Source organism: Ovis aries, chromosome 4 (genome assembly GCF_016772045.2).
Source record: "Ovis aries strain OAR_USU_Benz2616 breed Rambouillet chromosome 4, ARS-UI_Ramb_v3.0, whole genome shotgun sequence".
Taxonomy (NCBI): Eukaryota; Metazoa; Chordata; class Mammalia; order Artiodactyla; family Bovidae; genus Ovis; species Ovis aries.
The window spans coordinates 57232324-58347695 of NC_056057.1; the positions used below are offsets into that span (position 1 = coordinate 57232324).

Here is a 1115372-nt window from a genome sequence, read left to right on the forward strand (position 1 = left end):
ATATACAATGGACAAAAGACAATCTCTTTAACAAGTGTGCTGGGAAAACTGGTCAACCACCACCAAGAATGAAACTAGAACACTTTCTAACACCATACACCAAAAAAAAAAAAAAAAAAAAACCTCAAAATGGATTAAAGATCTAAATGTAAGACCAAAAACTATAAGACTCCTAGAGGAAGACATAGGCAAAACACTCTGACATAAACCACAGCAAGATCCTCTATGACCCCACCTCCCAGAATAATGGAGGTAAAGCAAAAATAAACAAATGGGACCTAATTAAACTTAAAAACTTTTGTACAATGAAGGAAACTATAAGCAAGGCAAAAAGACAGCCTTCAGAATGGGAGAAAATAATAGCAAACGAAGCAACTGAAAAAGAATTAATCTCAAAAATATACAAGCAGCTCATGCAGCTCAATATCAGAAAAATAAATGACCCAATCAAAAAATGGGCCAAAGAACTAAACAGACATTTCTCCAAAGAAGACATACAGATGGCTAACAAACACATGAAAAGATGCTCAACACCACTCATTATCAAAGAAATGCAAATCAAAACTACAATGAGGTACCATCTCATGCCAGTCAGAATGGCTGCTATCAGAAGTCTACACACAATAAATGCTGGAGTATATGGAGAAAAGGGAACCCTCTTACACTGTTGGTGGGAATACAAATTAGTACAGTCACTGTGGAGAACAGTGTGGAGATCCCTTAAAAACTGAAAACAGAACTGCCATATGACCCAGCAATCCCATTGCTGGGCATACACACCAAGGAAACCAGAATTGAAAGAGACACATGTACCTCAGTATTCACTGCAGCACTGTTTACAATAGCTAGGACATGGAAGCAACCTAGATGTCCATCAGCAGACGAATGGATAAGAAAGATGTGGTACATAAATACAATGGAATATTACTCAGCTATCAAAAAGAATGCATTTGAGTCCGTTCTAATGAAGTGGATGAAAATGGAGCCTATTATACAGAGTGAAGAAAGTCAGAAAGAAAAACACCAATACAGTATATTAACATATATATATGGAATTTAGAAAGATGGTAATGACAACTCTATTTACGAGATAGCAAAGAGACACAGATATAAAGAAAAGACTTTTGGACTCTGTGGGAGAAGGTGAAAGTGGGATGATTTGAGAGAATAGCATTGAAACATGTATATTACCATATGTGAAACAGATGAGCAGTCCAAGTTCGATGCATAAAACAGGGCACTCAAAGCTGGTGCACTGGGACAACCCAATGGGATGTCCCAGAGGGACGTGGGAGAGGGGTTTGGGGCCAGGGAACATGTACACCCGTGGCTGTTTCATGTCAATGTATGGCAAAAACTACAACAATGTTGTAAAGTAATTAGCCTCCAATTAAAATTAATTAATTTTTAAAAATCATCCCTGATTGAGAACCACCTGACTAGATAAAAACCAAGATCCAACAATATGCTGCACATTCTTAAAGGGAAAGGATAGGGAAAGGATGCAAATACTAATAATAAGAAAACTGGTATGATTATAATATCAGACAATGCAGATTTGAAGACAAAGGGCATTGCAGAAATAGAAATAGTTCATAATGATAAAGAGAATCTACCTATTAAAAGGACATAAATGTTCATGCACCTAATAACAGAGCTTCAAAATACATGAAGTATAGATGGACAGAAACAAAGGGAAAAGAAAATCTATAGTCATATTTGGAGACTGAAACACTGCTCTTTCATTAATTGGTAGCATAACTAGATGAAGAGCAGGAAGGTTATACAAGATTTGAACAATGCATTTAACCAACTTGACCTAAATGATACTTCTAGTATTCTAGAAGTGTTCTTAGTATTCTAGAGTACATTCAACAACCACAGAGTATACATTCTTTTCAAGTGCACTTGGAATGTTTACCAAGATACACCATATGCTGGGCCAAAATATGTCTCATTAAATTACAAATGACTGCAATCAAACAAAATATTTTCTATGACAACATAAATAAATTAAAAGTCAATAATGAAAAGGCATCTACAGAAGTCTTCAAATTTTTAGAAAAATAACATACTTCTAAGTAACTGCTGGGTCAAAACCAAATCACAGGATAATTTTAAAATATTTAAAATTAAACTTTAAAGTTCTTCAAAACAGTTTGTTTTCATACCCCTCTTTCTCAGGACCAACTGGTTTTAGATAGTCCCCCCCCAAAAAAAGCTTCATTAAAATCATTCAATTGCTTTTGAATCTTTGGGCAGTCACCCTTTGTTTTTAATCTCACACCTATAGGAATGGAAAATCTAAAAAATAGTAGTAAGCGTTAAACTCACAGAGTTTTACAGAGATAGGTGTAAAATAAATACAGATTTCCATCTTTCCTTATTTTATAAGCCCAGAAATCATTTTTAGTGTAGAGGATATTAGGGTTGCAGAAAATTATGGTTATAATTAGTGTTCTGCAAGTCATGTATTTGCAACTAGGAATGATCTTATAATGCTAACTATATTGTGAAAAGGAATTATTTTAGCGTTAGATTTTGATCAAGCTAAAATTTTTAAAAAATCTATATCTAGACATGTGAGTGAAATTGCAGGGTGGGGGGGGGGGGAGAAGAAAAATCTAAAGCAACCAGTATTTTTTTAAAAGGATAGGTTATCTTCAAAGAAGCAAAAATGTATACTAATAACATTATTAAAGCAACAGCAGCAAGAAAAATCAATGGGCAATAGAATTATGAAATCAATATGCAGAAAGAAAATAATGACCAACATAGGAAGTCTACACTCAGGACTTCCCATGACAGAGTGGATAAGAATCCACGTGGCAATGCAGGGGACATGGGTTTGATCCCTGGTCCAGGAAGAGTTCACGTGGAGAAACTATGCCTGTGTATCATAATTAATGAGCCTGTGCTGTAGAGTCCAGGAACCACTGTTACTGAGCCTGCATGCTGCAACTACTGAAGCATGTTCGCCTAGAGCCTGTCCTCCTCAACAAAAGAAGTCACTACAGTGAGAAACCTGTGCACTGCAATGAAAACTCAGCAGAACCAAAACTAAATAGAATTTTTTTTTTAAGTCTACACCTAGCACAAATATCCTTCAGAAACGAACATGAAACAAAGACATTGTTAGGCAGCAACCCAATGGACGTGAATTAGAGCAGACTCCAGGAGATAGCGGACAGAGAAGCCTGGTGTGCTGTAGTCCATGGCGTCACAAAGAGTTGGGACACTGAACAACAAGGTAAAAATTTAGAGAATTTGCTACCAGTAGATCTTCAGTTAGGAATTAAGTATATTCTTTGGGCAGAAGCAAATGATACTAGTTAGAAGGTTAGCTATGCAGGAAGCAAAGAATTCCCAAGAGAACCATAAATAGATGGTAAATCTAAATGAACACTGACTATGTAAAGTAATAATAACCTGTGGTTTAAAGTATGACAGTCGCTCAGTCATGTTTGACTCTTTGTGACCCCATGGAGCCTACCAGGCTCCTTTGTCCATGGGATTCTCCAGGCAAGAATAGTGAAGTGGGTTGCCATTCCCTCTCCAAGGGTTTAAAGTATAGAGAGTATTAAAAGCATAGATAAATAACAGCATATTGATTGTATTTTCCTGTTGGAGTGTTAAAAGTACTAATTAACTTATAATTTCTAGAGTTAAAAAATACCTAACTTTCAGACTAACAGAGGAAAAACTAGAATTAAAACTTGGTGACTTTCATTAAAAAAGCAAAAAAGAGGTGAAAATAGAACATAGAATGGGCAGGATAAATAGAAGTCATGTAAGATGATAGATTTAAACCATATTTACTGTTTTAAGACTTAGAGCACAGTACATAGGAGTCTGACAGAAAAGAGTGACTTAATCACTTTGTCCTAGTGAAAGTGAAAGTCATTCAGCCATGTCGAACTCTGGAATTCTCCAGGCCAGAATACTGGAGTTGGTAGCCTTTTCCTTCTTTAGGAGATCTTCCCAACCCAGGCATTGAACCCAGGTCCCCCACCTTGCAGATGGATTCTTTACCAGCTGAGTCACCAGGGAAGCCCAAGAATACTAGAGTGGGTAGCCTAGCCCTCCTCCAGTGGATCTTCCTGACCTAGGAATTAAACAGGGGTCTCTGGCATTACAGGTGGATTCTGTACCAACTGAGCTACTAGGGAAGCTAAGAAGTCCTCTTTAGTAAGTTCCCCAAAATGGAAGTTTAAAAATGCTACTTCGTGAACACTTTAGTTATCAGAGCAGCAACAAGGCACTCTGCATCCATTCTATCTTTTTATCCTCACGATGAACTCCCTACTTGGAGGTGAGGATTGCCAGAGGGTGCTCAGTCAGTAAGTGACCAAACAGGATTCAAAACAGTTCAAACTCATCCCAACCTGAGCATACATCCCACCATGACACAATTCCTACCATATTATAAATCTAGTTTGGTCATGTTGTTTAAATATATCTTAAGCTTTTCACTGCTCAGAAGAAACAGATGGACAAACGTTTTGCAACAAACCCAACTTTTAAAAATTAAAATTCCTAAGATTCCTCTAAGTTAAATAAACAGATTTTTAAGACAAACATACCAAACTTAGCCTATAGTCATGTGCAGAGCTGCTCATATTCAAAGCAAGCATTTGCAGAGATGCTCTGCAATCCTATATTTTTCCATTTTGTGGCCCACACTGCATATGCATTTCAGTTTCTACTTGGATATCCATTTAATTCTGCCAAGAATATGCATTCATTTCTTGTTAAAAGTAGAGTTTTCATTTCTGAAATGATTTATATGGAAAGACAATGTAATTACATTAGAAGATATTTTAATTTGCAAATTCATTTCCAGCCAAGATTTGGGCAAAATAAAATCTAATTTATGCCAAAGAATATCAAACATGCTAATCAATTTTTTAAATGACTTCCCAAGAAGAAACTGGTGTTGGTTATGATTTTTTACACAGCACTGTTATCTTCCAACCATATTGCTTTTTAAAAGTATTCAATTTATTTTTATGCTCTTTCAGTAATGAGGACTGTGTTATCTATCTACCACAAAATGAGAACTTCGTTGTTCAAATGATAAAAAAGGAAGATTTTGATTGTTTTCCTTCAAGTCACTTATTTCCAGGTATGTTCACTTTTATTTCTGTCACTTTTTTCCTACTGCTTAATCCCTAGGGCCTGCTATACTAATCTGTTAATTTTATATTATTCATACTGTTCATGGAAGAATTGATGCTTTTGAACTTAGTGTTGGAGAAGATTCCTGAGAGTCCCTTGGACTCCAGGGAGATCAAACCAGTCAATCCTAAAGGAAATCAGTCCTGAATGTTCATTGCAAGGACTGATGCTGAAGATGAAACTCTAATACTTTGGCCACCTGATGTGAAGAACTGACTCATTAGAAAAGACCCTGATGCTGGGAAAGATTGAAGGCAGGAGGAGAAAGGGAAGACAGAGGATGAGATTGTTGGACGGCATTGCCGACTCAATGGACGCGAGTTTGAGCAAGCTCCGGGAGTTGGTGATGGACAGGGAAAACGGCGTGCGGCAGTCCATTGGTCGCAGAGTCGGACATGATTGAGCGAGTGAACTGAACTGACGTATTATTCAATATAATGCTGAAGTGACTATAGCTTGTCCCAAGACCATTACAAAAGAACAAGTTGTAGAAAGAAAAATCGTCACTAGAAAAGATAAATGGATGACACACTGGAGCTTAAGCTCTGTTTCTAATGGAAATTCTCATGCAGCCATGAAGAAACATGAACTGCCTCGTTAACTTTACGTCCTAGTTCTATCAGCAATTGATTTTTAATGCCTATGTTCATCATTTATAAGCTTTTGCCAGTCTTTATACACATTTACAATTAAGCTTTATACGGTGGACTAGTCACACGGTCATGCTCACTGCATCATCAGTGAGAAAAATTAAAGAATAATTCACAAAGAGGAAACAGAGCTGCTGGGCCAGTACTGTTTTGTGATGCAAATTACTAATGATTAAATGTCGAATGTGGAAGCTATAATTGCCACTGTATTTGAATTGACCTTAAAAATCACCAACATATCATGAAGATACTTTTGGAAAATCGAGGTAACATTGCTTTTTTTTTTTTTTTTCATATTTCCACAGCATCTTTCAGCCAACATTTCTGACAATACTGCAGTGAGGCCATCTGCATCACCAACATATTTGTCACGGACCGAAAGATAACAGATTTGGAAATTGTTGCACATCAAAACAAAGCAGATTACAGTGAGCCAAAAACATTAGTTTTCCAAATGGGTTTTAAAATGCCAATTCCATAGTCTCAGTAAATAATCCCTTGAGCTTTTTAGAGTTGTTTGGAATAGCTCTTTTTTTCTTTTAATAGAGCGCCATATTTTTTAAAAGTAGAAAACTAGGTTTCAAACATGCTTTTGATAGTTTGTTTATAGTTGGAAGTGGGACAAAACCGTTAAGGCTAGCTTTGCCATTACTGCAACTAAGTTAAAAATAAATATCCGGAAACCAGATTGATTTGGGAGATATTTTTGACTTTACCCCTAGAGGATAGCTAACATAGCTAACCTCTGTTGTAAGCCTTGGTATTTGTTAACTCATTGATTTCTTTCAACAATCATGTGAAGGAGGTACTGTTGTTATCAATATTTCAGGAAAGAGAATATGAGGCAGAGGGCTATGATAAATCACTAGGATCCTTCAGTAGGAAACAGAAGGGTCCCATCTAGGTGGTCTGGCTGAGAAATCTAATTTCTAACCAATGTGCTGTCTCTCTTCAATTGTTCAAATTGAGGGCAAAAAAGTTTTCTTTCCTTAAAGGCACAGAAGCACGTTTGGAGGAATTCTAGTATATGCAGGAAGTCTTGAAGAATCTTTACAATGGAGCCAATCATTAATTCAATTAGTGGATCCCGTCTGTGGGTTCTTCCCTAATAGAAGACTGAACTGCAGACTTTCAGCCTCTGACATCTAAAGTCTTGCTCAGTGCTCTACCATATATCATTTAATCCTCACAACAACTTTATAGCCTGCAATGCATTTATTATCTCAATTTAAACCCACATGATGTGGACTTTTGTGAAAATGAATGCAGAGAATACCACAAATATTCTGAAAATGCCAAGGGTTTAATATAGTTCTACACCCCTTTTATATATTTGTAAAAAGCTTTGCCATAAAAATTTGAGACCAAAAATATCAAAGTTATTCTGATAGTCTGTTCTATAATGAGTTTTCCTAACTGAAGTATAGTGGGTTTACAATATTGAGTTAGTTTCAGATGTACAGCAAAGTGAATAGGTGTGTGTATATATATATATATATATATATATATATATATATATAGAGAGAGAGAGAGAGAGAGAGAGAGAGAGATTCTTTTCCAGTATAGGATATTATATCAAATATCAAATATAGTTCCCTATGTTATACAATAAATCCTTATTGTTTATCTATTTCATATATAGTGGTGTGTATCTGTTAATCCCATACTCCTAATTTGTCCCTTCTCCATCCCTTTACCCTTTGGTAAGTTTGTGTTCTTATGCCTACAAGACTATTTCTGCTTTTTGATATTACATGCATTATTTTTTAGATTCCGCATATAAGTGATATCATGCAATATTTGTCTTTCTCTGTCTGGCTTTCTTCACTATGATAATCTCTAGTTTTTCTAACATAAATAAGTTAATACAAGAGACGTATGAGGCAATGATGTTAAAATAATGTGGAAATAATATTGGCTGTTTCATAGACTGTTTTTCTAAGTCCAAGAAATTAAAAACTGCAGAAATAGGAAAAGAAAAGAAAAAGCCCTCAGATGGGCTGGTGACCTGGCAAAACGAGCCTTTTGGGCTATATTTTAGAAAAACTACCAATGGAAAGCCTGTTCACAGAGCTCTCTCCCCAGAGAGGCGCCCCAGCCTGAGGCAGTTCTTGGCTGCTTGGCAGGTCCACTACCTCCTGTGAGTACTAAGACTGCAGCCCCATAAGCTCTGATTTCCATGTCCTCTGGCTCTATCTCAGCTAAGATTAGCCCTCACCTGATAAATTTTGTCCTTATTCCTATTCTATTGTTTTGTGTAATCTAATATTCTTTGTCGCAGATTCCAGCTACTCTGTGGAGAAGGAAAGGGCAATCCACTCTAGTATTATTGCCTAGGGAAGCCCATGGTCAGAGGAGTCTGGCGGGTTACAGTCCATGGGGTTGCAAAGACGCAGACACGACCCAAGCAACTCAGCAGGCACCAGCTACTCTGAGCTGCTTGCCTTGATGGGCCATTTTAATCCCCAGCTATGAATGAGGATATCTGGGGTGGGGGTGGGGAGGACAGTGGTGGCTGTTAGTGCTCTGGTTATCATTATGTAAGGTAGCTTAAAATGCAAAACAATAATCATAAACAATCAGATGAAAATATTTTTTAAATATTTTCAGATATTACAATTCTTTACCTTCATGTTTGCATTTTCCCACCAGATTCTAAACCTGCTGTGTGAGAGGGGAGGATATCAAAGTCACCAAGGAAAAATTTTATATAACCCATACCTTCCTACCCTTCCCTTCTGCAAGACTATGTTATGTTGAAAACTACCATTCTTAGCAGGGGAGTAAAGGGGATGAAGTATAACCTACATTTCCCTAATTCCTCAAAACTTTTAAACTCAAGAGTTTCAGGATCCTTAGGAATTTATAGATTTTTTTTGATGGCAGGGAGGACAGTTCTATGTTTAAATGTACTTATGTAACAAGCTTTCCAAAGGGTAAAAGCGTTCTGTTTTCTGTTAAATACTATCATGTAAGATGTATCAGTATATATTTTTTGCAGTAATTTTAATGATTCTTTCATATCTAGACTGATAAAGATGCTGTTAGTTTTAGAAATATCAGTTAAAGGGAAAAACACTAAAGACTCCTCCTAATTCTCTGAAGATTTCAGAGTAAAATAATTTCTATCTGGGTTTTAGTTTAAAGAAATCTTGGTTTTTTACTTTAAATATGTATGTACTTTGTCATTTTCTGTATCTCCCGAGAGACTTTTCTGTCCTGAAATCAGAAGGCATCCCTTTAGGTTGGTGGCCCTCAGGTGAATGAGAAATGCAGTTGAGATTGAAAAAATGATGAATCTGCTCAGACTATCTCCTCTTCCTTCCATCATGTCCAGCTATCTAGCTTGAAATATTCACTGTTAAAACTGCACAGCCCCATAACCAGGTTAGACAATTTGGAATTGTTGAGACTCTCTTTCATTAGTTGGCACTACTGATTTTATTAAATAAATTTAATAAATTTTACTTATTTACAATTTATACTCCACATATCTTCGACATGTTTGAGATGATCAACAGTAAAACTATATCCATTATGGAAATAAAAAGTAATTCTTCCCCTCTTTCCTACTTATCCCTCCCAATAATAAAAATGTGAAAGTTAACTTTGAATTCAACACTTGTTAAAATTATAGGAAAAACAATAAGCCAAAATAATATTTGATTATTTCCTATCAGAATATTCTGGTAACCTTAGGCAAAGGGGAAACTGGATAGGTAGGGGAAAGGTTTTGTTTAGAATTAAGAAAATGTGCCAGTTAGTAGGTTTTTGTCTCCCCTTCTAACTGTGTTATGTGATGCTGGAGCGGGCACTTTGCAAACCACTTTGCCAACTGGCTCCCTATTAAGCTCTGCCAATTATAGGTGGGTGGGTGGGTGAGTGGGTGGGTGTGTGTGTGTGTGTGTGAGAGAGAGAGAGAGAGAGAGAGAGAGAGAGAGAGAGAGAGAGAGAGAGAGGTTTTAAGTGTGTGTGTGTATGTGTGAGAGAGAGGTTTTAAGCACATCTATCTTTTCCTTGTTTTTCCAGTTCTAAGGGAGGCAGCTGCTACCTCATTTTCTCTTTTTTTGCCTTTTCAGTCACCAAATTAACTTTACACCTAATTGATAATTACTTATTTTCTGTTAAATAAATAGTCTGACTTAGTCTCATGACTAGATCTTAATGGATACAATAAGGGACACCAGGTCATGTCTCATGTCTCCTAATATGTTTATTTACATGAAGCAGCATGCCTCCTAAGATAGTCACACACTCCTCCTGAGCTCTTAATTCAACAGTCTTCCCATGAGATCAAGCTTTTGTTATATATAATGTTTCTTTTAACAAAGAAGAATGTAAAGCATTGTTTTATTCCATTTTTAATTTCTGGTAAAATTCTTATTGTTAAGATTGTCATTTGCTTCCCTTTGGATGTGTAAATGAACTGTGTTAGTCAGACCCATGACTGCATGAATTACACATGAGTAGAAAAGCTCCATTAGCTCCTCCCAAGGGCAAATTTTTCTATTCGAAATGGTAAATAAAGTGAGGATGGTGGTCCTAGAAGGTTAAAAACTAAACCCAGTTAGAAGTCTGGTTTATTTAATGCTATCAGAATATTTTTCCAAAAATTAAAGTTGGTAGAAAGACTGCTAGTTCTATACAGAAAGATATTATACTGAGAGTCAGCAATTATTTTCTGCACAAAGTTTAATTTTCAACTTTCTGACAAGCCACCATTGCCTTCTCAACATCACTGTTGTCATGGGAAAGTAACGTTCCCTTTTTCTTGCACAGATTAGTCCATTCATAATGCAGAATAACCAAGGCTCAGGGGTTTTCAGGACTATAAGGAAACATACGGCCAAGACAGTCAAAGACGACAGACAATATAAAAACCAAGATCATGAAGCAGGAAGGACCTGAATTTTGAGTTTAAATAGAAGGTAGGAGCCAAATTTACTTAGGATTACCTTAACAGAGGAGCACAGAAGACAGAGGAATAGCATATTTAAAGTACGGGAAGAAAAAACTATCAACCAAGAAATCTAAACGCAGCAAACTTTGAGAGAACTTAGATCCGCCTAACAAGAAATACTAAATAAAGTCCTTCAGACTAATAAGAAATGACTCGGGATGGTAACTTGAATCCACAGGAAGAAACAAAGAGCACCAGAAATGATAAATATGTGAATAACTATAAACAAGTATAAATATTCTTATTTTTCTTTTAATTACTCTAAGAGATAAAAGAGTGTATAAAAAATAATTATATTTTGGGTTTACTATATAAATGGATAATATATAGCACAAAAAAGAGGGAGGCTACCTTAGAGTAAAGCTGCTATTTTATCAGAATTAGGTCTGTTTTAACCTGATGTACATTGTGATAAATTTTGATGTAAAAATAATACCTAGCATAATCACTAACAAAATAACTAAAAAAAATACTTAAAAATTTAGCAGAGGAATTAAAATAATACAGTTTGACACAAAAGAAGGCTGTAGAGAAGGAACAGATAAACACAAAATGTGACTCATACAACTTAATAGAAAGAAAATTAAACAATCTGATTTAAAAATGGGCAGAGAATCTGAATTTAAATTTTTCCAAAGAAGACATACAAATGGCCAACATGTACATGAAAAGATGCTCAATATCACTAATCAGGGAAATTCAAATTGAAACCCACAATGAGATAGTACCTCATACCTGTTAGAATGGCTATCATCAAAATGACAAGAAACAACAAGTATTGGTGAAACAAAGGGAACACTCGTGCACTGTTGGTGTGATATATATTGGTGCAGCCTTATGGAAAACAGGAAGATTCTCAAAAAGTTAAAAATAGGACTACCACATATGATCCAGCAATTTCACATCTGGATATTTATCTAAAGGAAACAAAAACACTAACTTGAAAAGATACATGCACCACCATGTTCACTGCAGTATTACTTACAACAGCAGAGATATGGAAGCAACCTATGTATCCATCATAGATGAATGAACACAGGCGACGTGATACACACACGCACGGAATGTTATTTGACCATAAAAAGAAGGAAATCTTGCCATTCATAACAACTGGGATGAACCTTAAGAGCCTTATACTAAGTGCAGTAGGTCAAAGACATCTACTATATGATTTTACTTACATGTGGAACATTAGAAAAAAAATCAAACACTAAGCTCATAGCTAGAGAGAATAGGTTGATGTTGCCAGAGGTGGGATTAGAGGCAGACAAAATAAGTGAAGGGGGTCAAAAGATAAAAACTTCCAGTTATAAATTAAAAAGTCATGCTGATGTAGTGTACAACAGGGTGACTAGAATTAATAATACTGTATTGCATATCTGAAAGTTGCTGAGAGAGTAGATCTTTAAATTTCTTATTACACATACACAAAAAAATTTGTAACAATGGTGACAAATGTTAACTTACTGTGATCATTTGCAATATAATTATCAAATCATTCCACTGTACACCTGAAATTAATAAAGTGTTAAGTCAATCATATCTCAACTTTCTAACAATATGAGACATCTAGAAGATAATAGCAAAATGCAGACATTTTCAATGAAATCAATACTTGCATTAATGTGATTATACTCTAATTGAAAGGCGGATATGGTCAGACTGGATTAAAAAAGCAATTATCCAATTATATGCTGTCTATGGAGACACAATACAGAGTCCAAGGCACAACTGGTCAAAAATAAAAGGATATTAATATATCTGGAGTGGCTACATTAAGATTAATGGACTTTAAGTCAAGAAATATTACTAAAGACAGAGGGACATTTCATAATGATGAATCAACATATCATGAAAAGAAATCAGTTTTAGTCTACACCTACCAAACAAAGGACAGACAATTAAATAACTATAATTAGAGATTTTAACACCCCACTTTCAATATTGGATAGAACAACCAGGCATAAAATCAACATGGACATAGATAAATTGAACACAATTCATTTAATCTAATGTGTAAATTAGATGGTGGTAAATTAAGATGCATATAGCCACCCACATCCCATCCAACAAAGAATATATTGGGTTAGCCAAAAAGTTCATTTGAGTTTCTCCACACAACAAACCCTCACAAAACTCAAAAAACCATATAGCTAATATAATTCTTTCTGGTGAAAACAAATGCTTTCTCCCTGATTCAGGAAGTTAAGGATATCTATACTCTCATTACTTCTACTTCAATGTTGTATTGGTGATTTAGCCAACTTAATAATAAGAGAAACCAAGGTAATGTAGATTAGAAAGAAAGATAGATATAAAACTTTATTATTTGCACATGGCATCATGTTATGTGCAGAAAACCCTATAGAATCAAAAAAACTACTTAAACTAATAAATCAGTTTAGCAAGTTTTCAGGATATAAAATACACAAAATTACATTATATATCTATGAAAACAATGAACAATCTGAAAACAAAATTAACAATTTCATTCACAATAGCTTCAAAAAGAATAAAATAGTTATGAACAAACAGCAAAAGAGACATACACTTTATCTCACGAACTTTGCTGAAAGTAAAGACCTAACTGAAAGGAGAGATATAACATATTCATGGATTGGAAGACTCAATATTGTTAGGATGGCAATTCTCCCCAAATTGATCTATAGAATCAAGGTCAGCCTTATCAAAAACTCAGCAAGTTTTTTGGTAGAAATGGGTGAGTCAATACTGAACTTTATATGGAAATACAAAGAACCCAGGACAGTCAAAATTTTTGAAGAACAACAGTTAGAGACCTTACACTTTTTTTTCCCCAAAACTCCCAACTAAAGCTATAATCAAGACATTGCAATGTTGACTTAAGAATAGACATATAGATAAATGTAACAAGAGAGTCTAGAAATAAACCTTTATACTTATAGTTAATCAGTTTTCAACAAAGTGCCAAGGAATTCAATAGGAATAAGAAAGTCTTTTCAGAAAATGGTACTAAAATAACTGAATATCCATATAAAAATAAAAACCTCAGATCTTCACATTATAACATTCAGAAAAATAAAGTCAAAATGGATCACAGATCTAGAAATATGAGCTAAAAATATGAAACTTCTAGAAGAAAACAGGAAAAAATCTTCGTGATACTGAGTTAGATTTCTTAGAAATCTTTTGTGTTCAAAAAGCAACCATTAATAAAAAGTCACAAACTAATAGAATACATTTGCAAGTTATATGCCTGATATCCAGAATAGATTTAAGAAAAGAAAACCACTTAAAACTCCATCACAAGAATTCAAGTAACCCAATTTAAAAATCAGCAACAGATTTGACAAGCATTTCACTAAGAAAAATATATGAATGGCTAATAAGCCCATGAAAGGGTGCTCAATATCATTAATCATTAGTACTGTAAGTTGCTCAGTCACATCCAACTGTTTGCGACCCCACGGACTGTAGCCCACCAGTCTCCTCTGTCCATGGGATTTCCAGGCAAGAATACTGGGGTGGATTGCCATTCCCTTCTCCAGAGGATCTTCTCGACCCAGGGATCGAACCCTGGTCTCCTGCATTGCAGGAGAACTCTTTACCATTTGAGCTACAGGGAAGACCTCATTATCATTAGAGAAATACAAATTAAAATCATAGTGAGATACCATTCCAAACTCATCAGAGTGATGTAATGTAAAAGACTGTCAATATGAAGTGTTAGCAAGTATGAGAAGAATCTGGAACCCTCATACATTGCTGGTAGGAATGTAAAATGGTAAACTAGCAGTCACTTCAAAAGTTAAATATTAGCTTACTATGATTATAGTTAACTCACAACTCTCTGGGGCTTTCCTGGTGGCTCAGTCAGTAAAGAATCTGCCTGCAATGCAGGAAACTTGGGTTTGATCCCTGGATCAGGAAGATCCCCTGGAGAAGGGAATGGTGACCCACTCCAATATTTTTGCCTGCAAAATCCCATGGACAGAGGAGGTGGGTGGACTACAGTCTATGAGGTTGCAAGAGTTGGACACAATTTAGTGACTAATCCTCCACCACAACTATCTAGCAATTTCACACTTTGACAACTACCCAAGAAAATGAAAATGTATGTCCATATAAAGACTTGTACATGAATATTCATAGCAACATTAGTCATCATAGCCAAGGACTGGAAATAATCCAAATGTCCATTGGCAAGTGGAGGCATAAACAAAGACACAGAATATTTTCAACATGACAAGGATCCCTAGGTTGCCCTTCTTTAATCACACTCAATCCCCTTCCTCACTGTACCTCCCACACCATTCCCTGTCCTGCCCATGATCCCTGGCAACTACTAAGTTCTCCTCAATTTGTATAATTCTGTCATTTCAAGAATGTTGTATAATGAAATCATACAGATGGTAGCTAACCTTTTTGGATTGACTCTTTTCACTCATCGCAATGCCCTGGAGATTCATTCCAATTGTTGCATATATCAGTAATCCATTTCCTTGTTATTACTGAGTAGTATTCAAGGATATGAATTCCAGTTTCTTTAGTCATTCACCCATTGAGGAAAGTTTGATCTGTTTTTAGTTGTTGGCTATTTCAAATAAAGCTGTCATAGACATTCATTTACATGTTTTTACATGAGGACAAGTTTTTATTTTTTCTGGGATAAACACCCAAGAGTATAAACAGCTGGGTGTTAGAGTAGTTGCATGTTTACTTTAAGAAACTGTCAAACAGTTTTCCAGAGTATCTAGGAACTATCTTTTTAAAAGTTCTAGGCTAAAAAAATAAAAAATAAAAAAATAAAAGTTCTAGGCTGAGAACAAGAGCAGATCAAACCAGAAGATAAATGAGCTAAAGCCAAAGGTGACGAGGCCCTGAGTGCTGGCAACATGAATGATACACCACAGTGCTCCCCTCAAACAGTAAGTCAGGTCCCCAGACCGTGTGCTCTCCAGCAATCGCTCGGTGTCCTTCACCAAGAAAGGCGGTCATCAGAAGGCTTACAACGATGGTGACAAAATGGTTGACTTAAAACCTGACTGGGGCAAGGGCTCTATTCCCCAAAAGTAGTAGCTCTTGAGTTTTAAACTCATTCAAAAATCACCACTCAAATGTATGAGAAGAGTTTAAACATGAAGCAAATAATCCTCAATCCTCAGCTCAAAGATGGTTTACAGAATATGGAACCCTGGTGAGCAGAGAGGAAATTCAAGAATCCTTTTATCATGTCTGATCTATACCAGAAGTTGGATAGTGATTCCAGGACAAGGACACTGCTCATGGATCCTACATACCAGGAACTGATAGAGCAACACACAACAGGCCATCTGACCCGGGCTAAAACTGCAAGATCCGTAGGTCATGACTACCCTCAGTGTCTCCTCGAAGGAGATCTGGGCAGTCTGGATGAGGAGAAAGAAGCTGAGACACCTCCACCACCACCATCTTCTCCCAAAAAGGAGACCAAGCCAGAGCCAATGGAAGAAAATCTTCCAGAGAAGAAGAAGGCACTGAAGGAAAAAGAGTTGGGGAAGCATGCCTGTAAGAGAAAGAAAAAAAACTTTGACTCAGCCTTAAATAGTACAACAGAGCCAACACCAGGACCCCATCAACATGACTCACATGACCAATCAAGGAGCCAGGTACTTCACAAAGGATGGCCAGAGTGAAAGGAAATTTGTGAGAAGGCCTTTGAAGAGCAGCTAAACAAGTGAGAAGACTATCAACAGATTGCCAAACCTCACACTCAAACTGGAAGAGCCTATTCCATGGAAGGAAAGCCCAAGAATGCCGTCCATTTCTACAAGTCTCTGGCAGAGCACCAAACCCTGGACTACATAAACCCAGAACAAAGGCAATGAATATATTCAGAGAGGGGACTATCCCCAGGCCAGAAACCATCAAATGGGAACCTGAGAGACACCAAACTGTACAGCAAGGGAGCTGCCTGCTCCATCGAACTCCTGGAGTTTCAGCTGCACTCAAGGACTGCGAGAAATATATCCAGTTAGAATTGACTCTCACCCAGGGTTATCCATGGAAAGTAGCTGCCCTAAGAATCAACAAAGGACTATACAAAAGCCATGGATGTCCGCTATAAGGCACTAGACCTGGACTCCAACGGTAAGGAGGTAGCTGATAGTAACCATGGCTACATGGTGTTACAGAACCACCAACACAACAGCCTTGAAGATGTGAAGAGATAGGCCATGCCCGAGGTGCAACAGATGAGTGACCTGGCCATGTGGCTTATCTTGGAACAGATGACGAAGAACCCTGGCACTCAGCAGACACTTAGAGAATCCTGCAATACTGTGGAAGCTCTAGGAGCTGATGGAGGTGGGTCTGATTGCAAGCGGGTGATGACTCACTCATCCTCTCCTTCCCTTCACCCTCATATAGAAAAAGGAGCCAGAACTGTGGCAAGCAGCATGGAGCACAAGGGATAGACAGGGAAAGGAGAACAACTTATCTCTCTGTGTTTATATAGAAGACAGAGATTTGTACTCCAGTTATTCGTGCAGCCTCTCGGCCCTTCTAGCACTATCACTGTCTCTCTTGCTGCCCCCAGATTTCACATCTCCCACCGCGCTCCTCAGTCACTGTCCAAGCTGCTCTGCCATAGTTGGTGATTGGTGGGGTGCGGGGGGTGGCGGTGGGCAGGGAGTGAAAGCATTAGCCTCTCAGTTGTGTCCTTGACTCTTGTGACCCCATGGACTGTAGCCCACCAGGCTCCTCTGTCCAAGGAGTTCTGCAAGCAAGAATACTGGAGTGGGTAGCCATTCCCTTTTCCAAGGGATCTTCTCAACCCAAGAATCAAACCTGGGTTTCCTGCATTGCAGGCAGATTCTTTTACCATCAGAGCTACCCGCCAGGCAAAGGGGTAGGCTGTTCTTTCCAACCTCAAGTCCCAACTGTCTTCACACTATAAACTCTATGACCCCTTCACCAACAAAACCAGCCAGTCAGGCCTGGTTACACATTTAAAAAAAAAAAAAAGGGTGGGGGGAAGAAAAAGTAGTTCTGTTTATTGTTAATACCAGATAAGAGAAAGACAAAATATATCTTTGTTCAAGCTTAGGTCTTTTACAGGAAATAGGAAACCAGAAGTCTATTCAGATCTTATCATAGCTTAATTAATGAAAGAAGGTGACTGTGCAGTACTATCAAGGTTGTCTCTGGGGGGAAAAAAAGCCACTGATTAACAATAGCAACTTAAAACTTCACAACTGTTTTTAATGTTGACCTAGGAGCTCCATGTTAGTAGAGCTTTCATGGTCTACTGATGTAATATTTTGCAATGAGCAGACTCTGAGTGTTTTACTCAACATTTTGGGATTAAAATACAGGAAACATTCTTCCCATGTTCCAGAATGTAAAACCTATTTATCTTGATTTATTTTCATAAAAGAACAAGCTCTCAGAATTATAGATACATGTTCTCTTCCCCAAAACAAAATAAACCATGTCTTTGAGGCTGAAAAAGAAAACTTTCAGATTTTTGAATAATTTAGAAGATTCTAAGCCTTGAAACATAATATTCTGATCATTACTGCACAGCAAGTAATTTTGGCCCAATCTGTTCTCTTGAAATCTGAAGTCAACAGGAGATCTGTGCAAGAGACAATCACGTTCTACCAGTACAGGACCACTCTCAAGCTTAAAGCTTTTCAAAAGTTTATGAAATATTTATGCACTCTAAACTGGATTGAAAAATCTTCATGGGCATCTACCTGCGGGGAAACTATTCAGTGTTTTCTGCCTTTTCCACATACCAGCTGCCTAGAGTCCCACCCTCCCCAGTCAAGTATTTTATACTACTCTCCATACAACTGTATTCCACCACATCTGAATATCTGAATGCAGATCATAGTTTCCAAAATACCTGGTGCAGGAAGGTCCCTAGAAGTCCTGTTTATAATCACTATGCAGTCTGCAGTTCCTTTCATAAATACAAAAGTCACTTCTCATCCTTCATGACATTTCCCTTCTCATTCTATCCAGGCTGGAGCTGCTACAACATCTGTCATGTTCCTATCGGTTATGCACTATCAACACTCATTTTCCCCTGCAGCATTTTGTATTAATTCACTATTCTTATCTGGAAAATAAACATTGTATTTAAATTAGTTTTTCTAATTACTCTAGTATAATTCCTTCCTTTCCCATAATAACCTCTTATTAGTGTTGTAATACTGGCTTATAGAAGCCTTTCCTTATATTGAATAAATATAACATATATTCAGTGAGTGCCTACTATCCCACTGTGATTATCACTGGAAATTCTGTGGTGGAAAAAATGGATGAAGTTCCTACCTTAATGGAGCTTACAGCCTAATGGTAAAGACAGACATTAAACAGATCATCACACAAGTAATTACAATGCTGGCAAGCATATGAAAAAAAATGCTACAAATGTACATACAAAGGGACAAGTAGTCAGCAGGAATTGTAGACTAGCAAAAAATGATGCTTAACCTGAGATCTGATAATAATTTGGAGTTAACAGAGACAAAGGGAAGAAGTATGTCACTAGAGTGCAAAGGATTTTGGCATAGTTAGGAACTCACAGAATGTCACTGTGTCTGGAACTTAGAGCATAAAGGGGAGAAAGCTACAGAAGAAGCTGGGGCCAGGTCATGCTGAGTCTGGTAGGCTCTGAATTTTATTCAAATTGTATTTGAAATATTTTTAAGTAAGGGACTGCTATGGTCAGCCTGCACTTTAAAAGGACCACTCCTGGAAAATAAAGTAACCATTTGGCTTAGATGGTGGGGAGAACAGAAGTGGATGAAGGAGGACTATTAGGAATCTTTTATAGATGTCTAGAAGAGAAATGATGGCTTTCTTGGATAATTGGATTGGCACTGAAGAGGAAAAACACCTTAAATGTAGAACTAATGAGATGTGATTTTTAGCCAGTTCAACTAAATGACTTAGACAAGTTTAAGGTATATGATTTCTGTTTGGAAAGTTTTTTTTTTTATTTTTTTATTTACTTTTTAAATTGAAGGATAATTGCTTTACAGAATTTTGTGTTTTTCTGTCATACATCAATAAGAATCAGCCATAGGTATATCCATATCCCCTCTGGGAGATTTTTACGTATGGGCTAGAATAAAAGTTCTAGGATGATAGGTTGTTTTTTTTGTTTTTTGTGTTTTTTTTGTTTGTTTGTTTTTTGTTTTTTGCTTTTTTGGTCACTGCTGCAACCCATGCTTCCAGAGATATTCATGTTGGAGGTGTTGAACAGGCAGTGAGGTCATATGCAATTGCAGTTCAGGAGAGAGATTTGGGTTGGTATTAAAAATGTGACAATCAGCAGGATGTGGCATGGATTCTCTCAGAAGCCAGGACAATATGGAGCTCCTCTAGAGCAAGGCTGAAGAATGGGAAAGTCAAGATGGATTGTGCCCAGCTCTCTTGCTAAGAGCTCTTTGCAGCACTACATGATTGTCAAAGCATTTAATCTTTCTCATCATATTCTCTATGAGGCCCAGTCCCCTAGTATCTCCCATTACTGTCTTCAGTTTGGACCTGTCCCACAGGAATACTAAGCCCTTCATCTCTCTCTCTTCACTCCTCCTTTCAAGAGCAGTGGATGGAAGGAAATTTAGGAAAATGGGTTATATAAAATGGAACATGATGCTGAATTATTGCTGGAAGATATAGATTTAATGCTTGACCCTTTCCAGCTATCAGCTGGGCCCAAGTCAGACTGGTAGCATACATTTTTTAGCCAAGAAGTCATTTCTATGCTCTTTATAACTCAGCATACATTTCATACTTAATTTCTCCTTAATAAAATAATAGTTAATAAAATGAGATCTTTTCATAGTATGACAGCTGTTAAAGCAGCAAATTTTCTAAAAGCCAACCTGGTTAGAAACAGTTTCATTTCTAGAATTACCCAACTTATAGAACAATTAACTCAAAAGTGTAATTTTTTTATTCTATCTTCTGTGCTTAACAGAATGTAAACTGTACTAGGTAACCAGTGCAAACTGTCACCAAAATGGAGAAACCAGAAGTCACTGAGAGTTATGTTAAAAAACAAAAACAACACCCGAACACTCTGCTCTGTGTCCAGAATAATTAAACATTACTTCTTTCATAAGCAAGTTGAAATGACTTCTTTTCAAAAGAGGAGATTAAATGTACATTTTGCTTAAGATACTTTTCTCAGTGCGTGACCCTCGAAACATCTCTAGTTAATGAAGTTCATTGAAAAAATAGGGCTATCATCATAACTGATTTTATATCATTAGATGAAAAGAGTTCAAATTTTTAAATCCCTGGTCCAGGAAGATCCAAAAGGCCATGGAGCAGCTAAGCCCCCCTGCGCCACAACGATTGAGCCCGCGTGCCGCACCTACTGAAGCCTGTATGCACCTAAAGCCCGTGCTCCACAACAAGAGAAGCCACGCATGAGACGGCTGCACTGCAGTGAAGCGTGGTCCACATTCCCCACAACTTGAGAGCGCACTGGAGACCCACCACGGCCAAAATTAAAAACAAATATGTAAAAAATTGCAAGGTTTTAAAAAAAAAACCTGTTAGTCTAATGAAACTGTTGTTAGTCCAATGACATGCAAACGGGTCACTCTATAAAATGGGAATAATGATGCTGCCTCAAAGACTGCTGCGAGAAATAAATTAACATTTGGAAAGCATTCAGAACAGCCTCTGTGTTACACAGAAGCCAAATTATTTTTGGCTGCTATTGCTGCTGTGACTACTTACAGATATAGCTCCTGTTTATCCGCATTAAAGAGATCCTCAGGGTGGGGGTTATAGTTATGTTGAAATTACAGTGATTATTACAGTAGTCCCCCTAATCCTTGGGGGTAAATTCTAAGACCCCCAGAAGATATCTGAAACTGCAGACAGTACTGAACTCTCCATATATTTTTTCCTATACACATATATCTATGATAAAGTTTACCTTATAAATCAGGCACAGTAAGAGATTAATAATAATAGCTAATAGAATAATTACTACACTGTAATAATGGCTAATAGAACAATTATTATACACTGTAATAAAAGTTACATGAATGTGATCACTCTTTCAAAACATCTTGTACAAATTTAATACCTGTTCCATCTTAACAAAGCATGTAACATGCATTACGGCTGTAACATGTGGTTTGAGGTACATCAACAAAACTAGCATGAATTCCTTTTTCCTTTTTCACAAAATCACAGATAAAAGGTCTTTGCAACCTTGGTATACAATTTTTTTTCTTTTTTTTTTTTTCTTTTTACTTTATTTTACTTTTACAATACTGTATTGGTTTTGCCATACATTGACATGAATCCACCACGGGTGTACATGCATTCCCAAACGTGAACCCCCCTCCCACCTCCCTCCCCATAACATCCCTCTGGGTCATCCCCGTGCACCAGCCCCAAGCATGCTGTATCCTGCATCGGACATAGACTGGCAATGGCTAGCACATTGGACTTCTAATTTTTTTTCTTTAGTTGAAAAATTTGTATCTTTTCAATTAAAGGAACAACGTTTTCCCTTCTCTTTGGCATATTCAAGTTGCCAGCATCACTACACTTGTACATTGGGGCAGTTATTAAGTAAAATAAAGGTTACTTGAACACAAGCACTAACATATTGTAACAGTCCATCTGATAACCAAGATGGTGCTAAATGACTACTGGGCAGGATATGCTAGACAAAGGGCTGATTCACATCCCGTGTGGGATGGGGCAGGTTGATGAGAGAGAACTGTGTGCATCTTAAAATTTATGACTTGTTTATTTCTGGAGTTTCCCATGTAATATTTTTTTCATTCATCTCACATGCCATTGCAGTCATCTCACACACTAGCAAAGCAATTCTCAAAATTCTCCAAGCCAGGCTTCAACAGTATGTGAACCTTGAACTTCCATATGTTCAAGCCAGATTTAGAAAAAGCAGAGGAACCAGAGATCAAAATGCTAACATCCTCTGGATCATCAAAAAGCAAGAGAGTTCCAGAAAAACATCTATTTCTGCTTCATTGACTACTCCAAAGCCTTTGAAAACTGTGTGGATCACAAAAAAACTATGGAAAAGAGATGGGAATACCAGACCACCTGACTTTCCTTCTGAGATATCTTTATGCAGGTTAAGAAGCAACAGTCAGAACCAGACATGGAACAACAGATTGGTTCCAAATTGGGAAAAGAGTATGTCAAGGCTATATATTGTCACCCTGATTATTTAACTTATATGAAGAGTACATCATGCAAAATGCCAGGCTGGATGAAGCACAAGCTGGAATCAAGATTGCCAGGAGAAATATCAATAACCTCAGATACGCTGATGACACCACCCGTATGGCAGAAAGCAAAGAGGAACTAAAGAGCCTTTTGATGAAAATGAAAGAGGAGAGTGAAAAACGTAGCTTAAAGCTCAACATTCAGGACACTAAGATCATGGCATCTGGTCCCACCACTTCATGGGAAATAGATGGGGAAACAATGGAAACAGTGAGAGACTTGATTTTTTGGGGCTCAAAAACCACTGCAGATGGTGACTGCAGCCATAAAATTAAAAGATGCTTGCTCCTTGGAAGGAAAGTATGACCAACCTAGACAGCATATTAGAAAGCAGAGACATTCCTTTGCCAACAAAGGTCTGCCTAGTCAAAACTATGGTTTTTCCAGCAGTCATGTATGGATGTGAGAGTTGGACTAAAAAGAAAGCTGAGCGCTAAAGAATTGATGATTTTGAACTTTGGTTTTGGAGAAGACTCTTGAGAGTCTCTTGGACTGCAAGGAGATCCAACTAGTCCATCCTAAAGGAAATCAGTCCTGAATATCCATTGGAAAGACTGATGCTGAAACTCCAATACTTTGGCCACCTGATGTGAAGAACTGACTGACTGGAGAAGACCCTGATGCTGGGAAAGATTGAAGGTGGGAAGAAAAGGGGTTGACAGAGGATGAGATGCTTGGATGGCATCCCCAATTGAATGAACATGAATTTGAGCAAGCTCTGGGATTTGGTGATGGGCAGGGAAGCGTGGCATGCTGCAGTCCATGGCGTCACAAAAAGTTGGACATGACTGAGTGACTGAACTGAACTGAATATTTTTGGACCATGATTGACCATGGGTAACTAAAATCATACAAAGCAAAACTGTGGCTAAACAAGGACTACTGTATTTTCAAAAATATGTTACATCTGTTCCTAAGCAAGAATTCTATATAAAAATAAAATAATTTTTAAGACACTAGAAGAGCTACCATTCAAAAAACTTCTTTTAAAAAAACCTCTTTAAGCATATAATTGCTTTTTGGGGAATATCACTAAGAAAGTAAATTTTCCTTCCACTACCACATTCCCCTAGCAGCCATGCCAGTTTGCCCGAGACAGCCTAACTGAGAACTGTTTCCAGGAACCAGTGCTGAAAGGGAGTTCGTTGCAAGAGCTGACAAGGCCAATGACTTTGGCTAATATGCGTCTCAATTCTGAAAATCATTGATTTACTTTTTCCATTATCAGTCTATCAGCTACTTTTCCTAACAGTCAGATGCTGGTTCCCTGTCTCCTGTTCCACACTTTGTAATTTCCTACACGTACTAAGAGTTTGTCCTGACCCTCAGCCAATGTTCTCAATGCTTTGTTCCAACCACTGGAACATTGTGTTTCTCAATGCTTCCTGGAATATCAGAACAGGCCAATCACTGGATTCACCTCTGGATGGTTCTGACTCCCTCTCTCAAATCTACAATCTTTACTGAGGCCCTGTGGCAGTTTCTCTGGTCCTGCCTTCCTGTAGGCTTGTTTGGGACTGTCTGTACCTAGCATTGGGTTGACCAAAAAGTTCCATCAAGTTTTTTCATGTTTGCAAAGTTCAAATGAACTTTTTGGCCAACTCAGTATAAAAGATGATTGAGGAAATTGCTGCATACCCACAGGCTTCTTTATCTTTGAAGAGTTGTGAGTTCTCCTGAACTCTTTTCTTGCTTTCTGTTCTGTATCCTCCTCCCCCGAATGAACATTTTATAAGAAATAGAAGGAAGGATAAGCATGCTAGTGGGTAGATGGGTACCAATCATTGTGACCCATTTCAAAATTCTTTTCTCTCCTTCCTCCTACCCTATAATACAATCTGCAGCAAAAAAGGTGGGTTACTTTCCTTCTGAGCTCCCATGATGGAGTTGGGAGGGGACCTGTCCAGAGCTGACTTACCAAGCTTTTTCATTTTGGCTCTTGAGAAGGAATAAAGAAGAAAATCCAGCTTATGTGGCAAAATCCCCCAACATGCCCACCAATGGAAACACCTAGAAGCACAGCTCTTCCTGGCTTACTGCAGACACAGACCAGGACAAGTTAGAGCCACAGACACTTCCCGTATGAGCTCTACTCACTCCAAGGAGATGATCCAAACTTAAGGATTATTGGTACTTCTGAATTCACACAGACATATGGCTGTTGAGCCACGTCTCAAGAAGCAAGTGGAGGTCTTTCTTATTCTTCCATTGCCTGTTAGCCTGCAGCAGGTAAAACCCACTCCACTAGAGAGGACCTACCACTAATTTTATAAAGTGAACCAACCACTGGAACAGCATTCAGAAATAAATAGGAATGAATCACTGACATACGTGAATGAACCTTAAGATAATCATGCTGAGTGGAAGCCAGGAAACTTAAGAGCACTACTGTGTTTCTACTTACATAAAGTTCCACATAATGTAAACTAATCTACAGTGACAGGAAATACATCAGTGGTTACATGAGGATTACTTGAGGTTACTTGAGGGAGAGAATCCACAAGAAGGAAAAGGGAGAAAAGGATAACAACATGGCAAAAGGAAACTTTTGTGGGTGATGGATATCTTCATTATCCTGACTTTGGTACTGATTTCATGAGTGTATACACATGTCAAAACTTACTAAATTATAAACTTAAAATATGTACTACTTATTGCACATTAATTATATCTCAGTAAAACTTTAAAAAGTGTGCCTCCACCTCCAACTATTAATATGGTAAATCTATCACTAAATATAAAAAGCTAAATTAACTCTGTATTCATGGAAATAAATCTCATGTGGTTATGATGCATTAGTTTCATAATGTAGTATTGGATTCTGTTTGCCAATATTCTTTTTTGCATTCTCCCTCTTTTTATCTTTCATTTTATTGTAGCTATTTTATTGTCAATATTGGAAAATCCCATTATCGTAATTTCATGTGATCTAAACTACTGTTTGTTGTGTTTGCAGACTTTCACTCAAACAAACAAGAATTTGCTTTCTTGAATTTCCCTTGTGGTCCAGTGGTTAAGAACCTGCCTGACAATGCAGGGGGCATGGATTACATCCCTGGACCAGGAAGATTCCACATGCCAAGGAGCAACTAAGCCCAAGTGCCACAACTACTGAAGCCCATGTGCTCTGGAGCCCACGAGCTGCAACTACTGAGCCCACACACTTTGCTCCAGGATGGGGCTGGCTTTTATTTACTTACAACCTTGATTTCAGCTCACAGTTTTTTCTTTTGCTCTTCAGAATTTACTTCCTTGCAAACTCAGTCATTTTTAAACTATATATTCGTTGTTCAGGATCTATGTGCATTTCAGTAGGGTAGCTTTTCAGACTATCTGGCCCACAATACTGCCAAAAAGGACCCCCACTATGAGACCTCTCTTTTTTATTAAATTGGAGCTCTGTGTTACATAGAATTTGGTCAGAAAGCAATCAGGATGTGAGTAGAGGTCTCATTTACCTTTCATAGGCTATACCTTTGGACTTTTTAACTTTAGGGTTTTGTGGATAATCTTTCCACAGTTTTCTAAACTGTCGACTGTGGCCAGTGGGGACAGGAGACAAAAATAACAAATGCTTATGGTGCTCTATAGCATGTTACCAACAGTGAGAGTTGTGCATTTCTCAGTTCTATGATTCTCTTCTCTTAGCTTAGACAGCCACAGATTATTAGGCTTTGCATGTTTTATTAATCACAAACTCACTGTATCACATCCAGTGACCATAATCACTACAGCACAGAAACAACAAACCATCTCAGAAGACCACATAGTCTGGCTGGCTTTCTCACAACACAACATAACCTTTTCTTTAGCATCAGTATGATCTCAAGGAAACGTGGAATATTCCTTTGAAGTTGAACCACATGAACCAAGTCAACCTGTCACGATGATTGCAGATCAGATGTGAGAAGCAACCTAAAGGATTCACACATCAATCAAAAGTTTGCATTTCCCACCTGTGGTGGACAACCCACACCAGAAACAGGCAAAGACCAGCCCTGGTGCTTGGGATATTGGGCTATTACTAGGTACCAATATTAAGACCCATACCTGTCCTAATTTTTTTTTTTTTTTAGCCATTCTTAGTTTACATTTTATGGGAATCAAGTGGAAATTCCCACATAATTACTTTCTCTGGCTGTTGTTTTCAGGCTAGATCTCACCAAAGATAGAAAATTCCCACATGAAAAAGAAGGGACTAAACCTACAGAGTGGGCGCAGTGCTCAGCCAGTCCTGCCTTGGTGCTCAATGGCCCTGCCATCGCCCAGTCTCTCTGGTTGTTTCCGGCCCACCGTCTCACTCCTTCCTCACCTCTTCAGCTAGTGGGTCTCAAATTGTTGTCTGCATCAAGATCACAGTGGAACCTCCTAAAAACATTTTGTTTTAAAAAGTCCTGATTTCACTTAAAAACTAGTAAGTGAATCCTGAGCATATATCTAGAGAAAACCAATATTTGAAGATACATGTACACCAATGTTCACTGCAGCACTATTTATAACAGTCAAGACATGAAAGCAACCTAAATGTCCATCAACAGATAAATGGATAAAGAAGATGTGGTATATATATATATACAATGAAATATTTAGTCATTAAATCGTGTCCAACTCCTTTGTGAGCCCATGGACTGTAGCCTACCAGGCTCCTCTGTCCATGGGATTTCCCAGGCAAGAATACAGGAGTTCGTTGCCATTTCCATCTCCAGGGGATCTTCCTGAAATCAAACCTATGTCTCCTGCATTTCAGGCACATTCATTACCACTGAGCTACCTGGGAAGCCCAGTGAAATATTACTCAGCCATTAAAAAGAACAAAATAATGCCATTTGCAACAACATGGATGGACTTACTTATCATACTAAGTAAGCCAGACAAAGACAAATATCATATGATACGGATTATACGTGGAATCTAGGAAAAATGATAAAAGTGAACTTAATAATAAAACAGAAAGAGATTCATAGACATATAAAACTTGTGGCTTCTAAAAGGGAAACATAGAAGATGGGGTGAGGGAAAAATTAAGAGGTGGGGTTAATATGTATGCATATTAACGTGCATGCTCAGTTGTGCCTGACTCTTTTCAAACCCATGGACTGTAGTCTGCCAGACTCCTCTGTCAATGGGTTTTTCCAGGCAAAAATACTGGAGTGGGTTGTCATTTCCTTCTCCAAGGGCTCCTCCTGAACAAGTATCAAACCCATACCTCCAGTATCTCCTGCATTGGTAGGCGGATTCTTTACCATTGTGTGACCTGGGAAGCCTGGATTAACATATACACACAACTACATACTGATAACCAACAAGGATGTACTGTATAGCACAGGGAACTACAGTTAATATTTTGTAATAACTATAAGGGAAAAGAATCTGAAAAAGAATGTGTGTGTGTGTGTGTGTGTGTGTGTGTGTGTGTGTGTGTGTGTGTGTGGATGAGGAGGAGGAGATGGTTAGATAAGCATCATTGACTCAATGGACATGAATTTGAGCAAACTTCAGGAGAAAGCGGAGGACAGAGGAACCTGGCGGGCTCCAGTCCATGGGGCTGCAAACAGTCAGACAAGACTGGGTGAGTGACACTTTCACTTTTCACTTTCGGGCACCATCTGAGCAAACTGCCACAACTACTTTAAGGTGGGTTCTTTTATTATCTCTGCTTTATAAGTGAGGAGATTGAGGCACTAGGTATTCAATAATTTGCCCCAAATTACACAAATAGAAAATGAAATCATGATTCAAACCCTTGATGCTACCACTAGAAGGAAATAAAGCCCAGAGAAATGATGCTATTGTGTAAAACCACACAGTTGGCTAGTCCTGGAGGCGAAACCAAGACTTCAGTCTTCTGATTCCCCACGCAGGAGTCTGGGACTACCAGGGGTCATGAACAGACTTAGAAAACATTTTTAGCTGTCAGCTGGACAGAGAGACTTGCTCAGAGGGCTAGGGGTAGGAAATGTACTTGGACGGCAAAGTCAAGTACCTATGTCTTCGCCTGTAGCTGGAACGATAATTTGACTGCACGCAGAATCCTTGCCTTCTGATAAAGTGGATTAAGGCTTCTCCTCACTTCCCATCAACACCACACCAAAACTACTTCCACATGACCAGAAAGATAGTGAAGAATAAGGTACACACACAAAAATACACAGTTGGGATTGTTCAAGGACACTGTTGCCATGGGAAGATGTACCCCAGGGGTGGATAGTGCAACTGCAGAGGAATAGGAGGACTTTAAGGGGATGATTTTCTGGAATTTAGAGTTCACTAATTTAGACTTACTAAATTAGAATTCATGATAATTCTGGGAAGCCCTGAGCTAAAGGTGCTATCCCGGGATACACACATCGCAATATAAGAAGAAGATGTATTTATGTTTTTATAAGATACTATTGGAAAAGGAATGCCTAAACTATTTGTGAGAATAAAGTCTTCAAACTTCCAAATTGTTTGGAGCAGATGAAATGTTATGAGTAATAAACTTGACAGGGCTCTAAGGAGAGTTGTCTTTAGTTCCCTGTCTTTAGTTGGGGACTTTGGAGAAAATTCAGATTTCTAGGCTTTCTCTCAGGTACTGATTCCGTAGGCTGTCTGCAGGCCTGGGAGTTTCTTAAAGCACCAGCAGTTGTTTCAAATGCAATTGACTCATGCACAGTTTTAGGGAATCTCTCCTAATTATACAACCATGCATCTTACCCACTTACTATCTATTATTATACATTTACTTATTATTATCTATCATTTATTAACAGATACCTTAAGGACTTCCAGTCCTGTAATAATTGAAATCTAGGAAACCTTTCAAAAATGCCTTGTGAAATTTGCCACTACTAGTTTTTCACAAACTGGACCTTTATCCTTTAACAATTTATCATGACTGCAGTTATACCAGATTAGTAAAATCTCCTTTGCAACTGGCAGTCCCACACCCCACAGAAGTTGTAATTATGACAATGTACCTAGAACCTGAAGACTCAGCCCTGCTCTAGGCTCTCCCAACAGTCCTTAATCAGTAGAATTTAAGAAACAAATGACTGCCACTATACCTTAGGTCTGGACATCCTAAAAATGGTCCTGGTACCATGTTCCAGCCTGAGCTCCAACTCCAGTAGTAGCATCTTTGTACCCAAGTCCCAGTTCAGGGGTCTTTCCAGATTCCTTTTCAATTTCATCAGTGATTTCTGTGTGTGTGTTCTGATCCCAAGGGCCAAAACCCCACCAATGAGCCAGCAATGGGCCTTTTTTAGCTTTCTGACTTGACCTCTGACCTTCATGTACTCTCCCGAGATTTTCCCTGATGGTCCAGCTGCCTTCACGGATTACCTTCCCTCATCCTTTGAGGGAACTTCCTTCATCATCTCCCACCTTCTGCTGGGTCTATCTGCTATGGCCCTTCTCCAACCCAGTTCAAGTTCTGATTTTGACTGTGTTTCTTAAAGCCTCGGAGCTTCCCCAAATACAGTGTTTTCTGAAATAATACCTCTGGCATACTTAAGAGAAATTAAATTTCTGGTTATAATCACTCAAACAATAAACCTCTGAATCAATTTAAGAAATAAAATCCTCACATTTTGACTACAACAATAAAGAAGCAGACTCACAGACAGCAAACTAGTGGTTACCAATGGGGAGAAGGAAGCGGAGAGGGGCAATATAAGAGTAGGGGACTAAGTTTGTATTAACATATAAATTACTATGTATAAAATAGATAAGTTATAAGGATGTATTATAAATACAGAAAATAGAGCCAGTATAATAACTGTAAATGGAGTATAACCTTTAAAAATTTTGAATATTTCATACCTATAAAAAATGATATTGTACATCAACTATATTTCAATAAGAAAAACCCTCATATATTTTTAACAGGATTTAAATTTTCTGTTTTTTTGGGACAGTTCTTTGTATTTTCTTCAAGTTCATGAATAATGGATCACATTTCTTGTAAGATGTCACATCACATTTGCAGCAAACAAATGCACAGTTTCTTAAAATGGCCTCCTGTCAAATACATATGATTTCTATTTGTCTGCTGTTAATGCAATTGACTAAACACTAGATTCTACTGATTATGCTTTCCCTTGTAAGCCACTTACTTTATAGGCAGAAGCAGCTGTGTTTATGCTTCTGTGATTTGGGTTTTATTATCAAGTTTTCAGCACTCAATTCAAGAGCAATAGTCAGTCTAAGCACTCAGGCACCAGCTGGCAGTTCTTTACTGATAAAGGCAGTTTTCCATCAACACTTGTGTGTGTCATGTAGGAGATACAAAACCACCGCAAGCACAATGACTGTGCACGTGAACGGGAAGAAGAAAATACTGTTACCTCTTCAGGAAAGAACCGATCAACAGTCAAAGACCTGAATTTAACCAAGAACGGAAATACTTCCTCTCCTGACCCTCCCTCAACAAAGAACGATGAAGAGTTTTGCCTTTTAACTCAGGAATGTGGTTATAAGTATTCAGAAAGGAAGAGTTAAGACAGGCAGGCAGCCAGAGGGGGAAGGGAGAAAGGCTGACAGAAAGTAGCTACCAGGAGGATGAGGTGGGAAAAAAAAATCCCTGCAGAGAAACTGCAGGAAAAGGAGCCAAGGGAAGGATACTGCGGGGAACAGACTAACATACAGGAGAAATACTGTGGCGAGAAGCTCCATAGTCTCCAGCAGGTGTTTGTTTTCCAAACCTCTGTGACACATGACTACAGTTAGTTATTTCGACAATCTCATGAAGAAGAATATTGGATGAAGGACTGGTTTAAAACCTGGTTGACATTTATTTTTGCCTTGGGTATTGTTGATTAGATAGTTCTCCAGGGTTTCAACTCTTCTTTGGAAAGTGTTTTTTAATTGCACAAGAAGTTTCTTGGTAAAAGAAAAAAAAATTGATGACTAAAATCTAAGTTCAAGCTCTATCTCTGGTCCTTCCCACCCCAACCATTTTATAGATTTTGGTGAAAATTCTTTCATATATTTTACATACATGTATGAACTTAATGTATGTGTTTCATTCAGGTTTCCATCAGATAAACAGAACTTTTTAATGTCCATGGGATTAACAGTATAGTAATGGCCTTTCATTTTGGATAGTAGTAATTTGTGTCTTGTTTCTTTTTTTCTTGGCTATCTGGCTAGAGGTTTATCAGTGTTATATTTTCAAAGAACCAGCTTTGATTTTGTTAATTTTCTGTTAAGTTTCTATTTTCAGTTTCATTGATTTATGCTCTTATTTTTTATCATTTATTTTCTTCTTCTTGCTTTAGGTTTATATTACTATTCTTTGTCTAGTTTCTTAAGGTGGAAGCTTAGATTACTGATTATAGATCTTTCTTATCTAATATATGCATTCAAAGCTATGAAATTCCCTTTAAGCGCTGCTTTTGCTGCATTTCACAATTTGGTAAATTGTGTTTTCATTTTTATTCTGCTAAAAGAACATTTATATTTCTCTAGAGCCTTCTATAACCTACAGTATTTTTCAGAAGTGTGTTGTTTAATCTCCAAATAGTGGGGATTTTCCAGCTTTCTTTCTGTAATTAATTTTTAGTTTAATTTCATTGTGGTCTAAAAACATACTTTGCATGATTTCTATACATTCATATTTGTTGAGTTATGTTTTATCTGTATTAATTACTAGAATGTAGTCCATCTTTGAGAATGTTCCATGTGAGCTTGAGAAGAATGCATATCCTGCTGTTGTTAAATCTGATTTACAGAAATGTTCAGTTTAACTAAAAACATCTTTACTGATTTTCTGCCCACTAGAACAGTCAATTATTATTGCATCCACAGTATTTAAACTGTTTTAATTCTAAATTTTGAAGTATAATAAACAGTCAAATGGGCATGTGTATGTCCATGTTTAACAATAAAGAGCTTCCTAGTTCTTACATTCTAGAGTGGTTACCAGCTAAAACTTTCAACATGGAGCAAATATAGGAAAACCAGTTGCAAAGTAATATGGAACATCTGACTAGAGTAGACAGGTAAATGTAAGAGTATTTATGTAAGCACCTGTTTGGTAAACTTAATACAATGCTAGTCCCTCTGTTTCATAAATAAGCTTTCCCTTTGCCTTAACATGAAAGAATTTTAATTCTATATAAACTGGGAAGCCTCTTTATAATAATACAATATGAAAATAATCTTATAATTTTAGTAACTGTGATCTTTACGACCTTGATATACATGCTTTCCTAGAAAATAGTTTTCTAAAATATTTGTTTAAGTCATTTAAACAGATCATTTACCCATCCAGCACTCATGGGTAAGATGATGGCTTATCACCTAGTGTAAATAGCTGGATTTTTCCTGTAAACTCTAATTTCCTCCCAAAAGTAAATTTTCATCTTTCATTGGATCAAGATGGCAAACTTCCCTATGCCTTTCAACCTCCAGGAAAGAGAAAAAAATGTATTTCTGAAAAGAATAAATTATTAACAGCACTAGATAATAATAAAGGGATCAAAAGTTCTGAGAAATATTTGAAAAACAAAAAGTAGACAAGATCAGATCTCTGGGGGAAATATCGGAAACAAGAGCCCCAAACAAGACTCAAAGAGAAGGCTGCTATTGCAAGGGATTACTTTCAAGGAAGCTGCAAGTTCAAAGGACCCAGGAAGTAAAAGGAGGTCACTGGGCACATTTTAGGGTGGCCAAGAGGTAAGCTGGAGTTGGAACCCTGCCCCCTCCCTCACTTGCACTTGCTGAGTAGAGTGTGTCTTCTGGCTATGGGATTCTATTTTGAGTGTTTTGCTTTGTGTTTTTATTTTTTGGATGGAGGCTTGCATGGGAACTAGCTGATGAGTGATAGCTTGCTACAGGCTAAAATGGGAACTATCCCCTCTGGTCTCAGCAAGGCAAGGCAGTGCCCTGGTTTTACTGTTTTACTACTGCCTTTATGGCTTACCATCCCTCTGGGAAATAGACACCCAGAAGATAAACTATGGCACACCCTTTATAAAGCATTAGGTCTTGCCTTTCTCCTACAATTTAACAGAACACCAGATTAAAAGATGTGAGGACGGAGCACTTATTTTTTTTCACTCAATGAAAAAGTGACTGTTGTCACAGCACCTACTCTGAATGATATGAATTATTTGAAATTTATTGAGACTTGTTTTATGTTTTATGCACATAAAATAATCTATATTTTGAGCACTTATTCACATCTATATTTTGAAGTACTTGGGTGTAGTATTATTTACATGCTAATTGCTTATTTATTAAGTTAAGTATATTTCACTATTTGACAAATTGCTCTTGTCTATTGTTCCATCAATTAAGAGGAAGAGTTATTAACATTTTCCATAATTATTGCTGAATTTTTATATGGCTTTGTTAGTTTCATTTCATCTTTTTTTGGAGTCTCCAAGGTTGCTAAGTGGTAAAGAGTCCCTCTGCTAATATAGGAGACACAGGAGATGTGGATAATAATATAATAATAATATTAATATATTAATATATGTGGATTCCATGCTTGGGTCAGGAAGATCCCCTAAAAGAAGAAATGGCACCCACTTCAGTGGCTCAGAGGGTAATAATATATAATTTATAATTTCCTGTGTAAAGTCTTAGACCTAAGGATTATATAGTAAATATTAGCTAATTTCTGAATATTTGGAGATTTTCCCACAAAATTTTAAATTCAGTTCTAATTTAGTTGTATTTATTGTTGTCCCAGAAAACTAATCTAGTCACATGGACCATAGCCTTGGTCAATGAAATTGACATTCACATTTCTCATGATTCTATGTGAAGTTGCTTTGGCTAAACTAATATGTCTGGCCTCCTCAATGCCAAATCACCCACACACTTTTCCCATGACTTAAGTCTATTGATGTCACATCTGTCCAAGAATTCAGTTCAGTTTAGTTCAGTTGCTCAGACGTGTCCAGTTCTTTGCAACCCCATGAACTGCACCATGCCAGCCTTCCCTGTCCATCACCAACTCCCGGAGTTTACTCAAACTCATGTCCATTGAGCCAGTGATGCCATCCAACTATCTCATCCTCTGTCGTCCCCTTCTCCTCCCACTTTCAATCTTTCCCAGCATCATGGACTTTTCTAATGAGTCAGCTCTTCACATCAGGTGGCCAAAGTATTGGAGTTTCAGCTTCAACATCAGTCGTTCCAATGAATAGTCAGGATTGATTTCCTTTAGGATGGACTCATTGGATCTCTTTGTTGTCCAAGGGACTCTCAAGAGTCTTCTCCAACACCACAGTTCGTAAGCATCAATTTGTTTCTTGTTAATACTATCCCTACGAAGCTTTTAAAACAGCTAAAAAGGAGATCAATATCAGTATAAACTGAAGACAGTGGAGCAAAAAGATGTTAAGAATGGTGCTGCTTTAAATAATAGAGAGTTAACAATAGTTGGTTTTTGTCTCCTTTTAAACAAGCTTGCTCAGAGGACATACCAATCTAGACTGTCCCCAGTCTCTATAACTGAATCCAAAGGGGCCTATCAGTTCTAACTATTACCTTCTCTATATACATGAAGGACAGCGTTCTGTTCTCTACAGAAGAAAACTAATCCGAGCGAGGCATTTCACTAGGTTTAGGACTCACCAGTCAAGACAATGCTTAAACATCCCTGGGGGTACACTAGGGCCTTGCGTGACCTTCTACTCTCATCCAGAATACTTGGCAACCACCAAAGTGAGTTAGTCACACATGTCAGACAATTGATAGCATGCCCAGTACTATCATACCCTATTGCAATCTTATCAGTCTCAACTAGAATGAGTCCACTGACCAGAGGACAAAGTCTATTTAAGGAAAACAACAGAAGATATCAGGACCAAGATTCATTTCTTTTCAGTTTAACTAATCCCAATTTGTGCCCTTGTCATTTGGCAAATTCCTTTCTCTGATTCAAGAGCTCCTTCTAAGATAATCACAAAAATGATAAATGTACATAATCTCCCACCTCCTCCACAACAGCAATGTATTCAGTTCAGTTCAATCGCTCAGTCGTGTCCAATTCTTTGTGATCCCATGAATCACAGCATGCCAGGCCTCCCTGTCCATCACCAAATCCCGGAGTTCACTCAAACTCATGTCCATTGAGTTGGTGAGGCCATCCAGCCATCTCAATCCCTCCCAGAATCAGGGTCTTGTCCAGTGAGTCAGCTCTTCGCATGAGGTGGCCAAAGTCCTGGAGTTTCAGTTTTAGCATTAGACCTTCCAATGAACACCCAGGACTGATCTCCTTTTGAATGGACTGGTTGGATCTCCTTGCAGTCCAAGGGACTCTCAAGAGTCTTCTCCAACACCACAGCTCAAAAGCATCAGTTCTTCGGTGCTCAGCTTTCTTCACAGTCCAACTCTCACATCCATACATGACCACTGGAAAAACCATAGCCTTGACTAGATGGACCTTTGTTGGCAAAGTAATATCTCTGCTTTTGAATATACTATCTAGGTTGGTCATAACTTTCCTTCCAAGGAATAAGCGTCTTTTAATTTCATGGCTGCAATCACCATTTGCAGTGATTTTGGAGCCCAAAAAATAAAGTCTGACAGTTTCCACTGTTTCCCCATCTACTTGCCATGAAGTGATAGGACCAGATGCCATGATCTTCGTTTTCTGAATGTTGAACTTTAAGCCAACTTTTTCACTCTCCACTTTCACTTTCATCAAGAGGCTTTTTAGTTCCTCTTCAGTTTCTGCCATAAGGGTGATGTTATCTGCATATCTGAGGTTATTGATATTTCTGCTGGCAATCTTGATTTCAGCTTGTGCTTCTTCCAGCCCAGCATTTCTCATGATGTACTCTACATATAAGTTAAACAAGCAGGGTGACAATATACAGCCTTGATGTACTCCTTTTCTTATTTGGAACCAGTCTGTTGTTCCATGTCCAGTTCTAACTGTTGCTTCCTGACCTGTATATAGGTTTCTCAAGAGGCAGGTCAGGTGGTCTGGTATTCCCTTCTCTTTCAGAATTTTCTACAGTTTATTGTGATACACACAGTCAAAGGATTTGGCATAGTCAAGAAAGCAGAAATAGATGTTTTTCTGGAACTCTCTTGCTTTTTCCATGATCCAGAGGATGTTGGCCATTTGATCTCTGTTTCCTCTGCCTTTTCTAAAACCAGCTTGAACATCTGGAAGTTCATGGTTCACGTATTGCTGAAGCCTGGCTTGGAGAATTTTGAGCATTACTTTACTAGCGTGTGAGATGAGTGCAATTGTGCAGTAGTTTGAGCATTCTTTGGCATTGCCTTCCTTTGGGATTGGAATGAAAACTGACCTTTTCCAGTCCTGTGGCCACTGCTGAGTTTTCCAGTTTGGTCCACTGTAATTCTCCACATGCTTTCCCTATCTTGTTTCCATTCCTTATCAATTATCTCTTAGTGAAAAAGGAGACTAATTGGGGGAAACTATAAACATGTTGGAGAGGGAAATGGCAATCCACTCCAGTATTCTTGCCTGGAAAATCCCATGGATGAAGGAGCTTGCGGTCCACGGGGTCGCAAAGAGTCAGACACAACTAAGCGAATTCACTCACTCAGAGAGAAGCAATGCTTTGCAAGCTTGATGATCATCTGGTAAACTTGAAAGACTCTAATGATTATTTGCTAAGTTAAGAAAAAACCCAAAACACTGCATTAAACTGCTTTTTACTTATTGGCTGTCCAAAATCCAGTTTCATTTCTCACAATATATCAATTTCCTTTTAGTTCTTTTTCACATAGAATCAGCCTTTATTAAATGCACCCTCTTTGCTCTGATGAGTTCTCCAAAGAAAACTGTGCTGACTTCAGAGAGGGCATTTATTCAGCCTGTAGGGATGATTCTGTGCTCTCCACTGGAGTGCTTCCTGAGGCCATGATTGTTTATGCTCCTGCAGCTGTGGCTGTTGCTACGGGGAGCCATTCAATGTCTGCAGGGTGCAAATGACTTTCACAGGAGGATTCGTGCATTAGTTTGCCAGGGCTGCCATAACAAACTACCAGAGACTGGATGGCTTAAAGAACGGAAATTTATTCCTCACAATTCTGCTGACCAGAAGTCCAAAGTCAAGGTATCTCAGGGCTGGTTTCCTCTGAGGGCTTCGCTCCTTGGCTTGTAAATGAGTGTCTTCTCCATGTGCCCTCACATGCTCTTCCCTCTGTGTTTCTGCATCCCCAGTCTTCTCTTCTTATAAGGACACCAGTCATATTGGATTAGGACCTACATATATGATCTCATTTTACTTGAATCACCTCTTAAAGATTCTAACTCCAGGACTTTCCTGCTGGTCCACTGGTTAAGTATCTGTCTGCCAATGTAGGGGACAAGTGTTCAGCCCCTGTTCCAGGAAGATTCCACATTGCCACAAGGCAACTAAGCCTGAATGCAACAACTATTGAAGCCCGTGCGCCCTAGAGCTGGTGTTCCACAACAAGAGAAGCTACTGCAATGGGGAGCCCGGGTACCGCAACTGGAGAAAGACTGTGCACAGCAGCAAAGACTCGGTGCAGCCGTAAATAAACATAGATAAGATTCTATCTCCAAATACAGTCATATTCTGAGTTCCTGGGGTCACAAATTTCGGGGAACAAGAGACACAATTCAGCTCATGACAATAGTCTTCTCCTCTTTAGTGGGTATTCAGATAGTGAGATCTGCTACATGTTTCAAAATTGACCATGCATCAGAGAGTGGAAAGGTTTTAGAAGAGCAATGAAGTTTGCACAAGCTGAAACCCCTTCAACATGAGCACCAAAGTGAGACAGGCTGAATACAGAGCTATGAGGTAGTTTTTTAAGTTCAATATTTGGACACATACTAACTCCATACTTCTTTGTCCTTCAGGTTGGTGTTAATTATAAGGTTAGGAGAAGAGAACAGGTTAGCAAGAAAAAGCACTATTTATTGTTCTTTGCCCCCAACTTTCCTCATCTCTTGGGAGATGAAGGCCACTCCATATGGGCTCCTTCAGTTTCCCTTCCTCTCTATTCCCAAGCATTTTGTTTCTTCATGCAGCCTGTCTCACTTCCCTCCACACTCAGAGAGCACAGACCCTTCCACCTTCCCAAGGTCAACTTCACTACATGTGTCTTTGCTTCCATGGCAAGCAGAACCTCCAACGCCATTTTCCTTCGATGACTCTTTCCCATCTCCACTGTTTCTCCCTCTCCAGGGAGAGGCCATAAGTCTCTCCTTCTCAACTGGTTATTTCTTCCACTATTGTAAAAGCAAAACAAATCTAAGTTCCCTCCAGTTGTGCGCTATCCCTCCTCTTGACTGCCGGAGGTCTCAGGGTAAGCATACACTTGAATCACTGGTCACTCATCTCCCTTAGTTCTGGCTCACAGACGGGCACTGTTGGCAACATCTGTTGAAGAAGTTTCCTCCAATGGTTTGTTCTGGCCCTGCTGTCCTTGTTCTTCCCACGCCCAGCTCTTGATCCAGTCCTCTTCTTGCCCCGTGGCCTCTCAGGAGGTGATCTCATCTGTTCCTATGACTCTACTATAATCCAATGCTCAAATATTTACCAAATCAATACAATTCACCTTGACCCCAGCTCCTGACCCACCATGTCAACTTTTTTCACAGTAGTTCTACCTGGATGGTCAACAGGCATCTCTGATACAGTATAAGCAATACCAAATCATCATTTTACCCTCAGACCCACTCACTTTTTAAAACAGATAAATTGCTTTTCTTTTTTAAAGAGAGAAATGCATGGGACATCTATAGTTTAAGAGACAAGAGATATATCAACTGTGTGGATCATATGTTGAATCTGATTCAAAAAAGCTGGGAAACATTATGGTATAATCAGGGAAACTTGAACACTGAGTGATAATATTATGAACTTGATGCTAAATTTTATGTGCAATTAACAGTACTGAAGATATCTCAAAACATCATTTTGAGATGCACACTAAAATATTTATGGATGAAATTATGTGACATGTAAGATTTTTCCTTTAAATCCTCTGGCAGGAAAGGGACTGGGAGTTATAGATGAAACAAAATGAGGCATGAGTTGAAGCTGGTGATGTTTATGCAAGGAGTCATGCACATAATTATCTCTACTTTGGCATCCATTTAAAATTTCTCATCATAAAAAGGTTTTTTAAAAATCAAGTAAAGGTTAAAAAATGAAATTGTTTTAAAAATATACATCTCCTTCTCACTTCCCTAGTTTTGCTAACAAATCCTCTGTCCTTGATCTTTATCATTTTGCCATCCTTCTCCTTCCCATGACCTCAAACATATAGATCCTGTATTGAGTCCATTTGCTTTCCCTCCAAAGCATACTTTGTTTCCTTCTTGTCCTCTTTCTTCTAATCACCAGGTTCTAATCACCTGGGAGTACAGGTTCTCTTTTTTCTTTAATTTCTGATAACTTCCTGTCTCCCTATCCCTGATTTTCCTAAGAGCAGAGTTTATCCTAACCAGAATAAATATTATTTTAATCAGAATAAAATAATATTCTAATTCCACTTGTATTCCCAGAACATCCCCTAGGGCAGACTTATTTTGAGAAAATAGAGTGCTCTCTGAGAGGGCTTGCTACCTAGAATAAAGCACAAAAGGATTTCTGATCTTGGATTTGGTAGAAGTGAGATCAAGAAGGAGGTTTGGGACTTGATTTTCCATTGGTCTTTGAAACTGGAGTTACACTTTCCTAATAATTGCTCAATAAGCAGAGATAGCTGAGTGTACTAGTTAAGAGTACCCCAGCTCCAGGGCTTCAGTTCCCTCCTAAGAAAATAATTGTGCTTATGCCATAGGGTCATTATGAATATTAAATGAGATAATATGCATAAAATGCTTTAAAAAGTACCTGGCACATAGTAAGTAGTATTTTAAAGTTGGTAAGATACAATTCCTTCGGTGAGTTAGCAAATCCTTCTGTGATTAGAAACTGCCATACCTCGCAGTTTCCAGATTATATTCTCTAATTTTGATGAAACTAACCTTCACAAAATGAATAAAGAGCTTTAAAAGATGTCTGCAAAGGAAACAAAGAATAAAGATAGCCCTAATAATGTAAATACAGGTAAACAGTAAGAAAACGCAGACCTGATTCTTCTATTCCTAATATAAGCCCTTTGTAGCCATGCTGGAATGAAGAAGCAATGATGATGGAATTAAATCTGACAGGAAGTCAGCCAAAAATAAAAAGAAGCAAGAAATAACCAAGAGTACTATTTGAAATATGAAATATGAGCATATACATCCATAATTGTTACAAATGAGCCTCTACAATCTGAAACACAGAGCTGCTGTTTTGTGAGTCAACAAATGGAAGATGCATCAGAGAAGATATAGTCTCAACAGTAAATGAGACAATATTTCAGTCTTAGGCTGAAAAATGTTTTGTGGGAAAACTATGTTAGTTGGAGCTGCAACTTTAACTGGAACAATTTTCAATAGATTATTCTAGGTCACTATTACAGACAAAGTACTAAAGTTGGGTGTGAACAAAATGCTGAAGCATATAGCAATGCAATTAATTATATAAAGACAGAATATTGAAATATAGGACATTCCTAATATTAGAAAAAGATGAGCAGCTGATAGTAAATTTTTAAATTTCAAGGAGAGATTCACTGGTTATCTCATACTTAAGAGAACTACCAGATTTAAAGATGCTGAATATTTCTCTTTCCCTGAGAAAAATGTGATGACTGGTGGCAGTAAGTAATATGCTATCCATCAAATGTGTTAAAACAAATGAACACACCTAATCTGTCCTTTAAAGGTAAAATAGAGAGAGAAAGCACCAGATTTTTGAAGGAAAGTCTTTCAAAATAAATTGTACTATATAAACAGTACTTTGAAAACACATATTTGAAAATATCTCTATTACTATGCAATCTTTGGGGCAAAACCAATGAAATATATCATGGAGATGCATTTTTATGTCTGAACACTTTAAAAGCTTTGAAACATTATCATTTGTTTTAAAATCTTTCAAGTGAAGAGTTTCACTGGGTTTGAGCCCCTTTTCAAAAAAATATATTAAAATGCAAAACCATCCAACTTCATTTGCAAAAACAAGTGATAGGCATAGGGAAGGTGGCATAGTGATAGGGAACATGGAAATTTACTAGACACATTTCACTAAGTCCACTTCATTGCTAAATAGGATTAACAGTGATTTAGTAAGCATATCCAATGAAGTACTTTTTCCATTCAGATCTAGAGCTCATGTTAACTATTTTCCCAGCTAATTCACCATTAAAACCAAGTATCAAAACAAACTAAATCAGAACCAGGATTTTAAAAACAAAGAAGCATTTCAATCACACTACTCTCACTAAAAATATTAGTATCCTTATAATCACTTATAATACTTCTGAAAAGAACAGTGAGATACTTTGTACCACAAATAAATACAAAGTACCTTTTAAAAAGTTCATTTGAAATAATTTTATCATTCAAAAATTTATATAGTAACCTATTTATAACATGCATAATATACTAGTAAAGCATCTGTGTAGGTATACACATGTATGCATGAGTGTGATTTCCAATTAACTAAAATTAAATTCTATTTCCAGCAAGATATTGTAAGGAGTTCCATAGACCAACTTCTATTTCACTAGTGAAACTGGTGAAAATTATTTAAAACAACCAACCAACCATTTAAAGTCATGGGAAATGGTCTGAAGCATACACAACAAACAGAGAATTCAAAGTCCACTGAAACTTGGTAACAACAGAGACTGTGATATTTGAACCAATGTTTACTTCTCTTGGAGAAGGCAATGGCACCCCACTCCAGTACTCTTGCCTGGAAAATCCCATGGACGGAGGAGCCTGGTAGGCTGCAGTCCATGGGGTTGCTAAGAGTCGGACATGACTGAGCGACTTCACTTCCACTTTTCACACATTGGAGAAGGAAATGGCAGCCCACTCCAGTGTTCTTGCCTGGAGAATTCCAGGGACAGGGAGCCTGGTGGGCTGCCGTCTATGGGGTCACACACAGTCGGACACGACTGAAGTGATTTAGCAATAGCAGTTACTTCTCTATTATTCTCTCCCAGCTCAATGACACAAAAACTCTGCAGACTGGTGCAGACACACAGGGCTCACTCTCCCCTCAGGGCCCACCTAGAGGCCATCAGCCAAGAGAAGCCCAATGTCAACATTTCTCATCCTGCCCCCATACCTATTGCCGAGGCTAAGTGCTGAGTGAATGCAGCTGAGAGGTGGGGCCTCTCTTCTTCCATCCGTCACCCACCAGCGGGATGCAGGCTCTGCCCTAGTTATAGCATGCTAAGAATGCTGAGGCCCACATCCCCTTTGCCATGATTCATTGGTAGCTTATATATCAGAGGTTCCAAGCCAGGACAGGCAGGCTGAAGACCTGAGGCTACTTCCATTCCCTCCACTAAGCACTCAGCTCTTAGAATAAAGTATCACTCAGAGGGAAAAGCAAACTTGTCCCCACTTCCAATTTAAGTCCTGGCTCACTTAGTATACACCCAAGAGAAATGATAGCATACATCCATATAAAACCTTGACACAAATGTTTATAGCAGCTCTACTTCCAATAACTTTTGAAAGTTATGTTTTAAAAAGAATGAGAATCATGTTCCATAAATTCTGTTGCTGACAGCACACAATCAAAAGAAGTTAGAGATCACTTATTAGCTATTTTTGTTTCCATTCCAAAGCCAGGGAAAACTTAACTTTTTTAAGTTATAATTTTTGTCAGGACTATACTTGCCCACAGTTTAAGACTCAACTAGTATTACAAGATCAAAATACAGCCCCTAGTCACTCCATTTTCCCCTCCAGAGAGGCAGCCATGTTAACATTTTCTAGATGTCTTTTGGTCATTATCAACTTATATCCAACAATATATTAGTATTGTTGTTTTTTGATTTGGGGGAAGGGTTTGTTTTAGGCATCATCTATTGATTTCTCATTATTTTAAAAAAATGCAAATGTAGCTCCATTTCTTTCTCTTGTCCCACCAAACACATGTTCCCTTTCGCCTTCCCATCCTCCCAGACTCTCCAGGGGGTGTCCACATTTACTTATTAGCTGTTTATAGTTTTTGGTGGATGGATATATTTAAACTATATCCTAATTCTTGACATTTATATCACTGTCTATAAGGCAGCCTCACCTATGTAACTGTGGCTGTTTATGAACCAGCACAAGTTCTAGTGAAGAGGGGTGAAATCCCACAGATGGAACTGAAACCAGTACCAATCCCATTATATATACAAAATAAACTTTCAGTTCAGTTTAGTTCAGTTGCTTAGTTGTGTCTGACTCTTTGCGACCCCAGGAATGCAGCATGCCAGGCCTCCCTGTCCATCACCAACTCCCAGAGCTTGCTCAAACTCATGTCCATGGTGATGCCATCAAGCCATCTCATCCTCTGTCGACCCCTTCTCCTCCTGTGTTCAATCTTTCTCAGCATCATAGTCTTTTCCAATGAGTCAGTTTTTCACATCAGGTGGCCAAAGTATTGGAGTTTGAGCTTTACCATCAGTCCTTCCAATGAATACTCAGGACTAATTTCCTTTAGGATGGACTGGTTGGATCTCCTTGCAGTCCAAGGGACTCTCAAGAGTCTTCTCCAACACCACAGTTCAAAAGCATCAATTCTTCGGTGTTCAGGTTTCTTTATAGTCCAACTCTCACATCCATACATGACTACTGGAAAAACCATAGCTTTTACTAGACAGACATTTGTTGGTAAAGGAATGTCTCTGCTTTTGAATATGCTGTCTAGTTTGGTCATAGCTTTTCTTCCAAGGAGCGAGTGTCTTTAATTTCATGGCTGCAATTACCATCTGCATGATTTGGGAGCCCCCCAAAATAAAGTCTCTCACTGTTTCCATTGTTTCCCCATCATTTGCCATGAAGTGGTGGGACCAGATGCCATGATCTTAGTTTTCTGAATGTTGAGCTTTAAGTCAACTTTTTCACTCTCCTCTTTCACTTTCATCAAGAGGCTCTTTAGTTCTTCTTCACTTTCTGCCATAAGTGTGGTGTCATCTGCATATCTGAGGTTACTGATATTTCTCCCGGCAATCTTGATTTCAGCTTGTGCTTCTTCCAGCCCAGCGTTTCTCATGATGTACTCTGCATAGAAGTTAAATAAGCAGGGTGACAATATACAGCCTTGATGTACCCCTTTTCCTATTTGGAACCAGTCTGTTGTTCCATGTCCAGTTCTAACTGTTGCTTCCTGACCTGCAGGAAGGTTTCTCAAGAGGCAGGTCAGGTGGTCTGATATTCCCATCTCTTTCAGAATTTTCTACAGTTTATTGTGATCCACACAGTCAAAGGCTTTGGCTTAGTCAGTAAAGCAGAAATAGATATTTTTCTGGAACTCTCTTGCTTTTCCATGATCCAGCGGATGTTGGCAATTTGATCTCTGGCTCCTCTGCCTTTTCTAAATCCAGCTTAAGCATCTAGAAGTTCAAGGTTCACATACTGTTGAAGTCTGGCTTGGAGAATTTTGAGCATTACTTTGCTAGTGTGTGAGATGAGTGCTATTGGGCAGTAGTTTGAGCATTCTTTGGCCTTTCTTTGGGATTGGAATGAAAACTGACCTTTTCCAGTCCTGTGGCCCCTACTGAGTTTTCCAAATTTGCTGGCATATTGAGTTCTGCACTTTCACAGCATCATCTTCTAGGATTTGAAATAGCTCAGTTGGAGTTCCATCACCTCCACTAGCTTTGTTCACAGTGATGCTTTCTAAGGCCCGCTTGACTTTGCATTCTAGAATGTCTGGTTCTAGGTGAGTGATCACACCATCGTGGTCATCTGGGTCATGAAGATCTTTTTTGTATAGTTCTGTGTATTCTTGCTACCTCCTCTTAATATTTTCTGCTTCTGTTAGGTCCATACCATTTCTGTCCTTTATTGAGCTCATCTTTGCATGAAATGTTCCCTTGGTATCTCTAATTTTCTTGAAGAGATCTCCAGTCTTTCCCATTTTATACAAATAAACTTTAGATCTAGTCTAAAAACTAGGATACTTATAGTCTTCCACTCTAATTTCCTCCATTAATATCCAATCTCTTGGCCAGGCAACTATAGACCAGAGATACTGACTTGCCTAAGATCAATTCACACTTGTTATATCATTCAATACTGGGCTCTTTTTTTCCCTCTTCATCTTTTCCTTAAGTTACATGCATGGTTTGTGGACATGATTATTCTAGAGTAAAGACTGGCAACGTTTTCCTATAAAGAGCCAGAAGTAAATAATAGTTTAGGCTCTGTAATCCTAAGTTCTCTGTCTCAACTAGTCAACTGCTGTTGCAGTGTGAAAGCAGCCATAGGCAGCCTATTAATCAAAACCACAATGAGGTACCACTTCAGACCAGTCAGAATGGCTGCGATCCAAAAATCTGCAAGCAATAAATGCTGGAGAGGGTGTGGAGAAAAGGGAACCCTCTTACACTGTTGGTGGGAATGCAAACTAGTTCAGCCACTATGGAGAACAGTGTGGAGATTCCTTAAAAAATTGCAAATAGAACTACCTTATGACCCAGCAATCCCACTGCTGGGCATACACACCAAGGAAACCAGAACTGAAAGAGACACATGTACCCCAATGTTCATCGCAGCACTGTTTATAATAGCCAGGACATGGAAACAACCTAGATGTCCATCAGCAGACGAATGGATAAGAAAGCTGTGGTACATATACACAATGGAGTATTATTCAGCCGTTAAAAATAATTCATTTGGATCAGTTCTGATGAGATGGATGAAACTGGAGCCGATTATACAGAGTGAAGTAAGCCAGAAAGAAAAACACCAATACAGTATACTAACACATATATATGGAATTTAGAAAGATGGCAATGACGACCCTGTATGCAAGACAGCAAAAAAGACACAGATGTGTATAACGGACTTTTGGACTCAGAGGGAGAGGGAGAGGGTTGGATGATTTGGGAGAATGGCATTCTAACATGTATACTATCATGTAAGAATCGAATCGCCAGTCTATATCTGATGCAGGATACAGCATGCTTGGGGCTGGTGCATGGGGATGACCCAGAGAGATGTTATGGGAAGGGAGGTGGGAGGGGGGTTCATGTTTGGGAACCCATGTAAGAATTAAAGATTTTAAAATTAAAAAAATTTTTTTAAAAATTAAAAAAAAAAAACAAATGCTGAACAGACACTGGACACAGATTTTCAAACCAAAGTTTCAGTATATTTTAGTGTGAACACTGAAATTGGAATTTCATATTATTTTCATGTAAAAACTATTTGTGATAATATTCTTTCAATTTTGTTCAACCATCTCAAAATATAAAAAGCTATCTTAACTCATGGACCATATAAAAGCAGATGGTTTGACCCATGAGCCATAATTTGGTGATGTCTATCTTTGACTATGATTAAGATTTAACTTGGGAAATTTTCTGAAATAATTATTAAACTTTAGAAACATATTTATTTTCCCCAAATATCCTACTTAGGGATCATGGTGGGAGTCGGCAGAAGCTATCAAAAGCATTGCACTTGTGGTTTTCACACTTAACACCCCTCAAATCTAACTATGTACAATTAAAATTAATTCTAGCATTGCCTGAGAACATAAACACAAACAAACAAACAATCCCCCAAGCTGTTTAGTAATCTGCTTGGCAAGCTTGTAAACTGAAAATTGGATTCACTCTTCAACCGAGTGAATTTTATAGTAACTGTGATCTTGAAACCTAGAGAGTAGGGGAAGAAAAGATCATCCAGTCATTCCCAGGAGCCCAGCTAAGAAACTTTCTTCCTTTCCTCAAGTTCTGCCTTTTTTTTCTCTCCCTATCTATCTCCCTCTCTTTCTTTGATTTATTATCATTCATAACCTTTCACTTCTAATCACTGTATTATTTTCTAATACACAGATTACAACTAAGGAATAGAAAATTGGTTTAAAGAAAGTAAAAAAGTCAACCTACCAAATAATAATTTTACTTATTTACAGGTTAATTTGATTGGATTTTCAAAACTGAGCTGACACTGGACATCATCACAGCTAGGAGCCAAACCTCTCTGTTGTTTCTGTGGAGATTTCTGGCAGCTTTGTTTCTAGTTGGAAACCTTACACATTCCCATCTTTATTCAACTATCATTGGCTTTAACTGTTTGAGAAACAACATTTATCCAGTTAACATTTACCCCCCACTTTAAGTGTACACACCTAGATCTGAATACATCTTGTTAGAAGATGAAGTATGTCTTTCTGATAGTTTTGCCACAGTGATAGTGTGAGGGACGTACTGAAACCACAAAAATCTAGAAGAAAGACAATTCTAATAAGCCAGATATAACGGTTTTCTTTCTTTGCCTCAATTTTCTTTACTGTTTGGCTATTTTTAATGTGATATGAACTATGGCACCCCACTCCAGTACTCTTGCCTGGAAAATTCCATGGAGGGAGGAGCTTGGTAGGCTGCAGTCCATGGGGTCGCACAGAGTCGGACACGACTGAGCGACTTCACTTTCACCTTTCACTTTCATGCACTGGAGAAGGAAATGGCAACTCACTCCAGTGTTCTTGCCTGGAGAATCCCAGGGACGGGGGAGCCTAATGGGCTGCCGTCTATGGGGTCGCACAGAGTCGGACACGACTGAAGCGACCTAGCAGTAGCAATGAACTCCATACATTTTTAACACAAAAAGAGTAAATGCTACTCACAATAAGAAAAAAAGAAAAATATTAAAGTTGGAAGAAATTGTTACCTTCTCTAAACATAATCCAATATAGCAATAAGAAGGCAAATCACATTGATATACACTGGGATGGGGCGGGAGTCGGGTTATGATTCACATTATATTTGGTCCTAAGACATGCACGTTTATTTGGCATGAGCATACCTATACCTCTTTTCCATGGATTTATGGAAGTGTATTCGCTTTTCTGGCACCATGATCCTTTTCTATCTTTTTTCTGTTCTTTTCTCTAGCCCTTTGGGACAAATTTAGAACAGAATGTACTCTAACTACAGTGAGTCAAGGGTATAAGCAATGTAACATGAGTTAGAATGATTTTAAATGTTTACAATAATCTCTTCTATATATTGTGACCCTTTTATGAAAATGATTAATGAGATTTTATAGTTAAATGACTCCTGGGGGAGCAAATGCAAAAAACAAACAAACAAGTTTGATAGTATATGAGTTAGACTCAAGCTTCTCTAGGTTTCCAAAAAGCTAACAGGAATTTCTGAATTATGAATTTCTTCCTGAGGCAAGTCAAACTCTAACTTTAGGAATTTCTGTAAGAAAACTACAATCTTGCATTATTTCCAGTCTGAAGCCAAAATATTGTTTTGAATTTTGGCTTAAAAACTTACATAATGTTCCTAAAGTCACCAAGTATCAAGCTCAGGGATGTTGCACAAATTTATATGTAGATACATTTTAAAGTTCTCCAAGACTGGCAAAGACACAAATGGACATACAGTTAATTGAAACAGTCTCCAACTGCTCTAGAGATTTGGGAAGAAAACCCAGTGTATGAGATGTGACCATCAAATATACAAATGCCTAAGTAATAATGCCCCACATGTGTTCTCTCTCATCCCACGTGTCTGAGTCATTTGTATTTTCTTGCTCTGATGCACAGTTCACAGTTCTAATAGTGACTCATGGGAAATAAAACCATTCGATAATGGTCTAAGTCATTATTAAGAGTTTTCATATCTTTTTTTTTTAAGCAGTAAAACTTTTCAAACAAAATTATGCATGGAATCCCCAGAGTGGAGTGTTGATTTTTAAAAATAAGAGCTTTGAGTGTAGATTTTTTAAAATAAGAGCTTACCTCATAAAACACATGACTAAGCAAGACAGATTCTCTAAATTGGGGGTTACCCACCAAGGTCTCAGGGACAAATCTGGCTTGTCACCTATGTTTATACAGCCCACAAGAATGGTTTTTGCATTTTTAAGCCGGTGAAAGTGAGAGTCACTCAGTTGTGTCTGACTTTTTGTGAACCCATGGACTGTAGCCTGCCAGGCTTCTCTGTCCATGGAATTTTCCAGGCCAGAATACTGGAGTAGGTAGCTGTTCCCTTCTCCAGGGGATCTTCCCAAACCAGGGATTGAACCCAGGTCTCCTGCATTGCAGGCATATTCTTTACTACCTGAGCCACCAGGGAAGCTCTTTTTAAGCTGTTGAAAAGAATCAGAAGGAGAATAACCTCTTATGAACCATGAAAATATATGAGATTCAGATTTCAATGTCCATAAATAAAGCTTTATTGAAATACAGCCATGCTGATTTGTTTACTTACTGTGTATGGCTGCTTTCATATTACAACACAGATTTGGGTTCTTGTGACAAAGACATTATTATCACTCACAAAGACAAAAATATTTACCATCTGGCCCTTAACAGAAAATGTCTGCTCACCGCTTCTGTAAATGAGAACAATGTAGCTCACTTCCCAAAAACACGCTTTACAGTTTACTTTCCTCTTAACACGCGGGTATGTCATCTACTCTGCCAGTTGTAAATATCCCTGGGAATTGTTCATCACATCTACCTGAGGGCAAGTTTCATAAACAGTGAATTGGGTAGGTAATTTCTCAGCTCTCTGCTTCACCTTGTCAAGAACCTCAAAGAAATTAATGTGTCATTTCTGCCATCAAGGAGCTTAAAATCTAGTTCAAAAGAAAACAATCTTCTGTTCTGCACTGAGTCAAATGAGAAACAGCTCATTTCTGTGATTTTTATCAGGAAACCCTCCTACTAGGCCTGTGCTCAGAGAGCAAGTGAAAGCAAAGTCTGGAGAAAACCAGGAGGGTATTCCCATCACAGCAAGGAATTTCAAATTCAATACTGAACTCTGCTGATCTTAAGACCTTCACCTTCTGCTTAGCCTGCCCCTTTGCCCTCTTCTGTTCTTTCCCATTCTTAGATCTGCTCATTTCTAGTGCAGAGCCATCAGGTACTCCTTTTCTGCCTTACCTGCTGCTCACCTAAGCCTTCAATGTTCCATCTTTCACCCCAAGAAACTTATCAAAGTTTAGCTTTTATGTTTCCTAAACAAAGATGATTCCCTTCCTAAGAGAAACTCTGAAACCACTTGTTAAAATAATACTATTTTAAAAAAAAAAGACATTACAGCTGACAAGGGTAGAGTGGGGAGGAAAGCACCCTTGGTGAGAAAGGTTTGGAGATAGGTACAGAGTGGTAGGGAACAAGTTAAACAAGAAGAGAGATTGGATAACAGAAGTTAAAAGAAATGGGACAATCAAGCAAGATATGGCCAAAAGGCTTGGCAAAGGTAAAACTTAGCAAACAAATGGAGAATCATTGTAAGTTTTTAAATGTATGAGTAGCATGATGAAATTAGCACTTACTGAACATGGATATTGAGGCTTGATTCAGGGGACAGGTACACTTAAGACCAAGCAGTCAGATAGAAGGATGTTGTAATAACCCAGTGGAATATGGTAAGAACCTGGACTTCAGCAGGAGCAATGGGGATGAAGGGGGGAAAAATTACTATAAAGATTTTCTAGAGAAAAAAGAAATTGATGTGATATATCTTTAGGGGACGGGAGGAAGAGAAGAGGATAAAATGTGAGCCTGGATGACTTGAAAAATGGTAGACACTATCAAATATATTATCACTTTAAAAATAAATACGGAATTTATATCTTTCCTACTTTCATAAAAAGAATCCAGTCTTCTTTATAGAAAAGGCATGTACATATATACACAGGGAAATAAAATTAAGACAGAGTCTAAATTAATAGAAATAAAGGATATTGAGGATGATGTCATCCTCTGCCTAAGTACTAAATTTAGCTCTGAACTTTCTTGCAGCTGAGGCAGGTGGCTTTGCAGCTGTAACTATCTATACTATTTTCTCTAGAAACCATTACTTGTCTGGCAGTAAATTCTGGGAAAATAATCACACTGATCTTTACTGAGTAATGCAATAGATACAGTATTAGTAGTGGTTCCTTAAAAAGACACACACACACAAAGCTCTTCATATGGCCAAAGCATTGATCACCAAGGGGAGAAAATCTGTGGGCATGGTGTTAAGTCAGTTCTGTGAAGGCTTTTCTAAATGAAATGAGGCAGGTATGGATCAAATAAGGTGATACGTGAGCCTGTTCAGGACTAGGGCATGGAGCTGAGCTAGAGTGCAGAGGCAAGTCTTTCTTGTACTAGAGATACACAACCTGCACTCTGGACCAAAAAGGAGATGCTAAGACTTGATTCAGGAGTGAAGGAACGAGAGGACAAGGTGAACAGTGAAGCTAGTTGGCCACAATTCTTCAAGAACCTCAGGCCATTTCTCCATCTTCTATGGAATCTCATTAACAGAGAGCAACTAGTCCATTACTTTCACAGGATCCTCACAAAGTTAACCAAAACCACCTTTCATGGCAACAGGAAATTGTCACGGATGCCTCCTTCCCAACCTGTCCCTTGGCATAGGGTGGGAAGTGAAGGAATGCTAAGGGGGCGAGCTTGGTGGGGACTCCTGGGGAAGTCACATGCTCCACCTGGAGTCTGCAGGAAAGGAGCTGGCCCATGTGAAATCTTAAGAAAGAGGTATTTGGACTTTCCTGGTGATGCAATAAGGGATATGAATCTGCCTGCCAACGCAGGGAACGTGGGTTCAGTCCCTGGTGTGAGCAGATTCCATATGCCACTGAGCAACTAAGCCTGTACCCACAACTACTGAAGCCCGAATGCCGAGAGCCTGTTCTCTGCAACAAGAGAAGCCACCACAACGGGAACCTGCACACCACAAAGAAGAGCAGCCCCCACTTGCTTCAACTAGAGAAAGCCAACACACAGCCAGAAGACCCAGTGCAACCAGACACAAAGAAAGAAAGAATTCTAAAAGAATAGGGTATTTAATAGCAACAACTTTCCCCCTTACAGTTGTTACCATTAAAAATTTCAGAACATTTTCCTTCAATATTTTCAGAAAAACCTAGTAAATCCTAGGCTGAACACAAAATGCATGCTCTCTAATCACCCTGTCCTAACACACTGTAATTGCTTGCTCTCTTGTCTGTTTTTCCCACTGAAAAATAAATAAGTTTCAGAGGACAAGACATCGTCATCTCACTCATCACTGCATTGCCGGCACCTATCACTGTGTTCAGTACATACTATGTTGAATAATGTCGAATGAAAGCCTCCCCACGTTTTTCTCCTTTAGCTATTTGGACTATTCTTGATCCTGACTCAACTGCTTCCTGAAGCAAAGGGACTGTCTCTCATGCTGACTCAAGAGGCCTGAAGCTGTGTATTGGTAGTCATAATTATTAATTGCATAGAATTTTGTCCTATTATTTTTGAGCAGAGTTGTAACAAAAAGGGTATATAGCAAATATTCTTTTCTCTTCAATCCTCCTGATTTCCTTCTCTGTAGCTCCTCCCAAATTCACCAAAAAAATCCCTACCACCTCTTTGCCTCAGTTGTAAAGAAAATTAATGACAACATGGCATTTATTGGATGTTGACCATATTACAGCCTTTGTTCTAAACACTTCATTTAAAAAAAAGGAAAAAGAGACACAAAATAATTTTTAAAGTCGCACTCCCCCCTCGGTTCTGACAACCAAAAATGGGGGGAGGGGCAGAGAATTGACCCAAGCTGGTATGACCTAAATCAAATCCCTTATGATTATACAGTGGAAGTGAGAAATAGATTTAAGGGACTAGATCTGAAAGAGAGAGTGCCTGATGAACTATGGATGGAGGTTCATGACATTGTACAGGAGACAGGGATCAAGACCATCCCCATGGAAAAGAAATGCAAAAAAGGAAAATGGCTGTCTGGGGAGGCCTTACAAATAGCTGTGAAAAGAAGAGAGGCAAAAAGCGAAAGAGAAAAGGAAAGATATAAGCATCTGAATGCAGAGTTCCAAGGAACAGCAAGGAGACATACGAAAGCCTTCCTCAGTGATCAATGCAAAGAAATAGAGGAAAAGAACAGAATGGGAAAGACTAGAGATCTCTTCAAGAAAATTAGAGATACCAAGGGAACATTTCATGCAAAGATGGGCTCGATAAAGGACAGAAATGGTCTGGACCTAACAGAAGCAGAAGATATTAAGAAGAGATGGCAAGAATACACAGAAGAACTGTACAAAAAAGATCTTCATGACCCAGATAATCACGATGGTGTGATCACTCACCTAGAGCCAGACGTCCTGGAATGTGAAGTCAAGTGGGCCTTAGGAAGCATCCCTATGAACAAAGCTAGTGGAGGTGATGGAATTCCAGTTGAGCTATTTCAAATCCTGAAAGATGATGCTGTGAAAGTGCTGCACTCAATATGCCAGCAAATTTGGAAAACTCAGCAGTGGCCACGGGACTGGAAAATGTCAGTTTTCATTCCAATCCCAAAGGAAGGCAATGCCAAAGAATGCTCAAACTACTGCACAATTGCACTCATCTCACATACTAGTAAAGTAATGCTCAAAATTCTCCAAGCCAGGCTTCAGCAATGCATGAACTATGAACTTCCAGATGTTCAAGCTGGTTTTAGGAAAGGCAGAGGAAACAGAGATCAAATGGCCAACATCCGCTGGATCATTGAAAAAGCAACAGAGTTCCAGAAAAACATCTATTTCTGCTTTATTGGCTATGCCAAAGCCTTTGACTGTGTGGATCACAATAAACTGTGGAAAATTCTGAAAGAGATGGGAATACCAGACCACCTGACCTGCCTCTTGAGAAACCTTCCTGCAGGTCAGGAAGCAACAGTTAGAACTGGACATGGAACAACAGACTGGTTCCAAATAGGAAAAGGAGTACGTCAAGGCTGTATATTCTCACCCTGCTTATTTAACTTCTATGGAGAGTACATCATGAGAAACGCTGGGCTGGATGAAGCACAAGCTGGAATCAAGATTGCCAGGAGAAATACCAATAACCTCAGATATGCAGATGACACCACCCTTATGGCAGAAAGTGAAAAGGAACTAAAAAGCCTCTTGATGAAAGTGAAAGAGGAGAGTGAAAAAGTTGGCTTAAAGCTCAACATTCAGAAAATGAAGATCATGGCATCTGGTCCCATCAGTTCATGCGAATAGATGGGGAAACAGTGGAAACAGTGTCGGACTTTATTTTTGGGGGGCTCCAAAATCACTGCAGATGGTGACTGCAGCCATGAAATCAAAAGACGCTTACTCCTTGGAAGGAAAGTTATGACCAACCTAGATAACATAAAAAGTAGAGATATTACTTTGCCAACAAATGTCCATCTAGTCAAGGCTATGGTTTTTCCAGTGGTCACGTATGGATGTGAGAGTTGGACTGTGAAGAAAGCTGAGCGCCAAAGTATTGATGCTTTTGAACTGTGGTGTTGGAGAAGACTCTTGAGAGTCCTTTGGACTGCAAGGAGATCCAACCAGTCCATCCTAAAGGAGATCAGTCCTGGGTGTTCATTGGAAGGAATGATGCTAAAGCTGAAACTCCAATACTTTCGCCACCCCATGCGAAGAGCTGACTCCCTGGAAAAGACTCTGATGCTAGAAGGGATTGGGGGCAGGAGGAGAAGGACAACAGAGGATGAGATGGCTGGATGGCATCACCGACTCGATGAACGTGAGTCTGAGTGAACTCTGGGAGTTGATGGACAGGGAGGCCTGGCGTGCTGCAATTCATGGGGTTGGAAAGAGTCGGACATGACTGAGTGACTGAACTGAACTGAAAACCATTGAGATAGACGAATGCTCAGAAATGGATAGAGGCCAGAATTGAATGTTCCAGGCTAGTGGTTCTTAAATGCATGGCCCTTAGACTTGCAGAACCAACATCACCTGGGAACTTGTTAGAAATGCAACATTTCAGGCCCTTCTCCAGACACATGAATCAGAATCTGTATTTTGACACCATCTCCAGGTGATCCATGTGCATACTGAACGGCACTGCTCTAATCTATGCAAGGAAATGTAGGCACTTCTGAAAACTTTTAGGTATTAAGAAGTTCTAGATAGCTGAGAGAAGGGAAGACTGGCGAAGGTCTGGAGAAGCAGTGAAGAGGAGAGCAACACGATGTCAGGCAAAAATTGTCTAAGGCAGATCATTAAAGACCTCCAAAAAAAATAATGTTCAATTTTTTATTCAGTTGTTTGCTGTGCTGCGAAACAATCTCTGGTGGCTCAGACAGTAAAGAATCTGCTACAGTGCAGGAGAGCAAGGTTCAATCCCTGTGTCAGGAAGATCCCCTGGAGAAGAGAATGGCAACCCACTCCCGTATTCTTGCCTGGAAAATTTCATGGACAGAGGAGCCTGGCAGGGTACAGTCCATGGGGTGGCAAAGAGTCGGACATGACTGAGCGACTAACATTCCACCTCCTATGTCCTCTGTGTCCCCAAAGCTGCACTACTACTCTGCAATAGACAGGAGCCCTGTGTCTGTATCGAAGAAAAGCCAGCTGCTCCACATCTATGTTGATGTGGGGCAGATGGAAGAAACCAGTTGCAGAAGGCAAGACACAAGAGACAGAGCAAGAGTTCAGAGGAAGCAGAAGCTTAAAACAAGAGGAGCAGAGGCCCCCAAATCTCCAGCAATGTGTAAAGGGGCAGGGTTGCTGGTTCCAGGCATCACACTCATACTCAGTTGTGCCCAACTCTTTGTGACCCCATAGACCACAGCCCACCAGGCTCCTCTGTCCATGGGATTTCCCAGGCAAGAATACTGGAGTGATATTTGCTACTTCAGGGGATCTTCTGCACCCAGGGATCCAACCCATGTGTCCTGCATCTCCTGCACTGCAGGCAGATTCTTTACCACTGAGCCACTTGGGAAGTTGGTTTCATGTATGGAATGGGGATGATATCCATTTTCATGTTAAGGGAAGTAAGCCCCAAAGAGTAGGAAAGCAGGGCTAGGGACAGGCATCTGTAAATCTGCAAACCGTCTATATGTTCTATGGCTTGTGTGTCAAACTTGGTCACTTGTTTCTAAGATGTGTATTTCCAGAAATGAACCTTTTTCTGAGATCCCCAGTTTCATTTAATCTGTATTTATAACTAAAATTTCCATAGAATGAAAATCCTAATGTGGATATTTTAGTAATGATCTTTCTGTTAACCTCAAAATAAACAAGGCAAGAAGCAGTAGAGCAAATGACTGACATATTTGTGTGACATCTCATGCAATGAAATGCATGCAAATGGATAATGAGACCATATTCAGCATATTAGCTCTCAATAGATCAAAAGAAGTCTATTGGAGCAAACTTTAGCATGTCAATCAAAAATGTTAAAACATCAACTCAATTAAGACTATTGTATTAATTAGTTTGAACAATACATACCAACACACCAGGAGTCAACTGTTTCAAACAATCGCAAGTTAAAATTTATGTTGAAGAAAATGTTTGTTTTGAAACAATCTGCTTGATTTCCATTTTAGAAAAGTTTGGTAGTCTCTTAAAAAGTTAAACATACACTTACCATATGATCCAGCTATCCCACTCCTAAGATAACTGAAGGACTATAGCCACACCAAGACTTGTACGTGAATGTTCATAGCAGCTTTATCTGTAAGAACACCAATTAGAAAAAACTAAAAGTCCATCAACTGGAGAATGATAACCAAATCATAGATTATCTATCTAATGGAATACACTTCAGCAATAAAGAAGAAAAGAACTGTAAAAACATGAACAAATTATTTATGCTAAGTGAAAGAACACGACCAAAAGTGTGCATGTCATATTATTCTATTCATATAAAACTCTAGAAAATGCAAACTCCTATGTGGTGACAGAAAGCAGACCTGTGGTTTTCTAGGGAGGGGGCCGTGGGAAGGGAATTACAAGGGGACACTGAGAAAATTTTCAGAGTGATGGATATGTTCATTATCTTGGTTGTGCTAATGGTTTCACAAGAACACATGTACGTCAAAACTCATGAAAGTGTATACTGTAAATATATGCTGCTGCTGCTACTGCTGCTGCTAAGTCGTATCAGTCATGTCTGACTCTGTGCGACCCCACAGACGGAAGCCAACTAGGCTCCTCCGTCCCTGGGATTCTCCAGGCAAGAACACTGGAGTGGGTTGCCATGTCCTTCTCCAATGCATGAAAGTGAAAAGTGAAAGTGAAGTCGCTCAGTCGTGTCTGACTCTTGGCGACCCCATGGACTGCAGCCTACCAGGCTCCTCCATCCATGGGATTTCCCAGGCAAGAGTGCTGGAGTGGGGTGCCATTATGTCAATTAACCCTCACTAGACAGGTGAGAGTTGGACCATAAGGAAGGCTGAGTACCAAAGAATTGATGTTTTTGAGTTGTGGTGCTGGAGAAGACTCGAGAGACCCTTGGGACTGCAAGGAGGTCAGACTAGTCAATCCTAAAGGAAATCAACCCTGAATATTCATTTGAAGGACTGATGCTAAAGCTGAAGCACCAATACTTTGGTCACCTGATGCAAAGAGCCAACTCAGAGGAAAAGACCCTGATGCTGGGAAAGACTGAAGACAAAGGAGAAGGGAGTGACAGGGGAGGAAATGGTTAGAGAGATGTCACCAACTCAATAAACATGAATTTGAGCAAATTCTGGGAGATAGCGAAGGACAGAGGAGCCTGGCATGCTGTAGTCCATGGGGTCACCAAGAGTCTAACATGACTTAGTGACTGAACAGCAGCAAACCTGTGAGAAAACATCATGCCAAAAACTGTTTTTAAATGATAATCAGCCATAAATTAATCACAGAAGGAAAGAGTGCTAAACACATTGAACATTCTTCAAGCATCACAGGAATCATTCCATTTCTTCTTCAGCAGCACTGGAGCCAGGTATACTTCTCTGCGAACAGTTCAGTGCTCAGCAGGCAGGCTACTGTAGTTCGGGATGTTAAACTGCTCTCATCATGTCTCTCATATTAATTAAATCATGGTACTCGTATTGTGATTGTGATTTGGTCCACGTAAGAAAAAGTTGGCTAAAACTCAACATTCAGAAAACTAAGATCATGGCAACTGGTCCCATCACTTCATGGCAATAGATGGGGAAACAGTGGGAACAGTGGCAGACTTTATTTTTGGGGGCTCCAAAATCACTGCAGATGGTGACTGCAGCCATGAAATTAAAAGGCATTTGTCCCTTGGAAGAAAAGCTATGACCAACCTAGACAGCATATTAAAAAGCAGAGATATTATTTTGTCAACAAAGGTCCATCTAGTCAAGGCTATGGTTTTTCCAGTAGTCATAGATGGATGTGAAAGTTGGACCATAACAAAGGCTGTGTGCCAAATAAGTGATGTTTTTGCACTGTGGTGTTGGAGAAGACTCTTGAGAGTCCCTTGGACTGCAAGGCGATCCAACCAGTCAATCTTAAAGGAAATCAGTCCTGAATATTCATTTGGAAGGACTGATGTTGAAGCTGAAACTCCAACACTTTGGCCACTTGATGCAAAGAACTGACTCACTGGAGAAGACCCTGATGCTGGGAAAGATTGAAGGCAGGAGGAGGAGTCAACAGAGGATGAGATGGTTGGATGGCATCACCGACTCAATGGACATGAGTTTGAGTAAACTCCAGGAGTTGGTTGATGGACAGGGAGACCTGGCGTGCTGCAGTCCATGGGGTTACAAAGAGTCAGACATGACTGAGCGACTGAACTGAACTGAAGCTTTTTATTCAAATAGGCTTTGGAACAGAGTTGAGCTCTATGGTTGTGAGAAAACCATGGATGTAACATTCTGTTTACATAAAGAGCCAGTTGAAGGCATGCTGCACTCACTGCAGGCTTTTATCAAACAAGATAAATCTGTGAGAGCGCTTTGTCAATTATAAAATAGCAGAGAGCTGGAAATCGTTTTGGCTACTGCTTCTGCTGCTGTTGATTAATTAGGATGGTGACTGTGATTATTAATTCATTTGGTCAATACAATTAGCTAATTTATATAGAAGCCTCGAATTCCAAAGTGAACTGATGCATTAATCATAAAGTTCACATGAAACTGATAACTAAGTAAATGAGCTAAGAGTTCCACAGGCACACCCCCAAAATGAGTGTGATCAGCACTGCTTTTGCCTTCTCTAAAAGAGGTATTATATTTATACATATATACACAAGTGTGTAGAGAGGGCCTGGGTGAGCTGTGTATATATGGCAGCCCTGGGGATTATTAAAACTGTAAAGAAATGAGAAAGATTACGTACAAGCTAGGCATTTTGTGTGTCAAATAATACTCTAGTCAGTGAGTGTCATAAACAGTTAACATGAGGGCAAACAAACATCTCAAATAGTAACTCTTCTTTTACTTCTCTGCATGTTAGAGAATATCAACTTAAAGCAAAGCTACCTCACAATCTCCCATTTTACAAGTGTTTGCAGCTTCTTTTTCTGCCCCCTACATTTGACCTTCCCTGTTTCATTCCCAACCTCCTTTCTTTAATTCCCTTTGCAGGACAAAGGACAAGTTAAGTTTCTCTGCCGCGTTCTCTTCCTCGGCTTTTTCTGTTTTTTGTTTTTTTTTTTTTAATATAAATTTAGTTATTTTCAATTGGAGGTTAATTACTTTACAATATTGTATTGGTTTTGCCATACATCAACATGAATCTGCCATGGGTGTACACGTGTTCCCCATCCTGAACCCCCCTCCCATCTCCCTCCCCATACCATCCCTCTGGGTCATCCCAGTGTACCAGCCCCGAGCGTCCTGTATCATGCATCGAACCTGGACTGGTGATTCGTTTCACATATGATATTGTACATATTTCAATCCTAGGCTTTTTCTTTTTGGCAAAGATAATATATGTCAATTAGGGCCTTACACTTCTTTCACATACATTTTTTTTTTTCCGAGCAATGTCACAATGGTAAGTTTTGCTGAAATCTAGTTTTTTGTGCTCATTTTGAGCACATCATATACATAAAGATCTTCGCATGCTTACTTGCACATTCTGAAGGGTTTGAAATGAAGACAGTTTCCTACTTCTCACCTGAAGCCTTCTTTGACTTAGGCCTCTCTCTCATTTCTGAGCCTGGAGATGGTCTGGGATTATCACTCTTGAGCCCAATTTCCCTTCTCAATGCACCATATAATGGATTTTTAAAAACACAACCTCAAGAGTGCTGATTTAATTAGTAGAAGCCCATAGACCCAAATTTGTGAATCATGTAATATAATGATATAAATGTTGGTTTGCATTTTGAATAATGTGAATGTTGGTGTGGAGCAAAGAGCAAATGTCTGGGAGGTCTGGTAGCAACTGACAAGAGCCACGACACCCCCATGAACCTCATAAAAACAAGATCCCTTTACCATCAACTTGCTTGGATTAGCATTCTTTCTTTGGCCAACCATAGATACTACCTTGTCTGCTGGGACCCAACAATAGAAGGAACTATAACCCAGGTCCCAGGGGACTGGCAGGAGGCTAAAGCCTGATTCTATTAAAATAGACTGAAGACCACCCAGCTGGAGAGACTGCAGGATGCGCCTCTTACTGGGAAACCCTCCCACCCATAGGAGAAAGAATCGAAACCTATATTTTTAATGCAACATACATGGATGTGACTGTTCTTTGCTGTAAAGCACATACAAAAGATAAAACATGTGTTAATCTACATCCACCATGAATACAATCCACAAACCAATCCAAGTCTATCTGATTTTCCTAAAAAATATTTCACTAATTCCCATAACTGGTGTCCATACCAGGCCTTCCTTGGTTTTTTCATGTGCAGATTGCATAGCCGACATTTCTTAAAGGCCTGAGATGGGACAGGCACTTTACATGCACGACTGTTAATTCTAAAAGTTACATTATAACTCAAGAGTAAAGCTTTTACAAATGAGAAGTGGAGGAGAACTATTGTTTCTGCCTGCTTGGCACCCCTTTCCTTCCTCTTATAGTCCTTTGGGGCATTATTCCTACCCTACCCCACTCCCAACAACAGAGCACTGATTAACCCTCCTCCCAGGCATGTCTAGGTCAACCATGGAGCTGTAATAATGGGCTGGGGATGAGCCAATGACAACAACACAACAACCAAGATAGTTTTGTGCTGGCAACTATTTCAAATAGTTTCAATGCTTTAAGGTATTTAATCCTCACAACAGCACTATGCCATAGGTCCTAGTATTTTCACCCTTTATCAAATAAGGAGACAGAAGCACACAAAGGTTAAGGAACTTCCCTAAGGTCATAAACTAGGTTGTTTTTTTTTTTTTTTTCCTCAAAACTTAGAACTGTGGCTCTAGAAAGAGTCCTTTTCTCTTGGTGAAGAAACCAGGAAGAGGTTTCTTTCTTCCTGGAAACCAGGTTACCAGTTATCACATCCCCTACTTCATAGTGAAAACTGCTTACACCTCTTCCCCAAAGAGGAAGAGAGAATCCTGGTGGTTTTAAATCTCTAGTTTCATTTCTTGAGTTCCTGCAGTTGCCTTAGCTTGATTGTTCAGCTTTCCTTTAGCTTTGGGAGTTAATCCAGCTTACTGTACAATACCTTTCGTTTTAACACAGATTGAAGTGAGATTCAATCACTTGCCAGCAAAAGATTACTGGTTAACATCAGGAAAAGGAGGCTTAGAGAGGCTAGATGGCAGAATTGGGAACATAGCCAGGCTTTTCTGATTTGAAAGCCCTGGAGTTGGTGATGGACAGGGAGGCCTGGGGTGCTGCAATTCATGGGGTTGGAAAGAGTTGGACACGACTGAGCGACTGAACTGAACTGAACTGAACCGTGCAGTCCGCATGATCAATCCTCAGCTGGCCTGCCCGTCATGGAATCTCACCATGACTGTTCCTTCTACTCACAACTGCACAGTAAGCCTTTCTTAAACAACGCTTTCATCACTCTTCAATTTCTTTAACAGTTTTCCCCATTTCCTGATGTATCTAGTCCACACCCCTCTCCCTAGTTTCTGATGCCCTCCAAATCAAGCCTCACTTAAATTTTAATGTTCCCACCATCTCCCACCCATCAAGAACCCAGCCTAGCAATTTACACTGCTATCATTTCTTTACTCAAGTCCTTTCAAATGACTAAAATGAAACCTACTCAAGATTCAGTTCAAGTCTTGCCCTTTTCCAGGAATCATGACCATTCTAACCATTATCAATAACCTCAGATACGCAGATGATACCACCCTTATGGCAGAAAGTGAAGAGGAACTAAAAGGCCTCTTGACGAAAGTGAAAGAGGAGAGTGAAAAAGTCGGCTTAAAGCTCAGCATTCAGAAAATGAAGATCATGGCATCTGGTCCCATCACTTCATGGCAGATAGATGGGGAAACAGTGGGAACAGTGTCAGACTTTATTTTGGGGGGCTCCAAAATCACTGCAGATGGTGATCGCAGCCATGAAATTAAAAGATGCTTACTCCTTGGAAGGAAAGTTATGACCAACATAGATAGCATATTAAAAAGCAGAGACATTACTTTGCCAACAAAAGTCCATCTAGTCAAGGCTATGTTTTTTCCTGTAGTCATGTATGGATGTGAGAGTTGGACTGTGAAGAAAGCTGAGCGCCGAAGAACTGATGCTTTTGAGCTGTGGTGTTGGATAAGACTCTTGAGAGTCCCTTGGACTGCAAGGAGATCCAACCAGTCCATTCTAAAGGAGATCAGTCCTGGATGTTCATTGGAAGGACTGATGCTGAAGGTCAAACTCCAATACTTTGGCCACCTCATGTGAAGAGTTGACTCATTGAAAAAGACTCTGATGCTAGGAGGGATTGCGGGCAGGAGGAGAAGGGGACAACAGAGGATGAGATGGCTGGATCGCATCACTGACTCAATGGACGTGAGTTTGAGTGAACTCCGGGAGTTGGTGATGGACAGGGAGGCCTGGCGTGCTGTGATTCATGAGGTCGCAAAGAGTCGGACACGACTGAGCCACTGAACTGAACTGAACCATTATTAATTTCTTTAACTGAGAGCCCTGGACTATTTTGTCTGACAGAAAGTTAGTTTAACAAGGCAAGTGAGACCATTATATCCATCTTCATAACATATATACTTTTATTTCATCTGTTAGCTATTACATGAAAGTATTACTAACTGAAAGTATAAAACAGGAGTTGTAAAAAAAGAAAAGAAAAAGAAACCAAATTATAGAACTGATTCCACTTTAAGTAATAGTGAAAATGATTTCCTTTAATACTTTTATCTCTCAAGTAAATGACTCAAGTTTTATTTTCTGTTAAGTGTCAAACACACCAGGATTCAGATAAAACTCCAACTGAATGGGAAAGAACAAGGACTATGATTTTCTCCAACCATATATTTCTTAGCTGAGACGGTTGCATTTTTTGCAAGTTCAAAGCCCTTCTTTCTCTGTGTGAGGTGTTTGGCCCCCACTGATGGTTTTTAGTGAAGCTGGACTGACATTCCTGACATACCCAAGCAACTCATTCTTGACTACACTCAGGAATATTTCAATCCAATTAAGTGGAAAATCTCAAAGCTCACAGCTGCCAGGATGAACTACCATTGTTTCTAAAAATGCTATTTATATCTTCCTTCTTCTGAACCTTAGCATATATAACTTTCTGTTTAAGTAAAAACTGCTTGAGCCCTTGACTCATCAAACTTAAGATACTCCACTTATACTAGATAATGTCCCTACAAGCCTTGTTTGGTTCGTACTTGTAGTCCCACAATGTTCAGAAATGATGTTTAAAGGTAAATCAATAAAATATTTAGACAGTCTAGGAAATATTCTTATGTCTTCAGGATAAGAGGCTGACTTCTTTAATAGAACATACAAAGTGCTAATAGTAAAAGAAAATTGACAAATGTTACTTTATTGAAAAGTAAAAATATATATTCACCAAAAGACACAGTTAAGACAAAAAAAGGCAACCCACAGACTAAAAGGAGATATGGGTACACATATAATCACAGATCAATAAGAAACAAACAAGCAACCCATTTTTTAAAAATGAGCATGAGCCCTGAGCCATCTCTGCAGATAAGAGAAAATCCCAGTAAACAACATACTTGGGAAAAGTGACACATTTCACTAGCAATTAAGGAAATGCAAGTTAAAATGCAATGAGATATAACTAGTTACCTACCAAAGTAGTTAAAATTTAAGACTCAAAATAACATGTTTATAGGACTAGAATTCACACACAGCTCTGGTAGAGGCATAAACTGTAATCACCATTTTAAGAAACTTTCTGGCATCATCAATAATAGTTGAGACTATTCACGCTATGACACAGTGATCCGCTCCTAAATATATAACTCAATAGAAATACAAGTATGAAAATCCATGGAAGCATTATTCACAATAGCCAAAACCTGGTCAAAGGCCAAATGTCCATCAGCAGTAAGATGGATAAATTATATTCTATAATTAAGTACTCCATAGAAAGATAAATAAATAGATATACTTAGTAACATAGAATTTCAAACATACCATGTGAAGCAAAAGAAATGGGGGAGGGAGTTGTGTTTATATAAAGTCAAAAAATCAAACAAAACTAAAACAAAGTTAAGGACAGTGGTTACCTTTAGAAGAGAGAATTCACTGAGATGTACAGTTATAATCTGCATGTTTCAAAGTATAATGTTAAACACTTAAAAATATGTTAAGAATTATTAGCAATGGCAATTAGGAAATCAATGGATTTCTCAGAACATTTTCAATAGAGTAATTTGGCTAAAAGAGAGATTTTAAGTTTTTATATAAGGTGAAAGTGAGAAAGAAGGAGAGGCAGTTGGTAGGTTAATGTTCAAAAGATGGAAGTTACTGAGATAGGCTGGGACCTGGAACCCTTTTCTGGAGTGCCTGTACCTGGACAAAGTTCTCTTGGAGCAACAGAACAGAAGAAACTATAAGGGACTAAAAATAACTACATGCACGTGCAGTTAGTCAAAAAAGGGCCAAAACCCACTACCACTTGTGAGGTGCTGGGCACAAAAGCAGGGCACATGATGCTTACACACAGCACCACCAATGAGGTGGGCAAACCACCTAAGCCTCCCTTCCAGCTTGAGCCAACTGTCTATCCCTACCCTCAGCCCATTTAAGAACCCCCAGCCTGCCCTCCTTGGGGAGCCTGTAAGGATACCTGTCACTTGTTTTTAAGTACATAGCAATTGATACCTCTTACTGATTGCTATTGATTACAGTCCAAGGACCTGAGTCAGTAATACATTCACTAATAAGTGATCCCAATGTATGGATGTGAGAGTTGGACTGTGAAGAAAGCTGAGTGCCGAAGAATTGATGCTTTTGAGCTGTGGTGTTGGTAAGACTCTTGAGAGTCCCTTGGACTGCAAGGAGATCCAACCAGTTCATTCTAAAGGAGATCAGCCCTGGGTGTTCTTTGGAAAGACTGATGCTGAAGCTGAAACTCCAATATTTTGGCCACCTGATGCAAAGAGTTGACTCATTGGAAAAGACTCTGATACTGGGAAGGATTTGGGGGCAGGAGGAGAAGGGGATGACAGAGGATGAGATGGCTGGATGGCATCACCGACTCGATGCACATGAGTTTGAGTGAACTCCGGGAGCTGGTGATGGACAGGGAGGCCTGGCGTGCTGTGATTCATGGAGTCACAAAGAGTGAGACACGACTGAGTAACTGAACTGAACTGAACTAAACTGAATGTAAACAGTGGTAACCATATCTGTTTATGTGCACATTAAATATGCTGATTATTCCATTGTTAATTTCACTTGAGTACAAATTTTCACAAAATTGTTCTGGTTCTTATTGTTTAACCATAGTAACCATAAACTCAATAATGAACATCCATAATCCTATTCACAGAAATAAACATTTTCATTTTTGACAATATAAATGGGTAATTTTGAAGGAAAAATAATTTTGACTTCAAATAATATATCTGGCTTAAAATTTGGTTTTGAAAAAGAATATTGAAATAGAATATTGAGTTTTAATCAATGTACTTAAACTTCATCTCAAGTTGCAACAACAATCTATCTTCAGTATTCCTATTCTATTTTTCACATTCTGAGTGAGATGACTCAGCAACATCTATTGCAATTAAAAACATAATATAAATAGAGGAAATACATTCACTTATAAAAGTTAATGCAGAGGTAAAGGAACAAAACAAATTTTCATTAAAGAAAGCAATTAGTAAGAACTTCGCTGTGTTCATAAGTCTGATTTCCTCACTAGAGTTAGCTATTCAGGCTTCCATTTTGGAACTTGCTTACTTTCTTTTTATATAACATAAAGCCATTATCATTTAATTAAAACTATTCTATTAAATAGCTGACCTTTCACTTCAGAAGACTTTTGGTGCTAAATTTGATCCAAATTCCAAGTGAAAAGCACCCTCAACTGAAGGCAGCAGTATGTTTGTGAGTTTCAGAAAATCAATGAGCTGGCTCTAAACCAGCACTCTGTGCAAAAAGTTTCTCTGCCTGAGTCCGCACATCTTAGGGAATGGTACCCTTTGGGAGTGATTACTGCAACACTAATAAAGTATCTGCCCACAATGCGGGAGACCCAGGTTCAATCCTCAGGTCGGGAAGATCCCCTGGAGAAGGAAATGGCAACCCACTCCAGTACTCTTGCCTAGAAAATTCCATGGATGGAGGAGCCTGGTGGGCTACAATCCATGGGATCACAAAGAGTCGGGCACGACTGAGCAACTTCACTTTGACTGTTTTTTTGAAGCCACAAACTGGACAGTGTTAAATTCCATGGTCACAAAGCTATTCAAGAAATATTTTGAAATACTGATTAAATTTTGAATTTCACAGAATCATAATTTATGAAGTTGTTCTCCAAATGAAAGTCTATATTAAATGCATTTTGAAAATTCACCAAAAAATATAAACCTAATACGAGAACAAACCTTTTTGATTGCTATATGATTGTTAAGATTATGTCAGAGGGCTTAATCATTTTCCTAGCTATTAATACACATTGCCAGGTTTCTTCCCAAAGCGAGAGTATTGGGTTCTTTTCTGTGTGCTAGATTCTGTTTTACTTGGATATTTTTATGGAAGAGCATTTTACAGTATATTTATAATGTTACGATGAGGCCATTGCCATAATACATTAATGTATTCATCCCTCAAATACATGAAGCCAAATGGTCTGCTTCATTTTTTATCGGTCTGTCACTTGCAACCAACAACCACTAACTGATATACCACTCCACGTGTAGAACATTTCACTTCCAGAGAGTACACATGCCTTTCTATCTGGACCTGAAGCCACAAAGAAATAAAGGTGAATTAAGGTAAGACCCAGATCGAGAAGGGTGAGCAAGTAAGTATTTGGCTATGGGATTCTACTTTTCTTGTTCTACTTGCACATTTTTCCTGAAGAAACCTGTGCGGGGCAGCCTTCTACAGGCTTGCATTTCTCCAAAGATTAACAGGGCCTGATAAAGGTAGAGGCAGGATTTCACATACTCCCTCTGCTCACAGGACTGTAGGTCAGCCCAGAATGCCTGTCCTGGTAATGTGTGGATGACCTTGGATCACACTCTCCCTCTCTCAAGGAAAATACTGAGGGCTGCCACATACAAACAAGACAAGCTGTGAATCTCTCTCTAGTGTTACCAGAAGAAAGATGATGAGAAAGTCATGCTTCTACATGTTTCTGTTTTCTAATTCCATTAGATCCCAGGTCAAATATCAAAAAACCTGTGCAGAGGATGGTTCCCAGCAGGCTCCTGAGGACAAATAAAGACCAGCAGTGTAAAAGTGAAGCAGCACTTTGTTTCTCAAAGAAAGTGAGATTAGTAGCTTGCCAGAATATGGAGTGAAATGGAAATGGAATGGAAAAATACTTATTTTTAAAACAATAATGCAGAATTTAAATTTCCTATTGCAAAAATCTTGATAAGGCATTGGAAATAACCATCTTGAAAAGATGATGATTTAAAATGAACACAGTGAGTTTTCCTGGTGTAGTAAATAGAATGTCATTGTTAACTTTCTTCCATGGAACAGCTGTACAGGTGAAATGAATTTTAACAATTCCAGACTGTACCATGTATACCTACACCTTACCAAGTATACCTAGCAATTTGCATACAGCATTCATTTTCAAAGAATAAGGGGAAAATAAACTAGTAGCTAAGCAGAAGATACAGCTGCTAAATTCAATGAACTGAAGAGCTGGTGTGACTCTTTGACTTTAAGTGCATACAAAAGAGGCATTAAAAGAGTCCTATCACACAAAGATACTCAGGATGTCAAATATTTATGTTTTTTCCCTCACCGAAGCCCCAAAATTTTATGCAAAAGTTTCATTGAATTTCAGGCAAAATTTCAAAAGCATTTTGTTTTTAAAAAATAATCACCAATCTGTTCCTCCAATCTGTAAGGGAAAAAAACATAAAAACTTGTCTGAACTTTCATCTATTATCAATAATCCCTGAATCCTACAGGATATACTAAATTTGAAAAATTTCCACCCAATCCATCAAAACAGGTTGCAGGTAATAATTTATATTTACTTTTTTTTTTCTCAACTGAGTATAAACCCTATGAGGGCAGAGACTATTTGTCATGATTGTACTCAAGGCCAGACATACAGCAGGCAAGCATAGTACGTCTCTTTAGTCAATACACACATAACTGTTTACACTGAGAAAAAAAAATTACATGATTGAGGAAAAGCCTTTTTTTGTGGGCCTTAAGAAACATCACTATGAACAAAGCTGGAAGTGATGGAATTCCAATTGAGCTATTTCAAATCCTAAAAGATGATGCTGTGAACGTGCTGCACTCAATATGAAGGAGTCTTTGGGCCCAGAAAAGAAAACAATGGTCTCAAAGGCCCTTGCTGAATCATCTAACTTTGGAGAAAATAAACCCGAACTTTAGGCCCCACCCTGATGCTCCAAGCCAGTTGTATCTACTTGGAACTTATTTCCCCTGCCCAGAAACCTTCCATCCTCTACATCTGCCAAGGACTTACCCCCTGCCCAGGGGACTTATCACCCCCTGCCCAAAACCTCCCACCTCCTGTTCAACTACAAATGCCATCTCAACTAAAGAATACCCAAAACGTCCCACACAACGTTTCCCTTAACGTTTCCACAAACCTCCCCTTAAATATGAAGCCTCCCTGATCCCTCTCGCACCAGACGGTATTCTAGAGACGCCCTAGAACTCAGTCCTCTCTGGGTCCCGGGGACCCCTGGCCTAAGGCCAATATGTAGGTTACGGTGGGGGATGCTCCACCTCAACACAGAGCTCTCTTCTCATAACTCCTATTGTGACTATGGGCGACAACTCGAACTCCCAGTAGGAACCTCTGCTTGCCTTTCAATTATGGAGTCTGGCCAGTCTGTCCCAAAAGAATCCCCTCTGGCCTGTGTTCTCAAAAATCTCAAACTGCTCTTACTGAACTCAAAGCTAACCGCTTAAAACCACTCTGTATACAGATCTGGCCTTAATACCAATTAGATAATCAAGACCGCTGGCCTGAATTCGGCACATTGGACTTTAACATTCTTCAAAATCTCACTGACTTCTTTAAACGGAATGGCAAGTGGTCAGAGGTCCCATATGCCCAAGCCTTTTGGGCCCTTTGGAGCAGGCCCTCCTTATGCAAGGCCTGCTCCACCCATGAGGTCCTTATATGCACCTTGCCTCCCAAGCAAAAGGGCTCTTTTTCAACTAACTGCCAATAGCGACCTCCTACACCCCTGCAATTTAACCGCATGGAGGAGCCCCCTCCCTACCCACCACCCTGCCAACCCTCTCCTTCCCCCTCATCCAACTCACCTATTGACTCTGAAACCTCTCCTGACTCTCCCTCAAGCCCGCTACTCATCTCCCTGACCCCCCTTCCCCCTTTCCTTCCCCCCTCTGCCACATGGTCAGTATCCAACACACGTTTCCCCTGAGAGAGGTGGCAGGACCAGAGGGCCCCACCCAAGTCCATGTGCCATTTTCATTGTCAGACATGAGCCAGATAGGAGAAAAATTAGGATCATTTTCTGAAAATCCTACCAGATACCGAAAAGAATTCCTGAGGCTCTCCCAGGCCTATAACCTCATGTGGAGTGACATATATTATATCCTAAATGCCACTCTCACCCCAAATGAAAAGGACCGTATCTGGCAAGCAGCAAAAGCCCATGCCGATCACTTACATAACCAAGACTGGGATAGCCCAGTTGCTGATGAGGTGGTGCCTCAGTTAGATCCCCACTGGACTTACCAGCCCAGTGACCCGGGTATCAGGAGATTCAATCATATGATTACCTGCCTTCTAGAAGGAATGCAGAAAAATACTCATATCCATGTCAATTATGATAAAGTCAGGGAAATCACCCAAGGGGCAGACAAAAATCCAGCCTTATTCTTGGCACACCTCACAGAGGCAGTCCAGAAGTATACCAGCCAAGACTTCACCACCCCTGCTGGGTTACTCTACCTTCACGTTCAGTTCATCAGCCAGTCTGCCCCTGCTACTAGACGCGAGCTTCGACAACTAGAGAAGGGCCCTGAGACCCTCCAAAGAGACCTTCTAGAAGTAGCCTTCAAGGTGTTCAATAATAGAGAGGAGGACGCTAAGAGAGAAAAAGACCGTGAGAGAAAAGCCAAATATGCCTTTTTGGCGGCAGCAATTAAAGGAAGAGATCAGCCTGGCCCAAGTCATCCCAGACCAGGACTTAAGATCGCCCCCCACTGCCCTGAACCCTGCTTCTGATGCAGCCAGTCAGGACACTGGGCAAAGGATGCCTGAACTCGTGTCCCCCCACAAAAGCATGCCCAACCTGTGGTCAATGAGGAGACTGGAAGATGGACTGTCCCCAGGGACGCCCTAGCACCCCTGGGGAGGTCCCCATCTCCCAGACCTGGAGAGTGGAATGTCCACAGGGATGCCCTGGCACCCCTGGGGGGACCCCACTTCTCCCCAGAACCCCAGCCCAACCCTACAAAAGTTGTTCCAATAACGGGGCCTGGATTCCAGCCCCCAGCCCGTGTCCCAGACATGAGCTCAGAACTTAGGGTAGAACTTAGGGAAAAAAGACCTCTTTTATAGTAGACACTGGAGCCGCTTTCTCTCTCTTAACTTCCTGCTCTGGCCCAACTCCAAACTCAGAACTCACAATCAAGGGGGTCTCTGGAGTTCCCCTAAGGCCAAAAGTCAGCCCTCCATTACTCTGTTAATTTGGAAAATCACCCCTCATACACTCACTCCTCATAATGCCTCAGTGTCCAATGGCACTCCTTGGGAGAGATTTGTTATCCAAATTGGGGGTCTTTATTACCATACCCCTCTCAATGCAGTCTCTATATTCCGCATGCAGATAACACCTGGATTGTCCCTATCCCTAACCCCTGACCCTCCCTTGGATCTACCCATGTTAGATCCCCAAGTCTGGGACACTGACCACCCATCCATAGCCAAACATCATCCCCCAGTCCACATTACCCTAAAGGATCCCTCAACTATAATCACCCAACAACAGTACTCTCTCACCCTGGAGGCCCACAAGGGACTTAAGCCTATCACAGACCATCTTCTTCAAGCCTCTATCTTAATTCCTACCCATTCACCACACAACACCCTTATTCTGGCAGTAAGGAAGGGACCAAACTCTTGGAGACTGGTCCAGGATCCTCAAAAAATCAATGAGGCCAACACACCAACACTCCCAGTAGTCCCTAACCCTTACACCCTCCTGTCCACCATACCCCTAACTGCAACCCTCTTCACGGTATTAGATCTCAAAGACGCCTTTTGCACCATCCCCCTCCACCCCCTCTCCCAACTCCTTTTCACCTTCACCTGGCAAGACCCCAAGATTCATGTTTCCCAACAAATAACATGGACAGTTCTCCCCCAGGGGTTCAGAGACAGCCCCTACTTTTTTGGACAGGTTTTACAAAAGGACCTACAGACACTCGACCTAGCCCCAAGTCATCTCCTCCAATACGTAGATGACCTCCTCCTTTGTAGTCCAACCTGAAAACTCTGCTTCCAACATAATGCCAAACTCCTTGGGGCCCTGGGATCCTGGGGTTATCAGGTGTCTTGATCCAAGGCCCAAGTAGTACAGACAAACATCACCTACCTGGGGCTCTCCATATCCCACCAACAAAAAACCCCCAGATAGAATCCAGGCCTTGATTAACTGTCCACTTCCAAAAACAAAAAGGAAACTCCTGTCTATCCTCGGCCTCCTAAACTTTTTCCGTATCTGGATCCCTAGTTTCTCCCTCATTGCAAAGCCGCTTTATGAGACAACTAAAGGATGTCTGGATAAACCCCTCTTTAACCCCTCCTTGCTGGCTAATCCTATTCACCAGCTCACCCAGAGCCTCTTCCGACTGCCAACTCTCCACCTGCCTGATCACACCAGACCATTCTTTCTTTTTGCCCATTCCAACCAAGGACAGGCCCTGGGACTTCTATGTCAGTGGGCCAGAGACATCTGGGCTCCCAAATGTCAAAACAAATGTCAAAACAGCTTGACATGGTGACCAAGGGGTGGCCTCCCTGCATATAGGCCATGGCTGCTATCGCAGCCCTCATACCCAAAGCAAATAAACTCTCTAGGCATGCCCCTTTAACAGTCTGTTCTCCACACACCTTCCGAGACTTACTATCACATCGGGCTTTCCTCTCCCTTCCCCCTTCCAGGGTACAGGTCCTACATGACTTTCCTCGACCCTCAGCTTCATTCTCCCCCTGCTCTCCCCTTAACCCCACCAGCTTATTAACCACGGGCCTCTACAACAGACTCTCTCCTATATAGCTGCAACCTAACAGTAGATCTTACCCAGAACCCCTTCCGACATTTAACAGATCAGCCCATCCTAGACCCAGACACCCCACACTCATTCATTAATGGCAGCTCTCAAAAATCCCCACCCTTGCGGCAGGATATGCTATCATCCAGGGGGACCTTCGTCACAATCACGGGACCCAGACAATTGAAGCTTCACCTCTGCCACCTCACACCACCTCCCAACAGGCAGAACTGATAGCTCTCACCAGGGCTTTGACTCTGGCTAAAAATTGAAGGGTTAACATCCACACAGACTCCAAATATGCCTGTAACATATTTCACTCAAACATCCTAATTTGGAGAGGAAGAGGTTTCCTAACCCAAAAGGGATCCCCCATTATTAATTCAGACCTGATCCACAAACTTCTAGAGGCAGCACTCTTATCAAACAAAGCTGCCATCCTCCACTTTGATGATAGGGGACATCAAAAGGAAAGTTTCATATCAGCCTACAACAACGCTGCAGACCAGAAGGCAAAGGAGATAGCCCTGTCCCATCCCTCCCTCCAGTCCCCTGTCATCTTAGCCCTGACTCCATCTGACCCTCCCACCACCAGAGAAATCTTCTATCTACACTCATTTTTTCATCCCTCATCCAAGACACTCCAACAGTTCCTCTGTAACCATTTCCCCATATCCACTGCTGACCAACAATATTTAGATAACCTTACCCGCTCCTGTCAGACATGTCAACGTACGAATCCCAGTTCCAACCTTAAACCTACATCCTTTCCAACCCATCAAATGCGAGGCAGCCTCCCAGCACAGGATTGGCAGATAGACTTTACTCATATGCCCTGGTTCGGAGTGTCAGATACCTCCTGGTCCTTGTGGACACCTTTTGGGGATGCGTAGAAGCATTTCCCACTACAAACAAAAGAGCCCACACTGTGGCCCAAATCTTCCTCACAGAAATTATCCCCAGGTTTGGCCTGACTTCATCCCTACAGTCTGATAATGGCCCGTAATTTACGTCCAAGGTCACCCAACAACTTGTCCAATTATAGATATCCTGGAAATTTCACATTCCATATCATCCCCAGTCCTCAGGAAAGGTAGAAAGGATTAATAAATAGAATAATCAAAGAAACGTTTACCAAACTAACCCTCAAGGTATATCTGGATTGGACTAAACTTTTGCTGATTGTTCTCCTCCAAGTGTGGGCTTTGCCCAGAAAGCCCCTGGGCTCAAAGGCTGAGCCCCTTTGAGGTGATGTACAAAGGCCCATGCTCTCTCCTGGACTCCCCACTGAAACCTCCTCGCATACCAAGCTTCCTACACTCCCCTCTGCTGGCGGAACTCTGCAATGCCCTCTGGAAATTCATCAACCACAACTTGTCCGCCCCTGACCCCCAAGCCTCCTTGACCCCTTTACAAACTGGGGACATGGTCTACCTGTCTGATAATCCCCAGTGTGACCTAACCCCAAAGTGGCAGGGACCATTCAAAATCATCCTCCTTACCCCGACTGCAGCTAAACTCGAGAAGGTCACCTCCTGGGTACACCTCTGATCCTGCGCTGGCCTCCTTAACTGACCCCATCAGGTCTCCCTCACAGGACCCACCTCCTTAAAAATCACCTGGCGACAACCTCTGTCAGCCATCCAAGAAGACACTGAAAGACCTGGACTCTCTTCAACCTACAGCTGTTCCTGACCCAACTACCACAAGACCTCTGGGCCAGCACCCTGACAGGAACCTCCTTTGAAGACCTGACCACACTGGTGTCTCAACTGTGCTTCAGGGAACTTTCTACAACTTGACTCCAGACAAACTTTATTTCTTTACTTTCATTCTACATCCTAATGAACACTGTTCCTCCTCAGATTCAAGCAACCACCAACTTGGGGCCTTCTGCCCCTCACCCTGACTGGCTTCTCCCCATCTAAATATAACTGCACTCTTAATCTTAGTCTTTGCAGTAGGCCTAGTAACTGTCTCCCCTCAAAGCTCGTTACCTATCCTTTGTCTCTTCGTCGGTATCACCTACGTTGTTAGCTGTGTTCTATTCCTAGGGTGCTATTTCCTCCGCATTGCCTAACTAACAGACTCATGACTCCCCTGTTCCTTATCCTTGCTGCACTCCCCAGCCTTCTGGCTAGTTCCTGCCCCTGCTCAGACATTTATTCCTATGTTCATTCCTCATGTTATAATATGACTCCAAGACCATGCACCATGAACCTCGTGGTTGGGTGGGGGGGAGTCCAAATTCCCACTCACTGTTAAGGTACAAAAGAGAGTGAGTTTCATGAGCACCAGCTAAGCCAAATGAAAGAAACATGTTTCTATCCCATTACCCACTAGGGGTACTCAGACCGGGGCAGGGTACTAGGTAAAAATAGGGAAAAGAAACAAGAACAAGTCATAAAGAACATAATTTCCTGGTTAAAGGCAACCCCTGAGTCTTATAAACGCCTAGACCTCCTTTCCCAATTACGGCCTCTCCTAAAACCTGCCTCTGGCAACCAACACATTACCCGCCTTCTCAACTCCTTCCCAATTCTTCCAGTACATACAACACACATCCCAGTGTTGGATAAGCATGTCACTGTCTCCCTCACCACACACAGCAATTCCCTTACCCTCAGCGTGGCTGTCACAAGGCAACTGTACCTCCCCTTCCCAACAAAACACTGCACAACTCACTGGGCCAGTCTCTGACAATGTCCACTTTCAGCCTCTTCAAACCTAACCCATATCAACTACTCTAGTCCCAACTACACTGGTCTTAAAATTCCACTCCCTCCTTCTGTTCCACTTGGGTTCTCTGGAACAGCACAAATAATTGCACCAACCCGGAAATCTTCATTCTCTGCGGAACCCAAGCATATTCATGTCTACCCCTTGACCCCCCTGGACCTTGCATCTTGGTCTTCCTGACCCTAGGTCTAACATTCCTCAAAGAAAAAGAGATAGAACAAATAGTCCACTCCCCAAGGGGAACTTTCCCACAGGAAAAAACAAGCTGTCATAGCCCCCCTCCTGGTTGGGACCAGCCTAGCAGCAGCCCTAGGCACCGGGGGCCCATTTTTACCCTCGACCTCGGCCCATTTTTACAAGCTGTCCCAAGAACTTAAAGAGGATATGGAGCAGGTTAGTGGAGTCCTTCGTTTCAGTCCAAAGACAAATTAACTCATTAGCTTCTGTGGCCCTACAAAACAGATGAGCCCTGGACCTTCTCACCACGGAAAAGGGAAGGACCTGCCTTTTCTAGGAGAGGACTGCTATTTTCTAAATGAAACAGGCATAGTCCAGAGCAAAGTCAAAGAACTTAAAGACAGAATTGAACACTGCAGAAAAGAGTTACACAACCTTTACACTCCCCAAAACCTGTTCCAACTGGCCCTCGCTTGGTTGCTCCCTTTCTTGGGACCACTGGTACTTATCATTTTATTCCTCTTATTTGGACCCTGTCTCTTCAATCTCTTTCAAAGGTTTCTCCAAGAACGGATTCAGGCCATCTCTCAAGACCAGGTCAAGACCCTTCTTCTTCTCGAAAGTTTTACCCCAAGCTCAGGAAAAGGAGACCCTGGGCCCTAGGATGATCATCTGTTCCAGACCCAGAACCATTTACCCCATCCAACAGGAAGTAGCCAGAGAGATATGGTGCCCTTTTTCCCATTTTTTATGATTTCAGGGTCTGGAATAAAGGAGTCTTTGGGCCTAGAAAAGAAAACAATGGTCTCAAAGGCCCTTGCTGAATCATCTAACTTCGGAGAAAACAAAATCAAACTTTAGGTCCTGCCCTGATGCTCCAGGCCAGTTGTATCTACCTAGGACTTATTTCCCCTGCCCAGAAACCTTCCACCCCCTACATCAGCCAGGGACTTATCACCCCCTGCCCAGGGGACTTATCACCCCCTGCCCAAAACCTCCCACCCCCTGTTCAACTACAAATGCCATCTCAACTAAAGAATACCTGAAACATCCCACCTGACTAACGTTTCCCTTAACATTTCCACAAACCTCCCTTTAAATATGGAGCCTCCCTGATCACTCTTGCACTCAGCCTGGTCATTAGGCTGACTGTTGCCCCTCCTTGCCTGGATAAAGGTAACCTACCTCCGTTGAGGTTGTCTCTCCTTTTCCGCCTCGGCCCAAACTGTACCTTACACAATATGCCAGCAAATTTGGAAAACTCAGCAGTGGCCACAGGACTGGAAAAGATCAGTTTTCATTCTAATCCCAAAGAAAAGCAATGCCAAAGAATGTTCAAACTACCGCACAATTGAACTCATCTCACACACTAGCAAAGTAATGCTCAAAATTTTCCAAGCCAGGCTTCAACAATACATGAACTGTGAACTTCCTGATGTTCAAGCTGGTTTTAGGAAAGGCAGAGGAGCCAGAGATCAAATTGCCAACATCCTCTGGATCATTGAAAAGCAAGAGAGTTCCAGAAAACATCTATTTCTGCTTTATTGACAATGCCAAAGCCTTTGACTGTGTGGATCACAATAAACTGTGGAAAATTCTGAAAGAGATGGGAATATCAGACCACCTGACTGGCCTCTTGAGAAATCTGTATGCAGGTCAAGAAGCAATGGATAGAACTGGACATGGAACAACAGACTGGTTCCAAATAGGAAAAGGAGTACATCAAGGCTATATTGTCACCCTGCTTATTTAACTTATATGCAGAGTACATCATGAGGAATGCTGGGCTGGATGAAGCACAAGCTAGAATCAAGATTGCCGGGAGAAATATCAATCACCTCAGATATGCAGATGACACCACCCTTATGGCAGAAAGCAAAGAAGAACTAAAGAGCCTCTTGATGAAAGTGAAAGAGGAGAGTGAAAAAGTTGGCTTAAAGCTCGACATTCAGAAAACCAAGATCATGGCACCCAGTCCCATCACTTCATGGGAAATAGATGGGGTAACAGCGGAAACAGTGTCAGACTTTATTTTGGGGGGCTCCAAAATCACTGCAGATGGTGACTGCAGCCATGAAATTCGAAAGACACTTACTCCTTGGAAGGAAAGTTATGACCAACATAGAGAGCATATTAAAAAGCAGAGACATTACTTTGCCAACAAAGATCCATCTAGTCAAAGCTATGGTTTTTCGTACTCATGTATGGATAAGAGAGTTGGACTATAAAGAAAACTGGTTGCCAAAGAATTGATGCTTTTGAACAGCGGTGTTGGAGAAGACTTGAGAGTCCCTTAGACTGCAAGGAGATCCAACCAGTCCATCCTAAAGGAGATCAGTCCTGAGTGTTCATTGGAAGGACTGATGCTGAAGCTGAAACTCCAATACTCTGACCACCTTATGTGAAAAGCTGACTCATTTGAAAAGATCCTGATGCTGGGAAAGATTGAAAGTGGGAGGAAAAGGGGACGACAGAGGATGAGATGGTTGGATGGCATCACCAACTCAATGGACATGAGTTTGGGTGGACTCCAGGAGTTGGTGATGGACGGGGAGGCCTGGCATTCTGCAGTCCATGGGGTTGCAGAGTTGGACATGACTGAGCAACTGAACTGATATCTTGTGGAGAGGAACTATACACAAGTATTTAACATTTAGCACATACAGGGTTCATTTGAGTCAGGCCAAGTACCTAAACTGGGATTCATCCGTTGTAATTCTCAGCACTTGGCTAAGATTTGAGGGGGTCCAGAGGCAGCCTTGGAGAAGGAAATGGTAACCCACTCCAGTATTCTTGCCTAGAGAATCCCAGGGATGGGGGAGCCTGGTGGGCTGCCGTCTATGGGGTCACACAGAGTCGGACATGACTGAAGCAACTTAGCAGCAGCAGCAGCAGCAGAGGCAGCCTTTGGTGAGAAGCTGAGTGGGCAGGAGAGACCATGGATTGGAAAGAGGACTGTTCACTGGGATGAGAAGCTGTGGGTTGTGATAGACACATCCCTACCCTGATGCTTTTAGTCTAGTAGGTCCACAACACTCACTGAATATAGCTTCTAGGGACTTAAAGGATACCTGACACATCCTGTCACATTCAATATACCCCTAAAACTATTGTGTAAGACCCATTCATTCTTCAAAATTAGTCTGGTACTGTGCAGAAAGTGGCGTATAAAGCAAGATCCTCACTCTTGGGGAGCTTGTATTCTGATCATTGGTAGTTTGGTGCAGAATTGAAGAGGCCTATCCTCAAACCCGATGAAAAAACAAACAAACAAACAAAAACAAAACAAATAGCAAATAACAATCAGTGCCTGACAATTGGAAAGAATCCAAAACTCAAACCTTACACTTGGAGAAACATTATCTAAAACCAGATCAATTTGGAACTAAGGCAGAAAAAAATGCCAGAAATCAACATGCCTCTTGGGAAAACAGTACAGTGGGCTAAAGAAGGAAGACAACATTTTGAAGGGAAAAAAAACCAAAATATTACTGCTACCTTGAGGGACAAGACTGGGTACATGGCAATCTGTGATAAAAACAAAGTATGCCCCAAGAGGAATTCTTCTTCCGTACAGGCAGCGGACAGAGACTTGACCTGGGCTGAAAGAATCACACAGATCCTGTTCTTTACAAATTTCTACCAGGAAAAGAAAAGCAAAGATGGTATGAGAAAAAACATTTTAAGGATAATGTTCTTGATAGCACACACAAGCTTGACCAGATGGAGGGAAGAATAGTGAGATGAAGGCAAAGCCTGAAGCCATTGGAAGCTTGTGCATCAGATCAGAATGAGAGCCCTTCGGGGAAGACATGGAACTCAAGTCATTGGGGGCGGGGGGGCGCGGCGGAGGGCGGGGAGCATTGTGTGGATATGGAACACAATTTCAGGATAAAAGGACACAGCAGACCTGATTTAGCTGTTCAGGACTGAGTCCCCTTCCTTCCCCAGGCCCTCGGGCTTTGATGTTGATGCATGTTTATACCAACAGAGCCCCCCAAATTAAGCTGATTTAATGATAACAATGAATTTTTTAAAAGAAACTAAAACTCTTCTCATTACTGCATTTACTTGTCATAAAAATCAACCATTTTAGGACTGCTGAAGTCTGTAAAATCTAAGAAATGCTTCTTAGTCGGGCATATTTTACAAACCTATTAAAGGAAAAAATGACATCTCAACTGCATTCATGTGAAATGCTAATGCTTCATTAATGATGCTCAAATGCAATGATCACTGGGTGAACAAAACTGTGGGAAATTTTTAATCTCAACAGTCATTATTGTTTTAAGTCATTTGTTTATGGTGACTAACTGTATACTTATTATTATATAAAAGTCTATTTCTGTCGTGCAAAAAGCTGTTTTCCAATTATAAGCAATCTAATAAATGAATCTGAATAGTTTGATAATAAAGTAAGCAACCAATGATTCATTATTTATGCAACTCATTGCTTTACTGCAGTAATAAACATCACTGTTCAGAAATACTTGTAGAAGAAGTTTTTTAGACCCATGATTAATAACTTTTTCAGAAAACAGCAGGTTGACTCTACTTATAACTCAATAAAACCAAAATAAGCTGCTTTATTTACTTAATTGGAGCAAAGATCCCAGAAGCCAGGGTTTATGATTACATGATTAAAATAACTCTCCATTCCACTGCATTGTCAGAGGGTATTCATTTAATTCTGTTACTTTGAGTACATGAAACCTGTACAAAAGAACACTGTCCCTTGTTTTTCCACATTTTCTCTTCTGGAGATTGAGAAAAACTGTTCCTGGCTTTCTATAGCCCTCAGTTATTAAATCTTTAAGCTAAGGTCAGAGCTAATGCTTCAAGTACTCATTAATTCAAACTGGAATGCTTCATGTTTGGGTAGCTTCTTATTCAGTATATTATTATCGTGAGTGTGTATGGATGTATGTGTGTGTAAATAGAGTATTTTTCATGTAAGAATTAAAGACTTTAAAATTTTTTTTTAAAAAAAGAGTCTTCTCCAACCAAAAAAAAAAAAATTAAAAAATAAAAAATAAAAAGACTCATCTGATAATTGGAGGGTTGCTTAGACTCTGAAGATAAGTTTCAAGTACTGTGAAGCCATAGAAGAGGTCAACATTTACATATTAATGTAGAAAGATGTACTGTTAAGAAAGCAAATTGCAGAATATTATTATGGTATCTTCTATCTGGATTTGAGTATCACTAAAGACTATATGACTCCTCTAGGAAAAAAACACCTGCTTACACTTCCTGGAAGGATACCCTGGAAACTGCTACTGACAAGAAAACTGAAATCAGGAATAGAAAGAAGATTCATCTCTCACTGTCCATCCCAGACTCCCAAGCTCCGTTTCCTCCTGCCCCTCAGCCTGCCCGCTGTCAGTTTCCTTGACTTGCTCCTCCTATGGCACTCACACCCGAAATGCTGGCAACCCGCAGAACCTCTCCTACACTCCTTTCTCTTCTCCAGTAATGACCTCATTTAGGATGATGGCTTTCAATATCCTCAAAAACTGATGAATCTCCAGTCAAAATTCCTATGCCTTAGTTCTTTCTGGAAATCTTGAACCATACAGCACATTGGTCCCTTAATATAAGCACATAGTTGATGAATGGCATCTCAAATTTAATTTGACAAAAAAAAAATTCTTGTTTTTATCTCTGAATCTTGAATATTCAGTTTATCAAGGAGTCTTCTAGTGTTCTCTCTGAAACATCCCTTACCCATCCATTTCCCTCTATCTCTTTGACTACAGTCCACATATAAGCAACTATCACATCCCACATGAACTTCTTATAGGACTACTCTCTGCTTCTTTTCCAGTTTCCCTATAATTCATTTACCCTATGGTAGCCAGAATGATCCAAGTTGTTTTCGTTTTCCCCTTCTCTACTTAATATATGCAAATGAATTCCCATTGCTCTTAGAACAAGTTACACTGGCTAGAAAGATCTACTATTTGGGCTTTGCCTACCTCTGTGACCTCATCTCAGGTTGCTCCACCCCTTTTCCACTAAGTTCCATTACATGGCTTTATTTTGGTTCCTCAACTAGACCCAAGTGCACCCACTTTTGCACTTTTCCACTAACTGTTCCTTCTGTCCAAATCTTCTTCCCTTTAATTCTCAAATGGCTTATATTTTCCTGTAACAGAGACTGATACTCAGAAGTAGAGTGCTGCCATTATAAAAGCCTAAAATATGGTACTGGCTTAGCAGTGTGATAGCAGGAATAAAGGACACAGACACTGCAAGCGAACAAATCTTATGACTCTTGTTTTGCTGCTGCAAAACTTTTGGTTACACTATCTCCCAGGATAGGGCCTCCCAGGTGACTCAGTGGTAAAGAATCCGCCTGCCAATGCAGGAGACACAGGGGATGCAGGAGATGCAGGTTTGATCCCCAGGTTAGGAAGATCCTCTAGGGAAGGAAATGGCAAGCCACTCCAGTATTCTTGCCTGGAAAATCCAATGGATAGAGGAGCCTGGCAGGCTACAGTCCATGGGGTCCCAAAGTCAGACACGACTGAGTGAGTGAGCACGTGCATGTGCATGGACACACACACATATCTCCTGTGATAATTTGGAAGGCAAATCATATGCCTATACGTCTACATTCTAGGGAAAGAGGCTAAACAGAAAGCCAGAATATCACCATGTAGCTGCAGCTCCTTGCCACTTTTTGACAAGTTATTAGAAGAGAATGATATCAGGCCAGAACTGTCCAGTTTATAAGAGGTCTGGAGCTTGACAAGGTTGGAAAAACTTAACTTACGTATGCACTCTCAAATACCAGGAGCTAAGACTGTTTTACTCATATTCTTTTTCAAAAACCTTACATAAATCCAGAGGAATAAAGCAGTGAATCTCAACTGGGGATATTTTGCTTCCCCAGGGAACACTTAGCAATGTCTAGTGACACTTTTGGCTATGACAACTGAGACAGAGTGATACTGGCATCTCCTAGATAGAGGCCAGGGATGCTGCTAAACATCTTTGAAAGCACAGGACAGCCCTACACAATAAAGACTTTCCTAAGGCTTCTATAAGCCTCCTGGAAGAAAACACAGGAAACAAGTTCTTTGACATTGGTTTTGGCAATGATTTTGTAAATACAATTTCTAAAACACAAATGACAAAGCTAAAATAAATAATGGGACCACGTCAAACTAAAAAGTTTCCGCACAGCAAAAGAAACAACAAAATGAGGTTATCTCAGAGTGGGGTAAAATATTTGCAAACCACATATCTGATAAGGGCTTACTATCCAAAATATATAAAGAACTCATATATCCCAACAGCAGAAAAAACAACAAAACAAACAGAAAAAAAAAATTTTAATTTGAAAGATGAGCAAAGGATCTGAATAGATATTTTCCAAAGAAGACATTTAAATAACTAACAGGTCTATGAAAAGTTACTCAGTATCACTAATCTTCAGGGAAATGTAAATCAAAACTACAATGAGGTATCACCTCACACCTGTCAGAATGGCTATTATCAAAAAGATAATGCTAGGTAGGTAGAACAGGGAAAAGGAGTCCAAAATGGCGGTGGCTACAAGATAAAGAAGGGAAAAGCCCGTGAAAATGAAACAAAAGAAGGTCCGAGGACCGGAGTGAGGACCTCAGGTAAAACAAACAACACTCCTGGCTGGCCCAGTTTACACAGGACAGGCTCAGGGAGAGATAAACATATAAATAGAGGAGCCAGAGCCAGCTCTCTCTCTCTCCCCCACGCACTGGGGCGCTCTTCTCCTTGTGTCTTTAGATCGACATGCCCTCATGCCTCGAAGATGGATTTTCCTGCTATCTTCTAAATAAAATAGAGCTGTAACACTGATTTGTCTAAGAGCTACAACATGGTCTATCCAAGACCTGAGAGCTGTGACACCCCCAGGGGGCTTTAATGTCCGTCACTCCAAACCTTTGTTGTGTTGAGACAAAGAATCAAGGAACATACACTCGCGGGACAGATAAGAAGTGACAAGTGTTGATGAGGATGTGGAAGAAAGGGAAAACTTGTGCCCTGCTGGTGGGAACGTAGACTGGCACAGCCAGAATGGAAAACAGCACAGAGCGTCCTCATTAATTAAAAACAGAACTACTGTATGATTCAGCAGTCTTGCATCTGGGTTTTTATCTGAAGGAAACTGATCACTAATTCAAAAAGGTAACCATACCCCCTTGTTCACTGCAGCATTATCTACGAGTGGTAAAGAACCCGCCTGCCAATGCAGGAGACATAAGAGGTGCAGATTCAATCCCTGGGTCAGAAAGATCCCCGGGAGGAAGGCACAGCAATTCACTCCAGGATTCTTGCTGGGAGAATCCCATGGACAGAGGAGCCTAGCAGGCTACAGACCATAGTGTCACAAAGAGTCGACACAACTGAAGCAACTTAGCACACACACAAGACATGGAATCTAAGTGTTCACGGATGGATGAATGGATAAATAAAATGGTATATACACACATTATATAATGGAATATTATTCAGCCATAAAGAAGAAAATTTTGCCATTTGCAACAACATAAATGAAACTTGAAGTTTTTTATGCTAAGTGAAGTAAACCAGACAGAAAAAGATAAATACTATATGATACTATGTCATCTCACATAAATATGAACCCTATTTAAACAAAAGGACTAAATCTTATAATTTTTTTTCAGTTGAACTCCAAGTATTCCACAGGATTACTTCAGGTTCATCACAAGAGTGCCTCTCCTATAACACCAAAAGGTAGCTTCACATTCTGCAAAGCAGGCTTGGGGCAAAAGTGCAAGTACTATTTGCAACTTATCTCATGCTTAATTAATGGATAGATGCCAGAAATATGACAATGAAATAACAAGTGTAAAAATAAACATTTATTTCATGCATTTCTTTCCAAGACACTTAAAAGCGTAAAGATTTAAATATCTTCTTTCGCAGGGAATTAATATATTAAAAGGCTATGTTAGTATATTCTACTTTGAGAGTTGATATAATATACCTTTATATCAGTTCTGTATACAGGGCCTTATTTTGTTTTATAATGTGGCTTGGGCAGTGCTATCATGATGCAATAATTTCTAAATTTCTCCCACCAAATTATAATCACTAATGCGGTGCTTTTCACATCACATCTCTCATTTGCGTTAAAATGTTAGACAATAGAAGGAATATGTATTCATTTCAAATTTGTGGGGTCAGAAGCTTTTGAAAATTATGTTTATGTTTTCATGATCTTTACACTCAAACTAATAATTTTCATCTCCAATAGACTTAGTGATACCCCTCTTAATATTAAGGTACAAATGTGAGAAGGATTTAGCTGGAGGCCATAGTTTAAATCATAAATGGCTCTTTTAGTTTCTTTGCATGAATTCCACAGAAGAGCTCTAACACAATCCACTTCCTGGAAAACATAAAATTCATTTTTTTAATGTGGTTAATCTTTAGGCTTAAAAATATCCAGAATCAAAACAAGTAAAAAAGACACTAGTCAAGCTAAAGTTGCAGTTTTAAGAGCCCCAGCCCAGGAGTTCAGACATCTGGATTTTTGTTCCATGAGCTCCATTAACTGACAGGGTTGCACTCACTGTGCAGCCAAGCAGACTGTGCCCTGGAAACTCAGGAGCACCATTCATGTGGTCCAAACTTGATCATGTGAACCATGCCCCCTTAGTTTTCTCACCTGCAAAGCAAGACAACTGCAACAGGTATTTTTTAGGCTTCTCGAGTTATAGATTTGCAACCATCTTCTCCATGCATTTTCATTAATTACATACATTAGCTCTGCCCATCTTTTCAGAAAACTGCATATACCATTTGGCGATAAATTATTAATAATGTCAATACAACATTTCATCAATCTATTTCACAGGAAGTGAAGCTTGTAAAGGCACATTTTATGAAGACGGTATATGGTAGTAAATAAGTTATAGTCTACTGTTATTGATATAATAGTTTTTAACTTAAGGATTCCTATATTTCATTCTTCTATCCCAAGGTGTACAATTTTTACTACCTTAAAAACTAGTCAAGGAAATATATAGTGGTACATACATTAAAGTGAAAGTGAAAGTGAAAGTCACTCAGTCATGTCCGAGTCTTTGTGACCCCATGGACTATACAGTCCATGGAATTCTCCATGCCAGAATACTGGAGTGGGTAGCCTTTCCTTTCTCGAGAGGATCTTCTCATCCTAGGGACTGAACCCAGATCTCTTGCATTGTTCATTGGGGCAGATGCTTTACCATCTGAGCCACAAGGGAAGCCCATACATAAAAATATGAAGAGGTAATTCCAATTTCTAAATAACAGTAAGCAGAGATGATAAAGGAAAGAATTTCAGGAATAGTACACTATTACTAGTCATTTATTTACATTAAAATGTATCAGGTTAAGACTGTTCAAAGAAATAGCTTTATTAGCATCTTTTATTGCTTCTCTCTTATATCCTAAGTGAATGTAGAGAAGGTGGAAAGTAAGTGTATTTTTCCATAGTCTCTGTCTTCACATTTTATTGCCAAGGATAAACTGGAAATTAAATGTTTTTAATATTCTGATAAATATTCATTTATATGATGTTTATAGGTAGTTTCAATTTACTGAAAAGGTACTAGAGGACATGCTGAAATTCTTACAGATTTATAAAGTAAGAAAAAGGTTTTTTAAAATAAAAATGAGCCAGCAAAATCTAAATGCTATTGAAGGACCTACTACCCTCAAATCAGATCAGGAGGGTTGGCTTTGGACATGGCTTGAATTGGAAGTGAAGATAAGAAGATATAACAGAGTTAGAGAAGAAAATAGAAGATTAATCTGAAAATAAAACTGTCTTTAATAATTCTTTAGTTCTCTGAATAGAAGCCTATTGAAACACTTCAGAAAGATTTGACAAATCTTGACAAGATGAAATGTAATTGTTTCTTGCTTAAAACTTAATATTTTAACTATTTTTATAGACTGGGGATGAAAGCAGAGATTATTAGGGGCTTCTGCTTCCTATGCTAATGCATTAGTTATCTATTGCTGAGTAAAAAAATTACAATACAAAGACGCTGGCCAAGGCTGGGTTCTCACCTGATGATTCAATTAGGGAAGAATCCATCACTCATGTGGTTGTTGGAAGTATTCACTTCCTTGCAAGTTACAGGATTTATGGAAGCTGACTTGTTTAAAAACCACAGGTGGAGAGAAAAAAAGTCAGCTAGCCAGACAGATTCTACCATAACATAACATAACATAATCATTAGACTGACATTCCTACCCATTTGCTATACTCTATTGGTTAGAACCAAGTAAGCCACAGGTCCAGGAAAAGGAGGCAATTACACCAGGAAATGGAGGTCATGGGGGCCACCTTAGAGTCTTTTTGCCACAGTCTACCCTCGGGAATCAATAATTCACATCTCTTTCCTTAAAAAACTAGGAACAAAATCATCATATGACCCAGCAATACCACTTCTAGGCAGATACCTTGAGAAAACCAAAACGGAAAAAGACACATGTACCCCAGTGTTCATTGCAGCACTATTTACAATAGCTAGGACATGGAAGCAATTTAGATGTCCATCAGCAGATGAATGGATAAAGAAGCTGTGGTACATATATACACAAAGGAGTACTACTCAGCCATAAAAAGGAATGCTTTTGAGTCAGTTCTAATGAGGTGGATGAACCTAGAGCCTATTATACAGAGTGAAGTAAGTTAAAAAAACAAATATTGTATCTTAACACATATATATGGAACCTAGAAAGATTGAAGGCAAAAAGAGAAGGGAGTGGCAGAGGATCAGATGGTTAGACAGCATCACTGACTCAATGGACATGAATCTGAGCAAACTCCAAGAGATAGAGGACAGAGGGGCCTGGCGCTACAGTTCATGGGGCCGCAAAGAGTCAGACACAACTTAGTGACTGAAAAACAACAACATCTTTAGAATCCTTGTCAGAGATCTGCTTCCAGCTCTAGTCTGGGCCAGGTCTATGAACACTCCCCCATCCCAGGTTTTTCCCCTCCTAAAGAGTCCCACCTATGAAAAACAGCTGCATCTCTTTGGAGTATCAGATTAACTTAATCTGCACTCTACACTGTAAGATTCATTAATCATTTATTCACTCAACTAATGTAATTTCTGTTGCAACCTTCTCTCCTCAACCCACAGAAGTGGATTTCTCTCCAAATTAGGTTTTGGGAAATCTAGGAGGTGAAGGATAAAAACAAAGGGATCTTCACAAAGAGATGAAAACCTTGGATTTCAAAGTACATCTCTCCTGACACACAAAGCATGATTTTTCTAAGTGGTACCCTCCTCAAAAATAGGAGTTCTATATTTGAGTCTCTGGGATTAAGTTCTGTATTTGAACATCTGGGTTTTTTCCTGAGCATATGAAGATGTCTTCCCAACATACTTTGAAGATGCAGTGCTTTAATCAAGCTGATTGTAAATTATGAAAGTATAAAAACATTTTAGTATAGGAAACACTTGACATTTCAAAATAATGGCTTTTGTTAATTACTGCTTCTATAGAGTGAGAGTAAGGTCTCCAGTGGAAACTTAATATCATAGAGGAAACAGGTTTACCAGCTTGAAAATTAGTATCAACCCAATTCAGAGAGAAACAATGCATCTTACCACATACTGCACTGAGAATATGACATTCTTGAAAATCTTGGTGTGTGGAAGAAATTTCATATTTACAGCCAACATTACTGTAAAATAAGTGAAAATATTATTAATATATTATTAACATTTTTATTATTAAAACATTATAACAATAGTATTTAACTTATATGCAGAGTACATCATGAGAAACACTGGGCTGGAAGAAGCACAAGCTGGAATCAAGATTGCCGGGAGAAATATCAATAACCTCAGATATGTAGATGACACCACCCTTAGGGCAAAAAAAAGTGAAGAAGAACTAAAGAGCCTGCTGATGAAAGTGAAAGAGGAGAGTGAAAAGGTTGGCTTAAAGCTCAACCTTCAGAAAACGAAGATCATGGCATCTGGTCCCATCACTTCATGGGAAATAGATAGGGAAACAGTGTCAGACTTTATTTTTCTGGGCTCCAAAATCACTGCAGATGGTGACTGCAGCCATGAAATTAAAAGACATTTACTCCTTGGAAGAAAAGTTATGACCAACCTAGACAGCATATTAAAAAGCAGAGACATCTAGAGATGTGTAGTCAAGACTATGGTTTTTCCAGTGGTCATGTATGGATGTGAGAGTTGGACTATAAAGAAAGCTGAGTGCTGAAGCATTGATGCTTTTGAACTGTGGTGTTGGAGAAGACTCTTGAGAGTCCCTTGGACTGCAAGGAGATCCAACCAGTCCATCCTAAAGGAGATCAATCCTGGATGTTCATTGGAAGAACTGGTGTTGAAGCTGAAACTCAAATACTTTGGCCACTTGATGCGAAGAGCTGACTCATTTGAAAAGACCTTGATGCTGGGAAAGATTGAGAGCAGGAGGAGAAGGGGATGACAGAGGATGAGATGGTTGGATGGCATCACCAACTCAATAGACATGGGTTTGGGTGAACTCCGGGAATTAGTGATGGACAGAGGCCTGGCATGCTGTAGTTCATGGGGTCACAAAGAGTCGGACACGACTGAGCGACTGAACTGGATAATAGTACAGAATATTCAAAAATAGATAGGGAAATAGGTAATCCTACCATCTTAAAAAATTTACAAATTATTTTCTATGTTTCCTTTCTGTCTTCTCTACGTAATTGTATACAGCTTTAACAATAGCCTGCATTCTATTTCATGTACTTATTTTTCGCTTATTTAGGGCGTTTCTATGTTGCTATGTTCACGATCATTTCTTCTAATTGCATAGTCTAACAAGTAGGTCCACTCAATTTACCTATTAAGATATTACTGTGGGTTATTTTTTTCTTCCAATTTTTTTTCCTGTTATCGATAATACTACAAGGAACATCTTCCTCAACAAGTTTTTCCTTTTATTTTAGCTTAATTTGGTAGAATACATTCAATAAATTGACTTGCTTGTTAAAACATTACAAATCTTTTCATGGCTCTTGGTTTCTGTTACCACACTGCCTTCCCTGAGGGCTGTTATCACTTATCTTCCCACTTGCAAGGTATAAAAAATATCATTTCATTGTTTGTGCTCAATCATTTCCTTTGAGTAGAAAAATAACTTGTTCTGCCTTTTAATTTCATTCTATGATTACTAGCAACCACAAACCCATTTTTACTGTTTCCTTAATATTTCTACTTCATTTTGGAAAGAAATTTTATTTTTATTTGCCAATTATCCTGGAGTAAAACTATTTTGCTTATAACTGAATGTTCTTTTCATATGTCATCATTAGCTCTGATTACAGACAATAAAATACTTTTCTCTATCATTTCTTTGGTGGTAGTTTTTAAGAGCAATTGAATCATCAGCTAGAACTGCCAAATATAAAAATCCCTCACAACATATCTAACAATATTTTTAAACCATAATGGATGAGCACAATCAGTTCTTTATTTTAAATCACCACCTTTATTAATCTTAACAGGACTCTACAGGACTCCTCCAGAATTTCTGCTATTCCTTCAGGGCTAACTTATGCCATTATTCCATAAATGTTTCTTATAATAACACTCAGTTTTTAAAAACAATGTGAAAACCTAAGAGGTTATTTAAAAACTTCAACATCAGTGACACATTAATATAAATCAGTTCAAATCCTTATAATTTATAAGGATTATAATTTTTAAAAATACATTTAACAAACATAAAAATTACAGTTAACAGTAAATATGGCTCAGACAGTAAAGAAACTGCCTGCAATGCGGGAGATGTGGGTTCGATCCCTGGGTCAGGAAGATCCCCTGGAGAAGGGAATGGCAACCCCCTCCAGTATTCTTGCCTGGAGAATCCTATGAACAGAGGAGCCTGGCAGGCTCAGTTCACAGGGTTGCAAAGAGTTGGACATGATTGAGTGACTAACACCCTTTTTTTTTTTTTTTCATACTTTCAAACACAAATGCATCACATAGAAAAATTTATGAAAATGAAAAATAAGCATTTATGTTAGTTTCATTTGCAAGCAAGTATTATCTCCATGTCTACCTATAGGAAACATCATCACTGCAAAGTAGGAAGATGACAGATTCTAGATTCAGAAAAACTGAGTTCAAATTCTGCTCTGCCAGTTAGCAGGAACTGAGGGAATGCAAACTTGTTAATCCACATCTGTTTCTCATCTACAAAATAGAATAATATTCCTCTCCACTCAGCACAGGGAGCTTTGCATACCTTTATTTAACCCACATTTTTACAAGATTGCTTTCAGGCAGAAATTTTAGGTTCCACTTTACATGTGGATCTCTGACTTTTCTATTTAAACAATGACCTCCTCTTACATTCCAGACTTCCTTTCTCCCGTTATCCATTGTTCTCCATAGCACAGCTCACCCTCTGATACACCATTTATGTTTATGGTCTGCATTCTGCCACTAGTGGAGAGCCAGGATTTTGCTTTTTTAACTTCTGTATCTTCAGCCCTAGAAAAGTATACTCATAGATATTTGTTGAATAAATATACTGTGATACCACTCTTAAGCCAGGTTTCTTATAGCATTTTTCTCTTTTATAATTTCTTCAAAAAATTATTTTATAGGAGAAATATATTCTAATTTATGATAAATCTATTTTTCACTTGTTGTCTAATCAGTAACGAGAGAACATTTTTGACTGGGAAAACTTTAGCATTGTGCTTGAATCCCTCCTACACATATTTAAAGTGCTATTTCTTTTAAACTAGAGTGTCAAATCTATTTTTTCCAATTTATTTTAAATTGAGAATCAACATGAAATTATCAAGACATTAGATTGTGCATTCAGTAAAGTCTCTGGGCATCATGTTGAGCCCTTGGTGGAATTCTCCAAGCTGGACCTCAAAGTCTAACTCAGCTTGAATCTACAGAGCTGAGAGTCTTCACATCCAATGTACATATTATCCTGTACAAAGTTATTAAAAGAGGCAACACATTTTGGTCTTATAATTCTGTGTGGGAGAAGAGATGCAAGAAGTTTTCTCATGTGGTTGACTAGGAATGACCTCTTTGAAAACAGCTAAATCTGTCGCTTAGCTCTGCCACTTATTAGCTGTGTGACTTTATTTAATAAAGTATTTAATTCCCCCGAAGCCTCACTTTCCACATTTGTATGTGCCCTCCAAGAATGGAACCTCCAAGAATGGAAAGCCCTAGTCCTGTAGAAGGCCTGTAATCAAATTCTGCTGACCTTCAAAGTCAGATTCCCTGGGGATTCCCAGTTCCTTTGCCAGATCCCCAGGCTGGAATGCCTGACGTGACACTCTGAACCTTCACAATGTGGGAGAATTTTTTTGGTAAGTTTGTTGGTCGCCCACCCGGTGGGTATGGGGTTTGATTTCATCATGATTGTGCCCCTCCTACCTTCTCATTGCAGCTTCTTCATCTTTGGACAGGGGGTATCTTTTTGCGGTGGGTTCCAGCGTCCTTGTTCCCCAGCTGGTTGCAATTTTGCTGCTCTCACAAGAGGAGATGAACACATGTCCTTCTACTCCACCGTCTTGAACCAGAAGTCAGTTTCCTCATTTGTAAAACAGCAAATGTAAATGACAAGCTTTACCTTGTGAGGCTGTGAGGATGCAACAGAATCAGCACAGGAAGTAACTAGCACAGTGCCCTACATAGAGAAGCTCCAAAAACCACGCCCTTCCCTCTGTTCCTTTCAGACTCAAGCAGTGGAATGACTGCAGAGAACTGAGTGTGGATCCACTTTCCCTCATTACCAGCTTCTTGACTTTAGGCTCATTACATTCAATACAATCACTCTGGGCTTCCACTAACCCACCCCAGTAGTAAGTTACTGGGGTTCCTGCCAGTCTCCTAGGTCTCTTGTGAGAACTAAGTGAGATAATTTACATGCAGTGCTTAGCGTTTGGCCCCAAACATGCCTAGTGCTCAGGGAAAAAGTTTATTTTTAGTAGTAATAATAATACAAATAAAATGTAAGTATAATAAAATGATGTTGAAGAACAGTCAGAAGAGCTAATTTCTCCCTAAGCTTATAATTTTCCCCTAAACATACTTTGCGTGTCCATGCATGCTAAGTTGCTTCAGTTGTGTCTGACTCTTTGTGATCCTATGCACTGGAGTCCACCAGGCTCCTCTGTCCATGGGATCTTCCAGTCAAGAATACTGGAGTGGGTTGCTATGTCCTCCTCCAGGGGATCTTCCCTACCCAGGGATCAAACCCACATCTCTTATGTCTCCTGCATTGGCAGGGGGCTTCTTTACCACTAGCCCAACTGGGAAGCCCAAGCTTACTTTATTAGACACAAATTTAATGGAAAAGAAAAATCCGGTTCTTAACAAAAGTCTCTCATTTAATTATTTGAGAGTGATATCTTTGTTTCAGGAAATATAGAAGACTTTTCAAATTCTCAACATAGAATATACATGCCCATAGAATATACATGACCTTGACATAGAACATACAGCAGCAACAAAGCAAAAAGTAGCATAAAATATTCAGAAAAATGGTTTATGGTGATGCCTGATAGGAACTAAATAATGTGTTATGTTTTCTAGGCTGGAGTAGTTCATGGATTTTACACAATGCCATGGAAACTGCTGCTGGAAACTCATGACTATCATAAAAAGGTGCATGATACTTCTACAACGTTCACCTTACTGAAAATTCTAAGCAATAGCCCCAGGTTCACCTTTGGTATGGAGGCTATCCTTGAGGCATTTGTTAATTGCTAGATGACTTTCTTGTGGAGATTCAGGTTCTGGAGAGCAAACTGCTAAATCAAAATAGCCCTCATAGAACTGGAAGGAAAAAATGGTGTCAAAATACTTCAGGTTTTTGTGGTTTTGTTTTTGCTTTGTTGTTGTTGTTTTAAGTAGCAAGATTTTGGCTAAGTTTAAACTATAAAACAGAAGTTTTTTCTGCCCTCTTACTGATATCATCCATGTCAGGGAATCGGCCTTTAGGCTCCCTAGTGCCACTGAGAGAGAGAGAGAGTATGTGTGTGTGTTAGTCACTCAGTCATGTCTGACTCTTTGTGACCCTATGGACTGTAACTCACCAGGCTCCTCTGTCCATGGGATTTCCCCAGGCAAGAAATCAAGAATGCTAGAGTGGGTAGCTGTTCCCTTCTCCAGGGGATCTTCCTGACCCAGGGGTCGAACCCACATCTCTTAAGTCTCCTGCATTGGCAGGGAGGTTCTTTACCTTCTGAGCCACCAGGGAAGCTCCATGCCACTGACACCAGTTCAAAGACACATAAGTCAAAGCAACCTCATGAGTCTATGATGACATGTTTTATATATAGATCCCTACATGGTACAGCTCCAGACTCTCACTAGTCTAGGAGTTTGGTGGTTTGAAATGGCAGACACATCCTTTTATAGTATGCACTAGCTTACAGTTCCAGAGAAGGCAATGGCACCCCACTCCAGTACTCTTGCCTGGAAAATCCCATGGACGGAGGGCCTGGTGGGCTATGTCCATGGGGTCTCTAAGAGTCAGACATGACTGAGGGATTCCAGCTTGTGCTTCATCCAGCCAAGTGTTTTTCATGATGTACTCTGCATATAAGTTAAATAAGCAGGGTGACGATATACAGCCTTGACATACTCCTCTCCTGATTTGGAACCAGACTGCTGTTCCATGTCCAATTCTAACTGTTGCTTCTTGACATGCATACAGATTTCTTAGGAGGCAGGTAAGGTGGTCTGGTATTCCCATCTCTTTCAGAATTGTCCACAGTGTGTTGTGATCCACACAGGTAAAGGCTTTGGCATAGTCAATAAAGCAGAAGTAGATGTTTTTCTGGAACTCTCTTTCTTTTTTGATGATCCAACGGATGATGGCAATTTGATTTCTGGTTCCTCTGGCTTTTCTAAATCCACCTTGAACATCTGGAAGTTCACAGTTCATATACTGTTGAAGTCTGGCTTGGAGAATTTTGAGCATTACTTTGCTAGGGTGTAAGATGAGTGCAGTTGTGTGGTAGTTTGAGCGCTCTTTGGCATTGCTTTTCTTTGCAATTAAGACACACATTTTCTGTACGTTCCTGGATACTGTGGAAGTTTTTGTCAGTCAGTTACCTCCACCTGCCAATCAGGAGATGTGGGTTCGGTCCCAGCTCCAAATAAAGAATGATGTTCTTTAAAAATCTCTTCCTTTGGTCTAGGGTCTCCCTCTGTTCTGTGACATTGGCACAAGTCAAGGTACAGTCCGCCCTCTGAAACTGCAGTTTCCATGCCCACAGATCTACACTGTATTTACAACTATGTACATACCATTTACATTGTATTATGTAATGTAAATAATCTGGAGATGATCTGAAATATATGGGAGGATGTTCATAGATTATAAGCAAACACTATGTCATTTTATGAAAGGGATTTGAGCAGTCGAGCATTTTGGTATTGGGTGGGGGACCAGTCCCCTGTGGAAATCAAGGAAGGACTGAATAAGTTAGTCAGAAGAGAGCCTAAGGCTTTAAACTGACTCTCCCTATTGTTCCAAAGCCACAAGGAGACACATTAGAAAGAGGAGGGACCTGGATCTGGCTCAGACCTCCAGGCCCATTTCAGAAACCACCTCAGGTGGGAGACACTCAACCAATCTGTACCTCGACTTTCCCACCAAGATGATGAAATGAACCAGGATGCACTGCTGAGGGCCTTCTGACTGCTAACTTCATGTGGTTGCCTGACTTTGCTGATGCTTAAGTTCTGGGCAAGATTTCTAAGGCTTGACTCTGAAACACTTAGAGAAGCAATCATTCACTCTTTCTGAAGTCAAAAATGAATAAAATTTTCAATATCTTATTAATATCTTATTACCTTAATAAGATATCTTTTTAAATCAGATACCAGCAATGAAACAAAATAAAATTTAAAAACAAGTAAGACAAAATAAAGCATAGCAATATCCACTGCTACTGATACTTACTATTTATAATAGTTTGTGGAAGTCACCAAATCTGTATTTCTTCATTCGCCTCCATTTCTCTGAAAGACTTATATCCCATGCTCATCTTTTGGGAAAGTCTTTCATGGGTGGGGTCTTAGCCCTATCCTCATTCTCCATCCCCTTTTATGATTGCTTCTGACTTCTCTTCTACTTGCCCCATTTTAACTCTGTATTTACCATAAAGTTCAACTCCTTCTCCTCTGCTCTTCTTTCTGTATATTCACTTTCTTGGGGAAAAAAAAAAATCACACTTTATCATCTATTATCCTACATTTTCTATTGTAAAGATTTTTCCAATCCACATCCCCAGTTCAGGTTCTGCCCTGATCACTTACATCTGTCTCTAGGACAGATATTTATATATCCTGACATCATGTCATTCCAACATGACCAAAATTAAATCAATTGTTTCCTCCTTCTCCCTTTGCCAAGAAAAATCCAGGCTAGATCTCTCTAGTTCTTTCATTTTTATTAATAATACTGCTCTTCTCTCAAGCTATTAGACTCAAAAGCTTTGGTTCTTTTTTTTTTTTGTATTCTGTTGTGATTAAAGGGGAGTCAAACAACCTATGTTTAAATCTCAGCATGGCCACTTGCTGGCTTTATGACCTCAGAAAGCTATTAAACATTTCTGTGCCTTAGTTTCCTCATTTGTAAAACGGGAATGGATAACAATGAGAAGTGCAAGAAGTAAATTCTAAACATGCTAACATATTTAGCATATGCCTTAGAGCCAATGCATAAAAAAGGTAGAGATGTCTAAGTGACAGCTTAACTTTTTGAGGTATCATGAAAGGCAACCATGATCTCTGAAAAATGTCTCTTATCACTGTGAGGAATAGAAAGCCAGGTTGCAAGGAATTCTAAATCTGACCAACAGGCCAACAATTCAACAAGCAGGGTTTTTTCAGGTAAGAATATTTATTCAAATGGTAGTCAGGCCCAAGATGGTTTGGGTAATATGTTCTAAAATAATTTTGGCTAATAACTTTTTATTTAAGCATGACAATTTCCATTTTTATTGTTTTAAAATATTTCCTTCAGATATCACTGCCAATATATTCTCAGAATAACATTTGTGGAAGCCAATTATTTGCAAACATGTTGAATTTCACTGTCTGAAACAGCTTTAGTACAGATTAAAAAAATTCCTCTAAATATGTGCTACCTGATAAATTTAAATGAGCCTGTTATTCTTTCTTAAAACACGAGACCAAGAAAATTTATGGTATTTAATAAAAGTGAGGCATTCAAAATCTTCAACTAATACTTTTTAGTAATTAATGGCTTAGACAATGATTTGTCAAAATTGTCTAAACCCAATTTGGTGGTAGAAGGACTGGAAGAGACTTATTGGGGAAAATGCCTTGGGGCTAATTTCTGCTTTGTTATAGCATGTTCCACAGAGCTTTTGAAAACCAATCTTGGCTCTTAAGTACAAAAATTCCATCTTTGCTATTGAGCTCAGGATAAGTGGGTGGCTTTCTAAGGAGGAGGAGCACCACTCAGATGTTAAGAGAAGTGTGGGTTGGCAACATTAAGGGCATCATCACAGAAGAGCCTCAGATAATGCTCTCAAAGTGCACATTCAAGCACTTGGCATAGCTTTAGTTCTACCTCTCCAATATCTTTAAGAGAAAGAAAATAAGTTAATCAGAAGAGTTATTTCAGTCTGAATACGTGAATAAATGAAAATCATCTAGAGCCAAAAAAAAAAAAAAAAAAAAACCCCACAAAAAAACCAAAACCAGTGAGTGCTTGTAAAATCAACCATTTTAGTGTCTCCGCAAGAAAGACAACAGGGTTTGATGAGACTTCTTTTCACACTAAGGTTTCAAGTCATAGTGATGAGCATGCCATTTTCAGACACTGCCATGAATCAAGTTCTTCTCAGATGTTTTCCTTCCCCTGATCTAAGGCATTGAGTTTCAAATTATCACAATGAAATAAGAATCTTTTTACACATTGCCTTCTTGCCTGCAAGTCACACCATCTTACTTCTTAGTTATTCCCTTTTGCAGTCAGAAAAACAGTATTAAAAGAACCCCACATCTGCTTCTGTGATCCCCACATTAAAATTTACCTGTGTTTTAAGTTCAGGCTCATGTTTAAAAGGCTTTTCTCAAATCTTAAAAGAATGAAATTCATTATCAAGGTGATATCATTGGCAGCTCAGGCAGTAAAGACTGCCTGCAATGTGGGAGACCCAGGTTCGATCTCTGGGTCGTGAAGATCTCCTGGTGAAGGGAATGGCAGCCCACTCCAGTACTGAGAATTCCATGGACAGAGCAGCCTATGGGCTTCCCCTTCTATGGGACTGCAAAGAGTTGGACATAACTGAGTGGGTAACACTTCCATAGTTATGCTAACTGCTCCTCACTGCCCATTGAAATTGCACAACCTGGGGAACATCGCCAGAGACTCTGATGTACAGTCAGGGCATCTGAGCTTTTATAAGATCCCCAGGTAGGTCTAATGTGCAGCCCCTGTTGATAAGCACTGCTCTGGAAAATTGGTGATCTCAACACTACAAAGTTTGTATATTTATCTGCCTCATTAGGTTGTACACTCTTTGAGCAGAGCAGATAGATTAGGTTTTAGTTTCTATTTTATTCTATTCTTTGCACAGACAAATCTAACAGAATGAGGCTGCATAAATATTTAACAAAGGCCTAATGATGACACTGATCCAGTCTCACTAGCTGTGCTGAATCACAAACAAACAAACAAACAAACAAAAAAACCCTACTTTGTATTCACAGCCAAGTACTTCTTAGAATAATAATAAACAAAACTCAATGATGAAAATCATAATACACAGTTTACACTTTTCATTCCAGAAATTCAACTCTATTTTCAAAAATAATCTTATCACCACCCAAAATCAGACTCTTTGGTAAGAGAGTTAAAAATTACCAGTTGGGCCAAAGGAATATCATGGTTGGGTATCTGGTATATTTCTACTTGGTTTAGAATGTCCACCAGTTCCCTGTAATATTCAACAACGTAAAACTGGAGGGGAAAAAATCTAATACATTATCTAGCTTCAGTTCAGTGCAGTTCAGTCGCTCAGTCGTGTCCGACTCTTTGCGACTCCATGAATCGCAGCACGCCAGGCCTCCCTGTCCATCACCATCTCCTGGAGTTCACTTAGACTCAGGTCCATCGAGTCAGTGACGCCATCCAGCCGTCTCATCCTCGGTCGTCCCCCTCTCCTCCTGCCCCCAATCCCTCCCAGCATCAAATTCTAGCGTTTGATGGTCACCCTTATAATGACCTTATTTTAAGAGCAATAAGAACTTTTGGCTTCACTATCTAGTCTTAATGTGACTAGATCAGGGTTTATTCCAAGTGATATCTTTCTGATATTAATATACATAATTACTTTTCTTAAAAGAGATTGCAGCTCTTGTATTACATTTTGAGATATTATAAAGTAATTTTTCTGGTTTAAAATTGGTTTCTTCCCGGTTTAATACCTGCAGATTCTTTTGCTGTTTCCAGCTCAGTACTGCTGCATTTAAAAGGTTAACACATCCCCTAGTACAGAAATTAAAGGACCCACAACTTTTAACTCACTCAAGCTAGTCAGCTTTGCCTCCAACAACTTTTTCTAGTAGTTATCATGACACATTGTTTCCAGTTGGCTTTGTCTGGAGAATGAGTTAAAGTTTCTGCTTGGATTTGAATTCTGGCCTCACTCCTTGGAAACTGCAGGTTCTTTAACCTCTCAGCTGCCTCAGTTTCTTCATCTGTACACTAGTGAAAAATACTGCCTACCTCACATAGGTAATTGAAGAAGTTCTATCAGTGCTAATTATCATCATTGTGTCTGGTTGTCTCTGCCATCGCTTTTCATTTTTACTTGTTTAGAGGGAGTGGAGGTGAGGAACCCTACCATTTGCAACTCCATCTAGCTTACAACATAGCCACATAGGAGTAGCAGTCCATCTTTTCTAATTTGTTGACCCCTCTGATGCGGGGACTGTAATTTTGGTGTGGCCTGGTTTGCCAAAGCAAAAGTAAGGCACAGGGGAACTTCTGGCACTCATTTCCCAGAGACTATAAGTCACACACACACCCACAAACGCACATGCACACAAACTTACATGCACACCCCTTTTTGGTGGACAATGAGGAATAAATGTGAGAGCAAGCCTGAGGCTGGGAGGCCACCTGGAAAACTAGTGCAACCACCTCTTTGCATTTAGGGAACTGGGGGTGCAGTTGCAGAGACTAGTATAGAAACCAGAAAATGATGTACTTATAGCAGCCAGAATCTGAACACTACATTTTACGTTTTTGATACATCCATGTTTCTCAGGACACTGGGAAATGGGCTATAATCTCAATGATCCACAGGGCAAGGAGGGCTTTGTGGGAACTGGGACAGAGGAGCCCGGCCCAGCCTTGGCGCCTGACAGCATCTGGAACCTGGCCTTCCCACCGCAGCCCCACTAGCCCAGTGCAGTTACTTTCATCCAGGAGCACTTGCACTCACTGATCAGAGCCCTGCGTAGCGCCTGGAGAGCCGCGTTCTGCAGCTGGGACTGCCTCACCCACCGCTCCGTGCTGAAGACCAGCTAGACCAGGACTTCTGACCCCTTGGGGCTGGGCCTGAGGACAGCCAGAGCACAGAAGGCTGAGGATGCGAATGGAAGGCAGTCATTTTCACATCTCCCTCCTGAGCACCTTTATCAGCGTCACAGAGGAACCCTGAGGACCAACTCACCTGGGGAGAAGGGGAGGGGCAGACCCTGAGAAAGGATGGTGCCCCTCTAGGAGGCCACCTAGACCCAAAAGGCAGAGCCTGCGAGGCTACCCTGAATTCTTTGAACAAAAACTCTTTCCTTGAAGCACATCCGGACCAATATTTCCACTTATTGGCCTACTGGTGCCCTCTTTTCTATTAATAATGAGACAAATTATTGTTGTTTCCTTGTTAATTTTTACCTTTGCTTCTCGCTTATATTCTTGAGCTTGTGTCCAAGAACGGCTTCTCCCTCGCTCCCTGTGAGCCTCTAGATGGAGAGCACCAGTGAAAGGCTTCTGCCCACGTTGCTAAGCCACTCCCACTCCCCGCCCCCACCGCCAGAGGGCGCTGGTGGAGGACGGTAGCCCCGCCCAGACCTTTGGGAACCTCTTTGAATGGTGAGTTTGTTTTCAGCCAGAACTGCTACCGATAGACTCATGTTTGCCTGAAATTCTTCACTGTAGTTATACAGTCTTAAAATTCACCTACAAGCGCTAAGCTTTCTATTTAAGATGCAGTTGGTCTTTTTTACCCAAACTGGATGTGTTCAGTCACAGTTTTTTCTGAAAGGCTAAGACAGCCGTTTCAGAGGGAAGCTCAGGTACTGGAATCAGAGAACTTGGGTGGATAAGGGACTTGGGGAGGACAGCTCTGTCTAACACCCCAAGCAGGGATTATATTTGCTGCGGATACTATAGGCAACATAGGCACCATAGGCCTGAAGGAAACCAGGGTTCAAAGAATCACTTTCCTACTTTACCAGGCCCTGGTGGTGTTTGGGTATTTGGCATAAAAAGCCAGGGAAAGGAATCACAGGTTATGATACAAACACTAACATGTTAATTAGTTAAAGAGTTTGAGCCAAAAATAATCATTAAGCAAGTTAAGGACTTCCCTGGTGGCACAGTGGATAAGAATTGACCTGCCAATGCAGGGGACACAGCTGCCATCCCTCGTCTGGGAAGATTCCACGCCACCGACCAACTAAGCCCAAGCACTACAACTACTGAGCCTACACTCTAGAGCTAGGGAGCCACACTGCTGAGCCCACCTGCTGCACCTACAGCAAGCCTGTGGGCTTAGAGACCGTGCTCGGCAACAAGAGAAGCCACTGCAAGAAGCAGTCTGCATGAAGCAACGAAGACCCAATGCAGCCAAATATAAATAAATAACTTTTTTTAAAAGCAACTTAAGACTTTACCAAAATCTGCAAAGCAGATAGGGAAAACTTCACAATCTACAGTAAAATTTAATGACCTGTCCCCATGTACCCTTTCTGTATCTCATACACACAGTATAAATGCCTCTTGAGGTCCTTTCTACTGCATCTCACACTCCCTTAAGCTTTTCACCCCAACTCAGACAGAACAGGGCTTCTTTTGTTTTCTTAATCTATACCGTTTGATCTGTTGGAACTAAAGACAGTTCTGTTGGAACTGTCCTCTCTCATTATTTCTTGATAAACTTTTGTCTAAACTTTCAGTAAATGTGTCACAAAAAGAGAAAGGAAGACTGACTTTATTTTTTAATGAGACAAGGGAGTTGATTGATTTGTCTTCCTAATTTTCTATTTCTTCATGACTATTTGCTTTCCATGCCTTCTAAGACGCAAGACACATATTCCAACCTCCTTGTTAGCGTAAGAGCAGTTTTGTTTTTCATCTGAAGAATCACACAGTGTCTTATTTTTACACTCCAGAAAACTAGAGAGGACATGATCATCTTCAGCTCCTGAAATTAAGCAGATATATAAACATATAAGCTAAAACAGGAGACCACACTGATTTGCAGATATTTCACAAAGTTCTAGCAGAGACTGCAAATATAAAGACTTGTGGAATTACCAGTAACAATGGCCCATGGGAACAAAATAATTTTTAATTAGATTTTAAAAATACAGTTCAGAAGGAACAGACTGACACTACATGTCTCCTGACTAGGTATAGAAGACTGATCACCCTCCCTTTGAACTGAATAAGCTCAGCAACACAGGATGATCCCAGGAGAATGGCCAATAGTAGACACTCCGAAAGATCACGCCATGCTGGATGTCCTGCCATTCCAGGCAAGTGAGAACAACAGGAAGAGAAGAGGTGAGGGGTCTCAGGAGGAACCACTCCATTCCTAATTGAAACACACATCAGCTTCCTCTCTCCTCCTCTTTCAGGTGCCTCCCCCAGGGATCATTTTGGAATACAGTATCATCACTGCTCCAAATCACTTTTTACTAAGTTCGTTTTCCTCTGCCAGAATCTTCTTCCTAATTACTTAGCTTTAGAACACTTACTGTATACAACTTACAAATTTCCTTATATGTACAAGACCAGGAAAAATAGAGAAAAGCAAAGTGAACACAAGAAGAGTAGGCAGGAGGAGGAGAGGGAGAGCAGGATAAAGAAAAAGAGAATGATGGTTTCTGGCATTGCCTTTATCCTCCACTAATACATGGTGTTTGTCATCACCATGCCCAGAATACAGCACACCCGCCAGAAAGAGGAGAGAGGAGAAGTACCCTTGAAGTAGTGGCCTATTCACATAACCGCAGCTGTCATACCCTTTGGTATGTCCCACAATGTTTATCTTCAGCCACAAGCTTTCTCCTTGTTTCGTATCTCCACTTGTCTGTCTAGTAGATTATTTCCACTTGGATGTCTTACTGTCACTTCAATGTAACCATTTCTAAAATCATATTAACTGGCTTCCTTCCCAACCAGCTCCCTGTCCCTGCATTTTCATTGCTATTAATGGCACCAAAACTTTCTAAATCTCAGTCCAAATCCCCAGTGCCAACACTGATGTTCCTCCCACTTCTTACCTTTATACCATCTATGTTTCCATTTTCCTGATACTATTTCTCTCCTCCATCCCTTGCTTTCCATTCTTAGTCCTATCAACCCCTTATCATCTTATGGGTACTTGAAGTTCTAAAGATGAACAATAAAGTCACATATTTTTCTGAGCTCATCCTGAGGATATTCTGAACTGAAAGGAAAAATTACTAAAGGGAATCAATTAAAGAAGAGGTAAAGACTGTAGTAATGATAATAATAATAGTTAACATTTCTTAAGTGTCAAGTACTTCTTAAAGGTCCTTTACATGGATTAACACATTTTAGACACACAATGGAAGTCTGTGAAATGGACGCTGTTTGTACCTTCCTTAAGACTGGCAGAAAAATGCAGCAGTGTTAGTGAAATTTGTATGGTGTACTGGGAGTCAGAAGACCCTGGATTGAAGGTCTCAAAGTCATTCTTCTGAAGATTTCCCCTTGGAAATAAGATTCTACCTCATAGCTGAAATAAGTAATTTGGTATCAAAAAGAAAGGGAATCTTACAATTCTCTAAATTCTAGTCTATTCTCAAGGGTAAAGAAACAATGATTCAATCATTCAAAATATTCACTGGGCACCTACTGACTACCATTGGCGATGGATGGTTTTTGTGTCATTTCACAGACTTCTCATCTGTGTCGACTCCTCCCATGTTATGTGGGAAACTCTTCCCTAAAGCCTTACCTGCAGCAGATAAGAGGCCAGAGAAAAGAAGAGCCAAGAAAAGGTAATGAATTTTCATAGTAAGGCAGCTTGGAAACAACCGTCTTAAAAAGATAAACCAATATAATGGAGATGATTCCAGAATTGGTATTCCTGTACTGAGAGATCTTTACACAAGAGCAGGACCTTACATGTCTACATCTCAGATTTGTGGGGGCAATCCCTGTGTACTTCCTATTTCTTTAGATCATATTATGACATGCGCAAGCCCTTATTACATCTTTAGAACACTTCTTGCTCATCAGCATCCCTCCACACTGTCTCAGTGACCCACCATTAGGACCTAACTGTGGGGCCTCTTATAACTTAGCAGATCTCTAATTTGATGGCCCCCAGCAAGGCAGCACCATCTTTCTGGACACCTATTCCACTTCCTTCACACAGGAGCAGTGTTTTCCCTTAGTCTATACATCTTTCCTAGTCTAATGGCCTGTTCACAAAGATCATTATTGCCTGGAACACTCACATAAGGTCATTAAGCAAACCTGAAACTTCAAGACTTTAACTCAACTTCCTCTCCTAAATCCAACAAACATTGTTGAAGATTGCCATAGGTTTATGCTAATGTTTCACTTTCACTTACTTCCAACTAGGCCCTGGTTGTAGCCTTTGTGTTAAGCATGACACCCACAGAAAAGGGACTGTATCTTCTCTGACCCTGTGCCTACAGAGCATCTTATCACAGTAATGTTCACAGAAATTTGCTGAACTGTTGAACTGACAGCCTAACTTTTTTCTTTTGTTGTTCTTTTATTGAGTCTTCTCATCTCAATAGGGTATATATATCAGAACTAAACCCAGTTCCTTTATTTTTTACACATACTTAAAATCTTCCCTTTTTTCCTGAAAATATTGAGCCACCACTTCTGTATTCCTTCATTTCACCTTCTATCCACGTTAGAATCTCTCTTTATCTCCATCCATCCTTTTCAGAAGTGATATCACTCCTTCCTTCAACTGTAACCTGTGTGTGCTTACTCCTTGGAAGAAAAGTTATGACCAACCTAGATAGCATATTCAAAAGCAGAGACATTACTTTGCCAACTAAGGTCCATCTAGTCAAGGCTATGGTTTCTCCTGTGGTCATGTATGGATGTGAGAGTTGGACTGTGAAGAAGGCAGAGCGCCGAAGAATTGATGCTTTTGAACTGTGGTGTTGGAGAAGACTCTTGAGAGTCCCTTGGACTGCAAGGAGATCCAACCAGTCCATTCTGAAGGAGATCAGTCCTGGGATTTCTTTGGAAGGAATGATGCTAAAGCTGAAACTCCAGTACTTTGGCCACCTCATGCGAAGAGTTGACTCATTGGAAAAGACTCTGATGCTGGGAGGGATTAGGGGCAGGAGGAGAAGGGGACGACAAAGGATGAGATGGCTGGATGGCATCACTGACTCAATGGACATGAGTCTGAGTGAACTCCGGGAGTTGGTGATGGACAGGGAGGCCTGGTGTGCTGCGATTCATGGGGTCGCAAAGAGTCGGACATGAACTGAGTGTCCGAACTGAACTCAACTGAACTGTGTGTGTGTAAGTCACTCAGTCGTGTCCGATTCTCTGTCACCGCATGGACTATAGAGTCCTTGAAATTCTCCTGGCCAGAATACTGGAGTGGGTAGCCTATCCCTTCTCCAGTGGATCTTCCTGACCCAGGAATCGAACCAGGGTCTCCTGCATTGCAGGCAGATTCCTTACCAACTGAACTATCAGGGAAGCCCTTCCTTCAAGATCTATGTCACCTTCCTAGGCTCTCTCTCTCCCATCTTTTGCTGCCATTTTCCTCAGGTAGAACACAGTTGCTAATAGATTGATATCACCTTAGATCACAATCACTTTAAATATTCCCAAAAATGAATGGAGAAGTTATATTTGGGCATAGATGGTTAATGTAAACCATAGCACAGCATTAGAGTCTGTTTGACACGAAGAATTAATGATGAATCCTTCAGATAAGTTATGATTTTATATTTTCATCATATACCTTTCTAAAAATAATTTAAGGCAGCTTACTTAATATACACATAATAGATTAAAAATGAGCAGATTATTAGTTTGGTTTCATAGCTGGAAATTCCTCTGAGAATAAAATACAGGCTCTCTCCATCTTAAAAAAAAAAAGAAATACCTCCAGACACATATCCATAAAAGTCTGTATACAATTTAAGAATTTCACAGGCTTCCCCATCTCTAGCCAATGCCTTAAGGACACATGATCCCAGGTTGAGGATCTCTGCTGTAGAAGCAATCATATAAAGGAAGAAATAAAAAATCTAAGAGACCAAAATTTGGGACAATGCTGGAGAGTCAAAACCCAGGCCAACAAGCTAAACAGCTAGGAATCATGAACCACAACACTCAAAAAGGCTGAAGGTCAAGGAATGACCATTATTTTGCCCTTTGGATATCAGTTCACATAACCCATTGTCAAAGTAGAAAAGTAACCCTAAAGGCAAAGGAGCAGCAAAGTTCTCTCCCCTCCTCACCACCCTGCCCCCCACCTCTCCAAATAAAGTGTACAGTAGCCACAGGGCAACAATCACAAACCTTCTAGCAAGAGATCCTTACTGTTCCATTTAAAATCCCCTTGTACGTTCAAAGGCGTCAGCCAATTCCAGGGCAGGACGATTCTGAGGTCTTAAGGCAGGATAAGTCAAGTGGGATGAAACGAGTATTGGAAATTTAATAGCAAGGAGTTACTGGGGTTGGTGGGGAGGGAGTAGTGCAGTGGTTAAGAGCACAGATTCTAGAGCCATACTACCTGGATTTGAATCATGAATTCTCCAACAATGTGAGACCTTGGGCAAGTCACTAACCTCTGCGTGCTTCAGTTTCTTCATCCCTAAAATGGAATTAATTAAGAGGGTGTGTGCTTAGTTGCTCAGTAGTGTCCGATTCTTTGTGACCCCATGGACTGTACCCTGCCAGGCTCATCTGTCCATGGAGACTCTCCAGGCAAGAATGGTTGCTGTGCCCTCCTCCAAGGGATCATCCAATCCAGAGATCAACTCTTCCCAGCCCAGGTCTCCCACATTGCATCTGGATTCTTTACCATCTGAGTTACCAGGCAAGCCCAATTACAAGGTTACCCCATGTTATTTGAATCTGTTTGATTCCTGAGTTAAGACAGAAAGGCAGACTCAAACGTCTACCTCATGGGGCTATGATGTGGACTAAACATTGTTTATGCTTGAAAGTGAAAGTGAAGTCACTCAGTCATGTCCAACTCTTTGCGGCCCCATGGAGTGTACCAGGCTCCTCCATCCATGGGATTTTCCAGGCAAGAGTACTGGAGTGGGTTGCCATTTCCTTCTCCAGGGGATCTTCCCCGGGAGATTGAACCCGGGTCTCCTGCATTGTAGGCAGACACTTTACCATTGTTTATGCTTGGGACATACTAAATGCTATGCAAGTGTTTGTTATTCTTAGGCACTACGTTTTACCTCCTGGATGAGATCTCAGCCGGCACATATCTGTCCTCCAGTGTCTGTCCAGTGCCAGGGTGCAGGAAGAGCCTACACCAAGTCCTTTCCCAGCTGCCTCTGTCTTACTGTTATTAATTGGGTCATGCTCACTAAGTGCATCTCTGAAAGGCCACTAAATAAGACAAAAAACACATTCATCCTTTAAGCAGAAGATAAATGACAGCTTCTGAGGCAGAAGGCAGACAGGGCCCCTAGGGTTAAGCAATTGGAGATTCATTCTCTATTGACTGAAACTCCAAAGACAAGAATAGCAGGGCAATTAAGGGAGGAGGCTGGAGACTGCACAGACCACATATTTCTCTTTATGAAGTCTGGAGACCTCCCTGACCACACATGCGCAGAAAAGGCTCCTTGGAAGTGAAAGGAGAGTCATGTCAAGGGGTAGTCTACTCAGCTGCTCTTTCAGTAGGATCCATCTTGGCTAAGAGATGCACGCACACACATGGGAGGATCCTGAGGTATACCAAATATGGACTGTGAACCAGGCAAATCAAAATACTTGGCAAAAGGAAACCTGGAAGAAATACTCCATAAAAGTAATTCAAACTGCTACAAGGGTGTGACTCAGGGACTCTCAGGGAATCTGCCCTTGTGTCTATCCACATATACTGTACTCTTTGTCCTCCTAATAAATGCTTCACTTGTTTCACTACTTTTCGTCTTTGTGGGAATTCTTTTCTATAAAGCCAGAGGGCCCTTGTCACTGACCACTGGTCTAGAGGCTAGGATCTGGTGCTTTAACCACTGTGACCCAGCCCAATCTCTGGGTCCAACCCAAGCCCTGCTCCAAGCCATTGCAGGCTGATGCCACCTGAGATCAGTTCCAGATTTTTAATAGAGGGGCAAAGCAGTAAAAACCCTCTAGTCTAGAAAAAATAGGTTAAAAAAAAAAATAAAATTCCCTCTGTACTCAAACAAATGAATGGCTCAGACAGGAAGTCCCTTTGTGGGCAGGATCTATATCTATTCAGTTCACTAGCGTATAGAATGTTGCATAGGGGCTGCCTGACACAGAGGAAACACTCAACGCATGAGCGACTTAAGTCTCAGCAATTTACTTCAATACTACAATTTAAGTCACAAAGAAGTGAGTGGGAACTCCAGGCTGTCTTCCTCATTTTCCCAAGTCAGCTGACAAGAAAAGACAGTAAAGATAAACCCATCTCTCTGCTCTCCTCACCCACTGACATCTCCTCTGAGGAACATTTATGAATGGCAGAGATTCGCTTCAAACTCTTTAACCTTATCTTTTGGAAACTAACTTTGCCTTTTAAGTTTTGCTTTCAAATTTTAAATACATTTTGATAATACATTTCAAAATGCTATAGTTCATTCTTATTCTCTGCGTGTCAACCATTTTTTCTTAGTCTTCCAGCTTTAGCAATATCGTTTGCACTTTTTTTCCAGCTCTACAATAACATGCCTAAAGTTAAAGAAATCTATTTTTAATAATCCATATATATTTCTTGAGTTCAAAAGGTTTAGAACCAAAGAGTTGTTTTGAAATCCTAAAGTAGATATAGGTAGATACGTATGTATACATATACATATCTATATAGAGATATATACATGTAATTTTGATGTGGAGACACTGCATAATGAAAGATTTGATGACATGGTGCAGACGAACCAAGCAGCTTAGGCCAGCCCTATAGAACAGGGCTTCTGTGAAACAATACATAAAGCTACCAATTTCACGGGATTTATTTTACTTTCAAATCCTTAAATCAGTTAAGGAAGACCCACATACATACATTTTTAAATTGAGGTTTCTGACCTAAGTAAAAATCCATCAAAAAGCAATTTTTATACTGAAAAGGAAATAGAAATATTCTGTATTAAAATTTAGAACAGGGAACAGCAAGTCATTCTATATTTTAGGTCTGTACTGTATTCATTTAAGGTAGAGTGTAACAGATGAGAGAGAGAGAGGAAAAAAATACAAGGAAAATATAAGAAAGTGGGTAGACAAAAAATCAGTGTTCCTTGCATTCTAAAAGAACAAAAGTTGAGGGCATTCACAAGAACTACTTGAAGTCATCCCTACCTAACCTCAGAAAAATCCAACTTTTTAAAAATTATTTTTATTTTTCTAAATTCAGACTGAAGATAAACAGGCTTTACAAAATTTATAACCACTGAGTGAAAAATAAACTTTAATAACATCAATTACATTATCTAGGTGGTTTTCATTTAGGTCCCACAAAAAAATTTTCTGAATCTTTTGACAAAGAACAGCAAAAGAAGTAGTCAGTTTTCAAAAATGATGTCAACTGAAGTTCTGCCTGCTTCCCAGGTGGCTTAGCAGTAAAGAATCTGCCTGTCAATGCAGGAGATGGAGTTTCGATCCCTGGGTCAGGAAGATCCCTTGGAGTAGGAAATGGCAACCCATTCCAGTATTCTTGCCTGGAGAATCCCATGGATAGAGGAGCCTAGCAGGCTATAGTCCATGGGGTTGCAAAGAGTCAGACATGACTGGACAACTAACACACTCACTATTACACTTTCACTGTACTCTTATTGCAATGTCTGAACTCTCTTTCTACAGTCATTCTTCTGTTTCTTTTAGTATTATTATAAAGTATTTCTTCCCTCAGATTTATCAACATGATACTGTAAATAAATTGTGACCCATTCATCAAAGGAAACCATAGAGTGGCTCAAATTTATAAATTGGAGCTACATTTATTTTGATAGATAAAATTAAACATTATGTGTTTAGAAAAGGCAATTTGCAAAAGGATACATACAGTATGATCCAATTATATAAAGCTTAAAAACTTTATGTAAACTCTATATTGCTTGTGGGCATGTGTAAATGTAGCAAATAGAAAAGCATGATGAATACATAGCTTAGGGTAGTAGTTTTCCCTTGTAAAAGACATATGGGATTTACTAGCTGAAATATTTTGTTTCTTAAAAAGCTCTCTGAAGCAAATATTGCAAAATATTAACATTTATCTAAGTTGTATGAGGGAATATAGACATATCCTTCTCTAAACTCTTATTTGCTTGATGTAATTTGTAATTTTAAGGAAAAAATAAAGTAAATAAGTTATTTTCTCAAATAACTAGAGAAACAATAATAAAATATCTTCAGAGGAAAAAGGAATTCATAAAAATTAAATTTAAAAGAATGAAATAGAAAACATAAAGGAGTTAAACTGATCAATAAAATCAAACATAGCACTTTAAAAAGCTCCATAAAGTAGATAATAGCTTTGAATCTTTTGTTTAGAATAAATGAAAAAAAACAAATAAATACCATTAGTAATGAGAAAAGAGATATTTCTTAGGTTGGTGCAAAACTAATTGTGGTTTTACAGTATTGAACTTTACTGTTTGATATTGGAATACATTCTTAAATAAATGTGATTATATTATACATCATTTTAATGCACATTTCTCACTTTGCTTTTTTGCTAAGGACTTGCTGCTGCTGCTGCTAAGTCACTTCAGTCGTGTCCGACTCTGTGCAACCCCAGAGACGGCAGCCGACCAGGCTCCCCTGTCCCTGGGATTCTTCAGGCAAGGACACTGGAGTGGGTTGCCATTTCCTTCTCCAATGCATGAAAGTGAAAAATGAAAGGGAAGTTGCTCAGTCATGTCCGACTCTTCGCCACCCCATGGACTGCAGCCTACCAGGCTCCTCCATCCGTGGGATTTTCCAGGCAAGAGTACTGGAGTGGGGTGCCATTGCCTTCTCCCAAGGACTTACTACTTGCTATTTATTTTATTTTTATTTTAGACTATAGAAACCACAGTAGACAAAAAGCAAATTCCAGTGATTCTTTTATTCGAGTTCAAAATGAGTCATAAAGCAGAGCAGACAACTCACAACATCAACAACATATTTGGCCCAGGAACTGCTAACAAACGTACAGTACAGTGGTGGTTCAAGAAATTTTGCAACGGAAATGAGAATATTGAAAAGGAGCACAGTGGCCAGCAATTGGAAGTTGCCAATGACGAATTGAGAGCAATCATCGAGGCTGATCCTCTTACAACTACATAAGAAGGTGCCAAAGAACTCAATGTTGGCCATTCTAGGGTCATTCAGCATTTGAGGCAAATTGGGAAAGGTGAAAAATTTTGATAAGTGAGTGCCTCATGAGCTGACTGAAAATTTTTAAATATCACCATTTTGAAGTGCCTATTGTCTTCTCTTATTCAATAACTCAATAACAATGAACCATTTCTCTATTGGACTGTGACATGCAAAGAAAAGTGGATTTTATACAACAACCAATGATGACCAGCTCAGTGGTTGGACTAAGAAGAAGCTCCAAAGCACTTTCCAAAGCCAAATTTGCACCCAAAAATGGTGCATGGTCATTGTTTGGTGGTCTACTGCCCATCTGACCCACTATAACTTTCTGAATCCTGGCAAAATCATTATATCTGAGAAGTATGCTCAGCAAATTGATGAGGAACACAGAAAACTTCAACAGTTGCAGCTGGCATTGGTCAATGGAAAGGGCCCAATTCTCCTTCATGACAACGCCCAACCGCATGTCACACAACTGCTTCAAAAGCGGAACAAATTGAGCTATTTAGTTTTACCTCATCTGCCTTATTCACCTGACCTCTCACCAACCACCACTTTTCAAGCATCTCGACAACTTTTTGCAAGGAAAACACTGCCATAACTAGCAAGAGGCAGAAAATGCTTTCCAAGAGTTTGTTGAATCCTGAAACATGGATTTTTATGCTACAGGAATGAAGAAACTTACTTCTTGTTGGCAAAAATGTGTTGATTGTAATGGTTCCTATTTTGATTAATAAAGATGCGTTTGAGCCCAGTTATAATGATTTAAAATTCACAGTCCAAAACTGTAATTACTTTTGTACCAATCTAATACAAATAAAGAGGAGATTGTCTATATTACTAAAAAAAATACTAAATTTTCTAATATCAACTACTTTAAAAATATAGATGACATTATTTTCTCCTAAAAATACAGATTATCAAATTGAAACAGAGAGAAGAAAAAAGTGTGACTATAGCAATAACTGTAAAAATAATTGCAAGGATTTTCAAACTTCTGTCCTAAAAATAGGCTCCAATCCCAGATGGTTTTATAAGTTTTACTAAACCTATAAAAGGCAGGTAATTACTATGTTATATAAACTCTTTCAGAGCATAGAAAGCATGAAAATCTTCCCATATCATTCTATAACAACAGCCTAACTTTATATCAAAAACAAGGATGGCTCAAAAATAGAATGCTATAAATTATCTCATTTAAAAACACTGATGTAACAATCCTAAATAAAATGTTATCTAACAGAACCCAGCAGTTTGTTTTTAAAGTAACACATCAGAACTATCAGAGACATTAGTCATTCCTTTGAGTTGCTTGGTGTCTGACAAACAGTCCTTTAACTAGGGAATTCCCAATCTCCTATCAAAGAGGCTCCCCATGCTACATATGATATTTCCCAAATTCTCCCAAAGCTAAAGCAAGAGGTACATGACCCAGGCTTTGGTCATCTGGTACCACAACTCCAGACTTTGACTTGAAAGCAACTGGTATGAAGAAGCAGGGACTGTTCAGAATCCATTTGTTGGGCAATAGAGGCTCCATCCAAGCACAAAGATGATGGAGCCAAAGGAAGTATCAGCTGACCAGCTTAAGTGATAAAAATTGCAGCATTGTGCTCTGCAGTATATCTTCACTGGACCAGTTCTTTGAAATAATGTAAGGCTTTCTTCTGGATCATGCAGCCCGATTCTTCTGACTTCCCAAATATTCCTTCTCTGATTGCTTTCTACACACTACTCTCCTGCTTGACTTAGCATGAGTTGGTTTTGTTGCTTGCAACTAAAGACATGGACTAATTTGCTGACAAAGTAGAGTTTATACCAGTAATGCAAAGATAATTTAACATTAATAAATCTATCTATGTGATTCAAAGACAAATAGACTAAAAAAGAACTATCAATTTTACTGCCCAAGACTGTTTGATGACATTCAACATCTCTTACTGACTAAAAATAACACAAAATAAAATGTTATCAAGCTAGGAATAGTAAGAATTTTTCCTAATTCATAAAGCATATCTACCAGAAACAAAGAACAAATATCACACCCAATGCGAACACACTGGAAGTAACTCCACTTGATGTCATAAACAGGACAAAGATGTTTACTCTTACTAGAACTATTCAACCATGTACCAGAGATCCTGCCCAATGCAATCAGGTAATTAAATAAATGAAATAAATAATAGAAAAATGATCAAACTATCATTAGTTATAAGAAATATGTTTGCTTACCTAGAAGAGTAAGAGAAACCAAATGAAAAACTGTTAGTTTTTTAGAGGGGTTAGTAACATGTTGTGGTAGTAACACAGGCAGATGTAAAAACATCTGTAAATTTGTGATATACTAGTAATAATCAATTATTTGAATATAGTAGAAAAGCTACCATTTATTTATAATAGCAAAAGAAATATAAAATATAGAGGAAGACGCCTGTAAGACTGTTTAAAAAGTATATGAAGTATACAAAACTCAACTGAAAGACATAAAATTATATTTGAATAAATACAGAGGCCCATCTTGTTCTTGAATGGTTTTCTCCCAGGTAGTTATTATTAACTTAATTAATATAATTTTATTCAAAATCCCAACAGGATTTTCGCTGTGTATGTAACTTAAAAAGCTTATTCTAAAGTTCACTTGGAAGGAAAAAAATACTCAATCATATCCAGAAATGTTTGAAAATAAAAAGAATAAGAGAGGAACTGCCCTAACATTTATTTAAATATACTTCAGAGCCCTAATAATAAAGAATATTGAATTGGCATGGAGATATACAAACACAGATCAGTGAAACAAACTAAAGAGTCCAGAAATTGCCCTTTGGATGCTCCATGGTACTTCATTTCCACAATGGAATACTTGATGTAGCTGATGTTTAATATCTGTGTGGAAATGAAGAAATTTTCTGAACATAATATGACAACTGGATCTACCTTAGAGTGGGGAGAATTCAATCTCTTCTCCCTATCAAACATAAAATTAAATATCTAAGCACAAAAGGATTTTTTTTTAATGAGAAAATTTCAAAATCCTGGTAAGACAGACACAAATGTGTCTAAATCTTTCTAAGACAGACACAAAATGCATAAACTATCAAGAAAAAAAATCTAATAAGTTGGACAACACCAAAACAAACCTCTATATGGTATAATGTATAGTTTTTAAAAGGGGAGAGTGAAGACAGAGTATCAGAAAATACTCAATAACAGACAAGGATCTGTACTCATAATACATAAAGAGAACATACTCATAAAAAGAAAATTCCAGTTTTTCACTTGTTTCTCCATATACTTTTATATTGTTTGACTGTTTAACAAGAATTTTCTCATACATGTTTTTTAAGATTAAAAAGCTAAAAAGAAATTTTAATGTAGAAAATAGCATCACTATCCATCAAGATTGTCTATTTCAGCTTTTCTATCTAAAAATATCTCAGGTTCAAGACTTCAAAGTCTATGAAAAATACTGCTCCATCTACTCAGTTGTTTAAGTTTAAAATAATATTACTTAAAAGGGGGAAATCATGCATTATATATCTGTTCCCTGTTGCAGCACTAACAAAGACAAATAACATTGCCATAACTTCGGTCAAGATGAATTTGCAACTAGGGCTGCTATAATATTCTTAAACTAGAATTTAAAAATGCTTGATAAATGATTTGCAAATAGTAGTGCTATATCACCAAATAATTAAGGATACCAGAAATAAATTAGCGGCCTTATCCCTTCTTACTATGACTGTTTAACTACCACAGTGACAGTCTTGGTAACAAAGTCCCATAAACTCGGTGGCTCAAAATGACAGAAATTTATTCTCTTACAGTTCTGGAGGCCAGAGTCTGAAATAAAGGGAATGGGAGGATGGGTTCATTCTGGAGTTTCTGAGGGAGAATCTGGTCCATGACTCTCCTCTAGTTCTAGTAGCTGTTAAATCCTCAGTATTTTTTGTCCTGACTCGTGACTACTGCCCAGTGCCTGCCTTCTTCATATGACCTTTTCCTCTATGTCTCTCTTCTGTTTGTGTGCTTCTGGCTCAGCTCCTTTTCTGAGGATGAATTGCACATAAAGCCTTTGGAGACAACTTTTAACACTTATTAAGTGTTGTTACAGGGACTAGATCTGATAGACAGAGCGCCTGATGAACTGTGGACGGAGATTCGTGACACTGTATAGGAGACAGTGATGAAGACCATCCCCAAGAAAAAGAAATGCAAAAAGGCAAAATGGCTATCTGAGGAGGCCCTACAAATAGCTGAGAAAAGAAGAGAAGCAAAAGGCAAAGGAGAAAAGGAAAGATATACCCATTTGAATGCAGAGTTCTAAAGAATATTAAGGAGGGATAAGAAAGCCTTCCTCAGTGATCAGTGCAAAGAAATAGAAGAAAATAGTAGAATGGGAAAGACTAGAGATCTCGTCAAGAAAATTAGAGACCAAGGGAACATTTCACTCAAAGATGGGCTCAATAAAGGTATGGACCTAACAGAAGCAGAAGATATTAAGAAGAGGTGGCAAGAATACACAGAAGAACTATACAAAAAAGATCTTTACAACCCAGATAATCACAATGGTGTGATCACTCACCTAATAGCGAGACATCCTGAAATGTGAAGTCAAATGGGCCTTAGAAAGCATCACTACAAACAAAGCTAGTAGAGGTGATGGAATTCTAGTTGAGCTATTTCAAATCCTAAGTGAGGATGCTGTGAAAGTGCTGCACTCCAAATGCCAGCAAATTTGGAAAACTCAACAGTGGCCACAGCACTGGAAAACGTCAGTTTTCCAATCCCTAAGAAAGGCAATGCCAAAGAATGCTCAAACTACCGCACAATTGCACTCATCTCACACGCTACTAAAGTAATGCTCAAAATTCTCCAAGCCAGGCTTCAGCAATACGTGAACTGTGAACTTCCTGATGTTCAAGCTGGTTTTAGAAAAGGCAGAGGAACCAGAGATCAAATTGCCAACATCCTCTGGATCATCAAAAAAGCAACAGAGTTCCAGAAAAACATCTATTTCTGCTTTATTGACTATGCCAAAACCTTTGACTGTGTGGATCACAATAAACTGTGGAAAATTCTAAAACAGATGCAAATACCAAACCACCTGACCTGCCTCTTGAGAAATCTATATGACATTTAAGAAGCACCAGTTAGAATTGGACATGGAACAACAGACTGGTTCCCAATCAGGAAAGGAGTACGTCAAGGCTGTATATTGTCACCCTGCTTATTTAACTTCTATGCAGAGTACATCATGAGAAATGCTGGGCTGAAAGAAGCACAAGCTGGAATCAAGATTGCCGGGAGAAATATCAATAGTCTCAGATATGCAGATAACACCACCCTTATGGCAGAAAGTGAAGAAGAACTAAAGAGCCTCTTGATGAAAGTAAAAGAGGAGAGCGAAAAAGTTGGCTTAAAGCTCAACATTCAGAAAACCAAGATCATGGCATCTGGTCCCATCACTTCATAGATGAGGAAACAGTGGAAACAGTGACTGACTTTATTCTGGGGGGCTCCAAAGTCACTGCAGATGGTGACTGCAGCCATGAAGTTAAAAGACGCTTACTCCTTAGAAGGAAAGTTATAACCAACCTAGACAGCCTATTAAAAAGCAGAGACATTCCTTTGCCAACAAAGGTCTGTCTTGTTAAGGCTATTTTTTTTCCAGTAGTCATATTGGGCTTCCCTGGTAGCTCAGACAGTAAAGCATTTGCCGGCATGCGGGAAAGCCAGGTTCGATTCCTGGGTTAGGCAGATCCCCTGGAGAAGGAAATGGCAATCCACTCCAGCACTCTTGCCTGGAAAACTCCATGGACAGAGGACCCTGATAGGCTATAGTCCATGGGGTCGCAAAGAGTCAGATACGACTGAGTGACTTCATTTTCACTTTGTATGGGTGTGAGAGTTGGACTGTAAAGAAAGCTGATTGCTGAAGAATTGATGCTTTTGCACTATGGTGTTGGAGAAGACTCTTAAGAGTCCCTTGGACTGCAAGGGGATCCAACCAGTCCATCCTAAAGGAGATCAATTCTGAGTGTTCATTGGAAGGACTGATATTAAAGCTGAAACTCCAATACTTTGGCCACGTGATGAAAAGAACTGACTCATTGGAAAAGACCCTGACATTGGGAAAGATTGAAGACAGGAAGAGAAGCGAATTACAGAGGATGAGATCGTTGGATGGCATCGCCAACTCAATGGACATGAGTCTGAGTAAACTCCAGGAGTTAGTGATGGACAGGGAGACCTGGTGTGCTGCAGTCCATGGGGTTGCGAAGAGCAACTGAACTGAAGAGAAGTGAACTGAAGCATTGTTATCCTGGAAGCTCAGGTATGTTTGGATGAGCAAACTTGAGTTTTCTGAGTGTGATCTGAAAAGCCTAACAATGATATCAACAATAACAGCAACAACTATGAAAACAGCCTCCCTAGATTTCGTATCATTTAGGTAACTTCTCAGGGTGCCCCACCTCTACTCCATCCACTCCTGTCTGTCCTCAAAGAAAAGCATTTTTCTTTTTCCCTCCCAAGAGAGTATCTTGGGCTTTGGGTTGGACAATTTGGAACTTCCGCCACTGTGGAGAAGAATGTGAAGCCATTGACTTGAAAGCTGAGACCCATCCCCACCCCCACCCCCCGAGAGCTGGACTAGTCTGAAGGAGAAGAGCTCCTAGCTTTAAAACAGGTGTAAAGAGCTGTTAGCTCTTTAGAGCTATAGAGCTCCTAGCTTTCAACCTACCAAAGGAGACAAAAGCACTGGGGGAGCAGAAGGTGACACTTGTCCCCATTCCCATTAATGTGTCAATGCTTATAATTAAAAAGAACAAACTGTTAGGAGAGAACATTTCTATATTGATTTAAAACTGCGACCTATCACCATTTAGAACAGGCTGAAGAACTGGATTGGGGTTGATGCCAAGGATGAAGAAACAAGAACCATCTGCAGAAATGAGGCTGCCTGGCACTGCCTAGAGTCCAAGTTCAAGCTGCGGTGGATTAAATCTATAAGTTGGAAGCTGGCACTAGGACAATAAAAGACCAGTCCTATGAGAAGGGTCCATCTCATGACATAGGGCGTGTATGCGTGCATCCATACTACGTCACTCCAGTCGTGTCCAACTCTGTGAGACTCTATGGACTGTAGCCTGCCAGGCTCCTCTGTCCATAGGATTCTCCAGGCAGGAATACTGGAGTGGGCTGCCATGCCCTCCTCCAGGGGATCTTCCCGACCCAGGGGTGGAACCTGCATCTCTAGCATCCCCTGCATTGACAGGCGAGTTCTTTACCACTAAAGCCGTCTGGGAATCTTGCCCTAAAAAGTTCAGAAGAGGAATGGAGCTTGTAGGAGGTCACTTTTAAAAAATTAGAAGGATAAGTTCTTTCAATTATTAGTTTAGAGGTTATTTAGATTATTTAGAGTCTTTTCCAATATTATGCATTGATATAATGGAAACAGTGAGAGACTTTATGTTTTGGGGCTCCAAAATCATGCAGATGGTGACTGCAGCCATGAAATTAAAAGACAGTTGCTCCTTAGAAGGAAAGCTATGACCTAGAGAGCAGAGACATTACTTTGCTGACAAAGGTCTGTCTAGTCAAGGCTATGGTTTTCCCAGGAGTCAATTATGGATGTGAGAGTTGGACTATAAAGAAAGCTGAGTGCTGAAGAATAGATGCTTTTGAACTGTGGTATTGGAGAATACTCTTGAGAGTCCCTTGGATGGTAAGGAGATCCAACCAGTCAATCCTAAAAGAAATTAGTCCTGAATATCCATTGGAAGGACTGATGCTGAAGCTGAAACTCCAATACTTTGGCCACCTGACGCGGAAAACTGACTCATTAGAAAAGACCCTGATGCTGGAAAAGATTGAAGGCAGAAGGGGACGACAGAGAATGAGATTGTTGTATGGCATCACCAACTCAATGGACATGAGTTTGAGCTAGCTCCAGGAATTGGTGATGGGCAGGGAAGCCTGGCGTGCTGCAGTCCATGGGGTCGCCAAGAGTCGGACATGACTGAGTGCCTGAACTGAAACGAATAAAAAATAATGCTAATTATAGCCAAAATCACTTTGAATTGGTTAAAAAATGATATAAGTTCTTAAAATTAATAAGTGAACTAGAAACACATGCATATTTTTATCAAGAGTTAAGTATGCAGTTTGGGGTGAGAATGTGGGGTCATAAGATACACAATCACAGAAACATCTTTGTATGAAAGGATTCACTTTTGTTTTTGAAATGTAAAAACTGGCATCTTTATTATTTCTAGTCTAATCAGCATCCTCATGTGATAATGAGCTTTCGTGTAAAAGTAGTTACCATGGTGGCCAGAAACCTCCTTCTCTCTGGATGAAACATTATTAATATTTTAGACCCATTATTTTCGACTCTGTTCCTTCTGTGTGTGTCTTCCCCATTAATATTACAGCATTAAAATGATCCACAATACACTTAAACTCTTCACTCTATCAAGATGACTCAGCCACCCTGTCCTGTAAATAATAAGGTTCTGACATTTACAGATTACTCCTGTCAACTAAAAAGTGGTTAAAGTGAAAATTACCCAGTCCTGGCAGACATTCATGTGACCCAAGGTTTAGGTTTTTTCTTGGGATTTATAACCTTGACAGTTAATTTTGCAGGCCTCTTTTAGAGCCTGTCATTTAGCACAAATTGACATTTAAGTAGCTTTTTAAAGCTCTGGTATCAAAATGTTAAAACAGCCTGTTTTTTTATTTTTTTCCTATTAACATCACCTATTATTTATTATTGTAGTCAGAGAAGTGAATCATCAATTTTCCCCTTTCAACATTTTCCTAGGACTTGGAGGCAGTAGAGAAGACAGAACATCCTCAGTCAGTTTTATTTCCGTCTTCAAAGAGGAAAAATAAACCACCTAGATTAACACTAAAAACTGTACAACAACAGACACTACAAAGTGAAGACAAACCACCAACTGAGAGTTACAGCGCATTAAACAGAAAGGGTGGGCTTCCCTGGTGGCTTAGAGATAAAGCATCCGCCTGCAATGTAGGAGACCTGGGTTCAATCCCTGAGTCGGGAAGATCCCCTGGAGAAGGCAATGGCACCCCACTCCAGTACTGTTGCCTAGAAAATCCCATGGACAGAGGAGCCTGGGAGGCTGCAGTCCATGAGGTCACAAAGAGTCGGACACAACTGAGTGACTTCACTTCACCATTAAGACAAGCGATAATATATGTTGACAAGGATGGGGAGAAAAAGAATCTCTTGTGCACTGTTGGTGAGAACATAAATTGGTACAGCCAGTGTGGAAAACAGTATGGAGGCTGCTCAAAAACATTTTTAAATAACTCATATGATCTAGCAATCCCACTCTGGGGATTTACCTGAAGGAATCAAAATATTAATTCAAAAAGATATGCGTACCCTGTGTTTATAACAGCATTGTTTACAATAGCTAAAACATGACAACAACATAAGTATTCACTGATGGATGAATGGGTAAAGAAAATATGATACATATGTGAAAGCTGCTAAGTTGCTTCAGTAATGTCCAACTCTGTGCGATCCCATGGACTGCAGCCCACCAGGCTCCTCCATCCATGGGATTTTCCAGGCAATAGTACTGGAGTGGGGTGCCATTGCCTTCTCCTATATATGTGTTATTTACACGTATGGACACAATAGAATACTATTCAGCCATTAAAAAGGAGGAGTTCTTGTCACCTGTGACAACACGAGTGGACCTTGAGGCCATTAACTAAATGAGATAAGTCAGAGAAAGACAAAAACCGTATGACCATATTTATAGTGGAAACTAAAAAATAAACAAAAAACTGAAAAAAAATCACTCTGCTATATTTAAAATGGATCGCCAAAAAGGATCAACTGTATAGCACATGGAACTCTGCTCAGTGTCATGTGGCAACCTGGATAGGAGGGAAGTTTGAGGCAGAATGGGCATATGTATATGTATGGCTGAGTTCCTTCATTGTTCCTCTGTAATTATCACAACATTGTTAAGCAGCTATACCCAAATACAAAATAAAATGTCTTAAAAAATAATAAAATATAACAATAAAAATGTCCTTGTTGGAAGGGTATACATGTGTATATTTATAGGTTATATATAAGTACATAATTTATATTTTTTAAGAAAAATCAGATTGTGCTTACCAGAGGCAAGGGACGGGAGATGAGGGAACTGGATGAAAGGTGGTCAGGAAATAGAAAATTCCAGTTATGAAATAAATAAGTACTGAATGTAATGTACGCCATCATGATTGTAGTTAATAATACTATAAGGTATATATGAAAGATACCAAGAGAATAAACCCAAAAGTTCTCAACACAACGAAAAATAATTTTTTTCTTTCTTTTTTTGTATCTTTATAAGTGATGGAGGTTAACTAAATGTATATGACAATCATTTCACAATGTATGAAGTCTTTATGCTATACACCTTAAACTCATATATGAATATGTCAATTATATATCAATAAAAGAGATAAAAGGGCTAGTCCAGAATATATATGCTATAGAACAACTAGAAATACTTAGAAAAAAAATAAACAACAGGAAAATGGAAACAGAAAGTAAAAATTTAAAAAGAGAAGAGAAGGGCTGTTTAAAAGATGCTCAATCCTAATAGTCATCCAGTTCAGTTGCTCAGTTGTGTCCGACTCTTTGCGACCCCATGAATTGCAGCACGCCAGGCCTCCCTGTCCATCACCAACTACCGGAGTTCACCCAGACTCATGTCCATCGAGTCAGCGATGCCATCCAGCCATCTCATCCTCTGTCGAACCCTTCTCCTCCTACCTTCAATCCCTCCCAGCATCAGAGTCTTTTCCAATGAGTCAACTCTTCGCATGAGGTGGCCAAAGTACTAGAGTTTCAGCTTTAGCATCATTCCTTCCAAAGAAATCCCAGGGCTGGTCTCCTTCAGAATGGACTGGTTGGATCTCCTTGCAAGAAAGTCAAATTAACATAAGAAAATGCCATTCTGTGCTTGTTGAGACTGACAAAAATTTGGCAGTCTGAGAGAGGAAGGTGAACTGGTCTCTGTTCTCTTATATTCAATCTGTCACACCACTTTCCAGCCAATGGCTCCTGGCCTTAGAGGGTGGGGGCAGGCTGCGACTCTGGCCAGTCCTGATGGAGAGAGATGAACCACAGAACAGCTGGGAACCAACAGCAACAATGCTTAAAAGGAAGGGGAGACCAGACTGAGGCTTCCAGATAAAGCTTGGCATGTGGAGATCCTTGGTCCCCTGGGTGAAGGCTACTGCTCTTTCTGTCACAAGGAACTACAGAGGAGCCAGGCAGGTGTACGAATCTTCCCCATCCTCAAATATGGGAGAAAGACACCCTTTGCTAGCATTTTGCTTCCTTTAGGGAGATTGTATTTTTTTTTTATTTTTTAACTCCAGAAACAGAGTTTAGTTAACTTGAAGGGATGTGTATGTATTACAAAAGGCCACACAGCAATACCACAGAAGGACTTCAATTGCATCAGCATAGAACTCAATCTCTTTGAAAAGAAAAGGACAAGGTCTGGTTGATGAAAAGTGAGAAAGTAGAAAGGAACTCGCCACTCTCTGTCATTATATACAAAACATCATCAAGGCTTCCACTTTGGTCTTTTATCGTAAAGGGGAGGCCCCTGTATGTTTACTTTCTCATCAAGGTCATTCTTTAGAAAAATGGATCTCTTCTTGGAATCTGAAATTGCTTGAATGAAAAATATATCCACGAGGATGGGATAAGGCCACGTCATTCAATATCTCAAGCTGAGACAGGTGAGTTAATTCTTGAATGAAACAACTGTAAACTTGTATCAAATTCCACTGCTTCAATTTTAATTAACATGCTAGTTAAAAACAAGGGTATCAGAAAGATTGTGGATGGTATCTGTCTCTGATAAAGCAATAGTTAAGTGGGCAGATGAAAAACATGCGGGAGCTGCCCAACCATAGAAACTATGAAATGCTCAAGGACATTCACTACCTGTTTGTGATGTTTAAAGAGCACAATTGAAATCATCTGTTGAAAAACAGGTATGAGAACAAAATAAAGGCACTTTGATATATTTAAAATCATTTCTAAGTAATTCTTACATTAAAGGAGAAGTCACTAAAGTTACTGATAAAATCAACATCAGTGAGAGTATGGCACTTTTCCTGTATGGCAGGTAGCCAAAGCAGAAATATATGTTCTTAAGCACATTTATTAGAAAGCAAGAAAGACGGAAAATAAATGCAGTGAGGTTTCAACTCTAGCTGAAAGAAAGAGAACCAAACAAAACAAAAAATTTATGAGGGAATTTAAAAAGATATAAGCAGAAATAAATAAAAAATAGCCCACAAAGTTAAGCTTAGATTAATTAAAGTTAGTCCCTTGTAAAGCCCAATAAAATTCATAAGCCTCTGGTAATTCTGATGAGAAGAGAGAGAGAGAGAAATAACACCAGAAATAAGAATGAAAACATAGCCAAAGATAATACATGCAGAATTAACAAATTAAAAATTCAAGAGGAAAGAACTGTTTGGGACATAAAGATTATCAAGACAGTATCAGAGAAGATATAAAACTGAAGAAAGAGCCATGGGAAAAATTGAAAATATAATTTTTAAAAATCTGCCTTTTAAAACAGCAGAGGTCCCAGACCATGTTTTATGAATGATTTCTGTAAAACCTTGAAAGAGCAGATTGCTTTTTTGTTTTATTTGAATTGTTTCAGAGCATAGAAAAAATATAAAACTCCCTTCCTTGTTCTATAAGGTTAGCATAACACCAAATTGAGCAAAAATGCCAAAAATAGCCTTTTCTAAATCTTACATAAAATTATAAAAGTTAAAAAAGAATTTTAATTACAAAGCAAAACTAGCAGTATATAACAAGAAGAATATGTCATGACCAAGCAGGATGTTTCAGAGAATAAAACTGTGGTTAAACTGTTAACCAATGGTATGTGTATTAACTCCTGGTATAAATATCAATAGAAATACAGAGAAATTTTTTATGATCTTGCAATAGATGCTGACAAAGGAGCTTTAAAAATCCCAAATCTACTCCTGAAACAAATTAACTAATTCAGGAATAGGATGAGAATAGGATGCTCTGTAAGAAATTAATAAGAATTTTGCTCCCACTCTTTTAGTCTGGTTAGTTAGGAATAAAAGAACATGTCCTCCTTCTCAAGAGGACAACGGAGCTACAGTCTAGGTTCTTCCTACCTGTAGCAAGGATGGAGCTTTTGTGTTTCCAGGCTAGTAAAGGAGACATTAGCTAAATTCAAGCACTGGCTGCCCTGGAGGTATTAAGGCTGTGTGATTGGAAGATCTGGTCTCACCCTGGCACCCTGCCGTATTTAAACTAGACTATCTAAGAGATGGCAGAGAAAAGGGAGCTTTGACTTGGTGGAATTTGAAATAACAGCTTGACTGAGAACTCAAGTGAGAGGTGGTGACTTCAAGGGTGCAGGATGACCTGAGCCAACTGGTATGTAGCTGTGGCTCTGAGCTGGCTGGGATCCTGTTGCTGGAGAGACAAATCTCAAGGCCTTGGAGACACTGAGCCTGCAGGGCTGTGCGCCCTGCAGCATACCGTGCATGCTCGCGTGTGCTTGTGTACGCGTGTGTGTGTACACATCTGTATGTGGTGCTCTGGATTTGGGTTATCAGTGATCACAGTGAATATGCAATACTTACAAAGCATTTTCAAACTATGAGAACAAACAGGAGAATTTTGTCAGATGACCAAATGTAAGATCAACATATGAATGTGGCTTGTTTTTCTGCATGCCGGCATTAACAAATCTGAAGAGTAATGGGGAAAATATTCACTCACACTAATGACAAATCCTATAAAACAGCTGGGAATAAACACTACAAGACATGTGTCAACACTATGAGAAAAAAATTGTAAAACTTTATTAAAGGAAATATTTAAATGCTTGATTAAGTGAAAGGACATACTATGTTTCTGGATACACTGTTTTTCTAGTTGTATAAGAAGTGTAAATTATTTAACCTTTCTGTGCTATTGGTAAGATGGAAATGAAAATAATATTTACTTCACTGGGTTATCAGAATTAAATGAATTAATTTATGTAAAATATAATATAATCATTCAGTTCAGTTCAGTTCAGTCTCTCAGTCATGTCTGACTCTTTGCAACCCCATGAATTGCAGCATGCCAGGCCTCTCTGTCCATCACCATCTCCCGGAGTTCACTCAAACTCACATCCATCAAGTCAGTGATGCCATCTCACCCTCTGTTGCCCCCTTTTCCTCCTGCCCCCAATCCCCATTATTAATATAAATATGTCCATTCTCATATTCATCTAAAATTTCAGGCGCTTCTAAATAAAATCCCAAAGAGACTTTCATGAAGCATGAAAAGATAACCCTTATTCCTCTACATGTATATAAATGTTAAAATTATCTATGGACATTAGGAAAACTTATGATTATGATAGGTAACTTGCCATGCTGGATTTCAAAGCACACTTTGAAGAACTTCAGTAGTCAAAACCCTGTAGTATTTCATAATAGAGAACTCTTTCAAGAATAAATAATAGAATAAAATAAAGGACCTAAATGTACTCCTGTATCTGTGTATGTGGGATATGATATAAGATAAATGTAACATTTGAGATCTATGGAAAATAATTGAATATTCAAAGAATTTTGTTGGAACTAATAATCATCCATTATACTTTTATCCAACATCAAACACAAAAATAATTCCAGACATAGTCCCAATTTGAATGAGAAACCACAACTATAAAAGTTTTAAAAGAAAATATAAGAGAATGAGTGTCCAGCTTCAAGGAGGTATTGCCAAGACTGTTAATCAGGATTCAGTTGAACATAACAGAAATTCTTCTATCTGGCTTAAGCAGAAACAATTAAATATAGAGAACCTGAAACTTTGAAATGGGCTTCCCTGGTGCCTCAGATGGTAGATAACCTGCCTGCAATGCAGGAGACCCGGGTTTGATCCGTGGGTTGAGAAGACACCCTGGAGAAGGGAGTGGCAACCCACTCCAGTGTTCTTGCCTGGAGAATTCCATGGACAAAGGAGACTGGCAGGCTACAGTTCATGGGGTCACAAAGAGTCAGACACAACTGAATGACTAGGCATGCACAAAGCTTTCAAAATTATCAGAAAGGATTTGTGGAACAGGATCTAATCAGAATTTTCAAAAAGATTTCCAGGACTTTACTGCAGATCTGGCCCACAACAAAATAATCAATAACAAACTCTGCTGTGGTCAGAAAACTCCATGATCAGAAGTGGGGGAATCAAGTAACTTTTAAAACACTCCACAGATAAAGAAAATGTAGTACTTGTGTATAATGGGAAAGTACTCAGCCATTAAAAAGAATGAAATGATGCCATTTGCAGCAACATGGATGGACCTAGAGAGTGTCATACTAAGTGAAGAAAGTCCACAGAAAGTGAAATACTGTATTACTCAAATGCAAAATTTTTTAAATGATAAAAATGAACTTTTTTACAAAAGAGTAACAGACTCATACACTTGGAGAACAAACTAATAGTTACCTGGGGGAAAGGTGAGGGAGAAGGGACAGTTACAGAGTTTGGGACTCACACATACACACTGCTGTATTTTAAACGGGTAACCAGCAAGGACCTATTGTACAGCACAGGGAACTCGGTTCAATATTATGTAACAACCTAAATGGGAAAGAATTAGAAAAAAGAATAGATACATATATATGTGTAACTGAATCACTTTGCTATATACCTGAAACTACCACTATTGTTAATTGTTAACTATTGTTAATCAACTATACTCCATTAAAATAAAAAGTTTTTAAAAAACACCATTCCACTTCAATCCTTTCCATACCAGTTAACTGAATCCTTGCACCACCATCCACCTTGTTTCTTGACATTCATGAAAGTAAAAATGAGGGATTGGGGTTTCTACTACTGTTGTTTCTCTAAACCAAGTGCCCCTTCCACCATGCTCACCTATGGAAATAGCTAGAAAAGTGCAGTCACAGCCACAACTCATATCCATGTAGAACCCAAGTTTTGATGGATTTTATAAAATGTAGTCTTTTACTTTCTACCCTTCTACTTTCCCGTCTTTAGCATGAAAAGTGTTAGCCACTCAGTTGTGCCCAACTCTTGGCACCCCACAGATGACAGCCTGCCAGGCTCTGCTGTCCATGGGATTTTCCAGGCAAGGATACTAGAATGGTTTGCCATTTCCTTCTCCGGGGGATCTTCCTGAACCAGGGATCAAATCTATGTCTCCTGTATTGTAGGCGGGTTCTTCACATACTGAACTATCAGAGAAGGCATGCTACAAAAGGGCTGGAATCTCACCAAGGGGGTTTATTTACATTTCACAATAAGATAGACAGAAAAGTCAGAAACCATAAAGGAAAAGATTGAGAGACAAACTTCATAAAATTTTTATACAGCAGTAGAAGCCATGAACCAAGTACAATAAACAACAAAAGCAAAATACAGGGGGAGAACACTCGCAGCATAGAAAGCAGATGAACATCAATGTCCATAATATACAGTGATGATGGCTGCATGGCATCACGGACTCGATGGACGTGAGTCTGAGTGGACTCAGGGAGATGGTGATGGACAGGGAGGCCTGGAGTGCTGCGACTCATGGGGTCGCAAAGAGTCGGACACGACTGAGCGACTAAACTGAACTGAACTGCATCACTAAGAAAACAATGCAGTAGAAAATGAGCAAAGCATCAGAACAAGCAATGAACAGAAAAAGAAATACACAAGAGAAATAAATAAAGAAAATATTCTTAATCCAACTAGGAAAGAGTGGAATGCATATTGGAACAAGGTAATGTGATTTTATCAATTCAGTTCAGTTCAGTCGCTCAGTCATATCTGACTCTTTGCGATTCCATGAACTGCAGCACGCCAGGCCTCCCTGTCCATCACCAACTCCCGGAGGTCACTCAGACTCACATCCATCGAGTCCGTGATGCCATCCAGCCATCTCATCCTTGGTCGTCCCCTTCTCCTCCTGCCCCCAATCCCTCCCAACATCAGAGTTTTTTCCAATGAGTCAACTCTGCATGAGGTGGCCAAAGTACTGGAGTTTCAGCTTTAGCATCATTCCTTCCAAAGAAATCTCAGGGCTGATCTCCTTCAGAATGGACTGGTTGGATCTCGTTGCAGTCCAAGGGACTCTCAGGAGTCCTCTCCAACACCGCAGTTCAAAAGCATCAACTCTTCGGTGCTCAGCTTTATCAATTAGATTAGAAAAAAAATTAACTGGTAATATACACTGTTGATAGAAGTATAAATTGCTTTTTTGGAGGGCTATTTTTTAAATAATATCTGAAAAAAATTTAAATACACATGTGATTTAACTCGGAGAAGGCAATGGCACCCCACTCCAGCACTCTTGCCTGGAAAATCCCATGGACGGAGAAGCCTGGTGGGCCGCAGTCCATGGGGTCGCTAAGAGTTGGGCACGACTGAGTGACTTCCCTTTCACTTTTCACTTTCATGCATTGGAGAAGGAAATGACAACCCACTCCAGTATTCTCGCCTGGAGAATCCCAGGGACGGGGGAGCCTGGTGGGCTGCCATCTATGGGGTCACACAGAGTTGGACACAACTGAAGCGACTTAGCAGCAGCAGCAGCAGCAGCCATTTAACTGAACATTTTCACTTCTAAGAATCAGATTTAAAGAAATCTGTTTAATGAAGCATCATTTGTGTTTGTGAAAAATGTAGATAACTTAAGTGCTTTCAAAAAGAAAACATCTTAAATGACTTAAGTGTGGCCAGTATATGAAATAACAATGGATCAGTTTTTAATATCTTTATTTATTCATAGTATCCTGAAAATAGGCACAGGATTTCTGGGGCAGGGACTACTAATTACAGTAATCACACTGTTCCTCTTTGTCCGAATTCCTCCTCTTCTTGGGATGATAGAATGAGAGCCTGACAATTGTCATCCAACACACACAGGGAACTGTACTGTAGGCGAGAAGCCCCGTAAGTGTGGGGACACCTGCTTCCCCTACTTCTCTCCTGAGAAGGAAAGAAATTTTGTTCCCTGAAATAAGCAAACTCTCCTTGGGAACAAAAGGAAAGGGGGTAATGGGCTCTTTCCCTTTCAAATATAAATATAATAAATGTCTCCAGGAGGAAGACAGGACAAATATCTCTAAGTTTACAAACTTAGAGTATTTCCACAGTTTGGAGCAGATAAGTTTATTACTCTCTGGATGGGAGCAGATGTCTCTAGGTCTAAAACTGTGGAATGTGAGAAATAAATGGATCTGGGGAAATGAAGACATTCTGTAGCTTGTCAATTTCCTTTGCTAAGGAAATCAAGGCTTTGGGGTAGTCAATAAAGCAGAAGTAGATGTTTTTCTGGAACTCTCTTGCTTTTTTGATGATCCATCAGATGTTGGCAATTTGATCTCTGGTTCCTCTGCCTTTTTTTAATCCAGCTTGAACATCTGGAAGTTCACAGTTCACATACTGTTGAAGCCTGGCTTGGAGAATTTTGAGCAATATTTTGCTAGCGTGTGAGATGAGTGCAATTGTGTGGTAGTTTGAGCATTCTTTGGCATTGCCTTTCTTTGGGATTGGAATGAAAACTGACCTTTTCCAGTCCTGTGGCCACTGTTGAGTTTTTCAAATTTGCTGGCATATTGAGTGCAGCACTTTCACAGCATCATCTTTTAGGATTTGAAATAGCTCAACTGGAATTCCATCACCTCAACTAGCTTTGTTCATCATGACACTTCCTAAGGCCCACTTGACTTCATATTCCAGGATGTCTGGCTCTAGGTGAGTGATCACACCATCATGGTTATCTGGGTCATGAAGATCTCTTTTGTATAGTTCTTCTGTGTATTCTTGCCACCTCTTCTTAATACCTTCTGCTTCTGTTAGGTCCAGACCATTTCTGTCCTTTATTGTGTCCATCTTTGCTTTACACCAAAGTCTTTGACTGAGTGGATCAAACAAACTGTGGAAAATTCTGAAAGAAATGGGAATACCAGACCACCTGACCTGCCTCATGAGAAATCTGTATGCAGGTCAAGAAGCAACAGGTAGAACTGGACACGGAACAATGGAATGGTTCCAAATCAGGAGAGGAGTATGTCAAGGCTGTATGTTGTCACCCTGCTTATTTAACTTATATGCAGAATTCAATATGCAAAATGCTGTGCTAGATGAAGCACAAGCTGCAATCAAGATTGCTGGGAGAAATATCAATAACCTCAGATATGTAGATGACACTACCTTTATGGCAAAGAGCAAAGAAGAACTAAAGAGCCTCTTGATGAAAGTGAAAGGGAAGAGTGAAAAAGTTGGCTTAAAACTCAACATTCAGAAAACTAAGATCATGGCATCTGGTCCCATCACTTTATGGGAAATAGATGAGGAAGCAATGGAAACAGTAACAGACTTTATTTTGGGAGGCTCCAAAATCACTGCAGTCCATGGTGTTGCAAAGAGTCAGACACGAATGAGCGACTTCACTTTCACTTTTCACTTTCATGCACTGGAGAAGGAAATGGCAACCCACTCCAGTGTTCTTGCTTGGAGAATCTCAGGGACGGCGGAGCCTGATGGGCTGCCGTCTATGGGGGTTGCACAGAGTCAGACACGACTGAAGCGACTTAGCAGCAGCAGCAAAATCACTGCAGGTGGTGACTGCAGTCATGAAATTAAAAGACACTTGTTCCTTGGAAGAAAAGCTATGACCAACCTAGACAGCATATTAAAAAGCAGAGCCATTCCTTTGCCAACAAAGGTCCATCTTGTCAAACCTATGAATTTTCCAGTAGTCATGTATGGATGTGAGAGTTGGACTATAAAGAAAGCTGAGCACTGAAGAATTGATGCTTTTGAACTGTGGTGTTGGAGAAGACTCTTGAGAGTCCCTTGGACTGCAAGGAGATCCAAGCAGTCCATCCTAAAGGAGATCATTCCCAGGTGTTCATTGGAAGGACTGATGTTGAAGCTGAAACTCCAATACTTTGGCCACCCAATGTGAAGAACCAAGTCGTTGGTAAAGACCCTGATGTTAGGAAAGATTGAAGGAGGGTGGAGAAGGGGATGGACAGAGGATGAGATGGTTGGATGGCATAACCAACTCAATGGACATGAGTCTGAGTAAGCTCCAGGAATTGCTGATGGACAGGGAAGACTGGTGTGCTGCTGTCCATTGGGTCACAAAGAGTTGGACATGATTGAGCAGCTGAACTGAACTAGGAGGTCAAACGATGCAGAAACATAAAAAAATTCTTATCCTGACAATAAACAGATGAATAAAATGTGAACTAATTGTATTTGTACCCAGAGTAATCAATACATAGAATATTAAATGAAAAGTCAAGTACGAGGACAATGTATTAAGTAGGATCTCATCTATGTGAGATTGGTAAATCAAATCATTAACATTGTATATTGGGGAGAAACAAGACAAAAAAGGGGCTTTAGCCTTAACCATATATATTTGTTGTTGAATTTGAGTGTATAATCAGTGGTGATTTTTAAAATATCTTCTCTTCTATATTTTCCAGATTTCCTACAATAGCCATATATTAGTTTTATAATAAATGACATCTTTTTAACAGTCAAAACTAGATGTTTATTCATCACCAGTTCATTCATCTTTAAACTTCAAAACAGCCACAAGATTAATAAATTGAATGTTATTGAGTTAGTCCAAAAGGGAAATGGTGTACTATTATTGATAGAATGTGATTCTTCTCTTCTGCTGTTTATGGATGTTTGTCTCACAGTAACTTTTTAAAAATTACATTTTTTAGCAACATTTATTACATATCTATTACATACTTGGCATTTTAACTGGCCCTGATGCTATGAAAAATTACAGCTCGACCTTCCTTGAACAGCTCACAATCTATGGGTAATAGACCTGTGGTAGAATATATTGTGGTTCCCTGTGATAAACAACAACGTGTGAACTAAATGTGGTGTGGACCTTGCAAGGGAGCCTTCCTCCTGCCTGAGAGATACGGGAAAGGGTTCATGGAAAGGTGACATCCGAAATAGCTCCTGAAGAAATAGCACAGTGCTGCTGAAGGTGATTGCAACACCAGGTCATTAGATCTTTATCAACCCACTAAAGAGTGTTAAGATGCAGTGCAAGATCAATTTGCAATTTGATTTTTTAACCAAACAAAAACACAAATTTCTAACATATCAGAGATGCTTAGTCCATGACAGAGGTACTCTTAAGAGTCCCTTGGACTGCAAGGAGATCAAACCAGTCCTAAAGGAAATCAACCCTGAATATTCATGGTAAGGACTGATGCTGAAGCTGAAGCTCCAATACTTTGGCCACCTGATGCAAAAAGATGACATTGGGAAAGACTCTGATGCTGGGAAAGATGGAAGGCAAAAGGAGAAGAGAGCAGCAGAGGATGAAATGGATAGCATCACTGACTCAACAGACATGAATTTGAGCAAACTCCAGGAGAAAATGAGGGACAGGGAAGCCTGGTGCTGCAGCCCATGGGGTTGTAAAGAGTCAGGCATGACTGAGTGACTGAACAACAATAAGATGGGCACATTTGATTGAGCTGAGCAGGGTCTCTAGAACTGGTACTATTACAAGTTGGGGGAGTTGTCTAGGTGGATACAATTCTTAACTCTTAAAAAGTAAGTTGTGTAATATAAATGTTCTGGACAAAATTTAAGTAGGAAATAATTTAGGGATTAAGTTTTGAGTCTTTAGGTCCTTTGGCTCAAAGTGGAAGTTCTGGTTCCGGCAACATCCACTCTCCGTTATCCCAACAGAGGCTCAAGTGAGAGGGAGTCAGATGAGCATGAAGGTTAAGTCAGTAGATCTCACAATATGGTCCTCAGATGAGAAGCATCAGCATCTCCTCCAGATATGGTAAGAAAGGGAAATTCTCAACGCCCACTCCAGACTTACTGAATCAGAAACTCCAGAGATGGAGTCCAGCAACCTGTGTGTTAACAGGCTCTCTGGGTGATTCTGATGCATACTGCACACTCAAGTTTGAGATCCACTATACTAAGGTAAGCTCTCAGTCATTAGGGTACAATCAGGTATCAGATTTAATTTAACTAGCTATCTTTTATTCAGGGACCACTGGTGAGTAGGAAGCATGGCAGGAAGGAGGATTTAAGAGATATTTTGCTATTCTTCTCAAACACATGTATATACATAATATTTAACAGAGTGTGTTTGAATAAAAATATTCTTTTTGTTTTACAGGAAGCCCTTCAAGTGGTAGAATGGGTCTTTGTCTCTATTGCTCTCAGACTTCAGAGGATCAGTGGGGGCTCATTCTCCCAGGATGAGTCTTTACAATGACAAAGCAGATGCTCTTTGATTTGTTATGACTTCGGGAAGCCAGGAAGATGCTCCTTGCCTCAAATACATGTCCAACCAGAGGCCATGTGACTAAAAGTCTACTGTCAAAGACTCATTTTTCCCCCTTAATTAAGCATCTCCCTGAGTATCTACTCAAAATTCAAATCCCATCTGGAGCAATAATATTTCAAACTATGACCAGTCTGATTCAATCATGAATTCACTAATGACAACATTTTCTTTTGAAATGAGAGGTTCAGGAAATGTACACAGTAAAGCCCTGGCCCGCTGGGGAGGGGTATGATTCTGATAAGGGAAGAGAGGCATTAGTCATTGGAAATAAATTTCTACTTTTTTACCCACAATAGATGTAGATTCGTCAGAGCCTAATTCCAGTCTAAATTTAGATAAGCCCTCCACCCCTTCAATGCCTTAAATTCTCAGCTGTCAAAAGTCTAACAGGTTTAGGGTTTTTAAAATGGTTGATGGTCTTTGAGCATTAAATATATTAAAGAGGAAAAAAAATCCACATCAGTGTATGAGAGAGAATCATTCTGGCTAACTTCACTCATTACTCCTAATATTAGTGCCAATCTAAGACCATCTAGAGTCCTTGATGAAACCAGGGAAGTCATTTATCTGGCGCCCAAATACTATTTCCTGGTAACAGCCTGTTTCACCCCAGTGAATGAAAGGTTGATTAAATTATAACCAAACGTTAACGAATGCTCAAAGCCTTGACTTACTTTTGTGAAGACAAAACTGCAGTGGGAAGACAAGTACTGTTTCTCATTAAGGTACACACTTATATTGCTTATTTCATATATTTTGCTTTCTTCAATATTCCTACAAGATGAGGAGAAAGGATTCCCTATACTTTAGGGAAGTGGTTAATTAATAACTTAGACAGGGACTATAAACCACTTCCCCTGATGCCTAATGAAGAATAAGATGTCTCAGGATTTTCTTTCCATTCCTGGCTGCAGAGGTGCTGAAGAGATAAACAGCTAGAGCCGCTAACATAAATCATTCTCGAGGAGATACACCGTGACCTTTGGGGGAGTCATTCACACCTGTGTACCACTGAAACCCGAGGAGCTCAGAACTCTTGAGGAAAGTTATTGTGCATATGCATCTTATATATTTAATCTTGTCACCCCTTAAGAAAGGAAACAGACACAAAGAGTTAAAAATATTTTTTCCTGGATCTACATTCCCCAGCAGGGAGAAACCAAAGAAAGCCTCAATTCTGACAGTAAAGAATCTTCCTGCAATGCAGATACCCAGATTCAGTCCCTACGGAAGGGAAAGGCAACCTACTCCAGGATTCTTGCCTGGAGAATTCCATGGACAAAGGAGCCTGGAGGGCTAGAGTCCACAGGGTCACAGTCAAGACACGACAGAATGACTAACACTTCCACTTTTTCACTGTGACATCCTAGTTCTGTCTGCTCTTCAGCTTTTCCCTTTACGACAGAATTTCCTTGATGGCAAAGATACTCTTGGGCAAGAATTCTTGATTCTCCATCCCCACTTCCACACCCCAAAATCCTGAGCCTCAAAAGAAGACACTAGCATCCTCCTTGTGCTCAAGACTAAACCCTAGGAAACATCCCAGATTCATCTCTCCCTGTGCTCCACTCCTAGTCTATGAGACCAACCAAGTCCTACTTCCAATTTACACACATCGACCCAACCATTTCTCACCACCTCACTGACACATCCCTCACTTGAATCCACTTCCCTTGCTCCCCACAGTCCACTCATTACATTAGAGTTTGAATCATCTAAAATACAAATCAGATTTGTGACTACCTTACTTCAAACTCTCCCGTAACTTCTGAGTATAATTTGATTTAAAATTCCTAACATGATCTATAAAGCCATGACTAGCACTTTATCCTCCCTGTGTTCTCTATGTCTGCTCAGTTAGGACACTTTAACGTCACTGATCCTCTGGGTTTTTTGGTCCCTGAAACACACTCAGCTTCTTAACTTCTAAGAATCCTTCCTGGAAAGTCCATCACCCAGATCTTTGCACAGCAGGCACCATTGCATCATTCAAGGCCCAGCACATATGTTACCACCTCAGAAGAGAATTTTCTGAAATGCTCACCCAGCCCCTGACCCAGCCATTTTATCACCTGATTAGTATATCTTTTCTTTGGATCACTGACATGCATGACATGTTCCTACTTACTAAATATCTGTTCCTCTGCACTAGACCATAAACGCCAAGAAAACAGGAGTCTTTGTTTCACCATGGAATTCCTAGAGCCCAGAGCAGTGCCAAGCACAGAGCAAGCCTTGATATTTGTCAAATTAATGAATAGACTTTTCAGATGAAATCCACTCTATAACGGTTTCAACTTTATATGTACACTAAGAACAAAGAATTCAGCAAATATTTTTATGTGTCTATGAAGTGTCACGCACTGTTTTGGACATTTCATTGGAGTTGACTTACATTCATCTACTAAAGTTGAATAGAACATGATTTTGACTGTAATGATATGCCGGTTAACATCCCTTTTAAGTAAAGCCCCAATTGGGAGATGAGGATTGACATATTCACATAACTGTTTATAAATTAGATAACTAAAAGGACCTACTGCACAGCACAGAGAACTCTACTCAATACTCTGTAATGACCTATATGGGAAAAGAATCATAAAAAAAAAAAAAAGAGTGCGTGTATGTATATGCATAACTAATTCACTTTGCTGTATACCTGAAACTAACACACCATTGTAAATCAACTATACTACAATAAAAATTAAAAACCAGAAAAGCCCCACCTGAGGTGCATAGGCTATACCAGTCGTGACATGGGTGTTGCTACTAGGGCTTTCAAGGACATCACTAAAATGCATGGTCTTGCTATCACTTCTGGAAAAACGAACCATAGAACACCTTTCCTGAGGATGGTGGGGGAAAAGTGCCTTTGCAAGTACACAAGACTAAGGAGACAGGGTGCAAGTCCTAGGTCTGCTATTTACAACGTATGTAACTTTGAATGAGTTACTTTATCCCTCTGAAGCCCAGATATACAATTTTTAAAGATGATAGCCTTAATAACTTCACTACCTACTTCAAAGAGTTATAAACATCAGTGAAATATTGCAGCTAAGAACACTTTGCATCCTGAATGCATTTGTGGCTAAGGAGTATAGACATGCACTTGCTCACCTACACAAAAAGGATAACAATAAAGTATTAAATGATTTATAAATTATAGTTGCCACATCATCAATTAGCTCACATTCAATGCAAATGACTCTTCACTAGGAGAGTAGCTGAATCTTTCCAAACACATTTGTTTGTAATAGATTTCCCCAACACAGCTTCATTTCTGAAGTCTCTTCCTTGACCTGTCCTTGTACTTGAACCTGCTATCTAAGGAGGAGTCCCAAGCATTCAGTATGGTCATCATCAGTAGCAATGTCTCCTTCCTAAAAAGAAACAGCTCAGAACACAGACCAACCTCTAATGACTGCACTGACATACTTAGTAAACTAAAACTCCCCAAACCACTTCTTCCTGAAGCTAAATTTTAGTCACCGACGATGATACCAGTTGAGAATAACTGACGTACTGAACCCCAAGTGTGAGTGTAACAGGCAGACAGGCCAGGATCATCCACTCTGATGGAAGAGTCTATGTGGATAATTCCTAGGCCTCTCTGGACACAGCGTAGATACTCATAATCAATGACTTTCTCTACTGGCATACATTTTCCAGCTACAGATTTGATAAAAGGGAGAGGAGAAAGTGCCACTTAAAATTCTAATGATTTCTTGACAATTGTCCCTAGACAAACCCACATGATGTTTTTAATACTTTCTCTTGAATCCCTTGCCTTGGAGGCTGCTGTCTGCTGTTGCTCTGACTCTCTAGTTCAAAGTCATTTGTATTTCATCAATTATTCGGTACCTATTTCATTTGACAATTTCTTGAGGCTCCTTCTTAATTATTTTAATACTCAAGAATATAAACTAAATAAGCTTGTGTGAACATCCAGCTTAAAAAGACTTTCCACAATTTTCTCAGATGGGCAGGTTTAAGAATTTGACCATAAAAGAGCCAGAAACATTTAAGGAGGATATGACTTTGTAAGGGAAAAAATGAGAGGTAGTTCCAGTTTTGGTATCCATCAGATCTGCTTGAGACTATTACCTAAATGTTAGGACTCATCCTTTTTTCTGTATTACATGCCCAAGTCCACCCTTTGTAACCTCACTCCTTCTGAACCTTGCAAGGGTTAAACTGTAAGACTGACTTGTAAGCGACCAGAGTGTATAAGGAGATTCTTGGTGAGAGAAGAGGGTAACTTCAGAATCAAAGATCTTGGTGCCTGCTGCTGATTGCTGCCCCAGTATAGTTCTGTAGGTGGTCTCAGGGCTTGTTGGGTCTGTATCCAATCCGGAGTCTGTGTTGGGTGGCTGTTGATCTAAACATTTGTAGAAAGTCCCGATTGCTATGGAGCTCAGAATTAGACACAAACTATACGTGTGGGGTTTTGTAAGAAGGAGGACAACAAGTTTAATTAAAACTGAAGAACCACTGACCTCCATTCTCTGTTTTCACCTCGTTTCTGCACTCTTTCTAGTTTGACTCATTGCTTGCTGCAAACTCAAGCTCTGGACATTACTTATTCAAGTGTCTGATAAACATTAAGACGGAGGTAGATGACCCCTTAGTTGAAATGCACTGGGTTGAGGGCCAGAACAGGGATTTGATGAACCAGCTCTATACTTATATACGTAACCAAATTTTCAGGCTTGTTGCTAGTTAACTCCAAAATTCTCGCACAGTTGGGAAAGTTCTATAACGCAGCTTGCTTTGAAGAGTGGCCTGGGGTGGTGGGGGTGGCAAGCTGAATTCCATCATTAGCACAGTAGTAACATTATGTGGAATTGAAACCAACAAATGAGTCCATTTTTAAACACCTGCCTCCTTTAAAAAAAAAAAAAAAAAGAATTACAGGGCATTGTAGTATGGTAGTTCAGAGAAAGAATTGTGGTGATCAGCATCAACAAAATGCCATCGGTAACTCATAAGGGATTTAAACCTGACTTAAGCTGATCACCTTTGGAGAAGGAAACAACAACCCACTCCAGTATTCTTGCCTGGAGAATCCTATGGACAGAGGAACCTTGCAGCCTGCAGTCCATGGGGTCGCAAGAGTCGGACATGACTGAGTAACTTTGACTACTACTATGAAACACAACCCTCCTCTGGCCAATGTGGAATGCTTTACTAATCCCAGCCCTAAGCTCTCTTTAGCCATCTTCCCCCTGGGCACTTTCCTGGTCCCATCCTTCTCCTGAGTCTCCCCCTCTTCTCTGTACATCTTGCTGTAGTTTTTTTATCTTAGTCCAAAAGTCAGTATGCAAATTCATAGTTCCACAATACATGATAATCTTTGACCTAGTTCTTAGGAGCCTACTCAATGTAAAAACTATTTTCTCTCACTGATTTTAAATACATTACCCTAACAGACCCCTTTTACTTGCTCTTCTACTCTATTGAAGATATATACATACATACATACATACATACATATATATATATATATGCACACACACACATTTAACAAGAACTTAATGATACACTGTGCTAGCTGGCCTGTGGAGTTGTTCATGAAAAGGACTTTTCACTAAGTATCTGTGGTTTTAAACATAAGCCAATCAGAACAGGGGTTTTGTATTAGCTATCTGTATAGCTGTCTATAAATGAATTCTTGATACTGGGCAACAGACTTAGGAAAGAATGAGTCCTCAGGCCTGGCAGGTAACTATCAGGAAATTTTTAGGTGATTTTGACATTAAAGTGAGCCTTCACATGACCTGAAAATCCGGTCTCTAGAGATGAGCTATTTCATTCAAAATTCAAGAGGAAGTATATCTTTAAATTTGGTAAAAGATTTTATAGCCTGTACCCTAATTTCTGGCTTACATATAATGTACAGATGATATCGTATATTGTCACAACTGATGTTTTCCCCAAAGGTACCAGCCATATTATCAGCTAATAAAAACTGAATAATATAGATTGCAGGTATAATATAGATTATCAGTTCAGTTCAGTCGCTCAGTCATGTCCAACTCTTTGCGACCCCATGAATCACAGCACGCCAGGCCTCCCTGTCCATCACCAACTCCTGGAGTTCACCCAGACTCACATCCATTGAATCAGTGATGCCATCCAGCAATCTCATCCTCTGTCATCCCCTTCTCCTCCTGCCCCCAATCCCTCCCAGCATCAAAGTCTTTTCCAGAGTCAACTCTTCACATGAGGTGGCCAAAGTACTGGAGCTTCAGCTTTAGCATCATTCCCTCCAAAGAAAACCCAGGACTGATCTCCTTCAGAATGGACTGGTTGGATCTCTTTGCAGTCCAAGGGACTCTCAACAGTCTTCTCCAACACCACAGTTCAAAAGCATCAATTCTTCAGTGCTCAGCATTCTTCACAGTCCAACTCTCACATCCATACATGACCACTGGAAAAACCACAGCCTTGACTAGATGGACCTTAGTTGGCAAAGTAATGTCTCTGCTTTTGAATATGCTATCTAGGTTGGTCATAACTTTTCTTCCAAGGAGTAACAGTCTTTTAATTTCATGGCTGCAATCACCATCTGCAGTGATTTTGGAGCCCCAAAAAATAAAGTCTGACTCCATTTCCACTGTTTTCCTATCTATTTCCCATGAAGTGATGGGACCGGATGCCATGATCTTCATTTTCTAAATATAGATCATATATATTTATAAATGACAATGATTATCTTATAATTTAAATACTGTTCTTGTTTGCTTTAGCCAGAATTTCAAGATGTATTCCCAGATTTCCTATCCTCTAGTTATTCAATTGAACAATAATCTCAGTACCGCTGTAATAGAATTTTTAAGTTGTAAATCCTCAAATCTGCTAAGTCACGTCAGTCGTGTCCGACTCTTCGCGACCCCATGGACTGCAGCCTACTAGGCTCCTCTGCCCATGGGATTTTGCAGGCAAGAGTCCTGGAGTGGGGTGCCATTGCCTTCTCCGAATCCTCAAATCAATTGACCTTAACATATAGAGGCTATATGAGTAGACCTGACCTAATCATATCAGCCGTTTTAAAGGCAGAGTTTTTTCTGGCTGGTAGCATTGAGGCAAGAAAAACTTTCTGATGCACAATTGCTAGCCTTGAAAATGGAGAGGGCGTGGTGCAAGGACCAGAGAGCAGCCTGCAAGAGCTAAGAACCCCACAACCAACAGCCAGCAGAGTAATGGCAACCTCAGTCTCACAGCTGGGAGGAAGTGAATTCTGCCAACAACCTGATTGAGTGTATTCCTCCCTGAGCCTCCAGACAAGAACTGTTCCTCTCTTAAAACCAACGCCTTGATTTCCACCTTGTAAGACCCTAAGCAGAGAACTCAGCCAAGTTCCTGCCAGACTTTTTGTTTAATAAACGAGCGGTAGGCCACTCATGTCATGGTAAATTGTTTGATAGAAATAGATAGCTAATCCACTATTATTCTGTAAACTTACATGGCAGGCTTCTTTTATATCTTTTTCAGGCAGCTTTGTACAACATTCAATAACACATTCACATGGAGAAACAGCAAGGCCACTGGGTGACCATCAGGAAAGGTCTGTCGACTATTCTGAAGATCATGCGTTGAGCTACAAAGGGCTATAATGAGAAAATGACTCACTTGGCTTTAATAACAAGCCTAAATAGAAGAATCACCAGAACCATCTAACCAAAATGATTCGAGCAAATGTTTTTAAGATGTGACTGCATATTAGGAAGTTTTAGCAGAGATCTCTACTGAAGTTAAATGGTTAATTTTACAACAACCAATATTCCAATAAAAGTAAGAGATTGTGAAAACAAAGAGGCGGAACTATATTGGATGATTCCATGGAGACACACAAGTAGACTCATACTTATAGACCTGCAAAAGCAGATTTTAACATTCCACTACCCAGCATATCTCAACATTGCTCAGCAGTGCTTACCTTTCTCCAACTTTCTGCCTCCCTCTCCACAGAATAAATATGTATAGTTGGGGGATAAGGAAGCTGGTGATCCTCAGGGACCACAGAGATGGTGTATTAATCAGAATTCCATTGGGAAGGCAGTACCATGTTCCCTCCACTCAGAATCTGGAAATAGCTCAGTATGATTCTTCGATTAAATATTAATGAAGTGAATAAGACCCTGCAATACAAAACAGCAAAAGAAATTAAACATTTCCCCACAGGAAAGTCTACAAGTCATAAAAAATTAAAACACAAAACTAAATATTTACAAATATTATATACAAACAGGGTTGTTGATGGCTCATGCCCATGGCAAGATCACAAGTCCTTTGGGAGCTTCAAGACCTTTCAGGGATCAAGCAAACCTTGTCCTGCTCAAATGTGCACCAGAACCACCACGTGGGGGCTGGTAGGGACAGATGATAAAACAGAGACTCTCAGAACTGCCCCCCCCCCAACCCCCACCCAAGATGCTGACTCAGAAGGTCTGGGAGGTCGGAGACCTGGCTTCGGTAAATGTAATAAGTAGCCTGAAGGGATTCTGGTGGGCATCTAATCTAGACAGCTCTGGTAGAGCCAGTTTCTTCACAGTTGTTTCACAGATCTGGAGCCCTCACAGTGCAACATGCTGGCTATTGTTCTGCGGCTTATGCAGGACCTACACTGTATTTGTGAATTATTCAGGCACTTGGCAATTTTCTTTCACAGTTACAAAGGAGATCATCCTAAGCAGAACTAACTTGAGAACAAACATCAGTGAATAAAACTTTTCCCATTGCTATTTCTTTCATCCACTTATTAATTCAACAGATATTGAGAAACTATTTTACGCCAAGCACTGGAAAAGGTCCTGGAGATTTAATGATGAATAAGTAAGAAATTGGTGACACAGGCAGTAAAGAATCTGCTTACAATTCAGGAGACCTGAGTCTGATCCCTGGGTTGGGAAGAGCCGCTGGACAAGGGGATGGCAACCCACTCAGTATTCTTGCCTGGAGAATTCCATGGACAGAGGAGCTTGGCAGGCTACAGGCCACAGGGTTGCAAAGAGTTGGACACAACTCAGTGATTAACCCTTTCACTTTCAAGTAAGAAATAGCCTCTACTCTTGGGGTGTTCACAGCATAATGTCATTAGTAAGCAACATAATATATTATGGTGAATGGCAAAAGAGGAAGAATACAAGGAGTGGAAAGAGTATCCCTGGTAGCAGGAACAGCAGGTACAAAACTTAAGAGCTAAGCAGGAGGCTTAATATGGTGGGGTAGAGTAGTTTGTCTAAAGGATTGTGTCTGGTGTGTGCATGTGCACTGCAGGTATTAAGAGGAATAATGACAGATGAGATCAAAGAGAAAGTTGGGGCCAGTTTACTCCTCCTCAAAGGTAATCTTATCTTGGCAATGTATATTGATAAACAACAAAAGCCATAATCCGTGGACTGTATTCACATGAAGACAAAGCTAATAAGATTAGATACTTTTATAAGGTGTGTTTTTACGAGTCAAAATCTTCTAACAGCTTAACATTTCCTGATTCAGCAGTTCCTGTATAAATTCAGGAAGATGTGACTTTTTTCTATTTCCCATTTGCCTGATGGTTTTCAGGAAAGGTTGGTACAGCAGAAAGTGATCTAGAAAGACAAATACTGTATACTTCGACATGCTACCAATATTGTCATTCTTGTAACTCACAATATTCATAGACTCTGGAGATTATAGTCTAACTGTTCACCTAAGGCGAAAATCTCTTCCAAGTTTTACACATTCTTTTGGGAGGGAAGCATCATATAAAACCTCAATTCCCTTTGAGTGGATTGTCACAAATTTAGGAAGCCAAACTCAAATAGTTCAAAATATAGCTTTTTTAGATTGGAATGGAAATTTGAGCTATAGTTCTAGAAACAAATGACTTGGAGTGGGAAAAAAGGTAGCGGATATCATCCAGTATATACAACAGAAAGAACAGAAAATGTGAGAGTAAAAGAAGCATTTTTCAAGAAGGAAGTAACTGCAACATTCAAAGGAAGGAACGATGCTATCTGGGCCAATAAAAGTTAAATGATCCAAATAAATTAAGGCAGGCCATAGCGAAGTCTAGCCTGTGAGCTGGATGTATTTCACTTGCTCTTCCAGAGCAATTTCACTCTTGATGCTTCTCTTCCCTGCTCTGTGTTCCAGAGGCTGATATGTATGAAATGTATCTATGGGCTGTGTTGCCTTCTGGCCTCGGTCCATCCAATGGGAGACACTAGTAGATCAAAGTGAGAGAGAGAAGAGTGAGACTAGCTACATGTCCCCTTGACCATGGTGAGACTCTGTCCCTCTGCCAAAGACAACACCTCTCAGACAGATCCTACAGCTGCTTTCTCTCCCTGGGTTCCAGTAACTTCTCCTTTTTCTTGCTTCTGCGGGCCTAGAGAGGTGACATTTCTCTACTATTTTTAGTTCTATTGTGCTTCACCATTTCCTGCTAGTTTACTTTGACCTTGCCCTCTTTCCATACACCTTTGTAAGCAGTCATTTTACTAAGCTCTCCGCCATGACTTGGTTTAAGTAAGCCATTTATTTTTTGTCTGCATCCTGACCAATAAACTACCATGGACTGCATGCTTCTTACATTGAAAATGCAGAGTTAGCCTGACTGTTAAAACAGTAACTGTTATTGTTAACAGTTACATAGAAATTACAGTTCACTAAGTGTGTTTACATATATTGTCTCTTTTTTATTCTTTATTCATGACTAATAAAACTCAGACTTCACCTGCTCTACTGGAGTCATAATTATACATAATGAATGTAAATGTGAAGGTTTACTACTGAGTCCAAGTCTAAACCATATTCTTAAGAATTTCGTAGCCCAAATGTTGTATAGTCTTTTAAAGCTGAATAAATTGGAACTTCATTATATAAATTGGCTCTGTATCCTTCATTTGGGTTCCAAGTTTCTCAAATTAGCTAATACTCATTATTCAAGATTTCATTTCTACTGGAAAATTTCTAAGGGCAAATTGTCAGAAGAGGCAGCATGGTGAATCAGAATTTAATCATGCGCTGGTAGATATCTAAACCATATTTTACAATGATAATTGAATCAATTAAGAATAGAAGTCTTACAAACCAGTTGTTTGTCATACTTGGAATGGAAAGTCTGAGATTGTTAGACTTGTTGCCATATAAACTTATTCCACTGTTGCCACATAGATAGATTGAAAGTGCTAGTTGTTCAGTCATGTCTGACTCTTTGCTGCCCCATGGACTGTAGCCTGCCAGGCTCCTCTGTCCATGGAATTCTTGCAAGAAGTATTGGAGTGAGTTGCCATTTCCTTCTCTGGGGATCTTCCCAACCCAGGATCGAACCTGGACCTTCTGCACTGCAAGCAGATTCTTTACCTTCTGAACCACCAGGGAAGCCCCTATAGATAGATTAATGACCATATTAACTGTTTTCTGTCTTTTCAACCACTTATTTCTTCTGTATATGGACACAACCCAAATCTCCTTACTATATCAGTAAGCAAAATCTACAGAATCATTAAAAAATTTTAAATTCTAAAGAGAGAAGTACAAAGAGGAACTATATCTACTGATGTAATAAATCTGATAACCAACTTCATGGGGTACTTAGTTCCCAAAATAAGTAACTCCACAATGATTATACACAAAATGGAGTTAAGAGATATGCAAACTGTGACCTAATATTTGAGCAGTCTGTGCCTTCATAGTGAGGATACTGTTGTTGAAGCTCTTATGGTAAATCGAGGGAGTTTGGTCGTCTTCTTTCTAAGAGAAGGTGGATGGGACAAAGTTAGAACTTAGATTACTTTTAGAAAAGTTGGACTTTCCCCTCAGACCCTCAACCCCTATACCCAAAAAGCCAAAAAGCCTAAATCATTGAATGTCAAAAAATGAGATTTCTAACTTACAATAATCAAGACATATAATAATCACAACAATCTAAATGTCCATTGATAGATGAATGGATAAAAAATATGCGGTCTATGTATGGGCTTCCCTGGTGGCTCAGATGGTAAACAATCCGCCTGCAGTGCAGGAGACCTGGCTCCAATCCCTGGGTTGGGAAGACCCTCTAGAGGAGGGCATGGCAGCCCACTGTAGTATTCTTGTCTGGAGAATCCTTACGGACAGAGGAACCTGGCAGTCCATGGGGTCGCAAAGAGTTGGACACAACTGAGCAACTAAGCACATATATATATATATTATACACACACACACACACTCACATATACATAGTAAAATACTACTCAGCCATAAAAAAGAATGAAATAATGTCATCTGCAGCAATATGATGGGCCTGGAGATTATCATACTAAGTGAAATAAGTCAGAAAGAGAAAGACAAATAACATATGATATCATATATATGTAGAATCTAAAATATGACATAAATGAACTTATTTATAAAACAGAAACAGACTCACAGACATAGAGAACAGACCTGTTCCAATGGGGAATAAGGGGTGAATAAGGGATGGAGTGGGAGTTTGGGATTAGCAGATGCAAAGTATTATATATAGAATGGATAAATAACAAGGTCCTACTATATAACACAAGGAACTATATTCAATATCCTGTGAAAAACCACAATGGAAAAGAATATGAAAAAGAATGTATGCATATGTATAGCTGAATCACCTTGCTATACACTAGAAATAAATATTGTGTCAACTACACTTCAATAAAATAATTTTTAAATGAGATTTCTAAAATCCATGCTTACTTCTGATATATATGTATCAAATATAAAATAATCCCCCTGGAAAATTGCACACAAGACCCCATCTCCTTTCAGGAGAGAAACCATCATCATTAGAGGGTATATTCCAGATGTAAAAGAATGTAATCTAGGACTTGAATATATAACTTATAATACTCAGAACCTCAGTTTGAATAGCTTTTCCCAAATTTAGCAAGCTGCACTTATTAACACTTTGCCCAAGATAAAGCTTTTCTAACCAAGCTCCTCCAGTTTGAGATAAAGCTTTCCTAAACAAGGATGATTTGAGCTAATAGTTGTAGAAAGAAATAATTTGAGGGTGTAGAGAAGAGGTGGAGAATCATATAATAAATACACATAATATTCATGATAGAAGGAAGTAAAAGTATGAGAGTAAAAGAAATATTTGATTTTTTAATAAGGAAGTAATTGGTGACATTCAAGGCACAGCTTAGTAGGGGGTTATGTATCATACTGTCACAATGAGCAGACAGAAAGAAAACGAAGATAGTAATCACAGTCAACAAAAAGAAGAAATAAGATTTTTGTTGTTGTTTTAAGAATGGTGGTGATTTATTAAACAACAATAAACATGTAAACACACAGACATTCTATTTCTTTAAAATGCCTAGAAAAATCATTCTACAGTCTTATTACAACCATTCTCAATGCCTTCAATTTGAGGAAACAGTTTTTACCATCAATCTTTGGCAAAGATTCCTTTTCCTAAGCTTTATATTTTTATCTTATTTTATCTTGTATTTTGTCTTTTTGTTTTTGTTCTTTTAATTTTATTTTTACTTTATTTTACTTTACAATACTGTAAGAAATAAGTTTTAAAAAGGGAAAACAATCTCTATGGTGGTTGATCCATCTACCTAACACTATAAGCTGTTTCAGCAGATTTTTACTCTTAATGGATTTATCATTATAAAGTATGGTCTTAGAGACACGTACCTGCCCATGATTAAATTCCAATGACTTGGAAATTTTCCTTATGAAAAGGAAAGAATCTATTCTTGTACTACTCTGTACTCCTAGAACCTAGCAGTTAATGCCCGGTACACGGATAACCAGAGCTTGTACCTCAAGTCAATTAGTAATTCAACCAGGGTTAGAAAGGGCTCAAGACCAAGGGAAGGTGTCTTCATGTTCGAAGGGAACTGTGTATTTTCTAAGGCAAAGTAGATGAAGCCAATGGAGGGAAGAAATCGATTGTGTTAAAGAAAGACCTTGATTAAAGAGAGGATGCAAAAAAATTCTCAGTAGTGATGGTCAAAGAGGGTACATGAGCCTTCCTCACTGTTACAGGAATTGTTTCCATGCTTCCTTTCTGTACTCCCTTCAGTCTTCCTTTCCCCTCAACTTCCTAGTCCTTCCATTTCTTCTTTTCATCTTCTCTTTGCTTCATCTCACTTCTCTCTCTCTCCCATCCAGCTGTAATATAGAAGTAAAATAAAAATAATAATGTTCAGTTTTATAAAATTACATGTGTTGTGATTGTTCTTAAGCTAAAAGTAGGTGAATAGAATGTTTAATATTTATCTCTCTCTCTCTCTGTTTTGTGTGTAGCTTGAGAACAAATAGTTTTTCTTTAGATAAAAGACAACATTTAAAAGAGCTTCACCATAACCTAGACTCTTGGAAAAGAATTTGATTTTTGGTAAAGAGTGGGTGGTTTGTCACAGAAAGCATTATGATATAGTTTAAAACATAGTATCCAGGGTTAAGCAAACCAAAGTTGAAATCATATATCTACCACTTGCTAACTGTGGGATCTGAGCAAATTTCATCACCTATGAAGTGGTGCTATTATCTTCCTCTATAAGAGTGGCTCCAAGTTGTAAATGCAGGAATGGTTTTAGCCTAGTACCCAGCCCAGAGTAAATAATAATGGTAGCCACTGACATTATTAGCTGCTTTACATATCCTAATCTCTCTGAACAGATTAATTAAGGGAAGGAAATATTCTTCTAGACATTCATCTCTTTATGGCCCCAGTTTGCACTGGTAAATTTACCAATACCATCATTTTCATTATCCTTATCTAAGATAAAAAAGAGAAGAAAAGAAAAACAAAATCAACCTAGTCTCTTGCTAAAATACACAGAATTAACTACTGATTGCAGCCAACTTCCCCAAGATGCAGCAATTTTTTGAAAGTAAAAGGTGCATATGTTGATTTGACAGTTCAAGAGACAAATAAGCACATCAATTTTAACTTCCCAAGCTCACAAGCTGTTAGTCAAGATCATTGTTATGCCAATCATCTGGCATTAAATATTGTTATGATTTCTGATATCAAATCCACAGCAAAACACTTAGAGTGACAGTTCAGTGGAAAATTCCCAGTACTTTCCCTCTGTAGTCTGGGCTGGTAAGGTTTAATTAAAACAACCAAACTTCAAACTGCCTCAGAAGATTTTGTAACAAAATTGCTGGCTGGCCTTTAAGTGATAATGGTGCTTGCTACAGACCACTGCTTACTGGCACATGGGCTTGCTTAGATAGGAAAGGATTGGTCACTGATTCAGTAATAGAAGCTAAGACTTTTTATTGCCCTCATTTTTGCTTCTTTTACTGACAGCGAAAGTAGGAGATTTAAAGTTTCAGTTATTCTCATAAATAAGGCCAGTCATGGAAAAGCAAAGGGAAGGACAGATACTTTAAAGGTCAGGTATCTGAAAATCTACTGAAGCCTAAATAATGTAAAATCTTAAAGACTTTGAATTCTATTTCAAACACTAGCAGAAAAATACAGTTTGGTCTGGGCTCAGGCAAGTCACTGAACCCTCTTGCCCTACAGCTTACTCCCAAGGGTTTAGAACTGGAGGAATTAGCCAGTTGGTGCTTCAGGCCTGTTGAGTGAGTATGTAAACAGAGCACCAAGCTTCTTACTTCAGCAACAGCATGTTTTCCTGTGAGCACTCTGGAACTTTAGAGCCAGAGAAGCCTGTTAAGGCTTGAGTGTTTCCTCATTTTTTATGGCTGAGTAATATTCCATTGTATAATCCATGTGTACATATGTATGTATATATACATACATATACACACACCATAACTTCTTTATACATTTATCTGTTGATGGACACTGAAGTTGTTTCCATGTCTTGGCTATTGTAAATAACGCTGCTATGAACAGAGTCGCAGATGTCTTTTATGAGTTAGTGTTTTTCATTCCTTTGGATATACTCACCTAAGTGGAACTGCTGGATCACACAATAGTTTTTAGTTTTTTGAAGAACCTTCATATTCTTTTCCCTAGTGTCTGTGCTAATTTACAATCCCATCAACAGCACACAAGGGTTCCCTTTTCTCCATATCCATGCCAGCATTTGCTATGTCTTATCTTTTTGATAATAGACATTCTAATAGATACAAAATGATATCTATTGTGCTTTTAATTTGCATTTCCCTAATGACTAGTGACTTTTGAGCATCTTTTCATGTATCAGTTGTACATCTTAAAGAAATGTCTATTCATGTCCTTTGTCCATTTTTTAATTTAGTTATTTGTCTTTTTATGTTGAATCATATCACAAGACTTTTTTAGATATAAAATCTGGTTGGGGGCTTCCCTGGTGGCTCAGTGGTGAAGAATCGTCCCGCCAACGCAGGAGATGCAGGTTCAGTCCCTGGTCCGGGTAGATCCCACATGCCACAGAGCAGCTAAGCCTGTGCGCCACAATTACTGAACCTGTGCTTTAGGGAGTAGGAGGCACAACTACTAAGACCACGTGCCACGCCTATTGAAACCCATATGCCCTAGAGCCTGTGCTCGGCAATAAAAGAAGCCACCGCAACGAGAAGGCAGCACACCACATCTAGAGAGTAGCCCCTGCTTGCCACGACGAGAGAAAAGCCCACGCAGCAACAGAGACCCAGCACAGCCCCAAACAAACAAAATTATTTTTGAAAAGAATCTGGTTGGTTAACCATGATTTACTTGACTATTAGGTATTCCTGCACCCATATGTAAATAAGTAAATAATTGTTTTAGTACTTGCTGATCATGGACAGTTGGCTTAGAAAATATACACTAGTCAGAAAGTCCTTAATTATATATACCAAGTTAATTTAAATGTGCATTTTAAATTGTATATAGTTTGAGCCACAAAAAGACTTATAAATACTATGTCTCTCCAAACTGTCAATGTTTCTAGCCATCAAAAATGTATGAAAAAATTTTTGTACTTTGTTCACTCATTATCAAAAATATTCTGTGAGCACTCACAATAAGCCAGGCCCTCGGTTACATATTGGGAATTAAAGATGATCCAGTTCATATTATAGAGATAGTGTTATTCTTGTATTCCAAATTTTATTATTTTCGCTTATAATATTATATAATTTGATTTACCTTCTATTTTCTTAAGAACAGTAAAATAAAACCTTAACTTAAAGCTTCCATTTATTTAACCTATTTTGAATCATATCAAGTCATTTGAAATTATCACAGAGAAAGGAAACTATTGGTTTCAGTAACTCACAAGACTGAATATCTGTGTCAAAATATTCTCTTACAATAGAATTATCATCTATTTTTATATTTATGGATTAGAGAGAAAAGAAAAACCTGAAACTGATTAACTGTAAAAAAATTTCCTCTAAGTGGAGGGCACACTGGACTTATAGCATACAGTCACATTGTGGACTGACAGGGGAGTGAAGTAGGGCTGTGGTTCTTAGAAAACGTTTATGAGTTCTTTAGTAAATAAATAACCAGTTGTCATTAACATGTTCATTGCTACTATTCAGATACCCTAAGTATGATTTTCCAAATGCTTTTGAAAATAGCTTACTGGACTAAGAGACTTCATTCAAGTAAGCTGTTCATTTCCTTTGCTTTCATGATTAATGTTCATATCCAACACATTTTTCTTAATGCAAAGATAAAAATTCTGACTACAGGTCAGAATTGTCATCAATTCCAATGAATTCTGTTAATGAAATGTTTGTTTTTGTGCAGAGTACCATTCAAACCATTAATGTACAACCCAAGTAGTTCATGGCGACTTTTTTTGTTATGCAATCAAGTATATTCACAGGGATAACATGCCCTTGTTTATTTACTCTGTCCCTGTGTTTACTTGCTCATTGATTTATGAAGTGCAGCACATTGAAAAGGCTCTCTTAGTCATTATGGGAAATTACTAAGGTTCCTCTGTAGAGTATTTTTAATTATGCTGTAACAAGAGTTCAGAGAACTCAAATATGTAAACCAAAGATTAATTGTTTGTGTCCAAGTGATAACAAAAACTTAGTAAATCCAGTGCAAATTTCAATTAATTCAGAGAAAAAGAAACTCATCTAATGTTTGATGTTTGATTGATCATGTAGATCCGTGGTTGGTAGTCTTTTGGAGGTTCAAAGGTCACTTTGAGAATTTAGTGAAAGTTAAAAAAAATCCCTCTCAAAAATCTAAACCAGGTAAAGAACTTACAGTAGAGAGAAAAAAAAAAAAGTGATTTTTTCATTTATCAATCAATTATTGTATGTTATTAGATAGTAGCCTACTGCCAATGCCTTATCACTTTCTGAGCTCTAAGGGTTTCTACCAGTACATTTATTAAACAAGTTCCACCTGAACCACAAGTTCATAATTATAACTTGAAAATAAGTTCATGCCCCAGAGGCTTGCTTTACTCCTACTTTTACCTAAAAATCCCCACAATTCAATATAGAAAGTACATAAAGGTAAGGTTCCCAAGATGTCTTGTCACTGAGATAAGTATTGAGACCCTTGGGCCCTCTCAGGGTAGAACTTCTCATCCGTGATTCTCTCTGCCCTTTTAGAAGTTTGGTACTCTTCCACCATCATCAATTTTCCCCTCTCTCAATACATCCCTGAATCTGATCCACCACACCACCCCATCTTCCCTTCCAAATGCTGCTCTTGAATTCTTCAAAATTCCTCATCAGTAAACACTGTATCTTCAATGTCTTTTCTGAACATTCCTTTTCTTTGCCTTAAATGAAACCAGGTCACCTCCTAACAGCATTGCTTTCTCTTCTCAAGTAGAGGCTATTTATTTCCCTCTCACATTGCACATACAAAAGGGTTGGAAGGTAGATCATACTCCATGCTTTCCAATATAACCTCAAATCATTCCCCCTTCTTTTTTGGCTTTGAAGCTCATCCCAGCCAGCAATAATAATTGTTTTACCTTTTCAGTACTACCATCATCTTATTTCCAGTTACTTCTCTCCTTCTTTGGCAGGAATACAACAGAGATCTTAGACCAGGATCTTCCTTTTCATCACAACTTCCGTCATCATTCTTAAAGTGATGACATCATCCACACAGATCACCCATCATACATCTCAGTGTCTCAGTTTCTCAACCACCTCAATTCCAGGGGCGTTTTCTTCCACAGCATCTCAGTCAGCCATTCCTATGACCATATCGTGAGTCCTTCCATAATGTTTCAACATCCCACTTCTAGCTCCCACCTTCTATTTCTCTGAGCTCACTTATTCTATTAACAATCTCCTCCACTGCTACAATTTTCAGTCTTGACCTTCTGTCTGCTACTAACCTACCCATCTTCCATCTTCAACTATCTCTTTTGGTAATTATCAAGACTATCGGTCCCTGTATGCTCTTGCCTTTGACTGTACTGTCCTAACAAAACCATGGTTGAACCTGAATATCCACTTTTCCTGTATCTTGATGATGCAAAAGCACATCATTTAAATTCATGAACACTCATCTCAAATGGGCAGGCAACACATCCTGGAATGTCTACAGTGTTTCTTTAGTAAGCTCACTTTCCCACTCTCTAACACAATTATTTCTTATGCCCTCCCCTCTCAAAACCTCCTACCCCTCCCCTTCCCTTTTCATTCTCTCTTGATGACCTTGACTTATACTTCATGAGAAAACCTACATTATTAGATGGGAATGCCCTCATATCCTCACCTCCATATGTGAAAACTGCCTGTTTCAATACCTGTTTCTCCATTCTTCCTCATGTTGCAATAGAAGGTATGTCTCTCTGCCCTCAAAGAGGCATCTTTCACTTGGACTCCAGTTCCCATCACATCAATCTTTCAAGTTAGACAGACTGCCTTCTCGCACATCTCACAGCCTGGTGAGGATGCCTACAGGTTCATAAATCTTAAATGACAGAGGAGCACTGCTGTCTAAACTCCAACTCAAACACTACTATACTCCCTGAAGGATCTTGTCTGGCTCTAATTATGGAGCCACTCCAAGACACAATCCATGAGTACCAGTCATGTGGCAAATCAGGGATCCTTCCAGTGATTACCTTGTTTTCCCAACCCCAGGCTAGGTATCCATTTTTTTAAAGAAATGGACAGGGAGCCCAATGTCTCCTGTGACTCATGGGCTAAGGCACCAGTCTTTTCACCTTGGAAGGATATGTAAAGATTTTGACTAAACTTTACAGTTTTTTATTCTCATTTTGTAGGGAGGCAATCTGTCCATGTACTTTCTAAAGTCTTTTCAACACTTGTTACACCCAAGAATTTTAGAGTGAGTGAAGGGATTAGAGACTATTCACTTAACTTCCATTTTAAAGCCTCGGCAAAGCAAAGTGACTGCGATAAAACCATACATTAAATAGTAAAGAACACAGTATTAGCATTCTGTTCTCTTAGACAGAAGCTATTTCTACTGTGCTATTTGTGTTTGTGAGCTCCTTGAAGTAATCATACACTAGATGTATTATTACATGAACATCTGACCAAAAGAATATGAAGTAGATTTACAAATTCACATAATGGATTCTATATGGATACCAAAAAGATACCCATAATTATAGGCTGGAAATCACTCACCAGTGTGTAAAAGTAATAACATGCCTGGAGTGAACCAACTCATTAACTATGTTGTTTACTACTTCTCCTGAATAGCAATCTCTTTCAGGGCCTTATTGTGAAAGCAAACCCAATTCTAAAGAACTCTGGCCTTAGAAGCTGCCTTTAAATAGCTGGACATAAAGACAGCTATACCCTCAGTCTCCTTTGTGTTTTTAAGAAAACCCAGGGAATTATTTAAACATTAATTTTATTTTATAATTCATCAACCAATGACAAATGAAACAACTATGCACTGGGCACCTGCTATTGTCCAGAAGTGTGCTAGGGGCTGCGTTTACAGAAATACCTGTGATGTAGCCTCAGCTCTCAGTTACCCATGGTCCTACATAGAGGCACCCATAGCACATTGGCATACTGCAGCCACCTCAGAAGGTTAGCACAAGTGATTTTCTGTTAATAACAAAGTACTAAAGTTTGTGAAATATTTACTTTAAAAGATTAGAAATGGGAGCGGGGGGGCAGTCCTAAGATGGTGGAGGAATAGGACAGGGAGACCACTTTCTCCCCCACAAATTCATCAAAAGAACATTTCAACGCTGAGTAAATTCTACAAAACAACTTCTGAATTCTGGCAGAGGACATCAGGCACCCAGAAAAGCAGATCACTGTCTTCAAAAACAGGTAGGAAAAATATAAAAGACAAAAAAAGAGACAAGGGAGGGAGGGAGGGAACTCCATCCCGGGAAGGGAGTCCAATCCCGGGAAGGGAGTCTTAAAAGAGAGAAGTTTCCAAACACCAGGAAACACTCTCACTGCCGAGTCTGTGGCGAGCCTTGGAAGCACAGAGGGCAACATAACAGGGAAGAAAAATAAATAAATAATTAAAACCAACAGATTAGGAGCCCAACGGTAACTCCCCCAGCAGAGAGGCAGTGCAGATGCCTGCATCTGCCACTAGCAAGTGGGGGCTGGGCAGGGAGGCGCAGGCTGCAGTGCTTTTTAAGAATCAGGCCGGAATGCCCCGAATGTAACCAGAGTGAACTAACTTGGGCTAGCATACCAGACTGTAGGATAGCTACCACGCGGATAGCTCTAACATAAGACACCACCAGGACCGCGCACAGAACAAAGGATGGAACAGAATTAGCCAGCTGCCGACCATCCCCCACCAGGGACAGGCAGCCAGAGCCATAAGGGCTGGAAGGGGCCAATCGCAGCCCCGGAGAGACTTTACCTACCAAACTGCAAGCAGGCTTCTTTGCTAACTAAGACTTCTTGGGGTTCTGGACAGTCACCATCTGCCTGACAAGGGGCGCCAGCGGTACACCCAGAAAACTGAGCAGCTGAGAAAGGCGATAAGTCGCACTGACCGCACTCGCCAAACACCTGAGCTACTCGGTCCTGGGAAGGGCACAAAACACAGGCCCAACTGAATGTGCACCTCTGAGGGCCACTTGAGAGCTGAGCCTGAGCGGCTTAGACCGGGGAGGTACATGCAGCCTAGAGCCTGCCTCAGATGGTTCCCGGCGGAGCAACGTAGAGCCTGAGTGGTGTGCACCATGTGCAGGGGCATGCCCAGCATGGCTGAGACACTGCGAGCACACACCAGTTTTATTTGTTTGCAGCATCCCTCCCTCCCCACAGTGCAACTGAACAAGTGAGCCCCCCCCAAAAAAGTGTCCACCACCGCCCCCCTTGCGTCAGGGCAGAAATCAGACACTGAAGAGACTGGCAAACAGAAGAAGCTAAACAGAGGGAACTGCCTTGGAAGTGACCCCACACTGCCCACAACACCAGAGAAAGTCCCAGAAATATCTTTACTATTTTTACGACCATTCTCTCTCTCTTGTTTTTTGTTGTTGTTGTTGTTGATGTTGTTGTTTGATTGTTTTCTCTTTTTTCTTTTTTTTAAACTTTTTAAAAATTTTAAGTCCTCTATTTCTCCTTTAATTTTAATTTTTATAACCTACTATCACTTTTCAAAAAAAAAACCTCTATTTTTAAAGCAAACACCGTATATATATTTTTTGTGGTTGTTGTTGTTGTTTTAATAATTCTTGTGATTTTTTTTTCTTCTTCTTCTTCTTCTTTTCTTTAATATTGTTTTTTTGAAAATCCAACCCCTAGAGTTTTAATCTTTGATTTTTGGTATTTGTTGTCAATTTTGTACATTTAAAAACCCAATCTTCAATACCCAATTTTACCTGAGAGCAAGATTACTGGCTTGACCACTCTCTCCTCCTTTGGACTCTCCTTTTTCCCCACCAAGTTGTCTCTGTCTCCTCCCTCCCCCTTCTCTTCTCTACCCAGCTCTGTGAATCTCTGTGTGTTCCAGACGGTGGAGAACACTTAGGGAACTGGTTACTGGCTGGATCTGTCTCTCTCCTTTTCATTTCCCTCTTTTATCCTCCTGGCCACCTCTGTCTACTTCCTCTCTCTCCTCTTCACTGTATAACTCCGTGAACACCTCTGAGCAGTCCAGACTGAGGAGCGCACATAAGGAAGTGTCTACTGACTAGCTTGCTCTCTCCTCTTTTGATCCCACCTCATCTCATTCCAGTCACCTCTACCCCCTCCCTCTTCTCTTCTCCATGTAACTCAGTGAACCTCTCTGGGTGTCCCTCAATGTGGAGAAACTTTTCATCTTTAACCTAGATGTTTTATCATCGGTGCTGTACAGATGGAGAAGTCTTGAGGCTACTGTAAAAATAAAACTGAAAACCAGAAGCAGGAGGTTTAAGTCAAAATCCTGAGAACATCAGAGAACTCCTGAATCCTGGGAACACTAATCAACAGGAGCTCATCAAATGCCTCCATACCTACACTGAAACCAAGCACCACCCAAGGGCCAACAAGTTCCAGAGTAAGACATACCACGCAAATTCTCCAGCAACACAGGAACACACCCCTGAGCTTCAATATACAGGCAGCTCAAGTTACTCCAAAATCATAGACGTCTCATAACTCATTACTGGACACTTCATTGCACTCCAGAGAGAAGAAATCCAGCTCTACACACCAGAACTCCAACACAAGCTTCCCTAACCAAGAAACCTTGACAAGCCACTGATACAACCCCACCCACAGCGCAGAAACTCCATAATAAAGAGAACTCCACAAATTCCCAGAATACAAAAAGCCCACCACAAACTCAGTAATATAACCAAGATGAAGAGACAGAGGAATACTCAGCAGGTAAAGGAACAGGAGAAATGCCCACCAAACCAAATAAAAGAGGAAGAGATAGGGAATCTACCAGACAAAGAATTCCGAATAATGATAGTGAAAATGATCCAAAATCTTGAAATCAAAATGGAATCACAGCTAAATAGCCTGGAGATAAGGATTGAGAAGATGCAAGAAAGGTTTAACAAGGACCTAGAAGAAATAAAAAAGAGTCAATATATAATGAATAATGCAATAAATGAGATCAGAAACACTCTGGAGGCAACAAATAGTAGAATATCAGAGGCAGAAGATAGGATTAGTGAAATAGAAGATAGAATGGTAGAAATAAATGAATCAGAGAGGAAACAAGAAAAATGAATTAAAAGAAATGAGAAAAATCTCAGAGACCTCCAGGACAATATGAAATGCTCCAACATTCAAATTATAGGAGTCCCAGAAGAAGAAGACCAAAAGAAAGACCATGAGAAAATACTTGAGGAGATAATAGTTGAAAACTTCCCTAAAATGGGGAAGGAAATAATCACCTAAGTCCAAGAAACCCAGAGAGTCCCAAACAGGATAAACCCAAGGTGAAACACCCCAAGACACATATTAATCAAATTAACAAAGATCAAACACAAAGAACAAATATTAAAAGCAGCAAGGGAAAAACAACAAATAACACATAAGAGGATTCCCATAAGGATAACAAATGATCTTTCAATAGAAACCCTTCAGGCCAGAGGGAATGGCAAGACATACTTAAAGTGATGAAAGAAAATAACCTACAGCCCAGATTACTGTACCCAGCAAGGATCTCATTCAAATATGAAGGAGAAATCAAAAGCTTTACAGACAAGCAAAAGCTGAGAGAACTGAGCTCCACCAAACCAGCTCTCCAACAAATCCTAAATGATATTCTCTAGACAGGAAACACAAAAAGGGCATATAAACCCGAACCCAAAACAATAAAGTAAATGGCAATGGGATCATACTTATCAATAATTACCTTAAATGTAAATGGGTTGAATGCCCCAACCAAAAGGCAAAGACTGGCTGAATGGATACAAAAATAAGACCCTTATAAATGCTGCCTACAAGAGACCCACCTCAAAACAAGGGACACATACAGACTGAAAGTGAAGGGCTGGAAAAAGATATTCCATGCAAATAGAGACCAAAAGAAAGCAGGAGTAGCAATACTCATATCTGATAAAATAGACTTTAAAACAAAGGCTGTGAAAAGAGACAAAGAAGGCCACTACATAATGTTCAAAGGATCAATCCAAGAAGAAGATATAACAATTATAAATATATATGCACCCAACATGGGAGCACCACAATATGTAAGATAAATGCTAACAAGTATGAAAGGGTAAATTAACAATAACACAATAATAGTGGGAGACTTTCATACCCCACTCACACCTATGGACAGATCAACTAAACAGAAAATTAACAAAGAAACACAAACTTTAAATGATACAATAGACCAGTTAGACCTAATTGATATCTATAGGACATTTCACCCCAAAACAATGAATTTCACCTTTTCTCAAGTGCACACGGAACCTTCTCCAGGATAGATCACCTCCTGGGCCATAAATCTAACCTTGATAAATTCAAAAAATTGAAATCATCCCAAGCATCTTTTCTGACCATAATGCATTATGATTAGATCTCAATTACAGGAGAAAAACTATTAAAAATTCCAACATATGGAGGCTGAACAACACACTTCTGAATAACCAACAAATCACAGAAAAAATCAAAAAAGAAATCAAAATATGCATAGAAATGAATGAAAATGAAAACACAACAACCCAAAACCTGTGGGACACTATAAAAGCAGTGCTAAGAGGAAAGTTCATAGCGATACAGGCATACCTCAAGAAACAAGTAAAAAGTCAAATAAATAACCTAACTCTACACCTAAAGCAACTAGACAAGGAAGAAATGGAGAACCCCAGAATTAGTAGAAGAAAAGAAATCTTAAAAGTTAGGGCAGAAATAAATGCAAAAGAAACAAAAGAGACCATAGCAAAAATCAACAAAGCCAATAGCTGGTTCTTTGAAAGGATAAATAAAATTGACAAAACATTAGCCAGACTCATCAAGAAACAAAGGGAGAAAAATCAAATCAATAAAATTAGAAATGAAAATGGAGAGATCACAACAGACAACACAGAAATACAAAGGATCATAAGAGAATACTATTAGCAATTATATGCCAATAAAATGGACAACATGGAAGAAATGGACAAATTCTTAGAAAAGTACAACTTTCCAAAACTGAACCAGGAAGAAATAGAAAATCTTAACAGACCCATCACAAGCATGGAAATTGAAACTGTAATCAGAAATCTTCCAGCAAACAAAAGCCCAGGTCCAGACGGCTTCACAGCTGAATTCTACCAAAAATTTCGAGAAGAGCTAACACCTATCCTCCTCAAACTCTTCCAGAAAATTGCAGAGGAAGGTAAACTTCCAAACTCATTCTATGAGGCCACCATCACCCTAATACCAAAACCTGACAAAGATACTACAAAAAAAGAAAACTACAGGCCAATATCACTGATGAACATAGATGCGAAAATCCTTCACAAAATTCTAGCAATCAGAATCCAACAACACATTAAAAAGATCATACACCATGACCAAGTGGGCTTTATCCCAGGGATGCAAGGATTCTTCAATATCCACAAATCAATCAATGTAATTCACCACATTAACAAATTAAAAAATAAAAGCCATATGATCTCAATAGATGCAGAGAAAGCCTTTGACAAAAGGCTTTATTTATGATAAAAACTCTCCAGAAAGCAGGAATAGAAGGAACATACCTCAACATAATAAAAGCTATATATGACAAACCCACAGCAAACATTATCCTCAATGGTGAAAAATTGAAAGCATTTCCCCTAAAGTCAGGAACAAGACAAGGGTGACCACTTTCACCACTACTATTCAACATAGTTCTGGAAGTTTTGGCCACAGCAATCAGAGCAGAAAAAGAAATAAAAGGAATCCAAACTGGAAAAGAAGAAGTAAAACTCTCACTGTTTGCAGATGACATGATCCTCTACATAGAAAACCCTAAAGACTCCACCAGAAAATTACTAGAGCTAATCAATGAATATAGTAAAGTTGCAGGATATAAAATCAACACACAGAAATCCCTTGCATTCCTATACACTAATAATGAGAAAGTAGAAAAAGAAATTAAGGAAACAATTCCATTCACCATTGCAACGAAAAGAATAAAATACTTAGGAATATACCTACCTAAAGAAACTAAAGACCTATTTAGACAAAATTATAAAACGTTCATGGATTGGAAGAATCAATACAGTGAAAATGAGTATACTACCCAAAGCAATCTACAGATTCAATCCAATCCCTATCAAGCTACCAGCAGTATTTTTCACAGAGCTAGAACAAATAATTTCACAATTTGTATGGAAATACAAAAAAGCTCGAATAGCCAAAGCAATCTTGAGAAGAAGAATGGAACTGGAGGAATCAACCTGCCTGACTTCAGGCTCTACTACAAAGCCACAGTCATCAAGACAGGATGGTACTGGCACAAAGACAGACATATAGATCAATGGAACAAAATAGAAAGCCCAGAGATAAATCCACATACCTATGGACACCTTATCTTCGACAAAGGAGGCAAGACTATACAATGGATTAAAGACAATCTCTTTAACAAGTGGTGCTGGGAAAACTGGTCAACCACTTGTAAAAGAATGAAACTAGATCACTTTCTAACACCATAGACAAAAATTAACTCAAAATGGACTAAAGATCTAAACATAAGACCAGAAACTATAAAACTCCTAGAGGAGAACATAGGCAAAACACTCTCAGACATAAATCACTGCAGGATCCTCTATGATCCACTTCCCAGAAATACTGGAAATAAAAGCAAAAATAAACAAATGGGATCTAATTAAAATTAAAAGCTTCTGCACAACAAAGGAAACTATAAGCAAGGTGAAAAGACAGCCTTCTGAATGGGAGAAAATAATAGCAAATGAAGCAACTGACAAACAACTAATCTCAAAAATATACAAGCAACTTCTGCAACTCATTCCAGAAAAATAAATGACCCAATCAAAAAATGGGCCAAAGAACTAAATAGACATTTCTCCAAAGAAGACATTTGGATGGCTAACAAACACATGAAAAGATGCTCAACATCACTCATTATCAGTTCAGTTCAGTTGCTCAGTCGTGTCTGACTCTTGGCGACCCCATGAATCGCAGCACGCCAGGCCTCCCTGTCCATCACCATCTCCCAGAGTTCACTCAGACTCACATCCATCGAGTCCGTGATGCCATCCAGCCATCCAGCCATCTCATCCTCGGTCGTCCCCTTCTCCTCCTGCCCCCAATCCCTCCTAGCATCAGAGTCTTTTCCAATGAGTCAATTCTTCACATGAAGTGGCCAAAGTACTGGAGTTTCAGCTTTAGCATCATTCCTTCCAAAGAAATCCCAAAGTTGATCTCCTTCAGAATGGACTGGTTGGATCTCCTTGCAGTCCAAGGGACTCCATGCAAATCAAAACCACAATGAGGTACCATTTCACACCAGTCAGAATGGCAGCGATCCAAAAGTCTACAAGCAATAAATGCTGGAGAGGGTGTGGAGAAAGGGAACTCTCTTACACTGTTGGTGGGAATGCAAACTAGTACAGCCACTATGGAGAACAGTGTGGAGATTCCTTAAAAAATTGCAAATAGAACTGCCTTATGACCCAGCAATCCCACTTCTGGGCATACACACCGAGGAAACCAGAATTGAAAGAGACATGTGTACCACAATGTTCATTGCAGCACTGTTTATAATAGCCAGGACATGGAAGCAACCTAGATGTCCATCAGCAGATGAATGGATAAGAAAGCTGTGGTACATATACACAATGGAGTATTACTCAGCCATTAAAAAGAATACGTTTGAATCAGTTCTAATGAGGTGGATGAAACTGGAGCCTAATATACAGTGAAGTAAGCCAGAAAGAAAAACACCAATACAGTATCAGTTAAGTTCAGTTGCTCAGTCGTGTCTGACTCTTTGCGACTCCATGAATTGCAGCACGCCAGGCCTCCCTGTCCATCACCAACTCCTGGAGTTCACCCAGACTCGCGTCCATCGAGTCAGTGATGCCATCCAGCCATCTCATCCTCAGTCGTCCCCTTGTTCTCCTGCCCCCAATCCCTCCCAGCATCAGAGTCTTTTCCAATGAGTCAACTCTTCGCATGAGGTGGCCAAAGTACTGGAGTTTCAGCTTTAGTACCATTCCTTCCAAACTAACACATATATATGGAATTTAGAAAGATGGTAATGATAACCCTCTATGCGAGACAGCAAAAGAGACACAGATGTATAGAACGGACTTTTATACTCTGTGGGAAAGGGAGAGGGTGGGATGATTTGGGAGAATGGCATTGAAACATGTATACTATCAGGTAAGAAATGAATCACCAGTCTATGTTCAATACAGGATACAGGATGCTTGGGGCTGGTGCACGGGGATGATCCAGAGAGATCATATGAGGTGAAAGGTGGGAGGGGGGTTCAGGATTGGGAACTCATGTACATCCGTGGCTGATTCATGTCAATGTATGGCAAAACCAATACAGTATTGTAAAGCAAAATAAAGTAAAAATAAAAATAAAAAAAAGATTAGAATGGATTCAGTTATCCCTATAATAATTTTGTATTCATTTACTGGCATCATGATATACATTTCTGAGTAGGAATAGAATGGATGGAGTTACAATTTATCTGAATAAATCCATGGGGGGTATGCCAACAAATGAAATGTGTCAAAACAGAAAAAATTATTGACAAGCTCTAGACTATATTTAGTGGGAGAGGGAGACAGGCAGACAGACAGTGATCACAGAACAGTCTATTTGGTGCAATTGTATGCACCTGGTATAAATACAGGACACTTTGGTAAGGCAGAGAAAGAGGAAGTGTCACAGAATTGTCAAATCTATCCTGAAGAAAAAGAACAAAGCAGGAGGCACAACTTTCCCATACTTCAGACAATACTACAAAGCTACAGTAATCAAAACAGTGTGGTATTAATGCAAAAACAGACGTGAATCAATGGAACAGAATGAAGAGCCCAGAAATAAACCCACACATCTACAGCTAATTAATCTTTTACAAAAGAGGCAAAAATATACAGTGAGGAAAAAGTCTCTTCATCAAGGATCATTGGGAAAGTTGGACAGCTGCATGTAAATCAATGAAGTTAGAACACACTCTCACACTATACACTCAAATAAACTCAAAATAGCTTAAAGACTTAACTATAAGACATGACACCATAAGACTTCTAAATAAGAACATAGGCAAAACTCTGACATAAATCATACTAATGTTTTCTTAGGTCCATGTCCCAAGGCAATAGAAATAAAATCAAAAGTAAACAAATGGGATCTAATCAAACTTTTGCACAGTAAGGTTAACTATAACGAAATGAAAAGACAAGCTACAGACTGGGAGAAAATATTTGCAAATGATGCAACAGACAAGGGCTTAATCTCCAAAATATACAAACAGCTCATACAACTCAATAACAAAAACAAACAAACAAACAACTCAACCAAGAAATGGGCAGAACTAAACAGAAATTCCTCCAAAGAAGACATACAAATGTCTAACAGGCACCTGAAAAGATGCTCAACATTACTAAATTAGAGAAATGCAAATCAAAACTACAATGAGGTATGGCCTCACAAGGGTCAGAATGGCCCTCATTTAAAAGTTCACAAATAACAAATGCTGGAAAAGGTGTGGATAAAAAGGAATCCTCCTACAGTGTTGGTGGGAATGTAAGTGGATACAGCCAATATGGAAAACATTATGGAGGTTCCCCAAAAAACTAAAAATAGAGTTGCCACTCGATCCAACAATCCCACTCCTGGGCATATATCTGGACAAAACTATAATTCAAAAAGATACATGCACCCCTACATTCATGGCAGCACCATTCACAATAGCCGAGACACAGAAGCAACCTAACTGTCCATTGATAGATGAATGAATAAAGATGAAGTACATATATACAAAGGAATACTACTCAGCCACAAAAAAAGAACAAAATTATGTTATTTGCAGCAGCATGGATGGAATTAGAGATCATCATACTAAGTGAAGTAAGTCATAAAGAGACAAATACCACATGATATCACTTATATGTAGAATCTAAAATATGACACTAACTTATCTCTGAAACAGACTCACAGACATAAAAAATAGACTGTGGTTACCAAGGGGGAAAGGGTTGGGAGAGGGATGAAGCTGGAATTAGGGGTTAGCTGGAGGGTTGGGTTTGTTTCTACAGAATGGATAAATAACAAGGTCCTACTGTATAGCACAGGGAACTATGTGATAAACCACAATGGAAAAGAACATAAAAAACATACTTATGTATGTGCTGTGCTTAGTTGCTCAATCGTGTTCAACTCTTGCAACCCCATAGATTGTAGCCTGCCAGGATCCTCTGTGGAGAAGGAAATAGCAACCCACTCCAGTGTTCTTGCCTGGAGAATCCCGGGGATGGGGAAGCCTGGTGGGCTGCCGTCTATGGGGTTGCACAGAGTCGGACACGTCTGAAGTGACTTAGCAGCAGCAGCAGCAGCAGCAGGCTCCTCTGTCCATGGGTTCTCCAGGCAAGAGTAATGGAATGGGTTGCCATTTACTTCTCCAGGAGATCTTCCTGACCCAGGAATCAAACTCAGGTCTCCTGCATTGCAGGCAGATTCTTGACCAACTGAGCTACAAGCGAAGCCATGTATTGCTAAATCACTTTGCTATGTAACAGAAATCAGTACAATATTGTAAATCAACTATACTTCAATTTTCTAAAAAATACTTATTAGATATTATTTGTTGAAAGAGAAAGGATCAGAGAAAACTGTGTCAGTAGAAGTTGCAGTTAGGATTAGAGGAAAATGTGCCAAGACATAACTAACGTAAGATAAGGCTGATTAGGAACACAGAACCAGGAGCTGGATTGGTATAGCTTTGGCAGTGCCCACATCACAGGTCTTGATCCCATCAGTTTAAAAGTCAAAACACAGTTGGTAGTGTGGGCTATCTAGCTGAACTGGAGAAACCCAGCGAGGTTCACAATCCAGTATACAGTTTTGCAGTCAACTTCCAGAGGTACAAGCCCAAAGGGACCAGACAGGGTGCATGCACAGCATAGCCAAAAGCTTATTGGTAGGGGCCAGAGCTCAGATTCAGATTCATCATTTCGACAGATAATCTGGAAGGAGGCTATCTGCAGCTACCAGAATACACAGAACCACAGAGCAGCAGGGGAAGGGTGTGAAATAAACCAAAATAGAACTCTGATCTTTCCTCTTAAGCTTCAGTTTTAGTATGTGGCAGAGATGAGCCAGCAGATGTCAAACAGAGTCAAGCAGCAAGAAGTTGTGGAGGGAAGACAAAATGGCAATATCTTTGCCAATGAAAAGCTCACAGTCTAAACAGAGAGAAAGAAACACGAGAAACAAGCTCCAGAGGTGCTGGGAGACACTTCTGCACAAGGTGCAGAGTGGGGCACAAAAGACGGAGACACCAATTCAGCCTAGGAAGGTTGGGTAAAGGTATTCAAATAGAGGTGACCAGTGAATAGACTTGGAAGATACGTAGGCATTTGTTTGGCAGGACTCAGAAAGAACGGGCAATTGGGAAAGACATTCCGAGCAGGGGACGCAGCATAAACAAGAGTTAATCGAACACTGGGAGAGGTCTGGAACATCCAGGGACTATATGTAGATGAAACAGAGTCAGTCAGGACTGATTACATGATGGTGGAGCCCAGTGATGGAATAGTTCTGAGTATGAAGCCAGCTCTGCACAGAATGCAGAATTGATCAATTTGTGCTTTGCTATGTAAAACAAAAAAGATTTTTAAATGTGTTTATTCTAGTAGCTTAATTGAGATGCAATTCATATACCATATGATTCGGTCCCCATCATGTAATCAGTCCTGACTGACTCTCTTTCACCTACATATAGTCCCTGGATGTTCCAGACCTCTCCCAGTGTTCGATTAACTCTTGTTTATGCTGCGTCCCCTGCTCGGAATGTCTTTCCCAATTGCCCTTTCTTCCTGAGTCCTGCCAAACAAATGCCTACTTATCTTCCAAGTCTATTCACTGGTCACCTCTATTTGAATACCTTTAGCCAACCTTCCTAGGCTGAATTGATGTCTGTATAGCTCATTTTTAGGATACTCACAAATGCATACAACTCACAATTTTAGAATATTTTCATTATCTTAAGAAAAAAAAAAACCACCCACAACTTTTAGCTGTCAAATCATCATACGGTCTGCTCTCCACTAGTCCTGTGGTGGTTTAGTTGCTCCATCATGTCTGACTCTTTGCAACTCCATGGACTGTACCCTGCTAAGCTCTTTGTCCCTGGGATTCTCCAGGCAAGAATACTGGAGTGGGTTGCCATTTCCCTCTCTATCCACTAGTCCTAAGCAGCCGCTAATCTTCTTTTTGTCTCTGTAGATTTGCCTATTATGGACATCTAATAAGACTGGAATCATGTAATATGCAGTCTTTTGTAATTGGCTTTTTTCACTTAGCATATTTTCAGGGTTCATCCTTGTTGTAGCATGTATCATGTATCTCATACTTTTTATGACTAAATAATATTTGTTATATGGATATACTATATTTTTATCATCTATTCATCCTTTAATGGATATTTGGGTTGTTCCTACCTTTTGGCTATTATGAGTAATTCAACTATAGGCATTTGTGTACAAGTTTCTTTGTGGACATAAGTTTTCATTTCTCTTGAGCATATACCCTAGTGTGGGATTGCTGGGTTATATGATAACTCACATTTAATGATTCAAGGGAGCCAGATTAGTTCCCAAAGTGAGGTACCATTTTATAATTCTACCAGTGGTGTATGATTTTCCACATCCTTGTCAACACTTGCTATTATTGGTCTTTTTGATTCTAGCCATCCTACTGGTTATCAAAGAGTACCATTAAAGGTTTGTAAGTAGGGAAGAATTAAAATTTTCATTTTATGAGGATGACACTGATATCAAGATGTGAAAAGAACTAAAACAGAAGTGGGACTAGAGACAAAGGATTTAACAAAGAATGAATCTGTCTCCATCACTGGCTGCTTAGAAAAGATAACAAGTGAAAATGTTACCATTGCCCCAACTACTTTCTCCGTATTAGAGTCTTCCCTTCACACTGTTTCTTCCAAGAAATTTTCATTATAATTTGAATAACTACTGCAGGAAAATGGTGGGCCACTTTCTGAGAATTACCCTATGAGAGCCTCCACTTCTCAGTTACCATCAATTCCAACTTCCCAGTCTGTTCTTCCAGTCTTTATCCACCCCCACTGATGCTTCTGGACACAACTAGAGGCATTCCAGTTTACAATGGATTAGCAAGTGCTGGCAACTGATCGGCTCTAGAAGGTGGGAAAGAGAGAAGGCTCTTCCTCTAGAGACTCCTGGTTTCTATCAGTGGTGTCTGCGGAAATGAGCAGTTCTTATCACTCAGATACAAAAATAAGACCAGGAGAGAGCAGATTGAAGAACATTGACTTCATCTCTGGGGAATAACAAAGGAAGGCCTAGGCAGATAGCTGAATAGAAGTCCCTGAGGTAGGAGTTCAGTTGCCTGTTTTAAATGTTTAAAGTATACAGACGCACAGAAGCTAGTATTTGCTATTTTAAATGCCTACAATGTGCCATTCAACTTGCCCTTTGCTTTAGGAAATGGATTTGAAATCAGGAAATTTGCCCAGGTACTCAGTCAAAAGACATATGGGGGAAGTGTTCAGTTAAAAAATAATAGCTATGCATCTCTCCAGTTCTCTTCTGTTCTTTGCTTGTGATGTATACCATGTCTCAAAGTCTATAACTAAATACAGATTTCCCCCAGCACCTGAATTCATTCATCCACCCAAATCAATCATTCACCAGAAACTTACTGAGTGCCAGGTTCTGTTCAGGGGCTTAAGATACAATTTGTTGAACAAAACATACCCCAGCCCCTCCATCGAGTTATTTCCATGGTTTTTGTCACTCAAAAGCTATTCATTTTTCTGGAAAAGGCAATCATCTAGCATCTGGGAATTGAGCTAGATAGGAATACTTTATTTCATGCATCAAATAATGTTTTAATAATTGCTTAAACCATCTTAGAAAAAGATTTAAATTGTTGGCAGTTCTCATAGGACATCAAGCTTTATGAATAGCATTGAAAAAATGGTTATGAAATTGTTTGACTCTCCAAAGGATATGCTTTTAATTTTCTAAAGTAAGATAAGAATTGAAAATCTGGTTTAAAAATGGATATGCAGAATAAATGTTAACTGAAGACTAACACTGCTTGCTCTTGGCTCAAAAAAAAAAAAAAAAACACCAAAAACAAAAAAAGAGGGGTGGGTGGAAACATTGATGTTTGTGAGACTTTTATTTAACGGTACAATTTCACTGATAAAAATGACTAAAACCCTAGACTAACACATTAACACCTTTTTATTCAAACAGTAATTTTTGTTGAAGTGTCATTTACATAAACAAAACTCACTAATTCTGAGTGTACGGTTTGATGCATTTTGACTAATGTATACAGTGGTGTACCATTCAACACAATGAAGATATAGAGCAGCGCTATCAATTTTTATGATGAAAATGTTCTGTACCTGTTCAATATGGTAGTCATTGACCACAGTGGCTATTGGCACTTGAAATGGCTTTGGGACTGAGGAACTGAATTAGTAACTTTCATTTTAATTAATTTAAATCTTAATTTAAACAGCTGCATGGGATGCTGGACAACCATATTAGCACCTAGCATTTCCATCACCCCAAAAAGTTCATGTTACTGTCATCTTGCAATGTTACTTTAGTGCCCTCTACTGACAAAGCCCGGCATTACACTAACTGGCAAAAAAATGTTTACAGGTTGCAGCTTCATTATTACAAAACTGGGACTGGAGGAACAGGTTGGGAGCTGAGAGAAGAGATGACTTGCTCAATACACGCATGATAAATGTGATGGATTTCAATTTATCGATTTTTTCTTCATGTTTTTTGTGTCCTACCTTAGAAATCTTTGGAATTCCCTTGTGGCTCAGCTGGTAAAGAATCCACCTGCAATGTGGGAGACCTGGGTTCAATCCCTGGGTTGGGAAGATTCCCTGGAGAAGGGAAAGGCTATCCACTCCAGTATTTTGGCCTGGAGAATTCCATGGACTGTATATTCCATGGGGTTGCAAAGAGTCAGACACGACTGAGCAACCTTTACTTTCACAAATCTTTGACTGATGTATGGTCATAAATATTTCCTTCTATGTTTTCCTCTGGAAGTTTATAGTTTTAGCTCTTACATTTAGGACTGTCATCAACCTGTGTCAGAAATTCTATACGTATACAAGCAGCTCATGCAGTTCAGTATCAGAAAAACAAGCAACCCAATCAAAAAACTGGTCAGAAGGGGACTTTCCTGGTGGTCCAGTGGCTAAGACTCTGCACTCCCGATGCAGCAGGCCCAGGTTGATCCCTGGTCAGGGAACTAAATCCCACGTGCCACAACTAAGACCTGGTGCAACCAAATAAATATGTTTTTTAAAGGACAGAAGACCTAAACAGATATTTCTTCAAAAAAGGCATGCAGGAGGCCAATAAACATGAAAAAAATGTTCAACAGTGCTCATTATTAGAGAAATGCAAATCAAAACTACAAAAAGGAATCACCTCACACTGGTCAGAATGGCCATCATCAAAAAATCCACAAACAGTAAATGCTGGAGAGGATGTAGAGAAAATGGAACCCTCTCACACAGTTGGTGGGAAGGTAAATTGATACATCCACTATTGAGAACTATGTGGAGATTTCTTTAAAAAGCTAGGAATAAAACTACCGTATGATTTAGCAATCCCACTACTGGGTATATACCCTGAGAAAACCGTAACTGAAAAAGACACATGTCCCCCAATGTTATTGAAACACTATTTCCAATAGCTAGGACATGGAAGCAACCTAGATGCCCATCAACAGATGAGTGGATAAAGAAGTTGTGGTACATTTACACAATGGAATATTACTTGGCCATAAAAAGGAATGCATTTGAGTCAGTTCTAGTGAGGTGGATGAGCCTAGAGCCTATCATAACAGAGTAAAGTCAGTCAGAAAGAAAGAAACAAGTACTGTATAATAATAACGCAGGTATAGGGTACTGATGAACCTATTTTCAGGGGAGGAAGAGAGACTCAGACACGGAGAACAGACTTGTGGACACAGCAGGGGAAGGAGAGGATGAGACACATTGAGAGGATAGCGCTGAAACATACACCTTACCACATGTGAGATAGATACCTAGTGGGAAGCTGCTGTATAACCAAGGAGCTCAGCTCAGTGCTCTGTAACAACCTAGAGGGGTGGGACGGAGCGGTGGGTGGGAAGGAGCTTCAAGAGGGAGGGGACATATGTATCCTATGGCTGATTCACATTGGTGTATGGCGTAAACCAACACAACATTGTAAAGCAATTGTCTTCCAACTGAAAATGAAAATTTAATAAAATGTTATATGGTTTGAGGTTTTAGGATGGACTTGACTATTTTTCCACATGGATATTCAATAGCTTTAGCATTTGTTGAAAGGCATCTTTTCTTTCCAGCACTGAATTGCATTAGCATGCTTGTCAAAAATCACTTGAACGTGTATATATATTTCTATTTATATACTATTAGAATTAAGACAGTTACTACAATGTGGTATCACCTCACACTGGTCAGAATGGCCAGCATCAAAAAATCTACAAACAATAAATGCTAGAGGGGATATGGAAAAGGGAGTCCTCTCACACAGTTGGTGGCAATGTATGCTAATATATCCACTATGGAGAACTATGTGATTTCTGTAAAAAGCTAGGAATAAAACTACCATATGATCAAGCAATCCCAGAGAAATCTAAGAGTATACTAACAGAACTAAGAGAGTTCTGTTTCTGAACTCTCTTAATTATTTCATTAGAAAGCATTTGACTAGGCAATACATACACATGTAGCACAACATCCATAAAGTACAAAAAATCTATGGTGCAAAGAGCCTCCTTCACTCCCTAGCCCCTAGGAAGTTCTCTCTCGTGTTTTCTTCTGCGACTTTCATTGTTTTATTTTTTACACTAAAGTCTTTGGCTCCTCTGAAAGGTATTTGTTTCAGCCTCACCGAGATATTATTGACATATAACACACATAAATTTAAGGTGTACAATGTGATGACTGGATATAGATACATGTTGTTAAATGATCCCCAAATAAGATCAGTTAACACACCCATCACCTCAAATAATTGTGTGTGTGGTGATATTTAATATCTAAGTCTTAACAACTTTCAAGTATATCACAGAGTATTGCTAATTATAGTCACCATGCTATTCATCAGCTCCCCCAAATCTATTCATTTTACAGCTGGAAGTTTGTACACTTTGGCCAAGATTCCCCTTTCTCCCACTCATCTGAACCCAACCCTGGCAACCACCATTCTATTTTTTATTTCTATAAATTTGTCTTTTTAGAGTCCATTGTAACTAATACCAATTAGTATTTGTCTTTCTCTGTCTGATTTATTTCACTTAGTAAAATGTCCATAAAAACTATCCATAGTCACAAAAAAGGAGGGTTTTCTTTTTTGTAGCTGAATATTATTCCATTGTGTGTGTGTGTGTGTGCATGCACACACATTACATTTTCTTTATCCATTCATTCATCATTAGACACTTAGGTTGCTTTTATGCCTTGACTATTTTAAGTAATGCTGTAATGAACATAGGTGTGGAGATATCTATTCAAGAGAGTAGTTTCACTTCCTTCAAATATATACCCAGAAGTGGGATTGCTGAATCATAACAGTAGCTCTATTTTTAATTTTTTGAGGAACCTCCATATTGTTTTCCATAGTAGCTACATCAACTTACATTCCCACCAACGGTGTACAAGGGTTCTCTTTTCTCCACATCCTCACCAACACCTGTTATCTCTTGTCTTTTTTATGACAGCCATTGTAACAGGTGTGAAGTAATACCTCATTGTGGTTTTGTTTGCATTTCCCTGGTAATCAGCGATGTTGAACATCTTTCTGTGTGCCTGTTGGCCATTTGGATGTATTTTTTGAAAGATGTGTGCTGCAGCTACCGAAGCCCATGTGCCTAGAGCCTGTGCTCCACAAGAGAAGCCCCCCGCAATGAGAAGCCCCTGCAATGAGAAGCCCCCACAATGAGAAGCCCCTGCAATGAGAAGCCCATGCAATAAGAAGCCTCCGCAATGAGATGCCCATGGGCCGCAACTGGAGAAACTCCACGTAGCAACAAAGACTCAGTGCAATCAAAAATAATAACAGCAAAAAGGATTATACCATCTGCAGAGAGAGATAATTTTACTTTTTCCTTTTTGATTTGGATGACTTTTAAACCTTTTTTATTTTTTAATCTCATTGTTCCGGCTAGGAATTCCAGTACTGTGTTGAATTAGAGTGGTGAGGATGGGCCTCCTTGTCTTGTTCCTGGTATTAGCGCGAAATCTCAAACATTTCATTGTTGAATATGATGTTAGCTTTTGGTTTGTAATAAAGCAATTCAGACTGTACACATCTCTTTTTCACTTTATCATATCATTGCTTAATTTTGTGTTGTTTTTGTTATGTGATGACCAAAGGGAAATTTTAACTTGAAAAAATACTTTCATGAAATTTACTAAACCATTACTCAGAAACAGTTTCCTTTAATCAGCATTTATAGAATATCTATTAAAAACCAGGCAACCCATTAGGTATTAGAGAAATGGATATGCTTGTTTTGATTAAAAAAATCTTTCAGAATTTATCCTATGATAGACTATCTCTGAAAACACAAGAAACTGTTAACAGGTTTACCTCTGGGGGAGAGACAATTTCTATAATATACTTTTTTTTTTACTTTTTGAATTTTGTAGTCTATGTCTGTTAATTACTCAAATAGTCTGGTTTCTAAGATCCTACACATTCCATAAATCCCCAAGAAAATAATTGGTAACATGTAATGGATTTTTATAGCTCATTAAAAGTCATGCCACATTGTAGCAAATTACCAAATTCTGGCAAACTTTTGTTCATCTTAATTTTTTTCTAAAGAAAGGAGTCTGTTTACCTCAGTTTGCCAAGCATAGCTTATTATTGGTTATCGAGGATCTTATAACCCTGTTAACCATGATAGCTCCGTGGGGAAGATTCACATATACAGCACACATTTCTACTTGAAAATCAGCCTATCTGTACTTAGCATCAGCTCTTCCAAAGCTCTCAACTGAGTCCTCCTTCCCATGGTAATGTAGCATGTCAATCCCTGTGTCGATAGAGATTATGAGACCATTTTTCACCTATTCCCTGGCACCACAGCACTTATCTCTGTCAACGAGAGCTGCAGCCAGTAAGAACTCAGCAAGGTACTGAGGAAAGCTGAAATGAACCCTCTGTGAATACTAAATATGGTGAGACTGAGCTCTGAAAGAACAGCTGATGAACTACTGTGTCAATTGCTTGAAAGTCAAAGTCACTCAGTTGTCTCCAGCTCTTTAGGACCTCGTGGACTGAAGCTTGCCAGGCTCCTCTGTCAACGGGATTTTCCAGGCCAGAATACTGGAGTGGGTTGCCATTTCCTTCTCTAGGGGATCTTTCCAACCCAGGCATCAGAACTCTAGTTTCCTGCATTACAGGCACATTCTTTACCATCTGAGCCTTATAAAAGAAAGAATTAAAATGTTCATCATACTGGGGTTGTAGAATGAAAGAGAAGATAAGTAAAGTATTGCATGATACACTGCTTTGAGAGTGTATGAAGGAGTAGTCTAATACAGGGGGGTAAATGCCAAAGGCTTACTTGGTTTGCAGTCAGTCTCAGAAAGGGGTTCAAATCTTGCTGCAATGTGGAGAGGGTTAAAAGAGGATAAGACAGAGCAGAGAGACCATTCAGAGGACTGGATTAAGGCATTAAGAGTGGGATGGAAAGGACAGGCCAAATATGTCAGACATTAAGAAGAAGGATCTAAAATATAGTATCCAGGTAAAGTCAGTAAGACCTGAGAACTGACTGGCAGTTAAAGAAAAGAGAATAGAAGCAGGACTCTGGATCCAGGGAATTATGGCTCTGTATTATTAATAATTCTGGCTTGGTAATACTGGCAGAAATATCAGCTACTAGTATTATTAATTACATTGGATGGAAACAGGGAGAGGGATGACTTTCCAGGTTTCTGGGTTACATGACCAGTAAATAGACACGCCTTTCACTGTACTGGAAATACAAGTTTGGCTGAGAGGAAGCAAAGATGAAAACGATACTGAGTTAGAGGTGCTTGGGAGACAGCCAGTGGGAAGCATACAAATGTTGCATATGTGAAAATTAGTCAAGAGAGGAGTTGAGGTCTAGAAACATAGATTTGTGAGTGGTCACACATAATTGGTAGTTGACGCCATCAGTGGAAATGAGGAGAGAACCAAGAGAAACATACAGCATATAGGAAAGGAGGTGGGGTGGTGAGAAGGAAGTCCAGAGAGCTTGCAGGGAAACCAGAAGGAGACAATGGATGGGAGAAAAGGGAGAGTTTGAGAAAGACCTGATCAGGTGTTCCTTCCTCCTCAGATCACTCCAAGTGAGGTTTTGTTTAGAAATGAGCAAGGTGTGAGGTCCTTCTCTAGGACCTCAGGCCCAAGTATCCAAGAGCAGCCCCTGGTGTGCAGCTTCTTGGAAGTCTCCATCATAGCAATGGCTCAGGATACAGATGTCCTCCTCTGCACTCATATCTTGGGTGAGCCAGAAGGCTCATGGATTCCCTGAAGCAGAGAAGAGTTGATCCCGCTGTTCAGCAGCTGGCCCAAAGCAGCTTCAGGTCAGTGGGAAAACTTTTAGAAAGCATGGAAGGTTGACAAACATTCTGCCTGTTAACAAATAAGTTAGAGACTACATTTTGCTGGAAGTATAAATTTGACACCCTCAAATTCCTCCATGTTATAGTAGTAGAGCAATGTCTTATTTGTATAAGGGAAATTTCTAGATAAAGTTTACTACTTAAGGAACTAAAACTTTAATCTGAGCCATCTTTTTGTCAACCTCATGAAAATTTGCCTACCTTCTTGATACACGGTACACTAGATGTACTACAACCTTGCTTATAAATACAGCATCATCGTTATGATCATTATTTATTATGGGAAAAGATAGAAAGGGTGAGTGGTAACATTTATTGTGCACTTACTATATGCCTGATGTGTAATACTGAACTTCCTCAATGATCCTATACACTAGGCACCATTTCCATTCTGCAGATGGAGAAACTGAGTTTAGAAAGATTAATTTATTTAACATCAAGCATATATCTTTAGTAAGAATTGACATCTACTGTCTGATTCCAAAGCTTTCCTATTATACTTCCCATGCTTTCCCCTCCAAGTTTTGAAAGTTGTTTTTTATAGCTATTTCTTGCTAGGGACTATTTAACTATTTCTTGCTCAAGGATTGTTTATCCCTTAGCTAAACAGGACAAGTTGCTGAACTTTTACAAGGTAACTTACCTTTCTCCTCCCTTGTTATCACTTTCAGCATATTAGCTTCAGCAATAATCCTTCCCTCCTCCTAGTATCCTTTTACTGAAGCTTACGCAACTTGCCAGGGAAAACCAAATTATCAATTTCATTAAATGAGTAACATAATTTAACACAATATTTAAGAATGCCTTCACATCTCTCTTGTGACTCTTAGAGACTTGTTCTTACCATCAGATTTATGAATATATTCAAGAAAGTTAAAGTTAACCAAAGTCTAAATTATTCTCTGTTTGTCCAACAAGCCCTCCTCCCAATCACCTGCCCATATGTGGGCCACAGAGATTGGTCCAGAGACAAACAGGTACCCAAGTCAAGCAAACAGGGCCTTTCTTGGAGATTTCCCCTGCTGGAGCTAGCAGGAAAAAGAGACTCTCATCACTGGAAGCTATTATAAGATGAGCTCAGAGCTTCCCACAAGTCTCTGGAGACAGCTCACTGCTGTGGTAGGGAATGGCTGCAATTATTCCTAGCTCTGCAACTGCCATGATCTTATAAACTTGTAAATCTTTCTCCTCTTTTTTCTGGGGGTGGTGGATGTGTCATGCAGGGACCTTAGTTTCCTAGTCGAGGATCAAACCCACATACCCTGAAGTGGATGCTCAGAGTCTTAAGCACTGGACCGCAGGGAGGTCTTCCTTTTTATTTTTCCTAAGCTACTTAAACTTGTATTCTGTCACCCATCACTAATAGAGACTTTTGGCCAATAAATATAGGCATTAATCATGAATAGTAGTTCTCAATTTTGACTGCACATTAGAAGCATCAGGGGAGTCCCAGTGCCCAGGCTACATCCCAGACCAATTAAACCAGAATTTCCGGGGGTTGGAACCAGGCATCAGTATCTTTATAAAACTTCCCCTAGGGTATCCAGGGTGCAGCCAGGATAAGAATCACTGCTCTAGAACAGCTTTAATTCAATGGCACCCTACTCCAGTACTCTTGCCTAGAAAATCCCATGGACGGAGGAGCCTGGTAGGTTGCAGTCCATGGGGTCGCTAAGAGTCGGACACGACTGAGCGACTTCACTGTCACTTTTCATTTTTATGCATTGGAGAAGGAAATGGTAACCCACTCCAGCATTCTTGCCTGGAGAATCCCAGGAAAGGGAGAGCCTGGAGAGCTGCCATCTATGGGGTCGCACAGAGTCAGACACGACTGAAATGACTTAGCAGCTTAGCTGCAGCCTATCAGAAACCAATAGCAAAGAATGAATCTTTGTATGGTTCTAGTACAAGGATATACTTACAGATTGGTGGAATAGAATTCAAAGTCCAGAAATATAAATATATATATTTACATATATATTTTTTTTTCAAGGCCAACTGATTTTTGACAAGGGTGCCAAGATCATTCAATAGGGAAATAATGGTCTTCTCAGCAAAGGATGCTGAGACAACTGGATAACCACATACACAAGAATGAAGTTGGACCCTTACCTCACACAAAATACAAAAGTTAATTCAAAGTGGATCACAAACAAAACTATGAGACCATAAACTCTTAGAAGAAAATACAGAGGTAAACCTTTGCAACCTTGAATTATGCAGTAGATTCTTAGATATGACACCAAAACTATGAGAAAAGAATAAATAAACTGAACTTATCAAAAATGTCCTTCAAAGGATACCATGAACAAAGTGAAAAGACAATTCATGGAATGGGAGGAAATATTTGCAAATTATATATTTTACAAGGGGCTTATATCCAGAATATATAAACAGTACCCACTAGAACGTCTAGCCTTTAAAAAGTGAGATAATAACAAGTGTTAACAAGCGCTTGGAGAAATAAGAACTCTCATACACTATGGATGGCAATGTAAAATGGCACAGACCCTGGAAAATAGTTTGGAAGTTCCTCAAATGATTAAATGTGAAGTTAACCTATGACCCAGAAATTCCACTCCTAGGTATATACCCAAGAGAAAGAAAACATATGTCCACACCAAAAACTGTTTATAAATGTTTATAGCAGCATTATTTACAACAGCCTAAAGGTGGAAACAACTCAAACGTCTATCAAGGATGAAGGCAGAAACAAAATGTGATTTATCCACAGAAACTAATATTAGTCGTCTATAAAAAAGGATCTAAGTACTGATATATGCTACAGTATGATATATCTTGGAAACATTATGCTAAGTGAAAGAAACCAGTCACAAAAGACCAAATATTATATGAATTCATTCCCATACAATGTCCATAATAGGGAAATCTAAGAGACATAAAACACGTGAGTGATTGCTTTGGATTCCGAGGAGGACAGAAGAGAGGAAAGCAGGGTGGCAATAGCTAATGGGCACAGGTTTTCTTTGCTCAGATGATGAAAATATTTGTATCCTAAAAACCATGGCAAGGGCTCCATATATCTTTGAATATACTAGAAACCATTACATTGTTTATTGCCATTGGGTGAATATTTCATGGCATGTGAATTATATCTCAATAAAGCTGCTAATAAAAATCTGCTATTGAGTTAAACAATATGTAGGACATGATTTTATACTATATCATTTATTTCAAGTTTACAAACAAAATAATTGTAACATTTATAGATACAAATACAGTATGTGTTTTTAAAGTAGTTCAAGCAGAAAAACACACACATTTCAAGATAATGGCTTAGCTTTGGGAAAGAAAAAGGAGTAAAATTGCAAAGGGTGCAAAGAGGTCTTCAAACACATCTGTAATATTACATTAAGCCAAAAGCAGAATAATTACGTAAAAGCATGGTTTTCTTTAAAAAATTTCAATAACTCTTTCTTGTTGGCTCTAGTAAAGGCCAAACTGACACAGGCAGCAATTATCCTAATTGCTAAGTCAATATTGCCAAAATCTATCTTAATAGAAACATAAAATCTGTAAGATACCTCTGCGTGCATGCGTGCTTAGTTGCTTTTTCATGTCTGACTTTTTGCGACCCCATGCACTGTAGCCCACCAGGCTCCTCTGTCCATGGGATTCTCCAAGCAAGAATACTGGAGTGGGTTGCCACAACCCTTCTCTATAGGATCTTCCTGACCCAGGAATTGAACCCATGTCTCTTATGTCTCCTGCATTGGCAGGCAGGTTCTTACCACTAGCACCACCTGGGAAGCCCATAAGATATATATATATACCTCTACTTGGTAAATTTTGAACAGAAATAAGGATCTGGGTCGATGGTTAATGAGGACTCGCTGTACTTTCAATCTCTTGATCATCTTAGTCTCTTCAAAACTCTTTGCTTTCTACCCTATTTCACTAAAGAGCTCTGACCAAAAATAGATGAAATATAATCTAGCAAGTGTCTGACTAATGGAGGGATTTTGCATATGATCTCATTTTCATTCAGTTTAGAATCTGACACTTTTCCTCCACAAATGACCTGGGCTATAGGCTCAGTCTCAGTCCACAGGCCCTCCCCTGGGCTGGGGCTGAGTCACAGAAACAACCATGGCAAGAAGCATGTAAAATATCCTGGCCTGGCAGCTCTAAGACCAGGAGCTAGATTGCTTTGCTAGATTCCTTGTCGCCACAATATGGGAATGATAACCCTTCCACAGTGTTTGAAATGCCTCTCCTATTATTTTAGTTCAGTAATTTCAGTGCAGGGATCTGCAAGACTTCTTTGTCTCTGTCTCCACATTTCCCAACCCCTATCCCACATTGTTTACCATGGTTTTCAGACAGATGCCACAGTGCCTTGGCAAAGGAGACTCTCAATATATTATAGGTAATGCTTCAAATGTGTTTCCAATAAATTGTCCTGATTTCAGACCAAAAAAGGGGGAACAAAAGAACAATTTTCTTCTTTTTTTACCATGCTTGTTTCCCAAACAGAAACTGCAAATTTACTAAATGACAAATACTTAGAAAATAATATTAGCATTTAACGAACATGTTTTAAGACTCTCCTTTAGAATGACACTGAAGTATTTTTAACTGTTTTTTTTTTTCATGGCCAGTTTACATTCTGCATGCTTGAGTCCTTGCTTCTTTCAGTGATGAGGGATGTGTTGCCTGGGTCCAACCAGAAATACAGAGAAGACAGTCATGTGGGGTGATCTAATGTCATCACAAATGCAATAGAAATGAAATGCCTCCCAATCCTCCAAAAGCAATATTTCAAAATAGATCTGATTCGAGCCCACTCCTTACTCAACAAGACTGTAAAGAAATTAGGTATTTGTGGATTTTGAAGGATACCATCTCCTAGGATCATACAGGAATCCCAGACCTTACAAGATCTAGAAAAATGAGGAGGGAGGTCTGATTCTCAGTCCCTGTGGGTAGTGCCTGCAGCCACTGGTTTCCATGGCAACTCCACTCTCACCATCCCAAGTTCAGCCAAGGAAACCTTCTCCACAGTCCATGGCCAAGTACTTCCTGGTGAGCCCTCTCCAAGACCTTCTTAAGGCCTTGCAGCCTCACCAGGTGACAATAGTTCTCCCACAGTCCCAGATGTTTTCCTCCAACAGAACTAGAAATGCCTCTGTTTCCCTTCATCAGGAAGGCACGCAGATGGTAGACCGCTGCCCACTTCAACTCTTCGACCTCCAGGATCTCGACCTTCCCACACAAAAATCTGTCTTGATTTGTCTCCAAGGTGAGTTCTCCTGCTTCACCACCCTTTGAAAAGTCTCTTGTTTCTAAGGCTCTCTGTTCCATGGGGATTCTCCAGGCAGGAATACAGGAATGGGTTGCTGTTCCTTTCCCCAGGGGATCTTCTGGACCCAGGGATTGAACCCAGATCTCCTGCATTGGCAGGCGAGTTCCTTACCATCTGAGCCACCAGGGAAGCCCCTTTTAAGACAAACACACACACACACACTTCACTCGCCCTTTCCCTTACCATCTCAACCTCTGAGGAGTCTCCTTCTAGAGAAAATAGAAAAGGGGGCAACAGGGGAATGTTCCTCTCGGCTGAGTCTATAATATGAGGCAGAGAAAGAGATTTTTAAATAAATCACAGTTTTGTTTATAAGATACAGACTACCCTATATCACCTAACGCCTTGATTTTACCTAACGCTTTCACCATTAGATCCAGTTCTGATTACAGCCCTGTCCACAGAAGGCCATAATTCAATCATTTACTCACTCAAAGGAGCTAGTTGGAGGATAAAGATGAAGAGTCCAATCAGGGGTATGTTAAAGTTGAGGTGCTGAGTGGTGATCTGAAAGTAGGCAATGAAATTTAAGACATGGACATAGACATCCTGTTCCAGTGTTCTGTGCTATAGACATGAATGACAGGCTAGGATTAAGAGAGAAAATGGCCTCAGACCAAGGCCTGAGACACCCACCAGCACAGGAGACTCAGGAGGAAAAGCCTGAGAGGCATAAAGGAAAGCAACTGTGTGGCCACAGAGTGCCAGGAAGACAGAGCTTCAAGACGCAGAGTATAGACAACTCTATGAACTACAGCTAGCCAAACATTCCCTTGGGCAATGGGAGAGAAGCCTCAGGATCTATTTATTTCCCATTAAGAGTTTAGCCACCATTTATCCTTCAAGCCAGTTACTTTAGATTAGAGCTGAAACTTTGGAGAGCAAATGGGCCCTGAGGGAACTGGATGAGATGGATATAAAAACATTCTGGGGGACTTCCCTGGCAGTCTGGTGGTTAAGACTCGACTCTACCAATACATAGGGCATGGGTTCAACCTCTAGTAGGCGAACTAAAATCCCCCAGTGCAGTCAAGTTGAAAAAAAAAAAGAACACTCTGGAGCAAGCCTGAGTGCAGTCAGTCAGTCCTGGGGGGACTTGAGCATAATCCTCATCCACTCTACACTGATCTTTTACCTCCCTATGTGGTAAAATGACTGTCTGGCTGCAAGAAGCTCTGCCCTTCTCTCTGCCATCTATAGACAATTACCTGTTTGCTTTTCCATTTTTGAAGTCAGTCCTAAAGGAAATCAACCCTGTATATTCATTGGAAGGACAGATGATGAAGCTGAAGCTCTAATACTTTGGCCACCTGATGTGAAAGGCTGACATTAGAAAAGACCCTGATTCTGGGAAAGACTGAAGGCAGGAGGAGAAGGGGACAACAGAGGATGAGATGGTTGAATGGCATCACCAACTCAATGGACGTGAGTCTGAGGAAGCTCTGGGAGTTGGTGATGGACAGGAAAGCCTGGCGTGCTCCAGTCCATGGGGTTGCAAGGAGTCAGACACATTTGAGTACTGAACTGAACTAAACCATGGTGTTCTGTATTCACATTTGTGTGTGCCACACTTTTTAAATGTACATTTCTCAACTGAAGTGGTTTCAAAACTAAAATGTGCAATAGGCTTCTCTCAGCCTCACCCCACCCTTGGGCCTAAGAGAGTAGGATGGAGTGAGAGTGTTTATGACAGGCATTGCTTGATTATAGGACAAATGCTTAGAGATCTGCCTGTTAGGCCACCTCAAAATGCCATATCCCTTCTGTCTTCCCCATACTCATTTTATGAAGACCTGTATGTAGAGGAAAATATTGGAAAACTCAATTACTTCCTAAATTTGGGATGGGTTAGGCAGCCAATCTAAAGAAGAAGAAATAGCAAAACCTCACAAGAGAATACATCAAGCCATGTAAATAGTCCTATGGGGAAAGGTAGTAAAATTACAAAGAAAAATGCTTCTAAAAATGACATCTTGTCTGAAAAAAACCAGTGTTATATCTCTTCAATAAAATATAAACTTCTAAAATAAAACACTATAATCACTAGTTCATCTCTGGTCTTTCAAAAAGGCTATAAAAAAGTCATTTTTCTCTCTTTACACATACTAGCCTCAATTTAAGTGACTTCTCTAAAACCACGATGAGGGGGCTAGAGGGTTACCACTAGAACCCAGTCCCATAAGATTTGAAAACTGGTATAAGACAAAATTCAGTCTTGGATCCAGTACCATAGATTGTAATCTCAAAAAAAAAAAAAAAAGTCACTTCACTATTGCCGGGAGGGAGCGTGAGGAATCCCGCCCATGGCAAAGGTCATGAGGAAGGAAGCCAGACATACGCAAAGGCATGATCTGGCTTCAGGGGTTCCCCCTGGGTTTTCCTGAACATCTACCCCCAAAAACCAGAGTCTGCCTGCCTTATTGTACTGTGCTTTCCACTCTTCTGACATAACAGGGGGCTATCCCTGACCACCTTTCTCTGGAAAGAGTTAACTCAGAGCTCCAGTTAACAGTCTCCTACATATGAAAAGAATGTCTCAGTTTAAACCCCTCTGATGGCTTTCTAACTTACCTGACCGGTCTGCCCAGACTTTTACAACTTGTGATTGTTTACAGCCCTCAACTGCCTGAGGCACAAAGCTTAAAGCATCTTAAAGATATAGAGCCTTTTCTAAAGAGCTAAGAATTATATTGGTGATGAGTTTTCACTGTTGAGTCAATGACTACTGCCAGGCCTCCACATTCTTTATCTTTTAGGCACCTGAAGGACATTAATCAATGTAATTGGGATATGGGAAAAAGGAATATAGTAGTTTTGATGTTAGCAACACTAGACTTTTGAGTTAATTACTTTTCTTTTTGTTATAAATCACTGTACTACTCTTTCGTTGTTATAAATTGTTGTGTCCTTGCTATGTAAGAATGTAACTTTATTTAGTGCTTTTTGAGAGTGGCACCAGACTTTGGAAAAGAACAATACTATTAAGGCAAATAAGTTCTCTGGCTGACAGACCTTTATCAGAAAAGGGCCATAAAATGTTAATTGGCCTTCTGGCCAGAAGATGATATAAATCACCTAAGACTTGTGTATACAGCTAGAAAAAGCCTGGTCTCGATAAGAGTCAGGGCTGCTGACGCTGCATAATTTTGTATTATCCATTGATCTCTATGTACAATCAAAAGTATAAAAGGCTTTCCTAAACAATAAAGGATGGGCCAGTTACTGAAAAGACTGGTTTCCCCCGTGTCTTCTTTACTCTATTTTCTGGCTGAATTCCCATCTGGGGTGTGGAGGCTCTCCGAGTCTACTTACTTGCCCTGGCTTCTAAGACCCACGCGAGAGGGAGCCCAAGGCAGGGCACCCTCCGCTATTCAAGTGGGCGCCGGAGGCCTAATGCAGATGGTACAAGTTCCTTGTCTTATAACTTTATTGGTTTCCACGTAAACCAAGTTATTCAGCATCTTTTCTCCACTAATTTTCCTACTATATGATTCTTTCCTAATCTCTCTTTATATTTCTGAATAAGTAAGTTTTTCCTCGCCTACTCCACCTCCCCTTCGAACTACCCTGGATTCACCGGGGCTGGACCCCGACACGCTATATTTTAATGAATCCATAGTTCTTTGATACACCTCCCAAAGTCTGTTCTATGGTAAAGCTTCAGAGTATTTGACAATTCATTAATTCTACAATGTTTAGTACTTTATTAAGTAAAAATTTAGTTTCTCTTCAGACATGAGAGTCGACACTCCCTTGAGAAGACATACATCCACATATGAGTTGCTAGGGTATATTCAAGAGAGAGCAGAAAAGAAAAAATGACATAAAATAAAAAGTGTAGTAGTTGTAAAAGAAAAAAAATTGTTTTCCTTCAGTTGGTATTGATTCCAAGTGAACATTCGAGGCTGAAATTTTGCTTAAACAGAGGCTGCTGTCACTTATGATTAATCTCAAAACAAAAAATTTCTTCAACAACGACAAAAAACCAAACAACTTGATTTTAAAATGAGCAGAGGATCTAAATAGACATTTTTAAAAAGACATACAGATGGCCAACAGACACAGAAAGATGCCCAACATCACTAATTATTAAGGAAATGCAAATCAAAACCACAATGCGATATCATTGCGTTAGAATAGCTGTTAGAATGGCTATCATCAAAAAGACAAGAAATAACAAGAGAGGCTGTGGAGAAAAGAAAACCTTCATACACTTCTGGTGGAACTGTAAATTGGTGCAGCCACTAGGGAAAATGGGACAGAGATTCCTCAAAAAGTTAAAAATAGAACTACAATATGATACAGGTATTCCACATCTTAGTATTTTATCCTAAGAATACAAAACACTAATTCAGTAAGCTATATGCACCCATATGTTCACTGCAGCATTATTTACAACTGCCAAGTTAGGGAAGCAACCTAAGTGTCCATCAACAGAGGAACAGATTAAAAAAGATGTGATATATTTATAGATATATATCTGTATTATACATATATACTATACATATATATAATGTGTAATACATATGTGTAATGGAATACTGCTGCTGCTGTTAAGTCGCTTCACTCATGCCCAACTCTGTGCCACCCCATAGACGGCCTCCTACCAGGCTCCCCCATCCCTGGGATACTCCAGGCAAGAACACTGGAGTGGGTTGCCATTTCCTTCTCCAAAGCATGAAAGTGAAAAGTGAAAGTAAAGTCACTCAGTCGTGTCCAACTCTTAGCGACCCCATGGACTGCAGCCCACCAGGCTCCTCCATTCATGGGATTCTCCAGGCAAGAGTGCTGGAGTGGGGTGCCATTGCCTTCTCAGACATAAAAAAGAACAAAATTTTGCCACATGCAGTAACATGAATGGACGTGGAGGGCATTATATTAAGTGAAGTAAGTCAGACAAAGACAAATACTGTATGATATTACTTATATTTGGAATCTAAAAGATACAACAAACTAGTGAATATAACAAAAAAGAAGCAGATTCACAGATATAGAGAACAAACTAGAAGCTACTAGTGGGAAGGAGTCGGGGAGGGGCAATATAGGGCTGGAGGATCAAAGGGTACAGCTGCTGCTGCTGCTAAGTCGCTTCAGTCATGTCCTACTCTGTGTGACCCCAGAGACGGCAGCCCACCAGGCTCCCCCGTCCCTGGGATTCTCCAGGCAAGAACACTGGAGTGGGTTGCCATTTCCTTCTCCAATGCATGAAAGTGAAAAGTGAAAAGTGAAAGTGAAGTCGCTCAGTCGTGTCCGACTCTTGGTGACCCCATGGATGGCAGCCCACCAGACTCCTCCATCCATGGGATTTTCCAGACAAGAGTACTGGAGTGGGGTGCCATTGCCTTCTCCAAAAGGTACAGCTAATCATGTATAAAATAAGCTATAAGGATATAAATACTATACAATATGGGGGAATACAGCAAATATTTTATAATAACTATAAATAGAGTATAGCTTTCAAAATTGCAAGTCACTGGATTGCAAACTGGAGTAACAGGCAAATTTGGCCTTGGAATGTGGAATGAAGCAGGGCAAAGACTAATAGAGTTTTGCCAAGAAAATGCACTGGTCATAGCAAATACCCTCTTCCAACAACACAAGAGAAGACTCTACACATGGACATCACCAGATGGTCAACACCAAAATCAGATTGATTATATTCTCTGCAGCAAAAGATGGAGAAGCTCTATACAGCCAACAAAAACAAGACCAGGAGCTGACTGTGGCTCAGACCATGAACTCCTTATTACCAAATTCAGACTCAAATTGAAGAAAGCAGGGAAAACCGCTAGACCCTTCAGGTATGACCTAAATCAAATTCCTTATGATTATGCGGTGGAAGTGAGAAATAGATTTAAGGGCCTAGATCTGATAGATAGAGTGCCTGATGAACTATGGAATGAGGTTCGTGACATTGTACAGGAGACAGGGATCAAGACCATCCCCATGGAAAAGAAATGCCAAAAAGCAAAATGGCTGTCTGGGGAAGCCTTACAAATAGCTGTGAAAAGAGGAGAAGCGAAAAGCCAAGGAGAAAAGGAAAGATATGAGCACCTGAATGCAGAGTTCCAGAGAATAGCAAGAAGAGATAAGAAAGCCTTCTTCAGCGATCAATGCAAAGAAATAGAGGAAAAGAACAGAATGGGAAAGACTAGAGATCTCTTCAAGAAAATTAGAGATACCAAGGGAACATTTCATGCAAAGATGGGCTCGATAAAGGACAGAAATGGTCTGGACCTAACAGAAGCAGAGATGGCAAGAATACACAGAAGAACTGTACAAAAAAGATCTTCATGACCCAGATAATCACGATGGTGTGATCACTCATCTAGAGCCAGACATCCTGGAATGTGAAGTCAAGTGGGCCTTAGAAAGCATCACTACGAACAAAGCTAGTGGAGGTGATGGAATTCCAGTTGAGCTATTTCAAATCCTAAAAGATGATGCTGTGAAAGTGCTGCATTCAATATGCCAGCAAATTTGGAAAACTCAGCAGTGACCACATGATTGGAAAAGGTCAGTTTTCATTCCAGTCCCAAAGAAAGGCAATGCTGAATGCTCAAACTACCACACAATTGCACTCATCTCACACACTAGCAAACTAATGCTCAAAATTCTCCATGCCAGGCTTCAGCAATACGTGAACCATGAACTTCCTGATGTTCAAGCTGGTTTTTAAAAAGGCAGAGGAACCAGAGATCAAATTACCAACATCTGTTGTATCATGGAAAAAGCAAGAGAGTTCCAGAAAAACATCTATTTCTGCTTTATTGACAATGCCAAAGCCTTTGACTGTGTGGATCACAACAAACTGTGGAAAATTCTTCAAGAGATGGGAATACCAGACCACCTGACCTGCCTCTTGAGAAATCTGTATGCAGGTCAAGAAGCAACAGTTAGAACTGGACATGGACAACAGACTGGTTCCAAATAGGAAAAGGAGTATGTCAAGGCTGTATATTGTCACCCTGCTTATTTAACTTATCTGCAGAGTACATCATGAGAAACGCTGGACTGGAAGAAACACAGCTGGAATCAAGATTGCCAGGAGAAATATCAATAACCTCAGATATGCAGATGACACCACCCTTATGGCAGAAAGTGAAGAGGAACTAAAAAGCCTCTTGATGAAAGTAAAAGAGGAGAGTGAAAAAGTTGGCTTAAAGCTCAACATTCAGAAAATGAAGATTATGGCATCTGATCCCATCACTTCATGGGAAATAGATGGGAAACAGTGAAAACAGTGTCAGACTTTATTTTTGGGGGGCTCCAAAATCACTGCAGATGGTGACTGCAGCCATGAAATTAAAAGATGCTTACTCCTTGGAAGGAAAGTTATGACCAACCTAGATAGCATATTCAAAAGCAGAGACATTACTTTGCCAACTAAGGTCCATCTAGTCAAGGCTATGGTTTTTCCAGTAGTCATGTATGGATGTGAGAGTTGGACTGTGAAGAAGGCTGAGCGCTGAAGAATTGATGCTTTTGAACTGTGGTGTTGGAGAAGACTGTTGAGAGTCCCTTGGACTGCAAGGAGATCCAACCACTCCATTCTGAAGGAGATCAGCCCTAGGATTTCTTTTGGAAGGAATGATGCTAAAGCTGAAACTCCAGTACTTTGGACACCTCATGCGAAGAGTTGACTCATTGGAAAAGACTTTGATGCTGGGAGGGATTGTGGGCAGAAGAAGGGGATGACAGAGGATGAGATGGCTGGATGGCATCACTGACTTGATGGACATGAGTCTGAGTGAACTCCGGGAGTTGGTGATGGATAGGGAGGCCTGGCGTGCTGCGATCCATGGGGTCGCAAAGAGTCGGACACGACTGAGTGACTGAACTGAACTGAACATATATTGTACAGCAACTGTTCTTCAGTTTTTAAAAAAGGACCTGGAATAGGTGACAGGGAAGTCATCAGAGTTCTCTATCCCTTCTTTCTGATTCTTTGTATCTGCTTTGTCCTTCCTCCCAGGGCAAATGCATTCTATCTATCTTCCAGCCCACATGGGGGTACATGGGTCACCCCACCAATAAACCCAACGTTCATATGTGTAATAGATTACATAATTGGCTTTGATCCTTCTCCTTACCCACCACTCATCCCTCAGGCCTCATATCCATGCAACGTGCCTTATGACTTATAGTTCTACCAAGGGGCAGAATATATTTATCTACATCTTAGTGTTGGGTTCAACCCTTGACTTACTAGGAAAGCAAAATGAAGCTGGTGTTAAAGTGTGTTAGTTCCAAACCCAGGCTCTAAGGGCCTGCCTCATTTCTGCAGGTACCTCTGTGCTCTGCTGTTGCCCTGTGGCCTGATCCATTCGGGTTGCTCTAACGAAACACCATACACTAGGTGGACACAGATTCATTTGTCAGTTCTGGAGGCTGGGAAGTCACTCACAGAGATGAAATTCTGCTCATTCACAGAGATGAATCCCTCTCACTTTCTGAGGAGAGCGACTACAGTAGACTCAGGCTGGGTCAAGTGTTAACCCCTATGCTAGAGGAGGTAGTCAAGACTTAGCATCAGCCTGGCTCCTGGGGGCCACCCCTGGGGACTAGGAGACAGTTCCCACATGAAGGTGAGGTGGGTGGTTATTGTGAGCAGGTACCCCAAAGGAGTCTACTTCTATTTGATGTACAAAGTGCTCCCTGCAGGTGAAAATTGTTTCCTGTGAGAAAAACTGTCTCCTGCAAGAAAGCTCTGAATTTCAGAGGCAACTTAGGAGAAAGAAAAGAAGAAAAACAGCCATGTTCTTTAAAGGGGGAAGCTAGACAGCAAGAAGATGTGTTTAAATGCTGTGAATCACAGGATTGGGGTAGAATGTGATCAACAGTTCACAAGGAAGTCAAGTGTGGACGAGAAGGGACAGAAGGCAATTTCAGTGCTCAGTCTTCTGTGAATTCAGAAGCATCACTGCTCCTGACCACTCATGCAATTGACTATCAGGCACAGATCTGCGCCCCACAGGGAAGGAAGAGCTATCTTCTAAGGAAGAAAATGGTCCAGGAGAGAAAAAAGAAGCTGACATAATCACAACCATTTCAACTTTAATGAGTAGATAGGTGATGTCAGTCCCTCAGTTGAATGGGAGTTTTAGATCAGTTAATAAACTGTTAAAAAATTATTCAAATTAGCTTCATGATAACAGGAAAAATTGATAAGTTTCTAAGTTGTTTTTGTCCTAAACAGTGGATTCTTTTTCCTCTAATCATTATTTTTGAAGAGATATGATGAGAATTTTTGAACATTTAAGTGGAGAGAAATGTTTTAAACATTTAAATGGAGAAATGTTCATAAAAATGCACATTTGCATCTAATATTTAAATAACTCTGATTTTCAAACCATTTCCCAAAATACTAACATGAGGAGAGAGATTACATTTTTCCTTTATGTCACTTCTAGAGAAGAAAAGACTGATTATGCTTTTACCTACTTATATAAAGAGAAGCAAAGATCCATATATCCATATTTTTGAAATACCATGATTATTACACTCTGTGCTGAAATTTAAATTGAATAAATAACATTATATAATAAATCATAGCCAAATGGACTATAAATGGTTCTTAACTGATATAATTCTGAAAGCAATGTATAGTACTTGCCAAGAAGCAAAGCTTTCTGAAGGATTCTTTTTGGAAACAATTAATTAATAACAGTCACTAATGATAATGAGGGTATTAGGGAGGTACATGGTGTCCCACCAATTATTTGCCAGGCAAGCAAGAAATTTTTGAACAAAGAATCTAATTTAAAGAGAGAGTTGCAAGAAAATTGAGAAGAAATAGAAAGCTGTTTCAAATATTTCACAAGAAATCATGCTGGGACCAGAGTCAGCTACCAGACCAGCTCTTCAATGAATTTAGGTTTTAACAAAAATGGAAAGAAAGAGCTGGTCTTTGGGTTGTGTTTCCTCCTAGGCAAAAATCCCAGAGGGAAGGAAATTCAAATGGCTTCTACCTACCATGAAGACAGCGTAGATCCTTACACTTACCCCAGGCCTAATGAATCTGACCTATTTCACTGAATTTCCAATTAGATGGAGAATATGGAGGAGTTCAGTATCCTTTCCTATCCCACTTCAGAGGAATGTAGATGGAGCTCGATAGAGCAGAGAGAGAGAGCAAGCTGGGCACAGTGTGGGACTCCCCTCTCCCTGGGATGGAGAAGTAGGAGAATGCTGCATCTGGGCTCTTCTCTGGTTGATGGGCAACCCTGCCACACCAGCAGGAGGAAGAGTGGGCAGGCTGACAGAGAGGACCAGCTCCTGAGCACACGCAAAACATGTCATCATCTTCCTGAACCAGCTGGAAAGATCTAAGAACCTTTTGAGTTTCCACAATTACAGATGGGAGCAAAGTTAAAGAAATACTTTCCTATCCTCTCTTATATTTTAACCCCACTTTAACCTCTAGGATGGCATGGCCCAGAAAACCATATTTTTTTAAAAAAGAATGTGATAATGTAATTGCAGATGGCTCATATCTTGAACTAGCATGTAGCATTATCGACAGATACAAGAAGATACAAATATATATATATATATGAGAGTGTACATTTATATACACGTATGTATTATGGCAGTGTTCATGTATATGTGAGTACATATGCATATACTCTTACATACACCTTTTTTTTTTTTTTTTGCAGAAATGACAGATCTTGCCGATGAATTTGATGATAGTACATGTGGTAGATGGTGATACCATTTACTGAGAAAGGGAAACCAGGAGAAGAGTCAGACTGGATCAGTGGGGAGCTATAAACATGAGCTCAGCTCAGTATGTGCTGATTTTCAGATGAAAATGCCAGGTAGGCAGCGGATACACTCTGTAGAGTTCAGAGAAGAGACTGGGTGGAGATGTCAAATTGGGTGTCCCTCTGCCATTAAAGCCATGGCCCTCGAGGAGCCCTCCTGTGAGGAGAGGACAGATAAAAAAGAAAAGCCATCTCCGATTTGAGCCCCAGGGAACAACGTTTCTGTGACTGCATAGACAAAGAGAAGAATGGGAAACTAAGCTTTATGTTTAGTTTCAAAACTCAACAGAATTTCATAGAATTGTGTTTTTCCAGCTCTAGTCCATGGGATACTCTGTGAGAAAAGGGTTTATGAACAAATCAGCGTGTGACATGCTGCACACATAGTTCCCCTAGGAGCTTCAGAGTACCAGCGTAATATGTGTAGATAAAAGACTCAGAAATGCCCGACAAGGCAAAACTTGGTTTAATTTTATTGAACAGAGAGTTTCCTAAGTCAGAGGTCCTTGAAATGTTGCCCCAGCCCAGCGGCAGAAGCATCACCTGAGAACTTGCTAGAAACATCAATTCTTGTCCCACCTGAGACCCACAGAATCTCAGGCTTTGGGGTATGACCCTGCAGTCTGTGTTATCACAAGTCCACCAAAGTGACTCTTATGCATGGCCTGAGTCCCAAATATTGACCCTTTTTCTAGTTTTGGCAAATAATAGCATTTTCCAAAGAGATTTACTTGGAAAATACTGTTATTGCCAACTCCAGCTTTTAGATTCTTAGTTTAACAAAGCTTCAAGTGAGGAATCACTGCTGAGGGTTAAATCTAGTATTTTACCATTTGTTTGTTGCTAAATCAACATGCTATCGAACACTTTTATCAATAAAGGTTTTACTTGCCAAGAAGTAGCAATTGTTATGAAAATACTTTTTCCATATTAAAAAAAGGGACACCTCTTGCCCTCCTAAACAGGTCAAATTATCTAGATGAGCACTATCTGACAAGATCGCCATTAGCCACCTGTGTCTATTTACGTTTAAATTAAAGAACTTGATTAACATAAAAATTCAGTTCCTATGTCACATTAGCCACCTTTCAAGTGCTATCCATGTGTGGCCAGTGGACAATGCAGATACAGAACATGTGTTGAGCAGCAGTGACTTAGACGAGAAATAATTCCTTCTTTTTTTTTTTTTTTTTTTTTTTTGCTACCAATGAATGACTCACGGTTAACAATTCAGAGAGAAGAGCAGTTGAGATGCATGAGCATGATCCTCACTCCTCCAGACATCAGTCTTGATAGCGAGCAGACAGTGATGAACACAGGTGAGAAAAGCCAGGATCTAGAACTTTCAGCCCAAATGTCTTCCTCATTTCCCCCACAGAGTCTTAGGAGTTTCCCACTCTACGTCTATGAAAACTCTCCTGCTGCTGCCCAGGAAACCTTCTTACTCACGACCTAGCTCACTCGCCACCCCTCCACCACTGGTGTAAATGCTGGCTGTCAGTGCCATTCTTTCCACATGAGACATTCTGGCCCCTCAGCATCCTCCAAACCCCCTTCTGTGGTGGTCATACCCAGTAAATGAGCCAGGCTTTCTCCAATTAGATGTCTTCACCTTGCCAGCCTCCCTTGCAGGCTATGGATAGGCACGTGACCTACACTCCACCCATCAGGGGCATCCATGGAGATTTCAACTTGGAAGAAAGCAACACAATTAGAAGTCAACACCTGGGTTCTCCATGACCCCCTGCTGGTGAGGATCAGGGAGGGTGGCAAGAGAGACCGTCAACTTACACAGGCAGCAGTGGGGATGAGCTAGAGGCAGTGCGCACGCTCAGTGTCAGGACCCGCATGGCAAGAAGACGTACACCAGGACAATGAACCGACACAGCTTACATCTTGCTCCTGGCTTAAAAAATCCCAGTCCCAGTCTCTGGCTTCTTGGAAATCCTGTGAGCTACCTCGTATCTTTTAATAAACTCCTTTTCAGTTCAAATTAGTAAGAGTGGGTTCCACTACTTGTAAATAGCATCCAAAGCAGAAATTCCTACCAAGTGGAAAAGAATTCTCTCCATAGCATTTACCCACACACATTGATTACGTGACTTGTGTTAGACTCTGCAGGGACTGGGGATGTATTTATAGAACTTGTTCTCAAGGTCCTTAAAATTCAGAGAAAGACAAATCAGCGCACCAAGAAGAACTTTAAAACATTGTAGGTACCCATGAAATACAAATGTAGTGACACGGAGGCCCAAAGGATAGGGGGGAGGAGGAGGAGGGCGAGTTCAGAAAATCTTAAAGGAGATGTCCCTTGAGCTGAGTCGTAAAATATAAACAGATGGTTGACATGCCAGTGAGCAATAGGGCAAAGGAAAAAGCATTAGTGAAAACAAGGAGGTAGCCATGGTCTTCCATGTTCTGGGGAAAGAGTCAAGACATGGAGTTGGTGGGAGAGGAAGAAGGCAGCAAGAGAAAAGTTTCAAGAGATCAAATCAACATGCTGTACACCTTAAACTCTCACATTGTCATGTGTCAATCATAAAGCCAGGTAATATTTTTTAAAGGCTGGGGAAACAGTAATAATAACAGCTAAGATCACCTGAGTGCTTATCGTGTATACTAAATAGTTTACATTGCTTTTCATTCACTCCTCACACAGCCTCAGGTGGCAGATGACTCCATTACCACTATTTTACAGACCAAAAAAAAAGAAAAAAATTGAGGCAAAGAATAAGCTATGTGCCCAAAGTCACTCACACCTAGGGAGTAGCAAAGGAGGCTTTCACATCCCAATCCAGCTCAAGTCTGCACTCTTAAGCACCGCTGCTATCATCAGGAGAGTGCCAGTTCAAAGAGGATTTTACATCCCATTCTAAGGTGTTTGAACTGGGCTCTCCAGTAGCACTGAAAGATTTTAGGCAGATGAGTAATATTATCAGACTTCCATTTTAGGATAAACATAAAGTGTTTCTGGAGTGGAAAGTGAACCAATGTGAGTAATGAAGGGAGACGACTTGACTCCAGTCCCCACCACACTCATACACACACACACACACTCACCCACCCACCCATCTACCTTCACCCCTCCTCCTGGGGCCTACTCACAAAACCAGGGTAACAAAAAAGAGAGATTCAGGGGACATGATTCAAAACCAAGCAGAAACAGCAGTTTTTAGCAGAACAGCTCAAAACAGACCTATGTTGGAACATAGCTCTCAATGGAGGCACTCTGGGACCCCAGACAAATTACTTCACCTCTCTGAGCTTTAGTTTTTCTATAGAAGCAGAGAATGGAATGTAAATCCCTTCTCCCAGACTCAGAATGGAGTCAGATGTTTCCAGAAGTTAGATTTTCTCGATTACAGGACAGTAACACATTGCCCTTATCAGATTTTATCCAACACAAACAGCAAGGTCTGATGCAGTCCCCAGATTACTGATGAGTAATCAAATCCATTAATACTTCTGCAGCAAAACATATGAATATTCACACTGATTGGGATAAGTCAAAACTATAAATAGCTTCACATAAGTTCAAGTCAGGTTTTCCTGTCAAAAGATTTCAGGTCAGTTTCACATTCAAATGTGTTACTAAAAAAACTTTCAAAGATTTTGGGGTTTCAGAATTACAGATAAAAGATTATGCTCTGCTTATAATATGTTCCTCTTATTTGCTTCAGAGCTGTTTTAAGACTTAAACGGGGTAATGCATACAAAGCCCTTGGAATCTGATATTCTCCTGCCTGACAACAAGCGGGACCCAGTATCCCACTTACAGAGCCCTAGCTTCAACTCTGCTGTCTTCAAGAGCTTCCAAAGCTGCGTACATCTTCAATCAGTTTTTATCATGAATTCTAACCTTTACAGTCTCTGAGCCCTACCACCAGTCATAATTCTCACTTCATATTTTTCTTGGGAGCCCTAGCAAGTCCGTGCAAACAATCTCCAAGTTCCTAAGGTGGGTCTTAGTGATCAGCCCACCCTCATCATCCCCATTCATAGACCTGTCTTCGGGGCCATTCTGGGAGGTGTGAAGCTAGGATGAATCACACCATGGGGGACCTTCCCCTGCATGCGCAATATGTTTGAAGGCAAAATATTGTTAAACTCAGCAAAAATGACCATGAAGTATAAAAGATGGGGGAAATTATCAAAAAACCACATAAACCCTCAGCAAGACAAAGATTTCAAGGAGACACTTACTTACGGACTGTTTACCATGGCCCAGCCATGATGCTGCTGGTCCCCTTGATGTACCCTAAGACAGCACAGTGTCTGCCTTCTCTCTTGTCCAGCCTCCATTCTGCTCCCTCGCCTCAATCAGAGTTTGGCTAAATCATCATCACCAGCTTCCATGAGACAGTGTTTTTTAAAATCTACTTAGGACTCTTATGTACATCAACTAGTTTCTCCCTTATAGTCACAGGGGGTTGCTATTATTAAATCTATTTCACAGGCGAGGAAACTAATGCTGTGGGAAGGCTGGTGGTTGGAAACTATGTCTTATCCTTCTTCTCTATGGTCGTGATCTCAGTCAGCCAGCCTTCTCACAGCAGATAATTTCCATAAAATTCTGGTTGCTTTGGTGGGCAGAAGCCATAGGAAAAAAAAAAAAAAGGTCAAGTGATGCAAACGAAGACCTATAACACCCACAGACCAAGCCACTTTGCATGTTTGCCTGGGGACCAAGGGGCCTTCCTAGACTGGAGATCAGCCCTGACGGGAAGAATGTCAGCAGAGAACAGGAGAGATGCTGTTTTGCCATTTACATGGTTATTACAAAGAACAGTGGTTCCTAGACTTTGGCTGAGAATCAGCCTCACCCTGGGAGATTTTTTTTTTTAAGCCCTTGAATTGTATACACTTTATTCATTTATTTTTGGCCATGCCGTGTGGCATGTGGGATCTTAGCCCCCCGACTAGGGACTGAACTTGGGCTCCTTGCAGTGGAAGCTCAGACTCTTAACCACTGGACTGCCAAGCAAGTCCCACCCTGAGAGATTTTTTTTAATCCAGATTTCCAGGCCCTGTCCACAGAGACTGTGTGACCATGAATATGAGTCGAAGGCGGGAAACTGCCCTTTATTATGCTCCCCAGATGATTCTCATGCAGAGCTGGTCTTGGGAACCAATGACCTAGAAAATCAGAAAACACAAATGACAGGAAAAAAATCACTTTGCACATACCAAATTCTAATTTCTGGCAACTATGAACTCTGTGGCTACACTGGGGACAGAAAGAAAATGACCTTGGAATATTAATACATGCAGCTGTAATAACTCTTCACACTGGAGAATAACCTTTGGAGAAATGATACAGAGCCTTCATGAGAGAAGCACAAAATTATAAGATTCAAAGCCTAAAATTGGGTAGAATGGCATGTAAATAGCAGGCATCCAGAAGATGCTCTCCAGCAGCCTTGTGTGAAGACTTGCTGCCTGTTCCTCACCCCCTCTCCCCCCTCCAGCTCCCCACAGCCCTCCTGCTTCGCTCCCCAGGTGGAAGCTGCCTTAGATTGCAGGGAAGATGCTTCAGAAATCACATGGAAATCAAAAAATTACTTCTCTGGTTAGCATCTGTGTGGCAATATGTTTACTGCCTCTGTTCAGCCCTGAGCAATTGCCAGTGAAGCCAGAAAAGAGGGCAAGAGCTCTATTCGTCTAATTACTTCAGCAGAAGAAAAATGTGTTAATTAACTGACCTTAATAATTCATACATATCCAAACAGAGGGATCACTACATTGCATGCAAGGGCCGGCGTCGGAAGAAAGGATCATCAACAGGATCTCAGGGACAGCCTCATTTTGGAGAGGTGATCTATTTTTGTTTTCTCAAGAACAAATTTACCACCTTCAGAATGATTGAAGAACCTCTCTGCAAATTATGAGTTTGCTATAATACCTTGATTCCTCCAATTTCCGCAGCCCCTCCGGGGGATGTGAAATATTTTTAGAATCACAACAGCCTAACACATTAATTGGATTTCATTATGCTGGCTGCTGATTGGAACATTCTACAGGAAAGGAGAATGTGACTGTATGTGTCCTCTGCAAACTTCCAAATCGAAAAGATGAGGGAAAACAATGAGGCTGGCTTTTCTGGGGAGTTAATAGAGTCATTCAAATCACAGTTTTCTATCCAATATGCTGCTGCATAGACACCAGCCAGGAAATTAGATCAACAGGCCTCCTCTCTTCAAGTCAGTCAAAGACAGAGAAAGGAGGCTGATAATTTCATTCTCAAAGACTGTGGGACCCCCAAGCAGGTATACTGTTTACATGTCCCTCCCTGGGGTTGTAGCAGATAGAGGGGGAGACCAATTTTTAAGGCTATGGACAGAAAAGGGGAGATAGACCACAGGGCACCTGCAATTGGGATGAAGTCATTTTCCCAAAGCACCTATTAAGCAATTACATGGACATTGCAGACACACAAGCATACATTTGGAGGCTTGGAGTCTATTTTGCAGACAATGAACAGAAACAGAGAACAAAGATGAGCAGGAGGTTCGCCAGCAGGTCAGCAAGACACAGTGGTGATGACAAAGAAGCAGCTGGCAGGGGAAGGACAAATGTGCCCCTGGCAGCGACTGCAGCCCATCTAGCCAAGGCCATGGCTGCAGCGTACGTGCCACAGCTGAGCCCCAGAGCTAGCAGCGGAGCCAGGGGGACACCTGCCTCTTTGGCACAGGGGACCTTGCCAGAGGCCCAGGCAGAGGCAAGAATAGGCCGAGAGGACTGCCTGGAGGCAGGACCCCTGTCTGTGGCTCCCTGGGTGTTGCTAAGGGTTGAATTGTGTCCCCTTCCTCCCCCAAATCCATACGTTGACATCCTAACCCTCCAGTGCCTCAGGATATGATCTAATTTGGAAATAAGATTGTTACAGGTGCAACTAGCCCAGATGAAGTCATCCTGGTGGATGGTGGGTCCCTGATCACGTATGACTGATGGCCTCATAAAAGTACACCATGTGAAGAGACAGACACAGGCACTGGAAGGATGCCTTGTAAAGATGTGAGTTACACTACTCAAGCCAGGACACTTCCAGAAACGAGGAGAGAGGCCTGAACTGACCCTTCCTGAGCACCTTCAGAGAGAGCGCGGGCTTGCTGACAACTTCACCCTGGAGTTCTGTTCTCTAAAACTGTGAAACAATAAGCTTCTGCTCTTCTAAGTCACCCAGGATCTGTCCTTTGTGATGGCAGCCCGAGGAAACATACACTGGGCCAAGGAGGCAGGTGGGAGTGGGTGAGAGGGCTCCATCCCCTGGCACTGGAATCCAGCCACCATGCTCCAAAACCCAGTCCTGTGATTTCACAAAATTGGCCAGCTCTTAAGCCTGTTCCTCCAACTATAAATTGTTTAGTGGTTCCCTGGTGGCTCAGTGGTAAAGAATCCGCCTACCAATGCAGGAGACACAGGTTTGATCCCTGGTTCAGGAAGATCCCACATGCCATGGAGCGCCTAAGCCTGTGCACCGTAACCACTGAGCCTGCGCTCTGGAGCCCACATGCTGCAACTACGGAGGCCCGCATGCCCTAGAGCCCACGTTCTGCAACACAAGAAGCCACAACAGTGAGAAGCCTGTGCGTAACACCTAGAGAGTCACCCCCACTCACGCAACAAGAGGAAAGCTCAAGCAGCAATGAAGATCCAGCCCAGCCCCAAATAAATAAATATATAACATTATTTTTTAAAAATTGCTTAGATAGTTCCTGTCCATAGGTTTGTTATGAGAATTAAATTAGATAATCCTAGTCACATGGTTAGCCTCATGCCTGGCCCATAGTAAACATAGAATAAATGTAACTTATCTTCTGTTAAGGGGCTATGGAATCAGACTATCAAAGTACGGGTGACAGGGGACATCCATCTCTAATCTTTGCATCCTAGATTTTACTTTGTACATCCCATGAACTAATGAACATTTTCTACCATGACAGCTAAAATTATTTATCTGAGTGGCTGATTCACAAACATCACAATTCTCTTCAAATCCCTTTTTCTATATGGCTGTTTTATTAAATCACTCTTGACTTGCAAATCCTCCATTGGACCTTCTTTCCTTTATGCATCTCCATGCATCTCCACCCACGGCCTTTCCTTCTGGGAAGATGTCTTTTCCTCCTCGCCCTTCTGTTGACTTCGTGCACCTACGACTATAAATCTTCCCTGCTCTCTAGGTGTTCTACCTGGAGCCACCTCCCACTGCGGGCCCTCCCCTCCTTTCTGTAAGCCCGCTCTCATCCTACCTTCTCCCCGAAAACCCATCCACATTTAATCATCATGAATGGAAATAGGAGGCTGGTTACCACTTAAACCTAAACTACATCAACTGTCTTCTCCACCTCACCTGCAACTGATAAAAATAAGCCTTTAAAAACAGAACGAGTCAGATTAATCCAGTGTTTCCTCATTGCCCCCGGAGGAACTCCTTCTCCACGCCCTGGATGGAAGCAGCATGTGCAAGACGAGGGAGGTCTGTGTGGTGGCAGTTCACAGGAGAAAGTCGCTGGGCTCCGCTGCTGCCCTGCCCTACACCAGTGTTTCTAGACACTCGCAGGGAAAGGCAGAACAGAGGACCCAATAATTCATCTGCAAACCCACAGAAGCAAGCCAAGTCACCCTCCCTTCACCATTTTCATCACCAGTTCAGCCTGTGGGGGTCTCCCTCAAACCATTTCAGAAGCAGCATCCAAGATAGGGGTTGGATCAAGTGCCACAGCGCACAGAATTATAGTGAGAGAAGCTCTTCCACTCTTTACCCAACATCTTGCTATCAATCAACAGCAGTAGATGGTTCCCATTTTTGCCTGCCAGCAACTCTCTATTTGGAGGGAACTAGTCCCTTTCTGTTCTGTATGGCTCTCATGACAATCAGGCAGTGAAGCCACTCCACTGACTCTTCAGTGAAAGATCTAGCCCCAGGTGATGCCACTCAGTAAGAACATAGCTGTCAGTTTCTGTCAAATAAACAAGGCTCAAGGACAGCATCCTATGGGGCTCCTTGTTGCACAAGTGGAGGCAAATGGATGCAAAAGGGGAAAGGTTATCACCCCATATGCCAGATAAGGTTGCACCTCTCTTCTAGGCTTGGTGATACCAATACAGTTACCAATCTGGTCTCTGCCTCACTGAGATATATTGATTAGATTTGCATATAGGTAATTCTGGGAAAAGAGTTGAGGGGACGTGGGAAGGTGGTGCTTTTGGCACCACTGTGAGGATATTAACAGTGGCTGGTCAGCTGGATAGTGTGTCAGAGACACTGGCCTCTGGAAGGGACCCCAATAGGTCCCTTCCTCCCAACCTTAGACTCTGTTAAGAGTGTGGGAAATTCTGAGAAACAGCGCATACCGGGGGCTCATCTCCTTTCCACACTCGGAGAGACACATAGAAAGCCCAGCCCTGCAAGGATGGAAGACAGTCAACAGCAGGGAGATTTGCGATCTTTCAGGAGAATGAGGGACTCGATGCTTTGTTCCCTCCAGTCCCCTACCCCTTACCCTACACCCACCTCCCCACCCCCACAGGGGAAGGAGAGGAGAGGAGGAGCCCCTGGGCTCCTGCAGCAGCCCGGCCTGTTACCTCTCCGAGTGCTCCAGGAACATCTGCACAGAGCTTTGCAGAGCCCCGCTGAAATTCCTGGCTTTGGTTCTTCCTTAATTTACAGCTTTGCTGCCATCCTCAGGAAGGCTCCAGGCAAAAGCAGTGGCAATTCAAAGACTCTGTAGAGGGCCCAGGGGCTTGGAAATTTTTCTCTTGGTTGAAAGCAGAAGCATACCCAGGGAAGGCTTTTTAGCTCTGTTCATCCCCAAAACATCTTTACAAAGAAAAATCAAAGGCAAATTTGGACTCGAATAAAGTAAGGGTTATTGTAAACAGGAAGCATTATGGATCTGCTAGGAAAATGAACATTTATTTGGAAGTTATCAAGAGAAGCCAGTTTGAGATCTGTATACCCTGTGCTCTGCATAAAGATTAGGTTTGTTACCGGAGGCATTTATGAAGAGCAGCTGCTACCAAAGTGCCTGGTAGGAGGACTATTCAGAGGTCATTTTCCAAATCTGAGACTTGCTGGGCAGGGTAAGATGTGCCCCAGAAACTCCATTACTGTCTTTGGGGCCTTGAAATCACCTGCACTTCCCACCTTAGCCACTGACCTCCACGCTGCTGGGACAGGGTTGCCAGCTCCACCACCACTGCCATTCTGAAGTCAATTAATGTTCTTGGACGTGGGACTGGTGCCAGACACAAAAGTACAATTCAGGAACATGCTTTTCTGTTCCTATTCTCATCTCCCAACCATATCCACTTCCTAGATCTGTTTCTTACAAGAGCATCTCTGTTTTCTCAATCACCAGACATACTTTCCCTCCACTAACCCTACCCATAAACTCAATGTGTAGTGAAGAATTAACCTCACCCAAAATAGAGGTCTGGCCTTTGTCGTTGGCTCCTGGGAGGTAATCTCTAGGCCCTTGAAATGTCCTTCCTGATTTGTTGAGCTGGGACCTTCAGATAATATAACATGTGATTTATGGGATGCTAGGTAGGAACTGGGTTAGGAGGATTTTCCAAAGATGGCCACAACAATATCTTTTATTCCATGGGCCCTTTGAAGGTCTGAGCTGACCATGAACTATTCTGAGGCTGTCATATTGCGAAGAAGCCCATATGCAGGTGTTCCAGTTGACACCCTCTGCCCAGGTGCCAACATGTGAGCGGAAACACCAATGATTCCAGCCCTCAGCCATCGAGTTACCCCCAGCCATTTGAGTCTTCTTGGCTGAGGTCTCAGATATTGTGAAACAGAGAACTGATCCCACTGCGCTCTTCCCAAATTTCTGAACACCGAATTCTATGAGTGTAACAAAATGGTGGCATTGTGCCTCTAAGTTTTCATCCAGTTTGTTACCCAGCAAGTAGCTGATACACTTTCCTGGCCATCCAAGTACAGATTAGATTCCCATTCTCTGGACTCCTATGACATCTTGCGCCTTTCCCATTCTAACTTTTTGTACTCTATTATCATTGTCAACTCACTCATCGGTACCCCATGCTAGATATTATCTGCGAAGTCAGAGACTACATTTCAGTTCAGTTCAGTTCACTCGCTTAGTCATGTCTGAATCTTCGCAACCCCATGAATTGCAGCATGCCAGGCCTCCCTGTCCATCACCAAATCCCGGAGTTCACTCAAACTCACATCCATCGAGTCAGTGATGCCATCCAGCCATCTCATCCTCTGGTGTCCCCTTCTCCTCCTGCCCCCAATCCCTCCCAGCATCAGAGTCAACTCTTCACATGAGGTGGCCAAAGTACTGGAGTTTCAGCTTCAACATCAGTCCTTCCAAAGAAATCCCAGGGTTGATCTCCTTCAGAATGGACTGGTTGGATCTCCTGCAGTCCAAGGGACTCTTAAGAGTCTTCTCCAATACCACAATTCAAAAGCATCAATTCTTCGGCGCTCAGCCTTCTTCACAGTCCAACTCTCACATCCATACATGACTACTGGAAAAACCATAGCCTTGACTAGACAGACCTTAGTTGGCAAAGTAATGTCTCTGCTTTTGAATATGCTATCTAGGTTGGTCATAACTTTTCTTCCAAGGAGTAAGCGTCTTTTAATTTCATGGCTGCAATCACCATCTGCAGTGATTTTGGAGCCCAGAAAAATAAAGTTTGACACTGTTTCCACTGTTTCCCCATCTACTTTCCATGAAGTGATGGGACCATTAGGTATCTATATCTCTTCAGCACTCTATGCAGTGTCTAACAAAAAAAATAGGCAATAATAATTTTTCAACAAATAACCCATGAAAGAGTGCCACAAGAGCACAAGAAGACCTTCCGAAAACAGCATACAACAGGACAAAAAGTCCAGAACATGCACCCAGTGAGTCATATGTATCATTTTACTGTATGAAGTGAAGCACCTCAAGTCAATGAGAGGGTTAACAAGAGACCAAGCCCAATTCCGCAACAAAAATGGCTTTCAATTTGTGAATTTTTCATGAAAAGAAAGCAAGTTCTGCCCTGGAAGAAAGATCCAGATACCAGGAAGGCCAAAAGTTCAGGAGTATGGTTCTGGATGGTAAATTACACTATGAGTTTAGATCACAAAAGGATTCAAAGAAACAATATCTAGCCAAACTTTATCTGAGGCTTAAAATTAATTATTAATCATAGAGCCTGACCCAAAGCTACTGAGGTGAGAACTGAATCCTGTTTTCAAGAGAGTCTTCTATGCTGCTCAAAAGATCCAAGGAGAAGGGCCAGGGTGTTACACAGGGTAATAACGATAGGATCAGGAAGATTCATTTACTGGATATGGAAAATTAAAGATTAATTATTAATTACGGAAATATAAACACTTTAACTCCTTGGCCAAGTAAAAACTTTAAAAACATGGAATATTATCTAACCTTATTTAATCTAATTTAATCTAATCTATGCTGTCCATGGAGAAGGCAATGACACCCCAATCCAGTACTCTTGCCTGGAAAATCCCATGAACAGAGGAGCCTGGTTGGTTGCAGCCCATGGGATCGCTAAGAGTCGGACACAACTGAGCAACTTCACTTTCACTTTTCACTTTCATGCACTGGAGAAGGAAATGGCAACCCACTCCAGTGTTCTTGCCTGGGATGAGGGAGCCTGGTGGGCTGCCGTCTATGGGGTCACAGAATCAGATACGACTGAAGCGACTTAGCAGCAGCAGCAGCAGCATGCAGTCCATGAAATTCTCCAGGCCAAAATATTGCAGTGGGTAGCCTTTCCCTTCTCCAGGGGATCTTCCCAACCCAGGGACTGAAACCAAGTCTCCCACATTGCAGGCAAATTCTTTACCAGCTGAGCCACTAGGGAAGCCCTCATTTACTGGATATGGAAAATTAAAGGAGTTTTCCTAAGGAGACAAAATTTTATTTAGAGAAACCAGATGGAAATATAAACACTTTAAGTCCTCGGCTGCCGGGAGCCAGTGTGAGGAATCCCGCCCGTGACAAGGTCATGAGGAAGGAAGCTGACATACGCAAGGCGTGCTCAGACTTCAGGGACCCCTCTGGAAATTCCTAAGCATGTACCCCAACAAAAATCTGCCGGCTTTTGTGCTCTGCTTTTCCACTCTTCTGACATTTTCTGGAAAAAGTCAATTCAGGGCTTTAGTCTTCTGCATTTGAAAGAGTGTTTCAATCCAAAAAACCCTCTGATGGCTTTCTAGCCTGCCTGCAGGACTCCTACAGCTGCGCATGTGATTGTTTGAGGCCTCCTGACCGCAGGAGGCACAGGAAGCTTAAAACATCCTAGGAATGTAGGAGCTTCCGAGGAGTCAAAATCTTTTTAGGACTGATTAAAGGTTTCATTTGTTGAGTCAATATTTGCTGCCAAATTTTCACATCCTTTAGTTGTAGATATAGTTAGAAAAACAAGTAGTAGACCTTGTGTTAGCAACATTAGATCTTTGAGTTAAGTACCCTCTTTGTTGTGTCCCACTGCACCTTTGTTCTATTGAGATGTAACTTTAATGTTAATGCTTTAAGGAGATGTAGATTAAAGAAAAAACACTTCAGGGGAAACAAGATTAACATTCATTAAGGAAGAGAGCCAAAAGTGTTAACAAGCCTCTTGGCCAGAAGATAATGTAAATCACCTGAGACCTTTTGTATACCAAATGATGTATAGAAAGAGCCTGAGCTGCGAACGCTACATAATCTTGTGTTACCCATTGATCTCTGTGTTTTATCAAAAGTATAAAAGGCCTTCTGAACAATAAAGGATGGGGCCAGCTTCTTGGACCAGCTTCTCTAACTAGTCTCCCGGCCTGGTTTCTTGACACTCTGGCTCCCCCCGTGTCTCTCTCTCTCTTTCTTCTCCTCTCTCTCTTTCCTTCTCTCTGCTCTTTACTTTAATTTCGGGTTGAATTTCCACCTGGAGCGCGGAGGCTCACCAGGTCTACTTACTTGCCCCGGCTGTTAAGATCCGCGAGAAAGGGAGCTTAAGGCGAGGCACCCTTAGATATTCAAGCGGGCGCCGGTGGCCCAACGTAGATGGTGCAAATTCCTTGTCTGGAATTTTATTGGCCTTCCGCGTAAACCAAGCTATTCAGCCCTCTTCCTCCACTTAATCTTCTTACTACACTATAATTTCTTAATCTAATCTTACTTTAATAAATAAACAAGTCTTTCCACGCCGACGCCGTCCACCCTTCGAATTCCCTGGATCCACCGGGGCTGGACCCCGGCACTCGGCCAAGCAAAAACTTTAAAAACATGGAATATTATCTATCTTATTTCCTAATTAGTACTAAGAGCGATAGTTTAGAAGCATATTTTGTGGGATGCACAATAATTATTGTTATCAATACAGTAACATTTAAATAAATCAGACAAAGGAGGTTGATTTAAAATTATTTCCTTAGAAAGAAACTAGATAATCAATGAAAACTGTTTTGATGTAAATAATTTTATCTTTTGAGATTTTTCTCTCTCCAGTCTTCTGAGTTTTCATTCTCAGAAGCACTAACATAAAATAGACATTGTTAATAAAACAACCAATTCTGGCAAATGCTGGAGAGACATACTTGCTAAAAGACTCTCAACCACTAGAGAGGACTGAAGTCTTGAAAACATTAAAGATGGTTCTTTAAAAAATTAAAAGACTCAAATTTTCACTGATTTTTTAATATGTAAAACACACATGATATAAAGTTCAACAAGTGTAATAAACCATAATGGAAAATAATATGAAAAATATTATATTTATATAATACCATTATGTAATTATATATAACCCTTTATATATTACATATATTTATATGCGCTCAGCTGTTTCTGTCTTGTCCAACTCTGTGATCTTATGGACTATAGCCTCCAGGATCCTCTGTCCATGGGATTTTCCAGACAAGAGTACTAGAATGGGTTGCATGCCCTTCTCCAGGGGATCTTCCCAACCAAGGGATCAAACCCTCATCTCCTGCGTCTAATGCATTGAAGGCAGATTCTTTACCCACTGAGCCATTGAGGAAACCCAGTATATTTATATAGGTATAAAATGCATACATAATCTTATATATATAACTGAATCACTTTGCTGTATACAGAGGCCAACACAACATTATAAATCAACTATACTTCAATTTTTAAAAAAAGGAAAATAATTCAACGGGTATTAAAGAGTATAAACTAAAAACTAAGACACCCTAAGAGTGGACTTGAAAGTCCCAGTTTTATTCTGAAATCTTAGAATCTTTGAATTGTGTTATTTTTGCTTAATTCAAGAATTAAGAGGTAATTCAAGCATTAGGGGTAATTTTCTCTGTTTGCGCCAAGAAAAAAAAAATCTATTCAATCTGTGTGTAGTGTCATTATTACTGCCACGTTCTATCTTGACTCAACTCTTAATTTCAAGTTACTTTCCCTCCTCTCCACATTTTGAGACTTAGGACCATGGCAAAATCCTACCACCTAGTGGAAAAATTCTCCATCCTTCACTCTAGATCATTTTTAGAATTCAGAATGCATGAGCTGTTTGCCTTTGTTTACATATGTAGGTTTTAAGGGAATGAGCTGCTAAAAAAACACATTTAAGCAATGAAAGATTGTGTAAATTTTGGCCTCAGATATTTCAGCCACGTTACCACCTCTTAGGTGGGAAGTAGTCACTGGGAAATGCAGAGATCTCCATCCACTGTGAGGACTTTTTTCCATTTTTGTGTTTAGCGTTGATAACATCAAGATATGGGCACAGCAGGTGACAGGAGGCACAGTTTTAATCTCCTGCACATGTTGAGCAAGATAAACTCACATCAACATCTGTCTCTGGGAGTCAATCTAACTCAGAAAATATGTAACCTTCACCTTGAAGTCTGTGAAGCAGGATCCCCTTCTTTCAATAGATTTTGAGGTTGCATGTTTACAGTGAACACACAGCAATTCTGCTTATTCATAGATATGAATTTCCTGATGCTCTATTTAGCTTGACTACTCTATCACAGGAGATCATGTTGAAGGCAGAAAACTTGCCACAGAAATTATAGACCGAAGATCTGGCTAAGGCAATGGAGCAGAGAAAGAGAGAAGAGGAAGAAAAAAACTGAAATTTCCTGGGAGACCTCAGTCTATTTCAACACGAGATCAACATGAATTGACCTTGAAAGAAAAATAAGATCTTTACACTTTTCCACAATTGCTTTCATCTTACAGATGTTATCTTAGTTTTAGTTCATGCCATCACTGGCCCCAGCCCAAGATGACTACAGACAGGATAGAAGAAAAAAACCTCCGTCAATAGGGACACAAGAATAATACTGCTGGTATTCCAATATCCTGCCTGGTATGTGTTATGCTTTGTTTGCTTATCTGCTAGAATATTCCAGTGCTTGCATATCACCCAGCATTTGATTGGCTCACCTTGGGATTCCTGCACCATGAAATAGAGTGTCCTCTTTCCCCATTCATCTTGCACTTCCATATTTCACACTATAGAATCCATTCCCAGTTACTCAGTCTTGATCAGAAGCAGAAATTCCATCTCCCATTTCTGAAGGTTTGTTGCCAATTTTTTCTCGGATTTCTTCACATTAACCAATGTCTTTCAAAGAAATTCCCTTTGGCCTAAGCAGAAGCATCTGACACACTGAACTAGTAAAATTCATGTGCTTTTTAAATGAATTTTTTAAATAAAAATACACACAACTATATTTTTGTCTTCTATACCTTTAAATCTCTTCACGGAAAAGCAAACATTCTTTTCCTGATCTTGCAGGGGTGGGGGTGGGGGCACGGTGTGGGGGGAAGCAAGGCAGGCAGTTCAATGGGAGTACTCAACTTTAGCATCTCTTCATGTATATATACCTAACTTCCTAAAAAGGAGGCAAAAGAGAGCAAATTGCAGGAGACATATTATATCTCTGATATAGGTCATAGCTTTGCAGGGGATATCAGGAAGTCCAAAATAAAAATAAAATAGAATATATAAACAAGTAACTAAAAAGAATAACATAATACCATAGGCTATAGATCCATAACGTCTCTTATTTCTAATCTCTCAGATGAGCTTTGGAGAACCACTGTAAGTGGTCAGTGGTGTCTGACTCTGCAGCCCAATGGACTGTAGCCCATAGAATTTTACAGGAAGAATACTGGAGTAGGTTGCCATTTCCTATTCCAGGGGATCTTCCCAACCCAGGGTTCAAACCCATGTCTCTTGGGTCTCCTGCTTTGACAGGCAGATTCTTCACCACTAGTGCCAATTGGGAAGCCCTAGAAAACCACTATATTCACCCATAAAGTATCCTCGAGTGACAGAGGCAGAATTCTAAGCTAAATAAATCTCTGATCTAATGCTTTCTTAAACTAGGACAACAGTAAAGACCAAAGAATAAGTAGATATGTAGCTAAAGAGCACAGACACAAAAACCACTCAAAATGCGACTAAAGGTGAGTGCTAAAACAATTGGAAATGGAAGCTCTGTCTAGGAAACTGATACTAAATATAGGAAAAGCTTGAAAAGAGGAAATGTGGCGGTCACCCTATGCATTTACACAGAACCCTGGGCTTGGTTTAATGCTCTACTGTTGCCTTCTTGAAATTCTTAGTAATTTACAGACAAGGGGCCTGCCTTTCCATTTTGCACCAGACACCCACAAATTTGTTGATTCTGCTATATATTCAGAGTGTAAAGAACTTCACCACTATTGGCAAAGTGTCTTTTTTCCCTCACGTCTGAAATAACAGACAAATCTGCAGAGACTAAAGCAATAACAAAGGCAATCAACTCCCCTCCTTTCTCTGCAAGATCCCCTTCCTGTCTCTCCTGACAACTGAGCTTCCCCACAGTTACCCGCCCCAGGACAGCAGGCACATGTTTAAAGAAGACATGACCTGACAGCCTCAGACTCAGCCTGGTCAGAGTCCACCAAGCAGTGGATTCCTCCTTAGAGGCTGACATTAACACTCCATGTTAATAAAGTCTTTCTTTGCTCAAATGACAACTCAGATCTTTCCATATTATACCACCTTTCTTCTTGCAGAATCCACAATCTGCCTTTGATAAGTAAAGAGCTACCACTATTAAACAGGAGAGTGGTCTTTCAAGGCCTAGGAGAACGATAGACTTATTATCCCCAAATATTATGAATAAGCAGAAAACTGTAGGAAAGACACATGTACATAAATACGTCCCTAATAGCTGAAGTTTCTTTATTCATTTATTCAGAAAGTCTCCTTCTATTTCCAGACACTGTCAGGCACTAAAGATTCCTGGATGAATAAGAAAGACACTCACATTAAACCAGAAGTTGCTGGTGCCATGGTTCTTGTATCTGGAAGGGTAAATCTGTAGGCGAATAAAAAAAATTTAAAAGAATAAAGCCAGCACACAGAAGACAGAGGATCGAGAGAGGAGGAGGATGGCCCTGATGGTTTATGAATTCCTAGTTGCAACTGTTCCCGAGACCCAGGTTCTGTGAGCCAATAAATTTCCTTTTTGCCTTAACTGTTTGTTTTTTTTTTTTTTTAAAGACATGGTTTCTATTGCCATGGTGATTAGTGTCCAGGTAAAACTGACTATGAGCCAAGGGCTATGCTAAGTGCTTCACAAGCATGTTATTTCTCTTCAAACATACCATTAGGTTGATGATTATCATTCTCACTTTTTTTTTTCATTCTCACTTTTATAAAGAGAACTAAGATGGAGAGAGGTTAAGCTCCCTTCCCAAAGCCACACAGCTATCAGGAAGCAGACCAAATAATTTAGTGTGCCCAACTCCAAGTCTTTCTGGTGCCTGAAAATATTAGGGTAAGTCTACCTGAGGTAATAAATCCAAAAATGTTTTAGAGATTCTGTCTGAGAGGAGTCTGACTATCTGAAGAAGAGGTGTTGAGATGGAGGGATTAGAAAAGTTCCCCCCAAACAGAAGGGACACCATGAATGAAGACATGGCAGTGGAAATGACATGCTATGAGTAAGGACCCACTGCAGGATTCGGGAACTATTATAGATTTTTTACCAGGGAGAATATGGATTTACATTTTTAGTAAGATTATTCTAATGACTTCGCAGAATGAGAACTTGAAACAAACAAACCTTGAGTCTGAGAAACCAGTTAGGGGGATGTTGTGATCATTCAGACAAACAACAGTAATGACCCTAAGTAGGGCACAGCTGGGGGAGGGGGGGAGGGGGAGGAAAGAATGGATATGAGAAATGATTTATTAATAGAACGCAAAATTTAAAAAAACCTTGATGACTAAATTGCGTATGGTAAGTAAGGAAAAGGGAGCAGAAGTGGCCCTCAAGTTCTGGTTTGCAGATAGTGATGCTCCCAGCTAAGCCAGGGGATACAAGAAGAGGAGTAAGTTTCATGGGGAAAGGCGATTAGTTTTATATGGGACATGTTGAATTTATCTAAGTCTGGATACTGAACAGGTAATTAGCTCTATACCTGAAGCACTGTAGAAAGATCTAGATTGAAGAAATAGATATAGAAGTTCATCTATAAATAATGCATGTTTGCATTTGAAAACATAAAATGAAGTAATCCAGAAGAGCAGAAACAGCAACAATGAAGAGGCAGGTAGAACAAGAGGGACACTAGAAAGAAATAGAAGAGAAACCCTAGAAGTACAGAAGGAACCCAGGAGAGTGTTGACCCAGAGGTCAAGCGGGTGAGGAGTTTCGCGAAGGGAATGATCAACAACGTCAAACGCAACAAAAAGATTTGTTAAGAAGTTTGAGGACTTCCCTGGTGGTCCACTGGTTAAGAATCCACCTGCTGATGCAGGAGACATGGGTTTGATCAGTGGTCTGAGAAGATTCCACATGCTGCAGGGCAGCCAAGCCCAGTGCTACAACTACTGAGGCTGCAAGCTGCAACTACTGAAGCCTGCGCACCCTGGAGCCTATGCTGCATGACAAGAGAACCCCCCACAATGAGAAGCCCATGAGCCCCAACTAGAGAGTAACTCCTGTTTGCTGCAACTAGAAAAAGTCCATGTGCAGCAACAAAGACCCAATGCAGCCAAAAATAAATAAATTTATTGGGGAAAAAAGAACAAGTTTGGGAAATGGTCATGGGATCTAGCAATGAGGTCATCTGTTATAACCTTAATGAGGACAGTTTCAGTAGACAGGTAGAGGCAAGTGTTAGATTGCACCGTGCTGTGAGGAATGGATGGGAGGTTAAACAATAAGAGACAGTGAGTGTAGGCTGTCATTTTGAAAAGTCTAGACAAGGCGAGAAAGAACAAAAGATAGTGGCCAGTAGGGGTAAAGGGAGAAAGATCTCTGTGAATGGGTCTCAAATGGGTATCTACAGGAAAAGAATGAGCTAGTGGAAGGGGACAGATTGACTAATCACAGCATGGTCCCAGGTTAGGAAAAGAGATTGGGATCAAAGATAGAAGTTCAGTTCACCTTGACCTGAGTCTTGAGAAGAAGCCATAGTTGGGGTGAGGTCATAGGTCTATAGAGAGAAAAGGTGGCCATCTGGAACAATCTTCCAAATGGCATCAACCTTCTCTCTGAAGGTAGAATGACCAACCATCCCAGCCTTCCAGGGAATGGAGACTTTCCCAGGACTGATGGCTGGCCTATTGTCTGCTCAGGAGGATGCCTTCCTTCCTCTGAATTTTTCCAGCTCTTAGTCTCTGGGCCACAAAATTGGAAACTTAACCATACCTTATCTCTTGTTTTGCTCCTGTGTGGTAATCTTGTCTCCCCTCTTAGGGATAAGTTCCAGGAGGGCAGCAAGTCTGCATGGTGAAAAGACACTGGAACTTAAATTCCTATTGTTTCATAGGAAGATACTTCCCAACAGAGGCCTGACAATCGGTTACCTTGTGTGGACCTTCCTAAAAGCAGGGTCAGAGAGGCTCCTTCCAGGGAATTTCTCCAAATCCAAAAGAACTACCAGCCCCTCACTAGAGTCAGCAGAAAATCTCTCCCTCACCTCAAACCCTACTCACCTTCTTTATGTGAATAAGAAAAGGAATGGCCAGTCTCATTAACCAAGTTCTTAACAAGTGCTATGTGTCACTCTGTCCAATCTTCACGGCAACACTGTGAGGCAGGTATTTTTCTCATTTTATAGATGATGAGGCCAGGGCTCAGAAAAGGTAAGTAACTCAGCCAGTGTCACACAGCTCATGAGCAACAGATCCAGATTCAAAGGCAAGTCCTTCGATTCCAAAGCCCACCGTCTTCACCACCATCAAGGTGGCTCCCTAGCTAGGTGGCTGTTTCTCCCAGCTGTAGCCCCCAGCTCTCCTATGTCTGATGCAACCATTCACTCTCCCTTCAGCATCACACACTATATTTTATATTTATTTATTTTTTTAAATTTTAAAATCTTTAATTCTTACATGCATTCCCAAACATGAACCCCCCTCCCACCTCCCTCCCCATAACATCTCTCTGGGTCATCCCCATGCACCAGCCCCAAGCATGCTGCATCCTGCGTCAGACATAGACTGGCGATTCAATTCTTACATGATAGTATACATGTTAGAATGTCATTCTCCCAAATCATCCCACCCTCTCCCTCTCCCTCTGAGTCCAAAAGTCCGTTATACACATCTGTATCTCTTTCCCTGTCTTGCATACAGGGTCGTCATTGCCATCTTCACCAATACAGTATACTAACACATATATATGGAATTTAGGAAGATGGCACACACTATATTTTAACTCTTGCCTTCTTTCTTCCTTCAAATTGTCCTCTTTCCTCCGAAATAACCAACTGCCACCAGGTGTCCCTCCTCTCCTATTAGTCTGCACCACTTGGCTCTGTTGCAAGTCAAGGCAATGCAGGCAGCCTGGATACCCATCCTAGCTTAATCCAGTTACACAAATTCCCATTACTGGGCCCTCAGTTATAGCCTGGGGATGCCCAGATGCGAACATCATGCAAAGTGTACAGCACAAATACACAAAGACAAGGCAAAATCTGAGAGGGGCACATGAAGCTCTAGGCTCAGAGGAGGTACAGCTTTCACTGCGGGCATGCGGAAACAATTATGAATGATTCCTTTGTGACTGCCACAAGCATGCTGGAAAGAACCTGGGTTTTCTATCATCTGTTCTAAACGAAGTTTAAAAATAGGTCCTGGAATGTACCTCAAAGGCTAGCTAATGTCTTTTCCATCATTATTTTTTGAGTCTATAAGAAACTGTTTTTGAGCCCCTAAATGGATTTACAGGAATTCAGAAGTTGACCCCACCTCATCAATATTAAAGAAGTTTGCTAAGTTGGGTGGGATCGGTGAGGAGGATGTGGAATAGAATTCTAATTTAGCCTTTTTGTGGCAACATTTGAAACCACTTTGGGGCATGGAACATTAGACATTTTTAGCATTCAAGAAACCGTAATTAAATTATTAACTTGTTTTTTGATTGTTTGACCTGCCCCGTTTGTTCATCAGACAATAAATGCTCTGTAGCAGCAGTATTCCACATTCAGGAAGGCTATTCCTCATGGAATAAGCTTGTTACAATCCATTTCTTTGAGGATTCATGCATGAAGAATGAATCATGTTTCACAACTTAAAAGAGGATGTGAGAGTCAGAGGAGGCCAAGAAACAAAAGAGAAGTTAGGATCATGACTTCTGTTTCCACAGTCCATTTATTCTTTATGTGTGGAGAAGACACAGGCAGCATTTGGCAGCCTCCATCCGGGAAAATTTAAGATGCCACAGCCTGACAGGTGAAATATGTCCATCACTCCAAAGGGGCCTTTTCTGCCCTTAGTAACCTTTACATCCTACTCCCCATTAGGCAAGTGCACGCTCAGTCATGTTCAACTCTTTGCGACCCCATGGACTGTAGTCCCTCAGCCCCCTCTGTCCATGGAATTTTCCACGCAAGAATACTGGAGTAGGTTGCCATTTCCTACTCCAGGGGATCTTCTTGACCCAGGGATTGAATTTGCATCTCTGTGTCTCCTGTATTAGCAGGCAGATTCTTTACCACTGTGTCACCTGGGAAGCCCCACATTCCTGGCCTAAAAGCAATTGTCTACAGAAAAATCCCTGCTGCTGCCGCTGCTAAGTCACTTCAGTCGTGTCTGACTCTTCGTGATCCCATGGACTGCAGCCTACCAGGCTCCTCCGTCCATGGGATTTTCCAGGCAAGAGTACTGGAGTGGGTTCCACTGCCTTCTCCAAAAGAAGAGAAAGAACAAAATTTAAAATTTCTCTGATTTGTTTTTGATCAATAATGTCACCTTCCTCTAGGTGCAGTTTAATTCTCTTGGATGGTGAGAAATTCAGAGGTAACACAAGTTGTATCCAAATGAACTCTTAAACAGAAAATGCAACTAAACTGGACAGCTTTTTAATCCTTGCAGTTTAGAGTTGCACCTCACTGCCTAATAGCTGGTCGAGTCCCTGTCTCAACAATTTTGCTCCTCAGGTGCTGAAGATTGAATTAATCACTTGACTCACTTCACGGCCCATCACTGTCATTGGTTTCAGTGACTATTGACTATTTTGGTATTGATTTTTTTTAAATCCCACCAACTCCGAGTCACTTAAAGCTGTTATATCAAAGAGGAGGGTGACCATTTCTAGATATGATTCTCAGCACCCAGGAAATGTCAATATTCTGTCCCATAAAACGTCTTCAGATGAAAATACACAAGACAGGATGGTCCCATTCCAAAAGACCACGAGGCATATTCTGATGTAACTGGGGTCAGGGCAGGGAGATGCTAAGGACCCTGAGCAGCATCGCTTTTCTTAAAAACAAAACTGAAATCTGTGTCTTGAGATCAAGATTGATCACAATTTTTTCAACCTGTGAAAACAAACTGCCAGAAAGTCGACCAGCCTGGCCAGGCCTATGTGTCTCATGTTCCAAGGAAGACCTCAGGTCCTGATACTGCAAAGCTTCTACTGCAAAAATAATTATTCTCTGCTCTCCTGGGACAGAAAGTGGAGCAGACCCCTTGTCTGGCTTCTTCCGACAGACTCCTCACCCTTCAGCATTCCCGGGTTCTCATTCACATCTTCTGCTATTAGAATAGCCCTTCATTGGCCCTCCAGACAAGTGAACGGCCGGCCCCTTAAAGTGGAGCCTCAGCCAAGCACATTGAGCAAGGAGAGAGGAAGGGAGAGGAAAGAGAAAAGATATGTGCAGGAAGAAATGGGGGATTCTTCTGAAGACTTTTATGGGTCCTTGATAAGAGACCTGTAGTGTTCCCTGAGGATTAAAACTAATAACCACAGATGGTCAGACGGCCCCCCTATCTATATAAAATTTATTAGTGACTTATAAACAACAGAGCCTGAAAGACTTTATCAACTTCCTGGTTCTCACCAGCAGCAAAACACTCCCACTTTACAGACAAAATTCTCTAAAGTCAGGAACATAGTCAAGAGAGGTGAAGACCTCACTGTAACTCATGCATAGATACAGAATCCAAACACAAGCTTATACTGAATCCATCATTTGTCCAGCCACTCTACCAAACTGCACATCAGACTCATCACAGAAGCTTTGTAAAACCATGAATCCCCAATCCCAACCCCTGCCTGCTAAGTCAGAATCATGGAGAGAGGATCCAAGAACCTGTGTCTAAGTCTCCCAGGTGATCATTGGACAGCCATGGATCTGGTTTTTCCTGTCATGGTAACAGATCATGACTGGTTTCTTGCACATTTTATTTGCAAAACGAGATCAGAAACCCATTGGATGATGCCCTAGACCCTTAAATCCTCTGCAGTGTCAGCCCACACAGGTGGGCACCACGTATACGCCCAATGCTTGCTCATTACAGGGAATGAAGTTTGTTCTGAGTTGCTTTTCATTGTTTTTTTTTTTAATCCTTTCATCTTCCTGCAAAGCAAAATTATATTTCAGTAAGGTTTCCCCTATAAAAAAAAATTTACTGAGAAGTTTTTATCTTCACCAAATGAGAATAAGTAGACATATGGATTCAAATCAGAATATTTTTAATTTCCTCTTTAAAGGAAAATATATTTCCTGACACTGTGGAAAGATAGAATTCTTTCTCCTTTTCACAGCTTCTTCCGGGCAAATTCATTCACAGAGGGGATAGATTACCAATCTTTTCCGATGATCTGTTTCTTTTGCTCATCCTCTACTGAATTTAAATGGGGTCATTATTTCAAGCGGGAATAAAATTATTTTATACACCATAACTCAGAGAGATCTTGTTTCTATTAAAATTCTCATTCTAAGACATAAAAATGTGTTAAAATACAATGGTTTGTGCAGTATAATTCCCCAAGACGCCTCAGTCCAAATGTCACACACAACAAAATTGTTCTCTTTTCCATCACAGAGTGCTTAGAAAAAAAGAAAAAAAGCTATTATTTTGTGTTATTTTAACCCTCCTGGCTTCTTGTTCTTACCCAAGAGCCTTGCTTTGGAGACTGGAGTTTACTGGTGGAGTTCTGGCCAGATGACCCTGGTCTTTCCAGGAGAGAGAAGGGCCCGTGTTCCCTAAATTGCGGCCGGCATCCACACTGTGAAGCTGGAACCTCCTCCTTCCAGGCTGTTCCACACCCCAATGGTCTCCAGGTGTCACAGCAGGGTATGGTGTGTGGGGCTGGGCCCAGCTCACCCACAGGTGGTTGCCAATCAGAACCATCTGAGGAGCTAGAGCAAGGTTCTCCCAGGGGCCTCACGATGGATGAGGCAGTGCATTGGCCCTGGGGTCAGAAGACATGGTAATCCTTCCATCACAGCAACACCAGAAAGGGCATGTAGACAGAGCCCACTGCCAGGAAAAAAAAAAAAAAAAATCTCTTTCTGAGCCTCTTGTGAACATATACAAAGTCCAAAAAAACATACAAAACTTTCCTTCTCTTTCCCTATCAGGACATGAGTCAGTTAAACAGTCCCTTCTATTTCTTTTTCTACTCCTTTGCCTTCCTTTCCTGTCCTGGCTCCCTCCTGCCACTGCACCTCATGGGCAAGGCATTAATCCAGGACAGACAGACAACTCCTGCCTCCACTCAGGGAGGCAAATGCAGATACTTTTGTTCTTCAGACTAGATCATTTAGGAAACAACCAATCAATCCTCTGTCTTATATTGACCACCTCTTATAAACTGAAGGCTTGGAAAAAGAAGGCTTAATGCCAAAGAATTGAGGATTTGGAACTGTGGAGCTGCAGATGACTTTAGAGTGTCCCTGTGACTGCAAGGAGATGAAACCAGTCAATCCTAAAGGAAATCAATCCTGACTATTCATCGGAAGGACTGATGCTGAAGCTCCAATACTTTGACGACCTGATGCAAAGAGCCTACTCATTGGCAAAGACCCTGATGCTGGGAGAGATTGAGGGCAGGAGGAGAAGGGGATGAGATGGTTGGCTGTCATCACTGACTAAACGGACACGAATCTGAGTAAACTGGACACAGTGAAGGATAGGGGAGCCTGGCATGCTGCAGTCCATTGGATCACAAAAGGTTGGACACGACTTAACAACTGAACAACAAGAACTTGTAAATTAACTTAAGTTGTTTTGCCAGAACAAGCTCTTACTCCACTATCCCTGGTCAGATTAGATCAGGATGCGCAGCAGAAAAACATTTAGCCCTAAGGCCCCATCAGGAGATATTAAATTTAGTTCTTTCTCTTATACATCTACTACTTTTAACATTAACAATAATAATGACAATAAAAACTAGCATTTATTGAGTACTTTGTTTTTGACACTGTTGTAAGCCATTTATCATTTCTTTTAAGACTCACAATAGTAACAGTAGGTTTTATAATTATCCAACTTTACTGATAAAAGAGGAAAGAGGTCAGTTTCCCCAAAGCCACAGTAAATGGTAGCACCAGGACAAATCAGACAGTTGGATTCCCCAGCCTGTGTCTCAACCACCATACCTGACTGCCAAGAGACTACTTGTAACCAAAAGGTATGAAGGGTGTTATGCAAGATGAACAAGTTCTCAAGACCTAACGTCCAGTACAGTTTAGCAGTACTGTGTTGTATACTTGAAATTTTCTAGGAGTATAGATCTTAGATCTTTCCATGCACAGCACACACATTCATACAAATAGCAACTATGTAGAGGTGATGAATATGTCAATTAACTTAATTATATGACTATTTAACAATGTATACATAGATCAAAACATCACTATAGACCTTAAATATATACAAATTTATATGTCAATTATGCGTCAAAGCTGTTTTTTAAAGGAAAAAATGCAGGATTTAAAAATTTATTTTTAATTGGAGGATACTTGCTTTACAATGTTGTGTTGGTTTCCGCCATACATGAACATGACTTAGCCATAGGTATACATATGTTCCCTCCCTCTTGACTCTCCCTCCCACCTCCCACCCCATCCTACCCCTCTAGGTTGTCACAGAGCACCAGGTTGAGCTCCCGCGTCATACAGCAAATTCCCGCTGGCTACCTATTTTACATACGGTAAGGTATATGTTTCAGTGCTGCTCTCTCAGTTCATCCCACCTGCTCCTTCCCCCACTATGCCCACAAGTCTGTTCTCTGTTTGTGTCTCTATTGGAAGTGTTAGTCGCTCAGTCATGTCTGACTCTTTGCAACCCCTTGGACTACAACCTGCCAGGCTCCTCTGTCCATGGGATTCTCTAGGCAAGAATACTGGAGTGGGTTGCCATTCCCTTCTCCAAGGGATCTTCCCAACCCAGGGATTGAACCCCGATGTCCTGCATTGCAGGCAGATTCTTTACCATCTGAGCCACCAGGAAGCCCTTCTGTCTCTATTGCTGACCTACAAATAGGTTCATCATACCATTTTTTCTATACTCCATATATATGCATTATCACGATATCTGTTTTTCTCTTTCTGACTTACTTTACTCTGTATAACAAGCTCTAGTTTTATCCACCTCACTAGAACTGATGCAAATCCATTCCTTTTTATGGCTAAGTAATATTCCATTATATATGTATGACAAGACCTCTTTATCCATTCTTCTGTCAATGGACATCTAGGTTGCTGCATGATTTTATTAAATAAAAAATTTCCAAATGTTAACATTTACAATAGTGCCTTTATACATACACACACACACACACACAAACACTTTTATTTTCTGAACCGTTTTGGAATTGAAGACATAATGTCACTTTATCCTTAAATGCATCCATGTGTGTTTTCTAAAATCAAAGATTCTCATATAACCATGATATGATTATTAAATTGGGAAATTAACACTGATATAATACCATTATCTAGCCTACAGACCCTATTCAGATTATTCCAGTTGCTCCAATAATAGTTTTAATAGCAAGTTTAAATCCTTGTGTTGCAAAAAAGAAGACTACATGTAGCCAGCAGTATTTTAAAACATAAAACACCATCAATAGAAGTTGTAAGTCTGTGAATCCAAATACCTGGAGCCGGGGTGCCTGGAGTGCCCCAGGCTGTGTGGATGACTATGGTGGCTCCATAGACACCATACAGGCAGGACAGCGCAGATCCAACAGGATGCATCCAAAAAGATGGATGAAATGATTCATCAGACACTATACTACTTCACATTATAAAAATCATAAATTTCTTACAATAAAGATCATTTATTACTGAGCACAAAATATCCACTGTGTAGGTAGAAAGAGAGGAAAAAAGCATTACAAGAACAAATGAGTTCAAAGAAAAATGGCTGTTTTTAAAGAGTTGTTGCATCAGCTCATCTGTCATCTCTGACACAATGTTACAGCGAATCTTGACAAATAACTCGGCCATACCACGTCAACAGGTCAGTAATAACTTTCCAATAAACACAAATTTCAGAGTCTTAAAATATCCTGCATGACATCAATGAAAAAAAATAACTGTGCAGTACAAATGTTTTTGACTGGGAGAGAGATTCAAGAGGGAGGGGACATATGTATACCTATGGCTAATTCACGTTGATGTATGGGAGAAACCAATACAATATTGTAATCATCCTTCAATAAAAAATAAATTAATTACATACATTAAAAAGTTAACTTTAAAAAAAGTTGAGTGTAACAATGAATAGGTGAAACATCTTGTGCTTTTTTCATTATTTACTGTTACAAAATGTGTTTTTATGTATGTATATAACTTTAGAATAAACTCAAATGTTTTTAATGAACCCAAAATGATAGAACAATAATACATTTCACAGAACAGACTTACACAATATATTTATAGTAAACATTTTCTAAGATTCGTACTTTTAAGCTCATTTATATTGCAGCATGTCTAATTTCACAAACTCTGTGCCTTACCTTTTGTGCTGAAACAAGGCAGGTTCCAAATATTCCAAATATACAATTTCTCACTGCAACTTAATAAACTTATAACCTATAAACCCAGCAGATTTCTGCACAATTAATCAGCGGGTTACTGAAGGATTTTTTTCCTGTCGGAAAGCCAAAAACCTCATATATCTATATATAACTACATATCTCCTTTGTTCCCCACTTGAATGTAAACTTCTGTAGAATACAGTGGTTTGCAAAAAGCAACAGCTCAATAAACATAATTTGAATAACTCGGGCTCTCTCCTCTGGTCCCCACCCTACCATACGCACTTTACTATCAACAAACAGCTGTAGGCAAATAGCTCTGAGTCGATCCATCCCCCATCCCTGAAGAAGTAAGAGTCAAGTATAATCACCTGAGCAGAATCTCCTTTATTGAAAAGAATTATCACCTGATTCCCTTGAATACAAACAATTCAACAAATCCCTTAGGCTTTTCCGGGAGTTCATAAAGATACATGAGGGGCCATGAACTTTACTGGCCACTGTGACCTTATTTTGGTGACAAATCTTCTTTGGTAAAAGAAGCTGCATGTGCAGAGCCAAGTTCCCTTTCTCATCTACTGGTGTTTTTCCTCCATGCCTCCCACCCTTCAGCCCATGAAAGCTGAAGGACACTCCCACAAAGCAAGCCTCTTTCTGGCAGCTGCCCCCAGCCCCTCTTGCCTTGGAGTTGCTCCCATCTCTGTAATTCAAACTCAGTCTTTCAAGACCCACAGCAATACCCTTGATGGTTCTTAAACCATACACCCTTCCTGGACCGTGAGAAGCTCAGGTGTTAGCAGTTGCTCTTGGACGATTCATTTCTTTAGCTCTGGTCTGAGTCCAGCTGGTTGAGTCGCTTTACAATGATGCTGTTGATTTTCTTAAGATCATCTATGTCCTTTCCTTCAGCTGCTAGTCGTCTTGACACATCTTCCATCTTGTTTTCAGTTTGAACTTAAAAGTGAAAAATAGACAGCATTATGCTTATTTCCAGCGTGTTCCATCGCGACTCATCAGAGCCCATGGCGGGGTTCAGCTGGGGAGCAGAGATGCCGTCTTGGCAAATCCTCTGCTCCAATAGCCCATGCAGCCCTGAGGCCCGGGAGAGAAACTACTGAAGTTTCCTATGAAGTGAATTATTTTTACAACCCTTTTGTGCCAGACTTGACTACCTTTGGCAGCTCTGCTCAGATTCTGGCTGAGAAATACATTGTGTGAACAACCACAGGAAAACTGCCAGTGTCTGATTATGCCCAGAGAAGGGACTGTTGTCTCATTCTGAGACCTGTTCTCAGCAAAGGTTTTTCACTCATCATTTGGGAGGTGAGATATTTTGGGTTCCAACCCATAGGTCTCCTGGTTCTAAATTACCAGTCCATAATGAATGTATAATAATAATTCTCCCCAGCCACTCCGAGAGCAGAGAGACCATATTTCCAAAATAAATAGAGCCCCTGGGTATTGAGTAAGCCGGGGAGTGGAGCACTGTAAGGCCTACTTGGCAGTTAAAATTTCCAAGAAAGGCAGCACAAAATCAGTATTTAATACATGGACTCTGTATCATTTCCATTTCAGGCAAGTGTTTTCCACGATAGCTTTCAGGAACTAATGCAGGTGGTGACACACCACCGAGTTTGCCCAACAACTAATGTGGGAAGGCATCAGAGCTTCAGCTTCCAGCCTTGGGACAAACTGCTGCCCAGAAGCCACCTCCCCATTGTGTCTGAAAATTATGTTTGGATGAACTGTGCTCTAGAACGTGGGTGTGTTGGTGCAGAGCCAGACAGAAGAAATACCACTCGCTCCTGGAGAAAAGTGTGAAACAAGTAAATCCACAGCATGCGACATCCTTTCCTCTCTCTGGAACCTTCTACATGAGTCAAACACAAAAGGGAGTAGCAGGCATGGTTGGATTAAGTCTGTTCCACAATATATTAGCTCCAAATTAAATTCCAAAAGAGAAAAAGGATTCTATATGCAAAAACATTAGAAAAAAATCATATACTGACTTGCATTTTGGAAATTCACAAAAAGTAAAATAAAATACCTTGAGTATTACTAACCTAGCAATTCTCAAACTCACTAGACCATAGAACCCTTTTTAAAATGAAGGCAATACTTAATCACATCCCACACACCTCATATCTAACATTGCTTGGCCCTTGTAAACCTACAGAGGCAGGTAGGCATCCTGTGTAATCTACCCTTGCTGTCTGGTATTCCTCTTTAGAACAGAGATTGTAACAAAAACACAAGGTCCAATAGTTTAATCAATGTAATCAATGTAAAATAGCCTATTTCTCTTGCATAAAAATGCCAGATATAAGTTCTTACACTTCAGTTAAAATGATACAAATCTGCTCTCTCAGTGAGAGCAGAAAGGTTTCCTCTTCAAAGATGAGCACAGGCCAAGTTCATTTACAGAGGCCTGTAAAGAATGGTAAAGAATCCACCTGCAATGCGGGAGACCTGGGTTTGATCTCTGGGTTGGGAAGATGCCCTGGAGGAGGGCATAGCAACCCACTCCAGTGTTCTTGCTTGGAGAATCCCCATGGACAGAGGAGTCTGGCAGGCTACAGTCCATGGGGTCGCAAAGAATCAGACACAACTGAGTGGCTAAGCATGCAAGCACGTGCCAACTCTGGTCTTAGGTTGGGCTAAAGTTTATCTGCAAACCACAGGAAGCCTCTTATTATTACTACAAAAGGCAGTGGAGTGCCAGGAGTTCTGGAGGCAGATGGGCCAGAGTATGAATCCCAGTTCTGCCTCGGATTAGCTGAATAAACAGGGAGAGTTAAACTCTCTGGGCTTTCACCTTTCATCAGTAAAACAGAAATATTAGGCAGTACCTTGAAGGGTAAAGATTTAAGATAATGAATTTAATGCATCTGGCACAGATAATTGTCCAATAAAAAGACATTTTTCTTTATTCACATCTTCTTTCTGTTTCTTGATATGACTTTGCTTCAATATAAAACCCTAGAAGCAAACATAAAATAAATCCTATTCGTAGAAGAGGGTATAAGATGGTAATAAAGAACATGGTATTTGATGCCAGGCAGGGGTGTCTCTGAGCCCTGATAAGGCACCCTTGTCTCTGGACCTTCAGCACAGTAATTAAGCTCTCTAAGCTTTAGTTTCAGCATTGATAAAACCAGAATAACAACAGGTCCCACACAATAGAACTGTTATGAGGTAGTGAGCAGACATGAATGTTTACCATCGTGCCTGGGAGAGAGTGAGAACCCAACACATCACATTTTAAATTATCATTACCCTTAGTCTTTTCCCACAAAAGAGAGCACTCCCTCTGGGCTGCTTCCCTGTATAGCAGACATACCTAAAATTTCCCAATAGTTTAACTCAGTCATTTCCCCAGACAGTGAGGTGGGATATTTGCAGCATCCACTTTTGTGGTATAACATTTCTGAAGAGTAATCCACACGCTCTTTCCAGCCCAGCAGGTTCAGGGCCAACCCTCCTCCATAGAATAATCAGATCCAAGGGCACCGTTATTGTCAGGATAGTTCACACTGTAGCTTCTAAGTGCAAAAGGGCATTAGCAAGGTGACAGAGAAGCAATTAAATTACATCACCCCCTCACGCCGGCTCTGAAACCTAGGCCAGAGATGGAGCTTTAAGCTGGATTGGGAGATGAAGTTTTGGGGAGGAAAAGCAGTTAGAAGCTGTGAGTCATGCCCTCTGCCCACCTCCCATCACCACCACTGCTACCTCCACTAATCCTGAGTGAACTTGAAATAGAGGCACTTCAAACACATGGAATCCACTTCTCATTTAGGCTTTGTGAAGGCTACAAGGCCTGCAGGGCAGAAGAAATGACTATGGTGGATGCAGGCACAAGGGTGTCAAGAATGACTCCCTCTTCTCAGGCTCTTCCACTCTTAGTGGGTGTGGGAGAGAACTGAAGTAACTCCAGATGGTGGTCTACAGGGGACTGCTCAGAGACAGCACGGGGGGCTCCCCTGACGGGGCAGCACGCATAAGGAGAGGGCAGCATTGAGTGGACAGCACCCCTCCCCAACCTGTGACAGAGAAGAGAGTGGCACTTAGACTTCGGGGGATCTCTTGGCTGAGGAGCCGTGTGGGAAAGCGTGGGCCACCACTCAAGGGCGGACGTGCAGGGCCCAGGGCAAAGGCAAGGGCAGGCGAGACACCAGCCCAGACGTGTCATGCAATAGACAAGTGATCACCTCACATCCCAGCCCTGCCTCTGGGCCCTTGCACAAGCCCAGCTGATGCTTCTAACCGATTTCAGAGCAGTGAGGAAAACTGGGAGGTTACAGGCCAAATTCATGCAGAAACTGCGTGTTGGAATAAGAAAACCCAGAATTAACTAGGGTAAGCTGCCTACCATTAGCAGCTAGGGACTCTGGGTGAGAAATTAAAGTGGTACAGAAACAATATCCAAGTCTGTGAACTTCTGGCATGGAGGGTTTCTGTGTGCCCCAGTGACCCACCCAGAGCAGCAGGGTGCCCTGGGCATCCATGCCCTCTCGTCCTCCTGTGGCAGTACTGGGTGCCAGGAAGCACTGCCTCCTTATGGAAGCAAAGCTAAACAACCAGCTGTCAAGTCAGGGCAAAGCAGTGAAGAGTGTCAATGGTACCTACCTATCAGAAATATCACGAAGGAAACCAGTGCCAGGCTGATAATCAGCACGACGATCAGCCCCACCAAAAACAGACTGTGGCTTCCATTTCCTGAATCAGTGCTGATGTCCTGGAGTTTCTCCTCTAGAGCTGATGTGAAACAAATAACAACAACAAAAAAAGGACTCCTCAGCATACAGATTGTCAGTGAACTGAACGGTCCCCAGTGTTAGAGATGTAAGATACAACATTGTAAATCAACTATACTCCAATAAAATTAAAGAGGAAAAAAAAGATGTAAGGGAAACACCCATTTTCCCTCTGATCACTCTGAAAAGAGACTTATGCTTTAGACATGTCTTTGCACTAGTGCTCTTTGAGAATGTGTCACCTTCTTTTATATTAGTATATTCAAAGAACAAGCCTGGTCAAGCTATCTCTATAACCCCTGTTTGGAAAATTCTTTGACGATCATGTGAACACTGACATGGATTTCCTTTTGCATGGGGTGGGGGTAGGGTGGTGTAAAGAACTTAAGGATTCGGAGTGACAGAGGCTCTACTGCCCTTTTCCCTAAAGCGACCCAAGAATACAACACAGCTGGCTGCGGGTTGCTAACTCTGAGTGAAAGTCTAAGCATTCTGAGATATCTCCCAGAAAACTTTATTTCCTATAAAAATAACCAGCTATTCCTACATCTATTACACAACAATATCAAAATGAGCCTGATGTACTTGGTTTCTTAAAGTTGTTTGCAGGATGGACATGCTCTGAAAGCAAGATTCTCTTAAATGCTTTGCCGTTGAACTGAAAATGCAACTAAGCTTGGCTCACCCAAACCATGAACTGTCTGCATTTGGTCGCTGCTTTGTAAGGCCTATTTGCTTAATAACACCCAAATTAAATTGAAAAATGAATATAGAAACTTGGGATCATGAGGATCCTTGAATTACCTTCTGTATTTTCTCCTACTATGTAGCAGTCCCACACCCTCTGCTACTTGATTACGGAGAGATGGGGGCAGAGGTCCCATGCTTTATAAAGACATCCTGCCTCACACCCTCCACAGCTTTTCCTTCCTAATCACAGCCAAGGCATAAGCTGGCACTCAAACACCAACCTTTATTAAGACCAACTGTAGTAAAAACCGGTGAAATTCTGAATGAATGAAAGAGAGAAACAAGCATTCAAAAAGGATACAGAAGAGAAATAACAGACATAAAATTGGGACAGTACGAGTTTCGAGTACACGTGAAACATCAACAAGTGGACATTTATCCCCTGAGTTGGAAGGTCAGCATTTAAACTAGAAAAGATGGGGCTCAAATGACCTGATCGAACTCATTTATAATATTTAGGGGACAAGAAACACATGTAGCATTTAGTATTTAGCATATTTTTATTTTGTTTTCCCCCTCTTCTTTCTAATGTGTTCATTGAGGAGACTCGTAAATTTAAAAAGATGAAGATGACTTTTCTGCCCAACAGAACATGATTGATCTTTGTTATACTAGATAAATGCGTGGAACATTTTCTCAGCAATCTGCTATGAAGTCAGACCTGTCTAAGAGAGTGGGCACACTCAGTGACCTGGCTGTGGTCACCAGAGGGCACAGAAGCAGCCAACAGGCATGAATTAGCCTCTGGGAGGCCATCTCACAGCCTCCACTCCTTCCCAGGGAGAGAAACTCCAGAGGAAACTTCTCAGAACTCTTGAAGATTAGAGTTCGAATCCTGCTTAAGAGCCAGGAAAGCCCATAAGCCTGGCAAGTATTCAGAGAGCAAAAGCAAACATTGCCTAATACTAAATAGCAACTCTAATGCCCACCCCACCCCCACCACACCCACAGGCCCAGCTCAGCGCTGGCTATTTTTAGGTGACCTAGAAGCCAGGACTGGCCGCCAAGCCTGGGAGGGCACACGTACGGAACAGCTGCTGTGATCCGGCAGGACAGAGGTTTAGTTTGTTCAGATCATTTATGGAATCCACAACATAAAGCTTTCTATCTTCAGGAATGCTGCGAGAGCCACTGTCCTGGGAAGAACGTTTCATTGTCCCTGGAAGAAAACACTGCCATTAAACCAGAGAGGCTGGGCTGGGGAGCTGGCCTTCATATCACAGCCCACAGGAAGCTGGGCCAGCACATGAAGACCCACCCACACCTATATGACTGCCAGATGAAGAAGGGCTAGAAAAGTTAGCTTTTCCTTTGGGGGATGACACTGTAACTCTTCTTTTTGCTTTGCTTATCAGGGAGCTCAGAGTCAAGTGTGTGGCACAATTTTAATGCTACAATACCCTGCTTATAGAACATGCTCCTTCCTCCCGCTCAGATTTCTCAATTTTGTCTATACTTTACCTGGGTTTTGTTTTTTTTTTTAATTTTGTAATTGATTTTTAAATATTTCATATTCTGGTGAGACTTCTCAAATCCTTTGTGCAAAAAGACTATGTTTAAACACATAAAAAGACAAAATTATGCCAAGCAAGTCTGTGGCCATAAAGATTCTAAAAGAAGAAAATATTGTGAACTATTCTAATAGAATAGGCTTCTAATACAAAACTATACTTTTTATATTCTCCCTCAATATGCTAGAAGTTCATATCTTAAATGTATTCTTTAGTCATTATACACTGGCTCTGAGACCTCAAGACAAAATCTTAGCAAACTAAGATGATACAGAGAGCAATCCTGCAGCTGTTGGAGGCTAAACTTCAGGACCTCTGAGGTCTCCTCCGAGCTCCCTTAGATTTTGGCCACTTATGTAGTAATTCTGAAATTGTGGTTTACATTTAAGGTAATATTCTCTAATGACAGCATAAGTTCAAGCTACACTGAAAAAAATCAGAACAGATTGAAAAGTTCTCTTTTTAAGTTGTCTCTCTAGCACAACAGAGAACTTGTGGCATTTCAATTACATGAAAAAAAGGTTCTAGGAAGACAAATTCCAATTGCTATCAAAGCTTTCTCTTTCACAGTGATCTCTTTTCATAAAACGAATGATGTGTGATTTTTTCATTGAGAAAGGATTTTAGACATGCTCTCATTTAGCTCCTTGTCTTTCCACAAATGAGGAAACTGAAGTTCAGAAGGTAAATGCCCAAGATCACACATTAGCTAGGTGCAGAGCTGGAAGCAGGCCTCTCGCTTCTGAGATCACTGCCCCTTCCCTGTGTGACCTTTCTTCTCCACCACCTTCCCTAATCCTTTGTGAAAACTCAGCTCAAACATCACCTCCAACCTGCCTTTCTTTTGTCCCCTTGCTGGATGCTGTACATTCTTCCATTATAACATCTGTACTATTTCATCACATTTATTTCCTTACTTCTTTGATTTCCTCAACTGACTGAGCACTCTGAAGGGTAAGTACCCATTCTATTTTCCAAATGTCCAGTGCCAAGTTTAGAAGCCAATACCTAAAATATTTTATCTAGGATTTAAATCTCACTATTTTGAAAAGAATTTGAAGCTGTTAATAATAAGAACACTAACATAAAACTGACGTTAAAAATCCTCATATCTATCTGAACTTTAGTAAAAGCAATGCAATAAGCTTCATGTCTGCCTATATATGGCAACACACTATTGACTTCCTCTTAACATTTTAAAAATTTCCTTTAATACCCAGCTACTGAATAAAGAGAAATAGGATTAAAGTTAGGAGAAACAAAACTCAGAAATGGTAAATGGTAATCAGTCATTTAATAAACAGATTAAACTGCATTCTAAAAACATTAAAACCCATCAAGTTCCTAGCAATGCCTAAAAACCTATTACTACTTGTAAAAAAAAAAACATGCCACCAGAACCCTAGCTAAGAAAAGCAGTGAGCTTGTAAAGTTTTGGACTAGTTAAAATTTTTTTTAAAGTCTAAAACTAAAAGGGCATTTCATTTATTCTGAAATTTTAATTAACAAGAACAACTAACTCTCTGAATATTTTAGATAAGATACTACTGAAGCACTTTACATATACTGAATTCCAAACATACTTCATGGAGCATTCTGAAGGGAATGACTCTGAGCGACCGGAAACAAACAAACAAACAAAAAAGACAGCATATAGAGCAGAAGGGCCTAAGAGATCAATCAAATCTTATTCTTTCATAGATAAAACCAAAAGTGTTGACTGATGCATGGTTACAAATTTCTAAACCACTCTTTTAAAAGGGTTTTATATTTTATCATCACTTTGCACTTTGCTATCCCAAGCACTAATATTGGATGAGGCATAAAGGCTGTGTCCCATCACAGGATCATCATTTAAACACAGCTTCTATTTTAGGCTTGGTAGCTAACATGTGCTTCATTTTTGGATCTGACTTGCCGTCCTTGAGCCTTAGCTTCCCCTTTAGGAATGTAACTGCCATTGCTTAAATCTCATACAGAGGCTTAATCAGCATTTACGAAGTAGACTAGCTAGAAAAGCATAGCCACGAAAACTGACTTAAGAGCCATGCAGCTAATAAAATCTCCAAATTACTAGCCTCGCTGTCAACTTAAGTAATTCAATGCAACATCAAATCCAAAATCATCACTAAGATAACAAACAACTTAGAATGAAAAGGGCTCTGAAAGGAATAATCTTCATTTGGGTTAAGTCACAATGTAAATACTATAGATGCTATTTCAATGCATTTTTAAATTAAGTGCAACATGCAAATGGCAAATAAAGAGCCAGTGAGAAAACCAAATTGGGGGTGGTTCGTGGCCGTAAGAGTCAGCAAACGACCCTATGAGTAAATGGATACAAGATCACATGGCCCTGAGACCAGGACCCACAGCTGTTTGACACCCCGTTGTTGCTATCTTTGGCATTCCTGTATGAGGGGCATCTGAGAACAACCAGCACGGCTGGAAAAGCCAGAGTGTTACTAAATTCTGCGCTTCTCTAACTTGACCCTCCTTCTTGACTGCGCTGTGCAAATCTGCAAAGCTGCACTCGTTTCCCAGAACCTTTCTAATATTAATACCTTTAGCGCAAACATGTAAGTAATTTCATTTTTCTCCAGTTTAGGTCAATACTAACAGCTGGTTCTTTTTGTCTTGTAAGAATTCTTTGACTGCCTACTAATAAACATTCTGACCAATGTAATTGTTTATGAAAGTTTGCTTTGCTCTTTACTTTTTCCCAAAGGTGCTTGGTATCATACCACAGAAATAACTCACATGGGTATTGCTTGCTACAAAATCAGAATTGTTATAATAGAGCTTAATTCAAAGCTAATAGAAGCTTTATTGAGTGAGTCATGGTAATTTGTTCTTTAATTCCATTTCAGAGTCAGTGCCTCTTCACATTCAGGAAGTAATTTTTAAAATCAAGTCTAAATCATTTCTATCACAAGTTAGAAAAGCACACAGCACATGCAACAAAAGACATCCCAACCTCAAGAATCAGAATTCAATCTCTTGAGAGTAACAGCATGCAAATTACTTACAAAAATGTGAGCTTTGACTGCTGGGTTGCCGGGGGGGGGGGGGAAATATTGAGAAGCAACTATAAGACTTTATAGAAATTCTGTAGTTCCTTGCCTTCCTTCAGCACACGGGTGCTCCTAGAAGGCCCATAAACCCCAGCGTGAAACTGTTGGTCTATACCCAGTGTTAATTTAGCCAAGCAGTTAAAATTCCAAATATTGATTTTTTTTAATAATGTCTAAGGTTTAAATAAATATATTACTGAAACTGTGCTTTAAAAAGAAAAAAAAAACCCTACCATGCCTTGATTTAATTGGTAACTGATGAGGTTCTTACTGGACGGAGATTTATGTCCTTATTTGGCTGATATGGAACCTGACACAGCTCCCGCATTCTGCCACGGGGAGCTCCCGTGTATAAATATGGGGAAGAAGGCTGGAGCTGCCACTGACAGCTAACCACACAAGACTCCAGACCAATCAGAGGATGACAGTCAACAGGGAGAGAACAAGGTTGTGACAATGCTAACCAGGATGAGAGCAGGTCAGAGGACTCCAGGGCTTCCAGCAGCTACAAAAGGGGATGGGGCGTGGGAGATTACATGGCTACTGACCCACTGTCCCACTGCTGGTGGTGGGAGCACTTCATCTCATCAACTTTCGTTTTCAAAGGCTTTATTCTGTGAGTTTTTAACGCATCCTCCTTTCTCAGGAATGTCAGCCTTTGATGTGGTTCCCTCTCACATGTCAAGGAGCATGTGCCCTCTAGTGTACAGGAAAGAAGCTGTGGTGAGACAATCCCACAGGCCCACTGCCCCAGATTGACTATCTGGGTAGGATACTAATGATTAAGTGGTAAACGGATATGTAACCCTTCATAATCCTACTCTCTATTGCCATGACTAGACAGACATCACTTTGCCGACAAAGGTCCGTCTAATCAAAGCTATGGTTTTTCCAGCAGTCATGTATGGATGCAAGAGCTGAACCATAAAGAAAGCTGAGCACCAAGGAATTGATGCTTTTGAACTGTGGTGTTGGAGAAGACTCTTGAGAGAGTCCCTTGGACTGCAAGATCAAGCCAGTCAATCCTAAAGGAAATCAGTCCTGAATATTCATTGGAAGGATTGATGCTGAAGCCGAAGCTCCAATAATTAGGCCACTTGATGTGAAGAACTGACTCACTGGAAAAGACCATGATGCTGGGAAAGATTGAAAGCAGGAGAAGAGGACAACAAAGGATGAGATGGTTGGATGGCATCACTGACTCAATGTACATTAGTTTGAGCAAGCTCCGGGAGTTGGTGATGGACAGGGAAGCCTCCCGTGCTGCAGTCCATGGGGTCGCAGAGTTGGATGCAACTGACTAACTGAACTGAGACAGACATTAACTCAGCCTTGAGCACATAAATTAGAAAATGTTTGCTCTACAAAATTAGTATGGACCCCACTCTCCTTTGGGGAAAAGAGATGTCACCTTTTAAAGTTTCATCTGTAACTGAGGACCAATTCATGAAGACTGTAACTAGTAACTTTTTTCTCCGAAGCACATAATGCATTGTTATGCAACATTTCTTGAAAAAATAAGAATGTTTGCTATTTTAATCATCATGTTCAGCTTTAATCTCCCAACTACCCAATCTGTTTTAAACCATCTATTCTTTAAAGAAAAAAAAGCCTCATTTTGAACACTGTGTTTTTCTCTCTCCTGTAAACCTAATCCTTGAAGTATTAAGTCACCCCCTTTTGCCCTCAAGGACGAGGAAAATGGAAAATAACAGTTCCTCACACCAAAGTCTGGATTCAACCATATTTTACACCAGAGGGGGAGGGATGAGGTTTTTTTATGGTGTGTGACCAGGTAAGACTTCTAGAGAACCACTTAAGAGCAAAGCAAGACAATCCACTTCACTTTATCTGCTATGTATCTAAAAGGTCACATCCTGAAGAGTTCTGAGTCACAAGAGGAAAACAGGTATTTTCACAAGAATTGATCAATTTGGGGATATTTTCAACTATTTCTGTGTTTTTCTTTCAAATATTATATCTCATTCCCAGGAAATTAAAGCATATATCAAAGACTTGAGTCAAAGATGCCAACTGATTCAAAATGAATGACTAAACCTCAAAGAACTTACTAGGCAGGGACCATTTTAAATTCCTGTAAGCCAGCAAGGTTAACCAGTATCAAGGAATAATTGGTCTATCATACACCATTTTACTGCTCTGAAGATAACCCAAGCACTTTCACATTGAATCCCCTGTTATCCTGCCTAGCAACTACCCAACAATTTCATGAAAAGGCACCCATCTATAAATTTAATATACAATTAATACCTGCTTACCTCTTCCTCCCAAAACTCCAGTAAAAAAGGCAGAATAAAAGTTATAGAGCCATAATAATAAACATAGGAGGTAACAATACTGAGCAAGATTTCAGCAAATCTATCGAATATAGGAAGGAGAGAGTGATTGGTACATACCTTAGCAGACAGTCACAGGAACATCACTGCTGAGTAAGTGATGGACCCTACAGAATTTAAGCAGGCTCAGAACTGAAGGCAACAGTGAAGTACACAGCTAAATACAGGCAGGTAATTTCATGCTAGCTAAAAATATAATGCAACAGCAAGATCTGAAAACTGTTACAATCTCTCCCAGAAAGAAAAAGAAGTAAGGCCAGAGGCTCCATCCAGCAGCTCTAACATTTCATGGGAATTCCAGATCATAGAAAATGTACATGCGTCTATGTGGAGGATGGGAGGGTGGTATCAAGACCTTAGTATTTCCCAGATTGCCAGTCTACCAAAACACAGTACCACACATTTTTACAGCAGAGACAGAGATTCAAAGAACAAAATAAAACAAAATAAATCAGAAAGTAAAACTGCATCAGACATTGTGGCAACTCTTTTAGAGTAGAGCAATGCCTTCAAAATCCCAAGTTTTGTTTTCTACCTAAAATTTTATATACCAAGCCAAAGTACCTGTTAGACACATAAAGTTGCAACATAATTGACCTCCCACACACTCATTCCCAGAAGTTTCATTCATTCCATTTTAACAGGGAAGTAATCTAATAGCGAAGACATGGGGTCCAGATGCGGAATCCAACTTGAGTGGAAAACAGATCCTAGGATGGAATCACAGCAACAGCTGTACAATCAGATGAAAGTAGTCTAGACTGAAACAACAAAGAATTCAATATTCTTTTGGGCTTTGACCATGTGACAAAGAGGTTAAAGAGTTTTACAAACTTATTGGGACTGCTCTGGAAGAGTTAAATGATGTATAAAACCAAGACAAGATGTCCTATGAGAACGGTAATGTAAGCACAGGAAACCATCTGGTTCAGAAATGAATAGAAAATATGGTAACTATAATGTAAACAATGATGCTGACTTAGCAAAAAAGTTTGGCGGGGGTGGGGCGGGGAGTAAAAAGGCTGAAATCCTTACGTATCAAATAAACAGCTGTATAAGCATTTTACTTAGAAATCTGAAACCAAAGTGCTATGAAGAAACTAAATGCTGAAATGAAATCCTGAGAAATGGGAAAGGAAGGAGCAGGGAACTAACTTGCTTATAAGCACTGAAGAACTACTGAAACTATACATATACATCCCCGGTGGCTCAGTGGTATCAAGAATCCACCTGCAATGCAGGAGACCGGAGTTCAGTTCCTGGGTTGGGATGATCTCCTGAGAAGGAAATGAATGGCATCTCACTCCAGTATTCTTGCCCGGGAAATCCCATGGACAGAGGAGCCTTGCAGGCTACAGTCCGGGGGGTCGTCAAGAGTTGGACACAACTAGTGACTAAATGACCACCATAAATTGCTTTAATAAAAATTCATTAATATTCTAAAATATATATATAGTAAATTGAAAATTTAGAAAAAAAATACTACTTACAATCTCTTCTCTATGGTCCTGAACTACTTGGGATATAAAGAGGTGACAACATGTAATCCCAAGTTTGAGATGCCAAGTTTATTTTCCATTGCATTGTATCCGAGGGCTGGAACTCACCCTCCCAGCAGCAGTAACAGCTCCATAAGGCAGCCAACAGGGGGAGCATCAGACCTTTCAGGAGGGGTTGAAGATGTGGCAGAATAGACTAGTTCAGAAAAAATACCTCTGTGTATTTTGGTCCTTATTTGCATGCTTCTTCCACCACTCTTATTACTGTTTACTGCACTAATATAAAGAAATCTGTAAATTCTAAACTGTAGGTATTATGTGTGCAATGTTATTTTAACATAAAGTTTTATAATAAAAAATCCTAGTGCACTGTCAAAATGCCTACAACTTCCCATAAAGTTAAAAAAAAAAAAGCACCTCATGGGGCAACCAAGAAACAATGGTCTTAAAAGTAGCTGGAATGTCAACGATATATGGCTACACTTTTTTCATTTATTTTCATGTTTCCAAATATACAAAAGGAAGTTCTGTTTTACTCTCCCTACCTCATCTTATCATTTTGAACTCCATACATAAATTCATAAATGTTTCTTCTATTAGAAAAGAAGCACTTTTAGTGTAAAAAGATCTTTATTTCAAAATAAAGAGCACAAGGTCTTACACAGCAAATACAATTAGTGTTACTGCCCTCAGTGGTCAAGGTTAGCAACTTTTCTGGCTTATATTAATTCATCATGAACAATGGATGGACTGATTGGCCCGTAAGTGCAGCTGTATGGTCGCATGGTATAATTTCTTTTGTTGATCCTAGCGGCAAAATTATTAGGTTTCACTTAAAATTGAAAATAACAGCAGCTTTTCCAGATCTAGTTCCCAAAATTGTATCCTAAACTCATCTGTGTAAGATCTTAAGTTTAAAACTTTGTGTATCTATATCATTATAATCAGTATTTCTGACAATCACAGCATAAGAAATTTAACTTTGGCTAACAGTTTTTCTCATCATGAAATCAAGTGAAATACCTTATGTTTGCTTTTTTCATAAATAGAAAATGACCAAACATTACAAATACTTCATTTATGTTTAGTGATAATATATACAAAGAATAGTCAATAAACAGGACTTACCATCTGTAATACTATATACATTAAATTATAATATAACCCCTCCTACAAAAGCTATCTGTTGACCAAGATAAAAACTGTTTCTAGAGATTAAATACATTAGAAATTACCAAAAAAAAAAAAAAAAGAGAGAAATTAGAAAGTGGTCTTCAAATGCTAAAACTCTAGAAGAATTCTCCAACATCTGCTCTTTTATCACGACATTTGCTTCGAGCTTTTGTTCGAGCTTTGAAGGCTGCAGAATTATATAAATGCTGAAATGGAAAAGAGAAAAATATGTGTGAGCCAATAAAGTTTTTGATATTCTTATAAAGTAAGAAAAAAAGATTATAATGTGACTATAATGTAAACAACGATGCTGATTTAGCAAGAAAAAAAAGGGTGGGGGGAGGTGGAGGGAGAAGTAAAAAGGCAGAAATCCTTACCTATCAAATAAAGAAATAGCTGTATAAGCATTTTACTCAGAAATCTGAAACCAAAGTGCCAGGAAAAAACTAAAGGCTGGAATGAAATCCTGAGAAATGGGAAAGGAAGGAGCAGGGAACTAACTTGCTTATAAGCACTGAAGAACTACTGAAACTATACATATACATCCCTGGTGGCTCAGTGGTATCAAGAATCCGCCTGCAATGCAGGAGACCAGGGTTCAGTTCCTGGGTTGGGATGATCTCCTGAGAAGGAAATGAATGGCATCTTACTCCAGTATTCTTGCCCAGGAAATCCCAAGGACAGAGAAGCCTGGCAGGCTACAGTCCGTGGGGTTACCACGGACTGAAAGGAAAGAAATGAACTAATTTGACTGTAGACATACTTTATATGTTTAAAACACACAAAGAATGAGGGAGAAGATTAACACAGGATAGTTCATGACGATTCTGTATGAAAAAAATAATCAAACATAAAATGTCAAGAAAAGTTTTTAAATAATAAAATCAATGTTGTCAAATATGTGTTTAATAGCTACATGCGTTCACTCAACACTGAAAATAATTAAAAATAGTAGAATAATTTTGGAAGGTAATTTGGCAATACATCTCAAAAATCATAATCAAGCTCTATCGTCCCATGCAAGGATTTTATCAAAGAAATAATCCAAAAGAGAAACAAATGTAAAAATACTAGTATTAATTAGAAAGTTTTACAATGCCCAACAATCAATTATATGTCCATCAAAGTGATTAAATATAAAGATTCTATAAACATACAATAAAACAATTTACATCCACTAGGATGACTATAACTTAAAAGGAAAATAAAAACAAAAAAAGATATTGGTAAGGATGCCAAAACTCTCATATTGCTAGCAGGAAGGTAAAATGCACTGCAGTCATCGTAGAAAACAGTTTGGTGGTTCCTTAAAAAGTTAAGCAACAGAATTACACATGACTGGGCAACTCCACTCCTAGGTATATACCTAAAAGAACTGAAAACAGGTGCGCTAATAAAAACTTATATGTATATGTTCAAAAAAAGCACAATTTAAAAGGATCAAAAGTGGAAACAAGCCAAATGCTCACAGTGAACAAAGAGATAAACATGCGGTGTATCCATACAATGGAGGATTCTTTGGCCACAAAAAGACTGAAGTACTGACCACCCTACAACATGGATGAACCTTGGCAACAACATGCTAAGTGGGGAAAAAAAAAAACACCAGTCACAAAAGGTCACATTATATGACCCTCTGTCGGTGAAATACCCACAACAGGTAAATCAATAGAGAAAGAATGCACATTAGTGATTGCTTATCAGCAGATGGGAGGAAAGAAGACGTGAACAGACAGTGAATATTTAATGAACCTCAACTTCCTTTTTGAGGTGACGAAAATGTTTGGAAACTAGACAGTGGTGATGGTTGCGCAACACTGTAAGTGTATTAAATACCACTGAACTGTACACTATATTTTATGTTATGTGAATTTTACCTTAGTAAAAAAAATAATAAGGATTTTTGAAATGTTATGAAATTCTCCAGGCAAGAATACTGGAGTGGGTAGCCATTCCCTTCTCCAAGGGATCTTCCCCTCCCAGGGATTGAATGCAGGTCTCCTGCACTGCAGACAGATTCTTTACTGCTGAGCTACTAGGGAAGCCAAATAATATTAATCACTATTTAACATTACAAATTCTCTAAGCACATTTGTTCTCCTCATCTGTAAAATGAATCTGTTACTTACTAAGTTTAGGCTCAGTCATCAGATATGAAACAAGCACTTTTGTCAATATTTATCCTTCAATATATAAACTTTACAGAACAAAGGGAAACAAACAACGAAAATAGTTTCTATGTTAATAGGATTATGGATAAAAATTTCTCATCTTAACCCTCCACACTCTAAATGGACGAAAGTTTCTATACTTACTAGTTCAGCTCTGTCTGAAACACCATGGAGAACTAAATAGAGTTCAGAGACAGAGCTAAATGCCTGTCACCTGGCAGAATCAAAGCTTTGGCTCCACTTCTGTGCATTCAGTCCTCTTGAAAACAAAAACCAAACCTACCCTTTCAAATCGAGAAATCTTCATTGTCTTCAATGCAGCAGCATCAAGCATCACTGGGGGTCCAAGTTCAAATACATTGCGAAGGAATTCATTTGACTTAAATAAAAGAGGCAATAAGGCTCAGTATTAAACATCAGTTTTCTTTTTTTTTACTACATAAGCTGAATTCTGGTTAACAGAAGTTATGTGGAGTTTATAAATACGAATGTATATCACTTATTTTCTTTCTGTTTCTCATAGGACCAAATTGTTTTCCAAGGCTCTGAATTCAAGAAAGCTATGTCAAACTAGTTGCTTTCCTACAAAGAGGTCAATAGTGCTCCAACAGTCAAAGAGATGCCCCACCAAGCTTACACTACACAAAAACAAAAAGGACAGTTTCATATTTATTCACCTGAACTTTCAAAAATAAATTTGCTATTGTGCATAACATATACTGAAAACAGTCTGTATATTCAAACTAATTTCAAAAGCAGTGATGTGAGGTACATTCAAAACTACTCTCTAATTTAAAAGCAAACATATAGAAAGGATGTCACCCACTCACCTGTAAGTGGTACTGCATTCCTGACCCGAGAATCTCCTTAAAGGTGTCATATGTATGTTTTTTGACCCAGCAATCAATATACATCCTTTCAGGACCAAATTTAACAGTTTCTGTTGGAAAGTCCCGTTCCTAGTCAATAGAAGAATAAAAATTTTAAGAGGAACCAAAATGATCTAAAGAGATCCTACATAAACACAATTTCTAAATACACAGATACATGTTGAAATGAACAGTATGGTTTAAACAAATACCTCCATCCCTGAAATACGAATAGGCTAGAAAGTAGAAGTACTATCCTCCATAGAGAGCTCAGAGTTTGTCTAGCTGCCGTAGACATGGCAAAACTATCTTGTTGTGAATGTTTTTCCATTTCAAAAGCACTCAACAAACTTGCTGAGAAATTCAGATACGTGTAGTGGTTTAGGATTAGGGGTAGGGAGGGTTATAGGACAAGTCAGAAAGACAAGATGCCCCCACAAGCCAGTGGTGACATTAGGGAAGCAGAAATCTAGGAAAGGAAGTAAAGATAAATGGTGTTAGCTAACAGAGCAACTAAAAAGGAGGAGAGCAACTAGAGGGTTCAGAGGGCCTTTGAAGATTCTTACCAAGAAAATGAGAGATAACATTTACGATTTCAGAGATGGAATAATTTTGCCAGAAGACAATTTATAAAGTATAACCATGGGGCGAGAAGAGGTAGCGGTGGAAGTGAAATGGAAACAGGAACAAATACAGGATAGGGTTTTCCAAATGAGCAGAGAGGAAACCCAGAATACTGACAGAACTTGAGACAAAAACAAAATAGCTGCTCTATATTTTAATAAATCATGAAAAAGGAAGAGTTACCCACATGGTGCAGTGGTAGAGAATCCACCTGCCAATGCAGGAGACTCAAGAGACGTGGTTTCCACCCCTGTTGGGAAGAGCCCCTGGAGGAAATGGCAACCCACTCCAGTATCCTTGCCTGGGAAATTCTATGTAGAGGAATCTAGTGGGCTACAGTTCATGGGTCAGACATGACTGAGTGACTTGAGCACGCACACACATCCAGGAAGGGAGGAAGTGATTTCCACAGAGACAGGAGAAACAAAGCGGTGGGATCTGACTGGGCAGGACCAGTCCAACTGCCTTCCCCACGTCTGTTTAGTCCCCACCTCTCTGAGCAGACGCAGGATCTTATGTAATAAAAAAGATGCTGAATTTACATGGATATGCCACTCCCTGGCTTGTGACTTTGGCAAGTAATTTAACCCGTTTGGGTCTGTTCCCTTGCCTGTAAAGGCTATCTATACGCCTACCACATAGAATTATTAGAGGTGTAAGCGCGTTTTGTGAAGCACATACAGTGCTTGGGCTGTTATAACAGGTCAAAACAACAACAAAAAAAAACAGTATGATTCTATATTTCAGCATTTCTTATTTCAGAAAACAGAGACACCAGGAGAGAACTCCCTATAAACTCATGTGTATCCTTACCTGTTCCTCTCTCTTAAATCAGACAGGCCTTCCTCCCCAGTTTAAGGCTAATCATTATTCTTTCAATGCCTCTTACCACAAACCTTTCACTTTATTTTCAAAGGCTGCTTTCTCCATTGATTCCTTTCCCCATAAACTGTCTCTAGCATTTAAAACAGCAAACTCTCCCACAATCCAGTAATCAGCTCTCTTCTTCCCATCACAGCCATGTTTTTTAAGTCAAGACGTACTTTTTCACCTCCCATTCACTTTTCAATCCACTTCAGTCTGGTTTTTCTCCCATCATTCTACTGAAGCTGGTTTTATAAAGGTCATTGTGGTACTGGGAGAAGACTCTTGAGAGTCCCTTGGACTGCAAGGAGATCCCACCAGTCCATCCTAAAGAAGATCAGTCCTGAGTGTTCACTGGAAGGACTGATGCTGAAGCTGAAACTCCAATACTTTGGCCACCTGATGCGAACAGCTAACTCACTGGAAAAGACCCTGATGCTGGGAAAGATTGAGGGCAGGAGGAGAAGGGGACGACAGATGACGAGATGGTTGGATGGCATCAGACTCGACGGACACAGTTTGGGTAAACTCCGGGAGTTGGTGATGGACAGGGAGGCCTGGCGTGCTGCGGTTCATGGGGGTGGCAGAGTCGGACACGACTGAGCAACTGAACTGAATGACCTCCTAAGTGACAAATCTCACTGACACTTTCCATTCCCTCTCTGGATCTACCCGCAGTGTTGGCCCTCAAAGACAGCACAGTACAGTGCATTCAGACTCCAGCTTTGCTACTTCCTGTCTTTTGACTATTCCTCTGGTCTCCATTTTTCCTTAAAAAGATAATCGAACTGTTTAAGACCTACACTGAGACCAAAACAACAAAACTGTATGTCAAAGTACTAACATATCAAATGTTTACCAATTTAATACAGGAACTTCAAAATGGGTTTTTGGATGAAAAGAAATGGTGTGGCAAAACAACCACACCCCAAATGGACCATTCTCTGCACCAACTGAACAAGATCCAACAAGAAAGCAGAGTCCCTCAAAGAAAACTGGGTTTCAATATAAGAAAAGAGACAAGATCACTAAGCAAGGCTCTGAGACATGCAGGTAGACTGAAGCTGAGCTGCAGGAACAAGGAACCAATCAAAAGGCAAAGAAGGAACAGAAATTCTGAGATGAAGAAGAGAGGGTGGGAAAGGCCTGCGGGGGAGGTCACCAGAGGACAGAATTATGAGGCAAACACAGGGCTTTCATTTCCATTGATAGCAGAGGGGGTGGGGGGGCAGAGGGAGGAGACAAGAGGCCTGTTAAAACTGGTTCACATCGAGATTTCACATGTATCTTTCTTAGGAGAGTCAGTACTTTCTACCATGACCAGCCTGGGCTGAGGGACCTGTCAACAGGGTCTGTGGGATCTTACCGACCTTAAAATCTGTTACCCAGAGAGGACCCAAAGAGACAGAAAATCTGAAATCAGTTATAATCCAGAAAATCTATGACATGTCATTATTTTATCTTTTGGAGGCTACAGGATCTAAATACAGGAATAGTTTATTTCTAAATTCCACTCAAGAAAAATGCTTATTTGGGGATTTTACCATGCTAATTATAAGACCAACAAGATGCTTAGTATGTATGTATGTCTGTTCGAGTCAGGGTTTTTTTTCTTCCTCATTTTGTTTTTTAAATAACATCCTGAGTAAACATAAAGTATTATCTGAGTAAACATAAAATATTATTATAAAGAATTAGTATTAACATTAACCAAAAATTTACATCACAGAGGACCTGTATACTAATTTATACCCTAGGTTTTACTTTTTTTTAATGTAAATTAAAATGAAGAGAGTAGTTCTTGAGCAGGCTACGTAAGAGTCATTGGAACACTTGAAAATTTGATCTGAGTGGGGCTTTAGTATTTTCTTTAAAGTTCCCATTCTAAAATTTCATACACATTACACTGAATGACTCTTAACTAATATTCTTGAAAGAAATGCCCTATTAACATTTATCGAAGAAACTTATCCTTAACCATGCACTATAAGCCCTAAAGGTTTCTAAATCAATTTATTTGCCAGGTAGGCTAAAGCAGGTTAGAGGTCTACAGAAAGAATTCAAGCATCAGAAAATCATATGCTGGGTTTTGTTATTTCGGCTTTCAGCACCTAGCTTTCCCAAGGAGTTCACAAAGGTCTCTGCTTAAAGGTACTGAAGGATAGGCAATAATTTACTATTTACAAAAATAATTCACTATTCATACAATACTAAGTATCTATGTGCTAATGATAAGCACCAGGTCTTGAATGATGGCAAGCACACCAAAGTAAAGTAAATTTCTATCACTATGAATCTTTTTTATCTTTTTCAACATCAACAAAAGGAAAAAAATAAAACGTTATAACATCAGAATTAATTTCTTTGTTTAAAAAGAAAGAAAATTTTTTCATTTTTGTTGTTAAAAACCTGCTCAGTCTTAAAATGAGGAAATGATTTAGCTCAAAGGTGAAGTTCAATCAGCAAAATCACCCAATTGACAAGTCTGGCTTAAAACAATCTAATTTCAAAAGAATTAATTAACTATTAAAGCATAAGAGGCCTACCTCCACCGCCCTCAGGATGTCTCTGAACACTGACCGCTGCTTCCTCTTGTCTACCTTGGCCCGGTGTTTATTTCCATCTGTAGCCAAAGTCCTAAGTATCTGAGTTAAAGACTCCATGTCTTCATAAAAAAAGTCCTAGTCAGAGAAACACTTATTAACAGGCAAAGATTTGATCCAGAAATACCGTCTACAAGATACTACTGCCAAATAATGAACATTCCTCTTCTAAGTATATCCAGATACATTCAACCAACACTTAACTGTGTTCCAACTGTATTCAAGACGTTACTGGGACTTCCAAGTTCAGTGACAGTCAGATACATATAAATCAATAGTTTCTACCCTCTGGTTCCCCAGACCCCAAGGCACATGTTCCCAGAATTCCAAATTTCTTTATATCAAAAGGGCAAGTTATTAGTAATGCTTTTTAAAGCTCCTAATTTCTAAGTTACTGGCCACATTTCAAATAAGCAACCAAGTATTTACATCAGGTGCACAACTCAAGTGATTAAATTATTTCAGAAAGAAAAATATTTTAATTCCTTTTGGAGGGAAGCCACAAAATATATTACTATTTGCTATGATCTTAAGTTAGTCAACTTAAGGCTTCTTTATTACAGTTTAAATGGCTATACTTTTAAGAAGTCTATTTTGGGTGTTTTTATTCTCTAATTAAATTTTACAACCATATTAAAAACTAAGCGATGATTCGGAATTATTTAGTTGACCAAAACTAAAGCAGACAGAAGGTGAGACATCTCCAGCTCTAGTTATTAATACCTAGTTATTAACCTTCTTTGCATTAGTGGTAACAATCGTTTAACTTATTCTATTAAAACAAGAAAACTCTTATCTCAGCATTGTTCACATTGTACTGTATATATTTATTGTTCCATGTCAAAAGGTACAGATGTAATTTCTGTTAATGCCTAAAATGAAAAAGATTATTACACTCATGGAAAATAAGCTTGAAATCAACATAGATATTAAGTACGCAAGTATTTTCTTATAGTCAGTATTTCAGAGATTGTATATTCTTAACTGTTCCAACAAATGTTTTCTTTCACGTTCTAATTCAACTTCCTATGGCTGAATTAGCTGGAAATGACACCTGTTAACAAGACTTTCATCTAGAAAAACGGTTACCCAAACTGAAAAGCTATTATTAAAACAGTTCAATGTTATGTTGATGTCTGTATTTATATTTCACTAAATTTGATTCCATCACAACAAAATAAGAATTGTTTTACTTGTAGAAACAAGTACATTTTAGGGACTAACAGTTTCCTACTTATTTCACTGGCTATTAGTTTTTTTGTACTATTCTCAAAAAAAAAAAAATGTATGTAAGATTCAAACATATATATGGGAGAATACACCAAAAATTAACAAGACTCTATACATTACTGTAATTTGTTCTAAGAACTGGGAATCACTGCCAGTGGTTCTCAAAAATCTTATCTCCCAGCAGACATTTTTTTAATCAGAGGAATCTGATATAAAAAGGGGATAGTTAATACCACCCACATCTCGTAAGTTTATTGTAAGGCCTAAGTAAAATATATTTATATATTCTAAAAATACATAAAACACAGTACATAAATATCCATTATGCTGTAGTTCTTTTATGATACAGCCTGTTTCAGTAAAACAATTTAAATGCTTCCAACAGGTCTATAGATAATTATTTCATACTAAAATAACAGCTATAATAAGTTAAATGGTTTCAAAAGTTGAGTAGAATTAAAATGAAATGAAACCACAGAAAACTTGAGTTCAAATACACAAAATGAGATGCTGATGGCCACAAAAATCATACCCTGAACTAATATTTTCTATATAGTAGTCACCGGAGCACTGATTGTAAACAAAATGAAATAAGCTGTACTAAGTGTTAAGAAATAACCATAGGGAAGCCTAACATTAAAACAGAGTTTGATCCCTCCCCACTTCACTGCAAAGTGCTGATTACTATTTCCAGAATGGTTTTATCTGACTACTCAACTACAAAGACTTTTATTCTTTTCACTCCTGCTAATTGAAGCAGAATGTCTTTGTCAGGGTATGGAGACATTTTTACATGAGCCAGTTATCCTATAAAAATCAAGAAGTGAAAAACATGTGATTTAAGGCCTAGGAAATGTGTTTTGAGTCCTCAGATTTTATTTCCACTGTGTCTCTGTCCTGAAGCACTGCCCCTGTCAGCTTAGGTGGAAGATGGAACAGGGAGAATTAGGGACGGTCTGAGAATACTGTATTTTGGTACAATTTCCTGAATTAGTTTATCACGTGGCCCTCAGACCTATAATTTTACCCACTAAATAGTCTTTCTCTTAGTTTAAGTTGCACTAGAGAGCTCCAAGGAGAAGGCAATGGCAACCCACTCCAATACTCTTGCCTGACAAATCCCATGGATGGAGGAGCCTGTTAGGCTACAGTCCATGGGGTCACTAGGAGTCAGACACAACTGAGCGACTTCACTTTCACTTTTCACTTCCATGCATTGGAGAAGGAAATGGCAACCCACTCCAGTGTTCTTGCCTGGAGAATCTCAGGGATGGGAGAGCCTGGTGGGCTGCCATCTATGGGGTCGCACAGAGTCGGACACGACTGAAGCGACTTAGCAGCAGCAGCAGAGAGCTCCAAAAAGGCTACTACCAGACTACTAGCAAGGGGGAGGTGACATGCAATTCAGCCAACAGTGCAGGAATAGCTACCACTTACACTGTACTTGGCAAATGTTCCAACAACTCATGGAATGGCTACCCACTCCGGTATTCTTGCCGGGAAAATCCCAAGAACAGAGAAGCCTGGTGGGCTCCATGCAGTCCCAGGCATACAGTCCAAGCTGTGGGACATGACTGAGTGACACTTCCATGCACACTGTACTTGGCACCTGTTCCAACAACTTGTGAGGTAGTAACATTACCACCTCCACTTTAAAGGTAAGAACAGGACTTCCAAGGTGGTCCCAGGTAAGAATTCACCTGCCAATGCAGGGGGGTGGCTTCAATCTCTTGTCAGTGAAGAGCCCACATGCTGCGGGGCAACTAGCTGGTGCACTACAACTGAGCCTGCGCCGCTTGCAGCCCACCTGCACAACTAGGGAAGCCCGCCCGCTGCAATGATGATCCTACCAACCAAAACTAAGACCCAAGGCAGCCAAATAAAGAAACGAATATTTTTTAAAATAAACAAATACAAAACTTACTTAACAAAAATAGCAAACAAACACTTAAGTTCTGTTTTTATAACACAGTTCATTTTTGTCATTGACAAGGATTTGGTCAAATTAAACATGTTTGAGTGACTGCTCTTGACTATCACATATGATTTATTAAGTCAGAAAAGGTTAAGATATGCAGGTGGCAATACTATCTGCATTTATGCAAATTTAAACAAATTCAACATATATAATTTAAATTGCATCATTAGTTTACTTTTAGGATGCATTTCAAAGGAAAAAGAAAAGAAATTACCATTTATAGTCAGTAGAGGAATACAAGGTTAAAAACTAGGACATCTGGCTTCTGTGCCTTGAGGTTAAGGAGCTATTAACTAGTTCAATAAAATTAAATTGATTGCTAAACTTGAGTCCAACTTCTCACATATGGAGACTCATTAGCTACTGATAGTGTGAATAACTTACTTTTAATTCATACCAGCTATCTTTCAAAATAACGAGGGTGGGCGGGGGGCAGCCAAACACAGGCCAAGAATGGAATGTGAAAAACCAAGGCAACTCAGAACATGTATTAATCTTATTTAGAATTATCCACTGTTAACTAACATCTTTAACTGCAGAAAAGCGTCATTCCAGAAAATAATCTTTCTCCTTAAATTGAAAAGCAGCTAGGAAGTAACCCAAGATTCACAATAGAGGTCACAAACCAGGGTGACCAACTGCTCCATATAGCTAGCCTAAGATAAAGGGCTTCAGGACATAGGACTTTTCAGTGCTAAACTTGGAATACCACCAGGATGGTGGATCACCTCTCAGTCACCTACCACAAACTCAAATACCTCCAAAAGCAAAATTGTGGTATTTAAAAAAAAGAGAAAAGAAAAAAAGGAACCATGAGTGGCCAGCGGTAGAGAACTACAAAGCACATGTCCCGGGCTAAAGGGACATGTTTATTTTCATCTGTGGCTTAGAAAGGACTTCCCTGGTGGCTCAGACAGTAAAGAACCTGCCTTCAATGTGGGAGACCAAGATTCCATCCCTGGGTAAGGAAGGTCCCTGGAGAAGGAAACGGCAACCCTTGCCTGGAGAATCCCATGGACAGAGGAGCCTGGCAGGCTACATTCCATAGGATAGCAAAGAGTCGAATAGGACTGAACAAATAACACACTTGGCTTAGAAAAGTTAAACATGATGGTAACTAAACTCATCTGACTTAATCCCAAACCTACATTGACATCATATTTCATCCATTTGTCTGACATTTATTATAAGTGCCTGAATTACCTTAATGTGTCTCAGGTCTGAGAAATCCAAGCAGATCCAAAAGATTATACAAGACGACTCTCCATGAGTAATAAGAGTGTACTTAAACTTCAGTTCTGTAGGCAGCAATGATTAAGTATAATGAACTACACTCAAATACTGCTCTACCAACCAACCACTATTGGTTTATGCTCTTGTTATGTATTACATCATCACTGCCAAGAAGCAGAACAACCAATCATTAGGTTCTCAAGTGGGCCATGCTCTTGAGTTATCATTTAATTCTTAATTGTGAGGGTAATGACAGAATAATGGTTCTTGTGGCATTTTTACCCATCAGATACTTACACTCTCCATTCCCCTGGCCAATTCAAACAGAAGTGCCAAAGATTCACCAGCAGCTATTCTCATGTTCACATCATCAGAAGAAAGGAGACTTGGAAGTTTATGGAAATGCCTGGAGAAGAGCCAGTCATTACTATGTGAACACAACCAATTATATCAATAAATGTTGTTTTTATAAAATAAGAACAAAAAATACATACACCTCAAGCTTTTTCTTCACTTCATTGATTGGGCATATGGTCAGTAATAATGTCCATGCCAGAAGCGAGCTGATATGAAGTGCTGTATTAGGGGTGCTACAGATAACATTAGTGTCTTTCTCTTTGAGATAGGACTTGGTGAAGATATTTTCCAAACACTGCAGAGTTGAATACAGCTCCTAATGCATAAGAGCAGGAAATAAGAGTACCATCTTAAATGAGAAATGTGCAAATAACTGGATTCAAAAGGCTCTCTACTTACAGTAATGTCATCTGTGGCAATAAAACAGCAAACACCAAAGCAAGTTGCACACTAAAAAAAGCAAAAAATAAATCAGACATTAATTTTTGCCATTTTCTTATTAATTTTACATATTCCTGCTTTTATAATTCAACGTGAAAAACTTATCAGCTACATGACTATGTTAGGTCACAAGTATAGTACAAAAAGAAGGAAAAAACAGAGTTAAGAGTTAAGGGAAGTGGGCTTCAGCTAAAACCCAGTAAGGTCTGCTAGTAAACTTAAGAATTCAACTTTAGCAAAGTTACTCCATTTCTCTTGGGTCTTCCTTCATTAATCCAGCAGATCATTTCAAGCCAACTCCAAAGATGCTTACTCTTTAAAAGAAAAGTTAAGATAAACCTAGACAGCCTATTAAAAAGCAGAGGCATCACTTTGCTGACAAAAGTCCATATTGTCAAAGCAGTCATGTACAGATGTGAAAGCACAAAAGAACTGATGCCTTCACACTGTGGTGCTGGAGAAGACTCTTGAGAGTCCCTTGGACTGCAAGGAGATCAAATCAGTGAATCCTAAAGGAAATCAAACTTGAGTATTCATTGGAAGGACTGATGCTGAAGTTGAAGCTCCAATTTTTCTTTTCTACATTCCAACGACATGGATTCATCTATTCCCAGGTGCCTAAGGATATGGAGGCCTGGCGGCCATCATGGACTCGACCGTGAGAAAAGCCCTGTGCTCGTGAAGACTCTCCAGAGACTCCTAGACTCTCTGTGCTGTTTACGGTGGAGAGGGAGCCGACGCTCGTGTGCGTCGTGGCGGGAGGGTGGGTGACCCTGTCACGCGAGCTAGTCTGTCAGCAGAGAGGTTTGACCTGAGACGCCCTTGTCACACCCACGGCCGGGAATGAGCCGTCAGGATCGGCTCGACACGTGAAACACCCTTCACCCACGTCATTCCTGACCAACCCACTAGACTCTGGCCACCTGACGCAAAGAGCCAACTCACTGGAAAAGACCCTGATACTAGGAAGGATTGAGGCAAAAGGAGAAGAGGGCTGTAGAGGATGAAATGATTAGATAACATCGCTGACTCAATGGACATCGATCGATCTGAGCAAACTCTGGGAGATGGTGAAGGGAAACCTGGTGTGCTGTGGTCCATGGGGTCACAAAGAGCTGGAAGCAACTGAGCGAGTGAACAAGAAGACATCCAACATTTCCAAGGTAAAACCTACCTAATAAAACAGACTCAGTATATTTATATATAATCTACTTCTAACATTATAGGAGCCATTAATTCTCAGAACACTTGTGCTAATTATATAAAAGCAGAATTTGAAATTTATAAGGCTTTATTACTCTTCACTTCCCTTTTCTCCATACGTTATCACTAAAATGCCCTCATGTTGTTCCAAGTATCACTAAGGTGTAAGTCTTTAAAGGCATCATTCACATGCCCCCAATTTCAGCTAGTTCTGTTTCAGTACTATGAGGACACTTGTAATATTAATCTGTTTGTTACCACTATTTTATTCTCATTCAGCTCAGTTCAGTTGCTCAGTCGTGTCCAACTCTTTGTGGCCCCACGAATCACAGCACGCCAGCTAAGTTATCGTAAAAATTAGACACTGTTAAAATTCTAAAGTAACTGAAGCATTATTCTCTATAAAAAAAAATTTCAATATGTAATCCTCTCCTAAGTAAGCAGCAGAAGCCAGGACACATTTCCTAACAGAAAAAAAGTAGGACTGCCTTCATTTAATAAAGACTCCTTCTACTAATATGCAGAAGAATGACAGAATTTTGCTTTTTTACAATTCACAGCAAGAGTGAAAAGGATGAAGAAAGTACCTTGGATGACCATAACAGCTCACATGCAACCAAAACTTAGTGATCGCCCCAAATACCTAATCAATAGTGTTTTCTGTCAAACATTTCAAATACCCCTAATACTCCTGAGCAGTTTTAAAGCTGCAAGAAACTAGCCGAAAAGGAAAACAGAAAGGTAAAGAGATTACTTTACTAACTACTGGGGGGCAGAGACTCCTATAAAGTTACCAAACTCCTACTCCTTTTCCTCTAGACTCCTCCCAGCATCTATATATACAGTTGGTAAACCAAGGAACTCTCAGCAGAAGTGACCTGCCTCTGTCCTCCAGCTCTCCTTATCTCACTACCACAGCTGCCATTTGAAAAGAACCTAGACGTAGGGCAGAGCTGCAAGACGGATGTGCCGATGGACCTTGCTGACTTGACTGGGCACTGATATGTACAAGAAATAAACTTTTATTAAGCCACTAAGACTTCAGGGTTTACCTGATAGAGAGAGTAATGTCATTTACCTTGCGTGCATGCATGCTAAGTTGCTTCAGTTGTGTCTGACTCTTTGCGATCCTGTGGGGTGTAGCCCACCAGGCTCCTCTGTCCATGGGAGTCTCTAGGCAAGGATACTGGAGTGGGTTGCCATGCCCTCCTCCAGGTGTTCTTCCCAACCCAGGAAAGCACCCAAGTTTCCTGCGGCTCCTGCATTGCAGGTGGCTTTTTACCACTGAGCCACCGGGAGAGCCCATCATTTACCTTAAGTAACACTAAAGAGGAGGCTAATAATTAGTATTAAAAAGTTTTAAACAAACTGGTTCTCTTGCTAGAAAAACAGCTTAAGATTAAATTCACTAACAATAAATTCTTATGATCTATTAAGGCTCGTAAGATTCTTAACATCCATTAAGATTCAAATCCACTTCCTAAATCCACTAAGACTGCCTCATATTTCTGTGATAGAGCAAAAGATGTTTTGTGTGATCATTTAAATCACTTATTTAGCGTAACAGAAACCAACAACCAACTCCTCCACCAAAATTCACAATCTTATGTATGTAAGTGGTAAATATCAATTAGAAAATGAAAGCTTTTCCAAACCCCCCAAATCAGAGGAATATTTCAAAAGTCAGAGTTCCCTACATCAACCAAATCCACCCATGTAACTACAGCACTCAGCTCTTTCATAAGGACTTTTAGGTTAGAATTAAAACAGCAACAACACCACTCCATTACATTTCTCAGAATAAAAAAATAACTATACACAATAAACATTGTCTAGACCATTTGTTTAAGCTCCAATAAAAAGTGGGTAATCCTAAATAATTCAACATCACACTGTACTTCATATAAGCACATGATCTTCAATTTCAAAGATGTAGAAATCTGCTCTATAAGGGATGTTCTATTGAGCATCAGAAAATTTAAGACAAAAACTGTCATATTGCGTCTGCTCACTAAAAAACAAATGAGAATAAAATGATAATAAAAACCTTCTATATTTTTGAAGATGCTATTTTCCTAGATCATCACAAGGTCTGAGTATCATGCCTAGATAGATCTATAATTTAAAAATTTTGTACTTACTGTTTGCCTGGCCTGGATACTAGCTGTTCCATCACAAATTATTTTCTTCAGGATTGGTCCAAGAGTCTTTAAAACCTCTTCACTTTCGATTCCAGGGCCCAGCTGAATGCACAGAACAGACGCTAATGCTGCAGCTGCTCGCTGCTCATCACCTTTACCTACAGAAGAAGTCATCAGCAATTATGACAGATCACTGTCAGTAGACTTCTTAAGGCAGCAGTTTCCCAAATGTGTTCTATTTCAAAATAGCATCTACCAATTATGAAACTCAGAGTATGCTCAAGGCTTTGGCATGACCTATAAATCTAGTGAGGTTAAAGAGCTCAAACTCTGGAAGCAGGCCACACTTGAATCCTAGATCTATCACATACTAGCCAAATGACCTTCAACCAGTTATTCTTATTCTCAAAACAGTTCCTCATCTGTAAAATGGAAATTAACACCTATTTTAAAGAAGAGTACTGTAACAGGTCAGCAAAATAATGCACTTCAAGCTAATCTGACTTTCTAAGTCCTTCATGAACTCACAAAATAGTGCGCAAATAGCCCCTGAAATAACTTGTCAAGCATTTCAGATGTACATAGCCCATAAGGTAAACTAAAACCTTCAGGGCTTTCCTCCACCAATATTGTTTTAAATAAGCAAGGGATCAAAAACAGGTATTCTTGGGAATTCCCTGGTGGTACAGTGGTTAGGACTCCACATTCTCAGTGTAGAGGGCTTTTTTCATTCGCTCTTTCATCAGGCAACCAAAGTCCCACAAGCTGCATGGCACAGCCAACTATAAATAACAGAGTCTTTAAAACTATATAAATACTTTAATATAAGTGATTGAGTGAGTGAATGAAGTCACTCAGTTGTGTCTGACTCTTTGCAACCCAGTGGAGTGTACCTGCCAGGCTCCTCCATCCATAGGATTTCCTAGGCAAGAACACTGAAGTGGGTTGCCATTTCCTTCTCCAGAGGATCTTCCTGACCAGGGATCAAACCTGGGTCTCCTGCATGGCAGGCAGATTCTTTACTGTCTGAGCCACCAGGGAAGCATGTTAATATAAAGGTAAGTGTAAATTAACTCTCTTGAGAACTGTATACGCCAAAGGGTTTACATAAATTTTGAATTTAAATTATTTGATAAATGTCTATGCAGGTTGTAACGAAATTTTAAAAGGTCTGGTCCAACTACCTTATAGGATACAGTTTCAATATAAATACTTTTAACAAAGCCATTGTAGTATCTCAAAGAAGCTGGCTCTGCTATCAACTATACCAATAACAAGTTATATAACTTTAGACCAGTCTCGCATTTCCTAGGCCTTTCATCTCTCTGCACAATGAACGATGGATAAGACCAAAGGTTTCCAAACACCCATTCTTGACAAAGCTTTCACCTGAGGGAAAATGAGAATAAAGACAAATGTTCTTACTTGGCAAAATAATTAAGCTGGTATCCCCAAACCTTCTGAATTCTGGCATTTTCTAAAATTGAAAGTCTTTGATAATACTACACTTAATCTTTAAGGTCTCTCTTTATTCTTAAAAGTTCTTTGATCATAGAGATCCTAATATGAATTCTAGAATCTCTATGCAAAGTTCAAGAATTCAAATATTCCAAGGGATATTCTGAAATGATGTCACTGAAAGTATGATCAATGTTTTAAATAAGAAAATGAGGTAGATAATTATGATACTGTTTTAATTTTAGAAAAATGAAGTAGGATGGCTTTTTAAATAATACTTTTTGTTGACATCTGACAGTTTTCAAGCAAGAGAATGGCAAACACCTCTTTTAATACAACTAAAGTTGACAATCCACCCCAATCTTTCCTAATTTCAAATGCTTACTACATTTTTACATTTTGAAACTACAGTTTCAAAAGCTAACAAGTTTGATTTTGATTTCTAACAAGATTGATATATTCCCTGTCAAGTACAAGGTTACAAGAGTGCCGGGAGCCAGCATGGGGAATCTCGCCCGTGGCAAAGGTCAAGAGGAAGGGGGTCTGACAAAATGCAAAGGCGGGATCAGGCCTCAGGGGTCCCCCATGGATTTTCTCAAGTATCTACCCCCAAAACCAGAGTCTGCCTGCTTTACTGTGTTATGCTTTCCACCTACTCTTCTGACATTAACAGGGGGCTGTCCCCCCACCACCTTTTTCTGGAAAAAGTTAATTTAGAGCTTTTAGATAATAAGTCTCCTGGGCATAATAAGAGTGTTTCAATCCAAAAACCCCTCTGATGGCTTTCTAGCCTGCCTGCCGGACTCTTACAGTTGACCACAAGAGGCACAGGAAGCTTAAAACATCCTAGGAATGTAGGGGCTTCCGAGGAGTCAAAATCATTTAGAATAGGACTGATTAAGGGTTTCATTTGTTGAGCCAATACTTGCTGCCAAATTTTCCTATCTTTTATTTGTTGATATAGTTGGTAGGTAGAAAAAACAGGTAGTAACCCTGGCATTAGCAACATTAGATCTTTGAGTTAAGTACGTTCTTTGTTATAACCCACTGCACCTTTGTTCTACAGGAATGTAACTTTATTTAGTACTTTGAGGGTGATGCAGATTAAAGAAAAAAGACTTCAAGGGAAAAAGAGTTTTTTGGTTGATAGACATTTATCTAGGAAAAGAGCCATAAAAATGTTAACAGGCCCCCTGGCCAGAAGATGATGTAAAACCACCTGGGACCTTTTGTATACGGGAAGGTATGCAAGAGGAAAGCCTGGTCTCAATTAGGGTCAGGACTGCCGCCCCTGCATAACTCTGCATATTCCATTATTTCTTTATGTACACCTTGGGGTATATAAGCTGCCTTTGAAAATAAAGTTGTGGGTCTGGCACTGATGCTTGGCTCCCCCATGTCGTTCTTTTCTCCCTTCTCTGGCTGAATTCCCATCTGGAGTGTGGAGGCTCACCGTGTCTACTTATTTGCCCTGGCTTCTAAGACCCACGCGAGAGGGAGCCCAAGGCAGGGCACCCTCCGCTAATCAAGTGGGCGCCGGTGGCCTACGTAGACAGTGCAAACTCCTTGTCTCAGAGTTTTATTGGTTCTCTGTGTAAACCAAGTTATTCAGCCTCTTTTCTCCACTAATTTTCCTACTACACTATTCTTTCCTAATCTCTCTTTATATCTCTGAGTAAATAAGTCTTTCCTCGCCGATTCCATCCCTGCTTCAAATTCCCCGGATCCACCAGGGCTGGACCCCGGTACAAGAGTGAGCCAGACTTTTAGTGCTATTAACAAATGTTACTGCACAGAAGGTAGCAAATTCCTCTTAGGTTCTGTGACTGTGTAAAGTAAGGACATTACCTTTTTTCAGGCAGCGTTCAATGCTATCAGTTAAAGTCATTCTTCTTTCCAGGATAAATTCATAGAGCATCTTTGAAGCCAGTGCATTTTTAATACCTTCAAGGGCTGCCTGCCTTGTTTTCGCACTATTTAAAACAAAATATAAGAGAAAGAAGATACAGCTGGAGTGCCCCATCAGTCAATGAGACTTGTAAAAGCCTAGTTTCCTCTAAATATTTTCTATTTATAGATTTTTTAACATATAATTTTCATGTTCACACCATTTTTCAAATAATAATTTAATTTTCATCTACAACTCACCCTACTACATATGATAGCATTTTTCTGCTTATTCATTTAATAACCACAACATTAAATGGCCACATAGTACTTCATAGTTTCAGTGTATAAGGCATGTTCTTCTACATTACATATTCAAGTAAACATGTATTTTTTTTTTTTTAACACAGTACAAAAGTCCAGAGATCCTGTTTGCATCTTCTGGGGTTTTTAATTCCATTTGTTCCAATTTGGTTCCAGAGTTACTGTTAAGTAAGAAAACAATTTGGCTTTAGGATCTCTCAATAGCTATCCTTTCTAGTTGAAGATTAACTTTTAATTCAGCAAATATACTTCAATTATCAAAGACAGATATGTGCTCTTATTCTAGAACAACAACTAATCTGAGTCTATTAATCTAAATTCTAGTGGCATATTCCTATCTACATTGAAAGTCCAAAAGCACAAAAAACTAAAATATCCAAAGTAAACAAATCAAGCTTTAGGAAAACATAATGCTCAAAGAAATAACTGCACGTATTTTATATAAACGGTGGCTGATCAAAATCACCCAGAATGAAAAGAGCTTCCAGTAATTCCCACCTCTTATCCAGGGTCAGGTCAATGAATCCCTTCAACTTATACTCTAAGTCTTCTTGAGTTCCTTCCTCATCAAGGACTTCTGGCCCTAAGGAATAATAAAACCAACCACTGTAATTTAAACAGAAAAAAGCAGACAGGGAAAAGTAATAGAATAATTAGCTACAAGAATTCCTCGACCTAAAACATCCTTTTCTCTAACATCGCAATCTAAACTGAAAACTCTTACCATCTTCAGCAAAACTGGAAGGATCGCTGTAACCACTGCAATGGCTCATTGTTTCAATCGATGCATCCTCATCACTAAAAGGTTGAACATTTCGATGCTGGCCACCTAGTACGTAAAAGAGTGGAGGTAAATGATTCTGTTGTCATATATGCAAATACTTAACTTGGGAATTTTAAAACTTACCTAAAAACAAGCCAGTAATAAAAACTCACACTTACTTAAGAGATAATTTTTTTTAACAAAAGAACACACTTAAATATTCCTAATATAAGTCATTTCACCTACTATGTATTATTTCAGAGCACCAACTATTTACAATATACATCAACTGCAGAAATGTATCAATCATCTAGTATGTGACTATTTTTGGTTAAAAAAAAACAAACAGTATTACAGATAAAAAAACTACTTACCAATTACTTCAAATCATGAAGACGATAAAAATAGATCAACATAAAAATAAGACAAATATATTTTCCAATGAGAATAACATTAACTGGTGAATGGGTTAGTTTTTCGGTTACACATGTCTTATACAAAGCGAAATTTGAGGAGTTGTGGGATGGTAGTTTTAAGTAAGACAATTTTAATTGAGAGGATCAAAAAAATTTAAGATAGAAGTTTTAGATGCTAACAAGTGGATCCAACATGGTACAGAAAATAATGACAGCAAGTGGATGAAGTGACTGATCACTAAAGAACTACAGTGTTGGTAAGACGTGTAAGAAAATACAAAGAGCTCTGATACCCAGTGCAGTGAACTACAGGAGTTTTGTTCCCAAGTCATGAAAGACAGAAGAGCTGAGAAGTCTTGCGAACTAGCATACAAATCACTTAAGAGGCAGGACTATGAAATGGTCCTCAAGCACTGCACAGAGGCCCTCCTTCCTCTGACCAGCACTCTATGGTGGACTTCACAGGGCCAAGCCCACTGGAGAAAGCATCTATTCAAGAGTCCTCTTAACAGAGTTGTCTCACATTTGCAAGCAAAGAATTATAGGCAAGATGCAAGTTGATAAAGATTGTTTAAGCATGGTGTGCTTAAAATTGGGAATTTGCTTTGAAGACTTTGAACAATGTTCAAGACTTGACTTTTTTCACATGCCAATTTCAGAAATGACTACGGTATTTTAAAAACCTACTTTACTGTAGTGACTAGTGACTAAGCTGGATGATGACTTTCCTACTATGATGGGTGCACATGTTAACATTTGTTCCTAGTCACTCCTTTGGGAAGATAAATAGTGCTCTTTCAAAGTTTGTATATTTTTGGTCAATTAAGAGTCGAATTTTAAGACCTTAAAAAGACGTTTTGGTATTTGATATACCATAAAAAGCCTGTTAGACAAATTATGTTCAAAAGAAAGGTTCTAATATACCCAAAAGGTTTAAAATATCAGTGCTATTATTAAAAAACTTAAAATTTTTTTAAACTAGAATCTTCCTCTCAATTTCATTAATCTAAGGAATAAATCTATATTCCTAGTGACTGTCATTTCTAATTATTTTTGTTTTGTGCGAATTTCATATTAATAAAGATTATTCAGTCATCAATTACACTGAGCACTAAGTTAAAAGAAGTCCCCAATTCCACCCCAAAAGTGACCATGAGTCACCTGATTTAACTCTGAGTTCCAATCAAAGATTGCACTAAATATCTCTTAGGTCCCTATGTTCAAGAACTCTGTATCATTTAATACATCTTAAGAAAGGCTTCCCAAAATTTCTGAGTATAATTAAGCCTGTTGCTGTCTTTTTTATAGCTTTAAAAAATCAAAACAGAGATGAGGCTTCAGCAGATTTTTAAATGAATACAGGAAGCAAGTGGCCTTCAAATCTGCTTGCTCTCCAAAAGAGAATAAAGTGTGCCAATCAAAGAAGTGAAGTATAAAGAATAAGCAATGAAGCCAAGACACCAAAACTTCCTAATCATAGTGCTTAGGAAAGAATAAACAAATAAACAAAGACCTATGACATCATATTCTATTTTTGGATCTGTCTTCATGTGTTTTCATGATCTGAAGTCATGGCAATAGTTGAGTCATCTGCTTAACTTTTACTAATATTTATTCACAAATCATCTTTTATTTTTCACATTCAGCCTATTTTTAAACTGTCAAAAACAGTTTCCTATCCAGGTGTTATTCAGCTCCCTTCTCTAAGTTTCAATGATTTCCCAAAGTTCAAGGGGAAAGAGATTTAAAAAAAAAAAAAAATCAAGGGGAAAAAACCTGTATGAGTATCTAATAGATAGGTCACACTCACCACCTTGTGATCCTAAGTACCATTAATGAGGTGGCCCTTTAGACACATTAAGTCCTTACTTCTTAAAGGGCTTACTTACTAACAAGATTTTGTTCTTTTCTAAAAATGCTCTCTTCAAAATAAGCGCTATGAAAAACACACACACTTGAACAACAGATCAATTTTATTAGCTTCCTGGACCCCCTCCACTAACTTAAAAAGTATTTAAATGGAAAACCCCAAAGGATAGACAGAAGTTGGTTTCTTGGTTGTACATGTGAAGATTTCATATGAATCCCATTTCTTCTACAGATGATATTTTAAAATACCAGTAAGGTAAGAGACTTTTAAGTACAACTTTGTGAAAATTTTCCATCTCTTCTACTCAACTATTATTTGAGTAAGTAATATTCAGGTGGAACCAACTTAACCTTTTCAAAAAGTAAATCTCACCCTCAAGCCCCAATCAGAGGCAAGCACAGCTAAAAAGTTCTAGTGTAAACGTCCAAAGATAGTCAAAGCATGTATAGTTTTATAAACTATCAAAGAATTGTTTTCCTGCTGCTGAAAAGTCACAAATGAGAATTTCCAAGTAAAATTTGAAAGGCAACCCCCAACTGCCTTCTGAGATTATTCTCTAAGTACCAGGAAGGAAGGAGGCTGGACAGGAAGCTTCAGAAGGGAATAAATGTTCCTTAGCGAACCAAGGAGGCCATTACCATTTTCAAAATGACTTTAGCTTGCTCCATCTCTGTGTCTGTTTCAACAAAAGGTAAACTTGAAGAATTAAAATTAATACGGACTTTCTAGACAGAATTTAAATGTTTACCTCTGACGAGGAGAAGACGAAGCAGAAAGGTAAAGAGGTATCAATTCACACAGAGCAACTAGATGTATTTTATATTTTGATCAAGAATGAACTTCATGAGCACCGAAAGCAAACATTCAGTCAAAAAAAAGATATAAAAATGGGGGGACTGCACCTATAATTCATTTCTACTGTCAATTATTAAATATTTAATACACGAGAGCAAGTTTTCGTCTTGCTTTTTAAATATCAGTTTCCAATTCTTTAAAGACTGACCTATTTATTTGCTAAAGAACAAAGGCATATCATTCTGAGGGTTAAAGTGGCAACTGTATTCACAAATACATATGGCTAATAGAGTCGATGTAATAACATCTGAGGTTATTTTAATATTTAATTTCAAAGTTTCAATAAAGCAATTATTAAGTGAGATGACTTTAACAGGGTTAACACTAGCTTTCAGTATGGTGTGTCTCGTTGGAGTTTCTGCTTGAAGTCATTTTTTCTTAGCTGTATAGTTAGGACTAAAAAATCATTAATTCCAGGAAAAGTTTCGACTTTACAAAGAGGAATCCAAAAAAAAAACTAACTAAACTTTTGGCTAACTGCAATCTGAGCTCCTCACCACTCTCGCCTATTCCGGGCTCCCAGCGGAGAACCTACAAAATACAGCACAAAGGAGCACGCAGTTTCTGCCCACGGGAGTAGGAGCTGGCTTCGACGGGTCGCCCGAGAGCTGGGGGCTCGGGATTTGTGCGGGTGCCAGATAGAGGTAGGAGCAGAGTCTACGCTGGGACAGTGGACTCCAGCCTCTGGCGCCTCGGCCGGGCCAGGTGCACACGCGGGATGCACAGAAAGGCAGCCGAATGGGATGCCACATGGGCGCCTCTTCGTCACCCCGGCCCCACCGCGCAAGGCCCAGGCCGCGTGACGCAAAAGCCGGTCCAAACCCGCCGGACGTTTGGCATTCCCGAGAACTCCATGTTGGAGCCGAGTGGTCAAAGGCGACCAGTGACAGCATGGACAGAACTCCGAGCTCGGCACCACCCTCTATCAAAGAGAGCTCTAGAGCGCCAGTACCAGTCTCTGAAAACACTTCCTCGCCCGCCCAGCTCCCAGTCACCCCCAACCCCGACCCACTCTCAAGCGCAAGAACCCATCTACCCCTCTCCCTGCCCCGCGGCCGGTGCCCAAGAGTTCGGTTCGCACGCCAGATCCAAATCGCGCGAGGTTCGGCTCCCAGGGCACGCTGGGAAGCGTAGTCCGCCGGCCACGCCAGGCGCCCCGCCAACGCATACGTCTAGAGGAATAGAACTACAACTCCCAGGGTGCCCAAGGCTAAGGGACTCGCCAACCCGGCCGGTATCTGGGATGCCGGCGGCGGGGATACTTTCTTACCTGCTGTCGCCGCCGTCGCTGCAGCTGCCCCTGAGCCGCCGCCACCACTGCCACCGCGGTGGGGAGTGTTCCGCTTCTTATTCTTCGGCATCGTGGGACGCCCGGTGCCGCCTAAACTCTAGCTTAGCGAGGATCAGCCGATGGAGCTGCACTTTTTACTCGTGCGTCTGTGCGACGGGCGGCTGAGAGGCGAGTCTTCGGCTAACAACAGAGGCGAGAAGCGGCGCGGGTAAGAGTGGGCGATGGCGGCAGCAGAAATCCCCGTGAAGAGCTGTGATCGGAAACGATACATGTTTCTCTCTAGCGCGGGAGCTAAGGCGGGGCAGGCGAGGCCACGACGCCTTAAGTAGTAGGACCGCCGCCTGTCGTCACCATCCGTGGGCGGAACTCGAACTCTCACTAGCCAATCGCCATATATCTCCCCACCAAAGGCCGACTTCGGGCGGGCGAACGATGCTCACCACAGATCCCATGCTGCAAGTCTTCCAGAGGCGCCCGGGGAGCCGGTCTTCGTTGTGTGCTGAATTATGGGATATGTAGTCGGCCCCGTGGAGCCGCCTCCCAGCTCCTCCCAACTGGCTTTTCTGCGCACATGCTTCCTTTCTCGTGACCCTTGCACTGCCTGCTGGCGGCCCAGCATTGGAATTGACGGAGGCGGCCGCCGGCGGTGAGCAATGCTGCGGGTATGCCACATGACGACAACCATCTTCCAAGTGGGAGCTACGCAATCCGCGTCACTGGTCTGACTCCAGAGACTCGCGTTCTTCCCTTTAACCTTTCCCTTGCTTGCGGCCTCTGCCCTGGCACAGAATCCCCTCTTTGGGAACGTTTCTGTGGTTTTAGTAGTTGAATTAGTTTAGCGATCATCAGTATCTATAACAGAATTGTGGTTCAGGGCTATGTGCCTCCCTTCACCTTCAAAAAGATGTGCCTTAATCTGCTGGGGCTTCCCAGATGGCTCAGCGGGTAAGGAATCTGCCTGCAACGCAGAAGACAGAAACTTGGGTTTGATCCCTAGGTGGGGAAGATCCCCTGGAGAAAGAAATGGTGACCAACTCCAGTATGCTTGCCTGGAAAATCCGATCGAGAGAGGACCTTGGCAGGTTACAGCCCATGGGATCACAAAGAGTCGGACACCACCGAGCACAAGGCACATTGACAATCTACTTAGTCGTGTAGTTCTTGTATTTCTCCTATTCTAGACTAGAAAGATCTGGCGACTTAGATTTCTATGAAAGAATGTGTCCTTTGACAATTCTTCCTGCCAGTTAGGAGGTCAGTCTGGGATAAGTATTGGGTTTGGGGACTTTAACAGCTGGTAAAACAAACATGAGCTATAAATACCAATAATCTCAGCGGTTTTTGTGTGTGTTATTTTCCAAGGTGAGTCTAAGATCTGTCTTCCTTGTTACATGTGTTACATATTTAGAACCTGTTATTGAGTTCATATATTACGCTTATGACAGACCGAACTTGCTGACTCACTTCAGTGTAGGTGACTAACCCCCACCTCCACCTCTCTCCTGAGCTACTTCTCTTATTTTCTTTTGAATGGCGTGTAGCACATTTCCACCTGAATGTTCCATATGCACTCAATCCAGCTTCTCAAATACTCCGTTTCCCTCTCCCTGTCTTCCTTTCATGTCTTCACAGTTACTGCTATCCTCCAATATGCCCAAATTGAAACCTGCTTTCCCTAAATCAATCAGTTTCTCCATAAAACTCCTGAATTCATAAGCTCTTCTCCAATCACACATGACCTCAGTTGGTGCCTGGGTATTTGAAAGGATCTCGATAGTCATTTCATTGGCATTATGCTATAATTATGCTATATTATCTATGATAATGTTGCCAGATTTATTGATATCGCCCCTAGTTTACTAATTCACATGGTTTAGTAGTTCCTCAAAAACATTTTTGGTTCCCATTACCAGTATATTAAATGCCAGTCCTCTTCCCCTGGTCTGGACTCCCTCTGCAGCCCTATTTCACTGCTTCCTGGTACATGCCCGGTACTTCAACCACACTGCCCTACTCATTTCCAGTACACAGCTCTATTCTCTTACCTCCATTTTATCATTCATTGTCCAGTGTTCTTGTAATGCTCTTCCTCCCACCTTCACCTTAGAATATTATTCATCTTTCAAGATTTAGCTCAAATTCTACTTCCTTTGGTTAGAGAAAGACAAATATCATATGATACCATTTCTGTGTGAAATCTAAAATACAATACAAATGAACCTATTTACAAACCAGAAACAGACTAACAGACAGAAAACAAATTTACGGTTACCAAAGGGGAAAGGTAGACGGTGGCTAAATTAGGAATTTGGGATTAACATATAGACACTATTAGATATAAAATAGTCAACAAGGACTGATTGTATAGCACAGGGAACTCTACTCAATACTCTGAAATAACTCTACTCAATACTCTGAAAAAGAGTAGATATATGCTATGTATAACTGAATCACTTCGCTATACACCTGAAACTAACAGCATTGTAAATCAACTATACTCCAATACAAAATAAAAATTAAAAAAAAAAAAAAGAATGGATAACAAGAAGGTCTGGCTGTATAGCACAGGGAACTATATTCAATAGCCTGTGATAAATCATAATGGAAAAGAATATGAAAAAGTATATATATGCAAAACTGAAGAATTGATGCTTTTGAAGTGTGGTGTTGGAGAAGACTCTTGAGAGTCCCTTGGACTGCAAGGAGATCCAACCACTCCATTCTGAAGGAGATCAACCCTGGGATTTCTTTGGAAGAAATGATGCTAAAGCTGAAACTCCAGTACTTTGGCCACCTCATGCAAAGAGTTGACTCATTGGAAAAGACTCTGATGCTGGGAGCGATTGGGGGCAGGAGGAGAAGGGGACGACAGAGGATGAGATGGCTGGATGGCATCACTGACTCGATGGACTTGAGTCTGAGTGAACTCCAGGAGATGGTGATGGACAGGGAGGCCTGGCATGCTGCAATTCATGGGGTTGCAAAGAGTCGGACACGACTGAGTGACTGAACTGAACTGAACTGATGTAAAACTGAATCACTTTGCTCTACAGCAGAAATTAATGCAATATTATAAATCAAATATAATTTGTATAATTTTATACAATAAAATTTTAAAAAGAAAAAATTCTACTTCATGCATGAAGCCTCCAACCAGAAATGTTTCTTTTTCCTTACAACTCTTAAAACTCTTTAACTATCTGTAATGCACCTATGGCACTTATTACATCCCCACAGGCCACACATCCTATTCAAAGGGCAACATATCAGGGTTGCTTTTACTTTGTTTAATCCTGAAGCAGCAAGTAAACCTGATAAGGATGCAAGTTGGTGGACACAGCTCCTATTGATGACTGTGCATCTGAAGCCCAGTGGCGTTGGCCCACCTTGAGTGAGATGACCCCAGACTGGAGGATCATAGAACTATACCTTCCATAACCCTAGGCTCTTCATCCTTCAGAAACAACTCATTCTATTCATAAAGCAATGATTTTGCTACTCTTTGAGCCAGATCACCCAGGTTTCATGTCCGTGTTCTAAGCCTTGAAGCTTGTGCTTTGCCTGCATTTGGGGCACACCCCTTTCATCTGCATCCATTCACATCCACTTAGAGGCTTTTCTTGGGCAAGCCTAGTCATGGCCTACCACATCATATACATACTTGTTTTACATTTATTTGTAAACTGTCATCTGTCATCTCATGAAATTAACTCCCTAAAAATGAGAACCTTGTTTTCATCATCTCTGTCTCTCATGCCATCTTTGTAATTACAGATAGTATGTGTTAAATGAATGTTTGAGAAATACTTGTTGACTAGATTTTTCTGGGTCAAGAAATATCAGAAACATTACATACATGGAATGTCACTTTCAGTATAATGAACCCTACGAGGTATTTTTGATAAAAATCCTTTTACTATCTTTTTACATCCACAGTTAGTTCCAAATCAGTACAAGTACCTGAAAAATGTACCCATAGACCTTATAAAACTGTGCTCCTTAACTCAATGTATTGGTTTTGCAACATATTTGAAGAAATTATAAGACTCCAAACCATATCAAGTAAGTCACAAAATAAATACAAATACCAGGAAGAAAGGGGAACAGAACAAAAAGGCTTTCTTCCAGCCAGACTCTGCTTCTGCAGGGACTTCAGCCTATATCTTGACAATTACACTTTAGTCAAATATGACTCCAAGTCACACAGGAGTCTAGAAGACAAGATTTTTAGTTAAGCTCATTGATAATCAAATCTGAGGTTTTGTTGATGAGAATGAAGATCACAGATATAAGAGGAAATATTCTAATAAATAAATATTACTTATTTGTTACCAACTTGACCTTATGTATTTCTTCTTCTTGAAATCAGAGGAAGATGTATCTTCCTAAAAAACACAGCCTACCCAGTTTAACATTTCTCCTAACAGTTGTCACCATCATGTTGCAAAAATAAATTTTACATTAATCTGAATGTGTGGTCACACTTGAGAAGGGTTCTAACTTATCATGGGTCTATACATTGAGGATTTGGAAGGAACACAAATAAGACTTGGTATTCAAGTCTTGGTATTGAAGACAAACATGAAAGGATTTCTTTGACTGACTTTAGTCATGGCTTTCTTAGAATTCTTTGCATAGCTTTAAGCAGAAATAAATGCCTCCCAGATTCTCCATCTAAGACTTATCATCTGGTTCCTGCCTGTTTCTCCCAACTCACCTGTCCTCCCCTAACACAGACCTTTCCCTCCTGCCATATGGGACACCTTGTAGGTCTGTGAGGTCACCATGCTCACACAGGTCTGGTACTGGCCTACCTCTCTGTCTCGTCTCCTGAGCCTCTTTCCCATGCCACTTCAGACACACCTCAAGTGTCTTCTTTGCCAACTAAAAACAGAGTTCATCCCCCCGTAAGACTTATAACGGGCTTCCCTGGTGGCTCAGACAGTAAAGAATCTGCCTGCAATGCAGGAGACCCAGTTTGATCCCTGGGCTGGGAAGATCCCCTAGAGAAGGGAATGGGCTACCCAGTCCAGTATTCTTGCCTAGAGAATTCCATGGACAGAGGAGCCTGGTGAGCTATAGTCCATGGGGTTGCAAAGAGTCAGACACAACTGAGCAACTAACTTTAAGACTTGTAACAGCTTCTCCCACTGCCTGATATGATTCTCTCATGAGCTTCCTACAGTTGCCATTTAAACCTCAGCTTAAATTGATGCCTCCCTGACTATGCGTGCTCCTCTCCACTCTCATGTGGAGAGGGGCCCAACCCAACCCAGCCACCACCACCACCACTACCCCCTGCCTGGCCTGCGTTCTCCTAAGCACATCTCCACTACCTAGTATTTTTCTAGTTCAGTTACTATAATCCTTCTGCCCTACCAGAATGTTAGGATTTTGAGGAAGGAGTTTTTCTTTTATTATTTACTGTTTTTTTTCTTCAAGTTCAGTACTGGAACTTGGTAGCTATTCAATTTGTGTTTACTGAATGAATAAATGGATGAATAATTCAATGTCACTGCTCTGCTTGGAACATTCTGCACAACTGTGCCCCCCGCCACCATCCTGTAAGTCACAGATTCTGAATACCCCATTCTTCACGCCATCTCATTTAAATGTCTCTTTTCTGTGTTCCTATAGTACCTTCCCTGTAGTAGCATTAATTATAGGTATCGTAACCCTTGTTTACTTGTCCATTTCCCATCAGTCACAAAGTGGGCATAGTTCAAATTCATTATCTCTGAATTGGATGCTGGGGCTTTACAAACACATGTAGCACCTTTTTGCAAATTAGAAAGAGAGGCCCTGGCACCCAGCTTGATGAGTGCTAATGGACTGGAATTCACCCTCCTCACCTTAGCAGGGAACAACCTGTATACCTGTACATAGTATGCCTGGTAGACACTAATTGTTTAATTCAATAAGGGAGTCAATTTCCTTTACATCTTAGTTTCTTAAAGGCAAAGAAATTAAGGTAGGGGAAAGGATGAGACAGAACAATTACAAAAGTCTGTTCTGTCACTAGTACTATATTTAGGGCTATTGTTTTTTCTTTAAACCACTACTGAGGTATAATTGACATATAAAAAGCTGTATATGTTACACATTGCTATGTTAAAAATGGATAACCAACAAGGACGTATTGTATAGCACATGGAACTCTGCTCAATGTTGTGTAGCAGCCTAGATGGGAGAGTGGTTCCGGGGAAAATAGGTACATGTGTATGTATGGCTGAGTTCCTTCCCTGTTCACCTGAAACTATCACAACATTGTTAACTGCCTATGCTGAGTCGCTTCAGTCCTGTCTGACGCTTTGTGACCCTGTGGACAGTAGCCCACCAGGCTCCTCTGTCCATGGGATTCTCCAGGCAAGAATACTGGAGTGGGTTGCATTTGTTAACTGCCTATCAATTCAGTTCAGTTCAGTTGCTCAGTCGTGTCCGACTCTTTGAGACCCCATGAATCGCAGCACGCCAGGCCTCCCTGTCCATCACCAACTCCTGGAGTTCACCCAGACTCGTGTCCATCGAGTCAGTGATGCCATCCAGCCATCTCATCCTCTGTTGTCCTCTTCTCCTCCTGCTCCCAAATCCTCCTAGCATCAGAGTCTTTTCCAATGAGTCAACTCTTCGCATGAGGTGGCCAAAGTACTGGAGTTTCAGCTTCAGCATCAGTCCTTCCAAAGAAATCCCAGGGCTGATCTCCTTCAGAATGGACTGGTTGGATCTCCTTGCAATCCAAGGGACTCTCAAGAGTCTTCTCCAACACCACAGTTCAAAAGCATCAATTCTTTGGCACTCAGCCTTCTTCACAGTCCAACTCTCACATCCATACATGACCACTGGAAAAACCATAGCCTTGACTAGACGACCTTAGTCGGCAAAGTAATGTCTCTGCTTTTGAATATGCGATCTAGATTGGTCATAACTTTTCTTCCAAGGAGTAAGCGTCTTTTAATTTCATGGCTACAGTCACCATCTATACTCCAATACAAAATAAAAGGTATTTTTTTAAGCTGCACATGTTTAATATATACAATTTGATGAATTTGGATATAAGTATGTACCTGTGAAATGATCAGCTAATCAATGCCATAAAACATATCTATTATTTCACCTCAAAAATTTCCTCTCACCCTTGTGTGTGTGTGTGTGTGTGTGTGTGTGTGTGTGTGTGTTAAGAATACTTCATTCTAGGTTCTTTCCACACATGTCATGTCGTGTACTTCTTACAACACCCCCTTGAAGGAAAGATTAGTCTTTCTATTTTGTGGATGAAGAAATGGGCTTAGACAAGTTTTGCAACTTTCTCAAGGTCGTACCATTAATAAACAGTAAGTCTGTGATTGAAACCCAGGCCCATGTGACTCCAAGGTTACTCCTGGCTGGCCTTGGTTACACGAGAACCTGACTGCGTGTTCCTAGGAGTCGCGGCTTATGTGTGCAGTCCTGCTAGCACAGGTCCATCTGGGCAAAATCTTGCCTTGTTCCCTTTTTATAGTGTCTCTCAATCTCTAGAGTTTCTGACTGCCTGATGATTGTTCAGTAGATTAAGATTTTTCTGATATTTCTAAGGCTGTGGCAGGATTATATTGTCAAAGAGCAATATTTTTCAATCAAGTAATCTTTAAAATTTTATTTATTTTTTAATTGAAGGATAATTGCTTTGTAGAATTTTGTTGTTTTCTGTCAAACCTCAACATGAGTGAGCCATAGGTATATATATATATATATATATATATATATCCCTTCCCTTTTGAACCTCCCTCCCCTCTCCCTTCCCATCCCACCCCTCTAGGTCAAATTTTCATTGTTATGTTTTAGATTACATTAATTTCTTAAATGTTTGTAAGTTTTGTTTTGTTGCCAGGAATAGTGATACTGCAACATGCTAAATTTGAGGTCCCTGTTTGTTTTAAGAAAGGGAGAAAGGATACCATGGCAAATTTAGCTAGGACTCTGAAGCCTTAAAATTCATTTTATTTCCCTTTTTTCCTATTCTGGAGACATTTCTTTGTGGCTTTCAGTTCTGAAATTGCATTTCAATTTAATGAACTATCTGACAAATAATGGACAGTAAGAGTAAGTTCAATTGTCTTTTTCTAAAAAGAGAATGTTGCTTGTCTCTCAAAGCTATGGTATTATCCATAATACAGTGTAAGGCTGTGTTAGAGGAGTACTATGAGCTGTAAGTGACATCATATGTACAACAAGGCAGTAAATGTTATGATATCTTATATTGGAAGAACTTTTCATGGCAACAGCACACGTATGGATTATCTTTTCTTTCAAGATAAAGATACTGTTGGACTTTTTCATTTAGATATCCTCTGACATTCATACCAAAAAAATCAAAATCAACTTGCCCTCTACCAATCCCTCTAGCCTTATACAACCAGTTCTCCTCTGCTTTCCCTGTATGTGGTAGCACCAATCTCCTGGCCAAAATATCAGAGAATCTCCAAGTTAAAAAAGACTTGAGAAGTGATCTACTTCAAAGTCCTGTCTCATCTAGAAACACTTGGACAACATGACTAAGATTCATATCTCTAACTCAGTTTCAAACCCTGGCCACACGACTTGCAATGGATTCTTGAGCAAGTCATTTCACCTCTCTATGCCTTCATTTCAGTGAGTAAATAATAGAAACTCTTTCAGGGGAATGGAGTGAGGAATACATGAAATAATAAATGTAGAACTCTTAACCCAGTGCCCAGCACATAATAAATGCTCAGTAAATGTTAGCCTTTAAAATTAGCAGTATACAGCCTTGACATACTCCTTTTCCTGTTTGGAACCAGTCTGTTGTTCCATGTCCAGTTCTTTTTTTTTTTTTTTTCAGATAAAATATTATAGGTTTATTTAAAACTTAATTCTCACCTTGAGTATGCAAAATACAAACTCCACAAAATGTTCATTTTTTTACTTTGTAGTTTACAAATATACAAAATAGAAGTTTGCTTAAATTTATATTACATATTTATTAAGGCAAGGAACTATATAGAAAAACACATTTGTTCTGCTTAAGGCATACTTGGGAATAAACCATTGTACAAATTATTGCACATCTGAAACCACAGTGCATAACAGACTGTCTGCATAAAAAGATTAAAGTAAACCAGGTGTATTTACCTGACTTAGGTCATAAATGTAGATCGGAAGACAAAAATAGATTTTCCTTGTCAAAGTATGCAGCAGTTTGAGAACTTTGGCCTCATTTGGTACCTTTAGAACCAAGACTTACCAAGCACCATCGTTTAGGCTATTAAACACCATTTTCTGTACCTGAATTTCTTCCTCTTCTAAGATCGTCATAATGGCTTTTAGAAGGCAAACAGAATACAAGGTGATCTTTATGCTTATATTGCATTAAAACACTTCTCAAGGGGTTCTGGTCTTCCCTCCCCCCAACTCTCAGATCTAATTTATACCCTGATATCCCATGTCCAGTTCTAACTGTTGCTTCCTGACGTGCATATAGGTTTCTCAAGAGGCAGATCAGGTGGTCTGGTATTCCCATCTCTTTCAGAATTTTCCACAGTTTATTGTGATCCACACAGTCAAAGGCTTTGGCATAGTCAATAAAGCAGAAATAGATGTTTTTCTGGAACTCTCTTGCTTTTTCCATGATCCAGCGGATGTTGGCAATTTGATCTCTGGTTCCTCTGCCTTTTCTAAAACCAGCTTGAGCATCTGGAAGTTCACAGTTCACGTGCTGCTGAAGCCTGCCTTGGAGGATTTTGAGCATTACTTTACTAGCGTGTGAGATGAGTGCAATTGTGCAGTAGTTTGAGCATTCTTTGGCATTGCCTTTCTTTGGGATTGGAATGAAAACTGACCTTTTCCAGTCTTGTGGCCACTGGTGAGTTTTCCAAATTTGCTGGCATATTGAGTGCAGCATTTTCACAGCATCATCTTTTAGGATTTGAGATAGCTCAACTGGAATTCCATTACCTCCACTAGCTTTGTTCATAGTGATGCTTCCTAAGGCCCCCTTGACTTCACATTCCAGGATGTCTGGCTCTAGGTGAGTGATCACACCATCATGATGATCTTGGTCATGAAGATCTTTTTTGTACAGTTCTTCTGTGTATTCTTGCCACCTCTTCTTAACGTCTTCTGCTTTTATTAGGTTCATAACATTTCTTTCCTTTATCGAGCCTATCTTTGCATGAAATGTTCCCTTTGTATCTCTAATTTTCTTGAAGAGATCTCTAGTCTTTCCCATTCTGTTGTTTTCCTCTATTTCTTTGCATTGATCGCTGAGGAAGGCTTTCTTATCTCTTCTTGCTATTCGTTGGAACTCTACATTCAGATGCTTATATGTTTCCTTTTCTCCAGCTTATTTAAGTTATATGCAGAGTACATCATGAGAAACGCTGGTCTGGAAGAAGCACAAGCTGGAATCAAGATTGCCGGGAGAAATATCAATAACCTCAGATATGCAGATGATACCACCCTTATGGCAGAAAGTGAAGAGGACCTAAAAAGCCTCTTGATGCAAGTGAAAGAGGAGAGTGAGAAAGTTGGCTTAAAGCTCAACATTCAAAAAAAAATAAAATAAAAAATAAAAATGAAAAAAAAATTTAAAAAGCTCAACATTCAGAAAACGAAGATCATGGCATCTGGTCCCATCACTTTATGGGAAATAGATGGGAAACAGTGGAAACAGCATCAGACTTTATTTGGGGGGGGGGCCTCCAAAATCACTGCAGATGGTGATTGCAGCCATGAAATTAAAAGACGCTTACTCCTTGGAAGGAAAGTTATGACCAACCTAGATAGCATATTCAAAAGCAGAGATATTACTTTGCCAACAAAGGTCCATCTAGTCAAGGCTATGGTTTTTCCTGTGGTCATGTATGGATGTGAGAGTTGGACTGTGAAGAAATCTGAGCACCGAAGCATTGATCCTTTTGAACTGTGGTGTTGGAGAAGACTCTTGAGAGTCCCTTGGACTACAAGGAGATCCACCCAGTCCATCCTAAAGATCAGTCCTGGGTGTTCACTGGAAGGACTGATGCTGAAGCTGAAACTCCAGTACTTTGGCCACCTCATGTGAAGAGTTGACTCATTGGAAAAGACTTTGATGCTGGTAGGGATTGGGGGCAGGAGGAGAAGGGGACGATGGAGGATGAGATGGCTGAATGGCATCACTGACTCGACGCACATGAGTTTGGGTAAACTCCGGGAGTTGGTGATGGACAGGGAGGCCTGGCGTGCTATAATTCATTGGGTCACAAAGAGTCAGACACGACTGAGTGACTGAACTGAACTGAACTGAAAATTAGCAAACAGACCACTATGGAGAACAGTATAGAAGTTCCTTAGAAAACTAATATAGAGCCACTGTATGACCCTGTGATCCCACTCCAGGACATATATCTGGAGAAAAACATGATCCAAAAAGATACATGCACCCCAGTATTCATTGCAACACTGTTTACAACAGCCAAGATATGGAAGCAATCTAAATATCTACTGACAGAGAACAGATAAAGAAGATGTGGTACATTTATACAATGGAATATTGCTTAGACATTCAAAAGAATGAATTAATGACATCTGTAGCAAAATAAATGGACGTAGTAATTGTCATACTGAGTGAAGTAAGTCACACAGAGAAAGAGAAATACTGTATTACATCCCTTCCATGTGGAATCTAAAAAGAAATAATACAAATGAACTTATTTGCCAAAGAGAAACAGACTCACAGACTTAGAAAACGAACTTATCATTGCCAGGAGGAAGGACAGAGGGGAAAGGATAGTTAGGGAGTTTGGGATGAACATGTACACAATGCGATATTTAAAGTGGATGACCAACAGGGACCTACTGTATAGCACATGGAACTCTGCTCAATGTTATGTGGCAGCCTGTGTGGGCAGGGCGTTTGAGAGAGACTGGATACATGGAATCCCTTTGCTTAAACTATCATAACATTGTTAATCAGCTATACCTCAAAACAAAATAAAAAGTTTTTAAAAATCAGCAAGCAGATATTTATCCATCTTAAACTCTGTCAGTGCTAGGGATCACTGAACTTTTCAAGAAAGTTCATTCAAATATTGAATAGTTATCATTTTTAGAAAAGTCTCATATTCTTTCAACAAACATTCATCAAGAATCTGCTATGTACCAAATACTGTGCTAGAACCTGAGAACTAAGAGGTAAGTGAGAACAAAGTATCTGGCCTCATGGGTCCCCAGTCTAGCAAGAGTGCTCAGCACCAGGTGACCGGCGGCTGTCCCGCCCTCTCTGCCCACTTGGGTCCCCCAAGGACATGACCAAAGAGCTCCATCTTCTAAGCAACTAGTCCAACTCCCCAGGGGATTCAGTCTTTCTTCTAGAGCAAATCACCTTGCCTCTGTGAGCCTCCATTTCCTTATCTGTAAATGCAAGTAAATAATTCCAGAATACTACATCACTGGACTGTTGTAAAATAAAAGGAGATTATTATGTGGTCTTTGGAAACTGTCAGCTACTCTATAATGATGAGATACTCTTTTGTGTTAAGTCAAAGAAAGAAATGACTCCTCCAGTGATGGGAAGGGAAGCTCTTCTGGCTTGGAGTTGACAGAGGCAGTGAGAAGAGGAACTGTACCAAGCCCCCAAATCAGGTTCATCTCTACACACAAATGGACTGAGTCCACAAGCTGTCAAGCATTGTTCCCCCAAATCTCACTAGTACTCGCATATTTTATCGGGAAGGTCACCAAGTTTTAGATCCAAACAGACCTACAGTCAAAATGCCTTTTCTACTGCTTCCTAATTGGGTGACCTTGAATGAGATGCTTCATCTAAGCCACAGTTGAATCAGAACTGAGAGACACTGCAAGTCTGAACTAGTCTTTTAAGCAGAGGTGAAGTCATATCAAGCAGTAAAAAGTGACTCTCATCTGCCCACGGCAGACATGAAAAAACAGTAAAGCATTTGCAGAAAGAAAAGAATGAAGTAGGATTATAACAAGAAGTAGAGACAAGAGATCGAACAGCCCAGCTCCCAGTGGTCCTCCACTTCTAGACAGCAGAACTTCCAAAGACTCAACTGAATTCCTGGTCTGGGTTCCAAGATACAACCCTGAACTGTTAAAATATAAACTCTTTCTTTTTGCTCAGGTTAGGTCTAGTCAGTTACAAACCAGAGTAACTGATAATTCTTGGCACTCCTCCTGTTTTCTTGAGTCTAGTGTCTCTGGGAAATCTAGGAAACTGTCCAGGTAGTGGCAAGTGGGATTTGCAAAGCCTATCTTTTAGTCTCAGATAAAAAGCAGTAGGAAGTAGGAACAGATTCTCCAACACTTTGGAGGCATGTTAGCATTTTTCTAAATTATGGAGAATGAGTGAACTGCCAAATTTCATTCATCATCAGTGATATTTACTGTGAACCAATCCAGCCAAAAGAATTCTGAAAAGCTATTTTTAAACACTTAAGCCAAACTTAACTGACCATACTAGGTTTATCACACTGAAATAATCATATTAAATAGTTCTAAAATTATCATTTTAATTATTTTAACAAAAACAAGAGAATACTGGCCACTGAACACAAACTAAAAGACAAAATTTTATTAATAAGAAACATTTACTATTTTTTCATTCCATTAAAGAAAGGGTTTTGCAGTTACTTTGTACGAGATGTCACTGATTGCCTACCCCAAAACTAGGTGACCCTCCTGCATTCACAAAAGTCCAGTTTTGTCCAGACTGCCCACCTGATGTGAGTGGCAAGGAGCTTCAGGAAGGGCTGAACCCAGTGTCAGCTCCGGGAGTTGGGTCATCACTGATCCCATGATTGATTCCTCTTACAAATGGTTGGTTTAGTCTTAAACATTTAGACATAATTCTAGTCAGTGAAGTCTAAGTGGTGAGGGGTTCTACAGAAGGATTTTACAAGAGAAATGCAAATGAAAAGATGGTTTTTTCTTACTTTGAATGCTGTCATTTGTGACCATGAGGGCATAGAAAGTTAACATTCCAGGAATGGCCAAAGTGAAAGTGAAAGTCGCTCAGTTGTGTCTGACTCTTTGTGACTGTATAGTCCATGGAGTTCTACAGGCCACAATACTGGAGTGGGTAGCCTTTCCCTTCTCCAGGGGATCTTCCCAACACAGGGATCAAACCCAAGTCTCCCCCATTGCAGGCAGATTCTTTACCAGCTGAGCCACCAGGGAGGCCCCAAAATACTGGAGTGGGTAGCCTATCCCTTCTCCAGAGGATCTTCCCAACCCAGGAATCAAACTGGGGTCTCCTGCATTGCAGGCAGATTCTTTACCAACTGAGCTACAAGGGAAGCCCCAAGGAATGGCCAAAGGAAAGGATTAAAGAACCTGTGAGACTTTAAAAATAAGTTTATTTTTAATTGAAGGATGACTGCTTCACAGTACTGTGTTGGTTTCTGCCAAACACCAACATGAATCAGCCATAGGTATACCTGTGTCCCCTCCCTCTTAAATTTCCCTCCTGTCTCCATCACTATCCCACCACGCTAGTTACAAAGCCCCAGTCTGAGTTCCCTGAGAGAACCTGTATGAGATTTTTGAATCACTCACCAAATCACTCAGCAAGTGGCACCACCTACCACCCCTAGACCACCCGTTATGTGAGATAATAAAGTCTCTCAATATTTCAGTCAATTTAAACAGGAGATTTCTGTGACTTGGGGCTAAAAGTATCCCAACTGATATGTTATATCTAATCATCCCCTTAAAAAGATGGTAACATTTGGCAATTTCTAACATTTTTATATGTGTTTAAAAGTGAGTTGAATAAAAATAATCCCCCAGCTCTTCCCCTACAACCCTTAAAATTCCCATATGGTTTAAGAGAGAAAATGTCTTTGAAATCCTCACTCCTGTCATCTGCTGTTTTGTTCAGAGAATGTACCAACACAGTGCCACTGCCCACTTCATGCCGCCTCCACAGAATTCTGTCCAAGAACACCCTGTTAAAACTCTCTGGAGAATTTCCTTTCCTCCACTCCCACCATTATCACGTACAAGTGTTTTATGGGCTTTTTCCCCCAGTATCCTTTTCTTTCTCCATCTTTGGCATTCCTCATTAAGAGTTTGTATTTCCCTTAATGTTCTTAATAGGGTCATTTGTTGCTATTGCTAATTGGTATCAGAATTTTTGTAACTGAAACATCTTTCAATGGGAGGAATCAATTTTTCTGTTACTGGTATCCCAGGTAGCTAACTTTCACTATGCTTAGGTTGACTCATGAATGGTAATCTTCCTTCTAAACAAGGACTGCCATGATGGGTGGGCAATGGTGCCCTCTCTATATTCTAAAGACCAAAAGAATAAAATGTACTCTACCCACATGATAATAGGGTTAATTCTAAACATATAGGTTATAGCTGTAATTTCTTTCAAGATTTTTTGTTGTTGTTGGCCTGATTTCAATAGCCCAGACTTTTTATATAGGAGGTACCTTCTAGTCTCAAATTATTTCCATTCATGCATCCATGCAAATTTGCCTTTTGTCTCCTAGTTCTGGTCTTCAGCATGCATTTTAAGAAGCCTCAGGCTGATCAATGAACTCTCAAAATAGGAAGCAAACCAACAACTTTTATACTTTTGTGCTCTCCATATGCTTAAGGCAACATTCAGTAATGTTCTTTCCCTACTCTTGTTCTCTGAAGTTCTACCTCTTATATCTTAATCTACCTTCTCCCCATCCCTGGTGTTACTCACCCAAAGGTATGCACAGTGCTACAATACCATTTTTTCACATCGTCAGAAGCTAGAAGACCTGCCTCCATGTTTTCTTTAAAATGGGGTGGCACATTTTGCCAGCTCTACTGTTTACTTTTTAGTGATATTATCCCTTTGTTATATTTTCCCCAATTTTTTAGATGGAATCAATAGTTCTGATTTGACACTTAATTGATACCATCAATTAACTAATATGTTAGTTTTTAAATCTTCAAAGAGGACACCCAATGTAATATCTAGCTTTGATATTTCTTCTAAATTCTAATACTGTGTATCCAGTCACTGACATTTACTGCCCCCACAAACTCCACATATTCAACAAATTAAAAACGTACACATCTACTCTGCCCCTACCTGACACCTGTTTCTCCTTTGGCATTGTGAATCATGGTTAAGGGCTCCACTATCCACCTTGATATCCAAGTGAAAAGACTACTCTCATTCTCACTGATAACTGCCAACTATTATCCCACCTCCTAAATCACCTTCTTGCTTCTGGTCTTGCTCAGCTCCAAGTGGACAGAGTGATCTTTCATAAGACAAATCCCATCACTATCTTTATGAAGATTTTCCAGATCCTACTTCTGTTTCTGCAGAATGGCTCATGTGGCCCCTAGTACTCTTAGAAATCAGAGAGGTTTCTGTCATGCGGAGGCAGCGTAGCCCTTAGTGGTAAAAACAGCATTTTCTGGAGTCAGACCATTTGGATTTGAACCCTGGCTCCCCCACTTACCTGAGGCAAGTTACCAAATTTCTGTGCTTCAGTTTCGTCTTCTATAAAATAGCACCAAACCTGTGTTTTGGGCGTTATTGGGAAAATCAAATCAGACAATACATTTTAGCACTCAGTACAAGCCTGGAACATAGTAAGTGAAAGTGAAAGTCATTCAGTCATGTCTGACTCTTTGCGACCCATGGATTATACAGTCCATGAAATTCTCCAGGCCAGAATACTGGAGTGGGTAGCCTTTCCCTTCACCAGGGTATCTTCACAACCCAGGGATCGAACCCAGGTCTCCCGCATTGCAGGTGGATTCTTTACCAGCTGAGCCACAAGGGAAACCCCAATAAATACAATAATAATGATATCATTTCAGAAAATCCGTGACTTCCATTGCACTAACTTGCTTATAGTTTTCTTTAATAGATTTTGAGTTTCTTGCATCTAATTCATCCTTGTAGCTCAGCACCTGGCACTGGGCTGAAAAGTAGTGAAAATGCCATAAATACTTTGAATGACCATGTTACCGCCTAGCTTGTCACCCTTCACTGGCTCCTGACTGCCTGTAGTATAAAACCCATACTCTTTAGAATGGTTTCCAAAACCTCTGAAATCTGCCTCCCACCCATGTATTCTGTCTCATCTTCTACACTGCAGCAAAACAAGATCACTCACAGTGCCCCCAAATATACTTTTCCTTCAACCATGAATGTCTTCCCAATCCCTTTCCCCAAAGCAAGTGAACTTTTGATATTCAAGACCTTAGTCAACTATCTTTTCTTTAAAGTCTTTCCTGACCTTCTTACAGATAGCCAGCACATCTGAAAACACAGGCAAATACATAATAAATGGTCTGTTTATATTATAGAACCTTGTGCACAAGGACCCAGGAGAAAGGAGAATGACTCCACAAGAGACTGTCCCGAACTTGCCTGTGGGTGTCCAGGAGTCTCTGGCAGAGGCGTGGGTCAGTGGTGGCCTGCTGCAGGGTTGGGGGCACTGAGTGTAGCAGTTCAGTTCAGTTCAGTTCAGTCGCTCAGTCGTGTCCGACTCTTTGCGACCCCATGAATCGCAGCACGCCAGGCCTCCCTGTCCATCACCAACTCCCGGAGTTCACTCAGACTCACGTCCATCGAGTCAGTGATGCCATCAGCCATCTCATCCTGGGTCGTCCCCTTTTCCTCATGCCCCCAATCCCTCCCAGCATCCGAGTCTTTTCCAATGAGTCAACTCTTCGCATGAGCTGGCCAAAATACTGGAGATTCAGCTTTAGCATCATTCCTTCCAAAGAAATCCCAGGATTGATTTCCTTCAGAATGGACTGGTTGGATCTCCTTGCAGTCCAAGAGACTCTCAAGAGTCTTCTCCAACACCACAGTTCAAACGCATCAATTCTTCGGCGCTCAGCCTTCTTCACAGTCCAACTCTCACATCCATACATGACCACTGGAAAAACCATAGCCTTGACTAGATGGACCTTAGTGTAGCAGTACATGGGATCTTTTCAGGCAGGTCACCATTATCTTCATTATCTTCATCCACCATAGTTTGGCCCCAGGTAGATAGCAGGGAGGGAAAACAGCTCCACCTATCAACAGAAAATTGGATTAAAGATTTAATGAGCATGGCCCTGCCCATCAGAACAAGATCCAGTTTCCCCCTCAGTCAGTCTCTCCCATCAGGAAGCTTCCATAAGCCTCTTATCTTTCTCCATCAGAGGGCAGACAGACTGAAAACCACAATCACAGGAAACTAACCAATCTAATCACATGGACCACAGCCTTGTCTAATCAATGAAACTATGAGCCATGCTGTGTAGGGATACCCAAGACAGATGGTTCATGGTGGAGAGTTTTGACAAAATGTGGTCCACTGAAGAAGGGAATGGCAAACCACTTCAGTATTCTTGCCTGAGAACACCATGAACAGTATGAAAAGGCAAAAAGATAGAACACTGAAAGATGAACTCCCCAGGTTGGTAGGTGCCCAATATGCTACTGGAGATCACTGGAGAAACAAATCCAGAAAGAATGAAGAGACAGAGCCAAAGCAAAAACAACACCCAGTTGTGGATGTGACTTGTGGTGGAAACAAGATCTGAAGATATAAAGAGCAATGTTGCATAGGAACCTGGATTGTTACGTCCATGAATCAAGGCAAATTGGATGTGGCCAAACAGGAGATGGCAAGAGTCAACGTCAACATTTTAGGAATCAGAGAGCTAAAATGGACTGGAATGGGTGAATTTAACTAGATGACTTATATCTACTACTGTGGGCAAAAATCCCTTAGAAGAAATGGAGTAGCCATCATAGTCAACAAAAGAGTCCGAAATGCAGTACTTGGATGCAATCTCAAAAATGACAGAATGGTCTCTGTTCATTTCCAAGGCAAACCATTCAATATCACAGTAATCCAAGTCTGTGCCCCAACCAGCAATGCTGAAGAAGCTGAAGCTGAAAGGTTCTGTGAAGTCCTACAAGACCTTCTAGAACTAACACCCAAAAAAAGATGTCTTTTGCATTAAAGGGGACTAGAATGAAAAAGTATGAAATCAGGAAACACCTGGAGTACTGGGCAAATTTGGCCTTGGAGTACAAAATTTGGCAGGGCAAAGGCTAAGAGTTTTGCCAAGAGAATGCACTGGTCATAGCAAACACCTTCTTCCAACAACACAAGAGAAGACTCTACACGTGGATATCACCAGATGGTCAACACTGAATTCAGATTGATTATATTCTTTGCAGCCAAAGATGGAGAAGCTCTATACAGTCAGCAAAAACAAGACCGGGAGCTGACTGTGGCTCAGATCATGAATTTCTTATTGCCAAATTCAGACTTAAATTGAAGAAAGTAGGGAAAACCACAGAGAAGGCAATGGCAACCCACTCCACGACTCTTGCCTGGAAAATCCCATGGGCAGAGGAACCTAGTAGGCTACAGTCCGTGGGGTCGCGAAGAGACATGACTGAGTGACTTCACTTTCACTTTTCACTTTCATGAATTGGAGAAGGAAATGGCAACCCACTTCTTGCCTGGAGAATCCCAGGGATGGGGGAGCCTGGTGGGCTGCCGTCTATGGGGTCACACAGAGTTGGACATGACTCAAGCGACTTAGCAGCAGCAGCGCAGCAGCAGCAGCAGCAGCAGGAAAAACCACTAGACCATTCAGGTATGACCTAAATCAAATCCCCTACGATTATAGAATGGAAGTGAGAAAGAGATTTAAGGGACTAGATCTGATAGACAGAGTGCCTGATGAACTATGGACGGAGGTTTGTGACATTGTACAGGAGTCAGGGAGCAAGACCATCTCCAAGAAAAAGAAATGCAAAAAAAGCAAAATGGTTGTCTGAAGAGGCCTTACAAATAGCTTTGAAAAGAAGAGTAGCAAAAAGCAAAGGAGAAAAGAAAAGATATACCCATTTGAATGCAGATTTCCAAAGAATAGCAAGGAGAGATAAGAGCCTTCCTCAGGGATCAGTGCAAAGAAACAGAGGAAAACAATAGAATGGGAAAGACTAGAGATCTCTTCAAGAAAATTAGAGATAGCAAGGGAACATTTCATGCAAAGATGGGCTCAATAAAGGATGGAAATGGTATGGACCTAACAGATGCAGAAGTTATTAAGAAGAGGTGGCAAGAATACACAGAAGAACTATACAAAAAAGATCTTCATGACCAGATAATCATGATGATGTGATCACTCACCTAGAGCCAGACATCCTGGAATGTGAAGTCAAGTGGGCCTCAGGAAGCATCACTATGAACAAAGCTAGTGGAGGTGATGGAATTCCAGTGGAGCTGTTTCAAATCCTGAAAGATGATGCTGTGAAAATGCTGCACTCAATATGCCAGCAAATTTGGAAAACTCACCAGTGGCCACAGGACTGGAAAAGATCAGTTTTCATTCCAATCCCAAAGAAGGGCAATACCAAAGAATACTCAAACTGCACAATTACACTCATCTGACAGGCTAGTAAAGTAATGCTCAAAATTCTCCAAGCCAGGCTTCATCAGTACGTGAATAGTGAACTTTCAGATGTTCAAGCTGGCTTTAGAAAAGGCAGAGGAACCAGAGATCAAATTGCCAACATCCTCTGCATCATCAAAAAAGCAAGAGAGTTCCAGAAAAAACATCTATTCCTGCTTTATTGACTATGCCAAAGCCTTTGACTGTGTGGATCACAATAAACTGTGGAAAATTCTGAAAGAGATAGGAATACCAGACCACCTGACCTGCCTCTTGAGAAATCTGTATGCGGGTCAGGAAGCAACAGTTAGAACTGGACATGGAACAACAGCTGGGTTCCAAATAGGAAAAGGAGTACGTCAAGGCTGTATATTGTCACCCTGCTTATTTAACTTATATGCAGAGTACATCATGAGAAATGCTGAGCTGAAAGAAGCACAAGCTGGAATCAAGACTGCCAGGAGAAATATCAATAATCTCAGAAATGCAGATGACACCACCCTTATGGCAGAAAGTGAAGAACTAAAGAGCCTCTCGATGAAAGTGAAAGAAGAATGAAAACATTGGATGAGATGGTTGGATGGCATCACCGACTCAATGGTCATGAGTTAAGTAAACTCTAGGAGTTGGTGATGGACAGGGAGGACTGGCATGCTGCAGTCCATGGGGTCACAAAGAGTCAGACCCGACTGAGCAACTGAACTGAATTGAGCTTATATTACCATTCAGGATGAAATAATATATCTTCATTTTCAGACTTCACGGCCACCCTGTAGCTAAAACTGATTCTTCCCTTCTTCATGCTCTCACATCAACCTTTGCCTCTTCTGAAAGCATGGATGACCTAGGACTCAGCACACAAAGGCTGTTATTTATCTTCGTATCCCAAGCACCCAATTCTATGACTGACACAGATGACACACTCACTGAATACTTTTTGAATGAGTAAAATTTCAACAAACATTTTTGGGTCTTCAGTGTATATAGTAAGGAAAATAGCCACCCGCTAAATCATCAGTAGTGAATATCTCCAACATAAAAATCTCCTGGTGCAGTCACGTTATCCCTGCTGTTCCAGGCAGGGAAGCAAAATGCTTGCCATGTGGCCTGCTCATCTCATACTGCATTTCCTGCACTTAGCAGTCATGTCTTCTTTGAATAAATATTCCCATTTTTGACAAAGGAAAAATTTCAGAAAATGGGTCTACTTTAATCAGTCATTGTTATTTGATACCTTTAAAAAGAAAAATATTGATAGAGCGTAAAATAAATAAAGGGATTTCCAGAAGGCTCGGTGTTAAAGAAATCACCTGCCAGTGCAGCAGATTGATCCCCGGGTCAGGAAGATCCCCTGGAGAAGGGGATGGCAACCCACTCCAGTATTCTTGCCTGGGAAATCACATGGACCGAGGAACCATGGGGTAACGAAGAGTTGGACACAACAGACCATGCATGCACAAAATATATAAAACATTTCAAAATCAGTGACACATTAAATATGAATATTCATATTAATAAAAGCCAATTGAAACTTTACAAAGAGCTAGTTTCTAAACTGGGCTTCTTTGCTAGCTCAGTGGTAAAGAATCTGCCTGCCAATGCAAGAGACACAGGTTTGGTCCCTGGGTTGGGAAGATCCCCTAAAGGAAGGCATGCAACCCACTTCAGTATTCTTGCCTGAAGAATCCCATGGACAGAAAAGCCTGGCAGGCTATAGTCCATTAGGTCTTAAAGAGTTGGACATGACTGAAGTGACTTAGCACACATGCACCACTTCCACCCACAGCAGATTTCATCTGGCTTATGATAAAAATCCCAAGTCAGTCTCCTTTCAGCAAACTCTTTAATGAAATAGTTCTTTAAAATGACGTTTGGCCAGGAAAATAAACACTTAACATGACAGTTTCATGACATAGTCTGTAATGTGGAAGACAGCCTCTGGCTAGTGATGATAACCACACTGCCAGATGGATGTTCTACAGTCTCACACTGACTGGTCTAATAAGGGAGCCATTTATAGGCATTCTCTGCTTCAATAATGACTCATTGTCCTGGGAAACTTCCCTTTCTATGAGAATGAGCCCTGGAGTAGCTAGTAATTTCATGGTCACTATGACAACTCTGAACCTTTCAGAGATACTCTGGATCTGTGGATCTGATTTTTAGGGAGTGCTGGAGTGGGGAGGTAATACCACCATCACTTATTGAAATCTAAAGTAAAATTATTGTCATCCAATAAATTCAAATTACTCTGTACACCATTAATCCAGCCTATAAAAGTCACCTTGCAAAGTGAGCCACAATAAGTATGTATTCGTGGCACAATAGCACCCAAATCTAGGCACTTTCTCAGAGGAAGTTGTTAAATGAGAAGAGTGATTCAAAAATAATTAAACACTTCCAAAATGGATAACTCAGTAACCAGTAAATATACATACTGTGGTGACTTCTTGAGTGTTTAGCCATAGGGAAAATATTAGGTTTCAACTACATGTTTATATTTGCTATAAACAAATACCATAAACACATTATATTGTCAATTATTTTTGAATCATTCAGTACCATAATATAGGTATGCTAATCTGTGGTCCAAAATGGGCTTTAGATGGTCTGTGAAATCTCTGAAATTACATGCAAAAATATTATGTAGTTGAAAATTAAAGTTGTTTCATTTTATCCCACATTACAATTTGGTTTTATGTAATAACATGGAATCAATAAAATTTTTCATTAACAGATTTTACAGCGTTTTTGGTTATTACTTAATTACTAAGTTAATCTCAAATTTAATTTAGAATGTGATAAACTCCTATGGTATTTTAAAGTCTACAGTAGAAAGATTAAAACCATCATATTAAGCACCTTCAACCCTGGGTGCTACATTACCATTATTATTGCTCTTGCTGTGGGAACCAGGGTCACTGCAAACCCATAAACAATCTTTTCTTACTTGTACGAAATTTTAAAAGGCACCAATATGTCCTTCCCTTTGTGAGGGAGGCAGTCTTGTGTTGGGGAGCATTGTTGGGCATGGGAGATGCAGACTAGATTTCAGTATCCTCTTTACCCAGCTGGGTACCTTTGTGTAGTGCACAAATCGTACAACTGTACACAGCCCTGCTGGGACCCCAGTGAAAGTGAAAATATGTTATGACCCTTATCTACTTTCTCTACTTAAAATATCTGAACACAGACCAAGACATACTCTTACTAAAAAACATAAAATGAATCGATTTTAAGATCCACATTATTTTAGCAATTTAACATCTCTGAAAATGAATTGTTTCTTACACTACTATACCCAGTCAGCCACTCAATAAATTTTATATAATGAATACACTTACTAGGCAAAAAAGAGAAGTAAAATAATTCTAACTCCTATTTATGATGTTTTTACTTAGAATAATATATTATTTCCTGCTTGAAATATGATACCCTGTAAATTATAAACAGAGTGCTTTTTCTTGTCCTCTGTTTTCAAGTACTCCTTAGGCTAAAATAACCCCTGCTCAATCCCACAGCCCTTTGTTTATACTCTTCTTGTGGCCTTATTCCATTCTGCTTTGTGCTGTAATGGTCTGCTATCCTGCAAACTCCTGCTGGGCAGGGTCTGTGAACCTTCCCCTTCTCTGCTGCACAGGCAGCAGAGGACAAATAGAAGCAGCATGGCCCTGGGAACCGTCTGTCTGCAAGATCATGAGTAAGTTATTCAGCCTCTCCAAGTCCTATTTCCTCACCTGTGAAGTGGAGATAACAACACTGAACATATGAGATTGGTCTGAAGACTTGAAAACAAATGAAGCTGTGAATGACTGGCTCTTAGGTTCTTTGTAACTACCACTATTTTTTGGAGGCAGCCTGAGTTTTGGGAACGGAAAGATTCAAATCCCAGCTTGTCATTCAGTGTGTCCCCTAACTACAAGCCACTTCTCTAAGTTTAGTTTCTAAGCATTGTGAATGTTAGATTTTTTTTTTTCTGTCTCATTGACTGATGTCTTTACCTTCTAACATAGAACCTACCAGTTGCTGAATAGACCAACGAATGAATGAAAAAATGAAGGTAATTCCTTACAACACTATTGCAAACATTACAAAGAATGTATATATAAAGTGCTAGTCATGGTTACAGTGCCTGGTAAATAGTAGGCCACAATAACTGACTTTTGATTCTCAAAACAAATGGATATGAAAAAATTGGATTAAAAATGCTATGAGCAGGCTTTCCAGGTAGCTCAGTGGTAAAGAATCTGCCTGCCAATGCATGAGACACCAGTTTGATCCCTGATCCAGGAAGATCCCACGTGCCTCACAGCAGCTAAGCCTGTGTGCCACAACTGTTGAGCCTGTCCTCCAGAGCCCAGGAACCGCAAGTACTGAAGCCCTCATGCTCTAAAGCCCACGCTCCACAATGAGAGAAGCCACAGCAACGAGTAGCCCCAACTTAATCACAACTAGAGAAAAGCTCGCGCACCAACGAAGACCCAGAACAGCCAAAGATAAACAATAAAATCATTTTTTAAAATGCTGTGAACAAAAAACAATGCTATGAACATCCACACCCATGTATTTATCATGTAAATACAGGAAGAGGCAATAAGAGGACATTGTAAGAGGAGGCTGTACGACTGGCCAATGACTAATACCTTCTACTATTAAACTAATATCTCCAAAGCAACACGGATACTGGCAGCAAGAATCATGTGTTTAATAACTATTATGGAGCACTAAGGATGTGGAAAACACCAAAATGGATAAAATATTTAGGAACAAATGTATCTATGTCAGCGACAGAACAGGGCCATGCTTGCTTTCCAAGAATCTGAGATCATAAATGATGGGAATTTCCACGTCAAAAAGAGTTTCCAGGGAATTTCCTGGCAGTCCAGTGGTTGAGACTCCGCACTTCCACTGCAGAGGAAACAGGTTCAATCACTGGTTGGTGAAATAAGATCCCACATGCTGTGCAGCGCAGGTTCCCCCCCCCCCCCACACCACCCCCACCCCACCCACCACCTCTGCTAAAAAAGAGATTCCAAAGAGCATAATGAACAGAATCAGTCTTTTTTTCCAAATATTACTTTAATAACTGTGACCTTTCTGCTCCTACCTATTAATATTTAGGCAAAAGGAAGTAGCCTCAATGCCTTTTGTCACAAATACAGATAGTATAGAAACACAAAGTATGGATGTCAGGACAAAGGCGTTTTCTACTGCTTTGGATACTACAATCCCATTAGTGCAAGATGAGGAATAGGTGGAGGACGGATAAATCAAAGCTGGGAGTCTAAAGATAAATGATTACACGTCATCTGTAACTTGGCTCCCAGGTGATCTCACCTAAACATTCCAAATCAACACACATCATCCTTGTTCTCCAAGGTAGGAAAGCAGACTCCATAAACCATATCAGAGTGCTACTGATCAAAGAGGAGGGAAAAGTCCAAGGCTTATCAACATGAATTTCACATATCTATATATTGAGATTTTTAATTCAAAATAGTAGGACATAGAGTTAAAACGTTTTATGTCTTCATATAATCGTTTCTAGGCAAAAAGGTCTAACAGTAACCTTGAAGCCTAGACTTGAGCTTCCTCGACTCCTTATATGCTTCTTAAGTCTTTAATGGTGGGAGCAGATTTCTGGCCACTGCAGGGTACACGGGGCACTGGGAGGAGCAGCAACAGTGCTTGAAAGATACTGAGCAGAAAACTTCAAGGACCAAGGATGAGGAAGGAGAGAAGGTAGGGCAGAGAGAAGGTGGGAGGAAGAGAAGAAAGAACGACAAAAGAAAGAAAGAAATGAACCTAACAAGTTCTGTCCATCTGAAGTAGTAATGATGTAAAACACTGAGTTGAAGGAGCTCTGAGAAATAGCCCTTCCACTCATACTGGCCTCCGGGTGATGGCAGGGGCTGGGGGTAGGGGTGGGCGGGGCGGTGGTGTCTGTATCAGTTAGCTGAAACATGGTGCTGACCTGTATGAAACAGGATGCTGGGAGAACCCTCGATTTCAGACATCAGGCTTCCAGTGCCCAGGGCCACTTCTGGGGGTACCAAGCTGCAAACAGATGAGTCTTCGACCTGAGTCTGTGACACTCTCCTTGCTCCCTTTATATAAAATACCTTCTAGTTTTCTCCTCTCACTTGGGCAGTCCCCATCGGAAGAGACAGAAGTGGCATAAAAGGCAGCTAGGAGTGAGTGGGTGTGTGGAAAGGAGGTGGGAAACGGCCTCCTTCCTGGACATGGGTTCAGCAGGGTTTATTCTGGGCAAGCCAGAAGTCAGCAACCTTGCTAGTCTTCCAAGGCCAATAAGGTCAGAACTCATGCCACATTTAACAAAAAGGAAGTTTATCTTTTACCAGGTTCTCCTTCCAGGTACCTCTGAGAATCCTTGAGGACTACTTGCCTGCTCCCACCTCTGCACAGGCCACTGTCTGTTCTCAGGAAACAGCAGGAAGCCAGGCTCAGCTCTCAGCAGGTCACTTCTCCCATCTCATAACTACCTTCCTAGGCTGCTACCAGACTTCACTTCCTGCTTCATTTACTCCAACCATCCACACACAAAGCCTCAAAGATAAGAAGGCTAGGGCTACAGAAGAGAATCACAATATAACAAACATATTTTCCCAAAAAAGAATTGGGCTCCCAAATCCTGCAGCCCTATGTGACACCCATTCTATGTCACTTAGAATCAGAAATTTTTGTTTTCTTTGGTTCAAAATTCCTATCGTGGAATTACGATGGGCAGACCCAAATCTCTTTATCTAAGAGAAGGCCCTCAACCTCTGCAGGTGCTGTCAGCTGCATCACACCAACATGTAAGAGAGAGACAGAGAGAAGTAGTATGAAGATGCTGAGAAGGAGGAGATGAGAAAAATTCAGGATGTAACATCAGCACTGTGCTTCCAAGTTCAGATCTGTCTCCTAATATTAACATTCTAGCTTTATTTATGTAACAGCATTTCTCCATAAGTTATCTCCTTACAAGAAAAACTAAAGGACTATCAGTGGGAATTTGAACCAAGCTGCAATTTTTGTAATATGAGGCCATACAGTATGTTCTTTTAAGGAAGATGATAGGCCTGCCTTTTCTCTGAAGGAAAAAAAACCACAATGCCCTGTTTACTGAGATTGCTAAGATAATAAATCGATATTATGAGTCCCATTTTAATGTGTCTGGTGAGAATCTGTTGAAGCAGAAGGGACATTATAGGAGAAAGGCTTAGGGAGTGAAATTAGATTTTTCATACCCGGAGTAGGAGCTGCTCAGATAGCAGAACAATCCTGCAAAGCCATTCATCAGGCGGCAATGCAGCAAAAACCGACAACTCTTCTTTCAGATGAGAGAATGGTCCGGGACAGCTCTGTGACTGCAGCTGACAGGATGTCATAGTCCAGATATTAGGACTACTGAATAACTAACGTTCAAGGCTTTATAGCCCAGAATGAACATTCTAAAGTACAAACTGTATTTGACTTAATAATATCAAAAATCAGAATTTTAAAGTGTCATCACATGTTGGCTGTACACTAGGGCCATAACATACAGTGATGTCTGCTTACACCAGAGGCTTTCTGTGGGTATGAGACAGTCCCAACACCAGTCACCACTGAAGAGCCAAGTCAGAGATCACACACATACTTAAGATAGAAAAGCCACAACTGGTATAAAAATAAAGCAAGGAGATTGCTAGTAAACAAAGTTCAACATAATACAGTTGGCCCTTGAACAATGGGACTGAACTGTGAGGGTCCACTTATACAGGATATTTTTCAGTAGTAAACACCGCAGTACCACACTGTCAGTGGTTGGTTGAATATGCAGATGCTGAGAAGTTGAGGATATAGAGAACTGACCATAAATTATATATGGATTAACCCCCATGTTGTTCAAGGGCCAACTGTAATTGCAACTAAAGCAGCTCTACAGTAGGTAGGTCATAAAGGGCCAAAGCCTCCTTTGGCAGACAGGGATGTTTGAAACTATAAACATTTGGAGAGCATTTCAGAGAGACGAGGTAAAAGGTAGCCTTAAGGTAAAAATGTTAAGTTGGTAAAAGGCTGTTGACAAGATGACAAAAGCTTTTGAGGAGAAGAATGATATGATGTCAATGGTTTTCTTAGGGTGATGACTTAGAAAGAACTACAGAGTGAAACCAAGTTTCATCTTTGTTTTGTTTTTCTTGAAGGAGGAATACCTGTGCTCATAAAAATGCTGGAGAAGAATTAAAACCAGTGATTTAAGCTTTGGTAAATCAAGACTGTTCCTGCAAATGAAGGAAGGGGGAGAGGACAGTACAGAGGCCTTGATATTGGAGAGGAGGTGGGTTGGGGGCGTGACACTTCCCACCAGCTCTCCAATGTCTCCTGCCCTAAAGCCCCAAGATCCAAAGTTTCGCATCCCTAATCCTACCCCCACCACAGCTCCCCTTAACATGTTCCCTGCAGCCCATTCCTCCCCATTTTCTACTTTGCAAAGTGAATGGATCAGCAGAGGCTTTCAGGGACACTCTGCCTCCTGTTCATGTCTTTCATTCATTCATTTATACATTCTTAATTCCATTTATAAAGATCATTTTCTACGTTCCTAGGGATGTAAGGCAAGCAAGACAAAATCCTTGCCTTCACGGAGCTTGACTTTGAAGGAAAAATGTACATTTCAACAATAACCTTCTCAAGACAATGCCCAGCCTCTTCAGCTGACCCAGTTACTTGAAGAGTGAAATCTCCAGGGAGGGTAGGAGATGGAGTGACAGTATGAGAGATGCCTCTCCAGTCACACTGAATACACACCGGTCCCTTGGTGGCTGGAAGAATACCGATCATCTAGGTAATAAGTCCATGGAACGCATACATGAAAAGCAAAGATAACAAAACCTGCCCATCTTGAAGACATGTTAGCAAGGTAAACAAACCTCTAAGGAGGACCTTATGTGCCTTTAAAGGGGCAGTGGTTTTCCCACACTGATTTTCCACCAGTAGCATATGCTTCCCTCCCTCTATCCTTCTCTTCTCGTCACATTCCTGGTCTGCTGTGTGCTTTTTATTTTTTCCATGCTCTCCTGCCAAGGATCATCCTCTGATTTGTGTTTAAGCTCAATAAACCATTTTTAATCTCTGCCAGGCAGTAGAGGGTACAGGTGAAGAGCACAGACTTAAGTGAAAAGGCTCAATTGAACTCTCAGTCCTTGAGCAACGAACATCTCTAAGCCTCAGCTTTCTCATCTGCAAATGCAGATAATAACACCTACCTTGTGGCCTGCTTCTGAGAATTAAAAAGGATGTTTCTGTCAAGGCTTTATGAAATGTCAGCACCTGGCAATCACCAATAAAGGTTACTTATTAGGTGACAATGTAACTAGATAAAGCAGCTGATGTCAGCCCACCTAAAGCCTGACCAGTTTGGGCTATTGAGTGAAGTTTGAAAAAAAAAAAAAAAAAGAATAAAAGGACATTAAATATCAGGATGAATTACACAGCCCTTCTGTATCAGCCTTCTACTACGTTTACCTAGAATGAACCAGAGGCCAGAAGGAGAATAGTCCAGTTTTAACAGCAGTCAGCCCTGCTAGGGCCTCTGAGGTTGGCCTTAATAATAGTAATAATAGGAAATGCTGAGTCATCCAGCCCCCAGGGTGAGGTGGGAACTGAAATTCTCTATGGCAGTACTCCCTTCCAGAGCCTACTCGTCCACTCCGACCTCCTGACCCACTTACAGCTGACCTCTTCTTTGTCTCAGGCCTATTTATGTTCTCATCTCTTGCCAACTGATCCAACTGGTTGTTTTCCTTCCATGTGCATGAACTTCCCAACCTCAGTTCTTGAGCCACAGCCAAATGGGCAGGTGCTCTTACCTGGGAATTTCCACCTGCTAATCAGGGGAGGCTCTGGGCAGAGAAAGGTGCTTTCTTCCTGGGAACACTGCTCAGGTTCTTCTTTTAAAAGAGCTGAATGGGGGAAGGGGGAAACAAATTTTAAAACTTGCTCATAGTGGAAATGGATGAAAGTGAAGAAAAGGGAAAAAATTAGATGTGTTTTGCAGAAGATAGATGAGTGCAACTACTCATCTATTTCTATGATGAATTTCCTAATCCGATCTGTGCAGTCTGAGGGTGCTGCCAGAGTTATGGAGGTGGCTTGTCATCTCTTCTCTTTTATAAATTATCCTATAATAAATATCAGTGTTGGTAACTAATTGACCCTTGTTTTATGCAGTAGGGCTGTGAGATGAATGGTTGGTTCTGATTTTCAGGCTGCAAACCTCTGAGACAGGCTGCAAATGTCCAGAGTTATCGAGCTGGTCAACACCCTATTAAAATAGAGCCACACAGGAAATGCATTTCAGCATCTTCACTAACCGGAGAACCTGTGTTGACAAAAATACTTGCCCTTTGAAGTCCTGAGTGTACAGCTGCCAGCCCCATGCTCCCTTCTAAGCCCTCACTTCCTATTTCCTCAGCTGTGAAATGTGGAGTAGTTAGAAGTCTCATGCACAAGGTCTGAGTGGTCACAAAGGCCTCCTCTGTCCCCACTGCTCCTCTTGCAACCCTGACCACAGCCCCTGCAAGTGACAGGAGGTGGGAGTGGCTGGCAGTCCAAAGATCAGCAGCCATCAATTCAGCCACTTCCTTCCCTCTTGGGTTCCAATCTCTGGTAAGTGGCCTCAGCCACCTCCCCCCACCCAGTGATGCAAACACAGCCATCTGGTTGTGGGGATATGCACAACCTGGCCCTGACATCTTTCTCCATACTGACCACCAAGGGTGGCTGTAGCGTGGGTGAGGGCTTCCAGCCTGGCTGCTCCATGCATGACCCTACAGAAGGGCCACTGAAGAGGATCCCTTCCCAGCAAAGAGAGAAGGTGCAGCTCTCCACAGGAGACATGCACCCCCAACTCTATTCTCTGGCTCATGGAGGCTACTCTGTTAGCCAGCACTTTAAAAAACTTACAGGCTTCCCTAGTGGCTCAATGGTAAAGAATCTGCCTGCCAATGCAGATTGGTTTGATCCCTGGTCCAGAAAGATCCCACATGCCATGGGTCATCTACACCCATGAGCCACAACTACTGAGCCTGTGCTCTAAAGCTCAGAAGCTGAAACTACTGAGCCTGTGCTGCACTACTGAAGTCCATGCTCCCTAGAGGCCATGCTCCACAACAAGAGAAGCCACTGCAATGAGAAGCCTGCCTATCACAACCAGAGAACAGCCCCCATTTGCCTCAACTAGAGAAAAGCCTGCACAGCAATGAAGACCCAGCTCAGTCATGAATAAATAAATATTATTTTGGTGCAAAAGTAATCACAGTTTTGCATTGTTGAACTTTGCCATTTGCTATGAAAATACATTCTTAAATAAATATGGTTATTGTAAGAAATGCCACAGGAAGAAAGAGCCACCCCTATGGACCGTTCATCAGAGCCTTTATTGGGCGGTCGCTCTCGGGCAGAACTCCCGGGGTGGGTGAGCAAGGAAGCGAAGGGAGTCTGCGAGGTATGAGGGGTGGGGAAGGGTTTTATAGCCAACACGCCCGGGCAAGCCTCAACATGTCCGGGCATGCCTCAACATGCCTGACCTTGCCCGACCTTTCAGTTATGTTATACATCATCATTTTAATGCACATTTCTTACTTTATGGTTTTTTGGTTTGTTTGTTTTTTTGCTGATGATTTATTACTTGCTGTTTATTTTATATTTATTTAGACGAGGGAAATCAGTTCAGTTACTCAGTCATGTCTGACTCTTTGCGACCCCATCGACTGCAGCATGCCAGGCTTCCCTGTCCATCGCCAACTCCCAGAGCTTACTCCAACTCATGTCCATCGAGTCAGTGATGCCATCCAACCATCTCATCCTCTGTCGTCCCCTTCTCCTCCTGCCTTCAATCTTTCCTAGCATCAGGGTCTTTTCCAGTGAGTCAGTTCTTCGCATCAGGTGGCCAGAATATTGGAGTTTCAGCTTCAGCATCAGTCCTTCCAATGAATAGGAAATGATATTAGACAAAAAAGCAAATCTGAGCGATTTTCTTATTCAAGCTCAAAATCATAAGGCAGCAGAGACAACTCGCAACATCAGTGCATTTGGCCCAGGAACTGTGAACAAACGTATAGTGCAGTGGTGGTTCAAGAAGTTTTGCAAAGGAGACAAGAACCTTGGAAATGAGAGCAGTGGCTTGCCATTGGAAGTTGACAATTGAGAGGTTCATTGAAGCTGATTCTGTTTAAAAATATATGATTCTGTTAAAACTATATGAAAAGTCGCTGAAGAACTCCACATTGACCATTCTATGGTCATTTGGCATTTGGAGCAAGTTGGAAAGGTGAAAAAGCTTGATAAGTGGGTGCCTCAGGAGCTGACTGAAAATCAAAAAAATCATCTTTTTGAAGTGTCATCTTCTCTTACAACAACAAACCATTTCTCAATCAGATTGTGACTTGTGGCGAAAAGCTATGACCAGCTAAATGGTTGGACCAACAAGAAGCTCCAAAGCACTTCCCAAAGCCAAACTTGTACCAAAAAAAAAGGTCATGGTCCCTGTTTGGTGGTCTGCTGCCTGTGTGATCCACTACAGCTTTCTGAATCCCAGCAAAACCATTGCATCTGAGAAGCATGATCAACAGAATGCACCAAAAACTGTAAGACCTGCAGCTTGCATTGGTCAACAAAAAGGGCCCAATTCTTCTCTACAATGTGCCTGACTGCACATCACATAACCAATATTTCAAAAGTTGAACGAATTGGGCTACAAAGTTTTGCCTCATCTGCCATATTCACCCAAGCTCTTGCCAACAGACTACCACTTCTTCAAACATCTTGACAACTTTTTGCAGGGAAAATGCTTCCACAATCAGCAGGAGGAAAAAAATGCTTTCCAAGAGTTCACTGAATCCCAAAGCATAGATTTTTACACTGCAGGAATAAACAAACTTATTTCTCATTGGCAAAAAATGTGTTGATTGTATTGGTTCCTATTTTGATTAATAACGATGTGTTTGAGCCTAGTTATGATGATTTAAAATTCACAGTCCAAAACTGCAGTTACATTTTCACCAACCTAGTAAAGATTTTCCAGCCCAGTGGATGAGGGGCCTGGTGGGCTGCAGTCCATAGGGTTGCTAAGAGTCGGACATGACTGAGTGACTTTACTTTCACTTTTCACTTTCATGCATTGGAGAAGGAAATGGCAAACCACTCCAGTGTTTTTGCCTGGAGAATCCCAGGAATGGGGGAGCCTGGTGAGCTGCCATCTATGGGGTCGCACAGAGTCGGACATGACTGAAGCGACTTAGCAGTAGCAGTAAAGATTTATCATCTGCTCACTAGATCCTAAAAGTTCTGATTTACTCCAACACTTGTGCCAAAGATCAAGTCCTTAGTTTTCATTCTTATTCACATTTGTTTGCAGGCTGATTTTTCTTTGAGTCCTGGTCAATGTGTTCATATCAATTCTTCGGGTTGTTAATGAAATGAACCAACATGAATTCATTTAGTTAGTTGGATTTTTTTTGAGTTATTATTAAGAAATGAGACAGAATCATGGAAAGAGAAAAAAAATTTTAACTGTTAAAGGTTATAAAAATGATCATTTTAACATTTTCTGATTATAACACTACTATATAATCATTTTACAAGATATGGCAAGCCCAGGAAAGTTTAAATCACAAAGATAAAAAGCACAATAATCTCAACACCCCACAGTAATAACTGTCCACATTTTGATATACTGATATTTCCTTCCAATCCCTTTTCCCTACAATCTTTAGTGGGAATAGGAGGCCTGTTTTTATTAACAACACTTTTCAGCCAAGAACAGGCACTGTACTAAAAGACTGACATAAATATTTGCTTGCATTTCCAGCAACTTGGAAACATAGGTGTTGCTGAAATTGTGGAAACTGAGCCCCAAGAAGATAAATTAATTCGAATCCAAGTTACTTCAAATCACTCCCAGAGCAAATTTTCTAAGAAGTGGACTCCAAACTGAAGCCTGCTAGTGAATTTTACAGAGAGAATGAAATGATGAGAGGAATGCAGGAAGGTTGATGCTATTCTTAGTGAGAGTTTGATCTATCGAGTTTATTATGGAATTGATCTACTGAAAGAAATTTCTTCATTTGTATATAGCCATTTGAAAAAGAGAGACTTAGTTCTAAATCCCAAACATTCACTGCCGGTCATTATAAGCTGACTAGAAAGAACTGGAGACATACTTCTGAAATATCTGCAAAGCAGCTCAGCTGGAAGCTTGTACACAAAAGGAAAAAGAGTAAATCATTAGCAGTTTGGGCCACAGTCAACACAGCACGAAGCTGGGCAATGTCTTGGCTGCTAGGGACTGCCAGCTGCAGATAAAGTCCCAGTGATGGGGTCCTGGGCTATTGGCCAGACATGAATAACAACAATGAAGACAGAAATGTAGTTGGAGGTCTATTAAAATCATCTGGGCTCAGAGAAAAATATATATTTAGCAATTCCTGTACTAGCCCACTACTAGCGTTGGAGCATTAAAGAAAGAACATACAAGAAACAGCTTCCTTCATTTGCAGCAGCATGGATGGACCTAGAGATTATCGTATTAAGTGAAGTCATACAGAGAAAGACAAATATCATGTGATATCACTAACATGTGCAATGTTAAAAAATGATTTAAATGAACTTATTTGCAAAACAGAAATAGACTCACAGACTTAGAAAACAAACGTGGTTACCAAAGGGGATAGCTGGAGGGTGGGGAAGAAATTAGGAGTTTTGGATTAATATATACACACTTCTGTATATAAAACAGAGGGGAAATAAGGAACTACTGTATAGCACAAGAACTTATATTCGATATCTTATCCTATAATGGAAAAGAATCTGAAAAAATACACATATATAAAGAATACATATGTATACACACACACAAACTAAATCATTTGCTGTATACCTGAAACCAACACAACATTGTAAATTAACTATACTTCAGTTTTCTATGCTTATACTTAAAAAATTTTTTTAGTTCTTTGTCTTTCTTTAAAAAGTTGGAATATAGTTGATTTACAATGTTATCTTAGTTTCAGTTGTGCAGCAAAGTGAGTCAGTGATACATATACATATATCCATTCCTTTTTAGATTCTTTTCCCATATAGGCCATTTCACAGTATTGCTAGAGTTCCCTGTACTATACACTCACTTCAGTTCAGTTCAGTTCAGTCACTCAGTTGTGTCCGACTCTTCGTGACCCCATGAATCACAGCACACCAGGCCTCCCTGTCCATCACCAACTCCCGGAGTTCACTCAAACTCATGTTCATTGACTCGGTGATGCCATCCAGCCATCTCATCCTCTGCTGTCCCTTTCTACTCCTGCCCACAATCCCTCCCAGCATCAGGGTCTTTTCCAATGAGTCAACTCTTCACATGAGGTGGCCAAAGTACTGGAGTTTCAGCTTCAGCATCAGTCCTTCCAATGAACACCCAGGACTGATCTCCTTTAGGATGGACTGGGTGGATCTCCTTGCAGTCCAAGGAACTCTCAAGACTCTTCTCCAACACCACAGTTCAAAAGCATCAATTCTTCAGCTCTCAGATTTCTTCACAGTCCATCTCTCACATCCATACATGACCACTGGAAAAACCATAGCCTTGACTAGACGGACCTTTGTTGGCAAAGTAATGTCTCTGCTTTTCAATATGCTATCTAGGTTGGTCTTAACTTTCCTTCCAAGGAATAAGCGTCTTTTAACTTCATGGCTGCAATCACCATCTGCAGTGATTTTGGAGCCCCCCAAAATAAAGTCTGACACTGTTTCCTCTGTTTCCCATCTATTTCCCATGAAGTGATGGGACCAGATGCCATGATCTTTGTTTTCTGAATGTTGAGCTTTAAGCCAACTTTTCACTCTCCACTTTCACTTTCATCAAGGGGCTTTTTAGTTCCCCTTCACTTTCTACCATAAGGGTGGTGTCATCTGCATATCTGAGGTGATTGATATTTCTCCTGGCAATCTTGATTCCAGCTTGTGCTTCTTCCAGCCCAAGGTTTCTCATGATGTACTCTGCATATAAGTTAAATAAGCAGGGTGACAGTATACAGCCTTGACGTACTCCTTTTCCTATCTGGAACCAGTCTGTTCCATGTCCAGTTCTAACTGTTGCTTCCTGACCTGCATACAGATTTCTCAAGAGGCAGGTCAGGTGGTCTGTATTCCCATCTCTTTCAGAATTTTCCACAGTTTATTGTGATCTACATAGTCAAAGGCTTTGGCATAGTCAATAAAGCAGAAATAGATGTTTTTCTGGAACTCTCTTGCTTTTCCATGATCCAGTGGATGTTGGCAATTTGATCCCTGGTTCCTCTGCCTTTTCTAAAACCAGCTTGAACATCAGGAAGTTCACGGTTCACATATTGCTGAAGTCTGGCTTGGAGAATTTTGAGCATTACTTTACTAGCATGTGAGATGAGTGCAACTGAGTGGTAGTTTGAGCATTCTTTGCCATTGCCTTTCTTTGGGATTGGAATGAAAACTGACCTTTTCCAGTCTTGTGGCCACTGGTGAGTTTTCCAAATTTGCTGGCATATTGAGTGCAGCACTTTCACAGCATCATCTTTCAGGATTTGAAATAGCTCAACTGGAATTCCACCACCTCCACTAGCTTTATTCGTAGTGATGCTTTGTAAGGCCCACTTGACTTCACATTCCAGGATGTCTGGCTCTAGGTGAGTGATCACACCATCGTGATTATCTGGGTCGTGAAGCTCTTTTTTGTACAGTTCTTCTGTGTATTCTTGCCACCTCTTCTTAATCTTCTGCTTCTGTTAGGTCCATACCATTTCTGTCCTTTATTGAGCCCATTTTTGCATCAAATGTTCTCTTGGTATCTGTAATTTTCTTGAAGAGATCTCTAGTCTTTCGCATTCTATTGTTTTCCTCTATTTATTTGCATTGATCACTGAGGAAGGCTTTCTTATCTCTCCTTGCTATTCTCTGGAACTCTGCATTCAGATGCTTATATCTTTCCTTTTCTCCTTTGCTTTTAACTTCTCTTCTTTTCACAGCTATTTTTAAAGCCTCCTCAGAAAGCCATTTTGCTTTTTTGCATTTCTTTTCCATGGGGATGGTCTTGATCCCTGTCTCCTGTACAATGTCACAAACCTCCATCCATAGTTCATCAGGCACTCTATCTATCAGATCTAGTCCCTTAAATCTATTTCTCACTTCTACTGTATAATCATAAGGGATTTGATTTAGGTCATACCTGAATGGTTTAGTGGTTTTCCCCACTTTCTTCAATTTAAGTCTGAATTTGGCAATAAGAAGTTCATGATCTGAGCCATAGTCAGCTCCCAGTCTTGTTTTTGTTGACTGTATAGAGCTTCTCCTTCTTTGGCTGCAAAGAATATAATCAATCTGATTTTGGTGTTGACCAACTGGTGATGTCCATGTGTAGTCTTCTCTTGTGTTGTTGGAAGAGGGTGTTTGCTATGACCTGTGTGTTCTCTTGGCAAAACTCTATTAGCATTTGCCCTGCTTCATTCCATATTCCAAGGCCAAATTTGCCTATTACTCCAGGTGTTTCTTGACTTCCTACTTTTGCATTCCAGTCCTCTATAATGAAAAGGACATCTTTTTTGGGGTGTTAGTTCTAGAAGGTCTTGTAGGTCTTCATAGAATCGTTCAACTTCAGCTTCTTCAGCGTTACTGGTTGGGGCATAGGCTTGGATTACCATGATATTGAATGGTTTGCCTCGGAAATGAACAGAGATCATTCTGTCATTTTTGAGATTGCATCCAAGTACTGCATTTCGGACTCTTTTGTTGACCATGATGGCTACTCCATTTCTTCTAAGAGATTCCTGCCCATAGTAGTAGATATCATGGTCATCTGAGTTAAATTCACCCATTCCAGTCTATTTTAGTTCGCTGATTCCTAGAATGTTGACGTTTACTCTTGCCATCTTCTGTTTGACCACTTCCAATTTGCCTTGACTCATGGACCTGACATTCCAGGTTCCTATGCAATATTGCTCTTTACAGCATTGGACTTTGCTTCTATCACCAGTCACATCCACAGCTGGGTATTGTTTTTGCTTTGGCTCCATCCCTTCATTCTTTCTGGAGTTATTTCTCCACTGACCTCCAGTAGCATATTGGGCACCTACGCACCTGGGGAGTTCTCCTTTCAGTATCCTATCATTTTGCATTTTCATACTGTTCATGGGGTTCTCAAGGCAAGAATACTGAAGTGGTTTGCTATTCCCTTCTCCAGTGGACCACATACTGTAAGACCTCTCCACCATGACCCATCCATCTTGGGTGGCCCCACACGGCATGGCTTCGTTTCATTGAGTTAGACCAGGCAGTGGTCCGTGTGCTCATATTGCTAGTTTTCTGTGATTATGGTTTCAGTGTGTCTGCCCTCTTACAGGTTGCGATGCCCTCTCACAACATCTACGGTCTTACTTGGGTTTCTCTTACCTTGGACGTGGGGTATCTCTTCACGGCTACTCCAGCAAAGCACAGCAGCTGTTCCTTACCTTGGATGAGGAGTATCTCCTCACAGCCACCCCTCCTGACCTTGAACATGGAGTAGCTCCTCTTGGCTCTCCTGTGCCCGCATAGCCGTGCTCCTTGGACATGAGGTTGCTCCTCTCAGCCGCCTCCCCTGACCTCAGGCGTGGGGTAGCTCCTCTTGGCCACTCCTGTGCCACACAGCCTGGCACTCTCTGTTGCCGCTCGGATCTATACACTAGGTTCTTATTAAACTTCAAATTTAAAAAAAAAAAGAGAGGGAGAGAAAGAAATGGCTTCATTGCCCACAAAGAGCTTAATTCATTCAACAAATATTTATTGAGTTCTTACTATATGCCAGACACTGTGTGAGCTGTTTGGATTATCAGTGAACAAAACAAATACCAGCCCCTACTCAATGGAGCTGACTAGTCAGTAGGAAAAGATAGACAACAGAAAGCAACCAGTAAATTGAGGCAAGCTGTACAAATTCCACAGCTTTCCATGGTTAGAGTATGAAGAGGAAGCCTTACCAGGAAAACTCACAAGTGGATGGTCAACAAGGAAACATACATGGTCCTTCAATCAGTTATTCACATGAAATTCGTTTATTTTCAGTGTTAGGGTTTGCTTTTATTTTCCTCTTTCATTTTATTTTATTATTAGTTTTAAAATTTGTAAGCTGTTTCCACTGTTCACTATATTTAGAGAAGTATAGCCTCCTCCTCTGTCTTCTTGGTCCCTTTCTCCTGCTCCTTCTAGGAAATCATATTTACTAACTTTCTGAGAGCCAGCTACTGTTTTCATTTCTTTCTTATCTACTAATTTTTGATTTATTCCATGACTTTTGTTTTGGGCAAAAATAAGCAAACATTTTTATTTCCTTATACAAAAGGAAATGGCAACCCACTCCAGTACTCTTGCCTGGAGAATCCCATGGAAGGAGGAGTCTGGTAGGTTATAGTCCATGGGGTCGCAAAGAGTCGGACACAACTGAGCGACTTCATTCACTCACTCATACAAAAGGTAGGGCTCTATCCCTGTTATTTACTTATCTAATCTTGGTTCTGAATCTTGCAAAAGCAAGCTTCTAAAAAGAGAGCCATTTTTTCTTTTTTAACACCTTTTCTATTTTTTATGTAACAAGTTCCCTATTGCTGGATATTTGGATTGTTTATAATCTTTTGCAATTATAAACAGTGTCAGAATGAATAAGTCCCTGCACATAGTCATGAATTTATAGAGATTCTTTAAAATAGAACTGCTAAGTCAACAGGCACATGCATGTGCAGCTGTTTTAGTTAATTCCAAACTACTTTCCGTAGAGGGTGGACCATTTTGAACTCCCAACAATTATGAGAATGCCTGTTTCTCCACAGCCTCACTCACAGAAGGTACTATCAAACGTTTTGAGTTTTGCCAGTCAGATAGGTGAGCATTTGTATGTTAAAACAGTTATAATTCAATTTTCTGTTAATATAAGCAAGATTGGCCAGCTGTTTAGATACATAAGGGACATTTTCTGTTTTATTTTATTTTATTTTTCCTTTTTTGAACAGATTGTTCATATCTTTTGTCCAGTGTGCTTTTTTTTTTTTTTTTCAGAGTTTTCCTGAGTATTCTTGTTTGGAATCAGCTTTTCTGATTCCAGTGGTGGGGGGCAGGTCACTTTTAACACAGTCATCATAAATGTTCATATTAGCTTGAGGAGAACTGGCATCTGGCACTGTGCTGTTTGATCCGAGAACGTGGTGTGTCTCCCTGTTTGTTCAGCTCTACTTTTGTCCTTCACAGGAGAGCTTCGAAGTTTTCCTCCTATCTGTTTTGCACATTTCTTTGTACTCATTTGGCAAAACCACAGCAGGATGCAGCTGAACTGAACGTGGTTGGAGAAAAGCCCATGATCATACTGACTGGTCTTACTTTACATTTATTACCACAAACCTCAAGTGGTACCTTAGTGCTCATAGGCAGTCACACTGTACTCTCTTTCAGCCTCCTGCTCCCCTAGACAGCTTTTCACACTCTCTCTTTCTCTCCTCCCCTATTCTCACTCAGCTCAGTTGTGAGAAAACCACACACAACAAAAAAGAAGAAATCAAAAGGGAGCTTCTGCAGCTTACCCATAGGAAAATAATGCCAGCTACCCATATTCAAACCTACTCACATACCCTTCTGCTGGGGGAAAAAAAGGATATAGATTAATACAGAGAGAGAGAAAAGCTTGCACCTTCAGAATAACTAGGAGACAGAATAATGCAAATTTTAATTTAGATGTAAATAGGAAAGTAGAAATCCAGAGTAGCAGTTACTCAGAGTTTACCCCAGAACATCACACTTGTGGGAACTGGGTAGAAGAGAAGAGAGAGCAGCGGGTTGGCAGAACCTAAGAGCCTAAATAACATCAGCAGGGGTTCACCACCAGCAGGAGAGAGCGGGGAATCAGGTCTAAGATGGTGAACTGATTCACACACCTCCACTGAGCTCTCAAGGGAAGGGCTGATTTTACCCAAGTGTGTGTGGTCCATCTTGACCACTGCAAGGAGACTGGGGGATGCCCAGGAGGGCAGGTCACAGCCAGAATGAGGGTTCCTGCATCACTCCAGGCAAGTCTAGGGTATGTGTGAAGGCTTGATTTCCATGACTGACGCCTCTTCTAAATTCAGTTGATGGGGATGAAGGCCTAGAGAACTGACAGTCACACGGGGAAAACAAGACAAACACCAAGCAATTAATAACCAAGACAGAATGATACAGCTTATATTTACACACTGATATATCTGTTAAATTATGCAGTAGAGACAAGTCAGGAATAGTACAGTATACAATAAGGTGCTAATCAAAGGATGCAGGGGGAGATAAAAAAGATGGTTGAGGATGGACATGTGTCCTGAGCTGGAACCTTCAGGTCATGGGTATCTTGATGAGAAATGGAGCCTCAAGGTAGATCCTTACCTCTGGCATAAAGATTAAGGAGACTTTTGCCAAATGGACTTAAAAATGAACAGAGGGTGTACATTGGTGATCATAAAGTAGCTGATGGACATGTTTCCAAAAAAGGTCTCAATTTAGCCAGCAGAGGGCAAGAGAACACAGAAATTGTTCCAGAATTTATGGTTTTATAAATGTTCGGAATTGGACTGTAGATAGGTGTGTCTTTGCAAAAGTAAACAACAAAAATAATCACAAATGTAGCCGTTTTGAAAAACAATATATTTTAAAACTGCATGTCTAAAGCAGAGATTGATTACTGTTGATGTTTCAACAAATTCTTGCTGTTTTAAAATTGAAAGTCACACTTTCTTTAAATGGTACATACATTTCTTTCTAGATCCTTAAATGCTTGACAAAAATATGAGAATATGTCTGAATAATATGACCTAACATTTTGAGAAACACTGTTGTCTGAAGATCCCATAAAGGCTCTAAAACTTCAGTAAACATACATAGCAGTGATTAATATGATAAGTCTCAGAAACAGATATCTCTGAAGAACTTAATGCTATTGTCAATACAACATGTTTGGTAAAATGGGCTAACAAATGTCAAAATGTTAAATGGGTGGTTTATTAAAAACAAACCTGTTTAATCTACCAGCTAAGTAAAAATGGAGGCAGAACTAGTGAGAACTGCCCTTTCTAGTAGATAGAGAGCAAGGGCAGGCTTGGACCTCAGCAAACTCTTGAGGCCACCGGCTACATGTCTGCTCCCTCCAGGGTCCATCAACTCTTCTTATGCTGCAAAAACAGTCTTTCCTATTCAAACGAAGTTTTAAACCCACAGACTCCAGACCCACATATAGAAACTGCAGCAAAGTTCCTCCAGGTGTTTAAAATGTGCCAATGTGCCATTCACACAGTTAATTTGAGGATGGCAGGAGAGTATAAAATCTCCCAGACTAGAAGCCTAGAAACCAGGGTTCTGGCTCTAAGGTGGAGATTAACTGAGTAAACCACCGAACCTCTCTGGTTCACATAATTTTTCATCTATGAAAGGAAAATTTGAGAGCAGGTGATCTCAAAGATCCTAACCAATTCATAGATCCTAAAATACTGTTCATTTTGTCCCTGTCTTCTGTTTCCCCATCTCAGTCAACATGTGAGCTAATAAGAGTGTAAGATAACTAGTCTCTATACAGGAAAATGTGTAATTTAAGAAAAGACTCATGAAGACAACGGGGAAGGCAATGATAACCCACTCCAGTACTCTTGCCTGGAAAATCCCATGGACAGAGGAGCCTGGTAGGCTGCAGTCCATGGGGTCACGAAGAGTCGGACACGACTGAGCGACTTCACTTTCACTTTTCACTTTCATGCATTGGGGAAGGAAATGGCAACCCACTCCAGTATTCTTGCCTGGAGAATCCCAGGGACGAGAGAGCCTAGTGGGCTGCCGTCTATGGGGTCACACAGAGTCAGACACGACTGAAACGACTTAGCAGCAGCAGCATGAAGATAAGACCCTGAGAAAATAAATCTCTACCAATAGACTTTCAAACCTGAAAGCAGGATATAAGGACATTCATTTTATTTTATTTTATATGCTGAGTGGAGGATTTTGGTGCTGTTCAAACCACATTTTAGAAGTCAGTTTCAGCTTGGAGATACAGCCTGCTTTTATACATCCCTGAGTCTTACTGAACCATGATCCTTGGGGCTCTTAGGTCATTGAACAATCAACGTAGCAACAAAGACAATTAACAGAAGGTAGGTCAGCTAGTTCCAATACTCCTGCAGGCTATGGAGTAAGGAAGCATTATCTCCTGCCCATACTTTAGACCATCTGTACTGGCTGAAACATACTCAGCGCTAATGAACAGAAGAATCAACCAGAGGGAGCTTAAACCATAAGGAACAAGAAGTTCAGAGCTGCTTTTCCAGGGTGGTTGGCAGCACAGTGGTTTCATCCAGAGAATTAAAACCTGCTTGTCTCCAGATGTCTGCCAGGTCCCAGGCAGCCCAGCCTCACATACCAGCTCTATAAGCAGGGAGGGATGAAAAGGCAAATGTAGCTTTCTTCTCCTGCATCTCTTGTTCTTCTCAGGGAGGAAAAACACTTCCCCTATCCCTGGACTTGCTCTTATATTTCATTGGCCAGGACTAGGTCGCGTTTATTTCTAACAGTTCTAGAGGCTGGGAAGTCTAAGATCAAAGTACCAACTGAATGAGAAATCCTCAACAAAATACTTACAAACCAAATTCAGCAGCATTATAAAAGGATCATACACTATGATCAAGTGTGGCTTATCACTAGGATGCAATGGTGAGTCAACAATTACAAATCAATAAATGTGCTACACCACATTAGCAGAATAAAGGAGAAAAATCATGTGATCATTTAAATCAATGCAGAAAGAACATGTAAAAAGAATTTTTATTTTATATTGGAATATAGTTGATTTGGGGATTCCCACGTGGCTCAGTGGTAAAGAACCTGCTGGCCAGTGCAGGAGACCTGAGTTTGATCCCTTCATCGGGAAGATCACCTGGAGAACAGAATGGCTACCCACTCTAGTATTCTTGCCGGGAAAATCCCATGGACAGAGGGGCCTGGAAGGCTATATAGTCCAAGGAGTTGCAGAGTCAGACACGACTGAGCATACCGCATGAAACAAACAGCTGATTTACAATATAGGTGAGAGCAGTTGTTTCATAAAGGCACTAATCCCATTCATGAGGGCTGTGCCTTCATAAGCTAATTATTTGCCAGTGACTCCACTCCATATACCACCACACTGGGGATTAGGGCTCAAACATATGAATTTGGGGAGATAGAAGCATTCAGTTCCCAGCAGAGGAGTTTTAACGTATTTTGTTTTCTGCTCTATTACTTAGCTTACTGGATTTCTCTTGCCCTTTGGCTGAAAGAAAAGTCTCTGTGTTGAATAATCAGCCAGACTATTCCCAGGGAAGTGACTGAAGACACTTCCTCGGGAAGACTTTCTTGGCAGACAAACAAAATGCATCCTGTATGTTTCCGCAGCGGCCCGACAGAGAGCAGCACTGTGCTGCTCAGGCCCTCCTGGGGATGGAACCGCATCAGTTGTCAAATTAATTTCTTTCTTCTTTCTGAAACGCATAACACAGTTCATTCTGGCTCCTATCTATTCAAGAGTTTAGAGCCAGAACCTTAGACAAAGGGATTTTAATTGCATGCTGATAAAATGTCAGAACTATTGTGCATAAAGTAACTGTGCGGTTTTAAAAAGTAATGCCTTCAGGATTACAAGAGAGATTTGCCCCTGTGAGTGAAATCCCATTTATAACCCATCAAAAAATCTGTAACCTTCAAGCAAATTCTTTGCTGTAAGCCATGAGACTGTGTCTTTCTACCTTTCAAATGGCACAGTAATACAGTACACTAAAATGAGCAGTTGGCAAATTTGGCTAACCTATTTTTAACTTGAAAGGGTGCTTTTACCTCCCTGTGAAAGCCTTAATGATGAGTAAGGGTCATTGTTTGGGAAAGTTGCTTATTTCACAGAAAACAGCTAGTGTGCCTCATGTTAAACCGTGAGGAGTGTATCAGAAGGTCACCTTCTCTAACCATCTTTCTTTGACAGGAAACACCCAAAGACAGCAAGGACATGGCATGACCTTCACAGTCATCCAAATGAGATAAAGAAGTATTCTAGGTTAAAGGCAGAGATATTCAATCAAAGCGTGGTACTGCCACTGGTACCCAGAATAGTCAAGATGGGCTAAAGGGTTTATAGGACAATTGATGAGACCATTGCTAATACCTAGAAACACAAAATCATCTCCCCAAAGGGAAGTTTTTGTTTCTGTTTGAGTAAGACACTCTCTACCAGGGAGTGATTAGTGAGAGGCAAGATACAAATGGTCTTACCTATTTGTCACTATCCTTGGTATTTAAGCCATAAGGTAAACATGAGTATATATACACAGAAGTATCTATTTCTATTTGAGGTGAGGAAGTGCCCTTCAGTCACCTAGCTTACTTTTCAGTCCAACTGACTCTTTTTGATTTCAACAAAAGAGTTCATATATATCTTGGCTCTAAAAACCATAACAAGTCTGACGGTACAAAACAAACAAACAAAAAAAACCCACAAATACCCCTGCATTCTCATTATCAAATCACAAGCCTTTTCAGCTGGAATTCTTTCTCTTGCAGCCCTTGAAAACCTCTAACTCTTCTGTTAGACACTCCAGGGTATGCAGACGTTGCCTCATTATTTTGGTTAATGGTGATTGCAAGTGAACCCCTAGGTCACATAAGTACGCTCCCACTGCTTTACAGAAATCATGTTGCATGTCCTCTTGTAGCTAATGACACTCCCCACCTGTGTGTGTGTATTCCTAAGCTTGTCAGAGGTTGTAGCTGAGCAACAACTCCACTGAAGTTGTAACTGTCAATGCAAGATAAATGTTCAAATAGACTTGTCTACTGAAGTTTGGCATACTTGAAGAAAATTAGAAAAATACTAAGAGTATAGGTCAATGAAAAATTACTATGGGGAGGAGGAATACATTAGTAGGAGCTTGGGATTAAGATGTACACACCACTATATATAAAATAGGTAAACAACAAGAACCTAGCATATAGCATAGGGAACTCTACTCAATATGCTGTAATAACCTTTACATGAAAATAATCTGAAAAGGAATGGGTATATAAATGTATATGTTATAAATGAATCACTTTGTCATACCCCTGAAACTTATACAGCATTGTAAATCAACTATACTCCAATAACAAGGGGGAAGGTTGGTATAAATGTGATTTTGGTGAAGAGGGTATGTGCAACCAAGCATGTATCTCAGTAGAATGTTGTTACTAGTCATGAGAAACAGATTTCTTTTGAATGTTTTAGTGCTTTTCTAAGTATAGGAAGATGCAAGAATCCAGGTTCATAAAAAATTTCTCCTGAAAATATCTTATTACCCGGGGGCCAGTTCTGTCAGTTTTCCTATAGCACAAAGTGTTTGGATTCTTGTGCAGGACTTGGGGTGAGATGGGGAAAATTTTTAATATGAGAGGCCAGTGTTCCCAATGCAAGGGGCCCGGGTTCAATCTCTGGTCAGGGAACTGGATCCTGCGCGCTGCAACTAGGAGCCCATAACTTAGCACCGCAGCTAAGGCCCAGCACAGTCAGAGTAGAGAGGAGAAATGTGAGAGGGCTGGACACGGAGCAATCAGGCTGGCTCCAAACAGGACAAGGAGTGCGTCGAGGCCGTACATTGTCATCCTGCCTATTTAACTCATATGCACAGTACATCATGAGAAACGCTGGACTGGAAGAAACACGAGCTGGAATCAAGATTGCTGGGAGAAATATCAGTAACCTCAGATATGCAGATGATACCACCCTTATGGTAGAAAGTGAAGAGGAACTAAAGAGCCTCTTGATGAAAGTGAAAGAGGAGAGTGAAAAAGTTGGCCTAAAGCTCAACATTCAGAAAACGAAGATCATGGCATCTGGTCCCATCACTTCATGGGAAATAGATGGGAAAATAGTGGAAACAGTGTCAGACTTTATTTTGGGGGGCTCCAAAATCATTGCAGATGGTGACTGTAGCCATGAAATTAAAAGACGCTTGCTCCTTGGAAGAAAAGTTATGACCAACCTAGACAGCATATTCAAAAGCAGAGACATTACTTTGCCGACTAAGATCCGTCTAGTCAAGGCTGTGGTTTTTCCAGTGGTCATGTATGGATGTGAGAGTTGGACTGTGAAGAAGGCTGAGCACTGAAGAATTGATGCTTTTGAACTGTGGTGTTGGAGAAGACTCTTGAGAGTCCCTTGGACTGCAAGGAGATCCAACCAGTCCATTCTGAAGAAGATCAGCCCTGGGTGTTCATTGGAAGGAATGATGCTAAAGCTGAAACTCCAGTACTTTGGCCACCTCATGTGAAGAGTTGACTGATTGGAAAAGACTCTGATGCTGGGAGGGATTGGGGGCAGGAGGAAAAAGGGACGACCGAGGATGAGATGGCTGGATGGCATCACGGACTTGATGGATGTGAGTCTGAGTGAACTCCGGGAGTTGGTGATGGACAGGGAGGCCTGGTGTGCTGTGATTCATGGGGTTGCAAAGAGTTGGACATGACTGAGAGACTGAACTGAACTGATAGTAAATGAGTCACATTCTTCCTGGAACTCCAAAGCAGGAAGATAAAAATGACTGCCTGGACACCTTAACCATCCTAAGAACAGACAAAAGTACTTACTGAATATAGTCTATAGTCTAGGATTTCTCTACAAGCTTCCTTAGCTGAAATAATCCGGCTCACTGGTTATCATTTATCTACCTGGCTCTGTCACCACACACCTGGAGTCAAAGATTTCATTCCAGAGTCCTCACTTTTAGAGGCAAGTGGCCCCAAAGCAATTTAAGAATTGTGAAGAGTAGAGGGAGAAAATTCCAAGCCTTGATAAATGAGCAAGTGGATGGAACCCAGGATGTTTAGCCTGGAAGAGACTGAAGAGATGCATTTTCAGAGCTGAGGCCTGTCTCATGGTGGCAGTGCTTCCAAATGGCACACTACCCTCTGTGAGTGTTGCAGGGGGTGAAATTTGTCGTAGGAACATTTGTGTTCCCCCAAGCTGTCTTCTCAGAGAGAGGGTTATCCTCAGACATAATGGATGAGGCCATTCCCTCCTGGCAAGCTCCCTCTCCCTTGAAATGTCCAGTGTTGAGGAGAGAATAATTCTTCAGACATGGATTTGGAGCTCAAAGGTGGGCTGAGAAGCTAGCAAGGATGGACTTGCATATCTTAAGTCTAGTCCTCCAAGGTCTGCATCTCAAGAAGGAAAAATATTCAGAATTAAATCCTGGGGGGAAATGGGAGAGATTATGGTTTCTAATCCATAGTGAGGTCGGCCAGAATGGAAGAAAGAAATCTGCAAATCTAAGCAGGTCAAATAGAATTCGATTTAATGATTTCAAGTTACTTTCAAGGCCTGCAAATTCCCGTATTCCATGTTGCTATTACCAACTGGGAATTCGAAAAGAATATATAGATTTCTGGTCCCATGGCTCCTTGGTGTTTGTAGGTGAATGGTGGATAGTAGCAAAGAGGAGGCCCCAGAGTGTCAGAGAGAACCATGTGTTTTTCTCATCAGCCGCTCAGTCCACTTCAAGATGTCGCTATGGAGACCTGTGGGACACAGTTTTGAAATATAAGAAATCCAGACCAAAACTCTTTGGCAAGTAATATCTTAAATCTCATCTAAGAACTCTTACCTCCCACTTCTTGTCCCTGTTTTTCATAGCATCTGTAGCATATTTCAAGAACAGGCATGAAAAAGAAACTCTTTTTTTTAACGCCCTTTAGAAGAATCATTTCCAAACTTCTGTGGTAGATTGATGGCAGTGATTTAAATGGATGATGCACCCTCATCCACCTCATCTTTTGCTGCAAGGGTGATCTACTGCTATTATCACAGGATCCTTGAGCTGTTCTATTTTAGTAATTTGTAGAGGTGGTAAGTTTGAACTGATCCACTCAACACTCTTCTAACGAACACATTTTGCAAGGCAGCCAGCTTAGCTTAGAAGTATAATAAATCCATGGAAGGGAGCAAATACAGATGGATAAAGAAACAATCATTATAAACAATACTTATTGAAAGGTTGGTAGGTGCCAGAGCCCATTCTAGTGTTTTATTCACATGTATAATTTCATTTCATCATCACCGTACTCTAAAGGAGATAAGAGCTATCATTATCCCTCTGCTATGGATGAGGAATCCAAGGCACAGAGAGGTCAAGTGACTATTCCAAAGGCAAACAGTTTGTAAGGGCTACCATCTGGATGCTGCACCCCTTATTTTGTATTCATTCGCACAGTAACATAGTAATTCAGTGCTCCCAATAACAGCCACTCTCTGGAGACAACCAGTTTGCTCTAATATATGCAATTCTAAAATTTCCACAAATACCTATACTGTCTGCCAAGCATTTAGCCTTTTGAAAACAGTAACAGAGCCAGGTGGGTCTGATTTGATGCAAATCTTGAGAATGAGCTCAAGGTTTCTTATTAATATTTTTTAGCATGCGCTGATTTGTTTGACACCTTAAAACAATACTTGCAAATGAGTCTTAAGAGTGGATCCGTTACACTACTTTTCTCTTTAAGACAAAAAGTTCACTATATCAGTTGTGGGCTGTCATTAAGTTCAGTGTTCAATTTCTCTGAAGACAATATGCCTTTCCTGGCTTATAACATTCACTCTTCATTCCTAGTTTCAATCTTGGCAAAATTTACACCAAATACTACCAGTCTTTTCACTCTGCCTGCCACCCCCGCCCCTACTGCCATGAGATTTTATTCCTCCCATTTTGCCCCTCCTTCTATCCATCTGACACAGCTTGGGCCAGGACAAGGGGCTCTGGCACATTTTAAATGAGTTGGGACAAGTTAAAGTTAAGAATCAGATTTCTGAAACAACAAAGTGGGCATAAAAAAACAGGCCAGGCAAAGAGGTTTAGCTCTGAGAGAAATGGAAACTCCACAGATCTTAATGTTTGTAGGAACAAGGGCTCAGGTAAAACTAAAATTTATTTTTTATTGGGCTGGTCAAGATTTTCTCTGAGCTGTGCTGAGGTCTGAGACTCTTTCCACCCAAATTTCCTAATTTTCCTCTCTCCTTTCACAGGTGTTAGATCTACTTTGTGGTCCAAAGACTTTTCCTGCCCACTCCTGCTGCCTCTTCCCTGTGCCTTTCACAGTCATCTCCCCAAATAAATCTCTTGCATTCCCGACTCTGTCTTGGCATTTGCTTCCTGGAAAACTCAAACTGGCACAATGTTCTAGTATGTAGTAACCATTTAGTCAACAGTGTAAAGAACTGGTATTGCATTTTACTCATGCTACATTTAGGCCTATAAAGAAATTTTAAAACAATATGAATAAATACTGCAAACTATTTCTTGACTACCATATGCAATTGCTGTGAACTATGCTCTGGAACCACAGATTGGAACATGAGGAAAAGCAAGGAGTACTCACCACAACTGGAAAATGACATTTCACTGTGCAAGAACCTATTACATTCAAGTTATCTGAGAGGAGGTGCTCAACAGTTAATCTGTCTTCTCTTTACTACATATCTCTGCTACTCAAATTCTCATGCCAAAGCAGCATTGGTCTCTAACATCTACTATAATCAAACACAGACTTTCAGGACACCCAGATGCCATCACCTGTTGCCTAAAAGCACGTTGGGTGCGAGCTGTGGGTAAGTGTTTCCCTGGGTCCTGAATAGCATGAGTCATGAGAGTAGGTGTATGATGTTACACACAGTACTACATCAGAGCTGAGCTCTGGATCCCAGTGACAGGATATCATATGTTTTTAATAAACTTGTGTTTTCTGTATCTGTGAAATACAGATGTTGAGAGCACAGGGCTCAGGACAGAAAACCATCTCGCCTGGATCTAAGGATGGTGCTGACCCTTAACAATAGCATCCAAAGGACGAAAAGAGGGAGGCAGTCACAGCAGTTCCTGAGCACATAGAGAGGAAGCACCTGGGAGTCCAAAGGTCCTAGCCATACTGGGCTGCACTTGATCCTTGGCTTGCTCTAGCTGCTGGGAAAGCCAGGATAACAGGGACTTGGCAAAAATGTCTGTTCAGGGAATACTTGCTGAATCAAAGAACCCAGCCAATCCAACAGTTTCCTTGACATTCTGTCTTCTTCCATGTTCTTCTTAACATTCTCCTATTCTTTTAAAAACTTCCTGCATACCTTCTTCCTATGTGAACTCAAGACACAGAGAAGCAACTACATCCTAATACTTAGTACAGGCTTTATATTTGAAAGGCAGACTAATTACAGTTCAATTAGACCTAAAATGAAGATCATGCTATACTCTAAAAGTTCTTAAAAGTAAAATTCTATATTTATTTTGGTTTCATCATAAATATTCTACTACAAGCCAGGATGAAATAACAGGAAGCATATTTATTCTCTCATCTTAAATAGGTAGAAAAAATGGATAAAATATATGAAACCACTCTTTTCACACATTGGAGAACAGGCAGAGCAGATCCATGACCTCTGAAAGAAAGGAAATAAACAAGGTCAGCCCTACAATTGTACCATACTACCTGAAGGTAATTTCCAGGCTGCAATACAGAAAAAAGTAAAAACAGGAACCCAAACAGATCCCAGAAGTCTTGTTGAGCTGAAAAGCAGATATTGGCCAAGGCAAGTAGAATTTTCAAGACAAATTACCAGAAAGAAAGGAGTTGCTGAGAAAGAGAGAGCTCTGGAACTCTACAAATACCCTCAAGTATATGGGTGAGTTCTACTGTTCTCTTGAGTGAAAGGAAATTACCCAAGGCCAGGAAAAGACCCACTGGAAATGAGAAGGCATAACAATTCCCTGTGCTCTCACAGGGCTGGGAATGGTTTCTGCTGTACAAGCCTGAGTGGAAAAGTTTTTCATACATGGGGCATTAAGAAGAATCATCAAGAGAGTACCACCTTAGCAGGAGGGCTAAGTTATTTCCCGACTGAAAGCAACTCTGGACTTGCCCTGACAAAGCTTAAAGGCAAAACGTTGAAAGAATCCAACTGACTCCAAGTAACTTAACTGTGTGCCAAAACAAAATCCAACACAATTTAAAATATTACAGTATAACCAAACATTCAAAAATGTAAAATTCACAATGTTCAACATCTAACCATAAATCACCATGCATGCAAAGAAGCATGAAATATTATCTATAACCCAGAGAAATTTTTATTAAAAAACCATAGAACCAGAAATGAAGAAAATGGTGGAATTAGCAAAGATGCTGACACAGTTTTTATTAATGTGGTCTCTAATCAAGAAGGTAGAGGAAAACATGACCATTACGAGGAAAGAAAGGGAAGATTTTTAAATGACCTAAGTGGTGCTTTTAGAGATAAAAAATACAATGTCTGATTGGAAGATACACTAAATGAGATTGATAAGAATGATGCTGCAGAAACAGCAGTAAAACCATCTGTGCTAGGCAGAATTCTAAAATGTTCCCAAAGATTTTGTGTCTTGTGTATGTGCATGTAATATAATCCACAAGACAATGAATATAATGGATTCCGCTCTGGTGATTGTTATATTCTAGGATACAGATGGGGCTTCCCAGGTGGCTCAGCGGTAAAGAACCTGCCTGCCAGTGCAGGAGATGCAGGTTCAATCCCTGGATTGGGAAAAACTCCTGGAGTAGAAAATGGCAACCCATTCCAGTATTCTTGCCTGGGGTAGCCCATGGACAGAGGAGCCTGGTGAGCTATAGTCCCTGGGGTCATAAAGAGTCACACACAACTGAGTGACTAACATGAGGATACAGATGATGGTAAAAAAAGAGAGATCATCCAGGTGGGTCTGACCTGAGGATGAGAGGCCTTTGAAAGCACAGAGCTTCTCTGGATAGTCACAAAGAGGAAGTAAGGGATCAAAAGCAGGAGAAACATCCAAAGTACTACTGCTGGCTTGACAATGGAGAAGTCTATGTGGTGAGGAATGTGGGCAGCCTCCACTTACAAAGACCAGCAATGAGCTGAGAAGCAGCTAGGAAATGGGGACCTCAATTCTACAGCCCCAAGAAAGTGAGTTTTGTCAACAACCAGTGAGCTTGGAAGAGGATGCTAGCCTCAGATGAGAACCTCATCCCCAGCTGACACCTTGATTTCAACCATGTGGGATCTTGAGCAAAGAATCCAGACATATACTATGCCAGACTTCTGACCTACAGAACTATGAGTTAATAAGCTGATGTTATTTTAGGCCTCAAAGTTGGTGGTCGTTTGTTACACAGCAATAGAAAACTTATCCATGAATCAGAGATAAAAAAGATAAACATGCTTGTGCACACACATAGCATCAATGACTGTAAGCAATATCAAGGAGTCCAATAAACGTGTAGTTGGAGTTTCAGAAGGAAGGGGGAGGAGAGATATTTGAAGATATAATGGCCAAAATTCTTCCAAATTTGATGAAAACTATAACCCACAGATCTGAACATCTCAACAAACTCAAAGCAGAATATACATTTAAAAAAATGCCAGACAAATTTGAAACACTATGTACAGAGAACAAAGGTAAGAATAACAGCAAACTCTTCATTAGAAACCATGCAGGCCAGAAGAGTCTGGGACAATATCTTTAAAATACTGAAAGAAAACTGTCATGCTAGAATGCATTCCTCAAGGAAAACAGTAGATAAATAAAAACTGAGAAAATTCATTGCTAGATGATCTGTATTAAAAGAAACATTAAATAAAGTTCTTCAGGCAAAAAGAAAATGATATTGTTTGATTTTATCATAATGTATCTCCTGCTAATTGATATAATTGATATAAGCACCTAGAGATTCAAGTCATGAATGCACACACACACACACACACACACACACACATTTGTTTTATGTTTAGAAATCCTGAGTAACATTTAGCCCAGTCATGCCAAATATACAATAACCCAAATTCTTACCATGTAAAATATATTTTCTGCTCATTAGTTTTTAAAAATTGGGAGGCATACAATAGGAATTTGCTATATGACTCAGGGAACTCAAACCTGGGCTCTGTAACAACATAGAGGGGCGGGATGGGGAGGGAGGTGGGAGGGAGGTTCAAGAGGGAGGGGACATATGTATACCCAAGGCTGATTCATGTTAATGTTTGGCAGAAACCAACACAATTCTGTAAAGCAACTATCCTTCAATTAAAAAAATAAATATTAAAAAATGAGAGGCATAGAAATTAGTTTACTAATTAATATACTGAAAGAGAATTTACTAATGTACTGTAATGAACCTATAAAAACTGCTATGTAGATTTTACAGGATCAGTGCCTCCAAGTAGATCATAAAACTTGAGCTGACATTAAGCACATTCTAGGAAATTATCAGCAGATATCTAACCTCACTTCATTAACAAATATTCAACATTAGCTACTATGTAAAAAAAAAAATAATTTATTAAACTGAAGACCATCTGCCAAATAATTACTTCAGAATTATAAAACTCCAATGCCATTGTTGTAAGAAGCCTCTATGATAATCCCTAGTGATTCCCACTAGCTAATATCCTATGGACTGGATTTATTGGCTCACTTCTAATGAATGAAATATGGCAGAAGGGATAACATGCTACTCTGGGGATTAAATTATAAAAGACTAGCTTCTCGTTCTCTCTCTCTCTCACTGGCCCCATGAAAAGCCAGTGTCCATTGTCATGAGGCAGCCCCATGGAAAGGCCCTAATGACAAGTGACTCAGGCCTGCCAATGACCACGTGAGTGAGCTTTAGGGTGGACCCCAGCGCTACCCCCAGCTGAGCTGTTAGATGAGATCACAACCACAGCTGACAGTTGACTGTAAACTCCTGACAGACCTGGAGGCAAGCAACCATGCTATGCTCAGATTCCTGACTCACAAGAATACTTTAAAGTCTCTAAGGATTGGGGTGATTTATTACACAACAGAAGACAACTAAGACAGTTATCAGCAGTTCCACTGTTTTTTTCATTAAAAATTCTGAGGATCCTTTCTATGTAACATATGGGGAAATCATTCTACTTGTTACTTTGTGTACAATGGTATTATCATGGATTGGTTAGCAAGTCAGCATGTGGCAAGCTATTACATGGAGATATAAAGTCAATAATAATTAGGCACCATAATCTATTCAACTATTGTCACCAATGAGGAATGTTGCAAGAAGACAGAACTTACCAGGAACCAAAGGAACACTGGTATTATCCAACTTTTGTTACTGTTTTATAATCTTAGAGAATTATTAGGTTCTTTTAAAAATATTTCAGAGATATCTATAATTGCTGATGCTAGGTTCAAATTAAACAACTTTCTACCCACACAAACGGCTAGAATTACATGATGACTCACTAATTCGCCCACTGAACAGAGCTGCACACAACCTTTTGGCCATCTGGTTAAGATAGCACCTTTGGGACTAATAACCTAGAACTCTCTGGGACCTAATAATTATATCAGACTAATACATGTTAACTCCTGCTGGCTAAATAATAACATTTGGGCTAGAGCCATGACACAAGAAGACGATTAAAATAACACTGGTGGAGCAGTCTAAAGCTGATGTTATTGGTCATTCATAGTTCCATTTGCTTCTTACCAAAACTCTTATGTACTAAATACTGTTTTTATTACAAGCCTCTCTCACCATGCTACATTCTTTGCCATGTATCTAAGACAGGGTTTGATAACTCTAGAATCTGAAGACAATTTGCCACAGATTGTTGTTGATCCCTTAAGCCGTGAAATGCCTGCATAAGAAGTAAATAGACCCACTGTAATGAGAAAAATCTTGCTACCTTATTACCTTCCCAATCTACACTTGGCTGGACTTTGAAACTGTTTCTATTCCACATTGCATAAGAAAACTGTTGGTTGCTTTACTCTGACTTAAAGAGCCAAAGTCTTTGAGCCAATGACTACTTTGCCTACCATCCCCATAAACAAAATTGACCATATTTGTTATGGGAAAAGGCAGTCCAAAGACATGGTAATGAGTGCCTACTGTGGGATTTCCATCTCCTGCAGAAATTTATGGCCCCATTCATCACAGCATCATATGCCTCCTAGAAAAAGAAGCAATGGGCAGTTTATTCCTGTCTAGAAATTGACGTGTAGCCAGGGGTAACATGTGCATGTTCACATCTGCCTAAAGCAGGGTGTAAAATGTGCCCATGAATTTAAAAATTCTCCAGTCAGAACTAGCTTCAGGAGGCATGCTTTTGCAGCCAGGCTGCACTTAGCTGAAAGATGTTCGCTACAGGTTCTTTTGACTCTAATGTTGTAAGATATGCGGACAAGCCAAGTTAGGTTTAAAAATCTTCCTAAGCTGTACTAGACATGAATTGGATCCTTGATGTTATCTAATATTTTTCATGGGTGTTTTGGATTAGAAGACATAGTACATACATGGAAGAATATTATACAATAACTATAGCTGGCAAGAGCCATCAAAAGTGGGAAAATTTTTGAATGAAAATACATGGTATAATAACATGTTTGGCAAAGATCACTAGTGGTATCCCAATTTCCATTCTCCATTTCCTTTTTAAAAAAATTATTTTGGTTTCACTGAGTCTTCGTTGCTCTGCGTGGGCTTTCTCTACTTGTGGCCAGCAGGGGCTACTCCTCCTCGCAGTCACTGGCTTCTCACTAGGGTGGCTTCCCCTGCTGTGGAGCACAGGCTCTAGGTACACAGGTTTCCATAGCTGCAGTGCGCAGGCTCAGTAGTTGTGACGCATGCTCCATGGCACGTGGCACCTTCCCAGACCAGGGATGGAACCTGTGTCCCCAGGGTTGGCAGGCAGATTCGTATCCACTGTGCTACCAGGGAAGTCCCAGCGTACTTGTTTTATATTAGAACTCTTGGTTTTAGGCTAGGCACATGGTCATTTGAAGCAAAGCTATTTCTCAGTAGCTCACCAGTAGATATAGTCATATACCCAAGTTCTGGCTAGTGAGACATGTGTTGTATGCAATATCTGAAAAATGTCCTGCTGACTGGAACGCAAACAAGACAACTGAACCACAAGTAGCCATCCTGAACCATGAGGTAGAACTTGTACTATGAGGATGGTGGAACCACAAGATAAAGGAACCTTGATCCCTACACCATGAGTACTATCTAAAACAGCCCTGAGTTACCTCCAAACTTTGTTTACATAATAGAGTAATAAATTATCTTGTTTATATTATTACCATTTTGGATTTTCTGCCACTCACACAACAGAATTAATCTTGTTGACAGAGCAAAAATACGTGTATTCCATTTCAATAACCCTATGTAGGTATGTTTGCATAAGTGTTGTATGTGGGTGTGTGGCATCCAGCCTCCCAGCATTCATTCTGCCATTTTAATATCATTCTGACTTCCCTTTAGTGAATTTCTTCTCTTTTGCTTGTGATGCCATGGTGGATGGTCAAAACTAGGTGCCTCCCTCCCAAGGTAGTCCCTGAAGTCTGTTCATCAGGTTCTTCTTTCCACTGCCCTGTTTCAGTGAGAGATAAGACAGAATTTATTAAAGCTCAGTCCTAAACACTCTCCACTTCTTGATTGCACTTCCCCACAAAGGAATTTAATTTAATCCACATCAGTTTTTATTATTTTTAAAAACAGGTGATTCACAAAATACATCTCCAGCCATAACCTGTGCTTTGAGTTCTGTACACATCTATTTCCCTTCACGGATCACAGCCTTGTCATGGTTAAGAGATGTGTGTAACTCAATGAAGCTATGAGCCATGCCATGCAGGGCCAACCAAGACAGATGGGTCATAGTGAAGAGTTCTGACAAAACGTGGTCAACTAGAGAAGAAAATGGCAAACTACTCCAGTATTCTTGCCTGGAGAACCCCATGAACTGTATGAAAAGGCAAAAAGGTATGACACTAGAAGATGAGCCCTCCACGTTGGAAGGTGTCCAATACACTACTGGGGAAGAGCAGAGGGCAATTACTAATAGCTCCAGAAAGAATGAAGCAGCTGGGCAAAAGCAGAAACAACATTCAGTTGTGGATGTGTCTGGTGGTGAAAGTAAAGTCTGATACTATAAAGAACAATATTGCATAGAAACCTGGAATGTTAGATCCATGAATCAAGGTAAATTGGATGTAGTCAAGCAGGAGATGACAAGACTGAATATTGACATCTTAGGAATCAATGAACTAAAATGGATGGGAATGGGCAAATTTAATTCAGAAAGCCATTATATCCACTACTGTGGGCAATAATCCCTTAGAAGAAATGGAGTAGCCCTCAGAGTCAACAAAAGAATCTGAAATGCAGTACTTGGGTGCAACCTCAGAAATGACAGAAGATCTCAGTTTGTTTCCAAGGCAGACCATTCAACATCACAATGATCCAAGTCTATGCCCCAACCACTGATCCTGAAGAAGCTGAAGTTGACTGGTTCTGTGAAGCCCTATAATATGCACTGTAGCCTGCCAGGCTCCTTGGTCCATAGGATTTTCCAGGCAAGAATACTGGAGTGGGTTACCATTTCCTTCTCCGGGGGATCTTCCCAACCCAGGGATCGAACCTGTGTCTCCTGCACTGAGGTGGATTCTTTACTGCTGAGCCGCTGGGGAAACACCACATGCTAGCAAGGTTATGCTCAAAATTCTTCAAGCTAGGCTTCAGCAGTACAATCCAGATGTACAACCTGGGTTTAGAAAAAATAGAGGGACCAGAGATCAAATTGCCAACATTAGTTGTATCATGGAGAAAGCAAGGGAATATCAGGAAAACATCTACTTCTGCTTCATTGACTACACTAAAGCCTTTGACTATATGGACCACAACAGATTGTGGAAAGTTCTTAAAGAAATGGGTGTACCAGATCACCTTACCTGTCTCCTAAAAAACCTGTTTGCAGGTTACGAAGCAACAGTTAGAACCAGACATGGAACAACTGACTGGTTCCAGATTGGGAAAGGAGTGCAACAAGGCTGTACACTGTCACTCTGTTTATTTAACTTATATGCAGAGTACATCATGTGAAATGCCAGGTTGGATGAATCACAAGCTGCAATCAAGACTGCTGGGAGAAATATCAACAACCTCTGATATGTATATGATACCACCCTAATGGCAGAAAGGAAAGAGGAACTAAAGAGCCTCTTGATGAGGGTGCAAGAGGAGAGTGAAAAAGCTGGCTTAAATCTCAACATTAAAAAAACCAAGATCATTGCACCAATCTGAGGGTGCAATTTGAGTGAGTGGACAGAACATAGGAAAATTACTGGAGGTAGCACAGTATTCTGAAACAAGCAAGAGCACTACTGGACCCTGGAGAGAAAGGGCTTGATGGGTGAGGCTCTTTGAGAAGAGCAATGACATTTGGTTCAGGGTTGCAGTCAGCCAGCAACTCTGCAGGGAAGAACCAGGAAAATAAAGACCTGCCTCACTCCTTTCCCTCCTTTGATCCTCTGCAATTGCTCCCCATTGAACTGACCCAACCGAAAGCCAAAAGCAAAGGGACTTGTTTGCTGCAGGTGAGCCTCCCAGGGCTGCAGGCAGTGTGGAGAGGAGGCTGGAGACGCAGAAAGAAAAGCGGTGGCACAACCCATGTATCCAGTTGCCTACTTCACATCTTTTGATGTCTCAAGGCACTTCAAATTCAGCATGTCCCCAACCAAACCATCCATCTCACCGCTCTTAAGATACAGCCAGCCTGGTCTTCTTCATGCTCCATTAGCAATATATTTATGGAAGCCAGAAACCTGGAGGTCATTCCTGACTCCTTTCCATCTCCACCCATAGTCAGTCTATCCCCAAGGCCAGCTAGTTTTGAGGGTTGTTTTTTTTTTTTTTTTCCTTTTCTTTTCTTTTGGCTATACCACAGGGCTTGAGGGATCTTAGTTCCCCAGTCAGGGAATAAACCCAGGGCCTGGCAGCAAAAGCTACGAGACTCACCACTGGACCTCGGGAATTCTCCCAACTAGTTTTATATGACTTAAATTCAGTGAAAGAAAACAAAAGAAAAAAAAAACACTTTCTTGTGGTACTTTGATTTTTGAGGAAAGATGGGCAAACAAGTAAGGAAGGCCAGGCTAGGACTGCCAACTCCCTGTTTTTTATAAGCCCTGCTGGGGACTTCCCTGGCGGTCCAGTGGTTAAAACTGCACTTCTGCAGCCGGCGGTGTGGGTTCCATATCTGGTCAGGGGACTAAGATCCTGCATGCTGCACAGTCTGGCTGAAAGCAAGTCTTGTTCTTCAGCTTCTCTTCAATCTCATGAGACCGCTATATTCTTCTGGTAGAACATCTTTTGCTTAATTTAGCGAGTGTTCGTTTTCTGCTGCTTGAACAGGGGCCTTAATGAAGAAAGCAAAATGTTTAATTAGGAAACTAACTGAAAAAGTACTTGCTCCTCAAACATGTTATCACTCTTCAGAACTTTCAAGGTGTCTGAAACTTTTCTCTATTTTTAAATGTATTTTCCAAAGAGAAGCAGTAAAAGAGCATTATGTTAATTTAAAAATGTCAAGTACCGCTATGTATAATTCAATCACAGCACATGTTCCTATGTGAACAACAGGCATCTCTTGGAGGAAGGAGTAGAGGTGATTTGTATTTTCCTCTTTGGTCCTCATGTTTTTTATTCTGAGTACCTTTTATTTTTATAATTGGGTTTTACAAAGCAAAGAAGTGTTATCTTAAACATAAACTAAATAAATTATAGTGTAATGGTGCTGCGAAAAAGGTAAGAAAGCTCAGTATTGCATACCAAGGCAAATAGCAAGAAATATCTATTATAGAACTGTACTAAACACAAAACTAAGGGCTGGGTCTGAGGCAAAAGACAAGAGAGGGGTTGCTTGAATGAGGGAGCTACCATCGAAAGGGATCTTTTCACCAGGTTTCAAACTACTCAAGAAAGTGGTTATACTTCTGCATATTTAAGAGTTGTTTCTGAGGTTACCAACAAGAAAACAGCTGTTTTCTTTTTCCAAATTAGGCTACGGAAATTCATTTTCAACCAGTCTAAAAGAGATTAATCACACCTGGGATGCTTCCTTAGCGCATAGTACAGCAACGTCCCCAAGGTGAGCCTCCAGAGGAAACTGCTGGGTTCCTCCTACAGCTAAGGAGGCAAACCATCCAATGCAGACAGTGATCCATGGCAGGCTCAGCAGAAGACTCCTCTGCAGTGAGCTAATTGAGTAATAACAATCTTGTAGTAACAGTTACATAACAGCCATGCAGCTTTGTAGAAACTACTTATTAAACCTCATGTACTTCATGTTTTCCTACCAAAATGAACAGTTTCACTAACAGGTTTTAATTGATAAAGTAGAACATTTGCCTCATACAAGGAGGAAATCCTTAAAAATATGTGTGTGCACATGTACGTGTCTGTACATACATACATACATATATATATATATATATATTACTATAGAATTTGGGATAAGTTTATCATCCACACTAACATGTTTAGGCATAGAGCCAAAAAGCTCAGAGGTTTCTTTCTTCTGGCCCAAATAAGTAGCGTGTGTTAGATACTTAGTTGTGTCCGACTCTATGCAACCCCATAGACCACAGCCCCAGCAGGCCCCTCTGTCCATGGGAGTCTACAGGCAAGAACACTAGAGTGGGTTGCCATTTCCTTCTCCAAAAGGAACTACAGAAAGAAAGAAAGTGAAGTCGCTCAGTCGTGTCCAACTCTTTGCGACCCCACAGACTGTAGCCTACCAGGCTCCTCCATCCATGGAATTTTCCAGGCAAGAGTACGGGAGTGTGTTGCCATTTCCTTCTCCCCAAATAAATAGTAATAATGGATAATTTTAAAGAGCTCACTATACTGGATTACAATCAGTAATATCTAAGTATGAGATCATGATGTTACATATTTCATGCACTGTTCAATCAACTACTGTAATTATAGTTTGGGTTACATCTGTGAAATGTAACAACACCATCTATCTCATAGGAGTGTTATGAAGATCAAAGGCCTATTAAATTTAAAGTACTCAGAACAGGGCCTAGCATACAGGAAGGTTTAATAGGACAAATGATATTTTATTAAAAGGATATATCATAACTCAATTCCCTACAAATGGTCCATGGACACATTTGGTAGACAGCTGCTCAGAGAAAGTCAGAAAGGTGAGAGGGCACACACCAGCTAACCTCTGAGATGAGAGTGTGTTGCTGGCTTTTAGTAGAGAAAGAACAGCAATGGCGACCATGCTACAGGAAGAAGGACACTCTTGAACAATGAAGAATCCACTGACCTCTAAGGTCACTATATAGAAACACTGCCGTTCCTCTCAACGCTGCGATCCCATTTCTGGTCATTCTTTTCCCACAGACTTACTTGCAGACAAACAAGCAAAAATGGTAAGTGTAGAAGTTTATTCAATGTAGTTTTGTTTAGCATAGTAACAGTTATGAAATAAACCAAATGTGCTTGTTAAAAGTGAAGTGAAGTCGCTCAGTCGTGTCGGACTCTGCGACCCCATGGACTGTAGCCTACCAGGCTGCTCCCTCCATGGGATTCTCCAGGCAAGAGTACTGGAGTGGGTTGCCATTCCCATAGGACTAAATAATAATATGCAGTACATTCAACTAATGGATGCTATGCAGCTGTTTACAGAGACTGAGAAACGTGCCTATATGCTAATATGGAAAGATTTCCAAAATGTATTCAATATTAAGTAAGAAAAGAATGATGTACATAGCATGCTAACACTTGGGAAGCAGATAAGAAGCCATATTTACATATGATTTTATGTACAAAATACAAGAAATTAAAAAACATGGTTATGCAGGAAAGGGTTTGCAGGCAAAGGTAGGAATGAGGTGGATGGGATAGGTAATTTTTTCAACGTTTGCCCTTTTCTCATTTTTCCATTAAAAAAAATTTTTTTGGCTGTGTTCCATAGCAAGACCCCTGCATTGGAAGTGTGAAATTTTAACCACTGGACTGCCAGGGAAGTCCTTGACCTTTTCTAAAAAAAAAAAAAAAAAATTAAAGTCATGAACATTGTGTTGTTTTTTTTTTTAACTGAGAAATAGTGGGTGGGGTAGGTTTCCCTCAAGCATTTGTGGAATCTGGGCCAAGAGCAGAAATGGAGGCCCACAGACTCTTAAGTCTAAACATGTAGAAGTTACACAGAGAGATCAGGCTTGTTCAGGGTAGGGCCATACACTGTATAGAAGCCATAAATCAAACTAACAAACTGTTAAATAAAATATGTTCTCTCCTCCTACCTTGAAAAATAAGTTTCTTAATGACAAAAAAAGATAAATAAGGGTGGTCCATTGATGGTTTGGTGATGTTTGGAAGAGTCATACAATAATGATGTACATAATACACAATGTGTTTTGTATTTACTTCACACTTTTTTTTGGCCCTCATTTTAATAAAACCACTAATGTAGTTTTAATCAAGATTTTTGCATATTTTGAGTTCTATAGACAGTATGTTAAATTAGTAAATCATTATTGAGTAATTAAAGTTTTTTCCTTAATTAGTTTCAGTTTGAGGAAACTGCCCTGCTGAGGCTGAAACACTGGAATTTTTTTTTTTTAACACTGGAATTTTTAAAGCAATAATTTTTAAAGCAATACTTAGATTGGAAACAAAATGAAATTTAGATATCATATTCAAGCATTATAACAGCATCCTTAGTGCAAAAATTATTATAAAATATTTACATTTATCCTATTAATGCAGAGTACATCATGTGAAGTGCCAGGCTGGATGAAGCACAAGCTGGAATCAAGATTGCAGGGAGAAATATCAATAGCCTCAGATACTCAGATGATACCACCTTTATGGCAGAAAGCAAAGAAGAACTAAAGAGCCTCTTGATAAAAGTGAAAGAGGAGAGTAGTTGGCTTAAAGCTCAACATTCAAAAAACTAAGATCATGGGATCTGGTCCCATCACTTTATACCAAATAGATGGGGAAACAATGGAAACAGTGAGAAACTTTATTTTGGGGGGCTCCAAAATTACTGCAGATGGTGACTGCAGCCATGAAATTAGAAGATGCTTGCTCCTTAGAAGAAAAGCTATGACCAACCTAGATAGCATACTAAAAAGCAGAGACATTACCAACAAAGGTCCATCTAGTCAAAGCAATGGTTTTTCCAGTAGTCATGTGTTGGACTATAAAGGAAGCTGAGTGCCAAAGAATTGATGCTTTTGAACTGTGGTGTTGGAGAAGACTCTTCAGAGTCTCTTGGACTGCAAGGAGATCCAACCAGTCCATCCTAAAGGAAATCAGTCCTGAATATTCAATGGAAGGACTGATGTTAAAGCTGAAACTCCAATACTTTGGCCACCTGATGCGAAGAACCGACTCATTTGGAAAAGACCCTGTTGCTGGGAAAGACAGAGGGTAAGAGGAGAAGTGGATGACAGAGGATGAGATGGTTGCATGGGATCACCGACCCAATGGACATGAGTTTGAGTAGACTCCGGGAGTTGGTGATGGACAGGGAAGCCTGGTGTGCTGCAGTCCGTGGGATCACAAAGAGTCGGACGTGACTGAGCGACTGAACTGACGGACTGATAACTTAATAGCACTCAGTTGCCCTTTTAATCATCTCTCAAAGTGATCTTTATATTTATATGCGTGCTAAGTCACTCCAGTCATGCCCGACTCTTTGTGACCCTATGGACTGTAGCCTGCCAGGCTCCTCTGTCCATGGGGATTCTCCAGGCAAGAGTACTGGAGTGGGTTTCCATGCCCTCCTCCAAGGGAGTCTCTGTGACCCAGGGATCAAACCCATGTCTCCTGTGGTTCTTGCATTGCAGGTGGATTCTTCACTGCTGAGCCACTGGGGAAGCCCCGTTTATATCTATATAGTATTTTTAAAATTCTTTTCATCTTTGAATTTTCAATGCTGAGATATTACAAAGAAAACTAGAAATAGCACACCTCCTTCAGTGCCCTACTTCAAAAGACTCAAAATCTCAGAATTTGCTCAGATCTTCCTGAAGTATGAATACCACTGGTTTCTTCTAAGTTGGGAAACTAAAGGACTTCCCTGGTGGTCTAGTGGTTAAGAATTCACCTGCCAATGCAGGGGACCCAGGGTTTGATCCCTAGTTGGGCAAGATTCCACATGCGTTGGGGCAACTAAGCCCGTGTACCACAGCTACCAAGCCTGAGGGCCCGAGAGCCCATGCTCTGCAACAAGAGATGTTGCAGCAGTGAGAAACCTGCTCACCATGAGTAGAGCAAGCCCGCATGCAGCAACGAAAACCCAGTGCAGCCAAAAATAAATAAATGATAAGTAATTTTTTTAAATTGGGAGACTATATACATCAAAATAAATTACGGAAAAGTGTCCGTAATACTTAAAATCTTAAGACGGATAAGATGGTAAAAAAGGAACTCTGAAGTAAATTGACACAAGTGAGGATGTGGTCAACAAAATGCAGTCAGCAATGAACCACTCCTCTTTCAAAGTATCTCAAACCACAACAAAGCTGAGGATGTAATGGCCAAACAATTTCACAGAACCACCAGAAGCATGTAGGAAAACCCATACCAACCATCTAAGACAGATAGAGACAGATGCAGAGAGCTAGGCGATAAAACTTTCTCTAAAGAGAGCTGTTAGGGGGAGAAAAACCCCAAGCCACAGAAGGGAAGGCAATTAATCCAATTATTTCAATAAACTTGGACTTCTTACTACAATATTTCTGGAACATCCATGTGACTGTGATCTTGACAGTACAGTCATCTATTTATAATATATCAGCAAAGATTTGATACAAAATTATAACATCCCAAGAGTACTTTATTAATATATATGGTTAAAATGTGAAACTCTGATTACTCACTAACAGGATATATCTTAAAGTAAGGGGAAATGGTTATTAAGGAGTAAGAGGAAAAGGGAAAATTAAAGGAGTTCGTCCATATAGAAAGATGACTGTATAAGGTGAGCACTGAGAGGGCTGATTTATCAAGCTGGACCTATTTTTATTCATAACTCCTATGTTCACCTCTTACAGCATGTGAAGCAGACTGTGTTGCAATGATCTGTTTATCTGCTTTCCTTACCACTATACTCCAAGCTCAAGGATAAAGTTGGTGACTACAGAGTTCTTCACTGTGTTTCCGATAATTACACATGGTCTAACACACAGTAGGTACTAGTACCTGAATGGATGAATGGGTGGCTGGATGGATGAATGGACGGATTGGTGGGCAGATGGATGGGTAGGTGGGTGAATAAATGGATGGGTGGGTGGGTGAATAAATGGATGGGTGGGTGGGTAGGGGAATGGATTATCTCACATGTCTCTGGTGTTAGGGGGATGTACAACCCTTGGCTACAGTAAATAACCTCTGCAACCGTTTGCTCAAATTCCTGATGCCTACCTTCAAAAAATGTCAAATGTTGGAAGAATCATCTTAGAAATCCAAACCTAAAAACTGATATAAAATATACCACATTCTCACAACCGGCAACACCTTTCAGAGACAGCTCTGGTCAGTCAATGCAAAGCTATCTTTTTTTGACTGAAATCTTTCCTTATTTTAAAGCTTTATTGAGAAATAATTCACATACCATATGATTTACCCATTTAAAGCACACAACTCAATGGTTTTCAGTATTTTCTCAGAATTGTGCAACTGCCAAAATGAATTTTAGAATATTTTCATCACCCCAAAAGAAACCTTGTACCCGATAGCAGCCTCTTATTTCTCTTTCCCTCGTCTCCTGAAAACCACTTATCTCTTCTCCGTTTCTATAGATTTCCTGTTCTGGACATTTCATATAAACGCAATCATGGAATATGTGGTCTTTTGTGACTGGCTTCTTTCACTTTCCATGATGTCTTCAAGGTTCATCTACACTGTAGCATGTATCCGTACTTAACTCCTTTTGATCACTGAAAAATGTTCTAATGCATATCACATTCTGTTTATCCATTCATCAAATGATTGACATCTGGGTTGTTTCCATTTTTTGACTATTATTAACAATGCTGCTATAAACAGTCATGTGCAATTTTTTGTGCGGACATAACATTTTCATTTCCCTTGGGTTTGGCACAGAGGGGAATTTTTGGGTCATTCATTATTTCTATGTTTAACCTTTTGAAGAAATGCACACTCTTTCCCAAAGCAACTGTACCATCTTACATCCCATCAGCAATATATGAGGGTTCCCATTGCTCCTCACCCTCATTCACCCTTGTTTTTATCTTGTGTTTTTTTTTTTTTTTTTTAACACAAGACAATCTTGTAAGGTAGGCAGATTCTGACTCCTGGACCTCCTATTCCTTTTTATTCCCTCTCCTTCTTAATTGGGTCTTCTGTCAAGAACCCAGTGCCTTTCCCAGGCAATGTCTCTTTTCATTCCTATAAACTGCTGTTGCCCAAACTCTAGAGCACTGATTTCCTTCGTAATTCCTCAGCCATTATGCTTTATCCTTGAAGTCTCTGAGGGGTGCCACACTCAAGAAGTGCAGATTAACAACCCCAAACATCATTTTACAATAACTAAAGTTCTTTCCTTGATTTCTCAACACCAAGAAAAGAGTTGCGGTAGACACACAGACACATGGTCCAAACCCCTCTGAAGGGAGGAAGGACTTTCTTCCCAGCTGGGAGTCGAAGGAGGAACATGTGGTGCAGTCAGCTGCAAGGAGCTGCTTCTCCTGATTTCTCTCCCTTTCCAAGGCAGCCCACGTTCTCTGACTGAGCAAATTGGAGATTTAAAGGCACATTCATTATGGTCTGGCAGAGAACACTCGCTCCGCAGTTCCTTGCCAAATTGGCCAAAGCTCTGTTGAGCCTGCATTATAGTTCAGCTTCAACCTCCGCCCAATACTGTTTCCTTCATCGTCCCTTCACAGGTGTTGATTCCTAATAAACATCTTACACCCATCTCAGCATCTGGTTCCAGAGAACCCAAGCTATTTGAGTTTGCACCAGAAGTAGTCCAACAAAGTAGGCAATAAGATGGGGTTCTGGAGCAGTTGTCAGTTACCTTGGGCAGGTGGTGAGGACACCAATTACTGGTAGGAGGAACACAGCTCTGGGGTAAGGTGGTAGCCTACCTGTTAAAAGTTTCACCTGTGGTGAATTGGGAGTATGCACTGGTAGAAGGGAAGGTACCAGCTAGAATGATTTATCAGGCATTTGAAATGTATGGAGAAAAGAGCAGGTGCATGGATAAGAGTATTGGTGTGATTGCTAGGAGCCAGTGATGCGCTACAGAAAGATAATGAACATTGAAGGACTGAGTAAGAGGCAACTGAAAGCTAGGAATGGAAGCCAGAGGTCTTCTTTAAGTGTATATGAAGACGCTCTCATCTCCTCTAGGAAGGTGGAGAAAGCCAAGGGCCAAATTCAGGAGGCTTCAATATCCAATCAAGGTCCCTGAGATTTTGAGTTTCAGACTCCTCTGAACTTGTTGAGCCTGCAGACTTAGGGAAGCTGTTCACCTACACTATTAGTAGCTATCATCCCTCCAACTCCCCATCTCAAGACAATGCAGAAACCTTTCCCCCTTCAAGGTATCATGTGGCATTTGCTCAGATAACTGCAAAAGGGAATTCCTGGACATTTCAAGGACTGCTGGAACAAGATCTGCAGAGATGCTGATACCCAGAGACTTGAAGCATCACCACAGGCCCCTGGTTCAGAGAAATGATATGAAGCCTAGATAATAGAAGAAATCCTAGCCAAGTCCTGGCTTGGTGGTCTACCATGAACCTACCCTGTGCTCTGTTCCCCTCTCACCAAATGTACAATTAGACTGACATACTTGGCAATTGGTGTAACTCCCACATCAAGTCCTTGGTCTGCAGGGTTAAGAGCTGTCATGGGAAAGGCCATGTGGAAGGCTCTTGAAGCCCTCCTCCCTTCAAGACAGTGATTCTGCCTCCTGGGAGAAAAAGTAGAGATTAATGTCACTCTTAAAGATAAAAAAGATGCAGGAGTGGTGGTTCCCAAAATATTTCCATCCAATTTGCTAATCTAGGCACTGAAGAAACCAGATGGACTCTGGAAGATCACTGTAGACCAGGGGTCAGTGCACTTTCTCCATAAAGGTAAGGATAATAAATATTTAGATTTTGCCGGTCATAGAGTTCCTGTTTCAATTACTCAATTCTACTGTTGTAGCAGGAAAGCAACTACAGACAATTTGTAAATGTGGCTGGGTTCCAAAAAAACACAATAATATATATATATATATTTAAATAAAATAAATTTAATATACAAAACAGGCAGATGTGACTCTCAGGCTCAGGCTTGCTGACTCCCGCTAGACCGCAACAAGCATGACCAAATAGGAGCCTAAATTATAGCCACTATCTTCGCTCGAGAAAGTAACATGGCCTCAGGAATATGTCCTGTGATCTTCACATGGTGAATGACTTTTCTATTACAGCCAAGAAAGGTGATCAGCTCCCACTTGGGGAAGTCACAGGTTTTAGACCCCTCCTCATTCACAAATTAATGTGCAGGGTGAGGGATGTCCTCCGCTCCTCACCCCCTTTCTGCTCTCTCCTTTCCTCCCTCCCCAGATGTGAATCCTCAGAACTGCCTCTGCCTCCTCTCTCCTCTCTGCATCCAAACAGCTCCTTGCCCTTCTCTATCCGCCCTGCCCTTGCCCTCTCCCGTTTGCCTTTCCCTTATGCTCTGGGGCCCTTAGCCCTGGCATTTCAGCTGCCTCCTTTCCTCCTCTCTTGCCACTGGAGTCTTGCTGTGGCTCAATCCTGCCACATAGCTCCTCCTGGAGATGCCTTCCTCCACTTTCAGAGCCTTACCCCATAGCACTTTCCAAACTGGTGTCCTGTGGACTATCCCACAAAGTATGCAAAAGTTTCCATGAGCCACTAGGTTTGGGAAATACCAGGCTAAATAAAGTTAGGGATTTTTTTTGTTGTTGTTAAAAAAAAAGGGTGGGGGGGGCGGTCAAAAACAGTTCACATTCACATCAAATGGACAATACACATTTTTAGTTTTACCATCGAGCCTATGTAAACCTCTGCCCTCATTCGTGTATATTACATAGATATATTATAGGAGATCTCTGTACTATCCTGGTATTCCTCACTCAGAAAATGACATTTACCAATCACATTATGGGCATTATGTTGATTAGGCCAGACAAGCAAGAGGTGACCAACAGGCTAGAGGCCTTGGTAATACCTTCACAGAGGTTCCAGGAGATGGGAGATAAAACTCAGAATATATACGGGCCTGCTACATTTACAGCTCAGTGGTCAGGGGTATGCTGAAATCCCCTTCTAGGGGAAATACAAATTATACATCTTTTACCATCTACCATGAAGAAGGATGGACAATGCCTGGTAGGCCTGTTTGGATTCTGAAGATGTTGTTTTCTACAGCTAGTGATAGTTTCATGGCCCATGTACCGAGTGAGGTGATTGGCTGCTGGATTTTGAGGACTGCAAAACGGAAAAGGGCTCTAGAGCAGGTTCAGGCTGTGATGTGAGCAGCCCTTCTGGCCACAGTGGCAAAGACAGAGGTGATTCCTGGGCCAGAAATATGGACTCTCACTTAACAAGATAGATCTTTGTACTGGTCACCCCTTTTGAATGGAAAGAGAAAGGCCTAAGGCTAATAATTACCACTGTTGAACAGAGACTAGCAATGAGCCAGCCCCCAGTATGACACCATTCTTTGAAGAGACCAAGTGGACAACTTGCAACGAATTGACTATACTGGGCCCCCTCAAACCTATAAAAACCAGCACTTCAAGAATATACACGTATTTTGGATACAGATTTACCTTCTCCATCTGTAGGCCTCAGCCACGACCACTACCTTAAGGGCTTACATAGTGTTTGGTCCACTGGTATGAGATTCCATACAACATCACATCAGACTGTGGGACCATGACCCAGCAGAAGAGCAAGAGTAGGCCCAGGACCATGGGCTCCACGGGCTGCAGCACATTCCACATCTCTCAGAAGCTGCCCACCCGAGAGAGCCTTGAAACAGTCGGCTGAGGGCACAGCTGAAGTATGGTCACTGGCATTAATCTGACAGGATGGGGTCCCAATCTCTAGGGTGCAAAATAATCGTCAAATGAAAGACCTTTTTACACTTTTCCCAGACGCACCGACTGGTTAGTCTTCATAGCGCACACTCCATCTTGGTCCTGCTTCTGGAGTACCTGACCTGAAATAAGAATTATGTTGACCACAGCAGTGGTACGTCACAGTCCCCGTCCCCCTTCTCCCACCAACTTTCTTCTAAACTTTAACTGCCTCAAGGTTTCTCTTTTTAGTGCTTCCCCAAAGCACTTTCTTCCTCCTCAGGCTGCACAGTGGAAAGTGGGCCCCAGACTTCAGGCCTACCTGGCAGGAGCCTCTGGGGATCCAGGACTATGGACCCACCCCTCCCCCTCATCCTCTCTCTCTTTGAAAGCATATTTCGCCTCATTCACTGCCAGTCCCCAGAGGAGGGGAAGCTCTGGACAATCACAGGTTATATTTTTGTCCCAATCACACACATCCTTTCAGTAACAGTGACAGCTAATTGCTTAATGAAGTAAACCCTACAGCTATTTGCATTTTTAAAAAGTTATTAACCCCAAGAATGCCTCTATAATAAAAAATTTCAGGCAACAATGATATAATAACAAAGTTGAGCCCTCCCTCTGCCCTTCCAAACACACTGTTGGTTGCATGCAACCCTTTAGTTCAGTCTAAGAGCATCAAGATAACAAAAATAACAAATGACTGAGTCTTTATTATATGCTAGCCATGGGCTGGGCCTTTTACATTCCTCTAAACCTCACACCAACTTTGGGTTAGATACATAGCTGAGGCTTGGAAACCTAAGTAGTTCCCCAGGGGCATGCAGCTTAGAAATGACAGAGAGAAAATCCACTCAGCTATTTTGACTTTGAGTGCCCAGCCCACTGGAGCAGCCAGAAAGCCACTCCCAGCTGACACCCAAGCCAGGCTGCCTTAGCAACAGCTCAGCAGCACACCATAGAGATCTGCACATCCAAAAGGCATTGTTCACCATTTAGGGTCTGAAATAATATATCAGCCTGCGAACAAAATGTTTGAGTGGGACATTCTTGGATCAGTAGAGAAATTTCCAAAGTTTTGTGTTAATTTCCTTACTTTAAAGCAATAATAAAGCTACCTACCTACCTATGTGAGCGCTGTGAGTTAGGAAAAGGCCCTTATTTTGGTGTGAGGTGTCATATAGGTGGTGGTCAGGTGCTTGTGCTCAACTGTGTCTGGCTCTTTGCAACACCATGGACCGTAGTCCGCCAGGCTCCTCTGTCCATGGAATTCTCCAGGCAAGAATACTGGAGTGGGTTGCTATTTCCTACTTCAGGGATCTTCCCAACCAGGGATCAAACCCATGTCTCTTGCCTCTCCTGCATTGGCAGACGAATCGTTAACCACTGCGCCACTTGGGAAGCCCCATAGGTGGTGATGGAGAGCTGCTATTTAGCCATTTTCACTCAGAAATCCGAGTCTAGATCTTAGTGAAGGTCAGCTGTAGATGTGTGCTCAGAGCCAAGGAGAAGGCTGTGGCCTCGGTCCTCCAAGGACCACACAGGGCTTGAGACCCAGTTCAGGGTTTAGTTCAGTGAATGACAGCTGACAGGATAGAGGCAGAGCACCTGTGAGCTGCCTCCCCTACAAGCTGCCTCCCCTTCAATGCAACATTGTTATTGTCTGATTCTTTGCAACCTCATGGACTGCAGCAAACGAAGCTCCCCTGTCCTTCACTATCTCCTGGAATTTGCTCAAATTCATTTCCATTGAGTCAGTGATGCTATCTAACCATCTCATCCTCTGCTGCTTCCTCTCTTTGCCTTCAATCTTTCCAAGCATCAGGGTCTTTTCCAGTGCAACACTGTCATTCTTGTGAATTTCATTAGGTTCATACCGTGGTAGCATTTTTAGAAAAATATAGAGAAGTGGGACCTTGGAGCCCTTCACACAACATGTCAGCAAGTACAAATTCATGATATCTCCCTTGTGAAAGTGGCAGAGATGTAGGGGCAGGGGAGTGTGACTGTGACTAGGAGGACAGTCAAAATACTTCAACACCATGGGCCCAAAGAGGCCATGCGAAAGGCAAGGCAAGCAGGACACTGCAGCCTTGGGGTGGTCAGGTGGGTACTGGGCACGTTTCCCTGAAGGATGACAGTCCCTCTCCCAGGAGGGTTGGGGTCTGATAGCTCTGGCAGCAATGGTGGGAGGTGGATGGCGGGGGGCGGGGGGAATTCAGGACGACCTCAGGCAGCAGAAGACTTAGCTGGTTCAAAGGCGGTTCCACTTTAGTGCCTACTAGAGATTCCTGCAGCCAGGGTGTCTGGAGAGGTGGAAGGGCACTCAGAGAGCTCAGACCAGTGCCTATTCACTAACCAGTTAAGGAGCATTTAATATTTTCCTGATGCTCACTGATGTACTGGGAACAGCCCTGGTTATGACAGATGGAGACAGGATGGCCTCCTGAGGAACACTGGAAGATCTCTGCACAGCGCTGTGACCAGAAATCCTTGGGCTACTGATCATTTCTTCCAGGGGCCAGTTTTCTTCCAGAGTTTTCTGGACACCTGGAGAGACACTGCAAATAAAACTAAATACAGAGGAAACCACATATGTTAAATATAGTCATAAAAATACTAATGAAAGTTAAGATACGGTAATATATGTGCATTTTTATTAATGCATTCAACAACAAGATCCAATGGTGGGTAAAGTAACTATTGAATTAGTAATGAATGTAAATGGTATTTTGAGATGTCTGTGACAGCTGGATGTGATATGAATGTACCTGTGGTTTCTATTCTCAAAAGCACTGCTAATTCTACTGTGATTTGTTGCCTATATTCACAGTGGAAGGAAGTACTAAATTTGACTTTATGACTTTAAGGTTAATAGCAATAAACATATCATTTTTCCCATTCATATTCAGAGAGCCATTGGGGAAAGTCCAGGGACCCCAGGTTACTAATCTCCAACTGAGACTGTAGCACAGACCCATCCCTAATGTTTCATGTTCTCTAAGACATCCAGGACTGGAAGAGGTCAGTTTTCATTCCAATCCCAAAGAAAGGCAATGCCAAAGAATGCTCAAACTACTGCATAGTTGAACTTTGAACTCATCTCACACGCTAGTAAAGTAATGCTCAAAATTCTCCAAGCCAGGCTTCAGCAATACGTGAACTGTGAACTTCCAGATGTTCAAGCTGGTTTTAGGAAAGGCAGAGGAACCAGAGATCAAATGGCCAACATCCGCTGGATCATGGAAAAAGCAAGAGAGTTCCAGAAAAACATCTATTCCTGCTTTATTGACTATGCCAAAGCCTTTGACCGTGTGGATCACAACAAACTGTGGAAAATTCTGAAAGAGATGGGAATACCAGACCACCTGATCTGCCTCTTGAGAAATCTGTATGCAGGTCAGGAAGCAACAGTTAGAACTGGACATGGAACAACAGACTGGTTCCACATAGGAAAAGGAGTCAAGGCTGTATATTGTCACCCTGCTTATTTAACTTATATACAGAGTACATTATGAGAAACGCTGGGCTGGAAGAAGCACAAGCTGGAATCAAGATTGCCAGGAGAAATATCAATAACCTCAGATATGCAGATGATACCACCCATATGGCAGAAAGTGAAGAGGAACTAAAAAACCTCTTGATGAAAGTGAAAGAGGAGAGTGAAAAAGTTGGCTTAAAGCTCAACATTCAAAAACTAAGATCATGCCATCTGGTCCTATCACTTCATGGGAAATAGATGGGGAAATAGTGGAAACAGTGTCAGACTTTTATTTTGGGAGGAGGGGGCTCCAAAATCACTGCAGATGGTCACTGCAGCCATGAAGTTAAAAGATGCTTACTCCTTGGAAGGAAAGTTATGATCAACCTAGATAGCATATTAAAAAGCAGAGACATTTCTTTGCCAGCAAAGGTCCATCTAGTCAAGGCTATGGTTTTTCCTGTGGTCATGTATGGATGTGAGAGTTGGACTGTGAAGAAGGCAGAGCACCGAAGAATTGATGCTTTTGAACTGTGGTGTTGGAGAAGACTTTTGAGAGTCCCTTGGACTGCAAGGAGATCCAACCAGTCCATTCTAAAGGAGATCAGTCCTGGGTGTTCTTTGGAAGGAATGATGCTAAAGCTGAAACTCCAGTACTTTGGCCACCTCATGTGAAGAGTTGACTCATTGGAAAAGACTTTGGTGCTGGGAGGGATTGGGGGCAGGAGGAGAAGGAGACAACAGAGGATGAGATGGCTGGATGGCATCACCGACTCGATGGACGTGAGTTTGAGTGAACTCCTAGAGTTGGTGAAGGACAGGGAGGCCAGGCGTGCTGCGGTTCATGGGTTCGCAAAGAGTCAGACACGACTGAGCGACTGAACTGAACTGAACTGAAGACATCCTGAATTCGTGTGCACTGAAGTCCCGACGTGTGCATGCCAGCAGCTGGTGCCTAAATGCTTATCAACCCATGATTCCATGGAAGGTGTGAGGGGGGTACACTACTGTCCTGATTTTCATTATGACCCAATTCCTGGGAAAACAGAAAACTCTCCCTTTATTATGTAAATTCCTTGGAAAGCTCAGGTTGCCCTGGGGTCCCCAGTATACAGCTGCACATACCAAGGATCCCGGTACCCAGTGAGGTGACAGCTCTCTGCTGTAGTGCGTGAGTGTGAGAGCAGTCACCAGCTGCCTTGGTGGTGCTTGAGACACAAGAGAAGGGAAACTCTGATAGATTCCACCTGTGATGGCATGGACAGCATGTCATGGAGAAGAACGCCTGACATTCCTTCCTTGACTGTGTTTGTAAGAGTTATACCTGTGTATAGGTTGATGAATTTATAATTATCTCCTGGTAAAAAAATAAGGTTGAAGAAAGGCCATCTCCCACACAAAGACCTTTAAATTAAAGTCATCAGTAGTAGATTTACAATGGCACGAGTAGAGTAAGCTGGGACTAACAAATTTTGCAACATAAAATGAAACTCAAATTTGATCATTACCATTGATGATATTTAAATTGAAGCTATTATTTCAGGGAAGAAAAAAGCAAACAGCTTCCACCCAGGATACCAAATAATGTTGCTCTCTGTGCGGTACACCTGAAACTGACACAATATTGTAAACCAACTATCTTGCAATTAAAAAAATAAAAACCAAGTTGCTCTAAGAGACTGTCAACCCACAATTCTGGCAGCTGCTATAAACACTCAGAAATTGTCCTGACTCTTGTTAAGCCTTTCTGAACACCAGGAGTAGTTGTAGCTGGAGGCAGTAAAAAAACACATGCCCAGATCTTGACCTCTGAGCTATCTGGCCAACATTTTATTTCTTGACCTCAAGGATGCTCTGAAATTACCTACACAATGAAATTCTCCTTTAGACTGTTTGTTTTAGACTCTGTGCTGTCAGATATTGAGAATGTACCCAGCAGTGTGGCATTCAAGAATACAAATACCATTTGGCCATACATACACTGAAGATTCTGTGTAAGTTATTAATAGAGCACAAGGTTCCATAATTGGCTTTGTGTGAGCTATGGCTTTGCCTTTAGACTTGCTGACCAGCATCCAGTAACTGCCAGTGGTGGGACAAAGAAATCTCCTTCATTTCTACTCAAAACCCTTTTATTGTTGTTCAGTTGCTTATTTGCATTAAAAAATAGACACCTTACTTTGCTGACAAAGGTCTGTCTAGTCAAAGCTTTGGTTTTTCCAGTAGTCAGGTATAGATGTGAGAGTTGGACCATAAAGAAAGCTGAGTGCTGAAGAATTGATATTTTTAAACTGCGGTGTTGGAGAAGACTCTTGAGAATCCCTTGGACTGCAAGGAGATCCAACCAGTCACTCCTAAAGGAAATCAGTCCTGAATATTTATTGGAAGGACTGATGCTGAAGCTGAAGCTCTAATAGTTGTCTAACTCACAAAGAGTTGGATACGACTGAGTTACTGAACCTACTGACTGACTGACTGTCTGACTCTTTGTGACCCCATGGACAGCAGCACTCCAGGCTTCCCATCTTTCACTATCTCCCAGAGTTTGCTCAAACTCCTGCCCATTGTGTTGATAATGTCATCCAACCATCTTATCCTCTGACGCCCCCTTTTCTCCTCTTGCCCTCAGTCTTTCCCAGCATCCAGGTCTTTTCCAATAAGCCAAGTCTTTGGATCAGTTGGCCAAAGTATTGGAGCTTCAGCTTCAGCATCAGAGCTTCCAATGAATATTCAGGGTTGATTTCCTTTAGGATTGACTGGTTTGATCTCCTTGTAGTTCAAAAGACTCTCGAGCATCTTCTCCAGCACCACAGTTTGAAAGCATCAGTTCTTTGGTGCTCAGCCTTCTTTATAGTTCAACTCTCACATCCATGCATGACTACTGGAAAAACTATAGTTTTGACTATACAGACTTTTGTTGGCAAAGTGATGTCTCTGCTTTTTAATGCATTCTTTAGGTTTGTCACAGCTTTCCCTCCAAGGAGCAAGCCACTTTTAATTTCACAGCTACAGTCATCATCTGCAATGAATCTGGAGCCCAAGAAAATAAAGTTTGTCACTGCTTCCATTTTTTCCTCATCCATTTGCCATGAAGGGGTGGGACTGGATGCAATTATCTTAGTTTTTTGAATATTGAGTTTTAAGTCAGCTTTTTCACTCCTATTTCACCTCCATCAAAACCCTGGAAGGTTGAAAAGATTCTGTCAGGTTGACTCCTTGTGGAACCTGTTCTTCCTCATTTAATCCCTACCTAAGTCACATTTCTCCTTATACTTAGTCAAAACTTGCCAAACTCTGTCTATAAAGAAGTAAAGGAAGGAATCTGAATTAAATGACTGACATCAATATTCAGAATATGGAGGAGGAGGCTGGGAGAAAAATGGGTAATTATAATCAGGATTCATGATGATGAAGATGATGATAGCACATTTATTAAATGCCTCCTATATGGTGGAAACTCTGATTTATGAGCTAACACCTGTGTGTCTTTATGTTACCACCACACTGCTTTGATTACCGTAATTTTGTGATATGGTCTGAAATCAGGAAGTGTGAGATCTCCAGTCTTGTTCTTTTCCAAGATTACTTTGGATATTTGGGCTGCTTGAGATTCCATACACATTTTATGATAGAGTTTTTCCAGTTGTGCAAAAAATGCCATTGACGTTTTGATAGGGTTGCACTGTGGGAATTAGGGGATGCACTTTAAAACTATAACCTTATTTATTTCTTGTGACACCTATGAGATAGGTTCTATTATTTCTGAAACACACATAAGAAAGTGGAGGCAGTGATCTTGTACCTTTTTACAAAATGTTGATACTGAGCTGTGGAAATTCAAGCAGTGCTTTAAATTTCTTTCCCACTACTAATAATGAATATTATTATCATTACCATCTATCTCCATTCTTTTACCTTATTCCTATAATCTAGTTTTGTCTGTGGGGTATCTTGATAGGAGTTAGAAATTTGGCTCCAGAGCCCCAGGTTCCCAGACAGGGCTTTGACAACTGGATTATCCCAGCAGTGAGATCACAGTCTGCCTGGAAAAACCAACTCCCCCAGCTCTAACAAATTGGCATTGTATGTACTGGGATGGTTGATGCTTTTCATAGAGGACCATGCTAGGGCCATGACTAAGCCTTACACCTGTACATGTGGCTGTGGTAGCAGCTCTCCCGTGATTCACATGTGGGAGGAGTTCCAGAGATGGTGCCTGAAATTTATTGCCCAGGTGTACAGCTCATGTGATATTAGTCAGAACCATCCTTAGGGAAGGTGCGTGTGGAGCAGCCCAAATGAATAATGATTTTTAAAACATTTTTTCTTAGGGAAAAGTTCTAAAATATTCATAAGTACAGAGAGTAGTATCATGAGTGCCCATGTCTGAGTATTTTTATATTGATGAAATCAAGTAAGAAAGAACATCAAGGACAGCTTTGACGAGGAAAAGAATTTGAGAAAGACAACACAAAGGAGGGAGTGATAAATGGGAGGGGCTGTGCTCAAACAAAGGCTCTTTGTAAGGAGGATGATGAATGCCAGAGGGTGATGGTGCACCACACCCTTAGGAACATTCCTGATGCCTCCCACAGGATTTAAGAATAAATCCATCATAACAGAAGTTAATATTTATTAAACCTTTCCTATGTGCTAAGCATGACCTTGTAAACTTATGAGGTAGCCATTATTATTATGGTGCAAAGCACCATCTTACAAACTTATGAGATAGCCATTATTATTATTATTTGTAAGATGCCCATCTCACAAAGGAGAAAACTGCAGCTGTGAGAAGTTAAAGTTCACTTTTTAAAAGTTCTGTGGCTGATCAATGTCAGAGGCAAGATTTGAACCCAGGATCTTCTGACTCAAGAGCCTCTACTAATAATATGCCTGTGTTTACAAAGCCTGGTTTATAGGCTTTTGGACTCAAAACCACTAGGGCACTTGTTAAAAGTAAGTCTGCTTATTATATGCACCACGGTCAGAGCTTGCTTTTATAATCAACCCAGGTCAATTCAATGGCTGGGGTAACAACATGCTACTGAAAGAACTTCACTAACCAAGGCACTTAAAAAGCATGATTAGTATTGTCATTGGTTTCAAGGGAGAGTTAAATAACTATATTGTCATTTTCTGGGGGAAAGAAGAATGTACAAAGATGAAAGCTATCTTTTAAATTAATAAGCCAGATTCTCGCCAGGGCTTAAATCATTCATTGATTGTAAGGCAGGGGCATGGAGAGTTAAAAGAACTCTTTAATTAGTGCCTTAGAATTTCATTGATAACAGGAAATATTAAGTATCATGCTGAAATTTCTTTTATCCCTTTGTAACTGGACTACCATGAGGCTTTCTTGGGTCCAGGTTTTGCCTGGTACATCCAAAAAGAAAACAGATCAACTCCAGAAGCCTTGACAACAAGTTTTCATCAAGGAATATTCTTTTCCTAGTCTTAATGAATTTTATTAGAAAGAATAACCTCAAAATAGAACTGATGATGGTTAAAATGTCACATCGTACAATTTGTTAGAGATTTTTTTAAAAGACCAAACTGCCTTGATCAAATTCAGATCTGCAAATATTTGTTAAGGGTAATTAGACTCGATAAAAACAATGGTCACAAAAGAAAATTTACAATGCAGAAGCTATAATGGATGCAATTTGATAGATGTATTAAATACTTCCTGAGGTGGTACGGTGGTAAAGAATTTTCCTGCCAGTGCAGGAGACATAAGAGATGGATGTTCAATCCCTGGATTGGGAAGATCCCCTGGAGCGGGAAATGGCAACCCATTCCAGTATTCTTACCTGAAAAACTCCAGAGGAGCCTGGCAGGCTACAGTCCATGGGGTCATAAGAGTCGGATGCGACTGAGCATGCACACACACAACACAAAACAGAAATAAATTCTTTCACTTCAGAAAATGTATTATGCCTGCATTCATAAACATGGAGTCCAAGGGACTGTAGTCAAAACATTCACCTGGCATGAATTGTCAGAGTCATGCTCGGGAGAGAATGCCCAGTGCCCACCAGAGGACAGTTTCCGGAACTCAGGCATATGTGTGGAGACAGCCTGGTTAATTCTGCGGAAACCCCATAGCCATGTCTGGGTATTACCCACCTCTCTAGCCATTCCTCCTGCCTTCCCCTGACCTCTTGTTAACCTGAGTGATTCCCCAGCCTAGGTTCCCCGGCTCACACTATTTCCCTGCCTGGCAGGTCTTCCCGTGCCCCTAATTCCTACCCTTCCTTCCAGATGCAGGCCCAGCTCATCCTTGTTGCCTCCCACGTGGCCTCCATCCTGCTGTGATCCAGACCTTGTCCTTCTGCATAAATTCCTCCTTCCAAAGTCACCAAGGACCTCCATGCTGCCAAATCCAAAGGAGACTCTCAGATTGCCTTCTTTGTCCACCACTCCCTCCTTCTGGTAGAAACCATTTCTTCCCAAGTTTCCACTACCCCTTGTGTAATACAACACCATCTGGCCAAAGACAATGCCCAGAAGAGCTACAGCTGTGGGTTCTTATCAACCTGCACTCAGGGCAGCCCTCAGTCCCGAACGAGGGAGTTGGGCAGTATCCACCACACACCCCCAAACTCAGCAGGGTCTAAAACCAGACGCATTTGATCCTGACCATTCCGTTTTCAACTTTTCCCTCTGACTTTCACTATCCTAATTGAAGTTCTTGTCACCTTCTGATCAGATTAATTTGCTAGCCTCCTTCATAAGCTGGACGTATTCCAGTTCATCTGTTACATAATTAGCTAGTTTTTCTCTTTTCCTTAATCTATTCCTTTTTGGTTTATTTTTTTTTGAAAACTGGTAAAATATGCCTAACATGCAATTGACCATTTTGACATTTTAAATGGCATTAATTAAATTCACATGTTGTGCAACACCAGCACAGTCTATTTCTAGAACTTTTTCCCTACACTGAACAAACTCTATAATCGTCAAACAGTAACACCCATTCCCCCTCCCAACCCCTGGTAACCTCTAATCTATTTTCTGTTTCCCAAGGAATGTACTTAAGGAAGACAGCTTGCATTGTTCATCAAAATATCCTCAGAGTCCTATTCACTCTCTCTGCACTGGACGGTCTGCCCTCTCTGACCCCTGCAGCCTCCTCCCTCATCTTTACTGTCTTGCTGCTGTCTCTCCCCTCACCTTCTCTTTGTGCCCCACCCCCACCGGCTCTCAGCCTGAGACCCTCTCCTCCCACATCAGTTCAGTTCAGTTCAGCTTTGCGACCCCATGAATCGCAGCACGCCAGGCCTCCCTGTCCATCACCAACTCCTGGAGTTCACTCAAACTCACGTCCATCAAGTCAGTGATGCCATCCAGCCATCTCATCCTCTGTTGTCCCCTTCTCCTCCTGCCCCCAATCCCTCCCAGCATCAGAGTCTTTTCCAATGAGTCAACTCTTTACATGAGGTGGCCACAGTACTGGAGTTTCAGCTTTAGCATCATTCCCTCCAAAGAAATCCCAGGGCTGATCTCCTTCAGAATGGACTGGTTGGATCTCGTTGCAGTCCAAGGGACTCTCAAGAGTCTTCTCCAACACCACAGTTCAAAAGCATCAATTCTTCGGCGCTCAGCCTTCTTCACAGTCCAACTCTCACATCCATATATGACCACAGGAAAAACCATAGCCTTGACTAGACGGACCTTAGTCGGCAAAGTAATGTCTCTGCTTTTGAATATACTATCCAGGTTGCTCATAATTTTTCTTCCAAGGAGCTGCAGTCACCATCTGCAGTGATTTTGGAGCCCAGAAAAATAAAGTCTGACACTGTTTCCACTGTTTCCCCATCTACTTCCCATGAAGTGATGGGACCAGATGCCATGATCCTAGTTTTCTGAATGTTGAGCTTTAAGCCAACTTTTTCACTCTTCTCTTTCACTTTCATCAAGAGGCCTTTTAGTTGCTCTTCACTTTCTGCCATATGGGTGGTGTCATCTGCATACCTGAGGTTATTGATATTTCTCCCGGTAATCTTGATTCCAGCTTGTGCTTCTTCCAGTCTAGCGTTTCTCATGATGTACTCTGCATATAAGTTAAATAAGCAGGGTGACAATATACAGCCTTGACGTACTCCTTTTCCTATTTGGAACCTGGCTGTTGTTCCATGTCCAGTTCTAACTGTTGCTTCCTGACCCGCATACAGATTTCTCAAGAGGCAGGTCAGGTGGTCTGGTATACCCATCTCTTTCAGAATTTTCCACAGTTTATTGTGATCCACACAGTCAAAGGCTTTGGCATAGTCAATAAAGCAGGAATAGATGTTTTTCTGGAACTCTCTTGCTTTTTCCATGATCCAGCGGATGTTGGCAATTTGATCTCTGGTTCCTCTGCCTTTTCTAAAACCAGCTGGAACATCAGGAAGTTCATGGTTCATGTACTGCTGAAGCCTGGCTTGGAGAATTTTGAGCATTACTTTACTAGCATGTGAGATGAGTGCAATTGTGCGGTAGTTTGAGCATTCTTTGGCATTGCCCTTCTTTGGGATTGGAATGAAAACTGACCTTTTCCAGTCCTGTGGCCACTGCTGAGTTTTCCAAATTTGCTGGCACTCAATTTCCGAATTGAGTGCAGCAGTTTCACAGCATCATCTTTCAGGATTTGAAATAGCTCAACTGGAATTCTATCACCTCCACTAGCTTTGTTCGCAGTGATGCTTTCTAAGGCCCACTTGACTTCACATTCCAGGATGTCTGGCTCTAGATGAGTGATTATACCATCATGATTATCTGGGTCGTGACGATCTTTTTTGTACAGTTCTTCCGTGTATTCTTGCCACCTCTTCTTAATATCTTCTGCTTCTGTTAGGTCCAGACCATTTCTGTCCTTTATCGAGCCCATCTTTGCGTGAAATGTTCCCTTGGTATCTCTAATTTTCTTGAAGAGATCTCTGTTCTTTCCCATCCTGTTCTTTTCCTCTATTTCTTTGCATCGATAGTTGAAGAAGGCTTTCTTATCTCTCCTTGCTATTCTCTGGAACTCTGCATTCAGATGCTTATATCTTTCCTTTTCTCCTTTGCTTTTCGCCTCTCTTCTTTTCACAGCTATTTGTAAGGCTTCCCCAGACAGCCATTTTGCTTTTTTGCATTTCTTTTCCATGGGGATGGTCTTGATCCCTGTCTCCTCCACATAGCTAGCAGCAAAGTGCAGTCTGGCTTCAGTCTCATGGGGAGCAGCCTCTTGTATTCCACTTTAAATCCAGAAAAACTTGTTTAGTCACTCAGTTATGTCTGACTGTTTGCTACCCTATGGACTGTAGCCCAACAGGCTCCTCTGTCCATGAGACTCTCCAGGCAAGAATACTGGAGTAGTTCGCCATTCTCTTCTCCAAGCGATCATCTCGATCCAGGGATCGAATCCGTGTCTCCTGCATTGGCAGGAGGATTCTTTACCGCTGAGCCACCAGGGAAGTCTAGAAAAACTTGATATCCCCACAAGTCTATTGTATAAGTTCCTCCAAGAGGTGACAGTGGAAGGAGACCAAATGCAACATTTGCCTGTTGCACCCAAGACTATTTCCAACTCACAGCCTGACTGTCCCCCTCTGCTTCTCTTACGGGGTTGCTGAAACTGCACTGGCCTCAGACAAGTTAGTGCAGGGATAGAAAGTGGGCTGGGCCAGTCGGTGGGGCGGGTCAAAGTGAGGGTGGAATGTTGAGGAGATATTAATGTTAAAGAGCTGGGGCAACAGCATACAGATGGAGAGAATACGTGCTGACAACACCAAAGTGGGAAAAGCGAGGTTGGTGCAGTGAACTGGAGGCCCGGTTGCCTGGAGAGTAGCGGGCACAGGAGAGTGACATGAAAGGAGGGTGGAAGTGAAACTCTTGAGGGCTTTGGAGATCGCGTAAGAAGTTGACTTGCCTCCATGTTTGATGGGAAGCTCTCTCTGTATGAAATAGAAAATCCACTTTGAGGTTTTAAATAACAAAGGGGATTTATTGACCCAAGGAAATGAAAAGTCCAGGGGACCTTGAGATGAGTGAGGGCTCTGGTTTCATTTCTCAGGTATTCTCTTCTTCGCCCTTCTCTTGAGAGTCTTTGGGCTAGTTTCTCTCAAGGTTGAAAGGTGGTTTTGGCAGCAACCAGGGTACAGGTGTCTTTTTTTCCAAAAAGAAAGGTATGGTCTGGCTTCCCTAAGCAGCATAACAGAACTCCTCACCTTCACTCTGTGTCAACCTGCACCAGTCATGGTGGGCAGGCCTTTGCTATGCCCTTGTCTGCATAACCCAATCTCTGCAGTGACGTTCTCACCCCAAGCAGGAATCCCTTGAAGCTAGGGCTGGGGTCAATCCCAATGGCATGGCTGCTGGTTTGGACTTCATCTTTGTAGTCAGCAACAGAGGCATTGAAGTGAGTTGCCTTTTCTGAGAATAAGCAATTAATGATTTTTATTTTTTGTCTTTCACTTTCTCTTCCTCCTTTTTTTTATTGTTCACAATTTACCACAGCATATTGTTTTGTTCTTATGTTTTTAAAAATCATAATCTACATGGTTTTACTAGAGTTTTATTTACTGCTGTGTATCCAAGTCAAGTGACTGAAAATATCCTCAAAAATGTTTTTTTTGTAGTCTAATTTTACAAGCCCAAAAGACACAGCTTCACTTGAATATTAGAACACTGTGAGACTAATATTAATTTAGCTGAACATTTTCAGTTTGAATTAACATGCTTGCAATGCCATTCAATCTTGCAAATTGCTATCCTCAGGAATTGAACGTGCTTTAGCTTTTCAAAGTATCAATTATAAGGCATAAAAGTTCAACTACAGCTCCTGGTTTAATCCTTTAGCTATCCATCATCTAAAGCTTACAGAAACAGTTGAATTAAATTTCAAGGATGTAGGGTGGCTATTTTTGCAGAGCAAGCAAACAATAGCTGCAATTTGATGCCCTTGATAGAAGTGGACTGGTATGTTAATTCTACGTATAAATTCAGCAAAGTAAAGAATTTACTTTTGTTCTCATTCAAGTTCGACTCCATCCTCTCAAAAATAATTCCTATTCCTTCATTCATTAAAGAATTTCGGGACTTGGCTTTGTCTCATTTTGAATTTCCATATATTATTTTGTCATGGATTTCTTTGTTGTGCTTTGCTCCATCTCTCTGATCTTTAGTTATCTTGACCTCTTTTTACTCCTGTTTAGGATCCAAGTTCCTGACTAGATGCCTCACAACACTGTTTTGAAGGTCAGTATGGAGAAGCTGTGAGGACTGCTACGGTCTACATGAAACGTTTACTTTCGTGATAATACAGCATCTGTAGTTGCAGCAGTTACTGTTCAGGCCCTTTTGTATTACAGCTTCTTCAGTCTTTGTGTGAGGGTTTTCTCAGGTCTCTTGAGTTGGTGGACAAATATCCCCAGCTTTTTGCCCCTTGGTGGTGCTGGTAGGTGGGGGGCAACTCTAACAAGTGTTCTATGCAATCTCTCAGAGGTGAAGCCCTGTTCCCATAGCAGAAACTTCATCAAGGCACTGTTTTGTGTTCCTTCCATTTTATTTTTCACTTCCTGAACTGGTATTTCCTGGATTTACCTCTCAAATTGACCATCTGTCCTCAAATTCTTAAGGTCTGTTTCTGGTGGGACTTAGCCTAAGACTCTAGTTCCAAAGGCTTTTCAAAAAGTATACATGCAGCCAGCATTCTAGGGCTTTATCGCTAAGCCTTAGTCCTGAATGGAACTAAGTCTACTTTTTCTCCTGATTACTGGGACTTAGTGTATTTAGTGCTAATTCTCTGAGAGGTAGTTTTCTAGTAATTCTGGCCACACCTACCATTTGCTGAGAGACTGTACCTTACAGAAAAGCCAGCTGAAACATGAGTCAAGCAGATGGAGATGAAATATCACCATTATTGCTAATAAAGATGATATTCAAAAACATGGCTTACAGCTGTGGGCAAGTGAGTTTTCTAACACTGACCCCCAAAGCCAGGCAGTCTTATGCACAAGGTCATAGACAGTGTTGGACAGCTGAAGGACTCCAACTGCCCTGGCAGAGCCTGCTACTCTGAAGTCTGCAGAAAGGAGGAGCAGAACAGGATGTGTTTTCTCTGCAGAGACAGGTCCCAAAGAGAAGGAGGAGGAGGAAGGGGCTACGTCACATATGCCGAGCTCCTATTCTCCAAATTTCCCGTTAGAAAATTCATTCCTCCCTTGTAGGAATGAGTGGGGCCAGAAAGAAACCCAGAATGTTATTGTAATGGATTCCTTTCCTCATAGAAACAAGATGCTAGAGGAAAGGAGTTCCCTCTTTCCAACATTCCCCAGGTTTTTATTCTCTTAGCTCCCTGGGTTTAACCATTACACTCCGGGCCGACTGAGAGTGTGACCAGCTACCCTGCAGATCATCTTTTAATATGATGACAGTGTAGTCCCCACCATGAGCATACCCCCCAACCCAAATGGCAACTACTGTTTATTTGTGTGCGCTCCTGGTCCTGGTGGTGAAAAATGTAGCTATTGCCCCCAAAAGGCAATTTAGTGACTGAAGTAATCATAAGCCATGCTGAACCCAGTTGAAAGTTTCCCATTTCACTTTTCATTCTGACATATCTAATCATGTTGTTTAGGACAGTCTATCAGAGGTTCTGCCAGGAGATTATATAACATTGTAAAGATGTTTGAGGAGAAAATACTCCAGTAACATGGAGAAGGCAATGGTAACCCACTCCAGTACTCTTGCCTGGAGAATCCCACGTACGGAGGAGCCTGGTAGGCTACAGTCCATGGGGTCTCAAAAAGTTGGGCATGACTGAGTGACTTCACTTTCACTTTTCATTTCCACGCATTGGAGAAGGAAATGGCAACCCACTCCAGTGTTCTTGCCTGGAGAATCCCAGGGACAGAGGAGCCTGGTGGGCTGCCGTCTATGGTGTTACACAGAGTCAGACATGACTGAAGAGACTTAGCATGCGTGCATTCCAGTAAAATATTGATGTTCCCAATTTAAATACAACCCCTCTACCATTGTGAATTTCCCAGGGAGAAATCAGAGTTCTAAGATTAGATTCTCTTTTCTGCTTGAGTTAAAAGGCATTAGCCTAAAACTCATCCTTCCCAGTTTCTAATTCTTGCCTGCCACCCCCTCTCCCTGCCCCCAGTTGTGCCAGGCAGCATGTAGGATTTTAGTTCCCCAATCAGTGTTCAAATCCGTGCCCTCCACAGTGGAATCGAAGTCTTAACCACTGGACTGCCAGAGAAGTCCCTACTTCTGCTCACTGTGAACCAGAGGGGTTCTTCATATCTGTGGTTCTTTCAGCAGCTTGGACAGGGTCTCATCAGAACCACTAGTGTGGCTTTTTTTCAGAGTCTCAGAAGTTAAACACCACACTTCCATTATACCTCACTTTTTAAGGAGTATCATCAAAGCACTCAACACCAACAAAGTGAAACAGAAAATAAAATCAATACCAAGACCTTCAAGTAGTTATCAAGACAAAGTGATGCTTTTAGAACTTTGCACTTTTCATAAATGAGACTCAGCATCATCTTGATTTGGGCTTCACAGGATGCTAGTCCATCTGTGTAAGTTATCTGAAATCCTTGATCTGTAAACAAAGTCAACTGGGAGGAAGCTCCCTCAAGAAGTTAAAGCTGGCAATATATTTTGCCATTCCTGTGGGAAGAATCAAAATATTTCTCTCAGGGTGACATGATGCTGTAGGAGGTCAGAATACACCATCCCAATATATGCCCTCTGGCATAAGGATTATTTTGAGCTGAAGGCAACTGCACAAAAGCAGGCACAATATGAGCTCTTTGCTGTTTCCTACCAACCTAGATAGCATATTAAAAAGCAGAGATATTACTTTGCCAACAAAGGTCCGTCTAGTCAAGGGTATGGTTTTTCCAGTGGTCATGTATGGATGTGAGAGTTGAACTGTGAAGAAAGCTGAGTGCTGAAGAATTGATGCTTTTGAACTGTGGTGTTGGAGAAGACTCTTGAGAGTCCCTTGGACTGCAAGGAGACCCAACCAGACCATACTAAAGGAGACCAGTCCTGGGTGTTCATTGGAAGGACTGATGCTGAGGCTGAAACGCCAATACTTTGGCCCCCTGATGCGAAGAGTTGACTCATTGGAAAAGACCATGATGCTGGGAGGGATTGGGGGCAGGAGGAGAAGGGGATGAAAGAGGATGAGATGGCTAGATGGCATCACTGACCCGACGCACATGAGTTTGGGTGAACCCCGGGAGTTGGTGATGGACAGGGAGGCCTAGCGTGCTGAGATTCATGGGGTCGCAAAGAGTCGGACATGACTGAGTGACTGAACTGATCTTGTGAAAAACAGTATCACAAATTTCTCTGTGAAGATTTCCCCATCCAGTGCCAGCCCCTCGCTGTCCATACCAGAAAGAGAATGACAGCTTCCAGTAATACAGGAGACAGGCTGGCCCCATGAGTCTACACAACCAAACCTTACTACCTAGGTTAGTTAGCTACCATTGGTTTCCCATATATTTGCCTTCCTACAGTTTGCTGCCCCTGTGTGTGTGAAGTCGCTCAGTTGTGTCCAACTCTTTGTGACCCCATGGACTGTAGCCTACCAGGTTCCTCCATCCATGGGATTCTCCAGGCAAGAATACTGGAGTGGCTTGGCATTTCCTTCTCCAGGAGATCTTCCCAACCCAGGGATTGAACCTGGGTCTCTTGCATTATAGGCAGACGCTTTACCGTCTGAGCCACCAAGGAAGCTCCCAGAAGCTCCCAAGTCGTTTCAATTTGTCTTCACATTTCTAAGAGTGTCATGCCCTACTGACTGAGCTAGCCACACACCCTTGACAATTTTTAAATGTAACCTTTTGTTCAAATGATATAAAACCTCCAAGTTTAAGCTGTTTCCTTGTGAGTTTTCTCTCTTTCTGGGAAACTCCCTCATCATGTAAAACTTGTAACATCAAAGAAACTTGCATGTCTTTTCTCATTTTAATATGTCTGTTATCAGACTATTGTGCAGACCCAGCCAGAGAATCAAAGAGGGTAAAGAACTTTATTCCCCACAATTTTTGCATTCTTGCCAAGTTTAGAAATAGCAATGATGGGAAGGCAGCCACAAGTCTGTTGTGAGATCTTTCCCTCCCACCTTGACTCTTAACTCCCCTTAACTTCCATTTCCCCTTTCAACCCTCTGTCTTCAACATTCCCTGATCCATGGAACCTGGGATTTAAATAATGACACAGTGGCTCCTACTGTTGCCTTTTGCTGTGGAATCGCTTGGGTGTGTGAAGCCTGCCATGTAAGGGGAGTTTTTCCTTCATCCCCCGTAGTTTGTTTCAGCTGAAAAATGTCCTCAGCAGGCTCCTGAACTAAAGCTGTTGTTGACATTTCTGCAGCTTGAATTTCTAGGTATATTAGGATTAGTTTCAGATATGAATGATAGAAAATCCAAAACAACAGGGAGAAGGTTGAAGTTTACTTTGCTCACATAAATGTCAGGTCAGCATTCCAGTGCTGGTGTATCCTCCCCGCTACACTATAGCTCCAGCTACAGTTCACTGTCCCACATGCAGACATCTACATCCTAAGCAAAAGAAGGTAGGAAAGGATGAAAGTAAAGCAAAGGGTGCTTCTGTCCAGTTTCTTAAGGAAGACATGTACAGGCATACCTTAGAGACACTGCGGGTTTGGTTCCAGACCACTGCAACAAAGTGAGTATTGCGAGAAAGCAGGTCACATGAATTGTCTGATTTCCCTGTGCATATAAAAGTTGTGTTTACACTATACTAAGTGTGTAGTAGTGTTATGTCTAAAAAAACAATGTACATACCTTAATTTAAAAATACTGCTAAAAAATGCTAACCATCATCTGTGAGTCATAATCTTTTTGCTGGTGGAAGGTGTTACCTTGATATTGATGGTACTGACTGATTAGGGTGATGGCTGTTGAAAGTTGGGCTGGCTTGAAATAGGACAACAATGAAGTCTGACTCATTGACTCATTCATGAATCCTTTCTCTGCAGCATAAAATGCTGTTTAGATAGCATTTTATCCATAGAATTTCTTTCAAAATTGGAGTCAATCCACTCAAGCCCTGCTGCTGTGTATGAACTAAATTTATGTAATATTTTAAATCTTCTGTTGTAATTTCAACAATCTTCACAGCATCTTCACCAGGAACAGACTCCATCTCAAGACACAACTTTCATTGCTCATCCTGAAGGAGCAACTTCACTTCTACTCATGTTTTATATGAGGTTGTGGCAGTTCAGTCACATCTTCAGGCTCCACTTCCAATTCTAGTTGTCTTGCTATTCCCGCCAAATATGCAGTTATCTCCTCCACTGAAGTCCTGAACTCCTCAGCCATCCATGAGGACTGCAATCTTCCTTCAATCTCCTGTTAATGTTGATATTTTGACCTCTTCCCAGAAATCACAAATACTCTTAGCGAATGCTGAATTCCTTCCAGAAGGATTCAACTGGCTTTGCCCAGATCCATTAGAAGAATCACTATCTTTAGCAGCCATACTCTTAGAAAATGCATTTATTAATAATTAGACTTGAAAGTTGAAATGACTCTGATCTATGGGCTGCAGAATGGATGCTGGGTTAGCAGACATCAAAATAACACTGATCTGGTTGCACATCTCCATCAGAGCTCTCGGGTGACCAGCTGTATTGTCAATGAACACTAATATTTTGAAAGGAATCTTTTTTCCTAGGCAGATCTAAAGAGTGGGCTCAAAATACTCAGTCAAACATGTTGTAAAACAGCTGCGCTCTCACGCAGGCTTTTTGTTCCATTTACAGAGCACAGGTAGAGTAGACTTCACATAATTCTTAAGAACCCCACACTTTTCAGAATGGTAAATGTACATTGGTTTCAACTTAAAGTCACCTGATGCATTAACCCAAACAGAAGAGTCAGTTTGTTCTTTGAGGCTTGAAGCCAGGCATTGACATCTTTCTTCCAGCTATGAAAGTCCTGGATACCATCTTCTTCCAATAGAAGGCTGCTCTGTCAACACTCAAATCTGTTGTTTGGAATAGTCACCTTGGTAAATTATCTTAGCTAGATCTTCTGGATACCTTGCAGCAGCTCCTACATCAGCACTTGCTGCTTCACCTTGCACTTTGATGTGATGAGTTCAGTTCAGTTCAGTCGCTCAGTCGTGTCCGACTCTTTGCGACTCCATGAATCTCAGCACTCCAGGCTTCCCAGTCCATCACCAACTCCCGGAGTTCACTCAGACTCATGTCCATAGAGTCCGTGATGCCATCCAGCCATCTCATCCTCTGTTTTCCCCTTCTCCTCCTGCCCCCAATCCCTCCCAGCATCAGAGTCTTTTCCAATGAGTTAACTCTTCGCATGAGGTGGCCACAGTACTGGAGCTTCAGCTTTAACATCATTCCTTCCAAAGAAATCCCAGGGTTGATCTCCTTCAGAATGGACTGGTTGGATCTCCTTGCAGTCCAAGGGATTCTCAAGAGTCTTCTCCAACACCACAGTTCAAAAGCATCAATTCTTCGGTGCTCAGCCTTCTTCACAGTCCAACTCTCACATTCATACATGACCACTGGAAAAACCATAGCCTTGACTAGATGGACCTTAGTCGGTAAAGTAATGTCTCTGCTTTTGAATATACTATCTAGGTTGGTCATAATTTTTCTTCCAAGGAGTAAGCGTCTTTTAATTTCATGGCTGCAGTCACCATCTGCAGTGATTTTGGAGCCCCAAAAAATAAAGTCTGACACTGTTTCTACTGTTTCCCCATCTATTTCCCATGAAGTGATGGGAGCATATGCAATGATCTTCGTTTTCTGAATGTTGAGCTTTAAGCCAACTTTTCCACTCTCCTCTTTCACTTAGAGGCTTTTTAGTTCCTCTTCACTTTCTGCCATAAGGGTGGTGTCATCTGCATTTCTGAGGTTATTGATATTTCTCCCGGTAATCTTGATTCCAGCTTGTGTTTCTTCCAACCCAGCGTTTCTCATGATGTACTCTGCATATAAGTTAAATAAGCAGGGTGACAATATACAGCCTTGACATACTCCTTTTCCTATTTGGAAACAGTCTGCTGTTCCATGTCCAGTTCTAACTGTTGCTTCCTGACCTGCATACAGATTTCTCAAGAGGCAGGTTAGGTGGTCTGGTATTCCCATCTCTTGAAGAATTTTCCACAGTTTATTGTGATCCACACAGTCAAAGGCTTTGGCATAGTCAATGAAGCAGGAATAGATGTTTTCTGGAACTCTCTTGCTTTTTCCATGATCCAGCAGATGTTGGCAATTTGATCTCTCGTTCCTCTGCCTTTTCTAAAACCAGCTGGAACATCAGGGAGTTTGCGGTTCACATTTTGCTGAAGCCTGGCTTGGAGAATTTTGAGCATTACTTTACCAGCATGTAAGATGAGTGCAATTGTGTGGTAGTTTGAGTATTCTTTGGCATTGCCTTTGGAATTGGGATGAAAACTGACCTTTTCCAGTCCTGTGGCCACGGCTGAGTTTTCCAAATTTGGTGGCATATTGAGTGCAGCAGTTTCACAGCATCATCTTTCAGGATTTGAAACAGCTCAACTGGAATTCCATCACCTCCACTAGCTTTATTCGCAGTGATGCTTTCTAAGGCCCACCTGAGTTCACATTCCAGGATGTCTGGCTATAGGTTAGTGATCACATCATCATGATTATCTGGGTCATGAAGATCTTTTATGTACAGTTCTTCTGTGTATTCTTGCCACCTCTTCTTAATATCTTCTGCTTCTGTTAGGTCCAGACCATTTCTGTCCTTTATCGAGCCCATCTTTGCATGAAATGTTCCCTTGGTATCTCTAATTTTCTTGAAGAGATCTCGTCTTTCCCATTCTGTTCTTTTCCTCTATTTCTTTGCATTGATCGCTGAAGAAGGCTTTCTTATCTCTTCTTGCTATTCTTTGGAACTCTGATTCAGATGCTTATATCTTTCCTTTTCTCCTTTGCTTTTCGCCTCTCTTCTTTTCACAGCTATTTGTAAGGCCTCCCCAGACAGCCTTTTTCCGTTTTTGCATTTCTTTTCCATGGGGATGGTCTTGATCCCTGTCTCCTGTACAATGTCACGAACCTCATTCCATAGTTCATCAGGCACTCTATCTGTCAGATCTAGGCCCTTAAATCTATTTCTCACTTCCACTGTATAATCATACAGGATTTGATTTAGGTTATACCTGAATGGTCTAGCGGTTTTCCCTACTTTCTTCAATCTAAGTCTGAATTTGGCAATAAGGAGTTCATGATCTGGCCAAAGTCAGCTCCCGGTCTTGTTTTTTTGACTGTATAGAGCTTCTCCATCTTTGGCTGCAAAGAATATAATCAATCTGATTTCGGTGTTGACCATCTGGTGATGTCCATGTGTAGAGTCTTCTCTTGTGTTGTTGGAAGAGGGTGTTTGCTATGACCAGTGCATTTTCTTGGCAAAACTCCTTTGCCCTGCTTCATTCCGTATTCCAAGGCCAAATTTGCCCATTACTCCAGGTGTTTCTTGACTTCCTACTTTTTCATACCAGTCCCCGATAATGAAAAGGACATCTTTTTTGGGTGTTACTTCTAAAAGATCTTGTAGGTCTTCATAAAACCGTTCAACTTCAGTTTCTTCCATGTTACTGGTTGACAGAATGTGGTCCACTGGAGAAGGGAATGGCAAGCTACTTCAGTGTTCTTGCCTTGAGAACCCCATGAACAGTATGAAAAGGCAAAATGATAGGATACTGAAAGAGGAACTCCCCAGGTCATTAGGTGCCCAATATGCTACTGGAGATCAGTGGAGAAATAACTCCAGAAAGAATGAAGGGATGGAGCCAAAGCAAAAACAATATCCAGCTGTGAATGTGACTGGTGATAGAAGCAAAATCTGATGCTGTAAAGAGCAATATTGCATAGGAACCTGGAATGTCAGGTCCATGAATCAAGGCAAATTGGAAGTGGTCAAACAAGAGATGGCAAGGGTGAATGTCGACATTCTAGGAATCAACGAACTAAAATGGACTGGAATGGGTGAATTTACCTCAGATGACCATTATATCTACTGCTGTGGGCAGGAATCCCTCAGAAGAAATGGAGTAGCCATCATGGTCAACAAGAGTCCGAAATGCAGTACTTGGATGCAATCTCAAAAATGACAGAATGATCTCTGTTTGTTTCTAAGGCAAACCATTCAATACCACAGTTATCCAAGTCTATGCCCCAACCAGTAACGCTGAAGAAACTGAAGTTGATGTGATGAGGATGGCTTCTTTCTTTAAACTTCATCAGCCACCCTCTGGCAGTGTCAAACTTCTCATCTGCATGTTCCTCTCCTCTCTCAAGTTTTCAGAGAACTGAAGAGAGTTAGGGCCTTGATGTGGATCAGGCTTTAGCTTCACGGAATATTGTGGCTTGTTTGATCTTCTATCTAGACCATTAAAATGTTCCCTGTATCAGCAGTAAGGCTGTTTTGCCTTATCATGCATGTGTTCACTGGAGTAGCACTTTTCATCTCCTTCAAGAACTTTTCCTTTGTGGTCACAACTTGGCTGTTTGGCAGGCCTAGCTTTTCTATTTCACCTTCCAATGTGCCTTCCTCACTAAGCTTAATAATTTCTAGTTTTTGATTTAAAGTGAGAGACATGTGACTCTTACTTAGAGTGAATACTTAGAGGCCACTATAGGGCTACTCATTGGCCTATGTTCAACATTGTGTTTTGGGAATAGGGAAGCCTGAAGAGAGAGAGAGATGGGCTGTTTTGGTGTGCTCATGGCACCTCAAAACAATGACAACAGAAACATCAAAGATCAATGATCACAGATCAGCATAACAAATGTAATAATAATGAAAAAGTTTGAAATACTGTGAGCATTACCAAAATGGGAGAGACATGAAGTGAGCAAATGCTGTTGGACAAATGCAGCTGATAAACTTGATTGATGCAGGACTGCCATGAATGTCAATTTGTAGAAAATGCAGTATTTGATGAACGCAATAAGTGAAGTTGCTCAGTCGTGTCTGACTCTTTGCAACCCCATGGACTGTAGCCCATCAGGCTCCTCCATCCATGGGATTCTCCAGGCAAGAGTATTGGAGTGGGGTGCCATTTCCTTCTCCAGGACTTCCCAACCCAGGGATCAAACCCAAGTCTCCTGCATCACAGGCAGACACTTTACTGTCTGAGCCATCAGAGAAGTCTAATATAGCAAAATACAACAGAACAAGGATGCCTATTCTCTGTATTGCAAGAGAGATTGAGAAATGCAGGCCTCATTCTAGGCAGCCATGTACCCAACCAAACATTACTATTATTGTGAAGTGAAAAGGAAAGTGAAAGTCACTTAGTTGTGTCTGACTCTCTGTGTCCCTGCAGCTTGCCAGGCTCCTTTGTCCACATAGCTTAGTTGTGTCCAGCTCTTTGCAACTCTGTAGCTCACCAGGTTCCTCTGTGCACAGAATTCTCCAGGTAAGCATACTGGAGTGGGTTGCCATTCTCTTTTCCAGGAGATCTTACTTGGATCTAACAGGGATCAAACCCAGGTCTCCCTCGTTGCAGGTAGACTGTTTACCATCTGAGCTACCAGGGAAGTACTATGACTAGAAATAAATAAATACTAGAGGGAACTGGACTACCAGACTAAGAGCAGCATGAGGACACATACCTCTGGCAAGCCTCAGCACAGCAGAACTTCTCCTGCTTTTGACTGGCCCAGGCCTCCAGCAGTATTCCTCTCTGCTTTGCCTTTTCCAGCAATAGTGGATATATCCTAGTGCTTGATTTCCCCACTACACCTTTCTAGGAGGAACAGCCGAGTTTGTCACAGTATAACTTATTTCTTAAGTTGATCCCTTTCCTTCCGTAACACATATAGGCTAATAGTATTTGTTGGATCTGATGCTTCCCTTTTATTTTTTAGAAAACTTAACTCTCCTTTCTGGCCCAGACAGTGTTAACTTTCTCACCTAGATTTTGTCTAATGGAGTCTTCTGTTCTGAGAGATAAGTTACTAGATTCTGGTCTGCTTAAAGGCAATCATTGTTCAAAAAAACCTTGGGCACTCTCACTTTTCTGAGTTAGATATTCAGTGCGGATTTTTTGACTGGGCTAATGGCCAATTCAGGGTTGTATTTATCATTGTCCTGGCCACTCTCTCCTAGTGTTTCACCTTTCTTGTTGCCTTCATTTAGAGTCTTAATTCTCAAAATTTTTCAGGTGTGCTCCCTGTGGGCACAGGCAGCACTAACGCCATGTATAATTATAGTGACATCTGGAAACTCCTTTAATAATCCCATGAACAGTTTACTTATATGGGACTGCTGTTCTCCTCTCAAATGGTCCAGACGTTCAGCTACATTTGGCACCACTGTCCAGTCTTGAAGGCACAGTTCCCTAGGGGTTCTTTCCAAGGATGCTCTGTGTAGCTCTAATAGAGCACTCTGCCCAGTAGTGGCCTATATCTGTGCTCCATGCTCCCTCTGGGACAGTTGGTACAGTTCGCTGAGACTTTGCCTATATTCTTATTCAATTTCCTTGGAACTAAGTCAATTATTTCCAGATGATCCCACCAAATATCTACCAATTTAAGAAATAACCTCTTACATGAATGAAACTTCAAGTACAGTATAGTGTCCCTTCGAGTACAGGACAGACATTGAAGGTCTATCCTTCAATTTCACTTTTCCGTTAATGTCTATTGAATCTGTTCTGTAAGATCTCAACTTTATCTCCAAAAAAGGTTTCTCCTTCTAAAGCCAAATTAGCCTTCATTTATTTGTTCTCATCCTGTCTTTGTTCCTGTCCTGAGACTGAAGCATACTCTAGGAACACTCCAGACATTCCTTGATTTCCCGAACGAATCTGGTTTCTAGAGACCCAAGTTTCTAGGCACAGGATAGTTACCTTCTTGACCTTTTTTCTTTTTTAAAAAGACTTATTTATTAATTTTGTGGCTGTGCTGGCTCTTTGTTGCAGCACGCAGGCTTTCTCTAGTTGTGGCAAGAGGGGGCTCTTCTTTATTGTGGTGCACGGGCTTCTCACTGCAGTGGCTTCTCTCGTTTCAGAGCACAGGTTCTAGGCGCTCTTGCTTAAGCAGCTGCAGGATGTGGGCACAGCAGATGCAACTGGCAGGCTCTAGAGTGCAGGCTCAGTAGTTGTGGCCCATGGGCTTAGCTGTTCCATTACATGTGGGATCTTCTGGGACCAGGGACTGAACTGGTGTCCCTTGCATTACATGGAGAATTCTTAACCACTGGACCACCAGAGAAGCCTGACTTTTGTTTTATTTAAAACAACCTGTGTCTTTAACTTAGACAGTTTTTTCGTTCACTAAGGGCTCCTATTTATTGTTTGCTGATTTTCAATGAAAAGCCTTGTTATGGGTGCCTGCATGGGGCCTTGGCTAGAGCTCATATAATTTACAATTCTAATCAATTTTGGATCACATGGCGGGAGATTAGTCTTGAGATTCTGCACAGGTCATACCATACAACTTCAAGATTAGTCTTGGGGCAATGCCTACATAAGTTGGCATTAATAACTGAAAATGAGAACTTCAGAATGGAGACACAGATGTAGAGAATGGACTCGTAGACACAGTGGGGGAAGGAGAGGGTGGGAAAATGGAAAGAGTAGCACTGACATATTATACTCGATCATGTGTAAAATGGAGAGCTGGTAGGAAGCTGCTATCAGTTTGGTGCTCTGTGATGCACCAGAGGGGTAGGGGGAGGGGAGGGAGGCTCCCGCGAGAGGGGATATATGTATAATTACGGCTGATTTGAATTGCTCTATGGTAGAAACCAACACAATATTGTAAAGCAATTTTCTTTCAATTAAAAAATAAATTAAAAAACAAAACTAGAACTTTCAGACTCCAGTGCTCTTGAGCACCCACGCTGTAAAGAACCCATTGGTAAAGAAATGATAGAATTAGAAAATCACCATTGTGCAAGCCCTAAAGAAATATTCTAGATAATATATACCAATGGACACTAAAATGGTTTGATGGCGAACTTTATAATGGTGCATCAGACTGACAGCACCAGATGCAGTAGACTAAACACACTTTTCAACTAGGGACAATGGAAAACGTACGATATTAAGAAGTTACTGTTAATTTTATAAATGTTATAATGGTACTGTGGTCATGTTTATAAAAAAACGATACTTATCTGTTAGCCATGTACACACTGTAGGGGAAAGTGAAGTTGTCTTGAAGTCCATTTTTAAGGAGTTTCAGTTTAGTAACTTTAGGTGGAAAGCAATACGAATAATATAGTCAGATCTTGATTATTCCAAAATAGTGTCCAACGTGTGCATTATCCAGGACTTTGACCATCTTTCCTCTCTTCTGTGGCTCCTCTGCTGGTCCTACATTTACAGCTGACCCAGTGTGGTACAGAAAGTACTCAGCTGTCAAATTTTGTGACTTGTTGGAAGAAGGAAGTCTGTGGGGAAGAAACTGAAACTACTGGTTGAAATCAGGTGTATAAACAATTTGAACATTTCATTTCTCTTTGATTTACATATCTTCCTTATTATAGATAAATATGAGTTACAATGATTATATAATAAAACTTTAGAGCCCAAATACAAAAAGCCTTCATTTTATTTAGTTTCCACTTTACTTTTGGAAAAAAATCATTTTTTAAAAGTTTATTTTACCAAGGACTAATCCTTTGTTGACATTCAACTTTGAAGTATTCTTTCGTGTCTGTCTATTGGGAGAAAACATGAAACATTGCTTCTGTGGCAGTTTCTTCTAGTTTTTCAAGGACTCATGTAGTAGCAACTGGTTCAAAATACTGCTTTGTTTCAAAGCATGCAGTTTAGATGTATCTTCACTAATGATGGCAATATTTCCATTTTGTTCCTGAGCTGTCAGGTCACTTTCACTGTCAGACAGTGTACACAGCAGAGTGTCATTTTCATAAGTTGGAAAGTAATACCTGAAAACAACCACAAATATACTGAATAACCAAAACTATAGATTATCTAGAAAATTTCTCAGCAGTTGAATGTACACATTACTATAATTTTGCTAAGTTTCTTTGCCAACAGTTTCAACTACATTTTGCAAAGGCTGTAAGGGAGAGAACTTCTGAATTAATTTTACTTTGACCTTTATTGGCTGACATCAGTCTTACTAGTATCTTTGTTAGCTGGCATTTCAGCCTTTGCTTGATATTTAACATAACAAGATACTATCTTAAAAGGCAGCCTACTCTACTATCAGGCAGATCTAGCTATCAATTTAATACCTCCTTGTATGAAGCTAAAAACGACATTCCTCTCATTTCTATTCAAAAGTTTCAGTTCTCCCCTAGGGACAGCAAAGTTCAAATACAGTTACTCTTTCATACACTACTCCTTCAAATATCCAATAAAAACAACTGTTTCCAGGTGTGGGGTTCCCCCCCAATCTAATCATCACTATTCATTATAAATTAAAAAAATTAAAAACATCTATAGCATTTTAAGTCTATTACTCTGGTTCCTTCTCTGGACACACTCTGGAGTTAGTTCTGAAATATAAAGGTTTTGAATTGTATAAGAAGAATTATAGGAACTGGGTCTCAGGTTAGTCCAGGGCTGACTCTGTCTCTCATAAATCTGGAATTTTCTGAAGAGGAAAAACTGGAGCTTTTTGCCTAGACTCCTGGGGGCTCTGATGTAACATCCCCTGAAAACAGAGGAATCTCTCTGGAGCTGGAACCCCACAACCTCCCAAAGGTTCCCTCAACTGAGCTTTTTACAACTGAGATTATCCACAGTTGATTTGAGAACCATCTCAGAAGGTGAGACTGGCAAAGGATACCTGGGAGTCTGAGACCATCTCAACAGGTACATACTAGAAGAACAAATGCTTGATATTTTTAAAAGCGCCAGGATGCAAAAAATGCATCAAAAGCCCTAGTAGTGGTATACTGTATGACACAGTAGTTTTATGTTTAGAAGTTTATCTAAATGAAATAATTATGCAAGTGTGCAAAAATGCAGGCATATGCATCTATTTAGAAGAGCAAAACATACAAATCCTGAACATCTAGCAAATTAGGGTAACATCCATACAATGGAATATTTGGCAACCATTAAAAATGATGCAATAGATGTGTAGTGGATATAGAAGATGCTTTTAAATACTTTCTTAACAAAATATAACTTAAAAATCTATATTTCTGTATCTATCTATAGCTATCCATATCACTACACCATAAAATTTGAAGTAGTTGATTACACCTGTAACAGGGAGATTATTTTAAAATCAAGGTTTTTGAAGATTTTTACTTTTTACAATAGACTTGCATTTATTTTTTATTTAAATTTAAAGGAATTAAATAAATGGATGAGATAATGGAGAAGGAGCAAAGAAATATATGTCTGGTTGAGCAGAACTCACTGTGGTTGATCCCATATCTGTTTTTCAGGAAGCAGTGAAGTATGTTTAGCTTCTTCCATATGAGTCCTTAAGTCTGCTTTGGACCTAAACTTCTCATGGCAGCCATAGCATCTACACTGGTGAATCTGCCTCCGAATGAAATTGACCAATTTCACTTGCTGATAGAAATTTAATCCTGAAAATGATAGTATAAAGAATCATCAGACAACCGGTCAGACCCACTTTTGCACCGCTGCAATTTTTTGTTTAAGAACCACTTCTCTTTATTAACCAACCTGAAGAGGCAGTGCGGATTTAAAGCATAATAATAGGCAGAAAATAATAACAGCCAGTACTTATATAGTGCTTATGTACCAGGCACTGCTCTAATCACTTTTCATGCATTAATACGTTTAATTTCCACAATACCCTACCACATAGGTGTTACCGTATCCACATTATACATCAGGAAGCTGTCCAAGGCTGCAAGGCCAGTAAGTGGTAGAGCCAGGATTTGACACCAGGCTGTTGGCTCCACAGCCATGTTCTTGACTACTAACCTATTACATACACAACACATATACATGTGTATAAGAGCAATAAAGTAAAGCAACGCAAGGCAATGGCAACCCACTCCAGTATTCTTGCCTGGAAAATCCCATGGAAGGAGAAGCCTGGTAGGCTGCAGTCCATGGGGTCGCTAAGAGTTGGGCACGACTGAGCGACTTCACTTTCACTTTTCATTTTCATGCACTGGAGAAGGAAATGGCAACCCACTCCAGTGTTCTTGCCTGGAGAATCCCAGGGACAGAGGAGCCTAGTGGGCTGCCATCTATGGGGTCGCATAGAGTTGGACATGACTGAAGCGACTTAGCAGCAGCAGCAGCACTTTCAAGAGTCTAGGAAAGTAGTCTGTGAGTTGAGGGGTGGGCAGTGAGCTTTTTATGGTCTTGGATATATTAGCAAGTCAGTACTTTACGTCTTCATGACACTAATTTTTCTATCACGGTGATCTACTTGAGTACATCTATAACATCTATAAACACTCGAGCTACACTACCAAGCAGAGCAGTAGGTGTCTTTCATACACTATCCATTCTCTACGACGTTCTGCTGAGCGGAGGCCCAATGTCACACAGCTAGTAAGTGCTGCAGCTGGGCTGTGAACTCCAGTCTGACTTCAAAATCCATGCTTTTTTCCACTAGCCCCCTCCACTTTACGATAGAAATTAATCATTAACTTGTATGCCCTCCTCCAGGGGATTTTCCTGACCCAGGGATTGAACTCACGTCTCTCATGTCTCCTGTACCAGTGTAGGCAGGTTCTTAATACTAGCGCCACTGGGGAAGCCCTGTTTTATTTGACATCATATATGTAGGAAAAAAAAACCTATAAATCAAAACCATATTTGAATATTATAGTTCAGACTGTGAATCACTGTTTCAGGCAGTCCCACTGAGACCATCTGTGGAGAGACACATTTTGGCTTGTACGCTCTCCAATCACAACTGCAGAACACAGGCATCGTTCACGGGACAGTGTATGAAAAAAAGCAGCATGGAAAACAATTTCTGAATCAAACTTACCAAGTTCTGACTTTATTTTGAGGAGATCAAATTCATGTGCATCCTAAAAAAAGGAATGAATGTATCTGTGAGCATATAAATTATTTAATCTTTCAGGATGAAAGTATAAACAGACAGGAGTTTGAACACTGAAGGACTCAGTCTCAGTTCATCATCTGTTTCAAAGTCTTCAAAATCTACATCCAATTGCTTTATAAGGCACAGTTCAAACAAGTCATGTCAATCAGTTAAAACATTTCAGTTGTTCACAGCTTGTATCTCGTTTTTATCATTTACTCTGTATGCACTCTGCAGTCTGACAAAAGGGTCCTCAGTCTCTAGGTAAATGCAGCCCTACTATACTGTGTGTCTGGACTAGAATTATGACTAAAGGTCCTTTGCTTCACAAGTAGATAGGTAATTTTAAATATTCTGCTTTTCCTTTTATATTGTCAAATATGGTGTTTAAACCTGCAAGTTTCTCCTCACTCATATCTTCCCACAAATTACATGTCTTTTGACTTTTACGATGCACAGGCTTATTTTTATTCTGTTCCATTCCTGCAATCGCCCATCTGGGTAAATGCTTCAACTTACAAGCTTACAGAGAATAAAGACCATCTAACTCTCTGTGAAGGCGTTCAGTGTAGCACCACAGGCAGGATAGTTAAGAATTCCATGATATGTTATCACTGAAAGTGACTCAGCAGAGGTTGAGGACACCAGTCAAGGTTCCTGCAAAGGGAATTCTTACACAGGATAGAAGGGCTAAGGCACCTTTCAATTCAAAGAGATTAGGATATTTAAGACTGGCAACTATACACACGTACTAGTGACAACCTGCTTCAGACAAAATGATTCTCCTTTCTCTTGAGCAAATGCCCGTAGCCTTTTGAACACCTTCCAGGTACTAGTTTTACTGAACTAAGAACAGTTTTTATGAATGAGAATGAAGGTGGGTCAAACAGGAGAGTCTGCTCCACTGCTGCAGAGCTGAGTAGGGGGAGGGGAGAGAGGGCACACCAGAATAATCCAGTAATATTTGTCTATTATATTCAACTCGCAATATAACAAAAGAATAACATGCATTAGAGCAAACACACACTGGAAATGTCCTCATATTTCTTCTCTTCAAATCCTGGTAACTGAGAGAGTTGTAAAACCACACCCTGTGCCCTCTCCACCGCCATGGCTCCCCACCCGCATCCCTCCCAAAGGCTCTGTAAATGGCAACTTTCTCTCTTCCTGCTGTCCTTGTTCACCAGCACGGAGAGCACTGGGAAAAAGACTCAGAACCTGTCCACATCCCGGGTATTGTTAATCATGGTTGCAGATCCTACAGGGTAAGGCAGAACTATCTCGTAAATATCTCAGAGGTGGGATGGTATCAGTGGTCTGTGAAATACCAAGCTAACAGTTCACCCAGGTTTGGTGAACTCCACTTAACTGCCCTGAGTTCTGCTTCTCTTTGATGGACCCTCCCTGCCTCCCATTTTGCTTACAGCACTTTAAAGAAGGGGAAAATAATCAAGAGACTAAAGGTATAAGATGATGAGGTTGCAGTAATCATCAGCTTCTCCCTGCAGAACAACAAAACGTCAAATGAATCAAAGTATCTCACCTCCATGTGGACACATAATTTCTCAATTGTTTCTGCTTGCTTTTCACAAAATAGGCAGACAGCAGACACAGGGTGTTCTTCCCAATCAGACCAGTCACTGTGTTAAAAATAAAACAGCAAACATGGAGCTTCAAGGGTATACTACCTGGTATTACTTTCTGCTCCCTAAGAAACCCTGCCAGTCTCTTTCAACTCTGGCATTTCTGTAAAGACTGTCATATTATAGTATGACTTTTTGATACAATTTTTGAAATTCAAAGTAGCACCATGAAATTAATATAAATAGCAAACAGGTGCTGCTCTATTTTCTTATATTTGCCTCTCTTTCTGAGCAGCTATTTCACTACAAAATCAGCACCATGTCTTTCTGAGACAACCAGCTTTAATTTGCAAAGAAGACATATCAGGAGATGGGATGCTCTCTCATTAACTACAACTACCAAGTGCGCATGCTGTGAGGTGCAGTCACTGCCCAGAGTGTGTTTCTGCATGAAAAATGGTGTATTTTAAAAAGACAACCTTCTATCTTTCATGTGGGAAATACTGATCATTTTAAATGGGGCAAGTGTTAAATTTGATGGCAGATATAAAAAAGCATACAGGGCCTTTTTACCACTTTCTCCCTTCCTTGCATTTATTTTTTGAGATACTGTCAACTTCTTGTCACTGCTAAACCAGGAGAAGCAAAATCCCAGGAGAGACAAAAGGCTGAACAGCTTTGAGTGAGAGGAAGATGAATAACGGGGAATCCTTTTAGGTTGAAAAGAATACTTCTTGAGCTTATAATTTCAAGCAAAGCAGCTGTGAATGTTTTAAGTTAGTCATCAATGGGATGAACACAGAACAAAGTTAACCTCAATTTAGTTCTTATGTTCTCTATTCCAACAGTAAGGAGCATGGAGAGTTCAAAGATCATATCAGTTTAAGGTCTAGGGATCAATGGACTAATGAGTAAAGAATTCTGGGGTATATTTTTCTTTGAATTATACATTACCTGTGTGTTCAATGATCAGCTGTAGTAGCAAAACACTATTTAGTTGGAATAACAGTTGTTTTAATTATGTCAAACTTATTTTGGTATTATCATTAATTTTATTAAAGTATAGTTGATTTACAATGCTGTGTTAGTTTCAGGTATGTAGCAAAGTGATTCAGTTATATGTATATATTCAGTTATATATTTATATATATATAATCATTTTATAAGCATATAGGTTTTTAATAAAATATTTGATAAAAAATCTGGTATTTTTAAATCAGATTCTTTTCCATTAAAGGCTATTACAAGATATTATCTATAAATCTCCCATGTTATACAGTAGAACCTTGTTGTTTATTTATTTTATATATAGGAGTATATATCTATTAATGGCAAACTCCTAAATTTATCACTCCATTTCCCTTTTAGTAACCATAAATTTGTTTTCTATGTCTTAGTTTATTTTTATTTTGTAAATAATGTGTATCATACCTTTAGATTCCATATATAAGTGCTGTATCAATTGATATCTGTTTTTCTGTCTGACTTACTTTATTTAGTATAATAATCTCTCAGTCCATCTATGTTGTTGCAAATGGCATATCATTACATCATTCTTTTTTATGACTGAATAATATTCCACTGTTTGTACACCATCTGTTCTTTATCCATTCATCTGTCCATGGACATTTAGGTTGCTTCCATCTTTTGGTTACTATAAATAATGCCGCTATGAACACTGGGGTACATGTGTATTTTCAAATTAGAGTTTTCATCTTTTCCAGATATATGTGCCTGAGGGGGATTGTGGATCATATGCTAGCTCTACTTTTAGTTTTTTAAGGAACCTGAATAATGTTCTCCATAGTAGTTGCACCAATTTACATTCTCATCAAAAGTGTACCTTTTCTCCACAATTTCTTCAGCATTTATTATTTGCAGACTTTTTGACGATGGCCATTCTGACTGGTATGAGGAAAGTTTGGGCTATATTACATGAAATGATGCATGGCTTACAGAAAGGGTTCTCTTTCTTTTTATTCTATCTTTTCAGAATGGTAGCTTAAAATCAAAATAAAGAACTATTTTCCTTCTCTTAAAATACGGTGATTAAGTACCATCAATAATAAGTCTTACTCTTCCTGATGGTCTAGCAACTCCCGATCATCTTCTAGTTGAACTTCTTCCCACGATTTTCCAAGTTCCTTTGAAGGAAGAACAGGGGAGGTGAAGGGGGAAGAGGGGAGAGGAAAGAGAATGTAGACACTGAACTCAAAACAAAATAAGACAGTACCTAGATGCAAATGGTTTTAAAACAATACAAGCAGAATATAGTAAAGCTGTTATTTCAGGGTAAGAAATTTTATATTCTAATTCAAAGTTTAGGATTTAGGAAATATCCTAAATGGTTAGGATTTCAGATATATCCTGAATCAAACATTTGAAAAGCATGTAACAATGTTTAATAACATTTTAATATGCTTTTCTTTTTTAGAGAAGCAGAGATAACCTTTCAGTCAAATTCTTTTCTCTTAAATGTAAATTAGCATTTCTCAGCCCTGGATGTACACAGGAATCTCTTGGGGATCTTTTAGAAAAACCACTAATATCTTTTGAGAGAGACTCTCCTAGCTGGACTCTGTTTCTATCTGAGGTCCCCAAAAGTCTATTTCCCAGACAGCAGCCACAGTGAACTTTCTACGGGGTACCCCACTGTTTGTCTAACCCCTCCCAGGGCTTCTCATACTCAAAACGGAATTCAGAGGTCTTCCCATGGCTTATAAGGCCTCCATGGTCTGCCAGGCTCCCTCTCTATCACTGTGTTCCAGCACTTTTTCTCATGCTTAGCTGGCTCTGGTCAGACCACTCTTTGGTTCTTGCTTGAACACAGCAAGCCGACTTCCACCTGGCTACTTCTACATTTGCTGGCATCGTTCACCTCACATATCCTAACATGGTTCCGTCATCCTGAATGTCACCACTTCTTTTTCTGAACACTATCTAAAACACCCCTCTTTCAAGTTACTTTTTATTCTGCTAGGATGCTTTATGTTTCTTCAAAGCATTGATCATACCCTGAAATCATTTTGTGGATCTGTCTTCTTATTTTCTGTCTTCTGCACTAGAATGTCTGTGAAGACATGGCTTTTGTTCACTGTTATATTTCCAGAGTCGGGCACACAGCGGGTACTAGAAATTATTTTTTTGAGTTGAATTGTAACTGAAAACATCTAAGAAATGTGATGCCAATTTAGATCTTACTTCAAAAGTTTTGTGCATGTTGAGTAAATAGTTAATGTATAAAGATCACATGGTACCAGGTAATAGTTGGTACTCAAATATATATACTCAAATCCCTTTTATCTCTTACAATTCATGGAGGAGTTCCACTTTGCAGGGCTATGTCAGACAAATTTAGTCATAGTTTCAGCAAAACTTAACGCAGTGATGAGCAGGAATGCTTTCTTTTGGCCCAACCATGTCTCTTTTCTCCCTTGAGTCATTTCTTTCTTTCTCTTGGCCTTTCTTCTGTCTCTACTCAATCTTCCCACTGTGCCATGCAAAAGCAGACACTGCATTAACGAGGGATACAGAGAAATATTACTGGGCACTTTTCCAAGCAGTTAAACTATGGCGACTGTCAAGTCCAACCTCACCTGATATAATACAGATATTCCTGTTTTATATCCTTTATTTAGAAAAACATTACCAGAATTTACTCTCAGTTAGAAACATTTTCTTAAGGAAGGTATTCATTTAACTAAAAACAAAGGACTATAAGAGCCATTATGATTTAGAGAAAATCTATCATTCATCAACTTAATGAGAGGTTTTGCAGCTGTCATTATCTATCAGCTAAATGATGCATAAACTCAGACACACAGAGATTTACCATAATGTCATTAGAGACAGTTAATTTGGACTCCATAATGGACTTCCCAGAGTCGTCATGAAGCGTCTAAGCATCATTATGAACAATAAGAATGGCCTCACCATTGCCAACAGGATTCTTATTAGATGGAATTTTTGGTGATGAATTAAGTCTTTTATGCATTGGCTGGTCTCTATGGACATGGACTCAAGGCCACTGCTGCAAGATATTACTCAAGGATGGGTCATTTGGGGGTATTACCATTCAACAATACAGGCAAATGTTACTTATCAATAAATGTTTTGAGTCCAAAATGATGAAAAATATCTTTCACTGTCAAACTTCCAAAGTCAAAGCATTACTTTATAGCTTCCTCAGTATTAAGCACAACACAGGGATTTATCTAGGCAATACAGCACTAACCATTTACCGCTTGAGAACAAAATGGAACTCTGTGTTCATTAGTATAATAGGAAACAAGTGATTTGAATGTGACAGTGGCTGAGACTTTCCTAGAGTGCTCTGCCTTGGTACAGTTAAATGTATGATTTATTATAAGAACAAGACACAAAGAGAAAAAAAAATTAGTCTCTGATTAAGACACTGTGCCTACTAATGAATCATATCAGGAAAGAGAAGAACGCAAAAAAAGAAAAAAAAGTTGGGAAGGCATGTCAGTAAAGATGTTCAGAACACCTCCTCAAAGCTCTGTGTCAGATGGCTTATGATCAATGAGAGGGTGGGGAAAAAAGGTCCCTTTCACCCAGCACCCTTTCATCCCTAAAACTCACAAACTTGCACATGCTTACACACAAAAAAATCCATCAGAAACAGAGACAGTGTTTTAAATGTAAATAATTACAGTAGAGAGAATTATAACAAAACTGAAAAATAGGTTTAAGAGTTAAATAATAACTTCTCTGGTGGCTCAACAGTAAAGAATCTGCCTGCCAATGCAGGAAATGTGAGTTTGATCCCTAGGTTGGGAAGATCCCCTGGAGAAGGAAATGGCAATCTGTTCTAGTATTCTTGCCTGGGAAATCCCATGGACAGAGAAGCCTGGTGGGCTACAGTCCATAGGGTCACAAAGAGTTGGACATGACTCAGTGACTAAACAACAATTTTTTGTTACAGATGGGTTTGTATATTTTAAAACTAAAAAAATTTAAATAAAAAAATGATAATACCACTGCAAAAATACTTCCCTTTAGTAAAACTCAGGCCTTGAGCCATGAGCACCTACAGAACATGTAGTTGAAGCCTTGAAAATGATGTCAAGCTGTCTGCTGCCCTCTAAGGCAAGAGTATTTGAACGTGAAACTGCCTGGGACCTAGTCCCTTCAGCTGTACCGCCCCCACCCCCAATCCGTTGAACCCTTCTGTTTGTGAGAAAACAAAGCACAAACTCTAAGTAGATAATTTAGATTATGCAAAAGACCTTTAATATATTTTATTTGCAAGCCTATCAGTATTAAAAAACTGACATGAGTTATTAAACAGGAAAATTATTTCTCCCAAGAAAGAAGATGGAATCTATCAATTTGCTGAGCCCAAAAGGTACCCCAAACAGCCTCTTTGTCCCGACCAGGGATCAGGACATCGTTTACTGATCTCACACCTTTTATGACTCTCAGAGTGGATCTTGCCAGGAATACCCTGGATGATTCCATTACTGCTGATCTGAAAATTCTGTTCCGAAGTGGGATACTCTGTGGGTGCATGACTCAATTACCACATAGATCTACTACAGAAGTGGTCAAAACATTAATTCTGTATACACCATTACAAAGTGTTGAAATTAATGCGCTTACACATCTGGTTCTCACACCAATCTCTAAGTTCCTTAAAAGTAGTAGCTGTTCTGCATATTTTTCTTTCTGTTCCACCAGCATCTTGTACCTGGAAAGCACTCAAACGTTTATAGAATGTATGAAGTCAATGAAATCTCTTCTGAAGGAAAGAGGATGCGAGAAATGGATGTGCAGACACTAGCTACTAAAATGACAATTCAATCTTTTGCCCACATCCACGTACTCAAGTCAGCTTTTTCCCTCAGAGGAATAAACAATGAATGACTCTCATTTCTGTTTTTCTTTTTTCTTCTTTTTAATCCTCAAAAAAAAAAAAAAAAAAAAAGGCAAGAACTCCCTGGTGGTCCAGTGGTTAGGACTATGAGCTTCCACTGCTGGGGGCCTGAGTTTGATTCCTGGTTGAGGAACTAAGATCTTGCAAGCTGGGTAGCGCAGCCAAAAATTTATAAAATAACAATTAAAAAAAACTGACATGCTCTTTAAAGTCCTTACGAAAAGAAATGTATTTACTGCTTGATCAAACTTTTAGAATAGTTTAGTCTTGATAATAAATATTTTTCATTAATGAAGTCTAAAAGAAAACTAAAATGAAAAACCATTGGCTCTCATTTTTCTCTAACTATACACTATTAATATTTGGAACAGTTTTGAAAAATCTATTTAGCCTATATATATTTTTATACCTTAATTTATAATATCCCAAGAACAATGTTAAGATTGATACTTCTGATAAGCACTCCTCTAGCTTAAGGCACTGGTACATCTTTAGAGATGTTATTAGCTTTTTCAATTCTTTCCAAAGATAAGTTTATATCATTTCCAAGTTTCGACAAACCTAGACAGTGAATTTAAAAGCAGAGACATCACTTTGCCAACAAAGGTCCATATAGTCAAAGTTATGGATTTTCTAGTGGTCATGTATGGATGTGAGAGTTGGACCACAAAGAAGGCTGAGTTAATAATGCTTAATTAATAATGCTTTCAAACTGTGGTGCTGGAGAAGACTCTTGAGAGTCCCTTGGACAGCAAAGAGATCAAACCAGTCAATTCTAAAGGAAATCAACCCTGAATATTCATTGGAAGGACTGATGCTGAAGCTGAAATTCCAATACTTTGGCCATCTGATGCGAAGAGCCGACTCACTGGAAAAGACTCTGATGCTGGGAAAGATTGGTGGAAGGAGGATAAGGGGATGACAAAGGATGAGATGGTTGGATGGCATCACTAACTCAATGGACATGAGTTTGAGCAAATTCTGGGAGATAGTGAAGGACCGGGAAGCCTGGCATGCTGGAGTCCATGGGGTCGCAAAAAGCTGGACACAACTGAGTGACTGAGCAACAACAACAAGGCATCATAACACTTTTTAAGGTTTTTAAAACACATCTTTCCTATGGCTTCTCTGGCAGTTCAGTGGTTAGGACTCTGAGCTTTCATTGCCAAGGGTATAGGTTCAATCCTTGGTTGGGGGACTAAGATCCCATAAGCTGTGTAGTGTGGTCAGAAAAGGAAAAAACAAACAAAACCAAAAATCCAGAAACAAAACACTTTATTGTTGTCGGCCTCAATGGAAAAGCATAGAGAGCTAAGATGGCTAGGGTTGTGGGTTAGAGCCCTTAAGGAACTGATTAAAGTCAGCTTTACCTTGACCATGGGCCATCTTCTACTTTGGTATAAAAGATAATAGGCAAAGGGTGTGTATGTGTGTAGATCATTAAGAACTTGTCACCATTAACTGACCAAATCCCCAAACCAACCCAAAGTATAAGAGGTGGGTACTGGTACTATTTCAATCGTAAAAACTGAGGAAAAATTGGAGGAAACTGATACAGAAAGCTTTAGATATGTGACCTTGGGAAAATTACTCAATGTCTCTATGCTCTAGCTACCTAATGTATAAAAGAGGATAAGGACAAAACCTGTGTCACAGGGATGTGGTTAAGAGTAAATGACTTAATATAAATACCTAAGACAGTACCTGGCACATCCGTGCATGAGTGCTAAGTTGCTTCAGTCGTGTCCTACTCTCTGTGACCCTATGGGACATAGCCCCCCAGGCTCCTCTGTCAATAGAATTCTCCAAGCAAGAATACTGGAGTGGGTTGCCAAGTCCTCCTCTAGGGGATTTTCCTGACCCCAGGACTGAACCTGGATCTCTTATGTCTCCTGCATTGGCAAGAGGGTTCTTTACCTCTTTACTAGCACCACCTGGGAAGCCTGTACCTGGCACACAGTAGGTACTCAAAAGCTGCTAATTAAAACCAAACCAGGGAGAATGGATACATGTACATGATGTACGGCTGAGTCTCTCTGCTGTCCATCTGAAACTATCACAACAGTGTTAACCAGTTATTCCCCAATACAAAATAAAAAGTTGAACCCCCCACCAAAAGCCTTAAAAAAATCTATCAATATTACCCTGAAGTGATTTAATTTTCATTTTATCTGTTATTAAAGCCTTTACATTCTCTTGAAGTACTTCTTTCAAGCCACGATTCATCCCACATGAAATCTGGGCTCTCCGTGGGCAGTACAATCTAGCACGCTCAACTAGAGCCAGCTGGTCCTCACGGATAATTCCAGTTTTCACAGTCTCACTATTTGATGCCCGCATCGAACTTTTCTAAAAGTGCCAGCAGAATCTGAGTGAGCAGTTTCTCTGAAGTCTCCTCTAAAAGATAAATACCTCCAGCAATAGACAATGTTCTGCTAATCCTAAGCTCTTGACTATTAGCTTAAAAGAGCGGAAGTACATTAAATTGCTTCCACGGCTTCCTGCAGTAGCTGGATATTTTAGAGCTAACACTGAAGTCCATTCCCTATTGGACTGGGCTGGGCCCTGAAGCAGCGTTTGCTCTAGGAATTAATGACTGAGTGATTTCACGAGAAGATTGAAAGACTCAAAGGGTGCCTTTACCTTTAGCTAGTTGTAAAACATTTGTAGCAAACCACGGCAACCTTTCAAAGACAATCTGTAAACACATGCTAAACTTATTTCTCAAGGGGAATTTTATTTTAATATGCTAAGGATTAGTTAGAACAGGCAAAAATTTTATCCTAAAGCAGAGACTTCCAACATAATTCAGAATATGCTTTCTGTCCAATAGATAAAATGGCTCATTATTATCAATTATGCCTTTTGTGGCCAATGGACTTGGATTAAAATTCTTTCAAATTAAGAGCAAAAAACACTTTTTATTTGCTTTAGAAAGCTGTCAGAACTGGAACTCCTCATCTTTCTTTCAATTCTGATGCAGAATTACTTAACTCCTTCTCTTGTCACGAGTAGTTTTGTTAGAGAACCACTGACTGAAACTGCCGATCCTAGACAGGCACGATAACAACCACTTTGCATGAGTTATCATACAACAGGAGGTCCTGGGAAGTAATGCGGAACTAACAAGTTACCACCAACTGGAAGAATTCAGGAAAAGTCAAAAGGAGAGAGGAGATGCCAGTCCACATGTCCTACTAACTCCCCAGAATCCTTCCTGCTGAAATCCACCTTAGCTGAGAGATGTGCGCGCCCCCAAGAATAACCATGAGTCAAAATGATTGGCCATAACCAGGAAACTAAACCACTTACCATAAAACCTGAAACTGAGCCATGTGGCAGAGCGGTTCTCCTGGGTTCCCTTTGCTGCTCTCCCCTGGTGCCCCTTCTCAATAAAGTCTCTTGCTTTGTGAGCACGAGAATTTCCTTGGACAATTCATTTCCAAGTGTTAGACAAGAGTCCACTCTCAGGCCCCTGGAAAGGTTCCCCCTTCCCACAAGAGTTTCTTTCCTTTGCTATGTATACATAAAATAAAAATCAGCAGACTGGGGGTAGGCCCAGTAGCACTCTCCAGTCAGTGTGTCAACCAATAATCTCTTTTTAAATTTCCAAATGCACCTAAAGAGAAGGACATTTGCCTCCAACTGAATACCTCTTCTTACACAAAAAGGACTGTAATCTCCAGAGGCCAGTAAATGGTACTGAGGTTTCTGGGCAAGGAGAGTTTACAAAGTATTTAAAATCCTTGACACTGTAACCCCATCAATCCATCCTACTGCTGCTGCTGCTGCTGAGTCGCTTCAGTCGTGTCCGACTCTGTGCGACCCCACAGACGGCAGCTCACCAGGCTCCCCCGTCCCTGGGATTCTCCAGGCAAGAACACTGGAGTGGGTTGCCATTTCCTTCTCCAATGCATGAAAGTGAAAAGTGAAAGTGAAGTCGCTCAGTCCTGTCCGACTCTTCGCGACCCCATGGACTGCAGCCCACCAGGCTCCTCCATCCATGGGATTTTCCAGGCAAGAGTACTGGAGTGGGGTGCCATTGCCTTCTCCAATCCTAGTAGCTGTATATATATATATATTTGTATGTGTGTGTGTGGGGGGGAAAGAAAGGTGAAGATATTTTAATGGGGGAAAAGGGCATGACTAAAGAGACTATAAATGCTTATCTAGCACAGCACCCAGCACACCCAGAAGTCAAGAATGTTTTCAGAAAAGAATATAGAAATCCCTGTATTAATATATACAGAAGTATATAGTATACTCGAGAAGGAAATGCCAACCCACTCCAGTACTCTTGCCTGGTAAATTCCATGGATGGGGGAGCCTGGTAGGCTATGGTCCATGGGGCTGCAGAGTCAGACACAACTGAGCGACTTCACTTTCTTTCTCTCTATAGTTCCTTTTGGAGAAGGAAATGGCAACCCACTCCAGTGTTCTTGCCTGGAGAATTCCATGGATGGAGGGGCCTGGTGGGCTACAGTCTATGGGGTTACAAAGAGTTGGACAAGACTAAGCAACTAACATACATCCATACATATAGTATACAGAACACAATAGTATATAGAATATAGAAGTCCCTGTACTCAAGGTAACAGACAATAAATGGGGGGCAATGTGTGGCTATCCAGATATTTTACATTTATTTATTTGAGCAAGATCCCTATGAGTTCTAGAGATACAACCTTTTTACTATATGAGCACCTGGCAAATCAGAGACAAATCAAATCACGTTACCTTTTGTAAACTAACCATTGCTTGAAAGTATCCCTCAACCACATTTTGATGTTTGTAGACAGGCAATCAAATTTTAAATTATGAAGAGAAAAGAAAGCCTTACCAAATAGTTGATGACATAAAATCGGTCATATTCTCTGTTCTTAGGATTGATCCGACGATGCTGTTTTTTCCTCATATGATCTTTAAGTGTATTTTTGTCCCTGAAGGTCTTCTCACAATACAAGCACTGCAAGCTACAAGAAAGACACAAACCCCGAGATTAAATAAGACCCTTGAATAGCTGTTGCAGTAGACCTTTATTATTATTACTGGGCCTTAAAATTTACTCATTTTTTAGGTCTCACAGAGTTTTCAAATGGGATGTAATATTCTTTTTTGGAATCCCTCTCACTTTATTCATTTGGCTTTAGAGGATGTGTGTTGTGGTTTATTTTGTAGTTGGCTATACTGGCCAACTTGGCTATTTAGTTAATTACCCAAAAATGATTTTGGTGCTTTACTAATTGAATTGAAATATCTATTCTAAAAATGAAAATGAAGGTATGTTCTTCAAATAATTATAATGATAACTAGCACTGGTTGCTTCCACTGAGTGTAATGATTAGTCTGTGATTTGGCATATCCTGTGACCTGATTTTCTTGGCAAAACTGTTAGTCTTTGCCCTGCTTCATTCCATATTCCAAGGCCAAATTTGCCTGTTACTCCAGGTGTTTCTTGACTTCCTACTTTTGCATTCCAGTCCCCTGTAATGAAAAGGACATCTTTTTGGGTGTTAGTTCTAAAAGGTCTTGTAGGTCTTCATAGAACCGTTCAACTTCAGCTTCTTCAGCGTTACTGGTTGGGGCATAGACTTGGATTACCATGATATTGAATGGTTTGCCTTGGAAATGAACAGAGATCATTCTGTCATTTTTGAGATTGCATCCAAGTACTGCATTTCGGACTCTTTTATTGACCATGATGGCTACTCCATTTCTTCTAAGGGATTCCTGCCCACAGTAGTAGATATAATGGTCATCTGAGTTAAATTCACCCATTCCAGTCCATTTTAGTTCACTGATTCCTAGAATGTTGACTTCACTCTTGCCATCTTCTGTTTGACCACTTCCAATTTGCCTTGATTCATGGAGGCTATGGTTTTTCCAGTGGTCATGTATGGATGTGAGAGTTGGACTGTGAAGAAAGCTGAGCACCAAAGAATTGATGCTTTTGAACTGTGGTGTTGGAGAAGACTCTTGGGAGTCCCTTGGACTGCAAGGAGATCCAACCAGTCCATTCTGAATGAGATCAGCCCTGGGATTTCTTTGGAGGGAATGATGCTGAAGCTGAAACTCCAGTACTTTGGCCACCTCATGTGAAGAGCTGACTCATTGGAAAAGACTCGGATGCTGGGAGGGATTGGGGGCAGGAGGAGAAGGGGACGACAGAGGATGAGATGGCTGGATGGCATCACTGACTCGATGGACGTGAGTCTGAGTGAACTCCAGGAGTTGGTGATGGACAGGGAGGCCTGGCGTGCTGCGATTCATGGGGTGGCAAAGAGTCGGACATGACTGAGCAACTGAACTGAACTGTGACCTGATTTGTAGGGTCTAACTCCTAGCTCCAGCTGTGGGACTTGGTCAAATTACTTGTTATCTCTGTTACCACTCATTTTCTGATCTCTAACCTGAAGATAACACCTACGTTTTAGAGAATACTTATGACAATGTATACATATAAATTCAAAATCATGAGAATAATTTACACAAAATATGAATAATACATGAACACATTTAAACCACACTATATATATATATATATGAATAAAATGCCTAGCATATTCATGGCACACAGTAAGTGCTACTTTTACTATCTTATCATTCACATGTACCTTCTGCTAGAGTATTTCCCCTAACTGGGAATCATTACCTAATGAAGCAGTAATGACCAATTTCGAACAGATTACTAGAAAAATGTCTTTTCTCATACTAAGCTGGACAGCTGATACTGCCTGGAACTTTTAGCCAACAGTCATAAGAGTTTTACTTTCTAGTTACAAAGAATTCATGAAAACACTAAAATTATAACCAAGCAGGACACTATGGGGCATTCCCAGGACACAACCCTTCCACCAAGCCCTCTGCCTGCCTCTTGCCTGTAGAAAAGTTGCAGTCTTCCAGGCCTCCCCTGAGTCACAAAAGTCCAACTCAAGAACTAATGACTGACAAGATAGGAACATGTAGTGACAAAAATAGCAGTTGGGTCAGGAGAACTTGTATGAATTTGAATAGTAAATCAGCCATATGGCAGTCATGGAATCTTTAGGTCCTTCTTGAAATACCAGATGACCATGGGCATGTGGGCTCCAGATCTACTGGAACCTGAGGATTGATAATGTTAACCCTTGTGACAGTGCCCTGTTACCTCAACATCAATCAATCAGAGAATTGTACATAAGCTGATCAAACACAGATTTATGGACACGGGATGGTGGGAGGGAGGAGGAAGGAGAGGGTGAAATGTATGGAGAGAGTCACATGGAAACTTATATTACCATACGTGAAATAGAGAGCCAGGGGGAATTTGCAGTATGACTCAGGGAACTCAAACAGGGGCTCTGTGACTATCTAGAGGGGTGGGCTGGGGAAGGAGATGGGAGGGGGTTCAGAGGGAGGGACATACATATACCTATGACTGATGTTTGGCAGAAACCAACAAAATTCTGTAAAGCAATTATCCTTCAATTAAAAACTAAATAAATTAAGTTAAAAAATTGCTTCCCTGAAACCCATTAGGGAGTTGTGGTCTTCTGAGCATGAGCCACCTGTTTTCTTTGTGTGGCCCTTGCAATAAACCTTTCTGTGTTAAACCGACGTTTTGGTTTGCTTGGTCTCACTGTGTGTTGGGCATATGAACTTGGGTTTGACAACAAAATGACTGAAATAAGTTTTTATTGCTATTTTTTAATTCTTTTCCATCTCTACCAAATAAGATCTCAATTATTTTTTATGCCACAGAAATAACTATATTCTTTTATAGTAAACAATTTATGGGAAATAAGTTGATTAAGGATATTCATTACTGCTAGTCTTGCTAGAGAACACACCTGGTATTATTTTATAAATGAAGGATCATTCATTAAAAGAGTGAAGAGACTTGTTTCAATGTACTGTTGATAACAGAATTTGAATTTAGAATTTTATAATGGGTATTTCTTGCTCAATGTTATTGCTCCAAATGTTGTGGGCTGAGACACTACATTCATTAGTACTACATTTGAGTGAATAAAACTAAGGTTTGAAAGTAAAATCTTGAGCCCTTTCTTAGAAAGAAGAGTGAACAGATTTTTGAAAAACATTTTGGTGATGTAGAGAATTTTATTCCTTATTTCTACAAGTTAAACAGCCAGAATATAACCTCAAGAAAAGTGGAGTATTATGATATGTAAATGTAAATTAACACTAACATTAAAAAAAATACAAGCAGGATACTATGTTTCACCTAAAGTTGAATAATATCTAGGAATTTGACTTTACTAAATGTGTAGAATAATTATAGAGAGAAGCATAGAAATTATGAATCCAAAGTGAAGAACAGTAGTTACTCAGGGAGATACTCTCCAGTACTCTTGCCTGGAAAATCCCATGGATGGACGAGCCTGGAAGGCTGAGGTCCATGGGGTCGCTAGGAGTCGGACACGACTGAGCGACTTCACTTCCACTTTTCACTTTCACACACTGGAGAAGGAAATGGCAACCCACTCCAGTGTTCTTGCCTGGAGAATCCCAGGAATGGGGGAGCCTGGTGGGCTGCCATTCCTGGGGTCGCACAGAGTTGGACACGACTGAAGCGACTTAGCAGCAGCAGTAGCAGCAGGGAGATACTAATGAGGAAGGGAACAAAGGGAGACTCAAGGGACATAATAACATTCTCTTTCTTATGCTGGTAAGTATATTTTTCATACCCTATATAACATACCTTACAGTGGTATATACACTGTTTGCTACATATGACATTTATATTTGAAGGCAACTAAAAGGCAATATGATCTACACAAAACAAGGACTGTCATACAAAATGTGAACTCCTCCAACATGAGAAATGAGAAAATCCTATTTCTTTAATTACTTGTGACTATTAATTTTTATAAAAATTCACAGTGGAGTCCAAGATTAAGATAGCTTTAGGCTGTGTTTCATAAAAATGTACTTACTTGTCAAGCTTTTTCTGTAATGTACACAGAAATTCATTGCAGTTTACAATGTTGTCTGGCAATCCAATGTTGAAAGCATGTTCTCTGGCCATGTGGTTCAAAAGAACAGATCTAGGAAGAAAGTTGAGCAATGTTAAAGTTTTAAACATTATTTAAAACTCATCTAGGAACAAATCAGGTCAGGAGTAGCATTTATAATGATAACAATACTAATTAGAAGACAAGCAAAGGTTAAACATGGCAACACACATTTGGGCTATGAAAGAGTTAATACGTTATGAAGTTTAGTCACTAAGTCACGTCTGACTCTTTGCTATTCCCATGGACTGTAGCCCACCAGGATCCTCTGTCCATGGGATTTTCCAGACAAGAATACCAGAGTGGGTTGCCATTTCCTTCTCCAAGGAATCTTCCCAACTCAGGGATGGAAGCTGCGTCTCCTGCATTGGCAGGTATATTTTTTACCACTGAGCCACCAGGGAAGTCTGTGTTATAGTATGCATGAAAACATATCAGTTATTTAAAGGGAGTCCAAATTTGTTCCACAATCTGCCACTGAGCAGGATTACACTCTACTGGTGAATTGAGTATCTGTCCTTTAAACTATTAAATGAATGTGCTTTGCCCACTCTTCCAATTAATAAGGAAGAGACGACTGCTCAAGAGAAATATATAAACAAATATAACCCAGGATCACAGACATTTAGTTAGCTTATCATTGGATCAAAACTGGAGTCCACAGTTCACATATCTAATTTCATGTAAGGGTTATGATAACTTGCATACACAATGACCATCTTTTTGATCAGTTCATGTATAGAAGGAAAATTTTAATTTATGTAATATAATGTAAATTTTACACAGAAAAAATCTTATGTGTAAAATATATACTTTGTGTTTGCCACAAATTTAGTTCATAAAACAAAGGTGACAGTTTTGGGGGACTTATTAGTACATATACCAATGACAGACTATGTACAGTGACATTACACAGTTTATTTTTTCTGACTTGTTTAGACACGTAGCTGGCCCCAAACTGCTTGAGCAACCACCTTCATGACAACCATATGAAAAGAAACTAGTCAATAGAAACTGTCACTATTTCTGAGTAAGCCCAAATGTTGGACATAACAGACAAAGATCATAAGATAAATTAGATTATAAAAATATGTGCAAAGAACTAAAGAAAACTGTGACTAAATAATCAAAAAAAGGTATAAGGATACCCTTACCAAAATGGGAATACTAATAAAAAGATAGAAATTCAACAAAACATACAAATTCTGGAGATGAAATGTACAGTAACTGAAATGAAAAATTCACTAGAAGGGCCCAAAAGAAAATTTGAACTGCAGAATAAAGTATCAATGAACTTGAAGGTCAATTTAGATTTTTCAGTGTGCAGAACAGAAGAAGAAACAATGCCAAAAATTAAATTGAACCTCAGAGATTACTACATCTACCAGTCTATGTATAATAGGATTCCCCAAAAGCAAAAAGGATAGGGGCAGAAATAATATTTGAAGAAACAACAGCTAAAAACTCCTCAAATTTGATGGAAAACATTAACTGAAACATTGAAGAAGTCCGACAAACTTCATGTATAATAAATTAGAAAGACCCATACCAAGAGAAAAAATGAAGATGAAATCAAGACATTCCCAGATAATAAAACCCGAGCAAATTCACTGTTAAAGGACTTGCCCAATAAGAAACTAAAACAAACCCTTTGGGATAAAATAAAATAATGCTAGACAGTAATTCAAATATACATTAAAAAAATAAGTACTAGTAAAGGTAGTCACATAGTCAAATATAAAAGGCAGTATAAATGAATTTCTGTTTATAAATCTTTTCTTCCCATATCTGATGTAAAAATAACTGCATGAAACAAAAATTTTAAAGATGTTAATGAACTTATTATGTATAAAGATGTAATTTATGGACAATAATAGCACAAAGGAGTGGGGGAGGAGCAATCCATTTTGGAGCAAATTTTTGTGTATTGTTGAAATTACACTGGTATTAATCTGAGTTCAACTGTTTTAAGTTAAAATGTCAATTGTAATCCTTAGTAAATTATAGTGCATAGTGAGTAGACCACTAGAAAATAACTCAAAAAATAAGGTAAAAGAAACAAGGGAATTGAAATGGTGCCCTAGAAAATGTCTGCTCACCAAAACAGAAGACAGTAATGGAGGAAAGAAATTTTAAAAACTTAATAAATAAAGTAAACAGCAAAATGGCATAAGTAAATCCCATCTCATCAGTAATGACACTACAATAAACATAAACACAGGATAGCAAGAATGTCCTCATTTTTCTATTCTTGACAATTATCCACACCATATGTTTTTCTATTCTTTTTATGCCCAGGCTGGAAGAACACAAATATAATCCCCAAACATTGCTAATATCGTGCATAGCTGGAATCAGGTTATATTGTTGATCTTTCATTATAAACAGACCTTTTCATAAACAAGAGCTGCGGAAGGAAAGGGGACATTTTATAAAAATAAGACATTGCTTATCTTTATCATTGGTTAAAGCTGTGGCAAGTGGTGCAGTGATAAAGAATCTGCCTACCAATGGAGAAGACGCAGGAGACGCAGGTTCGATCCCTGGGTTGGGAAGATCCCCTGGAGTGGGAAATGGCAACCCACTCTAGTATTCTTGCCTGGTAAATTCCATGGACAGAGGAGCCTGGCAGGCTGCAGTCCATGGGGTTGCAAGGAGTCGGAGAAGAGTGAGCACCCGTGCACGCACATGCACTCGGTTGTACGGTGCAAGATAAAGCAACCTTCTGTCTCTGCAACAGGCTGACTGCCTTTCTCTATCAAACTTTCACTCATTATATCCTGATACCCATGTATCCCTGAGTTTAATATAAATCATAAGAATATATATTTCAAATCACATCAGTATGTATATTTATCACAAAAACTTAAGCTATAGACAACAAAAATATTTGTAGAATTTTAATACTAGAGATTCCTAATAATAGGCACATGGCTCCTCGCTGGGTTAATCATAGTCTTAATGTTAAATTAGAAATAACATGTTACAAGGAAGTAGCAGTGCTTGGTAACCTTTTTGATTGGGAGCTGGTCCTCACTGCCATCCCCATAAATCTCTTTGAAATAGACAGTGTTAAAAGCATAATGAAACAAAAATAAAAATAAAAATAAAAGCATAATGACTGGCCTTGGCATAGGTTTTCCTCTATGCTAACTGATCTATATGAGTATCAAATCTTCCTAACTGGTGTTTTCAACATTGATGCTTCATCCAAACCCTTTTCTAAATTCAAACAAATAGTTACCCTCTCCTTTTCAATGTTTTTCAGACAACAATGTCAGTTACTGTGCTTAGTTGTTGTTTTTTAAACTAAAGACTGCTTTCCTTCAAGTGGGCAGCAGAATGATTGTCCACTCCACATTGTCATTAAAACTATTCCCACTTCCTAGAGGTTACAACTTCATGACTTGTATTTAAGTTAATGTACACTTGTAAACAGTACTGTTGTATAAAAAGAAATTTGTTTTGTCTTTGTGTTTGGTTCCAGGCACTGAACTTCAAAAACCCTTGGAATTTCTCTAAGATTATTTTTGTTATGCCAATAAAGTAACTTGTGGTAGGCTTCTAGAATGTTTCAGAATGGGGGTTGATTGCCAGAAAGACTAAATAACCAAGTGATCAAAGTTTAGGGACCCAGAGCCACCCTGACCTCCAAAAAGGAGAGAGGGTCTGGAGACTAAGTTCCATAATTAAATTAAGTATGTGGAGAAGGCAATGGCACCCTACTCCAGTACTCTTGCCTGGAAAATCTCATGGATGGAGGAGCCTGGTAGGCTGCAGTCCATGGGGTCGCTAAGAGTTGAGCACGACTGAGTGTCTTCACTTTCGCTTTTCACTTTCATGCATTGGAGAAGAAATGGCAACCCACTCCAGTATTCTTGCCTGGAGAATCCCAGAGACAGAGGAGCCTGGTGGGCTGCTGTCTATGGGGTAGCACAGAGTTGGACAGTACTGAAGCGACTTAGCAGCAGCAGCAGCAGCAGCAGCATGCTCACATAATGAAGCATGTAAAAATTCTGGATACCAAAACTCAGTGAAGATTCTTGGTTGGTGAATACACTGACATGCCAGGAGGTGACAGATTCTGATTCTTTGAGAAGGCACAGAAGTTCTGTGTTTAGGGCCCAACCGGATCCAGCTCTATGTGCCTCTTAATCTGGCTGTTCCTGATCTGTATCTTTTATGGCTAACGCTTCTCTGAGTTTTGTGTCATTCTAGTGAATTAATGAACCTAAGCAAATTATTGCTGGAAATCCCTGAATTTGTAGCCAGTTGGTCAAAAGTGCAGCTGTCCAAGGGAATTTCTGAACTTGTGTGATATCTAAAGAGGGGGCAGTCTTGTCGGGGATGATGCCCTTAAACCCACAGTGAAGTGAAGTGAAGTGAAGTAGCTCAGTTGTGTCCAACTCTTTGTGACCCCATGGACTGTACAGTCCATGGAATTCTCCAGGCCAGAATACTGGAGTAGGTAGCCTTTCCCTTCTCCAGGGGATCTTCCCAACCCAGGGATCGAACCCAGGTCTCCTGCATTGCAGGCGGATTCTTTATCAGCCGAGCCACAAGGGAAGCCCAAGAATGGAAGCCAAGAATGGAAGCCAAGAATGGCTACTGGAGTGGGTAGTCTATCCCTTCTCCAGCGGAGTCTGATGCTAACTCTATGTGGTTAGTTTTAGAACTGAATCAGAGTATATCAGTTGGTTTCAGGCCAGTTGGGGTTGGTGACAGAATTGCCAATTCCCCACGTATTTTCCCCCTTAGATCTTTATCATTTTTAATGTTTAAAAATAAAACACCAAAAGCTGCTGAAGGTTTAGAGTTTACAAGTTAATACAGAAGGGCACATCTGTTGCACATGGTCTTGGCCTGTCAACAGATTTTAAAAAGCCCTACAACATTAAACACAAATCTATTTCTGGCTTTTAAAAAAATTTATTCCCCTACTTTGCTTAGAGCAACTACATTCCATCTTTGATGTTTGGTATATTAAAAAAAAATCACTGTGGATACATGAAATGGGACTGAGCCAATCCACGTAACTTAATCTATATAAGATTAAAACACCCACTGTCAGCATTTTGATAAGTTTTCAGATGAAAAACAGTAACATTTAAATACATACACAACAGCTACCTGTTTCCGAGGAACTCCTCATTGCAAAACATACAAATGCCATGAAAGCTGTTATCATTTCGTTCTTGTTGCTGTTGCTCCAGAATTTCTTTCTGTAAAGGAAAAACAGATACGTTATGTTATCTGTAATAAATGCATAGCTAGATAGTGAAAAATGTCATGGTCTGGTTAGGAGGAAACTGGAGAGAGGCACAAAGGAAGTAAATGAACACTGATGATATTTCAAATGTCTGCATTCCTGTTCTTGTACCTAAACTCCAAGTCCATACAGTTAAATGCCGGCAGGGAACAAAATCAACACGGTCTTATCATCCTTTCCCAACTTTGTCCTTTCTCCTATCTTTATCAGTCATCTCCCAATCTCACTCTCTTCTAAAACTAAAAATGTGCTCCTTTCTGAAACTCGCAGTTTAGTTTGTAATCAAGTTCTGATCAATGTTTTTTACTTGATCTGTCTTTCATGTTACTTCTCTCCACCAATCCCAATGCTATCACCCTGAATCCAGTCTTTAGTCAGTCATTATGAGATTACTATGAGTAAGTCTCCTAGAGGGTCGGCCTGATTTTAATCCTTTTTTCTACCATATTCATCCTCTCTTTGGCAGGTAGAAAAACCTCTTAGAATTATTTTCGTGTACAATTATCTTGTTACTCTCCAATTCATATAATTTAAAATATGCACCAGTAACATCCTATTCTAGTCAAGGTGGTTCTATACATTGCTTTTCCTTGAGGTGATTTTTATTTCTCTTTGCCGTTTCATTCTTATAAATACTAACTCTTCTTTAAGATCCAAGCTGATTCCCATTTCTGCCATGTAGTCAGTTCTGAACTACAGTACAATAGTTAGAGTTCAGACTCTGACACATTAAATAGAACTAGATTTGAAGCCTCGTGTGCTGCACCCCATGGGGTTGCAAGGAGTCGGACACCACTTAGCGACTGAATGACAACTACAACTCACTTGTACTTGATATTTTATTTAACCTCTATAATACTTAGTTTTTTCAATTTTAAGATGAAAATATTACCTCACAGCACTGTTTACAGGATAAGATCAGAAATGTGTGTAAAGAATTCAGATTGCACATGTGTAAGGTCAGGCCACTCAAGATGGCTGTTCTCCTGCTCTCTGTACATCTCCTGCCTAACCAGTACTTGCTTCACCTCTATCTTACGTACAAGACTGACCATAAAAAAGGCTGAGTGCTGAAGAATTGATGCTTTTGAACTGTGGTGTTGGAGAAGACTCTTGAGAGTTTCTTGGACTACAAGGAGATCAAACAAGTCAATCCTAAAGGAAATCAACACTGAATATTCACTGGAAGGACTGATGCTGAAGCTGAAGCTCCAACACTTTGGCCACCTGATGGGAAGAGCCCACTCACTGGAAAAGACCCTGATGTTGGGAAAGATCGAAGGCAGGAGAAGTGGGTGACACAGGGTGAGATGGTTGGATGGTATCACCAACTCAATGCACATGAGTTCGAGCAAGCTCTGGGAGGTGGTGAAGGACAGGGAAGCCTAGCGTGCTGCAGTTCATGGGGTCGCAAAGTGTGGGATACGACTGAGTGACTGAATAATAACACATGACACACTCCTATACACAAGCCTCAGGCCCCAGCTAGTGATTGTTCTTATCAAAGGGGCAGTGAGGGGCACTTACTGGTCTCCTGGTAACTAAGGAGCTCATCTGACCTCACTTCCCCTATAATTGGTAACTTGCTTTACCATCATCTCTTTTGCTTGCTTTATTTTCTGAATGGATATGAAAACTCTTTAAAATTAAAAGGGAGTGCTTTATGCTGTTCTTATTTTACATCTGCATACTACTCTCCAGCTACTCTTCTAACATGAAGCTCAAAATAGGAACTTCATAAAGTCTATTACTGATTCTATAAATATTTATAGGACAGCCTAAAAAGGAGCAGTATCTAGAAGCTTAATAAATTTCATTGGTACTTCTGGAACTATATTGCCAAACATTTAGAAATATTAATCCACTGAAGAAAAAAAATTAAGCAGCTGCCACGATAAAAATCAATTCAATCAACTTCTGGTTTCAGTCATGATGAAAATAATGGATACTGGACTTCTCTTTCCCTTGTAAACTACTATAAAACAAGTTGCTTCATATATTATATCTGTTTTCAGAAAATGGATAATAGCACTGTGATGGATGAGTAAAAATAATACATTGCCAGTTTTCTGCTGGGTAGTATTTTCCAAATTGCAACACAGGGAAGTTAAACCCAAATGAAGGGTATATATCTACCTCAGTTGGTGGAGGAAAAAAAAAAAAAAAGACTGGCATTCAGCATACTTTAAAAGCAAGAGAAATTTGTGGGACAAATACTAGAGAGAAGAGAGCTTCAGAGGAAGAGCTCAAGAAACCCGGACTGGGATTCTTTGTATCTTTGTCCAAATACTGAGCTCTATACATATAGGGGTAATCCCTGGTGGCTCAGTGGTAAAGGATCCGCTGAAATGCAGGAGACATGGGTCTGATCCTGGGGTTGGGAAGATCCCCTGGAGAAGGAAACAGTAACCCACTCCAGTACCCTGCCTGGGAAATTCATGAACAGAGAAGCCTGGAGGGCTACAGTCCACGGGATCGAAAGGGTTGGACACAACTGAGTGACTAAACCACCACCACCACCACAACCACTGTATAGGACAAGACTCTGGGAGGCCTGATAGGGGAGTTTCCAGGGGCTGTGAAGCTTAATGGGGATTCTAGAAGTCACAGCACTGGACTCAGTATGTTGGAACTCTGACATACAGAATGGAGAGATCTTACTCAACACTTTAGGCACATACCAAATATAAAAGAACACTTTTTACCTCATGAAGCTTAGGGCTTTCTGTTGGTGGCAGGTGCATAGATAAGGGTAAAGGAAACAAAGGGAGTAAAGTTGATGTATCAGAAAATTTTAATTATTGCTTTTTAAGTGAATCTTACATAAAAACTGAAAGTGACAGTAAAAGTCAAATTAAAGGAAAAGCAAACCTTGATAACATGTATCAGTTCAGTTCAGTTCAGTCGCTCAGTCATGTCTGACTCTGCAACCCCATGAATCGCAGCACGCCAGGCCTCCCTGTCCATCACCAACTCCTGGAGTTCACTCAGAATCACGTCAAACACATCTCAGAGCCCTATATTTACGATTATTTTAGCAGCAACAACAAAAAACCAACAGATAATGCTCTTGAAAAAGATCACTTTAAATACTGTGCAGTAAGGCTGAGCAATACCTTCTTGGCCTGCTCCTGTTTTTGGACTATGAGACCAGTTAACACTTATTAAAATCATCTTTCTGGCTCATATTTCTCAGGCTGGTGATAATATAACCCAAAGTTGGCTAAAGAAATATTTCACTGAATATTTCCCTGGTTTTGACTCAGCACAAACTTAACACATTTCTGAGTTTAAACCACAGTGATACTAAGCCATCTACAGTTTACTTTGGCCAAATTTAAGTTTTATCAGTTTTGACCCTAATTAGTACAACCTAAGGGTAGACATCTGAAGCTGTGTGTAAATTCTTCTTAGGAGAGCCTAATTTGCATTTTGGTGAATTAGAAGGAGCATGGAACAGACAGGGCAGTAAAGCAAGAAGCCACTTTTTAATGGCAAGTAGCTAAAACTGCTCTGTTCTATTTGCATCCTTGAGCTTCCAACCATCTCTACTAATAGAACATGAGCTCCTTTATGCACAAATTATTACAGCAGAGTCTTAAAAAAACAATATAATTAAGTTTATACCCTTGGTGCAACAACAAACACACTACAAATCTGAATGCTCTCTTGAAAATCAAAATAAAATTCTCAAAGGAGAGGAGTTTATAAAACACTTGATTATCCCTTATTCATAAAAGACTGACACTTTTTATGCCAATTCCTATTAGCATTTCATATAGGCTATAAAGAGGTGGCAAGAATACACAGAAAAACTGTACAAAAAGATCTTCACGACCCAGATAATTATGATGGTGTGATCACTCATCTAGAGCCAGACATCCTGGAATGTGAAGTCAAGGGGGCCTTAGGAAGCATCACTATGAACAAACCTAGTGGAGGTAATGGAATTCCAGTTGAGCTACTTCAAATCCTAAAAGATGATGCTGTGAAAGTGCTGCACTCAATATGTCAGCAAATTTGGAAAACTCACCAGTGGCCACAAGACTGGAAAAGGTCAGTTTTCATTCCAATCTTGAAGAAAAGCATGCCAAAGAATGCTCAAACTACTGCACAATTGCACTCATCTCACACGCTAGTAAAGCAATGTTCAAAATTCTCCAAGCCAGGCTTCAGCAATACATGAACCATGAACTTCCAGATGTTCAAGCTGGTTTTAGAAAAGGCAGAGGAACCAGAGAACAAATTGCCAACATCCGCTGGATCATGGAAAAAGCAAGAGAGTTCCAGAAAGACATCTGCTGCTGCTTTACTGACTAAGCCAAAGCCTTTGACTGCATAGATCACAATAAACTGTGGAAAACTCTGAAAGAGATGGGAATACCAGACCACCTGACCTGCCTCTTGAGAAATCTCTATGCAGGTCAGGAAGCAACCATTAGAACTGGACATGGAACAACAGACTGGTTCCAAATAGGAAAAGGAGTACATCAAGGCTGTATACTGTCACCATGCTTATTTAACTTATATGCAGAGTACATCATGAGAAACGCTGGGCTGGAAGCAGCACAAGCTGGAATCAAGATTGTGGGGAGAAATATCAAAAACCTCAGATACACAGATGAAACCACACTTATGGCAGAAAGTGAAGAAGAACTAAAGAGCCTCTTGATGAAAGTGAAAGGGGAGAGTGAAAGGCTGGCTTAAAGCTCAACATTCAGAAAACGAAGATCATGGCATCTGGTCCCATCACTTCACGGGAAATAGATGGGGAAACACTGGAAATAGTGGCTGACTTATTTTTTGGGGCTCCAAAATCACTGCAGATGATGACTTCAGCCATGAAATAAAAGACGCTTACTCCTTGGAAGGAAAATTATGACCAACCTAGACAGCATATTAAAAAGCAGAAACATTACTTTGCCAACAAAGGTCCGGATAGTCAAGGCTATGGTTTTTCTAGTGGTCATGTATAGGTGTGAGAGTTGGACTATAAAGAAAGCTGAGCACTGAAGAATTGATGCTTTTGAACTGTGGTGTTGGAGAAGACTCTTGAGAGTCCCTTGGACTGCAAGGAGATCCACCGAGTCCATCCTGAAGGAGATCAGTCCTGGGTTTTCATTGGAAGGACTGACATTGAAGCTGAAACTCCAATACTTTGGTCACCTGATGTGAAGAGCTGATTCATTTGAAAAGACTCTGATGCTGGGAAATCTTGAGGGAAGGAGGAGAAGGGGATGACAGAGAATGAGATGCTTGGATGGCATCACCAACTCAATGGACATGAGTTTGGGTAAACTGTGGGAGTTGGTGATGGACAGGGAGGCCTGGTGTGCTGCGATTCATCAGGCCACAAAGAGTTGGACATGGCTGAGCGACTGAACTGTATATATAACAGCGTACTGTATATGTAAGTTATCCTAAAAAATGGAATTTATTATTGGTTATTAATTTAAAAATTCTAAAGTACTTTTTTAAGAATTCACAAGTGAGCAATGAAGGTAGGCTGCATTTTAGATCTCACTAATTTCCCAACATCTGTTTCTTATTCAGTTTCCTAGGTCTGGGATTCTTTTCTGTAATGCTAAGTGTATATTAACTTTGTAAAATAATCACAAAAAAGAATATTTTTTTGTGTATTTTCTGTGGAGGTAAAACAAATATGCAACTAGAACAGAAAAAATTACTGTGAATTACATTATAGTTGTTTTATTCTAAGAGAATTTCAGTTATTAAATTTGAACATGGATGCCTAGGTACGCATACATTCAGAAAGTTATTAGCTCTAAATAAATATCTTCTTTCATCTTGAAAAATAATTGTGTTCATTTGAAATACATGAAGTATTTCCCTAATTCATTATCACAGTCCACAAGAGATACATACTTAGAGATCCTCAGTGTTCTCAGAATACTTAGAGTAATACCTGTCAATGTATGGTTCAAGCATCTCAGCAATGAATCACTTAGTGCACTTTGGTCTTCATACTACTAAACATATAGATAACTGAGTTCCTCCCAAGATTTATGAAATCAGAATCTAAATGGGGTGGTGCTCTGGAACTTTTTTTTTACACAAGATTTTCAGTTAGCTTGTGGTAAAATTTGACTATATCTGCCTTAATGTTGAATCAGAAATAATTTCTTATACTCTAATTCTGAAGTGTTATTTTTTTTTTTTCCATGAAATGTGTATATTAGTCTCCTCAGGTTGTTATTACAAAATACCACATACTGAGTGGCTTAAACATGTAAATTTATTTTCTCATAATTCTAGAGACTCGAAAGTCCAAGAGCAAGGTGGTGGTAGGAGTCAGTTTCCTGTGAGGACCTTCTTTCTGGTCTGAAGATAGCCACCTTCTCATTATGTCTTCACATGGCCTTTCCTTGGTGCACACACAAAGAGAGAGTGAGTGAGATCCCTGTTGTCTCTTATAGGAACACTAATCCTATCAAGTCAGGGCCATAGTCATGCTCTCATTTGACCTTGATTATTTCCATAAAAGCAAATACAGCTACACTGGATGTCAGGGCTTCAACATATGAATTATGAGGAGACCCCAACATTAAGCCAAAAAAAAAAAAAAAAAGAATTCACAAGTGATAATTTTTAGAAACAGAGTTACAAAGAGAATTTTATATTGTTATGGGAAAGGAAATTAGAGGATGAGTTTTACTTTTTTTCAATTAATTGCTTTCACTTGATACAGCATATATATTTTAATAAGTACTTATTAAATCTCAACATATCTCAAAATAAATCAAAACATATAAATCAAAACATATCTCAACACTTATCTTCAAATTTTTACTTATTTATTTATTTTTGGCCATGCTGGGTCTTTGCTGCTGCGAGGGCTTTCCTTTAGTTGTGGTGAGTGGGCGCTACTCTTTAGTTGCAGTGCATGGGCTTCTCACTGTGCTTGCTTCTCTTGTTGAGGAATATGGACTCTATGGCATGTGGGCTTCAGCAGTTGCAGCACGTGGGCTCAGTGGTTGCCACTCTGGGGCTCTAGAGCACAGGCTAACAGTTGTGGCACACAGGCTTTGTTGCACTGCGGCACGTGGGATCTTCCCAGACCAGGGATCGAAATGGTATCTCTTGCACTGGTAGGCGGATTCTCTACCACTGAGCCACCAGGATGTTCAGGTTAGTTCAGTCGCTCAGTTGTGTCTGACTCTTTGCGACCCTACGGACTGCAGCATGTCAGGCTTTCCTGTCCATCACCAATTCCTGGAGTTTGCTCAAACTCACCGTCCATTGCGTTGGTGACGCCATCCAACCATCTCATCCTGTCATCCTCTTCTCCCGCCTTCAATCTTTCCCAGCATCAGGGTCTTTTCCAATGACTCAGATCTTCGCATTAGGTGGCCAAAGTATTGGAGTTTCAGATTCAACATCAGTCCTTCCAATGAATATTCAGGACTGATTTCCTTTAGGATGGACCAGTTTGATCTCCTTGCAGTACAAGGGACTCTCAAATCTGCTCCAACACCATAGTTCAAAAGCATCAATTTTTTGGCACTCAGCTTTCTTTATAGTCCAGCTGTCACATCCATACATGACTACCAGAAGAATCATATCTTTGACCAGATGGACATTTGTTGGCAAAGTAATGTTTCTGCTTTTTAATATGCTGTCTAGGTTGGTCATAGCTTTTCTTCCAAGGAGTAAGCGTCTTTTAATTTCATGGCAGCAGTCACCATCTGCAGTGATTTTGGAGCCCCCCCAAAATAAAGTCTGACACTGTTTCCACTGTTTCCCCATCTATTTGCCATGAAGCGATGGGACCAGATGCCATGATCTTAGTTTTCTGAATGTTGAGCTTTAAGCTAACTTTTTCACTCTCCTCTTTCACTTTCATCAACAGGCTCTTTAGTTCTTCTTCACTTTCTGCCCTAAGTGTGGTTTCATCTTCATATCTGAGGTTATTGATATTTCTCTCAGCAATCTTGATTCCAGCTTGTGATTCCTCCAGCCCAGCGTTTCTCAGTTAAATAAGCACGGTGACAAATAAGCAGCCTTGATGTACTCCTTTTCCTATCTGGAACCCGGCTGTTGTTCCATATCCAGTTCTAACTATTGCTTCCTGACCTGCATAGAGATTTCTCAGGAGGCAGGTCAGGTGGTCTGGTATTCCCATCTCTTTCAGAATTTTCCATAGTTTATTGTGATCCACACAGTCAAAGGCTTTGGCTTAGTCAATAAAGCAGAAGTAGATGTTTTTCTGGAACTCTCTTGCTTTTTTGATAATCCAACGGATATTGGCAATTTGATCTCTGGTTCCTCTGCCTTTTCTAAAACCAGCTTGAATATCTGGAAGTTCAGCGTTCACATACTGTTGAAGCTTGGCTTGGAGAATTTTGAGCATTACTTTGCTACTGTGTGAGATGAGTACAATTGTGCTGTAGTTTGAGCATTCTTTGGCATTGCTCTTCTTTGGAACTGGAATGAAAACTGACCTTTTCCAGTCCTGTGGCCACTGCTGAGTTTTCCAAATTCGCTGGCATATTGAGTGCAGTAGTTTCATAGCATCATTTTTTAGGATTTGAAATAGCTCAACTGGAATTCCATCACCTCCACTAGCTTTGTTCGTAGTGAGGCTTCCGAAGGCCCACGTGACTTCACATTCCAGCATGTCTGGCTCTAGATGAGTGATCACACTGTCATGGTTATTTGGATCTTGAAGCTATTTTTTGTATAGTTCTGTGTGTTCTTGCCACCTCTTCTTAATATCTTCTGCTTCTGTTAGGTCCATAATATTTCTGTTCTTTATTTTGCCCATCTTTGAATGAAATGTTCCCTTAGTATCTCTAATTTCCTTGAAGAGATTTCTAGTCTTTCCCATTCTATTGTTTTCCTCTATTTCTTTGCATTGATCACTGATCTTCACAATGATCACCAGGATGTTGGGGAAATTAAATAAATAAGTCTTGTTTAGTCTTAAGAGACAAAGCACAGCAGGCCTCTGACCTTGCTTCTAAACTGCATGGACACTGCCCTGATGTGAGTGTAAGCCTTGCAGCACCATAGATAAGATATGGGACAAATCTTGGGACTGTTGAGCCCCTGAAGTGGGTTTGGCCAACCAAGCCCCAGGCTTAACACTCAAGTTTTACAGGATAGAGAAAACAGCATTATAATGAACTAAGAGATGCAATTTGCTCACAGATTGATGATATTATCAGTTTGCATCCTGAGATTACAACCAGGAACCCAAAACTTTCTGAAGTCTCACCCACAGAGCAGACGCACTGCTTGGGAACCTTCCCCAACTAGGACTCCAGATGTGCTGTAGCACGGGATTTCCGTGCTGCATCCCCTTAAGCCTGGATGTTGGTCAACACCCAATTTGGTGATATATATCCTCTGTTGTTTCTATTCCCTATTTTCTTTTAATGTTAGTATAACATTAAAAAGTGACTTATTTTGTTAACAAATCCTTTGAACCTAAGATGAAAGTGAAAACTCTCAGCAAAACACAGGGAAGCCCTTTAATAAGTACGTATCTTAAAAGCATAGTTACATGTTTGTCACTAAGAGGACTTTTTGAGAAAAATAAGGAGATGCAAGTCAAGATATGGAAATGAACTAGAATGATAAATCCAACAATTAAGGAATCTAAGTATACTGAAGTAGAATGTAATTGTTTTTGTTTTATTCTTTAAATATATTAAGAAATAAAATAATGGCAACATGCTTTCCCTCTTGTCCACTCTAATAAAGCATACTCTATGAAGTGTCCATCTGTACATTATAAAACAAATAGGAAATTATTATTTCTTAATATAGGAACACCAAATATATACTGATATACTTTTAATCAAATTTTACTTATACATAAAATAAATCATGTGAAGATGAAAGATAAATTATTTTAATTCCATAACTATTATGTCTATAATAGCTTTCCTCATCTTGTAATCAATTCAGCAAATTAAGGAGACAGTTATCTATTTGTTGAAATTGGTTCTGCTGACAATTATGTCAAGAACACCAAATAGTTAGTAAACCTGGAAGCTATTCAAGTCAGGTAACTCGGTCACTGTCTCTTTCATTTTTTAATTGTGAAAACTTTCACAATCAGGAAAGTTGAAAGACTAGTACAATACACATCTGTATACCAAATCAGTTCAGTTCAGTTGCTCAGTCGTGTCTGACTCTTTGCGACCCCATGAACCTCAGCATGCCAGGCCCCTCTGTCCATCACGAATATCTATACTCCATAACTATTCACATTTTGCCACAGCTTCTCTCTCTCCTCCCTCCCATACACCATAGACACATATATATTTAGCACTAAACACCTCTTGCTTTGCTGAACCATTTGAAAGTAAGAAAGCTGCAGACTTCACAACACTTCACTCCTAAATGCTTCAGCATTCTTCTACTGAAAATAAGGGCATTCTCCTATATACAACCACAGTGCCACTAATAATTCCAAAGTAGTGCCTAACACCTGGGTAATACTTAAATTTCTTCAACTGCCTCAAGTATGTCTTTTACTGTTCATCTCTTCCCCAGCTCCCACCAAGACCTTCCTAGGTTCACACATTTCATTTGTTTGTTAGGTGCTCTGCCTCCAAGTCCCCACCCCCACCCAATTTTTTTTTTTAATCCAATTCCCCCACCCTCTGAATTGTAAACCACAAAATAACTAAACAGCCTGGTACTTCGACTCTGATGCCTGGAAAAGGGAAGTTTTTCACAACTCAATAATGGTCTTCTAAAGTATATGGACAATAACTGTTGAATGCAAGTACTCTGCCTCCAATGAGGTCTACTTACTCAGACCCCTTGAATGGTTAGCAAATCTAGGTGCAAGAGAGCCACATCACCACTATGCCCCTCCATCCTTATTTCCATTGCTGCTAACTTGGTATGATGAGATGAAACAATACAGAGCTTTAAGGATTTCTTTCTTCTGTAGCATACATGTTGATCACTGCTGATGAAGTATTAGGGAGGAAGAAACTGAGTGGAAGACACTTGTGACAAATACTACTACTACTACTAGGTCGCTTCAGTCGTGTCCGACTCTGTGCAACCCCACAGACGGCAGCCCACCAGGCTCCCCCGTCCCTGGGATTTTCCAGGCAAGAACACTGGAGTGGGTTGCCATTTTCTTCTCCAGTTTTCCTTTAAAATTGGAGGAAGTTACAGTTCAGTACACACAGGCAAAGTCGTATCTGATCCTTTGTGACCCCATGGACTGTAGCCCACCAGGCTCCTCTGTCCATGGAATTCTCTAGGCAAGAATACTGGAGTAGGTTGCCACTAAATAAGAACTTTTTTTTTTTTTCTTTTTTTCCCTTTTCTCCTGCCCTTCCTTCCTTTTTTCTTTTCTTTCTTTGGTATGATTGGTATTGGTTAGGATTAATGATAGCTATGTTTGAAGTCATTTACAAATAGAAAAATGTAATTTTTGGAGATGACATCGCTGATGGCACATTCAAGCCATCATTTTTGTGGTTGTATTTTTTTCTAAACAAGTCCCATACTAGGTAGATATACTAGATTTTATTCATGGATTTACAGAATAGAGGGATGAAGAGAATGTCACAGATGTTATCTGAACTGCTCAAAGTGGCTGATGAAATCAGATAAAATTTTCATTACAAAATAGGCTTGGATAAAAACCATAGTTGTAAGAATACAACATCAGCTGATGTATTAAGCAAAGAGCCATAATAACAAGCAGTATGTTTGCGTGATTTGTTTAAAATGTCAAGAATGGTAGCAAAGGGGTCAGCACATAGTGTTGCATCTTTATTCATAAGCTGAAGCAGAGGAAACATTAATGAAACGGCAGACAGAGCAGATGGTATGCAACATAGTCACAGGGGACTGACATGTAGGTAGAAAATGAAATTTGTGAGTTAGTTTGGAAATTATAAAAATCAGCCAATTTGGGAAGAAGCAATTTAGAAAATGTCAATTTAGGTAAGTATTTGTATATAGGAAAGAAAAAACTGATGCTTAAATGACAAATACAATGGAAACAGCTTGTATTAACATAAGGAAGTAAAACTAAGGTTGATGTTATTCATACGATATCAGAAACATTTCATAGATACTGACATATTAGATTCGTAATAGTTTCCTATCTGAATGGCTACACAAGTGACTATGAGAGAAAAGAGCACACTTCTAAGGTTCCCTCCCAACCAGCTCAGAGGCAGCAGTATGGCAGAACCTGCTAGGAATTCTCAGTCCAGGGGCCTAGTTGCGCTCCTCCCATAGAGAACACCATAAATCTCCCAACCAAAGTTAGAACAGCGGCCCAAAGGCTCCACAGAAAGGCTGCAGAACTCCTTATTCCTCATGCTTTCCATTTCTAGAACCATGGATTATCTCGGAGGTGTCTGGGATTATTTAATTTACACCTCCATCTTGTTGTCATAAGTATTTCAAGTGGTTATAAAACAATATAGCAGAAAAATTAGTAAAGGAAGAAAGAAAAATTAGGGTGGGATGGGCACACAAATTGAAGATTAAAAAAAAAAAAGAAATATAAATGTACATCCACACATTCAAACCTCTAGGTGCTTCAATTTTGGCTACTGGCTTTCATAGAAAAGGGAAACAGTTGGACAGGAGTTCATGTAACAAAGAGTTTTGCTGGCTTTGTCCCCTGTTCCTAGGAGACAACCTCTAAAGCCCTGGAATTCCTTGAGTGTTTGGAGTGTCTTTGTTACTCCTGGTGGGCCTTTTGACGTCACCTGATAGTTTATGCTAAATGAGATAACTCCAGGATGGGGACTGCCATGTTCAAAGACCAACATGTGATCAGTTGGCTAGGGTTTTGAACCACAGGACATCAGCCTGACTTCAGGAAGGGGAGGGGAATGGGAGTTTGAGTTCAATCATGTGGTCAGTGAGTCAATCAATCAAACTTAATGGAGTTTCAGCAAAAAGTCTAGACACCAAAGCTCAGGTAAGGTTTCCTGAGTGTGTATTGTTATACACTGATGTATCAGAAGAGCAATACATCCCTGGGGATGATGAAAGCTTTGTGTTTGGGGTTCTCCCAGACCTTACCCTATGTATCTCTCTGGCTGGTTCTGATTTGGACTTATTTCTACAATAAAATCTGTAATAATAAACGTAGGCTTTCCTGAGCTTTCTGAGTTATTATAGCAAACTAATGAACCTGAGGGGGCATAGTGGGAACCTCTTGAATTTGCAGCCAGCTGGTCAGAAGTGAAGGCAGCTTAGGGAGCCCGCAATTGTGGCTGCTGTTTGGAGAGATGATAGTCTTGTGAAGCCTGGCCTAACTCTGGGAAGTCAGAAGCCATTAATAATAAGTATACTATGTGATAGAATGGGCAATATACTTAGAATGTGTATGTGTGTTAGTTGCTCAGTAGTGTCTGACTCTTTGTGACCCCAAGGACTGTAGCCCACCAGGCTTCTCTGTCCATGGAATTCCCCAGGCAAGAATACTGGAATGGATTGCTATTCCCTTCTCCAGAGGAACTTCCCAACCGGGAGACTGAACTCTGGTCTCCTGCATCACAGGCAGCTTCTTTTACGTTTTGAGCTATAGTGAAGTCCATATACTTAGAACAAAGAGACCAAACAAAACAGACTGTGTCTCATATTGATTCTTCAAAGCCAGCTATCATGCCAAAGCATATCCCGAAACTTAGTGAAAGCGATGCAGAGGGGTAGGGTAAGAACCATGAGGATACAATAGATAGCTGTTTCCTTCTGACTGGAGGTCGACAGTTTAAGACTTCCTAGAAAAACTGTGACCTTCCCTAAAAAAATTTTCCCTGAACATGGCTTTTATAAATACTGGTTGATAATATTCTCAACTTTGTCCTTCCAGTCAAGTAGCTTGACTGTTGCTTTTCTAAGCTGACTTGGATGCGCAGCCACTGGCCTTAGAAGGCAACTGGGAGACATCTGAGTTGACTCTGTCTTATGAAAGCTGCAGAGTCCTAAACATGAACAGGAGTTGACATGGAAAGTCATTTAACTCTTTGTCAAAAATGACTCAAGGGGACAGACACACACTAGATAAAAAGAGTCCCCTAAAAAAATCATTTTTATTCCCCATCTCACCCCCCTAACACCAACTACTAGCCTCCAAAGTTGTACCTCATTTATCATGGTCACAATTTTTAACACAGATTAAAGTTTAAAGAAGGTGTCACCAGTTGCCCAGCCCTGATTTTGGGGAGGGGGGGGTAAGTTGGGGGCTGTCAGGAATGTACCCAAAGAACACCTGCCAATGAGTGACATAATTTGTTAGCACATCCTCCAATGACAAATTTCCAACAAAATGTATACCAAGGTACATTAAACATAGTAATTTACTAATATAATAATTCACTGATAACTATGTCAAAAGGCCAAGATTAGATATTAAACAATAATAGGTTTTGGAATTTATTCATGACAACTAGTTAGTAAGGCCAACTGTCTCTCTTAGTAGACAAATACATATGTGTGCATATCTTTCTAAATTCTATTAAATGAGGAGAAGCATCTACTTTAACCAAAAGTGGCATTTAATCACTTAGAATTGATACTTTTGAACTGTGGTGTTGCAGAAGACTTGTGTTGTTGAGAGTCCCTTACTGCAAGAAGATCAAACCAGTCCATCCGAAAGGAAATCAGTCCTGAATATTCATTGGAAGGACTGATGCTGAAGCTGAAACTCCAATACTTTGGCCACCTGATGTGAAGAACTGACTCACTGGAAAAGACCCTGATGCTGGGAAAGATTGAAGGTGGGAGGAGAAGGGGATGACAGAGGATGAGATGGTTGGATGGCACCACTGAGGTGATGGACATGAGTTTGAGTAGGCTCTGGGAGTTAGTGATGGACAGGGAAGCCTGGTGTACTGCAGTCCATGGGGTCACAAAGGGTGGGACATGACTGAGCAAATGAACTGAATTGAACTGAATCACCTAGATATTAACTAAAATAAAGCAAAGGGAGGAAGAATTTCACTCTGCTTAGGATGAGGAAAGCCACATGAGAACATCCTTACAATGAGAAAAAGTTGGATTAAAAAAAAGAAAAGACAAACGCTAAACAAACAAAATCCCTGCACAACTTATTTTGACTCCAAGAAAGCTGAAGTCAAAAGGCAACCAAACTGAATTCCAAAAGGTGACAAACTCTCTAAAGAGAGGCAGGGATACAGGAACTATTTCACCTTTGGCAGAGCAAGAGATGAAAAGGGCAAGAAAGAAGAAAAGAGCTGAAATTTTAAAGAGCCCTGGGAGTCCGGGACACAAGGATATCCAGCTCTTTTCCACAGGCTTCCTCCAAGATCTCGGGAGAAAGATTGGCAGTAGAGAAAAGACACATGAACAATGGCCCTTCCATGGTGTGATAGTCACTCAGTCATGTTTGACTCTTTGTGCCCCCATGGACTATAGCCTGCCAGGCTCCTCTGTCCATGGAATTCTCCAGGCAAGAATACGGAGTGGGTTGTCATTTCTTTCTCCAGGGGATTTTCCCAACCCAGGGATCAAACATGGGTCTTCTGCATTGCAGGCAGATTCTTTACCATCTGAGTCACCAAGGAAGCTACTATTAAGAGACATTTCTAAGTATAAAGACAAGTCAACTTAAAGAGTATCTGCAGATAACATGCTTGATTTTACCTTATAATCTATAGACAATATATTAGAATATTTAATGAATCCATACACTTTTTTCAAAGGAATACCTGAAACAGAAGTAACAATAAAATTCTAAATGACAATCATCAGTCAGATGAAATAATTTAGATGAAGCTTGTCTCTCGCGAAGAGATGAGGACTGGGCAAGTACTAAGGAAGAAAATACAATGTGCTTTTAACTGTATGAAAAATAATGTTCAGTTCCCTGTTGCTTAACACAGTTCTGTTTTCGTCACATAAATGCTCTATTCAAAGTACTGTCTGAATACTTTATTAAAACTCCGCTTCTGGCCTTTGTTTTCGAATCTGTTTGCTTCCTGGGACCTTGCTAGTTTCTGTCAGTTCTTTAGCTGCTGGCTGGGGGAGGGACCACGGTACCACACTGATACAAAGCAGAGGTCTGCACTGCTGGGGGATAGGGGCAGGGATACTAAGAAGTAAAACTAGAGTATTACTGAGTTCTTTTTGACTGTACAAGAGTGTTTTGTGGTATAAGAGCTGGATATAAAGTCAGACCTGGAAGATCCTAACTTGGAAGTTTTAAAGCAAGTCTGAGAGTGCATTTTTCTTAGAATGTTCAAGAAAGTTATAGGCATGTATTTTGGTATAAAAGGATTTAAAAATAAAATTAAAAACTTACAATGCTTAAAATTTACACAGATGAAGGTCTGTCTTTTTAAACTTGGGGCAGGTCTAGCTAGAAGCTGATGGGATAGCAGGGAAAGAAGGGAGATGGAGGAGATCCGCAGCACCAGCCTCAGCCCATTCTGCACACCTGGCTAAATCCAGGGACCAGTAAAGGTCCACAGTATATTCACTTTTTGCTTACATGCTGGGATTATGAAAGATCCTCACAAGAAAAATGGATAAAACATGAGTGTTTGGGAATCTTTGAGGAGGAGACACCTTGAAGAAGAACAAATCCTGGAACAGTTTAGAATTTGTTTATGCTTTCAGCTACTGATTAAAGTTCAGGGTAAAAAATGAAGCAGTAGACGGTCAACAAAATGAAGGCTTAAAAGAAAACTAATAAAAATTCTTTTTAGGCAATGCAGAAAAAGGTCTGTACTGTTGATACAAATGAATCACTAGCTTTCTTCTGAAGTAACTTGTTTCCAATACCAAAACCCAGAGGCATACCAAAGCCCCTGATACACATATGGAACCCTGAGGAGCCTTTGCTCTTAAATAAGAGTGGGAACATTTGCTACTTCCAAGCACAGCACTGGGGATTCTGGACTGGCACTGCTTTGGGGAACAGACATCAGGGTATGAAGAATGGTGCGTCAGCCATTGCTGGTAATAAAGCAAGCAATCAAAGAAGTCTGCTGCCTACTTCCTATTCTTCATCCCCCGTACCAACCAGAGTAAAGGATTTGAAAATAACATGGACAGGTCTATTTTTTGGTTGAAAACAGGTGACATGAACACTTCATCCGGCTAAAACACATGCCATTTATTCAGCCAAGATTTCTCAAAAGTTAGCTAAACATTTGGTTTTACACTGGGCATTGCAACCTGTGACTTCTTCTTGTTCATAATCTCAAATTCAGAATAGGTTTAAATTTTTCCTACCCACTGAAAAGAGACTTTAGTAAATTAACCAGTCAACATAAGTTTTGAGTATCCACACTGTAACTGGTAGCTAAATCAATGCTCCACAGAAGGCAATTTTTCTTAAATCACTCCAGTCACCCATTTGAATTACTCTAAATATCTTTATGTTCCAGAAGCATTCCAAAGGCATTCATTAGCCTATAGATCCATTTTAAAGGCTTATCTCAGATACAACCATCTCCAAAATCTCTTCCTTTCCCTTCAGAAAAGCCATGAGATTTTAGAGAAGAGCATTCCAAGTAGAATAAATAGAAAGTGGTGCTGGCTGGAGCTTCCTGTATCTGAGGAACAGAGACATGGCCAGTGTGATGGGACACAGTTAGCAAAGAGAGTGGGTGAGGGAAATAGGTACCACCTTTTGAGATCTTGGTAAGGAGGCTGGATTTTTATTTTAAATAAATTTGAAAGTATCAGCAAGTTTTAATACTAGAGTTATGTGAATTGGACACGTGAGTACTCAAAGAGTTACAGTAAAAGCTTATTTTTTTCCTATCATACCCTTTATTTTATCTAACACTCATAATGAGAAAATTAAAGTATAAAAAGCTCAATAACATTAATAATATAAGGATTAGGGGACAAGTACGTAACAAAGTAAAATGGAAACATGGACAAATTTTATATATGATATTGATGTCCTGTTTCAACCACTTTCAGGACAGAATCTGCCTGTAACTTAAATATTTTAGAAACTTTCTGACCTGGGGTCAAGTAAAAAGCTACTTTTTCCCAAATAATTGCTCTCTTAAGTGTCAAAAATTGCTAGATAACCCGGGGAAAGACTAACCTGCCTGCCAGAATCTGATGATGTAAGCATTAGAATTTATGTTAGCAATGTAACTCATGCAATATACTTAAAAACACGTCTCTGCAGGTAGAGGCAGGAATAACAGCATTAAAACAAGGATTATCAAAGATACAATACAGTTTCTTAAATGTAAAAATCCAGCGTTCTCTGCATTTTGAGGTGGTGAAAAGTTAAGTTTATGGCAATATCAAGATGTCTTAAATGAATAAGAAAATGCACGTCAATGATTAAATGAAGACAGTAAAACAAAAAAGCCAGGGAGAAATTTTTTAACTGGATGATGATACACACTCCCCCAAATCCATGAGATCTGATCTGACTAATATCTCACCTTTTTGAAAGATATCAGTACCTCCCACCCTTTTTGAAACTGCAAAGATGAAGGCAATAACCATCTGTTTGCTACACAGGACACACTGTCAGTATTTTTCTCCTACTTTGAATCTCCATGAGATGGCTTTTGAAGAGTAAGGAAGAGACAGGATAGTGAGAACATCTTTAAAAAACTAACTAGACGAGAAAAAAAATTATACAGCTTTAACCATTTACATGGAATAGATCATCACAATGAAAAAAAGAGAAGTTGAACTACAGAACAAAAAATTGCAAGAGTTAAACACATGAGACCTAGAAAAGCCCAATTTTTTTCTTAATTAATTAAATCACTTAAAAATTCAAGACTTTATTTCTTATTGTATATACTACTTGGATTACCTACATTTCTTAATGAAACTTTTGTTTAAAAGATTTTTAATTAATTTGTTACAATATTGTTTCTGTTTTATGTTCTGGATTTTTGGCCATGAGGTATATGGGATCTTAGCTGCCTAACTAGGGAATGAACCCAGACCCTCTGCATTGGAAGGTGAAGTCATAGCCACTGGACTGCCAGGGAAGTTTCCTAATTTCTATTTGTATTAAAGATATCAGGGACTCTATCCTACCTAGGCAAGAAAAGACAGACTTTAAAAAATTGAAAGGTGCTATGGAGACTGTGAAATACTTACTTGCCTTTTACACTAAAGAAGAGAGAGGCTATCAGCATGAATCAGTATAGCATTATCTACCTAAGAAAGTATCTTACTGGCTAAACTTAGAGTCAGGTATAACCTATGTTTCTATAAAGATAGAAGAAATTTGAAAAACAAATTATCTTCGAGTTTTAAAAGAAAATATAAGTGGCTTTGTGCTCATGCTCAGTCACTTCAGTCGTACCTGACTCTTTTCGACCTTTTGGCCTGTAGCCCACCAGGCTCCTCTGTCCATGGGAATCTCCAGGTAAGAATATTAGAGCGGATTGCCATGGCTTCCTCCAGGGATCTTCCTGACCTAGGGACTGAACTTGAGTCTCCTGCATTGCAAGCAGATTCTTTACTGCTGGGCCATGGGGGAAGGCCATAAGTAGCTTACGCTGAAAGAGATTAGACTTTCTATTTACCACTGACCTAAGATAACAAGAAATTAGATGGAAAAAAAAAAATCTTAGCAATGGAAACAGAATACTACTATTTATTTCCCTGTTCATCCATTTTTATTAATTCTAAAAACTGTCTATTTTGAAAATGTTACATTTGCTTATAGAAGGAAGTTCCAATTTGATAAAGGATCCTGGTAAAGAATGGTGCTTGGCGTTGGATAACAGGAGCTTGAGCTCTTTCATTTCTACTTAATACAGAACAGAACTGAGGCCATGAGCACATCTCCTCGTATCTTCAAACTTGTTTTTCCATCTAAACAGAGACAATGGTATTGCCTTAGTGATCTCACAGAGCCAATGTATATACAAACTGCCATGTAAATTTTAAGTTCTTGTTGAAGCTCAAAGTGGTAAACTTTAGGATTCAGTTTAGTATTGTTTCAGACTGTGCATATATTTGTTTCCTAAATGAAAACACTAAAATGAAGGTTAATATCACTCAAAGGTCACTCAAGCTAACTTCATCTCTGTTGCATTGTTAATAATAATGTTATAGTCAACCAGAGAGATGTTATGGGGAGGGAGGTGGGAGGGGGGTTCATGTTTGGGAACGCATGTAAGAATTAAAGATTTTAAAATTAAAAAAATAAAAAAAAATTATATGCAAAAAAAAAAAATAAAATAAAACAAAACAAAACAAAAATAATGTTATAGTCAATGGGAAACATCTCGTATTTGGGAAGGTTACTCTAGATGCAATCATAAAATTTATGCTACAAAGCTAGGAATTATGCAAGAAAGATATAAATATATTTTATTTTAAAGTCGCTGATATAATAATTTGATCCTTTATTAAAAATTTCTGAAATCTATAAAGAAAAGTGGCACAAGGGAGAAAAATTTTAGTGGGGATATATAATTTCATTTTGCTGTTTTACTATGGGGTGGGGGAGTGGGATATATGAAGTAGCATTAAAAACAACCACAACAAAAAACCATTTCTCTCCAGAGGAACAAATTGTTATATAGATTAAATTTTTCATAAAATATTTATAGTTGTCATGAATGACCTCTCAGGCTGACATTTATAATAGTGACATACACACACAAAAGAAACCACTTTGATGCAGCTAAATGGATGTTTCCCCTCATCCCAATTTAATTAAAAGTTATATCTTGCCCTGAGAACTTATGAGTGTCATTTATCTTCTACTGTGGGCAAATGTAAAAATACTAGTATTATTTTTTTTCACTTAAGTGAAAAGTGTATGCCATGATTAAGTATGTCTGCCTCAGCTATTTTATCTCTCTTCCTTTAATCCAGGAGGTCTGACTATATGGCACTATAGAAATACCACACCAATACTTGAGGATCAAATTTAAGTTAATACTTTATGAACAAGGCTCAGAGAAAATACAAAACTGAACCTGACAGTCTCAACCATTAAAGAGGCATCTAATCCAGTAGGGAAGAAAGGTTTTTAAATAACTGTAATTGAAAAGCCAAGTTAAATACTGTTATTAATAGAGTTTAGAAAAGGTTATTAATTCTGACTGGCAGCATCAGGAAGTTTTTGTGGAAAGTGTGGTATTTGAGCAATGTCTTGAGGGGTATGTTATTTACACAGGTGGGGTTGGCATTCCTGACTGATGAAGCATATTCCTGAAAGCACCTAACATACAAGTAACTGTGAGATATGGAGTGTTTTCCTTAGAGTGCAGTCTCTAAAGGGGCTGTGGCTTATCTCACCCACTGCTCTATCAACAGCATTTGGAACAGTGTCTGGTGCAAGATAAATATTAAATAAATGAATGAATAAACTGGACCCTGGGTAAGTGAAAGAAAAAAAAAAAAATTGGAGAAAGATACTGGAACTGTAGTTTGAGCCCAGAAAAGCTTAAGAATATGTAGGTGAAAAAGACCACTGCAAGTTTTAGGAGGATAAAGTGATCTACTACGTGTTTTAATATTAAACTTCTAAAGGCAATGCCAATTGATTAGAGAGGTGATTCCATTTACAAGGTAACATAAAAGGCACCAGGAGCACAAAAAGTATGGATATAGGACTCAGAGTTGGAACTGACAGGGCTTGACAAATGACTGAGGTATGCAAACGAGTTAAAGATAATTTCAGAAATTTCCAAACTGAGTGACCAGGGAAATGGTGGTGCTATTATGTAAGAAGAGGAAAACAACCAAACTGCAAATTCTGGTTCAGAAAAAAACAGTCAGTTTTAGGCACATTAAAATTAAGGTGCCATTGATTCATATGGAAAAGTTCAACATATTGGAAGTTAGGACTGGCATTTAGAGGTAAACCAGCAAGAAAGCTGGAGATGAACCCAATCAATGGATATTGACTCTGACTGCCTATTTCTGTGGCAGCATCAAAATTTAAGCCATCAGCATACCTTATAAATACCACAGCATGGTATTTATAAGCGTGCATACAGGGACCTTGGAAAACTTACCTATTTAAAACAAAAGAGGGGAAAGGATTACTGGAAGAGATTAAGATAGAATGATGAGATTAAGGGAATATTTTTAAAGAAGGAAGCTAAAGGGATGAAGGGGTACAAGCTATTCAAACCATCAAGAATCTTTCCTAATTCTGTCATTCTCCCTTCAGAGTGCACATGAAAAAGTTCAAATAAGTGTCAAGTAGGAGTCAAGCTCTTAAAAAAAAATAAAACCAAACCTAGGAACCCAGACAAATCTTATAAATGTCACAAGGAACCAGTGAGGTCAAGAAGCAAATGGAAAAAAGTGGATCATTTAGACTCTATATACCTCTGTTACTTGTTCAGAAATAATTTTTTTTTAAATGAAGTTTATAAAAAATACATGAACTTAGCTCAAACTAGGGCACAACTGCACTCATCTCACATGCTAGTAAAGTAATGCTCAAAATTCTCCAACCCAGGATTCAGCAATACGTGAACTGTGAACTTCCAGATGTTCAAGCTGATTTAGAAAAGGCAGAGGAACCAGAGATTAAATTGCCAACATCCACTGGATCATGGAAAAAGCAAGAGAGTTCCAGAAAAATATCTATTTCTGCTTTACTGACTATGCCAAAGCCTTTGACTGTGTGGATCACAATAAGCTGTGGAAAATTCTGAAAGAGATGGGAATACCAGACCACCTGACCTGCCTCTTGAGAAACCTATACAGGTCAGGAAGCAAAAGTTAGAATTGGACATGGAACAACAGACTGGTTCCAAATAGGAAAAGGAGTACGTCAAGGCTGTATATTGTCACCCACCTTATTTAACTTATATGCAGAATACATTATGAGAAACGCTGGGCTGGAAGAAGCACAAGCTAGAATCAAGATTGCCAGGAGAAATATCAGTCACTTCAGATATGCAGATGACACCACCCTTATGGCAGAAAGTGAAGAGGAACTAAAAAGCCTCTTGATGAAAGTGAAAGAGGAGAGTGAAAAAGTTGGCTTAAAGCTCAACATTCAGAAAACAAAGATCATGGCATCTGGTCCCATCACTTCATGGGAAATAGATGGGGAAATAGTGGAAACAGTGTCACTTTATTTTGGGGGCTCCAAAATCACTGCAGATGGTGACTGCAGCCATGAAATTAAGACGCTTATTCCTTGGAAGGAATGACCAACCTAGATAGCATATTGAAAAGAAGAGACATTACTTTGTCAACAAAGGTATGTCTAATCAAGGCTATGGTTCTTCCAGTGGTCATGTATGGATGTGAGAGCTGGACTGTGAAGAAAGCTGAGAGCCGAAGAACTGATGCTTTTGAACTGTGGTGCTGGAGAAGACTCTTGAGAGTCCCCTGGACTGCAACGAGATCCAACCAGTCCATTCTAAAGGAGATCAGTCCTGGGTATTCTTTGGAAGGAATGATGCTAAAGCTGAAACTCCAGTACTTTGGCCACCTCATGAGAAAAGTTGACTCATTGGAAAAGACTCTGATGCTGGGAGGGATTAGGGGCAGGAGGAGAAGGGGACGACAGAGGATGAGATGGCTGGATGGCATCATCAACTCGATGGACGTGAGTCTGAGTGAATTCCGGGAGTTGGTGATGGACAGGGAGGCCTGGCGTGCTGCGATTCATGGGGTCGCAAAGAGTCAGACACAACTGAGCAACTGAACTGAACTGAGTACTACTGAAGGATATCTAAATATAAGACATAATTCCTGCCTCAAAGAAATTACAAAGCCATTTTGAACTAAGAGCAAATCATACAAAGGTATTTACACTATATCCTTTCTTTAGTGTTCCAAATGAGAGAGCAAAGATGAACGATACCAATGCAAGTCATCACTAATGCAAATCAGGAGGGCAAATGCCACCCTGGTTTGAGGGTCTTCTCTCACGGACTTGAGACCCTACTGACATTGAGTTTAGATCATTCAAATACAGAATGGATTATATACCCATTACCATAAAGCAAGTTAATGGGTTTAAACGATAACCCTGCATGCGAGACAGCAAAAGAGACACAGATGTATATTACAGTCATCTGGACTCTGTGCGGGAAGGAGAGGGTGGGATGATTTGGGAGAATGGCATTGAAACATGTATAACATCATATAAGAAACGAGTTTCCAGTCTAGGTTCGATGCAGGATACAGGATGCTTGGGGCTGGTGCCTGGGATGACCCAGAGAGATGGTATGGGGAGGGAGGTTGCGGGGGGCGGGGGGGGTGGTTCCGGATTGGGAACACGTATACACGTGTGGCAGATTCATGTTGAGGTATGGCAAAACCAATACAATATTGTAAAGTAAAATAAAGTAAAAAAAACCCCAAAAAACAAAAAACTACATTTCAGTGCCTTTCAGGTATAGTATACCAATGAACACTATTTAAAGTGGTTGAAAAAGTGCTTGTCTTTTAACATCCTTACCACCATTTACTGTTACTCTTCTCAAATCTTGTTAACTTGATAGAAGGAAAAAGGTGTATTATTGCTTTGGTTGAAAGTTTTCATTTGATCATTTGGGTTTCTTTGTGGAAATGTCTGTTACTGATTTGTAGAGATTGTTATATCTAAAAGACATCCTGTTGTCATTGCCAGTTCCCAAAGTGACAGACTTTATTTTCTTGGGCTCCAAAATCACTGCAGATGGTAACTGCGGCCATGGAATTAAAAGACACTTGCTCCTTGGAAGAAAAGTTATGACAAACCTAGAAAGAGTATTAAAAAGCAGAGACATCACTTTGCCAACAAAGGTCTATATAGTCAAGCTATGGTTTTTCCAGTAGTCACATACGGATGTGAGAGCTAGACCATAGAAAAGGTTGAGCGCCAAAGAACTGATGCTTTCAAACTGTGGTGCTAGAGTATACTCTTGAGAATCCCTTGGTCAGCAAGGGGATCAAACCAGTCAATCCTAAAGGAAATCAACACTGAATATTTACTGGAAGGATTGATGCTGAAAGTGAAGTTCCAATATTTTGGCCACCTGATGCAGAGAGTCAACTCACTGAAAAGACCCTGATGCTGGGAAAGACTGACAGTAGAAGGAAAAGGGGGCAACAGTATGAGATGGTTGGATGGCATCACTGACTCAATGGACATGAGTCTGAGCAAACTCCAGGAGACAGTGAAGGACACGGAAGCCTGATGTGTTGCGGTCCATGGGGTTGCAAAGAGTCAGACAGGATGGAGTGACTGAACAACAACAGCATAGATCCACATGCATTTTCCTTCTTTTTCTACAGCTCTTCAAATACCCAAATCAATCTCACTGTTAAGACACAATATTATTGTATTTTTTTCTTTTTTTGGCCACACTGACGCTGTGAGGCATGTGGGACCTTAGTTCCCCCACCAGGGATCAAACCCATGGCCCCTGCATAGGGAACATGAAGTCTTAACCACTGGAGCTCCAGGGAAGTGCCAGTATTATTGTTATTTGTACTATAGGCAACATTTACTGAGCGCTTTCTACCTAACAGCTACTGTAGTAAGTATATTACATGTATTATCTCACTTAATCTTCACAAGCCCTATGTTCTATCATTATCTCCATTCCCGAGATAACACATTTGCCTTTATTTCTCTAGATTCTACACTCTCTTATGACATGAATTACACCTTGTATAAACATCTAGTTAGGTTGGAATTCAGTGAATATGCAAGTATGTATGAATGGACTTCATCATTTTTTTCTTTTAAGCTGCCATAATGCTCACTTTCATCAAATTTACCACTTTGTCAGAGTATAAAGTTGCTAAAAAGAAGGGATGTTGTCATTTGTCATAAGAAATACGTATTTGGCTTTAGTCTCCATTTCTGGCACTTAGCTCCTAAAACGCTGGGAATTTCGTAAGTGTTAAGAGCCATAGTATTTCTTGTTATGTTAATGAACTGACTTTTGGAGAGCACATAGGCAACTTAAGGATGAAGGCCTACCATGTGATTTTGAAGGTTGGAACTTCATAGTCCTCAATGGCCAATGATTTAATCAATCACACCTAGTATTTAATAAGGTTTTTATAAAAACCCAAGCACTACCTGGGAAGTCTACCATAAAAACCCAAAAGGACATGGTTCAGAGAGCTTCCAGGCTGATGAATCAGAACATGTCTACATGCTGCCTTGCACGTGTGCATGCTTGGTCGCTCAGTCATGTCCAGTATTTTGCCACCACAAGGACTGTAGCCCTTCAGGCTCCTCTGTCCATGAGATTTTCCTGGCCAGAATACAGGCATGAGTTGCCATTTTCTCCAGGGGATCTTCCTGACCCAGGGATTGAACTCACATCTCCAGAACTGCAGGCAGATTCTTTACCACTGAGCCACCTGGACATGCTGCCTTGGTGGGCCTCAGATTTCACGGGGACAGAGCTTCTTTGGTATCTCACCCTAAGTATCTTTTCATCTGGATGTCAGTCCACATTCATTAGCATGCTTTGTATCATTACCAGTAACCTAGTGAATAAACTAGCTTCCTGAGTTCTGTGAACCAAAACCAAGGAAGGTGGGTGGTGGTGAGAGCCATTTTATAGAGGTTTATAGCCAGTTGGTCAGAAGTACAGGGAACAACCTCAATTTGTGAATGGTATATAAAGTAGATAAATAAAGAATGTTCAAACCACTGTACAGTTATAGTCATTTCACATGCTAGCAAAGGAATGCTCAAAATTCTCCAAGTTAGGCTTCAACAGTATGTGAACTGAGAACTCCTAGATGTTCAAGCTGGATTGAGAAAAGGCAGAGAGAGGAAGCAGGGATCAAATTTCCAGTATCTGTTGTATCATAGAAAAAGCAACAGAATTCCAGAAAAACATCTACTTCTGCTTCACTGACTATGCTAAAGCCTTTGACTGTGTGGATCACAATAAACTGTGGAAAATTCTTAAAGAGATGGGAATACCAGACCACCTGATCTGCCTCCTGAGAAACTTGTATACAGGTCAAGTTTAGAATCAGACATGGAACAACAGACTGGTCCCAAATAGGAAAAGGAGTACATCAAGGCTGTATATTGTCACCTTGCTTATTTAACTTAAATGCAGAGTACATCATGAGAAATGTTGGGCTGGAAGAAGCACAAGCTGGAATCAAGACTGCCAGGAGAAATACCAGAAAATCTCAGATATGCAGATGACATAACTCTTATGGCAGAAAACAAAGAAGAACTAAAGAGCCTGTTGATGAAAGTGAAAGAGGAGAGTGAAAAAGCTGGCTTAAAACTCAACATTTAAAAACTGAAGATCATGGCATCTGGTCCCATCACTTCACAGCAAACAAATGGGGAAACAATGGCAACAGTGACAGATTTTATTTTCTTGGGCTCCAAAATCACTGCGGATAGTGACTGCAGCCATGGAATTAAAAGATACTTGCTTCCTGTAAGAAAAGCTATGACAAACCTAGAGAACATATTAAACAAGCAGAGACATTCCTTTGCCAACAAAGGTCCATCTAGTCAAGGCTACGGTTTTTCCAGCAGTCATGTATGGATGTGAGAGTTGGACCATGAAGAAAGCTGAGCACTGAAGAATTGATACTTTTAAACTGTGGTATTGGAGAAGACTATAGAGTCCTTTGGACAGCAAGGAGATCAAACCAGTCAATCCTGAAGGAAATCAACCCTGAATATTCATTGGAAGGACTGATGCTGCAGCTGAAGCTCCAATACTTTGGCCACCTGATGTGAAGAGCTGATTGTTTGGAAAAGACCCTGATGCTGGGAAAGATAGAAGGCAGAAGGAGAAGGGGCGCCAGAGGATGAGATGGTTGGATGGCATCACCGATTCAATGGATATGAGTTTGAGCAAGCTCGGGAGATGGTGAAGGACAGGGAAGCCTGGTGTGCTGCAGTCCATGGGGTTGCAAAGCGTCAACTGAAGGACAGAACAACATATGAAGTGGATGTCAGTCTTGCAGGTCTGAGCCCTTAACCTGCGGCATCTGATGCTGTCTTTGGATAGACAATGTCAGGACTGAGTTGTACTGTATCAACAGAATATCCAGCTGGTGTCAGAGAATTGCTTGGTGGTGTGAGGAAAGAGCCCATATGCTGAAATCTGGTGTCAGAATCTTAAAGGTTATCTCAATTTTATAGATGCACATATTTCTGGAAACTTGAATCTATCTACAGGCATACAGTAAAGATTCTGTGTACTGAGTAACCGCCGAAGTAGTACAGTTTAAGTTCTTATAAAAAAAACCTATAGGTGTACTAGGATTATGATAGCTGATTATTCTCAATTAAGACCACTATAAGAGTGAAAAAATTCATGGAAATAAAAAATCGTGAATAAGTACTACCAAACAAAATTTATAAAATGATAGCAAATTTATCCTGATTCTGCAGATTTCTTATATATTACAATAAGGAAAGAAGAGAAGTCCTCTTTCTTCATTGGGTTTGTTGCTACAGGGAAAGCATAATTTTTCTTACATATAGATCAATATCCAACAATACCATCTCTGCCTATGGGAGAAATAAACGGCTGGGATGTTTACAAAATATAATGTGCTTCAGGGGACTTTCTCAAATCTTATGACTTTAGTAGACAGAAATTATTTTCCTCTTAGATCTCTTGAGGATTTAGCAGAAATACTGAAATCATAACTTTCTCTTACAACATATCTAGCCAAGTCCAAAGATACAGGGTACACTTCAGTAAATACTAAAAAAGAAAAGAAAAGAGCCAGTCATTTTCAAGTAATAGTTGAGATTTATTGACAAATAATGGAAAATTGGATACTTTTAAATAAAATTAGTAACTTCAAAATATTAACCAATTTCTATTCAACTTCTGAAAATGAAAATTTTCACAATTGTATATGCTGTTATCTTTTGAAAAGATATTGAGATTTTCAAATTGGTGTACTTATTGTTAAGGTTGAAAATGAGAAAGGGTATTACCATCAAACTATATGCTTAATTCATAAAGAGGAATAAAAGAAGTGCTCTTGCATAGCACATTCCAGTGGGAGAAAAAAGTTAATCAATTCAACTCAATTTTAGCTGAGGGCATTTTTCCACAACTGCTGAACCCTGGCATGTGTCAGGCAACTAAAATTACACTAAAATGTGTAAGCTCTGTTGTTATTTTAGAGATAATCCAGGAAGCAAAACAAAGCCAAAAATTTTCTCTGCATTTTTAACATGAAATGCTTTAATCTTCAATCAAGTGTGTACTTTTTCTGTTTTAAGATCTTTATGTATTATCTTCTGTTTTGTGTATGTTTGAAAGTTTCCAGAATAAAAACAGAAAGAACAATAACAAAAATGATTCTGTATTTCAACATACTGTTCATTGTTTAAAATAATTCTTACTACTTACCAGTCTCTGCTTTTGAAGTTCTTCTCTAAGAATTCTATCTTCCGGTAAAACATCACATAACAAGAAATAATTGTCTTGTTCTTCTGTTGAGATATGAGAAAAATAAATGAGAAATGTTATTTTTTACTTAAAAACATTTTTTTATTTCTTAAAAAAATCTCTTCTGGTATATAGTTCTATTTCAGCTTCATTGAAGTTATTAGAAAATATAAACAGAACAATTTAATTTTAGCGAATTACAACTAAAGAAAGATTATTCATTTGAATTTTTGGATTGCAGGGGAAAGATGGTAGTCAAGATGTACACTTACCAGATGGAGCTGCAGAATTGATTCTTATCACACTACAAAAATCTGTAATGGGCTGTTCAGTGAACCTTTTCCTCCAATATAAAATGTACCTTAGAACAATCATAAAGAACAGTGAGAAGACGCAATGAACTACTTACTTGAGAATGACAGGATTTTATAAGAACATTTAATTTTCTTAAAGCAACAAATCAAATGTTGACTGAAAAATGCTAGAAAATTTGCAAATAGAAAGGCAGCAGAGCACTGTAGAACCATGAATTATTAAATGAAATAACATTACCCTGTAAGGGCATGAAAATGATTACATTTTACCATCTGCAAATTCAATAAACAGATATACAGGAAAACTAAAATGAATTATTTTTATGTAATAATGAAGTTTTTTGAAAATCACATCTATGTTTATGTGAATTTAAAATGCAACAATGATTAAAAAGGCTTCATCACACGTTTTCCAATAAACTGAAAGTTAGGTGTTTACCTTATACATCAAAAGAAGAGATCATGACGACAATGCAACAAAAGGCCTGTCTAAATTCAATATCTATATAACAAGATAGAACAATTCCATATTGCCCATGCTGTATCTGAAAGAAGGGAGATTTAGCTTTTAGAAAATTGGGCAAGCTTACAATTCCTGTATCTAATGAGCTGAGTTAGAAGGACACTGGTGGCTAAATTTAAAAGCAAAGCATAATACTCAGACCTGTGTCATTTGATGAAAGAGGGAGAAAGATGACAGGATTCAACTAACTGTTCATCTTTCCATTTACCTAAAAAGATTTACACAGACAACTGCAATCTCATTTATCAAATTATACAAAGAAGAGAATGTGATCTCCTTCATGGAGGAGAAAGGAGATGGAAAGGTTGACTATATAGTAGACAACTGATCAGAATACATGGTCGATGGATAAAAAAAGAACCTTACAACAAGGAACCAAAACCTGAGAAAGAGATGGAACTTAGTGAAACAGATAAAGTACACAGAAAGAACACATTTAAATGGCCTGATACAGCACCAAGCAGTGTTCTGCATATAGCAGGTCCACGCTAAATGTTTTAAAGAGATAGAAGAGCATCTCAAGATTCCTCTAAGGTTCTCTAAGTAGCCTCCAACCTCCAGTACTGCAGCTCTTTTTTATTCTCTCCTTAATTTCCCAAACCTACAGTCCCCTATAGAAAGGACACACATTACATATTAGGGAAAAAAAATGTGCTGGGAGAGAGGTCTGAGAGAAAAAGAGAACCATGACATGAGCTTACATAAAATATAAATGGATGACAACACCATGTATAGAATATACATGTAAAAGAAGTAAAAGAATAATGTGTAACAATGGAACATGCTTTAGTTCATTCTTCTCATGTATAACCATGCTGTCAACCTGGATGGGTAAGAAGTGGGAGAACCCTTTCCTTATAAAACAGTGCTAGACCTTATTTTAAGAGATCTGAAAATGATGTATCTTAGACTCCAGCTCACCCTCAAACCATAAATAGTATAAATAATGAACTACAACTCTATGGCTAGCTTACTGGCTTCCACATTAGAAGTATCAGAGCAGAAAGCATTTCAGATCCATCAGAGTATACAGAAAGAGGAAAAGCTCCTATAAAAGGTTGACTTGTTATTTCCTTTGCCATCCCGGCCAGCTTCAGCAACCTTCCACTTCCCAGTTATCCTACACAGTTACTCTCATTCTCCTCCTTTCCATTTCCCACTAGTTGCTTTTTTCCCCCTCTCCAGCGGAAAGAGAAATAAAAGGCAAGAGAAGAATTAAGAGAATAAAAATGACATTCCCAGACACTTTTCTTATTCTTCCATTAGCATATTTTCTGTTGCAGAGTGGTGACATGGATGAAGCACCACAAGAGAATGTCCATTAGAGATGTCAGGAATAGAAGATAGATCGTTCTTCCAAATTGAAATATACAGACATCTATTTTCATGACTAATCAAATTCATACAGGACCAGGTGCTGAGATAACTGACTTAAAAAAACAGAAGAGTCCCATTTTATCTGGAGCTCCCTCTTGGCTACCACTAGAATACATCAAGGAGAGGTTCATCACTCTTGATTACTATTCCACTGAAGTGGGTGATATCCTTTGGGGAAAACTGAATAGTCACCAGCCCATTAGCCTACAGTTTGTTAAAAGGCAATGATAACTGCATGAAGCAGATGACCAGATAAGAGCAGATACTAGTGATGAGACTGTCCTGTGAACTGTCATTGACCAATTCTGTAACAGAGTCAACACAGTAAGAGTCTCTTACCTGCACAAATCGTGAGCTAGAAGTAGTTTAGCTTTTCAAATTAAACCTATAGTCAAACCCTCACAGTTGATGTTTCATTAACTGATTACACCAGCCCCACAGGTAGCAGTGAATAGAGAAGCAGGGCCTTTGCCTTTAGAGATATGAATCTGAATTGAAAGGTTTTTTAAAACTTCTGAAACTTGGCTTACTCATTTGCAAAATGGGTTGTTGATAATTAAATAGGATGATCCATGTAAAGCAGCACCCACCATTCTGGGTGTTCAATAAATGGCAGCTATTATTATAAGGAAAAATAACATATTTAGTAAAACTAGAGTAATAAAGAATTTGTTTTTCCAAACAAATCCTGGCATCCAAAACAACAACAAAAACAATGAAAACGTTTCATCAAACGTGTAATGAGCAAGTTACAACAGCTGTATTAGTAGTGTCAGAAGGCACACACAGGTGCCTAAGGTGGGGGGAGAGCAGAGTGATCAGAGGATGAGAACTATGAGCAGCTGCTGTTACTGAGACCCTGCCTGCCCAAGGTCACACAATCGTGACCTTTCAAATTGGGATCTGTTGTCTCCAAATCTTAAGTCTTCTACAACATCATGTCTCTCATGTCACTTGAGGCCAATCTACATAAGAACCTCAGAACAAGAAAGAAGCAGGAGAAAGCCTTTAGGATTATATTAATAGTTGTAAAGGATAGTTGAAGAGTTTCCTCAGAGAACATGGAGAGACTCAACTTCCTTAGAGCCCATGGAAAACAGTTTTTGACTAGGCAAAACCAAAGTACAGAAATGAAGACTGAAGGGAGAGGGAAGGTCTTCCCTTTCTGAAAAGCATACTACCTAAAAGCAGCTCTTAATCTGAACTGCTCCTGACCTCCTGTGTAGGTATTGAAAGCTGACATCGGCTGTTTGGGGCTGTGGAATTGGAACTGCTTGACTAGGCAAGAGAGACTCTGAAATGAAGTGAAAGTCACTCAGCCGTGTCTGACTCCTTGCAACCCCATGGACTGTAGCCTGCCAGGCTCCTCTGGCCAAGAGATTCTCCAGGCAAGAATACTGGAGTGAGCTGCCATTTCCTTCTCCAGCGGATCTTCCAAACCCAGGGATTGAACCCAGGTCTCTTGCACTGCAGGCAGATTCTTTACCCACTGAGCCACCAGGGAAGACCCGAGAGAGACCCTACAGTGGCACTAATTCTTCTGAAGTCCTGATTCCAAAAATCAATGGCTCCGAGTCTCCAAGGGCTTCCACGTTCACTCCTATTCTCCATGGTCTTTTAAGAGAAGGTTCGTGTCACATATGTGTTTTGTATCACTGTTTACCTCAATGTGGTAGGCACGAGGGGCATGATAACTAACAGCTGACTTAAAATCATGGCGAGAGCCTGTCTGACAGAACCTCAGCTATGCTCCTCAAATTGTTAAGGCTTCCCATGGGGTGAAGGGAGAGAAAATGTTGTTATATGCTCACAGTCTAGAGGCCTTTACATTCATTAAAAGTTATTTTATCACTCCATGAACAAGTAGGTATGAATTCTGGAAAAGATGTTTTTTAGACACCATCTCTAGGAACATCTCTGAGATGTCGTTAGGCAGTTTCTGAGGCAAAGAGAATAATGCAGGTAAGAGGTCAGTCCAATAGACACAAAGTTGTCATTTGAGTCGTCTCCTCCTGACCAAAGGTTGGGTGACACCAACATCAAATGAAAACAATCATGCTACAAAAGCGAAATATTATTGTAACTACCACATATGTTAAATACATTATCATACCTTATGGTATACTAAATGAACAGATCTGAACTAAAACAAAATTTTGACCTAAGTCTAGATTTAAGATGTATCACAGTTATCAAATAATAGTACTTTTAGTTTACCATACAATTAGGAAGTGTCAATATATCCATTTTCCTGTGGCTGGTACAAACATTCAGATAAATTGTATTCAACCGAGAGATGTCTTAAAGATAGCAGATGTTCAACACATGCATTTCTGGCATTTTCCTACCCACTAAAACTTATTGTTCCATGTTAAGAAATCATTTAGTACTTCTTCATTTTTTCCCTACTTCTTTAGTTTACTTAAAGCTACAGTTGCAGCCACCCAATACATAAAGAAAGCCAAGAAATAAAATGTGGTATGAACCTTTATTTGGAGGATAGTTATCACAGCATTTCATATTTTATTAAAAAGTCATAAAAGTAATTATTTGGTCATCAGCAAATACTTTCTTTCAAAGAATTTTAATCACGTCCAACCAGAAATCTTTGTAGTAATATCGTCTTCCCTGTCCAACTCCCCATTGTAACTGGTGTGATACTGACAGAAGCATGAAGATTTGAGATATAGCTGTTAATTAAGTAGCATGGAATGAGTGGAATCTAATATAGAAAGGAGCAAAGAATTAGGAGTTAACATTTTTCTTCTGGAAAAATTTTATCTACTGCATAAGCAAATAGCTTATATAAATAGCTATGTTAATAAATGGATCAAAGGAGAGATTTTGTTTATTTGCTCTTGGAAAGTTTTACTGTTACTTTGTTCCAATAAAGAAAATTTTAAATATATTCCACATGAAACTTTAGAGCTTATTTCTTACAAAGGATGAGGTAAGTGCATCTCTTATCTATTATTTATCATCTTTATTACTTATTGTACTCAGAAGCAACAACTCTTCTCTGGGAAGCATATATAATAATTATTACATATAATAATTATTCAACCTATAAAGCAGTTCTGAGTGAATTAATTTATGCCAATTGAACTTCTCACTGTCCCTTCCTCCCCTCAATAACTGTTGAGAAAAAGTCATATAATGCTGAGAAGATTCCAGTTTAATTCTGATCATAGCAGTCAATGCTTGTACTGTTTTGGAGAGGAATTTTTAGTTTACTTAAACAGAGGCAGGTAATACTTAAAGGAGATTGAATACTTTAAAAGGTATTAAAGTTTATTCATATACATTCCTGGTCAATTTGAATTAATCATGTTTTTACTTTCTGAGAATGAAACTAATTTAATTAGGACAGTTGACAAGGAAAATCTAGATTTCCAAATTTAAAGTACACACTAACTACACATTTTATTTAGAAAGCACTTCTATCAGACAAACATCTTTTTCAATTAAAGCATCCATTTTATTACACGGTTGCATTTAGAATGTGATTGATCTTAACATTTGATCAACTCTTAAGCCCTGAGACCTAGCAAATAATTTGATTTTCCTGCCCACATACAGATGAGATTGACAACAATGATAAAAAGAGAGACTGATTAGAACAAATATAGCCACTCAGCTATCTTACATAAGTACAAAGGATAAAATACAAACTCTGATTCAGACATTCCTTACAGATTTTAGAAAAGAAAGAAAAAATTCAACATTATTCAATTATCATTGGTTGATCATCACATTTTCCTGCAATTTCTGAGGGAGAATTTGCATTTATATCACAAAAAAGAGTAAAGAAATATAGTTTTACATCAAAGAAAAGCCAAGTGATACAAAATTTAGAAAAGCATAACTTAGCTGATATGACTATCAATGGTTATTTGAATATGTAAACAATTCAAAGCTCTCTAGCTTAAGAAGTGTCTAAAGCAAAATCAACAGATCTGACTACATGTAACTTTGTATCATGTAAGAGAAAACTCCCAAAACACACATATACACACACGTGTATACATACATACATACACATACAAATATTTTAATTGAAAACAAAGAACATTGGATGAGAATGAGAAGCACAGTTTCTCCACTGAAACCTGTAAAAATCAGTTTATTCTAGGAAATTCCTTGCTGGTTTAGTGGTTAGGACTGTATGCTCCCACTGCAAGGGGCCCAGGTTTGACCTCTAGTCAGGGAACTAAGATTCCCACAAGTGTTTCATGGTGGGGCCAAAAAAAAAACTCATTCTAGGAGTTGGTGACATATATTGCTCATTTTACTTTCTATGCCCCCTAAGCATACAGCCCCAAGTCTACTCAAATGCTGAGTGACAATGCTAAGTGGATAAAAGCAGCCACCACACAGGAGGCACACAGCAGACATTCAGAATAGGTGCTACACAGTTGAGAGGGACAAAAGGCTAAAGAATAGCTAATATTACCCCTGTGGGCACTGTGGTTATTTGTCCTTAAAAAACAAACTGTTACTCTAGAAGTTTAGAGTACTTAGAATCTGAAATGAATATTTTTCAAAACAAATTTTACAAACCATAATTAGATCTTCAGGTCAGCAACAAATGCCTATTGAAAACTTAAGCTCTAGCTGCAGAAAACTAAGACTTCAAATATATCTTTTGTAATCAAAATATAATTAAAAATTTGGCTGTTTATTGGGTATGAAAGATATCAGATACTAGTTGGTGCTACACATACCCTGTTTTTATATAAAGCTCAACAATCTTATGAGGGCTGGTATTACCCCATCTTATAGATAAGAAAATTGATGCTTAGAGAAGTAGCTTGCTGGGAGTCATATGGTAAGAAAGTCACTGAGTCTGCATTCAATCCTAGGCCTACTGGGTCTCACAGTCCACTCTTAATAATACAGCTTGCTCTTTGCAAAACCCATCCTAAGAAAGAAGTCGCTTGCTAAGAATAACGTAGTCTGGCAGATACAGAATTTAGATGCAAGGATATTACAATATCTGGGCTACTCTAATGTTCTGTAGGGAAATCAATGCAGAACATCTCAAAATGGGACTTTACCAGATACACCAAAATGTGTGCTTTCAGTAACTATACTAAGCTAGTTAACTACCACTATATTGTTTGCATGGTGTTTTCAACTAATAATGACCTATACATAACTACTCCATTACACCTGCTTAAGAGAAGGCATGTCTCTTAGACAATCACTTCTGAGAATCAGTCTAGAATTAGCAAGTCCAGCTCCCTTCAGGATCCGGCTATACTGGTTAGGTTCCTACATGTCTCATCATGTCCAGTGTTGGCAGTTACTCAACCACTCACACCTATCTTCTCTTCATCTTCCTCACCCTCTTCATCTGAGCACCTCAGTCACTGATCTTAGCTGCTGTCTCCTTTTATACCCCTTATACCCCTCTGGGTTATTCAAAGACTCAGTCTTTTTCTGATTTTCAACTTTATCATAACACTTAAGATCCAAGATCCTCTTTCCCCCAAACCTCCCTTTGGGTGGCTTAAAAAAATTTTTTTTTTACCAAGTTTATTCTGGGCTGTCAGGAAGAACTCACTTAGCTGGAGAATGTGTGTATCCTGATATATAAAAAGGACATCAATCTGATAGAGACCAACAATGCCAAAAATTTCATGAGATGTGATAAAGGGAGTATTATCAACTCTTTAGAAAGTTGATCTGCTTCCAGAATTTGTACGAATACAACAGTATGTAACATTTTGAAATAAAACTTGCTCAAGAATACAAATAAGCTCAAAGTTGAAAAAAGGCTAAGTTGAAACCTGAAAAAGAGTATGAATTTTCACATTTCTACAGGAATTATTAAATTATACCTTTCCACTATGAAACAGTAAACCTAATTCTTCTATGGATGAAAACAAAATTTACCTTTGGAAATCAGCAACCAACTTGACATCAGCTATGACAATCTTATGTTCAATAATCATGTGCTTCAGAAGTTTGTCTTGTTCAACCACAGGAAAATGTTCTTCACAGAAAATACAAGGCACAGATGGAGAACCTTCTAAGCTGGTGGTGCCACCTGGACTTTCTGGCAGAGAAAGCGGCTCCAGGATATAATCCTTAGTGTCTGGGAGAGACAAAAAGAAAGAGGAAAAAAGCTGAAATCAACTCCCTTTAGAAGGATGATTTCTCGCCTCCTGCATTAGAAGGATCCTAAAGATGTTTACATAATTTCAAAAAGAAAATACACAGTACCAGAGAGCAAGATACTTTATTACATCTTAAATAGCTTCTGCAACTCAGAGGCAAAGAGTATTACAAAGCAGCTCAAACTCCTCATTTGCTGGCTTGAATGGGGGAAACTCATTTGTAAGGACAGCTGTGCAACCTCATTCTTGGACAGTGGCCAATGGCAGCAACTCTAGGGGAACGTGGGGCAGGGGGGAGGCTGCAGCACACTGGGTTAAGGTTCTAAGTCTCAAATGTGACCTATTGCCAAGAGTCATGACACTGGGAGGTAAATGGTATATATTGAGGCTACAGGTGATGCCAGGACAATCTTTTTAGCTGCTTCTTGTTGCACCTGCAAACTTTTTCCTGTCTCTATTTGTCATGTGAGAAGAAGGTAAGTCTCACTATGGGTTGACACAGCATGTGCTGGGTGGCCCAGGTGGCAATTTGTGATTTGATTTATGTCTATCATTTGCTTATTACACAGTTGTGTATCATAATTCAAGTTCTTGTGAACAAAGAGATGAATGCTCAATCACTAGACATACATGATAAAACTTTTTCATGTCTACACTATTCCTTTCCCTAACATCACCTACAGAATCTTCAAGAGTTGAGGCTTTAAGATCTGCAGCTCTGAATTAAAGGCCTTGAATTAGAGACAGTTTTATCACGATTTCTCTTCAGTCTTCTAGACTGAACCTGGCACTGTAGGCACACTACCGTGTAGTTAGCAACCAGGTAACTAGTGGAAGGCATTTGGCATTTGAAGGGCAGAAAACTTTAGAAAGACAGCTATTTCACAGACAGCAGTCTCTGGAATTAGGTTACTATTTAATTCTACGTTAAATTTTATTTATTTTTTATATCCCTAGAGGTCTTTTAAAATGAATAACTAATTGAGTAAGTTACTGGTACACTGCTGACCCCGGTCTCAGAACTGGATAAATGATGCAAGAGGGCAGCATTCATTCACTCACTCAACAAAACCTAGCTGAGTATCTACTGAGTGCTGGCCGTTTCCTGTTTGATGCTGCATGATACTATTCTTACTATCAAGGCTAAAGGGCAGAAAAGTTAAAAGGATAAAGAGAGAGAAGGGGAAAGAGAGAGATGGGGAGACAGGGAGGGAGAGAGAAGAGGCAGGGAGGGAGGGAAGTAGGGAATGTACAGGGCTTATGGGAGCATGGGACAGAGGAGTTTAAGTGAGCTTCGGGAAAGTGTCCCGTAAGGAATGGCCTCTAACACATCACTCATAATAGAGGATGCTAAATCAAACTGTTTATCTTGGTTACAAAAAATTATTAAATATCAAGAAAGAGAAAACAGGGTATACATGACAATAGGGAGAATATGAAAAATGTTTCAGCACTTTAAAAGCATTATTAGTACAATTGGCATGTTACCAATTATTACATTCATAAATCAGGTAATGAAATCAAGGATTTCTGGAACTCTATAGCTCCTTAGTTGTAGAAGATATTTTTCAGTTACATGATAAATTCTGTAGGAACTTAAACCTGCACATGAAAAATAGGTGAGGAAAGAGATAGGGATATACTTATGAAACTCTACAATATTTTAAGTTCCCTAGAATAAGATTACAAAAGGCAGCATATTCTAAGTAGACAATAACCTGCCATCTAGGAAGATGCTCTTCTCCTAAATTTGACTGAAATATCTGTAAATTCAGTTCTCTTGACTGAAGAAAAGAAACAATATATTAATAATCACCACCAACAGCAAGAACTAACCTTACTAGATGTTTGCTATTTGTAAATTACCAGCAAAGTGTTTAGAGAAACTTCTCAATCCTAACTTCCTTGTTGGATTAGTATTATCACAACCCCCATCTTTCAGATGAGAACTGAGACTTAAAAAATTAAATAATCTCCCCAAATCACAGTGTTAGGTCTAAGTCTTACAAATAGCTGTGAAAAGAAGACAAGTAAAAAGCCAAGGAGAAAAGGAAAGATATACCCATTTGAATGCAGAGTTCCAAAGAATAGCAAGGAGAGATAAGAAAGCCTTCCTCAGTGATCAGTGCAAAGAAATAGAGAAAAACAAAAGAATGGGAAAGACTAGAGATCTTTTCAAGAAAATTAGAGATACTAAGGGAACATTACATGCAAAGTGAAAGTGAAAGTAAAAGTGAAGTCGGTCAGTCGTGTCCGACTCTTTGTGACCCTGTGGACTGTAGCCCACCAGGCTCCTCCATCCATGGGGTTCTCCAGGCAAAAATGCTGGAGTGGGTTGCCATTTCCTTCTCCAGGGGATCTTCCCAACCCAGGGATTGAACCCAGGTCTCCTGCATTGCAGGCAGACACTTTAACCTCTGAGCCACCAGGGAAGGCCTTTCATGCAAAGATGGGCACAATAAAGGACAAAAATGGTATGTACCTAACTAACGGAAGCAGAAGATATTAAAAAGAAGTGGCAAGAACACACAGAAGAACTGTACATGTATTCTTTACATGTATTCATAGAATTGTGACTGGTACCCCTAGTCATACAGTCTTTTCAGACAGAAACCTGAGAGGCTTCCTCACGTCCTTCTCCTTTACTCCCCGTGGCCAACATTAATCAGGAATTCTCAGTTTAATCTTCAGAGCCTCTTCTCTGTTCCTCCCTTCTGAGCACTGCCAACACTGCTGCCTCAGACAAGCTCTTAAACTTGAACATCTGCAATAGTCTTCCCACTGGTTAGTCTCCCCCATCTTCTGACATGACCTCTTTCCAATCCATTCTCCCCATATCAGTTTAAAACAGGAGTGGCCCTTCTTCCTGTAGGAAAAGGCCTAAACTCCTTAAGGAGTTAAGTATAGGTTGAGAGATCAAAACAAGATCTTAATGACCCACATACCCACAGTGGTGTGGTTACTCACCTAGAGCCAGACATCCTGGAGTGTGAAATCAAATGGGCCTTAAGAAGCATCACTATGAACAAAGCTAGTGGAGGTGATGGAATTCCAGCGGGGCTATTTCAAATCCTAAAAGATGATGCTGTGCAAGTGCTGCCCTCAATATGCCAGCAAATTTGGAAAACTCACCAGTGGCCACAGGACTGGGAAAGGTCAGTTTTCATTCCAATCCCAAAGAAAGGCAATGCCAAAGAATGCTCAAACTACCTCACAATTGCACTCATCTCACACACTAGTAAAGTAATGCTCAAAATTCTCCAAGCCAGGCTTCAGCAATACATGAACCATGAACTTCCAGATGTTCAAACTGGTTTTAAAAAGGCAGAGGAACCAGAGATCAAATTGCCAGCATCTGCTGTATCAGGGAAAAAGCAAGAGAGTTCCAGAAAAAACATCTACTTCTGCTTTATTGATTACGCCAAAACCTTTAACTAAACTGTGGAAAATTCTGAAAGAGATCAGAATACCAGAGCACCTGACCTGCCTCTTGAGAAATCTGTATGCAGGTCAGGAAGCGCAATTAGAACTGGGCATGGAACAACAGACTGCTTCCAAATAGGAAAAGGAGTACGTCAAGGCTGTATATAGTCACTCTGCTTATTTAACTTATATGCAGAGTACTCTTGCCTGGAAAGTCCCAAGGATGGAGGAGCCTGGTGGGCTGCAGTCCATGGGGTCACTAAGAGTCGGACATGACTACGACTTCACTTTCACTTTTCATTTTCATGCATTGGAGAAGGAAATGGCAACCCACTCCAGTGTTCTTGCCTGGAGAATCACAGGGACAGGGGAGCCTGGCGGGCTGCTGTCTATGGGGTCACATGGGATCGGACACGACTGAAGCGACTTAGCAGCAGCAGCAGCAGCAGAATACATCATAAACACTGGGCTGGATGAAGCACAAGCTGGAATCAAGATTGCTCGAGAAATATCAGTAACTTCAGATATGCTGATGACACCATCTTTATGGAAGAAAGCAAAGAACTGAAGAATCTCTTGATGAAAGTGAAAGAAAAAGATGGCTTAAAGCTCAACATTCAGAAAACTAAGATCATGGCATCTAGTTCCATCACTTCGTGGCAAATAGATGGAGAAACAGTGGAAACAGTGGCAGACTTTATTTTTGAGGGCTCTAAAATCACTGCAGATGGTGACTTCAGCCATGAAATTTAAAGATGCTTGCTCTTTGGAAGGAAAGCTATGACCAACTTAGACAGTATATTAAAAAGCAGAGGCATTACTTTGCCAACAAAGGTCAGTCTAGTCAAAGCTATGGTTTTTCCAGTAGACGTTTGGACGTGAGAGTTGGACTATAAAGAAAGCTGAGCGCTGAAGAATTGGTGCTTTTCAGCTGTGGTGTTGGAGAAAACTCTTGAGAGTCCCTTGGACTGCAAGGAGATCCAGCCAGTACATCCTAAAGATCAGTCCTGAGTGTTCATTGGAAAGACTAATGTTGAAGCTGAAACTCCAGTATTTTGGCCACCTGATGTGAAGAGCTGGCTCACTGGAAAAGACCCTGATCCTGGGAAAGATTGAAGGCGGGAGGAGAAGGGGACGACAGAGGATGAGATGGTTGGATGGCATCACTGACTCGATGGACATGAGTTTGAGTAAACTCCAGGAGTTTGTGATGGACAGCAATGCCTTGTTTGCTGCAGTCCACATGGTCAGTCAGATATCACTGAGTGACTGAACTGAACTAGTAATTTGAACCCAAATTCAAACAGTACATTCTTCTGCCTCCAACATCAAAAGACGATTCCTCAATCTGTATTTCTTCTTTAAACTCTGTGTTCAGTTTTTAATTCATATGTACTTATAAGACATACTGAATTTACATATATTCTGCCAGTGTCCTGCAATCTCCCTCATATCACCTCCACCAGCAACTCTCAAACCAGCAGCCCACATACTTCAAAAACCAGTGGGTACAGTTATCACTCAGTTCAGTTCAGTTGCTCAGTCTGGTCCAACTCTTCATGACCCCATGGACTGCAGCATGCCAGGTTTCCCGTCCATCACCAACTCCCAGAGCTTGCTCAAACTCATGTCCGTCGAGTCGGTGATGCCATCTAACCATCTTATCCTCTGTTGTTCCCTTCTCCTTCTGCCTTCAGTCTTTCCCAGCATCAGGGTCTTTTTCAACCAGTCATCTCTACATTTAACTACAGATAAGTACAGTGGTGGTTATCTCTACCACTGTTACTATTTCCTGAGGTTTTACTGCAAACTGTCTACTGTTTGTCTTTGGATCATGTGTCTTCCCTTTTGTATATGTGTTCAATGCCAGTTTCTCTTTTTTTCAAACTATTCCTCAATGGACCTAAATGTTCACACATACTAGAACCGATTGCTTATTGTCACTGTAAGGGTATACAGGAACAAAATCATGAGTCTTCAAATTTTAGGTATGAGGAACGTGTGGTTTGAGAGACACTCCGTTCTAAAGGAGATCAGTCCTGGGTGTTCTTTGGACGGAATGATGCTAAAGCTGAAACTCCAGTACTTTGGCCAGTTCATGTGAAGAGTTGACTCATTGGAAAAGACTCTGATGCTGGGAGGGATTGGGGGCAGGAGGAGAAGGGGATGACAGAGGATGAGATGGCTGGATGGCATCACTGACTCAATGGACGTGAGTTTGGGTGAACTCCGGGAGTTGGTGATGGACAGGGAGGACTGGCGTGCTGCAATTCATGGGGTCACAAAGAGTTGGACACGACTGAGCGACTGAACTGAACTAAACTGAACTGAAGTTGTATTTGGGAAGTTGAGTTACTATGTATCCAGAAAACAAAAAAAAATTAACAGAACAATTTTAGATTATAAGAGTTAATAAATATCTCCTTATTCCCTGATCATTAGCATTGTGCTCAAATTCTAACAGCATTGATCATAAGACCTAATTTGTTTGCCTTCAGATTGTTAGTCTCTGGACGACAAGGAGAGTACTGGTCATCTTTATTTACCTGGCACGTACTCTGTGTACTATTATCCTACCATGAGTACCCACCATCAAGTAGTGTATTGACTTTGTGCCAGGCACTGTTATGCACTTTACAGGTACAGTATTGAGTCAATTAACCCCCTCAATAATCCTATGACAGAGAGTCAGTTTCTACATCTATACTACAGTTGAGGAAACTTAGTCACTGAGAGGCCAAGTGACTTGCCCTAGACAGCTAGTAAGTGGTAGAGCCAGGATTTGAATCCAAGCAGTTTGGCTCTCAAGCATTAGTAGCACTCTCAACCTATGTTGTTCTGTTGCATCTGACTCTGCGACCCCATGGACTGCAGCACATCTAGGTTTCCCTGTCCTTCACCATCTCCTGGAGCTTGCTGAAACTCATGTCCATTGAGTTGGTGATGCCATCCAATCATCTCATCCTGTCTTGTCCCCTTCTGCTCCTGCCTTCTGTCTTTCCCAGCATCAGGGTCTTTTCTAATGTGTTGGCTTTTTCTATGATCCAACGGATGTTGACAATTTGATCTCTGGTTCCTCTGCCTTTTCTAAATCCAGCTTGAACATCTGGAAGTTCTTGGTTCACATACTGTTGAAGAGTAGCTTGAAGAATTTTGAGCATGACACTGCTAGCATGTGAAATAAGTGCAACTGTGCGGTAGTTTGAACATGCCTTGGCATTGCCTTTCTTTGGGATTGGAATGAAAACTGACCTTTCCCAGTCCTGTGGCCACTGGTGAGTTTTCCAAATTTGCTGGCATATTGAGGGCAGCACTTGCACAGCATCATCTTTTAGGATTTGAAATAGCCCCGCTGGAATTCCATCACCTCCACTAGCTTTGTTCATAGTGATGCTTCTTAAGGCCCATTTGATTTCACACTCCAGGATGTCTGGCTCTAGGTGAGTAACCACACCACTGTGGGTATGTGGGTCATTAAGATCTTGTTTTGATCTCTCAACCTATACCTAACTCCTTAAGGAGTTTAGGCCTTTTCCTACAGGAAGAAGGGCCACTCCTGTTTTAAACTGATATGGGGAGAATGGATTGGAAAGAGGTCATGTCAGAAGATGGGGGAGACTAACCAGTGGGAAGACTATTGCAGATGTTCAAGTTTAAGAGCTTGTCTGAGGCAGCAGTGTTGGCAGTGCTCAGAAGGGAGGAACAGAGAAGAGGCTCTGAAGATTAAACTGAGAATTCCTGATTAATGTTGGCCACGGGGAGTAAAGGAGAAGGACGTGAGGAAGCCTCTCAGGTTTCTGTCTGAAAAGACTGTATGACTAGGGGTACCAGTCACAATTCTATGAACACATATAAAGAAACAGGATTTTTATTTACTGAAAAGTGAAAGTCACTCAGTCATGTCCGACTCTCTGTATAGTCCATGGAATTCCCCAGGCCAGAACACTGGAGTGGGTAGCCTTTCCCTTTTCTTGAGGATCTTCCCAACCCAAGGATCGAACCCAGGTCTCCCGCATTGCAGGTGGAGTCTTTACCAGCTGAGCCACATGGAAGCCCCACCTTGTGAGAGGGATGGTAATCAGCTGAGGTGTAGATAGCTCAGGCGATCTGCTCAGAATTTAGATATTCCCGACAGGCCTGGTGGACAGAGACAGCTCTTACCAGCGTCTCATGTGACGCACTTGCACCGTTCTGTGTCTGCCAGCTCCCCAGCTGCTTGGCCGATTCCCTCTCTCCACGCTCAACAACAGCAAATATCTCTGCTGTAATTAATTGTTTTCAGGTATATTTCTGCCACTAGGGTACTCTGTGAATTATTCAAGGTCAAGGACTAAGTCTTACTGATTTCCAGGTCTCTGATGTAATTATACAGTGCCTGAAACATATATTACATTTGACAAGTGTTTGCTGATAAATAGTGGACCAGAGGTTCTTACACCTAGACTTACACCTTTAACTCAATTTCTAGGTAAATTCTATTTTAGGGAACACCTGTGGCTGTCTGTCTTCAGAGGAACTTTCTCTGCCCAAGATTCAGAGTAGTCTAACTTTATTTATAGCCAGGTCTTCAGTGCTGTGGCCCTTGGGGCAACAGCCTATTACTAATTAATAAATAATGATATAAAAATTACACTGAATTCCAAGATCACCAAAAATACTATTGAGTGTAGTAAAAGTATTTTAACTTTAATTAGAGATTTAAAAGTACTCGTGATTTTTCATGTAAATTAGTAATGCAAATTGAAAAAAATAGTTTATGTAAATTAGTATGGTTGAAGCGAGGCCCTCAAATACTAAGCCCTGTATCAGCAGAGGCAACTCAATAAGATTTTCCTAACAGTTTATTTCCAGCAGTCACCATTAGAATCATATTTATATCTTACCAAGTGGTAAAAAGAAAACAGAAGCAGAAATATATAATTCTTTGTTACAAGACCCTTGAACTCTAAAAGGCCAGAGGAAGTAAATTGTATCTAGCTCCCTTTAGGAAGCAGGCAAAGCATCTTGGATATTCTGCTTTGGCCCCAAATTGGCTTCACACATTTGTTACAAATTAACAACAAATTATCTGCTCTAGTTCTCACTTTGAACAGCAACTCTGTTCAAATGAACTGTGAAAAATACTTTCCCCAAAGAACTGCATTTTGAGGAGATGCATTGCCGATCATAAACAATTTTATTTACTGTGGGTAAGATCCTCAAAGTGTCAAATTAGTATTCTAGAATAGTGCTTCTCAAAGTTTAACGTGCACATATCACCTGGAGATTTTGTTGATGCACCTGATTGAGAAGGTGTCATGGCCAGGGAAACATGCCACTGAGATCTCTGGCTGCTATGACTGTAATTGAAAGAAGGCCTCAGTGCTGTGCTCTGAAACCCCACTTCCACTGAAGCAGAGCTTTCCATACAGTGCTCTCAGTAAATGACTGGAGGCAGCAGAAATAGTAAGGCAGACTCATTCCTGTGAGAGATAGAACTTCAAGACATGTAACACTGGCTGGAGGACTCTCCCTTGTCTTGCCAGAAAATTGCTTAGTACTGTGCTACACTCTTAGATCCTACATAATCCTCCCTTAGCTCTTTCCTTCACACAGGTCAGACCTACTTCTCATTTTCCCCTCTGGTGTCTTCCCTAACACATCTCTTAAGATGTCAAATCCCATCTTGGTGTGTGCTTCTTGGATGACATGAATTAACATAGTAAAATCAGGAGGCAGACAGGCTTAAAATTCTGCATGTCTCAGTTCCCAGATGATGTCACCCCACTCATCCATCCACAAACCACATTTTGAGCGGCAAGGTTCTATCCAGGGAACAAAGCAGTCACGAATTCACAACATACCTAAGTGCTAGGAGAGGTAGTCCTAGACTTTACAATATATCATTACTGCCAAACAAATAGTTGGCTGCTGGTACTCTGAAGAAAAATAAGATGACTGAGGTTTCTGTTGGCCTTAAGTCTGAAAGAATAAAAGACCAAGTCAACAAATAATTGGTAACTTTTCCAGCATTCCTTTGTAAGGACCTGCAGTATACCCCACATATCATTTCCCTTTTCAGAAATCCCTGCAACCTGCTGTTGCAAACTGTAAGTAGTCATGCCCTTCGCCAGGGGATTTTCCTGACCCAGGGATTGAACCCAGGCCTCCTGCATTGCAGGCAGCTTCTTTACTATTGTAGCCACCAGGGAAGCTCCACTGTCATCACACCATTAGTGAAAATGAAAACAAACAAACAAAAAGCAGTAATTTGGTGATATACTCAATCCGGATAAAACTGGTTTAGCTCCTACTCTCATATGATCATCTAATTAATTGATCAGTTCAGTTCAGTTGAGTCGCTCAGTTGTGTCTGACTCTTTGCAACCCTACCAACTGCAGGATGCTAGGCATACCTGTCCATCACAAACTCCTGGAGTTTACTCAAACTCATGTCCATTGAGTTGGTGATGCCATCCAACCATCTCATCCTCTGTCATCCCCTTCTCCTCCCACCTTCAATCTTTCCCAGCATCAGGGTCTTTCCCAATGAGTCAGTTCTTCACATCAGGTGGTAAAAGTATTGGAGCTTCAGCTTCAGCATCAGGCCTTTCAATGAATATTCAGGACTTATTTCATTTAGGATAAATGGGCTAGATCTCCTTGCAGAAGAAGGGACTCTCAATAGTCTTTTCTAACACCATGGTTCAAAAGCATCAATTCTTTGGTGCTCAGCTTTCTTTATAGTCCAACTCTCACATCCACGCATGACTTACTGGAAAAACCATAGCTTTCACTAGACAGACCTTTGTTGGCAAAGTAATGTCTTTGCTTTTGAATATGCTATCTAGGTTGGTTGTAACTTTTCTTCCAAGGAGTAAGCATCTTTTAATTTCATGGCTGCAATCACCATCTGCAGTGATTTTGGAGCCCCAAAAAATAAAGTTTGTTTCCACTCTTTCCCCATCTATTTCCCATGAAGTGATGGGACCTGATGCCATGATCTTCGTGTTCTGAATGTTGAGCTTTAAGACAACCTTTTCACTCTCCTCTTTCAGTTTCATCGAAAGGCTCTTCAGTTCTTCTTCACTTTCTGCCATAAGGGTGGTGTCATCTGATTATCTGAGGTTATTGATATTTCTCCAGCAATCTTGATTCCAACTTGTGCTTCTTCCAGCCCAGTGTTTCTCATGATGTACTCTGCATATAAGTTAAATAAGCAGGGTGACAATATACAGCCTTGATGTACTCCTTTCCTGATTTGGAACCCATCTATTATTCCATGTCCAGTTCTAACTGTTGCTTCCTGACCTGCATACAGATTTCTCAAGAGGCAGGTCACGTGGTCCGGTATTCCCATCTCTTTCAGAATTTGCCACAGTTTATTTTGATCCATACAGTCAAAGGCTTTGGCATAGTCAATAAAGCAGAAATAGATGTTTATCTGGAACTCTCTTGCTTTTTGATGACCCAGCAGATGTTGGCAATTTGATCTCTGGTTCCTCTGCTTTTTCTAAAACCAGCTGGAACATCTGGAAGTTCACGGTACACGTATTGCTGAAGCCTGGCTTGGAGAATTTTGAGCATTACTTTACTAGCATGTGAGATGAGTGCAATTGTGTGGTAGTTTGAGCATTCTTTGGCATTTCCTTTCTTTGGAACTGGAATGAAAACTGACTTTCCCAGTCCTGTGGCCACTGCTGAGTTTTCCAAATTTGCTGGTATATTGAGTGCAGCACTTTCACAGCATCATCTTTTAGGATTTGAAATCGTTCAACTGGAATCCCATCACCTCTACTAGCTTTGTTCATAGTGATGGTTCCTAAGGCCCACTTGACTTTGCATTCCAGGATTTCTGGTTCTAGGTGACTGATCACACCATTGTGATTATCTGGGTCATGAAGATCATTTTTGTATAGTTCTTCTGTGTATTCTTGCCACCTCTTCTTAATGTCTTCTGTTTCTATCAGGTCCATACCATTTCTGTCCTTTATTGTACCCATCTTTGCATGAAATGTTCCCTTGGTATCTCTAATTTTCTTGAAGCAATTTCTAGTCTTTCCTTTCTATTGTTTTCCTATATTTCTTTGCATTGATCACTAAGGAAGGCCTTCTTATCTCTCCTTGCTATTCTTTGGAACTCTGCATGTAAATGGGTATATCTTTCCTTTTCTCCTTTGCCTTTCACTTCTCTTCTCAGAGCTATTTATAAGGCCTCCTCAGACAACCGTTTTGCCTTTTTGCAGGTCTTTTTCTTGGGGATGGTCTTGATCGCTGCCTCCTGTACAATGTCATGAACCTCCGTCCATAGTTCTTCAGGCTCTCTCTATCAGATCTAATCCCTTAAATCTATTTCTCACTTCCACTGTATAATCATAAGGGATTTAATAGGTCATACCTGCATGGTCTAGTGGTTTTCCCCACTTTCTTCAATTTAAGTCTGAATTTGGCATAAAGTGTTCATGTTCTGAGCCACAGTCAGCTCCTGGTCTTGTTTTTGCTGACTGTGGAGAGCTTCTCCATCTTTGGCTGCAAAGAATATAATCAATCTGATTTCAGTATTGACCATCTGATGATGTGCATGTGTCGAGTCTTCTCTTGTGTTGTTGGAAGAGGGTGTTTACTATTACCAGTGCATTCTCTTGGCAAAACCCTGTTAGCCTTTGACCTGCTTCATTCTGTACTCCAAGGCCAAATTTGCTTGTTACTCCAGGTGTTTCTTGACTTCCTACTTTTGCATTCCTGTCCCCTATAATGAAAAGGACATCTTTTTTGGGTCTTAGTTCCAGAAGGGCATAAAAACTGGAATAGTGAAATGTTTTTTTTTTTTTTTTTTGCTTTTGCTGTTTTAATCCTAAAAATGCTATAAACTCCTAGTTTCCTATGTAAACATTTTCTTTACATTTGTTCTTTATTATTAGTGTAATTTATTTGATTATAGCTTGCATGCGTGCTCACACAGTTATGTCCAACTCTTTGCAACCTCATGGACTGTAGCCTGCCAGGCTCCTCTGTCCATGGGATTTCCATGGACAAGAATACTGTCCAGGTAAGGATACTGGGGTGAGTTGCTATTTCCTCCTCCAGGGAATCTTTCTGACCCAGGGGTTGAACCCATGTCTCCTACATTTGCAGGCAGTTTATGAACTGTCTTAGCCACCTGGGAAGCCTTTGATTATAGTTTACCTACATATTCTAACAAGCCTGGACAATATTTTCATGATTGTTCTCTAAGCTTTTGATCTGAAGAAACCACATCTTTCCAGAGGATTTAAATGCCTAATCAATTCATTGGTTATGTGTTGATTTTATTCTGAAAAAATTAAAACTCCAAGGTTTATTGATTTCTAAATTCTTGAAAGTAAAATTACACTACAAAATGGCCTTCTGCTTCCTAAACAAGTCAGTTCTTTGATTTCTACGAATGGCTCCCCTGCAGATGCATTTGGAAAACTGCAAAGATGGGGTCTAGGATTTAACCATAATTAATCTATAAAGCTCAGAATAAAGGTATAATTAAGATATTTATTTAACTACCCTGGGGCTAATAATTCATTTTGTAAATTAATGAGGCCCAATATTTAAAAGATCAATTTACTAAACTCCTACTAAGAGTGGGAGCATGTGTGGGGATGGATGTAAACCGCCACTGTCACAGTCTCGGCAGCACACCGGGACAGCTGATGAAGCTGCGCTGGATTAGCATGCACACGGATACCGGTGGAAGGTCTGCCCCGTCCTCTATGAAAAAGTTAACAGCACATTCAACCCTTAAACCTAATAAATCCATACTTGAAAATTTAAGGAGCTAATTTAACAGGCAAAAGCTATGAAAACTTTATTACAGCATCATCTATAAAGTAAAGTAATAGAAACAACCTAAATGTCATGCAAATGGAAACTGTTCCATAATACATGGCAAATCTGTGCCGCATAACACTATGAATTTGCTAACTGGCAATTATGAAAACAATGGAGAGATACTGACAAACATGTTTGATATTATCTGAAAAGAGCCTAATCCACACTGAATTGCAAACAATTCCTCACACATATACAAGCATACATGTACATACACTCAAACACAACTCCAAGGTTTGAAAGAAAATATACAAAAGAATGAGAGATTATGAATGCATTTATTTACCCCAAATTTTAACACTGAAAATTTCTTAAATAAAATATGCTATCTGATGAGTTCCTAAATGTGATTGTGACAGACAAAATTAAGAAAGAAATAAAGCAAGCACACTTCTACTCAGTCACTAAGTCTTGCTACCTGAGATGAAAAATTTTGATTAAACTTACCATTTAAAAATTGAATGCCTATTATGCATAAGGCATATTCTAGATACTATAAGAAACACAAAGATCTTTAGTAAAAACCCCTATTGTGAAGAAGTTGTTAGTCCAAAGAAAATATGAGACAACTATACAACAATTACAGTATAAGTGAAGTTGATCATATACATCAAGGGCTAAGGATAGGGATGAAAAATAAATCTGGAGAAATAAAGGGGTGTCTTCATAGAGGATTCAAAGGTAAGAATTTCAGCAAGCACACATAGGTTGTTTAAAAGTCCAAATAGTTCAACTAGTGCTTGAGTCTCATTAAGAAAGCCTGCAAAAGTAGGTGGATCATGTGCTGATGAACCTTAATGCCAAGCCAAAGAGTTATATTGAATTTGAAAGTTGTGAGTAGATCCTGAAAGTCTTTAATCAGGGAAGTAACACAATGTATTAGGTCACAAAGCAAGTCCTAACAAAATGAAAACACAAGATACAAACGTGTGTGGGATGCAGCAAAACCAGTATTTACAGGGAAGTTTATATTGGTAAACATGTATGTTAAAAGGAAGATATCACATAAAGAAGCTGTCATTCAAGGAACTAGTCAAAGAAGAACAAACCAAGCTTCAAGTGGACAGAAGGGAAATAAACGAATGAAATAATGAAATAAATGAAATAGAGAATAGAGATTAAGAGAATAGGAAAAATATAGAAAAAAGTCAACAAAATTAAGAGTTGGTGTTTTGAAAAGATAAACTCAAAATCAGGAATGAAAGAGGGAGATACTATAACTGGTAACACAGAAATACAAAGGATCATTAGAGGGTACCATGAATAATTATACTCCAACAAACTGGATAACCTCGAAGAAATGAATACATTCCTAGAAACATACAATGTACCAAAACTGAATCACGAAGAAGCAGAAAATCTATAACTATAAGGAGATTGAATTGGTAAGGAAAACAAAGAAAAGCTCAGGAACAAATGGCTTCACAGAAGAATTCTATAAAACATTTACAGAATTAGTGCCATCTTCAAACTTCTCCAAAATACTGAAGAGGACGGAACACTCCCAAACTCATTTTATGAGGTCAGCATTACTTTGATACCAAAGCTAGACAAAGACATTACAAGAAAACTACAGGCTAATATCCTTAATGTGTAAAGATGCAAAAATTCCCAACAAAAATACTAGCAAGACAAATTCAAGAGGACATTAAAAGGATCACACATTATAACTGAATGGAATTTATCCTTGGGATGCAAGAATGGTTAAGCATATGAAAATCAATCAGTGTGGTATATACCACATTAACAGAACGAAAGCACTAAATCACAGGACCATTTCAATAGATGAAAAAAGCACTGACAGAATTCAACATCCTTTCATGATAAGAACACTCAACAAACTAGAAAAAGAAGGAGCTTACCTTTATAAAAAAGGTGATTACCTTAACATAATAAAGGCCATATATAAAAAGCTCACAGTGAACATCATACATAATCATTGTGAAAACTGAATGCTTTCACTCTAAGATGAGGAACAAATTAAGGATGCCCACTCTTGGCATTTATATTTAATATAATACTGGAAGTCCTAGAGACGAGGCCAGAAACAAACAATAAACAAAAATGGCATCCAAATAAGAAAAGAAGTGAAATTATGTTTGTAGATTACATAATCTTGAATGTAGAATACTGTAAAGGTTACACACACAGAAAAAATTGCTTAGAACTAATAAACAAATTCAGCAAAGTGGCAGGACACATAATCAACATACAAAAATCAGTTGTGTTTCTTCTATATACCAGCAATGAATTTTAATAAAATTTAATAAAAATTTAATAAACTTAACCAAAGGGGCAAAAGGACTTGTACCATGTAGCAGATTAGAGGCTGCATAAATGGCTTGATTTCCTGCTCAGATTACAGCTCATGAGATGATATTAAGCCCTTTGCATTCCTATAATTATGAAGGCTGGGCAGAATCTAAAATGTTGGCTGGAACCTCATTTCCATGATACAAATTCGTACTTTCAAAACTACTGAGTGGTGAACTGTGATTAAGTTTCCTTTCTCAGGCAGCTTTCTTGGCAATCGATTACTTGTCTGGTTTATACATGATTCATTCTTATCTTAATCCATTCCATAAAGAGGAATTAGTAGTGTCTACTTTAATAATGCAGTAGTAACAATAATGTGAAAGCAACAGCTGTTTGAAATATGTTTGTGACATTTCAGAGGGAAATAAATCCTAGGAAGAGAAAGTAAATGGATAAAAACAAATCCTTTCTTATTAATATGATAAATGATTATTTGTAGATTTTAAGCCAGATAAGATTTCTACTGTTAAAAATGTACTTTAAAACATATATGGTTAAGTATATTCATTTCAACAGAAGTATTTTCTCTAATGCTAAACTTTATTGGCAAGGAGAGATTTCAAATCCAAAAGGAGTTGGAATGAAAGGTTAAAAAACCATACTCTGTGTTATTATTTTAAATGCTGCCTCACATCACTGATATCTCACATCCTCTACTGCTCTGACTGTATACTATCAAAGACACCTTGGGAGTATTTCAGTGTAAAACTACTATAAGTTTTTATTTGATAGAAGTGCTGGGATTCCAAGTAGAATTCAAGGCTATGTGTCTGTGCATGTGTTTGTCTAAGCAGAATTTAAGGATCTGGTGTGTGTGTATATTTCATTCTAAGTAATGCAACAAATAGGAATTATGTCTTCAACTTTATCTCCCTCCCACCAGTAGAAGGCAGTAGTAGGCAAGAGGCAGACATGGGGGATTTGGGACTATAAATCTGGAAATAAAAAAGGTATTAAAAATTTCACCTCAGTTAATGGAAAACTTAGTTAACCAGGATAACCTATTTCAAACAGTGCTGATGATCCTGTCAGAAGACCAATACAACAGAAGACACTGACAAACAAGACTGTTTGGCATGAACGGAGAAACAAAGCTAACTGGTGAATACTCTTATTTACTGAAGCGGTAAAGAATCTGCCTGCAGTACAGGGGCCGCAGGAGACGCGTGTTCAATCCCTGGGTCGGGGAGATCCCTTGGAGGTGGGCAGGGCAGTCCACTCCAGTATTCTTGCCTGGAGAATCCCATGGACAGAGAAGCCTGGCTGGCTACAGTCCATAGGGTCGCAGAGTCACATGACTGAAGCGACCTAGCAGGTAGCATGCACACATGGAGGGAAAAGATGGAAAAGAAGGAAGTGTAAGTTCTGACTCATAAACACCTGATGGTTATTTGCCTACCTTATGCTTTCTAAACAAGTGGTGTCCAGTGGAGATTTCACAGTGCATCCACAGAAGCTGGGTTTAACCTAATTTAACTGATTTGATTTCACAGGCAATTACCTTGGAATTAATATTCTAGTCAATATTTTAATCAAACGGGTTGGCAAGTAGAAAATTGTAAATACCTATCTGATATTTCCTTATCAAGTATAATTAGTGTTTTTGATAGAATTAGAACTTTTTCTGAATTATGGAACTAATATATTTCTATTTAAAAAATTAAAGAGCTATGTCATCTTGTAATTTTAATGTCTAGTGTCTTAATTCATCAATATAAATAATTTGTTAGTACAATAAATACTTTTGTTTACAGGACAAGTTAAAAATATTTTTAGGCACAGAAAAGTAAATTGAGAAATAGGAACTTCTCAAAAGCACCACATACCACTGATTCAAATTCTTGTTTTAGAACATTTTACTTCTTTACTCATATATATATATACATATATATATATATATGTATGTATATATCCGATGTCAATTAGTTCCCTGAAAAAATTAAGTTTTTTTCTTTCACTTACTGAAATGTGTTAACAGTTCTACGGATGCATTTCTTTATTTGGCTTATGTCCCAAACAGATTAATAATGTAGAATAAAGACAAGCAGTAGTTTCAAATCAGTATGTGTGCTGAATGGATTTTTCATGTGGAGAAAAGAACATGTTAAATGAATATGTTCTCTGCTCTTTTGACAAACAATTTTGCTATTTTTAATACTAAATACAATGACAAACTATAAAACTAAGAAAATCTGTTAATTCTTTTTTGATCTTTGGGTGATATGTTAAAGGTAACAACTACTAATTTATTCTAACTCCTTTAGAAGAAAATCTATTATTAATACAGTGGACCTTGGCTATGGTAGTACTTACTAGATTATTTGACACTGGATAAATCAGCTGAGATTTTGTCTGATGGATTTTAACTGTAGAAATAGTAAAAGACCTCTTTATAACAGCCTTCTCAGCAATAAAGCAGCTCTGTAATAATGAGGCTCTGAAGAATATGAAGATAAAAAATAATAACAGATTACCTCTAATCCCTGATATTGTAACAGAAACTTTCCAAAAGTTAGGCAAAGTCTTACCTGATCATCACTGTATCATTCAGTTTTATAAAAATATTTTTCTAGAAAGTAACTTTTCCCTCAAGCCCACTTTCAGGCAAAAGGCTGTGCTAGATACTGGGGAGCAAATGAAGAACAGTGACTGTGCCTTCAAGGAACTCATATATTTTCCACCAGGGAGGCTAGTCATGTTCAGATACATCTCACACAACCTAGAATGTCAGAAGAACCAGAGGAGAGAAAAGAACGAAGCATAACGCCAAGGCACCTACATCTACCAAGCCAAATACTGAAGCCCTGGATGCATTTCTCAGTTCCAGTCACAAGCCAGCCTGCTTGGGTAGTTGTTTGGTCTTACTTTGAGGTCTTTAACAAACCCTTTTTCTTCACCTTATCTAGAGCTGCTGCTTTTATAACGACATACTTATGAGTAGTCTTTTAAAAAGCTTCGGCAGAACACTTGAGATTCGATCATTTTATTTCAGGACAATTAAAGGGAATAATTCTTAATTTACTTGTCCATTGACAACCTATCTTGTATTTTCAGTGAAGTTTAGTATAATCCTACCTCCATAATACAAAATAATCTTCTTTAAATGTGACTACATCACAAAAATCACTTGACTTCCAATACAAAAAGAGAGGAAATAAAAACTGCTGAACAATAAAACACACAACAGATTTTAGCCCTAGAATTTCAATATAGTACTACTTTCCCATGGTTTACATCATAATTACAAAAATTAATCCAAAAAGTGATATAAAATTTGTACCTCTAAAAGAATAGGTGGAAGGTAGTCAACATAAGGTTGTACATGTTGCAAATTACTCATGCAACAGCAAATACAGACTTTGCCAGCAGTTAATCTGACTAGTGCTGGCTTCCTTGTGATGTCCAAATGCAACTTTACCAAAAATGATACTTAATAAATACTTCTAGCTATTTCTGTTTTTAGGTAGTGATTCTCAAACCTGACAGTACATATAACTGACCTAGGGAGCTTTGGGAACATGCTATTTTTCACACAGACATTCTAATGTAATCACTCTATGGTAACTGGGACATGTTTTATGTACATCCACAAAGTACTGTTATAAGGAAAACCTGTTATGATCAGTTCTATGACTTCATAATTTAGCGTAAGAGTAAAATGACAGACATTTTACAGAGAAGATTAAAAAATGATTTCTGGTTTTTAGAAAAACAACATCTTTTCTATAGGTTTTAGAAGGGCTATTTTGTGACAGATAAAATTATATTTTGTAGCTAATTAGCTGACTAAAGAGAGAAAGGGCTTCCCTGGAGGCTCAGATGGTAAAGAATCTACGTGCAATGCAGGGGACGTGGAGGGGACGTGGGTTCGATCCTCGGGTTGGGAAGATTTCCTGGAGGAGGGCATGGCAACCCACTCCAGTATTCTTGTCTGGAGAATCCCCATGGACAGAGAAGCCTGGCAGGCTACAGCCCATGGGGTCACAAAGAGTTGGACACTACTGAGCGACAAGGCACAAGAGCACAAAGAAAGAAAGTACTGTATTTATGGAAGGTAATCAAATTAAAGTCATTACAATATGTTTCTTTAATATAAACCTGGGGGAGGGAAAGATGGCGGAGGAATAGGACGGGAAGATCACGTTCTCCCTCACAAATTCCTCAAAAGAACATTTCAACGCCGAGCAAACTCCGCAAAACAACTTCTGTAGGCTGGCAGAGGACATCAGGCAACCAGAAAAGCAGACCATTGTCTTCAAAATCAGGTAGGAAAAAATATAAAAGACGAAAAAGGAGACAAAGGAGGTGGGGAGGGAGCTCCGTCCCGGGAAGGGAAGCCCGTCCCGGGAAGGGAATTTTAAGAAGAGAGGTTTCCAAACACCAGGAAACACTCTCCCTGCCGAGTCTGTGGCGAGCCTTGGAAACACAGAGGGCAACATAACAGGAAGGAAAAATAGATAAATAATTAAAACCAAGAGATTACAAGCCCACCAGTAACTCCCCCAGCGGAAAAGCAGCACAGACGCCTGCATCCGCCATTGGGAAGTGGGGGCAGGGCAGGGACGCGCGGGAGGCGCGGGCTGCAGTGCTTTGCAAGAATCGGGCAGGAACGCCCCACGCTCCACCAGAACGATCTAACTTGGGCTAGCAACCCAGACTGTGGGATAGCTACCAGCGAAAAGCTCGAACATAAGACACCGCCAGGACCCAGCACAGAACAAAGGACGGAACGGAAAAAGCCGGCTGCAGACCATTCCCCGCCGGGGACAGGCAGCCAGAGCCGTAAGGACTGGAAAGGGGCAATTGCAGACCCGGAGAGACTTTACTTACCTAACTGCAAGCAGGCTCCTTTGCTAAGACTTCTGGGGGTGCTGGACAGTCACAGTCTGCCTCACGGGGTGCGCCAGCGGTCCACCCAGAGAGCTGAGCGGCAGCGGCGGAAAAGGTGACAAGCCGCGGCAACTGCGCTCGCCAAACTCCTGAGCTACTCGGACCTGGGAAGGGCACAAAGCACAGTCCCAGCTGCATTTGTGCCTCTGAGGGCTGCCTGAGGGCCGAACCTGAGCGGCTTGGACCGGGGAAGTGCACGCAGCCTAGGGCCGGCCCCAGACGGTTCCCGGCTGAGCATCGTAGAGCCGGAGCGGTTTGTGCGCCGCGAGAAAGGACAGGTCAAGCGGGGCAGAGATACTGTGTACACACGACAGTGCTATTTGTTTGCAGCATCCCCCCTCCCCACAGCGCGACTGAACTAGTGAGCCTAAAAACCAGCAAACAGAAGAAGTTAAACAGAAGGAACCACCTTGGAAGTGAGCCCACACGGCCCATAACATCAGAGAAGAGCCAGATATATCTTTAATTTTTTAATATTTTTAAAATCATTCTTGTTTTTTTTTTTTTTGCCTTTTGCATTTTTTTTTCTTTTTTTTCCGAGCTTTTTTTTAATTGTTAAATCTTCTATTTCTCCTCTAATTTTTATTTCTATAACCTAGTATTACTATTTAAAAAAAAAAAAAGACTTTTTTTTTTTTTTTAAGGCAAACACCATATATACTCTTTGGATGGTTGTTGGTGTTTTGTTTTTTGTTTGTTTTTTAATAATTCTTTTTTTTTTCTTTCTTCCTTTTTCCTTCTGCTTTTCTTTAATATTGTATCTTTGAAAATCCAACCTCTACTCCAGATTTTTGATCTTTGTTGTCAATTTTGTACATTTAAAAACCCAAACTTCACTACCCAAGTTTACCCGAGAGCAAGATTACTGGCTTGTCCACTCTCTCCTCCTCTGGCCTCTCCTTTTTCTCCACCAGGTGGCCTCTGTCTCTTTTCTCCCCATCTCTTCTCTATCCAACTCTGTGAATCTCTGTGTGTTCCAGACGGTAGAGAACACCTAAGGAACTGGTTACTGGCAGGATTTGTTTCTCTCCTACTCATTCCTCTCTCTTATCCTCCTGGTCACCTCTGTCTACTTCCTCCCTCTCCTCTTCCCCGTATAACTCTGTAAATACCTCTGAGCGGTCCAGACTATAGAGCGCACATAAGGAAGTGACTACTGGCTAGCTTGCTCTCTCCTCTCTTGATCTCACCACATCTCATTCCAGTTACCTCTAACTACCCCTCCATCTTCTCTTCTCCTTGTAACTCAGTGAACCTCTCTGAGTGTCCCTCAAGGTGGAGAAACTTTTCATCTTTAACCTAGATGTTTTATCATCGGTGCCGTATAGATGGAGAAGTCTAGAGGCTACTGTGAAAATAAAACTGAAAACCAGAAGCAGGAAGCTTAAACCCAAAGCCTGAAAACATTAGAGAACTCTTGAATTCAGGGAACATTAAGCAATAGGAGCTCATCAAAAGCCTTCATACCTACACTGAAACCAAGCTCCACCCAAGGGCCAACAAGTTCCAAAACAAGACATACCACGCAAATTCTCCAGCAACACAGGAACACTCCCCTGAGCCTCAATATACAGGCAGCTCAAAATTATCCCAATACCTTTGATGTCCCATAACCCATTACGGGTCACTCCACTGCACTCCAGAGAGAAGAAACCCAGCTCCACCCACCAAAACTCCAACACAAGCCTCCCTAACCAGGAAACCTTGACAAGCCACTGATAGAACCCCACCCACAGTGAGGAAGCTCCATAATAAAGAGAACTCCACAAATTATCAGAATATAAAAAGGCCACCCCAAACGCAGCAATATAACCAAGATGAAGAGACAGAGGAATACTCAGCAGGTAAAGGAACAGGAGAGTTGCCCACCAAATCAAACAAAAGAGGAAGAAGTAGGGAATCTACCGGAGAAGGAATTCCGAATATTGATAGTGAAAATGATCCAAAATCTTGAAATCAAAATGGAAACACAGATAAATAGCCTAGAGACAAGGATTGAGAAGATGCAAGAAAGGTTTAACAAGGACCTAGAAGAAATAAAAAGAGTCAAAATATAATGAATAACGCAATAAATGAGATCAGAAACACTCTGGAGGCAACAAATAGCAGAATAACAGAGGCAGAAGATAGGATTAGTGAAATAGAAGATAGAATGGTAGAAATAAATGAATCAGAGAGGAAACAAGAAAAACGAATTAAAAGAAACGAGGACAATCTCAGAGACCTCCAGGACAATATGAAACGCTCCAACATTCGAATTATAGGAGTCCCAGAAGAAGAAGACAGAAAGAAAGATCATGAGAAAATCCTTGAGGAGATAATAGTTGAAAACTTCCCTAAAATGGGGAAGGAAATAATCTCCCAAGTCCAAGAAACACAGAGAGTCCCAAATAGGATAAACCCAAGGCGAAACACCCCAAGACACATATTAATCAAATTAACAAAGATCAAACACAAAGAACAAATATTAAAAGCAGCAAGGGAAAAACAACAAATAACACACAAGGGGATTCCCATAAGGATAACAGCTGATCTGTCAATAGAAACTCTTCAGGCCAGGAGGGAATGGCAAGACATACTTAAAGTGATGAAAGACAATAACCTACAGCCCAGATTACTGTACCCAGCAAGGATCTCATTCAAATACGAAGGAGAAATCAAAAGCTTTACAGACAAGCAAAAGCTGAGAGAATTCAGCACCACCAAACCAGCTCTCCAGCAAATTCTAAAGGATATCCTCTAGACAGGAAACACGAAAGGGTGTATAAACCCGAACCCAAAACAATAAAGTAAATGGCAACGGGATCATACTTATCAATAATTACCTTAAACGTAAATGGGTTGAACGCCCCAACCAAAAGACAAAGACTGGCCGAATGGATACAAAAACAAGACCCCTCTATATGCTGCTTACAAGAGACCCACCTCAAAACAAGGGACACATACAGACTGAAAGTGAAGGGCTGGAAAAGATATACCACGCGAATAGAGACCAAAAGAAAGCAGGAGTGGCAATACTCATATCCGATAAAATAGACTTTAAAACAAAGGCTGTGAAAAGAGACAAAGAAGGCCACTACATAATGATCAAAGGAACAATCCAAGAAGAAGATATAACAATTATAAATATATATGCACCCAATACAGGAGCACCGCAATATGTAAGACAAATGCTAACAAGTATGAAAGGGAAATCAACAATAACACAATAATAGTGGGAGACTTTAATACCCCACTCACACCTATGGACAGATCAACTAAACAGAAAATTAACAAAGAAACACAAACTTTAAATGATACATTAGATCAGTTAGACCTAATTGATATCTATAGGACATTTCACCCCAAAACAACGAATTTCACCTTTTTTCAAGTGCTCATGGAACCTTCTCCAGGATAGATCACATCCTGGGCCATAAATCTAAACTTGATAAATTCAAAAAATCGAAATCATTCCAAGCATCTTTTCTGACCATAATGCATTAAGATTAGATCTCAATTACAGGAGAAAAACTATTAAAAATTCCAACATATGGAGGTTGAACAACACACTTCTGAATAACCAACAAATCACAGAAGAAATCAAAAAGAAATCAAAATATGCATAGAAACTAATGAAAATGAAAACACAACAACCCAAAACCTGTGGGACACTATAAAAGCAGTGCTAAGAGGAAAGTTCATAGCAATACAGGCATACCTCAAGAAACAAGAAAAAGTCAAATAAATAACCTAACTCTACAACTAAAGCAACTAGAAAAGGAAGAGTTGGAGAACCCCAGAGTGAGTAGAAGGAAAGAAATCTTAAAAATTAGGGCAGAAATAAATGCAAAAGAAACAAAAGAGACCATAGCAAAAATCAACAAAGCCAAAAGCTGGTTCTTTGAAAGGATAAATAAAATTGACAAACCATTAGCCAGACTCATCAAGAAGCAAAAGAGAGAAAAATCAAATCAATAAAATTAGAAATGAAAATGGAGAGATCACAACAGACAACACAGAAATACAAAGGATCATAAGAGACTACTATCAGCAGTTGTATGCCAATAAAATGGACAACGTGGAAGAAATGGACAAATTCTTAGAAAAGTACAATTTTCCAAAACTGAACCAGGAAGAAATCGAAAATCTTAACAGACCCATCACAAGCACGGAAATTGATACTGTAATCAGAAATCTTCCAGCAAACAAAAGCCCAGGTCCAGATGGCTTCACAGCTGAATTCTACCAAAAATTTCGAGAAGAGCTAACACCTATCCTCCTCAAACTCTTCCAGAAAATTGCAGAGGAAGGTAAACTTCCAAACTCATTCTATGAGGCCACCATCACCCTAATACCAAAACCTGACAAAGATGTCACAAAAAAGAAAACTACAGGCCAATATCTCTGATGAACATAGATGCAAAAATCCTCAACAAAATTCTAGCAATCAGAATCCAACAACACATTAAAAAGATCATACACCATGACCAAGTGGGCTTTATCCCAGGGATGCAAGGATTCTTCAATATCCGCAAATCAATCAATGTAATTCACCACATTAACAAATTGAAAAATAAAAACCATATGATTATCTCAATAGATGCAGAGAAGGCCTTTGACAAAATTCAACATCCATTTATGATAAAAACTCTCCAGAAAGCAGGAATAGAAGGAACATACCTCAACATAATAAAAGCTATCTATGACAAACCCACAGCAAACATTATCCTCAGTGGTGAAAAATTGAAAGCATTTCCCTAAAGTCAGGAACAAGACAAGGGTGTCCACTTTCACCGCTACTATTCAACATAGTTCTGGAAGTTTTGGCCACAGCAATCAGAGCAGAAAAAGAAATAAAAGGAATCCAAATTGGAAAAGAAGAAGTAAAACTCTCACTCTTTGCAGATGACATGATCCTCTACATGGAAAACCCTAAAGACTCCACCAGAAAATTACTAGAGATCATCAATGAATATAGTAAAGTTGCAGGATATAAAATCAACACACAGAAATCCCTTGCATTCCTATACACGAATAATGAGAAAGTAGAAAAAGAAATTAAGGAAACAATTCCATTCACCATTGCAACGAAAAGAATAAAATACTTAGGAATATATCTACCTAAAGAAACTAAAGACCTATATATAGAAAACTATAAAACACTGATGAAAGAAATCAAAGAGGACACTAATAGATGGAGAAATATACCATGTTCATGGATTGGAAGAATCAATATAGTGAAAATGAGTATACTACCCAAAGCAATTTACAAATTCAATGCAATCCCTATCAAGCTACCAGCCACATTTTTCACAGAACTAGAACAAATAATTTCAAGATTTGTATGGAAATACAAAAACCTCGAATAGCCAAAGCAATCTTGAGAAAGAAGAATGGAACTGGAGGAATCAACTTGCCTGACTTCAGGCTCTACTACAAAGCCACAGTCATCAAGACAGTATGGTACTGGCACAAAGACAGACATATAGATCAATGGAACAAAATAGAAAGCCCAGAGATAAATCCACACACATATGGACACCTTATCTTTGACAAAGGAGGCAAGAATATACAATGGAGTAAAGACAATCTCTTTAACAAGTGGTGCTGGGAAAACTGGTCAACCACTTGTAAAAGAATGAAACTAGATCACTTTCTAACACCGCACACAAAAATAAACTCAAAATGGATTAAAGATCTAAATGTAAGATCAGAAACTATAAAACTCCTAGAGGAGAACATAGGCAAAACACTCTCAGACATAAATCACAGCAGGATCCTCTATGATCCACCTCCCAGAATTCTGGAAATAAAAGCAAAAATAAACAAGTGGGATCTAATTAAAATTAAAAGCTTCTGCACAACAAAGGAAAATATAAGCAAGGTGAAAAGACAGCCTTCTGAATGGGAGAAAATAATAGCAAATGAAGCAACTGACAAACAACTAATCTCAAAATATACAAGCAACTTCTGCAGCTCAACTCCAGAAAAATAAACGACCCAATCAAAAAATGGGCCAAAGAACTAAATAGACATTTCTCCAAAGAAGACATACGGATGGCTAACAAACACATGAAAAGATGCTCAACATCACTCATGATTAGAGAAATGCAAATCAAAACCACAATGAGGTACCACTTCACACCAGTCAGAATGGCTGCGATCCAAAAATCTGCAAGCAATAAATGCTGGCGAGGGTGTGGAGAAAAGGGAACCCTCCTACACTGTTGGTGGGAATGCAAACTAGTACAGCCACTATGGAAAACAGTGTGGAGATTCCTTAAAAATTGCAAATAGAACTACCTTATGACCCAGCAATCCCACTGCTGGGCATACACACCGAGGAAACCAGAATTGAAAGAGACACATGTACCCCAATGTTCATCGCAGCACTGTTTATAATAGCCAGGACATGGAAACAACCTAGATGTCCATCAGCAGATGAATGGATAAGAAAGCTGTGGTACATATATACAATGGAGTATTACTCAGCCGTTAAAAAGAATTCATTTGAATCAGTTCTGATGAGATGGATGAAACTGGAGCCGATTATACAGAGTGAAGTAAGCCAGAAAGAAAAACACCAATACAGTATACTAACACATATATATGGAATTTAGGAAGATGGCAATGACGACCCTGTATGCAAGACAGGGAAAGAGACACAGATGTGTATAACGGACTTTTGGACTCAGAGGGAGAGGGAGAGGGTGGGATGATTTGGGAGAATGACATTCTAACATGTATACTATCATGTGAATTGAATCGCCAGTCTATGTCTGACGCAGGATGCAGCATGCTTGGGGCTGGTGCATGGGGATGACCCAGAAAGATGTTATGGGGAGGGAGGTGGGAGGGGGGTTCATGTTTGGGAATGCATGAAAAAAAAAAAAAAAATAAATAAATAAAATAAATAAAATCTAAAAAAAAATAAAAAAAAAAATAATATAAACCTGCTCATGTGTGTGTTAGTCACTCAGTTGTGTCCAACCCTTAGCAACCCCAAAGACTGTAGCCCGACAGGCTCCTCTGTCCATGGGATTCTCCAGGCAAGAATATTGGAGTAGCTTGCCATTTCCTTCTCCAGAGGATCTTCCTGACCCAGGGATTGCACTGCAGTCAGATTCTTTACCATTTGAGCTACAGGGATGGGGGAAACCTGCTCCTACACATTGGATAAACTGAAGAATAATGTCAGCATAACACAGAAGTTGTATTAGTTCATGTGTATTTTTTTCCCCAGCAAATAATGATTTGAAGCACTCACAGCATGCTTTCTCATTATTTAAAGAAAGTCTGAGCAATATATAACAATCTTTAACAAAACTCCTGAGAATTCTAGTTAAGTTCTTCCTTATAGCAAGCAGGGGCTTCAAGACTGCTACTTTTTCCATTAAGTCAAGCTATTCAAGGAAGCTGATAATGCAGATGAGCAAGGTGCAATGACTTTTCTTCCTGTATTTAAAAAACACTTGACTGACAAAGAAAGTATTTTCAACAAATGGTATGGAACCAATGGACATTCACAGGCAAGAAACAACAACAACAACAACCACCAAAAAACCAGAAACAACCTAGGCACAGACCTTACAACCTTGAAAAAATTTAACTTAAAATGGATCAAAGATCTAACTGCAAAACACAAAATTGCAAAACTCTAAGACAACAATGCCAACTAAAGATGCCACTGGCTATCCGGCTCTATAAGGACTGAGTAATTAGCCACCATGGTTGCTAACTTTCAACACACCCTGAAAGGAGTTTAGGGAGGAGATCAGGAAAAAAGCACTCTGTTCTGGGAAAACTGGCAGAACAGGCCTTCAGAAAGTGAGATCTTTTCAGGAGAAAGTTTTTTTAAATGAACCTGGATTCTTGCATCTTCCTATACTTAGAAAAGCACTAAAACCATTAACTAAGATATCTGCACCTCATGATTAGCAGCAACCTTCTACCAAGAGGAGTGCTTAGCTGCATATACCACCTTTGCCAAAATCATAAATATGTGTCCTTGCTTACCTCTTTGGAAAGGTTTCTCAGAGCTGTCTGAGAGGCTGTCTTCCGGGCAACGGTCCTTAGTAAGAAACTGAATAAACCAGGCTTACAGCTTTTATGTTGCTCATTTTAAAGTCAATAATAATAGAGGAGAAAACTTTGATGACCTTTATAATGCCTTTTTAGAGATAACACTAAAGAAAGGATCCATGAAAGATAACTGATAAGCTGAAATTCATTAAAATTAAAAACTTCCAATCTGAAAAAGACAGTATCAATAAAATAAGAAGCTGAAGCTGAGCCACAGACTGGGAGAAAAGATTTGCAAAGATATACCTGATAAAGGACTATCATCCAAAAATATACAAAAACTCTTAAAACTGAACAATAAGATAACAAACAGTCTGGTTAGAAAATGGGCTGAGGATTTTAATTACTTTTTCATTTAATTTTTCTTTGAAGTATAGTTAATTCACAATGTTATATGAGGCCAAAGACATTAACAGACTTCAAAGAAGATACACAGAAGGCAAATAAGCATGTGAAGAGATGCTCTATATCATATGGTTCCAGGTAAATGCAAATTAAAACAAGACTGCATTATATAGCTATTAGAATGGCCAAGACTCTGAACATACCAAATGCTAGTGAGGATATGGAGCAACAGGAACTCTCATTAATCGCTGGCTGGAACACCAAATGCTACGGTTACTTTGGAAGACTGTGTGACAGTTTCTTACAAAACTAAACATACTTTTACCATACAATCCAGCAATCATACCGCTTGCTGTTTATCCAAAGGAGTTGAAAACTGATGTCCACACCAAAATCTGCACAGTTTACAGCAGCTTTAAGCACAACTGCTAAAACCTGGAAGCATCCAAGATGTCCTTCAGTAGGCAAGTGGATAAATCAATCTTGGTACAATCCAGAAAATGGGATATTATTCAGTACTAAAAATAAACAAGCTATCGAGACACAAAAATACATGGAACAATCTTAAATGCATATGACTAAGTGAAAGAAGTCAATCTAAAGATGCTGCATAGTGTATGATTCTAACCACATAGCATTTTGGAAAGGCAAAACTATGAAGACCATCAAAAGATCAGTGGTAGCTGGGATGGGGGAGGGAACAGACGATTATGTAGAACACAGATGATTTTTAGAGCAGTGAAAATACTCAGTATGATATTATAATAATGGATATACGCCATTACACATTTGTCCAAACCCTTAGAATGTACAACACCAAGGGTGAACTATGTAGTCCAAAATAAACAATGGAGCCTATTAGCCTATCAGGTTCCACCATCCATGGGATTTTCCAGGCAAGAATACTGGAGTGGGTTGCCATTTCCTTCTCCAGAAGATCTTCCCGACTCAGAGATTGAACTCGGGTCTCCTGCACTGTAGGCAGATGCTTTACCGTCTGAGCCACCAGGGAAGTCCCCAATGTAGGTTCATACTTGGTTTAAAAAAAAAAAAAAGTACCATTCTGGTGAATAATGTTGATAATGGGAAAAGCTATTTGTGTATTGGGGTAAGGAGTATATGAGAAACCTCTGTACCTCTCGATTTTGCTGTGAATTTCAAACTGTTCTTAAAAAAAGTCTTAAAACAAAATACCTGATTGATAGATGTCTACACACTGAGTCACATATTTAATTTTGATAAAATTGATCTTCATTAGGAGCAAATGTCTCCAAGGAGCTACAGTTTGAAGGTGGCAGCATGAATTCCAATGTTCAATGACAAAGAATTAACTGGACTGTGATTCTGAATGTAAACCCAGTGGAGACTTAACCATGCTGCTCTTTTTATTAGGACTGCTCTCATTCACAAAGTTCTATTGGTTTTGAGTCATCTATCCTTACCCTTATCTCCAAGCCTCCACCCCCAACAAAGGCTATTTGTACTGCATGCTTCAGTAGAATGCAAAGTTTTTCAGGAATGCACATAAGGTTACTACAGTAGAAGCACCTTTGTTACTTGTACATAAGGTGAAAGTGAAATCGCTCAGTCGTGCCTGACTCTTTGCGACCCCATGGAAAGTAGCCTGCACCAAGCTCCTCCATCCATGAGATTTTCAAGGCAAGAGTACTGGAGTGGGTTGCCATTTCCTTCTCCAGGAAATCTTCCCAACCCAGGGATCGAACCTAGGTCTCTCACATTGTAGACAGACACTTTACCGTCTGAGCCACCAGGGAAGTCCTTACTTGTACATAACGAAGTATTTTTAGGGCTTCCCTCCTGGCTCAGCTGGTAGGGCATCCACCTGCAATGCGGGAGACCTGAGTTTGATCCCTGGGTTGGGAAGATCCCCTAGATAAGCGAAAGGCTACCAACTCCAGTATTCTGGTCTGGAGAATTCCATGGACTGTATATGTATAGTCCATGGGGCTGCAAAGAGTCGGACACGACTGAGCAACTTTCAGTATTTCACACTGCGACAGAGGAGGGCATCTAGTGACAATATAGCTCAGCTTTTAGAAAAACCCTTAATAAAAGGACCCTTGGGCTAGGGAATCACAGGACTCCATATAGAGAAAAAGTGCTTCTGCTATAGCACATCTCAGCTTATAGCTAGTGAGGACGTAGAATCAAAATTCCACTTTAGGGATAAGGAAACTGTAACCTAAAAGCTTTTTTCTACTTTAAATCTTGTCTTCCTAGTCAAGTATTACAACAAGCCTTCTTGTACAGGCCAATGCTCATTATGCCAAATGACTGGCCATCATAACAGTTTCTGCATCACTTTATAGCCAAGTCAACAAGGAGGCTTTGTCCTTTCCCAGTGCAGTTCCAGTTTTATTCTGCAAAACAATGACAAAATAGTACTGGTCTTACCAGGACAAGCTTTATAACTAATTTTACCGGAATGGATTTATTCCCCCCAAAATCTAGACATAAAATTGCCATTCTGAGAGAAAAATACTAGATAGAGAGACAGGAGGTGTCACTTAAGAGTCCCAGTCTGTAAGATTCAGGGCATTGACACATGGAATATCAAAGAGGTGCAGAGTCTTAAAAGTGAAGAAATCTCTCAAGAAATCTAGATTGAAACAAAGTGCTCAAGTGACTGTGCATTTGAAGTTATTAAGTGGCAAATCAATGAAAGCTCACTAAATGTTTATCTAAACCACCTAAAATAGATATACAATAATTACCTTTAAAAAACTGACGGCAATTCAAAATAAGCAACCCATGGAAAGAGATATATATACTGACAAAATTGCAGCCCATCCCTAGTTTTGGTATGATTTACTTTGATCTGAAGGTACATAATTCCACAAAATCCACTTTGGATTTTAATTTGGCCATGCAAAAAAAAAAAAAAAGAAAGAAAGTTCAGAAGCAATGATCTATAAATTACTCTTTGTAATTCCTGTGTTATAAAATCACTTCAAATTTCAAGGTTTCACCACATGATTCTATGTGGGATAAAATTCTATACAAAAAGAACAGAAAAAGATAGAAAAAAAACACATGGTAAATTCTTAAGGACCATACAGATAAACTCACCTCATATCAAATTGTCATGAGGCACCTTAGACTTTTCAAAAATCCACTCAAAACCATTCAGAATCATTTGGATGGGTCTTACATTGAGCCAGAGTTAACAAAACTTCAGCTTTCTCCATGAAAGGAGATGCTGAGCTCCACTTGCTTGAGAATTTCAATTATCAGAGGGAGCATGCAGGGAAATCTTGGGTAAGGTCTCCAATGGAACAAGCTGCCACCACTATTATTTTGAAAATGCAGTGGCCTCAGATCCCTTCATGGAATGAGACATCAATAGTAGAGAACACCCTGTTTTCGCCTATGCTTCTCAGGTCTGATGACTCAAACCTCCTAGTCCTCTTCTAGTCAGCAGATATTCCCTACCAGTGAGAGGTGCACTACAAAAAAGAATGGAAAAACAGGAAAGGGGGAAAAAAAATGAAGAGATCTTTTGGAAGCAGGCAAGAGATTAAAAAACAAAAACAAAAACACTCCGAACAGCCAGCAAAGCAAGTCACATGCTAGCAATTATTAAAAGGGCTGTTCATTGCCCTTGCTCTCTTCCCTCCATTCCCCAACCTCTTTTCATTCTCAGATCTGACTCTATAAAGCTTTAAAGCACATGAAATAAGACTTAAAATAAAATCAATAAAGATAAGATCAGCATCAAATTGGAAGGACTGATGCTAAAGCTGACTCTCCAATACTTTGGCCACCTGATGCAAAGAACTGACTCCTCAGAAAAGACCCTGATGCTGGGAAAGACTGAAGGCAGGAGAAGTGGACGACAGAGAATGAGATGATTGGATGCCATCACCAACTCCATGGACATGAGTTTGAGCAAGCTCTGGGAGTTGGTGATGGACAGGGAGGCCTAGAGTGCTGCAGTCCATGGGGTCACAAAGAGTCAGACATGACTGAGAGAATGAACTGAACTGAACAGCATCAAAAGACATGAGGTTTTCCAAGTCCCAGCACTCCACTGAATACTGAATATTGATCATGCATGATCCCTACTAATTAAAACAGAAAAGGCAAAATATTTGGGTTGTGTAAAATAAGCTAATGGGATAATAATTCTGTTTAACACATTCAATATACTTATGACCATAAGAGGATATAGCAGCAGTCAGAGCAATATATTACAGAGCAGAAAGGTGCTTCACTCTGAATTTCACTACCAGCTGTCACTTCTGCTGTGTTCCAAATGTGTACTTTACAGCGGGGGAAGGGTATATTGTCATAATAATTTGGGAAGCTTTGTAAACCACTTATCCAGATGAAAGCCATTGTGTTGAAGAAATTCTTATTTAAAAAATAAAGCGTAGAAAGTTTATTGATATTAAAGAGTTCTACATTTATTGAGTTCTACGTTTATTAAGATAAATACACTGTTCTGGTGTATTAAGGGATTATAAGAATGAGTTCTTCAAAATCAAACATATGTGTGACATCAATAGTTCCCGAAGAGAAGACCTAGACCTATAAATAGCCAAGGGATATTTTACAAAACACATTATTGGCACTGCTATTTCTGGTAAGCAATTGTTTTAGGAGTACAGTACAACTTTAGAGCTTTCAATGGGGTTTTTAGTGTTCAACAAACCTAAGCCTTATAATTATTTTCAAAAGTCAGTTTGTTATAATATGCTGGTAAGGTCTTCAAATATCTTACTGGATATTTCAGAAGTTACTGTAACTCTTACCCACTGTCCAAAAAAGTCATTACTTCTTGGTTTGTGATTTTTATAGCCAGTGATAACCGTGGACCATTGTTAGTGATCCACTGGCCAGACAGTAACTATACTATCATCGTAAGAATTAAAAAAATAAATGCAGAAATGTTGATAATAGGCAGAGTAGCCTCTCCCTGTAGTAAGATGACAATACTACTCAGTTTCCATTTATTTTTACCATTTAAAGGCTGACAGAGCAGAGTCAACAACATGATTGCCTCCAGTAGCTTCATTCTGCTCGCTCTGCTCTAACAAAGCTCAGCTTTCTTCCCCCCAGAGAAGCATCCAGAATTGCTCTGCAAGTTTCACCTTTCCTTCTTATTCGAAACAAAACGTAAGAAAGTGCTCTCGGCTATTTCTTTACTTCTTCGTTGACTGGTGTAATATTTTGATTAAAACTCTCACTAAAATAGTTTGTTCTATAAATTTCTAAAACGAAATTTTCAGACAACAAAAATGTGTACACTGTAGAACTTTTAAGCAAAACCATTCAGAAATAAGCACAGTTAACATTATAATGATTTTTCTTTATATTATATCTCACCACATATTTTATTGAAAATCCCCCAAATACTTTCCTCATACATGTATTTTTCCTCCACTTAATATGCCATAAGGAACTTTCCATACCACTAAATAGTCTTGTATAAAATTACTTACAATAACAAGAGTATTCTAACCTTGGAACATAACAGTTCACAGATTTCTTGCTATTATAAAAATAACTGCAGTGAATATAAGTGTAACTAAATCCCTGCCCTTTTAAAAATAGTAATTTTCTTAGGATTAATGAGAAGCAGAATTTCTAGGTCAAAGGGTACCAATATTTTAGTGTGGATCATTTATATCTTTTATTATGGAGTTGGTAAAAAAAGTATGGTCCCTAGCTAATAAAAGGTGACATTAGCAGAGGGAATTAGATGTCATACTGCTTGACTCTGAACATAAACTTGATTCCTTTCTTTTATTCTGATACGAAGAGAGTCAGGAAAGATGGTCAACAATCTCCAGCTGTAGGAGTCCCTTACTTCCTCTCTAGGGAAACATGGCCCCACAGGTAGGGCCATATTAGAAGTGTGACTTATTCCTGCTTACAGATGCAGCCTTTGCTCAAATGTTTCTCTCAACTGGACTCTACTAGGGCCCAGAGGAAGCACCCTGCTTTCACTAAAGTCAGGGTTGCTAGGTTGTTTTTTTTTTTTAGTCTTACTAAAAAATTTGCTTAAAAAAAAAAAATTTCTGCCCTTGTCCCATTCTCTTAAGCCTGAAGACATTTCTGCAATACTTTTATTGATTGTTAGCCACTAACCAAGAGCAATTACCCCTTTCAACTGATCTAGAGTTATTATGAATAATTACTTAACACGAGTTAAATCACTGAGTTTGAGTGGCTGGTATAAACAATCTTGTGTTTATGACCAGTGGTAACTGGGGTCTAAGGACCAATTATGTATCAATGCCTAGAGCAGTAGTTCTCAAAGTGTGGTCCTGGACCAGGAGCATCAGCATCACCTGAAAACTTGCTGGAAATGCAAATCACTGGGCTCCCGTCCAAGACCTACTGAATCAGAAATTCTGGGGATGGGGCCTAGAAACCTGCATTTTAACAAGCAACCTGTTTTAACAGGTGATGCAATTTAAGAACAAAGGCCTACTGACCTGACACCACAAAATCTTTTAGTGAAATGCTTACGTTGCTTTGGAGAATCTGTTAAGGTGCAAGCAGGACATATACTTTAAAAAATTAGACTAGAGAGGAAGGTGGGGAGAACTTGCTGTGTCATAACAATGTTTGGATTAGAAAAGTAATTCAGTTTTTCTCTAAGAGTAGTTAGGACTAGAATCATCTAAAACCAAATCCACAAAAAGCCTGCTGGTGTAGAAAGCAAATGATATCTATTTAAAGGTGAAATAAACACTGCATAAAATGCTGACAGTGTAAAGTCGTGTATTAAGCATACATAAAGATGAAACTGAACATCACGTACTATGCAACACTGGGGAATGAGGCAAATTTGAGGTGCTACGCTGCCCTCAATGATGACTGATCATCAAGAATATGATGATCTAATGGTCTAAAGCTGGGCTTTCACAGTTTAAGGCCTTACTCTGTTTAAGGCCTTTACTCTGTTTAAGGCCAGACTGGTGAAGATGATGGATTGTTTCTATTAGCCATTATGCTAGGAAGTTCATACACAGTCTCTGATAAAATTATCAGAAAATGTTCTATAAGCAAGGCAGTCTTATTATTAAGAAGTAAGAGAATCAGTTTTTAAATTCCTCCAAATGGGTCAGTGACAACTCAATCCATTACCATACTTCTGAAAATCACGTAACAGGCAGCAGCCTCATTCAGTGTCTCTACTGCTGTAGCTAAAGGTCTACCAAACCCCCCACAGTACTGCTTCTGAGAGTCCAACAGTCTCTGATCACCATGGTTCCCCAAACCCAAAATATGATCAGCACTCTGCTTTGTCAGAAAGACTATGCCTTTCAAGTCCAGCAACAATAAAAACAGCTTTTAGATTCAGAGATTAAGTAATGACCTCCTTGACCAAAGGGTTATGCAGAGGATTGGAAGCCAGGCAGTCCGATTCCAGAACCCGACCTTGGAGTCATTATACTTTCCTTGAACAAATATCCTAATATTAGGAGTATAATGGAGAGATCTCAACACCTTCTTTCATGACCACAGAAATATTGTTATTTAAATACAGCATATAGTGACTCAATATGCCAGCAAATTTGGAAAATGCAGCAGTGGCCACAGGACTGGAAAAGGTCAGTTTTCATTCCAATCCCAAAGAAAGGCAATGCCAAAGAATGCTCAAACTACCACACAATTGCCTTCCTCTCACAAACTAGTAAAGTAACGCTCAAAATTCTCCAAGCCAGGCTTCAGCAATACGTGAACTGTGAACTTCCAGATGTTCAAGCTGGTTTTAGAAAAGGCAGAGGAACCAGAGATCAAATTGCCAACATCCACTGGATCATGGAAAAAGCAAGAGAGTTCCAGAAAAACATCTATTTCTGCTTTATTGACTATGCCAAAGCCTTTGACTGTGTGGATCACAATAAACTGTGGAAAATTCTCAAAGAGATGGGAAAACCAGATCACCTGACCTGCCTCTTGAGAAATCTGTATGCAGGTCAGGAAGCAACAGTTAGAACTGCACATGGAACAACAGACTGGTTCCAAATAGGAAAAGGAGTACGTCAAGGCTGTATATTGTCACCCTGCTTATTTAACTTATATGCAGAGTACATCATGAGAAACACTGGGATGGATGAAGCACAAGCTGGAATCAAGATTGCCAGGAGAAATATCAATAACCTCAGATATGCAGATGACACCATCCTTATTGCAGAAAGTGAAGAGGAACTAAAAAGCCTCTTGATGAAAGTAAAAGAGGAGAGTGAAAAAGTTGGCTTAAAGCTCAACATTCAGAAAACGACAATCATGGCATCTGGTCCCATCACTTCACAGGAAATAGATGGGGAAACAGTGGAAACAGTGGCAGACTTTATAGTTTTGGGCTCCAAAATCACTGCAGATGGTGACTGCAGCCATGAAATTAAAAGACACTTACTCCTTGGAAGAAAAGTTACGACCAACCTAGGTAGCATATTCAAAAGCAGAGACATTACTTTGCCAACAAAGGTACGTCTAGTCAAGGCTATGGTTTTTCCAGTAGTCATGTATGGATGTGAGAGTTGGACTGTGAAGAAAGCTGAGTGCCGAAGAAGTGATGCTTTTGAACTGTGGTGTTGGAGAAGACTCTTGAAGTCCCTTGGACTGCAAGGAGATCCAACCAGTCCATTCTAAAGGAGATCAGTCCTGGGTGTTCTTTGGAAGGAATGATGCTGAAGCTGAAACTCCAAAACTTTGGCCACCTCATGAGAAGAGCTGACTCATTGGAAAAGACTCTGATGCTGGGAGGGATTGGGGGCAGGAGGAGAAGGGGACGACAGAGGATGAGATGGCTGGATGGCATCACCAACTCGATAGACGTGAATTTGAGTGAACTCCGGGAGTTGGTGATGGACAGGGAGGCCTAGCGTGCTGCAATTCATGGGGTCGCAAAGAGTCGGACACGACTGAGAGACTGAACTAACTATAGTGACTTCTTATTGCTCTTTTTTATTTTTATTATCTTTTTATGGACACCATGAATGGCAAAGTCCCTATTGAAGTTAGGCAGTACTAGTCATCAACATTTACAAGCTAAAGTATCCATATTTTTAACTGAAACAAACTTAAAATAACAAGCTTTGAAGAGTTTCTAAATATGAATAACAGCATACTTTTGTAGTAATAAGACAAAATGTATTTTTTACAATAGACAACCATCTATATTGTTTATAAAACATTGAGAGATAATTCCATGGAACAAGCTTTTTATGTCATTAAATGATGCTTATTAATATAATTAACTTTTTAAGCTTTTTAATTAACTTATTAAGCTTTTAACATATTAGTACAGAAAATAAATCACATGCAGTAATTTTTTCATAGATAAAAAATATTTAGGGCAGTTAGAAAAAAACCCAAAAAACTGAAACCAAAAATATTATCTGCCATGGGAACTTTAAGTCCAAAGTTCTCTTTTTAATGACACTATTCCGTACACTGTTCTCCCCTTGGCTTTCTTTCTGAGCTTTGATATAAAGCTGAAAATTCCTGGCCAGTAGCTTGACCATTTTACAATCCATAAACATGGGCAAGCAGTCTATATACATGGCTCAAAAACAATCTTTTTAAATTCAATTGCTTTTTAAAACATCTCAGTAATTAGGAAGACAGAACATGAAGAGAGATAAAATCTACTAAGGCCGGAAAACTAGAGGGGCAGTTTGTAGGAAGGAGGAGAGTTATTAAATGCAGGCAGGCTGAAAGCAAGCTCTGGGAGTTGGTGATGGACAGGGAAGCCTGGTGTGTTACAGTCTATAGGGTTGCAAAGCGTCAGACAGGACTGAGCAACTGAACTCAACTGAGGCTGAAAGCAGTGTACAGGATTCACTGTAGGAAATATAATGATTAGAGACCACCAAATTCTACAGGAAATGAATACACCCTTGGTACTCATATGCTACAAGACCCTGAAAAGAAGAATAAATGTTTAGTAGAGGATAAGACTCTATTAGCACAGTGCTTAAAAAACTAAGTAGTTTTTAAAATGTTTATTGCCTTGGTATAAGTCAAAGGATGTTACTTAAAAATGAAATAACTTTATTTGGAACAAAGTGTAGTTCAGGTCACCTTGCTTTAAGAAAGTCTTTTATTACAGAATATTCAAGTAATAGCAAACACAATGACACCAAAGCTTTGACTAAAGGCTTTGATATTCAAGAGGATTAAACAAATGAGCACTGGTGTCTTTTAATGGAGAGCAGATTACAAAGAAACTCATAAAAACACAATTCTAAAGGGACCATGAAGGTTAAAGAATGTAAGGATTTGGGACCAAATGTTACTGGTAAAATACATACAAGAAGCACAAAAATAAATTAGGGGAGAGGTTAACACTAGAAAATGAGATTTTGTTTCCACCTTCAATACAAATTATCATTCTTTTCTCCCAGAAAAAGCATGAAATCAGGGCCCAGATGAAGTACAGTTGACCTCGAACAAGGCGGGGCTGAGGAGCACCAAGCCCCTTGCAGCTGAAAATCCGCATTAACCTTACAGCAGGCCCTCCTCCTCTTTGGGTCCACAGCACCAGCAGCCGCTGTGGATCATGCAGTACTACTGTATCTACTGGAAAAAACTCCAGGTGTAAACAGACTCTCCTTGTTCAAAACCCTGCCGTTCAAGGGTTAAATATAACCACCATTCTCCATCTGAAAAGCCAAAAATACTATCAAAAAGTAGACACAGCTAGGCATATAAAATGCCATTCATTAACTCTTTACAGAATTTAGCAAATTTATTTAGCATCCTCTCATTTTTTTTTTGTTTTTAATAGGCAGAAAACCTAATTGTTGGCTCTTAGGTGAAACAGACTTTGACAGTAAAGTGAAAGTGAAAGTCTCTCAGTCATGTCTGACTCTGTGACTCCATGGACTGTAGCCTGCCAGGCTCCTCTGTTCATGGGGTTCTCCAGGTGAGAATACTGGAGTGGGTTGCCATTTCCTTCTCCAGAGGATGTTCCCAGCCCAGGAATCGAACCTGGGTCTCCTGCATTGCAGGCGATTCTTTACCGGCTGATCTATGAGGGAAGCTGTTCCCTTTTCCAGGGGATCTTTGCAACCCAGGGATCGAATACTGGTCTCCGGGATTACAAGCGGATTCTTTACGATCTGAGACACCAGGGAAGCCTAAACCAGACTTCATGAATTGTGAAATGAGATACAGTTGGTCTCTAGGTACATTATGACTACTTTTGAAGGAAAATGTCAAAGCTGAACCTTCATTCCAACCACCCAAGTACCTGGCTGAAGCAGACAACACCACAATATAAATAGGGGAGGCCCAGCATGGAATTTAAAGACTCTAATGCAAGCTGGTTTTAGAAAAGGCAGAGGAACCAGAGATCAAATTGCCAACATCCACTGGATCATGGAAAAAGCAAGAGAGTTCCAGAAAAACATCTATGTCTGCTTTATTGACTATGCCAAAGCCTTTGACTGTGTGGATCACAATAAACTGTGGAAAATTCTGAAAGAGATGGGAATACAGACCACCTGACCTGCCTCTTGAGAAATCTGTATGCAGGTCAGGAAGCAACCATTAGAACTGGACATGGAACAAAAGACTGGTTCCAAATAAGAAAAGGAGTACATCAAGGCTGTATATTGTCACCCTGCTTATTTAACTTATATGCAGAGTACATCATGAGAAACGCTGGACTGGATGAAACACAAGCTGGAATCAAGATTGCCGGGAAAAATATCAATAATCTCAGATATGCAGATGACACCACCCTTACGGCAGAAAGTGAAGAGGAGCTAAAAAGCCTCTTGATGAAAGTGAAAGAGGACAGTGAAAAAGTTGGCTGAAAGCTCAACATTCAGAAAACGACGATCATGGCATCTGGTCCCATCACTTCATGGCAAATAGATGGGGAAACAGTGTCAGACTATTTTTGGGGGGCTCCAAAATCACTGCAGATGGTGACTGCAGCCATGGAATTAAACATGCATTGAAACATGTATACTATCATGTAAGAAACGAAGTGCCAGTCTATGTTCGATACAGGATACAGGATGCTTGAGGCTGGTGCATGGGGATGATCCAGAGAGATGATATGGGGGGGTGGGGAGGTGGGAGAGGGATTCAGGATTGGGAGCTTGTATACACCTGTGGTGGATTCATGTCTATGTATGGCAAAACCAATACAGTATTGTAAAGTAAAATAAAGTAAAAAAAAAAAAAAAAGACGCTTACTCCTTCAAAGAAAAGTTATGACCAACCTAGATAGCATATTGAAAAGCAGAGACGTTACTTTGCCAACAAAGGTCTGTCTAGTCAAGGCTATGGTTTTTCCAGTGTTCATGTATGGATCTGAGAGTTGGGTCTGTGAAGAAAGCTGAGTGCTGAAGAATTGATGCTTTTGAACTGTGGTGCTGGCGGAGACTCTTGAGAATCCTTTGGACTGCAAGGAGATCCAAGCAGTCCATCCTAAAGGAGATTAGTCCTGGGTGTTCTTTGGAAGGAATGATGCTAAAGCTGAAACTCCAGTACTTTAGCCACCTCATGCGAAGAGTTGACTCATTGGAAAAGACTCTGATGCTGGGAGGGATTGGGGGCAGGAGGAGAAGGGGACCACAGAGGATGAGATGGCTGGATGGCATCACCGACTTAATGGACGTGGGTTTGGGTGAACTCTGGGAGTTGGTGATGGATAGGGAGACATGGTGTGCTGCAGTCCATGGGGTCACAAAGAGTCAGACACGACTGAGCGACTGAACTGACTGATTGACTTGGTGTCTGGGATATTGCATAGAATGCTTTAATTTCTTTTCTAGGAAGGGCATGCTAGAGGCTGAAGGCCCAAAGTGAGGACTGCTCGGTTTGTCTGAGCTGTAACTTTTGGGCATGCACTAACATATTCAAAACTTTCCCTGCCAATTTCTCTAATAAAAGCCCCGAACAACAAAATCTCTCCTAAAACGTTGCCTTTTTCTTTTTCTTTTTTAAAAATAAAAGTCTCTTTGAAGATTGCAAATAATACTATGAAAAGCAAGCAATTAAAAAACTTCACTAGATAGTATCTCCAGAATTATAGTTCTTAAATAACTTTTTTAATGGTTAATAATTTAGAAGAAACACCTCCTATCAAAGTACTGGGGAAAAACAACTTTGGGATGTATCTCTGGCTTAGTTTCTTTTATACAGATTTGAGGGTCAGGATATTCTTTACTCCTCAACTTTACTCTTGTGCCAGTTAGAGTTAGGTGAGTGTTTTTAGAAGGAAACTGATTTTCCTTGTGATATATGGAATAGAATGGTTACAAAACTCCATCATTTAGTCCTTTATAATACATGACAGAATAAGAAATCTTGATTTGGCTTAATTTATGCAAAAGCAAAAAAATTCACTGTATTTTATTATATTTGGGGACAATTAAACAAAACCAGAACATCTGCTGGCATGCTAAATGTCTTTCTAATTAAATCTAGCAGTTGAATGAATCAATTCATTAGCAACAAGCCTGGTTTATTATCTTATTAATACAGATGGTTAATATCATGAAGGGAAGAATAGGAGAATTTCAAAAAGTACAAAAGCATTTCAAAGTGATGTGGGCATCAGGGAGAATACTATTGAAGCAAAGTGCTCAGAACTTAGCTTTTCAAAGATTAAAATAAAAGTCAGTGTGCTAACATGGAAAGGACATTTACAAAGATATAGCTTGTTTTTCTTTCTTTCTTTTTTTTTTTTTTAAGGTCATAAAGGCAAGCTGGTAACATGGGGATAAAAACAGATAAAAATATTCACTGGAACTACAGAAAGAATTACTATTTTTGTGCCAAAACAGTAAAACACTATAAAAATATTTTTAGAAGTTTAAATATAATGGCTAAATAAGAAGGCTTTCCCATAGACGGCCAGATTTAAGAACAATACAAAGAAACAAAAAAAAACCCATTTCTATTTGAAGGTATGCCCAGCTTTCACTGAGTCATCATTTAATAAAATAAAATTTTAATTTTTAAATTATTAATGAATAGGAAAAATGATTAAATATTTCACCAATAGGTCACTTATCTGGCAAATTTAAATTCAAAACAGGAGACAGCAGTAGGAATAGGGTTGTCAGATAAAATATAGAATGCCCAGTTAAATTCAAATTTCAGATATGCAACGAAACTGCTTTAATATAAGTATGTTCCAAATACTGTATGATATTGCAGAGTATATGCTGAGTAATATTTGGAGTATATAATAAAAATGTTATTAGTTATTTATCTGAAATGAAAATAAAACTGGTCAGCAACCTTTATCTTCGTTTGCTTAATCTGGTAATTCTAACAAGGAAGGGAGAAAAAAAGGCTGCTGTGTATTCAAATTAGATGTTAAAACTCATGCAGTTTATTCTCAGGAAGCTCAGATTCTCAGAGTCTATACACTAGCAGCCTCATGCCAAATCTACCCATCTGATATATTTTACTTGATATGTACAGTATTTAAGTATCAGTTAGCTACCACCATTAAAACTAAAAAAGTACATTACACATTAAATATAACAATTTCAGATTCTGACAACACTGGGAGTCCATTTCCACATGTCAGTAATTCAGATCTGGATGGTTGCTTCCTCAGGCAGTGGAGGCATGTTCCCACCTGCCATGATCTTCACCACTCCCTATTATTCCAAAATCATACTGAAGACAGCAGTAATTGAGAGTGATATTTTCTACCCACTTCCATCATTTCTGTTATCTGGCGGCCCCTTGAATTTCACTGAATTTGTGGCCTGGGTTCTGCTATACATATTTATTTTATACCCAGCTCTCCTCACCAAAGATCTGAAGCCACAAATTATGATATGGAGAGATGAAATGCCACTAAAGTCTCTATCTCCCACTGTAAAACTGGTTCCATCCCCCAGCCCAGTGCCCAGCATGCAGTAGATGCTAAGTGAGTATTCATTTGATTAACTGAATGATCATCAAAGACGGTGAAGCAAGAACAACTATGGCAACAACAACAACAACAAAAAAAAAACAAGGAAAGCTATTTTAAAATATCTGAATGGAATTAGTAGGCAAAAATATGAGTGTTTATTGTTGACAGCCATCAAGACATGATGTTTGCAGTCAGTGATATATGCAAGGCCTTTGGAAAAATATTCAACATAATAATCTTCAGAAATCTGGCAAAGCTCCTTAAACAAAACATCATATTGTTTTCTGAGATGCTGTTGGTAAATTAAAGGGCACTACAATCTGTTACCCATGGAAAGAATTTGGAATTTCTTTTTATTTCTCAATTCCAACCACATTTCCATAGTACTTTGAATTTTGGAATAACATGGACATGCAAAGAGAGGAAAAAACAGAAGAGGTTTTCTCTAAGGCTTGACCAATTCAGTCCAAGAATTATATTAACTAAATACCTCAAAAAAGCACAGAAGAAACATCCTATTCTAAACTCCCACTTTCAGATTTCACTAATGGACTTCCCCGGAGATTTTCTTAAATGACTAATATGTACTTCTATTTCTTCCATCTTTCCAGATCCCTGGTACATTGTAATTTTACTTAAAGGACTTTTGTGATATCTGCATATAAGACATTTAGGAGATAAATCTGGGGTCACTGAAACAGCTGGAGTTGGACTAGTTGAGAGAAAAGGACAAAAAAACCTGAAATCAGAATTATTTCAGAAAATCCAAAATCTGTTTGCCATGCCTATAGTAGATAAAACTCTCTTATGCATTTCAAAAATATTTATTGAAAATCTACAGTCTAGGCACCAAGCCAAGAGAAAGGATTAGAGAGATGAAAGCATGGATCCAGCTACCAAAGTACAAGTAGAGACACAATTACCAAATGTGTGCATCTGTTTTAAATAATGGTAAGTATAAGTACAGGGAAAAATACAGGGTACAAAGAGCACCTAAGTCTGTCAATCAAAGTTGAAGAAGTTCATTGTTTGAACTAAGACCTTAAGGGCAAATATGAGTAACTGAGAGGAGCACACCTAGTTGGACAGAACAGGGTGGCCACAGGCACTTCGAGGAGTAAGAAAGGCAGAGACAGGATATTCAGGGGACTATGAATATTACTATTTGTTGGATCACAGAAAAGGCAAGAGAATTTCAGAAAAACATCTATTTCTGCTTCATGGACTATGCTAAAGCCTTTGACTGTGTGGATCACAACAAACTGTGGAAAATTCTTAAAGAGACTGGAGTAGCAGACCACCTTACCTGCCTCCTGAGAAACCTTATGCAGGTCAAGAAGCAACAGTCAGAAACAGACATGGAACAATGGACTGGTTCAAAGTTGGGAAAGGGGTACGTCAAGGCTCTATATTGTCACCCTGTTTATTTAACTTATATGCAGAGTACATCATGCAAAATGCCGGGCTGGATGAAGCACAATCCAGAATCAAGATTGCTGGGGAAATATCAATAACCTCAGATAATGCAGATGACACCACCCTTATGGCAGAAAGCAAAGAGGCACTAAAGAGCCTCTTGATGAAAGTGAAAGAAGAGAGTGAAAAACCTGGCTTAAAACTCAACATTCAAAAAATGAAGATCATGACATCCGGTTAGATCACTTCATGGCAAATAGATGGAAAAACAATGGAAACAGTGACAGATTTTATTTTCTTGGGCTCCAAAATCACTGCAGATGGTGACTTCAGCCATGAAATTAAAAGATGCTTGCTCCTTGGAAGAAAAGCTATGAGAAACTTAGACAGCATACTAACAAGCAGAGACATTACCAACAAAGGTCCATCTAGTCAAAGCTATGGTTTTTCCAGTAGTCACTTATGGATGTGAGAGCTGGACCATAAAAAAGGCTGAGCACTGAAGAATTGATGTTTTTGATCTGTGGTGTTGGAGAAGATTCTTGAGAGTTCCCTGGACTGCAAGGAGATCAAACCAGTCAATCCTAAAGGAAATCAGTCCTGAATACTCACTCATTGGAAGGACTGATGCTGAAGCTCCAACACTTTGGCTACCTGATGTGAAGAACTGACTCACTGTAGAAGACTCTGATGCTGGGAAAGACTGAAGGCAGGAGAAGGGGCAGACAGAAGACGAGATGGTTGGATGGCATCACCAACTTGATGGCCATGCATTTGAGCAAGCTCCGGGAGTTGGTGATGGACAAGGAAGCCTGGTGTGCTGCAGTTGCAAAGTATCGGACACGACTGAGCAACTGAATTGACTAATGAATATGATGAATGAATTCTGATGAATATTACTAATACTCAGGGATCTGACCCCAATATGGAAGCAATAGCAACAGTCTTGGTGAGATACAGAGAGGGTCTGAATTAGGACAGTGGTGATCAAGAAGAAGGAGCAAGTTGCCAGGTGCTGATAAGAATCACTCTGTAATGTTTGGTTGGATCAACCTCTGGATTCCCAACCAGGGGAATCTTACTTATCTTGGTTTCTGAACTGTTTGGCTCATTTTTGTAATGCCTGACAGTCTGGCTTTAAGACTGGACCTAATCACCAATAAGTACAACTTCCTTAGGTCTTGTTCCAACATCCTGGTATACAGATGGTTCAGCTCTGTGATAACCATCAGCTTAAAATACCTTAACTTTCAGAGTGTCTGCCTCCAGCTCAAATTTCTGCCTGGATATCTATATTTTGAGGTTTTTCTGCTTCTTAAAACTTTATATAACAAAATAAACGTCCTTTTTGCACTTCTCTGTGCATCTGATTCTTATCTTTTGTTCTCTAAATCATGCCTCCCAAAGATTCTTGCTTTTACTGCCTGCTTTTGGTGTGTTTCTGCATATAAAGGATGAATTAGTATAAGCACAAAAGGCACTATTTAAGATACAGTTGACCCTGGAACAGCACGAGTTTGACTTGCACAGGTCCACTTATACGTGGAGTTTTTCCGTTAGTAAATACTACAGCACTATGTAATCTGCAGTTGGCTGAATTTGTAGATGTGGACTTGTGAATTTGGCTATATTCATATTTACAGCTGTGTACAGGGTCAGAGTTCCTGACCACGGTGTTGTTCAAGGGTCAACTGTACTCCTTTCAAAAAGGCAGATATGTGCCAGGATCTACGCATAAGGAACAGAAACAAAAAACAAAAAACACCACATGCTTTTACATTACCTATTATCATAGACTTACTGGCAATTAATTAGCTTTTTAAAATGCCTGTTAATAATGGATAAATAAGGATCACAAAACATTTATTTTCAGGAGCTAAAGTCAATTACACTGTCATATTTTATCTTAACAAAAACTTATATTCAGCCAATGTTTCACAGTATAAACAAATTTAGGTGCTATAAGAAACAAAAAGTAAAATAATTTCTAACTTTGTTAGCAAAATCCAGCAAACTGGATGTGATGTTATTGCCTACTACAGTTCTATTTATCCTTTACACCAGTGGTTCTCAAACTTCAGTGTGCATCCAAATCACCTGGAGGATTTGTTAAAACAGTATCAGGGCTTCCTGGTGGCTCAGTGGTAAAGAATCCCCCGAAGCAGGAGACATGGGACCGATCCCTGATCCAGGAAGATCCCACAAGTTGAGGAGCAATGAAGCCCATGTGCCGCAAACTATTGAGCCTATGCTCTAGAGCCCAGGAACTGCAACTACTGAGCCCATGAGGCCCAGAGCCTGTGTTCTGCAACAAGAGAAGCCACAGCTATGAAAAGCCCCCAAACTGCAACTAGAGTGAGGCCCTCACTTGTCACAACTAGAGACAAGCCCTCGAAGCAATGAAGATCCAGCACAGCCAAATAAATAATAAATAAAATATTACATATAAAAACAGAGCACTGGGCTCCGTGAGTAGCTGATTCAAAAGGTATGGGATGTGGCAAATGAATCTGCATTTCTAACACGTGCCCAGATGCTGCTGCTGCTGGGGAAACACATTTTGAGAACCACCGCCATACACCAACATGGGGCATGAACGTGGAGGGGGCAGGGGTGGCATTCCAATTGTGGTTTATCACCTTCAAAAAATCTCTAAATCAGAGGCTCCAATTCAAGCCAGAAAGTTTAGCAAGTTAAGCCTTGATCATGGGAAAGATTCCAAAATAGCAATTTCTTTTAAGCAAAGGAAATAATAAATGCAACCGTGTTTCATGGCTATTTTAACAGAGATGCTCTGTGGGAGAGAGCTTAAGATGTTGCAGTTTCATTAGCATTATCCAGTGTTGCTATGGGGACCAACTGGCGAGGAATCATCAGTACACAAGAAAATGAAAAGAGGGAATTGTTGAATTAAAAAAAAAAAAAACATTTCTGAGAAAACACTCAAATCATATCGCCCATTTTCTGGCACTTATGTAAATTAAGGTATAAATTCTCCTTTAATAAGGAGATCTATAAGGATTCACATAGAAATCTTTCCGATTTCAGAAGATGCAGAATTCAGGGAAGGAAATAAAATCTTAAGAGGAAAGGAAAGTGGCATTATGGGGTTTACTGGGCATCGGTTAGGCATGATGACCCTAAGGCTAGGGGCTAAGTGCAAAGGATGCACATTCTGCTCAGTTAGATTCACCTTTGCACAGAATGGGAAACAGAAGGCTCAGGCAGGTACCACACATACTCTGTGGATGGAGAAGTCGGGGGGTAAGTGGATGGCCTGCTTGCAGTTTCTCACATAATGAAACTGAGAGGAGGAGAGGAAGAGAGGAAGAGAGGAAGAAGAACTTGAGACAGAGAGGAAGGAATAACTTGAGAATAAGAATCAATTTGGTTTCTAAGCCATCCTGCATCTGCTAACAATCTTCCCTCTTCAAGTCTGCTTTCATTGCATCAGTTCCTAAGATTAAGCCCTGCTGCTGCTGCTGCTAAGTCGCTTCAGTTGGGTCCGACTCTGTGCGACCCCATAGACGGCAGCCCTCCAGGCTCCCCCGTCCCTGGGATTCTCCAGGCAAGAACACTGGAGTGGGTTGCCATTTCCTTTTCCAATGCATGGAAGTGAAAAGTGAAAGTGAAGTCGCTCAGTCGTGCCCGACTCTTAGTGACCCCATGGACTGCAGCCTACCAGGCTCCTCCATCCATGGGATTTTCCAGGCAAGAGGACTGGAGTGGGGTGCCATTGCCTTCTCTGAGATTAAGTCCTAGTGCCTCCCTATTTTCTTTCTCAACAAATCTCAACTTTTATGCTTGCTTTTTTAGCTTGGACCTAATGTCTACCTATCTACCTTAACCCAGTTTTTTTCTCACTGTCCCTCATACTGACTATGTCTTTTTTTAAACAACAACTTGAGGAGGAATTCCTACTTGGGATTTTCCTCTTCTTGTCAGATCCAGAGTGTATTTTCCCTTCTGTAAACTCACCCCATGTTTGTGTGCTAAATGTAATGATTTTTAAAAAACACATTATTTATGTATTTATTTTTGGCTGTGCTGGGTCTTTGTTGCTGCATGTACTTTTCTTTAGCTCTGGGCATCTGGGCCTACTGTCTAGTTGCAGTGAGGCCTTCTCTCGGCAGTGGCTTCTCTTGCTGCAGAGCATGGGGTCGAGGGCACAGGGCTTCAGTAGTTGTGGCGCCTGAGCTCAGCAGCTGCAGCTCCCAGGCTCTAGAGCACAGGCTCAATAGTTGTGGTGTACAGGCTTAGATGCTCTGCGGCATGTGGGATCTTCCCAAGTCAGGGACTGAACTCATGTTTCCTGCACTGGCAGGAAGATTCTTCGCCACTGAGCCACCAGCAAGTCCTAAATTTAATGACTTTTAATGGGGATCTCAAATGCCTTAGATCCGAAGGAATCCCTTCAGTGATGAAAGGACACCTGGAGCAGATGGCTCCTTTGGCTTCCTCCCACTCTCTCTAACTAAAGAAGCCCAACTTTCAGAGGTTTTATATATTGGGATTTTGTGCAAGATAATTTGGAAAATCAGTGCTACAGCTTAAGGACAAAGTTTGAGAAACACATCTCTCTAATGTACTAAATCATTTGTTATTCAATAAAATACTGTTACTAGCACTTTTGTTTCATGTACATATATTTTGTTTCATAAATTATACTGGAAGCTCCTTACAATAAGCTTTTTTCCCCATTGTGCTCAGCTCAGCAATGAGCAAAAGGAGTCCATTTTGTTGACTGACTTATTTTAAAATTCATTTTGTAAATGAACTGGTAAAATTCATACCGAGCTGACCTCTACTGAGGTGAGTGACACGATGTTTTGCCTCTCTGCAATGAATATGTCAGATTTTTAAAATCAATGCTTCACAGAAGGTAGGGTATAGTGCAAAGCAACGGACTGATAAAGACATGATGTTTTAAATATCAGCAGAAAAGAAGAGAGATTTTTGTGGAATGGAGGTTTTTCGATGCCTATTAAATCAAGCCACCTAAATTGGCAATTTGTGGCACTGGATCAGTTTTGGAACATAACTTACTAACTCTATTCATGCCTTTTGGGTTTACAAAAATTTTTGTACACTGATGCACAAAAATACAAATTACTACATTTTGCTAAACTACATGCACTGCTAAGGCTCGCTGCTTAGGTTTCTCTTACCTCATTAGTTAAGGAATGTACAACAAAACATTCACTTTGGTTATTTCCTTTGGATTACGACATTTGAGATGCAAGGGGTTAGCTTATTGCAATTAAGGAGAAGAAAGACAAGGCTGCCAAGTGGAACACTGAGCTGAGAATAGTGTCTTTGTCATCATAGGGCCCTGCTGTTCTTTAAGCATTTCCTAAAAGGGTGAATGAAGAGAGCAGGACAGCATAGTAATACTGTTCCTGTGTCCAGTACAGGAGTAGAGCTGTGGTTTTCTTGTGTTACTGAGAAGAGAAAAAAAAAAAAAAAACAACAACTCTTTCCTGGCAAAAGAGTACATTATACATACCTAGGGGCTTCCCAGGTGGCTCAGTGGTAAAGAATCCGCCTGCCAGTGCAGGAGGCACAAGAGAAACAGGTTTGATCCCTGGGTCAGGAAGATTCCCTGGAGGAGGAGAAGGCAACCCACTCCAGTATTCTTGCCTGGGAAATCTCATGGACAGAGGAGCCTGGAGAGCTACAGTCCATGGGGTCACAAACAGTCAGACATGACTGAGCACACACACACTCTCATATGTATATATATGCCCATAGTGTCTCTAAGTGCCTGTTTCCTGAAGTCAGGGTAGGATAGCAAACCTAGAATCTAGGGACCTGCAATGTTCTCTGCCAGTGACCATTTGATACTTTCCAGCTCTGTTTTCTTATCTGAAAAATAATGATGAAGCACACTCCTCAAAAGTGTTTCAGTTCAGTTCAGTCGTTCAGTCATGTTCGACTCTTTGTGACCCCACGAATCACGGCATGCCAGGCCTCCCTGTCCATCACCAACTCCCGGAGCTTGCTCAAACTCTTGTCTGTCAAACGGTGATGCCATCCAACCATCTCATCCTCTGTTGTCCCCTTCTCCTCCCGCCTTCAATCTTTCCCACCATCAGGGACTTTTCCAGTGAGTCAGTTCTTCGCACCAGCTGGCTAAAGTATTGGAGCTTCAGCATCAGTCCTTCCAGTGAATGAATATTCAGGACTGATTTCTTTAGGATTGACTGGTTGGATCTCCTTGCAGTCCAAGGGACACTCAAGACTCTTCTCCAACACCACAGGTCAAAAGCATCAACTCTTCAGTGCTCAGCTTTCTTTATGATCCAACTCTCACACCCATACACGACTATTGGAAAAAACATATCTTTGACTAGAAGAACTTTTGTCAGTAAACTAATGTCTCTTCCTTTTACTATGCTGTCTAGGTTGGTCATAGCTTTTCTTTCAAAGGGACAAGAGCCTCTTAATTTCATGGCTGCAATCACTATCTGCAGTGATTTTGGAGCCTAAGAAAATAGTCTGTCACTGTTTCCATTGTTTCGCCATCTATTTGCCATGAAGTGATGGGACTGGAAGCCATGACCTTAGTTTTTGAATTTTTTAAGTTGAAAGTTTTAAGCCACCTTTTCACTCTCCCCTTTCACTATCATCAAGAGACTCTTTAGCTTTTCTTATGGCTTTCTGTCACAAGGGTGGTATCACCTGCATATCTGAGGTTATTGATATTTCTCCCGGCAATCTTGATTCCAACTTATGCTTCATCCAGCCCAGCATTTTATATGATGTACTCTGCATAAAAGTTAAATAAGCAGGGTGACAATATAGAGCCTTGACATACTCCTTTCCCAATTTGGAACCAGTCCGTTGTTCCATGCCCGGTTCTAATGTTGCTTCTTGACCTGCATAGAGATTTCTCAGGAGGCAGGTAAGGTAGTCTGGTATTCCATTCTCTTGAAGAATTTTCCCAATTGTTGTGATCCGCACAGTCAAAGGTTTTGGCGTAGTCAATAAAGCAAAAGTAGACGTTTTTCTGGAACTCTCCTGCTTTTCCTATGATCCAGCGGATGTTGGCAATTTAATCTCTGGTTCCTCTGCCTTTTCTAAATTTACCTTGAACATCTGGAAGTTCACGGTTCACATACTGCTGAAGCTTTGCCTGGAAAATTTTCAGCATTACTTTGTCGGTTTGTGAGATGAGTATAACTGTGCAGCAGTTTGATCATTCTTTGGGATTGGAATGAAAACTGATCTTTCCCAGTCCTGTGGCCACTGCTGAGTTTTCCAAATTGGCTGGCATATTTAGTGTAGCACTTTTACAGCATCATCTTTTAGGATTTGAAATAGCTCAACTGGAATTCCATCACCTCCACTAGTGATGCTTCCTAAGGCCTACTTGACTTCACATTCCAGGATGTCTGGCTATAGGTGAGTGATAACACCATCATGATTATCTGGGTCATGAAGATCTTTTTTGTATAGTTCTTCTGTGTATTCTTGCCTCCTCTTAATATCTTCTGCTTCTATTAGGTCCATACCATTTCTGTCCTTTATCAAGCCCATCTTTGCATGAAATGTTCCCTTGGTATTTCTAATTTTCTTGAAGAGATCTCTAGTCCTTCCCATTCTATTGTTTTCCTCTATTTCTTTGCACTGATCACTGAGGAAGACTTTATCTCTTTGCTATTCTTTGGAACTCTGAATTCATATGGGTATATCCTTCCTTTTCTCCATTGCCTTTTGCTTCTCTTCTTTCCTCAGCTATTTGTAAGGCCTCTTCAGACAACCATTTTGCCTTGCTGCATTTCTTTTTCTTGGGGATGGTCTTGATCCCTGCTTCCTGTACCATGTCAGAAACCTCCATCTATAGTTCTTCAGGAACTCTATCAGATATATAACCCATTGAATCTATTGCTCACTTCCACTGTTCAATCATAAGGGATTTGATTTAGGTCATACTTGAATGGTCTAGTGGTTTTCCCTACTTTCTTAAATTTTAGTCTGAATTTGGCATTAAGGAGTTCGTGGTCTGAGCCACAGTCAGGTCCTGGTCTTATTTTTGCTGACTGTGTAGAGCTTCTCAATCTTTGGCTGCAAAGAATATAACCAATCTGACTTCAGTATTGACCATCTGGTGATGTTCATGTGTAGAGTCGTCTGTTGCATTTCTAGAAGAGGGTGTTTGCTATGACCACTGCATTCTCTCGCCAACCTCTGTTAACCTTTGCTCTGCTTCATTTTGTACTCCAAGGCCAAAGTTGCCTGTTATTCCAGGTATCTGTGGACTTCCTACTTATGCATTCCTGTCCCCTATGATGAGAAGGACATCTTTTTTTTGGTGTTAGTTGTAGACGGTCTTGTAGGTCATCATAGAACCATTCAACTTCAGCTTCTTTGGCACTAGTGGTTGGGGCATAGACTTGGATTACTGTGATACTGAATAGTTTACCTAGGAAACGAACAGAAATCATTCTGTCATTTTTGAGATTGTGCCCAAGTTCTGCATTTTGGACTCTTTTGTTCACCATGATGGCTACTCCCATTTCGTCTGAGGGATCCTTGACCACGGTAGTAGATAAAATAGTCATCTGAATTAAATTTGCCCATTCTGGTCCATTTTAGTTCACTGCTTCCTAAAATGTCGATGTTCCCTCTTGCCATCTGATTGACTACTTCCAATTTACCTTCATTCGGGGACTTAACATTCCAGGTACCTATGCATTATTGTTCCTTGCAGCATTAGACTTTACTTTCATCACCAGTCACATCCACCACTGTGTGTTGTTTTTGCTTTGGCTCCGTCTTGTTATTCCTTCTGGAGTTATTTCCCCACTCTTCTCCCATAGCATATTATGCACCTAACCGACCTGGGGAGTTCATCTTTTAATGTCATATCTTTTTGCCTTTTCTTACTGTTCATGGGGTTCTGAAAGAAAGGGTATTGAAGTGGTTTGCCATTCCCTTCTCCAGTGGACCACATTTTGTCAGCACTCTCCACCATGACCCGTCTGTCTTGAGTGGCCCTACACGGCATGGCTCATAGTTTCATTGAGTTAGGCAAGGTTGTGATCCATGTGATCAGTTTGGTTACTTTTCTGTGACTGTGGTTTTCATTCTGTCTGCCCTCTGATAGAAAAGGATAGGAGGCTTATGGAAGTTTCCTGATGGGAGAGAGTGACTGTGGAGGAATCTGGGTCTGTTTCTGAGGTGAGGGGGGGTGGTGGGGAGAGGGCAGGGATGCTCAGTAAATCTTTAATCCAATCTTCTGTTGATGCCTGTGGCTGTGTTCCTTTCCTGTTGTTTGGCCTGAGGCCAAACTATGGTAGGTGCAATGACAGTAATGGAGATCTCCTTCAAAAGGATTTATGCCCGCACTGTTATATTCAGTACGCCCCTGACCTCACAGCAGGCCACTGTCGACCCACACCTCTGCTGGAGACTCTTGGACCGTCACAGGCAAGTCTGGCTCAGTCTGTTGTGGGGACACTGCTCCTTTCTCCCAGCTCCTGGTGTGCACAAGGTTTTGTTTGTGCCCTCCAAGAGTCTGTTTCCCTGGGCCTTTGGAAGTTCTGTAATCAAATCCACTGCCCTCCAAAGTCAAATTCCCTGGGGGTTCTCGGTCCCTCTGCCGGATCACCAGGTTGGGAAATCTGTTGTGGGTCCTAGAACCTTCCAGAACTTTGAGATGACAAATTTCTCCTGTTTAAGGTATCCAGTTGGTGGTACTGTATTATGGCAACCATAGCAAACCAACTGTGAACGGAGCATCTCCCTTGGAATGGTGTGGAAAGAACATCAGGACAAGGTCTAAGAGGTCACAACCACAAAGAGCCCAAGTTCTTCTTCACTTCCTTTCCTCTGCCTGTTCTTCCTTCTTTACTTTTCCTTCTTTCACTTTCAACCTGTGTGAAAAAGGTATCTGACACTTTAGCTCAGTCTTTCTCATCTTCACCCAGCTGCACTAGCCCTCAGAGCCATAGATCCCAGAGCAATGTACAAGTTAACTGCTATCAGTGGCTTGGGGAGGAGGTGAAGGGCAACTGAAAAGAGAAAACGAGGACCTGAAGAAACCAGGAGGAGAAATGACTGGGAGAAAAGCAGTCACAAACCCACCAGAAAGCTAACAAGAGGAGTTAAGTTCCTGAACAGAAAGTTAGTTAAAAAGAACATGATTGAGAAAAAGAATTTTTTTGAACATTGTAAACAGAAATAAATGTTCAATGGACATAGTCTGAGCTCCTGTATGCCAGTAACCAGGTATTCAAAGTGAAATAAAATAAAAGAATTTGTGCTTCTTTTCTTAGATTAGCAGTGTCTACAACACATTACACTTCAACTGGTCATAACTGCCTTTTGAAAATTTTTTCTAATCACACAAATAATTCTATATTATTAGGCCTTAAACTACTAAATTATAAAAATTATATTTAATGCATGGAGAAAATGTAAATTAATGTTTTAAGAAACATATCAATTGATCACAAGACCATAAATTTTAATCTAGATAGTTAATACAATTAGGCATCTAACTGACTTCATAAACATAGACATTGTCAGGTATCTTATCAGAAAGATATATTATAGAATATTTAATATATACTTTAAAAAACCACCTGGTTAAAGAAAATGTACCTCTCTATATATAAAAATTCATATCTAATAAGTTTTCTGTTTTAATTCTAAATAAGTTAAAGTCACCTGTATCAGAATATACCAACCTGATGAAGAGAGGTATATCATGATCTAAAATTACAAGAGAAAAAACTACTTCAAACCTCAATAGGTTACACTGAGCCTAGAAGAATGCCTGTTATGAGAAATATGGGTGACAAAGAAATATAAATATATGTTTTAATCAGGTTTAACAATGCATTCACTGTCACAGGAACTATATCTTATTTGCACAGACAGATCTCCTTTTATAGTATAAATGTTTCTAAAAGTGTCATTTGGGTTCTAAACTATTAGACTGTGCTTAATTTTAAACATGGAAAGTGAGTGAGTGTTAGTGAAAAGATATTTAGAATTTTAAGGATCAATAAAACTTAAGCTATTTACCAAAGCACTCACAACCGTTTAAGCATTTCATTCTAATATTTACTTACTTCAATTGTACAACCTGGGTGCTCCATTAATACTGACTCCCAGGAAATCCTCTTTCTTGTCTATAGTTTATTTACCTATTCACTACAGAAGGAAATAAGAAATTATTGACCCGACATTTTGAAAGACTAGCAGGGGGACGGAAGACTGTCTAAGGGACTCAATATCTAACCAGAAGAAACTAAAGCCTAGAAAGGCTCAGACACCATTTACCCCAAATTACTACCTGGGTCTATTGTAATTAAAGAACAGCACCTGAAAATAGCCCATTAAGAAGAGATTTCAAGAGATTATTTTATGGTAAAACAAAGGGTTACTACTGCTGGTATCTGTCTTTCTTTTGATCTCGAATGCTAAGAAATCAGCAGGTGACTTAAAAAAAAAATTTGAAACAGAAAAACAAAGTTGAGTGTCTCACACTTAACTGATTTCAAAACTTTCTAAAAGGCTACAGTAATTAAGACAGGGTGGTACTGACATAAAAAAAGATCAATACAGGTCAATGGAAGAGAACTGAGAGTTCATAAATTTATCCTCAGAATTTATAATCAACTGATTTTTGACAAGGATGCCAAGATAATTCAGTTGGGGAAACAACATTCTTTTCAACAAATGGTGCTGGAACACCTGGATGTCCACATGCAAAAGGAAAAAGCTGGGCCACTTTTTGGTACCATACACAGAAATTACCTAAAAATGCTATCCATTCAAACAGAGATATTTAAAATGATAACATGAGAGAATATATGTTTTAGTATAATGGTAATACACTAAGAGTAAACAGATTTGGGCGATCCAATGACAGCACTGCTTGCTAAAAGCTAGTTGTATGACTTGCAATTTTTGCTCAGTAACTTGCTTATCTTCTAAATGTAGCTGAAGTGATACAATGAAATCAAGCACAGAATGATGTTCCAGAAAATATGACCTGCTAACAACATGGGGAGGACTGTGGAGGACACTCAGTGCCCTCACTCTGCAAGGACAGTAGCTTCCAATAGCTAAAAGGCAGGAGAAAGAAGATGAATCCAACGGTGCCTCAGCTTCAGACCTGGACATACAGGAGACACATGCCTAATCCCATCCAAGTGGCCAGTGTTACGTCAGGTGTAATGCTGATATCACTGACTGAGCATCTGAATATAAAATACAGGAGCAGAGTGTATTGAAGTCACAAAACCAAAACGGGAATTGAAACCAGAAACTGATGATGGAAACAAAACACTAAGAAGAGAAATGCTGGGTTACCTTTTGTGCGGTGGCAAGCAGTCAACAGGAACATTTCATTGAAAAGGTGAAGGTGCTTTCTAAACTGGTCTTGAGGAATTAAGTAGGGGTTATAAAGTAGAAAGGGATTCCTAGGTGGCTCAGCAGTAGAGAATCTGCCTGCAAGGTAGGAGACTTGGGTTTGATTCCTGGGTTGGGAAGATCCCCAGGAGGAGGAAATGTCAACCTCCATTCAGTTCAGTTCAGTCGCTCAGTCGTGTCTGACTCTTTGCGACCCCATGAATCGCAGCACGCCAGGCCTCCCTGTCCATCACCATCTCCGGAGTTCACTCAGACTCATGTCCATCGAGTCAGTGATGCCATCCAGCCATCTCATCCTGGGTCGTCCCCTTCTCCTCCTGCCCCCAATCTCTCCCAGCATCAGAGTCTTTTCCAATGAGTCAACTCTTCTCATGAGGTGGCCAAAGTATTGGAGTTTCAGCTTTAGCATCATTCCTTCCAAAGAAATCCCAGGGCTGATCTCCTTCAGAATGGACTGGTTGGATCTCCTTGCAGTCCAAGGGACTCTCAAGAGTCTTCTCCAACACCACAGTTCAAAGGCATCAATTCTTCGGCACTCAGCCTTCTTCACAGCCCAACTCTCACATCCATACATGACCACAGGAAAAACCATAGCCTTGACTAGATGGACCGTAGTCGGCAAAGTAATGTCTCTGCTTTTGAATATACTATCTAGGTTGGTCATAACTTTCCTTCCAAGGAGTAAGCGTCTTTTAATTTCATGGTTGCAGTCACCATCTGCAGTGATTTTGGAGCCCCCAAAAATAAAGTCTGACACTGATTCTACTGTTTCCCCATCTATTTCCCATGAAGTGATGGGACCAGATGCCATGATCTTCATTTTCTAAATGTTGAGCTTTAAGCCAACTTTTTCACTCTCCTCTTTTACTTTCATCAAGAGGCTTTTAGTTCCTCTTCACTTTCTGCCATAAGGGTGGTGTCATCTGCATATCTGAGGTTATTGATATTTCTCCGCGCAATCTTGATTCCAGCTTGTGTTTCTTGCAGTCCAGCGTTTCTCATGATGTACTCTGCATATAAGTTAAATAAGGAGGGTGACAATATACAGCCTTGACGTACTCCTTTTCCTATTTGGAACCAGTCTGTTGTTCCATGTCCAGTTCTAACTGTTGCTTCCTGACCTGCATACAGATTTCTCAAGAGGCAGGTCAGGTGGTCTGGTATTCCCATCTCTTTCAGAATTTTCCACAGTTTATTGTGAGCCACACAGTCAAAGGATTTGGCATAGTCAATAAAGCAGAAATAGATGTTTTCCTGGAACTCTCTTGCTTTTTCCATGATCCAGCAGATGTTGGCAATTTGATCTCTGGTTCCTCTGCCTTTTCTAAAACCAGCTTGAACATCAGGGAGTTCACGGTTCACGTATTGCTGAAGTCTGGCTTGGAGAATTTTGAGCATTACTTTACTAGCATGTGAGATGAGTGCAACTGTGCGATAGTTTGAGCATTCTTCAGTATTTTTGCCTGGAAAATCCCATGGACAGAGGAGCCTGGTGGGCTATAGTCCATACGGTCGCAAAAGAGTCAGACACAACTTAGCACTAAACAACATAAAGTAGAATGTCAGGGAAAAGAGATTCTAGGCAGAGAGACTATGAGTTAAGGTTAGACTGCTAAGATGACAAAATTTCTCAAAATATGCAGTGATAATGGAAGGGAAAAGTAACTTTAGGTTTTGGAACCACCCGCCATCACTCTCAAGATTACATGGTACTCCAATGGCTACAGACAAAAATTCAGTGTTGTGAGGTTGATGGGGTAAGAAATGCATCACTAGACTCTTGCTTTGGACACTGCATAAAGCATATGATACACAACCTCTCTAACAACAAAACTGCTATTAAATTATTACTCAGATTCAGGACTCAAGGGGATCTTGAGGAGAGGATATGCCAGACAGTAAGCAGTTTCAACTCTTACCCATCCCTTACAATGCCTAGACTATCATCAACTAGCTGTGGATCATTTGCGCACACATATGTCTACACTTGTAACTTCAGAGAAGTGGGCTCAATTCTCAGTACTTTATTTGTAATCTGGCTTTCAAATTAATTCAAAGAAGGCAAATCAACTTAAAGTAGGTACTGCAGAGGAACACTTGAAAATTCAGAACATCCTCCTGCATGAATTTAAGTGTTAATCTACAAACTATTCCAGACAGGATGCTTTGTTCTAATTCTCCAAAGGAACACATCTTATTTGATTTCACAAAGTTTCTTCTATTGTCTAGTTGATACCTTGTTCCTTTTTCCTTCAGTTCATGTTGTCTTCGCCTGAGACTTTAATTCCAATTATATTGACTTGAAATCTCTATCTTGATTCCCCAGATTTCATTATTCACTTCTAAAATAATCTATTTAGTCTTTAATATACTACATTTATGGGACAAAGGCTTTGAAAACACTGTAGTTTAAGGGGAAAAAAACCCTTTTTTAGGTGAAGAGGGTGTCAGTCTCTGGATGCTACTCCATTTTCACTAAGAGAACTAGAGAAAATAGCAGAATATTTTAAATTGATACCAATCTTCTCTCCTAATGAAGTGGAAACTACTATCTTGTCTGTTTTTCTGAAATAGTAGACTAGACTCCTCTCCCACAAATTACTGATTTCAAGCAAATGCAACTGATATTAAGAAGGAATACATAAGATAAGCCATACACTGATCAACCAAGAGATTCTTTTAATTAGTAAAGTCTTACAGGTGACTTGATCCTAATACATGATATAAAACAGTACCATGCTGATGTTTCCTTACTTCAGAAATGAAAAAACATGTCATTCATGTTAAAGAAAAACAGTAAAGGACATTTATGGGCAATGAAGAAAAACAGGGGAATGTGGAGATGGAAGCACAAAAAAGCAATCTGAAAAGTTGCAGTCTATCTTTAGGATCAGATGGCATTCATTAGACACTTCAGAAGTAAATGGGCTACTCTCTCTCTCTCACACACACACACAAAATGCAGCTTATCACTAAAAAGAAGTATTACAGTAGAAGACTAAATACCTCTGTAAGAATGACTTTGGAGTTATCAGCTGTGCTAAATCAGAGTTAAGGATTTGCATTAGATATGTATGTAAGTTTTCAATAAGAGAAAATTTACAGCAACAAAGCGGCATTTCCCCACTTGGGTTAATCTGACTAAACTTCACTCCAATTAACACATCAACTTTTTTTTGTACGTATACACACACAGGCACAATTTTAAAGATATATAATCATCTCTCCCAAATGATGTGAGGTCTTGGTTGAAAATTCTTAGACAATCTGTACAAAACTCTGGAGCTTAATTAGGAATACCTGGCAAAACTTGACATGGATCACAGCAAAAATTTCAGGGGTATATGGTCATTTTTAATTATGGAAAATGTATCAACTTTTCTGAGAAAACAAAAATTTCATAGAAATAATAAAAACACAACTTCAAAAATATACTTTCATCTAGAAAATAAAATTTAAAAGTGCAGATTTCCATATGACAGAGTCTAGTGAGTGCTTCATAAGCAGGCTTTACTCTTCCATCTCTGCCCCTTAATCATCTAATGTGGGGCTCACAATGTGGTTACTAACAAGGGAGAAAAAGAAAACTCACAGCTATCCCCATGGTTGAGAAGCAGCAGATTAAATTAGTGGGGCCAGGCAATGAGGAGTCCTGAATAAAAATATTCTTTCATTTTGAGATTTTTCCTATAGGCAGAGAGAAATTATAGCTGGTTTGTGACTGGAAGGTTATATGATGGTTTCAGCTCAGTTCAGTCGCTCAGTCATGTCTGACTCTTTGCGACCCCATGAATCGCAGCACGCCAGGCCTTCCTGGCCATCACTGACTCCCGGAGTCCACCCAAACCCACGTCCATCGAGTCAGTGATGCCATCCAGTCATCTCATCCTCTGTCGTCCCCTTTTCCTCCTGCCCCCTAATCCCTCCCAGCATCAGAGTCTTTTCCAATGAGTCAACTCTTCACATGAGGTGGCCAAAATATTGGAGTTTCAGCTTCAGCATCAGTCCTTCCAATGAACACCCAGGACTAGTCTCCTTTAGGATGGACTGGTTGGATCTCCTTGCAGTCCAAGGGACTCTTAAGAGTCTTCTCCAACACCACAGTTCAAAAGCATCAGTTCTTCGGCATTCAGCTTTCTCCACAGTTCAACTCTCATATCCAAACATGACCACTGGAAAAACCATAGCCTTGACTAGACAGACCTTAGTTGACAAAGTAATGTCTCTGCTTTTGAATATGCTATCTAGGTTGGTCATAACTTTCCTTCCAAGGAGTAAGAGTCTTTTAATTTCATGGCTGCAATCACCCTCTGCAGTGATTTTGGAGCCCAAAACAATAAAGTCTGACATTGTTTCCACTGTTTCCCCATCTATTTCCCATGAAGTGATGGGACCAGATGCCATGATCTACATTTTCTGAATGTAGAGCTTTAAGCCAACTTTTTCACCCTCCTCTTTCACTTTCATCAAGCGGCTTTTCGGTTCCTTTTCACTTTCTGCCATGAGGGTGGTGTCATCTGCATATCTGAGGTTATTGATATTTCTCCCGGCAATCTTGATGGGAGAGACTTATTTGGTGGCTCAGTGGTAAAGAATCCGCCTGCCCATGTAGGAGATGCAGGGTCAATCCTTGGAGAGGGACGATCTCCTGGAGAAGGAAATGGCAATCCACTCCAATATTCTTGCCTGAGAAATCCCAAGGACAAGGAGCCTGGAGGGCTACAGTCCATGGAGTCACGAGTAGGACACAACTGAGCATGCACAAGCACATTTAGCTTGGCACCCAGTATGGACTACATGAGGAATGTGCTAGTCTCACAAGCACCTCTCAAGTCTGTATTCATCTTTACATTAGAACTGTCCCTAGGCAATTCCTCTCCAGAAAATCTGATTCATATTTGTCACCCTTATAGCACTCCTCATCATGTAGGAGCTAGCCCAAGTTCTTTTGCATGGCCCACAAACTCCTTTTTAATACAGCCATTGTGCCCTTTCTAGCCTTGTCTCCTCCTCTACCGTGTTATCTCAGGCTTTGTAATATGCAGGTGTATAGGTTCTCCATGCCTTTTCTCATACGGCTTTCACTATTAAGAAGACCCACGCCACCTGGCCAAGACCACAGCCTAGGTCTCACCTCCTCGTGAAGCCTACCTGACCTCTCAGACAGGCTAAAGACGGAGGCAGGCGCTACAGCTATGCTGCCACAAGTCGAGGAATGCCCCGTGCCATCAGAAGCTGAGAGAGGCAAGGAAGGGCTTCTCCTCTAGAGAAGAGGGAGTGTGACACTGCTGACATTTTGATTTCTGCCTTCTGGCCTTCAGAACTGAGACAGAATCAACTGCTGCTGCTTTAAACCACCCTGTTTGTGTGATCTGTTACAGGCAGCCCTTGAAAATGAACATAATATATATCAATGGAACTATTAGCATTAAAATTTTTCTCTCTACAAGCAATGTAGATGGGGTAATGGGATTCTCCTAGATAATTATCAAGTGTAATATGATTAAAGCTACAAAAAAGTGTGTAGCTAATTCACACTATGATTCAAGAAAAGCTTCACAGACAAAGTGACACTTAAGCTAAGATTTGAAAAATGAGTATGACTAGCCCAGAAAGAGAAACAGAGGAGGTATATATTTATAATGAGGATTATAATATTTATGAAGTATAACTTATGAAAGATATAACATAAAAAATGTTGCCCATAAGTATATGAAAATGTGTTTGAGTTTCCACAAGTATGTGTGCATTTCACAGAAGGGTCCTAGGATCAGTGAATATTGATAACATTCTAATAATTTTTGATATCTATAAATAAGGTAAATTCAGAATCTGATTAATATACTATCAAAAAGGCCAGCAATCATGTAATTTTTAGAAAAGGTGACAAAAGAGCAATCCAATTGTTTCACTTACACACTGCTTGCCTAAATCAGTTTACTTTGAAACCACATTTAATAGTGAGAATCCTGAGAAATGGAGACTTGCCAGTTGGCTCTGAACACTGCTAACTAGAAGTGAATAACAATGGCCCCATGAATCATTTCTAAGCTGTTAAAAAAATATTCAATAAAAAATTCCTCTGCATCACACTAGTTGTGGATTTTTACATCAAAGAGATGTCTGGATTCATCATTTCATTTATAAACAGTAATTCAGAAACTCTGACATTTCTGACAATGATGCCAAACACAGGCAATGAAAAAACTGCAACTAACCTACATTCTTGAAGTCGATGAAACTTGATAGGAGAATGTAAATTAAAATTTTATAACCTTAAATAATGCATTAAATAGCTATGGTTACCTGGTTTAATAAGAAGCATAGGCTTGAGTGCTCTGGAACAGTAGATCAAAGATTGGTTACTTAGAACAATTTCCTTTCATATCACTCAATATTCAAATCTTAATTCAAATATACTAAGAGCAGGACACTAAAATAAAAGAAAATTTGAAGAGTTCTCGTATTGTGCTAAAGTGGGTAGGTTTTGTTTATACAAATATTGATTTCAATGCTTCCTGGAATGTTTTCAAAAGAATTTTGGCTTTCTGAATATGGGGGGGTGGGGCAGGGTGGGCGGGGAGGAATGCTCCTCAGAGGATGTCACATCTCTCTGAGATAGAACAAATAGCTGTATTTACTGTTTTCACCCTGTGTTTAACACTCTACACTTATTTCTTCTCCACTAAGGGCCTGAAGTAAAACAAGAAAGCTATAAAATGAACAACAATGGTTATAGCTGTTATTATAGAAACAGGGTGAACAATCTCTTCTTGAAGATGTTTACAGATGGAACCACTGAGGGTGTCTAAGCTCTTAATAAATATGATCAGTTTATGGAGGAGATGACCCTGATTAGCATTTGCCAAATCAAATTCCACGGAACACTAGGGTCTCATTAAATGTTAATAGGTGCTATTTGAGAAAAAGACAGTGCAGTTAAATATTTGGGAAACTGTAATGTAACATTTATATCTTTAACAGCCACAAAAATTTGTATGCTAAAAAGTCCTGAAGTAAGAATGCTCTGACGTTCTATTTAACTCAGTATTTGCACATGAAAGTCTCTTTGGTTAAAATACTTTTTCTACCTTAGAAATCAATGGAGTCCTGAAATACTGTCCCTAAAAACATAGATAGCATACTAAATTCACATCAGCCCTACCTACTTCCATCACAGAGATGAACCAAAACAAGAACACAATTTTCTATGAATGTATCTCAAAAGTATGATGTCAAAGAAATGAAGTTTTTTTCTGTCCATTACTTACAGGTTTAATTCATTTTAAAATTCATTTAGACTCTAAGAACATGTAAATCTATATGGCTGGATGCACTGAGTTTCATTAAATGAAAGTAAAACCAAACTGCACTCTATTTATGGAAACAACAATAACAACTGATACTTAAAAATACCTTATGAACAAGTGGGAAATAATTAACACTGAATTTTCATCTGTTTTGTCAAAAAACTCTAAGATGTGTCAAAAGGAAAGAGATCCAAAACAGGAATCTTTCTCTGTGGCATCAAATACCCGTGTAGTCTAGGGGTCATGAAAAAGAAAGGCTATTATCACCTTATACTTGAGAATTATATTACAACTGGCTGATTATTCAGGATTAATGAGCGCAGGGTTAGGAGTTCAGTGGCCAGATGGGCCACTGTAATGAGCTGCCTGGAGCTAGGGCCCTGCCGGCACTGCCAGTCAGCATGGCAGGGGCCCTACACCAACAGTGCGGCTCTGCTCCAGCATGGACCACCTTGAGCCAGCGGCTCTAAACCAACTCAGTCTTCTTGGCTTCATCTCCATCTGGGGCTGGAATGCTAGTCACTGGGCATGTGACTAATTTCTTAGAACGAAGCCTGAACTTGTGTATCTTTTTTAGTAACTGAGCCTTCAACCTCCTGTCCTGATTCTGTAAACTGTCTGATTTGATACCTCACCCAGAGTATGTGTCCCTCTAAACCTGTTTCTCTAAGGCTTTTTAACTGACTTGAATCCTGTCTCTCAAGTCCAGTTTTCTTGTGGGTGTGTTCCTGTTACTGACAAAGACTCTCTTCTTGACCAAACTTTATAGTCAGGTTCCTCTGAATCTTTTTCTTGATCAGGCCACGCTAGACCTGCATAGACAGGTTTTAGCAAGAATCCTGCTAAGTCAGTCTGGAGAGAATCCCCCATTCTCCATCTCTGACGGGGTTCCTCTGTCTCTGCTATCCTCCAGGTGATACCTTACTACCCTGGCAGGCCTGTGGCAAGAGTCTTGTTGAGTCTGTATAACTGGTGAAACTGTGTCCTCCTAAAATGCAGTTGCCCTGCTGAGTTTATGATTAACCTCTCTATCTGAAAATTGATTCCCTTTCGTGTCCCCTCTGACCTCAATCCTGTGCTAACTGAACACTAAACAACCAGAGTCAGGGGACTAAAATTGCTGTTGCTAATATTATCATTAACATACAAACTCAGGTTCCTTCTCCAGGGTGAGATGAGCTAATAGACCCCCTGAGCCACGAATCACCTGGCCAGAGAACTGTGAACCAGAGACATCCTAACTCCCCAAACTACGATGAATAAATGTCCCAGAAATGTCACAGCCAGCTTCTTTCTCCTTCCCCTTTAAAAAACCCCTGACTCCAAGACCAAGTTGGAGCGGATCTGAGGCTTGTTTCTCTTGCTTGGAGCCCAGCGATAAATCCTGACTTTGCTGCAAACTCCTGCTGTTAGAGTTTGGCTTTCTGCACCACAGGCGCACGGACCCCTTGCTCCATTACACCAGAATGCCCCTAATGTTTCCTATTAGGAATTTTCTATTACCTAACCTACCCAACCTGTTCCTTGTCTAAAAATCCCTACCTTTCTTTAATCTAAGAATTGAGTCCAGCTCTATACTGTGGTCTCTTCCCTTCCATTCCAATAGCTGCTGAATAAAATCTGTTTTTTACTACTTTACTGTCCAGCTCTGGTTTTCTTTTACACTACCAGATACCAGACTTTCTACCTGTCTGTACTCTGATGCCTGTTTTGTCATCATTATGGCGTTCTCTGCCTACCGTCTCTGGAACTTCCTTATGATAGAGCCCAAGCAAACCCCAACCTATCAAAGAAAGAATCTCCATACACAGCCTGCTTTGTCCTGGAATGTCTTTCAAATCTCAGGAATTTCCTTACAGGACTGATGGATCACCTGACTTTATTAAAGAGAGCATATAATTAAAGTCGAGTAATGGCAACCCATTCCAGTATTCTTGTCTGAAAAATTCCATGGACAGAGGAACCTGGCAGGTTACAGTCCATGGGGTTGCAAAGAGCCAGACACGACTGAACACACACCCTTGAGTCTTCAGTGTCTCTCTGGCACATACTAATGCCTCAACTTTCCCTCTTCAGTACATTGTTAGTACATTCAGTACATCTGATTAAAGTTTGATCTTATCATTTCCTTTCCTCAAGTCTGCTGAGTAAGGATCTAACATTTGAAACCACATTATCTGCCTCAAACTGTTCAAAACTCTTTTCATTGTTCCATTTACCTAACATTTTCTCGGGGCAAAATGAAATGAGTTGTTACCTGATGCAGATACCTTTAGTTTTTCACTGTTCCTCCCTTTGCCTAAGCCTAGGATGCCTTATTTCTGCATGTTCAAATCCTACTCAACTTTAAGGCCCAGCACCACCTGCTGGGTACAATCTCTTTCTTGCTCAACTCTATCCTGATCACTCTGATGGCCCTTAACACTTTCTACTTCGTAATACAGGTACTAATGCCTCATTACCTTCCCTATTAGGCCATAAAACCCTGGACTGCAAGACTTATCTTCTATCTTTGTATTCTACAGTACCTAAAATACAGAAGCTTGCACACAGTAGATGCTTAATACAATTTTTTGAATGAACTAATTCTCAGTTCTATCAAAGCCCTTTCAGATTTGCATCATTTATTAAAATATGGAAAGGAGAAGGGATGGGGTAAAATGAGACATGTCATAATGATCTATCCGTAACCTCTTGGATTAAGAGACTCTAGAAATTATCTGTTGCCTGTGGCTCTGCACCAATTTTTTAACTTGATATATTTTATTATTAACATTAACATGTGCAACTAATATGTATCTAATTCCTAAGGGAAAATCCAGATATATATTCTTTCTACACAGACTCTAGAATTAATGTATAATTAGGCTCCCTAGATGTTAAGTCTACCTTCTCTTTCTTTTGTGGATGTACAGATGATCAATTCAAAGAATGCTAACGTAAAGAATTCCCGCATTTACATATCAGGAAATCTTAAATATGAGTGCAAATAACTTCTCTAAAACCACAGAGCCAGTCAGAAGCAGAAGAGGGATTAAAACCCAGATCTTTTGACTCCTTGTGAACTCGCCACCAAACAATATAGTCTATGATCACTGATGCTGGAAAAATAACTCAAAGTCCCAGTAGATTACAGCATTACTTTCCTTCATGAGGATGCATATTTATAAAGCTTTCAAAAGTCATCCATCAACTAGTATGTAAGCAATTCCAATAAGCTTTCAGACTCTTTTTCACTTTCCTCTTTCCTCCTCCATTTGTGAAAATTAGTTGTATGGTGCTTTAGCAAAGATAGCTTGATTGATGTTATGTTACTGTTCAGCAACAGTTCCTGCTATTAATTGCTTTATAATGGTAATTACGATTTGTGGTACAAGATTATTTTCTTTTCTAATTGGCTATTACTGGTGAATACCAGCTTGTTACATAACAGAAAGACTGTGTTAAATAAATAATCACAATTACAATTCTGAAGTCCTTCTCTTAAAAAACAAATTGAAGTTTTGAATAAAACCACTAAAAAAAATTGTTAAAGGCAGGGCCTCAGTAATTACTTGGGGGAGGGTTCATCTTTCAGTTTAGAAAAAAAAAAATACGAAATAAGGACAGTGTTAGGGAAACCAGGAGATGGAGCATGCATTTCCTTTCTTTTAAAAATAACCACATTCAAAAGCTTTATTCTGCTCAGCTCCTCAGTCAATGAATACAAACTGCAGATTCAAATGTTTCCAATTCTTCCCAGAGTACAATATGGAAACAGAAAGGACTTTCCAATTAGCTCTGGTACAATATGAATGTGGAGCCCCACCAACTGCACTGAAACGTCCTCAAGGATAAGGCCAGGGGTTCTTTTTCATTTGTGCCCCATGGAGCACCCAACATGGAGCTGACCAACAGTCACGACCCATCCAATAGCAAATGCCATCACAGCACAGCACTGTCCCAGAAGAGGAGGTGATTCAAAGCTATCCATGACAGTCCCTGTCCTCAAAGGGATTATTATAAAATCAGGGGTATATCTTGATTCAAACTCTGATGTTAATTAGCCTGTAATCATTTTAAAGTTCTACCTCCAGACTGCTGCAGTAGTAGCAGCAGTTGTGATAACAGGGAGGTCACATGACTTCTTAAAGGTTTTAATTCACAGCTACTTTGGAATCCAGCTTGTCCAATTCCAAAGACTCACAACTGCCTCTTGTGATATATCTTCATCAACATCATTCATCTCTATCTTCATAGTGTATCAAAGCTTACAGAGTACTTTCACATATAATGCCTCACTCAACCTTCCAATAATATCAGTAAGGTAATTAACCTGCAGCATTTTTATGAGATTGAGGCTCAGAGAGGTTAAATTATTTTTTTCCCCCCAAGTTCACACTGTGACAAAGCAGAAAATTCAGGATCAAAGCCCAGATTTCTAACTCTTAATCCAGGTTTTCCTTTCACATATTTTTACTCAATGTATTAATTTAAATGTATTACACATAAAGAAAGCCTCAAATTATCCCATATTAGATTATATTTTTAATACTTAAAATATTCTACCATTTATTGTTGAACCCCCCTAATCTCTCTCTGCACCCTTGATGAAGCAAACGTTTAAGTCCTGTTTAATGCTAGAAACTTTACTTGGTTCCTGAAGATAGCACCCAATTCCAGTTGGCTATTTTACAAATAAATTACACTGGTCACAAAGACCATTGGCTGAGATGTACAGAAAGGCAGAAGACTGATCAGTCAAATCCATCACCACTTCTGGAAAAAGCTGCCCTGCTCACCTTTGGGTCAATGAAGTCAATACAACACACTTGTTTCAGCAAGAGATGGCAATTCGTCAAGGCACTGTCAGTGAAATGACAATATATTAGGTCTCATAAGTTTATTAAATAAATCACAGCAAAACTGAACCCCAGTTTGTGGCAAAGTTCCCCATTAACACCTAATAGAGGTATTTAAAGATTCAATGGCTGGAAGGACAGTTTAGGTACACTTCTTATTAAATGCGCATGAATTTATATATAGAAGAAAGTATGATTTTTATTTTTCTATTTTATTTTTCACAGAATCAGTTTTATTTTATAGTTCTTGGCATTATATTAACTGATTCTCTTTACCTCTGCTCGCTTCCCTTTTAAATGAACTCTTTGAACCCTGGCAGAAAGTCCTTTAGGGAAAGACTTTTCCTTCAGCTCATCTTTCCGACTAGAGAGGAAAGAGTTTTCAGGTATCAAACGGTGATGAGAATCAGGAAAGTATTAATATGATTTTTATTATCAGTCTGGTCAATATCATCTTCAGTGTTTCAAGATGGGTTGTATATGCATATGTGTTGTGGAGGCTGGAGGTATTCTTCTGCATGAATGAAATATCTATGTCAGTATAATAAGAAGTGCAGATAAACTCTGCGTCTGATACTATAAGGACTGACCAAATCCCTTAATAGAAACCTGGTCATAAAATGAAAAAGATACATTAAAGTTGTAGCACTCAAAATCAGCACCTGTACCACACTGGCACACATGCTGGAGGTGTTCCTGAACCTATGACTGAAATAAAAGTCACCATTTATTGAAGACCAGGAATTATACCCATCACTTCACTAATTGTTTTATTATTCCAGCAAGACAGACATGATTAGCACCCACTGTGCATAGGTGAGAAACTGAAGATCAGAGGTTGTTTAACTTGCCTGTGGCTGGTTAAGTAACCAGGATTTGATCCTAAGTTGTTATGACCAACCTAGACAGCATGTTAAAAAGAAGAGACATTACTTTGCCAACAAAGGTCCATCTACTCAGCTCAGTTCAGTTGCTCAGTCATGTCCGACTCTTTGCGACCCCATGAATTGCAGCATGCCAGGCCTCCCTGTCCATCACCAACTCACGGAGTCCACCCAAACCCATGTTCATCTAGTCGGTGATGCCATCCAGCCATCTCATCCTCTGTCGTCTCCTTCTCCTCCTGCCCCCAATCCCTCCCAGCATCAGAGTCTTTTCCAATGAGTCAACTCTTTGCATGAGATGGCCAAAGTACTGGAGTTTCAGCTTTAGCATCATTCCTTCCAAAGAAATCCCAGGACTGATCTCCTTTAGAATGGACTGGTTGGATCTCCCTGCAGTCCAAGGGACTCTCAAGAGCCTTCTCCAACACCACAGTTCAAAAGCATCAAGGCTATGGTTTTTCCAGTGGTCATGTATGGATGTAAGGTGAAGTTGCTCAGTCATGTCCGACTCTTTGCAACCCTGTGGACTGTAACCTATTAGGCTTCTCCGTCCATGGGATTCTCCAGGCAAGAATACTGGAGTGGATTGCCATTTCCTTCTCCACAGGATCTTCCCAACCCAGGGATCGAACCCAGGTTTCCCTCATTGGAGGCAGACGCTTTGACCTCTGAGCCACCAGGGAAGTGAGAGTTGGATTATAAAGAAAGCTGAGCACCAAAGAATTGATGCTTTTGAATTGTGGTGTTGGAGAAGACTCTTGAGAGTCCCTTGGACTGCAAGGAGATCCAACCAGTCCATCCTAAAGGAGATCAGTCCTGGGTGTGCATTGGAAGGATTGAGGTTGAAGCTGAAACTCCAGTACTTTGGCCACCTGATGCGAAGAACTGACTCATTTGAAAAGACTCTGATGCTGGGAAAGATTGAGGGCAGGAGGAGAAGGGGACAACAGACGATGAGATGGTTGGATGGCATCACTGACTTGATGGACATGGGTTTGGGTGGACTCCGTGAGTTGGTGATGGACAGGGAGGCCTGGCGTGCTGTGGTTCCTGGGGTTGCAGAGTCAGACACAACTGACTGAACTGAACTGGCCTGATCTCTTTTCTCATACTATGTTGCCTTTCTATAGTAACATAAGCTTTAGAACAAATTTATGTTTCAGGAAGGTCTGTTTCAGACCTCATCCAACAGAATTTAGTTACTATGAGACATCTTTCTAATAGTAATTGGACTGAAAGTTCTTTTTCAGTTACTGTGTGACCTTGTGCCACTTGCTCTTTGCACCAGTTTCCTCCTTTGTAAATAGAAAGGGGATAATATGAATATCTATCCCAGGGATGCTGTGAGAAAAAATAAGATCTCCAAAAGCATTTGAAACAGTACTTGGCACAATGACTGCTCAACAAATGTTAGCTACCATCATCATCATCATCATTATAATATCTCCTCTTAATATCCTACAAGTTGGGTCCCATGTACATTTTAAAGGAAAACAAAGGATGTTCTAAAGAAGGCCCCTTCAGAACCTTTCATCAAACCTAGCAGCTGTAATTCTTTTTCTTCCTTCATATGCTCTGGCCTGTACTTTCCAGGCCATCTGAGTATGTAAGGTTATTTGAGCTTCTTGCCCATGAGTCTAAATGTGGGTGGTGTATGTGTGAAGAGCTGGCAGCTGGGTGTGAGGGGGCAGCACTGGGCAGAGCTGAGAAAGGGTATAGAAGATAATACAAAAGGCCTTCAGAGCACATAGTTGCAATACCAGCACAGAGCACCAACAGACACCCTGACAAGCCCTAGGAATGCATGGGCAGCCTAATCAGTTATCACCACTGCATTCCTAAGCTTCCCCTTGGTTACACCATAATTTGGATTGCTTCTAAGTAAATCAGAATAGGCAGTTTTACAGTTCAATTAGGCATATCTTTATACTTAATTCAACTGATATTTACTGATTTCCAACTTTATAAAAGGAAGTATATCTGTCTCTCATAAATATAAAATTCAATGAAATAATCACAAAATCTGCAAGGTAGGTATTATTTATGTTTTCATAAATGTGCAATAAATCTACCATACACAGCTACTAAATGTCAGAATTGAAATTTAAATAAGTTTTTCCAAGATAGGCTTTAGTCTTCCTTCCACTGTCATGTCAAATATATGAGACTGGACTCAAGCCTTAATTCTGAAAGATGACAACCTGTGGAAAACTGGGTAACGGCCACATAGATAACGGAATACAGATTTCCAGGTCTGTGTAGTAGTTCACTCAGTTATGAGTTCGAGATTATAAAGGACAGATATGAAGTATTCTTTCAAAAGTTTAATCATTATCTAAAAACTAACCCTTCACTTAAAAAAAGACTGAAAAACTATGCTAAAATGCTAACTGTGATTATCTCTGACCAAGTTGACACTTCATGATGATATTCTACATTTTCCAATTCGTATTTTCACAAGCACACAACATCTACTCAGTTTTTTATTCTTCTTCAATTCCTCTGCCTAAAACAGCAATCATTTTAAGTACTTTGGATAAATTTCAAACAGATTCTAATCATCAGATTGCTACAGAATGTTTACTACACACAGTTCTGATAAGCACTGGATGTATAAAAATAAAATAAGACACCTCTTACCCTCAAGAAGTTCACAGTCTACTGGTGTAGACAAAATTGCCAACAAATGATGAAAACCTATTACGCCAAGTGTGATAATGGAGATTTGGGAAGGGAAGCAGGGTGTCTGACACTGAGGCTGGAAACGTCCATTAAGAACCTTAAATGCAATGCATTAGAGTTACACTGAAGATGTGAGGAGAAGATCCATGAATACATTTGAGTTTTGGAAGGCGGATTAAGAACAGCAAAATCAAGAATCAGTGAGATCAATATGAAGGTTTTGCAATCATCCAGGCTAGAATTCAGTTCTGGTCAAACATTTATTAAACACTGACAAGGTGACAAGAACAGGGTCAAGCCGACAAAAACAAGACATGGTTTTGGTCCCATAAGCAGAGTTTGGAGCTTGGAGGATATGCATTGTAAGTCCAAAGAAGCATTATCCTGATCATCATCTACTGGGCATGCATTTGTAGGGAAAAAAGTTGACTCTATCAGAATGCTACAATATGAAAGCACAGATTAACTGTCAGAAGAAATCACCTCCATCAGAAAAATTTCCCCAGTAATCTCCCCAAAGCTGGCTTAAAGCTCAACATTCAGAAAACGAAGATCATGGCATCTGGCCCCATCACTTCATGGGAAATAGATGGGGAAACAGTGGAAACAGTGTCAAACTTTATTTTTGGGGGCTCCAAAATCACTGCGGATGGTGACTGCAGCCACGGAATTAAAAGACACTTACTCCTTGGAAGAAAAGTTATGACCAACCTAGATAGCATATTGAAAAGCAGAAACATTACTTTACCAACAAATGTCCATCTAGTCAAGGCTATGGTTTTTCCTGTGGTCGTGTATGGATGTGAGAGTTGGACTGTGAAGAAAGCTGAGCACCGAAAAGAATTGATGCTTTTGAGCTGTGGTGTTGGAGAAGATTCTTGTGAGTCCCTTGGACTGCAAGGAGATCCAACCAGTCCATTCTAAAGGAGATCAGCCCTGGGATTTCTTTGGAAGGAATGATGCTAAAGCTGAAACTCCAGTACTTTGGCCACCTCATGTGAAGAGTTGACTCACTGGAAAAGACTCTGATGCTGGGGGGGATTGGGGGCAGAAGGAGAAGGGAACGACAGAGGATGAGATGGCTGGATGGCATCACTGACTCGATGGACGTGAGTCTGAGTGAACTCCGGGAGTTGGTAATGGACAGGGAGGCCTGGCATGCTGCAATTCATGGGGTCGCAAAGAGTCGGACACGACTGAGCGACTGAACTGAACTGAACTGAACCTCCCCAAATGTGAGAAATGTTGAGTCTATTTTATCTGTTCCCAGTTTTCGGGAAAAACATGAAGTCCTAGTCACTGTTCGAATGTTTGGAAGGTGGTAGTGTGTTCGATCAGAGGATTCCCTGATGGAAGATGGAGTCTGGTACACAGACCTCAGGGAAGGTGTCAGTCACGCCTTCCTGCACACCACAAAGTGACTCATTCCAGCAGAAGTCCTGCACAATTGCTAGGGTTTCTATAAGAAGACTCCATAGTCCCTTCTGTCCCAGAATATTAAACACACAGATTGACATTTTAATTAGAATTAGAGGGAAACCACTTAGTTTTCAAGAAATTAAAGATTTTTACAGGAAAAGACATAATTGATAACTGAACTGGCTGCTTTACAAAAAATACGAATATACATACTTTTAACATCAGTAGTTTCACCCAAAATTAGTATCACACTTCATAGACTTTGAAAAGAATGTGGATAAAGTCACACGATACATGGGTTATCAAGGGAATTTTTAATGACAACTTTACCTTATGACTTAAAAACCAATCATTAGTGAGACTACTGGGCAGTCCTGAATCAGAGTGAAGAATTTTTCTGGTACAGATAGCAAATTCACTGCTCAATACTTTTGTTGAAAATAAACTGGAATCTAAAATTATGCTTTCCATCAAGATACTCAATTCACTCTAATAGTCATCTAAACATTGATCCTGAATTAATGATGGTCATCACAGTTTTGTAAGGATCTGGAGAAAAGGATATTCATATTATTACTGGTGGGAATGTCTACTCACCATTGAAGGGGAAAATCTGACATCTATCACAATTATAAACGTGTCACATTTGACCTAATTTCTCAAGAAATATACACCCAGTGGACAAAAATATGTATGTAGAGCTGTTCACTACATTAGTGAAAAACTAAAGCTACACTTACATGTTCATTAACGGAGGAATGGTTAACATATGGCGCATTCATATCATGGAATACTACGGACACAGTTTTTAAAAAGAATGAAGCAGCAGATGTACTGACATGGAAGAATGTCTATAATAGAACACTGGAAGAAAGAAGGTTGCAGATCTTTAAGCTTACACTGAATGATCCTTTTTTATTCAAAAGAAATCAAAACCATATAGATGCATGTCATACATAAAACTTATTGTAAAGAATACTTACCAAACCCCCAAGAATTGTTACTTTGGGACTGAGACTGTGTGTGGTGCAAGAACTTTTACTTTTTTACCTTACACACCTCTGAATGGTTTGAACTCTTAATGATTAAATGTTTTATAATTTTAAAATGACTAATGTATTTAAAAGTCACACAATGCTTTTGAAAGGCATAGCCAATTTTCTTTTTCATGAGTTACTTGGTGAGATAAATTTACCAATGATTCCACCTTCAAATGTTAAACAAGTAGCCTTTTGGAACTTTGAGAATCTGGAAAATCTTTAGTATGTTACTATAAGATAAGAGTTGACTATGTGGCATATCCCAAAATGAACTGTTTAGGGTATGAATATAACAAAATATTTAAGAATGGAGCTTACTAAAAATTTCTCGAAAGAGGTACTGAAATAATTTCAGAAGTAGGGGTTTCACTGAAGTGGGAAGAAGTAGCACTAACTCTGTGCTAAGACAAAATTTATGACTAAAAGTCAATTTAACCATGAAAGCACAAAGCAAGAAATTAACAACAACAACAAAAAAACAATGACAAGGATAAAGAACCAAATTTAAGCCTCAAACCACATTTGTTATGTTAGGAAGTTAGACATGAGCAACAAGGGAGGCCTGGCTGAAAGGGATGCAAGCTGGAGCTCATAGATATGCTACAAAATAACCAGAGACTTTTCAACTCATGCACATGTGCCCTAGGCACACAGTGAGTGGATACAAAATAAACAAGGGGCTTCTCCGAGTAACCTTAGGCACTTAGGAGCCCAGTAAGGGCTCATGAACATTCTACATCTAATCATAACGGACTGAATTATGAGAAGACAGAAACAACATAGCCTGCTGTTACATAACTTACAATTGTCAATCAGCCTTGAGTATATGCCTATTTGCATTCCCTTTCATTGACTGGTGGTGGGTACAAGTTCTACTTTGCACACACCATAGGCAAAAGGAAGAAACTGGAAGTATGAAAGTGGGCTATCAAACAGGATCAACAGGAAGGAAGAGGAGAGCTCCCTTGGAGTCAGTCTGCTCCCATGTTTTAGGAGTGTCTGTGTAAAAAAAGATCAGTCTGCTTGAGCCAAACTGAACTGTAACTTGTCTGTTATTCTGTACCCTTTCATCTATCACTCTAAGTTTTTGGTGTAACAAGACAAGAAACTAGGAAGAGAAATAAACTGACCTAACAGAAAAAACATCAACAGACTTCCCTGGCAGTCCAGTGGATAAGACTCTGAAGAGGGCAGAGTTTCCACTGCAGGAGACCTAGACTGGGTCCCTGGTCAAGGAACTAAGCCCCTGCAAGCCCCCTGCAAGCTGCATGGTGTGGCCAAACAAAACAGAAATCAAAAGGAAAAAGACAACTAGCTGTGTTAACTTATGTATCAGCCCAAAAAAGAAGGGAGTAAGGTTGGTGATACACAGACTATAAGGATACAACTATGACAAACTAGACAGTGTATTAAAAAGCAGAGACATCACTTTACTGAAAAAGGTCTGTCTGTGGTTTTTCCAGTAGTCATGTATGGATGTGAGAGTTGGACCATAAAGAAGGCGGAGGGTCAAAGAATTGATACTTTCAAACAGAGGTACTGGAGAAGACCCTTGAGAGTCCCTTGGACTGCAAGGAGATCAAACCAGTCAATCCTAAAAGAAATCAACCTAAAATATTCATTGGAAGGACTGATGCTGAAGTTCCAATACTTTGGCCACCTGATGCAAAGAGTTGACCCACTGGAAAAGCCCCTAATGCTGGGAAAGGCCGAGGGCATGAGAAGAAGGGGGCAACAGAGTATGAGATGATTGGATGGCATCAATGACTCAATGGACATGTGTTTGAGCAAACTCAGGGAAACAGTGAAAGACAGGGAAGCCCGGAGTGCTGCAGTCCATGGGGATGCAAAGAGTCGGATAGGACTCATTGATAAATGGATAGATGATAGATGGATAGAACAACAACAAAAGAAAGGGGCTAGGGATTCTAAAGATAACCTCCTCTGCAGCTTTCAAAGTTTTATTTTTGCTCTCTATACTGGGTCAGAAGACAACCTGAAAGTGAAGCAAAGCCAAAGTAGCTGTGATGACTTTCTGTGAAGCCATGACAAGAATTACCATTTCCTTTCCTATTGCTCTAAGGACCCAGAGTTTGGGAAGATCTCCCAGGCTCTCTACATTCAATCCTGGAGAACGCCCGGGGCAGTTGACAGGGGAAGAAGCTGTGAGAGTCATACAGACTTTCCCTTCAGAGGCTGCTCCAGCCAACAACTGAGAAAAATCTGTAGAGTGACCAACCAGTTTGCAAATGGAAATCCGCTCGAACCCAAATAAAACCTATCTCTCGAGGCCAAACCAAGCAAACCGAGGCGAGGGTAGACTACTGGCGAGGAAAGAGGACAGCTAATTCCAGAGTTACACTCACACACGCGCAAACCTTGACCCACGCCCACTCGGCAGCGAAAGTAAAGGTGGGAGCTCCAAACGTAGGACAGAACCCAGGGAACTTCCCTGGCTGCGGATAAGGCCATTTCATCCCATTTTCTCTTCCCTCCTAGACAGTCTCCAGCAAGTAGCCTTCTCCCACCCCCTCCTGTCCCGCGGGGCTCCACCCGTGGCCCCTTCGCGCTCAAGTGGCCTTAGCGCTAAGGTCCGTCCAGCAGTCAGCTGTATTCCAGGTTGGAGAGAAACGAAGACAAAAAACCATTTGCACCTCAGAGGCACCGTACTCACCCTCATAACTGACACCTCTGGCTCCACCACGGTTGCCATCACTGTCCTCCTCCCCTTGGGTAGCAGCCCCCAGGGTCTTGGGAGCAGCCATTACTCGGCTGAGGGGGAAAAAAAAAAAAGAGGGCCGCAGACCAAGCGCGGGACCAATGGAAACGCGATTGGAAACGAATTCCCCACTGACGCGACTTTTCCTCCACGCCCACTCCGCGCCGTCACGATCTGGACCAATAGAACGTGGCGAGCGGGACGTAGTCCCGCCCCTAGCCGCTAACTCCCCACCTCCTTCCGGGATGGAGCTGTTGTAGAACTACAGTTCCCAGCGTGCTGCGGGGCGCTCGGCAGGGAGGGCTAGAAGAGGCGCTGACGGGCGGGGGTGCGCCGGAGAGTGCCCCGGCGTGTTCGCTTAGTTCAGTGAATCAGAACAATGACTGCGCCTCTGGGTTCCCGGGAGCGCGTCGGAGGACTCTGAGCAGCCACAGCCGGCAGAGCTGCGGGCGGCGCAGCCTCGGCCGCGCGGTGTCAACGCTGGGCTCGGGAGCCTCCAGCGCAGACCCTGCCCAGCGACCGCAGCCCGCGCGGAGCCGCGGGGCTCCAGCGCTGCAGCCACTACTCGGAAGCTGTGCATTGTTGTGAGCCGGAGAAGGGGCGCGGGGATTGCAAAGCCTGAAGACCCCGGACCCCTGTTTAGCCATGTGGATACCTACGGAGCACGAGAAATACGGCGTGGGTGAGTCTTCGCGGGGCGAACTTTTATTCTGCTCTGGTCCTAGCCCGACCGAGTGCGAATTTCGCGTCCTTGCCCCCGTGCCCCTCTCGCTCAGCCCGGCTGCAAATGCCTAATTCTGGCATCGCGCTGCGGGTTAGGGGCTTTGCTCAGCCACCTCCTGGCAGAGGGTTGCGCCTCGGGGTCTCGCCCCTCAACGCCGGATGGGAGCTCTCGGCATGGGTTCCCGGAGGGAGTGCCGGGACGGCTGAGGGGAGCGCGCGGCCAGCCCGCTGCTGCGGGCTCTGCCTGCGGAGTTTGGAGTGGCTACCGGGTGTGTGTGTGTCAAGTTGGAAGAGGAGAACGGACGGCTTTCCTCTCCCTCCTTCTCCTTTACCTTAAAGAAAGCAAGGGCTGCAACGACTTCCCAGGGTGGAGAGGGAGACAACAGTAGCGGAGAGAGAACATCCCCAAAACAGAAGGGAGGCGCAGAACCTTCCCTTTGCCTTCCACATTCCCGGAGTGCGGAATGTGGCACCGTCCTCAGAAGAGCCGCTCTGACAGTCCGGCCCGAGCCTTCCTCCTCCCTCCCATCCCGGGTTACCCGGTGTGTGTGTGCGCGCTCGGAGAGGCGGTGGGGCGGGGGTTAGTAAATTTCAACATCTGCGCCGCTCTGCTCTTTGGTCTTTGGAGGGAAACGGGTATTTCAGCAATGTTTTTGCTTCTGACCACCCTCTCTGCTCATGGTGGGGGTGGTGCTGGAGGACAGCTGTGGAGTGTTAATCGGGAGAGAGACTCCGAAAGCTTGGGTCTTCGAGGCAACGAGACAGCTTTTAGGAAAGATTACCCTGATACGGGTGTTAGGAGGAAAAGGAGCAGGGTAGCGCTCGCTGTTCTGTGTAAAGGTGAACAACAAAGGACATTAATATTGACGGATGAATACAGGAGTCTCCCTTCCTTTCCCTCCTCCCATTTCAGGCGGATTACAGTTCCCGTTTTTGTTGTTTGATTTCAGCTGGGTCGCCCCTTGACAGTTACTCCTTTTAGGTTGCGACTATTAAAAAGGAAGGCTCTCTGACAAGCCTGAAGCAGCCAAATGCAATTATAACCTCTGAGAAGGTTTGACAGAGAAAGTGTTATCATATAATACTTAATATAGTATTAAGGAAACATAATATATAGTTTCCTATAATGCCCTGTCCTGCTTATTGGTTTACTTTTTAAAAAATTGGGTGTAGATCTAGTGATTTAGATGATATGTAGGTATCTGCTTATGTTCTGCTTATGTTCATTTTCCTGTAATTTAAAAAATCTGGAAAGCCTTTCAAGGGAGTCATAATTACAGGGGATATTCCCACCCCCCCCCCCAACTTCACCTGGGGATAGGACTTTGGAGTGTCCTGAAAGGGCTGTATGATTGAACAAAGTCATTCCCCTGTATTATATGAGCTTTCATTTTGGATTTTGACTGGTCAGCAAGACAATAGTTTGCCCAGAACCCACCTTTGGGAAGGAGTTCCAGTTTTCCCTGTCTTTGAAATGTAAGGGGAGCCTTTATCAGGTGCTCAACTGGCAAGGAGTAGATGTTTCCTTCTCTTCACCTGCCTCATTTTTTGGGGTAGATTACTTCTTATTAGGAAGAGACGTTGTTTTTGCTGATTGTTGAGGACGTGGAGTGTCCCCTTGTCACCGGCTTAGCACTCAGTGCAGGAACCACAGACATGGCCAGCAGCACTGTCCCGCTTGGAGTTGATCCCAGATGTTGCTTTCTTCCAAGTGTTAAATTATACAGATTATGGATGGGGTTTATTTTCTTGATTTCTTTATGTGCCAGGTCACAGCTGGGGTGCTGGTATCGATTAGATCCTCTCTCGTTTTTCTTTTGCAAGCTGTGGGCAGAGGATTAAAACACACTCTGGGATTTCCTGGAATGGCAAACCGGATGTTATCAGTCAAGTGTTTTGGGCTGCAGCAGACACCTCGCCTTTGGATGGTTGTGATTTGGTTGCAGAGTAGGGGATGTAAATGGGTGAGCACACATTTGGAGAAAGGTGGGATGAGATGAGAGGTGAAAGCAGAGGGTGGGGATCTGTTGTGCTCATTTATGCAATATAATACAGCATTGTTAACATCTTTTATTATTAATTTTTGAGCATTTGGCTTATGAAATGCTTAGCTGTTTTTTAGACTCCATCTGTTACACGTGTGTGGTGAAAATTTTGCAGGGATTCTTATGTGTGGACTTATTTCTCACCACAGAAAGGAGTATTTGTAGCTGCTTATACTGAGCAACTAAAACACACATGTGCTACGTTTTCTTTTTTTTAATAAACTTGGTTACTGTATGTGCTTTTCTTTCTAGTTTATAAATACTCAAGAAAATTTATTTTATGGGCACAGATGTTTTGCTGATATCAGGTGTAGTAGTAAATTGATTTCCTTATTCTTTGATATAAATCTGTAAGTTTGAATGCTTGAAGTTTCCATGCACATTGTATATTTCTAACATACTTATCTCATTATCTATGAGAGAATTATGTATCTTTATATATTATTGTTTCAGTCTCAAGCAACATACTATAAATATGGACAAAGTTACTTAAATTTCATACCTGTAGTAAGGTGTATCAGAGATAGGAATTCCTTTTCAAACCTAATGTGTGGGCACTATCCCATCAATTTAATTGATGAATGGTTTTAAAACAATGCATACTTAGTCATATATCTAAGTGTTCTAGGGTAGTAGACAGGTATAGTGATTAAACTGAAGTTCTGAGTAGTAAGGAACCTTGTCTCTTTGAAAACGTGTTAATAGGCACAATTGTAGACATATTTTATCTTGGGAGAGTCTGTTTAGCTCTTGGTCTTAGTCAAGACAGTGCTTGCTGCCAGTTGTGTGACCTAAGGTAAGTCACTTAACCTTCCAGGATTTCAACACACAGTCGAAGAATAGCCAAGGTTCTTCTCAGTATTAATTCTGTGGAGTTCTTCCAAACAAGTGTGTCCTTTGGTTAGAAAGATATTTCCATTGTGTTGAGATTGTTATGAGAAAGGCACTTTTGCTGTGACACATCCCACATGATTTTCAACTAAGATCACAGGTAAGCAAAAGCTACCTGGCAGGCTGCCAGAACCAAGCTGATTCAGGCTGTTTGATTCTCTCTCTCTAGCAGGAGCTCTATGGGCAGTGACTAAAACATTCTTGATCACCCCCTGACAACTTTCCTCATGCTATCTGCCTTCTATACATCCTCATCTGTCACAGTCCCCGTCCCCTTCCTCAGAGTGATGGGAATTAGTCATAGAGAAAGTTAAGGCCATTGCAGATCTATTTCTACATTCATTTGCCCAGCAGGCATGCGTGCAGCATTCCCAGGTGAACCCGTGAGCCTTTGTGAGCTGCAAACTGAGCCTCTCAACCGGGCCAGATGTTTTACATTTGTGAACCTGGTTAGGCTTAGAGAGGTAATGTGGGCTGATTGATCAGTGCAAAAAAATCCCTAAGGCTTACAGGAAACAAAACTCAGAACAAGCTGATCTGAAGGTCACAGATATCATTTAAAAAATGAAGTGTCATCATACCCATATCACTGAGTCTTCACAAACATTCCTGTCTTCAGTTTATCCTAAAGTGGTTTTTTAAATCATCTAAGTATGAATTCAGGTTTCCTATTTGGCTCAGTGGTAAAGAATCTACCTGCCAAGCAGGAGATGTGGGTTTGATCCCTGGGTTGGGACGATCCCCTGGAGAAGGAAATGGCAACCCACTCCAGTATTCTTGCCTGGAAATCCCATGGACAGAGGAGCCTGGTGGGCTACAGTCCATGGAGTCACAAAAGAGTTGGCCATGACTTAGTAACTAAACAACAGCAAAGTAGGAATTCTGTTCCTTTTTAAAGTCCTTTCTAATTTTATGGGGAGAGGTACCATCTCTTATTTACTCAGGATCTTCAGAATGTCTTTTCCTTCAGAAGCGTGCTTTATTGGTAGCCAGAGTTATGAGGGAGTATACCTTTTGTCTTAGCTGTTTCCAATTTTGTTAGCTGGCAGTCTTGAGATGTTTCTTATCTTGTGGTACCATGATGTGTGCAGATAACATGTGTAGCTAGATAAAGATGTGCTGCCTGGAATTGTTTGTGGCATTTAGAGACTGGTACAGGATTCTAAACTTTCAGTGGGAAGCAAAGAGCAGTGATTTATACCTGCAAGTAAAGTATCACTGAAGGGCTCTGCAGACAGTGAGATGGCAACTTACATTCATGATCTGGTCTCCTCTGGGAATAGCCTGTAAACATATCCCCCTTTCGGTCATTCTCATAAGTGATGATTCTTTCATAAGGCCCACAGTGACACTGAGATACTGCCTTTCTTCTTTAGTCTTATTTTTTTCCCCAGAGGGTGTATAGTCAGAACTACAAAGATATTATAAAAATTTCAAGAAGCTTAAGGATTTCCTGTCTCTAGCTCTATTTTTTTTAGGAGACTACATTTGCAGAATTATCTTTGATACAGTATGTCCAAGTTCTAGCACAGTGATTTTATGTTGTGATCATATACAGCAGAGAAACATTAAGGAACCTAGCCATAATGCTGTAACCTTAACATATTAATGCAATGTTTTATAGTTAAAAAGATGTGAAATTATTTTATTTGAATCTACTCCCTGAAGTAGAATACTTTCCATTTAAGAGATGAGGAAACAGCTTCACAGAGATTAACTGACTTACAGGCATGCGTTCGAGATATTGCAGGTTTAGTTCTAGAACATTGCAGTGAAACAAATTATCACGATAGAGTGAATCACACAAATGTTTTGGTTTCCTAGTGCAAATAGGTTATGTTTACACTATATTGTAGTCTTTTAAGAGTGCAATAGTGTTATGTTTAAAAAAATAGGTATATGCCTTAATTTAAAAAGAAAAACAGCAAGTAAATAAGTAAAAAGAGAAATTGCAAGCCACCATCTGACAATGCAAGGTTGCTACACACTTTCAGTTTGTAAAAAATGCAGTATCTGTGAAGCATAGTAAAATGAGGTACTCTCCAGCAGTGAATTTTGATATTGTTTAACTGTCATCCATAATAGGAAATTCATTTCATTTCCTGACACCAGCACCACTCAGGACCACCCTACACACATATAAGTGAAACAGTATTTACTCATACCTTCTGTGATCTCCTATTCTTTTTCATTTAAAAAATACAGACATACGGCACTCAAATCATTATATTGTATACCTGAAACTAATAGAATGTTGTATGTCAGGTATGCTACAATAAAATAAATTTATTTATAAACTTAAAAAGATTGTCACTAACTTTACTTAATGACTCAGTAGGTCCTGACTGATCGTTTGAATAGCACTGCTCTAGATACCTCATTTGTGATACAGGAAGCACTGGAATTTAGGCCTTGTTGGGTTTCTAGTTAAGTTCATTCATTATGTTGTTTTCTGACAAATATGTGTTTGTATTTAAACTTAGACTTTAATCATACTTTTGTCTTCTAATATAAGTCAGAGTTTGTCTTTTTATATAATATTTCTCATTAACTATGGAACAAGTATCCAAACCATCACATGCATTGCATAAATTGTTTCTTTTAGGTTACCTGTCTCTTTCTGCTAGAGTCTTTTTGACAAGGGCTGGGATCAACTGCATAATGACCAATTTTGGATTTTTATATATATATATATAAAATTTCCTTTGACAGTGATCTCTGGGCATTACAGCAGAAGAATGAATCTAATGAGCTGCTAATTTCTTGCCAATTGAAGGGTTACCCACACCATTCTTTTCCATCCTTTTATGTATTGCTGATCATTATTAGAAGAAACAAGGCAACTCATGTAACTTGTTTTCTTAAAAACATAAACTGGTAAGCTTATTTGGTCAGAGTATATATAATACTAAAGAATAAATAAGTAATGTCCCCCAAGCTATTTTTATTTAAGCACTATAAATGTACTTAAGGAACAACTGTTTTACTCGTTGGCATTTAAAAAAAAATGTGTGCTAAGATACACTGGATATTTACTAAGTAAGAATCACCAAAAATAGTGTTAATGCCTTTTGGTGACAGAGTTGCAATAAAACTGATATGTCCTACTGGCTGTATTAAGTATTAACGTGATCCTTTTGGAAAGGAAGGTGTATGTATGTGTGTGTGTGTGTATAAATATGTAAAATAGGCTTTGTGGAGCGCTTGCTTTTCACCAAGCTTTGTTCTGAGAGCTTGTCATGTGTTTTCTGTCTAATCCTCGTGACAGCTCCATAAGGGAAGGTTCAGTTTTCATTCATTTTACAGGAAACTGAGTCATAGAGAGGTTAAGTAAGTTGTCTAACGTCATGCAGGAAGTGGTGGAACTAGGATTGGAACCTCAAAAGTCTTAGAGGGTGCTTTCTTAGCCACTCTGCTGTGTTGCCTAACATTATGGTCAAAAGCAGGAGTTTGAATCAGTAATTCCACTGATCAAAGTCTGCATGAAAAAAAAAAAAAAGTCAATAGTGGCAAAACACTTTATGCGCAGTTATTCCTTGCCATGTGGTCTGTGAAACAACATCAGTTCCAATATAGGAATAGTTGAATCACTTTTGATTATCAGCATAGCAGAATACTTATGGTCATAAAATGAAAGGCTTCCATAAATAATGCTATTTCTAAAATACATTCCAGGAGACCTTTCAGGCAGTGCAGGGGTTAAGACCTAGCCTTCCTATCCTGGGGATACAGGTTCCATCCCTGGTCAGAGAGCTAAGATCCCACATGGCTTGCAGCCAAAACACCAAAACATAAAACAGAAACAATATTGCAACAAATTCAGTAACAACTTTCAAAAGGGTCCATGTTAAAAAAAAAAAGTTAAAAAAATAAAATACATTCCATGTACCTAGTGTCAGGTGACAAAATAAATGAAACATGGATAGTGATTGAAATTCCATAAAATGCATAGTATTATAGAGAAGATGGTAGTTAATGTGTAGCATATAGAGATGTATTCAGTAATTAAGCACAGGTGAGAATTGTTAGAATATAAAGATTACCAGCAAATTCTTTTTTAAAAAATTCCTCCTGGTTGGAAATATGAGCATTATGATCCTTTAAGGCATGTACATTATTGCTTCTGGATGATGAAGGTGACATAAAGGTGACCTAAGAGAGATTATTGCAGTAGATGAGGTTAAGAGATAGGTTCCTGAACCAGGTGAGCAGTCCTGCATGGTGGAATGTGGATAAATCTAAGATGTTTGGAAGATGGAAACAGCAGGGCTTATCATTGAATGTGAGGAGTTAGGGGAAGGAAGAAGTTTCGGATGTCTACCTGATTTCTGGGTTGGACAAGCTGGGGAACATAGATTGTTGTTTTTCAGTTGCCAAGTTGTGTCCAACTATTTTGTGACCCCATGAACCGTAATCCTCCGGGCTCCTGAGTCCATCTAGTTTCCCAGGCAAGAATACTGGACTGGGCAACTTACCATTTCTTTATCCAGGGTATCTTCCCGACCCAGGGACTGAACCTGAGTCTCCTGCATTGGCAGATGAGTTCTTTACCACTGAGCCACCAGGGAAGCCCCAGGTGAACATAGGTGCCATTCAACAAAAGAGACATTTTTGCAGGTGGGGCTGGTTTATAGTGTAGGATTAAGAGTTTTGTTTGGCTTCCTAGAGTTGGCCATCCCCATCAAACATTCAGGTGGCGATATCTGCATAGACAAGAATAGGAGAGAGGTTATAGACTAAAGAGCATGATGAGAGAGTCATTTGATTTAGGTGTGATAACTGAAGCGATCCACTTTATTAATTGTTTTGATTTTGATTAAGTAGTCCGCTTGTCTAAGTTTTAAAGTGATAGAGCCTGAATTTTCCAAGAGCAGTCATCTCAAAGCACTTTATTAATATGGATATCTGGGGACTATAAAATAAGAATGATTAGCTGTCATGTCTAGTTGGTAGGAAGCTAGATTTCATGTTTTTTTCTTGCTTCCCATTGGTGCATTGCCTGGTTAAGGCATAAGTTACTTCTGTTTCTCTGACAGTTCTTTCTGAAGCAAATGTCTCATGCCAGATTTTGCATGTTTGTGAAATTTCCCCAGCAGGATGTTCAAAAACAGAAACCACAAACAATATTTCAACAAACATGACTTATATATCCCTCAAACAGCATCTAAGTGTATACACACATCTGGAAATGGGAAAATGCTCAGATACCCAAAGCAATGTATTTGTGGATACAGACTGTGTGTGTATGTGTGTGTGGTAAATATGTAATACATCTTAGGAACCACAAGGTCAGATTTAGAATTCTTAAAGTTACACCACTGTACTTCTGAACAAAATATGTGATTTGAAGTGAGGGATTCCAGCTTATGATAGCTTTATGTTCCTTTTTCCTAATGTAGCCTGTCATAACCTCCCACTGAAATACTGATAGATGTACACAAAGAGGCAGACATTAATGATATTAGAAATGAAGTCTGACAGAAAACCAACTGCCAAATTCAGGAGCAGTTTCTCCAAGGCAGGTGCAACTACATTGGGAAAACCAGTTGGCGGCTTCCCTCTGCTTTCCCTCCTTAATAGAGAAGCTTCAAGGACCTCAGTGACCTGGGCAGGGAGACCCATTGCCCCTCTCTACTATCACCAAGTTTGAGGCCAGGTCAATACCTTCAACATGGAGTGTGTCCTTCACCACCTGAGGTATCTCTAATCCCTCTCATTCCATCTCATCTTTGTAGGAGAGATGACCATGTGTAGAAACAGCTGGGACAGGAAGGTGGGTGAGTGGAAAGGAGTCTTTGAGGACACTCTTTTGGCTTTGACTGGTGTACGTACTGTGGCCTTCATACAAAGTGTGATTTCATGGGCACCTATGAAGTACTGCAGTAACAAGGCATGCTGGATATTATATTGATAGTTTTGCTTGCAGTCTGTTGGGTACAGAGGAAGAAGTGATGGGATAAGAGATAATCTCATCTTAATTGCTGTAAACCATGGTGCAGTTTCCCTGGTGGCTCAGACCATAAAGATTCCACGTACAGTGCATGCGACCTGGGTTCGATCCCGGGGTCAGGAAGATCCTCTGGAGAAGGGAATGGCTACCCATTCCAGTACTCTTGCCTGGAGAATTCCATGGACAGAGGAGCCTGGTGGGCTACAGTCCATAGGGTTGCAAAGAGTCAGCCACGACTGAACGACTGTACTTTCACACTTTCATACATGGTATAGGATGGAGGGCTTCCCTGCTGGCTCATTTGGTAAAGAATTTGCCTGCAATGCCTGGAGAATTCGAGGGACAGAGGAACCTGGCAGGCTATAGTCTGTGGAGTTGCAAAGAGTTGGACACGACTTAGCAACCAACAGTTTTCCATGGTACAGGATGGCTTATCACTGAGAACTTGGATTGGAGCTGTGCACCTCTTCCAGGAAGGAAGACTTGTAAGTGGAACGGAAGATACTCCTTTATGTTTAGCCTTGGCTTTGGTATTGCAGGGAGGTTCAAGACTCAATTTGCATCAGTCAGGATCACATTTGTGTCCCTATTGAAGAAGAAAAGCAACTAAATCCAGAAACAGGCATCTGTCACTCTGTAATGAACTCTGTAATGTCACTCTGTAATGAACATGGCTGCTTCTCAGCTGGGGAAGAAGAGAGAAAGCATAACATTGACATAGAAGGCTTTGGGAAATTGCCAGTCACACTTGTGTATTTGTTTTCCACCCCCATTCATGACCCCTGTGTGTGTGCCAGAAAGAGGAAGTTGGTGGGATCGAGGCTGGCGAGAACCCTTCTGGTTATGAAATTTGCATGTCGTCTTGGATGAATTTGATAACCATTCCTCCCCCAAGTTGTGAACTGTTTTCTTAAACCAAGCAATTTATTGTTCCATTTTATGTTAGTGTTAATTGGGCATTTTAAAAATAAAGGTAATCTATTATTGTTTTGTTTTGTTTTGGCTGTGCTGCATAACATTTGGAATCTTAGTTTCCTGACGAGGATTCAAACTTTTTCCCCCTGCTTTGGAAGCGTGGAATCTTAACCACTGGACCACAGGAAAGTTATTTCTCTAAACATGTCTCCCTGAAATCTTTAAGCAGAAATGTAGAGGTTAGGTGTTTTTTTCCTCCAAAAATGAAAAAGATCATCTCTGCCTTGGTGCCCAGGGGTGGACGTGTTCGAGGTCGTGGGCATATATTTGTGTGTTGTTATTGTTTAGTTGCTCAGTAGTGTCCTACTGGTTTGCCGCCCCACAGACTATAGCCTGCCAGGCCCCTCTGTCCTTGGGATTTCCCAGGCAAGAGTACAGGAGTAGTTTCCCGTTTCTTCCTCCAGGGGATCTTCCTCACCCAGGGATTGAACCTGTGTCCCTGTGTCTTTTGCACTGCAGGTGGATTCTTTACCACTGAGCCACCTGAGAAGCCTGAATTTGTATGAGACAACTAAAAATAGCCCTAACCCAGGTCCTGGAGAAAACAATACTCACTATCCTGGGGAGAGGAAGAAACCTGTTGGCCTTTCTTGAAGGATGTCCAGAATGGGTTGAAGAGTCTGGGGGGCCTCCATAATAAGCTTAGGGTTTCGCCAGGCTCTCAATGAAACAAGAAAATCCAAATATGCATAAGCAGTTCTGTAAAGAGCCAAAAAAAGAAAAATATCTGAGAGTTTTCTCCAGAAATGTGGATGATGAACACTAACAACAAGGTATGAGGATTCCTATAAAAACTTCGCGTACGGGTAAAAGTCAGCCCTTAGCCCCTTTCTTAATTTTTTTCCCCAGGAGAATCATATTTGTATTAATTCCATCCTACATTTCATTTAATATTCCCATTCATAGTTTATATAAATTGATTCAGAAAACCAACCATTTACGTTCTTGGCCCCAAGTTAGAAGAGGAAATATTATGTATAAATTATGTAAAAATTATGGTAACTAGTTTTAAAATGAGAAAATTCAAGAAGTGAAGAATTGGGATACAAAGTTACATATTGCAGTGTTGTTAAAACCAATTGTTACCATTGAGAGGTGGCATTTTTTTTTAGACTCTCTACTTTTTAATAATTTTTAAAAGTTAACATGAATTTCTTTTGTAATCAGAAATAATTATATAAACTGTTTTATAAGCTGAGCATCATTTCCTATATAGAGTTTTCCTCTCGGTGGAAATTGAGTCTGGAAGTCCTGAATTTAGTTTGTCACTTATGTCTTAAAATTTTTCTGTTTCAAAGTGGGAAAAAAAAAAGTTTTGAAGTGGCTTTCTTTGCTATAACCTGCTTGATTGCTTGTGATTTTGCTGCTTTGTTCATTTCCCAGTAGTCACAGAACGGCGTTATCAGATGGCTGTGGGGTACAAGTTTTGGAAAAGAGACCCAAATTCCTCTTTGAGAAAGAGCTTCAAACAAATTTGTCTAAGATAAAAAATACTGTTCTTTCCAAGAAGTGTTTATTTAGGAGATGAATGTTAATGTCAGTGCTCACTTACCATTGTTCTGTAAACTCTCTCCAGTGAGAATGTGAGTCCTGGGATAACTTATGCAAGAGAAATTGATCAATGTAGAGGGTCAAGAACTTGAGGTTTTATTTAGCCATTATGGGGGATAATTGCTTCTTTATGGGTGTTATGGACTAGATGTTTGTTGTTGTTCAATTGCTCAGTCGTGTCCGACTCTTGTGACCCCATAGACTGCAGCACGCCAGGCTTCCTGTCCTTCACCATCTCCTAGAGTTTGCTCAAACTCATGTCCATTGAGTCAGTGATGCCATCCAGCCATCCTGTCCTCTGCCGTCCCCTTCTCCTTGTGCCCTCAATCTTTCCTAGCGTCAGGGTCTTTTCCAGTGAGGTGGCTCTTCGCATCAGGTGGCCAAAGTATTGGAGCTTCAACTTCAGCATCAGTCCTTCCAATAAATATTCAGGATTGATTTCCTTTAGGATTGACTGGTTTGATCTCCTTGCAGTCCAAGGGACTCTCAATAGTCTTCTCCAGCACCACAGTTCGAAGGCATCGGTTCTTCGGCCCTCAGCCTTTTTTATTGTCCAGCTCTCACATCCATACATGACTGCTGGAAAACCATAGCTTTGACTATACGGACTTTTGTAGGCAAAGTAATGTCTCTGCTTTTTAATATGCTGTCTAGGTTTGAATATTTGTGTCTCTCCAAAATTCTTATGCTGAAAGTCTAACACCCAGCCTGGTTGTATTTGAAGAAAGGAGGAAATTAAGGTTGAATGAATCATGAGGGTGGAGCCCTGTTCTAATTGTATCACTCATTATAAGAAGAGACCCTAGAGAGCTTGCTAACTCTCTCCAGGAATTCAAGCATGCATGTACCTAAGAAAAATCATGTGAGGATATAGTAAGAAGGAGACTACCTGTAAACCAGAGAAAGAGCCCTCACCAGAAATTGACCAGGCTGGACCTTGATCTAGGACTTACAGCCTCCACAACTGCAAGAAAATAAATTTCTGCTGTTGAGCCACCCAGGTTATGATATCTTACTATGGCAGCCTGAGCTAATACAATGGCTTAGAGCAGTTTTAGGCGCTGTAGGAAGAGGAACAAAGAAAACAGAAGCAGAATCCTGGACCTTTGTGTAAGACATGTCATCACTGTAGCCTTTTTCTGTGGTCTGAGATCTAACTCCCTTAGTCTGCCCTTGGAAGCACAGAGTTAATTGAGTCACTGTTTAATGTTGTTTATCTACCAGTAACTCCAGGAATGTGTTTATTTGAATAATGGCATTTATGTAGAGTTGCTCATAGCATCTTAAGTCATTAAATCACCTTGGGTTCTTTCAAAGAAACCAGTAAAAGTAGGGTCTTGAAATGAGTCATTTCTCCCTGCTATAATTATTTATGAAAAACTCAGGTCAATAAGTTTAACTGTCTAGCACTTAGAACAGGTTGTTGAAGTTTTACTGTATTGAATTTGGTTGGAGACATCACTTCAAGTGTACTTTGTTTTTGAAAGGCATGCTTGGATCTAGTACATACCAAGTCCCTAAGGGAAATAAATAATATTAGGTTATTTTTTTTTTCCATTTTCTGTTCTTAAGTATTTGTTTCCTGATAGCAGATACTACATCCTGTTAAGAGTTTGTCACATTTTTTTTTTCTTTAGTGATGATAAATATAAAGGCATATCCTGTGACACATTGATGGAAAAATTTATTGGGTGTGCCCGCTGTCTATAAGGTATTGTGCTAACTTTATGGGGGCATATGAATAGGTATAGAACTGAGTCCCTGGACAAATGACGAAGCTAGAAATATTTCTTTTCTATTTAGTTTTCATAAAACATTTTTTTCAAGGTAGGTGTTGTCTTTTTTCTTTTTTTTTTTTAATTTACTTGGTAATGCTCCACGCTCAGTCACTCATTCATGTCCAACTCTTTGCGACCCCATGGACTGTAGCCTTCCAGGCTCTTCTGTCCATGGAATTTTCCATGCGTGAATACTGGAGTGGCTTGCCATTTCCTATTCCAGGCGATCTTCTCAACTCAGGGATCAATCCCATGTCTCTTGCATCTTTTGCACTGGCAGGCCGGTTCTTTATCACTAGGACCACCTGGGAAGCCCCAGGTGGGCTTAGTAAGGCAGTGTTTAAATATATCAGAGAGAAATTAGTGTGAAGCTTAAGGCACATTTTCCCTCAAGCTTTAAAAGGAAGATAAGGACTCGAAATGGCGATGCTATTCACTTGGGAGCCTTAGGAAATAGCCCCAAGGAGGGAGTGTCTCATATCCTGGATAACTCAGAACTTATCCAGAAGAATAGAAGGTTCATTTTAAGATACTCCCTGCACAGTGAGTCACCAGCTGTTGAGACTGTCCAGTATAAACACCTGAGTGGAGCTGTACTTTAAATAGCTGGAAAACCTTCTTCCTCTTCCTACTGGGTAATTTCCACTTTCCCCTCCCCCCAACCTTGGACTCATTCTTGTCACCTAAACAATGTTAAGTATCTTGGACAATGGGTTGTCTTTTTTTGTGATTTCCTTCTAAGACTGGGCAGAGGAAGGAAGATGGATTCAGTATTAACTAAGAGTGGGTACTGTGTCCAACTTACTCAGTCTTGTGCGACTTTGTGACCCCATGGGCTGTAGCCTGCCAGGCTCCTCTGTCCATGGGATTCTCCAGGCCAGAATACCAGAGTGGGTTGCCATGCTCTTCTCCAGGGGATCTTCCCAACCCAGGGATCGAACCCAGGTCTCCTGCATTGCAGGTGGATTCTTTAATCATCTGAGTTACCAGGAAGAGTGGGTCGGCAGAGGAAAATCCAGCCTCAAGATGCAGGTTTTCCAGCAGTTCGGCCTGTGTGATTGGTGCCATGTATGCACACTGAAGCCTTAGCAAACCTAGAGGGGCAAGTATTTGTCCAAGGTGACTGACAGAGATTTGGATACATAGTCCAAGTCTGAAGCCTGTGGCCTCTCTGCAAGCAGAATCTGTGGTCAGAATCTGGAGGCCTAGCCCCTGGCTTTGGGTTCTGTAGACAGTGATGAAGAAATTGCTCACAATGCTGTACTTGTTGTATAAGATGCTGGCTTCCAATAGTATATGAAATAAGTATCTGCATTGTCTTTTCACTGCAGCCTTAGCCTCTGGTGGTCATGGTCAGCCCCTGCTGTGCTGCTGTGCTGCCTGCCTGTGGGTGGGGCCATGGAGCCCAGTTGTGCTGGAGGGGCCTTGAGGTGGGTCAGGAAATGGCTGGGTACCAGAAGGTTTGGGGGAAATACGGGGGCCGAGAGCCAAGCACCAAACAAGGCTGCATGATAGGAAGGAAGTAAAAGTGTGCATCTGTGAGTGGGGATGGACCTTGGCCAAGTGTGACCAGGACCAAGGAAGAACCCTGGAGTAAAATGCAAGTTCTCAGTGATGGCGGGACTCAAAGAAGGAGAGCTAGCTGGGAGGGAGGGCTGATCAGCATTGATTGGAACAGCCATGGAAACCCTAGTCTTTGAGGCTGGTGGTTCTGATATTGGAAGCTCTCGCTTTGCATGGACCTGGGCCCCATCCATGCTCAGAGAAGCCTCGTCCTGCTGGGCTGAGGATCAAATGCCATGAGTAACCTGGGTGCACTGGGTAGGCACCCCTTGTATGGGCTACTGCAATAGCCTCCTCATTTGTCACCTACTTGTAGTCCCTTCTTTCTCTAGCACATGCCTTGAATTTTAACTGCAAATGATCTTTTCTCTAGGCCAAATTTGTTGTACTTCGTTTGGAAACACAAAAACAAATACCTGTAATGTTTCCTGTGCAGTCAGGATAGAGTCCAAAGTCAAATGCACATCAGGCCCTTCCTGAATTGGCCCCCAGTCGCTGTCCAGTCCTGTACTGGGCATTTCTTCCCCCGCACTCTGAGCTCCATGCTAGGGGACTAGGTAGAGCTTTTCGGAGGCGCCAAGCTGCGTCTGGACTCTTGGTCTCAGCACTTGGCTTGCACTCAGCCTGGCTGGTCCATCCTCCTTCAGAGCTTTACCTGGAAAACCTAACTAGGGTGTCTCTTCTCTAAAAGCTCCTACGTCTGACTCCTCCTGGCAGAAACGAAAACCGTTCTTTATTCCACATCTGTGCCTGCAGCTGCCTCTCCCAGGGCTCCTGTTACTATCATTTGAAACCGTCTACCCCTGCTACAGGCTGGGGAAGCCCTCGGTGCTGTTCTGTCCATTTGATTCCCTTGGGGGTAGCGCAGAGCTAGCTTTTAATAGGTTCAGTAAGTGGTGAATCAATGAATAAATGTTTTTCTAGTCCATTCAGACTGCTTCAACAAAATACTGCTGACTGGGTGGCTTGTAAACACCAGCAATTGATTTTTCACAGTTCTCAAGCCTGGGAATCTACAGTCAGGGTGCTCACCTGGCCAGGTTCTGGAGAAGGTCCTCTTTGGGGTTGTGGACTTCTCAATGTCTCCTCACATGGTGGAAGGGATCAGGGAGCTCCCTGGGGTCTCTTACAAGAGCACTAATCCCATTCATGAGGACAGGGTCTTCATGACGTAAGCACCTCCCAAAGGCCTTGCCTTCTAATACCATCACATTGGGCATTAGGATTTCAACCTGTGAATGTAATGGGGACACAGTCCTTGAGACTGTAGCCAATGAGTTCCTTGGAGGAGGGAGAAAACTAAGCTCAGTATGTTGTAGTTTCTTGTTGAGTTTATCTGTCAGGTTGTCCAGAGTGTATAAACAAGGCTCTGAGGAAAAGAGGTCAAACCGACTAATCATGGCCTGCCCCCTACATCCTACAGGGCTGATCCAGAGGAGACAAGTAACTGCCAGAGAAGTGACAGAATTTGTCAAAAGTGTTTAAAATTACCTACAGAAATTCTGAAGCATGGGGCCAGCATAGTTCTGTTTGTTCTGTGACCATATAAAATTGCCATCCAAAAATCCAGATGGAGAATAAAAACCAGAAAGTTGTGAGTGCTATTTCATAAAGAAACCTACTGCTAACCACTGAACTCCATGAAGACAGGACTGGATTTTTCTTCCTGTTGTATTTTCTGTTCTTAGTGTAATAAATGGTAATTTATGATAAATTATAAAAATAAAGTTTATTTGAGTCACTATGTGAGTGATGGTTGCTCAGGCACGCCTGACTCTTTGCAACCCCATGGACTGTAGCCTTCCAGGCTCCTTTGTCAGTGGAATTCTCCAGGCAAGATTACTGGAGTGGGTTGCCATTTCCTTCTCCAGGGGATCTTCCTAACCCAGGGATCCTGCATTGCAGGAGAGCCTTTACCATCTGAGCCACCAGGGAAGCCTTTGAGTCAGTATGCACAAATTTTTAAGAGTGTTTATAAGTCAAGTTGTCACGGTAACATGGCTTGGATTACACTTAAATACCAGAAGATGCTCAGGCATATCTGTTTTTTACATGCTTTACTCACCATGTTCAAGTCAACTGTAGACAATTCTCTGGCGAACAGTGTATCTTAGACATTCTTAGTGCTTCTTCCAAGTTTGGGGTGCTTTTCCAACTTCTAAGTGATTCAACTTTGCAACAAAAATTTCCTACCTCTGCTTTTTCAGAATAAGAGTATCCTGAGATTGCAAGGCAAGGCAAGCTACTATCAAAAGACAGAAACAAAACTGTTATCAAATATGCAACTAGCCATTGGCAAGAAACATCATTTTTCACTCTACTGTGCAACAAAAACAAAATATAGAGATATGTGGCATGTTGAAGAGAGAGACTACAGTTATCATTTATAACTTCCTATTTAAAATTTTTGTTTTCATGGGAACAGCCTTATTCATTAGAACTTTTTATTAGAAGCCATCTGCCATGTCCCATGTGTTGTATTGCAGGACGTGCTCTGTACAAGGTGTCTGGGTTTGGGAAAGTCTCGGCTGGGAAGGAGCGATGTCCTCTTTCTGATCTGCATAGTGGAGCGATATGGGCTCATAGGAACCCTGATCAGTGTCCTCACTGACTGATTTGATGTGTGTGTGTGCATGCATGCTCAGTCACGTCCAACCCTTTGTGGTCCCAGTGACTGTAGCCCAGCAGGCTCCTCTGTCTATGAAATTTTCCAGGCGAGAACATTGGAGGGGGTTGCTGTTTCCTACTCCAGGGTATCTTCCCGACCCAGGGATCGAATCTGTGTCTCTTGTGTCTCCTGCATTGGCAGGTGGATTCATTACCAACTGTGCCACCTGGGCAGCCCTACTGAGCAGGTAAATGTTTGAAAATTATCCTAAACTTATTAGGATAAAATGCTGATTTTATTGATGTTAGCTGTTGAGGTTCTATTTAAGAGCTCATTTAAAGAAAAACAAAGAAACAAACAGGAAAACTTTACTCAGAAAACCAAAAATTGAAAACCATTGACACAGCGGAATGCCTTGACATGAGACTGGAGTATTTCAGGTAAATTTCAGTTACAACAGGCTTCACAATTCCTGTCGGAATTCTCCTGGTGAAGCTCACCTCTTTCTGCTTTGATTGGCGGTAGAGAGAAATCTGGTTTGGGGTTAGGAATTGTCATGGAATTATTGCATTTTCCAGAGCACATTTGCCATGTGGCACAGTTTGCACCATTTATATTGATGTAATAAAGCTCTTCATGTCTGAAAAAACCTTTTGAAACCATCATGCTATAAATTATGTACTTATAGGTTTGTCTTATGAAAGTAAGAGCTTAGGGTTCTAATTTTGGTTCCTCTATAATAATTGTCTGAACTGTAGGAAAGCATTTCTCTCTTAGGGCCTCTAAAATTATAGAATTGAATGAGGTGGTTTTCAGGTTTGCTTGAAATTCATTGTAAGTTAATTTCCTTGGCCTGTCATTTGACTAGATATCAGTGGAACTGTCTGGAATATTCTGTATCTGAAATGTTTTGGTTTGTGTTTAGGTAACTGAAGGTGAAGTGTATGAGATACTTACTCTTTGTAGTGGTCTCTTCTGCCAGACAGTTTACTGCCTGTGCAGCCTTGTGTGTTTCTTGATGCTCTTGGGCAGTTCTCTATGGAATTTGGTTCTGTGAATTTGGCAAGTGTTTATAAGTATCATGTAAAAGCACTCTATTCCCCTGTCTTTCTGTCTCTACTAAGGCATTGCCAGGTTTATTAACATACTCATTTGAATATACTAAACTCCATACTCCCTTTTTGAATTGCAGTGTACCAATTCATAGAGAGCAGATTGGTGAAGGAGGTCAGATTTGGAAATAACTTATTTCTGAAAAGCTTCTTTTCTTTTTTAGATATGAAAAAGCAACTCAGAGATGGAAATACAATATTACACTTAGCTGTCAAAAGGAAAAGAATCATCTTAGATCTTATTCCACATTGAAAGTATAGCACTCACAGATCACACTATATAAAATTGGTCAGATTCCACCGACTGGTTGTGATTACTTCCCTAATTGGAAAAAATTAGGACTATTAATCATTGTGACACAAGGCAAAATGTCATCGTGGCATGACAGTCTTATTTTCCACCTGAGAAATGGTGGCTTCTGAGGGCAGAACCAAACCTTCCTTCCCCCACTTTCTCTTCCCATTTCCTTTCTGGCTGTAGCTCTCTGCAGTAGATCAGACAAAGACTTACAAAAAGGCAGAGGGCACAGAAACAGAAGAAGAAAGCGTTCCTTTGTTTTGTATTCCATGGAAACATCTGTGAAAATGAAAATGGGGGAGGGGAGGGAAGACCTCCCAAACCGAGGAAATGTGACTGTTACACACATTTAAAATTATTGCATGTAGCTAATTGACATATAGACAAAGTCTTCTTAGGCATGGGGACATCAAAATGACTGAACTCTGAATTTTCCTTTTATTCCTCCTAGATGCACTCAGAAGGGCAATGTTTGAAGCAATTCGCCAGAATTTTCTTGTGAGGATAATAATTTTCTTAGTATAGAAGTAATTATGGTTGTAACACATGAATTATTTTGGTATTGAGTTTTGTAATTTCTTAATGTTTTGGCATACTGAAAATTTACTTGGGCAATTGCACATTGCACATTTTAAACAGGATTTAAAAGAAAAGGGTAATTGACAAATGCTAGTTTGTCTCATGTTTAGCTTTTAAAAATACAACTTTTTTCTTTAGGCATCAATATTAACTTGTATTAGCTTTTTTAAAAAAGAGAAACAAGCATAAGTATCTGTTTAAAAAAAGTGTAATTAGAGACCCTCTGCCTTCCTCCCCACCTCCTTTTTAATACAATAATAGCATTTTTGCTGGAAGATTTCTGTTTCTCTATTGTAAGCAGCTTCTTCTGGATGTCCCTGGAGTTTCTCTCCCCCTTCACAGAATTCTTGCTGTACTTTAAAGAAGGTACTAACCATTTTGGTGTCTTTAATCTTTCCAAGAGGGAAAACTATTATGACATATTTGGTGAACATCATGTTCAAATACTGCAAATTTCCTTTTTTTTTGAGTGTCTCATTAAGCACCATGGGACGTTTCCTGTATTTATATTTCCTCCTCAAATACTAATGTTAATTTGGTGTCAAATTGTTGATGCAACAATATTTTGTGACGATATGGTTGATTACCGGCGGTACCTTGCTCTTATAATAATGGTGAACATTGTGTCAGGTACCCCGCCCAGGTTGTGTGCATGATATTTCCTTTCATGCTCCTGACAAGTGCATAATGTGAATGCTGCTGTTATTGTTTGTATTTTTATAAACGAGAAACTGAGACACAGAAATGTGACAGAACCAGCCCGTGATCTCAAAAGAGGTATGGAACTGTAATTTGCTGTCATGCCTTTACCATAGTGTTAGTGTCTCTCCAGTCAGGTCTTTTTGCTCATTTGTTTTGTTTTGTGTTGGTGGTGGTAGTGTGGGACTGGAGGGTGTCAATTACCCTCAAGTTAAACTGTTGACAAAAGGCGTAGTTATTATTGCAGCATTTAATTGTACTTTTTTTTTTCTTGGCAACGGGCAGGTCCCTTGGGATAAAGGGGTGTAGGTAGCTCCTGACACAGAGCCAAGGCTAATGGTTGGACAGCTTGTGACTCTGAAATCTTTGCACTGGGTTGGGCCCTTGACCATCAGTTCCCCTTGAGAGCTCTCTTGATGTCCTAGAGAGGTTCTCCAGGCCGACTCAGCCCATCACTGTCACAGGGCTCAACAGAAGTGTGGGCTGAGACTCAGACGCACAGGGAGTGTTTGCAGGAGCGTGGGGTTGGAGCGTCCCTAAGTGCGCAGGTGAGATGGCCCCTGCATCAAAGTGATCCCTTCCCTCAACTGCTGCCAATGGTGGCAGGTGATCTCCCACTTTGTGGTAGTGACCATTTGCCAGGCGATGTGTGAAAGACTAGGTACCACCTAGGAAAGGCAGTTTAGGACTGTGCCATCATAATGCGGGAAAGGTAGATTAGGAAAGGAGAAGTGCATAACAGTGGAGACCTGCTGGACCTTTGGGTTGGGTCAGGGGGATCTGGGCAGTATCAGGGAGAACTAATTATAAATCATTGTGCAAGTATTGCGGTCAGGCTGAGTGTCTCTTTCATTTCAAGTGACTTTTACCCCAGATAGCTGTCTGAGGGTGACCCATGTTTGGATTCCCTTGTGGATTCTTTGGGCCTGATAGAATGTGACTTGACTGCTTACATCCTAACTTCCCTGTGTATAAAATAGTAATACCCTGTTTCATTTTTGTGGGGCTTTTAACTATTTACAGTACTTTCTCACTAGTCCTTTTAGATCCTTTTAGCCTTCTAGAAGGCGTTGAGGAGGGAGCTACTCCTCTTTTAAGAATGAGATGGTGAAGATCAGCAGATGAAGTGACCAGTGGAGCATAAACTAAATTTCGCTGGTCAAGACAGCCCAGATCTACTGTTCATTTGAAGAACTATCTCAGTTTATTTTTCTGTGTACTTAATTTCTGCCTCTGTATAACCTTGACCATCTACCACATGCTTTGTGCGTATATGTGTCCAGACAGTGGATCCAACCAGAACTTGATGGGTGGCCACCATCTTTAGATGAAAACACCAGCGTGAAGCCTGTACTTGGCTGCTGCATCCACAGGCCAACCTCAGTACCATGCTACAAGTGATGTATATCCTGCCTGCTCTGTAGTACAGTATTATTGGCGACCTATACAGGGCTTCCCTGGTGGCTCAGAGGTTAAAGCGTCTGCCTGGAATGCAGGAGACCTGGGTTTGATCCCTGAGTCAGGAAGATCCCCTGGAGAAGGAAATGGCAACCCACTCCAGTACTCTTGCCTGGAGAATTCCATGGAGGGAGGAGCCTGGTAGGCTACAGTCCATGGGGTCGCAAAGGGTCGGACATGACTGAGTGACTTCATTCACTTCACTATAGATTCTTTGGGCTTGCGAAGTGGCTCAATGGTAAAGAATTTGCCTGCCCAGGTGGAAGACGCAGGAGACAGATTTGATCCCTGGGTTAGGAAGATCCCCTGGAGGAGGAGATGGCAACCCACTCCAGTATTCTTGCCTGAAGAGTCCCATCGACAGAGGAGCCTGGTGAGCTACAGTCCATGGAGTTGCAAAGTGCTGGACATGACTGAGTATGCAAATAGATTCTTCATCATTTTTACAGTCCATGTCATTTTTTTTTTTTTTTTTTTAGTGTGTTAAGGGTCCTTTTAAGGGAAACTAATGGGAAGGTTTAGTGTCTTGCTCTGTTAACAAGGATAGTAATACCATCCTTGCTTATTCATGGGGTAATTATCATGATCAGGTGAGATCATTCTTGTGGAGCTGTGTACATCATAAAGGGCTTTACAAACATTATTATGGACGAATGACCCTATGTTCAGGATGGAAGTCTGCACTAGTTAAAGTAATTGCTCATGATACCATCCATATCTGCTTCTTTCAAGACCCTCTACACGCCCCAAGGGGGAGGTGTAGGGGTCACCCAGGTGTTTGTGAAGGAGCAGAAAGACTTCTAAGGTCCCTTGGGAAAGACCTGGCTCACAGTTCCCGGAGCCAGTGTCCAAGGCATGTGGCCATAGGAACAGAGATCTACTATCAGGAAGGAATCACCAGCTAATCTCCAGGAATCAGCTGGGTATTGATAAGAAGGGTCAGTGACATATTGCTGGAATGAGCCAAAACAAAGATAGTAGCTTGCACCTTTGTCTTCAAAGAAAAAAAAAGAGAAAGGGAGAAATGAGAGACAAGCTGGAGCACATGCTTTATTAAACCTCGAATCAGTTGGCTTTAGCCCAGATGCTAGTGTTTCCTGCATAATGCTCCTGTATGAGGCTGTGGTGGAGAGTACATTGCACTGTGAAGAAATTGCCTAGAGCAGCACCTGCAGAAAGTGCCCACTGATGATGCAGGGAGGGAGGGAAGGAGGGTTTAAAATAGCCTGATCCTGCCCCGATGTATTAGCAAGTGATGGTCACCCATGCAGCTATATTCTTGGGATGGTCACTGATTTACAAGGTCTTCTTTTGCCAGGTGCTGTGCTGGTGCTGTATCAACATGGGAGCGGGGAGGGATTTTGGACCTCAGGAAATTTACTCCTACATTCAATATGTGTTAGGTACATGCACTAGGCATATACACTGTGCTGTGATTCCAGAGATGAACAGTGAACTCCAAGGAGCTCAAATCTGCATGGACAAGGCAGAGAAGCGATCACTGCTTGTGGTCCTGGGAGAGGCAGATATGTCCAGAGGAAGGGCCGCTTCTGTCAGGGCAGGCAAGTGTCCTGGAGAAGGTGGTATCTGAATAGAGTTGAAGGAATTGTAGGAGGTAACGAGGTAGAAGAAATATGGGAAGACTTCCCTAAAGAAATGGTATAAGTAAAGGCAAGTAAGCCAAAGGTGTGTGTGGAATGACTGGGGAGCTGCACAAAGGCAACTTCTATATAAATGATCATATCTTAAAATTGCAACATGTAGCTGACATGTTGCCTTATTCCAGTTTAGATCAGTGACTCTCAACTCAGCTGAATCACTCACCCCCTACCCCTACTCCCAAGGGTGTTTGGAAATGTGTTGTTTTTGACAAGTATTTGAGAAGTCCTGGTGACTTTCAGTGGACAGGGCCAGGGGTGGTACATGCCTTTAGAAGAAAGAACTCTCCTTTCTCAAATGCCTATGATGTACTTTTTGCAAAGCCCTCGTAGGCTTCATCTCATGAGGTCACAAGTCAGTGAATATGTCTCCTGTTTCTTAAGTCAAAGTCCACAGCTTGTAGGTTATTAGTAGGGTATGGAATGCTTATTCCATTACTCTCTTATGTTTGAAATTGCTTTTGCTGTTTCTAGTTTCCATGTTTAATTGCTATTCTGATTTATAAAATTCTAATACCTTATGTTGCCAGTATCTTTGTTAAGAGCAAACACTTAATTTCTTCCTGTTCCCAAGTGGAGAACTCCACTAATGTAATAGTCTGTTCCTTCTCTGCCCCTTCTCTCCTTCCTTCCCTGCCTGGTTTGATTGGCAGTTGGTCAGCCAGTTTGACCCTGGGGACCAGGATGCCCTGGTTCATTCCTTCTTGTCCCTGGGGGATCTGCCTTCTGGTTTGTGAGCTTAGTGATGGTGCTGGAGGCCTGTGTGTTCCTGACCTAAACTCAATCTAGGGGAGTGTCAGCCGGGTCCTGTGTAGAGTAAGGTGGTTTGTGTACTGCATAATGGGGGCCAAGTGGCGTTTGGAAGCCAGCCAGTGCTCCGCTGGGCCCCGCCAGCTGTGCTGGGACCCAAGCAGTTCCTTCTGCTCATTTGAACAAGGCCATTGTGTAGTTCAGTGGTGGTCCTGTTGCACAACCCCAGAGGGCACAGTTGTGTTCTCATTGTGGTCTGTGTCTGCTGTTCTAGGTCTCGTTTGCACTGCCTTGGTAGTGAGCCAAAGGTCTACACACTCAATTGTGTCCTTCCCTGTGGTGGTAAATGTCAAAAGCTGACATTTTGATCTCCATTGGTTTGACCTGTTTCCTCTATTTCTCCAGTGGATGAAAGGGATGCTATGAGTGTATATACATGTATATACACATATATATACATATATCTGCTCCTTTATCTGGTCCTTTAGTTGCCTTAATGGAATGAGGTTTTGATGCTCTGTGAGATCTAAATTTTGTTTCTCTCACTTGCAGTTTTGTACCTGCTTATGATTACAAGTTTAATAGTATTGAAGAATGTAAATTATGAAGCTGAAGTCTCCCTTGACATTTTTCTCTGCTTTCCTTTTTAGAAGCTATCATTGCTAATGGTTTGGGGTGGAGCATCAGGTCCTTTTCTGTTCTGTTGGTGTGTATATTTTTTAAAATGTGATCATATTGCTTCCTGCGGCTTAAAAAGATCATATCTGTTCATGTAAGTATACATTATAAATCTAGCTCTTTTATAAACTAATATATTTTAAAATTTATAATAATCATAACTATAATATTTAAATTTGAGGCTTACTGTGTGCCTGCACTGTTGTAAGCATTTTGTGTGTGTGAGAACAACCTTATGGGATGTGTGCTGTTTGTAATGTTTTTTAGCTCAAGAAACTGAAGCACAGAGATCAGGTAACTTGTCTAAGATTATTCAGAACAAGGGTATAAAATTGGTATTTGAAGCCAGGTGGCATGGCTCCATAATGCATGCTCTTAAATATATTTGACAACATATGGTATCAAATTCAAAAAGTGCCAAACGTTGGTGATACAGAGATAGAGGTTCCCATTCATTTCAACCCTATAATCATGCTTCCTGTTGTGCTTCCTGTTGTCCCATTCTTTTGTTTAGTCCCTGGAAACCACCATTCTACTCTTTGCTCTATGTGTTTGACTATTTTAGATCCAAAATATAAATGAAATCATGCAGGGTATTTCTTTCTGTATCTGACTTATTTCATTTAGCAGAATGTCTTCTAGGTCCATCCGTATTACAGTTACAAATGGCAGGGATTTCTTCCTTTTTTAAGACTGAATAGTGGTTCATCGTATGCATATACCACTTTTCCTTTATCCATTTATTGCTCAATGTACATTTTAGTTATTTTCATACCTTGGTTATTGGGAATAATTAATTCACAATAATAATAGTAATTAATTGTGAGTATTTTTAATAGTTGCATACTCTTCCATACTGGGCTTCCCTGGTGGTTCAGACAGTAAAGAATTTGCATGCAGTGCAGGAGACCTGGGTTTGATCCCTGGGTCGGGAAGATCCCCTGGAAAATGCAATGGCTACCCACTCCAATATTCTTGCCTGGAGAATTCCTTGGACAAAGCAGCCTGGCAGGCTACAGTCCATGGGGTTGCAAAGATCTGAACACGACTGAGCAATTAACGCTTTAATTCCACACTCGGATTGTGTGATATTTTAAACCTCTTTTTGTGGTTTCCTGAACTATGTTCTTCTAAACAATACTGCCTCAAAGAGTCTGCTTTTATATTAATATGCAACTATATGCACTCATGTGGAGAAGGTGATGGCACCCCACTCCAGTACTCTTGCCTGGAAAATCCCATGGATGGAGGAGCCTGGTGGGCTTCAGTCCATGGGATTGCGAAGAGTCCTGAGAGACTTCACTTTCACTTTTCACTTTCATGCATTGGAGAAGGAAATGGCAACTCACTCCAGTGTTCTTGCCTGGAAAATCCTAGGGACGGGGGAGCCTGGTGGGTTGTTGTCTATGGGGTCTCACAGAGTCGGACACGACTGAAGCGTCCTAGCAGCAGCAGCATATGCACTCATGTAGTTATACATATATGAATATCTCTGTAGAAAATATTCTTGGAAGTCTAATTGCTTTGTCAAAAGGGATGCACATTTAAAACTTTTTATAATTTATCTTGACAAATTATATTCCCCCAAACCTCTACCATTTACATTTCCACCGACCTCCTTTGCTTTTCCCGTGCTGACATTGGATATTATCACTAGTATTATATTAGACTATAAATGTGATGTCAGTATACTAGGTGAGCAAAATCAGTAATGTTTGACTTTGGTGATCTTTTAGCTTATCCTGTCATGCTAGGATTCACTTGCTCAAGAAGAGTTATGTGTAAGTTATACAGAAACTCTCTGTGTTATTAAGAAATATCTTCCATTCTTTTAAAATGCAGCTATTACATATCATTTTCACCTACTTTAGGAAAACCACCTTTGCAGCTTCACAGCCAGGGAATGCTTCCTAGACTAGGGCAAGGCAGTTATTGATTAGGGAGTCTGTGCTTCAGCTCCCTTTGCCAGCCCCTCCCTTGAAAGCAGAGAAGCAGTGAGAAGCCACAAAGTCCTGGGTGGCACTGTGGGGACCCCAGCTACTTTAAAGAAGGATGTCATCATTGAGGCAGTTTCTCAGACAAACTGGCAGGAAGCTTATGCTGTCATCGTGAAATTGAGAAAGCTCCGTAAGTGTCTCTCCACCTTGTGTTTTTATCTCTCTTTTCTTCTCTGAGCGTTTTCTAAGGAAAGACTAGCGCCTTTAACTACATGCCCTCAGATTCCCTTTTGGAAATCTTTGGCTTCACAGGATCAGCTAACTTTAACTTTCAAGCGTGGAAGAGCAGAATTTCTATCTGATCTGCTGGACGGATCCCAGATTGTGTTCTATGGGGTACTAGATTGTTTGCTGAAGAAAGAAGGGAATTTTGTATATCAGAGAGTGCTGTGCCTCTGGGTCTCTGATCCTTTGAGTTGATTTGAGAAGGAAGGGGTTTGGTAGCCACCAGGGGGTTCAGGGTTGGCTAAGCTGGGTCCTTCCTTGCTGTGTTCTGTGCTGCCCAGCCTTGGGCTCAGTGGATGCTGTTTCTTGTCTGGTCCATTTTCTGCCTAATGAACTCCGGGTCTGTCATGCTGACAGCTGCTCAGGTTGACCTTGAAGTTCTCAAATTTTAGTTTTCACTTTGGAATTTTGTTTGCTAGTCATGCTCTTTTAAATTTAGACTTTTGAACTTGCTACAGAATAAGAAACTGATATTGTGCCCCTCCTCTTTCCCTTTAAAACTGAATTGACAGCTTGTCAGTTTCCTAACTACTTACCAGAACTGCGTATAATAGGAAGAGTCTAAATTAAAAGTGTTTATGCTTAAGCTAAAGTGATACCAGTGTAAGTTTAATATTCATCACACATTTCAGATACCTGTTTCTTTGGCATGTTCCTGATTTTGAGGCTTTTCAATAAAGCTGTCCTAATCTCCTAAATCTAGACTGTAGAACTGCCAGTTTTATTTCCATATTTCTAATTAAGCTAGATATCTGTAAGATGGGAAAGAAAGGGTTTCAAGGTTCCCTTGTTTGTGTCAGTTAAAAATCAAGTAGTGATTCTAGAAAAAGTTCCTTTTGAAGCAGTTGTGTTCTTGAAGGGATTCTTTGAGTGCCAAGCATTTTCATTTCAGGTTTTTTATGTTTGTATCTTGGTTTAAAAGAAAACTCTTTGTGTTGGGTGTTTTGCTGAAACTCTGTAATGAATAATGGTACATAAACACTGTATTGCTCAATATCTATAAGGGAGGGTTTTTAGAGAGTTCACATAGAATCTTTTCTCTTGTGGTCACCTCTGTGTCTATCTCTATTCCTAAATAAGCATTCTAACTTTTGGGGTACTTTTCACTTTTGAGAAGTTGGCTACAGGCACACACATTCAAAAATTGTTTTCTTTTTTTTTATCATCATAGGTTCATTTTATGTCTGAAGTTGCTGCATCTTACGGGTAACCTTTATAATAAATATTGTCCTGATTTCTTGTGAATTGGTATGTGTAGTGAGATCTTACACAAACCCCTAGTTTAGTAGCCTACTGTCCTTCGGACATATATTCTGTATTCGAACTCTTCTGTGCTTCTGAACTGAGAATGAAAGGGACCATTGAAGGGAAGTGTGATGGATAGAAATATTATTTTTATTCTTTGCCTCACTTTTTTTCAAAGCATGCAAACCAGTCATTTCCACATGACTAGCTGCTAGCAGCAACAAAATGATGGCCCTGTCTTTGCAGTTCAGGCAGCTGCTTTGTAGGCTGGGACTGTTGTGTATGGTGTGTGTATCTGGTGCTTGCAGACTGATAGGAGGAGAAGGTATATTCCCAATTCAGCTCTTTTCCTAGTGTTTCTCTGTACTTCCTTCTGGTAGATGTTTCTGTTTCTGGCTAAATTGTGGAGGCTAGAAGCAGAGAAGTTGAAAAGTTTTGTTATGCGCATCTTTTGAATGCATATGGCTGGGAGATCAGGGTACTGAGGCTGCTGAATTCTCTCACAGTGCCCTCATTCCCTTGCTAATGTCTCATCTTCTCCCCTCCTTAACTGTCTTCTGGGAAAGCTCTTTATTTTATATTGTAGAATGCCTTAGGACCATTCACAATTAAGTAAGCAGAAAGGCACACCTTACGCTTCACTTCATAAGTACATAGGCAAGTGATGTGGCCAAACTCCTCCTTACAGCTTACAGCAAAAACACTGCAAGTTTTGGTACTAGCATCACTATAACACTGTGTTGATTTCATCTGTAGCTATGATAAAGAAGAGGGAGACCAGAAACAGCCTTCAGGAACATCTTAGGAATGAGAGAAGGCTTCTGGTATCAGTAAGCATTTTGAGACTGTCCTAATTCTGATAGTGGTAATTGAAAACAGTTTGTTTATTGGGTTGACCATGGGCCCACAGCTGTTTTACCATGATTGAAAGTCTGAGGGGGAAAAAAAAAAAAAAAGAAAGTCTGAGGGGATGAATATCATAGGATGTGTTGTGTACAGCTTGTGCTAAGCAGGTGACGGCTGGTGGCCAGTCATGCCCAAGAGACTGCCCATGGTGCCCCCACAGCATGAAGAACAGCATTTCTGCAAAGCAGGTGTTTTTTATTTTAAGCACACCTCATGTTATGGGCTTCCCTGGTGGCTCAGATGGTAAAGCGTCTGCCTGCAATGCAGGAGACCCGGGTACAATCCCTGGGTCAGGAAGATCCCCTAGAGAAGGAAATGGCAACCCACTCCAGTATTCTTGCCTGGAAAATTCCATGGACAGAGGAGCCCGGTAGGCTACAGTCTGCAGGGTCGCAAAGAGTCGGACACGACTGAGCGACTTCACTTCCCTTCATATGTCATGTTGATTTGGATTTCCCCCGAAGGGCAACTCTTTTTTAAAATTTTTAACATTATGAGAAGGCTTGTTTCAAATTTCTGTGGGAAAAAAAATCAGAATTCTCCTATTGTATTTGACATATCATCTAGGAATTAATTTTAAGAGAAATTGGTTTGCACATGTGTAAGAGTATTTTCTTTCATAACAATAGCTACTGGTATAAGAAACAATTCCATTTGTTATGTACTGGGTTAAGTGCTTTTAAGTGTATTATTAGCTTGTCTACTTCTCACAATAACCTTGTGAAGTCGGTGCTGTTAATATCATCCCTATATTTCAGGAGGGGGAGCCCTGGTGCTCAGTGGTAAAGAATATGCCTGCAGTGCAGGAGATGTGGGTTCATTCCCTGGGTGGGGAAGATCCCCTGGAGGAGGAAATGGCAGCCCACTCTAGCATTCTTGCCTGGAGAATCCCATGGGCAGAGAAGCCTGGTGGGCTGCAGTCCATGGGGTGGCAAAGAGTTGGATTTAATTTAATAACTGAACACACAGACACATATTTCAGGAGAGCTGTATAAGATTTGGAAGGGTTGCTTGACCAAGGACACACAGGTACAGTGATTTGCACCCTGGGTTGTGTGATAACTGAGTATAAACTCGTGACAAATTCCCCAGTGTGTCCTGATTGTGGCTGATGTCTATAACTGTAAGACAGGCACCACGTTTTAGGGACAACACAGATTCCCAGTTTCTCTGCCTAACTACTTGGTCTGACTGTAATTGTGTGCCCTGGAGCTTAATTGTCTGGCTGTGAATTGTCTGACTGGAATTAGAAGTTGGTTGGCAAGAAAATTCTTTTCCCTCCCACCCTTACCCTACCTCACTGTTTCTATAACCTAGGTCCCCAAAGGATGACCTTACCCAAGGTCTTGATGCAGAGTGATATATCACGCTTCTCACACTTAGCTGATCAGCATCTGTGCAGTAATTTCATTAAACACAAACAAGTCACTAAACTTGCTTTTGTCTTAAGTGCAGCATCAGCACTGAGCACTGTGCTTTCAGAGCAAATGTACTTGGTTAAAGAAGTAGATACTCAGGAGACAGCTTACTATAATGAGGCAGCTACAACATTGTTACTGAGCATGACTTGGTGGTTAGAAGACTCCAGAGGGATAAAAAGGGCTATAATTAAAATACAGCAATTGGCAGGTTTGTATACAATACAGATTTTTCTGTTTTGATTCTGAAAAAGCCAAATCTTTCTTTGTTGTAAGAGACTGATTTTGCATTGTTTGTATGAGTTTTTTTTTTTTTCTAATAAACGGAAATTCAAATTTTTGTATTGTTAATAATGGGAAGGTAAAATGAGAGGTGAGACAGACAGAATTGGATTACGGTAGGAGGGAAGGACAAGACTCCCAACCCCGTGTTATCCATGAAATCAGAACAAAACAGAACATAGCAGGGTCAGAGGAGATCTTCAGACAGGGATTCATGGACCTATAGACTTGTGATGAGTATGATGTGGTGATGAGTATGAGTGGACTTCAGGGAATCTGTTTTTAGATCTCACCTTTCATAAATGTTCTTGTAGTACTTGTAGTCTCCTTTTCCTCCTACTCCCTTCTGAAATAAGTCTTCTGCCTCTGGCCAGTCTCTCACATCTCTAGTCTTAACAGGCAGTCCTTCTGACTCTTGAGTTCCAGACTCCTGAATTCCAGACAAAGGGATGATTGAAGTAGTGGTGTTGGTGTTGATGAAAATTAATGACTCTAATGACAGGATAACAAATACTTTTGGAATTCAGGTGGTGTCCAATCCTTTATTTTCCATAAATTGAAAAAGGACTTAATTGAGTTGTCAGTTGACCATTAAAAATAATTTTGATGATAGATCACCCTGAGATTTTTTTTGGCATATGTCCCAGAAGGAATTCAAACTATTGAGGAAAATTATCATGACAAATTTGAATTTCCAAGTAGTTATTTGTGTAAAGAAGTTTTCTCAGCTTTTATATTAAAAAAGAGGGAGAGGCAGATAGGAATAAAATTTATGCTGAATTTTGTCTCCTGTTAGCCATATTCATCTATAGATGCTTAATTTAACTTGAAGAAGTAACTCATTCGTCTCATTAACTGATGCATTTCTAACAACTGATTTGTATTTTAATAATCATTTATAAAATTGTAATGTTTATGGTATTAGTTGTGTATAACTAATAAATAATGTACATCAATTCAGGTGAAAAAAATGAGCCTCTTATGGTTACAGGAGATTTAGATACTCATGTTTACATTTTTATGTATGCAAATTTAAAGATCCTGTGACCATAAAATATTTATATGTAAATTTTTAAAGTTTCTTGAGATCATAAGATTTACATATATATAACATTTTCTGTAAATTATGCATATACATATTATATATCCTTAATTTGCAGAGATATTTGATAGAATGACTAATAAAATCTTGAAATGTTAGAAAGATTTTATGTTAAGATAAAAATCCATGGGATTTTCCAGGAAGAATACTGGAGTGGGTTGCTATTTCCTTCTCCAGCGGATGGTTTCCTGCATTGCAGGCAGACGCTTTACCCTCTGAGCCACCAGGGAAGCCCCAGGGTAAAATTCTTTGGGGATACTGGAATGGACATATAAATTCAAAGGGAATAAGGAACAATGAAAAGTTTTCTTATACAAGAGCTTTTCAGTTTATGAATAATAATAGACATCAAATGGCTCTGGTGTTTTAAGTTGGATACATTTAAAAGAATCATACTAATTTTCAGATGCATTGTACGATGCATTGGAAATTTAATTCTTTCAAACTTGAAATTTCAGATGGAAAAACTTAGTTGTCAGTTTAAATGTGTGCAAGGGGAAACATTGTTGTAGTTCTTTTAGCAGACAGGCAAGCAAAAACTTTCTGGAAAACACTGAGATCTAGTGAGAACTAGGTGCCTGTCATCCTAGAATGTTAATACAATATGAAAGTGACAGAGCCTTAAAATCAGGAGATGTTACGCATCTCTGAAGCCCTCTGGGGTCACATGAAGAAAGGTGCTGGGAGAAGCATTGTTTACTATCCTGAAGAGGTGGTGAGAACTTTAAATTAAACTAGTAATGATAATTATTATTATTGTGTTATTTAAGAGCCTACCTTTATTCCTTAAAATCAAGCTGTCTTTCATATATATATGGATGTGTTTGTATGTGTCTGTGTGTGTGATTATATGGTGTCATGGTAAAGAGAATGTTTCGGGGGTCCTTATACTAGAAGTAAAAGTCAGTGAGTTTGTGATTGTGTGCAAGACGGCACACACGTACCTTTCTGTGATGGAATGCCCACAGCTGACCCTTAAGCAGTGATTTGGAAGAGTTTCTGCGTCTTTAAGGTCACTGAGGGAGAACAGATCAAGCTAGGAAAGGCAGAGTGCAATTCAAGGACCATCGCAGTCTCTTCCATTCAATGTGTGCACATGTGGGCAGTTTCTGTTCTTAGACGATAGGAACCATCTCCGGCTGTATACTAACGTCTGATGGGATCTCACAGTCTCTCCCAGCCAACTGAAAAGTGGAGGGACTTCTGATGGTCAAGACTGAGAGTCTGCAGATGACATGGTCCTGGCCATGCTCCACACCACACCTGGCAGGCCAGAGCAGAGCGGAACAGAGTTGATGAATCGGGAGGGAATAGGTGTAGAGGAGGGGAAGTGGGGAAGGGCACAGAGGAGGGGATAGCCTGTGCTGGGAGGGCCAGAGCCGTCCTCTCTGAGATGTCCTATGAGTTACCTGCCGTTCTTGCTCCTGGAGTCCCTGTCCCCCTGCTGTCAGCTTGCACAGATACCTGCTTGCTCTCTTCTAGACTTACTTTGGTCACGGTATCATTGGATGTAACATTTGCTTAGGTAACTTTCTTGGAGGCCATTTTCCACTTGCAATTTCTAGTGAAAATGTCTTGCTGTGGCGTTGTGCTGGGCCAGCGCCTGTCCTCAGGCATTTCCAAGCTTTCTCTTGGCTGATATAGCCATAACCCGGGTCTCCAGGAGGTCTTTGTAGTGTATTCAGAGTGTGTGGTAGCTTTTGGGAGCTGGTGATTCCTAAATATTGCCCAACTAATAACTATCTGGAAAGCCAGACTGGATCCCAGTGGAACCCTTTTGAACTAAGTGCTGCCTGTCTTTAAAAGAGCAGTGCAGGCTTCAGAGCCTCTTCTGTCTGGCTCTGTTATTAATCTCTTTAGGAGATGATTCCTTAGGGAACCAGGATAAGAGGACCTGCTGCCTACAAAACAGCTGTCTTTAGAAAGAGACCATGGAAAATAATCTAGTACAACAAGGGCTATTGTCCAGAAGTGACATTTCCCTCCTTTCCCTGAGTTGAAACCGTTGTGTGAAAACATGGAAAAGTAATTATAAACTGAGGAGGGGGGACATCATGCCTTTGACTGTTTCTTTCTTACCCAATGGACAAGGGAGATAGTGCTTTTTAGCAGTTTGTTTCCTCCCTGGTTTTTGAACAGAAATCCCGTAAAAATCTGACACTAAATTAATCAGGCAAATGTATAGAATGTCAGAGGGATTACATTGGATTCTGGGTAATCATTGGTTGGCCTTTGAGCTGTTGACATGCCAGATGTCTTTGGTATCAGTGAAATGATAAATATCCATGTGATCAGACTTGTTGTCATGAAACAGTCGCAGGAGGTGATTAAGCTTCTTCTAGTTCCTTCTTTTTCGATTTTGTCTGGACCTGAGACTGTGGCTAAGGTCTGCCCATGAGGGTCCTTCAGGACAGTAGGCTGTCACTTTTACCAGCACATCCATAGCAAAAAATAAGATTTTATACTTCATGGTTGAAAATGTGGAGCTATCAAAAAGTAAAGAAAAGGAATCAAAATTTATATATATTCTCACTGCCAGGACTAACTTACTGTTATTTTTTAAGGTCTATGCTTCATGTATTTTATATTTTATATTTTTGTATTTGATATATTCTTTCTAGTAACAGGATTGTGTAATATGTACCGTTTGGTAGCATGGCTCTTCCACTTAACAATAGAGTGCAAGCTAATGAATTTATCTCTGTTGCAGAAAATAAACACTTGAAAATGTGAATTACTGTAATTTTAGTTGATTAGTATAGTCTGGCTTTGGAAGGAGCAATTGTCCTGATTTTTACCTCTAACACTGACAGTAACTAAAAGTCACTTGTTTTCTTCATACGCTGGAAATGGCATTACCTGGCCTTTATTTGAGATTGTATGCTTCTAAACGTTTGTTTCTGTCAGAGATAGAGGATAGATCTCAAGCGATTTGGTCAAAATTCTCTTCTTACAGGGACCTACTATAGGACCAGAAGAGAGAGGCTGGCACACTACAGTAAGCCCACAAAGAAGAGATACATTTTTCTTATTCTGGAAGTATTTCTCTTGTTTCTGAGGGCCTTTCTTGTGGCTAAATGAATATTGGCTTTCTAGATGGAATACTTCCTTACACGGCTATGAAGAATCCTGAGATACACAGCACCAGAAACTTACTGGAATATTTGCTTTGAATTTTATTTGGTCAGTAATAACAGGGATGAAGGAGGAGGAAAAGGGCATGACAGAGGATGAGATGGTTGGATAGCATCACCTACTCAATGAACATGAGTTTGAGCAAACTCTGGGAAATAGTGAAGGACAGGGAAGCCTGGCATGCTGCAGCCCATGGGATTGCAAGACATGAAAAAAAAAAAAAAAGTCAGACATGACTTAGCAAACTAAGCAACAACAACAATGGGATGAATTGTGTCCCCCCGCCACCCCGCCCGCCCCACTGCCACCAAGTTTATATGTTGAAGCCCTAATTCCCAGTACCTCAGCATGTAACTGTCTTTGGAGATAGGGCCTTGAAAGAGATGGTTAATTTAAATAAAGCCTTAGAGTGGGTAGTAATCCGGTCTGCTTGGTGTCCTTGTTAGAAAAGGAAATTAGGGTATACAGAGTGACTCCAGTAGCTTGTGTGCACAGAGGGACAGCTATGTGAAGATACAGCAAGAAGGTAGCTGTCTGCAAGCCAAAGAGAGAGGCCTTAGAGGAAACCACCTCTTCCCACTAACTGCGTTGACCTTGGACTTCCAGCATTCAGAACTGTGAGAACATAAATTTCTGTATTTTGAGCCGTGCATACAGTCTGTGGTGTTTTTTTCATGACAGCCAAGCAAGTGAATAAAGCAGGGTAGTGTGTGTGTGCGTGCTAAGTCAGGGTAGTGTGTGTGTGCGTGCTAAGTCAGGGTAGTGTGTGTGTGCGTGCTAAGTCAGGGTAGTGTGTGTGTGCATGCTAGGTTGCTTCAGTCGTGCCCGCCTCTTTGCAGCCCAGTGGACCCTAGCCCACCAGGTTCCTCTGTCCATGGGATTCTCCAGACAGGAATGCTGGAGTGGGTTGCCATGCCCTCCTCCAGGATTTCTTCCCGACCCAAGGATTGGACCCAAGTCTCTTAGGTATCTTGCCTTGGCAGGCGGGTTCTTTACCACTAGCACCACCTGGGAAGCCCATTTGGTAGTGTATTTTCCGAATGTGATAATACAGGAACATTTCTATGTGGATGTGAATGAATCACCTTAGGAGGCAAGGATCTGGGAGAGGTATACCTGGACGGATGCAGAGTTTTGATAAACCTCCAGATCGTGGATCTTGTGGTCTGTTCATTGTGTTTTTTGACATTATTGTGCTTTATAACTTACATCTTTTTAACATTATGTCATTTTCCATGTATCAAACAGTCTATTATTAAAGATAGAGAAAAGACCTATTAAGTATAAAAAGAAAAAAAAAACACTTGTTTTTATGGATATTTAGTGAAATAAAATATGACATGGTCAGAATACTTTCTCATTGCCATCATTGACTTTGTTTTTCTTTTCAATAGCCAGTCTGTTCTCAAGCAAATTGAAATGGTATTCACTAGTTATTTCTAAGAGGAACTAGATTATTTTTCCATTTAAAAGGAAAATTAATATCAGAAGTGAGCCATTCAGCTTTGCCAATGTTATATGAAATGTGGAAGCTTATGCCATTGAAGCATGATCCTAAAATAGTGGCTGTAAAGGAGGATCAGGACTGTTTGTGAAGGCTTTCTAACATTTAGAATTAGAAAGTAGAGTATGGGAATGAGGGTATTTATTTTTAAATTTTAAACAAATTTTATTTATTTATTTTTGGCTGTGTCCCATGTGTGCGACCTTAGTTCCCCGACCAGGGATTGAACCCACACCTCCTGCATTGGAAGGCAGAATCTTAACCACTAGACTGCTGGGGAAGCCCCTGGGGGTGTGGGTATTTAGTGAAAATGGGTCCAATCCATGTTCATGTCACTTTAGCCTTTTTTTTGGTTCTGTGACAATAGAGATTTCTCACATTGATAAATCACATTTGAAATGCATGGCACTGGTTGCAAGGTGGAATTGACTGGAGCATTGTGCTGGAAAAACACCCTTTTTAGCACATATGGTACTGCTGCTGAGTATTCTGTCCTCTGAGGCAATAGCTGACAACATTTCTGCATGTCTCAATATCTTGATAATTATTCATAGAGAGCTTTGGGCTTTAACATTTCTTAGGTTAAAGCATTTTATCAGGCTTTCTGGATACCTAAGGTTTTCCCTTTAGCACGCTAATTAAAAATATTTCTTAAGAAAAATTTTGTAAAACATGTTAATTATCCTTTCCCTCTTAGACATTCTGAATGTAGCTTGACCTTTTGTGTAATTAATCAAGGTCATGATTATTTATGAAAGCAATTCTTGTTCTGCAGCGTTTGTTCCTATAATAAATAACCCAAATACATGATTTTTGAATGTTTTCCTTGCTCTTTTACTTTACTCCTTTCCTGCTTTGTTATTAGATTATCACTTGTAATTTTCTTTGTTGTTTTTTGCAGCACTTCTTCCTTGTAGTTTGATGTGTGCTTTACGTGTGGAGATGGAGACTGTAATAATTGAACTAATAGTGATTGTATATTAATCAGTGGCCTTAGAGAACTAAGAACCTCTGCTTTAGGAAAGAAGTGCTGATAGACTTTGTGGTATCTAGTTGAGTTGCTCACCTATTATTAACATTAATATAACCTCTCCTGGGTGCCTGTTACAGGTAAGCCCCACCCAGTGCAGGCACCTGTCAGTTCCTTACATTTCAGCTGGTAAAGCACAGAGGTGTTCTATCTGCTTGCTGTCTTATCAGCTATGACCATTTATGCAGTTGAGAAATAAAAATTTCTGCTTTTCCCAGTCTTCATTTGTACTTTGGAATAGGGGCCAAAAGTCTCTCATCCAAGGCTATAAGGGAAAGGCCATGAATGGTCCACACATGCATCATTTAGACTTATTTGCCTAATTCTGTGTCCCTTAGCTATTGTCATATTTTTCAAAAATTTCTTCGTGGAGTCAACCACAGAAGAGTTGATAATCTTCCCCTATAGAAAGTGCTTCTTGTAAAAGATCAAATATTTGGGTGGTAAAATTCTCACTTACTCCTTCAGAGACTTAAATGAGCTTTTCCTATGAGGCATCTTAATTTCAGTGTATAAAACTTCGTCCTCCAAGTTGTGTTACAACTATTTTACTTAGAAAACTGTGGCTTCGGAGTGATAGTGATAACATAAATGTGTGTGTAGGCATCTTCCTACGAAGGACCACCCAGGCTGCTGGGTTCTTTTCAGATCCCCATGCTTAACTTGCAGTTTTTCACGGACTTCTGACCCAAACGGGGACACAGATGTACCTGATTTTCTTCTTCAGTGGTTTACAAATAGAGCTGCAAGTAGAATTAAAAATTATTTTTTTAATCGGCCATGGTCAGCGCTTACCTTGCCTAATTCCTTGTATTACTTAACTGTGTTTATCGAGGAACGTTTTGTATATGAGCTGGCAGTTTGTCCAAAAATGATGAGCTACTTTGTCTGGAGACTTTTCCTAAGATGGATCAAAGGTGTTATATTTAAAACTTGATTAATACTTGATTTTTTCTTTTAATATCAAATGCCAGATAGCTTTTCTTCCAAACAGAGATCATTTTCAAATACTCGTGAAGAGTAGAGGTTTTCTGCCAGAAAATGTAATGTGTGATGAATTCAGTGATTAAGAAGTGTGATGCGGTCTTCAGATTTTAATTTAAGTGAACCACGATCATGACTGTATTATGCATCTTAGTCAACAGGTTTTAACATGTAGGACAGTTGTTATCTAGAGTCATGGAGAGTGAAGAGGACAGGAGCTGGTGAAGAATTTGGTGGCATAGAAGAAAGTCAAGATGTTTTAATTTTATAATGATGAAATGAAAAGGCTTGAACAAGTCTTAGAGGTTATTTAGTCTAGCACAGTTGGCCCTTCGACCATGTGGGAGGTAGGCGTGACAACCCTCTGTGCAATAGAAAATCCAAAGGCAACTTAGAATTGTTCCTCTGTATCCACCATTCCAAATTCTCTGATTTAACCAACTGCAGATCATATAGTACTATAGAATTTACAGCTGAAAAAAATCTGCATAGAAGTGAACCTGTAAAGTTTGAATTCCTATTGTTCAGAGGTCAGTTGTATGTCTTTTTTTTTCTCCTGAAAAAACAATCAAGGCCTAGAGTGGGTAGTGAAATTTCTCATGTTTACGTGTGAACCAGTGATTAAGGTAACAGTACACAGTCCTAGAGCATGTAAAATGAACCATGAACTTTATAAAGGATGATCACCAAGAGTGAGGGATGGAGAGATGGACAGTTCTGATGATTGATACCTTAAATTCTCTGAATATACATGACCCATCTCTACCAAGAGTTTTTGGTATCTTTGCTGTTCGTCTTTTAGCCATGAGCTTTGTAAACCAGTGGGCTGATTTTCTAATGGTCATATAGCACTAACAGATTGTGTGTTCATGTGTATTTTCTTGGACATCTCTTTTCTTGTCTTTCACAAGCATTTTCTTGTACAGGAAGGACTGGCCGCTGTGCAGCTGCGCATTGGGCAGTCATTGGTGACCTCAGCCAAGACTGAATTCAGGCCATCCGGCTACCGGCTAGATGCGTTGCCAGTTTAGCTACTTGACCACCTGCTTCTGTTTTTCTGTTTCACTTGCAAATGTATGTTGTTTGTTCTTCTTCTGGCATCAACATCAGTTTCCAAAAAATTCCTCGGAAGAACTTGGAAAGGGGAAGTAAAAGGTTGATCACTGTTCCTGGTTTTGTTCCCTAAAGAATAACAACTCTTAATTGAGACCCCAGCACATTGGTCCATCTATAGGCCATTTGACTGAAAGAAATTTTGTCCACTGATGAATTCTTTGGTAGTTGAGAACTATTGGAGATGTGTCTGATGGGAACCTTGAAAATTATACATCCTTTCACATATTTTTCTCTTACCCCTGCCTCAATAAATATGCAGTGGATTTCATTAATGAGAACTGAAACATTTATAATTATCAGAATTTATTCTTCCAAGCAACTATTAGGACCTAAGAGAAATTACTTTAAATATTTAATGGTTTTCAGTGCTGTTGCCTTTATTGAAAACAGAAGAAGTTTTAAAAATTGGAGTATAGTTGCTGTATAATATTATGCAACTTAACAGGTGTACTCTACAGTGATTTATAATTTTTAAAGGTTATACTCTATAGTTATTTTAAAATGTTGGCTGTATTTCCTGTGTTGCGCAGTTTATTGTTGTAGCTCATTTTATACCTAATAGTTTGTACCTCTTAGTCCTGTACTCCTGTATTGCCCTTCCCCCTTACCTCTCCTCACAGGTAACCACTCGTTTGTTCTCTCTATCTGAGTCTGCTTCTTTTTTGTTATGTTTTCTAGTTGTAGAGATTCCACATATAAGTGATATATAGTATTTGTCTTTTGCTGACTTATTTCACTCAGCATGATGTCCTTCAAGTTCATCCATGTTGTTGCAAATGGCAAAATCTCATTCTTTTTATGGCTGAGTAGTATTCCATTGTATAAATATACCATATCTTTATTTATTAATAATCTACTGATGGACACTTGTGTTGTTTTCATATCTTGGCAGTTGTAAATAATGGTGCTATGAACATTAGGAACATTATGGTTTTGAATTAGCGTTTTTGTTTCCTTTTTCCATATATATTGCCAGGAATGGAATTGCTGGATTATATGGCAGTTCTATTTTTAGTTTTTTGAAAAGCCTATACACTGTTTTCCACAGTGGGTGAACTGATTTACATCCCACCAACAGCGTGGGAAAAGTTCCCTTTTATCTATATCCTCTCCATTATGTTACGTTAATAATTACTCATTATTATGTATAAACTCATACTGGAATTTGTCACCCAAAGAAAGCAATCCACTTAATAGACCATGTAGTGGACAATTTTTGTTTCTATTCACAGATTGAAGTCTAAATTGATGGTCTGCTTAAAAATATTAATATTCAGTTCAGTTCAGTGGCTCAGTCATGTCCAACTCTTTGCCATCCCATGCACTGCAGAACGCCAGGCCTCCATGTCCATCACCAGGTCCTGGAGTTACTCAAGCTCATGTCCACTGAGTCGGTGATTCCATCCAACCATTTCATCCTCTGTTGTCCCCTTCTCTTCCCGCCTTCAATTTTTCCCAGCATCAGGGTTTTTTCAGATGAGTCAGCTCTTCGCATCAGGTGGCCAAAATATTGGACTTTCAGCTTCAACATCAGTCCTTTCAATGAATATTCAGAACTGATTTTCTTTAGGATGTACTGGTTGGATCTCCTTGCAGTCCAAGGGACTCTCAAGAGTCTTCTGCGACACCACAGTTTAAAAGCATCAATTCTTTGGCACTCAGCTTTCTTTATAGTCCAACTCTCACATCCATATATGACCACTGGAAAAACCATAGCCTTGACTAGACGGACCTTTGTTGGCAAAGTAATGTCTCTGCTTTTGAATATGCTATCTAGGTTGGTCATAACTTTCCTTCCAAGGAGCAAGCGTCTTTTAATTTCATGGTTGCAGTCACCATCTGCAGTGATTTTGGAGCCTCCAAAAATAAAGTTTGACACTGTTTCCACTGTTTCCCCATCTGTTTCCCATGAAGTGATAGGACCGGATGCCATGATCTTCATTTTCTGAATGTTGAGCTTTAAGCCAACTTTTCCACTCTCCTCTTTCACTTTTATCAAGAGGCTCTTTAGTTCCTCTTTACTTTCTGCCATAAGGGTGGTGTCATCTGCATATCTGAGGTTATTGATATTTCTCCCAGCAATCTTGATTCCAGCTTGTGCTTCCTCCAGCCCAGCGTTTCTCATGGTGTACTCTCCATATAAGTTAATAAGCAGGGTGACAATATACCGCCTTGATGTACTCCTTTTCCTATTTGGAACCAGTCTGTTGTTCCATGTCCATTTCTACCTATTACTTCCTGACCTGCTTATAGATTTCTGAGAGGCAGCTCAGGTGGTCTAGTATTCTCATCTCTTTCAGAATTTTCCACAGTTTATTGAGATCCACACAGTCAAAAGCTTTGGCATAGTCAATAAAGCAGAAATAGATGTTTCTCTAAAACTCTCTTGCTTTTTCCATGATCCAGCAGATGTTGGCAATTTGATCTCTTGTTCCTCTGTCTTTTCTAAAACCAGCTTGAACATCTGGAAGTTCACGGTTCATGTATTGCTGAAGCCTGGCTTGGAGAATTTTGAGCATTACTTTACTAGCATGTGAGATGAGTGCAATTGTGCGATAGTTTGAGCCTTCTTTGGCATTGCCTTTTTTAGGGATTGGAATGAAAACTGACCTTTCCCAGTCTTGTGGCCACTGCTGAGTTTTCCAAATTTGCTGGCATATTGAGGGTGGCACTTTCACAGCATCATCTTTTAGAATTTGAAATAGCTCATCTGGAGTTCCATTACCTCCACTAGCTTTGTTTGTAGTGATGCTTTATAAGGCCCACTAGACTTTGCATTCCAGGATGTCTGGCTCTAGTTGAGTGATCACAGTCACACTCATGATTATCACACTCGTGATTACCTGGGTCATGATGATCTTTCTTGTATAATTCTTCTGTGTATTCTTGCCACTTCTTAATATCTTCTGCTTCTGTTAGGCCCATATCATTTCTATCCTTTATTGAGCCCATCTTTGCATGAACTCTTCCCTTGTTATCCCTAATTTTCTTGAAGAGATCTCTACTTTCCCATTCTATTGTTTTCCTATATTTCTTTGCATTGATCACTGAGGAAGGTTTTCTTATCCCTCCTTGCTATTCTTTGAAACTCCTTCTATATTCAAATTGATAGATCATTCCTTTTCTCCTTTGCTTTTCGCTTCTCTTCTGTTCACAGTTATTTGTAAGGCTTCCTCAGATAGCCATTTTGCTTTTTTGCATTTCTACTAATTAATATTAGTATCGATTATTATTAATTAGGCAGTTTATGCTGATGTTAGTGTTTAGAAAGATAAATATTTCTTTATTTCGTTACAGATACTTCTTTGCCCTGTGAGGTTGTAATAATGTGTCTGTCACAATGGGTGATATTCTTCCAATAGTCTGTAGTGGAGCTCAAGCAGAACCTGGTTTGTATTATGGCTTTGCCAGTTACTAGGTTTTTGAGCCTTAGCGTCCTCATCGGTATAAAGGAGTAATAGTATCCACCTCAGGATGGCCAGGAATATTCAATGAAGTAAGACATGCAATGCCCTTAACACACTGTTGGACACAATGCTATGGAAGGGTTTTGAAAATTTCAGTTGTAAATGATGAGCATAATATAAGCTCTCAGGACCGTTGCAAGATTGGGTAGATGAGATATCCATCTTTGAACTTTAGATAGAGTACATAGGCTTGGGGTATATGTACAAATGAAAAAATGCATGTTTAGTACAGTTCCTGACACCGAGTGAATAAGTGATCCAGATAGGTTAAAGAGCAATAGCTTTGATTATTGTTATTTATTGTTTTTATAAAGTGTATCAGGTGGGTACTGTTAATATGGCAATATATAGACTATATAACAAGAATAAAATTATGTATAAAAACACTAAGTTTGCTTTGTAACTGATAAAGATGAGTAGGGTAATCTTACTAGGATCAGATATAAACTCCTCAAGGCAAGGTCTTTGTGTGTTTTGTTCACTGTTGTCTCCTCAGACTAAAATGTGTCCTGCACATAATAGATGCTCAGAACATTTGAATGAATGATGAATGGGTGAATGAATGTATATTAAAGTCACTTTGGAATGTGTGCATGCCCAGCTTCACGCAGTCCGCGTTATGAAAATTTCTGTGACATAGTGATTAACAGTAGATTCTTCTCCCAAGACAGTCTCATCTCAGATCCACTTACTGATTGTGAAACTTGCGGCAGTTATTCTGTATGCCTCAGTTTTCTCATCTGCATAATGGGGAAATAATTGTACTTCCCTCACTGGTTTATTATGAGTACTAAATTCATGAATATGTGTAAAGTGCTTAGAAAAGTATTTGCCTTGTTTCTATGTAAATGTTTGTTAAAGAAAGTGAAGTCGCTCAGTTGTGTCCGACTCTTTGCGACTCCATGGACTGTAGCCTACCAGGCTTCTCCGTCCATGGGATTTTCTAGGCAAGAGTACTGGAGTGGGTTGCTATTTCCTTCTCCAGGGGATCTTCCTGACCCAGGGATCGAACCCAGGTCTCCTGCACTGTAGGCATATGCTTTACCATGTGAGCTACCAGGGAAGTCAAAAAAATTATTAAATGAACAATGAAGAAGTAAATAAAAGGAATTTCTTTGTCTACCACTAATTGTGTCCAGAATGGACACACAAGCCAGAGACTGCCATCCATCAGCTGAATTTGGGTGACGTTAGCAGGATGTCCATCTAGCTCAACGAGAAGAGCTAGACCAATTCTGGGAAGTTACCCTTGGGAAGTTGAGAAATTAAGCTAATTAGCTGTGAGAAAAGTGATTGACTGTCCAGAGAAGGGCAGCCACTAGTCTGGGCAGTGGTGTGGGTGGTGTGTGTTGTGCATAGAGAAACAGTGGAATGGGCTTGGGGGGCAGGGCAGAATGAGGAGCATGGGGCTGGGCTTTGTGAGAGGGGCTCTATTTGTGTAGCATGTACTTCCTGCCTCTCCCCACTTCCCCATCTTATTGTTTGTTTGTCTTGTAACTTGAGTGAAGCTCTGTTCCATGTGTGACAAAGGCCGGGGTGTGATAAGTCATTCACAGCAACTAGCTTGACATGTCTTAATTTATTCTCCTTTAGTAAATGGTTTCTAGTCTGTGCATGGTCTGTTGTCGTGGGATGTCATGCAATAGAGGCGACTGCAAGGGAGGACAGATTCACATCTGGTTCCCACTCACTCGGGCAGTGTTATGCCATTGCCTTCTCCAGTTATGTTGCTTAAAATGTAATAAACCCAGAAATCTGATACAAAGCAGTATTGACCTATTTAGTGAAGTCAGGTATACCTGGATAATTCAGTAGTGCTTGAGAACATACATTACCATTTAACTGACTAGATCAATAAGAAAAGGTTAAATTATGTTTGCTATGACTTACTTCCTTAAGAAGTATGTAGCTTATTTTGGAAAGTGTTCCTGTAATATCAGGTAAATTTTAAATCAGATAAAGTTTGGACATTGAATCGCAATTCTTTTAGTTGCAAGTGCTAAAAACCCATCTGGAAAATACTGATCATGTAAAGAGTCATTCAAAGGCCTGGCTGACTTGGGGCAAAGCAGTACACAAGAGGTTAAGTGGAATTTCTTAGGGTTCTTTCTGTTGCTTTTTCTCCAGATCTACAAGGTTGGGGTTTTTAGATAAATGAGAAAACAAACCCTTTTCCTCTCAATGTCCCTACACGAAATTAAGTGAAAGAGTACAGATACTGTTTCAGTCTCATGCTTGCTTCTTGATGTACCACTCTGTCCAGCGGTTATTGGCTGTGATTGGTCCACTTTGGATCACATGCTACCAGGAGGCCTGGATACCATGAGTGACAGTCCAGCCAGGCCAGGCAGAGTGGAGGAGGGGAGCCCACGGGGAGGCGTGCTGGCAGGAGAGACACTTCCACTCCAGGCAAATGAATGGCAGAGTGTTTGTTATTCAGGAAACCACTCCTCTAGAGCTCTACTCTCTTGATGCCAGATACATAAGGTTTCACCCTATTTAGAGTTACTTACTCTCTTTGGGAACATGCAAAATTAAAATTGTGATGCGGTAAAAAAAATTAAAAAATTAATCATCATTTTTAGCCAAACTTTATTGCATATAGTATGATGGAAAATAAGCCTTTTTTTCAATGCACTTTTTAACCACTACAGTAGAAATGATGTACCCTCTTTCCACTCTCCCAAGCTTAAGAGGAGAGTTGAAACCAATCTGGGTGGGCATAGCAACTATGAGTTCTGTATCCTGTACTCTTTAGTTAGCATGCTCAGGATGAAGGCTTTTGTCATCCGTTTCTTACAGTCACAGAGGAAAAAATTAGTTTGGCACAAAGTCCCTCCAGTTTTGTTATGCCACATTAACCAAGATGTGTAAATGTCTAAGTGAACTATTGATACTGCTTAAGTGGTCCAGAGAGACCCTTCCAGAGCTGAAGTTGTTATCCCCCGGAGAGCTTAACCTACCTCCTTTCCATAAATAAGGCATCCCTAACATCACGTAAATTAACCCAGTCTTTCTAGACAGTCAACATGGACTGCATTTTGTTTTACCCTAAAAGGCTTTGCTGTGTGAAACAGGAATGCAGAATTAATAAGCTGCTTTCTTGTTATACAGGTTGATGCTAAGATTAAGACAGATCCCAGGATCAAAGCAGAATCCTTTTATTTCCCTTTCTTGTCTAATTAGAATTTATTGGAAATGTAGCCCTCCATTAGATTTTCCATGCTGGGCATGAAAGATGTATTTAGCTTTCCTTCCTGTTACTGTGTGCCCAGTCAGATTGTTTCGTGCTGTTCGCTACCAGGTTACGTGGTAAAGCGAAAGAAACGGATTTATTTTGCTTAGGATTCTGCAGCAGACATATATGTGTCAGTTTTCTAAACAAGTACAGCAAATTCAGTAGTCCACAGAAGTGTTTTCTTAGCCTTCTCATGTGTTAAATTTTTATTAGTAGTGGTAAGCATGTTACACAAATATTATAGAAATATTTCTGTAGGGTATTTGTGGAGACATGCTATCACTTGGTAGACAAAACAGGAAAGAAAACAAAAGGAAATTTGACACTGATTGGCCTTTTCTGTACATCTGCTTTCGAAGCTATTTTTTAATTGTTAAAATCCTATGACTCACTTTAGTTGGAAATTCTTTCTGCCCCCTCTGCAAATATTAGTTACATGCCTATATCAGAGGAATCACAGGATCACAGTGGCAATTCTGATGGTGGGCCTGAGGTCCTGCTTCATAGAATCCAGAGTCCATGTTAGCCCATGAAAATACTTGCTAAGCCTGCATTCTCAGGAAAAAGTTGTGAAACGCAGGAATGGAATGATAGGTCCTTTAATAGAGACGGTGGCCAAGTACTAGTCATTTAGAAAGATAAGTGTATAGAATGCTAAAGTTTAACAAATTTACTGTTGTTCCTGCTGAAGGAACATTGTGTTTTTTTTTCTCGCTGGGGAAGGAGTGGTGCCTGTTGAAGGAGACCACCCAGCACTTTCCCCAAGATTTCCAGGTAACCTCTCACTGCCGAGTGCAGATTCTTGATGACTTTCTAGGAGATGAAGCTGTTTCAGGGAGACTGGGCAGGCTTTGTAGGCTTCCTCCATCCTAGCTGCTCCTCTTCTGTTTGTTAATAGAGATCCTCCACCTCCCTCAGGGCTGGCCTCAGAGCCTCCTCTCTAGGGAAGACTTTCCCCAGGAATCCTGTGGTACCTGGAGCAGTCCTTGCTGTCTTGGAATTCCTGCGGCGTCCGATACCATCAAGCTTGAGAGCCTGCTGCCTTGTTTGTGTCTCTGATATTTTGTGAATGCACCTTTGCCTCCCCAGTGGTGTTGGCCTTTGCATTCAATTTATAGAGTGTTTTCCAAAGAAACATTTTGTCATCTCATTTGGTATTCATAAAAGCCCTTAGAGAGAGGTACCGTAGGAGCCTAGTTTGCAGATGTATTGAGACCCAGAGAGAGGGTCCCTGAAGTCAGGTTATTTATGGAGCATTGCTCTGAGTGCAAGTGTGCTGTGGTGGACAGATGGGTAGGTGTTGGGAAGTGTGATAGACAGTCGTCGTGTGGAAGCTTACAGTCACTCCAAGAAGAGTGTGTACAGTTACCTGAAATAATGACAGTTCAGTCTGTGGAAAGTGGGGAGGGGATTGTTTATTGGGATAAGGAAGGCTCCTGCGGAAGAAGGGGTCATACATGTGCTATATCTCAGTAGATGAGTAAGACTTCCCTAGATGCAGGGTATCATTGTCAGGGAGGAAACTGAGCAAAAGAAATATGGAAGCAAATGGCTTTTTTTTTTTTTTTCTCAGATTCTAAAAGATAATGCAAGTTTATTGTATAAAATTTGAAAACTTGACAGGAAACTATCAAAAACATAAAAATCACCAGAAACTCTCCCACCCAGTGTGGGAGATAACTCTGATAAATTTTCCTTTAAGTCGCAGACCTGAGTATGAAGCCCATCCTACCCTGGAGTGGTGTGATCTTTAATGGGCTACCTGTTATTTTTAAAACCTCTGTTTCCACCTCTTAAAATGGGGTTGATACTTCTTGCCTTCTTCCTGCTTCTCAGGGTTTCCATGTGAATTAAATTCCAGGCACAGGGTGTTGGCTTACTAAGAGCTGTTGCTCTCATTACTGTTGAAGAAGATACCCTTGGCTTACATGATTCTAGCATTGAAGCTCAGACAGGAATCCCTCATAAGTCATGATCGCGTCACCCTTTCAGGGTCTCCACCCTCCAGGTGTGTGCTGTGAGCATGTATTCTAGATTAATAAGCAAACCAGTATTCTTATTTACCACATTGATGTAATGACTGTGAGGTAATTTCCCAGCATAAATATTCTTGTTTTTTTCTTACTTGAAGTGCCAAAAGGCGTGTTTTGATCAGAGGAAGCAGAACAATTTGGCTGGAGTGAAGAGTTTGTTTGGAGAAGCAGGAAGGAACTTGGTTGGGAGCTCAGGTTGGGGTCAAATGTTGGAGGACCTTGGTTGCCAGGTCTAGAATCTTGCTTGGGCCAGGAATGTATCTGAGGAAGAGAGGGTAATGTGATAAAGGCTTTGTGGTGAGAGTGCAGCAGGTAGCTTCTGAGGAGGGGGAGAAAGATGAGGGACAGCTATAGAGGCCTGCCTGACAGACCCTTGAATGGGGTGAGGGGAGCTAGGGGCAAAGAAATTCAGGTATGAGCTGGATTGTGAAGGAAAAAAATAACACAACTCCAGGCAAGAGATGGGGGTGGGGCTGTATAATTTGTATAATGGTGTGGGCCTGGAAGGGCTTCCCAGGTGGTGCTCATGATAAAGAACCTGCCTGCCAGTGCAGGAGACTTAACAGAAGTAGTTTCAGTCCTTGCGTCCAGAAGATCCCCTGAAGGAGGACAAGGCACTCCACTCCAGTATTCTCTCCTGGGGAATCACGTGGCCGGAGGAGCCTGGCAGCTACAGTCCGTAGAGCTGGACACGACTGAAGCAACTTAAAACACGCAAGTGGACTTGGAAAGGTCCCAGTGCTTCTTTCCAAGGGAAGATAACATATTTCTGAGATGGATGTGTTTGTGGAGATATCCCCATAGGTAGAATACCAAAGGGATTTGGTAAGGCTGCTCCCAGAGCTAAATTTGGCTTTCTCTTTGGCTTTTGCAATCTCCATAGCAACCAGTGCAGGGCAGGCCTCCTTAATACGTGTGGACTTCGATAGTTGGGTTCTTTCAGTTGGCTTGCAGTAACTTAGGGGAATCTGTGCTAAATCTTACTTTTAGTGTAAACTTTACACTGTGGTTATAGTCACAATGAGAATGGAGCAGGAATACTGAAAATATTATGGAAAAAAAAGATTTTTTAAAGCACTGTCAGGAGCTAGAGAAACATCCAGTTGTATCTAAACTATTGAAATGCTAAGTGAAAATAGTTTTTAGTTATTTATTACAAAAGATTCCCTAAAATCTCTCTATGGACAATTCTATGAACTCTGCTGAGTTTATTAAAATTGACAGTTTCTTTGAAATTTTCAGTGTTTGACACTGTATGCCTTAATAAGAGAGAGATTCCTTGTATATGAATAAAGAGGATTCAGCATTTTTACCAATTGCCCAAGTAATATTTTAAAATGTAAATGTATGCTTTTAAGTATTTATGGAATATAACTGGCAACTTGAAGGTCATTTTCTGATTCTTGTAAGGACTTGAATCAAGACTTGTAAATTAGATCAAAACTGTAATCCATTTTCTTCAGGACTTCCAAGGATTACAGAAAAAGCATTTAAAAAAATGAAGCTATAACCTAGCCAAATATTAAGCACTAAATTCACTATTATATCTATATTGCTGCTTCATTTGTTCACAAAGTACTTATTGAATTCATACAGTGGCAGCCACTCCAGGATTCTTGCCTGGAGAATCCCATGGACAAGGGAGCTGGGCAGGCTACAGTCCATGGGGTCGCAAAGACTCGGACATGATTGCATGTCCTTAGCGACATAGCATGTACATACACCAAGCTGTAGGCTCTGGGGATACAGAAGGAAGCAAGCATATCAGTGGTACTAGTCCCCTTATGTTTCTAGCCAGAAACCTGGGTAACACCCTGGAACATGGTTTCTAAGTGTGTTCCCCAGACCAGCATCATCAGCATCATGGAAACTTGGAGGTGGGGGTCTGGAAATCTGTCTTATTTCTTAATTGAGATGTAGTTGATGTATGATATTTTATAATTTTCAATTGTGTGTGCGTGCATACTCAAACAAGTATACAGACTAGTAGTTCACAATTTTTAAAAGGTATATCCATTTACAGTTATAGAATATTGGCTATGTTTCCTGTGTTGTACACTATACCCTTGTATCTTATTTAGCCAGCAGGCTGTTTTGGACTCCTCGGGTGGCTCAGTGGTAAAGAACCCGCCTGCCAATGCAGGACATATGGGTTTGATCCCTGGGTCCAGACGATCCCCTGGAGAAGGAAATGGCATCCCATTCAAGTATTTTTGCCTGGAAAGTCCCACGGACAGAGGAACAACAACAACTGTTTAAACAAGCCTTCCTAGTGATTCTGAGATGAACTAAAGGTTGAAAGCCATAGGCTCTTAGGGCTTCCATGGGGAGAAATGTATTTGGGTATTATTGTTGTTCAGTCACTAAGTCTTGTCCGACTCTTTGCTACCCCATAGACTGCAGCATGCTGGGCTTCCTTGTCCTTCACTGTCTCCTGGAGATTGCTCAGATTCGATGTCCAATGAGTCAGTGATGCCATCCATCCATCTCGTCCTCTGTCTGCCTCTTCTGCCCTCAGTCTTTCGTAGCATCTTTTTAATGAGTCTGTTAGGGTCTAATGAGTCTTTCTAGGGTCTGCTCTTTGCATCAGGTCACCAAAGTACTGGAGCTTCTTCAGCTGTGGCATCAGTCCTTCCAGTGAATATTCAGGACTGATTTCCTTTAGGACTGATTGGTTTGATCCCCTTGCTGTCCAAGAGACTTCCAAAAGTCTTCTCCAGCACCACAGTTTGAAAGCATCAATTTTTTGGCCCTTAGCTTTCTTTATGGGCCAACTCTCACATCCATACATGACTACTGGAAAAACCAAAGTTTTGACTAGATGGACCTTTGTTGGCAAAGTAATGTCTTTACTTTTTAATAACGCTGTCTAGGTTTGTCATAACTTTTCTTCCTAGGAGCAAGCGTCTTTTAATTTCATGGCGGCAGTCACCATCCGCAGTGATTTTGGAGCCCAAGGAAATAAAATCTGCCACTGTTTCTATTTTTTCCCATCTGTTTGCCATGAAGTGATGATATTGGATGCTGTGATTTTAGTTTTCCTGAATGTTGAGTTTTCAGCCAGCTTTTTCACTCTCCTCTTTCACCTTCATCAAGGGATCTTTAGTTTCTCTTTGCTTTCTGCCATAAGAGTGGTGTCATCTGCATATTTGAGGTTATTGATATTTCCCCTGTCAATCTTGATTCTAGCTTGTGATCCATCCAGCCTGGCATTTCATGTGATGTACTCTGCATATAAGTTAAAGAAGCAGGGTGACACTATACAGCCTTGATATACTCCTTTCCCAATTTGGAACCAGTCCATTGTTCCATGTCTGGTTCTAACTGTTGCTTCCTGTTGTGCATACAGGTTTCTCAGCAAGCAGGTAAGATGGTCTGATATTTCCATCTCTTTTAAGAATTTTCCACAGTCTTTTGTGATCCACACAGTCAAAGGCTTTAGTGTCGTCATTGAAGACAAGTAGATGTTTTTCTGGAATTCTCTGGTTTTTTTATGATCCAGCAGATGTTGGCAATTTGATCTCTGATTCCTCTGCCTTTTCTAAATCCAGCTTGTACATCTGAAAGTTCTCAGTTCCCATATTGTTGAAGCCTAACTTGAAGAATTTTGAGCATGTCCTTGCTAGCATGTGAAATAAGCACAGTTGTGCCGTAGTTTGAACATTCTTTGGCAGTGCCATTCTTTGGGATTGGAATGAAAACTGACATTTTCCAGTCCTGTGGCCATTGCTGAGTTTTCTAAATTTGCTGGCATATTGAGTGTAGCACTTTAACAGCATCAACTTTTAGAATTTCAAATAGCTCAGCTGGAATTCCATCACCTTCATTAGCTTTGTTTGTAATAATGCTCCCTAAGATGTTATTAGTTTTTTTCAATTCTGTGTGTTTTATTTCATGCGCTTAAAAACGTTCTGAGAAGCATTGCTTGGCCTTGAAAGTGAAAGTGAAGTCGCTCAGTCGTGTCCGACTCTTTGTGACCCCATGGACTGTAGCCCACCCGGCTCCTCCGCCCATGGGATTCTCCAGGCAAGAATACTGGAGTGGGTTGCCATTTCCTTCTCCAGGGGATCTTCCCGACCCATGGATCGAACCCAGGTCTCCCGCATTGCGGGCAGACGCTTTAACCTCTGAGCCACCAGGGAAGCCCAACCCACACTAGAAAAGCAGTTTGTGGCACAGAGGAGCTTGGTTAGGAATCCTATAGACTTGAATTCCTTCCTTTCTCCCTCTTCCTCTTCTATCAGTTCATCAAATCCTGTGGATTCTATTATTGAGATATCTCTGAAATCTGCCCTTCCTTTTCTTATCCCCACATGTTTGTTTAGCTTAAGGCTTATCTCCTTCTTAAACTATTGCAGTCACAATCAACATGTCCTGCCTCTCAGCAGGCTCTCCACTCACCCAGTTCATCCTCCTGACTGCAACAAAGGGATGGGATAGTTCTTAGCTGCAAATCATCACACCCCTTCAAATCAGTCACTAATTGGATAGGATCATCTCCAAATTCATGAAACTGACATGCAGGACGTTTTCATGACCTAGACATTGTCTGCATTTCCAGGTTCCCCTCTTAGGCTTTTCAGCACGTGCCTTGGACCTTAGCTTTAGCTGAAGCTACTCCCCTGGTTTTGAGAGTCCTGTGACATCTCCCCTTTGTCCTAACTGTTCCTCCATCTGGAACACCCCACCCTTTCCTTGCCTGTTTAACTTCCGTTTACATGTAAGTTCCATAACCAGGTATTCCTCAGCAACCCAGTCTGGGTTAGCAGCTCCATTCTCTGAGGTGTTGCCGTGGTTTTCCTCCAAATAGTTATTCCAAAAATGATTGGACCACAGAGCTAATTTAAAAGGAAAGTTTGGGACCCTATGAAGACCTTTCAAGCGGGTTACTTAGGTGTGTCTTTGCTACTGGAGGCTATTTCTTCCCCCTTAAAATGTTCCTATCTCTGGGGAGCAAGCCAGCAGCTTGTGCAGAACCTGCTATGCCATCATTCAGGGCACGGAGGAGAAGATGGTGTCGCCAGTGGTGGCCATAGGGAGGGTGTGGGCTGAGCACTCTGTAATCACTCTCGTTGCCAGGCTGCTGGCAGCTAAAAAACATTTGAGGTATTGCGGTTTGAGTTCTTGTCTTTCCTCCCTATAGTGAACTGCTTTCAAATGATGGGAAACAGAGATGATTCGGGCTCCAACACAATGAATAACTTTAAAAGCGTTTGTGCCCCACCACCCACCCTCAAAGTTGTACATACTCATTACTGAAATCTAGGAAGACAGGAGAGAAATGTGAGGGGAAAATTATATGTTGCTCCAACTTTTAATGAAACTGGCTATTATTAATTTCTTCACCTTTTCCATATATATTTTAATTTAAAGAATTATGCTGTATTTGGGCTCCTCCGGTGGCTCAGCAGTAAGAAATCTGCCTGGAATGCAGGAGATGTGGGTTTGTTCCCTGGGTTGGGAAGGTCCCCTGGAGGAGGGCATGGCAACTCACTCCACTATTCTTGCCTGAAAAATCCCATGGACTGAGGAGCTTGGTGGGCTACAGTCCATGGGGTCACAAAGAGTCAGACACGACTGGAACGACAGCATGGCAAGACATGCTGTATGGAATTTTATAATCTTATTGATTATACTGTGCACCTCTCATTATAAACTCTTCATGACTACATGAAATTCCACTGAATGAATGTGTCTTTGCTTACTTATATAATTCCCCTGGAAAGGAATGCTAAAGTTGTTGTCCACATTATTCATTGTAAATAAAACTACATGGAATATTGTGAATAATGTTTGTGTATATAAATAGTCTTTTAATAATCACTAAGATCAGGTATACAGTTAAGGATATCAGTAGTTCCTCTTGAACTCTATCCACTTTACAATCATTCAAACATTTAGCACTAGAGAAATGCTGGATAGTTCATCCCTTTACACGGATATGAGGGAATTTCCAGTCTGCTTCTTGTGAAGACTGTATCATATAAAGTAATGTTGAAACAACATTATGTGGTTTTTATCATCTCTGTTATAGAATGTTATGCTTTGTGAGATAAGAGAGGAACATGTTTCAGCTTTCCAGCTCATAAATAACGCACAGTTGTAATTAACCAAATATTGAAAAATGAGTACAGTTTATAATTCTTTGTTGCTGTAAAATTTTTTGCCAAGTTAAAAAACGTTAGCCAGGTGTGATTTTCTTTTTCCTTCCTTACGTTACTTATAAGCTCAGGTGTTTTTTCTTTTCTTTTCTTTTCTTTTTTTCTGATTGCTCATGAAATTCTATCTCTTAATTGCCTGGTAGGTTCCAAGTGTACAGTTCTTTTGGATTGAGGAGATGGGGTAGAATGGTAAGGGAGAGGGACTATTGTTTTACAGACTATTTTGTGTGCTAGGCTGAGTGGGAGGGAAGCCCTTCCCTCTCACTCATCCTGAGAAATGGATGCTGAAATCCGCACCATAGAGATATAGAAGCTGAGACTCAATAAAGTAAACTTACAGCTTGTTAGAGACCCTAGTCTGTCAGCCTCCAAAGCCCATGCTGTTTTCATTACATCCAGGTGCCTTGGGCTCTGAGTTCTGTGAAACAAACTGTGCTGAGGTTCCTGCATGGAGAAATGTCATTGCTCTCGACTTGGGCTGTTTATATGTCGGTCTTTAGATTTAAGTAAATTTACATAAAATTGAAAACGTATTTTTCTGCTGCACTAGTCACATTTCAAGTGTTTAGTAGTCACGTGTTGCTCGCGAATACCACATGGGATAGTGCAGATATAGAGCATGTCCCTTGTCACAGGAAGTCCTATTGGACAGGGCTGGCCCGGCGGCTGCCTCTGGAAGAGTACTTTCAAGTGCCCATCCACTATCTTCATTGGTAGCATTATTAATACACCTAGAAATACTATTGGAACTCTTGAGTTCTACTTCCTCTTAGCCACTCATGCACTCTCCTATCTTTTTGAACTCCGGAATCCCATAGTCTGGGCTTTCCAGGTAGCTCAGTGGTTAAGAATCTGGCTGCAATGCAGGAGATGCAGGTCTGATCCCTGGGTCAGGAAGATCCCCGGGAGGAGGAAATGGCAACCCACTTCAGTGTTCTCGCCTGGGAAATCCCATGGAGAGAGGAGCCTAGAGGGCTACAGTCCAAGGCGTCACAAAAGAGTTGGATACCACTGAGTGACTAAACAACAGCAACAATCCACATTGTCCAGTCTAGAGCCTCTTGACTGAAGAGAGGAGTGGGCTTGCATAACCCATTGGCTGGCAATTGCAGCAGAATCATGATACTAGTATATGTGGAATATTACCCAGAGAGCATTTGTTATCTTCGATAGGTCAGGCATAGAAGAGTAATGATTTGTTTCTTTGCCTGGTAATTGCCAAAATCTATCTCCCAGCTACAAATTATTCTTTTACATCTGTTTAATATTTCCTTACCACAAAGTCTTAATTCATTTGGAGAAGGATAAACCAGAATGGGGAGACATTAGTCAGAATTGAAATTTAGAAGATACTCTGGTGAATACCAAAATCCTTAGCATTGTCCTCAGGAAATTTTTATGGTACAGGGAAAATAGACTTTTTAAAGGACTTTTTTGGGGAAGGGGATACATAAAAGGAGTTTTTAACCTAATGTGTATATATTTTATTATTATGGTTTTTTAAAATAGTTCAGTAAAAAAGATCATTTAAACAACTGAGACAGTGTCCTATAAAAAAACAATGCTTTACTATGGATCTCTGAGAAGTCATTTAACCTTCTAAAGTATATCAGTTTCCTTATCTGTTTCTTCATCAATAAATTGGGACAGTAATGTCTGCCTTGCTTTTCAGAATCATTGAGGTCTCAAATGAAGTGATGGTAGTCCTTGGGAAATTACTGATTCTTTCCAAATGTCAATGTGGCATTGTGTCATGTATCCTTTATTTTATAAATCCTTTTTGAATCTAAAGAACATCAAGGTTTTGCATGAGGCCCAACTCTTCTTAAGGGCATGCTTGTTTCACGTCTCTGGCATGCACTTTCAATGATAGACCTTGTTCTTGAGAGGGGGTCAATAGTGATAATGATGATGTGATGAAAAATGCTTTGTTTGGGGAGGAGGAGTCCTGATGCCATGGACTCCATGAGCTGTCTTCACTTTATGACCTTGTTCACTCTGAGCCAGCCTTCCTGGGAAATGAGAGAGTCTTTATCTCATGGAGGAATAAATACCAGTCTCCGTCTTAGCACATCTATAGCAGAGAACAGTCGTCTTGATATGTAGGAGACAGTACTCTGTGTATCAGCTGCCATCTTTATTCATGAAAGGGAGAAGTTATCTAAAACTTTCACTGGTAAGGCCTAGAAGGATGTTGTGACAAATGTAGAACATCATTGTAGAATTTCACAGCATTCTGTATTTCAGAAACCCAGTGCAAAGGAAAAGGAGTCATTCAAACAAAATCTAAGCAGAATGGAGATGTTGCTCTTAGCTGGGAAGGTAGCACAGTCTTGATCAGTGATGTTTGTAACTTTCAAACCCACAGTTTCTCTGGGTATGGTGTCATTTAAAGAGTACTTATTTTTTTTCACCTAAAACAATACTAAAATTTGCTACATCATTAGATTATTTTGACAGAAAGTTTGTCTCCTCTGTCTCAATGGTTTGTTTTTATTATTGCTAGCTTTTAAACTGAAGGCTGATTCTACTGAAATATTATTGCTTTTGGTCCCCCAAAGTACCTCATATGATGGCTTGCGCACATCACTTGTTGATTCAGTAACTGCAGTTGGTAGAAATTGGAGGGTGATCTCTTTATTTTGTGAGGACAATGTGTCCTTCACACATATCCCACATTCTATATTGGAACTGGCAATTAATTTTCCAGTTGAAATAATGTTATAAATATGGATTTGTTCCCAGAATGGTCCACCAAACTAAATTAACCCATAATATGGTTTAGCTGAAGGAGAAACATACTGGGTTGGCCAAAAATTTCATTTGGGTTTTCCTATAACTGTTTCCAGAAAAACCTGGAAGAATTTTTTGGCCGCCCCCATATTTGCTAGAATCTGGAGATGCTCTGAAAAACTCAGAGGTAAATTTTACATAGCTGATAACTTACACTGATAAGTTGGTAATTGCCTATTCATTTTTTTTGTGTGTGTGTGGTTGTCTTATTGTTATCTTTTTATTTTTATTTTATTTTTATTTTTTAAAATTTTTATTTTTACTTTATTTTACTTTACAATACTGTATTGGTTTTGCCATACATTGACATGAATCCACCACAGTGCCTATTCATTTTTATAGTATAACTTACAAATGACTATCATGTCTGTTACATTTTTGGTTATTTTTGACTTCTCAGTGTATGAATCATCTCCCTTCTTAGGACCTTTAACTTACAATCTGAAACAAATGAAAATTCAGCAACTGGTGGATGCTGATCTAAATTTAGTGTTGCCTGTTTATGTGTCAGAAGGTTTGCTAAAAACTCTCTCTATGGCACCCCCCTCCAGTACTCTTGCCTGGCAAATCCCAGGGACGGGGGAGCCTGGTGGGCTGCCGTCTCTGGGGTCGCACAGAGTTGGACACGACTGAAGCAACTTAGCAGCAGCAGCTCTGTGGTTTAAAAACTTTTTTCTGTCTTTTGACTAAATGTAACGTCGAAATGGTCTCGTTTTATTGATTTACACTGTTTTTCCTATGTTGTACAGAGAATTCTTTAAAAACTCAACAAGACAGTACCTAGTGGTGATTGTTCTTGCCGTTTAGTCGGTTAGTCGTGTCCAGCTCTTTGCAACCCTAAAGACTGTAGCCCGCCAGGCTCCTCTGTCCATGGGATTTCCCAGGCAAGAATACGGAGGGGGTTGCTATTTCCATGTCCAGGGGATCTTCCTCGTCCAGGGGATCTTCCTCACCCAGGGACTGAACCTGCGTCTCTTGCATCGGCACGTGGATTCTTTACTGCTCAGCCACCAGGGAAGCCACATAGTGGTGGTGGCACAAGCATAATGCGAGAATTTATGGTGCCAAATCCTGAAAAGGTAAATGCAATTTATTGTAAAATAATGTTCATGTATAAAGATTACTTTATATAGATATTTCCCATCTTCCATTCAAACTGTAGTCCTTGAATTACTGTTGAAACTGACACCAGTATCCTGTGTGAACACTGATCCTATTGGTGACATGTTATTGAGATGACTTAACATAAAAATATGTTTACATTCTCTTTACGTCATAGACTATACATTTACTCTCATAGGACCTTAGTTTGAATAAATGTTAATGGCTTCATTTTTTACTATTCAAGATATGTCCTTCAGCTTGATGGATGTGAACTGTAAAAATACTCTGAAGAGTCAATCTTTGGTAAGTTTTGAGTAACTGGTGAGTTTTTTTCTGGTTTAAAATCTGTGATGGGGACACTGAGACTGCACATACCCCCATTTGTTTATTTTTAGTTGAATTGAGGAAACAGAATCTTTCCAATACTGCAGGCTAAGGCTTGCAGTATGGACGGCTGTCCTGTGGGGCTCTGTGACTTCTCCCTATCACACTACTGAACTGTGTCCTTGGGAGGCATGTGGGCCCAATTATCATCCTCATGACTATTTCACTTGATGGAAAAATCTGTAGTAAATCAAGAATATTAAGTCTGTTTGTTAATATTGAAGTCTTCAGAAGCCAGCTGTGCTAAAAGTATTTACTGCTTATATTTTTAGACAAGTTTGTTAAATGCTAATATTCTCTGTCATGGAATGGCCTAATTGTCCATTTTCTGAGATTATTACTTACATAGTAAATGGAAGAGTTATTTTTTTCTTGAGATCTTCTAAACTTAAAGTTGAACATGTGCCTTTATGTAAATAGAGCATTTGCAAAAATAGTATTCATTTGTACGTCTTTGAATGGATTCTAGTTTTTCCCTCTGTCTCAAATGCAGCTAGGCATCAGCTTATTGCATATTAGCTGGAATTAGTTGGAATTTGTTTTGTAATAAATCAGTAGCAGTTTTTGCTGTAGTAAAAAGTATTCTATAATCTGCATTTGTATGTGACTGCTTTCTTCTTATCAAGCTCAATCTACAGCCACACACAAGTTTTCTTCATGATCAAATTTGTGTAGGTGGTTGGGTCATAGAAACCTTTATGTTCAACCACATGTCTGCAGTTTTTTGAACTTTCCTCTTATTGAAAAAAGATACCCATTTGATAAAAGCAAAAATAGCAGAGCACTCTGTGAGAGAAGCATTTAGAGGCCCACAGTAACAGAAGCTTATGTTTGCTGAATTTAACCTCAACATAAAAGTGAGATTTGGGAAAAGATGCTCCACTGCTGTGCATAACTCAGAGGTGTGTGTTGGTGAAGAGCTCCACACACAGGGGTGTCCATCTGTGTCTCGAATGTGCCTGCTTTCCCACTGAACTAAAAGTTAAATCAGTCTTGCAACCATCTCTTACCCTGGCTATGTGAAGGTTGTGGTGAATTGTGTATGCTACTGAGTTACTCTTTTTAGAAAAAAACCAAACTACTTCTAGTAAATAATAGGGGCTTCCTTGGTGGCTCAGTGGTAAAGAATCTACCTGCCAATGCAGGAGATGGGGGTTTGATCCTTGGGTTGGGAAGATCCCCTGGAGAAGGCAATGACAACCCACTCCAGTATTCTTGCGGAAAATCCTATGGACAGAGGAACCTGGTGGTCTTCATTCCATGGCGTCCTGAAGAGTTGGACACAGTTTAGCGATGAGTGCAGTAAGTGATGTGTCAAGGACCTAACATGCGTTATTTTATTTGCTCACTGTAGTCCTATAAGGTAGGTATTATTATTATTGCCATTGTACCCGTGAGGAAACTGAGCCTGCAAAAACCTAATGTGGCTGCTAGTATGGGCCACCTGCTCAGGTTCAGACGCCACATCCCCAGGCTTCAGCTACTCAGCTGATCTGGCTGTAAGTGCAGATCTTGACTGTTGTAAAACTGTGTCAGACATGGCTGTTGCATCATCTCTCCTAGGAACTGTCTCCAAGGTATAAGAAAAGTACCCAGACTTGAGTTACTCCCTGCGTAGTTGAGTGCCACTTACTTTATATTTCTTTAGATATAGGATTGGTTTCCCAGTCTCCACTTAATAACTCTGGAAGACCAATCTTGAAGATACGCTTTCCTAAGGTTTTCAGCATTCCCAGTCTGGCTGGTGCCAGACGACGTGTTGTAATTACGTTGTGAAGGTGGTGTTAGTCTTACTAATGTTTTAGAAGAAGGTGACTAGGAATTGGCATCTGAACATATGCCCCGAGAAGGTACTGTTGGTCCCAGGGTGGACTTTGAAGGCCCTGGGGAGGGTGGGGATGGGGTTTGTTAAATCATGCTGGTGCTGAGGCCCGTGAGGCATGCTGGGGCAGAGAACTTGGAGGTGTGTCAGAAACTAGACTCGAGTGATGAGCAGTTGGTGAGCTGAACAGATGATGGGAAAGTGGGGAAGGTCTGTGAGTGGAAACTAGGCTACATCAGGAGATTTCCACATGGGATCGGGGCTGACTTGCTATTGAAATGCTGGGCTTTCTTTCTTTTTTGAAGGAAATGCTTCAGTACAGGACTCTATGAGGGCTGATCTCTAAGGATGGGGTGTAGGCTGACAGTTGGGAACTCAAAAACCTGGAACTAGTGTTGACAGAGAAAAATTCTTCCTTTTCTTTGTCCCTCCCTCCGTTTTCTTTCTTCCTATACTCTATTACAGGCTTTTATTAGGTAATTGCTATAATTCTCGGTATATACAGAATACCCTTGCTGCTTATCTGTTTTATACATCATAGTGTGTATCTGTTAATCCCATACCCCTGATTTGTCCCTCCTTGCTTCCCTCTCCCTTTTGGTAGCAGCAGGTCTGTTTTCTATCCCTCTGAGTCTGTTTCTGTTTTACACATACATTCATTTGTATTGTTTTATATTCCACATATAGATGATACACAGATTTGTCTGACTTATTACACTAAGTATAATGTTCTCTAGGTCCATCTATGTTGCTACAAGTGACAGTGTTTCTTTCTTGTTTATGGCTGAGTAATAGTCCACTGTATTACTGTACCACGTCTTCTTAATCTCTTTGTCTGTTGCTGGGCACTTGGGTTGCTTCTATATATTGCAAATAGTGCCTCTGTGAATATTGGGATGCATATATCTTTTTCAATTAGGGTTTTTGTTTTTTCCAGATGTATACCCAGGAGTTGAACCGCTGGCTCATGTGATAGTTCTGCTTTTAGTTTGAGGAATGTCCATGCTATTTTACATAGAGCCTGCACCAGTTTACATTCTTACCAACAGTGCATGAGGGCTTCCTTTTTTCCCCCACATCCTCTCCAACATTTGTTTTTTGTAGAATTTTTGATAATAGCCAGTCTGACAGGTGTGAGGTGATACTCATTGGTTTGATATGCAGTTCTCAGAAAGACTCATTCTGTTTTAAACAATTTAAAAAATGAAATTAATTTATAATGTTGTGTTATTTTCAGGTGTACAGCAAAGTGACTCAGATTTCTTTCCACTATAGGTTATTATAAGACATTGGATATGGTGCCCCATATAGTAGGTCCTTGTTGTTTATTTATTTTATACATAGTAGTGTATGGATGTTAATCCCAAACTCATGTTTTATTCCCTACCCACCCCCCCTGCCCACCCCCACTATCCCCTCTGGTAACCATAAGTTTGTTTTGTGTATCTATGAAAAAGGACTCATTCTTGAAGTAAAGATAATTGAGAACATTGGAACTGTTTACCTATAAACTACCCGATTGTTGGGTGATTTGTACTTTGATATTTCTGCCAACTATAATAAACATTTGCATGGTTTTATGCAGTTATCACTGCAATTACAATATGCTGTGGTCATTTTGGGAGATGGTTGATTAAAAAGGTAGTCTTCCAATCTTAGGAGTAGAAATTCCTTAGGTAAGGAAGTATTTGAAAGCTTTGGATTCCCACTTAGGTTCAAATCCAGGCGTAGGCTCTTAACTAGTTTTGTTATTTTAGGCAAACTAAGAAATCAGTTGTTTGTTTTGTAAAATGGTGGACAGTAGTGCTTTTGTGAGGAGTAGATAGTACATGTGAAGCACTTGGCTCACAGTAAATGTGCAGTGAGTGTCAGCAGCCATTGCCTCTTCCCCTTCTCCCGGAAGAGGCACCATGCGCTTGCCATTGTCCTGACCCAGACAACTCTGGGGGCTGCCCTTAGGGCATGTTTCGTAAGTCTTTGGGTACTTGCCAAGCAGATCTGGTGGCTTGGCCAAATTCTATTTTATTTCTGTTTTTTGTACCAATATTTTTCATCCTTCTTCCAGATACACTGAATCCAGGAAACAGGAACTTTAGAAACGATATCTTCTAATATGAGATGAACCTTCTGTTCTGAGTGTATGTAAGCTTCGGTTCTCCTGTTGATGAATGATGTTCTGTTCTTTGATAGTCTTTTTTTGCAAAATAGGAAACTCTGTATACTTTTTATAATGTTCTTTTCTTCTAATTTTCTTTGTAAGATGTTTTCTTTTCTATAGAAGCGTTGAAAGTGAAAGATGCTCAGTCATGTCCGGCTCTTTATGACCCCATGGACTGTACAGTCCATGGACTTCTCCAGGCCTGAATACTGGAGTAGGTAGCTGTTCCCTTCTCCAGGGAATCTTCCCAACCCAGGGATCAAACCCAGGACTCTCGCATTGCAGGTGGATTCTTTACCAGCTGAGCCACAAGGGAAGCCCAAGAATACTGGAGTGGGTAGACTATCCCTTCTCCAGTGGATCTTTCCAACTCAGGAATCAAACTGGGGTCCCATGCATTGCAGGTGTATTCTTTACCAGCTGACCTACATGGTAAAGCTTTTAGGACCCTGTATTTTCATACACAGAGAAGTTATCAGACCCATGTTGGCATGTGAGTGATAACAGGAAAGTTATCATGTGTGCTCTGAATCTGTACTCTGAAAGGCCCAATTGCTGAAAACATGATTGTTTTGCATTTTTCCTCCCTTAGTGCCGGACTTATATAAGCCTATGGGCTCAATGCTTGAGCATAGAAATAGTGATATATTCAAGTGGGAAGAATTGGTAATGACAATGGGATGGCAGTGACTCTGTCTTGCAGAGCCTGGGACTGGTCCTATAGCTGCACCGTCTTTTACTCCACAGATGTTAAAGAATCATAAGTCCCTGTTGACTGGCATGAAAAATTTCCATGGGGAGTCTCTTTATCCACATGCCAGAAAGAGATGTGTTAGCAAATAGCACTTCATAAAATGTGAGAAAAAGAAATGAGAAGGTGTTGTTCCAGTAATCAGGAATTGAGCAAGACGAAGCCATGGAGCATAGTTGAGAATGTGGATCCTACAGCCATACTGCCTGGGTTCAAACCAAGTTCTGCAGCTTAGTAGCTGCACGTGTGCTCAGGCATTTCTGACTCCTTGCAGCCCAGTGGGCCGTAGCCCTCTAGGCTCTTCTGTCCAGTGGGATTTTCCAGCCAGGAATACTGGAGTGGGCTGCCATTTCCTCTTCCAGAGGATCTTCCCGACTCTGGGATCAAACCTGTGACTCTTGTGTCTCCTTGCTTTGGCAGGCGGATTCTTTACCTCCGAGCCACTTGGGAAGCCCTAGTAGCTGTATGAATCTGAGCTAATCATTCAACCTCTGTGTACCTCAGTTTCTTCATCTGTAAGATGGGGATGTTATCTACCATCTCATAGGCTTGTCTTGGAAATTAATTGTGTTAATGTTTATGAAGTGTTTAGAATAATACCCTGGCATTATAGGAGCTTCTGTTAAATATTAAATACTGAAAATGATAATAATGGGTATGTCAGAGCTGATTGGTTGGCATATTTCTGTGTAAGACTAAAATATGAATAAGCATTGGTTAAATAGATTCCATGAATTCATAAAATCTGTTGCCTAATATTTTGAGACTTTATGTAACATTTCACTTCTCAAATATCTTCAGCCTAAGCACAACTATTTGGCATACTCAGAATAACAAAATCACTTACAGTCTTTTTTTATTCAGTTCTAAGTCTGAGGCATTCTACCCCTCCCATTATACTTTAATGTCTGGAAATTGTATGCATCTTAAAATCCATGGATGTACTTAATTTGCACTTCCCTCTCCCCCCCCCAAAGCTCTTAATTAATGTTGCAGTTAAAAAAATGATCTTGTCTTTGAATAGGAAACAGTGATACAAGAGTCCACATAGATGTGTTTATGTATCTTCAGTTGGAAAGTTCAAAATTAATGTCTAGGAATAAGGGAAATCGTGCACCTACCTGTTGAAGGAAGGACCAGCATACTCAGTGGCCAGAGTACTCCACCTTAGTTCCAAGGAATCGCACTTTAGGGCTCCAGGGGCTCCACTGTATGCACACAACACGGAGTTAATGTTCCATCTTTTTGTCTAGTTGTTGTGTGCCAAATTGTGGCTGAATTGGATGTGGCATTGGATTTGCATCGACATGAACTTGGAGGTCATTCTTTAAGTTAGGATCTGCGAAGAATTAACTGTGGCAGGGGATCTTAACCAGGGAGCCCATGGATAGAATTCTGACTCTCTGAACCTGGATTGGGGGGGGAGGGAAATTCTTCATTTTCTGTAATCCCTAAGTGAAATCTAGCATTTCCTTTTAAATATGAATGTAGGCAACAAATCATAGTAACATTTAGCCTTTGAATTATAGTACTTATGAAATATGCCACTACATCCTGTTATTCAGTGTTGTAATAGAGAAGCAAGAAGGCAGCTGTATCAGAATTTGTTTTTGTAAAATAATTTTATCACTGTCTTTCAGTGCAGTTGTGTTCCTTTTTAAGTCCTGTGTTTTTATGCTTTTAAAAAGATTATTCTAAAAGTGATCTCTAGACTTCACCAGATTGCCAAAGAGTTCTGGGGCAAACAAAGGTAAGAACCCTGCCCTCTGTTGGTCCTGATTCTTTGCCATGCTTCTGTTTTTTTCTGCACCACACCCCTCTGCCTGCACTCTGGAGAGCTAAGAGACAGACTTTTGAGAAGTTCGGCATCAATTGCATCGCTAGAATCTGTTCTGTATTCTTGACTCTGGCGACGAAGCTTGTTTGGTTTTGTCTGCGGTTTACGTGTCTTAAAAGAGCAGACTTTCTTTAGCTCTTCTGCTGCTATAGGACAGTACTGCCTACAGAAATTTCTAGTGAAAGATGTTGATTCATGACAGTTCATTGGAAAGCTGGATGCTGAAAGCAAGACGCAGCAAGCAGAGCACATTTAGCCATGGGAGTGTGGAGGAGGGAGAGTGAGAGTGTGCTTGTACAAAGGGATGGTAGGAGGCCTGAGAGGAGAGCTGGTGGGGGCTGTGAGATGAGGTGGGAAAGTAAGGAAGTTGAGTGCAATAAGAAGATGGAGAGGTAATTAAATTGAGGCCTTCCAGCCGACTCCTGATGGCAGGCTTCTGCTTGTCCAAATCTATATTTGCTCCTGAGAACTGTTCCTGTGTAGTTAAGGGTGGATTCTTCACCTATAACTACAAGTAGTTAAATTCAGTTTAGAGCTTCTGTGACTCAAGGCTTTTCTGTGAAGGCTCCCTTGCCTCCCAGATAACTCCCTTATTTTAGTTCACATTGTTTAACTGATGTGTTTCTGTCAGATTTTATACTAAATGGGGGAAAATAGGCAAACTGATGACTTTTACCTTTGAGGGTGTTTGGAAGTGTTGGGCATGGAAATGGGTAGAAAATCATTCCAAAAGAACATATTTTTAGGTAGAATCTCCAGTAGCAATAAGAATGTCTAGTCTTTGTGAAGCCAAAAGGTAAAAGTTACAGGTCAAGTGGATGAAGCCAGAATGTAAAGTGACATGCATGTACTGATTGATATAGCTATAAATGGTTATGCATAAAAATTAATTCTGGGGAATTAAAAATGTTTATTCTAGTAATAGCAGAGTCCAGGCTCAGATCTCCTTGAAATTCCTGACTTTTGTTTGGCACTCCTAAAGTTGGGGGTAGCCAAAAAGGAAAGGGATCAACTTTTGGCTCTTTGTTAAGGAAAGGCTTGGTAAACCCTTTGTAGGATGACCAAGCTTTGGGACTTCTATAGCTCTGTGTTGGAGATTTCAAAACTCCTCCTCTTGCCAGCCGTAGAAAAGACTGATTTTACAAAATCTTTCTGGCAAAGCATTTGATATCCAACTGCTTCCCAAAGCTGAGGCCCTCTGTAATGTCACCTTGGATTCCTGCTGCAAAAACTGATGGATGTTGTTAGTGTTTGATAAATACTGCCACATTGTGACTTTAGATGTCAGATCTTCGGATTTGTTACATGGGCCACTCACTAAGGGAAGCGTGTTTTATCCTGTTAGAATATTGTATCTTCCAGTTATTTCACTTTCTATGTTGGAAATAAACATTTGAGCATGTTCTAATGAGGTATGCAGTTTAAGAGAACTTAGATGATGTCAAATAATAGATTGTCATATTTTTGCATACTTGCTCTCATGCCCCTCCCTTGCTTTGTTTTAATTTTTTGACTTGGCTGCTGTGACCTAGACTTCTGACTTTAGAGTCTAAGTCAGATGAAAATAAGCATTTCCATGCAAATCATGTTTCTGAAATCATCCCTGGAGTGCATGTATGTCTAGTAGAACGCAGAGCTTATTAGAGAGAAGGATGAAATTAGGTGAGCCTGAAGAAGTATAAAAATCTTGTTTAATGACTGTGTTAGTTTTTTATATAGATTAGCTGTTATTAAGTAAGGAATGCTAAGTCTCTCTGGAATTTCTCATTCTCTGAATAGCCAGTTTTGGTACTATAAACTGAGAAGACTTCTGTGGTATCACTTAATATATAATACTGCATTATCACAAGCCCCGAGGCCCTTTTCCTGAAGAGCATATGCTTGCATGTAGTCGGTTTTATGTGAGCTGAACCAATCTCAGGTCTAGGATAGGAGCTTATTAGTGCATGTATATGTGCCTGTGTGTGTTGTTTAAGAGAGATTTTAAGGCCTGGAATAATGAGACATGGCCAGTTAGAGCAAAGCATTGCCTAGGGACATGGTTCCTTGATCACAGCCTGATCCTTAACACTTATGTTTATAAAACAGCCTCATTACAGCCCTTGAGTAGAGTCTTCCGTTCACAGCCGCCTTTTCCTGTACCATTTTCCTGCGGCTCGTTCCCTCGCCTCTGACACCTACTACCTTGATCCCCTGCCAGGTGCCCCATCCCTGCCTTGGCTCCTACATGGTTCCTTCTCACAACATAAATATTGTTTCATTGCAGAGCAAGCTGCTCTTACAGAGGCACACAAAGAGGTCTGAATTTATAACTTACAAAGTACAGCACTTTTTGAAATTTTAACAAGCAAAAGGTGTTTTATAATCGAGTAGGAAACAAATCTCTGATGACGAAGCTCAGGCTTTGGGAAAAGGAGGCTGTTAAGGGGTAGGAACCCTCTTTTCACATCTTGGTTCTTTGTCTGTCCCGATAATCCCAGTAGGTTCCTTGATATTGGCAAGCATCTCTCGGAGAGTGAGTGTACCGTGATGTGCTTCAGAGAGACGGCATTCTGGCGTAGGGTGCGATTATGAGATTCCTCTGATGAAAAGACACGTGGTTCTAAAACCACCAGGGTATTTTCACAGCTGTGCCAGAAATCTGGGCAAATGGGCATTAGATTATTAGTTTTGGCGTTGTGGTGCTGAACCACAAAGTTCTGTGGCTGCTGCTCTGGCTATTGCTGACCTGGCATCCGCTAGGGTCCCCCAGTCCCCCCAGACCTGACTCAGGCTGTAGCTGTGAGCTGGGTGCCTGCTGCTGCCCGCATGGGCAAGTGTGGGAAATGCCAGGCGGCCTGGCAGGTTTTAGTGTGGCCTTTGGATCCTCACTGAGCCATATGGTGCTAAAATGTCAAACTGTTCCCAAGTGTGGGCCACGATTGAGGAGGCTAGATAGAGAAAACACCCTTCAGATAAAGGATCTGCTGAGCTTGTTTATTCCCCAGCCACTGGCTTCATCACTTGGATGCTTGAATGAACATTTATTAAGTAATCTTTGGTTGATAGTGAGCTACTTATATTTGGGGAGGTAGCAAAGTAAAATAATTAGTTTCTTATTGGCAAAGATTAAATCTCCCAGGGTTCCTGTATCTTGCATGTAATAAACTGTCAGTAGAAGAAAGTGAAATGAATGGATGATCTATAAATAGAATCTAATGGGAAGCAATAGTCTCAGAAACTGAAGAAAGAGTTTGAAGGATCTAAATCTCCCCAAAGATGATAACATCCTTAGGCTGTGGCTGCAGAGATCTTACTGGAAACTAAACATTCTCCTAGTTTCCAGTTCGGCTTCTTTCTGCTATATTTTGGCAATTGCCCTTGTTGATGCACTGACATAATGCCTCAAGAAGTTTACAAGCTGTGTAGGAAGACAAAACAACATAACAGGGACTTACAGATGATCCCAATCAAAACATCCACAAGTGCTAAGTGATTGAGGCCAAAGAAAATGTGCAAGTCCGAAGGGAGAGAGGGGGAGCTGAGTGATGTGGTTCGGGTGAGGTTAGTCCTGGCAGGCTTCCTAGGGGAGGCGGTTGGGCTTGGATTTAGTGCGTTAGCTCTTGTCAGTCCCACACTCTGAACCTTTACGTAAACATGATTTTCTCATAGCACAAGGAATCTGCCCTCTTGGAAAGAAGAAGAAGAGAAGGAAGAAATGTTTGCACTCAGAGTTTTTTCCCCCTTGCATGCTTTAAGGGGCCTCAAACTTTTAGATGTGCCTTGAATGCATAGAATTAAATCTTAGATTCAGTTTTACCCTATGAAAAAGGCAAGTCATAACTTATAGAGAGGTGCTATAGCTTGAGAGGCTTTTTGACTCTAGTGAGTCTTTGCTATCTTTTCAATTTAAATAGCTTCTTCCTGTCTTGGTTCATAAATATGCAAGGAATTGCTTTGATTTTACTTAACATACTTGACCATATGTAAGCTCAGATATTTGAGGCGTTCTTAACAGCCACGTTCACATGGTGGAATTGTGACATTTCTGGGCTTGGGTGCTGAGGAGGCAGCCTCTTTGTGCCCACAGACTATGGAGGCCTCATCTGTGTTTGATATTTAGCATAAAGTGTTGCAGTCATATGGAAGGATTCCTCTGAGTGGCCTCAAGAAAATGTTCTTAAAAAAAACAAAGCAAAACTTTATTTTGAATTAATTGTAGAATTACAGGAGAATTGCAAAATTGTATAGATTTCCCTAATGTGTCTGACTCATTAACGTAGTATAATTGTCACCTCTTGTCCACAAGAAGACACGTGTAAAAACGTGTTCTGTTGCCTTGTGCATAATGTGAACTAGATATCTAATAACAAACATGGGTATATAACCTGTGTTATTGTCATACAATGAAATGTTACACAGTATAGAAAGAAATAAATGTCAAATTCATCACAGTGAGAAAATAAAAACAAGTTGCCAAAGTGTATATATATGTTATGGTGCCATTTTCTTCAGGCTTGAAAGCATGCAAAGTGATATTATATTCTGTACTTGCATGTGAAGTAATAGTGTCAACACTGCCACATACAAGTAGATGATACACATAAAATTCAGGATTCTGGTTTCTTCTGTAAGTGATTAAAAAAATGTTGGTGAGCTTTCTATAGTACTTGTGGCATTTAGTTTTTTAAACTAAGTGGTGGACACTCTGGGGTTACTGTATTTACTACTGACTGTTTTTCGGTGATTAAAATGTTTAATTTAAAACTTGGTAAATTATAATAATACAAAAGCCCAGCCAGGCCATTCATTAGAAATGCAGTAGTGATTAGCTTCCCTGAGAATGGTGTACCTTCTGAGTTGAAAGGCAGAGGAGAGAGGCATCTGTTGAATTATTGGCTTGACTACTTGGGTGAACCCTTCAGTTCATCTTTAGTTTTCTGTGTCACATTTTCTCCACCTGTAAGTTTCTGTGACTGTCTTTTTGAGCCCATTGTAACATCCAGAAACGAAAAGTCAGAGTTTCAAGCTCTTCAGGATGAGAACTGTAGACGAAAGGTAAGCAACATTGCCTGTGGCTTCTGCCAGAATTGACATCCTGGCCGCCCCACTTACGAGTCATGTGACCATGCTTCAGTTTCCTCATCTGCAAAAATAGCATAATAGTAGTACAGGAGATCCAACCAGTCCATCCTAAAGGAGATCAGTCCTGGGTGTTCTTTGGAAGGACTGATGCTAAAGCTGAAACTCCAATACTTTGGCCACCTCATGCGAAGAGTTGACTCACTGGAAAAGACTCGGATGCTGGGAGGGATTGGGGGCAGGAGGAGAAGGGGACGACAGAGAATGAGATGGCTGGATGGCATCACTGACTCGATGGACATGAGTTTGGGTGAACTCCGGGAGTTGGTGATAGACAGGGAGGCCTGGCGTGCTGCGATTCATGGGGTCACAAAGAGTCGGACATGACTGAGCGACTGAACTGAACTGAGTACCTGCTTATGACAATGTTTTCAAGACTAAATGAATTAATGTATGTAGAATCCATAGAGCTGGTTTTCTTTCTCTCTTCTGGCTCACGGACTTGTTTTATTTGATCTCTGAAGGATTGGATTATAGGATGCTTTAAATTTGATTGGGGTGGGGGGTTAACTTTTAAAAGTATGGATTTCTGGCTTCTCTTTAACAAGTGGAACATCTACTGGCACTGATTCCCCACGGCAGCCTGGCAGCACTGCCATCTCCTGTAGGCAGACATATCCACCATTCAGTGTAATTCCCAGCAACTTCTCATGTCTTGCGGGCAGTAAGGCAGCCTGTGTGTTGCTATCTGATGTCTACCACCCACTTCTTCCCAGTGATGTTACCTCCTTGGCCTCCCATCAGCATCTGAGTTTACAATTGATTTTAATGGGTTTGCAGTGATACAAATATGGAACTGGATTATATATCAGCAATGGGGCTTTCCAGAGAACTTGAACTGGTAGGAGATTTTTATATCTATCTTTGTATTTATGTTATCTGTCTCTATATATAAGGAAACCCTTGGACGAGAATTGATGCTGCAAGTCTCGAGGCAGAATTTCTTCAGGACCTCAGTGTTTTTGTTAAGGCCTTCCTAATGGTTGGATGAGGCCCCACCCACATGATCTAGAATAATTGTTTTAAAGTCAGCATGTTATAGGTATCACCATATCCATAAAATATCTTCAGAGCAGTTAGTTTTGATTAGATTAGTATTTGATTGGATAACTGGATACCATAGCTTAGCCAAGTCGACACATGAAACAAACCATCCCAGTTTATGGTTTTTTTTGAGCAATCTTATGATATCTATGTGGCACCTATAGACTTTTTTTCTCTTCTTTATAGTAAAGGATAGTGGTGGCATTTAGGATTTTTTTGGAGGAGCTGAACGTAGAAAACTCTGAGAACCTTGAGATTTGCAAATAAAGCTGCTGTGTCTGGGTTGGGATCTAAGAGGCTGAATGCTGTGATCAATGAGGCAGGATGCTTTCTCCAGGCAGGGTGTTAACAGAGATCCTGGGTTTGCCAGTACTGGCTCTGCCATTCAGGGTAGAGACTATTGCAGATGCTTAGAGGAGTTCTGGAGGAAGACAGGATGTGTAAGAAGAACTAGATTTCTACACCAGTTGTAGAGCCTCCTGTAAACCAGGTGTATAGGTGTGTGCTGTTCCTGCTTCAGGTCAGGCATTAATGCAGATTCTGAATACCTGTCTCTATTGTTAGCCTCTATGTGGCTTTGTGCATTGGAAGGCTGCCAGCAGAACTCAAAGGGAATCCTCTCAAAACCCTCTTTGTTTCCTAGAGATTTTCCGCAGCTGCTAAGGAGAAGCTGAAACACAAGGCAAAAACAATCTTCCATGTATGTTTGTCTCTGCATTTCTATTTCTTGTAAAGCATCAGTTAGGATGATTCTAAGCTTAGTTTTTCATTTGTGGAGAATAGGTGAATATGGAGTTTGAATGAAGCCTTAAGACTCTATTTCTGTGTGTTTTGTGCTAATTTACAGCAACTTAAAAATCCTGAATATTTGTTTTATTTCTGAGAAAAAATAGACTGGCTAGAAGATCTGAAAATAATCTTCAGGAATGATGCAAAAACCCCAGGAGCTCAGCCTCAGAGCTTTAATCTCAAAGAGTATGTTCTGTGTGGGACATACTAAGATGCTGAGGAGCAAGCATAGAAGAGCTGAGATCGTGGGCTCTGGGTGCAGTCTGGACAGTGGCTGCTTGGCATGAAGGACAGTGTCTTACAGGTGACCAGTAGAGGTGTCAGTGTTTCTACTTTTCAGAGCTTCCTGTTCGAGGGCAGAACATAGAACCTTGAAGTGACTGGGTTGTTATTCCAACTAATCTTCTACTTGTATCCTTCATTACAACCATGAAGATGAGCTTTGATTTTCTCTTGAGAGAATTCTAGCTGTATTAGTTTTTATTCTTGGACAAGGTCATTAGGAAGGAAGAACAGTGAATTTGGACTTGGGAGCTGGGTGTCCAGTCTCTGCTCAGGTAGTACCTTAACTTGGTAGCGTTAGGCAGGTCACATGGGCCGTGTCTTCCTCTACTTAACCACGTGGAGGTTGAATGGAATAGTAACTAGAATCTAGAGATACTCTAAAAGTTTTCCTTGCTCTGTAAATTGTTCCTCGGGAGAAACTTAAGTTTGGTTGGAGCCTTGTTGGAAACTCTCACAGTCCCTTGATTCCTTTAATCTTCCCGCAACTGACATCCTCTATTTATTCAGTAGTGAGCTGCATGGTCTAGCTATCAATTGCTCTCTCAGCGGTGTCTCTTCTCTCTCCAAGCTGCCTGACTCTGCTATTTCTTTGTTCCTCCTCATCAGTGACTTTACTATGCTTTCAGCATATCTTTATTGGTTCTCTTAATTGTATGGCTTTGACTCCACACCTCTCCCCCCCGAAAATTTTTAATTATCACTGTTAACCTGTAAAGCACGTACTGTTTTGTCACACCAGGCTATAGAATTATCAGCCTGCTGCTGAATTTAATTTGATCTTTTCCCTTTCCCTCTCAGTTTAGGTCAGATGAAATGAAATTGCTTTCTCCCATATTTTAAGGTTAGACTTAGCTCTGTCCTTTTCCTAAGCTGTGTCTTATCCACAGGTTGTCCTTAATATTTCAAAAATGATACTTCTGATGACAGTCAGTGCTGCAGAAAGAAATGATGGGAGTACCTGCTATTGAGATTAATGGTTACTTCTATTGGGATTACTGGGATCACTGGAAGTAGAACCTCTTTTCTCTTGTGACAGACTGCCTTGCTTTGGGGGCTCATAATGGTTTATTCAAAGGAATCATACCTTTTGGGGGTTATTTTCATGCTTCCTACTTTACATGCAAGAGGTATCTTCTTTGTTAGTTAGACATAACTAGACTCCATTGCCATTTGCAGTTTTTTCTGAATCCCTGAGGCCCTGGTTTTGAATGTGTATTGATTGATTACAGGAGCTGCTGCTGCTGCCAGCTTCTTGTAGGGTAAGCAGTTGTGGTGGAGCTGGGTGTGGCCAGGAGTGCTTCGAGTGGCTTCTCTCAGAATCTGGACATGTAATGAGTTTCTTTAAGCTATTTGGAGTCAGGGACCATTCATGGCCTCTTCCTGTTTGGTATTCTGCCCTTGTAGCATTCATCCTTGATATCTACGTGTGTTACCTGAATGTTAAATTATAACATTTCATCTGCAGATTCTCTCCTGGTCATTCTACATTGGCTCTATCAAAGGGACCATAACCTGTTCTCTCCATTCATTGTCGAGAGTACGGGCAATAATTGTCCTTCTGTATCATATTCCAGCCAAACCACTGGGAGTATGTTGGTTCCTTTTTGGATAAACCATATCTTAGGAGGATGTTGGCAGGTTGAAATAGACCAAGAAGAGGGCAGGTGTCTTAGAAACCATGTCATTTGGAGGATGATGGTAGGGAGGGTATTATTTAGTCTAGGGGTAGATGATGCTGGTGGCTAGCACTATTGATTATGTGTCAAACAGTGAGTAAAAGACTTTATGTATGTTATTCCATGCACTGATCATATGAAAAGCCTGCAAGGCAGGTATAGCTGTTAGGCCCATTATACAGGTAAGGGAACTGAAGTACTGAGTTCCATTTTTCTTTCTGCTGAAGTTCAGACTTTTTGGCTTATTAACACTGGAGATATTCCTTACTTGTGTTCATCTCACCTTGCCTGCCTTTTTGCTTCTTCTCAGATCTTGTAGCTGAATCCCGTTGTCCTTCCCCATTGAAAAAGGATTATGAGATACCATACATAAAAGCCCAAAGCCTGGTATTAGCATATGTACTAGACCTCTGAGGAGTGTCAGCATTCTCTTCTCATTTTTCAAATTATCCATCCATCTCTGGGTGATCTGCTGCAAAAAAACCTGCCTGATCACATAGACCAGGGATAATCGGCCCCTTCTTGCCTCCTAGAGAATCTTGTTTATTTAATTGTAGTGCTGTTTACAGCATTTGACCTTGACCTCTGGTTATTTGTATCTGGTCTTTTGTCTACCACCTGATTATAAACTTGGAGGAGTGGAGGCATATCTCCTCCCTCACATCATCCTCCATTAGAGGGCTTGACACATAGCTGGTGTTACATGCATTTGTGAATAAGTGAATGAATTACAGCATTTCGTAGCAGGCTTATCTTTTCATAAGTGTCTGGATTAAACTAATAAAAATTATTTTGTGTTCCCTGAGTGCATTGTACTTGTCTGTGGGAGTGGGATTTGTGTCGTGATTTTAGGCTGAGTGATTTACAAGCCAGCCTGGGATTGGAGACATGAAATAAACCACAGAGAAAAATCTACAAGCAGATAATGGCTTTTTCTGTGTTGCTATTCTTCATAGTTTCTATGCTTTTTTTTTAACGTATGAAAACACATAAAACAGGTTTCATTTATTCTGTTCTCAGTTTCTTCAGAACTTTGAAATTTTGTAAACTTGATTTGAAACCACAATGAAATAAAAACTTTTGCGAGTATGTTTAATTTACAGTGACATCTTTGGAAATTGGTCCAAATAATTCTGCTTTATACCTGTGGCAATGGTGTTATGACACAAGAGAAAAATATGATGACTTTTGACTGCTGTCTAACACTTGGTTTTCTCCTTTTGGCTGTAGGTTTAGATGATTATTTGGGGGAAGATAGCCTGTAGTTAAGATGAATGTGGAAGGGAATTGATAGGGATAGTTGATGTTTTACATTATTTTCTGTACCCATTGGTCTTTTCAACTGGTCTTTCAGATATTCCTGGGAAAACAACAAAATTCAGTTTTTCGTTATTATGTATTGGGGGTAATCTGGAGTGATTTAAGTTTTTGATGAGAGAAATGATTGGAATTTTATAGAATATTTGGAAAAGAAAATTAGAAGTTTTTTTGTTTGTAATATTTCTGATGGTTGAATTTCTTTTTTCTGTGCTCTTGAATTCCTTGCATAATAGTCTTCACGCAGCTTAATCAAGGCAGCAAGCTGTCAGTTGAGAGGATATAATACTCAATGCTTGGATTGATGGCTGCCTATTGATTAAAGAAGATAGGTTGTAGAGGTAGAAAGAACTTGCTTTAGGGGATAAAATTAATAAATAAGTTAGGCTGTAATTAATGTTAGAATAAATTTAATGTCTCTTACAATCTTTTAATTCAGAAATTTTTTTCTCAAGTACCTACTATATATATTGTACTATGTCAGGGAAGTATGTGTGCTTCCCTGGTGGCTCAGGTGGTAAAGCGTCTGCCTGCAATGCAGGAGACCCGGGTTCAATCCCTGGGTCGGGAAGATCCCCTGGAGAAGGAAATGGCAATCCACTCCAGTATTCATGCCTGGAAAATCCCATGGACTGAGGAGCCTGGTGGGCTACAGTCCATGGGGTCGCAAAGAGTCGGACACGACTGCGTGACTTCACTTTACTTCAGGGAAGTATAAAGAAAGAAAGATGATTAATTGCTATATGGAGAGATGGAGAGATGTATGGATAGATAGATAGGGATATCTTAATGTCCTAGTTCTGACAAAAACATAAAGAAGGAGAGGAAGGAAAAGCTTAAATAGATAATAATAAGCATTTTACTTGCATGCTTTTAGCGATTTTTAAATAACTTTAAATGTTTAGTCCACCTGAATCAATGACCTTTATCAATAAGCTTGAATCAAACTTACTTGAAAAATACACTGACTTTTACTTTAGTAATGTAAAAGGATCAATTTGAAGAGCCCTAATTAGAATACTTATGCCTCCATTAAAGCAAAGTTGATTAAAGATGTAGAAAGAGTGAATTCTACAGAAAGGAATTTATTAAATATTGTATTTTTATTTAAAGTTAATTTGTGTGTATGTATGTTCTAAGGATGAAATAAGTTTTGCGACAATCAAGGATAAATACTAATTAAGAAAATTATGGAAGTAAATTTTTTTATCATGAAATATTACTGATATTCTGAGATGCTTGCTTGAATCACAGGTCAGGCATTTTTCTTACTTAAAACATAATATACATGGAGTTTTTGAAACATACTTGATATACTTATTTTAGAGTATGCTTACTTTATTTTTCTAGTCTTAGATATTTTATCTATTATAATTTTTTCAGTCATTTAAAAATATTAGTAAAAACCCTTCTGTGGTTCATTGGGTCTGTCCCACAGTTCATGGGGTCAAGATGCCACGTCTTTGGAACAGATTGCTTTAAGAGATACAGGAGCTTGATGGTTTGGATGGTGGATTTACACCTTCTTCCATTTGCTGGTCCATGCCTCAGGGACGAGGAATGTGGTTGTAAAGCCTCAACCCATTTTATTAGTTTTTTTTAATCTTGAGACTAAACTGTGAAGGATTTGAGACTTTGTCTAATTATAGCGGAAATGATTCTGAAGCATTGTAATGGAGTGAGAAATTCAGAATAATGTGAATGCTATGAATAGTACGTTATATTTTTCAAAATGCAGGAGCAGTTTGACATCATCCAAAGTAGTGATTTTTTATTTTAAAAACCAAGTCTTGGGTCAGCACTACAGTAAAAGTTTCACCAAATAATAGCCTGACGTTATGTGATGTATTCTAATATTTTCCTTTCCATCCTATTTCATTCCCTTGCATTTTATTCCATTCAAAAAGTCAATTTCACGAGCCATTTTAGGAACCGTAAATGAGACGCAACTCACAGTTCAAGAACCACTGATTCAGAGTAATAAACACCTGCTTGTATATGGTGCTTTTCCAAAAAAAGCAGTCTTTGTCCTTTATAAGTGTATATTCAGGCAGCCTTTTTTAGAGTATCCTTCATTCAGGCAAAGAAATGTAAGATAAAGGCCCAATTAAAAGATTAAACAAGAAAGCATGGCTTGTTTATTGAGAAGACTCATGACAGGTACATTCATGGGATGATAAGATGATGTTCTGCCTCCATCAGTCCTGGCTTCTATTCTGGTTTCTTTCTAGACATGCTCCTGTGTGTTGGAGGCTCAATGGCTCCCACAGGTACACACGGGGCTGTATCATCCTCACCTTCCTGCAGCACTTCATAGAAAGAGATATGACCTATGTCTGTATTATGGGAATTAGGTTGGCATTGTTAGGTAGTTAGAATAGGATAAAGGAGTCCAGAATGGTGGTGGCTGAAAGACAAGGAAGGGAAAAGCCCATGAAAATAGAACAAGGGAAGGTCCGAGGACCGGAGTGAGGACCTCAGGTAGAAGAAACAGCACTCCTGGCTAGCCCAGGTTACACAGGGTGGTCCCAGGGGAGAAAAACATACAAAAAGAGGAGCCAGGGGTGCTGTTTCTGGACTCCTTTTTTCTATTCTAACTACCTAACATTTATTTAACAGAATGAAGATTAAGACTCGGGGGTATATCAGTGTTAGAGATGTCGATGATTCTTTTGAGATTTAAGGATATGTGGTGATTCTGGAATTTGGGATTCTAAATTCTAGGGAACCTGAATACTGAATGTCTGAATTCATCCATTTCACTTCCATCCATTGTCAGTTGAAACTTGGGAGTGAAATTCAGAACTTCTGATAGAGAAAAAGGACTGGTTTGTATGGGCCTCTGTGCTTAATGAACCCTGCAAGGAGAATGGGTCTGCAAACTGTGGGGCTAAGTGCCCGAAGAGCAGTATAAACTAGGAGTAAATGTCCCTGAGACCAGAGAATAGTCTATTTATCCTTTAATAACCTTTCTGTGTCCCATGCTCCCTCCTACTCTGTAACCAGGGATATTGAATGTAGGTGAAATAGCAAAACCAAGGGCTTTTTTTTTTTTTTTTCCTCCTCTGAAACATTTCTCCAAATGTCTTGCTGTGTGCATGCATGCCTGTGGTCTCTAGCTTCCTCCTTCAAGGTCCTTTCAGGGGAGGGATGCCATCAGTCTTTGTCCTGTTTCTAGATACCATCTCCACGTGAATGTTTGTTGATTCTATTTTTAACGTTGCATCCTTTGTGCGAGCTGCCACCAGGCTGGGATGACCAAATGTCCTGTTTTTCCCCCAGGTTTTTCCTGGTTAAGTTCCATTCTTTTGTTCATGATAGCTCAAAATCCTTTTGGGATGGTAATCTGTTCTTTGAAGCAGAACCGAATGTGAAGCAAAACCGTGCCTTTGAAATTGTGTGGCTTAAGCCTCTTTAAGAATCCCTGTGGTTAAGACAAACTGACCACAGAGAAAATGACCCCTGGCTCTGAAGTAGGGGGCCAATTTACATAGGGTAAGGGATCCTATCTAAGTGAGAGTCCTAAACCAGACACCATGAGAGTCCACTGATTCTGAGAAACTGCCAGGCCCCCTCCCCGCATCCCTTTCATCTGAGCTCTTGCGCAGGATTAATAAATACTTCTGAAATGAGATTTTTAAAGCTTTCAGCCTCACAGTGATGATGAAGGCCTGTTGTATGTGCGTTAGTCTTCGGCCTTTAGACATTGCCTATTCTCCCCACAGGACATCAGCCTCTTTCCAGGGACAGAATTTTAAAAGTATCTCCTTCTGTCCTGGAACCAGTGTATCAGTTTGAAATCATGACATTTGTTAGGACCAGCCTTAATCCTTTTCCCTTTCTTCTCTCTTTCGTCCTATTTTTGCCCTGCTGTCATCTATCTGCTATCTCCTATTGTCTTTTTCTTATTAGCTGGCATAGGGTTTGGCTCATAACAAGTACCTGATAAATGTTAATAACAAAAAAGTAAGTGAATTAATAATGCGTTGTACCATCTTTTAACTGTTTTTTGCATTGCACCAATGTATCCATTCAGTCAGTCACTCATTTAGTCCAAAAACATATTGAGTAGCATTGTAGGGACTGAGAACATGAAAAGACAGAAGACTCCAGCTGTTAGTTGTTCAGATGAGTCCAACTGTGCGACCCCATGGACTGTAGCCCACCAGGCTCCTCCATCCATGGGATTCTCCAGGCAGGAATACTGGAGTGGGTAGCCATTCCCTTCTCAGGGAATCTTCCTGACCCAGGGATCGAACCCGAGTCTCCTGCATTGCATGCAGATTCTTTACTGTTTGAGCCACCAGGGAGGCACAAAAGGAATAAGACTTATTCCTAATTAAGTCCATGGTTTATTAGATGTGAAGGTAGTTGGTTCCTTCCTTTCTTATAAGCTGTGGAGTGGGGGCTGATGCGTTAAGTACTTCTTGTAGGTGAATGACCCATCCTGATGTTTGACCTTTAAGTGGCATCCCTGTATCCCCCTAGAATTGCTTGCCTCCTTCTGCCCTCCCTGGGTAGACGGGCGATCCCACGACTTTGTGTACCCTATGCTATGGTCATTGCAGAGTGATTGACCAATTCTGGGCCAAAGCACATTTGAAAACAATCTAAAGTGCTGACCATAGAGCTGACCTCATTCAGCACAGAGGGTGTATTTCATACTTGGGGTTTTAGGTTAATTCAAAGAACAGAAGACACCTCACAAACTATAAGAAACAGAATCATATTTGTTAGTTATGAGATATATTTATGAGATAGGGTGTACATTTCTTTGATGTCATGGAGATTTTCACTGTTAATAAGCCTGCATATTTCAAAGCTAACTTGACATTGGGAGAAAAGGCTCTATTTATTGTCTAAAATACTGAAAGTCAAATGGGTTTATTTTTGGTTACTTTTACTGATGTAATGACTTGACATAAAATAAAGACTCTGTTCCAGAGATTGTGAATTACTGCTCATGTGAATTCAACTTTGCAATGCCATTAATACTTTACTGCCACAGTGAACAAAGCTGTTAAATTTAAATCAAGAATTATTGGTTCCTTGTGGCAGAATTCCTCTGTATTTTTACTCACCCCCTGAACATTTAATTTTTTTCCAGTTTACTAACTTAAAACATAGCTTATATTTATTTTTAGAGAATAAACAAGCTTTGAGAAAAGATAAGATGGATGAAAATAAATATGCATAGAATATATTAATGAGGTTAGCTTTACTGTATAATTGGGAGTGGTGATTTTGATATCTTTCCTCCTTGGCTTCATTTTACTTCCCCAAAAGAATCTACTTGCTTTGCTTAGTCAGAAGACAAACTGACAAAGCACCACATTATCATAATTATTGGGAGAATTGTTAGAACCATGGTATCTTGTTTATATTAACTAGCAGAAGATATACATGTGAGGAAAAGAAGTATTATGTAGGTATCTTAAACAAAATAAAAGAGAAGTGTTAAGAGACCTCCTGTCCTCAGTGGTTTATGGTGGATATGTAACCTTGAACTTGAACGCTTTCTGCTTATAACACGTCACTATGGGCTTTTAAGACCTTGTGCCCCTTCTTTCCCACGGCTATGTTGCACCTTGTTGCACCCTCTTCTCCCTTCCTTGCAGCTCTCTAAATTTGGGGTGTTGTCCCAGGCCTGTCACTTCCTGGAATGCTCTTTCTTTCCAGTTTTGCCAGGTGACGTTCTTCTTAACCTTCAAACTCATCTCCAATTTCCCTTCTTGGAAGAAGCTTCTCCTGACCTTTTCAGGCAGAGTCTATTGCTTCCAAGTCTAGATGTATCCATGGCCTTGTTCATTTGGGTAAATATTCCCAAGCATTGGACACTGGTGGAATGGCATTACTGAAAGCCAGAGCCTATGGTTATGTTGAGCTTCCCTGGTGGCTCATACAGTAAAGAATCTTCCTGCAATTCAGGAGACCCAGGTTCAGTCTTTGGGTTGGGAAGATTCCCTGGAGAAGGGAATGGCTACCCACTCCAGTATTCTTGCCTGGAGAATTCCATGGACAGAGGAGCCTGGAGGGCTACAGCCCATAGGGTTGCAAAGAGTCAGACACAACTGAGCAATTAACAGTATTATTATTATGGCTATGTCAATACGTTTGTGTTTTCATTGTCTTCCCTTATAAAAGCCGTGATGGAGAATTGGATGGCGACTTAGTTGGCATGGATTCTAGTCTCCAGGCTGCTGCTAGTATTAAGAGTTTTGGGACAATCGCAGCCTCATTAAGGGAAGAATGTTGCTCAGGCTGTTTAGAGGGTTCCATATAAGGGTAAGGTAAAAAACTGCTTGGTATTTTGTTTTTTTTACTTTTACCCTGGAATTAATTACCATTATGGACTCATTGAAAGTTACTGGTACATGAAGAGGCCAGTGTTCCCCTCACCCATCTCCCTCAATGATGACATCTTTTGTAGCTGTAATACAGTCTCGACACCAGAACACTGACATTGGCACACACCTTGTTCAGTCTGTACATGCTCTAGTGTGTATGTATGTATGTATTTCTGTGCAGTTTAATCCTATGCATAGATTCATGTCACCACCTCCATAGTCATGATATGAACTGTTTATCACCATAAAGGACCTTCCCTAAGCTATTCCTTTATACATTCACCAATCACTCCACTGCTCCTGGCCTCTGGTAACTACTTTTCTGTTCTCCATCTCTATAATGTAGTCATTTTGAAGATGGTATCTAATTAGAATTATACTGTATATGACTTTTTGAGATTGGCTTTTTTTTTTTTAAACTAAGAATATTGCCTCAAGGTCCACACAAATTGTTGCATGTATCAATAAATTCATCCCTATTTATTGAACAGTACTGATCTGTAGTATGGTTGTATCTGAGTTTGTTTAAGCATTCATCCCTTGAAGAACGTTTGGGTTGTTTCTAGTTAGGGGCTATAATGAATAAAGGTGCAATGAGTGTTCATATACAAGTTTTTGTGTGCACACAAATTTTATTTCTCTGGGATAAATGCTCAAGAGTATAGTTGCTAGGTCATATAGTAAATGCATATTTAGTTTTGTAAGAAACTGTCTGCTTTCCACAGTGACTCAACCATTTTAAATTTTCACTAGCAATGTCTGAGAGGGCTTAGTTTTCAAGGTGGTAGTAATTTAACACTGAGAAAACATCTGGGTACAGGATTTTGAATCTTGCAAGATTGGAGAAAGATGGTCCTGGATCTTCCCTTGCCAAGACATATTAAGAGACTATCTAAATTATGTGTTTATGGTGCTGTTTGTCTAATTGAATGTTGCTTTAAATAAATGAGCCATAGTTTAGGCTTTCTTAACAAAGATACATATGCACATACTTATTGATTATGCAATCTTGGTTTATTTTGTTGCCGTTCTTCAGTGTTTTCATTGGCACACATTTGGTGAGATATGCTAGTATCAAACACCAAGGGGAACAACCTGATCTCATGTGTGGATATAGATTTGGGAGTGAAGGAGATGGTGTTTAACTCACAGCTCTTCCTCCATTTTAGCTGTGATTATTTTTCTGAGTTTTAGCTTCATCTTTAATTTGGAGATGATAATACCTAATTCACTGGCCTGTTGGGAGGATTTAGCAGGATAATAGGCTGTTTTTCTGGATTATGGTAGGTGCTCAGAGATTCTGTGTCTTTGAGGATTTCGGTGCCTTTTGGATTAGTTTTTATGGTGATTAGAAATAGCTAATATTTTCAGTAGCTGTAGTTTACCAGAAGAGACAAAAATTCATGGATAATTCTTTATAATCAGAATAGTGTGATGAGCCTTCTGTTTATTGATAACATATTGAGTGTGATGCCATGCTTGATGAGTGGGGATTACCTGTCTCATTTAAACTTTACAGCAAATCCATGGCTAGATACGCTTATAATACTTAGTTTCAGATAAGGGAAACTGAGGCATAGAGAAATTTGTTAACTTGACAAAGGTCACAGGCACGTGTCTTGGGAAGCTGGAATTTCAACCTAGACAGTCTGTCTCTAGTGCGCTCATCATTAACCTATACCTCTTTCTTGGCGTCAGTTGCTTTTTCAAATACAATTTTCTGTACCATGTTGTATAGTTGAAGTGGTAGGTATACTCGCTGAACTCATTAGGAGCCAGCTCCACTAGGAAGTACTCTTAAGCTTTGTATAGAGGTCAGTGGAAGAAACCACACACACACGATCACCTCACATTTCAGAAAGAAGGAATCCAACTAACCTTAGTATTTTTTAAATAGCTGGTTTGGATTTTTGAGAGGCAGCATAATTGCTCTAAATGACATGATCGAGAAGGCTTTGGGTCATCCTGTTGCAGGGGGAGGCAGGGAGGCATTGTTTCTAAAGCATATGATTTTCCCCACACACTGTAATTTAGATCATAAAGATATTGTAGAAAGTACTAGATATTACAATCACCTGAGAGTGAACTCACCATCTCTTCATCAGGCACATAACCTTTAAAATGTATAATTCAGGCTTGTTTTTAATTTCAAACTTGGTGGAGCTGTGGGCTTTTAGGTTAGTTGTTTTTACAGGGAGACCTGGTTTAACTCAGTGCTTTAGGGCTAGGCTCACATAGGAAATTTCCTTAAGTAAGAGCTTTTTATACTTGGGAAGCGAAACTCATTTTTTATATGAATGGTTCATCTATGTCTGTTCATTTCTTATCACTTGTTAGGCTCTACTTCAACCTATTAGTGTACTATCTTTTTAAAGATTCAGCAGGTTGTATTTCAGTTCAATTCATTGCTCAGTCGTGTCCACCCTGTCTATCACCAACTCCCAGAGCTTATTCAAACTCATGTCCATCGAGTTGATTCTTATCCATCGAGTCCTCATCCATTAGAGGGCAGACAGAATGAAAACCACAGTCACAGAAAACTAACCAAACTGATCACATGGACCACAGCCTGTCTAACTCAATGAAGTAACTATGAGCCATGCTTGTAGAGCCACCCAGGACAGACAGGTCATGGTGGATTCTGACAAAACCTGGTCCCCTGAAGAAGGGAATGGCAAACCACTTCAGTATTCTTGCCTTGAGAACCCCATGAACAGCATGAAAAGGCAAAAAGACAAGATACTGAAAGGTGAACTCCCCAGATCAGTAGGTGCCCAATATGCTACTGGAGATCAGTGGAGAAATAACTCCAGAAAGAATGAAGAGACAGAGCCAAAGCAAAGACAATACCCAGTTGTGGATGTGACTGGTGATGGAAATAAAGCCTGATGCTGTAAAGAGCAAAATTGCATAGGAACCTGGAAAGTTAGGTCCATGAACCAAGGCAGATTAGAAGTGGTCAAACAGGAAATGGCAAGAGTGAACATTGACATTTTAGGAATCAGTGAACTAAAATGGACTGGAATGAGTGAATTTAACTCAGATGACCATTGTATCTACTACTGTGGGCAAGAATCCCGTAGAAGAAATGGAGTAGCCATAATAGTAAACAAGAGTCTGAAATGCTGTACTTGGATGCAGTCTCAAAAATGACAGAATGATCTCTGTTCATTTCCAAGGCAAACTATTCAATATCACGGTAATCCAAGTCTATGACCCAACCAGTAACAGTGAAGAAGCTGAAGTTGAACAATTCTATGCAGACCTACAAGACTTTCTAGAACTAACACCCCAAAAAGATGTTCTTTTCATTATAGGAGACGGGAATGCAAAAGTTGGAAGTCAAGAGATACCTGGAGTAACAGGCACATTTGGCCTTGGAGTACAAAATGAAGCAGGTCAAAGGCTAACAGAGTTTTGCCAAGAGAATGCTCTGGTCATAGTAAACACCCTCCTCCAACAGCGCAAGAGAAACTCTACACATGGACATCACCAGATGGTCAATACTGAAATCAGATTGATTATATTCTTTGCAGCCAAAGATGGAGAAGCTCTATACAGGGAGCAAAAACAAGACTAGGAGCTGACTGTGGCTCAAATCATGAACTCCTTATTGCCAAATTCAGACTTAAATTGAAGAAAGTAGGGAAAACCACTAGACCATTCATGTATGACCTATCAAATCCCTTATGATTACACAGTGGAAGTGACAAATACATCCAAGGGATTAGATGTGATAGACAGACTCCCTGAACTATAGACGGAGGTTCATGACATTGTACAGGAGGCAGTGATCAAGACCATCCCCAAGAAAAAGAAATGCAACGAGGCAAAATGATTTTCTGAGGAGGCCTTACAAATAGCTGAGAAAAGATGAGTGAAAGGCAAAGGAGAAAAGGAAAGATATACCCATTTGAATGGAGAGTTTCAAAGAATAGCAAGGAGAGATAAGAAAGCCTTCCTCAGTGATCAGTGTAAAGAAATAGAGGGAAACAATAGAATGGGAAAGACTAGAGATCTCTTCAAGAAAATTAGAGATACCAAGGGAACATTTCATGCAGAGATGGGCACAATAAAGGACAGAAATGGTATGGGCCTAACAGAAACAGAAGAGATATATATATATATTTTTAGAAACAGAAGATATTAAGAAGAGGTGGCAAGAATACACAGAAGAACTATACAAAAAAGATCTTCATGACCCAGATAACCACGATGGTGTGATCACTCACCTAGAGCCAGACATCCTGGAATGTGAAGTCAAGTGGGCCTTAGGAACCATCACTATGAACAAAGCTAGTAGAGGTGATGGCATTCCAGTTGAGCTATTTCAGATCCTAAAAGATGATGCTGTGAAAATGCTGCCCTCAATATGCCAGCAAATTTGGAAAACTCAGCAGTGGCCAGAGGACTGGGAAAGGTCAGTTTTCATTCCAATCCCTAAGAAAGGCAATGCCAAAGAATGCTCAAACTACTGCACAGTGGCACTCATCTCACATGCTAACAAAGTAACACTCAAAATTCTCCAAGCTAGTCCAATAGTACGTGAACTGTGAACTTCCAGATGTTCAAGTTGTATTTAGGATATGCAGAAGATCCAGAGATCAAATTGCCAACATCTGTTGGATCATCTAAAAAGCATGGGAGTTCCAGAAAAACATCTACTTCTGCTTTATTGACTACTCCAAAGCTTTTGACTGTGTGGATCACCACAAACTGTAGAAAATTCTTCAAGAAATGGAAATACCAGACCACCCGACCTGCCTCCTGAAAAATCTGTATGCAGGTCAAGAAGCAACAGTTAGAACTGGACATGGAACAACAGACTGGTTCCAAATCAGGAAAGCAGTACATCAAGGTTATATTTAGGGAAGTGATTTAAAAAAAAGAATGTAAATTATACATGGAATATATCTATGAATGTATTACTTTAACGAATGTGGATTTGTTCTTTACATTATAAACAAGGATATTGACCAAGTGTTTAGTTTTTTGAGAAACAATATTTAATGAATATCTGTTAGAGGCCAGGCACCATGCTAGGTGGTTGATAATACATTATTTTATTTTAGCCTTAAAATGTTTTATGAAGTAGTTGGTGATATTATTCTCATTTTAAAAATGAGAAATGAGGTTTCCCAAGTCATGCAGCTAGCGAGTGGCTAGACCTTCCTTCTTTTATTGTTATTTTGTTTTCAAACTATGATCTCCCCTCTGTTAAACTGGAGAAAAGAGAAATAGAGCTGGGGTTTGGACCTTGGCCAAAAGAAGGGTCACTCTGGTGGAGTGTCCTTTAATGTGACTGAAAGGTCACAGGTGGACTACAGTAGCTAATTCATTTCTTATTTAAATGAAAATGACAAAATGTGTCCAGGTTAACCACTTCTCTCACTTATCTGATTGTTACACATAAAAATAAGTTACAGGGAATGTTGCTTTTTGATATCATCTAGAATGTTTTCTCTAGAATGATCAGAAAAGTGAACACTCTATTCTTATGGTAAAATCCTGATTATAATTAGTACAGGACAGAGTAGTAGGTATGCCGCTTAACTGTGGATGCCCCTTCCGTTACTTCTAGATAAATTCCTTCTATATAGATACGAGTCCTTCCGTCAGAATTTAGAATGTATTCTTTAGTTTTTGAAGCAGATTTTTCTTCCCTATTGGGCTTTTGTTGTGGCTCAGATGGTGAAGAATCTGCCTGCGATCCGGGATACCTGGGTTTGATCCCTGAGTTGGGAAGATCCCCTGGAGATGGGAACGGCTACCCACTCCAGTATTCTGGCCTTCAGAATTCCATAGACTATATAGTCCATGGAGTTGCAGAGAGTCGGACACAACTGAGTGACTGTCACTTTACTTCCTGTTACAGCTGATTTAGGGAAGAATCAAAATTAGTTTGTGTGACTTGAGTTCTAATAGAAGGACATAGTAAGAAGATGGTTCAAGGCCATGTTTGATTAAGAATGTACAGTTTACCATGAATATTTCTCGGGTAAATGGTGGACAGTTTATTAAATAGTTGATAGGGTTGGTGGAGTAATGTAGAAAATTATTTCCTTTTCTGTATAGGGGTAAGAGGTTTCCTACCTTAATAGCTATAACTCCAGATGCTTGAATTATAGAAATGATTAATGGAAACTAAGTTTAGTAACTAGACCTTTATTTTGCCTTTTGGCCAAAATGATGGTAAATTTCCTATCCCTGCCTGTGAGAGAATGGCAAGAGACCTTGCTCTTGATTTCATCATCAGAGGAATAAAGGGTTTAGATGTATTTGAGAACTTAAAGATAGCCACCAGTAAAATAAAAATAGAGTTCAACTTCCAAAATACTAAAATAGATAAAAGCAGGCAAAAACCTAGTCTTTATAATGAAGCAGAAGGTAAAGTACATAGCACAGAAACACACAAAAAGAATTCAATAATATATCAAAAATAAATGCAAACATATCTGTCATTTCAGTAAATACATTGGGCTAAACGCTAGAAGGTGAAGACTCAGATTGGGTTTAAAAATATTCAACTAAATACCATTTGTAAGACACAGTTTTAAAACATAATGACTCAACTCTTAAGCAATCAAATTCATAGAACTGGAAAGTAGAATCGTGGTTTCCAGGGGGCGGAGGGTAGGAAGAGGGAATGAGGATTTGCTCTCTACTGGGTATAGAGTTTTAGATTTGTAGGATAAAAAGTCCTGGAGACCTGCTTCACAACAATATGAATATACTTCACACACTGAACTGACACTTAAAAATGGTTAAAGATGGTAAATTTTCCATTGTGTTTTTTGCCACAATTAGAGAAATATGACCTATCAAAATTAAAAAGATAGGATCTGTTAGCCGTAGCAAGTAAGAGTCAAATGTGACAATATCTGACAAAATAGAATTTAATTAATATTATTTGCTGCATTTTTTGCACTCAAGAATAAGTGTAAATCGTATACTAAAAGAAGTTGATGGAGAAACTGATCGAAGTATAGTTGTGTTCTCTATATTCAGATACAAGGTGACTTTCTCTATATTAAATAAGTTGTTATCATTTTGCACCAGAACATCATCAGCGACTTTGAGAACAGTCTCAGTGGATGGATGGGGTCAAAAGCACATGGCTCATGTCGAGGAATGAAAGGCAGCCATTAAGAGGGGACTCACAGACTAAGTATGTACGTATTGGTCTGTGAGTCTTCCTGCCTGGAGTTATTCTCTACTGAAATGTGCTAATGCAGTATAATTTGTGAACAGTGAAGGTCTTCAAACTGTGATGTTGTTCTCATGTTGCGGAGTGGTTGGGGGTTCGACAAGGCTGATGAGATAATAGAAGTGAGAAGGCTCTGACAGTTCAAGGGAATTGAAACTGATGCCAAGAGGTTTGTAACTGTGAGAGCATGAAGTGGTCAAAAAGGAGAACTGCTGTCCCCATGGATTTGTAGGAAATTACACTAAACATTTTATCAGTAGGGAGTGAGTGGACCTCTTTAGCGGTGCTAGGACTCTGCTCAGCTGAACCCAGAGGGGAACTCATCAAATCTAATCACAGGAGGAAGTTCTGCTCCTGCCCCCAGAAGGACGAAGACTGCTTGAAAGTTAGAGACTCTTTACTGACAGATAAGTATCATATGTCATATATCATGATATCTATCATATATACTTATCATATATAATGTAGAAATATTATCTATTATATATAATGTAGAAATGCTTTTTGAGACAGGAAGGAGGCATGAGATTTGCAGTTGGGCTGCCCTAGGTTCAAATCTCAGCTTTGCCATTTTCTACACTTGTGATGTTGGACAAGTTACTGAATCTTGCTGTGTTATTATGAGGATAGAACATACATAAAATACCTAGCATGGTGTCTGGCCTACAGTAGGGCTCAATCTGCGCTGCTAGTTCTCTAGTGTTGCCTTTGTAGGTTGACTGCCTGAAACCAAGGCCACAGAGGGTGGAGCTCGACAATGCACCCATGCTGTCTGACTTGAGAGCCCATGCTTTTTCACCAGCCTGACTGCTTCTTCATGAAAGGGCTGTGTTTCCAAAATTCATTTAGGATGCAGTTGAATGGAGTTGGCGCACACATTACTATAGATAATAATAGTATTCTGTGTTCTGATCAGTATTAGGTTTGTGGGCCAACCTTGATGTGTCTGAGGCATCTGAGTATCAACAGCACCGTAGATCTTAAAACCCTAGTGAGATCCTGAAACAGTGTTGGTTTTTTTACTTTGGAGGGCTAGGGACTGTTCACTCCACAGGGCAGGCATTTCTAACCTCTCCTGCACCCCTCCACCTACTGCCTGGGCTTGGCACTGGTAGGGAGGGGGCTTCTAGCAAAGCCTTTGGGATTCTGCCATTCATTCAGTGCCCTGTCTTCCTCTGACTTTATTTTCTCCTCTGCTTTTCTGCAGTGGTTTCCACTTCTTGTCTTGAAGTGGAATTCCTGTCTCCTGAACTGGGGCCTTGATGGACTGACCTTAACTCCTTGTCTGTTGCCTATGGATGCTCCTATATTGGAATTGGAATGGTTGGAAACAGGCAGCTAATAAGAGTGACTAGCTCTGGCCCCAGCCTGTCTCTGTCTCTCTTCTTTTGGGCTGTACCAAGTGGCATGCGTGATCTTAGTTCCCTGGCAAGGAATCAAACCCATGCCGCCTGCCCTGGGAGCTTGGAGTCTTAACCAGTGGATTACTGGGGAATTCCAAAACAACACAACCAAACCTCCCAAAGCAAAAGATATGAGAACTCTTTTTTTTTTTTTCAATTCTTACAGTTTGTTTATATTTCTTTAGCCACACTTATAATTCCCATAAATTCTTTAAACTTTAGGATGGAGAAAATTGAGTATAGTATAAGTAAGCTTCAGGGATTTTCAGAGAAATGTTGTTTTAAATTTTGTGTCCGTGGTTCTGGTATTGTTCATTTGTAAACAAGAAATTGGCATGTGGAATCTTAGTTCCCTGACCAGGAGTCAAACTGCACCTCTTGCATTGGAAACACAGGGTTATAACCACTGGAACAGCAGGGAAGTCCATTAATTTCATTTTAAGATGCACAAGATCATTAGAAAAAGATGAAGACATATAAGAGCTATCTGTGGACACTGAACGTTTAGATTTCGGAGGAAAGACACCTCTATTGAGGGGGAAATGAAGATTCCATGCGTCTACTGGGTAGACAGTGAAGCAGTTGGGCCGCGGCTCCAGGTACACAGCAGATGTAAAGTTTGGGAAGTAGCAGGAGGGGTGGAGTAGAGGAGTGACAATTGCCAGAGCTTCCTCCCCTCCTTGCCACTCTCTGTGTTTTCCAAATAGGCCTGTTTGATTCATAGGTTGAAGACAGGCCCTGGACTGGGTTTCGAGGAGTGAGAGAAGATAGTTTTAGCCCCACAGGCTGTATTACAGAGAAGGGAAAGGTAGGAGGGAGAATCCCAGTAAGCAGTGAAGTTCTAGTGGCCACCCGACTATAAAGTCTAGGAGGACAGCTTTTGGGGCAATTATTGCTATATATAATGTAGAGCCAATGCGTATTTTTTACTCTACCTTTTTCTGTTGGCTATGCAGCCTGTGGGATCTTAGTTCCCCAACCAGGAACTGAATTTTCAGCCCCTGCAGTGGGAGCAGGAGTCTTAATCTCTGGACTACCAGGGAAGTCCTACTTTACTTTTAGGTGAAGTATTAATTAATTTCAACTAAGTGGAATATTTGGGTACAGTAAGAGGCCAAAATGGGCTTCCCAAATTAATCTGAAATCTCTGATTGTCATCTTGCATCTCTCTGATTTTCACTTGAAGTAGTTCAGTTCAGTCTTGTTCATTGTGACAAAAACTTACTCAATAATTCCCATAAATTCTTTAAACTTTAGGATGGAGAAAATTGAGTATAGTATAAGTAAGCTTCAGGGATTTTCAGAGAAATGATGTTTTAAATTTTGTGTCCGTGGTTCTGGTATTGTTCATTTGTAAACAAGAAATTGGCAAGCAGACAATGGGGATGATTTGCTAAGTGCAAAGAGAGTTTTCTTACACAACAGCACTGCATCTTGTGCAGGAAATCTTGCATGGATTTTTCTGACTTTGGATTAGGAGGCCGTTCCTATTATACTTACGATGGTGTGAGAATAAGTTTCAAAGAGAGTTGAATGGAGAGAGGCTTTTAAAGAGTGCAGTGACATCTTTGTTTGTTTATTCAGGATTGACTCAAAGGAAGATGCAGGTCATGAAAGCTTGGTCTTTGACCCAAGCCTCTACTTGGAATTAAAAGTCATCCAGTCAGTTCTGCTATAATGCAACTCTTTAATTTTAACAAATCACCATGCTGCACAAAATTGCATAACAAAACCCACAGCACTTATGAGGAAAGTCGGGATCCAACATGCAAAAATGTAATCAATGACACTTTTTAAAAAAATAAAGATAGAAACCAAATAAAAATGGGAGTATGTTTTGCACATGTTGAGTGGTTAAGACATACATAATTACTGCAAAAATATGGCACTGCAAAGACCTGAAGTTTGATTGTGAAGGTGGGCTTCAGAGAGCTACAGTGTGGGAGTCACCGTGAAGTGATGGAAGGAAGGCTGTGGGAGCTCTGATATATAACATCAATGCTTGTATATATTTATCATATGTCATATGGAGATATGGGCTTCCCTGGTGGCTCAGCCGGTAAAGAACCTGCCTGCCAGTGCAGAAGACCAAAGAGACATGGTTTGATTCCTGTGTTTGAAAGATCCCCCAGAGAATGAAATGGCAACCCACTCCGGTATTCTTGCCTGGAGAATTCCATGGACAGAGGAGCCTGGTGGGCTGTACAGGCCACGGGGTCACACAGAGTCGGACTCGACTGAGCGCTCATGCACACACACACACCTCACACACATATGGAGATACATAAAATACACAATTTACCTTTGAATCATGTGGGAGTTGGGGCTCCAACTTTCCACATAGTTGAAAATCCACATAGAATTTATAGTTGGTCCTTTGAATCTGTGATGCCTCTGTATCCAAGGCTCCTCATCTGTGGATTCAACTGCCAGTGGTCATGTAGTATTGTATTTACTATTGAAAAAAAAATTTACAAGTGGACCAATACAATTCAAACTCATGTTGTTCAAAGGTCAACTGTATATAGACAAACACACATTGGCTTCCATACTCTATCTATATATAATCCATAGAGACAGCAAATGAGTGTTTGCCAGGGGCTGGGAGAGACAAGGTTATGGGGAATGATTGCTAATGGAGGTGGGGTTTCCATTTGGGGTGAGGAGAACATTCTGGAACTAGAGAGTGGTGATGGTGCAACAGCATTGTGATTATACTTTGTGCTACTGAATTGCATGCTTTAAAATAGTGAAAATGGTAAACTTTATGTCTTGAATCTGTGTCCTGGGCAGAGCTCTGTGCTCGTCACTGCGGGGGACACAGCAAGGTGTGCGGTGAGGTGCTGTCTCAGAGGATTGTGCAGCTTAGCATGGAGGTGAGATAAACAGAACAAGAGCTAGATTACAAGACAGAAATGAGACGCTCTGCAGAGGAGATGACAACAGTGGCTTCAGGTATCCCCCCAAAAGTGCACCTGTTCTTCTGGAGGAATCTGAAACGCTTTCCTTTCGGCACTAGCATATAAGGTGGACTCACTGGATCTCAACTAGATGTCACCTAGGAAGCTCTAAAAAGCACCTATCCCCAGGCCTGGCCCTATTCAAATTAAATCAAACCCTCTGGATCTCCTGTGGGATTCTCACATGCAGCGGAGGTGAGGACCACAGGTTTAAGGAACAGTGGGATCAGTGGGATATTGACAGCTGCGTTCTGGGCAGAGGTTTAAAGAAGCGAATAAATGTCCAGCTGGGAAGATCGTAAGTTTTGTTTGACTAGACAAGAGGATATAAATGCAAGAGATGGAGGAGTCAGGCAGGAAAAGCAGCTTAAACAACCTCATTGGATATCTTTCATGTACATGTGGGAATCTGCAGTTAGTTGTGTTGTCAGTGGGAAGGACTCAGATGATTTTGATGTAGGAGGGAGGAATAGATATTTGTGCTTTAGATAGGTGATTGTGGCAGCATTTTGAGATAAAAATGATCTGCTGTATAACTCACTAGAGACAAGGAAGACCTGTAAGGAATGCATTTGAAAGGTGAAATCTGCAGGGGGACTTTTCTGAGGGAGGGTCTGACAAGACAAAGCTATTTTCATCATATTAAGATGTTATTTGCCTTTTTTTTTTTTTTTTTACTGGATTTGACATTTATACTGATGATGCAAAAGCCATGCCAGGAAAACTTTTGGTGCCCTAGCACAAATCAAGGCCATGGCACCGAGCTGTAGTTTTCATTTTTCTTTTTCATTTCTGTGCACCTACAGAAAAGGTTTCAGTTTCACGTAAGAATATCCTTGATGGAGCAGTAAAAATCTCAAACCTCAGGTTCACATCTTTTTAATAGTCCGTGGAGCAATACAGGAAGCTCTCCTGAAGCACTTCTGCTGCATGCAGACAACGTTGCTTGTCTTGAGGAGGAAAAGCATTCACACGAATGTTTGAGCTGAAGACTGTACTGGCTGCTTTTCCCCCAAGAAACAGCCTTTTTACGTGGAAGACAAATCAACATATTGTAGTCATGCAGTCCTGAGTATTTGGCAGACATCTTCTTGGAAGTGAACGACATGAGTCTGTCACTTCAAGACAGCAGTTACTGCCTATGAGACAATTTGCCCTCAAGCAAAAATGAGAATTTCAAAGATTTTTTTTTTAATCTACCAGTGCACACCTGTGTACCAATACTTTAATAAAACTTTTCTGATGAGAGTGGCGATATCTTGCTATGGTATGATGAGATGTATCAGCATTTGGAAGCTCTGATTCTCTTAAGTGAACCAATATTTTCCAATATTAGTCATTGGGAGTGACTGTGTCATGAGGGCTTAACTGAGATGGCTCATGTATTCATGCCTTCATTCAGAGAGCATGATGAGGTAGGTCAAATTTGCAGGATTTGGCTCTTGCATGAGGCATGATCAGTCAAAAAGCCAAAAACTGCACAGATGTTTTGACCTGATGGACTTAGCATTAGTCCTTTTAATGAGAAATGAGAGTCAACCAAGGGAGCTGGTGGGGAGGCGAGGAGGCTAAAGGAAAATGATGTTCTGCTTTTGGCTGGATCCTGATATGAAATTGTCTTAATCCTTTATCAGATCTTTTGATAAGAAGCTAAACTTAATGAAGCTTTTCTGTTTGGGGATGGCATTACAATACAGAGAAATTCATTTTCCCAAGTTTTTTTTTTTTTTTCCATTTCTTAATAATCATGATTTTCTTTTTTGTTGCTTTTAAAAAAAAGTCTTGTATGGTGCCAAAAGTTATCCCACTGAGGGCTACTGACCTTGTTGTGAGAGCCACTGGATTTCCCCTAGCTGCCTTTTCAGTACAGCTGTTTTCTCCAGGGCCTCAGTTCTTCTGGTGCTTCTGCTCACTTGGGACCTATCTTCCTGGTCTCAGGTACTAGTTGGTGTATTTGAGAACTTGGGACAGAGCTCTCTGGTTTCTAAATTGCTCGAAGTGGCCTGCACCCCACTTTGCCTCAGGAATTCCCTAATCATGGCTTCTTTCACCATAGCCTCTGACATAATTTTTTGCTTTTTGTTTTTTAATTTGCAAGCTTAGTTTTTTATTGGATATGCAGTAGTGTAATTTTTAATTTTCCTTTTGGTAATAACATCTCCGCCTTTCAAGGATCCTAGTTGTGGGAAGTCTGTGGTTTGCTGAGCATAGAATCAGCTCTCTCACAGTGATAGCCCTTTATGTCCTCAAAGATGGTGTTAAGTGCTGGGTGAAGGGTACAAGATAAGAGGTAGAAACTGGAATAGAACCAAGTTGTTCTGTATAGGAAAATGGGAGCTATGGAGAGGTCTCTGAAAATGTCCCCGGGGGGCACAAAAGCCAGTGAGGATCAAAGACCACTCATGGAAAGGCGATGAGAGTGTAGACTGGTGGCTGGAGGCTGAAAAGAAAATTTTGAGAAGAGCTCTGCCTACAAGGCTTGATGTGGTCGTATGGGTATAAACACTCTGGCGCCTCTCTGTGTGAAATCTTTAGCAAAATCCAGTCACTCTCAGTTTACATGAAGGAATCTTCTTGATGAATGTGGAAAAATCTTCCACGTTGGGGCTAAGGAGCAACGTAGAGGCCCTTGGATACTGTTCTGAGGATTATGTAAACCATGTAGACTACTCATCTTTTCTTTATAAATGAAGAAGTCTATAGTTAATTAAAATAGCTAGTGATCCGAGGTTAGACAGGCAGGTCATACCCCGTCCAGTACAGAAATTTCAGCCCTAACCCTTACACATAGAAGCAGGGCCTCTGCAGTTCAGGGTCCTAGTTACAGGCATTTGGAGAGCAAAAGCCAAGGATGGTAACTGAAGTGTTATGGAGTGACAAGTTTTATGAATAAAAACTTCATAAACATTAAAAACTATTCAATGGAAAGTTGCAAAAGCTATCTAACTACGTAAAATAGAAATTACTAGTTAGAAATAAAACAGCTAACAAATGACTAGCAAAAATGCCCCACACAGGCAGAAGTTCTATGTATAGTAACTGATGTCAGTGTAAATTAATGAGTTTCAACAGTGTGTATAATTACAGTGTTTTTCTCAGCCTGATGTAAACAGCATTGAGACCACGAGTCCCACTTACGGCCTGAGGACAGGCAGGCAGAAATAACTGGAATTAAAGCAATCCCTTATCCCGTCCCCCCATAAGGGAGTGTTTTTTTGTTTTTAACTTTTAATTTTGGGTTGGAGTATAGCTGATTAACAATATTGTGATAGTTTCAGGTGTACAGTGAAGGGACTCAGCCATACATACATGTGTATCCATTCTCCCTTGAACCTCACTCCCATTGAGAAGGGTTATAAGGGAATGTTTACGTGTTCACTGCTCACAGCTCAAGACCTTCCTAGACAGTCTGGAACCCTTAAAGTGGGTCCATTCTTCCCTAGGAAGTTTGCATCCCTTCCTCAGCATCATCTGGGGAACTTGAATGCTGTTAAGAACTAGCTGCTGAGGCAGGACCACGAGTCCAGATGGGAAGAGCTGAAAGGGCCAATTCTTCCTGTACCCAGGTGATGCTGCCTGTTGTGGGTGCTTTTCAGAAAAGGCTGCACCCTTTTCTCATGTGAGTCACCTGCACATCCAGCGCTCTGCTATGTGAAGACCTGAGGGTGGGTATTGGAAGGGTGAGGGGAGCTTGGAGGAGAGCAATAGATGGGACATACATGGGACTTCTTGCTGAGGTTCAGGTACGTTCTGAATGGGGAAGACGCAGGCAGCTGCATTTCACTGTGAAGGTGAGTTGTATGGACTCTAGAGGACAGGCTCCTCCTGCAGCATGTGACCTGCATGCACCCTCCAGCTGAATACCTGTCCGATTTCCCTGAGCATGGATTTTGGATCTGTTGTGAGAGTGTCTAAAGGATGGGGATGGGGAGTGTCTGATCTGAAAAGGCTATAATCAGCAAGTCACCCAATCAGGGACCAGGTTGCCTCTGCAAACAGGACCACCATCTTCTTAGCTGAGAGATTTCTGGATGACCCCACTATGCATGACGCTTGCCAGGTTCGGCCTTTGCTCTGCTTCGTCTGCTGATGGAGGTGGCCTGGAGATCTGTCTGGCATGTTGCTCTTCCCTAGAAAGGCCCAATGTCTGGGACCTGATACAGGGGTGGTTGTTGTTCAGTCCCTAAGTTGTGTTCAACTCTGTGCAACCCCATGGACTGCAACACACCAGGTTTCCCTGTCTTTCACTATCTCCTGGAGTTTGCTCAAACTCATATCCAATGAGCTGGTGATCCCATCCAACTATCTCATTCTCTGCTGCCCTCTTCTTCTACAGGGGAGGAGATACAGGGGTAATAACACATAAATATTTTGTAATCTATTTTATTTAGTTTCTTAAAATACAATAATCTAGCCCTGTCTTTGAAGCCTCAAGCTCTGAGCTGGATGGGTGGGTAGTAGACCTGTATCACTGTGAATTCAGTCCACAGAGTAAGGCGTGTAGGTGGAGAGATGCATGGCCCTGTGCACGATTTTATGAAATACTCTTTGCCTTATAATTTTATTCTAATCCTAATGGAGTTCTACAAATGTTAACAGTGTTTTAAGACAAGGTTTTATGGTATTTTATTTTTTTTAAGCCTTTATTGGAAAGATCTGTTAACTTAATATATTACATTTTGATGAGAAAAAAAAAGCTTCAAGAGATTTGGAGGCTCATTTTCACGTTATGCCACCCTTTGACTTTTCTGGGAGCCCATCTGCAAATGACTTTGCTTTTGGATACAAATACTGCATTCAAAGATGATTTTTACTGCAGCTTAGCAGAAAAATATTGCTATATATAGAAATGTACCCTGGTCACTCACAAACGTGTAACTTTTGTTCAATAACCAGCCTCCCTCTAAAGTTTCGTAACACCTGAGGACTTTCCTTTTCTTCTGAGATACAATATCCCTAAAAATCAATACAATCTTATTTTTAGTTCAGTGGTTTTACCTTGAGAGAGCAGGTAGCCCAGAAGTTTCTGTAATGAAAGCTGGTTGCATTTCTGTGAGAGTTGCATTGCTTGATTTTATATAGCATTTTCTTCAAGAGAACAGTCTTGCTTTTTGTATTTAAAGCTTACCATATATATTTTTTTTCCTTCTCTGTGTCTCATTTGGGACTATGGAGGAATTGAGTTGGCCAGTGGCTTACACCTCAATGTTGCCTCCTCCTTATCCCTTCCTGGAGGAAGGAAGCCTGATCGGCAAAGATATCTTGTCTGTTTGGAAGCTGGCAAGGGGTCCCCTGTTGTTCGTGTGTGTGTGTGTGTGTGTGTGTGTGTGTGTGTTTTGCTTGTTCTTGTGTGTGTGTGTGTGTGTGTGTGTGTGTGTGTGTGTGTGTGTGTGTTTTGCTTGGGGCAATGGCCCCGAGCCAGTGCTACAGCGTTCTTAGGCATCCTGTCTGTCCATTTGCTGCATGTGAGGAACCACAGCCTCCTGGCCATGCCAGTACAATGTTATCATGTGGAAGGGAGGTAATTTCTTTCTCCCCGATGAAGGAAACTTCTGTTTCTGAGAGAGATCCTTCAAGAGTAGCAGAGCACTTTCTTGTCACATCAGTTATTAGCAATGGTATAATGACTGGGTTTTTTGTTTTGTTCTTTCTTTCTCCTTTTCTCCTCTTCCAATAAATAAAAGTGGGCCAGATACTGGAAGAGGTTGGTCAACTTTACATCCCTGGTTCCTGGCAGCATGCAGAGAAAAGGTGTCTGGCTTTATTTACTGCAGATTGAAATTCCCTACATTCTACAAGCTTAAATCCCTATGAAGTGGGATTATAGCATCCATATCCATGGATGCAATTTAGCAGTTGTTGTGTTTCTCCTCACACTGGAATGCAGCCGTATGGGTATTTTGATATTTGCCTGTAATAAATAGAAAGGGTATGATGAAAGGTCAGCTCCTGAAGTGGGTTTTTAGTTTGTTTTGGTACCACTGGAAACTTCTTGTGTTTGGCCAATGTTCTTCTAATGACCTGAGTCTTAACTGCCCTTTTAATTATCTGAGTTTCACTGGAGTCTGCAAGTTAAGGGAGTATAAATAAATGTCTCATTGCCAGGAGAGTGATCTAAAAGTATCCTCAATGGTGTGATAATAAATAGTTCCATTAATGGTGTAAAGTATTACACCTTTTCATTTCTTAATTGAGGTGAAAATTTCAATTCAGGAGGAGTGTGTCTCCTTGTACTATCAAATTTAGCATGCTTCTCATGATGGGTTTGTTTAGTTCAGTCTTTTTTTTTTTTTTTTTCTCTGTTCAATTTCCTAGAAAGATATGTATCACTCCAGTGTTGTATGTGACACCTAACAGATTATGTAATGAATATGTATTGAGTCTTTGGATTAGTATCCTTTTTTAGAGAGTAACATTTATTTTTGCAAGCTCTTCAGAATTCAGATGAGCTTGCAGTGAAATAATATCAATGTCTATCTAAGGATGTAATCCCAGAAATGTTTGTATTACTCTAATCTTAGTTTTATAATAAATTTAAACTTGAAACTTTAGTGCGTTTATTTTTTGAAAAAGAAAAACTGAGAAACTTTGTTAACTTCACTGCTGTATATAAGACTCTTCTTCATATTCAGAAATAATCCTTCCTGCTGCACTTAGGGCTATATAATTGACAGTTTATTTCTTATATGTGCAGCCCTGCCTCTACCAAATTTAGGATACATTCCTCATGCTGACATTCAAAGCCCTTTGCTAAAGTATGCCTTTAATAGGGTCTCACTTCCTTGCCCACAGGAAATTAGAATGTCACCAAACTGGGCAACTGGCTGCTTTCTAAATGGCCTCTTTGCTACCCTGGAATCATGGTTTATTCCTGGAATGACTTTTCCCCCTACACTTCCCTCCCCTTTATGTTTCATAATTTCGTCCACCCATCCCATGAGCTTCCATGAACCCTCTCCTGATTCCTTTAGTAAGTAAAATTTCACTTTCCTCTTGTGGTATGTGTCATTACCTTCCCCTTCAGAGTAGCTCTATTAGTCTGCCAGAGTGACCATAACTGAATACCACACACTGGGTGACTTAAGCTACAGAAATTTATTTTCTCACTGTTCTGGAGGCCAGAAGTCCCAGATCAAGGGTGTCAGTGGGGTTGATTTCTCCTGAAGCCCGTTCCTCTGACTTTCAGAGTTCCCTTTGTCTTCACCTGGTCACTTTTGCTGTGAATGCATCTCCCTTGTATCCTGGGATGTCTTCCTCCTCTCAGAAGGACACCAGTCAGGTTGGGTAGGGCACCCCACATATGACCTCATTCAACTTTAATTAACCTCCTGACGGCCTTGTCTCCAAATACAGCCATATTCTAAAGTCCTGGGGCTTAGAACTTCAGTATATGAATTGTCCAAAACAGTGACTCTTTATACATTACATGTCTTCTCCTCTTTCCTTTCCCTGGTTAAATTGTGAGGGATTTGAAGTCGAAGGTAGGGCCTTGTACAAATGGACTTACTGGATTTAATATAATGCCTCATACATAATAAATAGTCAATAAGTATCTGCTGGATTTAAATTTAATTAAATAAACTCTTCAGAAATTTAGTGTTATTATTATACTTTTATGGAAATGATCTATGGCCAAAACAGGGTGCTTAAGGTTTCTTGATGGATTTAGCTGAATGTTGCCAAGTAATTTATAAAAACTAAACATCGCCAGAATACTATGTTACTCTTCTTCCTTCAGACTTAAGTAATGCTTATGTACCTTCTTTCAGTCTTATAAACTCAAGGTGAAAATAGAGGTCAAGACAGAACTTAATACATCTACCTTGTAAATCCACACATGAATCTTCATTGCCTTTGGCAGTCATTCTCTGTGTTCGATTGGCAACTGTTAAATAACGCTTGGGTGTAACAAGCCAATTCACTCAGCTCTCTGGGGCTGTAACATCAAAGGATTCATCAGCAAGCCTAGCTACTCAGAATTAGATGTTCCTTGGGAATATTTTTGAAGTTATCATTGGTTATGTTAAGAAAGTGGTTATTCCCATTTGAAAAACCCATAAGGTTCAAAGCATTTCTGCCATTCTCCAATGTGTAGGGGATGTCAAATGCGTGTCTGTGTGTCAGGGGAGAATCTTTGCTGCTGTGCAAGAAGATGTCTTGTTTAGCCCACAGCCGCCTCAGCACTGCACCTCTGGGTGGATGCTTTGTTTGGAAAGGTCTGGTTCAGTTTCCCAATTTGATTTGCAAGGTCCTGCTCTGCTGTCTGCTAGTCTGATCTTCTGCGTGCTTATAGAGTTGTGCTCATCAGAGGTTTGAGATATCAATCTCTGGGTGCAGATTAGAGTGTACCCTCAGCCTTTCTGACAGCTTTATCTGGAGGAGGGGGCTTTTAGTGTGCCTGAAGACTTGTCTCCATTCACGCCCCAGGTTACCAGGTCCCTGTAGATTGCATTGCCACCTCCCTGAGCTGAACCTGAATGTCATGCTGCTCTCTTCTCTTGCTGAAGGCTGTATACATGTCTTAGTCTGATCAGGCTGCTATTACAAAAATCCCACAAATGGGATGGTTTATAAACAACAGACATTAATTGCTCACAGTTCTGGAGGCTGGGAGATCCATGATTAAGGTGCTGGCAGATTGGGTGTCTGATTAAGGCCCACTTTCTGGGTAATAAAAGACCCTCTTCTCACTGTGTCTTCACAATGTGGAAGGAGGCAGGTGTGCTTTCTCAGACTTCTTTTTTTTATTTTATTTTATTTTATTTTTTTAATTTTAAAATCTTTAATTCTTACATGTGTTCCCAAACATGAACCCCCCTCCCACCTCCCTCCCCATAACATCTCTGTGGGTCATCCCCATGCACCAGCCCCAAACATGCTGTATCCTGCGTCAGACATAGACTGGCAATTCAATTCTTACATGATAGTATACATGTTAGAATGCCATTCTCCCAAATCATCCCACCCTCTCCCTCTCCCTCTGAGTCCAAAAGTCCATTATACACAGCTGTGTCTTTTTTCCTGTCTTGCATACAGGGTCATCATTGCCATCTTTCTAAATTCCATATATATGTGTTAGTATACTGTATTGGTGTTTTTCTTTCTGGCTTACTTCACTCTGTATAATCGGCTCCAGTTTCATCCATCTCATCAGAACTGATTCAAATGAATTCTTTTTAACGGCTGAGTAATACTCCATTGTGTATATGTACCACAGCTTTCTTATCTATTCATCTGCTGATGGACATCTAGGTTGTTTCCATGTCCTGGCTATTATAAACAGTGCTGCGATGAACATTGGGGTACATGTGTCTCTTTCAATTCTGGTCTCCTCGGTGTGTATGCCCAGCAGTGGGATTGCTGGATCATAAGGTAGTTCTATTTGCAATTTTTTAAGGAATCTGCACACTGTTCTCCATAGTGGCTGTACTAGTTTGCATTCCCACCAACAGTGTAGGAGGGTTCCCTTTTCTCCACACCCTCTCCAGCATTTATTGCTTGCAGATTTTTGGATCGCAGCCATTCTGACTGGTGTGAAGTGGTACCTCATTGTGGTTTTGATTTGCATTTCTCTAATAATGAGTGATGTTGAGCATCTTTTCCTGTGTTTGTTAGCCATCCGTATGTCTTCTTTGGAGAAATATCTATTTAGTTCTTGGGCCCATTTTTTGATTGGGTCATTTATTTTTCTGGAATTGAGCTGCATAAGTTGCTTGTATATTTTTGAGATTAGTTGTTTGTCAGTTGCTTCATTTGCTATTATTTTCTCCCATTCAGAAGGCTGTCTTTTCACCCTGCTTATAGTTTCCTTTGTTGTGCAGAAGCTTTTAATTTTAATTAGATCCCATTGGTTTATTTTTGCTTTTATTTCCAGAATTCTGGGAGGTGGATCATAGAGGATCCTGCTGTGATTTATGTCTGAGAGTGTTTTGTCTATGTTCTCCTCTAGGAGTTTTATGGTTTCTGGTCTTACATTTAGATCTTTAATCCATTTTGAGTTTATTTTTGTGTGTGGTGTTAGAAAGTGATCTAGTTTCATTCTTTTACAAGTGGTTGACCAGTTTTCCCAGCACCACTTGTTAAAGAGATTGTCTTTACTCCATTGTATATTCTTGCCTCCTTTGTCAAAGATAAGGTGTCCATATGTGTGTGGATTTATCTCTGGGCTTTCTATTTTGTTCCATTGATCTATATGTCTGTCTTTGTGCCAGTACCATACTGTTTTGATGACTGTGGCTTTGTAGTAGAGCCTGAAGTCAGGCAAGTTGATTCCTCCCGTTCCATTCAGGAGTTTCTCTTAATGTTTTCAGGTTTTATGCCTTTGCTTCAAAGAAGCTTAGAACCAAATTTGAAAGTTCATCATGGTTACTCAGGTCAACTCATATAATTATCATGTTTGGCTTTTGATTTTGTTCTCCTGATTTTAAAAAAAAAACCATATTTGCATAATTATTCACTTGTAAGAAGTTTTGAAAATAATATAGAGAAGTCCCATGTACTCATTACTCAGCTTTCCTCATGCTTTATGTCTACTTTTTAATTTTAAGACAGTTTTAGATTTTCACACTAATTTTTAAATTTGTTCCCTTAAGATGATTGCTATGTTTTCTGTTATAATTTTCCATTGTTTATTTAAAGAAAAGTTGAAAATAAGTAAAAACTGGTAAACAAAGAAGAATAACAGGATCTGTCAACTGTGTGTTCACTTGAGCATGTTTCAGATCGCTTTATAGGGATCACTTTAGATCCCTAGATAACAGGGATTAGGAGTTTTTCTTCCAAGATACAAACACAGAATGACATCCTCAGTATTCCTCAGTATGGTCTCTGACATGTTTCTGATGGTCTTTTCTTATTTTTTTAATGATACCAGTAGATTATTAAATTAATACTCTCTAGATAATCACCTAAAATGAGGCTTGAACCTTTTTCTTGAGTCATAATTATTATTCTTGAAACTATCATCTTCCATACATTACTGATCTTATGCTTGCTTGATTCCCTTTACTGCTTATTATTGATATATCACACCATTTCACATTGGTTATCTTATCTTGTATTTATATAGTATCTTATATTTTTAAGATACTATAAGTATATAGTATCTTATATTTTTAAGATACTATAAATATATAGTATCTTATATTTTTAAGATACTATAAGTATATAGTATCTTATATTTTTAAGATACTATAAGTATATAGTATCTTATATTTTTAAGATACTATAAGTATATAGTATCTTATATTTTTAAGATACTATAAGTATATAGTATCTTATATTTTTAAGATACTATAAGTATATAGTATCTTATATTTTTAAGATACTATAAGTATATAGTATCTTATATTTTTAAGATACTATAAGTATATAGTATCTTATATTTTTAAGATACTATAAGTATATAGTATCTTATATTTTTAAGATACTATAAGTATATAGTATCTTATTTTTTCCCCAAATTTCCTTTTTAGTCTATTCTTCCTTTTTTCCTCTCACCTGTTCCAGATTATAAGCACTTTGAACCTTTCTGCCTTATACTTTTAATATTCTTACTATATTCTTTAGCACAAATTTAAAATACAGAAGGTCATTTGGATATTTTTCTCCTAAAAAGTGGTATTTTCTACCTGTTTATGCTACATCATGGTATCCAATATGGGAAGGAAGGAGAAAGCAGATTCCTTCTGATGACTGATTCTCTAGGTTTGTTAGCAGCCAAGGATAATTTTGAGTTTTGGTGCTTCCCTTGCAATCAGAGAGCCAGGCTTCACAAGTCTTGGCCTACAATTATGTGCAAAGAAGCTGTAAAGGTTCTGAGTTGGGCGTTTCCTCCCCTTCATCTTAGAGTGCTCTCCCTCTTTAAATGATTAGTTTGCTGATGGAGAGAGCAGGGTTGGTTAATGAGGCATTCTGTTTCAGTGGTGTACTTGAAAGTAATTCAGTAATAATTGCTGTGTGTTATGATTCATATTCCAGAACACACAGTAGCAATAACACATCAGTTATGAAAGTACCATTATAAGATTGAGAGGGCATTAACCCACCTACCCTGTGTTCTCTAATGGCTACAGTACCAGGAAAAGATTCAGACCTAGACTTTCTAAAGAGCCTTCCGTGAAGCACTGGCCTCAGAAGGGAGAAGAGAGTTGCAGTTGGGGCACAGGAACTTGGGTGTATTCTCCTTGTCTTGCCTTAAAGCTTAGGCTGATAAGATGGGTCTACCTCTGAGAAGTTAGCCTTGTGTCCTGTCCCACAGGGATAAGCAGGACTACGTCCTTGGTCTCAGATCAAGGGAACTGGGACTTTCTTAGTGGCGCATTGGTTGACTCAACTTCCATTGTAGGAGGCACAGGTTTGATCCCTGGTCAAGGAGCGAAGATCCTGAATGTGCACAGAGTGGCCAAAAAATAAAATAAGCTTATATTAAAAAAAAAAAAAAGGAAACGATTGTTTAGGGCTGTTCTTAGGACAAGAGCACTCATGAGTTTATCCTATTAAAAAAAAAAAATCCTGTAAATAGACTGTTTTTCATCAGTTTATCCTACACCAAGATTAAGGACCATAGTCAAATATTCTGCAGCTCTGATTCCCTTGACTAAATAAGTCTTCTGTCCAGGCAGTGGCTCAATGGGTAAAGAATACACCTGCAATGTAGGAGATGCAGGTTCAATGCCTGAGTTGGAAAGATCCTCTGGAGAAAGGCATGATGACCCACCCCAGTATTATTGCTTGGAGAGGTCCATGGTGAGAGGAGCCTGGCAGGCTACAATCCATGGGGTCACAAACAGACACAACTGAACGGCTGAGCACACACGCATGCCCAGTTTAAGAGGTGGTCCTTTGGGCTTTCCTATTGCCTCTCAGGAGCCTGGGGCTGAGATTCAACAGGCGGGAAGGAGAAGATCTGAATTTGTGATTTTGACTTCTCTGGACTCAAGTTCCCGTTTGTTTTTCAGTACTTTTGCATATTAGTCTTGTTAGAAAAATTCCACCTTGTTCTTTACTTCCCATTTGCTCCCCAAATTTGGGGGGCTTGTAGCTCAGTTGGTGAAGAATCTGCCTGCAAGGCAGGAGACCCTGGTTCGATTCCTGGGTCAGGAAGATGCCCTGGAGAAGGAAATGGCAACATACTGCAGTATTCTTGCCTGGAGAATGCCATGAACAGAGGAGCCTGGCAGACTACAGTCCATGGGATTGCAAGAGTTGGACACGACTTAGCGACTATACCACCACCACCACCAATCTGAGAGTTAGAAAGGCTGATGATGTGTTATTGTCCTGTAGCATTCTGGAGAAAATGTGTATAATTGATAAGTTTAAAAAGTGGCAGTGTTTCATGTAACTGGAGTTAATTTTGTTCATATTTTAAGTGACTTCTTGGTTTTCATGTGTGAACTCAGGAGTGCACAAATTGGCATTACCAGAGGCAGAGGTCTAAGCATCTGTGGATTTGCTTCCTTTCAATAAGAAAAGTGTAAAAAAAATGTTAAACTTGTGATTTTACTGATAACTTAAAAGAACTTTATTAGCTTAGGGAAGCTAGAATTCTTAAAGGGTTAATCCACTGTGTTAATTTCCAGCATGCAGCATGTTTAGAATCCTTAAAGGCACTTTTCTAAGTGTTTAATATATATTAACTCAGGTATTCCTCGTGACATTCACTGGTTAGGTACTTTTCCTGAGGACTAGAAGATGGCTGGGCTGGGATTTGAACCTTGGCAATTTGTTCTGGAGTTTTTCTTCTTAACCGCTGTGCTGTGCCTGTTTTCAGAACTTGCAATGTTTCTAGCTTCTCTTTCTTCCTCACCCACTTCTCAGAGGTTCAGCCACTTGCTCACAATCTTGCACTTACTGAGACCTGCTATTAATTAGTTGTTGTGGTTGAGTATATGTCCTGTCCTTAGAAACTCAGACTGGCAGTGGGGCACAGATATATCAGTTGCAGAACGAGGACCATTCAGAATTGGGAAGTAGAACAAGAACTGCTGGGGAGGTTGTGAGGAGAAAGACAGATCTGTTCTCTTGGGGGAGGTGGTGGAGGATGTGAATCTGAGAAAAGACCTCAGAGCATCAGCAGCCTGCTGCGTGCACGCGCGTACGCATCATGTGCACACACATGCACACACACACACACAAAAGGAGGAAAAATTAGTGGGCACAAGATGTAGACGGTTCAGGAAGGAACTGCAGTTCTATTTGAAGACAAAAGGAAAATGAGTATATTTACCAGTAGGTGAAAGGAAAAAAAGTTATAGCTGGAAAGTGAAGTATTGGAGTTAAAAATACCAAGGGATAGGGGTTCTGAGGGATTCATTGTGTGGAGAATCATAACAACAATAAATATCAAATTCAACCGAGAATTGCTCTGGGAAGTTGGCAGTGGGTCATGACTTTTCTAGGGCTGATTGGTAGCCTTTGAAATAAGCTGTTTTATTGGTGCCATTTGTCTTTTGACATAAAAGTACTTGATGCTAAGCAACCGCATGCAAAAATCAAGCCTGCCTTCTTTATAGCACATATTTCACCCCTCTGGAGACCAGAGCTATGACGTAGGTAGGGTCATCATTGTCTTAATTCAAAAGACATTTTGAGATATATTTTATAGATGAATTTCTAGCTAGCATGTGAAATATATAGTAAATCAACATGATATTACACTGGGATAATGGAGCTGAATTTATACCTAGGCACTGTCTGCTTGTGATAAAATTGCTTGTTAATTCTTAGTAGTTTCTTTCTTTTTTTTTTTTTTATTTTTTTGGTGGATTGCTGACTGTAATAGTTCTCATCTTTAGAAATGATGCCAGAAGTGAAATCTTTTCACTTTGTGTGTTCCTTCATCCTGTCCTTCCATAATACACACCACGTTCACTTCCCAAGAGACCCTCATACTTCTAATAAGTGCTTTACATAGTTAACTGTACCTGAATTGTAACTATATCAAAACATCCTATTAAATTCTTCATGCATAATATAATATTCCTTATTCACAGTTGGAAGGAGGTATGGTAGCTGGCATATGTAGGTTTGAAACCCGACTCATTTTCACTGCCAGAGTTTATTTTTGTTATACTATTCCGTGGAGTCTAAAAATAAAGATCTGATTGTAAAATTATAATAATCTAGAATTAAAAGGATGAAATACTATTTGGAGTCCTTGTTTGCAAATATTTATCAGTATTTAATTTTTATAATAAATCTAGAGAAACAAAACCTGTTCATTATTTTTTCATTGGTTTTTAAGTCTTGCCAACAGTTATGTCACTAGGAATATATTAATGTACTCAATTCCTCTAAATATATTTGTAAATGTGGGTGAGGGAGAAGTTTTATCTGCTTTTGTGTCCACATCTAGCTAGTTGTCTATTTAATTGTATCTGTTACTTTTCTTGTGGATACACATTATGGGGTTTCTTTGTACTTGGTTGATTTGAAAGGCAAGTTTTTCTGATTGCTGTGTCTATATAAGATCTGTCAACCTAAAAGAAAGAAGTGTTTACTCACAGATTTGGCCAATCAATCTATCAGTTTTAATGAATACCTACCACATGCTAGGATAGTTGCTTAGTGGTAAACAGAACTGTCACCTTCCCTGACCTCATGGAACAGACAGTGAAGTCCTGGAGACAGGCATTGAATGAGTAAACAAACAAGTAAATACAAATTATCAATTGTGTTTAGGAATACAATAAACTTTTTCTTCCTGTTAAAGAGAATAAGGGCTATTATTAAAGAGAGGCTTGTGTGTGGAGGATACTACTACAGATGTGGTTATCAGGGCTAAAGTCTGCTATTTATGTGGACTTTTATTTGCCATTCTAGATTGTACATAGTGATAGCAAGTTCTTAAAATTTAAATTTGTTCTGCACTTTTTAGTGTTGTACAAATATTTCTTGGATTATTTAAAGTTCAGTATATGTTAATTTGGGTCTAGATCTTCTTTCACATTGTGTCATGTATATATTAAACTATTCACTGCTAAAGGAAATTATAGAATTTATAGAATAAGAAATAAAATTTCCTTTAGTGGTAGTTTATATTTTAGAGAATTTGAGTAGAGGAATGTGGATTATCTTTGCATTTTTTAGCACTTATGACTTATACAAAGTATTTACTTTTTATTTTTATTTATTTGGCTGTGCTGGGTCTTATTTGCAGCATGTGGGATCTAAGTCCCTGACCGGGGATCGAACCTGGGCCCCTGCAATGGGAGTGTGAAGTCTTAGCCACTGGACCATGAAGGAAGTCCTTAGCACTTATGACTTTTAATTTTGGTATTTACTTACATGTAAGCAGTTTCTAATCATTGTGCAGGATGAAACCATTTGAGATAAAGGCAGAAGAGAAGAAAAGCATTTCCTCAAAGAGTGTATTATTTGTATGGCATATTTAAAGCTCTGATTATATAACAAAATATCCATGCTCTAATACACTGTGGAATCCTTTGAGTTCCACCACAACTTTTCAGCTTCTTATGGGCAAACCTCTGGTATCCTGACTGTTAGAACTGTGAGTTAATCTGGCATTCTGACATTTAGCAGTCCCTTCTGCATCTTGACCTAATGACAGGAATATTATTAATACATTGTTCTCAATTTAGGGAATACCAGTTGGCCCTGAATTTGTAGACCCACAACTTCTCAAGAGTTCTGTTTACATGTTCACTTCTATAAATCTCCAGAAGTATGTGTGGCTAAGTGTACCATGTTGATATTTAAAAAAATGTTCAAAACATGAGGCTTGTGAAACAACCTCAATCCTCATCCCTTTATCTGGAGCTTATTTTTCTTTTAAATTAAAAAAAAAAATTTAAAAATTTAACTGGAAGATAATTGCCTTAAAATGTTGTGTTGCTTTCTGCTGTAAACGACATGGTTCAGCTATAAATAGACATATGTCCCGTCCCTCTTGTGCCTCCCTCCCACCAACCCCCATCCCACTCATCTAGGTCATCGCAGAGCACTGAGCTGGGCTTCCTGTGCTCCCCACTGCTATCTATTTTGCACATTAACCTAGAGTTTTATTCATTTATTCATTTGGCTGCATCAGGTCATAGTTGCAGCATTTGGGATCTAGCTCCCTGACCAGGGATAGAACCTAGGCCCTCTGCATTCGGAACCTGGAGACTTAGCCCCTGGATCACCAGGCAAGTCCCTAACCCTAGAGCTTTTAAAGCATTTCAGTATGTTTAGACTTTCCCTGAGATCTGAAAATAACCCTTTTCCTAGCCCCCCAAATCTAAAAACCCTCATTTTAATGACTTAGGACCAGTATTCTTCTACCATTTGTTTTCTTTTGATTAGCTTACTTGGGTTCTATTGAGTAAGCTGCTGCTTTTTTTCCTTTGAATGAGAGTTGGCTTTAGCTGTGGTAGGCAGGTCCTGTGCTCGTTCCTACACCCAGCCTTGGTGTGTTCTGTCAGGTATGCATTGCATTTATTCTGTATTGGTGCCCTGCTTTTTATTGATAAGACCCCCTTAGTGACTGAATCTTGCCCCTAATCCCCTGCTACTATGCGTCTTTTACACAGACTGTTTACTTCTCTGTTGCAACACTGGTTGACTCTCTGTTCCTGTACTTCCCAATGCTGTGCCTTGTGGTCCAAAGCTGGAACATCCAGTTGCCCATGTTATGCTGGCTTGGCTTGTGTCTTTCTGTTCTTCTCACTGGGATATTCACTAGTCAGCTACATGTTGGTCTTTGAGTTTGGCCAGAGCCATATCTCACTCACTGTAGAGCACCTCACTGACAATTAACATTGTTGTGGCTCCCGTGTGGAATTCATTCCTATGAGAATTCATTTTGGCTGAAGAAACGTTTTTTGAGCACCAGCTGGATGTCAGGCAATGCTTTGTATTTTGACAGAGAGATTAGTGAGACCTGATCTCAACTTCTTGAGCCACATAATTAGTTGAGAGAAGAAAATAAAATTGGTTCATGATACGTGATTAGTAAAGGAATGGCCTAAAAATATAGCCCACACACAATTTTATATAATTGTAGAATTTGTTTCAGAAAGGCCTAATGATACCCATGCTTTTTCAGTTCTGGGGACACCTAAATTCATGAAACTTGCTTATTCAATGTTCTTAAGGGAATTTGTTGAAATGTTTTATTGTTTCTTAAGATTTTTTGCTTTTATTTTTGTCCCTCTACCTCAGTGAACTTTTATGAAAGAATTTCAAATCAGCATACATGTTTTGGAAAGAATGAAACCATTTTTTGAGGGAGTTATCACTATAACCAATAGGAGAAAGAAGACTTCTATGAAATGTTTGCTGAATTCTCTGACCATAGGATTCATAGAGTTAAATAACTTTAAGAAACGTCATGGGACACTTAATTACATATTGTCTCTTTAATAGATTAAAACTTTGGGGTTTAACTCCCTTTTGTGTCCTGTTCACCATTTCTCCTTTGATTTTCAAGTAAATCTAAACTAAATATTTCTTACAACAATTGAACAACCGTTCCCTATTTCTTCCTTTTCAAGTCTTTTATTTTCTTTTAGCAACTGAATGTCTTTACCCATGTCTCCATGATTCAGCAGTTTCCCTCTCAACTCAGTGTATTGCCTTTCTTTGACTCCAGCTTGTCCATGTTCTGTATAAAATAAAAAAGCCTAATTTAGCACTCTATTTTTGAAAGACTGATCAATGGTAAGTAAAATAGAGAAAATTTTTTTTTTCAGGATTGTAAGTTATTCTATTGCTATTCAAAAATTAATGATACCTATGGCTGATTCTTGAGAGTCCCTTGGACTGCAAGGAGATCCAACCAGTCCATTCTGAAGGAGATCAGCCCTGGGATTTCTTTGGAAGGAATGATGCTAAAGCTGAAACTCCAGTACTTTGGCCACTTCATGGGAAGAGTTGACTCATTGGAAAAGACTCTGATGCTGGGAGGGATTGGGGGCAGGAGGAGAAGGGGACGACAGAGGATGAGATGGCTGGATGGCATCACGGACTCGATGGATGTGAGTCTGAGTTTACTCCGGGAGAGTGTGATGAACAGGGAGGCCTGGCATGCTGCGATTCATGGGGTGGCAAAGAGTTGGACACGACTGAGCGACCGAACTGAACTGAACTGAATGGCTGATTCAGGTTGATATTTGGCAGAAATCAACACAATCCTGTAAAGAAATTATCTTTCTTTTTTTAAAAATTTTATTTATTTATTTATTATTTATTTATTTTGATTAGAGGTTAATTACTTTACAGTATTGTATTGGTTTTGCCATACATCAACATGAATCCACCACAGGTATACACGTTCCCCATCCTGCACTGCTGGGCACACACACAGAGGAAACCAGGATTGAAAGAGACACGTGTACCCCAATGTTCATCGCAGCACTGTTTGTAATAGCCAGGACATGGAAGCAACCTAGATGTCCATCAGCAGATGAATGGATAAGAAAGCTGTGGTACATATACACAATGGAGTATTACTCAGCCGTTAAAAATAATACATTTGAATCAGTCTAATGAGGTGGATGAAACTGGAACCTGTTATACAGAGAAATTATCTTTCAATTAAAAAATAAATTTAAAATTAAAAAAAGAGTTAAGGGGGAAATTTTTTAAAAATTAGTGATAGTCTCTATTATAATCATTGAAATGTAGCCTTAAGAGTTGATCAGTTTTCAGTTTTAGACCTTTTTGGCTGCTGTTTCTGCCATTTTCTACTGAATAGAATGCACATAAGATAATTTCTATTATTATAATGTATATAGTGTATTTTTTAATCCCTGCATGTATTTTTTATTTTTATAGACAGTTGTCATGTTTCTTTCTTTCAAGTTAGTCACAACCAAGCTGGTGTAATTTACAAAGCTGTATTTCAGCTCTGTTTCTCATATTCCCTTTTCATTTGTATAGCTTGCCACTGTATCACAGAGAAAATTCCCTGTGGCTCATCCCCGAGCCCTGACCTGATATAACTGCATTTTTTCACCTTGTGATGGCTGTTGGTTTAACCTATGATAGACCAATATTTTTGAAGAAAGAAGTTGATTATCTTGGTGGAACTGAATAAATTACAATATTTTTGAGAGAAAGATGGCATGAATGTGCTTTTGAAAAGTCCTGTTAATGTTCATTATAATATAAATATTTTCTAATCATCTGTCAATTTAAGTACATTTTTCTGCCTGCTCCAGGTAAGTCAAATGGTCTTATATCTAGGCTCAGTAGGTTTTTTCAAGATAGAAACTAAATTTACAGTTTTTATATTTTAAAAATAACCATTTTGACAGTTTTTTCCTTTTATTTTTCCTATATCATAGACAGTCACTATTTTATTTTATAAGAACCAATAATCCTGATGGCTCAATTCCTTAATCTCATATTTCAATAGAATTTTTAAAAGGCAAGTTTTATAAAGTTAATTGCATATTAGATGGGATATGGGGCATTCTTTTTCTTAAAAATAAGGATCAAAATCACTGTTTTTTTTTGCATTAATCTTTGAAATGATATAGTAATAAGAGTTTCCCTATAGAAAGGTAATTTTGCTTATAAAGCATCTCTCATTTAAAAGAAACCACATCTTTGCTGACTGCCCACTCTACTGCAGGAATGTGTTAAAGCAGAGAAAACAGTCCTGCTTCTTAGAATTGTTGGCCCACATGAATCAATCAGGGGCACAGTCATCACTAACTTCAAAGAGATAATATAATTGTCTTTTTCTCTTTTTGAAACACGTGATGACTTTTAATTCTGGCTGTAGTATTAAGTCATAGGTATTTTTGTGATGAGAATATTAATGATGGTTTGCAGACCAGCTTAAATGATATTTTTAACAAGTTCATTGCCCAGAGACAATTAATTATAGCATTAATAAGAATAGTGATTTGTGGGGTAATAGGAAATAGAGGGGGCATTGAGAGCACACAGGGCAAGAACGCCTTCATGTTTTTTTGTGATCAGGTGACCATTAGACGATTTCTGGGTAATAATGTACCCACTTGTATTCTTTCAAGCCTCAGGGTAACTATCTGCCTCTTTAAGAATTCTGTGACATCCCTCCACTGTGTTTGAGCTACTTTCTTTTCTGCTTCCTGATATAATTATCTCCATATGTGCTCAAATCTTTCATAATGACACCAGTATGTGAAATCTTCCATAATGACACCGATATGCGAAGGATAGAAAAGGTAAATCCTTTGTTGTTAAACTGGGGTTTGATTCCTTAGGGCACCTTCAGTTTCTGGGCTGGTACAGATTTCAGCATTCTATCCCCATTTCTCCCAGACGCCTGCTGAGAGCAACACCCCTCTGACATCCAGAGGTGTGTGTGGGTGTAATTTACTGGTACCCAGAGCCTGCTGGCTGTGTGTTTTATTCCATCTTCTTGGGGAAGGAGGACAGTGCGGTTTCAAAACTGGAATAGTGATTATGGCTTTCTGATCTACTGCTGCCTGCCAGGCATGTTAAAAAAGAAAAGGAAGGGAAGTTTAATGCAAATCACCATCTCTTTGAGGCCAGGTCATCTTTAGTTGTTTCATACTGCAGTAGCCTTTGGAGAAACTGTTTTTCACCTGAGTGCTTTCATATGTTGCTTTGAAGACACTGGATGCTTGGGGCTGAAGTCCTTGTGCAGGTCCAAGGACAAGCCAGAGCCCAGGTTCTCCCTGTTCAGGTGGAGACAGGCTGTCTCTCCCTTGGCTAGAGGTCTCTGATTTTTAACACCAAAAGAATGCACAAGTCAGAGCTATAGGGAGCTGTTTTGTGGACATATATTTGAATTTTAACATCTTCATCTGTGGGAAAGTGTAAGTAAACATATCTCACAGAGTTGTTTGAGGGGACTAAAAAATAAAATGTGGTAACTCAGAATAGTATTTCATACGTGATAAGCCCTCAGTGAATGTTCATTTATTTCCTTGCATGTGACAGACCACTATAGGCCACATCTTCCATGGTAGGTGAGCATGAGGCAGAATAAGAATATTTGCAGTGTTAGTCAGGCAAAAAATAATTCATGGCAGTCCCTGGCATCTTCACTGATTAAATAAAGTTACTGCACAAGCAGCCTTGATGAAGATGTAGGGTGTTAAGAGAGCAGAGCTGAAGTGGGCCTGACTCTCTAAGGATACACCCAGAAACCTCTAGTATATCAGTCCCAACCTTTTCGGCACCAGGGACAAGTTTCACAGAAGACAGTTTTCCTATGGGCTTGGGGAGGGGGAGATGGGTTCAGGATGATTCGAGCACTTTCCATTTATTGTGCACTTGATTTCTATTATTATATCAGCTTCACCTCAGATCATCAGGCATTAGATCCCAGAAGTTGGGGACCCCTGCTTTAGCAGTTTGCTTGCGGAGTGCTCAGATTTGGTTTTTGTGTAAGTCATTGTGAGCATCCCACCTAGGGTAGAATGATGATGTAAGCAAATGGGGAGTAGGGAGAGAAAGCTGGTTAGGTTGCTCTGATGATACTCAGAAAAAGGTAACAAGCTTATGAAATGGACTTTATAGGCTTAATACTTTTCAACTCTTGATGCCTTCAGAAGGTGCAGGAAAGATCCTAGGTGTCAGTTAGGGACCGCCATTCATTTCAGATCTCAGGAGCATGTACATTGTCAACTGAAGGCTTATAGATGGGCAGAGCCTTCTCTTGGTGAAGAAAGACCTAAGGAAGATCATTGTTCTTTACAGGACTGTGGAATGTGTGGAGACTACGTTATTGACCATATATACACAGATATTCTTAAATTCAGGTAAACCTTATTTGCAGCTCTGGATAGAGGGAGAGATGATGGATCTCTTGTTTCAAAGATCAACCTTCTAGAGCAGTCCTGTCCAGTAGAATGCCAGTCACACATATTTATAAATGTCTTAGTAGCTACACTAAAAAGTTTAAAAAGTGATAGAAGTAAAAGTGAAATAAATTCTGCTACTATGTTCAAAATATTATCATTTCTATATGTAAACACACAAAAATTTAGATACTCTATATTCTTTTTTCTATATTCTTAAGAATCAAATCTTCAAAATCTAGAGTGTCTTTTATATAGACACTGTATAATAACAAGTGCTTACTGTAAGCTCTTTAAACATGTTATTTAATCAGACCTTAAATGTCAGACCCTAGGTACTAGTGTTATTTCCATTTTATAGATGAGGAAGCAGGCTTAGTGAGGTTAAGGAAGTTTTCTAAGGTCAGAGAGCAACTAGGTGGCAAAGCTGGGATACAGTCTCAAGCCATCCGGCTCCAAATGTGGGCTGTTAATAGGAGGTTATCCTGCCGCAGTTAACGTGATCCTTCAGTGCAGGACACTGAATGAGTAGAACTCTGCCATCGAAAAAGAGAGATTAATGTTGGAGACTGAAATGGTCTAAACTGGCATCTTGAAGTGTAAAACATGGAATCCTTTACCACAGCCCTGGTGTGGTCAGCTGTCTTGTCTACACCACAAAATGTAGAACTGATAATCCGAAGAGTTTCCTCTTTGTTTTTCTGACTCTTCTTCCTTCTTGCTCTGGGTTTAGCATGCAGTGTTCCTCACTGAAATCCTGTCTGTCTTGAATTGTGTTTTCCTCTGGGGGTGGAGGCGATGGTGGTAATGGTGGAATGTTCCAGTCTTCCTGAGCACTTTTGCTTTCTTCTCCCTGGTACTCCTGACCATGTGAACTGTGATATATCCCCATTCTGGTCTTTGGATACTATTTATCTCTGCATGTGCTTTGTTCAAGGACTTCCCAGGTGATGCAGTGCTAAAGAATCCACCTACCAATGCAGGAGACCCAGGTTTGATCCCCAGGTCAATAAGATCCCTTTGAGGAAGAAATGGCAACCCACTCCAGTATTCTTGCCTGGAGAATCCTATGGATAGTAGAGCCTGGTGGGCTACAGTCTGTGTAGTCACAAAGAGTCAGAGATGACTGAGCTTCTTAGGTTGCTTGCACACACTTGATTCACAGTTAACATTTAATGAGCTGGTGCAGAATGGCCTGGGCTCAGCATAAACCCTGTCAGAATCAGTTTGATATGACTCTGGAGTTAAGTTTTATAAAGTTGATTTAGGAAATTGCATCTGTTACCACATCCTTATTCCTGACCCTAAGGGAGAAGCTGATATTTGCCAGATTTTTAGCAACCACTATTTTAATGAGAAGAACCTATGTCTCGTCCACAGATTTCCCCCTGGACTCATGAGGAGAAGTCAAATAGGGACTCAAATATTTATTAAGTGAATGAATTTTAATGCTCTCAGTTCTATTTCTTTTTTATTTTTGTTTCACTGACTCTTGTTTTAGGAAACACTTCTCTCAAGCTTAGTTATTTAATATAAAACTATACTTTTGAAAATTATAAAAATTATAATTTTTATAATTTTAAAAAGTATATAAAGTTTTGAAAATTTATCCTGCGAAATCTGTATGCAGGTCAAGAAGCAGCAGTTAGAACTGTAAATATAACAACAGATGGTTTCAAATTGGCAAAGGAGTACGTCAAGGCTGTACATTGTCACCCTGCTTATTTAACTTATATGTGGAGAAGGCAATGGCAGCCCACTCCAGTACTCTTGCCTGGAAAATCCCATGGACAGAGGAGCCTGGTAGGCTGCAGTCCATGGGGTCGCCAAGAGTTGGACATGACTGAAGTAACTTAGCAAGCAAGCAAGAGTATATCTTGCAAAATGCCAGGCTGGATGAAGCATAAGCTAGAATCAAGATTGCTGGGAGAAATATCAATAGCCTTAGATATGCAGATGACACCACCCTTATGGCAGAAAGTGAAAAGGAACTGATGAGCCTCTTGATGAAAGTGAAAGAGGATAGCGTAAAAGCTGGCCTAAAAGTCAACATTCAAAAAACCTAGATCATGGCATCCAGTCCCATCCCTTCATGGCAAAATGGGGAAACAATGGAAACAATGAGAGACTTTGTTTTGCAGATGGTGACTGCAGGCATGAAATTAAAAGATGCCTGCTCCTTGAAAGAAAAGTTATGACCAACCTAGACAGCATATTAAAAAGCAGAGACATTCCTTTGCCAACAAAGGTCTAGTCGAAGCTATGGTTTTTCCAGTAGTCATGTATGGATGTGAGAGTAGGACTATAAAGAAAGCTGAGAGCCAAAGAATCGATGCTTTTGAACTGTGGTGTTGGAGAAGACTCTTGAGAGTCCCTTGGACTGCAAGGAGATCCAACCAGTCAATCGTAAAGGAAATCAGTCCTGAATATTCATTGGAAGGACTGATGCTGAAGCTGAAACTCCAATACTTTGGCCACCTGATGATGTGAAGAACTGACTCCTTGGAGTAGACCCTGATGCTGGGAAAAATTGAAGGTGGGAGGAGAAGGGGATGACAGAGGATGAGATGGTTGGATGGCATCACTGACTCAATGGACATGAGTTTGAGTAAGCTCTGGGAGTTGGTGATGGATAGGGAAGCCTGGCGTGCTACAGTCCATGGCGTCGCAAAGAGTCGACTGAACGAAACTGATAATTTTGAAAATAAAGAATAAGACCAGAGAGGCAAGTAAACACTAAGTGAAACATGACTAACAGTCCCTAGAACTAAAAGAGTTTTAGCTGTCATGTGTTGGTTTTTTTTCCCCCTTTTATACATTATTTTAGTATGACAATTTGAACGCATATGTATACAAAGGTAGTATAATGTATCTTCATATATTTTCTGAACTTCAAGAATTAGCTACAGTTTGCTAACCTTAATTATCTGACATCATATCATTCCTTTTAGTTTTCCTGTTTCTGGAGTACTTTAAGGCAAATCCTAGATATTATGTCATTTTATCTCAAAAGTCTTCAGTGTGAACTTCTAACTGAGGATTGTTTTTTAAAAAAGTAATTATTATTTCATCATACCTAATAGAATGAATATTAATATTAAGGATTAATATAAGAGTCAGCCTATGCATGCATGCTAAGTTGTTTCAGTTTTTTTGCATGTCTGATTCTGTAACCTCATGGACTGTAGCCTGGCAGGCTCCTCTGTCCAAGGGATTCTCCAGGCAAGAATACTGAAGTGGGTGGCTGTGCTCTCCTCCATGGGATCTTCCCAACCCAGGGATCTTGTGTCTCTTCTGTCTCTGAATTGGCAGGCAGGTTCTTTACCATTAATGCTGCATGAGAAGGGATATGTTTTTAGTTTGCTCCCTTACCTCTCTCTCAAATCAGGATCTAAACAGAGTCTACATTTTGAAGTGATTATTTGGTCTCTTAAGTCTTATGTTTTATTATTGTCCTTCTTTCCCAGCTATTCTGGTTTTCCCCCTCCTACTTTTGACTTATTGGCAAAATTGAAATAGGAGGGAAGGGGCCAGGGCACAACCTTTGAAAGAGTGACATAACTCAAGGACACACCATAAACCAATTAGAATCAAATGGGTCCAAGGTCAGACAAGTCAACTTAAACTAGACTTTGATCCTCAATCAACAAGCTAAATGACACTGCCAGAGGTGCAATGGCAGTTCCTAGGCACCTTCAAAAGACCAGAAAGTGAGCAGTGGCCCTATTCTTGGAAATCTCCACTCTTTCCCCAAAATAGTTGGAATAATCCTCCCACTCATTAGCCTATGAAATTACCCAGCCCATGAAAATAAAAACTTCCCACACCACGTTTAAGGGCCGCTGCTCTAGCCCTCTGTGATGGCCCATACTCTGTGGAGCATGTTTCTCTCTGAATAAATCCACTTCTTACCTATTTGTCTATCACTGAATTCTTTCCATGATGAGACATCAAGGACCTGAGCTTATTAGGTTCTGAAACCAGATCTTTGATCTCAATTGGAAGACCATGAATTTTGACTGGGCTTGAGTCCCAGCCACATTGGTTAGAGTCCCAAGCAAGGATTTGGCTGAGTTCAAGTCCCAGCACATGGGTTCAAGTCCTGATCTGAAGTAAATAGTTTCAAAATGAGCTCATGTGTAGATTCAGGTGTCCATATTGTGGATTTAGCTGGTGGCTTTCTCATGGTGTATTAATCTTTCGTTGGTTCCTCTACAACCTGTGTTTTCTGTAAATTGGATATTAGGTCTATAGATGTGATTAGATTCAGCCTTGTTTGTTTACTTGTTTACTTTGGGGAAAATATCTCATAATTGGTGCTGTGTACCTTTATCTTCCTTCAACAAGAACTTGGTATCTGACTATCCCTCCCTCATTGGCACTACTCAAGGTTACTCAGTCAGGAGGTGTCAGCTTGATTCCTTTATAAAGTTCCCCATTATCCTCTCACCTGATGAATGTTCAGTTCAGTCACTCAGTCATGTCTGACTTTTTGTGACCCCATGGACTGCAGCACACCAGGCCTCCCTGTCCATCACCAACTCCTGGAGTTTACACAAACTCATGTCCATTGAGGTGGTGATGCCATCCAACCATCTCATCCTCTGTCATCCCCTTCTCCGCCTACCCTCAATCTTTCCCAGCATCAGGGTCTTTTCAAATGAGTCAGCTCTTCGCACCAGGTGGCCAAAGTATTGGATGAATGTAATATCCATTGATAATCATTGCCTAGATCCATTCTTTCTCTTTGAAATTAGATAATGCTGATTTTTCTAATTCTGTTATGTCTTCTACATTTATTGACTGGAATTCTCAAATAAAAAGGAATTCCCCCTCATTTACTGTTTGAGTACCTTGACATACAGTTTGCACAAAAGAGACAAGATAAATGCTTGATTCTTTTTCCATGTTTATAAATTTGTAGGGTAATAAATTTGTGTCCTTGCAACCTCTAGCAAAGAGAAATGAAATCTTTCCTGTAAGTATTATTATGAACTCATACTTTTTTGGACATTGGTTATCTACTGCAGTCATTATTCTTTTTGCCCAAATTGCCCTGTCTTAGGCCACTTTGACCCCTGTGTCTTTTTGACACAATCTAATAAGTATTAATCTTTGATCATGAGTGGATCAAATCTCTTGTCTTGTTTACTGATTTCTAAAGGGTGCTGGAAATAACTCTGTGGGCATGTTGAGTATCTGATGGCAAGTAGGCCTTCAGGGGTTGAGAGGGAGCAATAGAGTATTTCTCTAGATATCACTGTGTTTTGAGGAGAAAAAGTTGGAAGGTAGCTTTGTGGTAAGATTTCTATGGCAGGTTCTGATATTCAAATGAAGATTCTGGAACTGTTTTCTCATACACAGGGTATGAGTAAGGACACTGGTCTGTAGTAAGACATACTGGCTCCAAATCCCCTGACCACTTCCTGGCTCTACAGCGTGGTCACGTTATTCATACTCTTTACATTTCTGTTTTTCCAATTCTCTAAAGTGCTGATGGTGATAATACAGACCTCTTAGAGTGGCTGTATGATTTACTTGAAGTAATAACAGTAAAACACCCAGTACAAAGGCCTGCCATGCACAGGAAATGCCCAGTAAGTGATTGGTAACATCAAAATGGCAGCAAGTCATATCCATGGGATTCTAGCATTAAGTCTCAATTTTTTACTTCACGCTGTGCAGATGTGAAGCTGGATTTTTTGAGAAAGCAAGGGTTTTCTTTCATTTTCACTATGCAGGCCTTGGAGTTGCCTGTGTGGTTGATTTGTTTACTCAGTCCACAGCATCATGTGACTATTTCTTACCATCAGTGTGAAATCTCAGATGGAAGTATATTAACTCTGGATCCAGGACAACTGTTCAGCAAAGCTAAGCAGACTTTATTTAAAGAAAGTTCTCATTCTCTTTTTCTGGACACACAACTCATAAGAACTATGCATTACGTTGTTGAGTAGTGGCTTGGGGATGCTTTCATATAAATGAATTTTCCATTCAGTTGAAAGTTACTCTCTTCAAATGCTAAACTTTAAAAATACTTTAATAGCTCCTGATAAAAATTCTACTGAAAATGTAACTGCCTTAAGCAGGGACAGTTGAAACATCTCTTAACCTTTTCTTTATGTCTGCATCAGACAGCTATTGCTGTGTAACAAATAATCCCACAACTCAATGGCTTAAAATGATTTTCATTCATTTTCATTTCCCCAGATGCTGAGGAATTGGCTAGGGATTTTTCTAGTAGGCTATATTGCAAGCCTATCTGACCTAGCGTTCTCACTGTGGATTGGGCTTGGTTATGGGGTCCAATATGAAGGGGCAGCAAACCAAGGAAAGCTTTTCTTACAGTGATGGAAGAGGTACAGTAGAGCTAGTCCAAGGGTGCAAGCGCATTTCAAGTCTCTTCTTGTATCCATCTGATTCCATTCCATTGGTCAAAGTAGGTCACATACTGAACCTAACCTAAGTAACACAGAGAAGGAAAAGGAAAGAGTTTGCTAAACATCAGTCTATTTGATCATACTAACCAGAGTCATTGATATGATTATCTAACGTGGCTTTACTTTATGTACAGTTATTATTTGTACCTTTAGTTGCTCAGACATCAGAACTACTTTCAACCTGCTTATTTTGAACCACAGATAAACAAGTCTTTTAAGAAACATCTGTAGGTAAGGATAAATAAATTCTTTGAGGATTTCAGGCCTTCTCCTGGGAAATGAAGCATTTTCATGGCTGTTTTGGGTACTTGGCAAATTTTTTCTTTACTTTTCTGTATACAGTTTGTTCTAAAAAGAATTCCTGATGTTGCCAGAAATTTGACTTCTGAGAGTAAGAGGTTAACTCAATATGTAAAAGTAAACTGCTAGGAAACAGAGGTTAATTCATTTTGTTATAGTAACTGGGTCAGGCACTATGCTAGTAACTCTAGACTTTCAGGTTCTAATCTTATATTTTCAACCAACTCACAGAACAGCAGGGGCAAATTGCCTAGTCTCTGGGTGCTTGTAAGTATAGCCAGTGGAGATGATCAAAATGAAAGCTTGAAGAATTGTGGTAGCAATCAAATAGCAAATAAAGTTATTTTCAACTATTTTAAAATCCTATTAGTATAAAAGTCTCATGATTTCTAATTAGTTTGCCTAAGATGCATTAAAATTGACTTTACTTTAGTGCAATCAGTGGAGAAAGGCATTTTTTAAAAAATTAATGTTTTGAACCTACTTTTAAAAAGTACATTATAAAAATTAGAACATTTATTTGGAGGTATGATCAATGCTAATTATAATTAGTGCTAATTTTCAATGTGCTTAATCTGTTCACAAAGCAGACCCAAAGGACTTTAAATGCACAATCTCCATAATGAATTAAAAGTAAGAGTTTTTTACTTAAATATGTTCCATAATAAATCATATTTTCTTAATTCAAGGTTTATTTTTAACCAAATCACATGGGTAGGATTTTACCATGTTTACAAGATTGTGTATTTTTCAGGCACAAAGAAAGCACTGCCAATCTCATTGTAATGTGTGATATGAAATGTCTCAGTAGTTGGTGGCTAGTATTTTTCTCTCCCTTTGAGTCCTCTCTGTCTTGTGTGTGTGTGTGTGTGTGTGTGTGTGTGTAAAGCCTTAAATGTAGTAAATGTTATGTATTCTAAGTGGGAGAGGGAAGTGGAGTTGCCACTTCCACAAGTGCCTCCCTGTGTGTGTTAGCTAAGGGTTTAATTTAACAATACATTCTCCTTTGGACTTTCAGTTTCTTATAGGAAGAAAAAAGAATTTTGTAATAAACTACTTTGATGCTGGACTTGATGGGAAATCCCAGCCTGCTGAGGGATTTGCAATCTTGTCATCCCTCGGTAGAGATAAGAAAAAAAAATTTTTTAAGGTAGATTTTGTACCACAGAAACCACTGCCTCTGTTTGTAGTCATTCTTCTGTCCACGAGTCTCCTGTGGAATTAACCGAACCCTATCTTGAGGGTTCTTCCAGACCCACAGATGAGGATGTAGTGATGGCTGTTACAACCACCGTTGACATAATGATTTATGAGAATTTCAGGGTAAAATATCATGTATTTAGGATCCCACAAGGCGTGGTTCTCTTGACACAGATTTTCTCTCATCCCAGGCATGACAAAGGTTTTTTAAAAAGTTTTTCATTTTTAAGTATTTTATTGCTATTTCTCTTAACACTTATTGTGGGTTTATTCCCTGCTGGGCACTGTGCTAAGGACTCTACATGTGTAGGAATCTCAATTAATTCCCACAACTCTTCGGTAAGTATTCCTCCAACATCTTTTGGATGCACCCAGGGTTTGGAGGTGCAGAGAGGATCAGCAGTTTGTCACATGGCTGGTAAGAAGCAGACTAGGGCTCTAACTCAAGTCTATGTCCCCTTCGAGGATGCACCTATGAGCGTGATGCCATGTGCCGCATCACCATGTGATCCGCTTCCTTTGGTCTTGACCTTTTGAATTATGGTACTTCACGTAGTTTTCCCTCTTTTCATTCTTGAGTCTCAAGTTGAGTTACCATCTGTCTTAGTCCTCTAAAGGGAACAACAGTTAATCGGTTCATTTAATATATGTTTATTAAATGTCAGCTGTGTGTGGAGTACTATGTTAGGAATTTGGAGCTACAAAGATTTTGTTTTTTCTTCCTATTATAATCTGTAAAACATTTGAGGGAGCTGATAAAATAGATACAAATAAATCTCAAAGACCATGAAGATATGAAGATATAATAGCTTCCTTCAAGGGAACTACCAGGAAGAGTCCCACTTGCAGGTCATTCTCTCATGTTCTTTGTCTACCTGGTCTGTTCTGCAGGAATTCTTCTGTGGGCACTTTCCCTCTCAGACTTCTTAGAGGTCTGCCCTCACCTTGAGCCCTGGGTTCAAGTCATCTTGATTCATGACCATGATGAGCAGGGTCTCCTAAATATTTTGTAGTGTGCAGAATAATTTCGTATGGACTGTCTAGTTTGTTCCCTACAACTTTGAGAAGCAGCAGTCAAATTGAAACTGAGTCATATAAATACAGCTTGCCCACATTCTGCCGGGCTCTTCCAAACCTCACTGCTTCCTTGAATTATCTCCTGGACTTGCATTCTTCTGACTTGGGGTTCCTCCTTCCTGTTTCGCTTCTTCTTTCGTAGGCTTTTTACAGTACCCCACTCCCTTTCACATCTCAGCGCTTTTGTTACTGCTTTATTGGTAGAGCCTGAGGAAAATGATAGAAGCTGTGTTCTTTGACAATGGTCATTTTCAAATATTTGGGTACATTGTTCGTGTAAATATGGTTGTAGCAGAGGAACTGTGTTATCTTTGCCTAACAGGTGAAAACAGAAATTGACCCACAAGGTCTGTATTCCTATAGCCAAGTGGGAAGTGATGTTCCTGCAAGTTGCCACAAGTAGATGACTGATCCTAACCTCCTTTTAAGCAATTTCAGCTGGCAGCAGAAATCTGAGATATGACTAAAGGATGTGTCAGGAAGGAAAATTTTCTTAAATAGTGCTAAACACAAAGTGGTAGATATATAACGTTTTCCTATCCATGTTAGAAAACATCTAAATTGTTAAAGAATCTTCAAACAATTTGTTAAAAAATTTTTTTTTCAGTGACTGAGTTTTGTTAACATTGACCCTTTGAAACCTTTGCTAGATTTAACAAATAAAAGTACAGATCACCCAGTTAAATTTTAATTTCAGGTATATGACGAAATTTTTATTTAATTTTTTGTTTTAGCTAAAGTGTGTTCATGGAATTTGCAGGACCTTCTTATACTAAAAACATTTGTAATTTTTATGAAATTCATAATTATTTGAGCATTCTGTATTTTATGGGCTTCCCTTGTGGCTCATTTAAAAAAAAAAAAAATCTGCCTGCAATGTGGGAGACCTGGGTTTGATCCCTGGGTTGGGAAGATCCCCTGGAGAGGGGAACGGATACCCACTCCAGTATTCTGGCCAGACGAACAGTCCATGGGGTCATAAAGAGTTGGACACTATTGAATGACTTTCACTCTGTATTTTATATGCAAATCCAAGTTTTAAAAAATGTTTGATGATCTATATTTAATTACTAGATAAGTTAGAGTATTTTTTGAAATGTAAATAATCTTTACAGAAGCAATTTCTCTAAATTTAGTTCTTCTGATAGAAATTTAACTTAGATAACCAAGGAGGCATAGGCATTTAAAAGATGAAGTGACTGCAGTTTGATTAAATTAAATTGAAGAGATGGAATGGAATCCTCAAAACAGCAAAGCAGGATTTATAGCTAATATCCAGTCAATATTTGTTTTCCTTTAATGTTTCCCCATTGCTACTAATTCTGCCCTCTGGAGGTTATAGAAAAAAACGAAGATGATGTTATTAATGATGGCACTATATTAATGAGATGAATTATGTACAAGGTACTATTCTAGTGTTTGTTTTAGTTTATTTAATCTTTACAACAGCCTTGCGAAATAGGTGCTTTTGTGATTTCTGTCTTACAGATTGGAAACTAAAGCTCAAAGAGGTTAATTGGCTTAACCAGGGCCACATCTCTCTGTCAATTCTTGAATTATTTTCTCTTTTATAGTCTTTGAGTTTTCAATCACTCTGTCGTACCTTGTAGGACAATGTCTCTAGACTCCTTTCTGTTTCCCTCAGCTCTAGGCTTGCTGCAGTTTGCCAGTGCCCTTGAATATGTTATGGCCAACATTTTAAGTCTAGTTTGCATGTAATATAATTTATAGGCAGAGTACAGCGGGGTTTTTAATCACCTTTGTACAGGATGCTGGAGTTCAGATAGTGGCCCAAGCATTCTGGGAGACTTTTTTTGTGGCAAATGTACTTCCACATGGCACCATTGCCTCAGACTGAACTTTGAGTCAGGTAAAACTTCTAGGATCTCTGTCTACACAAAATGCAAGTAAGGCAAGTCTCCCTCAGTTTGTACACTTATGTGTATAGTTGTTAGGAAATATTTTGTTGTACCTCATTCTTCCTGCCTGATATCATCTTTGAAATTTTTATTTATTTATTTGATGTTTGGCTGTGCCTTGTCTTCTTTGCTGTGTGGTTTTCTCTAGTCGGCGAGCCAGGGTTTCTCTCTAGCTGTGGTCCTTGTGCACACAGGCTTTGTTCTGCAGCATGTGGGATCCTCCTGCATCAGGGATTGAACCTGTATCTCCTGCATTGGCAGGCAGATTCTTTACCACTGAGCCATCAGAGCTGATATCATCTTGTGTAATCCTTTGTAATATGCATAATGGCAGTAATGAAATGTGTTAAGAACAGAGACCCAGATTCCAAGGGAAAGGATGTGTAAGATGCATGAGCTCCTCTGTGCTCTTCCTCACCCAGACCACCTGTAGACAGACCTCTGCCTGTCTCCCCAGCCGGCTTATGTAGACATCCTATAGAGTGACATCAGAGTATCTATTCTGTTTGACCCTATTGTCTTTGGGGAAGAAGGTTGGAGCTGTGTTACAGCATTTTTCTCCCATATAGTCTGACAAACTCATAATAAATCACTTTCCTTTCATAATACCCATCAATCCGGTCTAGTCAGATACGCTCTCCTGAAATCACTATGTCGTTCTGTGCCCTATTTGCAGCTGTAAAGTTTCTCACAAAATAATGAAACTGTTACTCGTAGTACTTTACTCATAGTAATCAAAGTGTTGGAGAGTTGATAATAGGAAAAAGGATTTTTCTGGGCGATTATGGGCTATTTCTGTTTCATGTAAGGAAATAGGACATCTCTAGTGGTATTAGATGGGCCTCCCTAGTGGCTCAGCAGTGAAGAACCTGCCTGCCAATGAGGAAGACAAGGGTTCAATTCCTCGGTAGGGAAGATCCCCTGAAGAAGGAAATGGCAACCCATGGTAGTATCCTTGCTGGGAAATTCCATGGATAGAGGAGCCTGATGGGCCACAGTTCATGGGGTGGTAAAAGACTTAGACACGGCTGAGTGACTGAACGAGTGGTGTGAGTTATAGCTGGGGGCAGAATATATTGAGAGAAGTGGGCTGGAATGTGAAATAAAAGGCACTTTTTGTTTAAGGAAAGTTCTAACTTGGGTGTCAATTAATTAAGCATCTCTTAATTTAAAAAAAGGAGACAAATTATTTTCATACACTGATAACCATAAAATTCTAAAAAGAATTTGATAAGTGTATATATTTTCAATTAATCCATCTACCAACACCCATTTAGTAGAGAACAATTTTATATTTTTGCCAGCCTTATCAATAAAGTGTAGTATCTATGAAAACGTTCGATAAATAAAGTAGTCAGAATTGTACTCACTTTGCCTTGTACTTGTCATGAATACCTACCACAGCATAATTGATGTTTATTCTTCTTCTGGGACTGCTTTGACATTTCTTTGCTACCCTTTACTCTTTAAGTTTACTGATTATAGTGTTTACTTCCCCGGAGTATTAAAATGAATAGTATTTTATAAGAATTTGAGAAAACTTTGCAGAAAATTATAAATATTACTTCACACTTTCTAGTATCAACATTCAGCATAAAATGTTGCCATAATATTTTAGACAAATAACTGCACGTTAAAAAATATTTATATAGCACAGCTAACTCAGTGAACATGAATTTGAGCAAGCTCCAGGAGATAGTGGAGAACAGAGAAGCCTGATGTGCTGCAGTCCACAGCATTGCAGTCAGACATCACTTAGGGACTGAACAACAGTGACAAGAACATATACAGAAATATGTATCTATATCTATATATATCAATGATCAGTGCTCTTCCCAAGGCTCTCTGTTACATACCATGGTTTAAAATAAGATTTCATAATACATGGTGCTGCAACTCATTATAGAATGCTTATATGTGATTTATTAGTGAAAGAGTTTTTCAAAATACTTATTCCATCATTCTTAAGTACATGGCACTTTAAAATTTGTAATTTTATGTTTTGTACACAATTATTTTCAAAAAGACTTGCTGTCTTCTACAAACATTAAAACATTTTTTTTTTCTTTTTGATTGTACCCTACAACCTGTGGGATCTCAGTTTCCTGACCAGGGATTAAACCTGGGTCCCTAGCAATGGCAGTGTAGAGTCCTAACTACTAGACTGTCAGGGAACGTCTGAAATATTTTTTACTATAAGAAGTAAAAAATAAAGCATATTCTAATTTGGTTTCCTTTTATGTGGTTTATTTTTCCCACTGTGTAGATGTGAATACCATTGCATTTTTGTTCTTAATGTTCTTAGGGAGCCCAAATATGTTGCATTTTCTTTTTTGGCTAGTAGGATATTTGGCTAACTTGTAGCATTTTCCTTTTTGTATAATTTAATTTACTCTGTAATCATTCATGTTGGGGATGAGGAAAAGATTTATTCCAAAGGTTACTTTGGTCAGAAAAGTGTACTGTTTTTGAATTTCTAACTTTTGACTACTGACAGACATTAACCTCATCTGTTGAATATTGGTTGGCATTCAATTGCTCTTTCCTAGTCCTATTGACTTTTTTCTGCCTTTTTCTCATTTGGCATCACATTGAATAAAATTAAACATGTCTAAGTATTCTACTTACCATAATCACCTTGACGTTTATGTTTAACAGATCTCTTGGAGAAAAGAATCTCCTACCTATACTGTTTTGTTGTATGCTATTGGAAATAATACTTGTCAATCGTTAAGAACTAGTGTATTTAATTATATCTTGATTAAATGTAGTATTTTTTCCTGAAAAAATGAAATTCTATGTAAATGAAATTCTATGTTAGTTCTTCTCTACATCATACACAGAAAAATGAGATTTAATGACAAACTGAGTGGCTCAAAGCTTAATTTCCATTTTAAATTAAAAACGAAATTTTAAAAATTTCATTTTGTTTCATAAAACTCTGAACACACTTTGCCTAGAATTTAGGACTTAATTGTAACCATAAAGAAATGATAATCAAGCTTCCTAATAAGGTGAGTGTTTGGGGAAATGTGAATTAAACCAGTCACCTGGAGAGTGTCCAAATATTGCAAAACATATTTTGGAATTATCAAGTGATACTTAGAGTGGAATTCCATAAATAATCAAAGAAGCCAGATGTCTTTGATCATCAAATAATCTGTGGGAGGGTGCCAATGTGTCCTAAGCTTTACTCATCTGTTTTTTTCTTTTAAATAACCTATTTAATATGAAAATGAGTTCCAAAAATTTTAACTATTTTTGCCAAATCCAGTTTGTCGTTGTTAACTATGGTTGTCCAGATCCTAAACTAATGAAGAATTAGATTTCAAAATATTTTAATGACCCTTGACTCTCAGACAACTCAAATCAGCAAATATTTATTGCATGCCTACTATGAGCAAGAAGTTATGCTTGTTTCCTGGGAATGCAAAAGTAAATAAATCACACTATTCAAACTACTGAGAATTATTCTAAAAAAATAATTTCACATTCCACTTGTTAAAGAGTTCTTTAAATGTATATCTGAAAATATTTTTAGCATACATATCAACAAAAAATACTTTCGGGATTTTTATTCACTGTCAAAGACTCTAGGAGAATATAGCAAAAATGTCACATGTGATTCTTTCTCTTGACAAAGTAACTTTATGATCTAACTTGAAAGTGAAAGTGAATGTGAACTTGCTCAGTCGTGATCCGACTCTTTGTGACCCCATGGCCTGTAGCCTACCAGGCTTCTTGGTCCATGGGATTTTCCAGGCAAGAATACTGGAGTGGGTTTACCATTTGAGAGAATATAAAATAACAGATAATGCAAGGAAACAAGTCAGTGATAATTGTATTAAAATTGTAAGTGCTACAAGAGTACAAAGAAAATCAAGTTAAGATATCAGTAGTCACTGCATTTATTTGAGTACTTCTTTTGGACTGGAAGAATTTATTCCCATTATACCATGTGTTTGTTTTTCTAGGGAACTATTCTCCTTCCCTCCCTCCCTTCCTTAATTAAGGCAAAGTTTAACCCCACTAACATTTGCATAATCACAAGTTTCATCATGGTTTTGTGTGTATGTGGGAGGGGGGTTGGATCTATGTGGAAGTACTTTTTAATGAAAATCTTTAGTTCAGAAATTAAAGTTGTCACACCACTTTTTGAAGTGGACTGAAATTCCATTGTTTGCTGCCAATGAGTATGGCTCAATATTTGGGATCTAGTTATATTTAATTATAGCATTTAATGAGCTGTGTCTGAATTTCCTGCTAAATTATATACATTTTTAGAGGAGAGACTATCTTAGCATTAAGCTGTCTAACTGGTCTCCGAGTTCTCTTCTGTGCTGCACTCCCCTGCAAGCTGCCCTCTACGCTACCATCAGTGCTGTGCCGAACAGAGCAGGGAACTGCATGTGAGTCTCCAACAATTCTCTGTTGTCTCCAGCAAACATTTCTGAGCACAAGCAAAAGGTCTCTCTCCACCTTTGCCTCCTTCCCCTCTCCTGCAAAAATTCTGTGAGCAGGGCTCTGCCTTTGCTGTGTGGTTGCTTCTGTTCTATCAGAATGTCCCTTTGCCCCATTTTCTACTGGGTGAATTCCTTCTTGTCTTGTAAGGTTCTAGTTCAACAATTAGCTCTTCCGAATATTTCCCTGACCCCACTGTTATAATATTTTGTGTCATAATCTGCGTTTCCAGATTTATTATAGCACGTCTGGGGTTACATGTCAGCAGGAGTCCAATCAGCTACAGTAACCACACTAATTACCTGAACAGAGATAGTTTAATATAAAGGATTGTTAACTTGTGTAACCGTGTTCCCTGAGAAACTGCTGGGTGGGGTGGGGGGCTGGTGGCAAGAAGAGGTTAGGTTACTGAAACTTAGAAGCTTGAAGGGGGACCCTACAGAATTGTAGGGCCCTACAGCCCATTCATTGGAAGAGACCTTGAAGCTGGGAAAGACTGAAAGCAGAAGGAGAAGAGGGCAACAGAGGATGAGATGGTTGGCTGGCATTACCGATTCACTGGACATGAACTTGGGCGAACTCCGGGAGATGGTGCGGGACAGAGAAGCCTGGCGTGCTACAGTCCATGGGGTCGCAAAGAGTCGGACAGGACTGAGCGACTGGGCGGCAACAACAACAGAACTGAAATTGACCTGAGGTGAGGGCGGTGCCCTGGCTTGAGAGTCCCTGTGGGCTGGGATCCAGCGTGGAGCTAGCTTCTGCTGAGATCTCTGGCTGTGGCTTGTTCTGCTGGTGTGTGGAATCCAGCCAACTGGATCCCAGTGCTGCTGGAGGGACTGGCCATTGCCCAGGGGAAGAAGTGTTGCCTGGATGATAATCACAGGAACTGCCAACAGACAGGAGGTCACGTGGGAACATCCACCCACCAAAAGAAGTGTGTCCCTTCTCCCTCCCGAGTCTTCCAGTCTCCCAGGATGTCCCGGTGGCAGGCAGAGGAGCCAGCATCTGGCAAAGCAGAAGTGGGGTTTGCTGAACCTAGCACCCCAGAACAGAACATAGACGGGTGAACTTGGAGCTGATGGGTAATGGCTTTTAACTGACTCAAGGGATAAATAACTATTGTCGTCTTTACCTGACCATGAGCTCCTTGATACAGGAGTATTACTAGTGTATCATTTACCTGTCATCCCCAGTTCAGTTCAGTCGCTCAGTCATGTCCGACTCTTCGTGACCCCATGAATCGCAGCACGCCAGGCCTCCCTGTTCACCACCATGTCCTGGAGTTCACTCAGACTCACATCCATCGAGTCAGTGATGCCATCCAGCCATCTCATCCTCGGTCGTCCCCTTCTCCTCCTGCCCCTAATTCCTCCCAGCATCACAGTCTTTTTCCAATGAGTTAACTCTTCTCATGAGGTGGCCAAAGTACTGGAGTTTCAGCTTTACCATCAGTCCTTCCAAAGAAATCCCAGGGCTGATCTCCTTCAGAATGGACTGGTTGGATCTCCTTGCAGTCCAAGGGACTCTCAAGAGTCTTCTCCAACACCACAGTTCAAAAGCATCAATTCTTCAGTGCTCAGCCTTCTTTACAGTTCAACTCTCACATCTATACGTGACCACAGGAAAAACCATAGCCTTGACTAGATGGACTTTAGTCGGCAAAGTAATGTCTCTGCTTTTGAATATACCATCTAGGTTGGTCATAACTTTTCTTCCAAGGAGCAAGCGTCTTTTAATTTCATGGCTGCAATCACCATCTGCAGTGATTTTGGAGCCCCTCAAAATAAAGTCTGACACTGTTTCCCCTGTTTCTCCATCTATTTTCCATGAAGTGACGGGACCGGATGCCATGATCTTCGTTTTCTGAATGTTGAGCTTTAAGCCAACTTTTCGCTCTCCTCTTTCACTTTCATCAAGAGGCTTTTAGCTCCTCTTCACTTTCTGCCATAAGGATGGTGTCATCTGCATATCTGAGGTTATTGATATTTTTTCCCGGCAATCTTGATTCCAGCTTGTGCTTCTTCCAGTCCAGCGTTTCTTATGATGTATTTCATCCCCAAATTCCTGTAAAATCTCCATCTACTTATTTGACAGTAAAACCTAATCTAAATTGTTGATATGATATTCATACACGTTGGTGCAGAGATATTAACGTGGATCCACATATGTTTGGGAAGGTTAGTAATACTTGATATTTAATCCAAGTTGGCAAAGTCTGGAAACATACTGAATCACATGATATGTCTGATGCTAAGGTTTCTGATAAGTGAACCTGGATCACAAGGGCCTAGCATCTGTATTTGGTAGTGGGCGTGTTCAGTAGAGATTCAGTGAAATGCAAATGGTTGACTGACTGCCTGTTATTTTATTTTGCAAGCTGATAATCTGGTCATGGATAGATTCTTTTTTTTCTTTCTTTCTTTTGTAACACAGGAGAATTTCTAAAGAGATAGTAAATCTGTGAGCACTTTGTACTTTGTGAGTTCATAGAACTGTTAAGGTTTATTAGAGCTTTCCAACTGGAAGTGGGAGCTCCTTGGTTAGAGCTGTTGAGAAAAAGACCTGAAGGTATTGTGGGTTCCCATTCTCTATGTCATTTAGTAGGTTATGACTCAGGGATGAATTTTCCCAACAGTTCTTAGAAAAGTGAGTTCAGCAGGATGAAGGGGTATGTATTTCACATGAATTTAAAAGAGTCAAGAAAATTCCACTAAAATCTTAAACGTATAAAAGGAGGAGTAATTTGGGGTTTCATCAGTCTAATCTTTTTAACTGAAAATGTCAAATAAGGTTCCTCTTTCTTTGACAAGGCTCAGATGGCAGTTTCCTTCCAGCTTTATTTCTAACAGTGTTGAATATTGCTCCTGGTACATTTTTCTAAAGCTAGTGTACTTTTAGTTTTCTATGCTAAGGGCAAGGACATGCAAGTAAGAAAGTAAGTATTTGGCAGGTAATTGTGAAGAATAATAAATTCAAAGGTTAGAAAATATTTAAGAGGATTATACTTGCATTCCTTTGAGAAGATTGAAGACTGCTCTGAGAATGTAACACTTTGTCAGTTTGTATAACATTCCTATTGAAATAGAATCATTCTTGAGTGCATTCCAGTTAGAGAAGTAATAGAACTATAATTTAAAAAAGTGTTCTTGCCTTCAGGTGGTGGAGCCATAAAGATTTATAACTTAAATCTGGTAGAGTCATTGAAATTTCAAACTATCCTTAATAAGGATGCTAAAAAAATTCTTCTTTTAGTTAGCACTCACTGATCCTTCTCACATGTGTAGTACTCTCTGCCAGGCAGGGGTTGTGGAAAATATTAATATAAAAGGTAGAAGTTCCTCATCCAAAAATACTGAGAACTGCTAGTTGGGAGGAAGATAAAATGAAGGAGAACTAAGTAGTAATGGTTAAGAGGAGGGAAAAAAAAAAAAAAAAGGTAGTGTAAGATGCCCGTGTCAGACATGAATAAAAATGTCAGATTTTTGGGAGGAGAGTCCTATTGTGGGCTGTGGTAAAATCATATTATCACCCACGCTATTATTGTAGAAAGCAGAATAGCTTTGTAGAACAAATTGTCTGTCTGTCATATAACCCAGAACACTGATTTGGTAGCAAGAAATTCTTAGAATGAAGCCTCTTCTGCTCCAGTGCTTCACTCTAAGCACTTTTCTGCCTAAGATGAGCAGAGGCTGCTGTTCAAAGAAAAACTGACCCAAGTGTGGACCATCCAGCTACATCTTCTTCCGACTTTCAAAGTAAAACGAACCTGCGGGCAAATGCCATCTTCGGTTTGACATCTTTCCTGTTCCCTCTTCTCTGTCTGTCTGACTACTACTTTTTTTTGTTGTTCAGTTGCCAAGTCGTGCCTGACTCTTTGTGACCCCGTGGACTGCAGCACACCGGGCCTCCCTGTCCCACACCATCTCCTGCAGTTTTCCCAAGTTCATGTCCATTGAATCGGTGATACCTTCCTTTTCCAGGAAGTCTTTTTTGTATCCTCCCAGTGAATTGGGTGCTCTTCATCTGTGCTGCGACCCCAGCCATGTCTATCTTGGCACGTCCTTCTCTTCCACCACCACGACTGCCAACAATAGTCATGTCTTTTAGTCTGGACTGCTGTAACAAATGACCGTAGACTGGATGGCTTAAGCGACAAGCATTTCTTTCTATCAGTTCTGGAGGCTAGTAGTCTGAGATCCGGGGGCCGGCATGGTCAAGGATCTTGGAGAGAGCTTTTCTTGCTGTGTCTTCACAAGATGAAAGGAGAGATAGGTAGCTCTCTCTTCTCTTCTTAGGAGAGTGGTAGGTCCTATTTCCTCCCTATTATAAATAAATAAGCAAACTGAAAATTGGAGAACTTAAGCCCTCTTTTTGTAAATCTTCCAACAAGAGGCGTAATTGAGATTTAAAGAAGTTATTCTTACTGTTGAGCCTTACCTTTTATCAGTGATCCCATGCTGCTTCCCTCATTGGGCTGAAGTCCCTTGAAAGCAAGAATTGTGACTGTCATTAATAGGCGATCATATGACTGCCAAATGAGAAGAGCAAAGGTGTGAGAGTTATAAGTATATTTAGCCTACAGGGCCAAAGTTAACTCATTCTTCTCAGAAGAAAAGCATTGAGTCTTAGAAGAAAAGCATTGAGCCTGCATCTACCCGGTGACCTAAGGTTATTGTTTACTGTTTAATTCACTGTCTGGCAGTACTCATGTCAGGCAACAGGTGATCATTTGGGTGCTCAGAATAGCCAGTCAGTGTTAATTCAAGGCTCTCACAGTGCTTTTTAAGTGGCAGGCACATTTATTACTACTCTGAAGGAGGCTCATTTTGTTAACATGGAAGGATGAGAGATGAAAGTTGGGAAATCATCCTAATGAGATCATTCATTAATATTGCTCTTTTTTGTTGTTTTGAACTGTTTCACTTGGGTCCTTTCATGGTACCTCGTTAAAGAAGTGATTCCGTGGTGAACCACTTGGGGGTAATCCAGAGAGACAGAGATCCTACTTCTTATCAGAGTGTCTCTGAATCCACAAGAAGGATTTGGGACCATTAATTGAACACAAGTGTGGACACCCGCCAAATGCAGGGCCCTGTGGGAAATGCCTAGGGATGTAGAAGTGAATAGGATACCACCTCTGTCTCTAGAAAGGTAAGACTCCCTCCAGCCAGTGGGGAGATTCCTGAAGGTTTCAGTATGGGATGGCATGCTTTTCTTTAGGTTACATAATAGGCTGATCCTTGCTCAAGACAGAAGTTACCATTATTTATAATAATTTGTATTTGTAATGTGTCTGGAACTGTGCTAAACACTTTATGTGTGTTATTTTTTTTAATTTCATAATAAACCTATGGGATAGATATTATTACCTCTGTCTTACAGATGAGGAAACTGAGGCTTAGAGAGAGGTTAACAACTTGTCCACATTCACATACCCAGAGGGATGGAGCTGGAATTCACACCCAAAGCCAGTGCTCTAAATCACTGTATTTATTTACCTCTTCTGACCCTGAACAGTCTAGAAAAATAGAACCTTCAGAGCCATTACAGGATCCTTTAGAATCATTTGATCATTTCAGTGAACTGATGAGGGATATAAGACATTCTTTCTATTTTATAGTTGAAGAAACTGACCTCGAGGGCTTGTTTGGAGCAAAGTTACACGTCTGTTACTAACTGGTAATGCTAGGTTGTGAACACAACAGCCTGGTCTTCTTAGTAGCACTCCCAGTAGCAATGAAACAAATAGGAACCACTTACTATGCAGGAACAAAGCGATCTGGAGTTTATTATATTTTCCTTCAATCCATTTTCCCTTTCCCTATTGTGTGGCCATGTATAATTTTCTTGACTCTCTATATAATTACATACCTGCTTCGAGATGAACACTCTAAGCACAGTGAGTAATAGGCTGAGATGGAATGTGGTCACCCCTGCAAAGTCATTCAGTTATCTTCCACAAAAGATGTAAATAAAGAAGCTGTTCCTGCCAGCAGACAGCCAGACTTCATCTGATAGGTGTCTGCTGTGGCTCTCTGTGGCAGTCACATGACAAGGATGTCAGAGTTCCTGGGGATTTCAAAGGGCGGCCTTTGAAGGCATGTTTTGTACCTCTCTGCTGCTCTGGGGAGTTTCCTCTTCCGTGTAGGTGCTAGAGGCCAGTCAAAGCTATCAGCTCTAGGAGGGCTGGCAGGAAACCGGTCCCTGCCTGTTTCCTGCAAGAAATGAATGCCTCTTTGCAGCAGGCAGCAGGCCCAGTGCTTTACCATGTCATTTGCACACTTTTTCTTTCTTTCTTCTTTTTTTTTTTAGCCTCCAGTTATCACTCCGTGAGCATGTACGAGACTTACTTTTTTTGCTCAGTATATTTTCCATTCTTTATAACTTAGCTGAAGTTGAACCTCCTCTGGGAACACCTCCCCAGCTAACTCACACCCACACTCCTGGCCCCTACCCCTCTTAGGATGCCTGGCATTGCTCTGGCCAGCCCTTCAGCGAGTCGGATGCACTGTCTCCATGGCCTTCCTCGGCGGGCCCTTGACATTGGACTGCCAGTGTGTTTTGTTTACTTGGAGTCATGGTACTTTCCAGTTCGATTCTAGGAATAGGATTATTTCTTAACTAATATGATTGGTTTCCCTGATTATAAATGTAATAGTATTCATTGTGTAGCATTTTTTAAAAGAGAGATAAAAAGAAAGGGTATGAAATCGCCAATGAACTTGCTGTCTGGAAACAACCAGAGTTGACCTTTTGGGCCATTTGCTTTCAGTGTCAGATGTGAATGGCCACTGTTTATGTTTGTTCTGTCCTCAAACAGAAGCTGGACACCTGAAGTTTTATCACGTGGGAGTGCCATGACCTTTTAATTTTCTTTCTTTTTTTTTTTTTGAATCTTTGGCCAGAAGCTCTATTTTGTGACAGTTCAGCCCATACGGGCTGCCTTCTTGTAACTGACAGTCCCCCATCATAATAGGAGCTGTCTAACAAGACAGAACACCTGTTTTCTCACCAAGAGAGAAAGCTGTATACTTTTTTGGATTGAAAGAACCATAAGCAAAAGAGAGACTGGCTTAGTGTCCTTAAAACCTCTCGTGTCGATGGAGCTGTGGTAAGTGGTGTGGAACTGGCTTATGAAATTTTTGCTCCACTTACCGGGATATTTTGCAGCTTCAAAACCTTTCATTTGCACAGAGTTCTGCATCTGCTAGAGTTCTCTGATGCAGATAATAGAATCCGCCCCAGCTGGTTTAAATGGGATTTGTTATGGGATATTAGCTGGCTTACAGACTCTCTGAAAAGATGCAGAAACACGCTCCAGGCTATATTTCCATGAACATTTCCTAGAACCACCCCACGGGACTAGCCTGACAAGCGGGCTGCCATTGCCGCCAGCCTCCGAACCACACCACCTCTGCCGTGACCCATGAAGCTGCCACACAGGTGACTCCTGTCCTCATACCTCTGCCATCACCTGTGCCAGCACTGAGGGTGTCCTGGGCCTGGCTCTTTTCTCACATAGTTCACTGCTGAATCAAATCTCACGTGTGAATGATAGAGCCTGTTCTCATGGCTACACCTTCTGTTCTCAAGGGAGGATTCACAGTATGGGGAACTGTCAAAGACAGCCCCTTCCTCTTTGGAAAAAAACAGGAAAGAACAAGAGTTTGGATGCCCACCAGTGTCCTTCTCCATAATCCTCTTTTCTGCTTTCAGTGGGAATTCCATGGCAGTCCAGTGGTTAGGATTCAGCACTTTCACTGCCGGGACCCAGGTTTGATCCCTGGTCAGGGAACTAAGATCCCGCAGGCCATGTGGTGTGGCCAAAACAAACAAATCAAGATATGCTCACATGGTAATGTAAGTCTCCCAGTCCTACCCTGGCAAAATTGTAGAACACGAGCAGAGTCTGTATTCATTGTCTGTTCATCTTTGGGAGGGTGCAAGTGAGATATAAAGAGCGTCAAGTAGAAGATAAGACATAAAGAGATCTTAAGCATCCCGTTGGTTAAAATGCTTTTCATTTTTATGATTGTATCACGCAGCAGAAGTGAAGGGGGATAGGAGGTTGTGGAGAAAGGCTGGCAGGTAGTAAATGCAGACTAAGTATTCTCGAGGCCTTTCTAGAACCGTAGCTTTCAGTTTCAAGAGAGTCTTTTCCAGTTTGGTCAGAGTGGAAGGTATTGTAGATGTTTTTGCTTGATGGTGATCTATTTTAAACTGGGGAATTTTTCATACTTTGTGACTTTGAGGTGGACTCTCAATATTACTGAGTTTTCTGCTTATAACTTCTCTATCCTTGGTGGGGAGGGAGGAGGGGAGAGCATCTGTGTGGAAATGTCCAGCTGCACCTGAGTATATGCATGAGGTCAAGATGATGAGCACTGTGGTCCCACCAGGGAGGACACAGTAAAACTCACAGGATGTATACTTCTGTTTATGCACACGTTTTCAAATAGAATTGTTGAATGTCAGCTCGAGCTATCACTGTTTTTGGTGCTGGGGATAGAGCAGCAATAAAGGTATATTAGCACATCTTAATGATCCTGACAATATATTCATAAAAAGGTACTGTTTAAGGAGCTGAATATTCAGTCACGTATTGACAACTGCCTTTACTTTGGTATAAAACATAAGATTTGAAAAATTAGCCTTTCTTTTATTGGAGACAGAACTGCCCCTTCAGAAAGTTTTATGAATGTTTATAATGCATTTTCCCACTCCCATGATTCCCTTATGTTCTTTTCCTGTTTGAAACTTACTTTGCTTTACACAAAGTAAATTTCACAGGAGGAATGGATATTCACTGAGTCTTTTTTTTCAAGCTTTTTCATGCAAGTTGGACATTTACAAAAATATGAGGTTGGTAGGAGGATAGATGTCATAATTATCAACATTATTATTGGAGAGACATACATATCAGGAGTATCCTAACTAATATTTACTAATAGTAAATACTTCCTAGCTCACTGTGTGAATGAATGAATGGATGGATGGATGGATGGATGGATGGATGGCAAGCGGTACTCTTCAGCCAGATCTGGGTTCAGATTTTTTATCTCCTTCCTAGCTGTGTTATGATGATCTCTCTGAGTCTGTTTCCTTGTCTTTATAGTGTACAATTTTACTTACTCCTAGGTGTGTTTTGAGAATTAAATAAGCTAATTTATGTAAAAAAGAAAAAAGATTAGATGCTGCTGCTTTGGCTTCTGTTGAAGCACTCAGTAAACATTTCCATCACCGCCACTATCACCACTTTATTCTTCCCTGGGAAATTCCCAGTGAAGATTAACATAACAAAGACACTGGGAAGCTCTCCAGCAAAAGAATCTCTTAACATTAAAAAACACTGTATACACTCTGTGTGTGTGTGTTTGTGTGTGTGTGTAACATTATTAACATCTTCCCAGAGAAGTTACTTCCACAAAATAAAATTTGGGAAAGGCTACTACAAATCACAGTTACATTGATAATTCTTTTTAAAGCAAAACTTTGGTGTGTTTATCTTGAAGACATTTTAAGTGGCCAGAGAGAACTTAGACTTTGCGGTGTGTGCTGAGCCCCGTTCAGTATCACACGGAAGGATGGGATAATGAATAGGGATAGTGGGATAGCAGGTGATAGCAAGGCTGGTGTGTGGCAGGCTCAGAGCTAGGTAAGCTCCCTTGAAGGAAAAGCCTTGTCTGCATCCTGGCTTCTGGGCATCTGTCTTGAGGTACCTCATGAACCAGAAGCCTGGCACTTTGGGACAGTCTTTCCTAGTGTGGCTCTCAGTCCCTCTGTGACTGTGAATGTCTCTGTGGCTTAATTCTGCCACTGCCTGTTGGTGTGACCCCTGTCTGCAGTCCTCCAGGTGCTGGGGAGGCCAGCTGGGACAGCATGCCGCTGTTTTTCAGAGGGTGCACAGCGATCCCTTCTCTCCAGGGGCTGTACACATCCACCCAAAGTGGTGATTATTGGAAATGGTGATCTACATGTGTGTGATCTTGTCCTTGTAGGAAAGTCATGCACAGATGGGTTGGGGGAGGTGAGTAGTCTTTAACTCCATCCTTTCCCTTTTATATTAGAAAGTATCTGTGTGTGAAATGAAGGCGTGCAAAAGAGAGAACAAGTGGTAAGGTAGGACATAAGAGATAATCATCTCAATTACCTTATAACCTTGTGAATTCGGGCCATTCCTTTCCTTTTAGGTCATACATTTAACCTTTAAATGGCTTAAAAATCAAGGAGGAAAACTCTCTTATTCTTTTTCTCTGTAATTCTCCTTGAAGGAGTTGGAGATGAAGTCGTCTCTCTGTTGGAGTTGGCAGTCCTTAGCACATGTGTTTTCTCTCTGCCTGTGAAGCTGCTGAATTGAATGTCGTGCTCCTTTTAGTCACCACCTTGGAAATGATCTTAATTCTTTCTGTTACAACCAAGAATTTTTCTAAGGTTTTCTCTTAAAAGTTAAATTCTTAATTTTAATTTTCAAGAAAAAAATTTATTAACTTCTTAAATATATTCTCTTTCTTCTTCTGAGTTGGTATAGACCTTGACAGCAGTAGTTGTGAGTGGTTGTCTGCAGTGCACTGCGAGGGAGTTTAGTATTATAAATCCAAGTATCTGAAAAGGAGGATTTCTCAAAGTTTTGGACACAGCCTTGCAAAAGTGTTCATATCCTCATCTCTGTAACTGTGTCTGTATCCCATGGCTTTCATCCTTTTTCTTTGACTATGTCCATGTTTATCTTAAATTAATTTTTATATTAATCAAAAAAGTCTTGCTTTAGTGGGCTATTGCTGATAAATCCAGTGTGGAGACGTCTTTAAGGAAACAGGGTTGGTTAGTCAGGGCTGCATGTCTAGAATCCTTTTTGATCAATTATATCATAAGTTGATAAAATAATTGTATATCACTTTTGCTGTTAAATGAAATTGAAGGTAAATGCAAGATGCTTGTTATCATCACATCTTGACTTGATATGTGAAAGAGAATAGGTTCTTAAGTTTGGTCAGGATGGTTTTCACTGAAGTGAAAAAATTCTGAAATGTAGTATAATTTTGTGGCTGTGAAATTGTCACATGTATATAAGAATATTATTGTGATTTCATTTGCCTAAGAATGTCATGAGTGGTTCCGAAGAAGGTCCAACTTCTGAATCTAAATTTCAGGTTCTGAAATTTAGGCCACAGTAGATGAGGAACCCCTGATGGTTTCAGGTTAGATTTTCATCTTTAACCCAAATCAGCTTTTCTTTCAGTTTTAACCTATGACTTAGGAAGAGCTTTCTCTCCTGTCTGAACCAGAGCTCCTCACTGTCATTTCCCAGTTTTATAGTGGGAGCCTCGGAGATGTGGGAAAAGGAAGAGGAGTCAGGCTCTGACCTTTGTCAGTGTTTCCCCGTGGAGCCCACTTCTAGAGTTGGCTTTCTTCCTTCTCTCCTCTCTCCCGGTCTTCTCTCCTGCTTTATTCTGTTGTCTTTGTGCTTATTATCTGTCCCTGTTTCCTCTGAGACAGCAGACAAACCTATAATCAAGGCTGTTGCCTGACTGAAGCTCTGAGAATTGGTTACATGAGGCCTTTGCCCAAGGGACTCAATATTGAATGTGTTCATGATTGAGTTAATGAAACGGGGATCAGGTGACAAATTTAGTTTATGGAACCCCATTCAGGACAGCAAGCGTTTGAAAGGGTTAGAAAGACATACCAGAGATTCTAATCAAGCAGCGTGGCTTAGATGAAAGGTCACCAATGAAATTTAATGTGAATTAGGCTAGGGTAATTCATACTACGAAAATAATTTAGGCATATAACATTGTTATCACTTCATACTGCTTTTGAAATCTCCAGCAGTAGAGGAGGTGATGCTTGCTGTTCCTTATAACAGAGTTTTTAATGATTTATTAAAAACAAAGGAGTTGCCTAGACCATATATTGTAAAATTACATTTGCCATGGCAGAAGTGAAGATAGAGGAATAAAAAGGGCGAATGCAAAGATAAGGTGCTGTCACTGCTACTGGACTTCTTTCTCTCCAAGGATCTATCCAAACACTGTTCAAACATTTCTGTTGAATATAATTCATACAGTATCTCCTTTATTAGTGAAATTCCACTAATAGAAAATTGGTGTCCGCACTTACAGGATATGTGTTTTTATTTACAAATTATACCTATGTACTATATATTCTTAGTAAGCATAACATAAAGCTCTTCCAAAAACACATTTTATAAGATAAACTATGTTGTTTATTATCAATATTATAAAGTCTTTTTAATCAGGTAACAAGTTCATATAATTTTAGTGATAGCAATGTGATTAAATATGCTTCATTATTTTTAACCTAAGCTTACTTCTTTTGATATAGATATTTGACTGTTAGTTTATAGCTTACTTCTTTTGATATAGATATTTGAAGGTTAGTTTATAGATACTGATTACAGCCTGTGTTACATAATCTGATTTTGCCCTCTTATTTTCAGATCTGATTGGATCTTCAGTTTCTACCTATAACATATGGCTGATTAAGCTAAATCCATAGAAAGGTCCATTTTTACCATTTTCTGTCTGTTTGCATGTGCTTATGTTAGTGCTAACCTTAATCCATGTTTTCTTTGCAGGAATCTTTTTAAGCCACTTGCACATTTGTAAATGAGTTCAGTTAAACTGATGTAATCTTATTTATAAACCTACTTAGCCAGGCCCAGGTGCATTGCAGTTTTCACCATATGCTGGGAACAAAAAACTGTGTGGATTGTTTCCTCTGGGCGAACTCCCTTTTTTCATGCCACACTTCACAGTTCCGGTAGCATGTGATTTAGGGAATGTATCAGAGAAAGCTCAAATATGAGACTGTAGGAGAGCTTCCTTTATTTTTTTAATTTTTGGATTACATTTTTTTTTTAATTGGAGGGTAATTGCTTTACAGTATTGTGTTGATTTCTGCCATGCATCGACATGAATCAGCCACAGGTATACACAGGACCCCTCTCTCCTGAACGCTCTTCCCATTTCCCACGCTATCCCACCCTTCTAGGTTGTCACAGAGCACTGGGTTCTGGGTTGAGCTTCCTGTGTCACAGAGCAAATTCCTGCTTGGTTTCTGTTTTACAAATGGTAGTGCGTATATTTCCATACTATTCTCTCAGTTAATCCCACCCTCTTCTACTAGTCTGTCCACAGTCTGTTCTCGGTGCCTGTGTTTCCATTTCTGCCCTGCAAATAGGGTCATCAGCACCATCTTTCTAGATTCCATACACAACTGTTCGTATGCAATATTTGTCTCTCTCTTTCTGACTTCCTTCACTCTGTATAATAGGCTTTAGGTTCATCCACCTCATTAGGACTGACTTGAATGAGTTCTTTTTTCTTTATATAGCGGAGTAATATTCTGTTGTATATATGTACCACGACTTTGTTATCCATTCATCTGATGATGGACATCTAGGTTGCTTTCATGTCCTAGCTATTGTAAAAAATGCTGCAACAAACATTGGGGTACATGTATCTCTCTCAGTTATGGTTTCCTCAGGGCATATGTCCAGTAGTGGGATTGTTGGGTCATATTATAATTCTCTTCCTAGTTTTTTAAGGTCCTTTATTTTTAAGGTAAAAAATTATATATTATATATACATATATAGCATATACACACACAGAAATCCTCATTTGATCTCCTGTTCCCCAGTGCTCATCTTGTGGACCTGACTCTATCAGCGGTTACAAATTTATTATTTAAAGTAGAGCCACCTAACTTCTCCCTCCCACCAATAACTTCTTGCACAAAGGCCAATTATGTAAAAACACCGAGAGCTGCTCTTCTTGAAGCAGCAGCATCGAAGGACTGGGAACTCATCTGCCCTCACCTGCCTCGTTCCTTTCCCACCTGCCCCTTCCTCGCTCCCAACCAGAGCTAGCAGAGAGCAGTTTGACTCAGGATAGTTAGGAAAGACTTCTCTCTAATCGTAGTATCAGGTCTCTCTGTACTTCTCCTTTGCGGTCTCTTCGTTTTTCTCTCCTGGATCCAGAGATTCTTGCCAGTGATCCCATTTCCCTCTTTGCCTTCCTTTAGGAAGAGCTTAGCACCAGCTCCATCTTTTGTATTGAGCCTGGCATAATGTTCAGTTCCGTCTGTTGTATCTTGCTGTGTATGGAAATGCATGGGATACATTTTGATACCAGGCCTACTCCTGGCTTTATCTTGCTTTTCTTGCCTTTATTTTCCTTTGCTTCATGTTTAATTTACATTTTATTTTTGTATTAAACAAGTTAAATTTTATTTTTTTAATATAAATTTATTAAATTTTAAATTCCCATTATATTTATGTGTGTGTGTGTGTCTGTAGCTTAAATTACTTTACTCTCTTTTGGAATAAGTTCAAGGGCTCTGAAAATATGCCCTATTTTATTGTTATTCAAAAATCAACCTTAATATATTTGGAAGGAAAGTTCTAAATAAATGTGAGTGAATTCAAAATGCAGTGACTGATTTAGACTTGCTTTGAGAGTAGGACAGGTAAATCTGATGTTACATGAAACATCTCTTTTCTCTGTGAGAAATGGTAAAGAAATGGTAAGAAATGATAAATAAATCATTTTTATTTCTTTATTTTGTAGATGTGTTGTCATTGTTCAGTAATTCTCAAGTTCAGAGGCTAGTTTAGAAAAGAACGTCCAGGTTCTCTTTCTAAGTTAACAGTTAATACAGTCCTGACTTCTGTGTGGTTTTTGATCAGGGATTTCACGCTGGGATTACTTGGAGAATGAAGATTGTGTTCTCTGGAAATTGGGGTCAGTTTTGGTAGGGACAAATGGAGATTTATCAAGGTGTGCAATGATAGAGTTCATTAGTTTGAAATTGAAAAGTGATATTAAATAACTTTTATCTGAGGAATTAAAGGTTTTGTAGTCCCAAACAGGATGCAGGAGTCATTCTTTGCTACCCAGCCCAGAAGTGGAGGTAGTTCTGAACGTCCCTGTCCTGAATGCTTTAATTTGTTCATTGGTCCCATTGGAGGAGTGCTTCCTAAGAGGCCTTGAGACCTCACACACACAGGGATCTGGAGAAGCTTCCAGACTGAGCTCCTGCACAGCTGTTGTTGGCCCCTCTAGCCACCATTGCCTCCTCTTCCCTGACCAGCTCTCCTCTTCATTTGTGATTCATCTTTCATTACTCCTCTTTTCCCCAGGTGTTTGGGCCAGATTCCAGCCCGAGGGATTGACTCATGGTGTGGTGATGATGATATAGCTTACATTTCCTTTTCCTGGGACCTCTCTCCTCCAGGTTCTGACAGCCATAACTGGTTTTGCAAGATCTAGTTATTGCATGCATACCATTGGGAGAGAAAGCAAGTGAAATTCTAAATAAGCCATGGAAACAAATCCTCCTATTTTATAGCATAAGTTGAGTATTGTCAAGTGTATGGAAAGAGCCTTTTTTGGTTGTTGTTACGATGTCTGTGCCACTTTGCAATTAAGCTGGATGCCCCCTTGGGTTATTGGGGCTTTCTCATGACAGAGGGCAGAGTTACTTCTTAAAGTTTTGAAAAACAGAGATTGGAGTAGGGAGGAAATGAGTGGAATAATTTTTATCCCTTATAGAAAAACCCCTTTAAAGATATGCACATGGGTCAAGTCATGAGGTGAACAGGGATGTGCTTACTTGCTTTGTGGTATGGTCTGTAGCAGTGAGGTCTGAGTGTGCCACCTTGCTTGTCCTTCCCTTGAACTTCAAACCCTTGAACTTGATCTGAGGAGTAGAATATAAATAGCACCCTGGGGTCTTGGATGTGGCCAAATATTGTACTATAATTAGTAAGGTTTATGGACTCCTATTGCCTCTCCAGAATGATGGCTGGCCAGTAAGAATGAGTGCTTTTATTAGCTCCAGGTTTTGAATAGTTAAGAGAATTGAATCTCTTTATATATGAGTCCTTTGAAATAATAATAATTGAGATGAATAAACTCTGGGTGGGGGAGACTAAGGTGTTTAACTGGCTTTTCTCTTGGCCGTTAAACTGTCAGTTTGGTGATATGGAAAGCAGAGCAAAAAATTGGAATCATATGTGTGTGTTCTGTCAAGTGATTCTAAGACAGACGAGCCTTATATGTGGTATAAATTATGCAAATTTCATTGAGCTTTAGTTTGTAAAACTGTAACATGAGAGTGAGGAGAAGAACGAAGAGCTTAATAATATCGGAGAGAAGTGTGAAATCACTAAATGGACATATTAAACGGGAGTGGTGGGAGGGAGTAGGTGTTCAAGTCCAGTGGCTGCTGTGAGGACGCTATAGCCATTATTGCTGGTGGGTGAGTGGGAAACCGCAAAACTTCTTATGTAATAGTCTGGGCCTGGGTGTAGGGCATCATGACAGAAAGTCGAGATACAGATGGTAGATTGATATGTTTGGAAACAACTCTGACCCAACACAGGCCTGATGATGCAGCACAGAAATAACGTAACTTTGTAATTGGTTTCAAAGAAATCTAGCATGGGAATCTGTAATACCATATCTGCCCCAAAAGGAGCAAAAAGGGGGAAATAGGAAAGAATGTTGAAAGTTTAAAATTCTACTGAATGCAACACATATTTATGGAGTTTTCTCTAAGAGGAGTGTTGAAATCTGGATGTTAAAAGATAGCTTAAAAATATGTATTACGTATACACACACACACACACACACACACACATCTAAGTGGTTTCCCAGGTGGTGCTAGTGGTAAAGAACCCACTTGCCAATACAGGAGACATAGGAAATGTGAGTTCCATCCCTGGGTTGGAAAGATTCCCCTGGAGGAGGGATGGCAACCCATTTCAGTATTCTTGCCTGGAGAATCCCATGGACAGAATAGCCTGGTGGGCTATGGTCCATCAGATCGCAAGGAGTCAGACACAACTGAAGTGACTTAGCATATACGTATATACATATAGTCTTGTCTGGAAAATTTCATGAACAGAGGAGCCAGGAGAGCTACAGTCTATGGGGTCACAAAGAGTCAGACATGACTTAGTGACTGAGCATGTACTTATTTATAAAAAATTGCCTGTCTCATATATGTGTATAACTGAATCACTTTGCTATAAAGCAGAAATTAACATTGTAGATCAATTATACTTGAATAAAATTGAAAGTCTGTATATATGAAAGTGAAGTAGCTCAGTCGTGTCTGACTCTGCGACCCCTGTGGACTGTAGCCTACCAAGTTCCTCCATCCATGGGATTCTGCAGGCAAGGATACTGGAGTGGGTTGGATTTCCTTCTGTATATATACAGAAAGATAAATATGAACAGAGACCCATAAATACAGATATCAATATATCGGGAGCTATCTAGATTGACCTTTTTAAAGTTTTAATTAAAAGTAAGTCTTATGAAAAATAAATTGGAATAACCTTGGGAAGATATGAGCATTTTCTTTTTTTGCCTTTTTGAAAATGCCTTAATATTTTTCATAGTGCTGTCAAATCATCTCATAATAAATACAGTATCGTTTGAACAACTCTAGAGGTTCTTTCCTTCATATTCTCAAATTTTTATTGAAAAAATATTTGCAGCCAGGTGCAAATTAAACTTTTTATTGTTGCAAAATATCATTCTTTTCTCTGATCTTTTTCTGACCTATTAATGGCTTCTCTGAAAATGATTCACTGAAGTGATCTGAAGTGATCATTTTTAGATCTCTTATTTCAGAAATTAACACCAGAAGGTGTTGAGCCTACTTTTCTCCTGACTCCTCCTTCACTCTTCCTGGCTCCTCTTTTCCTCAATAAAAGAGGTCATTTGAAAAGAATATGTAATTTAGTATCATTGATACTTCCCTACCTGAAAAGTATAACTAATGTGTATGCAGAAACTTCAAAGTGTTTTGTAATCTGGTGCCACTAAATTTTCTCTCTATCATATGAATAAATCCTGCTGCTGAAATGTTGTACCACATCCTCTCTGAGAGTTTTTTAACCTTCCAACCCCAAAGCCTTGAAGAATTCCCAACACATTCCTGAAACTTTTCATTACAATCCCTGTCCACCCTCATTTTGCTATTCCATTGCCACAACTCCCTAAACCTTAAACCTTATTTTTTTTTTTATCGTACTACCAGTTGACATTAGTGTGAGGTTAGTATTGTATGTAGTATTATATAGCAGTAATATGTGTACCTAATACTGTCTTACAAAAAAAATTGAGCAATGGCTGTATTTTACTCTTAGAATTAATACCTGGGGCAGGAGGAGAAGGGGACAAAAGAGGATGAGATGGCTGGATGGCATCACCGACTCGATGGACATGAGTTTGAGTAGACTCTGGGAGTTGATGATGGACAGGGAGGCCTGGTGTGCTGTGATTCATGGGGTTGCAAGGAGTTGGACACGACTGAGGAACTGAACTGAACTGAGGCCATATTGCAAAGCCACAGAGAATTTTCACAAATCACTGATTCATCTGTATATTACTGAATCAGAAATTATTAATTATGAAATACTGAGCTAAACATAAAACAGCCCATAGATATTTTTGGTTTTAGTAATATTTGGCAATCTTAATTTGTCTTGATGAGATGAAATCTTATGTAGACTTTAAATCAGTGAAAAATCAGAGTTTATTTCAATCAGCAGTTTCCTTATTGTGAAAGTTAATGGTAAAAGAGGAAGTTTGCACTGGAAGCTGGAGCTCTCTGTTGTTGCTTTTTTATTTTTATTTTTTAATAACTTCCCGGTGAATTTATTTGACTTTTACTTAAGAAAGGACTATCATGACTACTTTTGTAAGTCATTCATAATAACGGCTACTTTTCATTTTCTACATAATTGTTTGACTTTTTCTACGTTGATAGTTGTGGAAGAAAAATTTGAATTCAATACTGAAAAGTATTTTTTTCTGCATAAGTATAATGTTCTATAACCTATGCAGATGACATGCTAACTCACTTCAGTCATGTTGGACTCTGTGACCTCATGGACTATAGCCCACCAGGCTCCTCTGTCCATGGGATTCTCCAGGCAAGAATATTGGAGTGGGTAGCCATTTCTTACTCCAGGGGATCTTCCTGGACCAGGGATTGAACCCAGGTTTTCTGAATTGCGGGCAGATTTTTTACTGTCTGAGCCACCAGGGAACAGTTCATTTCAAGTCAGGAAATAAATCCAGTGACTTTGGCGTTTATGGGAACAGAGCTACCCTGGATGAGTCCACTTGCCTCTTATCTCAGCAGGAGGCTGCCCATAAAATTTAAACAAAACAAGACTGATCCAAAGATGACCAATACTTTAAAGACTTTTTGGAGAAAAGCCTCTTTAAATTTTGGGAGAAAATGCCAGATTTTATTTATGATGGCGAACCTCTTATTTTAGAAGGAATGCTACAATAGATATTGCAAAAGGAAGGGAGAACAACTGATTCTGAGATCCTGCTCTTTATCAGACATGCTAAGTATTGAGACAAATCCTCCTAAATCCGTAAAGTAGGTAGGTTTGAGGTTGTCATTAGTATAGATAAAGTAATGATGCTCATGAGGGGTTTTAATCACTTGCCCTGGATCATAAAATTAGCAGTGGTATGGCTAATATTTAGATTTAAGTCTCTAGGTCTCCAAGCACCATACTCTTTCCAGCCCATGGGACTTAGATTCATTTTGAAGATCAGTTGTTAGGTATGTAAATATTTTGTCCCAATACTGAGGCAAACCCTTCTGTACTTAATATCCCATGAATTATGAGGATTTCCAGTCTGTTGGGAACAGGTCTTGTGTGAGTTCCAGACACTATTTCTTCTAATCTTTCAGGGTGATTCCTGCCCTGCCCCACACTCATGTAGTTTCCTCACATGCCTGCACTGATCAGTCTTCTTCTAAGTACTTGAGGTAGACCTTCTGCAGACCTGTGCAGTTCTTTTTCTTTGTAACTCTATCCCCTCTGCTCCTGTAAGCTTCCTTGATCTCCCCAGAACCCCAACTCTATTTCCTCAACTCAAGGAGTCTGCTGGACTCCATCCAGGCTTCCTCTCAGGGCGCTATGGCCTGGACCGTCTTTCAGGGCAGAAAACTGGGAAACCCTATGTGTATCTCATCTCTCAGGGATCACTGTCCTTTGATGTCTCATGTCCATTGTATTATAAACTATCGTTACATCTATTTTATTCAGTTTTTTGGTTGTTTCAGGTAGAAGATTATATCTAGTTCCTATTACTCCATCTCAGTTGGAGACTGAAGTATTAGATGTAAATTTTCACTGAGGGATTTTTTTTTCTTTTCCCATTTGTGAGCTTTCTGGGAGACTATTTGCCTTTCCCTTGTTTTTTACTTCTTTATTCCTGACCTTTATCCTTTATTACGGGGCTTCCCAGGTGGCATTAGTGGTAAAGAACTTGCCTGCCCATACAAGACACATAAGAGATGCGGGTTCAATAGGAGCTTGGCAGGCTACAGTCCATAGGGTCGCAAAGAGTCAGACATGAGTGAAGCGACTTAGCATATATGCATGCATGCATCCTTTATTACAAGGGTACAATTTCCCTGAATTGATTTTTCCTACTGTCTGAATTTTCTTAAATATCTCTAGCTGGGACAAACAAGAAACTTGGTTCTTTGGCATGAGCCCCAGGTTTAAACAAAAAGGCTGACTGGTATCCAGTGCTCCTTGATGGATGCTCTTTTTGTTAATTCAAAGATTATACAGATGATGATTGCTTACATGGGTTTGATTGATTATTGCCTTTTATATTGTCTTGTGTCAATTTTAAGGTATAATTGGCCAGGATTACTTTTTCCACTAGTACTAATAAAAGCTCCCAGAATCTAGCAAATAAGACATATATCCAGCAAAGAAACAAGCTCAAATCAGATGCAGGTTTTCTGTTGACAAGTTTGTCTGTTTTTTTTTTTTTTTAAATACCGTTGTTATGCAAGAAACAGGGCACTGAGCAATGATTTCCCTAAGCAGTTGTTCAATATGCCATGAATATAAACTTATGAATGATAAATGATAGCTAAGGGGAATTTGCTTGCTTTTTGTTCCATGGAAATGTACTATTATTTTTCTTCACATCATGAAGCATAAATTTTAATATACATTTTTTGGTGCCAAATGGCAGTTGACATATATTCTCTCATCTTTTAAATGGTATCCTTCTTAGTGGCAGTGCCTTTGATATATGTTAGAGTTTTTTTGTGTGTGGGAGTGAGTCAACAGTGCTCTCTTGAACAAAATGGCAAACTTTCACCAGCCTATCAGATTTCGGGGCATGGCTTTTAAATCTACTAGTTATTAACATGTCATGTGGTGGTGGTGGTTTAGTCACTAAGTCGTGTCTGACTCTTGCAATCCCATGGACTGTAGCCTGCCAGGTTCCTCTGTCTATGGGATTCTCCAGGCGAGAATACTGGAGTGGGTTGCCATTTCCTTTCCCAGAGGATCTTCCCCACCCAGGAGTCAAACCCAGGTCTCCTGCATTGCTGGCAGATTCTTTACCAACTGAGCTATGACGGAAACCCCTTGACATGTCATAGAAAGGAGTTAATATATTTCAGGAGGAAAATGCCCTTGCTTGTTTGACAAATATTACTGAGCAATTATTATCTTTCAGGTAAGTGCTGAGTTTTGGGTACATATGGGTAAAAAGACTTAATCCTTGCCCTCAGCCAAGGATGTTTAGTGTCAAATGATTGTTATACCACATTGTAATAATCACTTACTGTTTTGTTTGTTTAATAAGTATATTGAGAATCTGCTGCTTGTCACATACTATCACAGTCTGTGTGTTCATAGCAGGAAACAATTCTCTGTCTCATGGAGGTAACAATGAGGGGTTGCTGGGATGAGGGTATTTAGTAAATGCTATAAAAGTGAATTAATGTGAAGAGATAGTTCTTCACAAAGGGAAAGTTCTATATTTTCCACTGGTTAGGAAAGTCTTTGTAAAATGACATTTGAGCAGAAACCTTAAAAAAATTAGCACAATCATGCAGTCATGTGAGGAAAGAGTGTTCTAGACAAAGGTAGATATAAAAAGTAGAAAAAGAATCTGTGCTTGACCTGGATTGTAGAATCACAGAGAGAGTGGAGTGGCCAGTGGAATGAGCAGGGGAGAATGGTGGAAAGCTCTCTCCTCCCAGAGAAAGGGTAGGGGAAGGGGCCAGATCACCTGACTTTTATTACCCTGGTGGGAAGAATGTGAGTGAGTTGGGAAGGATTCAGTGTATAGGAGAGATCTGAGGAACTTGGGTGTTAAAAGGAATCTGGCCGATTGCTGTCCTGTGAAGCAAGGGAAGGAGCTTTGCAGGTGGTGGCAGGCCGTGAGATGCTATTGAAACACTAGTCCAGGACCGCAAGCTCTGGCTCAGGTGGGGTTAGTTATGTTATGAGAGTGGTCAGTTTAAGAATTCAGGATATATTTTGAAGGACCTATCCTTGGGTTTGCCAAAGGGTTGGATGTAGGGTGTGGAAAAGGAAAGGAATCAAGGATGGTTCTAATGTTTTTGGTCTTTACAACTGATAGAAGAGAATTCTGTTTAGGAGAGAGTTTGAAACTAGGATGGAATGAGGGGTTTCGGAGGAGAGGCAGGAAAAAAGAATGTGATTTTGGACCTGGCATGTTTAATACACTGGTTAGACATAAATGGAGATGTCAAGTAGGTACTTGACTATATCGATGTAAAGTGAGGGGAGGAGTTGGAACTAAGAGGTATAAATGTCTTATGGCATATTCTAATGAAAGGAGAAGAAACAGATTCATGTATATTGCTGAGCAGTAAAGAGATAATATTTAGCATTATCTAACACAGAACATATTTTCTTTACCAATGAAGACTCTAAAGCTGGAAAAGTAGAGTGAGATGCCCAAGGACACACAGGAGGTTTGGTGGCACCCATGTCACTCAACCCACCATCAGTACTATTTCCATCTCAGTGCACAGCTCACCATCCATGTTGCTGTAGTAATAGAATAGGTGGAGCTCCACTAACATAAAAGCTGAGGATGGTAGCAGTGGTGTTGGGCAGTGTTGAAGAGCGCAGATTCTGGAGATTTCCTAGGGTTCTAATCCTGGATCTCTCACTCACCCTGTGTGTGACTTTGGATAAATAACCTAGTTTCTCTGCACTTTAATTTCCATATCTGTGAATGTGATCAATAATAGTACTTACCTCATAGAGTAAATGGGAAGATTAATTGACAGGTATGTATATATATAAAGCACTTCAAACAATATCTTTTAGATTGTTAGTGCTATCCAAGTGAAGCTGCAGCAGTAGTAATAATAATAATATTATTAATTTTTATTATGCTAAGTAACTAGTTGGGATATCTTCAGTAAGTCTGTTTTTTAGCCTGAGTGTCCATGGCTCATGTATAAAATATGTATTCTGCTAAATGTTGTCTTTAAGATTCATATTTCAGATTGGAAGCTATGCACTTTTATTACAACTTCTGGGAGATCCAGAATTGGCTAGGTATCTGGAAATATTCAGATACTACATATAAACCCTATTGGATTCAGATATTCTCGTATCTTTTCTGTCCAAGTTTGTTCTCTTGCTGACATTTGGATCTCCTGGCACTGGTAATTAGTTGGAAACGAACTCTGCTCTTTTGCATCATTTTGTTCTTTTAATTGACTGTATTCTGTGAGAGTGGCTTATCTGCCTCTTCATTAAACATTCATGATTCTGTGATACTTTATTCTCTCCATTGATAGCTTTTATGGATTTCTTTTTAATAGAGATCTTAATCTAGCCTTTAGCATTTTAAACAATGTCTTGGTTATCTACACTGTAACCTCTCACTGGTGTGTTTTTATGTTATCAATGCATCATTGTATATGGATCAAAACAAGTAAGCTCCTGTTTTTAAGGCCCCCATCCTTTGTGGTTAAGAATTGATTTATAGCAGTCTCTTCAATGTAGAAGAATTGATTATGATTGTTAGTGAAAGTGTTAAGTTTTTCAGAGATTATTGATTAGGTTCTTTTTGATTCTAAAAGAGATTTAATGACATCATTTTGGTCAAGACATGTGAAAGTCTCTTTCTGTTTCATTCGGTGGGTAATGATGTCTGTTTAATTTCCTCTTCTGCCTGACATGCTGGTTGTCAGGTAAGGTGAGTGAACAGAGTCATTATTGCCCATGGATAATTGGTTATTCCTATAGCAAGCAGATGAACAGCAAAGATGTAATTTTGTGTGGCATGTGCATTATCTACTACCTTCCCCTCCCCGTCCCTGATGTATTAGCTCTAATTCTTGTCATGTGATATTCAAGGAATTATCACTCAGCACATACTGGCCTAGTCTTTTCTCATATAACTATAGATTTTATTAGTGTTTGCTGTCTTGGATATGAGTTTTACCAGTCGTGTTTGCTAACTGCCTAATCCTTTCTTGTCTATGGTCCAGTTTCCTCCTTCGTATTTTGGCCTAATCTTCCTGTCCCAGGGCACATAAGGCATGAGAATAATATCTCCCCATCATTGACTACTCTGGACTACAGTGATGTCTGTTCCAGTGAGCAGAGTTGGGGAGTCACTACAATGACAGGTTAGCATCCTCAGAGATTATCACTCTTTATCACCTTGCAGCTGGTTGTTCTTTTCATCCTGTTATGCACTGGAGAACATTTACTTTGACAGCTGCACCCCTATAAACCCACAGACTGGTGCTGTTAAACCAATGCGTGTACTGCTTGACTCTCCAGAAGTAGACTTTTCTGAGCAAAAAAGGTCAGTCTGGGGCCCAAGCAAATATCTTCTCTCTGCTGTCAAATCATAGAATTCTAGGGCTGGAGGGATCATGGATATCCTGTCAGCTTGCTCCTTAAAGGACACTTACAAATGGAGTGTCTTTGCCAAAATGAGAGTTAATAGCAGCACAGGAACCGTAACTAAAAAGTCTTTGTAGTCCTGTGTTACCCTTATGGTGAAATGAAACAATAGGCAGAGTCATAGAGTAGACACAGTATCAAGTTTACAATTTGAAGACTGGAGGTCTTTATGCCCATGTCTGTTGTTATATAGTAGTTTTATGATGCAAAGTAATTAACTGCAATCACTTTCAAAATTGTTCATTATCCATTGAATGGTGGATTTGTTGGTGACCCTGCTTTCATCTGACTTTTGTCTGTTCATTGAGTTATATCATAGTTTGATACCTAAAATTTGCTCAGGATTGTGATTGGATAGAGAAATGGTGACTAATATGGAAATACACTATGACCTCGTTTTCTTTTCTTCCCCATTACCTTGAGGTCAGGGGAAATATATTTTTTAACTCCTATACTTGTGTATTCTTATCTACTTTGACAGCTACACCTCACGGTCTTAACTCTCCTGAGAGATAATAACTGGGCATTCTTTGACCTTCCTGTCACAATAGATGGGTACTAGAAACTCTGGAAGGATTTTTATCAGCAGTGTTCATCACTGTTTTCCTGTTAAACCCAAGGAAAATAGTTCATAAGATGCCTCAACTAATGGTTTCAACTTAGGGCTGCATCTCAGTCTGAACTGGTATGTTTATCACTGCCTTACTAAAGAATAATATTTAGTTATTGTGAAACATGTACAAAAAAATAAATAGAAAAACAGTAACTACTTCAAAGTCCATCACCCAGAGATAACTACTTTAGACATTATATGTACTTTCTGTCTGCAAGTTTAAAGAGTCTCCTATATATAACTGTACATTCTTAATGCATGTATGTATAATTTACACATTTTTTAAAAGGAGTTACACTAAACATACTATTTTAGAATGTGATCCTTTCATTGAATGATACAATGATACAGGCAGGAAGGCCAGGGGTCTCCAAACAGAGGAAATAGGCTGCAAGTGTCTCTTAAAATTCTGTGTTGCTGTGATGACACCTGGTTCCACCTGAACTTAACTTTTCTCAAACCTTGAGCTATCCAATGCGTTTTTCTTATGGAAATGTTTTTCTTAAGCTAGGTTAGTGAAACTATGTATTTGCTTTGGAATTTGCCTTTCTTCAAAATGGTTGCTAAGCTAAGACTAACTTTTTTCCTTTTCTCAAACCTTGGGCTAATGATAACTCAACAAACCAGTATTCATATCAATTGTTTTATGGCTGGGGGATGACGTACCTCATACCATCCTATTTCAACAATGCGTATTGTGGGAGGGGCCTGGTGAAACTCCTTCAGCCTTGAGATGTCTCACTGATTAATAACTTTCTAACAGACTTAAAACAGCCTCCAAAACTAGCAGGGGAGGCACCTTCTGTCCCCCCTTCTGATGTCTGTGTCAGAACGTTCTCTGTCCCTTTTCACTTTAATAAAACTCTGCTGCACAAAAGCTCTTGAGTGATCAAGCCTGGTCCCTGGTCCCGAAGAAGCTAAATCTTCTTGAGATTACGAATCCAACACCGTTCATCATAAGCTATCAACATTTTGGTCAGTTTTTCGTGTAGTTAAATTTCCTTCTATATAACATCATTGTTAATGCTAGTATCCTTCTGTGTGGACATTATGAATTCTTTCATCAAACCCCTATTATTGGACATTTTAAAGCAAAAGTGCAGAGTCTACCATTTCCCATATTTTTGTCATTCAGTATAAAAGCCTTTCTATTTAGTATTCTAATCATTAGATAAGATTTGATAATATAGAAGCTAGAGATTTAATCTTGATCATTTGAGAATCCTGTTGAAGGATTTCCACTTAATCACTTATTGTTCTTTCATATTGATTAAATTTTCTCTGTAAAATATTTTGACCCAATTTTAAATTGGGTCAGCATGCATATGTGGAGAGTCTTTCTTTTCCCTACCAGTGAGCTACATATAAGATGGCTTGAGGCCGTGCCTGAGTCATTCACGTTTTATTAATGAAAATATATGCAGAATGAATAAGGCAGTTACCAGTGGAATGCACTTGATTTGTAGTAGAGACTGAAAATTCAAATGTTTATTGGTGCCAGGCATGAGTAGATATGGCCAGGGGTAAGTACTACGGATATTCGGAGGCTGTTTTCTCATCTAAAGAGGTCAGCTGTTATTTAAATCAAATTACATTTTAGCATGGGAAATAAGGACTCTGATTAACTGGATTTTCTCATTTTTCAAGAAAAGCTGAAAATTAATTTATTTATGAAAGACTCCTAATTCTCAAATTTTGATAGTAGTCGTAATTGTTTGAAAACACAGTGCAGGTGAAACAGGAGACATCTAATCTAGTCCACAGGTCTGTGTAGAGGTTGCCCTAGGGCAGGTCTTCAGCTCTCTGGAAATTGGGGGCTCCTTCAGAAAGAGAAAGCTTTGCTTCCTATATCCATCTTTTCAGAGTAACTTTAAGGATAGATAAAATATTCAGATGATGAGACCTCTTCAAGTGCCACTTTCTAGAAGCTTCCCAATTATTCCAAGATGAGACCTTTGCAGTTGGGAATGTCCCTGAAGCCAACAGGCATCAGACAAGAAGGGGTTGTGGAAACCAGTTGTCTTAACATCCTGCCATCTGGAGTGCCTTCATGTCTAGATCTCTGCTGCCCCAGGCCTGTGCAGTTTTTTGGAAAACATGAATGACATGTGGCCAAAGTAAGATGTTGGTGAGAACTAGGACTGAATGGGCAGTGGAAAGAGCACACGATTGAGAATGAGAAAACGCAGGTTTGAAGTCTCCTTTCACCCACAGATGGGAAATCCAGCAAGTCCAGTCATCTCTTTGCAAGGCTAACTAGATTTTTACTCAACAGTGACAATCAAGCCTTAAAAAAAAAAAAAAAAAAAAGATAGGTATAATAATATTAAAGCCAGAAGATTTCAAGTAGGCAATTACTTAAGAAGAAGAAATAAAGAAAAAAGGAACAGATAACAGCTTATAACTAGATTTATGCATTTCTAATGCGGTCGCAAAGAGTCGGACATGACTGAGCAACTGAACTGAAGCCGTCCAAATGAAATCCTCTATAACCTTCAGTTTTCTTCGTTGCACAGTAAGTGCTTGATAATCCAACCTTATCAGCAGGAATTGTGGCAGGGTTCCTCACACTGTGGGTAATCAGTAAATATATCTCCAGTGAAATAATAATGTAAGAGCTGGAGATAATTCTGATATCACTTATACTTAGGAGTGGAATGCATTTGAAGTCTGTGTTTAAATATGGATGGTGATTCTGGGGAAGCTTGGATATTCACTAAGCCTGAAATAGTACAATATATTATGGTATATGAATGTAAACACTCCTACTTTTGTGTTCTGACTGCCTCATTTAAATCCCTTTCCTGTTATTTACTCTGTTGTGAAGAGACTAAACCATTGCTCAGAAGCCAAGGACCCGTCTAGAGTCTTGTGAACACCTCTGTGTGAGTGAACTTGATGCATCAGTTCTTTGGTCCAGAAGGGAGTGCTTTGGTCCAATATGCTGGTTTTCTAATAAGTTTCTACTGAGTGAAACAGACATGATCCTCTTTATAGTCACAAAACATTAGAGCTGGTAATTAAGGAGCAAGTGTTGAAATCAGCTCTAGCTGGTTAGCTCTAGCCAAAAGTTAGGTCCTAGCCATATAACCAAACAGGGTTTGACTTATACCTCTGATTGAGGATTATCCACCTTCGACTTGGATTTTATATTTCTGTTACTTTGCCAGCTGGGGGAGAAGCATGGTTCTATTGGTGTTGATTTTCAGGATACATACTCAATGATGGTGTCGGGTGTGCCCTGTCCTGAGTGCAGCTGAAGCTCCCCAGCCAGCCATGGCACTGGTATGGCAGTTATGCCACTTCCAAGCTGTCTGTTCTGACCTCCCTTGACATATTGGTCTTCAGTCTTCATTTTTGTGGTAAGATGACATTAGTATTCCTCACCACTAGGCCTCTCCTTTTGCTCCTCTCTACAAAGTTTTTGAAGAGTCAAAGTCCCCAGAATAGAGATGACCTGTTGATATGTTTGTTAATTATTTTTTCAGAAATATTTACATTTCATATCCGTATCTTTCTCTATGTGACTTTGTATGGTGTCCAGTCCCGACTAAAACAGAAAACAGCTTTACGATTTTTCTAAAATAGGAGATGTGCTCATTTTTATAAAATTCAAGAAATATAGAAAAATATAAAGAAGACAGTTACAGATCACCTCCAAGTCTTACCTCCCAGAAATAAAATGTTATTATTTGGGGAATGTCAGCATCTGAAAATTTATAAATAGAAGGATGAATGAGTGGATATAGGTAGACGGGCACAAATAATTTTATAATAGTGTGTGTACATGTTATTTTAAAAGTTAAAGCATTATATTCAATGAAATGAAACGGGAGGAATTTTTGAACTTCTGATTAAGTTTCTTTATTTAAAAATCATTAATATCTAAAATAATGCCTCCAAAGTAATTCAAAGAGTTAAGAAGAACCATTAGGAGATTGGAGCCATCATAGTCTTACCACTGTGCTCCATTAGAGTGGCTGAAATAAAAAATACTGAAAATACAAAGTTTATATGGGGACATAGACTTCCCTGGTGGCTCAGACAGCAAAGAATTTGCCTTGCAGTGCAGGAGACCTGGGTTTGATCCCGGGGTTGGGAGGATCCCCTGGAAAAGGGAATGGCAACCCACTCCAGTATTCTTGCCTGGAGAATTCCATGGATGGAGATCATGATGCATGGGAATGCAAATAGTCGGACATGACTGAGCAGCTAACACTTTCACTTTCACAGATATGGGGATGTGGAACAGCTGCGATTCTTTATTCTTACATTCCTAATGGGAATGTAACATGGTATAGACCCTATGGGAAAGTATTTCTTATAAAATTAAATATACCTCTTCTGAGGATCTGGTAATTCCACTGTAATTTTCTCCCCCAAATGAAACCCCATGTCCACAAAAAGATTTGTGCAAGAATAGTCATTTCACATTCATTCATAGTTAAGACAGGCAACAACATGAATGACTTGTAGACATTGTGCTGAGCCAAGAAGATAGACGTGAAAGAGTACATAGTCTGTAAACCCATTTATATTATGTCCTAGAACATGTACAACTGTTTCTCTGGTGACAGAAATTAGGAGAGGGGTTGCTATGAGATGAATGGAGTATAGACTAGAAAGGAACTTTCTAGGATGATGTCAGTATTCTTTATCATAATTGGGATATTGGTTAAATGAGTGTATATCTTTGTCAAAACCCATCATACTGTACACCTAAGAGCTGTGTACTTTATTGTATATAATTAAGTCTCAAACGTTTAAAAAAACAAACTCAATTTAAACCTCTGAGCTGTTATGGATTGTCTTTCTGTTCAGAAACAAGAGGAATTAACAAACTTATTCTTCCTCCCACCTGCCCTTATGTTGCTTATATTAGTTCTTCTTTTTTCAGGCTTCATGACATTCATACTCTGATTTGCAATCATAATACCCTAGTTGTTTAGTCTTAGTTCTATATTTAAATAGAACCACGGGTCCATTTGCCACAGTTTTTCCATTTCTGAATTCTTTATTTGGATTCATCTCTTGTTTATCCAGATTTTATGGTCAAGCAATTTTTTTGGTTTGTTTATTCTAAAGGAAGACTCATGGATATCCTGTTTCTTGAGTTTTCAGATGTTTGCCTTTTGCTTTTATACTTGAACTGTCAATTAGCTGGATCTAATATTCTTCAGTTATGAGCTTCCTCGGTTAAAGACATGGCCTGTCTTTAGACACTACACTGTCTTCGACACTGAATATTACTGTGATGATGTCTGTAGTCAGCCTAGTTTTGTTTTCTTTCTCCCTCTAGAAGATGACTTGGTTTTTCATATGTGGTATCTGAAAAGTGTTTAATTCTTATATTCAATAACTGAAGCTATTGCTTTTTTAATTTTTTTACTGTGTATAAATTTTTCCTGGCATAAGAATGTCCTTTTGATTTACAGTTTCAGCTCTTCCTTTATTTGAAGAGCTTTAGGGGGAGTGTGTTGTAAGCCTCTACTTTTTAAATATGAACCCTTCTTTTCTCTTTCCTGTGTGTGTTACTTCAGGAACAACAATCATCCTTAATTTTCTTACCTAGAGTCTCCATGTATCATCTCCTCTCTAGGTCCCTTAATTCCTTTGTTTTGCCTCATTCACTGTGATTATCTCTAACCTTTACTCTGGGCCATTAGTTGGCTTTTCTTCTCTTCTGCTCCTTGATGTTTCTAATTGGTCTATTAAGTATATAATACTGTGGTTTTGTGTGCATTTCTGTATATCGATAATTTTCCTTTCATTTTGAACTTTTGTTCTGTCTTTGAGTCCTCTAGTCTTTGAGTCCTTGTTTTATATAATTCATAGTCGTAGGAAGTTTTTAATAGAATGCGAGACGCTCACCGAGAGTTGTCTGTTTCTAGGGTTGTGTTCCTTACCATCTTAGTTCCACATCTGTTGTTCACATGCTGGATCCTTTTCTTGCATTTTTGTCTTAGCAGAGTTTTATAATCGTTCTTATTTCTCCTCACTCATGCATGATAGAGGCCACGCTCCACATCATCTGTTTGTTCTCACCAAGTAGAAGTGAATTTGCTTGATCTTGTTTCTGCTTTGTCTGGGACTAAATTATCTTCTAAATCCCTGCCTGCAGTTTGAGGGGCTGCTGTCAGTCTCACTACAGTACTCATAACCCAAGGGTGGAAGAGTGAGGAGAATGCCCCTGCAGATGAGTACAGTCTTTGCTGGAGGACCTGGATCCAGCATGGCTAACAATCGTGCTGGCTCCAGGACTTTCCCCAATTTCACCCTGGAAGTCCCGTATCCCAAGAAACCCTCTTAGTCTCAAGGAAGGCTGGTCACCCTATCTGGATCAACTTTCTTTTCTACTAATTTTTAAATAGTCTAGGCCCCTGTCCACTCCACGTAGCTGCAGCTGGTTCAGCTTGACCCCAGTTCTCCTTAGTATCCTGGGACGTGGCTATCCTGGGCCACTTGAGGAAGTATAGGACTCCAGTCTCATGGATTTTTTTTTTTTTTTCCTATAAGACTTCTGATTCTAAGTCAGCTTCTCGCCAGTTGAGATCATTTGAGTAAGAATGTTCAGAGTTTCATCAGCTTATTCTTTTCCTCAACACCACTTCTGAGGCAGAATATGCGAACGGGACTCAGGGCCATGCTGGATGCAGCTCTCAGAGTCTCGCTCCATCTCTCAGCTGCACTTTTCAAAAGATGGCAGGCACATGCATAGTTTCTTTTCCTTGTTTAGTTACTTTAAAAAGATATTTTTAAATTTCCACTTAGCCCTTTGAGGAAATAGATTCAGTAATCCTGTTTGATTCTACTGCTGTTACCCAGTTCGGGCTTCTCTGATGGTTCAGACGGTAAAGAATCTGCCTGCATTGCAGGAGACCCGGGTTCAATCCCTGGTTTAGGAAGATCCCCTGGAGAAGGGAATGGCAATCCACTCAAGTGTTCTTGCCTGGAGAATTCCATGGACAGAGGAGCCTGGCGGTCTACAGTCCGTGGGGCTGCAAAGAGTCGGATACAACTGAGTGACTAACATTTTACCCAGTTCATTATAAAGTAAAGCTGGTCAAATGATTCATCATTATGTATTCTCTCTTTGCTCATCCTCTTCTCCCCCACCAAAACACAGACATGAATCTCTCTTGCTTTCTCTTTCCCATACATGTATGCAGGAGGAAATATTAGGCACTTAAATAAAAAATAGAGCTTTGAGAGCAAAACCCAATCAAAAGCATACTAGATTAGCCCATGAATTGAAAATGGTCTCCTTTATTGCAGGATTTGTCCATTGAGATGCTATCATTTAAGACTTCTATTTCTAGAGATTTTTCCAGACTGAACACTATATTTAACACTGAAACATTAATGCTGATATAGGTTTTAAGTTGAGCTTACTTGTTCTCCTAAGATTATTTCTTTAAAAGTATAAAGAAGATTATCTCCCAATAGTGAAGTAGTGGTTTATATTTCCAAGGACTGTGTTACTTGGCACAATGAGTATGTACTTTGTAATCTAGCACTGGGTCTCTGTCCATGTTGTTTGCAGAACTGCTTGAAGAAATGTGTATCCTCTAACGTTGATCCAACAGTCATAACTGGTAGAGTTGAAAGAGAAGCCCAATCCTGGGGACTTCTGATAAGGTCAGGAGAATAATGCTGCAGTGATACAGCCTGAAAGAGGGGAAGGTTTGAAGTTTTGAATGAAGGTGAGAAAGCATTATAGGCAAATTTCAGGAAGAATTTTAAGGCACACCTTGAAAATGCCAAACTTGTTAGTAGGACATAGCATGTGCCATCAGAATAAAAGACCCTCCCTAAGAGGGACTTTTGTCTGGATTTCTTTTGCTTTAAGGGATGGGGTTGGGAGCATTGAAACTCCATTTATGAATTTGAAGTTTTAGGCTTTTTCATCTTCCTGTTGGGGCTTTGCTGGTAGCTCAGATGGTAAAGAACTTCCCTGTAGTACAGAAGACTCGGGTTTGATCTCTGGGTCAGGAAGATCCCCTGAAGTAGGAAATGGCAACCCACTCATGTATTCTTGCCTGGAGAATCCCGTGGACAGAGGAGCCTCGTGGGCTACAAGCAGATAGGATTGCAAAGAGTCGGATACGGCTGCAGCAGCTTAGCACATTCAGGTTTCAAACAATAGCTAGCAAGAGAAAATACTCATTTTTTTATATTTGCTTTTTTTAGCAAATTTTTTTCTAGTCTAGATAGGTAAAGGAGTTTGGCCTATTTTTAAATTCTCTTTTATCTGTCTGTTAGATACTGTATTTCTTTTGGAATTATTTACTTTATATTGAACTTTTCAGAAATACTTGCAATTATTTTAATTAAAAATTAAATGGTAAAATATACCTTTTATGTCTCATTATTCATTCAGATTTCTTATAGCTGAAAAAACAGATACATTTAGTGATTAGAGTCAGAGGTGATTCCAGTGAGTTTTGTTTTATTTACATTTGTTAGCTAAATAAATGAGTGTTTTAATACCTCCCTTTAAGGATGTTGTAATAAAAAAAAATTTCCTCTCAGAGGTTAGAATGTATTCTTATGGAAAGTAAAAATATGTTGGAGAAAAATAATTAATACTTAAATGTAATTTGAAGCTACAAATAAAAGGCAATGCAGTAGACCCTCTATATCCATGGATTCCACATCTGTGGATTCAATCTGCCGTGGGTACAGATGGTCAGCTGGACTACTCCACTTTATAGAAGGGATCTGAGCATCCTCAAGTTTTGGTATTTGCAGGAAGTCCTGGGACCAGTCCCCCATAGGTACTGGAGGATGACTGGACATTGTTTTTCATCCCTTCCCTACCCATCTTCCCTTTTTAGATGAGTGTGGTACATGAGGGTGAAATGAGACAAAAGTAACTGAGGTAGGGTCACAGTGCAATGGGATGAAATCTAGTCTGCCTTTCAGCCACTTCCTTATTTACTATTTTATATGGTATTCACATACCTCAGAGGGATTCAGCTGCAACACAGTATCATGTAGGGAGGAATTCAGATTAAGCCAGATCTTTCCTCAATGCTTTGGTGCCTTGCGATGAATACCAAAACAGCAAAAAGCCATTTTTAAGAATCCAAAAAAGAGGGACTATATGTATAGCTGATTCACTTTGCTGTATGGTGGAAACTAACACAACATTCTAAAGAACTGTATTTCAATCAAAATTGTTATAAAAGAACAAAGCAAGCAGCCCCAGACATGAAAGTGCCGAGGACAGTAATTACATGAGATGTCACCCTAGTAAGACATTAAAGATTTAGTTTATTTAATCAACTCACTTGCATAGGTCACTTCTTAATTGTATTTGATGTTTATAGCCATTCACTTAGAATTTCCAATTTTAGGTAAACAGCACTTTAAGCCTAATTAGTTAGCAAATATTTTAGTTTAAGATGGTATAATAGTCTTTCAGTTTCTGTTGGAGTAGATATTTTTGTACATGTTCTTCCTAAATATTTAATAATTTTAATGTTGCTGAGGTTTGGTCTGAATAACAAAATACTGACTTTCCCTCCAAGATGATGTACACGTTGTCACCCATCACACTTTGTTTGCTGTCAAAATTTTTTAAGCTTGCTGTGACCTACTTAAGGGTCTTCTGACAAGATTAAAAATTCTGGTGAGTTGCATGCTGCAGACGCAGTGGATTCAGCAATTGTACTTTGTGTTTTCCAGCCTTGTTCCTATGGAGATAATGGCCAGGTTTGTCATGCAAACCCACTGCCTACTTTTTTTGGTAGACATGCTTTGTGTTTTGACTCTCAGGAAGCAATATCATTTGATATGGTTGAGTTGAGTTTCTAATGTACCCTGTATGTGTCTTTTGGTATTTTGACTGGAGACATTTTAATGATGTGTTCACCTCACTTTAATTTTGGTTTGTCAGCATTTTTACTCAGAAGTCTGTATTTTTCAAGGGTTAATCTAATGGTTTAAAAAATGTTCTTGGAGTAAAGCAGGAAATCACCCTGTAGCAATGAGATTAATTTGAGGAGGCTTGAAATGATGAACCACACATAGCAAATTCTCTTTGAAACAGTCAGTCCATGAGTTACAGCTCAAGAGAGGGAAAGGAGGAGGGTGAGGAGTGAAGTAAGAGGCTCCAACATGAATGAAGCTTAGAAAGCAGGACACACTCTGAAAGTTTGTAAAAAACCGGGCCTGGTTTTCTTTTTTGAGAAGTGTGCAAGAAGATTTAATCTTTGACAAAATAAAGCTGACATGAAGAAGGATAGATGAGAGAGAATGAAGAGAGGGAGGGAGGCAGGGAGAGAAGGAGAAGGGAAGAGAACTGAAGAATAAGAGAATGGAATTAAGGTTCCCTAAAGGAAGAAAAAACTCCCTGGCATCTAACCTTAAGTAGGCGGGAGAGTGATACTCCAGCTCCATTGAAAGAGAAGCAGACGAGAAGGGAATCCATTGACTGACTGAATGGAGGGTGTCTTAGTTGAGTCAACAGTGAACTGAGTTGAAGACTAACGTTACTTGCTGGGGATCTTACTTGCTGAATGTTTGTGTTCCCTCCAAACTTGTATGGTGAAATCTAACCTCAGTATGATGGTATTTCCCGGTTGGGGCCTTTGGGAGGTAATTAGGTCATGACAGTGGAATCCTCATGAATGAGATTAGTGCCCTTATCCCCAGAGCTAGCTGACTATCTTTTCACCAGGTAAGGATTTAGTGAGAGGTTGGCCATCTGCAAACCAGGAAGATGATTCTAACACTCTGATCTCAGACTTCCAGCCTCCAGAACGGTGAGAAGTAAATTTCTGTTGCGTATAAGCCACCCAGTCCCTATGGTACTTTGGTAGAGCAGCCCAAACTGACTAAGACAGGATCTGAACCAGCTCCTTTTTCAGCATCCATGGACCCGGTACCCTCCCTACGTGCCTTTCCACGGTTGCCGGTAGCTCTGACTTTGTAGCCTAGTTGTTGTTAGTAATGGCCTTGGTTGTACAGTGTCTCTGCTACTCATTTTATAGTCCTGCTCTCTCCCACTCTGCTCTATTCTGGTTTCGTGGCACTAAATGAAGGGCACCGACATGTCACGTGTTTACCATGATGAACTCTGAGTCAGAAGAGAATACACATCAATGACTTCTGCCTTATAAAACTCCATCCCTTGGCTTTCATTGCATCTCTCTCTGAGTATTTGCCATGGTATATGCCCAGTACTCTTAGTTGCAAAACATCAATCCCCCCAAATGAACTTAAAAAACATTCATTAAACTGAGAAATCTGAAGTGCTAACTTTTGTAACAGCAACTACTAGATCCAGGAGGTCACTGTATCATCAGAGCTCTCTTCACCCCTCTAGCAACACTTCTGTTTCTAGCAGCTCTTTCCATGTGGCTCTAGCCTTTCACGTCTCTTAGAGCTCCAAGTCCCTAAAGAATGGAAGATATTCATTCTCATCAGCTCTTGCTAAAGTCGGAGCAAAGAATCTGTTAATTCCTGTTCATTGGTGGGCTGGGGGGTGTGTCAAATGTGCAGAGCCATCCCCCTTAAACTACAGGTGCCATGTAGAGTGATTAGAAAAGATGAGGCACACATGGAGCAAGTGTGTTCCCTCCAGCCGTCTTGCATCTTCAGTTCAGTTCAATTCAGTAGCTCAGTCATGTCCGACTCTAGATCCCATGGACTGCAGCATGCCAGGCCTCCCTGTCCATCACCAACTCCCAGAGTCTACTCAAACTCATGTCCATTGAGTCGGTGATGCCATCCAACCATCTCATCTTCTGTTGTCCCCTTCTCCTCCTGCCCTCAATCTTTCCCAGCATCAGGGTCTTTTCCAATGAGTCAGCTCTTCACATGAGGTAGCCAAAGTATTGGAGTTTCAGCTTCAGCATCAGTCCTTCCAACGAACACCCAGGACTGATCTCCTTTAGAAGGGACTGGTTGGATCTCCTTGCAGCCCAAGGGACTCTCAAGAGTCTTCTCCAACACCACAGTTCAAAAGCATCAATACTTCGGCACTCAGCCTTCTTCACAGTCCAACTCTCACATCCATACATGACCACAGGAAAAACCATAGCCTTGACTGGACGGACTTTGTAGACAAAATAATGTCTCTGTTTTTGAATATGCTATCTAGGTTGGTCATAACTTTCCTTCCAAGGAGTAAGTGTCTTTTAATTTTCTGGCTGCAATCACTATCTGCAGTGATTTTGGAGCCCCCAAATAAAGTCTGCCACTGTTTCCACTGTTTCCCCATCTGTTTGCTATGAAGTGATGGGACCAGATGCCATGATCGTCGTTTTCTGAATGTTGAGCTTTAAGCCAGCTTTTTGACTCTCCTCTTTCACTTTCATCAAGAGCCTCTTTAGTTCTTATTCACTTTCTGCCATAAGAATGGTGTCATCTGCATATCTGAGGTGATTGATATTTCTCCTGGCAGTCTTGATTCCAGCTTGTGTTTCTTCCAGCCCAGCATTTCTCCTGATGTACTCTGCATATAAGTTAAATAAGCACGATGACCATATACAGCCTTGACGTACTCCTTTTCCTATCTTACTGTTTCATGGTTTTTGTAATTTCACTGTGGTTTAGATACACTTGAAGTGTGAATCCATTACTTAGCTGCATTAGTTGATGCAGCATTAACACTGCCAAGTGTTTTCTCTGTAGTTGCCTTTGGATGGCCATTGTGTTTGTACAGTGGAATATGTTTGCTGCAGATGTGAAGATTTGCTATTCCCACCCAACCTGGGCTTCCAAGCTGGCCTCTTTGCCATCTTGTGTGTTTTCCTTAGGAAATAGATACTGTAGAACTTGCTGTTCCACGCCCAACTGCTAGTTTAGGTTTAAAGGGCATCATACCTGCTTTCTATTAAACCAGGGTCCTGGTACTTTGGGTTGATCAGTATGAATCTGAAACCAGCATTTAAATGAGAGACACAGCACTCCAGCAGCAAAGTTCTTGACTTTGCTGTCAGTAAAGTTTTTCCTACAGATATAGTGGTTTGCACACTTAACTGGTTTGCTTATATTAATTTAGAAAGCAAATAGTTGTTTTGAACCAGAAAGTTATATTTTTCGGTGCTTTAGACATTTTGATCTTTTTTGAAATATTAGGGCTATTTAATTGTCAGACATGTTTAGAGAAACAATGACTTGTGATCCTGTTTAGGTTCAACCATACCACAAATAATTTCTTCTGTAATGCTTCAGTAGTTTACCCTTGTACTTCCAAGGATTCCATGGGATCAAATTCATCCATCAGAGTATCTCCTTCCATGGACACTGGCAAATAAACCACCCATTGAATACAGTTACCGTCTTCATTAACATTGCTGTCTGTTGGAACTAATGAATTTCCAACTAAGTTCAAGAGTGACTGCTGGCTGACATTTTAGATTATCCAAACCCAAGTGACAAGTTTTGCCCACATTAACATGGAAGTTCAGGGGTTAATAAGCATTCTCATCCAATGTCAGTTTGACTTCACAGGAGATGTTGCCAGCACTAACCATTTGTCCTGGGAGGAAAATGAATGGTGACATTTTATGAATTATATTTCCCCATTCTTGACCCTTGAGGCTGCTTAGGATTTTCATTTTGACAGAGCAGATTTATATCCAGAACTCCATATGAAAGAAGAGGTCCTATGCTACGTAATTTGAGAGGTCCAAAAAGCTCCTGTGGGTGCCCACGAAGTCAGCTGTGGTCAAATGGGAGAGTAGGTGAATTTCCTTCAGCTGAGAGGTTATGGTTGAAGTGCCTCTGTGCCCCAGGAGCAACTGGTTAGCCTTTCTGTAGTTGTGCATTCACGATTAAGTTACTGGATTTGGTTTGAATCTTGTGTGTACAGTGATGGGACACAGAACTAAGGAATGAAAAGAAACATTTTTGAGCTGGGGGCCACCAGCTCAGTGACAGATCCTTCAAGGGCAGCTGAAAGGAGCTGGGTGCTTAGAGAAAGGAGGAAAAACTCAGAATGTATCCATGCCTTTGTATCATAATATCACTGGAACAGCTGGGCTCGGTATCTGATTTACATTTTGGGTAGTCAGTTGGAAAATGCTAGCTCTAGCATTATTATTTTTAAATGATTAGAGTTGTGGTATGATTCAGTGTGAAATGTGTGTTGTCCATGCTGAGAGAGAAATGGACTAAAGGAGCCTGGGGAGGCAATTAGACTTAGAGTGCTGCTGTGATTCGCTGTGCAGAGGGTCATTAGAGATGTTCATTCTTTTCCAAGTTTTCATTTCACTTGATCCAGGTTCTTGCAGAAAGCTTTCCTTCTGGGTTAAAATTGTTCCCGCTTGATTTCAGCCATGTGCTGATTCTTTAAGAGAAGAGGTTAACTAGATCTTTTAAAGGTATAATCAGGCAATTGCAATGCAGCCAAGTAATGCTGAGCCCCTACTAGTGAGATGAAATTGGTCTGTGTTAGGAACAGTGGGATAGAAGTTTTCAGACATACACTGATTGATCCTTTGGACACACCCTCTGGCCTGGACTCTGCCAACAAAGTGCTTTTGCTCTTGGAAAAGTAGTATGTTTTCACAGCATTCTAGGAAGATGGGAATCCATTTCTTGTCTGTGCGGTCACCTATTAGGTTGTTAAGCCTAAGCAAATGAGGAGATAGCTCTACCTGTGTACAGGAGTGGGCAGGGGAGACTGCCTGGGTGGAGGTAACACTCTGCTGAATTTGAAATGGTTTAGAATGAAACAAGCAGTGAAAAGCTGAAAGCTGTTCCCAGCCCCCGGGCCCACGTGAGCCAGTAAGAGTTAAGAAACAGCATTGTGAGTGAGCAGAACTACAAGGAACTGATGGAAGGTAAAGGATGATGAGAGAGGAGGTCCTCAAGTAAGGTAGGCAGTGGGGCCAGGCCACTGAGGATGAGACTGTTATCTTAGCAGTTACAGGAGGGCCATCGAAGGGTTTTGTGGGCGAGAGACTGGATCAGCTCAGCTGGGGGTAGATTACACTGTCACTGGAATGGGGGCAGCATCTGAGGTACTGAGGCAGAGGCAGGGTAAGGATGGCCGAAAAAGGAGTGGACCGTCCTGGGAGAGTAGGTTGTCCTCTCCTTGGCTGGTCTGATAACTCAGCAGTTAGAACTGAGACAGAAAGCCAAGACATATTCAAAACAGCTCTAAACAGTGTGCCACTACCATCCACAATTTAGATCAGAAGCTGGATCTGTTTTTCATCCTTGTCTTTGCCCAGGGTGTGTCTGAGCTGGTGGTGAGTTCGTGTGCATAGAATAGAGCTGAATTGGAAGCTCCGTGAGAGCTTAGGGAACTCAGTGAGGGTAAGGTAGAAACAGCAGCTTTAAAAAAAAAGAAAACTTCGCTGGCTCCCTCGCCCCCAGCACAGTGCCAACATATGGGTGGTGCTGAGTGAATGTTGAGGATTTGGCTGTGTCAGCATTTGGAAGACATCTGTACTATCATCAGTGAGTACTTAGGTTGATCTTCTATATTTCTGTTGATTAGTGCTTTCTCAGTGACCAGCTGTGTTATGCAAACCAAGTTTCTAAACTTGGAAATTTGGTTATTTTGTAAATGTATTTAGTAGCATGAAATACTAGGGAAGGAGTTGTATCACTTTGCTAATTTTGTGAAAGATTTTGTATCACTTTGCTAATCTGACTTTATGCATGGCTAAAAATATGGGTCTTGATGGCAGCACTGGTTCAGAAGAGCAAAATAGATGAAAATAACCAATGTCAATGGACAGTCGAGGAAGAGATTGTGTTTATTTTGCACAGAGACACGGCATGATTTGTCTTCAGTTTTAGAAAAATCAGCCTGGCTGCAATGTGGAAAATTCACCATTTGAAAGTCAAGGTTTTGGAAGCTGCAAGGGTTTTAGGAGATTGAATGTAATAATCCAGGTTAGAGATGATGGTAGTTATTGTTAGAGAGGGTAAGAAGTGACCATATTCGATATATGCTTTACAAGTAGAGGACAGGATTTGTTGATGGGTTGATTAAAGGGTATAAGAGAAGAGAGACAAGGATGACTTTTAGGTTTGATCTTGAGCAGCTGGGAGATGGCAGTCCTATTTCCTGAGATGGATGGCTGAGAGTAGAACAGGCTTTGGAGTGTGGAGATAGGTCATGTGGGAAGGAGAGATGAAGAGTTCAGTTTAATGGAGAAACCAAGCAGAAAGTTGAATATACTAATCTGGTATTCAAGAAGGTCCCATGTTGATAGGTCAGTGTGGGAATCATTAGCCTTTAGATGATGTATAAAGCCAGGAGGCTGACAAAGATCTCTGGAAACATTGGATTATATACTTATAAGTTTTTAGGGCAAATTGATTATTTTTATGAAGCTTTTTAAAAATTAGAACATTGAAAGCATTGTATCCTTAATCGTGTCTTCTAAAAGACGTGCACATAAGCAATCTTTCTTGAAGATGAACCAAAATGTACCTGATAAACATTTTCTTGACTTTGAAGGGCATAAGCAAAGCAGCCTAAGAGGGAAAGCTATTGACCAGCACATGGCTAACAAACCAAAGAATAGAAACACTTGTATGTGTTGGTATCACTTGGTCTCCTGGCTAGCAGTTAGCAACAGTAAATATCAAAGTTTTATTTTGTAATGACATGAAAAGAACTAGAATGTAAATTAAATAATAAGCCTGTCTTTGAGACTTATTTTTGTTAATTCCTCAAAGGCAAGTCATGAATTGACAAGTTGAGGGTTTTCTTTGTAGATTTTCAAGTTGCAGACATAATGCACCCAACCATCTTTCAGGGGACGGAGTACACAATGCCCATCTCTCTCTCATTAGTATTCTAGGAAAATTCGAGTTCGATTCGAAGGACAAAGTTTAGGGGGAGAAAAAAGCCTTTGCCATTACTGATTTTAAAAACAGTAAGCACAATAACCTAAAATCTCTGTTCTTGGAATGAGAAGGCATGATGTTATCTAATAGTTTTCTTACTGAGATTTTTGGTCCATGATAAGCAGGTGATATATCTGGATGAGTGAGAAATGCAGCTTTGCCCTGTATCCTGGCCTGATTTTCTTCGATGCTCTTTACAGCCTGAATGGGAGTCAATGCCAAATCTTTAGGTGGGAACCAGAGGCCTTTGCCATGTGCCCTGCAGAAACTTAAAACTGTGTCGTAGCACCCGTCAGCTTCTGGGTTGCTGCTTCCACTTGCCTTCCTCACTTCTTGCAGTAACTCTGGAAGTCCCATCAGGGTGGCTCCTTAGAAAAGGCATCCCTGAGATTAGAAGTTGTACTTTATTTCTGGGACAATTTATGGACCTTTAACTTTGTGTGCTTATTTTTAATAGAAAATTATAGCCAGTAAATCAAAGGTGGGAAATGAAGGAAGTCCTGGAAGTATTTTATCAAGGAAACATTCCTTGGTGTTAACTACTAGCCAGGTGATAGTAGTCATGGTGGTAGAAGGGAAGCAATGGTCACAGCTCACAGGTACTGACTGCACATGTATACCGGTCACTGTGCTAAGGTGCCTTCCCTGTTCTCCACGGACATATGACCCTGTGAGGCAGGTACTGTTGTCACCTCACTTGCACAGTTTGAGGAAACCAAGGCACAATAAGAATAATAGCTTGATGAGGGCACTTGGTGAATAAGTAGTAGAAATGGGATTTGAGCTCATCTATCAGTTCAGTTCAGTAGCTGAGTTGTGTCTAACTCTTTGCGACCCCATGGACTGCAGCACGCTAGGCTTCCCTGTCCATTACCAACTCCCGGAGCCTACTCAAACTCATGTCCATCACACTAGTGGTTCCATCCAACCATCTCATCCTCTGTTGTCCCCTTCTCCTCCTGCCTTCAATCCTTCCCAGCATCAAGGTCTTTTCCAGTGAGTTAGTTCTTCACATCAGGTGGCCAAAGTACTGGAGTGTCAGCTTTAGCATCAGTCCTTCCAGTGAATATTCAGGACTGATCTCCTTTAGGATTGACTGGTTGGATCTCCTTGCAGTCCAAGGGATTCCCAAGTTTTCTCCAACACCACGGTTCAAAAGCAACAATTCTTCAGTGCTCAGCTTTCTTTATAGTCCAACTCTCACATCCGTACATGACTACTGGAAAAACCATAGCTTTGACTAGATGGACCTTTGCTGGTAAAGTGATGTCTCTGCATTTTAATATGCTGTCTAGGTTGGTCATAGCTTTTCTTCCAAGGAGCAAGTGTCTTTTAACTTCATGGCTGTAGTCACCATCTGCAGTGATTTTGGAGCCCAAACAAATAAAGTCTCTCACTGTTTGCATTGTTTCCCTATCTATTTGCTATGAAGTGATGCTAAAGCGGAAACTCCAGTACTTTGGCCACCTTATGCGAAGAGTTGACTCATTGGAAAAGACTCTGATGCTGGGAGGAATTGGGGGCAGGAGGAGAAGGGGACGACCGAGGATGAGATGGCTGGATGGCATCACTGACTCGATGGATGTGAATCTGAGTAAACTCGGGGAGTTGGTGATGGACAGGGAGGCCTGGCATGCTGCAATTCATGGAATCGCAAAGAGTCGGACACGACTGAGTGACTGAACTGAACTGAACTGATGGGACCGGATGCCATGATCTTAGTTTTCTGAATTTCAAGTTTTAAGCTAACTTTTTGACTCTCCACTTTCACTTTCATCAAGAGGCCCTTTAGTTCTTCTTTGCTTTCTGCCATAAGGGTGGTGGCATCTGCATATCTGAGGTTATTGATATTTCTCCCAGCAGTCTTGATTCCAGCTTGTGCTTCATCCAGCCCAGCATTTCTCATGATGTACTCTGCCTATAAGTTAAATAAGCAGGGTGACAGTATAAAGCCTCATCTGTGCAGAAGTCCAGTGGTGTTCTTCACCATGGCTGTGGTACCTGTACTCCACTCAAGCAACAGTGATTGCAGCTGGGACATCCATCAGCCAACTGAGGTTTGAACTCTCCTGGGTATCACTTTTGAGCTTTGTGACCTTAAGCAAATGACTTTGCTTGTCTAAGCCCAGCCTTCCTCCTCTGTGAGGAAGAGACAGAAGTAGCTGTTGCAGAGAGTTGCTGAGAGGCATCATTACAGTGCAGTTGTGGCTGCTCCTGGCTCAGTAGAGGGAAGGGCTACCCCTGTGGCTCAGCTGGTAAAGAATCTGCCTGCAGTGCGGAAGACCTGGGTTGGCAAGATCCCCTGGAGAAGGAAAGGCTACCCACTCCAGTATTCTGGCTTGGAGAATTCCGTGGACTGTGTAGTCCATGGGGTCTCAAAGAGTCGGACACGACTGGGTGACTCACTTTTTCCTCGCTCAGTACCGAGAGCAGTGCCCAGTCTATGGTAGATCATTTTGTTTTGTGGTAGATCTTTAATAAACATTTACTGATTCTAAACTGATACCATAGCTTCCTCTGGGGGAAACCCAGGTGGGGATAAAGGAGATCGCATGTGTGGAGGGAAGGGTAAAACGTCCATTCTAGGTGTTTCTCACATCATCATGATACAGACCAGCACCAAGGAAATTGCATTCCTGCTATTAACACGTGGTCTTTCTCAGCTTACCTTTTGGATAGTAATTAGCTTAAATAATCAAGTGAATATTTTATAAAAACCACATTTTATATGCCCTTAACATGACGTTAGGTTTTCTGAAGACTGTTCCAGACGTCCGCCCTGTAGTTTGTGGGTGGTGGGGACTGACTGGCTTATTTAAACTAGGAAGTCAGTGTGAAGGTGCTTAGCAGTACACCTGTGAAGACGAGCTGTGGTCCATTTGTGCATAGCTGTGTTTGGCAGATAGGAACGGTTCTAGAATTGTTCGAGGAAGTTTTATTTTATTTTATTTTTTGAGGAAGTTTTAGACCAGAGCACTTTGTGCAGTAAGTCAATGAAAAGACACAGATTTTAAAGAAGCTGTGGAAGGATGCAGGGAAAGTAGCTTACTGAGTAGATGTGGGTGAATTTATGGAAATGATGATGAGATCCTTTGCAGATGATAAAAATGCTTAAGCTGCCACTCAGACTCAGAGAGTTGGATCAGCGTAACTTGCCTGATGGAAGATGTTACACTTCCTCCTGAACTGCCAAGTAGCCTAGGGAGTTTCTTTTTTTTTAAATTCAGTTTATACCAGAGAACTATGTATGACATTCATGCACTCCTTTCTTTTTCTAATAAGCTGGTCAAAGGATTGACAGGATTGCTTTTTTACCTGTTTTTCATTTGTATCTGCCGTTTTTCTTTACCAAGGTATAGCCACTTTGAAGACAGGTGCCTCGTCTTAGGTGTCTGTAAGATCCCATGTTTCTGGGACTTACCACACCTTTATGCCACATGGCCAAGAACTAACAAGGAGTTTCCTGAACTAACAGGATAGGTTTGCTGAAGTCTGTACTCTGAAGCTCATGATACTCATTGTAGCAGCTGATTGATTTTCTTTCATGCTAAATCAAAAGGGCTGATTTCTGGGCCAAAATAATTTAGAGGAGAAAAATTACAGTGACTTTGGGTATCGGCCCTTGCCCTCTGTGTACCATCTATGTTTGGGACATGGTGATGGGTCAGGGCTGGGCCAGGGGTGGGACATGGTGATGGGCCATTCCCCATCCTCACTAAGCCTCCACCTTAGGTCTAGCAGATGCTGTGGACCCTTCAGGCCTCAGTTTGCAGACTTCATTCAATGCAGACTCTGGGCTGTTGACTCGATTCCTGGCAGGGATGTGATTTGTGTTCTCAGTTGCCTTCTACTGTCCTCTGAACTGGGAGAGATTGTCTTGAGGGGAGGGAGGGAGGTTAGCTTATTCAGATCCAACTCTGCTATTCTTTGGTTACTGTTCTTATTGTGGTACCTTTGCAAAGTACCACAGAGCAGGAACAGAGACCTCTTTGCTTTGCAATTTCCAGATTTCATCAGGGAATCTATTCAACCTTTCCCCCCATTCCTGGGTCCTGGATAGCAAGTAGGCACTATGCTTGTGTGCAACACCCCAAATACCTCTTTCTTCCCTCTCCCTCTTCTCTCCCTTCCTAGATTGGTAGGGAGTTTCTCCTTCCATGTTGGGAAACCATCCTGCATCTTTCATGCTCTGTGGTTTATAGCAGAACTCTGAGATCTCTAGATTCTAATATAGATTTTTAAAGACAGCCTTAGGAATTTAGAGTACACTTCTCCCAGTAAAGCCAGGCCCTTGTTAATGAAAGGCTTGGCAAACGGAAGCCTTGACTTTCACAACTATTGACTGGGAAATGAGCCATGTCTGTTTGGGAAGTGGAAGACCAAGCATGTCTCCTTTGTTTTGTTGTCCCCAAGAAACAATTCAACTGCCTCAGTGGGAGGAGGGCTAAGGAGCACAGGAAATTACTGGGAAGGAAAAAAAGGAAATTACTGGGAAGGAAAAATACAAATGGTAATTTGTAAACATATTGTTCAGCTAGAGAATCCAGTGTGGGCTGGTAAATCCAAGAACCACCCTCCCAGATTCCTGGACGCTGAAACTTATCAATGACAGTATTCTGTTTGAGTAGTAGGAGTGGAGAGTAGAGAGAGCAGAAATACAGAGTGAGGAAAGTTCTCTTTTTGATTACATGAGTCGATGGCAAGTTTTAATTTTTTTAATTTCAATTTTATTATTTTAAAATATTTATTTATTTATATGGCTGCATTGAGTGTTAGGTGAGACTCACAGGATTTTTTTTTTTTTTTTAACTTTCACTATGTAAACTCTTTTCATAGTTTTCCCTTTTAGCTGCGTAGCTTGACATGTGGAATTTTAATTCTGCAGCCAGGGATTGAACCTGAACCCTAGATAGTGAGAGTATGGAGGAGTCCTAACCACTGGGCAACCAGCGAATTCCCTAAGAGTGTTAAACTGCACTATTGTGTAGATCCTGAAAGTCTTTAGGAACTGATCTCCAGAGAGAATGGTCACCTTAAGCCAGGCCATTGTGATTAGAAGATACCACACCCTGTCCTTATTTCTAGCTCCCTAACCCTCCTGCCCAGCTTTTGCCCATTCATTAAATTTTTAAAGTTTTTACTTGTAGGCTACCAGTGGCTCTTTGGCATAGAAAACAAAACCCATTTCTATGCCATATGATCTTATAAGGCCCTCGGATTTGGGATACTGCAGGTTTGATCATTTAAGCCAAAGACTCGTTTTCCAGAAATGATTGATATGTATTCATTTTCCAAGAAACAAATGTAAATCAGATGTTTGTTTCTCATAAGGCCAGTAGGTGCAAGCTGCAGACTAAATGAAGGGCATCAGAGATGGTTTTTTGTTTTTTAACAAACAGGAGGACCTGCCATAAATGGGGAATTTTATGAAGCTGAGCTTTTTCACCTCGGGGCTTTGAGATGCATGCACATTAAGTAGCTTGACGTATGTTACTTCTAGCAGGACCTCACTAGTCTTTGGGAAACTGACAGGATGATTTATTTTTTCTGCATGTGCCAGGAACTAAAAAAGTTTCAATCTTATGGAAAAGAATGAAAATATTAGCTTGATGGAGGTAAGAAAAGATCCACTTTACCTATTTTGATGAGATTTTGGATAATATGTTCTATTTGCTTACTATTAGTGTCTGTCAGAATTGGGGTGGGTGGCAGGGATGAGATGATTGAGAAAACCTAAGACATCTGTCACACAGCTTCAAATACAATGTAGGGAAGTTTTTCCCTGTAAGGTTTGTTATTTTTGACTGTGTAGTTCTAACTGTAAATTGAAATTTCGTGGCATGAAATTATTTAGAACTACAAATTTCTCCTATATATACAAATAAACAAAAAAAGTTGACCTTGTTGTGAATGTTTTTAGGATGAACTCAAAGAAAAATGCAGAATTTCTTAAAATTCTGTGTTTTAGGTAGACATACTACTCTGGATTCACTGAAAATGTTTAAATGCACAAATATTTGGAACACAAAGACCTTAAAACTCAATGATTGAAAAATCTTTGAAAAAGTATCTTTTGCTAATATTTCACTCAGCTGTCAAAACTAGAGTTAAGAGAGATGGCAGGAACATTTATGTATTTATTTACTCTTTTGTATTTGAATTTTATAAGAAGTTGATAGATTCAGGATTTTTAAGCATATTATTATGGGAGACTTGATAGCCTATGGGGGTCCTAATCAGCTTTAGATCAATGTATTTGTATTAGAAATAGCTAAATTATTCATTTATATAAATGAAAATGCAATATATAGCTTTTTAACTTTAAGAATTCATTATACTCACCTACATTTATTAGTAATAGTGAAACTTTCAGTAAATTGTCAGTGCTTTATAAAACATAACTAACATATGGCTATTCCCAGCGGTTCTAAAATAAGATGTTTTTAACTATAGTCATGAATAAAAGAAGAAATAGCCATACTTTCTTATATGTACATTTCATGTAGATGTACTTCTCTAGTAAGCTTAGGAATTTGACCTCCTCATTTTTCTTTGTTAAATGGAATTATTCTCAAATTCCCACATACCTGTGGAAGAATCCATCACATTTTCAATTTAATTTTTTTATATTGAGATTATTTTGGGGAATTAGAGTTATCTTCCCCAAAATAGAAATTTCTATGTTGTTTGAAGTGTTTTTCTCTTTTTAATCTTATCATCTTTGGGCATTTGTTATTTCAGTCTGTGTTGGCTGGAATATTAAAGTCACTCACTTTGTACATAACCTCAAGGGCATTCACGTTGTCAGATTTAGTTCACGAGCAGACTGAGTCACCTCCAGTGGTGCTCAGAAAAATAAAAACAAATGCAGAATTATCCTTCAAACCAAAGAATTGCAATAGATGGATTGTTCCTAATTAACATATTGTGAAACAAATGACTGGGTTTGGCCCTAACACCAGACCTGTTGTCTGTTTTTGAAGATATTTTGGAAAACGTATCAAATTTTCTTGGCAACTTTCATTGTAGAGGGGAGAAAGGACAAATAATTACAAAGATTTTAACCAAGCACAGTGATTTTTAATCTCTATTAAAAAAAAAGTCTGTTTAAGGGGGTAGTTTTTAAAAGTTTCTTTTCAATAGCACATCAATTTGCTAACAAAGAGTGCAGATTTCAATTACTGTAGACAACACCTGGAACCAATAGTTAGCTGAAATTTACAGTGAGAAGAAAGATGTGGGAAGCAACTGCTTCATTAGTTCATAAAATTGGAAGAGTCAAAGAACAGAGGGCATGATCCCCAGAGAACCTGACACCCTCTAAAAAACCCAAGGAAGGATTTAAAAGTTCATTTATAATTGATAAGTGCTGAGTCGGTAATGTTCAGTTTTTATCCTGGTTCCCTGATTTGGCTATTACAGTTTCATGAATTTTGCCTTAACTTATCGTTAAAATCTCAGTGATAAACTGGCAACATTTCTTTTCTTATTATCTTTTAATTTTAAAAATAGTCATTGAAGGGAAGCAGAAAGATTTCATGGAGAATTTATAAAGTAGAAATAGCAGGGTTCAATGAATTTCTTGGATACTATAAGCCACATGAGTACCAGGTTTACAAATACCACGTATATAATAATGTCATTACTCCTGTAAAGTCCTTCCAGTTCTAATACTGTAAGTTTAAAGAATGATTGGGCTGGGCTCTTGCTAGATTCCAGAGGATTTGGACGTTCACTCCTTCCTGTCTCACTGGTCAGATGGCTACTGGGTCTGCCCTATGGATAAGGGTGGGAGAGAGGTTGAACGAGATATTCTAATACAGCTGTGTTTCCCTGGAGAAAAGGAAATAATGAAGGAAGGCCAAGATGGATTCATAACTATAGTCTGTATTGAGGGTGCTGAGGGGTGTAGATGGATCACCAGGTCACTGCAGAGTTGAAGTATGGTGGTGCTCCCCGTGCATGGGGTTTTATAGGAGTCCAGGGTGAGAATTATGCTACTGGGAAGGAATTAAGAGTATACCCACTCTCTCTCCACGTTAACCAGTACCTCTCCACCTCTGCGCATAGTGTGTCTCCCAGATTATAAACCCCTCCCATCCCTGAAGTTTCATTGCATGTGGAATGATTGTTTCAGTTGCTTCATCAATCAAATAGACTATTACATGGTAGCTTGAGAATCCATTCATTTTAAATAACCAGCTTTATAAAATTTTTAGAACACAAATCACTTATAAGTTAGACATTCTAGTTTGTAGTCAATATCTTAGTTTAAGATTTTTATAATCAGTTCTAATATAGTATGCCAGAATTAATAACTTAAGGAGCTGTTGGGAACATCAGTAAAACCTAAGACTTCAGTTTAAAATCAGTATTATTGTACAGAGTCATTAGGAGGGTGTATTAGGTCAGGGTTCTCCAGAGAATACATACATGATATTGTTTAGTCGCTCAATTGTGTCTGACCCTGTTGCAAACCCATGAACTGTAGCCTTCCAGGCTCCTCTGTCCATGGAACTTTCTAGGCAAGAATTCTGGAGTGGGTAGGCATTCCCTTCTCCAGGAGATCTTCCTGATCCAGGGATTAAACCTGTGTCTCCTGCATTGCAGACAGATTGTAGACAGGGAAGCCCCTATAAGATACATACATATACATGTGCAGAAGTATATGGATATATTTATGTATGTATGTGACTTCCTATAAAGAATTATCTCATGATTATAGTAGCTGAGACCCAGGAAAGCCAGTGATGATGTTGTGAGAACTGGAGGGCCAATGACTTAAGTCCTAGGCAGGATAAGAGAAATTTGAGGTCCCAGCTCAAACAGGCAGAGAACTCAAATTCCTCCTCCTACCTTTTTGTTGTATTCAGGCCCTCCAGCAGGTTGGATGATGTTTACCCATCTTGGAGAAGGTAGTCTACTTTACTCAGCCCACCTATTCAAATGCTAATCTCTTCCAGAAACACCCTCACAGGCACACCCAGAAATAATGCTTTGACTGTATGTCGCAGTCAAGTTGACACATAAAATTAGCCATCACAGAAGACTAGATTCTCTCACGGAAATAAAAGAAACTGAAGATTTTCCCACAGTTCCCTATCAGTGACCTATAAGTAAAGACTGAAAGGCTTAATTCAAACCTGTGAAGGATTATAATTAATGACAAGCCCATTCAATCTTTCTTGAAAATTAGCTGAAATAGTTCAAAAGCTATCTTTTACCAGATGCACATATCCATTCTTTGGTTAAGAAAGAAGTACTTAAGGAGACCAACTAGTATACTGAAAATTAAGCAGAAATGTTAAGTCTGTTCACTTTCTGAAATGAATGAAATGTTATGGTTGAGATTTTATTTGATATGATGAGTAGGTCATGTCAAGAATACCTATGGTAATAGTGTTAAGTCTACGCTTTCTGCTTAGGAAATCAAGGCATCATGGCTGAAGTCAGGATGTTGTGCCAGCTTCAACATGGACGCATTATAGGTTTTAACTGCAATTGAAGTAAACCAGTTGTGCCTGGATAACCCTATGAAAAAACACCAGAGTTAAATTTGCTAGGGTTCCAGACAAGAATCATCAATGGATGCTATAAAATACGGTGCAAAAAAGGGTATATTTGCATAGTCTCAAGTATGTCCCCACAAGATACTATAGTTAACTGCAAAGAAAAAGGTAGTAACTCTGCAGTGGAGAAACCACCTTAACCAAGTGATCAAGGTTAACATCACCAGCAATGAGACACATTGCCATCGTATATCTTCTGGTAAGGTACACCGAGCAGGTACACGTCATCACTTCTGTGGTGTTCTTGCCAAAATTGCATCAGTTCAGTTCAGTTCAGTCACTCAGTCGTGTCCGACTCTTTGCGACCCCATGAATCACAGCACTCCAGGCCTCCCTGTCCATCACCAACTCCTGGAGTTCACTCAGATTCATGTCCATCGAGTCCGTGATACCATCCAGCCATCTCATCCTGGGTCATCCCCTTCTCCTCCTGCCCCCAATCCCTCCCAGCATCAGAGTCTTTTCCAACGAGTCAACTCTTCGCATGAGTGCATACCTACACTTAATCAGGAGGAAACATCAGACAAAACTAAATTCAGAGATTTTCTGCAAAATAGTTGGACAGTATTCTGGAAAGCATCAAGGTCATGAAAGACAAAGACTGAGAACCCGTTAAATGAGAGAAGGCTAAAGAAATAAAGCAACTGAATGTAATGTGGAATCCAAGATTGAACCCTTAACCAAAGGACATTGGTTGGGCAGTTGGGAAAATCTGCATACGATCTGTAGGATAGTTAAGAATATTATATCAACATTAATTTCTTGGTTTTGGCAAGTGAGTGAAAGTGAAAGTCACTCACTCGTGTTTGACTCTTTGTGACCCCACGGACTATACAGCCCATGGAATTCTCCAGGCCAGAATAATGGAGTGGGTAGCCTTTCCCTTCTCCAGGGGATCTTCTGAAGCCAGGAATCAAACCCAGGTCTCCTGCATTGCAGGCAGATTCTCTACCAGCTGAGCCACAAGGGAAACCCAGGAATACTGGAGTGGGTACCCTATCCTTTCTCCAGGGGATCTTCCCAACCCAGGAATCAAATTGGGGTCTCCTGCATTGCAGGCAGATTCTTTACCAACTGAGCTATGAGGGAAGCTCTGGTTTTGGCAAGTGTGCTTTATTTAATATCTTAACATTTTCTGAAACTAACTGAAGGCTGAGTCAATTTTTATACTATTTTCATAGTTTTTTATATATAAATCTGCAATTTAAAAATTAAAAGTTTATTTTATTTTGCTTTTATTTCCAGAATTCTGGGAGGTGGATCATAGAGGATCCTGCTGTGATTTATGTCTGAGAGTGTTTTGCCTATATTCTCCTCTAGGAGTTTTATAGTTTCTGATCTTACATTTAGATCTTTAATCCATTTTGAGTTTATTTTTGTGTACGGTGTTAGAAAGTGATCTAGTTTCATTCTTTTACAAGTGGTTGACCAGTTTTCCCAGCACCACTTGTTAAAGAGATTGTCTTTACTCCATTGTATATTCTTGCCTCCTTTGTCAAAGATAAGGTGTCCCTATGTGTGTGGATTTATCTCTGGGCTTTCTATTTTGTTCCATTGATCTATATGTCTGTCTTAAATGGGATCTAATTAAAATTAAAAGCTTCTGCACAACAAAGGAAAATATAAGCAAGGTGAAAAGACAGCCTTCTGAATGGGAGAAAATAATAGCAAATGAAGCAACTGACAAACAACTAATCTCAAAAATATACAAGCAACTTATGCAGCTCAACTCCAGAAAAATAAACGACCCAATCAAAAAATGGGCCAAAGAACTAAATAGACATTTCTCCAAAGAAGACATACGGATGGCTAACAAACACATGAAAAGATGCTCAACATCACTCATTATTAGAGAAATGCAAATCAAAACCACAATGAGGTACCACTTCACACCAGTCAGAATGGCTGCGATCCAGAAATCTGCAAGCAATAAATGCTGGAGAGGGTGTGGAGAAAAGGGAACCCTCCTACACTGTTGGTGGGAATGCAAACTAGTACAGCCACTATGGAGAACAGTGTGGAGATTCCTTAAAAAATTGCAAATAGAACTACCTTATGACCCAGCAATCCCATTGCTGGGCATACACACCGAGGAAACCAGAATTGAAAGAGACACATGTACCCCAATGTTCATCGCAGCACTGTTTATAATAGCCAGGACATGGAAACAACCTAGATGTCCATCAGCAGATGAATGGATAAGAAAGCTGTGGTACATATACACAATGGAGTATTACTCAGCCGTTAAAAAGAATTCATTTGAATCAGTTCTGATGAGATGGATGAAACTGGAGCCAATTATACAGAGTGAAGTAAGCCAGAAAGAAAAACACCAATACAGTATACTAACACATATATATGGAATTTAGGAAGATGGCAATGATGACCCTGTATGCAAGACAGGAAAAAAGACACAGATGTGTATAATGGACTTTTGGACTCAGAGGGAGAGGGAGAGGGTGGGATGAGTTGGGAGAATGGGAATTCTAACATGTATACTATCATATAAGAATTGAATCGCCAGTCCATGTCTGACATAGGGTGCAGCATGCTTGGGGCTGGTGCATGGGGATGACCCAGAGAGATGTTGTGGGGAGGGAGGTGGGAGGGGGGGTCATGTTTGGGAACGCATGTAAGAATTAAAGATTTTAAAATTAAAAAATAAATAAATAAATAAAAATTAAAAGTTAAGAAAATGGACAATAGACTTAATTTTTTCTTCCACACAAGAATGATAGAATTATAAATTTGGTTTTGTGTAAAAACAATTTTGCAATTAATAAATCACTGGAAATATAAAATTCAGTGTTGAATTTTTTAGGAACGAAAAGATGTGGGAAACATTCTTTCTCGTAACTTGTGAACTAGGTGAAGTGGAAGTGAAAGTCACTCAGTCATGTCTGACTCTTTGTGACCCCATGGACTATACAGTCCATGGAATTCTCCAGGCCAGAATACTGGAGTGGGCAGCCTTTCCCTTCTCCAGGGGATCTTCTCAACCCAAGGATCAAAGCCAGCTCTCCTTCATTGCAAGCAGATTCTTTACCATCTAAGCCACAAGGGAAGCCCGAAGCAGATGTAAAGTGTTTCCTTCACCATTGTCGTTCCAGTTCTGGCCACAGTGCTGGCACATAGAAGGTGAATGAAGGAGTAAACTCTACAGTATTTATTGAGTAGCCACTGGGTGGTGTTGGGAACTTAAGGGGATCGCAAACCTGGAGATGGTGGATATAGTTAAGTGTTAGAGAGATGTAAATGGGAGGGGTACCATGGAGTCAAGGAGGCTGGAGGTGATTTGAAGAATGTCTGTTGGAAATAGGCAAAAGGGGATCCAACTATAGTGAAAAGCATTTACAGCACCTGCTAAGACTCAGCTAAGAGGTTCAATGTAACTGTTGACTCTGGTTTATAAAGGCTGAGGTTAGAAAAATATGCAGGCACCAGATTCTTAGAGAACTGTGAACTTTGTTCCTTTTCTCCATTGACCTGTTCATTGGCTTCCCATTTTCTAGAGAAATTGCTTTTGACTGATTTTCAGTGGTCAAAACAAGTCAGAACTAGTGTTTGCTCAAAATTGGAAATTGGCTTATTCATCAAAGGAGAAGAGGGAGTAATAAAGTATAAGAATGTGGGATTGGTTCTCTTCTGGTGGAAGTTACATGGTTTGCAGGTAATATCCCAGTGGACCTCTTGAGAGGTGAGTATTGGGAATGGAAGTCAAATTCAGGTTGCAAAAAGAAAACCCTGTGGAAGAAAACAATGGCACCCGACTCCAGTCTTCTTGCCTGGAAAATCCCATGGACGGAGGAGCCTGGTGGGCTGCAGTCCATGGAATTGCTAAGAGTCGGACACGACTGAGCGACTTCACTTTCACTTTTCACTTTCATGCGTTGGAGAAGGAAATGGCAACCCCCTCCAGTGTTCTTGCCTGGAGAATCCCAGGGATAGGGGAGCCTGTGGGCTGCTGTCTATGGGGTCGCACAGAGTCGGACATGACTGAAGTGACTTAGCAGCAGCAGCAGCAGTGGAGAAAAAAAATTAGAGTGCTTTATTGTGTGAGCCAGACAAATAACCAAATGAGACAGAACTGACTGTTTAGTTGGAGAGAAGATTAGAAGAGCCTGTAAGAACAGATTGACCTCTCCCCATTTGGAGGTAGCTCAGCTGGTAAAGAATTCGCCTGCAATGTGGGAGACCTGGGTTCAATCCCTGGTTGGGAAAATTGCTGGGAGGAGGACATGGCAACTTTAGTATTCTTGCCTGGAGAATCCCCATGAACAGAAGAGCCTAGTGGGCCACAGTCCATGGGGTCACAAAGAGTTGGCCATGAACTGAACGACTAAGCACACACATTTGGGGGTGACCTGTGAGTCCCTCTGGTACAGGTGGAGAGGGTGAGATGGCTAGATGGCTAGGCCCAGATGTACCACTTGAGGTCTTATGTGCCATTTTGTGACTTTGAGTATTTAGCACTTGGAATGAGAAATCAGAACAGAGCACAGAAAGATGTAACAGGGTTTTGTTTTTTTTCTCTTCCCTTATAGCAAAATATTGAATATAAAAAAACAGTGTTGAAACTTAATCCTGTGTTTCAAAAATTCTCTTAAAGGATATAATTTTAGCATTAACCATCACACATTGGGAGAGGAAATATATTTTATATAACTATTGATATACATGTCTATACATTTTATATATACATTTTTTTAAACCAAATATTTGGTGGCAGATTTAATATGTTTGCTTGGGAAATGGTATTTTACTTCTTAGTGAAAATTTTTCCCTTGGAGTGTGGGGAAAGCAGTTATTATTTTCTGTGGCATGAAGTCTGCATTGTAATTTTTACTCCTGATGCTGTCTGGTATTCCTAGGACAAATAATGCACTATTTGGCAGAGTGTATATTAAAAGCTGAATCTTCTTCCCTTCCTATCTCTGCTTCAGCATTTTAGGAAAATCTTTCTTAACCCTGTTACTTTCTTTTTTTTTTTTTTAATCTGTCTCATTTGCCAAAGATGCTTTCCTGTTTTATCAGAAAAAGCAATAGTACCAGCCTTCTTTCCCCTCTGGAGCAGTTGAACCTGAATCTTTCTAAGTATAACTTGTTAAAAGTGGTTTCTGAGAATCTGTAATCACAAAATGAAGCAAGGGTTTTTAATTTAATGATTGTGAATGGAAACATTATTTTTGTCTGTTACAGATTCAGACCTAGTCTCCAAGCTTCCAGTTAACAGTGACTATGAAAAAAAGAATACCCTGTATTTACTTACATTTATAGGGTTACAAATCCAGTTCTCATACATTTGTTTGATCCTCATGACATTTCTGGGAGCTAGTCCGGGCAGGTGATGTCATTCTGCCTGCAAATAATAGGACTCAAGACTGCATGGTTCATAAGTTGTGGAGCTAAACCCAGGTCCTTCATCTCCCTATTCAGTATTGTCCCCTTAGGGGACCTCCCTGGTGATCCAGACTCTGCACTTCCAGTCCAAGGGGAACAGATTCAATCCCTGGTTGGCTACTAAGATTCCCCATGTTGTGTGCCCCCTGCCCCCTCCCCAAAAAAGCAGTACTGTGAGCTTTCATTATTGTCTCCTTTTCCTTGGTGCTGAGATACTTCTGAGATAATTGTTTAAACTCTGTGTTTTCCAAGATGCTCCTTTTTCCTGGCAGCTGACCAAAACCATAACCTTTTCTATCATCTGAAAGTTGTTTTTAGAAGTACTGATGGGTGGTTGCAGTCATCAGTTCAGAATTCTACTGTTTGACCTTCAGTTGTTCTTGTAGCCACTTAGGAAAGTGCCTTTGCAACATTAAAACCAAGGGGAAGAGTATGTTTATGACTCTTTGGGGAATAAAAATGGGTTCCTTTCCTGCCACAGTGACAGTGTCTTCAAATAAATCTTCGTGTGGAGCAGTAGCCTCCTGATGTTCACTCATTCCCTTGTTGGCCTCTTTCCTCTTCTTTATCTCTAAAATGGGAATAGAAACACCCCCATCATAGAAGATCAGAAATAATAAACAAAGAACTTAGCAAAACCACCAGATAGTATTTCAACAAGGCTACTTTCCTTCTTCCTTGAAAATGGTTATGGCAAGAAGTCGGTTCTGAACACAGGACACTGTAAGCTTGGAGCAGGTAGGCCTCCCCAGAAAGCAGACTCTGAGATGCAGAGATGAGCTACAGGGTATGTATCAGAGAGTGTTCTTGGGTGTCACGCCAGTGGAAGGAACAGGGGAGAAGTAGGACTGGGCAGAGAGAACGCATCACCTGTGATGCTGGCCCAGTGACAGCCTTTGTCAACTTCAGCTGGAGTGGCCTTTCAGAGTTGCAGCAGGAGGGCCTGGCGCTCAAGGTCACTGGGCGCAGGCCACCTGGGAAGAGGACATGGCCTTGGGCAAGTCAGCTCTCTTCAGCTGAGGCAACCCTAGAAGGCTGCCCCTTGACCGCCCTAATGCTCTCGGCAGCTGGGAGAATACGTCATCCATTTCTGAAGAGGGGTCTTGGTGTGGCTGCACCATGACCTTACTTTGTTTGCCTGGAGTCCAGAGGGCAGTGGTTTAGGCAGAATGGAGTTCTGCAGTCAGTAGAAATGTCCTCTTAACAGTCAAGGACAGCAGTATATTTTCAAGTAGCACTTGTCAAATGTCAGAAATGAATACATTTTATTCCATGTTCTGATTTTTCAAAGTCGCTTAGGCCCGAGAGAGTCCTGTGACCTGTCTGAAGGCCTGACCATGGTACCCGTGGCATAAGAATGAAGTCCTGTTGGTCGATATGCATATGTCTGCCCCATGGGCCTGCCTGCATAGACAGAATGGAACTGATCTCAAATGCATGATAATTATGAGGATGAGAAGCTGGAGCATAGTGAGCCTTCCTTTGATTTTCCTATGGAGTTCGTTTTCAGCATCAAAGCCATATTCAGGAGCAGGCATCCCATTGCCCCCTCCCATGTTTCCTTTGAAATTTTTTTTCCAGTCTTTCTAGACCGCCTGCTCCCATGGCTCTGCTGTCACACTGATGGTCAGCTGGGAGTCCCTTGAAGGTAGAAATGACCCCTTTGGTCTTAACTTCATCTCATGGAGGGGAAAGATGTTAAGGGGCTATGGGACAAAGACAGTTCTGTCCTGCACTTGTGATCATACCAATAGAAATCTCCAGATGACTTCCATTTCATCTTCCCTCAAGGCCTATCCAGACAGCTCTTTAAAAAATAAGGTGGTGTCTTTGATAAGACTATTAGCTTGGATTTCCCCATCGTATTTTATCTTTCCCTACAGGAGAATTTTGTGCATGTGCAGAGGAGATGACCCCTTGTCCTCTTCTTCCACTGTTTTCCTATTTTATGAAGTAAAATCCCTGAAAAAAGAATTTAGTTCTGCTTAATCCCCTTTCCCTTTTCACTGTGTCCTCCAGCTCTTATCCAAAAAAAAATCTTCTGACCCTTCAGAAATTCTACCTTTTTCTCCCCGCTTTTTTCCATGTGTGTGTGCCCCCAACACACACAATGATACTCATAAAGCTGATAAACCTGAATGTAGATATACATTCGTGACAAACCAGAGTGAAATGTAGTATGAAATGCACGTGAACATGGAAAGAACCGGTTTTAAATGTCCTCTGAGTTCCTTTACAAGCCCCTACTTCTGTCACTGCCTTCTCACTGTTGCTGACATGCTTCAAGTACCAGCATTCGGAATTTTACAGCTACTCCCATAAAGATGTTTATTTAATTTCTGGTGCAGTCATAGCTCATTTCTGTTGTGAAAAACAGGAGTTTCATTTATTTTGTGTTAAATGGGATTCCATGGGATAGTCTCAGAACTCGAGAACAATAGCATGCATCGTGTTCTGTGTTGTAAATAACTTCCAAATGACCTTTCAGACCACAACCTGTTTCTGAGTTGGAAATCCTTTTATCAGAAAGATGAAGCCAAAACTTTGACTTTGAGGGATGAGTTGCCTTCTTTTGTGTCACAAGGAACAAAATATTTCATTTTCCCCCCCCACATTATGTTCCCTTCGTTTTAGATTGTCAACCCATAAGGGGCAAGGGCAGTGTTTGCCAGGCTTGACTTGAATTGTGGTGTGTAGCATCATCGTCAATATTATTTTGATCACGATGATGAATATGGTATCATCTGTGATGCAGGGCTACATGATTGTCTTCTAGTAGTTTTTATAGTTTGTTTCTGTTTTTGCTTTTAAAAGTCACAACTCTGTGATTGAATTACTCCATAGTAAGTTTAAAAGTCTAAGGTATGAATTTGTTCTTTACAAGAGCAAGCAATGTCACTGAAACTGAGAAATAAGTTCCTGCTTCACAGCACGATTTTGCTCTTTTTCAGTCTTCATAGAAAACACTGGTGACTTACAGATAGGATGCTTTTCAAAACCACTTAATTTTTAGTAAAGTCACTAGATACTAAACTGATATTATGTAAAGGAATAATATGTGATAAGAGGCAACTGTTTCTGATTTTCAAGATGCTTAAACTATACATTTAATTAACACTTTCAGTTTACACACATAATTTTAGCTAGTTCTTTTTTTTTTTTTTTGCAGGGGGGTGGTGGAGGTTGGCCATACCACGTGGCATGCAGGATCTTAGTACCCTGACCAGGGATCGAACCTGTGCCCCATGCATTAGAAGCATGGAGTGGTGTTGGAATGCCAAGGAGTTCCCCACATAAAATTTTAAAAGACTGGAACATAAGCTATGTTTATATACATGTTTGTTAATCCAAATAAATTTCTATATAGTAGCAAATGGGCAGAGATGAAAACAATACCATATAGTAGTTTTTATGTCTGTTTAAAACTGTATTCTCAGGATCCTTAGGACTGAAACAATAGCATTGGACCTTTGTATTTCCAGCTCTATGAAGCATTCATTCTCTGTGATCTTTTCTGTAGCTCTTTTTCAATTTATAAGAAAATAAGGGAATCAAGACAGTATGTGGTCATGTTCAGTAAACCCAAATATTATTGGGATGCCCCCTGGAAAGATAGGATAAGAAGACTTTCATTTGAAGACAGAGCTAGTTTATAACAACTGGTGGCAAGATGAATTTTCAACTATAGACTTGTTTCATGCAAAAATGCTTGGAGGATTTGGGGGCTTACTTGAAAAGTTGTATCCAGAGTAGAATCTAAGCATTCCATATGTTTCAAGTGCATTTGATAGAAATGCAGATTGAGATTTCATGAATGCCTGAGTTTTCTTTGAATCTTTGCTTTGCGAAACCAGTTTTCCTTCCTTTATGATACAATATATGCTACCATTAGTAAACACGAGTCAATCATGCTTTCAGATCTTTTGCTCTTTGGCCTAGAACTGCCTTCCCCTTTCAATTGCATAACCTGAAGCATAAATAAAACAGCATTTATCCATCCATTCATGAACTTAGTACATTGCAAGGTAGAATTACTTGCATAATTCAAAGACTGAAAATGGCTAGCCATTTTAGAAGGTAAAGATCAAAGTCCTGCCTTGAACTATATCTTTAAAAAGTGTTACTCTCCAATGTGATCTGTGGTTTAATATATTTTAGACGTTTTAAATTATGAGCGGTGCCTTTGACATTCTCTGACTCTGTTAAAACTTGGGTACCATTTTTCAGTGGCTTCATTCATTCATTCCATGTGTTTATTCATTCTCTGTTCATGCGCTAACATAATCCTATGCTAGTGTGTGGAAGAGGAATTCGAAACAATTCAAGTTTTCAAGTAGAAAGACAAAGATAAGTCAAGTGTATATGATACCTTGCGTGATTTAAGATATGGTCATGGTCCCCTTGGAGCATAGATAAAAGAAAATTGATTTCATTTGGGTCCAAGGATGGGGAAAGAGAAAGGGTCGCATCAGGAAATTCAAAGAGTTAACCTTGGAGCTAGACCTTCAACTCAGGCTACTTTGCAGTTCCTGTGTAGAAGAGGCGGGGAAGGCAGCTGCCCCTAAGGGGGATAGTACGCTTAGAGGCACTGAGTTCTGCATGAAAGAGCCTGGTGGGGATTTGGGTATGGTAGTGTGGAGGGCATTGTGTGGAGAGGTAGGTGGGATGGGAGCCTGGAAAGGAACGGGAGTGCAGTGGTAAAGGACTTTGTAGGAGATGCTGAGAGCAGACCTTCCCTTCTGCTTTGTCAGATGGTGGGGACCAATGTCCATTCTTTCAGAACTCAGGCAGTGACTAACACCGAAGCAAGGCTGGTTTGGGGACAGAGTGCTTCAGTCATATATTATACCCTGTCCGTGCTGAGCTGAAAGACTTCTTCCAGACTCTCAGGATTGCAGGCTGGCAGGACCTTTCAGTTCACCTTGTTCAACTCCTTCTTTTATAGAGGAGGCATCTGAAGCTCAATGAGAGTGAAGAACATAATAGCTCGCCTTTAATAGTTATCAGATATTATATAGGTGAAGAGTGAAGTCAGAATTCACCCACATAGACTCCTTGGGTAAGAAATGAGATGATGTGCAGTTATGACCCAAACAACCTATCATCCCAGTTTTAAACATTTCCTGTGAAAGAATGAGTTTTCACAGGTAATATAGTTTGCTTCTTAGAATTTTGTGTGCCCTCTTAAAATAGAATTGCCCGTAATAAAGGAACCTGACTGCCTAAGACCAGAACACTTAACAGGAATGGCTCTGCCCTCATTCATTCCCTCAGTGATTATTTACTGAGCTCAATTTGTGTGCCAGGCTCTATACTGAATTATATAGACAACTGGGAACTGAAACCTACCTAGTTCTTATATCCATGGAATTTTCAGTCTGTTGCAGGAGACATCCTTCCAAAACTTGCGCAAATAAGGGAGGCTGGTTAAGTGGTATATGGTGCTATGAGCACATGGAATTGGGGTGAGAGGATGTATATCAAGAAAGTCTGCTCTGAGAAGCCTTATTTAATCCTTTATTACCTTTTGCAGGTTCTTTATCATTGACCCCATTTTCCTGATGAGGTATTGGAGACTCTTGAGAGATTAGGATCTTGGACCAAATCACACAGCTAATAAGTGGTCAGATCTGGGCTCATACCCATATCTCATGATACCAAGTTTGATGTTCTCTTCCTACACCTAGCCTTTTTGTTTCTCTGTTTGTTTTTGGCCACTCAGCACGTGGGGTCTTAGTTCTTCAACCAGGGATGGAACTCGTGTTCCCTGCAGTTCAAGCTTGAAGTCTTAACCACTGGACCACCAGGGAAGTCCGTACACCCAGCCTGTTTGACATCAGCATTTAAGAAGAAAGCTAACTCGGATATTAATGCATATATATGAAATATAGAAAGATGGTATTGATGAACCTATTGGCAGGGCTGCAGTGGAGATGCAGACATAGAGAAGAGACTTGTGGACGCTGTAGGGGAAGGACAGGGTGGGACGAATTGAGAGAGTAACATGGAAAATATACATTATCTTAGGTAAAATAGATAGTGAAAATTTGCTGTGTGACTGCATAGAGGGAAGGGATGGGGAGGAAGGTAGGAGGAAGGTTCAAAAGGGAGGGGACATGTATATACCTATGGCTGATTCATGCTGATGTATGGTGGAAACCAATACAATATTGTAAAGCAACTATCCTCCAGTTGAAAATAAGTAAATTTTTGAAAAGAGGGCTAAGAAAGTAGATCTACAGCAGAAGGCTGGAAGGTATGAGAGAAGTGGTAGAAGAGAGGATGGCCTCCTGAAAGGCAACATGAATGTAGTGACAGTGAGGGAGAGAGCAATTTCAGAACACAGTGGCATGAAGGGCTGAGGCGTGAAGGGGTGGTGAAGAATGAAACTAATGAGTGGGACTGCCATGTTCAAGAAGGTGATGGGGTAGGAGAGAGCCACCAGCAGTAGGGGAGGTGTTTCTGGCTGCCTGGGAGTTAACACGGGCATTCGTGTTCGGAGAATGAGCGGAGTTAGGGCAGCCACACACTTAGACCTCTAGGAAAAGCATCAGTAATGCAGGGCTGAACCACTAGGGCTGTGAGAGGTTAAGGTAACTTCATGAGTGTAAAAAGGCAATTCTGAGGGTCAGTTTGCTTTGGAGTCTTAAATTGTACTTAATCTACTGTCTATTTGGTTGTTGATTCCTGTTAAGAAGAGGTCCCTGAAAGTTATTTGAAGTAATCTGTCAAGAAACAGACCTTTGATTATTTTTCAAGCAAACACTGTTGAGGCCATCAACATGAGGTCATAGGGTATTTATGGTTATAGTTAGAAAATGACATCATGGATTAATGCTTATCTAGAATGTTTTAACTTGGTTACTCTGTAGTTATTTTTATCTGTCTCATATACTTTGGGCTATGTTTTCTGTCCTGTGTTTTGATTGCTACTGCTAATTTTGTTTTAAGATCATAAAATGGCTTTAGACCTCTCTGAAAGCCCATTACTTATTGGCATGTTTTGATTTTTGACAGATTCATGTGTTCCTTCAGGCTTTTAAAATACATTCATAGCACTAACAACAATAATAATAACAATAATTTACTTGGGGGATTGGCGGTGTTTCTAAATCTTATGATCTGCAAGATAGAATACTGTAAAATTCACTTCCAAAGTTGGGGGCTTTTAAAAATCAGGCGGTCGAAGCATCTACTATCATTTTTTGGATGTGACTTGGAAGATGATTTCAGCATGTGAAATATTTAACAGGAAATGTGTCTTCTCTTTCTGTGTGTTGAGGTCCTTTTCTTTACTTTCTAGCCTGGTCTCTCTTATGACTCAGGTGTTAATTTCCTGGGAAGAATCTCTGTCCTTCATTCTCTCTTAACCCCTCAAATTGCCTAGGGATGGTTAATCTCTGGTATTATATCCCAGTCCTGCCCAGCCCCGCACCGTGTTTAAGAAACCAGTCAGTCTGTAAACATTAGGTAAGGCTAAACGGTGCCTCCTCTCTGTGTGCCCCTACTTCCCCTAGTTCAAACGATCTGAGAGCTAAGGCATGTGGGAATTGTCATTTTGGCCATGTGTTTAGACCCAGGGGAGAGAAGTAACCATTACCATTGATTACTACAGAGAAGAAGACTGCTTTAACACCATGTGCTGGGCTAGACCCTGAGGACACAGTAGTGAGCAGTAAGTAGTGAGGACAGAGTGCCTTCTCTTGAGGACCTTGTGGTGTATGGAAAAATATCCTGAAGACAGCATAGCAGAAAGGTCAACTAAGCTTATTAATGAGTAAGACATATAGTCCTCATTTATTACTGAACACGTATTTATTGAGTCCCTACCATGGGATGGGCTTCCAAATAGGGAGTGATTGTAGCAGTGAGGTCGAGGGACACTCCTTGCGCAGCTCTTCAGGCAGTATCTGTTTACATATGTTATTGAGTGATGTTGATATTTTGTCTACTATCTTAGTAACTATCACACCTTTGAAATTTGTATTTATAACACTTGTTTGACCAAACAGTTAGCAAAGTATGTAAACTTTGGTTTTCTTCTGAAAGGTGTCACGTTAAAATATGACAGCCAGTTCTAACTATCAGTGTGTATTTCCTGCTCACGTTCATTTTTCCTGGTCAGTAACATGCAATAGGAAGCAGTGTAACTGGCCATTACTGACATGATTATCCCCATATATTCTGTGTCATTTCTTACAGTTATTGCCAGTTTTCGAGGAACTGTGCCATATGGTCTGTCATTGGAAATTGGAGATACAGTTCAGATCCTGGAGAAGTGTGATGGTAAGTAGACTAGTATTGATCGTTTGCAGTTGGGTAAACGATCTCCTCAGCATTGGGCAGCTCATAAAATTTACAAATTCTTTTCATACTTCTATTAATCTCCGGAATTTTCCCCTTAGTCACAATGAACCATTTTTTACAAAATTATTTCCTTGCATGTTCAATGTTTGGCTTATGGGAAAACATTGTTTGGTATTTTTAAACTGATTATATTTTTTCCTAATATTATTTATTTATATTCACTAGATGCAATTGAGACTGTTGAATTTCTGACAGTTCATGACTCAGGGCCAAACTCGAGGGCCTTTCTTGGAATGTCAAGAGTCTGGTGGGCTCCCCAGGACAGAAAGAAACAGAGGTCCAGAGCAGAAATGCTTTAACCGAGATTGCGTAGCCAGATTCCTTGGGGTGGGACTCCTGCCCTGGCCAGCTCTGCTCTAGTCCTATAAACTCTTCCTCCTCACCTCCCCCAAATTTGGAGTGAAGTTATTTCCTCCATTTGAAATCTTAGGTGAACTTGTATGATTAATTTATATAAGAGGTACCTCATTAAATCAACCTAGTATGTTCTCAAATGCTTCTATTCCTTGTAACAAAACATCCTTAAATGCTAGTCCTTAAAAAGATCCCAGATAAAATGACTACTTTGTTTTCTTAACAAAATGGCCATATTGTAAAGTCCCATCAGCATATCCAAAAATATGATTTTCCTCTCAATACATTGTCCTTATTAGGAATTTATAATATGGTAAGACTCTATCAAATTAAGATTCATTATTGATAAAATTGTGTTCTCCCAAATAGAACTATTACTTTTATTTAGAGCCTGTCGTTAAATGGTGGTGATACATGGACATTTATTTTATCCAGTGTCACTGATATATTTAAAAATATAAGGTTTTTCTCTGTCATTGCCAGATATATTTTGTCTGTTTCCACTTCATTTACAGATAAATATAAAATCTGTTATGAATGGGTGAAAATATACTTACCAGCTAATGGGAGCTGTTTTGTAATGTAAACATCTTTCTGTATGGTGTAGTTGGACAGAGACCTCACTGTGACATTTCTGCAATTCTTAAGAAGTTTTGGTTACTATTAAAATAATTATTTAAGAATGGATCTATCTCTTGGGTGGATGTCTTTAAGGAATCTAATAAATCCTGACATTATAGATTGCAATTCTCAATTCATTCTACTTTTTCCAGGCTGATTGTAAAATGGTGTTTTACAAAATATTTTTTTAAGAAAACTCATGAGGAACAAAAATATTTAAATACAAAACTCAATACTTCTTTCTAAAAGTTCAGTTAATCAAAAAGATTCAATTCAATAGAACATTGGTTTTATGATAAAATAATTTCTTCCAATAAGCAAAATGGTTTCTATAGTTGAAGAAACAGTAAGTTGAAAATAATACATTTATAGGAGGCTGTATATTAGCTTCTGGAGTAAAAAATGGTAACCCACTCAAGTATTCTTTCTTGGAAAATTCCATGGATAGAGGAGTTTGGAGGGCTGCAATCCATGGGGTCACAAAGAGTCAGACACTGCCGGGGTCCAGCCCTAGTGGATTCAGGGAATTCGAAGCGGGGATGGCGTTGGTGAGGAGAACTTATTTATTTATTCATATAGAAATATAAGATTAGATTAGGAAGAAATAGTGTAGTAGGAAAATTAGGTGGAGAAAAGAGGGCTGAATAACTTGGCTTACGGGGAAGGCCAATAACGTTCCAGATGAGGAGCTTGCACCATCTACACTGGGCCACCGGCGCCCACTTGAATATCCGGGCTGCCCCGCCTTGGGCTCCCCCTCGCGTGGATCTTAAAAGCCGGGACAGGTAAGTGGACATGGTGAGCTGCCCCGCTCCAGATGGGAATTCAGCCTGAAATTAGAGTAAAGAGGAGAGACACGGAGGAAACCAGTCCAGCGACTGGCTCCGGCCCCTGTTGTTCAGAAGGCCTTTTATACTTTCAATAAAACATGGAGATCAATGGGTGACACAAAGTTATGCAGCGTTAGCAGCCCAGACTCTTATCAAAACCAGGCTTTTCTCTCTGCATACCTAATTGTATACACAAGTCTTAGGTGATTTACATCATCTTCTGGCCAAAAAGGGCCAATTAACATTTTACAGCCTTTTTTCTGATAAGGGTTTGTTAACTAGAAGACTTATTTGTGTTGGTCTTCCCAAAGTCTGGTGCCACTCTCAGAAAGCACTAAATAAAGTTACATTCTTACGTAGCAAGGACACAAGAGGAGTGCAGTGATACATAACAAAGAGAAAAGTAATTAACTCAAAAGTCTAGTGTTGCTAACATCAAAACTACTATATATCTTTTTCCATATCCCATTTACATTGATTAACATCCTCCCAGGTGCCTAAAAGATAAAGAATATGGAGGTCTGGCGGCAATCATTGAGTCAACAGTGAAAACCCGTCACCAATACGATTTTTAGCTCTTAGAAAAGGCTCTGTATCTTAAGATGCTTTAAGCTCTGTGCCTCTTGTGGTTGGGGGGCTGTAAGCAATTCACAAGCTGTAAGAGGTCCAGGGGAACCTGTTAGGCAAGCTAGAGAGCTATCAGAGGGGTTTTAACTGAAACATCCCTTTCAAATGCAGAAGACTAAAGCCCTGATTTGACTTTTTCCAGAGAATATTAGAAGAGTGGAAAAGCAGGCAGATTCTTATTTTTTGGGGGGTGGATGCTCAGGAAATTCCAGGGGGAAAACCTGAGGTCTGATTAGCCTTGCCATCAGAGCTCTGCCGCATGACCTTGTCACTGGTGGAATTCCTCATGCTGGCTCCCGGCAAGACACAACTAACCAACTGAGCACACATGTATATTAGCTATATAAATTCATATATATATATATATATATATGTATTTATATGTATACTCTGTAATTGTTTTAAGCTATAAAAAGTTATGTTCCCCCTTAAAGACAGTGCTGTAAAACTTACTGAGTCACTTTGGAGGTTAAGTAATAGACATTCTGCAGAATAAAAAGTATGGTGAGTCAGTTGATGGGACATTGGATGAAAGAGTGCCATTAATGCTCCAAGTGGATGAGACCTGGCTTCTTTCTTCTTATGCTATCAGACTGATCCTCACCCAAGATGGTAGGCGATCTGTGAGTTCAGTACAGAATTGCTGGCTAAGCACTGTTCTTTGATGGTAGAGTCAGGGCTTTGTATTCAGGCAAAGACAGTTTCGAGCTATATTAAATCTTGTGTAGATTCTTGAATTTCTTTGAGATATAGTGTGACATTTTATAAAATGGAGTGAAACTAGGCTCAGAGAGGTCACTTAACTTGCCCAAGATTTCAACAGCTAATACTTATTGATAGTAAAACCAGAATTTAAGCCCAGTGCTCTGATTATCAAACCTTTATTTCCATTATGCATGTCTGTATTTTTTATGTACATTTCCAATACAGTTTTTAAGTGATTTTATTGATAGACTTAAACTTGTAGTCACTTGACTTTTATAGTCTAGCCGACTTCCAATTCCCACATGTTTCTACCTAGAATATCTACATGTAAGGTAAAGTCTGTCAGCAAAAGATACATTGATTTCTAATGATTTCTTCAAAGTATTATAATGATTTCTTGAAATATGACCATGTTTATTTCTCCACAGGCTGGTACAGAGGATTTGCCTTAAAAAACCCAAATATCAAGGTAAAAATAATTACTTTTAACTGTAATTATGGGATCTTTAAGAAAGACAGTTAATTTACTTTATTTCTTTATACAATTGAAATTACAGTTGGGACTCTTAGTTGAAATACTAAATGGCAATACAGAGCTTCATAATTTTGGAAATTCCTTTGAACTTAGATTTTATACTTAAGATATACTATTCAAGTGATAATCCTGTGTAGCTCTTGAAATTTATACTGAGAAGACCTTAATAAGCTTATTATATATAAACAAAATCTTTTTGAAGTGTGAGTTTTGCAGAAAGCTAAATTAAAATTCAGGCAGCAGAAATATATATTCCAAAAGACATAATGACTAGAGATATTTAATCTTTATTTTCTGTGATATCATTTGTAAAAGTTGGTGTGGAGAGTGGTTTATTTTAGGTATGTTATGAGTCCCTTTAGGAGTGAGGAGCTGAAATGTGGGAAAATCAAATTATAAAGAGTCCATCTTTCTTACCATTCCAGACAGAAACTAAGACTCATTATCATTTATATATTTATATAAATCCTAAGGAATTATAATAGGAAGTAATATGAGTTTTCTTTTACCTTTCCTTTGTGTAGTTTATGATGTTAACACTAATCCTTACTTCTATATTTTTCGACTTTGTTCCTATCTTCCCATCTTTACCCATGCTATCCACATTCACTAATATTTTCTTACACGCATGTTTATGTTTTGGTTTAATTCTGGTTTTCTTAGGATTGTAGATAAAGTGTGTCATTTCTCATTTCCAAAATACAAGTAATCTAATCTATTTTGCCTGCATTTCTGTTTAAGTATACCTTTTTTCCTGGATCATCCAACTGTGTTAATTACTTTATTTCATTTATTTTAGGTCATTTTAAAGGAGACTCTTTACTTTAGCTCTCACTCAAAGTTATTTTTGGACATCTGCAGGCACATACATATATAACTTCAATATTTTTCATTTTGAACATACTTTAAAAAGTGTTAAGATTTTGTGCTTTTATTTCTCTTCTAAAGAAACTCAATTTCTGACTTCTTGTTAATTCCAATAATTACACTTATTTGCTATTCCTACCATATTGAGGTAAATTTAAACTCCAAAGGAAAAAAAATGGTGGTTTTTTTTTTTTTTAAACCTATGCCTATTTACTACTGTTGTATGTACAGAGCTTGCTAGTTAAATTTTATGTTATCCTTGGACCCACAATGGTGATAATGTATTCAAATGACATTTGTTTTTCCTAAATATTTAATTGAATTTTCCATTTAATTGTGCATAAAAAATCATTCAGAGAATATTGTCATTTAATGGATAATAAAATTACTCTTTTTAAAATTTTTTTTTCAATTTCTCATTTAGAACAAAGGAACAATTTCCTTGCCCTAGCCTTTCCCTACAATAAAGAGCTTTAAGCTGGCGTGTCTTCTTTTGTTTAATTTTTGTTCCATCAGAATGGCAGCCTGGTGATGATTTGCTGCTATGTTTTCATTAAGGATCATTCCTAAACATGTAATATACTGTTTCTAAATTCATAGTAGTGGTATTTTTTTAGTATGTATTTTCAAATAGACACATGAGTAGTTTGAAGACAAGAAAAAGAACTACAACCAAAAGAAGCAAATTAAAACCCCTTTTTTCAAAACTGCAATATTTTAAAAAATTATTTAACATGCTTTCTATATAGAATTCTTGAAAATACAAAAAATTTCTGTTATATATAGAATTTATTTTTGAGCAGGATTTAATGTTTTGATTATATTTATTTTAAAGTATTTCTAAATTGGTAAACTGATAAACATTTGAAATAAAATGACTGGTTATAAGCTACAATAGATTTCACCTAGAGAATGTGTTGGAGATTCCATCTTCCTGGTATTGTTATGGTTGTGTGGTGATATTATATATATATGACTTATGAAAGTTATTCTGCTGGAATAGACATAACCTTCACATTTTCTCTTCCAGGGTATATTTCCTTCCAGCTACGTTCACTTGAAAAATGCCTGTGTAAAGAACAAAGGGTAAGAAGTAAATTTTATTGATGGAGAGTTTTCACACAATCATTGCTTATTTTGGAATTTGAAAGACTTATTGTCTTGAAAAAATGAATAGATTCTTGCCATTGTTTGTGTTGTTAGATAAAAGACAGATGGCATTAAGGCAGTTTGTGGAGAAAATGAAAGAACCACATCTGTATGTTGGACAATCTAGGGCACTGGAGGTCTCTCATTGTCTGGAAATGGTGGAATCTACCTAATCTTAAACAAAAGGAGTTGGTTCTTCTTGGTTTCCTGTTGTGTAGGGAAGCAAGTAGTCATAGCCATCAAATGCTGAGTCATATCTAAATCCAGGAATTTCCTAGATTCACAGCTGATCATAAGTAGCTGAGTCTGCCATTATTTTCCTAATTGGGCTTAAAAACATATCCTTTCGTGTTATTGTTATTGTTCAGTCGCTAAGTCCTGTCTGACTCTTTGCAACTCCATGAAATGCAGCACACCAGGCTCCTCTGTCTCCCATGATCTTCCAGAGTTTGCTCAAATTCATGTCCATTGAGTGGGTGATGCTATCCAACCATCTCATCCTCTGCCAACCCCTTCTCCTTTTGTCTTCAATCTCTCCCAGAATTAGGGTCTTTTCCCATGAGTCGTCTCTTGGCATCAGGTAGCCAAAGTATTGGAGCTTCAGCTGATGCTGAGCTTCAGCATCAGTCCTTCCAATGAATATTCAGGGTTGATTTCCCTTAAGATTGACTGGTCTGATCTCCTTGTAGTCCGAGAGACTCTCAAGAGTCTTCTCCAGCACCACAATTCCAAAGCATCGGTTCTAAAGTGCTTAGTCTTCTTTATGGTCCAGCTCTCACAACCATACATCACTACTGGAAAAACCACAGTTTTGACTTCTGTTGGCAAAGTGGCATCTCTGCTTTTTAATACACTGTCTAAGTTTGTCACAACTTTCCTTCCAAGGATCAAGCATCTTTTAATGGGTCCAGTCACTGTCTGCAGTGATTTTGGAGACCCAAAAATATGATCTGTCACTGTTCCAGTTTTTCCCCATCTATTTGCCATGAAGTGATGGGACCAGATGTCATGATCTTAGTTTGTTTTTAGTGTTGAGTTTTAGGCCAGCGTTTTCATGCTCCTCTTTCACTCTTATCAAGAAACTCTTTAGTTCCTCCTCACTTTCTGCCATTAGAATGGTATCATCTACATATCTGAGGTTGTTGATATTTCTCCTAGCAGGCTTGATTCCCGCTTGTGACTCATCTAGCCTGGCATTTCGCTTGATGTACTTTGCATATAAGTTAAACAAGCAGGGTGACAATATACATCCTTGACGTACTCTTTTCCCAGTTTTGAACCAGTCCATTGTTCTATATCGGGTTCTAACTGTTGCTTCTTGACCTGCATATAGGTTTCTCAGGAGACAAGGTAAGGTGGTCTGGTATTCCCATTTCTTGAAGAATTTTCCACAGTTTGCTGTGATCCACACAGTCAAAGGCTTTAGTGTAGTCAGTGAGGCAGAAGATGTTTTTCTGGAATTCCCTTGCTTTCTCTGTGATCCAGTGAATGTTGACAATTTGATCTCTGGTTCCTCTGCCTTTTCTAAACCCATCTTGTACATCTGAAAGTTCTCAATGCACATACTACTGAAGCCTAGCTTGAAGCATTTTGAGTAGAACCTTGCTAGCATGTAAAATAAGTGCAGTTGTCTGGTAGTTTGAACATTCTTTGCCACTGCCCTTCTTTGGGTTTTGAATGAAAACTGACCATTTCCAGTCCTGTGGCCACTGCTGAGTTTTCCAAATTTGCTGGCATATTAAATGCAGCACTCTAACAGCGTCATCTTTTAGGATTTGAAATAGCTCAGCTGGAATTCTATCATCTCTCCTAGCTTTGCTTGTAGTAATACTTCCTAAGGCCCACTTGACTTCACATTCCAGGATGTCTGACTTTAGGTGAGTGACAATACCATCATGGTTATCCCAGTCATTAAGACCTTTTTTGATAGTAGTAGTAGTAAGTACTTAAAATATTAGATTGAAAATATATTTCTAATACTGATAATTGCCACTACTATTACTCTTTTAATGAATGTGTGTCCTTCAGAAATATTGTGCAGATATAACCCACTAGAAATGAGTCAAGCAGAGTTATTAGTCCTTTTGGAGTTCTCCAGCCAGTGTCTATCCAGCCCTCCTCAAGTAAACCAAGGGACCGTCCAGAAAACACACCTCTACTCTTTGTTCCTACCTTTCTGGCCTAGTGATCTGGGTCTTTCTACCCTGTCCCTTAAAGGATCCACCTGGGCCAACCCCTGCAGCCAGTCTCTTTGCTGCCTTTGCCCCAAACCCAACCCTGATCCTAAAAACCCTCCAGAGCAGAGAGCCACCCTGCCCCCATCCTACGTGCAGACTGAGGAAGAGAAAATAGACAGCATGCTAGCAAAGATGATGTCAAGCATCACTCTGTGTAGTTTAAGTCCTCTCTCTCTGAAAATGTGTTGTGGTGGGACATAGTTTTTTTATTTTATTTTATTTTATTTTATTTTATTTTTTGGGGGGGGACATAGTTTTAATTGAAACAAGTACCTTGTTTGTTTGTCCTAGTCTGTAACTGGTTAGTATCTGGCTCCCTTGATTCTGAGGAAGTTTAAAGATGGATAAAATTGTCTCAAAATTTGGTCCTGTTAGTTTAAGACTTGGTGTGGATTTGACACCTGACAGAGGGCATGATGAGCATTATATAGAGCAAGAGAGCCTCAGGGTTTAACCAAAGTTTATTTTCTTAAAAAAAAAGTTAGAATTGATGGAGACTTCAGGTTCTAGGACTGTTAACTGGAAGAAAAACTTTAACTTGAAAACATTTGAGAACACGTATTGCCAGATGATTGCTTTCCCAGAGAGCAATCTCTTTAGGCTTTTGATGTTGCCTGTCTTATTTTAAGGGGATTAGCAGACTGATGGCCCACCAGGATGAAATAACTGCAATGTACATCTCAGAATAACTCAACAGAATATAATTTCAGGGGCAGCTACTTATGTCAGACTGTTTGAATGTTGATTTTGGTATAATTAAGAGGAAACAGCTGCTCACCTAAAATGGCAATTTTGTGCTTCTTAAAAATGTACATTTTGGTTGAGCAAACCCCAGACCAATTTCCCACAGACTAAATTGCCTTTATATTCTTTCCTGGGTCTCAGAGCAGTGCAAAACTGATGGGGGTTGGGGCTGGGGGTCCTTAAATTATAGTTTGTGAATGGTGAGGTCATTTCTTCGTTGTTTAATTCTTGCTGTGGTCATGTCAGTTTTTAAATGTTAAGTAGGTTGTTGAGTTTTCTTAGGAATTCAATGTTCCTTCCCAGACTTTCCGTTCATCATTTTATAATGCCTGTCTCCAAATACTCATCATTTAAATCACAACAGCTGCTTGAAAAGCAAAATAAATGCATTTCCATTTAAAAATGTTAGTTACGTAGACTTGATAAAAGGTTCTGTGTATGTCACAGTTCATATATTACTGTTTACTTTTATTTCTGGTTTTACATCTTCAGCTATGTTTAAGCTCTAGAAAGAATTAAAATATTCGTAGGGTATTTTAGCAGAAGTATGAAATGAGGCTTTGTTGGTGAAGAAATCAAGGCAAGATTTTAATTCCCATACTTGCCAAGAAAACTTTACAAAAGACAATTAGGTACCCTTTGGACTTAACATCAAGAAGGAACACAGAACAGTCAATAGCCTCATGATAAGAAATAAAAATTCCCCTTGATCATCTGCATAACCTGGTTCAGTGTCCACTGAACACTGAATATTGTCCTTAGAAAAATATACTCAAATGAAGAAGATAATCCCCCTCAGTATAGTCAATTAGCATTCTTTTGGCAAGTAGAATTACAGGCACTTACCCATTTTAACCTACACAAAAATGAAGAATTTAAAAAAAAGAAATGAGAGATGAAAAAATAAAGGTTATTGTATGTCAAAGATAGGATGCAGAAAACAAATTCAATCTGGTTTTTTCTCTCCATCTCCTTATATATATTCTCAACATCAGGACCACCATAGATACCCTGCTAATATTGGTATGAATATTTTCCAAGGATAGTTTCTGACACACAGAAAAGAAATAGAAGGAATATATTACCCTAATCATGGAGAGGAGCATTCTGCAATGGATCCTCAAATACCTGTGATGTCTTAAATCCTTTATAAGTTCTGAGATGCGTGACAACATTACTGATACTAGTAATAATTTTTCATGGTCCTATTTGCAAGTAATAAAAATGAGGTGTTAATGAGATCAAGTGAATATTCAGTCAGTACCTCAATGTCTAGTTGTTTATAGTACTGAGTTAGTTTGGATGTTTGCAGCCATCATATCCTGATCATTAAATGAGCCTTTCACTTTCTTTGAGCCCAATGGCCATAGCGCTTGGAAGGCAAGAGCCATCTCACAGTCTAGATAGCCTGGTAACCTCAGGTTACATACAAGGACTTTTGAGCTTGGAGAATTTAAGTGAGTTGCTGTTGAGAGATCAAACTGTACGTGGTGCACAACCTCGCTGGTAGTGTTGCTTCACCACACTGCTTAAACTTTGATCTAGGTGAGTGGCTGGTCATTCTGGTGTTGTGCTGCCGTAACCCACATCACATTCCTCACACAAGTTCATATTCAGATCCTGGTTTGTTTGCAGAACCAAAAATAACTAGGCAGCTTCCTTTCGTAGTTGGTCTTTTAGAATATTTAAAAGAAGATTACTGTCTATGTCATTTGCATATATACTTGTTGTTCAATTTCACAGACAATTTGAAATGGTTATTCCCACTGAAGACTCTGTGATCACAGAAATGACATCAACATTAAGAGACTGGGGAGCTATGTGGAAACAACTCTATGTGGTACGTAAGTTTTTAATAGCATCATTTTTTCAGTGGAGAATTGTTTCAAGAAATATCTGAATGGGGTGAGTGTCAACTAATATTTGAGCACGGCCACTCCTAAGGGGAATTGGAGATAGAGAGCTTAATACATCATAGTCTGATTTTTATCCTTGTGTCCATCCAGCATGGATTTTGTAAGTTCTTTTTCAAGCTGCACAAAGGTAAAAAATTACTTTCCTGGCATCTATTCAAATAGGATAATTTACATGGAACCTAGATTTAGGCTTTCTGAATAATTTTAATTGTCACAGAGAAAAAGCTTATTTTTCAATATAATTTTCATAATGATGATTGAATTATACTCTAATTCTCTGTACATTGCTCAGGTATACTAAAAATGATAGGCTATTTAGAAACAATGAGAAGATTCTAGAACTACAAGAGAAAGGAATGTTTCTTGGGGAAAAAAGGAGTCAGTATTTTGGGTATATATGTATATATATGGCTTTCCAGAAGGCAATGGCACCCCACTCCAGTACTCTTGCCTGGAAAATCCCATGGATGGAGGAGCCTGGTAGGCTGCAGTCTGTGGGGTCGCTAAGAGTTGGACACGACTGAGCAACTTCACTTTCACTTTTCAGTTTCATGCATTGGAGAGGGAAATGGCAACCCACTCCAGTGTTCTTACCTGGAGAATCTCAGGGACAGGGGAGCCTCGTGGGCTGCCGTCTCTGGGGTCGCACAGAGTTGGACACGACTGGAGTGACTTAGCAGCAGCATGGCTTTCCAGGTGGTGCTAGTGGTAAAGAACCTGCTTGCCAGTGCAGGAGACATAAAAGTTGCAGGTTCGATCCCTGGGTCAGAAAGATCCCCTGGAGGAGGGCGTTGCAATCCACTCCAGTATTCTTGCCTAAAGAATGCCATGGACAGAGGAGCCTGGCAGGCTACAGTTCATAGGGTCACAAACAGCTGAACACGACTGAAGCAACTTAGCATGCACACAAACACGTACCTATTTACATATTATACTTACTGAGAATCTTCTATGTTGCAAACCCTTTAAGAACTACTCTATATGTAGTATTTCACTTAAGCCTTACAACCACTCAAGGAAATAAAGACTATGATCATCCCTAGCTTACAAATGAAGAAAATGACAGTGAAGTACTTACTGGAGGCCAAACAGTTGAAAAATGACTGTGACTAAGCTGGGATTCACATGTAAATCTAGCATCCTCACTGAACCACTGTCTGTGGGGAATTGAGGGTGATGTTTGGGGAAAGATGAGTTTATTTCTTCTTTGATTTTCAAAGGAATTTAGAGAACAGCTTAGTCATTTGAAGGGATGTGCTCAACATACAAAGGTATACTTATCCTGACAACACTATTTGAAATAGCCTGTCAAAGAGAAGAATCCAAATTAGTGAGGGACATGGACAAAGAATGGCCATTTTTATTTTATGCTCCATAGAAAATGCAATAGAATATTTCACTGAGGCAAGAAAATCTTTAAAAGTCACTAATAAAAACTCATTTGATGTTGGATTTCTCTGACCATGGTCTCCTGGAGCTGGCGGCTTTAGGGCACACTACTAAAATCCACAAGATGATCTTAAATGAAACACGGCATCTAGGCTTTGCTGGGGTGCAGTAAATGCACTGTCAGTATAACTGAACTCGGGCTCTGGACTGGGAGAGTACGAAGGAAATGCAGATCTCCTTTTTAGATTTTAAAATGTTTCTTGGAAAGAATAAAATCCCAGTATTATTTCACTTAATATTGCACAACATTAAGATGAAAATTAAAACTATGTGAAATGTGCACATCACTGCATCCTAAATACCCACCATAAAAATAATGACAGTGTAAGTGTGAACCATTAATTGAGCTAAGACATGAGCACTTTCCCTTTTATGTAGCTGCTAGTGAGGATCAAAGTTGAATTCCTCTTGATTCTGTCTTATCTAGCTATTTTTACTTGCTTTTGAAGCTGCAAGCATCTATTTTGGGAACTACTTGATTGGCTTGAAAATCTACGTGTTGTAAGCTCTAAGAGTAACTTCCTCACCTCCTACCGTCCTGAGTGATGGAGATAAATGATTATTTCAAAGTTTCCTTGAATACTGGAATAATAGTTCTCTTAGGAACAAATATAAAATTTAACCTGGAGATACTAGATTTTTAACCTTGAGAATTTGGCTGACTTGGGTCTGTTGGACCTTTTGGTTTCTCTTTTCTTAATATGTTTTTGTTAAACGTTTTGGTTCAAGTTCATCATGCATAAGTGTCTCGGGGCACTGTCCATGGTCTTCCTTAACAGCTTTAAGGCTCCTAGTGTCTCCACTGGAAGGTGTTTGATGAGCTACTCATATGTTGTCAATGGTAACCAGTATATGAAATATACTTTATCTTAATGTAATGTAGAGCATTTAGCATTAAACACACACACACACACACACACACACACACACACGGTAGATGCTCAAGAAGTGCTATTTGCTTTTTTTCAGTACATTGGTCATGGTCTAAATAATGTCCTTTACAGTATCACTTAATAAAATAGCAGTAACAACAAAAACTTTAGGTGAAATACAGGTCTTCTTCTACCAAGTACCTTTGTGCAGGCCTTCAGCTGGGTATTGCACAGCTCTCTTCCTTGCAACTTTACCAGGTAGTTTTATTCTCAAATCTCATCAGATATAATCTATCTAGGGTCACATGCTAAGGAGGAAAACCTGGCTGTAAATTGTCTGCTGCTCCAAAATTTATATTATTTCCATTTTGAGGCAAATCAAAACTTGCTCATTCTCTACAACACTAAAATACTTATAGTTCACTTTTTGCAGATAAATGCTGCAGAAGTTTTCTGATATATTGTAAAAATGTTTATGTATTTTTCTATTTTAAGTGTTTAATATTGTATCCTGCCTCTTTCATCGAACATTAAATTAAAAGCATTTCTCATGTTTCCTGAAGAGTCTTCATAACTATCCATTTTTTAAAAATCTAGTTTTTAAAGAGGTATCATTTACTGACTAGCTATCAAAACAGTTATGTACTGTTTTCGTGCATTAGTGGGGAGGGTGCTGCAGTATGTCACTGTTTTGTCCACCCCTTTCTGAAAGGGAGAGCAGACCGATTGGTTTTTCTTTTTGTAAATCCGACTTCTTCTCAGCTCAGTGTGCTCTTGAACTTAAGTGCTAGAGGTGACATTATTAGGAAATCAAGGCCATCCCTCTGGACAACATCAGAACACCTTCCCTGAAAGCAAGACAGGTGCCCTTCACATGGTGGTGGTCATGTTAAGCAGGAGTTGGCTGTCTCCCTGCCACATGAGATTTGGCTTGCATTGTATCTTTATTAGGTAAGTAATTTCTTTGACTACTTGAGTGGACTCTTCCTTCTGCCCATAGAGTTCCTCAAGTTTTTTTTTTTTTTAGTATTAATTTTTAAATTAATTTTTAATTGAAGTATAGTTGATTTGCAGTGTGTTAGTTTTAGGTGAAGAGCAGAGTGATTCAGTATGTGTATATATATATATATATATATATGTATGTATGTATGTATGTGTCTATGTTTAGGTATGTATATATATGAAAGTGAAACTGCTAGCCTCTCAGTCATGTCCGGCTCTTTGCAACCCCTTGGACTATAGCCTGCCAAGCTCCTCTGTCCATGGAATTCTCCAGGCAAGAATACTGGAATGGGTTGCCATCCCCTTCTCCAGGGGATCTTCCTGACCCAGGAATGGAACCCAGGTGTCCCACATTGCAGGCAGATTCTTTACCATTTGACCCCATCAGGGATGTTTGTGTGTATGTGTGTGTATTATTTTTCAGATTATTTTCCATTATAGATTTTTGCAAGATACTAAATATGGTTTGTGCACTATACAGCTATAGTTCCCTATGCTATACAGTTCCCTTATTCTTTATCTGTTTTATATATAGTAGTATGTGTCTGCTATCCCCAAACTCCTAACTTATCCCCCCTTTCCCCTTTGATAACAGTGTTTGTTTTCTCTGTCTGTGTCTTTCTGTTTTATAAATAAGCTCATTTGTATCATTTTTTTAGATTCAATGTATGATTGATATCATATGATATTTGTCTTCATCTGGCTTCCTTCCCTTACTATGAAAATCCCTAGGTCCATTCTCCTCAAATTTTTCTTGATCTTCCCTGCTTATTCTCTTACATCTAAACAGAACGCACCTCTCAAGATTCCCTAAATCTCCTTTAAATCAAGGTGTTTCTTCCTTCATTCTCCAGCTGCTGGGACTACACAGGGCCATCTCAGCCACTGTGGTTGGATCTCACATCAGCTGAAAAACACAGGCATTGACCAGTGACTTACAGTAGTATTGCATTACAGCACCCCTGTAATGACTTGTATGGGAGTGTATAACATGAGGAAAGAGTGAGAGGTCGTAGAAGAACAGGCTCAAGAGAGTGTATAGGAGTTGAGAGCAAGATTACTTCTAGCTCAGAGGATCAGGGATGGTGTCATGGAGAGTGTTTCTTGCTCAACTGGCACATTGTCTAACCTACTCAGTTCCCCAAAACACTTGCAGTCACCAAGCATCAATGAAGCAGAAGATCCATCTCTACTTTTTATTTTCCTAAAGAATGTTATGACTAGACAGAATTTGATATTTTTGGCAGCTTACCTCTGTAGAGGACTTCTGATAAATGATAATCTCAACACTTCCATACCATTATTCATATCAGTTCAGTTCAGTCTCTCAGTCGTGTCCGACTCTTTGCGACCCCATGAATCGCAGCACCCCAGGCCTCCCTGTCCATCACCAAATCCTGAAGTTCACTCAGACTCGTGTCCATCGAGTCAGTGATGCCATCCAGCCATCTCACCCTCGGTCGTCTCCTTCTTCTTCTGCCCCCAATCCCTCCCAGCATCAGAGTCTTTTCCAATGAGCCAACTCTTTGCATGAGGTGGCCAAAGTACTGGAGTTTCAGCTTTGGCATCATTCCTTCCAAAGAAATCCCAGAGTTGATCTCCTTCAGAATGGACTGGTTGGATCTCCTTGCAATCCAAGGGACTCTCAAGAGTCTTCTCCAACACCACAGTTCAAAAGCATCAATTCATATAGCCTATTAATAATTTTCATAGAAAGTAAAAGCATAGTTTCTACATAAGAAAGATGAAGAGTTAATGAAAGGTGAAATACTTACCAAAGGCTTACCCTAAATATCTGTGGGTAAGAGACATACACCTAGATTTTGATAAAGATGCAGTATTTATAAGAGGATCTGGATTTAAGTTTATACGTTTATTCTGGATCAAAACTGTAATGATAACAGCACTAGTAACACCTGATACTAACATGGTATTTATTGTGGGTCAAACATCGTTCTCAGAGTTTTAATACACGAAGTCATCAATCTTCATAACAAGCCTATGAGATAGGTCTTATGATAGCCACTCTGCAGATAGGAAAACAAGCACCATGAGGTTGATACATTGCCACAGGTTTTTTAGCCAGTGAAGGGCAAAATTAGAATGCGGAGTGAGGTAGTTTGTGTTTCAAGTCTGTGCTCTTAATCACTGTCTTATCAGGCTCTCTTCACAAATGTTATGTCTAAGACGCTTCCGTGTGCGTGTTTCACAGATGACAAAAGCCATACTCAAAGCCTATAAAACTAGTTACGTGGCAAAACCAAGATTGGAAGCCAGGAGTTGAACCAATCTTCTTTCCCAATAAGGGTCCTCGCTTGATGAATTTCACAAGAGGTTAGCTTGAATTTACACGAAAATTTAATAAGTAAGAAAGAAAACATTTCTTTAAAGTCTAGATACTGGCCAGATGCTAGCAGTGAAAATTGGTCAATGAACGAGCATTAGAGTCCTCTATGTACCCAGCTTCTGACGGGAAACTGTAAAGCGTTAAGACCAACACACAAGGAGTAATTGAAAAACAAGATTTTCCTTTGAATTGGCTTTCATTGCATGCAGCCGTGGTTCAGAGAAGGGATAAAAGCATGTGAGCAAGAGCTCTCAGGCCCGATTTCCTGAGGCAGGGGGAAGTCAGTTGTAGCCTTGAAGGACAGTAGAATTGGATGGAGCTAAAGAAAGAGAGGGTTTGAGGTGGACAGGGAAGTAGAGAACGTAAAGCCAGAGATCGGGCCACGCTCAGGTGTGGAGACGTCATCAGGATCCTGTGACATGATGTGTGTCTTGGCGAGCCTGAGAAGTGAAGTGGGATTTGGATTCTTGGGCAGGAGAGCAGCATTGTGAAACAGGATGAAAGGATGCAGAGAAGTGAGTATGTTTCAGGACCTGAGGAGAGAGTTTGTTAATAAAAAAGTCTGTCTTCAGAGTGCCCAGCACATAGAGGGTAAACGGGTCTCGGTCTCACTCCTCTGTGGTTACCCCGTGTCTCAGTGTCTGACCGCTGAATCTCTGCATTTGCGTGTTTCCTAGAGAAATGAAGGTGATCTCTTCCACCGACTGTGGCATATCATGAATGAAATCCTGGATCTGCGGCGGCAGGTGTTGGTGGGGCACCTCACCCATGACCGGATGAAGGACGTGAAGCGTCACATCACCGCCCGCCTGGACTGGGGCAACGAGTGAGTACCCGCCACCGCAGGGACAAGCGCTGGTGGTGCGCACAAGGGCGTGACTGCAACAGGGTGTGAGGCACCGTGTGCTCGTACCTCTGGGAAACACCAGAGGAAGCTTTCCCCGTTTTCTCCTTTGAGGGGCTTGGTGCAGACTGTCACTGATGGAGCTGAGCACCACATCTTCTAGGGCTGGTCTGGGTCCCAGGATGTTGTCAGTTCTCTACTGCCCTGTGTGGTCTGACAGTGTGCACGTGTTCACGAAATACAAAACGTCACTGGGGTCAGTCAGATATATGACTTCCACTGAGAGTACTACTGCTGTGTGCTCAGTCCTGTCCGACTGTGCAACCCCACGGGCTGAAGCCCACCAGGCTTCCCTGTCCATGGACTTTTCCAGGCAAGAATACTGGAGTGGCTTGTCATTTCCTTCCCCACACTGAGAGTATATCTTGTTTCAAAAAGGCTTTTGGTTTGACATGTGTTTTTCTTTCTAAATATATCCCTCTTTTCTGTTGTGGTGATAGATTATTGATGTTATGTGGAGGGAGATACCTTCTGTTAAAAGTCTTAGGGACAGGTATCCTGGGTGGTGGTGGGGAAAGGGTGAGGGGTGGCTTTCCTTACTGCCCCGATTCTGCCTGTGCATATATGTTAGTGTCTTTTGAGGAGCTGCTTGGGAAAACTTGATAAAAAGCTGATCTTGACCCAGATTTGCCCTTAAAAGAAAAAAGACATAACTGACTAATCTAAAATACTAGCCAAGTACTTTAAATACTAAATCTAGTCATTTAAAGCAGTGATCAAGGCTGATATTGTGCTAAATATGAATGTTAGTATATGAATGAGAAATTAGAATAAGCCAACTTTGACTATGATGTTAGGCTTATGTGGGCTCAAGTATAAGGAAGATAAGTGGTCCCTCGGTATCCTATAAGGTCATGGCCTCCCTCTCTCCCCAAGTCCCCATTCACTGTTTGGACCTTCAGAGCATCTTCAGTTCAGTTCAGTTGCTCAGTTGTGTCCGACTCTTTGTGACCCCTTGAACTGTAGCAAGCCAGGCCTCCCTGTCCATCACCAACTCCTGGAGTTTACACAAACCCATGTCCATCAAGTCAGTGATGCCATCCAGCCATTTCATCCTCTGTCATCCCCTTCTCCTCCTGCCCCCAATCCCTCTCAGCATCAGAGTCTTTCCCAATAAGTCAACTCTTTGCATGAGGTGGCCAAAGTACTGGAGTTTCAGCTTTAGCATCAGTCCTTCCAAAGAAATCCCAGGGCTGATCTCCTTCAGAATGGACTGGTTGGATCTCCTTGCAGTCCAAGGGACTCTCAAGAGTCTTCTCCAACACCACAGTTCAAAAGCACCAATTCTTTAGCACTCAGCTTTCTTTATTGTCCAACTCTCACATCCATACATGACCACTGGAAAACCATAGCCTTGACTAGACGGACCTTTGTTGGCAAAGTAATGTCTCCTCTTTTGAATATGCTATCTAGGTTGGTCATAACTTTCCTTCCAAGGAGTAAGCATCTTTTAATTTCATGGCTGCAGTCACCATCTGCAGTGATTTTGAAGCCCCCCAAAATAAAGTCAGCCACTGTTTCCCCTGTTTCCCCATCTATTTGCCATGAAGTGATGGGACCAGAATCATGATGCCATGATTCAGTTTTCTGAATGTCGAGCTTTAAGCCAATTTTTTCACTCTCCACTTTCACTTTCATCAGCAGGCTCTTTAGTTCTTCCTCCCTTTCTGCCATAAGGATGGTGTCATCTGCATATCTGAGGTTATTGATATTTCTCCCAGCAATCTTGATTCCAGCTCTGCTTCATCCAGCCCAGCATTTCTCATGATATACTCTGCATAGAAGTTAAATAAGCAGGGTGACAATATACAGCCTTGACGTACTCCTTTTCCTATTTGGGACCAGTCGTTGTTCGATGTCCAGTTCTAACTGTTGCTTCCTGACCTGCATATGGCTTTCTCAAGAGGCAGGTCAGGTGGTCTGTTATTCCCATCTGTTTCAGAATTTTCCACAATTTATCGTGATTCACACAGTTTATTGTGATCCTGTGTGAATCAGATCATCTTAGAGCAACAGAAAAAAAAAAAAAAAAGCAGATAGGAAAGAAGAAGGCAGTAAAAGATACCATAGATGATTTTGCCTCTTACTGAATCTGGAAAAACCAATTTGCAATAAAGAGTAATGCTTCCTTTAAGTATAGGATGTCACTTTATCAGAAGGCAGTTCTGATTCCTGCTAAGACATATGGATGCGAGAGTTGGACTGTGAAGAAAGCTGAGTGCTGAAGAATTGATGCTTTTGAACTGTGGTGCTGGATAAGACTCTTGAGAGTCCCTTGGACTGCAAGGAGATCCAGCCAGTCCATTCTAAAGGAGATCAGCCCTGGGTGTTGTTTGGAAGGAATGATGCTAAAGCTGAAACTCCAATACTTTGTCCACCTCATGCAAAGACTTGGCTCATTGGAAAAGACTCTGATGCTGGGAGGGATTGGGGGCAGGAGGAAAAGGGGACGACAGAGGATGAAATGGCTGGATGGCATCACTGACTCGATGGATGTGAGTTTGAGTGAACTCTGGGAGATGGTGATGGACAGGGAGACCTGCCATGCTATGATTCATGGGGTCACAAAGGGTCGGACATGACTGAGCTATTGAACTGAACTGAACTGAAAACATATACTACAGGAATGAAGTATATAACACATTTTTAACCTCTATCTTGTCCAGAGTCCTTCTGTTATTTTGCTGAGTGAGCTGTGCCCTTCATCCTTTTATAGACAGTCAAGAGAGCAGCCCTAATTCATTAATCTCGGGGAGATTCATTGCTTGTGGGGAATCAAGGGCAGGGGTGAAATATAGCAAGACACTGAACTCGAAACTCTCCTCTTTTAAGATGTGAGGCGAATTCCTGAGCCCTCCTTGACTTTAGTTTCTTCGCTTGTCGCTTGTCAAAGGAGTAAGTTGAGCCAAAAGAGATCTAAGGCCCCATCCACTCCAGACCAATGTGATTCACAGCATGGAGTGCTTCCTGAGAGATGGGATATGCCAGCCATATGCAGGGAGCCTCTGGTCTCACTGTGTGTGATGGGGTGGCCCTTTGAGGGGTAGATCTGAAGACTGTTTGACCACGACCTAGGCTGCCCATCTTTCATGTTTTGAATGTTTTTCAATGTTTTTCCTTTTTGTTTTGAAAAAAAAAACTTGGTTCTCTGAATCATGTTGGCCCTTAGTCATCATGCTGATCCTCCTTTAAAAGACTAGTTTGTAAATAGGAAGAAAGTTGGATGAAGTTAGCTTATCAAAAATAGCTTAGAAATATAGAGCAGGCAAGAAGATGATACTTTTTCAGTTTTAGGAAGGAAGATAATGACATACGGAAGGGAAAAGAGGGAAAAACATTAATTATGACTGAATCATGGCTCAGTTTTGACTCATGTAAGTTCCAGCTTATGCTTTGGGCACTTCTATGGCTAATTTATGGTAAGTTGGTAAAACATGGATGTATGAAAATGAGCAATATAATTTATTTAGATCATCCTCAAATTCATGAATTTTCAGAGGTCTGATTTTGCTTTCTTTGAGTTTGACAACTTATTTAAAATGTCTTACAGTTTACAGATTGTGCATTTACTGTTTTCCTTTAAATATAGTTTTCTTACTGAGAGGGAGAAACAAAAGTGGAGAAAGCTTGGGAGGAGGAGGAGATAGTCATCTCATTCCCTATCAAGGCCATCAGAAGAAGTGTTCTTGCCTGAAAGCCTCAAACAGAGTCACAGCAACAGCAGCTTCCCCATTCTCCATAGAGCCCTGTGCTGTCCTTTGACTTTCCTGTGATGATGATAGTGGAGGGAGAATCAATTCATTCTTCCTTCCTGATGTCCCAGTGCAGTTCAGTGACTGTGTTAACATAAAACCAACCCCTGGTGCCAGGTCAAATCCTCAGGGCCAGGCTTCCCTCTCCTTAACTCTGTGTTCTAGAACAAAATTATGTCTATGTCTAGTTTCCAGGCCAGCACAATGAGGAAGGTTTCTGTGGTAATAGTTTGTAGGGTGCTAAAGGCTCCCCACTTGGTAGAACCAAGGCCCCCAGTGGCCAAAGTGCAGCACCAAGAAGGCCGGCCCATCCCCACCCCATCCCTGTTTCCTTGCCTTTGTAATCTCCTGTTCCTCAAGTTATACCCAGTGTTCAGCCTGCTTGCTTAGTCCAAGCACAGTAAAAGGTTACTATAAGGTAAAAAGTTTGGGTGAGAGAAGCACAAAGGGTGATGGATTGAATTTTTTTGAGAGTGATACAGTAATTATTTTAAATATATTCTGTTGAGCTGACTTTCCTTCCAAACATTTGCAATTTGTTCTCTAGACAACTGGGACTGGACCTGGTGCCTAGGAAAGAGTATGCGATGGTGGATCCAGAGGACATCAGCATTACTGAGCTCTACCGATTGGTAGGTATAGGAACCTGTGGCTCACAGTCTCACTGCTAATTTTGTGGTTTCCATGACACTTTTCATTCTTGCTTGATTTTGTAAGAACAGGATGTTCCAGGTTTAATTTGGAGCAAGGAAAGAGAATTGAGAGCTGAGGTGACCCTGCCCCAAGTACAAAATTGAGATAATTTACCCGTCTCAGAATTACCTGACGTTCCTACTGAGCCCTCAACTCCCAGACCCTAGGAAGTAAAGCCGGAGAAGTTTTAAGTTCTTTTCCTAAATCTTTGTACTTTGCCTGGACTAGTGAAATGCTTACAAGTTGTGTATTTATCTGTAGTACATCAAGACGTTTTGACTAATGGTTTCCAGTTAGTGCTCATCAGCATGTTAACTCCCTTCCCTTCCATCTTATCACTACATGCACAGACTCCTGAAAGTGTCTCCTCGGTCTCCAAATGCTGGTCTTAGCCCCCATCTCTCCGAGACCGTTTCTAAGTACTGAAGCTTATTAATAATCATAAGATATTTGGTCATATCGCCCACCATGACATCACCCATGATTTGAATTTTTTACCTAGGTACATGATAGGTTACAGTCTAGTTATTTACTTGGCATCTAGGTTCCCTGAATGATCCATCTGTCTTGTATTTTGCCTCATAGTCTTAGTATTTGTATAAAGTTTACCTAATCTTGTGTTATTCCCTGGTGGTGTGATGTTTCAGTTTCATCTTTCACTCTTGCAACCCCAGACTCTGTAGTCTGCCAGGGGTGCCCTGTCCATGGGATTTCCCAGGTAAGAATACTGGAATGGGTTGCTATTTCCTCTCTACGGGTCTTCCTGACCCAGAGATCAGACCTGGATCTTATTCATTGCAGATGGGTTTTTTACCAACTGGGCCACCAGGGAAGTCCCTGTTATTCACTAAGCTCTTTTAAAACCTCAAATCCAAGAAAAATGTGGCTGGAAAGACATTCAGTCATCACCCCAGGTGTAATTTTGCTTTGCTCTAGTTACTGCTCTATCTTTCCATAATGTCCCAAGGAGGAATGGCTGTGGTCAACACTGGATTCCTTTTTTGGAAGATCCTGCCTCTTTGGAGGTAACTACATTCTTCATAGAATCTCAGATTATTCTTGACCTGAAATTATCTGAAAAACATGAGGAAAAAATCATTCGTAAATCCAACATGCATAAGTCTGATTTTTCCTTTGTCATCAATCTGTTCAGATTATTTAACACTCATTATGTCAGTTGGAATAAATTCTTTTTCTGTGAAGAATTTCCTTTACATTGAGCTTCTTGAGAGTGGTGTTTCATGCTGTATCCCTCTGTGACATTAGTGCTAAGTGGAGTGTCAAGCGCAGAGCAAAGACACAGTTAAAGAGTGGTTGGAGGGAGGAGGGCAGAGGTGATTAAAAGTAAAGTTTAAAGTGATCACTAACTCTTAGCTTATGTGTATGTATATATATATGTATATATGGCAAAATCACTAGAATTTGTCAGATACATCCTCTAATGGAATATTTATATTGTAGTTTATTTAACTATTGGGCATCAAATTTTGTCTCTCACTTTTGTTTAATTTCTCAGTCAGTCTGAAGTTTCTTCAGAGTGAGCGCCATGTCTTATCTCCCTTTGTTACGTCTGAAATCATCTCTTACAGTGCTTTGCACTCAATAAGCAATCACTTGATGGTTTTGAAGTCATTATGATATTATTAGAAGACCATGGCTGTAGATCAAGAAAGCTAGATTTGAATTTCATCTCTTCCTTCTACCAGCTCTCTGATCTTGGACTTATTGCTCAATGTTTCAGCACTTCAGTTTCTTCGTCTATTAAATGGAGAAATCATTCTTATCATGTTTGTTTGGGAGATTAAATAAGACATGCATGTGAAATGCCTTTCCTTGGCAGATAACATTTACAAAACACCTAAGCATTCAGTCAGTCTTCATTCTTTTCTCATCTTTATTTCATCCTTGTAAGAGAGGCATGGTGGCAAGAATAATTATTACCTTACATGCTGTGTCTTTGGGGCTTCCCTGGTAGCTCAGCTGGTAAAGAACCCACTTGTAGTGCAGGAGACCCCAGTTCGATTCCTGAGTTGGGAAGATCCACTGGAGAAGGGATAGGCTACCCACTCCAGTATTCTTGGGCTTCTCTGGTGGCTCAGCTAGTAAAGAATCAGCCTGCAACGCAGGAGACTGGGTTTGATCCCTGGATTGGGAAGATCCCCTGGAGAAGAGAATTCTATGGACTGTATAGGCTGTGGGGTCACAAAGAGTCAGACACGACTGGGTGAATTTCACTATGCTACCTCTTAAAATTAGATTTGACTGTGTTCAATGAAATAAATAACAGAAGCTTGGACATGATAGAAATTTATTTCTCTTTGATAGTACAGAAGCCCAGGCAGCAGGTCTTGGGCTTATTTGTGGATTCATTATGTCAGAAGCGAAATAAGGATCCTTTATCCAGGATACTTCACAGTACAACATGGTTGCAAGAACTCTAGCCATTACATTGCTCTCCAACAGTAGGAAGGAGGGTGATTTCTTTCAGTTGACTCAGCTACTTTAATGAGCCCTTTTGGAAACGCCACACAATACTTGCCCTTGTATTTCTTTGGGTAGGGCATTGTCACATCCCCATATTTAGCTAGGGATGTCAGATATTTGATAAGCAACTAACAGTATCAAAAATATATTTTATTTTCCCAAGTTTGATTTTGTATGCATGTAATTTTATCTATCTGCCTTTTACTTAATGTCGTCTATAGGATGAGAAGTTTATTTCATCTCTTTGGACATTCCAATTTGTTGTAGCTGCTAGGAGTGTTATGTTGATAGAATTCTGGGGTCTCATCTGGGCTGTGATGACTGTATTTTTTTGTATTTTATATTTCAGAACTTAGTCCATAGTCTTCATTTGTGAAAAACATTGTGATTTTAAATGAAATTGGGATTCTCCCCCTCCTTTGCATTTTACTGTTTCTAAAGTAAAGACAATACTCCAGGAAACCTCAAATGATTATAAACTTCAAAAGGACATGTTTTTTCTTTAAGGCAGCTTCAAGTTCCTGTTTATGTCCTGGCGCAGCAGTAATCAGGTTGTCTGTAGCACTGGCCCTTTTCTTTATGCAATGTAAACATGACTGACTGTGCTGACTTCACTGAGGAGAGCTGGCAGGCACCATCACCAAATCCCTTGTGGCTGGGGGTGGGGGTGGTGATTTATTGTCACTCATGCATCAAGGATCCTGTCATGGAGATAAAGTGCCCCAACACAGGACGTTGGATTAATTGTGCTGCGTCTCTTCTTTTGCTGTGTCTTTGCCATGTCGTACTTGAACACAGGTGTTTGCATCTTACTAACTCCATATTGCATCATTAGAAAAAAAAAGAAAGGCTTGTTTTCGGTTTTTGATAGCCCTGTTAGCAGATCTTTCTCACCTAATTGTGTTCATCTAAGCAGCAAAATATGCTAAACCTCACGGTGTTAACATATGTCCACTTGGTTTACTGCCAATGGCCAGAGCTTGATCCTTTGGGAATTAAAGAGGACCTTATTGGCTGGATTCTCTAGTTAATTTGTGCATAAGGAGAGTCTTTTTAGGAAACTTTCTTGGTTTTTATAAGATCACATTAGCAGCTTGCTGTGTGATCCTTAGTGGGTAGGCCAGTAGTTATCGAACATAGAACAGGGTACATTTGGCAATGTCTGTAGACAAGTTTTGATTGTCACAATTGGGGATGGTGTGGAGTAGGGGGTCAGGAGAGGTGCTACTGGCGTCTGGTGGGTACATGCCAGAAGATGGTAAAGATCCCACAAAGCTCTCACGACACAGAGAGAACCAGCCCCAATTAGCAGTAGTGCTGAAGGTGAGAACCCTGGTATATACAGACAGTTCACCTAGTAATTGATGCACTGGTGAGGATTAAAAATTTGTATCACTTTATTAAATCTTTGGAATACATCTCTTTCTTTCCCCAGTCAAAGGTCTAGTTAAAATGTAAGTACATTTAGAGTAACTGCTAAGTGCCTTTGTAACTGTAAATTATTTGAGATAAATTTGTCTGTTTCAGAGATAGATTTTTGTCTGTGTGTTATAACTATCAAATCATAGCTCTTGAAGTATGGGCTTGCCTTTCTCATTTTGCTGTTGTAATAATATCTTCACGGAGATATTTTTAGCAGTTCCCCAAAGTAGTAAATTACCAAAAGATAAACAAGTCCTTATAACCCATTCAAGTTCAAATCCATCTCAGGCTTGGAAACATTATAGGTGAGGGAAGAGAGGTGATTTCAGAGACCAAATGTTTCAAGGCAGTAATTATACAAAAGGTGTAACAATACATTTTTTGATCTGCTAGGATTTGCGTCTCGTTTGGTGTCATCTCAATCAGTGATTCTCAGCCCTCACTGCACATTAGAATCACCTGGGGAGCTTTTAAAACTTCTCCTCTCTGGACCCCCACCCCCTGGAAATTCTAATTTAATTGTTCTGGGATAGGACCTGGACATAAGTATTTTTTAAAAGCTCTCTTGGTGATTCTAAAGTGCAGCTAAGGTTGAAAACCACTGATCTAGATATATTGGATTCTCTGCATGAGTAAGGGAGCTAATTCTTCTGTTCAGTGTTTAGTGAATGTCATGATGGATGCTGGGAACTTTGCACTGTTGGAAGTAAAGACCAGACATATCCTAGTTCTTATATCTGTTCTTCCAGCTCTAACCTTTAGCAGTTACTCATTTCTTCATAGAAGTTTGTGCTTTTAAGTAAATCAGTAAATAAATTAGCAATTTCAGAAAATAAAAGCTACTTGAGAAACTATAAAGAGATGTAGTTTTATGAATGTATGATGCTTCCTTTGCCCTGTTATAAAGAATTTTTAAAGTACAAAATAGAGCAACCATCATAGAAAAAAGAATTATGCTCTTTTTCTCTCCAGGAAGCCTTTTCTGGTAATTATGGCCAACACATACCACAATGTTGACGTCCACTTTAAAAGAAAATGCACTTACTCCTCACTTTTACAGAGGCGTGTTCTGTGTACCTGTTGAGTATACAACAATTATAGATATATTTAGCTAATTGCATTTTTTAAAGCTATTTACTTTTCAAGTGGTTCATATTAAATGATAAAAGCATGAAAAAAATTCTGGTGATTTTATGTTGTTGCATTTATAACTGTAAATGTAAATAGCATTTTTTGCATTCAAATCTTGGTCAGTTAGTCGTTAGTTTTTGAACTATACTTAGAAATATTAAAAGGTGGCTGAGGTAGACATAGAGTTTTGTACCTTAACTTCAAGCAAACATATGACTTCTTTGGAGTTAAGCACCAAGCTTTTTCTTTCCTTCTTTCTTTCTCTCTATCTTCCTTCCTTTCAATTGTCAAGTGATCCACAAGAAGTGCCCTCTTTAGTAGCCCGTTGTGAAAGCAGTAATCGTCCCAGTCTTAGCACCTGTTCTGCTAGTACACTGCCTTTCTATATGTTTTCCCTGTGCTCTCACCCTGGGCCAGTTCTGCTCAGTGTGGTCCAAGAACTGGCTGAATCATGAACTGTTTGTAACTGATCCAAGTAGAAAAATGGTGAGTAAATGTACAGAAGCCTTTATGACGTTTTGACATTGCCATGACATTTTGATTGTATTTTATGAAAATACCAACCTGCAGTAGATTAGAGGGGAAAACAGCCTGGTCCTTGACTGCAGGTAATTTGAGAAGCACTGTCTAGATGGTTCATAATTCTTTCTCGCCCTTTAGCTCTTAGTTAAAGTGTTACTTTCCCAAGATGCCTTTTCTGACTGCTCAGACACGAGTCAGATCCTCCATTCATCATAGCTGCAGTTTTCTATCTGCTTGTGGGACAGTTTTGTTGATAGCTGTTCCCCCTAGTAGAAAAGCTCCACAAAGGCATAGGCTATTTCTGTGTTTACCCATTATTGCATTTCCAGTGCTGGGCATGTTATAGACACATAACAAATATGCTAATAAATGATCATTTCCATGTTCTCACCCCTGGAACCCTGGGTGATTCCTTTCCTTCCTTAGCATGTGGGAACTCTTACTTCTGGTCCCACCTCTCACGTGTAGCCCAGGCTAGCTGTATTAAAAGAGAAACTAGAGATGGACACAGAGACTATTCCTGCCTTTAGACACTCACTGAGTTTTGTAGGTCTCCCTGTATCTCCACATCAGGTTAGAAGCATTTTCTTGTTCTAATGATTGAATATCATTTACCACTGCCTATCTTGGAAAACTACCAAAACTTTAGTATAATTTAAAAGAACTTTTAATTATGAGAAAAGTGGAATCATAGCTACATTGTTTAGCTCCCATCAGTGAAATGATCAGTTAGATTTTTAATTTAGCTTGATGTTTTAAAAGATGACCAACAATTTGTTCTCACCCTGGGAGTTGACAAGGGACCAGTAGAATCCTTTGCATGTCACGCTGTCTGTGAGTTGGTATCATTTTAATGTTAATAATTAAGAAACAAATCTTCTTAAAGCAGGATTCTTGATGGTCTACAGACTTCAGTAGAAGTTGAAAGAAAATTTGGAATTTAACATCCAACTGGATACCAAATTCACAGCCAAAAAAAAAAAAAAAAAAGCACAGGACATTACGATCACACCATAGATAACTAGTTGGTTGGGTTCCATTGCTTCCCTCGGTCCACGCTGATCTTGTTTTTTGGTGGATGTCATACAGATGGAGCATCGACATCGGAAGAAAGATACCCCAGTGCAGGCCAGCAGTCACCACCTCTTTGTGCAGATGAAGAGTCTCATGTGTTCCAACCTGGGAGAGGAGCTTGAGGTCATCTTTTCACTGTTTGACAGTAAAGAGAATCGGCCGATCAGGTAAATGCATGTGGAGGTATGACTTGAATTTCTTAATGGTGGAGTGGTGGATGTTTGCAACTGGCAGACTTTGGGATATGTGACCTTGTACACTTTTACTCTATCAGCCTATTTTCTCATCTTTAGAACTTTATGAATTTCTAAGCTGCCTACCTTCTGGAGGTTTCCCTGAAAATTAAATGAGATGAGGCATGAAAAGGTTTGTTTGGGAAAGACTCAAAAAGACCATAGAACCATAATTATTATTAAATGAAAATATGTCATTGATAGCAGTTCTGTTATTTGTTTGAGTTGTTTTGTGTTGATAATGCAAAGAAGACATACTGTCTCTAAACCCTGAAGTTCATTTGCATCTCAAGGTCAATACATTGTATTTTTCAAATTTTCAGTAAACAGTTAAATTATTCTTACCCTGTTCACATCAGATGATATTGAGGAAAAACTAAATACATGGAAACCTTCCCATTAGAGTTTCAGAGGTAGGAAATAATAAACAGTTTTCACATTTTTTTCTTTCTCTGTCTTACCTGTTCTAGTTCTCTTATGGCGAGTTTTCAATATTTAAGAAAAACTTACAATGGATGTTTTGGTTGTTATCCGGAAGTCTCAACCTTTTTTGAGACTTCTTTATGTGTAAAAATTTTTTAATCTTAAAGTTGAGCACAATCCACACCATCTTTTACATGAAAAAATTTTAATTTGACATTAGAATTAAAATTATACCACAAATCACACATAATGATCCAACTGTACCCCACTTTAAAAAATAATGCTTACTAAAATAAGTGTTGACAGTTTTAGGCAACAATGAGCTGCGTATTATTTTATAAACACAAACTAAGCCTGGAGTATTTCTTTTCTGGTAAAAAGAAAATCTTTTTTTAAGGAAATCTGTGTGAAGTTTATTTTTAATGCATTTATAGCCATAAAGTATTTGAATTAGCTTATATGTTACTCATTGCCTGCTAGAAAGTATACTTTCTACTTCCTAACAGTGAACTGTGTCCATATAGTTTAAAGGGGTTGGTTTATACCGCAAGTGCAAGATTTATGAGCTGTGGAAGTAATGATGGGAATACAGTTTCAAATCTACTTTATACACTGTTGTAGGAAATGAGTCAGTGAGTTAAAAAACCCTTTTCCCTTCCCAAATCAACACCACTAAAAAGGGAAGATAAAGGCCTGAAAAAAGGATCCACGTTACAGGTTAGCACTGATTTTAGAGGTGTGAAAGATTCCTTAGAGATAATACCTGCTTACACATCGGAGTGTATTAGAAAGCTTGGTTTCCAGGTAGTGTAATTTAACCAATGGCTTCATAACATTGTCTGTGTCCTGTATGGTCTCTAAAATATTTAATGAACTGTATGGAATGTAAAATGGAGAAAGGAGATCACGCTTCTGCTCATTCCTGTTCAGCTAAAGTTTTTGAGGAATGCACATTCCCCTTTGCTAGTAATTTTCAAATGGCATTGACAGAAGATTAATATTAGCTTGTCTTTCAGTTTTGTCTTGTTATAAACATTTTGAGATTTTCTGAAACATTCCTTCAGGCTTTGATTGACAGAATTCCTCCTCCTTTATTCCTGTTTACTTGGTGAAAGTAGGAAAAAAACCTGGATGCAGAATTTCCAAAATACTGTTTCAGTGGTTCCTAGGTTCCGCCCAGGAGCTGGGCCTGTGATGTGATTGGGCTATGTTTGTGCCTGACTCCCTCCTCCACCCTCCAGGCTTCCTTTCTCTCCATCTTACCCCTTCCTCCTTTACCCCTCCCCTCCTGCTTCCTCTCTCTCTCTAGTCTCCATTTTCCTCCATGAGACACCGGATATAGAATAACCCTAGGAGAAATCAAGCCTGAATCTCTCTCCCCTGCTTCCACTTGATGAGTTTGGCCATGGGCTCTCAGCTCCCAAACTCATCTCTGTGAAGTTGACTGACAAAAGAATGAGGAAGAATGAAAATACATAATTACTAGGTGTTTGGAAGGATTTCAGATTTCTTTTCTTAACTTTCTGAGGTTTCAAATGGTGGTGATTATTCTTTTAGGGAGTGTTCAAAACCTTGCTATGAGTAGCTTGGATTCATACTTACTTTTGAAGAGACCTTGGGATGCACAGATCTGAGGACAGGCTTGATTCTTGTCTCTGCAGTTGAATGCTGCTGCTCTGACCCTTTAACTTAACCTCTGTCTAGTTCCTCATCTTGAAACTGGTGACAAGTCTTGTTTCCTTCATTGCTTCTGGCAGAGCTGAGCATTGCAAATTGTTGCATCTTCTCAGAAAAAGGTAGTGTAAAGCCAAAATGTGATATTTGAGGCATTGTTGTATTTCTTCTTATACCCAACAGGGAATTCAGTGTGAGATGTGTGGGTTATTTTTTTCTCATTAGCAGTGTTTCTCCTCTCAGTATAACAGTATTTTTTTTTTGTTTCTTGATTTGCGTACATACAGAGATTATGACTGCTTCTCACCTCCTTGAGTCACATTTGCAGGTTTTCCACGTGGCAGGCTGTCAGGCAAACTCTCCAGTGTGCTCTGGCATGTAATCTTAGAAACAAGGAGGTAAATAACATCACTATCACCTGTAACAGATGAGGTTTAGAGAGAGAAACTAATGGCTGTGTGAGTATTTTAAGGTCAACTCATATTTTTTTTTAAAGCTTCTTACTTTCAAAAATTTCGGATGTATTCAAAAGTAGAATAGTGTCATAAAGCTTCACAGACCAGTGACGACAGTGATCGACTCAGCGCTGATCTTGTTTCAGCCGCGTATCTTTCCAGTCCTCCTCTTTGCTCCCAGCTTATACGGAGGCAAATCCCTGAGATCAAATTTTCATATGTAAATATTTCAGGGTACACCTATCTGAAAAAAAAAAAAAAGAAAAAAACTCTAAAAAAATTCTTGTTCAGTCACTAAGTCATATCTGACTCTTTGCAACCTCATTGACTGCAGCACACCAGGCTTCACTGTCTTTCCCTGCCACCCTCCCAAATAAATATTCCCTTAACATTATCAAATATCTGTTTTTGGTCAGTATTCTGTTCTGCTATTGACCGGTGCTTATTGTTTTACAGATTCTAAATAAGGAGTTTGTAATTCATGAGACCCAAATAAAGTCCACCCATTGCATGGCTGATAAGTTCACGGGTCACCTTTCATATGTAGTTTCCCTTTCCCTCTCTCTCTTTTAAATTCCTTGTCATTTATTTGCTGAAGAGACTGGATCATGATTTTCCTTTCTTTTTCAGCATTTGAAATCCAATCCAAACAATGAAATTTAGTAGGCAAAAGATGATATAATTCAGGGAATGCTGCTGCTGCTGCTGCTAAGTTGCTTCAGTTGTGTCTGACTCTGTGCGACCCCATAGATGGCAGTCCACCAGGCTCCGCCATCCCTGGGATTCTCTAGGCAGGAACACTGGAATGAATTGCCATTTCCTTCTCCAGTGCATGAAAGTGAAAAGTGAAAGTGAAGTCCCTCAGTCGTGTCCAACATGTACAAAGCCTGTAGAGGTTTGATTAGGAAAGAAATAAGTTTCTTCGTTTCATAAGGCAGACAACTGGCTAGAATTTATTCATTTAACTTCTTTCCTCTAAGAATCAAACGGCCAGCATTTTATTAAGCACATCTGCCAGAATTTGTTTTAAATACTTGAAATATATTGTAGGCACTGATTGTATAGGTGAGCACGTCAGGCACAGAAAGGTCAGGAAACTTGCCTGAGTTTACCAAACTGGTAAGAGGTGAAGCAGAGTGGCAGGCCAGCCATGTGGCCCCAAAGTCTGCCCTCTGAACACCACCCCATTGGCCTCATCAAGTGCTTCTGGACATTTCCATCACTGAGCAAGATTTCATTAGCCAGAGTGAGAACTCCAGAGACTGGTAGCCCTGATAATAAATTGTTACAAGTTATTGGTAATGATAACACTGAAACTAATATAAAGCCTCAGAAATATCCTATACTATAGAAATTGTTGTAGGAATTGAGTCCTTCTCAAGATACTTGAAGAATAGCAAAATAGCACTGACTCTTGCCATGTGCCCGTGATGAAAACCTTGAGTCAGTACTTGGAGATGTCAAATGCAAAAGGAGTCAGCAGGTGAAAATTACTCCCTTCTAGCTCACCATGTGGATCAATGAAGCACACAGTACTGCCTCAGCATCAGGAGGGGTATGTTCTCTGACAGAAACTTAGAAATTGATGTTAGATGATATTTAGAAAGCCCATTTGTATTTCCGAACAGTTTCTGCGTGAAGATGGCCTCTAATATTAAGCCTCTAATGCATGTCGCAGATGGCTCTCCAGAAAGATTCAGACATATTCTAACAGCCTCTTGCCTATGTACACCTAGCCCGTGCTTATTTTCCAGTTTTCCCTCCTCGTTTGTTTAACAGCATCTGCACGGTGGGTACAGCTACACACTGGACTCAGTTATAAGGAGAAATAACATACTTTTCTTGAGTGAGTTTTTCCCAGTCTTTGACATAATTCCTCACCATAAAAGGTAATTTCTTAGTTTAAAAAAATTTACTAAATTGTTTTATATGAGTAAAATATTTTTAGAGTGCATTTATCTGGTTGAAACTTTGTAATTTCTGAAGGCTGTAAGGGTATAGCTAGAAAAGTCGGGAATCATTTCCCTAGATAGCATCTGTAATGTTATTTTATTCAGTTCTATTCATTTCATTTAACTAACACTTATATATTGCTTACCATGTGCCAGACACTGTTCTAAGCTGTTTAAAAAATATTAACTTACATATCCCTTGTAACAACCCTATGAGGTAGGCACTATTAGTATAATCTTTCCTTGGTATCTGTGGGGAATTGGTGCCAGGACACCCCTCAGGTACCAAAATCCACAGATACTCAAGTCCCTTTTATATAATGGCATAGTATTTCCAAATAACCTATGCACATCCTCCCATATACTCTTAATCATCTCTAGATTACTTAGAATACCTAATAAAATATAAATCCTGTTTAAATAGTTGCTGTTTTGGAAAACTTTCTGGAATTTTTTTTCCCTGAATATTTTCTGTCTACAGTTGGTTGAATCTGCAGATATATTGCCTACAGATACAGAAATGACTATATCCTCATTATTATAGATGAGGAAACTTATTAATCAGAGAGATTAATAACTTGCCAAAGGCCACAGAGCTGGTATATATACAGTGAGACCGTATTTTAACATGCTGTCTGATCAAGCATCAGTATCCTTAATCACTTTTCTATACCCATTCTCATGAACTTCAATATTAATAGTATTCTGTTTGCTTCCAGTTTTTAAATCACTGGTATGTAGCAAGGTGTCTGTTGAAGTTTTTTTTTTTTTTTTTTTTTTTTTTAAGGAACTGAAGTAGAAGAAGCTTGAGCTTACTAAGAATTGACAGGAAGAATCCAATAACATGGGAAAGTTTATACTCAGCAAAGAGGGGAGGTCTGGATCAAGGTCCCTTAGGAGGTATCATGAAACAGGCTTGAAATTGCAGGTGGGAAGACTAGTCAAATACCAGAGAAGGGGAGAAAGGGCAGGGTGTAGATGTGCATAAACTGGGGTACAGGACTGGGAATATCAGGGAGAGGGGATTTGTGTGAAGATATCAAACCTGTGGTAACTGAAATAAAGTCAGTATCACAGTAAAGGAAGTCACCCGGATTTTTTGGTTTCCTAGTGTGTATAAAGTTGTGTTTACACTATAATATAGTTTTTTAAGTGTACAGGACTGTTATGTCTGAGAAAAAAATGAATGTGCATATCTTAATTTAAAAAATACTTTATTGCTGAAAAATGCTGACTGTTACCTGAGTCCTCATCTTTTTTGCTGGTGGATTATCTTGCAAAGAAATAGAGGAAAACAACAGAATGGGAAAGACTACAGATTTCTTCAAGAAAATTAGAGATACCAAGGGAAGATTTCATGCAAAGATGGGCTCGATAAAGGACAGAAATGGTATGGACCTAGCAGAAGGAGAAGATATTAAGAAGAGGTGGCAAGAATACACAGAACTGTACAAAAAGATCTTCACAACCCAGATAATCACGATGATGTGATCACTCACCTAGAGCCAGACATCCTGGAATGTGAAGTCAAGTGGGCCTTAGAAAGCATCCCTATGGACAAAGCTAGTGGAGGTGATGGAATTCCAGTTGAGCTATTTCAAATCCTGAAAGACGATGCTGTGAAAGTGCTGCACTCAATATGCCAGCAAATTTGGAAAACTCAGCAGTAGCCACAGGACTGGAAAAGGTCAGTTTTCATTCCAATCCCAAAGAAAGGCAATGCCAAAGAATGCTCAAACTACCGCACAATTGCACTCATCTCACATGCTAGTAAAGTAATGCTCAAAATTCTCCAAGCCAGGCTTCAACAATACGTGAACTGTGAACTTCCAGATGTCCAAGCAAGTTTTAGGAAAGGCAGAGGAACCAGAGATCAAATTGCCAACATCCGCTGGATCATGAAAAAAGCAAGAGAGTTCCAGAAAAACATCTATTTCTGCTTTATTGACTATGTCAAAGCCTTTGACTGTGTGGATCACAAGAAACTGTGGAAAATTCTGAAAGAGATGGGAATACCAGACCACCTGACCTGCCTCATGAGAAACCTGTATGCAGGTCAGGAAGCAGCAGTTAGAACTGGACATGGAACAACAGACTGGTTCCAAATAGGAAAAGGAGTACGTCAAGGCTGTATATTGTCACCCTACTTATTTAACTTCTGTGCAGAGTACATCATGAGAAACGCTGGGCTGGAGGAAGCACAAGGTAGAATCAAGATTGCTGGGAGAAATATCAATAATCTCAGCTATGCAGACGACACCACCCTTATGGCAGAAAGTGAGGAAGAACTACAGAGCCTGCTGATGAAAGTGAAAGTGGAGAGTGAAAAAGTTGGCTTAAAGCTCAGCATTCAGAAAACTGAATTATGGCATCATGATTCTGGTCCCATCACTTCATGGGAAATAGATGGGGAAACAGTGGAAACAGTGTCAGACTTTATTTTTTTGGGCTACAAAATCATTGCAGATGGTGACTGCAGCCATGAAATTAAAAGATGCTTACTCCTTGGAAGGAAAGTTATGACCAACCTAGATAGTATATTCAAAAGCAGAGACATTACTTTGCCGACTAAGGGTCTATCTAGTCAAGGCTATGGTTTTTCCATTAGTCATGTATGGATGTGAGAGTTGGACTGTGAAGAAAGCTGAGTGCGAAAGAATTGATGCTTTTGAACTGTGGTGTTGGAGAAGACTCTTGAGAGTCCCTTGGACTGCAAGGAGATCCAACCAGTCCATTCTGAAGGAGATCAGCCCTGGCTGTTCATTGGAAGGACTGATGCTAAAGCTGAAACTCCAATACTTTGGCCACCTCATGCAAAGAGTTGACTTATTGGAAAACTCTGATGCTATGAAGGATTGGGGGCAGGAGGAGAAGGGGACGACACAGGATGGGATGGCTGGATGGCATCACCGACTCGATGCACATGAGTTTGGGTAAACTCTGGGAGTTGGTGATGGACAGGGAGGCCTGGCGTGCTGAGATTCATGGGGTCGCAAAGAGTTGGACTCAGCTGAGCAACTGAACTGAACTGAACTGAACTATCTTGCTTTAATATTGATGGCTACTGATTGATCTGGATGGTGGTTAGTGAAGGCTTGGGTGGCTGTGGCAATTTCTTCAGCTAAGACAGCAGTGAAATTTGCTCTATTCATTAACTCGGTTTTTTTACATGATTGATCTCTCTATAGTATGCAATGCTGTCTTATCGTCTTTCACCCACAGCAGAGCTTCTTTCCAAAATGGGAGTCAACCCTTCCAACTCTGCTTTATCAACTACATTTATATCATATTCTAGATCCTTTGTTATCATTTCAAGCATCTTCACCAGAATTAGATTTCATCTCAAGGAACTACTTTTGTTGCTCATCCTTAAGAAGCAACTTCTCATCCATTCAAGGTTTAAATGTGAGATTGTGGCAATTTAGTCACATCGTCAGGTCCACTTCTAATTCTAGTTCTCTTGCTATTGCTACCACATGTACAACTACTATCTCCACTGAGGTTTTGAATTCCTCAAACTCACCCATAAGGATTGGATCAACTTCTTCCGAGCTCCTGTTAATGTTATTTTGACATCTTCCCATGAAGCACAAGAGTTCTTAATGGCTTCTTGAATGATGAATCCTTTCAGAAGGCTTTCAGTTGACTTTGCCCATCTGAGCCACCAGGGAAGCCCTTTTTACATATTAATATGTCAGTTAATCTACAACAGAGTGTAAGTTACATGGGCTAGTGAAATGACATAGTCCTTTTGTTGACTGTTTCCCATAGAAGTTTTGCTACTTTGGTTACTGCTGTATTCTAAGTTTTAAGGCTAATCTGTTACTGTATTTCATTCTTAGCAGCAAATATATTTAATATGACCTAAGTGCCACCAGGGTTTCCCTGGTGGCTCAGATGTTGAAAAATCTGCCCTCAGTGTAGGAGACCCAGGTTTGATCCCTAGGTTGGGACGATCCCCTAGAGAAGGCAACCCACTCTACTAATCTTGCCTGCAGAATCCCATGGACAGAGGAACCTAGCAGGCTACAGTCCATGGGATTGCAGAGAGTTGGGCACAACTGAGCAATTAACATTCCTACTACTAAGTGCCGCCAATGGATTCTCAGCTTATTATAGGTCTGCTTGTGTGGGCAAACTGCTGGCATGGGCTTTTATTTGAGAAAATAGCAGCAGAGTAGTGCTTCTAAAAAAGCCTTATCCTGGTGATTAAATACAAAAAGTCTTTTCATAGTAATTAAGTTCAGATAAAGTTGACTTTCTTGCTGGTGCCTTACTCACTTACTTGACTAAAGCTTTTTGTTTTTTCTACCATCACGCAGTTAAACTCTCCATTTTCATTAAATGCTTCATTTCTGTATGAATTTTATATTGCCTAAAACTACCTTCTCTTTCAGTATACTCAGGTCTGTCATTTAAGAAAAAGTGGTGAATATTATTGGTGAGGCACAGATTTCATTTTTATTTGGAGGATAATTGCTTTACACTATGGTGTTGGTTTCTGCCGTACATCAACAGCCTAGATGTAGTTACATCCCCATCCTCTTGAGCCTCCCTCCTACCTCCCACCCCACCCCTCTAGGTTGGCGCAGAGCACTGGCTTGCGATCCCTGAGTCATGCAGCAAATTCCCCACTTGCTGTCTGTTTTATCTATGGTAATGTATATGTTTCTATGCTACTCTCTCAATTTGTCCCACCCGTCTCCTTCCCCGGCTATGTCCACAAGTCTTCTCTATGTCTGCGTCTGCATTGCTACCCTGCAGATAGGTTCGTCAGTAGCGTCTTTCTAGATTCCATATATATGTGTTGCTGCTGCTGCTGCTAAGTCACTTCAGTCGTGTCTGACTCTGCGCGACCCCATAGATGAGAACCCACCAGGCTGCCCCATCCCTGGGATTCTCCAGGCAAGAACACTGGAGTGGGTTGCCATTTCCTTCTCCAGTGCATGAAAGTGAAAAGTGAAAGTGAAGTCACTCAGTCGTGTCCGACTCTTAGCGACCTTATGGACTGCAGCCTGCCAGGCTCCTCCGCCCATGGGATTTTCCAGGCAAGAGTTTTGGAGTGGGTTGCCATTGCCTTCTCCGATATATATATGTGTAATTGTATGATATTTGTTTTTCTCTTTCTGACTAAATTCATTCTGCTTAATAGGCTCTAGTTTCATCCACCTCACTAGAACTGACTCAAATGCTTTCCTTTTTATGGCTGAGTTATGGCAGAAAGTGAAGAGTAAAAAGCCTCGATGAAAGTGAAAGTGGAGAGTGAAAAAGTTGGCTTAAAGCTCAACATTCAGAAAACTAGGATCATGGCATCTGGTCCCATCACTTCATGGGAAATAGATGGGGAAACAGTGGAAACAGTGTCAGACTTTATTTTGGGGGGCTCTGCAGATGGTGCACCATCACTGCAGATGGTGATTGCAGCCATGAAATTAAAAGATGCTTACTCCTTGGAAGGAAAGTTATGACCAACCTAGGTAGCATATTCAAAAGCCAGCAAAGGTCCATCTAGTCAAGGCTGTGGTTTTTCCATTAGTCATGTATGGATGTGAGAGTTGGACTGTGAAGAAAGCTTAGCACTGAAGAATTGATGTTTTTGAACTGTGGTGTTGGAGAGGACTCTAGAGAGTCTCTTGGACTGCAAGGAGATCCAACCAGTCCATTCTAAAGGAGATCAGCCCTGGGATTTCTTTGGAAGGAATGATGCTAAAGCTGAAACTCCAGTTCTTTGGCCACCTCATGCAAAGAGCTGACTCATTGGAAAAGACTCTGATGCTGGGAGGGATTGGGGGCAGGAGGAGAAGGGGACGACAGAGGATGAGATGGCTGGATGGCATCACCGACTTGATGGATGTGAGTTTGAGTGAACTCCGGGAGTTGGTGATGGACAGGGAGGCCTGCGTGCTGTAATTCATGGGGTCGCAAAGAGTTGGACACCACTGAGCGACTGAACTGAACATTTCATTTTATATATATATATTTATACACACACACACACACACCATAACTTCTTTATCCATTCATCTGTTGATGAACATCTAGGTTGCTTCCGTGTCCTAGCTCGCAGATTTTTTTTTTTACATGACCCAATTCTGGACTATGAAATATATCTGAAATTCTCTCCATACTCAAGATGTATGTCTTGTATCTTATAGGTACCGTTCTATAGTACATAAGTGGTCAGACTCTGTAGTCAGAGGACCCACACTGTCATTCAGTAGCTCCGTCAGCCTGAGCAAATGAATTCATGTCTCTTATGGCTGTAGGTTGTCTGCTAAGTGAGGATAAGAATAGTACTTGTCTCATGGAATTGTTTCAGGATTACATGAGATGATGCATATACTTCTCTTAGTCTAATGCTTGACACTGGGTCATTGGTCATTAATTATAAGCTATGATGATTTAAACCAAAACCAAAGAAAAAGCTAGGAAATTCACTTTAACATATCCAGAAATGATATGTCGTATTTGGTCTTGAATTCTTAAAGAAGTCATATATTTTAAGTAATTATTTTTAATTTTAAGGTGTATGTGATTATAGTTGCATAAGACTTAGAGGGACTAGTAAACATGTAGAACAGCATCCAGGGATATGATTTGGTTTTAAATACTTTAGCAACAGAAAAAAATAAAGAACAAAAAAGGGAGAAGGGAGAAAGAAAAAGGAGAAGAAAGAAGGAACAAAGAGAAATAGGTGGAGCAATGTGGCAGAATTGAATGGTTGTAAATTTCCTGTGCATAAGATCTGTAGGTGCTTGGTTTACCTTTTAGCATATCGTGTGTATGATTAATGAATTACCTGCTTAAAATTATCAACTTTTTATGCATACAAACAGTAAAGCAGTGAAGACAGTCCTTTTTTTTTTCAGTTTCTTTGAAAGATGATAGATTTATTAATCTGATCTAGTCGCTAGCCCCATACATGGTTTGGATTCCATTCTGCTTGGAATAATATTCCTGGGTTCCTATGAACTGACAGTAATATTTTTGATATTGTATTTGGCAGAACTTAACAGAATGTTTTCTGAAGGTCTAGGACATTCAGTATTATAGTAACAAATATATTATAGTAATGTTGTCTTTTAAGTGTAAAGTCTGACTCATATATAAAATAGGCGAATTTTAGAAGATGAATGTTCTGTGAGCGGAAACACCTTATATGCTTGAACAAAATCCTATGTCTATATAAGGATCAAGTTCCCAGAAACTCTGAATTGATAGAGGTTTTTCCAAAACAACAAGGTCCTCCTGTATAGCACAGGGAACTAAAATCAGTATACTGTGAAAAAGCATAATGGAAAAGAATATGAAAAAGAAGGTATGTATATATGTGTATATATATATATGTATAACCTAGTCACTTTGCTTATACAGCAGAAATTAACACATCATAAATCAATTATAGTTCAATAAAATAAATTTTAAAGATAATAATAGTAGAGGTTTGTCCTCCCAAAGGTGAGGAATTTCTACATGTAGGTGAATAGCGTGTTACTTCTCGCCACTTCCTTGTTCATTCAGTCATAGAAGTAGCGGTGGGGTGCCAGTAGCATGAGACCCTGCTGGAGACTCACTGACTTCTGGAGCAGGTGGCAGAAGGGATGCAGGACACACATGAAGAAATGTATTTTGAGAAAGAGGAAGGTTGCTGCTTCAACTAATGTGGGAGGAAGGGAGCGCAGTGAAATGGGTTTCAGATGTTGACATGGAAAACAGGGCCTGGGTCTGTGGCCTTGACCTTTTATAAGAAAAGTGGAGGAACAAGATGAACTGCTGTTGGAGAGCAGAAGAGAGAAGGAAAGGGAGTTCAGGGCTGAAAGTGAACTGCACAATCAGGGTCAGTGTCCTTTGAGCAAAAATGTGATAGGAAGTGAGTTACTGATGAATAAATGGAATCGCCCAGTTCAGGAAGGCCCCTGCAGGAGAGATGTCTGAAATTGGTGGTGACTTCTGGCTCCCGAGTTAGCTGCCTTTTGCCAGGTGTGCTCAGGAAAGAGCTCTCAGGTGGTGGAGCTGGAGCCTGACACATCACATTTGGATAAAACTGAGAATGGGAATCTAGCGTAATGAGAAGAGAACTAAAGAAATTACAACCAGAACTTCCAGTTGGTCTCTTCAGAGGTCAATACCGTATAAAAGCTTTTCATTTTTAAGAGAAAATTAAAGAACTCAGGCTTCTTTTGAAAAGACTTAGGTACTGGGAAATTTTTTCAAGCCCTTATAGCTGTTGGAGAGAAGAGTTATTTAGTCCCCTCTTAGAAAAAAATGGTAATATTTTTGTGTCTATATTATAGTACATAACACAGTTAAGAGAGCACATGTGATTTAATTCTTTGAGCACTGTGCTAGAATTTCTCGTTTCATACCTCATTTACAACTTATTATAGTGTGATCAGACGAATTCAGCGTCTATGTTTTTACATAAATTAGGAGCATTTGTTGTTTGGAATGTAGAAAGATGGTTGGTGTAGACCTCTTTTTATAGTTTTATGTTATAAAATTAACTGGAAATTGTAACCTCCCCAAAGTAAAGCAATAATGGAGGGGAAATTTTCTGACTGGCCATGCGTGCAGGGAGCATGACTGAGAACACAAATAGAAGAAGGCGTTCAGAGGTCCTCTTTGGATTGTGGCAACATCAACCATTCCATACGGCCCAGCGTGCTTCCTGCTGTGTCTAGACGTGCTGGCACAGATTTCTCTGTGGGTGTCTGTACATCACTGACCCCACAGTGACCTTCCCTCGGGCCTCCTGTTTAAAGGCATGAGTGCTTTCCACTCTCCCACATCTTTTCCATCATTTGATTCTTCCAGCAGGTGCACAAAAATTGAGATTGTTGTCACTTTGAAGTTAATCAGATTCTTTGGTCATATTATGTTGCATACAAAAAAAAATTGCTTTAGAGGTGTAGTGATGTTAATAGGAGAGATTTTCAGAAATGGACCAGGAGGAGGATGTAAATTAAAACAAAAGAAACAAATAACTATGTTCATGCTGCAAGAACACCCAGCATAGAAGTGATCCACTGTTTTTCTCTGTAGAATTTTAAGAGCCACACAATTCCAGTTTTTTTTGAAAACTGTAAATTATTACGTTGTTATAAGAAAAAGCGACTGGAATTTTAAGGGGTAGAAAACTGAAAACTCATAGAATAAGTGGATTTAGACTGACTTTCTCATCCCATTTAGCTCCAGACACTGTGCAGCCTATTTGTCTCATGGTACTTCATGCAATGTTTAAGAAATTGATCAGATTTAACCCACATCCCTGTGTTTTAAAGGATGACCAGGTTGGTGTTCTTTTCACCAGGATTCTGATCAGCTGTGTCTTTCCTCCTCTGCCCTGTGTCTGCTGCCTAGAGGGAATTCAGATTAATTTAGTTTCCCTAAATTCGCTACCAACTAAATCATGCTTACCACCCCGCCAGGACTTTGCTCTTCACTCACATTTGTTTTGTAAGTGATTCAACACCAACAAAAGAATTGTTCATGATGTGGCCCTAGTTAGTTCCTTTTTTGAAGATAAGGCTACCTTCTTGTTGTCTTTCTGTTCCCAGAACCTTGCAGAATGCCCTACACAGGCTGGGCATTAAAGCAGTTAAAAGTGATTTACAAATCTCTCACTATTGTTGAGGCAAAGTATGAAAAGATCATGTCATTATTGTCTTAATTTTTGCTGTTTTCCTTCCACTCCAGTGAGGATGTGTTTCTTGATAAGAGAGAGAACTCAAGGTTGAATGCATCAGAAAAGTCGATAGTTTTGTTTCATGTTCTCTTGTGTTTAATCAGAGCTATGCTCTTCGATATGTCTCTACGGGAGCATCATTTGCAAAATCTGTTCTAGGAAAAAAAAAAGTAAATAAAAGCTGGCAGATAAGTTTATAGACTGTCCTCGACTTACAGTGTTTCAGTAGCATTTTTTTGACTTTACAGTGATGAACGTTAAAGCAATGAACATTCATTGGAAACTGTACTTGGAATTTTGATCTTTCCCTGGGCTAGCCATGTGAGCTATAGTACTCTGTTGAACGTGAGTGGGCTTATCAGGACATAACACTATAAACTGAGGAAAATCTGTGTAGCATCTTCTAAGTACTTCCATTTGGAGATCTTTCACAAAAAAGCTAAACAGAGACTGCATCTTATTTCTGTTGAGTGTCAGAGATTACGTGCTATTGTTGTTGAATCACTGATCTTCATTTATTCAGCAAACGATTACTGGTCTTCTCAGAGCCAGGCACTGATCTGGACACTGGGGACACATCAATGAATAAAAAATTTAAAAATTCTTGCCCTCCCAAAACTTACATTCTGTTGATCTTCAAAAGACCATTAAACTTGAAGTCAAGAAATATTTTTAAACGCTAATTTCTCTGTGCATGGTAATCAATATGCTATTTTCATTAGGGAAAAAAATAAAAGTTTTGTGGTGTCTAGAACAGTGCTTCCTAATCTTCTCAGTGCATTTTCCAACTTATGAACACTGTAGAGCTCTTCAGAAAATAATGTACTTATTCTCATACACACGAATATTTGCATATCAATGTAGAGGCCTTGTAGCTCCCTGGTTAAAAAGAAAAAGCATTTGACCTTTAGAAAGTCTAATTGCATGCATCATCTAGTTAATAAATAGTATTTAATGATGAAGTATAGTTGGTAATTTTTTTGACTGTAGTTAATTTACAACATTGTATTAGTTTCGGATATACAGTAAATTGATTCTGTTACAGACATACATATATTTTTCTCAGATTCTTTTCCATTATAGATTATTATAGTTCCCTGTGCTTTGTAGCAAATCTTTATTATTTATCTATTTTTATATATAATGGTATACATCTGTTAATCCTGTACTCTTAATTTATCTCTCCCCTTCCCTATCCTTTCCCCTTTAGTGACCACCATACGTTTTCATTTTTCAAAGTTATAATGAATATAAAGAATCTGTCAGTATCAGTAAGCTGTTGAAAAGGACATTTGGTTTCGGCTTATTTCATTTTAAAACTTAGGACATATTTTTGAGATGATACATGTATGAAAGACATTTTACTTGCTGTTTTTGCAGGGCTTGAATTACTTGGATTTTTATTATTTATTCTGTTTTCATGAAGGTCTCCTTTACCTTTGCAAAGGACTGCATGCTTCAACCCAGAGTAGTTATAAAGAGCTCAGGTTTGCTTTACTTTCAAGATTCCTTATTATAGATACTTCCCCTAACAAAGAACCATTGTTAGAAAGGTCAAAATAATTACTGCATATAAATCAGAGCAATTCCTCCCTCATAAAATGTCATAGATACAGTGTTTGCCATAATCAAGTTAATGAAAATTCCAAGAATAAGCATATGGCATTCTGCCTATAAACAAGCTTTCTTATTTCACATTCCCTGGTTCTGTTGACCAGATCGCATCATCACCTACTTTTAGTTACCTCTCTGAGGAACTTTTTTCTACTGAAATTCTTAATGAGTTCTCTAGAGATAGACACAAGCAAGTATTTTCCTGAGTTGCTCAACTGAACAGTTAAGCGGTTTCTAAGGATTTTACTTGAATTCAACAATGGGATTTTTAAAACACCAGCTTTTTAGAGCTTATTGCCATTATGGATTTTGTCCAATCAACAGTTGACCCACACCTTTCCTTTCATTCATTGGTCTGTGAGTTGGTCTGCAGGTGGTCTGTACATCACTTATTTGTAACTTTAAACCGCATTCCTTTTTTGAGCTTTACCTTCCTAAAAAGAGTTCTGATTCAACTAGCTTTATACACTGAAAAAAAAAATAATGAAATGGTTTTAAATCATTCTAAGTAGTAAGAAAGAATCAGATTGGTGTTCAGCATTGGCTATAGAATTGACTATAGTTTAAAAAATATCTTCCCTTTCATTGTTCAACTAAAGCAAAATCCTTTATTGTCCTTACAAAGCATCCCTTTAGTTGATTGCTTAGTCCTTCAACTTCAAATATTTGTCAAGTGAATCTGGGTTTGGACAGTAATATTAAAAAAGAAAACTCAGAATCTGTCTGCTCTTTACGTAAACTGATGTGGAAATTCTGGTATCAGTGATCCTTCTTGTTTCATTTCCCTTTAGTTAGAAGAGCTCATGACCCTTGTGTTGCTTTACTTTTAAAATTAGAAAGCATATTAATAGCTTTGTCTAGGAAGACTTGCTTGAGGAGTTGGTTTTATTTATCGACAAGGAAACACTTTGTTTGCATCTGTCATATGTTGGGAGATGAAAGAGGAGAAGTCGTTGACCTGAACATATCTGGCATGTGTTGCCTGTTTCCTGGTGTATGTGATGGTCATAAAGGACAGTCAGCAATTCTGACTCATTAGGGCTTAAGCATTTGGGTCAAAACTGGCCGTTAACTGTGACTGTGCTTTTAAACATTCAAGAAGCTTTTAGATCCATAGTACAGTAAGTCAAGATCCCTAGGCTGGGAGCTGGGCTTTCTACAGCTCCCCAGGGGAATGTTGTGCATACCCACGTTACGAGATGGCCTGGATGAGAGTCCTTTCTTCTGTGCCATAGTGAACACTGAAACTTTTGGTCCAGTGGCCACCCCAGGGCAGCTAGCGCACTTTCCCTTCACTTCCCTAGGGTATCTTGCCTGGTCAGGGGCAGTACCAGCTCCTGCTACTGGGACTATTTAGAATGCTCCTTGGGTTGTCCTTTGCCACTTGTCCTAGGAAAGAACACAGTAACAGTTCCTTGTGCAGGTTGTTGGAAGCAGCTTAGAATATTAGTCAATCAGAAAGCATTTGAGAAAATGCAGGAGAGACAGTGAAATAGAAGCACTGAGATCAACAGCTATCGTATACTATGGCCGTCTGGGGAGAGGCCCTAGAGTGAGCTCAGCAGAGCCTTTCTCCTTCCTCTTCTTCCATCTTCTTGCTCTGAATGTTTCCTCATTGGCTCTTGGCACATCTCCCTGCATGACTACTCAGTGTACAATAAATAGTAATTTTCCTCACACACAGCATAGTTAGATTTAAGACAAAGAACTTGGTTCTTTCAAAGATGCTACATGGGGTATTTTTTTGGTCCAGCTGTTTTATAAAACATGCATGCCTGTGTGCTCGGTTGCTTCAGTTGTATCTGACTCTGCAACCCCATGGACTGTAGCCTGGCAGGCACCTCTGTCCATGGGATTCTCCAGGCAGGAATACTGGAGTGCGCTGCTGAGACCTCCTCCAGGGCTCTTCCCAACCCAGGGATGACACCTGTGTCTCCTGCATCGCAGATGGATTCTTTACTGCTGAGCCACCAGGGAAGCCCTCTATAAAGTATAAGCACAACAGAACCAGCGAGTTCTTTTTCCAGTTTGTGTACCAGAACACAACCATCCAAGTGTTTTCTCTTTTTTGTTACTGTTGCTTTTGGAGAACATACATTTATTTCAGTGTTTTAACTGTCCAAAATGATTTTGAAAGTATTCTTCGCAATTTTTATGGGTTAATCAGAGTTCAACCTTAATATATTATCGTCATAAATTATTGTATAAAGTATATGTTGTGTAACTTTACAGACATTAAACCACTAGGGTAGCTATACATTGTGTAACTTTCACAAACCACTTTCATTTGGATCAACTTTCATTAACCACTAGGCATTCCTAACTATAGGTACATTGCCTCTTATGAGAGGGGAGCTATAGAGTTATAAACAAAAGTCCATATAGAGAAATAAAAAAATGTCCTTGATGCTGGTCATCCCTAACTATGGGTACATTGCTCTATGAAAGCAAATGATTGTCCTAGGAATGCTGTATCGAAGAGCCACTTAATATGATGACTCAGAAAGCTGGGAGGACCCTCCCACATCTGTCCAGAAGGCCTCCAAGACCCTAGGTAAGGCCATTAGGAGGACAGCTGCTTCTGTGTGTTAGAAGGAGGAGTGGGAAGAAAGGAGCATCTTATCCTGCTGAGAAGAGAAGCCGTTAGGGTCTTCAGATCTCTACTGTGCCGCCCACATTATTTGCATCATTGGTAAGAACTTTTCTACCAACTATGCTGTTGAAATAGACAAAAACTCCCTAAACACAGATATGTTTGTGGCTTTATTTTTGTCTGGCTTCATGTGTTTTTAAATAATTATTTTTTTATTTTATTGTACAGATTCACAATAAAAACCCTGGGTTCACATGATATGGTTAGACTTGCTCTTTTGTGTCTGTTATGAGGTGTTCTGTTCTCATGAAGATAGCTTTGTGGTTAAGACCCGAGACTTTGGAATCAGACCCTGGAAATTAATTTCTTGGCTCCATCCTTGACTGACCGTGCAACTTTGGCCAACTTACCCAGTATCTCCAAGCTCCAGCTTTCTCATTTGTAAAATGGGGATGGGAGGGGGTCCTCCCTTATAGGGTGATTGTGAAACTTAGAGAAAAGCCATGTAAAGTGTATGTACACCAGAATGGGGTGTATTTTGAGTTGTGCTATTTTTCCCTGGGATATCTGGGGATGAATATGCCCACTGTTACTTCACTATCTTGGTTTTCTCAAATCCTTTTTAGAAGAAGGCACATTGTAAATAATAAATCATTGTGATTTTTCATTCTTTATTTCCAAAGACACAATTTACTCTTGTTGATTTATCACACAATGATTGATAATGTCTCACACAAGGAATTCAGGTGGACACTAAATTTCTCTGGCAGTGAAATTTCCTCTGGGAGCACATAGCACTGTAACGGGAAGTCAAATGATGATTTTTCTCTGCTAGTAATAATATCAAATCCCATTTCTTCAGTGCTGCTGAAAGTGTTCTATGTGCTAATTCATTGATGATGAAGGAGGAGGCATTCCCATTTAAAAATATGTCACCATAGATACTTCCATTACAATATATTTGTTATAATAAAGACCTACAATGTGCATGGTGGACAGAGTTACATGGCATGGACTAGAATCTAGAGTGGCCTTGAAGTTAATTAGGTGGCTCTCACATCTGATGGTAAGGTGCCATTGATTGATATGTCCCTGGAGAATTTCATGCATTTCGCTACCATGAAGTGTAAAAGATGTTATATGGAAGAGAGCGAACGTTGCTACCCAATAATTTGTATTTTTTTTCTAAAAGACTGTATTTGTTCAGTCTTTAAATTATTAGCTGATATCTGGGAATGGAACTAGTAAGTGTGCACATCTTATAATAGAACACTTTTCTTGCTTTGTTTTTAAACTTTGTATTTTCTTGGAGTATAGCCAGTTAACAATATTGTGGTAGTTGCAGGTAGACAGCAAAGGGACTCAGCCATACATATGCATGTATCCATTCTCTCCCAACCTCCCCTTCTCTTCCAAGCTGGTAATAGGACACTTTTTAAATTGATAAAAACTAATTTTGCTTTCTGATCAGACTTGCCACTCTTTGACTCAACTGTAGAAAGTTGAAAATATCTTTGTGGGTCACCACAAAAGTTTTTGAGAGAATTTTAGATGTGCCATAGTGGAATGCCACTGACTTACTTAGTTTCTTCCCTGGCCTTAAAGACAACATGTTGGCATTCTCCAACTGTGTGTGAGTGTGTGAAAGAGTGAAAGTGTTTATTGCTCAGTCCTGTCTGACTCTTTGTGACCTCCTCTGTCCATGGGATTCTCCAGGCAAGGAAACTGGAGAGAGTTACTATGCCCTCCTGCAGGGGATATTCCCGACCCAAGGACTGAACCCAAGGACTTCTCTTGCAGATGGGTGACAGGTTCTTTAACACTAATACCACCTGGTGAGCATGTGGGTGGGTATTTATTTGTAATTCAAAGATTCTGAAATGTGTTGCTGTAGTTCTTTTTTTTTTTTCTTCTGAAACTATTTGCCAATTAAGTGGTTGCTCTATCACCAACGCTGAAAGAGATTGAATTTGTATACCAACAACTTGTCCCCAGATGAATAAAAAAGATTTTATTTAATTGACCATAAGAGAGTTTTTCCCCCTCTTAGAAGTCTGTTTTAAGAAAATTGCACATGACTTTTTTCTCCGTAGTACCCATCTTCAGTCTATTTTTAGAAAGAAGGCATGCTTAAGTTAAGGGATATGGCTTAGTAAATATTGATATTCTTTCTGAAACAGGATATGATATAATACTTGCATAATCAGGATTCTGTCTAGACTAGTGAAATTAAAATAGTGACAGATCAAAAGGAATCTCTGAAATGGAATGCTTTAGAAAACATTTCACCAAAATATTGATAAAATTTGTGAATATAAAATAGTATTTTATATCATCATTAAAGTTAAGGTCTCAATATCTGGAATGCCGTATTGACTTTTGTAATTAATATCATTGTTATTTATCATTTTGACTGATCTTTTAGAAGATAAAGTGGCATTTGTTTCAAATGTTTTAGTCTGGATAAAGAGGAGTCTCAAACATAAATGCACCTCAAAAATATAGAATAGCACATGCTGTCTATAATCGGAAGAGGGGAAAGTGATCATACTGCTTTCATTTGGGGCTAAAATATAATCAGTAAATATGTCAGTAGATGCTGACCAAGAAGCAAAACCAAGTACTGGTCTTAAACTTTAGGAGTTTTGACCAACTAAAACCAAATACTTAAATCTTTCTGAAGCTTCACATTTGTTTAGTAAAATTTATTTCCAAAATCATTTTTCTAAGAATCCTTCATTAAAAAAATTTACCGAGTCAGTGGGTGTCCCTTAGAGATGAATGACTTCTTCCGGATCTCAATATTCTGTAAATATGCTCAGTGATTCTATGAAGCAGAGAAAGAATTTATTTTATAGCATTCCAATGAAGGTAGGTATTATGTGGCATAGAATTCCTACTCAGTCATACATCAGCTCTGTGATCTTGGACAAAACTATTTACTATTCCTTAGTTTTCCCAACTATAAAATGACATAATAAGAGTACCAACTTCCCAAGGGCATTGTGAGGATAAAAGGGGTTAATCTATGTAAAGTCCTTAGCAGAGCACCCATTCGCAAATAAAAAATAGTGTTTTCTTAAAGAAGTGGTATTACCTAATGCTATGATTATTTTAAAGTGTAATTCATTTTTCCCCAAGATGAATTTTTGTACTTTTCCTTTTAGTACATCTTAAATTTGAAATAATAGTGAATATTCTTCCACTCTGAGGTGAGCTTGCAGTCCTTTGCTATGAATTATAGTAAATGACAATTGAATAAGATTAATTTAACTCTGCAGTCTTGGTAGAATCTGTCATTTCCAGCCTCTGCCTCAGAATTCTATGGGAACTTCGTATGCTTCATTTGAGAATCCTTGCAGCAATTTATATTTTCTTCATCCAATCTCATCAGCCACTGCTCTGTGGAATAACACATAGGTAATAGGTGCAGGAAGCGACCCCATAGACATGTGTATTGCTTGCACTTTGTTGTGTGGAAGATCAGGGATAGGCATTAAAAAAGGACAGGGTGAGCCAGGTAGTTGAATCTGTTAAATATATCTGTCTTGATTTAGATGGCAAAAGAGAATAAAAATGTTCCAAGACAGCCATAAATTTAAAACCATATGCTTCCTTAGAGATCTGATCATGGTTCTCATTTCCCCCCCTACAGGGGAGAAGGGGGAGTTTGGAAGACAGCGCCATTATTTATGGCAAGAACCAAGTGATGAACATGCATGGGCACTTGGAAGGGTCTGAGCCTTCCTAGTGCTCTACTCTCCCTTCTCTGCTTGATCCCTAGACTGAAGGAAGCTACTGACCAAGGCCACGCCGTTTGCTAATCTCACATTTTGGAGATGTTAGCTGTGTGTTCTCTGCCTGAGGCAGCTAGCCATTTGATTCTATCCTGGGCACCAGGATATTTAAATTCAGAAGCTTGTGGTAGCTGGTACATTAATGTGGGGGCAGAGGTGATACTCATTTTATTTTTTTTAATATAAATATTGTAACACATTACCTTGAGATGACTTGAATTAGTGGCTGATCAACAGCATTATTTGTATTTAAAGCCAGGTGTTGCTGCAATTTCAATTGCAAGTTCTGCAGGCACTGTGAGGTCTTCTATTCCTTTGTGGACCAAACAATATTCAGGTTTCACTACCTGGTTTCTCTTTTTGTGTTTTGGATTAGGTTGATAAGAGCATAAAATACTAAGTCTTCTAATGGATTGTTAGCACTCGGAATAATGTTCATGTATGACGTGAAGTAAATACTGTGACGCAAAGCATGAAAAATAATCTTAGGTACAAATACACAGAACGTGTTAAGTCAGATTTTTTTCCTTTTGGTGTCCTTGTTTCTACTTTTTAAAGTAATAGTGATGATTTCATGGATATGGAAACTTTCTAAAAGTTAATTTTTTTTTGTTTGCATATGTATGTTTTCTGCTTTTGCACATTCTGCTTTGCCAGCTTTGTCAGAACTGAAGCAAATGTTTACTGTCTTGAGTACTCTTCTAGTTTATATACACAGTTTTGATATCAGTGAAAAGCCTAAAAAGTTTTGAGTTTAACCCTTAGGACAAAGAGCAGGTAGAAAGGTGACGAGTCCTTAAATATTAATTAATTCTAAAAATATTCAACTTCTTTTCTCTTGTAGTGAGAGATTTTTCTTGAGGCTAAATAGAAACGGGCTTCCCAAAGCCCCAGATAAACCAGAACGGCACTGCTCTCTCTTCGTGGTAAGTGGATCTTGTTTTATCAAGGAGGCAGATTCTTTCTTAAGTACTTTATCTTATTTAAGAGCCGTAAGTTATTATGAGAGAACATAGTAGATTTGCTGAAACTTTGTAAATAACACATGAATTACAGTGAAAGTGTTAGTTGCTCAGTGGTGTCTGACTCTTTGCCCGTCAGGCTCCACTGTCCATGGGATTTCCTAGACAATACTGGAGTAGGTTGCCATTTTCTCCTCCAGGGGATCCTCCTGACACAAGGATCAAACCCGGATCTCCTGCATTGCAGGAGATTGTTTGCTGTCTGAGCCACTAGGGAAGAGTGTAAATTACAATAATGCCCTGAAATCTGAATGCCAGCTTTCACAATCACACCCTTGTCCCTTCAGTGTGTATGAGAGCCTGTTCTTTATGGCTGAAGCCCAGTGTGACAGGGCTCAGAGTGGCACGTGGTATTTAGTATGTATTTAAGAAATATTTAAAGAATGAGTGAGCTAGAGACTAAAAAAAGAATGGGCTTTTCTTTTTTAAGTCTTACTTGATATCTGTAGGCTTACAGTAAAGTTGATCACCGTGGTATTTTTAGAACAGGATTTGGAGTATGTGCTTCTGCTCCAAAAAAAATCCATCAAGAATGCTCATATTTGTCTTTCTTCTGTTATTTGTTAAAACAATGTGCTATCCCTTCAAGTGATTCTGCCTAAAGGATGAGTTCTACAATGACCAGACTTTGTTTTTTGGTAGGATTTGGGTAGCAGCGAGCTCAGAAAGGACATCTATATCACTGTGCACATCATCCGAATCGGTAGGTATGACACTTATTGGTGTGATAGGAGCATGACGGGGAGAATTGCTGAGAGGTTTCTGTGTACTTGTGATTTATGTGCTGTCTGGATCAAAAAGAAGTCCAAGCAAGATCTGAATCCAGTATTCACAGAATTTGGGATTCTGGTCTCCCCAGACTCTCACACTGCCATAAATAGTTTGTTCTCTCTCCATATAAGTCATTAGTTAGTTTGCTGCATTTCATTTTGTTTTATTGGACTTTCTAAAAATATTGGATTCATAGCCTTGGTATTTGTCTACTCAAATTCTAATTTCTGTTAACAGCATACATTAAACTTTGAGGAGCTGGATTTTCTATACATTTATGAAAACTTTATACCAACTGGCATTTCCCAAAGTGTGGAAGGCTGCAGAACATTATTATAGACAAAGTGCTATAAGAAAAAGGCTATGAAAAATTGAATGCTGGAAATTGAATATTTTTCACTTGTATAATTTCATCAGCTTATTAAAGAGTCTTGAGAAATCCTACAGGGAAGACTAAAATTGCTCCTCTAACTTTGTTGACCCTAGCTCTCTCCAGATTTGATTGACCCTGGAAATACTTATATAATGTAACAGTTACTAACTTCTTGCAGAACACACTTTCAGTGCTCTATGATGCCCTTGCACATCAAAACCGAAATATGGTCACTATGTTTACGCATATAAGACCTCCAAAAGCAGGCATTTGATGGCAGAGGAAATACATGGTGGAACCTAAGTTATTTCTCTAGGAAAGCTAACCAACTGATACTGAGAACTGGCTTCCCCTTCCTCACTAACTGTTACATGACTTGCTGAGGAAAACTTCTGCAGAATAGTGATATCTCACCATGCATTCTTGCATGGTGGTGGTTTTTTTTTAATGTTTTTTTATTTTATACACATGATGACCCCATTTTGCATTGAGTGAGACTATAAACGGTGTTTCAACAAAGATTTTCTAAGCATTTTTTCCTCATAAAAGTCTGTTCTGAAAAGCCCATTTAATTTTATCTTCTTTTCATATTTGAGGGACAGTAGAAATAAATAAATAAGTGAACTGTCTTTGCTTTTGTTTTAATTTTCTTTTTAAACATGAGTATGGGGTGTAGAAATTGGAAAGAGTCTTTTAAAACTGGCAAAGTTGTAATGCGTGTTTCTGTGTATTTATGAGACACAGCCTCTGTCTGTGCCCAGGATGGCAGGGGTGCAGTTTATGGAATTCTTTGTGGGTTTTTTTTAATTTATTCAAATTTTTCACAGCAATTGTTAATGTAAAATGTGATTTTGGATATCTTCATGTAAACATGGATACAGTTTGAACATAATCCTCTACAAGGTTGAGATAAAAAGTAAACCACTTTAGCTTTCAGAACTTTTAGAAAAGTATCTAGAGGCTTTTGGTGGTAGAAAATGATCACATGTCTTGCTTGCCTATGGGCTGGGTAGCTCTGTCCTTCACTCCCAGGATACAGCTGAGGAAACAACTGCATAGTATTACCCACCACAGGGCTACCTTTCAAATACCTGACATTTGATTAGTGGCTGTATATTTTACTAAGCTATTTATGATCATTAAATCATCAGAATGAATGCTGCTGCTAAGTCGCTTCAGTCGTGTCCGACTCTGTGTGACCCCATAGATGGCAGCCCACCAGACTCCCCGGTCCCTGGGACTCTCCAGGCAAGAACACTGGAGTGGGTTACCATTGCCTTCTCCAGTGCATGAAAGTGAAAAGTGAAAGTGAAGTTGCTCAGTCATGTCCGACTCTTAGCGACCCCATGGACTGCATGAAACCTAAATTACCTACCTTCATTCCCTAAGCTTTGATCAAGTTAATTCTATATTGACATTACTGCAAAAACTTCCGTGATGATCAGTCCAGTAATAATGAAGGTAAGAAACTCAGAAAAGTTAAGATTTAATCTGCTTCAGTGAAATGAAGGAGTGGAAGATCCTTGTATATCAGGGACGAATAGAAAAATTATTCTCGAAAGAGTAAGAACTTTTTCTAGAATATTCCTTGCATAGACTTAATAAGAAAAGGGCACACTGACCTGCACTGGCTGCCAAGAGCTGGAGTAACAGCACCTGCCCTGGAATTCGAGGCCTGGTCTTTGATCGGCAAGAAGAGGAGGAAATAAAGAGAAAGAGTTTCCCCACACTAGATTCATAAATAACTGCATTATTTCTATTTAGCAGTGATTGGTTCAACTTGCGACAAAACAGATAATGGCCATTCATAACTATAAAGGGCAGACCTGAACAGAAATACTTATATTGCTTATTTATCACCCCAACAAACTTAGTTGGTCTTTTACCACATTCGTTTATACCCACCACACAACTTTTCATAGTTTTAGGTATATTTATCCCTTTTTTAATCGTAAACAATCACTATAGGCTTTCACCATAAAACAAAAGCATCTCTAATGTATTTTCTACCATAGGGAATACCCATTCCTCTTACCAGTATATTTGTAATTATTGAAACTCTTTGCATATTGACCCAACCAGTAGCCCTAGCTATATGACTAACAGCTAATACTACAGCTGGACAGCTACTAACTCATGTAATTGGAGGAACAACCTTTGCCCTAATAATCATTAGTCCTACTCCAGCCTTCATTACACTATCCTTGTTTTGCTTAGTATTCTTGAATTCACAGAAGTCAGGTTTGCGTGTTCACCCTACTAATAAGCCTGTACCTACAGGGCCCCTGTGCTGCCTGCATATGCTCTCAGTTGTAGCTGACTCTCTGCAACCCCATGGATTGCAGCCCGCCAGGCTCCTCTGCCCGTGGGATTCTCCAGGCAAGAATACTGGAGTGGGTTGCCATTTCCTTCTCCTGGGGATCTTTCTGACCCAGGGATCGTACCCACATTTCTTGTGTCTCCTACACTGGCAGGTGAATTCCTTACCACTGCACCACCTGGGAAACCCTGTACCTACATGGTAATACCTAATGACTCTCCAAACCCATGCATGTCACATAGTAAACACCAGTCCCTGATCTCAGGGGAGTCCTCTCAGCTCTTTTTAGTGTTGAGTCTAGTACATGATTCCATTGTAAATCAGCATTCTCATTATCCTTAAGCCTGTTAATCAATATACTAGTAATATACCAATGCAAATGAAACATCATCCAAGAAAAAACTTTTCAAGGCTGTCACACATTAATTATTCAAAAGGAACTTCAAAAGGGAAAAATCCTTTTCATTATGTTGGAAGTCCTCTTCTTTTTTTTTTTTTTTCCTGTGGTTTACCACCATTAAGTGGTACTCTAGCTCCTATTTATAAATATTACTCTGAAATTGATATATCAGAGGGGCAATTTTCCTTTATTACTGAAGAATGAAAGCCAGATTGAATACTGCCATTCCTTTCTTTTTTTCTATTTAGCATTGGATTTGGAAGGTACTAGAGCCATGCAGGCATGCACGGAGGACTTCAGTCAGATGGAAACAACGTACAGATCTGTTCCCTAGCATCTGGAAGCAGACTGACAGGCTTTTTTCATTATTTCTCCTCACGTTAGCTTGTTAGGCTTCAGCTCCAGTGTGCTTTTTGCTTTCAGTTTTCAAAATAACGCATTGGTAATTAAAGGCAACAGTAAATTAAAACAGTATCTCAACCATAGATTTTTAAATGTCTAACAATTTAAACAAGTAGAAACCATGTCAGAGTTAAAAAAGGATCCCTGGAGATCTCAGCCTGCATACTGAGTCAGGAAAGAACATGCTCATTTGCTCACCTGTGCTTACTTGCTATACCTTCAGGTAATCTCAAATCACTTCTTTTCAGAGGTAAAATGTTTGAAATCATTTTTTGAAATATGGAGAATCTTACAAGTAGGATGAAATAGGCACCCCTACTGCCTTTTTGGATGCGATTCTCCTGGGGTGCCTTCATGAATACTTCAGAAAGGGTACCCATACCTGGGCTCAGCTTCAGTCTTCATGTTTTATAGGTAACAGCCAATGGCCAGAGTTTGCACTGCATGCCCAAGGTCACACAACTATGTGCTCTTAGGGGAGAGTTCAGAATGGAGGCAACAGTTGCCCCAAATCTATGTCTTTACCATCACCCATTATATTTCATATGGCTTATGTTATAGCTGTATGTGTCTCGTCTTAAGCTGGGTTAATCAAATGGCTCCTTGAACTAGGTGTGCTTTTTAATTGAACAGGTCGAATGGGGGCAGGAGAAAAAAAGAATGCCTGCAGTGTCCAGTACCGGCGACCCTTTGGCTGTGCAGTTCTTAGCATTGCTGACCTGCTGACTGGAGAGACGAAAGATGACCTCATCCTGAAAGTGTACATGTAAGAAGCTTGCACATGATGTGGGCTGGGGTGGGTAAGGGGGTACATAGGGATCCTGTGTGGTGAATCCTGCTTTCTGTGGGTAATGGAAGAGCCAGGGATGAGCAGAGTTTATGAGCCATTCCTCAAAACTTAATAATCTCTAGGCCTACTACAGTTGAGCCTACAAATCATCACTTGCCTTTCAGAGGATTATGAAATTGAGAACCAAAAAGAACAGATAGCTTACCTACTGGGTAGACCATCCACTGCATTTAAATCCCAAGAATTTAAAGCCTGTTATATCTTTACCCTCAGAAAGTTCATTTGTTCTTGGAAAACGGAAATAGTTTTTAACATAAACTAATTAGAATTAAGAAAAAGGAAGTTCAGGTTGGGTGATTCCCCTCTTACTTTATGTATTATTAGTTTATTATGTGGTGGTTTAGTCGCTAAGTCATGTCTGACGCTTTGCAACCCCATGGACTATATTCCGCTAGGGTCCTCTGTCCATGAGATTTCCCAGGCCAGAGTACTGGAGTGGGTTGCCATCTCCTCCTGCAGGGGATCTTCTCAGCTCAGAGATGGAATCCAGGTCTCCCGCATAGCAGGAGGATTCTTTACTGCTGAGCCACCACGGAAGCCCATTTGAGGGCGTCCCTACAAAGCACCAGAAACAGGGAGGCTTAAGCCGGTCTCTCTGGAATGGAAGCCACGTTCCCAGATCACAGTGTTAACTACGCTGACTCTTTCTGAGCGCTGTGAGGGGGATTCTGTTCCCTGCTTCTCTCCTGGTTTCTGGTGTCCTGTAGATGTATGACCTGATGTATGCCTTCATCATCACATGACTTTCTCCAGGTGTGTGTGTCTGTTTCTGTAACCACATTTCCCCTTTTTATATGGGCCTAGTTAGTTATATTGGGTTAGGACTCACCCTAAACAACCTAATTTTAACTTGATTATCTGTCTAAAAACCCTATTTCCAAATAAGATCCTCAGAATGTGGTTTATGATCTTTTGAGGGTCAGTGGCAGCAGATACAGTTCAGTTTGAACATTCCACGAAGAAAATCCACTTAATGTATTCCACATCCTAAGTTTTTTAAAAGGCACGTGATTTTCGATTGCCCTTCCCTGAGCACCTCCGCACAGGTCTGACAATGGAGAGATTGACACAAAGTGACATCCTCAGAGCAGATGCACTGGGGGATGGGGGATCTGGGGTCCACATTCCTGATTTGAGGACCACACTACTGACCTCCTCTGTGAGTGAGCTTGCTTTGGTTATCTGTTCCGGCTGTTGCAACGTGTGCCAGTGGTTTTTCCATATGTGGAGGGGACCCATGGGCCCACTATCTCTGGGACATATACTTCAGGTTGCTTTTTGACAACAGCTGCAGGGTTTCTTGGATCTATCCATCTTCTACTCGGAGGCCCTGGGACCTACACCACATGTTTGCTAATCAGTTGACAAAGATTCACTTATAGCCTATGGTTTAGGGCTAGAAACTCTCTTTGTCTCTTTTAAGAGTGATAAAATCTGTGACCTTGCTATTAAACTTGAAAGCTTTTGGTGATACTACTGGGTAGTAAAGCGTGCTCCTCTTTTAGCCCATGATGGAGCATAAATCCAGTATAATCCCCTTTCTAAATTTTACTGGTGATTGTAAGACATAATTTAATTGCAACAATGCTAATGATAATAGCCACCATTTACTTTGTGCTTACTAGGTGCAAGGAACCATGTTAATAAGCACTTTGCATGTGTCTTGTCACTTCATTTTCATGACAGACTCATGAAGCAGATGCTGTTGGCTTTGTTTTCCACTTAAGGGGACAGAGAGGCTAAATAGCACCCCAAATCACCTGACTAATCAGAACAGGAACCAGCTGTGAAGTCAGGACTGCCTAACTCAGAACCTGAGCTCTCATGTGACCAGGTCGTACGTTTCAGGGTGTTCTCTCACACCACTGTCTAGTGATGTGACGATGATGCTGTTAGCTGACCTTGCTTTTCAAGAAAAACTACAATTTTTCACAAATGCAATCTCTTTGTTTCTTTGAGTGATCTTTCCAGGTATGCGTAGGAAGTGTTAGATTTATCTTGTCAATGCGAAAACTGGGGGACCTGGAGTTGCTTGCATCCCTCTTGATTATGCAACCAGCCAAGGAAGACCCATGAATTCCAGTTCTGTGGGAGATACTCATTCTCCTAAAATTAAGTTGTACTGCTCTTTGCGGTTGTTATTGTCTGTTTTTTCATAAATATCAAATAAGGTTTGGGGTTATTCTTGATGCAAGAGAGGTCCCTTAAAAATCACAGTTGAGCAATTTATGAATCCATTCCAGGATGAATGCCAGGTAGTCAAAACAGTTATTATAGATGAAAAAGAAACTAGAATTTATTAAAACATTTTAGAGGAGTGACTGTTAGAAACAATTTGGAAGAAATTTGTATTTGTTAAGGTGACCAACGGAGAAGGCAATGGCACCCCACTCCAGTACTCTTGCCTGGAAAGTTCCATGGATGGAGGAGCCCGGTGGGCTGCAGTCCATGGGGTCGTGAAGAGTCGGACACGACTGAGCGACTTCTCTTTCACTTTTGACTTTCATCCATTGGAGAAGGAAATGGCAACCCACTCCAGTGTTCTTGCCTGGAGAATCCCAGGGATGGAGTAGCCTGGTGGCCTGCCATCTATGGGGTCGCACAGAATTGGACACGACTGAAGCGACTTAGCAGCAGCAGCAGCAAGGTGACCAAATCCTTAGCCCAAACTGGGACTCAAACAGAGAATAGCAAGAAATACCTCATCTGAGCCTGGAAGATATTTCAGTCATATACTTTAGGAGCTTTTATTTTATTTGGAGTTTCGTAGGTTAAAAGCATGAATTCTGGAGTCCCTTAACTATTTAATAGGAAGCTAGCTATCTTTCTTCCTTCCCCACTGAGCTGAACTAAGAAACCTAGGAGCAGGGTGTACTAAGTGGCGATTTGGTATCTTACAGCTGGACAAGTGGAATGGTTTTATTTCATCTTAATTTTCTAGTCTTCTCAGTGTCAGTGCTCTTACTTGCTGTCCTACTGTTAACTGGTTCAAAAATAACCTCTATCAAGTTTATCCTGGAAAAGCTTATGGCGGTGAAATAAATAAATATGTAAGCACATTGTGAATTATTGGCTACAGGTGAGATCAGAAGGAAGAAGTCTCTATAGGGTGGAATATTTTGATTGACAGTTACTGAATCTTTGATAGTCAGGACCTTTGGGAGAGAGCCTTTGTTGATAGTGAAAGATTTTAATGAATTTACAAATGTATTCAGATGAAGGAGGGTCTCCCCAACCTAACTGGGGGAGTCTCAGCAGTAAGAATAGAGCAGACCCAGATATTAACAAATCATCAGGAGTAACAGTCAGAGGGATATCCATTCAGTCATTCATGTAGCCAGTATTTTTTTTAAGCACCTACGGTGTTCAAAGTACTGAGGGGAACACAGGTATCTCCGGTCCCAGATCCAGTTCTCAAGAATCTTCAGAGTCTCCTAGGTGAACTCTAGCATGAGCTGGTGAAAGACAAGAGCTGAAAGACCAGGGTACAGATGCCTGTCAGAGTGAGAGATGGAGAAACGCCTTTTGACCTAGAAGTAGAAAATCCAGAAGAGTTACCTTAATTACTCTTCAGTAAATCCCACCAGCTTTTTGCTAGTGCAAGTTTTGTTAACCTCAGTTGCATTTTGATGCTAGCCCATTATATCATGACCAACACCATTGCTTGGTCATGATATAATAGGTGGAGATTCAATATCGAGAAATAACATTTACTGAGCATTCACTTTTTGTCAGGGATTATCCTAAACCCAAGCTGGTTCAGTGTTCTAGTATATTACCTGCATTTCACAAATGAATAGATCAAGGCACAGAATAATTAACTCACCCAAAGAACATAGCTCAGTTAATAGTGAGGATCCAAATCCAGGGAGTCAGAATCTTAGCCTATACTTCCTTCCACTGTATGCATTGTTCTCTGAGCTTCTCATAACCTGAATTGTTCATCTCAGCCACTTCATGAAGTACTTGGTCATGCATTACCAGATATGGTCATTCCTGCTTATCTTGGGGCAGGCAAGCCAAGCCATGTTCTCTGTGTTGAGAACTGCAGGGAGGTTTAAGGAAGTACATTATAGTGGTTATATGAAAAGGGGCAGGTGTGTAGGAAAGTCATCTCATGCATCACCAAAGCTTAACAGAGTGGCCATGATTTCACAGGTGTAATACAGAGAGTGAGTGGTACCAAATCCACGAGAATATCATCAAGAAGTTGAATGCACGTTATAATTTGACCGGCTCCAACGCAGGTGAGTATATGGCTCTGTCTGACTCCCTACACTTCTCATTTCAGTGGCTTTGTTTTATTTGTCTGTGAAGAAGAAAATTTTCAGCCCTTTGTTTTTCTCTCTACTCACTCCCTAAAAGTGCTTGGTCAGCATGCTGATATGTCTCCTTATTGTATGATAGGTTTATAGCTATAACTCTAAAAGATATATTCTTTCCTGGTTTGAGTCAAGGTAGAGAATCTGAGTTTATTCTCTAGTCTTGGGATCTCCAGGTTGTTGCTGATTGCTGAAAACCAAATGACAAATATGCCTCGGTTCATGACAGTTGTGTGGAACGGGTTTGATGAACAGAAATAAGGTCAGTAAGGTCCAAGAAAAACATGCTTCTCTGCCTATAGCTGTAGTATTATATAGAGAAAAGCATATGCATGCCATCCGGCAGGAACTGTCATATAATATAGCATTATAAGTTATATATAATACAAGTAGTTTAAATCACTCAGTTGTGTCCAACTCTTTAAGACCCCATGGACTGTACAGTTCATGGCATTCTCCAGCCTAGAATACTGACGTGGGTAGCCTTTCCCTTCTCCAGGGGATCTTCCCGATCCAGGAATCGAACCCAGGTCTCCTGCATTGCAGGCGGATTCTTTACCAGCTGAGCTACCAGGGAAGCACATATAATATATCGGGTGGTGCATACTCTTACACTAGTAATATGCTAGACTTACACTATAGCATATGTAGATTATATAATATATTGAATGACATCTTTAAGTTTGATCAGTATACAAAAACATGGTGAATATTATTTGTTCCTGTCCCACCTTCACACCCACGCTGAAGCAGAATAAACTATGCAGTTGTGTGCTTTAATTAAAGAAACGTCTAAATCAACTCATGTTTGAACTGAATGCATTGCTTTTTGTGGTTGATCTTTAAAGTACCCTGAATATAGATGGTTGTGTTATAGTCCAACTTGCCTGGCAATTAAAGGAACCTGAATTTAAATTTAGACCACCTTTTCTTCAGACCTGTGTACATCTCACCAGGCTAAGTGAAAATGTTAGTCACTCGGTCATGTCCAGTTATTTGCAATCCCATGGACTGTAGCCCGCCAGGCCCCTCTGTCCATGAAATTGTCCAGGCAAGATTACGAGAGTGGGTTGCCATTCCCTTCTCCAGGGGATCTTCCTGATCCAGGGATCGAACACAGGTCCTCGCATTGCAGGCAGATTCTACTGTTGCTCAGACAGTAAAGAATCTGTCTACAGTGCAGGAGACCCTGCAGGGTTTGATCCCTGGGTCGAGAAAATCCCTTGGGGAAGGGAATGGTTACCCACTGCAGTATTCTTCCATGAACAGAGGACCCTTTGCATATGACGATCCCACATCACCAGCCCAAAACAACCCACAGAGTAACTGCAGACAGAATCTCTGTGGTTTGGTCACGTGAGAGCCATAAGTATTCACAGCTCATTCATGTGGCACCACTTCAGGCTGTAATGAATGGTGAGGTCAGTTTTCTCTTCAGTTTCCCAAGAGCAGGGGAGGGAACTTGGCTTCCTTTGATCCACACAAAATCCTCCATCTACCAGTAAATAAACAAAATACTTACACTTGCTATTAAAGGTAGAGTCTCTGAAGGACCAGGAGATTTTAGTAGTGAATATAACTTGAGATAAGAATACCTCAGAAACTACTGTGTACACTTGTATTCAATTTTTTTGTGAAAGAATTGAAATAGCACTTATTGTGTAGAGACTGAGCGATTTATTTTAAATGTACTTTCAGTAAGATGGTAGGCCTAGTGCTTTTTTAAAACTTATTTTGCCAAATTCATTGACAAACTTCTAACCAAATTCATTACTTTTGACAGACTTTTTGGTATTTCTTGATGCCATCGATTATTTTTTTTAATCATTAAATGTATTTTGTACCTGTGCTGTCCACCTTGATAGGTACCAGCCGCCTGTGGCTATTGAGCCTTAGACATGGGGCTGGTATAGTACTGGGATTGAAGTGTGAGCATGCATGCTCAGTTGATCAGTTGTGTCTGACTCTTTGCGACCCTATGGACTGTCGCCTGCCAGGCTCCTCTGTCCATGAGATTTTTGCAGCAAGAATACTGGATTGGGTTGCCATTTCCTTCTCCAGGGGATCTTCCTGACCCAGGGATTGAAACCGTGTCTCCCTGGGTCTCCTGCACTGCAGGCGGTCTCTTTACTGCTGAGCCACTGGGGATGTCATTACAGTGTGTAGTACTTGTAAAATACATACTTGATTTTGAAGACTTGATACATATATATAATGAATATGAAACAGCCCTTTAATAATTTTTATATTGATTATATGTTCAAAGGTAACATTGTGGATATATTGGTTTAAGCATAATATATTACAAAAGTTAATTTTGTTTCTATTTTTTAAGTGGTTACTAGCCCCATAGGTGGCTCATATCATAGTTCTATTAGAAAGTGCTGCTCTAGACTTGATTTAAAGAATTTCCTTTTTGAGCTCTTTTGACGCCTCACATTCATTATGCCCTACTCCTTTGCTTCTGCCCGCTAACTTTGGGTGGAGAAGTTTGTAGCCATTGTGTATCTTTTTCTTTCTCTCCCAGAGTCCCATTATTTTCAATTTGCTTGCATTTGCCTCCTATGTGAATAAATAAATATAAAACTAACCCTGACCTGATTTTTCCCATGTAGTCCCTTCCCTCCTTACCATCACAGATGCAGTGTTGACTAAGCAAAGTGTGTTGATCTGTTCCAATATGCTTGTTTCCAAACTCCTTGTCAACTCCCAAGTCTTTCCTCTTTCCAGTGTGCCTTACAATTCTTCTGTTGTTGGATCCTTTGAATTTATCATTGTCCTGACTGAAGTGATGCTGAGTGGGTGTTACCTGTTGTGTTTACATACATTGTACTGAAATGAAAAACTACTTGTTGCATCTTTGGAAAGACTAAAAGAAACCATTTTACCATACAACCCTGCCTAGCAGGTTTTCTCTGCTTTGGTAGAATCAGTCCTGCATTTTGCTGCCTATCTTGATGCTGAGATTCCTAGATAGCTGAGTATATACTCTTTATGCTTGGCTTTTGCTGCAAAGCCCTGCCTGCTCTCCTGTCCTTATAGCCCACTCCTCTCCTTCCCCCTTCTTTCAAGCCTGAGTCCCAGCCAGCTGCACCCAGCCAGCATCAACTTGTCTTCTATTCCTTTGGTCTCCTTCTGGTTCCTTCTAGTTCTCTCACAGCAAGGCAAACCCGGCCCTAAGCCTTGTCACTCCAAAATACTGCTGCAGAGAGAAAAAGCTCAGACAGAAACTTTTAAAAATTAGTCAATGAACTCTTTACTCTTTCTTTCCATTTAAGTTTCCACTCTTCTTGGAGCGTGGAACATTGTTCTGCTGTCACCTGTCTTGAGGGAAGGCAATTATGAAAATAATGGATAAAGTTTTAGGAGCTGTTTGGCTTTATTATTGAAAGGGAAGCATCTGATAGCTTACTTAAGGGGGAAACAAGAGTATAGGAAATTGAAGTTGGAAATTGGGGTGCCTCATGATTGAATTATTGCAGTGAAATGTTGACTTTTTCTCCTTGGACATGGAGTAGTTGATAATGGAAGCAGTGCAGTCAGATGTTTTCAAGAGAATTTAGTTCACTCGACAAAGTGTGGTTTTAGTCCCTGCTTTCCTCCTGCTATTCCTTGGTCATTATACTAAAAAGAGAAAAAAAGAATAACTTCGAAATTAGTTTTAGAATCAAATTCTACCACCTAATTTTTAGGCCTTTTATGCTTCATTGACGTGCTTCTATCTTTTGGAGTTGTAATCTTGTCTATTTAATAGGTAAAAGGATTTGTCTAGATAACTGGTTTTTTTCTCCCCCTCTAACCTAAGACCTGTGTTGCTAAGGTACATTAACCACTATCTTTATTGGGTTTAGAAACTGGAAGAAAATTTCAGGTGATCCATTTAACTTTTAAAGGTAAAAATATAATTGAATTAACATATCTATATGGTTAGATTTAGTTCTTTGCAGTAATTCAAAGTTTCCAAAGTTGTACTCTGTGAGAATTTTTAAATCCAAAAATCATATTGTGAGAATTTGAACTTCCAAAAATAGTCATTAGAATCAGCCTGGTTGAAGTTTGTTGAGCAAATGGTTATTATTAACGTCACCTCTGATAGACATTAGCCATTGAATTCTAGGAATGTGAAATAAGACTGGGCCAATATGATTTCCTGAGACACATTCAGTTCTATGATTTGAAATAAATTGTGTAAAAATCCTTGGCTCCTGTTCAGTATGTCCTAAGAGAAAATTCAGAATCTTTTAATGTTATCTATGTGTTTATGAAATCTATTTCCTGTGGTTTGTACATGTAACTTACAACTAGAAGAAATCATATTTGCTAATCAGGTCAGTTTCTACAATCTGCTTTTTGCCTTAGCCAGATGAGCTCCGTGATTGCATTCCTGCCAGTTATACATTTTAACCCCCACAGAAGGTGAAACTCCTTCAGAATTACCCAGAATTACCCACTTACTTGTACAAGGAGGGCAGTTTAACCCTGTTCAGGAAGTAAATGGTGGTCCTCATTTAACTGAAGTGAAAGGAGGCTTTTGAGAGAGTTAGACTGTATTTGGGGGAGTTGAGCATCCTGTTCTCACATAGACAGGTAGTTGTTTAATTCAATAGTATTGAACTGGTGTAATTCTTAAAGATTGTGTCAATACGCCTGACTTTTGAACACTGCACTTAGAAACTTTGCTTTCTAATATTGTTTAAAGAAAACTGGTACTCATTGGCTCCACCTATTGGCCAGACGTATAGTATATGGCCTTTTGGCTCACTTTTGGAATTTCCTAATTATTAAATGCAGGCACCCCTGGTGGCTCAGAGATAAAAGAATCTGCCTGTAATGCAGGAGATTCGAGAGACCTAGGTTCGATCCCTGGGTCTAAAAGATATCTTGCAGGAGGAAATGGCAACCCACTCCACTGTTCTTTCTGGGAATATTCCATGGGTAGAGGAGCCTGGCAGGATATAGCCCATAAGTTCGCAGAGAGTCAGACATTACTGAGCTCACACATACAATTATTAAATCATGCTTTATTTTTATTCTTTTTGAGTTTTTAGCTTTCAATTAATTTTACTTTCAGAAAAGCTTTAAGAATAGTACAGCAAATATGTAACTTCTCAAAGTTTAATGTTTCGCTATATTTGCATTATCCTTCTTTTGCTTTCTTTCTCTCTACACACACACACACATATACACACAGGCACTTTATTCATACTTATATATATATATTTATGTGTTTATACATATATACACACACATATATTTGTGTGTATTTTATATAGACTCTCTCTATAGATAGTAATTTACTATTACTGAGTTGGTGTAATTCTTAAGGATTGCATTAATGCCCCTGATGTTTATACATACACACAAAAACATGTATATGTACATGCATATATATCACACTTACATATGTTTTTCCCACCTGAACTGTTTCAGAACAAATTATAGGAATTGTGCCTCTTTATCTCTACTTACTCAGAACATGGCAACATAACCACAGTACAGTAATCAAAATCAGAAAGTGAACATTGATACAGTAGTCTTACCTAACCTGTAGATCTTATTCAGCTTTTGACAATTTTCCCAATGTCCTTTATAACAAAAGGAACTCAGGCTGTATTGCATGCAGTTGTCATATCTTTTTAGTTTCCTTTAAGCCATTCTCTTTTCATGACAGTGAAGAAAAAGGATGGAGTTCAAAATATATTAAAATATGCTTCTCTGGTGGCTTAGTTGATAAAGAGTCTGCCTGCAGTGCAGGATACCTGTCAGAAAGATCCCCTGGAGAAGGGAATGGCAACCCACTCCAGTATTCTTGCCTGGAGAATCCCATGGAGAGAGGAGCCTGGCGGACGACAGTCCATGGGGTCACAAGAGTAGGACATGACTTAGTGATCAGACCTACCTACTGAAGGTATTTGTAAAACTTCATGTAGTACTGTAAAAAAACCACCAACGCAAACTCAAATTATAAGGTAATGGAAGTAGTGATTAGAGCCTTGTTTGATTCTCTGAATTACTTATATTTTGCCAATTTAGATATTTCTGTTCAATCGCTCAGTCATGTCCAAATTTGCAACCCCATGGACTGCAGCATGCCAGGCTTCCCTGTCCTTCTCTATGTCCTAGAGTTTGCTTAAACTCATGTCCATTGAATCAATGATGCCATCCAACCGTCTTATCTTCTATACTGCATAGGAAAAAATATACAACATAGAAAAAATGTAGTTTATAACAAGTATTTCAATAAATTAAATACATCAGATACATACACTCATTTATGCCATGCTCTATATATACTTTTAAAAAGTTATTTTTAGCCAGTGGCTTACTGTGTGCTTTGAAAAAATTACAAATAAGTAGTAATAGTTACAGTAGAAAGCAAATAAACAACCTTTTATCCATTAACCTAATCCTCAGTGTTTGCCTTTAAAAATAAGTATGGAAACTTTAAAGTGAAAGTTCTTTGTTAAAAAATGTTGATTCCCTCTGAATGGTCTCATCCGCTCCTACAATTATAGCTTCCACTATAAGCCAATGGTCTTTGTCTTTCATTTCTGCTCAATAAATTTCTTTTCTGGTTAAGACTTGATGAAACTAAACAATTCCAGATGTTGCTTATATGCCTTAGCTTGACATTCCATGACTTATTATGTGTTACTTCAGTCATGTTTTCTCAATAATTGTTAGCCATGGGCTAACCACTTCTTGCAGAAAAATATAAAAGCCTTCCCAGTACTTGGAAATAGCAGATCTGTGGGCTAGCAGTTAAGATCATGAGATTTTGTACCCATACTTCTCATACCTTTTACCTGTTAGGAAGTCAGCATCCCGATGGATAGTGTTACCTATGCAGATATATCAGGGCAATGATTTTCTGAAGGTCAGCCTGTTGTTCATCCTCCTTTAGAGTTGCGTCCTTTATGACTTAAATCCTGGAGAAGGAAATGGCTACCCACTCCAGTATTCTTGCCTGGAGAATCCAATGGACAGAGGAGCCTGGTGGGCTACAGTCCACGGGGTTGCAAAGAGTCAGACACGACTGAGCGACTAACACACACACACCAGACTTAAATATACCAACAAAAAAATTAATTTATAGTAATCTAAAAGAGAAATGATGATGTTGTATGGCAGAAACAATCACAATATTGTAAAATGATGATCTTCTAATTAATAATAAATAAACTAAAAGAAACAGACTATGTCATACTACCAAAAAAACGGAAAATTTTACTTGGGCCAACCTGAGAATGGTAACCCAGGAGACCATCTCTCAGAGAGCTCTGAGAACTGTCTGAAGAAGTAAAGGTTGGGGGATGGAGGGAACAGTGTACGTGTGATCTAGACAAAGGGGTATGTGCAATCAAACATCTTGGTAGAAGGTTACTGCTACTCTTAAGGTATAAATATCATAGTTATTGGTGCTTTTCTAAGTATGGGAAGATGCAGGAAACTGGGTTCATAAAATTTCCTCCTGAAAATAATCTGTGAGGACCAGTTCTGCCAGTCTTCCCCGAGCACAAGTACCTCATCCTGATCTTTGCCCTGTACTGTAAGTCAACAGTTGCAGTGACTTGATTCTTAGGTAACTGAATGATGGGCAGCGTGCTTTATTTTTCCCTTTCTGTCTTAATTTTGAGCAAGGTTTTGGAGGCATTTTATGACCAGTTTGTCCAATGGAGCTAGGAATGCTCATTCCCGGGACAGGCAAGGATTTTGTTGTGGGCCACTCAGTGTGCTATTCCTGGGCTAAGTCCTGTTCACAGTAACCAAAACTTCTCAGCCACCTGCCTTATTACTCTCTTATGGTCTAGGGAATGGTTCCCTCTTGTTGCTTGTTCTGGTATCTAGACTCACACTCTTAAAATCATTGGTTTTAATGGAATTATGTATTTGGTCAGTTGCTTCAAGTCTCCTGATTATTAGCTTAGTCATCCACTTGGTGATCAAGAAATAATAATCTTGTAAAATAGGGAAAATACAAGTTGTTTGTGTGCTCAGTCGCTTCTGTCGTGTCTGACTTTGCAACCCCATGGACTGTAGTCCACCAGGCTCCTCTGTCCATGGGATTCTCCAGGCAGGAATACTGGAGTGGGGTGCCATACCCTCCTCCAGGGGTTCTTCCCAACCCAGGGATCGAACCCAGGTCTCCTGCATTGCAGGCAGATTCTTTACCCACTGAACTACCTGGGAGGCCCAACAAGTAGTATAGCTAGTAACATTAATCAGGTCATAAGCGAGTATTTACACTAAGAATTTCAATTAGGTTCAGCTCAGATTATCTGAGCGGTCTATTCTGCACCAGTTGCTGTCTTTAAAAGAAATTGTACATAAAGGTGAGGTAAGATAGGTAAGGTAGGTGTGAAGTACCTACCACTCATATAAGGTGAGTGGTAGATACCTTACAGGATTAAGAAGGAAATTTTATCTTCCAAGGAGTTACATGACTGGCACCACAAGCAGAAAAACTAATATAATTTATGGTTGATCAGGTGTTTTTGCCATTGGGGAGGCCTGATTAATACATTATAATACAGATGCACAATGCACGCAGGAGAGGAGAAAGGCCCAAAAAGGCATAGAAAAATTTTATGTTTAAAATTTTCTTGTCTTGCTTTGAAATATGAATTTTTATTTCATCAGGCAGTTTATACCTATTGCTGTTAGCTTTCTTATTCACAGATTGAATAATACAGGCTGGAAGTCAGAAATCAAGATATGACCCTTTAGAAAGAGGAGTGGTTTTTTGTTTTGTTTACTTTGTATGGCTTTGAAAGTACATCTGAAAGAGGAGATTTGAGCTTTGCAGCATTAAAGACATAAGTGTCTAGTTTTCAGTATGGAAACGTTAAAGAATATGTGTCCTTCGGGTAATGTGGTCTTGCTGGCGGGAGGCTTTGAGCAGCTCGGCGTCCTCAGTCATGCAGTGAACACACATTTCAGAAGGCCTGCAGTGCTGTCGTGGCTCCCATTTTAATCCTTCAACTAACCTTGTCCAAGCTGTGGTTTATCCAGTAGTCCTGTATGGATGTGAGGGTTGGACTGTAAAGAAAGCTGAATGCCAAGGAATTGATGCTTTTGAACTGTGGTGTTGCAGAAGACTCTTGAGAGTCCCTTGGACTGCAAGGAGATCCAACCAGTCCATCCTAAAGGAAATCAGTCCTGGATATTCATTGGAAGGACTGATGCTGACACTGAAACTCCAATACTTTGGCCACCTGATGCGAAGAACTGACTCATTTGAAAAGACCCTGATGCTGGGAAAGATTGAAAGCAGGAGGAGAAGGGGACGACAGAGGATGCGACGGTTGGATGGCATCACCGACTCAAGGGACATGAGTTTGAGTTAACTCCAGGAGATGGCGATGGACAGGGAGGCCTGGCGTGCTGCAGTCCACGGGGTCGCAAAGAGTCAGACACGAGCAACTGAACTGAACTGAACCTGGTCCATTTCTACAGTCTAATCTCTTCCTAATGCTTCTTGGTTTTTCCTCTGCTGACTCACTTTCCAGCAGTGTTGTCTCACTTGACACCACTCCTAGCAAACATTTGGCTTCCTTTCTTCCCTGTGTTCCAGAGGCCCTGAGACTCTGTGGCTGACTTTGCTGTGTGAACACCTCGCCTGATCCTGTCAGGGTTTTATGGCTTGATGCAACCAGGATGTATCCCTGAAAGTTATATATGCTTCTGGTGTTTTACTTTAAAAGTCAATTTACTTACCTTACAGACATAACATAGAATATTGTAGGATCCAAAGCAAAACTCAGATGACGGATTTCGTAAATCAAGCACAAAGAAGGGAATAGAAGTAAAAATTCTTGCTCTGATAATAATGAGGGCTTAGGATTTCAGAAATTAATAGATTTTACTAAAGGTGAATTTATGGAAGGATCTAATGATAATCACCTTTAGGAAGGTTTTCTGACACCAGATGATGTTAGTAATTATCATTCATGTTGAGAAATCCTGACAATTAGGTTTTACCCTTTGGCCCCTGCCTACCAAACACAAAGTATGTAAGTACTATCAAGAAATAATATTTTCAGAGTCTTGCCCCAGAATGGCAGCATAAGGCGCTGCATGGACTCACTCTAAACTATAACTAGTAATAATCATTTTTTTAAAAAAAGCATTAAAGTCTGAAAATTTTCTTGAGTGTGTACAGCAAATGAAGAAATACTTACTGAAGAATAAAATTTAATACTTAATTTTGAAAATTAAAATAAAAGTAAACAAATGGGACCTAATTAAACTTAAAAGCTTTTATACAACAAACAAAACTATAAACAAGATGAAAACCCTCAGAATATGAGAAAATACTTTTAAATGAAGCAACTAACAAGAAATTAATTTTTAAAGGGCACAAACAACTCATGCAGTTCAATATCAAAAAAATAAACAACCCAATTAAAAATGGATGGAAGACCTAAGTAGACATTTCTCCATAGGAAACATGCAGATGGCCAAAAAGCATATGAAAAGAAGATGCTCAACATCACTAATTATTAGATAAATGCAAATCAAAATACCAGTTAGATTGGCCATTAACAAAAAAATCTACAAACAAAAATTGCTGGAGAGGGTATGGATTTTGAAAGGTAACCCTCTTACTGTTGGTGAGAATGTAAATTGATAATATCCACTATAGAGAACAGTTTGGAGTTTCCTTAAAAAACTGAAAATAGATTTACCATATGACCCAGCAATCCCACCCCTGGGCATATTATGACAATTATCACAGTTAAAAAAGAAAAATTGTGGTAGGATACTCAAGAACTTGGTAAACATGGATTAATTCTAGTAAACAGAACTCAGTAACTGAGGTAAGGAAGTATATTTTCTTCCATAACAGAACCTTTAGTACAGTTTGACATATGCATGTACTACTTAAATTTTTTTTAATCTAGTTAAATTTTAAAACGCCCAATTCTTTAATGACTAACAGACAACATCTATTTCATGAATGAATCAAAGACACAGTTATCAGATGTTTGCCTTAAGTTTGTTTCTTTGGTTTCCTAGTACCAAATAGGAAAACATTAAAAATAAAAAATAATTTACTGAGCTCTAAGGAGGTTGTATTGTCTTTTCTAGCTTTGAGATTTAAGGCCCTAATTTCTGTATCCAACCCTGCTTGTTGAACTCAAATGCTTTCAAGTTTTTTCACATTTGTAAGTAATAATGTGAGGAACATCTCCTATATTTCAGAATATGACTTTAAAATAAAGCCTTAGAAATGGGATTATTAAGGAAGAATATGAGATTTTTGATGAATTTTGCTGCATTAACAAGATAAACAGCAGCTTGGATGGTCATTTTGGAATAAAACCTGGGACAGGTTTTTGAGGACATCAAAGACAGATGTCAGAGATTTTTGAAAAGTTTGGAACCTGTAGATCCAGGATTGCAGTATTCATTCATAAGAGTGGAAAAAAGAGGAAATTGGAGACTGAGTGGAAGAGACTGGTTTTGGACGTAGTTTTACTTTCACGGTCTCTGTGTGCTCAAAGCAGTTGTTGAAGTTCATGCCTATCCTCTATGATAACCAATGATACTAATTTTAACCCCTCCTTAGTTCTCACCTAGACTGTTAAATTTAGCCATGACTTGTATCCTGCCAGGTCTTCTGTTGTGCTGCCAGAATCCTCTTTGTCATATAAAAACTTTTCTGTATCTCATTTCCCCTTTCAAGTTGTATTGGTTCATCACTTGTGATGCCAGCGTGACTCCTTCCTGTGCGGTTTGTAAGGCAGGCTTTCAGTCCCTGGCTCAGCCTCTCTTTCATGTCTCACCCTACATTCTACCTTCAACCCAACATACCCTTCTTTGGATTTTGGAATTAGTAGCCACATAGAGTTACGGTCCTGTAAATGTTCATGCCCCAGAAATGTATGCCTTTATGATAGTATTAGAAATTGAACTAGTGACATAGCCTTCAATAATTTTACTAGGAACCAGAAGACCTCAGTGATTTCAGAACAAAACCAGGCGAAGACATTTCTTTTACCCGTTCTGTGTTTTTCTGTCTTTGCTCACAACTCCCTGCTGTATTTTATGTCGTCTCTTTACTCCATTCTAAAAGAATAAATAAATAAAACACCTCCTTTGATAAATTATTCCCTGACTTTTTTCATTTAGATTTTGCTATGTTATATATGATGTTTTTTTTTTCAAAACTTTTAAGCTTGTTCAGTTAGTCTTATCTTCCAAAATGAGTTTCTTTTAATTTTACAATATTCTGCCTGTATTGAGATAAAAACCTAATTCATGGTTCTCTATTTGCCACACTTTATTTTGAGAAAAAGTAAATGAAGCAAGTTTTTTGGCCTTCTCTTGGCATGTGGATGTTTTTAAATGCTGAAAATGAAAAGACCATTTCAGTTTGGTCATAAAACTTCATGAGATTTCTAATTGAGAAAATTAAGTGACTCAGGATTAATAGATATATGCCAACTATGTTCTTCATTTCCTCCCCTATAGGTCACTTCAGAAATTTGTTTGTTATTAGTTTGGGTTTGTAATGTGATCTTTGGATATCCCACTTGTGATGATATTTTTGCACTATTATCACATCTATTCTTAGCTCAGATGTTTTTAGCATATGTATTTGCCGAACATATACTTTAATATGCTATCATTTTTCTTCTATACTTGTATAGAAACTCAGGAGAAATAAAAAGAAAAATGTAATTGTGTGATGTCAAGTACTTGTTGCATTTTTTAAGTCAGTTACTTAATCTATTATGATTTTATTTCATACTTTAATTTGGCACATTTGTACATTTTTTGAAGCAAAGGGCAGTCTTTGAATTAAATATTTGTGAGATTGATAGTTCTTAAATACTATATAAGTAGAGTAAATTTTTGCTCACTTAATTAACTTACCATTTACAATTTAATTGTGCATTGAAGGCACACTATTCTATATTCTTCACAGACTGCTTGTGTTATTGGGAAGCAATAGGGATTGCAAAGATTTTTAAATAAATTGGCTTTTGAAACATGGTAGACTGCCTCTTGTAACTTCCTTTTCAACTACAAACACATAAAAATGCTGGATAAATTATAACCAAGATATGGTAAGAAATAGAAAACAAAGCTTCAAAGAAAGGAAGGGACATCTTGCTGACTTGTACGGTGGTACTGGTGGTTTAGTCGCTAAGTCATATCAGACTCTTGTGATCCCATGGACTGTAGCCTGCCAGGCTTCTCTGTCCATGGGATTCTCCAGGCAAGGGTTCCGGAGTGGGTTGCCATTTCCTTCTCCAGAGGATCTTCCGGACTCAGGAATTGAGCCCTGGTCTCCTGCATTACAGGCAGATTCTTTACCAACTGAGCTATGAGGGAAGCCCTGCTGATTTGTATAGGGAGGTCCAAACTGGAGGGGTAAACACTCCAGTCTGTGCTCCAACAGGGAGGAAGGGTGTGAAGATAGGTCCTGACAGTTGGAAGTTTAAGTTTTAAATATTCCATAGAAGTCAAGATCTGCTCCCTTTCCCTCATTGCTGATTATTTTGTTATGCATGGTTGCTGTTGTTATTTTATTGTGACCCATTTTCAGTGGGTGTTGCTTTATCCACAGGAATCCCATAAACTCTGGGAGTGAACATGATAGTGTGGGATGATTATACATTTCCTTTTTTCAGGCTCCTCCCCTGGGACTGGGTACTTACCCTGGATTTCATTGCTATGGATTTTTCCAGACTGCTGAGTTAATTTAAATTCAGTGGCTTAAGCTTAGATTTTTCTGTCTCATTGGGGAATCATCTCCTCTCATCACCTTTTTAAAACAGAGAACAGTTCTTTCAAGCCCAGTATTAGAGGACTCATTTCTAAGTATCACTTGTGTATTCCCTAAACCATGTCTCCTAGAAGTTTAGATAATAAACTATCAGGAAAAGACTAAATAAAAGGTACAAAAATGGGTTCATAATGAAAAAGAAAATAGGAGGCAATGAATAGGGAGAGTTTTTTAATCCATTCATCAAAAAATATTAGCATCTCTAATCTACAGAGAAGGCAATGGCACCCCACTTCAGTACTCTTGCCTGGAAAATCCCATGGATGGAGGAGCCTGGTAGGCTGTAGTCCATGGGGTCGCTAAGAGTTGGACACGACTAAGCGACTTCCCTTTAACTTTTCACTTTTATGCCTTGGAGAAGGAAATGGCAACCCATTCCAGTTTTCTTGCCTGGAGAATCCCAGGGACGGGGGAGCCTGGTGGGCTTCCGTCTATGGGGTCGCACAGAGTCGGACAGGACTGAAGCGACTTAGCAGTAGCAGTAATCTAATCTAAGCATCTCTAATCTAATCAAGAGGAACTAAAGAGCCTCTTGAGGAAAGTAAAAGAGGAGAGTGAAAACGCTGGCTTAAAACTCAGCATTCAAAAAACTAAGATTATGCCATCTGTTCCCATCATTCCATGGCAAATAAATGGAGAAACAATGGAAACAGTGACAGATTTTATTTTCTTGGGCTCCAAAATCTTTGTAGATGGTGACTGCAGCTGTGAAATTAAAAGGCACTTGTTCCTTGGAAGAAAAGCTGTGACCAACCTAGACAGCATATTAAAAAGCAAAGACATTATTTTGCTGACAAAGGTCCGTCTAGGCAAAGCTACGGTTTTTCCAGTACTCATGTATGGATGTGAGAGTTGGACTATAAAGAAAGCTGAGCACCGAAGAACTGATGCTTTTGAACTGTGGTGTTGGAGAAGACTCTTGAGAGTCCCTTGGACTGCAAGGAGATCCAACCAGTCAGTCCTAAAGGAAATTGGTTCTTAATATTCATTGGAAGAACTGATGCTAAAGCTGAGGCTCCAATACTTTGGCCATCTGATGTAATGAATGACTCACTGGAAAAGACCCTGGTACTGGGAAAGATTGAAGACAGGAGGAGAAGGGGATGACAGAGGATGAGATGGTCGGATGGCATCACCGACTCCATGGACATGAGTTTGAGCAAGCTCTGGGAGTTGGTGGTGGACAGGGAAGCTTGGCCTACTTGTAGTCCATGGGGTCACAAAGAGTCAGACATGACTGAGCAACTGAACTGAACTGAACTGTCCTCTTGGTGATTAGCTTTATTGGTGAGAAAGAACTAAATAGAATTTCTTAAATTATTTTAAAGAAGTCATTGAAAAAAAATTAGTATACTGCTTAAATACCAAATGAGCACAACTGAAAGAGAAACAATCATGTGATAATAATAATAGCAGTGGTAGTTGTAGTAGTAGCTGCTATCATTTTTAAGCACTTCTTTTATAGCAGGCATTGCCCAAAGTATTTTATGGAGTTATTTTACAAATGTGACAACCAAAGAAAGCACAGAGAAGTTAACACTGAGGCAGGGTCATGATGCTGTACGACAGGCTTCTTAAACTGCACACAATCACAATGTGTCTTTATCAAATATATTTGCCACAGATTTCCATGTTTGCATTATTATACATTTGCTATGTATTATTTGGTTCATTGGTGGCAAAATGGCTGATCTAGTCTAAAATCAATTTTGCCTGCCACTTAATAAATCTTGCTGTGCTTGCCATTTCTTATGTAAAAGTGCAGAATTTCATGAATTTAAAAGAAATCATCTCACAGAGTGAGTTAGCTTCAATTCCTAAGAAATTAGAGTTCCCAAAGAATCAAGCACATTTGGTTTACCAGATACTAAGCCTTTCTCTCCTGTAGTTCTGTCCCATAAGCTATTTAATCTTGAAAAAATGTTGCTTTGTGATTCTAAATTCATTATTAATTAATGACTAAGTCTCTGTTTAAAATTAGTTAAAAAATCTTTATAATTGGGTCATAAATATCTAGACTGATTTTTTAAAGTTTAGTTTAATGCTTACTTCTATTAGAGTAACATTTTTTCCTTAGCAATTTCATGTTTGGTATTTATGTTAAGTGCCAGAAAAAAACTGATTGTGGGACATTATTGATCTATTTGTAAAATTAAAAATTTAACCTAATTTTATTTGTTGTCATAACAATTCTTCCCTGAAATTTCAAGTTCCATCAGTCATAATTTTTCTTTACTGTAATATTCCTTTCATGCATTTAACCCATACTGCTTCATATTCTACTTACCTGTGTGTGTCTTTCCTTATTGGATGATCAGCTTCTATGGAGCAGGAACCTATCATATATTAATACATCCTTATATCTTGCCTTTCATCTTCCTCTCAAGCTGGAAGTTATTGCCTTGCCCAAAGTGGACAGTTTTTTAAATTGTGGAAGCAATAAGTTAAAGTGTGCAGATAGAATTTTAGAAGTTGCTTCAGCCCTAGAGAGAGGGGTTAGGTGAGGATAGGAAAGAGACAGGAAAGAGGATAGGAAGAAAATACTGCTCTGTGAACATGCCTCACATCTTGAGCTTTCATCCTGAAAGGAGAGGATGAATCCTCAGGTCATCAGAATAGGTGAATATTTGATAAGTCTCCCCTTTATAGTAAAGAATAGTTTCTTTGTGTTAATACAGTATTTCTTATTATCTAGTGAGTCATTTGTCCAACCTGTTCATTGTAGTCAGCATAATTAAGAACCACTAGAAAAACAGGATCAGGAGTTTCCCTGAATGAAAAATAAATAATATTGCTATGGCTCTTGGTGGGCTGGTTCCTGTGGATTCACTATTATATCATGTTTCTTTGACTTCCCACTCTTTGAAGTTTATTTGTTATGTGTTGTGATTTTTTATGGAAATAGATGATTTGGGAAGAGCCAAGTACACTGTGGTCAAGCTGTTGGTCCACCTTATCTTCCGAGTTCTTAATTCTCTGTGAGTTCTTCATTCTGAAGAAATTGGGTCACTTCAACAATACCTTGCCCTCCCTGCAAATTCGTATCAGTTGGCCAAACAAATGAAATCATTACCCTGGGCTTTATCTAATCATTATCTGTGTCTTTCTAAACCTTCAGAGTGAGAACTACTCTGTCCTCTAACCAAATGTTTTAGGATGCATCCAATTCTAGAATGTCTGGTTTCCTTTTTTCCTCCATACTATTTTGTACTATTTTTCCTCCATACTATTCATTTTCCCTCATCACTTCCTCGTTGCCTCACTGGCTCCTTTCTGTCCATTGTCTCCTACGTGGATCCTCTCTATCCTCTTGCATTCTCTCATCTCTATGACTCTGGCTGTCTGGAGAACATTGAGGCGTTTTTTTGTTCATGCTTACATCTACGTCTTCCCTGAAAACATATTTTTTCTCTATTTCCTATGATCAATTGTCTTTAACATTCACATTGATTGAATGCCTTTATTTTCTCATTGTCTTATCCTTTCAGCACATACACACACACACACTCACATACACATAGAAGTGCTAAGTCACGTCAGTCGTGTCCAACTCTTTGCAACCCTTGAACTGTATCCCACCAGACGCCTTTGCCCATGGGATTCTCTAGGCAGGGATACTGGAGTGGGTTGCCATGTCCTCCTCCAGAGGATCTTCCCAGCCCAGGGATAGAACCTGCATCCTGCATGTCCTGTCACTCCTGCATTGCAGGCAGATTCTTTACCACTGAGCCACCTGGAAACCCTATATATATAAATTCACTGATGGTTAAATGAATTCTGGCTCCAGTAGAGCCAAACAAGAATCCTGGTCACTTTTCCTTCCTCCAACCTCTACCCTGAATAGCAGGATCTGTTTTTTTTTTTTAAATTATTGTTTAGTTCTTTTCTCTTCTTACTTTATACATACCATATAAGGTTGCTAGTATCTCTGATCAGGTCCTTTGATGAGAATTTCTAATGAAATGACCTGCTTTTGCAAAACATCACAGGACCTCAGGAATTTAGTGCATGTGATTCTCTATTTGAAAGCATTGCTGATATTACCCCAGGACTGGAACGGTGTTCTACCCAGCAGGAGGGATTGTTATTACATACCCTATCTGGCACACACTGCTATTGTACAAATACCAGACCCTGATGATGTTCATGATGATGGTGACAGTGTGGGTGAATGTTTTGAAGGCAAAAGGACAGAAGTAGGAGGAGAACAGAGACACGAGTAATGAGGTGAGGATAGTGGAGAGCATGAGTCAAGAAGAAGTAGCTGCTGAGACAGATGGATTATAACATGTGTTAGTTTATCTTCATTCGCCTGCCTCTGGGTTTTAAAAGGAGCCACTAGTACCACATCAAAGTTGTCACCATCAAACCATCCAGACTGCTCATTCTCCCCTGCTTCAGTCCATGTGGCTTTTGGAGGGCTGATGCGCCTCTATTTTATCGCCTCAGTCACCCAGCTCATGTGGGGTGAGGGTGGGGAGTGAGCTAAAAGATAGGTAAAAATAAGATGAAGATTTAATTAAAGTTCCTGAGTGCCTGCAAGATTTAATCTAATTCTCAAAGCAGCTTTCCAACACCAACATTCTATTAGACCCACACACCAGAGGACACGGTGATGCAGCCACATCCTGGCCCTCTTTGCTTACGTCACTGCCCCTTCAGTATGCCTCATCCTGGTTGGGTTTGCACCCCAGGAAAGGCTTCGTCTTCTCTCTGAGCATAATGCTTTTTTAAAAAAGACAGATTTTTCTGATGTTTTATGCACTCTGAAAAGCAAGCAAACCAGCCAACAGAGCCCTGCTTTTGTTGTTGTTGCTTCTTATTGCTGAAGGGGAGTGAAAGGAAGACCCTAATTTAGATGCATGGCAGGCAAATACCTTATGTTTGTTTCATCCCAGCCTGATTGTTGCCAGGCTTACGGTGTATGTTGGCAGTTAGCTTTGTAGTGCTGTGTGTTAGGAACCGGGAGTGACAAGTGGCACAATAGTAAGGGTGTTATTGAGTGAAAAGGGTGATAAGAATGTCGATGGAGGATTTTTAGAGTACGGTTTGATCATCCTTTTGATTCCATCATCCACATTCATTTTGAGTTCAGGTTAATGGTGATTGAAAGTTTTTTAAAAAATATAAGTCACCTTTGACTGGTTTCATTTTCTATTACTAATGTAAGTGATGGACTTTTTTTCCTTTGTTTTAAAATAATAGATGGAAAAAGGAATAGGGAACTAAAAGAGAAGCAGCATGTTGAAAATAGGGAAACATATATAAAAACATAAGACATTAATTTTTTTTCTGTAGTTCTTGTCTGAGGTTTGGAAAAATGAGGTATGAAAAATGTGTCATTCAGGGTCTTGAATATATTCTACTGTGGTCATGTCACTATAATTGGGGTAACAAAAAAAGATAATTTTTACTGTTTTATTGACTAAATTTCCTTTTGTTTATCAAAATGGCCTGCATCTTGTTATATATGCTCAGTGAAAAATAATGTGATTATGAGTTTGTACCATATATAATACTAAGAATACAATGTTGGTTTCATTGTAATGATCTTTCTTACTTTAAAAAAAAAAAAAGAAACAGCTCTATAGATATCCTTAAAATCCTTGAATTTTAACGTCTTTAGATTTGTGCTCATCTTTATGGTATTTGATAAGTAATTATTTACAGACTTTATAAAGTTTTTAAGAAATTAGAACTCCCATTTTAAGTTCAGTGTCTTCCAGGGCTGAAATGTCCCTGCCATTTGCAAGGATGAGTTTGGTGTGGGGGTGTTTCTGTCAGGCAGGGAATGGGGAAGTGGGTGTTGGGACTAGCAGCCAAACTTCTTCTTAGTGTTCTGTTCAAGTTTTTTCCAGCTTCTAGGGACCTTCTTTATAAGTGGATAAACTAAGGTGGTCAAGTTGGAAAAGTGTTCTCTAGATATTTGTCTTATAGACTCTGTTAGTTTTGTCTGAATGTTAATCTTTAGTTTAAAACAATGATACCGTAGATTTGGACTTGTTGAAATAATTTCAGTTTCTGTTCATGCTATTTCTGTCCCTCTGTTTTTAATTCTGGTCTCATTTAATTTAGGTTTAGCTGTTTCTTTACAACTCTTGCATGGAGACATTGAACAAATCAGAAGGGAATACTCATCAGTATTTTCTCATGGAGTATCCATCACCAGGAAGTTGGGTTTTTCTAATATTATTATGCCTGGTAAGTGACTCAGAATGAACCACATGATAAAATATGGCTATTTTGTCTGCTTTTGGCACTTGAGAAAGTTTTCAAACTATCAGCTTCAAAGACTTCAAATGGGCCATGCTGAAGAATAAATTGAGATACTTAATTCTTTTTTTTTTAATCTTTACATTTTTTTTTCACATCCAGATGGATAACTTACGGGGACCATGCCTGCTTTTCATTATGACCATAATAAGAAGGAAAACTGAAGTTGAATTCAGAAAATATTTTACCCTTTGGTGGGAAGTATTATTGAAGTCACTTAGGGGAAATCCTTACAAGTTTTGATAAGAACATTTATTAAGCAATGGTTAGCCTTTATTGGAGAATTTTCCACCTGAGGTATATGTGTATGTAACTAAGCAGCCATATACAAATACCATATGTATTTTTAGTTCTATTTGTATATATATATCAGATCTATATTAGCAACCAAAGGAGATTCCAAAAGAGAATCCAAAACAGTGTTTCTGAGTGGAAATGGTAGAGATTAAGGAGATTCACACTATCCAAGTACATGCCAAGTAATAGTCTTTCTTATGGTTCTGCATCTTACTCTACACAACCAAGCAAAAAAAAAAAAATAGAAAAACCAAACAGTCTCAAATTGTTGACAGTATTTTTAGAAACAAGATCCTTTAAGTCACTGTTTAAATCCCATGTGCAAAAAGCAAACCGTGAATATTGCTTTGGACGAGGCCCCTGTTACAGCTGTAAGACTTAGTGGTGGGTTTGTTATCCATAAAGACCTAACATGTTGCAGAAACTGACTGGCATTGATTGCTATGGCATTTGATCTCCTGATGGAAATCACTCACACAGGAAGGGCTAAGAGAACAGCCTGAGAAGTTTCCTGAGATGACCTGACCCAGCTTAAACACCCAGTCTGCCTGAGCATCTCCTGTTACTATTGTCAAAAATGACTGTTTATAACACTGTTTACTTGATGGCATGTTATCCATTGGCTCTTGGAACCATTCATTATTTCCTTCAGTTGCTATAAATAGCTAGTATTTCCTCTTTAGCAGAAAAGAAAAAAAATTTCATCCCACTGGGAAGCAAATTGATGGGGTAAATCTAATATAAAAAACATATTTTAGAACAGAATGCAGCCAGCTGCTGGAAGAATTCCTCAGCTTGGTCTCTGAGCAGTATCATTGAGAAATGGAAAAAATATCAAGCAACATGACACTTCACTGGCTGAATAATTGTCTGGGATGTGCTGTGCTCATGCAGCTCTTGTCTGGCTTTAATGATGGAAATAAACTTACTGTGGAATCAGGCTTGTTTCTGTCCCTTCCCTGCACCACATTATAATGGCAGGGTTCATGCTGACCAGGGACTCAATCTTCCCCAGACACATGTCTGTAGTGCCTGAGACTGCAAGAGATTTTTTTTTTTAAAGCATTTTCTTTTCCTTCTTTCATTTTTTTTTTCTTCTATGGCTTCTGAGTCTTACAAATTGGATGGAGAAGGGAGAGATGTGTATATAAACTTAAACAGCTGAAAAGAAAGCAGCTTTACAACTCAATGGAATGTTTTACATTGGCAAACATAACAGCTGTTTTGTTTTTCTTTATTTTCAGAATTTTGACTTGCCAATTAATTTTCACTCTCTCACTTGTGGCTTTGATGAAAACTTGAGCTGAGTTTTCAATGAGAAAAATGTATGTGAACAGTATTTCTGATCCCAGTGTTGTACTGACAGTCTGCTAATGTGATGGGTTTTTTTTTTTTCCTTTTTCTTTCTCTATACTTGTCCTCCAGGGTTAATTTGTGTTCTGATAGAGGTCAGGATGGGTGAGGCATGTGTTTATACCTACAGGACCTTCATTAACTTAGTCACTGCCTTTCTGCAGAATGAATTATCTGTGGTCCTGACACTAATGGGGACATACACACAACTTTTCTTGAGGGTCACAGAATGTCATCAGTGCCAGACTCTTTTCAGAATGGGAAAAACATGGAAATAGAGATTCATTTTCTTGGTCTGTCTTTTACACAGGTTGGTCTCTGGAATGTCACCTGGTATAAAGAGGCAATCTGCCCCTATGGTTTTGCCTTGTCACGAAGTCCTCTGTTACTAAGGGCCAGTCATTCAGCACTTTATTTCTTAGCCCTGCCGAATTTCCAAAGAAGAAAAGTTTCCCTCTGTGAAGCTCCATTACTGCCACCTATAAACCAAATAACCCTGCAGAAAGTTCCATGGTCTGGTCTCTGAGCTTTTGAGAGGGAGGGTGCTGAAAATGTTTCAGTCAGCGCTCTCCAGTAGAAATGCAATACAAGCCACAAATGTAACTTTAACTTTTCCAGTAGCCACTTGAAAAAAAGATAGGAAGAAAGAGATGAAATTAATTTTAACAGTATATTTTATTTAACCCAATGCATCCATATATCCTTTCAATAGATAGTCCATATAAAAATTTTGTAATGAGTTATTTTACACTATTTCAACTTAAGTCTTTGAAGGCTGGTAACTGTTATAATTTACAACACATCTCTTTTCAGCCAAGTCCCATTTCAAGGACTTAGTTGCCACGTGTGGCAGTAGTTACAGGATTGAACAGCCAAGCTCTAAATGTCTTCACAGACTGTACAGGCAGATCTGAGCCTTTGCTGAATATCAGGAAGGACTAATTTTCCACCCGTCAGACATTTTGGAACAAAGTTGGCTGATGTGTCAGGCATGTCAGGGTGATCAGGCCGTGCCCTCCTCCCACCCTAAGGGTCCACTCGTATTCTGAGTTTATGATTCTAGGCAGCCATCCTGGTTTCTATACTTTACCTTCCCTACCTGTACACACTCTCCTGGAGACTCATTCTCGTGTGTGTGTGTGTGTGTGTGTGTGTGTGTGTGTGTGTGTGTGTGTTAGTCGCTTAGTCACGTCCGACTCTTTGCAACCCTGTGGACTAGGTCCACCAGACTCCTCTGTCCATGGGATACTCACATATCAACCAGTAAAACTGTCCCTGTTTATTGTGTGTGTGTGCTCAGTGGCTGAGTTGCATCCAACTCTTTGTAACCCCATGGACTGTAGGCCACCTGACTCTTCTGTCCATGAGATTCTCCAGGCAAGAATACTGGAGTGGGTTGCCATTTCCTCCTCCAGGGGATCTTCCTGACCTAGGGATCAAACCCACATCTCCTGAATCTCTTGCATTGCCAGGTGGATTCTTTACCACTGAGCCACTCTAATTAGTACCTTCCAGTGCATTCACTTTTAGTATATCTTCAAAGTTCCTAATCCTACAAGGAATTATGGGGAAGTCATAGAATGATGGGGCCATGAAGAGTTGAGATTTGGAGACTAGAAGACCTTGCTAAAAATTATTAACAGAGCCTATATTTCAAATGGTTGACACCAATAGTAGCTGTGATAGTGATTTCAAGATTTAAGTTTATTTTCCAGGTATCTTCAAGAGTAAGCCTCCTTTTTGTTTTTTAGGCAATAGTTCAGGTAAGTCAAACTTGTATTTGGTCAAAGTTGACTAGACAATGATTTACAAGACTGGGGAAAGAAAAATGTTGTAGGTATATTTGCCTCCCATTTAAGAAGATATATAGTTTTATTCTTTTAAATATATATATATTATTAGTATTATTTACCACTTACTGGAAGAGATATGTACATCACTGGATGGAATTGCCTCAAATAATCATTCTTTTAGAGAAAGAGGTGGGAACCTACTTGACTTGGTCTTCTCTAAAAAAATATATCCTAAATCTAACTAAAATTCACCACCCCCCAGGCCAAGTCATGTACCTCTACATCACACAGTTGCAACTGGTCTGCTTAAATCTGAACCCCCTGATCATGCCCTTACCAAGGGGACAGTGGTCTCTTAACCAACGAATGCCTCAGTGAACAAGGAGAGAGAGAGGCTAAGAGTCTATTGTGTCACCCTAAGGGTGGATCCCCGCCCAAGTTCACATTGGGGAAGAGGCTGGTGCCCCCAGATTAGGAAGCTGACATACCCAGTGCCCATGGGTGTAGGACTTTCCCCAACTACTACTATCAGAGATGCATGTGTTGTCCTAGAATGTAAAGGGCACCCTGTTCCTGCTCCTTTTTCTCTGCACCACTGCCTGGAAAGCCCCTCATGACTGCTGTTGCTGTCATTTGCCACTGCTTGTTTGATAGTCATCAAAAAGAAAAAAATTAAAAATCTACCCCATCAAAAGTTCAACATCTCAAAGTATTCTTTTAAAATAAAACAGAAACAAGAACACCAGGTATGTTTTACTCAAGCGTACTCCATGTGAGAAATCCAAAGTTAATTTTTCATCCCGTGCATAAATTTTCCATGTATGTGATTTGCTTTGATTTCAATTACCTGGGAAGCTTGCCCCTGCCCCTTGCTCTGTCCCCTCCTTGAAGATGTCCTGAGGTAGTGGAAGTTAAAGTGTGCATGGCATATTGTATTCATTTCCTATGACTGCTGTAACAGATCAGCACAAATGGAGTGGCTTAAAACAATGCAAATGGACCGCAGTTCTGGGGATGAGAAGTTGGCACGGGTCTCTCTGGGCTAATATCACAGTATCAGCAGGGCTGTATTTCTTCTGATGATTCTGAAGGAGAATCTATTTCCTTGCCTTTTCTAGCTCTTGGAGGTGGCCTGTACTCTGCTCATGGCCCCACATCATTCAACCTCTGATTCTCTCATCGTATCTCCATCTCTGACTTTTTGCCTCTCTCTTATAAGGATCTTTGAAATTAAATTGAGCCCATTCTCATAGTCAAAGAAAATATTCCCATCACAAGAGTCTCAACTTAATCATGTCTGTAAAACCCCTTTTGTCACGTAAGGTAACCTATTCACAGGTTCATGGAATTAGGACCTGGACATCATTGGGGAGGTAAGGAAGTGCCTGCTACACACACAAAGGGCCATCCGGCTCAACTACATGTCCAGTGCACGAGTTTCTTCTCGGATCCCTGGGGATGGTTTCCTGGCTGTACTTGAGTACTTAAATGGCCAAGATCACATCATCACATCTCATGTCATCTCTCAAAATGACTTCTTTTGTGTTGAACTAGTTTCCTTTTACCTTCTATCCACTGGGTTGAGTTTTTCTGCTTGTAACCTCAACATTTCAAAGTTCAGTTAATTTCTTGTCACCCTCATCTCTCCAGTAATGAGTGCCTTGTCTGTATTGTTTATGGTCTGAAGCATACATGTTCTGTCTCGTTCCTAGAAATGAAATCCTTGCTTGACAACTGGTCTGGCCAATTAGGGTGGGACTAATATCTTCCTTGTTTAGGTCTTTTGGAGGCAAAGGCTGAATTGCACTAGCTTATTTGATGAATGTTCTTATCTCTTGAATTACATTTTCATGGGTAAAGAAGAGATACTGATAATACATTAGACATGTTTCTTAATCTCTGTACTTCAGTTTCCTCACCTGTAAAATGGAAAAAATAGGACCTTGTTTTAAGGTTTCAGAGAAGGCAATGGCACCCCACTCCAGTACTCTTGCCTGGAAAATCCCATGGACGGAGGAGCCTGGTAGGCTGCAGTCCATGGGGTCGTGAAGAGTTGGACATGACTGAGCGACTTCACTTTCACTTTTCACTTCAATGCATTGGAGAAGGAAATGGCAACCCACTCCAGTGTTCTTGCCTGGAGAATCCCAGGGATGGGGGAGCCTGGTGGGCTGCCGTCTATGGGGTCAAACAGAGTCAGACACGACTGAAGCGACTTAGCAGCAGCAGCATAAGGTTTATGTGAGGACTTAATGAGATATTCTACTTATAGCACTTGGCAAAGTACCTGACTACTATCTATCTACCACTGAGCACCATCATCATAATCTAACTTCACAAAAATCCTAGTCATTTACATATGGTCTTTTGTTTTTAAGAAGTACAGAAACTTTTATTTTCCAGCTTCAAAAGCGACAATAATTGTCTATCACAGAAGAGGCACTAGACTAGCCCCTATGGCTGGGGACAGTGTTTTACTTGGTGTGATGAGCTTGTCCTCTGTGACTTTATCCAAGGCATTCGTAGGACAGAATCAAGGTTTACAGAACTGATAAAAGCCTGTTGTCCACTGAGGATAAGCCACAAATCAACCCCATTTGATTGTAGTTACTGAACTCTTTTTGAATTTGTTCCTACTGCTGTGGCCTTATCTTTATCTTGTCTACAGTGATATTTTGAAGGCTTCCCAGCAAAACAGGGCCTATGAAACAGGAAAGTGTCAAGCCCGTCAAATTTGCAGAGTAATAAATTTAAGAGGTGCAAGGTGTTAATAAACATTGTCAGGCAAGCAGCTTTTCATGATTGGTGCCATGACTCCATTTCATACTCACCTAATGATTTCTCTCTTAATTACCAAGGATTTGCTTTCTTAACACCGTTTGAGCTTATTAGTTTTCTTTAGGTTGGCTTCTCTAGAGTCAACCTCAAGTGTATTGACTGTAATTAACACTTGTTTCAACTTTATCCTTCGACATATTTTGGCAAAACATGGCACCTTGCAGAATTAGAACACAGCAAGCTATGGATTCCTGAGGGGGGTGGACACATGTAGAATGTCATCCAGGAGAAATGTTCTTGTCATGTTTTTTCTTTTCAGAGAAATCTTACTTCAGTCTAAAAACTTTGTGAAGTAAAAATAAAATTAAAAAAAATGTTTGGGGGAAGATAAAGAGGGTTTCAGGGACGGTGACAGTTAAAGAACAGAAAAGTAAAATGTGTGTATAAGGTGTGTTTATTTATGAATGTGTTGTATTCTAGAAATTCTACAGAAAAAGAGACATAACCTAATAAAGTAGCCTTGTCCCTCCTACTGGCTCTCCCACCCCTACCTCTGCCTTTACCGCATCCCACTTGAGTGACACAAACACGTGAGGCCCAAGGTTTATCTTGCCCTGTCTAGACTAATGTCACAGACAGGAGAGACTGGCAGGGAAAGTTGGAATCAGATCTCCTTATTCCAGTCTTCCTGAGACCCTACAGTCTTTAGGCTTATTTGAAGTCGGAAGAGAGAGAAGAATCCAGCTCAGTTATAAGCTAAACCAGCTGCAGGGGGCCATTTGGGAAGCGAAGGCCATGTTAAGCCTCCCTTCGGAAAGACAGCCTCGCTTCCACGGATGTCTCCTCCTCTTAATGAGGGCTTCTCTCGTGGGACAGCGCCTCTGCCTCATTCAGCACCCTGTCCCCTTCTCTGTCTCACTTGGATCCATGGCCGTTAGCATTATTCAGTGTCCTCTGTGTCTTACTTCTTTGTTCAAAATCTTTTCCTACTAGAATCTAAGCTCTGCTGCGAAGGCATTTTTGCTTTGTCCATTGCTGAGTCTGCTGGACTTAACATCTGACACATAGTAGGTGCTCACAGCCTATTTGCTAAATGAATACATGGAGAAAGAATTTCCTGGCCCTGGTGGTATTTTACTCTCCCTCCATCCCTGTTCGTCTGCAGGGCCCAGACTGCACACAGGGAGAAACAGACTGCAGACCTCCCTCCCTCCACTTTGCTTAAGCCAGAATTACTGGCCCTGCCAATAGATGAGAGTTGGAAGTCCCCCTCCCAAGAAACACTTACTCTTCATTTTGTAGGACAGTTAATCCCCATGTGGTTTGGACAAGCTAATCACTCATTATGAGAAATTTCTAAGGTAAAAGCCCCTATAGCTACACTTCCCATTAATCAGTGTGTGTTTTATAGGCTGTGCGTCACCTCAACCACTCATCATATGTCACCTACTCCAGAAGCAAAGGAATTTTCCTACTGTTGTGTGTGTGGGTGTGTGTTCTAAAGTACCTTAATTTTTGTATTGTTTTTTTACCTGGCAAATCTGTTCATGGGAACAGTATTGTCAAGAATTTCCCCTCAGACAGTTGAAACAGCACATGTGCAGACCATTAGCATTGCAGGCCTGTTTTGAGTTGAAACTGGTGAATTTGGAGACATAGTGTGTGAGCTTATTTATTCTGCATTGGAATTGTTAAAATAAATAGTGTTGAGAATGTGTGTGTGTATGTATGAATATATATATATAAAATAAGTATATAGAAACTTGAAGATAAATATATAGTAATTAAATGAATCAGGTTATAAAACTGTAGAGAACTTGTGAAATTTGTGGGGTAATATTTTCCTAATTTAAAAAAAAATTAAGATGGTTAAACAAGAAAACTTTCAGAGCATGCAAATGTGTGTGTTGAAATATGTTGCTTTTCTCCTGGAGTTCCAAGTTCATTGCCTTCTCAAGTTGATTTGTAGGAGCTACATGAGAGTACTGAGAAATTCATAAGACAGAGACCACTGTATCAATTGTTTTCAATAATGTATGCCTCACAAACACTTTCTAAAGAGGGCCTGAGATTTCATCTTTTTTAGAATTTATTCAGTGTCTCCCTTTTGTGGCCCATCTGTTTCCTGGTCAGGCAAGGTCATTTGCAAATGATGCTCTTATTAAAAGTCGGCCTTTGTGGAGGAAGGTGGCCGTGCACACTGGTATTCCCCCATGGTTTTGAAAGCTAGGGTACTTTCTTATATACATTTCAGTCAGGAAGTCTGATAACTTTCCCAAATGTGGGTACATTTGTATGGTTATTGTTCTTCGGGTGGTTTGCTTTCTTAAGGAGAGGGTTTTGTTTTTGTTTTTGTTTTGTTTTTAAATTAGAACAAAGCATTATTGCTTTTGAGTGTTCAAATGTTTGGAAGCTGTGTTAAGTAAAAGTATATTCAACCTTGCTGACCTCACCAATATTTACCTTCAAAAACTTTCTAGTCACGTTGTTGGCTTACTTCTCATGTCCGTACCCACTTATTGCCTACCCCTAATTTAATTCTTACAGGAGAAATAAAAGCAGGTTGTCAAGTGTGTTTGCCTCTCTTTGCTAGTTGACATACAATTTCTTTTTTTTTTTTTCTTGCAGTAGTAAGAAAGGGGCAAAATGAAAAAGCATTCAAGTTTCATAAATAGCCAATGGAGAAAAAACAATAGATGATATATGTGTACATAGACTAGGTCAGTTTGAATCCAGGGCCTTTCTCATTTGTTTTATTGCTTGATGGCAAGAAATATTAAGCCAAGTGTTTCTGTATGACTGAATTATTCTACATCTGTGTTTGTAAAGCACTAATCTGGATTCTTCCAGGGGTGAGATCATTTCATCCATGGATTTTAGAAGATTTAAATTGTAACTGTACCCTTTGCAGTCCTATCATTTTCTTCCACTTAAGTATTTCTTCTTCTCTAAGTGCCTTGACTATAAAGTATTGAGACTAGTTTCTTTGAACCACCCCTGCTCAGCTGTCATTCTGTAATCACACCTCATAAATGAAATGAAGGAAATATTGAAAAATGGTGAAACTTGACAGCACCTTTCTACCCAGGTCCTTTATTTCCCTCCTAAATGTACGTTTTCAGTATTGCTAATTTCAAGCTAGCAGAGGCTGGCCTTTGCTTTTCTTGGATGTTGGCAGTAAGGGTGAGGATCTTATTATAGAGGTATAAATAATGTATATTGTATGCTAGAACACTTTTTTATGAACTAAACTTTTCCTTGATAGAACACTCTATTATACTTCCTATATATATAATGCCATTTCAATTTCCCTCTCCTGCTAGGTGAAATGCGGAATGATTTATATATCACTATAGAAAGGGGAGAATTTGAGAAAGGAGGAAAGAGTGTGGCCAGAAACGTGGAAGTTACGATGTTCATTGTAGAGAGTAGTGGCCAGACCCTGAAGGTACGTTAATGCTGAATTCTTTTTGGTAAAACAATTTCACATCCTTGCCTTGGGTTCATCTTTCGTGCGATCGGTTAACTTATGATTTGCAGTATTTTCAATCTTATTTTTCTCCTCCACACCCGTGTAGTTTGTTTGTTTTTAATTGTGAAAAGAGGGGAAATAAGCTTTCAGTTTGTTTAATTAACATGTCAAAAACATCCTCATAGCAGCTATTCCTTAAATGCGGTGTTTTTATCCCATTTCACTTTTATCCCTTTCATCTGTTATAGTTTTGGAGAGGTGTACTTTTTCTTTCTTTCTTTTTTTTTTTTTTTTTGCTGTGTGTTTTATTTTATTTTAAATATAAATTTATTTATTTTAATTGGAGGTTAATTACTTTACACTATTGTATTGGTTTTGCCATATATCAACATGAATCCGAGAGGTATACTTTTTCTTTGTGGAGTTGGTTTTTTTTTTTTTTTTTTTTTTTTTAGTTGCTCAGTCATGTCTGACTCTATGCGACCCCATGGACTGTAGCTCTCCAGGCTCTTCTGTCCATCGGATTCTCCAGGCAAAAATACTGGAGTGGGTGGCCATTTCCTTCTCCAGGAAACCTTCCCTACCCAGGGATTGAACCCAGGTTTCCCACATTGCAGGCATTCTTTAGTGTCTGAGCCCATGTTTAATCCTATGTATTTTCATTGTGACCAAAATAGGACGTGGAGATTAGAGTATTGCTAATCAGGGTGATCATATCAGATTCCTTTGTGGAAGAAGTATTTCATGGGAGCCCCGGGGCTTACTGAGTTTTATAGGAAGGCACAGAAGGCTTTTGGCTGTAACTGGTTGAGAATTTTGCTTTGTAGTTAACTCCAAGTTGGGCATGCAGTTGCCCAGCTAGCATATGTCACTGAGGTCCACCTTTGAGCAATTAGGTCCTGGGAGACCAGCCTCAGGATGAACCAAACACAGCCTGCCCACAGAAGCAGGTGCAAAAACAGCCCTGAAGAGGACTGAGGAAGTAATTTCACATTAAGTGCTGTTTTGGGAGCACACAGACACAGCAAAGCAATTGTTCTGCTCCTTCCAAATCATCTTGAAATGAAGCTGTCTTTAACCTGCATGTTTCCTTTGTCAGGATTTTATATCCTTCGGCTCTGGAGAGCCACCGGCTAGCGAGTACCACTCCTTTGTGCTTTATCATAACAACAGCCCCAGGTGGTCCGAGCTGCTGAAACTTCCTATCCCCGTGGATAAATTCAGGGGTGCACACATCCGCTTCGAGTTTCGGCATTGTTCCAGTAAGTGGATGGAGTGTCTCCGTGGCCTTGTTATGTTGGGTACTGCTTACTAAGCTGAAACAACAGTGTGGGATAGTCTGTAGAAAGTGTGTCACAAACCAGAGACCTCCATGAGAGAAAAATGGAGGTGAATGGAATCCTGGGAGGTGAATGGGTGTCATTCTCAAAAAACCAATAACCTCTATGGAAAGAGATGAAAGAGAAGGAGGAAACGAAGTAGCTGTAGAAATCTACAAGGTTTTTCTTAAGGTGATCACTTTCATAAAAATCAATTCATCACTTTCACAGCCTAGGAAAACTAAACAGAAAGAGGAGATGCATTATTAAAGGCCTGACTAGCTTGTGTGGTCTTAGGCACCCCTGACCTATGTGCTGTCTTTTCAGCCAGGAGCTGATCCAGCCCTTATACAGCTCAAGGGAACCTTCGGGGACTTTCCTAGGCATGTGAAGTTACCAGGAAAGCCTCTGATTGGCTCAGATTCATATTTGATTTGCATATATATATATATATATATACACATCACTGTGCATTCTCAAACATGATTGGCACTTTACAGGAATAGCAAGGAGGCCAGAATGAGCAAGTGAGAGAGTTGGAGGTGAGAACCAGAGAGGGAGCAGCAGAACCAGATCCTCTGCTGTGTTTTAGGTCATGGGAAGGAGGGCTTTGAACTTTATTTGGAGTGAGAAAGAAGCATTACAGGTTTTAGATTGGTTAAGTCTGCCCACTGTATGGATGATAGATTGAAGGTGGGCCAGATGGGAACAGAAAAGCCATTCAGGAGGCTTTTGCAGAATTCCAAGTATGAGATTTAAGTGGTTTGATTCTTTTATACAGATTTATTGACAGATTGGATCTGAAAGGCGGAGAAAATTCAAGGTTGATCTCAAGATTTTGGCCTCAGAGTGAAGGGGTCATTTAATGAAGTGGGGAAGACAACAGGAAGAAGCTGTTTGGAGAGAAAAAATCAAACATCCCATTCTAAATATGCTAAGTCTGAGAAGTCTATTAGATATTCAAGACATCAAGTAGATATTTGAATGAGATCCAAACTGGAGACTTAAACTTGATAATGAGAACATGTAGTTCATTGGTGTGCTGTAAATATTTAACCAGCACTCAGAGTGATGGAGAGGGGAGGGGAAGCCCTAACTTATAGCATTTGCTGATTTCCATGGGGTAAATATTCCCACCATGGTCAATTTTAAGCTGCCAACATGATGTCACTGATCTTGTAGTTGAGGGAAGATGCATACTGTCAGTTCTTATGAACCAATACAGGTTAGCTCCAGGATATCACAGATAAACGTGGTTTTCAAAGCCATGAGACTGGACGAGATGTCTACGTAAAAAGTTTAGATAGCAAAGGGAAGTCCAAGGGTGGATCCTTGGGTCATTGACACATTTAGATTTGGGGAGAGTGAGAAGTAGTCATTAAGTAGATTAACAAGGAATAGCCAGTGTGGTTGAAGAAGAATCAAAGGAAAATAGAACCTAGGAGACTAAATGAGGAAAGCTTTTCACAAGGGGGTTGATCATGGGTCAGGTGCCAGTGATAAACAGAATAAGGACCCGGAAATGATCTCCTGATCTGGCATCATGGAAGTCATTTCTCTTGGATTTGTGGAGTTGAAGGCTGACTGGAGTCAGTCAAAGAGTAAGATGGAGAAAAGGAAGGGTAGGCAGTGAGTACAGACAGATATTTTAAGAAGCTTTAGTATAAAGAATGCTGGCGAGCAGAGAAGTGAGATCGTAGCTATAAAACAAGTAGGTCATAGGAAGTTTTTGCTGTTGTTTCTTTTTTAAAATGGAACTTTTAAAGCATGTTTGTTGGGGAGAAATCATTCAGTAGAGAGGAAAACCTGATGATGTAGGGAGTGGGGACACCTGTAGGAGCAGTGTCCTTGAGTTGGGGAAGGAGCACAGGACCTAGGACTCAAGGATAGAAATTAGCCTTGGGTGGGAGCATGGGCAGTTCAGGGCTAGGAGGGCAGATGCAGGTGAGTGATAGGTGGATGCGAGGGTGTGAGGGAGTTCTCTCTCCATGAGCTGAAAGTGAAAGTATCAAGGTATTGGAGGCTTGAGAGACAAGGAGAGTGGATGAAATTATTGTCTAGAAAAGTAGAGGAGTGTGCTGATGAGGTAAATGTAGAAAGTTTGCCTATCCGAGGATGCTTTTGTAGTGTGCATTAATTAAGCTTAGGTTAGGCATAGAATAAGCCACAAATTGGATTCTGCCAAGGTGTAGTGTTATGAGTGGACATGTGGAAGGGGGAGTGTTGAGGGTATTTTCACTTGAGGTGATTAGAATGATGGGCCATAGAAATGGGAGGTGGGAGTGAAGGGGTAAGGAGTGGTGAGTCGATATACTGGAGGTCCCAGGGGGCAGAATTGTTCAAGTTGAGCTACAAGAAGAAATATATTGGAAACTCAAGAGGTGGAATCCATAGATTAAGGGGTTTTATTAATAAAAGGGGATTGTATTATATATATTATACATAACAGTCTATTTAGTTCATTAATCCTGATCTAATAGCTTAGGGAAAAAGGCTATGTACTTTAAACTTTACTTGTTATTTATTTTTATTTTATAACCAAGGGCAAATTTAGGGAAGCTATTGCTTTGTTCCTTACCTTTGCTAATTTTATGCATCTTGGAATTTTTTGATCTTTCCTAATTGAATACCAAAAACCACACCAAAAAGAGAGTCAAAGCAACTTAAGAAATTATTTCTAAATAAGTCTTGCCCCCTAAATCACAAGTTCCATACCCAGCACACTCACTGACGTAGAAATCTCTTTCCAGAGATCTTTGCTGTGACTTTTGTTTGAAGAGTGTTGGTATTTCCCCATTTTCTCTGTAGGCTTGAAATTAATGATTTAAAATGAAAATCCTTCACTGTAATCACAATTCAGGGCTTCCCTCATGCTAGGAACCTAAGCCAGCCAGCTAGAATTACTCTGTGCACAGGGTTCCACATCCCTGTGGTTAAATGCCAGAAACGATTAAAAGAGGATAATGTGTTTATTATTAGAGTCTCTTGTCCGATCCTCAGGATCTCCATATCTGACTCCTCTAGCATGGGGCTTACTGTATCCCAAAGCTGGACTTCTCTGTCAGGTAAAACCTCTACTTTTACAGTTGTATGGGCAAGAATAACAGGCCAGCCCATGATGTGTGCCAGCCTGCAACTCTTCTCTGCACGTCTAAATACAAGGACAGAGTCCAGTTGAACAAACCAGATTCTCTTTCTTGCGGTCCTTCATTTTTGGAGAAGCTGAAGCTGGGTGGAAGGTACTAGACTGGCACACAAGAGGTCTGGAGCAGGTAACACTGTGATAGACCTCTCAGTTTCCTTATTTGTAAACAGTTGCCAATGACCCTTGTTCTAGCCATTGTAGTTCAGTTGGACATCTGAAAACCTCATTGCCTCATTTCTGGCATACAAATTCTACTGCAGTCAACTCTTATCAAACTATTGATTGCAGTTTGTTTGTCTACTTGCCTGATTCCAAGGAGGTGGCTTTCAGAGGTCTCTGTTTATACATGTGGCTGTAGGGAGAGTTCATTCATTCACTCATTCATTTATGTTCCATACATTTGTTGAGAACCTACTATGTTCTTGGCATTCTTTGAGATACCAAGCATAGAGTAAAATAAAGCAGACAAGAGTCTTGCCTTCTGTGGTGCTTATGTTAAGGAGCAGAGGTTGGGTTGTGAGGAGAAGAAACAGAAAATCTACGACTTCAAAAAACAAACAAAACACGTAATTTCAAATAGTGAATCCCTTGAAGAAAATTAGTCAAGGAATATAACTTATGGTTACGAGGCAGGACTATAGGGTTAGAGGGTGGCCGCTGTAGACAGAAGTCCCATCATAAGAGCTGCTCTTCATTGTGTAAAGGGAGCGGGTGTGTGTGTTGGGCAGGAGGGGCGTGTTCTATTTCTTCATGATCACTCATCTCCACAATCTGTGTGTCTGAACACAGTGTGTAAGCATACACTGAAATGACTGACTGATTCTTTTCTTTTTTTTCCTTCTACAGCAAAGGAGAAAGGAGAGAAGAAATTGTTTGGCTTCTCCTTTGTTCCCCTGATGCAGGAAGATGGTAGGACACTTCCAGATGGCACGCATGAGCTCATTGTGCATAAGGTAACATCAGTCAGAGGTTGGGGGCAGTTGTGAAAAACAGGGCAGAAGTACTAACTCACAGTCTTATCCTCACTCTGGAAAAGATAAAAAACGGACTGCAAAGATACTCTTTTGGATGATTGCTGGCAGAGAGAGTGCATTTTTGAGAGTAGTATCTCTAGATTCTGTCATATTCTGACACGTATTTTAAAGATTTTTTTTAAACTTAATTGAAATAACGGTATTTGGCTAAGTCTATAGGGTGACCTTGAAATCCTATCCATGACTGTGATAGGATTAGATAAACCTTACAAATAAGGTTTTTAAAGTTTTAATATATTAATATTTTTTAAATATCCCCAATACTTGCTTTCTTATCTGTATATCCCAGAAGCAAATTTTGCAAGGTCACCTTTCCATTTGTCTCATTTGCTGCTCTCAGGAAGCAAGGGAAAAGTAAGTAGCTGTTCCTTGTTATGACAGCTTCAGTGGTTGTTACTCTATTTTTTTGCCCCAAGAATTGGCATGCAAACATTTGGGGAGAAAAATATAGTGTAGTAGGCAATAAAAAGAAAATTCACCTAAAAAGAGATCCTTAGGAATTATCAGAGAATACTAGTAATAATGAAATACAGAACAGAAGCAGTTGCAGCCGTGAAATCAAGCACTAAAGTATATGATTTTCTCCAAAATCTTTCTCCTTTGCATTTCTCCATTTCTGTAACCACACACTCTTCCAGGCTCTTGTCAGCTCTCACCTGGGCTCACTAGTCCTGCCCACCTGGGCCTTCTCTCCCTTTAGCCCATTTTCCAGTCAGCCATTAGACAGCCTTGACCTGTCTAAGGTGCAAATCTTACCAGGCCCCTGCCTGACTTCAACCCGTGGAAAAGCTTCCCATTGCCAACAGTGGAAATGGCAGGCTTTCAGGTATGCCGGGCTGCCTCCTCCCTTATGCCTCACATCATCCCATTTCCAGGCCTCTACCTACTGCCCCAGTCACTTCCTGTCTGCTGGCTCCCCCAGGTCCACTTGACATTCCTACAGTCATGCTTCCCCTGTCTCCCAACAGTTGGCTCCTCCTCATCTGCAGAGGCTCACCTGGGCCTGAACCTTTGGGAACACGGTCCCCACACCCTAGTTCCTACTGTCTGTGTTCCCAGCTGACTATGTGCCCGCCCATGAGTTCCCTGGGTATCTGCACAAATCTCTTACCATTGTCCTCATTACAGTCAAATGGTTGTCTGATGACCCCTCAACTCACCATGGTAGGTTTAGGAGCCCTTCAGGAGCATCAGCTGAGTCAGAGTTCTGGCATGTGGCAGATGTGCAGTGAAGATACACTGGGTGAAGGAAGGATATGACAGAGACTTCCTTTACATTTGGATTGTTGCTGGTAAAATGAGTGTCCATGCACAAGACACTGGGTAATTTTTGTTTGTACATTGGTATGTATGTGCGTATTTCTTGAATCATTTGTTTTCTGGTTGTTTGTTCAGCACATTGACTACCACAGACCATGGGGCAGACATTCTTCTAGCAACTGGGAATATAGTGGTGAATAAGACCATTAAAGTGCCTCCATTTCTGACACATACATTCTATAGACTTCAAAAGTGGCTTAAAGGAATTTGTGATGTTAAAATACAGAGAAAAAATATTTTCAAGTAGAGTAACACTAAGGCCCACAGAGGAGCTAAATGCACGAGACACATGAGATGATCTACTTATATAAATAAAGGTCTGCGGCCCTTTATGTGAGATGGGTAATATAACAGGCTGTGTCTTCAGCTAGTTTTCCAAAAGACATAAGTGGTACTTGATGTGAATGTTTGTGATCTTGACTCTGTGTACCATTAAATCTTCACACTAAAAAGGCAGGGCTAAGGTAATTATTAATTTCCTAATAATATTTAGAAGAATAAATCACTTCTTCATGACATTTCACAAGGCTTGCCAAGTGGCACAGTGGTAAAGGATCCACCCACCGATATAGGAGATGCAAGAAACGTGGGTTTGATCCCTGGGTTGGGAAAATCCCCTGGAGGAGGAAATGGCAACCCACTCTAGTAGTCTTGCCTGGAAAATCCCATGGACAGAGGAGCCTGGTGAGCTACAGTCCACAGGGTCGAAGAGAGTCAGACATGAATGAGCGAATATGACATTTCACACTGTAGGCTCTCCCACTTGTGGATTGGAGTGTGTTTTTGAGTGGCAGGTACTAACTTTCCAGTCAAGTCTGGGTTGACTTCCTCTAAAGAAGTATATAGTATTAAGACTCTTAGTTGCTGATTAGAGCATGTGCTTAAAATGTGCTTAAAATGCCAGGAGGGCAGGTAGCAAGGTTTGCTTCTCCATGTGAGCATTTAGCAGTCCACCTGATACTGGTTCCCAGGCATAGGCTCATTCTACTCCATTACCTGGGGTCTGTCAGGATGCCTTTGACAGAACCACCATTTTTCTCAAAAGTGGAGCTTTGAATTGTCTCAAGCCCTTGCACAAATTTTCAATGAATACACAGAATTCTGATCCAGAAAACATAAGAAAATGTATTTGAGCATCAACAGTGTAAAGAGCAGCTCTTCCCAGTGATCTTCCTCCATCACAAAGGAGGCTCACGATGGTATCTGTCGATCATCTCATGCGGGGCAGGCCTACGTTGTGTAGACCCATGAGGAAGCATTAGCTCCGCAGAACAACCCTAAGTAGCTGAGTCTTATGATTAGGAATATTCAGTGTTGCTTAAAGAGAACTGGAATACCTGCCAAGCATAACATCTTTTGTTTTTTTATCTAGTTGATGCCATGGTTTTCCTTTTCATAGTACTGAGCCAAGTTCAATTTCTACTTAAGGGCATTTGTGGGTTATGATTATAAAACCATATTATGAGCATAATGTTATTCATCCTCTGCCATGATGGGCAGTCTCACACCCTGCTGATGATTACAGGCTTGAATTTATTAATTTAAAATTTGAATGAAAAAAAAAGCTAGGAAGAGGAATGGATTTCAAATTACTTGGTAAAAAAAAAAATAGCCCATTTAATAAGTGATGTTGAGATAATTGAGATGGCCACGATAGGTGCTGCAGGGAAAAATTAAGCTCTGGATTCCTACCTTGCTTCTTATACCAAAGCAAATTCCAATTAAATGTAAAAAATAAAACTTTAAGAGCCTTTATAATATGAGTGAAAATTTTTAGAAAGTTAAGGGAAGGAGGGCCTTTCTAATGATGCCTCTTCAATGTTAGAAATTAGGTACCCCCAAAATGTATAAATTTAGCTACATAAAGTTTAAAAATGATTTATTTATAAGATCATATGGACTGTAGCCTGCTGGGCTTGTCTGTCTATGGGATTTTCCAGGAGTGGGTTGCCATTTCCTTCTCCAGGGGATCTTCCCAACCCAGGGATCAAACCCAGTCTCCCACATTTCAGGCAGACTCTTTACCAGCTGAGCCACCAGGGAATCCCTCATAGTAGGATATATAAAATCTACTTTCCTCCTCATGTAAGGTTCTGGTTTAGAAGATTCATTTCTGCAGTGAGCTAAGAAAATAAAAAAAGTATGTTGAAAACTGTTTAATAGCCTAATTTGGGCCTAAAATTTATGAAAGAGATAATAGTTTCCCCTTGTGACAGTGACTGGACTTCTGAGTGTGTTTTAAGGAAATCATTGTGACAAAGTTGTTATCAGTCAGTGGTCTGGCAAGAACCTGGACTCATCCTTTAGGGCAGGAGCTAAAGAATTCTGAGGGCAAAGCTCCCTTTCAAAGTCATTTTTACCTTTACATAATTGACAGTATGTTTGCAGTGGTACTCCATGGAGATAATCTCTGAAATCTATAAAAATCCAAATATTATAGCTTTAGAAAGGGAAGTAAAAGAACTTGATTAGTCATCATTAGAGATTTTGTGCTTCCAGGGTCCCTTTTCACCTCTGAGGATATCAGTCATATCTCCAAGTAGTTGATGGCTAAGTCCAAAACTTACCTTTGGAATTCCTAAGTTGATTGTAGCAGCACTTTTTCTTGCTAAGTTTTGCTATTTTGCTGCATTCTGCTAGGTTTGTTGTCTTCCTTAAATTTGTAGAGATATTTTTGGCTACTCCTTGCCAGCTACCTGCTGGAAAGCAAAGTTAAGAAAAGAGATTGAAATAATAAGCTTAAGAAAATTCATTTTCCAAGAGTCAAGTCTGTTAAGGATAATAATATGAAGGTCCAAAAAAGGATAGGAAGTTTATTAACTGTGTACTCAAGTATCCATTCTGACCTATTCTAGTGAAGGATTTTTATTTCTTTGAAGTACATGCTAAAATACTCTTGGGTCTAGTTTGTATGTATAAATAAACAACTAATAATATAGTCTACTTTTAAAGAAATTGGGATTTTGCAAATTCATTATGTTAATTAACACCACTATGACTCAAGTGACCCAACTCAGTCAGACTGGGGATTTACTTGGTAGAGAATCTGATTCCTTAGGGTGGGATTTATTGCTTCTGAGCAAGAGAAGGGCCAGATAAGAAATCAGTTAAATAGAGCATGATCATGTATCCTGGTTGGAAAGGGATTAGTTTAATGTATGGCCTAGATTGCAAGAGTCTTTGATGAATTCATTTCATTTTTGCTCCCTAGAAGTTTGTTCATAAATGCTTTGTGTCTCGTTTTTTCCCTGCAATGTTTCAGTTTCTTCTGCTATACTCCAGATTCCCACCCTGGTCCCTGAAAGTCCAGCATAGCCCCTCTGCACTAGTTACCATCTTTGAGGTGAATTTCTCAGATTGGGTTACTTTCCACTTATCCTTTCCTATATGATGTTTGTATTTATAACTAAAATGAAAAAATGACATGAGGCTGATAAATTTAATAGACTGATAGGTTGCCACCCATCTTGCTGTACAGAAAACTCTACATACTTCTCCAACGATTCTGAAAGAGACACCGCTGTAAGTGAAAGTCGCTCAGTCATGTCCAACTCTTTGCGACCCCCTGGACTACATAGCCCAAGGAATTCTCCAGGCCAGAATACTGGAGTGAGTAGCCTTTCCCTTCTCCATGGGATCTTCCCAACCCAGGGATTGAACCCAGGTCTCCTGCATTGCAGGCAGATTCTTTACCAGCTGAGTCACAAGGGAACCCCACAAGGACACCCCTATAATCATGAGCAATAAATCTTCAGTTCAGTTCAGTCGCTCAGTCGTGGCTGACTCTTTGCAACCCCATGAATTGCAGCACGCCAGGCCTCCCTGTCCATCACCAACTCCTGGAGTTCACTCAGATTCACATCCATCAAGTCAGTGATGCCATCCAGCCATCTCATCCTCTGTCCTCCCCTTCTCCTCCTGCCCCCAATCCCTCCCAGCATCAGAATCTTTTCCAATGAGTCAACTCTTCGCATGAGGTGGCCAAAGTACTGGAGTTTCAGCTTTAACATCATTCCTTCCAAAGAAATTCCAGGGCTGATCTCCTTCAGAATGGACTGGTTGGATCTCCTTGCAGTCCAAGGGACTCTCAAGAGTCTTCTCCAACACCACAGTTCAAAAGCATCAATTCTTTGGTGCTCAGCCTTCTTCACAGTCCAACTCTCACATCCATACATGACCACTGGAAAACCATAGCCTTGACTAGATGGACCTTAGTCGGCAAAGTAATGTCTCTGCTTTTGAATATGCTATCTAGGTTGATCATAACTTTTCTTCCAAGGAGTGTCTTTTAATTTCATGGCTGAAGTCTCCATCTGCAGTGATTTTGGAGCCCAAAAAAAAGAAAGTCTGACACTGTTTCCACTGTTTCTCCATCTATTTCCCATGAAGTGATGGGACCGGATGCCATGATCTTCGTTTTCTGAATGTTGAGCTTTAAGCCAACTTTTTCACTCTCCTCTTTCATTTTCATCAAGAGGCTTTTGAATTCCTCTTCACTTTCTGCCATAAGGGTAGTGTCATCTGCATATCTGAGGTAATTGATATTTCTCCTGGCAATCTTGATGCCAGCTTGTGCTGCTTCCAGCCCAGCGTTTCTCATGATGTACTCTGCATAGAAGCCTTAAATAAGCAGGGTGACAATATACAGCCTTGACATACTCCTTTTCCTATTTGGAACCAGTCTGTTGTTCCATGTCCAGTTCTAACTGTTGCTTCCTGACCTGTATACAGATTTCTCAAGAGGCAGGTCAGGTGGTCTGGTATTCCCATCTCTCTCAGAATTTTCCACAGTTTATTGTGATCCACACAGTCAAAGGCTTTGGCATAGTCAATAAAGCAGAAATAGATGTTTTTCTGGAACTCTATTGCTTTTTCCATGATCCAGCGGATGTTGGCAATTTGATCTCTGGTTCCTCTGCCTTTTCTAAAACCAGCTTGAACTTCAGGAAGTTCACGGTTTATGTATTGCTGAAGCCTGGCTTGGAGAATTTTGAGCATTACTTTACTAGCGTGTGAGATGAGTGCAATTGTGTGGTAGTTTGAGCATTCTTTGGCATTGCCTTTCTTTGGGATTGGAATGAAAACTGACCTTTTCCAGTCCTGTGGTCAGTGCTGAGTTTTCCAAATTTGCTGGTATATTGAGTGCAGCACTTTCACAGCATCATCTTTCAGGATTTGAAATAGCTCTATTGGAATTCCATCACGTCCACTAGCTTTGTTTGTAGTGATGCTTTCTAAGGCCCACTTGACTTCACATTCTAGGATGTCTGGCTCTAGATGGGTGATCACACCATCGTGATTATCTTGGTTGTAAAGATCTTTTCTGTATAGTTCTTCTGTGTATTCTTGCCACCTCTTCATATACAAGCACAAAACATATCTGTCCACCCTTGGCTTAGACATAGGAGCATTGGTCATATAACTCTTGTTTTGTTACAGACTGTGAGAGAAATTAAGAAGCATACACCTGCAAAATTAAATTTAAATGTAAGTAGCCTGGAAAACTTAAGCATAAAAGTAAGCCAAACCAGACTTTTCTGTAGCTCAAACGGTAAAGAATCTGCCTGCGAGGCAGGAGACCAGGGTTTGATCCCTGGGTTGGGAAGTTCGTCTGGAGAAGGGGATGGCAATCCACTCCAGTATTCTTGCATGGAGAATTCCATGGACAGAGAAGCCTGGCAGGCTACAGTCCGTGGAGTGGCAAAGAGTCAGACATGACTGAGCAACTAACACAGTCTAACACAGGCTAAATCAAGCAAAGAAAAAGAAAGGAAAAAAAGCTAAGACAACTTAATATGTGGACTTGATCTTAGCCCTGAAGGCTGCTAATGTGGTGGGTAGAAAGTGCTTTCATTCTGAGTAGTTAATACCATTACACAATCTTTTAAAATCTTTGCCTCTGCTGATCTCTGGCTCTCCTGCTGAGAGAGCATCTTTTGTGGCCTCTAGAATAGAGAAAGCTCCTCTTCTAAAGCCTCATGTTCAGTGTCCTGACTCTAGATCTCTTTAAATGCCCGGTGCATGTAAAGATACCATTCTCCATCCTTTTGTAAAGAGTTTCCATGCCCTTTCTCTATAAGGCTTATTCCATACAACATGGCAACTTTCTACCTGTCCTGATTACTGTCTTCATTGTTCAGTCACTAAATCATGTCCAAATCTTTGTGACCACATAGATTGAGCATACCAGGCTCCTCTGTCCTTCACTATCTCCTAGAGTTTGCTCAAATTCCATTGAGTCTGTGATGCTATCTAACCATCTCATCCTCTGTCGCCCTGTTCTCCTTTTGCCTTCAGTCTTTTCCGAGCATCAGGGCATTTTCCGGTGAGTTGGCTCCTCACATCAGGTGGCCAAAGTAATAGAACTTCAGCTTTAGCAACAGTCCTTCCAGTGATTATTTAGGGTTGATTTTGTTTAGGATTGACTGGTTTGATCTCCTTGCTGTCTAAGGGACTCTGAAGAGTCTGCTCCAACACCACATTTTGAAGGCATCAATTCTTCAGCACTCAGCCTTCTTTATGGTCCAACTCTTTATGTCAGCAAAGAGATGTCTGTGCTTTTTTAATATGCTCTCTAGGTTTGTCATAGCTTTCCTTTCAGGGAGCAAGTGTCTTTTAATTTCATGGCTGCAGTCACTGTCTGAAGTGATTGGAGCCCAAGAAAACCAAATCTGTCACTGCTTCCACTTTTTCCCTTGCCGTTTGCCATAAAGTGATGGCACCAGATGCCATAATCTTAGTTTTTTGAATGTTGAGTTTCAAGTCAGCTTTTTCACTCTCCTCCTTTACCTTTATCGAGACAATCTTTAGTTCTTCTTCACTTTCTGCCAGTGAAGTGATATCATCTGTGTATCTGAGGTTATTGATATTTCTCCCAGCAATCTTGATTGCACCTTATGATTTATCCAGCCTGGCATTTCATATGATGTACTCTGCATGGAAGTTAAATAAGCAGGGTGACAATATACAGCCTCGATGTACTCCTTTCCCAGTTAGAACCAGTCTGTTATTCTACATCCAGTTCTAACTGTTGTGTCTTGACCTGCATACAGATTTCTCAGGAGACAGATAAGGTGGTCTGGTATTCCCATCTCTTTAAGAATTTTTCTGCAGTTTGTTGTGATCCACACAGTCAAAGGCTTTAGCATAGTCAGTGAAGCAGAAGTAGATGTTTTTCTGGAATTATGTTACTTTTTCTGTGATCCAACTAATGTTGGCAATTTGATCTCTGCTTCCTCTGCCTTTTCTAAATCCAGCTTGTATACCTGGAAGTTCTCAGTGCACATACTGTTGAAGCCTGGCTTGAAGGATTTTGAGCATTACTTTGCTAGGATGTGAAATGAGTGCAGTTGTACAGTAGTTTGAATGTTCTTTGGCACTGCCCTTCTTTGGAACTGGAGTGAAAACTGACTTTTTCCAGTCCTGTGGCCACTACTTGGTTTTCCAACTTTGCTGATATATTGAGTGCAACCCTTTAACAGCATCATCTTTTAGGATTTGAAATACCTCAGCTGGAATTCCATCACCTCCACTAACTTGTTCAGAGTAATGCTTCCTAAGGCCTGCTTGACTTCATACTCCAGGATGTCTGGCTCTAGGTGAGTGACCATACCATCAAAATTATCTGGATCATTAAGACTTTTCTGTATAGTTCTTCTGTGTATTCTTGCCACCTCTTCTTAATCTCTCCTGCTTCTGTTAGGTCCTTGCTGTTTCTGTCCTTTATCATGCTCATCCTTACATGACATGTTCCCTTGTCTCCAATTTTCTTGAAGAGATCTCTAGTCTTTCCCATTCTCTTACTTTCCTCTGTTTCTTTGCATTGTTCATTTAAGAAGTCTTTCTTATCTCTCCTTGCTGTTTTCTAAAACTCTGCATTCATTTGGGCATATCTTTCCCTCTGTCCCTTGACTTTTGTTTCTCTTTTTTCCTTGGCTATTTGTAAAGCTTCCTTAGACAACCACTTTGTCTTCTTGCATTTCTTTTCCTTGGGGATGGTTTAGTAACTGACTCCTATATGGTGTTACAAACCTCTGTCCATAGTTCCCTTCTTAATCCTCATAACAACTACTGACAAGACTTTACCACTCTGCCTGCCTCAACACTTCCCCTGTCCTTAACAGAGAAAACAGAAGCCATCAGACAAGAACTTCCTTAAATCCATATGTTCTCTCCTTTGCCACCTGCACACTTATCTGCCTCCTTCCTTTCCTTCCTGCTTCCTGTCTCAGGGGTGGGGCAAGACTCCTTCCCTTCAAGGCTAATACTTCCACCTGCTTCTCTCAGGATCTTCCTCTTCTCCTGGCTCCCTTGGGACCTTGCTTCTCTTAGCATTCCCTCTTGTTTCCTCTCTGTTGGCAGTGTTATCAGATTTTTAATACTCTAAAGCCTTTTTTTTTTCTTTTAATTTATTTATTTTACTTGGAGGCTGATAACTTTATACTATTGTAGTGGGTTTTGCCATACATTGACATGAATCAGCCATGGTTGTACACGTGTCCCCCATCCTGAACCCCCCTCCCACCTCCCTCCCTATCCCATCCCTCAGGGTCATCCCAGTGCACCAGCCCTGAGCACCTTGTCTCATGCATCGAACCTGGACTGGCGATCTGTTTCACATATGATAACATACATGTTTCAATGCTGTTCTCTCAAATCATCCCACCCTCACCTTCTCCCCCAGAGTACAAAAGACTGTTTTATATATCTGAGTCTGTTTTGCTGTCTTGCATATAGGATCATCATTACCATCTTTCTAAATTCCGTATATATGCGTTGGTATACTGTATTGGTGTTTTTCGTTCTGACTTACTTCAGTCAGAAGTAAGTCAGGCTCCAGTTTCATCCACCTCATTAGAACTGATTCAAATGTATTCTTTTTAATGGCTGAGTAATATTCCATTGTGTATATGTACCAGAGCTTTCTTATCCATTCGTCTGCCGATGGACATCTTGGTTGCTTTCATGTCCTGGCTATTATAAACAGTGCTGCGATGAACATTGGGGTACACATGTCTCTTTCACTTCTGGTTTCCTCAGTGTGTATGTCGATCAGTGGGATTGCTGGGTCATATGGCAGTTCTATTTCCAGTTTTTTAAGGAATCTCCACACTATTCTCCATAGTGGCTGTACTAATTTGCATTCCCACCAACAGTGTAAGAGGGTTCCCTTTTCTCCACACCCTCTCCAGCATTTATTGTTTGTAGTCTTTTGGATAGCAGCCATTCTGACCAGCGTGAGATGGTACCTCATTGTGGTTTTGATTTGCATTTATCTGATAGAGTGATGCTGAGCATCTTTTCATGTGTTTGTTAGCCATCTGTAAATGTCTGTTTAGTTCTTTGTCCCATTTTTTGATTTGGTCATTTATTTTTCTGGAATTGAGCTGCAGGAGTTGCTTGTATATTTTTGAGATTAATTCTTTGTCATTTGCTTCATTTGCTGTTATTTTCTCCCATTCTGAAGGCTGTCTTTTCACCTTGCTTTTATTTTCCTTTATTGTGCAAAAGCTTTTAAGTTTAATTAAGTCCCATTTGTTTATTTTTGCTTTTATTTCCATTACTCTGGGAGGTGGGTCATAGAGGATCCTCCTGTGATTTATGTCAGAGTGTTTTGCCTATGTTTTCCTCTAGGAGTTTATAGTTTCTGGTCTTACATTTAGATCTTTAGTCCATTTTGAGCTTATTTTTTGTATGGTGTTAGAAAGTGTTCTAGTTTCATTCTTTTACAAGTGGTTGACCAGTTTTCCCAGCACCACTTGTTAAAGAGATTGTCTTTTCTCCATTGTATATTCTTGGCCTCCTTTGTCAAAGATAAGGTGTCCATAGGTGCATGGATTTATCTCTGGAATTTCTATTTTGTTCTATTGATCTATATTTCTGTCTTTGTGCCAGTACCATACTGTGGCTTTGTACAGGAGCCTGAAGTCAGGCAGGTTGATTCTTCCAGGTCCATTCTTCTTTCTCAAGATTACTTTGGCTATTCGAGGTTTTTTTGTATTTCCATACAAATTGTGAAATTATTTGTTCTAGTTCTGTGAAAAATGCCACTGGTAGCTTGATAGGGATTGCATTGAATCTATAGATTGCTTTGGGTAGTGTACTCATTTTCACTATATTGATTCTTCCAGTCCATGAACATGGTATATTTCTCCATCTATTTGTGTCCTCTTTGATTCCTTTCATCAGTGTTTTATAGTTTTCTATATATAGGTCTTTTGTTTCCTTAGGTAAATTTATTCCTAAGTATTTTATTCTTTTCATTGCAATGGTGAATGGGATTGTTTCCTTAATTTCTCTTTCTGTTTTCTCATTGTTAGTGTATAGGAATGCAAGGGACTTCTGTGTGTTAATTTTATATCCTGCAACTTTACTATATTCATTGATTAGCTCTAATAATTTTCTGGTGTAGTCTTTAGGGTTTTCTATGTAGAGGATCATGTCATCTGCAAACGGTGAGCGTTCTACTTCTTCTTTTCCAATCTGGATTCCTTTTATTTCTTTTTCTTCTCTGATTGCTGTGGCTAAAGCTGCCAAAACTATGTTAAATAGTAGTGGTGAGGGTGGGCACCCTTATCTTGTTCCTGACTTTAGGGGAAATGCTTTCAGTTTTTCACCATTGAGGATAATGTTTACTGTGGATTTGTCATATATAGCTTTTATTATGTTGAGGTATGTTCCTTCTATTCCTGCTTTCTGGAGGGTTTTTTTTTTTTATCATAAATGGATGTTGAATTTTGTCAAAGGCTTTCTCTGCATCTATTGAGATAATCATGTTTTTTATCTTTCAATTTGTTAATGTGTATAGTGTATTACATTGATTGATTCGCTGATATTGAAGAATCCTTGCATCCCTGGGATAAAGCCCACTTGGTCATGGTGTATGATCTTTTTAATGTGTTATTGGATTCTGATTACTAGAATTTTGTTAAGGATTTTTGCATCTATGTTCATCAGTGATATTGGCCTGTAGTTTTCTTTTTTTGTGGCATCTTTGTCAGGTTTTGGTATTAGGGTGATGGTGGCCTCATAGAATGAATTTGGCAGTTTACCTTCCTCTGCAATTTTCTGAAAGAGTTTGAGTAGGATAGGTGTTTACTCTTCTCTAAATTTTGGGTAGAATTCAGCTGTGAAGCCATTGTTCCTGGGCTTTTGTTTGCTGGAAGATTTCTGATTACAGTTTCGATTTCTGTGCTTGTGATAGGTCTATTAAGATATTCTATTTCTTCCTGGTTCAGTTTTGGAAAGTTATACTTTTCTAAAAATTTGTCCATTTCTTCTAAGTTGTCCATTTTATTGGCATATAGTTGCTGATCGTAGTCTCTTATGATCCTTTGTATTTCTGTGCTGTCTGTTGTGATCTCTCCATTTTCATTTCTAATTTTGTTGATTTGATTCTTTTCCCTTTGTTTCTTGATGAGTCTGGCTAATGGTTTGTTAATTTTATATATCTTTTCAAAGAACCAGCTTTTAGCTTTGTTGATTTTTGCTATGGTCTCTTTCGTTTCTTTTGCATTTATTTCTGCCCTAATTTTTATAATTTCTTTCCTTCTACTAGCCCTTTTTCTTTAAAGACAAACTACATTGTAATAGCTACCACACTGTCTCTTCCGGTCCCATCTGAGCCACCTGCAGAAAAGGCTGGTCTTCACTCACTGTCTCTGCTTCCCTCCATCCCATTTGTCCCTTGGGCTATTTTCTGTCCTCGAAGCTCAAATGAAGTTTTCCCCTCAAGGTCACTAGCACCTACACGGTGTCCAACCTTCTAGACACTTCCTAGATCTTCCTTTACTTGACTTCCCTATAACATGTACTATTATTGATTATCCTTCTTGAAAATCCCACATTTTGTGGTTTGACAGTGTTCTCCTGAGTCTGATCCTTCTACTCCTTTGAGTACTCTTCTCTCTTATCTGTATTTAAAAAGAAATTCTTTAGTAAATTATGTTTTTGTTGCATGTGCTCAGTCACTCAGTCATGTCCAAATCTTTGTGGCCCCATTAACTGTAGCCTGCCAGGCTCTTTGCATGAAATTTCCCATGCAAGAATAATGCAGTGGGTTGCCATTCCCTGCTGCAGAAGATCTTGCCACTCCAGGGATTGGACCTGCATCTCTTGTGTCTCAGGAATTGAACCTCTGTCTCTTATCTCCTGCATTGGCAGATGGATTCTTACCACTAGTGCCACCTGGGAATCCCCTAGTGAAGTATAGTTAACTTAGAAACATTGTGTTAATTACTGCTGTACTGCAAAATGACTCAGCTATACACATATATCTTCTTTTTCATATTCTTTTCCATTATGGCTTATCACAGTATGTTGAATATAGTTCCCTGTGCTATACAGTAGGACTTTGTTGTTTATCCTTCCTGTATATACTAGTATGCATCTTATCTGCATCTTAAATGTTGGTGTTATCATGGATTTAATTTTTGGACCCTATCTGTATCTTCTGTACTCTGGAACCATCTCACCCACTTCTGTGGGTTAATTTGCTACGCCTCTGCTGATGATGTCCAGATTTGGGTTTGTAGTTCAGGCTTTTACCAGCTTACTGAGCATCTTCAGTGGGATCTGCCAGAGATAACTCTTAACTCGGCTTGTTCAAACTGAATTTTTTAATTCCACCTCCATCCTCTCCTGTGGTGAATTGAAACCTTCAGTTTGTCTTGACTGCTCACACTTTACCTCACAGTCTAAACACTTGGTTTCATGACCAGTCACTGCCTCCTCCTTGGTGGTTCTTTAAGAAATTTAAACCAGAGACAGATATCAGAATCAGCTCACGTTTTCCTCCTTTAAGAAGTTCAGAGTAGTCGCAAGCCTTTTTTGGTCCTAGAAAAAAAAAATCACGTTATTTAGCCACACTGAACTACATATAGTTGTCTAACTACACCTGTACTTTTTTTAAACAGTTGTTTTTTCAGTTAGAAAAGAGTTGCAAAAATAGTACAGAAAATTCCCATATACCTTTCACCCAACTTCTTCTTATGTTAGCATCTTACATAACCACAGAACATTTATTGAAACTAAATTAACCTCAGTAGAATACTGTTAACACAAAACTTATTTGGATGTTACGCCTTTTTCCAGTACTTTTATTTTTCTCTTCTGGGATCCAGTCTAGAACCCACATTGCATTTAGTTGCCATATCTTCATTGTCTCATATATGTGTTTTTCTCCCTGTGTCCTTATATGTTTTGTTTCTTCTGTATAACCTGTCTTTCTGTCCCTTGCCTGGAAAGCCTCTTAGTCTTTATGACTGAAGTCAAATAGCCTTTTTCCCCACAGGGTTTTCTCTACTTCCCTGGCAGAGCTAAAATCCAGGGGTCTTTACTGCTGCTTTGTCATCAGTCTTAACAAATGAGTGCAGAGGTCAGACATATAATGCCCTCATGTACAGGTACTGTTTTTATTTCCTTGTTACATTCTTTATACTGAATTAAAAGACTCAAATAGTAGAATTTTAATACATGTTTAATACTGATATTAAGAATGACAAGTCATGTTGAAAGGATCCCCAGAAGATGTTTTTCTGCCACAGCAGTTTGATAAATCTGGTTCAATTAACTGGTAGTAGTTTCAAATGGATTGTCTGACTTACTATAGTTTTTAATTTAATTCTCTACATCCTGAAATTATGGGCCCCTTAATTTGATTAATATACTATGAATCTCTGTACCAGTTAATATCTGAAGAAATTTCTTGTTTATTTCTCTCAATTTATATAGCTTGCATTTTTGTACCTATCACTTTTCTGGATGACTGTCTGTGGCTGACCATTGCATCTCTTTCTTGTGCTCAAGACAGTGGGCAAAAAGTAGCCTGGAGTGTGATGCACAATTCATTGCTCCACCAACTGATTTTAATTCTGGGCAAAGAAATAGATTGTGAGCCAGGCTATATCATCTCTAAGAAGGTAGAGGCTACTACAGCTGCCACAGAGCCTTTGTTTTAACTCTTCTTTAATAATCTAGGGAGTCCATCCCTCCTGTCAGATCTGATTTCAGTCTCAAGTAAAGCAGCAGGCTGGCTTTCATCTCCCTCTTCTCTAATTTGTAGTAAATTAACTTCATGCCATTTTAAAATGACTTGCACAGATCCCACCCTAGCAAAGCAAACACAGAGAATTGTCCTTTTCTGTGACAGTGACATTGTTTTGTTCCCATTATCCAGGTGCATCCTCAGGGGGTTGTAGTCATGTGGCCTTGTCTCTCCTAGAAAGAATGGCTCAGTTAATTGTTCCCGCATCTGTCTGTGTGTCTCCCTCATCCAACATAATACCAGCAAGACTTTTTGCTTGTCTGTGTCTGCTGCAAGAGGAGGGGAGGATACTTCTTCTTATTCTAATATCCATGTTGCCTTGTTCCATGCCCACACTGGATTTGATGAAAAAAATCATCCCTATGCTAAAACAAAAATAGTTGCATTACAGGTGTTCCCCAGAATGCAAGTGATCTATATTTAACTACTCATTGGTTTAGGGATGTAAATGCATTTTACTGTGGTGACAAAACCATCTATCAGAAAACACAGTGATGTAGTTTTGTGCAAAGCTACAGTTTTTTACTATTCAGATTCACAGGCATTCAGACATCCAGCCACAACTGTTTTGCACTGATATTTCCATCCTGTACTTTGCCAGCTTCATTTCTGTGACTTCCTTGACTTTTAGCCCTTCACCTGGGGGAAGACTGCTCCTACCCATTTATTCTCTCCCATCCATACCCTTGTTCAGACTCCTCCTCACAGTCCAGACTCTTTTTCCCACCTGGTAGAAGAATGCTCGGGAAATTCACAGCTGACTCTTTCTCACTCCCTGGCTTCTGCTGGTGAGCTGAGCATTTCCTCTGAAGGGTCTGGACAACCTTTTTGGCTTAAACCTTTGCAACGTCTGCCCTACAGGCCTATTTTCTGGAACCTGTTTCTAGTCTTCACTGCTCTTCAGTCTCATTTTTTTTTCTGTTTCATCTAGTGAATGGACAAATTATCTCTGACTCGTCTGTTGTGTTCCTAGACTCCCGTGACATGCCTCCTCTGCTCCTATGTGCTTCTCCTCCCCACCGCATCCAGATCACGTGATCCCTTTTGCTTCCTGGGTGGTTTCAGAACACAGACCAGCCATTTCACTGTAGGGCTCACAGGCTTGTTAGGTATGAAACTATTTCAGCTCCAAAGACCACTCTGAGCTGTCTCCCAGGGTGTTTCCCACAAACATACTTTGTGTGTGTGAAAAATGAAATCTTGGGGGTGATCTTTCTTAACCATACCCACCATTCAATATGTTATCTGTTAGTTAATTTTAAATTTGTTACAGCAAAACTCAAAACCTGGTTAAAACAACAGTGGAAGAGCCATTGTAGTCACGACTGCTATTTTGAATAGTAGCTGTGAGCATGAACTTTAGTTCACATCTTGGCTCTAACTCTTACGAACATTGTAATATTGAGCAAATCACATAAGCTCCTCAGGTTATGATGTTCTGCCTCATAGGATCATTATCAGAGTAAAAAAAACAGATGCAGAGTGCTTAGCCTGATATTTAGTAAGCCTTTGTAAATGATGGCAAATGCATGTAAATAAATGTAAATGCAGACCATGGGGTCGCAAAGAGTCAGACACAACTTAGCACGTGACTTAGCCACTGAACAACAACAACAGAATGATGGTTGCTTGGATTGCCTTTAAAATCTCTAGTGCTGTGTGATGTGTTGAGGATGCATGCTGAAAACCTCAGAGGACAAGAAAAGGCAAGCTGTGAGATTTTCTCTGCAGGCCACTTAAGTTCTTTGGAAATAGATTTAAACTCTAACCCTATAGCTAATATATGTTTGACTCCTACTGGACAAAAAAGAAATCAATTTTTGAACACCTAGTATTAGTAAATATTAGTAATATTTAGTAAATATTATAATACAGTAAATATTATAGCAAAAAGTTCACCGAGACCAAAGAGTTATTATGTACTTTTCTTTACTAAATTAATAGGTAGAATTCCTCCCCACACCAGCACCGACATACACACAACACTTCACAAAAAACACACTGGTATTATTGGTGGAAGGAAGGTCTTAACTTCTGTGTCCAGAGTAATGTTTGTATCAGGTACTGTATTTTGTGTTGAGTCGTAAAGAGTCGGACACAACTGAGCAACTGAACTGAACTGAACTGAAGGGTGATAGAGTTCAGCTGTAAGAAGGTATCAAGATGTCACAGCTCAAAATCAGAAAGACTCCGATGCTGAGGTCTTGCCCCTAGGCTGGGGGAGAAGTGCAGTGAACTATAATAGGTGGCACTCACCTGGCTACAGTGACTGCCCCCTGTAAAGGCAGCCCCGGTGTCTATTCACAGTGGCTGCCCCCTATGGGCAGAACATGGCCATCACATCTTCAGTCACAGACGTGGCTGATCCTTGACTGCAGGTTGAGCTACAGGGGTTCAGCAAGCAGGCATTCTAATAGGTTTCCAGAAGTCTTCAAGAACCAGGCAGTCATTTGTGGGGATGGGGATAAGAAACCAACCTATAGCTTCAGGATTTCTGTACACAGATAGAGCATACCAGACCAGGGCACGCTCCAGCTTCGGGGGAAGAAACCTAGAAATAACTGGATGGTGTCTGGACTGGGTATGAAGCTTCAGTTTCAGTAGGAAGGAGTGGTTCACATACAGAATATAGGGCACACTGGAGATGGGACCAGAGCATGTTACTGACCCTACAAACAAGATCCAGGCAGACAAAAATAGGGCCAGTGTAGGGTGCTGTGCTCCAAGCCCTGATACCAGAACAAGACTGAGGAGAGGGGATGGTGACCTCAGGTTCCAGAACTTTACATTGCTAAGCACTCTTTATTCAGGAAAGCATCTGAAGTGTTCACATTATAATTATTTCTAAACTATATATGCGTTCTTCTGTCTAAATGAAATATCTTGCAGAAGCATTTGGAGCCGTAACGTGAGAAGAGAGTTATGGAGACTGTTTCTTGTGTTTATTAGTCCTCCTGTTACTGGGCAGGTGTGCCGGGAAGAGCATCTTGTAATATTCTGATTTTGTTTCTCTAAGCTTATTAGAGTTGTCTTTCATAAAGATTTAGTATTTAAAAATGTTTGTACATCACACAGATTAGCCTAGAATACCAAAGGGGTTTTGCGCTTAATTTCCTACCTGTTCCCAAGACACTAGCCTTAAAAATAAATATATACATTAAAAAAAATAAAGTTCCTAAATTAATACTCAAAATAAGGTAAGCTATACTAATTCTGTATCTGTTACAATATATTTTTCTCAAAATTTTAATTTAAAGTCACCTTCATTACAGAAACAGTATATAGATAGACAAAAATAAAAACACTATATTCTAATTACTCAGATGATGTCAACTATTAGGGTATATGATGATGTTACCCCTTAGGGTATATCTTTCTGGAGGTTTTTCTATATGAACTTTTTTTTTTTACCCAAATGATGTTATTTATTTTAGTAGACTTTTAAAAGTAGCTTAGTATACAGTAAAGTTGAGAGTAAAGGATAGAGACTTCCCTTCCACCCGGCATGTGTGTAGCTTCCTCCATTGTCAGCATCATTCACCAGAATGGTGCATATTTATTTTAACCAAGGTTGAATCTGCATTCACACATCGTCATTACCCAAAGCCCATAGTTTACTAGGGTTCACTCTTTTTTAATACATAATTTTATTTTTCTTGAGTTTTGGCTGTGCTGGGTCTTTGTGGCTGTGCAGGCTTTTCTCTACTCATGGAGAGTGAGGGCCACTCTCTAGTTGTGGTGCTCCGGCCTCTCATCATGGGGGCTTCTCTAGCTGCCGAGCATGGGCTCTGGGGCGCACAGGCTTCAGTAGCTGAGGCCCGTGGGCTCCTCCCGGGCTCTAGAACACAGGCTCAGTTGTTGAGGCACACAGGCTAATTGCTCCACCGCATGTGGGATCTTCCCAGATCAGGGATCGAGCCCATGTCTCCTGCTTTGGCAGATGGATTCTATACCACTGAGCTACCTGGGAAACCCTAGGTTTCACTCTTGTTTTTGTGTATTCTATGGATTTGGACAAATGTATCCATCATCATAGTATCTTACTGCCCTAGAAAAATCTTCTGTGGTCTCTCTGTTCATCCTTTCTCCTACTCCCAACCTCTGGAAACCACTGATTTTTTTTTTTAACTGTCTTCATAGTTCTGTACTTTCTAGCATATTGCATAGTTGGAATCATGGAGTTGGTAGACTTTTGAGATTGGCTTCTTTCACTTAGTGATATGCATTGATTCCTCCATGTCTTTTCATGGCTTGGTAGCTGATTTATTTTTAGCACTGAAATGGTATTCTGGCTTCTGGATGTACCACATTTATCTATCCATGTACTGAAGGATATCTCGGTTGCTTCATTATATATATTTTTTATTTTTTTATTGAAGTATAGTTTATTTACAATGTTGTGCCAGTCTCTGCTATACAGCAAAGTAACTCAGTGATACACATGTAATAGACATGCTTTTTTTAATATGCTTTTCCACTATGGTTTATTGCAAGATATTGAATATAGTTTCCTGTGCTATACAATAGGACCTTATTATTTTTTTTAATTTACTTTTGCCAGTTAATGACTTTTCCAATCATTAAATTTTTTTTTAATCTCATCTAGAACTTAATCAATATATCAATTCCAAAAGAAAATCCTTTTCAACAAGTTTGTCTAAATCCAGGGCCATTCTATTGTATCTGGCTGTTACAGAGCTCTTAAGTTTTATTTAATCTAGAGTAATCCTTTTTTTTCCCCCACAAAACTTGACTTGAGGAGTCACAGACAGGCATCCTATAGAAAGTGCCACCTGCTGGGTTTGTCTGGTTGCTTCCCCATAGCGTTCAGCGTGTTGCTCTGTCCTTTGTATATTCTGTGAAGTAGAAGGTGAGCCTGTCAGTGTCATCCATGTAGGCTCCACAACTTTGGGAGGAGTGCATTGCGAGGATGACGTGTTGTGTTCGTTGCCCTGCATCAGAGGGCCGGCAGCCCAGTCCCCCCACGTGCAGTTATATTTGTCCCCTTGCCAGTAGGAGGGAATCTGTGTGGCAGCATAGAATGCTCGTTTGCTCATCAACAATTTTCCTGCTGATTTTAGCATTTAGCGACAACCCTCGACTAAAGAAAGAATTACACTGGGAATATGAAACTATATTTTCAAAACCTATACTTTCTTTTACATTTGTTGACTGACATTTTCTGTAGGGATTTCTCACCATAGTGGGATTAGTAGATTATCATCAAATACAGAGTCCTTTAATTGCCTCTTTTCAAAGTAAGGAGTTGTTTAATATCTACCTCAGAGGAGATGTGGGAAGAATTTAAGCACTTTTTAAAAATGCTGTGGTTGTGGGATGAGGGGTGGTGGTAGGAGGGAGGATCAAGATGGAGGGGATAGGTGTGTGTGTGTGCATATATATATATATATATATATATATAGTTATGGTTGATTTGCGTTGTGTGACAGAAACCAACACAACATTGTAAAGCAATTATCCTCCAGTTAAAAGATTTTTTAAAATGCTATGGTCACTGCAGTATGATTTCTTGAGCGCTTCCAATGTATCAGGCTCTATGTAAAGGCCTCATGTAATCTAATTTGTATGGCAGCACAGTGAGGTCATAGAGATAGAAAACGGAAATCATAAGAGGCTGAATAACTTGATACAGTTACTTGTGTGGGAAGTAACAGAGAGAGAATTCAAACCCAAATGGATCTGCATCCAAAATAAGTGAGTTGTTCCTCTTAGACATTTTTGTTGCATTTTACTTAAAAGCCAAATTCTGTTTGTAATGATATTTGGAATATTTCCCAGTTCTTAAAAACTAGAAATGGATATTATGCTTAATAATTCTCAAGAGGTCTCTTACCTCTCCCCCTTCCATTTTTTAAAATATTTTTTTACAGTGTGAAGAAAACACAAATCTTCAGGATACTACCCGCTACCTCAAACTTCCTTTTTCCAAGGGCATTCTCCTTGGGAATAATAATCAAGCCGTGAAGGCCACAAAGGAGTCTTTTTGGATAACATCTTTTCTCTGTTCCACAAAACTCACACAAAACGGTAATGTATAATACTGTTTTATTTGAAAGTCCCTGTATTTAAGTACTCATGTGAATTTTAGTTGGATATTCTGTAAACATCAGTTTTATGTTTAAGAACTTTGCAGTAGAAAAATTGTTGTTGATCCTTCTGTTTGTGGTTTTTAATAAAATAAAAGTAATTGTGACCCAACGAACAGTTAAATGTGTATAGTTTCAGGCCTACAGAGTTATTCTAGTATTGGAACCCAATACTCAAGTCCTCAAATAAACCATCAAAACCCAGCTGCTTAAAAAAAAAAAAAAAAAAAAAGGTGAAGATTACCACCACCTTAATCTCTCTTGCTTCATAAACTGTGCTAATTGCAGGCTTCAGAGTAAATGCTGCTTTCTGTTTAATTAGATGGATATTACTTTTCTATTCTAGCATTACTTTTTATGTCAGTGATTGTTTAGAAAGTTATGATTAATAAAGCAAGCTCTTCTCCTTGGCAAACTGTTCTGAAAGCATTGTCTGTAATGAAGGAAGTAAAATAAATATTTTTGAATTCTTCATGGTCGCCATGTAAGGCTTCTGGAAAGCATCCTGAATGCCATATAATAAAATTAGTTTCATTCTGTTGAAGACAGTCACTTTATAATAAGGTATGTCTCTTCCTTGACTTTAGGATTAGGTTACATTCTTTTGATAAGCCTATGGTAACTTGAATAAGATAAGTAGAATATGCATTTGTTACACCTAATCTGCAAAACATCATGGGGCTTTCCAGGTGGCTCAGACAGCAAAGAATCTGCCTGCAATGCTGGAGATGCAGGTTCGATCTCTGAATCAGGAAGATCCCTTGGAGCAGGAACTGGCAACTCACTCCAGTATTCTTGCCTGGAGAATTCCATGGACAGAGGAACCTGGTGGGCTACAGTCCATAGGGTCACAAAGAGCCAGACATGACTGAGCATGCACCCACCACCACCACCACAAAACATCTAAGAAAAGTTCTTTCTTCTGTGTCATACAGCTTAGCCCAGCCTGCACTAAACAAGCTCAGAACACTTACAGTAGCTTACAGTTGGGCAAAATGATCTAATACAGAGCCTATTTTATAATAAATGGTGAATGTCTTGCATAACTTATTGGATACTGTACTGAGAGTGAAAAACAGAATGTTTGTATTAATAACCATATTGTTTCTTTACCTTCATGATTGCTTGGCTGTCTGGGATCTGAGGCTCAATGCTCAGCATTGAGGAGGCTGTTGAACTGCATGTAGCTTACCCAGGAAAAGATCTGAACTCAAAAATTGAAGTATAGTTTCTAAATCATTCCATATCACTTTTGCACCCATGTAAAGTCAAAAATCTGAAGTCAAACCATAGTAAGTCAGGGCTCTGTAATGTTAGGCAAAAAACGCTCCTGTGCTTAAACTTTTTAGTGTTATTAGTTCTTTCTTCTGTGTCATATAGTAAGAAATACATATCTTTTCTCAGAACATGGAATGAGAAAAGAAGCAAATTTTGGCATTATTATAATGACCACTTTTAATGATAGCATCCAATTTGTCAAACAGTGCTACTGTATTTATGTAGGACCTTGGCAAATTATTTTTTTTACATTTATATTGGGTTTCATTTCTCCCCTTCCAGAGATATTTTTGGAGACATATTTAAAAAATAAACTGTGTAATTTATTTTTAGAAAATTTGATTGAAGGTAGCTATTGCCAAGTTAGGTCATTACACCAGACTATCAGTATTCAATGGTTAATGATCTTAATTAAATATAACCTTCATTGACAGAATTCTGTAATGACTATACAGCACTTACCAAATCTCAGGCTTTTTTGTTTTTTTGTGAGAAGAGTTTAACCCCATAGAGATTGTGAAAATAATAAAATCAACGTTATTGACTCCCTTAGGTGTTATTGTCATTCATCCTATGTGGATGAGTTGTGTGTCTCTTAAGAATCCGGTTCATATTTAACTCTCTGTCTCCATTAGATTATTTTCAGCTGGTATTAGTTGTCAGTTACTGCTGTAGTAATTACTATAAACTTATTGGCTTAAAACAACAATAATTTATTATCTTATAATTTTGGAGGTAGAAAGTCTACAATCTTATTCCCTGGGCTAAAATCAAGATGTTAGCAGGGCCACGTTCCCTCTTGAAATCTCTAGGAGGGAATCCCTTTATTTACCTTTTCTAGCTCCTAGGAACCACCTGTATTCCCTGGCTACAGGCCCCTTTCTCCATCTTCCAAGACAGCAACAAAGCATATTCAGATCTCTCTGACTCTGATCATCTTCCATCTTTTAAGGACCCCTGTGATGAGAGTGCTCCCACCAAATCATCCAGGATAATACCCCATTTAAAAAATCTTTAACTTAATCACACCTGTAAAACTCTTTTGTCAGTTAAGATAAATCCATGGATTAAAATATGGACATCTTTGGGGGCCATTATTCTTCCAAAGATATAAACCTAACAATAGATTCTCTGCCATGAAAACATTTGGCCCTGCCTGCTTAATTATTCCTAGTTCTAGGGTTTAGGCTATTAGACAGAATTGTGAACATAAGACAGAGGGAAACAAATCCTGATAACTAGAAGCTGCTGCTCTGTAAAAGCAGAGAACATTTTTCAAGTAAATAAACTATTCACGAAGTCATTAAATTAAACATCTCGCTATATAGAAAGCAACGCTTGACACATTATTGGAGACTAATAAATGCTTAATTACCATTGTGACCTTGATTAACCTTGTCAATGTTGGACAGCTCAAAATGAGGCAAGAAATGAATAGTGTGTTTAAAGACATGGGACAGAGGAAGGAAGGAGGTTCTTTTTTCTGAAATTTACATGCTAGACACTTGTCTCTGCGTAGAAGTAATCCACTTCCAAATTGGAATTAAATTTTTTTGTATTCATTTTACTCGACTTGGAAAATGTACAAATCCCATTTCCATTACAATTGGGCATTTAGTAAGTGATGTGGTCTCTAGGACGGTTTCCTAGAGCAGGTTTGCATTTCAGGATTTCTAAATTTCTGTCTACACACGTTCTGTGTGTTCCAGTGTCATTCTTAGCGTAGTGAGGCTAGTGGACTGGATGGACTGGACATCTGTGATTGCCAGATCAAGGAGATATTTTAAGTTTCTTTAAAGTGCGGATCAGAAAAGGAATCACTTTACTTGTTTGTTAGCTTCCTTGGACTGTTGCAAACAACTTTTTATAATGTTAAGAAAAAATGAAAACAGTGCTTAAATTCAGTCTAACATTTGTGCCAATACCAACTGCTCCATATCCCCTTCTCCCTCCAATAATGGGTGGTTTATTCAGTCTCTTCCTGAGATTGTGGTTTGAAAAAAAAGTAGGGATCAGGTCATCCACCTATTTTATAGCTCTTGGCAGATCAGGCATACAGTCAGTACACACTTAATTGATAGTTGAATGGAATGTATAAAATTCTCATTTTCAGTAATAGGTCCTAGCTGCAAATTTGCAATGGATGTATCTTCAAATGGCTAAAATAAAGACCTAAGAGATGATAATTTTGACTTAATTCTGAGTACATGGCATACATGCTTAATTGTGTCCAGATGGACAAAGTATAACACTTTATTCTCCTTTTGGCTCCATTGGGAACAGTTTAACAATTCCTCAGACTTCTTGCAGGGAAGATGAACGGCCCCAGCCTGGACCGCTGTCATCTGCTCTCTGGCTCTGCTGATGACAGTGCTATTCCCTGTCCTCTACTGATGCCACTTTGCAGCCTATAGAGCCTCCTTCTTCCTCTGCACAGGGTCTACCCCTCACGTTGAACATTCCTGCAAAGGCCTCATTCTAAAGGGCGGGAAGAGAGAAGGAGGGGACAGAGCTGGATGGAGGGGGAGTGGGAAGTGAATGGCAGGGCATATTGTAAAAGAGGGGCTGCCAGGGAAGGAGGCAGGCAACCTGAAGCTAGATGTGGGAAGTCAGAGTGGAGCAGCAAGCAGACCAGGAGAATCCTGGAGAACTTTCTTTGGTCAGCTGGTCTCACCCTGTAGAATCTCTCATCTAAATATAACCAATCATATTTTTGAATGTTTCAATCATACCTCCAGGGCATCTGAGTTAGATGTGAATGTTCAACATTTTCAGGGTTTTTTGCTATAAAAATAATGATAAATTTCTTTTTCAATGTCAGTTTTTGAAAATTTCCCTCATTTTTCTAATTCTAAATCCTCCTCCTCCTCCTCTTCCCCCTATTTGTTATAGAAAAATATTCCTATTTAGCACTAAGTTTCCTACTTTGGGTTCCTTTGTGAAGTTTTTCCCTTGAAATTGGCTTTGGTGGAGGTTGCTTCTATTTCCTCTTGAGATTCTTATGGGTTTTCCCTTTATTCACTGTGTGTGTTAGACACATCTTTGTTTCCAACTCTTTGCGACTCTATGGACTGTAGCCCACCAGGCTCTTCTGTCCATAGGACTCTCCAGGCAAGGTACTGGAGTGGGTAGCCATTTGCTTCTCCAGGGGATCTTCCTGACCTGGGGATCTTCCTGACCTAGGGATCTTTATTTACTATGTCATGTTTTCTTCCTCATCATAACTACTTCCTTGAATTTTTTGGATTATTTGTTATTGTGTTTGGTGTTTGCCTTTTTTTTTTTTTTTTTTTGGTCTTTCTTGACTCTTGGCAAGTCCCATTCAAGTTTCTCCTGAAACAAGTGCTTTGAAGCAGAAAACCGCTCCTGGCTTCTCTCATGGCTTCTCCAGTGTCTCAGCCTCACTGCCACCAGGAGAATAGCCCTGCCAGGTTCCCCTGCCCTGGGCACATCCTGCTTCCATGAGCCTTGTCAGTTGTTACTGCTGTCATTGGCCTCCGATGCCACTGACTCCTTGTTCCCTTTGGAGACCAGTGGAGATGGGCACCATGCGCAGGAGCTTCTGCCCAGGAAGGAGGAGGAAAGGGTTATTCCCTCACCAGTGAAGAGGTTCCCTATGGACTCCGCTGGACACAGGGCTCACATGTTGTCAGGTCAGAAAGAAAAGGGAATTGAAGAGCTGGGACCTGCTCTTCCCAGAGTCTAGGGTGGAAGATGATCACAGGGTCCAGGAATTGGCCCTTTCAGGTCCAAGGGCTCATCTGCTGGTCTGACAGTTGACTGGACTTGTCATCATTGTATGGTTTCCCAGGTGTCTGAGTGGTTAAAACCTATCTGCCAATGTGGGAGACACAGGTTCGATCCCTGGGTCAGAAAGATCTTCTGGAGGAGGGCATGACAGCCCAATCCAGTATTCTTGCCTAGAGAATTCCATGGCCAGAGGAGCCTGGTAGGCTACAGTCCATAGTGTTGCAAAGAGTCAGACCCAATTAAAGCAACTTGACATGGCGTGGCATGGCATCATTGTGCACGAACCTTCTAGTCATGCCAGGTTTGGGCCACATTGTCAAGAAGACCTTAACTGCCAAATGGAATTGGTTGCTTGGCAGAGTGCTATGTCTTGGGAGCATAAAAATGAATCAAGTGGGTTCCCAGCCCTCAAGAATCTCCCAGTTTAACTGAAGGACACAGAAAACTCTCCAGCCAGTACTTACCAACTGCCTGCTGTGTGCCTGCTCTGTTCCAATGCTAGCACTAAGTTAGGGCCAAGCTCAATGTGGTTTTTTTCTCTTGGAGTTTACAGTCTTTGGGAAAATACAAGTAGCCTGAGAACTGAAGGATAAGCAAGAATTTGTCAGTCAAGGGCACTGGGAAGGACGGAAAAGAATACACTGTAATAAATGCCATCTTAGAGGGTTAGTTGGAGTCTGAAGGAGCCTGCAGTTTGGGTGACCAGGTGGCAACATATTTAAGAATTCACTGTTTACCAGTTAGAACACTTTCCTGTGAGAGCCTGTTCTCTATCAAGGCAACTAATCTTCCTCTTCTATTTGGACAGGTGATATGCTTGATCTTTTGAAATGGAGAACCCACCCAGACAAGATCACCGGCTGTCTCTCTAAATTAAAAGAAATTGATGGCTCCGAGATAGTAAAGGTAAATGCATCCTGTTATCCTTCTCTTAGAAATTTGTGGGATAAAGAATATTTAGAGGGGAAAGGCAGAGGATATTTTATTTATGCTTTTACTTCTTTATTTAACAGTTTCTGCAAGACACACTGGATACCTTATTTGGAATTTTAGATGAAAATTCCCAAAAATATGGGTCTAAAGTGTTTGATTCATTGGTGAGTTTAAATTAACTTTATACCTTAATTTTGTCTTTAAATCTCTACTTTCATAATACCATTTTAGGAATGTGCACTTAGTAGAATGAGCTCACTTGAAACCTTCCCAAACCGAAAAAAAAAAAAAAGAGAGAGAGAGAGAGAGAGAAAGAAAAACAACAAACAAACAAACAAAAAAGAAACCTTCCCACTCCCTCTGCCAAAAAAGTCTTGGTTTGCATTCAGTTTTGTAAAACTCTATTTTGTTTTGTTTTAGGTTCACATAATCAATTTGCTGCAAGATAGCAAATTTCATCATTTTAAACCTGTAATGGACACTTACATTGAGAGTCATTTTGCTGGGGCACTTGCATACAGGTAAGGTCCTTTATCTTATAATTGGTTTAGAACACTTTCTTTTGAACTTTTTAAAGCAGCACCAGTTATATAGGAAAATTTAAAAGAGAATGTAGGAAGAAATGAAGCACAGCTTACTCAAGTGTCTCTTGAGACAGTATCTTCCTTTTTCACACATCTTTTTTTGACGGCTGAAACTTATTTTGATTTAAAAAGGTTGGGGTGCGGGGGGAGAACTTCCTGAGTTCTAGTCCTGAAACCTAAAATATAATGATTTCTTCTTGCCTCTGTTTCACTTGATCTTCTCTAGTCTAAAATACCTGGTTATTTCATTTTGATAGTCAAGAGCCCCATTTAATCATCACACTCCTTGGTAATTCTGCTGCTGCTGCTGATGCTAAGTCACATCAGTCGTGCCCGACTCTGTGAGACCCCATAGACAGCAGCCCAATAGGCTCCCCCGTCCCTGGGATTCTCCAGGCTAGAACACTGGAGTGGGTTACCATTTCCTTCTCCAATGCATGAAAGTGAAAAGTGAAAGTGAAGTTGCTCAGTTGTGTCCGACTCTTAGCAACCCCATGGACTGTAGCCTACCAGGCTCCTCCATCCATGGGATTTTCCAGGCAAGAGTACTGGAGTGGGGTGCCATTGCTTTCTCCATGATAATTCTAGATGTCTTTAAGAAAGAAATATAATGGGAAAACAGCCTTTGCCATCATACCATTTTAAAGTCCTTTGTTCATTCATTTGCTAATATTTATTGAGTACCTCCTGCATGCCAGACACTAAGCTTTGTGCTGATTGTATGAAGAGCTGGCCCTTGGATGCAAGGAGTTCAGTTATTAGACTCTATCCTTTATTACCAGCTGCCATTTTAGCTGCTGGTCCTTTCTTATCAGTTCAGATAAGGCAAACAAGACTAAAAGTGAATGAATAATGACATGCTGTAGCTGGTACCTGCCTACATGTAGCCTAGAAGATAACAACTCCCCTCTTTCTGTCCTATGGGTGACATCTTCCTGGTCATGGGCCTGCTTAAATACAGCCCTGAAATGTACCCCAAAGTTCCATCTCCCCATTCCACTGCTGTCATTGCTATTCTGCCAGTTTTTTTAGTTTATAATTGTTTTTTTTTTTAACTAGGGGATAATTGCTTTTCAATGTTATATTAGTTTCTGCTGTACAACAACATGAATCAGCTATATGTATACATAAATCCTCTCCCTAGCTTCCCACCACCACCCCCCCCCCATCCCACCCCTTTAGGTCATCACAGAGCACCGAGTTGAGGTCCCTATGTTATACAGCAGCTGCCAATGTTTTTATCTTACACACTAAATACCTATGGGCATGTGCACGCAGTCATCTGTTCCCAGAGGTGCGTTGAACGGGCATGGAGTCAGGGCTTTGCCCTTTTTCCCCATCTGTGTGCTGTATAAAAGATAGTAGGTAACCAGGTAAGCATTTCATCCAGTTCTTTTGGTTGGTTGCTTCCATAGCCTGGTAAGATTTACACCTCTGATGTTTAAGTGAATGGAGTCATTTTTGCAAGACTTGACCTTCTACTGACATGAGTTTTTCAGAGGGTGATATGTTTGAGCAAGGATAGTTTTGCCCTTACCTAACAGTTTGGGCCCTTGTGTGAGGGGTCACTGTTCCAAGTGACACTGTTACTGGAAACTAGGAAACAGTGGTGTAATGTCTAAAGTTCAGATTAGCCAGGAATGCAACTAATCAGTTCTAATAAGACAAATAAGGCTCATGGAGTCTTCTTGGGCCAGAATCATGACCACTCATCCTCAGAAGTAGTGTGCCCATCAGCATCTACTGACTGGAACAACCATGAATTCTCCTTGGACAGAGAAAATTTTTAAAAATTGTGGTTTTCTAGACACCAAGAACTGGCCGCTGTTGAAGATCACATGACTGCAATCTTGAGAATTTGAGGCATGGAGGTTAATTCAATTTTTGTCTCTTAAAACAATAAAACTTCTAGAAATTACTTGGAAAAAATAAAACTTGGCTTTTCTGGAAATTACTAGGGCATGCTCTGATGGTAAGCCTTATTCTTCCCACAGGTCAGAGAATTGGCTTGTTAAGTCCATGGGGTGTGATTTGAAATGAGGAGGTAGTATCTTCATCCTTCCCCTCACTTCCTTTTGCCTCCAGATAAATATTTCATCCAAATTAGGATTTCACTGGGGAGGAAACCCTAATTAGCAGTTGTCCAAGATTGACCGTGGCAGTCAGATTCAGACACTCCCCTGGCCGGAGTCCTTTTTTCTGATATTTGTGTTCACCCATTGGAAGCGTGGCCAGAAGCAGCAGGGCTCATGGAATGTGTCCAGGTTGAAAGGAATCTCGCTGGGAGGAAATGTGGCTCTCTTCAGCTTCAGAAAAGGGGTAAAGATGGTGATATGCAGACTTTGTAAAATTATCATAACAGTTTGACAGAAACATGAGAACTGATGGAAAATGATGCCTCCTTGTGATAAAAATAAGCGTTTGATTTGTTGGCTTCTAATTGAGAGTGAGACCAACTGTACTTCTGCACATTTCCCCTGTATTTTAGAGATCTCATCAAAGTACTCAAGTGGTATGTGGACCGGATCACAGAAGCGGAGAGACAAGAGCACATCCAGGAGGTGCTGAAGGTAATGACACGCTGTGGATAGCACATCATAGCCCAACAGTGCTGCTGGTGGTGATGCCTAAGCAAATTGGCTTCCTCTGCACAGGCAGTAATCGCTGATGATGTATCACTGACATTCCAATTCAACGATCTTAATCAGTTTGTGGCTGCTCCAGAGATGATGAGATTTGAAAAGAACTTTGCCAGACTCGCCCACTGGAACCTCCCTGGCGTTAAATCCTTACTCCTCCAGGCTCTGAACACTTGAAATCTAGAAGGAAGGGTTGAGAAGACAAGACCACAGATGAGCAGTTAAGCTTAGAAGTCCCCTGTTCTTGCCTCTACCACTCTGACAGAGACCATCTGAGAACCATTTGTCTTACACTTTAAGGGCTTCCCTGGTAGGTCTGCTGGTAAAGAGTCCATCTGCAATGCAGGAGACCCCGGTTCAATTCCTGGGTTGGGAAGATCGCCTGGAGAAGGAATACGTTACCCACTCCAGTATTCATGGGCTTCCCTGGTGGCTCAGACAGCGAAGAATCCACCTGCAATGTGGGAGACCTGGCTTCAGTCCCTTGGTTGGGAAGATCCCCTGGAGGAGGGCATGGCAACCCAATCCAGTACTCTGGCCTGGAGGATGGCTTAGCAGGAATCACAATGAGGAAACCTGAGGTTTTACGGGGTCTCGTGGTTTAACACTGCCCATATCTCTGGGCCCTACGAGCTCTGTATATATGAAGATGTTGATACCTTTCTTGCAACATGTTTGTAAAGAATCTACCAATAGATTCTTTTTTAAATTAATTAATTGATTTTAATTGGAGGGCAATTACTTTGCCATATTGTGATGGATTTTGCCATACATCATCATGAATCGGCCACAGATATGCATGTGTCCCCCACATCCTGAACCCCTCTCCTATCTCCCTCCCATCTGTCAGTAGATTCTTAAGAGGATTGTGCAGTAACGGCCTTGGCAGCCTTTTGATTTCTGTAATTGAGTACATAGTATTTGATGTCAGCAGATAAAGGTAAACAGGTGTACATTCTAAAAAACAACCATTTTACTCATTACAAATTTGTCTCCTAGGGCTGATTGAAGGTAAAATGCAACTGGCAAGAAAACCTACCAGCAAAGCAGAATTATTTTTGAAAAATAGACCACCATATCTTTGTTAATTATATTAAAATTATCTGAGGATCAAAAACATTTAATGTTCATACCTCTTTAAGAATTACATAGAATTTAAAAATTATACTTTTCCTCTCATTAGGTATTACAGAAAAACAGCTCTTTCACTATGAGTAAATATTGTTCAAAAATCGCACAGGGCCTTAGTACTTAAATCAATAATTTAAAAGTCTAATGTTGTACTATAGTTTTGTGTTGTGTCATTGTTAAATAAATACCTTTGATTTTCTTTGAAACTAACATTTTAAAAATTTTGTTTTAAGGCTCAAGAATATATTTTTAAGTATATTGTTCAGTCTCGAAGGCTGTTTTCCCTTGCCACTGGAGGACAGAATGAGGAGGAATTCCGCTGCTGTATTCAGGAACTGCTCATGTCAGTTCGTTTTTTTCTTTCACAAGAAAGCAAAGGGTCTGGAGCATTATCTCAATCACAGGTAATTGTTTTTTCATCTCTGCTGAATAGAGGAAAAAATGAGTCCAATTTATTTATTTTTACATAGCGGCCTAATTGAATATTTTCTCCATCAGCATTTCATAGCTCCAGGTTATATTTGTAACTTAACTGACTTGGAACAGCCTTTTAAAAAGTCCCCCAGCTTCTGAGCACCAGCAGAGCAAAAGTTGGTAATGTCTTCCTTTGGACTGTTACCACCCTGAATGGAGAGCCTGTTGGTTTGCATCGGCCTCCATGCCAGTTTCTAGAACTCATACTGATGATTGGAGACACCCTGTCAATGTCACCTGTGGGGAGGTATTTTTCTCTAGCTAGTTTGCTACTGGAAGGACTGATGCTGAAGCTCCAATCTTTTGGCCACCTGATGTGAAGAGCTGACTCATTGGAAAAGACCCTGATTTGGGCAAGACTGAGGGCAGGAGGAGAAGGGGGCAACAGAGGATGAGATGGTTGGATGGCATCACTGGCTCAATGGACATGAGTCTGAGCAAACTCCAGAAGATAGTGGAGGACAGAGAAGCCTGATGTGCTGCAGTCCATGGGGTCACAGAGAGTGTTGTTTTGAGCAACAAAAACAACAATCTGCAGTTGTTTTCCCCAAGCCTGCCTTTTTTTTTTTTTTTTTTTTGCTACACTGTGTGAGCAGTTCCCCAACCAGGGATGGAACCCAATCCCAGGAATGAGACTGGTGAGTCCTAACCACTGGACCGCCAGAGAATTCCCTCGTGCGGTATTGTAATCCATGCACCTGAGACTCACTGTACTGGTCTCGGCTAAACTGCATGTTGTTGTGTTTTCAGCTGACCCTAATCATCCTGGGAGTTATTTTCTATCACCAGTGCTCAGCGGTTGCTGCCAAAGTATATTACCAGAAGTAGCTCTCATGTTTTGTTTAAGAACAGGATCTATCTACTTTTCAAATAGTGTGCTGAGAGGTCATTGTGCTGAGAGATCATTCTGAATATCTTTCTCTACACTTTCTTAATACTTCTTGTACCTGTTTAATTCTAAAAACTTGACTTAAAAAACTGTCAGATGGAGAAGCAACTTCTTTATTACTTTCCCCTGGAGACTTGAGACTTACAATCACTGTGAATTTGGATGCAAAAAGGGATATTAGGAGACTAGATCCTAGGAGTATTGTTGTAACTTGGTGTTGTTTGCCATTTGGAAGGCATTATATATAAAGGCAAAACACTAGAAATGTACAACCCCCTCCAATAATAATGCCGTGTTTTTCTGACTATTTGGGAGCTGTTCTTGTTGCTTTCTTCTTTGCAGAGGTGGACTTATCTTCCATCTGGGTAAGGATGTTGTTGTTCACTCACTAAGTTGTGTCCGACTCTTCTGTGACCCCACAGACTATAGCCTACCAGGCTGCTCTGTCCATGGGATTTTCCAGGCAAAAATACTGGAGTGGGTTACCATTTCCTTCTCCAGGGGATCTTCCCAACTCAGGGATCAAACCTGCATCTCCTGAATTGCAGGTGGATTCTTTTACCACTGAGCCACCGGGGAAGGCCCTGGGTAAGGATATAGGCTCTTTTATTATCATTTTGGCTTCTCTTGTTAATGATACAATCACTGAACTTTATGAGACTTGCCAGAGATCTCAATGTCAAGTTGCCAGCTAATCAAACCTTACTTATCAGCTGGTGATATTTGAAAAGGATATTACAACAGGCAAACCATATATTCCTTTAGATCAAAATTCTCAGAAGTTCACTACTTTTATAAAAACTGTTGAAAATTTCAGTTTTCATTTTGAGATTTTTCTTTAAAAAAAAAAAGAAAAACCTCTATCAAGGATATAACGTACCTAATTCATAACTGAAAAATATTCTCCTACTCTCAAGAGTAACCTTAAGTCATGGTTTCTCAAATGAGAATGTCTTGCTATGGACTCATGAGATTTTTTTCTTCTTTAAAGTTAGAGGAACATTCTTTTACCTTAGTTATGTTATGCTGAATCCTAGCCATCTCTCTGAGAGATTTGGGCTCTGAGGTACAGCCATGATATAGAGCAGCTTCCTTTTCTATATTTAACCTCCAACTGCTCCTGATTCTCTAAATTCTACCCCTCCATCAGGATAGTGAAGCAACTGGAACTTCCCTTGGACATGCAGTGGTTAAGACTTCACCTTCCAAGGCAGGGGGTGTGGGCTGTATCCCTGGCTGGGGAAGTAAGATCCCAAATGCCTTGGGGCATGGCCAAAGAAAAATTAAAATATTTTTTTCTAATAGTGAAACTTTCACACCTTCAAAGAATCATATTTGACTCTTCTTTTTCGACTGTTAGCTTTTTATCAAGAGGTAATATAGGAAACGTGTACATAGTTTCTTAGTTTGGTGCTAAGAGAAAATTTATATAAAGAAGTGGTTAGTTTTCTTCATTAAGCAAGGAGGACTTTGCCCCTCTATATTTTGGGAGGAAGGAGAATTTTAAACACTTCTTCCCATTCCAAGTCCCCTTTGACCCCGCACGTTCATAGCTCTCTCTTCTAAGATGGAAGGTGTCACTAATCTGGCTGATCCAATATGTTAGGTTTCTGTCACTGCACAACAAATGGCCATGCTGGTGTTAGATGACACCCATTTATCAGGTCAGATTCTGTAGATCAAAAGACGTGGATGGATTTTTGGCTTAGGGTCTCCTGTAGCCAAAAGCAAGCTTTGATGGCTTACCTGGAGGCTCTCGGGAGGAATTCACCTTCTAGATCTTTCAGACTTTGGACAGGAATCAGTTTCCTTATGAGGGAGAGTCCCATTTCCTTGCTGGCTGTCAACCAGAGGTGGGGAAGGAGCTCTTAGCTCTTAGTTACTGGAGACCACTCACATTCCTTGGTGTATGGCCCCTCCAATCCTCAAAGCCAGGCACAGTTTATCAAATCTTTCTCATGCTTCGGATCTCTGAGTTCCCCCACCATGTGTCAGAGAACACTTCTGCCTGGGAACAGCATCAGGGGACAGGTTTCTTGGAGATCATCTTGGAACTCTGCCTACCGTTTCCAGAGCCAAGGATAGCCTTTGGTCTGGATTCTTGCCTTCAACACAAAAGTCCCAGTTTCCTTGCTCCATTTTGGATTTTTTCCATGTGAGTTACAACTCAGCAAATTCTGTCTCCTGGAGGCAGAATAGGCCATCCCAGCAATCCTTCCAGTTGGATCAGTAGACAGCTTTTCTGTAGAGCTGATACTGCTAGGAGGTTCATTTGGTCCTCCTGGCCTAAGCCCAGCCTGCTAATAATTCTTTCCTTGGGAGCAGGACAGAAGGCTAACTCAGCTGTCTGTAGTCGATTCCAAGGACAGCTGTCTACCCTGGGAACCCCAAGAAAAGAAGAATGGTGGAAGGCATTGAGCCCTGAGACCCTGCCCCAAATTCCTATTAATTATCTTTTCTCTTTTTGTCTTGGATACCAGGAAGATCAAACAATATCGTGTTTTTATTATTTGCAGTAAAAATCTTTAGCTTAGATACCTGTGCAAGTCTCTTTCTGCCCTCCTCACAAGGTCTTTTTCTTTATCCTTTTTAATAATTGCATCTTACACTGCAGGCGCAAATATCTTTTTGAAATAAAGAGGTATAAATAAAGAATTGACACATACATTAATGGAGTTCTGAGGAACATCAAGTTAGGTGACTTTTTAGTGATCAGAAAGCTGGCCTCATTTGATTTTTTTAAGCTTCATCTTATGACTCAATTCTTTGCAGAGTGAAATGAAGGTTATATAAATATACTCTTTACCGAAAAATATCTGGTTATTAATTTTAAAAGCATTCAAGTAGATCTATAATTTTTAAAAGCCAAAGGGAGAACATAGCTGTTGACCCTAGCACCTTGAACATTCTTATGGTTCTGACATCAGAAACAGGTCTCGGCTCTTCAACACATTTCTGCTACTGCTATATAGGTAGATACCAAAGTCCACAAATTTGAATTCGATTCTGTGTTTGAATCATCAGCACATGTAGACCTGACCCACTTTCTGCTGGTGTCAGATCTCATTGGTAAATCCGACAGCTGTTGATTCTCAGCATATTAGAAACATGTGCCTCTTCCTCCACCAGGTGGTTGATCAATTTTTCTTTCCACTGCCCTCCTTTTGTGGAATTTTAAAAGGCTGAGTTTGTTTTGATGTACAGTCTTAGCCCAATTTTTAAAGTATGCCCTTCAGGGTTTGATGTTAGCATCCATTTTTTTTTTCTTTAAAAAAATAATGATCAGGTTTCTTTATTTATGTAAACAATATTGTTCTAAATACACACAGTTTTGGATTTTCATTAGATCTTGAAGTAACCTGAGGGATTATGCTAATGATCTTGTCATTTTACAGGTGATGAAACTGAAACCTAGGGGATTAAAATGACTTGCCCAAGGTCACAGAGTTGATTAGAAGTCAAGCTAGTCCTACATATAATCTTATGCCTTCTGATGTCCTATGTTTTTTCTTTAATCATAAATTGAGTGTTTTAGGGAATTAATGTGTTTGGCTTCTTAAAGGTAAATGAGATTTAAATGAGCACTTGAGAAAGCTTCTCCAAAAAGAATGAAACATAAATAATTACAATCCAGGTCTTGGCTGATCCTTCCATGTGATCACGCTGCCTTCTGCTGAATCTATGGGGGTTTTGTCCATCACTTTGCTGATGTTGGTTGTTTTACAGGATTTCCCAGTTTTTACTATGTTGTACCTTTGCATATTTTGAAAAACTGCTCCATTTTGGTATGCCTTTTCCCCCTAAATTTTGCCCTTTTAGTCTGTTTAGATTTGGGTACCAGAAGCGTTTGACATTCTATTTCCTACCATTTAAAAATATTTGTCACAGTCTTAAACTCACTGACATTTTTATAGCTGATTTCTCAGGGCATATCTGGGAATTGACTTAAATTTCTTCTTTTAAAGGCTGTGTTTCTGAGCTCCTTCCCAGCTGTGTATTCGGAGCTGTTGAAGCTCTTTGACGTCCGGGAGGTGGCCAACTTGGTCCAGGATACCCTGGGCAGTCTGCCGACCATCGTGCACGTGGATGATGCCCTGCAGGCCGTTAAACTGCAGTGCATTGGCAAGACCGTGGAAAGCCAGCTCTATACCAACCCAGGTAAGGTGTTGGGTTTCTCAGATGAAAGAGTGTCTCTAGAAAGCCATTACTTACATTTTCTAGTCATAGGCCAGCAGAAGCAATTTAAAAAGGAAACTAAAAACTTCTTTCTCAGAAGCATTGTGTATTTGGATGGTAGAATGAGTTTATTAAATAGTCAGACACAAAAGTATGGCTCTTAAAACTTTATTTCTGGAAAGAGTGAAAATTCTAATAATTGAATTGTTAATTCAGATCACAACAAGTTGTAGTGTAGGGCATGCTTTTTTCCTTGCTGTAGATTTTTTTTCTTTTAACATTCAACAAAATTAAAAATTTTTCTTTTCTGAGATGCTTACAGGAACCTGCTATAATCCTTGTTTGTTTATCTCAATTGTCCTTAGAAGTTTCCCATCGATATGTGTTCTGAAAGTGGGTGAAAGTTTCAGTGTGTTGTCATTTTTTATATATTTTATCCTAATAGCAAGGGACTACTTGCTAAGTTGATTTTGTCGTAGTTTTTTTTTGGTTTAGTTGCTAAGTCATGTCTTATTCTTGCGACCCCATGGATGGTAGCCTGCTAGGCTCCTCTGTCCATGGGATTTTCCAGGCAAGAATACTGGAGTGGGCTGCCGTTTCCTTCTCCAGGGGATCTTCCCAACCCAGGAATCGAACCCAGGTCTCCTGCATTGCAGGCAGATTCTTTACCGACTGAGCTATGAGGGAAGCACATCTTGTTTTCCTCTAGGTTTGTTTTTTTTTTTAATAATAAAATGCCAGTCTCACTTTAAATTTTATTTTAAAAAGTTTCCGTCATTATCACTGAATCAAAAGCTTTTTAAAATTATTTTTTGAGAAATCTCTTTTCACATGAATACATATACGTGTGTGTTGTATTTTTGAAATAGGTCTAAAATAGAGTTAAGAAACCATTTTTACATTATTTTATTGTGAAACACTTTAAACATAGAAACTAGACTAGAGTATAATAAATCTCAGCAATGGGAGATAGTTACGTTAGATCTTTTAAGAGATTTCTCATTATAGAACTAGGCCCTCTTGTATATACTCACTTCCTTCATATATGTTTCCACTATCATATTCATTTCTGTTTTCTATGCCTTTATTCTATAACTATAAAAGCATCATTTTTTACCTTTTCAAAATTTTTTCATCTTTTAGTCTTTATATAATATTATATTGAATGTCATTCTGTAGAGTGCTTCTTTTTGATTAATATTGTACTTTTTAATTCTTCCATGCTATTAGATATAGCTCTTGTTCTTTTTTACTGTTATATAGTAGTCCCATGAGTTTTTGTATATCATGGTTAATTTATCTTTTCTCCTGTTGATAGACTGTTAGTATGTTTCTGATTTTTTTCTGAGATAACGTTTCAATGAAAGAGGCTCCAGCCTTCTGATTTCTCCCCATGAAAACACATCTCATCCTGGAAAGAAAGATGCTTCTTGCAGTAGTTTTCAGACTGCACCCCTCAGAGCCCTAGGGTTCTTCTGCAGTGATTAGGCCTTCCTTGAGGGTGGTGAATAGGCGGTATGAAGTAGAAAGGATGAAGGTCCCAACTAGACATCCAGATTTGACTAGAATATCAATTCTGTCAATATCAATTACCAAACTAAGAAGAGTTCATTCTCCTATCAGAGGAATTGGTGATTTTTCCCTTATTTCTCTCTTACTGGCTAGATAATTCTTTGTTAGGTTAAAGTCTGACACAGAAAGAGCAACGTAGATAATGAAAACCATTTTTAAATGTAAGGAAATTATTTTTGTTCATTATTGCCCCTAGGAGATGTGTTCTGTCTGTGGACTCAGTCCCCTGTTGATTACTGATGCTCAGGAGGTGGTAGAGAAATCATACTGGGTCTCTGTGGGAGGTGGTGAGATTATTTACTGGGGCCAGAATAGAAGGACTCAGACCCAGGGAACGTGAACCCCGAAAGGCCTCCTGTGCCGGGGATTAGTGATGTGGAAGAGGGGGAGGGGAAGCCCGCTTCACGTGTTCTGTGGGACACTCCTCGTGGAAGGTAATTGTGGGGAAACATAAACTTCTGAGAAACAATGTGACTCGCGATCAATGGAACACATTGAAGCACATTCACAGATCCTAGTAAGAGGCTTGACTTCCATCAGTGCCCCCAGGAAGATGGGATTAGTGACTCACTGAGCTTCCCAGGTGGCACTAGTGGTAAAAAAAAATTACCCAGGAACCATGACAACAGCAACAAGGAAAAACCATGAATAGCATCACCAAATGATGGTGAAATCAGATTCATGTTTTAGATAAGTTTTGACCTGTTAGTTTCCTGCTGGTACCACAGCGACTACCACAAACTTAGTGGATTAATGTAACTCAAATTTCTTATGTTACATTTCCTTAGGGCAGAAGTCCAAAATGCTTCTCACTGGCCTAAAATCAGGGTGTGGATGGAGCAACATTCCTTCGTGTACTGTCTAGGGAATAATTTGTTTTCTTGCCTCTGACAGCTTCTAGAGGCTGCCTACATTCCCCCCCTCCTTCATCTTTAAAGCCAGCAGTTTAGCATCTTCACATCTCTGATGGTCTAGCTGCTTTCACTTGTAAGGACCTCTATGTTTACATGGGTCCCACCTAGATAATTCAGGATAATCTCCCCAGCTCAGCATCCTTGTTTTAATCATTTCCAAAAAATCTCTTTAACATAATCTATTCACATAACATATTCACAGGTTCCGAGAATTAAGATGTAGATATGTTTGAGGGGAACAATTTATTCTGCCTACTACATAGGGGTAAAACCAACAGTTTAAAAGCAGTGTGATGGTATAGCTCCATATATAAAAGGCAAAAACACTCAGGAGTCTATGAATTTTATTTACTTGTTGGAAGTAAAATAAATGGAACATGAAGTCCTACAGTTATATGAGTACACACATCTTGGCCAGATGGAAGTTACAAATGATGCTTTGCTGATTAAAATTATAAATCTGAACAGGGGAAAATAAAATAGGGATAAGTACATTACACGTATCAACTGGCTATGTATTGAGCTGAAGACAAAGTATTTAAGTCTTGATGGCCTTAATGACAGTTCCATTTCTCAGAACACTGAGTATGGCAGGGATAATTGCTACTCTGAGCTGAATTCTGATCAACAAAGATGAACTGGTTAGTGATAGAGAAGTGAGAAGGATCTGAGAAAGTGACCTCATTTTCTGGGGCATTCATATTAGCCAGAAAGGCATACAGAGTACAGTCAGCCCATGCTTTAAGAAAATAGATTTCAGAATATTTTTGAAAACAAGACTGTAGATGTTACAAGCTCCTTAGGAGAGATAGAAAGTTCTGAAAGTTGTCATTGTACTAGAATCATATATTAGGCTTCTCCAGAGAAGTAGATACAATTGTGTGTGTGTATGTGTGTGTGTAGATTTATTGTAAGGAATCGTCTTACATGTTTGTGGAGGCTGAGAAGTCCCAAAATCTGCAGTTAGCAAGTTGGAAATTCAAAGTTGGTGACATAGTTCTAGTCTGAGTTCCAAGGCCTAAAAACCAGGAAAGGTGTTTGTATAAATTCCAGTCTAAATCTGAAGGCAGGAGAAGGTGGATATCTCAGCTGAATGACAGGCAGAGAGTAAACTCTTCTTTACTCCACCTTTTCTTGTATTCAGAGCTTCAGTGGATTAGGTGAGGCCCACCCATGTTGGGGTTTACTTAGCCTACCAAATCACACATAATTCTCATAAAGAAATACACTGGCACACCAAAGATAGCATTTAACCAAATACCATTTAACCAATACCTCCCATGGCACAAACTGACATATAAAATTAACCAGTGCAAACCCCAAAGAGAAAAAAAGTGGAGGAGATATGCAAAGGAAGCAGTATGGCTGCAGAATACTCCCAGTTGAGCTTATATTAGAAATTAACACTCACAGAAGGCAAAGAGGGACACACAAGGTCAACACCACAGAAGGGAACAACAAAGGTAGGAAGGTGGTAGGAAGGTTCAAGCCATCTTGAGTTAAGGGGCAGAGGGCAGCCTCAGGGCTGGAGGCATTCTACAGCCAGGCAGAGTCCCACAAGGTGAAAGTCTAGGGTAGCTGACCAGACCTGAAAGACTTAGCTCAGATTTGAAATTTAAGCAGCTTGGTGTTCCATGTCTAAATCATTTGGGAGAATGGCATTCTAACATGTATACTATCATGTAAGAATGGAATCACCAGTCTATGTCTGACACAGGATACAGCATGCTTGGGGCTGGTGCATGGGGATGACCCACAGAGATGTAATGGCGAGGGAGGTGGGAGGGGGGTTCATGTTTGGGAACGCCTGTAAGAATTAAAGATTTTAAAATTAAAAAAAATAAAAAAATTAAAATTTAAAAAAAAAAATCATCTGGGGTCCAAGCAGGCTTATTTAAGGTATAAAAGTTGAGCTGCTCACTTTTCCTTTTCTCCCCACAATTCTATTCTTTCTGTTTTTTGAAGGCCAGGAAAAGGTCTCAGTGATGTTGGAGAAGACAGCTTGCCATGAGTAAAGAGCAGATTTGAAGGACAGAGGTTGAGGCAGGGGGAGGCAGAAGCATGGCGAATGGGAGCTGAGTGGCAATTGAAGTTGGGGGAGTGAGAAGGTGGGCGCTGAGTCTTCTCAGACCACAGGGCAGGCTCTGGGGGACTGTGGTTTTGCCTCCGTTTTCACTGGGCCCCATCGCTTGGTGCTTGACTTGTTCAGCAGAGGTCTGCGGTCATTCCCAAGCTATTTGCTTGCTAAGATAAGGTCATACGTGTTTTTACTTTGGGATAATTGAGCAGTTTCTCAGGCAAACCACGGTGTAGATAATAGAGGTGAGCATAAACGCACTGAGCGTGTAGTGATGAGAAGCATGCTGATGCTGCTTTCTATTCCCACAAAATGAAGAACCAGGTGTCTTAGGGATTTCGTGAGAAAGTACCCAGAAGTCATTGTTTTTTCCTTTTGCCAGGAACCCCCCAGTTCTCTGTTAGCTCTTTTGTGGACTTGATGTTCACAATGAAAAAGTAAAGGAGAAAGGGAGGAAGGTGGACTATAAGACTGTTTTTAAGGACATCTTTGTTGTTGTTTTTAATATTTGGCTGCGCTAGGTCTCAGTTGTGGCATGCAAGATCCGGTTCCCTGAGCAGGGATCAAACTGGGGCCTCCTGCACTGAGACTGTGGCGTCTTAGCCACTGGACCACAGGAAAGTCCCCGTAAGACTGTTTTTAAATTTAAGTTTATTCTAGGAACGAATGCCTCTACCTGTCCATCCCACCTCCCCCCCCCCATTTTAGGCCACAATATAAGAAAAAGGATGTGTGGTGGTGTATCTATTAATTTGACGACTTAAAGAATAAAATCTTACTACAGTTGATGAGTGCCTGTAGCTTTTCTTTCTTTGAACTTTAGGTAAAGCCGAGTTGAGTACTGACTTTTCTTGCACTGTAATTAAATTGCTTTCACGTTAGAAAATGCCACTTGCTCACAACTTTTCTATTAACCACAGCTTACATTGTAGCAGACAGGCCTTGTAAAGGTGCACGGAGTTGCAGGAATGAAGAATGCTCTTTTTCCCCTCAAAGTAGAATGATAATGCCCTGCCCACCCGCCTGGTCCCATCTCAGTGTTACTTCACTCTACTTGGAACCGACTTTCTCCTGTTCTGAAATCTGAATCAAGTTGATCCATCTTTACCCTTCAGGATTCAGTTGAACTCTCATTTTCTCAAGAAATCTCTTATCTGCCTCACCCATCCCATTATCAGTCTCATTCTTTGGCTTTTTACTTCTTGGATAACCTGACGCATCTGTAATAACTGAAGAATTGGTGATTTAGTTGTTTCAAGTCTGTCTCTCCTCCCTCATCGCAGAAGAGCATAAAATAACATGGGTTGTATTTATCCTGAAGACAGTTTTATCTCTAGCTTCCATAACAGTGCCTGGTGCATAATAGACACTTGATAAATGCTTCATGAATGCTATGTACTAGGTCATGACCAGGATCAGGATGGAGCTGGAATTGTTCAGTCACTCAGTCGTGTCTGACTCTCTGTGACCCCATGGACTGCAGTATGCCAGGCCTCCCTGTCCATTACCAACTCCCAGAGCTTACTCAAACTCATATTCATTTTGTTAGTGATGCCATCCAACCGTCTCATCCTCTGTGGTCCCCTTCTCATCCTTCCTTCAATCTTTCCCAGCATCAGGGTCTTTTCAAGTGAGTCAGTTCTTCGCATGAGGTGGCCGAAGTACTGGAGTTTCAGCTTCAGCATCAGTCCTTCCAATGAATATTCAGGACTGATTTCCTTTAGGATTGACTGGTTTAATCTCCTTGCCGTCAAAGGGACTCTCAAGAGTCTTCTCCAACACCGCAGTTCAAAAGTGTCAATTCTTCAGTGCTCACACATCCATACATGACTACTGGAAAAACCATAGCTTTGTCGGCAAAGTAATGTCTCTGTTTTTTAAGATGCTATCTAAGTTTGTCATAGCTTTTCTTTCAAGGAGCAAGTATCTTTTAATTTCATGGCTGCAGTCACTGTCTACAATGATTTTGGAGCCCAGGAAGAGAAAATCTGTCACTGCTTCCCTGCTTTTCCCCTTCTATTTGCCATGAAGTGATGAGACTGGATGCCGTGATCTTAATTTTCTGAATGTTGAGTTTTAAGCCAGCTTTTTCACTCTCGTCTTTCACCTTCATCAAGAGGTCCTTTAGTTACTCTTCACTTCTGCCATTATAGTGGTATCATCTGTTGTTGATATTTCTTCCGGCCATCTTGATTCCAGCTTGTGCTTCATCCAGTCCAGCATTTCTCATGATGTGCTCTGCATATGAGTTAAATAAGCAGGGTGACAGTATACAGCCTTGTCACATTCCTTTCAGAATTTTGAACCAGTCAGTTGTTCTATGTCAGGTTCTAACTTGCTTCTTGACTTGCATACATGTTTCTCAGGAGACAGGTATGGTGGTCTGGTACTCCTGTCTCTTTAAGAACTTTCCACAGGTGGTCGTGATCCACACACTCAAAGGCTTTAGCATAGCCATGAAGCAGAAGTAGATGTTTTTCTGGAACTCCCTTGCTTTCTCGATGATCCAGGGTATGCTGGTGTTTGATCTCTGGTTCCTCTGCATTCCTTAGTATTTTGCTTTAAGGGTGGGAGATTGAATCCACTGGATAAGAAACCTGGGCCACGCAGAGATCATTCCTAGCCCTGGGCTGTTGCCTACCTGTGTGGTACTGACTGTGTGTGCATGGCGGGAAGCCCCTAAATCATCATCAGTCCTGTCCATTCTGAGCATTTTCTGTCCACCAGTGTCAGAAGGGCTTGTTTGCAGGTTCTATTGATGTCTGTGACATTAGCAGTTAATTTCCTGGTATCTTGGATCACAAAGGCCTAAACCAACTCTGATTTCAGGGCTTTCTGTCCTGCTGGTGCTTCCCTGCAGCCAGCCACAGCCGGACCCCCTGCCCACCTGGGATACCATCTCCACATCCTGAGGCTGCCACAGAGCACCTGCTTGGGAGTCCTGCTGGTGTCCAGCCTATACTGGGACAGTTGGTGGAGAATGGCTGGAAACCCTGCATGCCCCTACAGGACTCACAGCCCTCACTCACTAGGGGACAGAGGACTATAAGGATGATTGTCTAAAGCTTTGTTGCTAAAGGGACAAAAATGAGAACTTTCTTTGAAATTAACCTCGAGGAGGAAGTTTATCAGCATTTCTTAGCTGCTGCTTCCTCTTCCTAGCCCCACACCTTTTGAAAATTGCTAATGGGATCTGAAGCCTTCTCCAGATGATCTTCCTGATCCAGGAATGGAACCGGGGTCTCCTGCATTGCAGGCGGATTCTTTACCAGCTGAGTCACCACAGAAGCAATACGTGAACTGTGAACTTCCAGATGTTCAAACTGGTTTTAGAAAAGGCAGAGAAACCAGAGATCAAATTGCCAACGTCCGCTGGATCATTGAAAAAGCAAGAGAGTTCCAGAAAAACATCTATTTCTGCTTTATTGACTATGCCAAAGCCTATGACTGTGTGGATCACAATGAACTGTGGAAAATTCTGAAAGAGATGGGAATACCAGACCACCTGACCTGCCTCTTGAGAAACCTATATGCAGGTCAGGAAGCAACAGTTAGAACTGGACATGGAACAACAGACTGGTTCCAAATAGGAAAAGGAGTATGTTAAGGCTGTATATTGTCACCCTGCTTATTTAACTTATATGCGGAGTACATCATGAGAAACGCAGGGCTGGTAGAAGCACAAGCTGGAATCAAGATTGCCGGGAGAAATATCAATCACCTCAGATATGCAGAAAGTGAAGAGGAACTAAAAGCCTCTTGATGAAAGTGAAAGTGGAGAGTTTAAAAGTTGGCTTAAAGCTCAACATTCAGAAAACGAAGATCATGGCATCTGGTCCCGTCACTTCATGGGAAATAGATAGGGAAACAGTGGAAACAGTGTCAGATTTTATTTTGGGGGGCTCCAAAATCACTGTAGATAGTGACTGCAGCCATGAAATTAAAAGATGCTTACTCCTTGGAAGAAAAGTTATGACCAACCTAGATAGCATATTCAAAAGCAGAGACATTACTTTGCCAACAAAGGTCCGTGTAGTCAAGGCTATGGTTATTCCAGTGGTCATGTATGGATGTGAGAGTTGGACTGTGAAGAAAGCTGAGTGCCGAAGAATTGATGCTTTTGAATTGTGGTGTTGGAGAAGACTCTTGAGAGTCCCTTGGACTGCAAAGAGATCCAACCAGTCCATTCTGAAGGAGATCAGCCCTGGGATTTCTTTGGAGGAAATGATGCTGAAGCTGAAACTCCAGTACTTTGACCACCTCATGCAAAGAGTTGACTCATTGGAAAAGACTCTGATGCTGGGAGGGATTGGTGGCAGGAGGAGAAGGGGACAACAGAGGATGAGATGGCTGGATGGCATCACCAAACTCGATGGACCTGAGTTTGAGTGAACTCCAGTAGTTGGTGATGGACAGGGAGGCCTGGCGTGCTGCGATTCATGGGGTCGCAAAGAGTCGGACATGACTGAGCGACTGAACTGAACTGAACTGAACTGAATGGGAGCTGGCTTTATCTCTTTGTGTACAGACAAAATAAAAAGTAAGACACACCATACAGTGAGGTCTATCTGAGAATCTGAATCTGAGTGTTTTGACCCCTTCAAGACAGAACCTGTATAACAGAGTCTACTGTTTAAAAACTTCCTGTATGTTCAAGTCTGTGTTTTGTTTTTCCTTTGAGCCTTCTTGATGACTCCAGGTGTTTTGTTTTAAAGGTAAGAATTAGCATTTTAACCAGTCAGCTCTTTTGGGATTTACCCCTCGATTCTATCGTGTGCATTGGCTGATATTGCTCTAGTAATGGAGAAGCAGCAAATCTTCAGGCAACTCATATATTTCTTTTTCACGCACCACACACTAATTATTTGTCTGCCTTATATTTTGGCAGTAGAGATTTCCTTAACAGTTGGTTGCAAATTGAATTTTTAGAAATCAAATCCCACTGGCTGCAGGAACATATCAGATAAGCTTTATCTTCCTTTCTAATTAAGCATCACTAGGCAGTGACTCCTGTCATTTAAGCTTTCAGCTTCCTTTTCTTTGTTCTTTTTGTCAAGTTATTGTTTTGTAAATATAGCTCAGCTGGTAAAGAATCCACCTGCAATGCAGGAGACCTTGGTTTGATTCCTGGGTTGAGAAGATCCCCTGGAGAAGGAATAGGCTACCCACTCCAGTATTCTTGGGCTTCCGTGGTGACTCAGCTGGTAAAGAATCCGCCTGCAATGCAGGAGACCCCGGTTCCATTCCTGGATCAGGAAGATCAGCTGGAGAAGGGAAAGGCTACCCACTCCAGTATTTCGGCTTGGAGAATAGTCCATGGGATCACAAAGAGTCTGACAGAACAGAGTGACTTTCGCTTTCAGTTTCACTGAAGTTCCCTGGTAAGGCTTCCTGTTGCAGGGAAGCCTGCAATGAGTTCTACTGAATTTTAACACTTTGTGTTCATTTTCTGAAAGTGAAGCATGACTGTGACTTATGTGGTTGGTTTTGGCGGTAAACCTCAGGCCGGACCTCATTGTGTTGGTAGCCCAGTCAGTGGCAGGCATTAAAAGAAATATAACTCCCAACCTCACTACTGAAAGAAATCAAGAAGACAAGAGAAGTCAGGCAAACATCCATAAAGGTGCTTTCCAAATTGTGAATACTTAAAATTTTTATTAGGATACAGGATCATCCATTTTTTCACTTATGGATATACCTTATTATACTGGCTAGGAATCCAGTGCAGTGTTGAATTGGTGAAATTGGCCTTCCTTGCTTTATTTTTGATCTTAAAGCATTCAATCTTTTACTATTATGTTAGCTAACAGTAGGTATTTCATCAATGCCCTTTATTAATTTGAGAAAACTATCTATTATTCTTTAATTATCACCTTTTATCATTAATGGATGCTGAATTTTTCACATTTTTCATACATCTGCTAATATAGTGAATCACATTGATTGATTGACTTTCCTTTTTTTTTGGCAGTCTGATTCCATTTAGGCTTTATTGTGCTTAAATTTTTTTTAAATTTTTTAAAAAATTTTACTTTATTTTACTTTACAATATTGTATTGGTTTTGCTATACATTGACATGAATCTGCCATGGGTATACATGAGTTCCCAATCCTGAACCCCCCTCCTACCTCCCTCCCCATATCATCTCTCTGGGTCATCCCAGTGCACCAGCCCCAGGCATCCTGTATCCTGTATCAAACCTAGACTGGCGATTTGTTTCTCACATGATAGTATACATGTTTCAATGCCATTCTCCCTAATCATCCCACCCTCTCCGTCTCCCACAGAGTCCAAAAGTCTGTTCTATACATCTGTGTCTCTTTTGCTGTCTAGCATACAGGGTTATCATTACCATCTTTCTAAATTCCGTATATATGTGTTAGTATACTGTATTGGTGTTTTTCTTTCTGGCTTACTTCAGTCTGTATAATCGGCTCCAGTTTCATCCACCTCATTAGAACTAATTTAAATGTATTCTTTTTAATGGCTGAATAATATTCCATTGTGTATATGTACCACAGCTTTCTTATCCATTTGTCTGCTGATGGACATCTAGGTTGCTTCCATGTCGTGGCTATTATAAACAGCATTGCGATGAACATTGGGGTACACGTGTCTCTTTCAATTCTGGTTGAGCAGTGGGATTGCTGGGTCATAAGGCAGTTCTATTTCCAGTTTTTTAAGGAATCTCCACACTGTTCTCCATAGTGGCTGTACTAGTTTGCATTCCCACCAACAGTGTAGGAGGGTTCCCTTTTCTCCACACCCTCTCCAGCATTTATTGCTTGTAGACTTTTGGATTGCAGCCATTCTGACTGGTGTGAAATGGTACCTCATTGTGGTCTTGATTTGCATTTCTCTGATAATGAGTGATGTTGAGCATCTTTTCATGTGTTTGTTAGCCATCCATATGTCTTCTTTGGAGAAATGTCTATTTAGTTCTTTGGCCCATTTTTTGATTGGGTCGCTTATTTTTCTGGAATTGAGCTGCATAAGTTGCTTGTATATGTTTGAGATTAGTTGTTTGTCAGTTGCTTCATTTGCTATTATTTTCTTCCATTCCAAAGGCTGTCTTTTCACCTTGCTTGTAGTTTCCTTTGTTGTGCAGAAGCTTTTAATTTTGATTAGATCCCATTTGTTTATTTTTGCTTTTATTTCCAGTGTTCTGGGAAGTGAATCATAGAGGATCCTGCTGTGATTTATGTCGGAGAGTGTTTTGCCTATGTTCTCCTCTAGGATGATTGATTGACTTTCAAATGTTAAAATAATCGTTCATTCCCAGGATAAACCTATTTAATCACTGTATGTGTGTTATGCTAAAATTTTATAAGAACTTTTGCATCTATGTTGATGAGAGATTGCAAATCTATAGTTTTGTCTTAAAATGTCTGACTAATTTTGGCATAGATAATACTGGCCTCATAAAATGAGTTAATTGTATACCCTGTTTATTCTATTTTCTGGGAGGATTTATGTAGACTTGATATGCTTTCTTCTAAATATTGCTTCATAGAACTCACAGAAGCCACCTGGGTCTGGAATTTTCCTTGTATACTCCTAATAGCAAGTTGAGTTTCTTTAATAGATATAGAGTTATTTAGCTTATCCATTTTTCCTTGAATGAGTGAGGTGGGATTATAGCTTATACAAGCTGTCTATAAGACACATAGATTTTTGTAAACCAAAATTAATTCATTTGAATTGTTTCACAGATGACATCTTTTAGAAAACCAAGCAGGATGGGCTGGGGTATTTGCAAGTATAGGCACATCCTATAAATAAAATTCCCATTATGGACCCAAGATAGGCAGTAATTTTGTGTTCATGACATCACATTGAAAAATAAACCTTCAGGACAACAGGCATATTCACTGTTACTTTTTCAAAATATTGGAATATATACTGCATATAAGTCAATTTTTAGATTACTTATCACCTTACTATTTCAAATACTTATGAAAAGTTAGAGATCAAAAATATGAAAAAATATTCAAGAAAAGTAGAAGATAGTTTAAGATAGTCATGACATGAATGTAGTCAAAGTCCCAGGCAGAGGAGAGAACTAGCAGTAGCAGGAAGGAAATAATACTAGAAATAATTCAAGGCATGTTCCCAGAACTAAAGGGCATGAGTTTATAGATTTTAAAAGCCATGACAAAGTATATGATCTTGAAGTTTTGAATTGGAAGGAATAATTTCCTGAAAGCTTTCAGAAAGAGAAACAAAAATAAAACAAAAATCTGATCATGGAGAAAGGGTTGGAAATCAGAATAGCAGGAAATGAAAAGTGTTAATTTAGCCAGAAATTGTGATTTAACTCTTCTAAGAGGCTGGAGAGAAGAAAAAGAGGTTAAAAAAAAAAACAAAACAAAAAACTAAATTTTCATCTACCATAGTAAGAAGTGAGTCGATGATCCATCTCGATGAAAAGTCTGGAGATAGCAAGATAAGGATGCTATTTAGGTATTTGGTAGTAAAAACAAACAAACAAACAAACCTGTTTCAATAAAAGAGTGAAAGGCCAGTAGTCATGGGTTGGAGAAAGGACTACTGTTTTTCAGTATCAACTTTGTAGAATGAATACTTTTCTAACTATATGTGTTAATAATTTAGCAATTAAAATTAAAGAGTCGATAAGGATTTGCACGAGGTTTGCGTGGGCCTGTTAAATGTGACACTAATACTTCTTCTCCTTCCAGATTCCCGGTACATTCTCTTACCTGTCGTGTTACATCACCTCCACATGCACTTGCAAGAACAGAAGGACCTGATCATGTGTGCACGGATCCTTAGCAACGTATTTTGTCTCATCAAGAAGAATAGCTCAGTAAGTAAACACAGGTTATAGGATATAGCGCCCATCAGATGGCTTCTGGAAAGAAAATTTTAAGTCTTCTGAGAAAACACACCAAAGAATCATCCTTTGAGACTCTCGTTTTCATTTCCATCTGTGTTGGACTTTTTACTTTTCTTCTAAAGGAATTTCTTTTTTTTAACCTTGTAGGATGGCTGTAGCCCCAAATAACCTGCATGTCTTAAACTTGTATTTCAAGAAAGAACTGAATACCCAATGAGAAAAATTAGAAATCTCAAAGCCTCCCACATGTGTCTTTAATCTTGATAAATCCTCTTTCGCAAGAATAAATTATTGCTTGCAAAGACAGTCTGTTTGGGCCCATTCAGTGAAAGACTGGATGATGATGGTCAGAGCTCGGCCACAGGCCTTGGGCCAAGCCCTGTGCACATAGTGAAAGCTAAAGAGAGGCCCAGGAGCCTGGTGGTAACTTGCACCACAACCATTACTAATCACTCCATTGTCATGGCTCTAGGAATTCCTGTCAATGTTCCTGACTCTTGAGGAATTGCAGTTTGTATTAGATGATGCAGTGTCAACAGAGAAAAATCGCATGCTTGCTTATAAACAAGGGTAACCCCCTGCATGCTCATGGTTCAGAGGTCTGGTGTGAAGTCCATGTGCGAAGGATATCCTAGTTTAGTTCCATCAGTTTGCACCTGTTTACTACGCAGCCTTACCCATAACAACTTTTACAAAGCAGGATTGGCAGTGAATGTTGGGATACCTGTTTCTCTGCCTCCCACGTACTAGCATGCTATCGTTTCCCCATTTTCGTTCCCTCGGAGTTATGATCACCTTCTGAAGAGCTCCACAGCCAGCTGGCATGTGCTTCCAGTAGAAGTCTTGGACACAGGACTCTAGTACTGTGGGAACAGTTGTTGTTGTTCAGTTGCTAAATCATGTCCCACTCTTTGTGACCCCATGGACTGCAGCACACCAGGCTCCTCTGTCCTTCACCGTCGTCCAGAGTTTGCTCAGACTCATGTCTATTGAGTCAGTGATGCTTATCTAACCATCTCATCCTCTGTCACCCCCTTTTCCTCCTGCCTTCACTCTTTCCCAGCAACAGGGTCTTTTCCAGTGAGTCGACTCTTTGCATCAGGTGGCCAAAGCATTGGAGCTTCAGCTTCAGCGTCAGTCCTTCCAATGAGTATTCAGGGTTGATTTCCTTTAGGTTGACTAGTTTGATCTCCTTGCTGTCCAAGGGACTCTTAAGAGTCTTCTTCAGCACCGCATTTCAGAAGCATCGGTTCTTTGGTGGGAACAGAGTTGGCCCTTGAGAGAAAAAGGCCAGAAACTCTGTGTCTGAAAGTATGGTGCAAGATGCCTGCATAGGAGGGACCATTGCTTTTTACACACCCAGTTCAGTAAAGTACAGCTATACCGTGCCTAGTGAGAATGTTTTTGCTAACTCTCATTGCTGAGAGTGAGAAGTAAGTTTAAAAGGTTACTTTAGAAAACCAAAACCGTCAAGTGTTAGTACAGATGATTTTTTTTTCTCCTATTTCATTGTTGAAGTTTTGGTCAGTTTTTGCACTTATCTTATAAGGAAGTCAGAGCAGAAACTCTGTTCTGGGGAGAGATCTTTAGTAGATTTCTTTCCAGTGTAAGAAAGTTTATCATAAAATCCCAGCCAAAAGGGTCCTTCAAACTCATACTTTGTAAAAGTTTTCTTTGCAAAAGTAATCTTCTTGCTACACAAAGCATTTGTCATCATAGTCCTTTGCCTGGTGCAGGTATAATAAGAACTCAAATCCAGTACCTTTAGTCAGTGCAGAAAATTTTGCTCTCTCTCTCTCAAGTTCTGGGGCTTAGATAGTATTCCTTTTGCTTTGGGAGAGCAGTCCCACCATGGCCACTGACATGAAGTCCAGTCTGTAACTAACATCATTCATTCAGACTGAATGCTGTTTGCTAATCTTTACATTCATGGGAAATAGATGGGGAAACAGTGGAAACAGTGTCAGACTGTATTTTTGGGGACTCCAAAATCACTGCAGATGGTGATTGCAGCCATGAAATTAAAAGACGCTTACTCCTTGGAAGGAAAGTTATGACCAACCTAGACAGCATATTCAAAAGCAGAGACATTCCTTTGCCAACAAAGGTCCGTGTAGTCAAGGCTATGGTTTTTCCAGTGGTCATGTATGGATGTGAGAGTTGGACTGTGAAGAAAGCTGAGCACTGAAGAATTGATGCTTTTGAACTGTGGTGTTGGAGAAGACTCTTGAGAGTCCCTTGGGCTGCAAGGAGATCCAACCAGTCCATTCTAAAGGAGCTCAGTCCTGGGTGTTCTTTGGAAGGACTGATGCTAAAGCTGAAATTCCAGTACTTTGGCCACCTCATGCGAAGAGTTGACTCATTGGAAAAGACTCTGATGTTGGGAGGGATTGGGGGCAGGAGGAGAAGGGGACAACAGAGGATGAGATGGCTGGATGGCATCACCAACTCGATGCACGTGAGTTTGAGTGAACTCTGGGAGTTGGTGATGGACAGGGGAGCCTGGCATGCTGCAATTCATGGGGTCACAAAGAATTGGACACGACTGAGTGATTGCACTGAACTGAATTGAACTGAAAAATCACTTTATAGGAATAGTCATTTGCACTTAGGAGTTTTGGAAAATGACCCATGCAACTCCAGTGATGAGAAGAGTAAATGTAAACACAATCTGAAATCAAAATATTACAAACTCTTAAAACCAAGGGGGATGTTTAGTGAACTGTCAGGCCCATAGAGGCAAACTTAACTCACAGACAGACACACACCATGTTAGTGGCATAGCTGGTGTTCCAAATTAGTTTGGGGTGTGTTCCAGAGCATCACCCCACCTTTTTACTTGCATTCCAGGTTCCCACTGTACTGCGGAGCCACATACTCTTGGGTAAGGTCTTAACATCTCTGTGCCTTTTGTTTTCTATGAAAGGTCATTCACTTAGATAAATTAAGGGAAGTCCAGAACTGACGAGCTCGAGTCCTTTGTTAGGACTCTTATTTTAGGCCACAGTTTCCTGATCACATTATTTTTTTTTTCCTTTAGGAAAAATCTGTGCTGGAGGAAATAGATGTGATAGTGGCCAGCCTGCTGGACATCCTGCTGAGAACCATCTTGGAGATCACCAGTCGTCCGCAGCCATCTGGCTCCACCATGAGGCTTCAGTTCCAGGATGTCACGGTAGGCCATGGCGCACAACAGCAGAGTTGTGCTTGTCAAAGCCTCGGTTGCTTTGAGGGTGGGTTGCTGTAAGAATCTGGGGAATCTGAACTTGGGAGATGATCTATGTTCATTTCAAGTGTATGTAAAAACCTTCGTTTTACCAGGGGATGGAAGTAAGATGCGTGTTTGTTAAAAGATCTTGGATTAAGATATTTCTAATTGCAGAAAGGCCAAATTGGCCCAGTTCCCCCCCCCCCATTTTGCCCAATTGAAGTTAATCTGTGGCTCTATATCCTCAGTCTCCTTGATAACTATTCATTCTCTTTTCATTCATCAAATTGCTTGAGAAAGTTAGAACAGTGAAACAGACCAATAGCAGTCAAGGGTCCTAAGTTTTGATTGTGAATTTTTCGCTATGGCTAGTAAGGATCTTAATTTGGTGGCAGGTTGGTGGGGGAGGTCAGTTTCCTCAGCTATAAATTATAGAAGCTTGACTTGGTGATTTTGAGATATCTGCAAGCTCCACTATTTTATGAATCTAATGTAATATGAGTTATAAATATTAAGACATGAATTATGTGATAGTTTATTTGTATATATATTTATATGTGTATGTGTAGAGAGAGAGAGAGATGGATGGATGGGTACATACATTTTCACATTTGAAACTCACATTCAGTTGACCAGTGTGGGCTTTTTTTTCTTTAAAGGTCTGATTCAGAACATTCTTCTAAGTACCACTTGCAGAAATGGCAGTAGATGCTATAGTTTTCATGGTTATTAACCAAAATGTCGGCCTTTTGCTGTTATTTTTACAAATCATGTACTATAGAACCACTATCATAAGAATGTTTGCCTAGCTCCTGATGAAGATTTTTTTTTTCTTTCACGTAAAGAAATAGAGGGTTTCCCAGGTGTCTCAGTAGTAAAAACCCCACCTGCCAATCCAGGAGGTGCAGGTTCGATTCCTGGGTCAGGAAGATCCCCTGAAGGAGGAAACGGCAACCCACTGCAGTATTCTTGTCTGGGAAGTCCCATGGACAGAGTGGGATACAGACCATGGTGTCGCAAAAGAGTTGGGCAGGACTTAGGAATAAACAACAAACAGCAACAAAATAGAAAGCCCACCCTAGCTGTCCTGCCAGGGTTGAATGCCTTAAGGATGGCCATCTTGTATTGCATTTTATTTTCTCTGCTTTCAGAGCTGAGATTTACCTGGTTCTTCCTGCCAAGCTCTGGGTTTGGGAAGCAAAGTTACTCAATTTCTTTTAAGAAACAAAGGTTAAAGATTGTACAAAAAAACTTCCTAATATATGTAATAGTTGTACTGCCTCATTAAAGAAAAGAAGAGCAAGCTATTCTCATGATCTGGTGAAATTTCATGTGTAAAATGCCACTTACCTCATGGGGTTAGCTTTGTGTATTTGGCAACCTTTTGGTCCATAGTAAATGCTCAAAACATGTTTTTTTTTTTTCTTATAACCACTGGAGATCATTATGGGTTTGAAAGTTTGCAGGAGTTTGTTTTGAATTTTTTTTTCTGTCTTCTCATGTTTTTCTGAAATTTTTATTTTGTGATAATTTGAGTCACATGCAGTTGTGAAAAATAATACAGATATTCCATGTTCCTTTTATAGAGTTTCCCTAATGGTAACGTCTTTCAGAACTATAGCACAGTATCACAGCTAGGATATCGACAGTAATGCAGTCAAGATGCAGAATATTCCACCACCCTAAGCATCCCCTATCTTGCCCTTTTATAGCCAAACTCAATTCTCTCCCATCTTCACCTCCTTCTTAAGCCTGCCAACCGAAAAATGTGTTCTCCTTTTCTTGTTATCTTGTCATTTTAAGAATGCTGTACTTGAGTCACTTTGCTGTACAACAGAGAATTGGTACAATGTTGTAAGTCGACTATGATTTTTAAAAAAGTTTTAAAAAGAATATTATACAAGTAGAACCATACAGTACATAACTTTTGTGATTGGCTTTTTTTTTTTAATTCAGCTTAATCCTCTAGAAATTCATCGAGGTCATTGTGTATGTGTATATATACATATAATAAAAATATATATATCTGTTCCTTTTTATTACTTGGGAGTTTTCATGATGTAGATGTGCTATACCAAAGGCCATCTTGTTTCCAGAATTTGGCTGTTACTAACAAAGCTACTATAGACATTTGCATGCAAGTTTTTATGTAAGCATAAGTCTTCATTTCTCTAGGATAAATACTCCGAGGAGTATGGTTGCTGGATTGTATGGTAGTCACCTATTTTGGTCTTTAATAAATGGCCTTACCTATTTCCATAATGGGTGTATAACTTTACATTCTCATATATGCAGTGTATAATGAATGACCCAGTTTCTCAGAATCTCATAAGCATTTAGTATTGTTGCTTTGGGGAGTGGGGAAGGATGGGGACACTCTGATAGGTGGGCAGTGGTAGCTTATCATGGTTTTGACTTGCATTTCCCTAACGATTAATGAGGCCAAACATCGTTTCACATACTTTTTTGCCATCTATCTATTGCTTTCAGTGGAATGTCTTTTTATGTCTTTTCTCCTTTTTCTAATTGGATTGCTGTCCTTGGTTGAATATGTCATTTACAAATATTTTATCCCACTCTGTAGCTTGTTTTTTCATCCTTTTAATAGGGTCTTTTTGTTGTAGAGAAGAAGTTTTTAATTTTGATGAAGTCCAGTTTATCAATTTTTCCTTTGATGGATCATGCTTTTGATGTCAAGTTTAAGAAATCTTTTTGTCTAGCTCTATATTCTGAAGGTTATCTCCTAGGTTTTTTTTTTTCCCTAAAAGTATTATAGTTTTATATGTCACATTAAAGTCTGTGAACCATTTTGAGTTGATTTTTATATTCATTGTGTCAGATAATTTTAACATCTCTATTATCTCAGTGTTGACATCTCTTGTCGTTTTTCATTCAGTTTGAGATCTTCTTGGGTTTTTGTGTGACGAGTGATTTTCAGTTGAAATCTGGACATTTTTGTATTATAAGACTCCAGATCTTATTTAAACCTTCTCTTTCACATGGCTTCATGTGACAGCACTTAGCAAGGAATGGGTTAGGATGCCAATTCACGATGGGCAGTTGCAGGCAGAAATCCAGGCTCCTTACCTTGGCTTCACTGACACAGACGAGTGGTCATGAAAATACCTGCCCCCTTTTGACTCTCCATTCTGGAGACAGATGTTGGGATGTCCCGTCACAGCCTTGAAAAGAGGGAAACCTGGACTCCCCATTTGGCTCTTGTAGGTTTGAAAACAGCCAGATTTTTGTGATGTTGAGCTACAGTAGAGAAGCAACTGCTAAAAGTTTTGTCTTGTTAAACTTACCCTTTCCTGGTTCTTTGGCTTAAGAGAGCAGGCTTTCTGGGAGGTGCCGAGCGGAGGCAGGGGTGGGGGGTGGTTAGGGAGACTGTTGCAATTACTGTTACTTCAAGGAGGCCAGCTTCTTCAACTCCAGGGGCAGGATATCGGAGGCAAAAAGAAAACCCAGAGAACGCTGCACCCTGTCCTTCCTTGGGTCTGAGGTCTCTAGCAGGCCTGTTCTCTTTCCACTTTCCAGAGTCATCTTGTTTGTTTTATATATAATGGAGGGGTTTTTGTTGTACTTGGCAGAAGGAATTGGGAAAAACATATATACTCCAGCTTCCCCAAAGCAGAAGAAAGTCTCCTTCATTTTGGTTTTGCTGGTGACATTTCAACTGCTTCCTGGCAATACAGCTCCAACACAGTCCTAAAATTATAATGGCCGACCAAACAAAATCACAGGAAATGCTCCATGTGGTCAAAGACTGCCCAAGGTCAAAAGCTAAAACACTTTGTCAAACTACTTTGTATCTATCAACAGGGTTGAAACTGTCTGGGCCATGCATGACCTGTAGGTCTTCACAGCGTTATGTTGTAGTTCAGTTGCTCAGTTGTGTCCGACTCTTTGCAACCCCCTGGACTGTAGCCCTCTAGGCTCCTCTGTCCATAGGATTTCCCCAGCAAGAATACTGGAGTGGGTTGCCGTTTCCTCCTCCAGGGGATCTTCCCTACCCAGGAATCGAACCCATGTCTCCTCCTTGGCAGGTGCATTCTTTACCAGTGAGTCCCCTGGGAAGTCCTCACAGTATAATAATCAGTGCAAATTAAGAGACTTGAGAAGGCAGTGAGTGATGCTCATTGGTGGGTTTGAGCAGACAGGGGATTTGTCTGGTTTGCTACCATTTTAGGAAAATCACATAAAGTGAAACGTTTCCCGCACATAGCTGTTTTGTGGCCCTTGCCATGTACCAAACCAAACTCTGGGTATGTGGGATGAAATTTGCAAGGAATGTGCACTTAAATAATTTGGTATCTTAGATTTTATAGATTTTATGCTTCAAGATAGGTTTTTTTTTTCAAGTCCTCAGGCAGACCTTGTCTGAATCCTACTCTGCCCTTTGATTACCTGTACATGCTCTTGGGCAAGCTTCTGTTTAATTGCCTTTAAAACTGAGAAAGGAATTGTACTTATCTCAACATGAGTTTGAGGGTTTCATCAAATCTTTAGAAGTGTTTAAACAATATCAGTACATTTTAGCCATTAGTAATTGTGGTAGCAACACCAGTCCATAATATTATTATTATTGTAGAAGTAATATCTATGTTGTTATTGTTATTGAATGAATTGAGTTCGGCTGCTTCCCATTTGTAAGATCAATTACACACTCACAAATGGTAGAAAAGAAAGATGCCTTTAATCAAAATGCCAGCCATCTGGGGAGATGATGAACTCAGCATCCTGTAAAACCACCTCCAAAGATTCTGCTCAGCAACAAAACCTTTTAAAAGAAACAAGGAAGTAACCTCAGTTCATCATTGAGATAGGGTGTCAGAATCACCACCATTCTTCAACTGTGTGCAGATTTGTCCAACCCTTGTGATCGTCCTTCAGGTGTTATCTTGTTCATACAGTTCGGTCGCACATTTTGTTCAGATTACTGAAGGGAAAGCTAGAAAAGAGATCTGGTCATTTGTTCATTGCTTATTCTTCATTTCTACTTCTTTGATCTACAGAAAGAATGGACCAGTTAGGCAAAGTATTGTGTGATTAAAAGATTTGAAAGGTGTGTTGGGCTAGGGATGAGTAGAACATGAGGGTGCCTAGTTTAAAAGTTAGTTATAGTGTATCTCTGCTAAAGTGACAAGGAAAAGGGGCTTCCTGCTGAAGGCAGTTTCCTATAAGAGCTGCTTTATTTTTGTTGTTGTTTATTGTTGTTCAGTTGCTAAGTTGTGTCCGACTCGTGACCCAACGGACTATAGCCCTCCAGGTCCTCTGTCCTTGGGATTTTCCAGGCAAGGATACCGTAATGGCTTGCTGTTTCCTTCTCCAGGGGATTTTCCTGACCCAGGGACTGAACCTGCATCTGCTGCATTGGCAGGCAGATTTTTTACTGCTGAGCCACCAGGAAAGGCCCTTAGAGAGCTACTTATTTTTTAACTAATTCTAAGGTGAGAAGTAGGTCCTGATCATTGGCCAGGTTATTTCTCTGGGCACTGAAGACCTAATTTCTTCCTCTTTCTGAATTAGAGAACAGGCTCTCTGAATAGGGAGCTTTTCCATGGCAGTCCTACCCTGACACCTTTCTGTGTTTACATAAAAAGTGCCCACCATAAGCAGACATGCTGTGGGTAAAAGCCGGTGCCACCGTGTGCCATGGTGAAGTGTTTCAGCTCTCTGCAAATGCCATGTCTTCACCCTGTCTCCTGGTAACACCAACAGGGCGACTGGCTCCCACTCCTGTCATAACTCCGGATAACAGTAGCCTTATCTCTATCATCTAAATGGGTTGTACTTTTTGTTCTTCTACCGACTGCTGTTTAAGCTTTAAAATACTCTCACTAGTTGGAGGAGTCAGGGGAGAGTAGAGCACCATTGTCGGAGAAGGCAATGGCACCCCACTCCAGCACTCTTGCCTGGAAAATCCCATGGATGGAGGAGCCTGGTGGGCCGCAGTCCATGGGGTTGCTGGGAGTCGGACACGACTGAGCGACTTCACTTTCACTTTTCACTTTCATGCATTGGAGAAGGAAATGGCAGCCCACTCCAGTGTTCCTGCCTGGGGAATCCCAGGGACGGGGGAGCCTCACTGGCTGCCGTCTATGGGGTCGCACAGAGTCGGACACGACTGAAGCGACTTAGCAGCAGCAGCAGAGCACCATCGTAATCAGTTCCTTTCAAACATCTCATTGTACATGGAAGCAGATTTTATAAAGAGGCATATATGGCCATTTGTTCACCCCCACAACTATTGGACTCCAGAGTTCCTTACCATTGGCAGATGCATCTGTGTGCATAGTTCTGTTCAGCACCATTTATAGTGTGGGTGACTCAGTTCAGCAGGAGCCATGTCTAAGACATAGCTCTACATTTGCCTAAAGTTTTTGTGTGCTATGGACTGTGTTTGACGGAAGAAGGCAGAATTCTGTAAGGGGGAATTCTGGGGGAAATTTGGGTATATATAATGGAAGGTTTCTTGAAGACCTTATAGCCATCTACTAATCTTATTCCCAAGTGCTGGTGGAAATGGCCATTATACTCAATCTAGTTGTAATATGGATGCAACCACTGTGGCGTGGAGTTCTTGCTAAAGGTGATTTCTACTTAAATTCCAACATTAATATGAATTGAACCTTGGCCAACAATAATTTTTTATTTTTAACAAATTATGAGTTTATGGCTTTCATGCAGACACTTAAAGTCTCTTAAAATTACAGGTGAAAAATATGTCAGTGAAATATTGGACATCTCGGCCTTTTAACAGGGTTAAATGTTCTTAAACTGATGAAGTGAATAAATAAAATGACATTGTAAGGTAGATACTGGAATTGACAACATGTCTTAAATGTGCCAGGGTGAGAGATTAGCATGACAAGTTGTTTGCATTGGGCCTAAACCGGATGTGACAGAGATAAATAGTCAATAATATGGATTCAGAGAGAGATTCTCTTAGTACAGTGACTGCAAACATTTAATGAAAATCTTCTCATTTTTGAATAATTTTTATGATTTGCTAAAATCATTAAAAATAATGTCATTTAAGATATATCACTATTCATAGACAGAATGTATGTTGAAATAAATAGTCTAAGAATGTTAATCTTGTAGGTACATTGGAGATAGTGTGGTTAAGATGTAGAAAAACCAAAGATGAAAAATTGAATGCGTTTCCACTAACTAGATTTGTGTTTTCAAGTTGAGACATAAGAGCAGCTAAAAAGTGCAGACATTAACAAAGTAATATATTGAGCTTAGAGGGTATTTCTGCTAACCCATACTGGTGAGCTCTTAAATATTTGCCCTAAAAAGTGTGTAGAAATATTAATTTGTCATATCTGTGTGTTGCAAATTATTACACACATGCAAGGAGTCAACTTACATCTCTTGGTACCGTGTGTGTGTGTGTGTGTGTGTGTGCGCGTGATGTGTGTGCGGGCGTGCACTCAGTCACTCAGTCATGTCTGACTCTTGCAAGCCAGTGGTGTCTAGTCCACTAGGCTCCTCCATCCATGGAATTTTCCAGTTAAGAGTACTGGAGTGGGTTGCCATGTCCTCCTCCAGGGGATCTTCCCGACCCAGGGGTGGAACCTGCATCTCTTGCATCACCTGCATTGGCAGGTAGATTCTTTACCACTAACATGACCATAACGTAGCATCCTTGGGGCTCCCGTGGTCTTAGTGGCTTTGACTGTCTTGACTTAGCTACTGCTATTGGTAAATTCCACTTCTCTGAGCTTTTAGTCTCAAGTTGTACATATGAGTCTACAATATTTTCGCATGTAAACTCAAAAAATCCAATTCCCGATTAAACTGCATTTCTCCAAATCCACATTCACTTACCACTGGTTACCTCTTTTATTGTGCTTATACTGTTTTAAATGTACTTCAGTTCAGTTCAGTTGCTCAGTCGTGTCCGACTCTTTGAGACTCCATGAATCATAGCACGCCAGGCCTCCCTGTCCATCACCAACTCCCAGAGTTCACTCAAACTCATGTCCATCGAGTCGGTGATGCCATCCAGCCATCTCATCCTCTGTCATCCCCTTCTCCTCCTGCCTTCAATCTTTCCCAGCATCAGGGTCTTTTCTAATGAGTCAGTTCTTCGTATCAGGTGGACAAAGTACTGGAGTTTCAGCTTTAGTATCAGTCCTTCCAGTGAACACCCAGGATTGATCTCCTTTAGGATGGACTGGTTGGATCTCCTTGCAGTCCAAGGGACACTCAAGAGTCTTCTCCAACACCACAGTTCAAAAGCATCAATTCTTTGGTGCTCAGCTTTCTTCACAGTCCAACTCTCACATCCATACATGACCACTGGAAAAACCATAGCCTTGACTAGACGGACCTTTGTTGACAAAGTAATGTCTCTGCTTTTGAATATGCTGTCTAGGTTGGTCATAACTTTCCTTACAAGGAGCAAGCATCTTTTAATTTCATGGTTGCAGTCACCATCTGCAGTGATTTTGGAGCCCCCCAAAATAAAGTCTGACACTGTTTCCACTGTTTCCCATCTATTTCCCATGAAGTGATGGGACCAGATGCCACGATCTTAGTTTTCTGAGTGTTGAGTTTTAAGCCAACTTTTTCACTCTCCTCTTTCACTTTCATCAAGAGGCTCTTTAGTTCTTCTTCACTTTCTGCCATAAGGGTGGTGTCATCTGCATATCTGAGGTGATTGATATTTTCCCAGCAATCTTATTCCAGCTTATGCTTCTTCCAGCCCTGAATTTCTCATGATGTACTCTGCATATAAATTAAATAAACAGGGTGACAATATACAGCCTTGACATACTCCTTTTCCTGTTATACTTAAAAGTAGGTAAATTCTTTGCTGAACAAAAGTTTCATTGAAAACAAATATTTTGTTAGAAATGCATCAGAAAATGCAGCAATAATGATTTTGTGTGTGTGTGTGTGTGTGTGTGCTCAGTCACTAAGTTGTGTCTGACTCTTTGTGACCCCATGGACTGAAGCCCTCTGATCTCTTCTGTCCATTGGATTTTCCAGGCAAGAGTGCTGGAGTGTGTTGCCATTTCTTTCTCCAGCAGATCTTCCTAACCAAGGGATCTAACCCACCCATATCTCCTGTGTCTCCTGCTTTGGTGGGCAGATTCTTTTCCCTCTGAGTCACCAGGGAAGCCTGATAACAATTTTATAAGGCCTCAAATCTATGGATGTTATACTTTTTTTCTCTTTTCATTATTAATTTTTAAGATTTGGATTTTATAGAAGTCAGTTGCATAGCACCCAAGCACAAAAGAATCACAATTAACTTTAACTGTTCTTAGACTTGTGGTTGCTGAGGGAAGTGGGGGTGAAAGAGGAGGGATGGATTGGGAATTTGGGGTTAGCAGATACAAAGTAGTATATACAGGATGGATAAACAAATTGTCCTCCTGTATAGCACAGTGGACTATCTTCAATATCCTGTGATAAGCCATAATGGAAAAGAATATGAAAAAAGATGTTTATACATTCTATGTAACAATCACTTTGCTGTACAACAGAAATTAATACATTGTAAATCAACTCTATTTCAATAAAATTTTTTAAAATTAACTGGTCTTAAAAGGAGATTGAAACCAACATTATGCTGTGTATGGCTTTCTCTACACCCAGCAAGTTAGCTGATAGGCCCTCTAATGAGCTGGAGAAGATCATAGGAACTCAAATATTGAGCAGGAAGTTATAGGAAGAGCTTGGAGTATAAAAAGCTGGAAATAACTCCAATTCTGCCAATTCTTTTTAGCCCACCAAACCTATATTTTACTTTATTTCAATTAGTATTCCCTACGCTGTATGGCAGAAATTAATACAACATTGTAATCAACTACAATTAAAAAAAAGAAAGAAAAAAAATAGTATTATATTCCCTACCTTATAACACTGATATGAGGCTTAAATGATACAATGAACCAAGGCACAGTAAATGCTTAATAAATAGTCAGAAGCCTCATTGCCTCACCTTCTTTAAGTGTATGTAGTTACTGCCCTACTGAAAAGCTTCCACCTAAGTTAAAAAAAAACAAAACAAAACCACTCTAAATTATAAAATGCATGTGTACTAAGTAAATGATCATCATCACAGGGAGAAATTTTGACTGTAATATCATGGTTAATTTAGATTAAGACAAACACTATCATAGGGTAAATTTGAATCATAGTGGGGTTTTTTCTTCAAATGTTCTATTTGAGAGCACTTTGAGAGTTGAAAGTTAAGTTGTTGATGTTGTTTTATGTACTTGCTAAAAAAATATGCTTGCTCTTTTCTTTTCATTAGGGGGAGTTTGTTGCTTGTCTCCTGTCCCTATTACGGCAAATGACAGATAGACATTATCAGCAGCTTCTTGATAGTTTCAATACAAAAGAAGAACTAAGGGTAAGTGACATTATACCATGTTCTTTAGTATATGTTTTTAGTTTCTCTTTTTCTTATTTATCATCATTCAGAAAATTTTTGGACCGTTGCTTTATCTGATTCCATTAAATTCTGTTTTTTATCAGATTTATCCACAGATTTGCTCTTCTGTAAATTGACTCTTTAACATTTCTGTACCCAAGCCAAGAAGTTAACTCTTATTTTGGATAAGCATAGAAGATTGGAAACATCTATCATTAAAGTCCAATAAAGTAACCTAGAAATAGAGTAGCAAAACTAATGAGACAAAATCAAATAGACGAAGTCTAGTAGTGGTGATGTTGCCTTAATAGAAATTAAGGGAGAATATATTATCTTAATAGAAATAACCTTAATATAAAATAAGGGAGAATGTATTTTAGCTGATTTCATCCTGCTAAAGCCACAGTGAGAAGTTCTGGCTACAACATTCTGACTATGGAGGCAGAGTTTATATTTGATATTCTCTATAGGCTGTAGTCTAATCACTATGCTGTGCTACTCTGACAGTCTAACATTAAATAGGAAATATTGATGTCTGGTTTGTAAAAGTCTGATCTTTGCTAAGATTTAGGGAACCTTATTGCTTCCTTCCTTTAAGGCTCGCTGGTGTGCTGCAGTCCATGGGGTCGCAAAGAGTTGTATACAGATGGCAACTAAGCAACAACAACGCTTCCTTTATGGTGTTCACTAAAATCTTAGAAGTTGATTGTTCTCGGTCATAGGAATGATCTGTCATCTGTCACTAATTATGTTTATTTCTCTTCCATTGCTTCAGTTTCCAGACAGTTTCCATACATAAACCATCAAAATGGAAGGGTTTCTCTAGTGCTGGTGAAACCAACCTCCTTCTCAGATGGGACTTGAACCCACAATCTCTGACTTAGGAGGGGACTCAAAACCCTTCTTTCCTATTAAAACTGCTCACCTTCTCACCTGAACTTACTGAAGCTCAGGTTCTTTGGTCACAGAAAGAATTCCAGCAAGAGGTGAAGTGGTAGGCAAACAGAGTTCATTAGCATAAAACGCTTATGAGAGATACAAGTGGGCCAGCAAGAGTGCAACTCCAAGAACAAAGAGGGCTACATTTTTTGTAATCAAAGAAAAAGTGGGGAAAAGACCACCTTCTTCCTCATTTGGGGGTAGATATAAAGGTTTTACATCATCAGTTCTGCCTTTGAACTCCGTGTGCTCTGAGACTGTCATGGCGCTATTTAAGTCACATGTAGATTAGCAAAAGGGTGCTGCTGCTGCTGCTAAGTCACTTCAGTCCAACTCTGTGTGACTCCATAGACGGCAGCCCACCAGGCTTCACTGGCCCTGGATTATCCGGGCAAGAACACTGGAGTGGGTTGCCATTTCCTTCTCCAATGCATGAAAGTGAAAAGTGAAAGCGAAGCCACTCAGTCATGTCTGACTCGCAGAGACCCCAGGGACTGCAGCCTACCAGGCTCCTCAGTCCATGGGATTTTCCAGGCAAGAGTACTGGAGTGGGTTGCCATTGCCTTCTCTGGCAAAAGGGTGTTAACATATACTAAAATATAGTAATTCATCTCAGATTTTGATATAATATCCTCTTTCAAATATTTTCTTTCCCCTTTCACCTGCATTCCTGTCTTGACTACATACAGAAATGCTGCTCTTCAAAGACCATCAATTTCCTGACTTCGTGTAACGTATCTATTGTCTTGTGTTTTAACTATCATGACTTGTTCACAAGTTGAGTGTGCCTTGCACCTGAATGCACCTGATCTTCCTTAAAGGTGGTATAGATTGTTGCTAGATTACTGTCTTTTTTTTGAGTGATTAGCAATGGCACCCCACTCCAGTACTCTTGCCTGGAAAAAAAATCCCACGGGCGGAGGAGCCTGGTAGGCTGCAGTCCATGGGGTTGCTAAGAGTTGGACACGACTGAGTGACTTCACTTTCACTTTTCACTTGCATGCATTGGAGAAGGAAATGGCAACCCACTCCAGTGTTCTTGCCTGGAGAATCCCAGGGACGGGGGAGCCTGGAGGGCTACCGTCTCTGGGGTCGCAGAGTCACACATGACTGAAGCGACTTAGCAGCAGCCTATAACAGTCTCACAAACCCTTTTAAAATTCTGTTTGTCTTTAATCCTCTAGTGAGATTTCTAAACTATTTAATTTTCCTCCTCTGTCCCTATCACTGAGGGATAAAGAACTATAAGACAGTGGATATAGTTACACTGTAAGAATTGCGTGATTAGAAGCCTTCATGGTGTCAATGGTTAGGGAAAAAGTGGAAACAGTGTCAGATTTCATTTTGGGGGGCACCAGAATTACTGCAGATGGGGACTGCAGCCATGAAATTAAAAGATGCTTGCTCCTTGGAAGAAAAACTATGGAAAACCTAGACAGTGTATTAAAGAATAGAGAGATCACTTTGCTGACAAAGGTGCATATAGTCAAAGCTATGGTTTTTCCAGTAGTCATGTATAGATGTGAGAGTTGGACCATAAAGAAGACTGAGTGCTGAAGAATTGATGCTTCTGAACTGTGGTGCTGGAGAAGACTCTTGAGAGTCCCTTGGACAGAAGGGAGATCAAACCAGTCAATCCTAAAGGAAATCAGTCCTGAATACTCATTGGAAGGACTGGTGCTGAAGTTGAAGCTCCAATACTTTGGCCACCTGTTGCAAAGAGCCGACTCATTGGAAAAGACCATGATGCTGGGAAAGATTGAGGGCAAGAGGAGAAAGATGCGATAGAGGATGAGATGGACTCATCATCTGACTCATTGGACGTGAGTTTGAGCAAACTCAGTGAAGAACAGGGAATCCTGACATGCTGCAGTCCATGGGGTCGCAGATTGTTGGACATGACTTAGTGACTGAACAATGGTGTCTCAGAGCAATATTCATAGTTTTAATATAGACAGTGCATAAGGATCACTTCTATTTGACTTTTAAATGTTGTATGATCTCAGATGAATTTTTCAATTCCTTGGATCAGTTTACAAGCTGAGTCATATGAAACAAAGAATAGATTTGGGCAGGTGTAATCTATTTGACAGTTGATTAGCATATGTCCAAGCCTGAAAATATCATGTTTTTCATGCTTGTATTAATATTTAATCTTGAGATTAGAATTTTAAATGGATAGATGGATCTTAGAGTTTATCTACTCTACATACAGAAATCCGTGTGATTAAAAAGGAAAATAATTGTGCAGTTATGAACTATCATCACAAGTTGAATATTTAACACAGCTGAGGAATCATTAAGTTTTATGAAGTTTATAACTTCATTTCAAAATTCATATAGGAAAAGATTATGTATTTTCACAGAGCCTAGGAATTAAAAAAAAATTGTGGAAAAGCATAAGCCAAAAAAGCATTGTTTAATCTAGGTATTGAGTTTTATGCATTAATATTCATGCTAACAATAATAAAGCAAATAAAAATAATGAGTGGAATGTTTCATGTGATTGACTTTTTCAAAAGACACATGTCCCTCTTCCAAATAGTGGGGCCTAAAAACAAAACAAAACTGGACTTTAAGGTCAGGAAAATTATTTAATGATATGACTTCATGTGTCCTTTAGGAAATACAGATTGAGCAATTCAGGCATACCAAGTGCTATCAGTGTTGTTATGTAACCAGCAGCAAAAAGGCCAGTTCCTGTTGGGGGTGGAATCAAACAGGTCATGGGCAGTGACATAGGCAAATGAGAGTGGTGAAGACACAGAGTCAACACACAGTGCTTCAGAGCATCTAGGGCAGCCAGCCCAAACTCAAGGTTAGAGGAAAACTTGCCAAAGGAAGTCTTGGCTGAAAACTGAGTAGGAGTATGCTGGCCGTGTTTGGCTAAGACATTCAGCTCTCTCAACTGTGTTGTTGCTCAGTGGCGAAGCTGTGTCTGACTCTTTGTGACCCAGTGGGCTGCAGCACACCAGGCTCCTCTGTCCTTCACTCTCTCCTGGAGTTCGCTCAGATTCATGTCCATTGGGTTGGTGATGCCTGTCTAAACATCTCATCCTCTGCTGCCTCCTTCTTTCAGCTGTAATGTCACCCAGATATCCTGATATACCACGTCTACCATTGTACCGTTACTAGAATCTGAAATATTTTTGTTTATATATATCCCAACTCCTAGCTACTAGGTTATATGAGCTTCTTGAGTCTGAAGCTATTGCTGGTTCACCACTGTATTCTTAAGCTCAGAACTTGCCTAACACATTGTCGGTATTCAGGCAACATCTGTGAATTGATGGACTGACTACAGAGTTTAGAAGAGAGTTGTAAAACATAAACCTCTCTAAATATATATAGACTTCATTATGAAGACATTGGAAAACTATGGAGAGTTTTAAGAAGGGACAGACGTGATCACGTTTGTATTAAGAAAGACCTATCTGGATGCACTATGGAATTATTGGATATTTGGTAAACTTGATGAGCATTTTCAGTGCATTGATAAGAGTGGGAAGCTAAGGTGTCATAGACTGAGGGATTAAAAAAGAAAAAGAAAAAGATGTAGTGGATGTGAACTGTATTTCAAGAAGAGGAGTATAAGGTGTCTACTGAAGGAGAAGTTGGGCTATTAGAGGAATATTTATCATGGAGAAAGCTTAAACATGTTGAAATATTAATAATCAGAGCTGGTAGAAAGGGAGACACTAAAAATAAAAAGGTGCTAACTCACCAGGGAAAGTCCCTAAGAAAGCAGCAGGAGGGACCTAATTAATCTTATGCCTTGCCCAGTGTAAGACTGGAAGGGAAATAACTGGAGTGAAGGCAGGCTGGAGGCATTTATCTTATGAAAGGCTAATTAGTCATCTGGTTTTCATCTGTATTTTAAAAATTCAGATGTCACCTTTTAGCATATAAGTTTTTCATGTTCTCAATTTTCTTCAAGGTCAGATATCTGTATTCATGCTTCTGAAACCTATGTTACAAGACTTTCCATAGATGATTGCAGTGGTTCACAGTCCCTTACCTAGAGTCCTCATACCACATGTGTTTCAGAAATCAGAATGTTTGCTATTCCAGAGAGATACTGTGGCACGTGTACTGTGTAGCCTCACCCACAGCATCTCCAGGAGTACTAGCCGTAGCAACTGCAGTTTGACCCTTGAACAACATGCAATTGAAAATCCACATGGAACCTACGGTCAGTCCTCTGTGTATGTGCTTCCTACCTATCTGTTTCCTCTGTATCTATAGCTCCACATACACTGATTCAACCAGCTACGATTGTGCAGTATTGGGGTATTTACTGTTGAAAAGCTGAAACTCCAATACTTTGGCCACCTGATGCAAAGAACTGACTCATTTGAAAAGACCCTGATGCTGGGAAAGACTGAAGGTGGGAGAAGAACGGGACAACGGAGGATGAGATGGTTGGATGGCATCACCGACTCAATGGACATGAGTTTGAGCAAGTTCTGGAAGTTGGTGATGGACAGGGAAGCCTGGCGTGCTGGAGTCCGTGGGCTCGCAAAGAGTCAAACCTGACTGAGTGGCTGAACAGAACTGAATTGAACTGAACTATTGAAAAAAAAAAAATGTATAAGTGAGTCTGCACAACCCAAACCCATATTGTCAAGGGTCCACTGAATAATGAAACACCTCAGTGTTTCTGCAGCTAAACAAAATATTCACTGTAGGTGGGATACATAGTGAAAGGGAAGTCGCTCAGTTGTGTCCGACTCTTTGTGATACCATGGACTGTAGCCTACCAGGCTCCTCAGTCCATGGAATTTTCCAGGCAAGAGTACCGGGGTGGGTTGCCGTTTCCTTCTCCGGGGATCTTCCCAACCCAGGGATCGAACCCGGGTCTCCTGCACTGCAGGAAGATGCTCTACTGTCTGAGCCACCAGACCTTCTAAGTAGTTTGGTTTTGCTGCCAAATGGATCCTCAAACCAAAAGTCTTCAGAGGATCGTGGCATTGTATTCTGATAAAGGAGCTGAGGACCTCAAAAAGCATGGAACTGAATCTTACGGAAACCTGAACAAACTTTTTGGCCAGCTCAATACATACGCAGCACTGTTCTAAGAGGTTGATTAACACTAACTCATTTAATCCTGAAAAGAACCCCATGAGGTAGGCACTATTGTCATTTTATTGTGTCAGTTGCTTGACTCAATAAATATTTGTTGAGCACCTGGACTAGATGTCTGGGATATCAAGGCTAATAAAACAGTCTCTATTAATGCCTTTATGTTATTAGGGCATCTAAATTACTCAGTTATAAATGTGTGTGATATGTATTGATATAACCAACAGTGATGATGGCTAATAGTTATGGAGTCCCTCCTTACCCTCACCCTCACCCTCACAGCCGTGAACCAGATACAGTGCTAAACTCTTTTCTTGCAGTCTTATTTCATCAACCCCTGCAGTGAAGATTGATACCATTTCATTCCCAAGTAACTTGAAGGGCTAGGAATTCTATTAATGTCCCAGCTCTTGGCTTAGGCAACAAAATTCAACTTTCCCTCATGCTTTCATAACCCAGAATCTTTGATCTAAAATTGTATAACCTTTTCCTTTATCACCTCTTTAAAAGAAATGAGCGAGTTCTAGTCATGAATTGCAGGTGTCTGAAAACACCAAAGCAGTGAGGGAGAATTTGGGGAGATTTTTTTTGGTTAGGTTAGAAATTGAATAAACAAGGAGTATCAGTAAGGAAAGATAAAGCTTCACCGTTGTTGTTCAGTCTCTAAGTCATGTCTAACTCTTTGCAACCCTATAAACTGCAGCATGCGAGGCTTCTCCGTCCATCACTATCTCCCTGAGTTTGCTAAAACTCATGTCTATTCAGTCAGTGATGCTATCCAACCATCTTATCCTCTGTTGCCCCTTTCTCCTCTTGCCCTCACTTTTTCCCAGAATCAGGGTCTTTTCCAGTGAGTCTGCTCTTCACATCAGGTGGCCAAAGTATTGGAGCTTCAGCATCAGTCCTTCCAACGAATCTTCAGGACTGATTTCCTTTAGGATTGACTGGTTTGATCTCCTTTCAGTGCAAGGGACTCTCAAGAGTCTTCTCCAACACCACAGTTCAAAAGCATCAGCTTTCTTTATGGTCCAACTCTCACATCCATACATGACTAATGGAAAACCATAGCTTTGACTATATGGACCTTTGTCAACAAAGTGATCCATCTGCTAACTTTCTAGAGTGATTAATAAGAAATCATAGCTGATACTGGAATTAGACACTGAAAATCCCAATAACCCTACCAGTTTAAAGTAATAAAGCATATATCCTCTTTTCCTTCACACATATATATTCTCATTCCCAGAGGTAACTACTGTTAACACATCAGGGCGTGTCTTCATAGACTGTTTTCTTTGCTGAATCCACATGCCTATGGATCATATTATTCATATGGGTTGCATTTCTTTTCACACAATAATGTATCATGGACATTATCTAGCCCACTGCATCATTCATTTTTCTGAATCTCATTACATAATGTTCCAAACTTAATTATTCCCCTTTTGGTGAGCATTCAATATGTTTATGACTTTTTCCATTAGAAAGAATCCTTCATGGAAATGTAAGTTGGAACACTATTACGGAGAATACTATAGATTCCTTACAAAAATAAAAATAGAGCTACCATAGTGTCCTGTAATCTTAATCCTGGCCATATACCTAGACAAAATTCTAAATTGAAAAGCTACATGCACTCCAATTTCATAGCTGCACTATTTACAATAGTCAAGATATGGAAGCAACCTAAATGTCCATCAGTGGAGGAATGCGTAAAGTTGTGGTATGTATATACAATGCACACCTGAAACTAACACAACATTGTAAATTAACTACACTTCAATAAAAAGATTTAAAAAATGAAATAACTACCTTCTATCAAAAAATATACATATGTATATATTAATATAAAGAAGGAATCCTGCCATGTACATCTTAATGTCAAGAGACAGATCTCCATGGACTTGCGCCCTTATTACTGTAGAATGAATTTCTGGACTTGAACTGTTGGATCATGGGATATACACATTCTAAATCTTAGTTGGTGCTGACAAATTATATACTGAGATCTTCAAATTACGGTTTTGGTTGTTCATTATTATTTTGTTTTCTTATCAATTCAAAGAGAGATTTGGCCTAGCTGTTTCCCCATGAGTCTCTAAATCAAAATGATTGTTGAAAGTATGTTGTTCTCAAGTATCTGCTAAGCCTCGAGTGTTTGGACTCCATTCTTGCTTGGAGAGCTTGGGTGTCTGCGGAGTGACTATTGGAATCGCTGCTAGCGTCGTGAACAGGAGGCTGTTTCTTCTCCCTGGTCTTCGGGCCCTTGTGTGTGAGTCATGGTCAGCTGAAGTGTGCAGGAGTGTGGCCCACGGTGCTGGTCCTCTGTATTGTTTCCTTCTCTGGAACCTGCCATTACTGAAATGAACAAAAGCAAAAACCAAGCAGTGATTAGAGTTTTTTCCCTTCTGTAGTCAGTAATGTTTTATTATAACTCACCCTTTGTAATACACCCACTTTCTACTGGGGGCTAAAGTTTTGTCCATATCCCTGACATTTTATGTATATATAGAGCAGTAAAACTCCTGTTTTTTGTTGATTATGACTTTTCATATGGAGCTATGAGGATCTTGCCCTAAGCTTGAGAGTATACATGTTCTGAAAGTTAGATACAGCACTATTATTACCTTTCATTGTCTCTCTTATTTTAGCCCACTAGCTTCCAACAGGAGAAGGCAGTGGCACCCCACTCCAGTACTCTTGCCTGGAAAATCCCATGGGTGGAGGAGCCTGGTGAGCTGCAGTCCATGGGGTCACAAAGAGTCGGATATGACTGAGCGACTTCACTTTCACTTTTCACTTTCACGCACTGGAGAAGGAAATGGCAACCCACTCCAGTGTTTTTGCCTGGAGAATCCCATGGGTGGAGGAGCCTGGTAGGCTGCAGTCCATGGGGTCACGAAGAGTTGGACACAACTGAGCGACTTTACTTTCACTTTTCACTTTCATGCATTAGAGAAGGAAATGGCAACCCACTCCAGTGTTCTTGCCTGGAGAATCCCAGGGATGGGGGAGCCTGGTGGGCTGCCGTCTATGGGGTCGCACAGAGTCGGACATGACTGAAACGACTTAGCAGCAGCAGCAGCAGCTTCCAACAGTCATATCTGATCAAGTCTCAAGCCATCTGTAAAACCCTGAGGCCTTAACATTATCTGCAGGACAAAACCCAGTCTCTTGATTGTCTTCCTTATTCTCAATCTTCCTTCCACCCTCACTGTCCTCCATCCCTTTCCAAACACCTTTCATTCCTGTCACTTAAGATTACTGTGATTACTTGTATATTCCTCACAAACTGTATAGATAATTTTAAATTGCTGTTTCACCTCCTGCTTTAAATCTGGCTCAGGAGTCATTTTTTAAAAAATCTTATTTTACGGTGTGCTGGGTCCTCATTGCTGTGTGGGCTTTTGCTCTAGTTGCCATGAGTGGGGGCGCCTCTCCAGCTGCGGTGCTGGGCTTCTCATTGCAGTGGCGTCTCTTGTTGAGGAGCACGGGCTCTAGCACGTTAGGGGCTCAGTGGTTGTAGTTCCAGGGTTCTAGAGCGTATGCTGAACAGTTGTGGTGCGTGGGCTCAGTTGCTCTGCAGCATGTGGGATCTTCCCGAGTCAGGGGCCAAACCTACATCTCCTGCACTGGCAGCTGGATTCTTTACCACTGAGCCACCAGGGAAGCCCCAGATGTCACTTTTTAAAAATGAAGCCTTCACAGACCACAGTCCCTCTCTGTGAGAACATGTGCGTTTGTTTTTTTGTATTCTTGATGAATATGAGCTCTCTGAGAGTAAGGACTCTGTGTACTAAGCATTAAATCTATTGAGTGAATCAACCCTCATAATGAATGTCTGATTGCTTCAGAAGCCATCTTTTTCCATGAAGTTATTTCAACTTATAGTCTTTATTTTATCACAAAATAAAAAAATTCTATAGTTCTTGAAGATTGAGGGCCATTTGGAAGTTATTTTTGCATAATCTACTTAGTAAATTGTAAGGATATAAATTTCAATGTGATAATTTTGATTAACACTCTTTAATTGAGTTCATACCCTGAATCAACAGTGTCACATGTTTGAAATTTTTGGCAGATTTTTAAAATAGCATTTGACTATAGTCTGAATCATGTTGTTATTGTTCAGGCTCTGAGTTGTGTCTAACCCTGTTAGCCCACGGACAGCAGTGCAGCAGGCTCCCGTGTCCTTCACTGTCTTCTGGAGAGAAATTACTCAAATTCATTTCCATTGAGTCAATGATGCTATCTAACCATCTTATCCTCTGGCACCCTTTTCTCCTTTTGCCTTCAGTCTTTCCCAGCATCAGGGTCTTTTCCAATGAGTCGGCTCTTTGCAAGAGGTGGCCAAAGCATTGGAGCTTCAGCATCAGTCCTTCCAATGAATATTCAGGGTTGATTTCCTTTAGGATTGACTGATTTGATCTACCTGCTGTCCAAGGGACTCTCAAGAGTCTTCTCCAGAACCATGTTTTGAAAGCATCAGTTCTTCAGCGCTCAGCCTTCTTTATGGTACAGTTCTCACATCCATACATGACTACTGGAAAAGCCATAGCTTTCACTATATGGACCTTTGTCAGCAATATGTTCCTAGAAGGCTCTGTCCCATTTACATGAGGAGACAGTGTCCCAGGCTGTCCAGTACCTCATGAAGCCTTTTCCCCCAGATTTCTTAACTGAGGTTTCATGATCTCCAAAGGCCTCCTTCTGTGTCTCACCAATTCTGTTTCATATGCAACTGATTTCTATCTTGTGTTGTTCTGATACCATCGTATATTTAAACACAAAACATTGCATTGTATATTATAGTCAGAAAATCTTTGTGAAACAGGTGTATGATCTTCTTACATGTATGTATAAAGTCCCTCAGTGTCTCTACATTGTCCTCAGGGTGTATTTCCAAACTGCTTACCAGGGAAAAGGTAGGAGATTCATTTGTCTTTTTATTTGCTTATTTATCGTTGGTCCGTAGTTATTGTTATCTTCCTGTTTATCTATCTATCCATCTTTTATGTATCCCTATCCACCTACCATTATATCTACTACTGTGGGCAAGAATCCCTTAGAAGAAATGGAGTAGCCATCATAGTCAACAAGAGAGTCCAAAATGCAGAAATTGGATGCAATCTCAGAAACGACAGAATGATCTCTGTTCGTTTCCAAGATAAGCCATTCAATAAAAGAGTAATCCAAGTTTATGCCCTGACCAATCATGCTGAAGAAGCTGAAGTTGAATGGTTCTGTGAAGACCTACAAGACCTTCTAGAACTAACACCAAAAAAGATGTCCTTTTCATTATAGGGGACTGGTATGCAAAAGTAGGAAGTCAGGAAATATCTGGAGTAAGAGACTAATTTGGTCTTGGAGTACAGAATGAAGCAGGGCAAAGGCTAACAGACTTTTGCCAAGAGAACGTACTGGATATAGCAAACACCCTCTTCCAACAACACAAGAGAAGACTCTATGCATGGATATTATCAGATAATCAATACTGAAATCAGATTAATTATATTCTTTGCACCCAAAGATGGAGAACCTCTATATAGTCAGCAAAAACAAGGCTGGGAGCTGACTGTGGCTCAGATCATGAACTCCTTGTTGCCAAATTCAGACTTAAATTGACGAAAGTAGGGAAAACCACCAGACCATTCAGATCTAATGAGCGATCTAAGTGAAATCTCTTATGACTATACAGTGGAAGTGACAAGTAGATTCATTAAAGGGATTAGATCTGATAGACAGAGTGCCTAAAGAACTATGGATGGAGGAGGAGGTTTGGAACATTGTACAGGAGGTAGGGATCAAGATAATCCCCAAGAAAAAGAAATGAAAAAAAGGCAAAATGATTATCTGATGAGGGCTTACAAATAGCTATGAAAAGAAGAGAAGCAAAAGCTAAAGGAGAAAAGGAAAGATATACCCATTTGATTGCAGAGTTCCAAAGACTAGCAAGGAGAGATAAGAAAGCCTTCCTCAGTGATCAATGCAAAGAAATAGAGGAAAATAATGGAATGGGAAAGACTAGATATCTCTTCCAGAAAATTAGAGATATCAAGGGAACTTTTCATGCAAAGATGGGCTCAATAAAGGATGGAAATGGTATGGACCTAATAGAAGTAGAAGATATTAAGAAGAGGTGGCAAGAATACACTGAAGACATATATATGGAATTTAGAAAGATGGCAATGATGACCCTGTATGCAAGACAGCAAAAAAGACACAGATGTGTATTGTGGACTTTTGGACTCAGAGGGAGAGGGAGAGGGTGGGATGATTTGGGAGAATGGCATTGGAACATGTATACTATCATGTAAGAATCGAATCGCCAGTCTATGTCCAATGCAGGATACAGCATGCTTGGGGCTGGTGCACGGGGATGACCCAGGGGGATGTTATGGGGAGGGAGGTGGGAGGAGGGTTCATGTTTGGGAACGCATGTACACCCGTAGTGGATTCATGTCAATGTACGGCAAAACCAATACAGTATTGTAAAGTAAAATAAAGTAAAAATAAAAATTAAAAAAAATAATAATACACAGAAGAACTATACAGGGACCCAGATAATCACAATGGTGTGATCACTCACCTAGCGCCAGACATCCTGGAATGCAAAGTCAAGTGGACCTTAGGAAGCATCACAATGAACAAAACTAGTGGAGGTGATGGAATTCCAGTTGAGCTATTTCAAATCCTGAAAGATGATGCTGTGAAAGTGCTGCACTCAATATGCCAGCAAATTTGGAAAACACACCAGTGGCCACAGGACTGGAAAAGGTCAGTTTTCATTCCAATCCCAAAGAAAGGTAATGCCAAAGAATGTTCAAATTACCACACAATTGCACTTATCTCACACTCTAGTAAAGTAATGCTCAAAATTCTCCAAGCCAGGCTTCAACAGTATGTGAACCGTGAACTTCCAGATGCTCAAGCTGGATTTAAAAAAGGGAGAGGAAGCAGAGATCAAATTGCCAACATCCATTGGATCATTGTAAAAGCAAAAGAGTTCCAGAAAACCATCTTCTTCTGCTTTATTGACTATGCCAAAGCCTTTGACTGTGTGGATCACAATAAACTGTGGAAAATTCTGAAAGAGATGGGAATATCAGACCACCTGACCTGCCTCCTGAGAAATCTGTATGCAGGTCAAGAAGCAACAGTTAGAATTGGACATGGAACAACAGAATGGTTCCAAATCGGGAAAGGAGTACGTCAAGGCTGTATATTGTCACCCTGCTTATTTAACTTATATGCAGATTACATCATGAGAAATGCTGGACTGGATGAAGCACAAGCTGGAATCAAGATTGCCAGGAGAAATATCAATAACCTCAGATATGCAGATGACACCACCCTTATGGCAGAAAGCGAAGAACTGTAGAGCCTCCTGATGAAAGTGAAAGAGGAGAGTGAAAAAGTTGGCTTAAAACTCAACATTCAGAAAACTAAGATCATGGCACCTGGCCCCATCACTTCATGGCAAATAGATGGGGAAACTGGGGAAACAGTGACAGGTTTTATTTTGGGGGCTCCAGAATCACTGCAGATGGTGATTACAGCCATGAAATTAGACGCTTGCTCCTTGGAAGAAAAGTTATGACCAACCTAGCCAACATATTAAAAAGCAGAGACGTTCCTTTGCCAACAAAGGTCCATCTAACCAAAGCTATGGTTTTCCAGTGGTCATGTATGGATGTGAGAGTTGGACTAAAAAGAAAGCTGAGCGCCAAAGAATTGATGCTTTTGAACTGTGGTGTTGGTGAAGACTCTTAAGAGTCCCTTGGACAGCGATGAGATCCAACCCGTCTATCCTAAAGGAAATCAGTCCTGAATATTCATTGGAAGGTCTGATGCTGCAGCTGAAACTCCAATACTTTATCCACCTGATATGAAGAACAGACTCATTAGAAAAGACCCTGATGCTGGGAAAGATTGAAGGCGGGAGGAGAAGGGAACGACAGAGGATGAGATGGTTGGATGGCATCACCAACTCAATGGACATGAGTTTGAGTAAACTCCAGGAATTGGTGATGGACAGGGAGGCCTGGTGTGCTGCAGTCCATGGGGTTGCAAAGAGTTGGACATGACTGAGCAGCTGAACTGAACTGATACACGTACCCGCCCCATTTCTGAGCGCTCTCTTTGGCAGCCTGGGTAAGCCTGTGTTCTGTCTTGCCTCTGGGGCTGGGTGTGAAATACCTGTGAAAGTGAAAGTGTTAGTCCCTCAGTCCTGTTAGACTCTTTGGGACCCCATGGACTGTAGCCTGCCAAGCTCCTCCATCCATGGGATTTTCCAGGCAAGAATACTGGAGTGGGTTGCCATTTGCTTTTCTCTAGGGGATCTTCCTGACCCAGGGATCGAACCTGGTTTTTCACATTGCAGGTCTGCAATGCAGGTCAACTGTAGTGACCTGCAATATGGTCACTGCAATTAATGACCATATTAATTATTTTAGTCTCTTCTATCTACAAGAGACTTTAAAGTGTTAGTCACTCCGACTTGTCAGACTCTGAGACTCCATGGACTGTCATCTAGCATCTGAGCTATCAGGGAAGCAGTGAAATAGCTGGCCCACAGATTTATCCTAGTTTGTAGCACATCCTTAAATAGATGAGCACTCATCTCTCCCACAAAACTGCGTTTGAGGAAGGCAGAGGTCACATTCAGCTAACTTGTTATGGTGTGGCGTGTTGCAGGTACTGTGTAAATATCCTTGCATGAATAAATGAAAGAATATATTTTATCCCACTAGGTGTCCCCAGCCTCTTTTACAGTGCCTAGCACATATTAAAGCACCCAATATTTATGAATGAATAAATGTTAATGATTATCTAACACCATAGCAATTACTTCTACTTTCTTTTCTATTTGAATATGAGACTTTTTGTTGTTTGTGAAGGTTTTCACCTGAACATTCTTCTTTGAACCTCTTGAACTGCAAAAAAAAAAAAAAAGTATTGCTGTGAAATAACACCTCCCTATTTTTTAAAAAATTTTGATCCCGTATTTGAATAATAACCAGTAATGCAATTAAATAACTATGTTATGCTATTTGAAGTTAACAAACAAAAAAGAAACTGTTGCCAGGCTGCCAATTTTAAAATAATAGCATATGAAACACTTTTTTCTATGTGCTATCCAAACCAGAGTATGTTTGCAACACTGTTCTTTTTTTAAATTTTAAAAAGAATCTGTTACTTATTATTCATATGTGCAAAAATAATTCACTTATCTGTGCAGACATTCTTGTTTAGTGAAAAGTCCTTTGAACAGACAAGGAAATACCCTTGCATTTGGGGAGGGATGGGATGTTGAGCCTCACATTCAGGTCTTGGTGCTGTAAAATATTGGAACTGAGTTTGAAATGTAACCTGTGACAAGGCAGTTGACAAGAATACTTGCTGAACCCGTGTAAGTACCACAGTGGAATGTGCTTGTGTTACCATCTACTGAAACATTAACCTACAGTTTAGAAATATAAAAAGTTTTGCATACTGCATGAATAGATGAGTGACCGTGTTAATTATTTTTAGTCTCTTCTAACTACAAGAGACTTTAAAGTGTGAGTCAATCAGTCATGTCTGACTCTTTGAGACTCAGTGGACTGTCGTCTACTAGGCTCCTCTGTCCATGGAATTCTCCACACAAGAATACTAGAGTGGGTAGCCATTCCTTTCTCCAGAGGATCTTCCCAATCCAGCGGTTGAACCTCGGTCATGCATTGCAGGCAGATTTTATTATCATCTGCTGCTGCTAAGTCGCTTCAGTTGTGTCTGACTCTGAGCGACCCCATAGACAGCAGCCCACCAGGCTCCACTGTCCCTGGGATTCTCCAAGCAAAAACACTGGAGTGGGCTTCCATTTCCTTCTCCCGTGCATGCATGCATGCTAAGTCGCTTCAGTCATGTCCAGCCCTGTGCAACCCCATGTACAGCAGCCCACCAGGCTCCCCTGTCCACCAGATTATCTAGGCAAGAATACTGAAGTGGGTTGCCATTTCTTTCTCCATTTTACCATCTGAGTCACCAGGAAAGCCCAACCCCTCACATTATAAAGCCTCAGAGCTCAGCTCCAGAGAAGTTAAATAAATTATCTAGGTCATTGAGTTTGTTCATGACAGAGGCAGGATTAAAATCTAGATTTTCTGATCTCAGTATAATGTTCTTTTATTTTTCATTATAAGATTTCTACAAATGAATGTGTTTGGTTCCACAAAGGTAGATGAAGCTTAGAAAGCTACTTGAGATAGTGGGAGGTTTTCTTCAAGGAAATAAAGGTTAATGTCAGTTTGTAGGCACTGGCCCAAGGCCCCGTGCTGCCACGCCTTTTGTTTTATGAGCTAAATGGGAATAGGAAAATGAGATGGTACAGAAACTGGTTGTATGTCGCCGGTCCTACACCTGGAATAACTTTGCTCTTGTCCCCTGCACTACAAAACAGCAGTCAACATTGCTAGCCCTGAAGATAGATATCTTGCCTCCTGGAGCCAATTTTTCAGCCATTTTTTTCCCTCTGTGCAACAGACATCCCTCTCTCCTATTCCCTACTGTGAGGGGTGCTGCTTCCAATTTCCAATTCTGTTTAATGATTAGAGGAGAAAAGATGAAACATCAGCATTTTAGAACCTACAGTGGTAAAGATTCTACCTGCCAATACAGGAGATGCAACAAGAGATGTGGATTCGATCCCTGGGTCAGGAAGATCCACTAGAGAGGGAAATGATAGTCCATTCTGGTTTTCTTGCCTGGAAAAGTCCATGGATAGAGGAGCCTTTTGGGCTACAGTTCATGGGGTCACAGTCAGTCAGTCACGACCTAGCATCTGAGGGCACGTGCACACACACACACACACACACACGTGCATGTGTGCTAAATTGCTTCAGTAGTATCTGACTCCTTGCAACCCTATGGACAGTAGCCTACCTGAATCCTCCGTCCATGGGATTCTCCAGGCAAGAATACTGGAATGGGCTGCCATTTCATTCTCCCAACAAAAGTACTTGTAAACTATAAAAAACAAATGACTCCCCACGTTCAGGATTTTTTCTTAAATGTCTGTCTGAGCAAATACATCAAGACAGAAAACTAAAGTGAAGTATAACACTGTGAAAGGTAAATGCAAACAGTTTTGCAAGGGTTATATGTGTTCATGTCTGCAAAATGCAGAGGAATCAACAGGAAAACTGAAAAAAGTGTTAGAAGTGCATTAAAAAGAGCTTCCCACAGTTTTGGTGTGCTAATGACCCCCTATCCCAATGGAGGGCTAGAATTGGAGTTGCCCAAAATTATCTGACCTGAAGGAGAATACGTTTGGGAAACTGTCTGTGGTGATTCTGCCAACACAGGAAGGATCTGTCTCACCATTTAAAGACAGATGACCTAGTGGGCATGTTTCCACGTAGCATGGACTACACATCAGTGTATGTGTGCTGATGCCAAAGAAGCTAAATTAAATCCTTGTCAAAATATTTATGGGTTTGATCAAAGCTGTTAGAATATAGCTCCCACGTGTTTCTAGCTTTTAAGGATCTTTCTGTCTACTGATGGTATGGGTGACTGATAATCTTAATTTCAAGTGGCTTACATGTTTAACCGAATGTGTTGTTAGGTTTGATAAATAAAAGTCTTATATTTGGGGTGTTTTTCTGAGCAACACCATACGGTTACCTTCAGTGAAATTGTGAAATATATTTTCCTAGCAGCAATTAAGTTACAAAACTACCTTTAAGTTTTCTAGTGAACAAATCTAAATCATAATTAGATTGAGCCTGTCTCTTTTTGAGTAGAGCAAGCTCCGTTTCATTCACTACCTGAAGGGTGTTAGCTTCTTGAGTTCTTATTAAGAATAATGTGCTCCAGCACTGTGGGTCTGTTTCTTACAACATTTTAAGAAATGATATTTCTATGCCTGACAATAGCTTTTTGTCAAGAGTGTTTCCAGGTGCTCGGCTTAAAGATCCCATCTCCATAAATACCAGTGCCCCTAGTAGGGCATCTTTGTGAAGAATACCTTGACATACTCTTAGTTTCTAAGGACTTATCACTGGGCTCAACTTCATACATATCCCTCTCTCTACTTATTCTGCCAAGGACCTTCAGATTCTATAAACCTGCATGCATCCCATTAATCCTGCATTTTTAGAATGCCCTTTAAGAAACATGGGTTTTTGCCTAAGATGCTTTTCAATGAGCATAGCTTTCTAAATTCTAACACCCACTTAAAGGAAAGCATAATTGAACTAAGACCCTTTGCAGTTCTCTTGAACTGAAAAGTTCTGAAGTTTAGGACACTATAATAGAAGAAAGAAAATACATTTCCCTGCTAATCTCTTCAAAGTTTTCTGTCTTATTTCTCAAACCTAAATGTTTAGAGCTTGTGGAGAAAACCAAAGCGTCATTTCCACTATGCATGAGAAAGAGAGGAGGAGGAAGGTTTGGGAAGGGTAGCAAATCAACTGGGCACCGAGAATGGGGAAGGAGATGACTTTTTCTCCTGGGTAAAAGTATTGAGTATGGCTCCTTTCTCTGTAAGTGCTTTAGAAATGGTAACAATAACTCTGTGTGTGTGTGTGTGTGTGTGTGTGTGTGTGTGTGTATGTGTGTGAACAATTACAATAACTCAGTAAAATGGTCTCTTTCCTCCTTACCCAAGGATTTCCTGCTGCAGATATTTACTGTGTTCCGAATATTGATACGCCCAGAGATGTTTCCAAAGGACTGGACTGTCATGCGCTTGGTGGCTAACAAGTAAGACATTTACATTGATGATAATTGCAACTCATTGAATATGGGAAGAGGAGAATATGAAATGATACAGTCAACTTTATCTCAAATTTGAAACCTCCAAATCCTGGAGTTCTTTTTCTTTGCTTCTGAGTTAACTTGTCTCACTTGTTTTGTTTGTTTCTTGCTTGCTTGCTTGCTTTTCCTAATCATTACTATTTGTTTTAAATAGGTAGTATGTTAACATAGCTCAAAAATCAAACAGTATAACAGAGTATACCTTGAGAAATCCCTCTCCCACCTGCTTTACCCCTACTTCCAGCCTGCAATAACCACTTTTATTTGTTTCTTGCATGTCCTCCCACTGTTCCTTTATGCAGAGCTTAGCAGATAGCAGAATAAATGAACTGTCCTGCAAATCTTTCTTTTACATAAAATCCTGGCAATCTTTCCAAATCAGTATGTAGAAAGCCCCTCATTCATTTATGGTTTCTTTTTCTTTTGTAGCTGTATAATATTCCATTGACTAGATGCACCATAGGTTATTTAATACCAGCTTTGTTTGTGGACCCTTGAGTCATTTCTGATCTTTCTTAACTCATTTTAACTCAGAGAATATGTTCAGCATCTCCCATGTGCTGAGCACTGGAAATAAGAGAGGATCCCCGAGTTAGGCAGGTGAAGATTGAAGTTCCTTTTACACATGTGAGTGATGTGACGAACAGAAGGCTGAAAACAGTGCTCTGAAGGAAGTTCAGGAAGAGATACAGACATTTGGGGAGTTACTGATGTTGACAAAATTAGCTTATATTAAGCATATTGGGAGGAAAAAGTAAAATGATCTGAGGTCAATAGTTGAATGAGTAGGAACCAGGAAAGGAGACTAAGGGATGGTCAGAAGGGCCTTCTATTCCAGGAGCTATTCCTGGAGGGCACAGCGTCATGGGTTTATCTGCTCTCACACTTTTGGCCTCTATTGTCTCAGGATTTGAAATGAATATGAAGTGGGTTTTTTTGTTGTTGTTGTTTGTTTGTTTTTAAGAAAGTGGCTTGATCTTTATCTCCACACTTATAATTTACCCTATTTCATAAGCATCCTTTCCTTCTAGCCCACATTTGCCTGCCTCTTCTTCCTCCTCTTCTCCCATCCCCTAAACCCTCATGCTCAGGGTGAAGGTTGGATTCTTCAGGTATCTGTTCATGGGTCAAAAACATCCTTTGTCCTCCCCAGGTTCCCACATATGATGAAGGTAAGAGCCCCAGGAAGATAGGGTTTGATGTTGATTAGAGATGCCTAATGTGGCTTCTGCTGCAGTACACATTTAGAGACGAGGAGGTGTTAAAATGCTGTGTTAAAAACTTTGTGAAGTAACAAATTGTATAATATGGCATATTATATTTTACATAAGTACAGAAACAGCTTTTCCATTTTGAAGACTAATTGAGAATCCTGAAATAGCTCTCTTTAGAGTTCAGCATATCTAGTTTGATATCTGTGAGTGGAATCAAATCTCTCTTCATCTGGATGTCCAGATGCTGCAGGTTTAAGTGGGAACCACTGGTCATGCTTCTGGCCTCATTACCAAACAGCAAACATTCTGGGTACCTGGAGAGGGTGTTGAGTGGTCCAGGCAGCCAGCACAGGAAGGGGTCTGTGCTGCTGACATCATCATCATACAGCATCATCATTTGGTCATCCTGCCTGCTGTGTGCAGAGGGACATTTTGACTTGAATTAGAATTTCCAGTGGCAGACATTCAAACTGAAAGTAAATTTAACATTCTGTTCCTTTTGTACAAAGGTGGTGGTTGAACTTCTGAAAACCATGACAGTCATGTGGCTTATGATAGGAAATGCCATCTCACTCTGTCACCACCTAAAAATCTCTACTACACTTGGCAAGACTTTATGGTCATGTGAGTGGGGAGCAGACTTAGAAGTCAGATTCTGTTTTTGAGTAAACTTATAATGTTCAAGATTTCCATCCCTAATGTTAGCTAAATAGGAGCATGGTTCTGTTAGAGGTGAGCTCTGTGTAATATGTGTAAACCAAAGATTAGTCCCATAGCAAACCTAAGAAAACCATCATAAGACTTTGCTGAATGCAGTACCATCATTCCACTGACATCCAAGTCAGTGCTGATAGGAATCTGGCACTGCTTTTCCCCTGGTGATGTCTGGCTGTGGTATATCCAACCTAATTCATAGACAGGACTCCACAGCCTGTGAACCACCTGCCAAGTTGGAATAGACCCCCCGATTTCTGCTGTTCGCTTTCCTCTCCTCTCCTCATTTAACTGTCATAGTCATTTCCCATTCAAACCTTGAAAGCATGTGGGATCTTTCTTGTGTGATAATGGTTTTTCTAGTGGTCATGTATGGATGTGAGAGTTGGACTATAAAGCTGAGCGCTGAAGAATTGATGCTTTTGAACTGTGGCGTTGGTGAAGACTCTTGAGAGTCCCTTGGACTGCAAGGAGATCCAACCAGTCCATCCTAAAGGAAATTAATCCTGAATATTCATTGGAAGGACTGATGCTGACACTGAAACTCCAATACTTTGGCCACCTGATGTGAAGAACTGACTCATTTGAAAAGACCCTGACGCTGGGAAAGATTGAAGGTGGGAGAAGAAAGGGACGACAGAGGATGAGATGGTTGGATGGCATCACTGACTAATGGACATGAGTTTGAGTGAACTCCAGGAGATGGTGATGGACAGGGAGGGGCCTGGCGTGCTGCAGTCCATGGGCTTGCAAAAAGTCGGACATGACTGAGTAACTGAACTGAACTGAACTGAAAGTTCAGAAATAAACCTTCAGCTATTTGTGTCTTATCTGTTAAAAAATATAAACATCAATAGTATTGATAGATAAATAAATCTCTGAAAGATATTTTAAATATGTTAAAGAGCCCACACCAGAAATTAAAAGGTTTTACTTTGTTAAATTGTATAGAAGCAAGTTTCAGAAGCTAGATCTAGGTCCCTGAAGTTGACCACCTTTTCTTCCATGACACTAACTTTCTTAGAAAAATATTTGAGAAGTGCCCCTCAAAGAGGCATTTACACCTAAACTTCCACTTTTACTACCCACTTGTATGCTTGATACATGTCAAATTGATGGTAACTGGCCCAGAAGTCACCATTGCCTAGGCTTGAACTCAATTGAATAGCCCATCCCACAAAGTACGTGTTCTTTTATATGTTGGTCCTTTCTTCCAGTGTTTTCAAGTCAATTAAATGCTATCTTTAAACTGTGCTGTCCCAAATCCTGTGGCTTCTCTGCATTATGTGAAGTCCTACCAAAAGCTATGACTTATAAATACCTGGCTGTTAGTATGGTCTTTTGTTTTTTTCTACCTGAATGTCTCACATTGTGTGTTCAGGCTAAATTTCCCAAGGATAAGAAAGTTGACTTCTGCTTGCCTGCAAAGCTTAATTGTGCCTGGCCACTGTAAGTTCTTGGTAGATGTTTCACATGAGGACAACTGCTCAATCTGAGAAAGAAGGAACATAAGGAAGATGAAAATTGAGTACCAAAAATACAGGGCACTTTGAGACAGGCTTCTCTCCACCCTCTTCCATACACATTGCAAAATACAGTACAAAAATAAAGTCACAGCTTTATACATATTTTCAAGATTTGCTTAGTGAGGAAAGTAAAAATTCCCTAGCCCTGCAGTTAAAATTTCAGACCCTTATTTTGTTTATCTTCTCTGCATGTTGGCTTCAAACATTTACTTTTGTGTGTGTGTGTGTGTGTGTGTGTGTGTGTGTGTGTGTGTGTGTGTTTTCCCACCAAACACTGAATTGTTTAGCTGATCATTACCTTCACCAGTTTATGTTCAAATGAGATATATATAGCAAATAAGTGATTTATGGAATCAGAGAGTCTTAGGGAAGGTCATCCATTCCTTCATTGAATCCTTCATTCAGTAAATATTTTCTAGTGCCTAATCTGTAAAATAAATGTCATCATGATAAAAAGCACAGTTCTGAGAGGGGAGCTGTGAAAGGAACTTTGTTCTAGACTGGAATAGGAGTTTTTATGAAGATGTGAGACTTGAGCTGAAATCTGTAGCAGGAGTTAGTAGGTAGACAGCAAAGAAAGACTTCTTATCAGCAGGAATAGCATACACACAGGCCCTGTGGTCAGAGTGAAGATGGCACATTCAAGGATCTGGAAGACTGTGTGGAGGAAATGCGAGGAGGGAAGGAACCAGTAAAAATGAAGTTGGAAGAAGACAAGGTCCAGATATTAGGGGGTAAAGAGACAAGAGAGAAACCAGGAAAGACCAGTTAGGAGCTTAATAACAGCAATCTGGGTAAGAGAAGATGACAAGTTGAACAGGTGGATTGCAATGAAGGTAGTGGGAAGATCGATTTTTCAAAATTTTTTATTTGTTTTTTTATTGAAGGATAATTGCTTTACAGAATTTTGTTGTTTTCTGTCAAACCTCAACATGAATCAGCCATGGTTATACATATATCCCCTCCCTTTTGAAATTCCCTCCCATCTTCCTCCCTACCCCACCTCCCTGGGTTGATACAGAGCCCCTGTTTGAAAACAGAGATGACAAGACTTGGAGATGGCTGAATGTGGGCAGGAGAGAAAAAAGTTTGAAGATGGCTCTTAGAATTGTGGCCTCAACAGAAGGACAAATGGTATTAACATTCACTTAAATGGAAGATACTGAGAGAGGAATGGGAGAGGTGAGGGATCTTTGGTTGAGCAGAAATTTGAGATGCTGTTAGATACCCAAGTGGAGATGTGGAGAAGAGGCTGGACATGCTTGTATGGAGCTCAGAGAAGTGAAGGCTAGCGACATGCTAATACATTTGAGGTCCTTGGCATTGGGTAGTATTTGAAGTCATCAAACTGAATGAGAGCACTCTAGAGGAAAGTACAGATTGAAAAGAGAAGCCTCCTTAAGACTGGGCCCTGCAACATGCCCATCTTCCAAGGTCAAGAGTTTGGAAGCCACCAGCAACAGAGATGGAAGAGGAGCAGCCTTTGATGTAAGACGAGAACCAGAAGGGCATAATATCAACCATCTGAGGAAGATATTTCATAAAGGAAGGCATCTGGGGAGGTTGGAAGATGAAGACTGACAACTATCCCTGGGTTTTGGCAGTGGGATGCAGATACTGGTGACCTTGACAAGTGCTATTTCAGTGGAGTGATAAAGATGAAAGTCTTATCAGAGTGAATTCGAGTACAGATGGGAATTGAAAAAAATGAAAGCAATAATTATCAGCTCTTTAGAAGATTTTGCTGTAAGAAGGAGCAGAGAAATGTGGCTATATCTGGAAGGAGATATGAACGCTAAGATTCATTTCTGAATATGGAATATTATGCATGTTGGTTTACAGATAGGAAGGGCACAGAAAAAAGAAATATTGATAGTGCTAAAGAAAACAGGCCTAAGTGAAGAAACAGTGTCCCTAAGTAAGCCAATAGGGGTGGGATCAAGTACAGGATTTTTCATTGTGCCTGTCTGAGAACACCTTTCCTGAAGGTAGCGCTGTCCGCTGTCAACTTGCACTGGAAATTAGGTGAGCTGCGTAAGCATACAGTTTAGCTCCATTGACGTTGTTTTTTGTGGTGAGACTTTCTCAATGAAGGAAGCTCACCACACCTAGGATAGCACTGATAAGTACCCAGCAGGAAGCTTGGCTTTAGCTAGGAGCGTTGATCCGTTGTAACAGGAAGGAAGATGAAGTATGTGACACAGACTATGCAAAGTTTGATGTTAGAGTAGATGATCTATTGAAAGTGTTAGTTGCTTAGTCATGACCAATTCTTTTCAACCCTGTGGACTGCAGCCCTTCAGGCTCCTCTATCCATGGAATTTTCCAAGCAAGAATACTGAAGGGGGTTACCATTCCCTTTTCCAGGGGATCTTCCCCACCTGGGGATTAAACCAGATTGCCTGCATTGCAGGCAAATTCTTTTACCATTTGAGCCACCAGGGAAGCCTGAGGCCTGCCAGGCTCCTCTGTCATGGAATTTTCCAGGCAAGAATACTGGAAAAGGTAACCATTCCCTTCTGCAGATGTTCTTCCCAACCCAGGGATTGAGCCAGGGTCTCCTGCCTTGCAGGAAGATTCTTTATCATCTGAGCCACCAGGGAAGCTCATCATCTGTTGAAGACCCATTGAAAAATAATTACTATTGTTTTTTGTGGGGTTTTTCTATTAGGGTCATTGTCTTTAAATACTTTACTGTGGGGAGGGGGGGACGTGGGGGAGGATAGTGATTTTTACCAAAAACTATATTACTAAGAGAAATGTGCCATACTTCCAGAGTTATAGCAAATATTTACAAAAGAATTGCCTGCATCTCCTGGTGAGGTGTGAGGGGTTGGTAGAATGAATACATGAGGAAAGGCAAGAATTCATTAGGATTTAAGTCTAATAGGCCAAACAAACAGACAAAAACTGAGGCTGCTGCCACATGAGTGATTTTATACCAACACCGCCCAGAGGAGAAGGTCATGGAATTTCTAAAAATCCTTCCATTTCAATCCTTGCTGATTCTTTTGACCTCACCTGCACTGCATACCTCCTTGACTAAAAGCAGAGTCACTTCTTTTCCTGCCTTCCTGTTTTGGCTTATTCTGTGACCTCCACTTGGAGTGGCTTTCTCCATCAGCTTTGCCTGTCTTAATCTCAGTCTCTTCTTCAAAATATGTATAGAAACAGTATTGGTTCCTTTACAGTGATAAATGTGCCATACCAATAATAGATGTTAATAATAAGGGAAACTGGGTATGACGTATACAGGAATAATCCTGTAAGCCTAAAACTGTTCTTAGAAAAAGTTTATTTAAAAAAAAATAGCTATAGAAAAGTATAAAAAGTTCTACAAGGCTTACATTTTAGAAATATCTAGTACAGTCTTTGGACTATGTGGGAGAGGGAGAGGGTAGGATGATTTGGGAGAATGGCATTGAAACATGTATAATATCATATATGAAATGAGTCGCCAGTCCAGGTTCGATGCATGATACTGGATGCTTGGGGCTGGTGCACTGGGACGACCCAGAGGGATGGTACAGGGAGGGAGGAGGGAGGGCGGTTCAGGATGGGGAACATGTGTATACCTGTGGCGGATTCATGTTGATGTATGGCAAAACCAATACAATATTGTAAAGTAATTAACCTCCAATTAAAATACATAAATTTATATATTAAAAAAAGAAAGAAATATCTAGTACAGCAAATAATTATCACAAACCATAGATTTAAATACTGGTTTGAAACTGCAGTCATTCAGCAAACACTTACTGGGCTAGGCCTTTGGTGATGCAGTATTTACCATAGACAAATTTCCCAAATATCATTGCTCACCAAGTTCCAACACTCGTCTATCTTCTTTTCCATCTCTAACCCCAGACCTCACAATGCATGATCACATGCATCAGAATCATGTGGCTGAGCCCTGGCGTGATCTCACCAAGCCATAGCCTCTGGTGAGACCCTAAAGCCTTATATATCTTTCAGGTGCTACTCATGTACTGACATTTGAGGACCACTAGCTTAGGTCATGGAGAAAGCAATGGCAACCCACTCCAGTACTCTTGAGAATCCCAGGGATGGCAGAGCCTGGTGGGCTGCCATCTATGGGGTCGCACAGAGTCGGACATGACTGAAGCGACTTAGCAGCAGCAGCTTAGGTCAGTTTCCTCCTATGGCTGTCCAGGATTTTGATCTGCCCTCTTAACCCTCCAGCTTATAGGGAATTTGTCATCCTCCAAGTTTAGATCTCCTTAGTTTTTCAGTGCACAAACATTAACCTTATTGATGCCCAGTTTATCTAAAAACTGGATATTGGAATCCAAAATATTCAGTCCATTTATAATTTATGGAGATGGGCTTTTGCTTGAGCAGATTATCAGGTTAGAGTAGTTTTCAGAAGGACAGTTTATATGATGAGGTTTCTCTAGGGGGGATGGCATTGCATAAAAATACTTTCTAAATGCCAGAAATGAGGTGGCAGCTGGAAAACTTGAAGAAAGAGCTTTGATTTCCTGTCTGCTAGTTTCTCTTTTATGTATACATTTATCATGCTGTGCCATAGATTAGGGTTGTCAAAAGTGATCCTTATGCTTGCATTCCTATGGCAGACACCAGTATTTTGACCATTTGTAGTAACAGATTGCAAACCTTTCTTGGCTATTGAATTGGAGCCCTGAGATTTGAAAAGTCCACATATTCAGAAACTGAGTCATGAGTAAAAGAATAAAGCCAAAGGGAGCCACATGGTTTTGGGTAAATTAGAACAAGTAAAGAAAAATCCTTAAACACTACAGGTTTCCACCACAGTGAAGGAGCCATAATATATATGTGCCTTTTTAGCTGATTGAGGGCCTGTGTGCCAGGAAACTGTCTTAGTGCTGAGGCATAAAAAGCTCTGGGAGCTGCCTCTGTGACTTGGGCTGAATATTATAAGCATAAATGAAAAGCAATTGAAATAGTCATTTTAAGATCTTTTTAGCCCTGGGAAGTCATATTTTTGAAGGTCTTATCCCTCATCATACCACCTGCCTCATGCCAAAATGAAAAGCAGTTTTTACATTTTGTTTTTTAAAGTATTGGCCTATGTAATAAATTGCCAGGCTTCCCTGGTGATTGAGACGGTAAAGAATCTTCCTGCAATGCAAGAGACCCAGGTTCGATCCCTGGGTCAGGAAGATCCCCTGGGGAGGGAAATGGCAACCCACTCCAGTATTCTTACCTGGAAAATCTCATGGACAGAGAAGTCTGGCAGGCTACAATCCATGGGGTTGCACAGAGTCGAACGTGACTGAGCGACTAACAAACATATGCAGTACTTTCCAAAGCCCCTGAAAAGGCCTGTGCCCTGTACTTCTTATGCCTGATGATAAGGCACCCTTGTAAGAGGATGAGATGTTCAGTGTAGAGCAAGGATGCATGTCTTGTTAAAGAGCCACAGTAGTCATTGGCCTAGAATTCTTGAAGGCAGGAGAATGCGAAGCAGTGTTGTTTGGAATGTGTTTCTGACTTGGACCTCTCCAGAGCCTTGCTCTTCAAAAGTTGGATTGTGAATCAACAGTGTGAACATTTCCAGGAGCTTGTAAGAAATGCAGAACTTTTAGCCCTATCCCAAGCCTGCTGAATCATGATCTACGTCTTAACTGATCACCAGGCACCCATGGACGTTTGTCTAACTTTTAAAAAGGTTTGTCTAGATCAGTGGTTCTCAGCTTTGGGTGTACATAGGAATCACCTGGGAGCTTTACTGATCCTGAGGTCCACATTGCACCCCAGTCCAATTATTAAATCTCTGGGATGTGACCCAGACATCTATGTTTTTTAAAGCTCCCCAGTGATTCCAGTAAGCAGTCAGCTTGAGGCTCACAGGTCCTTCATAAAGCCAGAGAGACTCCTTGTCGTTTACCAGCAAGTGCTGTTCAAGAAGCCATGGATTTTGTTCATGTGTTTGGGATCTAGCATATAAATTACAAATGAGTAGTCTTTGGCAAGGAATCATCTCACTTGGAAGATTGAGTTTGTTGGCTCCTTTCCACAGCACTGGGCCCAATAACCCAAATCTCAGATATGTCATGTTCTACTAACACTAGAGGTTACTGTTTCTGAACAACAGTCCAAGCTAGAGTTGCGGGCCAGAAGGTGGTTTTGATGTGAAACTCAGGTATCGTGGTTCTGAGTATGCTTCTTCATTGACTATTGAAGGAAAACATTTGTTAGGGATGCAAAATTTTCTTCTTTAAACTTAGAAGCCCAACAACGCGATAGGTGCTGGACAAAGAGCCCCTTCCTTGCCTGATAGTGTTCCATTTTCTGATAATTAAGCTTTAGTTTTATATAGTAAGATTTGAATGAACTACTTTAGAAACTTAATCAAGTTACCAGCATGGATTTCATCAGTGTCTATGGACAGTTGTCACTTTATACTGTTTTGATATATGTGATTTGTCTCTTTGATGTGGAATTCACTGTTGACATCTGCCATTTGGGCAATAGAAGAAACCCTAGGACTTGTCAATCTCATAGGCTTTACTTACGCTTGACTTTCATAGGGTGATTCATTGGAAGGTGTAAATGACATTAAAAGGCATATGAATGTAACACAGCGCTGGCCCGTGGTAGAGCAAGTACCCAAGAAAATGGTGGCTTTCTTCTCTTTTTTCTTCTTAACACATTGTTGACCAGGGGTTTTGGCAGAAACTAATGCCTGTGGCCAGCAATTTGTTATGTAAGTGAATGTTGAAACATCTCCAGTCAATAACAGGTGACAAAAGATGTATTAATAATCTCTGTCAATAAGTTGTTAACTTGAGCTTCCATATTCAACCATATTCCTTAGCCTCATTAGTCCTCTCCTGCCCCACAGGGAGACTATAATAGTGACTTTTCCAACAGATTGCAATAAGGAACATTTATGTTCTTCAAAAACTATAAATATTCTTCTAATGAGAATTAAATATTCTTTCAATCTCTATTTTACCAGTAGGATAACCAAGGTGTGAGGTTGATGAGGTCTTTTGTTTCATGTTATTTTACCTAGGGTCATACAATTACATCCTTCAGTTACAAGTCCTGTAATGAGAACTAGGACCTCATCATATCACAAGCACTTCCTTATGCGTGCATCTTAGGAAAGGCCAAAGAGATTTTAAATATCAGTCATTTATAAATTGGTGCTTCGTTGCTGGTGGTTTGGGGAGTGACCTATCTTGTTTCAATAAATGCTGTTATCTGACATTAAATGAGCCAATTGGAATTGCATTCAGTTTTGAACATATGCTCTTGTAGCCATAAAAAGGAGCTGATTTTGAACAAATTGCTTAACTCAAGAGTTGACCAAGGATGCTTACTAAATCCTTTGTTAATCTCCCTAGCAAGGTACAGATGACTGTATATGGCCCCTCTGACAGGCTTTCCCTAATTCTCCAGTGCAGAGGTGCCCCCTTCTCCAAACTGCTGTAACACTGTCAGTTTCACACAGCTTAGTACTAGGATATGGACGATTTCACAGTCTGTAGTGGTTTCCTTAGTGGCAATCTTGTCACCATGGAGAGGCAATCTGACTCCCATAGCTCTTACATGCCCGCTAACACCTTAAATAGGGGAGAGCAGAGAGAAGACAGTCAAATAAATACTCAATATAATCTATTGCTTTAGCTTGCCCGTTTCATCTTTGGGCTCTTTCTCTTTTGCTGTATTTTATGTTTTTATACTTTCTTCCATATTAATAAAATATAGACTATTGTAAATTTATTAAAAATTTTTTGCTCTGTTTAGAAATTTAAAAATTTTTAAACATCAAGACAATATAATTATGGGTCGTATGAATTTATAGATTTTTCTGCATATCATTTCAGTGATAGATTCTTTCACTTTTTTTTCTAGGTGTTCTCTTTTTTATTTCAAATATGAATTATCTAATATTGTTCCACAGGCTTACTGAAGAGGTTTTCTTTTGTCTTAATTACTTTATTCTTGCCTAATAAATGGTTTTCAGTAATGTGAAGTTTTCAACTTAAAATGTATTCTTTTTTATCACTAGCGTCATTATTACAACAGTTCTGTACCTGTCAGATGCACTTCGGAAGAACTTCTTAAATGAAAACTTTGATTATAAGGTCAGTATCCATTTAGATGACTATCTTGCTTGAGTTAAAAGGTTTTACATTGTCCCTCAAGAAATTTCCTCATGAATTTTCTTTCTCTTAGTAATAAGAAAATAAAGTTATTCTGGCTACCTCAAATTAATCTTGGGGCATATTAGTTTCAATTACGAATAATATTAAGAGTTCCTCATTCTATTTGTGAATAAGTTAGGTCTATAACTATGTTCATCAACCTGGTCAAAATCATAGCGCTTAAGAGGAAAGAATGTTCTTTACTGTTACTGTAAATTTTAATTCTTTTTCTTTTTGATCCCCTGCAAGACAAAAAGAACTTAGTGCATAAGGTTTTAAAGCATCTTTTAAAATAGAGTTTATGTAAAGAGCATATTTACAAAGTAAACTGGTTAGTTCCTTTAGATCTCTATCTTCTTATATTTTAGAATGAACTAGTGAAAAGGAAAAAAATGAAAAATTAGTAAGATTCTTTAGGGCAGATCTCTCTGTAAGTTTGTAATGTAATATGATATGCCTGGGTCTCTAAGAATTCTCAGTGTACCATTTTTTAAATAGAGAATGAAAAATGGTAAATAAAGATGGGCAGTGCCTATCCTGGTTTCCCTTCTTAGTGGTGTTTTATGTTTTCAACATCTTAATTTCCCATCCTTTTAAAAATAACATCTGTTATACTAAACATTCAATAAAATTTCCTTATCAGAGAACTAGAAAATACAAAAAGTATAATAGAAACCACTGGAATTTTAATGGTTGTGTAATAAATGTGTTTATAATAAAATATCAAAATTTCATAAACACATTACTTTTTAATATTCAGTTTGTTTCTACTGTTTTATTCTCATAAATTACTCTTACAAAATAAAATTTGACTTATATTCCTAATTGTTTCTTTGGATAAATATTTATAAATGAAAATGTTCAGTTAAAGGTTGTAACAATTATATTTAATTGCCTAGGTGTACACCAGTACTAGAGGAGACCATTTTGGGGGGCAATTTGATAAGGGGAACAATTTTTTGCTTTATTTACATTTCTCACTGAGATGAAGTAAAGTCGCTCAGTCATGTCTGACTCTTCGCCACCCCTTGGACTGTAGCCTGCCAGGTTCCTCTGTCTATGGGATTTTCCAGGGAAGGATATTGGAGTGGGTTGCCATTTCCTTCTTCAGGGGACCTTCACAACCCAGGGATCGAACCCTGGTCTCTTGTATTGCAGGCATATTCTTTACCATCTGAGCCAAGGGGAAGCCCACATTTCCCACTAGTTATGTTATTAATTATTAATTGGTTATTAATAATTAACTAATTAGTTATTGACTAAAATTCATGTTTTGTGAGGTATCTGTTCTTTTGTTCATCATTTTACTTAGAGTTTTATATTCTTTTTTATTTGTGAATACTCTTTATGTATAAAATATATTAATTCTTTATAATGTTTCTCATATTAATCTTTAATTTTACATGATGTCAATAGAAAATTCGTTTCTTTCCCTATGTCCTCCATGTTTTTGGTTACATTTATTTCTGGAAATTTTATTTTTATCTCTTTCTAATGTGTTTTTGGTGTAAGAGAACTTAGAAGATTTGTCTGGGTGGGGAATTTTTATGTACTCTCTGAATTTAAATCAATTAGCATATCCAAAAGAGTATATGTATCTTTCTTTTTTTTCTTTTATTTTGAATCCTACATTAAAAGGGGTTCCAAAATGAAATCACACTGAAATAAAGTTATCCAGCTTATGCCTCAGCCTCCTTGGAGACATGACATGTTATGAGAGAAATGAAGTATCTACCACTTAGCATATACCAGAGAGCCCATGAAACTTGGGATACAGCAATATAAAAATAGTATCTATTTAGTTAGTTTGCTTTTTTGTTACAGGAAATTTCACAGATGTATAAAAGTAAAGAGAATAGTATGATGAATCCCTCATGTACCCATACCCAGGGACAGCTACTATCAACTCATGGCCCATCTTATTGCAACTCTCCCCCCATCCACTTACCATTTTTGAAGCAAATCCAAGATGTCTTGTCACTTCGCCTGTAAATATTTTTGTAACCCCATAGTATTTAAATATGTCATTCTCATTTTAGATCTGGGATTCCTACTTTTACCTTGCGGTCATTTTTATAAACCAGTTGTGTCTGCAGTTAGAGATGTTTACACCTTCCAAAAAGAAAAAGGTATTAGAAAAGTAAGTACCAGTGTATAATTGGGTAAGACTATGAGGCAAATCAAATGTTGTGCCTTTTAAAAAGTATTTCAGTTCGAGTGATTCATAAATCTGATCTCCATAACTAGAAATCAAAGTGGAAGGGCAATGACCAAGAGGACAACAAGCAACTTTTCTGGGAATATCACTATTTTGAGCTTATTTAGAAATCTTTGTCCTCAGTCTTTCAGGATTCAAAAATACTATAGGAGCCAAAAATTATGAGACAAATATGTTTCATTCAAGGGTTAATATGTGAATTTGAATTAGAGGCATCAAGACATGTATTAATACATTGTGAAAATTTCCAGTTATAAAGTGAATGTCATGGGGATTTAATGTACATACAACATGGTGATTCCAGTTAATAATACTGCATTGCATATTTGAAAGTGCATCTTGAAAGTTTTCATCAAAAGAAAAAACATTGTAACTAGTTATGGTATAGATATTAACTGGACTTACTGTGGTGACAATTTTGCAGTATATACAAATATTCAAATTGTTATGTTGTATACCTAAAGGCAATATGATATTATGTCAGTTATACCTCAGTAAAACATGTATACATTAAACATTTTCAATTAAGAACATGTTGTCTTTTAATTCAGAATGATAGATTGTATCCTAAAAAGACACAGATAACTTCTTTTTTCTGGAGTCTTTGTATCAGGTTTGATTTTTGTTCTATTTCAGATATGGTGACATGAGGGTAACAATGGGTTGTGAAATTTTCAGCATGTGGCAAAACCTAGGTAAGTAATGAAAACAGAAGCCACCTCTGTTTTGTAGCTTATCACTGTTCTTGTAAGGAAACAAATGAAGATGGACAGTTTACCACTGACAGCATTTGAAACCAAATGTCTAAATCAATAAAGACGTCTAGAGAGACTAAGTGACACTTTGGCATTGAATAAGGCTACAACTGATTCTTTAAATCGGTATCTATCTGAAAAATCACCTTTCTTTTGTGTGTTTCATTGAATGACAAATTTTATAATCTAGCATTATTCCAGTAAGACCTGCAATGAGTTAACCTTTCAGAATTTGGAATTATAGCAACTCAGAATTTCTAGAACTCTGAATTGAGGCTGTGAATCATAACAAACTTAGAATAAGCTTCAAGAAACATTGACTTGAGCATCTGTACTCTTAAAATTGTGAAACCGGTGACCTATATCATAAAAACTATAGCCAAAGGATTTTAAAGCATCTGTAGTTGCTAAGAAACAATTAGATCCAGTTTTTAATCTGCCACAGCAGATAGAGCATATTATCCAGCAAATTGATGACACAGATCTGGTTGCATAAAAAAAGAATAATATTTAGAAGAAACATTGTTTTAAAATCTCATTGGCATTGGGTTTCTTTATAGAAAGTCATAACTTACTTGATTTGACATGTTAATTATGCATGTTTATAGCTCTGCTCTGCGTAGTTGCTCAGTTGTGTCCCATTGTTTTCGACCCTTTGGACAGTAGCCCACCAGGCCCCTCTGTCCCTGAGATTTTTCAAGCAGGAATACTGGAGTGGGTTGCCATTCCCTCCTCCAGGGGATCTTCCCCACCCAGGGATTGAACCCACATCTCCTGCATTGCAGGCATTCTTTATCGCTGAGCCGTCCAGGAAGCCCTAAGTTCATAGCATTCATTTACTATCGTAATTCTTCCTTGTGATTTATTAAAGTGATAGACCTATTTGAATTGAATATATAATGACCTGAAAGTATATTTTCTCTTGGACTTATCCAAACACAACTTGAAAATGGCAAAATTTGTTTTCTGTAACTGGAAATAGAACCCTTATCATTTTACTTCAATCTATGTTACAGAAGTGATTTTTTGACCAAGATACCCCTCAAATGTAGAATACATTCAGGGCAATTTGAAGAAACCTTGTTATATACAATGAGCCCAGTGTTCGATGCTAACTGGTAATTTCAGGGAGGAAAAGAGCAAGTTACCACTTGAAAGCAACCTCCAACTATCTAAAACCAGCCAGAGAAGCCCTTGAAATATGTTTAGATTCAGCTGAAAAATAACCTCAATTTGTCTTATTTGAAGAACACCTCCTCTCAGTCTTCATGTTTCATTGATTCTTTGTGTCTTTGCTTTTCAAAAACAGATCAAGACCCTTGGAATGTCCCTATTGCTTTTGGCATTAATTTAGCAAAGAGTTTTCCAAACAAGGCTACATTGAAGTACAGTTGTGGCTTATGCTCTTGTCGGAGCTCAAATGATAAGACCTGTACAGGTTCACTTGAGTTAACAGAATGTGAGAAAATGGCAGGTTAACATCGTCTAGATAAATCTTAGCACAGCCATGTGTGGTTATTTCCACATAAATCTTTCTCTAAGCCAGCATACCTGTGCCCTTAGGCCTATGACCTGCTAAATAAAACTGGCACCTTTTGTTGCATTAAAGATGTCATTGTTTGCTTCATAAACTTTTCTCCTCTATTTTGTCTTTAACAAAAATATGTCTCTCTGGGTTTCATTTGTTTTCCTCAGGAACCTGAAGAATGTAAAAAAAACCTCTAAAGCATGCTAATCCCCATGTATTATGATGTCAGTACTCTTTAGAACAGTGGTCCCAGGTGGCTCAGTGATAAAGAACCCCCCTGCCAAACAGGAAATGTGGGTTCAATCCCTGGATTGGGAAGATACCCAGGGGAAGGAAATGGCAGTCCACTCAAGTATTCTTGTCTGGAAAATCTCATGGGCAGTGGAGCCTGGTAGGCTACAATCCATGGTAGGCTACAATCCCTGCAATCCATGGGATTGCAAAGAGTCACAACTTAGCAACTAAACAACAACAACAGCACTCAGTAAACAGCATCACCTGGAAGCTTATAAAAAATGCAAATTCTATGGCTCCTCTCAAAACCACTGAAACAGAGTCTCTGAGAACCTCTGAGAGGAGGCACAACAGTCTTGAGTTTTCCCAAGTTCTCCAGGTCATTCTTAGGCACTTGGCTAAAGATTGGAAAGCACTGGTGTAGACAGCACTCTAGCCTTTCTTTGTTTTTCCAGCCCTAAAGTCTAGCTCTAGCACTCTGTTACAAAAGGCCCATTATAATCAAGTGCAAACTCCCAGCATGACAGGGTTCAAGTGTGTGCACATGTTCACTTCCTTCCTTAGTTTCTGCATCATTTCCCTAGAGTTGTGGTCAGCCTTCCAAAACATGAGGTGAATTTTAAAGGTCGTTGCTGCCATACAACCACTGGAATTGGAGACTGTTTAGAAATATGAAAACCTCTCTTCCAACATATATTTTTACAAAAATGTTAAGAAAAATTAAGTATTCAAGGTCCTATTTTCATACCCCTCATAGGGCTTAAGTCAGCATGTTACTTAAGAATATCCATTAATTATAATTTGGATTACCTATAAATGTGTAATATTGAGTGCTTTGCTTGCTAAAGGAGAATTTATTCAGATAATTAAAGGTTTTCATTTTATACCATACACAAAAATTTAAAATGGATTAAAGACTTGATTGTAAGACCTGAGACTATAAAACTCTAAAAAGAAAACATAGGCAGTACAGTCTTTTATATCAGTCTTAGCAATATCTTCCTGAGTATGTCTACTTAGGCAAGGAAAACAAAAACAAATATAAACAAATGGGATTAAATAAAACTTAGAAATGTCTGCACAGCAAAAGAAACAATCAACAAAACAACAAACTACTTACTGAATGGGAGAAGATATTTGCAAATCATATATCCAATAAGAGGTTATTATCCAAATATATGGGGCATCTCACTTTACCAGGTGGCACAGTGGTAAAGAATCTGCCCTGCCAATGCAGGAGACACAGGTTTTATCCCTGGGTCGGGAAGATCCCCTGGAAAAGGGGGTGGCTACCCCACTGTAGTATTCTTCCTGGAGAATTCCACAGACAGAGGAGCCTGGCAGGCTACAGTCCATGGGGTCACAAAGAGTTGGAAACAACTGAGCAACTTAGCACTCATACAACTCAACCACAACAAATGATTAAAAAATGGGCAGAGAATCTGAATACACATATTTTCAAAGGAGACGTGCAGATGGCCAGCAGGCACATGAAAAGATGTTTAACATCACTAATTATTACGGAAATGTCAATCAAAACCACAGTGAGATGTCATCTCATGCCCATTAGAATGGCTGTTATCAAAAAGATCAGAAGTAATAGTGCTGAACAGGATGTGAAAGAAGTGGAACCATCATATGCTGTTGGTGGTAATTTTCTGTAGAGGCTGCACCAATTTACATGGATAAATTGATAAATTTGGTAAATTGGTGCAGCCACTATGGAAAAAAGTATGGAGAGTCCTCAAAAAATTAAGATTAGATCTACCATGTGACCCAGCACTTCCACTTCTGGATATCCAAAGAGTACCAAAAAATTAATTTGTACAGATATATACACTCCTATATTCACTGCAGCATTTTTTATTCTAGCCAAGATGTGGAAACAACCCAACTCTCCATTAATAGATGAATGGGTCAAGAGAGTGGATATACATACAATGGAATACTACTCTGTCATAGGAAAGGTGAAATGTTGTCATTTGTGACACCCTAGAGGGTATTATGGGTGTCCCTGATTGCTCAGATGGTAAAGAATCCGCCTGCAATGCAGGAGACCTGGGTTCAGTCTCTGGGTTGGGAAGAACCCCTGGAGAAGGGAATGGCTATCCACTCCAGAATTCTAGCCTGGAAAATTCCATGGACTGTTTAGTCCATGGGGTCAACAAAGAGTCAGACACAACTAAGTGACTTTCACTGAAACTGAAACTGAGAGAGTGTTATGCTAAGTGAAATAAATCAGGCAACGACAATTACCATATGATTTCACTCACAAAGAATATTAAAAGTAAATAAATGAACAAACAAAGTGGATCGAAAGTAAGCATATAGAGAATGGATTAGTGGCTACCAGAGGGGAAGGGAAGTTGCTATTGTTGTTTAGTCCCTAAATCATGTTCAACTCTTCGAGACCCCATGGACTGCTGCACACCAGGCTGCCTTATCTTTCACTTTCTCCTGGAGTTTGCTCAAACCCATGTCCATTGAGTCGGTGATGCCATCCAGCCATCTCATCCTGTCACCACCTTCTCTTCCTGCCATCAATCTTTCCTAGCATCATGGTCTTTTTCAATGAGTCAGCTCTTTGCATCAGGTGGCCAGAGTATTGGAGCTTCAGCTTCAGTGAATATTCAGGGTTGATTTCCTTTAGGACTGGATGGTTTAATCCCCTTGCTGTCCAAGGGACCCTCAAGAGTCTTCTCCAGCATCACAGTTTGAAAGCATCAATTCTTCAATGCTCAGCCTTCTTTATGGTCCAACTCTCACATCCGTACATAACAACTGGAAAAATTATAGCTTTGACTATATGGACCTTTGTTGGCAAAGTGATGTCTCTGCTTTTAAATATGCTGTCTAGTTTTATCATTGCTTTTCTTCCACAGAACAATCGTCTTCTAATTTCATGGCTTCAGTCACCATCTGCAGTGATTCTGGAGCCCCCAAAATAAAGTCTGTCACTGCTTCCACTTTTTCCCCTTCTATTAATATTTGCCATGAAGCGATGGGCCTGGATGCCATGATCTTAGTTTTTTGAGTGTTGAGTTGCAAGCCAGCATTTCACTCTCCTATTTCACCCTCATCAAGAGGCTCTTTAGTTCCTCTTCATTTTCTACCATTTAAGTGCTATCATCTGCATATGTGAGATTGTTGATATTTTTCTCGACAATCTTGATTCCAGCTTGTGCTTTACCCGCCCTGGCATTTTGCATGATGTACTCTGTTTATAAGTTAAATAAGCACAGTAACAATATATAGCTTTGATATACTCCTTTCCCAGTTTTGAACCAATCCATTATTCCATGTCCGATTCTAACTATTGCTTTTTGACCTGCATACAGATTTCTCAGGAGGCAGGTAAGGTGGTCTGGTATTCCCATCTCTTTAAGAATTTTCCACAGTTTGTTTTAATCTACACAGTCAAAGGCTTTACCATAGTCAATGAAGCAGTAGTAGATATTTTTCCAGAATTTTCTGCTATGTTTATGATCCAATGGATGTTGGCAATTTGATCTCTGGCTCCTCTGCCTTTTCTAAATCCAGCTTGTACATCTGGAAGTTCTTGGTTCACGTACTGCTGAAGTCTAGCTTGGAGAATTTTGAGCGTTCATTTACTAGCGTGTGAGATGAGTGCAACTGTATAGTAGTTTGAATATTCTTTGGCATTGCCCTTTGGAATTGGAATGAAAACTGACTTTCCAGTCCTGTGGCCACTGCTGAGTCTTCCAAATTTGCTGATATATTGAGTATAGCACTTTCACAGCATCATCATCTTTTGGGATTTTGAAATAGCTCAGCTGGGATTTCATCGCCTCCACTAGCTCATTTCTTAGTAATGCTTCCTAAGGTCCACTTGACTTCACACTCCAGGATGTCTGACTCTAGGTAACTGACCACATCATCATGGTTATCCAGATCATTAAGACCTTTATGTACAGTTCTTCTATGTATTCTTGCCACTTCTTAATTTCTTCTGCTTCTGTTAGGTCCTTGCCATTTCTGTCCTTTATTGTGCCCGTCCTTGTATGAAATGTTCCCTTGATATCTCCAGTTTTCTTGAAGAATTCTCTAATCTTTCCCACTCTATTGTTTTCCTCCACTTCTTGCATTATTCACTTGGGAAGGCTTTCTTATCTCTCCTTGCTATTCTCTGGAACTCTGCAGTCAGTTGTGTATATCTTTCCCTTTCTCCTTTGCCTTTCACTTCTCTTCTTTTCTCAGCTATTTATAAGATCTCTTGAAACAACTATTTTGCCTTCTTGCAATTCTTTTCCTTTGGGATGCTTTTGGGTCACTGCCTCCTATACAGTGTTACTAACCTCTGTCTATAGTTCTTCAGGCACTTTGTCTACCAGATCTAATCTCTTGAATCTGGTTGTCAACTGCACTGTAAAATCATAAGGGATTTGATTTAGGTCATACATGAATGACCTAGTGGGTTTCCCTACTTCAGTTTAAGCCAGAATTTGGCAATAAGCCTGAGCTCATGACCTGAGCCACAGTCAGCTTCAGGTCTTATTTTTCACTGTGGAGAGCTTCTCCATCTTTGGCTGCAAAGAATGTAATCGATCTGATTTCCGTATTGACCATCTCGTGATGTCCATGTGTAGAGTCATCTCTTGTGTTGTTGAAAAAAGGTATTTGCTACGACCAGTGTGTTCTCTTGGCATCCTCTGTTAACCTTTACCCTGCTTCATTTTGTACTCCAGGGTGAAACTTGCCTGTTACTCCAGACATCTCTTTACTTCCTACTTTTGCATTTGAGTCCCTTGTGATTAAAAGAACATCTCTTTTTCTGTGTTATAGAAGATCTTAGGTCTTCATAGATATGTTCAACTTCAGCTTCTTCGGCATTAGTAGTTGGGGCATAGACTTGGGTTACTGTGATGTTTGCCTTGGAAATGAACTAAGATTATTCTGTCTTTTTTGAGATTGCTCCCAAGTACTGAATTTTCTACTCTTACGATGACTATGAGGGCTACTCCTTTTCTAAGGGATTCTTGCCCAGTAGAAGATATTATGATCATCTGAATTAAATTCACTCATTCCCATCCATTTTAGTTCACTGATTCCTAAAATGCCATCTCCTGCTTGACCACGTCCAGGTTACCTTGATTCGTGGGCCTAACATTTCAGGTTCCTATCCAGTACTGTTCTTTACAGCATTGGATTTTCCTTTCACCATCAGACACATCCACAGCTGAGCATCATTTCCACTTTGGCCCAGTCTTTTCATTCTTTCTGAGGCTATTTCTCCACTCTTCCCCAGTAGCATATTGGACATCTGCTGACCTGGCAGGCTCATCTTCTAGTATCATATCATTTTGCCTTTTCAGACTGTTCATGGGGTTCTTGAAACAAGAATACTTGAGTGATTTGCCATTCCCTTCTCCAGTGGACCACGTTTTGTCAGAACTCTCCACCATGACCTGTCTGTCTTGGGTGGACCTGCATGGCTCATAGTTTCATTGAGTTACACAAAGCTGTGATCCATATGATCATTTTGGTTAGCTTTCTGTGATTGTGGTTTTCATTCTGGAGAGTATGGGGCTGTAGATCTTGCTTCTTCGGTCTGGCCTCTGAAGGGAGATAGAAGAGGGTGAAATAAGTAAAGTGGTCAACAGTTTGAAAATGGATGGAAACTAAATTTTTGGTAATGAGCATGCTGTAGTGTATACAGAAGTCAAAATATAATGTTGTACACATGAAATTTATAAAATTTATAAAACAGTGTTACCTCCATAAAAAGTGAAAGTGAGCAAAGCATCAAATCCCCTCAAATTTATTTATTTGTACCTATATTTGCAAGAGTAGTCTACAAAGAAAGAGGTTATTCTCTACTGCTGTGTCCCACCTTTGCCATTCATCATGCTGCAAAGCTAAGTTTTTTCTTTCTATTTTTAGTTGAACTAATATCCTTACTAAATATAAAGTGGGCTCCTCTTCCACATTTGCAAACACAGCGTCTTGTAACTGCTGTAGAAAAATCAATACTTCCCTAACAGGCTGCTATGTGTGCATAAATATACAACTCCAGCAGCCCAACTAGCAGGTGCCCTAAATACTTCAAAACAAGACCATGTGGCTGACAATTTGAGATAGGAAAAGTATGCTAAATCTGTGATTTAAAAGGAAATAATCTAAGTGAAGTTTATTTTCCTGCTGCTATACATAGCTCAAGATTTTGCATGGCGGATTGGGGAAGAGTAAAATTTTCTGTGGTGGAAAACTTGTATGGTTGCACAGATTCTTTGTTTCCAAAGTGTGTTCTCAGTAAAGAAGGCTAGCCTCATACAGTCTGCACAAAAATTTCAATGTGGGTATGGCTTCCCTGATAGCTCGGCGTTAAAGAACCTGCCTGCCAATGCAGACGACACAGGTTCAGTCCCTGGGTCGGGAAGACCCCCCTGGAGAAAGTGAAAGTGAAAGTCACTCAGTTGTGTCTGACTCTGCGACTCCATGGACTGTAGTCCATGGAATTCCAGGCCAGAATACTGGAGTGAGTAGCCTTTCACTTCCAGGGATCGAACCCAGGTCTTCTGCATTGCAAGCGGATTCTTTACCAGCTGAGCCACAAGGGAAGACCAAGAATACTGAAGTGGGTAGCCTATCCCTTCTCCAGCGGATCTTCCCAAACCAGAAATTGAACCAGTGTCTCCTGCATTTCAGGCAGATTCTCTACCAACTGAACTATCAGGGAAGTCCTAGGAAATGACTCCAGTATTCTTGCCTGAGAAATCCCATGGACAAAGGAGCCTAGCAGGCTACAGTTCATAGGGTCACAAAAGAGTTGGACGCAACTTAGTGACTAAACAACATGGTTTCTCTACTGTCATAGAAAATCAGGCTACAAAATACTATATGTATTTTGTTTGGATTGTGATTGAAAGAAGCCAATTGTAAATGACATGTTTTAAGACAATCTGGAAATTTTTAATATAGACTGGTTTTAGATTAATTTGAAGAATTACTGTCTGCCATTAAAAAAAAATGTAATAAAGGTATTGTGGTCCTGTATTTATAAAATGACCTGCCTGTGAAAAATGCTAACTGATGTTTATACAAGTAGAATATTATGATGTCTCTGACTTGGCTTAAAATTTCCCAGTGAAAAAATAGTTGGGTTGATAAGTGAAACAAAATTAGCAAAAAAATATTGATAATTATTGAAGCTAGATGATGGGGATGTAGGGATTTATCTTACTGTCCTTTGTAATTCTGTGTTGAGATTTTTCATAGTGAGAAAATTTTAAAAGAGAAAATCATGTTGTAAAATGCCTATAAATGGAAGAGAGTTTTTAAAAAGATTCATGGATGCTCAAAGAAATAATGGTAAATACACTAAGTGCATGCTAATAATGTTCTTTGCTAGGAGGTCAAAGGATGGCAGGCTCAGGGAAGATTAAAAATAAAAATTCTGTAATGGAGCAGTTCTGAATATCATTCCACCATAGCAGCTGTGGGAGGACTATCTGGCTGGCAGGAGTTTTCATTTTATTCTATATTTGCTGCTTCACTCATCCCCCTCACCCCATGCACACCCCAAAACTGTGCAAAGGATTGGTGTCTTACACAGTGTCAAGGAAGCAGAAAGGTCCTCTTGGTTATTAGTCACATGCCAGGGTGGCCCTTGTCCTGTGTACAGAGTCCCTTCAGTCCGTGGCTGTGCAGAAGCAGAGCATCTGTGGCTAGACTCTGAAGCCCTGCAGCCATCTCCTGGGGCAGGGACAGAGATAAGAGTAAGGCTAGCTGATCTCAAGACTTGCCAGAATTCATCTCTGCAGAAATTTCCTTTCCTCTTTTCTCTTTCTTCCCCTCGCTTGCCAGAACATCTTGAAGAAGCAGTGAGTGGGTTTAGACTTTTGCAAATGACAGGAAGAGTGATTGAGTTCAGGTTGCTCTGCATTTTGCCCTGACAAAAATAACTACAGAAAGGAATTGCAAATGCTGGCTGCTAGTTACCTGCTCTAAATGTGTATGTTGGGAGGATGGGGAAAATGCAGGGAGAAGTCCGTGAATTGATGTTTTTGTATATTCTGCCACACTGAGTTTGTTGGTCTTGGAAGTATTCATTCTTTTGGAGGGAAATATACAAGGGCAGATTAATAAGGACATTTCTTTTGATGAATAAGAGGGAAGTATTCTTGCTCTGAAGAGGAAAACTAAGTAGTCCCTTGGAAAAGATAAAATATTACCTAGGTCAAGAATAAAGTTAGGAAAGCAAAAAGAATTACAAGCCACGTTTCCTCCTCACATGTAATGGATGCCTTGATATATAAGTAATTTAGAGATGATAAGAAACTGCGAAGTTACTTTCAATGAAACATGAGAAAAAGTGGAAAGGACTATGTGGCATCACTGATGTACAGGGACTTTCAGATCCAGAGGGGCCTGGGGCCTGACAGTTGTGTCCTGTTACCATTCCATATTGAGTAAAATGGACGAGAGCCACTTTCGGAAGACGTCACAAATATCCCAAGGCATTTGCAGTCACAAGAAACAGTGACTTCACAACACCTACTTGGGTTTGCCCATCCATCATTTTCTTTTCTTTCCAAACTCTCTTGTTCATGTTCTCCTTCCTTTAAACATCCCTCTAAAGTCAGTACAAATTTAAATTGTATGTTTGCATCCTGGATTTATGTCTGTCCAAGTCTGTGTTCACCTTCATGCCTTCTGCTACAGAAACAAAATAGAGGAAATGACAATTAATGTGAAGATATTTAACTCCAAAATTGGCAAGTAAGTCTGAACAGCAAGATTATGTGTGTATTCAACACTTATAAAAAAAAAGATCAAAGATGGAAAAATTAACAAGAGGGAAATGATCCTTTTTCATGAAGCCAGCTCTCTTTTGCTCAGCCTCCCAGTATCATATGCTTTCATCCATGATGCAAAAGGTTGTACATGTAATGTGCATACACAAAATGTACATTGTATATTTTCCATAATGTGCAGTTTATTATAAAAGTAGGAACTCTCTGAGATTTAACATGGATGTCTAGGGTAATAGACTGAACTCAACACATATCTGCTAGACAAAATCATCTGTGTCCACCCCACCCTCCACTTTCCTTTGCTCTGAATTATCCACAGTATACTTTTCAGGACTTGCTAAATACCACTTTGAATTCACTATTATTACGTTGTACTCTTTTCAGAAAATTGTTCTGTTTGTTGTTGTTTGGGCCAATGTTTATATTTTACTTAGGGTGTTATGTTTATTATGTAAAGAAGGAAGACAAATTACATAATGCAGGTGGGAACCACCTTTTTCATATATAAAAGTCACCAATAATATTATCACCCAGAGATAACCAATGTGCTTACTATTAGGGGATATAACCTTGTAGACTATCATATATATATTCTTTTTAAATGAAAGATGTACCTTTGCATACTGTGTGGTACTTTGCCTTTACAGTTAATTATATTTAAAAACTTCATCTGTGTTTTTCTTCAACCTCATTTTTAATAATTGCACAAGAATTTTAATGTGTGAATGTGCAGTAGTATACACAACCAATTCCTGATGATTTATATAATATTTAATTGTATCTTATGGCTTTTTGTAAACTGTGAAAAGGTAAATCCCTAGTTTTTTTTTTTATTAAAAATGATGCAGAAATACTAACACATGGAAATCTGTTTATATAGCTGCTTAGAGAAATATTTTCTTGCTTGAGACAACTATAATCGATCTTATGACAGTAGTTTTAAACAAGTTGTATAATAATGATTTTCTGAAATCTTACTAAAACTAAATCTACAGGAAGGTAAATATTTCATTCATTTTAGGAGAGCACAAGCTTCATTTCATTCCTGCCCTGATTGGCCCCTTCCTGGAAGTAACCTTAATACCCCAGCCAGATCTCCGCAATGTCATGATTCCTATTTTCCACGATATGATGGACTGGGAGCAGAGGCGGAGTGGCAATTTTAAACAGGTAGGTGGATGTGCTCTCAGAGCAGGCAGAAGAATCTCAGTTCTCTCAGAGGTGAGTGCGGTGGCTCAGAGATGCTCCGAGTTGAGGAATGAGCTGTGAACCAGATTTCAACCTAGGCCACGTACTTCCAAGCTGAATACATAGCCTCGGACACCCTTCTGGGACTGTGTCTCCCTGAATCTCTGAGAAGCCCTGGAAAAAACATTTCATTCCCCTTCAGCTAAAAAAAAATCCTGTGATTTTCTAGGTCTGTGTTTAAGAACTAGCAGAAACTTTATTTGCTCCCAGCTGGACACAACACAGAGGAATCAGAAGGTTAATGATTCCTAAAATCGCTGACCTCTCAGTGGTCTGCACATTGTATTTGGTGAATGGCTTAGCTTTGAACATTTGATGCACAGTATGTTTTATTGCTCTTTGCTTGAAGTGCTAAGAATTAATTTAAAGGGAAAAGCAGTCAAAATTGTTGCAAAGGAAATTCCAAGAAGATGAGCATGAGCCTGCCATTTCTCTTTAACACAGGATCTCCTTGACACAGGCTCCAGTTTTAGAAAGACATTTGGTCTTATTCCAAAACCAGATCTCATAGCAGAAATCAACTGCCTTTGCCAGGGCAAGTCACTTCTATTGGAGACAGCAGGCCAACTGTTCACACAGTCATGGCACTCACCTGTGTGCACTCTGCTGCATGAAGGAAGCTTCTTGCTTCTCCCTATGAGCCCTTCTCAAGTCTTAGAAATGATTGTCAACTGTACGAACAAACTGGATGCATACATAGACCAAGCATGGCATTTCATGTGTATCAAGACCGTCATTTATTTTCAGGAGAGTCAATACGTGAATGAAAGCCTATTTAAAAATTATATTGGGGAAAACCCCCTTCTCTTCCCTTATCTCTTTACCCATATATTGAAATTTGATACAAAGGAAATAATTGTGCTCAGTCCTTTGACAAAGTCAGATATCCCTCCATACCCCTAGTTGTTAACCCTCTGGCCTTGCAGAAATTCTTCCTTTTCTGTCCCCTCTGCTGTCTCCGAGAGATGATGATATATTTATTTCTGCCTTCCTGATACTGAAGTCCTAAAGGATTTATGTTCTTGAAAATATAAATGTTTTGACTACAGTTTTCAGGAAATATGTCCTTTCTGTCTCATGCTGCCGATTGCTGACTTAGAATATATCTATGGATCTACCATCTGTACATGGTTAGGACAAATTCTCAACTTCAGCAAAGATTTAGTGCAACCTCAAACTGTTTTGAGAAAGAAAATAGATACAAAACACATCAAAGATTTAACTGAATGTTTGTGGATATAGTAGTTTGCTGATGTTCTTATATGTATATATGTGTATATGTGAGTGTATGTGTGTGTGTGTGTGTGTGTGTGTATCATGATTTGAAAAAAAAACAAAAAAAAAAACAAAAAAAGACTTGCCAGTTTTTACAGCTCCTAAAAAAAGAATTCAAACATTTAAGCTGGGCTGCAGGCATTTGTGTTTGAATCAACAAATAGAAGTCTTTCGCGGCAGCACGCACTACCCTACCGGGAGTTTGAAGTCATGTTCCTGCATCTAAATTGGCCCCCTAGAATTCCAAAGGGGTGTCTTTGGTTAACCACAGCTGATAAATTCACAAAATTTACTGTGGCTTTTTCCCTTGCAGAAATAAATATGTTTCCATGTGCCTAGAAAATCCTTCCTGTGAGAAGGAAAGAAAGGGAGTAACATTTGGGTCTGTTTCAGGTGGAAGCCAAGCTCATTGACAAACTGGACAGCCTGATGTCCGAAGGCAAAGGTGATGAAACCTACCGTGAGCTCTTCAACAGTATGTGAGTAACATGTGTGTCTCCAGTTGATTCTTTTTGGGGGATTTGAGTGTCAGTGCTAAGCAGCTGAGAGCTGCAAAGACAGCTTGGGTCTCCCCAGAGTGCTTTGTCTTTGTGGAGTGTGAAATAAAGGATCATTGCTTAACTCTGGTGAATGGATCTTATTATGCTGATGATTAGACATATCCCCTTGTATTAATCTCTGATTAGGACAGGTTACAAGTGTTACATAACAAATTCACTCTTTTCATGACTAATTATTTTAAAGTTGGGGCTGCAAGATAATGATTTTCAATTGGGTAGATAGTGGGAGAGGAAAACAAAATAGTGGTGTAATTGTTGTGTTTGTGTGCCATGCTTTCCAAGATGTTCTTGGCTGATTTCCTGTTAGAAGATTAACCTAGTTTGCATCTGTTCTTCAGCGCTTGATTTAATTCACCAATACCTATTGCTCATTCAGCATTATTAATTGCTTCCTAAATGTTTCTTACTAGAATATCAGAGAAGCAAATAATTTCTAGTAGATTCTGTGACTAGGATTTGTAAGGAGGATAAAGAAGTAATGGAGTGTTGTAAGGAGACTTGAGGTTGTCCTTACTAAGGTAAGACTGTGATCACTGTCCCAGGATGAAGTGCCTGTACTGAGTAGTCATTCACTGTGTAAAATGGCCACAGACAATACATAAGAAGGTTCCAGTGCTTTAGGATTTTAATTCTAGCACTTGTTTTCTCTACAGCTTTCTAAGGCTCTTAGTCATTGTCTAACCTTTTATACTTATGAAGTGTTTCTTTTTGAAGGAAGAACCAGCTCATTGTGCTTGGGAAATGTTTGCAGGTCTTTCAGAAGTGCAGAAACATTTTAGCAATATATTTTTCTATTACAAAATACGCTTTTCCTTGTATTTATAACCAAGTAAATCTAAAACTAAATACTACTGCTTTAACACTGATAGCCAGATAGAAAACTCTGTAATTCATTTATGATCATAAATTTAGAGCGGTAGATATATTAATATATAAGGTTGAAAAGTATTATTAATGGTTGATAGATTTCAACTTGCCTGATTTAAAATCATTCTTGACGCTTTTAAGAAAATTATATTGAAGGGAAAAGCCAAAAAGGGGTATACAGATCTCTTGTGGTGGTGGTACTTGATAAAATACATTCTTTGTACTGAATCCTGAACAATGGCATTTTCTCCTGATACTGTAATTAAACTGGAACTTTTAATAATTATTCATCAAGCCCTCGTTCATCCTAGTGTACAAAGCATCTGTCTTTCGTGACAGCTGGAGTTTAGCAAGAATTCTGATTAAAACCTCATCCAGTATAATAAATTACTTTTGAAAACCACTCTCAATTCCGTTACTAGTCTTTGGTTTGAACAAAGAACTAAAATGAGAAAGCACTCGGTGAAATGGATCTCTTGAGATTTGTGATTAATTATTTATAATAAATTCACAAGATTAATAAGCACTCACGTAGCTCTGTAGTGCCTCTTATCTACTTTAATAAAGGCCTGATAGCATGCAATTTGAACTGCTTGTGTGTAAATATGGCTTTGAAATAGAAGATGTACCTTGACATTAAAATCAAACCAATAATTAAAATATTAAGCCTCTATAATTAGGACTATTTTAAAGTCCCTGATTTATTCACTGGAGATTTTTATTCTTTTCTTGATTTTTTAGCATATCACTAGAAATCTTACTATAAATGTTTCTCTTTCATACTTTTATGATCAGCATATTGAGAATAAATATACTCTAAAGTGATAATTAAATGTCATTACTACCTGGGCTCAAAAAAGAAAGGGAAAATCCAACTATATTTCAGGAAACAATAAAATGCTTTTTTGGCAATAGAAATCACAAAGAATTAGGGTAATCACACTGTGTCATTGCACACATTATGAATTGGGAACACATGCTATTGTGGTACAGATTTTCATTTTTTCTCTGTAATTCATGTCTAAAACTTCTTAAAGTTTGTTCAGAAGCTGAAAGTAGCTCACTGCTTCCTGAAAGTGTGGTATATGCTTGCCAAAATAGCCTCCTTAGAATGAAACTGTAAATTTATATAGTACAGTCCTTTCTAAGAACTCATCTTTCCCTGACCCTCAAGTTACCCTCATTTTCCCATACTACATCTTTTTGAAGTGAATGAAGGTCAGGATTTGTTGGTTTTGATAATGCTGAAATTGTGGATCATCGCTGCCTGTGAGATACGCAGAATAAGGCATCAGAATGAAGTTCTGCTTCCCTGCATCCACTTCATTGACTCACTCAGCTTCATTTATTGAGCATCTTCCTGTGCTTGGTCTTCTGAGGCTGAGGGTGCGCCAGGGAGCACACAGAGAGAGTGCTGACAGCCTCGGAGTTATAAAGGGGGCTTCTGGAAGACATGACCTCCACCTCAGTCCTCTACTGTGCTTTATTGTATGTTGCTCTGAATAATTCAGTAAGGCTCCAGATCATTTCACAGAGCTTCATTTCACACACACACACATATATATTTGAAGTGAAGAAGTGAAGTGAAAGTTGCTCAGTCATGTCCAACTCTTCGCAACCCTGTAGACTGTAGCCCGCCAGGCTTCTCTGTCCTTGGCATTCTCCACGCAAGAATACTGGAGTGGGTTGCCATTCTCTTCTCCAGGGGATCTTCCTGACCCAGGGATCAAACACAGGTCTCCTACATTGCAGGCAGATGCTTTACCATCTGAGCTACCTATGTATATAAAGCGTTGGCCTCCACACAATCCTGTTAAGAGAGAAAGGTAGACTGAGGGTCAAATTCTGCACCCTTCATTCCATCAGAGGGGAAAAGCCTAATGAGCAAGTATATAGTCCTGCAGGATGTTATTTCTGTTGCGTGTCATGGTCATGGAGTCCAATTGTGTATCATTAGCAATAAAAAGTCACCTTGGAGCCAGGAAGCGAGTAGTGGGGAGATAAATTAGAAGTTTGGGATTAACATAGATGAACTTCTATAGATAAACAGCAAGGACCTATTGTATAACACAGAGAGCTATATTCAATATCTTGTAATAATCTATAATAGAAAAGAAGAAAGGGAGATATATATGTATATATATGTATCTGAATCATTTTTCTGTACCCTTGAAACTAACCAACGTTTTAAGTTAACCGTACTTCAGTTTTTTAAAATGGTTTAAAAAAGTTATAAAGAAATGATGTGTCGTTTATGCTCTTGTGACATGTATGTAAAGTTAGTACATTAGTTTATATAGCAACCATTCATCATCTTATTGCCTAAAAAAGTAAATAGGAAACTTTCACTGTTACTAGATGAGTTCCCTGTGTACTCAGCATGGGCACATTGGCATGATTGTAGACCAAATTAAAAACCAGTGTCACCCAAGTTATCTAGAGAGACTTTTCTTGTCTGGTAGCCTCTCCTTGTCCAGGTGTATCAAGTAAGCTGGGAGGGCCAGCTTCCCCACAGAAGGAATAATCCTGGGCAAGAAAGCAGATGAATTGGGTTCTAGGCTTGGTCCTGATAATTTGAGTCTCAAGTTGGCCAAGGCAGCAAGCTCTGCAGAGCTGTGCCGCTCTTCACAAGAGGATTCTGCAGCTCTAATTTCCGACTGCATCCAGAGGCTGAGCCAGTTAGTGAAGCTCATGCCCATAAAAGAAGTCTCCCATTTATTTTTAGAATTATTACTTGAGTTCTGTGTGTTTCAGCCTCTAAAGTATATGAGGTGTGGGCTGTCACTTGGGAAGATTTCTCCATCATCCTGCCTTGCTTTGGCAGGCAGAGTTTCATTTGCGTACTTGGTTCAATACCAATTTGGCATTTAAGCTTGAAACAGGTGCTTTTCAGAGGTTGTTTTTTTTTTTTTTTTTTAAGAAAACGCATTTAGAACAAACTAGGGGACTTTTCCCTGGGGGATTAGTCAGGGCAGGCTCCATCCCTTCATGTTACCTCTCACTTCCTCCCCCTCCTTAGTTTAGGAAGCAGTTTAGAATAAGCCCGAAAGACAAATGATCAGGGATGCCTAGGCGCCAAGACAGAAGACTGGGCACTGGAATGGCAATGGCAAAAAGAAGGTGGGGGGAGCAGGAAGGACAATTGAGAGAGAATATAGCCAAAGACCAAAAAAAAAAAAGAGAAAACTTTGACAAAATAGCTTCTTTTCCTACTAAGCACAATACAGGCTAGGCTGAGATGGTACTTGTGAAAAAAAAAGAGTCTTCTCTCTCTGTTATTCGTGAAACTAGGATAAGAGGGAAACAAGATTTTAGAAATAATCATCATTAAATTTAGGAGGACAGAGTATCCTCATGTTGTTATGCCTCTGTTCTTTCTTTTTTTCTTTTGGGGAAAGTTCAATCTTAAAGGGCTTTTGCCAAGTATATGGTTAATTTGCCTAGAGGTGGGAGTGAAAGTAAAAAGAGATCCTAATGATTATGCTTGTTATTGTTTTGTGTTTACATAGCAGTGCCTCTGCTCCAAGGTGCTTAAGATTAGGGGGAAAATGTAGGAGGAGAGATGTGGTTCGGTACTTGTCATCAATCTGCTGTAACAACCACATAGAAAATCCTCGGTGATTAATGACAAAATGAATGAAACTGTTGAGTGAGTGCGCAGATAGTACAATATGTATTGAGTGGGCAAATGTTAAGTGAAAGGAAAAAACGCGAAACGTCATACCGTCTGTACAAGGATTTTCCTGTAGCAGTTGCATTGCAGTAAAATTGCTTGGATGAAGATGCATTCCACTGAGAGGTAGGAAAACATTTTTGTGTGACTAAAGCAAGATCTTACTGAAAAGTAAACTTTGAGGCACTCCTGTGTTTGCTTTTCTCAGTGTTGTTTATTGTGGGGAGGCACAAGCCTCTAATATTAGTGGAAGAGAGAAGCTAGGAAACAATGTCTTTGAGCTGTGAGGTGCTTGCATATTTTGAAAGTATGATTTATATGCATGTGTTTGTATCTGATGACTTGGATAATCTGAAAATCAATTTGCTTTGTCAATGCTTCCTGGATTAGAATTCCACTCTTTGGTCCCTATCCTAGGTAAGACATTGTTTGCATTGTGCTACTTGTGAGATGTTGCGGTGGTTGCTAAGGCATTTAAGGTACTGATGAAAGTAAAACGGTTGTCATGGTGACTGATAAAAATAAATGTTGAAAATGCCCTGGGTTCTCTCTTTTCCAGTCTACTAAAGAAAATTGAGCGGGAAACATGGAGAGAAAGTGGCGTTTCCTTAATCGCCACTGTAACTCGGCTGATGGAGAGGTTGTTAGATTACAGGTAAGCCCCTGTTTCTCAGATACACTGCGCTCCAGTTAGGAAGTCGAAGAGTCAGAATACCGTTGCACTTGAGTTAATCACTCAAAGAACTGATAATCAGACCATGGAACCTTGTGCAGTAAAATAGTGGACTTTTAACTAGCTAGCTCAGTTTCTTCTTTGTTTTTCCTTTTTTAATGTTTTGTTCTGGGTTCTTCAGCAGTTCTTTTAAAGTTTTAGTAAACTGAGAGATTCCTGTTATTACAGAAACCTTTTGTTGCTGTTTTTGAAACTCATGCATTAGAACCAATAGACCCATTCATCTTAGCCTGACGGTGGTGTAACAGAATTGTATAACCATGCTGCTTTCTTATAGAAGGAGAGAGGGAATGAAATTCATACCGTTACCTTTCAGAGACATGATTTTTTTATTGTGAAGTGATCTAAACTGTTGAAGCAGGTCATCCCACTTAAATGCATGGTAATTTAAGAAAAAAAGCCTCATTGTTACTGCTGATGGTCAGGCTTACCAGCTCCTTTTCAGCCCAGTAAAAGGTGTGTCGTAACATCTCCTCACTCCTCCTCTTCCTTAGCCCCTCTCTATTGAGAGAAGGCACAGCCCACCTGGAAGTGGAATCTACAGCCATGCTGGTGCTCAGCCAGGGTCTGACCAGACCCCCCACCCCAAGCCTCTTGGGGCTCTGGCCTCTTTGATCCAAAGCAATATGCAATTAGCCTCTAGTCTCTGGCAGTTTCTCCCCCCCCTACCCTCCCAAAAGAACAAACTGTGTTTGCTCTTAGAAAGGAAGTTCTGAGTTCTGACTCTTTCTTCTTGTTTTTAGGGACTGCATGAAAATGGGCGAGGTAGATGGCAAAAAGATTGGCTGCACCGTGAGCCTCCTGGTTAGTCAATGATTTCCCTTTTCCTCCTTGCATTCTAGTGTTTGCTTTTTGTCAGAAATACTATGTTTTGTTTGTTTTTCCACCACAGTGTGTCTTTATCTGAGTGTTTCTTAGAAGAGTTTAGAAGTGTTCTTTGCTTTAGTTTGAATTAAATGCTAGAGAATTCTCAGCTCCCGAATGTTGCAGAAAGTACCCACTGTAAGATCCCACGGTGATGCCAGCTTCTCCCTGTTGTATCATTTTTCTGCCCTGGAGTCCTTTGTTGCTCTCCTAGGAGACAAGGATGATGTCCCTGGAAAAAGGTCTTTTCAATTCTGTGTAAACAGTTCCTTTCTACTCTGCTTATATTTATTCTAGATTTTAATAAATATTAATGTTCCTTTCTGAACAAATGACAGTTTCCTGTTTAACACACATATTTTCACTCTATAGCTTCTTTGCAAATTAAAGCCATCTGTGGTTAAGATTTAGACTATAACTGGGATAACCATATAGTTTCTCATCCAAACAAATTTTGGAAAACAAAAATCAATATCATAAGGATAATAGGATATAGCAGAACCGTTCTAGGAACACAAAATTTACCCTGGAATTTCTCATAACTAATTATCAAATAGAATGGTATTCTCACTACAGAGCAAAAGAAGGACTATACGTTTACATTCCTTTTTCAAATTTTGGTGTAGGATAAATTGATGCTTTTAATAATTTGCATTGGTCACATTTAAAACACAAGAATACTCTGTGACTGCTTCTGGTTCTAAATTTGTGTATATCATGGTTCCTTTTTCTTGTTTTGCAGAGTAGATACACCTCTTCATCTATCCTAAGTATTTGCACAATCCTAATTCTTACTCTGATCCACGAGTCTCTTACATCCATGCCTTTTTGTTCTCTATTTGCCTGTACCTTAAAATTTTGTTTCTTCCCCAACCTGATTCTGTCTTGTCTTAAGTCGTTAAGTTGCTTGCTCAGCCTTGTCCAACTCTTTGCAACCCCATGAACTGTAGCCCACCAGGCTCCTCCGTTCATGGGATTTTCCAGGCAAGAATACTGGAGTGGGTTGCCATTTCCTTCTCCAGCAGATTTTCCCGACCCAGGGATCAAACCCAGGTCTCCTGCATTGCTGGCAGATGCTTTAACCTCTGAGCCACCAGGGAAGCCCATGTCTTGTCTTAGCTCATTGATTTCAGATTTGTTTTGTTTTGTTTATTCCCCCTCACAGTCCCTCTTCAGAGCTCAGAATTTTTACTTTCGTAGGACTATCTTTTTCTTTAATTTCTTTTCTCACTATACTGTTCATCTCTGAGTATATGACTTTATCCTTTTTTTTAACCACACCCACCACTTCCTTCTCATTTTTGCATTTAATTGTTACATCCCACCTCCGATACCAGTTGCTAAAAATAGTGAGACCCGAGCATCCTTTGTCAGGCCATCTCTTGTTATGCAGTTCTCCATAATTTTTATCCTCAGACCCAATAGTAACCTGCAGGCCATTAGGCCAAGCTCATGGGGTCAGCCCATTACCTCTCCCCTTAGCACTTAATGTCTAACCTTGAGCACAGCCATTCCCACTTCTAAATTTCCTTTCTGTGCTTTCCCCACTGTTTGCCAGCCTTTGGCCATGGTCAAGGTCCTCAGCCTGATCTCCTTCCATGTCTCTGCTTGTATGTCAACATTTGAGGAAAAAAGCCAAATGCTCCATCGTCTTCAGGTTTTCTCAGTCTGTCTCCTTAATCCTGGCTCTCCCCCAGCTCCAAGCCTGAAATCTCATAAATAACCTCAAAGGAAAGTCTTTACCTTTTCCTGAAGGACTCATCTTCCACTGTCTCCATCTGCTTTCACAGCGCCCTCTGTGACCTTGAGAGGTACACTCTTAAATGTAGACTCTGGGTCCATTTCCTCAACTGGTATAAACAGAAGATATCATTTCCTCTGATGGAAGACTGAATACTCTGACCTAAACATGTTTACTCTAGTTTCCCAGTAGGAATAAGCCAGAGACAATAAAATCAGTGGCCCCCATCAGTGTTCACATGCTGACCAAGAATAGTCCTTATAGGAAATGCTAACACTTTGAACACTGTTTTAATTTCAACTAGCACAGGAATACTTATTATTAAAGGGCCAAATATATAACTCTGAAGCTAATCTTTTTAGTTTATACTCCATATGGAAAGTTTTTTGATGTTTTCTAGCTGCAATATGCTTCTCTTTAATCATTCACTTCCTCCTGGAGGTATTTCTTAACTCTTTGGAAAGATCAATTCCAGATTGTCTTCAGAGGAACTCTGACTTTCTCTACAAGCTCTGAGTTAAATGGTAGTATTAGACTGGTAAAAATGTGTAATCTTTGACATGACTAAAACTAGGAAATTAATTATTGTTTTGTTCTTTCTGTCACTAGTTTTGCCAGACATACATGAAAGAGACTCATCTGCTGACTGAGATATCTTTTCTTTCTTTTTTTTTTTTAAAGACCTATGATTCATTTACAGAATGATCACTTATTTTGTTCCCAAAGAAATTTGCTTCTTACCAGAAAGCTATTGGAAAAAAAAAAAAAACCCATTGTTTAATAGTGTAAAGGTCTGCTATTGAGTGGTTAGATTTATGTTTATGGTATAAAAATTCTTGCTAATTAAAATTATTTTGATTATAATAAGAGAGATGTGAAGAGCATTGTTTACTAGCTTTTTAAAGAATGCTAAGATCTACAGGACACTGTAGCCTGCCACCTCCTCTGTCCATGGGATTCTCCAGGCAAGAATACTGGAGTAAGGTGCTGTGCCCTCTTCTTGGAGATCTTTCCAACCCAAGAATTGAACCCAGGTCTGTTATGTCTCTTGCACTGGCAGGTGGGTTCTTTACCATTAGTGCCACCTGGGAAGCCACCCAAGGAATATAGGACACAAGAGGAAAGGGGAAGGGTAATGGTATAAATTGGAGGAAATATTTTTTTATGATGTGTTCAACTACATGTCAGCTTCTTGAAGTTAGATGAGTCCTCATATTGAAGAATGGATACCTATTAGGTAGTGGCCACAAAGTATATTGACAGGAGGCCCTCAGGCTTCATGCCCAAGTACAGTTAAGCAGCCACACTGGCTAGTTTGGTCCATAACCAAAGCCCTCTCTAGCTAATCAACTTTAGAAATGTTTAAAATTCCTGGTCTTTCCCCCTAGAAAAACCTGTTACTCCTTCAAGTCAACAGATTTGTCTCCCCATCACTATTCATTTTTCATTCTACACTCCAAGTAGCATCTGTCAAAATAATAGCAATAGTAATGATAGTAGTTCAGATGGCTGTAAACAGAGATTTCATAATATCCGCAGTGATCTGCTCGCTGAAAGAGCCTTATACAGAGCCTCACAGCATCACGCTTTTGCTGGATTCCAACTTCTTACGCTTTTGCTCCTATGTTTACTAAGTTCAGTGAGGACTAACATACTTTCTAATATGATAAAGAAATAGATGTGGAGGCCTATAAAATAAACATTTAAAATGACAACATAATATGTTCAGTTAAGTCAAAGTTGAGTTTTTGATGATGAATGTTAAAACATTTTAGAGAAGTTTAAATAAGATCCAGGTGCTTTGTTTTCATAAACCAAATATTTTCAGTAAGCATGCCCTTGTAACAATAATTTGAAATAAAATCTCTTACAAATCCCTTTATGTTGTAGTCATAAACTGGAAACCTTTAATTCACTCTAAAACAATTTTAAGATGAAAGAAATTATCCTTTGACTATCAGTGATCAAATGTAATAAATAGGTTAATATCTTACATATTTTTAATATTTTGGTTGAATTTTTAGACTAGTTCATTGGCAGTTAAACTTAACCAAAAAACAATAGAAAGTAACAAAAGAAATGTGAATCAGTGGTAATAACATCCCCCCAGGAGTTACCAGCCTATCCAGTGGTTGATAGGTAATTTTTAATACAGACAGTGTTGAATTAAAGATATATCACTGTCTTTTGCACTTGACTGGCAGTCCAAAGGTTAAGACTGCCCTAACAATGCAGGGAGTGCCGGTTGTATCCTTAGTCAGGGGACTAAGATTCCACATGCCATGCGGCACAGCCAAAATAAAATAAAAGGAAAGAAATGCGTGTATATATAACTGTGTCCCTTACATAATTTTGTAAGACATTAGAAATTTTGTAAGACATATAGAAAAGTTTGCCTGTTTTCTTGGTTCAAGACATGAAACTTCAAGCAGAGTAAAGGGTAGATACCTGCCAGCCTAATTGTTGAGAAATTATCCATTGTTGCACTCTTTTTGTTTTTCTCTTAGAACTTCTATAAGACTGAACTGAACAAGGAAGAGATGTATATACGCTACATCCACAAACTCTATGATCTGCACCTCAAAGCACAGAATTTCACAGGTAATTGTGTCTTTTGACTTGGGTTGGGGGAAGTGGGCCGGTCACCATTATATTAAGCATAATTCCTCTGTTTTTTAAATTAGACCTGAGGACTCAACCATTTCTTTTAAAATTGGAATTTAGAACTGGAATATATATGTTGTTTTTCTTTACTATATCTCTTTGCATAGTTTTTTAGGGGGTGGTTGGGGATTGGTTTTTGAGTGGTTTATAAAATATGCACCTAGCTTTTCACAGTCTGTTTAGAGTTAGTATTTCACCACTTCAGGTTAAATATAGGAACATTACAACCTCCCCACTGTATATTGTAATAGTCATAAGCATATATGTATATACATTGAAAAATTCCATCAGATAATGTCATAATTTTTAAGTCATACCTATTTTAAAGAATTTAAGAGGATAAAAATTATCTATTATATTTACTCAGATATTTACCATTCCTGTTGCTCTTTTTTCACTACTGAAATTCTCAGTTTTCCTCTGTTAACGTTTTCATTCAACCTCCAGAACTTGTTGTGGTGTTTCTTTTAGAACAGATCTAGTAGTGAAGAACTCTTAGTTGTCCGTCATCTTTATTTTACCTTCATCCCCGAAGGAAATGTTTGCTGGATACAGGTGGACAGTGCCTTTGTATCAGTACTCTAAAACTTTTATTTTCTCCTGACCTCCATTGTTTCTGATGAGAGCTGTAGTCATTTAAATTGTTCCCTGTCTGTGATGTGTAATTTCCTCTGGTTGCCTTTAAGACTTTGTCTTTGGTTTTCAGCACTTCAATTATGGTATATATATCAGCATGGTTTTTTAAAAAAATCTATTCTGGTTGGGTTTGCTGAGCCTCTTGGACCTCTAAACATTTCTTTCACCACATTTGGGAAACTTTCAGGCATTATTTCTTCAAATATATTTTTTTTACTGATTCTCTGTTTTGGGACTCCAGTTTTATGGATGTTAGACCATTTGGTATTGTTCTGTAATTTCCTGGGGTGCTGTTTTGGGGATTTTTGTTTCAATTTTTTATTCTTTCTGTTTTTCAGATTGGATCATTTCCATTTATCCATTTTCAAAGCCATTGGTTCTTCTTTATCATTTCCATTCAACTACTGAGCCCTTCCAGTGAAGTTTTATTTTTTTTTTAATTTTTATTATCTGTCTAAACTTTATTTATCTATTCTTAATAGCTTCAGTGGTTTTGCAAAAATTTGTATTTTCTCCTCATTTCACGAGTGTTCACTTTTACTTTAAGTAGCACGGTTATAATAGCTGTTTCATAGTATTTGCCTATAATTTCAACAACTGAATCATCTTAGAGTTGGCATCTGTTAATTGCTTTTTCCCTTTGAGATTTATTTAGTTTTCCTGGTTCTCTGAATGTCAAGTAATTTTGGATTCTATCCCAGACATTTTGAATATTGTGAGATTCTGGGTTTTGTTAAAATCTTCAAAAATTCAATCCAGCTAAGTTCAGACCTAAAGTCATGTCTCAGGGGAGAGCCTGGGACATGGACAGTTCTCTATACCATAGTTCATTTATCAGAATCTTTGTTATGTTGATTCTGATTCATTCTATACATGTACAGCTTAAGGGTGAGCCCAGGAAGTCATACACATAATTTAAAAATTCCTTTCTCCATCTCCTTGTTCTCTCTGATCTTTCTCACTCTTACCATCTCCCAAGGGCTCCTTTTCCTGATACTCTTGCTTAATCAGAGCCCGAGTACTCAGAGCCAAGACTTGATCCTCCGTACTATGATCTACTATGTATAGTCAGCCTCCCTGGTAGGGGGAAAGCAGTGAAAGAAAGTAGAAAAGTGGACGCCACTACTGCTGCCACTGTGACTGCCCCTCATGCCACAGTGCCGGTTGGCAGCTTTGTTTCTGGGACTCATAGTGGGCCAGAAGAATAGAAAGTACTCCGTCCCACAGAGGGTCCTCCTCCCAGTTCTCGGACTAAAGGAGCTTTTTCTGTCTGTTTTCCATTCAAAGTTACAGAAAACAGAAGGCTAAGCCTGGAGATACAAAAGGCAAAAAAGTAAAAACAGGGAGCTCACCACTCTGTCATCCTTCCTTGAGTATTGATTTTCCTGTTCTGTCTGCCTTCTCATTTACTTTTCAGAATTCTCCAATAGTTGCTTTATATATTCTGTCTTGGGTTTTTAGGTGAATCAGTGAGAAAACTACACTAAAATGTGCCTACTACATCTTAACCAGAATGAGAACCCTTTAATTGGATTTAGAAATTACAAATCTTAGTCTTCTGGCACACTCTTCTCCCAAGAAACTCCTGAATCTTGGTTCCTCCCCCAGCTTTGAAAGAGGAAAGGAACACTTTCTGAAGTGATGCTCATGTTCCCAGGATTTAAGCATGCCTCTAGCTGTGGTTCCACTATCTCATCTAAGAGCATCGCTTAAAAGTTAAAAGTTCCCAGTTCGTGACTCAGACTGGAGACTTTTATGATATCTTTGATACCTCTCATTCATGAGGTGCTATTGGTTCTGCTTCCTAAAAATGAAAGCCATATCCTTTCTTATTGTTTCCAGTTTCTCTGCCTCAATCAGGCCTTCATCGTCTCTCTCTTGGACTGCTTCTTAACTATCCCGAGTTATTCACTAGAGCAGGGATCAGTAAACTTCAACCTGCAGCCCTGTCATTTGATTTTTCAAAGAATGTTTTATTAAAACTCCAGCCACACCCACTTAATTACATATTGTGTATGGTTGCTCTAGCACTCAAATGGCATAGTTGAATAGTTGCAACAAAGACTGTATGTCCTACAAGCCTAAATGATCGACTGTCTGATACTTTGAGAAAACTTTGTCACCCCCTTCTCTAGATGTAACTGTCAATTCGTGTCTTCTACAAAGTAAAGCTCAAAGTCTTTATTCAAGTCCCATCATAACTGAAGCAACACCTGTCCATTCAGCCTAATGTATTCTTGTTTACCTCTAATACTGTTTTCCTTCTTTTTATCCTTCAGAGCCAGCTCCTATATCATCTTTTCCATGAAGTCTTTATCTTCCTTCTCTCTCCTTCACCAACTCCATGAGCTCGCACCCCCAGCTATGGGCTGAATTCATGTTTTCTACTCTTTTCCCATTGCAGTTTTTTCAGATTTCCATTCAAGTATTTATCATATTTAATTCATAGTTATATAACAAATGTGTGTGCTGCTAAGTAGGTAGGTTGAGAGATCTTTAGTTGAAGGGTAAATTCCTTGAGGACAGAGATGATATTTTCTTGTTAGTCTTCTCAGTTCTTAGATTAGTGCCTAGTGCTGTGAGATATAAATAAATGCATTTAAAGAATGCACTCAGATTTAACACCCCAAGAGCAGATTTTTCTCCTTTAATATTGTTAATTCCTTAATCACCAAGGAAGCCCCAGTATCTCTTCACACAGATGTCCTAATAGTTTTGATTAAATAAACTAAGATTTTTTTAGCTGACTCTGTTGTCTAAAAGTTTACGTAGTCATTTTAAAGTAGTTTGTAGCTAACATTAGAAAAATGGTGTATTTTTTTAATCTGTGAAATCAATCTAGTAGACTTGTTTTATTTTGAAGCCCATTTAAAAACAAGAAAAAAAAAAAAACCAGAAGAAATGAGAGAGGGAAGTGAGGACAAGCTCTTGCAGATATGTAACAGATATATTTTGGTTTTCTGAAACTCCAAATCTGTCACCTTATATTTTGAAAATGTGTAAATCTTTTTTCTCTAATTTGTTTACTCAGCTTGGAGTTTTTATGTTCCCCAAAGTCATAAGAAATACGTTCTTTTCCCATATAACATTCTACTCATTTCTCCTCTGTCCTCATTTTTGTGGGTCCTTAGAGAAAGTGGAATTGATGGAAAAACTTCTGTCTTTACAGGATTTGTTTCTTATGGCTTAATCCTTTCCAGCCCTCTGTGACAATGCCCTCCATTACACGATTCGTTTCCACATTTATCCTGTGTTACTTCTTTCTGCATATTGAGATCTTCCCTGTACAGTTCTCAAAATGATGGAATGAGGTGGCCCATATATTTAATTATGGGATAATGGCCTTTTGTTCCAAATTGTAAACACTTTTAAAAACATTGTTCATAATTTTGGATGTGAGCCATCTTTCTCTTTCCAGTATGTAATACAGTCTTCTAAAGATACATAGGAATAAACTTGCAACATATTGTAATAAAACATCTTCGATATGCTGATGTGTTCCAGAAACCTCAGCATTCTGTTGCTGACACCTCAGAGGCATATGTTTCCTTTAATAAAAATTTTCTTCCGTTTTCTTCATACACACCGTTTACCCCTGATATACATCGTTATCTGCCGGAATCAAATTCTGTTTTCACACTTTCTCGCATCACCCTTCGGTCATTTGTCAGCTTGCTCTGCTGGCCTGCCAGCTGTTGTTCATTCACTGAGTCGTGTCTGACTCTTTGTGACCCCATGGACTGAAGCACGCCAGGCTTCCCTGTTTTTCATTATCTCCTGGAGTTTGCTCAAAGCTCATGTCCATTGAGTTGGTGATGGCATCCAACTATCTCATCGTCTGTCACCCCCTTCTCCTCCTGCCATCAATCTTTCCCAGCATCAGGTTCTTTTCCAGTGAGTCAGCTCTTCACATCTGATGGCCAAAGTATTGAAGCTTCAGTTTCAGCATCAGTCCTTCCAGTGAATATTCAGGGTTGATTTCCTTTAGGATTGACTGGTTTGATCTCCTTGCTGTCCAAGGGACTCTCAAGAGTCTTCTCCAGCACCACAGTTCAAGAGCATCGATTCTTTGACACTCAGCCTTCTGTATGGTCCAACTGTCATATCCATACATGACTATTGGAAAAACCATAGCTTTGACTAAATGGACCCTTGTCAGCAAAGTGATGTCTCTGCTTTTTAACACACTGTCTAGGTTTTGGATGTCTTGGATGTCATAGCTTTTCATCCGAGGAGCAAGCATGTTTCAATTTCATGGCTACAGTCTCCATCTGCAGTGATTTTGGAGCCCAAGAACATAAAATCTGCCACTGTTTCCACTTTTTCCCCATCCCTGTACCATGAAATGATGGGCCCTGATGCTTTAATCTTAGTTTTTTGAATGTTGAACTTTAAGCCAGCCTTTTCCCTCTCCTCTTTGACCTTCATCAACAGGCTCTTTAGTTTCTGTTTGCTTTCTGCCATGCAGAGATCCAGGGAATAGCAAGAAGGGATAAGAAAACCTTCCTAAGTGAACAATGCAATGAAATAGAGGAAAACAATAAAATGGGAAAGACTAGAGATCTCCTGAAGAAAATTGGAGATACCAAAGGAACATTTCATGCAAAGATGTATACAGTAAATGACAGAAACAGCAAGGACCTAACAGAAGCAGAAGAGATTAAGGTGGCAAAAATACACAGAAGAACTGTATAAAAAAGCCCACCAGTGGTTACTTCTTTTCCCACCCTTCTCAGGGGCAGCTCACCCACACCTGACCTTCCAGCCATCCCTTGGACCTTCCCAGGGCAAACATTACTTGAATAGCAATTTACAGATTAGAAACACTTCATTGTTCCCCCCTTTTTTCATTTTATTTATGTGGCAAAATGTGCATAACATAAGATTTGCCATCTCACCCATTTTTCAGCAGACACTTCAGTGGCCATCCAGTGCACTCATGTTCCTGGGCCACCATCACCACCATCTGTCTCCAGAACTTTTTCATCCACCCAATCTGAAACCCTGTACACATTAAACAGTAACTTCCCATTTTCCCCTCCCCTCATCTCTGGCACCACCATTCTGCTTTCTCTCTGTGTAAATTTGACCTTCATTGCCTTTTCGGTCCCTCCCTTTGGGCAGCTGAGATGTGGGAAGGGGTTCCCTCTGCCCTCCCCACTATTCCACCTTTACACTGTGGCATGGTTAGTCTCAAGGATATTTTTTGAAAGCTCAGGGAGATACAAGAGAAATCTGAGAGGCGAAGATGATCATTCTGGAGCTGTGTCATTAAGATAAAATAGGAGTTATTCAGCAGCTAAAGGCTTGAAGGAACAGGCTGTGAAGGACCCCAGGTGTTGGTTGGTGTGATAAGGGAGAGGAATCTTAGTTTGTTCAGGTGACAGGAGCAAGAGTGTGGACAGAAAAACAAAGGTGCCCTTGGGGTTTTCTTAGCTGCTTGGCATTATAAGGGTATGTGGGTAATTAAAGATTAGGAAGTGATCTCAGGAGGCCTCAGGGAAAATGAGGACACTGTTCAAATACAGCACAGCTCTGATGATCTTGTTATCATCATCGTCTGTCTTATCCCCTGTGAAGCAGTCTTCCATGGCAACCCACGTCGTGGCGAACTTGGCTGCTTCTACATCCACCGATTAATCGACACCCTCCAGCAGACGTGCGCTCTGTCCATCTCGCCCCAGGAAAGGGCCTGTCCCCTGTCCCTGCAGTGGAAGGCGCCTGTGTCCCTGACAGGCAGCCGCCTCTGGGTCAGGTTGCATCATGTTTCATTCGGCAAAAGTGATGATGGGGTCGAGGGGCTGGAGGCTTTTTAGGAAGACAGTAGCAGGCTCACAGTAGCAGTCTCCTTCTTACCTGTCATAAGTGGGGACATTGGAAAAATGTGAGTGGAGGGACCAGATCATGGGCAGCCTTCTGTGTCACTTTAGGAAGTCCAAATTCATTCTGTTTTTAATAGTTACTGAGAATCATTGACTAGTTTTACTCATGGGAGCAATGTGATCATTTGCATTAAAGAAAACTTGTGTTAGTAACAGCTTGCACACTGAATGCTGGGGAATAAGAGACTGCTGGTGGGTGATGAAAAGTTTTGCTGCAATCATTGAAGTTACTGGGTCGAGCTCATCAAAGGTAATTAAAGAGGAAAATACAGCCAGAACCTGTGCCTTACAGGACTTCTACACTTAAGAGATAAGAAAATAGTGTTGGGGACCCCGCCCTTTCTTATTGCAACTGTATTTAATGCATTGAGATGGCCAGGTCACAGTACTGGAACGTAACATGTTACTTAGGAACCTTATGTGTAGTTATCCTTAAAGCAAATAAATGAAGAAAAAGAATTACCATTTATGGATATTGTATTAAAAGTTACTACTGTGTATTTTCAGACATGTGTGGGGATGGTTGGTAAATGGATACCTAACATAAGGATTTTATCATTTTATTCGGTTTAGTAAGTAAGTTGGCTGTTATAGTGTCAGGTGAAAAAAATTATTATAGCCTTTCATCAGGGACAGTGAGTTCTGGTTCCCATTCTTGATGTATTTGGCCGTATTTATGGTTCAGGAAAAGAAGAGACCTGCAGAATGGCAAGTATCCTATTAAATACATTACCTGTCAGCCATGCTTAAGCCTGTGGGTCACCGCTTCTATACACGTGTATAGAATGTCATCCCTTCACATGTTTCCCCAGGAAATTCCCGCTACACCAAACATGTCATGACTTTAGTAACCATTACTGAAGATTTGTGGGGCCAGCCAGAGGGGGTGTCAGAGTACACAGCCCACACAGTTTGTTCTCTCTCTCTCTCTCTCTCTCTCTCTCTCTCTCTCTCTCTCACACACACACACACACACACACACACACACACACTCATACTCTTCTTATCCAATACTTTTACCCTTTCTGGTCCTTTCTCTGTTGGCTGTTAATAGATTTTAAAAGTTTTTCTTCTCTGAACTCTTCTCTAGCTTTTCCCCTTCTAAATTCTGTCTGTACCCTGATACCCCCCCACACACATACAGTAAGTCCCCTACATACGAACTTTCAAGTTCCGAACTTTCAAAGATGTGAACATGTGTTCCATCAATGTCAACGTGAGTGAAATGGCAACTTGCCCTCCATCTCCTATTGCTGACGATCCTTCAGCTCTGCCATCTCCCACCTCCTCTCCCTTCTCCAGTGAGTAACTCTTCTTGCCTGTTCACTGGACGCCAGCCCCTGTGTGCCAGCTGTTGTACCATACTACTGTACTTTCAAGGTACTGCACTTTAAAGATGTTTTCTTTATTTTTGTGTGTTTTTTTAATGTATTATTTGTGTGAAAAGTATTATAAACCTATTACAGTACAGCACTATAGAGCTGATTGTGTTTGTTGGGTACCTAGGCTAACTTTGTGGACTTATGAATAAATTACACTTAAGAACACACTCACAGAAGAGAACTCATTTGTATATAGGGGACTTGCTGTATTACTTTCACATTTTTCAGCCTTTTATTAGCCAAGAGAATTGAGCTATCATTTTTTGTTTCTTAAGCATGCCCTTTATTGCCAACAAAGATCCATATAGTCAAAGCTATGGTTTTTCCAGTAGTCATGTATGGAAGTAAGAGTTGGACCATGAAGAAGGCTGAGTGTTGAAGAATTGATGCTTTTAAACTGTGGTGTTGGAGAAGACTCTTGAGAGTCCCTTGGGCAGCAAGGAGATCAAACCAGTCAATCCTAAAGGAAATCAATCCTGAATATTCATTGGAAGGACTGATGTTGAACCTTCAGTACTTTGGCCACCTGATGTGAAGAGCTGACTCACTGGAAAATAATCTGATGCTGGGAAAAATTGATGGCAGGAGGAGAAGGGGGCGACAGAGAATGAGATGGTTGGATGGCATCACCGACTCAATGGACATGAGTGTGAGCAAACACCAGGAGGTGGGGAAGGACACGAACCCTGGCATGCTGCAGTCCATGTGGTCACAAAGGGTTGAAAATGACTGAACAACAACAAAACATGGCCTGTGGAAACTACCCATAGTCCCCTGCCAAAGGCTTTACCAGTGAACCTATGTAGCAAACGAAAGCATGTCTCCCCTGCATTTTGAACCAGCTACAGAGCTATCCTTCAACATTTTAATTATGCTGGTATATATGAACAGTAGGGGTAGGAAATAAACAGGAAGGAGAGAAAGAGAAAATAAAGAGAGCCAAAAGATCAAACACAAGTCTCTGGTAATTCCATCTCCCGGGGTGCTTCTCATTCATTCACCTTCCGTTGCATATGTCCTGGACATGTGTTCTTCAGTATCGTGAAATTCAGAAAAAAAGGACTTAATCCAGCTTATCCTGAACCAGCTGCATTGGGGTCTTGTCTCGATCATCACCTTCCCGCTTATCTTTCAGAGGCTGCATATACGCTGTTGTTATATGATGAGCTGCTGGAATGGTCTGACCGGCCCCTCCGGGAGTTCCTGACCTACCCCATGCAAACGGAATGGCAGCGCAAGGAGCACCTGCACCTCGCCATCATCCAGAACTTTGACAGAGGCAAGGTAAGTGGCCCCAGTCCCCTGTGTCCCTTCCCAAGGTGACTGTCACATTTCCTCTATTTCGAGTTCATTGATGGCCACCTCTTCAAGCAGGGGCCCTCAGATTTTCAGTGTGCATTCACAACTCCCAAGAGTTGACTGAAATTAAGATTCCCAGGCCCCACTCCTGCAAATTCTGATTAAGTAGGTCTGGCTTGCGCCAGGAGGTTCTGCAATTTTAATGAGGAATCCAGAAAATTCCAGTGTGTATGAACTTGGACCCCATCTTGAGAGACCCTCATCTAGAGGTTTCAACATCCAGGCATTTTATTATCTGAAAAACCACTATCACACCTCCCCTACCTCCCCAAATTGGCACATAGTAATCTGTCCCAGTTCATTTTTTTTAAGGTGAAATAAATGAAACTAAATTTATTTACAGAATTTTATGACATCCCGTCATACACTCAGAGTTGCTATAGGGTGTTGAAAACCTCCCTGAGCTAATAAAGCAATTCAGCATGTCACCTCCCTGCCACCTGCTCCCTTTTCAAGGGTTTGCAGTGCTCTTTAAAAAAAATGTGAATCTGACCCCAGGTGATTTGAACACTTGGATGCTTTGGTGATACATGTCTTAGATTTAAATATATCTTTCAAAGTGCCAAGGTTAAACAGGAAATGAAAATACACCCAGTGACTGTCAGTCTTTTATAAAACATAATTGGGTACTCCTAAAAATTTGATGCCAGGGAATTGCTTTATTCCTATACTCTTCTATTATTTATCTAACTACACTGACATATCATTCATTGCGTTAGTAGCAAAGAAATGCCTCTGTATCCTCCCACAGTAAACTTTCCACCTGAAAGATAAGCTGTTACAGAACCTCTCTCGGCCCATTCCCGGGAGGCTGTGCTTTATGAGGACTTTGAGACTATAGCCCATGGGTCAAACAGCTCACTGCCTGTTTCAGTTCCGCCTGCAAACTAAGAATCACTTTTACATTTTTAAATGGTCAAAAGAACTCAAAAGAAGAATGGTATTTGGCCTGTAGAAATTATATGAAATTCATGTTTCAGTTGTCAGTAAAGTTTTATTGGAACACAGCCAAGCGTATGCATGTCTGAGGATGTTTTCATAGTTTAATGGCAGTTGTGACAAAGGTTGTATGGCCCACAACACCTAAAGCATTTACTGTTTGGTGGGAAAATTTGCAGACACCTGAGCTAGATTGAAGAATTTTTGCATTTCTGCTGAGAGTAACCAGCTGGCTTAGACCCTTGCAGTTTACAAGTACGCTTGGGCCGACAAGGAACCCACTGAGCCAGCTGTGGATAATTGGACCTTAGGGGTCAGTGGCAGTTCCGCATACCCCAGCCCTGAGGGGCTGCTCATTCATCTCCTTGGCCATTGTGGAACTGCAGTTATTTCAGCATGCTTTGTTTATTTTTTAACTATAAACTATTACTTTTTTTTTCATTTTATTGAAGTGTAGTGGTTTACAATGTTGTGTGAATTTCTTCCATACAGTGAAGTGACTCATCTGTACATATAATATTCTTTTTCATATTCTTTTCCATTTCTGTTTGTCACGGGATGTTGGATATAGTTCCCTGTGTCACACAGTAGGACCTTGTTGTTTATTCATCCTACATGTACTAGTTTGTATCTGCTAATCCCAAACTCCCAGTCCATCCATCCATTCCTTCCCCACCCCCGCTTGGCAACCACATGTCTGTTTTCCATGTCTGTGAGTATGTTTTTGTCTCATAGATGTGTTGATATGTGTTGTATTTTAGATACCACATAAGTGATATCATATGCTGTTTGTCTTTCCTTGACTCACTTCACTTAGCGTGATAGTCTTTAGGTCCACCCATGTTGCTACAAATGGCATTATTTCATTCTTTTTGATGGTTGACTAATATTCTAGTGTGTGTGTGTGTGTGTGTGTGTGTGTGTGTGTGTGTGTGTGTGTGTGTACTCCACATCTTCAGGATAATGGTTTTGAGATGAGACCAGGAAATGTTGTTTTTGCACCATATGTTAATGACTTGTAGGTTATCATTTTCAACTCTCTAAATATTTTAAATAATGAACTTGTTAATTACATGCTATTTTCATGCTTAAAATTGCAGTGGTACTATTAAGGGTAGGTTTTAAAAGTTAAGAAGTAAGGCTTGATCATCTGAGAGTGGTCCCCTCTTGACCTCTGGGTGGAAATTAGTAAATGCCATGAGATTGTTAACATTTATGTTATTCACTCGTCCACAGTGTTGGGAGAACGGCATCATCTTGTGCCGGAAGATTGCAGAGCAGTACGAGAGTTACTATGATTACAGAAACCTGAGCAAAATGAGGGTAAGGTGCCTGCATGCATCCTAATCAGGTTATGGAATCCTTTTTTAGATTGACGTCCCCATGGTGCTAGGAAGTCAACTTTGTGATCATCTTGATGTGTCTTGTAGAAAGCTTTTGAAAGAAGCATACTCCTCTATTTATCCAGAGAAACAGCATATTGACCTGTGTGATGCTTTTGATTAATATGCAAAATGTAAGCTATTGATCTATTCTAAACACTACGTCTGAAATATAACATGTAACCCAGGATTAATACTTTTTGTTGGAAGAGCTTGTCACTCACACACGAATCTCAGTAATATTCCATTCTTAGTTCCATAATCTGTGCAGTAAAATAGGAGAAATGGCTAGCTGATGCATTTTGAAAGATTTGGGGGCTAACTTCTGTAGGTATCAAAGCTTTTTAGCTTCAGAAATGTTTTTATTTGCTAAAACTGAAACCAAGGTCTTAGTACCCAAGAGCTCAAGGAGTTTAATATTCTGTGTCCCTAAACCAAATCTTTTATATTGAGGTAGCCAAAAAGTTCACTTGGGTTTTTGTGAAGCATCATACAAAAACCCAATGAACTGTGGCCAACTCAATACCTTCTCTTCTTGAAGGTTCAAACAAGTCCCTCTGGTACTCCACGTCCTTATTCTCATCAGGTCAAACATTTTGTATCATCTTGTTACATGTAAGCTCTTCAGGGTTTCTAAAACAGGATCATCAGATTATATATACATATGCACATACATGTATATTTTTAAAAATTATGATATTGCCTTTTCATTCCAAGGTAGTAATATAAGAGATAATACTCATAAACCTTTAACAACCCAGTATCCTTTATACCACAAGTAACTTCTTCCTCTGGCAGGAGCCAGCCCTGTACTTTGGGTGTACTATTTCATGTCAGGAGTTCATCAATATTTCTCCTAACAGGAAAACCAAGGAGGAAAAGCCTTGTTTTAACTTCAGCCCATCACACTGGCTTTGGCAGACACTGCAGTTTCATATAAAAATGTCCCTGTGCTTCTCTTTGCATCCTGTCCCCGGAACAGAAGCGAGGTTATAATGTTTACCTTTGAGGGCCCTTGGGTGCCATAGTCACTAAGATTTTTATAAACTCAAAGCTTTGCACTTCATGCCAAGTGCTCTTTTGGGTGCTGTTACTGGGGGTGGAGAGAGGGGAGATATTTTCAATTGCAGTATTAGTCTTTCTCTGGAAACCTGGAGATGATAATACCATGAGTGGAAAACCATAATCTTTATGTACTTCATGCTTCCAACCTCAGTCAAAGACACACTTAACAGCCTTCAGCCCCCACAACACTTGCACTGTGGGCCCTGTTTGGTTTGTTGGTTTATCCCCATTCAACCTGTACAAGGTTACATCTTCCAGATGTCCTGAATTACCATGACCTAGGAGAACTGAATGCTCAGGTGAGTACAAGAATTCTCCAAAAAGATTTTGCCTCTAAGAGTTCATGTTAATTTTTATTGTGAAGAAAATATTTTGATAGACTACTACTGCTAAGTCGCTTCAGTCGTGTCTGACTCTGTGCGACCCCATAGACGGCAGCCCACCAGGCTCCCCCATCCCTGGGATTCTCCAGGCTGTGCATAGAAATCATTTCCTCTGGTGAGGACATGTAGTAATATACTCAATCCTTTAAAGCAGAGGTCAGGAAACTGAAGCCTATGGACCTCAAAGAATTGAGTAGTTATGACAGGGACCAGGTGACTTGTAAGGTCTGAAATATTTATTGTCTGGCCATTTACAGAGTAAGTTTCCTGATCTCTGCCTTAAAGCATAGAAAAGGAGTCAACCTTCTTTTCTGCAAATGGAACTAAAGTGACGTTCTGGTTTTTTTATAGAAGAAATATCCTCTTCTATAAAGTGGTGGAGCTAAAAGATGAGATAAAATGACTAAAACACCCCCTGTTCTTTGCTAGATGATGGAGGCCTCTTTGTATGACAAAATTATGGACCAGCAACGTCTTGAACCAGAGTTCTTCAGAGTTGGATTTTATGGGAAAAAGTTTCCATTTTTCTTAAGAGTAAGTAATATACTACTTGATTTGCTTTCATGCTTCCAATATAGATATCCCAATCAAGCAAACTAAGATATGAATGACATATTTTCCTTTTAAGGCAGGTAATAACTTCACAAGATCCTCTTTTAACTTTAGTGTGCAAACATCATACTCATATAGAATGCCTTGTTTTGAATAATTTCCCAAGATTTCAAACAATCAGTTGAATTTTCTTCCTACGTTTCAAAGCTTATTATATTTTATGAGCAATCTTTGTCAATTACAGTTGTTTCCCGTATATAATTGGTAGCATTACTTCTGTTCAGCCTGCAATTTCCATAGAGTTAGTCTTAGAGAAAAATGGCGGGCGCTAGGGCCTGGGAGTTGCAGACCGCAGAAAAGACGACAGTTTCACATCTTGGGAAAACTCTGCCTCCAGGCTCCAGAGGACCATTGTTCGTCCTAGCTGACTTTGAAAAGATAAATGCCACCCAGCAAAGAGATTCAACTTATTGCTAGTAGAAACTATTTCTACAAAGGGAAGTTTTCAAGACTTTCCAAAGTACCTACCAGATAATAAAATAGTTGACTCCATTCTTAGCATTTTTCGCATTCAGCCAACTAGTCTCTTAAGTGCTGAAATAACTTACGTAACATTTCAGTTTGTAACATCTCATTTATACTCACCTAAAAGCACTGGTAAGATAAGAATGCACCTTCTCCAGCAACTAAGGAGGAGTGACAGGAATAATTTGTAACACTGAGTGAATTCATTACAAAGTTTAAATCTTAAATATCTTCCTTTAGCTGTTGGTCGGAGAAGGCAATGGCACCCCACTCCAGTACTCTTGCCTGGAAAATCCCATGGATGGAGGAGCCTGGAAGGCTGCAGTCTGTGGGATCACTGAGGGTTGGACATGACTGAGCGACTTCACTTTCACTTTTCACTCTCATGCATTGGAGAAGGAAATGGCAACCCACTCCAGTACTCTTGCCTGGAGAATCCCAGGGACTTGGGAGCCTGGTGAGCTGTCGTCTGTGGGGTCACACACAGTCAGACACGACTGAAGTGACTTAGCAGGAGCAGCAGCTGTTGGCACCTATGAATAGATACAGGATGGGGGTACTTGAAGCAGGACAGAGAGGAGAAACATTTGACTTCATTGCTTCTTTAATAATCATGAATGTATCTGCCTTTCAGAATGAAGATATATATGTATGTGTGTGTGTGTGTGTGTGTGTGTGTGTGTATGTATAAAATACCTAAACACCATAGGCAAAGATTCACTTAGTATCGCATAAAACAAATGCTCAAATAGCAAATCAGTCATCTAACTGATTGAAATAACCATGTATGTGGGTACCACACAGACCTAGGTATAAAATCTCTTTGCTGGGTTAAGGAGGATCCACATACATTGTCGGCTCTGCAGATGGACCTGCCTACAGACAGAGGAAAGCTTGATTCCAAATCAAAACTAGTGGCAAATTCAGAACACTTGCTGAATTTGAAAAACTGTCTTCAAAGTGGACATACTGGTCCTGGGCTGTCATCAGCCACCTCCTGCAGAGTACAAGGTCTGGGTCCAAGTTCCGAGGGAAAGGAGGGATATTCTGGAGCTGTGAGCAGCGCAGAGGGCTGGAGACCCCACAGTAGGGCCCAGACCTGATTCTCATGCTGCAGACCACCCCTTCCTCTCTTGGCTCAAAATAATGCAATGATTCTGTTTTATTCCATATCATGCTCAGGGCTACCTGATCCATTATGCACAGTAGATACAGTGCTTAGGGACCATAATATTCTTAGATAGTTCATAAAACTGTTTTCTTTTCAAAATCAGAAGAAAAGAGTAAACTTTCAGGTTAAAGAAAATGTTAAAATATATATTTTAGTGTATATTATGGATGTGAGTGCACACTGTCATGCCTGACTGTTTGCGACCCCATGGACTGTAGCCTGCCAGGCTCCTCTGTCCATGGAATTTTTCAGACAAGAATCCTAGAGTAGGTTGCCATTTCCTCCTGCAGGAGATCTTCTCAACGCAGGAATTGAACCTGTGTCTCCTGCATCTCCTGCATCTCCTGCATTGCAGACAGATTCTTTATCTGTTGAGCCATCTGGGAATCCCACAGTGTATACTCTACACTAGATTGCTATTTAATAGTGTATATTGTACATTAGGTTATTATTGATATTATTTGTCTTTATACCAAATGAGTCATACAGTATGATTTTTAATATTTTTAATAGAGAAAGCAGCCCATGAAAGTTGTATTGTAGGCCTGATCAAATTCTGAATTCAGCTAACAAGTGTATTACGAAGTACCCTAGAACTCTATCGTGTATGTGTGATTAGTGTTAATTAAAAGTGTAAAGATTTTTAAAAGTCAGAAGTAGTTTAGGAGCCATAATTTTAAAGAAAATTTGGCAAATTAGAAGACGTATCAGCTAATAAAATGAATTTTGTTAATATATCAATTGGAATAGACCAATATATCATCTTTCTTTGGAAAACAGCTTTTCTACAAGTAAATGGCATTTCCTTCTAAATGAAAGAGAAGCATCACCCTCTATTGGTTTCTAAATGGCACTGCACACTTGGAATCTTGGGACTTGATTTTTTAAGAAAAATCTAGTCTGTTCTTTGATTTAAAAACAAATATCAACTTTAAAAATTTCCTTTCACTGTGTGATCAATTTCCAGATAATATTTAAAGCTCAAATAAATTGATATGTTTGTGTTATTGAGGTAGCTTTTTTTTACCCTTGTGGAAAATGATTTCTTTATCGACAGTGTTTAAATGCATAAAATATCTTTGAATAGTGATTTGTCTGAGGAGGATCATTGAGGTCAAGGATGGGAAAGATACTTGCTTGTTATTGTATGCTTATACTATTTGGGAATATTTTATCCCATAGGTATATATTTCCTTTTTAAAGAAAGAATTTTAAAAATTAACTATTAACAAATTGTTGTTGTTCAGTCGCTAAGTCCTGCCCAGCTGTTTGTGACCCCGTGGAGGGCAGCATGCTGTGCTTTCCTTCCTTCACCAGCTCCTGAAGTTTGTTCAGACCCATGTCTGTTGAGTCAGCGATGTCATACAACCATCTCATTTCTGTTGCCCCGTTCTCCTCTTGCCCTCAATCTTTCCCAGCATCCAGAGCCACACAAAGACATGTACATGAGTATTCACAGCAGCGTTATTCACAATTGCCTAAAAGCAGAAACAGTCCAAATGTCCATCCACTGATGAACGGATACACCAAATATGGTATAGCTATACAATAGAATATTCAGCAATAAGAAAGGAATGAAGTACTGATAATGCTACAAAATGAGTGAACCTTGATAATATTAAGTGAAAGAAGCCAGTTACAAACAGCCACATGTTATGTAATTCCATTTATATGAAATGTCCAGAATAGGTAAATCCATGGAAACTGAAAGTAGATTAGCGGCTGCCAGGTGCCAAGGGGAGGGGGAGATGGGGAGTGACTGCTAACGGGTACAAATTTCTTTATGCAGTAATGAAAATAATCTGAAATTATATAATGCAGATAGTTGCACAACTCTGTGAATATACCAAAAACAACCGAATTGCATACTATAAAAGGGTAAATTTTATGGCTTGTGAACTATATCTCAAAACTATGGTTTTAAAAAAAATTAATGGAAAGAAAGCTTATCTCCTTTTTATTTCTCCATAACTCAAATATTAGGCCCCAAATTTATGTTTATTCCAAAATGATTTCTTACAACCTTTGAATGACCTTACACTTAGAGGCAGTCCCCTGATTTTATAAACTCTTGTGACATATAAGCATTGCTTTAGAACTGTTTCAGTTTTCAGATACTTATTTGGGGACTTCAGTAATATGCAAGAAGATATGTATTGTCTTATTTTATCAAGCAAATTTATTATATTTAATTTTTTTATTTTGTATTGAGTATAGTTGATTTACAATGTTGTGTTAGTTTCAGGTATACAGCAAAGCAATTCAATTACAGGTATACATGTATCTGTGGCTCAGATCAGGAACTCCTTATTGCCAAATTCAGACTTAAATTGAAGAAAGTAGGAAAAACCACTAGACCATTCAGGTATGACCTACCTCAAATCCCTTACGGTTATACAATGGAAGGGAGAAGCAGATTCAAGGGATCAGATCTGATAGAATGCTTGAAGAACTATGGACGGAAGTTCATGACATTGTATAGGAGGCAGTGATCAAGACCACTCCTGAGAAAAAGAAATGCAAAAAGGCAAGATGGTTGTCTGAGGAGGCCTTACAAATAGCTGAGAAAAGAAGAGAAGCGAAAGGCAAAGGAGAAAAGGAAAGATATACTCATTTGAATGCAGAGTTTCAAGCAATAGCAAGGAGAGATAAGAAAGCCTTCCTCAGTGATCAACGCAAAGAAATAGAGGGAAACAATGGAATGTGAAAGACTAGAGATCTCTTCAAGAAAATTAGAAATACCAAGGGAACATTTCATGCAAAGATGGGCTCAATAAAGGAAAGAAATGGTAGGGACCTAACAGAAGCAGAAGATATTAAGAAGAGGTGGCAAGAATACACAGAAGAACTATGCAAAAAAGATCTACACAACCCAGATAATCACAATGATGTGATTATCACCTATAGCCAGACATCCTGGAATGCAAAGTCAAGTGGGCCTTAGGAAGGAAGCATCACTATGAACAAAACTAGTGGAGGTGATGGAATTCCAGTTGAGCTATTTCAAAAGGAAGGAGGGAGGGAGGTTAAGGGTGGGGAACACATGTCCACCCATGGCTGGTTCATGTGAATGTATGGCAAAAACCGCCACAATAAAATAAATAAAAGATGATGTTGTGAAACTGCTGCACTCAATATGCCAGCAAATTTGGAAACTCAGCAGTGGCCACAGGACTGGAAAAGGTCAGTTTTCATTCCAATCCCTAAGAAAGGCAATGCCAGAGAATGCTCAAACTACTGCACAGTTGCATTCATCTCACACGCTAGCAAAGTAATGCTCAAAAGTCTCCAAGACAGGCTTCAACAGTATGTGAACCATGAACATCCAGATGTTCAAGCTGGATTTAGAAAAGGCAGAGGAACCAAAGATCAAATTGCCAACATCTGCTGGATCATCAAAAAACCACGAGAGTTCTAGAAAAACATCTGCTGCGGCTAAGTCGCTTCAGTTGTGTCTGACTCTGTGCGACCCCATAGACAGCAGAAAAACATCTACTTCTGCTTTATTGACTATGCCAAAGCCTTCGACTCTGTGGATCACAACAAACTGTGGAAAATTCTGAAAGAGATGGGAATACAGACCACCTGACCTGCCTCTTGAGAAATCTGATGCAGGTCAGGAAGCAACAATTAGAACTGGACATGGAACAACAGATTGGTTCCAAATAGGAAAAGGAGTACGTCAAGGCTGTGTATTGTCACCCTGCTTGAGGAATGCTGGGCTGGATGAAGGACAAGCTAGAATTAAGATTGCTGGGAGAAATATCAGTAACCTCAGATATACAGATGACACCACCCTTATGGCAGAAAGCAAAGAACTAAAGAACCTCTTGATGAAAGTGAAAGAGGGGAGTCAAAAAATTGACTTAAAACTCAACATTCAGGAAACAAAGATCATGGCATCTAGTCCCATCACTTCATGGCAAATAGATGGGGAACCAATGGAAACAGTGACAGACTTTATTTTGGGGGGCTCCAAAATCACTGCAGGTGGTGACTGCGGCCATGAAATTAAAAGACACTTGCTCCTTGGAAGAAAAGCTATGGCTAAACTAGACAGCATATTAAAAAGCTGAGACATTACTTTCCCAACAATCCGTCGAGTCAAAAGCTATGGTTTTTCCAGTAGTCATGTATGGATGTAGCTGGCGATCAGAAGGCCTCTTTGGCCAGTTTTTCTCCGAGTTGGACTATGAAGGAAGCTGAGCACTGAAGAATTGATGCTTTTGAACTGTGGTGTTGGAGCAGACTCTTGAGAGTCCCTTGAACTGCAAGGAGATCCAACTAGTCCATCCTAAAGGAGATCAGTCCTGGGTGTTCATTGGAAGGACTGATATTGAAGCTAAAACTCCAATACTTTGGCCAACTGATGTAAACAGCTGACTCTTTTGAAAAGACCCTGACATGGGTAAGATTGAAGGTGGGAGGAGAAGGGGACGACAGAGGATGAGATGGTTGGATGGAATCACCAACTCAATGGACATGAGTTTGAGTAAACTCCAGGAGCTGGTGATGGGCAGGGATGCCTGGTGTGCTGTAGTCCATGGGGTCGCAAAGAGTCGGACACGACTGAGCAACTGAACTGATACATGTATCTATTCTTTTTTAGATTTTCTTCCCATATAGGTTATTACAGAGTAGTGAGTAGAGTTCCCTTTGCTATACAGTAGGTCCTTGTTGAATATCTTTTGAGCAAAATAAATAACACAGCATCAGAAGGTATGACTTCAGTCAAGAAAATTTAAATATAGGATTATTTATGGGGAGTGCAATCCTGATTCCTAAGGAGTCTGTCTTAGCTTGTGTTTCTCAGGGGTTTATTGGTTTATTGGGTAACTTGTGGGGCCTTGTGCAAGTTCTCAGAGCTCAGTTCTGCTGCTTGGTTCCTCTGCCTGCAGCTGCTTTTTCTCAGCTGCAACCCTGAGCCCCTTTCCCAGAGTGGTTTCTAACTTCCTCGCTCTGGCCCAGAGTGCTTCCTCAGTACATTTGGTGCAATCACAGAAACCGCCCAGAGCTGAGAACTGCTGAGATCATTGGGCCTTAACTCCCCAGACCACAAAGCACTTTACTCCTTAAAGATCTTCAGGGCATCTTATCCCACAATCTTTCTTGGTCTCTGTAGCTGTTAGGAGTTTTTCCACGTATCAGGTCATGTTCAGAACAGAGGGAGCTAAGGCGTTGGACTCAGACCTGAGCTTAAATCTCATACATGTGGACAAAGTATGTAATGATCCTGATCCTCAGTTCCCAGCTACAAAATGGGGGAGGGGGGGACACCCTCTCAAGTTTCTTTGGGTTAAATAAGGTATGTGCTGGCTGTGCTTAACAATTGTAATTTCATTATCATTGACTATCATTAAACTTCCCTGGTGGCTCATGACAGTCAAGAATCTGCCTGCACTGGATTGGGGTTCAATCCGTGGGCCAGGAATACCCCTGGGAAGGGAATGGCTACCCATTTCTGTAGTCTCACCTGAAGAATTCCATGGATACAGGAGGCTAGCGGAGTACAGTCCATGGGGTCGCATAGAGTAGGACGTGACTGAGCGACTAATACTTTCACTTTAAACTGTCGGGAAGAGTTGTTCCATATCGGTAAGCAGATCATGAAGGTTCTTGTTGAGAAGGTCCCCATCCTGCCAGCTCTGTGGCCTCCATCAAGGATAACCTTCACCTTTTTTACCTGAATGAGAGAGTCCTAACTAACAGAATATTTGTATGTATTGTAAAAACAAAGCGGAAACAGACAAAGATTTGTCCAACATTTAGCAAGACCTTAAAAATCCCCAAACTTGGCTTTAGGCAGTTAACAGAGGTCCTGGCTACAGGACGCTGAGCGGAGTCAGGGATAGCAGGGATTCTCGCAGCAACAGCCCTGCTGAGAGCTGGCATGCAGGCGGTTGTCCTTCCTCTCCATGGAAGGATCTAGGAGTGAAAGGGTTAAGTCTGATCTCTGTGAACTTTATAGAAAGGATGCATAAAATGTATTTTTAAGGATTGCACTTACTTTGCTTTCTTCCAAATTGAGAATTTGCCCACTTAACTTTGTTATACAGTTTTTAAAATACTCTGTAACATGTGTTCACTAACATTTGGAGGGAACACGATTGCTTTGTTTTGTACTTTGGTGCTCTGAGAATCAGACACCCCTTTGCACCTCATGCAGGTGAACCTGGAAGAGTGAGGCATGCTGTGGAACTTTCTAGAAGCAATAGAGAGTGATGCCTCTGACCTTTGCCCTTTGTATTTTTAATATTTGGACAAATTCTCTAGACTGTTCCAGTGTGGGTTTTTTTGGTTATATTCTGTTGATGTTGGACCTATGCTTAGTTACTGCTAGTGTTGCATATTTTGGCTTCTTGAGTGTAGTGACTGCACTCAATTACATAGTCCTAATGTTTCTTTTTCTGATTTTACCTCCAGAATAAAGAGTTTGTGTGTCGAGGGCATGACTACGAAAGACTGGAGGCCTTCCAGCAGAGAATGCTGAACGAGTTCCCCCACGCCATCGCCATGCAGCATGCCAACCAACCCGATGAGACCATCTTCCAGGCAGAAGCTCAGTGTATCCACAGCTAGAAAGGCCAGATTCTGACTAGGTCCCGTTGGCCTTTGGCTGCAGAGTGTTTCTGTGCAGGTGCTTCAGGCACTGGCCCCTTGTCAAAAGCCGTGTTCTCGTTCTCCTTCTTTCTCATCATGTTAATTTTAGCTTAGCTCCTTCCAAACAGAATTATGCTAGATATTCTCATAGTGTCAGTTGAAAAGAAATCCCTTAAGGATTCTGTTAAGAGAATTTTTTTTCCCCTTTTAGTTGCAGCTTTTCTGTATGTCAACCCTGCTTTTAAAGCTCCTTTTTAGGGATTTCTCCTAGAATAATTTTCCTCTGGCATCCCCTGTAGAAATGGGCTTCCCAGGTGGCTCATTGGTAAAGAATCCACCTGCCACTGCATAAGACGTGGGTTCAGTCCCTGAATCAGGAAGATCCCCTGGAGAAGGAAATGGCAACCCACTCAAGTATTCTTGCCCAGGGAATTCCATGGAGAGAGGAGCCTATTGGGTTACAGTCCATGGGGTCTCAAAGAGTCAGATGCGACTGGTGCACGTGTGCGCACACGCACACACACACCCTGTAGAAACCACTTCGGATCACTTACCCACTTTTCCCTTGATGTGTTTATTCTGGATGAAAGGGAAGAGGAAGAGGTAGCCCTGTATCTTTCAGGGACTCTTAGCCATGGCATTCCTGACAGCATTTAACAATTGTCGTGTAACTGACACTCCCACTGTGCAAACATAAACAACTCAGCTGAAATTACACAGGCATTAGAGACCAAGGGACTTCACCCCAGCACTCCTTTATGGATTGTTCTTTCTTCCTGAAGTTGACAATCTTAAAGAAGATCAGAAACTCCCCCCTGAAAATTACGGATACCATTCCAAAGTAGAAACTTAAATGTACCAGAAGCAAGCAATTACTTAAGGGAAAAGATTTTGCTGTCTTTCTTTGAATGAGAAGAAAAAATGGTAAATTTATAAGTAAATATAATACCCCTTTAATGTAGTTTTCAAAAATACCAACTATAGCTAAACACTCTGCTTATCAATACAAGGTTTGGGAGAGTGGCTACCTCAAATGTGCCAAGGCTAGAGACAGGGAACATATGAGTTACTATCAGTACTGGATGCTGTCTTTGGTTGCGTAGGTATTTATCCATTATTTTACAAACAAACACATTTTAAAAGGACCATACATGCACTAAAGATCAGAGCCTCATAAACAAGGGTTAAAATGAATACAATCCTTAGTACCTAGGATCCAAGCCATTCAAACCTACCCCCACCCCCACCCCCCAAAAAAATCTATGATAAATGAATTCACAGGACATAGAAATTTCAAACTGATACTTCGTCAGAATGACCTATGTGAAGCTATTTTAAGGCTTGTAGTTTGAGACTTGATTTGCTATGAACTGAGTTCTTGGTACCTTCTTTGCGGTTTGACTTTATCCCAGTAGAAACACTTGATTGTTCACCATCCCTTTCTTTCTGCCATAGCTCAGGTCAAGCCAGACGCCCCAGGAAGTCTGCCAAATCAGGTTCCCTCCTTGACTCTTGAATCCTAGATTTGCAGATATACGCCGTGACTCCCATCCCAGAAAGCCAGGAGGTCCTTCAGAGAGAAGGTGTTCCAGACAACATCAAAAGTTTCTATAAAGTGAATCACATCTGGAAATTCCGCTACGACAGACCATTTCACAAAGGCACGAAAGATAAAGAGAATGAATTCAAGGTACTGAGCAATTCTTATGACACATGGTTTCCTCAAATAGAGGCTTTTTCTTTTTATCAAGATGCATGTTAAGTATTTACTCAAGACATAGTCAGGTGATAAAACTAGAAGGTGGTCTAATTATTCTTAAATTCTACCACGTGTCAGGGTGACATGAGTTGTTTTCTAACCGAGCAGATCTCTTGGCCTGGGAATTGACTCATTGGGTCACAGAGGAGGCCCCGGAGTTTAGGATGATTGTAATGGCAGTGGTCCTCTGTCCAGGTTTTGAGATCTCAGGGTTCAGCTCAGTCCTCCATTCATTCATGTTGAACCAACTGTGGGAACCTCGGGTATTTATCCTCAGATACGGGAGACTGGCATGAGTAAAGGATACTGAAGGAACAGGTGATAGAACCACTGGGGAGGCTCCCGGCCCAGTGAGAGAGACTGTGCTAACTTTTGCTGCTTTTTCTCAATAGAATGATGTGTAACTCAGACTTCTGAGAGGACCAGCCATAGCTTCTTTGCATGGGTTGAGTTTTCCATCCTCAGTTCTGATAAGCCTTGCTTGTTCTCTCTCAGCCAGAAAGAGCAAGGTTTCTCACAGCCCTACTGGGGGAAAGGGGTGAAATTGTTCCACAGATAAATTATAATCTGCCCTTTCCTTGATAACAGTGACAATGTGAGACCATACAGATCCCCAGGATCTCCCTCCAAGCAAAAAAATGTAAAATGAATGTAGGATCCTGGGTGACTTGGCTTAGCTTCTTTCATCACAGTGAAGTGAAAGTCGCTCAGCATGTCCGACTCTTTGCGACCCCATGGACTACACAGTCCATGGAATTCTCCAGGCCAGAATACTAGAGTGGGTAGCCTTTCCCTTCTCCAGGGGATCTTCCCAACCCAGGGATTGAACCCAGGTCTCCCACATTGCAGGCAGGTTCTTTACCAGCTGAGCCACCAGGAAAACCCCAAAATATTGGAGTGTGTAGCCTATCCCTTCTCCAGGGGATCTTCCTGACCCTGGAATCGAACTGGGGTCTCCTGCATTGCAGGTGAATTCTTTACCAAGTGAGCTATCAGGGAAGCTGGGAAATGTTCTTCTAACACTATCAGCTGTGATTGTCTGATGTGAACTCGCTTGTCACTCCTGCCTATGTTTTAGTCCCTGGTGCTCCTCACAGCAACTCCGGAATTGCTCACAGCCAAATGATCCAAGGGAAAGTTGGATAGTTTTGCAGTGTTATGATGAGACCGAGCAAAGCACAGTCCTTTGGTCAAGGACATTGATGGGTTAAACATCAAGGCCAGGAAACCACTGGAAAATAACGCTACGATGTTACTGAAAAGATCCATGACCATTTTCTAATCCCTCTGGATAATTTTTCTTTCTGCCTTCCAAAACTGATTAAAGATCATTAGTGTATAATATAGTTTTCACTGCAAGTTTCCAGTAGATAAAAAGTCCAAGGTCCCCCGGAATCAGGCAGGTGACTTGCTCAGAATGGCATTCTCAATACCCCAGACCCTGCACTAGAACGCGCATCTTCTGATGCCTTCTCCATTGCTTTTTCTGCTGCACCACATTTCCTTTTGGCCATCACTTTAAATATTTATCAATGGTGTAGCAACCCTCCTTAAAAAAATAATAAATCTGGCTCCTTTTTCCTGTGCTCACAGCCCTCAGCATCTGTCTCCAAACTGCCCTTCCAGAAGCCTCATCTCTGCTGCAGCCCACTCACCCACTCTCTCAGCTCTGGCAGCACGGAGCTCTCCCTCCATCTCCTGCCATGCCCTTTCACAAGCCGCTTGCGTCTCTGCTTCCTGCTGCCTGCACCGCGTCCCCCGCTCTCCGCCTGGCAAACTCCTACTCACTCTTCAAAATTCCGCTCACGTGTCACCTCCTCAGTGAAGCACAATCCTCCTCCCACAGGATGCCTTGTGTGCCTGCTTCCTCCTGTTTTCCCCCAGCACCTGGACTGTTCCTCTCTCTTCTCCCTGAGCCCTTCTTTTTTTCTTTAAATCTGTGCTGGGTCTTCGTTGCCACTCAGGCTTTTCTTTAATTGCAGCAAGCAGGGGCTACTCTCTAGGCTTCTCATTGCGGTGGCTTCTCTTATTGCTGAACACAGTCTAGGCCATGTGGGCTCAGTAGTTGCGGTTCCCCAGCTCTGGAACACAGGCTGAATAATTGTCGCACACATAATTAGTTGCTCCTCAACATGTGGCATCTTCCCGGTGAATCAGGGATCAAACCTATGTCTCCTGCATTGGCAGGCAGATTCATTTCCACTGAGACGCCAGGGATGCCCCCTGAGCCCTTCTTGATCCGCTTCACCCCTCATTACCGGCAGAGTGCTCTGGCCTCCTGTCACAGGGCTGCTGCCATATTCATCTCATTAGATCTTGGCTGGCACAAAGAAATCCTTCGATTTGTTGTTGTTGTTGAATAAATGGCAGTGTTTCAGGAACTTTGTAAGGTTTACTACACATGGGAATACACTTTGTTTAACCAGGAAACACGAGGCAGAAATGCAGAAGCCTGTTGTCGAGAGAGACCCATTGTCAACAGCAGCTCTTACCAAAGGCACCTGTGATTTCCTGTGTCATGGGGGTGCTCATCCTGGCCAGAGGGAGGCCCAGCTCTAAGTACAAATCTTCCTGGATCACAGAAGTGCGGATGGCACAGTAACTGTAGCCATGGGGGAGTCAGACATTCTAGTGCAGGGATCCTGGGGATGGCAGTACAGATGATGAGAATGTAGCTTTGAGCAGGTCACATGCCTCTTCGGCTTCCCTGGTAGCTCAGCTGGTACAGAATCTGCCTGTAATGCAGGAGACCCTGGTTCGATTTATGGGTCGGGAAGATCCCCTGGAGAAGGAATAGGCTACCACTTCAGTATTCTTGCCTGGAGAATCCCCGTGGACAGAGGTGCCTGATGGGCTACAGCCCACAGGGTCACAAAGAGTCGGACAAGACTAGAAGGCTAATGTCTTTCATCTTTAATACAGAAAGATTAGGCTATGAGATTCCTAAAGCCCTTCTTGAGGATTCTGTCTGATCTCATGATGATTAGCTGATATTATATCCCATTCCAAGTAAAAATGGCTAGACCCCCTTGAGGAGTGGAGAAACTTTAAATCAGGAATTTAGAGAAAAAGGAAAGAATGTGATGACCTGTTTTGACATTTTTAAGATTACTGCCTGAAGGAGATCACGTATTCTGCACAGAAAAAAAGTTTCAGGTTATATACAATGAAACTAACCTAAGCTTCAGCATGTCTTACTGAGATAGCTTCCTGAGTGCAAGGAGATTGCCGAAGCACTGGAATGAATACTAAAGAAAAGCTGACAAATACTGAAAACTTGGTAAAATTGAATGGCAAACATTAGTCATTGCTCAGTAACTGGAAAGAAGGTAACTTGGGGACTTACTTTGTTTTGTATTTCATAGAGTCTCTGGGTGGAAAGAACATCACTATACTTGGTGCAGAGTTTACCTGGAATTTCCCGCTGGTTTGAAGTGGAGAAGCGTGAAGTGGTAAGGATCAGAGCTTATTCTCAAGTACTGAATACTTGCTCAGCACAGTTGTTCACCTGGAGTCAGGCCATGTATTCACTGCTTCTGCTTTGGACTCTAAGTCCCTGGAAACACTCCTAGTAAGTTAGTGAATGTTTGTGATATTGACTGCTATGTTGAAAGCTGGAAGGGGACCCATTGGCCTAGCCCAGCCAGCCCAAGTGATCCCTCCAAAATAGCTCTGACTGCAGCATGTCAACACCTCAGGCCCTTGAGTTAGAGAAACTGGAATTCTAGCTCCCCTAACCACTCTAGCTATGAGACCTTCACTGTTTATCTTCAGTGGAAGAAAGTTATCTACATTATCTTATTTAATCACCATGTCAAAGCTACAAGGTATGTATTCATTTTTATCTGCATTTATTTTTAGATTTCACATGTAAGTAATAACAAAGAGTGTTTATCTTTCTTTGATTTGTTTCACTAAGTATAATACCCTCTAGGTTCATCTACATTGTTGCAAATAATACAATTTAATTCTTTTCTATGGCTGAGTAATATTCCATTTTGTGTATGTGTCTGAATATATACGCAATTATATACCTCACTTCTGTCTTCTCTATCCATTTATCTGTGGATGGACACTTGGTTTGTTTGCATATCTTGGCTATTGTACACAATGCTGCTATGAACATTGAGGTGCATGCATCTTTTTGAGTAGTATTTTCATTTTTTTTCACTGTGTAACCAGGAATAGGATTGCTGGATTACATGGTAATTCTATTTTTAGTTTTTTGAGGAACTTCCATCCTGTTTTCTAAGGTGACTGAACCAATTTACATTCCCACCACCAGTATGCTGTGGTTCTCATTTCTCTGTGTCCAAGGTACATATTCTTACCCCGCTTTTGACAAGTTTTGACAAGAGGTTAAAAGCCTTTGCCACAGATCCCGTAGCAAGATACTGAAAAAGGATAAACTCAAACCCAGATTTTTCTGACTCCAAAGCTAGGTATATTTTTTTCTTCTAGCCTTATAAGCAGTGTGAGGCCAGTGTCAAGCCCAGCACAGTATCTGACACACAGTAGGTCCATGCTGTAACAGTTCACAGTAGAAGGATGCCGCTGTGCTTATCAGCGGGTGTCGTTGAGAATGTAGAAATCACAGCAACCAAAGAGCAGTTCAGTTCAGCTCAGTCACTCAGTCAATGTCTGATTCCTTGTGACCCCATGGACTGCAGCACGCCAGGCCTCCCCGTCTATCACCAACTCCCAGAGTTTACTCAAACTCATGTCTGTTGAGTCAGTGATGCATCCAGCCATCTCATCCTCTGTCGTCCCCTTCTCCTCCTGCCTTCAATCTTTCAGAGCATCAGGGTCTTTTCTAATGAGTCAGTTCTTCGCATAGGTGGCCAAACTATTGGAGTTTCAGCTTGAACATCAGTCCTTCCAATGAATATTCAGGACTGATTTCCTTTAGGAGGGACTGGTTGATCTCCTTGCAGAACCGAAGAGCCTTCAGTTATAAAACATGCCCCCTGCTGTGGAAAGGGAGAGGGCATTTGTGGAAGGCAGCCATGTCTGGAGTGAGAACCCCTCCTCAACAGTTATCAAGCCCCCAGCCCCTTGCTGTCAGCCATAGACCTATGCCCCTAAGAATCCCCCCTCCCACCCCTGGCATATCCATTATGTCAGGGGCCAGCCCTTTGCCACAGTCCTGATGGAAAAATGTGCCAATTGTGAAAATGTAATGTAGCCCCTTCCTTGTTTAGGTAACAAGCCCACGCTGTCAATGAATCCATAAGAGCAGATCCCACCCAAATTGTTTTCCAAGAATGGCTTGTCCTACCTACAGTCTCTAAGCATCGAAATGACCCTCAGCTTATTCTGTTCAATCATGCTAGGGATTTAATGGCATTTTCATTTTGCAAGGCTAAAAAATTCATACAGCTCTCTTAACAAACTGCACTCCATTCAGCAGATTACACCAGTGTGGGTGTGTTCTTGTCAAGTCTGAATCAAGGGTCCACAAGGGTTGCAAGGGAAGCAAGGATTGCTTCCATGGTGGACCCTGTGGCCTCCTGTGGAAGAGGCTGCTGAGTTCTTTGCTCAGAAAGTCTTACTGTTTTGCTTCCTGCTGAATGGCATGGGCCCAAACCACAGGAATGTTCTTAGTCATCCTTGCAGCATTAATGATTCAGAGAGCCTTGTCAGCTACTTACTACCCAGAGAGGCAAATTCTGTGAAGTCTTACCAGTGTTCCTAACCTTAGAAATATTATACACACACACGCACACACACACACACACACACACACACACACACACACAGCCTGCTAATAAAAAGCAGCATGCTGATAGTGATTAGGGAGAGTTACTAAACAACCTTTCAAACAGCAGCTGCCTATTTTATTAGAATATGCAATCATAGACTCTGTCAAACAGAACAAATCCAACTGGGCTGTTTTGTTCCCTGAACACAGCCCACTTCTGACAACCTCGTGTCTTTCTTATTCCCACTGCCTGGCATATCCCCACCTTCTATTAGTGTTGTTGGTTTCCTGCTTTAATTGCCAGTGTAGAAGGTCCTGATGACTGGGGCACTCAAGACGCATGTGCCGCACTGAATTGAAATTCCTTTTGGACCTTACCAAACTAAAAGATTCTGAATACCAATAGATGTGTTTATAAGTTTGGCTCCAAAATTCAGTTGTTAATATACCTAACCCAATCTAAGACCATTTATGATCTTTATCTCACTTAGTATGACTACTCATATACTTTACTACAGAAATATTAACACATTTGATTAAAGGAAACTTCTTCAGACCCTGCCTGAGGATGGTGTAATATACTATACGTGCCCTATGTTACCTTTCTGAAGTCAGAAAAATTCTGAGTTCTGAAACAGCTGACAGCAAAGATTTCAGATGAGATAATGGGCCTTTATTCTGAAAACCATAACCCCAGAACATTAGTGAACATATTATCCCATTCTTTCAAAGATGATAAGCCTCTTTGAACTACTGTTTCCTCAGTAATTGTTTTTAAAACAAAATATTTTTGATTAAAAATAAGCTTATTTAAAACATTTTAAACATGGTGGAAAAGCTATAAAATAGAATGTACAGATAATGATATTTCGAAGCCTTAAAGATAACGACAGTATTCTCATGTGCTGTGTGCTATGCTAAGTCGCTTCAGTCGTATCTGACTCTTTGTGATCCTATGTACTATAGCCTGCCAGGCTCTTCTGTCCATGGGGTTCTCCAGGCAAGAATACTGGAATAGGTTGCCATGCTCTGGATCTTCCCGACTCAGGGATCAAACTTGCGTCTCCTATGACTCCTGCATTGCCAGGAGGGTTCTTTACCACTAGTGCCACCTGGGAAGCCCCAATATTATCATGGGTGTGCTTAGTCGCTCAGTTGTATCTGACTGTGACCTCAGGGACTGTGGCCCCCCAGGCTCCTCTGTCCCTCAGATTTTTCAAGAATACTGGAATGGGTTGTCATTTTCCTCCACCAGGGGATCTTCTCCACCAGGGATCGAACCCACCTGTGTCTCTGGCACTGCAGGTGGATTCTTTACCCACTGAGAGAGAATATTATCACATTTCACATCAGATCCATCAGAAAGTTGTGTGGCTCTAGGTACTTTCAAAATTGCCCAGCATCTGAGCCCTGCTCATCTCCCTTCTGATAGCGCCATCTACTGCCTGATTTCTTTCTAAAATGTAATTTATGTATTTTAATTGGAGGCTAATTACTTTAGGACGTTGTGGTGGTTTTTGCCATACATCTAGTGCCTGATTTCTGAAGTAGTCTCCTGAGAGGTGCTTCTGCCTTTCTGGCCTCCCCCTGCCGCAGCCACGTCTGTACACAGCAGCCAGTCTCCTTTTTAAAACTAAAGTTATGTCCTATACAAATAGAGAAAAGATATAATAAACCTAGTTACCCATTCTTTTACTTCAACAGTCATCAAAAAGGCCGATTTTGTGTCTACACCTTCCTCCATTCCCTTTTACACTGGATTATTTGGAAATTAGTCCTAGACACTATGTAAGAATATTTCAGTTTGTGTATTTATCAGAAACATAAACACAGTACCATTATTGTGTTTACATTTTCCATCTAAAAATTTTAACAGTAATTCCTTGACCATAAACTATCCAATTTATTCACAATTCTCTAATTCCTTTTATAGGTTTGTGTTTGTTTTTGTCATCTGTTGTTTGAACCTGGACCCAGATAAGGGCCACACATTCACATTGGTTGAAATACCTCCTAGATCTCATTTGATCTATAGGTTCCCCCAAATTATTTTTTTCTTGCAGCTTTTTTGCTGAAGAAATCAGGTTGTTTATCCTGAAGTGTTTCCTTGAGTCTGGATTTTGCAGACTATGAATCAGTGAGATCATTTAAATGTGTTTCTTTGTTCCTATATTTTTTGGTAAATTGACAGCTAGATCTAATCTTGTCTTTTATTTTTTTGCAAGACTACTTCTCAGGTGTTATATGCTGTGGTTGGCAAGCAGCACTGATCATTGCCCCTGTCCAGGAATCTATTAGAGGTTACAGAAGGGTGATATTTTATCATTCTTTCTTCATTTATTGATTAGAATACTTCTATAAAGAGAAGCATCCCTTCTTCGACTATCCGATTACCCTAAGGTATAGGAAAGGAAGTCTAGTACTTTTTTCTTTCCTTTGATTTACCAATTTTCAAAATCATAATGTGATTTCCTAACACCCTATAAGGGCTCCCCAGGTGGCGCCAGTGGTTAAGAACCTGCCTGTCAATGCAGAGGCCATAAGAATATGTGGATTCCATCCCTGGATCAGGAAGACCCCCTGGAGGAGGGCATGGCAACCCACTCCAGTGTTCTTGCCTGGAGAATCCCATGGACAGAGGAGCCTGGTGGGCTACAGTCCCTAGGGTCGTGGCGAGTCAGACATGACTGAAGCACTTATAAACCCACAACACCCTATAAATGTGACCAAAGAGGATTTTATTTTGTTAGTTTTGTTTAGCATCATGGATTTAAACATATTTGTTTTGTTTCAATCCACTGCATTTATTACTCATTACTTTTCACATTGTTCCATTTTGCCCATTGAGCGCATTTTCAGGTTGGCTCCTCAGTCCTTTTGACAGTATCCAAGTTGTCTTTGTTACTGAGCTAATACATAGGCCAGTAGTCAAATCAAGCATAGGAATCAGCATCAAACTTTACTGACAACTTTTAGGCAGTCAAGAGGCTGGGATGAAGCAGAGAGACATCTGAGATCTCAAGTTTTGTCCTCCATGTCCTTCTTTCCCGTATCACTGATAATTCAGATCTGGAGACAGAGCTTCTAAGGGAAGTTCACAGAGTTCCTCATACAGAGGGCACATTTGAATCATAAAATTTAAATTGTGAAACATTCCAATTTATACTCCAGAGAGTTATCAGACTTCTCTGGGACATTCTCTAGTGAAGCATGCCTGAGGGACTCTGGGTTTATTTACTGTAAGCAATCTTGTAGCTGGGGACTTAAGGGCATTCCATAGATACCATCTCTTCCTCTTAGCAGTTAGTCTATATTGAAGCTTTAATTGACAAGAAGATAAGACCTCAGTCACCTGCTTTGTTTCCTGTTCCCCAGGGATATCCCTCCAGTAAGGAGAGTGAATTGACAGCAGGCCAGCTGCTTTAATGAAGGCTTCCTTGCTCTCTGGGTAGTCCAGGCTCACTTGTGCAATCTTGCCCCAGACCTGAAAGCAACCATTTCTCCTATGACTCCTGGTTCTTTTCAGTGGTGGATAGTAATTAAAGATCATACTCTGGGACCAATGGAAAATAATTCATTGATAAACATTTCTACACAGTATTCTTTATGCATTTCTTTGACCATCTCATTAGAATAATTTCACCAACATATGATCAGTAATATTGACTCATGGATCCCCAACGGCATGTATCAACTTATGCCCTGTCTGTAGGAGATAACTGTTCTTGGGAATAACCATTTTCCCAGCATTCTCTTCAACACAGGGTGCTGTATATTATTTTAAAATTTCCAGATATTAGGCCAAAAGTGGTCACAGTAGGGTTGGCTTTTTTTGGGAATTTGTTGAGTGCCAGTCAAGATGGTGTGTTTTCATATATTAACTCACTTTTGGGGGAATGCACTACTATATTCTTTGTATAGTTTTCATCAGTATTTGAGATATATTGATAATTCATCTGAAATATATGTTGGAAGTATTTTCCTAGGTTATTATTTGTCTTTTGTCTGTATTTACTGTATTTTGCTTACTTGTAAAATGTCTTCGTATGACTAATATTTAAGGGTAAGCATGACTTTTTAAAAAATTGTGATCAAAAATACATACAAGCGCCATCATAACTGTTTGTAAATGTACAGCACAGTGGTGTCAGCTATGTGCACATTGTTGTGCAATACCCACTGAACAGCAATTCCCCTTTTCCCCCACCCCCAGCATCTGGCAACCACTGTCTACTTTCTGTTTCCAAGAGGTTTTGTTGACTTTTTAACTTTCAGTTCATCAGATCTCTCAGACTTCTTTGTGAGTTAGCGTTTGTGATCTCAATACAAAAGTTTAATGTCATAAATAATTGGAAAATAAAACCCTGTTTACCACCACTCAGGTAAAGAAATGGATATTGGCAGTAGCACCCTGCTGGCCTCGTGTGCCGCTCCCTCCCTTAGCATAGCTTTTATGGCGCCCATTCTCTTGCTTTATTACCTTTATATGTCTCTTTAAACAAGTCACTTTAGTTTACGTGGTTTTAAACCTTATACAGGCATATCTTGGAGACGGTGCAAGTTCAGTTTCAGACTACCACAATAAAGCAAGTCACACAGATTAGTTGATGTCCCAGTGTATGTAAAAGTGATGTTCACATTATACTATAGTGTATTAAGCATTGTCTAAAAAAAACCAATGTATACACCTTCCAGAATGTGAAATACTTTGTTCCTAAAAAAATGCCACATCAGTGATAATAGTAACATCAAAGACCACTGATCACAGATCACCATGACAAATACAGTAATGAAAAAGCGTAAAATGTTGTGAGAATTACCACCGTGTGGCACAGAGCATGAAGTGAGCAAATGCTGTTGAAGAAAATGATTCCAATACATTTACGCAATGGAGGGTTTCAATTTATGAAAAATACAGCATCTGTGAAGCACAGTAAAGCAAAGTACAAGAAAAAGAGGTACACCTGTGGGATACTGTAATTCTGTATATAGTCTAATGTAACTGCCTCTGTCAGTACTGTTTACGAGATGAGTCCATGTTATTACATGCGGCTTGCTTTCATTGTTGTGTAGTGTTCCATCGTATCCTACAGTATATTCATGCATTCTCTTTTTGATGGATGTACAGATTCTGGAGACGAGTATGAATATTTTGTACATGTTTCCTAGTACACATGTATACAGATCTTCCACTCCACTTCTCAGCTATATGCCTAGGAGTAGCATTACTGGCTCACAAAATATATAGATACCTTCATCTTTAATACATAATCCCAAAGTGAATGAACCGATCTGAACATGCACCAGCAGGAATTAAGAGATTCAGTTCCTCACATTCTCACTTCATTTGCTACTGTCATACTTATTTTGCCATTCTGGTGAGTGCTTAATAGCATATCATTGTGCTATTATTTTTCACTTCTTAGATCAAAAATGCAGTTTGACACTTCCATATGTCTACTGGTCATTTGGGTTTCTTCCTTCATATTTTGTCCATATTTAAGTGGGCTGCTTGCCTTTCTCTTAATGGCTTATAAGAATTCTTTATATATTCTCGACATAGACTGATGATTTTTACATGTTACAAATATCTTCTCCTACTTTCTGGTTTATCTGTCCTTTTCTATAATGTCTTGATAAATGTACATTCTGAATTTTGACATAGTCAAATCATTCTAGTACTTTTCAGTGTTGGTTTAAGATGATTCAGGTGACCTTTAGAAACTATTTCCTTAACCGATAATCATTTCTCTTCCTTAATAATCCTTAAGCTTAGATTATTATACAGATGAGAGCTTGGCAGACCTTTTCTTCAAAGAGCAATGTCAATGTCAGTAACAATCACAGTGCTGTACCTTTGAAGAGCAGTATCATTTTCACAATGAGTCTCCCATTAAAACTCAGAATAGAAAAGTCATTATACTCTATTTGGCTCTCCTGGAACAAATAGATCCTGCAGCATATCTGATTATCTTATTTTCTATAACTCACAACTGTGTGCCATCCTGTGCCACCTTATGGTGCTGTTATGTATGCATATGGGGTCCATATGGGCATATGTCCCATCTCCCCAACTGGGCTGAAATCTCCTTGACATCAGAGGATCTGTATATGCATTTTGTTATCTCCTGTGGTACTTTGCATTAAGTATCTAGAAAGATGCTAAGAATATGCAGGGTCCTTGAACACTTAGCCTTCATAAGAAAAGAAAAAATAAATTGTAAAATATATAGGCTTGAATTTTGTTTCAAGGATTAAAGTAATTGTCTTAGTGCTAATGTATAATCGGTGATTGCTGATTATTCGAACCACATTTCAGCCAGTGAATATAATCACCTTCTCTTCCCAGGCCCTACAAACAATTTGTCTTCTATATCTTTGTCTGTTCTATACTGATGGCCCCTGGTAGAGATATTGAGGGGAGCACAGATAATTCAGAATGTGGATAATCTACTTTGCCTTTCTTCTTGAATGTCACAAAATCCAATATATATTTATGCTCATTTGTTCTCAGGTAGAAATGAGTCCTCTGGAAAATGCCATTGAAGTGCTGGAGAATAAGAATCAGCAGCTGAAGACTCTGATTAGTCAGTGTCAGACAAGACAGATGCAGAATATTAATCCCCTAACCATGTGCCTGAATGGAGTTATAGATGCTGCTGTTAATGGTGGAGTTTCCAGGTATCAAGAGGTAAGGATTTGGTATTGTTGTGTGAAAGTTTACATTTGTGATTTCTTAAGGTTTCAGAAGTCTTTTTTCAAGATATGCACATATATCAGCCTGCTGACAAAGGGCTACAATCAATACAACCAGATTTCTTTGCTTAATAGAGCAAATGTATAATCACTGGGGATGCACACTTACTGTGTTTCCCAGAATGTGATATTTCGAGGTTAAAAGTATGTGTGTGTGTGTGTGTGTGTTTTCTTGAATAAAAGTAGTGAAGATATCACAATTGTCTAATAAATGGCTACCTAAACCCATTTCCCTGAGTAAAGAGTGATTCTTGGACATAAAAGAATCTAATCTTGTTTGATCATTCTGAGTCTTTAGGCAATTTATTTTAGGATAACATGTCATAAGCAGATGTTTTTCTGGAATTCCCTTGCTTTCTCTATGATCCAACAAATGTTGGCAATCTGATCTCTGGTTTCTCTTTCTTTCCTAAACCCAGCTTGTAAATCTGGAGGTTCTTGATTCAAGTACTGCTGAAACTTAGCTTGAAAGATTTTGAACATACCCTGACCAGCATGGGAAGTGAGCTCAGTTGTCTGGTAGTTTGAACATTCTTTAGCATAGCTTGGGCAAAGTCTGGGAGACAGTGAAGGACAGAGAGGCCTGGTGTGCTGCAGTCCCTGGAGTCACAGAGAGTCGGACACGACTGAGGGACTGAACAACAACATGATGTCATAAAAGCTTATGGATTTAGATTTGCTATCTGTTTTACCAAAGATACAAAGTTCATGCACTCTCTAATCTCCTGTTAGCAATCACCTCCTTATATTCCCTCTGACCAGCTGCCATACTTTGAATCATTCCATCCGGCCCCCAAAAGTGGTGTATAATGGAGTCATTTCTTTAAAGCAGCATTAGAAACAATAAGCGTATCTTCTGCTTCCTTTGTAACCCTCTTGAAGTAAACTGTCCTTCTTCTTACCAGGCATTCTTTGTCAAAGAATATATCTTAAGTCACCCTGAAGATGGAGAGAAAATCGCACGGTTAAGAGAGCTGATGCTTGAGCAGGTAAGGGGGGCAGAAGCCTTCTCCCTCTTCCATGCACACATGTGCTTGCCTGTCCAGGGTCCCATCTACATGGTTTTCTCTGGGTTGGCCAAAATGTTTGTCCGTGTTGTTCCACAAGCTGTGTCAAAAAAACTTTTTTGGCCAGCCCCATATGTCAGTGATCTAGCAGTCACAGGTTACAGATTCACTTGTGATATATCCTGACTTGCTAATTTCTACTTTTTCTTCCCACTTAGATGCAGGGGGGAAAACAAAAAAAAATTAGTAGACTATGACAGCCCCTTATAGCAAACACGGCACCCCTTGGAATGTTCTTTGAATGCTCTGTCCCCAAAGACTTGATGCCAACTTTTCACTCAAGATTTTGGGATCATATAAGTTCAGGCCAACTGAACACAAATGAGTCAGTAAATGAATGAATGAGATTTGTACTTAAATGTTAGACTAAGGAAGTGGGCAATCAATAATACCCTTTGCTTTAAAACAGTATCACGCTGTGCAGATAAAGCCTGTAGATCATATGACCTAGACAGAGCTAGATACCATCTCATCATTTTCAATTCTACAGAAGCACAGTTGGCTGTTCTTTCCTTGGTTCCATCAAATACGAAGAGCCAGGGTGAATAATCTCTTGCTTTCTCTTCTTCTGTCGATAACTCTTGGCCTGAAAATGGTTTGAAAACCTCTGAGGTGGGAGACATTATGGTGGAAAGGCTGGGTTCAATAGGAAATCAATAGGAAACATTTTATATCTATGAAAAATGGAATACCTGTGATAAAATATGACAGAACCATCTCTTTCCATTCAATAATGCCAAATTAATAAAAAAAGCATGTTCTGATAGACTAGGAAATGAGGCTGTACCTGGTTTTAGTCCATATTTTATGCTCTATAGGCTTAGTCCACAAAATTGATACTGAAGGGGAGAAAAGTGGCTGTGGACCAGGACCGTGGGTTGGAAGAGTCAGGTGGACAGCTTCTGGAAAAGAGGGATTACTTGAAGTTGACCTGCAGGGAAATAGAGGAGAAGTTAAATTCTCATTGTGGCCCTGGGGGTGATATAGATGCTAAAAATGAAGTGAGCAGCTTAGGTCATCAAGTACTTAGAATTATGGAATGCCTTTAGCCTTTGTTGATTTTTAATTCTCTTGTGAGTGGTTTATTTCACCCCAGGATTCTTATCTGCTGTATTCAATCTGACTGAACTCTTTCCCTTGAGTTAAAATCAAAAGGGTTAAAAAGCCTCTCAATATGCCAGAAAATTTGGAAAACTCAGCAGTGGCCACAGGACTGGAAAAGGTCAGTTTTCATTCCAATTCCAAAGAAAGGCAATGACAAAGAATGCTCAAACTACCACACAATTGCACTCATCTCACATGCTAGTAAAGTAATGCTCAAAATTCTCCAAGCCAGCCTTCAACAATACATGAACCATGAACTTCCAGATGTTCAAGCTGGATTTAGAAAGGGCAGAGGAGCCAGAGATCAAATTGCCAACATCCATTGGATCATCGAAAAAGCAAGAGAGTTCCAGAAAAACATCTACTTCTGCTTTATTGACTATGCCAAAGCCTTTGACTCTGTGGATCACAACAAACTGTGGAAAATTTTTAAACAGATCAGAATATCAGACCACTTGATCTGCCTCTTGAGAAACCTGTATGCAGGTCAAGAAGCAACAGAACTGGACATGGAACAACAGACTGGTTTCAAATAGGAAAAGGAGTACATCAAGGCTGTATATTGTCACCCTTATTTAACTCATATGCAGAGTACATCATGCGAAATGCCAGGCTGGATGAAGCACAAGCTGGAATCAAAATTGCCGGGAGAAATATTAATAACCTCACATATGCAGATGACACCACCCTTATGGCAGAAAAAGTGAAGAAGAACTAAAGACCCTCTTGATGAAAGTGGAAGAAGAGAGTGAAAAAGTTGGCTTAAAGCTCAACATTCAGAAAACTAAGATCATGGAATCCTGTCCCATCACCTCATGGCAAATAGATGGGGAAACAATGGAAATACTGTCAGACTTTGTTTTCTTGGGCTTGAAAATCACTGCAGATGGTGACTCCAGCCATGAAATTAAAAGACACTTGCTCCTTGGAAGAAAAGCTATGACAACCTAGACAGCATATTAAAAAGCAGAGACATTACTTTGCCGACATAGGTCTGTCTAGTCAAAGCTATGGTTTTTTTCCAGTAGTCATGTATGAATGTGAGAGCTGGACTATAAAGAAAGCTGAGTGCCGAAGAGTTGATGCTTTTGAACTGTGGTGTTGGAGAAGACTCTTGAGAGTCCCTTGGACTGCAAGGAGATCCAACCAGTCCATCCTAAAGATCAGTCCTGAATATTCATTGGAAGGACTGATGTTGAAACTGAAATTCCAAAACTTTGGCCCCCTGGTGTGAAGAGCTGACTCATTTGAAAAGACCCTGATGCTGGGAAGGATTGAAGGCAGGAGGAGAAGGGGACGACAGAGGATGAGATGACTGGATGGCATCACCGACTCGATGGACATGAGTTTGAGTAGACTCCGGGAGTTGGTGATGGACAGGGAGGCCTGGCATCCTGCAGTTCATGGGGTCGCAAAGAGTCAGACACAACTGACTGACTGAAGTCTCTCAAGAAAAAGATTGAGGAACCTTTGTTTTGTCTGCATCTTGGGACCCTGTGGAAAGAGCTGTGGTCTAGGAAGCACTAGATCCTATCAAGTCATGCACGTTATAGCCTTGTGACCTTGGGCGAGTCGCATGTCTTTGCAGGACTGTAGGAAGCTGGGGGTGCTGGAGAGGGATGGTTCAGAGACGTGTCTAGTAGACACGGAGGTGCACAGCTCCAGGGCTCCTTCCAGAAAGGACCTGTGGCCCCACCTGCTGGAAGACACCTTGGCCTCTCAGATCCTCCAGCATTGCCTCTGCTGCAGAGTGTCACCTAGCCTACTATCCCTACCTTCCTGGAGGACCTGCATCCAGTAACCGGGAAGGAGAGGCCCAGCCTGGCCATTTGGGGCACAGACAGTGCAGTTGTGACAGATCATTCAAGGTCCAGAGCTGCCCTGGGGTCGGCAAAGGCTTTCAGGCTGCCATGCAGGTTGTTTCCTTTTTGGTCAAGTCCCGTTCTGCCCCTCCCTCCTACAGGCAGTGATCCCAGGGATATTCCCTAATGAACATCCCCGTCTCCATGCCGAAGCCTACCTCCAGGAGAACCCAGCCTGCAGCGTTACCTGGACAAAAGGGCAGGCCCTTCGCAGCCAGTGTCTAAGATGCAGAGGACCGAGGGCCCTGCCCTTAGACTCAACTCCATCCCTCCTCCCTCCCCACAGAGACCGGGCTTGCCCTTTGTGCCTCAGACATACTTCACTTGACATTTATTTCAAGGTGTTTTTATCTTTATGCAAATGTTACAGGCAAAGTTGCCACAGTTCTGACCCTTAGGAAGGTACTACATGCTCTCACCACCCCACCCCCCAAGTCACTCATGTCTGCCCTGAAGCTTTCAAACTTGAACCATCATGGGCTGTAAAGATAAAGGACCTTCTAGTAGTGATGTGCGATTTGTTTTCCTCTCAGCCTCTGAAATTTGTCCTTTTGACCATTGTAGCATGGGCAGTTTTTAAAATGTAAAAGACGTCTGCTACTCCCATCAAAGGAATTAAGCACTTTTGACCTAGCTGTACAAAGGAAATGTGAATGTTTACATTCATCTCAGTTTAGGTTCTCAGAGCAGGAAACCTTTTTTGAAAATAGGAACTGTTTCTTTTTGCATTATAATAAGTGAACAAGAATAATATTTTTAAACAAAAACAAGCAGCATAGCAACTGTTACAGAATACCCTCTCTTATTTGTTCTTTCCTCCCTGACAGGTTCTAAAAATCTGAGGGAGGGAGGGGTAGGGACAGAGGGACCGATGGGAGAGAGAAGGGGGACATGGCCGAGAGAGTGCCATCCATAAAAGAGGTCCCTTGGGGAGTGGCACGTGGTGCGTGCTAAGTCACTTCAGTCGTGTCCCACTGGCTCCTCTGTCCATGGGATTCTCCAGCAAGAATACTGGACTGGATTGCCATGCCCTCATCCAGGGGATCATCCCAACCCAGGGATTGAACCTGTGTCTCTTACATCTCTTGCATTGGCGGTTTCTTTATCACCAGGGGGAGAACCACCTGACCCTCCTAACAGGGAGCCCCCATCCCTTGCCCCCTCCTGAGAAGTGCAGGAAGGGGCCAAAGGGACGCTTAACTGTTTAATATGGTTGTTGTTATAGATTGAAAATACATGGGAAAGAAACTTGGGGTAGTAGGACAGTTAAGTCTTTGGAATCAGACTCAAGTTCAGATTCCCATTTGTCCCTTAGTACATGCAGAATTTCTGTTTTAAAATTATGCATAATTGCTTTGCAATGTTGTGTTGGTTCCTGCTGCACAGCAGCGTGAGTCTGCCACATGTGCACACATGTCCTGTCCCTCTCGGCTCTCCCTCCCAGCCCTCTAGGTCGTTACAGGGCACTGAGCTGAGCTCCCTGTGTTACAGAGCACTTGCCACTAGCTAGCTGTTCACACAGGGCATTATAATGTACGGCAGTGCTACTCTCTCAACTCATCCCATCCTTTCCTGCCCCAGCTGTGTCCACAAGTCCATTTGCTACATCTGCGCATGCAGGATTTTCTGATCCTCAGTGTCCTCCGCAGTAAACTAAAGATTGGTCCTGTCTTGTCGGATGGGGAGGTTAACAGTAACGCATGCAAAATGCAGGGCACCTTGCTTGAATCCGCAGCAGGCGTTAAAGCGGTACTCACTGATGTGGATATTTTCCTTCTATTACTCTCAAGGCACAGATTTTGGAATTTGGCTTGGCCGTGCACGAGAAGTTTGTGCCTCAGGATATGAGACCCCTTCACAAGAAGCTGGTCGACCAGTTCTTTGTGATGAAGTCCAGCTTGGGGATCCAGGTATGTACACAAAGGGTCCACCAGGGGGCAGTCTGACCTCTACCATTTCCTTTTTGTTAGAGGGACCATGATGTATACAATAGTGACATCTTTTGGTTTGTCTGCCAAACTGCACCAAAATGTTACCAGAGAGCCCTTAAATGTTAAAATTGCATTAAATTCGGTTTGCCACACTTAACTTTCATGAAAACAAAAAAGTAAATGAGGGAAGGCTTAATGACTTACATTCCTAAGTGCCTACATAAAGGTTTTATGACCATCAGAATGCTCTAGTATAGCACAGCACCTCTTGAGTGATTCTGCCCTTACCGTTACAATTCTGAAATATTTTCCTTACTATCTCTTTAGGAATTCTCCGCTTGTATACAAGCCAGTCCAGTCCATTTTCCTAATGGAAGCCCTCGTGTGTGTAGAAACTCAGCACCTGCTTCCATGAGCCCAGATGGTACCAGGGTAATTCCTCGACGCAGGTAAGTCATATTCTGAATTATCTGACAATTTGTCGTTCCCACAAGATGATCCGGAACGATTCTCTCGTTCTTTATGGCACAATTTGTCAAATACGCAGTTTCTTAATGAAATAAGTAACCCTAGAGGCAGCTGCAGACATCTGCCACTGGTGAAACAGCAACAGCATGAGAAAGAAGCTCAGACGTTTGATCACATTGAGGCAAATGGGAGGCGACAAAATGGGATGTGTATGTTTTTTTCCCTTTGGTTTTTATACCACGCCAGCATGTGATAAAGTGCAACGTAGAGACTGAGTTAACGACCATTTCTTTTTCTCCCTGAAAACAGCCCATTAAGTTACCCAGCTGTCAACCGATACTCTTCCTCCTCACTGTCCTCACAAGCGTCTGCTGAAGTAAGCAATATTACAGGGCAATCAGAAAGCTCTGATGAAGTCTTTAACATGCAGGTACTTGATCAGCTGTCTTCTTTTTGTCTGGTCCTGTTTATTCCCCTTCTGTCTGAATCATGAGTGTTTCCATTCACTCTGCTGTGCTTAGGAACAGACCTACAAGCGAGAATTTGACCTAAGGACAAACCTTTACACACCTGCAAAGCTGATTCTCTCAAAGCTGCCCCGGCCACTCTAGGAAGACCTGAGCCAGCGGTGGGCAAGCCCGGCCAGGCCCTACGAGGGGAACTTTGAGCTCTGCCTCTGAGTCAGGCCTTCAGGCGGGTGTCCTGGAGCTTGTCACCACCGACCAGTTGCCTCTTAGCATTCCTAAGTGTTTTGTTCTTTTCTTTAAGAAGATACGCTTTAGGGGCCCATTCTAATATTTCTCTAGTTAGGTATATGTTGGAAATTTCCCATGATAAAAATTGTTCACTAGAGAAAAATAGAGGTTCTTAGGGATTTAAGTGACAGTGTAACTCTTGCAACAAAAATGTGTGTTTAGATACAGCAAATAGGACACTGATAATCGCTCGGTAAGACCCAGCTGAAATTTTCCTCACCTCTGTCTTTGGGAAGGGGGTGTGATACATATTGCCAAATTCACGCATTGAACACACAGCATTGGAGAAGAGGCACAGGCACGTTCGCTGACTTTTAGGAGCCGTCACCTGTTTACCTGCCCGAGGCTGGGAGCCTTTCTGCTCGTGCTTTAGTCAGGGAGCTGCTGCTGACTGGTCTTTAGTCATAGGCTGTATGGAGCTGAATTGAACACAAAGGCATTCCTTTGGCAGGTGTCAAAAATCTGAGTTTTTTTAAAATTAATTCAGACAGGCGTCCTTATTGGTCTGAGTTAGTGAGATTTTTCCATAATTCTTAATGGGCTTTTTTTTTTTTTTTTTTTGCTACTTTAAAAAAAAAACAAAAAACAAAAAAAGTGACTTTGTTTCAAATGTGCCAGTGTGGTCTGCAGCCTCTAAGCCTGTCTGATAACAGCTCCCCTGTTTTCCAGCCAAGTCCATCTACCTCAAGCTTGAGTTCTACTCACTCCGCCTCACCTAATGTGACAAGTTCTGCTCCCTCGAGTGCCAGAGGTCAGTGCCAAGGTGGGGGGTGACTGAGGGTGCCCAGAGGACCTTCCAGCCTCCCGCAGGCTTGGGCTTTCTCCTCCCAATGGTCCGAGCTCACCACCACCCTGACGAGCCTCTCTTTCCGTCTCTTCCCAGCTTCTCCTTTGTTGTCTGACAAACACAAACATTCCAGAGAAAACTCTTGCCTGTCCCCAAGGGAGCGGCCATGCAGTGCCATCTATCCGACACCTGTGGAACCTTCTCAGGTAGCGTTTGGGGGATGGAAATCCTCGGAAAAAAGGAAAAGTCTGGATGTTACCTATACGGCTGCAGAAAGTCATGGTAGCTGCCAGAGACCACCAGATGGGCCGTGTTGACAAGTCCAGCTGGGTGAAGTCCATGCCTCTGCCCTGGGCCTGTTGTTGGGAATTCCTGTGTGAACTGTCGAGTCTGACGTGGATTCCTGGTGGTTGCCTGAGCAGTAAAGCTGAGAGGGAACTGGGAAGTGATTTTACCCACTTTGATCTATTTTGTTGCTGCCCCTTGAACATTGAGAGAGGTCATGGGTGAATGAGTTAGGGGTGGGGGTGTTTGTCTGCATGTGTCCGTAGCAGAAATTTGGAGGAACTTCTTAGATTAGGCAAAGACCCTTGAGAAGCATGGCTGCTGCGGATTGCTTACCGAGGTATCCAGGAGTGAAGAGGGCATCTTTTTGCCTCTGCTGTTCTTAAATGCCCTGAGGAAGGAGTGGCTAAACCCTGGGGCCTCCCCGCAGCCCTCTCCACCCAGCTCAGACTTGCTCTGCAGTGATCTCTCTCAACCTCAGTGACTGCAGGGTCAATGTTTTGACCCTCTCAGCTCTTTACGCACTTTGAGGTGGGGTTTCAAAGGTAAAGATTCCTATGGAGCCCTGAGTTTAATCGGTTATTTGTGGATAACTCAGGAGCAGAATATAATCATTATTCATCCTCCAGCTCATTTTCTGTTTTTCCACACCATCCTGGCAGAAGGCTGTAGTTGCATCTGGAAATGGGTGACAATGAGGGGGATTTGTCTGGATTGGTTTCTCTTTGCTGATTGTGTGATCTTCCCAAAAGTTCCGGGATACCCCATCTGCACAGCACTGATGTGTTGCAGAAACTGTACCCAAGTGCATTTTCCTGAACCACCTGACTGGTTTAATTTCCCCTTGTCACGACTTTCAGTTTGTTCCCTCTGCTCCTGGAGAGCAGGTCACCAGCGTGGGGGACTCTGGAAGACTTCCTGATTAGCCTCTCAAGTTTTCTGCTTTTGGTAAAATTTGAAGCAGTGTGTGTTGCCAAAATTTCCATAATACACATTCCTCTGGTGTATCTACTTTTAAGGAGTTAGGGTCTTTTGTTTAATATATTAGGTAGAACTATGTAAAACTGGCATTTTTGTGGGTTAAAAATTGCAACATACTAACCATTTCATATGTTTTAACCTAATCTAGGATTTAAAATGTAAAGTTCATTGACTAGAGATTTTTTGAGCTAATATTTCTTCTTTCTTACACTTTATATTACCAGTCTAGTATTTGTATTTATAAAGAGCACTGTAGCTTAACTGCTACTTACTGTTTATTTTTTCCATATTTTATTACAAAACTTTATTTGCCAGTTATATTGGGCTGGCCAAAAAGTTCATTTGAGGATGGTATGGAAAAACCCAAACGAACTTTTTGGCCAACCCAATATTTGAAATCCTGTACAGACTTTTAAAACACTGTTTAGAAACACTGTTTGAAACCTAAGGGTCTTCTCCTTTTTTTCCCTTAAATATAATTGAGTCATTATTGAACAATAATTCAATAATGATAAGCCAATCACCAACAGTGTTAAGCCAGTAATGTTTTATATGGCTAATTTTGCCATTTGAAACTTTTTTTAAAAAAGGTTCAGTAAGGGCTTCCCTGGTGTCACTAGTAGTAAAGAACCTGCCTGCCAATGCAGGAGACACAAAAGCTGTGGGTTAGATCCCTGGGTTGGGAAGACCCCCTGGAGTAGGCGATGGTAACGCACTCCAGCATTCTTGCCTGGAAAATTCCATGAACAGAAGAGCCTGGTGGGTCCAGAGGGTGGCAGAGAGTCAGACACAACTGAGCACCAGCATATACCATTCAGTAATAAAATAATCATCTCATTTTCTAGAAGATCTCCTCTGTCAGTATCTTACACCATAAAAATAGATTCTTGTGCCTTTCCAGAGGCTGCTGTTTAATCACATTGGAGATGGAGCCTTGCCACGCAGTGACCCCAATCTTTCGGCACCTGAGAAAGGTGGGTATGAAGCCAGCGTCTCCGGCAGTCGGGGAATGTGCAGCTGTGTTCTGGCTTCATTTCCTCCAGTCGCCCATGTGTCCCCGTGGAAGGCAGATGTGCAGACCTTTAATGATCAGGACTGATCTTCTCTTTAGGGGACAGATGGAAGACAGTTATTTCTGACACATTCTTCACCAGCTGTGTTCTTGTAGGGTTTAACAGCAGAATCTGAGCAAGGTCGGGACTCCTGTTTAGTGACTTTTGGGGTCATTCAGTGAATCACCGAGGCAATCCCTGCGCTCCCTGAAACGAAGTGGCCAGTTAGGCTACCTGGTCAACACAAGGAAAGTGAGCAACTTCCCAGATGGATCCTTGGTCCCACTTTGTGTCTGCCTTACCAAGCTCATTCAGTCAGCTCATCTGTTGCTTGCGGGTGACTCAGATGCTATTGAAAATTTGCAGTCCGATGCATAATGGAGTGTGCCCTGCCTCAAGGTCACATGAAAAATGAGAAACCAACATATGCATCGCAGTTAATAGCCAATTAGCATGGGTCTGTGCAACACAGCAGAGGAAGAAGAGTGGATTAAATGTGACTTCCTCAGCTAGGGGGATGGGGACTAACAGCAAGGCACTCGTTGACCTTTCAGAGTCAGCCTCAAAAATGGGAGCAGTCCCCGAGCCAGCAAATTAACAGTCACTAATGACATATCCCTGTAAAGTGCATTTTAATCATCCCCATTAAGATCTCGACTGCATTGTCATTTGAGTACACCGATACATTAAAACTTTCCTCAGGAGATAGGAATCAGCGAGACTGTAGCCTAAATTATTTTAAAACACACATTTTGCTTTACAGCTACAAGTCAAATATTGATCTTTGTCTGGATAACTTAGAAATGTGGTCGTTTTCTCACCTCTTCTACCAAAGAAAATCCACAAAGCACCTTTTAAAGGACCAGAGGAAATGTTTTTTACGAGTGATGGTTCCATCCAATTTTAGTGGTGATATAATCATAAAATGTTGAAATTCTTGCTATGGCCACCAGGTGGCAGTGTCCGCTCAGTGAGCAAGAGACTGGAACTCTAAAGGCTTGATTTTGTAAACCTCCTCTCAGAGCAGCTATTTATAACCTTGTATGTCTTGCCCTTGTTCCAAGGGGGGTTGTTCCATATTTCAGCATCTTACTGAAGTGTGGAGCAGGTAGATTAAAAAAAAGGAATGATAATGTCAGCATTCCAAATTATTTTTTTAGGACGTTCTCCACTATAGCCCTTTGACTTGAGGGACAAGGGCCAACAGGATGGTGTGGTGTGGCTGTTCCTTGCCAGTAATTCTGCCAGGCAGTGGAGATATTAGCATCCACTGCCTTCCCCCTTTTAGGGTGCTATTTGTGCAGAAAATTCCACTAAAAACCAAATTTTAAAATAGTCGAGTGACTACATCTTCCATCTGTTATCCAGCATCTAAACACATTTGTAAATCTCAAGTTTCTACACTCTTTTGTCGAGATGTGTAGTTCTGACTGCTTGAGGGAAAAAGACATGCTATCACCCAATGAAATGTCAACTATAGTTGTGAGATGGGCAATTAAATAAAGGGTTCGCATTTCGGAAGTTTCCTTAGTATTGTTTGTAATCCAGCTGATGTTTTCATTCTGGGTAATTCTGACCTCTAAGATTGAGTGCTCACAGGGTGACGTAGGCCGTGTGATTTTAGCTGTGCCCTTCCCTTCCAGCTGTGAACCCCACCCCCAGCAGCTGGAGCCTGGACAGTGGGAAGGAAGCCAAGAGCACGGCAGGCGGGGGGAAGCTCCCCTCTCCCCCCGTCCCTCCACGGCCCGCACAGACTGGTGGGTATCTGAAGTGTTTAACAATCATTTTTATAAAAATAACTTTTATTGACTACTCCGACCTGAACTCCTCAGAAAGGTAGGCATCTGGTGTGTCCAAGGTAAAAACCTTCGTAGTAGCTACAGAATTCATCTGCTGTGTTGCCTCTTTTTCCTCGACTCTTGTTACACTAAGTCCACCATTCCTAAACTGTAGAACATTCTTCTCCTAGGTATCATCCTCAGAACTGGGGGGGGGGGCACCCTAACCTTGCTGAACCACTAGCATTTTCTCTATCCTTCGCCTGACTCACCTCATTCTTATCAACCTCTGCTAACTCCAGCCACTTTCTGCAGGACTGATGCCCCAGTTTCAGGTTGTCCCTGAACAGGACTGACTGACTGTAATTTGGATAGGCTTGTGGAGGACAACTAACCAGTACCTTGCACCTGCTGCTTAGACAAGACTGTATTCCAGGGTCCTCTTTCTCAGAGGGTTCATTCAAGGCACTGCATCTCCTAGGGAGGTGCTTTAAGCAGCAGACCTACTGACTCAGAGTTCTACTGTATCTGGGCCAAAGCTCTAGAATCTGTGTTTTACCAAACCTTTCAAATACAACTAGCCTAAAGGCATGAGAAAATATGACACTGTGTTTTTCATGGATTTTTCTGGATGGATCATCCATGTTTCGTTTGCTGCATTTTAACACTTTTCTAGCTTCTTTTATTTTTTACCGAATAAAGAAAAATGACTCTCTTTTTAAAATGAACTGTGTGCTACCCGGTTTGTACTTTCCAAAGCTAGAAGTTGCCAGTAGATTTGGAAAGACATGTGAGATCTTCAAACAGAACAAGGAGTAACTGTAGCCTTGCTTGATAATATGCATTGCTAGGTCAGTGTGACCAGGGAAGTTTAAAACTCACTAACCAGTACTTGGTGTTTTATTCATGATGTTTGTACATTGAAGCAACCTCCAGTTTAAACGTGGTTGTGTCCATAAAGTTGGAAACTTGAAAAGTGTTCTCTAAGGGACAATAATATTCATGGTATTTAGGTTCCTAGGCTAATTCTACCTTGTAGGCAAGGACAGGGATAGAACTATGTTAGGTCTTTTCTGGAGAAACATCACTCTGAACATGCAGTGGGTCCAGGGGCTTCTGGGTAGTTCACAGTGATGGTGTCAGGGAATGCCCAGGTTGAGAGGAAGAGGGACCCAGACAATAAAAATACCATCTCCCAATCAAGCTGTGCTTTTCTGGACGTCCATGCTCTTGTTCTATACTCAACCCCCACAACTGATGGGCTAGGAGAACTAACAGTGGCGATGGAACATGGCACCACGTGCCCTAGCACGCACGATGGATTCGCACAACCCCGAGGGCGGGCCGGCCACTCTGCCCAGTCCCTTAGGCCCAGAGCACGCAGGTGGCCGTGGCTCTCCCCGGTTACCCTGGCAGTGCTGCCTCCCCTCCTGCACTGATTGCCGTCATGGGCAGCCCTCATGGCATCCTGTGTGCTCACTGGTGGCGGGACCTGTAACTGTCTCTCTTCCCTTCGGCCTTTCTGTAGTTTTCTTGAGCTGCAAACCCCACTGTGACAGCTGGGCGAACGGCAGCTCCTCACAGAGCAGCAACCCCTGAGCCCACTGCAAACTCTGTAGGCAGACCTGGGCAGTCTGGCTTACACACACTCACGGGTTGGCAGTGTCACGGCTGGCTGTAGTATGTGTGGTTACGCTGGATCTGGTCCACAAGTGCACACACAGAGCAGTGTCATCACACTGGCCTTGTCCCAGGTGTAGGGCTTGAACATCTGGTGGGAGAAACAAAGAGAGGGTTCTTCTTACCTTAATGATGACATCCATAGGGCATCACCTCCTAGAGATAAAGGAAGACCCAAGTACAGACATTAGGGAGAAAAATGGAAAACTTCTTACCTTTTATATGGATGTGGCCAAGGGTTTTCTGTCAATTTCAGGAATATTGCGGTCAGTGGGGGTGGTGAAAGGGGAGACATGTCAGTACATTCCCAGGGACCTATTCTAAGCTGCCTGGGTGACCTGGGTCTTCCCATCTTGCTCAGCCCAGTCTGCTCCCTGACGCCTCATGCATAAAAGCACCTTTAGAAATAGACCAAGGGGCAGAGAAGCGTCTGGGCTTTGAGGCAGTGGAAGGGACACTGGACCAGCCGCTTGGTTAAAGCACCACGTGTGCTCTGGTGACTTTTCACCGATTACCCCGTGTCTTGGGGCTGCCATCCTTTGTGGGGAATCCATTTTGGGTGGGTACCATTTAGTCTCCCCACCCATGCCCCTCTCCCCTTGCCTAGATCCTTGTGCACTGGATCATCTGTATGGGTTTGTATATACAGAGGGCTCTTTCCGGTAGTCACCTGTCTGGTTTTCTGAACTGAAATGATCTCTCTCTCTCCACAGCTTCACCAGCAAGACACACGTCATCAGTATCCCCTTCGCCTGCTGGGCGATCTCCACTGAAGGTACAGGCTCTTGTTTAGATGGGAGCTAGAAATTGGCCCCTTGCTACTTTTTCCCCTGTTACATCAATGAAGTGCTTTCATCTACAAAGACCAGGCAGAGAACATACAAGGGGGAGAGGAAGATGGGCAAGAAAACAACACTAGACTTTCCCTTTGGGGAGTCTGCCGTTTCGTTTCAGATTAGTAGCCTTTTTCTCCAAAGGGTGGCAATGAGAATGTACCAACCAGAGTGAGTATATGCACTGAATTAGAAAGAAATGGTCCCTAGTATCTTCTAGGACATTTTCAGCCTTATCTTTTAGTTTAAGGCACATCAAAAACAAACACTTAAGTTGAAAAATGATCAAGATCTACTAAATATTCTCAAGTGCCTTTTTCATCAGTCTCACTCATTTTGAAAATGCCAAACCCAACTTTTTCTCTTTCAACATATTATACCAAGGCTTTCATTTACATTAGAGATACATACTTGATCATGAAAAACAAGACAGTAAAATGAATTTTTAAATCACTGGGAAACAAACTGGGAAGCTTTAAAGGTCAGACATTTAATATGAAGACATAGGCTAATTGACATCTCTGAACATACAAAATTCCTCATGAAGGTAAAGAATAATATTTAGTCTCTATCCAAATTGAATCAGACTGGCTGCAAGGATTGTTGGTGCATTCAGAGGTAGGTGTTCAGAGCTGCTACACCAGAGGCTTAAAGATGAAGTGACTGTGACTGCAGAAAGAATGATTTGTACCCGAATGACTTAGGATTTGCATGCTCTGTTTCCTCTTTGTTGGTGACACATTTCTAACTAATGTAAAAGAAAAAGAGAAGTCAGCTTCTGTAAACACGTGCGGGCAGTTTGTGATCCTGTGCATCTGTGGTACTCAGGATTGTTGCTGGTAGAAACTGAGAATCTGGAAGGAAACCTCCTCTCCCCCGTGCCCGCCTGCAGTGGAGAAAATTGCAAAAAAAAAATTTTTTTTAAGCATGATTTTTCTTTGCCGACATTTCTGATGTCACAGTTTGCTAGTGGGTGCAAATTATCTGCTGGTTTGGTTGTCATACTGCCATGCAGCTGTTAATCATAAAGTGCACGGGACTGCATTCACCCTGGGAGCCATAGACTGTTGTCTTAATGTGATGGAAACAAAGCAACATGGTGTTTCCGCATCGTTACATTTCCCCTTACTAGCAAAGAACCCCACATGTTGCCATGGGATTCACATATGCATTTTTTAACTTGATTTGCAAATTAGTAATCAGATAAAATTAGGAATTATTCTTTTTTAATAACAGAATCAAAGAGTTGAAAACATTCAAGTAGGCACCAAAGTTAGCAAAGTGGTGTATACTCTTCTTTCCACAGACCTGCCTGTGTTCTTGCTGGCTATAGGTAGCCTTGTAGCAGTATCTACAAATCAGGCTTTGAAAAGAGGAAACGTTGTGTTGTAACTCCGGGTGACATTAGAGGGCGTAGTGCTACCAAGTTACTCGCTTTGCTGTGCTTCAGTTCAGTTCAGTCACTCAGTTGTGTCTGACTCTGCAACCCCATGGACTGCAGCATGCCAGGCCTCCCTGTCCATCTACGACTCCCAAAGCTTGCTCAAACTCATGTCCATCGAGTCGGTGATGCCATCCAACCATCTCATTCTCCATCGTCCCCTTCTCTTGCTGTGCTTAGAATGCAGAAAACTCTTAAAGAGTTTTTTTCAGCAATTAAATAAGGGAATTAACCCCGTGGAGAAGACTCTGCTTACCTGCCCTATTTGCACTTGGGGTCTAACTTTTAACAAAAAACACCAGTGAATTTGGATCTTTTAATTGGCCATTCTTGATCTTAGGCTCCTGATAAATGAAAGGATTTGTGTCTACCAGCATTCTCATGTTTAAAAAGAGAGACCGAGGTAAAGTTAGTCTAGGATAACATTTCTTGGTGTTATAGGCCATTATGTGATAAATAAGGAGGGAAAGAAAAAAAGGTCTGTGGTGAAATAAGTTTAGCAAACACTGGGCTGAACAAAGTCATTGAGGTTCTGTTATTGTCAGACTTTAATGAGCTAATAGGCTCTGAATGGACTCAAGGAGTACATAGGATGCGGGATTTTCCAGCAGAATCCTCTTTTCACAGAGTGCTGTTAGGGGAGAGGGAGAAAGGGGCGGGGAGAGAGAATGTGCGTGTATGTGTTACTCAGTGGTGTCTGACTCTTTTGTGATTCCATGGACTGTAGCCCGCCAGGCTCCTCTGTCCGTGGGATTTCCCAGGCAAGAGTACTGGAGTGGGGTGCCACTTCCTTCTCTATGGGATCTTGCCCACCGGGAGATGGAACCCAGGTCTCCTGCATTGCAGGCAGATTCTTTACCCTCTGAGCCACCAGGGAAGCCCAAAAGGAAGTACAGATTTTGCTGCCAGTGGGAATAGACAGTTAACAAACGAGGCCTCTGTGTGATGTGGCGGTGACGGTGGGTAACGGAGGGATTCAGGCCCCATCTAAAGGGCCAGCTCCTGCTCAGCAAGAGATTCTCTACCGAAAGAGAAAGTGAGCCGTGTTGCTAGAACTTCCAGTGCTTAAAGAAATGCACATTTGGTGGGAAACGGTCCTATTTTACAAAATTAACAACTGAGGCTTTTAAAAACACTGCAGATGAAACGTCTGCTCTCTCAGGCTCCATAGCCTGAGGGCTGCCAACCCGCGGCTTCAGCTTTTGAGTCTGGCAGGAGCTCAGAAAGTCTCCAGGCCTGGCATGCCTTCCCTAAGGGTGTGGGAGAGAAAGGCTTCAGACTCTGGGTCTTGAGGGGGGACACAGCAGAGCTCATCACCCTGTCGCTGAACAATCTGCCGTTTCCCCCACAGGGCTCCGTGCAGTCCTTCACCCCCTCTCCCGTGGAGTACCACTCCCCAGGACTCATCTCCAACTCCCCCGTGCTGTCGGGCAGCTACAGCAGTGGGATTTCGTCCCTCAGCCGGTGTAGCACGTCAGAGACCTCAGGCTTTGAAAATCAGGTGAATGAACCCTCTGCGGCGCCGCTGGGGTCGGGGTCAGGCTACGGCGGCGGGTCGGAGGAGCCGGTGCGTAAGGAGAGCAAGACGCCGCCGCCGTACAGCGTGTACGAGCGGACTCTGCGGCGCCCCGTGCCGCTACCTCACAGCCTCTCCATCCCCGTCACCGCCGAGCCGCCCGCCTTGCCCCCCAAGCCCCTGGCGGCGCGGTCGGGCCACCTGGAGAACGGGACCAGGAGGACGGACCCCGGCCCGCGGCCCAGGCCCCTGCCCCGGAAAGTCTCCCAGTTATAAGTCCCTTTTCTATTTCCCTGCGACGCATTCTTTGCCGTTTACAAGACATTAAGAGGTATGGTGAAAAGACATCTTTAGTGTAGGCACTTTAATAACTTAACTCAGATTTGTCTTTAGATGAATGGAATTGAAACTCGCTTAATAGAATGTTGCACAATATTAAAAGTTACTGACCCCCAACGCCAGATGTCCCAAGTATGGCTGAATTTCATTACACCGTTTCTCGTTTGAAAGTGATAGTGATAAAGCCTTCTTTTGTATCTTTTTATGTTCACTTTTTTTTTTTACATAGTTTAATCTCAACCAGTAAAATATTGTCAAACAATACGAAGCGTGATAATGTTGTACACTTTTTACTGAATACTTGATACTTCATGAAAGCGTATTAAGTCAGTGCACATCCTAAGGCAGTGGTCCTTACCTTAGAAGACTTCTGTAAATAACGTGAGATTTCTGACTCTTTCTAGCAACAGACAAATGAATGCACATCATCCTAATTAACAGTTAAAACAGGCTAGTGAGATATACACTAAAGGAGTTGCAAGGATTGGGACTGGAAGCGGTTTTGTTCTTGAAACATACTTCTTTCAGGTTGCTTTTGACCTTGACTGCTGTCTACATTCTTCAGAAGCTACTCTACCAGTTGGTTGGTAAACCATTTAGTACCCTGACCCCATGGTATCTACTGTATTTCTTTTCAAGGTGCAATTTACTTCCAGAGTTCCAATCAGGTTGATGAAGCAAAAGACCCCAGGAGAAATGTTTACTTGAATCTTGTGCTTCTTTAGATAATTTCCGCTACCCAATTTGTCATTGAAGAAGAGACGTTCATGTATTAAGTAGGCACAAATTAATGTGTCCCGTTAATAAGAATTCAGGAATCAATACAGGACAGTATTAAATCGATAGACTAAATGAAGAAAAAAAGTAGAGAAAATATGTTAGCATGATTAAATGGCAAAAGGACTTTCAAAAGGCAAGGGCATTAACTTTCAGTCCTGCACAAAATAAGAAATTCCTCACAACTCCATTGTTACCAGTGGGGCTTGTCTTCTGAACGAATCCTGTTGTCCTTTTGTTAAAGGAGGATGGCTGTAGACTGCTCTAGCTTGAACATTACGACATAGCATCTTAGATCTAGATAGGGATGCTAATGCCACAGTCATAGGAGTGTGAAAAGAGAAAAGCACCTTGTATGTAGTAATGTATTTTGTATCTTGTTTTCTTTACTGACTGTTTATAACACTCAACTGACAATAGATATGAACTGTATTTTAAATCATACTGTTGAATATTTTCCCTCTTTTGTTGGGAAGCTCATTTTAGTTTAACTGTGTTTGTTTTTGTTGATAGCTTACCCAGAAGGCAGTGACCACTTTTTTATATTCCCTTCGAAACCATTCAGCAGGTATATGCTGTTGAGACTGGTTATAGAGGTTTTCTATAATAAATGTTCAAGTATTTTTGTACATAATTGGTTAATTTTAATAAGAGATACCATTACATGTAAAAAAATTAAAAATAAAAGCAAACTGTTGTGGATGCAGTATGATTGTTATAATTATGCCAAATACTTTATGTATGGAAAAAGAATATTTGTACATATGTGCTTTTAACAATAATTCTGCCATATTGACTACAGTTTTGAATGTCAGAAAAATTAATATATGTTAAAATATTTATGTTTAGTGAAAGTATTCTTAATAGAGAAAAGGAACATGAATTTTAGCTTTGTATCTTGCAAGTATTTCAGTTGAAAATTTCTTGAACTAGCTTTTGCTTTTGATGATAACACTTTGTGTTTGTAATCACATCCTTAAGTATATATATATCTATATATATAGGAAGATACATATTTCTGTTGCTTTAAAGAAGTAAAGCCTTCCTTCCATTTAAATAAGGTGACATGCTTAAGATAACAAAGCTCTGATTTCCTTTTCTTCTGTAATTTAATAGATTTCTTGACTAGTGCTTGGGCACAGTGTAAATCAGTGTTATTTGCTCTTGAATCCATTTTTTTTTTTAAATTGGGGCAATGAACAGTCGATCATGTGTGTGTATTTCTGAAGCAGCTATATAGCAGAACATTTCAAGAGATTCTGTTAGCCTAGATGTTCATGTTGGTTGCTGCTGAACGGTAAATATTAAATAAAATTACCTGATTAATCTTGGTATTTCTGTCTTTATTCCAGTCATAAGCATATCCTTACTTGAACAGAAGCTGTGTAAATAACTTCCAAATGTACAAAAGCAATAGATGAGTGCTGCTTTTGCCAGCTGCACCAACTATCTGCATGCCTGCTTTCTCCCTGATGTTTGCAAAATTATAGGAAATATATTTAACACTGCAAAGTCCATTGACTACCAAATTTGCTAATAAACCCTGGCTTTTAATTTTGTGAGCTGCATCTGTGCTGCGTTAGATTTACAACATTTATGTCACTCAGTGCTAAGCAGACCACTGGCTAAAACCTCTGTTCCATTAAATACCAAAACTCACTTAAAGGTCATTGTCAGCGTCTTCCTGATTATTTCTCAACATTAAGTGATTTTAGAGCATTTGGGGAACATTTTCATCACCACTGAATCCACAAGTGTTTCGATTCTACAAGCTTAATTACAATAAGAATAGCTTCTTTCTCTACTTTAGTAGTCTTCTCTCTGGATTGATATTGATTGTTCTACAAAATACAACAAAGAAAATAACAAGTTACACAGCTTTGCCCGTATTTGATCTTTACACATTAAAAGGTAGCTCTACCAGAATGAATTCTTAGTTATTAACTGAAATAAACCTTGTCCTCATTATAAAATACCATTAAAAAAACCTTGAAAATTAGACAGCCCCCTAGTGTAACTATTATTTTTACATATTCCTTTTGTCTTTTCTCTATGCATATATTGCACACTTTCCCTACATTGTTAAGTGCTGGTTCCCCAAGTATCCCAACCTAATTTATCGACAATACAGGGCTGAGTTCACTGCCCACTGATATAACAGAGAACGTCACTTCAACAGAGCTTTGGCAGTATCGCAGAGGGGCAAGGGCAAGATCAGAGTTTACTGAAATCCTAGAGTTTTGTTTAAGGTAGATCTTTGAAGGAGCAGGGCTTAAGCCTGGGTTAAGTTAAGTTGCTTGCTCAGTCGTGTCTGACTCTGCGACCCCATGAACTGTAACCCACCAGGCTCCTCCATTCATGGGATTTTCCAGGCAAGAATACTGGAGTGGGTTGCCATTTCCTTCTCCAGGGGATCTTCCTGACCCAGGGATCAAACCCAGGTCCCCCGTATTGTAGGCAGACGCTTTAAGCTCTGAGCCACCAGGGAACCCTAAGACTGGGTACAGATCATGATATAATTATTGAAGATTGGTAAGAAACAGCAGGAGAGTCTTAGGACATAACTGTTAGTTGATAATTTCTATTGACAACTTGATGAGTTTGTTGACAAATTACATCATAAAAATAAAGTCATTTACCCGGCAAAAAAGACTCCTGGAAGAGTAAAGTTATACCAGCAAATGTTGGAATGTGGAGGTCATATTCATGTAAACTGTATGGAGTAGATGGTTTTCGTTTTCAACATGTATGTTTAACAGAGTCATAGTCACAGGGTACTGGAGAGACTACTCAGTTTTTTGTTGTTTAATGTTACAGTACAGTAAGTATTTTCATATTTTTTACATGTACATAAAAAGCAAAGTATATATTCCCACCATTTACTTAACCATTCCCCTATTAATGGGCATGATATTATTTCCAGTTTTTCACCAATGCAATAATACCATTGGGACATACAGCTTTTTCCATATTTTAGATTAATTCCTTAACATGGAATCCAAGACTAAAATTGCAAACACAAGGGAAGGATGATTTTTGTTGTTATCGCGCATATTGGCAGATTATTTCTCAAAAGTATTGTAACAATTTTAATGCCACCAGCAATATTTTTCTAAGGTTGGATAGCGATGCCATTATTTTTTGCTATGTGGGAAGAAAATATTGCTGCTTTACCTAAAATTTGAGAAAATATTACTCCACTAATTAAGTATTTTACAGAATTGTGTATAAGGAAGTTGATATCTATAAAGAAAAGGAGAGAGAAGACAACATTAGAGTAACAGGCACTAACACTTAAGTATATCACCTACTGAAAATACTTCATCCCAGAGAAGGCAGTTTAGATCCTCTGTTTGTATGGAATACTAGAAAATCCCTGACATTCTGAACACAAGTGCCATCTCACTTATCCAGTTTACCACCCCCCCACCCCCCATCATTCACAACCAGTGAAGAAGCCAAACCCTAGAAGTGAGGACGCTGAACAGTCATAATAAATGCCACCATCAGCTGAGTGAAATGTCCCAAGAAGATGAGGCTGATGAAACACTTGATGTGTTTGAACTTACTGACAGGAGATGAAACTTTTTTAAGACTATTGAGGGGTGGATGAGAGAAGTACCTAGAAATCTATGCAAGTCAAAGGGAAAGGGAAAAACTCCAGAGAGAACAGAAAAATGTTTAAATAAGTAAATGTAATTATAATATACCAAGGAGTCAGCTCTGCATATTTACATAGTCTTGGAAATGTAAAATATGTAACTCCAAATTATATTGGAAAGATGAAGATAAGGAAGACTTGTGTATGTGGCGAAAGTTGTTCAGTCGTCTGACTCTTTGCAACCCCATGGGCTATACAGTCCATGGAATTCTCCAGGCCAGAATACTGGAGTGGGTAGCCTTTCCCTTCTCCAGGGGATCTTCCCAACCCAGGGATCAAACCCAGGTCTCCCACATTGCAGGCGGATTCTTCCTGCATTGCAGGCAGATTCTTCCTGCATTGCAGGCAGATTTTTTTTTTACCAGTTGAGCCACAAGGGAAGCCCAAGAATACTGGAGTCGGTAGCCTATCCCTTCTTCAGCAGATCTTCCCAACCCAGGGATCAAACCAAGGTCTCCTGCATTGCAGACAGATTCTTTACCGACTGAGCTATCAAGGAAACCTAAACATGTAACCACCTTGAGTGGTAAGGAGGAAAAGTTCCCCTGACCTGCAGGGGGATCAAACCTGTGACCTTGGCGTTACTAGCACCACGCTCTAGCCAACTGAACTAATTGGCCATGACACGTAGGTGGAGAATAACAAATTCTGTCATATACGATGAGAATCGGAAATGCTTAAAATTTAAAGACAATCAAAAAGTAGCAATTAAAAATAAAGTAGCAATTTAAGATGTTTTTAAAACCTAGATATAAAAGCAAAAATTAAGAAATAACTTGAAAATTATGCCCTCTGTGGAGTGAAATAATGACTGCAGGACATTCCTGTTTTTCACAGTGGTTTAAACAACTATATGCATATTTTAAGAGATTTTTTTTTTAATGGTTTCTACAATGTTAACCACACTGGCTTCACTTCTCGTTTTTTTTTTTTTTTTCTTCCTAATTCAAAACAGACCTGGATTTGGAACTCTTTGAGAAACACCTATAGAGCTTGCCAGAAGATTTCTGCTTCAAAAGCATGGGTGTGACAGGTTATAGGGAGTAAAGGGGAGGAGTTTGGACCTATATAAAATTCCTCTGGGAGAAGTGATTGGCAGTAATACAAACATTTTAATTCCAATCATGACTTAAGCCTGTCCACTAAGTCATTTGCAATTATTTTTAGGGGGCCGGCTCCTCGTTTTTTAGTAGCAGCGTGAAGCAACCAATAGATAAAATTTTTAGGCATGTCTGAAAAGAACACCGCACACATCAACAGTTCACAAGTTCCTTTCATGTCAATAACGTGAATTTTCTCATCTTGAAAAAACACTCAGGTCTTAGTGTGGCTGACTTGGGAACAATCAACAGTCCCATGTTATTTCCCTTCAAGAGGGAGAAAATTAGGTTATTAACAAATAATTAGGTTAGTTTTTTGTTAAAGGTAAAAAAAAGGTGAGCATTCGAACTTCAAGCCTGAAATGAAATTTGGCAGAGGGTCTCCTAGTACATCCATTGTTCATTCCCTCACTATACCTCAACCTCTTGCTTCACCATGCACAACTTATCCAAATCTTTGTTCCAAAACCAGAAAAAGAAACTCCTTCATTGGGATTAAGTTTTCTACCCTTGAGTTGATCCTACTTCATCTCCCTCTGAATCAATCCTTCTTTATGGATGAGGAAGTGAGGGGAATCTGACCTTTAATCTACTTAAAGCAACTGATCTTGATGACTAGGTCTGAAGATAAGAACAAATATAAGTAAATGTTTACCAACCTCAGATAACTTTCCCCTCTTTTTTTTTCTCCTTGATCAGGCAAGTATCTGAGCTTAAGAATTTATAAATTGGCATTAAATTTCAAAACATATATGAGTCAAAGAAAAATATAGCCAAGAAGTAAGAGCAAACAGACTAAAAAAATTCTCCAAATGTGACAGTGTTAATATCCTTGTAAATAATTTATCTAAATTGATTTTAAAAAGTATTAAGACTGTTAAGAGGTATTAGAAAGGAAGGGAGAAAATATGCCAACAGGCAAATAAACAGATAATTTACAAAAGATGAACCATAAACATATGGCAAAATAATTAACTGAACTACAATCAAAGAAAAACAAATGGAAACAATGAAGTAACATTTGTTGCTTATGAAATTAGCTATATGTATAAGGTCAGGTAACAAGGAGATCATCAGTCCTGGGTGTTCTTTGGAAGGACTGATGCTAAAGCTGAAACTCGAATACTTTGGCCACCTGATGTGAAGAGTTGACTCATTGGAAAAGACTCTGATGCTGGGAGGGATTGAGGGCAGGAGGAGAAGGGGACGACAGAGGACGAGATGGCTGGATGGCATCACTGACTCGATGGACGTGAGTCTGAGTGAACTCCGGGAACTGGTGATGGACAGGGAGGCCTGGCGTGCTGTGATTTATGGGGTTGCAAAGAGTCGGACGCAACTGAACTGAACTGAACAAGGAGGGACGGCTTCCCAGGTGGCTCAGAAGATAAAGAATCTGCCTGCAATGCAGAAGACCTGGGTTCAGTCCCTGAGTTGGGAAGATCCCCTGGAGAAAGAAATGGCAATCTGCTTAAGTATTCTTGTCTAGAAAATTCCATGGACAGAGGAGTGTTGTGGGCTACACTCCATGAGGTCACAAAGAGTTGGACATGACTGAGCAAATAAGCAGACAAGCACAAGGAGGTAAAACTGATAGTGTTTAAAATGCGGGAAAAAAAGGTTTAAAGTATATGCACACTGGTGATATAGCAGAGGAGACAAGATGTCAGAGTAAAAGAACGTGAGTGATTCCTTCTAACACAAACACCAAAATCACAACAAACTGCTAAATAACCACCAACCAACAACAACAACAAAAATGCTGGAAGCTTCAAAAAAAAAAAAAATAGATACATCCAAAGCCAAAGAAGAAGCCACAAGAGAAGGCAGGAGGGGCACAATCACAATAAGATAAAGTTCCACACATTCTAGGTGGCAACCATAAACTGGAAAACAGTTATACCACAGAAGTTCTGCCAGAGGAGTGAAAGTTCTGCCTCCCAGGCAACAAGATGAGGAGTCCCCAGAAAATCTAATTTTGAAGACCAATGAGGTTTGATTGCAGGAATTCCACAGGACTAGGTGAAACAGAAACTCCACTCTTGGAGGACACACACAGTATCTTGTGCAAACCAAGACCCAAGGGAAAAAGCAAGTGACTGGGCAAGAGATTGGGGCAGACATATCTGCTAATACTGCGAGGTCTCCTACAGAGGACGGGGCAGTGATGGCTCACTGTGTGGACAAGTACACCGGCAGTGGCAGTTCTGGCAAGTTCTCGTTGGCATGAGCACTCCTAGAGGCTGCTGTTTCCTCACCAAACACGGCCCCACCCAACAGCCTGTCTCACCAAGCTATGCCCCCACTGCCGCAAAACTTCTAGGGCCCACAACAGATTTCCCAACCTGGGCATGCAGCAAAGGAACTGAGAACCCCTAGGGAATTTGACTTTGAAAGCCAATGGGATTTGATTACAGAACTTCCACAGGACTGGGGAAACAGACTCTTGAAGGGCACGACAAAACCTTGTGCACATCAGGACCCAGGGGAAAGGAGCAGTGTCCCCACAAGAGACTGAGCCAGACTTGCCTGTGAGAGTCCTGGACTCTCTGGTGAAGGCGTGAGTTGACAGTGGTCAAGGACCATTTCAATGTTCAAATAAATGCACACTTTCTGTTGCCACCCAGCCCCGACCCTTCAGCCCATTAGTTTTTTTTTTTTTTAGCACTATGTTCTTAATATTTTATGCATCTGACTTGACATTTTCTGAATAACAGTCTTCCACCAATTTGAGGAATATAAGAATGTTCTTTCAAAGCCAGTAGCAGGAAGCAGGACAGTGGCCTGCTTCAGAGTCAGGGGCACTGACAACAACAGTCCTCAGAGCTGTGACATGCTAGCATAAGTCCATTTGAAGGTGGTGACCACTATAGCCATTACCCCTACCATTGTTTGGCCTCAGGCCAAACTACAGGGAGGGAACACAGCCCAAGATGATGATTTAACCTTGGGACTAGAGACCAGGCTTGATCACTCAAGAGATCTTGTATAGCAGAGTTTTATTAAAGTACAAAAAGGGACAGAGAAAGAGTCTGACATAGATATCAGAAGGGGGACGGAGAGAGCCCCTCTTGCTAGTGTTAGCAAGGGAGTTATATACTTTTTCAATTAGTTATTACGGTAAATTAAAAGAATGTCTCAAGGCGGTAAAGATCTTACTAGACCCACTCCCATAATTTTCATTTTAAAATAACAGGTTTAGCCAGAAGGTTTTCGGGAAGGAGAAACTGTCCTCAAGCAGGATACATTGTTGTTATATAATCCTTAGTATAGAGTTTAAAATGAGTTGCTTGTTGTATAATCATCAGATCCAGGCTTAAAGAGAGAAATGTTTTATGTGACTAAGACTAAGGAAAGTAGATGGAAAAAAAGATGTCTGTCCTTTCCTCCTCCCTGAGAATTCCAGACCCCTTTCTCATCCTTGAGGACCCCAGACTTCTTAACAACCTGCCTAGGAATTGACTCTCTCAGAAGCCCAGCTCTCTGAATGGAGCATCACGTGGATTTGGGTAGGAGACCAGGGCCTGGAGATTCCATTACTCCTGATGAAAAAAAGATGGGACAGATGCAGAAAAACTACCTTTAATTCAGCTAATCCAAGAGTCTAAAGGATGAACTAGAGATTATCATTCTAAGTGCAGTCAGAAAGAGAAAGAAAAATACCATATGATAATCACTTTTATGTGCAATATAAAATAGGACACAAATGAACCTATCTATGAAACAGAAACAGAATCACAGACACAGAGAACAGGCTGATAGTTGCCAAGGAGGAGGGAGGGGATGGAATGAGAAGACGGGGTTAGCAGATGTAAGCTTTTATTATAGAATGGATAAACAAGGTACTACTGTATAGCATAGAAAACTATATTCAATATCCAAAGATAAATCAAAATGGAAAAGAATATTTAAAGAATGTATATATAACAGAATCACTTTACCGTATAGCAGAGATTAACACAACATTGTAAATCAACTATACTTCAATTTTAAAAATTAAAAAATAGAGTCAAAATGTATAGAAATGAGCTGATTAGTTATCACTTTAGCCTCACATATTTAACGAGATGTAGTTTCTTAATAGCACTTTTATGTCATGTAGTAGGTTTCAACCTGTTTTACTCCTTCCTATTTCATCATGCTTAGCTGTGATTTCAGAGCCTTTCTAGGCTAAGCCTGGGGTTCATTTGAACCCTGAGTACTTGACTGCTACAGAATCCCAGTCAAAAGTAATTGAGTAACCTGGTGAGTGGGTAATGGCTGTCAGAGACTGATTAGTTTTTCTCCCATATTCCTGCTACTGGCTTTGAAAGAACATTCTTATATTCCTTAAATTGGTGGAAGACTGTTACTCAGATATTTTGTTCAAGTCAGATGCATACAATATTAAGAACATAGTGCTAAAAAAATTAATGGGCTGAAGGGTGGGGGCTGGGTGGCAACAGAAAGTATGCATTAATTTGAACGTTGAAATGGTCCTTGACCTCCTATATGACTCCTAGCAATGCCAACCAGCTGTCTCAAGCAAGATCATCCACTCATTACCACCCATGAATGACACTGAGTAGGGAGCTGCTAAGTCACTTCAGTCGTGTCTGACTCTGTGTGACCCCACAGACGGCAGCCCACCAGGCTCCCCCGTCCCTGAGATTTTCCAGGCAAGAACATGGGAGTGGGTTGCCATTTCATTCTCCAATGTATGAAAATGAAAAGTGAAAGTGAAGTCACTCAGTTGTGTCTCACTCTTAGTGACCCCATGGACTGCACCTACCAGGCTCCTCCATCTATGGGAGTTTCCAGGCAAGAGTATTGGAGTGGGTAGCCAGTGTCTTCTCCGGAGTAGGGCACACCTCCAGCTATATTTAATGAGTGTGGAAGGCAGTTAGGGCTTCCCAGGTGGTAAAGAACTCGCCTGCCAATGCAGGAGATGTAAGAGACTCAGTTGATCCCTGGGTCGGGAAGATGCCCTAGAGGAGGGCTTGGCAACCCACTCCAGCATTCTTGCCTGGACAGTCCCACAGGCAGAGGAATCTAGTGGGCTTTGGTCCATAGGGTCACAGAGTTGAACATGCCTGAAGCCACTTAACACGCATGCACAAATGCAGTTAATTATCTCACTTGGTCCTTTATGAGGATGGAAAATATTAGCAGAATGAGGCCCATGTCCCTCCCTTCCCCCTAGCAGTTTCATGATCAAGATTAGATTTATTGGGGTGATTAAAAATATTTATTGAGGGCCTACTAAGAGCACAAACTTCTAGACATGCAAGAAAGTATAATCATTCCCATTTTCCAGGAATTTATTCTTAAGAAAAAAATGGAGGTATTTATATTAACTAGTTAAAAAAAAAAAAAAACACAAGAAGTGCCATGAAGAGCATGAACAAGTGATTAATCATGAAATGAGTGACACAGCCCCATAAATGCAGACTTTACGTGATACACATCCCATCCAAACATAGCTTCAGAGCTTACGGCTGCCAGGGGGGAGAATGGGGGAAAGGGACAGTTAGGGAGTCTGATACACATCCCATTCAAAACACAGCTTCAGAGCTTACGGCTGCCAGGGGGGAGAACGGGGGGAAGGGACAGTTAGGGAGTCAGAGATCAACATGTACACACTGCTATATTTAAAATGGATAACTAACAAGGACCTACTGTATAGCACATGGAACTCTGCTCAATGTTATGTGGCAGCCTGGAAGGGAGAGGAATTTGGAGGAGAATGGATACATGGATATGTATGGCTAAATCACTTTCTGTGCACCCGAAACTGTCACAACATTGTTAATCAGCTCTACTCCAATATAAAATAAAAAGTTAAGAATAAACAAAAAGCGTAGGTTCAAACACTCTGTTTATCTTGCTGTTGGATTTGACTTATTTTCATGAAAACACTGGAATTGAGCTTGTTTGGGGCTGATGATCCTGATCTGTGTTGTGTTTCCTTATTCCTTGACAAAGGTAATCAGCCTCATGACATGAATCTGCCATGTTTGATGTGAGGCAGTGATACTTCCAAGTGTGGTCCTGGGGACAAAGGAAATAACAAAACTGTTTCCAGCTTGTAGGAGTCTCTACCCTGATGGGAAGGAAGAGAAATAGACCAATACTTAAACACAGGGTGATTCTGCTATTGGACAAATAACTACCAACACACTCTAAAATTCTTGATCCAGAAATTGAACTTCTAAAAGTTTAAGAAAATGCCCTTATCATAAATGTACACAAATATTTATAATATATATTTATACTATATAGTATTTATAATAATATTTATAGTATATATTTACCAGTATAATCATACTGATCATAATAAAAAACTATGATCATAAATAACACTGATCATAAGAAAAAATACTGAGATATTCAATGAATAACACTGATCATAAGAAATCTGAGATATTCTAAACGGCTAACAGTAGGGAATAGCTTTAATAAAATATGTATACACTAATTCTCTGCAGCTATTAAAATTATGATATGTATGTATATTTTTGACATTGTAATATATTTACAGCACTGCTAACTCAAAAACTTATCATAGAAAAAAGTTTAAGTATAATACTCTATATAAACCCATTATCAAATAATTATTTATATATAGCACTAAGAAATATAGTCTAGGTATATGGCCAAAAGTTAACATTAACTAAATCTTGGTAGAATTTTAGGTTTAAGTTTTTCCTTTTTTCTTATATATATTTTCAATTTATCTATGATTAATTTACTTCTATAAAACACAACTAGCTAAAATGATGAATAAAAAATAAGGCATAATAAGGATTATAAAAGAATCATGAGGAGGCTGTTATGGTAGTGTTCAGGCATTTAACTTAGAGTAAGGGGTTCTGGGGTAAAGTGCGACAGAGGAGACAACACAGAGTTGGGAGCCTTTATTCAAAGATTTGAAAAACCACCAAGAATGACATGGCAGGGGAAAGACATTCCAGGGAGAGAAACTTGCACAAGCAGAGACCTGGGAGCAAGCAAGAGTGTTCAGGGGATGGTAAGTGGGCTCTGGTTGTAGGAGCATCTGGAAACAAACTGAGCGTAGAGAAATGGAGCTAAAGAGGTGAGCAAGGACAAGGTTACAAAAAAAGCATGGTTTGTCATGCCAGGCATCTTGGACTTTTTTCTAATGGTTTAAAAGAGCCTCTAAAAGATTTTAAGCAGGACAAAAGCATGTTCAGACCTATGTTTTAGAAAGATTGTTGTGCCAGTTTACAGGGTTGAGGAGGACAGACTGGGAGAAGCGAAGAATGGAGGAGGCAGAAAGACCAGCTAGGGGCTCCTATCGGGATTTTCAGTAAGGGCAATCTGACTAAAGCCAGAAAAGTGGAGAAACAGGAAGGACAAAATTCTGTCTGTAACAGAAATAATAGGATGCATCTGGGAGAGAAATAGTTGACCTATAGGGTAGGTCACCTGTAGGGAAGTTGACCTATAACATAGGCTTCCCAGTGGCTCAGACAGTAAAGAGTCTGCCTGCAATGAGGGAGACCCAGGTTCAATCCCTGGGTTGGGAAGATTCCCTGGAGAAGGGAAAGGCAATCCACTCCAGTATTCTTGCCTAGAGAATTCCATGGACAGAGGAGCCTGGTGGGCCACAGTCTATGGGGTCACAAAGAGATGGACTTGACTGAGCCCCTGATACATATACACATAGGGTAGGTGAAGATGTTTTTGAAGATAGGAAGGGATTCAGAAGGTAGATAAGGAGGAGGATGTGTCTATATCAGACTCTTGATGATAACTAGACCAGTTTTGTTTTTTTAAAGAGATGTAGTAAGAATCTATAGAACTCACTACTAGTGGTCCTGTTTTATCCATGTAGCAGAAGGAGAACTACTTGCTGAGAGAAAGGACGTCACTAGACACTTACATGTGTGTTACTAAACACATAGGAATTACCAGGTAGTGGAGGGCCCACTGAGATTAGAAATCATGATTTTGTGATGGCGTCAATTGGTGCAATTTTGTAACTTTCTCTAGGAGTACTTAGTGCTCAAGGCCTAACTCCCGGGAGGGCAGATGAAAGTTGTCTTCATATTAGTTCATCATAGTTGAACTATGGGGTAAAGTGCGGCATGAAAGACCAAAGACACACATAAAGCAATGGATCAACTAGGGTGGGTCAGACAGGGAAGGGAGTGAAACTTGTGGGGGCTAACAGACTTGGAGGAATGTGACTAGAGGTTTGGATAAAGCCAAAGAAGAGAGGTTGGAAGGAGTGAGAGCTGGAAGGAGAAGTGTTGGGTCAAGAGTAAGGTATTGGGGATTATTTCAGAGAAGTTCTGGGGGATCAGCAGTCCATAGGGTACAGTGGAAGTGAGTGGTTGATGATAAAGGAAAGTGAAAGTAAAAATCAAAATACAGCACAGTATATAATCCTAATGTTTATGTAGACTGGTCTAATGGTCACTGATGCATTCTTCTTTGGAATACTTTAACTGTTTTATTATTTGTAGGCTCATATAAATTTCTACCCCCAATATACTATTGCTTATGTCTCTGTGTTGTGAAGTGTCAGTCACTCAGTCATGTCTGACTCTTTGCAACCCATTGACTGTAGCCTACCAGTCTCCTCTCTCCATGGAATTCTCCAGGCAAGAATACTGGAGTGAGTTGCCATCCAGCTCATGTCTTTAGAGATGTTTTATTTTCCATTAGTCAAAACACTGAATTATTCCTCCTGTTCTATAGACTCAATTTCTGCAGGGTGGGGGTGAAGGGGACCTCCCAGATGGCTTGTGGTAAAGAATCTGCCTGTCAACGCAGGAGATATAAGGGATGTGGGTTCCATCCCTGATTCAGAAAGATCCCCTGGAGGGGGAAATGGCAACCCACTCCAGTATTCTTGCTTGGAGAATCCCATGGGCAGGGAAGCCTGGTGGGCTACAATCCATAGGGTCACAAAGAATCGGACATGACTAAAGCAACTTAGCAGGCAAGCTCAAGCAAGGGGGTGAAGAGGGGATGAGGTGGCGTCTCCTGGTTCACTTATTGACCCACACTGTAAAGTAGCCTTCTCCAGACTTTAACCTACATTTGGGAGGTTTCATTATAACACCTCGATAGATTCATCACAAGAAGCTTTGGACTCCAAGATCCCTGTTTGATATTACTCAAAAACTCTTCTTCAGTAGAAAGGAGCCAAGTTTTCCAACATTTCTATCTCCAAGGAACTGACAGTGAATTAAATGAACATTTATTGACTCAAACCCATGGAGATACAACCTCAGAGATGTTGTTCTTCATATGAACTTGTCCTAAGTGAGCCCCTTCACCATCTTCTAGGTGGCAGTTTGGACGTTCCCTGTACCATCTTTTCTTGAGCTATTCTTCATGCTCCAGCACTTTTTCACTGAATAGTCATCATTTGAAACATGACTCCCCCAAATGTTGATATTCTACTTGCAATAGCAACAAAAAGATGAAAATGTTTGTTTCCTTATTTTAAAGCAAGTGAAAAAAAGAGACATCACTTTAGTGCCTTGGGAACACCGTCAGATATAATGATTCCAACAACATCTGGTCAACCACACATATGCATTAAAACCAGGTGGTGGGGACTTCCCTGGTGGTTCAGTGGTTCCCTGGTGGTTCAGTGGTTAAGAGTCCACCTGCCAATGAAGGAGACATGGGTTTGATCCCTGATTCAAGAAGACTCCACATGCCTCAAGGTAGTTAAGCCCGTGCACCACCACTACTGAGCCCATGCCTTAGGGCCTGTGCTATGCAACAAGAGAAGCCACCAAAATGAGAAGCTTCTGTGCTGCAACTAGAGGGTAGCCGTGCTTGCCACAACTGGAGAAAGCCCGAGTATAGCAGTGAAGACCCAGCACAGTCAAAAAGAAATAAGTAAAATGAATAAAATAAAAATACTGCCTTTTAAAAAAAAAAAAAACAGGTTGTGGGACCCATCAGGCCTGAGTGGATCCTGAGTAGCAGAGGTAGCCACAAAAGGCCTCAAAGACTGGACTTTACATTAAGCTGTTTTCTGCTATGAGTGGTGTCCAGGTCATCTGTGTCACATTTGGAATTACGAGCTTAAATGCTGAGATCATCGTTTCCCATGGAACTACAGTCATAAATCATGGGATTAATCAGACAAGGCAGTGGCTGGAAAGAATTAAAGACTCCTATTTTCCTTATCAATTACAACCAGACCACACTCCCTGAGTCTGTTCAGCAGACAGACTCTGAAAAGAAAGCCCTGTCCTTACTTTGGCCTGTTTCCTGGCCTTAGTGACTTATTATCCATTAATTTAACTTATTAGGAGCCTAATATATGTTTGTAAATGTGCATATTAATACAAACAACAATTTCAGGATATTTTAATAACAAAAAATGTGAGCTTAAAAGCACTTAATTACCCCTAGTGGCTGCTAAAATACAAACTAATATAAATTGAATGCTTTCTATAACCTAGACACTGTGCCAAGCATGTTTCATCACCATTATCTGTATGAGGAAATAAAGCACAGAAGAGCAAAATTATTTACTCAAAATCTCAAAACCAATACACAAAAAGCTTGAGTTATCAACCAAGATAGTTCCCATGCTCTCGACTCTAATGTTTTAATTGTTTTTTCCCTCTAAAGAACAGACAAAAAGAGGTTTCTTGTTCAAAAAGACATTCTTCTCTGCATTTTATTGCAACAAAGATTGAGCTGTGAAAAAGCTGGTAAACTCTCACACTTTTGCTGTCCCCTGATTTGGTGGACGTTGCTGAACTAGTATCCATTTTTTCCTTCTTCCTTGAGGGCTCGAACTTGTTTGTTTTAGCTGGACTCATGGCAAAGACTTTTCCCAGCCTTCTTTTCAACCAGGAGTGGCCATGTAACTAAATTCAGGCCAATGGGATGTGATCATAAATGATGCATGCAAATTCTGAGGCAACTCTAATGTAAAGACAAGCTGTTGAAACATGTATATTACCCTATGTGAAATACACCACCAGTCCAGGTTTGATGCATGAGACAGGGCGCTCAGGGACGGTGCACTGGAACAACCCTGAGGGATGGGATGGGGAGGGAGGAGGGAGGGGTGTTCAGGATGGGGGACACATGTTCACTCATGGCTGATTCATGTCAATGTATGGCAAAAACCACTACAATATTGTAAAGTAATTAGCCTCTAATTTAAAAAAATAAATAAATAAAAATAAAGACAAGCTGTTTGCCCTGGTCCACAGCCTTTCCTCCTTACTGCCAGTTGGAAATAGGATGAACTATAGCAGGGGCCTTGGGCCTGGAGATGGAAACCACACACTGAGAGCAGAGATTACTAGCCATGGAGTAGAGCCATTTACCCATCCGTGAACATTTGGATTATTATGTGGGGAGAAAGGGGGAAAAAAAATCAAACTTAATCCACAGAATTTAAGCAGCTTAGACTAAACCCTAACTAACACATGTAGAATTTAAATCAGAGAATTGATGAAAGTATGTCAGTAAAATTAAACTGTGTTTGCCAAGGGCTTCTCGTTGGGTTTTTATACTGCAGCAAGCAGCCATAGGTAGAATGGGATAAATCAAAGCAGATGCTTAGCATATTTTTACATATACAGGAAAGATTATTTTCAATGAGTCTCTTTAAGTGAGTGTGCATGGGTTGAAAATACTTTAACTCCAGGAATATATGATGCCTTAAAAATACTTTTGAAGATTACATTCTCCCCTCAAAATCTAGGCAGATTTAATTCATACCTCAAACTATCTAGACCAAACATATAGTTAAAAGTGATGGCAAAGCAGATATTTATATGTGAATTTGACTTGATATTGAATCTCTATCACTTAGTCAAGAAGATGTTATCTAAAACATTCTTTTAAAGTAGACACAAAAATTTAACAAGTTTATGTGGTGTATTTTCTGCTTGGAGAGAAATAACAACCTAGAAATCAATCTCCATTCCCAATTGGAGGAGGCCTCCACTGTGGGTAGTATTGGTTGGAGGCAGTGCTCAGTTCTCCACCATATAAGCCAACAGTGCTAGACCTTATTTCTTTATGCTCCCCAGCAGAAAGAGGCCTCTTTAACTGGACAGATCACCTCAGGATTTTGAGTCTTGCTCTAGTGATGTAAAGACAAAGGATCAACTTAGAATTCAGTTCCGGCTTCCTCTCAAAGTGGCCCCGTCTACTAATCACACCCAGTCCCCAGCCCTTCCCTGTGTTCTCTAACTTCCCAGCACTGATAAACAATACTTTTAATCTCTTTCCTGAACATCCCTTTAACTCCCTGTCTTAACTGAAAATTGACACCTCTGAGATCATCTCCCTTGCAAGTTGCAGCTCTCTCAAGTGGAGACTGTTTTCTCTTAAACCCTATGGATTTCAAGACTATGAGTTGGCTTAGGAGTTCTCCACAGTCCTTCACAATTTAGTTCAGGAGCCCAACCACAACATTTTGCAAACCTTCCAAGGTCACAAATGACTTCTTTGTTGCCACACCTGTGGATATTTCTTTGTCTTCACTTTACCTGGTCTCTCCCAGCAGGCAAAACACAGTTGACCGTGACACTTAAAGAGAGAGCATCTAAATTAAAAATAAACTTGGACTTTATCAAAATTAAAACTTTATGCTTCAAAGGGCATCACTAAGAAAGTGAAAAGACAACACACAGAATGAGAGAAAATATTTGCAAATCATATGTTTGGTAAGGGACTTGTATCCAGAATATATAAAGAATTCTTACAACTCAATTATAAGAGACAGATACTCCAATTAAAAATCTAGCAAAGGGGATGTCCCTGGTGGTGCACTGGTTAAGACTTTGCCTTTCAGTACAAGGAGTGGTTACAAATCGGGAAAGGAGTACATCAAGGGTGTATATGGTCACCCTGCTTATTTAACTCATATGCAGGGTACATCAAGAGAAATGCTGGACTGGATGAAGCACAAGCTGGAATCAAGATTGCCAGGAGAAATATCAATAACCTCAGATATGCAGATAACACCACCCTTATGGCAGAAAGCAAAGAAGAACTAGAGTCTCTTGATGAAAGTGAAAGAGGAGAGTGAAAAAGCTTGCTTAAAGCTCAACATTCAGAAAACTAAGATCATGGCACCCAGTCCCATCACTTCACGGCAAATAGATGGGCAAACAGTGGCAGACTTTGTTTTTTTGGGCTCCAAGATCACTGCAGATGGTGATTGCAGCCATGAAATTAAAAGATGCTTACTCTTTGGAAGGAAAGCTATGACCAACCTAGACAGCATGTTAAAAAGCAGAGACATTACGTTGCCAAAAAAGGTCCATCTAGCCAAAGCTATCGTTTTCCCAGTAGTCATGTATGGATGTGAGAGTTGGACTATAAAGCTGAGTGCTGAAGAATTGATGCTTTTGTACTGTGGTGTTGGAGAAAACTCTTGAGAGTCCCTTGGACAGCAAGGAGATCCAACTTGTCCATCCTAAAGATCAGTCCTGAATATTCATTGGAAGAACTGATGCTGAAGCTGAAACTCCAATACTTTGGCCACCTAATGTGAAGAACTGACTCATTGGAAAAGACCCTGATGCTGGTAAAGACTGAAGGTGGGAGGAGAAGGGAATGACAGAGGATGAGATGGTTGGATGGCATCACCGACTCAATGGACGTGAGTTTGAGTAAGCTCCGGGAGTTGGTGGTAGACAGGCAAGCCTGGTGTACTGCAAAGAGTCGGACATGACTGAGTGACTGAACTGAACTGAACAAGGAGTGTGGGTTCTATCCCTGATTGGGGAGGTAAGATCCCACATGACTCTTGGCCAAAAAAAACAAAACATAAAAAGAAGCAATATTGTAATGAATTCAATAAAGACTTTAAAAAATGTAGCACAGGATTTCTCCAAAGAAAACTGACAAATGACCAATGAGCACATGAAAAAATACCCAACATCCATAATCCTCAGAGAAATGCAAATCAAACCTTCACATAGACCAGCAAAGCCGTAATCAAAATGATGGACAATAACAAATGCTGATGAGATGTGGAGAAATTGGGGCCCTCATTCATTTCTGCTGAAGAGAGTAAAATACTATAAATATGAAATAGTGAAACCATTTTGGAAAACAATCTAGCCATTCCACGAAGAGTTAAACTAGAGCTACTGTATAACTTAGCAATTCCACTTCCAAATATATGCAAGAGATCTGAAGACATATGTGCACACAAAAACTTCTATATTGATGATCCTAGCAGCATTGTTCATAATAGCCAAAGAGTCAAACAACGCAAATGTTCACCAACTGATGAATAACAGGTAAACAAAGTATGGTATATTTATATGATAAAATATTATTTGGGAATAAACAATAATAAGGTATTGATAATGCTACACAACTTGATGAATCTTGAAAACATATGCTCATGAAGCTAGTCACAAATGACGACATATTTTATGATTCCACTGACATAAAATATCCAGACTAGGCCAATTCATGTTTTGAGGAGACCAAAATATTCTGGAATTAGTGGTAATAGATGCTTAGGGTTTCCTAGGAAGCTCAGTGGCAAAGAACCTGCCCACCTGTGGGAGACACAAGTTTGATCCTCAGGTTGGAAAGATCTCCTAGAGAAGGAAATGGCAACCCATTCCAGGATCCTTACCTGAGAAATCCCATGGACAGAGGAGTCTGGTGGGGTCCATAGGGTTGCAAAAGAGTTGAACAGAACTTAGTGACTAAAACAAACAATAGATGCTTACGTCACTGAGCTATATACTTTAAAAGTGTAAACTTTATGGTATGTGAATTATTTCTCAATAAAGCTGCTGCTTAAAAGACCCTCAGGTGACCACACCAGCCCTCTTGAAGCGCTCTGGCTCCCAGAATACCACACCCTCCTAATTTTCTCGGTGTAGCTCCTTTTTCTCAGTCTCCTTTTCATTCCTTTCACCCTCTGCCAGGCGCTCTAGAATCAGAGTTTTCAAGCTCATCATTAAGTTCTCTTCTCTTTCCTCTCCCCCTAGAAAATCCTCACCCCATCCCCACGGTTTCATACAGTGCTGTTAGGCTAACATCCTTCCTTCTCCAAATTCACGACTGCTTGATCAAATAGCGGACTTGAAATCTCTTCTTGAGTATCTTAGAAGCGTCTGAAGTTTAGTTTCACCCCAAAACTGAACCCTTGAAGTACACAAAGTACACAAACTATATTGGGAGCAAAGCTATAGCTTAGGAGAGCTGCTAGGAGTTCGAGTGGATGATCATTTGAGGAAGGAAATAAAGGGACGCTCCATAGAAATGGGCAAGCTGTAGACAGGAGACTTTCCAAAGTCAATTTGTGCCCTTGAAATCCTTAACTGAGGTATGAGTGCTTCAGTTGTATCTGGGATGAGTGATGCATGGAGAGTATATGTGAATCCAGATAACATGCAGCCATCACCACTCTGTGTCCATAACGAAGCACACAATAAAGACATAAGCTATCCTACCCACAGGAAAGAGACAGAAATGTAGAGAAAGTCTTATGGCAAACAGAATCAGCATTGTCCAAGTCCAACATTTGTGTGCAAGCAAGGTCTTGTGACCTAACTGTATGTTATAACTTGAATGTCCAGGAAACAACCTCTGAGAAAGAGATGTTGGTACAGGATTTTGAGGAACTCAGGAACACAGTTGTAAGGAGTAAGGAAAGCAAGATTAGACAGGGGGAGAAGCTGAACGAAGATGCTCCTGCCAAAGACCCTGAGCTAATCCCACTGGGAACTTTGGAGCAGAGGTTATGTAAGAGAGCGAGGCATTTCCTTTTAACCAAGTGCAGTTCCTAGGGAAAGGGAGAGGGCACATCTCTGAGTCAACCCTCCCCAACTCCTAGTGACTGGGGAAAGGAACAGCTCAGTCCTGAAAAGGTTTCAAATTGGGTGCGACAGGACCACTACTCTGCCTGTTTACTTGTCTCACTGCCGTTATTATGCCCTATCATCAGCCACCGCAACAGGGAAAGCACTTCAAGCCTCAGAATTCTTTGATGTGCAGTGATTTATTGACTGGATAAAAGAGAAAGGGGCTTCATTTACTCCCTTGGTTTTGGAGCTAGAAGGGAATTGTTTAGATTTCCACCAACTGATTTTGGAAAATTGTTTTCTAGTTAGGCAGCCATAAACAGGTTGAGAGGTATGGAACCACAGACTATACTGAGAGATAAATTGTAAGCTCTGAGCAGGGCTGCTTGAAACGGCCTCCACTGAAACGGGTTAACATTTCATAGGCAATGGATGAAATGCTCTACCCAGGAAGAGAAATGACAGCAGATGGTGAGGTCAGCTTGTTAGCTATATTTATCTAATTAAAGGCTTTATACACATTGTCAGGTAAAAATCAGCTGTCAAAAAGTCCACCTGGTCATAATGGATCCTCATTAATAAGTCTGTTCTGGCCACTGCTGCCAAATCTTTGTTATGATCACATAATCTCAATTAATTAAGAAAACAACTCAAATAACAGAGCTTGGCATTACGTCCCCCAACAGGAGGGAAGCGATGACTGACAGCGGGGAGGGGGATGGGACGGAAAATGCTTGTCATATGGATATATTTTGATTCTACAGTCAGGTACCATTATAAATCAGAGAGCTATGGTCAAACTTCTCTGTTGGGACTGAATTTGATTTTGACATGCATTGTGGGTACAGCAAAACATTGATGAAAACAAATGAGTCTGGAATTTCTATTTGCCCTTTGAAACCAAATTCAGTTTGGGGCATTGTCTTGACCTTTATTTTAGATACCTTCACCTAAAATATCAATTTGCATTAAATCTATCAAGTAAAATTAGCCTTACTTGCTAGGAGAGAAAGCTTGATATCTAGTCTCTCTTCAGAGAAGCAAGGAAGACTGATTAAGAATTTTCATTGGAAAGGAATTCCAAGAGCCAAAGCAATGCATTTCATCAGTTCTTAAAGATATCACCTAACTGGTGAAATTCAACCCTTTGGTATGGCTTCTCTACCCTCTTCCATGCATTTCAAAAGCAATTTATTAGTGCGATAGAGCAAAACCAGAACATACGCATTTTTTCCCTGTTCATTCTGCCAATGCTGTGGACTTTGTAGTTGCTTATATAACACATACCCTAATATTTTAAATACATATTGGTATATTTTTAAATTATGTCTATTACAATGTCCATTTTTTTCAGGAGTACACCAACAAATTTTTTCTTAAAAACTAGGCAGTTGTGACAAAGTGGAGAGACATTAATATAAACTAGCATGGGAGTTGCACCTATCCGTTAACCCACCATTTACCAGAATTTTCAGACATCAAGGAACTGAAAAGAAACAGGAGATCATATAAGGCTAATATCACTAGAAACATGATCCAGTTTCTAAGATGGGCAAAACTCCCTTTGAAGTCAAATACAGTTTTACTTACCTAAGAAGTAAAGTATTTAGCTCCCAAAGAATATTATAAGAAATAATGTTAGCTTAAATTATCTCTCAGCAAGCAGGAAGTAGATATGCCTATAATTGGCTTTGTCATATTAAAAAAATCACATCAACTCAGACCTTCGAGCTCCGTAGATTATATTTTCTTGCAAAGCAAATTTCTCAGCCTCTGGGCCTGTTTTAACCCTATTGGGATAGTTTTAATATTCCCAATGAAAATTTCACTGTGAAGTGATAGATGATTTTAAGTAAAATATTGAAGTTTAAGACTTTCCAAAAAATGACTTCAAAAATACAACAGACTCAACAGTTCTTCTTGCTTTTAAACTCTTTTTGGTCATTATGTGAGAACAAACTTGAAACATTCAAGGAAGTAGCTTAGCTCTATCATATTTAACCAAAAATTAATGTTAGATATTAGGAACTGCATATTGAACTCCTGACTTTTTCTTTTCTATAAGTGGGATATTTAGGAGAAAATTATAATAGATCTCTGACATTACCGAGTTTAAAAAAATCACAAACTTGGCTTGTTAATAGCGTCCTTGGAAGTCTGTGATATTATAAATTGGAACTTTGCTAAGACAGCTTTTTTTCATTGAAGTGTAGTTGATTTACAGTGTTGTGCTAACTTCTGCTGTACAGCAAAGTGATTCAACTATATATATATATATACCTTCTTTTTCATATTCTTTTCCATTATAGTTTATCACAGGATATTGAATATGGTTTTCTATGCTATACAGTCAGAACTTGTTGTTTATCCAACCTACGTATATACTTCTCCCAGTGACTCAGTGATAAAGAATCTGCCTGCAATGCAGGAGCCACAAGTGATGTGGGTTCAATCCTTGGGTCAGGAAAATCCCCTGGAGAAGGGTATGACTACCCACTCCAGTAATATTGCCTGGAGAATCCCATGGACAGAGGGCAGGCTACAGTCCATAGGGCTGCTTGGACGTGACTAAAGTGACTTAGCGCATACACACCAACACACACATGTACATACTAGTTTGTATCTGCTAACTCCAAGCTCCCAATCCAATCCTCCTCTCCTTGGCAACCATAAGTCTTCTCTATGACAAATTTGAATTCCATAAATTTCCAGTTACATAGTTAATATATGAGCCTAGTTCACTCCATACAGAATCCCTATCTCAGGTCAACTTTTTTGTTGTCCATAAAATTGTAATTATATCCTATATAGTTAATCTAAATTTAACATTTATTTAGCAGTTATTATGTACTAAGTACTGTGATAAAACCTATCACTTAGGTATCTGCTCTGTTCATTAACTGCTGTATTTATCTGAGATCTAACTTCTATCTATAGAGACAAACCGTGAGACCACATATATACCACACACTGATGAGCATCCAGAGCAGGTATGGACACCTGACCAAGCTCAGCCAATCAAAACCGTTTGTCAGAAGTTTAGAAATCTGGACATGGCTTTAACTCTGCATATAGACCTTTGAGGCAGCACTGTACGTGGAAAAGCCAAGATAACTCATCTGCAGACAGAAGCATGGAGCTGGTGGGCTGCTTACAGGTATAAAAGGACCATGTGGCCACAGACATTGAGGTATACAGAGAGGCAGACAAAGCCGTGGAGAGAAACAGAATGGCTGCTGATGCTCTCCCAGTCTGGATTCCCTCAGACTATACTCCCTGCCTTGGATTTTGTGAAACAGCTCTGCTAAAACTTAAGAGAAGTTCTACATTGTTCCTATGCTGGTTTGCAATGATTTTTATTTTTTTGATTCACAGACACAAGAGCCCAGTTCTCCAAGCAGGAGGTTACATGGCCCCAACTGCGGAGGCCAGAAAGCCAGAGTGTCAGGGCACCATGTCAATGTACATAGAGGTCTCTAAAGAAGATTTTGACATTTTTTCCCAAGTTCTGAGTCACAGCTAATATTCATCACATAGTAGAGAATGAATAGAGGGAGTCCTTGTTGAAACTTCAGTGCTTAACACAGAATAATTTGTTAATGTAATTGATAAGTGTTGTCACTGAGTCAATGAGTATCAGACCAGGAAGGGACTTTCCTATGATTTCCCGAGCAGATGGCCACACAGCCGCTACTTGGCTCATCTTGCCCCCTCATGAAACATTGTATTCTCTTATTGAGAAGTTTTGGGGCATTTTGACAGAGCCCAAGGCTTTCTTGCTGAATCTTAGCCAACTGATTCTTCGGGAAACAAGCGTCTCTGTGCCCAAGAACAACTCTTCGTGTGTTTAAATACATCTTAGTCTGGTTGGTGCCAGATTATACATTCCTGCAAACATTCTGTGGGCTATGGATCTAGGACCCCTTAATACTCTGAGATAAGCTCTAGCAGTTATCTCCTCCACAGTGTGTTCAGAACCAAAATGAAGTTCCTATAAGCTCTGTGAGGGTTATACATATAGAGGTGGGCACATTTTAAGAGGGACCATTGTCTACAAAAATCTGAACTCCAGACATATATACACCTTAGAGTGTCTTAATGATTTTTTAATGTACTGATATGATTTAACAATGTGTTTTATTGTGGTAAAAATACATGAGATCTACTCTTAAAAATTTAAGAATATTGTACAGAATACTAACTATAAGCTCAATGTTGCACAGCAGACCTGTAGAACTTTTCAATCTTCAGTTCAGTTCACTTCAGTCGCTCAGTCATGTCCAACTCTCTGCGACCCCATGAATCACAGCATGCCAGGCCTCCCTGTCCATCACCAACTCTCGGAGTTTACTCAAACTCACGTCCATCAAGTCGGTGATGACATCCAGCCATCTCATCCTCTGTCATCCCCTTCTCCTCCTGCCCCCAATCCCTCCCAGCATCAGAGTCTCTTCCAATGAGTCAACTCTTGGCATGAGGTGACCAAAGTATTGGAGTTTCAGCTTCAGCATCATTCCTTCCAAAGAGCACCCAGGACTGATCTCCTTTAGAATAGACTGGTTGGATCACCGTGCAGTCCAGGGACTCTCAAGAGTCTTCTCCAACACCACAGTTCATAAGCATCAATTCTTCGGCACTCAGCTTTCTTCACAGTCCAACTCTCACATCCATATATGACCACAAGAAAAACCATAGCCTTGACTAAACAGACCTTTGTTGGCAAAGTAATGTCTCTGTTTATGAATATGCTATCTAAGTTGGTTATAACTTTCCTTCCAAGGAGTAAGCGTCTTTTAATTTCATGGCTGCAGTCACCATCTGCAGTGATTTTGGAGCCCCCCAAAATAATGTCTGACACTGTTTCACTGTTTCCCCTCTATTTCCCATGAAGTGATGGGACCAGATGCCGTGATCTTCGTTTTCTGAATGTTGAACTTTAAGCCAACTTTTTCACTCTCCTCTTTCACTTTCATCAAGAGGCTTTTTAGTTCCTCTTCACTTTCTGCCATAAGGGTGGTATCATCGGCATATCTGAGGTTATTGATATTTCTCCCGGCAATCTTGATTCCAGCCTGTGCTTCTTCCAGCCCAGCATTTCTCATGATGTACTCTGCATAGAAGTTAAATAAGCAGGGTGACAAGCAGCCTTGATGTACTCCTTTTCCTATTTGGAACCAGTCTGTTGTTCCGTGTCCAGTTCTAACTGTTGCTTCCTGACCTGCATATAGGTTTCTCAAGAGGCAGGTCAGGTGGTCTGTATTCCCATCTGTTTCAGAATTTTCCACAGTTTATTGTGATCCACAAAGTCAAGGGCTTTGGCATAGTTAATAAAGCAGAAATAGATGTTTTTCTGGAACTCTCTTGCTTTTTCCATGATCCAGTGGATGTTGGCAATTTGATCTCTGGTTCCTCTGCCTTTTCTAAAACTTGCCTGAACATCTGGAAGTTCACGGTTCACGTACTGCTGAAGCCTGGCTTGGAGAATTTTGAGCATTACTTTACTAGCATGTGCTGCTGTTGCTGCTGCGGCTAAGTTGCTTCAGTCGTGTCCGACTCTGTGTGCCTGTGAGATGAGTGCAATTGTGTGGTAGTTTGAGCATTCTCTGGCATTGCGTTTTTTGGGGATTGGAATGAAAACTGACATTTTCCAGTCCTGTGGCCACTGCCAAGTTTTCCAAATTTGCTGGCATGTTGAGTGCAGCACTTTCACAGCATCATCTTTCAGGATTTGGAACAGCTCAACTGAAATTCCATCACCTTCACTAGCTTTGTTTGTAGCGATGCTTTCTAAAGCCCACTTGACTTCACATTCTAGGATGTCTGGCTCTACGTGAGTGACCACACCATCGTGATTATCTTGGTCAAGAAGCTCTTTTTTGTACAGTTTTTCTGTGTACTCTTGCCACTTTTTCTTAGTATCTTCTGCTTCTGTTAGGTCCATACCATTTCTGCCCAATAATATAATAATAAATAAGGAGCCCATCTTTGCATGAAATGTTCCCTTGCTATCTCTAATTTTCTTGAGATCTCTAGTTTTTCCCATTCTGTTGTTTTCCTCTATTTCTTTGCATTGATGCTGAGGAAGGCTTTCTTATCTCTTCTTGCTATTCTTTGGAACTCTACATTCAGATGCTTATATCTTTCCTTTTCTCCTTTGCTTTTTGCTTCTCTTCTTTTCACAGCTATTTGTAAGGCCTCTTCAGACAGCCATTTTGCTTTTTTGCATTTCTTTTCCATGGGGATGGTCTTGATTCCTGTCTCCTGTACAATCTCACAAGCCTCTGTCCATAGTTCATCAGGCACTCTGTCTATTAGATCTAGTCCCTTAAATCTATTTCTCACTTCCACTGTATAATCATAAGGGATTTGATTTAGGTCATACCTGAATGGTCTAGTGGTTTTCCCTACTTTCTTCAATTTAAGTCTGAATTTGGCAATAAGGAGTTCATGATCTGAGCCACAGTCAACTCCCGGTCTTATTTTTGCTGACTGTATAGAGCTTCTCCATCTTTGGCTGCAAAGAATACAATCAATCTGATTTCGGTGTTGACCATCTGGTGATGTCCATGTGTAGAGTCTTCTCTTGTGTTGTTGGAAGGGCGTGTTTTCTATGACCAGTGCGTTCTCTTGGCAAAACTCTACTAGCCTTTGCCCTGCTTCATTCCGTACTCCAAGGCCAAATTTTCATCTTATGTAAATGAAACACTAAACTCACTGAACAGCAACTTCCCATTTCCTCCTTCCCTTAGCCCCTTGCAATCACCATTCTATTTTCTGTTGCTCCAATTTTTACTGTTTTCAGTCCAGTTCTGTTCAGTCACTCAGTTGTGTCAAACTCTTTGCGACCCCATGAATCACAGCACGCGAGGCCTCCCTGTCCATCACCAACTCCCGGAGTTCACTCAGACTGGTGTTCATCGAGTCAGTGATGCCATCCAGCCATCTCATCCTCTGTCGTCCCCTTCTTCTCTTGCCCCCAATCCCTCCCAGCATCAAAGTCTTTTCCAATGAGTCAACTCTTTGCATGAGGTGGCCAAAGTACTGGAGTTGCAGCTTTAGCATCATTCCTTCCAAAGAAATCCCAGGGTTGATCTCCTTCAGAATGGACTGGTTGGATCTCCTTGCAGTCCAAGGGACCCTCAAGAGTCTTCTCCAACACCACAGTTCATAAGCATCAATTTTTTGGCTCTCAGCCTTCTTCACAGTCCAACTCTCACATCCATACATGACTACTTGAAAGACCATAGCCTTGACTAGATGGACCTTAGTCGGCAAAGTAATGTCTCTGCTTTTGAATATGCTATCTAGGTTGGTCATAACTTTTCTTTCAAGGGGGAAGTGTCTTTTAATTTCATGGCTGCAGTCACCATCCAGAGTGATTTTGGAGCCCCCCAAAATAAAGTCTGACACTATTTCCATTGTTTCTCCATAGAGTGATGGGACCGGATGCCATGATCTTCATTTTCTGATTGTTGAGCTTTAAGCCAAATTTTCACTCTCCTCTTTTACTTTCATCAAGAGGCTTTTTAGTTCCTCTTCACTTTCTGCCATAAGGGTGGTGTCATCGGCATATCTGAGGTTATTGATATTTCTCCTGGCAATCTTGATTCCAGCTTGTGTTTCTTCCGGCCCAGCATTTCTCATGATGTACTCTGCATACAAGTTAAATAAGCAGGGTGACAATATTCAGCCTTGACGTACTCCTTTTCCTATTTGGAACGAGTCTGTTGTTCCATGTCCAGTTCTAACTGTTGCTTCCTGACCTGCATACAGATTTCTCAAGAGGCAGGTCAGGTGTTCTGGTATTCCTATCTCTTTCAGGATTTTCCACAGTTTATTGTGATCCACACAGTAAAGGGCTTTGGCATAGTCAATAAAGCAGAAATAGATGTTTTTCTGGAACTCCCTTGCTTTTCCATGATCCAGTGGATGTTGGCAATTTGATCTCTGATTCCTCCGCCTTTTCTAAAACCAGCTTGAACATCAAGAAGTTCACGGTTCATGTATTGCTGAAGCCTGGCTTGGAGAATTTTGAGCATTACTTTACTAGCATGTGATATAAGTGGAATCATGTGATTTTTACATAAAATGGAAATTATATGTAATTACATAAAAAAGGGAAATCTTGTCATATGCTATGATTTAAATGAAACTGAGGATATCATGCTAAATGAAATAAACCAGTCATAAAAGGAAACCCAGGACAAATTTTTTCATTGGTGAATTATATCCAGCAATTTTAGAAGAATTAAATCCAATTTCTCCCAAATCACTCCAAAAGAAAAAAAAAATGAAAGAGGAGGGAACACTTCCAAACTCGTTTTATGCGGCTGGCATTTCCCTGATACTAAAGCCAGATGAGGACACTGCAAGAAAAGAAAACTATAGGTGAATACTTCTGATCAATATAGACCAAAAAAGGTCTTGTCAGAATACTAGCAAACCAAAATCAACAGCACATTAACGTGATTGTATACTGTGATCAAGTGGGATTCACTCCCTGGGATACAAGGATGGTTCAACATGTGCAAATCAATCAGTGTGGTGTATAGAATGAAAAATAAAAATCACAATCACCTCAATAGATGCAGAAAAGACATTTAACAAAATTAAACATCCATTTATGATGAAAACTCTCAAATTGGGTCTACAAAGAACATGCTTCAACAGGAGTGGATAGTCATTCCCTTCTCCAGGGGATCTTCCCAACCCAGGATTTGAATCCAGGTCTCCTGCATTGCAGGCAGATTCTTTACTGTCTGAGTCACCCCAAAAGCCCACTTCAACATAACAAGGCTATATGTGAGAAACCTACATTATACCAGATGTTCTATGGTTAGAACACTATGCTCAATAGCAAAAGCTTAAAAGCTTTCAGAATAGTGCTAGAAGTTCCAGCCAGAACAATCAACCCTGTGCCCAAAAAACAGAAAGAAAAGGCATGCAAGTAATCAGGAAGAAGTAAAATTTCTCTATTTGCATATGAAATAATCTTTTATAGAAAATCCTAAAGCTTCCACCAAAAAAACTGTTAGAACTAATAATCAAATTCAGTAAACTTGAAGATTTCAAAATCAATATACAGGGATTCCCTGGTCGTTCAATGGTTAAGAATCCACCTGCCAGTGCAGAGGACATGGGTTCAATCCCTAGTCCAGAAGATCCCATGTGCCTTGCAGCAACTAAGCCCACGTGGCCAAAAGCACACAAATTGATAAAAAAAAAAAATCAATATACAAAAATAAGTTATATTTCTTTAATTAACAATAAATTATCCAAAGAAGTAATTTAAAAAAACAACTCCCCTTAAAACTGCATCAAAAACAGCAGAATACTTAGGGATAAATTTAACCAATTAGGTGAAAGATCTATATGCCAAAAACGTTAAGATGTTAATGAAAGAAACTGAAGATGACACAAGAAATGGAAAGATATGGTGCTCATGGATTGGGGGAGTCTATGGCACCTCACCTTTTAAAGAGAACAGTGTCAAAGAATTTGTGGCCAAGTTTTTCAACCTCTACAATTGACCCAGTGGCCATAAATATGTAAATATTTACATATGTAAATATACTTTCATTCTTACAACATACAAAACATACTCACTCTCTATCAAGAACTCGCAAAAGTCCCATGATTTTACAAGTTTAGGTTTGAGGTCTAGCTATCCAAATCAGGTCTGGAAGTGGATGAGACTCCTGGGATATAGTTCCTAGGATATGATTTCTCCTGATTTAAAAATCCGTGAATTAAACAGACATGCTAACTGCCCCCTATATAGCAAACATATCAAGGTATAACAAGTCTAGAATTACTGTGATACTCTTGATCAAAAAGAGGGGAACTAATAAATAAGCCACTTAATGGATCACAACCTTGTTGTGGCACAGGGGTTTGCATAACTCAACGAAGCTATGAGTCATGCCATGCAGGACCACCCGAGATGGACAGGTCATAGTGGAGAGCTCTAACAGAACGTGGTCTACTGGAGGAGGGAATGGCAAAACCACTGTAGTATTCTTGAACAATATGAAAAGATAAAAAGATATGACACCAGAAGATGAGCCCCCCAGGTTGGAAGCTGTCTAATGTGCTACTGGGGAAGACCAGAGGGCAATGACTAATAGCTCCAGAAATAATGAAGCAGCTGGACCAAAGCAGAAATGACGCTAAGCTGTGGATATGTCTAATGGTGAAAGTAACATCCAATGCTGTAAGGAGTAATTAATACTGCATAGGAACTTGAAATGTTAGCTCCATGAGTCAAGGTAAATTGGACATGGTCAAGCAGGAGATGGCAAGAAGGAACATCAACATCTTAGGAATCAGTGAACTAAAATAGACATGGATGGGAATGGGGGAATTTAATTCAATGATCATTATATCTACTACTGTGGGCAAGAATCCCTTAGAAGAAATGGAGTAGCCCTCATAATCAGCAAGAGTCCAAAATGCAGTATTTGGGTGCAATCTCAAAAACGACAGGATGATCTCTCTTCCTTTCCAAGGCAAACCATTTAACAATCACAGTAATCCAAGTCTATGCTCCAACCACTAATGTGAAAGAAGCTGAAATTGCACAGTTCTAAGACGACCTGCAAGATCTTCTAAAATAGACACACAAAAAAAGACATCCTTTTATCATAGGGGATTGGAATATAGAAGTAGGAAGTCAAGAGATACCTGGAATAATAGGCAAGTTTGGCCTTGGAGTACAGAATGGAGCAGGACAAAGGCTAATAGTTTTGTCAAGAGGATACATTGGTCACAGCAAACACCCTTTTCCAACAACACAAGAGGTGACTACACATAGATATATCCAAATGGTTAATACCAAAATTAGATTGAGTATATTCTTTGCAGCCAAAGATGGAGAAGCTCTATACAGTCAGCAAAAACAAGACCGGGAGTTGACTGTGGCTCAGATCATGAACTTATTACAAAATTCAGACTAAAACTGAAGAAAGTAGGGAAAACCACTAGGCCATTTAGGTATGACCTAAATCAAATCCCTTATGATTATACATTGGAGGTGACGAATAGATTAGAGGGACTAAATCTGGTAGACAGAGTGCCTGAAGAACTATGGACAGAGGTTTGTAACATTATGTGGGAGACAGCAACCAAAACCATCCCAAAGAGAAAGAAATGCAAGAAGGCAAAGTGCTTGTCTGGAGAAACTTTACAAATAGCTGAGGAAAGAAGAGAAGCAAAAGGCAGGGGAAAAAGGGAAGATATGCCCAACAGAATTCAGAGTCCCAATGAACAATGCAAAGAAGTAGAGGAAGATAAGAGAATGGGAAAGACTAGAGATCTCTTCAAGAAAACTAGAGATATCAGGGGACCATTTCATGTAAGGATGGGGGTGGCTCAGAAGTTAAAGTGTCTGCCTCTAATGTTGGAGACCTGGGTTCGAGCCCTAGGTCGGGAAGATCCCCTGGAGAAGGAAATGGCAACCCACTCCAGGATTCTTGCCTGGAGAATCCCATGGACGGAGGAGCCTGGTGGGCTACAGTCCATGGGGTTGCAAACAGTTGGACACGACTGAGCAACTTAACTTTGGGCACAATAAAGGACATAACAGGGGCAGAAGAGATTAAGAAGAGGTGTCAAGAATGCAGAGAAGAAGTGTATAAAAAAGTTCTTAATGAACAGGATAACCAAGATGGTGTAGTCACTCACCTAGAGCCAGACATCCTAGAGTGTGAAGTCAAGTGAGCCTTAGGAATCATTACTATAAACAAAGCTAGTGGAGATGATGGAATTCTAGGTGAGCTATTTAAAATTCTAAAAGATGCTGTTAAAGGGCTGCACTCAATATGTCAGCAAATTTGGAAAATTCAGCAGTCAACACAGGACTGGAAAAGGTCAGTTTTCATGCCAATCCCAAAGAAGGGCAGTGCCAAAGACTGTTCAAACTACCAGACAGCTGTGCTCCTTTCACGTGCTAGCAAGTTAATGTTCAAAATCCTTCAAGCTAGCTTTCAGCAGTGTGTGAACTGAGAACTTCCAGATGTACAATCTGTGTTTAGAAAAGGCAGAGCAAGCAGAGATCAAATTGCCAACGTCTATCAGATCATAGAAAATGCAAGCGTTCCAGAAAAAACATCTGCTTCATTGATTACTCTAAACCTTTTGACTGTGTGGATCACAGCAAGCTGTGGAAAATTCTTTTATATATATATATAAATTTATTTATTTAATTGGAGGCTAATTACTTTATAATATTGTATTGGTTTTGCCATACATCAACATGAATCCGCCACAGGTGTACACGTTTTCCCCATCCTGAACCCCCCTCCCACCTCCCTCTCCATACTATCCCTCTGGGTCATCCCAGTGCACCAGCCCCAAGCATCCAGTATCATGAATCAAACCTGGACTGGCGATTTGTTTCACATATGATATTATACACATTTCAATGCCATTCTCCCAAATCATCCCACCCCCGCCCTCTCCCACCGAGTCCAAAAGACTGTTCTATACATCTCTGTCTCTTTTGCTGTCTCACATACAAGGTTATCATTACCATCTTTCTAAATTCCATATATATGCATTAGCATACTGTATTGGTGTTTTTCTTTCTGGCTTACTTCACTCTGTGTAATAGGCTCCAGTTTCATCCACCTCTTTGGAACTGATTCAAATGTATTCTTTTTAAAGGCTGAGTAATACTCCATTGTGTATATGTATCACAGCTTTCTTATCCATTCCTCTGCTGATGTACATCTAGGTTGCTTCCATGTCCTGGCTATTATAAACAGTGCTGCGATGAACATTGGGATACATGTGTCTCTTTCAATTCTGGTTTCCTTGGTGTGTATGCCCAACAGTGGGATTGCTGGGTCATATGGCAGTTCTATTTCCTGTTTTTTAAGGAATCTCTGTGGAAAAATTCTTAAAGAGATGGAAATACCAGACTACCTTACCTGCATCCTGAGAAACCTGTATGCAGGTCAAGAAGCAACATTAGAACTGGACATGGAATGACAGACTGGTTCAAAATTGGGAAAGGAGTATGCCAAGGCTGTATACTGTCACCCTGCTTATTTAACTTATATGCAGAGTACATCATGTGAAATGCTGGGCTGGATGAAGATCAAGCTGGAATCAACACTGCTGCTGGGAGAAATATCAATAACCTCAGATATGCAGATACCACCCTAATGGCAGAAACCTAAGAGGAGCTAAAGAGCCTCTTGGTGAAGGTAAGAGTGAAAAAGCTGGCTTAAAACTCAACATTCAAAAAACTAAGATCATGGCATACAGTCCCATCACTTCATAGCAAATAGATGGAGGGGTGGGGAATGGAAACAGTGACAGACTTTATCTTCTTTGGCTCCAAAATCACTGTGGATGGTGACTGCAGCCATGAAATTAAAAGATACTTCCTCCTTGGAAGAAAAGCCATGGCAAACCTAGACAGTGTATTAAAAAAGAGAGACATCATTTGGCTGACAAAGGTCTGTATAGTCGAAGCTATGGTTTTTCTAGTAGTCATGTACAAATGTGAGAGTTGGACCATAAAGAAGGCTGAGCGTCAATGAATTAATGTTTTTAAATTGTGATGCTGGCGAAGACTGTTGAGAGTCCCTTGGACAGCAAGGAGCTCAAACCAGTCAATCCTCAAGGAAATCAGCACTGAATATACCTTGGAAGGACTGATACTGAACCTGAAACTCCAATAATTTGACCACCTGATGCAAAGAGCTGGCTCACTGGAAAAGACCCTGATGCTGGGGAAGATTGAGGGCAGGAGAAAGGGGTGACAGATGAGATGGTTGGATGGCATCATCAACTCAATGGACATGGATTTGAGTAAATTCTGGGAGATAGTGAAAGACAGGGAAGTCTGGTGTGCTGTAATCCTTGGGATAGCAGAGTCGGATATGATTGAGGGAATGAACAACAACAACCAGTTTATCAGCAAACAAGTTTTGTAGTTTTCACCAAGCATTCAGTGTTACTTCTGCTGAACTCTATTGTTGAAATCTTTAAAACTTACCCAAATTCCATGAGAGGGGTATAGACTTCCCCTGTTAATGGGAGGAGTGTCAAACAATGTGAGGCCAGATTGTAAAACCTTTCTAAACCACCACAAACTTATTTTATGTTATCAATTTGACCATAGTTCAGAAATTGAAGTCCTCTTAAGTTTCTTTGCTTGACTAGCACATGCTCTTATTTTGAAACACAAAAGCAATCCAACTACACATGAATGGAATGAGATGTCGTGAATTGGAATTTCAAATGAACAATAAGTATCATCATGTAGCTGGAGGAAACAGTTCAAATAACTTTAAGGAGCTGCTGAAATTAGATCTTGACTCAACATTAACCTCAATAAAAATGATATATAACTTGGGGAACAATTGTATTTAACCTTATGAAGTAAGATCAATGCAATTAAAATGAATTTTCTCTTGAGACTGCCATATGACTCTGCTTGCTCTTATTTCATCTGCCTTTGGTTGGGGGAATAGAGAGGCAAAAGTCTCCCAGAAAACACTAATTCAGAGGAGTAATTTTATTTTTCAGGACCGACTTTTTTTTTTTTTTACTAAGAATCAGTATGCAAATTCTAAGCTTAGAATATTCTAGTTATGAATAACTCAAAGATGAAATACTTCTTAGAACTTCATTTTCTTAAATTATGAGTAAGAGTTTTTATAGGGAAAATCACCTATGCCTTCCCCACTCTAGAACACAAGCTAACCATTTTAAATTTAGCCATAATAATATGTGTATGTTTCCACTCCCTTTCTGCCATACATATTCCTTGCTTATATCAACAATTATATCAGGGAAAAGAATTTTGTCTGAATATTAGAAAATATGACCTTGTCAGATACTCATTGGAAATCTATTTGCCAACTAGTTATCTAAGGTCTCCTTAAGTATATAAAGAAACTAAAGTGATTATTTGGTACCTTAAAGAAAGCTGAGCGCCAAAGAATTGATGCTTTTGAACTATGGTATTGGAGAAGACTCTTGAGAGTCCCTTGGACTGCAAGGAGATCCAACCAATCCATTCTAAAGGAGATCAGCCCTGGGTGTGTTCTTTGGAAGGAATGATGCTGAAGCTGAAACTCCAGTATTTTGGCCACCTCATGTGAAGAGTTGACTCATTGGAAAAGACTCTGATGCTGGGAGGGACTGGGGGCAAGAGGAGAAGGGGACGACAGAGGATGAGATGGCTGGATGGCATCACCAACTCAAAGGACATGAGTTTGAATGAACTCTAGGAGTTGGTGATGGACAGGGAGGCCTGGCGTGCTGTGATTCATGGGGTAGCAAAGAATCGGACACGACTGAGTGACTGAACTGAACTGAAAAACCATAGATAAATTTTTAAAATCACTTATTGAATCCAAGTTAAAAATTTGAATGGTAAAACTCTTATTGAATAACCAAAGTTGTTTTTGAACATTTAAAGTGGTCTTCAAATGGAAAAAAATTGATCTATGAGATCAGAAATGAATTATGTAATCTATTTTATTTTCAGTTCAGTTTCAATTTAGTTGCTCAGTCGTGTGTGACTCTGCGACCCCATGAATCACAGCACGCCAGGCCTCCCTGTCCCTCACCAACTCCCGGAGTTCACTCAAACTCACATCCATTGAGTCGATGATGCCATCCAGCCATCTTATCATCCTCTGTCGTCCCCTTCTCCTCCTGCCCTCAATCCCTCCCAGCATCAGAATCTTTTCCAATGAGTCAACTCTTCGCATCAGGTTCTGAATGTTGAGCTTTAAGCCAACTTTTTCACTCTCCTCTTTCACTTTCATCAAGAGGCTTTTTAGTTCCTCTTCACTTTCTGCCATAAGGGTGGTGTCATCTGCATATCTGAGGTTATTGATATTTCTCCCAGCAATCTTGATTCCAGCTTGTGCTTCTTCCAGCCCAGTGTTTCTCATGATGTTCTCTGTATAGAAGTTAAATAAGCAGGGTGACACTATACAGCCTTGATGTACTCCTTTTTCTATTTGAAACCAGTCTGTTGTTCCACGCCCAGTTCTAACTGTTGCTTCCTGACCTGCATATAGGTTTTAGACTTGTTTATTTCAGAGGTAAACAATTTTGGATTTAAGAATCACAAGTACAAAAATTGACAAAACCTAATATATACTTAGTGAAATTTATTTTTAGCACATTATAAAATCTCATGGAGGCAGACAATTCTAGTGGCTGTTTCCATGAAGCATGTAAGGCAGGAAAACCTTTCCTTTTTCCATTCGTAGGGGAGCAAAATTTGCCATTCCAAAATGTGTTTCTCTGGCATGTTTTAAGCTGGTTATTTTCTAAGAAATAAGCAGACATAGGATAAACTGATAACCATGTAGGAGTTATTGTTTTGTAAGAAACGATTACACTTACATGAGAAATCTCCATTTGTAAGGGTGTCTCATTAGGAACTTAAAGATGGAGAAAGCCAGGACTTAAAGCTGCATAACAAATTTACCCTTATTAACTGTGCTTTTCCTGGTAACTTCTCTGACTGACTACCCATGTTCAACATCTTTTGTCCATAGCTGTGTGTGCTTAGTTGCTCAGTTCTGACTCTTTGAGGCACCGTAGACTGTAGCCTGTCAGATTTCTCTGCGAAATTTTCTAGGCAAGAATACTGGGGTAGATTGCCATTGCCTACTCCAAGGGATCTTCCTGACTCAGGGATCAAACCCACATCTCTTGTGTCTCCTGCATTGGCAGGCGGGTTCTTTAACACTGTACCACTTGGGAAGTCCTTTTTCTATAGCTAAGGATGAAATTCAAAGTGAGCTTTAGCTATTTTGCTGAATTACTCAGTTATTGTGAGTCTCTCCCATGTAAACATGTTATTAAGCTTCAGTTTGGTTTTTCCCTGTTAATTTGTCTCACATCTATTTTATTCATATCAGCAAAAAGAACCTAAAAGGGCAGAGGAAAATTTCTTCCTTTCAACACCCTTTATATTCTTTGGCTGGCTTAATCATTAAACTGACATAAGATAGATTCACAGAAGAAAAACAAAATTTGAACATAGTGGAGTCCTATCAAAACATCAGATTCAAAGTTGGCCAGGCAACTGATGCTCATGTTCATCTGATCTCAAGGATGGGAGAAGGGCCTGGGGCGTCAAAGGAAAGGAAGACAAATCACAGGCAGATGTCCAGAGCAGATGTGAGGGAAACAGCTGTATGACATGACACACAGGTGAGGCTTTCTCTTTAAAAATAAATAAATAAATAAATCTTTATTTTTCTGTTGCCTTCGGGATCTTAGTTCCTTGACCAGGGACCAAATCATGCAGCAGAAGCTCAGAATCTTAACCACTGGACAACCACGGAATTCTGCAGATGGGTCCTTCTGACATTAAAAAGTTACCTTTGGTACTAGCTTGTCCTGGTCCAGGCCCTCTATACAAATTCTTTTAGGCAGTTGAGAGAGGCAAAGAGACTTTTCTTGTTTGCTGGGTCTTAATTGCCTTTAGCTCAAAGCAGTCCTTATGTCAAAAGTGGCGCATTTTGGGGTGGCATATTGCTGCTCCCTCTTAGGTACTTGTATTAGTTTATGTTATATCACCTTAGGTAGGTAGGTAATACTGGGTTATGTAAAGAGAAATAATAAGATTTGCCAGTACCTTCACAAAATTGAATTTAAATTTTAAAACTTGGGTGGCCCAAGAAATATGAAACCAAAAAGCAACTTTATATTGTAAATAAACTGTGAAAATAGCATGCAAATGCTAACTGGCAACAACTGAGCACAGATGTATTTCCAGAAAAGATTACAGTAAGCCTCACAAATGCATGGTACTCATGCTGCCACGCCCTGCTCCAGAACCCATGGGAGACATTTCTAATTATCTTTTCCTGAGAAACCTTGAAACGGTGTCCCAATGCAGAGCTTCTGCTTGTGTTTTGACATTGACATTCAGATGAAACCTATCTGCCATCTCTCAATGAAATGGTCATAGTGATCCCAAAATGAAAATGAGTTAGGGGCATATTAATTTGATTTTATCACTTGGAATATAGCAAGCAGAAACTTCAAGGCAGTGGTACTGTGATGCTCAGCCATGAGGTGACTACTGAAAAAATTCCAACTCATTCTCAGAGGCAGCACCAGTAGGGGTGAACCAGCGGGGCCAGTTAAATCCTTAGCTCTATAATGGACAGCAGAATTTTCATAGCATCTCTAGAATAGGGATGAGGCCTATCTCTCGTTTGTTATGAAGATTAATAGAGATAGACCATGTAAATTACCTTAAAATAGGTGCTTGCTCATCGACATGACTTAGCGACTAAACAACAACAAATGTCAGCTCCAAATTCTAACAGGATGACTTTTAAAGGGACATGAAGGGCCCACTTCCGAGGTGGTGCTAGTGGTAACAAACCCACCTGCCAGTACAGGAGATGCAAGAGATGTGGGTTTGATCTCTGGGTTGGGAAGATCCCCTGGAGGAGGGCGTGACAACCTGCTCCAGTATTCTGGCCTGGAGTATCTCATGGACAGAGGAGTCCATAGGGTCACAGAGAGTTGGGAACGGCTGAAGCTACCGAGCGTGCATGCGCAAGGAAGGGCCAGAGCACCACAGAAGAAGTAGTTAAAAGTGTTGGAAAGTAAAATAGGGAAGATATTAATCAAAATTGTTTCAGGCACAAAAATGAAAAACAGTCAGGAATTCCTACTCGACACAGATAGCAACAAGGTTTTCATCTGTTTTGATGCTGAGAACTCCAGTGATGTAATCCAAAGTGTGGTACACATATCAGCAGTGGTGCATGACCAATGGTGTCAATAAAAAATTAATAGTTGATATGAAGAAAAAAACGGGCATTTTCATGCAAGCCAAACCAAAGGTTATAACCTGGGAGACAGTCTCAGAGAGTTCTGAGGATGGAACTGAAAAGGCAAAGGGGGAGGTCAGTATATATGTGATTTTGGCAAAGGAGGACAGCCAATGAAGTACATGTTTTGGTAGAAGGTTGCTGCAAGCCGTTAGAAACAGATACCCTAATGGTTTAGTGGTTTCTAAGATACATGAACTCAGATTCATAAAAAGTAGCTTCTGAAAACATCTGACTATCTGAAGCCCCATTTTTCCAATTTTCGTAGAGAACAGAGTGCTTCATCCTGATCTTTGCCCTGAATTCCTTGCAGAATGTGATGTAGGTCAATGACTACAGTGGCTAAGTGGCTAATGGCTTGGTTCTTGTAGAACTGAATTGTGGGCAACATTATGCCACAACCCCTTCCCTTTTTATTTTAGTTTCAACCAAAATTTGGGAGGCATTTCATGACTAACTTGTCCCACAGTGCTGGGAATGCTCATTCCCACATCAGGCAAGGATTTCACTGATGGACCCCTCAATTAGCTATTACTGTACTAGACTCTGTTAAGAATAGCCAAAAGCCTCTTGACCACTTGTCTTACTAGTCTGTTATGGTCCAAGAAGTGGTTCCCTTTAGCTGCTTCTTCCCATATCTAGAGTTACACTATCACAATCATTGCTCTTATAGAACTACATAGTCGGTCAATTGTTTCAAGTCACCTAGTCATTAATTTGCTCTGAGTTTCGGTCACATGTTTAGTAATTCAAGACTGATCTAGGGCTTCCCTGGTGGCTCAGTGGTAAAGAATCCGCCTGCCAAAGCAGGAGATACTGGTTCGATCCCTGATCTGGGAGGATTCAGAGCAACTCAGCCCATCTCCACAACTATTGAGCCTGTGCTCTGGAGCCCGGGAGCCACAAGTGCCACAACCACTGGAGCCTGCACACTCTAGAGCCTGTGTTCTGCAATGGGAGAAGCCACTTCAAGGAGAAGCTCATGCACTGCAACTAGAGAGCGGTCCCCACTTGCTGGAACTAGAGAAAAGCGTACGCAGCAATGAAGACCCAGCACAGACAAAAATTTAAAAGAAAGAAACAATCTAGTAAAATAGGCAGAATACAGGTAAGACAGTTAGTAACACAAATAAGTCATAGTCAAGTACTTAAGCTAAGAACTTCCATTAGGTGAGACTCGGTCTCCCCACTTTGCCACGCCCACCCCCAAGTCATCTGACCAATCTGTTCTAAATCAATTGCTGTCTTGCTTGATCATCAAAAAAAGAAAGAGAGTTCCCCAAAAACATCTATTTCTACTTTATTGACTATGCCAAAGCCTTTGACTGTGTGGATCACAATAAACTGTGGAAAATTCTGACAGAGATGGGAATACCAGACCACCTGACCTGTATGCAGGTTAGGAAGCAACAGTTAGAACTGGACATGGAACAATAGACTGGTTCCAAACAGGAAAAGGAAGTACATCAAGGCTGTATATTGTCACCCTGCTTATTTAACTTCTATGCAGAGGACATCATGAGAAACACTGGGCTGGAAGAAGCACAAGCTGGAATCAAGATTGCTGGAAGAAATATCAATAACCTCAGATATGCAGATGACACCACCCTTATGGCAGAAAGTGAAGAGAAACTAAAGAGCCTCTTGATGAAAGTGAAAGAGGAGAGTGACAAAGTTTACTTAAATAAAGCTCAACAATCAGAAAACGAAGATCATGGCATCCAGTCCCATTACTTCATGGCAAGTAGATGGGGAAACAGTGGCTGACTTTACTTTTCTGGGCTCCCAAATCACTGCAGATGGTGATTGCAGCCATGAAATTAAAAGACGCTTACTCCTTGGAAGCAAAGTTATGACCAACCTAGACAGCATATTAGAAAGCAGAGGCATTACTTTGCCAACAAAGGTCCGTCTAGTCAAGGCTATAGTTTTTCCAGTGGTCATGTATGGATGTGAGAGTTGTACTGTGAAGAAAGCTGAGTGCCGAAGAATTGATGCTTTTGAACTGTGGTGTTGGAGAGGGCTCTTGAGAGTCCCTTGGACTGCAAGGAGATACAACCAGTCCATCCTAAAGGAGATTAGGAGATTCATTGGAGGGAGTGATGCTGAAGCTGAAACTCCAATACTTTGGCCCCCTGATGCAGAGAGCTGATTCATTTGAAAAAGACCCTGATGCTGGGAAAGATAGAGGGCAGGAAGAGAATGGGACAAGAGAGGTTGAGATGGTTGGATGGCATCACAGACTTAATGGACATAGGTCTGGGTGGACTCCGGGAGTTGGTGATGGACAGGGAGGTCTGGCAGGCTGCGGTTCATGGGGTCACAGAGAGTCAGACACAACTGAGCAACTGAACTGAACTGAAGGGGAATGATATATTAGCAATTTCAAAGATGTCTGCACATGCAATGTGAGTGGTGGGTCACCATTAACCCCTTACAGAACTGAAAAAGGAATGTTATCTCCTAAGGTATTGGCCCCAGAAGGAGAAAAAACTGATGTTCGTGGTTAAGCCAGTATTTCTACTACTAAGAAGGTCTGGTTAGCACATAATGCAGATGCATAATGCATACCAGGTGTGAGGGCAGAGGCCAAAACAGAAAAATTTATGTTTCCATTTTTCTTGCCTTGCCTTAAAATGGAGACTTGTTAGTTGTTTTAGTTGCTAAGTCACTTCTGACTTTTTGCAACCCCTTGGACTCTGGGCCAACAGGTTCCTCTCTCCATGGGATTTCCCTGGCAAGAATATTGGAGTGGGTCGCCATTTCCTGTTTTAGGGAATCTTCCCAATCCAGGGATCAAACCCGAGTCTCCTGCACTGGTAGGCAGATTCTTTACTGCTTCCCCAGACTTGTTAGCTACCTGGCTTTAGATAGGACCTGAATGATAATTTCAAACACAGCCTTTTACCACATCCAAAAAAGATAATCAAGGGGAGAAACCTCTAGAAGTAGTCAGGACCCTAGGGAGGGGCCCCATTTGAATTTTTCTTCTCTGTCAGGGTGGAGCAGATTTCTTGGCAGGCTAGAAACCTAGGATATGTTATATATTTTGGGGGTGACTTTTGCCTCACGACAAGTGAGGCAAATATTGGTTATTGTTTAAGGTAGTCACCTCAAATTTGCCTTTTGTGTGCATTAAGAAAAAGCACGAGCCACAAAAAATATTAATGGGACATAAGAATGGAAGAAATTTTTAAAGTATATCCTCTGTGGTAATGACTATAATTTGGCAAGGAGTAAACTAAAATGTGAAGGAGAAAGAAAGAAGGTAAAAGAGACAAGAATGTAGGGAAGGACCCTCTCATTCAGGTAGGCCAAGGTTTCCTTCATGCGACCCTGCTTTTGACACTATAACGCCCACCCCCAGCTCTAATCCAGAGCTGAGGAGGAGTCTCAAGATTCAGCATGGTCACTTTAATAATTATCAGCTCATTTAATTCAATTGTTTCCTCCCTTTAATTAAAAGACAATTCATGCTTTGCAATTTAGACCCTTTTGACATTTAATTAGGGCTTCTCATCTGGGTGAGAAGTCATCAATCAAACCAGAGCAGCAACAATGCTCCTTCTCACATAAACAGCACAGAGGTGGTTACCGTCATAGCCAGTCCGCTTTAAACCTGTGATCATTAATCAGGCAGATTTTTTTCCAGCTAATATTTATGGAGTAGTTTCTCATCAGCCACTAAATATCTGAGTCTAATAGTGTTTCATCCATTTTAAGGTAAGTAAATGGAGGACTTGTAACACAGTATGCCCAAAATAGTGTGGTAAGGACTCTGATGTAGGGAAACAAAATGCTGAGTTGTGGAGGGGGTTGAGGAAGACTTCCAAAAGAAGGGAAGAGCTCATTTCAGTCCTAAGCAATGCTATGGGACTAGCTGGAAGATGAGGTGGGCAAGGAGTTCTGCCCAGATGGTGTAGCTTATGCAGAGAGACCCAGGAGAACATGGTGCTAACAGTCACGTGCAAGTAGACTATGGCGCTGAGATTAGGACTTGTTGGAAGAGTAGCAAAAGGGGAGTCTGGACTTGGACTTTGAAGGGCCTTCTGGGAACTGCTAAGGAGTTTGGATTTGTGAAAGAAAATGCATCCAGCAGTTAAGGAAATGATTTATTCAGGCAACTGCAATAGAGAGAACGTTCATTAATGAAGACAGTCTCAGAACGGGAGAAAACTGAAGGTTTTATAAAACACACAAGTCACTGAGGAATGGTGAAGGTGGGTCTTATCTGGGAACAGGCAAGGTCAGGCTTGTCCCTCAGTGAGTCTTTTCTCAGAGCACAGAGGGATCACAAGGATAGAGGGGTGATTTCTCTACCACTGCTGTGTCTTGTAGCATATGTGGGGTGTGTGTGTGTGCATATATGCACTCAGTCATGGCCAACTCTTTGTGACCCCATGGACTGTAGCCCACCAGGCTCTTCTGTCTATGGAATTTTCCAGGCAAGACCACTGGTGAAAGTGAAAGTCGCTCAGTCATGCCTGACTCTTTGCAACCCCATGGCCTCTACAGCCTACGGAATTCTCCAGGCCAGAATACTGGAGTGGGTAGCCTTTCCCTTCTCCAGGGGATCTTCCTGACCCAGGAATCAAACCAGGATCTCCTGCATTGCAGGTGGTTTCTTTATCAACTGAGCTATGAGGGAAGCCCAAGACCACTGGAGTTGGTTGCCATTTCCTTCTGCAGGGAATCTTTTTGACCCAGGAGTTGAATCACATCTCCCGCATTGGCAGACAGATTTTTCACCACTGCACCACCTGGGAAGCCATGATAAAGCTCAGATTGTCAGATCTGAAGTCCTGATTGTACCATAGAGGATAATCAAGGTGAAGATAATCAAGATAATAGGGATCCAACCAGTCCATTCTGAAGGAGATCAGTCCTGGGTGTTCTTTGGAAGGACTGATGCTGAAGTTGAAACTCCAGTACTTTGGCCAGCTCATGTGAAGAGTTGACTCATTGGAAAAGACTCTGATGCTGGGAGGAATTGGGGGCAGGAGGAAAAGTGGATGATAGAGGATGAGATGGCTGGATGACATCACCGACTCGATGGACGTGGGTTAGAGTGAACTCGGGGAGATGGTGATAAGACAGGGAGGCCTAGTGTGCTGCAATTCACGGGATTGCAAAGAGTCGGACAGGACTGAGCAACTGAACTGAACTGAATTAGATAAAAGAATAAAGATAGATCCTATCTAGATAGACCCTATCTAATCCTTAAAAGGATTAGATAAACAAGATAGTCAAGAGGGAAGGGTGCAGGATTCAACCTTTAAAAGAATGACATATCCGTAGGACATGACAAAAACTGCTTGAAACCAATTTGGTTCAAGATAGTGGAAGATTTGACTTCCTGTGGACCTTGAAGCTCATTCTACACTAACTGAAATATATTAGCATGCTAAATGACACACCCACAAGCACCATGATGGTTCCAAGGCCAACCAAAGACCATAAAATGGATGGTGGCCCAATTCCTGGAAATCTCCACCCCTTCCCAAAAAAATTGGAATAATTCACCCACTAATTAGCCTGTGAAATTACTCAGCCCATAAAAATTAACCACACCATATTTTAGGCCTATCTCTCACCTTCTGAGATGGCCCACACTATGCCTGTGGTGTGTGTTTCTCTTTAAATAAATCCTTACCTATAACTTTATCTCTCACTGAACTATTGCTGTGATGAGATATCAAGAACCTAAATTCACCGGGAACAGAGGAACTCAAGGTTTGTAAGCAGGAATGAGACCTGATCAGATGAGTGCTGTAGAACAATGGTATACACAAGTCAGCTGCCACCACTTGCCCTCTCAGAAAAACTTAACTCTGGCCCCTGTTCCTTGCTTTTGAAACTGAAAAGAAAGTGAAAGTCACTCAGTTGTGTCTCTTTGCAACCCCATGAATTATACAGTCCATGGGATTCTCCAGGCCAGAATACTGGAGTGGATGGCATTTCCCTTCTCCAGGGGATCTTCCCAACCCAGGGATTGAACCCAGGTCTCCCACATTGCAGATGGAGTCTTTATCAGCTAAGCCACAGGGGAAGCCCGAGTCCCCTCTAAAACTGAACTCCCTACAGAGTTTATGATTAACCTCTTTCTCAAGAGAAGTAATTATACTAGATCTGCAAGAAGACAATCCTAGCTTTCCTCAAGGAATATACCTAACAATCTGACTCATATCTTTGAGTTGTTCTGAGAAACTAAGACAGTGGCCCAGGTGGAGGATGGTGGCTACATGCTGACCACAAACATAAACCCCAGACTGGTTGGAACCAGAAGGTTGATTATCAAGATTCCTGGGATATCACTCTGTTGCTTAACCACCAACCAATCAGAAGAAAGCCATGTACCCCTCAGCCCCAATGTTACCTTTAAAAACCCTTCCTTGAAGGCCATCAAAGAGCTTGGGTCTTTTGAATATGAGCTGCCTATTCTCCTTGCTTGATACCTGCAGTAAACACTGTAGTTTCCTCCACTGTAACCTGGTGTCAGTAAATCAGCTTCACAATGAGGCAGGCAAGCAGAATGAAGTTCAGTTTGGCAACACTTTCATCTTTGACGTCATCCCTGTGTTCTCTGGATCCCAGTCCAAGCGTCATGCCTTAGTTTGATGACCAGAGGTCTCTAGCTCCTATCTCTTACCTTGAGACTTGTTCATACCTGCTGCTGCTAAGTTGCTTCAGTCGTGTCCAACTCTGTGCGACCCCATAGACGGCCTCCTACCAGGCTCCTCTGTCCCTGGGATTCTCCAGGCAAGAACACTGGAGTGGGTTGCCATTTCCTTCTCCAATGCATGAAAGCGAAACCTGAGACCTAACGAAATCATTACCATATTTTTGCCTGTTCTCTTGGAGAATCTTATCTTTTCAATCCCCTCCATTTCATTCTTGGTCACCGCTTCCAATGCATTCTAGCAATGTCTTGGATCAACACCTCTTCCTGGGTAAAGAAAGATGTTGGCAAATCCTGCATTGCTGCAGCAGACCATCTGCTCTCTTAACAGTTGGGGTGTTGTCCCACAGCCTGGACAAGGGATGGCCCTTGGGATCTAGACTCCAGCTCCTGCAGGTTGGGATATAAGCTGACTTGGCTTTGGACCCATGAGAAAGCACAGTTCTGAATTTGGCTGCTCAGCATCTGGCTATTCAAGCCCTGAGCCACACAGTAACAAGGGTTTGCAAGCCTTGGTTTCTATGAATTAGCTCAAATAATTATTCTACTTAATCCATAAGCCCTGAAATGAGAATCAATAGATAAGATTAACCTCGTACCATAAGATGGACTGGGCAGGGGGTGGGGGTGGGAGCAGGAGGTAGAGAAACCACTACGAGTTATATGGTTGTGAAATTGTGTTACTAGACAAACAAGTTCAGCTCAGATGTTCTGTTTCAAAAGAAAACCCAAAAACTAATAAAATGCTTCTGATGCTGAAGTTTCCCGAGAAGTAATCAAACACAAATAGGCAGCACTGACAGGCATTCAAAAGATATGCGGAGAAGGGAAGACCTCAAAGTAAATCCAATTATGATTTTGGTGGTTGGGGTGTGTTTCCTGGTTCAGCTTCACAGAAAACGAAAGATCCTCACACACAAGGACTCTTTTAGAAGACAGATAACAAATAAACAGCAGATCTTAATCTCTGTAACAAATGGTTTTAATGGAGGTGGTTAGGTTTGTACTAATATTATGAATTTAAACAAAATTAAACTGAGCCATGACACTTAATACCTTGGATTTATAGACCACTATTCTTGATAACTCCCTTTATTCCTGGGTGCTTATAAAATCGATTTGCTTCTGTCTGACATAATTTTCAAAGTAAAGCATAAGATTTACCAATTAAACTCCCTTCCTCTCCCAGTAAATTTTACTAGCATTTTCCCTCACAGTAATCTTTTGCAGTTACACAGTGATTTCTATAGAAGGTCCTCCAAGTGTTTTGCAAACATTAATTAAGCTTCGTAATACCCCAGCAAGGGAGAAGACCAGCATCACACCCAGGAGTTCTCCTCCTGCAGAGAGGGTGATTGGAATGACATTTGTTCCTGTCACTCAGAATCAGCACATGGAGCTCTAACCTGTGGGAGGAGAGGATGTGCAGATCCTGCCAGAATTTCAAATGAGACACTATGAAGATGGCGCTAACAAAGGAAGATGGGGGTGATTCTATGAAGTCATTTTACTTATTTTTAGTCTATCATTCTGAATAAATGATACTTCTTTTTATTAAATAAATGTTTGAAATCAGCTGAAATTCAATGTTCTACCTACTCTGTTTCATTCATAAATACTGTTTGAGTAGCACCACTTTATATAACCAGCCATTTGAAAATGAGAAATTACACAGAGTATAGCTGGAGAAGTGTCTGCTTCTAGATAACACGGATTTCATCCTGCCTTCAAAAGTCCACATATAACCTTAGCTTAAAGCAACAGGCAATTAAACAAGAATCTACCTGCAGGTAATAACCCATATGTAGAAAAAAGTCTGAAAAAGGATATATATATCTATCTGAATCTCTTTGCTGTACACCTAATACTAACACATATTGTAAATCAACTATACTTCAGCTAAAATATCTTTAAGAAGAAAGAAAATAAACAACAACAACAACAAAAAATCACACAAAAAACTAGGCACATTGAAAAAAGGAAGAAAGGATGGTACTAACTAGGTCAACCGATGACTCTTCTCCAGTCATGAGATGTGAACTGCAGAGATAAATATGCTTCAAGTTAAACAAATAGATCTTTATTAACCCAAGCTAAACTTTCCATGGGAATTTTTAAAAGCCATTTTCTTTCTAATGTTATTTTACCAGTTATTACAGTGATCACCTCTGGCCCAGAAATCTAGGCTGCCTATTTCCCGGGAGACAGCACAGCTGGCCTGCTGCAACCACCAGCACAGTCTTGGCATCTAACCCTGGAGGTGCCTGCTTCACCCTCCCATCCCTCATCCAGTCCAGGGTCCTTGACTGATGCTCAAGTTTCACAGGTGGACACTGTCTGCTAAGTAGGAGGTCTTCTTGGCTCTCAACCCTGACTGCACCTCACAGCCACTTGGGGAGCTCTTTGTAAATACATCTGCAACTACTACACACCAGTTAAAACACAATACTTAGGAATGAGGCTGGCTGTGGGCATTTAAAAGTCCTCAAGTGATTGCTACCTGCAGCCCTGGTTAATGTACCTTGGGGAGCAACTGCAGGGCTCATCAGGAATGAGGTGACTTTGCCAAGCTTTCCCTGCAGGGCAACGACAATGATCAATTCTCACAAAAAGTCTGCTGTTCAAACCTTTGAAAGTTTTTGCACTTGTCATGATGCCTTGTGATTTCCATCTTTCTCATGTTGCAAGTACCTGGTTGTTGGCTTGACACATTGGCCAGTGGTAGGGAAGGACTGCCTGGGTTTGAATCTCTTCTCACCTTTGAGATCAAGGTGTGTTCCTGCTGATGTGTGATCCCGAGAGCATCACCTAGTGCACGTCTCAGGCTTTGCTCGCCACCCCCAGGATGCTCCTCCAGGCTGGGTGCCTGGAGCCCTTATTGAGCCAAAGAAGTTTTGCAAAGGAGGATGAACTTAGCTTTGAAGAGTAGAAGGCAGATGGTGTGGTAAGATATAGGTCAATGGATCAAGGGAAACACACTACAAATGTTGTTTGCAGAAATACTGCAAAACAGATCAACTGGGATGATCCCAAAGATGTTATCTAGGTTAGCTTTTAGTGAAATAAAGAATCTTTTTTTTTTTTTACTCCTATTCCATAGCTAAATCTTCTCATAAGTCAGGTTTTCTACATGAATCTTAGTGGAGGAAGATGTGCAATATTAGTTGCTTCACAGCTGTTTGGTACTTCTGATGGTTTTAGGTGGTGCCACAGCAACCGCATTACGTACATGTTGAACTATTATAAGGAAACGTTTTTTCTATTCTTTTCCAGTTTCCTTAATATTCAAACATCTTTTAATTTTCACCAAGTCTCAGTTTGGTGTTATTAAATCTTTAAAATCTTTCTGGTACTGATAATATCTCCAACAAAAAAAAATTGGGAAGTAATTGTAACCAGCTGGAATTTAACAACCATTTTTACTTGCATTTATCTTTTACTCATGACAAGCAATAATGTTATCCAGTTTATAGTAGTGATTTAGAGCTTGATAAATTACGTTTAAACTCTGAGTTGTTTTAAAGAGCTAGTTTCACATATATAGCAAAAATTGTGAAAGGGAAAGCTAAAAAGCATCTTACTGTAACTTTCTTTTTTTACAGTGGTGCATGATTTTAAAACAAATATCATTGCTAACTTGACCGTAGGACAAATGTAAAAAGTGTCAGGCCTAATTTAAAAAAAATAATCAGTATTTTAAATTTAAGCATACCTACCCTAAATGTATCACGCACACCTATTCCTAACTTTGTTTTCAAGTGGAAGCTCTGGTCATATTTGACCATGCAAAAACCCTCAACCAATATTGGTGAACTGAATTCAACAATACATTGAAAGAATCATACACCATGATTTATTCCAGAGAATGCAAGGGTGACTCAACATCTGAAAATCAATAAATGTGATACATCATATCAACATAACTAAGGATAAAAGTCATAATCTTCTCAATAGATGCAGAAAAAGCATTTGACAAAATTTAACATTCATTGATGGTAAAAACTCTCAATAAACTGGGTATAGAGGAACTTACTACAACATAGTAAAGGCCATATATAAGTCCATGGCTAACATTATACTTAATGATAAAATGCTGAAAACTTTCAAGACAAGGAATAAGATCAAGGTAACCGCTCTAATCACTTTTCTTTGATATTGTACTGGGAGTCTCAGTCAGAGCAACTAGGCAAGATAAGAAAATAAAAGGCACTCAAATGGGAAAATAAAAAGTAAAATTGTCTCTGTTTGCAGATTACACGACATTTAATCAGAAAACTCAAAAGACAACACCAAAAAAAGCTGTCAGAACTAATAAATTTAATAAAATTACTGAATACCAAATCAATTTAACATCACTTGCATTTCTATATACCACCACCAAACAGAGAAGAAAACAATTCCATTTACAGTAGCATCAAAAACAATACCTATGAATAAATTTAACCAAAGAGGTGAAATATCTGTGCTATAAAAATTATACATGATAAAAGAAATTGAAGAAGACAAAAGTAAATGAAAAGATGTTCTGTGCTGGTGGAGTGGAATAATTAATAGTGCTAAAATGTCCATATACTCAAAGCCACCTACAGATTCAGTGCGATTCCTATCCAAATTCCATTGGTATTCTTCACAGAAATAAAACAATTCTAAAACTTGTATGGAATTACAAAACAATCAAAATAGCTGGAGGAATACTGAGAATGAGGAACAAAGCCAAAGGTATCACACCTTGATTTCTACTTTACAAAGCTACAGTGATAGTGACTCAGATGGTAAAGAATTTGCCTGTAATGTGGGAGACCTGGGTTCCATCCCTGGGTCAAGAAGATCCTTTGGAGAAGGGAATGGCTACACAGTTCTCTGGCCTGGAGAATCCTATGGACAGAGGAACCTGGTGGGTAACAGTCCACAGAGTTGCAAAGAGTCAGACACAACTGAGTGACTAACACATACATAGGGATCACAACAGCATAGTACTGGCATAAAAACTGACACACAGACCAACGGAATAGAATAGAGAGCCCAGAAATAAATGCATGTATAGATGGTCAGGGCTTCCTTAGTGGCGCAGTTGGTAAGAATCCACCTGCCAACGCAGGGTGCACAGATTCAATCCCTAGTTCAAGAATATTCCATGTGCTGCAGAGCAGCTGAGCCCATGTGCCACAGCTACACATGAGCTACACATGAGCTCACATCCTGGAGCCCAGGAGCTGCAACTCCCGAGCCAGCAAGCTACCACTACTGAAGCTTGTGTGTCACAACAACTGATGCCCATGTGTCCAGAGCCTGCGCTCCTCAACAACACTCAACGAGAAGCCCTCGCACCACAAAAGAGACCCAGCACAGCCAGAAGTAAAACAAAAAGCAAAGTCCACAAAAGCAAAATAACCAAAGTAGGGCTACATCAGATTTCAAAGTTTCTGCCCAGCAAAGGAAACCATCAACAAAATGAATAGACAACCAAGAAGTGGAAGAAAATATTTCCAATAGCAAACCTAGAGATAAACCTACACACATATGACCAACTAATCTATAACAGAGAAGGTGAGAATATATAATGGAGAAAGGACAGCTTTTCAATACGGGTTATTGGACAGCTAAGGTAAAACAATGAAATTAGAAAACTCCCTGACACCATACACAAAAATAAATTCAAAATGGATTAAAGACCTGAATGTAAGACCAGACACTGTAAAACTCTTAAAGGAAAACACAGTAAGAACACTTTTTGACATAAATTGCATCACAATCTTTTTTGACCCACCTTCTAAATAAAATAAAAACAGAAATAAACAAGTGGACCTAATTATACCTAAAAGCTTTTGCACAGCAAAAGAAACCAGGAAAGAAAAAGACAACCGTCAGAATGGGAGAAAACATTTACAAACAAAGCAAATAATAAAGATTAACCTCCAAAATAATACAAACAGCGCATGCAAATGAATATCCAAAACAAACAAACAAACAACCCAATGAACAATGGGCAGAAGACCTAAATAGACATTTCTCCAAAGACGACATAAACAGATGGTCAACAAACTCATACAAAGATGCTCAACATCATTAATCCTTAGAGAAATGCAATATGGAATTTAGAAAGATGGTAACAATGACCCTATATGTGAGACAGCAAGAGAGACACAGATGTAGAGAACTGTCTTGGATTTTGTAGGAGAAGGCGAGGGTGGGATGATCTGAGGAGGTAGCACTGAAACAAGTATATTATCATATGTGAAGCAGATCTGGTCCAGGTTTGATGCATGTGACAGAGTGCTCAGGGCTGGTGCACTGGGATGATCCTGGGGGATAGGATGGGGAGGGAGGTGGGAAGGGAGCTCTGGATGGGGAACACATGTGCACCCATGGCTGATTCATGTCAATGTTCGGCAAAAACCACTACAATATTGTAAAGTAATTAGCCTCCAATTAAATTAATTAAAAAAAAACTACAAAGAGGTATCACCTTGCATGGTCAGAATGGCCATCATTAAAAATCTACAAACAATAAATACTGGAGAGTGTATGGAGAAAAGGGGACCCTCTTGCACTGTTGGTAGGAATGTAAACTGACAGACTCTATGGAGAACTGTATGGAGGTTCCTTAAAAAAAAACTAAAAATAGAAACAGCATGACACAGCAATTCCTCTACTAGGTATATGCTGCTGCTACTAAGTCGCTTCAGTCGTGTCCGACTCTGTGCGACCCCGTAGACGGCAGCCCACCAGGCTCCCCTGTCCCTGGGATTCTCCAGGCAAGAACACTGGAGTGGGTTGCCATTTCCTTCTCCAATGCATGGAAGTGAAAAGTGAAAGTGAAGTCGCTCAGTCATGTCCGACTCTTAGCGACCCCATGGACTGCAGCCTACCAGGCTCCTTCATCCATGGGATTTTCCAGGCAAGAGTACTGGAGTGGGGTGCCACTGATAGCCAGAGAAAATCTTAATTCAAAAAGACACATGCACCCCAATGTTCACTGCAGGCATATTTACAATAGCCAGGACATAGAAGCAATCTAAATGTCCATTGACAGATGGATGTATAAAGATGTGGTATGTATACACAATGGAACATTGCTGCTGCTAAGTCGCTTCAGTCATGTCCGACTCTGTGCGACCCCATAGACGGCAGCCCACCAGGCTCTGCCATCCCTTGGATTCTCCAGGCAAGAACACTGGAGTGGTTTCCATTTCCTTCTCCAGTGCATGAAAGTGAAAAGTGAAAGTGAAGTCACTCAGTTGTGTCAGAATCTTCACAACCTCATAGACTGCAGCCCACCAGGCTCCTCTGCCCACAGGATTTTCCAGGCAAGAGTACTGGACTGGGGTGCCATTGCCCTCTCCACATTAAAAGGAATGAAATTGGGTCTTCTGTAGAGAGTTGATGGACCTAGAGACTGTGATACAGTGTGGAGTAAGTCAGAGAGAAAACAACAAATATCATATATTAGCACATATATGTGGAATCTAAAAAATGGTACAGATAAATTTATTTGCAGGGCAGGAAGAGAGATGCAGACAGAACAGACATGTGGACACAGGTTGGGGGAGAAGGGGGATGAATGGGGATACTGGGATTGGCACAGAATAGTTAAAACACACGCTAGTGGGAATATGCTGTAGGCACAGGAAACTCTACTCAGTGCTCTGTGGTGACCCTGATGAGTAGCATGGGGGATGGGGTAAGACGGAGACCCAAGAGGGAGGGGATATTTGTATACATATAGCTGATTCATTTCGTTGTACAGCAGAAACAAACAATATTGTAAAGCAATTATACCTCAATAAAAAATTCAAACCACATATCTGATAAGGAGTTAATATCCAAAATGTATAAGGAATGCAGTTCAATAGCAAAAAGTCAAGTAATTCAATTTAAAAATGGACAAAGGATCTGAATAGACATTTTTCTAAAGAAAACATATAGGTAGCCAATAGGTACATGAAAAAGTGCTCAACATTGCTAATTATCAGGGAAATGAAGAATAAAACCAAGGTGACATCCCCTTATACCTGTTAGGCTGTCAATTATCAAAAAATGATGATGCAAGGCTGTAGAGAAAAGGAAACGCTTGTACACTGTTGGTAGGAATGTAAACTAGTACAGTCATTATGGAAAACAGTACGGAGTTTCCTGAAGAACTTTTATTTAGAACTACTGTATGATCCCAGGAATTCCATTTCTGGGTATATATCCCAAGGAAGCGAAATCATCTCAAAAACCTATCTGCACATCCATGTTCACAGCAGCATTATTCACAATAGACAAGGTATGGAAACAACCTTAGTGCATGACAACTGATAAATGAATCAAGAAAATGTGGCACACACGTATGTATGTACGTGTATATACATATATGTGAATATACACATATTTACATATATAATAGTTGAATATTATTCAGTTATAAAAAGAAATCCTCTCATTTGTGACATCATAGACAAAGCTGGTGGGTATTACACAGAGTGAAATAGACCAGGCAAAGAATGCCAAATGGTGTCACATTTATGTGAAATCTGAAAAGAAAGTCAAACTCAAGTTTACAGTATAAAAGTGCTTTCCAGGGGTTGGTGGATGGGAGAAATAGGTAGAGGTTTGCAAATGGGTACAAATTTTCAGTTATATAGCTATAAAATAAATAAGGTCTGAGGGTGTAATGTATCACATGGTGACTACAGTCACTAACGCTGTATTATATATTTGAACTTTGCTAAGAGTAGAACTTAAATATTTTCGACAAAGTAAATATGTGTATTGAGGGATATATTAATTGACCTGATGGTGGAATTCTTTCACAGTGTATACATTTATCAGATACATCAATTCCTTATCTTGTACACTTTAAAAACCTTATTTCACTTGTGAAATATACCTCAATAAACCTGGAGAAAAACTTGTTTGTAAAAACAAATAATTGTATCTTTTTGCAGAAACCAAAGTGTTTTTTTTTAATTCTGTGTTTTTGTGATTTAGACATTGAATTGAATCAAAGAGTAAATTTCGCAGCAATAACACTCTTGGCATTTATCCCAGATTAACAAAAACTTATTTCATGCAAAAAAGCCTGTACATCAGTGTTCACAACATTATCTTTAATAGCCCCAAAATGGTAATAACTCAGAATACAATTTCAACAGGTAACAGTCAAACAAAATGTTAGATCCATACAATGGCACGCTACTCAGTAATAAGGCGTGAACTACCGATACGTGCAAAAACCTAGATGGACATCAAGATCACCATGCTAATGGCAAAAAGCCCATCTTAACAGGTTTACTTTGTGTGATTTCATTTAGATTGTTGTTTAGTCACTAAATCATGTCCAATTCTTTCGCAACCCCATGGGCTGTAGCCTGCCAGGCTCCTCTGTCCATGAGATCTCCAGTCAAGAATACTGGAGCGGATTGCCATTTCCTTCTCCAGGGGATCTTCCCAACCCAGGGATCGAATCTGGGCATTCCTGAATTCCAGGTGGATTCCTTACCACTGCACCACCTGGGAGCCTGCATACTATTAAACTCACCTACAAATGGGTGATCCTCACCACTTCATTCTCAGATTCAATCATTTGCTATAATGATTCGCAGAACTCAGGGAAACACTTGCTTACATTTATGGGTTTATATTAAAGGATATGATAAAGGATACAGAAGAAGAGCCAGATACAAAGGTCCAGAGAGTGACACTGTGTGTCCTTGCTCTGTCTCTCTGCAGGATCCCCCTTGGCCCTGATGGGTCTACAACAATCTCAGGGGAAGAATAAAACATGTCTCCTTTCTCCCTTGGGAAACTGATTACAAACCTAAAACAAACAGTTGTCAACCACAGTGAAACTTGGATTCCCCCATCCCACTACAGCCAATTTTTTTGTTTTCTTTCCCTGGCCTTTGTCTAATCAGCCCCTCAGCATGCAGTCACTGTTAGATTGGAAACAGGTGTTCCTGTGTAGTGACCCTCCCTCTACCCCCCACTCTACCCCTTAATGAACTTGAAAATTCTTTTCATCTAAAACCCTTGAACTTCAAACTCAGAAATCAGGTCTGAAGCAAAAACAACAAAGCGAGCTTAATATCAAAGCAGACTCTCATCCTTTCAGGTGGTGTCACCTGCAAAAAGGAGGGAAGAATCTGGAAATGAGCTTTGTTTTCTGGTGTGAATTGTGCTTTGGAGATCCTGTAGTTGCTGCAACACCAGAATGAGCTTCTCTTGGCTCCTACCTTCAGTACACTGGAAGGTCTGAGGGTTACATTCATGTGTACATTGAAACAAGAAAAATTGAGGTTCATACCTGGATAATTCGGGTCTTCCCAAACCTCTTACCTGTTTTACCTCTCAGACACTGGTGTCTTAGGCTTAAACAGCTCAATTTACACTTCCCATGTGGCTCCAAAAGCAATTAGAATATTCTGGTATCTGAGGAGCACTAGCGTTTTATTCAGAGTAGGCAATGGCACCCCACTCCAGTACTCTTGCCTGGAAAATCCCATGGATGAAGGAGCCTGGTAGGCTGCAGTCCATGGGGTTGCAAAAAGTCAGACACGACTGAGCGACTTCACTTTCACTTTTCACTTTCATGCATTGGAGAAGGAAATGGCAACCCATTCCAGTGTTCTTGCCTGGAGACTCCCAGGGACCGGGGAGCGTGGTGGGCTGCCGTCTATGGGGTCACAGAGTCGGACACGACTGAAGCGACTTAGCAGCAGCAGCGTTTTATTGGCTTCCCTGGTGGTTCAGTGGTAAAGAATCCGCCCACATTGTGAGAGACCGCCTGCAATGCAGGAGACCCGGGTTGGATCCTTCAGTCAGGAAGATTCCCTGAAGAAGGAAATGGCAACCCACTCCAGTATTCTTGCCTAGAGAATTCCATGGACAAAGGAGCCTGGTGGGCTACAGTCCATGGAGCCGCCACGAGTCAGACACGACTGAGTGACTAAGTGCATACATTGATCAGATGATTACCTCTATGGTGAACACAGATTGAGCACTCATAGACATGAGCTTGTGCAATCCAGCAATGACTTTGGTGCTCAAATGATGTGCTGTATATCAACAACCTTGAGGTTCAGTTGGTGGCTTTTTGGAGTTTGGTTCTTCTATTTATCCGTGGCCAGGAGTTACGCTCTTAGTTCTGGGACTATTTCTCAAAGACTACCCTCCCTGATTGTCTTACACACAAAATGAAACATTTTCTAATGATGAGGCAGATATTAAAAAAATAAAATAAAATAAAACAGTGTGAATCATCAACCTATTCTCAAGTGATGCTGGTATGCAATTGAAAACAGCTTCTACCCTAGAATTTGAATATTTCCAATCAATGCTTAAAGATTAACATGGGCTTTTGAATATCTTGGCATCAGTCATCACACATCCAGAAATGTATGAACCGAGAGGCTTATTTCCTAATCCAAAACAAAAAGATGAAGGGCCTTGTATTACTTTTCTATTTCTGGCCTAACAAACAACCATAGCTACTTAAAACAGTACAAACTTAACTATCTCACAGTTCTGTAGACCATAAATCCGATATAATTGTCACTGGGCTAAAATCAAGGTGCTGGCAAGAGGAGGCTCGGGAATAGAATTTCTAATCTTACCTTTTCCAGTGTCTTCCCATGTTCCTCAGCTCCCGGCCTCCTTCCTCCATTTTTCAAAGCAGCAAGGGTAATTCAAGACACCCTCTTACTGCTGTTTCTCTGGTTTCCCACAGCTGGGCATGGTTCTCTGCTTTTAAAGACTTGGTCAAGTACATTGGCCTCACCTGGATAACTCAGACTAATCTCCACACCTCCAGGTCCTTAACACTAATCATACCTGCTGAGTCCCTATTGCCGTGTAAGAAACATTCACAGGTTTGGGAGTAAGGTGTGGGCATCTTTAGGGGGCATTTATGCTGCTGACCACAGGCCTCTGTACAGAAGCACGCCAGGCTGGGATTTCACAGTTATCTGAAGGCTAGAAGTCTGAGATAACTGTGCCAGCTTGGACAAATTCTAGTGAGAGCCCTCTCCTGGGTTTCAGAAGGCCAATTTCTTATAGAAGAAGCACGCTGTCTCCTGTCTTTTCATAAGGTTATTAACCCCATTCGTGAGGACTTCACCCTCATAGCTACTTACCTCCCAAAGGCCCCACCTCTGATTATCATCACACTGGAGGTTAAGATTTCAAAGCATGAATGTGGGGACGCAGCATTCAGTTTAAAGAACATAACACAGTCTCCTAGTGCCTCTGTTTTACTGAAACACAGGATATCGAGAGCTTACGGATGACTGCTGTCTACTCTCATCAGCTGTTACTGTTAGAGATTTGCACTCCAAATCACAAATCACACACAGCCTGATGAAAGCTCTGTTGCGTTGGTGACAAAGCTGTAGACCTTCTGTCAACAGTACAACCTGGGGATTTTTGGATCGTGTGTTGGGAAAGTCGTGATGCACAATCCAAGAGGAAGAGGGGTTTACATTCATTACATTTCTACTCTTAAAAAAGTTTCACCTTTATGGACTGTACCTCACAGGGGCCTTTGCCCTTAGGGCTGAGTTTGGACAAAAGGATGCACTATCTGCTAGTGACTAGCAGATCAGAGGGCTTGAAGAGTTCAATGAGTATATTCTGTCAGTCTTCGTCCTTTTGGGCCTCAGTGTGGCAGTATCTGCTTTCCTCTCCCTAAGATGACAGCAGCGTCTATTGGGTACCCCCTCTCCTGTGGCTGCGGGTCTCTCCTGGTTGCAGGAAGTGCTCCCTGCTCTTGGCCTTGGAGGCCTTGGTCATCTTTCCCATCGCTGATTCTGCCTGTCCCTGCCCACACCTCAACAAGCAGATCCTTCATTAAACTAGCCCCCATTACCTTGTTTAGGTGTACCATGCTACTCTGATACACCTGAGGGTGACAGCATCTCATGATCTTGGACAAGTTACTAAACTTTCTCAAACCTCAGTATTTTCTCATCTGAAATATAGATAAAAATAGGTACCTTGTGGGGCGGTGATGGCAATTGCATTATTTAATTCATATATATCTTAGCACAGTGTTTGGTGCACAGACACTTAAATGCTTTGTTGTTGTTGTTGTTGCCGAAATAAAGGGAATGGATTCTCTGAGGAACTGAAAGTTCCACCTGGATCTAGATGTTCCACTATTTTTAACTTTACACAATGCACTTTTTACTCTAATGAGAAAGAGCTATTTTGAGCAACTATTAGACTAAGGTCTTGGGATTTACTGATAAACAATTGCTAGTGATACTGCTGGAGGTACCCAAACAGTGACCACTTACTGAGGCATGTTTAAATTCAAGCATCTTTACTTTATAATCTGATGCTTCTGAAATTTTCTAATTCAATACTGAGACTCTGGTTTCTAGTATTCTGGATATAGAATGATTTAAATAATGTAAGCAGAGAACTAATACAGTAGAATAGGTAATAATTATAATAAATCTGTCTACAAATCAGCTCAGATACATTAACTACTTCTCAGCTTGAAAAGTGAAGTTGCTCAGTCATCTCCGACTCTTTGTGACACCATGGACTGTAGCCTATTAGGCTTCTCCATCCAAGGAATTTTCCAGGCAAGAGGGCTGGAGTGGGTTGTCATTTCCTTCTCCAGCGAATCTTCCTGACCCAGGGATCAAACCCGGGTCTCCTGCATTGCAGGCAGACGCTTTACATCTCAGCTTACAAAGAGTCTATACCACGATCTGCTTATAAGAATATAAAGGTAGAATTTTGCAAAGCACATTCAATTTTTAAAAGGGAATGCTTATTACAGAATCAGGAGAAGGATAAAATTGCAAAAAAAACCCCTGCAGGAAGTCTTTAGTATTTTGGTGCATGAAGATCCAAGTTCAGAGACAGAAGTAGATTTGAATTTGGAACTTTCCATGTCACCTTTTCAAATATAGATGGAAAAACTAGTTTAACAGCTGGCACCAGACCCTTTAGGCAGTGTTGCTGTTGTTGACTTAAAAGACTACACACTGAAAGATCACTCTCAAAGAGAAGATAAGACCCCCTGAGGGTGTGATCTATAAGACTAAACTACTCTGAATAAGATATAATAGAAATTTGGTGGTGAGAGAAAGCAGAGAACGGAAGGAAGCAAAGATGAGGGTAGGAGATAAAAGAGGAAAAAGCTCTGCTAGAATTGTGTAAATTTAAAGTTGCTTGCCTTGTTGGGGTTTAGCCACCCTTTCCCCAAATCTTTGATAAAGACTAGTACCCCATCTATGTGCTTTTTTCAAGAAGGAAATGGGGCTATTATCCACATCTGGGTCAGCACTTGGCAGAGAAAAGTGGAGAAAAGGCGAGGATGGGGGCCAGACAAAAATGATACTGAGAGATTAGCAGAAGTGAGAACTCAGAGCAGATACATCCATAGAAATGTGAGCTTTAAGACCTTCGTGAAAATACCAGGGAAAGCATTAGTCTTTCCACAGGGCATAACAGAGACTTAGACCAATTTTATTTAAATTTGAAAGGGCAGGATGACCTCAGCTGATCCCTGAATTACAATTTATCAGGGATCCAAGTGAACAAGTATAAATATGAAATTGGAGCTACTGGTGTCAATCTGTTAAGAGAGCTGTATTCACCTATCAATCACCTGCTCTCCTGAAAATCAATGTGCCCAGGGAGCTTATAGATAATTGAAGAGACAAAGGAGGCAAAGCCAATAAATATATATGGATATATATGGAATAACTTACCTCTGAGGTCTAATTTTATAGACCTGTGATGTCAACTTGCTGGGCCTAGATTTTGGTCAAATATTTCTGTGAAAGTTTTGTGCTTGTGTGTGTCTGGGTGTGGGATTAACAATAAAGCTGGTGGACTTTGAGTAAAGCGCATTGCCCTCTGTAATTTGGGAGGGCCTCAACAAAAAATCAAGCCTTAATAAAACAAAACCTGATCTCTCCTGAGAAAGAGAAAATTGTGCCAGCAGACTGCCTTGAAACACAAACTACAACTCTTCCCTCAGTTTCCAGCCTAATTTGCCAAGCCTCCACAGTCATATGAGCCAATTCCTTAAAATAAATCTCTCTCTACACATACACACACACACACACACACACACACACACACACACAAATCTGTTGGTTCTGTTTTTTTGGATAACCCTAATGAATATACTACCAAAGCCATTTTTAATGTCTTAATAGAAGTAACACCCACAATAAAAGTCTAGGCCAAGAATTCACACTCATTTTGCAGAATTATTCTAGAGACAAATTTGAGTGTTATAGAACTATTTTCTTAAAGTATCCCAGCTAGTCCTAGTTTCAATCTCCTAAAGCACAGGTTGTAGATATGAGTAACTGTCCTAGGTGGTACTTATGTGACAATACCTATTTCATGCAAAGCACTGTTCTAAATGTTGAGGAAAAAATGGAGGATGTTGTTGTTACTATTTCGTCACTAAGTCGTGTCCAACTCTGTGATACCATGGATTGTAGCCTCCAGGCTACTCTGTCCATGGGATTTTCCAGCCAGGAATACTAAAGTAGGTTGCCATTTCCTTCTCCAGGGGATCTTTCCAATCCAAGGATTAAACCCATGTCTCCTGCACTGGCAGGCAGATTTTTTTACTACTGAGCCACCTGGAAAGCCACAAAGTAAAGGATAAAGAGGCCAAAATCCTTGCTTTCATGGAGTTCATATCCTAGTGAAGGGAGATAGAAGGAAACAAATTTATATTAGTCAGGTGATGATAAATGCAAAGAATTAAGCTAAAATAGTCACCCTGCTTTAGGATGGAGAGTAAGGAAATAAGGTGAGTCTGTGGGATTTTATATCAAGTGTTTGGAGTAAATGACATTTTAGCAGAAATCTAAATGAAGTGAAAGAGAGTCATGGGTGGGAGAAGATCCCAGCACAGAAAGCACCAAAGGAAAGGGCTGTGGGGCAGAAATGTGTCCAGGGAATTAGGGAAACGCAAGGAAGGCAGTGGGTCTGAAGAGGAGTGAGCAGGGGAGCATGGTAGGAGATGAAGCCAGGAGTTCCCAGGACTTGACCATGTGGGGCCTTGTAGGTCATAAAGAAGACTAAAGATTTTGTTTGGAAGGAAATGGAAAACAAAGGGAAGGTTGTGAGCAGAAAGTGAAAGTGAAAGTGACGTCGCTCAGTCGTGTCCGACTCTTTGCGACCCCATGGACTGTAGCCTACCACGCTCCTCCGTCCATGGGATTTTCCAGGCAAGAGTAATGGAGTGGGGCGCGATTTCCTTCTCCAGAGGATCTTCTGGACCCAGGGACTGAGGGGCCTCCCACACTGTAGGCAGACGCTTTACTGTCTGAGCTACCAGGGGCAGACGCTTTACTGTCAGCAGTGCCCAGGGGCAAACAGGTGCTCACAAACATATGCTCCCATACTGGCACCTCAACACAGAAGCTGGTCAGCTGGTGAAAGGCCAGCACACCATGCTCTCTGCATATGATTTCCAGGCAGCCTAGGGACCCCTTGGCTTAGGGAGGCCAGTCAGAGTCCGTTCCTGCTAACATCTGTGCAGCCATCCTCAGACCAAGCCTCCCGCAGCCCTGTCTGCAAGTGACTCTCCCGCAGTGCAGGGCAGGAGAGATCACTGGGTCCTGCCCCAGCTTTGATCCTGGGTGAATGCAGCCGCTGGGAAGTGAGGGGAGACAGGAAGGGGGAGGACAGCCTCACATGAACCCTTCCCCACGGACCCCAGGACCCCGTCCCCACCAGAATATGGCACACAGCCTGCACTGCAGCTCACTACAGGGCACACAGAGCTAGAGCTCCAGCCCAGACAAGGTCACCGCCCTAAAACACACCCCTCCCTGTAAAACCAACACTCTGCAGAGAATGCAACAGAATCCAGAGTGTCTGCAACACACCATCCACAGTGTCTGGGTCACAGTCCATAATTATTCAAATTTGAAACAGGAGGGCTTCCCTAGTGACTTAGTGGTAAAGAATCCACCTGCCAATGCAGGAGACAGGTTCGATCCCTGGTCCGGGAAGATCCCACATGCCACAAGTCATCTAAGTCTGTGTGCCGCAACTACAGAAGTCCATGTGCCTCAGAGCCCGTGCTCCGCAACAAGGGAAGCCACCGCAATGAGAAGCCCAAGCAACACAACTAGAGAGAACCCCCGCTCTCCACAACTAAGAGAAGCCGCGCAGCAACAAAGACTAAAAAAAACCACACCTGCTTAACATAAAAAAAAATTAGAAACAGGAAACTATAACCTATATCCAGGAAGAAAAACAAAAGATGGCCAGCAAAGACCAACCCTGAGATGTCTCTAGGGATGGAATGAACATATAGAGATTTCAACTCAGCTACTGTAACCATGCTCTCAGGGCCAAAAAGAAAACATACTCATAATGAATGAAGAGAGGACGTCTCACAGAGAAAGGAAAGCTACACAGAACCATCAGGTGGAAATCCTGGGAAGGGAAACAGCAGGGACTGAGGAGGGAGCCGAAGCTGAGGAGAGAGGTGGCAGCATGACAGTGGGACAAGAGGGACGCCTTGAACACAGCAGAGTCAGAAAGGGTGCAATAAAGGTGCCGCAAGCGCACGCCTGAGACCCAGGGAAGGAGGGGCAGGGAAAACAGCTGGAAAACTGACAGCTCAAGTCTACCCAAAGCCGGTGAAAGACATAAACTCACAACTTCCATAAACCTAGCGCCGGTTCTCCGCAATACGAAACACAGAGGAAAATCACACCCAGACACATCACAGACAAACTGCCGAAAACTGAGACTATGGAGACAGTCTCCAGAGCAGCCAGAGGAGGACCCAGTGGGAAGCCCTGAGCTAGAGGAGGCGGGGGCTCAGGGTTCCCCACCCGAGACTGCCCCTCAGAGATGAAAGCAGAGTAACCACCGCCCCCACAGCGACCCTGCACCTCAGAGCACCCCCTGGGGCAACAGCCGAGCCCCCAAAAGTGACTGACCCAAGGAAGGAAGACCCTTCCTCAACACTAATGTTTAGCCACAACACAAGTGCACAGCACACAGGCTTGGGGTTCCTACAGGCAGGACAGGGAGGAAAGAACTATGAAATATTAGAAGAATATGCTTCACTCAGGAGTGTTCACATATAGCTCTGCATAATCGAACTTCAGCTTTAGCAGGCTCCCTTAGGCTACTTTAGAGACTAGAGTGAGTGTCTATATAGAGTACATGCAAAGGTTAGGGACAGAATTGGTGGGAGAGCAATAATCCTACCAGGAAATGATGGTAATGGAACAGTAGAGTTGGATATCTTTCAAAAGTGGAGCTGGAAGAACAGAAAAAGAAAGAGGGGAGTCAAAGATGACCCCATGTTTCTTCTCTTGAACAAGTAGAAGAATGGAGTTGACTTTATTCAGATGAAAAAATCTGGGAGAGGGAAAATGGAGGGTGTACTCAGGGGAGTGAATTAAGGAACTGGTTTTGGACAGGTTGCTCTTGAAGTGTCAATCAGACAAGTAAGCAGAAAGGTCAAGAAAGCAGCTAGATATATTAGCGTGGAATTCACGGGTGAGATCTCTGTCCAAGATATGTATTCAGGAATTGTTAGTGTTTAGGCGGTTTATAAAGGTCATGAGATTGGATGAAATACCCCAGAGGGTAAGCATAGAAACTGAAGAGGAGAAGTCTGAGATCAAAGTCTTGGGACACTCAGTGTTTCAAGGTCAGAAGAGGAGCTGTGCCAAGGTAACGAGGCTAAGAAGGAGCAGCCAGTGATGCAGAAGAAAAAGCCAAAGAAAGCAAGGTCTTGGAGGACAAGTGAAGGAAGTGCTCCAAATAAAGGAACGTGATCAACAAACAGATAAAGTGTAATGAGGACTGACACTTAGTGACTGGATTTGCCAATGTGGAAGTTTATCAGAGTCTTGCTAACAGGAGCTTGAGTACAGCAGAGAAAAGAAAAGCCTAATCAGAGTCTGTTCAAGAAAGACTTAGAGGAGAAGAGTTTTTATCTACGTAAAAACTTAGGTGACTCTTTTCAGAGTTTCGAGGTTTGGAGAGCGGGGAGACTCTCTTTTGACTGGCCAGTTTATTTCAATAATGTAAAAGCAATAGGCAGAGAGTGAAGACAGGGGAAGAGATGTTAAATCCAGAAACTCTTTTTTGACAGTGGTTCTCTATTTTCTTCAGTTTAATTTAAGGAATTGGGAGCAGAAGACTATCTTATCCTCTACAAGCAGAAGGTGTTTATAACAGAACATCTTTGAGTTTATTTTGGAAAAAAGTTGGCCAAGAACATCTACCAGCTTTCTCACTGCCTAGCCTGCTGCCCTTCCACTGCTATAGGCACCAGGATCTGTTCAGAGTCATTAGGGAATAAATCCTGAATTTCTATCTCAGTCTAGATAAGAACTTATGAGTGGTCCTGTTAGCAGTCCCTTCCTGATGGCTAATAATTTTGCTCTAGTAAGGGCTGAGCTTTCAAGCACAACTGTCATTTAATACAGATATTGACCAAAGATGGGTTCATTCTGCCCTGGAAACCTAAGTGGCGTGCCACTAAATGTCTTTATGAAATTCAAGCAGGCTATCTTTTTATAGCAATAAAGATTGAAATATAGCAACACAGTTCATGACAGCCAAGGCATGGAAACAACCTAAATGGTTTTGGCAGATGAATGGATAGACATGGGGCACATGCATACAATGGAATACTGCTCAGCCATGAAAAACAAGGAAATAGTGCCATTTCCAGCAACATGGATGGACCTTGAGATTATCACACTAAGCGAAGTAAGTCAAAAAGAGAAAGACAAGCACCGTATAATGCCACTTATATGTGAAGTCTGAGATATGATACAAATGAAGTTATTCAGACTCACAAACATGGAGAATAGACTTGCGGTTTTCGGGGTAGAAGAGAGCTGAGGGGAGGGATGGAGCAGGAGTTTGGGGTTAGCAGATGAATGTATAAACAACAGGTTCCACTATATAACACAGGTAACTACATTCAATATCCTGTGACAAACCATAATGGAAAATAATACAAAAAAAGTGTGTGTGTATATCTATATATATCTATATATATATCTGTATAACTGTATCACTTTGTTGTACAGTAGAAGTCTAACACAGCACTGTAAATCAACTATACTTGAATAAAATAAATTTTTAAATGGAAAAAAATAATTTGAGTAAAAAATCATTTCTCTGACAACTAACAAGGAATATAAAACAAGTATCTATTGCGTATCCACTATATGCACGGTACTAAGTTTTTGTAAGATCCATGAAGCAAAAGAAGCAATAATTCTCTGATTCCTATAACTGCTGAAGGTAAATGTCTTAAATTTCTTACAACTACTCATATAATTTTGAATAATCCTTGAAAAAGAATTCTACCTGATGGTTAAGATAATGTTAAGGGGACACCAGAGGGCATTTTAAGGTTCAGTACAATGGTAACCAACTCCAGTAATCTTGCCCGGAGAATCCCATGGACAGAGGAGCCTGGTAGGCTGCAGTCTGTGGGGTTGCAAAGAGTCGGACATGACTGAGCAACCTCACTTTCACTTTTCACTTTCTTGCATTGGAGAAGGAAATGGTAACCCACTCCAGTGTTCTTGCCTTGACAATCCCAGGAACAGGGGAGCCTGGTGGGCTGCCATACACGACTGAAGCGACTTAGCAGCAGCAGCAGAAACCAGTATTTATGTTTCTAGGAAGATTATTTTTAACTTTTCTGTATCGAATTCTAGGCTTTCCCTTCCCGCTGCTGGTTACACTATAACAAGGATAGGAAAACAAGGAGGAAGAGGGAAACTAACATCTTGCATCCAACATCTCCCTGGTGGCTCAGTGGCAAATAATCCACCTGCCAATGCAGGAGATGTGGGTTCTATCCCTGGGTTAGGAAGATTCCCTGGAGAAGGAAATGGCAACCTCTCCAGCATTCTTGCCTGGGAAATTCCATGGACAGAGGAGCCTGCTGGGCTACAGTCCAGGGGGTCACAAAGATTCTGAGATAACTTAGTGACTCAATGACAAGAACAAATCTATCAGGCATTTTCCAGGAGTTGATTAAATTTTAAAAGAATATGGTGAGATTCATATTGATGTATGTATGGCAGAAGCCAGTGCCATATTGTAAAGCAATTATCCTTCAATTAAAAGTATATACATTAAAAATAAAGAATATGGTGAGACATGTCTTTGAGTTTCCATTTTGCACATTAGAAAACTAGTAAAATAAAAGTAGCTCTAAACCACTTGGCATCATGGAGAGTTGTTAATTAATTATAGTGCCTTAGAAAATTTTGGAAACAAAACAGTGCTGCCATTTACTGCAACATGCCATAAACCCTCCTGCATAGAAAATCTGCCCACTGTGTCTTGGCCTGGCATCCTGGCTTTGAGATTTTTCCACTCTACCAGCCCGACTTAATCAAGGTCGTTGAAAACTGTTCCTCTCTTGCCAGGTGTAAAAGCCTGCTCCAGATTGGTGTTATCAGCAAATTTATTGAACTTATGTTCCCTTCCATCACCCTGTGGATGACTCTGGCCCTCAACCAACCCTTATGGATGGACACTACTTGATAAATGTCCTCAGGATGACAAGAAGTCACTGATAGCTCCTCTTTGATTGCAACTCTTCAGCCACTTGACAACACTGTGAGCCGAGCTATGTATTACCAGCTTGTTGAAAAGAAATGTCATGTGATATGGTAGCAAAAGCCTCACTGCAGTCTAGATATATGATATCTATTACTCTTCCTTTGTCAATGTGTCAAAGAAAGAAATTAAACTTACTTTCCTGGTTGCTTCCTAAAGATATGTAGGTGACTATCCAACAGCTTTTATTTATTAATTTGCCAATCAATGGATTGTTTGTATCTTACTGGAAGTTTTTGCATGTCAACTGCAAGCATGCCTAATACAATGTTTTAAAAATCTTCAGACACTTTTAGACTGTCTTTCACTAGATTTCTATTCTGACTCTTTGCAGTATAGAAATAAGCCCTTAGGACCCAGGAGTAGTGAAAAGATTCCTTTTGTCCATTCACAAGTCCTATTGTTTGCTGTCGTTTAGTCACTAACTCATGTCCAACTCTTTGCCACCCCATGGACTGCGGCACTGTGGTTCAAAAGCATCAGTTTTTTGGTGTTCAGGCTTCTTTATGGTCCTGTCCAACTCTCACATCTGTACGTGATTGCTGGAAAAACCATACATGGACCTTTGTCAGCCAAGTGATGTCTCTGCTTTTTAGTACGCTGTCTAGGTTTGTCATGGAGTTTCTTCCAAGGAGGAAGCATCTTTTAATTTCATGGCTGCAGTCACCATCCACAGTGATTTTGGGGCCCAAGAAAATAAAGTCTGCCACTGTTTCCACTGTTTCTCCATCTGTTTTCCATGAAGTGATGGGACTGGATGCCATGATCTTAGTTTTTTGATGTTGAGTTTTAAGCCAGCTTCTTCACTCTCCTCTTTCACCTGCATAAAGAGGCTTTTTATGTTTCAGATCATTTCAAACAAATAAGTACTGGCCACTAGAGAATGGTTGTCTTTATATTCCACTTCTGACTGCAGAATCTCAGGGCAAAGTGTCCTTATTTGAATGAAATCAGCCAGCTTTGTGAGATGAGGAGGACTAAGGGTGTGAGTATATGTGTGCTTATGAAAGATGGTACACAGGAAGGAGGCAGTCATGCTTTTTCAAGGCAAGGTGAATTCTTTCTTATCACTCTGCTTTGCTTCCTTTCCTTAAATAAACTCAGAAAGATTTCCTCCAAATTTCCTGTATCACCAATGAGTATAATTCAATCCATAGTATAGAAAGCTAAACTCAGTGCACTTATATTTTGAACGATAGGCTTGATTTTCTAAGTTTTCTATCATCCCCATGAGGAGTCATCTCTTTTTCCTGACACCACTTCCTGTTTCCTTGCTACCAAGCCTTCTGACTTATTATTCAATATCCTCATATTTCAGGTGGAGATCATTAGGCTCTGGATTTGATGCTGAAGCAGCTCTTCTCCATGGGCTTTCTGGGTGGTGCTAGTGGTAAGGAACCTGCCTGCCGATGCCGGAGACATAAGAGAGGCAGGTTTGATCCCTGGGTCAGGACATCCTCTGAAGGAGGGCATGGCAACCCACTCCAGTATTCTAGCCTGGAGAACCCCATGGACAGAGGAGCCTGGTGGGCTACAGTCCATAGGGTCGCAAAGAGTTGGACACGAATGAAGTGACTTAGCATAGCACTATTCTTTTCCATCTCATGCCTCCCATCATGATATTCTGCCTTCTGGGCAGGGCACAGGGCAGGGTTGATAAAATATATTGGCACTCCTCCCCCATGAACATAGCAGACAGAAAAAAATCAATCTTAGCATTCTTTCCTTCTAGGACTAGTTGAGGCCTTCCCAACATAATACTCCAGACAGCAGTCTTTCCAACATAATACTCCAGACTAGGAATCACCAAACATTTTCTGTAACAAACTAGACAGTAAATATTTCAGGCTTTTCTAACCATACAGCTTTTGTTGCAGCTACTTAGCTCTGTCCCTGTAGGGTGAAAACAGTCACAGACAATAAGGAATGAATGAACGTGGCTGTGTTTCAACAAGACATTTACAAGCAATGAGTGGCTGGCTGGATTTGGCCTATGAGCTGTAGTCCAGTGGTTTGCTGGACATAGTTTGCAGGCCCCTGCTCTACATACCTACCACCAATCAGAGTTGCCATCTAAAACTGGAACCTACCTGATGTTCCTGGGCTGAAGTACATGATGCTACAACGTTTCAGGTTTGACTCCCTTCATGTGCTGATTTCCACCCAAGGAGCTGATTTAACTGAGTTTGGGGCCCTCAGCTCTGAGTGTCTTGAAGTTAAAAGTCACTCTGGGACCAAGGAGAACAAGTTTCAGGGCTTCACTGGTGGCTCAGTGGTAAAGAATACCTGCCAAAGCAGGAGATTCAGGTTTGATCTCTGCATCAAGAAGATCTCTTGGAGAAGGAAATGGCAACACACCCCAGTATTCTTACCTGGGAAATCCCATGGACAGAGGAGTTTGGGATCGCAAAGAGTCAGACATGATTTAGCGACAGAACAGCAACAACGTTCTCATTCTCTTTAACTTTGTCATTGCTGAGGCTAGCACTGGATTTCTTTACATTCTTTTCTCAGAGATATGAGAATAAATGACATGAAACACCTCAAAGCCTTTGCCTTAGAATAGGTACTATCATATATAGCAGTTCAATCACCAAAATCTTTGCTCCTGAAGGATTACAAAAAAAGGAAAAGAAAAGAAAAGGAAAAAAAAGAAAGCCTAAACAAACATAAATTACATTATAATGGGATAGGATGAAATCAACTTCAGCCTAGCAACCATCCATTTTATCTCAATTATTTATGAGACTTAAAATGTGTGGAACTAGTTTGAGGGTTCTATTCCTGTTTTCTGTCGGCTAACTCCTTAGCCAAATGAATGTCTGAAGAGAAGGTAGGTAAGGCTTTGAAAACCTAATGGGACATTTCAGGCAAAAGATAACATTAAAAGAAAAAAGAGAGAGACACGTTAATTATTCTGAGAAGAATATTGCCTGAATGGAATTTATATTTTATTGTCTTCTAGTAAGGATAATTAACAAATGTCTTAGAACTGTTAGGTATTATTATGTAGTACATCTTTTAAGAAGGAAACTATTATTTAAATGATAGAACGTTAACATGGGCCCTCTTAGGAAGTAATTTAACAGAATTCATTCTCTTCTCTCAAGCTTTTACTTATCCCCTACCTGTTTTTGTTTTCTCTTCTTTTCTTGACATCATTACAGCAGAGGTCATAAATGTCCACTTCTCAGAATTACTATCCAGAAGAAAAAGTACAAAATACCTCATTTGATCCTTTCAAGCCTGATATTATATGAAAAGACAAGAAATCTATTTTTATATTCATTCATTACCTTCAAACTCTCTTTAATGTAACTTTATCAGTTTGGACAATTAAATCTCATTAATTTGTACTTCAGCACTTTGGAATTTGAGGTCCTTTGGGCAGGCCTAGCTTAAAGATGATCTATTCAATATTTATGGGAAAATAAAATTATTCAAGCTGCTGACTGATGCAAATAACTTACCAAAGCAAGATAAAGTTTGACTGAGATTATTAAAGTCTAAATGCTTTGAACTGACCAGAACATACTCCCAGCTTCATAAACAAACTCTGTGTAGTCTCTGTCATTGTTGTTTTTGTTCAGTTGTTCAGTTGTGTCCAACTCTTTGTGACCCCATGGACTGCAGCTTGCCAGGCTTCCCTGCCCTTCACTATCTCCTGGAGTTTGTTCAAATTCATGTCCATTGAGTCAGTGATGCTATCCAATCATCTCATCTCTTGCTGCCCTCTTCTCCTTTTGCCTTCCATTTTTTTTCCAGCATCACAGTCTTTTCCAGTGATTCATCTCTTCACATCAAGTGGCCCAAGTATTGGAGCTTCAGCTTCAGTATCAGTCCTTCCAATGAATATTCAGGGTTGATTTCCTTTAGGATTGACTGGTTTGATCTCCTTGCTGTCCAAGGAACTCTCAAGAGTCTTCTCTAGCACTACAATTTGAAAGCATCAATTTGTTGTCACTCAGCCTTCAAAGCCAAAGATATCCTGTATTCTTCTTTTTCATGCCTTCTTTGTACTCTTCTCTGCATTGGGAATACTCTTTTCTTCTTCTATTTATTTCAAAATTCTATTCAGAGGGAAGTCCCATGATGGCAGAGGAATAGGTCGGGAGACCACCTTCTCCCCCCAAAAATTCATCAAAAGATCATTTGAATGCTGAGCAACTTCCACAAAACAACTTCTGAATGCTCACAAAGGACACCGGGCACCCAGAAATGTAGCCCATTCTCTTCAAAAGGAGGTAGGACAAAATATAAAAGACAAAAAGAGAGACAAGAGAGTTAGGGATGAAAACCTATCCTGGGGAGGGAGTCGTGAAGGAGGAGAAGTTTCCAAACAGTAGGAAACACCCTCACAGGTGGGTTTGTGGGGAATTTTGGAATCTCAGGGGGCAACATAGTTCAGTTCAGTTCAGTCACTCAGTCGTGTCTGACTCTTTGTGACCCCATGAATTGCAGCACGCCAGGCCTCCCTGTCCATCACCAACTCCCGGAGTTCACTCAGACTTTCGTCCATCGAGTTGGTGATGCCATCCAGCCATCTCATCTTCTGTCGTCCCCTTCTCCTCCTGCCCCCAATCCCTCCCAACATCAGAGTCTTTTCCAATGAGTCAACTCTTTGCATGAGGTGGCCAAAGTACTGGAGTTTCATAACTGGGAGAAAACAAACAAACAAACACAGAATACACACCTAATCGCAACTGCCAGCAGAGAAGCAGCCCAGATGCTCACTTCTGCTACCAGCCAGTGGAGGCTGGATGAGGAGGTGCAGGCTGCAACATTGGTGCTTAGGGTGAGGACCAGGTCTGAATGCCCTGAGGACAATCTGAGGGAGCTAACATGAGAGCACAACCCAAACTGTGGGATCGCCAGAGAGGGAAAAAAAGAGAGAGAACTTTCCTGTGAAAGGCTCTAATGCGCAGCCTGGCCTGCTCACAGAACAAAGGATTGACTGAATACCAAAGGAGAGCTAACCAGCTACATACAGGCCCCTCTCCCCCACCAGAGGCAGAGAGACAGGCGAGCCACAGCCAGAGGCTGAAGGCAAGAGGTTGCTGCAATCTCAACCCGAGACCAGCATTCTCCACCAAATTGTGAGCAGGCTCCCAGCTGCTAACCACATCTTCCTGGGATCCTGGACAGTTGACATCTGCCAGGAGGTAGCAGCCTGAGATCAGCTCCCCAGAGGAGACACACGGCACACCTGAGACAGTGCTGTCACAGCGCACCCAGGGAACCGAGCGGCCAGGACCGGGGAGGGGATGAAGACACACGGTCCACTGGGACAGTGCACTCACCAAGCACCTGGTCACCTGATCTGCTCGGACCTGGGAAGGGCAAAAAATGCACGCCCAACTGAGTCCGTGCCCTTGTGGAGTACCTGAGAACCCGAACCTGAGCAGCTTAGACTTGGAAAGTGCATGAAATGCAGGCCCCGCTTTGGATGGTGCTCCTGCAGAGCACCCTGGAGCCTGAGCAGTGTAGACCCGGAAAGCACACACCAGCGAGCTGGGGCAAACCCAGTGTGGGCCATACACCAGGAGCACTCCCCGCATGCCAGCGATACTTGTTTGCAGTGTCCCTGCCTCCACATTACACAACTGAACAAGTGAGCCTAAATAAGTGACCATCTTTGCCCTCTTGTGTCAGGGCAGAAATTAGACACTCAAGAGACTTGCAAACAGAGGAAGCCAAAATAAACAAGAGGAAGCTGCTCTGGAAGTGACAGGTGCACCAGATTAAAACCCTGTAGTTTACATTGACTAAGCATTGGAGGGGACCTGTAGACCTTGAGAACAAGTACAAGCTGGAACAAGGAAATATTTAAAACTGAACTGACTCCACACTGCCCACAACAGCTCCAGAGAAATTCCTAGATACATTTTTACTATTGTTACTTTTTAATTTTTTTAAATTTAGTTCTTTATTACTCCTTTAATTGTCATTTTAATAACCTAATATTACCTTGAAATGGAGAAGGCAATGGCAACCCACTCCAATGTTCTTTGCTGGAGAATCCCAGGGATGGGGGAGCCTGGTGGGCTGCCATCTATGGGGTTGCACAGAGTCGAACATGACTGAAGCGACTTAGCAGCAGCAGCAGCATTACCTTGAAAAAGAAAGACCCTATTTTTAAAGCAAATTTCATATATATATATTTTATAAATTTTGTGATTGATTTTGTTTTGTATTTTGATGTCGTATTTTTGAGGGTCTAACCTCTAGTCTAGATTTTTAATCTTTGCTTTTTGTATTTGTTATCAATTTTGTACCTTTAAGAATCTAATCTAGATTTTAAAATTTAAAAATAAAAACTAAAAAAAAAAAAAAAGAATCTAATCTTCAGTACCCATTTTCACTTAGGGGTGAGACTACTGGCTTGATTGCTCTCTCCCCTTTCGACTCTCCCTCTTCTCCCTCAGGGATTCCCTGGTGGCTCAGAGGGTAAAGCATTTGCCTGCAATGCAGGAGACCTAGGTTTGATACCTGAGTTGGGAAGATCCCCTGGAGAAGGAAATGGCAACCCACTCCAGTACTCTTGCCTGGAAAATCCGATGGATGAAGTCTGGTAGGCTACAGTCCATGGGGTCACAAAGAGTTGGACATGACTGAGTGACTTCACTTTCACTTTTCACTTTTCCCCCAAGGTCACCTCTATCTCCTCCCTCCCCCTTCTCGTCTCTACATTACTCTGTGAATCTCTCTGGGTGTTCCAGGCTGTGGAGAACACTTAGGGAACGGATTACTGGCTAGATTGCTCTCTCCTTTTTTGACTCCCCCTCTTCTCCTCCTGGTCACCTGTATCCCCCTCCTCCTCATCTCTTCTCCATGTAACTCTGTGAACCTCTCTGGGTGTCCCTCACTGTGGAGAATCGTTTCACCATTAACCTAGATGTTTTGTCATCTGTGCTGTATGGATGGAGAAGTCTTGAGGCTACTGTAACAATAAGACTGAAAACCAGAGGCAGGAGGATTAACTTCAAAACCTGAGAACATTAGAGAACTCCTGATTTCAGGGAACATTAACAGAGAGGAGCTCATCCAAAAGCCTCCATACCTACACTGAACCCAAGCTCCACCCAAGAGCCAACAAATTCCAGAGCAAGACATACCATGATAATTCTCCAGGAAAGCAGGAACACAGCCCTGAGCGTTAAAAGATAGGCTACCCAAAGCCATGCCAAACCCATAAATACCCCAAAACCCACTACTGGACAATCCACTGCACTTCAGACAGAAGAGACTCAGTTCCACCCACCAGAGCACAGATGCAAGCGCCCCTAACCAGGAAACCTTGACAAGTCACTAGTCCAACCTCACCCACAGGGAGCAGGCTCCGCAATAAAGAGGAGCCACAAACTTCCAGCCTATGGAAAGGGCACCCAAAACACAGCAATCTAAACAAAATGAAAAGGCAGAGAAATATTCAGCAGGACAGAACATGATAAATGCCCACCAAACCAGAGGAAGAGATAGGGAGTCTGCCTGAAAAATAATTCAAAATAATGATAGTAAAAATGTTCCACAATCTTAAAAACAAAATGGAGTTACAGAAAAATAGACTAGAGACAAGGATTGAGAAGATGCAAGAAATGTTTAACAAGGACCGAGAAGAAATAAAGATGAGTCCATCAATAATGAATAATGCAGCAACTTTAGCTATTGTACCAACAGGAGAATAACTGAGAGAACCAACAGTAGAATAACTGAGGCAGAAGACAGGATAAATGAGGTGGAAGATAGAATGGTGGAAACAAATGAAGCAGACAGGAAAAAAGAAAAAAGAATTAAAAGAAATAAGGACAACCTCAGATACATCTGGGACAATGTTAAATGCCCCAACATTCAAATCATAGGAGTCCTAGAAGAAAAAGACAAAAAGAAAGGGCATGAGAAAATACTTGAGGAAATAATAATTGAAAACTTCCCTAAAAGAGGGAAGGAAATAGCCACCCAAGTCCAAGAAACCCAGAGAGTCCCAAACAGCATAAACCCAAGGTGAAACATCCCAAGACACATATTAATTAAACTAATGAAGATCAAACACAAAGAGTAAATACTAAAAGCAGCAAGGGAAAAGCAGCAAATAACACACAAGGGGATCCCCATAAGGATAATAGTTGATCTTTCAATAGAAACTCTTCAGGACAGAAGGAATGGCAGGACGTACTTAAAGTGATGAATGGGAAAAACTTACAACCCAGATTACTATATCCAGCAAGGATCTCATTCAGATATGAAGGAGAAATCAAAAGACAAGCAAAGGCTGAGAGAATTCAGCACCACCAGCCCAGCTCTTCAACCAGTGCTAAAGGATCTTCTTTAGACAGGAAACAAAGAAAAGGTTTACAAACTTGAACCCCAAACAACAAAGTAAATGGTAATGGGGTCGTACTTATTTATAATTACCTTAAATGTAAATGGGTTGAATGCCGAAACCAAAAGACAAAGACTGGCTAAATGGATACAAAAAAAGACCCCTAAATATGCTGTCTAAGAGACCCACCTCAAACCAAGGGACACATACAGACTGAAAGTGAAGGGCTTAAAAAAGACATTTCACACAAATGGAGACCAAAAGAAAGCAGGAGTAGCAATACTCATATCAGATAAAATAGATGAACATAAAGGCCATGAAAAGAGACAAAGAAGGACGCTACATAATGATCAAAGGATCAATCCATGAAGAAGATATAACAATTATAGATACATATGCACCCAACATAGGAGCACCTCAATATGTAAGGCAAACGCTAACAAGTATGAAAGGGTAAATTAACAGTAACACAATAATAGTGGGAGACTTTAATACCCCATTGCCTGATGAATGGATAGAAAGCTGTGGTACATATACACAAAGGAATATTACTCAGCTATGAAAAAGAATGCATTTGAATCAGTTCTAATGAGGTGGATGAAGCAGGAACCTATTATACAGAGCAAAGTAAGTCAGAAAGAAAAACACCAATACAGTATATTAACGCATATATATGGAAATTAGAAAGATGGTAATGATGACTCTATATGCGAGACAGCAAAAGAGACACAGATATAAAGAACAGACTTTTGGACTATGTGGGAGAAGGCAAGGGTGGGATGATTTGAGTGAATAGCATTGAAACATGTATATTATCATATGTGAAATAGATCACCAGTCCAGGTTTGATGCATGAGACAGAGTGGCCAGGGCTGGTGCACTGGGATGACCCTGAGGGAATGGATGGGGAGGGAGGTGGGAGGGAGGGTCTGGATGGGGAACACATGTATACCCATGGCTGATTCATGTGAATGTATGGCAAAAGCCACCACAATATTGTAAAGTAATTATTCTCCAATTAAAATAAATTTAAGAAAATAAAATACTTACAAAGGGAAAAAAAAAATGTAGTTCATACTGCTGAAGTGGAAAGTTCAAGGAGAGAACTGTAGAAGTGAGAGGAGATGAGACTAGATAGGAGATGATACTAGGTTGGAAGGTGCTGTTAGATCATGAAAGGTCTTATTCGTCACACTCAGGAGCTGAGTATTTATACTACGTGCAATAGGGAACAGTCAAGGATTTTCAATGAGAATGTTGCCTAATCAGATCTTCAGGAAATTGGGTGGAATTGAAATAATCTAGTTCACAGATAAGGAGACCCTGATGAGCTACAGCAATTGTGACATTAGGTATGAGATGACAGGACTCTTCATCGATGGAACCAGTAAGTCTTAACAATTGATCAGATTGAGAGACAGGGAGAAGGAGGAATTTATGACAGTGCCACAATTTCTGGCTTGGGCAAATGGTATCTGGTAGTATCATTCTTTGAACTAGAAGTTAATAAAAGTGGAACAGATCTTTTCAGAATCTCTTTCAGGTGTTTCAGCTTTATCAGGACCCAACACACTGTTTTTACAATGTTGGGTTGGTGTAAAAGTAGTTGCAGTTTTACATTGTTGAAATTTGTCATTTGATATTGGAATACAATTCTTAATAAATGTGCCTATGTTATACATCATTTTAATGCTAATGACTTGTTACTTGCTGTTTATTTTATATTTATTTTAGACTATGGAAATGATGTTAGACAAAAAGCAAATTCAAGTGATTTTCTTGAGTTCAAAATGGGTCATAAAGCAGTAGAGACAACTCACAGCATCAACAATGCATTTCATCCAGGAACAAAATGTACAGGGCAGAGGTGGTTCAAGAAGTTCTGCAAAGGAAATGAAAGCTTTGAAGGTGAGGAGCCTAGTAGCTGGCCATCAAAAGTTGACATCAACCAATTGAGAGGATCATTAAAGCTTTATCCTCTTACACAAGAAGTTGCCAGAAAACTCAACGTCTATCATTCTCTTGTCCTCTAAGATGTGAAACAAATTGGAAAGATAAAAAATCTTGATAAGTGGGTACCTTATGAGATGTCTGAAAATCAAAATAAATCATCTGTTTGAAGTGTCATCTTCTCTTATTCTGCACAAATCATTTCTCAATCAAATTGTTACTTGTGACAAAAAGCGATGACCAGCTCAGTGGTTGGACTGAGAAGACACTCCAAAGCACTTCCCAAAGCCAAACTTGCACCCAAAATCGTCATGTCTGCTGCCAGTCTGATCCACTACTGCTTTCTGAATCTCAATAAGACCATTACATTTGAGAAATATGCTCAGCAAATCATTGAAAACTACAACATCTGCAGCTGGCATTGGTCAACAGAAAGGGCCCAAGTCTTCTCCACAAGATGCCTGACCATACATCACAGAACCAACGCTTCAAAAATTGAAGGAATTGGACTACAAAATTTTGCCTCATCCTCCATATTCACCTGACTGCTAGCCAATCCACTGCCACTTCTTCAAGCATCTCAACAACTTTTTGCAGGAATAATGCTTCTACAACCAGCAGGAGGCAGAAAATGCTTTCCAAGAGTTCATCACATCCAAAAGCTCAGATTTTTATGCTACAAAAATAAATAAATTTATTTCTCATTGGAAAAAATGTGTTGATTGTAATGGTTCTTGTTTTGATTAATACAGATGTGTTTGAGCCTAGTGGCTCAGATGGTACAGCATCTGCCTGCAATGCAGGAGACCTGGGTTTGATTCGTACGTCGGGAAGATCCCCTGCAGAAGGAAATAGCAACCCACTCCAGTACTCTTGCCTGGAAAATTCCATGGATGGAGGAGCCTGGTAGGCTATAAACCATGGGATCAGTCAGACACAACTGAGCAACTTCACTGGTTCACTGGATAATGATTTAAAATCCACAGTCTGAAACATCAATTACATTTGCACCAACCTAATAAAAGAGAATGTGTAATATCCCCTGCATACACTGAAAACTTATGGGTAATATAACCTATTTATACACGAAATTCTTAAACTTTTAACACAATGGCCCAATGGTAAGAAAAAGTATAAATAAAAGGAAAGTAAGTTAGGACAAAGTATATCAATATGTAAAAGTTCAGGCATGGCTACATAAAAATACAAAGAAGTGGTCGGACGTTTAAACCTACATGTGAAGTTGGCGTCGGTGACCAAGACACAGATATAGATCAACACACTCCGCCATACCTCCAACTACACTGCCCTGTCTGTGGATGTTAGAGGGGGGTTTATTTTGGCTGCAGTATTGGAGAAGGCTTTGTAATGCTGGTGGCATTTCAGTTTGGCTTTAAAAGGATGAATAGAATTTTCTAAAACTTAATTTCTTTTTATTTATTTTAAAAATTTATTTATTTATTTTAATTGGAGGCTAATTACTTCATAAAATTGTGGGTTTTTTTTTTTTTTTGCCATACATTGACATGAATCAGTCATGGGTGTACATGTGTCCCCTATCCCAAACTCCCCTTCCACCTCCATCCCTATTCCATCACTCTGTGTTGTCCCAGTGCACCAGGTTTGAGTGTCCTGTTTCATGCATCAAATTTGAATTGGTGATTTATTTCACATATGGTAAAATACATGTTTCAATGTTATTCTCTCAAATCATCCCACCCTTGCCTTCTCCCAACAGAGTCTAAAAGTCTATTCTTTATAGCTGTGTCTCGTTCACTGTCTCACATATAGGGTCATCATTACCATCTTTCTAAATTACATATATATGCATTACTATACTGTATTGGTGTTTTTTTTTCTGACTTACTTCGCTCTGTATAATATGCTCCAGTTTCATCCACCTCATTAGAATTGATTCAAATGGATTCTTTTTAATAGCTGAGTCATATTCCATTGTGTATATGTACCACAGCTTTCTTATCTATTCGTTAGCTGATGGACATCAAGGTTGCTTCCATGTCCTAGCTATTGTAAACAGTGCTATGATGAACATTGGGGAACATGTGTCTCTTTCAATTCTGGTTTCCTCAGTGTGTATGCTCAGCAGTTGGATTGCTGGGTTGTATGGCAGTTCTATTTCCAGTTTTTTAAGGAATCTCCACACTGTTCTCCATAGTGGCTGTACTAGTTTGCATTCCTACCAACAGTGTAAGAGGGTTCCTTTTTCTCCGAACCCTCTCCAACATTTATTGTTTGTAGACTTTTTGATAGCAGCCATTCTGACCAGTGTGAGATGGTACCTCATTGTGGTTTTGATTTGCATTTCTCTGATAATGAGTGATGTTGAGTATCTTTTCATGTGTTTGTTAGCCATCTGCATGTCTTCTTTGCAGAAATGTCTATTTAGTTCTTTGGCCCATTTTTTGATTGTGCTGTTTATTTTTCTGGAATTGAGCTTCAGGAGTTGCTTATTTTTGAGATTAATTCATTGTCAGTTGCTTCATTTGCTATTATTTTCTCCCATTCTGAAGGCTGTCTTTCCCCCTTTCTTATAGTTTCCTTTGCTGTGCAAAAGCTTTCAAGTTTAATTTGTTTATTTTTGCTTTTATCTCCATTACTCTGGGAGGTGGATCATAGAGGATCTTGCTGTGATTTATGTCAGTGAGTGTTTTGCCGATATTTTCCTCTGGGAGTTTTATAGTTTCTGGTCTTACATTTAGATCTTTAATCCATTTTGAGTTTATTTTTATGTATGGTGTTAGAAAGTGTTCTAGTTTCATTCTTTTACAGGTGGTTGACCAGTTTTTCCAGCACCACTTGCGAAAGAGATTGTCATTGTATATTTTTTCCTCTTTTGTCAGAGATAAGGTGTCCATAGGTGCGTGGATTTATCTCTGTGCTTTCTATTTTGATCCATTGATCTATATTTCTGTCTTTGTGCCAGTACCATACTGTCTTAATGATTGTAGGTTTGTAGTATAGTCTGAAGTCAGGCAGGTCGATTCCTCCAGTTCCATTCTTTTTTCTCAAGATTGCTTTGGCTATTTGAGGTTTTTTGTATTTCCATACAAATTGTGACATTATTTGTTCCAGTTCTCTGAAAAATACTGTAGATAGCTTGATAGGGATTGCAGTGAATCTATAGATTGCTTTGGGTAGTATACTCATTTTCACTATATTGATTCTTCCAATCCATGAACATGGTATATTTCTCCATCTATTTGTGTCATCTTTGATTACTATCATCAGTGTTTTATAGTTTTCTATATATAAGTCTTTTGTTTCTTTAGATAGATTTATTTCTAAGTATTTTATTCTTTTCATTGCAGTGGTGAATGGGATTTTTTCCTTGGTTTCTCTTTCTGTTTTCTCATTGTTAGTGTATAAGAACGCAAGGGAATTCTGTATATTAATTTTGTATCCTGCAACTTTATAATATTCATTGATTCAGTTCAGTTCAGTTCAGTTCAGTTGCTCAGTCATGTCTGACTCTTTGTGACCCCATGAATTGCAGCATGTCGGGCCTCCCTGTCCATCACCAACTCTCAGAGTTCACTCAAACTCATGTCCATCGACTCGGTGGCGCCACCCATCCATTTCATCCTCAGTCATCCCCTTCTCCTCCTGCCCCCAATCCCTCCCAGCATCAGAGTCTTTTCCAATGAGTCAACTCTTCGTATGAAGTGACCAAAGTATTGGAGTTTCAGCTTTAGCATCATTCCTTCCAAAGAACACCCAGGACTGATCTCCTTCAGAATGGACTCGTTGGATCTCCTTGCAGTCCAAGGGACTCTCAAGAGTCTTCTCCAACACCACAGTTCAAAAGCATCAAGTCTCCAATGCTCAGCTTTCTTCACAGTCCAACTCTCACATCCATACATGACCACTGGAAAACCATAGTTTTGACTAGACGGACTTTTGTGGGCAGAGTAATGTCTTTGCTTTTGAATATGCTATCTAGGTTGGTCATAACTTTCCTTCCAAGGAGTAAGCATCTTTTAATTTCATGGCTGCAGTCACCATCTGCAGTGATTTTGGAGCCCACAAAAATAAAGTCTGACACTGTTTCCACTGGTTCCTCCTCTATTTCCCATGAAGAGATGGGACCAGATGCCATGATCTTCGTTTTCTGAATGTTGAGTTTTAAGCCAACTTTTTCACTCTCCTCTTTTACTTTCATCAAGAGGCTCTTTAGTTCCTCTTCACTTTCTGCCATAAGGGTGGTGTCATCTGCATATCTGAGGTGATTGATATTTCTTCTGGCAATCTTGATTCCAGCTTGTGCTTCTTCCAGCCCATCATTTCTCATGATGTACTCTGCATAGAAGTTAAATAAGCAGGGTGACAATATACAGCCTTGACGTACTCCTTTCCCTATTTGGCTATTCATTGATTCGCTCTAGTAATTTTATGATGGTATCTTTAGGGTTATTCTATGTAGAGGATCATGTCATCTGCCAACAGTGAGAGTTTTGCCTCTTTTCCAATCTGGATTCCTTTTATTTCTTTATCTTCTCTGACTGCTGTAGCTAAAACTTCCAAAACTATGTTGAATAGTAGTGATGAGAGTGGGCTTTTCAAGGGTTTCCCTTGTCTTGTTCCTGACTTAGGGGAAATGCTTTCAATTTTTCACCATTGAGGACAATGTTTGCTGTGGATTTATCATATATGGCTTTTTTATGTTGAGGTATGTTCCTTCTATGCCTGCTATCATAAACGGATGTTGAATTTTGTCAAAGGCTTTCTCTGTATCTATTGAGATAATCATATGGTGTTTATCTTTCATTTGTTAATGTGGTGTATCACATTGATTGATTTGTGAATGTTGAAGAATCCTTGCATCCCTGTGATATAGCCCACTTGGTCATGATGTATGATCTTTTTTAATATGTTGTTGGATTCTGTTTGCTAGAATTTTGTTGAGGATTTTTGCATCTATGTTCATCAATGATATTGACCTGTAGTTTTCTTGTTTGTGGCATTTTGCCTGGTTTTGGTATTAGGGTGATGGTAGCCTCATAGAATGTGTTTGGATGTTTACCTACCTCTGCAGTTTTATGGAAGAGTGTGAGTAATATAGGTGTTAGGTCTTCTCTAAATTTTTGGTAGAATTCAGCTGTGAAGCCATCTGGCCCTGGGCTTTTGTTTGTTGGGAGATTTTTGATTACAGTTTCTATTTCTGTACTTTTGATGGGTCTGTTAAGATTTTCTATTTCTTTCTGGTTTGGTTTTGGAAAGCTATACTTTTGTAAGAATTTGTCCATTTCTTCCAAGTTGTTCATTTTATTGGCATATAGTTGCTGATAGTAGTCTCTTATGATCCTTTGTATTTTTGTGTTGTCTGTTGTGATTTCTCAATTTTCATTTCTAATTTTGTTGATTTGATTCTTTCCCCTTCGTTTCTTGATGAGTCTGGCTGATGGTTTGCCTATTTTATTTATCTTCTCAAAGAACTAGCTTTTAGCTTTGTTGATTTTGGCTATGGTCTCCTTTGTTTCTTCTTCATATATTTCATCCTAAAGGAGATCAATCCTGGGTGTTCATCGGAAGGACTAATGTTGAAGCTGAAACTCCAATACTTTGGCCACCTGATGCAAAGAGCTGACTCATTTGAAAAGACCCTGATGCTGGGAAAGATTGAGGGCAGGAGGCAAAGGGGATGACAGAGGATGAGATGGTTGGATGGCATCACCAACTCGATGGACATGGATTTGGGTGGACTCTGGGAGTTGGTGATGGACAGGGAGGCCTGGCATGCTGCGGTTCATGGGGTTGCAAAGAGTCAGACACGACTGAGTGACTGAACTGAATTGAACATTTATTTCTGCTTTAATTTTTATGATGTCTTTCCTTCTACTAACCCTAGGGTGCTTCATTTCTTCTTTTTTTTTTAGTTGCTTTAGGTGTAGAGTTATTTATTTGATTTTCCTCCTGTTTCTTGAGATAGGCTTGTATTGCTATGAACCTTCCCCTTAGCACTGTTTTACTGAATCCCAAAGGTTTTGGGTTGTTGTATTTTCATTTTCAGTCATTTCTATGCATGTTTTGATTTCTTTTTTGATTTCTTCTGTGATTTGTTGGTTATTCAGAAGTATGCTCTGATTTTTAACTGCCCTGCTCTTATAAACCTCAGTGACTATACATGTTTCTTCCCGTATGCCCTGTGGAAATTCCTTCTCTGAAAACATCATTGACTTTCTAAGGAACACTGTTTTTTCATTTTTTAAAAAAAGCAATTGATTTTTTTTTTGTATCTGTATTTCCACAGACATTAAACTCTATGAGGGTAGGACCTATATTTTTCCCACTCAATAGCCTCAAACTCTGCACAGTGCCTAACAACAAATGTTTATTGAATAAATGAATGAATGAACAAATGAATACATTTAACTTTCACTAGTTATTACGTATGTTTGAAACCATCAGTACTGCTTAAATAGTCTTACTCTTCATAATGCTGTTACTGACATAAGTTTTCCTTTCTGGGGCTTTTTTAATCCTGTAGTCTTATAGTTTTAGTAAGAGTTAGCTCTGTTTTCTTCCATTTTGCTGTATTCCAATTTATGTGATTTTTTCTTTTGCATTTGTGGCCCTGTTATGTGTTTCTACATGAACACATTTGTGACCATGTTGGATTATGTGTTTCTACAATTAAATGTAATTAACTTTAAATAAATCACTCAGATAAAACACTAATTTCTTTAACATGAACCATCTTTGCTTGTATATTGTCAAGCAGCTTATTTAACTTATATGCAGAGTACATCACGTGAAATGCCAGGCTATATGAATCACAAGCTGGAAACAAGATTACTGGCAGAAATATCAAGAACTTAAGATAGGCAGATGACACCACCCTTATGGCAGAAAGCAAAGAGGAACTAAAGAGCCTCTTGATGAAGGTGAAAGAGGAGAGTGAACAAGCTGGCTTAAAACTCAACATTCAAAAAACTAAGATCATGACATCCAGTTCCATCACTTCATGGCAAATAGATGGGGGAAAATGGAAACAGTGGCAGACTTTATTTTCCTGGGCTCCAAAATCACTGCAGATGGTGACTGCAGCCATGAAATTAAAAGACACTGGCTTCTTGGAAGAAAGCTATGACAAACCTAGATGGCATATTAAAAAGCAGAGATACCACTTGGCCAACAAAGGTCCATATAGTCAAAGCCATGGTTTTTCCAGCAGTCATGTACAGATGTGAGAGTTGGACCATAAAGAAGGCTCAGCACTGAAGAATTGATGCTTTCAAACTGTGGTGCTGAAGACTCTAGAGAGCCCCTTGGACAGCAAGAAGATCAAACCAGTTAATCTAAAGGAAATCAACCCTGAATATGCATAGGAAGGACTGTTGCTGAAAGTGAAGTTCCAATACTTAGGTCACCTGATATGAAAAGCTGATTCATTGCAAAAGACTCTGATTCTGGGAAAGACAGAGGGCAGGAGAAGGGGATAACAAAAGAAGAGATGGTTGGGTGGTATCATCAAGTTTGAGCAAACTCTGATGATAGTGATGGTCAGGGAAACCTGGTGTGCTGCAGTCCATGGGGTCACAAAGAGTCGGACTCAGTGACTGAACAACAACAATCCTTGCTAAAAATATGTCTTTTCACTCTAGCAGAAATGAGATTAAAAGAGGGATCTAAAGCTTTGAAAACATAAAAGTCTCTACCTGGGTAATTTTAATACCAGATTTACAGTTTGAAAGAGACAACACAGTCAATATATTATATAAATATGTATCATCTATAATATTCAGGCAATGTTGTTTACAATAATTAAAACTGGATAGATAAAATGTATTAAATTTTAATGCATATAGTTAATGAAATACTGTGCAGCAGTTTAAAAGAATGAAGTAGAACTTTATGCTCTATACAGAGTATGAGTTATATATTAAAAAGATGGAGAACAGTAAATATAGTATGATTCAATTTCTGGGCATAATATAAAGTGTACACATATATATGGCAACATTTTTCTGGAGATTAACAAGAAACTTGATAGTGGTTATTTGGAGGATCAGGAGTATTTATGTGTTTTGAAGGGGTGCTGGTGATGAAGAGTGTGCAAGGAGGGAGATATTACCTCTAATTTTCTATTTTGCTGGAATTTTTAATGCACATTTTAATTTTTATAACAAGAGTAGTGTTATGTGTCATTTTTCCTCTTTTATATGTCCCTGTATTAAAAGTAGGTATGAAAATTACATTGAAAATGAATATTCTGTATTCCTGTTTTGGAAATAGATTCATCTGTGGACACAGTGGCAGGGCGGGAGAGTAGATGGGAGCAAATTGAGAGATTGGAATTAACATATACACACTGTGCTGTGTTGTCATTTTGAGACCTCATGGACTATAGCCCACCAGGCTCTTCTGTCCATGGGGATTCTGCAGGCAAGAATACTGGAGTGGGTAGACTATCCCGTCTCCAGGGGGTCTTCCCAACCTAGAATTGAACCGAGGTCTCCTGCATTGCAGGTAGATTCTTTACCAGCTGAGCTACCTGAGAAGCCCCATAAATACACTACCGTGTGTAAAATAGACAGCTAGTTGGAACTTGCTGTAAAGCACAGAAAGCTCAGCTCTGTGGTCTGTGATGACCTAGAGAGGTGGGATGGGGATAGGGTGGGAGGGCAGTCCAGGAGGGAGGGAATATATGTATGCATATCGCTGATTCACTTCACTCTACATCAGAGTTACACACATTGTAAAGCAATTATATCCCAATTAAAAACAATGAATATTCTCAAGTGATTCTCTAACTTTATTATGCACCAGAATCACCTGAAGTGCTTCTTAAAAAGCAAATTCCAGATTTCCACCTCAAACCTCTGAAGTCAAATCTCTGTATGTTGGGAGTCTAAAAAAATAAAATCTTAACAAGGGTTTCAAATGATTCTGGGCCAGGAAGATCCCCTGGAGAAGGAAATGGCAACCCACTCTGGTACTCTTGCCTGGAAAATCCCATGGACAGAGAAGCCTGGTAGGCTACAGTCCATGGCATCGCAAAGAGTCGGACTGAGCAACTTCACTTCACTTCACTTCAAATGATTCTGGCACAGGCAGTGTGAGCAATATACTCTGAGAACAACTGCAGAGCAACTAATTAATACTTCACATTCATACCTCTGCATGTCTAAGACATATTCACCAGTAGTAATAATAACAGTCAGTTGTTGTGAGGATAAAATTAGATAATCCACGTAGATCTCTTAATATGGTGCCTTACACACAGCAAATGCTACTGGGGGTTGGGAGCTATCTGTCATTTTGTTTGGTTTGAGATTTTTATTGTTGGCCATTTATTACTTGTAGTTTAAAGGTTACTGGAAGGAAACTAACCTATTTTTAAAAACAGACAAGTGTACACTTTGAAAAATTGTTCTTTGAGAACTTTTAAAAATGCTTAGTGTTCTATTCACTCCAGTACTCTTGCCTGGAAAATCCCATGGACAGAGGAGCCTGGTGGGCTGCAGTCCATGAGGTCGCTGAGAGTCAGATACGACTGGGCGCCTTCGCTTTCACTTTTCACTTTCATGCGTTGGAGAAGGAAATGGCAACCCACTCCAGTGTTCTTGCATGGAGAATCCCAGGGACAGGGGAGCCTGGTGGGCTGCCGTCTATGAGGTCGCACAGAGTCGGACATGACTGGAGTGACTTAGCAGCAGCAGCAGCAACAGTGTTCTATTCTTCACTGACAATAACCACTTTTTCATTAGGTATAGCAGTTATATGTAAATCATATTTAACTATCTAATGCTATTCTCATTATAAAATTTTATTTTTCAGCTAAAAATACGAATTTTTTACAATGTTTTTGAAGTCAAGATTTATGCTGTGTAGGAATGTATATCTTATAAAACAAAAAGTCAATGGCAGAATATGGCTTGATTTACAAGAGTGTTGCTGTCTTCAGACTTTTTAAAATGTGCTATTATGTAAAGTGGGATACACAAGACTATGGGGAGGGCCTGCACCGATGCTGCGCATTATGATTCATACTGAGCTTGCCATTTCTCTGGTCTGGAGGATGTTTGTAAGTCCTGTGGTCAAAAGTAAGACAGTAAATCTGTTGGCAAACATAGTAGTCAGATTCTCATGCTTCATATCTGCCAGAAAACTGACTTAGCAAAACACAGCCAACAGCACAAAAAGAGCCAGCCGGATTTGTAGGGAATTGTAAATCCTGATCAGCTAGTTCCACTTAATTCCATCTCTGGTGACATATTTTGGAGCCCTAGGGACAAGTAGAAAAGTCTGTCACGTATAACCCAGTTGATCCTTCAAGGCATTGCACAAATGTCATAGCTGTAGAGAAAAAAGGGGCACAAGCCAGCCCTTTTCCAGGGTAGCCAGCCTTTACTTACTCCACAGCGCTCAGAGATCTCTTCCCCAAGGCCACCTTCAACAAGCAGCTCTGCCTGGGATGTATCTTGATTTCTTTGTGCATGCACGCTAAGTCATTTCAGTGGTGTCTGACTTTTGCGACTCTATGGACTGTAGCCCGTCTAGCTCCTCCTCTGTCCATGAAATTCTCCAGGCACTGGAGTGGGTTGCCATGCCCTCCTCCAGGGAATTTTCCCAATCCAGGGATTGAAGCTGCATCTCTTGCATCTCCTACACTGGCAGACAGATTCTTTACCACTGCCAATAAGGACAGTTGACCTCAATTCTGGAAAGAACTGGGTTATTGCCTTGGTGCTAAAGGACTGACACACTCATCAACCTATATTGGAATGTTTCCCTCTCGTTTCATCAGCTAAGAGGAGATGGCCAAAAAACTTCTTTTTCTATCAGCTTCTGAATGTGTTTCCAATTTGGCTTAAGTTATGGTTATAAAGTTATTAAATCTCTTCAAATATCTTGTCAGGTCTCTGCTGGGACAAGCAATGATTATTTCTGGCAACATTAAACAATCTCTTGGATTCAGGAGGTATCTCCCAGAAGGGTGCAAAATATATAATTTGTTACAAGATCTAGAGTTGCTCCCAAAGGGCAGCAAAAAGAAAGAACTGACAACTTGCATGGCCCAGGGAGGCAGAAAGCAAAGCCAGGGACCTAGAATGTAAAACAAGACAAGAAGAAAGGAATAGCTGTTCCAAGGACAGGAAAATCAATGACCAATGGATTTTGGTTTAGCAAGGGAGGGACAATGTAAAATTTTATTTCTTTTCATGGTTATACATTACATATAGATATTTGGGAGCACTGGCTCTGGTAAGAAACCTCACTTTCTCTGACCTCTGCCAGTTTTCCTTGGATGCCCTCTGCAGGCTCTGGTTTTTTCATGAATTTGAATTTAAGATTCCCTTGACAGTTTAAGGACTTCCCTGGTGGCTCAGATGGTAAAAGCATCTGCCTACAACGTGGGAGACCCAGGTTTGATCCCTGGGTTGGGAAGATCCCCTGGAGAAGGAAATGGCAGCCCACTCCAGTATTCTTGCCTGGAAAATCCCATGGACAGAGAAGCCTGGCAGGCTACAGTCCATGGGGTCGCAACTGACACAACCGAGCGACTTCACTTTCTGACAGTTTAAGGGAATAATGTAGCAGTTTACTAGAAATTTCCTCCGAGTTTCATCAACTCTGGGTAGAGTCCATAAAGCAGATCCTCTTTGAAGGTAGATAGGAGGTGTCTGGAAGGCCATGAACTTCACTTTTAGAATGTTACTCAAAGGAACTTTGGTTGAAGAGTTCTACTTTTTAATTTTTTTTTAATTAATTTTTTTTTCTACTTTTTAAAATAGAGAGTAATTTACTACACCATATCAAATTATCCTAGGGGGAAAAAAATCATAACCTTCTTGAAAGAGAGCAATTTACTGGCTTCTTACCAGCAAGCTTGGGCTGAACTCAAATGTCTTTTGAATCTGTCAACTCATAGGTGAGTGCTTTCTTGATTGATTTTAGACTTCTAACAACACTCTTCAGTGTTCTCATTCACTCCTTGAAATGTAACTAACCTTGGTTCTAGGGTACTGGGAAGTCTATTAGAAAACGTAATATAGCAAATGGGATTCTTGTAGCCTGAAACAGTTCATGCAATACTAGAGGGAAGAAACTTAATTGCCTCCCATCCTCAGGTATCTTACATCCTTTAGTGTTCTTCAAATTGTAGCAACCTGTCAATAAAGCAAAGATATCAACAGACTGAAGAACCTAAATAATGGACACATTTTTTATATTCACAATAAGATTCCTATCTGATGATGTACATGGTTAATTAAATATTTGGAATGGTAGATATCTAAAAGCATTGACATTATGACACCACCCTTATGGCATAAAGTGAAGAGGAACTAAAAAGCCTCTTAATGAAAGTGAAAGAGGAGGGTGAAAAAATTGGCTTAAAGCTCAACATTCAGAAAACGAAGGTCATGGCATCTATTTCCCATCACTTCATGGGAAATAGATGGGGAAAACAGTGGAAACAGTGTCAGACTTTATTTTTGGGGGCTCCAAAATCACTGTAGATCGTGATTGCAGCCATGAAATTAAAAGACACTTACTCCTTGGAAGGAAGTTACGACCAACCTAGATAGTATATTCAAAAGCAGAGACATTACTGTGCCAACAAAGGTCCATCTAGTCAAGGCTATGGTTTTTCCAGCGGTCATGTATGGTTGTGAGAGTTGGACTGTGAAGAAAGCTGAGCGCTGAAGAATTGATGCTTTTGAACTGTGGTGTTGGAGAAGACTCTTGAGAGTCCCTTGGACTGCAAGGAGATCCAACCAGTCCATTCTAAAGAAGATCAGTCCTGGGTGTTCTTTGGAAGGAATGATGCTGAAGCTGAAACTCCAATACTCTGGCCACTTCACACAAAGAGTTGACTCATTGGCAAAGACTCTGATGCTGGGAGGGATTGGGGGCAGGAAGAGAAGGGGACGACAGAGGATGAGATGGCTGGATGGCATCACTGACTCGATGGACGTAAGTTTGAGTGAACTCCTGGAGTTGGTGATGGACAGGGAGGCCTGGCGTGCTGCGATTCACGGGGTTGCAAAGAGTCGGACACGACAGCGACTGAACTGAACTGAACTGATGGGTTTCCCAGGTAGCTCATTGGGTAAAGAATCTGCCTGTAGTGCAGGAGACACAGGAGATGCTGGTTCGATCCTTGGGTCCGGAAGATCCCTTGGAGGAGAGCATGGGAACTCAGTCCAGTATTCTTGCCTGGAGAATCCCATGAACAGAGGAGCCTGGCAGGCTATGGTCCATAGGGTTGCAAAGAAGCCACTGAAGACAACTAAAGTGACTAAGCATGCACACACACACACACATATAATACTATGTATATAAATATGTAGATATAGATTAGAGAACAAAATAAGTGAACAGTTGTTATTTGATTGTTTAGAAACAAATGAGAAGAAACTGCCCTTTCTTCTTGAGCATTCTTGACAGTGTGAAATAGTCTGTCAGAGAATAATTACTTTTTCCCTAGCATTTCTAAAAGGCATAGGTAAACAGAATTTAAAATTGCTCTCTAATCACTAAAATACTTTGAATGTGCTTTGAATTGTATTGTTTCCACTTAAATCTGAAACTACACATCTGGAATAATGTAAAACAGAATGCTTAAAAACATCTGCAGCAGAAAATTAGCCCAAAACAATTATGAGCGACTAATGACAGACACACACCTTTTTCTTGCAATCAAGCACTTCAAGATGATCATCTTCCTCTTGAAATTCTTCATACAAGAAGAGATGTGATCACATACTGCTGTGAATGCAAATCTCTGGGCACTTTCCCCCCCGTGGCTGACATAATAAGAAGCCAGCATAACATTACAGATGAGCACTTGTCTAACTGCTCTGAGAGTTCAGGCAGACCAGTCTGACTGATAGTCTGGAATCATTTTGATGCAATTTACTAATGCCTCTTCCTAGAAGAAGATGAATAGGGTTTAGCATTGAGCAGCCTGAAATAAATGGCAATAGGGCTGAACACCATCGTGTTTATAATGCCTTTCTGTGAAAGGCATTTTGTTATTTTCTTCTTTGGCAATTGGACAAAAGCTGGTGGGTGTGTTGGTAAAGTGTTTTGCAGATTTTAAATGTATCATTGATACTGTCAACAAGTCCACCACCATATTCTAAACTGAAGTAGGGCTCTTGTCGTGAGCTGTATCTTAGTTTGCGGCAATTTTTCTCCAGGAATCCCATTCTTGCCAAGTCCCTGCAAACCAAGACGGATTTCATAAGAAGTGCATGTAAGGACAGTATCAAATGGCCACAAAGATATAAAGTTCTCAGAAGAGTAAATTGGAAAAGTTTTTAGAGAGGAGGTGATAAGAAAAGAAAATGGTATTGAAAGAACACAGTAATGAGAAAAATGGCTGAGACTATTTTGAGCCACTGACCCCACTGGCAGTCTGTGAAGGCTGAGAAGTCTGAGAGTCTGAAGTCTGAGAGTCTGAGGAGGCTACAGACTCTCCTTTTCAGGAACACTTGCAGATGCAGGAAGACACAGATTTCTTCCCCATGTTAAGTCCACAGAAATGCTTCTCCTAATCGTGGATGAACCCGGCCAGCTCAGGCTGAAAGTGTAAAGTGGGTTTGCTAGGTTGTGGATGCTCAGCAGGCCTTCTCTCTCCACATGCTCTCCATCTCCCGGCTTCCAGGGACCACTGAGCCTCCTATGTTTGAATGTCCTGTCCAGGCTTACCCTCTCTGAGCAACACTCCATCTTTAAACCCCTCCCCTCTCTTCACACTGTTCCCACCCCCTCAGTTCCATGCATCCACTCTCTTGGGTTTTATTCTCATAGATTAGAAATTCTTAAGAGTGGGATTCATTTGCTGGCAAAACATATCAGATTGCGGGGACAACAGTTTTTAAAATCACATCCAAAACACACACCCCCTAAAAGATGTATCTTCATGGGTGTGATAAGATAGGGGTATCTTTGGCTTCCACTGCTGGTCCCCATTGAAAATTGGCAAAGGGAACAAGAATCATGGTGATTGTCTTGGTGGAGGACTTGTGTGGAGGCAGAGAAAGAGCCTTGTGATCTCAAGAAAGTTACTGGGGCTTGTTAGTAATGAATTTATGCTAAAGTATGTCCAATGTGAAATCCATTTAATTTAAAACAAGATTATTTCTTAAAAATAAGATTGATTTCAATGCTAAGAATTAGGATAGCACGGGCAGGCCAACGTTTTGAGGTACACTTTCCATTTAGTAAGAGACAAATGCCTACTCCTTTACATCAACCTGGAGGTGTGGAGTTAGCCATCAAATATAGACGCATCCAATAGACTAGGCTTCCCTAACAACAGAGAACAAAAATAAGCAAAACTCTTGCCACAACCACACAGCAATATGCTCCAGATGATAGAGCCAAGCATGTCTTTTCCCATGAAGGCAACCTAAATGTCTATTAACAGAGGCATAGATAAAGATGTGGTATATATATGCAATGGGATATTATTCAGCCATTAAAGAGAATGAAATAATGCTATTTGAAGCAGCATGGATGGAAAGACCCTGATGCTGGGAAAGATTGAGGGCAGGAGGAGAAGGGGACGACAGAGGACGAGATGGCTGGATGGCATCACCAACTCAATGGAAATGCGTTTGGGTGGACTCCAGGAGTTGATGATGGACAGGGAGGCCTGGCATACTGTGGTTCATGGTGTCACATAGAGTCGGACATGACTGAGTGACTGAACTGAAACTGAACTGGATGGACCTAGAGATTGACACAGTGAATGAAGTGAGTCAGACAGAGAAGAAATATCATATGACATCCCTTAGATAGAGAATCTAAAAAAAAAAAATGATGCAAATGAACTTCTTTACAGAGCAAAAACAAACTTTACACATTTACAAAATGAATTATGGTTGCTGGAGGGAAGGATGAGGGGAAGCAATATTAGGGAGATTGGGATGGACATGTAAAGTTCAGTTCAGTTCAGTTCAGTCGATCAGTCATGTCCAACTCTTTGTGACCCCATGAATCGCAGCACGCCAGGCCTCCCTGTCCATCACCAGCTCTCAGAGTTCACTCAAACTCATGTCTGTTGAGTCAGTGATGCCATCCAGCCATCTCATCCTCTGTCGTCCCCTTCTCCTCCTGCCCTCAATCCCTCCTAGCATCAGAGTCTTTTCCAATGAGTCAACTCTTCACGTGAGGTGTCCAAAGTACTGGAGTTTCAGCTTCAGCATCATTCCTTCCAAAGAACACCCAGGACCGATCTCCTTCAGAATGGACTTGTTGGATCTCCTTGCAGTCCAAGGGACTCTCAAGAGTCTTCTCCAACACCACAGTTCAAAAGCATCAATTCTTCAGCGCTCAGCCTTCTTCACAGTCCAACTCTCACAACCATACATGACCACTGGAAAAACCATAGCCTTGACTAGACGGACCTTTGTTGGCAAAGTAATATCTCTGCTTTTGAATATACTATCTAGGTTGGTCATAACTTTTTTTTCAAGGAGGAAGCGTCTTTTAATTTCATGGCTGCAGTCACCATCTGCAGTGATTTTGGAGCCCCCCCAAATAAAGTCAGCCACTGTTTCCACTGTTTCCCATCTATTTCCCATGAAGTGATGGGACCAGATGCCATGACCTTCGTTTTCTGAATGTTGAACTTTAAGCCAGATTTTCACTCTCCACTTTCACTTTCATCAAGAGGCTTTTGAGTTCCTCTTCACTTTCTGCCATAAGGGTGGTGTCATGTGCATATCTGAGGTTATTGATATTTCTCCCGGCAATCTTGATTCCAGCTTGTGCTTCTTCAAGCCCAGCGTTTTTCATGATGTACCCTGCATAGAAGTTAAATAAGCAGGGTGACAATATACAGCCTTGACGTACTCCTTTTCCTATTTGGAACCAGTCTGTTATACCATGTCCAGTTCTAACTGTTGCTTCCTGACCTGCATATAGGTTTCTCAAGAGGCTGGTCAGGTGGTCTGGTATGCCCATCTCTTTCAGAATTTTCCGCAGTTTATTGTGATCCACACAGTCAAAGGCTTTGACATAGTCAATAAAGCAGAAATAGATGCTTTTCTGGAACTCTCTTGCTTTTCCACGATCCAGCAGATGTTGGCAATTTGATCTCTGGTTCCTCTGCCTTTTCTAAAACCAGCTGGAACATCTGGAACTTCACGGTTCATGTATTGCTGAAGCCTGGCTTGGAGAATTTTGAGCATTACTTTACTAGCATGTGAGATGAGTGCAATTGTGTGGTAGTTTGAGCATTCTTTGACATTGGAATGAAAACTGACCTTTTCCAGTCCCGTGGCCCCTGCTGAGTTTTCCAAATTTGCTGGCATATTGAATGCAGCACTTTCATAGCATCATCTTTCAGGATTTGAAATAGCTCTACTGGAATTCCATCACCTCCACTAACTTTGTTCCTAATGATCCTTTCTAAGGCCCACTTGACTTCACATTCCACGATGTCTGCCTTTAGGTGAGTGATCACACTATCGTGATTATATGGGTCATGAAGATCTTTTTTGTACAGCTCTTCTGTGTATTCTTGCCACCTCTTCTTAAAATCTTCTGCTTCTGTTAGGTCCATACCATTTCTGTCATGCAAAGATCGAGCCCATCTTTGCATGAAATATTCCCTTGGTGTCTCTAATTTTCTTGAAGATATCTCTAGTCTTTCCCATTCTGTTTTTTTTTTTTTCCTCTATTTCTTTGCATTGATCACTGAGGAAGGCTTTCTTATCTGTTATTGCTATTCTTTGGAACTCTTAATGCAGATGCTTATATCTTTCCTTTTCTCCTTTGCTTTTCACTTCTCTTCTTTTCACAGCTATTTGTAAAGTCTCCCCAGACAGCCATTTTGCTTTTTTGCATTTCTTTTCCATGGGGATGGTCTCGATCCCTGTCTCCTGTACAATGTCACAAACCTCAATCCATAGTTCATCAGGCACTCTATCTATCAGATCTAGTCCCTTAAATCTATTTGTCACTTGCACTGTATAATCATAAGGGATTTGATTTAGGTCATACCTGAATGGTCTAGTGGTTTTCCGTACTTTCTTCAATTTAAGTCTGAGTTTGACAATAAGGAGTTCATGATCTGAGCCACAGTTAGCTCCCAGTCTTATTTTTGCTGACTGTATAGAGCTTCTCCATCTTTGGCTGCAAAGAATATAATCAAATCTGATTTCGGTGTTGACCATCTGGTGATGTCCATGTGTAGAGTCTTCTTTTGTGTTGTTGGAAGAGGGTGTTTGCTATGACCAGTGTGTTCTCTTGGCAAAACTCCATTAGCCTTTGCCCTGCTTCATTCCGTATTCCAAGGCCAAATTTGCCTGTTTCTTGACTTCCTACTTTTGCACCCAGTCCCCTATAATGAAAAGGACATCTTTTTGGGGTGTTAGTTCTAAAAGGTCTTGTGGGTCTTCATGGAACCGTTCAACTTCAGCTTCTTCAGCATTACTGGTTGGGGCATAGACTTGGATTACTGTGATATTGAATAGTTTGCCTTGGAAATGGACATGTACACACTGCTATATTTAAAATGGATAACCAACAAGGACCTACTGTACAGCACAGGGAACTCTGCTCAGTGCGGCAGTCTGGATGGGAAAGTAGTTCAGGGGAGAAAGGATACATGTATATGTATGGCTGAGTCCCTTTGCTGTTCACCAGAAACTATCACAACATTGTTAATTGGCTAAGCCCCTGTATAAAATAAAAAGTTAAGAAAAATGTCTTTTCCTAGAGAAAGCAGAGGTACAGCTTGGAGAGTTCCAGCCAATATATTGATGTGTACCATGTCTGCTCCTTATTTTTTGTATGGCTTATTTTTTTCTTTCTGGTTTATTTGTCCCTTCCTCCCAACCTTGAGTCATGTTAAATTTAGAATTTCTTTAGGATTAAAGAAAAAGTCCTGGAGTACATTTTGGGGTGGGGGGAGGGTTAAAGGATTGATGTACATTTCTTGTGACATCTACACAGAGGCGTATATTGAAAATATGGTCACAGTGAAACAGGAGAGAAGGAGGCAGGGCACAACTTTTTCAAGAAGGACATAGCTGTTGAGGATATGACATAACTGGTTAGAACCAATTAGGCACAAGATGGTGGAAGATTCGACTTCCAATAGGCCTTGAGCCTCATTATATGCTCATTGTAATATATTAGCATGCTAAATGACACACCCACTAGTGACTTGACAGTTCTAATGCTGAACATAAAAGTGCAAAATGTGGTCAGTGGCCCAATTCCTGGAAATCGTCAGCCCTTCTCCAAAATAGCAGGAATAACATTCTCACTTATTGCTGTGCCGCCCTTAATTGCTCAGTGTCTCACGTCCGACTCTTTGTGACCCTGTGGACTGTAGCCTGCCAGGCCTTGTGACCCTGAGGACTTAAGCCTCCTCTGTTCATGGGGATTCTCCAGGCAAGAAGACTGGGAGTGGGTTGCCATGCTCTCCTCTGGGGCATCTTCCAAACCCAGGGATCGAATCCAATTCTCCCACATTGCAGGAGGATTCTTTACCATTAGAGCTACCAGGGAAGCCTAAGAATACTGGAGTGGATAGCCTATCCCTTCTCCAGGGGATCTTCCCGACCCAGGAATTGAACTGGGGTCTCCTGCATTGCAGGTGGATTTTTTACCAGTTGAGCTACCAGGGAAGTCCCACTTATTAGCCTATGAAATTATCCAGCCCATAAAAACTAAACACCCTAAACACTGGGGGCTCTCGCCTTCTGAGAAGGCCCACTCTGTCTGTAGAGTGTGATTCTCCCAGGGCCACACTTGTCTTTTGAGACCAGTGACATTCTGCCTATGGAATACATATCTCTCTAAGTAAATCCCCTTCCTATCATTTTGCTTCTATCTGAATTCCTTGACATAACCTGAGTTTCATTAAGTCCTGAGACCAAGTGTGTGATTTTTAACTAAAAAACCGTGGGTTCGAGCCCCAGTCTGGGTTTTGGCTGGGTTCAGATTCCATCTGAGTTAGGTGGTTTCCATAGGTTACTTTTTTCATTATTAAACCAGAAAGAGCCTTTGCCTGAATATATGATATTAAACTTTAAACCAACACCTGCTAAATTATAATTTTCAAAAAGATATAATTATAAGTCTTATCTAAATACACAATGAATACATGTTAAATATTTTAAATCATTCATTGGTGAAGGAACTAGTAAGATGTTAAAACCAGCTCAAACATTTTTTGAAGTACAGACACATAGAGGTTACCAGAAATTCTGAAATGAACTTGTCAACAAATACAAACTGGTTAATATTCTGTGTGTGGGTATGCTCAGTCACTCTGTTGTGTGTAACTCTTTTGCAACCCCGTGAACTCTATAGCCCACCAGCCTCCTCTGTCCATGGGAATTCCTAGGCAGGAATACTGGAGGGGGTTGCCATTCCTTTCTCCAGGGGATCGTCCCAACCCAGGGACTGAATCTGCAGTTCTTGCCTCTCTTGCATTGGCAGGCAGATTCTTTACCACTGAGCCACCTGGGAAACATAATATTTTATAGGGCAATAAAATGTAATATTTTGGGTGGAAATCAACTGTAACTCTACCAGACAAAATTTATTTGGATTTTAATGAAAAAAAATCACTTGCAATATTATGGACAAGAAACATTTGTGTTGTTATCCTTTTTCATTTTCTACAATTTAACTGCTTTCTCTATAAGCTGTAAAACAGTGTAATCAATCAAAGACAAGGACATGATATTTTATATCAAGAGTTATTTCACTCAGGCAGAATAAGTGTTCAATGATTAGGGCATACTTACTTGTTCATCTTATTCTTCCCAAACTATTTAATACTCCAAACTTTAAATAAACTCTTTATTGTCTTCCTTTCCTCTTCATCAAACTTTGCATTTTGAACTTAAACAGCCTTCCAGACCACCTAGGCTAGCTCAAATTCTCTCTGTCAGATGCTTTCAAAACACCTCGCAGTTTTCATTCTTCTCAATTTCCATAATATTGTTTGATTTGGAAAACTATTTGTTTAATACAGGTCTCTCCACCTAAGCTTCATGAGGACCAAACTCTCACCTGTTTTATCCACAATTACATTCTTAATTCCTAGTAAAATGCCGAATACATAGTAGATGCTCAATAAAAAGCCATTGAAGGGACGTACGAGTTTTCTCAGTGCATTTCCTCTCAAGTAGGAAGTTTATAGAGGCAGTATAATACATGATTTTTAAAAAGGGCTTTAACACCACACTAACTGGGCTTGACCTCCAATTCTACTACGTACTAGCTATTATAAGGACAAATAAAAATTAAAAATAAGAGACTTAATTCTTCCACTTAAAAATAATAAATTTCTCTCATCTCTTCTTTTTAAGGCATTTACTTTAGAAAACTTTTAATCACAAGTACTTTCTCCTCTATTTGAAATATATACAAATCTTTTTGAAAACTAGATGTGTTTTTTGTCAGCTTTGCAAACTAGTTATCCTTTCTGAAGGACCAGGAGTCATCCATGTGAAATGTAAATATTAAGTGATAGCACACCAAGGCGGGGGATGGGGTGGAATGGATTAAGAAATTGGGGCTCACACATATATTTATACTATGTATAAAATAGATAACTAATGAGTACCTCCTGGATAGCACAGGGAACTCTACCCAGTGCCCTGTGGTGACCTAAATGGAAAGGAAATCCAAAAAAGAGGGGATATATGTTTATGTATAGCTGATTCACTTTGCTGCACAGCAGAAACTAATACAATATTGTAAGGCAACTATACTCCAATAAAAATTTAAGAAAAGAAATACGTAAGATAACATCATATACAAAGTTTTGGCAATAAATGAAAAATAATATGAAATTTTTAAAAAAGAGAGAGATAACACTACTATCTCCTTATTTCTGTGAAAGGTGCAAGCATGCCTTATTTAGGCACCTTGCTCCAAGTTGCAAAACCCTCCTGTCATAAAAATACAAGAGGTTTGTGTTTCCTTTGAATAAAATCAATTAGTTAATATGGATGGTCATCCCAATGTACATCTAAGTATCCCTAGGTACATCTAAGATGAATTATGTGTCACAAAAGAATCTATCTAGGCCTCTTACTTGAGGACTAGCTATTATTTATCTTGAGAAAATGTATGTCATGGTTGTATCTGTTTGACTACAAAAAAGGGAAAAAAAAATAAGACTTCCTCTGTCTTTGTTAGTGATTGCCTGTGATGTGAATCACATTTTGGTTTGATGCTTATTCAGTAATAAAACTGTTTTCTTTCTCTTCTAACCTCTATGGGAAGATTTTCTTGGTTGGCAGATTTCATTTTAATTATATTTCCCCAACACTCTGTAACCCTAGGCAAGTTACTTTTAACTGTAAAACTGTGCCCCCGTTCCTGCATCTATAAAATAAGCATCCTAAGGTACTATCCATGGGGTCACTGGGGAGATTCAGTGAATTAATACCATAAAGAACTTAATGCAGAGCCTACGGGAAGTCGCGGTGGGTCTTCTGGCAGAGCTTCTCTACACAGAGCTTCATGATCCATACTCTGGAAATGGACCTGGAGAAAGAAGGGTGGGAGGGTGGGCCAGGTGTGCCAAGGAGCAGCTCCAGGGAGGGTGAGGGGACCCAGGGTCTGACCGAACATGGATTCAGTCAGGGACGGTGTACAGTTTAGTTCAGTCTCTTAGTTGTATCTTGATTCCTTGCAACCCCATGGACTGCAGCACTCCAGGCTTCCCTGTCCATCACCAACTCAGAGCTTGCTCAAACTCATCATGTCCACTGAGTCGGTGATGCATCGAACCATCTCATCCTGTTGTCCCCTTCTGGAGGAGATGGGGCAGTGTACACTGAGCACTTATGACAGCCTATATTGTTCCGGGCACCATTCAAGGTGAGTCCTTGTTTTAGGGACAAAGAATGCACAAGCAAATAAGATAAACTGAGGTATTCAGTTCAGTTCAGTTCAGTTGCTCAGTCGTGTCTGACTCTTTGCGACCCCATGAATTGTAACACGCCAGTCTTCCCTGTCCATCACCAACTCTCGGAGTTCACTCAGACTCACATCCATCGAGTCAGTGATGCCATCCAGCCATCTCATCCTCTGTCGTCCCCTTCTCCTCCTGCCCCCAATCCCTCCCAGCATCAGAGTCTTTTCCAATGAGTCAACTCTTTGCATGAGGTGGCCAAAGTACTGGTTACAGTGTTCTACATGGAAATTCTGATGTAGCTTTGACAAGTAAAAAAGAGAATGTTACCACTTAACTAACATCTAGGCTTTGTTGCTTGTTGGTTAACTGTCTATCCAAGGCTTACGGGTATTTTGGACATACGTTTCCACATATTCTATAACTTCATTTCTGGTTATATATTTTTAAAGGCCAGGACAGAGTTTTTATTCTTATTTATTTTCAAACTTATCTAATGACTCAATATTCTCCCTGGTCCCAAATTACCCCTTTTGGTTACCTACTGACTCTACACTTAGCTATTTCTGTTTTAGCTGCATTTTCAATATTCTAGCCTTGTATTTTTAGCAATTCTCATTCCATTATGTTTCTATTTTAATTTCTTCCCAAACTGATTTTTAAAAATCTAATATTGACTAGAAGGCAAGGCAATTTGAAGGGAAAAGCAAACTATTTTAGTGATAATACAATAATAATGCTTTTGTAACAAATTGTCCCTGTGGATCATGTGATAAATTCTAAAACAATAAAGTGTGTTAGCTGCAAACATTTACAACAAAGCCAGTGCCAAATGCATAAGGGTTATTCCAGAAGTTGTAGGTCGATGTTAGGGCTGAATTCAGTTAACTGGAGGCAATCCCTTAACATTGTAGCTGATAGGGCCACATTAGAAGTGCTGTTGTGTGATCACATTTTAGTGCCTATTATGTCTTGATTAAGACTCCCCTGGATATTCCTTTTTAATGGAATTTGAGGAATTAAAAATGGCTTCACAAATCACTTTTTAATCTGGGGAAGTAAGCAGGGAATGAAAAACACCGCGCTGTCATCTTCAAGTGCAAGGAAAGTTGTAAATAAAGAAAACAAATTAGTGACTGGTTCACACCTCATCAGCTACCTAACAACCTGTTACCAGTTAATTACACACCTTTAAAATGCATGTACAAGAGAAATTATTCAGAAATCAGTTTCTCTAAGGGGGAGGGTGGTGGATAAGTACCATAGCAGAAGAGGCTATATTTAACTATTTAGAAAACCAAGCATGAAGGGGAAAAAAAGAAACTTTTTTTTCTTAAGAATTATTTTCCTGAAAGTGCCAGCTATTACTGGTGTAGCCTCTGTGACGTCCACACCAACAGATAAAAATATTTGTTGAGTACCTCCTGGGAAATAGTCTCCAACACCCTTTTGTGACCTGCTGTAATCTTGATCTGTCAGTAGCATCCGCTGGTTACTATGTTCAGAGCCCAGTCCTGAACAATGTGAGAATTAACCACAGATGACAAAGTTCAACAACACCATTGCCAAGAAGTTTAAACAGTCTGGTTGCATGCTTTTTATTTCACAATACTCCTATTGTCTCTTGTTGTAGCTTAAGTGTGAATCGAAAGCAGTTGGAAACTACACATATTGAAAAAAATAAATTTGGAATGAAACCTGGTTGTCTATTATGTGATTTCTTTTACATATGCAGCCTTGTTGAGGGACTTATACATGTCTGTGTTTGATTTATTTTGCTAAAATTGTTTTCAATAAGTAGAAGTCTCCAAAATATGGCTTTGCAGAATCAATACATATGGAGCTGTCCTCCAGAAGATTGATCTGCATACTGGTTATCTGGAATCAATCATTTTCTTATCCTGTGCCCCTAGTTACCTCCTGTTAAACCAGGATAATCATAACCTACATCACTGAGCTGCTCAGATGTATAACTGACAGAAGTAATTTCAATGTGCTGAGGCTCTGGTAAATGTTAATTACTATTATTTGCCACGGTTACTGAACCATAACATTGGTTTGGTTGCCTGACCAAATCTATTTCCTATAGCACTTTAGTGTAACTTACAATCTAAATTCTTAAAGTGATATTATGTTATGCATCTACTGAAGGGTCAGCTTCAAATTAGCTTATTTTGAAATTGGGAGTATATGCAGTTTAAAATCAATCAATTAACTCCACAAGTAACTTTTTAAGATATATTGATTTTATCTGTATTATATTCACTTGGAAGTGAATATTTACATGATGCATATTCAGATTTTTGGGCATTAATTCATCTTCCAGCAACTTAGTTCTTCACTGGGTACTACAGGAGAATACTGTGGACAGAGGAACCTGGTGGACTACAGTTCATGGGGTTGCAAAGAGTTGGACACAACTGCATGACTGAGCACAGCACAGATACGTATATACATCCACACACACATACATACCTTCCACAGTCCATAAGCTGTTCAAAATCATTTAGGTAAACTTTTCATGGTTATTTGCCCAAAGACAAGGAGTTGGTTAGGTAAAGGTAAACAGTATGACTGGTTTGGGCAGGGTGTATGGCTCTTTATTAAATCCTGGTCTGAATATTGTGCACATGCACAGAAAAATCCTCTGAGAGTAATGACCTCTCTTCATTCCGTGTAGGTCAATTTCAGAAAGCTGTTGTACAACCCTCCCCATTCCTGCTGATAAGCTTCCAATGAAGCATTGAAAAGATGAGCTAATTTGTATGATATGGTCCATTACATAATAGTGGAAAAGATACTGCCTCAAGTTTAAAAGCTTTGATTCTCCTACAGTTAAATTTTTACTACATTATTTTTGGATGTTACAAAAGTAATACAAACATATAAACAGAAAATGTGTAGTGGTGGACTTCCATAGTTGCAGCTCTCTAAGATAACTGCTTTACATATATATATATATATATATATATATATATATACAATTTTTACAAACTACATTATTATATGTACTCTGTTCTGAAGTAACCCCTTATTGATGGAAATGGAGAGTGTTCCCAAAATTTTCTATTATGACATTACTAGAAATAAATGTCCTTGAATATATATCATAATATACTTTTGTCAGTCTTTAACTGATTAAATATCTAAAAGTAGAGTTGCTGGGTTAAAAGGTACGTGTGTGCAAGCTCAGTCTCTAAGTCATGTCTAGCTCTTTGCAACCCCATGGACTGTAGCCTGCCAGACTCCACTGTCCATGGAATTTTCCAGGTAAGTTTTTAACAAATATTACTAAACAGCCATAGGAAGAGTTTGTAACTTACTTACAAAGCAAAAGTGTGCCTATTCCTGCTAGGCTTCCCAGGTGGCTCAGTGGAAAAGAATCTGCCTGCCAATGCAGGAGACCTGGGTTCGATCCCTGGGCTGGGAAGATTCCCCTGGAGAAGAGAATGGCAACCCACTCTAGTGTTCTTGCCTGGAAAATTCCATGGATAGAGGAGCCTGGTAGGCTACAGTCCATGGGGGTCACAAAAGAGTCGGATATGACTGAGCGACTAAACAACAAACCTATTCCTGCTACCCCTTGCTTGCTCTGGACAGTATCACTTTTTAAATTTTGGCCATTCTCTTAGATAGGAAAAGGTAGTTCTCGGTTTTTTTATTTAGAGGTTTGAGACTATTATGGGATTGAACATTCATTCGTGTGTTTTTGGTCATTGTAACATCTTTACCAGAGGTCTCAACCTGTCAAAAAACAACCTTCTCTTTACTTACTGTTTGTGCTGTGCTGTGCTTAGTCACTTGTGTCTGACTCTTGGCGACCCCATGGCTCCTCTGTCCATGGGGATTCTCCAGACAAGAATACTGGAGTGGGTTGCCATGTGCTGCTCCAGGGATCTTCCCAACCTGGGTATCTAACCCAGGTATCCTGCATTACAGGCAGATTCTTTACCTTTTGAGCCACCAGGGAAGCCCAAGAAAATGGGAGTGGGTAACCTATCCCTTCTCCAGAGGATCTTCCCAAGCCAGGAATAGAACCAAGGTCTCCTGCTTTGCACTTGGATTCTGTACCAGCTGGGCTACCAGTGAATCCCTAATTATTGTTTATCCTTTATCCTTATGTCACCCTCATTTTCTGGTTTTATCACTTTGGTAAAGGTCAATCTCCTTGAGACTTTGCTTACTATCTATACACTGTTCAAATAAGACACATTCAAAACCTATGCATTTTGATTGTTCTTTTCTCTCTTACTTGATTTTTATCTCCATCCCATTCTGAAATATATTATTAGAAGATAATTTTTTTTTAAAGGAAAAATCATGACTCTTATGCAGATATACAAATGAACATGTGTTAAAGACTTTACTTCACTCATCTGATGAGGAATCCTGGCAAATGTTATACCAGTTCCAAGAAAAGTCAAAAGCCACCAATCTATGGAGAGTAAAGGAATGGAATAGCAAATGGAGGAAAAAGTGTTTTTTTTTTTTTTTTTCCTGAGGGAAGAAGGAAGTCAATTGAAACCCTATCAAAGAAGACAGAACATAATTGTCTATCAATTTTTTAAAAGTTGTAAAATGAAAGGCTAGCATGTGTTAATACAGAAAGCTAAGCTATATGCATATAATGTATAGTTTTACATTGAAACACAATTTTTTTCTACAGCGTTTTCCCTTTTGATCAAAAATAATCTCAAAAGATTATTCTTGATTACAAAATAAGAATGATCTTAGTAGATTAGCCCTGGTAGTTTATACAGAGGCAATAAGACAACTGCATCGCCCTGTAGGCCTTTTGAAATGAGCTTTATTGTAAGTTTTCATAAGTAATCTCAGAATGGACTTTAAAAGCTTCTTGACATGTGTTATTCTGCGATTAGGAGACCGAAGTAAGAGCTCACCACTAGATTTCACCTGCATTACCTAGAAATGTAGATAAATTCCTCTCTTTTCCAGTTCTCCCAAATATCCTGATTCTTGAGCCTACCAGGAAGTAAATTACCACACTTACCTGGAAGGCTGGGAATCCTGTGAAAGTGTCAGTCCAGTGTACCCAGGAGGATTTGTAAGCATTTGCTTGTAAAACCTAAAATGTTACTTGCTTAAAAGTACATGTCATGCTTGACTAAATTATCATTATTCTCAAATATAACAACTGAATAACCACACACAAAACAATAAGGTTGGATGCTTTTTTATATTATACACAAAACTAATTTAAAATAGAACACAGATCTAAATATAAGAGGTAAAACAATAAAACTCTTGGAACAAAATATAGGAGGTAAACCTTGAGTTAGGCAAAGGCTTCCTAGACAAAACATCAAAAATACAAGTGACAAAAAAAATTAGGTGAGTTGGACCTCATCACAATTGTGCTTCAAAGGAGACCATTAAGAAAATGAAAAGAGAACCCACAGAATGGGAGAAAATGTTAGCAAAACATATATCTGATAAAGAACGTGTATCTAGACTACACAAAGAAACCTTACAACTCAATAATAAAAAGATAAGTATCTAAAATTTTTAAATGGGTAAAGGATTTGTAAAAAGATTTCTCAAGGACTTCCCTGGTGGTCCAGTGGTTACAAGTCTGCCTGCTAATGCATGGGATATGGTGAGTTCGATCCCTGATCCAGGAAGATTTTACTGTGTTGCTGTGGAGCAACTAAGCCTGTACACCAAAAGCACTGAGCCTGTGTGCACCAATTACTGAGCTTGCATGTCTAGAGCTCATGCTCCAAAACAAAAGAAGCCACTGCAATGAGAAGCCAAAGCACTGTGACTAGAGAGCAGCCCCACTCACTGCAGCCAGAGAAAGCCCCCGTACAGCAACAAAGACCCAGAGCAGCCAAAAAAAAAAAAAGATTTCTCAAAAAAAAAAAAAAAAAAAAAGATATAAGAATCGCCAGTAAACAGATGAAAAGATGCGCAACATCATTACCCATCAGGGAAATGTAAATCGAAATCACAGAGTGATACTTCCTTGGTGGTTCAGCGGTAAAGAATCTGCCTGCAAATGCAGGAGACCCAGGTTCGATCCCTGGGTCAGGAAGATCCCCTGGAGGAGACCATGGCAACCCACTTTAGTACTCCTGCTGACAGAATCCCACAGACAGAGGAGCCTGACAGGCTGTAGTCCACAGGGTCGCACAAAGTCAGACACGACTGAAGCGACTAGCAGCAGCAGCAGGATGGCTAAAATCAAAAAGACAGAAAATATTGACAAAGATGTAGAGAAATTGGAATCCTCGTACATAGCTCTATGTAATGTAAAATGGTATAGCCACCATTCTGGAAAACAGTCTGTCAGGGAAACACACAGTTATCATAAAAACAGTTAAACACAGAGTTACCATATAACCTAGCAATTCTACTTTAAGGTATATATTCAAGAGAAGTGAAAACATATGTCCACATATAAACTTGGATCTATAATATTTATCTATAAATATATATAAATATCTAAAAATATTTATGAAAAAGTGAAAGTGAAGTAGCTCAGTCGTGTCCAACTCTTTGTGACCCATGGACTATAGCCTACCGTGCTCCTCCATCCATGGGATTTTCCAGGCAAGAGTACTGGAGTGGGTTGTCATTTCTTACTCCAGAGGATCTTCTCCACCCAGGGATCAAACCCGGGGCCCTCACATTGTAGGCAGACACTTTACCATCTGAGCCACCAGGGAAGCCTATAACTATTTATAGCAGCATTCAAAAAATGAAAAAAAACCACACCAAGTGCCCACAAACTGATGCATGGATAAGTAAAGTGTGTTATATTCATACAGTGTAACAACTGACAATAACAAGGAAAGAAATGTTGGTACATATTAAAATATGGATGACTCTTGAAATGTTATACTAAGGGGAAGAAATCAATTACAAAAGATCACATATAAGATTCTATTTATATGAAATGTCCAGAAGAGGCAAATCTGGGTTGGTGAGTTTGCAAGCAAATGGGGAATTATTGTTAATGGGTTTTCAAATTGTGGTGCTGGAGAGGACTCTTGAGACCTAATTGGACAGCAAGGGGATGAAACCTGTCAATCCTAAAGGAAATCAACCCTGGGTATTCATTGGAAGGACTGATGCTAAAGCTGAAGCTCCAATACTTTGATTACCTGATGCGAAGAACTGACTCATTGGAAAAGACCCTGATGATGGGAAAGATTGAGGGCAAAAGCAGGGGGTAGCAGAGGATCAGATGGTTAGATAACAGCACCAATTCAATGGACATGAGTATGAGCAAACTCCAGGAGCTGGTGAAGGACAAGGAAGCCTGGTGTGCTGTAGTCCGTGGGGTCGCAAAGAGCTGGACATGACTTAGTGACTGAACAACTACAACACAATATTTAAAGGTGATAAAATCATTCTAAAATGGACTGTGGTGATGGTTGTATAATATAACAAGAACCGCTGAATTATACACCTTAGATGGTTGAATTGTCTGGAATGTGAATTATATCTCAATAAAACTGGTATATAAAAATACTAACTAAAATTTTAGCCCTACATTGTTGTAGAGTTATACAATGATATATATAACTTACATAAGTTATATGATAACTCTACATTGTTGCTGTCTGATAGTAAGCAGAGTCACACCAGGACTCTGATAAATGGAAATATATATTTGACAGTGAGGGAATAAGCAAATCTCCAGAAATGCCACATTTATATTTCAATTTCTGAAGTGTTTGTATTAACAAGCTTATACTCATACAAATTTAACCTAGATTAGGCTAACCATCTTTTCTGATTAGAGAGCTCTTTTTATATAACTCATCAACAGTAACATATCAAATAAACCTAATTTTTTTTTTTCTTGCATGTCTCTTTTTATAAGGTGAAGGAACAAATCTTTGTGACTTTCAAAGAACCCTCTGGAAAATCTCAAAGACAGTTTTAATTATCTGGGGTTTTCAAGAAGCTTGAGGGCTTCTTGAGAGGGTTGGAGACCACATAGGCCCAGCTCCTTTGGAGAAGAATTACTCTTTTTCTCTCCAAATGATAGTATATACATAGCTGCATTTCTTTGAAGCTATGACTCCTAAGTACAGTGTAAACCATATAGCAGTTATTACTTTTACCCAAAGCAGCTAACTTTTATTCCACAGAAAAAAATTGGGAAGTGAATAATTGTCTGTCACATACCAGCATTCTGTAGTACATTTGCAGAGGTCATGAACATACCTAACGCAGCTTTCTAGAACCACACACATCATTTATATTTGCTTCTCAAGTGGCAGAAATGAGCACATTCATTACCGACTCAAGAGACAGATTCATAAAAATAAGAAGGAAATGGATATTAACTTGAAATTATGATTAATAATTAGTATTTCAGTATTTTATCTTACTGTCTTAAGATACTGCTATAGTAATTACCTAATGAATGTCCATTAATTAACTCAAGTTACTATCGGTCCAAGGTTTTAAGTTACCTACAGTTCTTAGAAATTATCTTTAAGCTGACATATGACAAAACATAATTATCATTGACATAAATTTATTGGAATAATAATTTAATCTGGATAAACACAAATTTATGTTTTTCATAATCTTAAGCATTAAGTAGAAGTAATGTAAGTTTATTTAATCAGTGAATCTATTTAAGATTCAGATCAGTTCAGTTCAGTTCAGTCGCTCAGTCGTGTCCGACTCTTTGCGACCCCATGAACTGCAGCACGCCAGGCCTCCCTGTCCATCACCAACTCCTGGAGTTCACTCAGACTCACGTCCATCAAGTCAGTGATGCAATCCAGCCATGTCATCCTCGGTCGTCCCCTTCTCCTCCTGCCCTCAATCCCTCCCAGCATCAGAGTCTTTTCCAATGAGTCAACTCTTCACATGAGGTGGCCAAAGTACTGGAGTTTCAGCTTTAGCATCATTCCTTCCAAACAAATCCCAGGGCTGATCTCCTTCAGAATGGACTGGTTGGATCTCCCTGCAGTCCAAGGGACTCTCAAGAGTCTCTCCAACACCATAGTTCAAAAGCATCAATTCTTCAGCGCTCAGCTTTCTTCACAGTCCAACTCTCACATCCATACATGACCACCGGAAAAACCATAGCCTTGACTAGACAGACCTTTGTTGGCAAAGTAATGTCTCTGCTTTTCAATATGCCATCTAGATTGGTCATAGCTTTTCTTCCAAGGAGTAAGCGTCTTTTAATTTCATGGCTGCAGTCACCATCTGCAGTGATTTTGGAGCCCCCCAGAATAAAGTCTGACACTGTTTCCCCATCTATCTCCCATGAAATGATGGGACCGGATACCATGATCTTCATCTTCTGAATGTTGAGCTTTAAGCCAACTTTTTCACTCTCCACTTTCACTTTCATCAAGAGGCTCTTTAGTTCCTCTTCACTTTCTGCCATAAGGGTGGTGTCATCTGCATATCTGAGGTTATTGATATTTCTCCTGGCAGTCTTGATTCCAGCTTGTGCTTCTTCCAGCCCAGCATTTCTCATGATGTACTCTGCATATAAGTTAAATAAGCAGGGTGACATTATACAGCCTTGATGTACTCGTTTTCCTATTTCATAGTACATATTCAAGTAAAGTAAACCACTGTACTTATGTATTTTACTTGATGTTGACAAATCATAGATGACATAACTTTCAAAAAATAAAACCAGTAATATTAAACTTGTCTCATTAACTAAATTGTTTGAAAGTGAACTCTTAAAACATTTCTGAGCTGAATACTTTTTAAAACTGCCACACTGAAAGTAAGAGAACTTCAATTTCCCTATTTTCTGAGAATTTTGCATGCTAAATCTCTTCAGTGGTGTCTTACTCTTTGCAACCCTATGGACCATAGCCCATCAGGCTCCTCACATAAAAGGTAAAAGCCTTTCTAAATTATAGCAACATACAGATATACAAAGAGGAAGGGAGAACGCTTATAGCATTTATTCTAAAACTTTAGTCATGGGTCAAGAGTAAACACAGAAATATAAAATTCATGAATGGACACAAAATTCTTACTTGATTAGGTCTCAAAACAGGCAAACAAAAAATACTCACATGCCAGATTCTCTGCTTTCTCTTGGTCAGCTGGCTTCTCTATTAACTATTGCTTCATTTATAGAGATCAATGATCAGGTCATAAAGTCAAATTTCTAACAACTACTGGGAAAGAATGTATTGACCCCCAGAAATCCAAACTCAAAACGTAAAGCTGGTAGAGAGGCAACTGAAAATTAAAATAGCAGAGAGGAAGCAAAGTTTTATTGCCATTTTGGGTTTACCTTTGGAAGCCAAGAGAAGACTACCCTGGGTGTAAGTTGCCCATGGAGTGCACTTCTCTCCTTATGAAATTTTTCTGGCTCTGATGCCTGAATCCACTGAGCATGCTCAGTGGAACCTCCAAAACTGTTAAAAGATCATTTTTTTGGAAAAGGTAAAATCATGACTCTCATATGGATTTTAAAGTGAGCATGTGTTGAAGATTTTATTTTACTCATTCAACGAGGGAATCAGGTAGTTAGTGTAACTGGCTTAAAGGAAAAGTCAAAAGGCATTAATTTCTATGAAGGAAAAAGGAATGAAAGGAGGGCATGGCAACCCATTCCAGTATTCTTGCCTAGAGAATCCCATGGACAGAGCAGCCTGGCGGGCTACCGACCATAGGGGTTATAAAGAATTGGACACACTGAAGCAACTTAGCTGCAGCAGCAGCGACTTAGCAGCAGCATCAGCAACTTAGCACAGCACAGCACAAAAAAGGAATGAGGGAAGTCAACTGAAACTCTTCCAGACCAGACAGAATGTGCATGTGCATCAATTATAAAAGCTGTAAAATAGTGCAAAGATAATGAAAGGCTAAAGTCTAATGCATAGTTTCCCACTGAAACACAAATTTATTTATTCTATAGTCTGTTCTTCTAGATGTCTTTATATAGCATCTGTTCATGTCTCCTGTAGATCCTACAAATGTTTAATTGCTCTTCTTATAAAACCTGGCTCTCGTATGATTAGCAGTTGAGAGAAGATTCCTACTTGTATGGTAAAATGCAATTTTTAAATAAATTTAAGATTTTATTTTATATTGAGGTATAGTTGATTTACAATGTTGTATTAGTTTCAGGTGTACAACAAAGTGATTTAGTTGTACATATCTCGGAGAAGGCAATGGCACCCCACTCCAGTACTCTTGCCTGGAAAATCCCACGGACGGAGGAGCCCAGTGGGCTTCAGTCCATGGGGTCACTAAGAGTCGGACACAACTGAGCGACTTCACTTTCACTTTTCACTTTCATGCATTGGAGAAGGACATGGCAACCCACTCCAGTGTTCTTGCCTGGAGAATCCCAGGGACAGAGGAGCCTGGTGGGCTGCCGTCTCTGGGGTCGCACAGAGTCGGACACGACTGAAGTGACTTAGCAGCAGCAGCAGCAGCATACATATATCTGGGGCTTCCCTGGTGGCTCAGATGGTAAAGAATCTGCTTGCAATGCAGGAGACCCAGGTTTGATCCCTGGGTCAGGAAGATCCCCTGGACAAGTGAATGGCTACCCACACCGGTAGTCTTGCCTGGAGAATTTCATGGATAGAGAAGCCTGGCAGGCTACAGTACATGAAGCCGCAAAGAGTTGGACACGACTGAACAACTAACACTTCATACTTCATACATATATATATGTTCTTTGTCAGATTCTTTTCCCATGTAGGTTGTCCTTTCACAGGGACCATGCTAATCTCTGTATCATTCCGATTTTAGCGTATGTGCTGCTGAATCAAGCATGCAAACTGACTTTATTAACACTTCCCCCTGCTTATAGGATATAAATTACTGCTTGAACTAATTTTTTTCATTTCTCTATTAGTTGTTTGTGTATCATTTATAGATGGTATGCTAAAGAAAAGAGATTGCTCTTTGTTAGGAACAATTGTATTTATAGGCTGAAGTGGAGGGTCCCACAAAGCTCATTTAATTGACTGATTGATTGAATAATTACTTATGGATTGTTCTCCATTGCTAGGCATCATACTTTTAAAAAATGCAGTTTCAACTTTCAAGAATTTAATATTTATCAGGGTCAATAGACAAGGAAATAGTCACCTCCTGATAGCACAGCCTGGGAGGGAAAGTCACCTGAGACAGCTGAGTTCAGTCCTCAAGGAGTTAGCAAGGTTAGTGTTGTTAATAGGTTTCAAGCACAGCAAATAACAAGTGCATGTGTTGGAAGGCCAGAATGCACATAGCACTTGGAAATTATGATTCCCTCTGTGTAGCTGGAGCACAGAATGTGAGAAGAAAACAGAGCAAGAGATGAGGTTGGGAGGAAGACAGGGTCAGCCATGGGATGAGCCGATTGTGACAAGCTAAAGAGCCGGCTGTCTGCTGCAGGTAAAACATTTCAAGCTAGAGAGTTCCAAGATCAAATTTGCATTTTAGAAAGATCTCTCAAGCAGCAGGGTGGGGAAAGGACTGTTAACTATAATGTTTTTCAGTGTATATTCTAATACTTATTTAGTACATATTTTTTAAACAATTTTTCACATTCCCCCTCCCCTGCAATCTTTGTTTACAATGTTCGTAACCACCGCTTTGGTGCATTTTCAGTACGAGGCTGTGACATCGTGATAGAGGATAAATGAGAAGAAATGAAGGGGATAAAATGATATGAAGCATGAGTCAGCAAACTGTGGCTTGCAGGCCAAAGTTCGTTGCCTGTTATTGTAAATAACACTGTATTGGAACACAGCCAAGCCCGTTTGCTTCTGTAGAGTCCTCTGGTTGCTTTTGAGTCCCTACAGAACAAAGCTGAGTACTTGTGAGAGGCTGTCTGGAATGCAAAGGTGAACACGTTTACTATCTGGTACTTCAGTTTGACAACTCCTGATGTGAAGAGTTAAAAGTTTGTCTGTTAACTTATTTAGTTGATTTGATCATATTCCTTGGATCAAAGGATTTATGCAAATGTGTGTGGCCAGTCTCATGAAAAAAATTAAACCTTGAAAACTTTGCTGGTAATAATATGTATGAAGATGACTATATTAATTCCATGTAGAAGATCATCTACCTGATTTTAATTCTTCTCAACATCTTCCAAGAAGAAATACAAAGATCTGGTTTATGTGCTGCAGAGTCTGATTTATTTTTGTTCAAGGAAAGATACTCGATTACAGATACATTTTTAAATATTCTGCATACTTTTAGGACTTTGAATTTGAAAATCTCCAGGATGGTAAGTACAAATTTGAGAATGAAGAATAAATAGTTACAGTGTTTCCTGGATTTCTGGTGTCCTATCTCTGGCTTTAGTACAATGTCTTATTTGTGGGAGAAATACACACAAGTATTTTGTCATTAACAAATGGTAGCCACTCCTTAGAGTCCTTATTCTAAACAAGAACAGCTTGGCTTGGACTGCACCAAATAGGTACCTTACACAGAATACGGGACTCAAAAAGGTTAGACACAAACACTTCACAGCTAGTGTCCCAGAAGCTGCTTGCTTAGCCATCCTTAGCTAGAACACCTTGAATGTTTGAAAATTTGGAAAAGAAGCAAAAATCAGTTTTATGGTGAAATGTCCTGCAGTGTCTCAGTACCCACCTCAGGAATTGGACTATGACACATGCATCAGTAGCAGTTACTTAATAAGAAATTGCATTGAGGAGTTTAAGGCCAGAGAACAGTGATGTTAAAAAAAAAAAAAGTGTATTTCAGTCCTTGATTGAAATTATACAACATTTTGAGAAAAGTCAATTTGCATAACAGTTGGTGTTTCACCTCCTGGTGTTAAACCCATCTTCCCTACGCTGTCTTTTTGGATCTGTTAATCAAGTTTCCTGTCTTCACTAGACAGCAGCCTAATTGCTTCTGTCCTGCAGAAACCCCTTACTGAGAAAGAGATTTAATTTGTAGCTTAATCCAATATTTTTATGCAGTATGGTAAAAACACTCACTTGTTACAGTATTTTGTCAGCTTCATCATTTGTCTCCTAATAGAATCCCCTCTGATCTGAATCTGACTTCTTTTTTTCTGCTACCTCTGTCTCAACTTTTGGTTTTATTCTTTGACCCAGAATATCCTTTCCTGCCAGAGAAAAACCATCATCATCAGTGTAAGAAATATAGATTGCTTGCCCAAGGGGTACATTTCATTGTACCTGGTGCTGTGGGATTTTACCAGGTTTCATTAGCTTTCCTCCCTGACGTAGAAGAAAAAACATACAACAAGAACAACAAAAAACAAAAATTGACACACAGACACAAAACCTTTACTTAGTGCCATTCCTTGTATTTGTAGAAAATGAAAATCAGTATTCCAAAGTGTGAAGTAGGCACTAATAGGGATCTCAAAACTATGTGACTTAATCAAAAATGTATTCAAGCCTGTAAGCGTATTAGGACTGACCTTTCACCCTGTTTGGTTTTCTGTTTCTTGCCAGCATGACTTTTTCTTCCATCTACCCTTCTCCTTTTTGCCCCCATCTGGCCTTCTGACAGCCGCAGAATGAGTGTTAGCTATGTACTATTATTTGACATCCTTCTTTTTATAAAATTGAATTTCTTTTGATAAATGTCAGAAGGGGACACACATTCTTCAGTAAAATGAGCTAAGCCTAGAACAGATTTGTCATTGCCATCTCCCTAGCCATCTCTTTTGCTTCTGACAAATACAGTATGTCCTGAGCTTGTCTGTCCTTGGTGACCTTAAAGAAATGGAAAAGTGATCCCATCCTTTCTGATTTCAGTACCATGAATTGTCACAGATGGCAAGTTAGAAATGATTAAAATGTTTACATATTCCTCCTTTGTTTGCTGTCCTCTCCAGGCAAATGTATAGAAGGATGGCAGAACAAAGCAATGAGACAGGCTTCACAGTAAATAAGACTAGCTTGCATTTTGATTTAAAAACTTTTAATATTGTAAAGATTCTATTAGTTTTTATTTTCCAAATCCTTTAGCATCCCTACAGAGGGATCAATTTTTAAAATAGCTGACTCTTCATCACTGAATTCTTCTCTATATGAATCATATTAAAAAAAAAACAGGAAATTTGCATAAACTTTATTCCAGGGGAGGGGAGGAAGAATATCTTTTTCCTTTACCTTTCTAAGTTCTCTATTGGGATCCCTATAACAAAAGGAAGATTAGCAAGAGAAAAACATGTTAATCTATTAAATGTAAGTTTTATGTGACACAAGAGGCTTCATAAGGAAACTCAAAGAATGGTTAAACCTGAGTGTTTTTATGCTAGATTTGATGATGAGTGGAAAGTTCTGGAAAGACACAATGGGATAGAGTATGAATGAGCTGTATAGGCAGAGGGACCATGGGCGTGGGATAGGAACTGTACACTTGGATTCTTCCCTGTGGCTCTCTATCTTTAGAGATTAGGATATTCCTTTCCTCCAGGTATAGGGAGGGCACTTCTCATTGAATGTTTTATGACCTGCTTCAGGGGAAGTAAAAAAGTCCTTCCTTTACATGGCTTTTTTCAAATTTCAACAGCTAAAAATAACTAATACGCTAAGTTGCAATATTTGGGAGGTACCCTGCGTAATGTCAACTATAGGAAAATGTACAACGTAAGAGTGGTGAGTTAAGTTTTACTCGGGATCTTACTGGAGACTATAGTCTGCACACTTAGTTCACACTATAGTTTGCTATGGTGACAGCTCCCTTCCGGGAACAAGTCTTCTGTCTATATTCTTCTAGGCATCCAGGAGAAGGCCAAAGTTTCTTTCTGAGTCTCCTGGGCATTGTTTTCAGCTGGAAATAATCTGCATGCCAACAAGACATTTTGGGGTGGCAATTTTTGCTCCCCTGAACCTGTCTTGAATCTTCTTACAAGAGAGTGATCATTCTTTCTCTAAGAACATGATATTATTGTTAGTTATTCCAATGTCAAAACTGCTTAAGAGCAGAAATAGGAGATAAAATGAGTACATGCCAGTAATGATATATTATCCTATTTTCAGGTAGTTGGTCCTAGAAATAATAGGAAGTCCCTCTTTCTCAGATCTGGCTGAAGGCCTATTGTTGTCACATTACTTTTCTTTGAATTTCAAGTTAGAAGGAATTTCAGTGTGTGAACTATCAGTAAACACAGGTGTTGCCACCATCAAACCATCACATTACAGTCACCCTGATGGTGCACCCCGAGGGAACTCGGGATGGAGACTGGATTTGTACCTCTATCTATTAGTCAGTCACTGCAGCCACCTCTGATGATATACCCTGAAGAGACTCAAGATGGAGTCTGTCTTCAACCTGAGCACAGGATTCTGACCCCAGATAGCTGAGGTGCATTTCAAAGGGTTGATTTTACTAAGGCCAGACTTTTGCATCTTCCCAAACACAGAAAAGGACTCAATTCCTTAACTTAAGATATCTGGTATTCTTTAATTAACAGTAATCTTTTGATGTTTCCTGCAATGCGTGAGATCTGGATTCGATCCCTGGGTGGGGAAGATCCCTGGAGAAGGAAATGGCAACCCAATCCAGTATTCTTACCTGGAAAATCCCATGAATGGAGAAACCTGGTTCATGGAGTCACAAAGAGTCAGACATGACTGAGCAACATCACTTTCTTTCTTTCCTTCTTTTGATGTTTCAACTATCTGGTGTTTGTTGCAAAACCTTCTGTATGTCCTAGTTTCTGCCCCTTCAGAACAGTCCCTTAGAGTTATCTGAGACACTCTGTCCTAGGCTTAAGTCCTCAGTTTTGTCCGTGGAATAAAACATATCTCTCAACTTTAAGGTTGTGAATTTTTTTTCAGTTGACAAATGTTAGCTATGTGAGAACGATTTCAACTAGACATTACAGATGAGTCATCAATGTTCATTCATCTCATACATCATTGAATAAAATGGAACATTCATCAACTTTATTTCTTTAACAAACTGTTACTAGTTTCTTCTGTATGTGGATGAGGTGTTAAGCATGGAATGGGTGGAAAACTAAACAGACAAGGTTCTTGCCTTCATGGGACTTGTAAGCAGACAAGTAAGTTAAACTAAAGATTATAATATTGTCATGAAGGAAATAAATAGGAAGATATAAAAAATAATAAAATAAGGAAGGCCTACTTTGGATTGCAGTGTGAAATGTCGAAGGCTTTACTTTACGTAATAATTTAACACCATATTTGTGGATATTGATCATGTACTGAGTACCTACTAACCATCACAACAATTTTAATGCAAAGGGTCTTATTGTTATTCCAGATTACAATGAGGAAACTGAGGCACAGAGAGGTTTAGTAATCTGCCCAAGATCACAAAGATAATATGAAAGAGCCAAAATTTATCCTAGGTGATCTAGCTCCAGAGCCTGGCCCTTAACTTCTATTGTTACTGCAATAGATGCAACAATTATTACACAAATTACTTAAGCGCTGAATTCTGTGTTTGGTAATTGAGATACAAATATGGATCATTGCTCTCAAGAAACTCACAATTTAGAGGGGGAGACAGAATGATAATTACAATGCATTGGGATAAATACAATACTAGAAATATAAACAAATTACATTATGAACACTGCGGATGCAACAACACGATGGTGGTGTTTTCTTATTAAAAAAACGAAAACAACTAATAGAGATAGCAATCCATGGTGAAGTTTAGAAAGGGCCGCTAAATTTGCTAAGGCAAATGGGAAATTAAAACTTTGCTAATGACTGCTTCCAAACTTGTGGAAATTTGTTGGTTCTTATAAGCCAAATTTCATTAACCCTCAACAATGCTAGCTTTCTCTCCACCCCACCACACAGAAATAGAATTTGGAAATGGGAGGGAAACAACTGTGTTGAAGTGGGCAATTAAGCACTACAATTATGGTCTAAGTTGTACACTATTGTTTGATTAAATTTACTTTTCTTTCCCCAGAAGTCTCATTATTATTCACTCTTCAAGCCTAACTCCATAATCCCAAACCCTGCCATATTCTCATCTCCTTATTAATATTTCCCAGATGTCTTGTAGGTAACATGTTAACCCATGGTAGTAATGTCTTCCCAGACTCTTAGGGTTCAAAGTGTCTCCCTGTCCTTCATGTGTATATTAGTTTCCTAGAGCTGCTGGGGAAATTTGCCACAAACTAGGTTATTAGAAAGCAGAAACTGATTTTCTCAGAGTTTAAGAGGCCAGAAATTAAAAATCAAAATAGCAGAGGCATGCTCCTCCCAAATGTTCTAGGGGAGGATTTTATTTTGCCTCTTGTCTCTTCTGATGGCCCCAGGTGTTCTTTCATTTTGGGGAGCAAAACTCCAATCTCTGCCTTCATATTCACATGGCATTTTCCACTTTCTATCTAAGCCCTCTACTTGACGAGACCTTAGCCTTGGTCTATTAAAACTGCAAATTCAGGAAATGATTTTGTACATCCCCCCTTCCCATCTGGGCTTCCCTGATAGCTCAGTTGGTAAAGAATCCACCTGAAATGCAGGATGCCCTGGTTCGATTCCTGGGTTGGGAAGATCTGCTGGAGAAGGGAAAGGTTAATCACTCCAGTATTCTGGCCTGGAGAATTCCATGGACTGTATAGTCCTTGGAGGCACAAAGAGTTGGACTCGACTGAGGGACTTCCACTTTCACTTTTCCATCTACACACAAAGACGTGAAGAAACACTAATGTGGTTTCTAACAGTTCAAGGTCGAGTTCCTAGGATGACTAGTCCACCCTCTTAAACTCAAGGCTGTCCAAAGAATTTCCTGTTTGCTTCAGTTCAGTTCAGTTGCTCAGTCATGTCTGACTCTTTGCGACCCAATGAATCGCAGAATACCAGGCCTCCCTGTCCATCACCAACTCCCGGAATTTACCCAAACTCATGTCCATTGAGTCGGTGATGCCATCCAACCGTCTCATCCTCTGACGTCCCCTTCTCCTCCTGCCCTCAATCTTTCCCAGCATCAGGGTCTTTTCAAATGAGTCAGCTCTTTGCACCAGGTGGCCAAATTATTGGAGTTTCAGCCTCAATATCAGCCCTTCCAATGAACACCCAGGACTGATTTCCTTTAGGATGGACTAGTTGGATCTCCCTGCAGTCCAAGGGACTCTCAAGAGTCTTCTCCAACACCACAGCTCAAACCATCAATTCTTCTGCACGCAGCCTTCTTTATAGTCCAACTCTCATAATGATACATGACTACTGGAAAAACCAGAGCCTTGACTAGACGGACCTTTGTTGACAAAGTAATGTCTCTGCTTTTTAATATGCTGTCTAGGACATTAAGTGTATATCCTGTGCAAGCGTCTTTTAATTTCATGGCTGCAATCACCATCCAGAGTGATTTTGGAGCCCAAAAAAATAAAGTCTGACACTGTTTCCACTGTTTCCCCATCTATTTCCCATGAAGTGATGGGACCGGATGCCATGATCTTCGTTTTCTGAATGTTGAGCTTTAAGCCAACTTTTTCACTCTCCACTTTCACTTTCATCACGAGGCTTTTTAGTTCCTCTTCACTTTCTGCCATAAGGGTGGTGTCATCTGCATATCTGAGGTGATTGATATTTCTCCCGGCAATCTTGATTCCAGCTTGTGTTTCTTCCAGTCCAGCGTTTCTCATGATATACCCTGCATAGAAGTTAAATAAGCAGGGTGACAATATACAGCCTTGATGTACTACTCCTTTTCCTATCTGGAACCAGTCTGTTGTTCCATGTCCAGTTCTAACTGTTGCTTCCTGACCTGTATACAGATTTCTCAAGAGGCAGGTCAGGTGGTCTGTATTCCCATCTCTTTCAGAATTTTCCACAGTTTCTTGTGATCTACACAGTCAAAGGCTTTGACATGGTCAATAAAGCAGAAATAGATGTTTTTCTGGAACTCTCTTGCTTTTTCCATGATCCAGCAGATGTTGGCAATTTGATCTCTGGTTCCTCTGCCTTTTCTAAAACCAGCTTGAACATCAGGAAGTTCATGGTTCACGTATTGCTGAAGCCTGGCTTGGAGAATTTTGAGCATCACTTTACTAGTGTGTGAGATGAGTGCAATTGTGTGGTAGTTTGAATATTCTTTGGCATTGCCTTTCTTTGGGATTGGAATGAAAACTGACCTTTTCCAGTCCCGTGGCCACTGCTGAGTTTTCCAAATTTGCTGGCATATTGAGTGCAGCACTTCCACAGCGTCATGTTTTAGGATTTGAAATAGCTCAACAGGAATTCCATCATCTCCACTAGTTTTGTTCGTAGTGATGCTTTCTAAGGCCCACTTGACTTCACATTCCAGGATGTCTGGCTCTAGGTGACATCCTGTTTGCTTCAGCCAGCACCTAATGATAGGCTTATCTTCCAGTCTCTGTGTGAGGGTAGGAGCCTAACTCTGATAAGTGACAGTTAACAAGTCCAGAGAAAGATAGAGGAAAACAATAGAATAGGAAAGACTCGAGATCTCTTCAAGAAACATAGATATTCCAAGTGAATATTTCATGCAAAGATGGACACAATAAAGGACAGAAATGGAATGGACCTAACAGAAGCAGAAGATATTAAGAAGAGGTGGCAAGAATACACAGAAGAACTATACAGAAAAGATCTTAATGACCCAGATGTGATGACTCATCTAGAGCCAGGTATCAGGGAAAGTGAAGTTAAGTGGGCCTTAAGAAGCATCACTGCAAACAAAGCTAGTCCAGGTGATAGAATTCCAGCTGAGCTATTTCAAATCCCAAAAGATGATGCTGTGAAAGTGCTACACTCAGTATGCTAGCAAATTTGGAAAATTCAGCAGTGGCCACAGGACTGGAAAAGGTGTTTTCATTCTAATTCCAAAGAAAGACAATGCCAAAGAATGTTCAAACTAGTGCACAATTACACTCATCTCACACGCTAGCAAAGTAATGCTCAAAATTCTCTAAGCTAAGGTTCAACAGTATGTGAACTGAGAATTTCATGATGTTCAAGCTGGATTTAGAAGAGGCAGAGGAACCAGAGGTCAAATTGCCAATGTCTGTTGGATCAAAGAAAAGGCAAGAGAGTTCCAGAAAAACAACTACTTCTGCTTCATTGACTATGCTCAAGCCTTTGACTGTATGGATCACAACAAACTGGAAAATTCTGAAAGAGATGGGAATACCAGAACACCTGACCTGCCTCCTGAGAAATCTGTATGCCCATCAAGAAGCAACAGTTAGAACTTGTCATGGAACAATGGACTGGTTCAAAATTGGCAAAGAAATACGTCAAGTCTGTATACTGTCACCCTGCTTACTTAACGTTTATGCAGAGTATATATCATGTGAAATGCCAAGCTGGATGAATCACAAACTGGAATCAAGATTGCAGGGAGACATACCAATAGCCTCAGATATGCAGATGACACCATCCTTATGACAGAAAGCAAAGAGGAAGTAAAGAGCCTTTTGATGAAAGTGAGAGGAGAATGAAAAAGCTGGCTTAAAACTCAAGATTCATAAAATGAAGATCATGGCATCTGGTCCTGAAACTTCATGGCAAATGATGGGGAAACAATGGAAAAAGTCAGAGACTTTGTTTTGGGGGGCTCCAAAATCACTCCAGATGGTGACTGCAGCCATGAAGTTAAAAGACGCTTGCTCCTTGGAAGAAAAGCTATGAACAACCTAGACAGCATATTAAAAAGCAGAGACATCACTTTGCCAACAAAGGTCCCTCTAGTCAAGGCTATGGTTTTCCAGTACTCATGTATGGATGTGAGAGTTGAACTATAAAGAAAGCTGAGCACCGAAGAATTGATGCTTTTGAACTGTGGTGTTGGAGAAGACTCTTGAGAGTCCTTTGGACTGCAAGGATATCAAACCAGTCAATCCTGAATATTCATTGGAAGGACTGATGCTGAAGCTGAAGCTCCAATACTTTGGCCACCTTATTTGAAGAGCTGACTCATTAGGAAAGACACTAATGCTGGCAAAGACTGAAGGCAGAAGGGAGTGATAGAGCCTGAGATGGTTGATGGTATCACTCACTCAACAGGTATGAATAAGCTCCAGAAGATGGTGAATGACAGGGAAGCCTGGCATGCTGCAGTCCATGGGGTCACAGAGTCAGACACAACTGAGTGACTGAACAACAGCAACAAATGCAGATGGATTTCACATGGACCAAACCTCCCTCCCTCTGCTTCCAACTTTTCATAAACTTCCACTTCCTGGCTGCTGCTCAATGCCCCACGTTTCTCCTTTCTCTTTCCCTACTCTTTTAGTCTTTAATACAGTCACCCCTGCACAAGTTGAAGTTGAATTCATTTATAAAGGAGCCTCTTCCCTATTGTGATGGTTTGTTACTGATTAAAGCCTGTCTTTATCATTTAATTAGTGTCTGGCTTTATCTCTGACATTTACAGTGACACTCTCATTGTACACAGGGCTTATCCTAATCTAGTATGTTCTTATCACAATCCTTACCTTATTTACATTTGCAAAGGATCTATTTCTAAATAAAGGCATATTCTCAGGTTCTGGTAAAAAGAAATTTTAGGGGAACACAATTCAATCTTCAAAACCCCCATATCCAATTAGTCACTGTGGCAAACTCTTAATTGTCCACCTAATATCCAATGCCTATTTATCCCATGCTAATTTTTTCTTTTTCCAAAAAGACATTGTGATCAGCTCCTAACTATGGACCATGGTCACTCCTAGGGAACCAGGACCCTCCAGTCCTCAACTTTCCCAGCTTTCACTGCAGTTTGAGGCTGACAAGTGAGAAAGCCTCTGGCCCATGACACCTAAAGTTGGCTGTGAAAGAGAGGATCGTTCAGCAGCATGGGGCAAAAACCAAGGGAACTGAGAATTTCCCTGATATAGGCAAGCTTCTGCACAAACACCTGCAGCCACCTGCATTTTCTTGAGTAAAATAAGTGTCTATGTGTTAAGCCCTATATAGCAGAAATTCTGTTTGTTGCATACAAATTCATTTCTTATTGATTTGCTCACCAAGCTCAGTTAATTTTCTTTTTGAAATCTCTCTCCTATTCATTGCTTCCTTTCCTTTCAATCAAGTCTTCATCATTTCTCGGTAGGCAATTATAACATCCTCATTAGCCTCCCAGCCCCCCTGCCTCATTCAAGTCTCATCTGTTCCCTGTGGGTCCACCAGAGTAATTGTTCTGCAACACAGATCGTGCCCTCTGCTCAGAAACATTCCTCAGCTCCCAATTACTCAGAGAATAAAGTCTAAAATTGTCTGCATTAATGATCTGGCCTTAATCTATTGTTTTCTAGTTTCATTTACTTCCGTATCTCTCATTCGCTCTACCCTTGGCACCACCAGATGACTTTCTTAGTGCATGCGTGCCTGTGTGATAAGTTGCTGCAGTCTTGTCCGACTCTGCAACTCTATGGATTGTAGCCCTCTGTAGCTATGCTCCTCTGTCCACGGGATTCTCCAGACAAGAATACAGGAATGGGTTGCCATGCCCTCCTACAGGGTATCTTCCTGACCCAGGAATTGAACCTGTGTCTCTTAGGTCTCCTGCATTGGCAGGTGGGTTCTTTACCACTAGCGTCACCTGTGTATTTTCATATCTCAGCCTCTTTCTTCCATCTGGATTAATTTGGGGGACTCCTGTTGATCCCTCAGAATCCAGCCCAAATGTGTCCTCCTCCATGAAGGCCTCTGTAGTCATCCAGTAGGATTTTAATCCTTGAACCCACAGAGGATGTCATGCTCTATTTCAGGAAGCCCCTAGCTTTAAAATGTGTGACTTGCAAATAAGTTGCACTTCCATCTACTGTGCATTTACACAGCTAACTCCTCCTTCCCATGCTGAGTGTAGACTTTCCTCCTTCAATGATAAACATTTCACACCATCACGAGGGCCTTCTACCTGACAGCCAAATGTTTGATCTTGATGGCTTCATCATCTCGATCCCTCTGCAGTGCCCATGCAATTATTTGGATATCCTAGTGCATTCACTCAATATTTTATAAACATGAAAGTGATACTACTAATGAAAATATAATTGGCACCAACATTAAAATCATGAAATGGGCTCAGATTTGCTGTACCTTTGACTTTAATCAGATACTAATTGCACTTAAATTGGTCCACCATGATTAACTGTGAAGAAATGGTACAAAATTAGAGAATATGTAGAAAATGAGAGAGTATATTGTTGCAGGTTATAACTTGAAGTCCAAGTCTAGTAATGGGAAAAGGAGATGCATTTTACATGATGGATTAAATGAGCTGCAAAATATAGTGCAATTATCCAAAGGCATAAATAATATCACAGATCCTATAGCTGTTGATTGGAATACACCTTAGTAGAAATACTTTTATCAAGAAAAAAAAAGAGAATTGGTGCTTTATTTTTTTTTAAAGCAAAAATGTTTAAAAGTTACAGACCACAAAGCTAGCATCACATTTTCTGCAAAATCTCCATTAGCAAGTCCTTCTCTCCAAAATGGAAATAACTTTTTAAAAAGAATTCTAAAAGTCATCTAAAGGAGATAAAGAACTCTCAGTTGAAGTAAGAAATTACTTTAGAAAATTACTTTTATTGTCTCTATTTAACATTTAATCTATGTTTTTAATTTTTAGAAAATGTTAAAAATCCTCATGTACACATGCTAGAACACTTAAGGATAAAATAAACTGCACATTTGTATCATAATTACAGCTTGCATCACATATTGAGCCCACATAAAGAGAATGCTCCACATAGCTGGTACATCTGTAGCTCAGCTTCTGTAGGCACAGTACAAGGGAGATGTTAATTAATTGGACTTCAGGAGAACAAAGAATTCCTGATCAAATAAGTTTAGGAAGGCCATTTACTAAGTCCCTGTCTAGGAGATTCAAAATACACATTAGCATATTAAAGAAGTCCCTTGTTTAAAATAAATCCATTTAACTTTGTTTAATTATTTATTTGTAAAAGAAATTTTTTTCCGCTCAACACACCTATTAACAAGCCTTTCCCAACAAAGAACACAAGACTGTATAAAAAATTGAACAGCTTTCCCTTAATCTCAATTTAAGAAAATTAAATGATGGATTTCATGGAAAGAAAGATGTCTTATTTTGAATTTTCTGCTGTGCCTAGCACAGTGTTTAGTACAAAAGCTCTCAACAAATGCTTAACAATTATTTAACTTAATGAGAAGAAAAAAAGGAAGACAATTTGGAGTGTCTGGAGCTCTGAAAGAGCTTTGAAACCTACTTGACTTCCAACTAGTGATCTTTGGTGTGTGTGCACTAATATATATGTTGAAAATTTACAATTCTAACCTTTTAAACATGTACAGTTCAGGGGCATTAAGTACATTCACATCATTGTGCAACTACCACCATTGTTTCTCTCCAGAACCTTTTCATCATCCCCAACAGAAACTCTTTGTCTATTGCAGGGGAGGAAAAAAGTTTTCCTCTACCCTCTTAGGGTCCCTGGATGGGTCTGAAAACCAAGCTGACGAAGACAGGTTAATAGGAGAAGAACATGCAAATTGATTTTATGCAAGTTTTATGTGACTTGAGAGCCTTCATAAGGAAATGAAGACCCAAAGAAATGGTTAATCCTGAGTGTTCTCATACCAGACGTAAGGAAGAGGGAAAAGCTGTGGGAAGATGTGAGGGGACAATGGTGAGTCAAGTATGGTAAACTGGGGGAATCTAGCAAGGCCAGTTAGTTCAGATTCTTCCTAGTGCCCTCCTCCTTAGAGATAAGGAGACTTTTCTCCAGATATAGGAATGGGACCTCTCACCTAACCTGCCTCTTGAGAAATCTGTATGCAGGTCAGGAAGCAACAGTTAGAACTGGACATGGAACAACAGACTGGTTCCAAATAGGAAAAGGAGTACGTCAAGGCTGTATATTGTCACCTTGCTTATTTAACTTATATGCAGAGTACATCAGGAGAAATGCTGGACTGGAGGAAGCACAAGCTGAAATCAAGATTGCCGGGAGAAATATCAATCACCTCACATATGCAGATGACACCACCCAGAAAGTGAAGAGGAACTAAAAAGCCTCTTGATGAAAGTGAAAGAGGAGAGTGAAAAAGTTGGCTTAAAGCTCAACATTCAGAAAACTAAGATCATGCCATCCAGTCCCATCACTTCATGGGAAATAGATGGGAAACAGTGGAAACAGTGTCAGACTTTATTTTTTTGGGCTCCAAAATCACTCTGGATGGTGATTGCAGCCATGAAATTAAAAGACACTTACTCCTTGGAAGAAAAGTTATGACCAACCTAGATAGTATATTCAAAAGCAGAGACATTACTTTGCTGACTAAGGTCCGTCTAGTCAAGGCTATGGTTTTTCCTGTGGTCATGCATGGTTGTGAGAGTTGGACTGTGAAGAAGGCTAAGCGCCGAAGAATTGATGCTTTTGAACTGTGGTGTTGGAGAAGGCTCTTGAGAGTCCGTTGGACTGCGAGGAGATTCAACCAGTCCATTCTGAAGGAAATCAACCCTGGGATTTCTTTGGAGGGTATGATGCTAAAGCTGAAGCTCCAGTACTTTGGCCACCTCATGCGAAGAGTTGACTCATTGGCAAAGACTCTGATATTGGGAGGGTTTGGGGGCAGGAGGAGAAGGGGACGACCGAGGATGAGATGGCTGGATGGCATCACGGACTCGATGGATGTGAGTCTGAGTGAACTCTGGGAGTTGGTGATGGACAGGGAGGCCTGGCGTGCTGCAATTCATGGGGTTGCAAAGAGTCGGACACGACTGAGCGACTGAACTGAACTGAACCTCTCACATAGGGGTCTTAAAACTTGCTTCAGGGGAAGGTCAGAGAGTCCTTCTTGCACATATCATCCTCAGATTCCTTCAGCTTGAATGGAATATTCATATTAAATGTGGCAAGTTGCCATATTTTTCAGCAGTGAGTCCTGAACCACATAATTATTAGGCAATAACCCCATTCTCCACACTCCTGAGTTTCTGGAAACCTCTATTCTTTCTCTTTCTAGACATTTGCTAATTCTAGATTCTTCACGTAAGTGGAATCTTACAATACTTCACTTATTCTACTTAGCATAATGTTTCAAAAGTTCATCCACATTACATGACCTATCAGAATTTTATTACTTTTTAAGGCTGAATGATATTTCATTGTATTGAAAGGATTCAAGATGAGCCTTCCCAAAATGTATCACTTTGGCATGTGGGTTATTTTGAGCTGAAGATAATTAAAGCCCAAAAAACCTGGGAAGCAATTTTTTTAACCTTCTTATTAAATATCTGTAAGAAATTAGGTAAGGGCCCTGGCTCAGAGAGAGCACTATCACCAAAGATAACTTTTTATTTGAATGACCTATCTGTATGGCAGGGCAAACATCTAATCACCAAACATCCACTCTTCTTACTGTCCTGTGAATCACCTTCCTCCCCTTTGAAGACCCAGGACCCTATCCTATTCCTTAGCTCTGGGTGGCATATAAGCCTCTATTGCCTGACTACCTTTTGGGGTCTTATATTTTTGAGTACTCCTATATGTACAAAATAAAACTGGTTTTCTCTTGTGACTCTGTCTTATGTCAGTTTGCTCATTAGACTAGCTAAAAACCCTAAGAGGGTAGAAGGAAAAGTGTTCCTCCTCTGTAATATCTACATACTGAAAGGGTACAGAACATGCCACCACAATATATGCCATTGTGGCACATTAATTATTTTGAGCCGAAAGCACTTGAGAAAAGCAATAGATGCAGGAAGGACCCTCTATTTTGTTTTGTCCTTTTTTTTTTTTTTTTTTTTGGCTGTACCACTGGTCGTGCACGATCTTAGTTCCCTAACCGGGGATCGAGCCTGTGTCTCCTGCAGTGAAAGTGTGGAGTCTTAACCACTGGACCACCAGGGAAGTCCCAGGAAGAGATCTCTGATCTCCCTTTTTCTACTTAAAATCGGATCATAAAATTTCCCATTGGAGGAGTGCCATCTCTATACTAGGAAGAGAAGAATGTTTTTATCACAAGACTGGGAGCCTATACTGAAATGAATCTGTACAAATTCTGCTGAAGTAAAACAAACCTATTACAAGAACTTCCATTAGTTTCCCTCATATATTTCAAGTTGCTGTCCCGTAATTTTTTGCCCCTGACCCAAAGCCCTATGTCTTGTCACACCTGCACAATTTCTCATTCTTTATTTAAAAAGGTATGCAAGTTTTGGAACCTCATGTCTTAATTTTCCTTTCGAATATTTCCCATGTACATGGAAAAGTATTAAACATTTGTATGTTTTCTCCTGTTGAGCTGTTCTGTCAGTTTAATTCATAGGCCCAGCCACAGAGACTACAAAGGTAAAAGGAAATTTTCCCTCCCTTATAGACCACATTTTGTTAATTAATTCTTCTGTTGATGGGCACTTGGATTATTTCTACTTTTTGACTATTGTAAATAAGAAGTGTAAAACAAATAATATGGCTCACTATCCAGTTCTATGAGGATAGGAGTTTCAGGTCATTAGCCACTGTATTAGCTGACTGACAGTAAACCCTAAAAGAAATTCAGGATGGAAAACAGGTAATGCACTCCATGCTTTGGAAAAATAGACCCCTTAGATAGTTAGAGATATCTCTGGAAAAAATTTTAATGAGCCCAGATTCTTAACTCTTCGCATACACAGAACGGCACTAAAATCATTACCTGAAATACCTGATCCTCGTGACAAGCAGTAAGCTTTTACTGAGATTTATGCTTGACTGCAAGCATTCTATAACCAAAGTGATATAACCAGATATATACATATATCTATGTAATACATATATGTGTGCATACCAAGTCGCTTTAGTTGTGTCCAACTCTTTGCGACCCTATGCTAGGGTCTGTAGCCCACAAAGGTCCTCTGTCCATGGGATTCTCCAGGCAAGAATACTGGAGTGGTTTGCCACTCCTTTCTCCAGGGGATCTTCCCAATTTAGGAATCAAACCTGCATTTCTTATGTCTCTTGCATTGGCAGGCAGGCTCTTTACCACTAGCGCCACTTGGGAAGCCTGTGTATGTGTATATATATATATATATATATATATATATATATATATATATCCTTAAGATCATTACCTCAGTGCTGAGAGATTGTTTCCCAGGCTATAGTCCTCAGTAAAGTCCTTGAATAAAGCTGAAACCCACAACTCTTGCATTGTGCATTTTTCTTTTAGTTGACAGTTCCTGTGAACATTGGTATGCAAGTATTTGTTTGAGCTCCCGCTTTCCAATCTTTTGAGTATACTCCTGGAAGTAGAATGGCTGGATCATATGTTTAATTTTGAGGAATCACTCTATTGTTTTCTATGGTGGCGTACTATTCCCTTTAGCAAAGCATACAGGGTCCAATTTGTTAGCCTCCATACTCATGTACAGATCTGACAGTTTGACCATAAAGAAGGCTGGACACTGAAGAACTGATGCTTTCAAACTGTGGTAATAGAAAAGACTCTTGAAAGTCCCTTGAAAGACTCTTGAAAGTGCCTTGGACAGCAAGGAGATCCAACCAGTCAATCCTCAAGGAAATCAACCCTGAATATTCATTGGAAGGACTGACGCTCAAGCTCAAAAACTTTGGCCACCTGATGTGAAGAACTGACTTATTAGAAAAGAACCTGATGCTGGGAAAGATTTAGGGCAGGAAAAGTGGGCAGGAGGAGAGGATGAGATGGTTGGATGGCATCATTGACTCAATGGACATGAGTGTGAGCAAACGCCCAGAGATAGTGAAGGCCAGGGAAGCCTTGTGTGCTGTAGTACATGGGGTTGCAAAGAGTTGGACATGACTGAGCAAATGAACAACAACCTCATCAACATCAACACCTGTTATTTTCTGCTTTTTGATAACAGCCATTCCAACGGGTATGAAACAGTATCTCATTGAGGTTTTGAATTGTATTTCCTTAATAACTAGGGGTGTTAAACATCTTTTTTATGGGCCTATTGGCCATTTTAATACTTTCTCTGTCCATTTTTGAATTCCAACCATGGCAAGATCAGGGAATGCTTCAGCTTGTCGGTGATCATCTAGACATATAAAATGTTATAAATTATTATTTTAAAATATAATTTGTGGCAGATGATGAAAAGGTACATGATAGAATTTATTAATTTTCTTATCTTTCTCTTTTTCCAGTTCCCATCTGACCTTAGTGAGTAACCAGGTTTATCTGAAGAATGTGACAAAGAAAAATATAAAAAGTAATTTTCTGATTTTTCTGGATTATTCCATTTCTTATAAATTTTCATATGTCTTTTTAAAAAATATAAAATATTTCAAGCATTGTAAATTTTCATTTGAGGATTCCTGGTTGGTGCGGTGGTAAAGAATCTGCCTGCCAATGCAGGAGACATGAATTGGGAAGATCCTCTGGAGCAGGAAATGGCAACCCACTCCAGTATTCTTGCCTGGAAAATCCATGGACAGAGGAGCTATGTAGGCTACAATCCATGGGATTGCAAAGAGTCAGATACGACTAAACGATTAAGCATGCATGCATGCAAATTTTCATTTAACCCAAGATTTTCCCAATTTTTCTCCTTCATGTACTGTTAGGAAACTCCATTAGGAAAAATTGTTGAAGATTTTGAAATGGACATGATTACTTGGTGTCCTTTCAATGGAATATTTGACATCGCCTGGCTCTCCCTTTAGGTTACTTGATCTTCTTGGGGCCTGTGCTTTGAACTGTCTTTGATTTCGCTATTTTATAAATCAGGATATTACAGAAAACTGACTGATTATTCTTGTTCATAATTTGTCATAGAGATACAACTGATTTGCTCTCTATAGAAAAGATATTTCCAGCATTATAATTTACTGCCCATAGAATCTCTATTTTTTACATCTATTAGCAAATTTACTTTAGGATTCCTGATTGTCTTCCATAAGTCTGGAAGTCTGCCTGCAACGATTCTTTTTTGAACAGGCTGCAATAGCTTACTGGTTCCTTTGAGGAAGGAGATAGATGGGCCCTAGACTGAGCAGCTGAAATTTGTTCCCTGTGGATAGATACTCCAAGATGAAGATAATAGCAGGAACTAGAGCGGAGCTGAGCCCCGCCCAGATAAAAGACAGAGACCACATATTACTTGTTCTGGAAGTCATGGAGGTCTTTCCAACTATACATTCCCAGAGAGGGTCCTTGGAGGTCAAAAGGGAGTGATGTCAACCTACCCATAGGCCTCTTCACTAGAATCTATCTTAGCTAAGAGATGTCCATGCAGATACAGGAGGACCCAGATAAACCAAATGCTGAGAACCAGCAAAACGAGATGACTAACCAAAGGAAACCTGGATGAAATGCCCATATAAGTAATTCAAACTACCAGGAGGGCATGGCTCTCTCTGGACCTGCTTGTGTGTCTATCCACTTGTATTCTTTTCCCTCGTAATAAACACTTATTTCACTACTTTCCATCTCTATGGGAATTTGTTTCTATAAAGCTGATGGGCCAGAGCTTCATCTCTGGTCACTAGTCTAGTAGCTAGGATTCAGCACTCTAGCTGCTGCGGCCTGACTTCAGTCTCTGGCCTGGCTTCAATCTCTGGCCGGAAACCTAAATCCCGCTTCAAGCCCTTTGCAAGCTGAGGCCACCCAAGATCGCCCTTGTTAATTAATGAGTCCAATAAAATCTTAAACATATGTTCACTTCGTATTTGACCATTTTTGAAAATCATCCTTGAACAACCTCTTTATTTTCAGTCCTGATTATGTACTTAGTCCCTTTGTGACTTTAAGTAAATTTTTAATGTAAGCTATGTTTTACCTTTGAACAAATTCCATTTTTTCCACTAATAAAGTCAACATTTATAAAGAAAGTCAATATTGCATATTTACCTATTAATCAGATACACATTTATTAACTTTAAGAAGCATTATTTAATGTCATTTCACCTTCTTTCCCTCTCCACTCTGCCAAAGCATTCTAATTGTCTGTTGCTTATCAAATCTAGGAGTCATTTCTCTTTTGGACAAGGTCACTCAGCGAGTAGATTAAGGAAAAGTTGTAGAAACAGTTTGTCTGTTTATCTGAGTTAAATATATCAATATCTGGAGGTCATTATTTTCTTATAGCTTTCTGAATAAACCGAACAAGGGCAAACTGGGTGAGACTACAATTAGTGCTGGCCCTGCCTCAATGACTATTTTACCAATGACTGTTATGTCTACTGTGGGGATGATTTAAATTAATTTTTATTGAACACATGCTGGTTTTCAAGCATTTCTACTGTATTATTTAAATTAGATGATACAGTGAAAGTGCCTGAAAAACAGCATGAGTCTGCGTTCAAGGGCCAAATTAAGATCTATAACTTAGAGTTACAGGGAAAATAATTTCACTGAATATAAAAGAGCAACTTTTTAAGGGCTCTCCCAAAATGGAGCAATATATTTCATGAGGCAGAAGAAAGCAGAGCGGTTAAGAAGAAGTTTGATGTCAGGCAGACCTATATGTGTATTCCAAGTCCATCGTACACTAATTTCATGACCTTAAAAAAGCTTCTTTTTAGTTCCCTTATCTGTAAAATTTAAAAAAAAGTATCTACTTCATAGTGGTTTATTTTTTTCTCTCTGAGCAGTTAACAACCTTCTCATACTTTTCCACCTACATAGTATGTCTTCACCAAGTCTGTGTCCACTCTGTTGAGGTGGATATTCTGGTAGAATAGAAGGCAATTTGCTACTGGGATTGAGAGTCAACTTACCAAGTTTTTTTTTAACAGAGACAGGTTGAGAGGCAGCTAGAACATTCTGGGAGTTTTCATTGATGGACTCCAGGGTCAAGGCGAGGATAAGCTTTGATGAGTTTACTGGGAGTCTAGTCACAGCTTGAAGCTCCTCATAGGTCTTTGGGTTTCAGTGGAGGGCAATGCTTTAGGCCTAAAATTGCTACAGAGTAGTCTAGAAGAACCGTAGAGCCAAAAAAGAGTGAGAAAAATCCAACCTCCTTCACAATGTTTTTATGAAGAGTAAAAGGGGTAACACTTTTAAGTGTTTCTAGCACAAAATCTGGTGCACAGTGAGACTTCAAGTGGCACTTTCTAAAAAACACTATTATCATTTTGTCTGTGATCCAAGGAGAATGAGAAACACATGGAATGGAATTAGCTCAGTTGAGCCCAGACTAGATCATCAATCCCCAGCTAATCCACAGAGATTAACAAACATATATGTTTGTTGTTTTGAGCCAGCGAGTTTTAAGATGGCTTGTTATTCAGCATTGGATAACTAATACTCGAAGATCACTTTCAGTTCCAACATAATATAATTCCATAAGAGTGTAGTACACCTCTTTGTCTCTCTTATTTGGAAGCTGAATTACAGACACTTCCCAACCATGAAGTGAAGAGTAAAATGTATCAGTTCTCAATACTGAAGTTTATACAATCGCTGTCTCAAGAATCTACACTTGATAACTATTATACGTCCTGTTTCTTTCACAATTCTCTGATAGCTTATCTCTCAGACGGATATGATGTGGCTTATTACCACAAAAAAGCCAGTCTGTATTGCAAGTACTCAATGATTTGTCAATTAATTTAGAAAGGACTGCTTGGTGTTTCCAAAAATATTGAAACCCACATTCTTAAGCATTTAAACATTAACTTTTATGATCTGTTCCTGCCATTCCTAATGGAAGAAGAGAAGAAATCTTTACAGACTTCTAATAGTTTCTGCATCCTCAGGAGTCTAGGAGTTCTCAGTTTAAGACTCTAATTAATTTTAATTATTTATGCTCAATGATAATCTTTGTGTTTCATATTTTGAATTTTAATGTAATCTTAGTTATGTATCAGGAAAATGCAAATAATAAATCTTACTTATTTGGGACTGATTATTCAAATCATTATTTCTCTTTCTTTTTAATTTTTCTCAATTTCAAAAATTATCTCCCTCACAGAAATCAAATAGGTCACTGAAAATAGATAGACCACACAGTTTTATTTTATATTACATGATGGAAAGTATTAGAATACTTTAAACACAATTTTCAATTAAACTATGTGTTTAAACAGTAATTCTTTTCTTTATTCCCATGTTAGCATAGTAGAGTTTAGGCTATGCTTACGCAGTTTAAAGGAACAATAAAATTTAAGCGGGGTTTCCCAGGTGGTGCTAGTGATAAAGAAGCTGCTGCCAATGCCGGAGACCTAAGAGATACTGGTTTGATCCCTGGGTTGGGAAGACCCCCTGGAAGACGGCACGGCAACCCACTCCAATATTCTTGCCTGGAGAATCCCAGGAGAGAGAAGCCTGATGGACTACAGTCCATAGGGTCGCAAAGTCTGACATGACTGAAGTGACTTAGCTCTGCTGTGCTGCTGCTGCTGCTGCTAAGTCACTTCAGTCGTGTCCAACTCTGTGCGACCCCATAGACGGCAGCCCACCAGGCTCCGCCGTCCCTGGGCTTCTCCAGGCAAGAATACTGGAGTGGGTTGATGCACACAAAGTTTAATTAAGTGACAAGCTTAGTTTGAAAGAATTAAGTTGTCGAACTGAATTCAGCCTGTTCTTCTAAATTGTTTTCTAAGTTTGGTGGAAGAGTAAACTGTTGAGACTCTAAAATTGCTTATGTTGGTCTTTCTATTCAAAAACCCTAGTTTCCCCTACTAATTATTAATTTACAAGTCAAGGGTAACAGGGATAAAGGAATGAACTAAACGGTGATTGCTAAGACTTTTTTTTAGGTTCCTGATATTAATCTCCTCTATCATGTTTAACAACTCACTGAATATTTATGCCAAAAGATGCTTATTTGTGGGTATTTGGTCATTCTTTCTTTCCTGGGAATTGATGGGGTGGATCTCTGACAATCAGGTTTCCTCTACAAGAGTTTGACCAATCGGTATAGCTGATTGTAAGACAGGCAAGTTCTTAGTTGTAAACAACACAAAACGACTCTGGGATATTTGAAAATAAAAAAAATAATTATTGCAAGAATTTAGGAATGTTCACAGAATCCCCTAGAAGACCTGAAAAACTGGGCTTGGGAAAAAATGAGCAACAACTAAAGGAGACCATAGCAGGACAGTCAGAGTCATGCTGCAGAAAGAATCTGGGTAACATGTAACTGCTGTCATTGTCCTGCAGACATCACTGTAACACCGGATATTGGAAGCTGCTACTGGAACTAGTGCCACAGAGAACTAGATGCTAGGGTCATTGGCGCCACAGTTATAGAAAAAAAAATTCTGAAATGTTTGTATCACTTGTTGCAAATTCAAAGTTTCAGACAAGAGGATCTGCTTTTTATCAAGTGAGTTCAATTGAAAGGAAAGCTGTAGAAGACTTCATCTGTGCCCCAAGTTCAAGTCACATTATCCAATCCAGTTTTACTGTGGTTATTTATCAACTGGCACAGGAATCAGAAGGGAGAACAATGTGATGAATTGGTACCATAAAGTTCAAAATAATTGAGGCAGTCAGTCACTCTGGGCTGTTCTCTTGAATGACAGAGATGTAAACTAGGGAGCCATGGAATTTCTACCTACCATGTGGCTGGGAAGCACAGAAAATATATCTGTAGAAAAAGAGAACAAAGCAATTTATAGAGAGACTCAGAGTTGAGACATAGAGAAAGTTCTGTTGGCTTCGGCCCCTAGCTGCATTATACTACCCTTGTTGTTTAGTTGCCAAGTCGTGTTCAACGCTTTGTGACCCCATGGACTGCAGCAAGCCAGGCTTCCCTGTCCTTCATCACTCCCAGAGCTTGCTCAAACTCATGTCCACTGAGTTGGTGATGCCATCTAATCATCTTATTCTCTGTCACCCCTTTCTCCTCCTGCCCTCAATCTTTCCCAGCATTACAGTCTTTTCCAATGAGTCGGCTCTTTGCATCAGGTAACCCTGTAACTTCAGCTTCAGCATCAGGGCTTCCAATGAATATTCAAGTCTTCTTCTGTATCACAGTTCAAAAGCATCAATTCTTCAGTGCTCTGCCTTCTTTATGGTCCAACTCTCACATCTGTACGTGACTACTGGAAAAACCATGATTTTGATTATACGGATCTTTGTTGGTAAAGTGATGTCTCTGCTTTTTAACATGCTGTCTAGGTTTATCATAGCTTTTCTTCCAAGCAGCAAAAACCTTTTAATATCATGGCTGCAGTCCCTGTCTGCAGTGATTTTCAAGTCCAAGAAAATAAAGTCTTTCACCGTTCCCATTTTCTCCCCATCTATTTGCCATGAAGTGATTTCTGTTTTATTGACTATGCCAAAGCCTTTGACTGTGTGGATCACAAGAAACAGTGGAAAATTCTGAGAGAGATGGGAATACAGACCACCTGACCTGCCTCTTGAGAAATCTGTATGCAGGCCAGGAAGCAATAGTTCGAAATGGACATGGAACAACAGACTGGTTCCAAATAGGAAAAGGAGTACGTCAAGGCTGTATACTGTCTCCCTGCTTATTTAACTTCTACGCAGAGTACATCATGAGAAATGCTGGACTGGAAGAAACACAAGCTGGAATTAAGATTGCCGGGAGAAATATCAGTAACCTCAGATATGCAGATAACACCACCCTTATGGCAGCAAGTGAAGAGGAACTAAAAAGCCTCTGATGAAAGTGGAAATGGAGAGTGAAAAAGTTGGCTTAAAGCTCAACATTCAGAAAACTAAGATCATGGCATCCGGTCCCATCACTTCGTGGGAAATAGATGGGGAAACAGTGGAAAAAGTGTCAGACTTTATTTTTGGGGGCTCCAAAATCACTGCAGATGGTGACTGCAACCATGAAATTAAGACGCTTACTCCTTGGAAGAAAAGTTATGACCAACCTAGATAGCATATTCAAAAGCAGAGACATTACTTTGCCGACTAAGATCCGTCTAGTCAAGGCTATGGTTTTTCCTGTGGTCATATATGGATGTGAGAGTTGGACTGTGAAGAAGGCTGAGCGCCGAAGAATTGATGCTTTTGAACTGTGGTGTTGGAGAAGACTCTTGAGAGTCCCTTGGATTGCAAGGAGACCCAACCTGTCCTTTCTACAGGAGATCAGCCCTGGGATTTCTTTGGAAGGACTAATGCTAAAGCTGAAACTCCAGTACTTTGGCCACCTCATGTGAAGAGTTGATGCATTGGAAAAGACTCTGATGCTGGGAGGGATTGGGGGCAGGAGGAGAAGGGGACGACAGAGGATGAGACGGCTGGATGGCATCACTGACTCAATGGACGTGACTCTGAGTAAACTCCGGGAGTTGGTGATGGACAGGGAGGCCTGGATTGCTGCGATTCATGGGGTCGCAAAGGGTCGGACACGACTGAGCGACTGAACTGAACTGAACTGAAGTGATGGGACCAGATGCCATCATCCTAGTTTTTTGAATGTTGAGTTTTAAGCCAGGTTTTTCATTCTCCTCTTTCACTCTCATCAGAGGGTCGTTAGTTCCTCTACCATTTTGTGGTATCATCTGCATATCTGAGGTCATTGGTATTTCTTGCAGCATTCTTGATTCCAGCTTGTGATTTATCCAGTCCAGCACTTCACATGATGTACTCTGCATAGAAGTTAAACAAGCAGGGTGATAATATACAGCCTTGGGTTCTCAGAAATAGCACTCCATCTTATACTGTCTTTCAGTTTTGCTTAGGCTAGGTCAAGTTGCTTTTATAATTTACTAAGCATCCTAACCAACATAACTCTTTGAATTTCATTATTCTTAACGATAAATGACAATTTTAATACTTATCCTGTGTATCTCATGAAGAGAATAAAATGAGATAACAGAGTCAGAAAGAATCACAAACTTTTAAGGGTCCCTTTAAAAATATCCCTAATAAATGGTTGTCCAGCCTTTTTCCTAGACAGAAAATCGCTATTTCTTGAGGCAATCTGTTCTCTTTTCAGAGTTCTCTGGTTGTTAGAAAACTTCTATATATATACAAAATCAAAATGTTCTTCCCTATAACTCCATCTCATTTATCCTAATTCTATCCTCTTGAGTCTAACAGAATAAATGCAGTTTCTCTTGTTCTGGACAGCCCTTGAAGTTTATGAAGATAGCTATCAAATTCTCACCTGAGCCATTTTCTTCTAAAGGCTGAACATTCTCAGGTTATTTAAGTATATGCCAAGATTTCCCTCCATCAGAGTGCCTACAATGACCAGGTTTGGATATACGAGTTGGAGAGAGAAAAAATTTTGATTAAGTTCTACATCATTAGAAAAAAAAAAAAAGACTTTGTTAATAAGGCCATCAGGCTGCACATTCACATTTTTACAGTGATTTCACATTCCCAACAGGTAATTTTATGATTAAGAAAAAACAGGAATTCCAGGAATCATAAATTATTATGAATTTTTTATTTATGTGTTTTTATATAATGATGAGTGACCATAATAAGCAGTGTATCATTTTTTATTAACAGGATTATTCTAAAAGTTTCAGAGGTTTTCTGTAAAAATAAAGAGAAAAAATGTGGGGTTTCCCTGATGGCCCAGTGGTTAAGAATCCACCTGTCAATACAGGGGAAATGGGTTTGATCCCTGGTGTGGGAAGATAACCCGTGCCAAGGAGCAACTAAGCCCACGCACTGCAGCTACTGAGCCCTGGCGTCCCAGAGCCTACAAGCCACAACAAGAGAAGCTGCTACAACGAGAAGCCCGCACACCTCAAAGAATAGCAGCCCCTGCTTGCTAAAGCCAGAGAAACCATGCGTGCAGCAACCAAGACCCGGTGCAGCAAAAAATTAAATAAGCAAATCAACTTATTAATAAAAAGACAAAAAATGCACACGAGTATATATTTGAATAACGTATAACAATGATTTCTACCTCATAATAGAAAAAAATTAAGAAGAGAAAATTAACACTAAATAAACACCCAATGAAGCTGATTAAAAAATGAACATTTCCATTATCATTCTCAAAACGAATAAACAAGAATACAGAAAACATAAACTGCCCTGATGATCTTGAGCTTTGTTTTGTAACAAATATTCTAGATGTATAAAATTTTACTTTCCATTGACTCCCACTGAATTGTTGAGTGTGTCTAAAAGTGCATTAACATCATATAAGCACCTTTATTTTTATTTTGTCTGCTTGCTTTGATTTTTGAACTTAATATTGCTTCAAATAACTAAGATATGAGATTTATTTCTAATACGTTGGACTATCAATTGATGATTGTTGCCTGAATCATTTGTTTCACAAAGGATTGTTCAGTTCAGTCACTCAGTCATGTCCGACTCCTTGTGACCCCATGGACTGTAGCATGCCAGGCTTCCCTGTCCATCACCAACTCCCGGAGTTTACTCAAACTCATGTCCATTGAGTCGGTGATGCCATCCAACCATCTCATCCTCTGTCATCCCCTTCTCCTCCCATCTTCAATCTTTCCCAGCATCAGGGTCTTTTCCAATGAGTGAGCTCTTTGCATCAGGTGGCCAAAGTATCGGAGTTTCAGCTTCATCATCAGTCTTTCCAATGAATATTCAAGACTGATTTTCTTTAGGATTGACTGGTTGGATTTCCTTACAGTCCAAGGAACTTTCAAGAGTCTTCTCCAACACCACAGCTCAAAAGCATCAATTCTTCAGCACTCAGCTTTTTTATAGTCAGATTCTCACATCCATACATGAGTACTGGATAAACAATAGCTTTGAATAGATGGAGGTTTGTTGGCAAAATGGTATCTCTGCTTTTTAATATGCTGTCTAGGTTCGTCATAGCTTTTCTTCCAAGGAGCAAGGGTCTTTTGATTTCTTGGCTGCAGTCACCATCTGCAGTGAGTTTGGAGCCCCCCAAAATAAAGTCTCTCACCATTTCCATTGTTTCCCCACCTATTTGCCATGAAGTGACAGGACTGGATGCCATGATCTTAGTTTTCTGAATGCTGAGTTTTAAGCCAAGTTTTTCACTTTCCCCTTTTATTTTCATCAAGAGGCTCTTTACTTCTTCTTTGCTTTCTGCCATAAGGGTGGTGTTATCTGTATATCTGAAGTTATTTTTTCTGCTGGCAATCTTGATTCCAGCTTGTGCTTCAGCCAGCCTGGCATTTAGCATGATTCACGACCCAGATAATCACGATGGTGTGATCACTCAGCTAGAGCCAGACATCCTGGAATGTGAAGTCAAGTGGGCCTTAGAAAGCATCACTACGAACAAAGCTAGTGGAGGTGATGGAATTCCAGTAGAGCTATTTCAAATCCTGAAAGAGGGTGCTGTGAATGTGCCGCACTCAGTATGCCAGCAAATCTAGAAAACTCAGCAGTGGCCACAGGACTGGAAAAGGTCAGTTTTCATTCCAATTCCAAAGAAAGGCAATGCCAAAGAATGCTCAAACTACCACACAATTGCACTCATCTCACACACTAGTAAAGTAATGCTCAAAATTCTCCAAGCCAGGCTTCAGCAATACATGAACTGTGAACTTCCTGATGTTCAAGCTGGTTTTAGAAAAGGCAGAGGAACCAGAGATCAAATTGCCAACATCTGCTGGATCATGGAAAAAGCAAGAGAGTTCCAGAAAAACATCTATTTCTGCTTTATTGACTATGCCAAAGCCTTTGACTGTGTGGATCACAAGAAACTGGAAAATTCTGAAAGAAATGGGAATACTGGACCACCTGACCTGCCTCTTGAGAAATCTGTATGCAGGCCAGGAAGCAACAGTTAGAACTGGACATGGAACAACAGACTGGTTCCAAATAGGAAAAGGAGTACGTCAAGGCTGTATATTATCACCTTGCTTATTTAACTTCTATGCAGAGTACATCATGAGAAACGCTGGACTGGAAGAAACACAAGCTGGAATCAAGATTTCCGGGAGAAATATCAATAACCTCAAATATGCAGATGACACCACCCTTATGGCAGAAAGTGAAGAGGAACTAAAAAGTCTCTTGATGAAAGTAAAAGAGGAGAGTGAAAAATTGGCCTAAAGCTCAACATTCAGAAAATGAAGATCATGGCATCCAGTCCCATCACTCCATGGGAAATAGATGGGGAAACAGTAGAAGCAGTGTCAGACTTTACTTTTTTGGGCTCCAAAATGACTGCAGATGGTGACTGCAGCCATGAAATTAAAAGACACTTACTCCTTGGAAGAAAAGTTATGACCAACCTAGATAGCATATTCAAAAGCAGAGACATTACTTTGCCGACTAAGGTCCATCTTGTCAAGGCTATGGTTTTCCCTATGGTCATGTATGGATGTAAGAGTTGGACTGTGAAGAAGGCTGAGCGCCGAAGAATTGATGCTTTTGAAGCATGGTGTTGGAGAAGACTCTTGAGAGTCCCTTGGACTGCAAGGAGATTCAACCAGTCCTTTCTAAAGGAGATCAACCCGGGGATTTGTTTGGAAGGAATGATGCTAAAGCTGAAACTCCAGTACTTTGGCCACCTCATGCGAAGAGTTGACTCATTGGAAAAGACTCTGATGCTAAGAGGGATTGGGGGCAGGAGGAGAAGGGGACGACCGAGGATGAGATGGCTGGATGGCATCACTGACTCGATGGATGCGCCT

The 1115372-nt window shown here is 40.0% G+C and overlaps 5 protein-coding genes, 2 long non-coding RNA genes, 2 other non-coding genes and 1 pseudogene across 15 annotated transcripts; 3 read left to right on the plus strand and 7 right to left on the minus strand.

The window, feature by feature from the left end:
* The first annotated feature begins 13503 nt into the window (after positions 1-13503).
* Positions 13504-31533, plus strand: LOC101108567 (stress-induced-phosphoprotein 1-like; annotated as a pseudogene).
* A 190671-nt stretch (positions 31534-222204) lies between these two features.
* Positions 222205-237116, minus strand: LSMEM1 (leucine rich single-pass membrane protein 1). Of its 4 annotated transcripts, none has more exons than XM_042249200.2 (4): positions 234851-237116; positions 228372-228503; positions 226467-226595; positions 222205-222791 (listed from the first exon to the last, which is right to left on the minus strand). In XM_042249200.2, exons 1-4 carry the CDS (start codon positions 234915-234917, stop codon positions 222661-222663), a joined length of 459 nt encoding a protein of 152 aa, XP_042105134.1. In that variant the 5' UTR covers positions 234918-237116; the 3' UTR covers positions 222205-222660. The 4 variants fall into 4 exon arrangements, with proteins under 4 accessions (XP_042105134.1, XP_042105135.1, XP_004007929.1 ...); XM_042249201.2 differs by lacking the exon at positions 234851-237116 and adding an exon at positions 232201-232257; XM_004007880.5 differs by lacking the exon at positions 234851-237116 and adding an exon at positions 232163-232257.
* On the plus strand, positions 231263-236163 carry LOC114114519 (uncharacterized). The gene is made up of 2 exons (XR_003589168.3): positions 231263-231434; positions 232825-236163. It is a non-coding gene; the product is annotated as an uncharacterized LOC114114519 (long non-coding RNA).
* On the minus strand, positions 236397-261834 carry IFRD1 (interferon related developmental regulator 1). Its single transcript, XM_027968611.2, has 12 exons — positions 261516-261834; positions 257066-257170; positions 256840-256924; positions 255979-256103; positions 252673-252830; positions 249287-249337; positions 249025-249203; positions 248828-248936; positions 244033-244167; positions 239960-240088; positions 239413-239508; positions 236397-237164 (listed from the first exon to the last, which is right to left on the minus strand). Exons 1-12 carry the CDS (start codon positions 261604-261606, stop codon positions 237075-237077), a joined length of 1353 nt encoding a protein of 450 aa, XP_027824412.1. The 5' UTR covers positions 261607-261834; the 3' UTR covers positions 236397-237074.
* Positions 261482-261834, minus strand: LOC132659685 (uncharacterized). Its single transcript, XM_060414755.1, has one exon. It carries the CDS (start codon positions 261805-261807, stop codon positions 261649-261651), a length of 159 nt encoding a protein of 52 aa, XP_060270738.1. The 5' UTR covers positions 261808-261834; the 3' UTR covers positions 261482-261648.
* Positions 261835-278813: 16979 nt separating this feature from the next.
* On the minus strand, positions 278814-306147 carry LOC132659686 (uncharacterized). Its single transcript, XR_009600409.1, has 3 exons — positions 293753-306147; positions 291803-291895; positions 278814-279563 (listed from the first exon to the last, which is right to left on the minus strand). It is a non-coding gene; the product is annotated as an uncharacterized LOC132659686 (long non-coding RNA).
* A 44932-nt stretch (positions 306148-351079) lies between these two features.
* On the minus strand, positions 351080-351151 carry TRNAY-AUA (transfer RNA tyrosine (anticodon AUA)). The gene has a single exon. It is a non-coding gene; the product is annotated as a tRNA-Tyr (tRNA).
* A 9838-nt stretch (positions 351152-360989) lies between these two features.
* ZNF277 (zinc finger protein 277) lies at positions 360990-502394 on the minus strand. The gene is made up of 12 exons (XM_004007882.5): positions 502241-502394; positions 423608-423809; positions 415768-415856; positions 415457-415539; positions 386045-386136; positions 380837-380947; positions 376741-376873; positions 368081-368148; positions 365965-366061; positions 364365-364407; positions 362799-362973; positions 360990-361347 (listed from the first exon to the last, which is right to left on the minus strand). Exons 1-12 carry the CDS (start codon positions 502329-502331, stop codon positions 361161-361163), a joined length of 1371 nt encoding a protein of 456 aa, XP_004007931.1. The 5' UTR covers positions 502332-502394; the 3' UTR covers positions 360990-361160.
* A 226-nt stretch (positions 502395-502620) lies between these two features.
* Positions 502621-974547, plus strand: DOCK4 (dedicator of cytokinesis 4). Of its 4 annotated transcripts, XM_060414757.1 has the most exons (54): positions 502621-502967; positions 561586-561644; positions 699999-700082; positions 703729-703769; positions 705733-705788; positions 710576-710672; positions 717096-717244; positions 721622-721706; positions 728416-728567; positions 751671-751752; positions 752491-752551; positions 756748-756880; positions 761123-761211; positions 781160-781285; positions 790902-791026; positions 792150-792312; positions 796361-796467; positions 817804-817960; positions 823856-823953; positions 824061-824144; positions 824401-824501; positions 827053-827134; positions 828568-828738; positions 833663-833855; positions 847137-847264; positions 850335-850469; positions 860782-860880; positions 879575-879669; positions 891204-891279; positions 893379-893479; positions 894194-894252; positions 905870-906018; positions 907765-907850; positions 912862-912888; positions 913031-913126; positions 913948-914008; positions 918317-918410; positions 927509-927657; positions 929908-929994; positions 931931-932035; positions 940173-940314; positions 941873-942039; positions 945474-945560; positions 954324-954500; positions 955471-955554; positions 960389-960508; positions 960857-960978; positions 961307-961427; positions 962422-962503; positions 962636-962745; positions 964707-964779; positions 966501-966614; positions 969029-969090; positions 971941-974547. In XM_060414757.1, exons 6-54 carry the CDS (start codon positions 710586-710588, stop codon positions 972379-972381), a joined length of 5694 nt encoding a protein of 1897 aa, XP_060270740.1. In that variant the 5' UTR covers positions 502621-502967; positions 561586-561644; positions 699999-700082; positions 703729-703769; positions 705733-705788; positions 710576-710585; the 3' UTR covers positions 972382-974547. The 4 variants fall into 4 exon arrangements, with proteins under 4 accessions (XP_060270740.1, XP_012032176.2, XP_027824413.1 ...); XM_012176786.3 differs by lacking the exon at positions 561586-561644; XM_027968612.2 differs by lacking the exon at positions 561586-561644 and having other exon boundaries at positions 961307-961373.
* A 111109-nt stretch (positions 974548-1085656) lies between these two features.
* Positions 1085657-1085761, minus strand: LOC114114638 (U6 spliceosomal RNA). Its single transcript, XR_003589259.1, has one exon. It is a non-coding gene; the product is annotated as a U6 spliceosomal RNA (small nuclear RNA).
* Between the last annotated feature and the right edge of the window lie 29611 nt (positions 1085762-1115372).

What these genes read in the sequence shown, in the direction of transcription:
- LSMEM1 (XM_042249200.2), bottom strand. Translation starts at nt 234,917, where the DNA reads ATGAATGAAACTTCTGGGAATGAGTGTGTGGGAGGTCAATTATGTTGC. An exon ending in CAACTTTATGTGTCTAACAG is followed by an intron (nt 228,504 to 234,850) that starts GTACTTTGGCTT and finishes GTTTTCTTCCAG; the next exon opens with GGACAATGAAACGTTCTTCC. An exon ending in CGGATCACAGCAGCTGTTCC is followed by an intron (nt 226,596 to 228,371) that starts GTACGTGTGCCC and finishes GTTTCACATCAG; the next exon opens with CTCTAGAGGAGAAACTCCAG.
- IFRD1 (XM_027968611.2), bottom strand. Translation starts at nt 261,606, where the DNA reads ATGCCGAAGAATAAGAAGCGGAACACTCCCCACCGCGGTGGCAGTGGT. An exon ending in TGAACGCTGCCTGAAAAAAG is followed by an intron (nt 252,831 to 255,978) that starts GTAATGTCCTTA and finishes CTTCTTCTGTAG; the next exon opens with GTAAAGGTGATGAGCAGCGA. An exon ending in GTGAAGAAAAAGCTTGAGGT is followed by an intron (nt 248,937 to 249,024) that starts GTATGTATTTTT and finishes GCTCTTCTCCAG; the next exon opens with GCATTTCCATAAACTTCCAA.
- LOC132659685 (XM_060414755.1), bottom strand. Translation starts at nt 261,807, where the DNA reads ATGTATCGTTTCCGATCACAGCTCTTCACGGGGATTTCTGCTGCCGCC.
- ZNF277 (XM_004007882.5), bottom strand. Translation starts at nt 502,331, where the DNA reads ATGGCTGCTCCCAAGACCCTGGGGGCTGCTACCCAAGGGGAGGAGGAC. An exon ending in TTTATGTCATCAACTATTTG is followed by an intron (nt 368,149 to 376,740) that starts GTAAGGCTTTCT and finishes CTTCCTTCAAAG; the next exon opens with GAACTTGGAAAATCGTGGGA. An exon ending in CAAAATAAAGTCAGAACTTG is followed by an intron (nt 362,974 to 364,364) that starts GTAAGTTTGATT and finishes TATCATTTTCAG; the next exon opens with GATTAAATTTCTATCAGCAA.
- DOCK4 (XM_012176786.3), top strand. Translation starts at nt 502,931, where the DNA reads ATGTGGATACCTACGGAGCACGAGAAATACGGCGTGG. An exon ending in ATGCGCTTGGTGGCTAACAA is followed by an intron (nt 879,670 to 891,203) that starts GTAAGACATTTA and finishes TTTTATCACTAG; the next exon opens with CGTCATTATTACAACAGTTC. An exon ending in CTTCCAGGCAGAAGCTCAGT is followed by an intron (nt 940,315 to 941,872) that starts GTATCCACAGCT and finishes CTTGAATCCTAG; the next exon opens with ATTTGCAGATATACGCCGTG.